The following is a 1,153,433-nucleotide window of genomic DNA, read 5'->3' as shown; positions in this document are numbered from 1 at the left end:
ATGGCAGTGACGTCCATGGCAGTGCATACCATCACCGCCGCCGTACATCACCATTGGCCACTGTACCCCATAGGGCCCAATGATAACCAATGAGGAGTTGCACAGCAGTTCCTGACCACCTCCCACAACGGCGCACAATTTCAGCGAAATTACCTCACTTCCACCTGCCCCTCCATACAGGACAGGCAGACGCCATTTCAGGGGGGGGGCAGCCCATGGATCCTAACTGCATCACAGTTCATAATTTCACATTCTGGACATATGCCACCAATAAATTGTAAAAGTCACAATATGCATTGAACTTTAGTGGTTACAATCTACAGATTATGACCAGCTGCTCACTCTTTTGCCCCACAGATTGCAACCGCTGCGGATGAATAGGAGATGGAGACATCCCATCGTGTACAGACCCCTGATGGACTTGGCAACAATGGAAAACAGGCACATTATCCTCACCTATAGACTCGACAGGGCCACAATCACAGAGCTGTGTGCCCAATTGGAGCCTGACCTGATATCTTCTATCCGTCACCCCACTGTGATCCCCGCTCTTGTGCAAGTGCTATCAGTATTCCATTTCTAGGCAACAGGTTCTTTCCAAGTGACAGTGGGCTTGACAACAGGAATGTCACAGCCAATGTTCTCAATAGTGCTGACAAGAGTGTTGTCTGCCCTGATAAAACACATGTGCAGCTACATCGTTTTCCCCCTGGTGGAGGATTTGGCCACAGTGAAGGCTGACTTCTATGCAATGGGACATATCCCCAACATCATTGGGGTGATTGATGGAACACATATTGCATTTGTTCCCCCCACCTGGCAAAATGAATAGGTCATCAGAATTCGAAAAAGTTTCCACTCGATGAATGTGCAGATGGTATGTTTGGTGGACCAGTACATCTCCCATGTCAATGCTAAGTATCCAGGCTTGGTACATGATGCTTTTATCCTGAGGAATAGCAGCATCCCAAATGTGAAGGTCCAACTACAGAGGCACGGGGTGTGGCTATGAGGTGAGCCCTGGTTCCCACCCAGTGGATGTTGGTGTATGGGTATGGTGTGGGCCATAAGGGTAAGTGTGTGGCTAACAGTTTTCCCTTGATATTTGCAGGTGACTCAGGTTACTCCAACCTATCATGGCTACTGACCACTGTGAGGAATGCCAGGACAAGGGCAGAGGAACATTACATTGAGGCACATGCGTAAACAAGAAGGATTATTGAACGTACCTTTGGCCTCCTGAAGGCCAGTTTTCGGTGCCTCCGTCTAACAGGTGGATCCCTGTGCTACTCACCCAAGAAGGTCTGCCAGATCATTGTGGCATGCTGTATGTTGCACAACCTGGCCTTGAGATTCCATGTGCCTGAGGAGGAGGTTGGAGATGGCCGTGTGACAGCAGTGGACCCTGTGGACAGTGAAGATGAGGAGGCACTGGATGAGGACAACGGAACTGCAGTGATTCGTCAATACTTCCAATGACACACAGGTAAGAAAGTGTTATTTCACATTTCATTGACCACATCATGTTTGACATTGTCACTGGCAGGCCGATAATTCCTACTTCTATGCCCACTCACTGTACCCTTTGGCATCTCTTTTTTCAGATATTGGTGCCCTACTATTGCTCCTGGTCTGTTCACTGCAGCCAACTACAGGTCTTTCCTATGTATACATCACTGTACAGTTGAATTGCAATGTATAAACCTTGTTAAATGAACACATACTTAAAACATTTGACATACTCCATACTTGTATTTTTTTTTAAATTTGCTTTTTGCAGTTCTCTGACGAAAAGGGGGAAGTGCAATGGGCTGGGGTGATGATGATGAAAAGTCCAGGTTAGAGTCTAGTATATTTGTAGCACAGGTGCATTGTCCAAGGGGGCATTGGAAGGGGAACAATGGCCATTCCAGGTGGACAGGGTGACAGAGTGGGACACAAGGGTGACAGTCAGGAGAGCCCTATTTCCTGGCAGGGGTCTTGGCAATAGTCTTGGGCTTCTGCTTGGATCACAGCGAACGTTTGCGGGGTGGTTCTCCTTCTGCAAGGGGATGGGTGCTGGTGGCCTGTTGGTTCTGTGGCGGGGCCTTCTGTCCACTAGCGGCGGTGGAGGTGGAGGGCTGTTCAGTAGTCTGGCTAGTGGCAGGGGCCCACTGGTGTGCCACTGCCTCCCTCATACTGTTGGCCATGTCTGCCATCACCCCATGGAATGGAGACCAGGGTGGTGTTAATGGACTTCAAGTCCTCCCTGTCCCTTCTGCAGCCGCATGTTCTCCTGCATCTTGTCCATGATCTGGGCGAGTGTATCCTGGGAATGTTGGTATGCTCCCAGGATCACGGTGAGTGCCTCATGGAGAGTCGGTTCCCTAGGCCTGTCCTCCTCCTGGCGCACAGCAGTCCTCCCAGCTTCCCTGTTGTCCTGTGCTTCTGTCCCCTGAACCATGTGCCCACTGCCACTGACCCCAGGTCCCTGATTGTCCTGGGTTTGTGGGGTGGCCTGGGGTCCCTGTAGTGGTGGACACACTGCTGATTGATGTGTCCTGGGGACTGAGGTATGGACCCGCTGGTTGGGTGCTGTGGTGGTGTTTCCTGAGGGGGGAGGCTCTGTGGTGGTGTGAGACTTTGCCTGGGTAACCGACTGTACAGAGGTCCATGATGGGCCATATTGGCCATCCAGATCCAGGTTACCAGAGCTGCTGTCATCACTGTGGGCCTCTTCTGTGGAGGGACTGGATTTTGGTGGCACCTCTTCTCCGGTGACATTGGCTGAGATACCTGTGGGGATGTAAAAGCAGAGTTATTGTTTCTGTGTGTGACATATTGTGCATGGGTGGGTGGCCCTCTATGGTTGTTATTGCCCTGACATCTTTGCCTTGTGTGAGTTGTTATTTGGTGGGCTGGCTGATTGTCTCTAGTGTGCATGCTTTAATGATAGGTGTCCATGCAGGTCTGTGAGTGTTGCCCATGCATTGGTACAGCATGCAGGACTTGGCATTGGGATGGGTGGGTTGTGATGGTGGGGTGTGTGAGCGGTGGTGGAGTGATGGGAGTGAGAGTGAGGGTGGGGGCATGTGGTGGCATGCAGGTAGGGGGGTAGTAGTATTATAGAGTTGACTTACCAGAGTCCAGTCCTCCTCCTACTCCTGCGAGGCCCTCAGGATGCATGATTGCTAACTCTTGCTCCTCCCATGTTGTTAGTTGTGGGGGAGGTGGTGGGGGTCCACTTCCAGTCCTCTGTACAGCGAGTTGGTGTCTTCCTGCAATGGAAAGTACCTTCCCTCGTAGGACGTTCCACCTCTTCCTGATGTCATCCCTTGTTCTTGAGTGCTGTCCCACGGCATTGACCCCGTCCACGATCCTCCGCTATAGCTCCATCTTCCTAGCAATGGATATCTGCTGCACCAGAGATCCAAATAGCAGTGGCTCTACCCAGATGATTTCCTCCACCATGACCCTTAGCTCCTCCTCAGAGAATCTGGGGTGTCATTGTGGTGCCATGGGTGTAGTGTGAGTGGTGTGGGTGAGGGTGTGTACGGTGATGTGTTGGGTGTGTGATGTGGGGTGCGTGGGTGGTGTATAGGTGTAGGTAGTGTGTGGCTCTGGCTTTGTCTGTGATCGTGGTGTCTGTCTCGTGCCAATGGTTTGTAGTCGTGAAGGGTTGTGGGTAATGTGGGTGTGTGTTTTATAGTGATGTGGGTGTGTGGGTGTGTGGGTGTGGTGTGTATATGGGTGTCAGGTGTGTGTAGTTTGAATTGTCCAATGTGGTGGTGTTTTGTTTGAGTGTGTGCATTTTGAGCACAGCGGTATGTACTGCCAATGGTTTACCACCATTGAAAGTCCGCCGTGGTGATTCGTGTGTCATAATGTGGGTGTAGTTCTGTTGGCGTAATGGTGTGGGTTTGGATACCGCCAGGTTATCACTGACCTTTGGTGTGGCGGATTTGTAGTGACGGATTGGAGTGTGTGCATCATAATTTGGTAAGCAGATATCCGCTGCCGCAGTTGTATGTTGGCGGCAGTCAGTATGGCGGTAAGTGGGATTTACCGCCAATGTCATAATGAGAGCCTTACTCATTTAGGGGCATATTTATTCTCTGTTTGCACCAGACTTGCATCTTTTTTTTTTTTTTTTACGAAAATCCAGCACAAACTTAACTCCATATTTATATTTTGACGCTAGACTCATCTAGCGTTAAAATATTGGAGTTAACGTTATTTTTTCACCGTGGAAACCTACCTTGCATCAATGAGATGACTCTAAGACCTTTGTGCCTTATTTATCCTCCCATGCAAAAATCACGCACGGGAGGAGGAGGGCCTTAAATAATGGCGCTAAGCCTGTTTAGTGCCATTATTTAAAACCTGGGTCAGGGCAGGCGTTAGGGGACCTGTGGGCTCATTTCCATGGTCAGAGACCATGGAAGCAGTCCACAGGTGCCCTTCCCTGTGCCCAGGGACACCCCCAGCCACCCACACCTGGAGGACACCCAAGGATGAGGGGACCCATCGAAGGTAAGTCCAGGTAAGTTTTTTCACTCACCTACATGGCACTGTGCCCAATGGCCATGCCCAGGGGACACAAGTCCCCTGGGCATGGCCATTAAGCAGGGGGGCATGGATCCTGTCTTTGCTAAAACAGTCATGTCCATGGGAGTTGTGCATCGTAAGATGATGCTAGTCAGGTTAGAGTCAATATTTTTTACGCTAATCTGACTGGCATCATTCTTTTACGCACAACCTCCAGTCTCCCCTACGCCTCCCCTACCCGGTTAGCGTCATTTATTTTGACGCTTACAGGGCCTTAGCACCAGCTAGTGTCATTCCTTAAATATGACGCCCGGCTGGCATCCAGGAATGTCGGTAGCCGCCGGTAAACTTTTTGCGTCAAAAAGTATAAATCAGGGCCCTCAATGGGCCTAAGTCTAGCACTTCATCTGTAATGACACATGTCAAAATGGCTGGGATGTCCAGGCCCTGTACTGCTACCATGTTGCCACCACATCTGACCCCATTGTGTTGTGAGGATATGTCATGTCCCCTCTAGTGATGGCACACTGATACAATGGTGCACCGCACAACGCATGGAACATACATACTGACCATCAGTTAGGATTCCAAATCATAAGTCCCAGGTCCTTGAGCCAATACTCAAGATTGTCATGTCCAACAACACAGTGCTCAGGAAACTTTGCACAAAGCCAGGAACTCACACCATACTACAAACACATATGAGTCAAAACCAACACAAAAGAACACCTGACATGCTACATGAAAAACCTGTTGTAAGCCTTAACAACTTACTCCTTTTATCTTTTGCAGCAGATCAGGGTTATGGCATACATCCATGGATTATAACCCCATTTGCAAACCCAAGCACAGCAGTAGAGCGTGCATACAATGAGAGACATCATAAGACATGAAATATCGTGGAGAGGACATTTGGCATACTGAAGTCAAGATTCAGGTGCCTGGACGCACAAGAGGCAGCCTCCTATATGCCCCGCACATGTGCTATCCTGCACAACATATGTGTGCGGATGAGCGTCCCCATGTATGGCCAGGTTGATGACCTGCCTGAGGAGGAGGAGGAGGATGGTGGTGAAGGAATGGAGGGGTAACAGCACAACACAGCTGCTGGGATATGCCACAGACAGCACGTAGTTGAGAACTTTTTCATTTAAGAACCACTTAAATCACCTTGTCAATTTTGTAAATAAACACTTTACTTATACAACCAGTCCTGCTTTGGTCTCTTCCTTATCCACTATATATACCATAGGATTGTGAGTCTAACCTCAGGGAGCATGTCACAAATACAAATCTGACAAGTACTGTTGCAACATCATATGTGGTGTGTAAGATTGTACTGCCACCATTACACACATCACTAAAAGCCTTATCATTGGTACGTGACAACTGACGGTCACAATCTATGGACCACAACATATATTGTGCAATTATGTTGGCAACTTGTTCATCAATAGCCCATCACACACAACTACATCATGTCCAAATAGGAAGTATGCAAGGGGCCCACACACGAGCTAGTAGATGTCCAAAATTAGAAAGTTAGTCATATTGGAACAGAACACTGTCACAACTCAGCATGAGAGTTGCAATGGCTGCATGGAACATGTGTGATGGAGGGAGACATCATTGGTAACAATGGTCATCATAATTTGCACAGGTATAGCCAGCAAAGGAAGAGGTTGGGCCTGCACAGTACATCCATGGTAATCTGTCCTGCCACTGCCATGGGGCCCAATCCTGACACAGGGTACACAAGACCTCACACATTGCATGGACATGTCTGTGGAATGCACTTCAGTATGGAGGAGAACTTATGCAGCTAGGGCTGCAGGTCCACCACACAAAACCAACAACCTTTGGTAAATGCAATGAGTTAAATCAAATGTTTGTGGTCAAAACATAATCTGGGTGGAATGAAGGCAGACATATATGTAGGCCACACACAAGTCTCTATAAACTCCAAATCTACATACGGAGACAGTTGTAGGGTAACATTTCCAAGGTAGCATTGGTTCACCTATCATCAACAATGATTGAGCTTTGTATCTAGTTTTAAATATTATGCTCTGTATGACAACAGCACACATCACATATGAAAACGCAATACACAATCACAAACCAGAACTATTGTATTGCACTGACTGCCCAACATAGGTGGATACACTGCTGTCACACATGCATACATATGCAGAACGTGCAACTATTTGCATGTTGTTGACTCTGTAACACATACATTGGTAAAACAGACCAATCACACCCTCTTCACATTGTTGCATGGACTAGCACATGTGGCCATACCCAATATGCCACACTGCAGCACAGCCCATGTCATATGTATCTTGATTCAGGGTGCATCTAAAGACAATGGAAAAAAACACGCAATCAGGCATTGAGTAAAAATAATGACGCAAATGCATCTCAAACATCTGCAAATGCAAAGAAAATGAGCCCTTGGGTGAATTCCACCTTTGCACTCCTCTCAATGTTGATTTTCAGTGAAATTGACGCATAACCCACTGCGTCATTTATATAGACGCACACGGTTGTGCATCAATATAAATGACGCAGTACGTTATGCGTTTAAAAAACCCACGCAAATGTCAAATGCATCATATAAATACACACATAAGTGAAAACATGACGCACGGGGACAGGAAGTGATGTAATAGGAAATCCTGTCTACAAGCATGGTACAGTGGGTGTAGTTTGCTTTCTTTTTACACTCTTTGCCTTTTTGACTGTGTGGTTGTGTTTTGGAGCTGGTGGTTGTGCCTTGGTTGCATATCGTATCTTGTGGTGTCCCACTGTCTGCTTTTTGTCTCAGTAGTTGTGATTTTGTGTATTTTTTGTGTATATTTGTATTTGTACTGTGGGGTGTCTGTCCGGGGTTATTAATCATTTTGGATAGTTGGGATTAGTTAGTGGGTATAAGTTTCCATAATTTTTTCTTTTTTCTACGTATTTGGGGATCAACCTTTACCATTAATAAAATGTCAGGTAGGGGGAGATTGACCAGGATGGAGAGGATGAGTTAGGTGGATTTGTGTGGTTGGTATCCCACTAACTGCCAATGATGCTGGAGAATGGGGGGCTGGGTCGTCCAGGGCTACCAGACCGAGGCCAGGCGGCTGCACTGGGGCAAGGTGCTCCATCAACTGAAGAGGGTCTACAAGAGTAACAGGAATGGGCACCAGCTCAAGCATCGCTGGGCAGATCTGGTGGCCAGGGAGGAGGATCTGCTCAATCATCTTGGTGTTGACATCGGCGGACCTGTTGGTGAGTCTCTCATTGGCATACTATTTACTGTTCACTGCTCTTGAATGACAGTAGCAGAAGAGTTGGAGTGCTGCATGCAATGGCTGTGGACAGGTTGCTTGCAACCAGAATGAAGTGTATCTGTGCCAGTCTATACATGGAGTTTACATGTCCAACCATTATACCAATGCAGGTCAAATGTCTGGTGAGTCAAGCACAACCATCACAAAGTCACACATTTCAGGGGCCATGGCGACACCTGTGCCCCAGCATAGTGCCATGTATGAGACACCAAGGCACCGCCAGCCTACCATTTTTCCCTGGGTTGTGTCAAGAAAGTTGGGTAATGCATGTATAGCGCAACTTTGTCATCATTTCACGCACATGATCCCTGCCATTTTGTCAGCAAAGGGGGCTTACACGCCTTAGGGGGCAATGTAAATAGGGCATTTGGTGCCATCAGACAACTTTGCCATATCAGTCATTGATTATTCAATGCATGATCATTGCAGACCTATAATTGAGCCTCATGTCTTTCACAAAGTGCCTCTGGGTGCCTTGCAGGACAAATTTGAGTACCTGAGTCAAATGTCTTGCAAAGCACCAGAGTAGTGTCATGTATTTATTGCACAACTCCCTCTTATACCATGTAGTTCCATCTCCTATCGGTTGCCCACATATGGTTGTTGCAAGGTGTAGCACTACAAGAGTCTCTGGCCCAGTGTAAGTATACAGATGTGTGTCTCTCACTCACCAGAGTGTCTGTGTCATTGTATGATCGCAGTTTGTTGAACTGTTTTACACTAGCATAACTAGCCCACTCCTCTTCAATGGTACACACTGAAATTTGTTGTCCACTAGTAGTGACTGTGATATGACACTAAGCATGGTTTTCCATTCATATCTTACAGGTGGACCTGTCCCCTACACGATCTGTCGAGTGGTGCCATTTGAGGACCCAGATGTATCCAGTAAGTGAGATAATGTCCTGTGAAGTAATCCATTGTTTGGTGTGAGTGAGTCATGTGTGTTGTGTACAATACTAGATGTGATAAGCTGTTCAATGATCAGATAGCAAAGTAGGCTGGATGGTGACATTGTGTCCCATTGAAAGGATCCCCATGCACCACCAGAGGGTCACTTCTTGTGAGGCTTGTGGTGCTCAATGGCCAGCATCGTGTAAACAAGATGATGACAAGCCACATGTAGGGCCATATGTGACTAAGAATGACAGAGTGCTACGCCGTGAGAATATTGACAGTGGAACACTCCATCATTCTCATAACACAGGGATGCACCATTTTGAACCCAATTTGGTGCATCCCCGTACTGTCATAAAGATGGAGGACTGGGCTGGCAATTGAACCCAGCATGGCGCTCCATATTTTGCACTCCATGCATGTAACACCTATGTGGAATGTAATTGGCGTGCATGGAGGTCAAGGGCAAACATCTGCTGGCATGGAAATGGGTGTTGTAAGGAATAGTACTGGCAGATCAGGTATTGATGGGTGTCTACACCTGTGGATACCAGCTTCCTAGTTGTCAGCCCTCCTAACATATGGTCCACTCCCTGACTCCATGTATGAGTAGGCATGCCTTGGTGGATGACTAGGACAGTTGAGATGATGGATTGTATTACCATCCCCCCTTAGGCACAAGTGGAGAGGAATATAAAATTTGTAGGAAGATGTGATGTTCACAGTGTAGGTGACAGTCAAATTGATCAGGCTTGCATGTGTACCTATCAGACCTGACCCCTTATGGCCACCAACAGCATCCCATCCTCCCAATAACATGTTCAAATTACTGTTGATGTATAGTTAAAATTTGACACAGATGATAAGGAAATGTGGGCCTGATCTATGTGGAGTTTGTGCTGCCTTTGTGTGACAAGCAGTATTTCAGTGTTTTTTTTACAATCTCTCCCTTACCTGGAAAGTAGACTCTGCTAGCCTGGAAGTGTGGATTCAGCCTGTCTGTATCAAGCAGATTCTGAATGGAGTAGCTGCTCCCTCTTCCCTTCCCATAGGGGCTGGGGCTTGCTGATTGGCTCTCTGAGTCCCAGGCAACCTGCGCCCTCCTCCCACACCTGCCCTGGCCCCTTAAGGTTTGTGGAGGGAACCCCAAGACAGGCCCCTCCATTTTGTGAGCCCAGCTTTTTCCCTGAACCCTAATACAGCCCATTGATCAAGGAGACCTAGGTAAGGAGCCCTAGACTTTTCTGGGAAATCTTATTATTTGTTTTAAAGTGTTTTACACTGCTACCCGTGCCTGTTTACTGTAGACTCTCTGTGTTTCAGGCAGCTTGGCCTTTTTAAAGTGCTGTTTTTTAGACTTGTCTGTTTGAACTTTCCCTCCTAGTTTGTGGCAAAAGACTGCATAAAGCCCCCCCACCTTATTTTTTCAGTAAAAAGGCTACTTACACCTCAGTGGCTAACTAGAGTGTGTTTAGGAGACTGCTTAATCTGTTTCTGTAATTTAAATTGTGTTTAGAAATTGTCTGCATCCCCTATTTTTGCCTTGAAAAAGCTAAATTTCTGAATGTGTGACAAGCAGTATTTCAGTGTTTTTTACAATCTCTCTCTTACCTGGAAACTCGACTCTGTTAGCTTGGAAGTGTGAATTCAGCCTGTGTGTATCCAAGGAGATTCTGAATAGAGCAGCAGCTCCCTCCTTCCTTCCCACAGCGGCTGGGGCTTTCTGATTGGCTCTCTGAGTCCCAGGCAACCTGAGCCCTACTCCCACACCTGCCCTGGCCCCTTAAAGTTTGTGGAGGGAACCCCAAGGCAGCCACCTCCCTTTTGTGAGCCCAGCTTTTTCCCTGTGCCCTGATACAGCCCAGTGATCAAGGATTCCTAGGAGACCTAGGTAAGGAACCCCAGACTTTTCTGGGAAATCTTATTATTTGTTTAAAGGTGTTTTATACTGCTACCTGTGTCTGTTTATTGTAGTCGTTCTATGTTTCAGGCAGCTTGGCCTTTTTAAAGTGTTTTGTTTTAGCCGTGACTGTTTGAAATTTCTATCCTAGTTTGTGGCTAAAGACTGCATAACGCTACCCCTTTTTTTAAGTACGAAGGCTACATTCCCCTCAGTGGCTAACCAGAGTGTGTTCAGGAGACTGCTTAATCGATGTCTGTGATTTAAATTGTGTTTAGAAACTTTAAATGAAAAGGCCAAATTTCTGAGTGTGTGAGAAGCAGTATTTCAATGTTTTTTACAATCTCTCCCTAACCAGGAAAGTTGACTCTGCCAGCTTGGAAGTGTGGATTCAGCCTGCCTGTATCCAAGGAGATTCTGAATAGAGCAGTAGCCCCCGCCTCCCTTCTGGGTCTTCAGTTCAATTGGTCCTTGTATAAGTTTCTATTGGTTGTTGCATATGGTGTTGTGATAGGTTGTTGGGGTTGTTCTATCTATTGGCTTAAGGATTAGCGTTGCGTTTGTGATTGTGCTAGCCTTGAGATTCCTATTGGTTCCTGGTTTTTAGGGTTGGGGTTGTGATTGGTACTAGGGTTGGGGTTGTGATTGGTACTAGGGTTGAGATTCCTATTGGTTCCTGGTTTTAGGGGTTGGGTTGTGATTGGTACTACGGTTGAGATTTCTATTGGTTTCTGGTTTAAGGGGTGGGGTTGTGATTGGTTGTCAGGATTAGGGATAAGACTGGTGAATAGGGTTGGGTCTCCCATTGGTTGTGAGATTCAGGGTTACAGATCTGATTAGGGTTAGGACTAGGTTTCTTTTGGCCAGTAGTGCTATTTAAGCTTAGGGCTCAGGGCGTCTCAGCCCAGGCATCGAGGTTAAGGGTAGAGAGGACAAGGGCATTAGCCTGTTTGGGCCTGTTCGGGACTGGTCGGGTCTAGGACCACATATGCTGCCCAATTCTCCATTGACCAGAAAGGACCTTACTCCCTACATATTCATCAACATGCAAACACAATATCAGCAAAGACATCTAACTCTTGCATCACAAACTGACCTCATACAGATTTCAATGTCTCATCAACAAACACAAAACCCTGTATACCACACCTATACACATACCCACCACAACTACAACAGTAAAACACCGTCATTCTCACAACAAACACTACTCTGTCTATTCTCACTAACACAACCTGCCTTCACCCATACAACACAAAACCACATTATACATTACTTTCAGCATCCAGATACACACTCCCTGTTCATACAAACCCACAGCACTGTCCTCTATTTGCTCCTGCCAGACCCCCTTTTTATCATGACAATACCTAAACCCAGCCTTCCAACAGACCATCTACCAACACCATTCCCTTTTCTTCACCAATTACACACAACCATACCATCCTCACACTCCACTTCACCACATATATTGCCTCTTCCAGTCATCACAACTAACACAAACTCCCCTGACACACATCCATCTCCTCTTCCACACTCATCTACAGAACACATCAACACCACCTGCAATACTCTAATACCACTTACCAGCATTAACTCACATACAAATCCTTCACAAAAAACCACAACATTAATATCCCCTCTCACTATTCAACAAAACCAATACAGACCACACACATCAGCACATCGAAATAACACAAACTTTCATTATACTTTCCGTCACACCTACCCTCATGACTACACAAAGAATACAAATCCGGACCAATCTTTACTCCTACATTCTAACTCTTCACAAACATCCACCACAAGCACCCCAACACAGCAATATTCATTCACCCAGCCTCTTATCCATTGCACAATTCAGAGCCTTACATTATGATCCACATGCTCTTCCGCCACCCCTAACACATATTCCTTCCACATTAAGCAGACACAAACAAAATAAACAATATGCCACTCTTAACCACTTTGCATCCCCTTGTCTATTACATAATAAGACTACCCCACAAAAAGAAGTGCTCTCTTCATGTCTCTCTCAGCCACCAAGTCCACCACAGACACATACAGACCCAACAAAATGCCTCCTAAGCCTGCTGGAAGAGGAACACTATATTGAAAAACAGGAATTGTGACCCTCACACAGTTATCACAACTAACAACACGCCTGCTACTTAGCTCAAAATATACTTCTCCTAAACAAAACAACACTGCCACTAATACACTTTTTCTAAACTGCCAGATCATAAATACTCGGTCATTCTAAAAAAACAAGCACCACATCTACGACCGCTCACAGACACACAACCTGACTTACTATTGATTACAGAATCATGATTGGGAGATGACATGGCCCCAGTGTTGCATGAGAGGAAGTGGACTAGCTATTATATTCAAACAAGCAATAAATCTCAGTAAAACAGACAACATTTCCATTTCCATTCAAAGTTGTGAAGCCCTCCTCACCAGATGACACCCTACTCTAACTTTCTCCTGTAACTTTCTCCTCCTTTACAGACCTTCACTTAAGAACTCAACATTCCCAGACACCTTTCTTGATACAGTCTCAAACCCTATAACATTATACTCAAACCTATGCATTCTTGGGGACCTACATATCTGGTTTGACAAACCCAATATTCCCCATCCAAAAGCTATCACAACCGCCCTAGTCACATTAAACCTACATCAGATTGCACACAATCCCACACACATTGCTAGATGTCATTTCTGCTAAGCCTGAACTAGTTACCGTTCATAGCATCATGCCAATCACATGGTAAGACCACCATTTGATAACTTTCCAACATAAAACATTGCAAATCAATACACCCTAAACTACTTACATACATGCACCTATTGACCATAGAACAAACTCAGTTTTGATGACTTAGAAACACAACTAACACTAACTCTTTGACTACAGGAACTTTTCCTGAAGACCTGAAAAAGGCATACATATGTTGGTTATTAAAGAAAACAAACCTAGACCCGCGGGACCCCAACAACTACAGACCAATCACAAATGGACCTATTAGGCAAACTCATAGAAAGAGCAGCATTCACCCATATGTCACAATTCATTGAAGAAAATTCCATACTTTCAGACTACTAAACTTGATTCTGCCCAGGAGGAGGCACTGAATTGGCACTCAGGGATGATCTTAAAAACACAGTTGACTGCAATGGAGTTGCTGTACTATTTCATAATCCAGTTTGGATAGTACAAGAGAGATAGTAGCCTGCGCCTTGTGTGGAAATCCTAGGAGGGGGAAGATGTGTCGCAGAGTCTTCAAGGTGATAAAGCTTGTTTTTGCTAATTTGTCCACTTGGGCATTCATTGTTTACTTGGAGTCCATGGTAATTCCAGGGTTTTTAACTTTCTTGGATAATTGAGGAGGTGATCCAAGATCGTCAGGCCAGGTGCACAGTTTTTTCCAGTCACCACATATGAGTATTTCTGTTTTGGAGGCACTTAGGCCCTCATTACAACATTGGGGGTAAATCCTGCTTACTGCCGTGCAGAAGACCGCCAACACACCACAGCGGCAGCGGAATTCCGCCACAGCTATTATGACCCACAGTTCTGAATCCGCCAAAATCTAGACACCCACACAAGTCCGCCACACCAAAGGTCAGTGATAAACTGCCGAAAACAAAACCTCCACCGTCACGCCAACAGAAATACGCCCACACTATCACGACACATGAATCCATGCGGTGGTCATTCAACCGCGGTATCCATTGGCGGTAGACACCGCCGCGCTCAAAATACACACACATTTACAAACACATTGGACTATTCAAAATACACACACCTGATACACATACACACACCACTCCCACACACCCAATACAATATAAAACACACACCCACATCACCCACAAACCCTTATGACAACAATTCACAAACGAAAGCCAGAGAGAGACAGCACCAGCAAGAACAACAGCATCCACAGGCACACAACATCATCACCCACAGAACTTCCACGCAACTCACACAACACCCCACTACATTTCAGCACACTTATCACCCCACACTCCACCCCACACATCACCTACACCACCCCATGACACGGCAAAGACACCCCAGGTTCTCGAAGGAGGAGCTCAGGGTCATGGTGGAGGAAAATCGTCCGGGTAGAGCCACAGCTATTCGGATCACAGGTGCAGCACACCTCCATTGCAAGGAAGATGGAGCTATGGTGAAGAATAGTGGACAGGGTCAATGCAGTGGGACAGCACCCAAGAAACCGGGAGGACATCAGGAAGAGGTGGAACGACCTATGGGGGAAAGTGCATTCCGTGGTCTCAAGACACCACCTGGCAGTTCAGTGGACTGGCGGCGGACCCCCACCTCCTCCCCCACAACTAACAACATGGGAGGAGCAGGTCTTGGCGATTCTGCATCCTGAGGGCCTCGCAGGAGTAGGTGGAGGAATGGACTCTGGTAAGTCAAATCTTAACTATAACATCCCCCACCCTACCTGCATGCCAGCACATACCCCCACCCTTACCCTTACCCCCAGCACTCCAACTCCTCACAAATGTCCCAACATCACAAACCACACATCCCAACACTAAGCCCTGCATGCAACAACAAAGCATGGACACCCATCACTAAAGCATGCCCACTGTACATACCCATACACCCCCTAAACCATCATCACACGAGATCTCACACAGGAATGCAAGCACTGGGGTACACGATCACCCATCCATTGCACACCATGACACACACAGATGTAATAACCATCCTTTTATACCCCTGCAGGACCCCTACCCAATGTAACTGGACAGGAGGGGCCACACATGTCCACACCACCAACAGAAGAGGCCCACAGTGATGACAGCACCTCTGTCCAACTGGATCTAGATGACCAGCCCAGCTCATCGGGGATTTCTGGACAGTCGGTTCCCCTCACACAGTCACAGGCCACCACAGAGCTTCCCCCCTCTGGAAACACCAGTACAGCACCCACCCAGCGGGCCCATACCTACGTCCCCAGGACACGTCAATCAGCTGTGTGTCCACCACTACAGGGAACCCAGGCTAACCTACCACCCCAACAACAACAGGGACCTGGGGGCAGTGGTAGTGGGCACACGGTCCAGGGGACGGAGGCCCAGGAAAACAGGGGAACTGGGAGGGCTGCTGTGCGACAGGGGGCGGACAGGCCAAGGGAACCCACTCTCCACGAGGCCCTCTCCTCCATCATGGGAGCCTACCACCACTCCCAGGAGACAATGGCAATGGTACTGGCCAAGTTTCAGGAGACCCAGCGCCTGCAGGAGGAACAGTATATGGGCTTCAGGGAGGAACTCAGAACCATCAACTCCACCCTGGGCACCATTGTAGGGGTGCTGAAGGAAGTACTCAACACCAAGAGGGACACTGTGGCACTACAAGCGGCCCCTGACACTAGCCTGGATGATGAACTGCCCACCACCTCCGCCGGCGCTAGTGGACAGGAGGCCCCGCCACAGGACCACCACATCAGCACCCCACCCCCTGCAGAGGGAAAACCACCTCGCAAACGGTCCCTGAGATCCAGGAACAAGACGGAGAATGATGCCAAGACACCCGCCAAGAAATGAGACCACCCTGATTGTCATCCTACTGTCCCACTTTGTCACCCTGTCCATACTTAAACTGCCCCAGCTCCACTAATTATGCCCCTTTGGACAATGCACCTCTGAGACTAATAGACTAGACTCTGCCATGGACATTCCTCCACCATCAACCCTCACCATTTTACTACCCCCTCCAATATTGAGCACTTAAATAAACACACTTAAAGCACAAAACAATCTGGACTCTGTGATTTCGAAATAGTGTATTAGCAATTACAGTGGCAAAATGTTCATTCAAATGTAATGTCAACATACCTATGTCACACAGCTCTAGTCCATGAGGAATCAAAGCAGATGTCACACAGTGGGACCCACATCTGTGAAATTGTAAGGGAAAGTGACAACTCTGTGACCATACACTGGGTGAAAACGACAGACAGTCGAGAGGCAGTAGTGTTTAAGTACATGTAGTAGGCAGATCTGTACTCCTACCTGTGTCTCACTGGAAATATTGCTGGATCACTGAGTCCCTGTTGTTCATGTCTTCTTACTCTGCTTCCTCGTCTTCACTGTCCACAGGCTCCACAGCTGCCACAACACCTCCATCTGGACCATCCTCCTGCAGAAAAGGCACCTGTCGTCGCAAAGCCAAGTTGTGAAGCATACATCAGGCCACGATGATCTGGCACACCTTCTTTGGTGAGTAGAATAGGGATCCACCTGTCATATGGAGGCACCGGAACCTGGCCTTCAGGAGGCCGAAGGTCGGCTCGATCACCCTCCTATTTTGCCCATGGGCCTCTTTGTAGCATTCCTCTGCCCTTGTCCTTGGATTCCTCACTGGGGTCAGTATCCATGACAGGTTGGGGTAACCAGAGTCACCTGCAAATGGCGAGGGACAACTGTTAGATGCACACTAACCTGTAGGGATATCCCCAGACCCAGACAACCATTCCCACTGACTAGCTTCTTGGTGTTCACCTAATAGCCACACACGGTGCCTCTGGAGTTGACCCATCACATAAGGGATGCTGCTATTCCGCAGGATGTAGGCGTCATGCACTGAGCCAGGGAACATGGCATTCACATGGGAGATGTACTGGTCTGCCAAACATACCATCTGTACATTCATCGAATGATAACTCTTCCGGTTTCTGTACACCTGTTCACGCCTGTGGGGGGGGATCAAAGCCACATGGGTCCCATCAATGGCACCTATGATGTTGGGGATATGTCCCAGGGCGTAGAAATCACCTTTCACTGTAGGCAAATCCTCCACCTGAGGGAAAACGATGTAGCTCCGCATGTGTTTCAGAAGGGCAAACAACACTCTGAACAACACGTTGGAAAACATAGGCTGGGACATTCCTGATGCTATGGTCACTGTTGTTTGAAATGACCCACTTGCAAGGAAATGGAGCACTGACAGCACCTGCACTTGAGGGGGGATTCCTGTGGGATGGCGGACAGCTGACATCAGGTCTGGCTCCAACTGGGTACACAGTTCCAGGATTGTGGCACGGTCATGCCTGTATGTGATAATTACATGTCTTTCCTCCATTGTCGACAGGTCCACCAACAGTCGGTACACCGGAGGATGCCGCCATCTCCTCACATGTCCCAGCGGACGGTGCCTATGAAGGACAACAGCGAGCACAGAGTCAAACAACTCAGAGGTACATACCCACAGTTTACACAGAACACCATTCATACTCAGAAAGTGGCCTGTATGTGTGTAGAGTCTAGGCCTAGATATGTGTGACGCAGTTGAAAATGAAGCCATGTGGGCCCCTGAAAGGGCGGCTGTCTGACCTCTAAAGTGGGACAATGGGATGTGAGGTAACTGCGCTGGCGTTGTACACCGTCGCAGTAGGCGGTCGAAGACCGCAGCGCAATGCTGCATTGGTTAACATAGGACCCTATGGGTCCCAGGAGCCAATGACGATGTACGCCGGCGGTGACGGTACGCACCGCCGCGGACGTGACCGACATTTTCTATCTGTTCAATCACTCGATACCTGATCTTCGACAGGAGAGGACCTACACTGCAAGTGCTGCTGTGACCTCGGTCTGGAAGAGACAATGGCTCGAGTGTCTGGGGAAAGGGCCCCTGCCTTCACATTGGAGGAGTTGGAGAAAATCGTGGATGGGGTTCTCCCCCAGTACACGCTACACTACAGTCCTCCAGACAAACAGGTATGTACACTGGGAGCATGATGTATGGGCTATGCCTGTGTGGAGAGGGCTGGATGTAAGAAGGAAGGGGGGAGAGTGCGGTGTGCATGAAACGATGGTGAATGCATGTGCCACATGGCAAGGGTAGGGATGGGGCCAATCACTTTGAAGGTGCAGTTGGTAATAACTTTTTCTTCCTCCTGTACAATTCATGTAGGTCAGCGCCCACCAGAAAAAACATATTTGGCGTGCCATCGCCAAGGACGTCCGGACCCTGGGGGTCTTCCACAGACGGAGCACCCACTGCCGGAAAAGATGGGAGGACATTCGCCGCTGGAGCAAGAAGACGGCAGAGGCTCAGCTGGGGATGGCCTCCCAACGTGGGAGGGGTGCACTTCGCACCATGACCCCCCTGATGTTCAGGATCCTGGCGGTGGCCTACCCGGAGTTGGATGGGCGCTTGAGGGCATCACAGTAGCAACAAGGGGGTGAGTACACTCTCATTCTGCTGACTTTGCGCGCAGTGGAGGTGTCTGGGTGGGGGAAGTAGGCTGTGGGTTTCCCTAGGCCAGGGCGAGTTCCGTAGGCAAGGTCCCTCCGTAAGGCAGGCCATGTGGCACCCCACCCCACCTCTGTAGAGTGACAACTACACCTAGTCATGCCCCTGTGTCATCTATGTGTGCATATGTCGTCCATAGCCTTGTAGGCCATTTCCCAGGAATTGAACAGTGGAGCCCAAGAGCGCGGCGTAGTGCAGTGGGCTTCTGTGTCTGTCGTGTCCGCCAACGGTAGCGGTAATGCATGCACTCAACATGTCTTTCTTCTGTTGTTCCCTCCCTTTTTGTGGTCTCCCTGTTCTTGTGTGCATTAGCATCATGAGGCAGAGGAGCAGTGGCAGTGGAGCACCAGGGGGCTGCATCACACATGGCCCTGGAGGGCCACAATACGGACTCGGAGTTCACCAGTGGGACGTAGGGTGAGGGGAGCTCCACGGCGGGGACAGGAGCTGAGACCAGTGACACGGACTCCTCCTCTGATGGGAGCTCCCTTGCGGTGGTGGCAACATCTGTGCCACCCCCATCTACAGGTACAGCTGCCACCCCCCCTTCCAGCACCGCCCTCCGAGCAGCCCCTCAGCCTTCGCCCCGTGCCCGCTCACCCGGCAGGTTGGGCATCACCTTCGCCCCAGGTACCTCAGGCCCTGCCGCAGTCCCCCATGCTGCCCTCAGTGAGGAGGCCATTGACCTCCTCAGGTCCCTCACTGTTGGGCAGTCTACCATTTTGAATGCCATCCAGGGTGTAGAAAGGCAGTTGCAACAAACAAATGCATTCCTGGAGGGCATTCATTCTGGTCAGGCAGCCCTTCAGCGAGCTTTTCAGACTCTGGCCTCAACACTGATGGCAGCCATTGAACCTGTCTCTTGCCTCCCCCCTCCAACTTCCTCCACCCAGACCCAATCCCATCTACCTCGGCCTATCCCAAGCACACCTACAGACCAGCATGAACACACGTCAACACACACAAGGGAAGCTCAGGCAAACATAAGCACCACACATCCCACAGGCACTCATGCAAGCATCACACACATGCAGACACACCAACATCCACTGCCTCCCCTGTGTCCCCCTCCTCCTCGTCTCCCTCCTCCCCCCTGTCTCGTCTACACTCACACCTGCATGCACTACCTCTACAGCCACTATGTCCCTCTCCAGCACACTTACCAGCACACCCCGCTCACATGCAGTCACCACCCCCACTACATTCACATGTCCCCTGTGTCCTCTCCCAGTGTGTCTGTGACGCCCCCTCCCAAGATGCATAAACGCATGCACACACCCACCCAACAGCCATCCACCTCACAACAGCCTCCAGCGCATGCACCTTCACCCAAAGTCAGCAAACGAACACCTCCTACAACCACCACCTCTTCCTCCACTCCCAAACCCCCTCCAGCTACCCATCCCAGTGTGTCCAAAAAACCTTTCCTGTCCAACCTTGACCTCTTTCCCACACCTCCCCCACCCCATCTGTCTCCTAGGTCCCGAACTAGTACCTCAGCCACAACATCTCCAGGACCAGTGGTGCCTGTAGTCACCGGAATCTGGAGTGCACCGGCCACCAGGGCAGCCAGTGTGGCACGAAGCCACAGCACACACAGTCCCCCACCTATAAAGCATCAGAAGTTGGCCAGTGCCCGGCGGGAGAGGGGGAAGACTCCAGCGACCAAAGCCGCTCCCAGGGGTCCAGGTGGGAGTGTGTAGTCAGCTGTGACACCTTCCAAGGTGGGGAAGGGCCACAAGAAACCCGGCAAGTTTGGGAAGAGCAGCACGGCGGAGAAGACTGCCATCATCCCCGCTGCCCAGGAGGCCACCGCCAGCAGCAGCCCAGCTGCCCAGGAGGCCACCGCCAGCAGCAGCCCAGCTGCCCAGGAGGCCACCGCCAGCACAAGCCCAGCTGCCCAGGAGGCCACCGCCAGCACCAGCCCAGCTGCCCAGGAGGCCACCACCAGCACAAGCCAAGCTGCCCAGGAGGCCACCGCCAGCACAAGCCCAGCTATCCAGGAGGTCACCGCCAGCACCAGCCCAGGTGCCCAGGAGGCCACCGCCAGCAAAAGACCCGCTGGGCCATGAAGGACCGCCAGCAAAAGCCCACTGGGCCATGAAGGACCGCCAGCAAATGCCCCGCTGGGCCATGAAGGACCGCCAGCAGCTGAGTCCCTGCAATGGAGACCGCCACCTCAAGCACCACTGAACAGGGCACTGCCGTCTCAAGCACCGCTGAACAGGGCACCGCTGAACAGGGCACCGCCGCCTCAAGCACCGCTGAACAGGGCACCGCCGTCTCAAGCACCGCTGAACAGGGCACCGCCACCTCAAGCACCGCTGAACCGGGCACCGCCGTCTCAAGCACCGCTGGCCCATGAGTGGCAAGGGCACTGATGCTACTGAGTCCGTCACGGGTGAATGAACCACTCTAGGCACCATGCCCCTTCCAGAACCAGTGGAGAGATCCATCCACTACCTCTGTCCTTAGCAGGATGAAGCACTCTGGGCACCATGCCCCCTCCAGAACCAGTGGAGAGATACATCCACTACCTCAGTCCTTGGCAGGATGAAGCACTCTGGGCACCATGCCCCCTCCAGAACCAGTGGAGAGATCCATCCACTACCTCTGTCCTTGGCAGGATGAAGTACTCTGGGAACCATGCACCCTCCAGAACCAGTGGAGAGATCCATCCACTACCTCAGTCCTTAGCAGGATGAAGCACTCTGGCCACCATGCCCCCTCCTGAACCAGTGGAGAGATCCATCCACTACCTCAGTCCCTGGCAGGATGAAGCCCTCTGGGCACCATGCCCCCTCCAGAACCAGTGGAGAGATACATCCACTACCTCTGTCCTTAGCAGGATGAAGCAATCTGGGCACAAGGCCCCCACCAGAACCAGTGGAGACTGTCATTCACTTGAGAGACTGTGGCTTTGCACTCCCCAGGATGTAACAGTGGGCAAGCCACCCACTGTAGAGACTTGAGAGACTGTGGCTTTGCACTCCCCAGGATGTAACAGTGGGCAAGCCACCCACTGTAGAGACTTGAGAGACTGTGGCTTTGCACTCCCCAGGATGGAACAGTGGGCAAGCCACCCACTGTAGAGACTTGGCTTTGCACTCACCCAGATGGAACAGTGGGCATGTGGCCCCATCGTGTATTTGGCGTCGTGCACTCAAGCGACTGAGGTGCCCCCCCTTTCCGTCCCCCTGAGGTGCCTGTTTAGTTGTTCTCTGATGCCCATGCAGTGTTCTCTCCATTATGGTCGGGGATCTTGTGTGGGCCTCGCCCATACCGTGTGGTCCCAGTGTTCCACTGACTTAATTAGAGCACTACCTGGACTACTATACTTGGTATATATTTTGTACATGGTGCATATATATATTTCTGCCTACTTGATTTTAATATATTACAATGGTTACACTCATTTTCTATTGTCTTTGCATTCTTCCGGGGGTTTTGGGGGCTGTAACTGTGATGTATTAATATGCATTAGTGTGTGTGTTGTAGTGGGTGGGGGTGGGGGTGTTGCATGCTTCATGTGAGTGTCACTCTCTTTTCCCTTCCCCTCTCCTGTGTCGTAGGTGCAGTACTCACCGTGGTCTTCGCCACCGGCGTTCGTGCTCCTGGTAGAGGAGCAGGAAGACTATCGCAGGTAGAATTTGGAGTTCCGGGTCCATGTTGTCCTCGTTCCTCGTTCCTCGTGGGGTGTGTAGAGGTGAGCGTTTTCCCTTCGGAATTCCTGTTTCCGCTGTGTTTTTATCCACGGTGAATCCGCCCCAGAAAATGTGGCGGATTGGCCTGTCATAATAGTGTGGGCGGTACATCGTTCTCTGCCTGTCTGTTGGCGGTGACCGCCATGCTGTTTGTTTGTACCGCCGTGGCGGTCGGAGTGTTAAAGTGGCTGTCTTTGTTGGCGCTTTCTGCCACGGTCTTAATAGCAAAAGAAATTCTGCCGGCCTGTTGACGGTCTTACCACTGCTTTATCACCGTCCGCCAGGGTTGTAATGACCACCTTAGTTTGAGATCGCTCCAAGTAATCCACTGATCAAACGCTCTGAGGCAACTGAAGATTTGCGAGTTTTCAATGTCTTTGGGGCATTCCAATTTAAGTAGTATTTATGTGTCATCTGCATAGTTGTAGCATGTAAGTTTAAAATCATTGATCAGTTCTGGTAATGATATCATGTAGATGTTGAGATGGGTCCCTGAACCTTTCCACAGACTCTTCCCTCCTCATCTCTCCTTTACTCATCTCAAGCCTCTTCCTATTAATATAAACTCCCAATTAACACTTCTGGATTCTTCCCTCCTCTTCCCTCCATTTCTCTAGTCAATCAAACTAAAAAACTCACGTATCTTCTTCTCAAATTAACTCATAATAATAATAAAAGTATACTTATATTTCCCTATACTAATCCACCACTAATTCCTCCTGTGTTCCGGAGTAGCGTACTACTCGCCAAAAAGTGCTTCGATGCCTCATCAGGGGTAGAAAGCTCTATATAAATACTATTAGAAAACAATACATTTACATATTACACAAAAACAATGCACACCTCCATGTGTTTGGTATTCTTGTTTGCGTCGCTTTGGTGTCAATTAAATGATGCTAAGGCAGCGTTGTTACATTTATCAGGACCATTGTCTTTTCTGGAATGTGAGTTGGAGTGCATGTGTAATTAGATGTACAAGTATAAGCTAATAATGTGTACATACTTCACACAATGCTGACACTGACAGTTGCCTGTCTCCATTTAACAGCTGCCAACATGACCAATGAGGAACTGCGTGCGTTCCAAAAGAGGGCAGTCTGGTGCTGCCATAGCTTGGCAGTAAAATCTGGGTTCCGGAGAATGGCTTGCCGCTATCGTGCTGGAAGGTCAACGGGGGATTGGCGGGCACTCACACAAGGGGGCCCCACACTGGCAGAGGTAACACAAAAGATACCCAGCTCCCCAGCAGTGCAGAGGGGCACAGTTGCTACCACGTCAACACCCACAACTGCAACAGCGTCGACCTCGGTGCAACAGACCACCCCACCTGCTGCCATTGACCCTAAGATGCTGCAGGATCTGCAGAGGGACCTTTCCCTTGTGTTGCAACAACTGGACAGTTTGGAGAAGGAGGTGGCTGCCAACACAAAGAGACTTAAATATATTTAAAAAACCCTCAAGATGGCCAAACTTTGAGTGTCATCAGAACTGTCACTTCCAAGTTCCGTCCCCTCCCTCCTCATTTCTATTCATGTTTTATAGTGGGTTTTAGGCGGTTAGTGTTAGGTTAGTGTAGGTATGTAGTTTAGATAGGATAAGTTGATTTGGGGGGTGGGTTTTTTACTTTTTACGTGTTAATTGGTGGGTGGGGAGTCATGTTGGGGTATATATGTGTATATTAAAAAAAAACTAAAAAAGAAAAATACAAAAAAAAAAAAAATTTGGTTAGATTTAGTTAGTCCATGTGTAGTATAAGTATAAATTGTCCTGCATGTGTCTTGTAACTTAAGAGGAGTGGGGGGCAATGTTTAGAGTGTGGTGTTAAATGTGTTAGGTAAGCTTAGCATAGGGTATTTAGCTTTAGTTGTTGGTTAAGTATAGTTAGAATATGATAGTTTAGGTCAGGATAGGTTTTCTTGATTTTTTTTGTTTAGTTTCATACCTAATAAAAAATTTTGAGTAGACTTTTACTTTTTGTGTCATGTGCTTCTATCTCAGGGTCTTCCCATGAGTGCATAGTGCAAATTGTGTGTTGGCATAGGGATTCCTCCGTCCGACTCCAAATCCCTCTCTTGACATGTTCATCACCTATTAACAAGTGAGCTGTCACATTGGCAGCAAAAACACATTTACTTGTCCATGCATCTGCCATCCAGTGTACCCTCCACTCAAGGGGACTATGTTTACTTTGCATTGGACAGGTAGGTGTGGGAATTCATCTGTCAGTGTTAGGGCCCTGTGTAGGAATGTTGGGCACTGTTTCACATCTGACAACAGCCTACATTTAAAATCTATCCTGCAAAACTGAATAGCGGCAATTACAGATGAGGTTAAGTACCTCTGTTTCACACCAATTTGTTCTACTGGTACTCCCAGCTGATGATATTGCCTGAGAACTGTTTCAAAGCCATTCCTGCCATATGTAGTGAGTGAAGCATGCATGTATTCTACATTTTTGCAATGCTCAGTGAATTGCTTGTTGGGGATAAGACCAGCATTGACATTCATCATGTAGGAACCTTGTGTGTAGAATTGTGCCTCCATATTCCAGCACTCTTGTAGTGACACTCTGTGACTTATGACATGGTTATACACATCACAATTCCTAGGAGTAGTAGATGTGTCACAATACAAAAAGACATGCTGTTTGTGTAGGAGGTGTTTACTTACAAGTGTCATAGTGCAATATTTGCAATGTCCAGGTCAGTGACCCCATTTGCGAAATCTGTAAAATCTGGACACAACACAAGTCAAGGGTTGAGAGACATGTCATGGGACATGCTTGTGTGAAGTGTCCTTGAGCGTGGAGAAACATGATTTGACAATTTATAGGTGACAGTCCATAGCAGACAGGTCAACAATGTGTCTTTGAAGAGTGCACATATACAACTGTGCTAACACTGGCATGATTTCAAGCACAGGACAAATGAAAACACTGCCCATGTGGCATGGGCTGGTGCTACCGTGAATTCGTATGGATGAAGATGATCTGTTGGATGAAGATGATCTGTTCCACATCTTCATCCTCCAATGTGTGTGGTGTCTCCTCTGCCCTTGATGGTGGTGGTGGGGAAATAGAAGGGGCCACACACACTTCAGTGGTTGGAGATGTGGAGTCCCAATTCCTGGCAGCTGCCATCTGTGGCACTACATATGGAATCACTGTAGCAAGGAGGAACTGTTGATTTTTTTAGGATAGCAGCAACATCCCGGTGGTCGGCAGCCATGTCTGTCGATAGGGAGACCAGTTCCCGGTGTATGGAGTCCATCTTGTTTTCAAGCACACTGCTGCCAATTCAGGAGGGCAGTAGTTGTGGCCTCTCCCTCATGGCTGCAGCTATGTCCCTCAGACACTGCTAGACTCCATGCAGTGGGGAGTGTGTGCCTCGTTTGGCTGCAGTCTGTTCATTGGCCATGATGAGGCATGTGTGCATACTCCCTAGACTGGCTGCCACAGTCTCCATCACCACCCGCACCTCCTTGGCCAGCTCCCACTGGATTCCTACCACTGTCCTCTCAAAGCTGGTCACTGGGTCCTCAGAGTCCTCAGCTGTGTTGGTGCTGGCAGGTCCTACTATTGGGGTGTTGGGTGGAGCATGTGGGATGGCTGCTACATCAGTTGTCCTCCTTGCGACTGGAGGTGGTGTCTGGAGGGATATGAGAAGTTCTTGGAGGGTCTCTTGGCTGATGGCAGTCAGCTGGTCATCCAGGTCACCCGGGAACTCCAGGACAGGCAGATCAGCAGGAGAGCTATCATCCTATGCAATGAGATGGTGTAAAATCAATCTTTCTGTGTTGTGGCAGTTGACATGTCACGTCACTGACTTGCTATTGGAGGCTCATTGTCATCTTACTTCCCAAACATTGTTCCTGTACAGCATGGTTGCAGTCTATTAGCCATTTTCCCCATCTGAGTGTCACATGAGGGGCAGCTCAGGTAGTGCAATTGGCTGCGTCATATTTACTAGGTGTGATGTATATCCTTTTTGTGGCTTGACACCATCTTGTTATTGTCAACCCTCCCTTTACATTCATTTGCATGGTAGGGCCTTTTAATGGGTGTTGCAGTGGTCAAGCCACAGCACCACACATGGCAATATGCCCATGTCCCAGTCTTACATGTTTCACATACACCCTGGTGGTACTGAAACCTTGCACCACCCCAGGGATGGCATTGCCAGGACGCTATGCTGTTGTTTCCTTTGATAGCTCCTCATGTTGATGTATGTGTATGTGTGCTACATTACACGGCACAACTGGATCTAGCAGATTTCCATTTCATCTTCTGTCTGTGCCGAAAGGTGTGCCTTCCTACACAACTATGATCTCCGCCTCAATGCAGCCATCCTTGCACTCTGATGCAAGAGATTCAGCATAGTGGCAATGCAGCTAAATTGACACAGGCACAGGGGTAGACTTAGGGATCACCAGCATGGGTATCATTTTTTGCTTTGTACATCATTTTGTATATGACAGTGCTTGATGGTTACTTAGTTCATGGACATAGCCAGTTAACTGGAGTTGAACTTAGATCAGGGCCTCAAGCTTGTTTGATGGTGATTTTGCATATAGTCATACTGGTCCCTCATTACAAGTGCAGCAGTTCTATGACCACCTGACTGCCATTGTCTAAATGACCACCACCAACAGCGTAGTTGGTAGTGGCACATGTTGTCAATGGGGAATGCCCCGTGGGCCAATGACCTGGCACTGTCAGGTTTCCAGCACCTTACAGACTGTCAATGCCACCTGCCTTGTGACACCAGACCAGTATTACGATCAACGCTTCCCTCCAGGTCTGTTCCCACTTTTCCACCAGCCTTTGCATGGCAGTGAAATCCCCATGCAAAACTTAGTAGCGATGTGGTGTGGTGTGGCCCTGGGTGCCCCTGCACAGCCCATGCACCTGGCATGGGCAGTGCAGGGGCTCCCAGGCCATTCCCCTTTGGCCTTTCCACTACCTGATTTGCGGGGATAAGTGCAGCGTGTCCTGTCACACTCAATGCAGCCCAAGACTGGCACTGACACTATTCAATCCATCAACAATGTGGTGGTAAGTGCCCCACAGAGTTACCATGAGCAGACAGATTTCCACCCACCATATCAACATGTGACTCATAATGCCAACCGCAAAGGGTATACTGCACTGGCAGTCTTACCAACACCAGACTTGCCTATTCACAAACCCCACCCATCAATGTGCAATTATATACCATTATGTTAACAGTCATACACGATGTGTTGTATGTGTGTGTTTATTTCCCCATTCCTATGTGTCTCACATGGCTGTGTCAGAGTAGTTGTGGGCTCAGCCTGTAACTGTTGTGACCTATAGTTTGCTATCTGTGGTATATATTTTCTGTGGTGGCACATTTGTGTTCAGAATCAAGATGTGTGGTTCCACATTACACCAGTTTAGTTGCTATTCCCCCAGCGCCTGCTCAGATTTTTTTTTTCCTGCACCCAGGGGGCATCCTCACTACATGATGGAGTAGTGACTGCCGTATGTGGATGTGTTGTCAGTGTGTGTGTGGTGGTGGTGCTAACAGCACATGTCTGGGTACTGTTGGGACGGTTGCAATATACTGTGTGCTGTGAGGTGCAGCACACATGTGTTTGGGTAATGAGGCAAGGCAGTTGCAAGGTGTTACTGCAAGGGACACCACCATGACATAACCCCAGGAATGGTATTGACTGACTACCTAGTTTCTGAAGTCTTGGTCGTGTTGGTAGGGTTAATATGACTATATGCAAGGGATGTTGTGATATCACAACCAGAGGCACAGTCATTATACATGCCATCCATCCCATGTGCTGCATATGTACATGTAGACATTTAGGCCTGGTGATTGACACATGTCCAGGTTGTGTATGTGTTGTGGTGCATGGCACTACCAAGGCCTAGGTACATGTGTAGCTTACGTCTGCATGGTGCCACTTGCTTCATGTGAAATGTGTCCCTCTGCGCTCCTTTGACATGCATTTTGTGAGTCCCATGCGCCTCCCCCTTCTTACACATGACAATTTAGCATTCATTTCCCCCATGCAACCTACCTGTATTTGTGGTGTTTCCTGGTAGTCTGTGCTGTCCTGTCCTGCGATTCCAGTTACCAGTTCCTCCAGGATGACTGCTGCAACCATCTCCTCCATCTCGTCCAAGTCCTCATGAGGTGCTGGACTACCATCTCCAGTTTACAGTGCTTCCTTCCCGTTCCTTGCTATTTTTTCCTTTGTCCTTCACTTACAATCATGCCAGCATTTCTTGCACTCTGTTACAGTTCTCCTCACCTCTGCCACACTGTTAATCTTGTCTACTGTCTGCTGCCAGATTGCCTCTCTCCTGCCAATTGGCAATTTGGAGGTGATGAAGAGTTGAAGTTGATGCTTCGTCGCCATCTCTCACGAGTATTTTGTGCTCCTCTGCACTGAAACAACACTTTCCCTTTTTTTCTCCCTCCTCTGGATCTTGTCTGTGCCCTCCTGGCTGGTTCCTGGTTGATTGGGCTAACCATGGGTCTCTCCTGGCTTTCTGGCTCCCTTTTGCCTCTCCTTTGCACTGTTTTCTCCATTAGCGTCTGTATTTGACGCTAATGCAGATAAAAATAGTGCATTTCCGTTTTGCAACATGTTTACATGTCGTAAAAAAGGTTAGAGTAATTTTTCCGGCGTTAACGTAATTTTGCCTTATAATGGCGTAATGGTTAACGTCAGAAATTTTGACTCTAACCAGTTTTTAGCGCCACCCATTATCATAGTATAAATATGACGCCCGGGTGGCATTAAAAAATTGTGCCAGTCAGCGCTAAACCTTTTGATGCAAAACTGCCCACTCGGGTACTTGTGAGGGATGGACATAACATAACAAACTAGAGGTTCACATTTTAGCTAGCGAGTATGTAACACACTTCGGTGCTCTGTATTTTGCAGACAAGGATGAGATATCGACCATCACACTCCAGTCTGTGCAGCAGTAGGGAAGGCATTGGACTTTGAAGGGGTACAATTTACTGTTCTCACTCTAGTCTGTGCAACAGTAGGGAAAGTGTTGGACTTTGAAGAGGTTAAATTTACTATTCTCACTCCAGTCTGCTCTGCAGTAAGACAAGTGTTGGAATTTGGAGGAGTGAAATTCACTATTTTCACTGCAATCTCTGCAACAGAAGTGAAAGATTTGGACTTTGGAGGGATTAAATTTACTATTCCCGCTTCCAGTCTGTGCAACAATAGGGAAAGTTAATCACTTCAAACACATAACATATTTTAATAAACCTATTGGTTGACCCGAAATATAAAACTCCTATCAAGAAAATTCTATATACATAAAATTAAAAAGCACTTAAACAATTTACATGATCATTAAAAACTGTAATAATTAATTAGGATTAAAACATGTTATTAATGCATTATTTAAGTTCCTAGACTCTACTCCTTCAAACCTAGCAGCCCACACTTGAAATATAACAAAAGTAAATATTACACAATTGACATATTTAATAATAATTATTGATAAATGAATAATTCATTGTTGATTAATTATTACCTAAATAACTTTCCAACCTTTACTCCTACAAACACAACTGACAGCACCTAACATATAACTTAGAAACTATAATAATTACATAATTTACATACATAATACCTTCCCACCCTATAACTCACAAACCCAACATTCTGCATCTAATATATAATTTAATAAATATCATTATTAAACAAGCTACATAATTAACAATCAATGAAACACTTAATAATAAATTAATAAATAATTAATAATCAATTATTATTTAGTTACATTCTCACCCTGTTCCCCTACAACTTCAACAACCCCCACCAAATATACAACCTAAAAAATATAATAATTACATAATTTACATAATTAATAACCAATTATAAATAAATGAATAATGAATTATTAATCAATTATTTTTTAATTAACTACCAACTCTATACACTTGCAAACCCAGCCACCACACCTAATATATAACTAAACAATATAATTAATACACAATTTAATTAATCATGAATCAATTAAATAATTGATAATAAATGAATAATTATGTGTTAATTATTTATACTTAATTAACTTCCTATCCAGTAACCCTACAAGCCTCGCAACCCATTATGACACTGGAAATTACTATTAACAATTAAATTAAAAGTAATAAATCACTTAAAATTACAAACTATATTTCAAAATGTTGTCAAAACTTATACAAAAATATTTAACACATAAAATTATTCTATGAACTAAAACTCATAAAGTTAATTTATAAATGATTGTACAACTATATTCTTGAAAACGATGTTAACAAAATAGATATTCTTGAAAACTATATTATTTACCTAAAGAATCAATATTCTTGTCAACCATATTTCTGCATCATGATATTTTTGTATCACAATATTTTTTTCTGTTATTTCTGTATCTCAATATTTAACTCAATATTTCGTCCAAACACTACCAGGCCTGGACAAGATCCCAGCTGATCTTTTCTGCTCTGAACCTGATGTGTACCAAATATATAAACAACTAATCTAATGCAATTTTGTTGGGGCCCTGAATATGCAATAGATGGTGCTGAGATATTCCCTATATTGAAAAAGGGACATTGAAACATAACAAGTAGTTATCACACTACTAGCCTGGTTGTCAATCTTCAAAAATACTTTGGGAACAGTTTCTTGAAAAGCCTAATACCTGGATGACTGAAAACCAGATACTAAGTCAATTCCAGGCAGGGTTTTGACCATAGATAAACACACAGAACTGTGCTTTTTCTGAGATCATCGAAAACCACCCATTTATAGAAAATTGTATGTGCAAGTTAGACTCGGCACGCCCCCTTTGTAATTTTTTATGAGTAGATGGTCTGCCCCCGACTTAAGGTCTGGCCTATGTCCTGTATGTATCATTGCCTGCGAAAAGTAGGAGCATTTATATTTTTGTCCCACATAAAAGAAACCTAGACTAGAATGGATCAAAAGACTTTGGGACTGATTACCAATTTGGCTGTCAACAAAGTGGTGAGGAGACCGCTGTCAAGGTGGCAGTCTCCCCACCGGCCCTACTACAACTTTCCAACTGGGCTTATGGGCGGAAATCTCATCTGCCCAGGGAGAAAGGTGGGCTCATAATAGATCCGGCGGCAAAATTGCAGAATGCAGTCTGCTGTGCAGAGAGTGTGCATTTCAAGGGTGCTGGGCAGGGGGCCCCCTGCCCAGTCCATGAGCATGGGCAGTGCAGTGGTCTCCCTGTGGCTCCCTGCACTTGTTCTAAGCCAGCTTTTTCATGGCAGTCAGAATGCCATGAAAAGGCTTGCAGAGAACAAGTTTCTAATCAGCAGGCTGGCACTGAGTTCAGCGTCGACCTGCCTGATTACAACCAGGACTGTTATCAGCCTGTCGGGATCTCTGATCCTGGTAGTGACAGCGGTAGGTTGGTGGGTCTGCCCGCCAACCTCGTAATGTGATGGTTGGGATGCCACAGCAGTACAACCGCAACCTCAAGGATGGCTGTCTTTATACCACCAGCCTCATAATATGGCCCTTTGTCCAAATGTAGGAGTCAGGCACTTTTGGTGAGTAATGAGGATATGAAAACAGCTACTACTCCTTCTGTCATGCACACTGTGTCTATATTTCTGCACACAACTTGGTCTGGTCTATAAGTTAATGTTACTGAAAACTGTGAATGCTCTGCACCCTTTGGGAATTCAACCATATGTTATTATTTCTAATACCATCTAAAGAGTCTGGTTTGTTCATTGAGCAGTTTGTTGAAAATGGATTGAACTTTTACAGGTGCCAGCTGAAGAAGTCCAACCAAGACAAGTGGCCTAATTATGGGTTTGGTGGTCTTGACACTATCAAACTCGCGGTGGTGGTCAGACCAATGAACTCCTGGCGATCCGACCACCAGATTATGATCCTGGCAGTCTGACCTCCAGAAGACCGCCAACACCACCAAAATCATAGATCCCGACAGGTTGACGGCACTCAGAGTCGTGGTCAGTCAAGGCGGTGCTGTGTTCAGCACAGCCATGTTGATCATGACTCTATTTTCTGTCATCTACTTCTGATGTTGTCAGTGAAGTATGACAACCCGTTCCATGCCACAGAAGCATGACATCATTTTCATGGTGGTTGCACAACCATAGAAAGGCTGGTTGAAAGGCAGTGCTGGGGTCACAGGAGGGCCCCTGCACTGACCACGGCTATGTCGTGGGCAGTGCAGGGGCCCTGCTGCTAACACCCTCAGAATGTGCACTGTCTGCTCAGCAAACAGTGTCCGTCTGAGGGTGCTGGTGTGCGACAGCGTTGGCCTTGGCTCCCTAAGAGAGCTGAGGCCAATCCCATTGCACTGTTTACACCGAACTGACTGGCAGAAACATTGTAATTGCGATGTTTCCACCAGTCAGCCCTGTGGAAACATCGTAATACGATGGGAGGGAGGCTTTGATAGCAGCTCCACCCCCACCGTATCGACGGTCTCAGCGGCAAAGCCACCAAAATCGTAATGAGGCCCTATAACATGTTTTCCACCAAAAAAGAATATCATAGTCAGTTTTGGGAATCTCTTGCATTCTTAAATGAACAAAGGCTAAAATTAAGTTTAAGACCATTCTAACCCCATTGATGATTAAAACCTTAGGCATATATTTATACTCCTTTTGTGCCAAATTTGCGTCATTTTTTTAATGTAAATTCAGCACAAACTTAACTCCATATTTATATTTTGACGTTAAGCACGCACCATTTTTTGGATGAGTCAATGAGATGCAAGGTAGGCCTTCCCTTCCAAAAAATGGTGCTATCCCCATAGCCCCATATTTATCCCCCGTGCTAAAATGATGCATAGGTGGGGGGAGGGGCTAAATAATGTTTTTTATTATTACTATAACTATTTAACACCTGGCATTAGGAGACCTGTGGACCCATTTCATGGTTAAACACCATAGAATGTGTCCACAGGTGCCCTCCCCAGCCCCAGGAACACCTCCAACACCACCAGGGGGACACCAAAGGATGGGGAACCCCATCCCAGGTAAGTCCAGGTAAGTATTTTTCAAATATTTTTTGGGGCCATCAGAGCCCTAGCTTGGGGCCCCCCGTAAGGCACAGGGTGCAATGGCAATGCCTAGGGGACACTTGTCCCCTGTGCTGGCCTTTGCACCCTGTGCCATTGGGGTGGTGGGCATGACTCCTGTCTTAGGGAAGACAGGAGTCATGTTTTTGGTGGTTTTGTGCCAGGAAATGGCACTAGTCTGGTTAGAGGCATTTTTTTGCCTCTAAGCAGGCTAGCGTCATTTTTTGACGCACAACCCCCTCCTTACCGACCGCCACCCCACCCTGCTAGCGTCTTTTTTGAAGACACTAGCCCAAGTTTAGCGCCGGCTTGCACCATTCTATTAATACGATGCCCGGCTGGCATTATAAAATGATGCAAGCCAGCGCTTTACTTTTTGGTGCAACACTACTTTCCTGCAGTTTTGCACCAAAAAGTATAAACTCAGGCCTTTGTTTTTTTAGAACCCTTAACACTTCATTAATATCATCACCATATAACTTAAAGTAATCCAGCTTGTTGTTGTGCTTCATGGGCAACATCAGAAGACGATATAATGTAGTACATTTGATGTTGTGTGCAGCTAATCCTGTGGATGTTTCTACAACACAGAACGATTGCAAGCCAGCTTTTTATGGACATACTGAGTAACCACTGTTATAACCACTCACAGGGGCAATCACATGAGGTTCTTGGGGAATTGTATGACCCATTTAAACTATGCATGGTGGGTGGACAACAACTTCCTTATGAGACCCCTTAGGTAGTTTGGGCTCAAAACGCCAACAATATTCACCCAGGTTAAGAATTAACTTTGACATGAGGGATTCACCTAATGTACAGGCTACCCAATGGAATGATTACAGTGATATAAACATTGGTGAATGTACAGTTTGTTATTGTTGTGTATTATGTGTATCCCTATTTTTATGTGAACACTGTGTCATCTGCACTATCAACTTACTTTTTCACATTTGTAATTTTGATCTTTTGTACAGTGATGTATGAATATACTAATATATATATATATGAAGAAATCACCCAAGAGTCCAGCACTTACATCTGTATAAGAGCATTACTATGATTCCAATTGATATAGAAATATCTGTACACATAAAGAGTTTTCTCCGAGGCATTTTAAAGTTGGTTATAGAAGCTTGCATACCTAAGTGGTTGTTAGCTCTGGTTAAGTAAGTCCCACACCGCATTTGTTGTGATTTTGATTGCACTTTCTAAAAGTGGCATTTCTAATGTAGAAATGTAAAATTTGACTATACCAGTAAAGAAGATTTATCATTACCATTCTAATGATATGAAACATGATGTAGCTTCTCCTTTCTGATCAGGAATTACAACTTAAAAGCTACGGAGTTAAGGAACTCCCAATGAGAGGAGTAGGCCTCACAGTAGTGAAACATAAATTTGGGAGTTTTTTATTACAGGACATGTAAAACTTAAAAGAAAAACATGTCCTGCCTTTTACTCACATAGCACCCTGCCATATGGGCTACCTTGGGCCTACCTTAGGGGTGATGCACATTAAAAGGAAATTTAAAGCTTGGCAAGGGGTTTTAAATGTAAAGTCTTAGTGGCAGTAAAACTGCATACGCAGGATCTGCAATTGCAGCCTGAGACAGGACTGAAAGGCTACTTGTGTGGGTGGCACAATCAATGCTGCAGGCAAATTAGTAACATTTAATTTATAGGCCCTGGGTATATGGCATAACACTTTACAAGGGACTTACAAGTAAATTAAATATGCCAATTGTGTATATATACCAATGTTATTATGTTTAGGGGAGAAGCACATACACTTTAGCACTGGTCAACAGTAGTAAAATAGCCAAAAGGCCAATGAAAAGATACAGCAAAAATGTGAGGCAGGCAGGTAAAATGTTTGGGGAAAGTCCCTAAGGCTGACAGGTCTATTACCCAAATATACATGTCTGTGTGGAGCTCAGTAGAGCTTTAAAGCTACACATAGTAGGATCTCAACCACATAACAGGGCTTTAGTGTGGTGAGGGACTGCGCTCCCTGTGAACTGCTCAGCGCAGAGCAAAATGTATGCATAGTAGGATCTTGTCCATGGAATGGAACTTGAGAGTGATAAGGGACTGCCATCTGCTGAAAAGCTGTGTTCAAGGTGAAGGGTGTGTATAGTAAGAGCTTGACTATATAAAGGGATTTGCTGGTACCCCATAAGGGCTTCCCCACATATTATGGCCTGGGCGTGCTGAACCACACAACAGAGCTTATTTGGGGTATGGGACTGGCCTCTGTGAAAAGATCTGTAAAAAATAAACACTGCATGTGGTAGGAGCTTGCCTATGTAATGGAACCTGGGTGTGATGAGGGAGTGACCTTTCTTTGAGGGAGTAACCTCTCTTTAAATAGCTTTGTTAACAACAAAGGCTGTGCATAGTAGGAATTCACACATAATGGCATATGTATAAAGAAATGTCTACAGACCAAAACCCATCCACCAGTTAGGGGTTTCAGTTTAGAGAGAGACTGGTCTCTTCAGGTGCAGATCCAACCATGTGCATGATACAGGCTTCCCACTTATTGTAGCTTGAGTGTGGTCAAGGACTGGCCTCCCAGTAAACAGCTATCTACAGAGCAGAAGCTGCACATAAAAGCAAATTGACCATATAAATAGGCTTGATTGTGGTGGTGGTGGACTGGCTTTTCTGCCCATAGTTGTACTTTCTCTCCATATGAGACTTCAGGCCTCAGAAATATGGTGCTGTCGGTGAAGAGCTCTGTAAAGAGCAATGACTGTGCATAGTAGGAATTACAAGATGTCAAGTGAGTTAACTGTGTGAAGGTGTGGCCTTTTTATGAACTTTTATACACACAACTAAGGAACTCTGTGTTAGTTAATTATACAGATGAACTGCTTTTCAAACAAAGATTGAAATAGCACACTACACATTAGAATATGAAACCATGGACCTATATGGAACACCATATATATGTTTATATTTGAAGCTATTCAAAATAGTGACCAATTTTAACAATAGCATCTGTCTTCTTGCAACTAAACTTCACCTTCTGCAAAACAATGTCCATTTCATTTTCATCATAGCATTCAATTATGACTATTAACACCCATTTATATATCTAAATATTTCTTCAACATAATTTATCATCTCCCTTATATTCAAGATTTAAAGTCCCATAGCATCATCATTTCTCATATACATATATCTATATGCCTCCTATTGTGCTTCTCAGCACAAGGCACTGTCCCCTGCAAGGCTCCACCCCTTTCTCACATTGTGTATTTTTTTTATTTAGTTGGCAGGTCTGAACATACAAAACCATAGGAATTTAGCTATTTTTGCTAGTTGTTTCAATGAACTATAACTCGCGTCTTGCCAAGCACTATTATCTCATTAATGATTTTACTGTAAATGTTACAGTAACATTATCAATGATGTTCTAAAAGATGCCATGAGTGCTGTAATATCTGGGGAAATTAGCAGTACATGTGAGGGTGCAAGTTATAGTTACCTTAGGGCACAAGGTATAGTTACTTGACATAACTAACTATACTAAATGAAATTCTATGGTTTTGTACATTTAAAATGTGAGCCTTACTATAATGTCCCTGTTACCGTTGATTTTTAAATGAATTTCGATGTGTTTTTATGTAAAGTAATTTTAATCACAGTAGGTTAATCCAACCACCTCCCATGCCCAGCCTAAACCCAAAAAACACCTTACAACCCAAAAACCCATACCCACCCTAAAGCCTAAAAATTCCCTTGTCACCCAAAAACCCTTAGCCACCCTAAACCCTCAACATTCTCTTGCCACCCAAAAACCTATACCCACCCTAAACCCCAATAAATGTCCTTGCCACCCAAAAACCCATACCCACCCTAAACCCTAAAAATTCCCTTGCCACTCAAAAAAACACATACCCACCGCAAACCCCCAAATTGCCCTTGCTTCCCAAAAACCCATATCCATCCTAAAACCTAAATTTGTCCTTACCCCCTAAAAACCCATAACCACCTTAACCCCTAAAATACTCCTTGCCACCCAAAACCCATACCCACCCTAAATCCTTATATCACACTTGCCATCAAAAACCTGAACCCACCCTAAACCCTAAAATTTCTCTTGTCATCCAAAAACCCATACCCACCCTAAACCCTAAAAATGACTTAATTAATACTTACCTGTAAACCCTTTACAACAAATATGCCTTTACCATCATTTCTTTACAGTGAAATTCCCTGTAATGGCATGCATGGTAAAGGCATATTTGTTGAAAAGACATGTGTGTTAATTGCATACGTGTTAATGTTGCATGCATGGTTACATCTGCGTGGTAATGGCATGTAGGGTTCAGCCTTTATTGTAGATGCTGTTTCCCTTAGCAATAACCAAAATTTGTATGACAAAATGAACCTCCTCATTTTGTTCCTTTCTAAATTAAGGGCCAAATTTAAGAAAAGTGGTGCTGCATCATATGCAGGCCATGTTTCCTGTGCTCCTCAGTGCTCCCCTAATGTCACCATGTGTGCACCATATTTAACATACGGCTCACCAGGGAAATAGTTAGGACATTTTAAGCTAGTTTGGCGCTTTGCAGGATTAGCGTAAAACATGTTGATGCTAATCTTGTAAAGCACTTAGACACCCATTGAAAGCGATAGGCACCTCATTTTAATGCCTGCTCTGTGCAGGTGTTAAAAATGCTGAAAAAAATGGTGCAAATGTTTTTTTTAGAATTCTTTGTGCCATTTTTCCGGCCCCCGTAACAGGGGCTAGGCATAATGTGACGCAAAAGGTAACAAAGTGGGTCAATGCATGCATTGTCCCAATTTGTAAATCTGGTGCATCCATTTTGGCTTCTGTTGGGCCACATTAGCCTAAAAAAATGACATTAATGTGGCACAAGGATGCGCTAGGCCCTCTTAAATTTGGACCTAAATGTTTTAAGTTTTATCAGTTTGACCCAATCTAGATGGCTTCAGGAGTGCCACACTTTTGTCACAAGACAGTTAGCACCCTACTTGTTTTTTAGAATACTCTGGGAGGGTGCAGTAGAACACAAGAGAATCAACTGACAGCCCGCTTCTGTTGTAAGCACATGTTTTACTGAGAATTTCAGACTTTATTCTTATATGGCTGAGAAAGATGGTGTGAATTTACAGAAAATATGCTCTCGCATAAGCTTCTGGAGCACCTTCCATCACCTCTATGGGAAAATCATGAGAAAGCAGTTTTCTCTCAAGCGTGATTCATGAAATCCCAGCAGGGGAAAATCGCCTTAGAATACACCACAAGTCCTCAAATGAGTAGTATCAACAAAGATTTCTATTGTAATAAAAAAATTGTTATCACCCTTTATACGTTCTCCTTTTTGTGACCATCAAACCCTGCCATGCACTACAATGTATTTTAATAGGGTGCTATCATGTACATTGGTCCCAAGATGGCTGCCATCACTTTCTGGTTGAAGTGCTGACAGCCAATCATATTTCATCATGAGATCTGTGCTTAGGCTCTGCCTAGATATACAAATTTGGTTTTCCTGTATTAGCTCAAAAACGACTTAATCAATTTACACCAAGCATGATCTGTGGACCAAAATTTAGCTTTCTGCCAAATTTGGTGTACTTCCATCGAGCGGTTTGGGCTGCAGTTTTGTTCAAAACTCCTATGGGAATTAACATGGGAAACACACTTTTTTTACCCCCCTTTTTCTCAACCCTCACTTGATAGACCACCCCAAAACTTTCCATGCACAAGAGTCACTGGCACACTTTTTTGGGGAAACTTTTGTGAAGATTTGTCACACTACGCCAACGATATAGGCAAGTGAAAAAATACTTACATGGTCCTACTTACAAGTAGGTAACATATATATAGAGATATACATAGAGAGTATGAGAGCGAGGGAACACTCTACTGCATGCACCAGACCATCCTATTTCCAGTAACTTCTATTCACATTTAAAATCAACAAAACTATAATATTTTACCATTCAAGTATTTCCATTTTTAAGATAGATAATATCCTACACAAATACTCAAAATGTGCATCGTTTTCATGTATTTGTAAATTAATTCCACTAGTGAGTGGAGTGACAAGAGTATATAGTTCCATTACCTGTAAAAGAAGCTGTATATTGATGAATGAAAGGATTTGTTGCACACTCAGATCAGCACACTTCTGAGAATCAGAAGTAAAAGAGAGTTCATGTTCTGCACCAGCTCACCACCCAGAAATAAGGTCAGCATGCTAAGGTAATGCAAGGAGTATATCTGTCTCAAGATTGCATCCCTTTATTAATCAGATCCATTATTTTCTTAAAAATTATAGTGAGAATGTCTTCTTTTGGCTCAACTTATTTTGACCCCTCTTTAGTCTTCCAGCAACAACCACCCCATTTGTACTTCAGCTTGGTTTCCATCATTACCCTAGCACAATATCCATCCAAACTTTAGAAGTAATGTAAAATATTTTACATGTAATATGCCAATTGAACTCTTATCTTCTCTGGGGGAATACTTCCTCAAAGGGCAATTTAATTTTTATTTTATTGGATGTTGGAGGGTCTGCTGTACTTTTGCGATAGCTCTCTGATCCCAATTGCAAGCTACAGAGGTTCAAGCTTTCAGGTTGGATCCACAGAACTATCTCAAACCACAACTGGTGTCCCGCTGGGTTCCTGAAGGTATAGCGAAAACCTGCAACACCTGGAATGGAATATTGCGGCAGTGCAATCTTTAAAAGCCCTTTTGTTACAAATACTATGCACTCTTCGTTACACCCTCATCTATTAGCATTCTATTGCAGTTTTCTGTTGGAGTTGGAGCTCCTTACAAGCATGTAACCATTTCTAAAGTTCATTAAATATACTCTGATGTAGTTGCATCAAACTTCCCTCTTGCATGTGAAGTTATGACTCTTACTTGTGACTTCCGTGATCATGATGTAATGACTCTCGATGTAAAGATATCACACCTGTGAGCTATTTATTTTCTTCATATGAGGGAACCATGGAGCTAGGTTAATTTCTTACATTTTGTTGCGCCTCACCCAACAAGAAGTAAGGAGACAAGGTCACTTCAGAGAAATCTTTTCTAGCTTTAGTAGTCAGGTTGAACATGGCCTAGAGAGGAAAGGTGTGAATAAGTTCTCATTATTTTCACCAGTGCTATGTGGAAGAGGATAGAGAAAAGTCCCCAGGTCCTGTCTAGGTCCCCATCAATACTCGTGTTAGTTAATGCCACCAACCACCCTTAGGTACACTGAAACTTGCTACATTTTAGTATGTGAAATGTCGAGAGATCTTGAACGGTACAGGGAGGGATTACTCTCATATAGGTGCAACAAAGAATGTGGTAGTTATGCAATTGTCAAATCAAATCAAATAAATCAAATCAGGATTTATAGAGCGCAACTATTCACCTGTAAAGGGTCTAAAGGTGCTGAGGGGTTTGTCCTATGTGTTTCAGTTGAAGAGCCAGGTTTTAAGGTCCTTCCTGAATCGAGGTAACAATGGTGACTGCCTGAGGTACAGGGCCAGGGTGTTCCAGCTCTTTGCCATGAGGCAGGTGAAGGATCTTCCTTCAGCCGAGGTCTTCAGTATGCGGGGTACGGTGGCTAGTGCCTGTTGAGCGGAGTGGAGAGGTCTGGTGGGGGAGTAGAAGGTGATGCGGTGGTTGAGGCAGGTGGGTCCTAAGTCGTGAAGGGCCTTCTATGCATGGACGATGAGTTTGAATTTGATTCTGAAAGTTTGCTGTCCTCTATCCAAGTGTCAAGGCACACACACAGCAAGTGGTACACACTGCCGTCCCCCACAGGATGTAGACACTGCGGACAGCCTTAGACACGCACTCACTAGATCTCCTTACCTCAGCACTGAGCGCATCCACTGGTAAGAGCTCTGCGACTCTGGTGGAAAAGTTGTGTGTTCAAAGGCAGGTGATGGCTCCCAGATGTGATAATTGAAGGAAAAGTCCAATGGTGAGACTGGAACAGCAAGCCAAGGAGTGTCTAAATGGATATGCCTTTTACAACAAGTAATTACCTAAACAAGTAATTAAGTAAACAAACGATCTTCCACCCTTGCAGTCAGCACCGGGATCACAGGCAGGCATGCTCAGTTAAGAAAATCCAAGTCAAAGAAGGGCTGAAGCCACGCAGGTGAGAGAGGGCACAGAGAGCCCACAAAGACCAAATGTGACCAAGATAACAGCCTTATTTATAGCCTTGTTTACAGCTAAGCTGAACTCAGAGCAAGAATGCTCTGCAAATGAAAAAGGTAGCTTCTCTGGACACGTAGCAGAAAACGAAGTAAAAAAAAAAGTCCCCTACAGACCAGATAAACAGGACAAAGCATAATTATACTGTAGTTGATCCCTGCTCCCACACAGAATAAGGAGAGACAAAGAGGCATGACTGACCACTAGCAAGCAAGAAGTCTTAAATGACACATAAACTAATAAATGAAATAGCTGGAAGCCCACAGAAGAACTATACGTAAAAGTATACAAGAGGTTGTACGCTTACGCTCAACCTAAAAAGGAAAGTCTACAAACTACATTATTTATTACATGTCACAAATCAACACAGGCAAAATGACCGAAAGCTTCCTTAGATTCAAAAGTGTTCTAAATTGTTAAACAGTCCCACGTAGTTACAAATTTATCTAATGCGCTGATAACTAATCAAAAGAGATCAGTGCTCCAAAAGGCACCATTCATTAGGACTGAGCATATTATTTCTTGGTAAATTTAGATTTAACACCTCACAGAATCGTACTTTGTTCTGCTTTATGCTTACAAAACTTCATTTGAAAAAATATAAATATAAATAGAACCATATAAATGCTAAATATGTTACTAATTAGTGCATTACTATTCTTCTTGGCATTGTTGCATATTTCATTTATGAAACCTAGCTGTGTTAGCTCAAGTCACTACAACATGAGTTTCTCAAACAATAAAAAAAAATCCGGACAACTGCAACTCATCGTCTGGTATTATGCAGTTTGTTGATATTATAATTGCAGCTGGCAGCATTCTTTTATGTTCACTGGCATTTAGTGACATTTTGTCCTGCACTCTTATACCTGGTGTGGTAGTACTTGTGTTTAACCATTATTTACTATCTCTGTGCTACTATAAGGTGAAATAAACCTGTTTGCAGCATAAAAGATTGTGAGAACCCACAACATTGTTTAACCTAGACATGAAATACTGCTTTGATATTTTTTCACTCTACTTTGTGCCTGCTCATATAATTTTTATTTCGATCCACCATTTTTATGACCACAATACAACACATACAGTCACAGTTGAGCTTGTTCGTATTGAAATTGACATTTTAGTAATAACTACTGTTGGAGAAGACAATAGTTAGGGGATTAATATAACTCAAAACATGAAGTTTCCGCACCCCTCTGGACCCAAGAGGTGGGACCTTGGAAGTGAAAAGATTGGTTAGAGCTGCAATTCAATTAGTAGGTGGTCAAAGCTTTCAATTATAATTCAGTTTGTTAGGAGTCAATAATGTGGTTGTGGGTAGTCTTCAAATTTTTATTAAAACTTTTTAGTAGACAATTTCTTTAAAGGCATCTCTCAAGACTCTCTATACAATTACAGAACAAAGCATGAAGTGCGTTCTATAAGATCGTCCCAATTCTAAACTAAATATAGAATGGTAAGAAATATCGGCAGAATTCATAAAGAGCTCAAGATTTGAGAGATGAAAGCATAAAACTGTAATAAAATTCTAAAAGAGAGATGTTCAAGGACTCAGTATAGTCTCAAAACAGCACAAATTCAAAAGCAGAATCAAAAGAAGGTCCCAGAATGAATCTGAGAAGCATCAGCAAAGAGTATGAGTCAGAATGAAGTGCTATCAAGAAAGTCTGCAAAAGGGACTCCCAAGCAGTCTGCAAAGTTTCATGAAGATAGTATGGCGTCTGGACCAATAGGATGACAATGTCTTCATGGGAGCAGGACAGCTTCCGTTGATTCAGCAAATCTAACAAAAAATGTCCTAAACACAAGATACATTTAACTGCAACTCATAACATGATTAATAATTTGGTTCCATTCTTTCAGTATCTCTTTCTATATGACAAAACCAGTCAAGGTAAGTACAGCACATAACTCTGAGATCATTCCAATTCCCATGTGCTTCTATTGACAAACCCTATTCATAAAGAAACAACTTTACAATATTATATTTTATGTAGGTCCTCTGGGTAAGCAAGCTAAATCCCAACATGATCCACACTCATACTGCTGGGTCAAGAATGCATTTGTGTCATGAAAAGATGTGCACTTATGACCATGACACAGGTCAGAGCAAAGCAAGGGCAATAGGAAAAAAGGCAAAAATGCATTTGGCATTGTTTTAAACTGAATACGTCTTCATGAAAAACTCTGCCAATCTTTAATTAGTAAAAATGCTTTCACAAGCCTCCCCATCTGATGGTTTATGCTCCTCACAAATCTTCATCACCGATTAATTCAGAGTTCCCTCTCATCTTCAGTTGAGTCTGTTCTCTTTCTTTTTAAGTTTGTCCTTTCTTTTAGTCTACTGTATTCCTCATTAATGCGGTCACTTAGTTTTAGATCTTTCTTCACTGTTATTCATGTTTCTGTTTTTTCTTCAGCAACAATGCCTTTATAGCTTTACAAACTGCTAATTCAGACAGAAAACACACTACTACTATTAATACAGATACTAATATGACTTTGAGGATTCTTCCTCCTGCCTCCTGCTGTTTTCATCCAGTTGTCTATTGCAGAAACTCCTTAAATCAGAAATATTCTTTGTGTACTCTGCAATCTTCTTACTCCCATTAGGGATGTAAATACAACAATTCTCAATTTTAAGCATCTTGTAGCCTCTGCCCATTTCTGTGATTATATGTCTAAATATTATCTATTCTGCAATACCATTGATCTAATTGCAACTAGCTCTAAGTTTTTAACTAATAAAGCTCCAGATGTATTGATTGCCTGCCTATCCACTGCTTTTGAAAGCTTTCTAATCTTTTTGTCATTTAAAATCACTCCAACTGTTGGTATGATAGCACCAAACATGTCTCCCACCAATCGTGTTCCCTCATTTACCCTGCATGAGTATCATGTACAGGTGTTAGTTGTAGTGTATGTATGATTTGATCTATGCTAGGATCATCTTCTTACACAATTTACCACATTCCCCCTGATAATTCAAAAACATGTTCACAATTACTATCCTCTACATGTCTTTTTCTGCCTTGACTTTGTCTTTTAAACACACATCCCTTTCCACTTTTCTAACTTCCTCCTAGGAATAGACATTTTCTATCTATACTCATCTTCTTCTATTCTCCACATATTCTTCAAAACATCTTCATTTTTTAAAATATGTTCCCTGCTCCTTTAACAACATGATAAAAGTTTTCTCTAACAGACTCATTAAGCAAGACAGGTTGTCTTCATAAATCTTAACAGTGTCCATAGGAAGGAAATGTCAGAAATAATGGTATGTTTTCGCCATTTCTTTTGTCTGTAGGTGTAAATTTATTCTTTTCATTAAAGTACTTTTGAAAGAATCAAGTCAAAGTTAGAATAATAATATTCTAAGTGTTGCTAAGCAAAATGCTGTATGATGTAGCATAAGGGAGAGGAATGTGATAGTAGGCCACCTTCTCATCAGCTGACGGAGGCAAATGTGCACACAGGTAACAGATCACAATAGCTCATGTATATTTTGTAACTAACCTATAATAAACATTAGTTGAACAATCTTCTTTCATATAACCTACAAATAAGGTTTTTAACTAATCATCATCTATCTCATGTTTTGATGTTGTCTTAGTCAATTTATAGTGAAGATATAGATTTATCTGTCTCTGGTGCAAAATGTATCTCTAATAATATTGATACAGCTAATAAAACTATTAGTAAAAATATATCACCTAGAATAATCTTGCATCTGTTTTTGGTTAAAATACACATGTTTATCTAGAGTCAGATTGTTCAAACAGTATGCATGTAACAGCAAAGTCAGTGTCTTTATTTGAATATGCAACAGTTTTTGAATATATTCTTTCCTTCTTCAATTTATGTTAGGTTAGCTCCTTGTAGCTCTTTTACATGATTATATGTATAGTCTCCCTTACCCCTACTCTAAAATGTTATACCTACTCTTCTTCCGCTGCCTCAGGCATAGGTACTCTTCTTATTCTTGTCATCAAATCTTAGTCTATTACCACAGTTCATTTAATGAGGTTCTCAGTGACTATCTCAACTATGATCAGGACAACCACAAGACGGTTCAGATAATTCTTTATTGCAGTCGAGCAAATATGATATTTGCCTGTTTACCACTTAGCTCATGTAATAAGTCTATTTAGGTGCTGAATATCTTCAACAATGTACTCTAGCTCTTTTGGATCTTCTGAGTGCCTGTTGATTTCCTTCTGTGTCACTAGAATCACTTCATTCTGGCTCCTCAGCAATTGTTGGCAGTATTTAATCAATTGACACACTCAATTTCAATTTCTTTCAAAATGTAAGCTTATGGCCATGTAACATTGTGGGTATCTCTTTTTGTCCTGGAATCAGTGCTTGTTCTTTCTCCTGGGTTGTCTTCTTGTTCTGAAGGCATTTCAACTGTCATTTCAGCCTGAGTTTTTGCTTCCCCAATTTCTATAACAGGAGTTATAATGCCACTCTGCGAGATACCCAACAATTGGATTTCTTCATCAATCTGTGGTTCTTCACCCCTTTCTTCTGTTTGCTGTTATGCACAAAGAACCTTTGTAACCTGTTTGTGATTAAAATCACCTTGTAGAGGCCTTTCCACCTTGGCTCCAGACAGGACTTGCTCACATGTTTCTTGATCAGCACCCAATCACAGGAGCTGAGGTTGTGTTACAGCTCTTGATGACGATTTGCATTGACAGCTTGGCCTGTTGAAAGATAGAACACACCACATCAGCCAATCCATTGCAGTAATTGAGTGCCATGCCATCTGTTATGTTTACAAGGGTGCTTGCTGGTACAGTAGGCAATCTCCTGGCTCTCCCAATAAGGATCTCATGAGGGGTTAACTCAGTCTTTCTACCAGGTGTACTTAAACAGTACCAGGGGCAAAGTATCAAACCATTTTAATAAAGTAGATGAGCAGGCTTTTGTCAATTGAGATTTAATTACACCATTGATCTGTTCCACAATGCCAGAAGCCTCAGATCTGTAGCTGTTCCACTTGCAATGCTGCACACATCATCTTGATGATTTCACTGTTAAAGTGATTTCCCTAATATGACTCCAGGGAAACTGGTATGCCGTACCCGGGTACTAATTCCCTTAGCAGCAGTTTAACTTAACTACAGTGAGACTGCCATTCTCCTTGTTGGGTAGGATTCCACACATCAGGAAAATATGCACTGTAATGCTAGGACATATCTTAGCCCTTTATAAACAGGCATTTTGATTAAATCCATCTGCATACCTTTAAAGGGACCACCTGATCTTCCTACATGACTCAATGTAATTGGTGTTTTTCCCTACATTCATCTGCTGGCATGTCAAACAAGGATGGAACAATTCTTCTGCATGAACCCTACATTGTGGATTGAACCAGTTCATTCTAAAATACCTTACCATCACATCCCTCCCTAAATGTGTAGGACAATGTAAAGGTCTTTGCACATTCTGCTCTGATCCAACCCTGTTGTTCTTCTTCTGTGACATTTCTTGTAGTGTTTTTACATCTTCCTATGTATTAACTATCAAAAATCAACATGGAAAACACAGTGTCTTCTTGAGATTAATCTGTGTACGCTCCATTAAATGTACAAGCCACAATTACACAGTTGCATGTCACTTCAGTTGCCGATGTGACATAAGCATCGTCACTCCTGTGCACTGAACATTTTACAACAGCAATTTCAGTTGGAAGTTGTAAAGCCTCGAGGAGCTTTCTCACATGCTCACCATTACGAATAAGTGAACCAGAAGATATCATGAAATCTCTCTGTGAACAAAACTGTCCGAAGTCATGGACCACACCAAAGCCATATTGACTAGCTATAAAAATAGTCCCTCTCATTTGGTCTGTCAAGCTACAAGCTTTAGAAAGAGCAATGAATTTTGCAACTTGTGTGGAAGACACTCCTTGAAGCCTCGGAGCCTTTACAATGTCTTGTATTGTGCAAACAGCAAAAGTTGTTGTATGCTCCCATTGTAGTAACAAGACTGCTGAATTCTGAGTGCAGCCCCAATTAGTATGGTGGACTGAGTCTGATCCCACACCGTGTGGCAGCTGTCGGCCTAACCCTTCCAGCTAGCTGGCACAACCTCACTAATTCCAAAGGTAAGAGTGAGTTGTGATGGCATATCGCATGACATTCAGACTCCTCTGGGAAGTCCTGATGGAACAGATCGTACCATTTTCGCTCAGTGATACAAGTCTCCTACAAGCATGGGCAAACAGAAGCAGGATCTTGGTTCAATCAATATTTTATTGAAGCAACTGCCTTCTACGTAAAAAGGAATGAATTTTGATTATGAGGATAATGAAACACAGTGTTATCACAGCAATATCCAGGAAAGTGAAACACAAGAAGAGTCCTACTATGTTGTCACAATAGTGTCCCTAATATCCCTACCTACACCACTAAGTTTCTACTTGAAAGCAAATAGCAGTGGTAGCCCTAATCCACCCTTCTGGTCCTGGGAAGGAAATCCAACCCCATACCTGCATTCAGAGGAGAAGAAGAGGTATGTAAGTCTCCTGGGAGTCTTCCCACATACATGAAGAGGAACCAAAAGGTTTCTGCAGAATGAGATGACAAGCTGGCTGGAATGTCCCCTCCACCCTGGTGGGGGCAGTGTGATGTTTCATAATAACATATTTGTTATTCTAAGAACTGCCCTGGTGTGACAACATGTATTTTTCTGTGTAGGGTAGGCAATGTACTCTTTGGATCGACAATACCCGGTAAATGTCATGTACAGCCTTGGGTTGAGCACAGGATGAGAATGTTGTGCAAAGAAATGAATAATAAATTCTTCATGAAGGACAACTGATAAAAGAATAAAAAACATCTCCACTAAGATGAAGCTTTGCTAAAATAACGAAAGGGATAAAAGTGCAATGTAACTAGGTGAGAGAGCACAGACTTCAGACCCAGAACTAAATAATGTGCCTGTGTAAATGCTAAAATAACCTCGCAGCAAAGCTGCTCTCAGGGAACTATCATTTCTTCTTAAGTATTCGCCATTGACATAAAGGACATATTCAGAACTTATCAAAGGCTCATCTTTTATATCAAGTCTTGCTTTGGGGCATAAATCCATGACATCAAGGCAGTTATGTTCAAATGTATCTAATGTCTCTCTTTCTGGCAGTAATAACAAAGTACTTGGATTCAAAACCTGACACCATTTACGTTTCACATTTTCGGATGCCAAAATCTGCTGTTCACACTTAGTGAGCCTTGAACTGGTCATATATATTTTTTTGTTCTGATAAGCAAAACCTCCACCGAGTGAGGAGCCATAACAGTTAAAAGATGTCCCATCACTATGCTTTCACACCTCTGAAGACTGATGCTGACGGCCGCTACGGATTTTAGACAACCAAGCAGCAATTCGGCATCAGGGTCTAAGGTGATTGAAAAAGAGGCTACTGGCCTTCTTGCATCTCCATATAACTGATTAAGCACTGAGAGAGCACAGCCTTACCTCTCACTGAAAAACTATTGAAAGTTCTTTGAATAATCAGGCTTTCCCAGTGTCAGGGCATAGCAGAGACTTTCTCTCAGCTTGAGGAATGCTTTCATGCATTCTTTGTCCCATGAAACTGGATCAGGCACATCTCTCTGTGTAGCCTCAGTAAAGGCTTCACCACCAAGGTGCAGTTGGGTATCCACTATCTACAGTAGCCAACCATCCCTAAAAACATTCTGACTTCACCATTACTTCCCCACCACCACGCACACCTCCATGGCATGTCTCCACGTCACCCTATCTCCCTTCAACTCACTCCATCCCAAAGTGAGAACCACCCCCATAACCACCCTCAAAAATTTTCCCCTGCATGCCTTACCCACTTCAAGCACACCTCTCCAAGGTCATCATTCACACACATGCATGATCAGCATGAAGCACTACCAATCCCACAATGCATCACCATACACAAACCAAAGGTGAAAAAAACACACCCATCCCACAGGAAAACCCATAAATGTTGAATATGTATCTGAAAATGAAATTAACAAATACCATGCATGTTCACAGGTATCCCAGCCACTGCCAGCTGGCAGCGTGTGCCACGTCAACCCAGTCCTCCACCAGAAGAAAGGCCCCAGTGATGACAGCAACTCTGGATGTCTGGATCTGGAAGTTCTTCCTGGCCCATCTGGTACCACTGGTCAGTCAGACACCACACGCAACACCCAGTCCACCCTAGAGCACCCCACATCAGATTTCACTACCACAGCAGCCACCCAACGTCCCCAAACCTCTGTCCCCAAGACACGTCAATCAACAGTGTGCCCACCTATACAGGGACCCAAGTCAACACCTCACAGGCAAGACGTAGAAGGGTCTGGAGTCCGTGGGAGTGGGCACACAGTTCAGGGGACACAGGCACAGGGGGCCAGGGCCAGAGGGAGGATATCTGTGCCCGAAGGGGTGGGCCAACCCAGGGAACCGACTGTCCAGGAGGCACTTTCACATGTTCTGGGAGCATACCAGAAATCCCAGGACGGGATGGGACAGGTACTTATCATCTTGCAGAACCAGAGGCTGCAGGGGGAACACCCCCAGGAGGTCATGCAGCAGTTGCAGGCCTACAATGCCACCATGACCTGCATTGCAGGGGTGCTCGGTGATATGGCTACCATCATGCGTGAGTACACAACACATCAGTGGGCCCTTCCACTAGCCAGTGTACTGATCAGCCCTCCACATCTGCTGCAGCTATTGGACAAGTGGACCTGCCACAGGACTCACATACCACCAGCACCCCACCCTCTGCAGCAGAAGAACCACCCTGCAAACATTCCCTGTGACCCAGCCATCCACCAGATACTGTGGCCAAGACCCACACCACTGCCAGGAAGTCAGCCTCACCAACATGTCTCCCTTATGTGCCAATGAGACACCATGTACACTTTGGACTGCCACTGCTCTCTTGTACCATGGCCCCATAAATACTGGACCTATGCTACAAAGTAACTAGACCACTACACTGAACATTCCGTCCACCATCACCCCATTCTATTGCACTATCCCTTCCTTTTTGTCATTTCAAGAAACACACTTAAACACAACTGAAGTGTTGTGTAGCCATTTTAGTTATAGCTCCATGCACGTTATTTTAACACACTAAGCTGCTGTGCACTTTAACCTAGATATATTTTATTTGGCTTCACATTGTTATTTTACTATAACCACTTTTATGGTCTTGTTTTATTTTTCATCTATCTAACTGTTTTGCTTAGCCTAGCACTGTGTTCTCAAACAAGACATTCTTGACCACTTTGTGCTTCATTCAAGGCTACAGTTTGGTACATTGCCAGTGAACGTGGTAGAAGTTTAGTCTCCAACATTCGTAGAAAATACACATCCTTGCGTAGGGACATTTTCTCAGAACATCAGTGGTGTTATTATACAAACACTTCCTAGTCCTATTATACGTTCAGAGGGAGATTCCAGCCAGGGAACCACGACTGTATGCTGAGCGCTGAATGCTTCACTACAGATGCTCATGCAGACTACAGGCCTTTGTTCAGGTATGAGGGTTGATGTCTCCCCAGGGGAACCTGAAAGTCAGAATTAGAGCTTAACATGATGTGCTCAAATTATGATTTAGATAGGAAATAATCCATTGATTATAGTGACAATATGATAGTGTTATTCTTATGGTTCACTCTTCTCGTCACCATTTTAATACTGTCATGTTGTGTCGTCCTGGTTATTGCAGCTCACGCTTTGCTATCTGAGATGCTGTCGTTTTATTAAACCAATCATTGAAACATATACTGCTTCTGTTTGTCATTTATATAAGAGACTGAATTGTGAATGAGAGAACCGGATGCCCACGACTTCCCTGAGAAGCCTAATATGTCATGCGCTCGGCTGCCCAATCATAACTATCCTCTGGTAGAGATAAGGCACTGCTAGTTAGCCGGAGCAAAACCCAGATTTGGAGCGACAGGTGTCACCCAGAGTGGGTCAGACTCAGTCTCCCACACCGTGGACGATCTTGCTGCTCAAGATCCAGTAGTCTCATTAGAGCAATGAGAGCCTACGCGACAGAAGGATTTAAGCTTTTATTTCATCAATATGCAATGATTTGACCTTTAGTCTGTGCAACTGTAACGTAAAGTGTGAATCCATCTAATGTACAGTCAGCTTGGGGTACACATTACTAGTGTAAGGGCATGCCACCAGTCACCATCCACCAAACTGTGTGAAAGCAGCCTGTAGGCATTCCATGAGTTCACACCAACATATGAAAAAAGGGAAACCATTAGTGACATTCAGATGGAGGGAAGTAAAGCAACATGAGCCTCTGTAACATAACACGAGAAGTGACGAGAAACAACTTATGTATGGGCCTCAGACAAGATACCACAGTTTTAGCTATGTCATATTGTCAGTATGCCAATCCCCCTCTGGAACACCTAGTCCAGGCCAAACTGTGAGGGACAATGAAGTCACAGAGCGGTTGTGTAAGCACATTGTAACTCAGAACAACATACCCAGCAACAAGTGCTAAGTACTGTATGGAATGAGGACACAGTTTGACGTGGGCATGTATTTGAAACTGCAAAACAGCTGATACATTGCATAGGCAGTGTTTGAATTTTTCCCTTTTGCGGGGTCATCTCCAATTTTTTTGCCTCCTATGTTTTCTGACCTGTTGTTTTGGCTTTAGGACTCTGGGCACTTTACCTCTGTTAACCAGTGCTAAAGTGCATATGCTCTCTGTGTAGATTGTATGGTAAAATTGGTTTATCCATGATTGGTATATTTGATTTACTAGTAAGTCCCTAGTAAAGTGCACTAGAGGTGCCCAGGGCCTGTAAATCAAATGCTACACATAGGCCTGCAGCACTGGTTGTGCCACTGCAGTGTCTCTGTGTGCAGTTTTAAACGTCCAATTCGACTTGGCAAGTGTACCCACTTGTCAGGCCTAAACCTTCCCTTTTCTTACATGTAGGAAAACCCTAAGGTAGGCCCTCTGTAGCCCCATGGGCAGAGTGCAGTGTATGTTTAAAGTAGGACATATACTAATGTGTTTTATATGTCCTGATAGTGAAATACTGCCAAATTCGGGTTTCACTGTTGCAAGGCCTATCTCTCTCATAGGTTAACATGGGGGCTGCCTTTAAAAATTATTAAAGTGTAGATTCCCTTTGGGAGCAGATGGACATGCGAAGTTTGGGGTAGCAGAACTCACAATTTAAAAATACATCTTTTAGTAAAGTTGGTTTTGAGATTGTGTGTTTGAAAATGCCACTTTTAGAAAGTAGGAATTTTCTTGCTTGAACCATTCTGTGACTCTGCCTGTTTGTGGATTCCCTGTCTGGGTTAGTTTGACAGTTGGGCTGTTTGCACCTCTCTCTAGACAGGGACACAAAGGGGGCTGGGGTGTAAACTGCATATCTTTATGAGTCATCTGTGCTAGGAGGGAGGGGAAGAGTGGTCACGTGCACCTGAAAGGGCTGGGCCTGCCCTCACACAATGCAGTCTCCAACCCCATGGTGTGTGTCTGGGGCCTGGCCTGGGCAAGGCAGGATCTCACAAACAAGATAGAATTTCCTTTGAAGTAGGCCTACTTCAAAGGCCAAAATGGGTATAAGAAGAGCTTCCAAACCCCTGAAAAATTAGATCACTTCTGGAAATCAAATGGAACCTCTGCCAAGGAGAAAAGCTGGAGAGCTGAGGAGAAGTGCTGCCCTGCCGGTGACTGTGCTTTGTTGAGCTATCCTGAAGTTGCTGATTCTGCTGTGCAAGTGGACAAAGACTGGACTTTGTTGTGCCTTCCTGTTTGTGAAGAAATCTCCAAGGGCTTGCCCTGAGCTTGCCTCCTGTTCTTGAAGTCACAGGACCATCAAAGACTTCCCCTGCCAGCACCTAGACTCTCTGCTGATACTCCTGCCCTGCCAAGTGGTGCCCTATCCAGGTCCTGGGCCCTTGAAAGGTGAAGCTGGCAGAATAAGACTGAAAATCTATGCACAGACCCTCTTGCTGGGAAAATGTCGATACACCTTCAGAGACGGAGCTGAGAAACGATGCGCTGCCGGCCTCGTGGCTGAAATCAACATTCCCCCTGCATCACGGCTGGAAGATCGACGCACTCGGCTGGAGAAATGATGCGCAGCACCCGCTGGCATCGCAACCCAGCATAGCGCGGTTTTCTGATACCGTGTAAACCGGATTTTCGGCGCAAATCTCGCTGGGCGCAGAAAAACACAAAAAGCCTGCCTGGATCCGAGGTGCCTGTCAGGATCGAAGCATTGCTCTCCTGCGGAGAGGAAAAACAACGCACGGTCTTGCTTGCGAGTGAGAAATCGATGCATCGCTGGGCTTTTCCGATGCACACTCACCCGTGCGGTATTATTTTGATGCAACCCAGGTACTTTTTCATGCTAACAGTGTTAGTACTGTTTTCCAAAGGATTTAAGACTGTTTTTGCTTTTTCGTCGGTGGCTTTTCATCGTTTTGTTTAGATAAATATTTTTCTAAACCTGTGTCATGTCACTTTGTACTGTTTTCACTGAGTTACTGTGTGTGTTGGTACAAACACTTTACACCTAGACTCTGAAGTTATGCCTGCTTGTGCCAAGCTACCAAGGGTGTGCGAGGGGGTTAACTGAGGGTGATTCTCCTTTACGCTGACTAGAGTGAGGGTCCTTGCTTGGATGGGGGTAACCTGACTGCCAACCAAAGACCCCATTTCTAGAAGGCAGAATAAGCTTTTTCACAATCATCATACCACTGGCACGACTGACCACAGATGGAACAGTGTCAGGTTTCAGAATGCACACCTTTGTGCTTGTTATATCATAGATGCCACACAGCTCTTCATTGAAATGGTGGTGTGAACAGAACTACAGTCTTACCTGAGTGTCATTGGAAGTACTGGTGTATCAGATTAGTCCTGTTGTCCACATCCTCCTCCTCCCCATCTTCATCACTGTCTTCAGTGTCCTCTGCTGCCACAGGTGCATTGTCTCCCCCCTTGTCGTGCAGGAATAACACACGACGTCTGAGGACCAAATTGTGAAGCATGCAGCAGGCCACAACTATCTGGCAGACCTTTCCAGGGGAGTAAAGTAGGGATCCCCCAGAAATATGGAGGCACCTGAGTCTGGCTTTCAATAGCCCAAATGTTCTTTTGATGACTCTTCTGTCCATGTGCCTCATTATATCCATTCTCTGCCCCTGTCCTCGGATTCCCACTGGTGTCAACAGCCAGGATAGGTTTGAGTAGCCGGAGTCACCTGGAAATAGTGAGAAACACACATTACATGTGTACAATAGCACAGAGGACAACTCCAGGTAACATACAATTACATACATTGTGTGAAACATCATGCTCACCAATGAGCCAGACTCTCTCTCTATCTGTAGTTGTGCCGTCATCTGTGGAACACTGCTGTTCCTCATTACGTAGGCATTATGCACAGACCCTGAAAACTTGGCAGTAACGTGGGACATATACTGATCAGCAAGGCACACCATCTGCACATTTATAGTATGGCAATTCTTCCTATTTGGGAACACCTGCTCATTTGCTCATTTATCTTGGGAGGGACCAAAGCAATATGGGTCCCGTCAATGGCCCCAGTCACATGTGGAATGTGTCCCATTGTGTAGAAAGCAGCCTTAACAGTGGGAAAATCATCACCTTGGGGGAATAAGACATAGCTGCTCATGTGTTTCAGCAAAGCAGTCAAAACTCTACTCAGCACTATTGAAAATATTGGCTGTGACATACCGGCAGCCAAGCCCACTATCACCTGAAATTATCCACTGGCCAGGAAGTGGAGCACTGACAGCACCTGTACTGTAGGAGGTACTGCAGTGGGACTACAAAGAGCAGGAATGAGATCTAGCTCCACTTGTACACACAGTTCATGATTGTGGCCCTGTCCAGACGATAGGTGAGAATTATATGGTGTTCCTCCAGTGTAGCAAAGTCAACCAGGGGTCTATACAAGGGTGCATTTCTCCTCCTCCTCTACAGTGGTTGGTATCTAAACAAACCAAACATCACAACCGTGTGATAGCAGGAAGGATAGACACACAACATCACAGTAAACAGAGCTGTCTCATACATTTCAGGCAGCCAATGATTGGAATTTGCTGTGGTGTACTCTACATGCAAACGGTCTTCTGAAACCATACATTCTCATTCATTTGCCATACTGCCTCACAGATGTAGTCGAAGTCGTGAGACGTGATTTGTACCATCACATTTTAAATATTTTGGCAACTAGTCTTATGCAAGCAGTGCACTAGTATGAGCTCTCATTGAAGAGCCAGAGTCTCCCAGCAAACCTAAAATCTAGACGTGTTGGAATTGCCTTGGTGTGTACCATACGTACCTATGACGCACATTTAATTGACTACCATGAGTACAATCATCAGGAAATGGTACCTGCCTGTCCTGCATGCAGAGGACAGGTGAAATTGACCTCACTCCGCCGGCGTTTGAAGTCACGGCGGAGGGCGGCCTGAACCACTGTACAACTCCTCATTGGTTAACATTGCAGTCTATGGAGCACAGGGGCCAATGATGATCACCGCCGGTGATGACGATGATTACCAGCGCGGACATGACCATCATTTTCAGATGCTCATTTCACTTGTCTCCTGGCTTCACCCTCTCAAGACCTCCACTGCGTGAGCTGCTGTGTCCTGTGTCTGGAACCCAGAATGGCCCATGCTACAGGGAATAGGGCCCCAGCCTTTAAATCCACAGAACTGGAGAAACATGTGGATGGGGCCCTACCCTTGAATCAACAGTTGTATGGGCCTCCAGATCAACAGGTGAGCACCTTTTTGGTATTGTGGATGCAACATGGCTGTATGTAGATGTATGTGTGTGCATGCAGTGTGTACTTTGGGGAGTCTTGTTTGCTGCATGCAGTATGTACACAGAGGTACGAGCGATGTGTAAGATGAATGTGAGATCAATGCAGTATGTAGTCTATTGCTGTAACTGACTGAAGTGTGTAGTCAATGGTGTCCTTCTGTCTGTGCCTCCTGTGCACGTCAGCACCCATCAGAAGAAAAGGTTATGGCATGCCATCACCAAGGACATGCAGATCCTTGGGGTCCATAGCTGGCGGAGCATCCAATGAAGAAAGAGGTGGGAGAACCTGTGACATTGGGCCCAGAAGACCGTGGAGGCCAGCTGGAGATGTCTTCCCAATGAGGGACGGTTTCCCGTTAGACCTTGACCCCCCCCAATGGCCTGCATACTGGCGGTGACCAACCCAGAGTTGGATGAGTGCTTGAGGGCAGCACAGCAGCCTCAAGGGGGTGAGTACACACTGTGTACATTTCTTTTCTTATGCCTGGCATGGTCTTTGGATGCCAAGGTAATAGTCAGTGTATGCCTCAGTATGCCATTGTAGGTTATGTTGTTAAGTTCTGCATATTGTGAGTGGTATGTACAATTGGTATTGGTCATTTGCTGGTATTCCAGCTTCAGTAAGGGCCTACATCCTGACTCACCAGTGTTGAAGTGATAGTCTGATGTCCACTGCCTAGGTGGTATGATCTGCCAATTGCACGTTGTGCAGTCACTTTGTAGGAGTAGTGTAGCTGTGCCTTTGTCAACAGGCATACATGTATTAGTGAGTCTCAGTAGGTGTGCAGATGGTTGATTTCAGCTGCTGTTCCCAGGCAATAGTGTGGTATTGTGGTTGTTACTGCATAGTGTAATTACTAGTGAGTCATTGTGATGTGTATGACATATGTGCTGTTATTGTTGTTATTTACCCTGTGCTCCCTTTCTTTCTCCCCCACCCTACCTCCTTTTCTTCTCCTGCCCTTGTGTGCATTAGCATCATCTGGTGAAAGAGCAGGGACACCAGAGAGTGGGAGTGCTGCAGCCCACGGGACAAGGGAGGCAGTGTCCACCGACGCTGAGGGGACCAGTGGGTTGGAGGTTGAGGGGAGCACCACGGGGAGACAGGAGCTACAACAGCTGGCTATGATTCCTCCTCCAATGGGAGCTCCCTGGTGGTGGCGGAGCCCTCTGGGACCACCCCAGCATCGTCATCTTACACCATCCCCGTTCAAGCACCACCCTTCCAGTAGCCCCCAACCCAGTTGCCCATGCCAGCTCACCCAGGAGGATGGGCATCTCCTTTGCCGCAGGCACCTCAGCCCCTGCCCCAGTCAGCCCTGCTGCCCTCACTGAGGAGGCTATTGACCTCCTGAGATCTATCTCTGTAGGGCAGTCGACCATAGTGAATGTCATCCAGGGACTGGCATCCCAGATGCAGCAATGCAATGCCTACCTGGAGGGCATTCACATTGGCTAAGCTGACATACAGAGATCGTTTAGGCTCTGGCCTCCTCTTTGATGGCAGCCAGTGTCCCTAGTTCTTCCGCCCCCCCCCCCCCAACTACCTGTACCCAGTCCCAGAGCCTTCTCCCCCACTCATTCCAAGCACACAATCAGACGAGCATGCACCCAAGACAACAGACAGGACTGGCAAAGACAAGTACAACCACAGATCACACCACAAGCATCTACACAGCCAACACACAGAAGCACACACAACAAGAGCCACTGCCTCCACTGCCTCCACTGTCTCCCCCTCCACCTCCTCCCACACAGTCACATCAGCACTCACACCTGCAAGCACTGCATCCTCAGTCCCAGATTCTGCCACCTGTTCAGCCTTGCCCACAGTCACCACAACAGCAGACACACAGACTAGGACCCCATTCATCACATGTGCAGTCACCACCACCACCACCATCACATCCACATGCAGCACACTCACCTTACTTTCATACACCACCCCAACATACATTCACATGACGTGTTTGTCCTCTCCCTCCCTATCTGCCCCCTCCTCACAAAACACATAAACGCTCCCACTCAGACACTCGACAGCCATCCACCTCACACATGCACACTTTACATACACCAACAACCCAGTCCAGCACACCTACACCTCCTACAACCACTCCCTCTACCTCCACTCCCAAACCTCATCCCACACTCCGCCACTCCACACCTAAAAAACTTTTCCTTTCCCACTTTGACCTCTTCCCTTCTCATGACCCATCCGTGTTGTCACAAAACATAAGGTCTCGCTCCCCCAGCCCAGTCCCACAAGCTTCGACTCCTCCCATGGCTCCCCTAGAGTTGTAGGGTCTCCCTCCCCTGCTAAAAAACCATGGAGCACAGGGCAGGCACACCCACCCCCCGCTCCAGGCCCACTCCCCCACCCCTAAACAGAAAAGCAAGAGCCTACCCCCTCCCAAACCAAAGTCCAAAGACCCCCTTTCAAGAGGAAACCACCTCCACCCCACCCCCCTGAGGTGCCTGCCTTCCACATTGATGGCCCTGCCCAGTGGAGTCACTTGGGCTGTCAGGAGTCAAGTTGGGCCTATTTTGTTGCCCTGTTGGTTGCCATGGACAATTGGACTGGCCAATGGCCCTGTGCATATAGTTCCTGTTTTGTTGGGGGTGCTAGTCCCACCGGAATACAGTGGTTGAATCACAGGTATTTGTCCTGCCTTTATTTTCTTCTGGCTTCTGTAATTGTATTTTTCAGCGGATTGTTCTCCATGTTTGTAGTATGTGTGTATGTTGTGTGTTGTGCGTGTGGGTGTGTCACTCTCCCCTCCCTCCCTTGTGTGCTAGGCGGCTGTACTCACCATTGTCATGTTCGTTGACATCGCTGCTCCTGGAATCCCACCGCGTAGTACAGCATCAGCAGGACTTCCAGTTCGGGTTCCATGGCAGCCGCAAACTCCTCTGTGTCCCTGGAGGTGAGTGTCTCCTTTTCTATTGGTTGTTTCTGCCAGGCTTTACGAGGCAGAGGTCCCTCCCCGGAAATCCTGGCGGTCTGCCATGTCGTAATATGGTGGGCAGTAAATGGTGTTCCTCTGGGCTGAAGATGGCGACCACCGTGGTCGGTGGCGGGACCGCATTGGCAGTTCAGGCGGTGCATTGGCTATATATGGGAGGGATGACTGCAGTGGTCATAATATGGTGGTCTTCACCGCCAGCCTGGCGGCAGTATGACCTCCATCGCCGTCGTAGTGGTCAGCTGACCGTTAAAGTCATAATGAGGGCCTATATTACAAGGCATAGCCAATATCTCCTGATTTTTCTTCAAAATCTGATTAAAGATTGAAGGACTCTCAGTATACCTTTGTGGGACTCAACACTATACTAAGACCTCTCGAAACACAAATGAGAATAGAAATTGGCTATCCTCATTTAATTAATTTGAGAAGAAAGATTGACAAAGATCCACCACAGTGAACCATTGTGCTATGCACGGAATTTGGTAAAGAATGGTGAATTGATTCCGTGCCACAAGACAACAATGGAACACAGTATCATTCACTGTTCGCAAGTCCTATACTATCCTACATTTTCCATTTGGTTTATGTAATACCATAATTGGTGATTTAGATTGACTCCCGATTATCTCTCCTAGTATTCCTTTTTGTAATATATCCTCAATTATTGGTGTTATTCCTGCTATTAGTTATGGAGCCATGTGATAGGGTGGTGTTCTTGAGAAGATTGTGTTAGGTTTACCTGCAATTTGGACTGGTTCTACACCTTTAATTAGTCTGATAACAACTCCAGTGAAATTCAATACTGTGTTTGCGGTCTCCTGTTAATCAATCAGTTTTTGTAAAGCGTGGCTACTCACCCGTGAGGGTCTCAAGGTGCTGGGGGGGTGGAGCCTCATCCAAAAAGCCACATCTTGAGGTTCTTCCTGAAGATGGCGAGCAATGTGCTTTGTCTGAGGTATAGGGTTAGGTTGTTATTCGAGCTCTTTGCTGTGATCTAGGTGAAGGATCATCCTCAGGAGGTGGATTTTCGAATGCAAGGGATAGTGGCCAGAGCCGGTTGAGCAGAGCAGAGGGAACTGGTGGGGGTGTGGAAGGAGAATTGGTGGTTCAGGTAGGCCGGTACGAGATTATGTATGGCTTTGTACGTGTGGGTGAGTAGCTTGAAGGTGATTTGTTTTTCTAGCGGAAGCCAGTGAAGGGTCCTCAGGTGCTGGGAGATATGTTCTTGGTTTGGGAGGTTAAAGACAAGTCTGGAGGCGGCGTTCGGGATGAGTTGCAGCTTTTTGATGTTTCTCATCATGGTGCCAGTGTAGAGAGTGTCACCATAGTCAAGCTTGCTTGTGACTAAGGCGTGGGTGACTGTTCTGCGGCAGTCTGCTGGGATCCATTTGAAACTTTGTGGAGGGTGTGCTAGCAGGAGGAGGTGACTGAGTTTACCTGTCAAGCCATAGACAGGGAGGAGTCGACGATGATGCCTAGGTTGTGGGCGTGCTCAGTCGGTGAAGGCGGGGTGCTGAGAGGTGTGGGCCACCAGGAGTCGTCCCATGCTGAGGTGGCGTTTCTGAAAATGGTAAGATCTGTCTTGTCAGAGTTGAGCTTGAGGCAACTTTCTCTCATGCAGGCAGTGACGGCTTACATTCCCGAGTGGAAATTGTTTTTGTCTGTGTCTGGGCCTTCGGTGAGGGAAATGAGTTGTGCGTCATTGGCGTATGACACAATGTCCATTCCGTGGTTTCTGAAAATGGATGCAAGTGGGACCATGTATATGTTAAAAAGAGTTGGACTCAGAGAATTGTAATCTGCATGTTTGTAACACCTACAACTTGGATCTTCTTTCCCAAGAGGGGTTGGTCTGGAACGTCCATTGTTCTAACAGTGGAATGGGTAGCTCCGGTGTCAATAAGGAATGACACTTGGTGTCCGTTAACTTCACCTTCTACAAATGGTCCACTCTGGTCTACCTCTAAGACTGCACCAAGCATGCAATCTGCCTCCCTTCTCAGTACCGTCACTGTGACATGTCTGAATCCAAGCTCTGGTTAACAAACAGGGTAGGTTCTGATTTTGAACCTGCAATGTATTTTTATTTACTCTGGGCATCTGATTCTGATTTAATTTAAGATTACCCATATTCTTTTGTTCCATAGGAGCTTGTGGGACTGGTATTACTTGGACTGGGTTTTGCACTAGCATTTGCATCTACATTTGATTATGGTTTATTCTGTCTAGATTGAGTCTGCACTCATGCTCCAAATGGCCTACTTTGTGGCAAAGTTGACAAGGTATCATTTCCTCAATCATTGTAACATCAACATCTATACGTGGATCAATCGGAGCCCCTCAACCTCTTTCCTGAGAAACAACCATACTTCCTTGAACACCTTGCATGTTATTTTGAAAACCAACACCTTGCACTGCATATCAATTTCTTAAAAATTACAGATTCTGAAAACTTCTCTTTGCCAGCTTTGTTTGTGCCAGCATGAACTTCTCTTTAAGCTTTCTCTGCTTATTTTCCTGTTCAAAACTGTAATACTAGGCATACTTCAGGATCTCCCCAGTGACTTTGTTTGCCAACAAATCACATTCTGCTGTATATGCTGACTAATTTCAGATCTCAGTTCAAGAACAACCAGTGAAATGAAAAATCTCATATCATTTCGATCAAGATGTGTTCGCCCTGTATGCTGCTAGAATGCTTTCAACAACCTCTAATAATATTATTGCACAGATTCCTTTAACTCTTGCTGAATTCTGTTCAACATAACATTATCCATATCCTTTGGAGGAACTTTGCCTTTCAGGAGGGTAATCAACTCCTTGTATTTCTCCATCACAGTCAGTGATGATGCACAAGTACGTGTCTCGCTTGATGGTTCTGTATCTGGCCAATGAACAGCAAATTTACAATCAGACCACAAATGGTTCGGGACCACAATGTCAAAGAATGTATTCAAATCAACCCACAACACTCTTGGGGACAGATTTACAAAGGCTCTACTGCCTCTTTGCGCCACACTAGAGTAATTTTTTTTAATGTTAAGGTAGCTCATGGCGGCAATTTTCCCAGTGCCATATTTACAAAGTGACGCAATGCATGCATTGCGCCATTTTACGATCCCTTGCGCCACATTATGGCCTGCGCCAGGCATAATGTATGCAAGAGGGGCATTCCGGCATTAGGAGGCCTGCAAAAATGGCACAGTGAAATCTACAAGATTTCACTGCACCATTTTTTGAGTCATTTTTAACCCCTGCTTATAGCAGGCGTTAAAGTGACGCACACCTTTTCATCAGTGGGCCACCTTGCACTTTGCTGCACTAGAGCCAAGATTTTTGATGCTAGTGCAGCAAAGTGCCACAAAAGTGTCAAAAATGTTGATGTTATTGGCCTAACATGATCCATGGTGTGCCGTATTGTAAATACGGTGCGCCTGTGGTGTTGTTAGGTGGGGCGGGGCGACGCAATAAAACTGGTGCATATTTCTTAACAACCCTTTCAACTTGTATCTACCACTACATGAGATTTTCTCGTAATTTAGGAAAATTGTTCGTAAATAATCGTAAAAGTTCTCCCCTACTCCAAGGTACATGAATATACCCTCCACCTTGTATTTCTCTTAACGGAAAAGCTGAAGCTTGTTCATCATCTGAGGTCTCTGAGAGTAACCTTTCCTTTAATTCAGTCACCTCCTCTGAATTATTTTTCTTTTCATGTTTCTGTGCCCACTTTCTTACTAATTTATGTTACTAATTTATCTAAATCACCCATTCTCAGGACACATTTCACTAACTTGATAATGTGTAACCACTTTCCTGAAGAACCTTTCATTTCAATTGATTCCTCATCTGCCTTTTTCCGAAATCTTTTCTGCAATGGGATGCTTCTTGAAATATCAACATCATATTTATTCGCCAATTCAGTTAATCTATCATGTATATGGCAGCTCTTCTTCTAATTTATTTGCACAAATAAATCTTTTTCTTGTTAGACCTGACAGCCTTAGGTTGGCCTTCCCCTTAGCTTTCTGCCTGCTCTCTTCTATTTTCTGACCTAGCTTTTGCCGGCTTTAGGACTCTGTGCACTTTACCACTGCAAACCAGTGCTAAAGTGCTTGTGCCCTCTGCTTAAAACATGGTAACAATGGTTAATTCACAACTGACATATTTAATCAACTCATGAGTCCCTAGTAAAGGGCACTATATGTGCCTAGGGCCTGCAAATGAAATGCTACTAGTGGGCCTGTAGTACTGACTGTGACACCCACTTCAGTAGCCATCCAAATATGTCTTAGGCCCGCCATTGCAGAGCCAGTGTGTGAAAGTTTACACTGCCATGTTGACCTGGCAAGTTAAACCTTTTGTCAGGCCTAAATTATCCCACTTTATGCATATGCCACCTCTATGGTAGGCCCTATATGACCCACATGGCAGTATGCAAAGTATTTAAGAGGGAGGACATGTACTTGTATGGTTTACATGTTCTGGTAGTGAACTGCTCCCAAATTGGTTTTCCACTACTGCAAGGCCTTTCTCTCCCATAGGATAACGTTTGAATTAATTTATTACATTGTATATGTTTAATTTTCAATCTGGAAGAGATAGGTTTGTCAAGTTAGGTGTCTCTGAACTCACAATTTAAAATCACAACTTATCATGAAGTCAGATTTTAAATTGCAGTTCTGAAACTGTTACTTATAGAAAGTTGTCATTTTCTTACTTTAGCTTTTGGTGCCTACTGTCTGGGCTTGTGCATTCCATCTAGACAACCACACACAAAAAAAGCTTAGGTGTGACTGATAAGCTAACATCATCCTGATGGGCCATTCTGGGCAGATTGGGAGGCAGGACTGACACTTACATCTGAAAGGGCAGTGTCCTGCCACAAACAGAGCTGAATAACCCCTGGTAGTGAGTCTGGAGCCATGTCAGGAATGGTGGGTTTCAGTGCACTTCAAAGACCCTTCTTTGAAGTCCCCCCCACTTCATAGGCACAACTGTTGAAAAATACTGGACCTCTGCATCACCAGCTCAGAACACTTCTGTATGTGTAGATACTCTGTCAGTAAGAAGGACTGCTATGCTGCTACAAGGACTGCCACCTTGCTGAGCTGCTACACTTTCTACCTTTTCAATCAAAAAGAGTATGACACATATAACACTGAAAGTTCGACCAGTGAGAAGTCATCTAATCAATGCCGTTTCACCTTTGCGCATCAGGTTTCACCAGACTGACCGATATTAATACATTCATAACAATTTATTACTGTTCCTACCTTAAAGGTGCAGTCAACGACATCTCAGTACCTACACCGCAACTCATTGGCACAGACAAGAATACCATAAATAATATCTTAATTATTTATCCTGGGATCTTGGACTACTTCTTAGTCCGAAAACCTCTTTATCACTTATGCAAAAGCACATAAACATCAAAACTTTATAAATTCATAAGCAGACCTTTCATAAGGTGTACAACCTGGCATCTATGCAGTGGTCTCCCCTGTCTTTTTGGCTCTGCTTCCCATGTTTTGACTGTGTGCAAGACTTTGTTTTTCTGGTTTTGGTACTCTGGGCAATTTACCACTGCTGATCAGTGCTAAAGTACAAGTGTTCCCTCTGTAAATTGTATGTCCCATTGGCTTCACCATGATTGCCATATTTGATTTACTATTAAGCCACTAGTGAAGTGCACTAGAGGTGCCCGGGGCCTGTAATTCAAATGCTACTAGTGGTCCTGCAGCACTGATTGTGTCACTCACATAAGTAGCCCTGTAAACAAGACTCGGACCTGCCACTGCAGTGTCTGTGTGTGCAGTTTTAATCTACCAATTCGGCCTGGTATACACTTGCCAGACCCAAACCTTCCCTTTTCAGACAGGTAGTGCACCCCTAAGCTAACCCCTTGGTAGCACCATGGGCAGCGTGCAGTGTATTTTAAAGGTAGGACATATACGGATGTGTTTTACATGTTCTGATAGTGAAATACTGCCAAATGTGTTTTTCACGGTTGCAAGGCCTATCTCTCTCATAGGTCAACATTAGGGCTGCCTTTAAATAACTTTTAAGTACAGTTTCCCTTTGGGAGCAGATGGAGATGTGAAGTTTGGTGTGTCTGAAATCACAATTTAAAAACACAACTTTTGGTAAAGTTGTTTTTTAGATTGTCAGTTTGAAAATGGCACATTTCGAAAGTGGGCATTTTCTTGCGTAGACAGTTCTCTGACTCCATCTGCTTGTGTATTTCCTGCCTTGATCAGACTGACAGTTGGGCTGTTTGTGAATCTCCACTAGATAGTGACACAAAGGGAGCGGGGATGTACCCTGCAAATCCTGCTGGGTCATCTGGGCTAGAGTGGAGGGAGGAGCTGACACACTTAAATGGGCTGTGCCAGCCCTCAACCAGTGCAGTTACCAATCTCCTGGTGTGTGTCTGGAGCCAGGCCTGATCAAGGCAGGATCTTATGAACAACAGAGACTTTCCTTTGAAGTTTGCCAACTTCGAAAGCAGAAAGGGGTATAAGTAGTGGACCCAAAACCCCAGATTTCTAGATTACGTCTGGAACCAAGAGGAACCTCTGCCAAGGAGAAGAGCTGAAGAGCTGGAGGAAGAGCACTGTCCCTTTGCCTGTGACTGTGCTTTGCTGGATTGGCCTGCAGTTGCTGCTTCTGCTTGAAAGAGGACATAGACTGGACTTGTATATTCCTGCTTGTGAAGTGTCTCCAAGGGCTTGGACTGACCTTGCCCTCTGTTCTGAAGTCTCAGGACCATCAAAGACTTCCTCTGCCAGCACCTGGACTCTCTTGCTGAGACTCCTACCCTGCCAAGTGATGCCTAATCCAATCCTTAGGCCCTTGAAGGGAGAAGCTGGTGAAAAACCAAGAAGAACCAAGTGCACCGGCTTCAGACGACGCCTGGACAGGTGCTCCTGCCGAATCCTGCGCTGCTGTCGGCAACTGAAGCAGTGGTCCCCGCAGGAGTGCAACAACCCCACAGGCCCGATGCCACCACAGCCTCGCCAAAGTCCACGACTCCGTGAATTATGAAGTGCTGTGTCACCGATGTCTGTAACACCCGACCTGGAGCTTCGTGGCGTGACCCCGTGAGGTCACCGCACCACATCGTGACCACCAGATATCGATCCGCCAGAAGTGTGAGAATTCAAAGCTTCACACCGATGCCGCCTCACCTCCACAGTTCTGCAGCAAGGACCCAATGCCTTGCACCGATGCCCTTTGCTCCTTCGCTGCTCCGCACCGGAACCGATGCTGTACCGGATTCAGCGACGCCTCCATCCACAACTCCATGCACCAGCCTTTTTCTTCATTTTCACAATGTCCATCACGACTCCGTAATATCACTATATCGAAGCATTTGTGTTTCTAAGTGCTAAATTGAAGTCTATGCTTTGTTTGTGTATGTTGGATATTTGTTATTTTGGTCTTGTTTGATTTAGATAAATATTGGATATCTTTTTAAACTGGTGTAGTGTCCATTTTGTAATGATTTCACTGTATTACTGTTTGTGTTGTTACAAATCCTATGCACATTGTCTTTGAGATAAGCCTGACTGCTTGTGCCAAGCTACCAAAGGGGTGAGCAGGGGTTATCCTAAGTGTGTATCTTCACTACCCTGACTAGAGTAAGGGTCCCTGTTTGGACAGAGTGCAAACTGACAGCCAACCAGAGACCCCATTTCTAACATAAGGTTTGGTAATATCTTCAGTATGCATACCTCACAATACAGATCCTCTGAAAAACAGCACTGTGATCAACTGTCAGTTTTGATGCATCACCCTATTGCCCTTGGTGATAATCCCACCTCCAAATTTACAGTCTCCTCAAAAAACTGCACTCTGTCATACTTCAGGCTCAGGAATTCTGGACATTGGACGTGGACATTTGTCTATCTTGGGGCACTTTTTAACTTTTGCAGCTCTTCTTTTCCCCAACCTAAAACAATCTACCTGCTAGCAACTTTGTCAGAGAGGGAACTATAGGGAACTCAAACAGTTAAAGAATTAATGTAACCAGAAATATGAAGTTCCCTCAATGGGCCCACGAGGTAGAAGATGGGTTAGAGCTGCAAATCAATTAGGTTGTCAATGCTTTCAATTATCATTAATTTTGGTAGGAGTCAACAATGTAATTGTTGGTACAGTTTTTAAATGTGGATATACTTCTTTTTAGTAGTTACATTCTTTCTTACCATCTCATAAGATTCTCAGTACAATTACAGAACAAAGCATGAAGCGTGTTCTATAAGACCATCTCTATTATAAACTATAGAGTGGTAAGAAATATTGAGAAAACTCATAAAGAGCTCAAGTTTTGAGAGGTGAAAGCATAAAACTGTAACAAAATTTCTCAGAGAGAGAGAAGTTCGAGAAACTCAGTAGAGTCTCAAAACAGAATGAATTCAAAGGTAGAATTGAAAGAATGTTCCAAAATGAATCTGAGAAGCATCAGCAAAGAGTATGAGTCAGAATGTATCTGAGCTGAAGTGCTGTCAAGCGGTCTATGTCACCCTAATCTGGGAACATGCATTTATAAAGAAAACATCTCAGGAAACTGAAACATTCTGTAAAGTTTGATGAAGATAGCAGTGTGTCTGGACCAATAAGGTGACGATGTTTCATGGGAACAGGAAAACGTATGTCAATTTAGCAAGATCAGCAAAAAATGTGCTAAACCCAAGATGCATTTAACTACAACTCCTAACACCATTACTAATTTGGTTTCATGCTTTCAGCGCGTCCTTATGTAACACAAAACAATTCAAGATATGTACAGCACATAACTCTATGAGATCACTCCCATTCTCATACGCTTCTATTGACAAACCCTATCCATAAAGAAACATTTTTTTAAGATTAAACTAATAATTTCAATGCAATATTATATTTTACGTATGTCAAATGGGTAAGCAAGCAAAGTCCCAACATGATCCCCTTTCACACTGCTGTTTCAACAAAACATTTGTGTCATGAAAAGATATACACTTAAGACCATGGCACAGGACGGAGAAACACAAACATAGAAAAGAAAGTGAAAAATTCATTTGCCAGTGGTTTAAGCTGAAAACATGTCTTCATGAAAAACTCTGGCCCATATTTATTTGAAAATGATGGAGTGGAACGCAGCGACAAAATTGGCAGCTCCACACTGTCCTTTTTACAATGCAGGGATGTGCCCCATTTAATTGAATACTGCGCACCCCTGTGTTGTCCCCTGGACTGGTGCTAAATTGAGCTGCCTAGCGACAACGTAGGCATCCTTGTACCATTGTGCAAGGATGTCTGCATTTAGGGGTTTGATTGTTTCTGTGCCCCTTCCTACACATAAACAATCACTAATGGCCATTTGGCACTTCTGTGTGTGCTGCAGAATGCAGAATGCAACACACACAGAAGTGCCAAAGCATCATTTTGAATGATGTGCGTGCAGGAAGGGACACCTTGCAGCACATAAACAATTATGCCTGGCATTTTGCTCTTTCCATGCTTGCTGCAGAAAGCAGCACACATAGAAAAAGCAAAAAACGAGGAGGAACAAAAGTATTCTTCTTCGTTGCGCCTTGCTAACGCCAACTCTGGGTGGCATTAGATTTTGGCGCTGCCTCAGGTGTACAAAAACTCGTAAATCTGAGGCAGTGTCAAAATGCAATGGGTGTAGCTGTGGCACACCCACAGCAATACCCATTGCACGCCCCTTCCACGCAAAGGGCTGTGTGTGAAGGGAGGTATTTATAAAGTGGCATCAAGCCACAAAAAGTAGCTTAACGCCACCCTGTAAATACTGCGCAGTGCTTAGCGCCACCGAAGCATCACGGAAAGTGACACTTCGGTGGCGCTAGGGGCTCATAAATATGCCCCTCCGTGTACGAAGCCATGTTTTAAACAGCATTCAGTTGAGGCTTACATGACATATCCCATGGGTTAATGATGCTAATCCTTAAATATTAAAATCGATTTCAGGCTACTGATGTGACTTTCCCCCCACGAATTAGAGCATGCAACTGAACACATCTGTCACAACAAAAATGAGGCTATAGCTCGCAATATACCATGAGAGCTGACTAGCAAAATATGAGGTAGCCAGTATTTTATTGTTTCCAGTGAAACATTCAATTCGAACACCGTTTTATGAATGCCATTCATGAGAACAGAGAAAATAAGGCCCATATTTATGAAAAAATTTACGCAGTTGTGCATCTTTTTTTTTAATGCCGGCTAATGCCATTCCTAAAAGCCATATGTGCACCATATTTATGGAATGACACACGATGGCACCGAGGAATGGCAAGAGTAAAAAAAGACAGTAGCCGGGGGGGTGGCATTAAGGGAAATGGTGCTAGTGGGTCAGAAATGACATTAGGCTGGTTAGTGGCATCATTTCTGCTTCTAATCGGCCTAGCATCATTTCCTGATTCATAGGCAGCCAAATGATGACTCCTGTCTAGGTTTAGAAAGGACTCATGCCCACCACCCCAGTGCCCACCACAGGAGACCAGTGTCTCCTGGGAAAGCCCAATATACCGTGTGCCGGGCAGGGCACCCCATGAAAGGGGCCCCCAGTGGCACCCCATAGACTTACAATAATACTTACCTGGGATGAGCTCCCCCCTCCTGTAGTGTCCCTCTGGTGTAGGTGGTGGTATTTCTGGGTTTGGATGGCATCTCTGTGCCCATTCCATGGTGTTTAACAATGGAAATTGGCCTATCTGGACCTTATCTGGACCTTGGCGCCTGCTTTGGCCCAAGCGTTAAATAATGGTGCTAAGTGGGCTTATCACCATTATTTAGGTCCGCCTCCTCCTTGCGTGTCGTTCCTGCGCCGCAAGGTAAATATGGGTTAGCATTGTGTTTAGGACGGGAACACCTACCTTGCATCTCATTGTCACAAGGTGGGTTCGCGCATCCTAGACATGGTTAGGTTAGTGCTGTTTTAGCTCTAAAATAAATGGTGCTAAAGCAATGCTAACCATCCATAAATATTGGCCTTTGTTCTTCCCAGGGAGGTATTTCACATCTAATCAGTAGAGCTGGAGAAGTTTATTGTTGCAGAGGAAGGGGAGACTTGCGTGCTGTAAAGACTGTCCCGGCTACAGGCACGATAGAAAGATTTTGACCAATAAATTTGTTTTTAACAGTAGTGCAGTAGCACGCATATTAGTTTCCAGAGTAAACTTAGAGAAAATTACTTTGATTCCAAAGTAGACCTTTAAAGTAGGGAAGGCTACTGTAGTCTGTGCTATAACCCAGCACTTTTAATCCTTTTACCACACGGATGTGCCAATTTCAATATCAGGCATGTTTATCATTGTGGCACCCAGGCTTTGTGGGTTGCAATGCACTATCTGTGGCTGATTTAGCAATTGTGCAAAGTAAAATATGTTAATCTAAATGTCACAAAAGTGTTTACTACTAATGGGTGTGTTACTTTGGCAACAACCATCGAGACCTGCAGTGGCAGTCTTGACATCATGTTTTTAAAGTTACACTTGTGTGGGGTGTAAGGCTACACACATACCTCTGACCTTTATGTCACTGCTTCCTTTTGCATACACAAGAATATATCCTAGAGGGTAGAACAGTATCAAAAAGAGGAGGATAAACAAAGCAAAAAGAGCAATAAGGCTGTAAGAAAAGAAGTAAATGTAGACGCTCTAGTCACATATGAGAGCATAAAACAAAAGCCATCAACTGTAGATTTCTGTCATTTAAAACATGGGACTGACCCAAAAAGAACATATTAGTGTATATACATAGTGTTAGACCTGTCAATCTTAGAGTAGTCTTCCTCTAAATGTTTTGCCTTCTCCCCTCCTATTCTGCTGAATTTGTTATTGTTGTCCTTAGGACTCTGCACACTTTACCTCTGCTAACTAGTGATAAAGCACTTTTGTTAACTTCTTAAAACCTGAAATTGGGTTACATCTGATTCGTATAATTAATTTACTTATAAGTCCCTAATATACCATATACCTAGGGCCAGTAAATGAAATGTGACTAGTGGATTTGCAGTAGTTATTGTGCCACCCACATAAGTAGTCCCTTTAAACATGTCTCAGGTATGCCACTGAAGCTTGTGTGTAGTTTTAAACTGCCAATTTAACTTGATAAAATAAACATTTTACTAAGCCTAAAACTCCCTTTTTTATATTCATAAGTTACCCATAGTATAGACCCTAAACAGCCCATATGGAAGTGTGCATTTTATTTAAAAAGTTGGACATATACTGTTAAGTTTTTCATGCCTTAGTAGTGAAAAACGAACAAATTAATTTTTCACTAATATGCGGCCTACTTCTCCCAAAGGATACAATTTGATTACCTTATTACATTTAATTTGTGATAGCGTTTGTTTAGGAGCAGGTCGAAATGTCTGGCCTGGTGTCTATGGAATTGTATTTTAAAATTCTATTACATGGTAAAGTCAGATTTTGAGTCACAATTCTGAAAATGCCACTTTTAAAAAGAAGGCATTTTCTTAACCTAACCAATTAGTGGTGCCTGCAGCCTATTTCCTCAGTCACATGATTAGATGTAGTTGGCAGTTGGTCTTTGTTTATTCCTCCCCACTAGCCACACAATAGGGGGAGTGGGTGTTGGCAGGAAAAGCCATCCTGGCAGGGCGACGGATGGAGATTTGCACAGCCCTACTCGCACTTCAAAGCAGCTGCCTCAATCTCACACCAAAAACCTCACACTGGCGTTTTGTGCCCACAGACATCCTGGAGTCAGGGCAAGTAGGCAGGAATTCCTTCCAGACGCCTCTTTTTGGGGGGGGACTCCAGAACTTACTTCCACTTCAAAACGGGCACAAGATATAACATTAGGACCTTCAGACCAGGGGTGGGCGGAGCTTGTGGTTTTTTACTTTATGGAATTCCATGGATTTACATGAAAACTCAGCAAGATTATGAGGAGGATTTTGGCAGAAATCGTCATCTTGTGCTGCTCCTGCTAGTTTTTAGTGCTGAGAGCTCATTCCACACTGAAAAATCAGCACAAACGGTACTATGTGGAGTGCCAGATGAGGTTGCTGCTTGAGTCGATTCTGCTGCTGCTCTAGTAGATTTTCTACTTGAGCTGCAGTTTTCTGATTGTGAATCGTTGCAACTTCCAGCAACCATTTGCAATGGGAAAATCTTGCTGGGTGCTCCCATAGCTCTCGAAAATTGCACTACGGGATGCCAACTTGCAGTTGGCAAGCCACGAGCAAGAAAAAAACGCCACTCCATCATGTGGCAGTTGGCAGAATTTAACCGGGACTTATATATATATATATGTGTGTGTGTGTGTGTGTGTGTGTGTATATATATATTTATATATATATATATGTACAGCGGAATGGCCAAAATTCCTCTAACTGTGCTGGCAAAGCAGAATTTATTGTTCACTCCTATTTGATACCCACTCTTCAGTTAAGTCCTGGTCATGTAGAGGACTCTCAGAGGACTGCCCTGCTGTGTGTGGCCTTCTGTATACTTCAGAGAACTGTCCTGCTTCACCAAGAGGACTAACCTGCTGCCTGAAGCCTCCCTTGTGTGCTCAGAGGACTGCCCTGCTGGTTTAGACCTGTTTTTCTGCTTGAACACAGTACTTCAAAAGTGACTCCAAGGTTAGCTGTCTTGCTCCCCTGATCAGAGCCTCAGGGACGGAAAAGGCTCCAATTATATTGAACCTACACCTGGACCCAGCCTGAGTGAGTCCTGACCCACCAAGTGGTGCCCCATCAGCACTGGGCCCTTGGAATTAGTGACAATTTTGATTAGAAAGCAGAAATCCAAATCATGTAACTTGGAAAATTTTCAGACTGAGACAGGGACATACCTTCTCGCTGAACTGCCCAAAGTGCATCAGCAGTCAACCTGACTTGCTTCCTCACAGCTGCAGCAAATCCTGTTCAGCGGCTCCTCACAGATGGGGCATTCAGTCTTGTGGAGTCTGAGTTGGCTACTGCTTCCAGCTTTGCTGCTGGAGATTTTCAACTTCCTTAACAGACTGAGGCCTGATTACAATCTTGGCGGATGGGATACTCCACCACAAATGACGTCCATTGTATTACAATTTCCATTATATCCTATGGGTCTTGCAATACGGTGGATGAGATATCTGTCACATTTGTAACAAAGTATCTCTACCAAGGTCATAATCAGGCCCTGAGTCAGAAAAAAGAAATCTTCACTGCGACTTCGTACAGTGGCTCCCCGCTGACACCCCCTCTGTGGACACAACCAGTTGCTTTGCCGCACTGAAATTTACCTTCTAAGACACTTTTTCTCAAAAATTCTTCCAAGTCCGAAGGTAAGCAGAGACCGGGCCAAATCAACTTTGTGTATCCGAACTGCATCCTGTTGCAGTCGGCCGTCACGTTCAACTTTGCCCTGGTCTTGCACAACTAGATGTCTGTGATTGGTGGTTTGATCTTTTAGGTGCTATTATGCCCTTTAAATTTTACAAATTCATAAATCTGGTTCTACTGATTTGGTTTTGGTGCCAAATATTGTTTTGTAAATTTGTGTGGGATTTTTCTTGTATTAGATTGTGACTTTATTACTGTTGAAGTGCTGAATGTTACATTACACATTGACTCTAAGTTAAGCCTTACTACGTTTTGTGCCAAGTTACCCAGGGTTAATTACAGTTTAACTTAGTGACTTTTTGTAGTTTCCCTTGATAAGGATTGTGGCTGTTGCTAGAGTAGAGTTTCACCACCTCAACAAACAATCCAATTTTACACAAACTCCTTTTTCCTTTACACATATATGCCTTACAGCATGAAATATTAGGTAGATAAATACCTGACTCACTCGTGCTAGGATTGTTTTCGTAAAAAGCTATCTTGTTGCCTGCTAAAGGAAGCAATATTTTTTCTATTTGAAGAACATTAGGACAAGGCAAACATGGATGGATCTTTCAAGTGATAACTCTCTTTGCATATTTTGTATCCTGTAAGGGTCAGTCATCACTAATATATGATGGCTATGTGTTTGCCTCCTGTCATGAAGAATAACAGCTCTCAAAAATTACTCTTTTCACTAAATCATCCTTCTCTGTGGCATAGGTACTCTAAAATGTGTTTCTCCATCCGTTTGTTCAGAATGTTGTTTAAAAGAAAGCTGCCCAATCATACAATAATATTGAGTTGTGTATAAAATGTTAAGTGGACTTCAATTATTCCACTTAAAAAAATTGGGTTCAACTGTTGAAACAGTTTTTTGTTGTTGTGACTTTATTTAAAGTTTTAAGCTGTACAAGTGACGGCAACCAATAATTTTTAACACTGGAGAACAAGTCAAGGCATACGCATCTATTCAAACACCTTCCATACTCTTAGATACAAATTGAGTCACTCTTTTCCATCGGGCCGGGCTCATTAAACAATATTGTGGCAACACAACCACTCAGCATACAAGCTAATTTGGTAATTATATCCAACAGGTGACAAACAAATTACTTTTGTCTGTAACATTGACAACGTGATTACAGTTAACAAACCTGTGAGTGGCCCGTAGTCACAGAATAAATAAGGCATAGTCTCAGGGCAGTGCATCGAAAGCACTATAACTTGAGTCACTGTGTCTACCATTCCCCCACTGTCCCATCCTCAAGGCCTTGCAGATAAGCCTGATATAGTCCCCCTATATCCTTAGATTGAGAGACTGTAGGCTGAAGCTCTGTGCAGGTGCCAGATTGCATGCTACAGTACATCATGTCTGCATGCCATTCTTTGATTGTAGGAACTAGGCCACGTTCCCACCGCATAGCGATCCTGCACCTTGCTAATAGTAAGCCGATGTACACACGCCTCCTTGAAGTACTGCCCACATCTCTGTTGTGCCCCAGCAGTGGGCTTCTGGGCAAAGGCTCGGCTATGATGGTTTCCAGTGTTGTAACTACCTCCTCACAGAAACCCTGGATTTTTGTGCAATTCCATGCCAGGTGTGCAAACTATGCTCCATCCTCTCCGTTGAGGACGCAATGCTCACTTTTTCTTAATCCATATTTTGCTAGCCTGACCAGCGTGTAATACACTCTGTTTACATATTTAAAATGAATGAGCCTATGCCTGCTATTTAACAAGACTGTTCTAATAACAGAACAACAATGGCGCCACTGGTCATCTATTATTGTAATGCCCAGGGTGCCAGTGTTTAGCCACTGTCACAAAAAGTCTCCCATACTGTTAATCCGAAGGGAATGGAGCGTCTGCACCACCCCCTTCTCTTGCCCCATCTGGAGCCACAGACACCAGGGTATCAAGACATGAGGTGAATGCAACCGCACCCCTGCCTGACGGCCCAGCAACCGCCACCAGCAGCCGATCGTAACATTAAGCGAGTCAAGCATACCACACCTACTCACTGGCCTATGAAATTGTACTTGGGGAAGTGACAGGAGGTACGCCAGCATCCGTTCTAGCCATAAATGTGGTAGGTCTCACAGATCACGAATCCAATAATGTGCAAAATTTCCCTGAGCTGCCCAGTAATAGGCCTCAAGATCTGGTGCATTAAGTCCCCCCCTACAGTGCACAAGAAGTGGCTCCTTCACTATGGCGTATAGGACATCTGGCAAGGGGCACCCCTGCCTGGTGCCATGGCATATGTCAACCAGCTCAGAGATCACAACATTGATTCTTATGCTTGCAGACAGATTTTTATATAGTACATTAATCAGTTGTAAAAATACCTCACCTTCCCCTATAGGTTTAAGAGCAACTCTCATGAAACTCCAATCCACCAATCCCCATGAAAGAATGGTACAGTTATTCCAAGAACAACAATCTTTCACTGTACCATGTGTAATTATCAAATCTCAACAATTTATCCTGCAAAATATCCCCCTTCTAGCTTTAAAAGTACCTCTGTTGAAAGAAAATCAGTAGCCCCCACCGGACAAGGCAGTAACACAAGCCAGTCATTGTCTAAATCTCAGGGTCCCGGGGGTTGTAATATCACAGAGCACAATTCCCTCATCTAGTAAGCACCACCCCGACCAGCAGCTATCTCTTAGGTGAGGGTGAACTGGTAGCAATATCATACTTCCAGGCTAATTGCCCAGCTCTGTTGCAGCATCTGGCTGTGAAGATTTGTGCTGCGTCTTGCCACCAAGGAGCGATGCGCCCTTTTCACCACGAACATCTCGGAGAAAGTCTTGCACTCCAGCAGGTTGGTAAGGAGCTGCTCTACAAACCTCCCCATGTTGTTGATATTGGTGTTCTCTGCTACCCCTACTATGCACAAATTATTCCGTGTAGACCTCGCTTCCAAATCCTCGACTTTGGCTTGGAGGGCCGCAAGAAGTTTGTCTGCCTTCTTCTGTGACACCCCTAATGCAACTTAGTCATCCTCCACTTCTGAGAGCCTGCTTTCAGCTTGATCCAGGCGCTCTGCATGCTTACCCAAATGATCCAACATCCTGTCCATACGGAATGTTAGATCATCAACTTTACTATCAATTTTTGTTAGGCTTTGCTGCATTGTCTTGAGTATTTGTTTTAGATCTGACTCCGTGGTCATATCCACATCACTGGTTCTATCCTCAGGCAGTGCACCACCCTCATTCTGGGCCTTTGGCATCCTCCTTCGATCAAACTGGAGTTTCTGCTGCAATTTATCTGTCTTGCCCATTCCCCACAGCATGGGCTGGCAGCACCGCCATCTCTCCACCAAGTATATCAAGTGTGTTGTGGTTGTGCTATAAACACACACTCCTTTCCGCACCAGGAATGACGGCCCAGCCACAGCATAGTGCAATAGCTCACCCACCAGCTGGCCCTCACTATTTTTAAGCACCAGTCCCCCACTGCGAGGACATTGCTGCCAAAGATGTGGTGCTATGAGGAAGGGCAAGTATGTCTGACCTAGGTCTGCGTCTATTTTCTGCCAGTCACATGAACATTTCGCTCTACCAGAGACGATGGAAGGGGACATTCTGAGCTGTGGTTCTCCTTCACCTCTCCTGTCCTCCAGAGGAAGCTCTGACAAAGCTGGGCATCCCCCCTCAATATGCATGGGACGTTGTCCTGCGCTGGGGCATCCTGGCACCATAGTACTCATTCAGGGGCTCCCCTAATTCCCACTGGAGACTCCCCTCTGGGTCTCGGCCCCTTCTCCTTACTGCCACTGGCCTCTTCAGAGTATCTGCTCACCTCCAGGGCAGTTTACTATCCTGACCAGTAGAACCACAAACACCTGTGCACATGCAGCCCTACACCACCGCTACACCTCTCAGCAGCAGATTCCTCACCATTCAGTGCCTTTGGGGCTTTCCCCAAGCAGGGCAGTCTCACTCCAAGCCCCCGGGGGCACTTATCGGTCTCTGTCGGCCACCTTCCACAGGCCTCTGACTCTGTCAGTTTCGTCCATGGCAGTCCGGTCTGCCTCTTAGCTTCCGGCTGTCTGTCAGGGCCTCGCTACTCCAGCTGCCCACAGTCCATGTAGCTGAGGGGCCCAGCTAGCACAGGGCTCACCAGACATGACAAATCCCACATGCGGCCTCGCCACAAGGTACCTCCCTGACAGGCCCAGGATCGTATTGCTGCACGATCACCACAGCATATTAGCTCCCTTCTGATCATCACTGCCAGCAGGGCATCTAGTGGGGATAGGGCACCGATGCCGAGTACCTTTTTGTTTGTTTTCAGTTGTTTTCAGTGCAGGATTCTGAAGGATCGTAAAATGCCAGCAGGAGCTGTTCTAATAAGTGCCCATCCTGCCAGCACGGTTAGCTCTGCCTCCCATTGTGTCAACAGTTTATACCAACCCATTCATAGAAGATTTAGAGAACAATTATTTTCTGAATAATGGAGCTTGATTAAAATACATAAAACATTGATAGTTAGCATCATAGTAAACTGCATGTCCACAATGATTATTTGAATAAATCTAAAGAGTCAGTTCTTTGTGTATCTCAGTCAAGTTAACTGTTTTGCAAACACAGCAAAGGTCAAGGGCAGCAGGAGTGTAACTCACTGAATAACTTACTAACTACAGCATTTCTACAGCACAGCATATATTATCCTTCTGGGTCTCTGTGGGGACATTCTTTGAAATAAGATTTCTAAATATATGTCATAGAATACTGTTTCCACTGTCGCAAGCTCTGGAAGTTTAAAAATAATAGCTTTGGTTGTCTCAGGCCACTATACCTCATCTGTAACCTCTGTCACCCACACTGGTCCAGATACAGAATTATGTACAAATTGGACAAGCTATTAGTGCTTTACACTGGTGCATGTCATCTTTCTGTACTGATTTAAGGCTTGATTTAGAGTTTGGCGAAGGGATTACTCCATCACAACAGTGATGGTGTCGTATTTGGACTCTCGGTCCTAGGTGAGACTGCTGGCTTATGGGAGACGGCACTTTTGTTTGTAGGCGACTAGATCACTCCTACAACAAGTTGCAACTGTTGGCCCAACCTTTCCAGCTCACAAGCAGTACCTCACCAAAAACCCAAACAGTAAAAGGTGATTTGTGGCAGCTTTATGCATGAACTCTAGATTGCGACATCTCAGGGGAGTCATGGTGGAATGGAAGTTATCCTTTTCTCATATTAGTAATGAGTCTCAGTCACACACAGGTAGTAAAGGAGTTGGAGAGAAGTTTTTAATATATTTATTGAAAAGACTGCAATCTACAGTAAAATGCACGAGCTGCAATGATTAGGATAATGGACAATAAAAGTAGCGTGATTCTGAAGATGAGAGCCATGAATACAAAGACACTCACTACCTTGCATTTAATATGAAATACAAAATTCCTAGCAAAGAGAAGAACTAATTTCTAATGAGAGCTAGGTATGATAAACCTAATCTGCCAGTACCATGTCCATGAGAAGCACCCCCCAGCTCTTGTTACCTTGGAATGAAGTCTCTAGGTCAGACTCCATGGTGACACAAAGGCTGATTCCTGGAGCAAGGTGGCGTGCAGGGTAGAGGGCGTAGATGGCATCTGGAAGGAATCCCTCTGATAACCTTGCCTGTGTGAGATGTATTTATAAAGATCTTGTAGGACCCCTGGCACAGGTATGTTCCCAAACAATTGATAAGTAGGCAGACTTGTGGCAGCAATTATGTAAACAATCTCCAACAAGTGTACATTATGTTCCTGTCACACGTAAGTAAGAGAGGGACATGATGTGAATACCTACGTACATCACTTGACTATGACGCTGATAGTGACGCATTCACAGAGAGGCACTGATAATGCAAATCAAAACATTTCTCTAACTATAAACTATAGCAGACATCTTTAAAGAAATAATTCAATAAATGGACTAAGACTGAGTAAGCTAAGTAGGTTAAAAGTCACCAGGTGGCAGGGGCAAAGGCCTGCAAACCAAATGGCTAAGATAATCTCCTAAGTCCCAATAAAAGCTAAATTAGATTCACTACAACCTCCCCCCATTGCCAGAACAAGGATGCTTACACGCTTTAGAGGGTGCATGAGTTCAAGCTGGAATCCTCTGGGTAAAAACAGTGTAAAATCTAATGAAAAACGATGCTAAAAAACATACAAAGATAGGAAATGTCGACCATGACAAGCACAGCAGGCCGAATGTGAATCACATTAATAAGGCAATTTGGCATAAAACTTTAAAATTTGTGAATAAGGCCAATGGTCAAATTATTTAACAATAATCATGATCATGAAGAATGTCTCCAAAGTCATCGAATGGGAGCACATCCAGAAATGACTCCACATTGTCAGATCAATGACAGGATTGGCAGATGGATCCAAGGGGCAGAAGTGCTCAAAAGTCTCAAGAGGAGGATCACCCGCAAAGGCAGCCTCAGCCATAGTACCTGATGGAGCAAAATAGTTCACATGAGGTGGCTTATAAGTGGCCTCGCGAATCAGCCTCAGTCTCATGGGGCACAACTGTGAATGAACCCTCATCAGAAATATCAGCAGTTCCTTGTCTACAGGAGGCACTGGTAGAACAGCAAGACACATTGATGGTAGACACACGAAGAGGCACCAGGTGCAATGAAAGATAGGTTGCACGCACCACAGGACTGGTCGGAATGACAATGACCAATCATGCTCCAATTCTTTCAGCAACTGAGCACCAAAAAACTGTACCATGCGATCACGGCACAGCAGGGCTTGTTGTAGTAGCTCCATCACTCCGCTTAGCTGAGAAGGAACAACCACTGTGTATTAGGAACAGCAGTATCCCACCAATCAGCAGCAAAGTCACAGGAAAGCCACCAAACACACTTGAGAAGAGTGAATGGATAGCTGATGGAATGACTCCGAAGACAGTCTGGAAGATGGAAACGATTCCACACCAAACAGCCTTAAAGAATTGCACAATCCCAGGAGTGCTTGAAGCGTTGAATATTCTGAAAACCAGCTCTCCAAAGTGCTAGGAGAAGTTGGTAGTTAATAGGGATTGTATCTTGACTGATGATCTTGCTATCTGCCATCTCCACATACGTCTCTCTGGTAGATGTCAACACCACTTTTTGGGGGGGGGAACAGTAGGGTCTTCAGTCTGCTCAGCTTGTCATAATTTACAATAGTAGTGTCAATGTGAGCCCACAGTTCTGCTACTCTCATCTCTTGTGTGGGGGGAATAGAACACATTCACGGCAAGTTACGATTTGAGAGACTTAAATTGTGTAGGCAATTCCTGATCTCATTTCTCAACAGCTCTGATCATGCAGGACCACATAACTTCAATTTGAAAGTATATGAAATGCTGGATGAATCAAAAGGACGGGAGTACCCTTCAGAAGACATGCCAAGTTTGCGACCCCTGCATTGCAAAAGCCATGAATATTTCTCATTTTGGAAGGTGGTAATTTAAAATAATATGACTCTGTATTTGTAGTGTCATTCCCAGCAAAGTATGCGCATTTCTCTACATATCTTTTGTGACTCCCCACATCTGGTATTAAATAATGCTCCCACTGTGTGTAATTAAACACTGATCTGTTTGTAGTTGCTTGGTGCAGATAGTAATGCCCCCAATTATTATATCAGAACATTTCCCCATAATTCACAGTGTTCATGTGTACATTATCACTTTCAAATAAAGTGTAATCCTGCAGCTCAGCAAGCATAGAATCAACTGTTTGAACATCCCAGTCATCAGAAACAACACCAGTTGTAATTACATCAGTCATTGAAACTTCGAATACATAAATAATTTTGATAACCTCAGTAGGCCCAAAAATATCAAAAGGAACCTTTTCCCAAACAATCCCATCTGGAATTGGAACTACTGAAATGTTTACCAGGGGCAAGTCTCTTCAGACCTTGTGTGAGGAAAGATAGGATTTTAAAACTTCATCCACCAGCTCTACAAAGGAGCATTCAGGAAGATAATGACCATTTATCAAGAGAAAGGAAACTGTCACAAAACCAATCAATAATAGAAAGGCAAGCAATGTCAGAAATATCCACAGATAATACCAGGGATAAACCAAATAGGTATTTTTAACCCATTTGCAAAGCTTACGTGCCTTTGAAACAATTTCAGTTGCAAGTGCAGATGAAGTTGAAGAAAAGTCATCAATGTCGATAAAGTAACCAGAAGTAGTGTCTGTGAATACAGGAGCCAGTGCATTGCTGGTGGATGGATTCACTTTGCGTGGATGTTCATAGTTGACAGTGTCATCAGTTTGCATTGCATTGGAGAAAAATACAGCCAGACCTTGGACAGTTCTTGTCAATGAAGTGGTAACAGGAATCAGCAAAAGCTCATTTTCCACCCTCCCTATGTTTGAGGAGGCATTTGTAGCATCATTGTACATGCTAGTATATTCAGAAGAATTGCTGCCACTTCTTTGAAGTGGTATATCCTGTCGGGTAGTGAGAGGGGACCGGGAACTCACCAAGGGACCTCTGGGTCTACTGTGCAGGATCGACCACATGATGCAACTTTATGTTGTCAATAGAGACAAATCTGTTCCATTTGGAACCTGGTAGCGGTGGTAGAGTGAAAGTTCTGGTGATTTGTATTAACAGGACTGCAACCAGTGCTCTGTTGGATGGGTTGAATTCCTTCTTCATAGCAATCGTCTCATGAACCAGATCCCCAACTTTCGGAATCCAGCCTTTAGAAGTTGTTGGTAATTTAAGGTGGCAGCACTGGTGGATGAATTATCATCACAAAAATATTGAAACTCCTGTAAGATAGTACGATGTTTATTAATGTCAAAAGATGTGTCTTCTGCCACCATACCAGGGCCATCTAGATCTGGGATATACATAGGTATCCAAAAGGGGACCTCGTAAGTAGTGAGTCCTCCCAAGGACCGTCTTGTCAGATTATTCAGTGCTTTCTGGACCCGTCATAGGTGATGAAGCCAACTGCAGCCTGAACCTAATAATCTAGCTGTTAGGGACTGCTTTAGGTCACGATTCATCCTCTCCACAACACTATTACCCTCAGGATGATACAGAGAAGAGTAATAAAGTTCAACACCCATTGTCCTCATGGTGTCCCTAGAGGCAAAAACAGGACCGTGGTCTGAGTGGAATGCTGCAACCGCATATGTACCGATAAAGACCAACAAGTCTTTTATAACAGGTTGAGCATCAGCAGACTACTGTGGCAATACCCACAGGAATCTATAACAAGCATCAATAGTGACTAAGGTGTATCTTTATACACCATCAGGCTGTGTGGGATCACAAAGTTCCAGGTACACACATTGTAGTGGCCTCTTGGACACTAAGAGGGACGTCTGTGGAGGGATTTTGATGTTTGAGCCCTTAATTTGCTGGCAAATGCCACAACAAAGGACATATTGCTTGGTCTGTTTGTATGGACCACACCACCAGAAGCATTTCTGTATGAGCGATATTGTGGCTGCAACACCAGCATGAGCAAATGCAACACCCTCATGTGCTGCTTTGATGAGATCTAATCTCTGGTCCTGGTTTGGGATCACTTGATCCAACCCCAGGAATTGTTGCAAAGGCAACATTCTGTGCTCTGATATGGTATGGATATCTGATAGGGCATGCTTTTGGAAGAGGCTTACCCTCAGCTGAAGCTTTCATGGCAGCCTGAATTTAATTATCCAATCTCATGTGAGAACGAGTTACTGCAGCAACAGAAGTTGTAGCTACTGCAGATCTGGCCGCTTCATTAGCCAAGGCCTTTCCAATAATGTGTGCTCCTACACGTTGATGGCCTAGTGTATGGACTACATGAGCCTCTGGTAGCTTATCCTTAAGATCTGCCATCCTCCCCCAAAAAGTTCTGCGTCTTATGGTGTTCCCTTTTAAATTGAATTTTGAACTTTATTGAAATGAATTTAATTATTTATAGATTGCAAACTGTCTCTTCCAAGGGAGTAACCGTGGAGTCTCTGAACCCATTCAACCACCAGTGATTAAGATAATCATTGTTGGACTGAACACAGTTGTACAAATCACACACAATCAATGCGAGCTGTTCTGGATCCATATTTTCCAGTACCAGGACAAGCTTTAAGCTCAGCCAACTGTGCTGTGCGGTTCCCCAGGGTCTGGACGTAGGTATGTTGAGGGTGGAATACACCATCCTTCATCACTCCACTCATGGCTGCGCAAATTGCTGAGTATTGATGTTTTGCACCTACATCTGGTTGCGAACAACCATCAGTGTAACTGACAGTTTGGTATCTGTCAAGTGACAAGATGTTAAGAGGTGCGGAGTACTCATGTTCGAATTGGAGAAATGTTTGTGTTAAATTTTGGGTCAAAGATGTAATCAACATCAGCGGTAGTCACGGAGGTTGCCCATTAAATCCAGCATGGATGTAATGCTTTGGCATTAGGGACACTTGCTTTGGTGACAGCTTCTAAAGCCAGCACCAGGGTAGCGACAATAATGCATTTCCCTTGGCCTCTTCTTGATGACAGCCATATGTACAGCAGTCAGGATTTTTTTTCTGTGGGTGCAAAGCATTGTTCTGCATTGGAATATAAATGTGATTTTTATGCAATGGGCACTGTGTCGCCCTCAATAAAGGTGAAATAGGTAAACCCAATGGCTCCAGCAATTATTCTGATGACCAAATGTGTTTTGTTGTCACGCCTGTGTAAGTGTTTTGCTTCTAGCATGTCTTGCTGCAATCCTTTAAGAATGTCTGTGTGTTCAACTATCCAGTGTTTGCTTGGGAAATCTGGGAGAAATAAATCAGGGTGGTTTGATGCATTGTGCATAATCTGGAATGTAAGTTCTGCCAAAGTTACAAAAACCAAGTAAAGACTGCAATTTCTTGATAGCATTTAGTGGTTGAAATTGAGCACACTTTTCTAAAAAGTGCGGGGCTAGGCTCTTGCCCTCGTTTGATAGCTCGTATCCCAGGAGCAATACATTGAGAAAGGCTATTTTAATTTTCTTGAATTTGTAGCTAAGGGCTGCAAATCCTAGAACGATCCGCTCGACCCCAGGAAGACAAACATTGAAGTCGTCATCTGGAAGATAAATGTCATACACATAAGACGATGCCTCAGGATCAATATCATGCAATATTGATATTACGCGGGCAGAAAACAACCCTCAGCTGTTTTTGTAGTCCTGGAGCAAACTGCAAAACCAGTTTTGTGAGCCAAATGAGAATGCACTCAGGTCCCGATTTTCATGTGCTAAGTTTTGGCAAAAATTACAGTTGGAAATATCCTTTTTTTTTTTTTTTTTTACACCCTATGTTGTTAATTATTGTGATGCTGTATGAGTTTAGTATTGCGTATGTACGTGTTTAGTTATTTAGGTGTCTGTAATCTAAGACTATATCATAGGAATGGTCTGGTTTTGCAACGGAGAACAACAAGTTATTCATCACAGAGACACAGGGCTCTATTACTCCCTGATACTCGAGCTGAGTGACGATCTCTCTCACTGGAGCTTTAGCCTTGTGTTTAACAGGGTATTGGGGCTGAGGCTGGGTTGTAGACCTGACAGGTATTACATGGTAGGGGGAATCTCCATCCCACCCTATGTGGTTTCGGTATAGTGCAGGTGCCTGCACCAAAGCCCAGTTGAAAGTGTAGACTTCTTTAACCCCTTCCGGAACAAAATCTGAGAAAGAAGGTAAAATGACACCTTCCCCATGTGGGAGCTTACAGACGTGGACGAGGGGCCAGTCTCTCTGCCAATAGGATATCACAACTAAGTTCATTCCAGAAAATTACACTAATAGTGCACTCTATGTCTACCCTCAATTTGGATATTTAAATAATTCACCCTGTTGGGTGGGAGAATGCACCCATCTGAAGTCTTGACTGAAAGAAAGTCGTTAGTTGCTGTTGCATCCACATGATCCTTCAGAGTCTGGCAACATGTTGTGACTTCTGCTTCGCTGTCCAGCCAGGTCACTACCCACATCCCTTCTTCAGCAATGTTCTCAAGTTTGTTGGCATGTTTAATTGAAATTGCTGTCACCTTTTTTTGTTTTGAATTGTGACTTTTGTTGTGGGGATATGTTTTCTTTCTTGTCTGAAGACTGCAGTAAGTCTTTCTTCTGTTTCACGTAGTCGGGACATTGCTCTGACTGGCCCACTCTCTCCTACATCTGCCTGGTGTGCCCTGAAAAGAACAAGAGGAACATGAGTCAGTGTATCTGGCAGGAGCCTTTAAAGTTTCTCTATTTCTGAGATTATTTCTACTTTTGGAGCTCTCCAGATGCGGAGAGTCTGCTCTCTGGCTTCGTCTGTTTTTATTTTCTTTTGTTTATCCCAGTGTTTTTTAGAACCTTCTTGTGCTTGTTTCGTACCATCCTTAGCTGTAGTACTCTGAATTTCAGGCTTTTTTGGTTTGACTCCCAAACTATCCCGTTCTATACTAGTATAGGTGTTGGAGATCATTTTCGGTAGCTGACGTTCCTGTTTCAGCTGTGGAATCTCTCAGAGCCGCTGACGTGTAGCCAACACTTCTGCTTCTCCTTTAATGTTACTGAGTATTATTGAGAAGACTGTGCCAAATTTATGCATCAGTTTCACCCCCAAATCTAGGGCTGGAGCAGCCCTGTGCTCATTTTGAATTTGTTTTAACACTTCTGTTAAATTGGCAACTTTTGGGGTACCATGCATGGTAGTGTAAATTGCAGCAAAGACTGTACCCCATGTGGTGTAGTCCTTCACTGAGGGAGCCATTCCAAATGGAAAGCATATTGTGAGAATTCTATGTTTATCTTAGGTTCCTCTATGGGAAACACTGCTTCCAGCTAGTTAGTTTTTTTGTGCTATCCAGAATGGAATCTTTTCACATTCTGTGGGTGTTTTGCCCATGATAGAATGTATAATTTGTGGGTTAATCCCAGTAACTACCAATTGGTGACCAGCTGGTACAGCCCGTGCTGGGGCGGTGTTCAATGTTTGCATAGCGATTTGCACTAACCATCTGTAAAATTGTACTAGATCATTATTAAGTGTATGAACGTCAGCTATTTGCAGTGCCTGTATGCCAGGATATGGTGTGTATGTGGCAAGCATGGGCCACTTTGGTCTATCATTACTTTAGGGACTTAATCTCACGGGTTGTATTATGTGTGGTACGGAGCCACTGAACCAATTTTTTTGTTCTTGATAGAAAAGGGGTATCTCTAGATACTGATATGCTTGGTACCCCTGTGGTATGTTTGCTATTTTGTTTGTGTGAAATGTATATGTTCTCTCATCTTCCTCAGGAAAGGGGACCCAAGAATAGAATGTTTCTGTCTGATAAGCTTCATGGGCTTCCACTATAAATGTGACATCCGTGCCTTCATCTGTTAAGCCATAAGATACTAGATGTTGTGTCAAAGTGTTTCTGACATTTTCTGGAATGTCTATGGTGTTAGCCATGTTGAATAATGGGTGCAGAGATGGAAAACCAAATGGGAAGAAGTCCTTTTAAGAGTTCAAGCTTGAACAACCTACAGCCTAGTTAGGTGTTCCCTATTCAGCTGAGGAGGATTAACCGTAAGACCACAGACAGCTCTATTTAATTGTATTTAGGGTGCCTGTTGAGTGTGTGATAGAGAAACTCAGGATAGCCATATATTAGTGTCAAAACACCATCGTTGGTGGCACCATGTCGTATTTGGACTATTGTTTCTAGGCAAGACTGATGGTTTAGGGGAGGCAGCACTTTTGTTTGTAGGTGACTATATCACTCCTACAACAAGTCACAACCTTTTGCCCAACCCTCCCGGCTCACAAGCAGTACCTCACCAAAGGCTCAAACACTAAAAGGTGATTTCTGGCAGCCTTACGCATGAATTCTGGATTGAGACATCTCAGGTGGGTCGTGGTGGAACACAAGTTATCCTTTTCTCACACTAGTAATAAGTCTCAGTCACACACAGGCAATAAAGGAGATGCAGGGAAGTTTTCAATATATTTATTGAAAAGTATGCATTCTACAGTAAAATGCATGAACTTCAATGATTCAGATAATGGACAATAAAATTAGCATGATTGTCATGAATGCAAAGACCCCCACCAAATTTCAATAAACATGAAATATAGAATTCCTAGCAAATTGAATATAATCTCTAACCTAATGAGAGCTAGGTATGATAAACCTAATCTCCCAGTACCATGTTCATGAGAAGCGCCCTCCAACCCTCGTTACCTTGGAATGAGGTCTCTAGGTCACATTCCCTGGTGACACAAAGGCTGATTTCTGCAGCAAGGTGACGTGCAGTGCAGATGGCGTAGATGGCATCTGGAAGGAATCCCTCTGATAACCTTGCCTGTGTGAGATGTATTTATACAGATCTTGTAGGACCCCTGATGCAGGTATGTTCACAAATAATTGATAAGGATGTAGACTTGTGGCACCAATTATGTAAATAATCCCCAACAAGTGTACATTATGTTCCTGTCGCACGTAAGTGAGAAAGGGACATGAATACCTATGAACATCACTTGATTATGACGCTGTTATTGACACCTTCACAGAATGGCATGGATAATTCAAATCAAAACATTTCTCTAACTACAAATAGCAGCTGTTTCATAATAAATAATAAAATAAATAGACTAAGACAGAGAAAGCAAAGTATGTTAAAAGTGCCTAGGGAAGGGGGGCACAGGCCTGCAGGCCATGCTATCCCGTAAGGCGAAATATAAATCCTGTTATATCCTATGGGATTTATATTTCAACAAACGAGATACACGTCACTGTTGTGATGGAGTATCCCCTCCACCAGCCTGATTTAGATTTTGGCAGACGGGTTACTCCTTCACAACGATGATGGATATCCCATCCGCTGAAACATAAATACCATAGGAAACAATGGGATTTCAGTGGACGTGATATCCGTCTCCGTTGTGCTGGAGTAACCCCTCAGCCAAAACCTAAATTAGACCCGAAGTAAGAAAGAGCATTTAGTACCATGCCATTTACCGAAAATCTTTGATACTTCAATCATATTTGGAAATGGTCTTATTCCAAAAGTGAAAATACTCTGTGAGTAAACATCTAGAGGAAAGTGGCTGATAAGAGAAATATATGAGTAGGTGTGGTAGGATCTCACCAAGTGGTTTGTATGCACATTCATTGCATTGATGTATCCTTCTCCATCTTCCCTGTGGTGGTTGATTAAAAAACATAACATATCAGTGACTGCGTAGTAGAAATATGAATGGGGGCTACATGATTGAATCACATAAGCATGATGAATGTGGAATTTGGTAAAGTCAGATGAGAAATTGTATTCAATAGTTGTATATTGCATTCCTTTATTTTGTAAAATGTCTAAAACTGCTTAGTTGAGAGGTGGAATTATATGTTTGATTGAGCATGTAAATTTGTTAAAAATGTGCATTCAGGTATGGCGGTGATATTAAAATGTTGTTAGATGAACATTTAATATGGGTATGTAGTATGAGGCACTTGGACAAATATGGAGATAGGGTAAATTGATGTTAGAAATGGTTTGGTGGATATACAAAGTTAAGCTTAGTGTCATTGAAACTTAACATAGTGCATTGAAAAAGTTGAAAAAGTTGTACTTACCTGCTACATCATTGTGCATTGTATAGTTTTTTCTTGAACATTGCTAGATAGAGTTCCAGACTGTGTAGAAGTAGAGTCATGTTGATAGAGTAGGGTTTGAAGTTGTGGGGAAGGTTTGACTATTTATGCTCTTTTTTCACCCAACACAGATGTGGAGGATGTACCACCATGTCTCCATTAACAGAAATTAAATATACTCTAAATACCATCTTTCTGACTCCCCCACTGTTAGGATATGGCACTGTTGATGGAGGAAAGAGCAGTGGCTCATAGTCTGCAAGAACAACCTCTGTCTGACAACCACCAACGAGTCACAGAATCAGCCAACCCATGAACATCTACACTTCCAGATTCAGACCAACTCCTCCCTCTGTGACACGCTTGTCTACGGACTACCTGGACCCCAACCTCAATTCAGCAAAGCCATCGCCAACCCCCCCAAGAGCTTTCCTCCACCGAGTACATCCTACTCAGCGACCTCAACTTCCACATTGACATACACAATAACCTCAACACCACAAGACTCCTGGACAACCGTGCAACACTCAGCCTCAAACAGCTTGTCAATGTCCCCACCCACACAGATGGGCACACTGTCAACCCTGTGTTCTTGGTAGGGATCAACATCACCATCTCACACATCTCCATACACCATTAAACCAAACACAAATAGTTCTACTTCACCCTTGAGAAGATAACTGCACGTGACTATGCCCCCCACCTAACTGGCAGATGCTGGGGAAAAGTCACAGAAGTGCAACTCACCAAAGCACTCAGCCACTCCTCCCCACTGGATTCAGCAAACGCAAATGAATCCACACGTAATCTACACCGTTGGATCTCGGAATGCGCTAACAGTGTAGCTCCCCTGAGGAAACCCGCAGGAAACCAACTAAGCAAAACACCTAGATGGCTCACGACAGATCTACCAGAGTCTAAACGCTCCTGCAGGCGACTGGAAGGAAAATGGAGGAGCAACAAATCAACCAAAGACCCCACAGCCTACAAGAATGTAGTCACAGCGCACCACCAAAACACCAGAGCCGCTTGAAAGCTGCCATTGAAAAACGCCTCAGCACCAGCCCGCACAACAGCAAGGAGCTCTTCACCATTGTGAAAGAGTTCACGAACCCTGGGACAGACACCTCAGCCATTCCTCCCTCTCAAGACCTCTGCAACAACCTCGCCACCTTCTTCCATTGGAAAATTTAAGACATTTATGAAGGCTTCAAGTACCAAAACCAGCCTGCACAGCCCACAAACACCACCATGGACCACAAGCCAGACCAGATCTTGAACTCCTGGGCCCCCATCACCACAGAGAAAACCCTGAAACACATGAACTCCATCCACTCAGGAGCACCCTTTGATCCACATAACATCTTCAACCTGGTCAGTGCCACCATAGCACCAGAGCTTTGCTGTACTATCAACCGATTCCTTTGAGACTGTCACCTTCCCATTGGACTGGACGCTACTCAAGAAACCCACCACCGACCCAAGGAAGCTGAAGAACTACAGACCCATCTCTCTGCTCCCTTTCTCGGCCAAAGTAATGGAAAAGGCCAGCAACAAGCAACTCCCCAAATTCCTAGAGACACACCAGATCCTAGACCCATCCCAAACCGGATTCAGGAGTAATCACAGTACCAAAACAGCACTCCTAGCAGCCACTGGTGACATACAAGCCATACTGGACCACTAGGACACAGCTGCGCTCATCCTCCTCGACCTCTCTGTCACATTTGACACCACCTCCCACTGCACCCTCTGCGCCAAACTCCAAGACACTGGCATTCGCAATGAAGCATTGGAATGGATCAGATTCTTCCTCACTGGGAGAACGTAGAGTGTCAGGAGGCTGGCCTCATGTGTGGTGGGTACCTATGGTACTTACACCCCATACCAGGTCCAGTTATCCCTTATTAGTGTAGTGTAATCAGTTTCTAGAAGCCAGGCTCTCTAGAGGTAGCTGTGGATGAGCAGCCAAGGCTTCTCTATGAGACATGCAAAGCCCATGCAATACCACTGCAGTCACATTTAGTACTTACACATATGAAAGAAAACTCAGTGTGACAAAAATAAAGGCACTTTATTTTGGTGACACAAATACCAAAAATACCATAGAGACTATACTCTCTTTGGAGGTAAGCAATACATAAATTAGATGCACTAGCATGCGGGAATGGGCATAAAAACAGTTAGAAAATAGTGCAATTAGTGAAAATCACAATACTTAGAAATGTGTTTAGCGGGAGCCCAAACCATATACTAAGAAAGTGGAATGCGAAAGTCGTTCCCCCACCTAGGCAAGTGTAGTGTGTAGAGGGGAACTGGGAGTACTAGGAAAGCCCAAAGTAAGTACCACAACCCACCCCAGCGACCAGGAAAACAGGAGTAAATCACAGTATGTTTCCTTGAACACACACAGAGAAGAAAAGAAGAACTATGCAGGAGAGACTGCAAGAAATCAATAGTGAATTCCTAGACAAGAAGACCTGTGGAAAAAGGGGACCAAGTCCAAGAAGCATAGAAGTCCTGGCAGTGCAGGAGCCACTACCCACTAGGATGAAGGTGCAAGAAGAGAATCACCGGAGAGGAAGAAGTGTCAGCCCTGCACCCTAGAAGATGAAGTCGGGTTCCTGGAGGGTGCAAGTGATGTCCCATGCCAGATGGAGGTTTGCAGTTGGGTTTGAGTCGGAGTCCGCTAACAAGCCTTGGCACATGCTCATGATTAGTGGAAAATGGTGCAGGTGGACTCTACCTGGGGGTGAGTCAGAGGGGGCCCTCAGCAACACAGAGAGCCCACAGAAGACCAGGCAGTTCTCACAGGAGTCCCACAGGACGGGAACATACGAGTTGCAGAAGAGGCCAATGCAGCACTATGAGAAAGGCTCCCACACTGCTGGAGAACCACTCAGAGAGCTGTGCATTGCAGGAAGGAGTGGTGGGGACTGGAGCTCCAAGATACATGAAGATCTTGGAGGAACACACAAATGGGTATTGTATTGCGTGGGGAGGCAAGGGCTTTCCTCGACCAAAGTTGGACAGTTGGAAGGGAGGACCATTGAGACCACTTCAGTCCACCACCCGTGATGCAGGATCCACACAGTCCAGCAGGAGAGGGGATCCACACAGCTTGTCTTCATCGCAGTTGGTGCCTGCAGAAGCAGGGAAGTGACTCCTTCACCACAAGGGAGAATCCTTCTTCCTTCTGATGCAGGCTGAAGATGGGATGTCCTCAGAGGATGCAGGACCGGGGAAATGTTCACTTGTTGGGAGGAGCTCTGGCTACAGTGTTGCAGAAGGTGTATTCCTCCTTTGTTGCATCTTGTAGGGTCCTGAAGAGTCCAGATGCAGTTTCTTCGGTCAGAAATCGAAGTGGAGGGTGCAGAGGATTCCTGCTGGAGTCTTGCAATCTGAATCTAAGGAACTACCTAAAGGAGAGACCCTAAATAGCCCTGAAAGGGGGATTTGTCACCTAGCTGGGTGACCACCTATGAGAAAGGGGCTCTGATGTCACCTGCTAGCACCGGCCACTCAGATGCTCCCAGAGTTCCCTGCCAACCTTGAATCAAAAATGGCAAAACCCAGGGACACTCTGGAGGAGCTCTGAGCACCACCCCTGGGGTGGTGATGGACAGGGAAGTGGTCACTCCCCTTTCCTTTGTCCAGTTTCACGCCAGAGCAGGGACTGGGGGTCCATGAACTGGTGTAGACTGGTTTATGCAAGGAGGGTACAAAAGGTGCCCTTCAAAGCATTGCCAGTGGCTTAGGGAGGCTACCACTCCCAAGCCTGCAACACCTATTTTCAAAGGGAGAGAGTGTAACACCCCTCTCCCAAAGGAAATCCTTTGTTCAGCCTTCCTAGACTCAAGCTTCTCAAGCAGCAGGAGGGCAGACACCTGTCTGGGAGGTGGCAGCAGCTTAGGCTGCCTGGCAACCTTCTAAAGGCTGTAATGACAGTACTGGGGGTCCTCTAAGGAGCCCCCAGAGTGCATGGAATCATACAACCTATGCTTGCAAAAGCCCTGGAGTATGATTCCAATATGTTTGATACCAAACATGCATATGTTTGGAGTTACCGTTATGTATCTGGACATAGGTAGTGACCCATGTCCAGTACACGTAAAATGGCATCCCTGCACTCACGAAGTCTGGGAAAATTGGCTTGGGGGCACCTCTGCTAGTGCAGGGATGCCCTCATACACAGGTATTTGGCACCCTGCCCTCTGGGTTAGAAGGCTTGCCACAGGGGTGACTTATAAGTGACCTGGTGTAGTGAAAAATGGCAGTGAAAAGGTGCTTGCACCTTACATGCTGCAATGGCAATCCTGTAGAAGCCTTTGCATGAGCTCCCTATGGGTGGCGAAATACATGCTGCAGCCAATAGGCATCCCCTGGAACCCCAATGCCTAGGTACCTAGGTACCATATACTAGGGAATTATAATGGGGCACCAGTGTGCCAGTTGTGCATGAAATAAAGACTGATGACAGTTGCCAACAACTAGATTTAAGGGAGAGAGCATAACTACTGAGGTCCTCATTAGCAGGATCCCAGTAGGCACAGTCATACACACTGACAAACAGGCCAAAAGTGGGGGTAACCAAGCTAGGAAGAGGCTACTTTTCTACACAGACTACCACCATTCACATCGGAACCCAAAGAAACATGCTATGGAGTACCCCAAGGATCCTCACTCAGCCAACACTCTTCAACATTAACATAGCCCTGCTCACCAAGATCATCAGACATCACAGCCTAAACATTGTCTCCTACACTGCCGATACCCAATTGATCCTCTCCATGACCGACGGCCTACCAAAGGCCAAGAGAAATTTCCACAAGGGGATGAGAGCAGTCGCTGCCTGGATGGAAGCCCGTTGCCTCAAACTCAACTCAGACAAGAAGGATATCCTCGTAATCGGCTCCACCTCCGACGCCAGGAACAACTCCTGGTGGCCGACCGCACTGGGGAATACCCCCGCTTCTACCAACCATCCAGGCAAACTGGGAATCGTCCTGGACTCGTCTCTGTCCATGAGCCGCCAAGTCAACACCATCTCGTCATCATGCTTCCACACCATTTGACCCCTTCAAAAGATCTTTAAGTGAATCCCCACTGAGACGAGGAAGACAGTCACCGTCACTCATCAGTAGCAAACTAGACTACGGCAATGCACTCTGTTATAAAGACCAATACTCAGCTCACGTTTCCAAGTCAGTCTTTATTTTTCTACCTCCACTGCTTCAATCCCACAAGCTTGGTAGGCAATTTTCTCTTCCCTCTTCCTTCAGGACTCTGTCAACATTCTACTGTGAGCTCTCTTCCACAACTGTCAGAATGTTTCACTCAACCAGTCAAAGGGGGGAATAGGAATATACTAACTATCAACGAGTATTACCCTTGTTATTTATAGTTTAAAAGAATATATATTACAACACATCTTCCCTCCTAATAATTTAACAATTTGAAAGAAGAGTGGGTGACCAACAAACTATAATCAGACTTATAATTCTGTTAATACTAAACCCACCGAACCGATTAACAGAAATCAATTTATCACTAAATAGAGCATCCCTCCCCACCATATATATAACATTGATATAATTTCTCACAATTGGAAATAATAGACATTGTCAATGACATTTGGTTTTATCTGATGCAAATATTTTCAAGTGGCAAATTTATAGTCTTTATGCCATATGGGAGGCATCTTTTGTCTGCTACTTGATCTTCTATTGCAGTCCCCTTGTGTAGAGTCTTGAGGGAACATCTCCCATCTGGAGGCTTCTTTGAGGTTCTTACTACCCTCTTCGAGAGACGAGGGTTGTTGAACAATCCTGTCCATGCTCCAACATTGACCATTTTCTAAAACAACTACATTGTTTCTTACTTTTGAAATACTTAAAGGGCCCATAAATTTGGTATCTTCCATGTCAGATCTCATTCCATCCCTAGGTTTCCTGACATACACTCTATCTCCCACTCTCCATTGTTGTTGTTTCACACCATTTTTAACATCATATCTATTTTTATACTTGTTTTGGTGTAAGGATAACTTATATTTAGTATGCGACATCGAGTGATGATTTCTTTCTCCCCCACCTAACCAGGATGGAAAAAAAGTTTATGCACGTTTTTCTACCTTTTAATGCTGAAAAAGGAGACACCTTTGTTACAGAATTTGGAGTTGTATGGTACGCCCATAACATGTCTCTGATAGCATTTTCAATATTTAATCGATTGACGCTAGCCAATTGGATGCAATCTTTGAGCATATGGTTGGCCCTTTCAACCAAACCGTTGGCTCTAGGGCAATACAGGGCTGTAGTAAGATGAATTACACCCAGGGAGTCAAGAACATTTTTCATCATTGAGGATGTTAATTGTACACCATTATCGGTAAGAAGGGTAGCTGGTATGTCCTCAACAGCAAAAATATCTTTAAGAAAATTAATGACTGTTTCAGTGGTGATTTGATTGACAAATTTGGTTGTGATCCAATGCGAATGATAATCAATTACAACTAAAGCACATTTTTTTGATAACCCAGAAATATTGATTGGGCCGATAATATCTACGGCCAATTTTGTCCAAGGTCTATCAGGAATGGACACTGGATATATGGGAACTTTGCAAGCTATTTTGGACTTGTCACTATGCGCACAAATGGAGCAATCTTTGACCTCCATTTCAACCATGGAGTCCATGTTGGGGAACCAAAAATGTTCCATCACTCTGGATTTGGTGAGACTTCTACCTAAATGCCCTTCATGAGGAAGCAAAATGATTTTGGTGGTCATTACAACCCTGGCGGTCGGTGCTAAAGCAGCGGTAAGACGACCAACAGGCCGGCGGTAAAAATTTAGCAATTACGACCGTGGCGGAAACTGCCAACAAAGACAGCCACTTTAACACTCTGACCGCCATGGCGGTACAAACAAACAGCGTGGCGGTCACCGCCAACAGACAGGCAGAGGACAAAGTACCGCCCACAGTATCACAACAGGCCAATCTGCCACCTTTTCCGGGGCGGATTCACTGCGGATAAAAACACGGCGGAAACAGGATTCCGAAGGGAAAACGCTCACCTCAACACACCCCACGAGGAACTAGGACACCATGGAGCCGGAACTCCAAATTCTCCCTACGATAGTCTTCCAGCTCCTCTACCAGGAGCACGAACGCCGGCGGCGAAGACCACGGTGAGTACTGCACCTACGACCAAGGGGAGGGGGGAGGCAAAAAACAGGGACACACACACGCAACACCCCCACCCCCACCCTCACCCACTACAACACACACACTAATACAGCATGACACAATACAGTTACACCCCCAACCCCCCCACAAGAATGCAAAGACAAAAGGAAATGAGTGTAACCATTGTAATATATTAAAAGCAAGTATGCAAATATATATATATATACACCATTAACAAAATATACACCAAGCATAGTAGTCCAGGTAGTGCTCCAATTAAGTCGGTGGAACACTGGGCCCACACGGTGTGGGCGAGGCCCACACAAGATCTCCGGCCATGATGGAGAGAACACTGCAGGTGCATCAGAGAGCAAGAGAACAGGCACTTCAAGGGGAGGGAAAGGGGGGGCACCTCAGCCGGTTCAGTGCACGACACCAAATCCACGAGAGGGCCACATGCCCACTGTTCAATCCTGGGGAGTGCAAAGCCAGTCTCTCAAGTCTCTACAGTGGGTGGGTTGCCCACTGTTCAATCCTGGGGAGTGCAAAGCCACAGTCTCTCAAGTCTATACAGTGGGTGGGTTGCCCACTGTTCCATCCTGGGGAGTGCAAAGCCACAGTCTCTCAAGTCCATACAGTGGGTGTGTTGCCCACTGTTCCATCCTGGGGACTGCAAAGCCACAGTCTCTCAAGTCTCTACAGTGGGTGGGTTGCCCACTGCTTTATCCTGGGGAGTGCAAAGCCACAGTTTCTCAAGACTATACAGTGGGTGGGTTGCCCACTGTTCCATCCTGGGGAGTGAAAAGCCACAGTCTCTCAAGTCTCTACAGTGGGTGGGTTGCCCACTGCTTTATCCTGGGGAATACAAAGCCACAGTCTCTCAAGTCTATACAGTGGGTGGGTTGCCCACTGTTCCATCCTGGGAAGTGCAAAGCCACAGTCTCTCAAGTCTATACAGTGGGTGGTTGGCCCACTGTTCCATCCTGGGGAGTGCAAAGCCACAGTCTTTCAAGTCTCTACATTGGGTGGGTTGCCCACTGCTTTATCCTAGGGAGTGCAAAGCCACAGTCTCTCAAGTCTATACAGTGGGTGGTTTGCCCACTGTTCCATCCTGGGGAGTGCAAAGCCACAGTCTCTCAAGTGGATAACAGTCTCCACTGGTTCTGGAGGGGGCTTGTTGCCCAGAGTGCTTCATCCTGCTAAGGACAGAGGTAGTGGATGTATCTCTCTACTGGTTCTGGAGGGGGCTTGGTGCCCAGAGTGCTTCATCCTGCTAAGGACAGAGGTAGTGGATGTATCTCTCCACTGGTTCTGGAGGGGGCATGGTGCCCAGAGTGCTTCATCCTGCTAAGGACAGAGCTAGTGGATGTATCTCTCCACTGGTTCCGGAGGGGGCATGGTGCCCAGAGTGCTTCATCCTGCTAAGGACAGAGTTAGTGGATGTATCTCTCCACTGGTTCTGGAGGGGGCATGGCGCCCAGAGTGCTTCATTCTGCCAGTGACGGACTCAGTAGCGTCAGTTCCCTTGGCGCTCCTGGGCCAGCGTTGCTTGAGGCGGCGGTGCCCTGTTCAGCGGTGCTTGAGACGGTGGTGCCCTGTTCAGCGGTGCTTGAGACGGCGGTGCCCTGTTCAGCGGTGCTCGAGACGGCGGTGCCCTGTTCAGCGGTGCTTGGAGCGGCGGGCTCCTTTGCAGTGACTCAGCTGCTGGAGGTCCTTCATGGCCCAGTGGGGCTTGTGCTGCTGGTCCTTCATGGCCCAGCGGGGCTTGCGCTGTTGGTCCTCTATAGCCCAGCGGGGCTTGTGCTGGCGGTCCTCTCTACCCCAGCGGGGCTTGTGCTGGCGGTCCTCTCTTTCCCAGCGGGGCTTGTGCTGGCGGTCCTCTCTAGCCCAGCGGGGCTTGTGCTGGCGGTCCTCTCTGTCCCAGCGGGGATGATGGCTGTGGCCTCCTGGTCAGCGGGATGATGGCTGTGGCCTCCTGGTCAGCGGGGATGATGGCTGTGGCCTCCTGGGCAGCGAGATGACTGCTGTGGCCTCCTGGGCAGTGGGGATGATGGCGGTCTCCTCCGCCGTGCTGCTTTTCCTAGACTTTTCTGGTTTCTTGTGGCCCTTCCCCACCTTGGAAGGTGTCACAGCTGACTCCACACTCCCACCGGGACCCCTGGGAGCGGCTTTGGTGGCTGGAGTCTTCCCCCTCTCCCGCCGGGCACTGGCCAACTTCTGATGCTTCACAGGTGGGGGACTGTCTGTGCTGTGGCTCCGTGCCACACTGGCTGCCCTGGTGGCCGGTGCACTCCAGATTCCGGTGACTACAGGCACCACTGGTCCCGGAGATGTTGTGGCTGAGGTGCTAGTTCGGTACCTAGGAGACGGACGGGGTGGGGGAGGTGTGGGAATGAGGTCAAGGTTGGACAGGAAAAGTTTTTGGGAGACACTGGGATGGGTAGCTGGAGGGGGTTTGGGAGTGGAGGAAGAGGTTGTGGTTGTAGGAGGTGTTCGCTTGCTGACTTTGGGTTAAGGTGCATGCGCTGGAGGCTGTCGTGAGGTGGATGGCTGTTGGGTGGGTGTGTGTCTGCGTTTGTGTATCTTGGGAGGTGGCGTCACAGACACTCTGGGAGAGGACACAGGGGACGTGTGAATGGTAGTGGGGTGGTGACTGCACGTGAGCGGGGTGTGGTGGTGGGTGTGCTGGTGATGGCAGTAGTGGCTGTAGAGGTAGTGCATGCAGGTGTGAGTGTAGACGAGACTGGAAGGGAGGAGGGAGACGAGGAGGGGGGACACAGTGGAGGCAGTGGATGTTGGTGTGCCTGCATGTGTCTGATGCTTGCGGGAGTGCCTGTGGGATGTGTGGTGCTTATGTTTGCCTGAGCTTCCCTTGTGTGTTGACGTGTGTGCATGCTGGTCTAGAGGTGTGCTTGGGATAGGCTGGGGTAAAGGGGGTTGGGTCTGGGTGGAGGAAGTTGGAGGGGGGAGGCTAGACACAGGGACAATGGCTGCCATCAGTGCTGAGGCCAGAGTCTGAAAAGCTCGCTGAAGGGCCGCCTAACCAGAATGAATGCCCTCCAGGAATGCATTGGTTTGTTGCAACTGTCTTTCTACACCCTGGATGGCATTCAAAATGGTAGACTGCCCAACAGTGAGGGACCTGAGGAGGTCAATGGCCTCCTCACTAAGGGCAGCAGGGGTGACTGGGGCAGGGGCTGAGGTGCCTGGGGTGAAGGTGATGCCCACCCTCCCGGGTGAGCAGGCACGGGGCAAAGGTTGAGGGGCTGCTGGGAGGGCGGTGCTGAAAGGGGGTGTGGCAGCTGTACCTGTAGATGGGGGGGCACAGATGTTGCCAACACCACAAGGGAGCTCCCATCAGAGGACGAGTCTGTGTCACTCGTCTCAGCTCCTATTCCTGCCGTGGAGCTCCCCTCGCCCTCCGTCCCACTGGTGAAGTCCGATTCCATAGTGTGGCCCTCCATGGAGATGTGGGATGCAGCCCCTTCGTACTCCGGTACACTGCTCCTCCGTCTGATGATGCTAATGCACACAAGAACAGGGAGACCACAAAAAGGGGGGGACGACAGAAGAAAGACATGTTGAGTGCATGCATTACCGCTACCGTTGGCGGACACGACAGACACAGAAGCCCCCTGAACTACACCGCGCTCTTGGGCTCCACTGTTCAATTCCTGGGAAATGGCCTACTAGGCTATGGACGACATCTGCACACATGGATGACACAGGGGCATGACTAGGTGTACTTGGCACTCTACAGAGGTGCGGTGGGGTGCCATATGGGCTGCCTTACGTAGGGACCTTGCCTACGGAACTCACCCTGGCCTAGGGAAACCCACAGCCCACCTCCCGCATCCAGTCCCCTCCACTGCGCGCAAAATCAGCAGGATGAGAGTGTACTCACCCCCTTGTGGCTGCTGTGATTCCCTCAAGCAGCCATCCAACTCCGGGTACGCCACCGCCAGGATCCTGAACATCAGGGGGATCATGGTGCGATGGCCACCCCTCCCAGGTTGGGAGGCCATCCCCAGCTGAGCCTCCGCCGTCTTCTTGCTCCAGGGGCGAATGTCCTCCCATCTTTTCCAGCAGTGTGTGCTCCGTCTGTGGTAGACCCCCAGGGTCTGGACGTCCTTGGCGATGGCACGACAAATATATTTTTTCTGGTGGGTGCTGACCTACATGATTTGTACAGGGGGAAGAGAAACTTATTACCAACTGCATCATCACAGTCATTGGCCCCCATCCCTACCCTTGGCATGTGGCACATGCACTCACCGTCGTTTCATGCAGGCCGCACTCTCCCCCCTTCCTTCTTACATCCACCCCTCTCCACATAGGCATAGCCCATACAGCATGCTCCCAGTGTACTTACCGGTTTGTCTGGAGGACCGTAGAGTAGCGTGTACTGGGGGAGGATCCCATCCACAAGTTTCTCCAACTCCTCCGATGTGAAGGCAGGGGCCCTTTCCCCAGACACTAGAACCATTGTCTCTTCCAGCCCGAGGTCACAGCAGCACTTGCGGTGTAGGTCCTCTCCAGTCGAAGATCAGGTATCGAGTGATTGAACAGATAGAAAATAGCGGTCACGTCCGCGGCGGTGCATACCGTCACCACCGGCGTACATCGTCATTGGCTCCTGGGACCTATAGGGTCCAATGTTAACCAATGCAGCATTGCGCCACAGTCTTCGACCGCCTACTGTGACAGTGTATAACGCCAGCACAGTTACCGCACATCCAATTGTCCAACTTTTGAGGTCAGGCAGCCGCCATTTCAGGGGCCCACATGGCTTCATTTTTAACTGCGTCACACATACCTAGGCCTAGACTCAACACACATACAGGCAACTTTTTAGATTATGATTGGTGTTCTGTGTAAGCTGTGGGTACGTACCTCTGAGTTGTTTGACTCTGTGCTCGCTGTTGTCCTTCATAGGCACCTCCGCTGGGACATGTGAGGAGATGGCGGCATCCTCCGGTGTACTGACCATTGGTTGACCTGTCGACAATGGAAGAAAGACATGTGATCATCACATACAGGTTTGACCATGCCACAATCCAGGAACTGTGTACCCAGTTGGAGCCAGACCTGATGTCAGCTATCCGCCATCCCACAGGAATCCCCCCTTAAGTGCAGGTGCTGTCAGTGCTCCATTTCCTTGCAAGTGGGTCATTTCAAACAACTATGGCCATAGCATCAGGGATGTCCCAGCCTATGTTTTCCAACGTGTTGTCCAGAGTGTTGTCCGCCCTGCTGAAACACATGCGGAGCTACATTGTTTTCCCTCAGGAGGAGGATTTGCCTACGGTGAAAGGTGATTTATATGCCCTGGGACATATCACCAACATCATAGGTGCCACTGATGGGACACATGTGGCTTTGGTCCCCCCCCCCGCCCCACAGGAGTGAACAGGTGTACAGAAACCGGAAGAGTTCTCATTTGATGAATGTACATATGGTATGTTTGGCAGACCAGTACATCTCCCATGTGACTGCCAAGTTCCCTGGCTCAGTGCATGACGCCTACATCCTGAGGAATAGCAGCATCCCTTATGTGATGGGTCAACTCCAGAGGCACCGTGTGTGGCTATTAGGTGAGCACCTGGAAGCAAGACAGTGGGAATGGTTGTCTGGGGATATCCCTACAGGTTAGTGTATGTCTAACAGTTGTCCCTCGCCATTTGCAGGTGACTCTGGTTACCCCAACCTGTCATGGCTACTGACCCCAGTGAGGAATCCCAGGACAATGGCAGAGGAACGCTACAATGAGGCCCATGGGCGAACTAGGAGGGTGATCGAGCGGACCTTCGGCCTCCTGAAGGCTAGATTCAGGTGCCTCCATATGACAGGTGGATCCCTATTCTACTCACCAAAGAAGGTGTGCCAGATCATCGTGGCCTGCTGTATGCTTCACAACTTGGCTTTGCGACAACAGGTGCCTTTTCTGCAGGAGAATGGTCCAGATGGCGGTGTTGTTGCAGCTGTGGAGTCTGTGGACAGTGAAGACGAGGAAGCAGAAGAAGAAGACATGGACAACAGGGACTCAGTGATCCAGCAATATTTCCAGTGAGACACAGGTAAGAGTACAAACCTGCCTACTACATGTACTTTAACACTACAGTACTACCTCTCTACTGTCTGTCGTTTTCACGCAGTGTATGTTCACTGAGTTGTCACTTTCCCTTACGATTTCACAGATGAGGGTCCCAATGTGTTACATCTGCTTTGATTCCTCATGGACTAGAGCTGTGTGACATAGGTATGTTGACATTACAAATGAAAGAGCTTTTTGGCACAGTAATTGCTAATACAGTATTCCGAAATCACAGACTGACTCCAGATTGTTTTGTGCTTTAAGGGTGTTTATTTAAGTGCTCAATATTGAAGGGGGTAGCAAAATGGTGAGGGGTGATGGCGGAAGAATGTCCATGGCAGGGTCCAGTCTATTAGTCTCACAGGTGCATTGCCCTAATGGGCATAGAAAGTGGAGCTGGGGCAGTTTAAGGATGGACAGGGTGACAAAGTGGGACAGTAGGATGACATTCAGGGTGGTCTCATTTCTTGGTGCGTGTCTTCGCATCGTTCTCTGTCTTTGTCCTGGATCTTAGGGACCGTTTGCGAGGTGGTTCTCCCTCTGCAGGGGGTGGTGGGCTGATGTGGTGGTCCTGTGGCAGTGCCTCCTGTCCACTAGCGCCGGTGGAGGTGGTGGGCAGTTGATCGTCCAGGCTAGTGTCACAGGCCCCTTGTACTGCCACAGTGTCCCTCCTGGTGTTGAGTACTTCCTTCAGCACCCCTACGATGGTGCCCAGGGTGGAATTGATGGCTCTGAGTTCCTCCCTGAAGCCTGAATACTGTTACTCTTGAAGGCGCTGGGTTTCCTGAAACTTGGCCAGTACCATTGCCATCATCTCCTGGGAGTGGTGGTAGGCTCCCATGATGTTGGAGAGGGCGTTGTGGAGAGTGGGTTCCCTGGGCCTGTCCGCCCCCTGTTGCACAGCAGCCCTCCCAGTTCCCCTGTGTTCCTGGGCCTCCGTCCCCTGGACCGTGTGCCCACTACCACTGCCCCCAGGTCCCTGTTGTTGTTGGGGTGGTGGGTTAGCCTGGGTTCCCTGTAGTGGTGGACACACTGCTGATTGACGTGTCCTGGGGACGGAGGTATGGGCCCGCTGGGTGGGTGCTGTGCTGGTGTTTCCAGAGTGGGAAGGTCTGTGGTGGCCTGTGACTGGGTGAGGGGAACCAACTGTCCCGAGGTCCCTGATGGGCCGGGCTGGTCATCCAGATCCAGTTGGACAGAGGTGCTATCATCACTGTGGGCCTCTTCTGTTGGTGGTGTGGGCATGTGTGGACCCTCCTGTCCGGTGATGTTGGGTAGGGGTCCTGCAGGGGTATCAAAGGATGTTTATTACATCTGTGTGTGCCATGGTGTGCAAAAGATGGGTGACCGTGTACCCCAGTGCTTGCATTCCTGTGTGGGACCTTGTGTGATGATGGTTTAGGGGGTGTATGGGTATGTGCAGTGGGTATGCTTTAGTGATGGGTGATGATGCTTTGTTATTGCATGCAGGGCTTGGTGTTAGGATGTGTAGTTTGTGATGTTGGGATATTTGTGAGGAGTTAGAGTGATGGGGTGAGGGTGAGGGTGGGGATATGTGCTGGCATGCAGGTAGGGTGGGGGATGTAATAGTTAAGATTTGACTTACCAGAGTCCATTCCTCCACCTACTCCTGCGAGGCCCTCAGGATGCAGAATCGCCAAGACCTGCTCCTCCCATGTTGTTAGTTGTGGGGGAGGAGCTTGGGGCCCCCGCCAGTCCGCTGAACCGCAAGGTGGTTTCTTGAGACCACGGAACGCACCTTCCCCCTGTGGCCGTTCCACCTCCTCCTGATGTCCTCCCAATTTCTTGGGTGCTGTCCCACTGTGTTGACCCTGTCCACTATTCTTCGCCATAGCTCCATCTTCCTAGTTATGGAGGTGTGCTGCACCTGTGCTCCGAATAGCTGTGGCTCTACCCGGAGGATTTCCTCCACCATGACCCTGAGCTCCTCCTCTGAGAACCTGGGGTGTCTTTGCCGTGCCATGGGGTGGTGTAGGTGATGTGTGTGGTGGGGTGTGGGGTGATAAGTGTGCTGATATGTAGTGGTGTGTAGTGTGAGGTGCGCAGAAGTTATGTTGGTGATGGTGTTGTGTGTCTGTGGATGCTAGTATTGTTGACGGTGGTGTCTCTCTCTGGCCTTCTCTCAGTAATTGTGGTCGTAGGGGTTTGTGGGTAATGTGGGTGTGTGTTTTATATTGTACTGGGTGTGTGGGAGTGGTGTGTGCATGTGTATCAGGTGTGTGTATTTCGAATTGTCCAATGTGGTTGTGTTTTGTAAATGTGCGTGTATTTTGAGCGCGGCGGTGTGTACCGCCAATGGAATACAGCGGTTGAAAGACCTCTACGTGGATTCGTGGGTTGTGATAGTGTGGGCGTATTTCTGTTGGCGTGACGGTGGAGGTTTTTTTTTCGCCAGTTTATCACTGACCTTTGGAGTGGCGGTGTCTGAATTTTGGCGGATTCCGGGCTGTGGGTCATAATAGCTGTGGCGGATTTCCGCTGCCGCGGCGGTGTGTTGACGGTCTTCTGCACGGCGGTAAGTAGCTTTTACCGCCAATGTTGTAATGACCGCCTTTGTGTCTTAAACTTTTAGGAGGTACGATTTTGTCATTTCTGAACACACTGTTCCCATTTTCATTGATTTCATATCTTACCTCCCAATAGTTCTTTATAGTTTCCTCAATATCTTTTCTAGATTCTGGCCATCCATCTTTGGCTTTAGCTTTTAGTAAAGACGAGGTTTCGTCTTGCTGACATGTAGCAATCCATTCTTCATTACTGATTGAGGGTGAGGAAATTATCATTACAGGGTACTCTGTAGTTTCGAAGTCTTCCTTCACACCTAACGGGACTCTAGATAAGAAATCAGCTGCAGTATTCTTATTGCCGGGAAGATAATCAACAGGAAAATAGACGTTTTCGAGCCCTAGTATCCATCTGGCAATTCTTGGGGTGATGTTATAAGACCCCTTTGTGGTGAAAACATATACTAGAGGTTTATGGTCAGTGTGTATGTCAAATTGTGTACCCCACAAGAAAAACTTGAAGTGTTTAACTGCCCAGTAACAAGCTAGAGCTTCTCTTTTGATAACTGAATAATTAGACTATGCCTTGCTTAAGGCCCTAGATGCAAATGCTACTATTCTTTCTTTGCCATCAATGATCTGAGACAAGGTTTCTCCCAATCCAAATTTGCTGGCATCTGTCGTGAGAATGGTTTTCCTTTTATGATCAAAGTTGCAAAGGTAAGGTGCTGTTATTATGGCCTGTTTGATTTTATGAAGTGCATTATCATGGTGATCTTCCCATTTGTAAGAAATGTGATTCTTCAGTAATTCTCTGAGATCAAATGATATTTCTGAAAATGTTTTGACGTATTTTGCCATGAACTCAGCCAGACCTAGAAATGACCTTAGTTCCTCTTTATTCTTGGGGGCTTCAGCTTTTCCTATAGCATCTACCAGCGAAGTTTTGGGTTTGAACCAATCTTTTGAAATGATGTGTCCTAAATATTCCACTGAGCTTACTCCTATTCGACATTTTTCATTTTTTAGAGTGAGCCCGGCTGTTTTCAGTTTACTTAAAACATTCCTTACATTTTTGTTGTGTTCATCTTCCGTGCCTCCATAAATTAAAATGTCATCTTGGAAGCAAAGGGTTTTGGGAGCATCTCCCAAGACATGCTGCATTATCTTCTGAAACACCGCAGCTGCTGACGCCAGCCCAAAAGGCATCCTGTTGAACATATATGAGCCTAAAGAGTAGTAAAAGCCATAAGCCATTTGGAATCTGGATGTAATTCTACCTGGTGGTATGCACTAGAAAGATCGAGAACTAAAAAACATACTGCCTCACCCATGGTACTAAGAATTTCATGGATTCTGGGAAAAGGATGCCTTTCAACCCAAATGTTCCTATTTAAGTCTCTTAAATCCACACAAATTCTGATATCATTGGAGTTATTTTTTTTTTTTAGCAATTACAATGAGAGATAACCATTCTGAACTCTCGATAGGTTGTATTATTCCCAGAGTTTCTAATCTTTCAAGTTCTTTTCTGATAGCATCTTTGAGTAAATGCGGTATGGGTCTGGTTTTATGTACTATAGATTTCAATTTGGGTTTCAACTTAATTTTATGTTGGTAGTCTTTCAGTAAACCGAGGCTCTCATTAAATATTTCTGGAAACTCTTGCACTATGTGTTTTCCAGAGATGGATGTATCAATGCTTAACACCTGCTCTGGGTTGTTCGGATCCAATTTAATTCCCAGTTCTCTTTGATGCTGCCACCCCAACAAACTGGAGCCTTCATCTACTACATAAAGTTTTCCTACCGTAGAGTGCCCCTTGAATGAAATTAATGCTTTGAACATACCTTTGAGATGGATAGGATCCTTGTTGTACCCTTTTGGGCTAACATCTGGCTTTAATAACTTAATATCATTTCCCTCATCAACTTTGACAAAATCTGAATCGTTTATGATAGTGAAGGGTGAACATGAATCAGCATACACTTGTATGACCTTATCATTAATAGATATCCTACATTCAGGGTACCGTGAATTAGCAATTCCCTCAGTTTTGACTTGTAATACAATTTTCTTGACCGATTGAGAATCATCATCCTGCTTCTTATTGTCCGCATATTTGTCAAAACTGGACATATCCTTGCCAACCCTTTGCAAAGTGGCCTTTTTTGTTGCATCTCCTACAAAGGGCCGTCCTGGCTTGGCAAGAGAGAGAGTTGGCCAGATGGTTGCTGCTCCCACAACGGTAGCAATTTCACCCAGATTTTGCATTATTGTTCTTTTGAAACAATTTATCACTCGTTTTGACTTTGAGAATCTTTTCATCCTGTGTTATCTTTTATTTCAGAAATCTGCTCATTTGATGGAGATCTAATTTCTTGTAAGCATATTGCCGTATGCTCAATGGACTTTGCTATCTCTATAGCTTCTTGTAAATTTGGCTGCTTTTGTAATCATTTTTCTTGTATTTTAATATTATTAGTACATCAAACCAATTGATCTCGTATTAGAGAATCATTAAGATCCCCAAAATCACATAATGCACTTAACCCCCTTAAAGCAGCAATATAATTAATTACGCTTTCTTGTTTTCCTTGAGTGCGACAACAAAAATTGTGACGCTCTAGGACCACATTAACTCTGTCACCAAATTGCTTTTCTAATTTAAAGTATGTAGTGACATACTCATCTTGTGCTTGTCCTTCCGGTATATGAGGTTCAGGTAGAGTTTCATACATTTTCCTACCATGTGTTCCTAAATTGTGTAATAATATATGTTGTTTCCTGATTGGATTGAATTTGTCCCCTCCTTTAGCAATTAAATATGACTCAAATATTTGTATCCATTCTTTCCATGGAACATTAGTTTCTCCTATTTCATTTAAAAATGGAATTGGTTGATACATTCCCGCAGCAGCAATCTTGATTGATTACACAACACAATGAATTAACAGCTTAAAAAAACCCACAAAAAAACGACTTTCCCTTACCATCGAGTATACTTAAACCAACTCTAATATGAAAATGTCATTAACAACACCAACATACAGTTTAGTGAATTGAGAAGTCTTTAAGAAAATAATTTTGAGCAGTAGCACTTTCTCTTATTATTTAGTATACCTAAATCATCAACTATCAACAATAATTTGAGAATAAGATCAAGAAAATACTCATACACAGACTAGCCTTTTATGAAGACTTAGAGGAAAAGGACTTGAGCAGCAGTATTTTCCCAGTATGCTGTGCTTCAATAAGGAAATAGTGAATGTGATTTAATTTGTACGTTGTATTTTATTAGCTGTGCCTGTCAGCGATGTTTTAAGTTACATAAGCTGTGCCTGGCAGGCAATCCAAGCAACTACAAACACCGTACAAAGATGTGAACGTGGATCCGTCCGCGTTCGGTGCCGAAATCTGACAGGCGGCCCCAGTCGTCAATGTCCCACCGCGATTCTTCACTGCTGTGCCTGTCAGCGTTGACAGGCTGTTTGAATAGCTTCAGAGAACGACACCGCGATTTTATTTTTATAGCTGTGCCTGTCAGTGTTTCATGCAGAGAACATGGCAGTCAGCCCGAAGAACTCTGACTCGTGAGAGGACGCAACCAGCAACAAGTCGCGTCCGCTGTCCGCGTTCAGCAGAGATTAGATCGGCAGTCTGACAAGCGGCCGTGTCTGCTGTTCGCGTTCGTCAGAGAGACTTGACCAGCAGTCTGACAAGCGGTCAGACCCTTGTAAAACAACACCGAATTCACTGCACGGCTCCAGCTGGCAACCCACTTCAAAAGGGAAAGTCTGTAAAAGTGTTGCTCGCTCAAGACACATTTACAAGTCGGGAACACTATAGCCGGTAAGATCCACTTAGAGTTAATGGTAAACTCAAATATGCGAAATAAGCGAACACGTGTGCAGGATAAAATAAATGTCATAAAATGACCATGGGACGATGCACACCATGAAGAAATATGAGATGTAGAAATGTTTCTTGTAAACGTAGATAACAGCTTCTGCGTTATATTAAGTTCAAAATGATGACACAGTAGAATGCTGGATATTAGAAAGAAAGTACCTTGAGATCACACGAATCAGAAGATTGAAGCCGTACCACAGAAGGGGTAGAGATGGAAGTGCCCCCTTTCACACTCCTCGTCACCAGTGTTATAAAGACCAATACTCAGCTCACGTTTCCAAGTCAGTCTTTATTTTTCCATCTCCACTGCTTCAATCCCACAAGCTTGGTAGACAACTTTCTCTTCCCTCTTCCTTCAGGACTCTGTCAACATTCTACTGTGAGCTCCCTTTCACAACTGTCAGAATGTTTCACTCAACCAGTCAAAGAGGGGGAATAGGAACATACTAACTATCAACGGGTATTACCCTTGTTATTTATAGTTTAAAAGAATATATATCACAACACACTCTATGCCAGCATCACCAAGAAACTGCAATCAAGACTACAAAGAATCCAAAACGCACAGCCAGGCTAATCCTGTATATCCTCTGACACAACCACATCTCCTCCCACCTCAAAGACTTACACTGGCTCCCAGTCAACAAGAGCATCACCTACAAATGTCTAATACACTCCTACAAGGCACTACACAACATAGGACCAGCCTACTTCAACCACCACCTCACCTTCTATGTACCCAACAGACAACTCCGTTCTTCACAGCCTGCCCTTGCTGCCATTCCAAAGATCCAAAACAACATAGTGGGAGGAAGATCCTTCTCCTACCTCACAGCCCGGACATGGAATACACTACTTCTCAAACTCAGACAGACCATATCACTGAAGTAGTTCAGGAAGGACCTTAGGACCTGGCTATTCGATTAAGCAGCACGTCCACATATAGCGCCTTTAGACTTCACAGGTGACTAGCCGCACTTTAGAAATACTGATTGATTGATTGTCAGAGGCAGTGAACAGTAGACAGACTTTCATATGCAATCAACCAAACTAAAAATCTGATGGCCGGGCCTCCATGGAAGCCTGTCCACATCTGCCAAACTTTAAATCTAACCCATATTTCCTGCCATTCTAGACTTGTACTTTAGGCAATAAGATGGTTCAAATGTTAAACCCTCATCTCCAAATACATTTTTACACATACTAATTTCTTTTGTGCATTTTCTCAATTCACAATGGTTCTGGAAAGGCTTGTGTGGAAAAATAGCTTCAGAATGTATAAATTTCATCTTAGATGGTTGGGATCCCTATTTAGAGCCGACAAATCAAACTGAAACATTGTACAGGAGCTACCAGTGCATAGGAAATTGCAGGACACTTACATGTGACTACAGAGGAGTACTTGAAATCCAACAGGTAATCCTCATCAGCAACTGTTGCAAGGATAGAAAAAAGTGGTTGAAAAATTTGAACCATATTTATACTGAGAAAATCATAACAATTTGAAAACATATTCTAAAGATGTATTTGCATCTGTTTTTCGAGACATCTTAATAGAAATTATTCTTGAAGAGCCAATGCTTTTCAGGTTCAAAGCTGAAGATAGCATTTGTGACTGGAATCAACTGACCAGACTAAAGTAATGGAATGTTTGAATTTATCTGCACCACTGGTACTTACTCAAGGTAGCATCCCAATTCATTGTTATTTTCCACACCATGTCACCTCAGTTTGGACCCTGCTTTTTGCAAATCAGCCATCACCCTGCTCCATTTGGAATAGTCCAGCCCGAACTGCCAAGTCAGGACTTCCCTGAACTGGAACACAAGCAACCCAGGAATGGTTTTGCCCTATTTATGGGCTCATCTGCTGGGTAAATCTTGGTTCTAGTGACACAACATGCACGGGACCCATGTCTGGGTATAGCTGTCCCACTTAGCGTGATACTCTAAAGTGTACATAAAAGTGATGGATGGAATGCTTGAATTAATCTCCACCATTGGTAATTACTCAGGGCGACATCCCAGTGCATTTTTATTTTGCACACCATACCCCTCAGTTTGGACCCAGCTTGAGCGAATCAGTCTGTATCAATAAAGATTGTTTTTTGTAGTTTCACTTCTTCATTGGTTGTACACATATGATCAATTCAGAAGAGGAGAGAGACAAATAATGGTTGTTGCTGCCAGGCAAAAAGAATCTGATCACTAGACCAACAGAAAGTGATTAATGCATTATTAGACAACCCTTCATCATAAATATCCATTAACTAGATGCTCCTAATTGCAGGTTGCAGCGTAGGCCCATTAAGTAATAGGATATTGGGTAGAGATTATGGCGTACATGAGTTTTGATGCAACACTGCATTGCACCAAAACAACTTCTGCTGTGGTGCGCCATTTTCTGGCGATATGGCTGCTCCATATTCATGGTATGGTGCACCATGTTGCAGGGTCTGAAAGTGTATCAAAACTTCTGGCGCATCGGTGTGAAGGTTGACGCAAAGTGTCATAAAGCAACTGCCACCTACTTGGCGCAAAGCTGATTTGAGTCCTGTAAAGCACTTTTACGTGCCCCAAATTAGCATTTCATCATGTCGGAGTGTGCTGTGTGGTGGTAACCTTAGCAAAATGATGCATTTCAATCCACAGAACTTCAAAACAACAATAACTCTAAGAACTGCATGGAGCACCATGTACCAGGCAGGAGGGCAACAACCCCAACCCCAGCCAAGATGACCAATAACCATTCTAGGAGAGGAGGTATAGGAGGAACAATTTCAGTGAGGAAGAGAACCACATTTTAATATCTGAGGTGACAAAGAATGAACACCTTCTCTTTGTTCCCTCCAATTTGTCAAAAGAGAAGAAGGAAGCCATTTCGCAATCCATATTGGACAAAATCAACAGTGCAGGGCAAACAAAAAGGACAGCACAGAAGAGGTGGCATGACTAAACTGTCCCTGAACCTTAGGGTAGCCATGAGGGCTAGAGGAGGACCTGATGTCCAGGAGGAGTTAGACCCAATGGGGGTGCAGGTGGTGTCACTCATCCCAACAGAGTTGGTGGCAGGAGTTACTGGACAGGACAGTGATGAGGTTGAGCACTACAGGGTAGGTGCAAAACAAAGGACCATATGGTCAAAACTGTCATGCAGGGCAGCCCAGCAAGACACTTTGCTGCACTGCACCGCACTGTGTGCACATGAAAGGGCAGGAATGTCTCACATATTAACTCATCCATCACATAACAGTGAATTATGTACCCAATCACACATGTTGATGTCCATCCCTGTCAGGTTTCTCTGACCTATATGTCAATTGAATCCTGGGACTTGTAGTGTAATCTACAATCTAATAGACTAACAGTACAAGTCCCACAATACAAAAACCTGGACTGGAGAAACACATCATGCATTGACCTTGGAAACTGTGCAGATATGTCAGTGCCAATCATAGCCCTCTTGCACCATGAAGCAAGCATGCTTGTCTTGGGGCTAGGAGGCCAAAAGTGGAATGAAATGTAATGTAAGGTAATGTGCTTAGCCAGAGAGTTAACTTCTCACCCAAGTATGTGCCAGCTCTCCAAGTAGGCTCACCTGAGGAGCAAGGCCACTAGCACTAAACCATATTGAAGGCAGCTGTCTTGATGTGCTGGGTAAGATTTTCACAGATGTTTACTGCCAAGTAAGAGACCACTCTACCTTGTGTCTTGGTCATACAGATATTGGGGGTGGGGATTAATGCAATAGATGCACAGAAGTGGACCATTGTTAATTGTTGGAAGCATAGATGGTGTGTGAGCCAGGTTGGCCCCTGGTAGTGTATTGCCTTGTGCATGTGGCGGAGCATATTGAACTGGCAGGGTGCCTGAATAGGAAGCCATTGTATCTAAAGGAGGTGAAAACTGATGTGTGTGCTGCAAGGTAAGCTGAGCAATAGTCAGACACTGCTGTGAATTATAGTTTACCACGTGTAGCAGCTGTGCAGAGATGTTATGATAGACGGCATTGGTGAATGTGATTAGGGCCTGGGTGATGGTGTCACAGGTGGCAGGAGGGAGCCATGAGAGGAGAAGTCTGACTATGCAACATATGTGATAGCATGTGGAGCTGAAGCAGGGAATTGTAAAGTATCAGGGTGAGCTAGATGTCAAGGATGATGGGCAGATTTTCAGACTGGATGGAGGTTGAGGAGCTTGAGCCTAGTTGCCTAGTGCCTAGTCATGTGGGCATCCAGGGAAGGCACATGTTGCAGAATATCCTCACTACTATCTTGTAAGTTTCAGTATGAGTCATTATTCTCACATACAAGTATGTTGGTCAATTGCATAATGTAACATATGTTGGTGGTGCTCGCGTCTCCTGAGAATCAATGTATGATCTGGGTGTGTAGGAGGCTGGCCTGGCTAATAGTGGGTACTTGTGGTACTTACACCTTGTGCCAGGTCCAGTTATCCCTTATTAGTAGATTAGTAGTGTTCTAGCAGCTTAGGCTGAACTAGGAGACATGCAAAGCTCCTACTATACCACTTATATCTTACAGCACTATATCATAAGAAACACAATACTCAGAGTTACTAAAAATAAAGGTACTTTATTTTAGTGACAATATGCCAAAAGAATCTCAGAGGATATACTCCCTTAGGAGGTAAGTAAAATATACAAAATATACACACAAACCAAAGTCAAGTGAGTAAAACACTTAGAAAAGTAGTGCATGCACAGTAGAACACAATAGAATGTAATAGGAGACAATTTGCCTAGGGGCTACACAAGCCATATACTCCAAAAGTGGAATGCGAACCACGAATAGACCCCACGCCTAGTGTAGTGTGTAGAGGGTCGCTGGGAGTGTAAGAAAACACTAAGGGTGTCCAAGATACCCCACCTCAAGACCCTGAAAAGTAGGAGTAAAGTTACCCTACAACCCCAGAAAGACAGTAAAATCGAGATAGGGGATTCTGCAAAGGCAACAACTGACTGCAAAGCACTGAAGACGGATTCCTGGACCTGAGGACCTGTAAAGGGAGGAGACCAAGTTCAAGAGTCGCGCAAGTGTCCAGGGGGGGCAGGAGCCCACTAAACCCCCGATGAAGGTGCAAAAGGGCTGCCTCTGGGTGGAAGAAGCTGAAGATTCTGCGACAACAGAAGCTACCAAGAACTTCTCCTTTGGTCAGAAGATGTCCCATGGCGTGCTGGAGGATGCAGAGTTATTTTCACGCAGAAAGACCACAAACAAGCCTTACTAGCTGCAAGAGTCACAGTTAAAGATAATGGGTGCTGCCCGGGCCCAGGAAGGACCAGGAAGTCACCCCTTGGAGGAGGAGACAGAGGGGGCGCTCAGCAAGAGAGAAAGCCCATGCAGAAGCAGGCAGTACCCACAGAAGCACTTGAACAGGCATTCAAGAAATCTGAGCATGGTGGTCATCTCACCACAACAAAAGAGGGTCCCACAAAGCCGGTGGTCAACTCAGTGAGTTGAGCAATGCAGGACGGAGTGCTGGGGACCTGGGCTGTGCTGTGCATGAAGGAATCTTTGCAAAAGTGCACAGAAGCCCTAGCAGCTGCAGTTTACGCAGTACATAGGATTACTGTCTGGCGTGGGAAGGCAAGGACTTACCTCCACCAAATTTGGACAGAGGGACCACTGGACTGTCAGGGTCACTTGGATCTTGCTCCTGTGTTCCAGGGACCATGCTTGTCAAGATGAAAGGGGACCCAGAGGACCGGTGATGCAGAAGTTTGGTGCCTGCGTTAGCAGGGGGAAGATTCCGTCGACCCACAGGAGATTGTTTCTTGGCTTCCAGTGCAGGCTGAAGGCAGACAGCCCTCAGAGCATGCACCACCAGGAAACAGTCGAAAAAGCTGGCAGAATTAGGCGCTACAATGTTGCATGTAGTTGTCTTGCTACTTTGTTGCAGTTTTGCAGGCGTCCTGGAGCAGTCAACGGTCGATCCTTGGCAGAAGTTGAAGAGGGAGATGCAGAGGAACTCTGGTGAGCTCTTGCATTCGTTATCTGAAGAGAACCCACAGGAGAGACCCTAAATAGACCTCAGAGGAGGATTGGCTGGCTACCTAACCATGTAAGAGCCTATCAGGAGGGGTCTCTGACATCACCTGCTGGCACTGGCCACCCAGAGGTCTCCATTGTGCCCTCACACCTCTGCATTCAAGATGGTAGAGGTCTGGGACACACTGCTGGAGCTCTGGGCACCACCCTGAACTGGTGTAGACTGGCTTATGCAAGGAGGGCACCATCTGTGCCCTTCAAAGCATTTCCAGAGGCTGGGGGAGGCTACTCCTCCCCAGCCCTTAACACCTATTTCCAAAGGGAGAGGGTGTAACACCCTCTCTCAGAGGAAATCCTATGTTCTGCCTTCCTGGGACTGGGCTGCCCAGACCCCAGGAGGGCAGAAACCTGTCTGAGGGTTGGCAGCAGTGGTAGCTGCAGAGAAAACCCCAGAGAGCTAGTTTGGCAGTACACAGGGTCTATGCTGGAGCCCCGGGGATGCATGGGATTGGCACCCCAATACCAGATTTCGCTTGAGGGAACAATTCCATGGTCTTAGACATGTTACATGGCCATGTTCGGAGTTACCATTCTGAAGCTACATATAGGTATTGACCTATATGTAGTTCACGCGTGTAATGGTGTCCCCGCACTCACAAAGTCCGAGGAAATCACCCTGAACAATGTGGGGGCACCTTGGCTAGTGCCAGGGTGCCCTCACACTCAGTAACTTTGCACCTAACCTTCACTAAGTGAGGGTTAGACATATAGGTGACTTATAAGTTACTTAAGTGCAGTGTAAAACGGCTGTGAAATAACATGGATGTTATTTCACTCAGGCTGCAGTGGCAGTCCTGTGTAAGTATTGTCTGAGCTCCCTATGGGTGGCAAAAGAAATGCTGCCGCCCATAGGGATCTCCTGGAACCCCAATACCCTGGGTACCTGGGTACCATATACTAGGGAATTATAAGCGTGTTCCAGTGTGCCAATCAGAATTGGTGAAAATGGTCACTAGCCTGCAGTTTTTAGAGTTATGCACAGAGAGCATAAACACTGAGGTTCTGGTTAGCAGAGCCTCAGTGATACAGTTAGGCACCACACAGGGAACACATATAGGCCACAAACTATGATCACTGGGGTCCTGGCTAGCAGGATCCCAGTGACACAGGCAAAAACAAACTGACACACAAGTAAAAATGGGGGTAACATGCCAGGCAAGATGGTACTTTCCTATACGGTGTCATCAGTGTGTGAGATTAGGTAGTGTCCCTGGGTCTGAATGGTGATGGGCAGAAGAGTCATGTACAAGTACAAGTGAGTGGGACTGAGTGACAAGTTTATCAAGTGGCAAGAATAGCCAGACTCTGCAGATGAGCATCTTGGGTTCTGAGGAAACGGAATGAGTTTAAGCTGTTGCATCTTGCCAAGTGTGATGTGGCTGTCCCCTTCAGAGGTGGTTCTCAGTATCTACTATTCTGGACTCTAGAGATTAATGTGTGTGCGTTAGGAACCTACTGGATTCCACAAAAAATTGAAGTATGGTATATACATGTCCTTATCCATTCCTGCACTGTTGTAAGGTTGCCTGTAGAGTTGTGTGGATGTTTGTCAAATATGATCCCTAGGCCACATTTGTGCACAAACTGCATGCAATACAGTACAGAAAGGCAGATTGGTGTGTTTTGCTGTTTGAAAGGCAGAGTGCAGGATTATTTGTAAGACATAAATTAACATGGCTTGGTCAATACTGTGGTGATAACTGATAGCTAGAGGGAATGTAGAGACCCTGGTGACATAGTGCAATGGTCTCATCAGTGATAAAAATGAGCTAATGTTAGATCAGTGCAGGCACAAACTAGAAAAGCAATGTAATATATAAAATTAGGCCCTTACCTGCACTTACTATTTCAGGCAGTGCAGTGAAGCAAGCTGTTTAGCTAGGTTGATTGTGTGGCATTACACAAAAAGCCCCTTGATCATATAAAAGTTGTGTGAAAAATGTAACATGGCCTAATTTACGTGTAGTAGCATGTTCCACATATCCCTGTGTACTTGAAAGTAAACAAAGTTCGGTCTAAATGTCACCAAAATTAATTATGTGTACATCTATCATGGATCATTATTGACATATTCCTATCTCTTTCCAGAGGGACAAACAACACCTCCTGTAGAGCAGCCTGTCCTTGTTGACCATCCTGTTGGTGATGCCATTCTGCCTCTCATGGATGATGACACCCTCCAACAACTCCTGGACACTTGATTTTTCTCATCTGGACTTGATAAGTGCAAATGATGTTGCAGGGTGTCCTGATTGCATATGGCTGGGTCCAAACTAGGGTGGCATGGTGAGCAAAAGAATGATGGGTTAAACCCAGATCTGTGACTGGGGGTGAGTGTTTGTAAAGTTTCTACACTCCGTCCATCATCCTTTTGTGTTGTTAAAGTTGTCCAGAGGAACCGCCATCCAGAGGACATTCCCCATTTAGCTGTACAATCCCATCTGAGGATTCCAGAGACCCCAAAGTTGAATTTCAACGGGGAGTGGTAGGAGTCAAGCATTGAATGACTGATGAGGTATGGGTGTGGATGGAGACTCTAGTGGCCTCCCTAGAAGGAATCTATAGATGTCTGAGCCATAATAACGGTTTGATAAAGGCTAATACAGACACCTATTCTTGGCTCCATGTGAGTAATGAGTCCCTAGCTAACATCGCTGGTGATGCAGAGGGACCAAAAACAGCTCTCTATATCTGACATCATTGAAGTTGCCACAAAGTTGCGGACCATCCCTAACATCATGAAATCCATGGAGTGCAAGTTGGAGACCTACATTACAACAATGGATGCCCTGAATCCCAACTTCATTGCTTTGCTGGCAAGCCACCAGACCCTTGTCAGAGATTTGCTGCCTGCCTTTACTGGAACAGACAAATGCTGGTAGGGACAAAGGAGCCACATCTTCTGCCTCTGATGTGTGTTTGCACCTCAGATGTCTTCCGTACAAACACCACCACCTGCAGGCAAGACACAAGACCGATCAGAGGAGGAAGAAGGTCAGTTCCTCAGTTTCCAAACTGCCAGATCAAGTTTGTCAGTGTGTCCTGGCCAGTTTCCTAAAGGTCCTATGATTAATATCATGCTACCCCCTTTGGCACAAGTACTGTGCTGTTTGTTTGTGCACCTGTTGATCCTAAACAACCCTACCCTCCCTAATGTCAATTTGTACCTCCTCACTGAACTTGTCCTCACCTCCTCATGTTGCATGCTGTGTCTCCCTGGTGGGCTCTCTCTGGTCATCTTTAGGTTTCAATAACTGTTGGTGTTGCCCAAAACTCTACAATAAGCCCCCCAGAAAATATTGCGAGGGACATACAATCTTGAATAACAATACCCCTTTTGTACCAATGTTAACAAAACCATGAGTATTGCATGTTTGCTGCTTAAAGATTACATATACGATGGTTGAAGTGTAAAACCAGAACTCACTTGTTTGCATCTCAAGAAGAATGACCTAAAGTTAATTGCACATGCTATCTGTCACTATGCACCTACGTCAGAATATAACAACAAACTGCAGTTACTTGATTGACACACAGGAAGAATCTGTTTCTAATCACACAAATACTTACCACCTATAAATGGGACATGTGAGGCATGTCAAGTCATAACACTGTTCCACTCATCCACATATATGTCGCTCAGTCAACGTGACAACTTGGTTATCCCACTATGATAACCTCACTGCTCACACTAAAAAGATTCTACAGTACATAAAGTTACATGGTTGTGCTAATAATAGCCAGATCCTCATGTTCATAGTCCTTAATGAATTAGCATCATATCTGTGCCATACAAGGATGCACAAAGCCAATGCAATACCTTGAACATCAGTAAACACAAATGGAAGGGCTCCTTGTTGGGGCCATGTCTTAAATGATAAATGGTGAACAATGCTACACTGAGATAAGTAGAGAAAATGTGTCCCTCTGTTCCTGAGAGGCCTCATATGTGTTGAGTGTGAGTGCAACTACACATTACATCTTTTGTGCATTGTACATACATATTTGTGCACTAGAGCCAGAGCACAAAACCAGAAACAATGCAACACCTTCCCAGAGGAAGGGGACCCGGGCAATTTATGTGCATAAAACGTTGAAAGAATTTGACCAAAGTGAGCCGCATGATGTGCCACACTTAATAAGCAGTCAATGCCAATGGTGATGGATGATCTCCAGGCAGGTGTGAATACATTAACCATTAGTAACCAGCCAACAAAAATAACCCCCTTGAACATGGTGCAAGGCAGCATGTGGTAGTGCCAGGCACCAGTGTGTGTCCCACTGCAGCCACGGATCTGCAATCTGTGGTCTCAAAACTATTCAAACTATACATGCCCTGACACTTTCACACAGAGTGCTACAGTAGGGGACTACCTGTGTTGCGCTGTGTAATATCACCAAATGAGGCCAACTTACAGTGTCTAAGGTATGGAAAAGGGGCCATAGTTGAGTGAAATGTGAGGTTGACTAAGAGTTGTCTATAGGCCTACAACAAAGCAACATATACCTTCAAAGGCTGCAGGTCAATTGCTACATCATGCACTCAACTCAACTTAAACAATGGTACCAACTCTTAAACATGAAATGATGATGGACTAGTGAAACTAGAAAAAAATGTAATGTAACAAAACAATCAAAACTAGCTAGATCTATATAGCCTACCATAGCTAACCTTAACACTAGCCTAAACAATCTTAACTAATCTTAGACTATTATAAGTACTCTATACACATGACAAGTTAACCATCAACCCCCAAATCCTAAAAGAAGCATAGCTTGGTACAACACAAACAACAAATACATCCTAAACATATACTATCTATACATGTAATCCTAAACAAATATATATATTTGTATTTAAAAAAAATATTTTAACACACACAAAATATCAAACCCCCACCCAGTTAAAAACTTAAGATTATTAAAACAAACTTAAAAATTATTACATACTCAAATATGCATTAACTAACATTTAACTACGATATACCTATGCTAAACCCTAACACTGTGCTAACTAACTATAACTAATTTAGATAAAACTAAAATGGGGAAAGTCAATGGCAAGAGGGATAGAGTTTCAAATTTGGTCAGCACTCAGTTCCATGGCCTCTTGGACAGTGAGCAAGCTCTCACAAATGCTGGCTTGCTCTCTTTCTATGCCAGCCAGCCATTCTCTGGTTCAGCCTCTTAATTTCCTGCACCAGCCTCTAATTGAAAGGTTGATGTTCCTGCATGACTAGGCATCCATGGCTGTTTCTGGACAGTAGAGGATCCCGTTGTGGCCTGTGTGTTGGTAGGTGTCATGGTTAACACATGGGAGGGTCCTGCTGTGGCCTTAGTATTATAATGTGGCTGCTCTCTGGCACCCTCAGATACACTTTGTTCAGCTGGTGTTTTGCTTTGAGACCAGCTCCTACTTCTCCCGGTTCCACTGACCTTTCCCTGCTAATAGATGGCAGCAAACCTCCTATATGCCTATGCAGCCTTACGGATGTGCTTGTTTCTGTTGTGTCTTGTCTTGAAGGTTCTTGACATGTCCAGTGCCATATTATCTAGGGAGTACAGTAGAAGGAAACACATATTACATCTAGTTGAAAATGTACATGATGTTTCAAAAAGGCGGCTGACATTGCCATGCTAATATAAGTGCAAGTCCAAACCAACACCATTGAATGTTAATTTAGCTGAAATATGATTTCACTACGCTAATAAAAATGTACTGGCACCTTACAGAAAAACTTGTTGTGATGTATATCTTTTTTGCCCTTTCATGGCTCAATATCCTGTTGGGGATAAACTTTGGATTGTCCCAGCATGCATAATTGGAAAAATGGCTAGAATGTGATAGCTGACCTGCTGACACTTAAACAAATTTTCTTCTGAAATGACACACAGATACACAGATACAGGGACTGGTCTGTTACCAAACAGTTTAAGTTCAGGAATCATTACCCACACCCATGGTCAGTCACACTGGCCTTATGTAGCAGGAGAGGTTAAAGATATGTAACATGTGTGAGCTTAGTATGCTGCAGAGTGAAGCAATATACGTGGCATATTGACACACATGTTGTAATGATCAGATTTCATAAGTTCTTCATGTTTACACTTGGTAACACTGTCTTTGTTATTTTTTGCAACTCATCAGCACCTGTTTCATACTCAAATATGGGCAAAGGCAACAGAAAAGTGCTCCGACAAGCTTAGCAACCGTCTTTCCACTTCACTACTGCATCTGTTGAAACAGGATTTCTTACATTTGTGCCACTTGTGGTACCACAAAAAGCGATTGTGGTGAACATCTGCAGATGAAGCACCAGATGATGGTTCATGTGCCAAAAGCTTCAAATATAGATTTGCAACACACTACAGATGGGTAAATGCATGAATCCTGTGGACCTGCTTACATTGCAACCAAATTCACAATAACATTCTTCCTTATCAATTCTAAATTATTCTGTGGCCAAGTTCCATTGTGTTGGCATAATGACCATAATTTGCTTGCAGGTGATTGATACGTCCCCATAAACACCACAATGTTACAACTCTCATAGATCTCACACAGATGTCACATAGCTACAACCATGTGTACTCATTGCACCTACTGATTGCATTGGGATCCCAGAAGGTGTTGAATTCTCCACTGGTGAATAGGACATGTCCACTTACAGGCAAAGATTTGGACATTGCATTTTAAATAGTGCAGCTACACATGGGCTGAATTCCATAGTATATACTATGACCTCAGTGTATGTAGGATATTCAGTACTCGACACCCATACGTATAGATTGTATGAATATAGGATGCAGCTAGTCAGCTTGCATGCCTGAGCTGCCTGGATGTTGAAGTTCAATGTAAACTAACATAACATGCCTAAAGCATGCCTCAGGCATGTTATGTTTTCAGTACTTCTGTTCAGTAGCATCTCAGGCTCCCTTACACTATGGCATAAGAGTGAAATCATTGGCCTAAGGCAGACTACAGTAGTGATGCAATGGGAAAGGACAGATATACACTGTATGTTACATTGTAAGGAACACATCAGATTTTTCATGAAACTGGTGCACAAAGTACTGACTTCAGGCAATGCATGCTACATTGAAACATGGTGCAAGGATGCATGCCTTTTAAGCAGGTTTGAATAGTTTTTTCCTGTAAGGCCTCCTTCCCACACAAAAACAATTGCCTAAGACATTTTCATCTGTCTATGCATGTTGCACATCACAGCAACATTGAAAGTTTTACATAAATGGAGATTAAACATATATTTGCCCTTACCCATCACCTGTGGAGGTCTGACATTTTTGGAGCATTCCCTGGTCAATCACGTATGTTTAATCAGGGAATGCTTCTACATCCATGCATGTTCAATGTGAACACCCACCCACAACCCCAAGAAAAGCAGTGTATAGCAACATAGCAATAAGCCCTGCATTGCATTACACTAGATTTATGTAGCCATTTCGAGGCACACAAACTGGTCTTGTGTTGCTTAAATATTAGTACTTGATTTTTTGCATTGCACATGAAGCAAGTTGCATGGTGTTATTTCTAACTATCATGTTGAAAAGGCTGCCCCTTTAATGTTTAGGTTTAGCATTACTGCTATAGCAACATTACTGCATGAAGATGGTTCAGACAAGCACACCTATGTGGCTTCAGATGTCCAATCCCAGCAGGTCCACCAGATTGGCCTCATGTGCCACAACATCAGACCAACAGTGCTTGAATTAAGAGACAAGGTGATCAATTCTGAAGACTTGGTACTTGTGCCAATGCATCTGCTCCCACCGATCCTTCCTGTCTTTGAGGGGGTAGCCCTTGCTGATCTTTACCCCAGAAGGCACTATGTGAGGCAGATAGTGGAAAATGAGCCTTGTGAGATGCCCAAATGCCCCCTCTGCAAAATTATTATCCTTACCATTTCCAAACGTAGCCTTATCCTTTCCTAACCTACTACAATATATAAACCCCCAAAATTGATGAACACCAGGCAATACAAAGACAAATACTTATACAATATAGTATAAACACACACAAAAGGTACACAGTTTACACAAGACAGGGATATACCAGACACAGACTAGACCAAAACTTACACAAATCCTCCAGACACTCTCCAAGTACCACCAACAAACAGCGCAAACTAACAAAATATAAGAGAAAAGTGAAACTAACTTTTATACTTTTTTGGACTGTGCTGTAGCACTTCTTTAGTACAGTCAGGTCTATGCAATGGAGAGGAAGTGCAGATTTCAATCGTGCAGCAGGGGCGATGTGTGGGTTCTGACCTGCGCTGATGTGCTGGATCTACTTTAGAAGCTTGGCTTCTGCTGGATGAAACACCCTAAGCCCACTTCTATTAGTTGAGGACTGGGGTGGCACCACTTGGCAGGTCTTGGCGGGTCAGAGTGACAGCTGACAGTGCCCAGGTGCTGAAGCAGCATGGATGAAAGTCTTTCATGTCCCTGAGATTTAATGACAGGAGGCCAGGCAGATTGCCTTTGGAGTCAGTGTGAGTTTCAGGGATGCATGTGCAGTCCTTACCACCCAGCCAGGGGAGCAGCAGACAGCATTGCAGCACAGCAATGCAGGAATGAAGAGTGGAATACTCGCATAACAATTTTCACATGCGCTACCAGGGTATCCCCTAATCAGTCCAGTCTCTCCCTTACTGCAGTGTGTTGCGATCCCTGTCTTATGATGTTTCACTAACGTATCAATTGCTTGGGAAGCACAGAACCAGGCTGGCTCCCCCGTAATCCAGTGCATGTTCCACCCAGCTTTCAGCTTTGCTAGACTGTCAAACTCCACCTTGTGTCTTTCTAATAATACTCATGTTTTCACCAGGCAGCCAGGCAGTCTTGTGAACAAAGTGAGCCAAGGTCCTCCATGTAATTTAGCGGTGGGGCCACTTCTGCATTCAGGGGTAGATAAACGACCCCGGTTGCACCATGCAATGTGGTATATGCACAACCCAACTCAAATATTATACTTGTGAAGCCATGCTAGGCCACCTTGCAAAGTCTTGAGTGGCTTCATAAATCTCAAGTAAAGCAATAAATCATGAATCTCTGCATTGCCTTATGGTATGTTCGGAAGACGTTCCATGGCCACTGCATGGTTGCTTCCATGCAACGGCCATGGTTTTAGACACATTTCCAGATTTACCAGAGCTGGTAAACCTGATAATGGCTCATAAAGATAGACCTTCCCAGGAGAGGCATACCAAAGAGTGATATTTTTATTTATCCTTGTTACTTTCTCTTTCAATGTGTGCTACATTCTGACGCACATTAGATCGAGGAATATGCCTCTAAGGATTTGATTTTTTGCTGGAATGTGCCCCCTCATGCACAAAAACAATCCTGCATGCAACACAGGCACACTACCAACATGGTGCAAGGGTGTCTGCATTGGCGCTAGGCAGCCAAAACCGCACCAGTGTAGGAGAAAAAGCAGGCATGTGCCATATAATTTTAAATGCAGCACATTCATTTCATTTCCCTCTCACTCAGTGCAAGGTAGCAAGGTGATTTGTTGCACTGAATGACAAAACTTGTAAATCTACCTTTGTGTTTAGTTCTACAATACCTTTGAACTGTACTAGAGCGTGTCTTGTATAACACACACTACCAGCACACACACTACCCATGTGCACATTGTTTGACATTTCAAAGTTTGTGTTGTGTATGTCTTGTACAACCACATGCTACAACCACATGCTTTCTGCACATGGTTTTGTCCTGCTCACATTTCATGATCAACCTGATGTTAATCGTAATACACAGCAACAGAACTTTTAAAGGGTTGTAAGCCAGTAGGCCTCACTGTAGTGAAGCATCGTGAATGGTAATTTACACTACACCTGTTCTCTGCACAGCATGCTGCCATCCCCACCTCAGCTCTGTCTTATTCCTGGCAAAGGCAGCGATGTACATCTACTATGAGGGCATGTGTGAGGCTCCTGGTCCAAGCAGACTGCAATCCACGGCACAGGCCTATGTCATGACACACATGCATATTCCATATTCCTCTTTGGGTATATACCAGAGTTGGTGAGCCACACAACTTTGCACTTGGGCACTCAGGGCAGGGGTACACTACTCTTACCATGCAGGGGAAAATTCATACCCAACACCTCCATTGCATCATGAGATTGTGTACGTACACATCCATTTGTGCTTGACTTTTGACTTGGATGTTTCACAAAGTTACCATCTTTATATTCCTTAGGTGATGTGATGGTTGGCAGACATCTACCTTGTCTTACTTTTCACACATTGCAACTTAATCTGTTTTATTGTGGTTTGTTACAGACCTTTGAGCCTCCTTGCATTGCCGTGCAAAGCATGGCAAATGTGTATTTTGTCAACTGTGGCCAGGTGTGGTATTGCCATCAATCTATTCAGGAAAGGTGTCACATGTGTAGTTTTTTGTTGTTCCCCACACAAGCATTCCTGCCTTCTTTAAAAATTACACTTTAATATCTACACCTGAGACTAGGCCTTTGTCCATGGCAACTGTCACTCATGATCTGCGATAGTATCTGCTGCAACATTTGCTCCTTCAAAATGCTGGCATTCTGCTTGCTAGTCCATATTTGAGACACACTACAATGATGATCTTGCCTTAATCACTTATTCTTTGGGAGATTCATGTTGATCAATAACTCAATCAACATGATTCATACATATTGAGGCCTACATCAAATTGAGAAAATGTGAGTGACTAGATTTTTACATTGACATGCACACATTCACAACAATATGTTTCCATCAGTATTATCATTAGGTGATAATGATTAAGAAAAACAAATTGCCACAGTTTGGTCACGTCGCTGCGGACTTGCCGCTGTGTGCTGGATATCTCCATTGTTGTTTTCATCCTCTTCCAGTTTCTCTGGATTTAGGGTCTAATAGTCCCATGTACAACTGTTTTTAAACAGATATTGTGCAATATTGCACATACCAAAATTATTTTACAGCTCATGGAGGTGAGTATAATAGTCTTACTCCTGACATGTCCAGGCACCGGAACATGGACTTACTAACACCAAAACTCCTCTCTACAATGTACTTTGTATTGGTGAGTGGCGTGTTAAATCTTTTTTCTCCTCCACCTAAAGACTGATGAATGGGGTCATGATCTATGGCTGCATCCCATATCCCTGTTCACCTGAAAAGTACACACATATACAACAGTACATGATTTAGCACATTGTTACTTAGACATAACTATCCTCGTGTGTTACGGATGCTAACACACTCATACACATTTCTTACACTTTAGACCAATATGTGTTAGATACTGTTGACCATTGATTTACACATGTATCATCAAATTCTATGTGCCATTACACATATTGTCCATGTCGTGAGACAATGAACGCTTATACATGCTGACTATCACGTTTAGGCACTGGATTTCTATTATAAATACTATGGAATGTTCTTAACAGCTCTATGCTATTTGCACTCACTGTATGTGCAAAGCTACAAACATATGATCAGAATCTCTGGCACGCATTCAGTATTTTGTAGGCTGTGACAGTGCCAACATTTTTGACAGTCACACATACAATTGTCCTTTTGTCACCTATGAAGCCTTTGCTTGCCTGTATGACATTAGCACAGACTTTGATTTGATCCCTTAATGTAGCAAGGCCACTTGTTTAGTACATGTAGTGAATTTCCAATATGTGACATGGATAGTTATAAAGTATTTGTCAAACAACAGCTAATGGTTTTTGTATGGCAAGGTATCATGCTGAACTTAGATTGACACATAGGTTTGGCAATGTAGACCGTATTTAATATTGGACAAATTGATGAAGATAAAGGTAAGTTTATACTACAGATCTATACGCTGCATTTTCAGATTTCACTTGCATCTATGTGATTTTGCCTTGTATGTTATTCAATACTCATATGCCTTGATTATGACATCACTGATGTGTCAAGAGAGTGTTGAGTTTAGGATCCTGAGTACACTGCAATACCTTACACTGGTTGCATTTAATTCTAAATTATTTACTGGCATATGACATGTTTGACAGCATAATAATTGACTTTGTCAGTTTTTTAAAAAATTAACATTGATGGACTGAGATGCAGGAAATGTAGGCAACTTGATGCACCAAACTGATTATCTATCACATAGCTTACGTTTGTCTATGTGGGTTGATAACTTTGAATATGTATGAACCTAGACTGTAAGACTGTCTGAGGCACATGTGTACTTTGTAATTTTCATATCACATATGTACCTAGATTTGCCATTTCCACATGAATTGTAGCTACACTTCTATGACATAATTGGAATTTACAAACAACTTCTTCCATTAGTGCTCCTGATACTTTGGTCAACATACAAATGTACTGCCATGTGTGACACATTTACTTAGGTTTGTTCAACACCCATTATTTTAGTGTAATATTCACAAATTACCAAGACTAGCTATACCACCTAGCATACACATATCACACACTTTAAAAAAAATGTGTTTATTAATATTATCAAGATGCAGTATATTGAGTACAGTAATTACATACATATATCTTTACTACTACTAAAGTTAGACTTTTGGTCTAAGCTTAGACTTTTGGTCTATGTTTACCTTTGTGAGCCGGGCCTGTACGTTTAGGGTGGGTGGGGGCCAAGCCAAGTGTGTGACAATGCAGCCATCTTTGCTACTACAAGCCCCAACATGGCATGTTGTCTGCTGAAGGCCTTCTTGGGATTGTTGTTGTTTTGCGAGGTTGATATTTTCATGCCACTGCATCATTTCCTATGCTTTGTGCAATGTGTTTGCTCTCAAGTCATCTCGTTCAGTCTGAGGTCGCAAGGCTGGTAAGTAGACTTGACTGTTGTGCCTGGTCATTGCTGCCTTCTAGCACTATGGTGGTCATTCCAACCCTGGCGGTCGGTGTTAAAGCGGCGGCCAACCCGCAAACAGGCAGGCAGCCAAAAAAATGGAATTCTGACCCTGGCGGGAACCGCCAACACAGACCGCCACTTTAACACTCCGACCGCCACGGCGGTACAGACAAGCAGCGCGGCGGTCACCGCCAACAGACAGGCGGCAGACAATGTACCGCCCACCCTATCACAACTCACCAATCTGCCACCCTTTCCGGGGCGGGAGCCCCGCCGATAAAAACACGGCAGAAACAGACTACGAACGGGAAAACGCTCACCATACACACTCCACAAGGAATCTGGACAGCATGGAACCAGAACTACACATCCTACCAGCAATTGTCTACCTGCTCCTCTACCAGGAGCACGAACGCCGGCACAGAAGACAACAGTGAGTACTGCACCTACGACACAGGGGAGAGGGGAGGAGAAAAGAATACGGGCACACACATACGCGACACCCCCCCCAACTACCTACACACCAATGCAGAGCAACAACTCAGAGTGACACCTCCCAAACCCCCCAGAAGAATGCAAAGACAAAATAATATGTTATTGGAATTCAAATATATTGTAAGGCTAAGTAAATAAGTAAGTTGAACATCCCTTAACTATATACACATATGTAAATTGTCCCGTCAAAATTGGCTTTCTGTCATTGTACGTGGGCCAATGGTCCTCAACACATGGGCAAAGCCCACACATGAGAACCGAATCCATTGGAGAGAACACTGCAGGGGCATCAGATAGGAAAACTACAGGCACCTCAGGGGGAAGGGAAGAGGGGGCACCTCAGCCACATGAGTCCACGACGCCAGATCCACGAGGGGCCTCCACGGCCACTGTTCAATCCTGGGGAGTGCAAAGCCACAGTCTCACAAGTCTCTACAGTGGGTGGCTTGCCCACTGTGCCATCCTGGGGAGTGCAAAGCCACAGTCTCTCAAGTCTCTACAGTGGGTGGCTTGCCCACTGTGCCATCCTGGGGAGTGCGAAGCCACAGTCTCTCAAGTGGATGACAGACTCCAGCGGTACTGGAGGACTCTTGGTGCCCAGAGTGTATCGTGCAGCCCTGTCCGACACTGATCCAGGCCTGCCCCTTCTGCCAATGTGACAGCGGTGCTAGAGTTGAAGGGCCCAGCGGAGCGGTGCAGAGACGGTGGTGCCCAGCGGAGCGGTGCTTGCGTTGAAGGGCCCAGCGGAGCGGTGCAGAGACGGCGGTGCCCAGCGGACCGGTGCTTCAGTTGAAGGGCCCAGTGGAGCGGTGCTAGAGTTGAAGGGCCCAGCGGAGCGGTGCAGAGGCGGCGGTGCCCAGCGGAGCGGTGCTAGAGTTGAAGGGCCCAGCGGAGCAGTGAAGAGACGGCGGTGCCCAGCGGAGCGGTGCTTGAGTTGAAGGGCCCAGCGGAGCGGTGCAGAGACGGCGGAGCCCAGCGGAGCGGTGCTTGAGTTGAAGGGCCCAGCAGAGCGGTGCTAGAGTTGAAGGGCCCAGGGGAGCGGTGCAGAGACGGCGGTGCCCAGCGGAGCGGTGCTAGAGTTGAAGGGCCCAGCGGAGCGGTGCAGAGACGGCGGTGCCCAGCGGAGCGGTGCTTGACTTGAAGGGCCCAGCAGAGCGGTGCTAGAGTTGAAGGGCCCAGCGGAGCGGTGCAGAGACGGCGGTGCCCAGCGGTGCTAGAGTTGAAGGGCCCAGCGGAGCGGTGCAGAGACGGCGGTGCCCAGCGGAGCGGTGCTTGAGTTGAAAGGGCCCAGCGGAGCGGTGCAGAGACGGCGGTGCCCAGCGGAGCGGTGCTTGAGTTGAAGGGCCCAGCAGAGCGGTGCTAGAGTTGAAGGGCCCAGCGGAGCGGTGCAGAGATGGCGGTGCCCAGCGGAGCGGTGCTAGAGATGAAGGGCCCAGCGGAGCGGTGCAGAGACGGCGGTGCCCAGCGGAGCGGTGCTTGAGTTGAAGGGCCCAGCGGAGCGGTGCAGAGACGGCGGTGCCCAGCGGAGCGGTGCTTGAGTTGAACGGCCCAGCGGAGCGGTGCTAGAGTTGAAGGGCCCAGCGGAGCGGTGCAGAGATGGCGGTGCCCAGCGGAGCGGTGCTTGAGTTGAAGGGCCCAGCGGAGCGGTGCTAGAGTTGAAGGGCCCAGCGGAGCGGTGCAGAGACGGCGGTGCCCAGCGGAGCGGTGCTTGAGTTGAAGGGCCCAGCGGAGCAGTGCTTGAGAGGAAGTGCCCAGCGGAGCGGTCTTTGAGGAAGTGCCCAGCGGAGCGGTCTTTGAGAGGAAGTGCCCAGCGGACCGGTGCTTGTATTGAAGGGCCCTGTTCATCGGTTCTTGAGACGGCGGTGCCCTGTTCAGCGGTGCTTGTCTTGAAGGGCCCTGTTCAGCGGTGCTTGTCTTGAAGGGCCCTGTTCAGCGGTTCTTGTCTTGAAGGGCCCTGTTCAGCGGTTCTTGAGACGGCAGTGCCCTGTTCAGCGGTGCTTGTCTTGAAGGGCCCTGTTCAGCGGTTCTTAAGACGGCGGTGCCCTGTTCAGTGGTGCTTGTCTTGAAGGGCCCTGTTCAGCGGTTCTTAAGACGGCGGTGCCCTGTTCAGCGGTGCTTGCCTTGAAGGGCCCTGTTCAGCGGTTCTTGTCTTGAAGGGCCCTGTTCAGCGGTTCTTGAGACGGCAGTGCCCTGTTCAGCGGTGCTTGTCTTGAAGGGCCGTGTTCAGCGGTTCTTGTCTTGAAGGGCCCTGTTCAGCGGTTCTTGAGACGGCGGTGCCCTGTTCAGCGGTGCTTGTCTTGAAGGGCCCTGTTCAGCGGTTCTTGAGACGGCGTTGCCCTGTTCAGCGGTGCTTGTCTTGAAGGGCCCTGTTCAGCGGTTCTTGAGACGGAGGGGCCCTGTCCAGCGGTGCTTGTCTTGAAGGGCCCTGTTCAGCGGTTTTTGAGACGGCGGGCCCTGTTCAGCGGTGCTTGTCTTGAAGGGCCCTGTTCAGCGGTTCTTGAGACGGCGGTGCCCTGTTCAGCGGTGCTTGTCTTGAAGGGCCCTGTTCAGTGGTGCTTGTCTTGAAGGGCCCTGTTCAGCAGTTCTTGAGACGGCAGTGCCCTGTTCAGCGGTGCTTGTCTTGAAGGGCCCTGTTCAGCGGTTCTTAAGACGGCGGTGCCCTGTTCAGCGGTGCTTGTCTTGAAGGGCCCTGTTCAGCGGTTCTTAAGACGGCGGTGCCCTGTTCAGCGGTGCTTGTCTTGAAGGGCCCTGTTCAGCGGTTCTTGTCTTGAAGGGCCCTGTTCAGCGGTTCTTGAGACGGCAGTGCCCTGTTCAGCGGTGCTTGTCTTGAAGGGCCGTGTTCAGCGGTTCTTGTCTTGAAGGGCCCTGTTCAGCGGTTCTTGAGACGGCGGTGCCCTGTTCAGCGGTGCTTGTCTTGAAGGGCCCTGTTCAGCGGTTCTTGAGACGGCGTTGCCCTGTTCAGCGGTGCTTGTCTTGAAGGGCCCTGTTCAGCGGTTCTTGAGACGGAGGGGCCCTGTCCAGCGGTGCTTGTCTTGAAGGGCCCTGTTCAGCGGTTTTTGAGACGGCGGGGCCCTGTTCAGCGGTGCTTGTCTTGAAGGGCCCTGTTCAGCGGTTCTTGAGACGGCGGTGCCCTGTTCAGCGGTGCTTGTCTTGAAGGGCCCTGTTCAGTGGTGCTTGTCTTGAAGGGCCCTGTTCAGCGGTTCTTGTCTTGAAGGGCCCTGTTCAGCGGTTCTTGAGACAGCGGTGCCCTGTTCAGCGGTGCTTGTCTTGAAGGGCCCTGTTCAGCGGTTCTTCACATGTGTCTCCAGGGCACCAGATCCGGCCAATATATGGTGTTCACTCGCCATCCGACTTCTCGCTTGCGGGGCCCTCCTGTGCTGGTGTCCCGTGCCCGTGGGTGTACTCCTTCACCCCCGGAATGGGGCTGGTGGGGCCCTCCTGGGCAGCTCGCCTGCTGCCGGACTTGTCGGCCGTGCTGCCCTTGACATCCTTGCCTGATCCTCTGTGGCCCTTGCCTCCCTTTGGAGATGTGCCAGGTGGCACCCCACTCCCTGACGGTGCCAGGGTGGTGCCTGTGGAGGCTGCCGTCTCTGTCCTCTCGCGCCGGCCCTTGCCTTTTTTGGATTTTTTCCCAGGGGGTGGGCTGGCTGTCCCTTTGCTGCTGGCCGATGTAGCTGCCCTCGAAGGTGGTGGACTCCAATATCCCTGGACTATGGTCCTTGTAGGTCCAGGGGTTGTGGTGGCTGAGGTGCAGATTGGACTTTTACGAGATGGAGGGGGTGGGTCAGGTGATGGAAAGAGGTTAATTTTGGAGAGGAAAAACTTTTTAGGAGCAATGGGAAGGGTAGGTGCAGTGGGTATGGGAGTGGAGGAAGAGGATGTGGTTGTAGGAGAGTCAAGTGTGCTGTCTTTGGGTGCAGGTGCTTGTGAAGGAGGCTGTCGTGAGTTGGATGGCCGTTGGGTGGGTGGCTGCCTGCGTTTGTGTGGTTTGGAAGAGGGGGTGACAGACACACTGGGAGAGGACACAGGGGACGTGTAAATGGCAGTGGGGGTGGTGACTGCACGTGTGCGGAGTGTTCTGGTGGGTGTGCTGGTGATGGACGTAGTGGCTGATGAAGTGGTGCATGCAAGTGTGAGTGGAGACGTCACAGGGAGGGAGGAGGGAGACGAGGAGGAGGGGGACTCAGAGGAGGCAGTGGCTGTTGGCATGTCTGCATGTGGATGTTGCTTGTGTGAATGCTTGTGGGATGTGGTGCTTATGTTTGGATGAGCTGACCTTGGGTGTTGAGGTGTGTGCAGGCTGGTCTGTAGGTGTGTCTGGGATAGGCAGAGGAACAGGGGAGTGGGACTGGGTGGAGGGAGTTGGAGGAGGGAGGCAGGAGACAGGGACAATGGCTGCCGTCAGTGCTGAGGCCAGAGCGTTGAACGATCGCTGATGGGCAGCCTGACCCGAATGAATGCCCTCCAGGTATGCATTGCTCCGATGCACCTCCCTTTCCACCCCCTGGATGGCATTCAAAAGGGTAGACTGCCCAACAATGAGCGTCCGGAGGAGGTCAATGACCTCCTCACTGAGGGCAGCAGGGGTAACTGGGGCAGGGCCTGAGGTGCCTGGGGCGAAGGAAATGCCCGCCTTGGTGTGCGAGCGGGCACGGGGCGAACGCTGAGGGGCTGCTTGCAGGGCGGAGCTGGTGCGCTGGATGGCGGCTGTACCTGTTGTTGCGGTGGGCACGGATGTTGCCGCCACCACAAGGGAGCTCCCTTCCGAGGACGTGTCGGTGTCGCTGATGTCTCCACGTGTCCCCGTTGTGGAGCCCCCCTCGCCCTCCGTCTCACTGGTGAAATCAGAGTCCGTTGCATGGCCCTCCGGGGCCATGTGAGATGCAGCTCCCTCGTGCGCCAATGCCACTTCTCCTCTTCCAGATGATGCTAATGCACACATGAACAGGAAGAGCAGACCAAAAAAGGGGGGGGGAAATAAAGACATGTTGAGTGCATGCATTGGCAACACAGTTGGCGGAGAGGACAGACACAGAAGCCCCCTGCACTACGCCGCGCACTTGGGGTACACTACTCAATCAGTGAGACTTGGCCTACAAGCCAATGGACGACATCTGCACACATAGGTGACACAAGGCCATGGATAGCTGTACTTGGCACCCTACAGAGGTGGAGGGCGGGGGCACAGGGCCATGCCTTACGGATGGGACTAGCCTACAGAAATCGCCCTGGCCTAGGGATGCCCACATCCCTCCTCACCCACCCAGACACCTCCACTGCGCGCTAAGATAGCAGAATGTGCTTGTACTCACCCCCTTGTGTCTGCTGTGATGTCCTCACGCGCCCATCCAAATCTGGGTAGGCCACTGCCAGGATCCGAGACATCAGGGGGGTCAATTGACGAGTGGCACCCCTCCTACGTTGGGAGGCCATCCCCAGCAGAGCATCCGCGGTCTTTCTGCTCCTGCGGCGGATGTCCTCCCACCTCTTGCGGCAGTGGGTGCCCCGTCTGTTGTGGACCCCCAGGGTCCGGACGTCCTTGGCGATGGCACGCCAAATGTCGACTTTCTGATGGGCGCTGACCTATGTGACACGTACAGGGAGAGAAAATACAATATCATCATTTTCTGCATGCTCGATGTGAGTGTCCCCCCATCCCCACCCTTGCCATGTGGCACATGCTCTCATCTGTCGTTTGATGCATGCCTCTTAAGCTCCCCTCCACACCATCGTTCATTCACCCCACTCAACCCAAGCATTGCCCACAAAGCATGGTCCCAATGTACTAACCTGTTGGTCTGGAGGACCGTAGAGTAGCGCATACTGGGGGAGGACCCCATCCACGAGTTTCTCCAATTCTTCAGAAATGAAGGCAGGGGCCCTTTCCCCAGTCGCAGCAGCCATTGTCTCTTCCAGACCGAGGTCACAGCAGCACTTGCAGTATAGGTCCTCTCCTGTGGATGATCAGGTCTCGAGTGATTAAGCTGATAGAAAATGGCAGTCACACCCGCGGCGGTGCGTATCGCGGCGGTGCGTATCGCGGCGGTGCGTACCGCGACCGCCGGCGCACTTCGTCATTGGCTCCTGAAACCCATAGGGTTCTATGTTAACCAATGCGGCTTTGCACCGCCGTCTTCGACCGCCTACCGCCACGGTGTGCCACGCCAGCGCATTGACCGCACATCCCATTGTCACACTTCACAGGTCAGGCAGCCGCCATTTCAAGGGTCCACATGGCTTAATTTCTACAGCGTCACACAGGCCTAGGCCTTGCATTGCCACTCATACAAGCCATTCAATGCATAGCGAATCGTGTACTGTGCAAGCTGTGGGAACGTACCTGTGGTTTGCTTGACTCTGTGCTCCATGTTGTCCTTCCTAGGCACCGTCCGCTGGGACTTGCGAGGAGATGGAGGAATGTTCCCGTGTACAGACCACTGGTGGACCTGTCGACAATGGAAGAAAGACATGTCATACTGACATACAGACTTGACCGAGCCACTATACAGGAACTGTGTGCCCAGCTGGAGCCAGACCTGATGTCACCCATTCGCCAACCCACAGGGATTCCCCCTCTTGTGCAGGTGCTGTCAGTACTCCATTTTTTGGCAAGTGGATCATTCCAAACAACAGTGGCCATTTCATCAGGGATGTCTCAGCCTATGTTTTCTAAGGTTTTGTCCAGAGTGTTGTCTGCCCTGATGAAATACATGCGGAGCTACATTGTTTTCCCTGAGGTGGGCGATTTGGCTACAGTGAAGGGTGATTTCTATGCGCTTGGACATATTCCCAACATCATTGGTGCCATTGATGGGACCCATGTGGCTTTGGTTCCCCCCAGTGAAAGTGAGCAGGTGTACAGGAACAGAAAAAGTTATCATTCGAAGAATGTCCAGGTGGTCTGTTTGGCTGACCAATACATCTCCCATGTAAATGCCAAGTTCCCTGGGTCAGTGCATGACGCGTACATCATGCGAAATAGCAGCATCCCTTATGTGATGGAACAGCTACAGAGACACCGTGTGTGGCTAATTGGTGACTCTGGTTACCCCACCCTGTCGTGGCTACTGACCCCAGTGAGGAATCCCCGGACCAGGGCAGATGAACGGTACAATGAGGCCCATGGGCGGACTAGGAGGGTGATCGAGCGGACCTTCGGCCTCCTGAAGGCCAGGTTTAGGTGCATGCATATGACAGGTGGATCCCTAATGTACTCACCGAAGAAGGTGTGCCAGATCATTGTGGCCTGCTGTATGCTTCACAACCTGGCTTTGCGACGCCATTTGCCTTTCCTGCAGGAGGATGGTCCAGAGGGTGGTGTTGTGTCAGCTGTGGAGCCTGTGGAGAGTGAAGAGGAGGAAGACGACGGGGACGACACAGACAACAGGGACACAGTGATACAACAGTATTTTCAATAGCACACAGGTACGAATCAACACCGCCATTTTACATGTACTTACAGTCTCCTGCCTCTCTAATGTCTGTGTTTCCCCCCAGTTTATGTTAACTGAGTTGTGACTTTCCCTTCCGTTTTCAGAGATGTGGGCCCCACTGCGTGACCTCTGCTTTGTTTGCCAATGGACTACAGCTGTGTGACAGTGGTATGTTGTCATCACAATGTAACTGAACATTTTGGCACCGTTATGTCTAATACATTTGTTCAAAATACAAGCAGACTCCAGATATTTTTAGTGCAATAAGTGATTTTATTTAAGTGCTAAATTTAGGGACATGGTTGAAAATCGGTGATGAGTGATGGTGGAGTAATGTCCATGGCAGAGTCCAGATTTCCAGTCTCACAGGTGCATTGTCCATATTCCTGTGGAAGGATGGAGCAGGGGCAGTTTAAGGTTGGACAGGGTGACAATGTGGGATGACATCAGGGGGTATCCTTTGCTGGCGGGGGTCTTGGCATCCTACTCTTCCGAGATCTCAGGCCCCGCTTGCGGGGTGGTTCTTCTTCTGCAGGAGGTGCGGTTCTGGTGGCCTGTCGTTGTGTGGAGGCCTCCTGTCCACTAGTGCCGGCGGAGGTGGTAGCCTGTTCTTGGTTCATGCTAGTGACAGGGGCCCTTTGTGGTGCCACATGGTCCCTCAATGTGGTGACAATCTGGTTAAGAGCCACGACGATGGTCCCCATTGCGGAACTAATGGTTCGGAGTTCTTCCCTGAACCCCATGTACTGTTCCTCCTGCAGTACCTGGATCTCCTGGAACCTGGCCAGTACCGTAGCCATTGTCTCCTGGGAGTGGTGGTATGCTCCCATGATGGAGGAGAGGGCCTCGTGGAGAGTGGGTTCCCTGGGCCTGTCCCCCCCCTGTCGCACAGCAGCCCTCCCAGTTCCCCTGTTTCCCTGGGCCTCTGTCCCCTGGACTGTGTGCCCACTACCACTGCCCCCAGGTCCCTGTTGTTGTTGGGGTGGTGGGTCAACCTGGGTGCCCTGTAGTGGTGGACACACCGCTGATTGACGTGTCCTAGAGACAGAGGCATGGGCCCGCTGGGTGGGAGCTGTGCTGGTGTTTCCAGAGGGTGGTAGGTCTGCTGTGGCCTGTGGCTGTGTGAGGGGAACCGACTGTCCCGAGGTCCCCGATGGGCCAGGCTGGTCATCTGGGTCCAGGGAGACAGAGCTGCTATCATCACTGGGGGCCTCTTCTGGGGGTGGGATGACATTTCTGGACCCTCCTGAGCGGTGTGGTGGCGTTCGGGTCCTGCACGGGTATAAGAGTATGGTTATTGCTTCTGTGTGTGCCATAGTGTGCAATGGGTGGGTGGCAGTGTACCCCAGTGCTGGCATTCCCTTGTGGGGGCTGTTGTGACGGTGGCTTGTGGGGGAGATAGGTATGTGCAGTGGGCATGCTTTGGTGATGGATGTCCATGCTTTGTGGACGCATGCAGGGCTAGGTGTTGGGATGGGTGGGTTGTGATGGTGAGCCATTTGCAAGGAGTTAGTGTGATGGGGATGGGGGTGAGGGTGGGGGTATGATTTGGCATGCAGGTGAGGTGGGGGGAATGAAGTAGTGAAGATTTGACTTACCAGAGTCCATTCCTCCAGCTACTCCTGCGAGGCCCTCAGGATGCAGGATGTGCAAGACTTGCTCCTCCCATGCTGTAAATTCTGGGGGAGTAGGTGGGGGTCCGCCGCCAGTCTTCTGCACCGCGATGTTGTGCCTTGATACCATGGAACGCACCTTCCCCCGTAGGTCGTTCCACCGCTTCCTGATATCGTCCCGATTTCGTGGATGCTGTCCCACAGCGTTGACCCTGTCCACTATTCTTTGCCATAGCTCCATCTTCCTGGCAATGGTGGTGTGCTGCACCTGTGTCCCGAAGAGCTGGGGCTCTACCCAAACTATTTCCTCCACCATGACCCTGAGTTCTGCGTCAGAAAACCTGGGGTGTCTTTGGGGTGACATGGGGTGGTGTGGATGAGGTGTGGGGTGGGGTATGTGTTGTACAGTGTGGTGAGTGTGGTGGTGTGTGGTGTTTTGTGCGTGAATATTGTGTGGGTGATGTTGTGATTTGCCTCTGTGTGATGGTGTACTCTATTCTGTGCTGTCTCTCTCTGGCCTTCAGTCGCAATTGTGGCTTGTAAGGGTTTGTGGGTGATGTGGGTGTGTTTTTTATATTGTATTGGGTGTGTGGGAGTGTTGTGTGTATGTGTCTCAGGTGTGTGTATTTTGAATTGTCCAATGTGGCTGTGTTTTGTAAAGGTGTGTGTATTTTGACCGCGGCGGTGTGTACCGCCAATGGAATACCGCGGTTGAAAGACCGCTGCGGGGATTTGTGGGTCGGAATGGAATGGGCGTATTTCTGTTGGCGTGACGGTGGAGGTTTGGTCATCGCCAGTTTTTCGCTGGCCGTTGGTGTGGCGGACTTTTGTTGATGTCGGGTTTTTGGCGGTTTCCCAGTTGTGGGTCAGAATGACCGTGGTGGTTTACCGCGACCGCGGCGGTGTTATGGCGGTCTTCTGACCGGCGGTAAGCGCCTTTTACCACCGAGGTCAGAATGACCCCCTATATCTGGTTGTCGCTGCCTTCTATGTTGTACCTGGTTGGTGCTGCCTTCTAGTGTTATATCTGGTTGTCACTGCCTTTGTTGTACCTGGTTGTCACTGCCTTTAGTGTTTTCTTTATATGAAGGATGGCTTGGTATTGTGGTGCAGCACCTTCTTTTTTTTCTTAGCCAGGCTGGCAAGTCTTGGTGGACTTTTCCAATGCTGGTCTCTTGTTGAGCTTTCAACTTCTCCAGGAGGTCTTGTACAGGATAAAGTGGCACTTGCACTCCACATACATCACCTGCAGGCTTCTTCGTTTCGGCTTGGGCACATGTAGCATGGACAAGCAGTTTGCTATTTCTTGCAAACTCTCAGGGAGACCAGTTCTGCTTCTTTGGGGCAAATATCCCACCTCCGTCTCCAGTTGTTGCGTCCTCCCCAGCCCGGTAGCATCACAAGCACACACCCCACATGGAGCTCATAGTTAACATCTTTACTCATCAGCGTACAACATTCAACTGAACTCTCAAAATCTCAATAACCATTAAAGCCCACAACTTAAGACCTTCCACACCAATTACGTAATTTCCTTCATAAGTCTGCCCCTAATCACAGGGTCCTGACATCTACGGTTCTAAGACACTATAGGTGATTAGGTGATTAGCTAGTGTAATGCTCAGGGTCATAGGTCTTAAGTCTTACATCTTAGAACTAAGGACTTTACCTTGGGTAAATCAATTACAGTGCCATGACACCAAGATACAAAATAGTGCTAAATATAAATAAAATTCTCTATTGTAGTATTCTTGTTTTATGCACTCATATGCTTTGATTTAGAAGGTATATATGAGGTACAAGCATTTTGCAACACATTTGTCAAATTCTTTTCACTCACTATGTCATCTTTTCTGCCATCTAAATCAATATTGTAATGCCCTGTTTGTGCTCCTAGTACCATGTGTCTTTTGTAACTGCATCACACTTTTGTGGGAATAGTTAGAGTCATAATTTGTTCAAAGCTTTGTCACTGATGACTCCATTCAATGTATTAATTACAACAATTCCTTGGATCCTTCCTTTCCCTCTGGCCATCTGTGCTGTTTCTTACTCTGAAAGTTACGATTCTAGGGTGTCGTAACTGTATCATAAACATGCCAAGAATGAATTGTAGCAAATTGGGTGTAGTAGCAGAGCAATCTACAAATATGCCTCTGTTGTAAAAGTACCTCTGACTTTACTCTATTTTCCTATGGTTGTGTGTCAGAATGCAATACTTGTATGACACATCTTTTTGTCAGAATACAATACTTGTATTCCAAATCTTTCTAGTTTGACCTCTTGGATTGTATGTCAGACTATTGATTACAGATTTATCATCAGACGAAAATGTTGTATATTAAATTTTGCTTACAAAAATATTGTCCCTTTGGGAGTAGATCTTCTATTATGCTAATATAAACGTCAGTAGGGCAAAAAAAAAATTGCATACAATATTTAGGACACACTATTTTGTCGAATTATACTATCTCAACATATTGGTTCTGCTTTCATATTAAGGGAAATTACATCCAAATGAGTTATTGATATTAAGTAGCATCTTGAGAGCGCACAGCAATATTTCAGTGGGTACAACAAGGCACCCACCGGGATAAATGTATCTGAAGAGTGCTAATAATAGCAATCTGTCTCCTATGTCAAGTATTTCACATGAGAAGTGTAATATGTTATTTTATCTTTAGCCACAATAGAAGCAGACTGCTATGTCTAATCATATAGGTATCGGAGAAGCAATGGTTTATGGGGTGCTGGCCTGGAAGATTTACCCTGTCTTACCAAGTTCAAATATTGGATGCTTTGACCATTGTTTAGTAGACTGCAATATAATTGTGACTGGTTCTTCAAAATGTTCCACTTACCTGAACCTTCATCAGATAGCATTTTGTACTTATTACTTTCGTGGAGATTGGTGGATGCGAAAGAATCTCTAATGCATTTCATGCTACTATAATGTTGCAGTTCAGACACATTGTAGGAATTTGGGTGACTAGTTGTGAAGAATGTGTGTCTTTCACAAGTAATAAGACTGCAATTGTGTTTTTACTGGGGGCCAAGTACACCATTAGGGTACTTGACTCTCTCAGACTAGCAAAGCAGAGCAGTTCACGACTCTCTCAGGGGAGGTGGCGTGGGCGAGTAGCCCCAGCTTGCTGGTTTGCAACCCTCAATAAATCATTGTCCCATCTTTGCTTGTTCTTATAAAAACAAACATTTTACATTCACACTACCAAATACTATGCATTAATTATAAATATATATAAATAGTGTTAGGTAGACACAAATACCCTGGGTGACACCCTTTTAATATGTTACACCCCTACTGTGTCCTGAATCTTTTGATGACAATACCAACACCAATGTTAAATGCAAGATCACATAATAAGGTGTGTCATTATCAATAAGGCAGGTCTACTGGCTTTGCCAGAGTGAACCCACATTAGTAATAGCAACAACACTTTGGCCCTCATTCTGACCTTGGCGGGCGGCGGAGGCCGCCCGCCAAAGTCCCGCCGTCAGGTTACCGTTCCGCGGTCGAAAGACCGTGGCGGTAATTCTGACTTTCCCGCTGGGCTGGCGGGCGGTCGCCTTCAGACCGCCCGCCAGCCCAGCGGGAAAGAGGCTTCCACGATGAAGCCGGCTCGGAATCGAGCCGGCGGAGTGGAAGCTGTGCGACGGGTGCAGTTGCACCCGTCGCGTATTTCACTGTCTGCGCAGCAGACAGTGAAATACATGTAGGGGCCCTCTTACGGGGGCCCCTGCAATGCCCATGCCAGTGGCATGGGCACTGCAGGGGCCCCCAGGGGCCCCGCGACCCCCCTACCGCCATCCGGATCCCGGCGGTCGGACCGCCGGGATCTGGATGGCGGTAGGGGGGTCGGAATCCCCGCGGCGGTGCAGCAAGCTGCGCCGCCGTGGAGGATGCAATGGGGCCGCGGTACACTGGCGGGAGCCCGCCAGTGGTGCCGGTCCGACCGCGGCTTTACCGCCGCGGTCGGAATCCCCATTGGAGCACCGCCGGCCTGTCGGCGGTGCTCCCACGGTCCTCCGCCCTGGCGGTCAAAGACCGCCAGGGTCAGAATGAGGGCCTTTATATTTCACCATTGCAATTAACGGGGTCAGTACCAGTATTCAATACATGTTCATTACAATGTGTATCATTGCATTGGCAATCACCAATATAAAACATGTGTCCTAGATTCTTATGTCTACTTTTACTATACTGCTAGCACAGCTTAAAGAACAACTGTTGGACCTGGCCCTTTTTGCAGGGTCATCCCCAAACATTTTATTCCTTCTTTCTATGTCTGGCCTGTTTTTGTTAGCTTTAGGACTCTGGACACTCTACCACTGCTAGCCAGTGCTAAAGTGCATATAGTCTCTGTCTAAATTGTATTGGTGATTGATTTATTCATAATCGACATACTTGATTTACCAATAAGTCCGTAGTAAAGTGCACTATGTGTGCCCAGGGCCTGTAAACCAAATGCTACTAATGGGCCTGCATCACTGATGGTGCCACCCACCCGAGTAGCCCAGTAAACATGTTTCAGATCTGTCATTGTAGTGTCTGTGTATGTAGTTTTAAATTCCCATGTTGACCTGGCAAGAGCACCCACTTGCCAGGCCCAAACCTTCCCTTTTACTACATGTAAGTCACTCCTAACATTGGTCAAAGGCAGCCCCAAGGGCAGTATGCAGTGTATTTAAAAGGTAGGACATGTACTAGTGTGTTTTACATGTCCTGATAGTGAAAAATTGCTACATTCATTTTTCACTATTGCAAGGCCTGTCTCTCCAATAGGATAACATGGGGATTGCCTTTAAATATCCTTCAAGGGTAATTTCCCATTGGGCACAGGTAGAGATTTGGAGTTTGGTGTTTCTGAACTCACAATTTACCTTACTTTTGGTAAAGTTGGTTTTTAAATTGTAAGCTTGAAAATGCCACTTTTAGATAGTGGACATTTTCTTGCTTATCCATTCTGTGCCTCTACCTGTTTGTACACGCATGGGTCCGGATGATAGTTGGGCTGTTTGTGAAGTCACTCTAGGCAATCACACAAAGGGAGCTGAGGTGTGCCCTGCATATCCTGATGAGTCTTCCTAAACTAGAGTGGTGGGAGGAGGTGACACCTGCACCTGAAAAGGGCTGTGCCTGTCCTTATACAAAGCAGTCTCCAACCCCCTTGAGTGTGTCTAGGGATAGGACAGGAAAGGCAGAGTCTTGTGCACCACAAATACTTTTCTTTGAAGTTTGCCTACTTCAAAGGCAGAAATGGGTATAAGTACTGGACCTCTGACTCCACAAAGTTAGAACACTTCTGGACTGTGGACATTCTACCAGAAAGAAGAGCTGGATGCTGTAGGATGGACTGCCACTCTGGCTGTTGCTTTGCTCTGCTGGCATTCTGCTTGCTGCTTCTGTCCTGGGACTGAGAGGACAGGACTTGGTTTTCTACATCCTGCTTTCGAAGGTTCTCCAAGAGATTGAACGGAGCTTGCCTCCTGTTAAGAGCCACCTGCCCTGGAGCCAGAGTTTTCTGAGCAGCCACAGTGGATGGTGATTGTTGAACTGCAGGAAATAGAACGTGGTCCTTGACAAAATCCTGATTTGCAGACCAGTTCCCGTGAATTTTCACTACAATACAATACAGGTCCTTTCCAGGCAGATTTCCGTACCTTTGTGATTCTACTCAATATGACAGGCCCATATTAACTATTTGGTTGTGGACACAGCAATATTTTGGCTATGCTGTAAACATGGTGGCGCTATCTGGCAATCTTTAGTGCTGGAACATACCCGTAGATGGGTGGATATCTAAGCAGCTCTGTTCAAATGATTGATAAGGCGTCTGGTTACATTTCTAACCTTCATTATTGTCCTAAGGCATTACATGTCCTGACAATGATTCTGGTATTTTAAGAGGGATCGAAACGTCGTAGACCAGAAGTACTCTGACCTCTGTTGATTGTATAAGATTGTTGTTTTGAGTATGAGTACTTATTTGATGTGGCTTTAATTGTTAACTGTACTGGTGTCATGCAAAAAGATGCCTGAATAACATAAATACCTCATTCATTGTGTGTATGTTAAGGTTTCAAATATGAAAATTAATGTATGCACAATATTTTTCTATTAAGGCTCCATATGGATTTCACTGTATCTCCATGTACATTACTTTGATTGTTTCCTTAAGGGACCACTGCTCCTTTGTAAAAATATTTTTCCCCAGTCCCCTGGTATCTGTGGCCTCTCCCTTGTGTCTTATAAATGACGTCTAGAAAATGGGCATTTTCTTGCTTAAACATCTTGTGCCTCTGCCTAGCTGTGGAATACAAGTCTGGGTCAGACTGACAGTTGAGCTGTTTGTGAATTCCCTCTAGATAGTCACACAAAGGGAGTTGAGGTGTGTCTAGCATACCCTTATGGGCCTTCCTGGGCTAGAGTGGTAGGAGGAGATGACACTTGCACCTGAACTGGGCTGTGCCTGTACTTACACAATGCAGTCCCCAACTCCCTGGAGTCTGTCTCGGGCCAGGACAGTGAGAGAGGATCTTGTGCACTACATAGACTTTCCTTTGAGGTTTGCCTACTTCAAAGGTAGAAATGAGTATAAGTTTTATACTGCTGACCCCACAACTTCAAAATACTTCTGGACTGAGGACATTCTGCCAGGAAGAAGAGCTGGATGCTGTAGGAAGAACTCTGCCTGTTGCTTTTCTGTGCTGACCTGCTGCTTGCTTCTTCTGTCCTGGGAGTGAAAGGACTGGATTTGGCTTTTTACATCCTGCTTTCCAGTGTTCTCCAAAGGATTGAACTGAGCCTGCCTCCTGTTGTAAAGCCTCAGGGACATCAAAGACGTCATCTGCCAGTGCCTGGGCTCTTCAGCTGAGAGCCCTGACTTGTCAAGTGGTGCCAAATCCAGTCCCAGGGTCCTTGAAAGTGGAAGCTGGTGACCTGAAGTAGAATCAATGCACCAAGCCCATTGTGGCAGAAATATGTGCAGTGCCGGCACCACGGATGAAAAATTGAGGCACCGCCTGTCTTGGGCTACAAAATTGACACATTGCTTTCTTCATTGTGGATCCATCATTGTGGTGCATCTGTATTTGCCATGCATCATCCCTGAGTGTCATTGTTTTCTTCTACGCTGCACTGCAGTAAGGAATCGATGCATCACCAGCCTGGCGGTAAAATACTCCATGCATCACCCATGCATCACCCATCCGGCGGGAAAAGAATTAACACATCGCAAACCAGGCTGGAAAAGAATCCACGCATCACCCATCCAGCGGGGAAAAAATCTATGCATCACTTGCTTTTCCAATGCCTCACCTCCTTTGTGGCTCACATCATCTTTGTTTTTGACGCATCCAAGGTACTGTGGGTTACAACACAACCACAGATTTTTCAGGAATAAGACTCTTTTCAACCTTGAAAAACTGATTACTTTATTTGTGTAAGTTGGATTTATGTCAATTTGGTCTTCGTTTACTCAGATAAATATGGGCTATTCTTCTAAATTGGTGTTGAGGACTTTTGTGGTGTTTTCACTGTGTGTGTATAAATACTTTACACATTGTCTCTGAGATAAGCTTCACTGCTTGTGCCAAGCTACCACGGGGGTGAGAAGGGGTTATCTTAGGTGTGTGATTCCCTTACCCTGACTAGAGTAAGGGTCCCTACTTAGACAGGGTGTAAACTGACTGCCAACTAGAGACCCCATTTCAAATCACAATCAATAGAGATACCTGCACTCCCTGTCCTATGAGCAAATGAACCAGCTCCAATAGTGCTTGTAAACATGGCAAACCTCTCTTGGGTCAGGGATTCAATACTCTGGGAGACTTAGGGCACATTTTCAAAAGCAATCTCCCCTGGTTGGGGCTGCTGTCCTGATGCAATCCCCAGAAGGTGTTAGAAAATGGTGGTGGTGACCCCTGTACTTTATGGGCACCACAAAGAGGCCAATTTGGTATTTTTTGCCTTCACAAGAGCTTCAGGTTGCTCCTTCAACCTTAGGGATGAATATTTCATGAGCGGTTTCGCTCCTCATTCACAAACTGCTTTTTCCTTTTTTAGGTCAAGCCCACAAGTGCTTTGACCTGTTTAAGTATTATGGGCTTTTAACCACACCTATCACATGCCTATCACTTTCATTTGTCCCTGGGCTTGCCTTTCCAAAATTGCTTGATGTCATTGGTAAATGGCTTACGTTTGTCCCGCATTGAGGCTGTTTTTGTCATGCCTTGCAGACTGCCCCTATTACATGAATTATTGCATGATTGCCTATATATTTCAGCATAGGGAATTATTATTTTTCTTTGGTCTGTCCCTTTCGTGCTGCATGGCGGCCATGGTGTTCACAGGGTGAACAGGTACCGGCATAAACTCAATCAGTGATTTTGGAGCGCTGGTCACATTGTTCACAGTTACCTAAACAGAGGCATTTCTTGTGGCTCACCCCTTAAAACACTTGAAATCGGCAAATGCTTTAAGTAAAACAGAAACTCTCAAAGTGAAAGAGTTCTCCAGACACAGCCGGAAAGCTGATACTACAATATTCACTGCACTCAGGAAACTTGTCCCATAATGCTTTGCAGGTCATTACTTTCACAAAATATTTTCGCTCATAACTCAGACTGTGGTGGTCCTAGGACAATGGGACCACCTTCAAAACATTCAGCATGATTTGGGCTTTCACATTGAACTTTTGTTTTATAGCTGGGAATAGCTTATGTTTTACAGGCCTTGTTTGTAATATCATTGCTACAGGCTTGCTACTCCTGAAAATGAATAATGTACTTTGCCATCAAGGGGCTATGGTTATACTGCATTAATTAATGCCATGTTTGTGTGGTTATGTTTTCTGGGTGTTAATTAAATAATTACATGACCATGTTTCTTACAAATATTATTTTCATTGTGGTGTTCTCTAGGGTCTGTTCTAAGCATTACAGTCATATCAACATACTAAAATATTTGTGGCACAGAAACTTGTTGCATAATGTTTTGCTGGTCATTACTTTTACAAAACATTTTTGCTCATATCTCAGCCTGTGGTGGTCCTAGGACAATGGGATCACCTTCAAAACATTGACCACAATGTGCTTTCTGTCTATATCTCTGGGTCCCCACAATATGTTAATAGAGACTCCAAAATGATAACTCCTATCACCATGTATTATCTTTTGAAGCTCTCTCATGGCTGGAACTTTTGTTTTACAGCTGGAAGAAGTTATGTTTTATGGGCTTTGTTTGTAATATCATTGTAATAGGCGTGTTTCTTCCAAATTTGATTTTTATTGTAGGGTTCTTTGGGGGCTGTTCTACACACTGCAGTCATATCAATAGGCTAAAGTATTTGTGACATTGAAAGTTGCCCCATAATGCTTTGCAGGGCATTACTTTTACAAAACATTTTTGTTCATAACTCATCCTGTGGTGGTCCTAGGACAATGGGACCACCTTCAAAACGCTCTTTCTGTCTACTTCATTTCTGGGTCCAACCACTAGGTTGTAGGGAACACCAAAATAATAACCCCTCTCATCATTCAGTGTCTTTTAAGCTTTATCATGGCTACAATGTTTGTTTTACTGCTGGGAGAAGATTTGTTTTAAAGGCCTTGTTAGTAATATCATTGCAGTGCCCTGCTAGCCCTAAAAACACCCTCTAGGGGCTAGGTGTATGGTTACTCCATTATTTTCTCCTGCTTGTTTTTCATGCATTTATGCCTTCTAGGGGCTAACAATAATGTTACATGACCATGTTTCTTACGGATGACATTTTTTACGGTGCCATTTAGGGGCTGTTTTGAGCATTACAGTCTAATGTCAAAAATATGCATCTGATAATGGTTTATATGATAATTGTATATGTTTTAATAATCTCTCCTTATTACAATTAGGACCATGATTCAGGCCAACTTAACATCCTTATTACACTATGACTGTTTAAACATTTAATATGTATAGGTGACCCTTCTAGTTTCATTTCTCTTCTGTGTCTGTCTTGCGTCTTTTCTGGGGGAATTGTGTTAGCCAGCTAGCAACTCTGATGGTGGGGTGGTGAAAGTGGTATTCAATTGGAATTAGCATTACAGATTTAGATTAGGATGCTAAATGGAAACATTTTCATTTTTTGCTGCAAATAGAGGAAGAAGGTAAATGGAAGTGCTTTAGTTATATGAAGGGCCACTGGAAATATATGGCAGGAAAATACGAAATTAAGAGGCAAGGTTGACCAATTTATGTCACAAGAAAAGTACAGTTTTGAATTTACAATGCCAATAGCTTTAACTCAAGCAAATGTGAGACCTATTGCATTGCAAATGCTTCTTGGATATCTTTCCAATGGACATTGTTACACATTTCCTTTTTTCACATGAGTGTGGATGTCCACTTGGGCACCCAGTATAGGCATTTTGTTGAGGGCATGGGTAGTGTGAGGAGACAGCTCCCTTCCCAGCTGACATTATCCAATGCTGGTGTGTGTCAGTCTACTCATTCTCCCACCTGCATCTTTGCATCCAGTTTGCTTCCATGCAGTGCCTCATTAGCACCCCCGGTTATGGGCATAGGGAGTGGGAGGTGGCAAAGCTTATATTTGGAAGCACAGTGGCACTCAGCTTTTTCTTCTCATGTCCTGGGGAGATGGGGTTCTCCAGGGCAGTTCTTCCATACGTTGGGCCTAGGGAAGATCTTAGGGAGGGGGTCCTAAACACATCTTCTACCCAGTAAAGTTAAGTAGGTGAGGATGTGTGTTGGACTTGGCCCTTTCTGCAGGGTCATTCCCAGACTTTTTGCCTTCATCCTACACTTTTTACACTTTACCATTGCCAACCAGTGCTAAAGTGTGTGTGCTCTTTCTTTGAAACATAATAACATGTTGCCCAATTGCCATGTTTAATTTACTATTTAATTTACTTGTAAGTCCCTAGTAAAGTGGCAGCCTTTGTGTGCAGTTTTAAACTGATATTTTGATCTAAGTAAACCTTTTGCCAGGCCCAAAGCTTCCTTTTTAATAGGTGTAGGCCAGCCCTAGGGAAGGCCCTGGACAACCCGAGGGCCGGGTGCAATGTATTTAAAAATAGGACATATACTTTCAGGTTCTACATGTCCTGGTAGTGAAAAACTATTACATTCATTTTCCACTACTACAAGGCCTACCGTACCATGGGATAGCATTAGAATTACCTTATTACTTTTTATAAGTTTAATTTCCAAATTGTAAATGGTACCTGGGTCATGTTTAGATGTCTCTGGCATTCTAATTTAGAGTCCTACCTTATAATGAAGTTCAGTTTTGCATCACAATTCTGAAAATGCCACTTTTAGAAACTTGGCCTTTTCTTGCCATAGCAAGCTGGCTCTTGCAGCTTGTCTCTGATCACATGACTAAGTGCAGCTGATATTTGAGCTTTGTGTATTCCTCCTAGATATCCACACACAATGGAAGGGTGGGTGTGACTGGATAGGCCATCACTGGCTGGATGGGAGTGAGGAGCTAGGCACAGCCCCACTCACACTTGAATAGGCTATGACCTGTCTCCACACAAAGAGCTGAATTCCGCCTGTAGTTGGTCTGGAGCCAGGTAAGGGAAGGGAAGGCAGGGCATCAGTGCACTTTCAAAACATGTCTCTAGAATCTTTTCACCACTTCCAAGGCATGACTGTGTATAAAAGAAGGACCATAGACACCAACTCTTCAGTACACTTCTGCACCTGTGGGTACTATCCAAGGAAGAAGGACTGCTGTGCTGCTACAAGGACTGACACTCTGCTGGACTACTGCTCTGAAGAACTTTCTGCCCGGATGTGCTGACCTGCTGCCTGTTGCCTTCTTTCCTGGGAAAGGAGAACTGGACCTGCAACTTCACCCTGAACTCAGTATCCCAGAGTGACTCAAAGGGCTAGTCTGCTGGCCTCCTGATTTGAGCCTGAGGGACATAAGAGGCTCCTCATCTGGCTCCTGGACCCAGCTGCAGTGAGTTCTTGACACCCAAGTTGTGCCTCTTGTATCCTGGATCCTTGGTGTTGCTCACAGATTCTTGAAATCAAGTTTTTGAGCTCTTCACAACCATAAATGGGCCCGTTCACATTGGAACCACACTGCTTGCACCGAAATTTATTGTGAGTCGTCACCAGACCTCCTATTCTCACAGCAACCCCACAGACGACCAGCCAGCTAGTCCCCAATGCTTGGCCTGCTCTCCGTGCCATGCAGACTACGACCCGCGACACTCTCCATGGTCCCTTCAACCCTCTCCAATATGAATAAGCTCTTGATACAAAACTTGAGAAGCCAAAACATCAGGAGGATTAATCTGGGACTGTATCCGACCTGCGCTTCAGGTCGGCCTGAACTTTTGAATTTGACCCGGTCCAGTGCAACTACATAGCCAGGGTTGGCTCTTTCTGCTTTTAGGTGCTATTTTACTGTTAATGCTTTAAAAATCATAGCTCCAGTTCTAATGATTCGATTTTTGTTGTTCTGTTCTTCTTTGATTTGTTACATTATGTACTATTTTGCTAACATGGTTTGGTGTTTTCACTGTTTTACTCTCTAAGGTGTTGCATAAATACTTTGCACATTGCGTCTAATTTAAGCCTGACTGCTTTGTGTGACGCTACCAGGAGGCTGAGCATAGGTTAATTTGGGGTTTGCATGTGCCTTACCCTGACTATGATTATAATTGCTGCTTGACCAGGGCTCATTCCCCAGTCAACCAGTAACCCAATTTCCAAAAATGCGCCTACACTTTGCCCCTCACACACCATGGAGGTAGTTTTAAATTTTAGAGCAGAGTGCTACTGTTAGAAAGTGGATTATTGGTAAAGGCAGGTTACTATTTCCACTTAGCAATAGGCCACTAACCCCCACTTGGTCCAGCGAGGTCTCAATAAATTGATCCTGGTTCTGGAGGGGGCATGGTGCTCAGAGTGCTTCATCCTGCCAAGGACTGAGGTAGTGGATGTCAATCTCCACTGGTTCTGGAGGGGGCATGGTGCCCAGAGTGCTTCATCCTGCAAATTACTGAGGTAGTGGATGTCAATTTCCACTGGTTCTGGAGGGGGCATGGTGCCCAGAGTGCTTCATCCTGCTAAGTACAGAGGTAGTGGATGACAGTCTCCACTGGTTCTGGAGGGGCCATGGTGCCCAGAGTGCATCATTCACCCTGTGATGGACTCAGTTGCGTCAGTGCCCTTGCCGCTCATGGGCCAGCGGTGCTTGAGATGACGGTGCCCTTTTCAGCGGTGCTTGAGATGGCGGTGCCCTGTTCAGCGGTGCTTGAGATGGCGGTGCTCTGTTCAGCGGTGCTTGAGATGGCGGTGCCCTATTCAGCGGTGCTTGAGACGGCGGTGCCCTGATCAGCGGTGCTTGAGACGGCGGTGCCCTGTTCAGCGGTGATTGAGATGGCAGTGCCCTGTTCAGCGGTGCTTGAGACGGCGGTGCCCTGTGCTGCGGTGATTGAGACGGCAGTGCCCTGGGCAGCGGTGCTTGAGATGGCAGTCTCCATTGCAGGGTCTCAGCTGTTGGCGGTCCTTCATGGCCCAGCGGGGCTTTTGCTGGCAGTCCTTCATGGCCCAGCGGGGCTTTTGCTGGCGGTCCTTCATGGCCCAGCGGGGCTAGTGCTGGCGGTGGCCTCCTGGGCAGCGGGGCTGGTGATGGTGGTGGCCTCTTGGGCAGCTGGGCTGGTGCTGGCGGTGGCCTCCAGGGCAGGTGGGCCGGTGCTGGCGGTCCTGGGCAGCTGGGCTTGTGCTGGAGGTGGGCTCTGGGGCATCAGGGATCATGGCGGTCTTCTCCGCCGTGCTGCTCTTCCCAGACTTGCATGGTTTTTTGTGTTCCTTCCCCACCTTGGAAGGTGTCACAGCTGACTCCACACTCCCACCGGGACCCCTGGGAGCGGCTTTGGTGGCTGGAGTCTTCCCCCTCTCCCGCCGGGCACTGGCCAACTTCTGATGCTTCACAGGTGGGAGACTGTCTGTGCTGTGACTCCGTGCCACACTGGCTGCCTTGTGACTACAGACACCACTGGTCCCGGAGATGTTGTGGCTGAGGTGCTACTTCGGGACCTATGAGACGGACGGGGTGGGGGAGGGGTGGGAACAAGAGGTCAAGGTTGGACAGGAAACGTTTTTGGGAGACACTGGGACGGGTAGCTGGAGGGGGTTTGGAAGTGGAGGAAGAGGTGGTGGTTGTAGGAGGTGTACGTTTGGTGACTTTGGGTGAAGGTGCATGCGCTGGAGGCTGTCGTGAGGTGGATGGCTGTTGGGTGGGTGTGTGCCTGCATTTGAGTATCTTGGGAGGGGGCGTCACAGACACACTGGGAGAGGACACAAGGGACATGTGAATGGTAGTGGGGGTGGTGACTGCACCTGAGTGGGGTGTGGTGGTGGGTGTGCTGGAGAGGGACGTAGTGGCTGTAGAGGTAGTGCATGCAGGTGTGAGTGTAGATGAGACTGGGAGGGAGGAGGGAGACGAGGAGGAGGGGGACACAGTGGAGGCAGTGGATGTTGGTGTGTCTGCATGTGTGTGATGCTTGCGTGAGTGCCTGTGGGATGTGTGGTGCTTATGTTTGCCAGAGCTTCCCTTGTGTGTTGACGTGTGTGCATGCTGGTCTGTAGGTGTGCTTGGGATAGGCTGAGGTACAGGGGTTTGTGTCTGGGTGGAGGAAGTTGGAGGGGGGAGGCTAGAGACGGAGACAATGGCTGCATTAGTGCTGAGGCCAGAGTCTGAAAATCTCGCTGAAGGGCCGCCTGACCAGAATGAATGCCTTCCAGGAATACATTGGTTTGTTGCAACTGCCTCTCTACACCCTGGATGGCATTCAAAATGGTAGACTGCCCAACAGTGAGGGACCTGACGAGGTCAATGGCCTCCTCACTGAGGGCAGCAGGGGTGACTGGGGCAGGGCCTGAGGTGCCTGGGGCGAAGGTGATGCCCACCCTCCTGGGTGAGCGGGCACGGGGCAAAGGCTGAGGGGCTGCTTGGAGGGCGGTGCTGGTAGGGGGGGTGGCGGTTGTACCTGTAGATGCGGGGGGCACAGATGATGCCGCCACCACAAGGGAGCTCCCATCAGAGGACGAGTCCGTGTCGCTGGTGTCAGCTCCTGTCCCCGACGTGGAGCTTCCCTCGCCCTCCGTCCCACTGGTGAACTCTGAGTCCGTAGTCTCGCCCTCCAGGGCCATGTGGGATGCAGCTCCTTCGTGCTCCGGTGCCACTGCTCCTCCGCCTGATGATGCTAATGCACACAAGAACAGGGAGACTACAAAAAGGGGGCGAAGACAGAAGAAAGGCATGTTGAGTGCATGCATTACCGCTACCGTTGGCGGACACGACAGACACAGAAGCCCCCTGCACTACGCCGCGCTCTTGGGTTCCACAGTTCAATTCCTGGGAAATGGCCTACAAGGCTATGGATGACATCTGCACACATAGATGACACAGGGGCATGACTAGGTGTAGTTGGCACTCTACAGAGGTGGGTTGGGGTACCAAATGGCCTGCCTTACGGAGGGGCCTTGCTTACGAACTCGCCCTGGCCTAGAGAAACCCACAGCCCACATCCACCACCCAGACACCTCCACTGCGCGCAGAATGAGAGTGCACTCCCCTTCTTGTGGCTGCTGTGATGCCCTCAAGCGCCCATCCAACTCCGGGTACGCCACCGCCAGGATCCTGAACATCAGGGGGGTCATGGTGCGACAGGCACCCCTCCCACGTTGGGAGGCCATCCCGAGCTGAGCCTCCGCCATCTTCTTGCTCCAGTGGCGAATGTCCTCCCATCTTTTACGGCAGTGGGTGCTCCGTCTGTGGTAGACCCCCAGGGTCCGGACGTCCTTGGCGATGGCACACCAAATATCTTTTTTTCTGGTGGGCGCTGACCTACATGAAATGTACAGGGGAAAAAGAGAAGTTATTACCAACTGCACCGTCAAAGTGATTGGCCCCCATCCCTACCCTTGCCATGTGGCACATGCATTCACCGTCTTTCATGCACACAGCACTCTCCCCCCTTCCTTTTTACATCTAGCCCTCTCCACACAGGCTGACCCATACAACATGCTCCCTGTGTACTTACCTGCTTGTCTGGAGGACCGTAGGGTAGCATGTACTCGGGGAGGACCCCATCTACGAGCTTCTCCAACTCCTCCCATGTGAAGGCAGGGGCACTTTCCCCAGACACTCGAGCCATTGTCTCTTCCAGACCGAGGTCACAGCAGCATTTGCAGTGTAGGTCCTCTCCTGTCGAAGATCAGGTATCGAGTGATTGAACAGATAGAAAATGGCGGTCACGTCCACGGCGGTGCATACCATCACCACCGGCGTACATCGTCATTGGCTCCTGGGACCCATAGGGTCCAATGTTAACCAATGCAGCATTGCGCCGCGGTCTTTGACCGCCTACCGCGACGGTGTACAACGCCAGCGCAGTTACCTCACATCCCATTGTCCCACTTTAGAGGTCAGGCAGCCGCCATTTCAGGGGCCCACGTGGCTTAATTTTCAACTGCGTCACACATACCTAGGCCTAGACTCTACACACATACAGGACATCTTTTGTGTATGAATGGTCTTTTGTGTAAACTGTGGGTACGTACCTCTGAGTTGTTTGACTCTGTGCTCGCTGTGGTCCTTCCTAGGCATCGTCCGCTGGGACATGTGAGGAGAAGGCGGCATCCTTCGGTGTACCGACCGTTGGTGGACCTGTGGACAATGGAGGAGCGACATGTGATTATCACATACAGGCTTGACCGTGCCACTATCCAGGAACTGTGTACCCAGTTGGAGCCAGACCTGATGGCAGCAATCCGCCATCCCACAGGAATCCCCCCTCAAGTGCAGGTGCTGTCAGTGCTCCATTTCCTTGCAAGTGGGTCTTTTCAAACAACAGTGGTCATAGCATCAGGGATGTCCCAGTCTATGTTTTCCAACGTATTGTCCATAGTGTTATCTGCCCTTCGAAACACATGCGGAGCTACATCGTTTTTCCTCGGGTGGAGAATTTGCCTACAGTGAAAGGTGATTTCTATGCCCTGGGACACATCCCCAACATCATAGGTGCCATTGATGGGACCCATTTGTCGTTGTTACCCCCCCACAGGAGTGAACAGGTGTATAGCAACCGCAAGAGTTATCCTTCGATGAATGTACAGATGGTATGTTTGGCAGACCAGTACATCTCGCATGTGAATGCCATGTTCCCTGGCACACTGCATGACGCCTACATCCTGCGGAATAGCAGCGTCCCTTATCGGATGGCTCAACTCCAGAGGCACTGTGTGTGGCTATTAGGTGAGCACCTGGAAGCAAGTCAGTGGGAATGGTTGTCTGGGTCTGGGGATATCCCTCCAGGTTATTGCGATTTTTAAGAAATCGCTATTTCAGAAATGCAAAAAGGTATGTATGATTTTTGCTATTCGGTAATAGCGATTTCTTTAAAATCGCAAATGCTATTACCGAATCGCAAATAGAGAATCTGTCCCCATTCGCACCTATGGGCCTGTTGGCCCATATCTGCAAATTTTTTGCATTTCCAAAATTGCGATTTCTTAACCAGAATTTGCAGTTTTGGAAATGCAAAACCCCAGGGTGCTGGGGGCCTAAGGCCCCCTCTGCTGCACCCCTACATTTTTTGGGGGGACATGTAAGGTGCACACATGCCAAAAGGGCATGTGTGCTTTACATGTACATTTTAAAAATGCATTTTAAATAAAAAAATATATTTTGCACATGGTTACCACCAGGTTCATCCTGGTGGTAAATAGCGATTCCTAAAGGCCCAAATCGCATTTAGGAATGGCTTCATACATGTGCTAAGTAATCGCAAATAAAGAATGCTTATTTGCGATTTCTTATTTAGAGAGTCGCAATTTGCGACTCTCTAAACAGGGTCGCAATTTTAAGGAATCGCTATTTTTGCGATTCCTTAAAATTGCGTTCAGAATGTCTTGCAAACATTCTGAACTGGCTTTTTGCATTCGCAAACGGGCATTCGCACCGTTTGCGAATGCAAAAAACCTTGATACATCTGGCCCATAGTAATGTGTTTTCTATGCCCCAACAGTGAAATACTGCTAAATTCATTTAACACTGTTGCAAGGCCTGTCCCTCTCATAGGTTAACATGGGGGCTACCTTTAAATATGATTAAAGTGTAGATTCCCTTTGGGAGCGGATAGACATGTGGAGTTTGGGGTCTCTGAGCTCACACTTTAAAAATACATCTTTTAGTAAAGTTGATTTTAAGATTGTGTGTTTGAAAATGCCACTTTTAGAAAGTGAGCATTTTCTTGCTTAAACCATTTTTGTGACTCTGCCTGTCTGTGGAGTCCCTGTCTGTGTCAGTTTGACATTTGGGCTGGTTACACCTCTCACTAGACAGTGACACAAAGGGAGCTGGGGTGTAGTCTGCATTTCCTGATGAGCCATCTGTGCTAGGAGGGAGAGGAGGAGTGGTCACTCACACCTGAAAAGGGCTGTGTCTGCCCTCACATAATGCAGTCTCCAACCTCCTGGTGTGTGTCTGGGGCTTGGCTTGGGCAAGGCAGGATTTCACAAACAAGAGAAACTTTGCTTTGAAGTAGGCCTACTTCAAAGGGCAAAATGGGTATTAGAAGAACTCCCAAAACCACAGACTTTAGAACACTTCTGGAAACCAAGAGGAACCTCTGCCTGGAGAAGAGCTAAAGAGCTGAGGAAGAGGAGCTGCCCTGGCTGTGACTGTGCTTTGTGGAGCTATCCTGCAGTTGCTGCTTTTGCCTGTGCTAGAGGACAAAGACAGGACTGTGTGCCTTCCTTCTTGTAAAGAACTCTCCTAGGGCTTGAATTAGACTTCTCTGTGCCAGCACCTGGAGCCTCTGCTGAGACTCCTACTCTGCCAAGTGTGCCCATCCAGTTCCTGGGGCCCTAAAAGGAGAAGCTGGCAGCCCAAGAGTGAGAACTCCACGCACCGACCCCGGCAGGGTTAAAGTCGACGCAACTCCGATCTACGGCTGAAAAATTGACGCGCCACCGGCTTCGTGGCTGAAAATCGACGCTCACATGAAACACAACTGAAAGATCGACGCCCCCGGCTGGAGAAACAATGCGCAGCATCTCAGACGGTGACTGCTGAGATCGCAACCTGCGCTGTGTGGTTTTCGGATCATCGTGCGGCAGGATTTCCGATGCAAACATCGCTGGGTGTGCAAAAATTACAGAAGGCCTCCCCGAACCCGAGAGTGCAGTTCGAATCGACGCATCACTCTCCTGCAGAGTGAAGAAATGATGCACGCTGATTTGACTGAAGGAGAAACGACGCAAAGTCTCGCTTTTGAGTGAAATCGATGCATTGCAAGCCCTTTTTGCCTATGCAGGGTTATTTTTGACACACCCAGGTACATTTTCACGCTAGCAGCGTTAGTGTTGTGTGTAAAACTACATGAAGACTCTCTTTGCTTTTTAATTGATAACTTGACTTGTGTTTTGTGGATTTTTGTCATTTTTCTAAACTGGTGTTGTGTCATTTTGTAATGTTTTCATTAAGTTACTGTGTGTTGGTACAAATACTTTACGCCTAGCATTCTGAAGTTAAGCCTACTGTTTGTGCCAAGCTACCAAGGGGGTGAGCGGGGGTTAGCTGAGGGTGATTCTCTTTTACCCTGACTAGAGTGAAGGTCCTTGCTTGGACAGGGGGTAACCTGACTGCCAACCAAAGACCCCATTTCTAACATTGGTGGCACTGGTGGGATTGGAATTGTGGTAAATTTACGTATGTTTGGGAGCCGAAAGCATTTCCTTTATAGACTATAAGTTGAACAATCGAAGGTAAAGTGCCAGGACAGCATCGTTCTTCACCAGCCTTTTCATGCCTTGCCTTTTCATGCTGGTGGAGAACGAGGTCGTAATCACCAGACCACCTGGATCTCCGTTCCTGACAGAGCTGGCAGTCCCACTGCAGCACAACCGCCATGGTTCTAATATAGCACTCGGATCGCCGCATTGGAGGTGGTCCGACTTTCATCCACTAGTCTAGCCGCCAGGTTCGTAATTAGGCCCTTACTCTTGTTAGGCTTTGTTGCAATATACGCACTCAGGAAGGTGAATGCCTGAATAATGTTCCAGGGAGAGCCCTCTTGCTGTAGCATTGAGTTAATTGTTGTCTGGTTATTTGCCACTAGATCCCTCATAAATCGATTCCTGTTAACCTAGTTCCACTTACTGTGTATTCCCCTGTTCTTATGGTATTCATAGGTGTTATGTGTGACCTCAGCACCTTTATTAACAAGGTCTATTGACAGTTGCAGGGTGAGCGGGTTATTGTCGCTAATGAGGCTTGCTACTACCTCATACTTTTGACAAATAGGTACATAGAGAACACAGAATGTTGGGGCAGGTTCATAGCTAAGAAAATTGTAATCCAGAGTGAAAACTAAACTTTTAAATAGAACTAGTCTCTTTAAAGCGTCTCCATAAGAGGTGTCTTCAAAGTGTATTGGTAGCGCATTTGAGTCACCCCAGAGACTACAGGTCATCATGGTTTTTGGGTCACATGTGCGGATGTTGAAGTCCCCCACCCAAATGTAAATGGTCTTCTATTTCATCAACATCTTTTGTAATGGACGAATCAAAAATATTATGGTAAAAATTTATCAAGAGGATGTCAAACTTTTTTTGGAGCTTAAGGAGCCACATTTGGTAATAAGGTGGACAATATATTTCCCGAACAGTCCGGCTGATAAGATGAACAGAAACAAATATTAAGAAGCCATCCCTAGCCCTTCCCTGAGCTGATAGAATTGTAGGACTGCTAAAGGTGGAGTAACCATTGATGAGTTGTGGATCTTGCATCCATGCTTCCTGACAACAAATGATACTGTCCTGCTTCAATAAATGAAGCCAATCAGGATTATGCAATTTGGACCACAGGCCCTGCACATTCCAGGGAATGACATGTAGACTTGGCGGCACAATCCATACAAATATCAACAATTCTATTAGTGTGGCCAAAGGTGGTAAATAGTGGTCTGTTACCCAAACCTTATTGAACATTAGTGCTCTCTTGTTACCTTTTGCAATAAAAGTTTCTCTGTCGTAGTATATCACTTCTTTAAAAAAGGGTCACTTAATTGGTTGATTACTGTGAAATGATAGCCTGATCTTACGTACAAATATGGGGTTGTCTGTTACACACTGGGGTCTGTTTATAAACTATATGGAAGGTTTGTCCATTAACACAAGATAGAGAACTTAATTGACACTGGCCTGGTTCCACTTTAGAGCATGGGTTCAAATGTATAGATAATGAGTATTATACATGACATCCTTGGTGTGGTATTCCCCTAGACCTTTTGTATTCACCCCTTCTGTTTTGCTGATTTTTTGTTGGCTTTGGAACTCTGCACACATTATCACTGCTAAACACTGCTTGTTTTCTCTCCTTCAAAAGTGGTAAAAGTGGATTACATCTATGTGGCACACTTAATTTTCTTGTAAGTCTCTAATATGTAGTAGTACATGTACCCAGGCCCTGTAAATTAAATGCTACTAGTGGGCTTGCAGCACTAATTGTGCCACCTACTAAAGTAACCCTTTAAAACATACCTCAAGTCTGCCACTGCAGCATATAGTGCAGTTTTAAACTGACATTACAACCTGTAAAATAAACCTTTTGCCAGGCATAGCCCTTCCTATCGCTTGGGATAGGCCCTAAAGACTCATAGGGCAAGCTACATTGTGTTTAAAAAGTAGGAAGTGTGTGCTTATGATTTAAATGTCCTGCCAGTGAAAACTCCTCAAGTTATTGTTCACTGTTGTAAGGTCTGTCTTTCCTTTTGAATAAAATTGGACTACCTTATTACATTTATTAAGTGCTTGATTGAAAGCAGGTACAAAAATATGCTACTGAAAATTAAATGGATTGCAATTTAAAATCCTCTTTAATTGTAAAGTTGTATTTTAGGTTAGAATTCTGAAAATGTTTTTAGAAAGTTGGCATTTTCTTGCCCCAACCATTTGTGCCTTCTGCCATTCTCCTGAGGCACATGATTGCGAATGGTTCTGCTGCTGAGTTTTGGCTATTGCTTTTAGACAGTAACAGAAAGGGGGCGTAGGTGTAGACAGGATGCACCATCCTTGCAGGATGACTGGGGAGGAGCTGCTTCAATGGGATTTGCATTCCTGCTCATTGGAAGGTACCTGACACAAGGGCTGCCTTGCCATTTTTCACCCTCAGACAGTTTGGAGCTTTGACAGGGGAAGGCTAGGAATTTTCTGAAAATAGATGTGGGGGTAAGACAGGGAGTCCCGTTCACAATGGCTGGCATTAGGTATAATACTGGCCTTGCAGTACCACTCATCAGAACACTCCTGGACTTGTGGAAGTTAAAGAAGGACTGTCTTGTTGACAAAGGACTGTTCTGCTGCTTGAAGGACTGCCTTGCTTTCTATGAAGGAGACTGGACCTGCTTACCGTCAACCCAGGCTAAACAGAGAGACTCAGTGGTCGGCTGGTTGACCTTCTGTGTGAGTAACAGGGGCACAACAAGCTTCATATGGCTCATTGCAACTGCCCGGCTGGCCTGCTGCAGCTGCACCTGCAAGGGAACCAACCAGAACCCTGCTGTCCTCTGCTGGAGTGATCCCTGATTTCAAGATGGGGCACCCCCAAGTCCTGGAACCCTGGCTGGCATCAGAGTGTACTTCTTCTGAAGACGAGGTGAAAATTCTGAAGTTTGTGCTCCTCACAAACGTGATAGTCTCGACTCTGCTGCCCGCGATCACTGCAAACTAAGTTTGGATAAGACCTGCTCTTTGTGCAGACAACAACTGTCTAGCAATGCGAGGCATGCACTCCACGTTACACCATCAACAGCCAGTGATGACCACCAATGCAAAGCTAAAGCATATACAGCCCATAATGAGTTAGAAGCGTTTTTCTGTACAGCAACAACTGTCTGTGATGCCCAATCTACTGTTTGTGCTAAAGTAACAACCATCCTGTACTCTCAGCCTTCTTCTCATGCCCTCCTCTAATGTGAATGGAACTCTTTGTGCTTGACTTGGAAGGTAATTTTTTTGCAGGACTGACCTGGGCCCTGTATCTGGCCCACGCGCCATCGCACTCAGCCTAAACTTGTGTCTTTCCCCCAACTTAGTGTGACCAGATAATCATGAGTGGCACATTGTGCTTTTAGGTGTTATTTTCACTTTAAAATTTAAAATTGCATATCTACAGTTCTGCTAATTAGATTTTTGTTATTCTGGTAAAATGTTATTTATTGCAGTTGACCCTATGTTTGTAAATGTTCTTATGTTGAGCTTTCACTTCATTACTCTTTTTGTTCTACATAACTACTTTACACATTACTTCTGAGCTAAGCCTGAATGCTTTGTGCCAAGCTACCCAAGAGCCAAGCATAGGTTAATTTAGTGACTTTTGTTTTTCACTCTGACAAGGACTGTTGTTGTCTGAATGGGATCCCCTCAAAGAATAATCCAGTGTCTTTCAATGAGCATAGTGATGTCTGAATTCTGCTTCCATTTAGAATTATGAGGCCTAACTTATGGCTAGGTAGACTGCAAGCTTTGCCAGTCAACACACTAAACAAGAACTGTACTCTTTCGTTTTAAATGCCACTAAAGTCACACTTAGGCTCTCATTACAACCCTGGCGGTAAATCCTGCTTACCGCCGTGCTGACGGCTGCCAAGATACCATGACCGCAGCGGTAATCCGCCACGGGTATTAGGACCCACACAGAGAATACCGCCTCAATACAGACACTCACACAAGTCCGCCACACCAAAGGTCAGTGATAAACTGGCGGTACCAAAACTCAGTCTGTTACACCAACAGGAATACGCCCACGGTATCATGTCCCACGAATCAACGCAGCGGTCTTTCAACTGCGGTAAACCATTGGCGGTACACACTGCTGCACTCAAAATACACACACACTTACAAAACCACACCACATTGGACAATTCAAAATACACACACTTGACACACATACACACGCCACACCCACACACTCACAACACTATAAAACACACACCTACATTACCCACAACCCCTTACAATGAAACAAAAGTGACCAAGCAAAGAGAGACAAGCAAACAGCACACACCCAACAGAGGCACAGAACACCATCACTCGTACACCATCCACGCACATCACAGTATACACCCCAACACATCACCCCACACATCACCTCACACATATCACTCACGGCACATCCATGGCACCTCAAAGACACCCCAGGTTGGCTAGGTAGACTGCAAGCTTTGCCAGTCAACACACTGAACAAGAACTGTACTCTTTTGTTTTAAATGCCATTAAAGTCACACTTAGGCCCTCATTACAACCCTGGCGGTAAATCCTGCTTACCGCCGTGCTGACGGCTGCCAGGATACCGTGACCGCGGCGGTAATCCAACACGGGTATTAGGACCCACACAGAGAATACCGCCTCAATACAGACACCCACACAAGTCCGCCACACCAAAGGTCAGTGATAAACTGGCGGTACCAAAACTCAGTCTGTTACACCAACAGGAATACGCCCACGGTATCATGTCCCACGAATCAACGCAGCGGTCTTTCAACTGCGGTAAACCATTGGCGGTACACACTGCTGCACTCAAAATACACACACACTTACAAAACCACACCACATTGGACAATTCAAAATACACACACTTGACACACATACACACACCACACCCACACACTCACAACACTATAAAACACACACCTACATTACCCACAACCCCTTACAATGAAACAAAAGTGACCAAGCAAAGAGAGACAAGCAAACAGCACACACCCAACAGAGGCACAGAACACCATCACTCGTGCACCATCCACGCACATCACAGTATACACCCCAACACATCACCCCACACATCACCTCACACATATCACTCACGGCACATCCATGGCACCTCAAAGACACCCCAGGTTTTTTGAGGAAGAGCTAAGGGTCATGGTGGAGGAAATCATCCGGGTAGAGCCAAAGCTATTTGCATCACAGGTGCAGCAGACGTCCATTGCAAGGAAGATGGAGATATGGCAAAGAATCGTCGACAGGATCAACGCCGTGGGACAGCATCCAAGAACCAGGGATGACATCAGGAAGAGGTGGAACGACCTACGGGGGAAGGTGTGTTCCGTGGTATCAAAACACCAGATTGCTGTACAGAGGACTGGCGGTGGACCCCCACCGCCTCCCCCACAACTAAAAACATGGGAGGAGCAAGTATTGGCGATCATGCATCCTTAGGGCCTCGCATGAGTAGCAGGAGGACTGGACTCTGGTAAGGCAAATCTTTACAACTTTCACCTGCATGCCATCACATATCCCCACCCTCACCCTCACTCCCGTCACTCCATCACCTCACATTTACCCCACCATCACAACCCACACATCCCAATACCAAGCCCTGCATGCAACACTAATATATGGACACCCATCACCGCAGCATGCCCAGTAGAGAGACTCATCCAGCCCACACAATCAGCAATCACATAAGGCCAATGCAACAGGGAAACCACTATTATATAAGAGGAACATATCCATCACACTAGATGGCACACACAGGTACAATAACAATGCATTTGCATCCCAACAGGACCCCTACCCAACGTCACCGGAGAGGAGGTGCCAGCTACATCCAGTCCCCCCGCAGAAGAGGCCCACTGTGATGACAGCAGCTCTGCATGCCTGGATCACGATGATCAACCTGGCCCATCTGTGACCTCTGAACAGGCGGTTCCCCTGCCGCAGTCCCAACCCACCACAGAACCTTCCCCCTCAGGAAACACCAGCACAGCACCCACCCAGCGGGCCCATGCCACTCAATCAGCAGTGTGTCCATCACTACAAGGACCCCAGGCAACCCCACAAACCCAGGACGAGCAGGGACCTGGTGTCAGTGACAGTGGGCACACGGTTCAGGGGACAGAGGCACAGGACAACAGGGAAGCTGGGAGGACTGCTGTGCGAATGGGGGAGGACAAAGGGAACCGACCCTCCATGAGGCACTCTCAAACATCATGGGAGCATACCACCATTCCCAGGAGACCATGGGCACGGTACTGGCCAAGTTGCAGGAGACCCAGCGGCTGCACGAGGGACAGTACCTGAGGATCAGGGATGACCTAAAAAACATCTACACCATCCTGGTCATTATAGCAGGGGTGCTGGCTGACATGGGCAAGACCATGAGGGAGGCAGTGGCACAACAAAGGGCCCCTGACACTAGCCAAACCGAGCAACAGCCTTCCACCTACACCGGCACTAGTGGACAGGAGGCCCCGCCACAGGACCAACAGGCCACCAGCACCCCACCCCTGCAGAAGGAGAACCACCCCGCAAACGGTCCCTACAATCCAGGCAGAAGACAGAGAACATTGCCAAGACCCCTGCCAGGAAATAGGACTCTCCTGATTGTCACCCTTCTGTCCCACTCTGTCCCCCTGTCCACCTTGAACTGCCATTACTCCCCTCCTTTGCCCCATTGGACAATGCACCTGTGATACCAAGATGCTGGACTCTAACATGGACCGTCCTCCACCATCACCCCAGCCCCTTGCCTGTACCCAAATACTATTTAGCACAAAAAATAAACACCATTGAAATATAAACCATACTGGAATCAGTGTAATGATTGGAAAGATGTATTCTTACAGCATTCTCAAAGCATTGCAACGCCCATGTTCATTGAATTATAGCAATGTATGACAGTTGGTGGGCAGCAGTACACATAGCAAAAACCAGAATGAGGTACACAGATCTGAAAAAAGGAAACCCAAAGGGAACAGTCAGTAGCCATACACAAAATGTAAGAGGATGCCATGTACAATGTCCTGAAGTATACTGAAATGTGAAGAGGAGTTACAGTTTCTTACCTGTGTGTCACTGGAAGTACTGCTGGATAATGTTTGTTCTGTTGTCCACATCTTCTTCATCTGCCTCCTCTTCCTCACTGTCCACAGGCTCTACCACTGCCACAAGACCATCACCAGGCTCATCCTCCAGCAGGAAAGGCACCTGGCGTCTCAATGGCAGGTTGTGCAACATACAGTATGCCATGATGAACTGGCACACCTTCTTCGGTGAGTGGCACAGGGATCCACCTGTCAGATGAAGGCACCGGAACCTGGCTCAATTATCCACCTTGTTCGCCCATGTGCCTCATTGTAGCGTTCCTCTGCTCTTGTCCTGGGATTCCTCACTGGAGTCAGTAGCCATAACAGGTTGGGGTAACCAGAGTCACCTGTGAATATCGAGAGACAATAGTGAGACACAGCCTAACCCTTAGGGACAACCCCATACCCAGACACCTACATATACTGTGTGAGGACCTTGGCCTCACCTATTAGCCACACCCGGTGTCTCTGGAGTTGGTCCATCACATAAGGGATGCTGTTATTTCTCAAGTTATAGGCATCATCGGATCGGATTTTGAAGGTTTTTAAAGTGGTTGAATTCATGTAAACTGGTAGTGGAGAGTGGGAGGAAGAGGGAACTAAGGTGTGGGGGAAAATTGAAATAGGTGGAAAAGTTGATGTGAACAAGAGGAAACTACGATTTACTTAGGAGAAGGAGCACTGCACTTTTGGTCAGACTGCATTTTCCTGGCCTGACCATTGTTTTTTTAAGGTCAGCCAATTAGCACATTTTATTGCAAAGTTTTTAAACATCTTTTTAAAATTGTATTGAATTTGTAATGAAGTTCGGTTTTTAAGGGGCAGCCATTTTTACCACACTGTAGAGGCCCACGGAGGTCCGCCATCTTGGGGGGTCGGCAGTCTAGTTGACCGCTTCCCAGCTTTAATAAAACCGGTCCCGGCATCCGGGCTGGAGATCGGATTTTGAAGGTTTTTAAAGTGGTTGAATTCATGTAAACTGGTAGTGGAGAGTGGGAGGAAGAGGGAACTAAGGTGTGGGGAAAAATTGAAATAGGTGGAAAAGTTGATGTGAACAAGAGGAAACTACAATTTATTTAGGAGAAGGAGCACTGCACTTTTGGTCAGACTGCATTTTCCTGGCCTGACCATTGATTTTTTAAGGTCAGCCGATTAGCACATTTTATTGCAAAGTTTTCTAACATCTTTTTAAAATTGTATTGAATTTGTAATGAAGTTCGGTTTTTAAGGGGCAGCCATTTTTACCACACTGTAGAGGCCCACGGTGGTCCGCCATCTTGGGGGGTTGGCGGTCTAGTTGGCCGCTTCCGAACTTTAATAAAACCGGTCCTGGCGTCCAGGTAGCGGACGCGCACAGCAGGCGCGCCGTCTGCGCGCCGAAGGCGTGCCAAAGGCAAGCCCGTCTGCGCCCGTCCGCACCAGGACGGGGCTGGGGGCCACCCTCCCTGCATCAATTAAGTATGGTAAGTCCAGATACCTTTACCTATTCGTCAGGTGTGTTAAAGGACCTTAGGAAAACAGTAGGAGATGGTTGCTACATTTGTCCCAGCGATGCAAGGGAGACATGGTCCTGCCCTAGATGTGATTGGACTCTGGAAAAGCCTATGGGTCCTGACTCAGATCAGGCAGAACCCTCCAAATATAATGTGAGGATTCAGCTAATGAATTGCCGCTCTCTGCCAGCACACAAACTAGACATAAATCTCTTGCTGAGCGAGGGGGCACCAGATGCCCTCTTTTTGACAGAAACGTGGCTCCATGAGGGGTTCAGGGCCGGATTTAGCTCTTGCAGTACCCAAAGGGTATGTGATAGCAAGAACTTATAGAGATAAAGGGAAAGGAGGGGGAATAGCAATTATTTTTAAACAAGATTTTCTTTTTAACTATAGTCCCCTTGACCTCGCAGGGTGTGAGGGAATGATTTTTTCCATTACCTTGAATCCTACGTTTACATTTACAGGAGTATTACTCTACCGCCCCCAGGGGACTTATGATGAATTCCTGAACCTATTACCAGAGCAGATGGCAAGTCTCATTTGCAATAGGCCGAATTTTACTTTATTAGGAGATTTTAATATCCAAGTTGATAATTTAGAACTGATGCCAACTAAGCGGTTAGTGAATGATCTGGAAGCTCTGGGATTACACCAATTGATCAGAGGCCCCACACAGGAGAAAGGGCATACTTTAGACCTGGTGTTTAGTAATCTTTCATCGTTGGTCGCACTACCCCCTACCCCTGTATCATGGTCCGATCATTTTTTAATCACTTTAAAGGCTAATATAACTAATAGGTTTGGACACCACCATCACTCCAACAGTAAGATTAGGAAGTGGAATAAACTCAAGACAACAGAATGGGTCAATTCACTGAATAGAAATCAAAAATATTTTATGAGGGACCGGCAGATAGACCCTACCTCTTTTAATGAGTGGATCTCTCATAGTCTGGACAGAGTGCTGCCCTATACACCCCTCTCTGGGCAAAAGAAGGGAGGACAGGCTCCCTGGTTCAATAACCACTTAATGACATTAAAGAGGAACTGTAGGAAGATTGAAAGGAAATGGAGGAAATCACTAAAGGAGGAGGACAGAGAAGAGTACAGAGGTTCAATTAGGTTGTAGCAGAAGGAAATCAGATTAGCCCAAACGACCTTTTATGGAAATAAAATTGAAAAGGCGACAGGATCTCCTAAAGAAATTTTTGGTGTGCTCTAGGAGCTATTGTATATTCATGCATGCCCGGAAGCATTGGAAGCGTCAGAAGAACATAGTAACAATTTTGCCTCCTTCTTCTTAAAGAAGATTGAGGACATCTATGAAAACTTCTCAGGGGAAGTAGGGGGAGTCGCAGGGCATGCGATGGAGAAGAAGGAAGGTGACAATGTTTTACAGAGTTTTCTTCCCATCTCTGAGGAAGGAGCTTTGGGGCTCCTCAGTAAATTAAAATCAGGCTCTCCACTTGATCCTGCACCTCCCCATATTATTATGCAGGGAAGAGTAGTGCTAAATCCGGTAATAACCGAGCTGTTAAACAGCTCGCTACAAAGTGGGATGGTGCCGGACTCCTGGAAACATGCAGTGGTCAAGCCCCTTCTAAAGAAGCCTAATCTAAATGGAGCGGTCTTTAAAAACTACAGGCCTATCTCGCTCATTCCCATGATGGCAAAACTTATTGATAAGTACGTAAATATACAACTATCGCGCTTTCTGGAGGAACATAAGATTTTGTATATAACTCAAATGGGCTTTAGACCGGGCCACAGCACTGAATCTGCCATGATTGAGGTTACGGAAGAAGCGAGAAAACGAATGGACCAAGGTCAGGCAACTGCAATAATAATGCTAGATTTGAGCGCGGCATTTGATACGGTCAATCATGATCTACTCATTCAAAGAATGGGAAATAGTGGGATTAAAGGAAGGGCGCTTAAATGGTTAAGCTCGTTCTTTACAAAACAGAACCTTTCAAGTCCTGGATCATTCTTTTTTCACAGCCCAGTTGAAACTTTTATGCAGAGTTCCGCAGGGCTCATCTTTGAGTCCCACTCTGTTCAACATTTACATGTCCCCCCTAACAGAATTCATAGAACCCTTTGGGGTATCCCTGGTGTCATATGCGGACGACACACAGCTGGTGGTTTCCTTCTCCCCCAATAAGGAGGCGGACAACTCGGCCTTGCCTGCCTGTCTCCAAGCGATTGCTGCCTGGATGACAGAAAGCAGGCTGCAACTCAACGAAGAAAAGACAAAAATTATGTTTTTAGGAAAACTAGCCAACCCTGCTAAAAATATAGGACCAGTAATACAATTAGATTACTTACCCCCCCCCAAGTTTAAGGCTCTTTGCTTCTTCCACAGAGCTCTATATAAAAAGGATCCTCATCATCTAAAATCATTAATTTCATGATATACACCCACAGGAGTTTTGAGATCGGCCTCTAAAGCCCTGGTAGTGGTACCCAAAGTAAAGAGAACATCATGGGGAGGAAGATCCCTGAAGTACCAGGGAGCCAGACTTTGGAACTCCCTACCCACGAATATTCGCATGATGAATCAGGAGACTGAATTTAGGAAGGCCATTAAAACCTGGCTATTCTAAATTCTTCCAAGTTCCCCCTCTCCAGGGAAGTTTGAGATTCCTCCAGTATGTTCTAAACTTTTCAAACTGATCAGCGCTACGAGGCCTCCTGGTAGCTGGCGCTATATAAGTCTCAATAACATAACATAACATAACATCATGCACAGAGCCAGGATATTTGGCATTCACATGGGAGATGTACTGGTCCGCCAAACACACCCTTTGCACATTCATCGAATGATAGCTTTTCCTATTCCTGTATACCTGCTCATTTCTGCGGGGGGCACATATGCCACATGTGTACTATCAATGGCATCAATGAGTTTGGGGATATGTCCCACGGCATAGAAGTCAGCTTTCACTGTGGCCAAATCCTCCACCTGGGGGACACGATGTAGCTGTGCATGTGTTTCAGCAGGGCAGACAACACTCTGGTCAACACGTTAGAGAACATTGGCTGAGACATTCCTGATGCCATGGCCACTGTAGTTTGAAAGGAGCCACTTGCCAGGAAATTGAGCACTGACAGGACCTGCACCAGAGAGGGTATTCTGGTGGGGTGGCGGATAGCTGACATCAGGTCTGGCTCCAAATGGGCACACAGTTCTTGGATTGTGGCACGATCAAGTCTGTATGTGATTATAATGTGTCTGTCCTCCATTGTCGACAGGTCCACCAGGGGTCTGTATACCGGAGGATGCCGCCATCTCATCATCTGCCTCAGCTGTTGTAGCCTATGGAAGAGAACGGTGAGCAGAAGGTCATTTCCCACATAGATAGCACAACAGTGTTTTCATCAATGTCACAGAAGCAGTGTGTGTAAACTAGAGTCATATGTGCCAATATGTGCTGTGACGCAGTTAGGTGCCATGCCATGGGCCCCCCTGAAATGGCATCTGCCTGACCTGTGAGGAGGGACAAGGGGAAATGAGATAACTGCGCTGGCGTTGTACAGCATCGCGGTAGGCGGTCAAAGACCGCCACGCAACTCTGCATTGGTTATCATTGGGCCCCATGGCGATGTATACCGGCGGTGACGGTACACACTGCCGCAGACGTCACCGCCATTTTCTAGCTATTCACTCACTTGCTACCTGACCATCAACAGGAGAGGAGCTACACTGCAAGTGCTGCTGTGACCTGAGTCTGAAAGCGACAATGGCTAGATTGTCTGGGGGGGAAAGGGCCCTTGCCTTCACAGCGGAGGAGTTTTAGAAACTGGTGGATGGGGTCCTCCCCCAGTGCACGTTACTCTACGGTCCTCCAGACAAACAAGTGAGTAAAGTGTGAGCATGATGCATGGACCATGAATGTAGGGATTGCTGTGTATGTAAGCCACATGTGGGGGGCTGAGGCGTCCTGGCCTGAGTGTTGCATGAGAGGTGGTCAGTGTATGTGCATCAGGGCATGGGTGGGAACTGGTGGGCAATGAGTATGATGGTCCGGACGGGTTAGTAAATACATTTTCCACTGTATTTTCCCTCTAGGTCAGCACCCACCAGATGAAGGGTATTTGGAGTGCCATCGCCAAGGAGGTGCGGACCCTGGGGGTTTATCACAGGCGGAACACTCACTACCGCAAGAGATGGGAGGACCTGCGCCGCTGGACCAAGAAGACGCCGGAGGCCCAGCTGGGGCTGGCCTCCCAAAGTGGAAGGGGTGCCTGTCGCACCATGACCCCCCTGATGTTCCGCATTCTGGCGGTGGCCTATCCGGAGTTGGATGGGTGCTTGAGGGCATCACAGCAGCTTCAAGCTGTACTGTTTCAGAAAGCTGACTTTGAGCGCTTTAGGAACTAGCTGGGTGGGGGATGTGGGCTGTGGGTGCCCATAGGCTAGGGGGATCATGCCAGGGTTGGTCCCTTGTCTGCAGGCTCTGTCGCACCCCTACCCCAGTGGTACAAGTGGCCAACTACTACTGGCCAGGGCCCTGTGGGTGTCAGGTGTGCAGGTGAGGGCGTTAGGCATTGTACCCCATGGACTGGTGGCTACTTTAGTGAGTGGTTAGACACGGCCTAGTGTATAGGGCAGCTTAGTGTGTGTTGTGTACACCAACAGTAGTGGTGTTGCTGGCATTGACCATGTGTATCCTCTGTCTATCCCCCCTTCTTGTTTTGTCACCTTGTCCTTGTGTGCATTAGCATAATCTGGCGGAGGAGCAGAGGCACCGGTGATGGAGGGAGCTGCATCCCACATGGCCCATGAGGGTGAATCCACTGAGGGCGAAAGCACCAGTGGGACAGAGGACGAGGGGAGCTCCACAACGGGAACAGGAGGGGATACCAGTGACAGAGACTTGTCCTCTGATGGAAGCTCCCTGGCGGTGGCGGACACATTTGTGCCCACCCCAACAACAGGTACAGCCGCCACCCCCCCCCTACCAGCACCTCCCTCCCACCAACCCCTCAGCATGTTTCCTGTGCCCGCTCACCCAAGAGGGTAGGCATCTCCTTTGCACCAGGCACCTCAGGCCCTGCCCCAGTCAGCTCTTATGCACTCAGTGAGAAGGCTATTGACCTCCTGAGATCCCTCACTGTTGGGCAGTCAACCATTCTGAATGCCATCCAGGGTGTCGTGAGGCATTTGCAACAAACAAATGCATCCCTGGAGGGCATTCATTCTGGCGTGGTGGCCCAACAGAGAGCATTTAAGGCTCTGGCCTCAGCACTGATGGCAGCAGTTGTCCCTTTGTCCAGCCTCCCCCCTCCGACTTCCACTACCCAGACCCAATCCCCTCTACCTCAGCCTATCCCAAGCACACCTTCAGACCAGCATGCACACACATCAACACACAAACGTGGCTCAGGAAAACATAAGCACCACACATCTTCAAACAGGCACTCACACAAGCACCATACCTATGCACACATACCAACATCCACTTCCTCCACTGTGTCACCCTCCTCCTCTTCGTCCACCTCCCTCCCAGTAGTGTCTCCACTCACACCTGCATGCACTACATCATCAGCCACTGCCTCCATCACCAGCACGCCCATCACAACACACCCCTCACGAGCAATCACCACCCCCACAACCATGCACACGTCTCCTGTGTCCTCTCCCAGTGTGTCTGTGAGCCCTCCTCCTAAAGTACACAAACGCAGGCACACACCCACTCAACAGCGATCCACCTCAAATATAGCCTCCAGACCATGCACCTTCACCCAAACTCAGCAGACGTACACCTCCTACAACCACTACCTCTTCCTCCACACCCCCTCCATCTTCCCGTCCCAGTGTGTCAAAGAAACGTTTCCTGGCTAACATTGACCTCTTCCCTACACCTCCCCCCGTCCTTCCCCTAGGGCCAGGATGTCTAGATCATAGGGCAGCACCTCAACCACCAAATCGGCATCCGATGTGGTCCCTGCAAGTCTGAGAGGATCGAAGGGAGTGCCAATCAGGGCTGCCAGTGTGCCACCTACCGAAGCTAAGGACCACCCCATTCTGCCACGTGTCAAGGCATGGCATGCAGCAGGGAAAAGAAGCACCACCCACAGAGCAAAGCCTCATCCAAAATCAAAGAGGACAGTGACAAGGTCCCAGCAGACTACCACAGTGGGGAAGGGACATAAAAGCAAGGGCAAGCCACAACAAGGCACGGAGCCTCCTGGTGAGGGACTGGTGACCACCATTTCTCAGGCCAGAAACCTGTACCACGGTAAGCACCGCTGCAACAACCACCACCTGCACCGCCACCTGCACCGCCATCTGCACCGCCCCCTGCACCGCCGCTGCCACAACTACAGTCACCAGGATCATCCCCAGTGGGCAGCCGTCCTGGTGTCTCCCTCCACAACTACAGACACCTGCACCACGGGCAGTACCGGCAGCATCTCCGCCGCAGACACTGCCGCAGCCACCGCCACCTGCACCGCCATTTGCACCGCCACATGCCCAGCCAGTGCCACTACATCGTACATCAGCAGCATTCCCAGTGGGCAGCCGTCCGAGGCTGCAGGAGACGTCCTGGACCCTGCACACACCACATGAGGCACCACCACCAGCACTGCCACTACCCGCAGTTTGCAGCCTAAGTCGCATCAGGGTGGAGTGTGGCTCTGCCTCCATGGAATATCATGCTACCTGTTCCCAGAAAATCTTGTGCCTCAGACACCCAGGTGAGGGAATGGGAACTGCCACACCCCAGGTGCAGCATCACTGGACACCATGCCCCCTCCAGAACCAGTGGAGAGATGCATCCACTCACCCAATCCTTGGCAGGACGAAGCACACTGGGCACAAAGCCCCCTCCAGAACCAGTGGAGAGATGCATCCACTCACCCAATCCTTGGCAGGATGAAGCACACTGGGCACAAAGCCCACTCCAGAACCAGTGGAGAGATGCATCCACTCACCCAATCCTTGGCAGGATGAAACACACGGGGCACAAAGCCCCCTCCAGAACCAGTGGAAGAACGCATCCACTTGAGAGACTGTGGCCTTGCACTCCCCAGGGCCAAGCAGTGGGCAAACCACCCACTTGAGAGACTGTGGCTTTGCATTCCCCAGGACCAAGCAGTGGGCAAACCACCCACTTGAGAGACTGTGGCTTTGCACTCCCCAGGACATCACTGTGGGCATGGAGCCCCCTCGAGGAGCAGTGGCGTAGTGCCATCTTCCGGCTGGGGTGCCCCCCTCCTCTTCCCCCTAAGGTGCCTGTCTGTTTTCGACCTGATGCCCCTGCAGTGTTCTCTCCGTTTTGAGGCAGGAGTCAAGTGTGGGCTTCGCCCATGGTTTTTGGGCCCACTGGTCCACGGACATTTACAAGGGACAGTGTATGGCCTACTGTACATAATGTAAATATCTGTATATACTGATTTTTTATACTCGTTTGCTATATCTGCATGTTCCAAAATATCACTGATTGAACTCAATTCCTTTTGTTCTTGCATTCTTCCAGGGGGTTACGGGGTGTATCTGTAATGTTGTTTAATTTGTTGTTGTGTATGGTGTTGTGGGTGGGGGGGCGGTGGTGTCGCGTGTGTGTGTATCACTCTCTTTTACCTCCCCCCCTCCCTTGTGTGCTAGGTGCAGTACTCACCGTCGTCGCCGCCGCCTTCTTTCTATTTCCTGGTGTATTAGTAGATACAACAACATGGGGAGGACATGCAGCTTGGGCTCCATGGCATCCTGGTTCTTCGTTGAGTGTCAAAAGGTGAGTGGTTCCCCTTCAGTATACTGTTTACCCCGTGCTGTTGATGTCGTTGGTACCACCCCGGAAAAGCTGGCAGATTGGCCTGTCATAATACAGTGGGCGGTACATTGTCTTCCGCCTGTTTGTTGGAGGAGACTGCTGCGGTGTTTGTTGCTACCACCCTTGCGGTCGGAGTGTTAAAGTGGCTGTCTATGTTGGCAGTTTCCGCCGTGGTAGTGGTCCCATTTTTTTTACCACCGGCCTATTGCCGGTGTTACCGCCGCTTTAACACCGACCACCAGAGTTGTAATGAGGGCCTTAGTGATGTATAGGGCAATCTCTTTTATGTAAAGAATGTAAGAGTATGCTTTAGAGTTTGGTAGACAGGGTACTCTGCTACAAAAGTGACAGAGTACCTGTCCTGCCAAAACCTCTTATAGCCATAAATATTCCATCAATGGAGCCCTTATTGTCTCAGTCAACAGAATATTTCCCCTGACAGCCCGACAGAGTAAGGGCTGTAGGAGAAAGGGCATTGCATCATGCACCTTATTTAGGGTGGATGGTGTAGCGCCTTTGGTTAAACCTGTCCATTACTGCCAGGAAAAACCTGGTGGTGAAGGACCAGGAAAAAAAGTCAAAATGACCCAAGTTGATCTGGATCCTCTATTTGTCCAAGAAATACTTTATCTAAGAACTCCCTCCATCAGGTCCGCTTGGAAGTTGAGTCAGCGTGAGGAGAGGTTGCCTATGATGAAGCACGCCACATCATGCGGATGAGGCTTTCTCTTCCAAAAGATTGTTCTTTCTTCCACTATTTTCTCCTGCATTGAGATCTCTGCAAGCCCAATTAGGGAAACCAGGGGCTTAAAAACACTGATGAAAAGGAATTGTATAGCCACTGAACACTATTGTGTTTTTGGTCCTATGCCTTTGATGCATTGAAATAAACAAGTATGCACCATGCAGGTCTTTCTCCACACTTTAGTCACCTTCCTTAGTAGGAGGGTTGACATCTAGTTTATTCTGACACTTCTGTTGAATTGCACACCACTAATACAAGCTTAAGGGTTACAGCCCTCTTTGGTACTAGAAAGCCCATTTGATACATGTTCTTTTCTTTTTCTTTCAAAGGGACTGTCTCTACACCTGCTGGTTCTGTCATATTGAATCCCTAATTCCAGTGCTTCTGTTAAATGATCAGGCTTCCAGTAGGCTTACAATACAGACCTAATTTTGCCAACTACCTTTGATACAAGATAATACATTGAATACATTTTGGTCTTTCAAAAGGCTTACTCATTTGATCTCTTCTATAGCACACCTTCCACTTCTTTATATAATGGCATCTGGGATGGTGGTTTCAAATGGGACACAGGTTATTGGTTTCTGTTCACATCAATAATTTTATTTAATTGGTATCTGAAATATCTCAAGTCTTCTCCATTATAAATCTCATTACAGCTCCATGTTATTCCCAAGAGGGCTGGTAACGGGAATTAATAGTCCAATTGGAATTATAAAACATGCTGTTCATATGCGGATCCACTGTGTATCACTGTGTATCAAACATACAACATGTCGAAAGTTACTCTGGGGGAACAAGAAAGACTCATGGGAATACAGTATACTACTCCAAATTGCCCAGGTAATTTCCAATTTCTGATGGAACCAATAATAAACAGTTTGCAATCAGAGTAATTTTCTCTACCCCACATTTGGAAACCCTTGGTATCTATAACTCTTGGGGATGGATGGCAGCATAAATACTGGGCTCTTTAGCACCATTCACTTAATGGTCCCCCTAGAGTACAATGCTCAATGTCTTTTTAATGTAGCAATTCCTTGTTCTTACTGGGATCTCAGACTTTAGTAGCTCAGACTTCTTCCTTCACTTTGTAATTATTTTCTAAGTCTTTTTCCATGTGGCTAACAAACAATCCATTGAAGTGCAGATTCTGTAGTTGCTCATGAAATTCAGGTGGATAAACTGATTTTCTTTTTTGGGAATCTCTTCTTAAAACTAGCCTCCTGGTCAGTAGTCTCCCATCAGCGCCAGGACCATCAAACATGTTTTAAATAGGGTGCATGGAAATGTGTTCCTCCTGTACTGCCCTCTGCACCTTTCTTTTATGTGAACGTCAGTGCTATTTAATAATGCACTTCCCACTTACTTCTGCTGCGTATTGCCAATGGTGCAGCTGAGGTAAAAGGTATGCCACTACAGCGCATACATTTTTAACATAGCTTGAAATTTCTTGCTATCCTTATTTGGGTGCAAGCCCGTGGTTGCTCTTGGTAGCATCTGACAAAGAACAGGCCTAGCACAGCCTGCTCCTATTTCATTTCAATCCTTAAGATAACTGCTTCTATTATTACTGTTTCACATACTTCAAATATCTGCTTTAGCATCTTTCTTAGATAATATTTGTTGACGGGGAGGAGATGAGTGGATAGGAGGAGAGAAGAGATGAGAGGAGAGGAGATGAGCGAGAAGAGGAGAGAAGAGGAGAGGAGATGAGAGGAGAATAGAGGAGAGGAGAGGAGGATAGCACTCATTTAACACACAACACACATATCTCTCACTAGGCTAGGACTGAGGTAGAGAGCTCTATCATTGCCTTTTTTTCTTTCTTTAATTTTATTTCTATTTCACAAACACCTATTTCCTTACCTTATATTTACTGCAATTCCATCATAGCAAATTTCACTGAACTGGATAGTGCCACATTTCCCATAACACTTAGTGAAATGGTATAAAGCTTAAGGTTAGTACTACTAATTTTTTTTTTGCCCCATGGCTACCTTTGACAGACTACTTAAAATATCTCTGTCTTCTAATTTCTGTGCAATAGCAAATTATGAATTTGGCCAATCTCTTTACGGCATTGTTACATTTTGTGAACTCTAGTCTATCCATGATTAAGAAAGAATTTGATATTCTGTTTCATGGCATTGTTCTTTTGATGTAACTGTTGTTGTTTTATTAGGTTTGTGTCCTTCAATGACACCTCTTCCCCTTCTTCTTTCCTCCTTATTGCATGTTCCTCAGAAGGAGGAGGTCTATAATACACCTGAGTAAAGGCAAAGGACTACATGTCCTATGGGCCCACAGACTTTGACAAGACTTACTTGTTGATATGCCCATCTTAGATGTCTTGAGTATAAGTTCCAAATGCTCTATAGTATCCAAGATAGGCTACTCTGAAATATAATTGCTGCAGCTGTGACATATTTTTGGAATCTTTGACTTGTGTTCTTCCATGAACTGGACAAAAGACATCCCAGAACCTGGGCAGTAACCTGCATCATAATCACAAGGATAATTACTTGTAATTGTTTCTTTTTACAAGGAGTCATCTGTGGGAATTACAAGCTCTTTTGCACCTAAGGAGTAATCCATTAGGATAGCAAACACTGCTGAACTTGTTTTTCTAGAAGTATTTGCCTATGTGGAGTACAGAATGTTTCTTATTGAAACCTCCAGTGGAATTATCTTGGTAGACTACAATAGTCTTATGGTATACTGACCTCAATTGACAGGGGGGTAAACATCAAACGTTCAATACTGATTATGACTTTCAGGTTACAGGTATTCACATATCACAATGAAATCAAACAAATCATAGGAAGTCGACCTATTAAAAGCCTAAGCGTGATTCATGGTTACAATATTAATCTTAATTATATTTCAGCTCAGAAAAAAGATTGAGTTTCAATTTATGACAGAGAGGAAATTCAGACCGTGTCAGCAGGTATATCAGGTAAAATATGTGAAGTTAGAACTCTAATACCGATACTGTTGTCATTTTCTTTCACTTTTAGGATAGCCAGTGTCTGTTTCTCTTTCTTGTCCCATTCTCTCTCGACCCAATCTCCTTTGCCCAAGACAACCATGAACCTTTTTGTAAATGTGTAGTGTTAGCTGTGGATTTGGAGAAGTTTGAAATATACCATCATTCCTGTTGGATTCAGATTGCAAAGTTAGTGTGACTTGGCACTATCTCCATCTTCTTACAGAACAATAGTTCTATACCAGATTGTTCTAATGATGTGCTCCAGTAGGTGGGTGGAGACAGATTTTTCAATGAAGGGCAGCTGATGATGGTAGCAAAGCTGGCAATTTTGTTTGGTTTCAGGGTGGGTTTCATTAGGATAGGAAGAATCTGCCCAGTCTTGAGAGCTTTCATGAAGTTTCCTGAACAAAAGGAGGAATAGACAACATTGAGGATGTAGGTGTGGGCATATCCTGGAAACGATTTAATGAAGAATAATGGTCAGGTGTCATCATTATATGCGATAGACTTTAGTAGGTTTGTGAGTTCAATGCAGGTGAAGGGGTTGACGGTACAAAATGAAGGAAGAGTGATAAGGTACATGTTGATGTGGAGTGTGAATATATTGATTTTGTCAGTGAAGTTATTGAGCGTCAAGATTCAGTGTGATGCAGGATTAAACATTACAAGCTTATTCTTTACAACAACTTGCTAAGTAGCATCTGGGGCATAATGAAAGGAGTACTTCCCAGCAGAGTTCTTATCAGAGCCTAGAAAGAATAGACAAAGTAAAATGATTTTTAAGACTGTTCCGCTATTTTCTAGTTTTAGAGGACAAACAATCTTTGCTTGCACAGAGAAGTTCATGAAAGCCCGCTAGTGTTTAATCAAACACACTAGTAGTAACAGAATTCTTAAAATTGAGTTAAGCAACACGTCTTTGGTGAACAGTGAGTGGCCCACAGGGCCTGCTTACTGACACATCTTTGAGCAAATATAGCTTCACCTTTTGATGAATATACCAAATCATTTTGTGCCCAACATTTTTATACCACAGGACTATGTACATTAACTGAATTCCTTACATATCCCAAATAACACAATGTACAGGCACCTCTTCAGCTTTTCATCAATTTATCTGTTAGATCATAACAATGCAAATATGTATCATGACCAGTGGTGTATGTCAGTCAATACTATTGTTTCTTGGAGCCCCAAAATCAAGAAAAGAGGGTGGGAGGGAGTAGGAGCGGACACTCATTTGAACATTGTGCATCAAACCTACAAAAGAAATTGGGTCACAAAAAAAATGAGTACTTTTATATATTAGTAGTTTAACAGCTTGAAGAATTTTACTGGATTCACATGCCATTGATATTGTTAAGGTTTTCAGGTAGAGAGAAATTGCCAGAGAAAGATCATGGGGCGTGAAGCACACCCCATTTAGATTTTGCCCCAACTACCACTACAAATTCTCTGTCATGTGGTTGCCAGATCACCAGGACCTGTTGACCATATAAGCTGGTCAGGTATATAATTCGGAACCAGTTACCCTGTGCCTAGTAACGATGTTCCTGGAGACCTTCAATTTGGGCACCTAGGACTACCAACAAGAGCAATGGAGATATTGAAATAAGCCAGGAGACCAAACACAAGGAAGTCCTGCACTACGAAGTGCAGCAGATTCATACACTGGTGTAACATAAAGCTGCTTAGAAAGCACTCCCCACAGGACACTACAGTAGTCAGATACATCACACAACTACTATATAGGGATCTCCAAAGAGTAACTCATGAGTTACTGGTAGTTCTTGAGCTATCCATAAGTAGCTCTCCTGTGTGTAGCCCAGCCTACAAAAACTGAAAAGTTTATATTTAAAACAAACATGTAAACTTGTCTGATGTGGTCAGTATTAAAATTCTAATAATATTCATAGATCTGGATGATTTTAATCAACGTAAGTAGCTTTTACTACTAAAAAGGGTGGAGACTCCTGTGAAATTATAAGGTACACTTGGCTGCCATAGTGGCGTACATGAGGGACGTATTAAGGAGAGGTTTTTTCATTGCACAAGTCATCAAACGAGTCCTAGAGGGAGCAAAGAGAATAGTTCCCCTAAGGTAAGCTCTAATGCATGTGGAACCTGAACCTGGTGCCGATACAACTCATAAAAGCATCTTTTGAACCCATGCATAATGTGGGACCCAATCATCTAACTCTAAAGACAGCCTTCCTGATTTCTATCACATCTCTAAGGTAAGTTACTGAGCTGCTGGGCTTTACAACAAAACAGCGTTACCTGTGAATACACAAGGACACAGGCACAGGACACAGTTTATCCCAAATGTGTTATCACACTTTCATGTTAACCAAGGCATATACTTGCTTGAGTTTTTCCATCAGCCAAAGACACAAGCAAAGAGGCTTCTGGATATATCACATGTTAGAAGGGCAATTATATACTATTTACAAAATCAAAAAACAAACAGCAAGGGGAACCAGTTTTTTACTTCCGTCGCACGAACAGGCAAAAGTTCCACAGTCACTAAAGGAACTATTGCAAGATTGACAGTTCAGACATTCCAACATGTTACAAAATAGCAGACATGACAATAAGACAAAAGCTAAGGGCACACTCAACAAAGAAGAAAGGAGCAATGCTCGTCTTCCCTGCTTGCCTTCCTCTCTAATGTAGCCTTAAATTACATCTGCATGATGCCACATAGTCTTCTTCTGTGCATGAAGCAATACCATATAGACTTTCAAGCCAACAAGGAGGCTCAAGGTGAGACAAAATGTATTAAAACATGTTTGCAAGTACACACTTTAGTAATCCTTGTGCCCCAAGGGAAAATTATACTGCTACAATATCAATGCACAGGAAGTGAATCAAGAAAAGATTCACACTGCAAACAAAAATGGTAACTTATCTGTAGATGAGGTTTTGCAGCTTGAAGAATTTTCTGGATTCACATGTGACCCTCACAACTCCCCAAATAAGGTGATTTACAAAGGAGGAAAGTTAAGTTAAGTATAGGAAGTGAAACCCATACATAAATGGGAAAGGAAAATATAATCTGAAGAGTGTGGGCACGTTAAGGGGTTTTTGGAGTGCACATTTAACATCATTAAAAGAGGGACAAGGGGCCAAATGATGACAACTTGGCAACACCCATAAAACGAAGGGGAAAAGGAATAAAGAAGCCAATTCCGGACCCATACACTAGATGGTGGAAGAAAATATTGACTAGTTTGATGCTAAAACTCTCAAACGTGTTATAAATCTTTGACTGCTGGAACATTCAGATTGGTCTCAAAAGAAATAGAGTTCAAGTACTGAACATACAATTTGAAAGACACACTTGAACATAAAAACATTATTTACGCTGAAAACTCTTTCGCTATCCTGAACCCGAGGGTCTGCCTCCTATGGTGTCTTTATGTCTTGACCCGTTGGGCTCTTTCAGCTTCTGTCTACCTTTGATTACTGAAGCTTCCATCATTAAGGCTGATTTTCCATGCTTCCGAGTCCAAAGAGTTCGGCTAGGCTGAGGTGCACCCTTGGTGTGCTACTTGGCATTTCATGGTTGTAGGACGTTGACTCTGTATGCACTATTTCAAAGTAAGGAATAGTATGCACAGAGTCCAAGGGTTCCCCTAAGAGGTAAGATAGTGGCAAAAAGAGATAATACTAATGCTCTATTTTGTGGTAGTGTGGTCGAGCAGTAGGCTTATCAAAGGAGTAGTGTTAAGCATTTGTTGTACATACACAAGAAATAAATGAGGAACACACACTCAGAGACAATTCCAGGCCAATAGGTTTTTGTATAGAAAAATATATTTTCTTAGTTTATTTTAAGAACCACAGGTTCAAATTTTACATGTAATATTTTGAATGAAAGGTATTGCAGGTAAGTACTTTAGGAACTTTGAATAATCACAATAGCATATATACTTTTCAAATAAAACACATATAGCTATTTTAAAATTATACAGTGCAATTTTCACAGTTCCTAGGGGAGGTAAGTAATTGCTAGTTCTTGCAGGTAAGTAAACCACCTACGGGGTTCAATTTTGGGTCCAAGGTAGCCCACCATTGGGGGTTTAGAGCAACCCCAAAGTTACCACACCAGCAGCTCAGGGCCGGTCAGGTGCAGAGTTCAAAGTGGTGCCCAAAACGCATAGGCTTCAAGGGAGAAGGGGGTGCCCCGGTTCCAGTCTGCCAGCAGGTAAGTACCCTCGTCTTCGGAGGGCAGACAAGGGGGGTTTTGTAGGGCACCGGGGGGGACACAAGTTAGCACAGAAATACACCCTCAGCAGCACGGGGGCGGCCGGGTGCAGCGTGCAAACACACGTCGGGTTTTCAATTGGAATCAATGGGAGACCAAGGGGTCTCTTCAGCGATGCAGGCAGGCAAGGGGGGGCTCCTCGGGGTAGCTACCACCTGGGCAAGGGAGAGGACATCCTGGGGGTCACTCCTGCACTGGAGTTCCGATCTTTCAGGTCCTGGGGGCTGCGGGTGCAGAGTCTTTTCCAGGCGTCGGGATCTGGGAGTCAGGCAGTCGCAGTCAGGGGGAGCCTCGGGATTCCCTCTGCAGGCGTCGCTGTGGGGCCTCAGGGGGGGCAACTCTGGCTACTCACGGTCTCATAGTCGCCGGGGAGTCCTCCCTGAAGTGTTTGTTCTCCACAAGTCGAGCCGGGGGCGTCGGGTGCAGAGTTGCAAGTCTCACGCTTCTGGCGGGAAACGCAGTTGTCTTGAAGTTGCTTCTTTGGAAACAAAGTTGCAGTCTTTGGTGAACACGGCCACTGTTCTCGGGAGTTTCTTGGTCCTTCTAGAGCAGGGCAGTCCTCTGAGGATTCAGAGGTCGCTGGTCCTGGGGAAAGCGTCGCTGGAGCAGTTTCTTCAGAAGGGGGGGAGACAGGCCGGTAGAGCTGGGGCCAAAGCAGTTGGTGTCTCCGTCTTCTCTGCAGGGTTTTTCAGCTCAGCAGTCCTCTTCTTCTTAGGTTGCAGGAATCTGAGTTCCTAGGTTCTGGGGAGCCCCTAAATACTGAATGTAGGGGTGTGTTTAGGTCTGGGAGGGCAGTAGCCAATGGCTACTGTCCTTGAGGGTGGCTACACCCTCTTTGTGCCTCCTCCCTGAGGGGAGGGGAGCACATCCCTAATCCTATTGGGGGAATCCTCAATCTGCAAGATGGAGGATTTCTAAAAGACAGAGTCACCTCAGCTCAGGACACCTTAGGGGCTGTCCTGCCTGGCCAGTGACTCCTCCTTGTTTTTCTCATTATCTCTCCTGGACTTGCCGCCAAAAGTGGGGGCTGTGTCCAGGGGGCAGGCATCTCCACTAGCTGGAGTGCCCTGGGGCATTGTAACACGAAGCCTGAGCCTTTGAGGCTCAATGCTAGGTGTTACAGTTCCTGCAGGGGGGAGATGTGAAGCACCTCCACCCAGAGAAGGCTTTTGTTTCTGCCCCCAGAGAGCACAAAGGCCCTCACCACATGGGGTCAAAAACTCATCTCTCAGCAGCAGGCTGGCACAGACCAGTCAGTCCTGCACTGAACAATTGGGTAAAATACAGGGGGCATCTCTAAGATGCACTCTGTGTGCATTTTTTTATAAATCCAACACTGGCATCAGTGTGGGTTTATTATTCTGAGAAGTTTGATACTAAACTTCCCAGTATTCAGTGTAGCCATTATGGAGCTGTGGAGTTCGTTTTTGACAGACTCCCAGACCATATATTCTTATGGCTACCCTGCACTTACAATGTCTATGGTCTTGCTTAGACACTGTAGGGGCATAGTGCTCATGCATCTATGCCCTCACCTGTGGTATAGTGCACCCTGCCTTAGGGCTGTAAGGCCTGCTAGAGGGGTGACCCACCTAGGCAGTTTGAGGTTGGCATGGCACCCTGAGGGGAGTGCCATGTCGACTTAGTCATTTTCTCCCCACCAGCACACACAAGCTGGCAAGCAGTGTGTCTGTGCTGAGTGAGGGGTCCCTAGGGTGGCATAAGATATGCTGCAGCCCTTAGAGACCTTCCCTGGCATCAGGGCCCTTGGTACCAGGGGTACCAGTTACAAGGGACTTACCTGGGTGCCAGGGTTGTGCCAATTGTGGAGACAATGGTACATTTTAGGTGAAAGAACACTGGTGCTGGGGCCTGGTTAGCAGGGTTCCAGCACACTTCTCAGTCAAGTCAGCATCAGTATCAGGCAAAAAGTGGGGGGTAACTGCAACAGGGAGCAATTTCTTTACAATGGTGCCTCTGTCCTATGGTATGCCTTTTTGCATTCATTATTCCTCTGACTTAACAATTTCTTCAGCATCAGGGCCTTCACCTGACACCATCTTGGTTTCTTTATGGTTTTTGTTGTCACTTATCAAACCCAGATCCTTGAGCCACCTTGCTTGTGCTAGGATTGCACCCATGACATAGAGTCCACCTCTGCTTCTCTCTCTAGCCTCAATGGTATTTGACTGTAAATGTACATGTGATGCAGCCCTCTGACGTGTGATCCTATAGGAGGCAAAGGTTGCACAAGTCATTTGTGGAGGCAGTTGGGGCAAAATCTATATGGGGTGTGCTTTATACCTGCTGCTCCTTCTTCAACCAATGTAGTTTATTTCTTCCTTCATTTAAACCTCAGCCACCTTCGGTATCCCTAACTGCTTCCGTGCTCATCCTTCAATGTTTGTCTGTCAAACGATTAAACAACCTCTGACCTTCAGTGCTTTATTGGATCTTTCAACAAAAATTGTTTGATCCTCAGCTGTGCTTAAAGAGTCAATGGAGGAAAAAAATAGAATCTAAAAGTTGTGATGCCATGGTGTTTCGGGAATGTACATCTCAAATCATTTTAGGAGGGACAAGAGGCTAAATGGTCCAAAACTCAACAATATACACAACAATAAAAAACAGAAAAAGGGCTAAGGGAACCAACTTCAGCCCCAACCACTATACAATGTACAGTATGTGAATCCAGAAAGGATACACACTGCAAAATGTGTTGGAGTGTACTGAGCAATAAAACTGGTGATGAAATATATTTTAAATATAGTTTACACTTGATGATGTAGCAAATAAGTTGATGCAAAAACAAGGAGGTGCTTTCTCAAAGCACTGTTGGTATAAATGTAACACCCAGGATAGAAATGTATACTGAGTGCACCTACTTTCTATGCTAGTCCTGCTCGACAGCAGTCACCAAAACATGATAGACCAAGTTTAATTTCTGAAAACATTTATGGGGAATATAGGAAGCTGGCTATCTATGTAGCGTACCAGTATAAGGGAACACTAGGCAATTCGTCCACATGACCTTTATTGTTTTACAAGGGTTAATATTAATAATCCCAAATGCTCTTTTTTGGTAGTGTAGGCAAGCAGTTTATGCCTATCAGGGTAGTGCTAAGCATCTGTTGAATACATAGAGTCAATAAATGAGACACAGCCTTTAAAAAAACTTGAGACCAATGTTAAAAAAGTATTACATTCTCTTTACAGAATGTTTTAACACCAGAAAAACTTCAAGGAAGTTAAGTACTCTTGCAGTGTATCAATTTTTGCAAGTAAGTAACAAGTTCACTCAAACGTTTACATGGTAAACACTTTCTTTTGGATAGAGTACAGTTACTCCACAAGGATCTTAGCAGACAGCTCCTGGGGGTCCCCAGTAGGTAGTAGGGTGCAAGAGGAACAAGGTCACTAAAAACACCAGCAATACATTTGTACCTTCCCTGGGGCTTCTGGGCGCAGTACTGCTGTTCAAGTCGGATGTCTTGTGTACTGCACAGTTGGCAACGAAGGGGCCACCTGGAAAAAGTCTGCAAAGGAGGACTTGAGGTCAAGTCTGGGAGCTCCCAATGAAGGGCTCACGTCTGTGGGGGTCCTGGGAGTAAGGGAACATTGTTGTTTGTCGTGGACCTGGGCTGTGGAGTTTGGATGCAGCGAGTTTTGGTGGTCGGGTTCTCCTGTATCAAGGCACCCACAGTTCTTGGGTGGCTTTGTAACAAGGGGAGAAAACAGGGCAGCTGGACCACTCTTGATGATGTCCTCTGTGTTGCTGACAACCCTCGCCAGCTGGTCCTCAGTTTCGGTGTTGGAGTTTGGATTGGACTGCAAACAAGTGTTGGTTGCTGCAAGGGGTTCGATACTCCGGGTATCGGTGCAGAACGGCTCTGGTGGGTCTCCGTTTCTTCTAACTGGGTGGGGAGATGGATCCAACCTCCTTGAGCATGGTGACCTCCTACTGGGTGGCTGATGTGTCAGTGGACTCAGTGGTCACCAGAACTGTGAGCTGGACATTGTGGTTGATGTCTGCAGCATGCAGTGAAGTTGCTGCTCCAATCCCAGGGGGATGCTGATGTGAAGTGAAGGTGAAGTGCTGGAGCCCCTCTGAGGCTTCTGGAGGATGCACAGATGCTGGATGAGTTGGGTTGTCATGTTTGTTGGGACAATAGCAGGTAAGCAAGCAGTATTTCATACCAAAAGTCGAACAGTAGTCTGCTGTTCTCATTTCTTCAGCTCTTCTTGGTCCTTCTTCTTCTTGGGTCAAACAGATCTGTTCTTCTTCCAGTATCAGGGAGCCACATAAATACTCAATTTAGTGGTGCTTAGGGGAGTGTAGAGTAGTAGCCAATGGGGTGAATACATCTCCTATATGACCACTCCTTGTACCAGTCAATGAGACTTATACCAGTCGGCCAGCACACTAGAGGACCAGAAGGTTTCAAGGGGCACCTGTAATGTGCCCTCTGGGTGCATGTCCTAATAAATCCAAGACTGGCATCAAACACCAAACACCATAGGTTTCAATGAAGCCATTAGGTAGATGGGTAACTCGTAATGACCAGTGCCCAGTATATACCATAGGATGGCCTCCCTGTTCACTAGCCATATCTAGAAATACAACTAGACATCATAGGGGCATATCTGCTTATGCAGACATGCCCTCACATGTATTATAATCCACCCTGCCTTAGGGTTCTTAAGGCCTGCTGTAGGGATGCCGTGCATTTAATGCATGCAGTGGCTTTGCCATGGAACACAATGAGTGTGTATGTCATGTTTTTGCTTGCGGCTTGCACCATGTCATGCAGTCTGCAAAGGCAAGCTGTGTGCAAATCGTATGGTGGTCTCTTAGTGTGGCACAATATATGCTACAGCCTGTAGGGTCCCTCTTTAGTGCCCATGACCTAGGTACCAAGGGTACCATTTACTAAGGGCTTACAGGGGTCCTAAAGTCCTGCCAATCATTTTACAACTACGTAGGTTGCTATTAGGGGGAAGAACACTGTCATTGGAGCCTGTTTAGCAGACCTCAGGGCACTGTCAGAGTCGAATACCAGTATCTAGCATTTCAAATGGGGGCAAAAAGTGGGGGGACATATGCAAAGAAGTCCAGTTTTCTACAGTGAAACCGTCTCATGCCAAATTTCCTCCATACAGGCACAAGTCAATACACGGTTTAAATGAGGCTTTTGAGTGAAGAAGTGATGAAAATGGAAGGTCCATAAGGCTTGAATTGAGCCACTATGCTGGAGCCTTCCTCCATTGGGACAAATAAAAAGATATATGGCTTACATGTTTCTAAGGGTGATATAATCACATTGCTTTTGTAACAGGAGATCATGACACAAAACAGGAAAGATGTCCTGAAAGATCTACCAGAACATTGCTCAAGCAGATAGGCAGGTCATGGACTGAGAAATGGTTCCTTGTTGACAAAATCTCCAGCTGTCGGGCCTGACCATGAAAGCACGGAATAAAGGAAACATACAGTTGTTTCTTTGCAGTCTGAGACGGGCAGGGGAAAACATTCGAACCACCTACTACAAATTAGGAATGGAAACTCTTTTAAATTACAGCCAAAGATTGAAATCAATATCTGACGTGGCATAGAGGGGCACACTGAAGCTGCACTTGGGAAGCATGCTAAGTGTTACAAAGATACTGCCTGACCTGACATCTTTGGTGTGCTATTCCCCAAATATTTTGCTTCCCCCTACCCCCTTCTGTTTTGCAGAATTAATTTTTGTTGGCTTTAGGACTGTGTGCACTTTACCACTGCTAACCAGTGCCAGGGTTATAGTGCCTTATACTTCAAACATGGTAAAATTGGCTTACACTTCAATGGCACACTTTGATTCACTTTTTTTTTTTTTAGGAACATTTTATTGCTTTTCTTTACCAAACAAAAACAACAATCGGCTTGTTCCATCCACAATCAGAAACAAATTGATCCAGCTCAACAACAAGTCCCAAGGACCAGTTCTGTGTCTAGTTCCCCAAGATCTTGTAAATATTGGATCGAAGATTAGTTAACCCATCAGCCCATAGCAGTCCCACTATTTCTTCCTTAACTTTTGGAACTTCTTGGGGCACCCTCTCACTTTTATATGGTTTCCTTGAGTTTACCACATCAATCCATGCCCCTCCTCCACTCCTCTAGGGAAGGCATTGTGCAGGATGTCCACTGTCAGGCTATATCCCTTTTAGCAAGCAATGTGCCCAAGCCAACCAATGATCTATCTGTCCTAATTCTGCCCATGTCCTTCACAATACAATAGCAGATTGATCCAGGGTTGTAGTTCAATGGGATACACTATGACTGCAGAAGGAAACTCCATAAGAGCAACTCAATGGGTTTGTATTACAGGGCAATTCCATACTACATAAAAGAAATCCCCCACTGGGTCTTGGCACCAATAACATGCTGATGAGATACGATGCCCACCTGTCATGAACACAAAGGTGTCATATACATTTGATGCAGGTACTTGAACTGCCCCAAATGGAGTCTAGGAGACATTGCCAAGGTCCGAGGTACCTTACAAGCGTTCCTCTAGTCAGCTTCATCTAACTCTCCAACCCAGCTTTCCCACATCTCCTTCAAAGCATCCACTGTTGTGGGGAAGTGCACTACCAGCGACCGATAAATCTGAGACACACACCCTTTACCTAGGTAACCCATAAGGAGCTTACATTCTGAAGGGTTATATTCACCAAGTACATCTTGATAAGGTGAGAGGGCATGGCAGAGCTGCTGATTCCGGAAGAATTGGGAGGATGAAACATGTTAAATTCAGTCATAAGGTTATGAAAGGACTTCATATGGCCCCCCTTCCAAACATCACAAAGTTTTTAGATCCCTTCATTGTCCGAAGCCTAGGAATCCCCCTGGGGTAGCTACTTTGGCCAGCCATGTACCCTCAAAAACGGAGTCTCTAGAGTAAGTTTGCGATTTCACCCTGTCCATTGGAGTGCAGCCCTCCACATTCGAAACACCACCTCTGTAATCTCTGGGAGCTGGGAGAGGACAGGGGCACCATAAAGATAGAGGAAGCTAATTACTTTGCCATGACCCTGTAAAGCAAGTTTGCCCTTGTAAGCTTGATCATCTCACCCTCCATTCAGCCAGTCATTAATAGGGAGAAGCCCAGTAATATAGCCTCACATCCGCCATAGCCAGCCTCCCGTCGTAAGTTGCACGAATACACTTCCCTGTGGCTACCATTAGAGGGCCGCCTGTTGATAAACTTAAGTCCCATTGCCTGCCTGGTATCAAATCACACCTGTTCCAAAACATACAATTGTTTCGGGAGAACCATCACTGTAAAAAGCTCAAATCTGCCCATAACGTAAAGAGGGAGGATAGCCCAGCGTTTCATGTCATTGGGAACCTTACACATACTTAATTCACTTTTAAATCCCTAGTAAAGGGTACTACCACTACCCAGGGACTGTAAATTAAATGCTCCTAGTAGGCCCTCAGTTTTCATTGTGCCACCCACTAAAGTAGCCTTCCAAAACATGTCTCAAGCCTGCTACAGCAGCCTGCACTGCAGTTTTAAACTGCCATATCAAACTGGCAAAATAAACCTTTTGCCAGGCTTAAACCTTCCATTTTAATACTTATAAGTCACCCCTAAGGTATTCCCTACAGGCTTAGAGATCAAGGTGCATTTTATTTGAAAAGTAGGACATGTGTACTTAACTTTTATATGCCCTTGTAGTGAAACTTGTTTTTACACTGTTGGGTTAAAGGAGAATTCTCATGGTGCTACCCTGCACTGGGTTAGCTTATTACGTTTAATAAGTGCTAAATTTGGATTAGGAGCAGATACAAACATGATGTTTACACTCAAATTGTAATTTAAAAGCCTCTAATGATAAAGTTGGATTTTTAGTCACAATTCTGAAAATGTCACTTTTAGAAATTTGTCATTTTCTTGTCCCAACCATTTGTTTCTTCTGCCTCTGTCCTGGGTTACGTGACTGTGTATGGTTCTGCTGTTGGGGTTGGTGTGTTGCTTCTAGACAGTAATGCAAAGAGGGCTTGGGTGTGGTCAGGACAGGCCATCCTTCCAGGATTGTACCCAGCCCCACTTACACTTCAAAAGGCTTTGTCTCCTGCACACCCAGTGGTACCCGACAACGGGTCTGCCTGGCTTTTTGTCACCCATAGACAGTTTGAAGCATTGACAGGGGAAGAACCTTCCATAATAATAATAATAACAATAACAACAATAATAATAATCTACCAAATACTCCAACTAGTACTACTTCTTCTACCACTACTACTAATAATAAGAAAAATAAGAATAAGATTAACAGAAATAATAGAAATCCAATAACTTTTCTTTAAATGCTCTGCTTTTCCTTGCACTTTTGAATTTTATTACTTTATTTGACTGAAAGCCCAAATGGTTTGCACGCTTTACAAATATCTAATTTCATTAGTAACATTCCACCATTATTAGGCATGAGAAATGAGTCTATAACATGAAAACCGAGCCATGTCCTATGAAGGCAATACTTTCAATGATGTGGTTGTGCAAAGAAATACATTTGTACACCTGTGACTCACCTAAAAATAAATAAACATACATACATTTTGATTATGTGCTGATGAAACACAAAACAAAGCCAGCAGGTTGTTAATGCAGCCAACTGGGGCTATACATCTGTCTATCTTTTATTTTTGTAAAAAAAATATTATATAATAGTGCCAGTGAAGGTCCATGGTAACATAACAGATAAACGAATGCCAATTTCAGTAGCAACCTACATCTAACCACATGAAAACAAGAATGTCTTGCACGTGAAGCCTAATATTTCACTTCTTAACTAGTTTCCCTGTGCGACTATTTAAGTCTACTTCCAAATGTTCAATGAAAAGTTGCTACAGTCAGTTAGGTTCTAACTAGAATTTGGCACATAAAGTAACAACTTAGCTGGTCAACCACACAACACGCCATTTTCGAGCAACATTCATTCATACATACCTATTGTCTATACATAATGACGGTCGCCGTTTGGCCTATAGCACATACAATAGCTCATTTAAAGAAAGCAACATACAGTTTATCCACGTTACAAGCCACTACTTATATGTACAACAGATACTCCAGCCACACAGATGGCTTTTGCTCAAAGAGCTTTCCTAGCACATTGAATTGTACACAATGTAAGTTCTTTATCAAATTAGAAGTGTATCCGCAGGAAGATCGTGTAGATCCTGTGCAAGAATTCTAAGGCAATAGTCGTTGTTCAACAGGGCTCGGCGCTACCGTTGCAGCAGTCTGTTAATACTTCCGGTAGTCATTAGCCTTCTGATGCATCCAGGTATAGCAGGACATTCATGGTCTACAATTTGTTGCCTCAAACGTTTAAATGGAATTGTTTGTTACTTTGTTGCAGGGTAGCACCATAAGAATTCTTCTTTAGACCAACACTTGTTTACTTTATTGTCATTTTCCACTGGTCCATACCCATTCTGAAGCTTGTCCCTTCTGCAGAATGTCTAAGCACTGTAAAAGCCTTTCTTCAGTGGGTTAGCATTTCATTTTTAGAATAGGAACACAACAAAAAAACACATCTTACACAAAATGTCCCAAAGAAATTGAGGGTAGCAGCGATGATGGTTTTAACACTGAAAATGCAGTTAGCAATTAGGTTTCTGTCAATGCACATGTCGATCTTACGAAGAATTACCAGAGTGATTTCCTGATCAGCAACAATTTAGAATTAGAGAAGCAGGTCTGTAAAGCATTAAAAAGTCCCTGAAAGTTTTTTTTTGGGCTGGATAAAGCAGCATGTCACGCACAAATGGCATACCTGACCGGTAAATTGACCTTTCCAATTGTCTTAAAGCATCCAAATTCTTATGAAAACAATTGACATTTTACAATGTTTTTTCATATTTGGAGTACATGAATGCTCTCAAAGTCGGTTTGTGGCTGGGATGTAGGAGGCGAGTATGAAGAGAAATGCTGAAGTAACAATATTCCAGTTATCACAAACATGTCTAGCTATCTGAATGGGCAAACAGGTGAGCATAAACAGAGGTCACAGATCTTCTTGATTCAGTTTTCTCTTTAGGTAGCTCTGTTTACACCCTTATGAAGGTAGGTGGATAGTCTCAGTACACCTTATATCCAATATACATAGCAGAAACTCATCTGTTTCTTATGTCGAAGATACTCTCTGTGTAAGTGGTCAGAACAGAATTTCAGGATTACACCTTGATGAAGATAGATTTTCTCAGCCTTAAACATCGCACCATTTCCAAAGGGTATTATGGCCAAAGGGAGTCATACCTCTGTATAAACTGAACAGATCTGCAGACATCCTCTACAAATATGAAGCTGTGAATAAAACCGTGTGTTGTCTCTCCCGGCGAGCATGCAATGTTCTTTCACCAGCTTTTTGCAAACACAGTCAAGTAAGGCCGGAGCATGCCCATCTTTCCCTTGCCTCTTTCACCAGGGAGTCACTGTTTTGTGCTGAGCTGAGATGGCCTTGGTCCACATGGATCCATTCAATTGTACTTGCTATCATTAAAAAAAAATCTTTTACTAATAACATCAGCAGAAATATACTTCCTCCTTCTCTCGCGTGTGTAGCGGCGAGGTTGAAGTAGTATTATTTGGTGTGGTGAGTGTCCTGCAACTTCAGACTTTTGTATCGTATATGAAATCCTTTCTTGCTGATTGTGTCGTCGGTGTGAAAATGAAGTAACACAACATCGCCTGCTGATGAGATTTCCCCTGGTGGCTAAAATGAAACAAACAACACTGTTATAGCAAGAAAACACTTCTTTTTGGTAGTTTGAAAAAAAAGTTTATACTTTATTTTTGCGAACATGCCTTTTGCTTAACCGTAATACTTTGTGAATCATAATTAATTTCCTTAACTCCTCGGTTAGTCATTCATGTATTTCCTATCATGTGAACTGAATCACAACACGAAATAATCTGCTGTCTTGGGTATGAATTTCAAAATTCTAAATCCCGAAACAATAAATTAACCAGCAGTCTATGCAGTGCTTAATTTGGGCCGGTGGATGGAGGTGGGAGAACTGGCACATATTTTTCTTCAATGTACATGGAAACAGAGGACGAAACTGAAAAACAACAAAAAGTGAGGAAGAGCAGGAAGAGAAAGGGCGGAAAACAGTAAGCACTGTCTCTAGTACTACCCCACTCATTGTGAAACTGTGAGTCATACCGTGAACGGTGCAGTTCACAAAGCAGTAGTACAGTGGCTGAAATCCCACCCAAGAGCTCAGTATGAAAAACTCAGCAAAATGTCTAACCTGCAGGCCAGTAGGAATTTACTAAAAATATAATCAGGAAAAGCATCCTCCAGACATACCTTTGATCAAGAAATGGAAAAAGAAAGTTGTTCGCTTAAAAATGCTGTACAGCTTTGGTGCTGGTTTTACTCCATTTTCTAACCTGCTATCAGGAATATTGGGCCCAAGTAGGACCCTACTGACAGTGGTTTAAGAAACCAATCCCTAATTTACTGTTATTAATATTACTATTACTGGACTTTGTTCCGTTGTGTTAGATTGATCTTTCCAAATTGCTTACCCCTGATCCACAGAATCGACCGAACCTTGTAGCTGATGTATCGTGACCATCAAAAAGTTCGACATAATCATAGCCGCAGTCCGCTTCTTCTTCCACTTCGAATGTTTGGAAACGTAGCTCTATCCGGTAGCCCCGTTCCGTCACAAGCAACCATTCACAGTCAGCCTGGACGGGGTAGTTGTTATCGCCGAACTGTGCGTGGGAATACAGGTCTCTGGCCTTTGTCTCAGCTTTCAGTCTGCCGCCACATTCTGGGATGAAGAACAGAATGAAATCAATGCATAGATTCGCACAGGTGAACACACACGATGCCGTTTACTTTATCTCTTTACAATAACGTAGGGCATCTTTACAGAAATAGAAGCATTGTTTAGTTTCAGTGTTTAAGGTACTGCATCAGCCCAGCTAGCATCCCAGGGCCAAAACATAAAGCAGTGCCTTGTCTCAGAGGTGAGTGATTGTATTTGCCTGGACTCGTGCGTTTGGGCTAAAGGTGGGTAAGCAGCTGAAAGAATGAGCCAGATGCCTGGCTCTAGCTCAGCTTCAGGTCTTCTTTGACTCCCAAGGCCAAAATGAGCTTAACTTTCATGTGGTTTCTGACTGCCACCCATGCGCTAACTGTAAGGAAATGCCTCCTTGGCATGGTTGCCCCCTGACTTTTTGCCTTTGCTGATGCTATGTTTACACTTGAAAGTGTGCTGAGGCCTGCTAACCAGGCCCCAGCACCAGTGTTCTTTCCCTAACCTGTACTTTTGTATCCACAATTGGCAGACCTTGGCATCCAGATAAGTCCCTTGTAACTGGTACTTCTAGTACCAAGGGCCCTGATGCCAAGGAAGGTCTCTAAGGGCTGCAGCATGTCTTATGCCACCCTGGAGACCCCTCACTCAGCACAGACACCCTGCTTGCCAGCTTGTGTGTGCTAGTGAGGACAAAACGAGTAAGTCGACATGGCACTCCCCTCAGGGTGCCATGCCAGCCTCTCACTGCCTATGCAGTATAGGTAAGACACCCCTCTAGCAGGCCTTACAGCCCTAAGGCAGGGTGCACTATACCATAGGTGAGGGTACCAGTGCATGAGCATGGTACCCCTGCAGTGTCTAAACAAAACCTTAGACATTGTAAGTGCAGGGTAGCCATAAGAGTATATGGTCTGGGAGTTTGTCAAACACGAACTCCACAGCACCATAATGGCTACACTGAAAACTGGGAAGTTTGGTATCAAACTTCTCAGCACAATAAATGCACACTGATGCCAGTGTACATTTTATTGTAAAATACACCCCAGAGGGCACCTTAGAGGTGCCCCCTGAAACTTAACCGACTATCTGTGTAGGCTGACTAGTTTTAGCAGCCTGCCACAAACCGAGACATGTTGCTGGCCCCATGGGGAGAGTGCCTTTGTCACTCTGAGGCCAGTAACAAAGCCTGCACTGGGTGGAGATGCTAACACCTCCCCCAGGCAGGAATTGTCACACCTGGCGGTGAGCCTCAAAGGCTCACCTCCTTTGTGCCAACCCAGCAGGACACTCCAGCTAGTGGAGTTGCCCGCCCCCTCCGGCCAGGCCCCACTTTTGGCGGCAAGGCCGGAGAAAATAATGAGAAAAACAAGGAGGAGTCACTGGCCAGTCAGGACAGCCCCTAAGGTGTCCTGAGCTGAAGTGACTCTAACTTTTAGAAATCCTCCATCTTGCAGATGGAGGATTCCCCCAATAGGGTTAGGATTGTGACCCCCTCCCCTTGGGAGGAGGCACAAAGAGGGTGTACCCACCCTCAGGGCTAGTAGCCATTGGCTACTAACCCCCCAGACCTAAACACGCCCTTAAATTTAGTATTTAAGGGCTACCCTGAACCCTAGAAAATTAGATTCCTGCAACTACAAGAAGAAGGACTGCCCAGCTGAAAACCCCTGCAGCGGAAGACCAGAAGACGACAACTGCCTTGGCTCCAGAAACTCACCGGCCTGTCTCCTGCCTTCCAAAGATCCTGCTCCAGCGACGCCTTCCGAAGGGACCAGCGACCTCGACATCCTCTGAGGACTGCCCCTGCTTCGAAAAGACAAGAAACTCCCGAGGACAGCGGACCTGCTCCAAGAAAAGCTGCAACTTTGTTTCCAGCAGCTTTAAAGATCCCTGCAAGCTCCCCGCAAGAAGCGTGAGACTTGCAACACTGCACCCGGCGACCCCGACTCGGCTGGTGGCGATCCAACACCTCAGGAGGGACCCCAGGACTACTCTAAGACTGTGAGTACAAAAACCTGTCCCCCCTGAGCCCCCACAGCGCCGCCTGCAGAGGGAATCCCGAGGCTTCCCCTGACCGCGACTCTTTGAATCCTAAGTCCCGACACCTGGGAGAGACCCTGCACCCGCAGCCCCCAGGACCTGAAGGACCGGACTTTCACTGGAGGAGTGACCCCCAGGAGTCCCTCTCCCTTGATCAAGTGGAGGTTTCCCCGAGGAACCCCCCCCTTGCCTGCCTGCAGCGCTGAAGAGATCCCTAGATCTCCCATTGACTTCCATTACAAACCCAACGCTTGTTTCTACACTGCACCCGGCCGCCCCCGCGCTGCTGAGGGTGAAATTTCTGTGTGGGCTTGTGTCCCCCCCGGTGCCCGACAAAACCCCCCTGGTCTGCCCTCCGAAGACGCGGGTACTTACCTGCAAGCAGACCGGAACCGGGACACCCCCTTCTCTCCATTCTAGCCTATGTGTTTTGGGCACCACTTTGAACTCTGCACCTGACCGGCCCTGAGCTGCTGGTGTGGTGACTTTGGGGTTGCTCTGAACCCCCAACGGTGGGCTACCTTGGACCAAGAACTAAGCCCTGTAAGTGTCTTACTTACCTGGTTAACCTAACAAATACTTACCTCCCCTAGGAACTGTGAAAATTGCACTAAGTGTCCACTTTTAAAACAGCTATTTGTGAATAACTTGAAAAGTATACATGCAATTTTGATGATTTGAAGTTCCTAAAGTACTTACCTGCAATACCTTTCGAATGAGATATTACATGTAGAATTTGAACCTGTGGTTCTTAAAATAAACTAAGAAAAGATATTTTTCTATACAAAAACCTATTGGCTGGATTTGTCTCTGAGTGTGTGTACCTCATTTATTGTCTATGTGTATGTACAACAAATGCTTAACACTACTCCTTGGATAAGCCTACTGCTCGACCACACTACCACAAAATAGAGCATTAGTATTATCTATTTTTACCACTATTTTACCTCTAAGGGGAACCCTTGGACTCTGTGCATGCTATTCCTTACTTTGAAATAGCACATACAGAGCCAACTTCCTACATTGGTGGATCAGCGGTGGGGTACAAGACTTTGCATTTTCTGGACTACTCAGCCAATACCTGATCACACGACAAATTCCAAAATTGTCATTAGAAATTCATTTTTGCAATTTGAAAGTTTTCTAAATTCTTAAAAGTCCTGCTAGGGCCTTGTGTGTTAAGTCCCTGTTTAGCATTGTCTTTTTAGAGTTTAAAAGTTTGTTAAAAGTTTGAATTAGATTCTAGAAACAGTTTTAGATTCTTAAAAAAGTATTCCAACTCTTAGCAGAATAATGTCTGATACAGAGATGCAGGTGGTGGAACTCGACACCACACCTTACCTCCATCTTAAGATGAGGGAGCTAAGGTCTCTCTGTAATATCAAAAAAATAACCATTGGCTCCAGACCTACCAAAATTCAGCTCCAGGAGCTGTTGGCAGAGTTTGAAAAAGCCAACCCCTCTGATGATGACATCACAGAGGAAGAAATTAGTGACTTGGAGGCCAATGTCCCTCCTCCAGTCCTAAATAGGGAGAACAGGACCCCTCAAGTCCTGTCTCCAACTGTGTTAGTCAGAAATAGTGAGTCCCTCACAGGAGGGTCCCACATTTCTGAAATCACTGAGGATGCTCTCAGTGAAGATGACCTCCTGTTAGCCAGGATGGCCAAAAGATTGGCTTTAGAGAGACAGCTCCTAGCCATAGAAAGGGAAAGACAAGAGATGGGCCTAGGACCCATCAATGGTGGCAGCAATATAAATAGGGTCAGAGATTCTCCTGACATGTTAAAAATCCCCAAAGGGATTGTGACAAAATTTGAAGATGGTGATGACATCACCAAGTGGTTCACAGCTTTTGAGAGGGCTTGTGTAACCAGAAAAGTGAACAGATCTCACTGGGGTGCTCTCCTTTGGGAAATGTTCACTGGAAAGTGTAGGGATAGACTCCTCACACTCTCTGGAAAAGATGCAGAATCTTATGACCTCATGAAGGGTACCCTGATTGAGGGCTTTGGATTCTCCACTGAGGAGTACAGGATTAGGTTCAGGGGGGCTCAAAAATCCTCGAGCCAGACCTGGGTTGACTTTGTTGACTACTCAGTGAAAACACTAGATGGTTGGATTCAAGGCAGTGGTGTAAGTAATTATGATGGGCTGTACAATTTATTTGTGAAAGAACACCTGTTAAGTAATTGTTTCAATGATAAACTGCATCAGCATCTGGTAGACCTAGGACCAATTTCTCCCCAAGAATTGGGAAAGAAGGCGGACCATTGGGTCAAGACAAGGGTGTCCAAGACTTCAACAGGGGGTGACCAAAAGAAAGGGGTCACAAAGACTCCCCAGGGGAAGAGTGATGAGACAACCAAAACTAAAAATAGTAAAGAGTCTTCTACAGGCCCCCAAAAACCTGCACAGGAGGGTGGGCCCAGAGCCTCTTCACAAAACAATGGGTACAAGGGTAAAAACTTTGATCCCAAAAAGGCCTGGTGTCATAGCTGTAAACAGCATGGACACCAAACTGGAGACAAGGCCTGTCCCAAGAAAGGTTCCACTCCAAACTCCCATCCAGGTAACACTGGTATGGCTAGTCTCCAAGTGGGATCAACAGTGTGCCCAGAGCAAATCAGGGTCCACACTGAAGCTACTCTAGTTTCTGAGGGTGGGGTGGATTTAGCCACACTAGCTGTCTGGCCGCCTAACATGCAAAAATACAGACAGCAACTCTTAATTAATGGGACTAGAATAGAGGGCCTGAGGGATACAGGTGCCAGTGTCACCATGGTGACAGAGAAACTGGTTTCCCCTGGCCAATACCTGACTGGGAAAACTTACACAGTCACCAACGCTGACAATCAGAGAAAAGTACATCCCATGGCAATGGTTACTTTAGAATGGGGAGGGGTCAATGGCCTGAAACAGGTGGTGGTCTCCTCAAATATCCCAGTGGACTGTCTGCTTGGAAATGACCTGGAGTCCTCAGCATGGGCTGAGGTAGAACTAAAAACCCATGCAGCAATGCTGGGTATCCCTGAACTGGTGTGTGTGAAAACAAGAGCACAATGCAAGGCACAGGGTGAACAAGTAGAGCTGGAGTCTGGAAGAATGGCCCAGCCTACCAAGAGAACAGGAAAGTCAGTTGGGAAACCAACTACAACACAGCAAAAGAAAGGGAACCTCTCTTCTCAGGAAGAAGTTCTGCCCTCTGAGGGAACTGAGCCTTTGGAGCTTGAACCTTATCAGGTTGAGCTCTTAGGCCCAGGGGGACCCTCAAGGGAGGAGCTGTGTAAGGGACAAGAAACCTGTCCCTCTCTTGAAGGCCTTAGGCAGCAAGCTGCTGAAGAGTCCAAAGGCAAGAAAAATGGAACGCATAGGGTCTATTGGGAAGATGGACTCCTGTACACTGAGGCCAGAGACCCCAAACCTGGTGCCACTAGGAGAGTGGTAGTGCCTCAGCTGTTCAGGAAGTTCATCCTAACATTGGCCCATGACATTCCCCTTGCTGGACATTTGGGACAAACCAAGACGTGGGAGAGGTTAGTCAACCACTTCTACTGGCCCAATATGTCCAACATGGTTAAGGAGTTTTGCCTCTCCTGCCCCACCTGTCAAGCCAGTGGTAAGACAGGTGGACATCCAAAGGCCCCCCTCATTCCACTTCCAGTGGTGGGGGTTCCCTTTGAAAGAGTGGGTGTGGACATAGTTGGTCCACTAGAACCTCCCACAGCCTCAGGAAAAATGTATATCCTGGTAGTAGTGGATCATGCTACCAGGTATCCTGAAGCTATTCCCCTTAGGTCGACTACTGCCCCTGCAGTAGCCAAGGCCCTCATTGGTATCTTTACCAGAGTGGGTTTCCCTAAGGAGGTGGTGTCTGACAGAGGTACCAACTTCATGTCAGCATACCTAAAGCACATGTGGAATGAGTGTGGAGTGACTTATAAATTCACTACACCATACCATCCACAAACTAATGGCTTGGTTGAGAGATTCAACAAGACATTAAAAGGCATGATCATGGGGCTCCCAGAAAAACTCAAAAGGAGATGGGATGTCCTCTTGCCATGTCTGCTTTTCGCTTACAGAGAGGTGCCACAGAAGGGAGTAGGATTCTCACCCTTTGAACTTCTGTTTGGTCATCCTGTAAGGGGACCACTTGCCCTTGTTAAAGAAGGCTGGGAGAGACCTCTCCATGAGCCTAAACAGGACATAGTGGACTATGTACTTGGCCTTCGCTCTAGAATGGCAGAGTACATGGAAAAGGCAACCAAAAACCTTGAGGCCAGCCAACAGCTCCAGAAGTTTTGGTATGACCAAAAGGCTGCACTGGTTGAGTTCCAACCAGGGCAGAAAGTCTGGGTTCTGGAGCCTGTGGCTCCCAGGGCACTCCAGGACAAATGGAGTGGCCCTTACCCAGTACTAGAAAGGAAGAGTCAGGTCACCTACCTGGTGGACTTGGGCACAAGCAGGAGCCCCAAGAGGGTGATCCATGTGAACCGCCTTAAGCTCTTCCATGACAGGGCTGATGTGAATCTGTTGATGGTAACAGATGAGGATCAGGAGGCAGAGAGTGAACCTCTCCCTGATCTTCTGTCATCAGACCCAAAAGATGGCACAGTAGATGGAGTGATCTACTCAGACACCCTCTCTGGCCAACAGCAAGCTGATTGTAGGAGAGTCCTACAACAGTTTCCTGAACTCTTCTCCTTAACCCCTGGTCAGACACACCTGTGTACCCATGATGTGGACACAGGAGACAGCATGCCTGTCAAGAACAAAATCTTTAGGCAATCTGACCATGTTAAAGAAAGCATCAAGGTGGAAGTCCACAAGATGCTGGAATTGGGAGTAATTGAGCGCTCTGACAGCCCCTGGGCTAGCCCAGTGGTCTTAGTCCCCAAACCTCACACCAAAGATGGAAAGAAAGAGATGAGGTTTTGTGTGGACTACAGAGGGCTCAATTCTGTCACCAAGACAGATGCCCATCCAATTCCAAGAGCTGATGAGCTCATTGATAAATTAGGTGCTGCCAAATTTCTAAGTACCTTTGACTTGACAGCAGGGTACTGGCAAATAAAAATGGCACCTGGAGCAAAAGAAAAGACAGCATTCTCCACACCTGATGGGCATTATCAGTTTACTGTTATGCCCTTTGGTTTAAAGAATGCCCCTGCCACCTTCCAAAGGTTGGTGAATCAAGTCCTTGCTGGCTTGGAGTCCTTTAGCACAGCTTATCTTGATGATATTGCTGTCTTTAGCTCCACCTGGCAGGATCACCTGGTCCAACTGAAGAAGGTTTTGAAGGCTCTGCAATCTGCAGGCCTCTCTATCAAGGCATCCAAATGCCAGATAGGGCAGGGAACTGTGGTTTACTTGGGCCACCTTGTAGGTGGAGGCCAAGTTCAGCCACTCCAACCCAAGATCCAGACTATTCTGGACTGGGTAGCTCCAAAAACCCAGACTCAAGTCAGGGCATTCCTTGGCTTGACTGGGTATTACAGGAGGTTTGTGAAGGGATATGGATCCATTGTGACAGCCCTCACTGAACTCACCTCCAAGAAAATGCCCAAGAAAGTAAACTGGACTGTGGAATGCCAACAGGCCTTTGACACCCTGAAACAGGCAATGTGCTCAGCACCAGTTCTAAAAGCTCCAGATTATTCTAAGCAGTTCATTGTGCAGACTGATGCCTCTGAACATGGGATAGGGGCAGTTTTGTCCCAAACAAATGATGATGGCCTTGACCAGCCTGTTGCTTTCATTAGCAGGAGGTTACTCCCCAGGGAGCAGCGTTGGAGTGCCATTGAGAGGGAGGCCTTTGCTGTGGTTTGGTCCCTGAAGAAGCTGAGACCATACCTCTTTGGGACTCACTTCCTAGTTCAAACTGACCACAGACCTCTCAAATGGCTGATGCAAATGAAAGGTGAAAATCCTAAACTGTTGAGGTGGTCCATCTCCCTACAGGGAATGGACTTTATAGTGGAACACAGACCTGGGACTGCCCATGCCAATGCAGATGGCCTTTCCAGGTTCTTCCACTTAGAAAATGAGGACTCTCTTGGGAAAGGTTAGTCTCATCCTCTTTCGTTTGGGGGGGGGTTGTGTAAGGAAATGCCTCCTTGGCATGGTTGCCCCCTGACTTTTTGCCTTTGCTGATGCTATGTTTACAATTGAAAGTGTGCTGAGGCCTGCTAACCAGGCCCCAGCACCAGTGTTCTTTCCCTAACCTGTACTTTTGTATCCACAATTGGCAGACCCTGGCATCCAGATAAGTCCCTTGTAACTGGTACTTCTAGTACCAAGGGCCCTGATGCCAAGGAAGGTCTCTAAGGGCTGCAGCATGTCTTATGCCACCCTGGAGACCCCTCACTCAGCACAGACACCCTGCTTGCCAGCTTGTGTGTGCTAGTGAGGACAAAACGAGTAAGTCGACATGGCACTCCCCTCAGGGTGCCATGCCAGCCTCTCACTGCCTATGCAGTATAGGTAAGACACCCCTCTAGCAGGCCTTACAGCCCTAAGGCAGGGTGCACTATACCATAGGTGAGGGTACCAGTGCATGAGCATGGTACCCCTGCAGTGTCTAAACAAAACCTTAGACATTGTAAGTGCAGGGTAGCCATAAGAGTATATGGTCTGGGAGTTTGTCAAACACGAACTCCACAGCACCATAATGGCTACACTGAAAACTGGGAAGTTTGGTATCAAACTTCTCAGCACAATAAATGCACACTGATGCCAGTGTACATTTTATTGTAAAATACACCCCAGAGGGCACCTTAGAGGTGCCCCCTGAAACTTAACCGACTATCTGTGTAGGCTGACTAGTTTTAGCAGCCTGCCACAAACCGAGACATGTTGCTGGCCCCATGGGGAGAGTGCCTTTGTCACTCTGAGGCCAGTAACAAAGCCTGCACTGGGTGGAGATGCTAACACCTCCCCCAGGCAGGAATTGTCACACCTGGCGGTGAGCCTCAAAGGCTCACCTCCTTTGTGCCAACCCAGCAGGACACTCCAGCTAGTGGAGTTGCCCGCCCCCTCCGGCCAGGCCCCACTTTTGGCGGCAAGGCCGGAGAAAATAATGAGAAAAACAAGGAGGAGTCACTGGCCAGTCAGGACAGCCCCTAAGGTGTCCTGAGCTGAAGTGACTCTAACTTTTAGAAATCCTCCATCTTGCAGATGGAGGATTCCCCCAATAGGGTTAGGATTGTGACCCCCTCCCCTTGGGAGGAGGCACAAAGAGGGTGTACCCACCCTCAGGGCTAGTAGCCATTGGCTACTAACCCCCCAGACCTAAACACGCCCTTAAATTTAGTATTTAAGGGCTACCCTGAACCCTAGAAAATTAGATTCCTGCAACTACAAGAAGAAGGACTGCCCAGCTGAAAACCCCTGCAGCGGAAGACCAGAAGACGACAACTGCCTTGGCTCCAGAAACTCACCGGCCTGTCTCCTGCCTTCCAAAGATCCTGCTCCAGCGACGCCTTCCGAAGGGACCAGCGACCTCGACATCCTCTGAGGACTGCCCCTGCTTCGAAAAGACAAGAAACTCCCGAGGACAGCGGACCTGCTCCAAGAAAAGCTGCAACTTTGTTTCCAGCAGCTTTAAAGATCCCTGCAAGCTCCCCGCAAGAAGCGTGAGACTTGCAACACTGCACCCGGCGACCCCGACTCGGCTGGTGGCGATCCAACACCTCAGGAGGGACCCCAGGACTACTCTAAGACTGTGAGTACAAAAACCTGTCCCCCCTGAGCCCCCACAGCGCCGCCTGCAGAGGGAATCCCGAGGCTTCCCCTGACCGCGACTCTTTGAATCCTAAGTCCCGACACCTGGGAGAGACCCTGCACCCGCAGCCCCCAGGACCTGAAGGACCGGACTTTCACTGGAGGAGTGACCCCCAGGAGTCCCTCTCCCTTGATCAAGTGGAGGTTTCCCCGAGGAACCCCCCCCTTGCCTGCCTGCAGCGCTGAAGAGATCCCTAGATCTCCCATTGACTTCCATTACAAACCCAACGCTTGTTTCTACACTGCACCCGGCCGCCCCCGCGCTGCTGAGGGTGAAATTTCTGTGTGGGCTTGTGTCCCCCCCGGTGCCCGACAAAACCCCCCTGGTCTGCCCTCCGAAGACGCGGGTACTTACCTGCAAGCAGACCGGAACCGGGACACCCCCTTCTCTCCATTCTAGCCTATGTGTTTTGGGCACCACTTTGAACTCTGCACCTGACCGGCCCTGAGCTGCTGGTGTGGTGACTTTGGGGTTGCTCTGAACCCCCAACGGTGGGCTACCTTGGACCAAGAACTAAGCCCTGTAAGTGTCTTACTTACCTGGTTAACCTAACAAATACTTACCTCCCCTAGGAACTGTGAAAATTGCACTGTGTCCACTTTTAAAACAGCTATTTGTGAATAACTTGAAAAGTATACATGCAATTTTGATGATTTGAAGTTCCTAAAGTACTTACCTGCAATACCTTTCGAATGAGATATTACATGTAGAATTTGAACCTGTGGTTCTTAAAATAAACTAAGAAAAGATATTTTTCTATACAAAAACCTATTGGCTGGATTTGTCTCTGAGTGTGTGTACCTCATTTATTGTCTATGTGTATGTACAACAAATGCTTAACACTACTCCTTGGATAAGCCTACTGCTCGACCACACTACCACAAAATAGAGCATTAGTATTATCTATTTTTACCACTATTTTACCTCTAAGGGGAACCCTTGGACTCTGTGCATGCTATTCCTTACTTTGAAATAGCACATACAGAGCCAACTTCCTACACTAACCTCTTGCTCCAAGAATTTAAGACAAGTTATTAACATTTGATGCAAAAAAAGGAGAGAGAAAGAGATACCCATCCAGTGGATGAACTATGCAATGTGAAACCAAAAAAACCTGGCCTCAGTCCCAGCTTCACCACATGACCAAATTGATTATTCCTAAGCAAATCCTTTTCTACATTATCACATATGACAGCACCTTCTAATATGTGAGACGAGGCTATGTGCTGTAAAATCATCTTGTCTTGGAGTTACCAGACTGTAACTTTGTTCCATCTGTAATAAGATTCTGGGCTTCTTATGGGGGCACATGACAATTGACTTGCCTCTCAGTTCACTAATGGCATTGTTGGGAGGGTGGGGGCATGAATATTTTTAAGTTGATGTTTAAAGATGTTACTAAATACTTCTCAATGCAACTATATATATTATGATTTATTACAATGAAACATGTTAAAGGAGTACACTTTTTTCAATTTTAAAGAGACGTTATCATATTTTTACATAGTGTTTGCTACATGCTAAACATTTTCAAGCCAACCCTATTCATGGCTTAGCTCAACATGGGCCCGTAGCACCAAACCCCTTGGCTCAACTCTCCCTGTAAATTTGTCGGCTCACCCACCTCTAGTTTGCACTGTAGAAAGTGCAAACAGTTAAGTTTGACATTTTCAGAGTTAGTCCTTGATTTTCAGACAACACATCTCGGAAACAGAGGGAGGCAATCACTGCTCACTGTTTCCAATTTATATTTTTTTGCAGTTCATGCACTAACTCAGAGAAATTCAGAGATGAAACGTATGTGCTTTAGACAGTACAAACACATTAAAGCAGATGCTCAACTTTTCTCTGAGCATGGACACCTGTAGGAAGTTGGCTCTGTATGTGCTATTTCAAAGTAAGGAATAGCATGCACAGAGTCCAAGGGTTCCCCTTAGAGGTAAAATAGTGGTAAAAAGAGATAATACTAATGCTCTATTTTGTGGTAGTGTGGTCGAGCAGTAGGCTTATCCAAGGAGTAGTGTTAAGCATTTGTTGTACATACACATAGACAATAAATGAGGTACACACACTCAGAGACAAATCCAGCCAATAGGTTTTGTATAGAAAAATATCTTTTCTTAGTTTATTTTAAGAAACACAGGTTCAAATTTAACATGTAATATCTTGTTTGAAAGGTATTGCAGGTAAGTACATTAGGAACTTTGAATCATTTCAATTGCATGTATACTTTTCAAGTTATTGACAAATAGCTACTTTAAAAGTGGACACAGTGCAATTTTCACAGTTCCTGGGGGAGGTAAGTTTTTGTTAGTTTTACCAGGTAAGTAGGACACTTACAGGGTTCAGTTCTTGGTCCAAGGTAGCCCACCGTTGGGGGTTCAGAGCAACCCCAAAGTCACCACACCAGCAGCTCAGGGCCGGTCAGGTGCAGAGTTCAAAGTGGTGCCCAAAACGCATAGGCTAGAATGGAGAGAAGGGGTTGCCCCGCTTCCGGTCTGCTTGCAGGTAAGTACCCGCGTCTTCGGAGGGCAGACCAGGGGGGTTTTGTAGGGCACCGGGGGGGACACAAGCCCACACAGAAATTTCACCCTCAGCAGCGCGGGGGCGGCCGGGTGCAGTGTAGAAACAAGCGTCGGGTTCGCAATGTTAGTCTATGAGAGATCAACGGATCTCTTCAGCGCTGCAGGCAGGCAAGGGGGGGCTTCCTCGGGGAAACCTCCACTTGGGCAAGGGAGAGGGACTCCTGGGGGTCACTTCTCTAGTGAAAGTCCGGTCCTTCAGGTCCTGGGGGCTGCGGGTGCAGGGTCTTTTCCAGGCGTCGGGACTTAGGTTTCAGAGAGTCGCGGTCAGGGGAAGCCTCGGGATTCCCTCTGCAGGCGGCGCTGTGGGGGCTCAGGGGGGACAGGTTTTGGTACTCACAGTCGGAGAGTAGTCCGGGGGTCCTCCCTGAGGTGTTGGTTCTCCACCAGCCGAGTCGGGGTCGCCGGGTGCAGTGTTGCAAGTCTCACGCTTCTTGCGGGGAGTTGCAGGGTTCTTTAAAGCTGCTTCTGGAAACAAAGTTGCAGTCTTTTTGGAGCAGGTCCGCTGTCCTCGGGAGTTTCTTGTCTTTTTCGAAGCAGGGCGGTCCTCAGAGGATTCAGAGGTCGCTGGTCCCTTGGAAGGCGTCGCTGGAGCAGAGTTCGTTGGAAGGCAGGAGACAGGCCGGTGAGTTTCTGGAGCCAAGTCAGTTGTTGTCTTCGGGTCTTCCTCTGCAGGGGTTTTCAGCTGGGCAGTCCTTCTTCTTGTTGTCGCAGGAATCTAATTTTCTAGGGTTCAGGGTAGCCCTTAAATACTAAATTTAAGGGCGTGTTTAGGTCTGGGGGGTTAGTAGCCAATGGCTACTAGCCCTGAGGGTGGGTACACCCTCTTTGTGTCTCCTCCCAAGGGGAGGGGGTCACAATCCTAACCCTATTGGGGGAATCCTCCATCTGCAAGATGGAGGATTTCTAAAAGTTAGAGTCACCTCAGCTCAGGACACCTTAGGGGCTGTCCTGACTGGCCAGTGACTCCTCCTTGTTATTCTCATTATTTTCTCCGGCCTTGCCGCCAAAAGTGGGGGCCGGGCCGGAGGGGGCGGGCAACTCCACTAGCTGGAGTGTCCTGCGGTGCTGTGACAAAGGGGTGAGCCTTTGAGGCTCACCGCCAGGTGTTACAGCTCCTGCCTGGGGGAGGTGTTAGCATCTCCACCCAGTGCAGGCTTTGTTACTGGCCTCAGAGTGACAAAGGCACTCTCCCCATGGGGCCAGCAACATGTCTCTAGTGTGGCAGGCTGCTGGAACTAGTCAGCCTACACAGATAGTCGGTTAAGTTTCAGGGGGCACCTCTAAGGTGCCCTCTGGGGTGTATTTGGCAATAAAATGTACACTGGCATCAGTGTGCATTTATTGTGCTGAGAAGTTTGATACCAAACTTCCCAGTTTTCAGTGTAGCCATTATGGTGCTGTGGAGTTCGTGTTTGACAGACTCCCAGACCATATACTCTTATGGCTACCCTGCACTTACAATGTCTAAGGTTTTGTTTAGACACTGTAGGGGTACCATGCTCATGCACTGGTACCCTCACCTATGGTATAGTGCACCCTGCCTTAGGGCTGTAAGGCCTGCTAGAGGGGTGTCTTACCTATACTGCATAGGCAGTGAGAGGCTGGCATGGCACCCTGAGGGGAGTGCCATGTCGACTTACTCGTTTTGTCCTCACTAGCACACACAAGCTGGCAAGCAGTGTGTCTGTGCTGAGTGAGAGGTCTCCAGGGTGGCATAAGACATGCTGCAGCCCTTAGAGACCTTCCTTGGCATCAGGGCCCTTGGTACTAGAAGTACCAGTTACAAGGGACTTATCTGGATGCCAGGGTCTGCCAATTGTGGATACAAAAGTACAGTTTAGGGAAAGAACACTGGTGCTGGGGCCTGGTTAGCAGGCCTCAGCACACTTTCAATTGTAAACATAGCATCAGCAAAGGCAAAAAGTCAGGGGGCAACCATGCCAAGGAGGCATTTCCTTACAACACCTGTTAATGATATAGCTCTAGTCGTGCAAGGAATGAGTGAAGTTTCATATGCACATGACATTTTTTCCATTCCTTGCTTAGCATAGCACTGAATGGTAAGTACAATTATGTAATATTTTTCACAATGGCAGTGCGTATATATGTGACATGAAATTGGCATACATGTGTATGAGCTACCGATGCAGCTGGGTGACACTGAGTGGGGAACACAAATGATGCATAGAGAAGTGTTTGAGTGTGCCCTTTTAGAGTCATTGTTTCCTTCTAATCACTGTGTTTTGATGGGGAGAACATATTTATATTGTTTTGGGACATGATGTATATTTCCATGAGGGTCACTCTAGAGCAGAGGTCTTCAAACTGGGGGGCGGGCCCCCCTGGGGGGCCTGAAGTGATCCCAGGGGGGGGCCCAGACTCTGGCCAAAATAAATATTATACAGATAACAGGCCTTTGTTTGAAGGAGAAGCATGTTATTGCAGTTTTAAAAAGGTAGCAGTACTTAACTGCAATGTTTAAATAGGTTTAGACATATTTAAACATTGCCATGTTTTTAAAATAATTGTGAAAAACTCTGCGGGGGGCTCAATAATTTTTATTTTTCAACTGGGGGGGCGCGGCATTAAACAGTTTGGAGACCTCTGCTCTAGAGTCTAGACAGAATAATTCCAGAAAAGCAAAGAAAAAAACTCATAGAATATCTTGTGCCTTCCCAAATTGACTATGGAGAGTGTAATGCAGTCTGTGCACTTTGATATACAGATTATAACATCTTCTTGGAGAAGAAGACTGTTGCTAAACCTGCTGCATTGTTTTGTATGTTTATCAAACAGAAAAACTAAAAGGTGAACTGCTGTGGTCAGCTTTGCTAAAAAGTATATGTATGTGTCTATATTTCGATTTAGAGCATTGCCATTAACTTATTTTAAAATGCCACAAGTTAATAGGAGTAAACATGTCTCTTTCCCTAAATTTCAATTTAGAAATCCTTGTGTTCTTTTAATGTTTCAATTGAATTAATAATAGAAAACATTGCATAGGGAATTTCTCCTTTACCTTTCAGTGGGTAAGGGGCAAATGCATCAAATGTCCTAAAAACGCATGAGTCTTGCATCTTCAGTTTGTGTAGAGTTGCAACAAAATATAGGGCGTGATTATGAGTTTGGCGGACGGGTTGACCCACCCACCAAACTTCCAATTGGGAGGTTGACTCCATACTGGCTACCTTCCGGCCTGGCCCATTACGAGATTCCAGCTGGGCTGAAGGGTGTAAACCTTGGTCGTAATAGAGCTGGCGGCAATGCTGTCACCCGCAACATCAGAAACATTGTTCTCAGCACATACAGCACTCATTTAGCAGTCAGACCGCCAAACTCTTAACTTGGCAGTCAGACCGCAAAACTGGCAGTGGTCAGGACCACCACTGCAAGGCTGGCAGTCTCAAGACTGCCAGCCTCGTAATGAGGCCCAAAGACTATTTACAATTGAAAAGGAAGCAATTAAACTGTGGTTAATTGTTTGCAGAGAAAATAGATTTTGAATAATGACTATGCCTAAGGTGTTAGGAAATAAGAATGTATATATGTTTCCTCCATTTTAACCTGATAATCCTAAGAAAACGACTGATCTGTCTAACCAACAAACTGTTTTAAGTTAATTTTTTTCTCTTTCCTGTCTCTCTCCACCAATTTTATGTATTTTGTTTTATCCTCTTTAACTGCAACCTAGCATTGCATATCAATCTTGTTACTCTAGTCTTACTCAGCTTTGTCAGTTCTGTTTACTTGAAATCCAGGGGCCTGACACTATACACACATCGTTTCACATCCTTGTCAGCTAGCAAGCTCTGTAGCTTTTTAATACCATCATGGGACATAAGTACTTTGTATCAACTACAGCCACATCAGTGTGTTTCAAATAATGAATATTCTTATATTCCACCCTCACCTGCCATAACAGACAAAGGGCCTTATTGAGAGTTTGGTGCACAAGATACTGTGTCACAAACACTGGGGATGTCAGGTCTACCATTGGAATGTCAGGTCTGCCATATTACCATTGCATTATAGTAAACATGCATCATAGGAATACAGCCAACAGGATATCTGTCAGGTTTTGCAGAAGTATCCACTCTGCCAAACTCTAAATAAGACCCAAAGTTGTTATCAATAGTCTTGAAGAATAGACAAATGTAAGGACATTTTAGTCTGTGTGGCTCAACATGTGTTCTCCTTCTAGGATAATGCCGATTTGGCTCTCTGATCACATTATCAACTTTGCCATACAAACTATTTTACATCATCCAAAGGCACAGTACTAGCATCGTTATCAGCACTGCCAAACCTTGCACCTAGCTGTTTCTAAACCCAGGGAGCGCTATGGGTCTCTAAACAGAGGACCAACAAGGTTTTGCGTTGCAAAGTGACGCAGTGCAACGCAAAACCTAGAATGAGATTTACCCTGCTACGCAGAGGCACTCTGTGGCTTGGTAAATCTGGTTTCGTTGCACTGCTCGGTAAGGCGTTACATGGGTGGAGTGTGGGTGTTCCCATGCATCCCCCCATGTATTCTGAAACAGTCCCAGATTTGCAAACACTGGTAGACCTGGGAATGTGTCAGAATTGTATGTATTTCCGACAGAGGCACAAGAAGGAGAAATATCTTTATTTCTCCTCGTTGTTTCCTCTTTTTAAGTGTGCTGCGGAAACTTTTTAAGTAGAGGAAAATGCCTCTAAGTATTGTTTATGTGCAGGAAGCAGCCCCTTCCTGCACAAACACCAAACCTGATTGTAGCACCACGGACCCTTGCACCACAGCACAAGGACGCCTGCCTTAGCACTTGGCTACACTGATGGGCCAGTGCAAGTAGAGGACAGGAATGTACCATATCTTGATCGATATGAATATTCCTGCACTCTCGCTGTCACTCAGTGCCACGCAGCCAGTTTCCTGCCTGCGTTGCGTGACATAATGGTAAATCTGCGGCAGAATCTTTAAGGAGAGCTGTTGCACACCTGATATAGCTCAGTTAGGCTCTAGATGGATACTTTCCAGGCCACAGTCTACAACTCTGCTAGCCATAAACCCTTTTATCTCTGACAAACGTGCACCTCATGAGCCTACAAGGGAACGTTCAACGAAAGCTCCCTCCATGACGACTGACCAGCAGCCTATAACCGTTCTTCCATCATTTCAACAGAGGTCTGGAAAATCTTCCTACTGATGAATGATACCTTGTATTCGTGAATACCTCTCCGCGCTCTTTCCCACTGCCTCCGCTTTGCTCCCCACCCGAACCCCGTGGAGCTCGTCACAGAATTTATAATATGACTTTTTTTTAAATATATTATTTTCTTTGTTTGTTCGTATTTCTTTTGCAGTTGACGTCTCACCCAATAGCTATGAAGCGTGCTGCTGTCTCTCTCGCTGTCTACCCAAATCAACAATTCTGTTCAGTTACAAAAACTTTTCAGTTCAGTAATAGTGAAGCGGAAACTGCAACGAGTTAGAACAGTGCGCTATCCCCGCCGCCTTCCCTAACATGCTTGCGTGTCAATCCTCTGCTAAAAGCGCCGTGGACGCGGGACGCGCACTGCTGCGCGGCATTCCTTAGGTACTAAGGTGAAATTAGGGGCTTCTTAAGAAAACATCCCCAAACAAAACGGGTCAACAAAATCTGATTGAGGAAAACAGAACAGAAAACGTAATCTAAAGAAAATAAATGGAAAGGAAAACATGTCTGAGCCTTTCCTGCAGCCACGAGTTCAATTTTCTTGCATTGTTTTGCGGTGTTTATAGTGAAAGGTGCTTTATCTGCAAGGCCCGCGTGTTGGAAGAGGAGGAAAGACCCGCTCTAACAATTTATCAGCCGGTGTAAATTGGGGCCGGGTGGAAGGACTCTGACCTGTGGAGTGGGTGGCTTGAAAGCCCTTCCTTTGCACTGAGGCGTCAGAAATAAAGCGCATGAACATTTTATTGGCGCTCGTCACGAGCGGGTCCGGGATTTTGTTGCCGCACAGGCGCCCAAGGATCGGCGACTTCTCCGTTTCTCCATCAAACACCTCCAGGTGATCGTAAGCACATTCTTGGTGCTGCTCAATCTCGAACTCATTAAAGACCTAAAAAGGGAGACAGACGTAAATAAACGTGCGCTATCAGATTAGAGCAGAACACATGCGCACCACAAGTCATCGGCAGGTAACATTTCTGATTCAAAGGCATTTATACATGAATGGTACTAGACACGTCTTATCTCGTAGCAACGTGAAATGCCACAAATTCGTATCTCTACGCCTTAGGATTGTAAATACAAATGCATACGTTTTACTAATGCTTTTATAAAAACTCAAAATTAAAAAAATAGGTAATAGAAGTGAAAGAAGCATGACATCTACACGTGTTTAGCTTGAAAGCGACCTGTATAATAACATCTGTTTGTTATGTCTACATACTATAATGTCACACTGACTGTAACACCTTAAGCAAACACAAATTGGGTAGTGACAGGCGCCACTTCTTTAGGGCAGTCTGTGCGAACAGATCCACTCTTCATGGAACACCAAAGAATCACAGATTCGGTGGATGCTACGTTGCAGCACCAAGAGACAAAAGTTAATAAGGCAGAAAGGAAAGGGTGAGAAACATGCGGACATCTCCGAAGCCCAGAACATGAAATAAACCAAACAGTTTAAAATGATGTCAGACCGAGTTCATGGGAATGAAAGCTCGAGTTTGGCCAAACGTATACAAATATGAATTCTGGCATGTGAGGGTTAGGAAGGTGGTGAGAAATGGCGTGACGGCACTCAGAAATAATTTCATCCATTCACGGCCTTTCGTGCTGAGAAAGTGGCAGGGCTTGGAGGCGACGTCAGACGGGGTATACCAGATTAAAGTTGTTATTTTGTTACTGGGCTAATTAGGACTGAAAATAGAAACGATAGAGAGCAGAAGTAATCAAGCTCACTGCCTTAATCAACTGCGATTTGACTGACTGCTTCTGAATCAATCAATCAGAAGAGATAATTACTAGCATGTTTCAGTCCTGAAGCACCCAATTATTGCGCTCATTAGGGTACCGAGAATTTGACTTCATGCATCATAGATCATTGCGTGCAAGTACCATAACAGATGGTATCTTGTAGCTTGTCAGAAAACTGGCCAAGATTGACAGACACATGAACAGATGCCTCTCCGCGAAGACCAGCATATCACAGGTAGCAATATCAAAGATTCTCCTCTGAGCTTCCACAGACCTAAAGGTTTCAGCTAATAAGTGGTGGGCTCATTTGCTTAAATATCCCTGTTTGTCTTCTAGTGCAACAGGCTTGCGATGCAATGGAAGCAATCTGCGTTTGGAGGCTCCCACTGCAAGGATGCACGTCCATCCGTCCACTTTATCACGTATTAGATGGACTGCAGTTGGCTGCAAAACAAAATCGCGTATAGTCCCAAACTGTCCTCTCCGTAAGCAACACAAAGTAGTTTTGAGAGCTATTCAAACCTCTTCTCATCTTAGGACAGAACATGAGATTCAAAGAAGATGCTAAACCAGGCTAAGGAATAGACACATGTATGAAAGGGTTTTGTCGTAAATGGCGAATTGGGTCGTTTACAACTTCTAAATGGCCTTCTGACATGTACCAACCCTACTTTGAGAGTCAGTGACCTATTACCAACTCACAAAATAGGAACTGCGATACGGTATTAGGAAGGAGCGTGTTAAGGACGTCCCTTCCTAATAGCGACTCACAGTGGTATATGTGAATGTTTTGCAACTGGAATGCGGTAGCAAAACGTCTGCCGTTTACTATCAATTTCATAATGGTGGTAATCCATTTTCAAACTGGAAGGGGTCACCAAGCGACCTCTTCCCCTTTGTGAATGAGGGTTCCAACATTTTTTCAGAGCAGGACTCTTAAAAACTTTTTATTTTAGTTTTTGAAATGCACCCCTTTTTCCTTTAAGGAAAACAGGTTGAATTTTTAAAAAGTGCTTTATTGAAAAAGCAGACACCGACATGGTGGTCCGCTGACCCCAGAAAGCCACCATCCCTATGAGTGCAGGCCATTCCCAATGGGTTGCAAATTGCAACCTGCCTCATGAATATTAATGAGGGAGTTCCCTTGCGACCCATTTGGGAATCGCAAAACAGAGTATCAAACACAGCTGTATATCACAATTTGAGACTTCCTAATTGCCAGTCGCAAAAGTCGCAGTTAGGAAGTTGCAAATTGCAGGAATAGTACATGTAGCCCATAAAGCACTGTCGTGCAAACGTGCTAACAGTGTTAAACAGACATCATGTAAAATAAAGTTGAAAATTTGTTCAAGTGGAATTACTCCAAAGTTGTGAATATATCTGTGACTTACTTAGGCTTTACAAGTTCCCAAAAGTATTTCTGGATCTAAGGTGAACTGAGGCAAATAAATAGTTTCATTTATGTCAGGGTGGCAGAGGTCATCGCCTGCCAAATTAAGAGGTCACCATTGGTCCTGCTGTGATGTGCGAGTCCTCACAATAGCCAGTGGCAGCGCACCAAACCTTTTTGTTTTTCAGAAAGGGAAAGAAAAAACTGATGGCTCCCACACTCTGGGAGTATCCTTTTTAAAAAATGTGCATACAATATATTAAAGCAATGAGAGGACTTATATATCCGGTATAGTTGTTCAAAACGTCGGCATACAGACACCTTACCTTTAGTACTCAAAACAAGATTCAACCACATGCCTGTGACAGTGTTTCAGACAGGAGAAGCGCATCATAAACATGCAAGGTACTAACAATTACCAGTGCATGATAATCAATGATAAGTGCAACATTTTTACAAACAATTCAGAACATGAGAACATATATATCAGTTTTCAGAATCAACGCTGGTGTTGCGGAGGAATGAGCTCAGGGGCGAACATTTGGTCTGTTCCAACAGGTTAGTTCTTTGACCTAGCGACATTCATTCTGCCCCAGTGTCTTGCTACTTTCTGCTTGACCACTAGGAGTGTTTAAAGGAATTCAGTGGCTTGACGAAAACAAGGGATGCCCTCACGCCTAAGGTCTCTTACTATTCTCACTTTTTCTTACCTATCTTTTGTATAACGTTCCCTTTATCATTCTTAGTTTTGAAAAAATCGTTATGAGTTGCTATAGCTCATGGTACAAACCCTTACACACAAGTTTAATAACTTGCATTCACATACACTAGCACAAATCTCGACCTAGTTCTAAGAAGTGTAGAAACAACTTTACCAACCCTCCACACTTACATGCTCTTGCTAACATATTTGTCTTTCTTGTTGGACTTTTGCAATCAAATATTGTGTATAAATTATGCCACTGCATTCCTTCACGTCTGCTGTACTGGGTGCCCCCTGTAACTACTGCAAATATGTAGAAATGTATATTATTTGTTTGGACACAGGGCAGCATTTTAATAAGAAAAATTACATTTGTTTTTTAAACTGCTGTCTACTGTCTAATAGATTCATTTAGCTCTCTGCTGCACATTGCAAAATGTCTTTTTAAACTGTTGCCCACCTCCTAAACATTTAATTTAGTCTCTGCTTCCCTTGTTGCCATACGTTTTTTAAGCTACTTTGCACAATTAAAACATTTTGGCCAGCTCTCTTCTTCCTTTTTCTCAGTCTATGCCCACCTCCGTTGTCCTGCCCTTCACTCCCTGCATCTACCACACCTAAGCCCTAAGCAGGCAGCAGGATCACCCCATGTACTCTCCCAAGCTGCTATGATCATGAAGTTATTTCTGCCTTTCAGTGCAGCCCAAAGCTTTCCTTATTTCCCAATATATGGGTTTGTCCTTTACTTTACATAACCAACCCTTGAGTTGATCAGCTGTTCTTGCTGAAGCAGTGTTCTATCCTTTGCCTTTCAGGGTGTAGGATGTTTGCATAGTTCTCGTACTTATTCTACGTTCCTGTTACTTATCTATTAATAGGGTCAACCATTTGCATCAATCCACATACCCCCTCTTGCACCAAAGATCACATTTATCAACTCTTAATTTAATGACAAAGCAACTTGAATAAATGCATGGAATGGTTTCATTAAGAGCAGAATACTAATCCCAATAATTAAAAATAACTATTGCGAAAACCACTAACCCTGGGTTCCGGAGCAGTGTGCTTCCTAGTGTAAAGTGCTTTAATGCCTCATCAAGAGTGGTAAATGCATTTTAAATATAATTACAATACAATACAATACAATATACTAACCTTCCTGATCCACAATAATGCTATACCATAACAATCAGTGGTTGGGAAATTGCCTATAGTTCAAACATGTTGCATAATAATTCCCTTATACTGCTTGACACTTTCACTCTCACATAAGCCAAAATTGCTATCAGTGATGTCCATCACCCAGTACTATACCAGTTCACAGCAATAAACCACATATCACTAACTGAATAAGCATGGAATAATTGAAGAGGCCTCCCACATGCTTCTGGCCAACAGAGGACTTCAATTTAGATCACGACTACAGGGCCAGACAATCTATATACTATGACTGATCCTTGAAATTTTACAATGGCAGTCAGCTATGGCATGATATTAAAAACTCTATTCCAGCAGATCTCTCCATCATTTTTCCCTACTCAGGACCATCAACTTTAAACAAAATATCGCAGAGTGGACAACTCTGTGAAGTAACCAGCTAAGTGGAATATGGTCATAAAGAATACCATAAAGGGCCACAATGAACTACTCAAAACTGCCAGTTACTGAAAACCATAAGCAGAGAGTCTCTCCCTCACACTTCTTCATCCATCATACTGCTAAACGATGTGTCATGTAATACAATACCCACACCTCTGTGGTTATCACACGTGACTTGTGAACACTTCTAGCACCTTACCAAAACAAAGACAACACACTTACAGCCAAACACCCTACATGATGTACCTATCTAACCATGTAGACAAGTTTTTCAGCACCCCACATTTGGGAAGTAAGCACTATATGCATGTTGCAATAGAGTACAATGGAAAATCTGTCCAACACCGCTAAGGTAACATTTTATGTGTGGGCAGATCTTCTCACTAAGGCAAGTTATGAGTGTTCAAGGTGGAAATGCCTCTCTACATAGGTACTACTGATAAACGTGTGAATATTCACAAACCTTTGGCAGACATATTCCCACATTTTATGCAGTTGGCATTAAGGGGTTAGATATACTAAAGAATTTTGCAGTTGCAAATTCTGTGATCTGCAAAATTGCAGGGTTTGTGACTGCAAAATGGTATTTTTAAAAGTGCTAATCCCTGTATGCAATTCAGAAGAACCTTTCATCTTCGCATATCAGGTTTTGTGACTCATTCCAAATTGTAAATAGGAGGAGATGTGGAAAGACATCCCTCCTAATTACCATATGGAATGAGATTTCTCAATGGTTTGTGACTAGACTTGCGGTCACAAATCATTCAAAGGTTAACAACTCAAAGGAGGTAACTCATTTGCAAAAGGGAAACTGTTCCCCTCACACTGCTTTATGATCTGATAATTGTGTCAGGTGGCCTCACGAATAGTAGTAAATGGTCCATGGGGCCACTGGCTGCTTCTCTTAATATCCTCAACGAAAGCATTTATTTTTAGAAACTACAATTATTTTAATGAACGCACAGGCAGACAGAGGGGAGGTCTGCAGTCCCTGTCCCTGCAGTCCCTCGCAAGGCAGCATTCACTTGGGCATAGCCAATAATAAGGCGGCCCAAATAGCGATCTTCCTAATTGATATTCATTAGGCAGTTTGTTCTGCGATGCCCTGATCACATTTTGCAATGTGACTTATTACAACTGCCAGGCGCCATCTGAACTGGAACACAAATGAACCCACACTGGATTCAAACTACTTGGACCTTGTCAGAAGGATGCATCTTGAGTCCTGTTGGTAAGATGAGCATGGGACCCAGGTATGGAAATACCTGTCACACTTAAGAGTGATGCACTGAGGAAAAACAAAAAAAGTGACGGGTGGATTACTTCAATTAATCTCAGCCACTTTCATTTACACCGGGCTGTATTCCAGTACATATTTATTTTCCCATCATGCCACCTCCAACAGGAACCAGTAACATGAAAATCGACCTAGTCCTGCTCTAATACGAAAAGTGAAGCCTGTATTAACAGACCGCATCTCATTTGTGCTGGCAAACCTGGGTCAGTAGTATGAGTCCAATGGCACAGTGAACATGGGACACAACTCGGAGTTTGCCTGTTACACTTAGTGTACCTATGACAGACAGGTTGCAAAATGTTGGTGTGCAATTTGCAGCCATTATTTGTAACCTGTCTGTTAATACATTGGGCATTTACTTTTGTCAAGGACGGAAGGAATTCAATAACCAAGGTGGAGATGGGTAGGTAGGAAACACTCCAAAAACCAGTAGGTAGTAAAATAAGTTTCTCTAGGTAGAAAGGAAAATGTTACTTACCCAGTAAGCATCTGTTTGTGGCATGTAGTGATGTAGATTCACATGCATTGCATACTTCCACCATCTAGTGTTGGGTCCGGAAGGTTGCAAATTGTTTTCTCTGAAAAGGCTTTTAAGTCACAAGGTACAGTGACTCCTTGGGCATAGGCAACGACTCCATTGTTAGTATTATTTTCCCGCAAGCGGTTATGAATGGAGTGCAGTGTAAAGATAATAGAAATGAAATGTCCATGCATGTGAATATATAGGAAAAGACTGTAACAGCCACAGAGGTCCAGGGATGCGGGTAGGCTCATGTGAATCTACAGCACTACATGCCACAAACAGATGCTTACTGGGTATGTAAAATTCTCCGTTTGATGGCATGTGTGGCTGTAGATACACATGCTTTGAATAGACTGTAAACCAGTGCCTCCCAAAAGTGGTGGGTAACCACCTGTGGATGTTGCAGTGTTTTAAAAAACAGTACGTAATCCTGCCTGACCCACATTAGCTATCTGGAGTGCCAAAACATTCACACAATAATGTTCAGTGAAAGTGTGTGGTGTTGACCATGTACCGGTCTTCTATATGGGAATGTTACCTAAAAATGCCATAAATGCACCTTTCTTGTGAGTTGAATGTGCTGTAGGTGAAATATGTAGTGGCCTTTTGGCTTTTGCATAACAAGTTTGGACACATTTAACAATCCATCTTGCTATACTGGATTTGGTAATAGGGTTGCCTTTGTGTGCTGGAGAGAAGGCAACCAAAAGTTGCCTTGTCTTTCTAAAGGGTTTAGTTCTATCAATGTAGAACATAAGAGCTCTTTTTACATCTAATGTGCAGAGAGCTCTTTCAGCAACAGAATCAGGTTGTGGAAAAAAGTTATTCAATCAATGGTTTGGTTAAGATGGAATTGAGATACCACTTTTGGTAAAACGTTTGGATTGGTACGAAGAACCCCCTTAACCTTGTGTATTTGGAAAAAAAGGTTCTTGCAATGTTAGTGCCTGGAGCTCACTCACATGTCTAAAGGAAGTGATTACAACTAAAATAGCCACTTTCCTTTCCACAACAGAAACTGATTAGGACATGAGTGTAGTGGTTCAAAAGGTGGGCCCATGAGTCTAGTGAGCAGTACATTAAGGTTCCAGGAAGGCACTGGATATAATCTTGGCAGTACCACTCTTTGAAGCCCTTCCATAAAAGCTATAATGATAGGGATTTTGAAAAGAGTAGAATGCTGTCTGTTCTGAAGGAAAGCAGCTATAGCAGTTAAGTGTAACCTTATTGAAGTGTATGCTAACTTTGCTTTTTGCAAATGAAGAGGATACAAGATGATATTTTGCACCAACACTTTGAAGGGGTCCCAGTTTTTAGAAATGCAATAGTGGACAAAGCATTTCCACTTTGCTGCATAATATGCTCCAGTAGTTGGTCTATGTACTTCCTTAAGAATATCTATACCTTCTTGAGGTAGGTTTAGATATTTAAATTATATGACTTAAGAGGCCAAATTGCAAGATTCAACTCCTTGGGATTTGGGTGCCTGATTTGACTATTGTTCTGAGTGAGAAGGTCTAGGTGGAGGGGAATCTTTTTGTGAGGAACTACTAACAGTATTAGCAGAGTGGTGAACCATGGTTGTCTTGCCATGACAAGTGGTGAACCATGGATGTGGGTGCCACTAGAATCAGTGTGAGAGATGTTTGCCTGAACTTCCAAACCACATATGGATAGAAGGGGAGGGGTGAAAAAGCATAGGCAAATATCCCTGACCAGTTTATCCATAGAGCATTGCTCTTATACTGCGGGTGTGGGAACCTGGAGGTGAAGTGTGAACATTTTGCATTTTCTTTTGTTTCGAATTAGTATATTTGGAAATCCCCACCTCTGGAAGTAGGGTAGTAGGACTTATGGGTGGAGTTTCCACACGTGGGCTTGTTGCGCATCCCGCTGAGGAGGTCAGCAAAACTGTTGTGTGTTTCTGGGAGATGTTCAGCTAACAGGTAGATGTTGTGGTGAAGGGCCCAGTGCCAAATTTTCTGAGAGAGACAAGACATTTATGGAGAATGTGTCCCCATAATACAAGATTGTCATATTGTCTGTGCATTTGAGAACTACTTTGTTGATTAAATGAATCATGAATACTCTGAGTGCTAGTTGGACAGCTAGCAACTCCAGACAGTTGATGTGTAAAATTTGATGTGTATGATCCCAAAGACCTTGGACTGTGAGGTCCTGGAGATGACCCTATCTGAGAGGCATCCATTGTCAGAATGATCTGTGGAACAGGGTCTAAGATAGGCCACCTGTAAGGAAATGCCTCCTTGGCATGGTTGCCCCCTGACTTTTTGCCTTTGCTGATGCTATGTTTACAATTGAAAGTGTGCTGAGGCCTGCTAACCAGGCCCCAGCACCAGTGTTCTTTCCCTAACCTGTACTTTTGTATCCACAATTGGCAGACCCTGGCATCCAGATAAGTCCCTTGTAACTGGTACTTCTAGTACCAAGGGCCCTGATGCCAAGGAAGGTCTCTAAGGGCTGCAGCATGTCTTATGCCACCCTGGAGACCTCTCACTCAGCACAGACACACTGCTTGCCAGCTTGTGTGTGCTAGTGAGAACAAAACGAGTAAGTCGACATGGCACTCCCCTCAGGGTGCCATGCCAGCCTCTCACTGCCTATGCAGTATAGGTAAGACACCCCTCTAGCAGGCCTTACAGCCCTAAGGCAGGGTGCACTATACCATAGGTGAGGGTACCAGTGCATGAGCATGGTACCCCTACAGTGTCTAAACAAAACCTTAGACATTGTAAGTGCAGGGTAGCCATAAGAGTATATGGTCTGGGAGTTTGTCAAACACGAACTCCACAGCACCATAATGGCTACACTGAAAACTGGGAAGTTTGGTATCAAACTTCTCAGCACAATAAATGCACACTGATGCCAGTGTACATTTTATTGTAAAATACACCACAGAGGGCACCTTAGAGGTGCCCCCTGAAACTTAACCGACTGTCTGTGTAGGCTGACTAGTTTTAGCAGCCTGCCACAAACCGAGACATGTTGCTGGCCCCATGGGGAGAGTGCCTTTGTCACTCTGAGGCCAGTAACAAAGCCTGCACTGGGTGGAGATGCTAACACCTCCCCCAGGCAGGAATTGTCACACCTGGCGGTGAGCCTCAAAGGCTCACCTCCTTTGTGCCAACCCAGCAGGACACTCCAGCTAGTGGAGTTGCCCGCCCCCTCCGGCCAGGCCCCACTTTTGGCGGCAAGGCCGGAGAAAATAATGAGAAAAACAAGGAGGAGTCACTGGCCAGTCAGGACAGCCCCTAAGGTGTCCTGAGCTGAAGTGACTCTAACTTTTAGAGATCCTCCATCTTGCAGATGGAGGATTCCCCCAATAGGGTTAGGATTGTGACCCCCTCCCCTTGGGAGGAGGCACAAAGAGGGTGTACCCACCCTCAGGGCTAGTAGCCATTGGCTACTAACCCCCCAGACCTAAACACGCCCTTAAATTTAGTATTTAAGGGCTACCCTGAACCCTAGAAAATTAGATTCCTGCAACTACAAGAAGAAGGACTGCCTAGCTGAAAACCCCTGCAGAGGAAGACCAGAAGACGACAACTGCCTTGGCTCCAGAAACTCACCGGCCTGTCTCCTGCCTTCCAAAGATCCTGCTCCAGCGACGCCTTCCAAAGGGACCAGCGACCTCGACATCCTCTGAGGACTGCCCCTGCTTCGAAAAGACAAGAAACTCCCGAGGACAGCGGACCTGCTCCAAGAAAGGCTGCAACTTTGTTTCCAGCAGCCTTGAAAGAACCCTGCAAGCTCCCCGCAAGAAGCGTGAGACTGGCAACACTGCACCCGGCGACCCCGACTCGGCTGGTGGAGATCCGACGCCTCAGGAGGGACCCCAGGACTACTCTGATACTGTGAGTACCAAGACCTGTCCCCCCTGAGCCCCCACAGCGCCGCCTGCAGAGGGAATCCCGAGGCTTCCCCTGACCGCGACTCTTTGAACCTAAAGTCCCGACGCCTGGGAGAGACCCTGCACCCGCAGCCCCCAGGACCTGAAGGACCGGACTTTCACTGGAGAAGCGACCCCCAGGAGTCCCTCTCCCTTGCCCAAGTGGAGGTTTCCCCGAGGAATCCCCCCCTTGCCTGCCTGCAGCGCTGAAGAGATCCCGAGATCTCTCATAGACTAACATTGCGAACCCGACGCTTGTTTCTACACTGCACCCGGCCGCCCCCGCGCTGCTGAGGGTGAAATTTCTGTGTGGACTTGTGTCCCCCCCGGTGCCCTACAAAACCCCTCTGGTCTGCCCTCCGAAGACGCGGGTACTTACCTGCAAGCAGACCGGAACCAGGGCACCCCCTTCTCTCCATTCTAGCCTATGTGTTTTGGGCACCACTTGGAACTCTGCACCTGACCGGCCCTGAGCTGCTGGTGTGGTGACTTTGGGGTTGCTCTGAACCCCCAACGGTGGGCTACCTTGGACCAAGAACTGAACCCTGTAAGTGTCCTACTTACCTGGTAAAACTAACAAAAACTTACCTCCCCCAGGAACTGTGAAAATTGCACTGTGTCCACTTTTAAAACAGCTATTTGTCAATAACTTGAAAAGTATACATGCAATTTTGATGATTTGAAGTTCCTAAAGTACTTACCTGCAATACCTTTCGAATGAGATATTACATGTTAAATTTGAACCTGTGGTTCTTAAAATAAACTAAGAAAAGATATTTTTCTATACACAAACCTATTGGCTGGATTTGTCTCTGAGTGTGTGTACCTCATTTATTGTCTATGTGTATGTACAACAAATGCTTAACACTACTCCTTGGATAAGCCTACTGCTCGACCACACTACCACAAAATAGAGCATTAGTATTATCTATTTTTACCACTATTTTACCTCTAAGGGGAACCCTTGGACTCTGTGCATGCTATTCCTTACTTTGAAATAGCACATACAGAGCCAACTTCCTACATTGGTGGATCAGCGGTGGGGTACAAGACTTTGCATTTGCTGGACTACTCAGCCAATACCTGATCACACGACAAATTCCAAAATTGTCATTAGAAATTCATTTTTGCAATTTGAAATTTTTCTAAATTCTTAAAAGTCCTGCTAGGGCCTTGTGTGTTAAGTCCCTGTTTAGCATTTCTTTTAGAGTTTAAAAGTTTGTAAAAGTTTGAATTAGATTCTAGAACCAGTTGTAGATTCTTAAAAAGTATTCCAACTTTTAGAAGCAAAATGTCCAGCACAGATGTGACTGTGGTGGAACTCGACACCACACCTTACCTCCATCTTAAGATGAGGGAGCTAAGGTCACTCTGTAAAATAAAGAAAATAACAATGGGCCCCAAACCTACCAAAATACAGCTCCAGGAGCTTTTGGCAGAGTTTGAAAAGGCCAACCCCTCTGAGGGTGGCAACTCAGAGGAAGAGGATAGTGACTTGGAGGACAATTCCCCCCTACCAGTCCTATCTAGGGAGAACAGGGTCTCTCAAACCCTGACTCCAAAAATAATAGTCAGAGATGCTGGTTCCCTCACAGGAGAGACCAACACCTCTGAAATCACTGAGGATAACTCCAGTGAAGAGGACATCCAGTTAGCCAGGATGGCCAAAAGATTGGCTTTGGAAAGACAGATCCTAGCCATAGAGAGGGAAAGACAAGAGATGGGCCTAGGACCCATCAATGGTGGCAGCAACATAAATAGGGTCAGAGATTCTCCTGACATGTTGAAAATCCCTAAAGGGATTGTAACTAAATATGAAGATGGTGATGACATCACCAAATGGTTCACAGCTTTTGAGAGGGCTTGTGTAACCAGAAAAGTGAACAGATCTCACTGGGGTGCTCTCCTTTGGGAAATGTTCACAGGAAAGTGTAGGGATAGACTCCTCACACTCTCTGGACCAGATGCAGAATCTTATGACCTCATGAAGGGTACCCTGATTGAGGGCTTTGGATTCTCCACTGAGGAGTACAGGATTAGGTTCAGGGGGGCTCAAAAATCCTCGAGCCAGACCTGGGTTGACTTTGTTGACTACTCAGTGAAAACACTAGATGGTTGGATTCAAGGCAGTGGTGTAAGTAATTATGATGGGCTGTACAATTTATTTGTGAAAGAACACCTGTTAAGTAATTGTTTCAATGATAAACTGCATCAGCATCTGGTAGACCTAGGACCAATTTCTCCCCAAGAATTGGGAAAGAAGGCGGACCATTGGGTCAAGACAAGGGTGTCCAAGACTTCAACAGGGGGTGACCAAAAGAAAGGGGTCACAAAGACTCCCCAGGGGAAGAGTGATGAGACAACCAAAACTAAAAATAGTAAAGAGTCTTCTACAGGCCCCCAAAAACCTGCACAGGAGGGTGGGCCCAGAGCCTCTTCACAAAACAATGGGTACAAGGGTAAAAACTTTGATCCCAAAAAGGCCTGGTGTCATAGCTGTAAACAGCATGGACACCAAACTGGAGACAAGGCCTGTCCCAAGAAAGGTTCCACTCCAAACTCCCATCCAGGTAACACTGGTATGGCTAGTCTCCAAGTGGGATCAACAGTGTGCCCAGAGCAAATCAGGGTCCACACTGAAGCTACTCTAGTTTCTGAGGGTGGGGTGGATTTAGCCACACTAGCTGTCTGGCCGCCTAACATGCAAAAATACAGACAGCAACTCTTAATTAATGAGACTAGAATAGAGGGCCTGAGGGATACAGGTGCCAGTGTCACCATGGTGACAGAGAAACTGGTTTCCCCTGGCCAATACCTGACTGGAAAAACTTACACAGTCACCAACGCTGACAATCAGAGAAAAGTACATCCCATGGCAATGGTTACTTTAGAATGGGGAGGGGTCAATGGCCTGAAACAGGTGGTGGTCTCCTCAAATATCCCAGTGGACTGTCTGCTTGGAAATGACCTGGAGTCCTCAGCATGGGCTGAGGTAGAACTAAAAACCCATGCAGCAATGCTGGGTATCCCTGAACTGGTGTGTGTGAAAACAAGAGCACAGTGCAAGGCACAGGGTGAACAAGTAGAGCTGGAGTCTGGAAGAATGGCCCAGCCTACCAAGAGGAAAGGAAAGTCAGTTGGGAAACCAACTGCAACACAGCAAAAGAAAGGGAACCTCTCTTCTCAGGAAGAAGTTCTGCCCTCTGAGGGAACTGAGCCTTTGGAGCTTGAACCTTATCAGGTTGAGCTCTTGGGCCCAGGGGGACCCTCAAGGGAGGAGCTGTGTAAGGGACAAGAAACCTGTCCCTCTCTTGAAGGCCTTAGGCAGCAAGCTGCTGAAGAGTCCAAAGGCAAGAAAAATGGAACGCATAGGGTCTATTGGGAAGATGGACTCCTGTACACTGAGGCCAGAGACCCCAAACCTGGTGCCACTAGGAGAGTGGTAGTGCCTCAGCTGTTCAGGAAGTTCATCCTAACATTGGCCCATGACATTCCCCTTGCTGGACATTTGGGACAAACCAAGACGTGGGAGAGGTTAGTCAACCACTTCTACTGGCCCAATATGTCCAACATGGTTAAGGAGTTTTGCCTCTCCTGCCCCACCTGTTAAGCCAGTGGTAAGACAGGTGGGCATCCAAAGGCCCCCCTCATTCCACTTCCAGTGGTGGGGGTTCCCTTTGAAAGAGTGGGTGTGGACATAGTTGGTCCACTAGAACCTCCCACAGCCTCAGGAAATATGTATATCCTGGTAGTAGTGGATCATGCTACCAGGTATCCTGAAGCTATTCCCCTTAGGTCGACTACTGCCCCTGCAGTAGCCAAGGCCCTCATTGGTATCTTTACCAGAGTGGGTTTCCCTAAGGAGGTGGTGTCTGACAGAGGTACCAACTTCATGTCAGCATACCTAAAGCACATGTGGAATGAGTGTGGAGTGACTTATAAATTCACTACACCATACCATCCACAAACTAATGGCTTGGTTGAGAGATTCAACAAGACATTAAAAGGCATGATCATGGGGCTCCCAGAAAAACTCAAAAGGAGATGGGATGTCCTCTTGCCATGTCTGCTTTTCGCTTACAGAGAGGTGCCACAGAAGGGAGTAGGATTCTCACCCTTTGAACTTCTGTTTGGACATCCTGTAAGGGGACCACTTGCCCTTGTTAAAGAAGGCTGGGAGAGACCTCTCCATGAGCCTAAACAGGACATAGTGGACTATGTACTTGGCCTTCGCTCTAGAATGGCAGAGTACATGGAAAAGGCAACCAAAAACCTTGAGGCCAGCCAACAGCTCCAGAAGTTTTGGTATGACCAAAAGGCTGCACTGGTTGAGTTCCAACCAGGGCAGAAAGTCTGGGTTCTGGAGCCTGTGGCTCCCAGGGCACTCCAGGACAAATGGAGTGGCCCTTACCCAGTGCTAGAGAGGAAGAGTCAGGTCACCTACCTGGTGGACCTGGGCACAAGCAGGAGCCCCAAGAGGGTGATCCATGTGAACCGCCTTAAGCTCTTCCACGACAGGGCTGATGTGAATCTGTTAATGGTAACAGATGAGGATCAGGAGGCAGAGAGTGAACCTCTCCCTGATCTTCTGTCATCAGACCCAAAAGATGGCACAGTAGATGGAGTGATCTACTCAGACACCCTCTCTGGCCAACAGCAAGCTGATTGTAGGAGAGTCCTACAACAGTTTCCTGAACTCTTCTCCTTAACCCCTGGTCAGACACACCTGTGTACCCATGATGTGGACACAGGAGACAGCATGCCTGTCAAAAACAAAATCTTTAGACAGTCTGACCATGTTAAGGAAAGCATCAAGGTGGAAGTCCACAAGATGCTGGAATTGGGAGTTATTGAGCGCTCTGACAGTCCCTGGGCTAGCCCAGTGGTCTTAGTCCCCAAACCTCACACCAAAGATGGAAAGAAAGAGATGAGGTTTTGTGTGGACTACAGAGGGCTCAACTCTGTCACCAAGATAGATGCCCATCCAATTCCAAGAGCTGATGAGCTCATTGATAAATTAGGTGCTGCCAAATTCCTAAGTACCTTTGACTTGACAGCAGGGTACTGGCAAATAAAAATGGCACCTGGAGCAAAAGAAAAGACAGCATTCTCCACACCTGATGGGCATTATCAGTTTACTGTTATGCCCTTTGGTTTAAAGAATGCCCCTGCCACCTTCCAAAGGTTGGTGAATCAAGTCCTTGCTGGCTTGGAGTCCTTTAGCACAGCTTATCTTGATGATATTGCTGTCTTCAGCTCCACCTGGCAGGATCACCTGGTCCACCTGAAGAAGGTTTTGAAGGCTCTGCAATCTGCAGGCCTCTCTATCAAGGCATCCAAATGCCAGATAGGGCAGGGAACTGTGGTTTACTTGGGCCACCTTGTAGGTGGAGGCCAAGTTCAGCCACTCCAACCCAAGATCCAGACTATTCTGGACTGGGTAGCTCCAAAAACCCAGACTCAAGTCAGGGCATTCCTTGGCTTGACTGGGTATTACAGGAGGTTTGTGAAGGGATATGGATCCATTGTGACAGCCCTCACTGAACTCACCTCCAAGAAAATGCCCAAGAAAGTGAACTGGACTGTGGAATGCCAACAGGCCTTTGACACCCTGAAACAGGCAATGTGCTCAGCACCAGTTCTAAAAGCTCCAGATTATTCTAAGCAGTTCATTGTGCAGACTGATGCCTCTGAACATGGGATAGGGGCAGTTTTGTCCCAAACAAATGATGATGGCCTTGACCAGCCTGTTGCTTTCATTAGCAGGAGGTTACTCCCCAGGGAGCAGCGTTGGAGTGCCATTGAGAGGGAGGCCTTTGCTGTGGTTTGGTCCCTGAAGAAGCTGAGACCATACCTCTTTGGGACTCACTTCCTAGTTCAAACTGACCACAGACCTCTCAAATGGCTGATGCAAATGAAAGGTGAAAACCCTAAACTGTTGAGGTGGTCCATCTCCCTACAGGGAATGGACTTTATAGTGGAACACAGACCTGGGACTGCCCATGCCAATGCAGATGGCCTTTCCAGGTTCTTCCACTTAGAAAATGAAGACTCTCTTGGGAAAGGTTAGTCTCATCCTCTTTCGTTTGGGGGGGGGTTGTGTAAGGAAATGCCTCCTTGGCATGGTTGCCCCCTGACTTTTTGCCTTTGCTGATGCTATGTTTACAATTGAAAGTGTGCTGAGGCCTGCTAACCAGGCCCCAGCACCAGTGTTCTTTCCCTAACCTGTACTTTTGTATCCACAATTGGCAGACCCTGGCATCCAGATAAGTCCCTTGTAACTGGTACTTCTAGTACCAAGGGCCCTGATGCCAAGGAAGGTCTCTAAGGGCTGCAGCATGTCTTATGCCACCCTGGAGACCTCTCACTCAGCACAGACACACTGCTTGCCAGCTTGTGTGTGCTAGTGAGAACAAAACGAGTAAGTCGACATGGCACTCCCCTCAGGGTGCCATGCCAGCCTCTCACTGCCTATGCAGTATAGGTAAGACACCCCTCTAGCAGGCCTTACAGCCCTAAGGCAGGGTGCACTATACCATAGGTGAGGGTACCAGTGCATGAGCATGGTACCCCTACAGTGTCTAAACAAAACCTTAGACATTGTAAGTGCAGGGTAGCCATAAGAGTATATGGTCTGGGAGTTTGTCAAACACGAACTCCACAGCACCATAATGGCTACACTGAAAACTGGGAAGTTTGGTATCAAACTTCTCAGCACAATAAATGCACACTGATGCCAGTGTACATTTTATTGTAAAATACACCACAGAGGGCACCTTAGAGGTGCCCCCTGAAACTTAACCGACTGTCTGTGTAGGCTGACTAGTTTTAGCAGCCTGCCACAAACCGAGACATGTTGCTGGCCCCATGGGGAGAGTGCCTTTGTCACTCTGAGGCCAGTAACAAAGCCTGCACTGGGTGGAGATGCTAACACCTCCCCCAGGCAGGAATTGTCACACCTGGCGGTGTGCCTCAAAGGCTCACCTCCTTTGTGCCAACCCAGCAGGACACTCCAGCTAGTGGAGTTGCCCGCCCCCTCCGGCCAGGCCCCACTTTTGGCGGCAAGGCCGGAGAAAATAATGAGAAAAACAAGGAGGAGTCACTGGCCAGTCAGGACAGCCCCTAAGGTGTCCTGAGCTGAAGTGACTCTAACTTTTAGAGATCCTCCATCTTGCAGATGGAGGATTCCCCCAATAGGGTTAGGATTGTGACCCCCTCCCCTTGGGAGGAGGCACAAAGAGGGTGTACCCACCCTCAGGGCTAGTAGCCATTGGCTACTAACCCCCCAGACCTAAACACGCCCTTAAATTTAGTATTTAAGGGCTACCCTGAAGCCTAGAAAATTAGATTCCTGCAACTACAAGAAGAAGGACTGCCTAGCTGAAAACCCCTGCAGAGGAAGACCAGAAGACGACAACTGCCTTGGCTCCAGAAACTCACCGGCCTGTCTCCTGCCTTCCAAAGATCCTGCTCCAGCGACGCCTTCCAAAGGGACCAGCGACCTCGACATCCTCTGAGGACTGCCCCTGCTTCGAAAAGACAAGAAACTCCCGAGGACAGCGGACCTGCTCCAAGAAAGGCTGCAACTTTGTTTCCAGCAGCCTTGAAAGAACCCTGCAAGCTCCCCGCAAGAAGCGTGAGACTGGCAACACTGCACCCGGCGACCCCGACTCGGCTGGTGGAGATCCGACGCCTCAGGAGGGACCCCAGGACTACTCTGATACTGTGAGTACCAAGACCTGTCCCCCCTGAGCCCCCACAGCGCCGCCTGCAGAGGGAATCCCGAGGCTTCCCCTGACCGCGACTCTTTGAACCTAAAGTCCCGACGCCTGGGAGAGACCCTGCACCCGCAGCCCCCAGGACCTGAAGGACCGGACTTTCACTGGAGAAGCGACCCCCAGGAGTCCCTCTCCCTTGCCCAAGTGGAGGTTTCCCCGAGGAATCCCCCCCTTGCCTGCCTGCAGCGCTGAAGAGATCCCGAGATCTCTCATAGACTAACATTGCGAACCCGACGCTTGTTTCTACACTGCACCCGGCCGCCCCCGCGCTGCTGAGGGTGAAATTTCTGTGTGGACTTGTGTCCCCCCCGGTGCCCTACAAAACCCCTCTGGTCTGCCCTCCGAAGACGCGGGTACTTACCTGCAAGCAGACCGGAACCAGGACACCCCCTTCTCTCCATTCTAGCCTATGTGTTTTGGGCACCACTTGGAACTCTGCACCTGACCGGCCCTGAGCTGCTGGTGTGGTGACTTTGGGGTTGCTCTGAACCCCCAACGGTGGGCTACCTTGGACCAAGAACTGAACCCTGTAAGTGTCCTACTTACCTGGTAAAACTAACAAAAACTTACCTCCCCCAGGAACTGTGAAAATTGCACTGTGTCCACTTTTAAAACAGCTATTTGTCAATAACTTGAAAAGTATACATGCAATTTTGATGATTTGAAGTTCCTAAAGTACTTACCTGCAATACCTTTCGAATGAGATATTACATGTTAAATTTGAACCTGTGGTTCTTAAAATAAACTAAGAAAATATATTTTTCTATACACAAACCTATTGGCTGGATTTGTCTCTGAGTGTGTGTACCTCATTTATTGTCTATGTGTATGTACAACAAATGCTTAACACTACTCCTTGGATAAGCCTACTGCTCGACCACACTACCACAAAATAGAGCATTAGTATTATCTATTTTTACCACTATTTTACCTCTAAGGGGAACCCTTGGACTCTGTGCATGCTATTCCTTACTTTGAAATAGCACATACAGAGCCAACTTCCTACACCACCCCTTTAAAAGATTGGTTTGGTTCCACCAATGCAGAGAGCAATAGGTGTGGCTGTCTACCAACAGTAGATCTTCTAGATGACCCTGTGTCTGAGACCACTGGCGTGAAAGACATTCCTGCAATGGATACATTTGAAGATGGAATTGTGATACAATGGCAGTGCAGGAAGCAATCAATCCTAGAAGTCTCATGACACATTTTACTGTGACTGGGTGATTGGGACGGAAATGAGAAAGTTGTGTCTGAAGACTTTGTATTCTTGCTGCATTTGGGTAGGCTATTCCTGTGTGTTGCGACTGGCCCCTAGATAGGGTTGAATCTGAAGTGGATTTAGGTGTGATGTTTTGAAACTGATTGTGAAGCCTAGCTGATGAAGCAAGTCTATTATAACTTGAGTGTGATGCAAACATTGCTTCAGGGTGCTGCCTTTGATGAGCCATTCATTTAGTTCTGGGAAGATATGTCTTTTCTGCCTGCGCAAGTTAGCTGCCACAACTGTAACTCATTTTGTGAACATCCTTGGTGCTGTTGCGACCCTGAAGGGGAGCACTTGGAATTGTAAGTGTTGTCCTGCTATCACAAATCTGAGGTATTTGCGATGTGTGGATGTATAGGAATGTGAAAGTAGGTGTTCTTTAAATATAGCATTGATAGGAAATCACTTTGTTGAAGCAGTGGGATTACATCTTGAAGCGTGATCATATGAAAATTTTCTGATTTGATGTGATGATTTAAAGGCCTGAGATTTAGGATAGGTCTTAAGGAACCATCCTTTTTGGGTATGAGAAAGTATAGTGAATATACTCCTGTTCCCTGATATCGCAGAGGAATTTACTCTATGCCTCCTTTGGCTAGTAAACCTGCACTTCCTGTTTGAGGAGAGTGACATGTTACTGTGAAAGTCTGTAGGTGCGAGGGGGAGTGTTTGGGGGTGTGGAATTGCGCTGCACAGAGTAGCCATGTTAGATAATATCCAGCACCCATTGGTCTGTTGTGATATTTTGCCAGTGCTGGAGAAAGAGCTGTAGGCATCCTCCTACAGGTGTCTGATAATCAGAGGGAAAGTGAAGTGTGTCACTGCTTGGGGGAAGTGTAAGAGCTTCTAGGGAAGGTTGTTTCCCCCATCCTCTAATGTTGTTTCCTCTATAGGAATCTTATAAAATCCTCTATGGGAGGATGAATGGGGTTGGCTTTTGTGGTAGGATAATCTCTTTGGTGTAGAGGTTTTACAGATTGTTTTATATTGTAGCCTACGAAAAGTACCACGAGAGGCAGGGGTTTGGAGTGCTCCCATGGACTTGGCCACTTCATTATTCTTCATCTTTTCAAGTGCCTATACAACTTGAGGGCCGAAAAGGGTCTCTTTGACAAATGGTACATTTAAGATTGGTTGCTGTACCTCCTGTTCAAACTGGAAATGCGAAGCCATGCACATCAGTGGAGGAGGACACTAGTGTTTATACCTCTTGCTACTGTGTCCACACAGTGAATAGAATTGTTAGAAATGAATTGACCTCCACTAACATTCTCTTGTACCCTTTTTCAGTGCTCCTGTGGGAGGTACTGAAGAAGCTGCTCCATTTCATCCCAGTAGGCACGATCGTGTCTAGCAAGTAGTCCTTGTTTATTAGCGATATTCCAATGGTTAGCTACCTGAGCAGCAACACGCTTGCCAGAAGCATCAATAAGCTTGCTCTCCTTGTCAGGAGATGGAGCATCATGAGCAGCTTGTGAGTTGGCTCTTATCCTGGCAATAGATACCACCAAAGAATCCTCTGGTATCTGCCCTTTAATAAAAACTGGATGTAGGAAGTTGGCTCTGTATGTGCTATTTCAAAGTAAGGAATAGCATGCACAGAGTCCAAGGGTTCCCCTTAGAGGTAAGATAGTGGCAAAAAGAGATAATACTAATGCTCTATTTTGTGGTAGTGTGGTCGAGCAATAGGCTTACCCAAGGAGTAGTGTTAAGCATTTGTTGTACACACACATAGACAATAAATGAGGTACACACACTCAGAGACAAATCCAGCCAATAGGTTTTTGTATAGAAAAATATCTTTTCTTAGTTTATTTTAAGAACCACAGGTTCAAATTCTACATGTAATATCTCATTCGAAAGGTATTGCAGGTAAGTACTTTAGGAACTTCAAATCATCAAAATTGCATGTATACTTTTCAAGTTATTCACAAATAGCTGTTTTAAAAGTGGACACAGTGCAATTTTCACAGTTCCTGGGGGAGGTAAAGTATTGTTAGTTTTGTCAGGTAAGTAAATCACTTACAAGTCTCAGGTTTGGGTCCAAGGTAGCCAACCGTTGGGGGTTCAGAGCAACCCCAAAGTTACCACACCAGCAGCTCAGGGCCGGTCAGGTGCAGAGGTCAAAGAGGGGCCCAAAACACATAGGCTTCAATGGAGAGAAGGGGGTGCCCCGGTTCCGGTCTGCCAGCAGGTAAGTACCCGCGTCTTCGGAGGGCAGACCAGGGGGGTTTTGTAGGGCACCGGGGGGGACACAAGTTCACACAAAAAGTACACCCTCAGCGGCACTGGGGCGGCCGGGTGCAGTGTAGAAACAAGCGTCGGATTTTCAATGTAAATCAATGAGAGATCAAGGGATCTCTTCAGCGTTGCAGGCAGGCAAGGGGGGGGCTCCTCGGGGTAGCCACCACCTGGGCAAGGGAGAGGGCCTCCTGGGGGTCAATCCTGCACAGGAGTTCCGTTCCTTTCGGTGCTGGGGGCTGCGGGTGCAGAGTCTTTTCCAGCCGTCGGGAAATGGAGTTCAGGCAGTCGCGGTCAGGGGGAGCCTCGGGATTCCCTCTGCAGGCGTCGCTGTGGGGGCTCAGGGGGGACAACTTTGGTTACTCACGGACTCGGAGTCGCCGGAGGGTCCTCCCTGAGGTGTTGGTTCTCCACCAGTCGAGTCGGGATCGCCGGGTGCAGTGTTGCAAGTCTCACGCTTCTTGCGGGGAGTTGCAGGGGTCTTTTAAATCTGCTCCTTGAAACAAAGTTGCAGTTCTTTTGGAGCAGTGCCGCTGTCCTCAGGAGTTTCTTGTCTTTCTTGAAGCAGGGCAGTCCTCAGAGGATTCAGAGGTCACTGGTCCCTTGGAAAGCGTTGCTGGAGCAGGTTTCTTTGGAAGGCAGGAGACAGGCCGGTAAGTCTGGGGCCAAAGCAGTTGGTGTCTTCTGTTCTTCCTCTGCAGGGGTTTTTCAGCTCAGCAGTCTTCTTCTTCTTGTAGTTTCAGGAATCTAAATTCTAAGGTTCAGGGGAGCCCTTAAATACTAAATTTAAGGGCGTGTTTAGGTCTGGGGGGATAGTAGCCAATGGCTACTAGCCCTGAGGGTGGGTACACCCTCTTTGTGCCTCCTCCCAAGGGGAGGGGGTCACATCCCTAATCCTATTGGGGAAACCTCCATCTGCAAGATGGAGGATTTCTAAAAGTTAGAGTCACTTCAGCTCAGGACACCTTAGGGGCTGTCCTGACTGGCCAGTGACTCCTTGTAGGAAGTTGGCTCTGTATGTGCTATTTCAAAGTAAGGAATAGCATGCACAGAGTCCAAGGGTTCCCCTTAGAGGTAAAATAGTGGTAAAAATAGATAATACTAATGCTCTATTTTGTGGTAGTGTGGTCGAGCAGTAGGCTTATCCAAGGAGTAGTGTTAAGCATTTGTTGTACATACACATAGACAATAAATGAGGTACACACACTCAGAGACAAATCCAGCCAATAGGTTTTTATATAGAAAAATATCTTTTCTTAGTTTATTTTAAGAACCACAGGTTCAAATTCTACATGTAATATCTCATTCGAAAGGTATTGCAGGTAAGTACTTTAGGAACTTAAAATCATCAAAATTGCATGTATACTTTTCAAGTTATTGACAAATAGCTGTTTTAAAAGTGGACACAGTGCAATTTTCACAGTTCCTAGGGGAGGTAAGTATTTGTTAGGTTAACCAGGTAAGTAAGACACTTACAGGGCTTAGTTCTTGGTCCAAGGTAGCCCACCGTTGGGGGTTCAGGGCAACCCCAAAGTCACCACACCAGCAGCTCAGGGCCGGTCAGGTGCAGAGTTCAAAGTGGTGCCCAAAACGCATAGGCTAGAATGGAGAGAAGGGGGTGCCCCGGTTCCGGTCTGCTTGCAGGTAAGTACCCGCGTCTTCGGAGGGCAGACCAGGGGGGTTTTGTAGGGCACCGGGGGGGACACAAGTCCACACAGAAATTTCACCCTCAGCAGCGCGGGGGCGGCCGGGTGCAGTGTAGAAACAAGCGTCGGGTTTTCAATGTTAGTCTATGAGAGATCTCGGGATCTCTTCAGCGCTGCAGGCAGGCAAGGGGGGGATTCCTCGGGGAAACCTCCACTTGGGCAAGGGAGAGGGACTCCTGGGGGTCACTTCTCCAGTGAAAGTCCGGTCCTTCAGGTCCTGGGGGCTGCGGGTGCAGGGTCTCTCCCAGGCGTCGGGACTTCAGGTTCAAAGAGTCGCGGTCAGGGGAAGCCTCGGGATTCCCTCTGCAGGCGGCGCTGTGGGGGCTCAGGGGGGACAGGTTTTGGTACTCACAGTATCAGAGTAGTCCTGGGGTCCCTCCTGAGGTGTTGGATTGCCACCAGCCGAGTCGGTGTCGCCGGGTGCAGTGTTGCAAGTCTCACGCTTCTTGCGGGGAGCTTGCAGGGTTCTTTCAAGGCTGCTGGAAACAAAGTTGCAGCCTTTCTTGGAGCAGGTCCGCTGTCCTCGGGAGTTTCTTGTCTTTTCGAAGCAGGGGCAGTCCTCAGAGGATGTCGAGGTCGCTGGTCCCTTTGGAAGGCGTCGCTGGAGCAGGATCTTTGGAAGGCAGGAGACAGGCCGGTGAGTTTCTGGAGCCAAGGCAGTTGTCGTCTTCTGGTCTTCCGCTGCAGGGGTTTTCAGCTGGGCAGTCCTTCTTCTTGTAGTTGCAGGAATCTGATTTTCTAGGGTTCAGGGTAGCCCTTAAATACTAAATTTAAGGGCGTGTTTAGGTCTGGGGGGTTAGTAGCCAATGGCTACTAGCCCTGAGGGTGGGTACACCCTCTTTGTGCCTCCTCCCAAGGGGAGGGGGTCACAATCCTAACCCTATTGGGGGAATCCTCCATCTGCAAGATGGAGGATTTCTAAAAGTTAGAGTCACCTCAGCTCAGGACACCTTAGGGGCTGTCCTGACTGGCCAGTGACTCCTCCTTGTTTTTCTCATTATTTTCTCCGGCCTTGCCGCCAAAAGTGGGGCCTGGCCGGAGGGGGCGGGCAACTCCACTAGCTGGAGTGTCCTGCTGGGTTGGCACAAAGGAGGTGAGCCTTTGAGGCTCACCGCCAGGTGTGACAATTCCTGCCTGGGGGAGGTGTTAGCATCTCCACCCAGTGCAGGCTTTGTTACTGGCCTCAGAGTGACAAAGGCACTCTCCCCATGGGGCCAGCAACATGTCTCGGTTTGTGGCAGGCTGCTAAAACTAGTCAGCCTACACAGATAGTCGGTTAAGTTTCAGGGGGCACCTCTAAGGTGCCCTCTGTGGTGTATTTTACAATAAAATGTACACTGGCATCAGTGTGCATTTATTGTGCTGAGAAGTTTGATACCAAACTTCCCAGTTTTCAGTGTAGCCATTATGGTGCTGTGGAGTTCGTGTTTGACAGACTCCCAGACCATATACTCTTATGGCTACCCTGCACTTACAATGTCTAAGGTTTTGTTTAGACACTGTAGGGGTACCATGCTCATGCACTGGTACCCTCACCTATGGTATAGTGCACCCTGCCTTAGGGCTGTAAGGCCTGCTAGAGGGGTGGCTTACCTATACTGCATAGGCAGTGAGAGGCTGGCATGGCACCCTGAGGGGAGTGCCATGTCGACTTACTCGTTTTGTCCTCACTAGCACACACAAGCTGGCAAGCAGTGTGTCTGTGCTGAGTGAGAGGTCTCCAGGGTGGCATAAGACATGCTGCAGCCCTTAGAGACCTTCCTTGGCATCAGGGCCCTTGGTACTAGAAGTACCAGTTACAAGGGACTTATCTGGATGCCAGGGTCTGCCAATTGTGGATACAAAAGTACAGGTTAGGGAAAGAACACTGGTGCTGGGGCCTGGTTAGCAGGCCTCAGCACACTTTCAATTGCAAACATAGCATCAGCAAAGGCAAAAAGTCAGGGGGCAACCATGCCAAGGAGGCATTTCCTTACACAACCCCCCCCCCAAACGAAAGAGGATGAGACTAACCTTTCCCAAGAGAGTCTTCATTTTCTAAGTGGAAGAACCTGGAAAGGCCATCTGCATTGGCATGGGCAGTCCCAGGTCTGTGTTCCACTATAAAGTCCATTCCCTGTAGGGAGATGGACCACCTCAACAGTTTAGGATTTTCACCTTTCATTTGCATCAGCCATTTGAGAGGTCTGTGGTCAGTTTGAACTAGGAAGTGAGTCCCAAAGAGGTATGGTCTCAGCTTCTTCAGGGACCAAACCACAGCAAAGGCCTCCCTCTCAATGGCACTCCAACGCTGCTCCCTGGGGAGTAACCTCCTGCTAATGAAAGCAACAGGCTGGTCAAGGCCATCATCATTTGTTTGGGACAAAACTGCCCCTATCCCATGTTCAGAGGCATCAGTCTGCACAATGAACTGCTTAGAATAATCTGGAGCTTTTAGAACTGGTGCTGAGCACATTGCCTGTTTCAGGGTGTCAAAGGCCTGTTGGCATTCCACAGTCCAGTTCACTTTCTTGGGCATTTTCTTGGAGGTGAGTTCAGTGAGGGCTGTCACAATGGATCCATATCCCTTCACAAACCTCCTGTAATACCCAGTCAAGCCAAGGAATGCCCTGACTTGAGTCTGGGTTTTTGGAGCTACCCAGTCCAGAATAGTCTGGATCTTGGGTTGGAGTGGCTGAACTTGGCCTCCACCTACAAGGTGTCCCAAGTAAACCACAGTTCCCTGCCCTATCTGGCATTTGGATGCCTTGATAGAGAGGCCTGCAGATTGCAGAGCCTTCAAAACCTTCTTCAGGTGGACCAGGTGATCCTGCCAGGTGGAGCTAAAGACAGCAATATCATCAAGATAAGCTGTGCTAAAGGACTCCAAGCCAGCAAGGACTTGATTCACCAACCTTTGGAAGGTGGCAGGGGCATTCTTTAAACCAAAGGGCATAACAGTAAACTGATAATGCCCATCAGGTGTGGAGAATGCTGTCTTTTCTTTTGCTCCAGGTGCCATTTTTATTTGCCAGTACCCTGCTGTCAAGTCAAAGGTACTTAGGAATTTGGCAGCACCTAATTTATCAATGAGCTCATCAGCTCTTGGAATTGGATGAGCATCTGTCTTGGTGACAGAATTGAGCCCTCTGTAGTCCACACAAAACCTCATCTCTTTCTTTCCATCTTTGGTGTGAGGTTTGGGGACTAAGACCACTGGGCTAGCCCAGGGGCTGTCAGAGCGCTCAATTACTCCCAATTCCAGCATCTTGTGGACTTCCACCTTGATGCTTTCTTTGACATGGTCAGATTGTCTAAAGATTTTGTTCTTGACAGGCATGCTGTCTCCTGTGTCCACATCATGGGTACACAGGTGTGTCTGACCAGGGGTCAAGGAGAAGAGTTCAGGAAACTGTTGTAGGACTCTCCTACAATCAGCTTGCTGTTGGCCAGAGAGGGTGTCTGAGTAGATCACTCCATCTACTGTGCCATCTTTTGGGTCTGATGACAGAAGATCAGGGAGAGGTTCACTCTCTGCCTCCTGATCCTCATCTGTTACCATTAACAGATTCACATCAGCCCTATCATGGAAGAGCTTAAGGCGGTTTACATGGATCACCCTCTTGGGGCTCCTGCTTGTGCCCAGGTCCACCAGGTAGGTGACCTGACTCTTCCTCTCTAGCACTGGGTAAGGGCCACTCCATTTGTCCTGGAGTGCCCTGGGAGCCACAGGCTCCAGAACCCAGACTTTCTGCCCTGGTTGGAACTCAACCAGTGCAGCCTTTTGGTCATACCAAAACTTCTGGAGCTGTTGGCTGGCCTCAAGGTTTTTGGTTGCCTTTTCCATGTACTCTGCCATTCTAGAGCGAAGGCCAAGTACATAGTCCACTATGTCCTGTTTAGGCTCATGGAGAGGTCTCTCCCAGCCTTCTTTAACAAGGGCAAGTGGTCCCCTTACCGGATGACCAAACAGAAGTTCAAAGGGTGAGAATCCTACTCCCTTCTGTGGCACCTCTCTGTAAGCGAAAAGCAGACATGGCAAGAGGACATCCCATCTCCTTTTGAGCTTTTCTGGGAGCCCCATGATCATGCCTTTTAATGTCTTGTTGAATCTCTCAACCAAGCCATTAGTTTGTGGATGGTATGGTGTAGTGAATTTATAAGTCACTCCACACTCATTCCACATGTGCTTTAGGTATGCTGACATGAAGTTGGTACCTCTGTCAGACACCACCTCCTTAGGGAAACCCACTCTGGTAAAGATACCAATGAGGGCCTTGGCTACTGCAGGGGCAGTAGTTGACCTAAGGGGAATAGCTTCAGGATACCTGGTAGCATGATCCACTACTACCAGGATATACATATTTCCTGAGGCTGTGGGAGGTTCTAGTGGACCAACTATGTCCACACCCACTCTTTCAAAGGGAACCCCACCACTGGAAGTGGAATGAGGGGGGCCTTTGGATGCCCACCTGTCTTACCACTGGCTTGACAGGTGGGGCAGGAGAGGCAAAACTCCTTAACCATGTTGGACATATTGGGCCAGTAGAAGTGGTTGACTAACCTCTCCCACGTCTTGGTTTGTCCCAAATGTCCAGCAAGGGGAATGTCATGGGCCAATGTTAGGATGAACTCTCTGAACAGCTGAGGCACTACCACTCTCCTAGTGGCACCAGGTTTGGGGTCTCTGGCCTCAGTGTACAGGAGTCCATCTTCCCAATAGACCCTATGCGTTCCATTTTTCTTGCCTTTGGACTCTTCAGCAGCTTGCTGCCTAAGGCCTTCAAGAGAGGGACAGGTTTCTTGTCCCTTACACAGCTCCTCCCTTGAGGGTCCCCCTGGGCCTAAGAGCTCAACCTGGTAAGGTTCAAGCTCCAAAGGCTCAGTTCCCTCAGAGGGCAGAACTTCTTCCTGAGAAGAGAGGTTCCCTTTCTTTGGCTGTGTTGCAGTTGGTTTCCCAACTGACTTTCCTTTCCTCTTGGTAGGCTGGGCCATTCTTCCAGACTCCAGCTCTACTTGTTCACCCTGTGCCTTGCACTGTGCTCTTGTTTTCACACACACCAGTTCAGGGATACCCAGCATTGCTGCATGGGTTTTTAGTTCTACCTCAGCCCATGCTGAGGACTCCAGGTCATTTCCAAGCAGACAGTCCACTGGGATATTTGAGGAGACCACCACCTGTTTCAGGCCATTGACCCCTCCCCATTCTAAAGTAACCATTGCCATGGGATGTACTTTTTTCTGATTGTCAGCGTTGGTGACTGTGTAAGTTTTTCCAGTCAGGTATTGGCCAGGGGAAACCAGTTTCTCTGTCACCATGGTGACACTGGCACCTGTATCCCTCAGGCCCTCTATTCTAGTCCCATTAATTAAGAGTTGCTGTCTGTATTTTTGCATGTTAGGCGGCCAGACAGCTAGTGTGGCTAAATCCACCCCACCCTCAGAAACTAGAGTAGCTTCAGTGTGGACCCTGATTTGCTCTGGGCACACTGTTGATCCCACTTGGAGACTAGCCATACCAGTGTTACCTGGATGGGAGTTTGGAGTGGAACCTTTCTTGGGACAGGCCTTGTCTCCAGTTTGGTGTCCATGCTGTTTACAGCTATGACACCAGGCCTTTTTGGGATCAAAGTTTTTACCCTTGTACCCATTGTTTTGTGAAGAGGCTCTGGGCCCACCCTCCTGTGCAGGTTTTTGGGGGCCTGTAGAAGACTCTTTACTATTTTTAGTTTTGGTTGTCTCATCACCCTTCCCCTGGGGAGTCTTTGTGACCCCTTTCTTTTGGTCACCCCCTGTTGAAGTCTTGGACACCCTTGTCTTGACCCAATGGTCCGCCTTCTTTCCCAATTCTTGGGGAGAAATTGGTCCTAGGTCTACCAGATGCTGATGCAGTTTATCATTGAAACAATTACTTAACAGGTGTTCTTTCACAAATAAATTGTACAGCCCATCATAATTATTTACACCACTGCCTTGAATCCAACCATCTAGTGTTTTCACTGAGTAGTCTACAAAGTCAACCCAGGTCTGGCTCGAGGATTTTTGAGCCCCCCTGAATCTAATCCTATACTCCTCAGTGGAGAATCCAAAGCCCTCAATCAGGGTACCCTTCATGAGGTCATAAGATTCTGCATCTTGTCCAGAGAGTGTGAGGAGTCTATCCCTACACTTTCCTGTGAACATTTCCCAAAGGAGAGCACCCCAGTGAGATCTGTTCACTTTTCTGGTTACACAAGCCCTCTCAAAAGCTGTGAACCATTTGGTGATGTCATCACCATCTTCATATTTAGTTACAATCCCTTTAGGGATTTTCAACATGTCAGGAGAATCTCTGACCCTATTTATGTTGCTGCCACCATTGATGGGTCCTAGGCCCATCTCTTGTCTTTCCCTCTCTATGGCTAGGATCTGTCTTTCCAAAGCCAATCTTTTGGCCATCCTGGCTAACTGGATGTCCTCTTCACTGGGGCTATCCTCAGTGATTTCAGAGGTGTTGGTCTCTCCTGTGAGGGAACCAGCATCTCTGACTATTATTTTAGGAGTCAGGGTTTGAGGGACCCTGTTCTCCCTAGATAGGACTGGTACGGGGGAATTTTCCTCCAAGTCACTATCCTCTTCCTCTGAGTTGCCACCCTCAGAGGGGTTGGCCTTTTCAAACTCTGCCAAAAGCTCCTGGAGCTGTATTTTGGTAGGTTTGGGGCCCATTGTTATTTTCTTTATTTTACAGAGTGACCTTAGCTCCCTCATCTTAAGATGGAGGTAAGGTGTGGTGTCGAGTTCCACCACAGTCACATCTGTGCTAGACATTTTGCTTCTAAAAGTTGGAATACTTTTTAAGAATCTACAACTGGTTCTAGAATCTAATTCAAACTTTTACAAACTTTTAAACTCTAAAAGAAATGCTAAACAGGATCTAACACAAGGCCCTAGCAGGTCTTTTAAGAATTTAGAAAACTTTTCAAATTGCAAAAATCAATTTCTAATGACAATTTTGGAATTTGTCGTGTGATCAGGTATTGGCTGAGTAGTCCAGCAAATGCAAAGTCTTGTACCCCACCGCTGATCCACCAATGTAGGAAGTTTGCTCTGTATGTGCTATTTCAAAGTAAGGAATAGCATGCACAGAGTCCAAGGGTTCCCCTTAGAGGTAAAATAGTGGTAAAAATAGATAATACTAATGCTCTATTTTGTGGTAGTGTGGTCGAGCAGTAGGCTTATCCAAGGAGTAGTGTTAAGCATTTGTTGTACATACACATAGACAATAAATGAGGTACACACACTCAGAGACAAATCCAGCCAATAGGTTTTTATATAGAAAAATATCTTTTCTTAGTTTATTTTAAGAACCACAGGTTCAAATTCTACATGTAATATCTCATTCGAAAGGTATTGCAGGTAAGTACTTTAGGAACTTCAAATCATCAAAATTGCATGTATACTTTTCAAGTTATTGACAAATAGCTGTTTTAAAAGTGGACACTGCAATTTTCACAGTTCCTAGGGGAGGTAAGTATTTGTTAGGTTAACCAGGTAAGTAAGACACTTACAGGGCTTAGTTCTTGGTCCAAGGTAGCCCACCGTTGGGGGTTCAGGGCAACCCCAAAGTCACCACACCAGCAGCTCAGGGCCGGTCAGGTGCAGAGTTCAAAGTGGTGCCCAAAACGCATAGGCTAGAATGGAGAGAAGGGGGTGCCCCGGTTCCGGTCTGCTTGCAGGTAAGTACCCGCGTCTTCGGAGGGCAGACCAGGGGGGTTTTGTAGGGCACCGGGGGGGACACAAGTCCACACAGAAATTTCACCCTCAGCAGCGCGGGGGCGGCCGGGTGCAGTGTAGAAACAAGCGTCGGGTTTTCAATGTTAGTCTATGAGAGATCTCGGGATCTCTTCAGCGCTGCAGGCAGGCAAGGGGGGGATTCCTCGGGGAAACCTCCACTTGGGCAAGGGAGAGGGACTCCTGGGGGTCACTTCTCCAGTGAAAGTCCGGTCCTTCAGGTCCTGGGGGCTGCGGGTGCAGGGTCTCTCCCAGGCGTCGGGACTTTAGGTTCAAAGAGTCGCGGTCAGGGGAAGCCTCGGGATTCCCTCTGCAGGCGGCGCTGTGGGGGCTCAGGGGGGACAGGTTTTGGTACTCACAGTATCAGAGTAGTCCTGGGGTCCCTCCTGAGGTGTTGGATTGCCACCAGCCGAGTCGGTGTCGCCGGGTGCAGTGTTGCAAGTCTCACGCTTCTTGCGGGGAGCTTGCAGGGTTCTTTCAAGGCTGCTGGAAACAAAGTTGCAGCCTTTCTTGGAGCAGGTCCGCTGTCCTCGGGAGTTTCTTGTCTTTTCGAAGCAGGGGCAGTCCTCAGAGGATGTCGAGGTCGCTGGTCCCTTTGGAAGGCGTCGCTGGAGCAGGATCTTTGGAAGGCAGGAGACAGGCCGGTGAGTTTCTGGAGCCAAGGCAGTTGTCGTCTTCTGGTCTTCCGCTGCAGGGGTTTTCAGCTGGGCAGTCCTTCTTCTTGTAGTTGCAGGAATCTGATTTTCTAGGGTTCAGGGTAGCCCTTAAATACTAAATTTAAGGGCGTGTTTAGGTCTGGGGGGTTAGTAGCCAATGGCTACTAGCCCTGAGGGTGGGTACACCCTCTTTGTGCCTCCTCCCAAGGGGAGGGGGTCACAATCCTAACCCTATTGGGGGAATCCTCCATCTGCAAGATGGAGGATTTCTAAAAGTTAGAGTCACCTCAGCTCAGGACACCTTAGGGGCTGTCCTGACTGGCCAGTGACTCCTCCTTGTTTTTCTCATTATTTTCTCCGGCCTTGCCGCCAAAAATGGGGCCTGGCCGGAGGGGGCGGGCAACTCCACTAGCTGGAGTGTCCTGCTGGGTTGGCACAAAGGAGGTGAGCCTTTGAGGCTCACCGCCAGGTGTGACAATTCCTGCCTGGGGGAGGTGTTAGCATCTCCACCCAGTGCAGGCTTTGTTACTGGCCTCAGAGTGACAAAGGCACTCTCCCCATGGGGCCAGCAACATGTCTCGGTTTGTGGCAGGCTGCTAAAACTAGTCAGCCTACACAGATAGTCGGTTAAGTTTCAGGGGGCACCTCTAAGGTGCCCTCTGTGGTGTATTTTACAATAAAATGTACACTGGCATCAGTGTGCATTTATTGTGCTGAGAAGTTTGATACCAAACTTCCCAGTTTTCAGTGTAGCCATTATGGTGCTGTGGAGTTCGTGTTTGACAGACTCCCAGACCATATACTCTTATGGCTACCCTGCACTTACAATGTCTAAGGTTTTGTTTAGACACTGTAGGGGTACCATGCTCATGCACTGGTACCCTCACCTATGGTATAGTGCACCCTGCCTTAGGGCTGTAAGGCCTGCTAGAGGGGTGGCTTACCTATACTGCATAGGCAGTGAGAGGCTGGCATGGCACCCTGAGGGGAGTGCCATGTCGACTTACTCGTTTTGTCCTCACTAGCACACACAAGCTGGCAAGCAGTGTGTCTGTGCTGAGTGAGAGGTCTCCAGGGTGGCATAAGACATGCTGCAGCCCTTAGAGACCTTCCTTGGCATCAGGGCCCTTGGTACTAGAAGTACCAGTTACAAGGGACTTATCTGGATGCCAGGGTCTGCCAATTGTGGATACAAAAGTACAGGTTAGGGAAAGAACACTGGTGCTGGGGCCTGGTTAGCAGGCCTCAGCACACTTTCAATTGCAAACATAGCATCAGCAAAGGCAAAAAGTCAGGGGGCAACCATGCCAAGGAGGCATTTCCTTACACTCCTCCTTGTAATTCTCATTATTTCCTCCGGCCTTGCTGCCAAAAGTGGGGGCCGTGGCCGGAGGGGGCGGGCAACTCCACTAGCTGGAGTGTCCTGCGGTGCTGGAACAAAGGGGTGAGCCTTTGAGGCTCACCGCCAGGTGTTACAGCTCCTGCCTGGGGGAGGTGTTAGCATCTCCACCCAGTGCAGGCTTTGTTACTGGCCTCAGAGTGACAAAGGCACTCTCCCCATGGGGCCAGCAACATGTCTCTAGTGTGGCAGGCTGCTGGAACCAGTCAGCCTACACAGATCAATTGGGTAAAATACAGGGGGTATCTCTAAGATGCCCTCTGTGTTCATTTTTTAATAAATCCAACACTGGCATCAGTGTGGGTTTATTATTCTGAGAAGTTTGATACCAAACTTCCCAGTATTCAGTGTAGCCATTATGGAGCTGTGGAGTTCATGCATAACAGACTCCCAGACCATATACTCTTATGGCTACCCTGCACTTACAATGTCTAAGGTTTTGCTTAGACACTGTAGGGGCATAGTGCTCATGCACTGGTGCCCTCACCTATGGTATAGTGCACCCTGCCTTAGGGCTGTAAGGCCTACTAGAGGGGTGACTTATCTATACTGCATAGGCAGTGTGAGGTTGGCATGGCACCCTGAGGGGAGTGCCATGTCGACTTACTCGTTTTGTTCTCATCAGCACACACAAGCTGGCAAGCAGTGTGTCTGTGCTGAGTGAGGGGTCCCCAGGGTGGCATAAGATATGCTGCAGCCCTTAGAGACCTTCCCTGGCATCAGGGCCCTTGGTACCAGGGGTACCAGTTACAAGGGACTTACCTGGATGCCAGGGTGTGCCAATTGTGGAGACAATGGTACATTTTAGGTGAAAGAACACTGGTGCTGTGGCCTGGTTAGCAGGGTCCCAGCACAATTGTGGAGAAGTGTGGCTCAATGGTTAGAGCGGCAGACCCTGAAGCAGAGATCTGGCTCAAGACCAGGGTTCAAGTCCCGCTTTGGCAGGTCTTGGGCTCAATTCCCCTAGACCAGATAATTCTCGCCTCGGTGCCTAATCTAATTCATGGGTCCCACTCTGCAACTCTGGGCAATAGCTTGCTTAATCTCCACAACGGCCCCAACAGCGCTTGGATGCCTGGCTTCACCCTGGGGGTGCTCAGGAGTGGGTGCCTCACAGGGAAAAGCCAGGAGGGGTTCCATAGCGGTATGAGTACAGCGCCTTGAGACCCTAACGGGTGAGTAGTGCGCTATACAAGTGCTAATTTACATTTACATTTACATTTACTTCTCAGTCAAGTCAGCATCAGTATCAGGCAAAAAGTGGGGGGTAACTGCAACAGGGAACCATTTCTTTACACTGGATCAGAGGGGGAAGCCTTATATTTCTTTTCCAATGTGTTGTGGTTTTGCGTGCCCTAGCAGGATCCTGAAAGATATCTTCAGCATGCCTCATCATGCCTCATCATGCCTTAAAGCACGGGCAGATATTGTGTGGCCCTGTGAGATGTGGGTGTCTCAAACAGAAAGTCAGCTTTGATTGTTTTTTTGTGAAGAGGCACCTGATGGTTTGTGGCTGCCCTACCAATAAATTCCTGAAAGAAAGTAATATCGTCTGGTGGGGATGGTCTAACTGAATAGACATCCGGGTCATTGTGTACCTCTGGGTCAGCATCGTATTGTGACCAAGGGTCTGTGTCTGTGTGAAAAGGCATATAATCATCCCCTGTGTCTTGAGTGTCATGTAATGAGTGAGGTGAGTCTTGTTCATTTTGAGATGGAGGTGAAGGAGAAGGTGGTGATCTAAGCAGAGGTGGGTGAATATCAACCAAGCCTCTATCCATTCTTTTTTGCTTGGTTGGATGCCTAGGTGTGTCAAGAGCCTCTTCAAAAGTAAATTGTTGTTTTGATGGTGAAGTGACAGCAACTTTTACCAAGACTCGCCCTGTTTGGGAAGAATATGAATCTGAGACTGCCTCGCATGGAGCTGTTGCTTCATTTTAGGGAGGATAGGATTGAGGGACTTTGTCGACTCTGAGGCTGTAGTAATTTACAGTCCTTTTGGCCCAGAGGTGCTCTTGACGTTTGGTGATGAGGAGTCAATTTTTTTAGTGCCAAAACAGCCCGGCGTCGAGTGGGATGCAGAAGGTTTCCATGCCAAGGCTGATGTGTTCGGCTTGGTATTGAAACGGAAGGCTTAGTTTTGCTCTTTTGGAGCTGAGCTTGATGGTGGGGCATCCAAATGACATTTTTGGTGCCTGCCATGGCCCGAAGGCAGTGGTGGCTCGATTGCCTTTGATTCTGTGCAGGGGGACTTTTACCCACAGTTGGTTGAGCTGGAGGAATCTGTTGCATTTTGAGCACTGTGTCAACTTCCGGGTTTAACTCCTCGATTAATAAGGCCTCTTCCTCATCAGCTGTGGACTCTTGAAGTTCCTGTTCCAGGTTGGACATGGTATCTTGCAGTATGAGAATACCTGGAGTGTCCCTGATTTCGTGCCTCTGCATTTCTTGATGACTCGTGTATCTCACAGGGACTTCATCAATTGGGAAAGACTGATAGGCCTCACATCCTCTTTCCTATGTTCCGGTGAGAGGCAGAGGTTGCAGACCTGATGCTAGCCGGTCCACTAGAACTTTGGATGGCATTTCAGACAGAAACAGAAGGAGTCTGTTCCATTAGAGTTTCATTCTCGTGAAGATGGAATTGAGAAAAATTACAGCCCGAAGAGCGCGGCCCAAAGGGCCTCTATCAAAACATGTGTAGGAAGTTGGCTCTGTATGTGCTATTTCAAAGTAAGGAATAGCATGCACAGAGTCCAAGGGTTCCCCTTAGAGGTAAAATAGTGGTAAAAATAGATAATACTAATGCTCTATTTTGTGGTAGTGTGGTCGAGCAGTAGGCTTATCCAAGGAGTAGTGTTAAGCATTTGTTGTACATACACATAGACAATAAATGAGGTACACACACTCAGAGACAAATCCAGCCAATAGGTTTTGTTATAGAAAAATATCTTTTCTTAGTTTATTTTAAGAACCACAGGTTCAAATTTAACACGTAATATCTTGTTTGAAAGGTATTGCAGGTAAGTACATTAGGAACTTTGAATCATTTCAATTGCATGTATACTTTTCAAGTTATTGACAAATAGTTACTTTAAAAGTGGACACAGTGCAATTTTCACAGTTCCTGGGGGAGGTAAGTTTTTGTTAGTTTTACCAGGTAAGTAAGACACTTACAGGGTTCAGTTCTTGGTCCAAGGTAGCCCACCGGTGGGGGTTCAGAGCAACCCCAAAGTCACCACACCAGCAGCTCAGGGCCGGTCAGGTGCAGAGTTCAAAGTGGTGCCCAAAACGCATAGGCTAGAATGGAGAGAAGGGGGTGCCCCGGTTCCGGTCTGCTTGCAGGTAAGTACCCGCGTCTTCGGAGGGCAGACCAGGGGGGTTTTGTAGGGCACCGGGGGGGACACAAGCCCACACAGGAATTTCACCCTCAGCAGCGCGGGGGCGGCCGGGTGCAGTGTAGAAACAAGCGTCGGGTTTGTAATGGAAGTCAATGGGAGATCTAGGGATCTCTTCAGCGCTGCAGGCAGGCAAGGGGGGGGTTCCTCGGGGAAACCTCCACTTGGGCAAGGGAGAGGGACTCCTGGGGGTCACTTCTCCAGTGAAAGTCCGGTCCTTCAGGTCCTGGGGGCTGCGGTTGCAGGGTCTCTCCCAGGTGTCGGGACTTAGGATTCAAAGAGTCGCGGTCAGGGGAAGCCTCGGGATTCCCTCTGCAGGCGGCGCTGTGGGGGCTCTGTGGGGGACAGGTTTTTGTACTCACAGTCTTAGAGTAGTCCTGGGGTCCCTCCTGAGGTGTTGGATCTCCACCAGCCGAGTCGGGGTCGCCGGGTGCAGTGTTGCAAGTCTCACGCTTCTTGCGGGGAGCTTGCAGGGTTCTTTCAAAGCTGCTGGAAACAAAGTTGCAGCCTTTCTTGGAGCAGGTCCGCTGTCCTCGGGAGTTTCTTGTCTTTTCGAAGCAGGGGCAGTCCTCAGAGGATGTCGAGGTCGCTGGTCCCTTTGGAAGGCGTCGCTGGAGCAGGATCTTTGGAAGGCAGGAGACAGGCCGGTGAGTTTCTGGAGCCAAGGCAGTTGTCGTCTTCTGGTCTTCCTCTGCAGGGGTTTTCAGCTAGGCAGTCCTTCTTCTTGTAGTTGCAGGAATCTAATTTTCTAGGGTTCAGGGTAGCCCTTAAATACGAAATTTAAGGGCGTGTTTAGGTCTGGGGGGTTAGTAGCCAATGGCTACTAGCCCTGAGGGTGGGTACACCCTCTTTGTGCCTCCTCCCAAGGGGAGGGGGTCACAATCCTAACCCTATTGGGGGAATCCTCCATCTGCAAGATGGAGGATTTCTAAAAGTTAGAGTCACTTCAGCTCAGGACACCTTAGGGGCTGTCCTGACTGGCCAGTGACTCCTCCTTGTTGCTTTCTTTGTTCCCTCCAGCCTTGCCGCCAAAAGTGGGGGCCGTGGCCGGAGGGGGCGGGCAACTCCACTAAGCTGGAGTGCCCTGCTGGGCTGTGACAAAGGGGTGAGCCTTTGAGGCTCACCGCCAGGTGTCACAGCTCCTGCCTGGGGGAGGTGTTAGCATCTCCACCCAGTGCAGGCTTTGTTACTGGCCTCAGAGTGACAAAGGCACTCTCCCCATGGGGCCAGCAACATGTCTCTGGTGTGGCAGGCTGCTGGAACTAGTCAGCCTACACAGACAGTCGGTTAAGTTTCAGGGGGCACCTCTAAGGTGCCCTCTGTGGTGTATTTTACAATAAAATGTACACTGGCATCAGTGTGCATTTATTGTGCTGAGAAGTTTGATACCAAACTTCCCAGTTTTCAGTGTAGCCATTATGGTGCTGTGGAGTTCGTGTTTGACAAACTCCCAGACCATATACTCTTATGGCTACCCTGCACTTACAATGTCTAAGGTTTTGTTTAGACACTGTAGGGGTACCATGCTCATGCACTGGTACCCTCACCTATGGTATAGTGCACCCTGCCTTAGGGCTGTAAGGCCTGCTAGAGGGGTGTCTTACCTATACTGCATAGGCAGTGAGAGGCTGGCATGGCACCCTGAGGGGAGTGCCATGTAGACTTACTCGTTTTGTCCTCACTAGCACACACAAGCTGGCAAGCAGTGTGTCTGTGCTGAGTGAGAGGTCTCCAGGGTGGCATAAGACATGCTGCAGCCCTTAGAGACCTTCCTTGGCATCAGGGCCCTTGGTACTAGAAGTACCAGTTACAAGGGACTTATCTGGATGCCAGGGTCTGCCAATTGTGGATACAAAAGTACAGGTTAGGGAAAGAACACTGGTGCTGGGGCCTGGTTAGCAGGCCTCAGCACACTTTCAATTGTAAACATAGCATCAGCAAAGGCAAAAAGTCAGGGGGCAACCATGCCAAGGAGGCATTTCCTTACACAACCCCCCCCCAAACGAAAGAGGATGAGACTAACCTTTCCCAAGAGAGTCTTCATTTTCTAAGTGGAAGAACCTGGAAAGGCCATCTGCATTGGCATGGGCAGTCCCAGGTCTGTGTTCCACTATAAAGTCCATTCCCTGTAGGGAGATGGACCACCTCAACAGTTTAGGATTTTCACCTTTCATTTGCATCAGCCATTTGAGAGGTCTGTGGTCAGTTTGAACTAGGAAGTGAGTCCCAAAGAGGTATGGTCTCAGCTTCTTCAGGGACCAAACCACAGCAAAGGCCTCCCTCTCAATGGCACTCCAACGCTGCTCCCTGGGGAGTAACCTCCTGCTAATGAAAGCAACAGGCTGGTCAAGGCCATCATCATTTGTTTGGGACAAAACTGCCCCTATCCCATGTTCAGAGGCATCAGTCTGCACAATGAACTGCTTAGAATAATCTGGAGCTTTTAGAACTGGTGCTGAGCACATTGCTTGTTTCAGGGTGTCAAAGGCCTGTTGGCATTCCACAGTCCAGTTCACTTTCTTGGGCATTTTCTTGGAGGTGAGTTCAGTGAGGGCTGTCACAATGGATCCATATCCCTTCACAAACCTCCTGTAATACCCAGTCAAGCCAAGGAATGCCCTGACTTGAGTCTGGGTTTTTGGAGCTACCCAGTCCAGAATAGTCTGGATCTTGGGTTGGAGTGGCTGAACTTGGCCTCCACCTACAAGGTGGCCCAAGTAAACCACAGTTCCCTGCCCTATCTGGCATTTGGATGCCTTGATAGAGAGGCCTGCAGATTGCAGAGCCTTCAAAACCTTCTTCAGGTGGACCAGGTGATCCTGCCAGGTGGAGCTAAAGACAGCAATATCATCAAGATAAGCTGTGCTAAAGGACTCCAAGCCAGCAAGGACTTGATTCACCAACCTTTGGAAGGTGGCAGGGGCATTCTTTAAACCAAAGGGCATAACAGTAAACTGATAATGCCCATCAGGTGTGGAGAATGCTGTTTTCTCTTTTGCTCCAGGTGCCATTTTTGTTTGCCAGTACCCTGCTGTCAAGTCAAAGGTACTTAGGAATTTGGCAGCACCTAATTTGTCTATGAGCTCATCAGCTCTAGGAATTGGATGAGCATCTGTCTTGGTGACAGAATTGAGCCCTCTGTAGTCCACACAAAACCTCATCTCTTTCTTTCCATCTTTGGTGTGAGGTTTGGGGACTAAGACCACTGGGCTAGCCCAGGGGCTGTCAGAGCGCTCAATTACTCCCAATTCCAGCATCTTGTGGACTTCCACCTTGATGCTTTCCTTAACATGGTCAGACTGTCTAAAGATTTTGTTTTTGACAGGCATGCTGTCTCCTGTGTCCACATCATGGGTACACAGGTGTGTCTGACCAGGGGTTAAGGAGAAGAGTTCAGGAAACTGTTGTAGGACTCTCCTACAATCAGCTTGCTGTTGGCCAGAGAGGGTGTCTGAGTAGATCACTCCATCTACTGTGCCATCTTTTGGGTCTGATGACAGAAGATCAGGGAGAGGTTCACTCTCTGCCTCCTGATCCTCATCTGTTACCATCAACAGATTCACATCAGCCCTGTCATGGAATAGCTTAAGGCGGTTCACATGGATCACCCTCTTGGGGCTCCTGCTTGTGCCCAGGTCCACCAGGTAGGTGACCTGACTCTTCCTTTCTAGCACTGGGTAAGGGCCACTCCATTTGTCCTGGAGTGCCCTGGGAGCCACAGGCTCCAGAACCCAGACTTTCTGCCCTGGTTGGAACTCAACCAGTGCAGCCTTTTGGTCATACCAAAACTTCTGGAGCTGTTGGCTGGCCTCAAGGTTTTTGGTTGCCTTTTCCATGTACTCTGCCATTCTAGAGCGAAGGCCAAGTACATAGTCCACTATGTCCTGTTTAGGCTCATGGAGAGGTCTCTCCCAGCCTTCTTTAACAAGGGCAAGTGGTCCCCTTACAGGATGACCAAACAGAAGTTCAAAGGGTGAGAATCCTACTCCCTTCTGTGGTACCTCCCTGTAAGCGAAAAGCAGACATGGCAAGAGGACATCCCATCTCCTTTTGAGTTTTTCTGGGAGCCCCATGATCATGCCTTTTAATGTCTTGTTGAATCTCTCAACTAAGCCATTAGTTTGTGGATGGTAGGGTGTAGTGAATTTATAAGTCACTCCACACTCATTCCACATGTGCTTCAGGTATGCTGACATGAAGTTGGTACCTCTGTCAGACACCACCTCCTTAGGGAAACCCACTCTGGTAAAGATACCAATGAGGGCCTTGGCTACTGCAGGGGCAGTAGTCGACCTAAGGGGAATAGCTTCAGGATACCTGGTAGCATGATCCACTACTACCAGGATATACGTATTTCCTGAGGCTGTGGGAGGTTCTAGTGGACCAACTATGTCCACATCCACTCTTTCAAAGGGAACCCCCACCACTGGAAGTGGAATGAGGGGGGCCTTTGGATGCCCACCTGTCTTACCACTGGCTTGACAGGTGGGGCAGGAGAGGCAAAACTCCTTAACCATGTTGGACATATTGGGCCAGTAGAAGTGGTTGACTAGCCTCTCCCACGTCTTGGTTTGTCCCAAATGTCCAGCAAGGGGAATGTCATGGGCCAATGTTAGGATGAACTCTCTGAACAGCTGAGGCACTACCACTCTCCTAGTGGCACCAGGTTTGGGGTCTCTGGCCTCAGTGAACATGAGTCCATCCTCCCAATAGACCCTATGTGTTCCATTTTTCTTGCCCTTGGACTCTTCAGCAGCTTGCTGCCTAAGGCCTTCAAGAGAGGGACAGGTTTCTTGTCCCTTACACAGCTCCTCCCTTGAGGGTCCCCCTGGGCCTAAGAGCTCAACCTGATAAGGTTCAAGCTCCAAAGGCTCAGTTCCCTCAGAGGGCAGAACTTCTTCCTGAGAAGAGAGGTTCCCTTTCTTTTGCTGTGTTGCAGTTGGTTTCCCAACTGACTTTCCTTTCCTCTTGGTAGGCTGGGTCATTCTTCCAGACTCCAGCTCTACTTGTTCACCCTGTGCCTTGCATTGTGCTCTTGTTTTCACACACACCAGTTCAGGGATACCCAGCATTGCTGCATGGGTTTTTAGTTCTACCTCAGCCCATGCTGAGGACTCCAGGTCATTTCCAAGCAGACAGTCCACTGGGATATTTGAGGAGACCACCACCTGTTTCAGGCCATTGACCCCTCCCCATTCTAAAGTAACCATTGCCATGGGATGTACTTTTCTCTGATTGTCAGCGTTGGTGACTGTGTAAGTTTTTCCAGTCAGGTATTGGCCAGGGGAAACCAGTTTCTCTGTCACCATGGTGACACTGGCACCTGTATCCCTCAGGCCCTCTATTCTAGTCCCATTAATTAAGAGTTGCTGTCTGTATTTTTGCATGTTAGGCGGCCAGACAGCTAGTGTGGCTAAATCCACCCCACCCTCAGAAACTAGAGTAGCTTCAGTGTGGACCCTGATTTGCTCTGGGCACACTGTTGATCCCACTTGGAGACTAGCCATACCAGTGTTACCTGGATGGGAGTTTGGAGTGGAACCTTTCTTGGGACAGGCCTGGTCTCCAGTTTGGTGTCCATGCTGTTTACAGCTATGACACCAGGCCTTTTTGGGATCAAAGTTTTTACCCTTGTACCCATTGTTTTGTGAAGAGGCTCTGGGCCCACCCTCCTGTGCAGGTTTTTGGGGGCCTGTAGAAGACTCTTTACTATTTTTAGTTTTGGTTGTCTCATCACCCTTCCCCTGGGGAGTCTTTGTGACCCCTTTCTTTTGGTCACCCCCTGTTGAAGTCTTGGACACCCTTGTCTTGACCCAATGGTCCGCCTTATTTCCCAATTCTTGGGGAGAAATTGGTCCTAGGTCTACCAGATGCTGATGCAGTTTATCATTGAAACAATTACTTAACAGGTGTTCTTTCACAAATAAATTGTACAGCCCATCATAATTACTTACACCACTGCCTTGAATCCAACCATCTAGTGTTTTCACTGAGTAGTCTACAAAGTCAACCCAGGTCTGGCTCGAGGATTTTTGAGCCCCCCTGAATCTAATCCTATACTCCTCAGTGGAGAATCCAAAGCCCTCAATCAGGGTACCCTTCATGAGGTCATAAGATTCTGCATCTTTTCCAGAGAGTGTGAGGAGTCTATCCCTACACTTTCCTGTGAACATTTCCCAAAGGAGAGCACCCCAGTGAGATCTGTTCACTTTTCTGGTTACACAAGCCCTCTCAAAAGCTGTGAACCATTTGGTGATGTCATCACCATCTTCATATTTAGTTACAATCCCTTTAGGGATTTTCAACATGTCAGGAGAATCTCTGACCCTATTTATGTTGCTGCCACCATTGATGGGTCCTAGGCCCATCTCTTGTCTTTCCCTCTCTATGGCTAGGATCTGTCTTTCCAAAGCCAATCTTTTGGCCATCCTGGCTAACTGGATGTCCTCTTCACTGGAGTTATCCTCAGTGATTTCAGATGTGTTGGTCTCTCCTGTGAGGGAACCAGCATCTCTGACTATTATTTTTGGAGTCAGGGTTTGAGGGACCCTGTTCTCCCTAGATAGGACTGGTAGGGGGGAATTTTCCTCCAAGTCACTATCCTCTTCCTCTGAGTTGCCACCCTCAGAGGGGTTGGCCTTTTCAAACTCTGCCAAAAGCTCCTGGAGCTGTATTTTGGTAGGTTTGGGGCCCATTGTTATTTTCTTTATTTTACAGAGTGACCTTATGTAGGAAGTTGGCTCTGTATGTGCTATTTCAAAGTAAGGAATAGCATGCACAGAGTCCAAGGGTTCCCCTTAGAGGTAAAATAGTGGTAAAAAATAGATAATACTAATGCTCTATTTTGTGGTAGTGTGGTCGAGCAGTAGGCTTATCCAAGGAGTAGTGTTAAGCATTTGTTGTACATACACATAGACAATAAATGAGGTACACACACTCAGAGACAAATCCAGCCAATAGGTTTTTATATAGAAAAATATCTTTTCTTAGTTTATTTTAAGAACCACAGGTTCAAATTCTACATGTAATATTTCATTCGAAAGGTATTGCAGGTAAGTACTTTAGGAACTTCAAATCATCAAAATTGCATGTATACTTTTCAAGTTATTGACAAATAGCCGTTTTAAAAGTGGACACAGTGCAATTTTCACAGTTCCTAGGGGAGGTAAGTTTTGATTAGTTTTACCAGGTAAGTAAGACACTTACAGGGTTCAGTTCTTGGTCCAAGGTAGCCCACCGTTGGGGGTTCAGAGCAACCCCAAAGTCACCACACCAGCAGCTCAGGGCCGGTCAGGTGCAGAGTTCAAAGTGGTGCCCAAAACACATAGGCTAGAATGGAGAGAAGGGGGTGCCCCGGTTCCGGTCTGCTTGCAGGTAAGTACCCGCGTCTTCGGAGGGCAGACCAGGGGGGTTTTGTAGGGCACCGGGGGGGACACGAGTCCACACAGAAATTTCACCCTCAGCGGCGCGGGGGCGGCCGGGTGCAGTGTAGAAACAAGCGTCGGGTTCGCAGTGTTAGTCTATGAGAGATCTCGGGATCTCTTCAGCGCTGCAGGCAGGCAAGGGGGGGATTCCTCGGGGAAACCTCCACTTGGGCAAGGGAGAGGGACTCCTGGGGGTCACTTCTCCAGTGAAAGTCCGGTCCTTCAGGTCCTGGGGGCTGCGGGTGCAGGGTCTCTCCCAGGCGTCGGGACTTTAGGTTCAAAGAGTCGCGGTCAGGGGAAGCCTCGGGATTCCCTCTGCAGGCGGCGCTGTGGGGGCTCAGGGGGGACAGGTTTTGGTACTCACAGTATCAGAGTAGTCCTGGGGTCCCTCCTGAGGCGTCGGATCTCCACCAGTCGAGTCGGGGTCGCCGGGTGCAGTGTTGCAAGTCTCACGCTTCTTGCGGGGAGCTTGCAGGGTTCTTTAAAGCTGCTGGAAACAAAGTTGCAGCTTTTCTTGGAGCAGGTCCGCTGTCCTCGGGAGTTTCTTGTCTTTTCGAAGCAGGGGCAGTCCTCAGAGGATGTCGAGGTCGCTGGTCCCTTCGGAAGGCGTCGCTGGAGCAGGATCTTTGGAAGGCAGGAGACAGGCCGGTGAGTTTCTGGAGCCAAGGCAGTTGTCGTCTTCTGGTCTTCCGCTGCAGGGGTTTTCAGCTGGGCAGTCCTTCTTCTTGTTGCAGGAATCTAATTTTCTAGGGTTCAGGGTAGCCCTTAAATACTAAATTTAAGGGCGTGTTTAGGTCTGGGGGGTTAGTAGCCAATGGCTACTAGCCCTGAGGGTGGGTACACCCTCTTTGTGCCTCCTCCCAAGGGGAGGGGGTCACAATCCTAACCCTATTGGGGGAATCCTCCATCTGCAAGATGGAGGATTTCTAAAAGTTAGAGTCACCTCAGCTCAGGACACCTTAGGGGCTGTCCTGACTGGCCAGTGACTCCTCCTTGTTATTCTCATTATTTTCTCCGGCCTTGCCGCCAAAAGTGGGGCCTGGCCGGAGGGGGCGGGCAACTCCACTAGCTGGAGTGTCCTGCTGGGTTGGCACAAAGGAGGTGAGCCTTTGAGGCTCACCGCCAGGTGTGACAATTCCTGCCTGGGGGAGGTGTTAGCATCTCCACCCAGTGCAGGCTTTGTTACTGGCCTCAGAGTGACAAAGGCACTCTCCCCATGGGGCCAGCAACATGTCTCGGTTTGTGGCAGGCTGCTAAAACTAGTCAGCCTACACAGATAGTCGGTTAAGTTTCAGGGGGCACCTCTAAGGTGCCCTCTGTGGTGTATTTTACAATAAAATGTACACTGGCATCAGTGTGCATTTATTGTGCTGAGAAGTTTGATACCAAACTCCCCAGTTTTCAGTGTAGCCATTATGGTGCTGTGGAGTTCGTGTTTGACAGACTCCCAGACCATATACTCTTATGGCTACCCTGCACTTACAATGTCTAAGGTTTTGTTTAGACACTGTAGGGGTACTATGCTCATGCACTGGTACCCTCACCTATGGTATAGTGCACCCTGCCTTAGGGCTGTAAGGCCTGCTAGAGGGGTGTCTTACCTATACTGCATAGGCAGTGAGAGGCTGGCATGGCACCCTGAGGGGAGTGCCATGTCGACTTACTCGTTTTGTCCTCACTAGCACACACAAGCTGGTAAGCAGTGTGTCTGTGCTGAGTGAGAGGTCTCCAGGGTGGCATAAGACATGCTGCAGCCCTTAGAGACCTTCCTTGGCATCAGGGCCCTTGGTACTAGAAGTACCAGTTACAAGGGACTTATCTGGATGCCAGGGTCTGCCAATTGTGGATACAAAAGTACAGGTTAGGGAAAGAACACTGGTGCTGGGGCCTGGTTAGCAGGCCTCAGCACACTTTCAATTGTAAACATAGCATCAGCAAAGGCAAAAAGTCAGGGGGCAACCATGCCAAGGAGGCATTTCCTTACACAACCCCCCCCCAAACGAAAGAGGATGAGACTAACCTTTCCCAAGAGAGTCTTCATTTTCTAAGTGGAAGAACCTGGAAAGGCCATCTGCATTGGCATGGGCAGTCCCAGGTCTGTGTTCCACTATAAAGTCCATTCCCTGTAGGGAGATGGACCACCTCAACAGTTTAGGATTTTCACCTTTCATTTGCATCAGCCATTTGAGAGGTCTGTGGTCAGTTTGAACTAGGAAGTGAGTCCCAAAGAGGTATGGTCTCAGCTTCTTCAGGGACCAAACCACAGCAAAGGCCTCCCTCTCAATGGCACTCCAACGCTGCTCCCTGGGGAGTAACCTCCTGCTAATGAAAGCAACAGGCTGGTCAAGGCCATCATCATTTGTTTGGGACAAAACTGCCCCTATCCCATGTTCAGAGGCATCAGTCTGCACAATGAACTGCTTAGAATAATCTGGAGCTTTGAGAACTGGTGCTGAGCACATGGCTTGTTTCAGGGTGTCAAAGGCCTGTTGGCAGTCCACAGTCCAGTTCACTTTCTTGGGCATTTTCTTGGAGGTGAGTTCAGTGAGGGCTGTCACAATGGATCCATATCCCTTCACAAACCTCCTGTAGTACCCAGTCAAGCCAAGGAATGCCCTGACTTGAGTCTGGGTTTTTGGAGCTACCCAGTCCAGAATAGTCTGGATCTTGGGTTGGAGTGGCTGAACTTGGCCTCCACCTACAAGGTGTCCCAAGTAAACCACAGTTCCCTGCCCTATCTGGCATTTGGATGCCTTGATAGAGAGGCCTGCAGACTGCAGAGCCTTCAAAACCTTCCTCAGGTGGACCAGGTGATCCTGCCAGGTGGAGCTAAAGACAGCAATATCATCAAGATAAGCTGTGCTAAAGGACTCCAAGCCAGCAAGGACTTGATTCACCAACCTTTGGAAGGTGGCAGGGGCATTCTTTAAACCAAAGGGCATAACAGTAAACTGATAATGCCCATCAGGTGTGGAGAATGCTGTCTTTTCTTTTGCTCCAGGTGCCATTTTTATTTGCCAGTACCCTGCTGTCAAGTCAAAGGTACTTAGAAATTTGGCAGCACCTAATTTATCAATGAGCTCATCAGCTCTTGGAATTGGATGGGCATCTGTCTTGGTGACAGAATTGAGCCCTCTGTAGTCCACACAAAACCTCATCTCTTTCTTTCCATCTGTGGTGTGAGGTTTGGGGACTAAGACCACTGGGCTAGCCCAGGGGCTGTCAGAGCGCTCAATTACTCCCAATTCCAGCATCTTGTGGACTTCCACCTTGATGCTTTCCTTAACATGGTCAGACTGTCTGAAGATTTTGTTCTTGACAGGCATGCTGTCTCCTGTGTCCACATCATGGGTACACAGGTGGGTCTGACCAGGGGTTAGGGAGAAAAGCTCAGGAAACTGTTGTAGGACTCTCCTACAATCAGCCTGCTGTTGGCCAGAGAGGGTGTCTGAGTAGATCACTCCATCTACTGTGCCATCTTTTGGGTCTGATGACAGAAGATCAGGGAGAGGTTCACTCTCTGCCTCCTGATCCTCATCTGTTACCATTAACAGATTCACATCAGCCCTGTCATGGAAGAGCTTAAGGCGGTTCACATGGATCACCCTCTTGGGGCTCCTGCTTGTGCCCAGGTCCACCAGGTAGGTGACCTGACTCTTCCTCTCTAGCACTGGGTAAGGGCCACTCCATTTGTCCTGGAGTGCCCTGGGAGCCACAGGCTCCAGAACCCAGACTTTCTGCCCTGGTTGGAACTCAACCAGTGCAGCCTTTTGGTCATACCAAAACTTCTGGAGTTGTTGGCTGGCCTCAAGGTTTTTGGTTGCCTTTTCCATGTACTCTGCCATTCTGGAGCGAAGGCCAAGTACATAGTCCACTATGTCCTGTTTAGGCTCATGGAGAGGTCTCTCCCAGCCTTCTTTAACAAGGGCAAGTGGTCCCCTTACAGGATGACCAAACAGAAGTTCAAAGGGTGAGAACCCTACTCCCTTCTGTGGTACCTCCCTGTAAGCGAAAAGCAGACATGGCAGGAGGACATCCCATCTCCTTTTGAGTTTTTCTGGGAGCCCCAGGATCATGCCCTTTAATGTCTTGTTGAATCTCTCAACTAAGCCATTAGTTTGTGGATGGTATGGTGTAGTGAATTTATAAGTCACTCCACACTCATTCCACATGTGCTTTAGGTATGCTGACATGAAGTTGGTACCTCTGTCAGACACCACCTCCTTAGGGAAACCCACTCTGGTAAAGATACCAATGAGGGCCTTGGCTACTGCAGGGGCAGTAGTCGACCTAAGGGGAATAGCTTCAGGATACCTGGTAGCATGATCCACTACTACCAGGATATACATATTTCCTGAGGCTGTGGGAGGTTCTAGTGGACCAACTATGTCCACACCCACTCTTTCAAAGGGCACCCCCACCACTGGAAGTGGAATGAGGGGGGCCTTTGGATGCCCACCTGTCTTACCACTGGCTTGACAGGTGGGGCAGGAGAGGCAAAACTCCTTAACCATGTTGGACATATTGGGCCAGTAGAAGTGGTTGACTAACCTCTCCCACGTCTTGGTTTGTCCCAAATGTCCAGCAAGGGGAATGTCATGGGCCAATGTTAGGATGAACTTCCTGAACAGCTGAGGCACTACCACTCTCCTAGTGGCACCAGGTTTGGGGTCTCTGGCCTCAGTGTACAAGAGTCCATCTTCCCAATAGACCCTATGTGTTCCATTTTTCTTGCCTTTGGACTCTTCAGCAGCTTGCTGCCTAAGGCCTTCAAGAGAGGGACAGGTTTCTTGTCCCTTACACAGCTCCTCCCTTGAGGGTCCCCCTGGGCCTAAGAGCTCAACCTGATAAGGTTCAAGCTCCAAAGGCTCAGTTCCTTCAGAGGGCAGAACTTCTTCCTGAGAAGAGAGGTTCCCTTTCTTTTGCTGTGTTGCAGTTGGTTTCCCCACTGACTTTCCTTTCCTCTTGGTAGGCTGGGCCATTCTTCCAGACTCCAGCTCTACTTGTTCACCCTGTGCCTTGCACTGTGCTCTGGTTTTCACACACACCAGTTCAGGGATACCCAGCATTGCTGCATGGGTTTTTAGTTCTACCTCAGCCCATGCTGAGGACTCCAGGTCATTTCCAAGCAGACAGTCCACTGGGATATTTGAGGAGACCACCACCTGTTTCAGGCCATTGACCCCTCCCCATTCTAAAGTAACCATTGCCATGGGATGTACTTTTCTCTGATTGTCAGCGTTGGTGACTGTGTAAGTTTTTCCAGTCAGGTATTGGCCAGGGGAAACCAGTTTCTCTGTCACCATGGTGACACTGGCACCTGTATCCCTCAGGCCCTCTATTCTAGTCCCATTAATTAAGAGTTGCTGTCTGTATTTTTGCATGTTAGGCGGCCAGACAGCTAGTGTGGCTAAATCCACCCCACCCTCAGAAACTAGAGTAGCTTCAGTGTGGACCCTGATTTGCTCTGGGCACACTGTTGATCCCACTTGGAGACTAGCCATACCAGTGTTACCTGGATGGGAGTTTGGAGTGGAACCTTTCTTGGGACAGGCCTTGTCTCCAGTTTGGTGTCCATGCTGTTTACAGCTATGACACCAGGCCTTTTTGGGATCAAAGTTTTTACCCTTGTACCCATTGTTTTGTGAAGAGGCTCTGGGCCCACCCTCCTGTGCAGGTTTTTGGGGGCCTGTAGAAGACTCTTTACTATTTTTAGTTTTGGTTGTCTCATCACCCTTCTGCTGGGGAGTCTTTGTGACCCCTTTCTTTTGGTCACCCCCTGTTGAAGTCTTGGACACCCTTGTCTTGACCCAATGGTCCGCCTTCTTTCCCAATTCTTGGGGAGAAATTGGTCCTAGGTCTACCAGATGCTGATGCAGTTTATCATTGAAACAATTACTTAACAGGTGTTCTTTCACAAATAAATTGTACAGCCCATCATAATTACTTACACCACTGCCTTGAATCCAACCATCTAGTGTTTTCACTGAGTAGTCAACAAAGTCAACCCAGGTCTGGCTCGAGGATTTTTGAGCCCCCCTGAACCTAATCCTGTACTCCTCAGTGGAGAATCCAAAGCCCTCAATCAGGGTACCCTTCATGAGGTCATAAGATTCTGCATCTTGTCCAGAGAGTGTGAGGAGTCTATCCCTACACTTTCCTGTGAACATTTCCCAAAGGAGAGCACCCCAGTGAGATCTGTTCACTTTTCTGGTTACACAAGCCCTCTCAAAAGCTGTGAACCATTTGGTGATGTCATCACCATCTTCATATTTAGTTACAATCCCTTTAGGGATTTTCAACATGTCAGGAGAATCTCTGACCCTATTTATGTTGCTGCCACCATTGATGGGTCCTAGGCCCATCTCTTGTCTTTCCCTCTCTATGGCTAGGATCTGTCTTTCCAAAGCCAATCTTTTGGCCATCCTGGCTAACTGGATGTCCTCTTCACTGGGGCTATCCTCAGTGATTTCAGAGGTGTTGGTCTCTCCTGTGAGGGAACCAGCATCTCTGACTATTATTTTTGGAGTCAGGGTTTGAGGGACCCTGTTCTCCCTAGATAGGACTGGTAGGGGGGAATTGTCCTCCAAGTCACTATCCTCTTCCTCTGAGTTGCCACCCTCAGAGGGGTTGGCCTTTTCAAACTCTGCCAAAAGCTCCTGGAGCTGTATTTTGGTAGGTTTGGGGCCCATTGTTATTTTCTTTATTTTACAGAGTGACCTTAGCTCCCTCATCTTAAGATGGAGGTAAGGTGTGGTGTCGAGTTCCACCACAGTCACCTCTGTGCTAGACATTTTGCTTCTAAAAGTTGGAATACTTTTTAAGAATCTACAACTGGTTCTAGAATCTAATTCAAACTTTTACAAACTTTTAAACTCTAAAAGAAATGCTAAACAGGATCTAACACAAGGCCCTAGCAGGTCTTTTAAGAATTTAGAAAACTTTTCAAATTGCAAAAATCAATTTCTAATGACAATTTTGGAATTTGTCGTGTGATCAGGTATTGGCTGAGTAGTCCAGCAAATGCAAAGTCTTGTACCCCACCGCTGATCCACCAATGTAGGAAGTTGGCTCTGTATGTGCTATTTCAAAGTAAGGAATAGCATGCACAGAGTCCAAGGGTTCCCCTTAGAGGTAAAATAGTGGTAAAAAATAGATAATACTAATGCTCTATTTTGTGGTAGTGTGGTCGAGCAGTAGGCTTATCCAAGGAGTAGTGTTAAGCATTTGTTGTACATACACATAGACAATAAATGAGGTACACACACTCAGAGACAAATCCAGCCAATAGGTTTTTATATAGAAAAATATCTTTTCTTAGTTTATTTTAAGAACCACAGGTTCAAATTCTACATGTAATATTTCATTCGAAAGGTATTGCAGGTAAGTACTTTAGGAACTTCAAATCATCAAAATTGCATGTATACTTTTCAAGTTATTGACAAATAGCCGTTTTAAAAGTGGACACAGTGCAATTTTCACAGTTCCTAGGGGAGGTAAGTTTTGATTAGTTTTACCAGGTAAGTAAGACACTTACAGGGTTCAGTTCTTGGTCCAAGGTAGCCCACCGTTGGGGGTTCAGAGCAACCCCAAAGTCACCACACCAGCAGCTCAGGGCCGGTCAGGTGCAGAGTTCAAAGTGGTGCCCAAAACACATAGGCTAGAATGGAGAGAAGGGGGTGCCCCGGTTCCGGTCTGCTTGCAGGTAAGTACCCGCGTCTTCGGAGGGCAGACCAGGGGGGTTTTGTAGGGCACCGGGGGGGACACGAGTCCACACAGAAATTTCACCCTCAGCGGCGCGGGGGCGGCCGGGTGCAGTGTAGAAACAAGCGTCGGGTTCGCAGTGTTAGTCTATGAGAGATCTCGGGATCTCTTCAGCGCTGCAGGCAGGCAAGGGGGGGATTCCTCGGGGAAACCTCCACTTGGGCAAGGGAGAGGGACTCCTGGGGGTCACTTCTCCAGTGAAAGTCCGGTCCTTCAGGTCCTGGGGGCTGCGGGTGCAGGGTCTCTCCCAGGCGTCGGGACTTTAGGTTCAAAGAGTCGCGGTCAGGGGAAGCCTCGGGATTCCCTCTGCAGGCGGCGCTGTGGGGGCTCAGGGGGGACAGGTTTTGGTACTCACAGTATCAGAGTAGTCCTGGGGTCCCTCCTGAGGCGTCGGATCTCCACCAGTCGAGTCGGGGTCGCCGGGTGCAGTGTTGCAAGTCTCACGCTTCTTGCGGGGAGCTTGCAGGGTTCTTTAAAGCTGCTGGAAACAAAGTTGCAGCTTTTCTTGGAGCAGGTCCGCTGTCCTCGGGAGTTTCTTGTCTTTTCGAAGCAGGGGCAGTCCTCAGAGGATGTCGAGGTCGCTGGTCCCTTCGGAAGGCGTCGCTGGAGCAGGATCTTTGGAAGGCAGGAGACAGGCCGGTGAGTTTCTGGAGCCAAGGCAGTTGTCGTCTTCTGGTCTTCCGCTGCAGGGGTTTTCAGCTGGGCAGTCCTTCTTCTTGTTGCAGGAATCTAATTTTCTAGGGTTCAGGGTAGCCCTTAAATACTAAATTTAAGGGCGTGTTTAGGTCTGGGGGGTTAGTAGCCAATGGCTACTAGCCCTGAGGGTGGGTACACCCTCTTTGTGCCTCCTCCCAAGGGGAGGGGGTCACAATCCTAACCCTATTGGGGGAATCCTCCATCTGCAAGATGGAGGATTTCTAAAAGTTAGAGTCACCTCAGCTCAGGACACCTTAGGGGCTGTCCTGACTGGCCAGTGACTCCTCCTTGTTATTCTCATTATTTTCTCCGGCCTTGCCGCCAAAAGTGGGGCCTGGCCGGAGGGGGCGGGCAACTCCACTAGCTGGAGTGTCCTGCTGGGTTGGCACAAAGGAGGTGAGCCTTTGAGGCTCACCGCCAGGTGTGACAATTCCTGCCTGGGGGAGGTGTTAGCATCTCCACCCAGTGCAGGCTTTGTTACTGGCCTCAGAGTGACAAAGGCACTCTCCCCATGGGGCCAGCAACATGTCTCGGTTTGTGGCAGGCTGCTAAAACTAGTCAGCCTACACAGATAGTCGGTTAAGTTTCAGGGGGCACCTCTAAGGTGCCCTCTGTGGTGTATTTTACAATAAAATGTACACTGGCATCAGTGTGCATTTATTGTGCTGAGAAGTTTGATACCAAACTCCCCAGTTTTCAGTGTAGCCATTATGGTGCTGTGGAGTTCGTGTTTGACAGACTCCCAGACCATATACTCTTATGGCTACCCTGCACTTACAATGTCTAAGGTTTTGTTTAGACACTGTAGGGGTACTATGCTCATGCACTGGTACCCTCACCTATGGTATAGTGCACCCTGCCTTAGGGCTGTAAGGCCTGCTAGAGGGGTGTCTTACCTATACTGCATAGGCAGTGAGAGGCTGGCATGGCACCCTGAGGGGAGTGCCATGTCGACTTACTCGTTTTGTCCTCACTAGCACACACAAGCTGGTAAGCAGTGTGTCTGTGCTGAGTGAGAGGTCTCCAGGGTGGCATAAGACATGCTGCAGCCCTTAGAGACCTTCCTTGGCATCAGGGCCCTTGGTACTAGAAGTACCAGTTACAAGGGACTTATCTGGATGCCAGGGTCTGCCAATTGTGGATACAAAAGTACAGGTTAGGGAAAGAACACTGGTGCTGGGGCCTGGTTAGCAGGCCTCAGCACACTTTCAATTGTAAACATAGCATCAGCAAAGGCAAAAAGTCAGGGGGCAACCATGCCAAGGAGGCATTTCCTTACACCTTAGCTCCCTCATCTTAAGATGGAGGTAAGGTGTGGTGTCGAGTTCCACCACAGTCACATCTGTGCTAGACATTTTGCTTCTAAAAGTTGGAATACTTTTTAAGAATCTACAACTGGTTCTAGAATCTAATTCAAACTTTTACAAACTTTTAAACTCTAAAAGAAATGCTAAACAGGATCTAACACAAGGCCCTAGCAGGACTTTTAGAATTTAGAAAACTTTTCAAATTGCAAAAATCAATTTCTAATGACAATTTTGGAATTTGTCGTGTGATCAGGTATTGGCTGAGTAGTCCAGCAAATGCAAAGTCTTGTACCCCACCGCTGATCCACCAATGTAGGAAGTTGGCTCTGTATGTGCTATTTCAAAGTAAGGAATAGCATGCACAGAGTCCAAGGGTTCCCCTTAGAGGTAAAATAGTGGTAAAAATAGATAATACTAATGCTCTATTTTGTGGTAGTGTGGTCGAGCAGTAGGCTTATCCAAGGAGTAGTGTTAAGCATTTGTTGTACATACACATAGACAATAAATGAGGTACACACACTCAGAGACAAATCCAGCCAATAGGTTTTGTTATAGAAAAATATCTTTTCTTAGTTTATTTTAAGAACCACAGGTTCAAATTTAACACGTAATATCTTGTTTGAAAGGTATTGCAGGTAAGTACATTAGGAACTTTGAATCATTTCAATTGCATGTATACTTTTCAAGTTATTGACAAATAGTTACTTTAAAAGTGGACACAGTGCAATTTTCACAGTTCCTGGGGGAGGTAAGTTTTTGTTAGTTTTACCAGGTAAGTAAGACACTTACAGGGTTCAGTTCTTGGTCCAAGGTAGCCCACCGGTGGGGGTTCAGAGCAACCCCAAAGTCACCACACCAGCAGCTCAGGGCCGGTCAGGTGCAGAGTTCAAAGTGGTGCCCAAAACGCATAGGCTAGAATGGAGAGAAGGGGGTGCCCCGGTTCCGGTCTGCTTGCAGGTAAGTACCCGCGTCTTCGGAGGGCAGACCAGGGGGGTTTTGTAGGGCACCGGGGGGGACACAAGCCCACACAGGAATTTCACCCTCAGCAGCGCGGGGGCGGCCGGGTGCAGTGTAGAAACAAGCGTCGGGTTTGTAATGGAAGTCAATGGGAGATCTAGGGATCTCTTCAGCGCTGCAGGCAGGCAAGGGGGGGGGTTCCTCGGGGAAACCTCCACTTGGGCAAGGGAGAGGGACTCCTGGGGGTCACTTCTCCAGTGAAAGTCCGGTCCTTCAGGTCCTGGGGGCTGCGGTTGCAGGGTCTCTCCCAGGTGTCGGGACTTAGGATTCAAAGAGTCGCGGTCAGGGGAAGCCTCGGGATTCCCTCTGCAGGCGGCGCTGTGGGGGCTCAGGGGGGACAGGTTTTTGTACTCACAGTCTTAGAGTAGTCCTGGGGTCCCTCCTGAGGTGTTGGATCTCCACCAGCCGAGTCGGGGTCGCCGGGTGCAGTGTTGCAAGTCTCACGCTTCTTGCGGGGAGCTTGCAGGGTTCTTTCAAAGCTGCTGGAAACAAAGTTGCAGCCTTTCTTGGAGCAGGTCCGCTGTCCTCGGGAGTTTCTTGTCTTTTCGAAGCAGGGGCAGTCCTCAGAGGATGTCGAGGTCGCTGGTCCCTTTGGAAGGCGTCGCTGGAGCAGGATCTTTGGAAGGCAGGAGACAGGCCGGTGAGTTTCTGGAGCCAAGGCAGTTGTCGTCTTCTGGTCTTCCTCTGCAGGGGTTTTCAGCTAGGCAGTCCTTCTTCTTGTAGTTGCAGGAATCTAATTTTCTAGGGTTCAGGGTAGCCCTTAAATACGAAATTTAAGGGCGTGTTTAGGTCTGGGGGGTTAGTAGCCAATGGCTACTAGCCCTGAGGGTGGGTACACCCTCTTTGTGCCTCCTCCCAAGGGGAGGGGGTCACAATCCTAACCCTATTGGGGGAATCCTCCATCTGCAAGATGGAGGATTTCTAAAAGTTAGAGTCACTTCAGCTCAGGACACCTTAGGGGCTGTCCTGACTGGCCAGTGACTCCTCCTTGTTGCTTTCTTTGTTCCCTCCAGCCTTGCCGCCAAAAGTGGGGGCCGTGGCCGGAGGGGGCGGGCAACTCCACTAAGCTGGAGTGCCCTGCTGGGCTGTGACAAAGGGGTGAGCCTTTGAGGCTCACCGCCAGGTGTCACAGCTCCTGCCTGGGGGAGGTGTTAGCATCTCCACCCAGTGCAGGCTTTGTTACTGGCCTCAGAGTGACAAAGGCACTCTCCCCATGGGGCCAGCAACATGTCTCTGGTGTGGCAGGCTGCTGGAACTAGTCAGCCTACACAGACAGTCGGTTAAGTTTCAGGGGGCACCTCTAAGGTGCCCTCTGTGGTGTATTTTACAATAAAATGTACACTGGCATCAGTGTGCATTTATTGTGCTGAGAAGTTTGATACCAAACTTCCCAGTTTTCAGTGTAGCCATTATGGTGCTGTGGAGTTCGTGTTTGACAAACTCCCAGACCATATACTCTTATGGCTACCCTGCACTTACAATGTCTAAGGTTTTGTTTAGACACTGTAGGGGTACCATGCTCATGCACTGGTACCCTCACCTATGGTATAGTGCACCCTGCCTTAGGGCTGTAAGGCCTGCTAGAGGGGTGTCTTACCTATACTGCATAGGCAGTGAGAGGCTGGCATGGCACCCTGAGGGGAGTGCCATGTAGACTTACTCGTTTTGTCCTCACTAGCACACACAAGCTGGCAAGCAGTGTGTCTGTGCTGAGTGAGAGGTCTCCAGGGTGGCATAAGACATGCTGCAGCCCTTAGAGACCTTCCTTGGCATCAGGGCCCTTGGTACTAGAAGTACCAGTTACAAGGGACTTATCTGGATGCCAGGGTCTGCCAATTGTGGATACAAAAGTACAGGTTAGGGAAAGAACACTGGTGCTGGGGCCTGGTTAGCAGGCCTCAGCACACTTTCAATTGTAAACATAGCATCAGCAAAGGCAAAAAGTCAGGGGGCAACCATGCCAAGGAGGCATTTCCTTACAACATGCCAATCTGATGGAGAGTTTCTTTGGTTCCAGAGCGCAGAAGAAGGGAAATAAGTGTTCAATGAACAATACTGATGAACTGGGAAGGTTTCCCGCATGGAAGAAGCCTTAAAGAAGGTATCGGACTGGAACTTGGTGAAAACACGACAGGACCCGATGGCAGAAGAAAACAATCTAACAATGGAGTTGATGCTCATGTGCATTGTCAGCAAGAGGAGGAATCACTATACCTTGTGACTTTAAAGACTTTTCAAAGAAAAACAACTTACAACCTTTCAGACCCAACACTAGATGGCACAAGGGTGCAGAGCATGTGTATCTACAGTCACACATGCCATCAAATATCATTTCACAGTCGAGTTAAGGCATTTTGATGTTGCATATACCTTTACCCTTTTTCTATGTTTCCTCACAGAAAAACCCTTGGCTTGCACCATCACCAATTTTGGGGCCATTCCGTCTATTTTCCCACACTGATATCAGATTTATTCATGCCCACGACAGGAGTAAATGTACAATTTGTTTATTGCGAAAGCTATCTATCTTCAAAGTTTTTTAATACCGACCATCCTGCAAAGTTGTGGGTATTCAACATCATTTGCATCTGTACATTTATTCACATAATAAAATGACACCTTTGTACTGTTACATGTAAAAGTAAATTACTGGATTTCAAATGCCCACATGCGTCAAGGTAAAATCACTTTAAATGTCCATGAATTTTTCTGAGTTCCCAAAATGGATTAACTTCATGGAAGTCATATGATAAGCCTACAAAAGGCCTGCTGTGATTGGTTCACAGGGTTTCAGCACTGAGAGTTTGTAAGCCATACAACATGGCATGAAACTGTGCTCATTAACTATTTTGAGGATTGTGCTTTGTCTGCGAACAGAGAGATGTTTTTAGTGACAATGTTCTACGATGACACAGAGGTTGGACATAATATCAAAATAAATTCAGCTTCAAAGGTTGGGAGAACATAACCATGCAGGTAATCATGGTTTTGGTGTTTAACACACAAACAAATACCTCAAAAAAAAAGTGCCTTCAAGCAACCCTCTCCTTTCTTATATGTTACCGTGGCTTCCGATCTCCTTATAGCCCTACCATTTCAGTTTCTTCACTCCCTTCCCCATGCTCCTCATAGATGTCCCTTAAGGTGCCCCTGCTTCTCTCTGCTCAGCTCGCCATTTCAGTGGTAAATCCCACACCCTGTCTCAAGATACCTCTTCAACACATCTCAGTGTCCTCCCTCTTCTGCTCGCCCCATTCTTATGTCCCACCTCTCATCAGACTATTCCAGATCTACACTGCCATTTTAGAATCTGCATCTAAATAAAAGGTGAACCCTCTTCACACATGTCTTTATGTCAAAGTGAATGAGATATTTGGTGGTGCAAGGAGAGGAAAAAGTACTTACCAGCTTGACTCTGTGTCCTGGAGTGGCAGTGATTTCCCATGTGCATTCCTTGCGGCTTGGGTACTTGTCTGGCCAGTTTGGGCTTGAGATGATCCCATTTGGACTGTGTATCCTCTGCTCACACTCAGCTGGAGGAAGAAAGCTATTGTCAGTGATATGGATCAATAATTTCAGATGGGCTAGTCTTTCTAAATAGGAGATTTAATAGAAGATATATTTGTTTTCTTTAAAAAGTGTTTATTGTTTGAAAAACATAAAAAAACAGTAGATGACAATAAGACAATAAAACAACTGCAGTCAATGTTTCTTTCAAGACTTCAGTCATTGGGCACCTAATAGAGGTTTGGGTACACTGAGTGTAAGGAAATGCCTCCTTGGCATGGCTACCCCCTGACTTTTTGCCTTTGCTGATGCTATGTTTTGAATTGAAAGTGTGCTGAGGCCTGCTAACCAGGCCCCAGCACCAGTGTTCTTTCCCTAACCTGTACTTTTGTATCCACAATTGGCACACCCTGGCATCCAGATAAGTCCCTTGTAAGTGGTACCCCTGGTACCAAGGGCCCTGATGCCAAGGAAGGTCTCTAAGGGCTGCAGCATGTCTTATGCCACCCTGGAAACCCCTCACTCAGCACAGACACACTGCTTGCCAGCTTGTGTGTGCTGGTGAGAACAAAACGAGTAAGTCGACATGGCACTCCCCTCAGGGTGCCATGCCAGCCTCTCACTGCCTATGCAGGTATAGATAAGTCACCCCTCTAGTAGGCCTTACAGCCCTAAGGCAGGGTGCACTATACCATAGGTGAGGGCACCAGTGCATGAGCACTGTGCCCCTACAGTGTCTAAGCAATACCTTAGACATTGTAAGTGCAGGGTAGCCATAAGAGTATATGGTCTGGGAGTCTGTTTTACACGAACTCCACAGCACCATAATGGCTACACTGAAAACTGGGAAGTTTGGTATCAAACTTCTCAGCACAATAAATGCACACTGATGCCAGTGTACATTTTATTGTAAACTACACCCCAGAGGGCACCTTAGAGGTGCCCCCTGAAACCTTAACTGACTATCTGTGTAGGCTGACTGGTTCCAGCAGCCTGCCACACTAGAGACATGTTGCTGCCTCCATGGGGAGAGTGCCTTTGTCACTCTGAGGCCAGTAACAAAGCCTGCACTGGGTGGAGATGCTAATACCTCCCCCAGGCAGGAGCTGTAACACCTGGCGGTGAGCCTCAAAGGTTCACCCCTTTGTCACAGCACCGCAGGACACTCCAGCTAGTGGAGTTGCCCGCCCCCTCCGGCCACGGCCCCCACTTTTGGCGGCAAGGTCGGAGGAAACAAAGAAAACAACAAGGAGGAGTCACTGGCCAGTCAGGACAGCCCCTAAGGTGTCCTGAGCTGAGGTGACTCTAACTTTTAGAAATCCTCCATCTTGCAGATGGAGGATTCCCCCAATAGGATTAGGGATGTGACCCCCTCCCCTTGGGAGGAGGCACAAAGAGGGTGTACCCACCCTCAGGGCTAGTAGCCATTGGCTACTAACCCCCCAGACCTAAACACGCCCTTAAATTTAGTATTTAAGGGCTCCCCTGAACCTAAAACTTTAGATTCCTGCAACTTACCTGAAGAAGAAGACTGCTGAGCTGGAAAACCCCTGCAGAGGAAGAACAGAAGACACCAACTGCTTTGGCCCCAGTCCTACCGGCCTGTCTCCTGCCTTCCAAAAGAAACCTGCTCCAGCGACGCTTTCCAAGGGACCAGCGACCTCTGAATCCTCTGAGGACTGCCCTGCTTCAAGAAAGACAAGAAACTCCAGAGGACAGCGGCACTGCTCCAAAAGAACTGCAACTTTGTTTCAAGGAGCAGATTTAAAGACCCCTGCAACTCCCCGCAAGAAGCGTGAGATTTGCAACACTGCACCCGGCGACCCCGACTCGACTGGTGGAGAAACAACGCTTCAGGGAGGACCCTCCGGCGACTCTACGACTGTGAGTAACCAAAGTTGTCCCCCCTGAGCCCCCACAGCGACGCCTGCAGAGGGAATCCCGAAGCTCCCCTTGACTGCGACTGCCTGAACTCCATTTCCCGACGGCTGGAAAAGACTCTGCACCCGCAGCCCCCAGCACCTAAAGAAACGGAACTCCTGTGCAGGAGTGACCCCCAGGAGGCCCTCTCCCTTGCCCAGGTGGTGGCTACCCCAAGGAGCCCCCCCCCTTGCCTGCCTGCAATGCTGAAGAGATCCCTTGATCTCTCATTGAAAACCATTACAAACCCGACGCGTGTTTGCACACTGCACCCGGCCGCCCCCGCGCTGCTGAGGGTGTACTTTTTGTGCTGACCTGTGTCCCCCCCGGTGCCCTACAAAACCCCCCTGGTCTGCACTCCGAAGACGCGGGTACTTACCTGCTGGCAGACTGGAACCGGGGCACCCCCTTCTCTCCATTGAAGCCTATGCGTTTTGGGCACCTCTTTGACCTCTGCACCTGACCGGCCCTGAGCTGCTGGTGTGGTAACTTTGGGGTTGCTCTGAACCCCCAACGGTGGGCTACCTTGGACCAAAAACTGAAACCTGTAAGTGACTTACTTACCTGTTAAAACTAACATTACTTTACCTCCCCCAGGAACTGTGAAAATTGCACTGTGTCCACTTTTAAAACAGCTTATTGTGCTTTATGTGAAAAGTATACATGCTAATGAAATGATTCAAAGTTCCTAAAGTACTTACCTGCAATACCTTTCAAATGAGATATTACATGTAAAATTTGAACCTGTGGTTCTTAAAATAAACTAAGAAAAGATATTTTTCTATAACAAAACCTATTGGCTGGATTTGTCTCTGAGTGTGTGTTCCTCATTTATTGCCTGTGTGTACGTACAACAAATGCTTAACACTACTCCTTTGATAAGCCTACTGCTCGACCACACTACCACAAAATAGAACATTAGTATTATCTCTTTTTGCCACTATCTTACCTCTAAGGGGAACCCTTGGACTCTGTGCATGCTATTCCTTACTTTGAAATAGCACATACAGAGCCAACTTCCTACATTGGTGGATCAGCGGTGGGGTACAAGATTTTGCATTTGCTGGACTACTCAGCCAATACCTGATCACACGACAAATTCCAAAAATTGTCATTAGAAATTGATTTTTTGAAATTTGAAATTTTTCTAAATTCTTTAAAGTCCTGCTAGGGCCTTGTGTTAGTCCCTGTTAGCATTGCTTTTAGAGTTTAAAAGTTTGGTAAAAGTTTGAATTAGATTCTAGAACTAGTTTTAGATTCTTAAAAAGTATTCCAACTTTTAGAGGCATAGGGGGTCATTCTGACCCTGGCGGCTGGTGACCGCCAGGGTCACCGACCACGGGAGCACCGCCAAAAGGCTGGCGGTGCTCCCAAGGGCATTCTGACCGCGGCGGTTCAGCCGCGGTCAGAAAGGGTAAACCGGCGGTCTCCCGCAGGTTTACCGCTGCCCCATTGAATCCTCCATGGCGGCGGAGCGCACTCCGCCGCCATGGGGATTCAGACACCCCCTACTGCCATCCTGTTCATGGCGGGAAACCCGCCATGAACAGGATGGCGGTAGGGGGTGCTGCGGGGCCCCTGGGGGCCCCTGCAGTGCCCATGCCAATGGCATGGGCACTGCAGGGGCCCCCGTAAGAGGGCCCCACAAAGTATTTCAGTGTCTGCTTTGCAGACACTGAAATACGCGACGGGTGCAACTGCACCCGTCGCACCCCTGCAACTACGCCGGCTCAATTCTGAGCCGGCGTCCTCGTTGCAGGGGCATTTCCGCTGGGCCGGCGGGCGGTCTTTTGGAGAGCGCCCGCCGGCCCAGCGGAAATGTTTGAATGGCCGCTGCGGTCTTTTGACCGCGGTGCGGTCATTTGTCGGGGGTACCTTGGCGGACGGCCTCCGCCGTCCGCCAAGGTCTGAATGACCCCCATAATGTCTAGTGCAGAGATGAATGTGGTGGAACTCGACACCACACCTTACCTCCATCTTAAGATGAGGGAGCTAAGGTCACTCTGTAAAATAAAGAAAATAGTAATGGGCCCCAGACCTTCCAAACTACAGCTCTAGGAGCTGTTGGCAGAGTTTGAAAAGGCCAACCCCTCTGAGGATGGCAACTCAGAGGATGATGATAGTGACTTGGAGGGTGATTCCCCCCTACCAGTCCTATCTAGGGAGGACAGGGCCTCTCAAGCCCTGACTCCAAGCATCATAGTCAGAGATGCTGGCTCCCTCACAGGAGGGACCAACCTCTCTGAAATCACTGAGGATAACTCCAGTGAAGAGGACATCCAGTTAGCCAGGATGGCCAAAAGATTGGCTTTGGAAAGACAGATCCTAGCCATAGAAAGGGAAAGACAAGAGATGGGCCTAGGACCCATCAATGGTGGCAGCAACATAAATAGAGTCAGAGATTCTCCTGACATGTTGAAAATCCCTAAAGGGATTGTAACTAAATATGAAGATGGTGATGACATCACCAAATGGTTCACAGCTTTTGAGATGGCTTGTGTAACCAGAAAAGTGAACAAATCTCACTGGGGTGCTCTCCTTTGGGAAATGTTCACAGGAAAGTGTAGGGATAGACTCCTCACACTCTCTGGAAAAGATGCAGAATCTTATGACCTCATGAAGGGTACCCTGATTGAGGGCTTTGGATTCTCCACTGAGGAGTATAGGATTAGATTCAGGGGGGCTCAAAAATCCTCGAGCCAGACCTGGGTTGACTTTGTAGACTACTCAGTAAAAACACTAGATGGTTGGATTCAAGGCAGTGGTGTAAGTAATTATGATGGGCTGTACAATTTATTTGTGAAAGAACACCTATTAAGTAATTGTTTCAATGATAAACTGCATCAGCATCTGGTAGACCTAGGACCAATTTCTCCCCAAGAATTGGGAAAGAAGGCGGACCATTGGGTCAAGACTAAGGTGTCCAAAACTTCCACAGGGGGTGACCAAAAGAAAGGGGTCACAAAACCTCCCCAGGGGAAGGGTGGTGAGACAGCCAAAAACAAAAATAGTAAAGAGTCTTCTACAGGCCCCCAAAAACCTGCACAGGATGGTGGGCCCAGAACCTCTTCACAAAACAATTCTGGGTACAAGGGTAAAAACTTTGATCCCAAAAAGGCCTGGTGTCGTAGCTGTAGTCAGTCTGGACACCAAACTGGAGACAAGGCCTGTCCCAAGAAAGATACCACTTCTAACTCCCATCCAGCTAAAACTGGAATGGCCAGTCTCCAAGTTGGATCAACAGTATGCCCAGAGCAAATCAGGTGTCACACTGAAGCTACATTAGTCTCTGAGGGTGGGGTGGATTTAGCCACACTGGCTGCCTGGTCCCCTAACATGCAAAAATACAGGCAGCAGCTCTTAATTAATGGGACAAGTGTAGAGGGCCTGAGGGATACAGGTGCCAGTGTCACTATGGTGACAGAGAAACTGGTTTCCCCTGGCCAATACCTGGCTGGACAAACTTATCCAGTCACCAACGCTGTCAATCAGACTAAAGTACATCCCATGGCTTTGGTAACTTTAGAGTGGGGAGGGGTCAATGGCCTGAAACAGGTGGTGGTCTCCTCAAATATCCCAGTAGACTGTTTGCTTGGAAATGACCTGGAGTCCTCAGCATGGGCTGAGGTAGAACTGAAAACCCATGCAGCCATGCTGGGTATCCCTGAATTGGTGTGTGTCAAGACAAGGGCACAGTGCAAGGCTCAGAGTGAAAAAGTAGAGCTGGAGTCTGGAAGAAAGGCCCAGCCTACCAAGAGGAAAGGAAAGTCAGCTGGGAAACCAGCTGCAACACAGCAAGAAAAAGAGAACCTCTCTTCTCAGGAAGAAGTTCTGCCCTCTGAGGGAACTGAGCCTATGGAGCTGGAACCTTATCAGGTTGAGCTCTTAGGCCCAGGGGGACCCTCAAGGGAAGAGTTGTGTAAGGGATAAGAAACCTGTCCCTCTCTTGAAGGCCTTAGGCAGCAAGCTGCTGAAGAGTCCAATGGCAAGAAAAATGGAACACATAGGGTCTATTGGGAAGATGGACTCCTGTACACTGAGGCAAGAGATCCCAAACCTGGTGCCACTAGGAGAGTGGTAGTGCCTCAGGGTTTCAGAGAGTTTATTCTGACCTTAGCCCATGATATTCCCCTTGCTGGGCATTTGGGACAAACCAAGACGTGGGAGAGGTTAGTCAACCACTTCTACTGGCCCAATATGTCCCAGAAGGTTAAGGAGTTTTGCCTCTCCTGCCCCACCTGTCAAGCCAGTGGTAAGACAGGTGGGCATCCAAAGGCCCCCCTCATTCCACTTCCAGTGGTGGGGGTCCCCTTTGAAAGAGTGGGTGTGGACATAATTGGTCCACTAGAACCTCCACAGCCTCAGGAAATATGTAAATCCTAGTAGTAGTGGATCATGCTACTAGGTATCCTGAAGCTATTCCCCTTAGGTCAACTACTGCCCCTGCAGTAGCCAAGGCCCTCATTGGTATCTTTACCAGAGTGGGCTTCCCTAAGGAGGTGGTGTCTGACAGAGGTACCAACTTCATGTCAGCATACCTAAAACACATGTGGAATGAGTGTGGGGTGACTTATAAATTCACTACACCATATCATCCACAAACTAATGGCCTTGTTGAGAGATTCAACAGGACATTAAAGGGCATGATCATGGGGCTCCCAGAAAAACTCAAAAGGAGATGGGATGTCCTCCTGCCATGTCTGCTTTTCGCCTACAGAGAGGTGCCTCAGAAGGGAGTAGGATTCTCACCCTTTGAACTTCTGTTTGGCCACCCTGTAAGGGGACCACTTGCTCTTGTTAAAGAAGGATGGGAGAGACCTCTTCATGAGCCTAAACAAGACATAGTGGACTATGTACTTGGCCTTCGCTCAAGGATGGCAGAGTACATGGAAAAGGCAAGTAAAAACCTTGAGGCCAGCCAACAACTCCAGAAGTTGTGGTATGACCAAAAGGCTACACTGGTTGAATTTCAACCAGGGCAGAAAGTCTGGGTTCTGGAGCCTGTGTCTCCCAGGGCACTCCAGGACAAATGGAGTGGCCCTTACCCAGTACTAGAAAGGAAGAGTCAGGTCACCTACCTGGTGGACCTGGGCACAAGCAGGAGCCCCAAGAGGGTGATCCATGTGAACCGCCTTAAGCTCTTCCATGACAGGGCTGATGTAAATCTGTTGATGGTGACAGATGAGGACCAGGAAGCTGAGAGTGAACCTCTCCCTGATCTCCTCTCATCAGACCCTAAAGATGGCTCAGTGGATGGAGTGATCTACTCAGACACCCTCTCTAGCCAACAGCAGTCTGACTGTAGGAAGGTCCTGCAGCAGTTTGCTGAACTCTTTTCCCTAACCCCTGGTCAGACACACCTGTGTACCCATGATGTGGACACAGGAGACAGCATGCCTGTCAAAAACAAAATATTTAGACAGTCTGACCAAGTTAAGGAAAGCATCAAGGTGGAAGTCCACAAGATGCTGGAATTGGGAGTAATTGAGTACTCTGACAGCCCCTGGGCTAGCCCAGTGGTCTTAGTCCCCAAACCTCACACCAAAGAAGGAAAGAGAGAGATGAGGTTTTGTGTGGACTACAGAGGTCTCAACTCTGTCACCAAGACAGATGCTCATCCCATTCCTAGAGCTGATGAGCTAATAGACAAATTAGGGGCTGCCAAATTCTTAAGTACCTTTGATTTAACAGCAGGGTACTGGCAAATCAGAATGGCCCCTGGAGCAAAAGAAAAGACAGCATTCTCCACACCTGATGGGCACTATCAGTTCACTGTTATGCCCTTTGGTTTAAAGAATGCCCCTGCCACCTTCCAAAGGTTGGTGAATCAAGTCCTTGCTGGGTTGGAATCCTTTAGTGCAGCTTATCTTGACGATATTGCTGTCTTCAGCTCCACCTGGCAGGATCACCTGGTCCACCTGAAGAAGGTTTTGAAGGCCCTGCAATCTGCAGGCCTCTCTATCAAGGCATCCAAATGCCAGATAGGGCAGGGAACTGTGGTTTACTTGGGACACCTTGTAGGTGGAGGCCAAGTTCAGCCACTCCAGCCTAAGATCCAGACTATTCTGGACTGGGCAGCTCCAAAAACCCAGACTCAAGTCAGGGCATTCCTTGGCTTGACTGGGTACTATAGGAGGTTTGTGAAGGGATATGGATCCATTGTGACAGCCCTCACAGAACTCACCTCCAAGAAAATGCCCAAGAAAGTAAACTGGACTGTAGAATGCCAACAGGCCTTTGACACCCTGAAGCAAGCTATGTGCACAGCACCAGTTCTAAAAGCTCCAGATTACTCCAAGCAATTCATTGTGCAAACAGATGCCTCTGAACATGGGATAGGGGCAGTTTTGTCCCAAACAAATGATGATGGCCTTGACCAGCCTGTTGCTTTCATTAGCAGGAGGTTACTCCCCAGGGAGCAGCGTTGGAGTGCCATTGAGAGGGAGGCTGTAGGAAGTTGGCTCTGTATGTGCTATTTCAAAGTAAGGAATAGCATGCACAGAGTCCAAGGGTTCCCCTTAGAGGTAAAATAGTGGTAAAAATAGATAATACTAATGCTCTATTTTGTGGTAGTGTGGTCGAGCAGTAGGCTTATCCAAGGAGTAGTGTTAAGCATTTGTTGTACATACACAAGACAATAAATGAGGTACACACACTCAGAGACAAATCCAGCCAATAGGTTTTTATATAGAAAAATATCTTTTCTTAGTTTATTTTAAGAACCACAGGTTCAAATTCTACATGTAATATCTCATTTGAAAGGTATTGCAGGTAAGTACTTTAGGAACTTCAAATCATCAAAATTGCATGTATACTTTTCAAGTTATTGACAAATAGCTGTTTTAAAAGTGGACACTTAGTGCAATTTTCACAGTTCCTAGGGGAGGTAAGTATTTGTTAGATTAACCAGGTAAGTAAGACACTTACAGGGCTCAGTTCTTGGTCCAAGGTAGCCCACCGTTGGGGGTTCAGAGCAACCCCAAAGTCACCACACCAGCAGCTCAGGGCCGGTCAGGTGCAGAGTCCAAAGTGGTGCCCAAAACACATAGGCTAGAATGGAGAGAAGGGGGTGCCCCGGTTCCGGTCTGCTTGCAGGTAAGTACCCGCGTCTTCGGAGGGCAGACCAGGGGGGTTTTGTAGGGCACCGGGGGGGACACAAGTCCACACAGAAATTTCACCCTCAGCGGCGCGGGGGCGGCCGGGTGCAGTGTAGAAACAAGCGTCGGGTTCGCAATGTTAGTCTATGAGAGATCTCGGGATCTCTTCAGCGCTGCAGGCAGGCAAGGGGGGGATTCCTCGGGGAAACCTCCTCTTGGGCAAGGGAGAGGGACTCCTGGGGGTCACTCCTCCAGTGAAAGTCCGGTCCTTCAGGTCCTGGGGGCTGCGGGTGCAGGGTCTCTCCCAGGTGTCGGGACTTTGGATTCAAGGAGTCGCGGTCAGGGGAAGCCTCGGGATTCCCTCTGCAGGCGGCGCTGGGGGGGCTCAGGGGGGACAGGTTTTTGTACTCACAGTCTTAGAGTAGTCCTGGGGTCCCTCCTGAGGCGTCGGATCTCCACCAGCCGAGTCGGGGTCGCCGGGTGCAGTGTTGCAAGTCTCACGCTTCTTGCGGGGAGCTTGCAGAGTTCTTTAAAGTTGCTGGAAACAAAGTTGCAGCTTTTCTTGGAGCAGGTCCGCTGTCCTCGGGAGTTTCTTGTCTTTTCGAAGCAGGGGCAGTCCTCAGAGGATGTCGAGGTCGCTGGTCCCTTCGGAAGGCGTCGCTGGAGCAGGATCTTTGGAAGGCAGGAGACAGGCCGGTGAGTTTCTGGAGCCAAGGCAGTTGTCGTCTTCTGGTCTTCCTCTGCAGGGGTTTTTCAGCTAGGCAGTCCTTCTTCTTGTAGTTGCAGGAATCTAATTTTCTAGGGTTCAGGGTAGCCCTTAAATACTAAATTTAAGGGCGTGTTTAGGTCTGGGGGGTTAGTAGCCAATGGCTACTAGCCCTGAGGGTGGGTACACCCTCTTTGTGCCTCCTCCCAAGGGGAGGGGGTCACAATCCTAACCCTATTGGGGGAATCCTCCATCTGCAAGATGGAGGATTTCTAAAAGTTAGAGTCACCTCAGCTCAGGACACCTTAGGGGCTGTCCTGACTGGCCAGTGACTCCTCCTTGTTATTCTCATTATTTTCTCCGGCCTTGCCGCCAAAAGTGGGGCCTGGCCGGAGGGGGCGGGCAACTCCACTAGCTGGAGTGTCCTGCTGGGTTGGCACAAAGGAGGTGAGCCTTTGAGGCTCACCGCCAGGTGTGACAATTCCTGCCTGGGAGAGGTGTTAGCATCTCCACCCAGTGCAGGCTTTGTTACTGGCCTCAGAGTGACAAAGGCACTCTCCCCATGGGGCCAGCAACATGTCTCGGTTTGTGGCAGGCTGCTAAAACTAGTCAGCCTACACAGATAGTCGGTTAAGTTTCAGGGGGCACCTCTAAGGTGCCCTCTGTGGTGTATTTTACAATAAAATGTACACTGGCATCAGTGTGCATTTATTGTGCTGAGAAGTTTGATACCAAACTTCCCAGTTTTCAGTGTAGCCATTATGGTGCTGTGGAGTTCGTGTTTGACAGACTCCCAGACCATATACTCTTATGGCTACCCTGCACTTACAATGTCTAAGGTTTTGTTTAGACACTGTAGGGGTACCATGCTCATGCACTGGTACCCTCACCTATGGTATAGTGCACCCTGCCTTAGGGCTGTAAGGCCTGCTAGAGGGGTGTCTTACCTATACTGCATAGGCAGTGAGAGGCTGGCATGGCACCCTGAGGGGAGTGCCATGTCGACTTACTCGTTTTGTCCTCACTAGCACACACAAGCTGGTAAGCAGGGTGTCTGTGCTGAGTGAGAGGTCTCCAGGGTGGCATAAGACATGCTGCAGCCCTTAGAGACCTTCCTTGGCATCAGGGCCCTTGGTACTAGAAGTACCAGTTACAAGGGACTTATCTGGATGCCAGGGTCTGCCAATTGTGGATACAAAAGTACAGGTTAGGGAAAGAACACTGGTGCTGGGGCCTGGTTAGCAGGCCTCAGCACACTTTCAATGGTAAACATAGCATCAGCAAAGGCAAAAAGTCAGGGGGCAACCATGCCAAGGAGGCATTTCCTTACACAACCCCCCCCCAAACGAAAGAGGATGAGACTAACCTTTCCCAAGAGAGTCTTCATTTTCTAAGTGGAAGAACCTGGAAAGGCCATCTGCATTGGCATGGGCAGTCCCAGGTCTGTGTTCCACTATAAAGTCCATTCCCTGTAGGGAGATGGACCACCTCAACAGTTTAGGATTTTCACCTTTCATTTGCATCAGCCATTTGAGAGGTCTGTGGTCAGTTTGAACTAGGAAGTGAGTCCCAAAGAGGTATGGTCTCAGCTTCTTCAGGGACCAAACCACAGCAAAGGCCTCCCTCTCAATGGCACTCCAACGCTGCTCCCTGGGGAGTAACCTCCTGCTAATGAAAGCAACAGGCTGGTCAAGGCCATCATCATTTGTTTGGGACAAAACTGCCCCTATCCCATGTTCAGAGGCATCAGTCTGCACAATGAACTGCTTAGAATAATCTGGAGCTTTGAGAACTGGTGCTGAGCACATTGCCTGTTTCAGGGTGTCAAAGGCCTGTTGGCAGTCCACAGTCCAGTTCACTTTCTTGGGCATTTTCTTGGAGGTGAGCTCAGTGAGGGCTGTCACAATGGATCCATATCCCTTCACAAACCTCCTGTAGTACCCAGTCAAGCCAAGGAATGCCCTGACTTGAGTCTGGGTTTTTGGAGCTACCCAGTCCAGAATAGTCTGGATCTTGGGTTGGAGTGGCTGAACTTGGCCTCCACCTACAAGGTGTCCCAAGTAAACCACAGTTCCCTGCCCTATCTGGCATTTGGATGCCTTGATAGAGAGGCCTGCAGATTGCAGAGCCTTTAAAACCTTCCTCAGGTGGACCAGGTGATCCTGCCAGGTGGAGCTAAAGACAGCAATATCATCAAGATAAGCTGTGCTAAAGGACTCCAAGCCAGCAAGGACTTGATTCACCAACCTTTGGAAGGTGGCAGGGGCATTCTTTAAACCAAAGGGCATAACAGTAAACTGATAATGCCCATCAGGTGTGGAGAATGCTGTCTTTTCTTTTGCTCCAGGTGCCATTTTTATTTGCCAGTACCCTGCTGTCAAGTCAAAGGTACTTAGAAATTTGGCAGCACCTAATTTATCAATGAGCTCATCAGCTCTTGGAATTGGATGAGCATCTGTCTTGGTGACAGAATTGAGCCCTCTGTAGTCCACACAAAACCTCATCTCTTTCTTTCCATCTGTGGTGTGAGGTTTGGGGACTAAGACCACTGGGCTAGCCCAGGGGCTGTCAGAGCGCTCAATGACTCCCAATTCCAGCATCTTGTGGACTTCCACCTTGATGCTTTCCTTAACATGGTCAGACTGTCTAAAGATTTTGTTCTTGACAGGCATGCTGTCTCCTGTGTCCACATCATGGGTACACAGGTGTGTCTGACCAGGGGTTAAGGAGAAGAGTTCAGGAAACTGTTGTAGGACTCTCCTACAATCAGCTTGCTGTTGGCCAGAGAGGGTGTCTGAGTAGATCACTCCATCTACTGTACCATCTTTTGGGTCTGATGACAGAAGATCAGGGAGAGGTTCACTCTCTGCCTCCTGATCTTCATCTGTTACCATCAACAGATTGACATCAGCCCTGTCGTGGAAGAGCTTAAGGCGGTTTACATGGATCACCCTTTTGGGGCTCCTGCTTGTGCCCAGGTCCACCAAGTAGGTGACCTGACTCTTCCTCTCTAGTACTGGGTAAGGGCCACTCCATTTGTCCTGGAGTGCCCTGGGAGCCACAGGCTCCAGAACCCAGACTTTCTGCCCTGGTTGGAACTCAACCAGTGCAGCCTTTTGGTCATACCAAAACTTCTGGAGCTGTTGGCTGGCCTCAAGGTTTTTGGTTGCCTTTTCCATGTACTCTGCCATTCTAGAGCGAAGGCCAAGTACATAGTCCACTATGTCCTGTTTAGGCTCATGGAGAGGTCTCTCCCAGCCTTCTTTAACAAGGGCAAGTGGTCCCCTTACAGGATGACCAAACAGAAGTTCAAAGGGTGAGAACCCTACTCCCTTCTGTGGTACCTCCCTGTAAGCGAAAAGCAGACATGGCAGGAGGACATCCCATCTCCTTTTGAGTTTTTCTGGGAGCCCCATGATCATGCCTTTTAATGTCTTGTTGAATCTCTCAACTAAGCCATTAGTTTGTGGATGGTAAGGTGTAGTGAATTTATAAGTCACTCCACACTCATTCCACATGTGCTTTAGGTATGCTGACATGAAGTTGGTACCTCTGTCAGACACCACCTCCTTAGGGAAACCCACTCTGGTAAAGATACCAATGAGGGCCTTGGCTACTGCAGGGGCAGTAGTCGACCTAAGGGGAATAGCTTCAGGATACCTGGTAGCATGATCCACTACTACCAGGATATACATATTTCCTGAGGCTGTGGGAGGTTCCAGTGGACCAACTATGTCCACACCCACTCTTTCAAAGGGCACCCCCACCACTGGAAGTGGAATGAGGGGGGCCTTTGGGTGCCCACCTGTCTTACCACTGGCTTGACAGGTGGGGCAGGAGAGGCAAAACTCCTTAACCATGTTGGACATATTGGGCCAGTAGAAGTGGTTGACTAACCTCTCCCACGTCTTGGTTTGTCCCAAATGTCCAGCAAGGGGAATGTCATGGGCCAATGTTAGGATGAACTCTCTGAACAGCTGAGGCACTACCACTCTCCTAGTGGCACCAGGTTTGGGGTCTCTGGCCTCAGTGTACAGGAGCCCATCTTCCCAATAGACCCTATGTGTTCCATTTTTCTTGCCTTTGGACTCTTCAGCAGCTTGCTGCCTAAGGCCTTCAAGAGAGGGACAGGTTTCTTGTCCCTTACACAGCTCTTCCCTTGAGGGTCCCCCTGGGCCTAAGAGCTCAACCTGATAAGGTTCAAGTTCCAAAGGCTCAGTTCCCTCAGAGGGCAGAACTTCTTCCTGAGAAGAGAGGTTCCCTTTCTTTTGCTGTGTTGCAGTTGGTTTCCCAACTGACTTTCCTGTTCTCTTGGTAGGCTGGGCCATTTTTCCAGACTCCAGCTCTACTTTTTCACCCTGTGCCTTGCATTGTGCTCTTGTTTTCACACACACCAGTTCAGGGATACCCAGCATTGCTGCATGGGTTTTCAGCTCTACCTCAGCCCATGCTGAGGACTCCAGGTCATTTCCAAGCAGACAGTCCACTGGGATATTTGAGGAGACCACCACCTGTTTCAGGCCATTGACCCCTCCCCATTCTAAAGTAACCATTGCCATGGGATGTACTTTTCTCTGATTGTCAGCGTTGGTGACTGTGTAAGTTTTTCCAGTCAGGTATTGGCCAGGGGAAACCAGTTTCTCTGTCACCATGGTGACACTGGCACCTGTATCCCTCAGGCCCTCTATTCTAGTCCCATTAATTAAGAGTTGCTGTCTGTATTTTTGCATGTTAGGCGGCCAGACAGCTAGTGTGGCTAAATCCACCCCACCCTCAGAAACTAGAGTAGCTTCAGTGTGGACCCTGATTTGCTCTGGGCACACTGTTGATCCCACTTGGAGACTAGCCATACCAGTGTTACCTGGATGGGAGTTTGGAGTGGAACCTTTCTTGGGACAGGCCTTGTCTCCAGTTTGGTGTCCATGCTGTTTACAGCTATGACACCAGGCCTTTTTGGGATCAAAGTTTTTACCCTTGTACCCATTGTTTTGTGAAGAGGCTCTGGGCCCACCCTCCTGTGCAGGTTTTTGGGGGCCTGTAGAAGACTCTTTACTATTTTTAGTTTTGGTTGTCTCATCACCCTTCTGCTGGGGAGTCTTTGTGACCCCTTTCTTTTGGTCACCCCCTGTTGAAGTCTTGGACACCCTTGTCTTGACCCAATGGTCCGCCTTCTTTCCCAATTCTTGGGGAGAAATTGGTCCTAGGTCTACCAGATGCTGATGCAGTTTATCATTGAAACAATTACTTAACAGGTGTTCTTTCACAAATAAATTGTACAGCCCATCATAATTACTTACACCACTGCCTTGAATCCAACCATCTAGTGTTTTCACTGAGTAGTCAACAAAGTCAACCCAGGTCTGGCTCGAGGATTTTTGAGCCCCCCTGAACCTAATCCTGTACTCCTCAGTGGAGAATCCAAAGCCCTCAATCAGGGTACCCTTCATGAGGTCATAAGATTCTGCATCTTGTCCAGAGAGTGTGAGGAGTCTATCCCTACACTTTCCTGTGAACATTTCCCAAAGGAGAGCACCCCAGTGAGATCTGTTCACTTTTCTGGTTACACAAGCCCTCTCAAAAGCTGTGAACCATTTGGTGATGTCATCACCATCTTCATATTTAGTTACAATCCCTTTGGGGATTTTCAACATGTCAGGAGAATCTCTGACCCTATTTATGTTGCTGCCACCATTGATGGGTCCTAGGCCCATCTCTTGTCTTTCCCTCTCTATGGCTAGGATCTGTCTTTCCAAAGCCAATCTTTTGGCCATCCTGGCTAACTGGATGTCCTCTTCACTGGAGTTATCCTCAGTGATTTCAGAGTTGTTGGTCCCTCCTGTGAGGGAACCAGCATCTCTGACTATTATTTGTGGAGTCAGGGCTTGAGAAGCCCTGCTCTCCCTAAGTAGGACTGGAGGGGGGGAATTTCCCTCCAAGTCACTATCTTCATCCTCTGAGTTGCCATCCTCAGAGGGGTTGGCCTTTTCAAACTCTGCCAACAGCTCCTGGAGCTGTACTTTGGTAGGTTTGGGGCCCATTGCTATTTTCTTCAGTTTACAGAGTGACCTTAGCTCTCTCATCTGTAGATGGAGGTAAGGTGTGGTGTCGAGTTCCACCACATTCACATCTGTGCTAGACATTATGCTTCTAAAAGTTGGAATACTTTTTAAGAAACTAAGACTGGTTCTAGAATCTAATTCAAACTTTTACAAACTTTTAAACTCTAAAAGACAATGCTAAACAGGGACTTAACACACAAGGCCCTAGCAGGACTTTTAAGAATTTAGAAAACTTTTCAAATTGCAAAAATCAATTTCTAATGACAATTTTGGAATTTGTCGTGTGATCAGGTATTGGCTGAGTAGTCCAGCAAATGCAAAGTCTTGTACCCCACCGCTGATCCACCAATGTAGGAAGTTGGCTCTGTATGTGCTATTTCAAAGTAAGGAATAGCATGCACAGAGTCCAAGGGTTCCCCTTAGAGGTAAAATAGTGGTAAAAATAGATAATACTAATGCTCTATTTTGTGGTAGTGTGGTCGAGCAGTAGGCTTATCCAAGGAGTAGTGTTAAGCATTTGTTGTACATACACAAGACAATAAATGAGGTACACACACTCAGAGACAAATCCAGCCAATAGGTTTTTATATAGAAAAATATCTTTTCTTAGTTTATTTTAAGAACCACAGGTTCAAATTCTACATGTAATATCTCATTTGAAAGGTATTGCAGGTAAGTACTTTAGGAACTTCAAATCATCAAAATTGCATGTATACTTTTCAAGTTATTGACAAATAGCTGTTTTAAAAGTGGACACTTAGTGCAATTTTCACAGTTCCTAGGGGAGGTAAGTATTTGTTAGATTAACCAGGTAAGTAAGACACTTACAGGGCTCAGTTCTTGGTCCAAGGTAGCCCACCGTTGGGGGTTCAGAGCAACCCCAAAGTCACCACACCAGCAGCTCAGGGCCGGTCAGGTGCAGAGTCCAAAGTGGTGCCCAAAACACATAGGCTAGAATGGAGAGAAGGGGGTGCCCCGGTTCCGGTCTGCTTGCAGGTAAGTACCCGCGTCTTCGGAGGGCAGACCAGGGGGGTTTTGTAGGGCACCGGGGGGGACACAAGTCCACACAGAAATTTCACCCTCAGCGGCGCGGGGGCGGCCGGGTGCAGTGTAGAAACAAGCGTCGGGTTCGCAATGTTAGTCTATGAGAGATCTCGGGATCTCTTCAGCGCTGCAGGCAGGCAAGGGGGGGATTCCTCGGGGAAACCTCCTCTTGGGCAAGGGAGAGGGACTCCTGGGGGTCACTCCTCCAGTGAAAGTCCGGTCCTTCAGGTCCTGGGGGCTGCGGGTGCAGGGTCTCTCCCAGGTGTCGGGACTTTGGATTCAAGGAGTCGCGGTCAGGGGAAGCCTCGGGATTCCCTCTGCAGGCGGCGCTGGGGGGGCTCAGGGGGGACAGGTTTTTGTACTCACAGTCTTAGAGTAGTCCTGGGGTCCCTCCTGAGGCGTCGGATCTCCACCAGCCGAGTCGGGGTCGCCGGGTGCAGTGTTGCAAGTCTCACGCTTCTTGCGGGGAGCTTGCAGAGTTCTTTAAAGTTGCTGGAAACAAAGTTGCAGCTTTTCTTGGAGCAGGTCCGCTGTCCTCGGGAGTTTCTTGTCTTTTCGAAGCAGGGGCAGTCCTCAGAGGATGTCGAGGTCGCTGGTCCCTTCGGAAGGCGTCGCTGGAGCAGGATCTTTGGAAGGCAGGAGACAGGCCGGTGAGTTTCTGGAGCCAAGGCAGTTGTCGTCTTCTGGTCTTCCTCTGCAGGGGTTTTTCAGCTAGGCAGTCCTTCTTCTTGTAGTTGCAGGAATCTAATTTTCTAGGGTTCAGGGTAGCCCTTAAATACTAAATTTAAGGGCGTGTTTAGGTCTGGGGGGTTAGTAGCCAATGGCTACTAGCCCTGAGGGTGGGTACACCCTCTTTGTGCCTCCTCCCAAGGGGAGGGGGTCACAATCCTAACCCTATTGGGGGAATCCTCCATCTGCAAGATGGAGGATTTCTAAAAGTTAGAGTCACCTCAGCTCAGGACACCTTAGGGGCTGTCCTGACTGGCCAGTGACTCCTCCTTGTTATTCTCATTATTTTCTCCGGCCTTGCCGCCAAAAGTGGGGCCTGGCCGGAGGGGGCGGGCAACTCCACTAGCTGGAGTGTCCTGCTGGGTTGGCACAAAGGAGGTGAGCCTTTGAGGCTCACCGCCAGGTGTGACAATTCCTGCCTGGGAGAGGTGTTAGCATCTCCACCCAGTGCAGGCTTTGTTACTGGCCTCAGAGTGACAAAGGCACTCTCCCCATGGGGCCAGCAACATGTCTCGGTTTGTGGCAGGCTGCTAAAACTAGTCAGCCTACACAGATAGTCGGTTAAGTTTCAGGGGGCACCTCTAAGGTGCCCTCTGTGGTGTATTTTACAATAAAATGTACACTGGCATCAGTGTGCATTTATTGTGCTGAGAAGTTTGATACCAAACTTCCCAGTTTTCAGTGTAGCCATTATGGTGCTGTGGAGTTCGTGTTTGACAGACTCCCAGACCATATACTCTTATGGCTACCCTGCACTTACAATGTCTAAGGTTTTGTTTAGACACTGTAGGGGTACCATGCTCATGCACTGGTACCCTCACCTATGGTATAGTGCACCCTGCCTTAGGGCTGTAAGGCCTGCTAGAGGGGTGTCTTACCTATACTGCATAGGCAGTGAGAGGCTGGCATGGCACCCTGAGGGGAGTGCCATGTCGACTTACTCGTTTTGTCCTCACTAGCACACACAAGCTGGTAAGCAGGGTGTCTGTGCTGAGTGAGAGGTCTCCAGGGTGGCATAAGACATGCTGCAGCCCTTAGAGACCTTCCTTGGCATCAGGGCCCTTGGTACTAGAAGTACCAGTTACAAGGGACTTATCTGGATGCCAGGGTCTGCCAATTGTGGATACAAAAGTACAGGTTAGGGAAAGAACACTGGTGCTGGGGCCTGGTTAGCAGGCCTCAGCACACTTTCAATGGTAAACATAGCATCAGCAAAGGCAAAAAGTCAGGGGGCAACCATGCCAAGGAGGCATTTCCTTACAGAGGCCTTTGCTGTGGTTTGGTCCCTGAAGAAGTTGAGACATACCTCTTTGGTACTCACTTCCTAGTTCAAACTGACCACAGACCTCTCAGATGGCTGATGCAAATGAAAGGTGAAAATCCAAAACTGTTGAGGTGGTCCATCTCCCTACAGGGAATGGACTTTATAGTGGAACACCGACCTGGGAGTGCCCATGCCAATGCAGATGGCCTTTCCAGGTTCTTCCACTTAGAAAATGAAGACTCTCTTGGGAAAGGTTAGTATCATCCTCTTTCGTTTGGGGGGTGGGGGTTGTGTAAGGAAATGCCTCCTTGGCATGGTTACCCCCTGACTTTTTGCCTTTGCTGATGCTATGTTTTGAATTGAAAGTGTGCTGAGGCCTGCTAACCAGGCCCCAGCACCAGTGTTCTTTCCCTAACCTGTACTTTTGTATCCACAATTGGCACACCCTGGCATCCAGATAAGTCCCTTGTAAGTGGTACCCCTGGTACCAAGGGCCCTGATGCCAAGGAAGGTCTCTAAGGGCTACAGCATGTCTTATGCCACCCTGGAAACCCCTCACTCAGCACAGACACACTGCTTGCCAGCTTGTGTGTGCTGGTGAGAACAAAACGAGTAAGTCGACATGGCACTCCCCTCAGGGTGCCATGCCAGCCTCTCACTGCCTATGCAGGTATAGATAAGTCACCCCTCTAGTAGGCCTTACAGCCCTAAGGCAGGGTGCACTATACCATAGGTGAGGGCACCAGTGCATGAGCACTGTGCCCCTACAGTGTCTAAGCAATACCTTAGACATTGTAAGTGCAGGGTAGCCATAAGAGTATATGGTCTGGGAGTCTGTTTTACACGAACTCCACAGCACCATAATGGCTACACTGAAAACTGGGAAGTTTGGTATCAAACTTCTCAGCACAATAAATGCACACTGATGCCAGTGTACATTTTATTGTAAACTACACCACACAGGGCACCTTAGAGGTGCCCCGTGAAACCTTAACCGACTATCTGTGTAGGCTGACTGGTTCCAGCAGCATGCCACACTAGAGACATGTTGCTGGCCCCATGGGGAGAGTGCCTTTGTCACTCTGAGGCCAGTAACAAAGCCTGCACTGGGTGGAGATGCTAACACCTCCCCCAGGTAGGAGCTGTAACACCTGGCGGTGAGCCTCAAAGGCTCACCCCTTTGTCACAGCACCGCAGGACACTCCAGCTAGTGGAGTTGCCCGCCCCCTAGGGCCACGGACCCCACTTTTGGCGGCAAGGTCGGAGGAAACAAAGAAAACAACAAGGAGGAGTCACTGGCCAGTCAGGACAGCCCCTAAGGTGTCCTGAGCTGAGGTGACTCTAACTTTTAGAAATCCTCCATCTTGCAGATGGAGGATTCCCCCAATAGGATTAGGGATGTGACCCCCTCCCATTGGGAGGAGGCACAAAGAGGGTGTACCCACCCTCAGGGCTAGTAGCCATTGGCTACTAACCCCCCAGACCTAAACACGCCCTTAAATTTAGTATTTAAGGGCTCCCCTGAACCTAAAACTTTAGATTCCTGCAACTTACCTGAAGAAGAAGACTGCTGAGCTGAAAAACCCCTGCAGAGGAAGAACAGAAGACACCAACTGCTTTGGCCCCAGTCCTACCGGCCTGTCTCCTGCCTTCCAAAAGAAACCTGCTCCAGCGACGCTTTCCAAGGGACCAGCGACCTCTGAATCCTCTGAGGACTGCCCTGCTTCAAGAAAGACAAGAAACTCCAGAGGACAGCGGCACTGCTCCAAAAGAACTGCAACTTTGTTTCAAGGAGCAGATTTAAAGACCCCTGCAACTCCCCGCAAGAAGCGTGAGACTTGCAACACTGCACCCGGCGACCCCGACTCGACTGGTGGAGAAACAACGCTTCAGGGAGGACCCTCCGGAGACTCTACGACTGTGAGTAACCAAAGTTGTCCCCCCTGAACCCCCACAGCGACGCCTGCAGAGGGAATCCCGAGGCTCCCCCTGACCGCGACTGCCTGAACTCCATTTCCCGACGGCTGGAAAAGACTCTGCACCCGCAGCCCCCAACACCTAAAGAAACGGAACTCCTGTGCAGGAGTGACCCCCAGGAGGCCCTCTCCCTTGCCCAGGTGGTGGCTACCCCGAGGAGCCCCCCCCCTTGCCTGCCTGCAACACTGAAGAGATCCCTTGATCTCTCATTGAAAACCATTACAAACCCGACGCGTGTTTGCACACTGCACCCGGCCGCCCCCGCGCTGCTGAGGGTGTACTTTTTGTGCTGACCTGTGTCCCCCCCGGTGCCCTACAAAACCCCCCTGGTCTGCCCTCCGAAGACGTGGGTACTTACCTGCTGGCAGACTGGAACCGGGGCACCCCCTTCTCTCCATTGAAGCCTATGCGTTTTGGGCACCTCTTTGACCTCTGCACCTGACCGGCCCTGAGCTGCTTGTGTGGTAACTTTGGGGTTGCTCTGAACCCCCAACGGTGGGCTACCTTGGACCAAAAACTGAAACCTGTAAGTGACTTACTTACCTGTTAAAACTAACATTACTTTACCTCCCCCAGGAACTGTGAAAATTGCACTGTGTCCACTTTTAAAACAGCTTATTGTGTTTTATGTGAAAAGTATACATGCTAATGAAATGATTCAAAGTTCCTAAAGTACTTACCTGCAATACCTTTCAAATGAGATATTACATGTAAAATTTGAACCTGTGGTTCTTAAAGTAAACTAAGAAAAGATATTTTTCTATAACAAAACCTATTGGCTGGATTTGTCTCTGAGTGTGTGTTCCTCATTTATTGCCTGTGTGTACGTACAACAAATGCTTAACACTACTCCTTTGATAAGCCTACTGCTCGACCACACTACCATAAAATAGAGCATTAGTATTATCTCTTTTTGCCACTATCTTACCTCTAAGGGGAACCCTTGGACTCTGTGCATGCTATTCCTTACTTTGAAATAGCACATACAGAGCCAACTTCCTACACTGAGTGTTTGACATTATTGATTACACTGAAAGCTAGAAGTGTGGAGAGGAAAATGACAATCAGAGCACTTGTCAGGTAACTTGTCAGGTAACTTCTATCTCTTAAGTATCACCACAAGAGACAGTCATGGGATAAATCTCGCCCTTCTGAAAAACACAAGTTCTCCTTATGTCTCCTGTTGGCTCACGTATAGCCTCAGTGAGCATTTCCCAATCCGAGGCGCATGCATCAGTTTCTCTACAAATGGCACTTCACATTTCTAGGGCATCTCATAATTGAAAGTGGATATATTTTTATATGGAATCACTGTTAAAACATGGAGACATTTGGATCTAAGTTTCTGATTTAAAGGAGGAAGGTAATCCTCCGATATCTGAAGAAAAATCCTAAATTCAGAGGACAAGCCATTTGTGGAATTTCCTAATAATCGCAATGGTATTGGTAGAGGAGCTTCGACAGTGGAGCTCTGCTCCAGTGAAATTCATAGGAATTTCCATTACTAATGCATTCTACACCAGGGCCCATATGGGTTTAGTATATTGCACATCATTGCATCCTTATTATATTGAGCCAACAAAGGTTGCTTCCTCTTGATATGGATTCAGTGTATACAGCCCGCGGCTCAACAAGGTTGTTCTTATAATGATGCATTTTGGAAAACAATCTTTTCACATGGTCAGAAATAATTTAGTACAGGATACTCCAGCCGCGAGGGAGAGGGTTTTAACTGGCCATCAATTTCTATCGCCTGTCATGTAGCACTAAATACTTGCCATAAATGGTGTTTCTATGCTGACCTTCCTTTACAGATAAGGTGCAACAGATGTTTTACATTCAGCCTTTAATGTTGATGCCCAGATGAAGAGCCACGAGTATCCTGGCCAGTGAGCTGTACTTAACGCAACAACCGTCTTTGTATAGCTCGACTGACATCCTGTTACCATTCATCATATTTAGAAAATGCATTAGTGGCATTAATCCAGCAATCTCCTTTTAATGACTGCTTTGAAATTTGGAACCACAGGATTTGTGAAAGCTAAAGAGAAAATGCTAGACAATACACATGCATATTTACAGAGCCAGTAATACACAGGTCATGGTTCAAAAGAATGGATGTGAATATGTATGTTTTACATTAAAATGGAAACATCAGAATATTAAATGACGAAGTATTAAATGAAGACACTTATCATACATCATTTCTATTTTGTAAATGTTTGGTATAAGGTGATCGAAGTAAATAATATTTAATGTGCTCCCCCAATCTTCTTGTTGCTAATCACAAGTTCATGAACATATTACCTACATGTATTCAATAGCCTCCTCACATATTCCTGGTTCTGTTTTGTCATTGATCACCGTTGGTATGTTATTGTTGCTAGATGGTGGTCTGTGTATGGGGCACATATAACAATTAAGTATCTGGTTGTTGATGCACTTAGACCAATAAGATTTAGCAAATTAAATACCTCCATGGCTAAGCCTTTGTGGACAATGTTGTGGTAGTGGCATTTATGTAAAAAAATTATCTCCACAGTTTGGAATAACTATGTTTAACAGAGGTTAATTTTCTCTTCTAATTTACAAGTTCCACATTGCATCGTAATTTAGTTCTCTGCATCGTAGTCCTGTACACATATATCTTTCCCAGGGCATGCATCGTTTCATGTAAAATTCTGCAAATTGTGGGGCTCTAAAAGGAAGTGATTACATTGATGTTCATTTTAAGCATAGACAGAAGCTAACAACAGCTTGCAACAGCACCTACTCATCTTCGAACTGAAAGCCAAACCTTCCACTGGCCCTCTATAATCGTGGATGGCTCTTTAAAAGTAGTGCGGCTGGATGGCAGGTCTTTTGGTAACCACAAAACACTAAGAGGTATGAACAACTCTGGGGGTTATTTTTATTTTTCCTTGCCTGATTGCATGTGGCCAAATGAAACACAAAAATGGTCATTGCCTTTGCAGTATACCTATTTTACGTGATATCTTTAGGAATTCACTCTGACTTTGATATCTTTTTACCACAACAAGCTTATGTCATGCGATAATAACATTAATAGTAGTAGTCTACTCTAAAACACATTTGAATCAAATACATCAATGTGTTTGTGTATTCACCGAAAAAAAAAAAACTTCACTGAAAGTAGTTATGTTTACTTTTACTCATAACAAATTATAATTTACTTATAAAAAATGGGAAATTCCTAAAGATCTACTGTTTATGTGAGGTCATAGTCACAAAACAAAACCTAAACAAACTTTCAGTAAACTATGTGGGGGTGGGGAATATCCCATTTGCACCTCATGACCTACCTCTTGACATCACTGCTAATGTCTCAAATGAGATCACACCAATAACAACCTTGTTTCAACATGGTTATTGTATGTTGAGTGGCCAGTGAAAGAGGCAAGCACAAGAAATAGTTGAAGGCTATTCTCTTTACTTCCAATAAACCTAAAATTACACAAAGGGGTATATTTACAAGTCCCTTATCGCCACCGGAGCATTACTTTATGTGATGCTTCGGTGGCGCTGTGCATTACGCATATTTACAAGGTGGTGCTAAGCCACTTTTTGTGGCCTAACGGCACCTTGTAAATATGCCTGATGCAGTCTTCTGCAACAGGGGGGCATGCAATGGGCATTGCTGTGGGATTTCTACCACAACACCCATTGCTTTTGATGCTGCCCCAGATTTACAAGAATTTTTATATCTGTGGCAACGCCAAAACATAACCCCCCCCCAGGGGTGGCGTTAGCATGGAGCAACAAGGAGAAATGCTTTCATTTAGCCTCGTTTTTGCTTTTTCCATGTGTGCTGTATTCTGCAGCACACATAGAAAACCGCCAATTTAGATTGTTTATGTGCAGGAAGGAAGACCTTAAACAATCACACCCATCAATGCAGACACCATTGCACTGTGGTGCAAGCATGCCTGCGTTGATGCAGGCTGCTTAATTTAGCACCAGTGCAGGGGGACACGCAGTAAATAGGGCACATCCCTGTGTTTCAAAACTGGTGCAGCACTGCTGACTTTGGCGCAGCACCGCACTGCACAAGTTTATTGTAAATCTGGCCCAAAGTATGTTTAGTTCATGCTGGGAGAGAAGAGTGAAACCACAGTTCATGCTGGGAGGGAAGGGTGAAACCACAATTATGACACACACCCCAAATCAGCCAAGGTCAACAGAAATTGCTGTGCACAGCCTTTGTCCATGGACAATATGGCAGGTGTGCCACTTATGACTGTGAGCCTCATCTTGCCCCATCAACCATTTCTTCTAAAACTGTACAGGTGATTTGAGATATCATATATCCGGTGCAGTTCTACACAGCCTCCAGCAGAATGCAGCTGTTCCAGTTTGCTCATTAACCCCTATATATGCCAGAGTCCAGAGAATTGACAATGCACGTTCCTCAACCACACACAGTGGGGATGAACACTTTCTAGAATTAATATGCTAGATCTAGGCCATTTTTACAAATGTTTCCAATATCTAGTTTCCATGCAGCAACATGTCCTTTTAAAGTGAACAAATAAGGGTCAGTGTATCTGTATCATTTGGTAAAGGGAACACATTGATGTTTTTGTGATTGTACTGTGAATCATAAATATAAAGTAGCAATGGAGGCGTACACGATTATACCATATCTACTTTTGTGGAAACCAGTGTGGATCATTTGTTGTTACAATACTTGGGTTACTGTACCTTCCTTGCAGTCATGCTTATTTTCATGTAGGACGAACCCATTTCGGCACTGGCACATGTAGCTCCCAATAGTGTTTATGCATTCATGCTGACAGCCGCCATTGTCCTTTGAGCACTCGTCTTTGTCTGGGGGCGGTCAAAAAAGTTATCAATAATTAATTTTATCGTGAAAAATAACATCAGAAACATTGTAAAGGATAGCATGAAAAGGGCGAAGTAAGACCTTGTTATTCTCAGCTTAGTTCTACCCTATCTTTGTTTGGCCTGAAATCTTACACCATGACATATCTTCCTGCAATATACGTATTAGATGGGCGCATTATAAACTAAGGGTCATGTCCTTGGACAACTTCAAGAGAATCTCTCATGCTTATCAGGGGAGATTTCCCAAACACAGGGCAGATTATCTGTTAGGAAAAGCCTGGTTCATAACTTTAAAAAGTAAACCTGATTTGAAGAGCTCTCATTTTTGCTACTTTATTAAAATAAATGTTTTTTTTAAAAGAGGATAACGATTATAATGTAGTACTGACATACTCCAATAGAGTCATAAATGATAGAAAGAACTTGAGTAACTAATACTGCAATATACATACTAGATGGACTCATTAAAAACTGAGGGACATTTTGTTGGACAACTTGAACAGAATCTCTCAAGCTTTTCAGGGGAGGAAAAGCATGTTACCTACACAGCTTTAAAAGGTAAACATGACTTGAATAGTCCTCATTTTTCTACTTTAATAAAATTAACGTTTTTGTAAAGGGGCTAATGATTATAATAGTAGTAATGGTATACTACAATATAGTCATCACGCACAGAAAGAGCTTGAGTGACAAATGCTGCAATATACATATAAGATGGAAGCATTATAAACTATGGGGCATGTCTTTAGACATCTTGAAGAGAATCTCTCATGCTCAACTGGGGCAATTTCCTAGACACAGGGCACATTATCCGATAAGGAAATCATGTTACCTAGACAACTTTAAAAAGTAAACATGATTTGAAGAGTCCTCATTTTTGCTATTTAATAAAATAAATAATTATTTTTAAAGGGTTAATGATTATAATGGTATACTACAATAGAGTCATCATGAATAGACAGAGCTTGAGTGACAAATATTGCACTGGTTAGGGTAACAGCCTTGGACAATATTTGAATAGTTATGAGAAATGCTTTTCTAATGACTAGTTTTTCTGTAACAGGGCTTTTCTATCTACTCAGAGGACAGCTGACTTTTCAATTAATTTAATGTTTTTAAAGCACCACCTTGCCCCTCTGCGCTTACTTCTGCACACCTAGAAGCAAAAGACAGCTGCAAGAAAGGTCAGTTCTTCAACACCTCGTGGAACCATTACTGCATTTACCACAAAGTGTATATTAAACAATAATGACAGTACGCTAAAATTCCTTGTTCCCTCTGCCTATCCTCAGGGCTCTTCGGACACCACCGTTTCTAGATATTAAAAGGTATTTGAAGGGCAAAAGAAGACTTAATTACCTGGAAAGTGTTTGTCCAGGATATTTTATATAGCTTGGACCTACCTGCAAGCAGAAGCAATGATCATGGCTTTTATTGCAAAGAGAGTAGGTCAAGCTCTGGGCGCTATCTGTAGAACAGCGTGGTGTATGGTAGTATATGGGATTCAGCAGACAAATTGTTATAGAAGGCAAGGTGTAAAGAGGAGGTTGGATAGAAGTTACAGGGAAAGAATTAGCGAGAACACTTTACATGTGCTTTATTTTTGCACATTTACATTATTCATAGCTACAATCAAGAAACAAAGTAATTGATCCACAATTAATTGATCAACAATCACACATTTTCTTTGGTCAGGTGCTGAAGCCTGGATTCGAGACTAAATTTTCAGCAACTTTGTCCATGTCTGCACTCGATTACATTAAGTACTGGGAAGTAATATATACTAAAACAGATACATTTTTCTTCCATGTACAAGATGTTAGAGGAACAAAGACATGGGCACTTTACCTAAGGGCTAATCATTGCCATCCACTGAGCTAGTGAATTAACATGACCATTTCATAAGGACAATATTTTCTATAGTTTGAAAAGGTAAAATATGTTGAAGATTAAGTTAAACATGCGAGATGTAGCAACTGTGTATAAATCAAAACGTTTTACAATGACATACAAGGTGTGATATTCAGGCCAAACAATTTAACAACCTGTGCATGTTTGTTAAAAACTTACCGACATATAAACTGATAAACATGCATTGCTGGCAAGAAATACCAATATCTGTGAACAACAGACACTGCAAAAATTATGTTAAAAAGCATCTAAACAGGTCTTTTGTGTAGACCAAGCTTATAACAGCCATTTAGGAATGTTATGCAGGGACCACAAACAGGAACATTTAGCATGTTAGTGATAAAGCAAATGCTAACTGCTGTGTGATGAGCTATAATAAACAGGAAAAAGGTTCAGGTTTAATTCAAACTGGGCAAGAATAATTGGTAATCCCACTATTTTATGAAAGCTGGATTTCAAATAGAAGCAACAAGCTTTAAAGCATACCTGGTAGATCCTTAAGTGAAGAGACTTATTTTAGTTTAAAACCAAAGTAGAAAATGTGTTACAAAAATTGAATACAACTGCTAGAATCAGCTAGCATTTATATGTCAATTACTGAAGACGTGTTTTCAAATGTACTTTACTGTGAAACTACACTAGCTCAGTTGTACACCAGAACATTTTGTTGTGGGCCAATTACTGAAATGGTCTACTATTATTATCATTGTGGTAAGGTAGTAATTTTGAGGGCATGTTGTGATGTGTATTTTGTTGTATATTTTGTGTTAAGCTGTAAAGAAGGCTAAATGAAACATCTCGTTCAAACTCATATATATCTATTACCTCATACTATATCTGCCTGTTTCCTGCACTTTTGTGCTTGCATGTTTCAGTTGTAAAGTGGTATCTCAGACTTTTCTCTGTCAATCAGAAAAAATGGGTTTAATCTTCGTTTTTTAATTTGGGTTTTGTGTAGTTCTTGTGCTAATTTGCAAATCCTTCAAAATATTAGGGAAATGTAACTGAAACTTCTAAGTTCCCATCAGGGATGGGTATTTTGTAGCTGTATAGTTTCAATTGCCTTCAAACATCACACTTCAAGAAGACAGGCTTGAGATCAATGAAGATATAAGAATTTAAGTGCGTATAGCCTTGCCTTTTTATAGTGCTTTGTCAACAAGTAGAGGACCAAATTCTTCATACGTATCAAGAGTTGTGTCTGTTCAATGATTTGCAGATGACATAGAGAGTGAATTGAGATTAGTAATGTTCCTTGATTGGGAACCAGTGGGGGGCCTTCACTTCACTTATTAAAGTGAGTAGCAGTCAGGATGATGGACTTGCACCAATTCTATTGCCATGGTCCATTTATAAAATTACAACCGAGACATCTTAGGACATTTACTTGGGAGTTGTTAGACGGACGGCCACTCATAGTTTAAAACCATCAAACAAAAGAAAGGATGAGGAAGCCAGACTGGCACCCAAACATGGTCACTAAAACATCTAAGCATCTAGAGCATAACACACTAACCTATTATTCTAATACGGTTATTGCTCTTCTAGACACTAGGAACATATTGAAGGTGATTAAAAAGAAATAAGGACATACTCTGTAAAGGTTTTAAGAACTGAAACTGTAGGCAGTATGTAAAACCCAGTGTTCATTAAATATTTGAATATTTACTTCCTAGCTGGGGTGATTCAATTTCCAGATTGCAATTCCTGCTAAGAGCCCTACACTCCACTATTGTTTCTACTATCTATCAATGCTCAGTCTGTTAAGGGACAATAAAACCTCAGTGCTTTCAAAAACAATTGCACTTTCCAAATGTTTATTTTTTCTGAAAAGAAAGGGAATATCAAAATATAGATGTATAAAAGAGATAAGCAGGCTTAAACAATGTTTTTCAGAGAAGTGTTAAGGCTAGCCTACACCAAGACCAGTGAAATGCAAAACATCTTATTTGAGCATCATAGGTTATGGTACTATTTAATCTAGTAGCAGTACTTCAAATGAAAATCATATATTGGTCAAGCCTCTTCCTGATATTGACATATGTACTGAGAAAAACATAACCATAGCTTTTGCTAGAACATTAAAGAAGGTGATATAGACAATGTTAAAAAGTGTATAACTTGTATATCCCCCACTTGGATGCCTTATCTCCTTGTCTCTCTGCACAAACTTTGACACTTCTCATAGTTGCACAAAAGACACATCCAAAACACTTCATACAAATAGTTCAACACTGAATAAGTCATTGGTGAACAAGTCGGTTGCAAGCTAGAATGCATCATGTAGATGAAAATGATCAATGCAAAATTAAAGTAGTGCAAGACACGACTAACAAGGAACCATTGCCTTTTAAAAATTTCCAAGAAGATATATTATTCAGCAGAAAACTGTGAACAATAAACCCTGCAAAAGAATGTATCAAGATTATATAAATAATGCACACTCAGAATCCCTAAAGGACAACACTCTGGTGTTTAGCATTACAAGGACCTCATCACCCAAACTTAGGGATTTCTAAGACATTATCAAACAATAGCCAGCATCCTCTTTCTTTCATGAAAATCCCCACCTCAAGTCGTCTTCACCCCCTTCAATCTAGTGAGTCCAACATAGGCAATTCACTAACCACTGATCATCAAAGCTAAACATCAGCTAATGGTGGTCACTAGTTTGCTGCTAGGTGATCTGGCCTAATGGCTAAGCTTCTGATGTTCATAACTAGGAACACTTTATACTTCTAGCTTTCTCCAGTCATTAGATGACCATGGACAAATCACTGAATATCCCCGTGCCTAAACCTATAAATATGAATACTATATTGAAGCATGTAAACAATCAGTCCAGTATGTGGTCTAGTACTCTCTGAGTTATATCTTTTTACTGACACCCACTAATACTTTCTGATTTCTCTAGTTTAATGGTGACTCAGAATGAAGTACAGACCCTCATGTTTGAAAGGCCTCTACAATGAAGATGTTCTTGAAAAAACACTCTACTGTCCTTTTGAGTGAAGTCTAGACTATAGCAAATACATACAATAAATTATAGTATTTGGATTAAAGAATTCACCGTGAACATTATCACAGAGATTGCTACACCATTCAATTCTGCCTTAACGTACAGAGCAATAGTAGAACTCCTAAGACAAACAAATCTCACCCAACACTTCAAAATACCTTCAAGCAGATCCCAAACGCTTGCCCAACGTCCACTCATCCTGTAATTTTAATTGTCCAAAGCAAAATGCTTGAAAAAATAATCACTCTATACCACATGGCCAGCTGTCTTTCTTCAGGCCTGCTCACTTGTAAGCCTGCATTGACTGATCTCTTGGAGAGCCTGCTGGATCCAACCACAAAGCATTACTCTTAATGGAACTCTACTATGTGTAATATCAAATAATTTACATGTGCCAGTGTCTGGGTGAAGGTAATTTTCTGTCTAGGTTTATTTTTGGAAAATGGATTTGAATTTGGGACATTTAATAAGTGTATACAATGAGTCTAGTAGTGGGCTAATTTTCAACCAGTATAAAGGGCTTGATTGCATGTGTTAATTGATGCTCACTATCCTTTCTATTAACTCATTACATGGTGCTAAAATCTTCCAAAAAATATAATTTCAAGCTAAGGTCTAATTGTCTACATGCACAAATCAGAAAACTGTTGCACGTTACTCTACCGATCTTAATTTTCATATATAAGAAATCATTTTACAAATACTCATTAGGTGGCCAGCAGATTGCAGCCGGGCAGAGAGATACCCCATACAACCTTTGAGCCTGCTGTATGGCTAGGGTTCTCCTTAGGCTCCAGGAATTCTAAGCCAAAGATATCGCTGAATTTTGAGTTATGCAGCGCTGCTGGACGAGAAGCCTTAAAAAAGGCGCAAATTTGCTCTCCATATTCCCCTGACATACCACTGCGTATTCTGGAGGAGTTACCCCATGGAGAGTATTGGAGGAGGCTAGAGACTTGGCAAGAGGCAGGAGCAACAGCACTGGGGACACTCTTTGAGGAGGGGGATCTGCTATGTTTCGAAGAGTTCCACCTTCGCTACGATCTCCCAGGGGCCACTTCATTCTCCATGGGGCCTTTACAGCAGCTATCCGTAAACACTGGAAGTCCGGACTAGCAGAACCACGACGGACAGGGTGCTATCAATATGTAATAGCTGCCTCAACTGATGGCCACCAGGGTGCCCCCTGAGCTCAGCCCATCATCCTAATGGCTATACTTATGAGAGGACGTCCTATATACAACACTGCTTATTCTTTAGGGATGAAACATCGAATTTCTATACACAAAGGATCGCACCTCATCATGCATTGCTGCATGATCTCCCTTTCGGACCCCACAATTACATCAGTAAACATATTGATTAGAGCAAGCTCACACTAGGACACACCCTATGGGGGGAGTTTTCCAGGACTGATAGTAGTTTGGTCACATACAATCAGTGCTTACACCACTTTTAATGTGTTGAACTGATCCTATTGCATGCTGTGCTACTATATTTCATCCTAAATTAATTATGCTATGGATGTCCATAATCTGATGTTTTACATGCAATCAACGTCAATATACAAATTAGATTGAGCCCTCTTCGGGCATGTACCTTGTATGTGAAGTTGAAAAGCAATAAAATCTGTTTAAAAAAAGAAATCATTTTATAAATGTAATACCGAAACATTCAACATTTCAGACTACCACTTTTAGGTATATATTCTGGCAAAATAGAAGCACTTCATCCTGCAAATTACTTATTGCAGGTTGTAAAGCCACTGTTTCCAAAACAGTCATACCTAAGTACACGGTTGAGATAGTTTTTGATGGACAACATATTTAATTTCAAATCTGGGTCACAAGTAATTGAGTAACAATTATAAGCACAAACGTGCACCCAGGAAATAATCCTGCCCCCACATGGTTATTATCAGTAATGCTTATTTAGAACTTCCAGGGAATAATGACTGAATGATTGGAGGTGGAAACCAAACAAATGGCTAGTTAATTCAGCTGAATTGGAGAACTAATTTATGCACCTTGCCTGTGAACTCAGTGCTGTCCATTTAAGGGTAAGAACTGTCATACATCATTTGCATGTGTGTGTGTTTGGGATTGTGCAAGCATTCATGCACACATGCAGGCATGTCTGCTATGAATTATCATAACCTGAATCTGTATGCATTTTTGTGAATGAATGATTGATGCAAGATGCAGAAACAATAATCAGGATCATAGTTGTAAATGTTTTTGCCCACTTCTGTCTTCATTACAGTATTTTAGTCTACTCAGATCTCCCTTTGAGCAGACTTCAGCCTGTTAAGTACACTGCAGCAAGGATAAGTTTAGGATTCAACAACCAGAATCAATCAGTCAAACAATCAAACAAGTTATAAAGCGCGCTACTCACCCGTTAGGGTCTCAAGGCGCGGGAGGGAGTTAGTGGTCGAAGAGCCATGTCTTGAGGCGTTTTCTGAAGGCCAGGAGGTCTTGGATCTGGCGTAGTTGGAGCAGTAGGGAGTTCCAGATTTTGGCGGCGAGGTAAGAGAAGGATCTTCCTCCGGTGGTGGAGCAGTGAATACGGGGGACGGAGACGAGGGCGAGGCTGGTGGAGCAGAGTTGGCGGGCGGGGTTGTGGAAGGTGAGTCTGTCGTTGAGATAGGCCGGACCTGTGTTGTGTATGTCTTTGTGTGCGTGGGTGAGTAGTTTGAGGGTGATCCTCTTTGATACGGGTAGCCAGTGTAGTTCTCTGAGATGGGCTGAGATGTGGTTGCGGCGTGGGACGTCAAGGATGAGTTGGGCGGAGGCGTTTTGGATGCGCTGCATTTTCTTTTGTAGTTTGGCCGTGGTTCCTGCATAGAGCGTGTTACCGAAGTCCAGTCAGCTGCTGACTAGGGCGTGGGTGACTGTTTTTCTGGTTTCGACAGGAATCCACTTGAAAATCTTGCGGAGCATGCAGAGGGTGTTGTAGCAGGAAGAGGAGACTACGTTGACCTGCTGAGTCATGCTGAGTGCTGAGTCGAGGATGATGCCCAGGTTCCGTACTTGGGTGGTGGGGGTGGGGCCGGCTCCGAGGGACGTAGGTCACCAGGAGTCGTTCCAGGCAGAGAGGTTGCTGCCGAGGATGAGAACCACTGGTTTGACTGTGTTTAGCTTGAGGCGGCTTAATTCCATCCAGTCGGCGATAGTGTGAAGTCCCTTGTGCAGGTTGTTTCTGGCTGTTGCGGGGTCTTTTGTGAGGGAGATGATCAGCTGGGTGTCGTCTGCGTAGGATACTATGTTGATGTTGTGGGATCGTGCAATGTTGGTGAGGGAAGCCATGTAAACGTTGAAACCCTTGAGGGACGCCACAGATGGTTTCGGAGGATTCAGACAGGTAGGGCGGAAGGCGGACTCTCTGGATTCTGCCGGAGAGGAAAGAGGAGATCCAGTCAAGGGCGTTGCCATGGATCCCGGTGTTGTGGAGGCGTGTTCGAAGGGTGTGGTGACAGATGGTGTCAAAAGCTGCGGAAAGGTCCAAGAGGATGAGAGCTGCGGTTTCGCCTTTGTCGAGCATGGTCCTGATGTCATCTGTGGCAGCAATGAGTGCGGTCTCACTTGTGGTTTTTGCGAAATACGGATTGGGAGGCATTGAGCGCTTTGCTGTCTTCCAGGTAGCGGGAGAGTTGGCTGTTCGCGATTTTTTTCGATGACCTTCGCTGGAAAGGGGAGGAGGGAGATGGGTCGGTAGTTGATGGGGTTATCTGGATCTGCTTTGGGTTTCTTCAACAGGGCGTTGACAACAGTTATGGTTCTGTGTGTATGAAAGTACATCTATAAAAAATAATTGCACTATGCATTGCATTTTCCTCAGCAAATAATGTTTTGCACTCGAAAGTCACTAAATATTCTTCTTGCCAGCTCTTCTGTTCTTCTTAAAAACTTTGAGGCATTTGCAAAAAGTGTTTGCAAATTGCGTACTGAGGTTTCGCAAATGGAATAGTATTTTGTGAACTGACCTATGCATAAATAGGTCAATTCACAAAATACTGAATCACAGGTGGTCACTGAACAGCCTGCCTAATTAATATTCATTAGGCAGGTCACAATTTAAGACAACCTCTGATTGGCCACTATACAGTAAATAAATCATCATTTTTCAATACTGCCTATTGCCTTAAAGGCAACAGGATTGTGTTTAAAACTAAAGATTTACTTTTTGTAAATAGTTTCAGTGAGAGGCCCCAGTGGTCACAGGACCACCGCCTACTCTCCTGGATACTTTTTTAAAGATTTACAAAAGGGAAAGGGTCCAAAACGGACACCCCCCTCTTTGTGAATAAGTTACCACCCCAATTTGCAAATCAGAAACGTTTTATATATTTGGAACCAGATTACAGTTGCAATACATTGATGAAGCAGAGTCAGAACGACTATTTGGAAGGGAAACCCAAAACTCATTATTTCCAAATAGCGATTCTGAAATTACTTCTGAACATATTTTGCTATTCAATAGTTGTGAAAATTATTACAAATAGTGCTGTTTAAGCCTTAGCTGCTTTTCCTAGCACACTACATATTTGTTATCAAAAGCACCAAGAAACAATGTAGGGTGATCACCAGCTATTTATAAGAACCTATTTATATAGGTAGCTCGATGGATGGATGAATGGATTCCTATGTTTAGTTAATTTTCTACCTCCTCCTTTTCTGTAGACTGTAAGAAACTGTTTGAAATTGGTAGGCACCCAGATGATCAATGGCTTGAGAAACAATGCACAAATATCTCTAGTTGTATTTACCTTGTGCTGTATAAACTCTGTTTAAGTGCGCTCCTCCTAACGAGAATCAATACTGTGTCACAACTGCATGTAGTGTGTGAATGATGTTCTCTTCAGTTTAAGAGAAATCACAGGAAAGCAATGAAAATTGCTTTGTATAAAGACTTGGAGAAGTGACTAATTGTTGGGTTACATGAAGTTAAATAGTAACAAATCGATAGCACGCATCCTTCTAAGTTCCAGTGCTTAAAGGCAAGGGCATCACTTCCTGCTCTGTTGGCAATACTGCAGACTATGTGGAAACTGATTGAAACAGGAAATTGGCACAGTTCTTTATTGACATTTCCCTTAAACAAGCACCAGGCAAGCAAACAAGCAATTTGAGCAAAAAGGAAGGTGAAATGTAATGGTTTGAAAAGCTGACTTAACATTTAACCCTTATCAAAAACGACATTATAAAAGCAATCTTGCGTTCCATTTGCAAAAGTGCCTGAAATAATAAACGTTTGTCTGAAACAAGAGTGTTATTATTCAGCACAATTATCTTTTAATAGAGTTGGATGATAACAGAAATGGTTTTGTAGAAGTACTTTTGGAATTACAGTCAAGATCGCTGTAATTTTCCCTCAACCGAAGAATAATGGAACATAGTTGAGCTAAGCAATAATAATTACAACTATGTTAATTAAGAGATAACCAGACGTGCACAGAGTGCGAAAGAAAATAAATGTCTTTGTATCTTAAAAGTGCTGAGAAAAAAAGATGCTGCTTGCATTTCCTGGCTTTTAATGTGACTGGTAATGCTTCCGTTTGCAGCAGGCATATTACACATACCTACACACAGATCCTCCCCGCCCCCACACACACTCAGCGCACCATGACGTTGAAATGGCCATAAAAGGGTCTACACTGAAAGTGTTTAATCCATGACTAATGTTTACCCATACGAAGGACAAATGTTTAGAGGGTGGTGGGAAGATATTATATATTTGCTTTGAAGATTCTTCTGAGTAATTTGGGAGTTATAAAAAGTGGGAACAAACGGGAAACAAAAGCAAAAGACAGTGATAAACACGACACAAGCCAGTCTTGGACTTCAGCCATGATGCACACGCAAGAAGGCCATCTGGGTTTTATTACATTAGTCTGTGGTAGAAAAGTGTAGGTTTTGTAGTAGAGAGCACCGCCTTGGTCAGGTGCTAGCCTCATTGTACTCAACTTACACAGCCACCCAAAGAAGGCTTGGATAAAACAATTAGACTGTTGAATGTCTCATTTTGAGTTTGGGCTGTGGCTTTCCTCCGTAAATATATTAGAAAAGCATAGTTTTGTAGTCAACTTTTATTTTGAGGATGTTAAGCACTAAAACAGTCTATTTCCAACAGCGTCTGCTCTGCAGAAAGACCCTCTCACTGCCGCACCATGACCATGTGGAGCTGTTTCAGAGGAAAGGACGGTGAAAGTTGCGTTACAATACCCTTGATGGAACTCATTTTAACAGCATGTTTTCTTCTCAAGGCTGCCTAAATACACACACACAACAGAAAACAGATGTATGTACGGAGCTTAGCATGGGCTTAAGCAGAATAAGGATATCAGCTAGACACTTGTAAAAGTAATCGAAAAAAAAAGAATAATCTTGGAGAATGAATTCTACAGTTGAGAAACTGGGAGGCAATAAGGCTAAATGAGCTTTGACTGGTTGGGAAAGTAAGTGTGGAGATGCATGACAAAATATTGAAACAATCTATGTCAGTCCTGTGTATGTTAGTCAGATGATTGTTATGAGAAATAAATCACAATACTTAGTTGTTTAGATTTAAGCAAAAGTGGCACCCTATCCTGCACAATTATAAAGAGAAAATTAAACGAGGCTGCTGGGGACCTCACTTTTAATAAGGATACTTACCCAAATGGCATGACATTATATTCACATATCATATTACAACATAAAATGGCTCAGGGTATTTAGCACTTACTGATAACATGTGGTGTGTTTTGTGGGTCATTTTTCAGTCCTAGTAAGGTCAGCTGTCTTTTTCACTCTTACTGGATGAATATATTTTGTTACTTAAAACTGACTACTGGTGAACTCTGTTATGTGCAACACAGCAAAGTGTGTGTACTGAGCGCTGTGTAATAGGATTACCATCCTATAATCTGCTATATTTTCTTTTCTTTTTACAGGTGCAGTTTAACATTAGAACATACATATATTATGGAAAATATGTGACTACTCACTGGCAATAGTCTATTACAGATGAATAGTGTAGTCACAGTGACACTTAGGGCCTGATATAGAGTTTGACAGAGGGATTACTCCATCACAAACATGACGGATATCCTGTCCGCCATGTTACAAACTCCACAGGCCTTAATGGAACGGTAATACGCCAGATGGGACGTCCATCACATTTGTGATGGAGTAACCCCTTCCGCCAAACTAAATCAGGCGCTTAGTCTTCATGTATTTGTAAGCTCACCCATACCGGGGGAGAGCTCTGTCAGCTGGCACTGATGAATGACCCAGTAAGAGTAGGCAGGCATTCTGATTGACCCCCTACCTGAATACCACATCATTGCTTTCATGTATGAAAAATGCATAACGGACTACAGAGCAGCTGCATTCAATGCAAAAGACTGTGTCCATGCCTGAGAAACATGGTCAAATGTACCATTCATTCATGAGAAGCAGGGACAGTCAACAACTTCTGCTTACCTACCCAAAAGCTTCCCAAAAATGTTCACATTCACAAGGCAGCTCACAGGTAAGGCGGGAGGGCATTGCTGGTTTCTAGCCAACTTGGACAGGCCTGCACAACTATCATTTGGGTTTTATGCAGTGCTCTCAATTCATCTCTGATCAGAAATCAGCAGCACATACATTCTGTATTGTTCTATGTCTAACAGTCTTGCTTTTGAAAAGTGAAAAACAAAACTACGAGTTCCAGAATGGAAACATCAGGACTAGATGAGCTTCTCATGTTTGACTTGTAGCACACTGTAGACGGTGAGAAGAGCAGTTATCGACATGGTCATGTAACTATACTGGTACATCAAAGAGGATGGTTGAATTCACTGAGAAGTTCCGTGAACTTGTAGAGGTGCCCAGCCTGTGGCATCATGCCTCTTTATTGTGAAGGAATTTCTTGGGAAATATTGAAAACCTTAAAAAAATACAGTTCGGGATATATTATCACAGATGCCAGTTACAATTTTTACATAGAATAGTACGAATAATAAAAAGGGGTAGATTAAAAGAATAGGTTGATCCTGTGAGGAGAAAATACATTTTTGTACCTAAGAGGAAAGAATAATTTAAAGCTGTTATTTATGAAATTAAAGAAGCAATTGGACTGCTTCCTCTGGGTAACGGTATCAGCCACGATGAGTCTAGTGCTACAATTCATTAATAGAAAATTTAATTTAGATTTATTTCAGACAGCATTTAATGATGCTGTAGCAGGCTGCAGGGCTCTGCCGAGGATGTCGTGAGTATGCCTGAACATACAAATGTTTGTAATGTTTATTGTTGATTCATAAACTATTAGATATAATTTCTCTTTTACCTTCAGAAACTATTATTTAAAAAAAATGGATTTGTCAATTGTGTTCTTCAATAAATTGAACTCAATTGTTTTATTATTGACACCAAGGGATTTCCAGCTTAATACAGAAATGTTACAACAGGCCTGTGTTTTTTCTGTCTTATGAACGAAACCTCATCTTGTCTATTACACATGGGAGGATCTAAATTCACAAACATCAATCCTGATGAAATCCCATGGTGAAGAAAAGCCATGCCACCTTGTGATCTCTGGTGAACTGACAAAGCACATGAACAAGGTATTGAATCCCATGAGCATGGTTATAAAACGATTTTAAAAAGCCCTAAAAACCTCCCACAATCCCTACAATGGAGAAAAATTAGAGTCAGATCGAAAAATCAGTGCACAAAAATGTGCAAAAAATATCCATAGCAACACTACACTGTAAAAGTATTTCTTCTAACTTATCATGCAGTCTTTTAGCTATTTTAAATAGGGCAAAAGTAAAGAGGAAGAGGACACCGGGACAACTGGGTGAGTACCACAGGGGAATTTAATGCCAGAAAGAACAAGGAAGATTGGATGTTTGGACTAAAGCAGTGGTAAATAATCGAGGAATAGTTTGTTTAATTAAAAATAAAATAAAAAGAAAGGCCATTAATTTGGTGTGGGCAGCATGTGGAAGTGGGGACGAGAGAAATATTAGGCAATGGAGTAAGTGGCAGGCCATTGTACTTACAAGGGGCGAATGTGGGGGCCAGTGGAGAATGGGGTCTAACGTTTAAAACTTCAAAAAATACCAAATACGTTTTTGCAAAATGTTGTATGTGGCAAAGGTTTCCTTAGGATGTACAAAAGCTTTGAAATCCGTTTTTTCTTTCAATCATTTTTTGCTTGTGTTTTTCTGAGGTTGGATGTGCTTCCAGTTATCTCCTGGATCCACATTCTTTATAGTCTGAGAGTTTAGGGTAAATTGCCTATAGGGTGAAATGTAAATCTCTGAAAGGTAGGTTAATCTATTAAGAAAATAACTGTGACTTCCCACTTGTGAATTTAAGTCAATAGTTCATCTGATATGTCCTTAGATATGTTTTAAATCTATGAAATAGCATATAATTGAGAATAATGTTCTTCAGTGTATTTTGAACTAAGGGTGACAAAGAACGTTAGAGCAATGTATTTTCCAGTCCTTTAAGATACAACGTTTATTCAAATGTTGGCTTTTTGCCTCAATTCCTAAGCTGGATGCAGTACAGTAATCATACTACTTTGCCTCCTGACCCCAGTTCTTATTGACTCCACAAGAAAAGACAGCCTTTCTCACTTTCCAGTCATGGAGAAATCAGAAAAGGAAAAGAATTGCAAACATTATGGTTACACACAGAAAAGCAACAATTATTCTTTGGATTAGTTATGGAAACAAATGCTTTGTGGAGCACGGACAAAACCATTTGTTTTGTGACCAGACAGAACCCAGTCTCCCAGTTTTGAATGGATACTTTTTCAAGAGAGCGCAGAATAAGGAAAGATCCATTGCCAAACCCAGGAGGTTAGAATTTTAGCCAAAGGGAAGACACGAGGTTATACCTCTGAGACCCTCAGAGGGCACCAGTCTGTCATTATTACCTACTCGACCAGGGAAGCCACCCTGCCTCAAGTCCTTGCAAGATTCAAAAACAAAAATTTTCTCTTTGCAGGCCGCCTTCTTATCTGTGAAAAAAAACGGCACCAGGATGGCACTAGTGATGAGTGTGCACTTGGAAAAGACTGAGGAAGGGTACAAAACAGATTTTAACATTTCATTACCAATAAACAGAAATTCATAGGAACACACTATATTGGATTTCACTCTCCAGTCATCTCACACATAGCATAGCTCCTTTAAACCAAACATTAAGATGATTAAAATAACCTTTGTCCTACAATAATGTCCTGCTGGGTGGGAGTGGCCTTTCAATCAGTACACTCAGCAATTAAGAACAAATGGGGGAGAGTAAGGTTTGGCCAAAATAAAACCAACACGACCTCTCACAGGAGCAGAGCTGCAGAGCTATGCAAAACATTCTCAACGGTAAATTAACACTTCGTACATACCAAAATGCACCAATTTTTGGGGACTGCATTATTTGTGGCAGCATTTTATCCAGCACACAAGTTACACATTAGTGAGACAGAATCATAAGTGTGGAATATGAATCAGTGAAAATATTGATTACAAAATAAAAATAGAGCCGTCGAGCAGCACTTCTGGTTGAATTGAAGAATGTAGATTTAATCTGAATTAGGGAGCTTGGTTCTACTCTGGACTGCAAAGAAAAAAATAGGCCAAAAACAAATGCATCCTTATAGTAATCAGTACAGATGAACACATTTGCTTTTGCTTTAGAGTCCTTATTTTTTTCAGAGGAGAAATTATGGCAGTATGCTTCCAGATGTTTACTCCACACAGCTACCACCCCAGGGACAGACCTAATGAGAGACAGGGCTGCTGTGGGGCTTCTTCTCCGCACAGAACTATGTATTTATGAAAGCTCGCCAAACTGAATGTGCACACCACACTAAGTAACAGTAGTGAACTTGAGAAGGAGGTTTTAGAAACCTATGGGGATACAATGGGGATATACTGACGTCAAATGTAAATAAATGATTTGAGAAGGGCAGTCCCCCAAAATATGTATAATGTAGAGAACGTTCAAGATCATTTATCCTGTAATTTGGTGTAAAAGGTAAATTTGCCCAGTTGCCGATTTGTTTGATTTACCTATGTTCTGTTAATGGTGAAAAAGTAATCATAAACTAGGTAGTTTAATTGACTTGCAAAATTGCAGTTACTCATACCTGAAGTGCAGTATATCGCTACTATAAAACTCTTACTTTGACCCACATCAACAATTAGATTGGTTTTGTTTTCCAAAGAATATTATTCATTCACAGTACGACTATATTTTCGGAGAAAGAAATAATTGTGTCCAATTCGGACAATCATCTTCCTAACAAAGACATTTTAAAGGCCAAATGTTGTGCTCTGGTGTGCTTTTGTGGTTATTAACGTTGGCACCATAGGGAGCTGCCTGATATATGGCCTGCAGTGGCTGTAATGTAGTACAGTCCCTGCTCTGAAATGGCCCATCCAGGTACAAATGTATACCCCACAAATCCAACTAACACATGGCAGCATGCTTGACTTACTAATACTGTCTCCTCTATGGAGGTCAATTCAATGTTCAAGACTACCTAAGTAATCTACATAGGCATTCCCCATAATTCTAAGAGCTACCTGGCAAAAACACAACTGGGAATGCGAATTCCACTGCTCAGAAAGTAATAATGCTGAAACATGTTTTTCCATATGCGTTTCCAGAAGCCAGGCTTTGTTTTTCTAGACCGGACTCTACTCCTGCCATAATATATCAATTTGGGAAGATTTCAGAATATTTCGTTACACAAAACATTTCACCAATGGTGTCAGAAAGCTACTCCAGGAATGTTAATTATTATAACGAAGGAGTCAATGACACAACCATGATACTGATCTATTCCAAAATGCTTTATGGATCTTGCACCGCAACCGGGTTATAGGTAATTGTATACATATGTCTTCTTCCGTATGGTTGTGTGCTTCTTAAAAAACATTTTATTTTCCTATAAGACTTGCTCCAATTTTATTTTAGGAGTGTGATCTGCTTTTCAATGCATAACCATATAAAACTGCATACCTCTTTCCTAAAAAAAAACTCTCTGTTGCACTCTAGGCATGCATGCCTTTAGGTGATTGGTTTCCTTATGTTATTTTATTTTGTACATTTAGCAATACATTATAGGTGAATCCAGAAGTATGTATTGCTATTTATGCCTAAAATGAGAAAAACAAAAACACGTCTTTTGGGTTTCAGGCAAGGTTTACATGTGTGAAAACATCCTAATATGCCCTGGTGTCGTTTCAAAAAAATATACTCGCATGAAGTGCACTTGCTATTATTAAAGTCTCAAATGACAAAGGGAAATATATGTCTGAAAATAAAGCACTATCAGATTACAACTTGTTCTGAGTATTGCGTCCGACATAGTGTTTATATTCAGGCAATTCCCTTGATGCTGGTTAAACTAAAAAATATTTATAGGAAATACATATCCTATTGCAGCCTAAAATGTTTATTCTCTCCCATGGTAGGGTAGTCACATTTGATATATTAACGATCAAATATTACTACATTTCTGTCAGCTACAGTGCCTGAAAAATATGTGAATCTTCTCATAACTACCCATTTAGATCTTCTGAGGTAAATCGACAGTACTACTATTTAGAATGATAGTAAGAATACCTATTTTACAATTTGATGCTTCACTCCTCTCTCCTCTGTTTTAAAGAATAAAGCCCTTTCCACCTGTCTACGTGATGCACCCACGCTTATACAGCATTTGCTTGTCTATGTTTGGTTACACATATATTTATGGTCATCATAGTAGACTAAGCCATAAACAAAGCGGCAAATACATAAATGGAAAGCTTTTCTTTCACTGTGATATTTCTCTAATTTGTGGGAGGACAACATTGATTTTCAGTTGCAAGAAAGTAAAATGGGTAGGCCACTGGGCCACAATAAAGCTAAGAGCTAAAACATGTGTGTATTTACATCTTGTACTATTTATGGAGGCTTAAAGAACATCTGATCTTTGCTGAGAGAGTCTTATAAACCCTTAACAAAGCAGCTGCCTTGAGTTCTGTAATTAAGTTGAGGCAAGAGGAGCAGGCACGGAGTTAGACACTGATTGTTACTGTAAGCCCGTACAGATGCTGAGTATGGGGGTATTAGGCTCCAGGCAAGAGTTGTACTTTAGTCAAAACCCCATGAAAAGCAAGATAAAGCTTCTTTGCTGGACTAAAAGGGGTCCTTAATAAAGTCTCTTCCCATGGTTTAATTCGACAAGAGAAAGCCGCTGTTCAATGACTTAGAATCAAAAGCCAAAAGCAGCGTGCACAGCTTTTAGAGCTCTTGGATATCCTTATCTTGCCCTAAGCTTCATCATTTTAAAATACATTTTAAAGCTGTGGCCTTAGCTTGCACCCTATGCATAGAAATGACTCTGAATTCCATAAACAAATGGAAACTTCAGCCCCATCATACCCAATCTCAATCAGCTCTAAGATTCCACAATCTCAGTTATGTCTCCTGTAAGGATTCAGCAATTCTGGCCTCCTCAGAGAAGCTGAAACAGACAGGACTGTTGACCAAGGTGTCCTGATAAAGACATGTTTCTGATTTATTTTAAGGTAACAATGCACTTCAGATCAATACAGCAGTATTTTATGGTACACATTCAACACTAAGGAGACAGAACTAATCCTGCTGCACACATAATCATCAGCCCGTCAAATCATATTTGGAAAACTGGAGTAAACTGCTGATACATCTGTATCAGAAATGAGCCTAGGCACTACAAGGTGTATCATGAATTCCTGTAGGTTCTTCCAACCCAAATATGCCATGCACTCATCAATCACTCTTAAAGGTGAGAATGACATCTACTGATATTTGTTTGTTGACCAATTTTCAGCCTCAATTTCCACTCAAAGGACTAAGGGCCAGATGCATCAAGCATTTTTAGAATTACAAAAGGCCTGAATTGCAAATTCAGACCTTTTGGGGAGCGGAAAAATACATTTTGGTCTGTATTAATCCCAAATTGTGATTTGGTAATGTTATACTCAATGTTACTCAATCGCAGTTTGGAATTCCAAATACCCAACAATTCAGTATTTGCAAGAGGCGTGTTTAGGGCGCCCCTTTCAAATGCAAAATTAGAATGGGATGTATGAATGTTTTGCCAATGAATTATGGTTGCAAAACATTCACACATTACCACCAACTCAAAGTTGGCAGTGTTAAAAAATGCTTTATTATAAAACAATCACAGACATGGTGGTCTGCTGGCCCTTGAGTGAAGGCCACCATCCCTTTGATGGCTACAATTCATGTGGGTCACATATTGCGACCTGCCTCATTAATATGGTTAAGGTAGGTCTATTTGCGAATCACTAGGAATCGCCAATGAAACTCAAAACAGCTTCATACATTAGGAATATTGATTTCCTAACAGCGATTCAGAGAGAATCGCAATTAGGAAGTCGGGATCCCCAATGTTAGTTCATCTGGCCCTAACGTCAATGCACTAACGTCCTAGAACTGAACAACCCTGAGAAGAGAAGATACCAGAAACGCTTAGACACTATGAACCATGCTGAAAAAGAGAGACTGAGGATATTGTCATAGTTAACATTAAACATCCAGTGTAATATGGTTTAAATTAAACAAATGAAAAAACTCACTAAAACCCTTCGGTGGAAGTATTTACCAGTATAACCAGTAATGTAACATGCTTATCATAGGTCTCTTTTAGACACCTGAGAAATCAGTGACCCATAAACACAAAATACTTCTGTTTCAACAAGCCCAATCTGATGGGAAATTTACTTATTAAAATCACTGCACCCAAAGTAGAATGAGGAGTCTTATGGAGGGAGAAAGGTTCTCATAAATCATCAGGGCTATTAACAGAAAGGTCCTCATAAATCATCAGGGCTATTAACAAAAGGATGTTTTACTTTATTGTTTAATTGAATAACATGGTTTTCCCGAAAGAGCTCACCATTAACTGTTGCCATTGTTATACCCCAGCAGATGGCCACTCAACATAGTGGTACATGATAGCAGCACCTTTGTTAATTAAGGGCCGGTTTTCTTACCCAGAGATCGCTGAAATACTAGGGTTTGTCCAAAGTAAACTGAGGTGAACATGTCTTTGCGTAAAGCACTCTAGTTTCATAAACCTCATCATCTTGAGCCAATTATATTGTAGCCCACTGCAATATTTAGGGAGCAATAGAAGGCCATCAATTCCAATTTGAACTTAGCAAATGTTGGTCGTATTAGGGAAGTGAAATTGTTAATAATAAAGAATGGTTAATAATAAAGATATGGGGTTGACTAGTCAAGATCCATTCCACTGTCGAGAGGCTGGACTAAGAGTAAATCCGACATGACTACAGGTTTTATAGACAGACGACCACAAGGCAAAGGTGTGGATAGCTACTTTTCCTTGCAGAAAGATCTGACTATACTACTAAGAGCATTCCTTTTTAAACTCAGATTTAACCTGTGAAAAAAACGTGTTACAGATACACCATGGACCAAAGGAGAAAATTAATTTTAGAAGAAAACGCTGATAAATACAGCAGAACATTCATTTGTCCGCAGCAACTTTTCTTTACATGCAGAACCACACTCTTATGTAGAAATTGTCGTGATTTAAGATTTTAATTTCATAATTATGTATAGTGCACTTACGGCTCTTTTTTGTACTGACTTGCCAACCCCTCTTACAAATATTATTTTTTAAATCACTTAGCATATGCTCATGCATGAAGACCCCGTTCTCTTACATAATTATGTTGTGCCAGTGTTATTTCCTTACTAGTTTAAGAATGAAAGTAAACCATCACTTAACATCCTTTGCTAAAACTCACTGATGAAGCAAATAAGTAGGGACACATATTTCATGTCCACCTAGCACTGGCACACAAGGCATCTTTTCAGCTGCTCCACATAAAACCAGGCATTGTTTCTATGTAATGGGAGGTCTCTTATGATATCATTCTGCCAAGAAAGCATGCATATAAGGATCAAAAAACAAAACATCTACACTTTTTATGAGGATATAAGTTTGCAAGAAAGGGAAGTCACAAACAAAAAGTGAAAATACATTTAAATTGTGTTTTAGTTTTTCTGTGCTCGCTTTTCAGCTACAGTAAAAGAACAGACATGCCTAGAAGCTCTAAGAAGGGTGGGCTATGGGTAGAGCAACTGATGCAGCGGCATCTGGTGATGACCTCGAGGGCGACGTGTTTACAAATAACATGGGTTTAAAAAGCGCTTCTGCTGAGTTCCTTATGTGTCCAGCAGTTTTCAGGGAACAATAGAATTGTCAAGATATATCTTGTGATTAATGATTGTGCTGAAAGGAGATTGGTGTTTTGTCTAGTGGCAGTTTTGACTCATCAACAAGTAGAGCAGAGGGATAATACGCCTGCTGAACTGTACTTTTGTGGATAGATCAGCACTAAATTTGTCATAGGAATCCTTCTGTTACTTGCTGTTCACAACTTACATCCCTAATATAGCACAGTGAGCTATGAATGATCATCGAAGAGCTGCATGCAAACTTATGTTTTTCCCCAGTCTTTCATTATCCTGTTTTTGCTATAGAAAAAAAAGGTTCATTTGGGTAGAAATACATTCTTATTATTAAAGGCAATCATTATGCGACGTTTAAAATCGTGAGTGGAGTATGTGCTTCTTCAGATTAAATACTCAAAATATACTACCTGCTAGTAAAGGTGAGCTGTGACTCCTACACCTTTTAATCCTCAATGTTTTATGTAACATTTCCAAAAGAATGATTTACACAGATATGATTCACTTGCTCTGTATAATGTGTGTTTGATATAAAGTGCTTTGACACCTTACACTGGTATGAGTAGCGCTATTAAACAAATAAGATGCATGTGAGAGAGGGGCTATGGATAGATTAGGGGCACTGGTGGAGCGTGGTAGAAAGGGAATTCCTGGAGAAGGGTTTTTTTTGTGGGGGGGGGCAACAAAGACTGCTGGCCTGAGACCACTAGCGCTAAAGCCAGTCCTGGCTCTAATTCAATGAAATATGTCAAGCAGTTACGAATAACACGTTGGCATTTTTAATGAAATCTATATTTTGTTTTCTTGTTTACATGTCAAAAAATGTTTCTGGATAGAAAATAATGAAATAATGTTAAATGTTGCAGAAATCTCTGTCCTAAAAATCCTAAAAATTGGGGAGAGTTTGCCAGATTTGCAGTAAAATCGCCATATTACTCAATTTAAAAGCCAGAGAAACAAGTAACAAAGCATCTAAGTGCTGCAATGTCGGCCTGGAGTGAGAGGGGTCAATGATGATGACTATATTTTAAACAGGATTTTTTTCAACTCGCCAATGTGATGTAAATACCATGCCACAGGTAAAAAAATTGAACATGTGAACAACAATATGGAACCAGATATCTCCAAAGCAAATGTTTTCGTTTGGAAAATGTGATTCTGGTATTATAAACATACATCTACAGACCATGAAAATGTCTTTCCATTGAACTAAGAAAGGGTTAATTTTCGAAATCTCCTTCGCTCGATTGCTTGAAAATTAATTGTACAGGGAAATCAAATGTATGTGACCTTACAGACGCCCTTTCCAGAAGGCAGCAGCTAATCTGTATGGTCCTGCCAGTGGAAATGTAATGGTCAGCAAGTATTTCTGAGTAGCACGGTATAATGCGCTGTACTGAAAGCTGCAAGGAGACGGTGCCTGATTTCCATTCCTTGGCCTTGTGAGGCGCGTGTATTCTTTACTTGCAGAAAGAATGGCGGAGTCAACAGCCGGGCAAAGTTTAAGTAAACACGATTAATCAAACTCATAGTCGTTGCAATTATCTCCTTCATCAATAGAGAGTGGCAGTCTAGGCTGTCAATCAAAGTATAGTAATGGGTGCTGATCAACAATACTTAAATGGTCGGCAATGCTGTACATTTTTTTAAAGCTGTGGCTACATTTCTCATATTTAATAACTAGAAACAGAAAGTGAAGAACTCATGGCATGTATATTTAATAATTTGACAGCAAATGTAATGCACAATTCAATTAGAAAGTCAGCACTCGCAGAATGACATTTCTTTTCCTGCCAGGAAGAGTAATTTAAAACAATTTCAGTGAAATCTGAATGAAGCACTGGTGATCTAACATTACACATGGAGTATACCCAGGAAAACGAACTGACCAATGGCGCCACTGCGAGCAATATGCTGTACCTGAAAAGAAGTGTGCCCGGAAGCCTTTCTTGGAGACCGTGTTGTCAGATTTGAACTCAATCCTCATGTTGTTGTACTGTGAGGTGATAACTTCTGGCACTTCTGTACCACAAAATTTTCCATGCAGTTTGGAGTCTGAAGAAAGGCCACTGCGGATCTCCACATAATCATATTTGCACACCTGCAACAAAGAGAAAGCATGGGTTCAGAGAACGAGTGCATGCAGCTTTATGGAGCTATAAACAGATGTGCACCTGGCACCACATGCAGTGCTTAATTGAAGCAGTTTCGTTAAAAACCGAAGGCAGGTTAAAATGGTATCGTCCTCTCCGAGCAGAGATTAATGGAGTGTCTTCCTCTATTGACTTTTAAAGGAATACCAGCACGACGGTGCATGAACCCGTGCACTCGGTTAAATCGAATCTGCTGTTGATCACCAAACGTATTTGTGCTTTGCTCACAGGTGATTGGTAGATGTGCCTGACCGATTCTCTCAGGGAACCGGAGTGTGCATGTGTAGATGTTTCACATTTGCACAGATGTGAAAGGGGTCTGCTTAGTGCACTTATGAGTGTGTCGATGACTCACCAGAAAGGTGCACTTAGAAGTGTGCTAATCTGGAACTGGCACTCACTTTTGTTTCGTTTTATACAGCAAAAAAAAAAAAAAAAACATACGAACCGTTAAAACTGAAGCATGTCTCAATGCTCAGTCTTCCCACAACACACGAGCCCCTCATATGAATATGAGATCTACAGGAAGCTTATGGAAGATCACAAGTCTGCAACATAAAGTGTGCACGTTTAGGAAGTGCACCCGTTTGAAGCAAAATATTTTTATCAGAAAGTCCTGTGCTTAAGACCAAGATAGTGCACTGTGATTGTAGTTGTTAAAATGCTTACTCCGATTGGAAGGGTAGGTGAGTGTTAATGAAGGGGACTGTGTAGTGACAGAGAGTGTGTGCGCATAGACACACACACACAGTTACAAATACACACTCACACTGTACATATTTATTATTTCGAGCACAGTGATTCTCCCAGTGTTTGATTAAGTATCATATCCGGGACTAGAGCCCATGCATCAATGTCCAAGGTCTTCATTTATTCAACTGCATGACCAAGTGTAGGAGACTGAGCTTTTCTTGCAGTAGTCTCCCCACTTTTTGCCTGGCAATTGATGCAACTTTAACTGAAGTGAACTGGGTTCCTGCTAACCAGATCCCCAGTGCCAGTGTTCTTTCCCTAAAACTGTACAATTGTTCCCCAACTGGCAATACCTGTGGCTACCCTGTATGTCCCTTGTAAATGGTACCCTAGGAACCTAGGGCATGGGTACTAAACAGGGTCCACAAGGGCTGCAGCATGTATTATGCCACACCCATGGGTACCTCACCTAGGTCATGGAGCCTGCCATTGTAGGCTGTGTGTCTTGGTGCAGCTAAAAGTGAAAACACTGCACTACTAACACTACATACAATATATGTAAGTCACTCCTACAGCAAGCCTTTCAGCCCTACGGCAGGGTGCATTACGTTACATGTGAGAACATATCTGCACGAGCAGATATGCCCCTGCTATGTCCTTGTCTATTCCTATACATAGTAAGTGATCAGGGAAGCCAGTTTTAGTACATGTGATGGACACTGGTCAATGGGAATTCCTCAGCTACATGATGGCTTCACTGAAAATAGGGATGTTTGGTATTAATTAACCTTCATTGATTCCAGTGATGATTTATTAATACATGCACCCAGAGGGCACCTTAGAGGTGCCCCTGAAAAATCTACCCTCTACTTGTCTGCTGGATGACTAGTTTTTACTAGCTTGCCACCAACAGGCATGCTTCTGACCCCCCAAGGGTGAGAACCTCTGCTTTTGGGTGGTCAGGAACAAAGCCTGCACTGGCAGGTGTGTTAGCGCACCCCATTCCCTTGCCACTAGGAAGACCTGCAAATCTGCATTCCAAGGCTGGGGCTTCAAAGTAGCCCACCACCCTTGGTTTTAAGATCTAAATCCCCTCAGAAGGGAGATGCCGATCATCCCGCCCCAGGGCCTATTTGGCACCTGGGCAGGCAAGAAAATTAGTAGTCAGAGAGGCGTGTGCGAGTCAGTTCCACCCCTAAGGTGTGCTGCCTGGAGGGGACATCAAATTTCAAAATCTGCCATCTTGGTGATGACAGAACTAGGAACTCTGGGATAGAGTTAAGCCCATCTCAGGGTTGAGCCACATTAGAGCCCACTTGTTGGTTTGGTTGGACTGGACCCACAGTTCATATCTGCAGTCTCTTTCTGCAGGCCTCCTCTACAGCAACCACCAATGGTGGCAGAAACATGACAGTCCTAGATGCCTCTGCACTCGGCCACCCTGGACAGAGGAGAATAGGACCACTGGTGTCCTTACGTCCCCGAGCATTGCAAGAACTTAACCCTCCTGTTTGTTCACCCAGACTGGTCCTCCAGTCCCCACCTGCAGCATCTTTGTGACCAGACTGATCCCATTGACTTCCACAGAGCACCCAACGCTGAACTGCACCACGGCAACCAGCCACTGAGTGCTGTCCGAGGTGACCTGTTGGTGTGGCCTAGGACCCTGCCCTGTACTCACTTTCAGTCTGGGAGACTGGGCCTGCAAGGTGCTGTAAAATACCTGTTTGTGGCATGCAACATTGCAGCTCCAGAAAATTGTAGTGTGTCAACTTTCCAAATCTGTACTAATTTCTACTGCAAGATATACTTATCTAATCACATTGATTCTGGTGCCTAAATATATCTATAAAGATACCTGTTATTTTTACAAATTGGTGTGGATCTCCTTATTGAGTCATGTATTCATTTATTGACTGTATGGATAAGGTAAATGTCTAACAGTCTTCTCTGATAAGCCTAAGGCTGCTCAAACATCCTAACGGTTCACCTTGGGATTGCTAGCACAAGCACTGTCCACTTATAAGGGAACTCCTGGACTCGTGCTCGCTTCAGCTGCACATATACTAAAATTGGAACGACACAGAGAAGATTACCATGGCCCCTGCACAAGGATGACATGCACATTCATGAAGCGTTCCATATCTTTTGTAGCACTGAAGTAGGAAAAAAAAGGAACCCCTGGACTCTTTGCACAGAATACTTCATTTTGGCATACTGTATAAACAGCCAGTTTCCTGCACCAACCACGTAAGAATCCGACTCAAGAAACTATTATGAGAGCTGCTGATCTAAACAGAAGTAGACTGACATTTTCTGTTACCTCCAAGTGACCTCACTTACCCACAATGGCTCACTGACAGAGACCATTGAGATAACAATGAGGAAAACAACCTAAAGCATCGAGCATGACTTCTGTTCCACATTCTTATAGATAGGTTCTGCTTTAGCCAATTCTTTTAATTTATCTGTTTTACTAATTAGTGATGTGGCCATGTGGTACCACATGAAAGGTTCAAAAACAAAAATAACACATAAAGGTTTGAATACACACAAAGTGTGAACCGAATTGCTTCAAAAGAGCATAATGAAGCAATTAAAAAAGGCACATAAGAAACGTTTCCCTTATGTTTTGAAACATCTGTCAAGAAATTATAATGTTCTTTTGGTGGACAAATGGGGACAGGTAAGATGAACAAGCACAGCTTAGTCACCCCAGAAAGATTTGTTTAGCTTTATTGGAAAGCCTTGGGTTGCGAAGTTAATTCTCTTTGCATTGGAGAACTTTAGGGTTTTTATTAATGAAATATTTTGGCAACATATGTATGAAGGTATCAATGTATGTATAATTCTGGCTATCAAAATAAATAATTATTCTAGATCTTATATCTTGATGAGGTGCTCTGGGTGGTAAATGGGAGTATCCTTAACTTGGCAGGAAAATGATTCAATTAGAACAAATATGTTTACACCCTGCTTGTGCATTCCAATGTTGGAACTAGGCTAGATACTAACATGTACTCTCAACATTCAGCTAACATCAGGGGGATTTCGCCGATTGCCTCTGTCAGCCTTGGTGCTGTGGGATGGACTATCAGAATATTACAAATACCTAAAATGCATACATCTGGTGAAATTGCAGCTGTTGTGTGTAAGGAAATGCCTCCTTGGCATGGTTGCCCCCTGACTTTTTGCCTTTGCTGATGCTATGTTTACAATTGAAAGTGTGCTGAGGCCTGCTAACCAGGCCCCAGCACCAGTGTTCTTTCCCTAACCTGTACTTTTGTATCCACAATTGGCAGACCCTGGCATCCAGATAAGTCCCTTGTAACTGGTACTTCTAGTACCAAGGGCCCTGATGCCAGGGAAGGTCTCTAAGGGCTGCAGCATGTCTTATGCCACCCTGGAGACCTCTCACTCAGCACAGACCCACTGCTTACCAGCTTGTGTGTGCTAGTGAGGACAAAACGAGTAAGTCGACATGGCACTCCCCTCAGGGTGCCATGCCAGCCTCTCACTGCCTATGCAGTATAGGTAAGACACCCCTCTAGCAGGCCTTACAGCCCTAAAGGCAGGGTGCACTATACCATAGGTGAGGGTACCAGTGCATGAGCATGGTACCCCTACAGTGTCTAAACAAAACCTTGGACATTGTAAGTGCAGGGTAGCCATAAGAGTATATGGTCTGGGAGTCTGTCAAACACGAACTCCACAGCACCATAGTGGCTACACTGAAAACTGGGAAGTTTGGTATCAAACTTCTCAGCACAATAAATGCACACTGATGCCAGTGTACATTTTATTGTAAAATACACCACAGAGGGCACCTTAGAGGTGCCCCCTGAAACTTAACCGACTATCTGTGTAGGCTGACTAGTTTTAGCAGCCTGCCACAAACCGAGACATGTTGCTGGCCCCATGGGGAGAGTGCCTTTGTCACTCTGAGGCCAGTAACAAAGCCTGCACTGGGTGGAGATGCTAACACCTCTCCCAGGCAGGAATTGTCACACCTGGCGGTGAGCCTCAAAGGCTCACCTCCTTTGTGCCAACCCAGCAGGACACTCCAGCTAGTGGAGTTGCCCGCCCCCTCCGGCCAGGCCCCACTTTTGGCGGCAAGGCCGGAGAAAATAATGAGAATAACAAGGAGGAGTCACTGGCCAGTCAGGACAGCCCCTAAGGTGTCCTGAGCTGAGGTGACTCTAACTTTTAGAAATCCTCCATCTTGCAGATGGAGGATTCCCCCAATAGGGTTAGGATTGTGACCCCCTCCCCTTGGGAGGAGGCACAAAGAGGGTGTACCCACCCTCAGGGCTAGTAGCCATTGGCTACTAACCCCCCAGACCTAAACACGCCCTTAAATTTAGTATTTAAGGGCTACCCTGAACCCTAGAAAATTAGATTCCTGCAACTACAAGAAGAAGGACTGCCTAGCTGAAAAACCCCTGCAGAGGAAGACCAGAAGACGACAACTGCCTTGGCTCCAGAAACTCACCGGCCTGTCTCCTGCCTTCCAAAGATCCTGCTCCAGCGACGCCTTCCGAAGGGACCAGCGACCTCGACATCCTCTGAGGACTGCCCCTGCTTCGAAAAGACAAGAAACTCCCGAGGACAGCGGACCTGCTCCAAGAAAAGCTGCAACTTTGTTTCCAGCAACTTTAAAGAACTCTGCAAGCTCCCCGCAAGAAGCGTGAGACTTGCAACACTGCACCCGGCGACCCCGACTCGGCTGGTGGAGATCCGACGCCTCAGGAGGGACCCCAGGACTACTCTAAGACTGTGAGTACAAAAACCTGTCCCCCCTGAGCCCCCACAGCGCCGCCTGCAGAGGGAATCCCGAGGCTTCCCCTGACCGCGACTCCTTGAATCCAAAGTCCCGACACCTGGGAGAGACCCTGCACCCGCAGCCCCCAGGACCTGAAGGACCGGACTTTCACTGGAGGAGTGACCCCCAGGAGTCCCTCTCCCTTGCCCAAGAGGAGGTTTCCCCGAGGAATCCCCCCCTTGCCTGCCTGCAGCGCTGAAGAGATCCCGAGATCTCTCATAGACTAACATTGCGAACCCGACGCTTGTTTCTACACTGCACCCGGCCGCCCCCGCGCCGCTGAGGGTGAAATTTCTGTGTGGACTTGTGTCCCCCCCGGTGCCCTACAAAACCCCCCTGGTCTGCCCTCCGAAGACGCGGGTACTTACCTGCAAGCAGACCGGAACCGGGGCACCCCCCTTCTCTCCATTCTAGCCTATGTGTTTTGGGCACCACTTTGGACTCTGCACCTGACCGGCCCTGAGCTGCTGGTGTGGTGACTTTGGGGTTGCTCTGAACCCCCAACGGTGGGCTACCTTGGACCAAGAACTGAGCCCTGTAAGTGTCTTACTTACCTGGTTAATCTAACAAATACTTACCTCCCCTAGGAACTGTGAAAATTGCACTAAGTGTCCACTTTTAAAACAGCTATTTGTCAATAACTTGAAAAGTATACATGCAATTTTGATGATTTGAAGTTCCTAAAGTACTTACCTGCAATACCTTTCAAATGAGATATTACATGTAGAATTTGAACCTGTGGTTCTTAAAATAAACTAAGAAAAGATATTTTTCTATATAAAAACCTATTGGCTGGATTTGTCTCTGAGTGTGTGTACCTCATTTATTGTCTTGTGTATGTACAACAAATGCTTAACACTACTCCTTGGATAAGCCTACTGCTCGACCACACTACCACAAAATAGAGCATTAGTATTATCTATTTTTACCACTATTTTACCTCTAAGGGGAACCCTTGGACTCTGTGCATGCTATTCCTTACTTTGAAATAGCACATACAGAGCCAACTTCCTACATTGGTGGATCAGCGGTGGGGTACAAGACTTTGCATTTGCTGGACTACTCAGCCAATACCTGATCACACGACAAATTCCAAAATTGTCATTAGAAATTGATTTTTGCAATTTGAAAAGTTTTCTAAATTCTTAAAAGTCCTGCTAGGGCCTTGTGTGTTAAGTCCCTGTTTAGCATTGTCTTTTAGAGTTTAAAAGTTTGTAAAAGTTTGAATTAGATTCTAGAACCAGTCTTAGTTTCTTAAAAAGTATTCCAACTTTTAGAAGCATAATGTCTAGCACAGATGTGAATGTGGTGGAACTCGACACCACACCTTACCTCCATCTACAGATGAGAGAGCTAAGGTCACTCTGTAAACTAAAGAAAATAGCAATGGGCCCCAAACCTACCAAAGTACAGCTCCAGGAGCTGTTGGCAGAGTTTGAAAAGGCCAACCCCTCTGAGGATGGCAACTCAGAGGATGAAGATAGTGACTTGGAGGGAAATTCCCCCCCTCCAGTCCTACTTAGGGAGAGCAGGGCTTCTCAAGCCCTGACTCCACAAATAATAGTCAGAGATGCTGGTTCCCTCACAGGAGGGACCAACAACTCTGAAATCACTGAGGATAACTCCAGTGAAGAGGACATCCAGTTAGCCAGGATGGCCAAAAGATTGGCTTTGGAAAGACAGATCCTAGCCATAGAGAGGGAAAGACAAGAGATGGGCCTAGGACCCATCAATGGTGGCAGCAACATAAATAGGGTCAGAGATTCTCCTGACATGTTGAAAATCCCCAAAGGGATTGTAACTAAATATGAAGATGGTGATGACATCACCAAATGGTTCACAGCTTTTGAGAGGGCTTGTGTAACCAGAAAAGTGAACAGATCTCACTGGGGTGCTCTCCTTTGGGAAATGTTCACAGGAAAGTGTAGGGATAGACTCCTCACACTCTCTGGACAAGATGCAGAATCTTATGACCTCATGAAGGGTACCCTGATTGAGGGCTTTGGATTCTCCACTGAGGAGTACAGGATTAGGTTCAGGGGGGCTCAAAAATCCTCGAGCCAGACCTGGGTTGACTTTGTTGACTACTCAGTGAAAACACTAGATGGTTGGATTCAAGGCAGTGGTGTAAGTAATTATGATGGGCTGTACAATTTATTTGTGAAGGAACACCTGTTAAGTAATTGTTTCAATGATAAACTGCATCAGCATCTGGTAGACCTAGGACCAATTTCTCCCCAAGAATTGGGAAAGAAGGCGGACCATTGGGTCAAGACAAGGGTGTCCAAGACTTCAACAGGGGGTGACCAAAAGAAAGGGGTCACAAAGACTCCCCAGCAGAAGGGTGATGAGACAACCAAAACTAAAAATAGTAAAGAGTCTTCTACAGGCCCCCAAAAACCTGCACAGGAGGGTGGGCCCAGAGCCTCTTCACAAAACAATGGGTACAAGGGTAAAAACTTTGATCCCAAAAAGGCCTGGTGTCATAGCTGTAAACAGCATGGACACCAAACTGGAGACAAGGCCTGTCCCAAGAAAGGTTCCACTCCAAACTCCCATCCAGGTAACACTGGTATGGCTAGTCTCCAAGTGGGATCAACAGTGTGCCCAGAGCAAATCAGGGTCCACACTGAAGCTACTCTAGTTTCTGAGGGGGGGGTGGATTTAGCCACACTAGCTGTCTGGCCGCCTAACATGCAAAAATACAGACAGCAACTCTTAATTAATGGGACTAGAATAGAGGGCCTGAGGGATACAGGTGCCAGTGTCACCATGGTGACAGAGAAACTGGTTTCCCCTGGCCAATACCTGACTGGAAAAACTTACACAGTCACCAACGCTGACAATCAGAGAAAAGTACATCCCATGGCAATGGTTACTTTAGAATGGGGAGGGGTCAATGGCCTGAAACAGGTGGTGGTCTCCTCAAATATCCCAGTGGACTGTCTGCTTGGAAATGACCTGGAGTCCTCAGCATGGGCTGAGGTAGAGCTGAAAACCCATGCAGCAATGCTGGGTATCCCTGAACTGGTGTGTGTGAAAACAAGAGCACAATGCAAGGCACAGGGTGAAAAAGTAGAGCTGGAGTCTGGAAAAATGGCCCAGCCTACCAAGAGAACAGGAAAGTCAGTTGGGAAACCAACTGCAACACAGCAAAAGAAAGGGAACCTCTCTTCTCAGGAAGAAGTTCTGCCCTCTGAGGGAACTGAGCCTTTGGAACTTGAACCTTATCAGGTTGAGCTCTTAGGCCCAGGGGGACCCTCAAGGGAAGAGCTGTGTAAGGGACAAGAAACCTGTCCCTCTCTTGAAGGCCTTAGGCAGCAAGCTGCTGAAGAGTCCAAAGGCAAGAAAAATGGAACACATAGGGTCTATTGGGAAGATGGGCTCCTGTACACTGAGGCCAGAGACCCCAAACCTGGTGCCACTAGGAGAGTGGTAGTGCCTCAGCTGTTCAGAGAGTTCATCCTAACATTGGCCCATGACATTCCCCTTGCTGGACATTTGGGACAAACCAAGACGTGGGAGAGGTTAGTCAACCACTTCTACTGGCCCAATATGTCCAACATGGTTAAGGAGTTTTGCCTCTCCTGCCCCACCTGTCAAGCCAGTGGTAAGACAGGTGGGCACCCAAAGGCCCCCCTCATTCCACTTCCAGTGGTGGGGGTGCCCTTTGAAAGAGTGGGTGTGGACATAGTTGGTCCACTGGAACCTCCCACAGCCTCAGGAAATATGTATATCCTGGTAGTAGTGGATCATGCTACCAGGTATCCTGAAGCTATTCCCCTTAGGTCGACTACTGCCCCTGCAGTAGCCAAGGCCCTCATTGGTATCTTTACCAGAGTGGGTTTCCCTAAGGAGGTGGTGTCTGACAGAGGTACCAACTTCATGTCAGCATACCTAAAGCACATGTGGAATGAGTGTGGAGTGACTTATAAATTCACTACACCTTACCATCCACAAACTAATGGCTTAGTTGAGAGATTCAACAAGACATTAAAAGGCATGATCATGGGGCTCCCAGAAAAACTCAAAAGGAGATGGGATGTCCTCCTGCCATGTCTGCTTTTCGCTTACAGGGAGGTACCACAGAAGGGAGTAGGGTTCTCACCCTTTGAACTTCTGTTTGGTCATCCTGTAAGGGGACCACTTGCCCTTGTTAAAGAAGGCTGGGAGAGACCTCTCCATGAGCCTAAACAGGACATAGTGGACTATGTACTTGGCCTTCGCTCTAGAATGGCAGAGTACATGGAAAAGGCAACCAAAAACCTTGAGGCCAGCCAACAGCTCCAGAAGTTTTGGTATGACCAAAAGGCTGCACTGGTTGAGTTCCAACCAGGGCAGAAAGTCTGGGTTCTGGAGCCTGTGGCTCCCAGGGCACTCCAGGACAAATGGAGTGGCCCTTACCCAGTACTAGAGAGGAAGAGTCAGGTCACCTACTTGGTGGACCTGGGCACAAGCAGGAGCCCCAAAAGGGTGATCCATGTAAACCGCCTTAAGCTCTTCCACGACAGGGCTGATGTCAATCTGTTGATGGTAACAGATGAAGATCAGGAGGCAGAGAGTGAACCTCTCCCTGATCTTCTGTCATCAGACCCAAAAGATGGTACAGTAGATGGAGTGATCTACTCAGACACCCTCTCTGGCCAACAGCAAGCTGATTGTAGGAGAGTCCTACAACAGTTTCCTGAACTCTTCTCCTTAACCCCTGGTCAGACACACCTGTGTACCCATGATGTGGACACAGGAGACAGCATGCCTGTCAAGAACAAAATCTTTAGACAGTCTGACCATGTTAAGGAAAGCATCAAGGTGGAAGTCCACAAGATGCTGGAATTGGGAGTCATTGAGCGCTCTGACAGCCCCTGGGCTAGCCCAGTGGTCTTAGTCCCCAAACCTCACACCACAGATGGAAAGAAAGAGATGAGGTTTTGTGTGGACTACAGAGGGCTCAATTCTGTCACCAAGACAGATGCTCATCCAATTCCAAGAGCTGATGAGCTCATTGATAAATTAGGTGCTGCCAAATTTCTAAGTACCTTTGACTTGACAGCAGGGTACTGGCAAATAAAAATGGCACCTGGAGCAAAAGAAAAGACAGCATTCTCCACACCTGATGGGCATTATCAGTTTACTGTTATGCCCTTTGGTTTAAAGAATGCCCCTGCCACCTTCCAAAGGTTGGTGAATCAAGTCCTTGCTGGCTTGGAGTCCTTTAGCACAGCTTATCTTGATGATATTGCTGTCTTTAGCTCCACCTGGCAGGATCACCTGGTCCACCTGAGGAAGGTTTTAAAGGCTCTGCAATCTGCAGGCCTCTCTATCAAGGCATCCAAATGCCAGATAGGGCAGGGAACTGTGGTTTACTTGGGACACCTTGTAGGTGGAGGCCAAGTTCAGCCACTCCAACCCAAGATCCAGACTATTCTGGACTGGGTAGCTCCAAAAACCCAGACTCAAGTCAGGGCATTCCTTGGCTTGACTGGGTACTACAGGAGGTTTGTGAAGGGATATGGATCCATTGTGACAGCCCTCACTGAGCTCACCTCCAAGAAAATGCCCAAGAAAGTGAACTGGACTGTGGACTGCCAACAGGCCTTTGACACCCTGAAACAGGCAATGTGCTCAGCACCAGTTCTCAAAGCTCCAGATTATTCTAAGCAGTTCATTGTGCAGACTGATGCCTCTGAACATGGGATAGGGGCAGTTTTGTCCCAAACAAATGATGATGGCCTTGACCAGCCTGTTGCTTTCATTAGCAGGAGGTTACTCCCCAGGGAGCAGCGTTGGAGTGCCATTGAGAGGGAGGCCTTCGCTGTGGTCTGGTCCCTGAAGAAGCTGAGACCATACCTCTTTGGGACTCACTTCCTAGTTCAAACTGACCACAGACCTCTCAAATGGCTGATGCAAATGAAAGGTGAAAATCCTAAACTGTTGAGGTGGTCCATCTCCCTACAGGGAATGGACTTTATAGTGGAACACAGACCTGGGACTGCCCATGCCAATGCAGATGGCCTTTCCAGGTTCTTCCACTTAGAAAATGAAGACTCTCTTGGGAAAGGTTAGTCTCATCCTCTTTCGTTTGGGGGGGGGTTGTGTAAGGAAATGCCTCCTTGGCATGGTTGCCCCCTGACTTTTTGCCTTTGCTGATGCTATGTTTACAATTGAAAGTGTGCTGAGGCCTGCTAACCAGGCCCCAGCACCAGTGTTCTTTCCCTAACCTGTACTTTTGTATCCACAATTGGCAGACCCTGGCATCCAGATAAGTCCCTTGTAACTGGTACTTCTAGTACCAAGGGCCCTGATGCCAGGGAAGGTCTCTAAGGGCTGCAGCATGTCTTATGCCACCCTGGAGACCTCTCACTCAGCACAGACCCACTGCTTACCAGCTTGTGTGTGCTAGTGAGGACAAAACGAGTAAGTCGACATGGCACTCCCCTCAGGGTGCCATGCCAGCCTCTCACTGCCTATGCAGTATAGGTAAGACACCCCTCTAGCAGGCCTTACAGCCCTAAAGGCAGGGTGCACTATACCATAGGTGAGGGTACCAGTGCATGAGCATGGTACCCCTACAGTGTCTAAACAAAACCTTGGACATTGTAAGTGCAGGGTAGCCATAAGAGTATATGGTCTGGGAGTCTGTCAAACACGAACTCCACAGCACCATAGTGGCTACACTGAAAACTGGGAAGTTTGGTATCAAACTTCTCAGCACAATAAATGCACACTGATGCCAGTGTACATTTTATTGTAAAATACACCACAGAGGGCACCTTAGAGGTGCCCCCTGAAACTTAACCGACTATCTGTGTAGGCTGACTAGTTTTAGCAGCCTGCCACAAACCGAGACATGTTGCTGGCCCCATGGGGAGAGTGCCTTTGTCACTCTGAGGCCAGTAACAAAGCCTGCACTGGGTGGAGATGCTAACACCTCTCCCAGGCAGGAATTGTCACACCTGGCGGTGAGCCTCAAAGGCTCACCTCCTTTGTGCCAACCCAGCAGGACACTCCAGCTAGTGGAGTTGCCCGCCCCCTCCGGCCAGGCCCCACTTTTGGCGGCAAGGCCGGAGAAAATAATGAGAATAACAAGGAGGAGTCACTGGCCAGTCAGGACAGCCCCTAAGGTGTCCTGAGCTGAGGTGACTCTAACTTTTAGAAATCCTCCATCTTGCAGATGGAGGATTCCCCCAATAGGGTTAGGATTGTGACCCCCTCCCCTTGGGAGGAGGCACAAAGAGGGTGTACCCACCCTCAGGGCTAGTAGCCATTGGCTACTAACCCCCCAGACCTAAACACGCCCTTAAATTTAGTATTTAAGGGCTACCCTGAACCCTAGAAAATTAGATTCCTGCAACTACAAGAAGAAGGACTGCCTAGCTGAAAAACCCCTGCAGAGGAAGACCAGAAGACGACAACTGCCTTGGCTCCAGAAACTCACCGGCCTGTCTCCTGCCTTCCAAAGATCCTGCTCCAGCGACGCCTTCCGAAGGGACCAGCGACCTCGACATCCTCTGAGGACTGCCCCTGCTTCGAAAAGACAAGAAACTCCCGAGGACAGCGGACCTGCTCCAAGAAAAGCTGCAACTTTGTTTCCAGCAACTTTAAAGAACTCTGCAAGCTCCCCGCAAGAAGCGTGAGACTTGCAACACTGCACCCGGCGACCCCGACTCGGCTGGTGGAGATCCGACGCCTCAGGAGGGACCCCAGGACTACTCTAAGACTGTGAGTACAAAAACCTGTCCCCCCTGAGCCCCCACAGCGCCGCCTGCAGAGGGAATCCCGAGGCTTCCCCTGACCGCGACTCCTTGAATCCAAAGTCCCGACACCTGGGAGAGACCCTGCACCCGCAGCCCCCAGGACCTGAAGGACCGGACTTTCACTGGAGGAGTGACCCCCAGGAGTCCCTCTCCCTTGCCCAAGAGGAGGTTTCCCCGAGGAATCCCCCCCTTGCCTGCCTGCAGCGCTGAAGAGATCCCGAGATCTCTCATAGACTAACATTGCGAACCCGACGCTTGTTTCTACACTGCACCCGGCCGCCCCCGCGCCGCTGAGGGTGAAATTTCTGTGTGGACTTGTGTCCCCCCCGGTGCCCTACAAAACCCCCCTGGTCTGCCCTCCGAAGACGCGGGTACTTACCTGCAAGCAGACCGGAACCGGGGCACCCCCCTTCTCTCCATTCTAGCCTATGTGTTTTGGGCACCACTTTGGACTCTGCACCTGACCGGCCCTGAGCTGCTGGTGTGGTGACTTTGGGGTTGCTCTGAACCCCCAACGGTGGGCTACCTTGGACCAAGAACTGAGCCCTGTAAGTGTCTTACTTACCTGGTTAATCTAACAAATACTTACCTCCCCTAGGAACTGTGAAAATTGCACTAAGTGTCCACTTTTAAAACAGCTATTTGTCAATAACTTGAAAAGTATACATGCAATTTTGATGATTTGAAGTTCCTAAAGTACTTACCTGCAATACCTTTCAAATGAGATATTACATGTAGAATTTGAACCTGTGGTTCTTAAAATAAACTAAGAAAAGATATTTTTCTATATAAAAACCTATTGGCTGGATTTGTCTCTGAGTGTGTGTACCTCATTTATTGTCTTGTGTATGTACAACAAATGCTTAACACTACTCCTTGGATAAGCCTACTGCTCGACCACACTACCACAAAATAGAGCATTAGTATTATCTATTTTTACCACTATTTTACCTCTAAGGGGAACCCTTGGACTCTGTGCATGCTATTCCTTACTTTGAAATAGCACATACAGAGCCAACTTCCTACATTGTGATAATATAAAAATCTCAATATAAACAAAGACCCATGGCATACATACCAAAATAAAATACACAACATGTATATTCACATCTCCGGATAACTTAAAACAAGTGATATTTTGAGATGCTGCCAGAAGACCATGTTCATCTCCATGATTTTATGGAAAATGCAACAACATAAAGTTGTGAAAATACATTTTAAGGGGCTTTTAGAGTACCTGTCACTTTCTGAAACTCACAAAAATTGCATGCAATGTGTATTTGTTCTACTTCCTTTCTTTTAGTGTTTTTCTGAGACACTGCTTCATGGTTTATGTATCGGGGAGGGCGTACTACATTGATAAAGAAACAGTGGAGAAGGGGGTCAGGACCACAGATGAATCAGTGACGCACATATTTATCTTTCCTCATGGAGGGTCTTGAAGAGTTAATCCTTCAAACTGAAGCTTCAACAAAGAGGCAAGTGCCAGCTCGAGGCTATGGATGCCTTTTCAGAATAAAACACAGTGTACAAATAAGCATTTGCAATGCAATAGGTCTCACATAGGCGAGAGTTAGAGCTATTGAGGTTGTAAATGGACTTTTCTTGCCACATAAATTGGTCAACCCTGCATCATAATTTGGTCCTTCCCTGCCACATAATTCCACATTTGACTTATACACATAATTTATTGTTAAATACCTATTTTTAATATTCAATAACACTTTAGTTTGTATTGTGTTTTATAAAAATGGTTATTGGTGTAATTACGCATGCAAACCTGCATACTTCACCGAGTGTAGAAATTGAGAAGATAAAAGCTGCTAGACTCTTGTCCTATTTATGAAATGACACCTAGAACATATCTTTGTTTCTGTTGATGGGCTGCTGAATCTGCAGCGAAGTGCGGTACATTTTCCGTCTGGGCTGCCTTTGGCATTTAATAATTGCCCTCAGTCAGGGGACAGCTAAAGCAAAATAAAATACTAACTGTCCTTTCAGAAAGACATTTTGAACTATACTGTTGGTATATCACACTGGGTCACAGCCCAGAATTCGTTTAGCCAGACAACCTGATGTACGGTAAAACGTACACCCGTGGGCAGTGTATGTATACTCCGAATGCAGGTAAATCAGCCGAGCTACCTGGAATATTGAGGGATGATTGCAACAAGCTGCAGATGGTTTAGGGTTGTGGCCCCCGTGGCAGAGCAGAGACTGAGCTGGAGACCAACATGGTGAAGCAGCTGAAGTCGACGTAAGTCAAGACTCTTCCTGGTGCAGGCTATAGTGTGTTGCCCCGGGTGTCGCTGCCTCTCAGAGAAACTCAAGGAAAGACATTAAAGGTAAGAAACTGTATCTGGTTTCGGACATCTTCTGGGGGGTGGCCTGCCTACTTAAAAGTGCCATAAAAACAGCCTTAGCAGAGCGCTCCAAGTGACAACATTCTATTTTGTCTGCTGCTCTGAAAATCATCTCACTGTTTTTGCTCAGGACAGAACTGTTCTTTTATTTACACTGTGAAATTGAAAATAATTTCAAAGCAAGAATTTTAGAAGGAGGATTTCGGTTTAACATCTGTCTTCGGGCTTGTGTTGTGCTGAGCGATGATGCTGGAAGTCAAAGACACCCATTGTTGAGGGGCTGCCTCTTCGCCTCAGTGGGCCACAATAAGGCGGGCAGCAACCATACACGGTCAGCTCTGTATCGTGATAACTTCCAAAGAATGATAACTTGAGATCCACTATGCTGTGAATTCTGCAAGACCTGTCCGCTAGCCCCCCCCCCTCCGCCTAACAAAATTGTTGTATACTGGAAAACCATTTGATTAAGGAAATATTTAATTTGGCTTTCTAATACCGCACTTCGAGACTGTGCTGTATGAAACTTCAACCGAAATGGGCGCCATGGAGGGCGAAGGAGAGAGACAAAAGAAAAAAGTATTGGGCCCACATTACCGTATATGTCTGATCATGCTATAATCCATGTAACAGGGTCAATCTGCAAGGTGTAACAAAACAGCCTCAATGTGGGAGAAACGTAAAGCATTTACCAACAACAACAAGGGACTTTTGAAAGACAGGCCCTAGAACAAATGAAAGTGATGGGCATGAGATGGGTGTGGTTAACGCATACACAGAAGAGATTACAACATGTTGAAAAGAGCAGCGCTTGTTCGCTGCTATGCTTGACCCAAAAAGTGATGGATGGAATGTTTGAATTATTCTCAGCCACTGGTAATTACCTGGGCTGAATCCCACTCTCTTATTTTAAACACACTATGCCACCTCAGTTTGGTTGCAGAAATATGCAAATCAGTCTTGACTCTGCTTCAATTGGAACAGTCCAGCCAACTGCCAAGTCAAACCCCCCGAACCAGAACACAAGCAGCCAAGAACTGATTTTGCCCTACTTCGGGTTCATCAAGCAGGTATAGCTTGTTGCCCGTGACACAGTGTGCACGGGAATCTCTTCTGGGTGTACCCATCCCACTTAGGGTGACTGTAAGGAAATGGCTCCCTGTTGCAGTTACCCCCCACTTTTTGCCTAATACTGATGCTGACTTGACTGAGAAGTGTGCTGGGACCCTGCTACCAGGCCCCAGCACCAGTGTTCTTTCACCTAAAATGTACCCTTGTGTCCACAATTGGCACAACCCTGGCACCCAGGTAAGTCCCTTGTAACTGGTACTCCTGGTACCAAGGGCCCTGATGCCAGGAAAGATCTCTAAGGGCTGCAGCATGTCTTATGCCACCCTAGGGACCCCTCACTCAGCACAGGCACACTGCTTGCCAGCTTGTGTGTGCTGGTGGGGAGAAAATGACTATGTCGACATGGCACTCCCCTCAGGGTACCATGCCAACCTCACACTGCCTGTGACATAGGTAAGTCACCCCTCTTGCAGGCCTTACAGCCCTAAGGCAGGGTGCACTATACCACAGGTGAGGGCATAGGTGCATGAGCACTATGCCCCTACAGTGTCTAAGCAAAACCTTACACATTGTAAGTGCAGGGTAGCCATAAGAGTATATGGTCTGGGAGTCTGTCAAAAACCAACTCCACAGCTCCATAATGGCTACACTGAATACTGAGAAGTTTGGTACCAAACTTCTCAGAATAATAAACCCACACTGATGCCAGTGTTGGATTTATTAAAAAATTCACACAGAGGGCATCTTAGAGATAACCCCTGTATCTTACCTAATTGTTCAGTGCAGGACTGACTGGTCTGTGCCAGCCTGCTGCTGAGAGACGAGTTTCTGACCCCATGTGGTGAGAGCCTTTGTGCTCTCTGAGGACAGAAACAAAGCCTGCTCCCGGGTGGAGGTGCTTCACACCTCCCCCCTGCAGGAACTGTAACACCTAGCAGTGAGCCTCAAAGGTTCAGGCTTCGTGTTACAATGCCCCAGGGCACTCCAGCTAGTGGAGATGCCCACCCCCTGGACACAGCCCCCACTTTTGGCAGCAAGTCCAGGAGAGATAATTGGAAAAACAAGGAGGAGTCACTGGCCAGTCAGGACAGCCCCTAAGGTGTCCTGAGCTGAGGTGACTCTGACTTGTAGAAATCCTCCATCTTGCAGATGGAGGATTCCCCCAATAGGAATAGGGATGTGCCCCCCTCCCCTCAGGGAGGAGGCACAAAGAGGGTGTAGCCACCCTCAAGGACAGTAGCCATTGGCTACTGCCCTCCCAGACCTAAACACACCCCTAAATTTAGTACTTAGGGGCTCCCCAGAACCTAGGAAACTAGATTCCTGCAACCTAAGAAGAAGAGGACTGCTAAGCTGAAAAACCCTGCAGAGAAGACGGAGACACCAACTGCTTTGGCCCCAGCTCTACCGGCCTGTCTCCCCACTTCTAAAGACACTGCTCCAGCGACGCTTTCCCCAGGGACCAGCGACCTCTGAATCCTCAGAGGACTGCCCTGCTCTAGAAGGACCAAGAACTCCTGAGGACAGTGGCCCTGTTCACCAAAGACTGCAACTTTAAAACAAAGCAGCAACTTTGAAACAACTTGCGTTTCCCGCCGGAAGCGCAAGACTTGCTACTCTGCACCCGACGCCCCCGGCTCGACTTGTGGAGAACAATCACTTCAGGGAGGACTCCCCGGCGACTGCGAGACCGTGAGTAGCCAGAGTTGCCCCCCCTGAACCCCCACAGCGGCGCCTGCAGAGGGAATCCCGAGGCTCCCCCTCACCACAACTGCCTGCTCCTCAGATCCCGACGCCTGGTAAAGACTCTGCACCCGCAGCCCCCAGGACCTGAAGGATCCGAACTTCAGTGCAGGAGTGACCCCCAGGAGGCCCTCTCCCTTGCCCAGGTGGTGGCTACCCCGAGGAGCCCCCCCCTTGCCTGCCTGCATCGCTGAAGAGACCCCTTGGTCTCCCGTTGATTTCAATTACAAACCCAACGCGTGTTTGCACACTGCACCCGGCCGCCCCGTGCTACTGAGGGTGTACTTTCTGTGTGGTCTTGTGTCCCCCCCGGTGCCCTACAAAACCCCCCTGGTCTGCCCTCCGAAGTCGCAGGTACTTACCTGCTGGCAGACTGGAACCGGGGCACCCCCCTCCCCATTGAAGCCTATGCGTTTTGGGCACCACTTTGACCTCTGCAACTGACCGGCCCTGAGCTGCTGGTGTGGTAACTTTGGGGTTGCTCTGAACCCCCAACAGTGGGCTACCTTGGACCCAAACTTGAACCCCATAGGTCATTTACTTACCTGCAAAAACTAACAAACGCTTACTCCCCCTAGGAACTGTTGAAAATTGCACTGTCTAGTTTTAAAATAGCTATATGTGATTTATGTGAGAAGTGTATATGCTATTTTGCTAATTCAAAGTTCCTAAAGTACCTACCTGCAATACCTTTCATTTGAAGTATTACATGTAAATCTTGAACCTGTGGTTCTTAAAATAAACTAAGAAAATATATTTTTCTATACAAAAACCTATTGGCCTGGAATTGTCTCTGAGTGTGTGTTCCTCATATATTGCCTGTGTGTGTACAACAAATGCTTAACACTACTCCTTTGATAAGCCTACTGCTCGACCACACTACCACAAAATAGAGCATTAGTATTATCTCTTTTTGCCACTATCTTACCTCTAAGGGGAACCCTTGGACTCTGTGCATACTCTTCCTTACTTTGAAATAGTGCATACAGAGCCAACTTCCTACATTGGTAGATCAGCGGTGGGGTACAAGACTTTGCATTTGCTGGACTACTCAGCCAATACCTGATCACACAACTAAATTCAAAAAATTGTCATTAGAAACTGATTTTTGAAATTTGAGCTATTTTTCTAAATTTTTAAAAGTCCTGCTAGGGCCTTGTGTTAGTCCCAGTTAGCCTTTCTTTTAGAGTTTAAAAGTTTTGCGAAAGTTTGAATTAAGTTCTAGAGATAGTTTTAGATTCTTAAAAAGTATTCCAACTTTTAGAAACATAGGCCCTCATTCCAACCCTGGCGGTCATGGACCGCCAGGGTGGAGGGACACGGAAGCACCGCCAACAGGCTGGCGGTGCTTCCAGGGCCATTCTGACCGCGGCGGTAAAGCCGCGGTCAGAAAAGGGGATCCGGCGGTTTCCTGCCGGATTTCCCCTGGCCCGGAGAATCCTCCATGGCGGCGCTGCTTGCAGCGCCGCCATGGGGATTCCGACCCCCTTCCCGCCAGCCTGTTTCTGGTGGTTTACACCGCCAGAAACAGGATGGCGGGAACGGGTGTCGTGGGGCCCCTGAGGGGCCCTGCACTGCCCATGCCATTGGCATGGGCAGTGCAGGGGCCCCCTAACAGGGCCCCATAATGATTTTCACAGTCTGCTTTGCAGACAGTGAAAATCGCGACGGGTGCAACTGCACCCGTCGCACCCCTGCAACTCCGCCGGCTCCATTCGGAGCCGGCTTCATTGTTGCAGGGTCTTTCCCGCTGGGCCGGCGGGCGCCCTTTTGGCGGTCGCCCGCCGGCCCAGCGGGAAAGTCGAAATGACCCCCGCTTTCTTTTGACCGCGGAGCGGTCTTTCGACGGGGTTACTTTGGCGGGCGGCGTCCGCCGCCCACCAAAGTCAGAATGACCCCCATAATGTCTAATGCAGAAGAGAGTGTGATGGAACTCGACATCACACCTTACCTCCATCTTAAGATAAGGGAGCTAAGGTCTCTCTGCAAAATAAAGAAAATACCAGTTGGCATCAGACCTTCCAAAATACAGCTCCAGGAGTTGCTGGCAGAGTCTGAGAAAGCCAACCCCTCTGAGGATGACCTCCCAGAGGACGAAGCTAGTGACTTGGTGGAGAATTCCCCCCCTCCAGTCCTAGTTAGGGAGAACAGGGTCCCTCAAACCCTGACTCCAACTGTGATAGTCAGAGATGCTGCTTCCCTCACAGGAGGGTCCAACACCTCTGTACTCACTGAGGATAGCCTCAGTGAAGATGACCTCCTGCTAGCCAGGATGGCCAAAAGATTGGCTTTAGAGAGACAGCTCCTAGCCATAGAAAGGGAAAGACAAGAGATGGGTTTTGGTCCCATTCATGGTGGCAGCAACATAAATAGGGTCAGAGAATCTCCTGACATGTTGAAAATCCCAAAAGGGATTGTAACTAAATATGAAGATGGTGATGACATCACCAAATGGTTCACAGCTTTTGAGAGGGCTTGTGCAACCAGAAAAGTAAACAGATCTCACTGGGGTGCTCTCCTTTGGGAAATGTTCACTTGAAAGTGTAGGGATAGACTCCTCACACTCTCTGGAAAAGATGCAGAATCCTATGACCTCATGAAGGCTACCCTGATTGAGGGCTTTGGATTCTCTACTGAGGAGTATAGAATTAGGTTCAGGGGGGCTCAAAAATCCTCGAGCCAGACCTGGGTTGATTTTGTAGACTACTCAGTGAAAACACTGGATGGTTGGGTAACTGGAAATGAAGTGCATGACTATGTTGGACTTTATAATTTGTTTATGAAAGAACACATTTTAAGTAACTGCTTCAATGAAAAGTTGCATCAGTATCTGGTAGACCTAGGTCCAATTTCTCCCCAAGAATTGGGAAAGAAGGCAGACTACTGGGTCAAGATTAGGGTAACCAAAACTTCCACTGGGGGTGACCAAAAGAAAGGGGTTACAAAGCCTCCCCGGGAGAAAGTGGGTGACACTAGAAATAAAGAAAAATAGTCCTCTGTAGGCCCCCAAAAACCAGACCAGGAGGGTGGGCCCCGAGACACAACCTAAAACAAAGGTGGGTACCAGGGTAAGAACAGGGTTGCCACTAAGGCATGGTGCCATAACTGTAGCCAGACAGGGCACCACACCAAGGACACTTCTTGTCCCAAAAACAAACCCCCTAGCAAAATCCCAGGGGTAACCAGTGTAGCCATTGGGGATGACTCCTCAGATGAGGAGGTCTTCATAGCCTTCAACTGGAAAAAGGGCCCAACAGGTGAGTTGGAGATTCCAGAGGGAAGTAGACACTTCCACCACCTACTGGTGAATGGAATCCCAGCCACTGCCCTGAGAGACACTTGTGCCAGTCACATTATTGTGCATGACAGGCTGGTGTTCTCAAACCAGTACATCCCAGGTGAGACTGCCAGAGTAAGAGTTTGCCCAGACAGGGTCACTGATAGGCCTGTGGCTTTTGTGCCCATAGAAGTGGGTGGGACTTTTAGCTGGAGAAGGGTGGTAGTCAGTACAGACCTCACCCTTGATTGTCTCCTTGGAAATGACTACCCAGAGGTTAGTCAGAGCCCAAGAGAGGAACTGGTCCAGTGCCAGTCCTCTCCCAAGGATTCTGGAGGTGCTGCCTCTGCAGTAACCTCTAGTAGGCCCCAGAAGAAAAAGAAAGGAAAACAGAGTAGGAAAGGTGGACAACCTTTAGCCAAGGTTCCAGCAAGCCAAGGGGATTCTGCTCCAGTAGGGGAGAACTCCAAAAATGGCACTGGTAAAGTCCAACCTGACCCACAAGAAGTCCTGGCTAGTCAGGCAACTGTTAAAACTGAGTTGGTGGCTCCTCAGTTAACAGAAGAAAGAGTGGAAGAAGGGTGCTTACTACAAGATGTAGTAACCCCCCACTCTAACAAAGCAGACAGGCACCCTGAACCCCAAAAAGCCTGTAACTTAGCCCCTTCCCTTGTAGGTGAAGAGCTAAAGGTGTGGTTCTGGGAACTGACAGCTGTCAGTTGCCTCTGCTGGATGTTAGCCTTAATGGCTGCACTATCCTTGGCATGGAGCTCTGACCCCATGCCAAATAGTAAGTTAGGCCCCCTGACCCTGTTGGTCATGGTGGGGTTACTCCAGCTCTGGGTAACCTCTTTGGGTAAGCTAGGGGTGACCTTGGCTAAAATCAGATTAGCAGAGGTGGATACCTCTAACCCCAAAATAGAGAGAATGGGTGAAGACATTAAAAGCACAGACAAGAGGCAATTCAGACTAGGTCCTATCACTGTGGAAGTGGGTCAGTTCCCCAGAGGGGATGACCTGAACAGGAGGATGTATGGCAGTGTAGGCCCTGCAACAAACCAGCCTATTTCCTCTACTCTTCCTCACCTGACAGACTAGGAAGACTCTCCCAGCTTTGGCTGAGTCTCCTGGCCTGTGGGCTGGGGGGGGGGCTTGTGTAAGGAAATGGCTCCCTGTTGCAGATACCCCCCACTTTTTGCCTGATACTGATGCTGACTTGACTGAGAAGTGTGCTGGGACTCTGCTAACCAGGCCCCATCACCAGTGTTCTTTCACCTAAAATGTACCATTGTCTCCACAATTGGCACAACCCTGGCACCCAGGTAAGTCCCTTGTAACTGGTACCCCTGGTACCAAGGGCCCTGATGCCAGGGAAGGTCTCTAAGGGCTGCAGCATGTCTTATGCCACCCTAGGGACCCCTCACTCAGCACAGACATACTGCTGCCAGCTTGTGTGTGCTGGTGGGGAGAAAATGACTAAGTCTACATGGCACTCCCCTCAGGGTGCCATGCCAACCTCACACTGCCTGTGACATAAGTAAGTCACCCCTCTTGCAGGCCTTCCAGCCCTAAGGCAGGGTGCACTATACCACAGGTGAGGGCATAGGTGCATGAGCACTATGCCCCTACAGTGTCTAAGCAAAACCTTAGACATTGTAAGTGCAGGGTAGCCATAGGAGTATATGGTCTGGGAGTCTGTCAAAAACGAACTCCACAGCTCCATAATGGCTACACTGAATACTGGAAAGTTTGGTACCAAACTTCTCAGAATAATAAACCCACACTGATGCCAGTGTTGGATTTATTAAATAATGCACACAGAGGGCATCTTAGAGATACCCCCTGTATTTTACCCAATTGTTCAGTGCAGGACTGACTGGTCTGTGCCAGCCTGCTGCTGAGAGACGAGTTTCTGACCCCATGTGGTGAGAGCCTTTGTGCTCTCTGAGGACAGAAACAAAGCCTGCTCCTGATGGAGGTGCTTCACACCTCCCCCCTGCAGGAACTGTAACACCTAGCAGTGAGCCTCAAAGGTTCAGGCTTCGTGTTACAATGCCCCAGGGCACTCCAGCTAGTGGAGATGCCCGCCCCTGGACACAGCCCCCACTTTTGGCAGCAAGTCCAGGAGAGATAATGAGAAAAACAAGGAGGAGTCACTGGCCAGCCAGGACAGCCCCTAAGGTGTCCAGAGCTGAGGTGACTCTGACTTTTTAGAAATCCTCCATCTTGCAGATGGAGGATTCCCCAAATAGGAATAGGGATGTGCCCCCCTCCCCTCAGGGAGGAGGCACAAAGAGGGTGTAGCCACCCTCAAGGACAGTAGCCATTGGCTACTGCCCTCCCAGACCTAAGCACACCCCTAAATTTAGTACTTAGGGGCTCCCCAGAACCTAGGAAACTAGATTCCTGCAACCTAAGAAGAAGAGGACTGCTAAGCTGAAAAACCCTGTAGAGAAGACGGAGACACCAACTGCTTTGGCCCCAGCTCTACCGGCCTGTCTCCCCACTTATAAAGACACTGCTCCAGCAATGCTTTCCCCAAGGACCAGCGACCTCTGAATCCTCAGAGGGCTGCCCTGCTCTAGAAGGACCAAGAACTCCAGAGGACAGCAGCCCTGTTCACCAAAGACTGCAACTTTGAAACAAAGCAGCAACTTTGAAACAACTTGCGTTTCCCGCCGGAAGCGTGAGACTTGCTACTCTGCACCCGACGCCCCCGGCTCGACTTGTGGAGAACAATCACTTCAGGGAGGACTCCCTGGCGACTGCGAGACCGTGAGTAGCCAGAGTTGCCCCCCCTGATTCCCCACAGCGACGCCTGCAGAGGGAATCCCGAGGCTCCCCCGGACCGCGACTGCCTGCTCCTCAGATCCCGACGCCTGGTAAAGACTCTGCACCCGCAGCCCCCAGGACCTGAAGGATCCAAACTCCAGTGCAGGAGTGACCCCCAGGAGGCCCTCTCCCTTGCCCAGGTGGTGGCTACCCCGAGGAGTCCCCCCCTTGCCTGCCTGCATCGCTGAAGAGACCCCTTGGTCTCCCATTGATTTCAATTACAAACCTGACGTGTGTTTGCACACTGCACCCGGCCGCCCCCGTGCTGCTGAGGGTGTACTTTCTGTGTGGACTTGTCCCCCCCCCCCCCGGTGCCCTACAAAACCCCCCTGGTCTGCCCTCCGAAGACGGGGGTACTTACCTACTGGCAGACTGGAACCGGGGCACCCCCCTCTCAATTGAAGCCTATGCGTTTTGGGCACCACTTTGACCTCTGCACCTGACCGGCCCTGAGCTGCTGGTGTGGTAACTTTGGGGTTGCTCTGAACCCCCAACGGTGGGCTACCTTGGACCCAAACTTGAACCCTGTAGGTCATTTACTTACCTGCAAAAACTAACAAACTCTTACTCCCCCTAGTAACTGTTGAAAATTGCACTGTGTCTAGTTTTAAAATAGCTATATGTGATTTATGTGAAAAGTGTATATTCTATTTTGCTAATTCAAAGTTCCTAAAGTACCTACCTGCAACACCTTTCATTTGAAGTATTACATGTAAATCTTGAACCTGTGGTTCTTAAAATAAACTAAGAAAATATATTTTTCTATACAAAAACCTATTGGCCTGGAATTGTCTCTGAGTGTGTGTTCCTCATTTATTGCCTGTGTGTGTTCAACAGATGCTTAACACTACTCCTTTGATAAGCCTACTGCTCGACAACACTACCACAAAATAGAGCATTAGTATTATCTCTTTTTGCCACTATCTTACCTCTAAGGGGAACCCTTGGACTCTGTGCATACTATTCCTTACTTTGAAATAGTGCAAACAGAGCCAACTTCCTACAGTGACACACAAAATATATACCAAAAAAGTGATGGATGGGATGCTTGAATTAATCTCAGCCACTGGTAATTACTTGGGCTGCATCCCAATTCATAATTATTTTGCACACCATGCCACATCAGTTTAGACCCAGCTATATGCAAATCAGACTTGACCCTGCTCTAACGGGAACAGTCCAGCCCATACTGTCAAGTGAGGTCCTCGCTGAACAGAACACAAACAACCCTGGACCAGTTTCCTCCTACTTATGGTTCATCAGTCAATTATTGCTTGCTTCCAATGACACTGTGTTCACAGGACTCACATCTGAGCATACTTGCCCACTTAGGCAAACCAGTCTTGACACTGCTCCAATGGGAAGAGTCTAGCCTGAATTGCCAAGCAAGGATAATGAATCCTAACTAGGGCGAAACAGGTCCTGGTTTGCTTCTGTTCTGGTTCAAGGAGGACATGGCTTGGCAGTTCAGGATGGACTGCTGCCATTGTAGTGAGAAGAAGCTGAGTTATGGATAGTTAATTCATTGTGATGTAGCATTATTTAAAGAGGTCAGTAAGTAAGTAGGGGTTAAGAGAGCATCTCCGGGAGAGTGGTGATGAAGGAAAATGGTGAGACATCATCTTCATATGAAATGTATTTGTATGAGTTGAACATATCAGCTAGATCTGAGAGAGATAGAGCTTTGAAGACTGAACATTGTAGAATTCTACAGGAAGGGATAAGTATAAGAATTGATGCAGAATTTGTGTCGTTATGTTGGATTGTCTATATTTTTCACAGAAGAGGATGATGGCATTTCACTTTTCTGCAGAATGGGGAATAGGTAGGTCCAGCAGGGGGTTGAAACAGTGATTGATTGTTTTGAACAATGCTCTGCATCTGATGATTGCTTCACTGATGGTTTTGATATAGACCTTTACTTTAGCTGATGTGATGAGCTATCTGCATGTTATAAGGAAGGACTCCAGAATCAGTAGATCCTCAGGCGTTCTGTCTTTCTTCCATTTTCTTTATTCTCAGCAAATGGATCATTTATTGTCAGCAAGGTTTTTAGAGTAATAGGGTACTGAAGGTGTTGGTCTACATTTGTGTTCTGTAATTAGAGTATGGAAGTTCCAACAAACTGTTGAAACTGCTTCAAGGGATGTTGGCTTCAGACGTGGGGCTGATAGGGTGAGAGATGTGTTCAAGTATTAAGTTGTCTGTGGTGAGGTCTTTGGAGAACCTGAAGGTTTGGTCTTTTATGTTGTGTTGACTTTGGTTTGTTGATAGGACGTTCATCGTGGAGGTAGTGTCCACACCAGTAGTATGGGTGGTTTGCATTGGAATGTTGGTGATGTTCAGAAAATTAAATCAAGGATGTGGGTTTTTCAGTGTGTTGGGTGTGTGACATGCTGTACCATGTTGAGTGTATCTGTGACATGGAAGACATTGTCCTTTTTTAAGTTGTGCTGTGTCGGTGTTCACGAGAGCAAGTAAGCTTGCCTGCAAGACAGGGTATGTGCTTTATGAGACAGCTGTATTAATGATGCAGTTGGTTTTGAAGCTGTTGGATAGACAAGGTGGTGAGGCGATAATTCGTTAATGAAGTAAATGTTCTGCCCATGAATTCTATAAATCAGATCGAAGGTGCTGGTCTGAGATATAGCGAAAGGGAAATGGCATGCCGGAAGCTCCATGCAGTTGAGGGTTATTTGCTTGGCTAGGGTGCAGGACCAGGAGGACTTTTAGATAAGAGCAAGGCATCCTCCCTTCGTAAGTGTGCGGTCTACACAATGGATGCTGTAGCATGATGGAAGAAAGACTTCCAGGATGTGCAAAAATGTGGCCGTGAACCATATTTATGTTATGAAGAGGCCATCATGCTTGTGATAGGTGACAAGGTCTTCAATGACTGGTGTGTGAAGTACTGCAGTGCGAATGTTGAATAGCATGAATTGGAATGTGTAAGCTATAGTTTGAGGATGCATGGTAGTTAGTGGGAATTGTACAAGGCTGGTCTTATGAGAATGCTATGTGAGTTTCTAGATAATCTATATCAGGGGTCTTCAAACAGGGGGGTGGGCCCCCTAGAGGGGCCTCAAATGATCCTGCAGGGGGCACCAGGCTCTGGCCAAAATAAGCATCATGCTGATAACAGGGCTTTGTTTAAGCTGACAAAAATGAGCTGCAGTAAATTGCTTTGTAATGGGCCATTACTAATATGTTTTGTCATTTATATCCAAGCAGGGAGTATGTGTCAAAAGGGAAGAGACTCCAAATACTCTTCAAAACCCCCACCCACCTAATAATTGCACTGTGGGCAGTTTTACACGTTAGTAAGGCATGTCTGACCAGAACATTATGGCCCTCATTCTGACCTTGGCGGGCGGCGGAGGCCGCCCGCCAAAGTCCCGCCGTCAGGTTACCGTTTCGCGTCGAAAGACCGCGGCGGTAATTCTGACTTTCCCGCTGGGCTGGCGGGCGGTCGCCTTCAGACCGCCAGCCAGCCCAGCGGGAAAGAGGCTTCCACGATGAAGCCGGCTCGGAATCGAGCCGGCGGAGTGGAAGCTGTGCGACGGGTGCAGTTGCACCCGTCACGTATTTCACTGTCTGCGCAGCAGACAGTGAAATACATGTAGGGGCCCTCTTACGGGGGCCCCTGCAATGCCCATGCCAGTGGCATGGGCACTGCAGGGGCCCCCAGGGGCCCCGCGACCCCCCCTACCGCCATCCGGATCTCGGCGGTCCGACCGCCGGGATCTGGATGGCGGTAGGGGGGGTCGGAATCCCAGCGGCGGTGCAGCAAGCTGCGCCGCCGCGGAGGATTCAATGGGGCCGCGGTACACTGGCGGGACCCCGCCTGTGGTGCCGGTCCGACCGCGGCTTTACCGCCGCGGTCGGAATCCCCATTGGAGCACCGCCGGCCTGTCGGCGGTGCTCCCGCGGTCCTCCGCCCTGGCGGTCAAAGACCGCCAGGGTCAGAATGACCACCTATGTTTGGTATGATGTGTTTGATTGCATTTTTTAAAACAGTGACATAACTTAACTGCAATGTTTAAATACATCTATACATATTTAAACATTGCCAATTTATTTGATTACTTGCGAAAAATGGGGGCAGTGATTTTTGTTTTTCTACTGGGGGGTTGCAGCCTTAAAACATTTCGAAACCACCGATCTATATGGTCCATTTGCAGTATGGATTGCTGGATAAGACGAAGGCTTTTCCTGGCCTAAAAAGGCAATGCCAATGTCAGTGTCTGCTCTTTGCTGGGGCCACCCACGCGATGAGATGACCTGAAGAGTTTATTGAAGTAGGGAGAAAGCAGGACGTGATGTCATTTCCTGTGGAGATTGATGGTGGGAAATTCAGTGACATCACTTGCTGTGTAGATGGATGATGGGAACTGAAGTACTCTTGCTGAAATTCTTCTTTTAAAGGTGGTTTGGTACGAAACAAATGAAGTCACTGCAGATGGATGATGGGAGATCTAGTGATGTCCCTTACTGTGAAGGTGGATGATGGGAAATCCACTGATGTAAATTCCTGTGAAAATAGGTGATGGGAAATGCAGTGACTCAGAGACAAAGCACAGAAATGCACAATTCTAGTTGGAATTTTGAAGTGAGAAGAATAAGAAAGAGGACAATGTGTAGCAGTTTATGCTATCTATTTAAGGCACAGAACAACCCTAACAATACTCCACATGAATAGGGAGATTGTATTATTTACAAAAATCTATCCATGAGCAGGAAGAAAGCATCCCATACCTTTTTTTGCTTACAGGGAGGGATATTTGTGGTTAAAAAAAGTGAAAGGCATTTCTTTTTGAGGTGCCGTGAGTGCAAATGAAATGTTCTTTGGTACAGTGCTCTGTTAATGTCACGTTTTGAAGCACAGCTTTTCGTATAACAAAGCCAATGGTCATGCACTTAGTCTAACCCAATACATTGCACGTCGCACTTGATATAAGGGTTGGGAGGTTTTCCACCTCTGATAAGTGTCCCACTGTGCTGGAAGAATGGCCTTCCATGAGTTGTAGTTCCGAATATTGGAAGTAGACTATAGCAAGGCTGCAATATCATGATCAAAATATCAAATTGCTAAATATCATGGAGGTAAGTGCATATAGGTAAGTATTGATTTATTAATAACTCACATCAATGTGCCTTGAAGATAAATATATTGTACAGGTACTTATATGTTGAGTTGGATGTAGAAAATCTATCCATACTTACCTGTCAATATCTTGGCCAAGTTTTTGTGGCCACCTGATACTATATGCTCAGTATTCTGAATGTACACTCCAGAAATGGTGCTGCCCACGAAGCAGATCAATATCAGGTTTTTAAGATGGTTAACCCCCCACCCACAACACACACACACAGTTTGTAAATTGAAACTGGTGGAGAAAAAGTTAAATGATTTACGTTTAATGATGTCACCTTCCCAAATGAAAATGTATTAGGCAGAGTTTTTTCTAGGGTAATGTCTGGAAACTTTACAATGCAGACATCCTGAAACCCCTATGATCAGATAAGCTGTATTCCAAGAAGGCAGATGCATTAGGCCATACACTGCAGCTCTTTATAACATAGAAATGTATGGTATAAATTGTACAGGAAATCATTTGCCATACGTTACTCCTTTAACTTTGTGTGTTTTACATTACAACGTCTCTTTACCACAGTTGAATAGTTATGTGGTTATATAGAAATGCTGGGGTGCCAAATAAGGCCGGGGGCATCGTCAAAGCAATTATACATATGTTGCCAGTTCTGACTTGTGTCTATGACGAGGCTGCTCAAGAAACATCAACTCTTATTCTCTTTTTGTTACATATTCACTTTCGTAGGAGTAACCAACAGTTAAGTGAAATAAAAACAATTGTCCATGGAGTTTCTGTCCCAGTAATTAAGTAAGGTAGAAATCGTCTGCATTATGGACATTAATTATGTGTTAGTTATAAATGGGTAGAAAAAGAAAAACATGCCCCTCCATTAATGGCTCGCTAATGGTTTCAAAATCCCGGATAATGCTCTCATTGCATAATCCCATGTCTACATAAAACCGTTCACCCCAGGACATCTAAGCATTTTAGGCTGAAAGATAAATCACTTAATCAAAATGTCCCAGCCACCACTGCTATCTAAAGAGGGAGCATTGTAAAAGGTTTGCAGTTATAGCTTAGATTGGCGCTTAAACGCAAGTTTCAGTTTCATAAATCACATATTTTAATAGGCAAGGAGCAATAGTCAGAAACAAAAACACTCTCCACTACAAAGATTTTCTTGGCGTAAGCTACTGCTTCCCTGTAGCTTCCATATAAATTATTTTTAACAGTTTGGCATATTTTTCATATAAGAAAACTGTGTGAACAAAAAGTTATTCTGATGATAAAAGGGCATATGATCATTGAAACCACATTTGTACTTCTTAGATGTGAAGCCCAGCTAATACATCACGGGCCGCAGCCTTGTACCAATCATTTTGCAGTCATTTTAAACCGGCCCACACTGCTGGGTCCCCATTATGTGGCTCAAGAATGTAAAATACAATGGCCATTCAAAAGCCAAATGACAGAGTGCACTTGTAGGAAGTTGGCTCTGTATGTGCTATTTCAAAGTAAGGAATAGCATGCACAGAGTCCAAGGGTTCCCCTTAGAGGTAAAATAGTGGTAAAAAGAGATAATACTAATGCTCTATTTTGTGGTAGTGTGGTCGAGCAGTAGGCTTATCCAAGGAGTAGTGTTAAGCATTTGTTGTACATACACATAGACAATAAATGAGGTACACACACTCAGAGACAAATCCAGCCAATAGGTTTTGTTATAGAAAAATATCTTTTCTTAGTTTATTTTAAGAACCACAGGTTCAAATTTAACATGTAATATCTTGTTTGAAAGGTATTGCAGGTAAGTACATTAGGAACTTTGAATCATTTCAATTGCATGTATACTTTTCAAGTTATTCACAAATAGCTATTTTAAAAGTGGACACAGTGCAATTTTAACAGTTCCTGGGGGAGGTAAGTTTTTGTTAGTTTTACCAGGTAAGTAAGACACTTACAGGGTTCAGTTCTTGGTCCAAGGTAGCCCACCGTTGGGGGTTCAGGGCAACCCCAAAGTTACCACACCAGCAGCTCAGGGCCGGTCAGGTGCAGAGTTCAAAGTGGTGCCCAAAACGCATAGGCTTCAATGGAGAGAAGGGGGTGCCCCGGTTCCGGTCTGCTTGCAGGTAAGTACCCGCGTCTTCGGAGGGCAGACCAGGGGGGTTTTGTAGGGCACCGGGGGGGGACACAAGCCCACACAGAAATTTCACCCTCAGCGGCGCGGGGGCGGCCGGGTGCAGTGTTAGAACAAGTGTCGGGTTCGCAATGGAAGTCAATGAGAGATCAAGGGATCTCTTCAGCGCTGCAGGCAGGCAAGAGGGGGCTTCCTCGGGGAAACCTCCACTTGGGCAAGGGAGGGGGACTCCTGGGGGTCACTTCTGCAGTGAAAGTCCGGTTCTTCAGGTCCTGGGGGCTGCGGGTGCAGGGTCTTTTCCAGGCGTCGGGACTTAGGTTTCAGAGAGTCGGGGTCAGGGGAAGCCTCGGGATTCCCTCTGCAGGCGGCGCTGTGGGGGCTCAGGGGGGACAGGTTTTGGTACTCACAGTCGTAGAGTAGTCCGGGGGTCCTCCCTGAGGTGTTGGTTCTCCACCAGCCGAGTCGGGGTCACCGGGTGCAGTGTTGCAAGTCTCACGCTTCTTGCGGGGAGATTGCAGGGGTCTTTAAAGCTGCTCCTTTGGATAAAGTTGCAGTCTTTTTGGAGCAGGTCCGCTGTCCTCGGGAGTTTCTTGTCGTCGTCGAAGCAGGGCAGTCCTCAGAGGATTCAGAGGTCGCTGGTCCCTTTGGAAGGCGTCGCTGGAGCAGAGTTCTTTGGAAGGCAGGAGACAGGCCGGTGAGTTTCTGGAGCCAAGGCAGTTGTTGTCTTCTGGTCTTCCTCTGCAGGGGTTTTCAGCTAGGCAGTCCTTCTTCTTGTTGTTGCAGGAATCTCATTTCTAGGTTCAGGGAGAGCCCTTAAATACTAAATTTAAGGGCGTGTTTAGGTCTGGGGGGTTAGTAGCCAATGGCTACTAGCCCTGAGGGTGAGTACACCCTCTTTGTGCCTCCTCCCAAGGGTAGGGGGTCACATCCCTAATCCTATTGGGGGAATCCTCCATCTGCAAGATGGAGGATTTCTAAAAGTTAGAGTCACCTCAGCTCAGGACACCTTAGGGGCTGTCCTGACTGGCCAGTGACTCCTCCTTGTTATTCTCATTATTTTCTCCGGCCTTGCCGCCAAAAGTGGGGGCCGGGGCCGGAGGGGGCGGGCAACTCCACTAGCTGGAGTGTCCTGCGGTGCTGTGACAAAGGGGTGAGCCTTTGAGGCTCACCGCCAGGTGTTACAGCTCCTGCCTGGGGGAGGTGTTAGCATCTCCACCCAGTGCAGGATTTGTTACTGGCCTCAGAGTGACAAAGGCACTCTCCCCATGAGGCCAGCAACATGTCTCTAGTGTGGCAGGCTGCTGGAACCAGTCAGCCTACACAGATAGTCGGTTAAGTTTCAGGGGGCACCTCTAAGGTGCCCTCTGGGGTGTATTTTACAATAAAATGTACACTGGCATCAGTGTGCATTTATTGTGCTGAGAAGTTTGATACCAAACTTCCCAGTTTTCAGTGTAGCCATTATGGTGCTGTGGAGTTTGTGTAAAACAGACTCCCAGACCATATACTCTTATGGCTACCCTGCACTTACAATGTCTAAGGTTTTGCTTAGACACTGTAGGGGCACAGTGCTCATGCACTGGTACCCTCACCTATGGTATAGTGCACCCTGCCTTAGGGCTGTAAGGCCTGCTAGAGGGGTGTCTTACCTATACTGCATAGGCAGTGAGAGGCTGGCATGGCACCCTGAGGGGAGTGCCATGTCGACTTACTCATTTTGTTCTCACTAGCACACACAAGCTGGTAAGCAGTGTGTCTGTGCTGAGTGAGGGGTCTCTAGGGTGGCATAATACATGCTGCAGCCCTTAGAGACCTTCCCTGGCATCAGGGCCCTTGGTACCAGAGGTACCAGTTACAAGGGACTTATCTGGGTGCCAGGGTGTGCCAATTGTGGAATCAAAAGTACAGGTTAGGGAAAGAACACTGGTGCTGGGGCCTGGTTAGCAGGCCTCAGCACACTTTCAATTCAAAACATAGCATCAGCAAAGGCAAAAAGTCAGGGGGTAACCATGCCAAGGAGGCATTTCCTTACACAACCCCCCCCCAAACGAAAGAGGATGAGACTAACCTTTCCCAAGAGAGTCTTCATTTTCTAAGTGGAAGAACCTGGAAAGGCCATCTGCATTGGCATGGGCAGTCCCAGGTCTGTGTTCCACTATAAAGTCCATTCCCTGTAGGGAGATGGACCACCTCAACAGTTTTGGATTTTCACCTTTCATTTGCATCAGCCATCTGAGAGGTCTGTGGTCAGTCTGAACTAGGAAGTGAGTACCAAAGAGGTATGGTCTCAGCTTCTTCAGGGACCAAACCACAGCAAAGGCCTCCCTCTCAATGGCACTCCAACGCTGCTCCCTGGGGAGTAACCTCCTGCTAATGAAAGCAACAGGCTGGTCAAGGCCATCATCATTTGTCTGGGACAAAACTGCCCCTATCCCATGTTCAGAGGCATCTGTTTGCACAATGAACTGCTTGGAGTAATCTGGAGCTTTTAGAACTGGTGCTGTGCACATAGCTTGTTTCAGGGTGTCAAAGGCCTGTTGGCATTCTACAGTCCAGTTTACTTTCTTGGGCATTTTCTTGGAGGTGAGTTCTGTGAGGGCTGTCACAATGGATCCATATCCCTTCACAAACCTCCTGTAGTACCCAGTCAAGCCAAGGAATGCCCTGACTTGAGTCTGGGTTTTTGGAGCTGCCCAGTCCAGAATAGTCTGGATCTTAGGCTGGAGTGGCTGAACTTGGCCTCCACCTACAAGGTGTCCCAAGTAAACCACAGTTCCCTGCCCTATCTGGCATTTGGATGCCTTGATAGAGAGGCCTGCAGATTGCAGAGCCTTCAAAACCTTCTTCAGGTGGACCAGGTGATCCTGCCAGGTGGAGCTGAAGACAGCAATATCGTCAAGATAAGCTGCACTAAAGGATTCCAGCCCAGCAAGGACTTGATTCACCAACCTTTGGAAGGTGGCAGGGGCATTCTTTAAACCAAAGGGCATAACAGTGAACTGATAATGCCCATCAGGTGTGGAGAATGCTGTCTTTTCTTTTGCTCCAGGGGCCATTTTGATTTGCCAGTACCCTGCTGTTAAGTCAAAGGTACTTAAGAATTTGGCAGCCCCTAATTTGTCTATTAGCTCATCAGCTCTAGGAATGGGATGAGCATCTGTCTTTGTGACAGAGTTGAGACCTCTGTAGTCCACACAAAACCTCATCTCTCTCTTTCCTTCTTTGGTGTGAGGTTTGGGGACTAAGACCACTGGGCTAGCCCAGGGGCTGTCAGAGTACTCAATTACTCCCAATTCCAGCATCTTGTGGACTTCCACCTTGATGCTTTCCTTAACTTGGTCAGACTGTCTAAATATTTTGTTTTTGACAGGCATGCTGTCTCCTGTGTCCACATCATGGGTACACAGGTGGGTCTGACTAGGGGTTAGGGAAAAGAGCTCAGCAAACTGCTGCAGGACCTTCCTGCAATCAGACTGCTGTTGGCTAGAGAGGGTGTCTGAGTAGATCACTCCATCTACTGAGCCATCTTTAGGGTCTGATGAGAGGAGATCAGGGAGAGGTTCACTCTCAGCTTCCTGGTCCTCATCTGTTACCATCAACAGATTTACATCAGCCCTGTCATGGAAGAGCTTAAGGCGGTTCACATGGATCACCCTCTTGGGGCTCCTGCTTGTGCCCAGGTCCACCAGGTAGGTGACCTGACTCTTCCTTTCTAGTACTGGGTAAGGGCCACTCCATTTGTCCTGGAGTGCCCTGGGAGCCACAGGCTCCAGAACCCAGACTTTCTGTCCTGGTTGAAATTCAACCAGTGCAGCCTTTTGGTCATACCACAACTTCTGGAGTTGTTGGCTGGCCTCAAGGTTTTTACTTGCCTTTTCCATGTACTCTGCCATCCTTGAGCGAAGGCCAAGTACATAGTCCACTATGTCTTGTTTAGGCTCATGAAGAGGTCTCTCCCAGCCTTCTTTAACAAGAGCAAGTGGTCCCCTTACAGGGTGGCCAAACAGAAGTTCAAAGGGTGAGAATCCTACTCCCTTCTGAGGCACCTCTCTGTAAGCGAAAAGCAGACATGGCAGGAGGACATCCCATTTCCTTTTGAGTTTTTCTGGGAGCCCCATGATCATGCCCTTTAATGTCTTGTTGAATCTCTCAACAAGGCCATTAGTTTGTGGATGATATGGTGTAGTGAATTTATAAGTCACTCCACACTCATTCCACATGTGTTTTAGGTAAGCTGACATGAAGTTGGTACCTCTGTCAGAAACCACCTCCTTAGGGAAACCCACTCTGGTAAAGATACCAATGAGGGCCTTGGCTACTGCAGGGGCACTAGTCGACCTAAGGGGAATAGCTTCAGGATACCCAGTAGCATGATCCACTACTACTAGGATGTACATATTTCCTGAGGCTGTGGGAGGTTCTAGTGGACCAACTATGTCCACACCCACTCTTTCAAAGGGGACCCCCACCACTGGAAGTGGAATGAGGGGGGCCTTTGGATGCCCACCTGTCTTACCACTGGCTTGACAGGTGGGGCAGGAGAGGCAAAACTCCTTAACCTTCTGGGACATATTGAGCCAGTAGAAGTGGTTGACTAACCTCTCCCACGTCTTGGTTTGTCCCAAATGTCCAGCAAGGGGAATATCATGGGCTAAGGTCAGAATAAACTCTCTGAAACCCTGAGGCACTACCACTCTCCTAGTGGCACCAGGTTTGGGATCTCTTGCCTCAGTGTACAGGAGTCCATCTTCCCAATAGACCCTATGTGTTCCATTTTTCTTGCCTTTGGACTCTTCAGCAGCTTGCTGCCTAAGGCCTTCAAGAGAGGGACAGGTTTCTTGTCCCTTACACAACTCTTCCCTTGAGGGTCCCCCTGGCCCCAAGAGCTCAACCTGATAAGGTTCCAGCTCCATAGGCTCAGTTCCCTCAGAGGGCAGAACTTCTTCCTGAGAAGAGAGGTTCTCTTTTTGGTGTTGTGTTGCAGCTGGTTTCCCAGCTGACTTTCCTTTTCTCTTGGTAGGCTGGGCCATTTTTCCAGACTCCAGCTCTACTTTTTCACCCTGTGCCTTGCCCTGTGCCCTAGTCTTGACACACACCAGTTCAGGGATACCCAGCATGGCTGCATGGGTTTTCAGTTCTACCTCAGCCCATGCTGAGGACTCCAGGTCGTTTCCAAGCAAACAGTCTACTGGGATATTTGAGGAGACCACCACCTGTTTCAGGCCATTGACCCCTCCCCACTCTAAAGTTACCATAGCCATGGGATGTACTTTAGTCTGATTGTCAGCGTTGGTGACTGGATAAGTTTGTCCAGTCAGGTATTGGCCAGGGGAAACCAGTTTCTCTGTCACCATGGTGACACTGGCACCTGTATCCCTCAGGCCCTCTACACTTGTCCCATTAATTAAGAGCTGCTGCCTGTATTTTTGCATGTTAGGGGGCCAGGCAGCCAGTGTGGCTAAATCCACCCCACCCTCAGAGACTAATGTAGCTTCAGTGTGACACCTGATTTGCTCTGGGCACACTGTTGATCCCACTTGGAGACTGGCCATTCCAGTTTTAGCTGGATGGGAGTTAGAAGTGGTATCTTTCTTGGGACAGGCCTTGTCTCCAGTTTGGTGTCCAGACTGACTACAGTTTCGACACCAGGCCTTTTTGGGATCAAAGTTTTTACCCTTGTACCCAGGATTGTTTTGTGAAGAGGCTCTGGGCCCACCCTCCTGTGCAGGTTTTTGGGGGCCTGTAGAAGACTCTTTACTATTTTTATTTTTGGCTGTCTCACCACCTTTCCCCTGGGGAGGTTTTGTGACCCCTTTCTTTTGGTCACCCCCTGTGGAAGTTTTGGACACCCTAGTCTTGACCCAATGGTCCGCCTTCTTTCCCAATTCTTGGGGAGAAATTGGTCCTAGGTCCACCAGATGCTGATGCAGTTTGTCATTGAAACAATTACTTAACAGGTGTTCTTTCACAAATAAATTGTACAGCCCATCATAATTACTTACACCACTGCCTTGAATCCAACCATCTAGTGTTTTTACTGAGTAGTCTACAAAGTCAACCCAGGTCTGGCTCGAGGATTTTTGATCCCCCCTGAATCTAATCCTATACTCCTCAGTGGAGAATCCAAAGCCCTCAATCAGGGTACCCTTCATGAGGTCATAAGATTCTGCATCTTTTCCAGAGAGTGTGAGGAGTCTATCCCTACACTTTCCTGTGAACATTTCCCAAAGGGGAGCACCCCAGTGAGATTTGTTCACTTTTCTGGTTACACAAGCCCTCTCAAAAGCTGTGAACCATTTGGTGATGTCATCACCATCTTCATATTTAGTTACAATCCCTTTAGGGATTTTCAACATGTCAGGAGAATCTCTGACCCTATTTATGTTGCTGCCACCATTGATGGGTCCTAGGCCCATCTCTTGTCTTTCCCTTTCTATGGCTAGGATCTGTCTTTCCAAAGCCAATCTTTTGGCCATCCTGGCTAACTGGATGTCCTCTTCACTGGAGTTATCCTCAGTGATTTCAGAATTGCTGGCCTCTCCTGTGAGGGAACCAGCATCTCTGACTATTATTTGTGGAGTCAGGGCTTGAGAGGCCCTGTTCTCCCTAAATAGGACTGGTAGAGGGGAATTTTCCTCCAAGTCACTATCTTCATCCTCTGTGTTGCCATCCTCAGAGGGGTTGGCCTTTTCAAACTCTGCCAACAGCTCCTGGAGCTGTAGTTTGGAAGGTCTGGGGCCCATTACTATTTTCTTTATTTTACAGAGTGACCTTATCTCCCTCATCTTAAGATGGAGGTAAGGTGTGGTGACGAGTTCCACCACATTCATCTCTGCACTAGACATTATGCTTCTAAAAGTTGGAATACTTTTTAAGAATCTAAAACTAGTTCTAGGTTCTAATTCAAACTTTTACCAAACTTTTAAACTCTAAAGGAAATGCTAAACAGGATCTAACACAAGGCCCTAGCAGGTCTTTTAAGAATTTAGAAAAATTTCAAATTGCAAAAATCAATTTCTAATGACAATTTTTGGAATTTGTCGTGTGATCAGTTATTGGCTGAGTAGTCCAGCAAATGCAAAGTCTTGTACCCCACCGCTGATCCACCAATGTAGGAAGTTGGCTCTGTATGTGCTATTTCAAAGTAAGGAATAGCATGCACAGAGTCCAAGGGTTCCCCTTAGAGGTAAAACAGTGGTAAAAAGAGATAATACTAATGCTCTATTTTGTGGTAGTGTGGTCGAGCAGTAGGCTTATCCAAGGAGTAGTGTTAAGCATTTGTTGTACATACACATAGACAATAAATGAGGTACACACACTCAGAGACAAATCCACCCAATAGGTTTTGTTATAGAAAAATATATTTTCTTAGTTTATTTTAAGAACCACAGGTTCAAATTTAACATGTAATATCTTGTTTGAAAGGTATTGCAGGTAAGTACATTAGGAACTTTGAATCATTTCAATTGCATGTATACTTTTCAAGTTATTCACAAATAGCTATTTTAAAAGTGGACACAGTGCAATTTTCACAGTTCCTGGGGGAGGTAAGTTTTTGTTAGTTTTACCAGGTAAGTAAGACACTTACAGGGTTCAGTTCTTGGTCCAAGGTAGCCCACCGTTGGGGGTTCAGGGCAACCCCAAAGTTACCACACCAGCAGCTCAGGGCCGGTCAGGTGCAGAGTTCAAAGTGGTGCCCAAAACGCATAGGCTTCAAAGGAGAGAAGGGGGTGCCCCGGTTCCGGTCTGCTTGCAGGTAAGTACCCGCGTCTTCGGAGGGCAGACCAGGGGGGTTTTGTAGGGCACCGGGGGGGACACAAGCCCACACAGAAATTTCACCCTCAGCGGCGCGGGGGCGGCCGGGTGCAGTGTTAAAACAAGTGTCGGGTTCGCAATGGAAGTCAATGAGAGATCAAGGGATCTCTTCAGCGCTGCAGGCAGGCAAGGGGGGGCTTCCTCGGGGAAACCTCCACTTGGGCAAGGGAGAGGGACTCCTGGGGGTCACTTCTGCAGTGAAAGTCCGGTCCTTCAGGTCCTGGGGGCTGCGGGTGCAGGGTCTTTTCCAGGCGTCGGGACTTAGGTTTCAGAGAGTCGCGGTCAGGGGAAGCCTCGGGATTCCCTCTGCAGGCGGCGCTGTGGGGGTCCAGGGGGGACAGGTTTTGGTACTCACAGTCGTAGAGTAGTCCGGGGGCCCTCCCTGAGGTGTTGGTTCTCCACCAGCCGAGTCGGGGTCGCCGGGTGCAGTGTTGCAAGTCTCACGCTTCTTGCGGGGAGATTGCAGGGGTCTTTAAAGCTGCTCCTTTGGATAAAGTTGCAGTCTTTTTGGAGCAGGTCCGCTGTCCTCGGGAGTTTCTTGTCGTCGTCGAAGCAGGGCAGTCCTCAGAGGATTCAGAGGTCGCTGGTCCCTTTGGAAGGCGTCGCTGGAGCAGAGTTCTTTGGAAGGCAGGAGACAGGCCGGTAAGTTTCTGGAGCCAAGGCAGTTGTTGTCTTCTGGTCTTCCTCTGCAGGGGTTTTCAGCTAGGCAGTCCTTCTTCTTGTTGTTGCAGGAATCTCATTTCTAGGTTCAGGGAGAGCCCTTAAATACTAAATTTAAGGGCGTGTTTAGGTCTGGGGGGTTAGTAGCCAATGGCTACTAGCCCTGAGGGTGAGTACACCCTCTTTGTGCCTCCTCCCAAGGGTAGGGGGTCACATCCCTAATCCTATTGGGGGAATCCTCCATCTGCAAGATGGAGGATTTCTAAAAGTTAGAGTCACCTCAGCTCAGGACACCTTAGGGGCTGTCCTGACTGGCCAGTGACTCCTCCTTGTTATTCTCATTATTTTCTCCGGCCTTGCCGCCAAAAGTGGGGGCCGGGGCCGGAGGGGGCGGGCAACTCCACTAGCTGGAGTGTCCTGCGGTGCTGTGACAAAGGGGTGAGCCTTTGAGGCTCACCGCCAGGTGTTACAGCTCCTGCCTGGGGGAGGTGTTAGCATCTCCACCCAGTGCAGGCTTTGTTACTGGCCTCAGAGTGACAAAGGCACTCTCCCCATGAGGCCAGCAACATGTCTCTAATGTGGCAGGCTGCTGGAACCAGTCAGCCTACACAGATAGTCGGTTAAGTTTCAGGGGGCACCTCTAAGGTGCCCTCTGGGGTGTATTTTACAATAAAATGTACACTGGCATCAGTGTACATTTATTGTGCTGAGAAGTTTGATACCAAACTTCCCAGTTTTCAGTGTAGCCATTATGGTGCTGTGGAGTTCGTGTAAAACAGACTCCCAGACCATATACTCTTATGGCTACCCTGCACTTACAATGTCTAAGGTTTTGCTTAGACACTGTAGGGGCACAGTGCTCATGCACTGGTACCCTCACTTATGGTATAGTGCACCCTGCCTTAGGGCTGTAAGGCCTGCTAGAGGGGTGTCTTACCTATACTGCATAGGCAGTGAGAGGCTGGCATGGCACCCTGAGGGGAGTGCCATGTCGACTTACTCATTTTGTTCTCACTAGCACACACAAGCTGGTAAGCAGTGTGTCTGTGCTGAGTGAGGGGTCTCTAGGGTGGCATAATACATGCTGCAGCCCTTAGAGACCTTCCCTGGCATCAGGGCCCTTGGTACCAGAGGTACCAGTTACAAGGGACTTATCTGGGTGCCAGGGTGTGCCAATTGTGGAATCAAAAGTACAGGTTAGGGAAAGAACACTGGTGCTGGGGCCTGGTTAGCAGGCCTCAGCACACTTTCAATTCAAAACATAGCATCAGCAAAGGCAAAAAGTCAGGGGGTAACCATGCCAAGGAGGCATTTCCTTACAGCACTTATAAACAAAATCTGTTCTTAAAGTAACTCTGTCTCCTCCACTCTGTCATTCTTTGCTTCCACTCCATGAAATAACCAAAAGGAGACCTTTAGCACTGCATAAAAGCCTAAATAAACATCTAGAGGCTGCAAGGGAACAGGCTATTACGTGTTTAAGGGTTCGCACATTATGGATATTATAGATCATATGAAATTAGCATTTGCAAGCATGTGCTTTGTAAGCCTAAATGCTTGCCTTCTGTGCTCACTTTTCCAACCGACCAAGACCAATCTTTATCATTAAAGCAGTAAAGAGGCATCAGTTGTGAGACTGCAGCGTGGGAGAGGGTGGATAAGGAGCCTTTCCCTCGCATCCACCTGGCTAAAGTGAAAGGCACCTACAGGCATTTAGGGGCATATTTAAGAGCCCCTAGCGCCACTGGAGCATCGCTTTTCATGACACTTCGATGGCACTAAGCACTGCTCCATATTTACAAAGATGTGTAACGCCACTTTTTTGGGGGCATTACGCCTCCTTCTAATTATGGGCCCTCCGACGCAGTTTTCTGCATCATAAGGGCGTGTAATCGTTGTTGCTGTGGCCATTCCACTGCAACACCCATTGCTTTTGACGCTGCCTCAGATTTACAAGTTGTTGTAAACCGGAGGCAGGGCCAGAAACTAACACCACCCCAGGGGTGGCATTAGCATGGCAAAACAAGGAGGATTGCTTTTATTCCTCCTTGTTTTTTGCTTTTTCTATGTGTGCTGCATTCCGCTAAATACGGCGCACCCTTGCATCTCTAGAGTGGTGCAGCATGTCGCTGCTATTTTTGGCGCAGCACCGTGCAGGTGCACTTTAACATAAACCTGGGCCTTAATGTGTGTCAAGACTAAGACCTAGAGTTAAACCATATCATTAAACGTCCACGAGAGACAAAGGCGAAGAAGGAGTGAGGCATACAAACTAAACAGCTCATACAGGGTAGCTTTACTTCTCAGGAATTAATACATGATAAAAGGGTAGCTTTACTTCTCAGGAATTAAATGATAAAACAGTAAATGTCCCCTACATGATGTCCAGAAAAGAAAACTGACAAAGTTGAGGTCATTATTGTGTATTTATTTCAAATGCACACATACGCTGGTCGATGTTCCTAAATGCTGCACATATAGATGAATTTCAAAACTTTTGTTAACGATCTTACTAAAACTAAAAAATGTAAGCAATGACAGTGTTTTCAAAGCAATTCTTATTTAATGGTACTTAATCCCTGTCCTCCCCACTGCTTAGCATTGGCACTAGAAAATTCAACAGGTCAGTTGTTTAAAGTTCTAAAACTTTAAACAAATGTGCTACATTGAAAACAAACAAAAAACCATATTGTTTTCTTTATACAATGCCCATACAAGAGAAAGCTACTTTATGTGTGACGATTCAGTGCACTTGTGTAAAATAGTCCCTCATCTAGAGAAATGGAAGCACTCCATAGAAGGTGAAATGCAAATATTCTGTAGGAGGCGGAATGCAAACACTCCAACACTCCATAGGAGGTGGAATGTTACACCAAACAGCTCTCAGCATGGGATGAGAGAAAAATAATCTATTGGGTGTATCTAAAACCACTAAATGTATAAAGCATGTATTGTTTAAATATTGCTAACAATAGAAAGCACACCAATTTTTACCTTATGGTTCCTGCTAAGTAAATGATTAATTCATTTGGGAAGCTTCTAGAACTTTATTATTGTAAGTAGCCAGTATTTATTTAATAATCTGACAGTGGAGGGTAATAAAATCCCTTACTCTTCCCATGCATAAGAACCATATCACTTAATCAATATATCTGTTGTAATATATTACTTTTCTAAAGAATGCATCTCTCCTGCTCCCCATCATATGTGGTGCCCTCATTCCTCATTGCTTGTCAAATTATGCTACATGTTTGAATAGGAGAGGTTGAATACCTCTAATGAATACATTCAGGACAATGTTTGAACTGGACTAGGTAAATGAGTTAACCTTTTTTGTGGTCTGTCTACTGGCCCAGTACTCAACCCACGATGAGCACGCTGTTCAGGCATCCAATAGGAGGCTGGCTTCCTTTTTTTTGGTTTGTGATCCCTGTTTGAGTGAGCACACTCACCAAGAATTGTTGGATTTCCTAAAGCTCACATACCCATAATGGGGTACGTGGTCTGCAGACCTTCTAAGGAAGTGGTCTCCAAACTATTTAATGCTGCGCCCCCAGTTGAAGAAAAAAAAAATCATTGGCACCCCTCAGACTTTTTCTAATTTTTTAAATAAAGTTGCCAATGTTTAAGTATGTCTAGACTTATTTAAACATTGCAGTTAAGTACTGTTGCCTTTTTTAAATGCAATAACATGTTTCTGCTTAAAACAAAGCACTGTTATCTGTCATTCTTATTTTGCACAAAGCCTGGCGTTCGCCCCCCCCACCCCCAGGATCACCCCCCAGTTTGAAGACCCCTGTTCTAAGTGAATCTCTTCTCTAAAAACTCTGATCTACGGTTTGCACACCCCAGAGGGGGTCCAACATGGGTATACAAGTCCTTACTGGTGTTCAGTAACCCGAGACAGGTTTGTGGTCCATAGACTCTTGATGGAGTTCATGAACCCACTGAGAAAATGTACTTTATAAATTATAATTTGAAGAGGAGATCCCTCTTGGGCTCATTACCTGACCAGTGGGTCATGGAATGCTGCTACGGCTCCCTCATAGAATCACATTTGTGTATTTCTTTGGTTTGATCTATGGATGGTTCGCAATCCAGGTTGACAGATCATCAGCAGACTAACATTCCAGGCATCTCTATGTTGTTATCCCTGTGAGCCATATCTTATCTGCATATTTCTCAAAACTACTGATGGATTTACACCAAACCAAGCAAACATGTTTCATCATTCAACAAAAAGCTGTGCCAAAGGTAAACGTATTGAGAAATAATCAGCATATATATTTCCGTGTAGCTGAATTTAATAGAGTGAACATTTTGCAATGCGGAAATATCTTTACACAGTTGGAAGCACATTTAAAATTGCCAAGGAAAAGACAACATTGATGCTGGAATAATGTGCAAAGCTGATAATGAGTATAGCATGAATAAATACACAAATTGTAGTAGGCAATCATACATAAAAGGTTTAGGCCTGAAATAGTTAGACACTGGTTAATTAAGTTGAATTGAGGAAAAGGTGCAAGGCCTGATCTTGACCCTTTTGAAAGATTTGTTTTTCATTATAAACAGCTGTTGTGCAAAAATGTTTTCTTTTCATCTACATAGATGTTTCAACTTTTAAAAAGACCACTGTTAGCTAAGGTATTGATTTGTTATTTAGCAGGCTAGATATGAAGTCCACACATGGGAATGTAGTATTGTATGGGCGGATGATTCATGGGAACCTGAGTAAGTTGGTTACACAATAAAACATATTTGTAGTCTTAGATGTTGCAGTCTGGAGAACATTGTGTTCCTGTGAGAAGTCAGGGAGTGAACGTATTCCCATGGGCACATTGAGAGCCCACTGGTCAACTAAAGAAAAAAGAAACTGACTGATTTTGCAAAATTGATTTTGTTTGTCTATAGTAGTGTGTGTTCCTCATTACTTGCTGTCTTCGCTATTACATTTGCCATTTCAGTGAGACTCTATTGAATTTCTTGAACCTCTCTCCATGAGAAGTTCTGCTTTGATTGATTATTAAAATATTTAGCTGATTTTGATGCTGAAGCTTTATGGCTTCTCTCAAATTCAGATGTCATAGTTTCTGAAACTTACACCTTTATTTCCTTCTCCTTCCTAGTAAAGGGATTCTTTCCTTTATGGAGCACGCTTAATGCATTTATTATGATTTACTCATTACTTATTTTGATTATTGACAAGATGAGGTATATTGAAGGAGTTATATGTTGATGCTAATACAGATAAAATACTAAATGATTTGATTTTAAAAACCCTTTAACTCATACAAACTCTCATTATTGACTGAAATAGACTAGAGATTGCTATGATAATTTAATGTGATATACAGCTCCTGATTTTTCTCAGACAACATCAATTGTCCATCAAACTGAGGAAGCAGGGGGTTAACCCTGATAATGGTAAACTGAAATCTTACTTGAAACAATCCCAGCTCCAGAACAGGCAATGATTAAGCTAAGCTATGAGACTTCTTATGGCCCACGAAGTGTGAGTATCAATAACTTTACAAAAACATGATGATGAAAGAGAAACTTAACATGCTCTAGTGCAGTCTCACTGATAAAAACTACTATATAAACTAATGTTTTGTTTTGTGTTGCTACTAGGATTACAATGATTTGGAGTTCTGTCTCATTATTTACTTACTTCATTCCCTTCCAATTCAAAGTACTCGAACTTCATAGAAATTCGGTATTGAGTTGGAGCCACAACCTGCCAGATGCAGTTTTTGTTCGGAGGGTACTCTTTGGGCCAGCCAGGTGTGGTTATTGTCCCATTAAGTTTCGACAGAAGTCCTCCACAAGCAGCTGAGGATAATGGAAAAAAGATAAGAAGCCATATTTAAATTTCAGAAATATCACAATATCTTTTCATGAGAATTACAAATTGGAACAAGTATTTACAAATAGCAATTCAAAGAAATCAATTTTTTGACCATCTCACCGTTTGAATTTGACTTTACATAATAGATTGTGTGGTAAGTGCCTGTTTTTATTTTATTCTTTCAAAGTGGCACCCATGCAGTACTGAAATGTACAAAACAATTGTTATTAATGAAATCGTATTCAAGGGTAATATAATTCTTCGAGCATCCTGCCTGCCTTGTATCATGTGTTTAACACAGTAGATCATCCACTTTACTGATTAGAGATCGAAAAGTACTAACATTTGTAGACCCTGTATTTAAGATGAGGTAAACTCTGCATTGTGGGGATACGAATTCAACTTCTGTAAATATCAATGTCATTACTTGTGAAAAGCCTAAACCTATGAATAGTCCTGTAGGACATACTGATCAGTTCATATGTATGGTACTCAATTGATCCCCTGTCTCTCCAGATAGCACTGCTGAGGGTAAAGTTACAATTAAAGGCAAGGTGAAGTATGACCAATCTCCTCCCTAGTGCTCCCCATCTTTCAGTGCTATTCGCAGCACCTGTCTTTGTCTGACCAGGGGCAGAGCTGGATCTTTCCCTTTACATTTGAAACAGATATCCTTAGTTTAACAACATCATTCAACATGTTTTTGAAATGATAAAAGGCATCAGAATTCTACAGTTTTTTTTAATTCAGTGTAAAAATACTGCATTGGAAACTGGATTACTGGTTGGAAGGGGATAGGGTGAAACATTACTCAAGTAGCAGCCACAATTTCTGTTTGGGTGAAGTCACAAGCAAATACCAAATTAACCTATGCGTAACCCTTTGGTAGCTTGGCACAAAACAGTCAGGCTTAATTATGAAGCAACGTTTAAAGTATTTATGCAGCACTTCAAACAGTAATAAAGGGAAAACACAACATAAGAAAAATATCACACCAATTGAGAAAAGAGGAGTAAAAATGTAATGTTATTTGAGATCAAAACGCCAAACCTCCAATCTGTACAATCAGAGATGTACAAATTTAAAGATTTAAGTAGAAGTACTACCTAAAAGCACAAAGTGCCAACTGTGGTTACCTGGCCGTGCAAGACTTAGACAAAGTCACAAGTTCAGGCCAACCACAATGGATCACATGCTGGATATAGGGACCAAGTTAGGCTCACGGAACAAAATACCATAAATCCTGGCATGCGGAGCAATTTGATATCCTTCATCGAAGATGCGTCACACAGCAGAGGTTCCAAGGAGCTGCAGGACAGGAATGCAAAAGCTTGCATAGAGATGCAGCACTGGTAGCAGCCCTGTGGATCTGGAGGGGTGCGATGAGGAGACTTCTGTCAAGATATATCATGCAGCAGGGGCTCTAAGGAGCTGCTAGGGGTATAATGTGAAGACCTGCATTGAGATGTGATGCTCAGCAGTGGTTCCAAGGAGCTGCAGAGGTCCTGATTCAGGGATGCATCACATAGCAGTCCTGATACAGGGTTGGAAAGCGATGCAGTGTGCTACATCAGTGCTGGTGGGACCACAGCTAGGCTGGCAGAGCACCTTCAGGCCCTCTTCCAAGGATTTAGGACTGGGGTGGCACCACTTGGGAGTCAAGACCCAGAGCAGGCAAAGTTCAGGTGCTGGGCTCAAGATGGTTTGACCCTTTTCTGTCCCTGAGGCTCTGCGTAGGGGGCCAGCCAAAAATCTCTTGGAGTCACTCTGGTGGTCCTAGGGCCAAAATGCAGGGCTAATCCTCTTCACTTAGGCAGCAAGGACACAGGGCAACAGAGAACCATTCCTTCTTCAAGAGCAGCACAGCAGCACGTCTGAGTCTTTCACAGGTCCCGAGGTATACTGAAGAGTTGGGTCTATTATTTGTACCTGGTGCCTACTTTGAAGTAGGGGAAGGTTTTGGAGGTTTCCACTCTCAAAGGTGTTTGGAACTTCCTGCCTCCATGCCCTGGCTGTAGTTTGTCTGGAGTCACAAAAGACTAGTGTCAAGACACTCTGTGAGTGTGCTGAGCAGAGCCTTTATGATGTGTGTAAGGAAATGCCTCCTTGGCATGGTTACCCCCTGACTTTTTGCCTTTGCTGATGCTAAGTTTTGATTTGAAAGTGTGCTGAGGCCTGCTAACCAGGCCCCAGCACCAGTGTTCTTTCCCTAACCTGTACTTTTGTTTCCACAATTGGCACACCCTGGCATCCAGGTAAGTCCCTTGTAACTGGTACCCCTGGTACCAAGGGCCCTGATGCCAGGGAAGGTCTCTAAGGGATGCAGCATGTCTTATGCCACCCTGGGGACCCCTCACTCAGCACAGACACACTGCTTGCCAGCTTGCGTGTGCTGCTGAGGACAAAACGAGTAAGTCGACATGGCACTCCCCTCAGGGTGCCATGCCAACCGCACACTGCCTATGCAGTATAGATAAGTCACCCCTCTAGCAGGCCTTACAGCCCTAAGGCAGGGTGCACTATACCATAGGTGAGGGCACCAGTGCATGAGCACTGTGCCCCTACAGTGTCTAAGCAAAACCTTAGACATTGTAAGTGCAGGGTAGCCCTAAGAGTATATGGTCTGGGAGTCTGTCATGCACGAACTCCACAGCACCATAATGGCTACACTGAAAACTGTGAAGTTTGGTATCAAACTTCTCAGCACTATAAATGCACACTGATGCCAGTGTACATTTTATTGTAATATACACCCCAGAGGGCACCTTAGAGGTGCCCCCTGAAACCTTAACTGACTATCCGTATAGGCTGACTGGTTTTAGCAGCCTGCCACACTAGAGACATGTTGCTGGCCACATGGGGAGAGGGCCTTTGTCACTCTGTGGCTAGTAACAAAGCCTGTACTGGGTGGAGGTGCTTTACACCTCCCCCTGCAGGAACTGTAACACCTGGCGGTGAGCCTCAAAGGCTCACCCTCTTTGTTACAGCACCACAGGGCACTCCAGCTAGTGGAGTTGACTGCCCCCTCCAGCCACGGCCCCACTTTTGGCGGCAAGGCCGGAGGAGATAATGAGAAAAAGAAGGAGGAGTCACTGGCCAGTCAGGACAGCCCCTAAGGTGTCCTGAGCTGAGGTGACTCTGACTTTTAGAAATCCTCCATCTTGCAGATGGAGGATTCCCCCAATAGGGATAGGAATGTGACCCCCTCCCCTTGGGAGACGGAGACACCAACTGCTTTGGCCCCAGCTCTACCAGCCTGTCTCCCCACTTCTAAAGACACTGCTCCAGTGACGCTTTCCCCAGGGACCAGCAACCTCTGAATCCTCAGAGGACTGCCCTGCTCTAGAAGGACAAAGAACTCCCGAGGAAAGCAGCTCTGTTCACCCAAGACTGCAACTTTGTTACAAAGGAGCAACTTTAAAACAACTTGCGTTTCCCGCCGGAAGCGTGAGACTTGCTACTCTGCACCCAACGCCCCCGGCTTGACTTGTGGAGAACAATCACTTCAGGGAGGACTCCCCGGCGACTGCGAGACCGTGAGTAGCCAGAGTTGCCCCCCCTGAGCCCCCACAGCGACGCCTGCAGAGGGAATCCCGAGGCTCCCCCTGACCGCGACTGCCTGTTCCTCAGATCCCGACGCCTGGTAAAGACTCTGCACCCGCAGCCCCCAGGACCTGAAGGATCCGAACTCCAGTGCAGGAGTGACCCCTAGGAGGCCCTCTCCCTTGCCCAGGCGGTGGCTTGCCCAGGCGGTGGCTTCCCCGAGGAGCACCCCCTTGCCTGCCTGCATCGCTGAAGAGACCCCTTGGTCTCCCATTGAAACCTATTGAAAACCCGACACATGTTTGCACACTGCACCCGGCCGCCCCGTGCTGCTGAGGGTGTACTTTCTGTGCTGAGTTGTGTCCCCCCCGGTGCCCTACAAAACCCCCCTGGTCTGCCCTCCGAAGACGCGGGTACTTACCTGCTGGCAGACTGGAACCGGGGCACCCCCTTCTCCATTGAAGCCTATGCGTTTTGGGCACCACTTTGACCTCTGCACCTGATCGGCCCTGAGCTGCTGGTGTGGTAACTTTGGGGTTGCTCTGAACCCCCAACGGTGGGCTACCTTGGACCCAAACTTGAACCCCATAGGTGGTTTACTTACCTGCAAAAACTAACAAACTCTTACTCCCCCCAGGAACTGTTGAAAATTGCACTGTCTAGTTTTAAAATAGCTATATGTGATTTATTTGAAAACTATGTATGCTATTTTGCTAATTCAAAGTTCCTAAAGTACCTACCTGCAATACCTTTCATTTGAAGTATTACATGTAAATCTTGAACCTGTGGTTCTTAAAATAAACTAAGAAAATATATTTTTCTATACAAAAACCTATTGGCCTGGAATTGTCTCTGAGTGTGTGTTCCTCATTTATTGCCTGTGTGTGTACAACAAATGCTTAACACTACTCCTTGATAAGCCTACTGCTCAACCACACTACCACAAAATAGAGCATTAGTATTATCTCTTTTTGCCACTAGCTTACCTCTAAGGGGAACCCTTGGACTCTGTGCATACTATTCCTTACTTTGAAATAGTGCATACAGAGCCAACTTCCTACATTGGTGGATCAGGAGTGGGGTACAAGACTTTGCATTTGCTGGACTACTCAGCCAATACCTGATCACACAACTAAATTAAAAAAATTGTCATTAGAAACTGATTTTTGCAATTTGAGCTATTTTTCTAAATTTTTAAAAGTCCTGCTAGGGCCTTGTGTTAGTCCCAGTTAGCATTTCTTTTAGAGTTTAAAAGTTTGTGAAAGTTTGAATTAAGTTTTAGAGATAGTTTTTGATTCTTACAAAGTATTCCAACTTTTAGAAACATAGGCGGTCATTCTGACCCTGGCGGTTGAAAACCGCCAGGGCAGAGTGCCGCGGAAGCACCGCCAACAGGCTGGTGGTGCTTCATGGGCAATTCTGACCGCGGCGGTAAAGCCGCGGTCAGAAAAGGGCAACCGGCGGTTTCCCGCCGGTTTACCCCTGCCCCAAAGAATCCTCCATGGCGGCGCTGCTCGCAGCACCGCCATGGGGATTCCGACCCCCTTCCCGCCATCCTGGTCCTGGCGGTAAAAACCGCCAGGAACAGGATGGCGGGAACGGGTGTCCTGGGGCCCCTGGTGTCCTGGGGCCACAGGCATGGGCAGTGCAGGGCCCCCCTAACAGGGCCCCATAATGATTTTCAGTGTCTGCCTAGCAGACACTGAAAATCGCGACGGGTGCCACTGCACCCGTCGCACACCAGCAACTCCGCCAGCTCCATTCGGAGCCAGCTTCATCGTTGCTGGGGCTTTCCCGCTGGGCGGGCGGGCGGCCTTTTGGCGGTCGCCTGCCCACCCAGCGGGAAAGTCAGATTGACCGCCGCGGTCATTTGACCGCGGTGCGGTCTTCTGGCGGTCTCCGCCCGGCGGGCAGCCCCGCCGCACGCCGGGGTCGGAATGACCCCGATAATGTCTAGTGCAGAAGAGAATGAGATGGAACTCAACATCACCCCTTACCTACATCTTAAGATGAGGGAGCTAAGGTCTCTCTGCAAAATAAAGAAAATACCAGTTGGCCTAAGACCTTCCAAAATACAGCTCCAGGAGCTGCTGGCAAAGTTTGAAAAAGCCAACCCCTCTGAGGATGACCTCCCAGAGGATGAAGTTAGTGACTTGGAGGAGACTTCCCCCCCTCCAGCCCTAATTAGGGAGATCAGGGCCCCTCAAGCCCTGTCTCCAACTGTGATAGTCAGAGATGCTGCTTCCCTCACAGGAGGGTCCAGCACCTCTGCAATCACTGAGGATAGCCTCAGTGAAGATGACCTCCTGCTAGCCAGGATGGCCAAAAGATTGGCTTTAGAGAGACAGCTCCTAGCCATAGAAAGGGAAAGACAAGAGATGGGTTTTGGTCCCATCCATGGTGGCAGCAACATAAATAGGGTCAGAGATTCTCCTGACATGTTGAAAATCCCTAAAGGGATTGTAACTAAATATGAAGATGGTGATGACATCACCAAATGGTTCACAGCTTTTGAGAGGGCTTGTGCAACCAGAAGAGTAAACAGATCTCACTGGGGTGCTCTCCTTTGGGAAATGTTCACTGGAAAGTGTAGGGATAGACTCCTCACACTCTCTTTAAAAGATGCAGAATCTTATGACCTCATGAAGGGAACCCTGATTGAGGGCTTTGGATTCTCCACTGAGGAGCATAGAATTAGATTCAGGGGGGCTCAAAAATCCTCGAGCCAGACCTGGGTTGATTTTGTGGATTACTCAGTGAAAACACTGGATGGTTGGATTCAAGTCAGTGGTGTAAATGATTATGATGGGCTGTACAATTTATTTGTGAAAGAACACCTATTAAGTAATTGTTCAAATGATAAACTGCATCAGCATCTGGTAGACCTAGGACCAATTTCTCCCCAAGAATTGGGAAAGAAGGCGGACCATTGGGTCAAGACTAGGGTGACCAAGACTTCCACAGGAGGTGACCAAAAGAAAGGGGTCACAAAGCCTCCCCAGGGGAAGAGTGTTGAGACATCCAAAAACAAAAATAGTAAAGAGTCTTCTACAGGCCCCCAAAAACCTGCACAGGAGGGTGAGCCCAGAGCCTCTTCACAAAACAATTTTGGGTACAAGGGTAAAAACTTTTATCCCAAAAAGGCCTGGTGTCGTAGCTGTAATCAGCCTGGACACCAAACTGGAGACAAGGCCTGTCCCAAGAAAAGTACCACTTCTAACTCCACTCCAGCTAACACTGGAATGGCTGTTCTCCAAGTGGGATTAACAGTGTGCCCAGAGCAAATCAGGTGTCACACTGAAGCTACATTAGTCTCTGAGGGTGGGGTGGATTTAGCCACACTGGCTGCCTGGTCTCCTAACATGCAAAAATACAGGCAGCAGCTCTTAATTAATGGGACAAGTGTACAAGGCCTGAGGGATACAGGTGCCAGTGTCACCATGGTGACAGAGAAACTGGTTTGCCCTGGTCATTACCTGGCTGGACAAACTTATCCAGTCACCAACGCTGACAATCAGACTAAAGTACATCCCATGGCTATGGTAACTTTAGAGTGGGGAGGGGTCAATGGCCTGAAACAGGTGGTGGTCTCCTCAAATATTCCAGTAGACTGTTTGCTTGGAAATGACCTGGAGTCCTCAGCATGGGCGGAGGTAGAACCGAAAACCCATGCAGCCATGCTGGGTATCCCTGAACTGGTGTGTGTCAAGACAAGGGCACAGTGCAAGGCTCAGGGTGAAAAAGTAGAGTTGGAGCCTGGAAAAAGGGCCCAGCCTACCAAGAGAAAAGGAAAGACAACTGGGAAACCAGCTGCAACACAACAACAAAAAGAGAGCCTCTCTTCCCAGGAAGAAGTTCTGCCCTCTGAGGGAACTGAGCCTCTGGAGTTAGAACCTTATCAGGTTGAGCTCCTAGGCCCAGGGGGACGCTCAAGGGAGCAGTTGTGTAAGGGGCAAGAAACCTGTCCCTCTCTTGAAGGCCTTAGGCAGCAAGCTGCTGAAGAGTCCAATGGCAAGAAAACTGGAACACATAGGGTCTATTAGGAAGATGGACTCCTTTACACTGAGGCAAGAGATCCCAAACCTGGTCCCACTAGGAGAGTGGTAGTGCCTTAGGAGTTTAGGGAGTTCATACTGACCTTAGCCCATGATATTCCTCTTGCTGGGCATTTGGGACAAACCAAGACGTGGGAGAGACTAGTCAACCACTTCTATTGGCCCAACATGTCCCAGAAGGTCAAGGAGTTTTGTGTCTCCTGTACCACCTGTGAAGCCAGTGGTAAGACAGGTGGACACCCAAAGGCCCCCCTCATTCCACTTCCAGTGGTGGGGGTCCCCTTTGAAAGAGTGGGTGTGGACATAGTAGGTCCACTTGAACCTCCCACAGCCTCAGGGAACATGCACATACTAGTAGTAGTGGATCATGCTACTAGATACCCTGAAGCTATTCCCCTTAGGTCGACTACTGTCCCTGCAGTAGCCAAGGCCCTCATTGGTATTTTTACCAGAGTGGGTTTTCCTAAGGAGGTGTCTGACAGAGGTACCAACTTCACGTCAGCATACCTGAAACACATGTGGAATGAGTGTGGAGTGAATTATAAATTCACTACACCATACCATCCATAAACTAATGGCCTTGTTGAGAGATTAAACAAGACATAAAAAGGCATGATCATGGGGCTCCCTGAAAAACTCAAAAGGAGATGGGATGTCCTCTTGCCATGTCTCCTTTTCGCTTACAGAGAGGTGCCTCAGAAGGGAGTAGGGTTCTCACCCTTTGAACGTCTGTTTGGCCACCCTGTAAGGGGACCACTAGCTCTTGTGAAAGAAGGCTGGGAGAGACCTCTTCATGAGCCTAAGCAAGATATAGTGGACTATGTACTTGGCCTACATTCAAGGATGGCAGAGTACATGGAAAAGGCAAGTAAAAACCTTGAGGCCAGCCAACAGCTCCAGAAGTTTTGGTATGACCAAAAGGCTGCAATGGTTGAATTTCAACCAGGGCAGAAAGTCTGGGTTCTGGAACCTGTGGCTCCCAGGGCACTTCAGGACAAATGGAGTGGCCCTTACCCAGTGCTAGAAAAGAAGAGTCAGGTCACCTACCAGGTGGACCTAGGCACTAGCAGGAGCCCCAAGAGGGTGATCCATGTGAACCGCCTTAAGCTCTTCCATGACAGGGCTGATGTGAATCTGTTGATGGTAACAGATGAGAACCAGGAAGCTGAGTGTAAGGAAATGCCTCCTTGGCATGGTTGCCCCCTGACTTTTTGCCTTTGCTGATGCTATGTTTACAATTGAAAGTGTGCTGAGGCCTGCTAATCAGGCCCCAGCACCAGTGTTCTTTCCCTAACCTGTACTTTTGTATCCACAATTGGCAGACCCTGGCATCCAGATAAGTCCCTTGTAACTGGTGCTTCTAGTACCAAGGGCCCTGATGCCAAGGAAGGTCTCTAAGGGCTGCAGCATGTCTTATGCCACCCTGGAGACCTCTCACTCAGCACAGACACACTGCTTGCCAGCTTGTGTGTGCTAGTGAGGACAAAACGAGTAAGTCGACATGGCACTCCCCTCAGGGTGCCATGCCAGCCTCTCACTGCCTATGCAGTATAGGTAAGACACCCCTCTAGCAGGCCTTACAGACCTAAGGCAGGGTGCACTATACCATAGGTGAGGGTACCAGTGCATGAGCATGGTACCCCTACAGTGTCTAAACAAAACCTTAGACATTGTAAGTGCAGGGTAGCCATAAGAGTATATGGTCTGGGAGTTTGTCAAACACGAACTCCACAGCACCATAATGGCTACACTGAAAACTGGGAAGTTTGGTATCAAACTTCTCAGCACAATAAATGCACACTGATGCCAGTGTACATTTTATTGTAAAATACACCACAGAGGGCACCTTAGAGGTGCCCCCTGAAACTTAACTGACTATCTGTGTAGGCTGACTAGTTCCAGCAGCCTGCCACACTAGAGACATGTTGCTGGCCCCATGGGGAGAGTGCCTTTGTCACTCTGAGGCCAGTAACAAAGCCTGCACTGGGTGGAGATGCTAACACCTCCCCCAGGCAGGAGCTGTGACACCTGGCGGTGAGCCTCAAAGGCTCACCCCTTTGTCACAGCCCAGCAGGGCACTCCAGCTTAGTGGAGTTGCCCGCCCCCTCCGGCCACGGCCCCCACTTTTGGCGGCAAGGCTGGAGGGAACAAAGAAAGCAACAAGGAGGAGTCACTGGCCAGTCAGGACAGCCCCTAAGGTGTCCTGAGCTGAAGTGACTCTAACTTTTAGAAATCCTCCATCTTGCAGATGGAGGATTCCCCCAATAGGGTTAGGATTGTGACCCCCTCCCCTTGGGAGGAGGCACAAAGAGGGTGTACCCACCCTCAGGGCTAGTAGCTATTGGCTACTAACCCCCCAGACCTAAACACACCCTTAAATTTAGTATTTAAGGGCTACCCTGAACCCTAGAAAATTAGATTCCTGCAACTACAAGAAGAAGGACTGCCTAGCTGAAAACCCTTGCAGAGGAAGACCAGAAGACGACAACTGCCTTGGCTCCAGAAACTCACCGGCCTGTCTCCTGCCTTCCAAAGATCCTGCTCCAGCGACGCCTTCCAAAGGGACCAGCGACCTCGACAACCTCTGAGGACTGCCCCTGCTTCGAAAAGACAAGAAACTCCCGAGGACAGCGGACCTGCTCCAAGAAAAGCTGCAACTTTGTTTCCAGCAGCTTTAAAGAACCCTGCAAGCTCCCCGCAAGAAGCGTGAGACTTGCAACACTGCACCCGGCGACCCCGACTCGGCTGGTGGCGATCCAACACCTCAGGAGGGACCCCAGGACTACTCTAAGACTGTGAGTACAAAAACCTGTCCCCCCTGAGCCCCCACAGCGCCGCCTGCAGAGGGAATCCCGAGGCTTCCCCTGACCGCGACTCTTTGGATCCTAAGTCCCGACACCTGGGAGAGACCCTGCACCCGCAGCCCCCAGGACCTGAAGGACCGGACTTTCACTGGAGGAGTGACCCCCAGGAGTCCCTCTCCCTTGACCAAGTGGAGGTTTCCCCGAGGAACCCCCCCCTTGCCTGCCTGCAGCGCTGAAGAGATCCCTAGATCTCCCATTGACTTCCATTACAAACCCGACGCTTGTTTCTACACTGCACCCGCCGCCCCCGCGCTGCTGAGGGTGAAATTTCTGTGTGGACTTGTGTCCCCCCCGGTGCCCTACAAAACCCCCCTGGTCTGCCCTCCGAAGACGCGGGTACTTACCTGCAAGCAGACCGGAACCGGGGCACCCCCTTCTCTCCATTCTAGCCTATGTGTTTTGGGCACCACTTTGAACTCTGCACCTGACCGGCCCTGAGCTGCTGGTGTGGTGACTTTGGGGTTGCTCTAAACCCCCAACGGTGGGCTACCTTGGACCAAGAACTGAACCCTGTAAGTGTCTTACTTACCTGGTAAAACTAACCAAAACTTACCTCCCCTAGGAACTGTGAAAATTGCACTGTGTCCACTTTTAAAACAGCTATTTGTCAATAACTTGAAAAGTATACATGCAATTTTTATGATTTAAAGTTCCTAAAGTACTTACCTGCAATACCTTTCAAATGAGATATTACATGTAGAAATTGAACCTGTGGTTCTTAAAATAAACTAAGAAAAGATATTTTTCTATACAAAAACCTATTGGCTGGATTTGTCTCTGAGTGTGTGTACCTCATTTATTGTCTATGTGTATGTACAACAAATGCTTAACACTACTCCTTGGATAAGCCTACTGCTCGACCACACTACCACAAAATAGAGCATTAGTATTATCTATTTTTACCACTATTTTACCTCTAAGGGGAACCCTTGGACTCTGTGCATGCTATTCCTTACTTTGAAATAGCACATACAGAGCCAACTTCCTACACTGAGAGTGAACCTCTCCCTGATCTCCTCTCCACAAACCCTAAAGATGGTTCAGTTGATGGAGTGATCTACTCAGACACCCTCTCTAGCCAACAGCAATCTGATTGTAGGAAGGTCCTGCAACAGTTTGCTGAGCTCTTTTCCCTAGCCCCTGGTCAGACACACCTGTGTACCCATGATGTGGACACAGGAGACAGCATGCCTGTCAAAAACAAAATATTCAGACAGACTGACCAAGTTAAGGAAAGCATCAAAGTGGAAGTCCACAAGATGCTGGAATTGGGAGTCATTGAGCACTCTGACAGCCCCTTGGCTAGCCCAGTGGTCTTAGACCCCAAACCTCACACCAAAGATGGAAAGAGAGAGATGAGGTTTTGTGTGGACTACAGAGGACTTAACTCTGTCACCAAGACAGATGCCCATTGTAGGAAGTTGGCTCTGTATGTGCTATTTCAAAGTAAGGAATAGCATGCACAGAGTCCAAGGGTTCCCCTTAGAGGTAAGATAGTGGCAAAAAGAGATAATACTAATGCTCAATTTTGTGGTAGTGTGGTCGAGCAGTAGGCTTATCCAAGGAGTAGTGTTAAGCATTTGTTGTACATACACATAGACAATAAATGAGGTACACACACTCAGAGACAAATCCAGCCAATAGGTTTTTATATAGAAAAATATCTTTTCTTAGTTTATTTTAAGAACCACAGGTTCAAATTCTACATGTAATATCTCATTCGAAAGGTATTGCAGGTAAGTACTTTAGGAACTTCAAATCATCAAAATTGCATGTATACTTTTCAAGTTATTGACAAATAGCTGTTTTAAAAGTGGACACAGTGCAATTTTCACAGTTCCTAGGGGAGGTAAGTATTTGTTAGGTTAACCAGGTAAGTAAGACACTTACAGGGCTTAGTTCTTGGTCCAAGGTAGCCCACCGTTGGGGGTTCAGAGCAACCCCAAAGTCACCACACCAGCAGCTCAGGGCCGGTCAGGTGCAGAGTTCAAAGTGGTGCCCAAAACACATAGGCTAGAATGGAGAGAAGGGGGTGCCCCGGTTCCGGTCTGCTTGCAGGTAAGTACCCGCGTCTTCGGAGGGCAGACCAGGGGGGTTTTGTAGGGCACCGGGGGGGACACAAGTCCACACAGAAATTTCACCCTCAGCGGCGCGGGGGCGGCCGGGTGCAGTGTAGAAACAAGCGTCGGGTTCGCAATGTTAGTCTATGAGAGATCTCGGGATCTCTTCAGCGCTGCAGGCAGGCAAGGGGGGGATTCCTCGGGGAAACCTCCACTTGGGCAAGGGAGAGGGACTCCTGGGGGTCACTTCTCCAGTGAAAGTCTGGTCCTTCAGGTCCTGGGGGCTGCGGGTGCAGGGTCTCTCCCAGGCGTCGGGACTTTAGGTTCAAAGAGTCGCGGTCAGGGGAAGCCTTGGGATTCCCTCGGCAGGCGGCGCTGTGGGGGCTCAGGGGGGACAGGTTTTGGTACTCACAGTATCAGAGTAGTCCTGGGGTCCCTCCTGAGGTGTTGGATCGCCACCAGCCGAGTCGGGGTCGCCGGGTGCAGTGTTGCAAGTCTCACGCTTCTTGCGGGGAGCTTGCAGGGTTCTTTAAAGTTGCTGGAAACAAAGTTGCAGCTTTTCTTGGAGCAGGTCCGCTGTCCTCGGGAGTTTCTTGTCTTTTCGAAGCAGGGGCAGTCCTCAGAGGATGTCGAGGTCGCTGGTCCCTTTGGAAGGCGTCGCTGGAGCAGGATCTTTGGAAGGCAGGAGACAGGCCGGTGAGTTTCTGGAGCCAAGGCAGTTGTCGTCTTCTGGTCTTCCGCTGCAGAGGTTTTCAGCTGGGCAGTCCTTCTTCTTGTAGTTGCAGGAATCTAAGTCTCTAGGGTTCAGGGTAGCCCTTAAATACTAAATTTAAGGGCGTGTTTAGGTCTGGGGGGTTAGTAGCCAATGGCTACTAGCCCTGAGGGTGGGTACACCCTCTTTGTGCCTCCTCCCAAGGGGAGGGGGTCACAATCCTAACCCTATTGGGGGGATCCTCCATCTGCAAGATGGAGGATTTCTAAAAGTCAGAGTCACCTCAGCTCAGGACACCTTAGGGGCTGTCCTGACTGGCCAGTGACTCCTCCTTGTTTTTCTCATTATTTTCTCCGGCCTTGCCGCCAAAAGTGGGGCCTGGCCGGAGGGGGCGGGCAACTCCACTAGCTGGAGTGTCCTGCTGGGTTGGCACAAAGGAGGTGAGCCTTTGAGGCTCACCGCCAGGTGTGACAATTCCTGCCTGGGGGAGGTGTTAGCATCTCCACCCAGTGCAGGCTTTGTTACCGGCCTCAGAGTGACAAAGGCACTCTCCCCATGGGGCCAGCAACATGTCTCGGTTTGTGGCAGGCTGCTAAAACTAGTCAGCCTACACAGATAGTCGGTTAAGTTTCAGGGGGCACCTCTAAGGTGCCCTCTGGGGTGTATTTTACAATAAAATGTACACTGGCATCAGTGTGCATTTATTGTGCTGAGAAGTTTGATACCAAACTTCCCAGTTTTCAGTGTAGCCATTATGGTGCTGTGGAGTTCGTGTTTGACAAACTCCCAGACCATATACTCTTATGGCTACCCTGCACTTACAATGTCTAAGGTTTTGTTTAGACACTGTAGGGGTACCATGCTCATGCACTGGTACCCTCACCTATGGTATAGTGCACCCTGCCTTAGGGCTGTAAGGCCTGCTAGAGGGGTGGCTTACCTATACTGCATAGGCAGTGAGAGGCTGGCATGGCACCCTGAGGGGAGTGCCATGTCGACTTACTCGTTTTGTCCTCACTAGTACACACAAGCTGGCAAGCAGTGTGTCTGTGCTGAGTGAGAGGTCTCCAGGGTGGCATAAGACATGCTGCAGCCCTTAGAGACCTTCCTTGGCATCAGGGCCGTTGGTACTAGAAGTACCAGTTACAAGGGACTTATCTGGATGCCAGGGTCTGCCAATTGTGGATACAAAAGTACAGGTTAGGGAAAGAACACTGGTGCTGGGGCCTGGTTAGCAGGCCTCAGCACACTTTCAATTGTAAACATAGCATCAGCAAAGGCAAAAAGTCAGGGGGCAACCATGCCAAGGAGGCATTTCCTTACACAACCCCCCCCCAAACGAAAGAGGATGAGACTAACCTTTCCCAAGAGAGTCTTCATTTTCTAAGTGGAAGAACCTGGAAAGGCCATCTGCATTGGCATGGGCAGTCCCAGGTCTGTGTTCCACTATGAAGTCCATTCCCTGTAGGGAGATGGACCACCTCAACAGTTTAGGATTTTCACCTTTCATTTGCATCAGCCATTTGAGAGGTCTGTGGTCAGTTTGAACTAGGAAGTGAGTCCCAAAGAGGTATGGTCTCAGCTTCTTCAGGGACCAAACCACAGCAAAGGCCTCCCTCTCAATGGCACTCCAACGCTGCTCCCTGGGGAGTAACCTCCTGCTAATGAAAGCAACAGGCTGGTCAAGGCCATCATCATTTGTTTGGGACAAAACTGCCCCTATCCCATGTTCAGAGGCATCAGTCTGCACAATGAACTGCTTAGAATAATCTGGAGCTTTTAGAACTGGTGCTGAGCACATTGCTTGTTTCAGGGTGTCAAAGGCCTGTTGGCATTCCACAGTCCAGTTCACTTTCTTGGGCATTTTCTTGGAGGTGAGTTCAGTGAGGGCTGTCACAATGGATCCATATCCCTTCACAAACCTCCTGTAATACCCAGTCAAGCCAAGGAATGCCCTGACTTGAGTCTGGGTTTTTGGAGCTACCCAGTCCAGAATAGTCTGGATCTTGGGTTGGAGTGGCTGAACTTGGCCTCCACCTACAAGGTGTCCCAAGTAAACCACAGTTCCCTGCCCTATCTGGCATTTGGATGCCTTGAGAGAGAGGCCTGCAGTTTGCAGAGCCTTCAAAACCTTCCTCAGGTGGATCAGGTGATCCTGCCAGGTGGAGCTAAAGACAGCAATATCATCAAGATAAGCTGTGCTAAAGGCCTCCAAGCCAGCAAGGACTTGATTCACCAACCTTTGGAAGGTGGCAGGGGCATTCTTTAAACCAAAGGGCATAACAGTAAACTGATAATGCCCATCAGGTGTGGAGAATGCTGTCTTTTCTTTTGCTCCAGGTGCCATTTTTATTTGCCAGTACCCTGCTGTCAAGTCAAAGGTACTTAGAAATTTGGCAGCACCTAATTTATCAATGAGCTCATCAGCTCTTGGGATTGGATGAGCATCTGTCTTGGTGACAGAATTGAGCCCTCTGTAGTCCACACAAAACCTCATCTCTTTCTTTCCATCTTTGGTGTGAGGTTTGGGGACTAAGACCACTGGGCTAGCCCAGGGGCTGTCAGAGCGCTCAATTACTCCCAATTCCAGCATCTTGTGGACTTCCACCTTGATGCTTTCTTTAACATGGTCAGATTGTCTAAAGATTTTGTTCTTGACAGGCATGCTGTCTCCTGTGTCCACATCATGGGTACACAGGTGTGTCTGACCAGGGGTTAAGGAGAAGAGTTCAGGAAACTGTTGTAGGACTCTCCTACAATCAGCTTGCTGTTGGCCAGAGAGGGTGTCTGAGTAGATCACTCCATCTACTGTACCATCTTTTGGGTCTGATGACAGAAGATCAGGGAGAGGTTCACTCTCTGCCTCCTGATCCTCATCTGTTACCATCAACAGATTGACATCAGCCCTGTCGTGGAAGAGCTTAAGGCGGTTTACATGGATCACCCTTTTGGGGCTCCTGCTTGTGCCCAGGTCCACCAAGTAGGTGACCTGACTCTTCCTCTCTAGTACTGGGTAAGGGCCACTCCATTTGTCCTGGAGTGCCCTGGGAGCCACAGGCTCCAGAACCCAGACTTTCTGCCCTGGTTGGAACTCAACCAGTGCAGCCTTTTGGTCATACCAAAACTTCTGGAGCTGTTGGCTGGCCTCAAGGTTTTTGGTTGCCTTTTCCATGTACTCTGCCATTCTAGAGCGAAGGCCAAGTACATAGTCCACTATGTCCTGTTTAGGCTCATGGAGAGGTCTCTCCCAGCCTTCTTTAACAAGGGCAAGTGGTCCCCTTACAGGATGACCAAACAGAAGTTCAAAGGGTGAGAATCCTACTCCCTTCTGTGGCACCTCTCTGTAAGCGAAAAGCAGACATGGCAAGAGGACATCCCATCTCCTTTTGAGTTTTTCTGGGAGCCCCATGACCATGCCTTTTAATGTCTTGTTGAATCTCTCAACCAAGCCATTAGTTTGTGGATGGTATGGTGTAGTGAATTTATAAGTCACTCCACACTCATTCCACATGTGCTTTAGGTATGCTGACATGAAGTTGGTACCTCTGTCAGACACCACCTCCTTAGGGAAACCCACTCTGGTAAAGATACCAATGAGGGCCTTGGCTACTGCAGGGGCAGTAGTTGACCTAGGGGAATAGCTTCAGGATACCTGGTAGCATGATCCACTACTACCAGGATATACATATTTCCTGAGGCTGTGGGAGGTTCTAGTGGACCAACTATGTCCACACCCACTCTTTCAAAGGGAACCCCCACCACTGGAAGTGGAATGAGGGGGGCCTTTGGATGCCCACCTGTCTTACCACTGGCTTGACAGGTGGGGCAGGAGAGGCAAAACTCCTTAACCATGTTGGACATATTGGGCCAGTAGAAGTGGTTGACTAACCTCTCCCACGTCTTGGTTTGTCCCAAATGTCCAGCAAGGGGAATGTCATGGGCCAATGTTAGGATGAACTCTCTGAACAGCTGAGGCACTACCACTCTCCTAGTGGCACCAGGTTTGGGGTCTCTGGCCTCAGTGTACAGGAGTCCATCTTCCCAATAGACCCTATGCGTTCCATTTTTCTTGCCTTTGGACTCTTCAGCAGCTTGCTGCCTAAGGCCTTCAAGAGAGGGACAGGTTTCTTGTCCCTTACACAGCTCCTCCCTTGAGGGTCCCCCTGGGCCTAAGAGCTCAACCTGGTAAGGTTCAAGCTCCAAAGGCTCAGTTCCCTCAGAGGGCAGAACTTCTTCCTGAGAAGAGAGGTTCCCTTTCTTTTGCTGTGTTGCAGTTGGTTTCCCAACTGACTTTCCTGTTCTCTTGGTAGGCTGGGCCATTCTTCCAGACTCCAGCTCTACTTGTTCACCCTGTGCCTTGCACTGTGCTCTTGTTTTCACACACACCAGTTCAGGGATACCCAGCATTGCTGCATGGGTTTTTAGTTCTACCTCAGCCCATGCTGAGGACTCCAGGTCATTTCCAAGCAGACAGTCCACTGGGATATTTGAGGAGACCACCACCTGTTTCAGGCCATTGACCCCTCCCCATTCTAAAGTAACCATTGCCATGGGATGTACTTTTCTCTGATTGTCAGCGTTGGTGACTGTGTAAGTTTTTCCAGTCAGGTATTGGCCAGGGGAAACCAGTTTCTCTGTCACCATGGTGACACTGGCACCTGTATCCCTCAGGCCCTCTATTCTAGTCCCATTAATTAAGAGTTGCTGTCTGTATTTTTGCATGTTAGGCGGCCAGACAGCTAGTGTGGCTAAATCCACCCCACCCTCAGAAACTAGAGTAGCTTCAGTGTGGACCCTGATTTGCTCTGGGCACACTGTTGATCCCACTTGGAGACTAGCCATACCAGTGTTACCTGGATGGGAGTTTGGAGTGGAACCTTTCTTGGGACAGGCCTTGTCTCCAGTTTGGTGTCCATGCTGTTTACAGCTATGACACCAGGCCTTTTTGGGATCAAAGTTTTTACCCTTGTACCCATTGTTTTGTGAAGAGGCTCTGGGCCCACCCTCCTGTTCAGGTTTTTGGGGGCCTGTAGAAGACTCTTTACTATTTTTAGTTTTGGTTGTCTCATCACCCTTCCCCTGGGGAGTCTTTGTGACCCCTTTCTTTTGGTCACCCCCTGTTGAAGTCTTGGACACCCTTGTCTTGACCCAATGGTCCGCCTTCTTTCCCAATTCTTGGGGAGAAATTGGTCCTAGGTCTACCAGATGCTGATGCAGTTTATCATTGAAACAATTACTCAATAGGTGTTCTTTCACAAATAAATTGTACAGCCCATCATAATTACTTACACCACTGCCTTGAATCCAACCATCTAGTGTTTTCACTGAGTAGTCAACAAAGTCAACCCAGGTCTGGCTCGAGGATTTTTGAGCCCCCCTGAACCTAATCCTGTACTCCTCAGTGGAGAATCCAAAGCCCTCAATCAGGGTACCCTTCATGAGGTCATAAGATTCTGCATCTTGTCCAGAGAGTGTGAGGAGTCTATCCCTACACTTTCCTGTGAACATTTCCCAAAGGAGAGCACCCCAGTGAGATCTGTTCACTTTTCTGGTTACACAAGCCCTCTCAAAAGCTGTGAACCATTTGGTGATGTCATCACCATCTTCATATTTAGTTACAATCCCTTTAGGGATTTTCAACATGTCAGGAGAATCTCTGACCCTATTTATGTTGCTGCCACCATTGATGGGTCCTAGGCCCATCTCTTGTCTTTCCCTTTCTATGGCTAGGAGCTGTCTCTCTAAAGCCAATCTTTTGGCCATCCTGGCTAACAGGAGGTCATCTTCACTGAGAGCATCCTCAGTGATTTCAGAAATGTGGGACCCTCCTGTGAGGGACTCACTATTTCTGACTAACACAGTTGGAGACAGGACTTGAGGGGTCCTGTTCTCCCTATTTAGGACTGGAGGAGGGACATTGGCCTCCAAGTCACTAATTTCTTCCTCTGTGATGTCATCATCAGAGGGGTTGGCTTTTTCAAACTCTGCCAACAGCTCCTGGAGCTGAATTTTGGTAGGTCTGGAGCCAATGGTTATTTTTTTGATATTACAGAGAGACCTTAGCTCCCTCATCTTAAGATGGAGGTAAGGTGTGGTGTCGAGTTCCACCACATTCATCTCTGTATCAGACATTATTTTGCTAAAAGTTGGAAGACTTTTTAAAGAATCTAAAACTGTTTCTAGAATCTAATTTCAAACTTTTAACAAACTTTTTAAACTCTAAAAGACAATGCTAAACAGGGACTTAACACACAAGGCCCTAGCAGGACTTTTAAGAATTTAGAAAAATTTCAAATTGCAAAAATCAATTTCTAATGACAATTTTGGAATTTGTCGTGTGATCAGGTATTGGCTGAGTAGTCCAGCAAATGCAAAGTCTTGTACCCCACCGCTGATCCACCAATGTAGGAAGTTGGCTCTGTATGTGCTATTTCAAAGTAAGGAATAGCATGCACAGAGTCCAAGGGTTCCCCTTAGAGGTAAAATAGTGGTAAAAATAGATAATACTAATGCTCTATTTTGTGGTAGTGTGGTCGAGCAGTAGGCTTATCCAAGGAGTAGTGTTAAGCATTTGTTGTACATACACATAGACAATAAATGAGGTACACACACTCAGAGACAAATCCAGCCAATAGGTTTTTGTATAGAAAAATATCTTTTCTTAGTTTATTTTAAGAACCACAGGTTCAAATTTTACATGTAATATCTCATTCGAAAGGTATTGCAGGTAAGTACTTTAGGAACTTCAAATCATCAAAATTGCATGTATACTTTTCAAGTTATTCACAAATAGCTGTTGTAAAAGTGGACACTGCAATTTTCACAGTTCCTAGGGGAGGTAAGTATTTGTTAGGTTAACCAGGTAAGTAAGACACTTACAGGGCTTAGTTCTTGGTCCAAGGTAGCCCACCGTTGGGGGTTCAGAGCAACCCCAAAGTCACCACACCAGCAGCTCAGGGCCGGTCAGGTGCAGAGTTCAAAGTGGTGCCCAAAACGCATAGGCTAGAATGGAGAGAAGGGGGTGCCCCGGTTCCGGTCTGCTTGCAGGTAAGTACCCGCGTCTTCGGAGGGCAGACCAGGGGGGTTTTGTAGGGCACCGGGGGGGACACAAGTCCACACAGAAATTTCACCCTCAGCGGCGCGGGGGCGGCCGGGTGCAGTGTAGAAACAAGCGTCGGGTTCGCAATGTTAGTCTATGAGAGATCTCGGGATCTCTTCAGCGCTGCAGGCAGGCAAGGGGGGGATTCCTTGGGGAAACCTCCACTTGGGCAAGGGAGAGGGACTCCTGGGGGTCACTTCTCCAGTGAAAGTCTGGTCCTTCAGGTCCTGGGGGCTGCGGGTGCAGGGTCTCTCCCAGGCGTCGGGACTTTAGGTTCAAAGAGTCGCGGTCAGGGGAAGCCTTGGGATTCCCTCTGCAGGCGGCGCTGTGGGGGCTCAGGGGGGACAGGTTTTGGTACTCACAGTATCAGAGTAGTCCTGGGGTCCCTCCTGAGGTGTTGGATCGCCACCAGCCGAGTCGGGGTCGCCGGGTGCAGTGTTGCAAGTCTCACGCTTCTTGCGGGGAGCTTGCAGGGTTCTTTAAAGTTGCTGGAAACAAAGTTGCAGCTTTTCTTGGAGCAGGTCCGCTGTCCTCGGGAGTTTCTTGTCTTTTCGAAGCAGGGGCAGTCCTCAGAGGATGTCGAGGTCGCTGGTCCCTTTGGAAGGCGTCGCTGGAGCAGGATCTTTGGAAGGCAGGAGACAGGCCGGTGAGTTTCTGGAGCCAAGGCAGTTGTCGTCTTCTGGTCTTCCGCTGCAGAGGTTTTCAGCTGGGCAGTCCTTCTTCTTGTAGTTGCAGGAATCTAAGTCTCTAGGGTTCAGGGTAGCCCTTAAATACTAAATTTAAGGGCGTGTTTAGGTCTGGGGGGTTAGTAGCCAATGGCTACTAGCCCTGAGGGTGGGTACACCCTCTTTGTGCCTCCTCCCAAGGGGAGGGGGTCACAATCCTAACCCTATTGAGGGGATCCTCCATCTGCAAGATGGAGGATTTCTAAAAGTCAGAGTCACCTCAGCTCAGGACACCTTAGGGGCTGTCCTGACTGGCCAGTGACTCCTCCTTGTTTTTCTCATTATTTTCTCCGGCCTTGCCGCCAAAAGTGGGGCCTGGCCGGAGGGGGCGGGCAACTCCACTAGCTGGAGTGTCCTGCTGGGTTGGCACAAAGGAGGTGAGCCTTTGAGGCTCACCGCCAGGTGTGACAATTCCTGCCTGGGGGAGGTGTTAGCATCTCCACCCAGTGCAGGCTTTGTTACCGGCCTCAGAGTGACAAAGGCACTCTCCCCATGGGGCCAGCAACATGTCTCGGTTTGTGGCAGGCTGCTAAAACTAGTCAGCCTACACAGATAGTCGGTTAAGTTTCAGGGGGCACCTCTAAGGTGCCCTCTGGGGTGTATTTTACAATAAAATGTACACTGGCATCAGTGTGCATTTATTGTGCTGAGAAGTTTGATACCAAACTTCCCAGTTTTCAGTGTAGCCATTATGGTGCTGTGGAGTTCGTGTTTGACAAACTCCCAGACCATATACTCTTATGGCTACCCTGCACTTACAATGTCTAAGGTTTTGTTTAGACACTGTAGGGGTACCATGCTCATGCACTGGTACCCTCACCTATGGTATAGTGCACCCTGCCTTAGGGCTGTAAGGCCTGCTAGAGGGGTGGCTTACCTATACTGCATAGGCAGTGAGAGGCTGGCATGGCACCCTGAGGGGAGTGCCATGTCGACTTACTCGTTTTGTCCTCACTAGTACACACAAGCTGGCAAGCAGTGTGTCTGTGCTGAGTGAGAGGTCTCCAGGGTGGCATAAGACATGCTGCAGCCCTTAGAGACCTTCCTTGGCATCAGGGCCCTTGGTACTAGAAGTACCAGTTACAAGGGACTTATCTGGATGCCAGGGTCTGCCAATTGTGGATACAAAAGTACAGGTTAGGGAAAGAACACTGGTGCTGGGGCCTGGTTAGCAGGCCTCAGCACACTTTCAATTGTAAACATAGCATCAGCAAAGGCAAAAAGTCAGGGGGCAACCATGCCAAGGAGGCATTTCCTTACACATAGCATCAGCAAAGGCAAAAAGTCAGGGGGCAACCATGCCAAGGAGGCATTTCCTTACACAACCCCCCTGTAGGAAGTTGGCTCTGTATGTGCTATTTCAAAGTAAGGAATAGCATGCACAGAGTCCAAGGGTTCCCCTTAGAGGTAAAATAGTGGTAAAAATAGATAATACTAATGCTCTATTTTGTGGTAGTGTGGTCGAGCAGTAGGCTTATCCAAGGAGTAGTGTTAAGCATTTGTTGTACATACACATAGACAATAAATGAGGTACACACACTCAGAGACAAATCCAGCCAATAGGTTTTTATATAGAAAAATATCTTTTCTTAGTTTATTTTAAGAACCACAGGTTCAAATTCTACATGTAATATCTCATTCGAAAGGTATTGCAGGTAAGTACTTTAGGAACTTCAAATCATCAAAATTGCATGTATACTTTTCAAGTTATTGACAAATAGCTGTTTTAAAAGTGGACACTTAGTGCAATTTTCACAGTTCCTAGGGGAGGTAAGTATTTGTTAGATTAACCAGGTAAGTAAGACACTTACAGGGCTCAGTTCTTGGTCCAAGGTAGCCCACCGTTGGGGGTTCAGAGCAACCCCAAAGTCACCACACCAGCAGCTCAGGGCCGGTCAGGTGCAGAGTCCAAAGTGGTGCCCAAAACACATAGGCTAGAATGGAGAGAAGGGGGTGCCCCGGTTCCGGTCTGCTTGCAGGTAAGTACCCGCGTCTTCGGAGGGCAGACCAGGGGGGTTTTGTAGGGCACCGGGGGGGACACAAGTCCACACAGAAATTTCACCCTCAGCGGCGCGGGGGCGGCCGGGTGCAGTGTAGAAACAAGCGTCGGGTTCGCAATGTTAGTCTATGAGAGATCTCGGGATCTCTTCAGCGCTGCAGGCAGGCAAGGGGGGGATTCCTCGGGGAAACCTCCACTTGGGCAAGGGAGAGGGACTCCTGGGGGTCACTTCTCCAGTGAAAGTCCGGTCCTTCAGGTCCTGGGGGCTGCGGGTGCAGGGTCTCTCCCAGGCGTCGGGACTTTAGATTCAAAGAGTCGCGGTCAGGGGAAGCCTCGGGATTCCCTCTGCAGGCGGCGCTGTGGGGGCTCAGGGGGGACAGGTTTTGGTACTCACAGTATCAGAGTAGTCCTGGGGTCCCTCCTGAGGTGTCGGATCTCCACCAGCCGAGTCGGGGTCGCCGGGTGCAGTGTTGTAAGTCTCACGCTTCTTGCGGGGAGCTTGCAGGGTTCTTTAAAGCTGCTGGAAACAAAGTTGCAGCTTTTCTTGGAGCAGGTCCGCTGTCCTCGGGAGTTTCTTGTCTTTTCGAAGCAGGGGCAGTCCTCAGAGGATGTCGAGGTCGCTGGTCCCTTCGGAAGGCGTCGCTGGAGCAGGATCTTTGGAAGGCAGGAGACAGGCCGGTGAGTTTCTGGAGCCAAGGCAGTTGTCGTCTTCTGGTCTTCCGCTGCAGGGGTTTTCAGCTGGGCAGTCCTTCTTCTTGTTGCAGGAATCTAATTTTCTAGGGTTCAGGGTAGCCCTTAAATACTAAATTTAAGGGCGTGTTTAGGTCTGGGGGGTTAGTAGCCAATGGCTACTAGCCCTGAGGGTGGGTACACCCTCTTTGTGCCTCCTCCCAAGGGGAGGGGGTCACAATCCTAACCCTATTGGGGGAATCCTCCATCTGCAAGATGGAGGATTTCTAAAAGTTAGAGTCACTTCAGCTCAGGACACCTTAGGGGCTGTCCTGACTGGCCAGTGACTCCTCCTTGTTTTTCTCATTATTTTCTCCGGCCTTGCCGCCAAAAGTGGGGCCTGGCCGGAGGGGGCGGGCAACTCCACTAGCTGGAGTGTCCTGCTGGGTTGGCACAAAGGAGGTGAGCCTTTGAGGCTCACCGCCAGGTGTGACAATTCCTGCCTGGGGGAGGTGTTAGCATCTCCACCCAGTGCAGGCTTTGTTACTGGCCTCAGAGTGACAAAGGCACTCTCCCCATGGGGCCAGCAACATGTCTCGGTTTGTGGCAGGCTGCTAAAACTAGTCAGCCTACACAGATAGTCGGTTAAGTTTCAGGGGGCACCTCTAAGGTGCCCTCTGTGGTGTATTTTACAATAAAATGTACACTGGCATCAGTGTGCATTTATTGTGCTGAGAAGTTTGATACCAAACTTCCCAGTTTTCAGTGTAGCCATTATGGTGCTGTGGAGTTCGTGTTTGACAGACTCCCAGACCATATACTCTTATGGCTACCCTGCACTTACAATGTCTAAGGTTTTGTTTAGACACTGTAGGGGTACCATGCTCATGCACTGGTACCCTCACCTATGGTATAGTGCACCCTGCCTTAGGGCTGTAAGGCCTGCTAAAGGGGTGTCTTACCTATACTGCATAGGCAGTGAGAGGCTGGCATGGCACCCTGAGGGGAGTGCCATGTCGACTTACTCGTTTTGTCCTCACTAGCACACACAAGCTGGTAAGCAGTGTGTCTGTGCTGAGTGAGAGGTCTCCAGGGTGGCATAAGACATGCTGCAGCCCTTAGAGACCTTCCTTGGCATCAGGGCCCTTGGTACTAGAAGTACCAGTTACAAGGGGCTTATCTGGATGCCAGGGTCTGCCAATTGTGGATACAAAAGTACAGGTTAGGGAAAGAACACTGATGCTGGGGCCTGGTTAGCAGGGTCCCAGCACTCTTCTCAGTCAAGTCAGCATCAGTATCAGGCAAAAAGTGGGGGGTAACTGCAACAGGGAGCCATTTCTTTACACAAGCCCCCCCCAGCCCACAGGCCAGGAGACTCAGCCCAAGCTGGGAGAGTCTTCCTAGTCTGTCAGGCGAGGAAGAGTAGGAGAAATAGGCTGGTTAGTTGCAGGGCCTACTCTGCCTTACATCCTTCTGTTCAGGTCATTCCCTTTGGGGAACTGACCTACTTCCACAGTGATAGGACCTAGTCTGAATTGCCTCTTGTCTGCCTCTTCAATGTCTCCACCCATTCTTTCTATTTTGGTCTTAGAGGTATCCACCTCTGCTAACCTTATCTTGGCCAGGGTTACCCCTAGCTTACCCAGAGAGGTTACCCAGAGCTGGAGTAACCCCACCATGACCAATAGGGTCAGGGGGCCTAACTTGCTATTTGGCATGGGGTCAGACCACCATGCTAAGGATAGTGCAGCCATAAAGGCTAACACCCAGCAGAGGCCACTGACAGCTGTCAGTGCCCAGAACCACACCTTTAGCTCTTCACCTAAAGGGGAAGGGGCTAAGTTACAGGCCTCTTTGGGTTCAGGTTGCCTGTCTGCTGTATTAGAGTGGGGGGTTACCACATCTTGTAGTAAACACCCTTCTTCCACTCTTTCTTCTGTTAGCTGAGGAGCCACCCACTCAGGTTTAACAGTTGCCTGACTAGCCAGGACTTCTTGTGGGTCAGGTTGGACTTTATCAGGGCCATTTTTGGAGTTCTCCCCTACTGGAGCAGAAGCTCCTTGGCTTGCTGTAACCTTGGCTAAAGGTTGTCCACCCTTCCTACTCTGTTTTCTTTTCTTCTTCTTCTGGGGCCTGCTTGCATTTACTGCAGAGGCAGGACTTCCAGAATCCTTGGGAGAGGACTGGCACTGGACCAGTTTCTCTCTTGGGCTCTGACTAACCTCTGGGTAGTCATTTCCAAGGAGACAATCAAGGGGGAGGTCTGTACTGACTACTACCCTTCTCCAGCTAAGAGTGCCACCCACTTCTATGGGCACTAAAGCCACAGGCCTCTTAGTGACCCTGTCTAGGCTAACTCTTACCCTGGCAGTCTCACCTGGGATGTACTGGTTTGAGAGCACCAGCCTGTCATGCACAATAGTGTGACTGGCACAAGTGTCTCTCAGGGCAGTGGTTGGGATTCCATTCACCAGTAGGTGGTGGAAGTGTCTGCTTCCCTCTGGAATCTCCAACTCACCTGTTGGGCCCTGTTTCCAGTTGAAGGCTAGGAAGACCTCCTCATCTGAGGAGTCATCTCCCATGGCTACACTGGTTACCCCAGGAATTTTGTTCTGGGGTTTGTTTGTGGGACAAGAAGTGTCCTTGGTGTGGTGCCCAGACTGTTTACAGTTGTGGCACCATGCCTTAGTGGCATCCCAGTTCTTACCCTGGTACCCACCTTTGTTTTGGGTTGTGTCCTGGGGCCCACCCACCTGTTCTGGTTTTTGGGGGCCTACAGAGGACTCTTTTTCTTTGTTTCTAGTGTTACCCACTTTCTCCTGGGGAGTTTTTGTAACCCCTTTCTTTTGGTCACCCCCAGTGGAAGTTTTGGTTACCCTAGTCTTGACCCAGTGGTCTGCCTTCTTTCCCAATTCTTGGGGAGAAATTGGACCTAGGTCTACCAGATACTGATGCAACTTTTCATTGAAGCAGTTACTTAAAATGTGTTCTTTCATAAACAAATTATAAAGCCCAACATAGTCACACACTTCATTGCCAGTTAACCAACCATCTAGTGTTTTTACTGAGTAGTCTACAAAATCAACCCAGGTCTGGCTCGAGGATTTTTGAGCCCCCCTGAACCTAATTCTATACTCCTCAGTGGAGAATCCAAAGCCCTCAATCAGGGTACCCTTCATGAGGTCATAAGATTCTGCATCTTTTCCAGAGAGTGTGAGGAGTCTATCCCTACACTTTCCAGTGAACATTTCCCAAAGGAGAGCACCCCAGTGAGATCTGTTCACTTTTCTGGTTACACAAGCCCTCTCAAAAGCTGTGAACCATTTGGTGATGTCATCACCATCTTCATATTTTGTTACAATCCCTTTGGGGATTTTTAGGATGTCAGGAGAATCTCTGACCCTATTTAAGTTGCTGCCACCATTGATGGGACCTAGGCCCATCTCTTTTCTTTCCCTTTCTATGGCTAGGAGCTGCTTTTCCAAAGCCAATCTTTTGACCATCCTGGCTAACAGGGGGTCATCTTCACTGGAGTTATCCTCAGTGATTTCAGAGGTGTTGGTCTCTCCTGTGAGGGAACCAGCATCTCTGACTATTATTTTTGGAGTCAGGGTTTGAGGGACCCTGTTCTCCCTAGATAGGACTGGTAGGGGGGAATTTTCCTCCAAGTCACTATCCTCTTCCTCTGAGTTGCCACCCTCAGAGGGGTTGGCCTTTTCAAACTCTGCCAAAAGCTCCTGGAGCTGTATTTTGGTAGGTTTGGGGCCCATTGTTATTTTCTTTATTTTACAGAGTGACCTTAGCTCCCTCATCTTAAGATGGAGGTAAGGTGTGGTGTCGAGTTCCACCACAGTCACATCTGTGCTAGACATTTTGCTTCTAAAAGTTGGAATACTTTTTAAGAATCTACAACTGGTTCTAGAATCTAATTCAAACTTTTACAAACTTTTAAACTCTAAAAGAAATGCTAAACAGGATCTAACACAAGGCCCTAGCAGGTCTTTTAAGAATTTAGAAAACTTTTCAAATTGCAAAAATCAATTTCTAATGACAATTTTGGAATTTGTCGTGTGATCAGGTATTGGCTGAGTAGTCCAGCAAATGCAAAGTCTTGTACCCCACCGCTGATCCACCAATGTAGGAAGTTGGCTCTGTATGTGCTATTTCAAAGTAAGGAATAGCATGCACAGAGTCCAAGGGTTCCCCTTAGAGGTAAAATAGTGGTAAAAATAGATAATACTAATGCTCTATTTTGTGGTAGTGTGGTCGAGCAGTAGGCTTATCCAAGGAGTAGTGTTAAGCATTTGTTGTACATACACATAGACAATAAATGAGGTACACACACTCAGAGACAAATCCAGCCAATAGGTTTTTATATAGAAAAATATCTTTTCTTAGTTTATTTTAAGAACCACAGGTTCAAATTCTACATGTAATATCTCATTCGAAAGGTATTGCAGGTAAGTACTTTAGGAACTTCAAATCATCAAAATTGCATGTATACTTTTCAAGTTATTGACAAATAGCTGTTTTAAAAGTGGACACTTAGTGCAATTTTCACAGTTCCTAGGGGAGGTAAGTATTTGTTAGATTAACCAGGTAAGTAAGACACTTACAGGGCTCAGTTCTTGGTCCAAGGTAGCCCACCGTTGGGGGTTCAGAGCAACCCCAAAGTCACCACACCAGCAGCTCAGGGCCGGTCAGGTGCAGAGTCCAAAGTGGTGCCCAAAACACATAGGCTAGAATGGAGAGAAGGGGGTGCCCCGGTTCCGGTCTGCTTGCAGGTAAGTACCCGCGTCTTCGGAGGGCAGACCAGGGGGGTTTTGTAGGGCACCGGGGGGGACACAAGTCCACACAGAAATTTCACCCTCAGCGGCGCGGGGGCGGCCGGGTGCAGTGTAGAAACAAGCGTCGGGTTCGCAATGTTAGTCTATGAGAGATCTCGGGATCTCTTCAGCGCTGCAGGCAGGCAAGGGGGGGATTCCTCGGGGAAACCTCCACTTGGGCAAGGGAGAGGGACTCCTGGGGGTCACTTCTCCAGTGAAAGTCCGGTCCTTCAGGTCCTGGGGGCTGCGGGTGCAGGGTCTCTCCCAGGCGTCGGGACTTTAGATTCAAAGAGTCGCGGTCAGGGGAAGCCTCGGGATTCCCTCTGCAGGCGGCGCTGTGGGGGCTCAGGGGGGACAGGTTTTGGTACTCACAGTATCAGAGTAGTCCTGGGGTCCCTCCTGAGGTGTCGGATCTCCACCAGCCGAGTCGGGGTCGCCGGGTGCAGTGTTGTAAGTCTCACGCTTCTTGCGGGGAGCTTGCAGGGTTCTTTAAAGCTGCTGGAAACAAAGTTGCAGCTTTTCTTGGAGCAGGTCCGCTGTCCTCGGGAGTTTCTTGTCTTTTCGAAGCAGGGGCAGTCCTCAGAGGATGTCGAGGTCGCTGGTCCCTTCGGAAGGCGTCGCTGGAGCAGGATCTTTGGAAGGCAGGAGACAGGCCGGTGAGTTTCTGGAGCCAAGGCAGTTGTCGTCTTCTGGTCTTCCGCTGCAGGGGTTTTCAGCTGGGCAGTCCTTCTTCTTGTTGCAGGAATCTAATTTTCTAGGGTTCAGGGTAGCCCTTAAATACTAAATTTAAGGGCGTGTTTAGGTCTGGGGGGTTAGTAGCCAATGGCTACTAGCCCTGAGGGTGGGTACACCCTCTTTGTGCCTCCTCCCAAGGGGAGGGGGTCACAATCCTAACCCTATTGGGGGAATCCTCCATCTGCAAGATGGAGGATTTCTAAAAGTTAGAGTCACTTCAGCTCAGGACACCTTAGGGGCTGTCCTGACTGGCCAGTGACTCCTCCTTGTTTTTCTCATTATTTTCTCCGGCCTTGCCGCCAAAAGTGGGGCCTGGCCGGAGGGGGCGGGCAACTCCACTAGCTGGAGTGTCCTGCTGGGTTGGCACAAAGGAGGTGAGCCTTTGAGGCTCACCGCCAGGTGTGACAATTCCTGCCTGGGGGAGGTGTTAGCATCTCCACCCAGTGCAGGCTTTGTTACTGGCCTCAGAGTGACAAAGGCACTCTCCCCATGGGGCCAGCAACATGTCTCGGTTTGTGGCAGGCTGCTAAAACTAGTCAGCCTACACAGATAGTCGGTTAAGTTTCAGGGGGCACCTCTAAGGTGCCCTCTGTGGTGTATTTTACAATAAAATGTACACTGGCATCAGTGTGCATTTATTGTGCTGAGAAGTTTGATACCAAACTTCCCAGTTTTCAGTGTAGCCATTATGGTGCTGTGGAGTTCGTGTTTGACAGACTCCCAGACCATATACTCTTATGGCTACCCTGCACTTACAATGTCTAAGGTTTTGTTTAGACACTGTAGGGGTACCATGCTCATGCACTGGTACCCTCACCTATGGTATAGTGCACCCTGCCTTAGGGCTGTAAGGCCTGCTAAAGGGGTGTCTTACCTATACTGCATAGGCAGTGAGAGGCTGGCATGGCACCCTGAGGGGAGTGCCATGTCGACTTACTCGTTTTGTCCTCACTAGCACACACAAGCTGGTAAGCAGTGTGTCTGTGCTGAGTGAGAGGTCTCCAGGGTGGCATAAGACATGCTGCAGCCCTTAGAGACCTTCCTTGGCATCAGGGCCCTTGGTACTAGAAGTACCAGTTACAAGGGGCTTATCTGGATGCCAGGGTCTGCCAATTGTGGATACAAAAGTACAGGTTAGGGAAAGAACACTGATGCTGGGGCCTGGTTAGCAGGGTCCCAGCACTCTTCTCAGTCAAGTCAGCATCAGTATCAGGCAAAAAGTGGGGGGTAACTGCAACAGGGAGCCATTTCTTTACACCCCCCCCAAACGAAAGAGGATGAGACTAACCTTTCCCAAGAGAGTCTTCATTTTCTAAGTGGAAGAACCTGGAAAGGCCATCTGCATTGGCATGGGCAGTCCCAGGTCTGTGTTCCACTATAAAGTCCATTCCCTGTAGGGAGATGGACCACCTCAACAGTTTAGGATTTTCACCTTTCATTTGCATCAGCCATTTGAGAGGTCTGTGGTCAGTTTGAACTAGGAAGTGAGTCCCAAAGAGGTATGGTCTCAGCTTCTGCAGGGACCAAACCACAGCAAAGGCCTCCCTCTCAATGGCACTCCAACGCTGCTCCCTGGGGAGTAACCTCCTGCTAATGAAAGCAACAGGCTGGTCAAGGCCATCATCATTTGTTTGGGACAAAACTGCCCCTATCCCATGTTCAGAGGCATCAGTCTGCACAATGAACTGCTTAGAATAATCTGGAGCTTTTAGAACTGGTGCTGAGCACATTGCTTGTTTCAGGGTGTCAAAGGCCTGTTGGCATTCCACAGTCCAGTTCACTTTCTTGGGCATTTTCTTGGAGGTGAGTTCAGTGAGGGCCGTCACAATGGATCCATATCCCTTCACAAACCTCCTGTAATACCCAGTCAAGCCAAGGAATGCCCTGACTTGAGTCTGGGTTTTTGGAGCTACCCAGTCCAGAATAGTCTGGATCTTGGGTTGGAGTGGCTGAACTTGGCCTCCACCTACAAGGTGGCCCAAGTAAACCACAGTTCCCTGCCCTATCTGGCATTTGGATGCCTTGATAGAGAGGCCTGCAGATTGCAGAGCCTTCAAAACCTTCTTCAGGTGGACCAGGTGATCCTGCCAGGTGGAGCTAAAGACAGCAATATCATCAAGATAAGCTGTGCTAAAGGACTCCAAGCCAGCAAGGACTTGATTCACCAACCTTTGGAAGGTGGCAGGGGCATTCTTTAAACCAAAGGGCATAACAGTAAACTGATAATGCCCATCAGGTGTGGAGAATGCTGTTTTCTCTTTTGCTCCAGGTGCCATTTTTATTTGCCAGTACCCTGCTGTCAAGTCAAAGGTACTTAAGAATTTGGCAGCACCTAATTTATCTATGAGCTCATCAGCTCTTGGGATTGGATGAGCATCTGTCTTGGTGACAGAATTGAGGCCTCTGTAGTCCACACAAAACCTCATCTCTTTCTTTCCATCTTTGGTGTGAGGTTTGGGGACTAAGACCACTGGGCTAGCCCAGGGGCTGTCAGAGCGCTCAATTACTCCCAATTCCAGCATCTTGTGGACTTCCACCTTGATGCTTTCCTTAACATGGTCAGATTGTCTAAAGATTTTGTTCTTGACAGGCATGCTGTCTCCTGTGTCCACATCATGGGTACACAGGTGTGTCTGACCAGGGGTTAAGGAGAAGAGTTCAGGAAACTGTTGTAGGACTCTCCTACAATCAGCTTGCTGTTGGCCAGAGAGGGTGTCTGAGTAGATCACTCCATCTACTGTGCCATCTTTTGGGTCTGATGACAGAAGATCAGGGAGAGGTTCACTCTCTGCCTCCTGATCCTCATCTGTTACCATCAACAGATTGACATCAGCCCTGTCGTGGAAGAGCTTAAGGCGGTTTACATGGATCACCCTCTTGGGGCTCCTGCTTGTGCCCAGGTCCACCAGGTAGGTGACCTGACTCTTCCTTTCTAGTACTGGGTAAGGGCCACTCCATTTGTCCTGGAGTGCCCTGGGAGCCACAGGCTCCAGAACCCAGACTTTCTGCCCTGGTTGGAACTCAACCAGTGCAGCCTTTTGGTCATACCAAAACTTCTGGAGCTGTTGGCTGGCCTCAAGGTTTTTGGTTGCCTTTTCCATGTACTCTGCCATTCTAGAGCGAAGGCCAAGTACATAGTCCACTATGTCCTGTTTAGGCTCATGGAGAGGTCTCTCCCAGCCTTCTTTAACAAGGGCAAGTGGTCCCCTTACAGGATGACCAAACAGAAGTTCAAAGGGTGAGAATCCTACTCCCTTCTGTGGCACCTCTCTGTAAGCGAAAAGCAGACATGGCAAGAGGACATCCCATCTCCTTTTGAGCTTTTCTGGGAGCCCCATGATCATGCCTTTTAATGTCTTGTTGAATCTCTCAACCAAGCCATTAGTTTGTGGATGGTATGGTGTAGTGAATTTATAAGTCACTCCACACTCATTCCACATGTGCTTTAGGTATGCTGACATGAAGTTGGTACCTCTGTCAGACACCACCTCCTTAGGGAAACCCACTCTGGTAAAGATACCAATGAGGGCCTTGGCTACTGCAGGGGCAGTAGTCGACCTAAGGGGAATAGCTTCAGGATACCTGGTAGCATGATCCACTACTACCAGGATATACATATTTCCTGAGGCTGTGGGAGGTTCCAGTGGACCAACTATGTCCACACCCACTCTTTCAAAGGGAACCCCCACCACTGGAAGTGGAATGAGGGGGGCCTTTGGATGCCCACCTGTCTTACCACTGGCTTGACAGGTGGGGCAGGAGAGGCAAAACTCCTTAACCATGTTGGACATATTGGGCCAGTAGAAGTGGTTGACTAACCTCTCCCACGTCTTGGTTTGTCCCAAATGTCCAGCAAGGGGAATGTCATGGGCCAATGTTAGGATGAACTTCCTGAACAGCTGAGGCACTACCACTCTCCTAGTGGCACCAGGTTTGGGGTCTCTGGCCTCAGTGTACAGGAGTCCATCTTCCCAATAGACCCTATGCGTTCCATTTTTCTTGCCTTTGGACTCTTCAGCAGCTTGCTGCCTAAGGCCTTCAAGAGAGGGACAGGTTTCTTGTCCCTTACACAGCTCCTCCCTTGAGGGTCCCCCTGGGCCTAAGAGCTCAACCTGATAAGGTTCAAGCTCCAAAGGCTCAGTTCCCTCAGAGGGCAGAACTTCTTCCTGAGAAGAGAGGTTCCCTTTCTTTTGCTGTGTTGTAGTTGGTTTCCCAACTGACTTTCCTGTTCTCTTGGTAGGCTGGGCCATTCTTCCAGACTCCAGCTCTACTTGTTCACCCTGTGCCTTGCATTGTGCTCTTGTTTTCACACACACCAGTTCAGGGATACCCAGCATTGCTGCATGGGTTTTTAGTTCTACCTCAGCCCATGCTGAGGACTCCAGGTCATTTCCAAGCAGACAGTCCACTGGGATATTTGAGGAGACCACCACCTGTTTCAGGCCATTGACCCCTCCCCATTCTAAAGTAACCATTGCCATGGGATGTACTTTTCTCTGATTGTCAGCGTTGGTGACTGTGTAAGTTTTTCCAGTCAGGTATTGGCCAGGGGAAACCAGTTTCTCTGTCACCATGGTGACACTGGCACCTGTATCCCTCAGGCCCTCTATTCTAGTCCCATTAATTAAGAGTTGCTGTCTGTATTTTTGCATGTTAGGCGGCCAGACAGCTAGTGTGGCTAAATCCACCCCACCCTCAGAAACTAGAATAGCTTCAGTGTGGACCCTGATTTGCTCTGGGCACACTGTTGATCCCACTTGGAGACTAGCCATACCAGTGTTACCTGGATGGGAGTTTGGAGTGGAACCTTTCTTGGGACAGGCCTTGTCTCCAGTTTGGTGTCCATGCTGTTTACAGCTATGACACCAGGCCTTTTTGGGATCAAAGTTTTTACCCTTGTACCCATTGTTTTGTGAAGAGGCTCTGGGCCCACCCTCCTGTGCAGGTTTTTGGGGGCCTGTAGAAGACTCTTTACTATTTTTAGTTTTGGTTGTCTCATCACCCTTCCCCTGGGGAGTCTTTGTGACCCCTTTCTTTTGGTCACCCCCTGTTGAAGTCTTGGACACCCTTGTCTTGACCCAATGGTCCGCCTTCTTTCCCAATTCTTGGGGAGAAATTGGTCCTAGGTCTACCAGATGCTGATGCAGTTTATCATTGAAACAATTACTTAACAGGTGTTCTTTCACAAATAAATTGTACAGCCCATCATAATTACTTACACCACTGCCTTGAATCCAACCATCTAGTGTTTTCACTGAGTAGTCAACAAAGTCAACCCAGGTCTGGCTCGAGGATTTTTGAGCCCCCCTGAACCTAATCCTGTACTCCTCAGTGGAGAATCCAAAGCCCTCAATCAGGGTACCCTTCATGAGGTCATAAGATTCTGCATCTTTTCCAGAGAGTGTGAGGAGTCTATCCCTACACTTTCCAGTGAACATTTCCCAAAGGAGAGCACCCCAGTGAGATCTGTTCACTTTTCTGGTTACACAAGCCCTCTCAAAAGCTGTGAACCACTTGGTGACGTCATCACCATCTTCAAATTTTGTCACAATCCCTTTGGGGATTTTTAACATGTCAGGAGAATCTCTGACCCTATTTATATTGCTGCCACCATTGATGGGTCCTAGGCCCATCTCTTGTCTTTCCCTTTCTATGGCTAGGAGCTGTCTCTCTAAAGCCAATCTTTTGGCCATCCTGGCTAACAGGAGGTCATCTTCACTGAGAGCATCCTCAGTGATTTCAGAAATGTGGGACCCTCCTGTGAGGGACTCACTATTTCTGACTAACACAGTTGGAGACAGGACTTGAGGGGTCCTGTTCTCCCTATTTAGGACTGGAGGAGGGACATTGGCCTCCAAGTCACTAATTTCTTCCTCTGTGATGTCATCATCAGAGGGGTTGGCTTTTTCAAACTCTGCCAACAGCTCCTGGAGCTGAATTTTGGTAGGTCTGGAGCCAATGGTTATTTTCTTTATATTACAGAGAGACCTTAGCTCCCTCATCTTAAGATGGAGGTAAGGTGTGGTGTCGAGTTCCACCACCTGCATCTCTGTATCAGACATTATTCTGCTAAGAGTTGGAATACTTTTTAAAGAATCTAAAACTGTTTCTAGAATCTAATTTCAAACTTTTAACAAACTTTTAACTCTAAAAGACAATGCTAAACAGGGACTTAACACACAAGGCCCTAGCAGGACTTTTAAGAATTTAGAAAAATTTCAAATTGCAAAAATGAATTTCTAATGACAATTTTGGAATTTGTCGTGTGATCAGGTATTGGCTGAGTAGTCCAGCAAATGCAAAGTCTTGTACCCCACCGCTGATCCACCAATGTAGGAAGTTGGCTCTGTATGTGCTATTTCAAAGTAAGGAATAGCATGCACAGAGTCCAAGGGTTCCCCTTAGAGGTAAGATAGTGGCAAAAAGAGATAATACTAATGCTCAATTTTGTGGTAGTGTGGTCGAGCAGTAGGCTTATCCAAGGAGTAGTGTTAAGCATTTGTTGTACATACACATAGACAATAAATGAGGTACACACACTCAGAGACAAATCCAGCCAATAGGTTTTTATATAGAAAAATATCTTTTCTTAGTTTATTTTAAGAACCACAGGTTCAAATTCTACATGTAATATCTCATTCGAAAGGTATTGCAGGTAAGTACTTTAGGAACTTCAAATCATCAAAATTGCATGTATACTTTTCAAGTTATTGACAAATAGCTGTTTTAAAAGTGGACACTTAGTGCAATTTTCACAGTTCCTAGGGGAGGTAAGTATTTGTTAGGTTAACCAGGTAAGTAAGACACTTACAGGGCTTAGTTCTTGGTCCAAGGTAGCCCACCGTTGGGGGTTCAGAGCAACCCCAAAGTCACCACACCAGCAGCTCAGGGCCGGTCAGGTGCAGAGTTCAAAGTGGTGCCCAAAACACATAGGCTAGAATGGAGAGAAGGGGGTGCCCCGGTTCCGGTCTGCTTGCAGGTAAGTACCCGCGTCTTCGGAGGGCAGACCAGGGGGGTTTTGTAGGGCACCGGGGGGGACACAAGTCCACACAGAAATTTCACCCTCAGCGGCGCGGGGGGCGGCCGGGTGCAGTGTAGAAACAAGCGTCGGGTTCGCAATGTTAGTCTATGAGAGATCTCGGGATCTCTTCAGCGCTGCAGGCAGGCAAGGGGGGGATTCCTCGGGGAAACCTCCACTTGGGCAAGGGAGAGGGACTCCTGGGGGTCACTTCTCCAGTGAAAGTCCGGTCCTTCAGGTCCTGGGGGCTGCGGGTGCAGGGTCTCTCCCAGGCGTCGGGACTTTGGATTCAAAGAGTCGCGGTCAGGGGAAGCCTCGGGATTCCCTCTGCAGGCGGCGCTGTGGGGGCTCAGGGGGGACAGGTTTTGGTACTCACAGTATCAGAGTAGTCCTGGGGTCCCTCCTGAGGTGTTGGATCGCCACCAGCCGAGTCGGGGTCGCCGGGTGCAGTGTTGCAAGTCTCACGCTTCTTGCGGGGAGCTTGCAGGGTTCTTTAAAGCTGCTGGAAACAAAGTTGCAGCTTTCCTTGGAGCAGGTCCGCTGTCCTCGGGAGTTTCTTGTCTTTTCGAAGCAGGGGCAGTCCTCAGAGGATGTCGAGGTCGCTGGTCCCTTTGGAAGGCGTCGCTGGAGCAGGATCTTTGGAAGGCAGGAGACAGGCCGGTGAGTTTCTGGAGCCAAGGCAGTTGTCGTCTTCTGGTCTTCCTCTGCAGGGGTTTTTCAGCTAGGCAGTCCTTCTTCTTGTAGTTGCAGGAATCTGATTTTCTAGGGTTCAGGGTAGCCCTTAAATACTAAATTTAAGGGCGTGTTTAGGTCTGGGGGGTTAGTAGCCAATGGCTACTAGCCCTGAGGGTGGGTACACCCTCTTTGTGCCTCCTCCCAAGGGGAGGGGGTCACAATCCTAACCCTATTGGGGGAATCCTCCATCTGCAAGATGGAGGATTTCTAAAAGTTAGAGTCACTTCAGCTCAGGACACCTTAGGGGCTGTCCTGACTGGTCAGTGACTCCTCCTTGTTTTTCTCATTATTTTCTCCGGCCTTGCCGCCAAAAGTGGGGCCTGGCCGGAGGGGGCGGGCAACTCCACTAGCTGGAGTGTCCTGCTGGGTTGGCACAAAGGAGGTGAGCCTTTGAGGCTCACCGCCAGGTGTGACAATTCCTGCCTGGGGAGGTGTTAGCATCTCCACCCAGTGCAGGCTTTGTTACTGGCCTCAGAGTGACAAAGGCACTCTCCCCATGGGGCCAGCAACATGTCTCGGTTTGTGGCAGGCTGCTAAAACTAGTCAGCCTACACAGATAGTCGGTTAAGTTTCAGGGGGCACCTCTAAGGTGCCCTCTGTGGTGTATTTTACAATAAAATGTACACTGGCATCAGTGTGCATTTATTGTGCTGAGAAGTTTGATACCAAACTTCCCAGTTTTCAGTGTAGCCATTATGGTGCTGTGGAGTTCGTGTTTGACAGACTCCCAGACCATATACTCTTATGGCTACCCTGCACTTACAATGTCTAAGGTTTTGTTTAGACACTGTAGGGGTACCATGCTCATGCACTGGTACCCTCACCTATGGTATAGTGCACCCTGCCTTAGGGCTGTAAGGCCTGCTAGAGGGGTGGCTTACCTATACTGCATAGGCAGTGAGAGGCTGGCATGGCACCCTGAGGGGAGTGCCATGTCGACTTACTCGTTTTGTCCTCACTAGCACACACAAGCTGGCAAGCAGTGTGTCTGTGCTGAGTGAGAGGTCTCCAGGGTGGCATAAGACATGCTGCAGCCCTTAGAGACCTTCCTTGGCATCAGGGCCCTTGGTACTAGAAGTACCAGTTACAAGGGACTTATCTGGATGCCAGGGTCTGCCAATTGTGGATACAAAAGTACAGGTTAGGGAAAGAACACTGGTGCTGGGGCCTGGTTAGCAGGCCTCAGCACACTTTCAATTGTAAACATAGCATCAGCAAAGGCAAAAAGTCAGGGGGCAACCATGCCAAGGAGGCATTTCCTTACACCCATCCCATTCCAAGGGCTGATGAACTGATTGTTAAATTAGGTGCTGCCAAATTCTTAAGTACCTTTGACTTAACTGCAGGGTACCGGCAAATCAAAATGGCACCAGGAGCAAAAGAAAAGATAGCATTCTTCACACCTGATGGGCATTATCAGTTTACTGTTATGCCCTTTGGTTTAAAGAATGCCCCTGCCACCTTCCAAAGGTTGGTGAATCAAGTCCTTGCTGGTTTGGAGTCCTTTAGTGCAGCTTATCTTGACGATATTGCTGTCTTTAGCTCCAGCTGGCAGGATCACCTGGTCCACCTGAGGAAGGTTTTGAAGGCTCTGCAATGAGCAGGCCTCTCTATCAAGGCATCCAAATGCCAGATAGGGCAGGGAACTGTGGTTTACTTGGGACACCTTGTAGGTGGAGGCCAAGTTCAGCCACTCCAGCCTAAGATCCAGACTATTCTGGACTGGGCAGCTCCAAAAACCCAGACTCAAGTAAGGGCATTCCTTGGCTTGACTGGGTACTATAGGAGGTTTGTGAAGGGATATGGATCCATAGTGACAGCCCTCACAGAACTTACCTCCAAGAAAATGCCCAAGAAAGTAAACTGGACTGTAGAATGCCAACAGGCCTTTGACACCCTGAAACAAGCAATGTGCACAGCACCAGTTCTAAAAGCTCCAGATTACTCCAAGCAGTTCATTGTGCAGACAGATGCCTCTGAACATGGGATAGGGGCAGTTTTGTCCCAAACAAATGATGATGGCCGTGACCAGCCTGTTGCTTTCATTAGCAGGAGGTTACTCCCCAGGGAGCAGCGTTGGAGGGCCATTGAGAGGGAGGCCTTTGCTGTGGTTTGGTCCCTGAAGAAGCTGAGACCATACCTCTTTGGTACTCACTTTGTAGTTCAAACTGACCACAGACCTCTCAGATGGCTGATGCAAATGAAAGGGGAAAATCCAAAACTGTTGAGGTGGTCCATCTCCCTACAGGGAATGGACTTTATAGTGGAACACAGACCTGGCACTGCCCATGCCAATGCAGATGGCCTTTCCAGGTTCTTCCACTTAGAAAATGAAGACTCTCTTGGGAAAGGTTAGTCTCATCCTCTTTCGTTTGGGGGGGGGTTGTGTAAGGAAATGCCTCCTTGGCATGGTTACCCCCTGACTTTTTGTCTTTGCTGATGCTAAGTTTTGATTTGAAAGTGTGCTGAGGCCTTCTAACCAGGCCCCAGCACCAGTGTTCTTTCCCTAACCTGTACTTTTGTTTCCACAATTGGCACACCCTGGCATCCAGGTAAGTCCCTTGTAGCTGGTACCCCTGGTACCAAGGGCCCTAATGCCAGGGAAGGTCTCCAAGGGATGCAGCATGTCTTATGCCACCCTGGGGACCCCTCACTCAGCACAGACACACTGCTTGCCAGCTTGTGTGTGCTGGTGAGGACAAAACGAGTAAGTCGACATGGCACTCCCCTCAGGGTGCCATGCCAACCTCACACTGCCTATGCAGTATAGATAAGTCACCCCTCTAGCAGGCCTTACAGCCCTAAGGCAGGGTGCACTATACCATAGGGGAGGGTACCAGTGCATGAGCACTGTGCCCCTACCGTGTCTAAGCAAAACCTTAGACATTGTAAGTGCAGGGTAGCCATAAGAGTATATGGTCTGGGAGTCTGTTATGCATGAACTCCACAGCACCATAATGGCTACACTGAAAACTGTGAAGTTTGGTATCAAACTTCTCAGCACAATAAATGCACACTGATGCCAGTGTACATTTTATTGTAACATACACCCCAGAGGGCACCTTAGAGGTGCCCCCTGAAACCTTAACCGACTATCCATGTAGGCTGACTGGTTTTAGCAGCCTGCCACACTAGAGATATGTTGCTGGCCACATGGGGAGAGTGCCTTTGTCACTCTGTGGCTAGTAACAAAGCCTGTACTGGGTGGAGGTGCTTCACACCTCCCCCTGCAGGAACTGTAACACCTGGCGGTGAGCCTCAGAGGCTCACCTCCTTTGTTACAGCACCACAGGGCACTCCAGCTAGTGGAGTTGCTCGTCCCCTCCGGCCACGGCCCCACTTTTGGCGGCAAGGCCGGAGGAGATAATGAGAAAAACAAGGAGGAGTCACTGGCCAGTCAGGACAGCCCCTAAGGTGTTCTGAGCTGAGGCGACTCTGACTTTTAGAAATCCTCCATCTTGCAGATGGAGGATTCCCCCAATAGGGATAGGAATGTGACCCCCTCCCCTTGGGAGGAGGCACAAAGAGGGTGTACCCACCCTCAGGGCTAGTAGCCATTGGCTACTGCCCTCCCTGACCTAAACACACCCCTAAATTCTGTATTTAGGGGCTCCCCTGAACCTAGGAACTTAGATTCCTGCAACCTAAGAAGAAGAGGACTGCTAAGCTGAAAAACCCTGCAGAGAAGACGGAGACACCAACTGCTTTGGCCCCAGCTCTACCGGCCTGTCTCCCCACTTCTAAAGACACTGCTCCAGCGACGCTTTCCACAGGGACCAGCGACCTCTGAATCCTCAGAGGACTGCCCTGCTCTAGAAGGACCAAGAACTCCCGAGGACAGGGCTCTGTTCACCCAAGACTGCAACTTTGTTACAAAGGAGCAACTTTAAAACAACTTGTGTTTCCCGCCGGAAGCGTGAGACTTGCTACTCTGCACCCAAAGCCCCGGCTCGACTTGTGGAGAACAATCACTTCAGGGAGGACTCCCCAGTGACTGCGAGATCGTGAGTAGCCAGAGTTGCCCCCCCTGAGCCGCCACAGCGACGCCTGCAGAGGGAATCCCGAGGCTCCCCCTGACCGCGACTGCCTGTTCCTCAGATCCAGACACCTGGTAAAGACTCTGCACCCGCAGCCCCCAGGAACTAAAGGATCCGAACTCCAGTGCAGGAGTGACCCCCAGGAGGCCCTCTCCCTTGCCCAGGTGGTGGCTACCCCGAGGAGCCCCCCTTTGCCTGCCTGCATCAGTGAAGAAACCCTTTGGTCTCCCATTGAAACCTATTGAAAACCCGATGCGTGTTTGCACACTGCACCCGGCCACCCCACGTGCTGCTGAGGGTGTACTTTCTGTGCTGACTTGTGTCCCCCCCCGGTGCCCTACAAAACCCCCCTGGTCTGCCCTCCGAAGACACGGGTACTTACCTGCTGGCAGACTGGAACCGGGGCACCCCCTTCTTCATTGAAGCCTATGCGTTTTGGGCACCACTTTGACCTCTGCACCTGACCGGCCCTGAGCTGCTGGTGTGGTAACTTTGGGGTTGCTCTGAACCCCCAACGGTGGGCTACCTTGGACCCAAACTTGAACCCTGTAGGTCATTTACTTACCTGCAAAAACTAACAAACTCTTACTCCCCCTAGGAACTGTTGAAAATTGCACTGTGTCTAGTTTTAAAATAGCTATATGTGATTTATGTGAAAAGTGTATATTCTATTTTGCTAATTCAAAGTTCCTAAAGTACCTACCTGCAATACCTTTCATTTGAAGTATTACATGTAAATCTTGAACCTGTGGTTCTTAAAATAAACTAAGAAAATATATTTTTCTATACAAAAACCTATTGGCCTGGAATTGTCTCTGACTGTGTGTTCCTCATTTATTGCCTGTGTGTGTACAACAAATCCTTTGATAAGCCTACTGCTCGACCACACTACCACAAAATAGAGCATTAGTATTATCTCTTTTTGCCACTATCTTACCTCTAAGGGGAACCCTTGGACTCTGTGCATACTATTCCTTACTTTGAAATAGTGCATACAGAGCCAACTTCCTACAATGTGCATGAGTGGTAGGTGACAGCTTGTCAGAGACTGCACACCTGCCAAAATCTATTCTCCTTTGTTTTACTGTCTGGGAGCAATACACAAAGCCCAACTTCCAGCTACATCTACTCAGGTGACCCAGGATACAGGCAGCAGATGTCAAATGGCAGGGACAAGAAATTGACAACTTTCTAAAAGTGGCATTTTCAGAATTGTGACGTATGATCTGACTTTACCATAAAGGGGGGTTTTAAATTAAAATTCTTCAGACACTAAATTCAACATTGCTTCCTGCTCCCAAATAAAAATTATCACTTAGGAAATGTAATAAGTTAACCAAAGTTATCCTATACAAGAGGTAGGCCTTCCAGCAGTTAAAAATGAAGTTAAGAGTTGTACTTGTAAAAGTTAAAAGTACCTGTGCAATTTTCTGCATCCTGTCCTATGGGCTATTTCGGGCCTATACTAGGGGTGATGTATATGTATTAAAAAAGGAAGGTTTAGGCCTTAGTAAAAGGTTTATTTTGCCAGAGGCAGTTTAAAGCTGCACACACATGCTGCAGTGGCAGGCCTGAGACATGTTTAAAAGGTGACTTAAATGTATTGCACAATCAGTGCTGCAGGCCCACTAGTAGCGTTTACTTTATAGGCCCTGGTTACATTACATGTAGTACCAGGGACTTACAAGTAAATTAAATGTGCCATCTGGGTGTAAGTCAATGTTACCAAGTTTTAGGGAGAAAGTACTTTAGCACTGATCAGCAGTGGCAAAGTGCGCAGAGCCCAAAAAGCCAATAAAACGGGTTCAGATAACAGAATGGTGAAAAGAAAACAACTTGGGACAACACTGCAGAAAGGGCCAAGTCCAACATGTTACTTGCCTCATATTTTAAAAAAACAGTACCAGGAGAACTTCACCTAATCTTTCCACAACATCCAAAGCAGTGATCTTGTGCTGCTTTGCTGCCTCACAAATCAAATACAAAAAAAACATTTTCTTGCATTTGCTCTAGCCATAATGGTTCACACACCACTCTTACAGTCTCATACCGAGCACAACACTGTCTGCTTCACAGTGTATCAAACAGGTGACACTATATTTTAGGAAAACAGATGAAAGACAAAATACATAAAGAGTATCCTGCTCTGCCAAGTGATTTTCATGTACCTCAGGTGCAGTTGCTTGATGGAGAGAAAAGTAGTCATGTTTCTATAGAAAATTTCTAGCTTACCTTCACAGCTTTTCTTATCAAGTCCAAGTTCGTATCCAGGATCGCAGGAGCACTTGTAGCTGCCCAGTGTGTTGACGCAGCGTTGCTCACAGCCACCATTGTCAGGTCTGGCACATTCATCTTCCTCTACGAAAACAGAGTGCAAGGCATTGGTTAATAACTTATAGTTCCCTCATCTCTGACTGTGGAACGATATATGGATATTAACCCTTAAGTGACAAATGGGTTTGCCTGAAACATCTACTGAGAGAGATGATTGCTTTAAGCTGGCAGAGACATTTGAGCATGTCACTGATCTGCCACTAAGAAGTCTCACCTTCCCACTACAACAGAGGCCAGTGAAAGATCCAGTTGTAATATATTAACATCCTTACATAGTGAGCAGCGGAATTCTTTAGACAGCATCAATCTGAAGGATGTGCAAAGTGAAGAGACTGATTTAAAATCCCCTTCAAGGTCACCACAAGGGCACAATATGGACAACAAAATGTTATACACAGCCTTTTAGAGCTCAATAGTGGCCTACTTTCTGAAGAGGGATGAGGTAGTGACACAAATAGAGAGTGCTTGATTTTTAAAGTTAGCCCAGTCACAGCCCATGTATAGTCACTGCTTGTTTGCATTACTTCTCTGTATCAGGCCTGTAATCAAGAAAAGCATGTGTAATGGGGAAACTCTGGCAAAGGTTCCATCAACTGACATGCTGTGCTTTGCCATCCCACAGTTTCAGAAGGAGTACAGCATATCTATTATGCGCTCGTTGTTTTAAAGGAGAATGACCCATATAAATATAAGATTTCTTACCAATAGCGCATGTTGTAATAAACGGAACACCTATTCAATGACATAAACCATTCAAGCTGTAATTCCCACGTTTACAATTATTGTGTGATATTTTCTGGATCACCTTACTATGTGTAGCAAACACCATGCAGGTAAGACAATTGTATGTGAAATAAATATTCAGTTTAGTGAGTATATTGGCAGTCTTGCAGATTCATGAAACAAAATGGGAATAAGGATCTATTTCTCAGTTCGTTAAGATCGGCTAAAGATAAACTGTAACTGAGTGGATCTCATATAAAGGGAACAACCTGCTATTAGCAGAATGAACCGAAAACAATAAGGTGGCACCTACCTTTCAAAAAGTTAGCAGCAAACCCTGCTTTGTTAACTGTTCCATCAGAAACAAACTTCATCCAGAGAGTATTAGAGGTAGATCGGATGTCTTCTGGCTTATCATAGCCACAGAAGTGGCCAATCAAAGGGCTGTGTTCACTGTTCCCATCCCGGACCTCTAGGTAGTCGTAGGCACAGTTGTCATGCCGCTCAATCTGTGGACATACACAAATGCAATATGTGTTCTAATCTGACTTGCGTTGCTACTTTTCAAAGCCTTTGACAAAGTGAACAAATTCAAAATAAATAATAAATATTACATATATCCCTGGTCTGACAGACAGAACATGAACAAAGAATACTAATTCCCACTTTTTCCATTGAGATGAAAATGTAAAATACACCTATTCCCACTCTTGGTGAGCTTACACATCATTAGATATTTATTTATTTTATTTATGAGGGTTTTTTGCATCAACCAGCCGTGGAGAATATCAGAGCAATAAGCATTGGCAAAGCAATAGGTCTCACGTACGAGAGAGCTTTTGGCTTCGTTAATGTTTTTTATTTGCATAATAAAACTTCTTGAAATTTATAATGCCCATTGTTCTCAAGGATTTGTGCAGTAAAAACCATACTTTAAAGTGAAATAACCAAAGGTAAATCACATGAAAGTTAAGGGGTGTCCACTGCAACTGCAGAGAAACTATCAATATATATTTAAGGTTATAAATTTGCTGACTTGTCATAACAGATGTTAAGTCATGTTCACGGGCAATGGAGTTACGTGATTTCTCGGCTGTGGATTTTTTCACATAATTATGGATTTGCTGCATTTGCCACATAATCCATCCTTTGCTGCATAATTTAGAGACTTTAACATAAAGATATTTGTTCCTAGCTAAAATGGATCAACAATTTCTAAATATCTGGAAGTGCGTTTTGCTGTGCAGCAGAAAGCACTTAGTAAACATTGACTGTTCACCTTTCAATTGCATTTTGCTGTATCTGATTTTTAAACTAAAGGCCTAATTTAGATCTTGCTGGAGCAAATAGTCCAACACAAAGTGAAGCATATCCCATCAACTGTATGAAATGCCCATAGAATATAATGGGATCGTAATACGGTGGATGGAATATTCGTCACATTTGTGACAGAAACACCATCATTATGATCTAAATGAGGCCCTATGACTAATAAGCTGCACCTCTGACCAGACAGTGCCGTAGGTGTAAACATGATAAAATAATGAACTGATACTATCAAAAAGTGTGCTGCATTTTCTTGCTGCGTAATTTGGCAAACTTTGCTGCATAATTTGGGCCTCCTTTGTCGCATAATTCCAGTGGTCCTGGTCATGTTACACTATATTATGTGGTTTCTACATAGCGCTCATCAGTCGAATATTTGGCCCCAAAGCAAATTTACCCACAGATGTATGTTTGTGGTTGCGGGTTTGCCCATGGAGGGTCAACTGTAGGTCTGTCGCTTCACAGAACATGGCTATTCACAAAACAGTGTACTCTGTGCACCTGGAGCATATTCTCTGTACTCAAGTGTGGGGAGTACACTCCGAGTATGGAGAGTACACTCTACACCCAGGGTGGAATCTCTGCCCTGAGTGAGGACGTAAAGATACTACTTGTAAATGCCCTTAGTGAAAAACAAAATTCATAAACTTAGATTTTTGATTTAAGTCCAGATGAAAAGTCTAAGTTTAGCTTTGTGAATCGGGCCCACTGACTCCTCATCACTCGTATGGGTTTTCTTCTAATGAACCGTCCTTTTAAGTGCTCTGTTCCACTTGTTTGAGGGTTGTATCCCACACTACAATCTTACACCAGTGGTCTGAGAAGGACCCCATGATGAAGCATGCCATCCTAGGGTGGCTTAGGATTTTTATCCTTAACAAACAAATGTGTTCAATGGCTCACTAATAGACTTCGATCTCGCTGAACCTCTCATCGCTCATTAGCTAATTGCTTCAGAATGCAACCAGTATGGAACAACAACAGTTACTCTAGGTGGCATGAATCAAGAGTGTGGCCTCACTGGGGTGAGTGGGAAGCAGCAATTTGCAAAATGCAAACAATAGTGCCTGTAGGCACTGGCATAATGGCAAAACATAATTTTCATCACCCAAAGTAGCAATAAAGACGATGGAGTCCATAGCATCCAGGGAAGAAATTATATAACGCATGATCAAAAGTGATTGCATGTGTATATGTTTACATATATGAAACCACTTCCATTCTTCCTGAAGGACAAGCCTGACAATTCAAACTTTATTGATCCTGATTACGTTTTCCCCAAGTATGTCTAGAGTGTGTCATTTTAGTAGATGTTGCTTGAAACTATGGGCCTGATTTAGAGTTTGGCAGACGTGTTACTTCCTCATAAGCATCATGGATATCACATCTGTCTTATTAAAAATGCATTATATCCTATGGCACTTTTAATAAGGTGGACAGGATTTTCATCAAGTTTGTGATGGAGGACATGCCCCCACACTCTAAATCAGGCCTAGTGTTGTTAAATCTCTGGAATGCCATATTGAATCATTCATAACTAACTGCAATCATCTTGCACTATGAAGCACATGTAGAAGTGAATTTGCTTGTAAGATCATCACTATACCTTGGTTTTAGTTACCACTAATTTCCTTGATACTCTATCTTAAATACCGCTAAGCAGGTTCTTACTAGAAAGAACTATAGAAATAAGGTGCTAAATTACACACTCACTCATTTTGTGTTGTATTGATTTACTAACTCACAAAGTCTCTTCCCAAGAACCATGTGGATGCAGGAAAGATGGATTTTGAAGGTTAGTTCAGAAAATGATTTCTCAAAGGCCATGCACATCAAAGTTACCTATTACATTATCATCCAGGGACTAAGCTACGCTACCAAAAATAGATGTACAGTAAACATCACCAAAGTTGATAATTACATAAAAATAGGAACCTGAAAACAAAATGAAAGCTGTCATCATCAAAATATTACAGCATGTTCTACTTCAACTCATACAATCAGCTGTCAAGTAAAGCATGCAGTAGAAATCTTTGTAGTCATGCAGAGACTACCATTTTAAACCCAGCAGATGTTATGCCAATCTTATTTTCAAGGTTCTAAAACCTTATAGAATGTCAAGTGTGCAATCCTAAACATAAGAAACTTCTACCACTCCAACTATTTGCCTAAAAAAATATAACAATTAAAATATTCTAAAGAGTCATACATAGACATAGGCATGGTAAATAAACAAAGATACAAACTCTACTGTTTCAAGTTAAAGGTAAAGTAAAATACCTGAAAAAGCTATAGTCGTTAAATAAATAACAGCTTACCATCTTTCCTTTCTTGAACAGTTATGTTGAGCCTGATCTTTTCATACTCAAGAGCAGTCATATCAAACAGACAGTGTTTGACATAGCGAGTTGACCTGCATTTCTTTCTTTGCTACTGCATTAGCACGACCCTTGCACAGCTGGTGGTGCATTAGTAATTTACAACAATCTTCAATCATATGAATGATACAATCCGGTTAATTCTTTCCAGCGCTTCAATCCCGAAGCAAGAAAAACCAACTCCCATGGCTGAAGATCATATACTGTATCGATAATTGTTTAACAAGGCTAATGTAAGCTTGAGTAAATTAAACGCGACGTAACCATTCTTCCTAGCATTTGTGAACCATTTTTTTTCTTAAACCCGAAATGGGTGGATAACATTACTTTGTTACAAACTAGTGCGAGTTTATTGATTAGAAGGTTACATGTAGATATCCCATCTTCCCATCCAGGAAAAGATGCAGTAGAGATGAAGGAGCAGGGAAGAGAATGATTGGACAAAATTGGTGCTTCCGGTACAAGGAGAAACTGAGGAATAATAAAACATCTAGGGGGTCATTCTGACCCCGGCGGTCTAAGACCGCCGGGGCCAGGGTCGGCGGGAGCACCGCCGACAGGCCGGCGGTGCCCCGCAGGGCATTCTGACCGCGGCGGTTCGGCCGCGGGCAGAAGAGGCAAACCGGCGGTCTCCCGCCGGTTTACCGCTGCCCTTAGAATCCCCCATGGCGGCGCAGCTTGCTGCGCCGCCATGGGGGATTCTGACACCCCCTACCGCCATCCTGTTCCTGGCGGTTCGCCCGCCAGGAACAGGATGGCGGTAGGGGGTGCCGCGGGGCCCCTGGGGGCCCCTGCCGTGCCCATGCCAATGGCATGGGCACGGCAGGGGCCCCCGTAAGAGGGCCCCGAAAAGTATTTCAGTGTCTGCTAAGCAGACACTGAAATACGCGACGGGTGCAACTGCACCCGTCGCACCCCTGCAACTACGCCGGCTCAATTCTGAGCCGGCGTCCTCGTTGCAGGGGCATTTCCTCTGGGCCGGCGGGCGCTCTTTTGGAGAGCGCCCGCCGGCCCAGAGGAAATGTCTGAATGGCCGCCGCGGTCTTTTGACCGCGGTGCGGTCATTCAGCGGCGGTACCCTGGCGGACGGCCTCCGCCGTCCGCCAGGGTCAGAATGAGGCCCCTAATGTCTATACTGTTGTTTTTTTAAAGACAAACATTTTTCAATAATTAATACCACAGAAAATTCTAACTTTCATCAGTGTTGATTCACCAAAGTGCCAAAGTTGATGTAGGAAGTTGGCTCTGTATGTGCTATTTCAAAGTAAGGAATAGCATGCACAGAGTCCAAGGGTTCCCCTTAGAGGTAAAATAGTGGTAAAAATAGATAATACTAATGCTCTATTTTGTGGTAGTGTGGTCGAGCAGTAGGCTTATCCAAGGAGTAGTGTTAAGCATTTGTTGTACATACACAAGACAATAAATGAGGTACACACACTCAGAGACAAATCCAGCCAATAGGTTTTTATATAGAAAAATATCTTTTCTTAGTTTATTTTAAGAACCACAGGTTCAAATTCTACATGTAATAGCTCATTCGAAAGGTATTGCAGGTAAGTACTTTAGGAACTTCAAATCATCAAAATTGCATGTATACTTTTCAAGTTATTGACAAATAGCTGTTTTAAAAGTGGACACTTAGTGCAATTTTCACAGTTCCTAGGGGAGGTAAGTTTTGATTAGTTTTACCAGGTAAGTAAGACACTTACAGGGTTCAGTTCTTGGTCCAAGGTAGCCCACCGTTGGGGGTTCAGAGCAACCCCAAAGTCACCACACCAGCAGCTCAGGGCCGGTCAGGTGCAGAGTTCAAAGTGGTGCCCAAAACGCATAGGCTAGAATGGAGAGAAGGGGGTGCCCCGGTTCCGGTCTGCTTGCAGGTAAGTACCCGCGTCTTCGGAGGGCAGACCAGGGGGGTTTTGTAGGGCACCGGGGGGGACACAAGTCCACACAGAAATTTCACCCTCAGCGGCGCGGGGGCGGCCGGGTGCAGTGTAGAAACAGGCGTCGGGTTTGTAATGGAAGTCAATGGGAGATCTAGGGATCTCTTCAGCGCTGCAGGCAGGCAAGGGGGGGGTTCCTCGGGGAAACCTCCACTTGGGCAAGGGAGAGGGACTCCTGGGGGTCACTCCTCCAGTGAAAGTCCGGTCCTTCAGGTCCTGGGGGCTGCGGGTGCAGGGTCTCTCCCAGGCGTCGGGACTTTAGATTCAAAGAGTCGCGGTCAGGGGAAGCCTCGGGATTCCCTCTGCAGGCGGCGCTGTGGGGGCTCAGGGGGGACAGGTTTTGGTACTCACAGTATCAGAGTAGTCCTGGGGTCCCTCCTGAGGTGTCGGATCTCCACCAGCCGAGTCGGGGTCGCCGGGTGCAGTGTTGCAAGTCTCACGCTTCTTGCGGGGAGTTTGCAGGGTTCTTTAAAGCTGCTGGAAACAAAGTTGCAGCTTTTCTTGGAGCAGGTCCGCTGTCCTCGGGAGTTTCTTGTCTTTTCGAAGCAGGGGCAGTCCTCAGAGGATGTCGAGGTCGCTGGTCCCTTCGGAAGGCGTCGCTGGAGCAGGATCTTTGGAAGGCAGGAGACAGGCCGGTGAGTTTCTGGAGCCAAGGCAGTTGTCGTCTTCTGGTCTTCCGCTGCAGGGGTTTTCAGCTGGGCAGTCCTTCTTCTTGTTGCAGGAATCTGATTTTCTAGGGTTCAGGGTAGCCCTTAAATACTAAATTTAAGGGCGTGTTTAGGTCTGGGGGGTTAGTAGCCAATGGCTACTAGCCCTGAGGGTGGGTACACCCTCTTTGTGCCCCCTCCCAAGGGGAGGGGGTCACAATCCTAACCCTATTGGGGGAATCCTCCATCTGCAAGATGGAGGATTTCTAAAAGTTAGAGTCACCTCAGCTCAGGACACCTTAGGGGCTGTCCTGACTGGCCAGTGACTCCTCCTTGTTTTTCTCATTATTTTCTCCGGCCTTGCCGCCAAAAGTGGGGCCTGGCCGGAGGGGGCGGGCAACTCCACTAGCTGGAGTGTCCTGCTGGGTTGGCACAAAGGAGGTGAGCCTTTGAGGCTCACCGCCAGGTGTGACAATTCCTGCCTGGGGGAGGTGTTAGCATCTCCACCCAGTGCAGGCTTTGTTACTGGCCTCAGAGTGACAAAGGCACTCTCCCCATGGGGCCAGCAACATGTCTCGGTTTGTGGCAGGCTGCTAAAACTAGTCAGCCTACACAGATAGTCGGTTAAGTTTCAGGGGGCACCTCTAAGGTGCCCTCTGTGGTGTAGTTTACAATAAAATGTACACTGGCATCAGTGTGCATTTATTGTGCTGAGAAGTTTGATACCAAACTTCCCAGTTTTCAGTGTAGCCATTATGGTGCTGTGGAGTTCGTGTTTGACAGACTCCCAGACCATATACTCTTATGGCTACCCTGCACTTACAATGTCTAAGGTTTTGTTTAGACACTGTAGGGGTACCATGCTCATGCACTGGTACCCTCACCTATGGTATAGTGCACCCTGCCTTAGGGCTGTAAGGCCTGCTAGAGGGGTGTCTTACCTATACTGCATAGGCAGTGAGAGGCTGGCATGGCACCCTGAGGGGAGTGCCATGTCGACTTACTCGTTTTGTCCTCACTAGCACACACAAGCTGGTAAGCAGTGTGTCTGTGCTGAGTGAGAGGTCTCCAGGGTGGCATAAGACATGCTGCAGCCCTTAGAGACCTTCCTTGGCATCAGGGCCCTTGGTACTAGAAGTACCAGTTACAAGGGACTTATCTGGATGCCAGGGTCTGCCAATTGTGGATACAAAAGTACAGGTTAGGGAAAGAACACTGGTGCTGGGGCCTGGTTAGCAGGCCTCAGCACACTTTCAATGGTAAACATAGCATCAGCAAAGGCAAAAAGTCAGGGGGCAACCATGCCAAGGAGGCATTTCTTTACACAACCCCCCCCCAAACGAAAGAGGATGAGACTAACCTTTCCCAAGAGAGTCTTCATTTTCTAAGTGGAAGAACCTGGAAAGGCCATCTGCATTGGCATGGGCAGTCCCAGGTCTGTGTTCCACTATAAAGTCCATTCCCTGTAGGGAGATGGACCACCTCAACAGTTTAGGATTTTCACCTTTCATTTGCATCAGCCATTTGAGAGGTCTGTGGTCAGTTTGAACTAGGAAGTGAGTCCCAAAGAGGTATGGTCTCAGCTTCTTCAGGGACCAAACCACAGCAAAGGCCTCCCTCTCAATGGCACTCCAACGCTGCTCCCTGGGGAGTAACCTCCTGCTAATGAAAGCAACAGGCTGGTCAAGGCCATCATCATTTGTTTGGGACAAAACTGCCCCTATCCCATGTTCAGAGGCATCAGTCTGCACAATGAACTGCTTAGAATAATCTGGAGCTTTGAGAACTGGTGCTGAGCACATTGCTTGTTTCAGGGTGTCAAAGGCCTGTTGGCAGTCCACAGTCCAGTTTACTTTCTTGGGCATTTTCTTGGAGGTGAGTTCAGTGAGGGCTGTCACAATGGATCCATATCCCTTCACAAACCTCCTGTAATACCCAGTCAAGCCAAGGAATGCCCTGACTTGAGTCTGGGTTTTTGGAGCTACCCAGTCCAGAATGGTCTGGATCTTGGGTTGGAGTGGCTGAACTTGGCCTCCACCTACAAGGTGTCCCAAGTAAACCACAGTTCCCTGCCCTATCTGGCATTTGGATGCCTTGATAGAGAGGCCTGCAGATTGCAGGGCCTTCAAAACCTTCCTCAGGTGGACCAGGTGATCCTGCCAGGTGGAGCTAAAGACAGCAATATCATCAAGATAAGCTGTGCTAAAGGACTCCAAGCCAGCAAGGACTTGATTCACCAACCTTTGGAAGGTGGCAGGGGCATTCTTTAAACCAAAGGGCATAACAGTAAACTGATAATGCCCATCAGGTGTGGAGAATGCTGTCTTTTCTTTTGCTCCAGGTGCCATTTTTATTTGCCAGTACCCTGCTGTCAAGTCAAAGGTACTTAGAAATTTGGCAGCACCTAATTTATCAATGAGCTCATCAGCTCTTGGAATTGGATGAGCATCTGTCTTGGTGACAGAATTGAGCCCTCTGTAGTCCACACAAAACCTCATCTCTTTCTTTCCATCTTTGGTGTGAGGTTTGGGGACTAAGACCACTGGGCTAGCCCAGGGGCTGTCAGAGCGCTCAATCACTCCCAATTCCAGCATCTTGTGGACTTCCACCTTGATGCTTTCCTTAACATGGTCAGACTGTCTAAAGATTTTGTTCTTGACAGGCATGCTGTCTCCTGTGTCCACATCATGGGTACACAGGTGTGTCTGACCAGGGGTTAAGGAGAAGAGTTCAGGAAACTGTTGTAGGACTCTCCTACAATCAGCTTGCTGTTGGCCAGAGAGGGTGTCTGAGTAGATCACTCCATCTACTGTACCATCTTTTGGGTCTGATGACAGAAGATCAGGGAGAGGTTCACTCTCTGCCTCCTGATCCTCATCTGTTACCATCAACAGATTGACATCAGCCCTGTCGTGGAAGAGTTTAAGGCGGTTTACATGGATCACCCTCTTGGGGCTCCTGCTTGTGCCCAGGTCCACCAAGTAGGTGACCTGACTCTTCCTCTCTAGTACTGGGTAAGGGCCACTCCATTTGTCCTGGAGTGCCCTGGGAGCCACAGGCTCCAGAACCCAGACTTTCTGCCCTGGTTGGAACTCAACCAGTGCAGCCTTTTGGTCATACCAAAACTTCTGGAGTTGTTGGCTGGCCTCAAGGTTTTTGGTTGCCTTTTCCATGTACTCTGCCATTCTAGAGCGAAGGCCAAGTACATAGTCCACTATGTCCTGTTTAGGCTCATGGAGAGGTCTCTCCCAGCCTTCTTTAACAAGGGCAAGTGGTCCCCTTACAGGATGACCAAACAGAAGTTCAAAGGGTGAGAACCCTACTCCCTTCTGTGGTACCTCCCTGTAAGCGAAAAGCAGACATGGCAGGAGGACATCCCATCTCCTTTTGAGTTTTTCTGGGAGCCCCATGATCATGCCCTTTAATGTCTTGTTGAATCTCTCAACTAAGCCATTAGTTTGTGGATGGTAAGGTGTAGTGAATTTATAAGTCACTCCACACTCATTCCACATGTGCTTTAGGTATGCTGACATGAAGTTGGTACCTCTGTCAGACACCACCTCCTTAGGGAAACCCACTCTGGTAAAGATACCAATGAGGGCCTTGGCTACTGCAGGGGCAGTAGTCGACCTAAGGGGAATAGCTTCAGGATACCTGGTAGCATGATCCACTACTACCAGGATATACATATTTCCTGAGGCTGTGGGAGGTTCCAGTGGACCAACTATGTCCACACCCACTCTTTCAAAGGGCACCCCCACCACTGGAAGTGGAATGAGGGGGGCCTTTGGATGCCCACCTGTCTTACCACTGGCTTGACAGGTGGGGCAGGAGAGGCAAAACTCCTTAACCATGTTGGACATATTGGGCCAGTAGAAGTGGTTGACTAACCTCTCCCACGTCTTGGTTTGTCCCAAATGTCCAGCAAGGGGAATGTCATGGGCCAATGTTAGGATGAACTCTCTGAACAGCTGAGGCACTACCACTCTCCTAGTGGCACCAGGTTTGGGGTCTCTGGCCTCAGTGTACAGGAGCCCATCTTCCCAATAGACCCTATGTGTTCCATTTTTCTTGCCTTTGGACTCTTCAGCAGCTTGCTGCCTAAGGCCTTCAAGAGAGGGACAGGTTTCTTGTCCCTTACACAGCTCTTCCCTTGAGGGTCCCCCTGGGCCTAAGAGCTCAACCTGATAAGGTTCAAGCTCCAAAGGCTCAGTTCCCTCAGAGGGCAGAACTTCTTCCTGAGAAGAGAGGTTCCCTTTCTTTGGCTGTGTTGCAGTTGGTTTCCCAACTGACTTTCCTGTTCTCTTGGTAGGCTGGGGCATTTTTCCAGACTCCAGCTCTACTTTTTCACCCTGTGCCTTGCACTGTGCTCTTGTTTTCACACACACCAGTTCAGGGATACCCAGCATTGCTGCATGGGTTTTTAGTTCTACCTCAGCCCATGCTGAGGACTCCAGGTCATTTCCAAGCAGACAGTCCACTGGGATATTTGAGGAGACCACCACCTGTTTCAGGCCATTGACCCCTCCCCATTCTAAAGTAACCATTGCCATGGGATGTACTTTTCTCTGATTGTCAGCGTTGGTGACTGTGTAAGTTTTTCCAGTCAGGTATTGGCCAGGGGAAACCAGTTTCTCTGTCACCATGGTGACACTGGCACCTGTATCCCTCAGGCCCTCTATTCTAGTCCCATTAATTAAGAGTTGCTGTCTGTATTTTTGCATGTTAGGCGGCCAGACAGCTAGTGTGGCTAAATCCACCCCACCCTCAGAAACTAGAGTAGCTTCAGTGTGGACCCTGATCTGCTCTGGGCACACTGTTGATCCCACTTGGAGACTAGCCATACCAGTGTTACCTGGATGGGAGTTTGGAGTGGAACCTTTCTTGGGACAGGCCTTGTCTCCAGTTTGGTGTCCATGCTGTTTACAGCTATGACACCAGGCCTTTTTGGGATCAAAGTTTTTACCCTTGTACCCATTGTTTTGTGAAGAGGCTCTGGGCCCACCCTCCTGTGCAGGTTTTTGGGGGCCTGTAGAAGACTCTTTACTATTTTTAGTTTTGGTTGTCTCATCACCCTTCTGCTGGGGAGTCTTTGTGACCCCTTTCTTTTGGTCACCCCCTGTTGAAGTCTTGGACACCCTTGTCTTGACCCAATGGTCCGCCTTCTTTCCCAATTCTTGGGGAGAAATTGGTCCTAGGTCTACCAGATGCTGATGCAGTTTATCATTGAAACAATTACTTAACAGGTGTTCCTTCACAAATAAATTGTACAGCCCATCATAATTACTTACACCACTGCCTTGAATCCAACCATCTAGTGTTTTCACTGAGTAGTCAACAAAGTCAACCCAGGTCTGGCTCGAGGATTTTTGAGCCCCCCTGAACCTAATCCTGTACTCCTCAGTGGAGAATCCAAAGCCCTCAATCAGGGTACCCTTCATGAGGTCATAAGATTCTGCATCTTGTCCAGAGAGTGTGAGGAGTCTATCCCTACACTTTCCTGTGAACATTTCCCAAAGGAGAGCACCCCAGTGAGATTTGTTCACTTTTCTGGTTACACAAGCCCTCTCAAAAGCTGTGAACCATTTGGTGATGTCATCACCATCTTCATATTTAGTTACAATCCCTTTGGGGATTTTCAACATGTCAGGAGAATCTCTGACCCTATTTATATTGCTGCCACCATTGATGGGTCCTAGGCCCATCTCTTGTCTTTCCCTCTCTATGGCTAGGATCTGTCTTTCCAAAGCCAATCTTTTGGCCATCCTGGCTAACTGGATGTCCTCTTCACTGGAGTTATCCTCAGTGATTTCAGAGTTGTTGGTCCCTCCTGTGAGGGAACCAGCATCTCTGACTATTATTTGTGGAGTCAGGGCTTGAGAAGCCCTGCTCTCCCTAAGTAGGACTGGAGGGGGGGAATTTCCCTCCAAGTCACTATCTTCATCCTCTGAGTTGCCATCCTCAGAGGGGTTGGCCTTTTCAAACTCTGCCAAAAGCTCCTGGAGCTGTACTTTGGTAGGTTTGGGGCCCATTGCTATTTTCTTTAGTTTACAGAGTGACCTTAGCTCTCTCATCTGTAGATGGAGGTAAGGTGTGGTGTCGAGTTCCACCACATTCACATCTGTGCTAGACATTATGCTTCTAAAAGTTGGAATACTTTTTAAGAAACTAAAACTGGTTCTAGAATCTAATTCAAACTTTTAACAAACTTTTAAACTCTAAAAGAAATGCTAAACAGGATCTAACACAAGGCCCTAGCAGGTCTTTTAAGAATTTAGAAAACTTTTCAAATTGCAAAAATCAATTTCTAATGACAATTTTGGAATTTGTCGTGTGATCAGGTATTGGCTGAGTAGTCCAGCAAATGCAAAGTCTTGTACCCCACCGCTGATCCACCAATGTAGGAAGTTGGCTCTGTATGTGCTATTTCAAAGTAAGGAATAGCATGCACAGAGTCCAAGGGTTCCCCTTAGAGGTAAAATAGTGGTAAAAATAGATAATACTAATGCTCTATTTTGTGGTAGTGTGGTCGAGCAGTAGGCTTATCCAAGGAGTAGTGTTAAGCATTTGTTGTACATACACAAGACAATAAATGAGGTACACACACTCAGAGACAAATCCAGCCAATAGGTTTTTATATAGAAAAATATCTTTTCTTAGTTTATTTTAAGAACCACAGGTTCAAATTCTACATGTAATAGCTCATTCGAAAGGTATTGCAGGTAAGTACTTTAGGAACTTCAAATCATCAAAATTGCATGTATACTTTTCAAGTTATTGACAAATAGCTGTTTTAAAAGTGGACACTTAGTGCAATTTTCACAGTTCCTAGGGGAGGTAAGTTTTGATTAGTTTTACCAGGTAAGTAAGACACTTACAGGGTTCAGTTCTTGGTCCAAGGTAGCCCACCGTTGGGGGTTCAGAGCAACCCCAAAGTCACCACACCAGCAGCTCAGGGCCGGTCAGGTGCAGAGTTCAAAGTGGTGCCCAAAACGCATAGGCTAGAATGGAGAGAAGGGGGTGCCCCGGTTCCGGTCTGCTTGCAGGTAAGTACCCGCGTCTTCGGAGGGCAGACCAGGGGGGTTTTGTAGGGCACCGGGGGGGACACAAGTCCACACAGAAATTTCACCCTCAGCGGCGCGGGGGCGGCCGGGTGCAGTGTAGAAACAGGCGTCGGGTTTGTAATGGAAGTCAATGGGAGATCTAGGGATCTCTTCAGCGCTGCAGGCAGGCAAGGGGGGGGTTCCTCGGGGAAACCTCCACTTGGGCAAGGGAGAGGGACTCCTGGGGGTCACTCCTCCAGTGAAAGTCCGGTCCTTCAGGTCCTGGGGGCTGCGGGTGCAGGGTCTCTCCCAGGCGTCGGGACTTTAGATTCAAAGAGTCGCGGTCAGGGGAAGCCTCGGGATTCCCTCTGCAGGCGGCGCTGTGGGGGCTCAGGGGGGACAGGTTTTGGTACTCACAGTATCAGAGTAGTCCTGGGGTCCCTCCTGAGGTGTCGGATCTCCACCAGCCGAGTCGGGGTCGCCGGGTGCAGTGTTGCAAGTCTCACGCTTCTTGCGGGGAGTTTGCAGGGTTCTTTAAAGCTGCTGGAAACAAAGTTGCAGCTTTTCTTGGAGCAGGTCCGCTGTCCTCGGGAGTTTCTTGTCTTTTCGAAGCAGGGGCAGTCCTCAGAGGATGTCGAGGTCGCTGGTCCCTTCGGAAGGCGTCGCTGGAGCAGGATCTTTGGAAGGCAGGAGACAGGCCGGTGAGTTTCTGGAGCCAAGGCAGTTGTCGTCTTCTGGTCTTCCGCTGCAGGGGTTTTCAGCTGGGCAGTCCTTCTTCTTGTTGCAGGAATCTGATTTTCTAGGGTTCAGGGTAGCCCTTAAATACTAAATTTAAGGGCGTGTTTAGGTCTGGGGGGTTAGTAGCCAATGGCTACTAGCCCTGAGGGTGGGTACACCCTCTTTGTGCCCCCTCCCAAGGGGAGGGGGTCACAATCCTAACCCTATTGGGGGAATCCTCCATCTGCAAGATGGAGGATTTCTAAAAGTTAGAGTCACCTCAGCTCAGGACACCTTAGGGGCTGTCCTGACTGGCCAGTGACTCCTCCTTGTTTTTCTCATTATTTTCTCCGGCCTTGCCGCCAAAAGTGGGGCCTGGCCGGAGGGGGCGGGCAACTCCACTAGCTGGAGTGTCCTGCTGGGTTGGCACAAAGGAGGTGAGCCTTTGAGGCTCACCGCCAGGTGTGACAATTCCTGCCTGGGGGAGGTGTTAGCATCTCCACCCAGTGCAGGCTTTGTTACTGGCCTCAGAGTGACAAAGGCACTCTCCCCATGGGGCCAGCAACATGTCTCGGTTTGTGGCAGGCTGCTAAAACTAGTCAGCCTACACAGATAGTCGGTTAAGTTTCAGGGGGCACCTCTAAGGTGCCCTCTGTGGTGTAGTTTACAATAAAATGTACACTGGCATCAGTGTGCATTTATTGTGCTGAGAAGTTTGATACCAAACTTCCCAGTTTTCAGTGTAGCCATTATGGTGCTGTGGAGTTCGTGTTTGACAGACTCCCAGACCATATACTCTTATGGCTACCCTGCACTTACAATGTCTAAGGTTTTGTTTAGACACTGTAGGGGTACCATGCTCATGCACTGGTACCCTCACCTATGGTATAGTGCACCCTGCCTTAGGGCTGTAAGGCCTGCTAGAGGGGTGTCTTACCTATACTGCATAGGCAGTGAGAGGCTGGCATGGCACCCTGAGGGGAGTGCCATGTCGACTTACTCGTTTTGTCCTCACTAGCACACACAAGCTGGTAAGCAGTGTGTCTGTGCTGAGTGAGAGGTCTCCAGGGTGGCATAAGACATGCTGCAGCCCTTAGAGACCTTCCTTGGCATCAGGGCCCTTGGTACTAGAAGTACCAGTTACAAGGGACTTATCTGGATGCCAGGGTCTGCCAATTGTGGATACAAAAGTACAGGTTAGGGAAAGAACACTGGTGCTGGGGCCTGGTTAGCAGGCCTCAGCACACTTTCAATGGTAAACATAGCATCAGCAAAGGCAAAAAGTCAGGGGGCAACCATGCCAAGGAGGCATTTCCTTACAGTTGACATCACATGTTTTGATACCAATGACATCACAGGAAGTGCTGTTATAGGAATTTTGACAAGCTGTCACCCTCCCATCAGATGTTTGTGAGATGTCTAACTTTTTTATAATCTGTCACATGTCTTTCTCATCTGTTGCTCGCTCTCTCACCCCTCCTGTCTGTCTTAACTGTGACCTTCTTACTGATCTCCTTATAACATGTCTTCCTCTCTCTCACCGGACTTTCCCATCTGTTCGCTCTCTTTTTACACTCTATTTCAGCTTCCCACCACCTTTCTTTATGAACGTAAATTCACTGAAATGCCAGGGGTAGCAGAAGTGACAACTCATGCCATGCACTCACGTACAAACGCTCACACGTATACACACGTTCAAACATACACACTCGCTCTCACTCAAGCAGAGTCTCACAAGTAAGCACGCACACAACAGACATTTAAAAGCATTTTTACTTACCTTAGCTGCCAGGTAGGGTAGTATTCCAGCTAATCGTACTCCATCCTATATTACACTTATTGTGAACTATATATTATTCACTATTAGTTTAAGAAAACACTGACAGAAAACATGGGAAGTGGAGCCCCAACCGATGGCCATGAGGACGAGCTGCCCTTGTGTTCCTGCCACTGATTTTGCCACCTCTGAGGCCTGGGGGTCGCAAAATGGGTCACAGGGGGGCAAGCCAAGGGTTGCAGCTGCGACCCATGCAACCCCTGAATGATGTCCAGGCTTCTCTTACTCCCTTTATCTGTCCTTCCTCACTTAGGTCACAGTATTATTGGTGTCTCTTTCATCCCTCTTTGTCTCTCTCAAACACACATCCTCCTGTCTGTGGCTTGATCTCTCACCCTTCTCTCTGTAGTGTCCTCTTCCTTTCGTTATTCTACCCTCATTTCACCTCAAACCGTTTTACCTTCACCCCTCTCTCTCGTTCTCTCTCCTTCTCTTTCTTGTATTTCTTTCTCACTCCCTCTACAAGCTCGGGGGCTGCAGGAGGCACGGAGATGATCCATATACCTTGTAACGGTAAATTATTATTTTCCATGTTAGCTACTGTCCTCTGAGGTTAGAGGTACGCAGGCACAGTGCGGAGGGCACAGGAAGCCCTCAATGATGTTCATGACAACATTGTTTCGAAGTATCTTTCCATTTATACTCGAACCCTTTTTTTCTTGGAAAAAAGCTTACATTTGTGCATCTTTGACTCCTTAGCAACAGTAGTTAGTATACGACCTACTATAAAAGGAGGGAACGAATGGGAAAGGGTAAAAGATCCTGCTATGCTCATTGGCGGTTTTCATGCATTGCAGATCAGTCCCTTCAACCTAGCACCCGCTCACTCCAACCATCAACAAACATATTAAAGAAAGGGGCAGTCTGACTTTCCATGAGAAATAAAAAATATTCAATCTTTTCTCTACACAGAAATATCCGCCCCTTAAAGCAGACTTTTCAGTCTTTACATGCACACTTTCACCTTGGTGCTAACAGATTATGCATAACATGACGTAACATAGTAAGTGCATTAATTTCAGATATATCAATTATTTTCTTAAACACAGTGAGAGTGGAACGTGATTTCTATCTAAAGTCTTATTTTAATGAGGATAGTCATGTGTGGACTTTTGTTTATATATCATCTTTCAACAATCAGTCAATTAGGTGAATATGTATAGCATAACTAATCACTCGAGATGGTATCCCGGTGCTTGAGGGTCAAGATGGTTCAGGTGACTCAGTCAAAAATCCAGGTCTTGAGTGCTCTCCAGAATTCCAGTAGAGAGGTGGAGGTCCGTAGCTGTAGGTGGATGTTGTTCCAGGATTCCGCCATGAGGTGGGCGAAGCAGCACCCTTCGCTGTTGCTTTGGTGGACACAGGGGGTGCTGATGATGGAGGCAGAGAATAGTTGTCTGGTAGGGTAGTGGAAGTTCAGGTGACGGTTGATGTAGGCTGATCCTTTGTTGTGCAGTGCTTGGTAGGTATAGATCATCAGATTGAATTGGCATCTCTTCTGTTTGAAGAGCCAGTAGAGCTTTCTGAGTTGAGGGATGTTGTGGGACAATCTGGGGAGGGCCAAGATGAGTCTGGCAGTGAAGTTCTGTATAGTCTGGAGTCTCTGCAGAAGGTGTGTGGTGATCACATCGCAGAGTGCATTGCCATAGTCTAATCGGCTGGTGATTAGGGCCTGAATGACTGTATGTCTGGTATTCAGGGAAGCCAATTGAAGACTTTTCGTAACATGCAAAAGCAGGCAGAGGTGACTACACTGATCTGCAACTTCATGGTCAATCAATCAATCAATTTGTAAAGCGCGCTACATACCCGTGAGGGTTTCAAGGCGCTGGGGGGGGAGGGAGGAAGGGTGCTGCTATTGCTCGAAGAGCCAAGTCTTGAGGAGTTTTCTGAAGGAAAGAAGGTCCTGGGTCTGTCGTAGATCCGGTGGGAGGGTGTTCCAGGTCTTGGCGGCGGGGTACAAGAATGATCTGCCGCCGGAAGATTTGCGTTGGATGCGGGGGATGGAGGCGAGGGCGAGGTTAGCGGAGCGGAGATGCCGGGTGGGGGTGTAGAAGCTGAGCCTGTTGTTCAGGTATGATGGTCCGGTGTTCTGGAGTGCCTTGTGTGCATTGGTGAGGAGCTTGAAGGTGATCCTCTTGTTGACGGGGAGCCAGTGAAGGTCTCTTAGGTGGGGGGTGATGTGGCAGTGGCGAGGGATGTTGAGGATGAGTCGGGTGGAGGCGTTTTGGATGCGTTGGAGGCGTTGGAGGAGTTTGGATGGGTTACCGGTGTAGAGGGCGTTGCTGTAGTCGAGTCTGTTGCTGACGAGGGCCTGGGTTACTGTTTTTCTTGTTTCTGTTGGGATCCATTTGTAACTCTGCGAAGCATGCGGAGGGTGTTGTAGCAGGAGGAGGAGATGGCGCTGACCTGCTTTGACATGGAGAGTGAGGAGTTGAGGGTGAAGCCGAGGTTTTGTGCGCTGTCGGTGGGTGTCGGTGGGGGACCCAGCGTGGACGGCCACCATGAGTTGTCCCAGGCGGAAGGGGTGCGCCCAAGGATGAGGACCTCTCATCCAGTCGGCGATGGCTTTTAGTCCCTCGTGGAGGTTGGTTTTGGCGGTGTGTGGGTCCTTAGTGAGGGAGAGGATGATTTGGGTGTCGTCAGCGTAGGAGATGATGTTGAGGTTGTGCTGATGGGCAACTTGTTTGCGGGGGGCAATGTAGATGTTGAACAGCGTCGGGCTGAGGGATGAGCCCTGGGGTACGCAGCAGATGATGTTGAAGGCTTTGGATTGGTACGGGGGGAGGCGGACTCTTTGGGTTCGGCCAGTGAGGACGGATGGGATCCATTCGAGGGCCTGGTCCTGGATTCCTGCTGCGTGAAAGCGGGATTTTAGGGTGTGGTGACAGACGGTGTCAAAGGCAGCTGATAGGTCAAGGAGGATGTAAGGAAATGCCTCCTTGGCATGGTTAACCCCTGACTTTTTGCCTTTGCTGATGCTATGTTTTGAATTGAAAGTGTGTTGAGGCCTGCTAACCAGGCCCCAGCACCAGTGTTCTTTCCCTAACCTGTACTTTTGATTCCACAATTGGCACACCCTGGCATCCAGATAAGTCCCTTGTAAGTGGTACCCCTGGTACCAAGGGCCCTGATGCCAAGGAAGGTCTCTAAGGGCTGCAGCATGTCTTATGCCACCCTGGAGACCCCTCACTCAGCACAGACACACTGCTTGCCAGCTTGTGTGTGCTGGTGAGAACAAAACGAGTAAGTCGACATGGCACTCCCCTCAGGGTGCCATGCCAGCCTCTCACTGCCTATGCAGGTATAGATAAGTCACCCCTCTAGTAGGCCTTACAGCCCTAAGGCAGGGTGCACTATACCATAGGTGAGGGCACCAGTGCATGAGCACTGTGCCCCTACAGTGTCTAAGCAATACCTTAGACATTGTAAGTGCAGGGTAGCCATAAGAGTATATGGTCTGGGAGTCTGTTTTACACAAACTCCACAGCACCATAATGGCTACACTGAAAACTGGGAAGTTTGGTATCAAACTTCTCAGCACAATAAATGCACACTGATGCCAGTGTACATTTTATTGTAAAATACACCACAGAGGGCACCTTAGAGGTGCCCCCTGAAACTTAACCGACTATCTGTGTAGGCTGACTGGTTCCAGCAGCCTGCCACACTAGAGACATGTTGCTGGCCCCATGGGGAGAGTGCCTTTGTCACTCTGAGGCCAGTAACAAAGCCTGCACTGGGTGGAGATGCTAACACCTCCCCCAGGCAGGAGCTGTAACACCTGGCGGTGAGCCTCAAAGGCTCACCCCTTTGTCACAGCACCGCAGGACACTCCAGCTTAGTGGAGTTGCCCGCCCCCTCCGGCCACGGCCCCCACTTTTGGCGGCAAGGCTGGAGGAAACAAAGAAAACAGCAAGGAGGAGTCACTGGCCAGTCAGGACAGCCCCTAAGGTGTCCTGAGCTGAAGTGACTCTAACTTTTAGAAATCCTCCATCTTGCAGATGGAGGATTCCCCCCATAGGATTAGGGATGTGACCCCCTCCCCTTGGGAGGAGGCACAAAGGGGGTGTACTCACCCTCAGGGCTAGTAGCCATCGGCTACTAACCCCCCAGACCAAAACACGCCCTTAAATTTAGTATTTAAGGGCTTCCCTGAACCTAAGAATTTAGATTCCTGCAACTTACCTGAAGAAGAAGGACTGCTGAGCTGAAAAACCCCTGCAGAGGAAGAACAGAAGACACCAACTGCTTTGGCTCCAGACTTACCGGCCTGTCTCCTGCCTTCCAAAGAAACCGGCTCCAGCGACGCTTTCCAAGGGACCAGCGACCTCTGAATCCTCTGAGGACTGCCCAGCTTCAAGAAAGACTAGAAACTCCCGAGGACAGCGGCACTGCTCCAAGAGAACTGCAACTTTGTTACAAGGAGCAGATTTAAAGACCCCTGCAACTCCCCGCAAGAAGCGTGAGACTTGCAACACTGCACCCGGCGACCCCGACTCGACTGGTGAAAAACAACCAACTCAGGGAGGACCCTCCGGCGACTCTACGACTGTGAGTAACCAAAGTTGTCCCCCCTGAGCCCCCACAGCGACGCCTGCAGAGGAAATCCCCAGGCTCCCCCTGACCGCGACTGTCTGAACTCCATTTCCCGACGGCTGGAAAAGACCCTGCACCCGCAGCCCCCAGCCCCTAAAGAAACGGAACTTCTGTGCAGGAGTGACCCCCAGGAGGCCCTCTCCCTTGCCCAGGTGGTGGCTACCCCGAGGAGCCCCCCCCTTGCCTGCCTGCATCGCTGAAGAGACCCCTTAGTCTCCCATTGAAAACTAAAGGAAACCCGACGCTTGTTTGCACACTGCACCCGGCCGCCCCCGCGCTGCTGAGGGTGTACTTTCTGTGTGGACTTGTGTCCCCCCCAGTGCCCTACAAAACCCCCATGGTCTGCCCTCCGAAGACGCGGGTACTTACCTGCTGGCAGACTGGAACCGGGGCACCCCCTTCTCTCCCTTATAGCCTATGTGTTTTGGGCACCTCTTTGACCTTTGCACCTGACCGGCCCTGAGCTGCTGGTGTGATAACTTTGGGGTTGCTCTGAACCCCCAATGGTGGGCTACCTTGGACCAAAAACTGAAACCTGTAAGTGACTTACTTACCTGTTAAAACTAACATTACTTTACCTCCCCCAGGAACTGTGAAAATTGCACTGTGTCCACTTTTAAAACAGCTTATTGTGTTTTATGTGAAAAGTATACATGCTAATGAAATGATTCAAAGTTCCTAAAGTACTTACCTGCAATACCTTTCAAATGAGATATTACATGTAGAATTTGAACCTGTGGTTCTTAAAATAAACTAAGAAAAGATATTTTTCTATAACAAAACCTATTGGCTGGATTTGTCTCTGAGTGTGTGTTCCTCATTTATTGCCTGTGTGTATGTACAACAAATGCTTAACACTACTCCTTTGATAAGCCTACTGCTCGACCACACTACCACAAAATAGAGCATTAGTATTATCTCTTTTTGCCACTATCTTACCTCTAAGGGGAACCCTTGGACTCTGTGCATACTATTCCTTACTTCGAAATAGTACATACAGAGCCAACTTCCTACATTGGTGGATCAGCGGTGGGGTACAAGACTTTGCATTTGCTGGACTACTCAGCCAATACCTGATCACACGACAAATTCAAAAAATTGTCATTAGAACTTGATTTTTTGCAATTTGAAATTTTTCTAAATTCTTTAAAGTCCTGCTTGGGCCTTGTGTTAGTCCCTGTTAGCATTTCTTTTAGAGTTTAAAAGTTTGTTAAAAGTTTGAATTAGATTCTAGAACTAGTTTTAGTTTCTTAAAAAGTATTCCAACTTTTAGAAGCATAATGTCTAATACAGATGTGAATGTGGTGGAACTCGACACCACACCTTACCTCCATCTACAGATGAGAGAGCTAAGGTCACTCTGTAAAATCAAGAAAATAACAATGGGCTTTAGACCTACCAAACAACAGCTCCAGGAGCTGTTGGCAGAGTATGAAAGAGCCAACCCCTCTGTGGATGGCAACACAGAGGATGAGGATAGTGACTTGGAGGAAGATTCCCCCCTACCAGTCCTATCTAGGGAGGACAGGGCCTCTCAAGCCCTGACTCCACAAATACTAGTCAGAGATGCTAGTTCATTCACAGGAGGGACCAACTTCTCTGAAATCACTGAGGATAACTCCAGTGAAGAGGACATCCAGTTAGCCAGGATGGCCCAAAGTTTGGCTTTGGAAAGACAGATCCTGGCCATAGAAAGGGAAAGACAAGAGATGGGCCTAGGACCCATCAATGGTGGCAGCAACATAAATAGGGTCAGAGATTCTCCTGACATGTTGAAAATCCCTAAAGGGATTGTAACTAAATATGAAGATGGTGATGACATCACCAAATGGTTCACAGCTTTTGAGAGGGCTTGTGTAACCAGAAAAGTGAACAAATCTCACTGGGGTGCTCTCCTTTGGGAAATGTTCACAGGAAAGTGTAGGGATAGACTCCTCACACTCTCTGGAAAAGATGCAGAATCTTATGACCTCATGAAGGGTACCCTGATTGAGGGCTTTGGATTCTCCACTGAGGAGTATAGGATTAGATTCAGGGGGGCTCAAAAATCCTCGAGCCAGACCTGGGTTGACTTTGTAGACTACTCAGTGAAAACAGTGGATGGTTGGATTCAAGGCAGTGGTGTAAGTAATTATGATGGGCTGTACAATTTATTTGTGAAAGAACACCTATTAAGTAATTGTTTCAATGATAAACTGCATCAGCATCTGGTAGACCTAGGACCAATTTCTCCCCAAGAATTGGGAAAGAAGGCGGACCATTGGGTCAAGACTAGGGTGTCCAAAACTTCCACAGGGGGTGACCAAAAGAAAGGGGTCACAAAACCTCCCCAGGGGAAAGGTGGTGAGACAGCCAAAAACAAAAATAGTAAAGAGTCTTCTACAGGCCCCCAAAAACCTGCACAGGAGGGTGGGCCCAGAGCCTCTTCACAAAACAATTCTGGATACAAGGGTAAAAACTTTGATCCCAAAAAGGCCTGGTGTCGTAGCTGTAGTCAGTCTGGACACCAAACTGGAGACAAGGCCTGTCCCAAGAAAGATACCACTTCTAACTCCCATCCAGCTAAAACTGGAATGGCCAGTCTCCAAGTGGGATCAACAGTGTGCCCAGAGCAAATCAGGTGTCACACTGAAGCTACATTAGTCTCTGAGGGTGGGGTGGATTTAGCCACACTGGCTGCCTGGCCCCCTAACATGCAAAAATACAGGCAGCAGCTCTTAATTAATGGGACAAGTGTAGAGGGCCTGAGGGATACAGGTGCCAGTGTCACCATGGTGACAGAGAAACTGGTTTCCCCTGGCCAATACCTGGCTGGACAAACTTATCCAGTCACCAACGCTGACAATCAGACTAAAGTACATCCCATGGCTATGGTAACTTTAGAGTGGGGAGGGGGTCAATGGCCTGAAACAGGTGGTGGTCTCCTCAAATATCCCAGTAGACTGTTTGCTTGGAAATGACCTGGAGTCCTCAGCATGGGCTGAGGTAGAACTGAAAACCCATGGAGCCATGCTGGGTATCCCTGAACTGGTGTGTGTCAAGACAAGGGCACAGTGCAAGGCTCAGGGTGAAAAAGTAGAGCTGGAGTCTGGAAGAAAGGCCGAGCCTACCAAGAGGAAAGGAAAGTCAGCTGGGAAACCAGCTGCAACACAGCAAGAAAAAGAGAACCTCTCTTCTCAGGAAGAAGTTCTGCCCTCTGAGGGAACTGAGCCTATGGAGCTGGAACCTTATCAGGTTGAGCTCTTAGGCCCAGGGGGACCCTCAAGGGAAGAGTTGTGTAAGGGACAAGAAACCTGTCCCTCTCTTGAAGGCCTTAGGCAGCAAGCTGCTGAAGAGTCCAATGGCAAGAAAAATGGAACACATAGGGTCTATTGGGAAGATGGACTCCTGTACACTGAGGCAAGAGATCCCAAACCTGGTGCCACTAGGAGAGTGGTAGTGCCTCAGGGTTTCAGAGAGTTTATTCTGACCTTAGCCCATGATATTCCCCTTGCTGGGCATTTGGGACAAACCAAGACGTGGGAGAGGTTAGTCAACCACTTCTACTGGCCCAATATGTCCCAGACGGTTAAGGAGTTTTGCCTCTCCTGCCCCACCTGTCAAGCCAGTGGTAAGACAGGTGGGCATCCAAAGGCCCCCCTCATTCCACTTCCAGTGGTGGGGGTCCCCTTTGAAAGAGTGGGTGTGGACATAGTTGGTCCACTAGAACCTCCCACAGCCTCAGGAAATATGTAAATCCTAGTAGTAGTGGATCATGCTACTAGGTATCCTGAAGCTATTCCCCTTAGGTCAACTACTGCCCCTGCAGTAGCCAAGGCCCTCATTGGTATCTTTACCAGAGTGGGCTTCCCTAAGGAGGTGGTGTCTGACAGAGGTACCAACTTCATGTCAGCATACCTAAAACACATGTGGAATGAGTGTGGGGTGACTTATAAATTCACTACACCATATCATCCACAAACTAATGGCCTTGTTGAGAGATTCAACAAGACATTAAAGGGCATGATCATGGGGCTCCCAGAAAAACTCAAAAGGAGATGGGATGTCCTCCTGCCATGTCTGCTTTTCGCTTACAGAGAGGTGCCTCAGAAGGGAGGAGGATTCTCACCCTTTGAACTTCTGTTTGGCCACCCTGTAAGAGGACCACTTGCTCTTGTTAAAGAAGGCTGGGAGAGACCTCTTCATGAGCCTAAACAAGACATAGTGGACTATGTGCTTGGCCTTCGCTCAAGGATGGCAGAGTACATGGAAAAGGCAAGTAAAAACCTTGAGGCCAGCCAACAACTCCAGAAGTTGTGGTATGACCAAAAGGCTGCACTGGTTGAATTTCAACCAGGGCAGAAAGTCTGGGTTCTGGAGCCTGTGGCTCCCAGGGCACTTCAGGACAAATGGAGTGGCCCTTACCCAGTACTAGAAAGGAAGAGTCAGGTCACCTACCTGGTGGACCTGGGCACAAGCAGGAGCCCCAAGAGGGTGATCCATGTGAACCGCCTTAAGCTCTTCCATGACAGGGCTGATGTAAATCAGTTGATGGTAACAGATGAGGACCAGGAAGCTGAGAGTGAACCTCTCCCTGATCTCCTCTCATCAGACCCTAAAGATGGCTCAGTGGATGGAGTGATCTACTCAGACACCCTCTCTAGCCAACAGCAGTCTGACTGTAGGAAGGTCCTGCAGCAGTTCGCTGAACTCTTTTCCCTAACCCCTGGTCAGACACACCTGTGTACCCATGATGTGGACACAGGAGACAGCATGCCTGTCAAAAACAAAATATTTAGACAGTCTGACCAAGTTAAGGAAAGCATCAAGGTGGAAGTCCACAAGATGCTGGAATTGGGAGTAATTGAGTACTCTGACAGCCCCTGGGCTAGCCCAGTGGTCTTAGTCCCCAAACCTCACACCAAAGAAGGAAAGAGAGAGATGAGGTTTTGTGTGGACTACAGAGGTCTCAACTCTGTCACCAAGACAGATGCTCATCCCATTCCTAGAGCTGATGAGCTAATAGACAAATTAGGGGCTGCCAAATTCTTAAGTACCTTTGACTTAACAGCAGGGTACTGGCAAATCAGAATGGCCCCTGGAGCAAAAGAAAAGACAGCATTCTCCACACCTGATGGGCATTATCAGTTCACTGTTATGCCCTTTGGTTTAAAGAATGCCCCTGCCACCTTCCAAAGGTTGGTGAATCAAGTCCTTGCTGGGTTGGAATCCTTTAGTGCAGCTTATCTTGATGATATTGCTGTCTTCAGCTCCACCTGGCAGGATCACCTGGTCCACCTGAAGAAGGTTTTGAAGGCTCTGCAATCTGCAGGCCTCTCTATCAAGGCATCCAAATGCCAGATAGGGCAGGGAACTGTGGTTTACTTGGGACACCTTGTAGGTGGAGGCCAAGTTCAGCCACTCCAGCCTAAGATCCAGACTATTCTGGACTGGGCAGCTCCAAAAACCCAGACTCAAGTCAGGGCATTCCTTGGCTTGACTGGGTACTATAGGAGGTTTGTGAAGGGATATGGATCCATTGTGACAGCCCTCACAGAACTCACCTCCAAGAAAATGCCCAAGAAAGTAAACTGGACTGTAGAATGCCAACAGGCCTTTGACACCCTGAAGCAAGCTATGTGCACAGCACCAGTTCTAAAAGCTCCAGATTACTCCAAACAATTCATTGTGCAAACAGATGCCTCTGAACATGGGATAGGGGCAGTTTTGTCCCAAACAAATGATGATGGCCTTGACCAGCCTGTTGCTTTCATTAGCAGGAGGTTACTCCCCAGGGAGCAGCGTTGGAGTGCCATTGAGAGGGAGGCCTTTGCTGTGGTTTGGTCCCTGAAGAAGTTGAGACCATACCTCTTTGGTACTCACTTCCTAGTTCAGACTGACCACAGACCTCTCAGATGGCTGATGCAAATGAAAGGTGAAAATCCAAAACTGTTGAGGTGGTCCATCTCCCTACAGGGAATGGACTTTATAGTGGAACACAGACCTGGGACTGCCCATGCCAATGCAGATGGCCTTTCCAGGTTCTTCCACTTAGAAAATGAAGACTCTCTTGGGAAAGGTTAGTCTCATCCTCTTTCGTTTGGGGGGGGGTTGTGTAAGGAAATGCCTCCTTGGCATGGTTACCCCCTGACTTTTTGCCTTTGCTGATGCTATGTTTTGAATTGAAAGTGTGCTGAGGCCTGCTAACCAGGCCCCAGCACCAGTGTTCTTTCCCTAACCTGTACTTTTGATTCCACAATTGGCACACCCTGGCATCCAGATAAGTCCCTTGTAAATGGTACCCCTGGTACCAAGGGCCCTGATGCCAAGGAAGGTCTCTAAGGGCTGCAGCATGTCTTATGCCACCCTGGAGACCCCTCACTCAGCACAGACACACTGCTTGCCAGCTTGTGTGTGCTGGTGAGAACAAAACGAGTAAGTCGACATGGCACTCCCCTCAGGGTGCCATGCCAGCCTCTCACTGCCTATGCAGGTATAGATAAGTCACCCCTCTAGTAGGCCTTACAGCCCTAAGGCAGGGTGCACTATACCATAGGTGAGGGCACCAGTGCATGAGCACTGTGCCCCTACAGTGTCTAAGCAATACCTTAGACATTGTAAGTGCAGGGTAGCCATAAGAGTATATGGTCTGGGAGTCTGTTTTACACGAACTCCACAGCCCCATAATGGCTACACTGAAAACTGGGAAGTTTGGTATCAAACTTCTCAGCACAATAAATGCACACTGATGCCAGTGTACATTTTATTGTAAAATACACCACAGAGGGCACCTTAGAGGTGCCCCCTGAAACTTAACCGACTATCTGTGTAGGCTGACTGGTTCCAGCAGCCTGCCACACTAGAGACATGTTGCTGGCCCCATGGGGAGAGTGCCTTTGTCACTCTGAGGCCAGTAACAAAGCCTGCACTGGGTGGAGATGCTAACACCTCCCCCAGGCAGGAGCTGTAACACCTGGCGGTGAGCCTCAAAGGCTCACCCCTTTGTCACAGCACCGCAGGACACTCCAGCTTAGTGGAGTTGCCCGCCCCCTCCGGCCACGGCCCCCACTTTTGGCGGCAAGGCTGGAGGAAACAAAGAAAACAGCAAGGAGGAGTCACTGGCCAGTCAGGACAGCCCCTAAGGTGTCCTGAGCTGAAGTGACTCTAACTTTTAGAAATCCTCCATCTTGCAGATGGAGGATTCCCCCAATAGGATTAGGGATGTGACCCCCTCCCCTTGGGAGGAGGCACAAAGAGGGTGTACTCACCCTCAGGGCTAGTAGCCATTGGCTACTAACCCCCCAGACCAAAACACGCCCTTAAATTTAGTATTTAAGGGCTTCCCTGAACCTAAGAATTTAGATTCCTGCAACTTACCTGAAGAAGAAGGACTGCTGAGCTGAAAAACCCCTGCAGAGGAAGAACAGAAGACACCAACTGCTTTGGCTCCAGACTTACCGGCCTGTCTCCTGCCTTCCAAAGAAACCGGCTCCAGCGACGCTTTCCAAGGGACCAGCGACCTCTGAATCCTCTGAGGACTGCCCAGCTTCAAGAAAGACTAGAAACTCCCGAGGACAGCGGCACTGCTCCAAGAGAACTGCAACTTTGTTACAAGGAGCAGATTTAAAGACCACTGCAACTCCCCGCAAGAAGCGTGAGACTTGCAACACTGCACCCGGCGACCCCGACTCGACTGGTGAAGAACAACCAACTCAGGGAGGACCCTCGGGCGACTCTACGACTGTGAGTAACCAAAGTTGTCCCCCCTGAGCCCCCACAGCGACGCCTGCAGAGAGAATCCCCAGGCTCCCCCTGACCGCGACTGTCTGAACTCCATTTCCCGACGGCTGGAAAAGACCCTGCACCCGCAGCCCCCAGCCCCTAAAGAAACGGAACTTCTGTGCAGGAGTGACCCCCAGGAGGCCCTCTCCCTTGCCCAGGTGGTGGCTACCCCGAGGAGCCCCCCCCCTTGCCTGCCTGCATCGCTGAAGAGACCCCTTGGTCTCCCATTGAAAACTAAAGGAAACCCGACGCTTGTTTGCACACTGCACCCGGCCGCCCCCGCGCTGCTGAGGGTGTACTTTCTGTGTGGACTTGTGTCACCCCCAATGCCCTACAAAACCCCCCTGGTCTGCCCTCCGAAGACGCGGGTACTTACCTGCTGGCAGACTGGAACCGGGGCATCCCCTTCTCTCCCTTATAGCCTATGTGTTTTGGGCACCTCTTTGACCTTTGCACCTGACCGGCCCTGAGCTGCTGGTGTGATAACTTTGGGGTTGCTCTGAACCCCCAACGGTGGGCTACCTTGGACCAAAAGCTGAAACCTGTAAATGACTTACTTACCTGTTAAAACTAACATTACTTTACCTCCCCCAGGAACTGTGAAAATTGCACTGTGTCCACTTTTAAAACAGCTTATTGTGTTTTATGTGAAAAGTATACATGCTAATGAAATGATTCAAAGTTCTTAAAGTACTTACCTGCAATACCTTTCAAATGAGATATTACATGTAGAATTTGAACCTTTGGTTCTTAAAATAAACTAAGAAAATATATTTTTCTATAACAAAACCTATTGGCTGGATTTGTCTCTGAGTGTGTGTTCCTCATTTATTGCCTGTGTGTATGTACAACAAATGCTTAACACTACTCCTTTGATAAGCCTACTGCTTGACCCCACTACCACAAAATAGAGCATTAGTATTATCTCTTTTTGCCACTATCTTACCTCTAAGGGGAACCCTTGGACTCTGTGCATACTATTCCTTACTTTGAAATAGTACATACAGAGCCAACTTCTTACAGAGGATGAGGGCTGATGTTTCTCCATTGTCGAGGTGGCTTCTGATGTCGTCTGTGGCGGCGAGGAGGGCGGTTTCGGTGCTGTGGTTGCGTCTGAAGCCGGACTGGGAGGGGTCGAGGATGTTGTTGTCTTCGAAGTACAGAGTGAGTGTTGATGATTTTCTCGGTGACTTTTGCCAGGAAAGGGAGCAGGGAGATGGGCCGTAAGTTTTTTAGGTCCTTGGGATCCGCCTTTGGTTTCTTGAGAAGAGCGTTGATTTCGGTGTGTTTCCAGCTTTCTGGGAATCTTGCAGTTTCGAAGGAAATGTTGATGACTTTCCGTAGGTGTGGTGCGATGGTTGTGTCTGCTTTGTTAAAAATGTGGTGAGGGCAGGGGTCTGATGGTGATCCGGAGTGGATGGAGTTCATGGTCTTGCGGGTTTCGTTGTCGCTGATGCTGGTCCAGGAGGTCAGTCGGCTGGAGCGGGTGGAGTTCGTGGAGGGCGGAATAGGAGTGTCCGAGGTATGAAGAGAGTTGAAGCTGTCGTGGATGTCAGTGATTTTCTGGTGGAAGGCGGTTGCTAGGGCATCGCATAGTTCTTGGGAGGGGGTGATGTCGTTGACGGTGGCGCTTGGGCTGGAGAGTTCGTTTACGATGTTGAAACGTTCTTTGCAGTCGCGGGCGTTGTTTTCTAGGCGGATTTTGAAGGAGGATCTTTTTGCTAGCCTGATGAGTTGGTGGTGTTTACATGTGGCATCCTTGAGTGCCATGTGGTTGTCTGGAGTGCGTTTGAGTAGCCATATTTGCTTGAGTTTTCGGCATTGGCATTTGGAGGCTTGGAGGTCGTCGGTGAACCAGGTGGCTTTTTTCTTGATGTGGTTGTTGGAGGGTTTTCTGAGTGGAGCAAGGCGGTCGGCGCAGTTGTTGATCCATAGCTTGAGGTTGTGTGCTGCAATGTCAGGGTCGGTGGGGTTGACGGGCGGCTTCTGGGCTAGGGCGTTGGTTAGTTGCAATTCGATGACTTTGCCCCATCGGCGGCGTGGCGGTTGTTCGGTGAGGTGGTGTTCTGTCTGTTTCTTGAAGGTGAAGTGGATGCAATGGTGGTCAGTCCAGTAGAGTTTGGTGGTATGGTTAAAGGTGACGTGGTTGCTTGTGGAGTAGATGGGGTCAAGGGTGTGACCGGCTGTGTGGGTGGGTGTGTTGACGAGCTGTGTGAAGCCGAGGTTGGTGAGGTTTTCGGTCAGGGTGGTGGAGTTGGTGTCATTGTTGTTTTCGAGGTGAAAGTTCAGGTCCCCGGGGAGGATGTAGTCCGTGGAGGCGAGTGCGTGGGTGCTGGCCAGGTCGGCGATGGCATTGCTGAAGGGTGCCCTGGGTCCTGGGGGTCTATAGATGAGTGTTCCTCTGAGCATGGTGTTGGGGTCGGTGCGGATTTAGAAGTGAAGGAGTTCGGCGGCGCTGAAGGAGTCGTCCAGGGTGGTTTTGACTTTGAGGGTGGCTTTGTGGACGATGGCTATGCCTCCTCCGGTTCTGTTGGTGCGGTCTCGGCGAGCGACCTTGTATCCATTCGGGGTGGCTATGGTGATGTCGGGTGCTAAGGAGTCGTTCCACCAAGTTTTGGTTAGAAAGGTCACGTCCGGGGAGGTGGAGTCGAGCAGGTCCCAGACTTTGATGGCGTGCTTGCGTGCTGAGCGTATGTTGAGGAGTATGCAACGGAGGTGGTTGGTCTTGATCCTAGGAGGTATGTGGGCTCTGTTGCAGGTGAAGCTGCAGTTCTGGCAGGAGAAGGGTCTGTGTGTGCTCTTTGGAGAGGCCTGGACTGTTTCCTGGTCAGTTTGCTAACCAGGATTATGCCCAGGTTTCTCACATAATCGGTAGGTTTGGGTGATGGTCCTAGTTCCAAGGGCCACTAGGAGCTGTTCCAAGCTGTGGTGGTGTTGTCAAAGATCATCATTCCTGTAAAGAAATGGCTCCCTGTTGCAGTTACCCCCCACTTTTTGCCTGATACTGATGCTGACTTGACTGAGAAGTGTGCTGGGACCCTGCTAACCAGGCCCCAGCACCAGTGTTCTTTCACCTAAAATGTACCATTGTTTCCACCATTGGCACAACCCTGGCACTTAGGTAAGTCCCTTGTAACTGGTACCCCTGGTACCAAGGGCCCTGATGCCAGGGAAGGTCTCTAAGGGCTGCAGCATGTCTTATGCCACCCTAGGGACCCCTCACTCAGCACAGACACACTGCTTGCCAGCTTGTGTGTGCTGGTGGGGAGAAAATGACTAAGTCGACATGGCACTCCCCTCAGGGTGCCATGCCAACCTCCCACTGCCTGTGGCATAGGTAAGTCACCCCTCTAGTAGGCCTTACAGCCCTAAGGCAGGGTGCACTATACCACAGGTGAGGGCATATGTGCATGAGCACTATGCCCCTACAGTATCTAAGCAAAACCTTAGACATTGTAAGTGCAGGGTAGCCATAAGAGTATATGGGCTGGGAGTCTGTCAAAAACGAACTCCACAGCTCCATAATGGCTACACTGAATACTGGGAAGTTCAGTATCAAACTTCTCAGAATAATAAACCCACACTGATGCCAGTGTTGGATTTATTAAAAAATGCACACAGAGAGCATCTTAGGGATGCCCCCTGTATTTTACCCAATTGTTCAGTGTAGGCTGACTGGTTCCAGCAGCCTGCCACACTAGAGACATGTTGCTGGCCCCATGGGGAGAGTGCCTTTGTCACTCTGAGGCCAGTAACAAAGCCTGCACTGGGTGGAGATGCTAACACCTCCCCCAGGCAGGAGCTGTAACACCTGGCGGTGAGCCTCAAAGGCTCACCCCTTTGTCACAGCACAGCAGGGCACTCCAGCTTAGTGGAGTTGCCCGCCCCCTCCGGCCACGGCCCCCACTTTTGGCGGCAAGGCTGGAGGAAACCAAGAAAGCAACAAGGAGGAGTCACTGACCAGTCAGGACAGCCCCTAAGGTGTCCTGAGCTGAAGTGACTCTAAATTTGAGAAATCCTCCATCTTGCAGATGGAGGATTCCCCCAATAGGATTAGGGATGTGACCCCCTCCCCTTGGGAGGAGGCACAAAGAGGGTGTACCCACCCTCAGGGCTAGTAGCCATTGGCTACTAACCCCCCAGACCTAAACACGCCCTTAAATTTAGTATTTAAGGGCTCTCCCTGAACCTAGAAACTAGATTCCTGCAACAACAAGAAGAAGGACTGCCTAGCTGAAAACCCCTGCAGAGGAAGACCAGAAGACAACAACTGCCTTGGCTCCAGAAACTCACCAGCCTGTCTCCTGCCTTCCAAAGAACTCTGCTCCAGCGACGCCTTCCAAAGGGACCAGCGACCTCTGAATCCTCTGAGGACTGCCCTGCTTCGACGACGACAAGAAACTCCCGAGGACAGCGGACCTGCTCCAAAAAGACTGCAACTTTATCCAAAGGAGCAGCTTTAAAGAACCCTGCAATCTCCCCGCAAGAAGCGTGAGACTTGCAACACTGCACCCGGCGACCCCGACTCGGCTGGTGGAGAACCAACACCTCAGGGAGGACCCCCGGACTACTCTACGACTGTGAGTACCAAAACCTGTCCCCCCTGAGCCCCCACAGCGCCGCCTGCAGAGGGAATCCCGAGGCTTCCCCTGACCGCGACTCTCTGAAACCTAAGTCCCGACGCCTGGAAAAGACCCTGCATGTAGCCCCCAGGACCTGAAGGACCGGACTTTCACTGCAGAAGTGACCCCCAGGACTCCCTTTCCCTTGCCCAAGTGGAGGTTTCCCCGAGGAAGCCCCCCCTTGCCTGCCTGCAGCGCTGAAGAGATCCCTTGATCTCTCATTGACTTCCATTGCGAACCCGACGCTTGTTCTAACACTGCACCCGGCCGCCCCCGCGCCGCTGAGGGTGAAATTTCTGTGTGGGCTTGTGTCCCCCCCGGTGCCCTACAAAACCCCCCTGGTCTGCCCTCCGAAGACGCGGGTACTTACCTGCAAGCAGACCGGAACTGGGGCACCCCCTTCTCTCCATTCTAGCCTATGCGTTTTGGGCACCACTTTGAACTCTGCACCTGACCGGCCCTGAGCTGCTGGTGTGGTGACTTTGGGGTTGCTCTGAACCCCCAACGGTGGGCTACCTTGGACCAAGAACTAAGCCCTGTAAGTGCCTTACTTACCTGGTTAACCTAACAAATACTTACCTCCCCTAGGAACTGTGAAAATTGCACTGTGTCCACTTTTAAAACAGCTATTTGTGAATAACTTGAAAAGTATACATGCAATTTTGATGATTTGAAGTTCCTAAAGTACTTACCTGCAATACCTTTCGAATGAGATATTACATGTAGAATTTGAACCTGTGGTTCTTAAAATAAACTAAGAAAAGATATTTTTCTATACAAAAACCTATTGGCTGGATTTGTCTCTGAGTGTGTGTACCTCATTTAATGTCTATGTGTATGTCCAACAAATGCTTAACACTACTCCTTGGATAAGCCTACTGCTCGACCCACTACCACAAAATAGAGCATTAGTATTATCTCTTTTTACCACTATTTTACCTCTAAGGGGAACCCTTGGACTCTGTGCATGCTATTCCTTACTTTGAAATAGCACATACAGAGCCAACTTCCTACATTGGTGGATCAGCGGTGGGGTACAAGACTTTGCATTTGCTGGACTACTCAGCCAATACCTGATCACACGACAAATTCCAAAATTGTCATTAGATATTGATTTTTGCAATTTGAAAAGTTTTCTAAATTCTTAAAAGTCCTGCTAGGGCATTGTGTTAGTCCCTGTTAGCATTTCTTTTAGAGTTTAAAAGTTTGGTAAAAGTTTGAATTAGATTCTAGAACTAGTTTTAGTTTCTTAAAAAGTATTCCAACTTTTAGAAGCATAATGTCTAATACAGATGTGAATGTGGTGGAACTCGACACCACACCTTACCTCCATCTACAGATGAGAGAGCTAAGGTCACTCTGTAAACTAAAGAAAATAGCAATGGGCTCCAGACCTTCCAAACTACAGCTCCAGGAGCTGTTGGCAGAGTTTGAAAGAGCCAACCCCTCTGAGGATGGCAACACAGAGGATGATGATAGTGACTTGGAGGGTGATTCCCCCCCACCAGTCCTATCTAGGGAGAACAGGGCTTCTCAAGCCCTGACTCCACAAATAATAGTCAGAGAGGCTGGTTCCCTCACAGGAGGGACCAACAACTCTGAAATCACTGAGGATAACTCCAGTGAAGAGGACATCCAGTTAGCCAGGATGGCCAAAAGATTGGCTTTGGAAAGACAGATCCTAGCCATAGAAAGGGAAAGACAAGAGATGGGCCTAGGACTCATCAATGGTGGCAGCAACATAAATAGGGTCAGAGATTCTCCTGACATGTTGAAAATCCCCAAAGGGATTGTAACAAAATATGAAGATGATGATGACATCACCAAATGGTTCACAGCTTTTGAGAGGGCTTGTGAAACCAGAAAAGTGAACAAATCTCACTGGGGTGCTCTCCTTTGGCAAATGTTCACAGGAAAGTGTAGGGATAGACTCCTCACACTCTCTAAAAAAGATGCAGAATCTTATGACCTAATGAAGGGTACCCTGATTGAGGGCTTTGGATTCTACACTGAGGAGTATAGAATTAGATACAGGGGGGCTCAAAAATCCTCGAGCCAGACCTGGGTTGATTATGTTGACTACTCAGTGAAAACACTGGATGGTTGGGTAACTGGAAATGAAGTGTATGACTATGTTGGGCTTTATAATTTGTTTATGAAAGAACACATTTTAAGTAACTGCTTCAATGAAAAGTTGCATCAGTATCTGGTAGACCTAGGTCCAATTTCTCCCCACGAATTGGGAAAGAAGGCAGACCACTGGGTCAAGACTAGGGTAACCAAAACTTCCACTGGGGGTGACCAAAAGAAAGGGGTTACAAAGCCTCCCCAGGAGAAAGTGGGTGACACTAGAAACAAAGAAAAAGAGTCCCCTGTAGGCCCCCAAAAACCAGACCAGGTGGGTGGGCCCAGAGACACAACCCAAAACAAAGGTGGGTACCAGGGTAAGAGCTGGGATGCCACTAAGGCATGGTGCCATAACTGTAAACAGACAGGGCACCACACCAAGGACACTTCTTGTCCCAAAAACAAACCCCCTAGCAAAATCCCAGGGGTAACCAGTGTAGCCATTGGAGATGACTCCTCAGAGGAGGAGGTCTTCATAGCCTTCAACTGGAAAAAGGGCCCAACAGGTGAGTTGGAGATTCCAGAGGGAAGTAGACACTTCCACCACCTACAGGTGAATGGAATCCCAGCCACTGCCCTGAGAGACACTTGTGCCAGTCACACTATTGTGCATGACAGGCTGGTGTTCTCAAACCAGTACATCCCAGGTGAGATGGCCAGAGTAAGAGTTAGCCCAGACAGGGTCACTGATAGGCCTGTGGCTTTTGTGCCCATAGAAGTGGGTGGGACTTTTAGCTGGAGAAGGGTGGTAGTCAGTACAGACCTCCCCCTTGATTGTCTCCTTGGAAATGACTACCCAGAGGTTAGTCAGAGCCCAAGAGAGGAACTGGTCCAGTGCCAGTCCTCTCCCAAGGATTCTGGAGTGCCTGCCTCTGCAGTAAATGCAAGTAGGCCCCAGAAGAAAAAGAAAAAGAAACAGAGTAGGAAAAGTGGACAACCTTTAGCCAAGGTTCCAGCAAGCCAAGGAGATTCTGCTCCAGTAGGGGAGAACTCCAAAAGTGGCTCTGATAAAGTCCAACCTGACCCTCAAGAAGTCCTGGCTAGTCAGGCAACTGTTAAGCCTGAGTGGGTGGCTCCTCAGCTAACAGAAGAAAGAGTGGAAGAAGGGTGTTTACTACAAGATGTGGTAGCCCCCCACTCTAATACAGCAGACAGGCACCCTGAACCCAAAGAAGCCTGTAACTTAGCCCCTTCCCTTGTAGGTGAAGAGCTAAAGGTGTGGTTCTGGGCACTGACAGCTGTCAGTGGCCTCTGCTGGGTGTTAGCCTTTATGGCTGCACTATCCTTGGCATGGTGGTCTGACCCCATGCCAAATAGCAAGTTAGGCCCCCTGACCCTGTTGGTCATGGTGGGGTTACTCCAGCTCTGGGTAACCTCTTGGGGTAAGCTAGGGGTGACCCTGGCTAAGATAAGATTAGCAGAGGTGGATACCTCTAACACCAAAATAGAGAGAATGGGTGAAGACATAAAAAGCACAGACAAGAGGCAGTTCAGACTAGGTCCTATCACTGTGGAAGTGGGTCAGTTCCCCAGAGGGAATGACCTGAACAGGAGGATGTAAGGCAGAGTAGGCCCTGCAACAAACCAGCCTATTTCCTCTACTCTTCCTCGCCTGACAGACTAGGAAGACTCTCCCAGCTTTGGCTGAGTCTCCTGGCCTGTGGGCTGGGGGGGGCTTGTGTAAAGAAATGGCTCCCTGTTGCAGTTACCCCCCACTTTTTGCCTGATACTGATGCTGACTTGACTGAGAAGTGTGCTGGGACCCTGCTAACCAGGCCCCAGCACCAGTGTTCTTTCACCTAAAATGTACCATTGTTTCCACCATTGGCACAACCCTGGCACTTAGGTAAGTCCCTTGTAACTGGTACCCCTGGTACCAAGGGCCCTGATGCCAGGGAAGGTCTCTAAGGGCTGCAGCATGTCTTATGCCACCCTAGGGACCCCTCACTCAGCACAGACACACTGCTTGCCAGCTTGTGTGTGCTGGTGGGGAGAAAATGACTAAGTCGACATGGCACTCCCCTCAGGGTGCCATGCCAACCTCCCACTGCCTGTGGCATAGGTAAGTCACCCCTCTAGTAGGCCTTACAGCCCTAAGGCAGGGTGCACTATACCACAGGTGAGGGCATATGTGCATGAGCACTATGCCCCTACAGTATCTAAGCAAAACCTTAGACATTGTAAGTGCAGGGTAGCCATGAGAGTATATGGGCTGGGAGTCTGTCAAAAACGAACTCCACAGCTCCATAATGGCTACACTGAATACTGGGAAGTTTAGTATCAAACTTCTCAGAATAATAAACCCACACTGATGCCAGTGTTGGATTTATTAAAAAATGCACACAGAGAGCATCTTAGGGATGCCCCCTGTATTTTACCCAATTGTTCAGTGTAGGCTGACTGGTTCCAGCAGCCTGCAACACTAGAGACATGTTGCTGGCCCCATGGGGAGAGTGCCTTTGTCACTCTGAGGCCATTAACAAAGCCTGCACTGGGTGGAGATGCTAACACCTCCCCGAGGCAGGAGCTGTAACACCTGGCGGTGAGCCTCAAAGGCTCACCCCTTTGTCACAGCACAGCAGGGCACTCCAGCTTAGTGGAGTTGCCCGCCCCCTCCGGCCACGGCCCCCACTTTTGGCGGCAAGGCTGGAGGAAACCAAGAAAGCAACAAGGAGGAGTCACTGACCAGTCAGGACAGCCCCTAAGGTGTCCTGAGCTGAAGTGACTCTAACTTTGAGAAATCCTCCATCTTGCAGATGGAGGATTCCCCCAATAGGATTAGGGATGTGACCCCCTCCCCTTGGGAGGAGGCACAAAGAGGGTGTACCCACCCTCAGGGCTAGTAGCCATTGGCTACTAACCCCCCAGACCTAAACACGCCCTTAAATTTAGTATTTAAGGGCTCTCCCTGAACCTAGAAACTAGATTCCTGCAACAACAAGAAGAAGGACTGCTTAGCTGAAAACCCCTGCAGAGGAAGACCAGAAGACAACAACTGCCTTGGCTCCAGAAACTCACCGGCCTGTCTCCTGCCTTCCAAAGAACTCTGCTCCAGCGACGCCTTCCAAAGGGACCAGCGACCTCTGAATCCTCTGAGGACTGCCCTGCTTCGACGACGACAAGAAACTCCAGAGGACAGCGGACCTGCTCCAAAAAGACTGCAACTTTATCCAAAGGAGCAGCTTTAAAGAACCCTGCAATCTCCCCGCAAGAAGCGTGAGACTTGCAACACTGCACCCGGCGACCCCGACTCGGCTGGTGGAGAACCAACACCTCAGGGAGGACCCCCGGACTACTCTACGACTGTGAGTACCAAAACCTGTCCCCCCTGAGCCCCCACAGCGCCGCCTGCAGAGGGAATCCCGAGGCTTCCCCTGACCGCGACTCTCTGAAACCTAAGTCCCGACGTCTGGAAAAGACCCTGCACCCGCAGCCCCCAGGACCTGAAGGACCGGACTTTCACTGCAGAAGTGACCCCCAGGAGTCCCTCTCCCTTGCCCAAGTGGAGGTTTCCCCGAGGAAGCCCCCCCTTGCCTGCCTGCAGCGCTGAAGAGATCCCTTGATCTCTCATTGACTTCCATTGCGAACCCGACGCTTGTTCTAACACTACACCCGGCCGCCCCCGCGCCGCTGAGGGTGAAATTTCTGTGTGGGCTTGTGTCCCCCCCGGTGCCCTACAAAACCCCCCTGGTCTGCCCTCCGAAGACGCGGTGTAGGAAGTTGGCTCTGTATGTGCTATTTCAAAGTAAGGAATAGCATGCACAGAGTCCAAGGGTTCCCCTTAGAGGTAAGATAGTGGCAAAAAGAGATAATACTAATGCTCTATTTTGTGGTAGTGTGGTCGAGCAATAGGCTTACCCAAGGAGTAGTGTTAAGCATTTGTTGTACATACACATAGACAATAAATGAGGTACACACACTCAGAGACAAATCCAGCCAATAGGTTTTTGTATAGAAAAATATCTTTTCTTAGTTTATTTTAAGAACCACAGGTTCAAATTCTACATGTAATATCTCATTCGAAAGGTATTGCAGGTAAGTACTTTAGGAACTTCAAATCATCAAAATTGCATGTATACTTTTCAAGTTATTCACAAATAGCTGTTTTAAAAGTGGACACAGTGCAATTTTCACAGTTCCTAGGGGAGGTAAGTATTTGTTAGGTTAACCAGGTAAGTAAGGCACTTACAGGGCTTAGTTCTTGGTCCAAGGTAGCCCACCGTTGGGGGTTCAGAGCAACCCCAAAGTCACCACACCAGCAGCTCAGGGCCGGTCAGGTGCAGAGTTCAAAGTGGTGCCCAAAACGCATAGGCTAGAATGGAGAGAAGGGGGTGCCCCAGTTCCGGTCTGCTTGCAGGTAAGTACCCGCGTCTTCGGAGGGCAGACCAGGGGGGTTTTGTAGGGCACCGGGGGGGACACAAGTCCACACAGAAATTTCACCCTCAGCGGCGCGGGGGCGGCCGGGTGCAGTGTAGAAACAAGCGTCGGGTTCGCAATGTTAGTCTATGAGAGATCTCGGGATCTCTTCAGCGCTGCAGGCAGGCAAGGGGGGGATTCCTCGGGGAAACCTCCACTTGGGCAAGGGAGAGGGACTCCTGGGGGTCACTCCTCCAGTGAAAGTCCGGTCCTGGGGGCTGCGGGTGCAGGGTCTCTCCCGGGCGTCGGGACTTTAGGTTCAAAGAGTCGCGGTCAGGGGAAGCCTCGGGATTCCCTCTGCAGGCGGCGCTGTGGGGGCTCAGGGGGGACAGGTTTTGGTACTCACAGTATCAGAGTAGTCCTGGGGTCCCTCCTGAGGTGTTGGATCGCCACCAGCCGAGTCGGGGTCGCCGGGTGCAGTGTTGCAAGTCTCACGCTTCTTGCGGGGAGCTTGCAGGGTTCTTTAAAGCTGCTGGAAACAAAGTTGCAGCTTTTCTTGGAGCAGGTCCGCTGTCCTCGGGAGTTTCTTGTCTTTTCGAAGCAGGGGCAGTCCTCAGAGGATGTCGAGGTCGCTGGTCCCTTTGGAAGGCGTCGCCGGAGCAGGATCTTTGGAAGGCAGGAGACAGGCCGGTGAGTTTCTGGAGCCAAAGCAGTTGTCGTCTTCTGGTCTTCCGCTGCAGGGGTTTTCAGCTAGGCAGTCCTTCTTCTTGTAGTTGCAGGAATCTAAATTTCTAGGGTTCAGGGTAGCCCTTAAATACTAAATTTAAGGGCGTGTTTAGGTCTGGGGGGTTAGTAGCCAATGGCTACTAGCCCTGAGGGTGGGTACACCCTCTTTGTGCCTCCTCCCAAGGGGAGGGGGTCACAATCCTAACCCTATTGGGGGAATCCTCCATCTGCAAGATGGAGGATTTCTAAAAGTCAGAGTCACCTCAGCTCAGGACACCTTAGGGGCTGTCCTGACTGGCCAGTGACTCCTCCTTGTTTTTCTCATTATCTTCTCCGGCCTTGCCGCCAAAAGTGGGGCCTGGCCGGAGGGGGCGGGCAACTCCACTAGCTGGAGTGTCCTGCTGGGTTGGCACAAAGGAGGTGAGCCTTTGAGGCTCACCGCCAGGTGTGACAATTCCTGCCTGGGGGAGGTGTTAGCATCTCCACCCAGTGCAGGCTTTGTTACTGGCCTCAGAGTGACAAAGGCACTCTCCCCATGGGGCCAGCAACATGTCTCGGTTTGTGGCAGGCTGCTAAAACTAGTCAGCCTACACAGATAGTCGGTTAAGTTTCAGGGGGCACCTCTAAGGTGCCCTCTGGGGTGTATTTTACAATAAAATGTACACTGGCATCAGTGTGCATTTATTGTGCTGAGAAGTTTGATACCAAACTTCCCAGTTTTCAGTGTAGCCATTATGGTGCTGTGGAGTTCGTGTTTGACAGACTCCCAGACCATATACTCTTATGGCTACCCTGCACTTACAATGTCTAAGGTTTTGTTTAGACACTGTAGGGGTACCATGCTCATGCACTGGTACCCTCACCTATGGTATAGTGCACCCTGCCTTAGGGCTGTAAGGCCTGCTAGAGGGGTGTCTTACCTATACTGCATAGGCAGTGAGAGGCTGGCATGGCACCCTGAGGGGAGTGCCATGTCGACTTACTCGTTTTGTCCTCACTAGCACACACAAGCTGGCAAGCAGTGTGTCTGTGCTGAGTGAGAGGTCTCCAGGGTGGCATAAGACATGCTGCAGCCCTTAGAGACCTTCCTTGGCATCAGGGCCCTTGGTACTAGAAGTACCAGTTACAAGGGACTTATCTGGATGCCAGGGTCTGCCAATTGTGGATACAAAAGTACAGGTTAGGGAAAGAACACTGGTGCTGGGGCCTGGTTAGCAGGCCTCAGCACACTTTCAATTGTAAACATAGCATCAGCAAAGGCAAAAAGTCAGGGGGCAACCATGCCAAGGAGGCATTTCCTTACACAACCCCCCCCCAAACGAAAGAGGATGAGACTAACCTTTCCCAAGAGAGTCTTCATTTTCTAAGTGGAAGAACCTGGAAAGGCCATCTGCATTGGCATGGGCAGTCCCAGGTCTGTGTTCCACTATAAAGTCCATTCCCTGTAGGGAGATGGACCACCTCAACAGTTTAGGATTTTCACCTTTCATTTGCATCAGCCATTTGAGAGGTCTGTGGTCAGTTTGAACTAGGAAGTGAGTCCCAAAGAGGTATGGTCTCAGCTTCTTCAGGGACCAAACCACAGCAAAGGCCTCCCTCTCAATGGCACTCCAACGCTGCTCCCTGGGGAGTAACCTCCTGCTAATGAAAGCAACAGGCTGGTCAAGGCCATCATCATTTGTTTGGGACAAAACTGCCCCTATCCCATGTTCAGAGGCATCAGTCTGCACAATGAACTGCTTAGAATAATCTGGAGCTTTTAGAACTGGTGCTGAGCACATTGCTTGTTTCAGGGTGTCAAAGGCCTGTTGGCATTCCACAGTCCAGTTCACTTTCTTGGGCATTTTCTTGGAGGTGAGTTCAGTGAGGGCTGTCACAATGGATCCATATCCCTTCACAAACCTCCTGTAGTACCCAGTCAAGCCAAGGAATGCCCTGACTTGAGTCTGGGTTTTTGGAGCTACCCAGTCCAGAATAGTCTGGATCTTGGGTTGGAGTGGCTGAACCTGGCCTCCACCTACAAGGTGTCCCAAGTAAACCACAGTTCCCTGCCCTATCTGGCATTTGGATGCCTTGATAGAGAGGCCTGCAGATTGCAGAGCCTTCAAAACCTTCTTCAGGTGGACCAGGTGATCCTGCCAGGTGGAGCTAAAGACAGCAATATCATCAAGATAAGCTGTGCTAAAGGACTCCAAGCCAGTAAGGACTTGATTCACCAACCTTTGGAAGGTGGCAGGGGCATTCTTTAAACCAAAGGGCATAACAGTAAACTGATAATGCCCATCAGGTGTGGAGAATGCTGTTTTCTCTTTTGCTCCAGGTGCCATTTTTATTTGCCAGTACCCTGCTGTCAAGTCAAAGGTACTTAAGAATTTGGCAGCACCTAATTTGTCTATGAGCTCATCAGCTCTTGGAATTGGATGAGCATCTGTCTTGGTGACAGAATTGAGCCCTCTGTAGTCCACACAAAACCTCATCTCTTTCTTTCCATCTTTGGTGTGAGGTTTGGGGACTAAGACCACTGGGCTAGCCCAGGGGCTGTCAGAGCGCTCAATTACTCCCAATTCCAGCATCTTGTGGACTTCCACCTTGATGCTTTCCTTAACATGGTCAGATTGTCTAAAGATTTTGTTCTTGACAGGCATGCTGTCTCCTGTGTCCACATCATGGGTACACAGGTGTGTCTGACCAGGGGTTAAGGAGAAGAGTTCAGGAAACTGTTGTAGGACTCTCCTACAATCAGCTTGCTGTTGGCCAGAGAGGGTGTCTGAGTAGATCACTCCATCTACTGTGCCATCTTTTGGGTCTGATGACAGAAGATCAGGGAGAGGTTCACTCTCTGCCTCCTGATCCTCATCTGTTACCATCAACAGATTGACATCAGCCCTGTCGTGGAAGAGCTTAAGGCGGTTTACATGGATCACCCTCTTGGGGCTCCTGCTTGTGCCCAGGTCCACCAGGTAGGTGACCTGACTCTTCCTTTCTAGTACTGGGTAAGGGCCACTCCATTTGTCCTGGAGTGCCCTGGGAGCCACAGGCTCCAGAACCCAGACTTTCTGCCCTGGTTGGAACTCAACCAGTGCAGCCTTTTGGTCATACCAAAACTTCTGGAGCTGTTGGCTGGCCTCAAGGTTTTTGGTTGCCTTTTCCATGTACTCTGCCATTCTAGAGCGAAGGCCAAGTACATAGTCCACTATGTCCTGTTTAGGCTCATGGAGAGGTCTCTCCCAGCCTTCTTTAACAAGGGCAAGTGGTCCCCTTACAGGATGACCAAACAGAAGTTCAAAGGGTGAGAATCCTACTCCCTTCTGTGGCACCTCTCTGTAAGCGAAAAGCAGACATGGCAAGAGGACATCCCATCTCCTTTTGAGCTTTTCTGGGAGCCCCATGATCATGCCTTTTAATGTCTTGTTGAATCTTTCAACCAAGCCATTAGTTTGGGGATGGTATGGTGTAGTGAATTTATAAGTCACTCCACACTCATTCCACATGTGCTTTAGGTATGCTGACATGAAGTTGGTACCTCTGTCAGACACCACCTCCTTAGGGAAACCCACTCTGGTAAAGATACCAATGAGGGCCTTGGCTACTGCAGGGGCAGTAGTCGACCTAAGGGGAATAGCTTCAGGATACCTGGTAGCATGATCCACTACTACCAGGATATACATATTTCCTGAGGCTGTGGGAGGTTCTAGTGGACCAACTATGTCCACACCCACTCTTTCAAAGGGAACCCCCACCACTGGAAGTGGAATGAGGGGGGCCTTTGGATGTCCACCTGTCTTACCACTGGCTTGACAGGTGGGGCAGGAGAGGCAAAACTCCTTAACCATGTTGGACATATTGGGCCAGTAGAAGTGGTTGACTAACCTCTCCCACGTCTTGGTTTGTCCCAAATGTCCAGCAAGGGGAATGTCATGGGCCAATGTTAGGATGAACTTCCTGAACAGCTGAGGCACTACCACTCTCCTAGTGGCACCAGGTTTGGGGTCTCTGGCCTCAGTGTACAGGAGTCCATCTTCCCAATAGACCCTATGCGTTCCATTTTTCTTGCCTTTGGACTCGTCAGCAGCTTGCTGCCTAAGGCCTTCAAGAGAGGGACAGGTTTCTTGTCCCTTACACAGCTCCTCCCTTGAGGGTCCCCCTGGGCCTAAGAGCTCAACCTGGTAAGGTTCAAGCTCCAAAGGCTCAGTTCCCTCAGAGGGCAGAACTTCTTCCTGAGAAGAGAGGTTCCCTTTCTTTTGCTGTGTTGCAGTTGGTTTCCCAACTGACTTTCCTGTTCTCTTGGTAGGCTGGGCCATTCTTCCAGACTCCAGCTCTACTTGTTCACCCTGTGCCTTGCACTGTGCTCTTGTTTTCACACACACCAGTTCAGGGATACCCAGCATTGCTGCATGGGTTTTTAGTTCTACCTCAGCCCATGCTGAGGACTCCAGGTCATTTCCAAGCAGACAGTCCACTGGGATATTTGAGGAGACCACCACCTGTTTCAGGCCACTGACCCCTCCCCATTCTAAAGTAACCATTGCCATGGGATGTACTTTTCTCTGATTGTCAGCGTTGGTGACGGTGTAAGTTTTTCCAGTCAGGTATTGGCCAGGGGAAACCAGTTTCTCTGTCACCATGGTGACACTGGCACCTGTATCCCTCAGGCCCTCTATTCTAGTCCCATTAATTAAGAGTTGCTGTCTGTATTTTTGCATGTTAGGCGGCCAGACAGCTAGTGTGGCTAAATCCACCCCACCCTCAGAAACTAGAGTAGCTTCAGTGTGGACCCTGATTTGCTCTGGGCACACTGTTGATCCCACTTGGAGACTAGCCATACCAGTGTTACCTGGATGGGAGTTTGGAGTGGAACCTTTCTTGGGACAGGCCTTGTCTCCAGTTTGGTGTCCATGCTGTTTACAGCTATGACACCAGGCCTTTTTGGGATCAAAGTTTTTACCCTTGTACCCATTGTTTTGTGAAGAGGCTCTGGGCCCACCCTCCTGTGCAGGTTTTTGGGGGCCTGTAGAAGACTCTTTACTATTTTTAGTTTTGGTTGTCTCATCACCCTTCCCCTGGGGAGTCTTTGTGACCCCTTTCTTTTGGTCACCCCCTGTTGAAGTCTTGGACACCCTTGTCTTGACCCAATGGTCCGCCTTCTTTCCCAATTCTTGGGGAGAAATTGGTCCTAGGTCTACCAGATGCTGATGCAGTTTATCATTGAAACAATTACTTAACAGGTGTTCTTTCACAAATAAATTGTACAGCCCATCATAATTACTTACACCACTGCCTTGAATCCAACCATCTAGTGTTTTCACTGAGTAGTCAACAAAGTCAACCCAGGTCTGGCTCGAGGATTTTTGAGCCCCCCTGAACCTAATCCTGTACTCCTCAGTGGAGAATCCAAAGCCCTCAATCAGGGTACCCTTCATGAGGTCATAAGATTCTGCATCTTTTCCAGAGAGTGTGAGGAGTCTATCCCTACACTTTCCAGTGAACATTTCCCAAAGGAGAGCACCCCAGTGAGATCTGTTCACTTTTCTGGTTACACAAGCCCTCTCAAAAGCTGTGAACCATTTGGTGATGTCATCACCATCTTCATATTTTGTCACAATCCCTTTGGGGATTTTTAACATGTCAGGAGAATCTCTGACCCTATTTATATTGCTGCCACCATTGATGGGTCCTAGGCCCATCTCTTGTCTTTCCCTTTCTATGGCTAGGAGCTGTCTCTCTAAAGCCAATCTTTTGGCCATCCTGGCTAACAGGAGGTCATCTTCACTGAGAGCATCCTCAGTGATTTCAGAAATGTGGGACCCTCCTGTGAGGGACTCACTATTTCTGACTAACACAGTTGGAGACAGGACTTGAGGGGTCCTGTTCTCCCTATTTAGGACTGGAGGAGGGACATTGGCCTCCAAGTCACTAATTTCTTCCTCTGTGAGGTCATCATCAGAGGGGTTGGCTTTTTCAAACTCTGCCAACAGCTCCTGGAGCTGAATTTTGGTAGGTCTGGAGCCAATGGTTATTTTTTTGATATTACAGAGAGACCTTAGCTCCCTCATCTTAAGATGGAGGTAAGGTGTGGTGTCGAGTTCCACCACATTCATCTCTGTATCAGACATTATTTTGCTAAGAGTTGGAAGACTTTTTAACGAATCTAAAACTGTTTCTAGAATCTAATTTCAAACTTTTAACAAACTTTTAAACTCTAAAAGACAATGCTAAACAGGGACTTAACACACAAGGCCCTAGCAGGACTTTTAAGAATTTAGAACAATTTCAAATTGCAAAATGAATTTCTAATGACAATTTTGGAATTTGTCGTGTGATCAGGTATTGGCTGAGTAGTCCAGCAAATGCAAAGTCTTGTATCCCACCGCTGATCCACCAATGTAGGAAGTTGGCTCTGTATGTGCTATTTCAAAGTAAGGAATAGCATGCACAGAGTCCAAGGGTTCCCCTTAGAGGTAAGATAGTGGCAAAAAGAGATAATACTAATGCTCTATTTTGTGGTAGTGTGGTCGAGCAATAGGCTTACCCAAGGAGTAGTGTTAAGCATTTGTTGTACATACACATAGACAATAAATGAGGTACACACACTCAGAGACAAATCCAGCCAATAGGTTTTTGTATAGAAAAATATCTTTTCTTAGTTTATTTTAAGAACCACAGGTTCAAATTCTACATGTAATATCTCATTCGAAAGGTATTGCAGGTAAGTACTTTAGGAACTTCAAATCATCAAAATTGCATGTATACTTTTCAAGTTATTCACAAATAGCTGTTTTAAAAGTGGACACAGTGCAATTTTCACAGTTCCTAGGGGAGGTAAGTATTTGTTAGGTTAACCAGGTAAGTAAGGCACTTACAGGGCTTAGTTCTTGGTCCAAGGTAGCCCACCGTTGGGGGTTCAGAGCAACCCCAAAGTCACCACACCAGCAGCTCAGGGCCGGTCAGGTGCAGAGTTCAAAGTGGTGCCCAAAACGCATAGGCTAGAATGGAGAGAAGGGGGTGCCCCAGTTCCGGTCTGCTTGCAGGTAAGTACCCGCGTCTTCGGAGGGCAGACCAGGGGGGTTTTGTAGGGCACCGGGGGGGACACAAGTCCACACAGAAATTTCACCCTCAGCGGCGCGGGGGCGGCCGGGTGCAGTGTAGAAACAAGCGTCGGGTTCGCAATGTTAGTCTATGAGAGATCTCGGGATCTCTTCAGCGCTGCAGGCAGGCAAGGGGGGGATTCCTCGGGGAAACCTCCACTTGGGCAAGGGAGAGGGACTCCTGGGGGTCACTCCTCCAGTGAAAGTCCGGTCCTGGGGGCTGCGGGTGCAGGGTCTCTCCCGGGCGTCGGGACTTTAGGTTCAAAGAGTCGCGGTCAGGGGAAGCCTCGGGATTCCCTCTGCAGGCGGCGCTGTGGGGGCTCAGGGGGGACAGGTTTTGGTACTCACAGTATCAGAGTAGTCCTGGGGTCCCTCCTGAGGTGTTGGATCGCCACCAGCCGAGTCGGGGTCGCCGGGTGCAGTGTTGCAAGTCTCACGCTTCTTGCGGGGAGCTTGCAGGGTTCTTTAAAGCTGCTGGAAACAAAGTTGCAGCTTTTCTTGGAGCAGGTCCGCTGTCCTCGGGAGTTTCTTGTCTTTTCGAAGCAGGGGCAGTCCTCAGAGGATGTCGAGGTCGCTGGTCCCTTTGGAAGGCGTCGCCGGAGCAGGATCTTTGGAAGGCAGGAGACAGGCCGGTGAGTTTCTGGAGCCAAGGCAGTTGTCGTCTTCTGGTCTTCCGCTGCAGGGGTTTTCAGCTAGGCAGTCCTTCTTCTTGTAGTTGCAGGAATCTAAATTTCTAGGGTTCAGGGTAGCCCTTAAATACTAAATTTAAGGGCGTGTTTAGGTCTGGGGGGTTAGTAGCCAATGGCTACTAGCCCTGAGGGTGGGTACACCCTCTTTGTGCCTCCTCCCAAGGGGAGGGGGTCACAATCCTAACCCTATTGGGGGAATCCTCCATCTGCAAGATGGAGGATTTCTAAAAGTCAGAGTCACCTCAGCTCAGGACACCTTAGGGGCTGTCCTGACTGGCCAGTGACTCCTCCTTGTTTTTCTCATTATCTTCTCCGGCCTTGCCGCCAAAAGTGGGGCCTGGCCGGAGGGGGCGGGCAACTCCACTAGCTGGAGTGTCCTGCTGGGTTGGCACAAAGGAGGTGAGCCTTTGAGGCTCACCGCCAGGTGTGACAATTCCTGCCTGGGGAAGGTGTTAGCATCTCCACCCAGTGCAGGCTTTGTTACTGGCCTCAGAGTGACAAAGGCACTCTCCCCATGGGGCCAGCAACATGTCTCGGTTTGTGGCAGGCTGCTAAAACTAGTCAGCCTACACAGATAGTCGGTTAAGTTTCAGGGGGCACCTCTAAGGTGCCCTCTGGGGTGTATTTTACAATAAAATGTACACTGGCATCAGTGTGCATTTATTGTGCTGAGAAGTTTGATACCAAACTTCCCAGTTTTCAGTGTAGCCATTATGGTGCTGTGGAGTTCGTGTTTGACAGACTCCCAGACCATATACTCTTATGGCTACCCTGCACTTACAATGTCTAAGGTTTTGTTTAGACACTGTAGGGGTACCATGCTCATGCACTGGTACCCTCACCTATGGTATAGTGCACCCTGCCTTAGGGCTGTAAGGCCTGCTAGAGGGGTGTCTTACCTATACTGCATAGGCAGTGAGAGGCTGGCATGGCACCCTGAGGGGAGTGCCATGTCGACTTACTCGTTTTGTCCTCACTAGCACACACAAGCTGGCAAGCAGTGTGTCTGTGCTGAGTGAGAGGTCTCCAGGGTGGCATAAGACATGCTGCAGCCCTTAGAGACCTTCCTTGGCATCAGGGCCCTTGGTACTAGAAGTACCAGTTACAAGGGACTTATCTGGATGCCAGGGTCTGCCAATTGTGGATACAAAAGTACAGGTTAGGGAAAGAACACTGGTGCTGGGGCCTGGTTAGCAGGCCTCAGCACACTTTCAATTGTAAACATAGCATCAGCAAAGGCAAAAAGTCAGGGGGCAACCATGCCAAGGAGGCATTTCCTTACACAACCCCCCCCCAAACGAAAGAGGATGAGACTAACCTTTCCCAAGAGAGTCTTCATTTTCTAAGTGGAAGAACCTGGAAAGGCCATCTGCATTGGCATGGGCAGTCCCAGGTCTGTGTTCCACTATAAAGTCCATTCCCTGTAGGGAGATGGACCACCTCAACAGTTTAGGATTTTCACCTTTCATTTGCATCAGCCATTTGAGAGGTCTGTGGTCAGTTTGAACTAGGAAGTGAGTCCCAAAGAGGTATGGTCTCAGCTTCTTCAGGGACCAAACCACAGCAAAGGCCTCCCTCTCAATGGCACTCCAACGCTGCTCCCTGGGGAGTAACCTCCTGCTAATGAAAGCAACAGGCTGGTCAAGGCCATCATCATTTGTTTGGGACAAAACTGCCCCTATCCCATGTTCAGAGGCATCAGTCTGCACAATGAACTGCTTAGAATAATCTGGAGCTTTTAGAACTGGTGCTGAGCACATTGCTTGTTTCAGGGTGTCAAAGGCCTGTTGGCATTCCACAGTCCAGTTCACTTTCTTGGGCATTTTCTTGGAGGTGAGTTCAGTGAGGGCTGTCACAATGGATCCATATCCCTTCACAAACCTCCTGTAGTACCCAGTCAAGCCAAGGAATGCCCTGACTTGAGTCTGGGTTTTTGGAGCTACCCAGTCCAGAATAGTCTGGATCTTGGGTTGGAGTGGCTGAACCTGGCCTCCACCTACAAGGTGTCCCAAGTAAACCACAGTTCCCTGCCCTATCTGGCATTTGGATGCCTTGATAGAGAGGCCTGCAGATTGCAGAGCCTTCAAAACCTTCTTCAGGTGGACCAGGTGATCCTGCCAGGTGGAGCTAAAGACAGCAATATCATCAAGATAAGCTGTGCTAAAGGACTCCAAGCCAGTAAGGACTTGATTCACCAACCTTTGGAAGGTGGCAGGGGCATTCTTTAAACCAAAGGGCATAACAGTAAACTGATAATGCCCATCAGGTGTGGAGAATGCTGTTTTCTCTTTTGCTCCAGGTGCCATTTTTATTTGCCAGTACCCTGCTGTCAAGTCAAAGGTACTTAAGAATTTGGCAGCACCTAATTTGTCTATGAGCTCATCAGCTCTTGGAATTGGATGAGCATCTGTCTTGGTGACAGAATTGAGCCCTCTGTAGTCCACACAAAACCTCATCTCTTTCTTTCCATCTTTGGTGTGAGGTTTGGGGACTAAGACCACTGGGCTAGCCCAGGGGCTGTCAGAGCGCTCAATTACTCCCAATTCCAGCATCTTGTGGACTTCCACCTTGATGCTTTCCTTAACATGGTCAGATTGTCTAAAGATTTTGTTCTTGACAGGCATGCTGTCTCCTGTGTCCACATCATGGGTACACAGGTGTGTCTGACCAGGGGTTAAGGAGAAGAGTTCAGGAAACTGTTGTAGGACTCTCCTACAATCAGCTTGCTGTTGGCCAGAGAGGGTGTCTGAGTAGATCACTCCATCTACTGTGCCATCTTTTGGGTCTGATGACAGAAGATCAGGGAGAGGTTCACTCTCTGCCTCCTGATCCTCATCTGTTACCATCAACAGATTGACATCAGCCCTGTCGTGGAAGAGCTTAAGGCGGTTTACATGGATCACCCTCTTGGGGCTCCTGCTTGTGCCCAGGTCCACCAGGTAGGTGACCTGACTCTTCCTTTCTAGTACTGGGTAAGGGCCACTCCATTTGTCCTGGAGTGCCCTGGGAGCCACAGGCTCCAGAACCCAGACTTTCTGCCCTGGTTGGAACTCAACCAGTGCAGCCTTTTGGTCATACCAAAACTTCTGGAGCTGTTGGCTGGCCTCAAGGTTTTTGGTTGCCTTTTCCATGTACTCTGCCATTCTAGAGCGAAGGCCAAGTACATAGTCCACTATGTCCAGTTTAGGCTCATGGAGAGGTCTCTCCCAGCCTTCTTTAACAAGGGCAAGTGGTCCCCTTACAGGATGACCAAACAGAAGTTCAAAGGGTGAGAATCCTACTCCCTTCTGTGGCACCTCTCTGTAAGCGAAAAGCAGACATGGCAAGAGGACATCCCATCTCCTTTTGAGCTTTTCTGGGAGCCCCATGATCATGCCTTTTAATGTCTTGTTGAATCTTTCAACCAAGCCATTAGTTTGGGGATGGTATGGTGTAGTGAATTTATAAGTCACTCCACACTCATTCCACATGTGCTTTAGGTATGCTGACATGAAGTTGGTACCTCTGTCAGACACCACCTCCTTAGGGAAACCCACTCTGGTAAAGATACCAATGAGGGCCTTGGCTACTGCAGGGGCAGTAGTCGACCTAAGGGGAATAGCTTCAGGATACCTGGTAGCATGATCCACTACTACCAGGATATACATATTTCCTGAGGCTGTGGGAGGTTCTAGTGGACCAACTATGTCCACACCCACTCTTTCAAAGGGAACCCCCACCACTGGAAGTGGAATGAGGGGGGCCTTTGGATGTCCACCTGTCTTACCACTGGCTTGACAGGTGGGGCAGGAGAGGCAAAACTCCTTAACCATGTTGGACATATTGGGCCAGTAGAAGTGGTTGACTAACCTCTCCCACGTCTTGGTTTGTCCCAAATGTCCAGCAAGGGGAATGTCATGGGCCAATGTTAGGATGAACTTCCTGAACAGCTGAGGCACTACCACTCTCCTAGTGGCACCAGGTTTGGGGTCTCTGGCCTCAGTGTACAGGAGTCCATCTTCCCAATAGACCCTATGCGTTCCATTTTTCTTGCCTTTGGACTCGTCAGCAGCTTGCTGCCTAAGGCCTTCAAGAGAGGGACAGGTTTCTTGTCCCTTACACAGCTCCTCCCTTGAGGGTCCCCCTGGGCCTAAGAGCTCAACCTGGTAAGGTTCAAGCTCCAAAGGCTCAGTTCCCTCAGAGGGCAGAACTTCTTCCTGAGAAGAGAGGTTCCCTTTCTTTTGCTGTGTTGCAGTTGGTTTCCCAACTGACTTTCCTGTTCTCTTGGTAGGCTGGGCCATTCTTCCAGACTCCAGCTCTACTTGTTCACCCTGTGCCTTGCACTGTGCTCTTGTTTTCACACACACCAGTTCAGGGATACCCAGCATTGCTGCATGGGTTTTTAGTTCTACCTCAGCCCATGCTGAGGACTCCAGGTCATTTCCAAGCAGACAGTCCACTGGGATATTTGAGGAGACCACCACCTGTTTCAGGCCACTGACCCCTCCCCATTCTAAAGTAACCATTGCCATGGGATGTACTTTTCTCTGATTGTCAGCGTTGGTGACGGTGTAAGTTTTTCCAGTCAGGTATTGGCCAGGGGAAACCAGTTTCTCTGTCACCATGGTGACACTGGCACCTGTATCCCTCAGGCCCTCTATTCTAGTCCCATTAATTAAGAGTTGCTGTCTGTATTTTTGCATGTTAGGCGGCCAGACAGCTAGTGTGGCTAAATCCACCCCACCCTCAGAAACTAGAGTAGCTTCAGTGTGGACCCTGATTTGCTCTGGGCACACTGTTGATCCCACTTGGAGACTAGCCATACCAGTGTTACCTGGATGGGAGTTTGGAGTGGAACCTTTCTTGGGACAGGCCTCGTCTCCAGTTTGGTGTCCATGCTGTTTACAGCTATGACACCAGGCCTTTTTGGGATCAAAGTTTTTACCCTTGTACCCATTGTTTTGTGAAGAGGCTCTGGGCCCACCCTCCTGTGCAGGTTTTTGGGGGCCTGTAGAAGACTCTTTACTATTTTTAGTTTTGGTTGTCTCATCACCCTTCCCCTGGGGAGTCTTTGTGACCCCTTTCTTTTGGTCACCCCCTGTTGAAGTCTTGGACACCCTTGTCTTGACCCAATGGTCCGCCTTCTTTCCCAATTCTTGGGGAGAAATTGGTCCTAGGTCTACCAGATGCTGATGCAGTTTATCATTGAAACAATTACTTAACAGGTGTTCTTTCACAAATAAATTGTACAGCCCATCATAATTACTTACACCACTGCCTTGAATCCAACCATCTAGTGTTTTCACTGAGTAGTCAACAAAGTCAACCCAGGTCTGGCTCGAGGATTTTTGAGCCCCCCTGAACCTAATCCTGTACTCCTCAGTGGAGAATCCAAAGCCCTCAATCAGGGTACCCTTCATGAGGTCATAAGATTCTGCATCTTTTCCAGAGAGTGTGAGGAGTCTATCCCTACACTTTCCAGTGAACATTTCCCAAAGGAGAGCACCCCAGTGAGATCTGTTCACTTTTCTGGTTACACAAGCCCTCTCAAAAGCTGTGAACCATTTGGTGATGTCATCACCATCTTCATATTTTGTCACAATCCCTTTGGGGATTTTTAACATGTCAGGAGAATCTCTGACCCTATTTATATTGCTGCCACCATTGATGGGTCCTAGGCCCATCTCTTGTCTTTCCCTTTCTATGGCTAGGAGCTGTCTCTCTAAAGCCAATCTTTTGGCCATCCTGGCTAACAGGAGGTCATCTTCACTGAGAGCATCCTCAGTGATTTCAGAAATGTGGGACCCGCCTGTGAGGGACTCACTATTTCTGACTAACACAGTTGGAGACAGGACTTGAGGGGTCCTGTTCTCCCTATTTAGGACTGGAGGAGGGACATTGGCCTCCAAGTCACTAATTTCTTCCTCTGTGAGGTCATCATCAGAGGGGTTGGCTTTTTCAAACTCTGCCAACAGCTCCTGGAGCTGAATTTTGGTAGGTCTGGAGCCAATGGTTATTTTTTTGATATTACAGAGAGACCTTAGCTCCCTCATCTTAAGATGGAGGTAAGGTGTGGTGTCGAGTTCCACCACATTCATCTCTGTATCAGACATTATTTTGCTAAGAGTTGGAAGACTTTTTAACGAATCTAAAACTGTTTCTAGAATCTAATTTCAAACTTTTAACAAACTTTTAAACTCTAAAAGACAATGCTAAACAGGGACTTAACACACAAGGCCCTAGCAGGACTTTTAAGAATTTAGAACAATTTCAAATTGCAAAATGAATTTCTAATGACAATTTTGGAATTTGTCGTGTGATCAGGTATTGGCTGAGTAGTCCAGCAAATGCAAAGTCTTGTATCCCACCGCTGATCCACCAATGTAGGAAGTTGGCTCTGTATGTGCTATTTCAAAGTAAGGAATAGCATGCACAGAGTCCAAGGGTTCCCCTTAGAGGTAAGATAGTGGCAAAAAGAGATAATACTAATGCTCTATTTTGTGGTAGTGTGGTCGAGCAATAGGCTTACCCAAGGAGTAGTGTTAAGCATTTGTTGTACATACACATAGACAATAAATGAGGTACACACACTCAGAGACAAATCCAGCCAATAGGTTTTTGTATAGAAAAATATCTTTTCTTAGTTTATTTTAAGAACCACAGGTTCAAATTCTACATGTAATATCTCATTCGAAAGGTATTGCAGGTAAGTACTTTAGGAACTTCAAATCATCAAAATTGCATGTATACTTTTCAAGTTATTCACAAATAGCTGTTTTAAAAGTGGACACAGTGCAATTTTCACAGTTCCTAGGGGAGGTAAGTATTTGTTAGGTTAACCAGGTAAGTAAGGCACTTACAGGGCTTAGTTCTTGGTCCAAGGTAGCCCACCGTTGGGGGTTCAGAGCAACCCCAAAGTCACCACACCAGCAGCTCAGGGCCGGTCAGGTGCAGAGTTCAAAGTGGTGCCCAAAACGCATAGGCTAGAATGGAGAGAAGGGGGTGCCCCAGTTCCGGTCTGCTTGCAGGTAAGTACCCGCGTCTTCGGAGGGCAGACCAGGGGGGTTTTGTAGGGCACCGGGGGGGACACAAGTCCACACAGAAATTTCACCCTCAGCGGCGCGGGGGCGGCCGGGTGCAGTGTAGAAACAAGCGTCGGGTTCGCAATGTTAGTCTATGAGAGATCTCGGGATCTCTTCAGCGCTGCAGGCAGGCAAGGGGGGGATTCCTCGGGGAAACCTCCACTTGGGCAAGGGAGAGGGACTCCTGGGGGTCACTCCTCCAGTGAAAGTCCGGTCCTGGGGGCTGCGGGTGCAGGGTCTCTCCCGGGCGTCGGGACTTTAGGTTCAAAGAGTCGCGGTCAGGGGAAGCCTCGGGATTCCCTCTGCAGGCGGCGCTGTGGGGGGTCAGGGGGGACAGGTTTTGGTACTCACAGTATCAGAGTAGCCCTGGGGTCCCTCCTGAGGTGTTGGATCGCCACCAGCCGAGTCGGGGTCGCCGGGTGCAGTGTTGCAAGTCTCACGCTTCTTGCGGGGAGCTTGCAGGGTTCTTTAAAGCTGCTGGAAACAAAGTTGCAGCTTTTCTTGGAGCAGGTCCGCTGTCCTCGGGAGTTTCTTGTCTTTTCGAAGCAGGGGCAGACCTCAGAGGATGTCGAGGTCGCTGGTCCCTTTGGAAGGCGTCGCCGGAGCAGGATCTTTGGAAGGCAGGAGACAGGCCGGTGAGTTTCTGGAGCCAAGGCAGTTGTCGTCTTCTGGTCTTCCGCTGCAGGGGTTTTCAGCTAGGCAGTCCTTCTTCTTGTAGTTGCAGGAATCTAAATTTCTAGGGTTCAGGGTAGCCCTTAAATACTAAATTTAAGGGCGTTGTAGGAAGTTGGCTCTGTATGTGCTATTTCAAAGTAAGGAATAGCATGCACAGAGTCCAAGGGTTCCCCTTAGAGGTAAAATAGTGGTAAAAATAGATAATACTAATGCTCTATTTTGTGGTAGTGTGGTCGAGCAGTAGGCTTATCCAAGGAGTAGTGTTAAGCATTTGTTGTACATACACATAGACAATAAATGAGGTACACACACTCAGAGACAAATCCAGCCAATAGGTTTTTATATAGAAAAATATCTTTTCTTAGTTTATTTTAAGAACCACAGGTTCAAATTCTACATGTAATATCTCATTCGAAAGGTATTGCAGGTAAGTACTTTAGGAACTTCAAATCATAAAAATTGCATGTATACTTTACAAGTTATTGACAAATAGCTGTTTTAAAAGTGGACACTTAGTGCAATTTTCACAGTTCCTGGGGGAGGTAAGTTTTTGTTAGTTTTACCAGGTAAGTAGGACACTTACAGGGTTCAGTTCTTGGTCCAAGGTAGCCCACCGTTGGGGGTTCAGAGCAACCCCAAAGTCACCACACCAGCAGCTCGGGGCCGGTCAGGTGCAGAGTTCAAAGTGGTGCCCAAAACACATAGGCTAGGATGGAGAGAAGGGGGTGCCCCGGTTCCGGTCTGCTTGCAGGTAAGTACCCGCGTCTTCGGAGGGCAGACCAGGGGGGTTTTGTAGGGCACCGGGGGGGACACAAGCCCACACAGAAATCTCACCCTCAGCAGCACGGGGGCGGCCGGGTGCAGTGTAGAAACAAGCGTCGGGTTCGCAATGTTTGTCTATGAGAGATCTCGGGATCTCTTCAGCGCTGCAGGCAGGCAAGGGGGGGATTCCTCGGGGAAACCTCCACTTGGGCAAGGGAGAGGGACTCCTGGGGGTCACTTCTCCAGTGAAAGTCCGGTCCTTCAGGTCCTGGGGGCTGCGGGTGCAGGGTCTCTCCCAGGCGTCGGGACTTTAGGTTCAAAGAGTCGCGGTCAGGGGAAGCCTCGGGATTCCCTCTGCAGGCGGCGCTGTGGGGGCTCAGGGGGGACAGGTTTTGGTACTCACAGTATCAGAGTAGTCCTGGGGTCCCTCCTGAGGTGTTGGATCGCCACCAGCCGAGTCGGGGTCGCCGGGTGCAGTGTTGCAAGTCTCACGCTTCTTGCGGGGAGCTTGCAGGGTTCTTTAAAGTTGCTGGAAACAAAGTTGCAGCTTTTCTTGGAGCAGGTCCGCTGTCCTCGGGAGTTTCTTGTCTTTTCGAAGCAGGGGCAGTCCTCAGAGGATGTCGAGGTCGCTGGTCCCTTTGGAAGGCGTCGCTGGAGCAGGATCTTTGGAAGGCAGGAGACAGGCCGGTGAGTTTCTGGAGCCAAGGCAGTTGTCGTCTTCTGGTCTTCCGCTGCAGGGGTTTTCAGCTAGGCAGTCCTTCTTCTTGTAGTTGCAGGAATCTAATTTTCTAGGGTTCAGGGTAGCCCTTAAATACTAAATTTAAGGGCGTGTTTAGGTCTGGGGGGTTAGTAGCCAATGGCTACTAGCCCTGAGGGTGGGTACACCCTCTTTGTGCCTCCTCCCAAGGGGAGGGGGTCACAATCCTAACCCTATTGGGGGAATCCTCCATCTGCAAGATGGAGGATTTCTAAAAGTTAGAGTCACTTCAGCTCAGGACACCTTAGGGGCTGTCCTGACTGGCCAGTGACTCCTCCTTGTTTTTCTCATTATTTTCTCCGGCCTTGCCGCCAAAAGTGGGGCCTGGCCGGAGTGGGCGGGCAACTCCACTAGCTGGAGTGTCCTGCTGGGTTGGCACAAAGGAGGTGAGCCTTTGAGGCTCACCGCCAGGTGTGACAATTCCTGCCTGGGAGAGGTGTTAGCATCTCCACCCAGTGCAGGCTTTGTTACTGGCCTCAGAGTGACAAAGGCACTCTCCCCATGGGGCCAGCAACATGTCTCGGTTTGTGGCAGGCTGCTAAAACTAGTCAGCCTACACAGATAGTCGGTTAAGTTTCAGGGGGCACCTCTAAGGTGCCCTCTGTGGTGTATTTTTCAATAAAATGTACACTGGCATCAGTGTGCATTTATTGTGCTGAGAAGTTTGATACCAAACTTCCCAGTTTTCAGTGTAGCCATTATGGTGCTGTGGAGTTCGTGTTTGACAGACTCCCAGACCATATACTCTTATGGCTACCCTGCACTTACAATGTCTAAGGTTTTGTTTAGACACTGTAGGGGTACCATGCTCATGCACTGGTACCCTCACCCATGGTATAGTGCACCCTGCCTTAGGGCTGTAAGGCCTGCTAGAGGGGTGTCTTACCTATACTGCATAGGCAGTGAGAGGCTGGCATGGCACCCTGAGGGGAGTGCCATGTCGACTTACTCGTTTTGTCCTCACTAGCACACACAAGCTGGCAAGCAGGGTGTCTGTGCTGAGTGAGAGGTCTCCAGGGTGGCATAAGACATGCTGCAGCCCTTAGAGACCTTCCTTGGCATCAGGGCCCTTGGTACTAGAAGTACCAGTTACAAGGGACTTATCTGGATGCCAGGGTCTGCCAATTGTGGATACAAAAGTACAGGTTAGGGAAAGAACACTGGTGCTGGGGCCTGGTTAGCAGGCCTCAGCACACTTTCAATTGTAAACATAGCATCAGCAAAGGCAAAAAGTCAGGGGGCAACCATGCCAAGGAGGCATTTCCTTACACAACCCCCCCCCAAACGAAAGAGGATGAGACTAACCTTTCCCAAGAGAGTCTTCATTTTCTAAGTGGAAGAACCTGGAAAGGCCATCTGCATTGGCATGGGCAGTCCCAGGTCTGTGTTCCACTATAAAGTCCATTCCCTGTAGGGAGATGGACCACCTCAACAGTTTAGGATTTTCACCTTTCATTTGCATCAGCCATTTGAGAGGTCTGTGGTCAGTTTGAACTAGGAAGTGAGTCCCAAAGAGGTATGGTCTCAGCTTCTTCAGGGACCAAACCACAGCAAAGGCCTCCCTCTCAATGGCACTCCAACGCTGCTCCCTGGGGAGTAACCTCCTGCTAATGAAAGCAACAGGCTGGTCAAGGCCATCATCATTTGTTTGGGACAAAACTGCCCCTATCCCATGTTCAGAGGCATCAGTCTGCACAATGAACTGCTTAGAATAATCTGGAGCTTTGAGAACTGGTGCTGAGCACATTGCCTGTTTCAGGGTGTCAAAGGCCTGTTGGCATTCCACAGTTGTAAAGAAATGGCTCCCTGTTGCAGTTACCCCCCACTTTTTGCCTGATACTGATGCTGACTTGACTGAGAAGTGTGCTGGGACCCTGCTAACCAGGCCCCAGCCCCAGTGTTCCTTCACCTAAAATGTACCATTGTATCCACAATTGGCACACCCTGGCATTCAGATAAGTCCCTTGTAACTGGTACTTCTAGTACCAAGGGCCCTGATGCCAAGAAAGGTCTCTAAGGGCTGCAGCATGTCTTATGCCACCCTAGAGACCCCTCACTCAGCACAGACACACTGCTTACAAGCCTGTGTGTGCTGGTGAGAACAAAATGAGTAAGTCGACATGGCACTCCCCTCAGGGTGCCATGCCAGCCTCTCACTGCCTATGCAGTATAGGTAAGACACCCCTCTAGCAGGCCTTACAGCCCTAAGGCAGGGTGCACTATACCATAGGTGAGGGTACCAGTGCATGAGCACTGTGCCCCTACAGTGTCTAAGCAAAACCTTAGACATTGTAAGTGCAGGGTAGCCATAAGAGTATATGGTCTGGGAGTCTGTTTTACACGAACTCCACAGCACCCTAATGGCTACACTGAAAACTGGGAAGTTTGGTATCAAACTTCCCAGCACAATAAATGCACACTGATGCCAGTGTACATTTTATTGTAAAATACACCACAGAGGGCACCTTAGAGGTGCCCCCTGAAACTTAACCAACTAGCTGTGTAGGCTGACTGGTTCCAGCAGCCTGCCACACTAGAGACATGTTGCTGGCCCCATGGGGAGAGTGCCTTTGTCACTCTGAGGCCAGTAACAAAGCCTGCACTGGGTGGAGATGCTAACACCTCCCCCAGGCAGGAGCTGTGACACCTGGCGGTGAGCCTCAAAGGCTCACCCCTTTGTCACAGCCCAGCAGGACACTCCAGCTTAGTGGAGTTGCCCGCCCCCTCCGGCCACAGCCCCCACTTTTGGCGGCAAGGCTGGAGGGAACAAAGAAAGCAACAAGGAGGAGTCACTGACCAGTCAGGACAGCCCCTAGGGTGTCCTGAGCTGAGGTGACTCTGACTTTTAGAAATCCTCCATCTTGCAGATGGAGGATTCCCCCAATAGGGTTAGGATTGTGTCCCCCTCCCCTTGGGAGGAGGCACAAAGAGGGTGTACCCACCCTCAGGGCTAGTAGCCATTGGCTACTAACCCCCCAGACCTAAACACGCCCTTAAATTTAGTATTTAAGGGCTACCCTGAACCCTAGAAGATTAGATTCCTGCAACAAGAAGAAGGACTGCCCAGCTGAAAACCCCTGCAGCGGAAGACCAGAAGACGACAACTGCCTTGGCTCCAGAAACTCACCGGCCTGTCTCCTGCCTTCCAAAGATCCTGCTCCAGCGACGCCTTCCGAAGGGACCAGCGACCTCGACATCCTCTGAGGACTGCCCCTGCTTCGAAAAGACAAGAAACTCCCGAGGACAGCGGACCTGCTCCAAGAAAAGCTGCAACTTTGTTTCCAGCAACTTTAAAGATCCCTGCAAGCTCCCCGCAAGAAGCGTGAGACTTGCAACACTGCACCCGGCGACCCCGACTCGGCTGGTGGAGATCCGACGCCTCAGGAGGGACCCCAGGACTACTCTAAGACTGTGAGTACAAAAACCTGTCCCCCCTGAGCCCCCACAGCGCCGCCTGCAGAGGGAATCCCGAGGCTTCCCCTGACCGCGACTCCTTGAATCCAAAGTCCCGACACCTGGGAGAGACCCTGCACCCGCAGCCCCCAGGACCTGAAGGACCGAACTTTCACTGGAGGAGTGACCCCCAGGAGTCCCTCTCCCTTGCCCAAGAGGAGGTTTCCCCGAGGAATCCCCCCCTTGCCTGCCTGCAGCGCTGAAGAGATCCCGAGATCTCTCATAGACTAACATTGCGAACCCGACGCTTGTTTCTACACTGCACCCGGCCGCCCCCGCGCCGCTGAGGGTGAAATTTCTGTGTGGACTTGTGTCCCCCCCGGTGCCCTACAAAACCCCCCTGGTCTGCCCTCCGAAGACGCGGGTACTTACCTGCAAGCAGACCGGAACCGGGGCACCCCCTTCTCTCCATTCTAGCCTATGTGTTTTGGGCACCACTTTGGACTCTGCACCTGACCGGCCCTGAGCTGCTGGTGTGGTGACTTTGGGGTTGCTCTGAACCCCCAACGGTGGGCTACCTTGGACCAAGAACTGAGCCCTGTAAGTGTCTTACTTACCTGGTTAATCTAACAAATACTTACCTCCCCTAGGAACTGTGAAAATTGCACTAAGTGTCCACTTTCAAAACAGCTATTTGTCAATAACTTGAAAAGTATACATGCAATTTTGATGATTTGAAGTTCCTAAAGTACTTACCTGCAATACCTTTCAAATGAGATATTACATGTAGAACTTGAACCTGTGGTTCTTAAAATAAACTAAGAAAAGATATTTTTCTATATAAAAACCTATTGGCTGGATTTGTCTCTGAGTGTGTGTACCTCATTTATTGTCTTGTGTATGTACAACAAATGCTTAACACTACTCCTTGGATAAGCCTACTGCTCGACCACACTACCACAAAATAGAGCATTAGTATTATCTATTTTTACCACTATTTTACCTCTAAGGGGAACCCTTGGACTCTGTGCATGCTATTCCTTACTTTGAAATAGCACATACAGAGCCAACTTCCTACATTGGTGGATCAGCGGTGGGATACAAGACTTTGCATTTGCTGGACTACTCAGCCAATACCTGATCACACGACAAATTCCAAAATTGTCATTAGAAATTGATTTTTGCAATTTGAAAAGTTTTCTAAATTCTTAAAAGTCCTGCTAGGGCCTTGTGTGTTAAGTCCCTGTTTAGCATTGTCTTTTAGAGTTTAAAAGTTTGTAAAAGTTTGAATTAGATTCTAGAACCAGTTGTAGATTCTTAAAAAGTATTCCAACTTTTAGAAGCAAAATGTCTAGCACAGATGTGACTGTGGTGGAACTCGACACCACACCTTACCTCCATCTTAAGATGAGGGAGCTAAGGTCACTCTGTAAAATAAAGAAAATAACAATGGGCCCCAAACCTACCAAAATACAGCTCCAGGAGCTTTTGGCAGAGTTTGAAAAGGCCAACCCCTCTGAGGGTGGCAACTCAGAGGAAGAGGATAGTGACTTGGAGGACAATTCCCCCCTACCAGTCCTATCTAGGGAGAACAGGGTCCCTCAAACCCTGACTCCAAAAATAATAGTCAGAGATGCTGGTTCCCTCACAGGAGAAACCAACACCTCTGAAATCACTGAGGATAACTCCAGTGAAGATGACCCCCTGTTAGCCAGGATGGTCAAAAGATTGGCTTTGGAAAAGCAGCTCCTAGCCATAGAAAGGGAAAGAAAAGAGATGGGCCTAGGTCCCATCGATGGTGGCAGCAACTTAAATAGGGTCAGAGATTCTCCTGACATGTTGAAAATCCCCAAAGGGATTGTAACTAAATATGAAGATGGTGATGACATCACCAAATGGTTCACAGCTTTTGAGAGGGCTTGTGTAACCAGAAAAGTAAACAGATCTCACTGGGGTGCTCTCCTTTGGGAAATGTTCACTGGAAAGTGTAGGGATAGACTCCTCACACTCTCTGGAAAAGATGCAGAATCTTATGACCTCATGAAGGGTACCCTGATTGAGGGCTTTGGATTCTCCACTGAGGAGTATAGAATTAGATTCAGGGGGGCTCAAAAATCCTCGAGCCAGACCTGGGTTGATTTTGTAGACTACTCAGTAAAAACACTAGATGGTTGGTTAACTGGAAATGAAGTGTGTGACTATGTTGGGCTTTATAATTTGTTTATGAAAGAACACATTTTAAGTAACTGCTTCAATGAAAAGTTGCATCAGTATCTGGTAGACCTAGGTCCAATTTCTCCCCAAGAATTGGGAAAGAAGGCAGACCACTGGGTCAAGACTAGGGTAACCAAAACTTCCACTGGGGGTGACCAAAAGAAAGGGGTTACAAAAACTCCCCAGGAGAAAGTGGGTGACACTAGAAACAAAGAAAAAGAGTCCTCTGTAGGCCCCCAAAAACCAGAACAGGTGGGTGGGCCCCAAGACACAACCCAAAACAAAGGTGGGTACCAGGGTAAGAACTGGGATGCCACTAAGGCATGGTGCCACAACTGTAAACAGTCTGGGCACCACACCAAGGACACTTCTTGTCCCAAAAACAAACCCCAGAACAAAATTCCAGGGGTAACCAGTGTAGCCATTGGAGATGACTCCTCAGATGAGGAGGTCTTCATAGCTTTCAACTGGAAAATGGGCCCAACAGGTGAGTTGGAGATTCCAGAGGGAAGTAGACACTTCCACCACCTACAGGTGAATGGAATCCCAGCCACTGCCCTGAGAGACACTTGTGCCAGTCACACTATTGTGCATGACAGGCTGGTGCTCTCAAACCAGTACATCCCAGGTGAGATGGCCAGAGTAAGAGTTAGCCCAGACAGGGTCACTAATAGGCCTGTGGCTCTTGTGCCCATAGAAGTGGGTGGAACTTTTAGCTGGAGAAGGGTGGTAGTCAGTACAGACCTCCCCCTTGATTGTCTCCTTGGAAATGACTACCCAGAGGTTAGTCAGAGCCTAAGAGAAGAACTGGTCCAGGGCCAGTCCTCTCCCAAGGATTCTGGAGTGCCTGCCTCTGCAGTAAATGCAAGTAGGCCCCAGAGGAAAAAGAAAAGGAAACAGAGTAGGAAAGGTGGACAACCTTTAGCCAAGGTTCCAGCAAGCCAAGGAGATTCTGCTCCAGTAGGGGAGAACTCCAAAAATGGCTCTGATAAAGTCCAACCTGACCCACAAGAAGTCCTGGCTAGTCAGGCAACTGTTAAGCCTGAGTGGGTGGCTCCTCAGCTAACAGAAGAAAGAGTGGAAGAAGGGTGTTTACTACAAGATGTGGTAACCCCCCACTCTAATACAGCAGACAGGCACCCTGAACCCAAAGAAGCCTGTAACTTAGCCCCTTCCCTTGTAGGTGAAGAGCTAAAGGTGTGGTTCTGGGCACTGACAGCTGTCAGTGGCCTCTGCTGGGTGTTAGCCTTTATGGCTGCACTATCCTTGGCATGGTGGTCTGACCCCATGCCAAATAACAAGTTAGGCCCCCTGACCCTGTTGGTCATGGTGGGGTTACTCCAGCTCTGGGTAACCTCTTTGGGTAAGCTAGGGGTGACCCTGGCTAAGATAAGATTAGCAGAGGTGGATACCTCTGACCTCAAAATAGAGAGAATGGGTGAAGACATAAAAAGCACAGACAAGAGGCAGTTCAGACTAGGTCCTATCACTGTGGAAGTGGGTCAGTTCCCCAGAGGGAATGACCTGAACAGGAGGATGTAAGGCAGAGTAGGCCCTGCAACAAACCAGCCATTTCCTCTACTCTTCCTCGCCTGACAGACTAGGAAGACTCTTCCAGCGTTGGCTGAGTCTCCTGGCCTGTGGGCTGGGGGGGGCTTGTGTAAAGAAATGGCTCCCTGTTGCAGTTACCCCCCACTTTTTGCCTGATACTGATGCTGACTTGACTGAGAAGTGTGCTGGGACCCTGCTAACCAGGCCCCAGCCCCAGTGTTCCTTCACCTAAAATGTACCATTGTATCCACAATTGGCACACCCTGGCATTCAGATAAGTCCCTTGTAACTGGTACTTCTAGTACCAAGGGCCCTGATGCCAAGAAAGGTCTCTAAGGGCTGCAGCATGTCTTATGCCACCCTAGAGACCCCTCACTCAGCACAGACACACTGCTTACAAGCCTGTGTGTGCTGGTGAGAACAAAATGAGTAAGTCGACATGGCACTCCCCTCAGGGTGCCATGCCAGCCTCTCACTGCCTATGCAGTATAGGTAAGACACCCCTCTAGCAGGCCTTACAGCCCTAAGGCAGGGTGCACTATACCATAGGTGAGGGTACCAGTGCATGAGCACTGTGCCCCTACAGTGTCTAAGCAAAACCTTAGACATTGTAAGTGCAGGGTAGCCATAAGAGTATATGGTCTGGGAGTCTGTTTTACACGAACTCCACAGCACCCTAATGGCTACACTGAAAACTGGGAAGTTTGGTATCAAACTTCCCAGCACAATAAATGCACACTGATGCCAGTGTACATTTTATTGTAAAATACACCACAGAGGGCACCTTAGAGGTGCCCCCTGAAACTTAACCAACTAGCTGTGTAGGCTGACTGGTTCCAGCAGCCTGCCACACTAGAGACATGTTGCTGGCCCCATGGGGAGAGTGCCTTTGTCACTCTGAGGCCAGTAACAAAGCCTGCACTGGGTGGAGATGCTAACACCTCCCCCAGGCAGGAGCTGTGACACCTGGCGGTGAGCCTCAAAGGCTCACCCCTTTGTCACAGCCCAGCAGGACACTCCAGCTTAGTGGAGTTGCCCGCCCCCTCCGGCCACAGCCCCCACTTTTGGCGGCAAGGCTGGAGGGAACAAAGAAAGCAACAAGGAGGAGTCACTGACCAGTCAGGACAGCCCCTAGGGTGTCCTGAGCTGAGGTGACTCTGACTTTTAGAAATCCTCCATCTTGCAGATGGAGGATTCCCCCAATAGGGTTAGGATTGTGTCCCCCTCCCCTTGGGAGGAGGCACAAAGAGGGTGTACCCACCCTCAGGGCTAGTAGCCATTGGCTACTAACCCCCCAGACCTAAACACGCCCTTAAATTTAGTATTTAAGGGCTACCCTGAACCCTAGAAGATTAGATTCCTGCAACAAGAAGAAGGACTGCCCAGCTGAAAACCCCTGCAGCGGAAGACCAGAAGACGACAACTGCCTTGGCTCCAGAAACTCACCGGCCTGTCTCCTGCCTTCCAAAGATCCTGCTCCAGCGACGCCTTCCGAAGGGACCAGCGACCTCGACATCCTCTGAGGACTGCCCCTGCTTCGAAAAGACAAGAAACTCCCGAGGACAGCGGACCTGCTCCAAGAAAAGCTGCAACTTTGTTTCCAGCAACTTTAAAGATCCCTGCAAGCTCCCCGCAAGAAGCGTGAGACTTGCAACACTGCACCCGGCGACCCCGACTCGGCTGGTGGAGATCCGACGCCTCAGGAGGGACCCCAGGACTACTCTAAGACTGTGAGTACAAAAACCTGTCCCCCCTGAGCCCCCACAGCGCCGCCTGCAGAGGGAATCCCGAGGCTTCCCCTGACCGCGACTCCTTGAATCCAAAGTCCCGACACCTGGGAGAGACCCTGCACCCGCAGCCCCCAGGACCTGAAGGACCGAACTTTCACTGGAGGAGTGACCCCCAGGAGTCCCTCTCCCTTGCCCAAGAGGAGGTTTCCCCGAGGAATCCCCCCCTTGCCTGCCTGCAGCGCTGAAGAGATCCCGAGATCTCTCATAGACTAACATTGCGAACCCGACGCTTGTTTCTACACTGCACCCGGCCGCCCCCGCGCCGCTGAGGGTGAAATTTCTGTGTGGACTTGTGTCCCCCCCGGTGCCCTACAAAACCCCCCTGGTCTGCCCTCCGAAGACGCGGGTACTTACCTGCAAGCAGACCGGAACCGGGGCACCCCCTTCTCTCCATTCTAGCCTATGTGTTTTGGGCACCACTTTGGACTCTGCACCTGACCGGCCCTGAGCTGCTGGTGTGGTGACTTTGGGGTTGCTCTGAACCCCCAACGGTGGGCTACCTTGGACCAAGAACTGAGCCCTGTAAGTGTCTTACTTACCTGGTTAATCTAACAAATACTTACCTCCCCTAGGAACTGTGAAAATTGCACTAAGTGTCCACTTTCAAAACAGCTATTTGTCAATAACTTGAAAAGTATACATGCAATTTTGATGATTTGAAGTTCCTAAAGTACTTACCTGCAATACCTTTCAAATGAGATATTACATGTAGAACTTGAACCTGTGGTTCTTAAAATAAACTAAGAAAAGATATTTTTCTATATAAAAACCTATTGGCTGGATTTGTCTCTGAGTGTGTGTACCTCATTTATTGTCTTGTGTATGTACAACAAATGCTTAACACTACTCCTTGGATAAGCCTACTGCTCGACCACACTACCACAAAATAGAGCATTAGTATTATCTATTTTTACCACTATTTTACCTCTAAGGGGAACCCTTGGACTCTGTGCATGCTATTCCTTACTTTGAAATAGCACATACAGAGCCAACTTCCTACAACAGTCCAGTTCACTTTCTTGGGCATTTTCTTGGAGGTGAGTTCAGTGAGGGCTGTCACAATGGATCCATATCCCTTCACAAACCTCCTGTAATACCCAGTCAAGCCAAGGAATGCCCTGACTTGAGTCTGGGTTTTTGGAGCTACCCAGTCCAGAATAGTCTGGATCTTGGGTTGGAGTGGCTGAACTTGGCCTCCACCTACAAGGTGGCCCAAGTAAACCACAGTTCCCTGCCCTATCTGGCATTTGGATGCCTTGATAGAGAGGCCTGCAGATTGCAGAGCCTTCAAAACCTTCCTCAGGTGGACCAGGTGATCCTGCCAGGTGGAGCTAAAGACAGCAATATCATCAAGATAAGCTGTGCTAAAGGACTCCAAGCCAGCAAGGACTTGATTCACCAACCTTTGGAAGGTGGCAGGGGCATTCTTTAAACCAAAGGGCATAACAGTAAACTGATAATGCCCATCAGGTGTGGAGAATGCTGTCTTTTCTTTTGCTCCAGGTGCCATTTTTATTTGCCAGTACCCTGCTGTCAAGTCAAAGGTACTTAGAAATTTGGCAGCACCTAATTTATCAATGAGCTCATCAGCTCTTGGAATTGGATGGGCATCTGTCTTGGTGACAGAATTGAGCCCTCTGTAGTCCACACAAAACCTCATCTCTTTCTTTCCATCTTTGGTGTGAGGTTTGGGGACTAAGACCACTGGGCTAGCCCAGGGGCTGTCAGAGCGCTCAATTACTCCCAATTCCAGCATCTTGTGGACTTCCACCTTGATGCTTTCCTTAACATGGTCAGACTGTCTAAAGATTTTGTTTTTGACAGGCATGCTGTCTCCTGTGTCCACATCATGGGTACACAGGTGTGTCTGACCAGGGGTTAAGGAGAAGAGTTCAGGAAACTGTTGTAGGACTCTCCTACAATCAGCTTGCTGTTGGCCAGAGAGGGTGTCTGAGTAGATCACTCCATCTACTGTGCCATCTTTTGTGTCTGATGACAGAAGATCAGGGAGAGGTTCACTCTCTGCTTCCTGATCCTCATCTGTTACCATCAACAGATTCACATCAGCCCTGTCATGGAAGAGCTTAAGGCGGTTCACATGGATCACCCTCTTGGGGCTCCTGCTTGTGCCCAGGTCCACCAAGTAGGTGACCTGACTCTTCCTCTCTAGTACTGGGTAAGGGCCACTCCATTTGTCCTGGAGTGCCCTGGGAGCCACAGGCTCCAGAACCCAGACTTTCTGCCCTGGTTGGAACTCAACCAGTGCAGCCTTTTGGTCATACCAAAACTTCTGGAGCTGTTGGCTGGCCTCAAGGTTTTTGGTTGCCTTTTCCATGTACTCTGCCATTCTAGAGCGAAGGCCAAGTACATAGTCCACTATGTCCTGTTTAGGCTCATGGAGAGGTCTCTCCCAGCCTTCTTTAACAAGGGCCAGTGGTCCCCTTACAGGATGACCAAACAGAAGTTCAAAGGGTGAGAATCCTACTCCCTTCTGTGGCACCTCTCTGTAAGCGAAAAGCAGGCATGGCAAGAGGACATCCCATCTCCTTTTGAGTTTTTCTGGGAGCCCCATGATCATGCCTTTTAATGTCTTGTTGAATCTCTCAACCAAGCCATTAGTTTGTGGATGGTATGGTGTAGTGAATTTATAAGTCACTCCACACTCATTCCACATGTGCTTTAGGTATGCTGACATGAAGTTGGTACCTCTGTCAGACACCACCTCCTTAGGGAAACCCACTCTGGTAAAGATACCAATGAGGGCCTTGGCTACTGCAGGGGCAGTAGTCGACCTAAGGGGAATAGCTTCAGGATACCTGGTAGCATGATCCACTACTACCAGGATATACATATTTCCTGAGGCTGTGGGAGGTTCTAGTGGACCAACTATGTCCACACCCACTCTTTCAAAGGGCACCCCCACCACTGGAAGTGGAATGAGGGGGGCCTTTGGATGCCCACCTGTCTTACCACTGGCTTGACAGGTGGGGCAGGAGAGGCAAAACTCCTTAACCATGTTGGACATATTGGGCCAGTAGAAGTGGTTGACTAACCTCTCCCACGTCTTGGTTTGTCCCAAATGTCCAGCAAGGGGAATGTCATGGGCCAATGTTAGGATGAACTCTCTGAACAGCTGAGGCACTACCACTCTCCTAGTGGCACCAGGTTTGGGGTCTCTGGCCTCAGTGTACAGGAGTCCATCTTCCCAATAGACCCTATGGGTTCCATTTTTCTTGCCTTTGGACTCTTCAGCAGCTTGCTGCCTAAGGCCTTCAAGAGAGGGACAGGTTTCTTGTCCCTTACACAGCTCCTCCCTTGAGGGTCCCCCTGGGCCTAAGAGCTCAACCTGATAAGGTTCAAGCTCCAAAGGCTCAGTTCCCTCAGAGGGCAGAACTTCTTCCTGAGAAGAGAGGTTCCCTTTCTTTTGCTGTGTTGCAGTTGGTTTCCCAACTGACTTTCCTTTCCTCTTGGTAGGCTGGGCCATTCTTCCAGACTCCAGCTCTACTTGTTCACCCTGTGCCTTGCATTGTGCTCTGGTTTTCACACACACCAGTTCAGGGATACCCAGCATTGCTGCATGGGTTTTTAGTTCTACCTCAGCCCATGCTGAGGACTCCAGGTCATTTCCAAGCAGACAGTCCACTGGGATATTTGAGGAGACCACCACCTGTTTCAGGCCATTGACCCCTCCCCATTCTAAAGTAACCATTGCCATGGGATGTACTTTTCTCTGATTGTCAGCGTTGGTGACTGTGTAAGTTTTTCCAGTCAGGTATTGGCCAGGGGAAACCAGTTTCTCTGTCACCATGGTGACACTGGCACCTGTATCCTCAGGCCCTCTATTCTAGTCCCATTAATTAAGAGTTGCTGTCTGTATTTTTGCATGTTAGGCGGCCAGACAGCTAGTGTGGCTAAATCCACCCCACCCTCAGAAACTAGAGTAGCTTCAGTGTGGACCCTGATTTGCTCTGGGCACACTGTTGATCCCACTTGGAGACTAGCCATACCAGTGTTACCTGGATGGGAGTTTGGAGTGGAACCTTTCTTGGGACAGGCCTTGTCTCCAGTTTGGTGTCCATGCTGTTTACAGCTATGACACCAGGCCTTTTTGGGATCAAAGTTTTTACCCTTGTACCCATTGTTCTGTGAAGAGGCTCTGGGCCCACCCTCCTGTGCAGGTTTTTGGGGGCCTGTAGAAGACTCTTTACTATTTTTAGTTTTGGTTGTCTCATCACCCTTCCCCTGGGGAGTCTTTGTGACCCCTTTCTTTTGGTCACCCCCTGTTGAAGTCTTGGACACCCTTGTCTTGACCCAATGGTCCGCCTTCTTTCCCAATTCTTGGGGAGAAATTGGTCCTAGGTCTACCAGATGCTGATGCAGTTTATCATTGAAACAATTACTTAACAGGTGTTCTTTCACAAATAAATTGTACAGCCCATCATAATTACTTACACCACTGCCTTGAATCCAACCATCTAGTGTTTTCACTGAGTAGTCTACAAAGTCAACCCAGGTCTGGCTCGAGGATTTTTGAGCCCCCCTGAATCTAATCCTATACTCCTCAGTGGAGAATCCAAAGCCCTCAATCAGGGTACCCTTCATGAGGTCATAAGATTCTGCATCTTGTCCAGAGAGTGTGAGGAGTCTATCCCTACACTTTCCTGTGAACATTTCCCAAAGGAGAGCACCCCAGTGAGATCTGTTCACTTTTCTGGTTACACAAGCCCTCTCAAAAGCTGTGAACCATTTGGTGATGTCATCACCATCTTCATATTTAGTTACAATCCCTTTAGGGATTTTCAACATGTCAGGAGAATCTCTGACCCTATTTATGTTGCTGCCACCATTGATGGGTCCTAGGCCCATCTCTTGTCTTTCCCTCTCTATGGCTAGGATCTGTCTTTCCAAAGCCAATCTTTTGGCCATCCTGGCTAACTGGATGTCCTCTTCACTGGGGCTATCCTCAGTGATTTCAGAGGTGTTGGTCTCTCCTGTGAGGGAACCAGCATCTCTGACTATTATTTTTGGAGTCAGGGTTTGAGGGACCCTGTTCTCCCTAGAATGGATTGGTAGGGGGGAATTTTCCTCCAAGTCACTATCTTCTTCCTCTGAGTTGCCACCCTCAGAGGGGTTGGCCTTTTCAAACTCTGCCAAAAGCTCCTGGAGCTGTATTTTGGTAGGTTTGGGGCCCATTGTTATTTTCTTTATTTTACAGAGTGACCTTAGCTCCCTCATCTTAAGATGGAGGTAAGGTGTGGTGTCGAGTTCCACCACAGTCACATCTGTGCTAGACATTTTGCTTCTAAAAGTTGGAATACTTTTTAAGAATCTACAACTGGTTCTAGAATCTAATTCAAACTTTTACAAACTTTTAAACTCTAAAAGAAATGCTAAACAGGATCTAACACAAGGCCCTAGCAGGTCTTTTAAGAATTTAGAAAACTTTTCAAATTGCAAAAATCAATTTCTAATGACAATTTTGGAATTTGTCGTGTGATCAGGTATTGGCCGAGTAGTCCAGCAAATGCAAAGTCTTGTACCCCACCGCTGATCCACCAATGTAGGAAGTTGGCTCTGTATGTGCTATTTCAAAGTAAGGAATAGCATGCACAGAGTCCAAGGGTTCCCCTTAGAGGTAAAATAGTGGTAAAAATAGATAATACTAATGCTCTATTTTGTGGTAGTGTGGTCGAGCAGTAGGCTTATCCAAGGAGTAGTGTTAAGCATTTGTTGTACATACACATAGACAATAAATGAGGTACACACACTCAGAGACAAATCCAGCCAATAGGTTTTTATATAGAAAAATATCTTTTCTTAGTTTATTTTAAGAACCACAGGTTCAAATTCTACATGTAATATCTCATTCGAAAGGTATTGCAGGTAAGTACTTTAGGAACTTCAAATCATAAAAATTGCATGTATACTTTACAAGTTATTGACAAATAGCTGTTTTAAAAGTGGACACTTAGTGCAATTTTCACAGTTCCTGGGGGAGGTAAGTTTTTGTTAGTTTTACCAGGTAAGTAGGACACTTACAGGGTTCAGTTCTTGGTCCAAGGTAGCCCACCGTTGGGGGTTCAGAGCAACCCCAAAGTCACCACACCAGCAGCTCGGGGCCGGTCAGGTGCAGAGTTCAAAGTGGTGCCCAAAACACATAGGCTAGGATGGAGAGAAGGGGGTGCCCCGGTTCCGGTCTGCTTGCAGGTAAGTACCCGCGTCTTCGGAGGGCAGACCAGGGGGGTTTTGTAGGGCACCGGGGGGGACACAAGCCCACACAGAAATCTCACCCTCAGCAGCACGGGGGCGGCCGGGTGCAGTGTAGAAACAAGCGTCGGGTTCGCAATGTTTGTCTATGAGAGATCTCGGGATCTCTTCAGCGCTGCAGGCAGGCAAGGGGGGGATTCCTCGGGGAAACCTCCACTTGGGCAAGGGAGAGGGACTCCTGGGGGTCACTTCTCCAGTGAAAGTCCGGTCCTTCAGGTCCTGGGGGCTGCGGGTGCAGGGTCTCTCCCAGGCGTCGGGACTTTAGGTTCAAAGAGTCGCGGTCAGGGGAAGCCTCGGGATTCCCTCTGCAGGCGGCGCTGTGGGGGCTCAGGGGGGACAGGTTTTGGTACTCACAGTATCAGAGTAGTCCTGGGGTCCCTCCTGAGGTGTTGGATCGCCACCAGCCGAGTCGGGGTCGCCGGGTGCAGTGTTGCAAGTCTCACGCTTCTTGCGGGGAGCTTGCAGGGTTCTTTAAAGTTGCTGGAAACAAAGTTGCAGCTTTTCTTGGAGCAGGTCCGCTGTCCTCGGGAGTTTCTTGTCTTTTCGAAGCAGGGGCAGTCCTCAGAGGATGTCGAGGTCGCTGGTCCCTTTGGAAGGCGTCGCTGGAGCAGGATCTTTGGAAGGCAGGAGACAGGCCGGTGAGTTTCTGGAGCCAAGGCAGTTGTCGTCTTCTGGTCTTCCGCTGCAGGGGTTTTCAGCTAGGCAGTCCTTCTTCTTGTAGTTGCAGGAATCTAATTTTCTAGGGTTCAGGGTAGCCCTTAAATACTAAATTTAAGGGCGTGTTTAGGTCTGGGGGGTTAGTAGCCAATGGCTACTAGCCCTGAGGGTGGGTACACCCTCTTTGTGCCTCCTCCCAAGGGGAGGGGGTCACAATCCTAACCCTATTGGGGGAATCCTCCATCTGCAAGATGGAGGATTTCTAAAAGTTAGAGTCACTTCAGCTCAGGACACCTTAGGGGCTGTCCTGACTGGCCAGTGACTCCTCCTTGTTTTTCTCATTATTTTCTCCGGCCTTGCCGCCAAAAGTGGGGCCTGGCCGGAGGGGGCGGGCAACTCCACTAGCTGGAGTGTCCTGCTGGGTTGGCACAAAGGAGGTGAGCCTTTGAGGCTCACCGCCAGGTGTGACAATTCCTGCCTGGGAGAGGTGTTAGCATCTCCAGCCAGTGCAGGCTTTGTTACTGGCCTCAGAGTGACAAAGGCACTCTCCCCATGGGGCCAGCAACATGTCTCGGTTTGTGGCAGGCTGCTAAAACTAGTCAGCCTACACAGATAGTCGGTTAAGTTTCAGGGGGCACCTCTAAGGTGCCCTCTGTGGTGTATTTTTCAATAAAATGTACACTGGCATCAGTGTGCATTTATTGTGCTGAGAAGTTTGATACCAAACTTCCCAGTTTTCAGTGTAGCCATTATGGTGCTGTGGAGTTCGTGTTTGACAGACTCCCAGACCATATACTCTTATGGCTACCCTGCACTTACAATGTCTAAGGTTTTGTTTAGACACTGTAGGGGTACCATGCTCATGCACTGGTACCCTCACCCATGGTATAGTGCACCCTGCCTTAGGGCTGTAAGGCCTGCTAGAGGGGTGTCTTACCTATACTGCATAGGCAGTGAGAGGCTGGCATGGCACCCTGAGGGGAGTGCCATGTCGACTTACTCGTTTTGTCCTCACTAGCACACACAAGCTGGCAAGCAGGGTGTCTGTGCTGAGTGAGAGGTCTCCAGGGTGGCATAAGACATGCTGCAGCCCTTAGAGACCTTCCTTGGCATCAGGGCCCTTGGTACTAGAAGTACCAGTTACAAGGGACTTATCTGGATGCCAGGGTCTGCCAATTGTGGATACAAAAGTACAGGTTAGGGAAAGAACACTGGTGCTGGGGCCTGGTTAGCAGGCCTCAGCACACTTTCAATTGTAAACATAGCATCAGCAAAGGCAAAAAGTCAGGGGGCAACCATGCCAAGGAGGCATTTCCTTACAGGCGTGTTTAGGTCTGGGGGGTTAGTAGCCAATGGCTACTAGCCCTGAGGGTGGGTACACCCTCTTTGTGCCTCCTCCCAAGGGGAGGGGGTCACAATCCTAACCCTATTGGGGGAATCCTCCATCTGCAAGATGGAGGATTTCTAAAAGTCAGAGTCACCTCAGCTCAGGACACCTTAGGGGCTGTCCTGACTGGCCAGTGACTCCTCCTTGTTTTTCTCATTATCTTCTCCGGCCTTGCCGCCAAAAGTGGGGCCTGGCCGGAGGGGGCGGGCAACTCCACTAGCTGGAGTGTCCTGCTGGGTTGGCACAAAGGAGGTGAGCCTTTGAGGCTCACCGCCAGGTGTGACAATTCCTGCCTGGGGGAGGTGTTAGCATCTCCACCCAGTGCAGGCTTTGTTACTGGCCTCAGAGTGACAAAGGCACTCTCCCCATGGGGCCAGCAACATGTCTCGGTTTGTGGCAGGCTGCTAAAACTAGTCAGCCTACACAGATAGTCGGTTAAGTTTCAGGGGGCACCTCTAAGGTGCCCTCTGGGGTGTATTTTACAATAAAATGTACACTGGCATCAGTGTGCATTTATTGTGCTGAGAAGTTTGATACCAAACTTCCCAGTTTTCAGTGTAGCCATTATGGTGCTGTGGAGTTCGTGTTTGACAGACTCCCAGACCATATACTCTTATGGCTACCCTGCACTTACAATGTCTAAGGTTTTGTTTAGACACTGTAGGGGTACCATGCTCATGCACTGGTACCCTCACCTATGGTATAGTGCACCCTGCCTTAGGGCTGTAAGGCCTGCTAGAGGGGTGTCTTACCTATACTGCATAGGCAGTGAGAGGCTGGCATGGCACCCTGAGGGGAGTGCCATGTCGACTTACTCGTTTTGTCCTCACTAGCACACACAAGCTGGCAAGCAGTGTGTCTGTGCTGAGTGAGAGGTCTCCAGGGTGGCATAAGACATGCTGCAGCCCTTAGAGACCTTCCTTGGCATCAGGGCCCTTGGTACTAGAAGTACCAGTTACAAGGGACTTATCTGGATGCCAGGGTCTGCCAATTGTGGATACAAAAGTACAGGTTAGGGAAAGAACACTGGTGCTGGGGCCTGGTTAGCAGGCCTCAGCACACTTTCAATTGTAAACATAGCATCAGCAAAGGCAAAAAGTCAGGGGGCAACCATGCCAAGGAGGCATTTCCTTACACGCGGGTACTTACCTGCTGGCAGGCTGGAACCGGGGCACCCCCTTCTCTCCATTGAAGCCTATGCGTTTTGGGCACCACTTTGAACTCTGCACCTGACCGGCCCTGAGCTGCTGGTGTGGTAACTTTGGGGTTGCTCTGAACCCCCAACGGTGGGCTACCTTGGACCAAGAACTGAACCCTGTAAGTGCCTTACTTACCTGGTAAAACTAACAAAAACTTACCTCCCCCAGGAACTGTGAAAATTGCACTGTGTCCACTTTTAAAATAGCTATTTGTGAATAACTTGAAAAGTATACATGCAATTGAAATGATTCAAAGTTCCTAATGTACTTACCTGCAATACCTTTCAAACAAGATATTACATGTTAAATTTGAACCTGTGGTTCTTAAAATAAACTAAGAAAAGATATTTTTCTATACAAAACCTATTGGCTGGATTTGTCTCTGAGTGTGTGTACCTCATTTATTGTCTATGTGTATGTCCAACAAATGCTTAACACTACTCCTTGGATAAGCCTACTGCTCGACCACACTACCACAAAATAGAGCATTAGTATTATCTCTTTTTACCACTATTTTACCTCTAAGGGGAACCCTTGGACTCTGTGCATGCTATTCCTTACTTTGAAATAGCACATACAGAGCCAACTTCCTACAATTCCCACTTTGTCTGTGTTGAGCTTCATGCAGTTGTCCTTCATCCAGTTGGTGATGCTTGTCATGCACCTGTGGAAGTTGGTTCTTGTGTTGACTGGATCTTCTGAGCACGAGAAGATGAGCTGGATGTGGTCTGCATAGGATATGATGTTTAGTCCGTGGGATCTGAGGATGTTGGCCTAGGGGGTCATGTAGGTGTTGAAGAGGTGGGGCTGAGGGAGGATCCTTGAGGGACACCGCAGATGATGTTCATGAGTTGGGAGGAGAATGGATGTTGGTGGACCATCTGCATTTATCTGGTGAGGAAGGAGGCGATACACTTGAGGGCATTTCCTTGGATACCAAAGTGATGTAGTCTTCTGCTCAGGTTGTGATCAGATATGGTGTCAAAGACTGCTGAGAGGTCAAGGAGGAGCAGGGCTGTTGTTTCTCCCCAGTCAAGGAGGGCTCTGATGTCATCAGTGGCTGTGATCAAAGCTGTCTCAGTGATACGGTTGTTGTGGAATCCAGATTGGGAAATGTATACGAGAAGGTTCTGCTCCAAATATTTTGTAAGTTGTTGGTTTATGGCTTTTTCCAGAACTTTGGTTGGAAAAGGGAGAAGGGAAATGGTGTGGTAGTTTTTGAGTTTGCTTAGATCTGCAGATTGGTTCTTAAGGAGTTGTTTAACTTCTGCACGTTTCCAGTCCTTAGGAAAGGGGGACGTGGCAAGAGAGGAACTGAAAAGGGTGGTGAGTTTGCTGCTTATTCTGCTTCTGAGGTAGAAAATGTGGTGCAGAAAGAGTTTAGTGGGGGCTCCTGAATGAACAGAGTTCATGATGGTGGTGGTGTCATGGGGGGTGAGCTAATTACATGAGGTAAGTTGGTGGTCTTTGTTGATTTCGGTGAGTGTGGGAAGGTGAAGAAAGTTTCAGGGCTTGGGTTGGGTTTGAAGCTTTCATAGATGGTAGTAATTTTGTTGTGTTAAAGGTCGGCGAGTCTGTCACATAGTTCTTCATAGGAGGTGATGCTGTTTTTGGTGGCTGCAAGGTTGGCAAACTCTCTGATGATTTTGAATCTCTTTGCTGTGGCTGGAACTGGACTCGATGTGGTCGGCTAGGGCTTTCCTCTTTGTCACTCTCAGTAGCTGGTGGTAGTGGTTGAGGGAGGTCTTGAAGGTGGCCCTGCCTGAGGTGTCCTTGCTTGTGCCCTCTTTTCTTTCCATTTGCTTGCAGTAGCATTTTGCTCTTCTCAGCTTCTTGGTGTTCCATCTTGCCTGCTGGGGTGGTCTCCTGTGTCTGCTGGTCTTGATGGGGGTCGATGATGTTGACGCTGGTGATCCAGGAGGTGAAGTTTTTGACAGCCTGGTCCAGGTTTGATGCAGGAGGTGAAGTTTTTGACAGCCTGGACCAGGTTTGATGAAGTGTTAGTGCCTGATGTGTTGAGGACGTACAGCCCATTGGCTTCCTGATACTTTGCTCCAGCTGTGGAGGGGGGTGCTGGATGGCTCTGCAGTGGAGGAGCAGAGGCTTGAGATGATGAGGTGTACGATAAGGGTGGTCAACCAGGTACATTTGGGGATGTGGCTGTACTTGACCCTGTTGCTGGAGGTGGAGATTGGGACCCGCATGTAGCCTGCATTGTGTGTGTGGTTGGCAGAGAGGTGGGTGAGTCTGATGTTATTCATGCCTTGGAGGAGGCTGGTGGTGTTGGGAGTCATTGTATTGTATTGTAATCGTATTTATATATTGTGGTCATCACGGCTGAAATTCAGATCGCCAAGGAAGATGTAGTCCCTGGAGTCAATGGCGAGAGGGGCAATGAAGTTGGTGATGTAGGTGCAGAAGCTGGGGCATGGTTCATGTGTTCTATAGGCCAGGTTGCCTCTTTTGGTGTTTTTTCCCTCTGTTCGGAGTTTGAAGTTGAGATATTCCATGATCTGGATGATGTTTTCTGCCTCGGTGCTGCTGTGGATGTTTTCTTTGTGGAAGATGACGATTCCTCATCTGGGTTTATTGGTGTAGTCTTGATGTTAGATCTTGTATCCGTTGGGTGTTGCTGTGGTAATGTTGGGAGCAGACACATGTGTAAGCCAGGTCTCAGTGAGGAATACAACATTCAGATGAAGTTGGTGATGAGAACCCAGATCCCAGTGGTGTGTTTCAAAGTAAGAGTGTGTTGAGGAGGAGGCAGGCAAGTGGTTGTGAAGTAGCTGTATTGTGGTGAATCACGTGGTGGTGGGCAATATGATGCAGGAGAAGCAGCAGTGGATGCAGGAGAAAAGTCCTACAGTGGACTGAGGGGAGGTGTAGCATTAACAGTTGTCATGGCATCGGTGGTTCAGGGCTCGAAATTTAGCAGTGGTGTAGCTGCGGGTTATTGGAGAACCAGAGTTCCTGTACCTGGGTGCGGTCCTGGCGCAGAGAGGCAGAGATGGGGTTGCCCTTGGTGTGCCACCGGTGCATCCACTGTGCAAAAGCTCTCCATCCTCCATTAGGTAGGTTCTGAAAGGAGGGAGGGGCACTGGGTGGCGGTGGACGGGGCTAATGGGAGGTTGGAAACGGATGACGGCAAAACAAGTGGGAGAAAAAGGAGGAAGAAAAAAGAGGGAAAAAATGAGGGAAAAAACGAGGCACAGACATGAACAAAGAGAAAGGCAGAAAATGGAAAGACCATATGTAAGGAAATGCCTCCTTGGCATGGTTGCCCCCTGACTTTTTGCCTTTGCTGATGCTATGTTTACAATTGAAAGTGTGCTGAGGCCTGCTAACCAGGCCCCAGCACCAGTGTTCTTTCCCTAACCTGTACTTTTGTATCCACAATTGGCAGACCCTGGCATCCAGATAAGTCCCTTGTAACTGGTACTTCTAGTACCAAGGGCCCTGATGCCAAGGAAGGTCTCTAAGGGCTGCAGCATGTCTTATGCCACCCTGGAGACCTCTCACTCAGCACAGACACACTGCTTGCCAGCTTGTGTGTGCTAGTGAGGACAAAACGAGTAAGTCGACATGGCACTCCCCTCAGGGTGCCATGCCAGCCTCTCACTGCCTATGCAGTATAGGTAAGACACCCCTCTAGCAGGCCTTACAGCCCTAAGGCAGGGTGCACTATACCATAGGTGAGGGTACCAGTGCATGAGCATGGTACCCCTACAGTGTCTAAACAAAACCTTAGACATTGTAAGTGCAGGGTAGCCATAAGAGTATATGGTCTGGGAGTCTGTTTTACACGAACTCCACAGCACCATAATGGCTACACTGAAAACTGGGAAGTTTGGTATCAAACTTCTCAGCACAATAAATGCACACTGATGTCAGTGTACATTTTATTGTAAAATACACCACAGAGGGCACCTTAGAGGTGCCCCCTGAAACTTAACCGACTGTCTGTGTAGGCTGACTAGTTCCAGCAGCCTGCCACACCAGAGACATGTTGCTGGCCCCATGGGGAGAGTGCCTTTGTCACTCTGAGGCCAGTAACAAAGCCTGCACTGGGTGGAGATGCTAACACCTCCCCCAGGCAGGAGCTGTGACACCTGGCGGTGAGCCTCAAAGGCTCACCCCTTTGTCACAGCCCAGCAGGGCACTCCAGCTTAGTGGAGTTGCCCGCCCCCTCCGGCCCCGGCCCCCACTTTTGGCGGCAAGGCTGGAGGGAACAAAGAAAGCAACAAGGAGGAGTCACTGGCCAGTCAGGACAGCCCCTAAGGTGTCCTGAGCTGAAGTGACTCTAACTTTTAGAAATCCTCCATCTTGCAGATGGAGGATTCCCCCAATAGGGTTAGGATTGTGACCCCCTCCCCTTGGGAGGAGGCACAAAGAGGGTGTACCCACCCTCAGGGCTAGTAGCCATTGGCTACTAACCCCCCAGACCTAAACACGCCCTTAAATTTAGTATTTAAGGGCTACCCTGAACCCTAGAAAATTAGATTCCTGCAACTACAAGAAGAAGGACTGCCTAGCTGAAAACCCCTGCAGAGGAAGACCAGAAGACGACAACTGCCTTGGCTCCAGAAACTCACCGGCCTGTCTCCTGCCTTCCAAAGATCCTGCTCCAGCGACGCCTTCCAAAGGGACCAGCGACCTCGACATCCTCTGAGGACTGCCCCTGCTTCGAAAAGACAAGAAACTCCCGAGGACAGCGGACCTGCTCCAAGAAAAGCTGAAACTTTGTTTCCAGCAGCTTTAAAGAACCCTGCAAGCTCCCCGCAAGAAGCGTGAGACTTGCAACACTGCACCCGGCGACCCCGACTCGGCTGGTGGCGATCCAACACCTCAGGAGGGACCCCAGGACTACTCTAAGACTGTGAGTACAAAAACCTGTCCCCCCTGAGCCCCCACAGCGCCGCCTGCAGAGGGAATCCCGAGGCTTCCCCTGACCGCGACTCTTTGAATCCTAAGTCCCGACACCTGGGAGAGACCCTGCACCCGCAGCCCCCAGGACCTGAAGGACCGGACTTTCACTGGAGGAGTGACCCCCAGGAGTCCCTCTCCCTTGACCAAGTGGAGGTTTCCCCGAGGAACCCCCCCCTTGCCTGCCTGCAGCGCTGAAGAGATCCCTAGATCTCCCATTGACTTCCATTACAAACCCAACGCTTGTTTCTACACTGCACCCGGCCGCCCCCGCGCTGCTGAGGGTGAAATTTCTGTGTGGGCTTGTGTCCCCCCCGGTGCCCTACAAAACCCCCCTGGTCTGCCCTCCGAAGACGTGGGTACTTACCTGCAAGCAGACCGGAACCGGGGCACCCCCTTCTCTCCATTCTAGCCTATGTGTTTTGGGCACCACTTTGAACTCTGCACCTGACCGGCCCTGAGCTGCTGGTGTGGTAACTTTGGGGTTGCTCTGAACCCCCAACGGTGGGCTACCTTGGACCAAGAACTGAACCCTGTAAGTGTCTTACTTACCTGGTAAAACTAACAAAAACTTACCTCCCCTAGGAACTGTGAAAATTGCACTGTGTCCACTTTTAAAGTAGCTATTTGTCCATAACTTGAAAAGTATACATGCAATTGAAATGATTCAAAGTTCCTAAAGTACTTACCTGCAATACCTTTCGAATGAGATATTACATGTAGAATTTGAACCTGTGGTTCTTAAAATAAACTAAGAAAAGATATTTTTCTATACAAAAATCTATTGGCTGGATTTGTCTCTGAGTGTGTGTACCTCATTTATTGTCTATGTGTATGTACAACAAATGCTTAACACTACTCCTTGGATAAGCCTACTGCTCGACCACACTACCACAAAATAGAGCATTAGTATTATCTATTTTTACCACTATTTTACCTCTAAGGGGAACCCTTGGACTCTGTGCATGCTATTCCTTACTTTGAAATAGCACATACAGAGCCAACTTCCTACATTGGTGGATCAGCGGTGGGGTACAAGACTTTGCATTTGCTGGACTACTCAGCCAATACCTGATCACACGACAAATTCCAAAATTGTCATTAGAAATTCATTTTTGCAATTTGAAATTTTTCTAAATTCTTAAAAGTCCTGCTAGGGCCTTGTGTGTTAAGTCCCTGTTTAGCATTGTCTTTTAGAGTTTAAAAGTTTGTTAAAAGTTTGAAATTAGATTCTAGAAACAGTTTTAGATTCTTTAAAAAGTATTCCAACTCTTAGCAGAATAATGTCTGATACAGAGATGCAGGTGGTGGAACTCGACACCACACCTTACCTCCATCTTAAGATGAGGGAGCTAAGGTCTCTCTGTAATATAAAGAAAATAACCATTGGCTCCAGACCTACCAAAATTCAGCTCCAGGAGCTGTTGGCAGAGTTTGAAAAAGCCAACCCCTCTGATGATGACATCACAGAGGAAGAAATTAGTGACTTGGAGGCCAATGTCCCTCCTCCAGTCCTAAATAGGGAGAACAGGACCCCTCAAGTCCTGTCTCCAACTGTGTTAGTCAGAAATAGTGAGTCCCTCACAGGAGGGTCCCACATTTCTGAAATCACTGAGGATGCTCTCAGTGAAGATGACCTCCTGTTAGCCAGGATGGCCAAAAGATTGGCTTTAGAGAGACAGCTCCTAGCCATAGAAAGGGAAAGACAAGAGATGGGCCTAGGACCCATCAATGGTGGCAGCAATATGAATAGGGTCAGAGATTCTCCTGACATGTTAAAAATCCCCAAAGGGATCGTGACAAAATATGAAGATGGTGATGACATCACCAAATGGTTCACAGCTTTTGAGAGGGCTTGTGTAACCAGAAAAGTGAACAGATCTCACTGGGGTGCTCTCCTTTGGGAAATGTTCACTGGAAAGTGTAGGGATAGACTCCTCACACTCTCTGGAAAAGATGCAGAATCTTATGACCTCATGAAGGGTACCCTGATTGAGGGCTTTGGATTCTCCACTGAGGAGTACAGGATTAGGTTCAGGGGGGCTCAAAAATCCTCGAGCTAGACCTGGGTTGACTTTGTTGACTACTCAGTGAAAACACTAGATGGTTGGATTCAAGGCAGTGGTGTAAGTAATTATGATGGGCTGTACAATTTATTTGTGAAAGAACACCTGTTAAGTAATTGTTTCAATGATAAACTGCATCAGCATCTGGTAGACCTAGGACCAATTTCTCCCCAAGAATTGGGAAAGAAGGCGGACCATTGGGTCAAGACAAGGGTGTCCAAGACTTCAACAGGGGGTGACCAAAAGAAAGGGGTCACAAAGACTCCCCAGGGGAAGGGTGATGAGACAACCAAAACTAAAAATAGTAAAGAGTCTTCTACAGGCCCCCAAAAACCTGCACAGGAGGGTGGGCCCAGAGCCTCTTCACAAAACAATGGGTACAAGGGTAAAAACTTTGATCCCAAAAAGGCCTGGTGTCATAGCTGTAAACAGCATGGACACCAAACTGGAGACAAGGCCTGTCCCAAGAAAGGTTCCACTCCAAACTCCCATCCAGGTAACACTGGTATGGCTAGTCTCCAAGTGGGATCAACAGTGTGCCCAGAGCAAATCAGGGTCCACACTGAAGCTACTCTAGTTTCTGACGGTGGGGTGGATTTAGCCACACTAGCTGTCTGGCCGCCTAACATGCAAAAATACAGACAGCAACTCTTAATTAATGGGACTAGAATAGAGGGCCTGAGGGATACAGGTGCCAGTGTCACCATGGTGACAGAGAAACTGGTTTCCCCTGGCCAATACCTGACTGGAAAAACTTACACAGTCACCAACGCTGACAATCAGAGAAAAGTACATCCCATGGCAATGGTTACTTTAGAATGGGGAGGGGTCAATGGCCTGAAACAGGTGGTGGTCTCCTCAAATATCCCAGTGGACTGTCTGCTTGGAAATGACCTGGAGTCCTCAGCATGGGCTGAGGTAGAACTAAAAACCCATGCAGCAATGCTGGGTATCCCTGAACTGGTGTGTGTGAAAACAAGAGCACAATGCAAGGCACAGGGTGAAAAAGTAGAGCTGGAGTCTGGAAAAATGGCCCAGCCTACCAAGAGAACAGGAAAGTCAGTTGGGAAACCAACTGCAACACAGCAAAAGAAAGGGAACCTCTCTTCTCAGGAAGAAGTTCTGCCCTCTGAGGGAACTGAGCCTTTGGAGCTTGAACCTTATCAGGTTGAGCTCTTAGGCCCAGGGGGACCCTCAAGGGAGGAGCTGTGTAAGGGACAAGAAACCTGTCCCTCTCTTGAAGGCCTTAGGCAGCAAGCTGCTGAAGAGTCCAAAGGCAAGAAAAATGGAACACATAGGGTCTATTGGGAAGATGGACTCCTGTACACTGAGGCCAGAGACCCCAAACCTGGTGCCACTAGGAGAGTGGTAGTGCCTCAGCTGTTCAGAGAGTTCATCCTAACATTGGCCCATGACATTCCCCTTGCTGGACATTTGGGACAAACCAAGACGTGGGAGAGGTTAGTCAACCACTTCTACTGGCCCAATATGTCCAACATGGTTAAGGAGTTTTGCCTCTCCTGCCCCACCTGTCAAGCCAGTGGTAAGACAGGTGGGCATCCAAAGGCCCCCCTCATTCCACTTCCAGTGGAGGGGGTTCCCTTTGAAAGAGTGGGTGTGGACATAGTTGGTCCACTAGAACCTCCCACAGCCTCAGGAAATATGTATATCCTGGTAGTAGTGGATCATGCTACCAGGTATCCTGAAGCTATTCCCCTTAGGTCGACTACTGCCCCTGCAGTAGCCAAGGCCCTCATTGGTATCTTTACCAGAGTGGGTTTCCCTAAGGAGGTGGTGTCTGACAGAGCTGCCAACTTCATGTCAGCATACCTGAAACATATGTGGAATGAGTGTGGAGTGACTTATAAATTCACTACACCTTACCATCCACAAACTAATGGCTTAGTTGAGAGATTCAACAAGACATTAAAGGGCATGATCATGGGGCTCTCAGAAAAGCTCAAAAGGAGATGGGATGTCCTCTTGCCATGTCTGCTTTTCGCTTACAGAGAGGTACCACAGAAGGGAGTAGGATTCTCACCCTTTGAACTTCTGTTTGGTCATCCTGTAAGGGGACCACTTGCTCTAGTTAAAGAAGGCTGGGAGAGACCTCTCCATGAGCCTAAACAAGACATAGTGGACTATGTACTTGGCCTTCGCTCTAGAATGGCAGAGTACATGGAAAAGGCAACCAAAAACCTTGAGGCCAGCCAACAGCTCCAGAAGTTTTGGTATGACCAAAAGGCTGCACTGGTTGAGTTCCAACCAGGGCAGAAAGTCTGGGTTCTGGAGCCTGTGGCTCCCAGGGCACTCCAGGACAAATGGAGTGGCCCTTACCCAGTACTAGAAAGGAAGAGTCAGGTCACCTACTTGGTGGACCTGGGCACAAGCAGGAGCCCCAAGAGGGTGATCCATGTGAACCGCCTTAAACTCTTCCATGACAGGGCTGATGTGAATCTGTTGATGGTAACAGATGAGGATCAGGAGGCAGAGAGTGAACCTCTCCCTGATCTTCTGTCATCAGACCCAAAAGATGGCACAGTAGATGGAGTGATCTACTCAGACACCCTCTCTGGCCAACAGCAAGCTGATTGTAGGAGAGTCCTACAACAGTTTCCTGAACTCTTCTCCTTAACCCCTGGTCAGACACACCTGTGTACCCATGATGTGGACACAGGAGACAGCATGCCTGTCAAAAACAAAATCTTTAGACAGTCTGACCATGTTAAGGAAAGCATCAAGGTGGAAGTCCACAAGATGCTGGAATTGGGAGTAATTGAGCGCTCTGACAGCCCCTGGGCTAGCCCAGTGGTCTTAGTCCCCAAACCTCACACCAAAGATGGAAAGAAAGAGATGAGGTTTTGTGTGGACTACAGAGGGCTCAATTCTGTCACCAAGACAGATGCTCATCCAATTCCAAGAGCTGATGAGCTCATAGATAAATTAGGTGCTGCCAAATTCTTAAGTACCTTTGACTTGACAGCAGGGTACTGGCAAATAAAAATGGCACCTGGAGCAAAAGAGAAAACAGCATTCTCCACACCTGATGGGCGTTATCAGTTTACTGTTATGCCCTTTGGTTTAAAGAATGCCCCTGCCACCTTCCAAAGGTTGGTGAATCAAGTCCTTGCTGGCTTGGAGTCCTTTAGCACAGCTTATCTTGATGATATTGCTGTCTTTAGCTCCACCTGGCAGGATCACCTGGTCCACCTGAAGAAGGTTTTGAAGGCTCTGCAATCTGCAGGCCTCTCTATCAAGGCATCCAAATGCCAGATAGGGCAGGGAACTGTGGTTTACTTGGGCCACCTTGTAGGTGGAGGCCAAGTTCAGCCACTCCAACCCAAGATCCAGACTATTCTGGACTGGGTAGCTCCAAAAACCCAGACTCAAGTCAGGGCATTCCTTGGCTTGACTGGGTATTACAGGAGGTTTGTGAAGGGATATGGATCCATTGTGACAGCCCTCACTGAACTCACCTCCAAGAAAATGCCCAAGAAAGTGAACTGGACTGTGGAATGCCAACAGGCCTTTGACACCCTGAAACAAGCAATGTGCTCAGCACCAGTTCTAAAAGCTCCAGATTATTCTAAGCAGTTCATTGTGCAGACTGATGCCTCTGAACATGGGATAGGGGCAGTTTTGTCCCAAACAAATGATGATGGCCTTGACCAGCCTGTTGCTTTCATTAGCAGGAGGTTACTCCCCAGGGAGCAGCGTTGGAGTGCCATTGAGAGGGAGGCCTTTGCTGTGGTTTGGTCCCTGAAGAAGCTGAGACCATACCTCTTTGGGACTCACTTCCTAGTTCAAACTGACCACAGACCTCTCAAATGGCTGATGCAAATGAAAGGTGAAAATCCTAAACTGTTGAGGTGGTCCATCTCCCTACAGGGAATGGACTTTATAGTGGAACACAGACCTGGGACTGCCCATGCCAATGCAGATGGCCTTTCCAGGTTCTTCCACTTAGAAAATGAAGACTCTCTTGGGAAAGGTTAGTCTCATCCTCTTTCGTTTGGGGGGGGGGTTGTGTAAGGAAATGCCTCCTTGGCATGGTTGCCCCCTGACTTTTTGCCTTTGCTGATGCTATGTTTACAATTGAAAGTGTGCTGAGGCCTGCTAACCAGGCCCCAGCACCAGTGTTCTTTCCCTAACCTGTACTTTTGTATCCACAATTGGCAGACCCTGGCATCCAGATAAGTCCCTTGTAACTGGTACTTCTAGTACCAAGGGCCCTGATGCCAAGGAAGGTCTCTAAGGGCTGCAGCATGTCTTATGCCACCCTGGAGACCTCTCACTCAGCACAGACACACTGCTTGCCAGCTTGTGTGTGCTAGTGAGGACAAAACGAGTAAGTCGACATGGCACTCCCCTCAGGGTGCCATGCCAGCCTCTCACTGCCTATGCAGTATAGGTAAGACACCCCTCTAGCAGGCCTTACAGCCCTAAGGCAGGGTGCACTATACCATAGGTGAGGGTACCAGTGCATGAGCATGGTACCCCTACAGTGTCTAAACAAAACCTTAGACATTGTAAGTGCAGGGTAGCCATAAGAGTATATGGTCTGGGAGTCTGGTTTACACGAACTCCACAGCACCATAATGGCTACACTGAAAACTGGGAAGTTTGGTATCAAACTTCTCAGCACAATAAATGCACACTGATGTCAGTGTACATTTTATTGTAAAATACACCACAGAGGGCACCTTAGAGGTGCCCCCTGAAACTTAACCGACTGTCTGTGTAGGCTGACTAGTTCCAGCAGCCTGCCACACCAGAGACATGTTGCTGGCCCCATGGGGAGAGTGCCTTTGTCACTCTGAGGCCAGTAACAAAGCCTGCACTGGGTGGAGATGCTAACACCTCCCCCAGGCAGGAGCTGTGACACCTGGCGGTGAGCCTCAAAGGCTCACCCCTTTGTCACAGCCCAGCAGGGCACTCCAGCTTAGTGGAGTTGCCCGCCCCCTCCGGCCCCGGCCCCCACTTTTGGCGGCAAGGCTGGAGGGAACAAAGAAAGCAACAAGGAGGAGTCACTGGCCAGTCAGGACAGCCCCTAAGGTGTCCTGAGCTGAAGTGACTCTAACTTTTAGAAATCCTCCATCTTGCAGATGGAGGATTCCCCCAATAGGGTTAGGATTGTGACCCCCTCCCCTTGGGAGGAGGCACAAAGAGGGTGTACCCACCCTCAGGGCTAGTAGCCATTGGCTACTAACCCCCCAGACCTAAACACGCCCTTAAATTTAGTATTTAAGGGCTACCCTGAACCCTAGAAAATTAGATTCCTGCAACTACAAGAAGAAGGACTGCCTAGCTGAAAACCCCTGCAGAGGAAGACCAGAAGACGACAACTGCCTTGGCTCCAGAAACTCACCGGCCTGTCTCCTGCCTTCCAAAGATCCTGCTCCAGCGACGCCTTCCAAAGGGACCAGCGACCTCAACATCCTCTGAGGACTGCCCCTGCTTCGAAAAGACAAGAAACTCCCGAGGACAGCGGACCTGCTCCAAGAAAAGCTGCAACTTTGTTTCCAGCAGCTTTAAAGAACCCTGCAAGCTCCCCGCAAGAAGCGTGAGACTTGCAACACTGCACCCGGCGACCCCGACTCGGCTGGTGGCGATCCAACACCTCAGGAGGGACCCCAGGACTACTCTAAGACTGTGAGTACAAAAACCTGTCCCCCCTGAGCCCCCACAGCGCCGCCTGCAGAGGGAATCCCGAGGCTTCCCCTGACCGCGACTCTTTGAATCCCTAAGTCCCGACACCTGGGAGAGACCCTGCACCCGCAGCCCCCAGGACCTGAAGGACCGGACTTTCACTGGAGGAGTGACCCCCAGGAGTCCCTCTCCCTTGACCAAGTGGAGGTTTCCCCGAGGAACCCCCCCCTTGCCTGCCTGCAGCGCTGAAGAGATCCCTAGATCTCCCATTGACTTCCATTACAAACCCGACGCTTGTTTCTACACTGCACCCGGCCGCCCCCGCGCTGCTGAGGGTGAAATTTCTGTGTGGGCTTGTGTCCCCCCCGGTGCCCTACAAAACCCCCCTGGTCTGCCCTCCGAAGACGTGGGTACTTACCTGCAAGCAGACCGGAACCGGGGCACCCCCTTCTCTCCATTCTAGCCTATGTGTTTTGGGCACCACTTTGAACTCTGCACCTGACCGGCCCTGAGCTGCTGGTGTGGTAACTTTGGGGTTGCTCTGAACCCCCAATGGTGGGCTACCTTGGACCAAGAACTGAACCCTGTAAGTGTCTTACTTACCTGGTAAAACTAACAAAAACTTACCTCCCCTAGGAACTGTGAAAATTGCACTGTGTCCACTTTTAAAGTAGCTATTTGTCCATAACTTGAAAAGTATACATGCAATTGAAATGATTCAAAGTTCCTAAAGTACTTACCTGCAATACCTTTCGAATGAGATATTACATGTAGAATTTGAACCTGTGGTTCTTAAAATAAACTAAGAAAAGATATTTTTCTATACAAAAATCTATTGGCTGGATTTGTCTCTGAGTGTGTGTACCTCATTTATTGTCTATGTGTATGTACAACAAATGCTTAACACTACTCCTTGGATAAGCCTACTGCTCGACCACACTACCACAAAATAGAGCATTAGTATTATCTCTTTTTACCACTATTTTACCTCTAAGGGGAACCCTTGGACTCTGTGCATGCTATTCCTTACTTTGAAATAGCACATACAGAGCCAACTTCCTACACCATAAAAAGGAAAAAATGAAGCACAAGGAGGGCAAAAATCTGGCTGATAGGGGCTGACAGCGAGAGAGAGAGAGCTGGGCCTGGCACTAGGATGTAACTCAGATGTCATATAGGCACGTCAGGTATCAGTTCTAAAACTGTCAGCACCAATGTCATGCAAGTGTAGTTTTCCATTTTCTTTTCTTAAACATGATACATATAATCAAGTCACGTGTTTGAACATTCTAGTAGTGTGAATGGAATAAGTCCAGGTTATTGATACAGTAAGAAAGGTGTCTATTTTATTGTGTCTAATGTATGTTTTCAAGAAGCTGTTTCAAGAAAGATTTAAAAGAGTATTATTCCTTAGTGCAGACCTGAAGCTCATCATGTATATTCATTCAAATAATAAGCAGTGGCAAAGCCAATAGGGTGGATTTTTGGTAGGGGAAGTGTGAGGAAATAAAGTTGAATGTCTGTGTGTTTCCCCATTTATCTTGTAAACGAAGTCCCACAATGAAGCCAAATATTGGGCAACAACATTATGGAACCTGAGAGTTGGAAGGCTTTGCTGTACAGATTTCATTAGCAGTGTTACACTGTATCTAACAGAAGAACATTATGACAGTAAAACAAAATTGCAAGCATTTCTCCTATCACTTTTTTTGTGTTTGATGATATTATGAAACGGGGGTCACAAGGTGGCTTTTATGTTGTAAGTGATGAATGTAAAAAGCTTCTCTAGCAAAATACTGCATAGTAGGCGCTCTGACAAAAGGCCGTGCTTGCATTGCACACATGCCTATTTTGTCAACAAAAAGAGCTGTAGATCTAACATGTTATCAGGACAGCAGAATTAAAGAAAAGAAATCCCAAGAGACATTAATAAATAGGACTGTGCCCTAATGAAAGGATAAGACATGAAAACTCAAAGCGCTTCCCAAACAAAAAATATATAATTGAGTCAGCAAAGTATAGCAAAGAACACACACAATGGGCATTAATCTATATGATGCATCTGCAATTCAGCAAAAGACTTACTGAACTGTTCATTCACCAAATCCTAATTGGAACACCAATGGGACAATGTAACAGCTTCAAAAGATTGTGGATGATGGACAGCCCTCGTAAGCAATAGTAAACAATGAAGAAACATGAAAGCCAAGGTTGGAAGTAGACTGACCCAAAGCACACTCTCTCTTCCTGTACTTCTGTTTAATTGAAGAACTGATAATGTGATCTTTCCAATCGATAAGGCTATGCAGAGCCCTATTTAAGTATATTATTATGTACATATATCAAATCACACAGCCCTTCATTGTCTATTTTACAAATCTCTATCGAAATTTGTCCAATCTCTAAGGTACACCAATCGGGTTGCAAGGATAAAGTGTTTTACAACATAATTCAGATGTGTTGCGTATTCGGATGTGTTGTCTGAGGATATGTAAGTACTTCCATGACTTGTTAGCTCAAAGCAATGGGAGTATTTCCAAACATTTCAGCTAGAAAAATAAAGTGAAGCATAACAAATGCTATTCGACATGACCATATTTCATTCATTAGGGATGTACCGTTCAAAAAGGCAATTCCAGATAGTATATTTGCCTTCCTTTTAATTGTGTTACTTTGAATTGCTAGTTATAAACCATCCTTCCTGTTTCCAAGCTTTACTGTAGCAACTGACTCAAACTCAATTGTGCAGTTTTGATCTGAAAGGACATTTATAGTTGTCTGAGACATCAACTGCATTGGCTGCGCTGGACTACTAGACTGGGAAAGTACTGGGAAAAGGGATATTCATAAATACATGGTAGAAGATTCCCATCTCCCTCTCTAGATGTGGTGTATAATCTGTGGCTCAAAAAGGGAGCCCTTTAGTAATTGACCAGATATAGCCATTGGGTTTGTGTGCATCCACAAAGGAGGACTGCATGTGGAATGTGAAAAGGTTGCATTCCTTATTTTTGCCATAGCCCATGGTGAGCGCTGCCCTGCCTGGATCTGAACAATACAGCAGTGGAGAATGTGAAGCAAATAAAGACAATATGAAGCATGGATATGGTTTGTAACTACGCCCTTTCTGGAAGGGATTGTCAGCCATAGAGCTACATTGACACACACTGACAGGGAGTTGGTGAAAGTCCCACTGTCATTTTGTTCCAAGTGAGACACAGGGAAGGTGTGCACCACAACAGTGTATACCTGCTGTCTGCATCAGGGAAGGCAATGCATATAAATGTTGACAGGCACTAACCCAACAGCAGGGGTATTTTAAGTACTGTGCCAATATTTGGTATTTTTCTTGGTCTACAGTTTGTTCATCACAGCATGGTTGCAGTATGGATGTCTAATAGTAGATCCATGCACCTCCATAATATTCAGTAGGCTGTACAACAGTGAAAGGAACAGTTGTTATTATTACTAGTATGTATTACACCTAGAGAGGGAACAGACTTGAGAACAATGTAAAAAAATAGTCCCATGGAACAGAACTGTAAATGGTCAATAGAGATAAGGATATCAAACAGGATATCATTTTAAAAAATACAACTGAAGATTGCATACAAAAATGATCGAATTACAATCAGTCTTTCTATTTACATAGGAAATGTCTACTGAAATATTACTTATTTGTTTAGTAGATAACATCCGGATATGTGTATATTGTTAAACTGTCGATGCACAATTACCCTTCCAAATACGTATGAAATCTTAGGATTCTGGGCTTTTGGTTCTCTCACAGACAACGAGATCTCCTTTTTTGGAAAACCAAACCATATCCTTGTCAGAAATAGATAGGAGCAGGGATAAAGTGCCTGAAACAGAGTTGGTGGTATGCTACAGAACGCATTATCTTCGACACCTATGTTGTAGTACATGTGAGAGGATAACAATGAAAGCCTATATCACACTATGGCCCTCATTCTGACCTTGGCGGTCGGCGGAGAGGCGGCGGTCGGACCGCGAACAGACCGGCGGTCAGAAAAATGGCATTCTGACCGCGGCGGTCACCGCCGCGATCGACCGCCACTTCCCCACTCCGACCGCCACGGCGGTCATGACCGCCGGGCTGGAGTTTGCGCACTCCGGCCCGGCGGTCGTCCCAAGACCGCCAACGGTATCATGACCCTGCCTACCGCCGCGGTTTCTGGCGGTCGGGAACCGCCATGCGAACCATGGCGGTAAGCACTATCGGGGCCAGGGAATTCCTTCCCTGGCACTGATAGGGGTCTCCCCCACCCCCCACTACCCACCCGAGTCCTCCCCCCACACCCTCCACCCCCCTGCCACCCCCCAGAGGTGGTACGAACCCCCTCCCCACCCCCACCCCGACATGCACATACATGCACCCCGACATGCACACACCCCCAACATGCACATATACACACCCCCTACACACACATACACAACGGGGACACATACCCGCACACATACATGCAGACATGCGCACCTGCCGAACAGCACACATTACCCATAGACACAGCAGCACCCCCGCCCGCATACACGCACTCACACACCCCCTCTACACACTCACACACACACCCCCATGCACGCCCACATCACACAACACCCCCCCTCCCCCTCCCCTCACGGACGGTCAACTTACCTTGTGCGTTGGGCCTCCGGGAGGCGACGGGAGCCATGGGGAGGTGACCGCCAACAGAACACCGCCAACAGAAGACCGCCACACAGATATGTGGGTCGTAATTCTGTGGGCGGTGTTCTGCTGGCGTGGCGGTGGAGGTTGACCAGTCTCCACTTTTCCGCCGACCGCCAGTGTGGCTGCTGGCGGTTTCCCGGCGGAACGCTCCCAGCGGTCGGAATGCGCACAGCGGCATACCGCCGCGGTCGGCGGTCTTCACCGCGGCGGTAACTCGGCGGTCTCGCGAAAAGACCGCCAAGGTCAGAATGAGGGCCTATATTACTACGAGGCAATGTGGATGCTGGAAGCAGAAGGTGTCCCCAGACCCATCTATTCTGCTGGACATGGTGTCTCTTCTGTGGGGGTGCTCATGGGGCAGATGAAGGGGACAGCACCTTCCAAACCAGACACTGAACCACACATGGCACTGACTATGCTAATGGTTACTGCAATGTGTCTATTTTAATTGCCTTGTTATATTTGTAAGTTGGTGAGTATATAGTTTGTTTATGGTGCATATAATATGGTGTCTTGTGTTGCCTTCTTTTTACTGTGAGAAGTATCTTTGAGTCTGTTTCTTTCAACAGGTTTACATCCAGAAAATGCTTGCAAAACTTCCTGCATAAAAATTGGCCTTCCATCATTTATGCTTTTTAAAAATCGACCTCTGCTTCTTTCTACCTTCTGTCTCACTCTAAAAATGTCATGCCTAACTGCCTTAAAGCTCTTTGAAAACCATAAAAATATTTGTTAATTCCAGATAAGAACTGTGTCTCACCTGGCCCCCCTCTAATGATCACATCTATGTCGACATTTACCACAGAATGCATGGGATGAGCATGCAAAACTAACCCCAATAACCAGATGACTAACCATTAATTTAGCTCCCAAGTAGCATTCTACTCACCCCAAAGCACCACAACACCTCGTCAGGGCTAGTAGGCACTACACAAATGCAATTTCTAACAATTTATTATAACTTTGAATTTAATATAATCAAAAGCTGTCATGTGTATACCCCAGGAAGTTTCTGAAAGTTTTTGAAAACAATGGGCCTGATTTAAAGTTTGGCAGAGGGGCTACTCTAAATCATGTATTTGCACTTTCAAGAACAGAACAAATGCACTGATATTATGAACTTTCTTAATTATTACTCCAAGAGTTTTATTTTTCTTATGGGTTCATACATCTAATTTTAGTTAACTTAAAACTTGTAATCTTGTGTATGTCATTTTAATATTGTTGTTAAATACAAACATTTGTTTTAAAAACTGTTTTTCCAGAGTTGCATGTCACTCTGATTCACGTAGACATAACAAAAGAAAGAAACCAAAATAGGCACTCAGTCACACAATCAACCAACAGACAGATGGAAAATAGGTACAGATGCGGAGCTGATCAACAGAGAAATTAAACAACAGAAAAAGAATGGACAGAAAGGCAGCAAAACATTGAAAAAGTGTCAATTAATAGAACAGACAGAGAGAGCTGCATAGGTATTTCTGGATAACAGCTGTCCAATGAAGGATATAATTTACAATATCCGCCATGATAGCTCTATGTATTTGCAGTAGTTTCCCAAATAAGAGTTTGCACATTCTACATCATCAGTCTGTGGTGATGTATTTAATCCTGTTATTGGTAAGGAGTGAAGCAAACACTAGGAAATACTCTACAAAACTATTGTTTGTATGCTTTGACGTGACACACAAAGGCCTTTTATGCAAGGTAATAACAAAGCAGCCCTCGACAGAAGCATTAGAAACATGTAAAAAGAAACTACTGTCAATGCTTAAAACATTATGTTCATAATAGCTCTTGGTAATGTAAAACCCACTAATCGTGTAGAGGAGAACTGCAACATCAAGTGTCTCTATAAACTCTAGATCTGGTACTTAAGATTGCTTTTGACAGATAATATCATTTTACTTTCTACCCATTTTTGTCTTGCTGAGATTAGGTAACTTACCTCAAATGCCTGAAAGGTTAGTCCAACATTGTAGTTCTCTTGCACTGTGATCTTCCACACACATTCCTTCAGTGGTCTGTAGTCATCTGGATAGTTTGGAGACTGGATCTGACCAGATTCTTTGTGGATCTCACCTCCACAGATTGCTGCAAAATGGGAATATGTCCTAAAAACTTAGGGTTGTTTTTATTTCAACACAGAAGACCATTACATTTTACATCTTTAGAACAACAAAACAAAATGACTCCCTACCATAGTGACCACAATCAAGGAATAGAGTAAATGGCTAAACTGCACTAAATATCAGTTCTTCTTGCACTTTTCAGTCAGATCTTGGTGAGTGGTCCAGAGAACAAAGCTACAAAAGGTTCTATGGTATGAGGTAAAATATTGCTGCAAAGCCAGTAAAGGAGCTAAAGTACAAAGACTTTTTACTGTTGTGCTAAACAAATAGATCTACTTAAAAGCATTATGATACTTGCTTGTTTTCAATTAACTGCATTTTCTTTGGCAGGCTGAAAATAATACACTGGGGCCTTGATTCACAATGTTGAAAACAAATAGGCTTGTTGTTAAAAATTGGGTTGCAACCACAATCCTAGTCAGGGTAAGTATCAGGCAAACCCTAAACTAACGTTTTCTCACCCTCTGGTAGTTTGGCATAGAGCAGTCAGGTTTAACTCCAATGAGTGCCGCCGACGGGGAAGCGAGGACCTTGCACCGAGAAAAGCACTGCAATGCTGGTTTCGAGGGCAATGCACTGGTGTTGCAATTTACAGTGGCAATGCGATGCTGGTTTTGCCGGTTCCGACCTATGTAGCAGAGCTGATGCATTAATTTTCTGCACGCACCAGCGGCGATATGTCGATTCTGCTACTGCAGCAGAGGATGCATCAGTTCCACTGGAGCAAGTACCTTAAGCCCACTTCCAAGGGCCCAGGAATGGGTAGCACCAATTGGCAGAACAGACTCACAAATGGCAGAGTTCAGTTGCAGGAAAAGGGTGGTTGGTAGTCTGTTATGTCCTGGAGACTTCAGCTCAGGAGTCCAGAGATAAGCCCATGGAGACATTCTGGGTTCAGGTGATGAAGATCCAGTCCTTCTCCTTCAGGCAGCGGGCAGCAGGGCAGCACATCAAGACAGGAGTCCAGCAAAATGCCAGTCCAGCAGAGTGGCAGTTCTTCAGAAGCACCTACCTAGCAGAGTATTTATAGTCCAGAAGTATAATGAGTTGGTGGCGTCAGAGGTCTAGTACCTATACCCATTTGGACCTTTGAAGTAGAAGAGATTTCGAGGACAGGTCTTTAAAGTGAACAGAGTTCCTTCCCTTTCTGCCATGCTTCAGGCTCACTACAAGGGTTATGCAGTCCGGGGGACAGGACACATCCTATTCAGGTGTAAGGCCGTGGCCAGCTTCTCCCTCCCATCCTCCCAGGATGAACCATCAAGTCATACCTAAGCTCAAATTGTGTGTGGCTGTCCTGAGGGAATACACACAGCCCTGCTGTCACCCACCTCAGACAAGTGATCACAGACAAGCAGCAGGGACCAAATGGTTAAAGTCAGAAAAAGCCAACTTTGTAAAACAGACATGTTTCAGGATTACAATGTAAAATCCAAATTCACCATAAGTTGTGATTTCAAATTGTGCTTCCAGAGACACCAAAGTCAAAAAGTTCATTGTTTCCAGATTGTGAATTACATTTATAAAATGTAATAAGGTAATCCCAATCTTATCCTATGGGAAAGATAGTCCTTGTTGTAGTGAAAAACAACTTTGGGAGTTCTTCAGTACCAGGACATGTAAAACCTAAAAGTGCAAGTCCTGCTTTTTAAATACATTGCGCCCTGCCCTCTGGGTTGCACAGGGCCTACCTTAGGGGTGACTTATATGAATAAAAAGGGATGGTTTAGGCCTGGCAAAAGGGTTACTTTGCCAGGTCGATATGGCAGCAGTGTAAAACTGCACATACAGGCTTTGCAATGGCAGGTCTGAGACATGGATATAGGGACACTTAGATGTCATATTCAGTGCTGCAGGCCCACAAGTAGTATTTAATTCACATGCCCTGGTGGGTTTATTTAGTGCACTTTACTAGAGACTTATGAGTAAATGAAAATTGAAAATAAGCCGATGTTACAATGTTTTATACAGAAAGTCCAAGCACTCTAGCACTGGTTAGAGGAGGTGAAGGCAAAAGGTCTGGGGATGCCCCTGCTGAAAGGCCAGGTTCAATACACGCAAAGTAACAATACCTGATCAACTTCATGAAGAGAGGATGAACTCACACAACATTCTTCACATACACTGGACACACCACAGCTTAAAGTATACTTCGAATAAGAAGGAGGTGGGCACATGTATTTACTAGCAGACAGCACTGTCATATCGTAGTGTTCAACTACTATGCGGCCTTTCCTGTTATACCCGATGCAGCGGAAGCAGGAACATCGTCCTGTGGAGTCATGTGTTTTTTTTTTTGTAATTCACTCTTGGATTTAGGAAAACAGGCAGCAGTCGTGGTTGCATCGCTGCATTACACTAATGGCAGCAAGCCCCACAGTCACTCTGGAAGTGGTCCATCATTCACGTGGTTCAGTTATTAACTTTTGATGTTTTTATCATTTGGATAATGAGCCTTCTAGCCAATCACTCTGGATATTTCATACAATGCACATTTATAAAGGCCAACTTCTTTGTACAATTCTGGTCATGTGATATATTTTCCTACATGTAGTTTGTGGCCCAGCAATTCCTCTAATAGATTAACTTTTTTTAGTAAATACACTGATTGATTGGTTCTGACCTACAATCACTTTTAATGTTGCTATTAGTTACGGAGTATTTGTTTTTCCACAAACTCTGCAAACTTTATTAATGGATAACTTTAAAATAGGGAATCATGTTTCCCTTTAAAAGAGCAATGCAGAATTATCAGCTCAACTTCCCAGTGCTGAAAGGAACTTTATTTAGGTGTTAATTCTATGCGGGATCTTGACTAAACACAAGATAATTCGAAAGTCTGCAAATGTTACCATGGGATGGTAGAGCTTCAAAGGCTCAGGTATTTGTGTGCACATTAGTTTGGGACATGAGCTCATAAAGAATATTGTTCTCATTCCCTGAGAAACCAGACAGGGTTGGGCTCCTCCATTTGCCTCTAAAAGTTGATGTCCTTCACTAAAATAAATGTAAAGACCTACTGGCATATTTTTTTTAAATGTCCATGTAAGGAAATGCCTCCTTGGCATGGTTACCGCCTGACTTTTTGCCTTTGCTGATGCTATGTTTTGAATTGAAAGTGTGCTGAGGCCTGCTAACCAGGCCCCAGCACCAGTGTTCTTTCCCTAACCTGTACTTTTGTTTTCACAATTGGCACACCCTGGAATCCAGGTAAGTCCCTTGTAACTGGTACCCCTGGTACCAAGGGCCCTGATGCCAGGAAAGGTCTCTGAGGGCTGCAGCATATCTTATGCCATCCTGGGGACCCCTCACTCAGCACAGACACACTGCTTGCCAGCTTGTGTGTGCTGGTGAGGACAAAACGAGTAAGTCGACATGGCACTCCCCTCAGGGTACCATGCCAACCTCAAACTGCCTATGCAGTATAGATAAGTCACCCCTCTAGCAGGCCTTACAGCCCTAAGGCAGGGTGCACTATACCATATGTGAGGGCACCAGTGCATGAGCACTGTGCCCCTACAGTGTCTAAGCAAAACCTTAGACATTGTAAGTGCAGGGTAGCCATAAGAGTATATGGTCTGGGAGTCTGTCAAACACGGACTCCACAGCACCATAATGGCTACACTGAAAACTGGGAAGTTTGGTATCAAACTTCTCAGCACAATAAATGTACACTGATGCCAGTATACATTTTATTGTAAAATACACCCCAGAGGGCACCTTAGAGGTGCCCCCTGAACCCTTAACCAACTACCCGTGTAGGCTGACTGGTTTTAGCAGCCTGCCACACTCGAGACATGTTGCTGGCCACATGGGGAGAGTGCCTTTGTCACTCTGTGGCTAGTAACAAAGCCTGCACTGGGTGGAGATGCTATCACCTCCCCCAGGAAGGAGCTTTAACACCTGGCGGTGAGCCTCAAAGGCTCACCCCCTTTGTTCCAGCACCACAGGGCACTCCAGCTAGTGGAGCTGCCCGCCCCTCCGGCCACGGCCCCACTTTTGGCGGCAAGGCCGGAGGAAATAATGAGAATAACAAGGAGGAGTCACTGGCCAGTCAGGACAGCCCCTAATGTGTCCTGAGCTGAGGTGACTCTAACTTATAGAAATCCTCCATCTTGCAGATGGAGGATTCCCCCAATAGGGATAGGAATGTGACCCCCCTCCCCTTGGGAGGAGGCACAAAGAGAGTGTACCCACCCTCAGGGCTAGTAGCCATTGGCTACTAACCCCCCAGACCTAAACACGCCCTTAAATTTAGTATTTAGAGGCTCCCCTGAACCTAGGAACTCAGATTCCTGCAACCTAAAGAAGAAGAGGACTGCTGAGCTGAAAACCCTGCAGAGAAGACGGAACACCAACTGCTTTGGCCCCAGCCCTACCAGCCTGTCTCCCCCCTTCGGAAGAAAACTACTCCAGCGACGCTTTCCCCAGGACCAGCGACCTCTGAATCCTCAGAGGACTGCCCTGCTCTAAAAGGACCAAGAAACTCCCGAGAACAGCGGCCCTGTTCAACAAAGACTGCAACTTTGTTTCCAGAGGAGCAACTTTAAAGACCTCTGCAATTCCCGCCAGAAGCGTGAGACTTGCAACACTGCACCCGGTGACCCCGACTCGACTGGTGAAGAAACAACACTACAGGGAGGACCCCCAGGCGACTCCAAGACTGTGAGTAACCAAAGTTGCCCCCTCTGAGCCCCCACAGCGACGCCTGCAGAGGGAATCCCGAGGCTCCCCCTGACCGCGACTGTCTGATTCCCAGATCCCGACCCCTGGAAAAGACCCTGCACTCGCAGCCCCCAGGAACTGAAGTATCGGAACTCCAGTGCAGGAGTGACCCCCAGGAGGCCCTCTCCCTTGCCCAGGTGGTGGCTACCCCGAGGAGCCCCCCCCTTGCCTGCCTGCACGGCTGAAGAGACCCCTTGGTCTCCCATTGATTCCTATTACAAACCCGACGCTTGTTTGCACACTGCACCCGGCCGCCCCCACGCTGCTGAGGGTGTACTTTCTGTGTGGACTTGTGTCCCCCCCGGTGCCCTACAAAACCCCCCTGGTCTGCCCTCCCAAGACGCGGGTACTTACCTGCTGGCAGACTGGAACCGGGGCACCCCCTTCTCCATTGAAGCCTATGTGTTTTGGGCACCACTTTGAACTCTGAACCTGACCGGCCCTGAGCTGCTGGTGTGGTGACTTTGGGGTTGCTCTGAACCCTCAACGGTGGGCTACCTTGGACCCCAATTTGAACCCCGTAGGTGGTTTACTTACCTGCAAGAACTAACAATAACTTACCTCCCCTAGGAACTGTGAAAATTTGTAGGAAGTTGGCTCTGTATGTGCTATTTCAAAGTAAGGAATAGCATGCACAGAGTCCAAGGGTTCCCCTTAGAGGTAAAATAGTGGTAAAAATAGATAATACTAATGCTCTATTTTGTGGTAGTGTGGTCGAGCAGTAGGCTTATCCAAGGAGTAGTGTTAAGCATTTGTTGTACATACACATAGACAATAAATGAGGTACACACACTCAGAGACAAATCCAGCCAATAGGTTTTGTTATAGAAAAATATCTTTTCTTAGTTTATTTTAAGAACCACAGGTTCAAATTTAACATGTAATATCTTGTTTGAAAGGTATTGCAGGTAAGTACATTAGGAACTTTGAATCATTTCAATTGCATGTATACTTTTCAAGTTATTGACAAATAGCTATTTTAAAAGTGGACACAGTGCAATTTTCACAGTTCCTGGGGGAGGTAAGTTTTTGTTAGTTTTACCAGGTAAGTAAGACACTTACAGGGTTCAGTTCTTGGTCCAAGGTAGCCCACCGTTGGGGGTTCAGAGCAACCCCAAAGTTACCACACCAGCAGCTCAGGGCCGGTCAGGTGCAGAGTTCAAAGTGGTGCCCAAAACGCATAGGCTTCAATGGAGAGAAGGGGGTGCCCCGGTTCCAGTCTGCCAGCAGGTAAGTACCCGCGTCTTCGGAGGGCAGACCAGGGGGGTTTTGTAGGGCACCGGGGGGGACACAAGCCCACACAGAAATTTCACCCTCAGCGGCGCGGGGGCGGCCGGGTGCAGTGTTAGAACAAGCGTCGGGTTCGCAATGGAAGTCAATGAGAGATCAAGGGATCTCTTCAGCGCTGCAGGCAGGCAAGGGGGGGCTTCCTCGGGGAAACCTCCACTTGGGCAAGGGAGAGGGACTCCTGGGGGTCACTTCTGCAGTGAAAGTCCGGTCCTTCAGGTCCTGGGGGCTGCGGGTGCAGGGTCTTTTCCAGGCGTCGGGACTTAGGTTTCAGAGAGTCGCGGTCAGGGGAAGCCTCGGGATTCCCTCTGCAGGCGGCGCTGTGGGGGCTCAGGGGGGACAGGTTTTGGTACTCACAGTCGTAGAGTAGTCCGGGGGTCCTCCCTGAGGTGTTGGTTCTCCACCAGCCGAGTCGGGGTCGCCGGGTGCAGTGTTGCAAGTCTCACGCTTCTTGCGGGGAGTTGCAGGGTTCTTTAAAGCTGCTTCTTGGAACAAAGTTGCAGTCTTTTTGGAGCAGGTCCGCTGTCCTCGGGAGTTTCTTGTCGTCGTCGAAGCAGGGCAGTCCTCAGAGGATGCAGAGGTCGCTGGTCCCTTTGGAAGGCGTCGCTGGAGCAGAGTTCTTTGGAAGGCAGGAGACAGGCCGGTGAGTTTCTGGAGCCAAGGCAGTTGTTGTCTTCTGGTCTTCCTCTGCAGGGGTTTTCAGCTAGGCAGTCCTTCTTCTTGTTGTTGCAGGAATCTAATTTTCTAGGGTTCAGGGTAGCCCTTAAATACTAAATTTAAGGGCGTGTTTAGGTCTGGGGGGTTAGTAGCCAATGGCTACTAGCCCTGAGGGTGGGTACACCCTCTTTGTGCCTCCTCCCAAGGGGAGGGGGTCACAATCCTAACCCTATTGGGGGAATCCTCCATCTGCAAGATGGAGGATTTCTAAAAGTTAGAGTCACCTCAGCTCAGGACACCTTAGGGGCTGTCCTGACTGGCCAGTGACTCCTCCTTGTTATTCTCATTATTTTCTCCGGCCTTGCCGCCAAAAGTGGGGGCCGGGGCCGGAGGGGGCGGGCAACTCCACTAGCTGGAGTGTCCTGCGGTGCTGTGACAAAGGGGTGAGCCTTTGAGGCTCACTGCCAGGTGTTACAGCTCCTGCCTGGGGGAGGTGTTAGCATCTCCACCCAGTGCAGGCTTTGTTACTGGCCTCAGAGTGACAAAGGCACTCTCCCCATGGGGCCAGCAACATGTCTCTAGTGTGGCAGGCTGCTGGAACTAGTCAGCCTACACAGACAGTCGGTTAAGTTTCAGGGGGCACCTCTAAGGTGCCCTCTGGGGTGTATTTTGCAATAAAATGTACACTGGCATCAGTGTGCATTTATTGTGCTGAGAAGTTTGATACCAAACTTCCCAGTTTTCAGTGTAGCCATTATGGTGCTGTGGAGTTCGTGTTTGACAAACTCCCAGACCACATACTCTTATGGCTACCCTGCACTTACAATGTCTAAGGTTTTGTTTAGACACTGTAGGGGTACCATGCTCATGCACTGGTACCCTCACCTATGGTATAGTGCACCCTGCCTTAGGGCTGTAAGGCCTGCTAGAGGGGTGACTGACCTATACTTGCATAGGCAGTGAGAGGCTGGCATGGCACCCTGAGGGGAGTGCCATGTCGACTTACTCGTTTTGTTCTCACTAGCACACACAAGCTGGTAAGCAGTGTGTCTGTGCTGAGTGAGAGGTCTCCAGGGTGGCATAAGACATGCTGCAGCCCTTAGAGACCTTCCTTGGTATCAGGGCCCTTGGTACTAGAAGTACCAGTTACAAGGGACTTATCTGGATGCCAGGGTCTGCCAATTGTGGATACAAAAGTACAGGTTAGGGAAAGAACACTGGTGCTGGGGCCTGGTTAGCAGGCCTCAGCACACTTTCAATTGTAAACATAGCATCAGCAAAGGCAAAAAGTCAGGGGGCAACCATGCCAAGGAGGCATTTCCTTACACAACCCCCCCCCCAAACGAAAGAGGATGAGACTAACCTTTCCCAAGAGAGTCTTCATTTTCTAAGTGGAAGAACCTGGAAAGGCCATCTGCATTGGCATGGGCAGTCCCAGGTCTGTGTTCCACTATAAAGTCCATTCCCTGTAGGGAGATGGACCACCTCAACAGTTTTGGATTTTCACCTTTCATTTGCATCAGCCATTTGAGAGGTCTGTGGTCAGTTTGAACTAGGAAGTGAGTCCCAGAGAGGTATGGTCTCAGCTTCATCAGGGACCAAACCACAGCAAAGGCCTCCCTCTCAATGGCACTCCAACGCTGCTCCCTGGGGAGTAACCTCCTGCTAATGAAAGCAACAGGCTGGTCAAGGCCATCATCATTTGTTTGGGACAAAACTGCCCCTATCCCATGTTCAGAGGCATCTGTCTGCACAATGAACTGCTTAGAATAATCTGGAGCTTTTAGAACTGGTGCTGAGCACATTGCTTGTTTCAGGGTGTCAAAGGCCTGTTGGCATTCTACAGTCCAGTTCACTTTCTTGGGCATTTTCTTGGAGGTGAGTTCAGTGAGGGCTGTCACAATGGATCCATATCCCTTCACAAACCTCCTGTAGCACCCAGTCAAGCCAAGGAATGCCCTGACTTGAGTCTGGGTTTTTGGAGCTACCCAGTCCAGAATAGTCTGGATCTTGGGTTGGAGTGGCTGAACTTGGCCTCCACCTACAAGGTGGCCCAAGTAAACCACAGTTCCCTGCCCTATCTGGCATTTGGATGCCTTGATAGAGAGGCCTGCAGATTGCAGAGCCTTCAAAACCTTCTTCAGGTGGACCAGGTGATCCTGCCAGGTGGAGCTAAAGACAGCAATATCATCAAGATAAGCTGTGCTAAAGGACTCCAAGCCAGCAAGGACTTGATTCACCAACCTTTGGAAGGTGGCAGGGGCATTCTTTAAACCAAAGGGCATAACAGTAAACTGATAATGCCCATCAGGTGTGGAGAATGCTGTTTTCTCTTTTGCTCCAGGTGCCATTTTTATTTGCCAGTACCCTGCTGTCAAGTCAAAGGTACTTAAGAATTTGGCAGCACCTAATTTGTCTATGAGCTCATCAGCTCTAGGAATTGGATGGGCGTCTGTCTTGGTGACAGAGTTGAGCCCTCTGTAGTCCACACAAAACCTCATCTCTTTCTTTCCATCTTTGGTGTGAGGTTTGGGGACTAAGACCACTGGGCTAGCCCAGGGGCTGTCAGAGCGCTCAATTACTCCCAATTCCAGCATCTTGTGGACTTCCACCTTGATGCTTTCCTTAACATGGTCAGACTGTCTAAAGATTTTGTTTTTGACAGGCATGCTGTCTCCTGTGTCCACATCATGGGTACACAGGTGTGTCTGACCAGGGGTTAGGGAGAAGAGTTCAGGAAACTGTTGTAGGACTCTCCTACAATCAGCTTGCTGTTGGCCAGAGAGGGTGTCTGAGTAGATCACTCCATCTACTGAGCCATCTTTTGGGTCTGATGACAGAAGATCAGGGAGAGGTTCACTCTCTGCCTCCTGATCCTCATCTGTTACCATCAACAGATTTACATCAGCCCTGTCATGGAAGAGCTTAAGGCGGTTCACATGGATCACCCTCTTGGGGCTCCTGCTTGTGCCCAGGTCCACCAGGTAGGTGACCTGACTCTTCCTTTCTAGCACTGGGTAAGGGCCACTCCATTTGTCCTGAAGTGCCCTGGGAGCCACAGGCTCCAGAACCCAGACTTTCTGCCCTGGTTGGAACTCAACCATTGCAGCCTTTTGGTCATACCAAAACTTCTGGAGCTGTTGGCTGGCCTCAAGGTTTTTGCTTGCCTTTTCCATGTACTCTGCCATTCTAGAGCGAAGGCCAAGTACATAGTCCACTATGTCTTGTTTAGGCTCATGAAGAGGTCTCTCCCAGCCTTCTTTAACAAGAGCAAGTGGTCCCCTTACAGGGTGACCAAACAGAAGTTCAAAGGGTGAGAATCCTACTCCCTTCTGTGGCACCTCTCTGTAAGCGAAAAGCAGACATGGCAAGAGGACATCCCATCTCCTTTTGAGCTTTTCTGGGAGCCCCATGATCATGCCTTTTAATGTCTTGTTGAATCTCTCAACTAAGCCATTAGTTTGTGGATGGTATGGTGTAGTGAATTTGTAAGTCACCCCACACTCATTCCACATGTGTTTTAGGTATGCTGACATGAAGTTGGTACCTCTGTCAGACACCACCTCCTTAGGGAAACCCACTCTGGTAAAGATACCAATGAGGGCCTTGGCTACTGCAGGGGCAGTAGTCGACCTAAGGGGAATAGCTTCAGGATACCTAGTAGCATGATCCACTACTACTAGGATATCAATATTTCCTGAGGCTGTGGGAGGTTCTAGTGGACCAACTATGTCCACACCCACTCTTTCAAAGGGGACCCCCACCACTGGAAGTGGAATGAGGGGGGCCTTTGGATGCCCACCTGTCTTACCACTGGCTTGACAGGTGGGGCAGGAGAGGCAAAACTCCTTAACCTTCTGGGACATATTGGGCCAGTAGAAGTGGTTGACTAACCTCTCCCACGTCTTGGTTTGTCCCAAATGCCCAGCAAGGGGAATATCATGGGCTAAGGTCAGAATAAACTCTCTGAACGACTGAGGCACTACCACTCTCCTAGTGGCACCAGGTTTGGGGTCTCTGGCCTCAGTGTACAGGAGTCCATCTTCCCAATAGACCCTATGTGTTCCATTTTTCTTGCCCTTGGACTCTTCAGCAGCTTGTTGCCTAAGGCCTTCAAGAGAGGGACAGGTTTCTTGTCCCTTACACAGCTCCTCCCTTGAGGGTCCCCCTGGGCCTAAGAGCTCAACCTGATAAGGTTCAAGCTCCAAAGGCTCAGTTCCCTCAGAGGGCAGAACTTCTTCCTGAGAAGAGAGATTCTCTTTTTCTGACTGTGTTGCAGTTGGTTTCCCAACTGACTTTCCTTTTCTCTTGGTAGGCTGGGCCTTTCTTCCAGACTCCAGCTCTACTTTTTCACCCTGTGCCTTGCATTGTGCTCTTGTTTTTACACACACCAGTTCAGGGATACCCAGCATGGCTGCATGGGTTTTTAGTTCTACCTCAGCCCATGCTGAGGACTCCAGGTCATTTCCAAGCAGACAGTCTACTGGGATGTTTGAGGAGACCACCACCTGTTTCAGGCCATTGACCCCTCCCCATTCTAAAGTTACCATTGCCATGGGATGTGCTTTAGTCTGATTGTCAGCGTTGGTGACTGTATAAGTTTTTCCAGTCAGGTATTGGCCAGGGAAAACCAGTTTCTCTGTCACCATGGTGACACTGGCACCTGTATCCCTCAGGCCCTCTACACTTGTCCCATTAATAAGGAGCTGCTGCCTGTATTTTTGCATGTTAGGCGGCCAGGCAGCTAGTGTGGCTAAATCCACCCCACCCTCAGAGACTAGAGTAGCTTCAGTGTGGACCCTGATTTGCTCTGGGCACACTGTTGATCCCACTTGGAGACTAGCCATTCCAGTGTTACCTGGATTGGAGTTTGGAGTGGAACCTTTCTTGGGACAGGCCTTGTGTCCAGTTTGGTGTCCAGGCTGATTACAGCTACGACACCAGGCCTTTTTGGGATCAAAGTTTTTACCCTTGTACCCAGGATTGTTTTGTGAAGAGGCTCTGGGCCCACCCTCCTGTGCAGGTTTTTGGGGGCCTGTAGAAGACTCTTTACTATTTTTATTTTTGGCTGTCTCACCACCTTTCCCCTGGGGAGGTTTTGTGACCCCTTTCTTTTGGTCACCCCCTGTGGGAGTTTTGGACACCCTAGTCTTGACCCAATGGTCCGCCTTCTTTCCCAATTCTTGGCGAGAAATTGGTCCTAGGTCTACCAGATGCTGATGCAGTTTATCATTGAAACAATTACTTAACAGGTGTTCTTTCACAAATAAATTGTACAGCCCATCATAATTACTTACACCACTGCCTTGAATCCAACCATCTAGTGTTTTTACTGAGTAGTCTACAAAGTCAACCCAGGTCTGGCTCGAGGATTTTTGAGCCCCCCTGAATCTAATCCTATACTCCTCAGTGGAGAATCCATAGCCCTCATTCAGGGTACCCTTCATGAGGTCATAAGATTCTGCATCTTTTCCAGAGAGTGTGAGGAGTCTATCCCTACACTTTCCTGTGAACATTTCCCAAAGGAGAGCACCCCAGTGAGATTTGTTCACTTTTCTGGTTACACAAGCCCTCTCAAAAGCTGTGAACCATTTGGTGATGTCATCACCATCTTCATATTTAGTTACAATCCCTTTGGGGATTTTCAACATGTCAGGAGAATCTCTGACCCTAGTTATGTTGCTGCCACCATTGATGGGTCCTAGGCCCATCTCTTGTCTTTCCCTTTCTATGGCTAGGATCTGTCTTTCCAAAGCCAATCTTTTGGCCATCCTGGCTAACGGGATGTCCTCTTCACTGGAGTTATCCTCAGTGATTTCAGAGTTGTTGGTCCCTCCTGTGAGGGAAACAGCATCTCTGACTATTATCTGTGGAGTCAGGGCTTGAGAAGCCCTGCTCTCCCTAAGTAGGACTGGAGGGGGGGAATTTCCCTCCAAGTCACTATCTTCATCCTCTGTGTTGCCATCCTCAGAGGGGTTGGCTTTCTCAAACTCTGCCAAAAGCTCCTGGAGCTGTACTTTGGTAGGTTTGGAGCCCATTGCTATTTTCTTTAGTTTACAGAGTGACCTTAGCTCTCTCATCTGTAGATGGAGGTAAGGTGTGGTGTCGAGTTCCACCACATTCACATCTGTGCTAGACATTATGCTTCTAAGAGTTGGAATACTTTTTAAGAAACTAAAACTGGTTCTAGAATCTAATTCAAACTTTTACAAACTTTTAAACTCTAAAAGAAATGCTAAACAGGATCTAACACAAGGCCCTAGCAGGTCTTTTAAGAATTTAGAAAACTTTTCAAATTGCAAAAATCAATTTCTAATGACAATTTTGGAATTTGTCGTGTGATCAGGTATTGGCTGAGTAGTCCAGCAAATGCAAAGTCTTGTACCCCACCACTGATCCACCAATGTATGAAGTTGGCTCTGTATGTGCTATTTCAAAGTAAGGAATAGCATGCACAGAGTCCAAGGGTTCCCCTTAGAGGTAAAATAGTGGTAAAAATAGATAATACTAATGCTCTATTTTGTGGTAGTGTGGTCGAGCAGTAGGCTTATCCAAGTAGTAGTGTTAAGCATTTGTTGTAAATACACATAGACAATAAATGAGGTACACACACTCAGAGACAAATCCAGCCAATAGGTTTTGTTATAGAAAAATATATTTTCTTAGTTTATTTTAAGAACCACAGGTTCAAATTTAACATGTAATATCTTGTTTGAAAGGTATTGCAGGTAAGTACATTAGGAACTTTGAATCATTTCAATTGCATGTATACTTTTCAAGTTATTCACAAATAGCTATTTTAAAAGTGGACACAGTGCAATTTTCACAGTTCCTGGGGGAGGTAAGTTTTTGTTAGTTTTACCAGGTAAGTAAGACACTTACAGGGTTCAGTTCTTGGTCCAAGGTAGCCCACCGTTGGGGGTTCAGAGCAACCCCAAAGTTACCACACCAGCAGCTCAGGGCCGGTCAGGTGCAGAGTTCAAAGTGGTGCCCAAAACGCATAGGCTTCAATGGAGAGAAGGGGGTGCCCCGGTTCCAGTCTGCCAGCAGGTAAGTACCCGCGTCTTCGGAGGGCAGACCAGGGGGGTTTTGTAGGGCACCGGGGGGGACACAAGCCCACACAGAAATTTCACCCTCAGCGGCGCGGGGGCGGCCGGGTGCAGTGTTAGAACAAGCGTCGGGTTCGCAATGGAAGTCAATGAGAGATCAAGGGATCTCTTCAGCGCTGCAGGCAGGCAAGGGGGGGCTTCCTCGGGGAAACCTCCACTTGGGCAAGGGAGAGGGACTCCTGGGGGTCACTTCTGCAGTGAAAGTCCGGTCCTTCAGGTCCTGGGGGCTGCGGGTGCAGGGTCTTTTCCAGGCGTCGGGACTTAGGTTTCAGAGAGTCGCGGTCAGGGGAAGCCTCGGGATTCCCTCTGCAGGCGGCGCTGTGGGGGCTCAAGGGGGACAGGTTTTGGTACTCACAGTCGTAGAGTAGTCCGGGGGTCCTCCCTGAGGTGTTGGTTCTCCACCAGCCGAGTCGGGGTCGCCGGGTGCAGTGTTGCAAGTCTCACGCTTCTTGCGGGGAGTTGCAGGGTTCTTTAAAGCTGCTTCTTGGAACAAAGTTGCAGTCTTTTTGGAGCAGGTCCGCTGTCCTCGGGAGTTTCTTGTCGTCGTCGAAGCAGGGCAGTCCTCAGAGGATGCAGAGGTCGCTGGTCCCTTTGGAAGGCGTCGCTGGAGCAGAGTTCTTTGGAAGGCAGGAGACAGGCCGGTGAGTTTCTGGAGCCAAGGCAGTTGTTGTCTTCTGGTCTTCCTCTGCAGGGGTTTTCAGCTAGGCAGTCCTTCTTCTTGTTGTTGCAGGAATCTAATTTTCTAGGGTTCAGGGTAGCCCTTAAATACTAAATTTAAGGGCGTGTTTAGGTCTGGGGGGTTAGTAGCCAATGGCTACTAGCCCTGAGGGTGGGTACACCCTCTTTGTGCCTCCTCCCAAGGGGAGGGGGTCACAATCCTAACCCTATTGGGGGAATCCTCCATCTGCAAGATGGAGGATTTCTAAAAGTTAGAGTCACCTCAGCTCAGGACACCTTAGGGGCTGTCCTGACTCGCCAGTGACTCCTCCTTGTTACTCTCATTATTTTCTCCGGCCTTGCCGCCAAAAGTGGGGGCCGGGGCCGGAGGGGGAGGGCAACTCCACTAGCTGGAGTGTCCTGCGGTGCTGTGACAAAGGGGTGAGCCTTTGAGGCTCACCGCCAGGTGTTACAGCTCCTGCCTGGGGGAGGTGTTAGCATCTCCACCCAGTGCAGGCTTTGTTACTGGCCTCAGAGTGACAAAGGCACTCTCCCCATGGGGCCAGCAACATGTCTCTAGTGTGGCAGGCTGCTGGAACTAGTCAGCCTACACAGACAGTCGGTTAAGTTTCAGGGGGCACCTCTAAGGTGCCCTCTGGGGTGTATTTTGCAATAAAATGTACACTGGCATCAGTGTGCATTTATTGTGCTGAGAAGTTTGATACCAAACTTCCCAGTTTTCAGTGTAGCCATTATGGTGCTGTGGAGTTCGTGTTTGACAAACTCCCAGACCATATACTCTTATGGCTACCCTGCACTTACAATTGTCTAAGGTTTTGTTTAGACACTGTAGGGGTACCATGCTCATGCACTGGTACCCTCACCTATGGTATAGTGCACCCTGCCTTAGGGCTGTAAGGCCTGCTAGAGGGGTGACTGACCTATACTTGCATAGGCAGTGAGAGGCTGGCATGGCACCCTGAGGGGAGTGCCATGTCGACTTACTCGTTTTGTTCTCACTAGCACACACAAGCTGGTAAGCAGTGTGTCTGTGCTGAGTGAGAGGTCTCCAGGGTGGCATAAGACATGCTGCAGCCCTTAGAGACCTTTCTTGGCATCAGGGCCCTTGGTCCTAGAAGTACCAGTTACAAGGGACTTATCTGGATGCCAGGGTCTGCCAATTGTGCATACAAAAGTACAGGTTAGGGAAAGAACACTGGTGCTGGGGCCTGGTTAGCAGGCCTCAGCACACTTTCAATTGTAAACATAGCATCAGCAAAGGCAAAAAGTCAGGGGGCAACCATGCCAAGGAGGCATTTCCTTACAAAATTGCACTGTCTCTACTTTTAAAATAGCTATATGTGTTTTATGTAAAAAGTATATATGCTATTGTGATTATTCAAAGTTCCTAAAGTACTTACCTGCAATACCTTTCAAATTAGATATTACATGTAGAATTTGAACCTGTGGTTCTTAAAATAAACTAAGAAAATATATTTTTCTATACAAAAACCTATTGGCCTGGAATTGTCTCTGAGTGTGTGTTCCTCATTTATTGCCTGTGTGTATGTACAACAAATGCTTAACACTACTCCTTTGATAAGCCTACTGCTCGACCACACTACCACAAAATAGAGCATTAGTATTATCTCTTTTTGCCACTATCTTACCTCTAAGGGGAACCTTTGGACTCTGTGCATACTATTCCTTACTTTGAAATAGTGCATACAGAGCCAACTTCCTACAGTCCACAAACAAGTTCTACATGCTCAGCCTCAAAATTTTAGGTAAAGAGGAAAGCCAGAGTGGTGCCCTTTTCTCCATATTTTGCATCCAGAAATATGGTCAGATAAATGTGCATCCCAAAATTCATATAATTATTAATTAAAACATTTGTGCTTAATCTTCAATGTGAAGCAACTGAAGCACACAGAATTTACACATTTTAACCTGTATTACTGGCTACTGATTCACAAAACATTTAGGTCCACAGGAGTAAAAGGAATGTTTTGTATAAGTTACACACATAAGTGTAGGACAGTCAAAAACATTCTTACCAGGGCATGGCCAAGCAAGATGGCTGGCGAGACGCGAGCTCAGTGAGCTCCTGCTATCCTGCCCTAATCCTGCAGTGATCCTGGGGTGTCTGCAGTCAGAGGTCCCCCCCCAACCACCCCTCAAGGCTAGGGGAAGGTGCCCAAACCTCTGCGATACCCTCTGTCCCATTTTGGGGGTTCTGGTTTTTCAGATCCGTGTTCGGGCAGATCGACTGGAGTGCACCAGGCCGCGAGGAGAAGGTGTGTGTGCTGCCGCCCCATCGAGTGTGTGACAGACGTACTGGAGTGGAGGGGCAGCCCCGTGGTGGAGGGGCTCTCGTCCTGTGAGCACTGATGGCTCGCGGCTCCGCTGCTCGAGCTGGCCCGATTGCCGAATTGGTGCGGCCCGGCACTTGGTTAGGCTAGCGCTCCTGTGGAGGGCCCTGGCTAGGCCCAATTGTCAGCTCCGGTGTTGATGGGGAGCGGGGGCCAGATGACGGATGTTGGACTGGCTGTGCGGGACAGTGGAGGTGCAGCCTGGAGTTGCTGAACAAAATCTGGTGCGGCCTGGACTGTCAGGCTGCGGCCTGCTGGGCTGTGGTTGGGCTGGCTGATGCAGTGTTGGTGGCCCGGCTGGGAGCCTGTCCAGTGAGGGGATATTAGTCTTGCTGCTCTGGACTCCAGGGAGAGAAGGAATTCACTGATCCTGGGGCTGCTTATCTCCTGTAAGGCGCCGCGTGGCTGGCGCAATGCGCGGCCTGGTGACAACTCCTGCCGTTCCGAGCGGAGCTACATCTTCCAGTACATCTGCTCCCCATCTGGGCTACGTGTGGTGCTGTTATCACATGGATTCCTGCTGGCGACGTTATGGGGGAGGCACCGGCAGTCGGTGTCATCACAGGAGAATACTATTGACCAACACCGCACTCTAGTGCCCATGCTGCAACGCCAGACATGTTCTGGGGGGCCTGAGGAAGTCGGGAACTACTGGTAAGCCCTCCCGGGTGGAATTTCTGGCAGCCATACAGAGCTCCAGGGTGGCCCTTGAGGGGAAGATAGAGACGGTAGCGGTGGAAGTCACTCTCCTGTGGGTGGACCTCAGGAAGGTTTCTGAGAAGGTCATGGTAGCGGAAGCTTCCATTGTGGAGCTGCAGACCGATGTCGGCACTCTGGGCGAACAGATGGCACAGGTTAATTCTACGGTTGGGAGGTTGGAAGCCAGATTGGAGGATGCAGAGGGCAGGTCCCACCAGAACAATATCTGCTTACTGGGGTTCCCGGAACGTGCAGAGGGGGCCCTGGTGGAAGGCTTTGTGGAGACTTGGATTAAGGATATCTTGCAGCTGGTTTGATTGTCTAGGGTGTTCGTAGTGAAGCATGCATACAGGGCCCTGGTGGGGTCGCCTCGTCCCGGGGCGCCCCCAAGGGCAATTATTGCCCGACTGCTGAATTATAAAGCTAGATACTGTATCCTGCGGGCAGCTTGTGAGTCCGAGAGAGCAACCTATGAGAACTGGAAAATCTCCATTTATCCTGACTATACGGATAAGGTACAGTCCTCTCGGAAAGGGTCTATGGCGGTAAAAGCCAAGCTCTGTGCCATGAATGTCAGATACATGTTGCTGTACCCGGCACGCCTTAAGGTGATATCCGGGGGGGAAATCCCACTTTTTTTAACAACTGGAGGAGGTCTGGAGATGGCTGGAGATGTGGGACAAAGTTGCTCCTGGTGGGTTGGATAGGACCGGTTTGGCGGTTGTTCGTCCTTCGGGTGCAGCTAGCCAGGATTGGAGGATCTGCGGGGAGAGACAGCAGGTGTTGGATATTGCGGCTGCCACTAGAGTTGAGATTCAGCACGATAGGACAATGGCTGTGGTAACTCCTGGACAGGCTGGTGGTTTGATGGGAACAACAGCAATCATATATATGGATCTACAGTATGGTTTGATGTGTTTGAGTTACTGTTCACCAGGGGTGGGTAATGGGGAGTTGGGTTGTTTGGTTGTTCTGGGTTGCAAATGTTTGCAGTTTACATCAGCAGTGCATGTGTGTGTGCAGGAGATGGAATGGGATCTCTGCTTGCTATATCTCTCTGGTGGGGAGGAGAGGGATGGAGGGCCAGTGGGACAGAAGGTATTAACGTTTTGGTATGGGTTGACTTGGAACTTCAGGGGGCTGAAGAATTACACTACACGGTACAGGGTGCATTCCTTTTTGAAGCGTCAAAAGGTTCATATTGCCTGTTTTCAGGAAACGCATATGACGGAGGAGGAAACTCAAAAGCTAGCAAAGAAGTGGCGGGGTGAGATGTTCTCCTCGTCCTTTTCCTCTTACTCGAGAGGGGTGACAATATGGATTGCCTCTGGGGTCCCGTTTACTCATGTATACAGTGAGGTAGATGTTGCGGGGAGGTATGTACTTGTCCAAGGCACTTTAGAAGGGGAGCCCCTCACTCTTCTCAATATTTATGCGCCTAATGTGGATGATCAATCCTTCTATGATGGTATACCTGAGATTATAGGTGAGGGGGTGGATGCACCTCTCATATGGGCAGGCGATTATAATTGCATCTTGGATGGTGAGAAGGACCGTTTCTCATCTAGATTGGGGACTAAACCACTGATGACAAGATCTCTCATGGAGGTAATGCACAATTTAGGGCTATGGGATGCGTGGAGAATGATACACCCGGAGGGCAGAGAATACACCTGTCACTCTAAGACGCATAACACACATAGTCGGCTGGATTGGTTTCTCTTGGGTGCCCTGAGCACACACAGATTATGACGTTAGTCATCTGGATAGGTTTCGGTCTGATCATGCACCTGTGTTGATGATGATGAGGTGGGGATCCGATAATGGTGGGTTAACATGCAGTTGGAGGATGCCTCCAGATTTTTGGGAAGATGCGGGGTGTCGTGATAAGGTGGCGGTGGCTGTCACAGACTATATGGACCTGAACTGGTCCACTACAGATTCTAGAGGCACAGAATGGAAGGCACTGAAGGCGGTTGTGAGAGGGGCTTGTATTGGTACTGCATGTGGGGTGCGCAAACAAATGGAGTGAGAACTCACTGATTGTGAGGACAAGCTGGCGGCTTTACAGAGTCAGATACCATTTACACGGGAGACTGAGAGGGAACAGCTCCGACTATACAAGATGGTAAACAGCTACTGGGACACATTAAGCAGGGTAACAGTGAGAACATATAAACAGCATTTCCATGGGAGGGACAAATCAGGCAAATTATTGGCGTGGATCCTAAAACGAGAACTGGAGTATTCCCCCATACTGTATATTAGGAATCCCAAAGATGAGATGATTACCAAGTGTACGGACATACTTCAGGTATTAGTGGGGCATCTGCAGTGAGTTTCGCGGGCGGGTGCGGTAGTCCCAGATGATGAGTTGGTGAGGTTCCTACAGCTCATGCAGCTTCCGCGCTTGGAACCGGAGTGTTCTGCAGTAATACTGAGGCTGCAATAACCGATGAGGAAGTGGGCGAGGCGGTGGAGACAATGACGAAATCTAAGTTGCCTGGGGGTGACGGATTCCCGATTGAGTTCTACCAGGCATTTCCCCTTCTCATGCGGGAGAATTTATTGGCGGTGTTTGAAGAGGTGCAACAGCGTGGCATCCTGCCGGATTCCATGCGCCAAGGGATTGTTTGTCTGATGTTAAAATCTGGGGGGGTCCTGGTGACCCCTCCTCTTATCGCCCGCTTACTACGTTGAATAGTGACGTGAAGATTATTTGCAAAATATTGACCACAAGGCTTTGTGGAATGATTCGGAAGTTGGTGCATGAGGATCAATGCGGCTTTATTCCGGGGCATAGCACGACTTATAATCTGTGTCGCTTGGCACATGTTCTGCATGAGACTGTGGGCGGGGAAGAAGAACTAGCGCTAGTATCACTAGACCTGGAGAAAGTCTTGGATACGGTGGAATGGGGCTATCTGTTGGCGGTGTTGCTGGGTATGGGATCTGGCCCACAGTTTTGTGCGTGGGTGAAATTGCTATATACCACGCACTCTGCGTGTGTGCGAGTGGGAGGAGAGCTCTCGGAACCGTGGGAGATTGGTAGGGGAACTAGGCAGGGTTGTCCGCTTTCAATGCTTCTTTTTGTGATGGCGGTGGAGCCAATGGTGATCTGGATCCGAGAGGAGCTGGAACCTTGGGGTAGCCGGGTGAAGCAGACTATGCATACTGTCTCTTTATATGCGGATTGATGCGCTGGTGTATCTTCGAGAACCCAGTGTTTCGGTGCCTATGTTTTGCAGCTGTTGGAGGCTTTTGGGACTGTGTCTGGTCTTCAAGTGAATAAGAAGAATTTGCTCATGTTCCGGCTGGGTTCTCTTTGTGGTACCCCTCAGGAGAGGTTACCAGTGGTGGGGCTCCGATGGGAGCTTGAAAGCTTTCGATATTTAGGTATGTAGGTGACTCATGAGAAGCACAATGTGAAACGAGTAGGTGTCAGGCCTTGAGCGCTCTGTATTGTTTTGGAATAGACTACCTCTTTCAATAATGAGGAGGGCAGCTGTAGCCAAGATGGTGTTTTTGCCAAGATGTCTTTATCTGGTTCAGAACTCATTGTTTCCTCTGTCTGCTCGACTGTTTAAGCGGCAGGATAGCTTGTTGATTTCGTCGGTATGGGCTGGGCGGCATAGTAGTGTGGCATTGTCGATGCTCCAGAGGGAGATAAAAGAGGGAGGCTTGGCACTCCCCAACATTAGATATTACTATTACGCAGCGCACCTACAGCATGCTGCGAAGTGGAAGACTGAGTTGGACAACTAGGAGAAGAGACTGTTTGTAGGACTCTTGGGTGGGAAAACACTGACAAATTTGCTGATGTCGGGTGGCCGGTCTGAGTAAGATGTACCATATCTGGTCCAAACTACTGCTGGGGTATGGGACCAGGCTGTTAAGAAGGTTCTCTGATGGGCCACGTTTGATAGAGAATTAAAGATTTGGGACTTAGCCCCCTTCAGGGATATGGATACCTTAATGTCAATGGAAGGTGGAGGTTGGGAGGATGTGAAGTGGTGGGAGACTTATATCCCAATGGTGAGTTTATCTCATTTCCGGAGGCTCGGGATACATTTGGATCGGGTGCAGGTCAGTTCTTGGAATATGCCAAAATGGAGAGTGTGGCTAGGGAGATCTGGTGCGGGTTTCCGCTGGATCTTATGGCCTCGTCGGTGCTGAATAGATTACTGGATTGAGGCGAGGAGACCCACCTGATCACTCGGTTTTAAAGGCCCTCAGGGTGGATCCACCGGACCTGCAAAGTGTTGCCCGTATAGCTTGGGAGCTTGAACTTGAGGCACCTATGGAGGATGGGGATTGGGCAATGGTGTTATCGCTGGTGCGTATGGTGTCCTGTTACAACAGATTCAAGCTATTACATTTCAACTTTGTACACAGAACATACATCACACCAGACCGTCTTAATAAGACTGACCCAGCAAGGGGGGCGGGTTATCCTAGATGGGGCCTGTTAGATGTTTCCTTTTTACACTTGGCCTGGTCCTGTAGGATGGTGCATTGTTATTGGCGTGAGGTAGTTGGCAGAGTAGAGGTGGTAACGGGATTGTAGCTCGAAGCAACACCTGTGACATGTCTTCTAGGGGGGCAGGACTATCTCATACAAACTCGCACAATTGGCCTTGGTGTTGGCCAAACGCAGGGTGGCCATTGGTTGGATGAACGCCCGTTGTCCTTCCATTTCTTGCTGAATCCGAGATTTGATGGAATGGGGTGCCGCGGAAGAACAATATACGCGCATGACACAGAAAGCGAAGAGGGCACTTATGGATATAACTGCATGGGGGACATTACTGGATAGATTTACGGGTGTGGAAGAGTCAGCCACAGAGGGGAGCACGGATGAGGAGGACTAACTGAGTGCCCCTGGTGATGATTGGAGAAGAGACGACCCCCTCCGGTTGTGAGCTCGGGAATATTGCTGTACTTCTCTATTCTTTCCTAAACAGATAGATCATGTCCAATTTCAGAAATGTTGCAGGTGTGGCATATATATATATATATATACCTATGTATATATATATATATAATAATAATGTATGTTTGTGAATGCCCTAAGAAACCTACAAAGGTGAGGGGTTCCAGGTGATTTGCACTGCATTTCCTTTGCAGGTTATGTGACAGTCCCCTCACAACGCCCTCTTCTGCAGACAGGTAAAAATACTTTCCTGTGTTCTGCACATATGGTAGACACCTTTGCATGTGCAGCATCGACATTTGAACAACTGTAAATTGCCTTAAAAGTAAGTATCATGGCCAACGCCTTTTGCACAAGTCACACTTATGCAGTTAGAGTTCTGCCTAAAATATCCATGCCAGGCTCTTCTTGATGGTTTAGTAATGGAACAAAACCCTTCAGAAAGCTTTACTGTTGGAAACGTTTGGTGTTTGGTTTTTGTTTTGTGTTTGGAACAAGTCATTGGTTTTTAACATTTAACTGCAAAATTACTTTGGAGATATGTCTGTTTTTTTCTGGTAAAAGTGAATTAATTGGCCAGTGCTCGTAGTAGTCTGCATCGGGAAACTAAATGGTGTGAACAAGCTAGGAAATTGTATTTTTGGAACTCCCACTTGAGAAAATATATTGGTGATTAGTCCCAATATAGAAACACACTTTTTATATTCGCATACATTTATGCAGCAGACTCGACAGCCCTGGATAGGAACATTCACAGACGGGGGATATTTTGGTTGGCATTTCTCTATAATACAAAAATCTCTTCTCAAAGCAGTCAAGACTTTTCTAACTATTACATGCATATCTCCAGATAATTGTCCACTTTGTAGCCAAGGTCTAGTAGGTTCGGCATGTTAATGACTTCAAGAATAATATTTCCTCATTTCCTCAAAAGGCAACACGAATCTAATTTTCCTGTTTACCAATACAATGCAATACAATGCACACTTTATTTGATAAATGTCATGCTCCCATTATTAACACACTAATTTTACTAAATTATGTTCCATAATACGACTTTGAATTTTGGTTCACTATTGCTGAGCACCTATCCCTTTTCCACCAATCGTTTATTTTTATTTTTCATAAATGATCCTAGCATTCTAATGTTTATCTATCTCCACCCTCAGTTTCTGCATTTTTCTGCCACAAACGTGCAGACTGTTGAGCTTGAGATTTACACTCGGTGGCTGGAGGAAAACTACAAAGCTCTGTCATTAACTTGCGCTGCTTTATCAGAAGGTGTTTCCCCTCTTGTGCCGTTCACAAGAATCCTTGATAAACTGAGCCCTGATCGCCACCACAGATTGACAGTGTTTTTGACACATATTCCATCCGAGCTTGATGTTGTTGTGAATAGTGTTTTGTTCTGTACTTGGCAAGAGTCTTGAGACGGCCTCACAAAGCCAGGAAAGAGAATGTGTCGCTATTGAAACTGCAGAACAAAGTATTTCAATGAAGCTTCTTGAACGCTATCTCTCAAAATGAAACAACCGGGACAAATTAGCAGGAAAGCAGAAAATGATGTTGTCCTTTGCTCGTGCAATCAGCCAACTGACTCAACAAAAGCTCCCCCACGGGAAAGGCTAATTTCCTTTTGTTTTCAAAGGTGCACACTGTAGGGCAGATCTTAGCGAGCAGGGCATCCACTGAAGATATTTAATAGCATCTTTAAAGAACGAGAAACGTTTACAAAAGGCAGACGGAAGGCACGCACTGTTCCTCGGACATGACTGAATGTGGGGTCAATAGGGATATCACTGAAAATAATTATTTTCCTGCATGTTTTCATAAAACTACTGTTTAATTCAACAAAAATGAACCCAGGTGTACATAGCTTGTGAGTGAGACCTCTTATTTGAATACAAAAGTACAGAAGTGTGAAGTGAGTTTGACAAAAATTAAGGTAGAAATAACAGTGATGCATAACAAAAATCTTGTCTCCTATATAGATTACTAGTCAAACAAAATGTACTGTATTATATTGTAGAATTTGTGAAGCACTTCATAGCACTGGTGTTCACTAAAGAACTGGCAAGGAAAAGAAGGACTTTGTAAATATTGGACAGAGTTAATTAAAATATATACCCGAACATTCTCCAGTGTTCCTTGACTGTATACATGATGGCACCTCTTTCTATCCAAACATGTGCTTCTGGTGAAGAAGCCTGTGAAGTAGAAGCCTAGAGAGGACCTACTTTTCTATGGTGTTTTCACTTTCGAAGTTTAGAAGCCCAATCTGTAGCAAACTCCATACTCCTTACTCGATTTTAAACAACATACCTTCATAAACTGCGGCGAAGCCTTTCCCCACCCAGTTACTGCTGCTGCGAAACTCAATCCACAGTCTGCTGTCGGTAGTCATGAGGGATTCTGGTAGTTTATCCCCACAAAATCTTCCTGAAAAGACATTCATCAAATAAACTTAATAGTGTACAAGTCAATATACTGGGAAAGCATGCAAAAGAGAATGGCAATTTAAAAGGACAGAAATGTGGTTGTGCTACAGCAGCCTCAAAGTCGGTGCATGGATGCTGTTAAGCCATCAGCCAAATGAATAAGTGTAATTGCAAACAGCACAAAATGTGGTGCTGAAGGGTCACTTAGACAAAGAGTTAATACAGGGGGAACACATAACTCCCATGCTCCTTCCTAGGTTCAACATTAGACCATCATATATCGACCAGAAGAGCTTGTAATACATTTGAAGTGATAGCAAACCTAGGACCAGTGATCACACCCCTCAGCTCACAAAAAAATTTGAACTCTTGAGGGACTGCTGCAGTACCAGCAAGGCTGCCACGTTTCAGCCAGGGCTAATATGTCCTTGCCTCTTGCACGCACGAGATCATGTTTATTTTGAAAATATTAAAAGCATATCTAAATTGATACATTTTGTGTTCAGCGCCTACCATAACTGAGATCATAACTTGGTTGCTGGATATCTCTGTTCTCATTTCAAGTTTGCTGGAGCTCTTTTGGGGATGGTGTTTTAGTGACAGGTTAACATGATGCAAAACACCTCGTTTTTCATTGTCACACTACAGGAGTGATAATTATGATTTTATGTTCTGGTTTGTGAAAATGTTCATGTGCCAGGTATAGAAATCTATATACATCATGCAGGTGAGAGCTTTGATTCTCAGCAGTCGTATTCCAGCGTTTCATTCTCTAAAGGACTCCCTCCCTGCTTACAGGAACCTGCTTCTGTGCATAACATTACTAAAACAGCCTTCTAATGCATATAAGGTAACTAGGACGATGGGAGTTGAGGCTCCACGCTGGAATACAATGAACAAAGCCTGAGGGCAGACCCCCAACAATGTGGCTTCCTGAAAGGCCCTGAATGAGCCTACGTTTAAATGCATCATGAAGAATATGAGACTGCACAACGATTATCGATTGTATCCTAAATCTTTCCAGTCCCCTTCTCCACTGTCCATGTTACCCTATGGTGCTCTAAAGTAGCCAACAGGTAAAAAACAACATTCTATCAACCCGTTTATAAATAAGTCTTCCACGAAGAGCTATTCATTTGATGGGAGGACTATCTTGTATCAGTGCTTTGAGACATCTGTGTTGTAACACTCTACAAAAAGGTGATTATTCATAAAATGCATTGTTGCAGATGTTTCTTCTGCAAGTTCATTGATTTTGGATTTCATTACGTGATTTCATACACTATTTGTGTCCCCACCGCAAATTACGGATAGTAAAATAAATCTAAAAAAAAGGAATACATGCATAGCACTATGAAACAGCTGGCTGGGCTACTACTTCAAAGCACAAGGCCCATGAATGAAGGCTCATTTAAATGAAAACGCCACAGTTGCTGAAGAGGCTCTCTTACAACAGAATCTCGAACGAGCACACTTCTAAAAATGTGTAAAAGCCTAATTTCAATAAAGAAGTGACCATGACTTACTTTGTCCAGTTAAATCTATTAATGATATGGATTCCCAAGCAGCACTCGCGGTGTTAGTTAACTTCCTTGAAAAGCACATTCATCATGGCTGCTCATGCTTCACTAACTGAACCACAACATTGATTCTCAGGGGCTTCCCCGAAAACGAAGATTGCTGTTTCTTCCCTCTGAAACACCGTGCGTGGCATTTATCACCAGTGCATACATTCAGCAAATGTCATCAATTGTCAAGCTCTGTCTCCCGCTTTGCATAAACAACCAATTTCTCAACCGAGATCGAGCAGCTCGGATACTGCCTAAGCAGTTCCACTAGGCAAAACACAGGGCAAACTGATCAAGCAAGCAACCCAACCAGCTGGTAACCAAATGCCCATTCTAGCAGGCAACAACTGATCTGACAACAAATCAGCTGCCTCAGTGAGAAAACGAGGTAATTTGACAAGCCAACAAACTATTTTTTCAAGCAACCCACCTGGTCTAGAGACCGCACCAACTAACCAAACGCCACTAACAAGTAAAGTAATTCAACTAAAACAAAAGTCGATCTCCTGAGTAAACCAATTGATATAATGAGTACACATCCTGGGTTAAGAGGTAATCAAAGCAGCCTCAGGTGCGAATATGCTACTGTACATTCACATAGTGACACAATATGCAAATCAATCCATTTATTGGGGAAACCCAATCAGTTTAGCAGTAAACCGATCAAACGTGTAAAAGAACTACTTTAAACAAAAAAATATAAATCTAGTGCCATCCAACATACAAAGTGAACTATTTGATACCGCGTGCAAACGGACTAATCTAAAAATGAAATATAGTAGCGAGTGAACAATCTTAACATAGCAAGCAAATTAATTTTAATGCACTTGAAATTATCCACTACCTAAGTAAACTCATGTAATTATTTTCTTCTATCTCGTCTGAAATATAAACACGGGATAAGGGCAGGATTACATTCCTTAAGTTTATAGAGCTTAACCACGAACGATTTAATATTTTGGAATTGTGCATTTTTTTGTTTACAACTAGTACATTTATCAGTGTTTGTAAAATAATCTATATACACCCAGAACAAAAAATCAATCATAATAACGGACGCCCCAAAATTATTTTTCAGTACAGCGTTTTTCCAACCTTGTGCTGTGCTCAATGCGGACGTGGTGCTCTGAATCTGTTAATGCAGTGCATGTAAGGGCAGCCTTCCAGTTACATTAGGTTATTCATTTACAGTACTTGGATTAACAAAGCAGAGGTTAATTACAGACAGCACGTCTGCCAACTCCAGCTACATTTTAATTAACTCAAGCCCGGAGGTCGTTCCTTACCTAGCAGAGGCGATTTTCTCCAGTAGCCATCTCTCACTTCAATGTAGTCATACCAGCAAAGACTGCTTTTGTACAGGTCCATTGTTGTGAAATTTAGGACAATCTGCAAGCAAAAAACAACAGAAAAAATATTTATGAAAATTGAAATTTAATTAGATTACTAATGATTGCATTTCAGATCCTGCCACAAGAGTACTTGTACCAAAGGGGCCACTGCTCTTCTACAAGGAAGGATTGCAATAAGAGATACTAGAGTTATTAAATGACTGGCATGGAGAATCTAAAACTAAACGACAACTGTTCATGATATACAATTATGATTTTCACCAGATTAAACACCAATACCCTATTCACACTGGAACATGACATATACAACTTCACATCATTCTCAGCACCAGACAACAGCAAACAACCCATCAGATGACCGCCCCACGCGATATTCAATCAAAGTTCTCAATTATTTACTTTAGTAGAAATGTACTCTTTCAGGAATCTGAAAATGAAAATGAATCTCCTGCCTTCGGGGGCATATACTGCATTCTAATGGATCACCGCACTAGTTGTAACATTTCTGCTTTATATCAAAAGCCCAGCAGCTCACAAAATTGCAACAATCATGAGCCAGGCAACACAGCTGATGTAAGGATGCTGGGCTTATGCAGGTCTTGAGAAGACAAGCGTCCTCTGCCAGGCATGATACCTACAATACAGGAAAGACACAGCATCTGGAATATCTGAACCTTTAAAACAATGCAGAACGCTTTCTGCAGAGCCTGAAAACATTTTTTGTAGACTGTATTTTTTACCAATAAACCTACACAGACCTCTGCAAACCTCCATAACAATATCATCACTCATGACCTTGGGGATAGCTATGCTGCTTACGTATTACAAGGGGGGCAGGTATCCTTTACTTATTACTGAAGAATAGCAGCTATTATTTCCATAACCACCTTTTCCAGATTTATCTGGCCCTTAAAGGGATAATAAAAACTGAAGAAATTGAGTTTGGCATACAAAGTATTTCCTCAAGCTTTTTTTAATTAGTACGAGTTGCAGTGCTGACCGGATCTAAAGAAGCACCAACAATCAGTGTGTGGGTGAATGTACTGTAACTGAGTAACAGCGCCCCAGTGGTGTACGCAAGATATAAGCTACTTAATGGTGAATGTCAATATTTTGGCCAGCCTGCTGGGAGTTCTCCTTGTGGCTAATCACCACATAGGACTTTGGAAACAGATTCAGGTGCAAGGAGAAAGCTTCATTTGAAGAGCTATCAAGGAAATTTGTGCCATTTTAAAAAGACCCTCAATCGGGGAGCTTAATATGATACTCATGATCAAGATTTGAGACGATCGGTTCTGCATTTCAAATTAAACAGAGCTCTGCTCACACCTATTATGTTGTCTTTATTGTCATACTACTCGTTCAGATGCACTCTTCCAGGCACTTGTAGTAGATAGGACCGTAATTTTACCAGTTATTATCAGTTCATGATTATTGAATGTGGAGTTGCACTATATTTGCGAGTGAATCATTTAAAAATAATGGCCAAAAATATTGGCCAATACAAGGATACAAACATTAAATTGCTGGAGGACATTTCCGTTATGGCAGGGTTAAAATAACCAACAATGAATATGTTTCCTCCTCGTGTGTGCTATACCCTTGTTGCAGGAGAAAGAGGGGGGTGAAGCTGGAAGAAACAGCTGGTGAATTAGAGTTGGGGTGGCAGAGAATGGGAGAGATTTAGGCAATAAACGCATCTCTGGCAATTACGGTGCATTATGGATTAACCATTGAGATGTTGAAATTGAACATGATTGCTACAAGAAAATGCAGATTGCTATATCCCACAAGACATTTTCCAAGTCAGTTGCTCTGAATGTCATTGCTGTTTTTGGGCAGCGTGACTTACTTAAACACACATTACGGATGGTCATAGCTGCCTACAGTTAGAATTAGAGATTATGAAATATTATCCACTTTTCCTCAAAAATAATTCTGTGCAAGATTGCTCTGGGACTCAACCTACAAGGTCACAGATACAGAAACTAAGGTACACACTCATTCGGACAGAGATGCAGACATACACTCATGCATACACATGCACACACACCCATTCACTCGCACACACACAAACAAATTGACAAACACATACACCTGCAAACACACACAGGAAAGCAAATGCAAGCAGAAGGAGATGGCTGTCAGAAAGTGGGTTATTATCGAGAAGGATGTGAGTCCTACCCAAATAATAAATCTTGAAATTCTGTAAGGTCAAACACACAGTTTCAATAATTTAAACCTGGACTCAGCCCTTTGTAACTTGGCTTAAGTCCGGAAAATGCATAAAGTATTTAGCAACATGCAAACAGTCAGAGATACAACGCAACTCAATCAAAATCACAGAAGAAGCATCTAGCCATTGCTCTGTCAGCCCTTCTCCTGTAAAGACGCCATGTAAAAACCACCATTGGGTACTGCACGTCCGTCCATATCTAACGACACAACGTAACCCTGCACTATAGTCTCTTCAGTGTCTACATTTTGGTTCCATCTATCAAAGACAAACTATCTTGACATCAGTAGCTTGTCTGTACTCAACTCTGTGGTTTCTGAGTAGTGCGAAGCCAGTCCTTTTGGCTACTGGATGACAATTACATCTGCAAAAGGCAATAACACTGCAATAAGTGGTTATGCTGAGATCTTACACATTAAATTCAGGCCAAGGTAGTGTGGGCTCTAAGAATCTAGGCCACTTGAATTATGCGATTGTGCAGCTGCGACGTTTTTCGCATAAATATAGATTTGTTGCATTTGCCACATAATCCATCATCTGATTAATAATCTGCAGATTTTAACAAAAAAATCGTTTGTATCTTAAAGAGTTCCAAAGTTATTAAAAATGCAACAACGCGTATTGCAGTCCAATGGAAGGCTGCCTGCAAAGGTTGACTAGTCAACTTTCTATTGCTTACTGCTATGTTTGGCTATTAGACTGTTACTAATTAGGTGCAACCAGTGCCCAAACAGTGTTAATCAGTGTAAAAATGACAAAATAACAAAGTAACATCATCCCAAAATGTACCGCATTATGACGCATATTTTGACCTTTCTTCCCACATAATTCACTTCAACCCTACACATAATTTGGCCCTCCCTGCTGCTTAATTCCTGTGGCCATGCTAGTAATAGATATTTAAAAATACCGCCACTCAGTTGGGGGGAGGGGCACTTTATCGACAATGGAAGGATGACAGCCTGAGTTAACCAGCGCAATTTGAACCTGAGACCATGAGCTCAAACACAACCCTGCAATGGAAGCATCAGTCCACTAAATCACCTGCTCATTTTTGGGGACAGGCAGTTATTTTCCCTCATCAGAATTTGACGCAGAGCAACCGAGAATCAACGCAAAAGAAGCAAAGGAGGAGGGAGAGAAAGACAGGACAACATGTGGAAAGGGGCACAGCAGGGATGAAAAGAACCTACATGTGCTGCTTAAAGCGCCAGGGCGTATCTGGTGATGGATTAAAGAGGCGGAATCAAGGCTACGCAGCCTTAGTACACCACGGCAGTGCTTAATTTGTAAATAAAAACGTGCGGGTGTCGAAAGCTCTCCTCTGAAACAAGCGGCTGTTGCATTTAAATGTGCGAGTACAGAATATTGAGGCAGCGTAATCCTAAAAAAAATGTAGGCTTCTTTAATCCATTCACAGCCACTCCCTGTCCTTTAGCTCACTCTTGCAGTTTTCTCTCCCTTTGTGAGGCTTTTTTGTTGTTCTCTTCCACCGTCTTCCCATATGTCTTTTGCTCGCAGTAAACGCTTGAGGCAGAAAAATATGTGCTGGCCCTCAAAAATAAGTGTTGGTGCTCCGCACCGGAAACAACAAGCACAAATTAAGCACTGCACCTCGGCATTCGACAGGGTGGGCCGCAGGTTTCTGAGCAGAGGTTTGGGTCCAGGCACTAATTCCTTTACAAATTAAGCCCTGTAGCACACTGTAAAGCACATGTATCCAAAGACTGAGCTGCATACTTCCGCCTGACTCAGTGCCGGGTTATAAGTAAATCTATAAATCTGCAACTCTAGAGGAAACATTTGCTATTGTACAGTAATTAACATTTCACACTGGAACTGTATCCTCCCAGGGGTGACTCCGGTATCAGCTGTGCTTGTCGATTAGCTGCATTCGGCACCAGACCTTGCCCTTTCTAGTAAGGAGGAAAGCAATGAACTGCAATTTTGAAGTTATTCCCAAACCACTAATGTGGACCACGGTTCATTCTCACAGCTTCCGACTACATAGTTCAGCATGGTTTCTTAAGGGGCCTATTTATAAAGCAATCCGGTGACAACATGCAGTAATTACTGACCTAAAACCAGAGTTAATATTGCATTTCAAATGCAATCCCTTACAAATAAGTGCGTTTGGGAACAGACAAGCAATCAGTTATGGAACACTGACTACCATATTAAAAAAGTAAGAAGTTGCGCAGTATGGATTTTTTGAGATTGTAATTTAATTTTGCGCCCTAAAATAGATGCTTACTCGTGAAATGTAAATAGCAATGTGTGGTCTGAAGTGTGTGTTTTAGGCCTGATTGTAAAGTATTTAGGTATATGTGACCCATATGTGGAGGCATTTTCAAGTGTTTTCCAGAAGAATGGCTGCTGTCGATTCAGGTCAGACATTTCCTGTTTCATGTGCCTTTTCAAATGTATATATGTATATCTGTAAATATTTCTGTATTATTTCAACCTAAATAGGCATCCACACACTTTCAGAATATCAGCAACAAAATAGATATCTTGACAGCTTTAAAAGAAAAGTTGTTAGAAAAGATTAAGAAGTCCTACTAGATTGGTTCTTCTAACCTTAATAGTTCCATCAGATTCTTACATATCTTTTGTTTCCTAAGCAGGGCATAAATTCCAGAAATGTTTGTAGAGGCAAATCAAAGATACATACGAAAAAATGGTCGCAAATTCAGATATCCTGATTCAAGCATACAAGGACTTAGAATCTGCACATATTTATGGCACACAAGAATTTTAGAACAATGGAAAATATGCTGGGATCAGATGTGTAGAAAAATTGGTTTAGCAAATATCCATTTATAATTTAATGCAAAAATACTGTTTCCCTAATCTCTGACATAAAAGCATCCCTCAAAGAGTTTCACTTTCTGGGCAGCCACTAGTTAAGGGAGTCCTAAGTAAAAAAAGTAACACCGTATTATATATAATTTATAACCTCCTCCATTTGGGGGCCTGCAAGCGATTTGGCATAGAAATGCTGCCTCTGCCACACCCCATCAACCACTGCCTGAATGACACCCATAAGAACCAATGATTTCAAAGCCTGCATGAAACACCTCACGTCCGCAAACCTACTCATAAAAGGGTTTACAATGGACTGGAACCCCGTAAAATGTATATATCTACTTTGTATTTTTAAAATGAAATACATATCGTTTAAAATATAACCCCATCGGTTTACCTTGATGAACAGTCCAGGAAACAAAGTAGCTAAGTCAAATTCTCGCCACAAATATTTTGCTCCAAACTGCGGTACTCTTTATCTCTTAAAACGTGCTTCGGACGGACAGCACATATACCCTGCTTAGGAACAGAGTTCGGGCTGAACCGCATAATGACTTTCCCTACTGTAGGATGTTGGCTCTGTATGCACTATTTCAAAGTAAGGAATAGTATGCACAGAGTCCAAGGGTTCCCCTTAGAGGTAAGACAGTGGCAAAAATAAATAATACTAATGCTCTATTTTGTGGTAGTGTGGTCGAGCAGTAGGCTTATCAAAGGAGTAGTGTTAAGCATTTGTTGTACATACACACAGGCAATAAATGAGGAACACACACTCAGAGATAAATCCAAGCCAATAGGTTTTGTTATAGAAAAATATATTTTCTTAGTTTATTTTAAGAACCACAGGTTCAAATTCTACATGTAATATCTCATTTGAAAGGTATTGCAGGTAAGTACTTTAGGAACTTTGAATCATTACATTAGCATGTATACTTTTCACATAAAACACAATATGCTGTTTTAAAAGTGGACACAGTGCAATTTTCACAGTTCCTGGGGAGGTAAGTTTTTGTCAGGTAAGTAAATCACTTACAAGTCTCAGGTTTGGGTCCAAGGTAGCCCACCGTTGGGGGTTCAGAGCAACCCCAAAGTTATCACACCAGCAACTCAGGGCCGGTCAGGTGCAAAGGTCAAAGAGGTGCCCAAAACACATAGGCTATAATGGAGAGAAGGGGGTGCCCCGGTTCCAGTCTGCCAGCAGGTAAGTACCTGCGTCTTCGGAGGGCAGACCAGGGGGGTTTTGTAGGGCACCGGGGGGGACACAAGTCCACACAGAAAGTACACCCTCAGCAGCGCGGGGGCGGCCGGGTGCAGTGTGCAAACAAGCGTCGGGTTTCCTTTAGTTTTCAATGGGAGACCAAGGGGTCTCTTCAGCGATGCAGGCAGGCAAGGGGGGGGCTCCTCGGGGTAGCCACCACCTGGGCAAGGGAGAGGGCCTCCTGGGGGTCACTCCTGCACAGAAGTTCCGTTTCTTTAGGGGCTGGGGGCTGCGGGTGCAGGGTCTTTTCCAGCCGTCGGGAAATAAAGTTCAGACAGTCGCGGTCAGGGGGAGCCTGGGGATTCCCTCTGCAGGCGTCGCTGTGGGGGCTCAGGGGGGGCAACTTTGGTTACTCACAGTCGTAGAGTCGCCGGAGGGTCCTCCCTGAGTTGGTTGTTCCCCACCAGTCGAGTCGGGGTCGCCGGGTGCAGTGTTGCAAGTCTCACGCTTCTTGCGGGGATTGCAGGGGTCTTTAAATCTGCTCCTCTGTAACAAAGTCGCAGTTCTTTTGGAGCAGTGCCGCTGTCCTCGGGAGTTTCTTGGTCTCTTGGAAGCAGGGCAGTCCTCTGAGGATTCAGAGGTCGCTGGTCCTGGAGAAAGCGTCGCTGGAGCAGGGTTCTTTAGAAGGCAGGAGACAGGCCGGTAGGACTGGGGCCAAAGCAGTTGGTGTCTTCTTTCTTCTTCTGCAGGGGTTTTCAGCTCAGCAGTCTTCTTCTTCGGTAAGTTGCAGGAATCTAAATTCTTAGGTTCAGGGAAGCCCTTAAATACTAAATTTAAGGGCGTGTTTAGGTCTGGGGGGTTAGTAGCCAATGGCTATGCGGTGCTGGCACAAAGGGGTGAGCCTTTGAGGCTCACCGCCAGGTGTGACAGCCCCTGCCTGGGGGAGGTGTTAGCATCTCCACCCAGTGCAGGCTTTGTTACTGGCCTCAGAGTGACAAAGGCACTCTCCCCATGGGGCCAGAAACATGTCTCTAGTGTGGCAGGCTGCTGGAACCAGTCAGCCTACACAGATAGTTGGTTAAGGTTTCAGGGGACACCTCTAAGGTGCCCTCTGGGGTGTATTTTACAATAAAATGTACACTGGCATCAGTGTGCCTTTATTGTGCTGAGAAGTTTGATACCAAACTTCCCAGTTTTCAGTGTAGCCATTATGGTGCTGTGGAGTTTGTGTAAAACAGACTCCCAGACCATATACTCTTATGGCTACCCTGCACTTACAATGTCTAAGGTATTGCTTAGACACTGTAGGGGCACAGTGCTCATGCACTGGTGCCCTCACCTATGGTATAGTACACCCTGCCTTAGGGCTGTAAGGCCTGCTAGAGGGGTGACTTATCTATACCTGCATAGGCAGTGAGAGGCTGGCATGGCACCCTGAGGGGAGTGCCATGTCGACTTACTCGTTTTGTTCTCACCAGCACACACAAGCTGGCAAGCAGGGTGTCTGTGCTGAGTGAGGGGTCTCCAGGGTGGCATAAGATATGCTGCAGCCCTTAGAGACCTTCCTTGGCATCAGGGCCCTTGGTACCAGGGGTACCATTTACAAGGGACTTATCTGGATGCCAGGGGGTGCCAATTGTGGATACAAAAGTACAGGTTAGGGAAAGAACACTGGTGCTGGGGCCTGGTTAGCAGGCCTCAGCACACTTTCAAATCAAAACATAGCATCAGCAAAGGCAAGAAGTCAGGGGGTAACCATGCCAAGGAGGCATTTCCTTACACAACCACCCCCCCAAACGAAAGAGGATGAGACTAACCTTTCCCAAGAGAGTCTTCATTTTCTAAGTGGAAGAACCTGGAAAGGCCACCTGCATTGGCATGGGCAGTCCCAGGTCTGTGTTCCACTATAAAGTCCATTCCCTGTAGGGAGATGGACCACCTCAACAGTTTTGGATTTTCACCTTTCATTTGCATCAGCCATCTGAGAGGTCTGTGGTCAGTTTGAACTACAAAGTGAGTACCAAAGAGGTATGGTCTCAGCTTCTTCAGGGACCAAACCACAGCAAAGGCCTCCCTCTCAATGGCACTCCAACGCTGCTCCCTGGGGAGTAACCTCCTGCTAATGAAAGCAACAGGCTGGTCAAGGCCATCATCATTTGTTTGGGACAGAACTGCCCCTATCCCATGTTCAGAGGCATCTGTCTGCACAATGAACTGCTTGGAGTAATCTGGAGCTTTTAGAACTGGTGCTGTGCACATTGCTTGTTTCAGGGTGTCACAGGCCTGTTGGCATTCTACAGTCCAGTTTACCTTCTTGGGCATTTTCTTGGAGGTGAGTTCTGTGAGGGCTGTCACTATGGATCCATATCCCTTCACAAACCTCCTGTAATACCCAGTCAAGCCAAGGAATGCCCTGACTTGAGTCTGGGTTTTTGGAGCTGCCCAGTCCAGAATAGTCTGGATCTTGGGCTGGAGTGGCTGAACTTGGCCTCCACCTACAAGGTGTCCCAAGTAAACCACAGTTCTGTGCCCTATCTGGCATTTGGATGCCTTGATAGAGAGGCCTGCTGATTGCAGAGCCTTCAAAACCTTCCTCAGGTGGACCAGGTGATACTGCCAGTTGGAGCTAAAGACAGTAATATCATCAAGATAAGCTGCACTAAAGGACTCCAACCCAGCGAGGACTTGATTCACCAACCTTTGGAAGGTGGCAGGGGCATTCTTTAACCAAAGGGCATAACAGTAAACTGATAATGCCCATCAGGTGTGGAGAGTGCTGTCTTTTCTTTTGCTCCAGGTGCCATTTTGATTTACCAGTACCCTGCTGTTAAGTCAAAGGTACTTAAGAATTTGGCAGCACCTAATTTGTCTATCAGTTCATCAGCTCTAGGAATGGGATGGGCATCTGTCTTGGTGACAGAATTGAGTCCTCTGTAGTCCACACAAAACCTCATCTCTCTCTTTCCATCTTTGGTGTGAGGTTTGGGGACTAAGACCACTGGGCTAGCCCAGGGGCTGTCAGAGTGCTCAATTACTCCCAATTCCAGCATCTTATGGACTTCCACCTTGATGCTTTCCTTAACTTGGTCAGACTGTCTGAAAATTTTGTTTTTGACAGGCAGGCTGTCTCCTGTGTCCACATCATGGGTACACAGTTATGTCTGACCAGGGGTTAGGGAAAAGAGCTCAGCAAACTGCTGCAGGACCTTCCTACAGTCAGATTGCTGTTGGCTAGAGAGGGTGTCTGAATAGATCACTCCATCCACTGAGCCATCTTTAGGGTTTGATGAGAGGAGGTCAGGGAGAGGTTTGCTCTCAGCTTCCTGGTCCTCATCTGTTTCCATCAACAGATTCACATCAGCCCTATCATGGAAGAGTTTTAGGCGGTTCACATGGATCACCCTCTTGGGGGTCCTGCTAGTGCCTAGGTCCACCAGGTAGGTGACCTGAATCTTCTTCTCTAGCACTGGGTAAGGGCCACTCCATTTGTCCTGGAGTGCCCTGGGAGCCACAGGCTCCAAAACCCAGACTTTCTGCCCTGGTTGAAATTCAACCATTGCAGCCTTTTGGTCATACCAAAACTTCTGGAGCTGTTGGCTGGCCTCAAGGTTTTTACTTGCCTTTTCCATGTACTCTGCCATCCTTGAGCGAAGGCCAAGTACATAGTCCACTATGTCTTGTTTAGGCTCATGAAGAGGTCTCTCCCAACCTTCTTTCACAAGAGCTAGTGGTCCCCTTACAGGGTGGCCAAACAGAAGTTCAAAGGGTGAGAACCCTACTCCCTTCTGAGGCACCTCTCTGTAAGCGAAAAGCAGACATGGCAAGATGTCATCCCATCTCCTTTTGAGTGTTTCTGGGAGCCCCATGATCATGCCCTTTAATGTCTTGTTGAATCTCTCAACAAGGCCATTAGTTTGTGGATGATAGGGTGTAGTGAATTTATAAGTCACTCCACACTCATTCCACATGTGTTTCAGGTATGCTGACATGAAGTTAGTACCTCTGTCAGACACCACCTCCTTAGGGAAGCCCACTCTGGTAAAGATACCAATGAGGGCCTTGGCTACTGCAGGGGCAGTAGTCGACCTAAGGGGAATAGCTTCAGGATACCTAGTAGCATGATCCACTACTACTAGTATGTACATATTTCCTGAGGCTGTGGGAGGTTCAAGTGGACCCACTATGTCCACACCCACTCTTTCAAAGGGGACCCCCACCACTGGAAGTGGAATGAGGGGGGCCTTTGGATGTCCACTTGTCTTACCAGTGGCTTGACAGGTGGTGCAGGAGACACAAAACTCCTTAACTTTCTGGGACATGTTGGGCCAGTAGAAGTGGCTGACTAGTCTCTCCCACGTCTTGGTTTGTCCCAAATGCCCAGCAAGGGGAATATCATGGGCTAAGGTCAGTATGAACTCTCTGAACGCGTGAGACACTACCACTCTCCTAGTGGCACCAGGTTTGGGATCTCTTGCCTCAGTGTACAGGAGCCCATCTTCCCAATAGACCCTATGTGTTCCAGTTTTCTTGTCATTGGACTCTTCAGCAGCTTGCTGCCTAAGGCCTTCAAGAGAGGGACAGGTTTCTTGCCCCTTACACAACTGCTCCCTTGAGGGTCCCCCTGGGCCTAAGAGCTCAACCTGATAAGGTCCTAACTCCATAGGCTCAGTTCCCTCAGAGGGCAGAACTTCTTCCTGAGAAGAGAGGTTCTCTTTTTGTTGTTGTGTTGCAGCTGGTTTCCCAGCTGACTTTCCTTTCCTCTTGGTAGGCTGGGCCCTTTTTCCAGACTCCAGCTCTACTTTTTCACCCTGTGCCTTGCACTGTGCCCTTGTCTTGACACACACCAGTTCAGGGATACCCAGCATGGCTGCATGGGTTTTCAGTTCTACCTCAGCCCATGCTGAGGACTCCAGGTCATTTCCAAGCAAACAGTCTACTGGGATATTTGAGGAGACCACCACCTGTTTCAGGCCATTGACCCCTCCCCACTCTAAAGTTACCATATCCATGGGATGTACTTTAGTCTGATTGTCAGCATTGGTGACTGGATAAGTTTGTCCAGCCAGGTATTGACCAGGGGAAAACAGTTTCTCTGTCACCATGGTGACACTGGCACCTATATCCCTCAGGCCTTCTACACTTGTCCCATTAATTAAGAGCTGCTGCCTGTATTTTTGCATGTTAGGAGGCCAGACAGCCAGTGTGGCTAAATCCACCCCACCCTCAGAGACTAATGTAGCTTCAGTGTGACACCTGATTTGCTCTGGGCACACTGTTGATCCCACTTGGAGACTAGCCATTCCAGTGTTAGCTGGAGTGGAGTTAGAAGTGGTACTTTTCTTGGGACAGGCCTTGTCTCCAGTTTGGTGTCCAGGCTGATTACAGCTACGACACCAGGCCTTTTTGGGATCAATGTTTTTACCCTTGTACCCAAAATTGTTTTGTGAAGAGGCTCTGGGCCCACCCTCCTGTACAGGTTTTTGGGGGCCTGAAGAAGACTCTTTACTATTTTTGTTTTTGGATGTCTCAACACCTTTCCCCTGGGGAGGCTTTGTGACCCCTTTCTTTTGGTCACCCCCTGTGGAAGTCCTGGTCACCCTAGTCTTGACCCAATGGTCCGCCTTCTTTCCCAATTCTTGGGGAGAAATTGGTCCTAGGTCTACCAGATGCTGATGCAGTTTATCATTTGAACAATTACTTAACAGGTGTTCTTTCACAAATAAATTGTACAGCCCATCATAATTATTAACACCACTGCCTTGAATCCAACCATCCAGTGTTTTCACTGAGTAGTCCACAAAATCAACCCAGGTCTGGCTCGAGGTTTTTTGAGCCCCCCTGAATCTAATCCTATACTCCTCAGTGGAAAATCCAAAGCCCTCAATCAGGGTTCCCTTCATGAGGTCATAAGATTCTGCATCTTTTCCAGAGAGTGTGAGGAGTCTATCCCTACACTTTCCAGTGAACATTTCCCAAAGGAGAGCACCCCAGTGAGATTTGTTCACTTTTCTGGTTACACAAGCCCTCTCAAAAGCTGTGAACCATTTGGTGATGTCATCACCATCTTTATATTTAGTTACAATCCCTTTAGGGATTTTCAACATGTCAGGAGAATCTCTGACCCTAGTTATGTTGCTGCCACCATTGATGGGACCTAGGCCCATCTCTTGTCTTTCCCTTTCTATGGCTAGGATCTGTCTTTCCAAAGCCAATCTTTTGGCCATCCTGGCTAACTGGATGTCCTCTTCACTGGAGTTATCCTCAGTGTTTTCAGATGTGCTGGTCCCCCCTGTGAGGGAAACAGCATCTCTGACTAGTATATTTGGAGTCAGGGCTTGAGCAGCCCTGTTCTCCCTAAGTAGGACTGGAGGGGGGGAATACTCCGCCAAGTCACTATCTTCATCCTTTGTGTTGCCATCCTCAGAGGGGTTGGCTTTTTCAAACTCTGCCAAAAGCTCCTGGAGCTGTAGTTTGGAAGGTCTGGAGCCCATTGTAATTTTCTTTATTTTGCAGAGTGACCTTAGCTCCCTCATCTTAAGATGGAGGTAAGGTGTGAGGTCGAGTTCCTCCACATTCATCTCTGCACTAGACATTATGCTTCTAAAAGGTGGAATACTTTTTAAGACTCTAAAACTAGTTCTAGGTTCTAATTCAAACTTTCACAAAACTTTTAAACTCTAAAAGGAATGCTAAACAGGGACTAAAACAAGGCCCTAGCAGGACTTTTAAGAATTTAGAAAAATAGTTCAAATTGCAAAAATCAATTTCTAATGACAATTTTTGGAATTTTTCATGTGATCAGGTATTGGCTGAGTAGTCCAGCAAATGCAAAGTCTTCTACCCCACCGCTGATCCACCAATGTAGGAAGTTGGCTATGTATGCACTATTTCAAAGTAAGGAATAGTATGCACAGAGTCCAAGGGTTCCCCTTAGAGGTAAGATAGTGGCAAAAAGAGATAATACTAATGCTCTATTTTGTGGTAGTGTGGTCGAGCAGTAGGCTTATCAAAGGAGTAGTGTTAAGCATTTGTTGTACATACACACAGGCAATAAATGAGGAACACACACTCAGAGGCAATTCCAGGCCAATAGGTTTTTGTTATAGAAAAATATCTTTTCTTAGTTTATTTTAAGAACCACAGGTTCAAATTCTACATGTAATATCTCATTTGAAAGGTATAGCAGGTAAGTACTTTAGGAACTTTGAATAATCACAATAGCATATACACTTGTTACATAAAACACATATAGCTATTTTAAAAGTGGACACAGTGCAATTTTCACAGTTCCTGGGGGAGGTAAAGTAATGTTAGTTCTTGCAGGTAAGTAAACCACCTACGGGGTTCAGATTGGGGTCCAAAGTAGCCCACCGTTGAGGGTTCAGAGCAAACCCAAAGTCACCACACCAGCAGCTCAGGGCCGGTCAGGTGCAGAGTTCAAAGTGGTGCCCAAAACACATAGGCTTCAATGGAGAAGGGGGTGCCCCGGTTCCAGTCTGCCAGCAGGTAAGTACCCGCGTCTTCGGAGGGCAGACCAGGGGGGTTTTGTAGGGCACCGGGGGGGACACAAGTCCACACAGAAAGTACACCCTCAGCGGCACTGGGGCGGCCAGGTGCAGAGTGCAAACACGCTTCGGGTTTTCAATAGGTTTCAATGGGAGACCAAGGGGTCTCTCTAGCGATGCAGGCAGGCAAGGGGGGGGCTCCTCGGGGTAGCCACCACCTGGGCAAGGGAGAGGGCCTCCTGGGGGTCACTCCTGCACTGGAGTTCCGATCCTTCAGGTCCTGGGGGCTGCGGTGCAGGGTCTTTTCCAGGTGTTGGGATCTTAGAGTCAGGCAGTCGCGGTCAGGGGGAGCCTCGGGATTCCCTCTGCAGGCGTCGCTGTGGGGGGTCAGGGGGACAACTTTGGTTACTCACAGTCTCGGAGTCGCCGGGGGGTCCTCCCTGTAGCGTTGTTTCTCCACCAGTCGAGTCGGGGTCGCCGGGTGCAGTGTTGCAAGTCTCACGCTTCTTGCGGGGATTGCAGGGGTCTTTAAATCTGCTCCTCTGGAAACAAAGTTGCAGTCTTTGTTGAACAGGGCCGCTGTTCTCAGGAGTTTCTTGATCTTTTGGAAGCAGGGCAGTCCTCTGAGGATTCAGAGGTCGCTGGTCCTAGGGAAAGCGTCGCTGGAGCAGTTTTCTTCTGAAGGAGGGAGACAGGCCGGTATGGCTGGGGCCAAAGCAGTTGGTGTCTCCGTCTTCTCTGCAGGGGTTTTTCAGCTCAGCAGTCCTCTTCTTCGTAAGCTGCAGGAATCTGATTTCCTAGGTTCAGGGGAGCCCCTAAATACAGAATTTAGGGGTGTGTTTAGGTCAGGGAGGGTAGTAGCCAATGGCTACTAGCCCTGAGGGTAGCTACACCCTCTTTGTGCCTCCTCCCAAGGGGAGGGGTTCACATTCCTATCCCTATTGGGGGGATTCTCCATCTGCAAGATGGAGGATTTCTAAAAGTCAGAGTCACTTCAGCTCAGGTTGCCTTAGGGGCTGTCCTGACTGGTCAGTGACTCCTCCTTGTTTTTCTCATTATCTCCTCTGGCCTTGCCGCCAAAAGTGGGGCCGCCAAAAGTGGGGCCGGAGGGGGCGGGCAACTCCACTAGCTGGAATGCCCTGTGGTGCTGGAACAAAGGGGGTGAGCCTTTGAGGCTCACCGCCAGGTGTTACAGCTCCTGCAAGGGGGAGGTGATAGCATCTCCACCCAGTGCAGGCTTTGTTACTAGCCACAGAGTGACAAAGGCACTCTCCCCATGTGGCCAGCAACATGTCTCGAGTGTGGCAGGCTGCTAAAACCAGTCAGCCTACACAGGTAGTTGGTTAAGGTTTCAGGGGGCACCTCTAAGGTGCCCTCTGGGGTGTATTTTACAATAAAATGTACACTGGCATTAGTGTGCATTTATTGTGCTGAGAAGTTTGATACCAAACTTCCCAGTTTTCAGTGTAGCCATTATGGTGCTGTGGAGTTCGTGTTTGACAGACTCCCAGACCCTATACTTTTATGGCTACCCTGCACTTACAATGTCTAAGGTTTGGCTTAGACACTGTAGGGGTACAGTGCTCATGTACTGGTGCCCTCACCCATGGTATAGTGCACCCTGCCTTATGGCTGTAAGGCCTGCTAGAGGGGTGACTTATCTATACTGCATAGGCAGTGTGAGGTTGGCATGGCACCCTGAGGGGAGTGCCATGTCGACTTACTCGTTTTGTCCTCACCAGCACACACAAGCTGGCAAGCAGTGTGTCTGTGCTGAGTGAGGGATCCCCAGGGTGGCATAAGATATGCTGCAGCCCTTAGAGACCTTCCCTGGCATCTGGGCCCTTGGTACCAGGGGTACCAGTTACAAGGGACTTACCTGGATGCCAGGGTGTGCCAATTGTGTAAACAAAAGTACAGGTTAGGGAAAGAACACTGGTGCTGGGGCCTGGTTAGCAGGCCTCAGCACACTTTCAAATCAAAACATAGCATCAGCAAAGGCAAAAATTCAGGGGGTAACCATGCCAAGGAGGCATTTCCTTACATTAGATTACTATCATACTTCACTGTAAGTCAGTCACTGCAAAAAGGTAAATTGCAATTTTAATTCCATTCTGAAACCAATATTATGACACTAAAGTTTATCCATAAATTCTCTGAGTGTTCGGCCAAGAAAGAAACTGTCTAGAAGTAATGGGGATTTATGAAGGGTCAAAGAGAGGTAATATATAACTTGCTGCTGTTGTTTATCCCCTCTTTTGTACCCAAGGACACATAAACTTTGATTGATAAAATGTCCAACACCACTGTGAAAAAAACAGTTTCTTCATGACTTGAAACTTATGCATGGTCAAATGCTCAGTCATGTCAGGTATTATAATGAGATATCAAAATATAACCATCCACATGATTTGAGCTTGAGATGGATATAAGGATTACCACCACCACTCAAATATTTTGACAGATGTCAACCAAATGGTGAATGGTGCAAGAGACTAATGAGGTAACCATGAATGGATCAAGCTGGGAAGATTTTGATGGGCCATTCGCCTTAATATTAGTATGGCACCATGGCATCTAAGAAGGCACTGACTGAGGTATGAAATTACTTTAAAATAACTGACAATATCATTTTTCATACATTTTCCCCACTCATGGAACTATGACTGTGCTCAAGTTTTATGAAGAAGAATTTTACATAAATCAAGCACTTTAATTTATAATATCAACATGGACACATGGGAGTTGTTGATGACTTGAAATATGTGAAGGTGGTCTTTGTGTTGATTATATAAATGTAATCATAAGGAATGGGTGTGTTAAAGTCCTTTCCTGCTGAGTTTGAACATGACTAATGGTTTTGGCACCATGTGTTTTACTAACCTTTTTACATCTAGTGCAACATGCAGGTATTTTCTGGGGATGTTTGCTGAAATGAACAATTTTAAAGCCTGTAACGCATGGTCTTTACCCCGCAAGATGTTACCATGCATGCCATTACCAAGCAGGTAAGTAGCACACAGGCCTTTTTTTTGGTATTTTACCCTGCAGTACTTTGTCACGTAGGTGAGTATATTTTGTAAAATGACATAATAATTGATCAATACACACAGACCTTTTCTGACTAATCAAAAGATCTCTGGCATAGTGCCCCCTTGTGGGGCCCGTTGGGCACTGCAGTCCCAGCCCAATGAGGAGCAGGCCCAATGATGAAGCATGCCACCTTTGGGTGGGTGAGGGCTTGTGCTCCTTTGAGAAGACACTCCTAGTGACTGATGGTGTTCATGGTACTTAATACATTTCCTTGAACTTAACATGAGAACAGTATACTCTATTTATTTATTGTACTATACAGGAGATTGTATACTGAACCGTAAAAATCTCTGTGCCGTCCAACATTTAAGATAGTATAAGGTTTCCACTGGAAGTGTACTCTTCATGTAGAAAGTATGTTGCTTAGAGCTATTCTAAAATGTTTCCAATATTGGAGGTGTATTGTACAGTTCAGCAGACATGCAATGTTGGCAAAGTTAGGAAAAATGGAAACATATCTCCTTGTAACCGCCTGCTTCATCTGTGCTCCTTGTTAGCAGATAGGGCATTGTGTGAAAGCCGTAGGTGAAATCCCTGTAGCCTGTATTGTTGGCTTGTGACCACAACAGACGCAGCCCTACTGTACTAATCTAAGCTTTTCAACAAAGCATTTATCAAGCACTCAATCATAACAATTTGAATACAAACAAAGGTACAGTTGGCTACAATAATATACAATCCCTTCTAAGAGTGTCAAGCTGGGATTGGCATTGCCCAGGTGTCAATCATGGGACACCACTGACACAAAGAAATGCAAAGCAATGCAAAGTGCTAAATGTGTTACTTTACAGACTGCTTTCCAGCACAAAAACAGATTTCCGCTGGAAAGTAAATGGCTTATCAACACTTCTGAGTTGCCTCACTTTTTGTGACTTTGCACTGGCAAAAAGTGCTGGTATATTTGCCCTTTGTATGTATCCTGTGAAGCAAGATCCCTTTACAGAAAGACTGGAGGTCAGATACAATTCTGCTACAGTCAATAATACTCTGACTGCATTTTCTCTTGGACAATTTCTTCTTGTCTAATATCAGTGAGACTGAGATGTAACTATTGCTTCCTCTTCAGTACGATGCTAATCCTAATGTTGCTATAAATATCAACGAACAAAACATAATATCTGTTTATTTGGTTGCAAAAGAGACTTGCAGCAGCTACTGTTTCCCGCACAGATAAGCTGGCATCAGCCTCAGTAAACGCCAAAGAAGCAGAAGTGTTAGGAAATTAATCCGTCGACAGAAATGCACTTCTACAGTTCCATATTGTACTCATGGTACTTTTTCCATTTCTACCAAGCAGGATTTCGGTTTTTGGAGACACCGAGTTAAAAATGGCACAACAGCAGCAAGGAATGAGCCTGAATACTTAAGCTGTATATTTTGCAACTCTGCAGAATTGATGACTTCTGGAGACAAGGCAGATCAACAGTTCAAGGGGACAGGATGGCCGCAGGTCTCCGGAGAAAAACAATTAATGAGCATTTGTCAGCACAATTAGGAAAGTATTGGCTACCTAAGCAAATCTTGCAGTGCCACTGCAGATTCAATTACAATAACATATCTTCCCTCACATTACCTGGGACACACTGTTGACTATACTATTATGGGGTGTTAGTGCAGAAATAGTTCCAGCTTTTTCTTTCTTTCCAAATCGAAAGTTTCATGTGAGCGGTATTACCTATACCATAGGATTGCTTACAGTTTAATGTATACACGTTCACCACATCCGAATCCCACAGTCGTAAAAAACAAAATAAAACACACATTATATCAGTGTAAAGAAACATATTATCTAGCACCACCAGTGGGCACATACTAAAATACTAAGTACAGAGCAAGGGATCCAAGGCTGAAGGAAAGTAAGCTGGGGAGAAGTTTTGTTTGTGGAAGGAGAAAATGATGAGAAGTGTGTGTTTTCTCCATAGATTTCTTTTCCACCAATTTGATCTAACTCCCAATTCCATGAAAAATAAATGGAAAAGCGGATACAACTTTGAAATGTATTGTGTCAAAATGTGAATGGAAGTATCTAGCAGATGAATTAATGATATCAGTTTTGTCTCATAGAGTTGTAATCTACCTGCAAATATCCTGCATCCTTACTTTTTGGAAAACCGAGTTGCGCTAAGATAACTGTGTTTAATGTTGTTGTGCATGAGGCCCAACTTCTTGGAAAAGGTCCCTCTGGAGATTCAGACTGGCCTATCCAGGAATAAGGCAGTGCTCGAAGGTTGGTCTGATAGATCAGTGTGTGGCCATGCATTTTAGCTATTTGTGAGATGATTTTATGCTCTGATGGGCTGGGTTTTACTGTTGACTTCTCTGACATTACCACAAAAATTGTCTGCACCAAGCACAAACGCATGCAGTCTTCCATACCTTTCAAAACACCAATACTGCTGGGCTTTAAAACTTTAAACCTGCCCTCAATGGCAAATGTGGGACACTTTTTTAGCTACCTGATTCGCTGATGGGCACCACTTTTAAACTGGGGCCTGAGCCTGTTTTCTGTCCCAGGCCGACCCTGTCACCTCGGGCCTTCCTCAACTATATGAATAATGCATTAATGGAAAGTCCCATTAGGCTTTTTATAACTGGCACTTTTGGTACTTTTTATTGGGGCTTCTGCTTGGAAATGGGTTGGAAAACCTCTGAACTAGTCCATTAAAAGCTCATCTCTTTTTGTTCTCCGCTAAGAATAAAATAAGTTCATAAATTACCAGTATGTTTCCGAATCATACATTTTAAAATCTGATTTTAGTTAATTTTATTTAATACTATACATCAGCACTTTCAAAGTGCTATTGGGAACTTTAAACAAGTCTGAACAACAAACAAATTTGCATAACACGTTGTGATTTGAAAATGTATATGAACTAACATAGAATATTGAGAAGTATATTGCATGAAGTAAACTTAGTTAAGAGTTAACTAAGCATGACTTATTATGTCCCTTATATTATGTCTCCTAGCGGAGGTCCTCATTCCTTTGCCAGTAGGAATCAGGAAGGTAACTAATGATAATAAGTCCTGTCATAGCAGTCGGTCTGGTTGACAATTAAAAGTGCCTTATCCATTGCTGTGAGTTTAGGCACTACATAATTTATCATACAAACACAGTGCCTTTCATCCTTGCACGCATGAACCCATTCATCTACCCACTGACACATTTTAGTATTCTCCTACACACTTAATACACAATATAACACAGCCACTAATTAAAAAAGAATATAGAAGATAAATAAAAAGAATACAAGTAGAAAAAGTTTTTTTTAAATTCACCTAGATGTCGTGGGTATATGTTTGCAACTAAAAATTTAAACAAATATAAGAAAGCACTGGTTGACCATCTTGGGATGGTTTTGCACGTGAAGCATCACTGATTTAAAGTTTCAACAAGGCCACCACATTTAGAAGCAACATTTTGGCCATACTGGAATCATTAAACAATGATGCATTGTGAACAATACCTTTCAAAGATGACCTGGCATTAAACACCTTTCACAGCTTCCTTGGCATGGTATTGTTCATCGTATCATTGTTATACCAGTCCAAGATGGTCAACACGTTGCCAGCATAAGACGGCTATCTTGGAATAGTAAAAATAACAATAAACTATGGACAGTACCCTTTCAAGATGGCCACTTGGTTTAAACACAGCAACTGTGTGGGGTGAGGCATACTGCAGATGAAATGAGCGGCCCTGTTGCTCTGACTAGTGAACTGCTGGGAGCTCGAAAAAAAATGAACAAATACATAGTTAATAAATGAAACTGGATCTACAAAAGGAGAAAATTAAAAACTAAAGGGCTGGCCCCTAAAACACTGGCACCGAAGCACACTCTTTTTCAGGTGGATGTGCTAACTGATCAGGTTAAATGACATTACTCACAGGACAATACAGTCAGGTAATGACGTTGGCTGAGCTACTCCACCCTGCACAATCATTTACTCCCAGGAGTTGTTAGAGAGGTTATCATCACAAAAAGCCTTGCCTCCTGTGGTCATCTATGAAATCTCATGTAACCATATTACTGTCAGTGGGCTTCAATATCGTGTAGTAACAATCTCCTTTAAAGGCCTATTGGCTGTAACATATGATTCTCACTATAAATAAGTACAGTCTAGTGTTTTTGCTATAGCTTTCAGACTAAAAAGATATGATTAATAGTACTTGATATAACTTTTCCCAGCCAGGCCTATAGCCTTTACAATTGGGTTGCCACTATAATCAACTTGTGACTATAAAGCAGCCAGCAGGCATACAGGCATACAATTCCAAATAAGTACATAATTATATCTGGTAAAATAATATACAACCCCTCTCAAGAGGTCATAAAAGGGATTTTTACAGTGCAAAATTTCAAACCCCAAAGTGTATTACATTGTGCAATGAATACAACATTCTTACGTACTGTGTTGATCTATGAGAGTCCATAAAACAAAATACCTGTAATCATGCTTTAACAAAGGGTAATAATAATTAATTTTTAATGGCCTATTGACTTTAACTTTTCTCAATAACATAGTTGGTTTATTGCCTTTGGTAAAACGTTTCATAATAAACACATCATATTTATGACATCCGAAGTAACGTTTCTCTATTAATCAATTAGGTGTATAACCATTATTGTTGGCTTGTCACTATAACAAACAGAATCCTACTGTAATAATGTAAGCTTTTCCACAAGGCAGTCGTCAAGCATACAGTCATATATTTGAAAACATACAAAATTACATTTAGAATAGCAATCTATAATGCCTCATAAGAGTGTCAAAGAAGTATTATCACACTGCAAATCTTCTCCCTCCAGAGTTTGTAAGAGAGAGTAACCACACAAAATAATCTTGCCTACTCTGTTAATCTATATGATACGGCTAACAAAATATTTGTTTACAGACTTTAACACAGAGTAATAACAGTCCACCCACCAAGGCCCCCTTTTAACATATGCTTTGCACTATAAATAATTCTGTCCTACTGCTTTTGTCATAACTTGTCATAGTAAATAGGTCGGATCTATGATACCATCCATATCTTTTCACAATGAACCAATCAAGCTATAGCCATGTTCCCTGGATTGTCATTGTGGCCAACTTAGGCCTTCTGTATGGAGCATAAGGTTTCTCAGAAGGCAAAACAGCCCTGGCTTTCAGCACCTCTGCCCATTCATAATCTTGTAGAGAGGACGATTCACATGTGGATGGAGCCTCGGCCCCTCTTCTCAGTGCTTTTCTTAAAGCTCTTTTTCTAGAGAACAAATAAGGTCAAGTGACAGCTATGTGGTTAAACAAGCCCTAAAATGGTGAAACTCAATAGTTCAAGAGCATCCTTATTGATAAACCTTTTACCTTAATTTTAAAAACGTTACACAATGACTATGTTTTTGATATTGCTGGAAAGGAAATAAAATGGTTCAACTCCCAAAACTGGGCTTGATTTCCACATCTAATCATAAGAGGCTGAGTATAGGAATCTTCTTTTTAGCTGAAGCAACATAAAGTTTTTGGAACTCAAAATAATTGCTCAGAAATCTATAGCACAAATCGTCTAGTCACTTGAATTTGAGAAGAAGAAAAAATAAATATTGAAACTTTCACTTGATCTTCACTTTTATATTATTGATTTTCCAACAATATGAGAGTATTGAGTCGTATGCTGAATCCAAGTGGCACTGTTGAGCCACCTGATCAGATAGGCACTGTTATCCATAGAAATATATATAAATACTGTTCTCTCTACAACTGTAACATAACTAAGAAGGCAATGAACTTAACTTAAGAAGCCTGGGTAAGTATTTTATCATATAAAATTGTAATTAGTATATATATTTTATATTGAGTTATATTGCGGAAACAAAATAAAAGATTTTGAAGAAAACATTTTGACAATACAGAGCTGCAATTTGCAATATATTTAGCTGTTGATATTTTCCTGACTAAATTAATACTCTTTCTTTATGAAGTATGTGTGTTCATGCAAAAAAAAATACTGTTACATGCTGAGCACAACAGTGAATGTACATAAGATTTAATACTACCTTCTCTCCTGGCGTCACTGAAACTCTCCATATGCAGTGTGTATAGGAAGGGTATCCATTTGGAAAGCCTGGTGATGAAAAGTTTCCTGCAGATTCCTGAAGTGTTTCTCCACACGCTGAAAGAAATTGAAATGTATAAGGAATTTTAATAGTCAAAGGAAATGCAATGACAATGAAAGTTGTAAACATCATCATGACAGAAGTATCTGACCACAGAAAAGCCACTGCCATTTATTCAATGGGCAGGTACATTCATCACCTGGGCACCAAAAGAGGCAGATTCTAGAAGATGTCCAAGTCTCCTCTCATATAATGGGAGTTTCTGATACAACTCCAAAGTCTTCCCTAGGTCAAGCCAGGCCTCCAGATCTCTCAGGGCAGGAAAATCCAGCTCCATCAACATAATGCTCCAGCCGTGTACATCAATGCTGCAATGGTCTCTTGAGAAGAAGACCCTGACACACACATTGTCACAAAGTAAATGTGGAATATATTCACACATGAGAATCCCTTTCCACTCTGCAAGACTCATCGATCATACGAAACCCCCAAAGTAGGAGAATCTAGCCACTGAATTTCCATGCCCAACAGATCCAGACAGATCTTCTGCAGATCCACAAATGGATTCATGTCTTCAGCAAGAACATTAGGAGTAGAACCTTACACTTACAAAAAGGCATGTCTATATTCCTGAATGTTTATTCCAGCAGATCACAGCAAACCTTCTGACTTTTCCACAGATGTGGGAAGACCAACCTTGAATTGGAACAACTCACCTTTCCAATTTCAAGGTGAAAACATTTTGGTGCCTCTAGAGTGTATTTACAGTGCAAAGAAGCAAAGAAAAATATGAAAATAGTGGTAGCAAACACAACATAAATCATTTAAATGCTTTATGATATGGGCATTTGTGGTGATACGAATACTCAATCAGCTCCCTAACTGAGAGTAAGGATTGTTCCAAGCTGAGAGAGGCAGTTTCTTGGGCCTCATTGCCTTCTAAATGATGCAGAATGTCTACAGTTATATACAAGGGATAGCAACTAATTGGATGCTTTGATAGTGCTGGTTGGGTGTGGTTTGAGCGTTTAAGGCAGAAAATTAGTATAGTTTTGTTTTAATGGACCCTGATTGGTTGATCCCACTGTAAAGCATATATTTAAATTCAAGGTAGAGCACAATGAACTGATAATGTGCATGGGCATCGACTCCATTGTTAAATTGTCTTCCCGCAGTCGGGTGACAGTAGAGTATGTAAGTGTGTGTAAAGAAATGTCCATACATATAAAAGTGTAAGAAGATACTGCAACGGTCAGAGGTTTCCGGTGAGGAGGGTGGGCGTATGTGAATCTACAGCACTACATGCCACAAACAGACGCTTACAGGGTAAGTAATTTAATCTGTTTGATGGCATGTGTGGTTGTAGATACACATGCTCTGCATAAACTGTTGCAGTTGTTTGAAATAGTGTACATAGCACTGCCTGTCCTACATTTGCCTATTGGCATGCTAATACATCCACACAATAAAGTTTAGTGAAAGTGTGTGGAGTAGACCATGTAGCTGCTTTACATTTTTCAGCTATTGGTATAATGCCCAGGAATGCCATGGAAGCACCTATCTTATGGGTAGAATGTGCTCTAGGAGTTGTGGGCAAAGTTCTTTTATCTTAGGCGTAACATGTCTGAATTAATTTAATTATCCATCTGGAAATGCCTGATTTAGATATGGACTTTCCTTTGTGAGCAGGTGAAAAGGCAGCAAAGAGTTGCTTAGTTTTACAAAACTCTTTAGTTCTGTCAACATAGTACTTTGAAGCTCTTTTTACATCTAGTGTATGAAGGGCTCTTTCTGCAATTGAATTGGGTTGTGGAAAGAAAACAGGTAATTCAGCTGACTAATAAAAGTGGAAATCACTTTTTGAAGGGATTTTGTGTTAGTTCTAAGGACTACCCTACCCCGTGTATCTGGAAGAAAGGATCTTCCAAGGTTAATGCCTGGAGCTCAGTAACACGTCTAAGTGAAGTAAAGGCCACCAAAAAGGTGACCTTCCAGGATAGGAATTGGAGGGGGCATTTATGTAACGGTTCAAATGGAGGCCCCATAAGTCTGGTGAGTACAATACTGAGATTCCATGCTGGTGCAGCGGGTACTTTAGGTGGAATTATTATTTTAAGGCCTTCCATGAATTCCTTAATATCTGGTCCCTTGAACAAGGGTAAATGTTGTCTGTTATTTAAGTATGTGGCCACTGCAACTACATTTAGGCATACTGAAGTGCAAGCCAGACAAGAGGTTTGCAAATGGAGAAGGTAGCCGACAATGTTTTGGACAGCTGCTTCAGGTGGATCAATTTGGTTACTGTGGTAGTAGGAAACACATTTTTTCCACTTAGCATTGTAACAAGCTCTGGTTGTGGTGTTATAAGCTTCTTTGAGAATAGTCATACATTCAGGTGGAAGATTAAGGTAACCAAATTCTGTGACCTAAGGAGCCAAATCACAAGGTTGAGTACCTTTGGATTTGGATGCCTGATTTCTCCATGGTTCTGAGTGAGAAAAAATGGGTTGAGGGGAGGCTTTTTCTGAGGCACTATGGGAAGCTCAAGTAGTGTGGTGAACCATGGTTGATGAGCCTAAGAGGGAGCTTTGAGAATGTGGGTGAGAGATGTTTGCCTGAGCTTCCAAACCACAAATAGAAGAAGAAGGAGAGGTGAAGAAGAATAGGCAAATACCCCTGACCAATTCATCCATAGAGGATTGCCCTTGGATAGTGGGTGTGAGAGCCTGGAGGTGACGTCTGGGCATTTGCGCTGTCTGCAGTTGCGGACAGGTCTATCTGTGGAAACCCCCATCTGTGAAAATATGTAAGGGGGACTCGGGTGGAGTTCCCACTCACGAACTTGTTGCAGATTCATGCTGAGGAAGTCGGCAAAGTCGTTGTCCATCCCTGGGATGTGTTATGCTAACAGGTGAAAGTTGTGGCGTATTGCCCAATGCCAAATTGCCATGATAGGCGTGATAACTGTAGGGAGTGTCCCCCCCTGTTTTTGTGCATAAAACATGGCTGATGTGTTGTCCATCCAGATCAAGGCAACCTTGCCTATCAGCTGAACTAGGAATGCTTGAAGTGCTAGGTGAACAGCTGTAAGCTCAAAACAGTTGATGTGGAGACCCTGGTGTTTGGTGTCCCAAAGACCCTGAACTGTGAGATTCTGTAGGTGAGCAATCCATACTGTGAGGGACGCATTCAATGTGAGAATGATCTGGGGAACAGGGTTGAGGAACAGCCGTCCCTTTGATAGGTTTTGAGTGTTCCACCCCTGCAGAGAGTGATAAGTGCAGCTGTCTACCAACACTAGATCTTGTAACTGACCCTGTGATTGAGACCATTGACTCGCCAGAGATGATATCATGCCTAGGGGACATTGAACTGTTTTGACTATTATGTGTAGATTAGGGTGAAACCAGTGTAGCAGCACTGTGATGTTGAGAATCCTGACTGAATTTGGGTAGGCTAATCCCAGTTGTAAATTGAGAATAGCCCCTAGATGCGGCTGAATCTTTGAAGGTTGAGGGTGTGACTTTTGTATTTTGATGGTAAACCCCAATTGATGGCGAAGTTGTAGAGTGCACTGAGTGTGTTGGAGACACAACTGAAGCATGCTGGCTTTGATGAGCCATTCATTCAGACCGTGGGGAACATCCGGGGCACGGCAATGACTCCGAATTGGAGCACTTTGAATTGGTAATGTGTATCCGCTATTACAAATCTGAAGTATTTGCAGTGAGCTGGATGGATGGGTATGTGAAAATAAGTGTTCTTCAAGACTAGTGCAGACATAAAGTCTCCCTGTTGTAGCAGAGGGATCACACCCTGAAGAATTAACATATGGAAATGTTCTGATAAGATGTAATGATTTAACGGCCTGAGGTCCAATATGAGTCTGAGTGATCTGTCCTTTTTGGTAATGAGAAAGTATAGAGATTATACTTCCGAACTTTGCAGTTGAAGAGGGACAGGCTCTATGGCTTTTGTCTGCAAGAGAGCCTGTACTTCCTGTTTGAACAAAGCTTGATGTTCTATGGAGAGTTTGTGTTTGGAGTGGAATGTTTGGAGGTGTTTCAATGAGCTCCAGACAATAACCATGTTCGATAATATCCAGCACCCACTGGCGCAAGGGGAGATACACTTTCCATACTCCTTGGAATTATTACCTCTGTATGTGCCATTGTAATATCTCTTTGAAAAGGAGGCCTGATGCTGCTCCCTACAGGAAGAGGTTGTGGCATCTGATGGAGTTGTCTTGGTACCGTGTTTGTATGTGGGATGCCGAAAGGCACCACGAGTACTGGAGGTATGAAGCGCCTCCATTGATTTGGCAACCTCTCTGTCCTTTTTCATTTTCTCTAATGTTTGATCTAATTGGAGACCACACAAATGTTGTTGGCCAAAGACAGAGTAAGGAGCTTTTGCTGTGCTTCTGGCTTAAACCCAGATATATGTAGCCAAGCATGTCTACGCAACAATAGGGTTTGTGTTGATGCCGCTAGCAGCTGTCTCTCTGCCGATTCAGGTGCATATATGATAGAATTGTTTGAGATGGGTTTACTCTTCTGGACAACTTGATGACCCCTTTTTTATACTCTTCAGGGAGATGTTGGAGGAGTTTCTCCATTTCATTCCAGTGGACCCTCTTGTATATTGCCAGCAACCTCTCAGTGTTGGCAATTCTCCAATGATTGGCTGCTTGTGTTGCCACCCTTTTCCCTGAAGCATCGATGAGTTCAAACTCTTTGTCAGGCATCTGCTGATGTCTGAGAATTAGATCTCTTACACAGCATTAGACACCATCAGCGAGTCTGGGGGGAGATGGTCCTTGATGTAAGGTGGGTTTGAGGGTGCAACTTTATATTTTTTATCAACTCCTGGTGTAATAATGCATGCTCGCACCAGATCGTTAAATATTTTGGCTGAGTGACAGAGTATTCCCTTTAGCATGGGCAAGTATTGGCATGCCTTAGTGGTTGAAGACAGTGCTTCAAAGAGAAAGTCATCTTGGATGGGATCTTTGTGCAAGGGAACCGGGTGATGGCTTAGCTTGATACAGGTCTGAGTCATTATCCCCAGGAGGGTGAGGGTCTTTCCTGTCCCATGGATCTGTGGGCTGCTGATCATTGTCATCCCCTCAACCCTGATCCTCAGTGTAAGATTGTGGGGAGCCTTCTGGAGTGATATCTCCTATGTCACTACGAGAGTGATGTGGTGAAGGAGGTGTGGTGGTGGTGGTGAGGAAATTGGAGGAGGTGGTGGAGGTGATGGAGATGAAGGAGAAGCAGGCAAAGGTGGGTCCTGAGGATGTCTTTATTGAAGGAACAGGTAGGTTCGTGGACTCCTGAAAAGAAAACTGGCACAATGATGGAATAGGCGCAGAATGCACTGCTCTTGCTTGAATTCAACCAGTAGAAGGTAGAATATGTATATTTTTCTGTTTTGGATCAGGCCTTTCGATCACAATCTCAAGGATCAGTTCCAGTGTTGAGATGGAAGTTTTTGGAGCTGAACGTGATTTTTGTTTCACACTGAGGAGGTCGGAGCAGAAGCCATCTAAGCTGGGGTGCTGAGAGCCGGTGAGGTTGATGGTTGGCTCAGCACCGAGATTGGTTGGCTCTGTGTGGGAGCAAGAGGTTTCAGCTTTGCCTTCGGTGCTGAGCCCAGGGGCGGGGCATCCTTAGCAGATACATAATGCTTATCTTGGCCTGATGGCAGTGGTGACCTGGGAGCTGTAATTTCAGTTGGAACTGATATCTCTAGGTGGGCTGGGTAGGGGCCTGGGTACTCACTGAACGCTGACCTGAAGGAAGGAACTGCATTTGTAGGCCAAACTCTATTTCGGAGTCAGATTCATAGTCTGCTATGGAAAGGGCCTCTTCCTCTGCTGCCGAGGCCTCTGCAGCTCTTCCTGCTGTTTGACATTGTGTTGACCAAAGACATTGGGTGTCCCTTCCAGGTCCTTGCACTGAATTTCTTTCCAATGCCCCAGATGATCCCGCAAAGTCTTCTTTGATCAAAAAGATCAACAAGCCTCATAGTTTTCCTCATTATGGTCAGGAAATAGACACAGGTCGCTAACCTGATGGTGGTCTGTATGCAGATAGTTAGCATGGCAGCTGGGACAGAATCAAAATAGAGTTTGGTCCATTAGCAGTGCATCATTGGTCGAAGCTAATGAGATGAGGAAACCAGGCCTACAAGGGTGAGGCCCAAGGGCTGCGACTTAAGAACATCGATTCCACGGGCAATGGATTGCTTCTGTTTCTGAAAGATCGCAATGGAACGTGAACGAAAACAATACCGATGGGTGTAGAGGTTAACATCGGACTGAAGGGAGCCCAAATAGGGCACAACCAGGAGCATCGAAGAAAATGTCCAAAAGCCGATTGCAGAAAGAAAACAATCAATCAATGGAGTCAATGCCAATGCACATTATCACAGAGAAGGGGAGTTACTTTACCTAGAGAGACTTCTTTGAAGACAAAAAGCTTGCACACATCCGGGCCCAACACTAGATGGCAGGAATATGCAGAGTATGTGTATCTATAGCCACATTTGAGTTTCCACAATCCGTCTAGCATCTTTTCTAAGTCTGCCAACCTCTAATACGCATTAAGTTGTATAGTTTACCACAAGAGGCATTCTTCCCTTCCCAGGCCAAATATATAGCTTTATAATTCAAAGGAAAATGCAGTCAGAATTTTCATACTGCTAGTCAGTCTTGCAATGATCCAAGAATAAGCTGGACATTTCATAGCAAATGGGCGCTTGGAAGTGTGTGCATGCTTGAGTAACACATTGAAGCACTACAATCAGGTTTATGGTCCTACAATATTTACACTGCTAACACATATTTACCTCAAGACACATTTCTAAATACATCCTCAAACATATCATAAAATTAGTAACAATACTAATATGAATGCAAAACGATCAAATGAAGGCGTCATTTTCCATATCATTGATAGACTAACATAGTAATACATACTCTCTGACAAGTCATCACTTCTAAGATTTATAATAGGGAGTACTGTGAGCTTACACATAGTCATAGTACTGCACGGTCCTGGTACTGTACTTGTTTATGTTTTAGAGTTCTTCTTTGACTCTGTAGCTCTCGATTTCATTAACAATATTGCAGTTCTGCTTTGTCAAGTATGTACATCAATGTTTTACATTTCAACTGATAGCACATTTTCTAGGTTGTACTTACTAGGCATAAAAATCCAAGCTGTAAATCATGGCTACATATGGCCAAGTGATCAGTATAATAAAGACTATGAATTTCACCTTTCCCTTAGTTGGCTTTATTCCATTCTCAATTTGTAGTGAATTTATGGTACCTGACTTTTGAACAGTGGCTGCTTCATTGCCAGCCAACAGATGGGCTAATAAAACTAATGACTGTGTTCAGTGCTGCTTTATGTGACTAGGCTATGTGTCTCACATATTTGTACTTCTACATACATGCTTTGAACAATGCAATACCTGGACATCTATACAGCTTTCTTGCCTGTGCAATGTCTCCTTTACTCAGGCGTGTGCGCTGACCAATGGGCGGCCTTGAACCATTTTCATCACGGGAAGGGAAAATGGTGTCCAGAAACATACCCCTAAAGAAAAAGAGGCAAGTTAACACAACATCAGTCTGATCACATAGTGTAACTCTCATGAAAATACCATCATTACTTATGTGAGAGGATATGCAAGACATATGCATAGAAAGACAGTGTTAGTTCACATAAATATGGGCACAGTGTACTAGAAATATAATCACTGCCAACCATAAGAATATCTTGCTAGAGACAAAAAATCTATACTGTGTTGTGTGATTTCTGGATAAAGATAGCCTTGAGGAAAAGGATAGGGGAGGGTGTGTCACTTATCCCTGAATACTTCAGATTGTATATCTTTCATAAATATATAAATATAGATCAATCAAGCCAGTCTCCCATTCGCCATGAGCTGGGATTATGGCACAGATTTGGAGATGCCAGTCTGGCTCATCAAATAATGACACGCCCTGCACCTTAATAACCACTCATACTTATTACCATGGAGAAACTGATGCATTAACAAAAGGAAATCTTGTGAGATCATTGTGAGACAAAGAACCCTGGATATTTCTGATACGTTTTGTTGCTGGAAGAGTTCTCCCAGCTGAAAAATGGGACAAAATGGGGAGAAAATCAATTCTTGAAACTGGATCACTTTTTGGGAATTTTACCCAAATATTGATGTAAAAATATTTACTAGCCATGATATTATGGTCAAAATATTGTGACTGCAAATATACAGTGGGCAAAAATATTGAGAGCTATTCAGTGTTTAACAAAAAAAATGTAATTTAAAGTGCATTTTTATATAATATGTTATGTTATTTTGTTGCATTATGTTATGTATTTATATCATTATATGTGGTGTTGTGAAATGTATTTGATTAAGTAATTTTAAATTATAAACCTTTATATCTAATAATTGTTTATGGCTTGTGAGGTGTTTTGGGGTTTGATGGGTTCTGTAATTTTAAAAGTATACATTAATTATTTTCGTTTTTTATTTATTTGTAATTGTTGATATTATTACTTTTTTTGTTTACATTTTTTATCAATTCTTTTTTTACCTATTGTTTATGAGGTTGTGTGGCTGATTGTTGGTTTACCTGGGAGTTTTACAAAATATTATGAAATAATTTAAAATAATTGGTTTACCTATACAATATGTTCATTGTCGCGTGGTTTTTCAACATTTATTTGGGAATTACTGAAGCATGTAATTTTATGATTATTTACTTTAAGTGATTTATTAACTTGTTAATGTGGGTTGTGGTGTATATTGTGGAATAGGTGGACAGTATTCCCTAAGTTAAATCATTAAATAGTAGTTGCTTTTAAATATTTTAAAATGCAACTATTATAATTGAGTTTTTTTAGTTTTGAAAATAACTGTCATTATTACTGGAGTTCTTGTTTGTTTTATGTTTTTATATTGTAGCTCGAAGGATATTGTTTATTTACAGATATACTTATAGCTTGAATAGCTGCTTAACAGTTCTGATATACTTTAATGTTTTGAATTTACTTTAATACTTTTAGAAAAGCTGTATTTTTATATGAAATTTTGGTTCAGTATTATGTATAGCATATATATTAGGTAGGTGTAATAGATCTGACCCCTCTAATATATGCTTTTTCCTCAATACTTGCTGGACTGGAGTCAGAATAATAAATCTACCTTCCTTAATGTAAATACTTTTCTCAATGTTTTTTACTCTGGAATTAGAAAAGTAAATCAGCCCCCATAATGTATACCCTTTCTTAATTGTTTGATATGTTGGAATTAGAGTAGTAACCCTCTCCCTTCCCCTAGTGTATGTTCTTTACTTAGTGTTAGACTATTCTTAGAATAATAAATCTGAACCCCACAAAATGTATACAGTTTACCCAATGTTTGTTAGATTGGAGTTAGAATAGAAAATCTGCCACTGTGTAAATATTGTACCAGAGAGTGCTAGCTTGGAGTTTGAATAAAAAATCTGACCCTCCCAAACCCCAATGTTTGTTAGGCTGGAGTTACAATGTTAAATCTGACTTCCTCGTCCCCAGGCCCTTTTTGTGCACTTCCCTGATGAGTGTTAGACTGGAGTTACAATTGCAGTTCTGACCTACTGCCCCTAATACATGCACTTCCTAAAGTTTGTAGGATTTTAGTTAGAACAGTGTATTTGAATCATTTTTATTAGCCTATATTTGTAATAGTGTCTGTTAGAAATGGGGGTTCTGGTTGGCTAGGGTATGCACCTCAGCCGGGCAGAACATATCACTCTAGTCAGGGTGAGTAAGTTGCACAGCAAGGATAACCTGTGCTTACCCCCTGTACACTTGGCACAGAGCAGTCAGGCTTACCATAAGAGGTTATGTGTAAGCGTTTGTGCAACACATTTACACCAGTGACCCAATAAATACACCACAAAAGAGACTACACACAGGATTATATAAAAAATATAGGTCTTATTGCAAATATATAATAATTAGACTAAGGGCCTGATTATGAGTTTGGCAGACGGGATGACCCGTCCCCTGAACCTCCGACAGGAAGGTTGCCTCCATACTGACTATCTCCCCGGAGGGCCCATTACGACTTTCCTCCTGGGCTGACGGGCGGAGGCCAAGGTTTCTGCCTGTCAGCCCAGGGGAAAGTGGCGGCATCATTGTCACTGGCTCATAATCAAGCCGGCGGCAATGCAGCAGCCCACAGGAGGCATCAGCACCCTTGCAATGCTCATTGTCTTCACAACAGACAGTGAGCATTGCGAGGGTGCTGGGCATGGGGATCCCTGCACTGCCCATGCAAAGTGCATGGGCAGTGCAGGGCCCTCCCTGTCACCCCCTGAAAAGCCTGTTCTCCACCAGCCTTTTCATGGTGGTGAAACCGTCATGAAAAGGCTGGCAGAGAACCAGGTCGTAATCAGCAGGGTGGCGCTGCATGCAGTGCCGTCATGGCTGATTGAGACCTGCACCCGCCGTCACCCTGTCGGGATCACCGACCCCAGGGGAGACGGCAGTACCCTGGAAGTCTGACCACCAGGGTTGTCATGTGGTAGTCGGACCGCCAGACTCGTAATCAGGCCCTAAATACAACATAGATCATATACGCTATGCATATTGTGCAATCCCAGTAGTAAGACTCATCATTACATAATGCAAAGCCCAACAGTTGCATGCGGTCAGTAAGTGCCTTGGTCATAGGAGGCATTAGGTTATAGCAATTAGGTACATATATCACCACAAAACAACATAGACCAGAAGTACTGTGCCAAACATGGACCAACGACACTATTCATAGCCACTGTGCATACTGTGCAGTTCCTGAAAAAGTACTTGTTCTCCTGTCAGTACAAAGCACAAATACAACATACACCCCAACTTCAGGACAGATGAGGCATAACATGTAATTATTGGACCGTCACTTGTTGGTCTGGCACTGAGTGGGTCCAGGCGACATATATGCAGGGAAATGTAAACATTATCATGCACATCAGAATTGTGGTAATGCAAGGCTCATTAGGATGATAGCATCAGGGCATAGAGTGTAGTAACTTGGTTAGCCACAACACTCATAAATTACCAGGAATCACTGTGAGGATGCAATCCCCCTAACATTAGTCTTAGCATGTTAGAGGCTCCGGCCCTCCCATTAGCGAAATTATGGTAATCCAGAATGCAGGAACGACAGCTCAGCTGTACAGCACAGGCAGGCCTGAGCTCCTTCTCAGTAATGCACAGTAATGGCCTTCTAGCGGTCAGTTCCGGGGTGGGGTCCCCATTGAGGACTTTCCCCTATAATGCCAACAACGGATATGTGCCCCCACCCAGGTATGTGCCAGGATGGGGAGGAGGGAACCCACAATGGCAAAATTTGGCATGCCAGCTGATCGCCCGGCAGTGCACCTTTGCTGGAGCTGGCCAGGTGGGAAATGATACGCTGGGCTCCTGTATTTCCCTGTGTGCGGCAAGTTTATCGGGTGGGGGAAACCTCTGTTGAGGTCCCAACCCATGCTGCTATATTTGGCCAGGGTAGCTGCCCGCGATCGTGTGATGCAGCTACCTTCAAAAAGAACAGGCGGCACCAATACCTGGGTCCTGGCACCATGAGACAGTGTGGACTGGCAGGGTATTAACTACAACCCCAGCCGTATCCCTCAGTGCTGAGGGGAAAGCTCCCAACACTGCTTTACCCAGTCCAGCAAACGCAGGTCTGTCTCTCCACGTCCCTTGTGGCCGAGGGGCCTCACTTGGGGGGGAAGGGCCAACGGGCAGCACGGAGCTCAGTGGGTCAATACGGCTGGCGAGGGGCTCCTCTGAGACGGGGTTCTCACAGAGCAGGCCATAGTACCCTGGGAGTCCAGAGTCAGAGAACAGGCTGCCAGCAGGGCAACATGCAGAAAAGCAATCCAGATGAATACTTTGGGTCACCCAGCAGACACCAGGCAGCAGGCAACAAAAGAAGAACAGTCCAGGTGAGTCCTTTGTGCAGTTCAGCAGTCCCTCTGGCAGAGATTTGGCCCCAGTTCCAAAAGTGCTCTCCCAACAGGGACAAGTGCCCTTCTACTTATACTCAAAAATGCCTTTGTTAAGAAAGTAACTTCAAAGGAGTCCTTTCAAGTCAAGCACAATCCCCTTTCAGCCTTTATTTTCACCGGGGGCGTGGGCATTAAAAAGTTGAAGACCACTGGATTAGATCCTGTAATGTGGGAATCAGACGTGATCCTGCTTCAAGTGATTAGTCCAGCCCAAACTGCAAAGCATATCCTCTCTGAACCAGAACACAAACAACTCAAGACCTGTTTCACCCATATTAGGGCCTCTTCAGCTGGATACAAATTGGTTCCAATTGCACAGTGAGCAAGGCACTGACATTTGGCAGACCCTTGGCCTCTTACGGGTCACATCAAACACCCAAACTTTGATGGGACAAACGCTTGCAAACAATCTAACCCTTGGCAACTGCTTGTGGTAGCATTCTAACACACAGTGTTTTTTCTACTCACTATGTCACCTAATATTAGACCGAGCCATAAGGACATCAGCATTGGTCCTGCTCCAAGGAGAACAGTGCAGCCCAAACTGCCAAACCAGGTCCTCTCTGAACCGGAATAAAGGCAAGCAACTCAGTATTCCTTCCATCATCATTTGTGTGCTTGACGTAATGCCCTAAGTGGACAAGGTTATGCCCAGACATGGATCCCTTGGTCACTGGACGACTGGAACCAGGTTTCACCTAACTGAAGAGCCCCAGTCAGGCCAAAACCGGTCTTGAGTTGCTTGTGTTCTGGTTCAGAGAGGACCTGGCTTGGACGTTTGGGTTGAACTGTGAATTGGTGTTTTTTTTTCCCTTAACCTTCAAAGGTAAAGATGCTGCAAGCTGTGTTTAGAAACCATTTGCAGTCCCTAGAGAATTTTGGTATAACATTGAATACTTCCAGTGCATGAAACATGCTTACATTTCACAGAATCCTGGCTTTTTATGAATGGATGGTTTTAGAAAGCTTCAACAGTTCACGATAGCTCACGTATAAGTAATATTGTTTCCTTTGGCGAAAACAGTGGAACTTATCATTGTGTGACATTTACAGATAATCGTACATTTCTCCCAGTTTTAGTATTTTCACTGGAAATCCATGAGTAGTTTAAATGTTAACGCAAGGAGCACCATCAGAACAAGGAACGTGGCTATATTCTGATAAAGTGGTGTGCAGAGTGGCAGAATATGTTTACAGCACAAATATCCGACTGTGCTCATTTCAGATGAATCAGGTTTTATGGCAGCGTACCTTCAAAGGCATAAAACAAGCAATCTGAAAAACAAACTGTGACGAGTGTCCAGTCATTTACAGTAACGCGGCATCAAACCTTTGCACTCGAAATGACATCTAAATCACCTGATGTAATTACTTCCTGAAAACATGCCATTGGCTGTCAACGCCTGACACAGAAGAAGTAAATTGGGGATGCGTTTTAGTTTTTAAACTCTGTATTCTTCCATCACAGAAGTGACATTTCTGACCTTCAGGGGTCCTGCGTAACACAATAAAACTCAGTATAAAGGCTAGGAGCCCCAGTTTGAGATGTATTCTGTTTATTTGCTGTCTGAATCTACAATACGTTCATCCCACCATAGCTGCAGGTTTTCATTTATTTTATTTATATTTGTTTTTTGAAGACAGTGATGTATCTTTAATACACACAGGCTTTCGTCAGACTGACCCTCTATATGTGTCTGTTGGCCTGGCTATATTTTCTTTTAATTTTAAATTATTGACTGACAGCCCCTGCATGCACAAGAAATTGATAACAGGATGCCTGAATGTGATAACTTAGTGGTACATCTGACAGGGAACCAGATTTTAAATCACAGAGGTGCTACGTCATCCCTTGTAAACAACTTTAAAGAAATATTAATATTTTTATTGTCAAATGTGATCTACTTACAGACCAGGCTTACGAAGTCCATGTTAACATCTTGTATTTACCTTCTTTCCAGAACATTTAACACGTTTTTACCTCTTAGCACGAACTCACTTGAATCATAACAGTTAACACTTATTGACTTAATCCGCCACTAGAAACTGGTAGAAAAACTTCCATTTCCACAGAGCACAAGACTAAGCCCCTAGTCATCACATTTATAACAATAACCATTGGATTACCCACGAACTTTTTATTGTAGAGTAGATTTGTGCCTGCCATGAAGCACTTCAATGACTTGGTAGGGATGGCAAGCAATGCAATATAACACAACACCAGTACGCCCCACTAGGCATGTTTCCAGAAATTGAACTATGTGCCCCTTTTGACTTCTCAAACTGCTGGAAAATTCTGCATGTTCATGTAGAATATCTTTTCTGGATATTTATGGCTACATTGTCTATTTATCCTACTGGTAGATATGCATAGTTGTTGCAGGGCTAATCAAATCTGCCAGCACAACACCTATTATAAAAGCACAAGTCAATGTCTTACATTTCTTCATCCTTCACACTCCTACGCTTTGCATCCCATTACATAATCACACCACGGTGGTCATCAAACATGACATGGAAAGAGTCCGGATATAGGCTACAAGCAAAGACAATATTCTTTCATCCCCATACCCACATGGTGTAGCATGATATCCACGTAGAAAAGCACCACACATAGGAGTAATGAAGACCATACAAATCACATATTACAATACATTTTTAGAAAAGAAAGGGAACCAGTTTTATATGTGATGATGTACCCCTAACTGTAAATTACGGGCACACTTAGATGTCAGAATGCTCCTCTAATAAGCTAATCAAGTACATTCATTTTATAGGGAGATAACTGTCCCCCAATCTGTATGCTAACTAGGAAGCAATGGGAAAAGCACATCCTGGCTTGACTGACTGGACACTGTGTAAAATAGGTGCAGCTACAACCGCAGGTTCATTGAAAAGGTTAACTGTGTTTGGAGAAAGCAACCTTGAAATCTTCCTGAAAATAGGTTTGCGTAATGAACATATGGCAATGTAACGAATAGACTAAACATTTGCCTGTATCTTTTCTCTAAGGCCCTCTCCTGGCCAAGCTCTATATTTCCATTTTCTTAAAAAGTTGGAAAATAATAGACAAGGGTATGTGCTGATTTCACACAAAATGCATTCATTACTATTAAATGAAACACTTGGTAAGCTTACAATACACGTGCAGTGTGCATGTCCTTGCTATCCTTGAAGAGGGGACAGAAACAGCCAAAACCAATCACTGATAGAGAAAAGCCATGCAATTTCAGGCTCTCATCACCACTCTAGCAACACTCAGGAATCATGATGTTATTTATATTTCCATCTGTTGATTTGTTCTATTTTGCTATCCAATGAAATGTCACAGTGATGGATAGAAAAAAACTGCTTGGCTCAACACTTGAGCACAGACGGTGGCATTTTTCATTTTAATATCCATCAAAAAATGTAATAAGCTAACTGTTCACATGTATCTGGCAACCAGAACTGACTTCCGAAATGTCATTTATGTGTATTAAAATTCTAGGGGTGCGGTTCTAAACGAAATGAATAAAAGCAAGCATCATATTCTTATGCAGAAACCTTTCATAGACTTACACAATTTCTGGCATTCACACATTTTCGCAGCTTATGTTCAGAAATCTAGCAAAATTGTATATTAATATGTGGTACTGTAGCTCTGGATGTTCTTAAACAGGATTGTCCTAAAAGTTTAGGAATAGGGAACATTGGACACACATTATATGTTCGTTTTATTTCACACAAAATATCTATTTCAATGTGAAGGAATAATTTCATGTGAACCTCCCGAAATGTGAATGTTTGGGTAACTTTGCTGTCTAAAATGCTCATTTACTCCAACATTAGGAATGTTCATGCAGTATCCTGAGGTGTAGACTAAGGGAGCGAAACACCCCATAGGTAATCAGTGGCACAGCAAGGGTTCTGTGGGTCCTAATGCAAACAAGAAACCTATGCCCTTTAAACTTGACTCAGTAGTAAATTACACCTCTGTCTGTGACTCCATGGAACCTTCAAAACCATGGGCTGCAATGCAGCTGCACTAATGATGGCTATTGTCCTGTTGGTAATACTCCCAGAGTTATGATTATGAGAGTATTATCAAAATCCAATATCCATTTTTCTCCACTCCGCAACTGACACCTATTTTAGGACTTCTTAACTAAATCTACAAGCCTGAAAGAGCCACTCAACTAGTAGAATGTCTAAAATATATGCTTTATCTGCCATTCAGGATCTGTCATTTGCAGGCACAGGTAACACTTTTAAGAGCACTGCTTTTAAACTGTGTGCGCGGAAATACCTGAGAAGTGCCTATGGATCCACAATTCTTTGTTGTACAGCATAAACCATTAGTATGGTTAGCAGTTTTCTTTCCTCACTTGCAGAAGCAGGGCTACTGTTGGAATCTATCATACACTTTAAAAACCCACACTACTTAGGCCTCTTTGTTCAGTGTTGTCTGTGTGCAGATATCTACCTGTCCCAATGAAAATTCAGTAACATGTGACATGAAATCATTCTTTAGATATGCATTTTTAATTAGCCCATTAAAATGCAAAAGCACGAGGATAGAATAGCAAAGACTGCGCAGCAATCCTTTTGAAAGTAAGTGGTCTTTATATTCAGACAGAAAAAATGAATTATAAGTCAAAAGGTATAACCTGAGACTCCAACCTTGAGAAGGTGTTCCTAGCATAGTGCATAATGCTGTCAAAATCATATGATTCCCCAAGGGAGTTTACTTCTCCAGGTTCCATCTTCAAGAAGTTATACTCTTGACCTGCAAAATAGTAGAAAGGAGGTTATAATTAATTTACTGCTTGCAAGTGATGAAGATGTTATTTTACATTCAAAACGTTTTTGGGGAATTCTACCTTAATTAACCTGTTCCAACTGGCAGAGGTAATAGTTATCACTCTTGATTTCATGGGCCACAGTCACAAAGGTACCAGGGAAAAGTCAGCAACTATCTGTTTCCTGTTTCTAGGATTGGAGAAAACTTTAAACTCTGCTAGGATGTCAAAGTGTAGCAAACAGTATTCAAGAAAACCTTTGACAGCTATACTTTGAGTGCTGAAATTAGCAAGTACTCTGCATGCACAATTTAAACCAACTGTAACATTTCATAGGAAAACCCTAATTGCAAATATGCATGTGCAGATTTAATTTTTGTATTCTTCACTGGAAATCTTGTTCCCTTTGGAAGGGTCCCCACTAGCTCAGCATCAATTTTTGAGGAGAGCACTCTCCTTCCCACGTGGAACTATGCTTGCTCCTACCCTTAGGAGTATATTTCCCTGTATCTTAGACAGCGGGTCTCGCAAATCTTTCTCAGCACCCGTGCAGTGTGCATTGACCAAAGGGCTGTGAGAGAGTTTTACAACATATAGCAAAGTCTAATGCAGAAATTAAATACATGCAAATATATCTGGTAGCATAGGCGTAGGTAGCAATCATATTTCTATGATATAATTCAGATACGAGTTGTTTCCTAAATAGGAGTTAGGGCTCATGAGACAACAGTGAAGTGTATGGTGCAAAGTGCAAGTTATATTAGAACAACAGGCTGTTGGGAGCTTCACTGAAGACAATGAAGTGGCTCAGGGCTAACAATGGCTGGTAGAAGCCTTCTGCTCCAACATCCCAATGTTTCTCAGTTTTCCCTTCTTAATTTAAAACATTCTACCCTTTGTGGGTATTTTATTTTATTGTAATACATTATACAGTAAAAACAAAAAAACAGCTGCACATGTTTGATGCTTATTAGACTTGCAGTCTAGTCTCCAACACTGCAGGACACCGCAGTGCTCCAGAGCCACATCAGTGTAAATGTATAATTAATACAGACTCTGTGGGGCAGACATGTTTTCAATGCAGAGGAAATGAACTACTGTTACTTACTTTATATGTATGCAATTCGGAGGCCGTAAAAAAATAAAACTGAAAGAGGAAACATCTGCACTAAACAAAATGTTTTCCTGCTAGCAGTGCTCGTGCCAGCAAAGAGGTAAGCACATGCCGCACACAGCATGCTTTACAACTCTTGGCCAGAGTCAAAGCCCCTTCCCCTTGCCTCCCTCCCACTGCAGTTTGAAGAACCTCAGGAGAAATTGTTTGATATGAGGCCCTGTAACGTGAAAGTTTCAAACGTGGCGTTGGCGGAATTCCGCCACTCGTGGAACTCTGTAAAATCTCGTGGAATTTTTAAGGTAACTCTGCGGAGTGAAACTCTGTAAATTCCGCCAACCTCTGATTGATACCTAATTGCAAACCTGGCCTAGCATTAAAAATTGATTTAAAAGTAAGGAGTAAATGAGTTTAATACACCTGTAGCGCAAAGTGGTGGCTTGAATTTAAGAATGCATAGTGAAGTGAGCTGCAATTATAGTAATTTTAGCACTGTAAAAAGTGTCTATCTGATTGGGTTAATTGAGAGAAATTTTAAAGTGAGAAATGATGGCAGCATTTGTTAAACGCTGTGTTCCATGTTGAATGGAACTCTGATTAACAGTAATTTAAAATTATAATTAACATCATACCTTCACTAAACCTTTATCTAAATGTACCTCTAGGAATCAAGGTACTGCAATTACTTCTCTGAGAAATAAATGGAATTGTTGAGGCAAATGAGTCTCACCTGGCTGGATGTTTTCTCTAATTATGGTCACATGGTCATCTCTGTCTGGTCGTGTGTGTTCATGCCAGAAGCCTATGACATGGCCCAACTCATGAACAACGATTCCAAATTTGTCGCAGTTTTTACCAATAGATATGGCCTGGGGACCATTTCCTCTTCGTCCCACGTAGGAACAGCACCTGTGATTTCAGTAACATGGAACATAAATGATTAGAAAACATTCTCAGAGCAAGCATTTGCAATGCAATGGGTCTCGCATTTGTTCAACTTAGAGCTATTAGCGTTGTAAATTCCTAACAGGACTTTTCTTTCCACATAAACTGAAAATGAAAAGTAATACAATTTTACATAAGCAAGCCGATTGAAAGTGCCATGCCATGAGCATGAGCGTGAGGGAGACACAAAAAGAAACAGTAGTTCGCTCACAGTCAAACGTATTGGCAGCTATGCAATTATCTATGTAACAGGGTCGAGGCCATGCAAGGCGCTCGACTACTGCCCAGCAAGATTGTCCTGCATAGGAAAAAAAAAGAAAAAGTAGTCCATAAGCCATGCGGAAAACATGGAGCCTCTTATGTTTTCAGTAGTTTACCGGTGTTGTCAAGGATGGCTAAACACCGGAAAAGGCATGACGTATGCATGCCTTTCACAAACGAAATCAAGCGAATTTTAAAAGGCAAGCCCACAAGCCAACTAAACTGATGGGCCTGACATAGGTGTGGTTTAAAGCCCAAATAGAGATTACAACATATCCGGAAAGGGAAGTGTCTGATATATTCAACTAAAATGGAAACCAAGGAGCAAGACCTTTCATATTCAATTTTGTGAAATATATGTTTGCAAAGCGCAATGAAACAGGATCACTGTTTAAAAAGTTGTTATTTTAGTACGTCCTGCTATGAATAATTTTACAAACAAGTAGTCTCACAATATTATGCTTTTAAGCATACACGTGGTAAAAGAGGCTCTAACAGAACAGTTATTACACTTATGCACATGAGAGAAACTCTCTATTTATTATCACCCTCTGAACTACCGTCTCTAGAGGCAGAATCCTGGAACTCTTTGATCAAATGTAGCAACATTCACAGTGTTGTCACATGTGGTCCCACACTCCTTAGCTGTGTCCTACTTTAACTCAAAAATGCAAAGCGACAATTGGTGGACAGTGTGTTGAATGAGATATATTACTAATTTCATCAAATTATTTCTAGAGGATAAAAAACTTGCCTTTCTCTCCAGTTGAGCACTCTCAAAGGACAATCAATTGCACGTGACAATGAAAACCTGAACTGTACTTCCACTCTAGAGTTAATTACATTTATTATAAGTTTGGAAAGAAAAGACTATGGCCCTCTTTATGACTGTGGCGGATATTCGCACCGCCGGCAGCCGGATATATGGCGGCATTCACTACAGCAGTCGGTGATGCTTAGGCGGTTCCACTGCCGACACCACCACACCAGAAAAGGACCATTCACAGAATTACAACTAGTAATTCTGTGTGGCGGTCTTTTTCTGGTGTGGCGGTGCTTGTGGTGGGAGCGCCGGGTCCCGTCCCCTCGTGAAGAAGCACCTCGTCGGACAAGGTAGGTGTCATCCGCAAGGGTAGGAGGATGGAGGGTGTGAATGGGTGTGTGTGTATGCGTGTCATGAATGTGGGGAGAGGGTGAGTGATTGTGCGTGCATGTATGTGTGTAAATGTAGTGATGCATGTGTGTTTGCATGAGGACGGGTCAGGGTGTGGTTGTATGAAGATGAGTGAAGGGGTGGGGGGTGTTTTTGTTTATGTATGTGTGTAGTTGAAGGGAGGGGGTTGGGGATGGAGAGTGTATGCGTGCATGTGTGATGTTATCGGTGTATATGCATGTCTATGAGGGTGAATGTTGTGAGAGCGTGTGTGAGTTGTGGTGTGTCTGTGTGCGTCTGTGTGGGCATGGGTACATGCGTGCATCTGTGTGGATGTGTTTGGGGGTAATCACGGCGACAGGAACACAAGTTCCTGTCATCAGGATACCTTTCTGCTAGCATTTTGTGGTGGTGAGACCACCAGGAAAATGCTGGGGGTATCCCTAGTTGGAATTACCTCAGTGGTTATCCAACTCCCGCCAGACTGCAGGTGGAAACCTCTATACTAGCGGGCTGCGGTAAAGTGGCGGGACAAGCGGGAACGCGCCAGTCTGCACCGCCAGTCCCTTCAGCCGTGAGACCACCACCACGGTGCCAGGGTCATATTGAGAGCCTATGCAGTAGCCTTGGGAATTACCACAGGTTCATTTTTCAGAACTGCCACATTAAGCATGGCTTTTGCATCACAGAATGAAGTCTGATATAAGCAGGGACATGTTAACCTAGCAGAACATTATTCAAAATGCAATCTATAAGCACTTGAGAAAATAGAAAGGAAGCTAAGTGAGGCCTTCCTCAAGCTCCATCTGGGCAAAAACGTATTGAATATCTTGTCATATCAGGCTTATGAAGGTTCCTTTGTAGAAAAGTCTCCTGATTTCAGAAGAAAAAACAGGCTCCAGGAAAGTATTTTTTACTATTCATTTCAAAGGTTATTAAGTGCAGAGGCATCATAGCATATTTTACTTAAGAAACAGCCTATTTAAGAAAAAATAACCAAAATAAAAGACTCAATTCATCCACTTGTCACACCATAGTAGCAAGATATAGCTAACAATCAAAAAAAACATTAGAAAGGATACTCTTCTTCAGTAACCTGAATAGATGTTTCCATTGTCCCATGACAGTGATAAAAATAATGAGGTTGTTATCATTTCTGTGGATGCCTGATTATAAGTGCCATGCAATTTCAAAATGATAGAGTGTGTCCTCTTAAAAGATAGCCCATCTAGGTTGCAAGTCATATCAAGTAAGAATACCCCATAAATGTATAACTGATATAAAGTTAAATATTTAAATATAAATTAACTTAGCACTGTAACAAATAGTTAAGGGTATGTACAGGGGTGCCCCTGAACTAGCATAGGAAAGTTCACTGGCAGAGATTACTTCAATTCACTTGAGTAAAAAAAAAAAATCATACTCCATTGGATTTCATGTGGTTACATTCTAGAAAGTCTTCATTACACTGAATTGAAAAAGAACTTCATTGTTATGAGCGGGTAGTAAAAGGTCACTATTTAATGATAAAGTATACTTGATTAAGAAGTTACTGCAAACCTTCAACCACCACAATCACTTTATCTGCAATTTAAAATAGTGAATACCCTAAACAGATGTATATAGCCAACCACACGAATCAATGAGCTGTTAAACACTAGAAGTTTGAAGGAAGGCTCCTGAGAGTCCAGGGTCCCAGAACCTGGAATTCCTTGAAGTTGAGCCCATAGGCAGTGTTCTGTAGAAAAAAACCCGCAAAGTGAACTTTCAAATTAGCCTTGACCTCAGGACCCACAATGCACAGTCAAATATAGTGAATGTGAAATACTTCATTGAAGCCATTACTTGGCCTGGTTTGGGATTCATGTATCCATTAACTAGTTACCCATAACTGCGTAGATATTTTCACTCGAAAGTGACCAGAATGTAACCCACAGTACTTTATCAATTTCAGCATAAACAAACATAGATAGGGTATGAATCAAGAGAACCAAGACATGAAGTTACATGGGTACAGCATCCTGCATATCTGTGCAAAAGAGCTGTGGATGAACGTATTTTAGAAACTATAAACATATTTGAAAAACAGCCATTCATTTTTTTTTTATGATTTATCTAATGTAAAGCTAGCACGTGGAAAACACTTCATTATTTTTCTATAGTTGTTGGCTACTTTTGGCCCAATTTCAAGGGAATCTCTCTGTCTGTGCCTTTAGGAAACATCTTTTAACACTTTCTCCAGTTACAGGAGCTGCTTTTTAATACTTAAAAGGCAGAGCATTAGTGCAGACTTGTCAAGAGCGCCTATTCCAAATCACTTCAGGGGACAGCTGGAATGGTATGTGAATATTCAATGACAGTAATCATTTTGTAAATGTGTATGGCTTCGAGCAAGTGAATATGCAATATGTAAAACGGCAACCTAAAGGAGATGTATGTGGATAAATTGTTGTGTATAATTTATGTAACCACTCTGTGCATGTTGTAAATGTTCTGTAGTGAAGCACACAAAGATCATTCTGGAGCAGCATTTGAGTAGTGATGCTCTGTGTTGGACAATTTCGTAAGCTGAACACATCAGCACAAAATGTTAAGATATGCTGAAGAGGAGAGAAATGTATTATATACACAGAAATTAGATGGTAAAAACAGATAAAGAAATTAAAGTTTTAAGTTTACGCCTCAGTTTGCAAAGGTAATCCAAAAATTGGATTCATGAGATCTGTTCAAAGCTTTGGTGCCAAGATCACAAGGAAAACCAGAAGGGGAAGCAGGAGAAGGCATTCCAGCAAGAGAGAAATGAAATAAAGTCAATGCCTAGGTTTATAAGTAGGACGTTTACCATGAGGTGTAGAAAGTGTGGTCAAGTGGGGGGTGACATTTAAATAGGAGAGACCTAGAAAATGTACGCAAAATTGCATAAACTTGTAGAGAAATTAACTGGTAAGGGGAGCATACGACACACGAGTTGCATGAAAATGCAATAGTAGCATGTCAGCTGAGACAGAACTGGAGTCAATTATGCTAAGAAAGTTCATATCTTGATTGAGAAAGTAGAAACGTAATACAAATTCAAAAACTTTGTTAATATAATCAAATATTTCTGCATTTACACCACGGTTCGATTCCAAGCAATTTGTGTAAAACCCGGTTCTATGCAACATTTCAGCTATAAATATTAATAGATGGAATGTTTTTCTATGGTTTCTGCTTTATAAATATCATCATATTGTTGTGTCTTTCTTTTTACCACACATTTAGATTTTCTGTTAACATATGCTTTCTGTAAGATCTGTCATGTTGCCCTAGCACTTTATGCCCGTTTAATTCAGTGAATCATCTTCGCACTGCATTTCGGTTAATTCTCCACAAGGCGATACAATCTGACTGGTGGTGTTCCCAGTAGAGCATTAGACCAGTTTTGTCCTCCCATGGAGGGAACTATACTTTCTGAAAAGATCCTTCTAAGCCAATGCATCATGGCGAGAAATTGTAAGAATCTGTGATGCACAAGTTATACTTTTAAGAATGACATTAAATAAGGTCTCTTATGAGATGTGCAATCGAATTCAAATATTTGAACTCAGTCACAATCTGCTCATTGTCTCAGAATATCCATTTTATCCACTGGTGGATTCGTAACTCAATTTTAGTAAATCTATTACAAGCACTTAAGGTCTAATTATCATATTTTGTCTTTTCATCTTCTGTTTTCCACTTCTTCCTTTATATTTCTCCTTTTCGTCTTCTTTTTTGGTTTTCCACTTTCATTTTCTCCTTTATCTTAGTTTTTTTTACATCAGTTTTACCTCTGGTACATCTTTCATATTTGACCTCTCTAACTTCTGGCTTTACTTCTTTCCCTTTCTCTGTTCAAGTCCTGTGTCTGCCTTCATTTGCCTTCAGTCCCTTCCTTATCTCTTCTTTCTTACTTCTTTTCAGATTTACTCTAAACCTCATAACATTTACGTTTCAACCCATCACTCAATGCTTTTCTTCTAACTTCTCATATGATCGCCACTTCTTTTCATTCAATACTGTCACTAGCACCAGCTTCCTGACCCTGAAGTATACAAGAAAGTGATGGGTGAAATGCTTGAATTAACCAACTATTTACCCATCTTGACATATTCAACTCAAGGGGTATGGAGTTACAAAAAGTAGAACCACCCCGATATCCAGGGTGCTGCAAGCCACCGGCACCTCAGAAATCATTGCTAAGAGGTGCAACAGGAGCAGGTACAAATTTGAGAAATGTGGTAAAGTTAACAGTTGGGAAATTTTCAAGTGAGATTGACCTGGTACAGGTCCATCAGGAATTCCCGAGAGTTCTGGCCCTCAAGATCCTAAAAAGACCTATGGCCTGTGGAGCTACAAGGCATCAACTGCTCTTGACACGGAGAGCCCGGAGACTGGAACCAGATAGGGATGGCATTAGCATCTGTTCACGGACCGTACATGGAATAGAGGTACTATTGCAGGACGTGGATGCATGGTCTTTCCTTCAGGAATGTAACATCATCCTGATGCAGGACACATGGAGCCCCGGGCTGACAACGGTGGCAGGCTATGTTAAGCTGCAGACACCAGCAAAGAAATCCTCAAAATATGGTCACCCAAAGGGAGGTCTGTGGACATTCACATCTACAGCATTTAAATGGGGTAAAGAAACAATTGACATAGGGTTGAACTGGATTCAGGTAATGAAGCTCTCTCCCGAAAGGTGTAGCAGAACTCAGAATGCATTAATGCTCATAAATGTTTATTTTCATCTAAACAAAGTACACAAAGGGGGAAAAGTGGAAACCCTGGGCAACAAAATAAAGGTACTACAGAGGCAGCACATCATAAGGCTATTTTTCTAATTTCTGGTGATTTCAATTTAAACTTGGACAATGCTAGCAGAAAAAAGACAAAGTCCCAGGATGGAAACAAATATAAAAAATGTTTGGAAAATCTAGGCTTAAGGGTATTAAATGGAAACAGCAAGGAGGGTTAATCCTACTTTGATTACGTTTTTAAGTGGCAGAAAATGTTCACCTTTCAACTACACACTGATAAGTGATTCAGCGTGGCCCTTGGTGTGCAAATTTCAGACTAATCACAGAACTGTGATTGACCACTTTCCCCAAACAATGAGATTAGCATGCAGGTTTGATCAGCTACAAGAATCGAATGGCTTAATTTCTGCCACAATTAAATTCAATCTTAAAAGAACAAAATGGTGCCAAAATGCAACAATTGTCATAATGGAAAACGTTTACCACATTGCGGGAGTCTAGGAGGAAAGAAAAATACTAGAGGGTATGCAAGACAAAGCCTCTGTATCAATAGGAGATTGGAATGAAGAATTGGCAGGGGTAATGTCTACCTAAAATTCCCAGTCACGACACGGCCACCAAACTGGTTAGATGTGCAGAACAAAAAGGGGAGCCGTGAAAGGCAGGATTGGTTTAGCAAGGATCATGCATCCAGAAAGCTCAAATAGCTTGAGAAACCAGTAAACTGGCAAAAGTGGTTGCACGGGACAGACAATAGATAAATCTAATCTTCTGGACCTGAAAGCCAAGTATCACGATGACTGTTGGAAAGAAAAACAAGTTTTCTGGAGAAAATGTGGATCAAGTTACTGTGGGCAAGCAAAAAACCACACAGTAAAAACATTTGGGAATTGGCAAATTGGTTGGCGTTTGGAAGGAGCAGATATCAAAATGCAGAAATCAACTCCAGCTCTTAGGAGACCCACATTCGTGCAATTCATGTTTTTTCAGAAGACAACACTGAGGGTGAAAAAAGTTTGCCAACCAAAACAGAGAAGAGCCCCATAAGGACCCCTCAAGCTCAGGAAGAGAAGTTTATAAATGGAATTTAGACACAGAGAACATTCTCCCCTTCCAGCAACAAGCATATGAAGCTTTTGATGTGGTCCCAGCACAATTAGTTCCCTTAATCAACAAAATGAAGTCAGAAGCTGTTGTACGTCCAAATGGTCTCCACAATGTCATCTTTAATGGAGAACCAGATTATTGGGCCCACTATTTTACTCCCTTATTCAAAATCATTCTTTGCACCCAACGGATTCCAGAGTCTTGGAAAGGCAGCATTATACAAACAATCTATAGGAGTGGGAACCCAGCTTTGCCATCTAATTATAGGCTCATAGCTTTAATTGACATAGAGGCAAAGCTCTACACATCTTGTTTACTCCAGCATCATCAAACGTGGTCATATGAAAATAATTTGATCCCATGATTCCAAATGGGGTGTAGAGCAGGCATGGGAACATTAAAAAACTTAACAGAACTCAGCCTTATAGTAGAAAAAGCTATACACAGAAAAAACAAGTATTTGTGCCTGCTTTGTATACCTTAAGTCTGCCTTTGACTAACAAATAAAATACCTAGCAACATTGTTTCAAAACATGGTTGTGTTTTGGCCCTGAGCTTTTTATTTTATACCTGGCAGACCTTACTGGTGTGCTGACTCAAGCCAATAGTCTCCCACCAGTCTTAGCCTCAGAAGAATTAGGGTGTTTAGAGTATGCTGATGACAACATGCTGCTGAGTCAAACAACAATGGGCCTGCAAAGCAGTATGATAGCCCTAAAAAGATCCCTGGATCTTGAAGGAAACAAAAGTATTGCGGTTGGTGGGTTCCAAATTTGAGTCTTTTTGACTGACTTCTAGGAGGCAAAAAAGTGGAGGTGGCACCCACATATAAATATCTAGGAGTATAAATGGAACTTCAAATGACAAGGAAACATCAGTTGATTGCAATCTAAGCGAAAGCACAGTCACTGACATACAGTTTCAAAGTACTCAGAATGAAGCTGAACTAACCCTTTCGATCCATCTTCTAAAAAGTAATGTTGACAAAGTTGCTGCATGCAGTATACTATGGTGCAGAAATCATGCGGAGCTGGTAAGTTTTCTCACTAAATAAAATTCAAATAAAAAAGTATAAGACTGTTTTTATTATTCATACAATTGTGCCCCCAGCCCAGGTTTGGCTTGAATTTGGACTAAAAAATTAGTCCTGCCAGAGCAAGGGTGCGTTCCTCAAACTATGTTGGAGGCTACGGGTGTCAGAGAACAGGTCCATAAACAACTTATGCTGACTAGAAGTGAAGGATCAAAAAGTCAGCAACAGAAAAAGCTTACAAGGAAATTACCTAAGCCTGGTGATTAAAGCTCTGAGCATGAAAACAATTTGGGAGACCAGCATGAGGAAATCAGCTTTTAACAAAGCCACAAACACCTTGGTTCGTATTTTATCCCATGCTATGGACAAAGGCATCTTGGCAAATAAGAGACATGCTTGGGACGTGCTTGGGTCATATTCTACATTGACCCCTGAAGCCTATCTATCAGCGCATTTTTCAACCCGATAAAACAACAGTTTATGTTATTTCACTCAGGATTTTTAGATACTAAAGATATTTGTCCCACTTAGAAAAATCAGTACACAAATCAAAATTGTCAGCTACGCGGATATAAACAAGAGACTCTGTTGCATCTATTCTGTACTTGTCTGGCTTTTGGGGCTAAAAGAAAAAATTTATTGAAGCATTTTTTTGTATCTCTGCAGATCCGTTCCTGCAGACAGGCAGTCAAGAGCAGGCTAAATGGAAAACCAATCACCTAAGTTTGTAAGGGAGTGAAATTTTAAAAATCACTTTTGAAAGAGTTGGTTAAGACTAAGGGCCTGATTACGACCTTGGTGGAGAGGGTTATTCTATCACAAACATGATGGATGTCTCGGATATGGAACTTGTAATACGGCAGATGGGATATACCATCCCCAGTGGAGCAGTAGAGAGCCCCAAATTTAAATTTTTGAGCTCCTCAATGTTAAATCTGAAGGGCAAAGGATTGGGACCTAATTTAAGTTGCCTTGAGGGATGTGGGGATGCATATTATACATGATGAAAAGGTATTTCACCCGCAGTCTAAGCACTTTAACAAAGGGGAATGGATGTCAGAAGGGCAAGGTGTTTATTACAGGAAGTCGTTCAGCACTTTATTCACATGTGAGGAGTGGCCCATGAAAGGAATTCGAACCCCTGAAGAAGGCTTGCTCCTATATTTCTGGTTTTAAGCTGGTAAAATGAATTTGCTTTTTTATTAGTGCTTCATGCTTTTTTAAGGAGGGCAATTGTATACATGGGGTTATTCTCATGTAAAATGTGGACAAGGTGAATACATTTGGAAGACGAATCGATTGAATGGCACAATCACCACAAAAAGCATATGCACTTTGTTTAAGTTTGTGGTATAGGACATGTAAGAATAATGATCTTTGGTGGTCTAAATAGAAGAAGCTGTGTACCATTTTTGTATTTAATTGACCTTAATACTTTTATTTTTATGGTAAGGCAATGGTTTTAATTAACTATGCAAACAAAATTAAATTTGTAAATACACTTTAATAGAATTTCTATACAAGGTCACTATTGTATTTTTTAAACATGTCTATCTAGGATGCTGTGGCAGCACAACAAAGAAGAACATAAACAATTTCAGAAGGTCTACTAACTATTAAAGTGAAGTTTTAGAGATGCATAATTTCAGTCTGAGATGGATTGTAAAGTAGATGCACAAAACAATAAATTCTGAATTACATATAAAAGGCTAGAGTAGTTTCTGCTCCAGAATTTTTTTTCAAGCACTTTTAGAGATATCAATGAGGGCTGACTTCTCTGTGGTTCTATTTAGGTAAGTTTGTCAAGAACACCATTTGAATTAGGAGGTGATTTTTAAATATTATACTACAGTCAGGTCAAAATCTAGCTGTCACAGTAAACTCACATGACTTATAGTCTTATGAAGTATTAGCTATTTTGAAGCAATTCCTTTGAGATACAGTCAGTGCAATGTTAGCCTAACGTTCACCACGGGAAAAATGTTAATCTTTATATTGAAAGAAAACAGTCATTAGGAGTTATATACATAAACATGCTATCAACTTACATAATTCTACTTTAAGACAAAAAAATTATCTCATCCAAACAATCATCCTCTATCCAACGGTACTGCACCAGCACCGTAAACACTTGTCTCTCCATGCAGTCTCTACGTTAGGGCTAATCTAAAAGTATATAAACTCATGCACAATTTTAAATTACAACATAACATCAACTGGCTTTAACAAAATGACTGGCTTTAAAATAAAGTTAAAGAGAAGGATCTGATTCTAGAAACATTGAGTTGCTCACAGAGCTCTTCATCAAGTGGAGTTCAGAGCATTGTGCCATCCTACCAATAGGATAGACACTGCATTAAAAAAAAAATTTATACTGTAAAATGCAACACACCTCATGAACATGCCATGCCAGAGAAAACTGACATGGCCAAAAACACATGATGATTAGAGCAAATGTACTAATAAACACTGCCTGCAGTGCAAAGGTCATTTGTCATGTTACCACCACAATACGATGTAAATAACTTGAGAAAACACTTCTTATTGAGTCACAGATTCCATTTTAGAACAAGTTTTGAACAAAAAGCTGCTGGGCTGAACTTACAAGACCAAGTCATAATGATTATGTATGACTCTAAGAACAGAAGCCCTTGTGATCTGGATAAGATTGAATATATTTTTAATTAATATAAATACTGTACATAAGAAAACAGCATGCCATGAGCCCATACATGCAGATGTGAAGACTGTACACAGTAATTGACAGTCATCGTAAAGAACAACTCAAACTCCGGAATGAGAATAAATAAGTGTGGAAATGACACATTTTCTACTATACCAATGTCAATTACATAACAAATGCCATTTAGTAAAGTTAAGAATATGTACTATGTTGTGTCATTGTCTTTTTTTTCAGAAGGATTGCATTTTCCCACTGATAGGCCGCAGGCAATAGACCAGAGGCATAATTTGAACATTAGTTTTAACATTAGCATTTTACAACCCTTGTGTAATGAGGACGTCCAGAAGAAAGCTGGCAGAATATGAACTCCATTTACTAGGTGTCATGGTGTACTTCATAACAAATATAATTTAAAGTTTCACCTTGCAATTCCTGTCCTAATCTGTGAACCGTTCTCACCACTGTGATTATACTTATACTCACCCACAAGGTCTGTAAGTAAACACAATATAGCTTTCTTCATCAGTTCGTTCAATGAACGTAACACATGTATGTTTCTCCCAGTGCCTCATAGCCTGTTTGAACATGGCGCGCTGGCTGCCTGGAAGAAATATGTGACACAAAATTAGACAAAATATTTATAATGTACTTGTTCATTCAAATTCAGTTCCTACCCCTCACCCCCTTTGCAATGTGCAAATTGTGAAAGTGGCTTCAGAGTCTTACCTACTCCAAGAAAAATCAACTTGCTGATCACTATTTTCTCTGAATACAACCTGATGATCAATATTTTCTCTGAATATCACCCCACCACCTATTCTTCCTTGTTCTAAATTCTTAACTCGCACCTTGTATTGTAATTTGAATATATTTAATCTCAGCATCACATTTACATACTCATACTTTTCCATGTATCCCCCTTCACTTACACTTTGTAAAACTGATAAGTGCTAGTCAGTTCAACTCTACCCAAAGATTTGTTTTCACAATGTAATGCTTTCCTCTTTCCCCCTATCCCCTGCTATACGAGTCTAGGTAGCTCCTTGATGTTATTCCAACTGCTTTCCTTCTGTGTTTTGCAGGGCCATGATGATATTGTATTCTGTTGGCTCATTGTCACTGCTGCAGCTATTCATGTCCATGAAACACACTCACAAACTGACAAAGCCAACCTCACCTTTTGTCTGCCAAACAAAGATATATTGACGTTAATAAGAAATTTTTTGGCTTCCTTCAACAAAAGAGTTGAATTTGTAACTATCTTGTGTGAAATGTTCATAGGCTACAAAACTAAGTGTAGCATCCAGACAACATGGTCATTACAATCTATCTCCAGCAAAGCTAAAGCATGAAGAAGAAAAGGGAAATGCAGGGTGCATGTGATGTACAACTATGAACTCTCATCCACTGAAGCAAACAGCTTAATCAAATTTGATTTACTTCAACAAACAATTTAAATCTAAGACCTTTATAATATCTGGGAATTCAAAATGTACTGATCTAGGATTGTTTATCTAGTTATACTATGTACTAGAACTCTAGAATGAATGTAGTACTCTGCATTGCTGTTTAGGTATTATTAAATAAATAAACAACTATTTATTCAACTGCTAAAGCAATTACATGTATTGATGCAAGGCAACGTCTGGTTAGAGTACTTCTTTAGTGCTTGTAGAATCTTTGGAAAACAATATTGTATATAGCCTATTTTAGAATAATTGGATGTGGGTAAACTAGGGGAGTTATCTAGTGTGAGAGGTCATCTCAGCAGATCCAGGGAGTAAAGAGGAAAATGGATGCTGTCAATTTGTACAAATGAATTGTTGGTTCTGACTGTTTTCACATTTTCAGGTTTCATAGAGTAAAATACTTTATAAGACTCCAAAAGTAAGATAAAAACTTTAAAAGTTTCTCCAATGTTAATCGTACAATATCCCACTTTCACCTTGCTAGGTTATTGCATGTTTCGCTTGACTGAGATGTTTTGTTTCTTCAACACACTCTAACTTCGATGACTGCAGCTTAACAGTCCAATCTATCAAGTTCTTGGTGTCTATTTAAATATGTCTTGTTCTATTGAGGTTTATCAACACTTAACACTGTCCCTTTGTCCGAAGTTAATAGCACACTCAAGCAAGCCTAGGGATATGCTTCAATAAAGAAATAGCAGGATTTCTTAGTAATGTATATTATTGTTTTGTGAATTAAATCCTAAATTCAATAGCGTATGGTAACAAAATAGGACTGCATTTGTTTCCAAGTCAACGTTGCATACTGGTCGATGTATCTTGGCTATTCAGTTACCTATATGGCACATGTATTGATTGACAAAAGAAGTAATTATTGATTCTAGCACTGGAGATTAAAGAACACCTAAAAAAATCACTCATGATTTGCAAGCCAAAATAGTATTCACTGCACATAGTTATCATGCATGTGGCTTAAAAAGACAGACAAGAATAATATTGACTTAGTTGCTTTAAACTGTGGGATGGGGACTGATATTTGCAAAGTAAAAAGAAATAGACTAGCCCCAACCAGAATTTCTTGGAATCTTTTCAAAATATTTTTTATTCTTAGTCATTATCTTGGTCATTTGTTTAGTTCACTGCCGTAGGCATGATAACCAGTTATTCAATCATTTGCAAGTTGTATAGTCTCTTTAATGTTTTGTGGTTTCACGGGACCCTGGTTTTCAGTTTCTTATATTGCTTCTGTTGGCTTTCAAGGAGCCAGGGATTTGTGTGTCAGCAAACTGCCATAGCTACATATAACCATTATTTGAGAGCTTATTTTTGCAGCCTGCATGTAAACAAGAGTTAGGTGAGAAACAGAGTTAGAATAGATATCAGTATCAGTGATTTTAGTATCAGACATACTTCATGTTTCCTTTCTGTAGCAACACTTTTGATAGATACATTATGTTTTTCATGTGTGTCCTATTAGGCATAACAAGAAAACGTGAAACAAACACGGATGGTGTTTGTGATTAACGATAGTCACATTGGCTTGAGGCAGGGATGGAGTTGGCGGGTCTTGCTAACTGGATGCCACTGCTTACTTTGCCTGAGCATAGCACTGCTGCCTCACTAGGTTTAACATGTGGAACGTTGTCTGGCCCCTTGCCTGGCACCTCTAAGCTCAGATGAAAGATGACTCTGCCCAAAAGCTATCTTTTATGTCCAGACCTGGTAAAATCTTTAAACGTGAGTATTATTCTAGTGTGTCTTGAATATACCCTTTCTGCTGCTTCTCAATAAATAGAATGTATCTGCGTTACCAAATACCGCGAGACAGACTCCATATTTACTCATGGGCATTGCATTTGTTTTCAACACTTAGGTGCTCATTGTTGGTTGGTTATTATTAGATGTGATCATTATCACAGCTGTTGGACCCCGACACCGAGAAGCTTGGTATTCATCAGACGCAATAATTATCACCCATAAAAGATATTTTTTACTGCGTCAAAAACAGCTTGTTCTGGTAAACATTAGCTATTTCCCCTGATAAATATCAGCTAGTCTGGCTTTCCAATATTTATCACAAAACTCATAATTCCAATATATGCAGTCCCAGGTGTTACTGCACATGGTGGAATTTACAGGTACACTCGTAATAAGGGCCTTAGGCTTCCACTGAGGCCTTTCTAAATCATATGTATAACTACACTTACCGTGTTCTCTGTTCCTGATTTTAGACAAAGACAGCTAGAATTATGGAAGTCTATGTGTTTGCTTCACTATGTGCTATTGTCCCAGTTTGTTCAATGACAGTCAGTTGAAAAATGTGAGGAAGGGTTCGAAGTCAGCAGGGTGGAAATTGATCTAAAGACTGCAGAATGTAAATAAGACCACCCAAAAAGAATGGTAGACACCATTTCAGTCTCTGATATATCCGAGTCTAATATATATATATACATATTTTAATTACTTTAAATTGACATTTGCATAGCACATGTTTGCGCTGAATAGTCCCGTCTCTAAGAAGTCAGAGTAGACAACAGCAGAGTGGGTTACCAGTGAAATTGCCTCCAATGACAAATGGAATGACGCCTCCGGGCCATATCCGCTCAGTGCGCGAAGTTGCAGCTCTTGGAATGCGATTCTTCTCACTTTTCCCTGAGGTCTTTTTGATCACTTTTTCTCTGGTTGCGTTCACTTTCTCTGCTTCTACATTTATACGTTAAATACCAAAATAAAAAAATTACGTCATTGTAAATACAGAGCATCCAAGCAGCTCGCAGTAAACAAAACGAGATGACAACATTTCAGAGTGCAGATGCGCTAGGTTAATTGGGGTTCACGGATCCCAGGGGGAGCAGTAATGAGGTGAGCATATCTTTCAATGGTTAGCTCATAATGCCCCGTGGACATACACTGTCTAACCTGGAATTCTCCTGATGACAATGTAACAGCTTTAAGCCTATCACGACGGGCAGCCAGAACATGGTAAGGAGGAGTGGTCGAATTACTCATCGGTGCTGCTGTTTTACACCACCTATCATGTTTACTAGTCTTCAAAACAGCAGTGTCCCAAGCACACTGTAAAAAGACGATAAATTATGTAATTTATGGGCAGACAAAACTGCATGCCCTGCTCAGAATGCAACCAAAGTATATTGTTCTGACCTAGTAGAACCATTTATTGCTTGGTCAAAGTACTGTGGTTCACTGTATAATAATGAATATGCTTTGCTGTTGTGGTCTGAACGCCCCTTAGGACATCTACGAGCACAGCTAGTTTGTTTACAGATTCCTCAATCCCATCACCCACATATCAATAATCAATTCATAGCTAGGCCTCTTTATTTTCAAATGCGCAGCCACTCACTAATGTTTAGTGAAACCTTCTTGCCCAGTAGTACAAATGTAAAAAAAAATCTGAGTCGGACTAGAGCAAAAAATAGGCCTGGCCACCAAAATAAAAGTGTAAAGTGTCCCCTATTAGCGAACCAGATTGCTAAAAAAAGTGGCCCACATCGGCAAATCAGGCCAGTTTTGAATTTGTAAATTCACGATGCATGGGTATTTTGCAAGGGATGAGAAACTGCATGCGTCTGTGTTTGCCTCGGGCCATGTTTGTAGTAATAATATGAAAACCAACAGTAAAACACCTGCCAACGTGACAATAAAACAGCCCAACAACCGTAAAAATGACACAACCTACAAACTGATTTGTCAGACCAGCCCATTGCACACAGTCTGGTTGCCCAAAACGCCAGACAGACACTGAATGACGTGTATCCTCTTACCTGAGATGTGGCACAACTATCCAAACAACTATCCACGGTTACAAGACACCTTATAGCCAAGTATTTATAGGCAACTCTGCCCATTCGCCTTCCTTGCAAATTGGCAACACTGGCATCCCACCAGTTGTTTTTTTAATCAATGGAAGAACCCTTATTCACGCACGCCATTAAATCGCAGCTCTATTCTACGTATATCTTAAGTGGCCATAGAATGAATTCTTAATGAAAAAACAGTGCTATCCTCTGCGAGTCCCACCGCCCAAAGCTGCATTGCGGAGCAGCGAAAAACCTAATGCAGCAGCGACATGCAGGGACGCGCAAGCACAGTAGTGTGTAAAGACCACCCATACCCAGTGGGCTGCACACGCTTCCTGGGATCTGGTGGCACAGTGTTCCGTGGACACCGCGGCAGACTGTCAGGCCACGGGAACAGTTCACATACCTGACCCAAATCTTCTTATCCGTGCAATAAGCTGATAGAGCGCCGCTCGTTTTTTCAACAGATCCCGGTCTTCAAGGCCACCTTGAAAAAGAAAATGAGAGCGGTGAGGGGAGGAAACGCGCCGAGACTTTCTTTTAACACAGTGACACACTGGAAAGAGTGGAGAAGTTCAGGATATGTCCTTGCTTTTCATAGGGAAGAAGACAGTCTTGTTGTCTCGGAGGCTCATGAGCGATGTTTAAAGATAAATCAGACACAGTGATTGGAGGATTTTTTGAAATATGATGCAAAAACAACCACGGGATCTTGCTTCGTTCAGACAAATCAAGACACATCACGTTATCACTAGTTAAAGTTTTTATTTTATGTCTAGTGTGATCCAAAAACCACAGACTGATTGACCATTGGATGTCGCTCATCCAATGAGTGCTAATACTGTTTTTTTTTACATTTTCGTGGAAGGAATATACCCAACCATGATTAACAGGGCAAAATAAAATAACAATAAAAGGAAAACAGCTGAACCTCTAATCGTTTCCCAACTCTACGAATTAAATGATGTTGTATAGACATTTCTTGATGACTAAGAGGAAAAGGAGCTAAGCCACCATATTCGGCATTCATTTTAAAACCATCTCCAGTGCATTTCTGTTGTGCTTCTTTTAAAGATTTTAAAGAGCACAAAGAGGAGTCTAGAAGTGCCAGAGCACTTTACAAGTGTCTCAGGTGCACGCCCGAGGGCACGGATGCAAGTGGGATCATGAAGAGATGCATTTAAACCATGTACACGTCACGACAAGAGTTGACATGCTTTTTGCAGGTAGACTATAACATGTTCACAGTGGTATTACCAAACACTTGCAAAACTCGCATTTAAAATAACAAATAAAACTATAGTACAAGAATATCAGTGGTATACGGGAAATGTTTAGTTATGTACACTTGTTAAATTTATGTGGACTGTATGGAATATTGTCCGCCGCTTATAAAGGTCCACCAAAGATGGTCACATTTGCCAACATACGAAATCACATTTTAGGACACCTAGGAGTGCTCAGGAACTTATCAGGAAGAGAGCAAGAGTTAGATTTGAGTTAATCAATAAAGTGCTTGATAGGGATGAAAGTGAGAACAGGGTTTATAACTACATAAAACAAAAGGGCAATGTTCAATTATTGTTAGGCTGTGGAATCGCTTTGTAGCAGCGAGATAAAGGGCATTCCGACAGTCTACAGACTGAAAACGCAGAGAAAATGAAGAACTGTGTCACTGCCCTCAGAACACATCCGTCTTGATATTCACCAGCCACACTGAACTTTATTTTTTATGTATTCAGCTTTTTTTTTTACATAACACTTCTAGTACATTTTTGTAGTTTACGGATTGCAATAGTCACACTGTTGACGCAGAAATGCAATCACTCCCCCAAGGAATATCCAAATCGATTGTATTGGAATGTGGCACAAATGGCAGCATATCAATGCTGCATGTGCTTAATGTGAAAGAGGGCATATTCTCATCGCCTGTCCTCACGGTTTTATTCCATTTTCCCAACTATGAATCGTGGCTGCCTGTCTTGCTTACTCTCAGCAGTGACTAAGTAGAGAACATGACTTGGAGATAGCCTAACAGGCAATGAACACCAACATAGTGCGATTCCTCCACTAGCCGAGCTTTTGCTATACCACAAGGTTCACACCCACCTCAATTTTCTTGTGAACAATGGAGATGGGTGTCAAAAAAGTGGGTTTAAAATAAGGTTGTCTTTAGAACTTAAAGCTAGTTAAGGTTCTAAACTTAGAAGTTCCATCTTGTACTGAAAGCCTTCCCTTTCCCTACAGCCCCAATTACAGAGAGATGTATTGTTTTCTGTAGATTGGACCTTGAGGGTTTGAGAAAATTGGCCTCTGATGATAAGTGTTTCCTTAATATAACAATCTTCTCACTATTATATTTCCCTGATGTAGATGTAAAGGCGGTTTCCTTCTTCAACAGCTTCACCCACCAGTATCACCTTATTGGATGTAAAAGAGGTCCCTCAAACGCTACTCTACTACTAAAACATTAAATCACTTCCTCTAAGGGAGGATCGGGAACAGATGCTTTTCCAGTTTCCTGTCCTGATCACCAGCGTCCCCTATACACCAGACCCCCCGCCCCCACCAAACCCCTCTCAGAGTTTGTGCTTCATATTCATGAGAGGTACAATGGCAAACAGTCAGGTCACCGAAGGTAGGTCCACTGTCCATTTTTGCCAACACAGGAGCAGTTATGAATGAAATAAGGTAAATATTTCATGGGGTGAGGACAATACTGGATGCGGGAAACATCTCTGTTGGAACAGTATATTTCGCACCTTGGTTTAAGAAGTATTGAGTACCCAGGTTTCAAAGGCAGCAACCTTGATAAGAAACGTTTCAAAAGTGCTCTTTAGGGACCACTTTATACATCCTTTTAACATTGTAAATACATATCTGACGTGATGAGCCAATACAGTAAGCTTCACTGGATTGTTCTATTTTTCAAAGCCTGGTTCTAGTACTAAGTGTCAGAGCCCCCTTTATAAACCCAAGTCCCACAAGTTTGATTTCCTCTGGCTACTCCAAATATCCTGATGCAAACTCTAAAAGGTATAGCACCCTGTTGCCGTCTAATGGTCCTGAATAGGTCGTAAAAATGAGCTGCCTTCTTTCTGTAGCCTAGCCCTCGCAAGATCAAAGTACATATCCGGTAATGGAGCAGCTGGCCTGGCAACCTAGGAGGAAAGCTTGTGTACTGAAATCCTGTCACACAAGACTAGGAGATTGCAAACATTATGCACTCAGCAGACTGAGAACATTCCAGCAAAACACTGATGCCTTTGGCCCCCAGATGCCTGAGAGCATAGGGAAATAGGTGTCTCCCATATCTCCTCCTATAGCTCACTCATATGCAGAGAACCACAGTGAAATGGATTCATTCCATAAAAGGTTATACATAGAAATTGTAGAAAAGAGAAGAAAGCAATCTTCAGTCTCCTATGATCTCTCTCTGGCCTTCACCGATTATTGTTGAAATCTGCCATCATCCTTAATTTCCTGTCAGGCATTGGTTTCCCTATTGTCACTCTGATGCCACCCCCTCACTCCCAGACCTCAGCTTGTTGAATCTCTAGTTTCTAAGGCTGAGGCCCAGGTTTATGTGCACATAATTGGTTCCCTTCAGCAATGATACAGATGGGAAAATGGCAGAAGTGAATGCTACGCAGAGGAACTGCCAGTAATTAGGAAACACTCCCACCTGTCCACGGCATCCACCTGTCCATGCTGGCCTAGATTGGGCCCATTCTTCTTTATGAAACTCTCAGAAGCACAACAATAAACTACAATTTGCCCAAAACCACAACGTTCATACAATCCACATGTCAACCTTAAATGAAGACATCTATTCATTGCTGAAAGTTCAATACTGGGTATATATTCATTGTATAACAAAATTCAAAGTTATAACAATCTTCCATAAAGTTTACTGGAAAACTGTTTTTATACCCAACACAATTTCTATGCTAAGAGACTCAAGAGTGCATACATAACAACAACCAAGAAGACAAAGTTAGGGGCCACACGGTGAATGGCTAAAGAGTGTCTCTCTTAAACACTCTTACTTGACCATAGAAAATTAAGTAACTTCAAAAAATCTTCAATAATTTCAATGCAAATCTTAAAACAAAATGCTTAAAGAAATTCTGTTTACCTACGCAGGAGATCATGCACGCTCCTAGTTTCATCTATGCATGCATACATGAATGATTAGGGCAGATTAATTGCTAAATGTATAAATGAATAAATACATATTTACCAACATACAATAGAATACATACATAGAAACAATACATAGTAAAGGCCCACAAAACCTCTGCTTTCAATTTTGTGTGCATGGAATAACTACATTAATTGGATTATCCAACAGAAGCACACACGAATATCCATAAAGATGAGGTCGTCTGGCTGATCAGCGTCTGCTTGTGCATTGAAGCTGCTTAGGTCTCAGATAAGACCCTGCCACTCACCATCAAATGTATTTGTTTACATTCTAAAAAAATGTTAATGAAAAGCTCAGCCAAACCCATCATGATACCATTAAGAAGATCTATAGATAGTGATTTACATCCCCATATAATATTTATACTATTTCTAGGGAACTTTCATTAAGAAAGTAGCTAATTTTCGCCTTTGTGGCAGCCTATGACTCACCAATAAAGGCAGTTCGGTCCTGATTCAAAACCATTGTTTTGCATTTAAGGTATTTATGCAACAGGGTTCTAGTATGATAAATATTTTTCACTTTTCAAGAAAGAGCAGGAACAAAGAATAAAAATCTTCGTCAACTGTTTTCCAAACAGATTTCAGTATGTGTGAAAAGGTTGACTTTTAATGACCTGCAGTGGCCTAAAATGGATTACTAGAAATCTGTAACCATTATTTACTTCCTCACTTGGTGCCTCATGCTCCTCTGCATACATCTTCTCACCAGCTTCAGCACCCTCAGTATGCTCTTCTACGACCAGAGAGCCGAATAGGTCACCTTGGTTCTCACCTAATTTGTGTCTATTGCAGTCCTCCTGCCTCTATCTCACTGCCTCTCTGAAGATGCAGGAGCGATGAATGGACTACATATTGACAAGACATGCACTATAACTGCAGAGTAGACCGTTTCTATTACCTCCTGTGTTAACACATGTGGAGTCCCCACTCCCCCCAGCACAATAGTGACACAATATGCAAATATACGCTTCTGTTCTGTTTGGTGTAAATGAGCTATCATCATCCTATTGGTGCTTTACAAGTAAACAATGGCAATACTCTGACAGCCGTGGTGAGTCAATGACTGTTCTATATAATAGAAAGATTTGAGGCTGAACAAATTTACTGGAGATACAGTCGCTCATGAGATAGGAATTGCCCATCCTGTATCAGTAAAGTCTGGCACTCGCCCCAGACTACTGTAAATATATCCGATTTCACGCTGTACATGAATATGAATTCAATAATGAAAAGCACTTGATGTTCTACGTGTACTGTAAACTGAAACCAACATATTGTTCTAATACCATCTGTTAACACTGCATTAAAATGTCACTGAAACGATGCAGTGGAGAGGCTGGATCTCAAGGAAGAAGTGTACCATATCTTCCAGGAAAGGGAAGTTTCAGAATAGTATTAATAGTGCTTAAAAATAGGACTTGCGATAAAAACGTATGTTTGAGAACCTGAACCAAATCTGCAATTAAGCCATCGGGGAAGACACATTTTTGGATTTTTTGGAAGAAAAGTTTATTTTTTGAAATATACAATAAATGTTTTTGGTCAAGTAAGTCAATCGGTTGATTTAGCCCTGAGAACATCTGAACTGGAAAAAGCTAGAAATGAAAGTTTGAATGTTAACGCCAATGCTCAACTCTGGTGCTACAGAGACATAATAATTAATGTAAGTAGAACTTCCACATCCTGCCAACAGTAGCATTTCTATATCGCTAAGCATGTCTTACTAATCGAATTTAAAAACAATGAGGCACAATTAGTCACATTTCACTAAAGTTATCCATTCACAAAACACAGGGAAATTATTTTGATATTCGCTCCACTACTCCTACATTAGAACCAACTTTTGTGGGAATGTCAAACAATCCCACAGACCTGACAATTTATGGACATGTTTCACTTTGTGAGGAGGGGACAGGGCCTCGAAGGGTTTGTGACTTAGTGCTGATTATAGCCCGAGGCACTTTTTAGTTTACTTTTAGTTCACAGCTTCCCCGCTCCAACAAAGCCCTGGGGGATGCATACCCAGTAATGGAAATTGCGCTCAAAGCATTTAAAAATTAGCTGGAAACCTGCTCTCTACGGAAATTGTTTGCACACTGTGTGATATCAGCCCCTCTCCAGGTGTGATGGGAGCCGATGTGTGAATTGGAAGGTCTGAATCCCAGGAGTACTCCTGGAAATCAATGTTTGCATAAACTTGTGGAGTACAAACATTTTTAACTGCTATGCATGCATTTGATTGCTCTTTTATCAAAATCACTGACAATCCATTGACTGAGTCAGAATTTCAACAAAATGGAAATTCGCCAAAGAGCAACATTGGACAAATATGGCAATACGCACCCTATAAACCCAGAAGGTAACATCATTGCTTTCGGAACTTAGTTTAAAATTATAGGAGCAGAATAAATCACAAATGGTATTAGAAAAGGCAAATCAATCAAGTTGCCCAAAGCAACTTATCTATAACTTTATATAAATCTCCCCAACAATCTGTAAACCATTTTTTTTTTTTTACAAAACAAGCGCTGCAAAAGACTGACTTTGTCACTGCAGACATTCTGGCTTTGACAATGTTTCTTCCCAAAGATGTTAAGCATCAGCAAAAAAAAAAAAAAGTTTGATGATTTGGACAAATGTATGCATCACACACATGCACGCAGGCATCATGATGTTACAGTGGCCAAGCATGATGGTAAATATGAATGTGTGCATCACCATACATGCACACACATACGTGATGATGAAGCCATTGTTTTCAGTTTTTATATATTTACCATTCCAAGATGGCATCCATCCAGCATGGAGTAGAACATTTCAAAACAATAATAAAGTGTGTGCAAAAGTCTATTTTGAGAAAGGAGCAGTGCGGCAGAAAATTGCAAATTCCAGGCCTCCAAAAAATATTAAAAAAAGAAAGCAAAAAAGAGAATATGGTTGCAAAGGGGATGGGTGGGATACAAAGATGGAGATGGTGGTGCAAAAGTAAATGCCACTAAGGGGCGAGAGCAATGGAGGGTATGGAGTGCAATAGACGAGCTAAGTGAGGAGATTAAATAACAAAATAGACACAAATGCCAAAGAAGATGTGGGGTAATGCAGGTGCAGAAATGGAAGGGGGAAGCAGCACACAGGGGAGAGTGTAAGAAAACATGTGCACTACCATGGTGTATTAAAAGCATGAATGTGAACAGTCAAAGGATACAAGCCATTCAGTTAAGGATGATAAAAAAGCTATGCTTCAGGGATGGAATAAATACAAGATGACAGAGGAAAGCCATTAAATAAGAAACAAGCAAATTAAAGTCAAACAATGATAAGCAATAGCTTGACCTAAATCCCACTTTTTGGTTTTGTCCATCACAGATCTTTTGACAACGGAGAGAGCTGCATATAGATGAGAACAGACAGACATGACAGCCTTAAGGTGGTCGGTCTCTCCCCAAACCTTTGGTATGCATGCTTAATAATTTCCTGATTACTTTTTGTTGGCCTCAGGGCTCTGAGCACTTTACCACTGCTGACCAGTGCTAAAGTGCATGTGCTCTTTCCCCTAAACATGGTTTGATTGATACATACACAATTGACATACTCAATTTAATTATAAGTCCCTAGTAAAGTGAACTACCTGTGCAAGGGCCTACTGGTGGGACTGCAGCACTGCTTGTGTTGTCATTTTGGTAACAAGAGTGGTTAATGTTTGGGCGGCAGCACCACCAAGCGCGGGAGACTGAGTCTAATCCTACGCTGCGTAACAGCTCTCAGCCTAACCCTTCTGGCTAGCTAGCAGCACCTCACAAGTACCAGAGAGTAGAAGTGATTTGTGGCAGCCTATTGCATGACACTCAGACACCTCAATGGAGTTGTGGTAGAGCGGATCCCATCCCTTTCTCTCAGACGTGCGAGCTCCACACATACAAGGACAGAACAGAAGCAGGATTTTGGTTCAATAGGTTTTATTGAAGCAACTGCATTTTATGTAGGAGGACATGAATGGCGATTAAAAGGATAATGAAACACAATGTTATGACAGCAGTAAACACAAGAGTAAAACACAAGAAAAGCCCACCATGTTGTCCTATTAGTGCATCTGGTATTCCTACCTGCACCTGTTCCTACATGAAAGCAAGTAGTAGTGTTAGCCCTAATCCGTCCTTCTGTTCCTGCGAAGTAAACCCAATCCCGATACCTGCCCTGAGGTTAAAAGAGGTCTGCTAGTCTGCTAGGAGTCCTCCCACATAGACAAAGAGAAGCCAAAAGATTTTGGCAGAAACTGCGACGATGTGCATCACATGATGGCAAACTGGCTGGAACGTCCCCTCTAAGATGTTGTGGGCAGTGTGATGTTACATATTTTCTGTGTAAGGTAGACAGTGTTCCCTTTGATCGGCAATACCCGGTAATCATCATGGGCAGCCCTGGGTTCAGCACAAGATGAGAAATGTCATGCAAAGAAACCAATAACAGTTTCTGTAAGGATGGAACACTGATAAAGGAATAACGAACATCTCCACTAAAATGAAGCGTCACTAAAATAACAAAAAGAATAAAAGTGAAATATATGGGTAAAAGAGCACCAGCCTCAGGACCAGGGGTTAATACTGTGGCTGTGTAAAAATGCTAAAATAACCTCATGCCAGTGTCACCCACTCAAGTAGCCCTTAAACATGTCTCAAGCCTGCCATTGCAGAGCCTGCATGTGCAGTTTACACTGCCATGTCGACTTGGCATTTAGAACCTTCTGCCAACATTTAAACTCCCCTTTTATTACATATAAATCACCCCTAAAATAGGCCCTAGGCAGCCCATAGGGCAGGGTGCTATGTAATTAAAAGCAGGACATATAATTTTAAGTTTAAATGCACTGGTGATCCAAAACTCCCAAATTAGCTTTTCACTACTGCAAGGCCTACTGCTCTCATAGGTTAACATTGGAGATTTCTTATTACGTTTAATAAGCTGTAATTCCTAATTAAAAAGGAGTGGATATATCATGTTTAGTACCTATGAAATTGTAATAATAAATCATCTTTAGTGGTAAAGCCAGATTTGCTCTTAGCCCTCCGGTCCTGCAACCTGTCATCAATAAAGGTCCAGGGCAAGGGTGACAGCTTGGTTAGTGCATACCCTCTACACAGTCACATACAAAGGGAGCTTAGGTCTGGCTGATGGGCCATCAATATGTTTATGGGCCATACTGGGAAGGATGGGAGGGAGGAGCTGGGCACAGCCTCTCACTTACACCTGAATAAGCAGTGTCCTGTTCCCACACAAAAGGCAGCTTATCCCCCTGTAGTGAGTCTGGGCAGAAAGAAAAGACAGAAACAAAAGACCTCTGTGCGTCTCAAAGACCATTCTTTGAAGTCACCCCCATTTCAAAGACACAACTGTGTCTAAGTACTGGACCTCTGACACTATCAACTTACTACACTATTGGACCTGTCAAGAACTCTGCCAGGAAAAAGGACTGCTGTACTGCTACAAGGACTGCCACTCTGGATTGCTGCTCTAGAAGAACTGCTTTTCTGCTGTGCTGCCCTGCTGCCTGTTACTCTCTACCCTGCTGAGGGAGGACTGGACCCATCTTGCTCGAACCCAGAGTGACTCCAAAGGCATGTTGGTTTGCCTCCTTTTGTAAGTCTCAGGGCCATCGAAGACTTCGAAGACTTCTCATCATCCTGCAACAGCGCTCAGACTTTGCTTGCTGCAAGTATTGTCCTGTAAAGTGATGCTAATCCAGTTCTGGGCACACTGCTGCCATTGAGCCAATCAAAACCGGCAAATATCCCTCGATGCTGATGCAGTGCCAATGAAGCAAGGATAGCAGCAGACATCACATCTCCAACAGCGCGGTGCATCAACTTAAGTTTCCAACACATCTCCAGCTTAGCGCTGCTTCCCACATCTCAGCTTCAACATTGACGCATCCAAGAACCAAGGTACTTTTTCAGCGGGCCAAGGCTGGTCCCTTTATTTGACCTTCACTTCATCGCAGTTAGCCTGAACTTTCAGATTTGACCCAGCATAGCGCGACCAGATTGCCCTAGTTGGCTCTATTTGCTTTTAAGCACTAAATTCTAGTTTAATCTTTAAAAATGAATATCTCAAGTTCTACCCACTGGATTTTTGTCATTTTTATCTTGTTTTGTTCATATAAATATAATCTGTTTTCCCAAGCTGATGTGGAGTCTTTTTGTGGTGTTTACACTGTGTTACTGTGTGAAGTGTTGCACAAATATTATACACATTGCTTCTTAGGTTATACCTGCTGGCTCTGTGCAAAGCTACCCAAGGGCGAGCACAGGTTAATTTAGGGTGTGTATCTGACCTACCCTGACTAGGATTCTCATTTCTGCTTGGACAAGGTGCACACCTCTGTCAAACAGAAACACAATTTCTACCAAGAACTAAAGCTACAGCTATGAATGTAAGTGTTCAATCGCAGCAAAATCGATTTTGGCAACCTCCAATAGACTGATTTTGCAGTTTCACAGAAAAAACAAAAATTACACTAAGTGGTACAATGCTGCTCTGTGTATGTCCATAATACCACCATTACTAGTAAGAAATACCACTTACATGTGGAATCACACCTTCACAACACATTGCATCCTACAGAGACAGCAAACATCAAAAGTGCTGTCTTATAAGCAATCCCAGCAGATGCACATTTCACCCAAATTCATAAGACTGACAATGCATTCTTGTACACATAAGAAATTATGCTGTGAAAGCAATCCATCTGCTGCACCTAACCACCACATAATAAATCATAGGTTTATTTTTGACACATATTAAGTACTTTGTGCTAAAACAATGCATCCATTGATTTCTATGGATTAAGACTATCTTTACTTTAAAAAAATTGTATCTTTGCTTATGTATGTTGGATGCTTGTTGTTTTGGTCTTGTTTGATTTAGATAAATATTGGCTCTTCTTCTAAAATGGCGTGGAGCCCTCTTGTGGTGTTTTTGCTGGGTTACTCTGTGTGTTTGTACAAATACTTTACACATTGTTCTGAGATAAGCCTGACTGCTTGTGCCAAACTACCAAGGGGGTGAGCATGGGGTTATCTTAGCTGTGTGACTCCTTTACCCAGAATACAGTGAGGGTCACTACTTGGACAGGGTGTAACCTGACTGCCAACTAGAGACCCTATTTCTAACATCTAGCAATAAAATTGATGAGTAACAACCAAAGACAAATTATACTTGTATACCTTATGACAAAGGGTGTCAGTTTTGGAAGATGTTCAATTGTATGAGACTGGTAGTAACAAAATCAACCTCTCTCAAAAGCATGTGAACCTGACATTCATTGCTTATGTAGGTCAAATTTCCAGGCACACTTATACATTCATGACTTCTTATTCATAGTTTACATTTGATGTACTAGAAGACTAATCAGGAGAATTGTCTTGCAACAATGTAAATAGTTTTGCTTTTTAGTTTGTTTATTGTGAATGTGGCACAAATTAAAAAGACTACTGAATCAAAACATCATGTAGAAGGCACCAACCCCTGTATGAAGGTTGTACATCACACATTAAGCACATTGTTTATGGAAATTCAAGCATAGTTTGCAGGTGACCTCATACCTGTGGTGTGTCCCTGTTTCTCACTTGAGTGTTGCGTGAGGTCAATCGTCCTGTCGATTTGAAACACACTCAAGTCTTCTTCATCTAAGGCAATATCTCCCCAAAAGGCAGCTGAAAAACATACATATTAATTAATTGCACTAAGGATCATCCAGAAGGAAATATATTTAATAAAAAACAATGGCACCCCACTGCAAAACACATTTTGCAAACTCATTTACTGCATAGCTCAAACCATATACCATAAAGTGCCTCATTTATTTGTTGGTTAGTGTGCTATATAAGAATTAAAAGCTATAGTAAGAGAGGCTGCATAAACTTTTTATGAGAGAAAGTCACTGAGCGATATGCTGAAATGTTTAGAAGTCAATTTGTGCTATTGGCAGTCTAAATGTGTTCATAATATTTGCAGGCTTAACTCCCAATATCAGACCTATAATTCAGATCAATGAAGGGAAATCTCATGGACACGTTCTAGTGGTGTGTGTTTAAAGACAGGTCAAATATCAGGGTTTGTCTTCTGAAAAATTGCTGCTTATTCTTTTAACATAGAGATTGGTGTTTACTTTTCTTTCTCTGACTGCAAACTTAGAGGATTTGTAAAGTGAACTGTCTGACAATCTTACTGAGGTACAGGGAGTATGAAAAGAAAGGCTGCAGGATGTCATTTCTTTCCTAACACACACCAACATTTATATGCCTGCAGCCTAATTGTACAAGTATTTCAAAATATTTGAGCAGCTAGGAAAGCACACTTCAAGCACGTTTTTTTGTAATTCTGGAGCATCATGGAAACAAAGATTTTAATAGGATCAAATTAAATCAAGACACTTTAACTGATGATGTGCAGATTATAAATATTTGCTGAAAACCTATATCCAGACATTATTGTTTGTGCGATAAAAGGTTTATCAGTAATCCTGCATATCAGTTCTAATTTTGTGTTGTAAATAGTAAATAGTATAAATAGTGTGTTACCACACCATGCTTTATTAATCTATTTGTGTCCTCCAAAATTTACCATCGGCTATATACCACACCCATATCAATTTCCTGCCAATGAGCATCGTTAGTTTGCTATACTTGTCCTTTGTGTGGCACTTGTAGTTTTCATAGTCCCTATGACTTCAGTGATGTAACATTGATGGCAGCACACCTATTCTAAAAATGGTTCAACTGGCCAATGTGATTTACGAACATATTTTAATTCCTGGCCCCAGTTTCTGGGAAGTTGTAAGGTTTTTTCTGGCATACAATTTTCCAAAAAGTGCTGACCAGAAGCACTTTACATCAAATAACGTTTTAGATAGTAAATTGGTGTCTATCTGGAATACTACCACAAAATAGGCTGAGGTCAAAATGACTGACAAATAAATCAAGGCATATAGTCACATTTGGATAGCCTTTTCTCTGAAGTTATATTGGTAGAAAGGTTGTAGTAACTAACTAGGGTTTGTTGTAATAAACGGTGGCAAAACTTAAAAAGCACTGGGAACTATGTAATGTATGGTCATCATTCAGAGATAATTTTCAAACAACATCATTTGAAAGAGTTAAAGTACAGAAAGCAAACAAGTTATATATATTCCCAAACTTGTAATAAAGTGCAAAGAAGTTTTGTGAAACGAGATTTTAGATCATCTGCATTGTTTCATGTTAATTTTTTCAAGATGTCTGTTCTTTTCTTCCATACATGCCACGGCACCAATTAACTTCCTCTGACGGATATGGCATATATACGTACAATGAGCAACATTAATATCTTAAGTCTGATTTAATTGTTCTTACCAATACTTGCATTGAGCCTATGCCTGGGGTTTGTACGTCATCACCTTTATGGGCAGCCTGCCTAAAATCTGCTACTATCTTTCCTGATTACTCCTCCTGCATTAACAACAATCATTGCATTCTTAAATATTGTAGTGATCCCAGGTAGCATATGCGGTATATGATTACTTTATGCCTTTCTGAGCATATGACAGAGTAATTACTGGAGATTAAGGCATCTACAGTCATAACAACATTCTGAAGTGATTTTTTATGGCTATCTATGGTTTTCTAGAAATAACTTTATGATTTATCGGGATTGACATGGTCCATACAGCTATAATTTCTTGGTTTCATTAATGGTAGCTGGGTCATGAATCCAATGTCTATGTGGTACTATAATGTTATTTTTCTTACACAATTTGCAGTGGATGAGACAAGCTATATTGTTGTGTATGCCTATAAAATAGACTTCTACCATTAACAATTCACTTTCATTTGTCTGATTTACCTGTCTTTCTCTATGCATGCAGGAAACACTTTTGTGTTTGAGATGGTGCTCTGGGCAGCCATTATTAGAGTCTCATTTATGGCTTTCAGTTATACTCTTTTTGGTAGTTTTATGTAACCACCTTTGTGCTGCCGGCTTACACCTCTGTGATAAATGCTTTGATTAAAGTTGCTTGTTGCAAAGAGATCTTTCGGACCCTATTTGGCTATACAATGTCATCTAGATGCAAAGAACAGCTACATATACGCACTGTTGCCCCAGTAGTGGAGTGGATGAATTCCAAACTAAAAAGATGTGTATACATGCTATACAATGGATAACTCCGTGAATCAATTTTCACCAACTACATTGTAATTTGTTTTGTTGTTTTAAAGGTACTAAGGACGGAAGAGGACGCAGAAGAGGAGGGGGACAGACAAAAACAGTAGGAAGGGATTAAGACAAGGGAACCGGCAGATTACTGAAAGCGATTGAGGAAAGAAGAGAACATCGCAATGTTAAGATTAAAGATGTTAAAGAGAGTTTAGCCGGCATGAACAAAACCAGAAAAGTGAGCAAGAGTCAGGTGAAATGCTTCCATTTTCTTACGATAATGGCATTACTCCTAGTCCTACTCCCTCGCCTTCCTTTTAACCAATGAGGCCTCCTGCCTCCCCTCTAGACCCTCCCTTCCCCTTTCAAAAACCCCCCCCACCCTTATCCCCTCCTGTACAAAAACCAAGCCCAAGCTGCAACTCGGACAGTCCGTACCGGGAGGGTGGGAGGGAACGGAAAAGGAAGGCGAGGGAGTAGGACTAGGAGTAATGCCATTATCGTAAGAAAATGGAAGCATTACCTCCCGTCCCTCCCTCGCCTTCCTTTTAACCAATGAGACATAGCAAGAAAACACACAGGAGACGGACATCGAGTTGCAAGACCTTTATTTAATATCCTGCACCAAGAACATCCCAAACATTATCTCATAGAGGATAAGACCCGGTGACCTAACACCGACTCCAAACTACCCAAGTCCGACAGCCTATAATGACGCACAAACGTCGAAGGAGAAGCCCAAGTGGCGGCCCTGCAAATTTCCACCACGGAAGTCCCCTGAAGCTCCACCACCGTAGCCGCCATGCCTCTGGTAGATCTCCCCTGAATCCCTTGAGGAGGAACCACCTCTTTCAAGGAATAGGCCAACAGAATTAAAGATCGAACCCACCGACTCAAGGAAGCCGTGGAAGGTTTTTCACCTTTGCGAGCCGGACCAAAATTAACAAACAGTGAATCCCCTTTACGAAAAGGAGCCACCACCCGCAGATACTCCAACAAAACCCTGCGCACATCCAACGAATGCAAACGGACCTCCTCCCTTGAGGAGGGATTCGGACAAAATGAAGGAAGGATGACCTCCTGCCGGGAATGGAACGAAGAATTGACTTTTGGAATAAAGGAAGGTACCGGAACCAGAACCACCCGATCGTGAAAAATCTTACAAAAAGGAAAGGAACAAGCCAATGCCCCCAATTCCCCCAACCGACGAGCCGAAGTAATGGCTACCAAAAAGAATGTCTTCAAAGATAGATGGCGCAAATCACAGTCCCCCAAAGGTTCAAAAGGGGGCTCCGTCAACACATCCAAAACCAAGGACAGATCCCATGAAGGAAAAGAACGTACCGGGCGAGGAAATAAATTAACAAGCCCTTGAAAAAATCTCGGCATCAAGCGCCCTTCATCCTGAAGATTACGCCATGGTCCTCTGAATGCCTGAATAGCCGCCCACTGCACCCGAAGAGATGCCACTGACAACCCTAAATGAGCACCGTCCTGCAGGAACTGCATCACCTCAAAGATAGAAGCGCAGGTAGGATCTAACTCGCGACTTAAGCACCATGACGAAAACACCTTCCACTGTCTACCATAAGAAAGCAAAGTGGAACGTCTCCTCGAAGCCAGCAATGTAGAACTCAAAGCTACCGGCACCCCCAGACCTGTCAATCCCCGTCGTTCAACTTCCAGGCCGTCAAGTGTAACCTTCTCAATGACCCCAATGGGAGGCAGGGAAACTCCAGGGGAGACGGACAAAGAGGCAGAGGCCACATCCTCCCCTCCGCCATCAGCCTCAACAAGGGGAACCAATTCGCCCTCGGCCAAAGTGGCGCAATTAGGACAACCCTGGACCCCAGATCCCTCACACGTAACAGAAACGCCCTGAGTAGTTGAAAAGGAGGGAACGCATACAAAAGGCCCTGCGGCCAAGGACATGACATCCCGTCCACCTCCCATGCTTGGGGACATCGAAACCGGGAGCAGAAGCGATCCACTTTCGCATTCCCTACTGACGCAAACACATCCAGCACTGGAAGACCCCAAAGCCGAACCAGATGCTGAAACAGAGACTTCCGGAGAGAGAAAAGTTGAGAGGAAGGAATCACTCTGCTCAGCAGATCCGCCCGAACATTCACCACCCCCCGAATGTACGTAGACCTGAGAGAAGGAACCCACTCCTGAGCCCACACCAAAATCTCCCTGACTAGATTGAACAGAGCCCTTGACCTGGTCCCTCCTTGCCGATTGACATAAGCCTTGGCCACTAAGTTGTCTGTGCGAACCAGAACCGCCGAACCCCTCAGGGAATCCTGAAAATGGACCAGAGCCAGGAATACTGCCCGCAATTCGCGCCAATTCGATGACCGACTCGCCTCCCGAGGGGACCAAAACCCCTGAATCTGAGCCGACCCCATCCATGCTCCCCAACCGGAGAGGCTGGCATCCGTCGTCACCACCACGGGTCTCAGAGGCGATAAAGAAACCCCTATCCTCAGGTGGTCTGCATCCAACCACCATTGCAACTCTCTGTGAATCAATCCGGACCCTGGAACCCTGTCCTTCAGAGAACCGGACCCTGGTGTCCACCTTCTCAAGAACCATGTCATCAAGCACAGGAGATGGAAACGTGCCCAAGGAACCAGAAATATCACCGACGCCAAATGACCCTGCAGACGCAACCATAGAAGAGCTCGGGGAGCAGACCGCAACAATACCTTCTTTACCAAAGCCTGTAGGACACCCAACCGTTTTTCTGACACAGTCACCAACCCAAGAAGAGTCTGAAACCGAGCTCCCAGAAAAACCAGATCCTGGGATGGCACTAAGTCTGACTTCTCCCAATTGATTAAAAACCCGTGGTTTTGCAGGACCCCCAGAACATGGACCACCTGCTTCTGCAAAAGGTCTCGTGATTGGGCATGAATCAAAATGTCGTCTAGATAAGGATGCAGAAATACCCCTTCTGAATGAAGCAAAGCCACTAGAGGAGCCAGCACTTTTGTGAAAATTCGAGGAGAAGATTTTAGACCGAAAGGCAGAACGCAAAACTGATAATGGTCCTGACCCACAGCAAACCTCAGGAACTTTTGAGAGGATCTTGCCACCGGTACGTGTAGGTAAGCGTCCTGCAGATCCAGTGACACCAGAAAGTCCCCGTGTCTGACAAATGGAAAAATAGTCTGAATGGACAGCATGCGGAAATGCACTGTCCTGATCCAGGTATTCACCTCCTTTAGATTGAGCACCGGCCGAAATCCCCCTGAAACTTTCTGCACAAGAAACAAGACCGAATAAGTGCCCTGACCCCGTTCGTCTAGCGGAACGTGGGAAATGGCCCCCTTGACCAGTAAGTCCCGCACACCGTCCAATAATGCTCTTCTCCGTGACCCCTCTGAAGGCAGAGGTGTGGGACGTACCCCTGAATCTGGAGGAACCACCACAAAATCTATGACATAACCATTGGCCACAATGTCTAGTACCCAATGATCGTTTACACTGTCCTTCCAAGCCGAAAGAAAGTGACTCAGTCTTCCCCCAACCGGCCCTCTGCCAGGCCCACAGTGATTGTCAGGACCCCTTCTTGAAACCACCCCGGGTCGCAGGAGCAGACTTCTTAGTTGAAAAACGCGGCTGAAAACGCCGTTTCCTAAATGAAAAGGATTTAGCATCCCTAGTAGGAGAAGATCTGGAATGTTTCTTCCACCCTTTACCCGAAGAAGAACCCCCTTTATAAGGTAAGGCATGCTTCCGTTCCTTAAAAGCCTTGGAAAGCATGGATGGCAATTGTTCTCCAAACAAGGTACGACCTTCAAACGGCAGTCTCAACAAGGCCGCCTTTTCCCCTGGATCAGCCTTCCAGGAACGCAACCAGAGGGACCTACGAGCCCCAATCAAAGACCCAGATGCCAGAGCCGAAGTACGGACCACATCCGAAGACACATCAGCCAACAATCTGGCCTGCTGCTCCATACCAGCCAGGAGCTCCGAACATTCCGCCCCTTCCTGTACAGCCACCGCCAGATTATCAAAGTCTTGAACCAATGATTGTGACGCATAAGCAGAATAAATCCCTGCCCTCAGCGCCAGATTCTCCGCAGCAAAAGCCCTCTTAAGACCCGAATCCACTTTACGGTCAGTGGCATCCGTAGGCACACAATCCTCCGGATTGACTGCCGTTTTGCCAATCAGAGTAGCCAAAATAGAGTCCAGGCGTACTGAAGGAGGCAAAACCTCCTCACCCTCAAGTAAGTAAAGTTTCTGAAGGAATCGTGGAACCTGAGCCTTATCCACATCCTTCCACTCACGAAACACCATATCCCTCACAGGTCCCTGAAAAGGCATGGCAAACTTTGAAGGTGTCTTATATTGAGGAAATAAATGAGAATCCGAGTTTGCAGGTTGAAACACCGGGAAACCCAAATTGTCCCGAACATGTGCCATCACTTCCCACATATCTTCTCTGGAAACATATTTCCCCCCAGATGACGTCGATGGGGCCTCATCCTCACTCTCCGATGAGGATTTCCTAGCTGCTACCGATGAGTGCGCACATTTAGACTGACCAGTCCTGGCCACGCCTGCTTGTAGTGCCCTGGTCACCGCCACCTCAATCATATCCTGAACCTCCTCTCTGGACATGAGGGGAGTACCCCTGCCAGGTACCTGTGAGTTCTCAGGAGTAGTAATGCTAGCCTCACCCCCCTCCTCCTCCGAGGAAGAAGAGACAATCCTACGTCTCTTTGCTGGAACTTTAGGCATGGTAAACAAATAATCAGTGACTTGAATCCCAAAAAACTACCCTCTATATAGGCACCTGGTCCTCCCCCCAATCAGGGCTCCACCAATCCCTAAAGAGGTCACCTATTTCATACAATACATAACAACCACGGGCCGAACGCCCGTCCTACCTGAGAGCATCTCAGAATTGAATTCCCTCGGTTCCCCGCGGCTCCGCGGCGCTGAAACCCGGAAATCAACGTCCCAGCCACAGAGGGCCGGCTGACCCCGTCAGCCGGCCTCCAGGACACGCCTCTCGAGCAACCATGCTGCTCGTTCAAGACGCGCCCCAGCCGTAGCACTCCTCGCGGAGCTCCGCGTCCCGAGGAGTGCCTCCATCGACGACCTCCAGGCCCCGCCGTGCAGGTAAGAAAGGGAAAGAAAACCGTCTAGCGTGGGCTAGACAAAAGAACAGGAGGGGATAAGGGTGGGGGGGGTTTTTGAAAGGGGAAGGGAGGGTCTAGAGGGGAGGCAGGAGGCCTCATTGGTTAAAAGGAAGGCGAGGGAGGGACGGGAGGTAATGGTGAGCACAAACTGAGTAGATCATAAACGTTTACCGAACTGATTATTAACTATGCAATAAACCTAATTAGTTATGAAAGCTAATCACCACAAGCTTAGTCCATTTAGAAATGTGTATTGATCAGACAGCGGTTTGTTGGCACACCTCATAACGTATATAACCTTTCTGCATTACTCTCTAATCTTCAAAAACAGTGAGACAAACCAAAAGTCCGAAGACAATACTCCTAATGCACCAACAATGGGGGATCAAAGGGTAACACGGGCAAAATACTACTTGACATTCGCATTCAGGTTGTTTTTAGAAACTATCATTTCTGGATTAGAATTGCATGTGATTGAAAGATGCAGTTATATTTTCAGTCACACAACAGTGTGACGCACTGCGCCTTCCAATTACTCAAAAGATGTTGTGACAGCGCATGAGTGTGTCTTTTATTTCAAAAACAGTCGATGGAACAGATTGTATGTGGTTTCATTACCCTGATACTCATTCACCTAAGTACGTCACGTTCCTGGCCTCTTGGCCATGACATCTCAATGAGGCACTCAGTATGTTCTTGACAGCACATAAAGCACTCCGTGCAGCGTGCGCTGCTAGTGAATGGACAAAGTGGTGCTATCAGTGTTCCAGAATAGTACAAAGGGACTTATGTCGTTACTGTTTTAAGTAGTATGTTTGGCTACGTGCGCATGTGTGGGTGCGTATGTGTAGGAATAATCAGAAATCTGTTATACATACATTCTAACAATCAGGATAAAACACACAGGCATACAGATTTCTTCTCTGCAATTATTAAAAGTAAGGAAGTCTTAGAAAAATAGAAGAGTGCATCCCATAGGTGAAACATAGCAAGGCTACCTTCAGTAGTTTATATATAGCACTGGATTTAATTGGCTGCTTAGTTCTTATTCCAGTTAGGTAAGTAGGCGATATTTCAAATTCTACCGGAATTTAAGAACTGATATACCCGCGGTGGCTGGAATTAATATTTCCAACCTCTCTTGCCCTCACTTAAATTAAATTTGTGTGAGTTACTGTCCCAGGAATGGGGATGAGGAAAGGCATGCGGATCCCAAACTACCAGCTTTGTTTTTGTATGTGGATTCCTGATTCTGAGCACAGTTCTGCTGCCATTCAGCTCTAAGGCCCAGGGGAGTATTCCATGCATATGCCGAAAGCTGTTGTCCGAACCACGTACGATACCACTGCTTTGCTTTTCCAACCGAGGGACACCAAGACTGGTGTTCGCCCTCCTGTTAAATTTGGGCGCGGGAACACTCTACACCTGTAGGGAAATGGGGGAGGAGGTGCAGTCCCTTTCAGGGATACCTCGCTGCCCGATTTATAGCTCGTCCTTAAACGGATTAGTATCTATGAACTCTGCATCGTTATTTTTTTGCTAACAAACGATAAATTCGCCGTTAATGAAGCTATGTATCAAGCTGTTAATGGGGTTACTATAAACTGACGATTTGACGAGACTGAGAGAAAGAGAGAACGCACACAAAGGTTCAAGAGAGTAAAGAGTGCGGCGGCTCTGCGGCTCTTGCTGCTGACATCAGTAGAAAAGCGTTTCTGTTTTCCAAGGTCGATAAACTGAGCACCACTAAAAAGGGTGTTAGTAACCCTAATTATTCAAAGCACTTGGTAATAGCAAACATAGGCATTAACGTCTAGATTAAAATCGAATTATTTATATTTTCTGAATGAATAAATAAATATATATATATATATATATATATATATATATATGTGTGTGTGTTTTTAGAACTGTCACTGTGTTTCTATCCTTGGTTTCCTATCTCTTGGGCATGTCGTTACATACTGATTGATGGAACCAACAACTGACGATGCGCATTTGTCGAAACGTTCACTGTAAAAAGTACAATTCACAAACATTGATATTCAAGACTTTCTTCATTCAGTGTCGCCAGAGAGTTGCCTCATTATTGGCCCGCATTCCAATCTTTTTGAAACCCCGAGCAGCTACATTCACAAACACCTCACTCATGTGAATACATCCTAGTTCGGGGGCATTTACAGCTATTTTCGTGAGGACCAGAAACCCATGCTACTTAGTGAGCAGTCAAGCTTTGATTACGAACATCTCCATCCAAAACTGAGTAGTTCAAGTAAGAAGCTCTCATCTCGGCGTACACAAATTGAACAGCTCCTCATGTATTTAACACAAACTCCTGAAAACGATAGCTACCAAAAAAACAAGCATTGGCAAAACTGATAGGTCTCGCCTATGAGAGCAATTGGCTTTGGCAGTGTTTTGTAGCGGTACTGTACATACTGGCTGCGTCATTGCACTTTTTTTTATTATTTATTCTTAGCCGTGTGGACAAGAAGCAGCAATGCAGGAGTTAGCACAGGTGGGAGAGAAGGGCGACTGGGGATGACTACAGGCTAGATGTGATGGGGAGCACATGGACAACAGAAGGTGGTTGGGTTGGCAGCAGGCAGACGACAGAGGTTGGGAGAGGCAGGTGGCAAACACATTCACAGGGAAGGGAGGGTGGAAGGGCTGGGGGCAACCACACATACAAAGGAGATTGATCAGATGGGGTGGGAGCAACGATATGGATAACAGGGGGTGGGAAGGAGAACCTGGGGGCAACAACATGAACAACAGAGGGTGGGTGAGAGGGGTTGGGGGATGAACCCAGAAAGAAGAGGGTTGGGGAGAGGGGCAATCACATTGATAATGGTGGGAGGGTGGGCAAGAGGGACTGGATAAGGAACAGAGTAGGGAAAAGTACATAAGGGAGACGGCTAAAAAACACACACAAACTCTCATAGAGTGGTTGAACAAAAAGAAAAAAAGTAACACTTAATAAAGCAGGCAGTGGAAGAACACCATATTGCACTGATGCTCCAGGGCGCTGACAAACACACAAAGAAGAAGGAAGCTTATCTAAGATTGCAAATAAGAAACACGCCAATAGGAATGATAACGAACCCAACCAATGCATTTTCGCGGACTAAGTCCCCTCTAACAAAAAAAGGTCTTGCAAGAGATGGCACAGGTGCTGTTTTAGACAAGACTTAACAAAACGCAAATTTTGCTTCAAGATATACTTTTCCAGAGTTCATAAAACATGAACAACATATATGTGTAACGCTTTTAAAAAATAAGCATCCCTTTCTAGCTACCCAGGGACAGATTGCATAATAGTTACAGTTTTGAACTGCATTTATCCACCATTAACTTAAGGAGAACTCCAGAGAGTGCTGGGTTTGTAGCACTATCTAAATGTACTCAATTGGCTTTCCCGGGAACCATTCCCCACTACCCGAAGCCGTACTTCATTGCAATCGCTCATTCAAAATTATTTTTACATACATTTTCCCCTAAAACAAGTTATCAATTCTGAATATCTTCTTTATTATTGAAAATCTTTCAAAAAATCGATTTACGTACATAGATCAATATACAGTAACATGTTTTAATTTCTCACAAATGTACACATAGCTCTTACGCAAACAAAGGAAGCAGTACCCAATTACAATGTATTCATAATGCATACAGGAGCAAAAAACTTGGACATTCCCTTTTTTTTTTTTTACAAATATATGGGCCCTCGATCCTGACTGATCTCCACGGACAAATTACATTACACGAAGTTTGCTTTTAAATAACTCTGAACTGGACACATTATTACAGACTTTGGAACAAGAATCATTATTACATCTTCTCTAACTTTCTTTCAATTATCAGTAAAGGAATTTTTTAAAAACATACACATGTAACCAAATTGGATATAGACCACATAGTGGGATGTCCTCCCTCACATCACCTCAAAAGCTTTTTTTATATAGACACGTGGTGTTGTCCTATATGCTCAAAGTCACTTACAGTGAAAGGGACATCCTTCTTACTTCTTGTTGTACTCTAAACACATTGCCCCAACACACAAACTGTTCAGTCGTTCCATTTCTTTGGGATCGATTTAAAGGTGTTCTCAAATGTTATACACCACCTTTCCTTAAGAATTGACGCATGAAATTAGATCTAAACTGGACACCATTATCTGTAAGTATATTTTCCAGAATGCCTTCCTTAACAAAAATCACATCGAAGAATCAATTACTAGCATTGGTCATGGGCTCAGGTATCTACTCTAGCTACACCCATTGTTAGACATAATAGCCTTAGGGTGGTCATCCCCCAACTGTTTGCCTGCCTCCCTCCACTTTTCTGACACTGTTTTTGCTGGTTTTAAGACTCTGCGCACTTTACCACTGCTAACCAGTGCTACAGTGCATATATTCTCTCCCTTAAACATGGTAACATTGCTTCATTCCCAATTGGCATACTTGATTTAATTTTGAGTCCCCGTTAAAGTGCAATACATGTGCCCAGGGCCTGTAACTTAAATGATACTAGTGGGCCTGCAGCACTGATTGTGCCACCCATATAAGTAGCCCCTTAACCACGTCTCAGGGATGCCATTTCAAGGACTGTGTGTGCAGGGCCACTGCCACTTCGACTTGGCATTTAAAAGTACGTGTCAAGCCTTAAACTCCCCTTTTTCTACATATAAGTCACTCCTAAGGTAGGACCTAGGTAACCTATAGGGCAGGGTGCTATGTAGGTAAATAGCAGGACATGCGCATGTGTGTTTTATATATCCTGGTAGTGGAAAACTCCTAAATTCGTTTTCCACTACTGTGAGGACTGCTCCTTTCATATGATAGCATTAGGACTACCCTCATATACTGTTTTAGTGGTAGATTCTGATCAGAAAGGGGTAACCAGGTCATATTTAGTATGGCCAGAATGGTAATAGAAAATCCTGCTGGTGAGGTTGGATTTTATATTACTATTTTAGAAATGCCACTTTTAGAAAGTGACCATTTCTCTGCACTTAAAAACCATCTGTGCCTTACAGCCTGTCTCCAATCAACGTCAGGGCTGGGCTGGTTGACAGCTTCCTTGTGCATTTCCCCCAAACAACCACAAACACAGGACACTCAGTCACACTTGCACTCATCTGCATACTGAATGGGTCTTCCTGGGCTGGAAGGGGGGAGGGCCTGACACTTACATTTCAAAGGCTGGTGGTCTGCCCTCACACAATGGACACCCAAACCCCCTACTCGGACCCTAGCAGACAGACATGTGCACTTCAAAACCTCTCTTTGAAGTCTCCCCCACTTCAAAGGGATTTTGGGGCATATAAACTGGGTCTCTGACCCTACCAACTCAGACACTTCTGGACCTGAACCTGCATCCTGTCAAGAGGAACTGCCTGGCTGCCCAAAGCACTCATCTGGACTGCTTTGCTGAGAAGGACTGCTGCCCTACTGTTGCCCTGCTGCGCTCTGATTTTGCTGAGAAGTGTTCTCCAAGGGCTTGGATTGAGCTTGCCTTCTGTTGTCTGAAGTCTCAGAGGCAAAAATACTTTATCTCTTCAGGAAACTCCTTGTGTGCCGAAAATCAACGCAAAGCCTGCCGGAAAAAATGCACAGCCTGCCTTGCGACTGAGAAATCACTGCACAGCAAAACCAGAAGGATGCAGCCCGACTTCCTGAGTGGAAATTCAACACAGCGCCTGCCATGCAACAGAAAACTTGACACATCGCCCTCCTGGATCGACGCAATGCCTGTGACTTCTTCCAGCATGCCCTGGATTGCCCCGCATTGTCCCTAGGCATCAAAAAGGTCCCTGTATCGCAGTGAGGAACTAAGACTGTGTGCCAAAAAATAATGCAAGCTCCTTGCAGCATGGAAAGAAACGACTTAACATGTGTGCCGCATTGGGAAATCCAACGCACACCTTATTTTTCCATGCATCTCCTCCTATGCAGTCTACAAGTGTGTCATTTTTTATGCAAACCAGTTACTTTGCATTATCCAGAGACAACTGTTGATTTCTAAGATTTAAGACTCTTTTTGAACATGCAAAAGTGATGTTTCAACTTGTGCTTATTGAATCTTTAGCGTTTTGACCTTATTTTAACCAGATAAATATTGTCTATTTTTCTAATCCTGTGTGGAGAATTTTTTTGGTGTTTTAACTGTGTTACTGAATGATTTATTGCACAAATACTTTGCATATTGCCTTCTACGCTAAATCTAACTGCCCAGTGTCAAACTACCAGAAGGTGGGCACATGATAATTCGGATTGTGTGTGACTTACCCTGACTAGGATTGTGGTCCCTACTTGGACAAGGGTGTATATCTCTACAACTAGAGACCCCATTTCTAACACACATATAGTTAAATGGTCAATAAGGACTAAGGTACACTTTAACTGTTGCAGCACAATTTGAAATTATCTTAAAATAATCCAAACCAACTTTTTCACACACTTTAGTGAGCGCAGGTACCAGTACTTCTGCAGCTGCCACAGTTACCAAACCTTTGTCACTAGCAGAGCAATAATACACTCACATTCATACTTTTCAATATTTCCATCCATCCTTGGACGCCTGTAGCCCCGTATTTGGAGTCTACTCATCAATGTCACCACAAAATGGCCATTATGGGCAATTCACAATTTTTTGGCAAACCATAATAGATGGTACCATCTTTTCCCATTTGAAACAAACTATCATTTTTCAGACAATTGATGCCCTATTTTTGAAACTGGTTGTGTCTCTACTGGCACAAAATTTGTTTCTTGGACAACCCTTAATCAAATACCTAAATGCTCCCCGTATCACTGTATCATCATTCAAAGCCAATTTATATTTTCTTTCATCCTGGCCAATTGCCACAATGAAATCACAGGTAGCAATAATGCATTCCTCGACATCAACTGAATACACATTATCCTCTTCATCAGTCAGTGCTCAAAAACAATCTGTTATTACATGTTTTAACAAGGCATATATTCAATCATGAATTTACATTTTAAAGGATTTGTGTCAACCTTACTAATCTTGCTTTCTTCAATTTCCAACTTGACAAAATAGTCAATAAAGGGTTGTTACCAGACTAAACCACAAACAGTCTGCCCCAAACATTTACCTTAAACGTCTTGACAAACCACACACCAGCCAACAATTTATTTTCTAGTACAGATTATCATCTCTCATATGGTCCGAAGGAGGTTGAAGCAACCTTTGCAAACCATCAATTTAAGTTAAAACTGAACCCAGGTCATATGCACTTGCGTTCATTGAAATATGGCTCACTCTACTTTTTTTAAAAAGGTTGTGAGGTGGGTGTTTAATAAAATATTCTCTTAATTTCTACTAAAGCAGTTTCACTCTTCACTCCACTGGATCATAGCATTTTTCAAGCAACCCTCTAAAAGGCTGAGTAATATTCACAAACCGTTTCAAAAATTTGGAATCAAATTTGCACAAGTCCAAATGTGATTGTAAATGGTCTTTATCAAGGGGAGTAGGACCTGTGATTAATTACTAAATTAATGAACACAGGACTAGGCTTAACTCCATCACATAACAAAACATGACCTAAGTACTTAGGCCCATATTTATACTTTTTTAGTGCCGCATTTGTGTCATTTTTTTAAACAAAAGCGGCACAAACTTAAACAATATAATTGTATTTTGTAAGTTTGCTTCGCTTTTGCGCCAAAAACGTACACAAATGCGGTGCTAAAAAAGTATCAATACGGGCCTTAATCCCGTTGACACAACACATACACATATCTTTTCTTAATGAAACTCTTTAAACCATCAAAATTGACAAAATTTGTTCAACAGCATGATCATGTTATCTAATGTTTACCCCACAAATTAAATTATCAACTTGAATAACTGAATGAGGTATATTTTCCAGCTTCTGAGGTATCACTCTTTGAAAAGTTGATGCAATGAAGGCTAAGCCAAAGGCATGCAGCAGAACTGATACATGCCTCTGTATGTTTTGAAAGCAGTAAAGGGCTTTGAAATGGGCTCTAGTGCAATTTAATGATATGCTGCTTTCATATCTAGTTTTGTATACCAGGAAGCAGACCCAGCTTATCAACGTGAAGGAGAGACAAACTCTCTACACATATCAATATCGCGTTGTAAGGTTTTCTAAGGACTCTAGACTTAATTCTGGTTCAAACTAATGGGGATGGCCAAAGAGTAGCATCTACAGGGTCAATGTCCCCTTGAGCCAAAACGTCATCAATCTGTTTCTCAAGTCACCATGAATGCTTTAAGGCACAACATATAAAATATATTTAATAGGATGATGATCACTCCTAACTTTTCTTAATTTGTTATTCCAGGATTGCACTACATTATCGTCCACCAACGAAACATGCACTTCCTCTCCTGGCCTTAAGACCATTTTGAAATCAGCCTGGTGCCACCAAAAAAATATGTTTACTCCTGTTTTTTGCTACATAGACTTTGCCTTGTATAGAAATGTCTTTGAATGTGACTTTGGCCCAAAAAACAAGATCTATCTTTCTACTTTGTAAAACTACGGTAGTCCAACTGGGGAAACCTGCATCTTATACTTCCACATTGTTCCATAATTCATAAGATAGAAGTAATCCTGGCATCAGAAACCACTAATAAATCAACAGCTTTCCAAACTATGAATATGGGAATCCTTGGAATCTTTACCCATTGTCAGTCACTTCATTGGTGCCTTTAACATCTACCAGAGAACCAGATAGTCCATTTCTTGTTCTAAGATGATGATTATCACTTTACACTACACAACACACTTCAATTTTCTTCCCCCTTCTACAGGCTTTACCACCCTCCCCGCTCTGAATGTTATAATCGCCACAGGAAAGTGGTTGTCCCCGGGGCTTCAGCAAGGCCAGGAGGGGGGCCCCATGTGACCCCTGTAGGAAAGTACCATCTTGCCTGGCATTTTACCCCCATATTTCACTGTATGTATGTTATTTTAGTCCTTGTGTCACTGGGACCCTGCCAGGCAGGGCCCCAGTGCTCATAGTATGTGCCCTGTATGTGTTCCCCGTGTGGTGCCTAACTGTATCACTGAGGCTCTGCTAACCAGAACCTCAGTGTTTATGCTCTCTCTGCTTTCCAAATTTGTCATTGCAGGCTAGTGACTAAATTTACCAATTCTCATTGGCACACTGGTACACCCATATCATTCCCTTGTATATGGTACTGCGGTACCCAGGGTATTGGGGTTCCAGGAGATCCCTATGGGCTGCAGCATTTCTTTTGCCACCCATATGGAGCTCAGACAATTCTTACACAGGCCTGCCACTGCAGCCTGCGTGAAATAACGTCCACATTATTACACAGCCATTTACCTTGTGAAGGTTGGGTGCCAAGTTACTTAGTGTGTGGGCACCCTGGCCCTGCCAAGGTGCACCCACATCGTTCAGGGCAAATTCCACAGACTTTGTGAGTGCGGGGACACCATTACAAGCGTGCACTATACATAGGTAACTACCTATGTATAGCGTCACAATGGTAACTCTGAACATGGCAATGTAACATGTCTAAGATCATGGAATTGTCACCCCAATACCATTATGGTATTGGGGGGACAATTCCATGATCCCCCGGGTCTTTAGCACAGAACCCGGGTACTGCCAAACTGCCTTTCCGGGGTTTCCACTGCAGCTACTGCTGCCAACCCCTCAGACAGGTTTCTGCCCTCCTGGGGTCCAGGCAGCCCTGGCCCAGGAAGGCAGAACAAAGGATTTCCTCTGAGAGAGGGTGTTACACCCTCTCCCTTTGGAAATAGGTGTGAAGGGCTGGGGAGGAGTAGCCTCCCCCAGCCTCTGGAAATGCTTTGATGGGCACAGGTGGTGCCCATCTCTGCATAAGCCACTCTACACTGGTTCAGGGATCCCCCAGCCCTGCTCTGGCGCGAAACTGGACAAAGGAAAGGGGAGTGACCACTCCCCTGACCAGTACCTCCCAGGGGAGGTGCCCAGAGCTCCCCCAGTGTGTCCCAGACCTCTGCCATCTTGGAAACAGAGGTGTTGGGGGCACACTGGACTGCTCTGAGTGGCAAGTGCCAGCAGGTGAAGTCAGAGACTCCCTCTGATAGGCTCTTACCTCGCTTGGTAGCCAATCCTCTTTCCTTGGTAGCCAAACCTCCTTTTCTGGCTATTTAGGGTCTCTGCTTTGGGGAATTCTGCAGATAACGAATGCAAGAGCTCACCAGAGTTTCTCTGCATCTCCCTCGTTGCCTTCTACCAAGGATCGACCGCTGACTGCTACAGGACGCCTGCAAAACCGCAACAAATTAGCAAGACAACTACCAGCAACATTGTAGTGCCTAATCCTGACGGCTTTCTCGACTGTTTCCAGGTGGTGCATGCTCTGGGGGTAGCCTGGCTTCACCCTGCACCAGAAGCTCCAAAGAAATCTCCCGGGGGTCGACGGAATCTTCCCCCTGCTAACACAGGCACCAAAAGACTGCATCACCGGTCCTCTGGGTCCCCTCTCATCCTGACGAGCGTGGTCCCTGGAACACAGCAACTCTGTCCAAGGGACTCCCACAGTCCAGTGACTCTTCAGTCCAAGTTTGGTGGAGGTAAGTCCTTGCCTCCCCACGTTAGAATGCAAACCTGTGTACTGCGTGATTTGCAGCTGCTCCGGCTTCTGTGCACTCTTCCAGGATTTCCTTCATGCACAGCCTAGCCTGGGTCCCTAGCACTCTGTCCTGCAGTGCACAACCCGCTGAGTTGGCCTCTCACATCGTGGGACCCTCTTTTGTAACCCTGCATGGACTCTGGATCACAAATCTTCCAAGTACCTGTTCAGGTACTTCTGCGGGTGCTGCCTGCTTCTGTGAGGGCTCTCTGAGTTGCTGAGCACCCCCTCTGTCTCCACCTCCAAGTGGTGACATCCTGGTCTTTCCTGGTCCTCAGCAGCACCCAAAAACCTCTACCACGACCCTTGCAGCTAGAAAGGCTTGTTTGCAGTATTTCTGCATGGGAACACCTCTGAAAGCTTCATTGCGGCGTGGGACATCTTTCATCCAAAGGAGAAGTTCCTAGTCCTCTTCCTTCTTGCAGAACTCCAAGCTTCTTCCAACCAGAAGCAGCTTCCTTGCACCTTCATCTGGGGTTTTCTGGGCTCCTGCCCCCCTGGACACTGTCGCGACTATTGGACTTGGTCCCCTTACTTTTCAGGTCATCAGGTCCAGGAATCCATTTTCAGTGCACCGCTGGTTTTTGTGGTTCTTGCAGAATCCCCCTATCACAACTATTGTGCTTTCTTGGGGTAGTAGGTGTACTTTACTCCTACTTTTCAGGGTCTTGGGGTGGGGTATCTTGGACACCCTGACTGTTTTCTTACAGTCCCAGTGACCCTCTACAAGCTCCCATAGGTCTGGGGTCCATTCGTGATTCGCATTCCACTTTTGGAGTATATGGTTTGTGGTGCCCCTAGACCTATACTTGCCTATTGCAACCTATTGTAATTCTACACTGTTTGCATTACTTTTCTGACTCTTACTTACCTGTTTTTGGGTTTGTGTGCATATAACTTGTGTATATTACTTACCTTCTTGCTGAGGGTACTCACTGAGATACTTGTGGCATATTGTCATAAAAATAAAGTACCTTTATTTTTAGAAACTCTATGTATTGTGTTTTCTTATGATATTGTGCATATGATATAAGTGGTATAGTAAGAGCTTTGCAGGTCTCCTAGTTCAGCCTAAGCTGCTTTGCCATAGCTACCTTCTATCAGCCTAAGCTGCTAGAAACACATCTATTCTACTAATAAGGGATAACTGGACCTGGCACAAGGTGTAAGTACCTTTGGTACCCACTACAAGCCAGGCCAGCCTCCTACAACCCCCCCTTATTTTTTACCTTGCCTCCAGGTGGACCTGGCCCACCTGGGGACTTAAAAAAAAACAAGCGTGGGAGCCTGTGCTTATTTTTTTAAATTATTTTTTGCTGCAAATTTGCGACTTTCACGGATTTGTGGCAAAAAACATTAAAAATGTTTTTTTGACATGACAGGGTCCCTCTGCGAACCCCGTAGTAGAGCTAAGGGGTCAGGGTGTCTCTACCCTGGCCCCTTTTGTTTTTTTTCACTATTTGTTTGAGGGACTCAGCTAAATCCAAGTCCCAAGATTGCTGCTAACACTTGCTGTTTGAAGTGTTGGCAACCAATCAGAGTGGCGCATTTGGCTGCATGAGCTAGTCATTATTCGCGAAGTAGTCACAGCCAGAGATATACAAATTTGGATTTCCTTAAATTGCTCAAAAACTACTGAACAGATTTACACCAAATAAGTGAAAGCACAATCTGCATACTGAAAGCTAGCTTTCTGCCAAATTTGGTGAATTCTGTTCAACTGTTCGGGCTGTAGTCGTGTCTAAAGGTCCTATGGGAATTAACTTGGGAAATGCAACTTTTTTGATCCCCTTTTTTCTCGGCCCTCACTTGATGGATCACCCCAAAATCTGCTGTGTGGAACAAGAATCACAGAGGCACTGTAAAATTTCATGAAGGCTCATCAAACGGTGCCAAAGATATAGGCAAGTCAAAGAGCGCTTTTTCTATAGAAACATGGTCCTAACTATACCTAACTAGTGGCGACCACCACAGGGTAATAAAAAAAATCTATCTATCTATCTATCTATCTATCTATCTATCTATCTATCTATCTATCTATCTATCTGTCTATCTATCTAAATATAGATAGACAGATAGACAGATAGATAGATAGATAGATAGATAGATAGATAGATAGATAGATAGATAGATAGATAGATACACAAAATAGACATATATATGCATTTTATATATAGATATATCACGTGTACTAAGCTTAGTTTGGTCTATTCAAAATTGACAGTTATTTTATTGAGCTCAAAAGGATAAGAAGCTAAGTGAGTTTTCCTTTCAGGTGCAACCTGAAGTTCAAATATCCTACAATCGGTACGCTAACCATCTGGGCATTGTTACAAACATTGGTTAAGCAAAGACATTTCAATTAATTGGTTAAATGTTGCTTTCTTGTTACATATCTGATGCTCTTGGGTACCCATTTAGTTACCATGAGACAAGTAGACTAGTAGTGCACTGTCATAAACCACAAAAATAATATTAATAAAGACAGGCAGTGATATTCTTGATAGCATGGATCACAATGGACACATACATAGCATCACATAAAATCATATACAAGAATCCCCCAAAACACACTATTTGTTAATTGAATCATTTATTTTCTATCACTCCACAGTTCACAAATACACATCCAAGTCCTTGGAAGAACCTGGTAAACAGATTATGGCAGGTATAGTTAGATGGCCAAGCCCTAGCGAGTACAGAAAAGACAATCGGGCTATCAACCTGTAAACTGCAGCAGGGTTACCCAGGAAGCACATCAGACACAAGAACCAACCCATGTAGAGTTCAGAGTGAAGAATGAGTTATCCTTGACACTAAACACTTGATGAGTGTGGCATTCCCACCATGCCTGTGCCAATGGTATGTAAATAGCAGTGACAATATGACAATACACATGTGCACTTGTGCTGCTGCAGGATCTAAACCACGCGTAGGAGCTGCGCGAGCTAAGAACTCCTCCGGTTATGTACCTTACCAGTTGTCATTCAACTGATCAGTATTCATGCACAATCGATTTTTCAAGACTGGCTACAAGTTTTGCTAAATTAAAATCCTTGAGGTGACTGACAGTTTAAAGGCAGGGTCATTATTACAGTCACTGGCCAGCTTCGTGTGAAGCCTGCAGCTCCCTGTACAGCGTTTGTAAACCCTCGTAATCACTGTTCTACTTGAGATTTATTGCTTACATAATGCATATTTAATCTCTTTTAGAGACTGGCTGTCATGCTTCCAAGATCTAGAATGTATCCTACATAATCCTACCGCAAGGCTGATTGCCACAAATCTATTCTGTAAATGTGCCCGCCTGCGAGCCAGGTTTGGAGGAATTAGGCTGTTCATGAGCTTAAAAGTGGCACTCCTTTGCACCCCTGATCACGTTCTGCGCGCATGCGCAGTGCGTGAGAAGGTCGATGATCAAAGATACCCGGGTAAGGTGGGCAAAGGGCATATCGTGGGGCTGCAGCAAGGTTTGCTTTGCTGCGCATTGTCGTGCCCAGTGCCCACCACGAAAATGAATCACACACATTGTCACAAGTGACCCTTGCAACATCACTTGCACCACATCTTTATCAGACGTCTGAATGCTGATCTACTTTCAGGACATCGTTTTATATGTTAGCATAATTCTTAGCAACAAATAACCCGTACACGTAAGAGAACAAAGGCATGCAATCCCCACAATTCAGATAAGAATTTAGGAACATATGTGTCATGTCAAAAATATTTTCCCTTATAAAAAGAATGTCCTATGTTTATATTGTACGGGATTTAAATATTATGCAATGATTTTACTGTGGATTTAAAACATATTCATTCCTCTATCATGCAATCATAACGCAGTGCGGCCTTGTGACTGTAGCATTTTCTACAATGCAGAGGGCCCAATGAGCTCCAGCGAACCTGCTTCGGGCGAGCCTGGTGTCGCGGAGCAATAGCCCTGCATTCTATGTTTAAAGGATTAGCATTTGCATGCTGGGAGATCATCTCCTTTTCCAAAGTATACCTAGTGGTATGTCTGAGGGGTCTTGGAACCCTCGTTCTCCTTCTCAAGGAGGCACAAGTAGTATGAGCTGACCCCCCTACCCCGATTTGACTAAACGTAAATTAAAGCTCCTGCTTTGTAAATTCTATGCAGGTAGCCTGTTTTTCATAAAAGTAACTATCATAAATATTGTTGATGACCACGAAATCAACAAAGATAAATTTTACATAAGCATATTTAAAGAGGTATTAATTTTACATTCTCATATAGTTATCTTATTGATATGGGCTGATAGAAGCACAATGTGCTGAATGCTCTTCTATGATTACACCTTAGATTAAAAGCTGAAAGGCTTTTTTCCCAACCAATGTCTCAAATTGAAAGGACATTTTTTAGAGCAACATCATGTGTGGCCGATTCCATTAATTCTGTATACCTCCAACAATATTTAACATGATGCATTATCAGTCAGTCCTCGAACCAAACAAATCACTTTTTCCATCCAGAATTCCCTTCCAATAATAGTTTATGTTTCCTCAACCAGTGAAATCATGGCTTGTAAAAAAATACACCAATACCAATTATGTAAAAATATGCCACTGCTCATCGCTGTCTTCAACATGCAGCCATCTTGAGAGGGGAAAGATGAAACCAAGCTAGGCAGTAAATAGTACACAACTATGGCCAATAAGGGAGTATAAATAAATTTACTTTGATCTTACATAAAAGGATATTTTGAAGGGATGTATGTGATCCTGTTGAAGTCCCTAATCACAAATTGTTTATAAGTGAATCCATCACTATTACATTTTCAATCATAAATGATCAATCTTAACAAAAATGCACTGTACCTAGTGCAGGTGGGAAATTGTGTTTAAAACCAGCAGTCTACCTTTCACTGCAAGTGGGCAACCTGACGCCAGTTTGTGTGGGAGCAGGAATCCTGTCAACATGGGTACAGTGTGTGACTACACCTACCTGCAGAGAGGTATACCTGGGAATTTCTTGGGACCCCTGTTCCTTGAAGAGGGGTACACACTGTGTCCCACTTCATATCTGTCCCACAATCAGGGTGCCTCCTAACCACTTCTTTGCCCCTGCGTCATCATGTGTTATACTGCTTCAAGGACTCGAAAAATCTACTCGCCATATATTTTATCAGGTTGAGCTATTTTAAGGACCTACTCGCCTCTTCTGGCGATTTGACAAAGAACAGGTTTTCTGTTCAGTCAGAAAGTGAAGGAGCAATAAGGACACCTTTACATCTTGTTCTTATCTTGTCACATTTGCTCTGTGCTTAGAGAAAGAGGCCAAAAATCAGTTTGTCATCTTACAATTATTTTCCTTCTGACTGCAGAGTTCCAGGATTTTGTAAAGTGAACTGTCTGACCTGCTGCAGAAAAACGTGTGAAATAAAAGGCTGTAGGGTATCAAATGTTTCATAACACACAACATTTAACTAACTAAGTAAACTGTACAAACATTCCAAAATATATTTCAGTAGCTGTGAAAGACCATTTTTTGCACTTCTGTGTGATAAAGAAAATATTGTGATAGGATGAAAACAAATAAGAACACTTTATTTGGTGATGTGCTCATGATACATATGTTTTCTGAAACCCAATTTTCACAGATTATTGTTACTACACTATATAGTTTTATCAGTAAAGCTGCATGTTTGTGGGAAGGACCTTGGACATTTCTTGGTAACTTCCTTTCAGTCCATGACAGTGCATTACTGCATCATGCATTAGTAATATATTCATTAAAAGTGAGTGCTAAAACATAAACTGAGAAACAGTCCTGCTCTTACGGCAATGCTATAAGTAAACTAAGAGGCAAGTCATGGATCATGTGTACCTTGTATGTGAGCTAGATTCTTGTTATACATGGAGCAAAAGGTTTAGTCTATTTAATCAAACAAAAGAAGTTTTTGTACAGCAGAAATCTCAAACTTATGTATTTGAAGATGCACTCATATGTGAGAATGAAGAAAAAGGCAACCCTGTAAAATAAATTATTTGGGTGGGATCAGAGTTTACAGGTCAAGTACATTATAGTTAGGTCGAGTAAATTACTCAAGTTACTCGACCAGCAGGTCTAGTAACATTTGTATGATTTTTAGAGGCCTGGCTTGGGTGCAAAGGTGTCCCCCCTTTTTCAAGGCATCATGCCATTACGCATATGAGAAAACACTGCCCATGGATTACACCAGCGTACGTTTTACACTCTGAATTTCATATTCCAGAAAGCAAAGGCAACTCTGGTCCCTTCTGTAAAACCAATGGCCTCTGGTGGCCTCTGGTGTGCAAAAGCAGGAGCAAATGCCAAATGTGTCCCTGAGACGACTCTATGTATTATACAGCCCCAGAATGGGATAGAGTGAAGGTGGCAACATGCAATTTTCACAGTAAAAGATAGGGTGCACCCTCAAAATAACGAGGTAGAAATCTTGATGCACCGAATTTCATGGACACAGTATTGAAGGACAAAATATCAAAAGGTAACTAAGTATAGTTTTTCTATACCTAACTTCACATATATTTACCTTGACATTATATATTTATTTGAGGTGCACAGATGTGGAGCTAAGAATAGTAAATCTATACTTCATCTATATGTAAATACCTTTCAATATTCTGTCCTTAAATATTTTGTTCATGATAATTATGTATGATGATATCCCCAGCCTCAATATTCTAAAGTACAATCATTAGGCAGCACTCTTTCCAGATATACTTTTACATTACACATTACTGTTGGACATAGCCTTTTCTGCACGGTCACTCCAGAATGTGCCTTCCTTTGTTGAAACTGTTTTATTGGCTTTTAGGTCTCTGTGGACCTTTACCATGCTAACCAGTGGTAAAGTGACTCTTCCTCACCCTTAAAAATGGTAAAACTGGCTTAGACATGATTGGTACATTTAATATATGTGCAATACCCTAGAATATGGTACTACATGTACCCAGGGCTGTAAATGAAATGCTATTTAAGGGCTGCAGCAATCATTGTGCCACCCATTAGAGTAGCCTTTTAAAATATGTCTCAAGCTTGCTCCTGCAGCCTGTAGTGTTTTAAACTACCATTTCAACCTGGCAAAACAAAGCTTTTGCCAGGCCTAAACCTTGTAGTTTAATATTTATTGCCACCTCTAAGATAGGCCCTAGGGGCTCATAGGGCAGGGTGCGCAGTATTTAAAAAAGTAGTACATGTTTTAAATGTCCTGACAGTGAAAAACTCCTAGTCGTTTTTCACTGCTGTAAGGCCTATGTCTCCCACAAACTAACACAGGATTGCTTTATTACACTTAATGAGTGCTACTTTCAGAATGGGAGCAGATATGATGTTTACTCTCAAAAGAATTGTTATTTAAACTCTACCTTAATGGTGATGCCAGATATTAAGTCACAATCCATCATTATTTTGCACACCAAAGGCTGCCACCAGGTATAAAAATAGGACCCTTGGAACGACTCATCTGAACAAGAAGGACTGTTCTATCATCAGAGGGACTACCCTGATGCTTGAAGGGCTGCCCTGCTGCTTGAAGGACTGTCTTGCTGTCTGACGGAGGAGGATTGGCCTTGCCTGCCCTTATTCCAGGCACCCCAGAAGTGACTCAAAGGTTCAGCTGACTGACCTCCTATTTGAGCTACAGAGACACAACAACCATCCAGAGGCCTCACTGCAACTGCCAAACTGACCAGCACCAACTGGACCTGCCTGGACCTGTCTCTTCTCCGTGCCCTGCTGCTGGCCGCTGCTGGAATGAGTCCTGATTCCCTAGAGGTGCCCCCCAGGTCCCAGACCCTTGGCTGGAATTACTCCTCATGGCCTATCTGAAAGTTTCACCGAAACCGACACAGCATGACACAACCTGACGCAGCACCTTATATCTGCATCTCGCAGCTCCTTGACTCAGGCTTGTCCCAAAAAAACAATGCAGTGCAACACAACCTGACACAGGTTCTCACATTGAAACAACTCTTTCCTCAATACCTGCAGCTTATCTGGACCAAACACAGAGTAGCACAGACTGATGCAGGAATTCACTTCTCTGCACCAATGACACTAAGGTACAAATCCGAGTGGGCCCTGTACCTGGCCTGTGCTCCATCGTGGTCAGCATGAACTTGTGACTTTGACCCAGTCCAGTGTAACCAGATTACCACAGTCTGCATTTTCTGCTTCTTGGTGCTATTTTCACTGACAACTTTTAAAACAAATATCTCCATTTCTACTGGTTGAAGTTTTAATATTCTGGTATAATTTCATTTATAGAGCTTTGCTCTATTTTTCTAAATTGGTTTGGGATTTTTCTTGTGTTTGTTTTCACTTTTTTACTGTTTTTGTGCAGCATAACTACTTTAAAGGTTGCCTCCTCATTAAGCCTGACTGCTTTTGTGCCAGGCTACCAAAAGGGTTAAGCACAGTTAAATAGCCAAGCAGTTGCAGGGAGCCTGACACTTTGAGAAACTTCAGCCTGGGATGAAGAGTGCAGGTCCAGACTTCCTTGTGAGCAAGCAGGTCAGAAGGCATCAGAGTGGCAGTCCTTCTGGCACCAAAGCAGCAAAACAGTCCATTTTCTGTAGAATCCGCAGGTGCAGAGGTGTACTGAAGAGTTGGGTCTGAGGGTCCAATATTTATGCCTGGTGTCCACTTTGAGGATGGGTTTAAGCCTGGCAAAAGGTTTATTTTGCCAGGTCGAATTGGCGGTTTTAAAACTGCACACACAGGCTGCAATGGCAGGCGTGGGACATGTTTTAAGTCTACTCAGGTGGGTGACGCAAAGAGTGCTGAAGGCCCACTAGTAGCATTTAATTTACAGGCCCTTGGTCTGTGTCAATTGGATGTATTCCAAAAGCTACCATTTTTAAGGGGGAGAGCACAAACACTTTGGCACTAGTTAGAAGTGGTAATGTGTGCAGAGATCTAAACGAAGTCAACAAACACAGGAGGATGGAAGGCAAAAGGTTGGATGAAAACCACACCAAGGATGTTCGGCCCCCCCTTAGCCACCTAAAGTTCTGAAGCCAAACATACACAGCAAGGAGATGATTGTGACCTTTGCATTCCTGACCTAAGTGTTGAAAGAAAAACATAGTGCACTAAGGGCTGTGGCTAGCCCGAGATGAGAAGCTGAGGTTGGTATTAGACAGAAGATAGATGAATCAGTAAGCATGGACATCATTTAGGAGTTGCCAGGGTTCACAGCTGCAAGCCCTGGCTTGCCCATTGCAATCCCTGGCATTCCCTTTGCGAACCCTGGCCTCAGAGAAGCCAAATCAGTGTCAGACACAAAAGGGCAGCTCGTCCTTTTTGACATTGGTTGGGGCTCTACTTTCCCTGTTTTCTGTCAATTTGTATTACACTAACAGCCAGAAATATTTTATTATTTACTATTACTGTGATAAAGAAAGGATTACAATTAACTGGAATTTCTATGGCTATTGAGTTTAGTAAAAAATATTCTTAAATATATGTTGTACAGGTGCTAGCAGTTAGAGTGTGTTTAAGTGACAGTGACTGTGTGATGTCACTTCTGCTGCCCCAGGCATTTTGGTGAATTGGTGTTCATGTTGTCAGCAAGACCGGTGAAATGAGCACTGCGACCAAACTGGTGAGAAGAACTCATGCTGGATTCCAGGGCCAGACTGGCCTAAGGAGTGGTTAGCCCCAGAAAGGGCTTGCAGATCACATTCCACAGAAGAGACAGGGCAGATACCCTGAGTCTTTGACTTGACCTAAAAGATTTTTGGGAACATCTCTGGTTGATGTCCATAAAGAAAGTAGGCTCAAAGAGAGAGTTTGCATTGCAGCAGAAACCCCGGGCACACTTGGGAAGAGATATTGTAATTGTATATATATAGCGCTTACTACGAATCTACATCCATACAGTTTCAGCGCTGACTGTTTTCCCAGCATCACATGATTTTGTCATCGACGATTTATCATTTTATTTCTCTTTAGTATATTTCCACACTTAATTTTGTTTTGTATACCCTTCTTGAGCCTTCAAAATTAATTCTAGTTTATGGCAACAGATGCAATGAAAAGCCCATCTTTTTAACCTCTTATGTAAAAAAAACCCATAATTTGCGAAGAGATTCTGTTAATTCTCAGCGTTAGTAGCTTGCTGCTATAATTGAACACCCTGTTTCCACCCACAGCATAGAATGTTATCTAGCTTCCCACGCTGGACTCATCCAAAAAACAGTGAGTCATTAAACCCATCATTTATAAACATATGTCGCAAAATTGTGATCTTTAATGTGCAGCTCATTTCTGCCTGCATTAGCGTGAAAGATAAGAGTTATTAAAGGCTAGTGTTTAAAACACTAAGAGCTCTTGGGAAACCTGCTGCAAACGCTGCCTTTTGTAGTTTTTATTTTTAGGTTGAGCATAGCAGCGCGCAAGCGCTGCTTTTCCGATGTGTTGGTATGTATCTGGGCTTTTAACCACGCCCAACGCATGCCCTTCACTATCACTCAGTCATGGACTTGCCTTTCAAAGATCCTTTGTTATCATTGGTAAATGCTTTACGTTTGTCCCTCATTGGTGCAGTTTTGTTACCACCTTGGCCATCGATCCTGCTACATGGATAATTGCACTTTTGCCGATAACTTTGACTGCAAGCAAACTGCTTTTTCCTTTTGTGTCTCTCCTTTGCGCTCACGTTCATGGCGGTTGTGGCACTTTGAATTGGCTTGCTTATATCAGCTGTTTTACTTTTTATTTTCAATTTGTGTGGCAAGAAAAGTCCAGTTAGGAATTTACAAAGCTAATAGCTCTAACTCGAGCAAACGAGAGACCCATTGCATTGCAAATGCTTGTTAATATAGTCTGGTGTTTGTGACTGTATTGCAAATAATTGTCAAGTGGGTGTCAATGACATGCCTCATTTTATGACTGTCACTTCTTTTTCATAGTGATTTCTAACTTGAATTGCATTATTGTTACTTGTTGGTCATATTTGCAGATAAAACATATCTAGGCTGCAGAGATACCTATAAAACGGAACAGTGCATAATTCATGGCTTTCTTCTCCTTGACTTTGTGAAACTATTAAAAATACACATTCCAATCAAAAAATTATTCAGAAAAAAGGAGGATAACAATGTACAGCATTTAGCCTTCAGTTTGTCTGTTTTGCCAAATGAAAGTCTCCTGGTGTGTCGGCGTTTGGTAAGGTTCTACCTCGATTAGCTGCACACTCATGATGCCCGGATGGAAAGCAGTGCAGTAGCAGCCAAAAGGAGGCAGTGGAAGGCAATCAGCCACACTTTGGAGCAGCCACTAGCTGCAGCAACAGCAAGTCAGATGAATCACTTGTACTAGAGACAACTTACCGTCATCAAGATGGAGATTTGTTACATTAACACAATGGGTTACGTGCACAAAGATGTGAAACAGTGATTTCCTAATTGCGATTTACTGCGAATCGCAATTAGGAACTCACTATTTCAAATGTAAGAAACTGTTCTGAGTTTCATTTGCAATTCGTTGTGAGTCGTAAATAGACCTACGTCATGAATATTAATGAGGTAGGTTGCAATTTGTGACCCATGAGGAATCGCAGACATCACAGGTATGGTGGCCTGCTGAAGTCACAAAACCACCACCATGTCTGTGATTGCTTTTAAATAAAGCAATTTTTTTTAACGCCACCTGTTTCCTTAAAGGAAAATGGGGAGCGTTTATAAAGACAAAAATCAACTTTGACCACTGCCTGCTCTGCTCTTAAAAAATATTTTCCCAATCATTCTCAAAGAGGAAGGGGTCTCTTAGGGACTCCTTCCCATTCGCAAGTGGGTTACCACCATCTTTGAATAGGTGGTAAAGTGCAAATGTTTTGTGACTGCATTTTGGTGGCAAAACATTCATACATACCATTCCAATTCGGTATTAGGAATGGACACCCTGAGCACCCTCCTTCCAAATATCGAATCGCAAAACCTTTGTACATCCCAAAAGGCACTGTTAGGTTGCAAACGGCCCGAATCTGTGAATCAGGCCATTTCTGACCTTAAAAATGCTTCGTACATCTGGCTCCTGAGTCAAATTGCAACCTTAAAAAAAAGGGGATCCATATTTTCAAACTTTCACTGTTTTCACAAAAAAGAAAATTACTGTATAAGATTTAAGACCGTCCATGGTGGCTTAACACAGGCCCCTGCAGCCCCTTGTGGCTCAGGGGTCCCCCAACCTTTAAGGGACCCCCCAAAACCATCAAGGGCCCCTATTCAGCCCAAGGCCAAAAAATATCTCTGAGATGTGGGTGACTCAGGGACCCCTCATCTCATTCTGCAGTGGGGACTCCATTGTGTTGCATTATGCCACTGAGCTCTTCTGGCCTTTTTTTGTCAAAAAGAGTGCATTTTAAGGGCAGTTGGAATGGTAGCCTTTTGAGATGTGAGTCCAGTTCTCAGGTCACATGATTGGCACAAGATTGGAAGGAGGCATCAACCATCTCCACCAATGTCAACTATTGGTTTATGCCCTACAAGAGGTCTTCCAACCTGCTGGAAGCCCAGCTGATCCTAAGAGGCAGTAAATCACAAACTAGATTTTTCTTGAACCATGAGAACAGAGACACAAACAGAGTGGCTTAGTGAGCTGAACACTCACTGATCACCTAATGTGGTATTCTGGAAGCCAGGGGTAATAGTAATATACTCTTAGAAACAGCACAAGTGAAGTATGTAGTACAACAAAAACAAGTTATTTTCAGAAGAATCACAAGAGGTGCTTGTGGAAACCTTCCTGGGTAGCAGGTGGTGCCATCACTGTGGTAGTTCCAACACTCCAATAGTTTCTAAGCTCATAGGACATCCTTACTACTCTTAGTTTACTAATAGCTCTGGGCAACTGAGGTATCTCACTCTGGCTCAACTGACTAGTAGCATTGTCAGTAACTCTTTGCACTGTTGTGGGTGGAAAACAGAATTATATGTTCATCAACATATCGACCTGTAAGAATATCACATCCACAGTATGGACTACCACTAATATAGAATAGTAAATCTTTACTTCCGTATTTACACTTATCTTCACAAAATAGTAGTAGTCGATATTCTGGAGTGGACATCTTTGTAGGTCAGTATTTTGACAGTCAACCCCTGGAAAGTACAGCTGGTGTGGACCAGGCCATGTAGCCTTCTGCCCTGGCTCCAAGTTGGGCGCATTCAGGGCATTTCCTCTGCCTCTATATTGTGGATGCAATAAAGTTGTAGGTATGTGTGGAGGACGAGAAAATAACTTATGAGAGCAGTCGATGTTGTTTGAAGTTTGTAAAAATGTGGGATCCCTGGAGAGTCTCTTGTGCATTGATGGCACTGAAGAGTCCTCACGATGGTCGAATAAAAAAGAATCCAGTGGGGTTTATCAACAACTGAGTCCAAATCACATTGAGGCTGTTGCAATGGGCTGTCCTCTCAACTCACTTATGTACTGATGTCTATACATACGTACATCCTGTACTGCATTACCATTTGTATGAGTGTGCTACTAAGGTTCGGTATCATTTTAGTTATTTTCTCTTCATGAAATAAGGATGTTTAAAAAAAGGTAGTATCATACAACTGGCCCAGGACGAAACCCAACTCTCCATAAGCGAGTGCTCCTGCTTTAAGGGGATTGCATGCACCCTATGTAAACATTCTTGTAGTTATCCAAAGTGTTCCAGTCTGCTTGATCTGGTCGCAAGTGAATAATTCTCTGAACTTTTTCTCGACAATAACCAAGAAATAACCAAATATCTTTTATGCAGGATTTGGGGTCAAAACACCCAGTACGCTTTGTGAATAGGTATAGAACAAGGCAGCTTTTAGGAGAGTGGGGGCTAATGACAGATGCACTATAAGGACCATGTGAGACCCAAAATGAGATTCCCTTACCTGGTCTAAGATATGAGAGAAAGGGCACGGGAAATAGGAAGACATTTTATTTAAAATGATACCACTCCGAGTCTAAATGGTTTCACATGTTATTAATTTCCTGTCTTGTCCAGGAAGAACCTGAATTCTAACATCCCTTTAATATTCTCACTTAAATGAAGAGAAAGAGGTAAAGATCATCAGGAGTAGACATGACATCGACAACAAAGGCTCGACCTTGCCCTGTATATCAAAGTTCTCATCTGAACCACCCTTTGAATACCTACAAATATTACATAGTCATTACAAAACATAAAAGTACTGCTACCACAAGCAGGAAACTCTAATGTTCTTTTCTGAGAAAAGCGTGATCAATGCTTACTGAAGACAATATGAAGGACGCTATTTTCTTATTTCCTAAAATTATACACTTAGACATGACCAAACCTCAACTGAAGATGCTTGATGCTTGCTCAGCATTAAGACATTTTTCTCCTTAGGCTACAAAATTTAGGAACATTTTTGTTATGTCATACCCATATAGGTGAGCTCAACTCAGCTAGTTTTTAAGATAAATAAAACGCAATAGGCTGAACATTTGATTTGTGAAATACATTTAAATGTAAAATGGCACTGCCTTCTTGCATCAGCAACTTTGAATGATTCATCAAAGAAAAGCTCAAATCTTTCTTATCTGACATGAAATTCAAGCTTCCATGCTCAAATTGTCTCAGTGAAGGCATACAAAGCTTTTGCTTAAATCCAACCACCAGAGTGATGTTCTAATTTAACTTTTAAGACCCATTGTGTGGAACGTTCTAAGAAAGACATTCTCTGGCAATGTTTTTCAAGACACCGCCTTAAGCTTAGGTTCAATCACAACCATTGGTTTCAAATCAAAAGCTACAACATTGTAGTTTTACATTATAGAGTTTTTAATTCTCCACCAAACGCCCATAAGTTAAAGTCTTGAAATCACACTTTAACTTTAAAAAGGTCATTGTTTAATGCACTTTCAAGGTGAGTTGAGATTCATCCTTCTTCTGTCAAATGAGTATTTGTCCTGTGAGACAGGCACATGTTGCAATTTATCTTCACTATGCTATGCTTGTTACACCCTTAGATAATTGATAAGAGTCACTCACTAATCTGCTCACAGATTTCATTCAGTTATTTCCAAGGACAGATGGGATTCCCACAACCAAAAATACCATATTCCAATTACACATGGTGCAAATAAGACAATCAAAAATCCTTTTGTAATCACTTTTGTTACCATAAATAGTTTAGAACCCTAAGTGCTTGATCACTATTAGATTATCATATAACAGAAATTAATCAAGCTGGAATGAAATGAAAGACAATATTAAAATGCGTAATTTATGATCGGGTTTCTTAATTGTTTTAGAATATGCCCCATTCTTTTAGTTATCTAAAGCAACACTGAAATGGGAACATTTCTGAAGCACATAATCCATCATTTTAAAACATGACTATTCTATGAGACAGGGGCAATTCACATTCTAGTATAAACACAGATGCATCTGAAGGCTGTAAACCAAGTGTTAGAGGTGAAATAGAGTGCATAGTAGATCTACATACTTTTCAATAATCTCAGGATATGCACAATCTTCCTCAATAAACTGTCAGCTCTCTATTGTGCTAGGTATTTTGGCAAAACCAATCACAATTATCATATAACAATGAGGTACAGCCAAATACAAAATTACCTTCTTAATTCCGCACTCATTTTTATCAGGATCTCCTCTTCCCAAGATTTACAAAAATACCTGGTGGCCCGCCCCTCAGCTCTCCATTCTCAATGACAGAGCAGAGAGCAGGTGTCTAAGCTGAAAGTGACCCCATGAGGGCTGCTGCCACCATGGTGAGAACTTCTCTAACAAACATGGGTATTCATAGACCTGCGAGTAATAAGGGAGACTGAGTTTCGTAAAACAGAATAGCACACCCCCTTTCCTCCTCACTCTGGTTTGTTAATACCAGATGAGGAGGGAAATGCTTTGGAAGCATTATTGTATGATATCACTGTAGCAGAAAACAAGTTTTTGTTTTGCACTTAATAATGCTCACTCAAATGACTTCCAATGAAAGCCAGAAACAACAACACCCATTATCAGGAAATCAGTTTTTTGTCTTTCTCTATATCAGGGGTCTTCAAACTGGGGGGGCAGGCTGTCCTAGGAAGGCCTCAAGTGATCCCGGGGGCGTCAGGCTCTGGCCAAAAGAAGCATTATGCAGATGCCAGTGCTTTGTTTCAAGCAGAAAACCGTTTTTTTTATTTTTAAAAAGGTAACAGAACTAAACTGCAATGTTTAAATATGTCTGAACATGTTTAAACATTGCCAACTTAAAAGAATAATTGGGTAAAAAATCTGAGGGGAGCCCGATGACCCCCCCCCCCCCCACTTACCCACTGGGAGGGAGGCAGCATTAAAATGGTGAAAATTCTGAGGGGAGACCAATGATTTTTTTTCCCCACTGGGGTTGGGGGGACGTGGCATTAAAAAGTTTGAAAACCACTGCTCTATATCAATGGTCTATAGCATATTGTATTAGTAATATAATTCATCAGAATAACTATTGGCAAAGCTGATATAAAAACTTTAATGTCACAACCCAAAAAAATACTACACAATTCAAGAGGACTCGCAAATTACACCGTTGCAATCTTGGTTGTGATCTTCAATTAGATGCCACAGTCCCTCTCTGTACCCTCTCCCTGTTTTATGAGATCGCCAATGTCTATTGTCTCCCAGGATGATGGATGCATGCACAGGCATTAATTAGGCACAGGTGCATATCAGTTCTGTTTAACCCACTGGTTAGATAGTCAAATCAATTCAACATTTCTCTCCTCAGGCGTTCATTGAAAAAAAAAAGTATTCGTGCCAGATTCCCCTGCATGCTTTTAGTCCCTTGATCTTTTCGACAGCTAAGCCCTGCTTTGCCTGCTCAATGTTTGTTGCAGATGTAGTGTTGTGATTGGCGCAGCTCTTGAAAGCGGCAGCTTTTCAGTGCAGTGCCTCAGCACTGACCTTCATTTGGAACTTGAATTGCTGGATGGAGACAGCATGGCAGGTCCTGTGCAGTGGCATGACATCTTCAGCAGCAGCGGCCCAAGTAGCTAAGTGCATTTGGGTATCTAGGCATAGCAGTTACAGCTTCTGGGCAGAATCGTTAGTGGTGATGTGTCTTTGCCAATAGAAGCCTGCCAGGATGATTGTGCTCCACTTATCATAGGTAGCACCAGTTCTCATAGCCACAGAAGAGTGACAGATACTTTGGTACTTCTACTTGCAAAGTCTTAGTGCAGTGCTTGCCATTCTTGGTCACACTGCAAAAGTCTTGAGAAAGTTTTGGTCAAGTGGCTCAAAGAGACTAAGGAACAGATGTACAATGCGTTATCCTAGTCACAAATGGCCTGATTCGCAGAATCAAGCCATTTGCAATCTGAAAAAAAGCATTTCTGGATGTACTGACCCAATTTTTTGATTTGGTAATCCATTACCGAACTGCATAATGTTTTTGCAAGTTGCCGGTAGGAGGGGGCGTGTTAAGGTCATGCTAAGGTCGTGCCTCCATAAGTCGCAGGACCATGTAAGATTGTTTTGCAACTGTGAATGCGGTCACAAAACAATTGCAGTTACCACCAACTCCAAGTTGGTGGTAACCCATTCACCATGGGACACCTTCCTCTTTGTGATTGCAAGTGAAAATATTTTTTCAGAGGATGTAGTGGTCCCACGGACCACTGTCTACTCCAAAGAAAATGAAAAGAAAACTTTTCATTTTTTTAATGCATCCCGTTTTCCTTAATGGAAAAAGGGCTGCATTTAAAAACTGTTTTACTTAAAAGCAGTCAGAGACATGGAACTCTACTGTCCCCAGCAGGCCACCATCCCTGTGAATGTGGCCAAATTGCGACCTCCCTCATGAATATTGATGAGGTAGGCCTTTGCAACCCCATTGGGAATCGCTAAATGTGTCTGAGACACATTTCTACATTTAATTTTGGGAGTCTCTCATTTCGGCTCACAAAAAGTCGCAATTAGAGAGTTGCAAAATGAAATGGCCATACATCTGGCCCTAGGAGACGTAACTCATAGCCTGGTAGCTCCTGAATACTCGCAAGGGCTATTGGCTGTCTCTAGTTAGTCCTAATGGAGGAAACATGCTAGTCTTTTCCTAATGGACAGTTTCTCCTCCTGCAGGGCCAGACCATCCCATTCCCTCTCTCAGCAGACAGGCAGTCTTCTAAGCACCAGGCAGACCCTCAGGTCCTCCAAAGAATGTGCAGACTTCAAGTGATGGCCTTCACCTCTGGGAGACTAGTCATCCTGCAGATACCAGTTCTGGTGACACAGTGGTCTGAGTACACTGTGGAGGACTCCATTTCTTTGTCACAGAAAACTGAAGCTGGAACAAAGTGAGATGGGTTGGATGCCACTTTTATGAACATTTTACAGACTGTGAATGTGAATCCAATATATAAATCTTCATAAGCAGTTTGGGGTTGTTTGCTTTCAAATTAAATTTCTAGCTGTTCCTCAGGTGCAGTCCTTGTGCAAGGTGATGGCTCTCATACTAGGTTTCAGTTGGACTGGCTCCAAGCAGGAGTATCCAAAACAAAGGCACAATGGAATAAGGGATCTGACATCGGCCCTGAAACTTTATAGGGCCAATACATGGCCTCTGGGCATTCTGTAGATAATTGTGACACCATGACCAAACAAAAAGCCAGAATACTAGATTCACCTGCAAATGGACAACTCAGGACAGGGGTACAGGCCATTTACCATGCAAGGACAGTTCCTGTCCCAAAAGTTACACTGAAAGAAGTTGGCTATGTCTAAATTGTGATATTGTACATTTACTTATAAATATACTTTTTATACCCTGTAGAAGCCGTAAGCATTTCTCTGTGTGATCCAGCTGTGTTATTTATATGTGCTTCAAACCTTTGGTAAGGTTGTGAAGCACTCTCATTTTAATTGGGTTCCTGGTAACCCTTCAGAATGCATGGTTGAAATGATGCTGTTTATGGATGGACATGTATGGGATGTGATAAGTGAGGTGTGCAAGGTGTGATGGTGAGGTGGACACTGCATTTAGTGTCACTGGGCATAAGCATGAGTGCTGCAGAGAACAGTGCAACTAGGCACAGCTAAGTATAGAGCTACTTACCTTATTTTGGATGGCAATATCATACAAGGACACCATTGTTGATGTTGTTAGGAGTATCGAATTGAATATACACAGGAGAGATAGAATATTGAAGGCACTGTTGAACCCCCAAGGAGTAATTAAAGTCAATCGAGTAACAGCTGATGAGCAACCCAATAAAGGAGCTATTAAATTACCAATGATTATTAAATGAAGTCTACCCAGGGTGCAGAGTGAGCACTTAAGCAACCAATCTGAAGGACTGATAAAACACCAAGAAGTGCTGAGTGGAGTCTATTCAGAAGCAACAAGATACTTAAACCCAAATATGCCTATCTCGGCAAGGAATTTACCCTAGCCCAATGCACACTCCTTTTGACCTCAGAGCGTGTTGCATGAGCAGGGGGAGGGTTGCAGTGGTTCTTTCCGGGCACTGATAGGCAGTTTTAAAGTGACAACCATCAGCGAAGCTTTTGCAGCTGACTGTAGCATGTGTTTGTGTATATTTAGCTGAACTTTTGAATACATTGCTTTTCTGCAGAAAGTCTTCTACATTACATCTGTGGGAACTGCGACCAAATCCAACTGGTATTCCCCCCCCTGCTTGTCAGAGGAAAACGGATGACATTGAAATCATTGCCCACCCTGTAACAAGCCTTTTGCCACATGGATTCCTCTTCCCTGGTCAAAACACTTCTTAATAGGGCACACTCTATGATCTGGCAATATTCTTCAAGTAGGCATCTAACATCCAACTCCACACATGAGCTGCATCTTTATAAGTTGTGGTTGGGCATCAGGGGAGCATCAGTAGCCATAACAACTTACAGGGAAAGGTCATGGAAAACGACTTTTCTAAGGTAGATGAAGGGCACTCCAGCAGCAACATGACATTTTGGCCAGAGCACTTGCATCTTTCTGCTTCCATATACTTAGAGTTAGTCTATTTGTGCCATAGCCTTTTCCAAATCGGTTACTCAGCTGAGGAACACATAACTCCTGACATTTGTGAATTTGGAACATTCTTTGGAGCATGTGGATATGTGTGTCTGATTAAAATTTAAATTACACAGTTTTAAAAAAAATCACATGCATTCGCTTTTTCATTATCTTAAATTGTGCATCTGTTCTTGTTTGTCAGAGATGCTTGTTGTCATTCTTCAAAAAATGTATCCATAATAACATTGCTTGGGCGAATAGATCTGTTATTGCCTATGCACGTTTTGCACCACGTCCTGAGCGCTTACGGGCATGTTAATACCACTTTAATGAATCATGTGTTCACTGGGGATAATTTACAAAGAATCATACAATAGGGAAAGCCATTTAAAATCCTTAGTACAATCTACTGTACCAATCTCAATCAGATTTAAATAATCGACTCGATGGAGGCATGAATGAGCAAGCTTGTGTGACATTTCCAACTCAGCGGCCGGATGCAGACTACCAGGAAGAGATAACTGAGTCAACGGTGAGCGCGCGCACAACGTAAGCAAGTCTGGCACAGTTCAGCCCCGTCTTGCAGCCTGGAAACTAGATAACAAAAGGTTGGCAACGTGCTCTCTGCTCTTTAATGGAAGAGATGCTATCAGATAGGCAGACATCCAATTATGCACATCGTGTCTTTCGAAGCAATAACACGCCTAGGAATACCTGCGCTCGGCGTATTATTTCTATTTACTTTGGAACCACTTAAGAATACTTACATAGGAAGATTGCTTTTTGGGCTGTTTGATGGCACTGCCAATAAACACCATAACATCAACACTGTTCCCCAAGGCCCTCATTATGCCGGAATTCCCCACCCCCGAAGTTACTGTAACAGGGTAATTGGTAATTTCAGGGGTGGCTGGGGGAAGGGGCTGTTGTGGGGCTTAATCAAGACGATGTTTGAGTTGCCACTCTTCTTTGACTGTCGTCTGCAAACTGGATTGTGTCATGGGCGTACATTCACTTTTTGTGATTTACTTACATGTAATACCAGTACGATATAAATAACATTATCTGCGAGAAGATCCACTCACAGGGGGCTACGGGTGTTCTAAAGGTTGAATGACATAGTAAAGGTGGGAAAAAGGTGAGGAAGAGGTGGAGAACACCCACAAACTTGCAAGTTTGCTTATACTGGCACATTCCCACTATGAACAGCAAAGATATACTCATGTGAAGGCCAAGAGTTTATATGTACCCAGTGTTGAGAAAGAGGGGTGCATTAAAAATGCGGGGAGTAGGAGATCGTGTTGTTCCATGGGGAAAAAGTAGTTTACCAATGGGAAAAAAGAACGCATGCTTTACATATGCATATATACACACTATGCACACTTAGATATGTGAAAACTTTCCCACGGCTGTTTATGAAGATGGAGAAGTTTTGGAATCCATTGTCAACTCCATGGTAGCTGGGTATGTCCTCTATACGTGTAGTTCATGGTTTAATTTAAGGCAATTAGAGTATATAGTACCTTGTTGTATGTTTCCCTAGTTTAATAGATAATGACTCTTTTATAGCACATTTAAACACTAGAAGTGAAAAAATACCTTTATTTGTCAGAGGAATCTCTTAGTGAATGCAAGGACAAATCTGTACATATGTCCTGTAGGCACCCATAGTCTCAGAATGGCAAGGTTTCCGATTTACTCAAATAGTTAAAAATGGCTTACTACGTGCCTTGAAATAAGTATATTGCACCTTTATAATTAACAAAGGAAACTAACTGCCCATTACACTGGTTAAAATAGCAATACTAGTGCTATTCAGAGACATTTTTAAACATCTCTATACGTAATGTTCCGCAGAGAACAAAGGTATTATCCTTTAAATATGATCCTCGGGCTAAATGAGGTATTATATCACGGTATAATATTGTGTTTTCACAATTAGACCTGAAATGATCATTTAGTTTACCTGGACCTTTATTTCACCCAGGCACAACCTCAGCACTTAATTTGTCTGTGGTCCTGTTCACTATATATTTACTAACGAAGTAGAAGCAATCCTGCTCTTGCCATCTCCACTAGGCTCACTCAGAGCTCAAATACCACTGTGGGCAACACAGAGCCTTAATATACAGTACAGACTGGCCAGCCTCTTTCACATGAAAAGCAAGTGGTGCAACAAGAATACTCAGTGTTGACAATCACTAACCCATCCCCTATGCGTGCCCCAACACAGCCCATCGTCTCAGCATCCTTGTCAATGAGATGGAGCTGTAACACACAGTTTGTTTTACTTTTCGTCTCTGAAAGCTCTAACTGTAGTGCTTTAAATGGGCAATGACTATTCGGCATTAAGTATCTTCACTCCTTTATTTTGAAAGGAAAAGTACTCACACTTCTCAGAACTGCTGCAATACTTTTAATGGAAGAGTACCAGTAATTCTAAAATTTCAATTAAAGCACTGCTCACACAGGAGGGCAAAGGTGGAAGATGATATGATAAAGCAAAACCACTGTGTCTCCCAATAACAGCTACATTTCACCAAGAACGGGATACAAGCTAGTTGAATATCAAGATGCAGTTCTGATTTACAACGGCCAGTGTTTCTCAAGGCATAAGCATACAGTAAAACTTAAGTATATTGGATAGTTTCGAAAATAGTATCTGACTATAGGTCAGCGTGTACTACCATATGTAGCTATTTTGCAGATTGGAAAACACAATTCATTATGGTACAGCATCTACTAATGAGCTACTAATGATCTACACTGGCATTTTGGCTGGTAAAAAACGAACATTGTACATGAATATCGTCTGACAGAAATACTCTATACTAAATATCGTTTTTTCATAATATCACCCCATTGGAGCAAATAATAGAAATCTACAGCCAGTGGGACAATATTTGTGTAAAGGATAGCTGGAACATAATAATTATGTCAGGCAATACTTCTGCAAGTCTCACACATCCCCATTGGTTGTGGTTGGGATATGGTCATTCATTTTATTTTTTAATTTTGCAAACGGTAATACTGTCATTGTGGTACAGAATAATAAGCTGACCAAACACCACCACCCTTGGCAGGTGCACCATTCTATCTTGATTCTTTATAAGACCTTCACCAATATCTTTGGGCCTTCAAGCCTTAAATATTTAAATATACAGCATCATTCACCACAGAGAATAGACAACCGGTGAACCGTGACAGAAACCTGTGGTGGGCAATGAGAGAAGACAGTGAAACTGATCGCTTTCACAATGTTTTCTTGTTAGTTTTTAAGATCCTGAATTTGCACTTGTCATGGAAATTTGCAGCTTCAAATACAGCATTAACTATTGAGGAGATATAACCACATGTAACATTTTGCATCCTTCTAAGAATCACTTTTCATTTAATATCAATACTACAATTAAGCATGAACGTTGATTCTGCAAAATGTCGGTGGTACCAGATTACATGGTCGATGACTCCCCACTTACATCACCGGGTTGAACCCTAATTCTCAGTCAGAAGACTATAGAGAGTAAAGACGCCCCACAAGGCCAGTATCAAGGGAAGAGCCAGGGATAGGAAAGGTCAAGTCCAGGGCAGCTGATGCACCACCTTGTGACTCATAATTTACATCCATGCAGTTATGTAAATTACAGCTGTATTTTATGGTAAAGAAACCATTGCTTAACATTCAGTCACAAGACAATACATTTTGTACACAGTCGCGGCTGGTGATTGGGCAAATTGGCTGGGTGGGGAAAATAAAACAAAAATTAAAAAATATATATTTTAAAATGTGTACCTTAACCGCTTTCTGCTGCCCCCCAGGCACAGACTCCCAGCCTTCCCTGCGGCCAATCATGACGCTGCTCAGAGCAGCATTATGATTGGCTGGAGTGCACTGGCTGGGCGCTCCAACGTGGACTACTAGCCTGGGCCTGCTCTCCCCAACCCGGCAACACAGTGTGGGGGTGGAGACAGTCCTCTGCGCATGTGTGTTAGGCCAAACACATATATGCGCACTAAGGGGAGTGCTCTGTGCACTCCCCTCAGTGCTCGTCACCCCCATGGTCCCACCCCTTTAAAAATAAAACGATAATAAACATTGCTTATTATCGTTTTATTTGTAAAGGTTTGCAGCTCCTGCTGCTGGAGGGGGGGGGGGGGGGGCGACGCTCCTCTGCCATAGCGCCACTACTCAATCGTGTGAAAATGAATTCAGCAAACAGAGCTAGTCTTTGCTCAGTTTAATAGTTCATCTTAGGGAACCCATGTAGCCGTTGCGAACTGTTTTGTTTTTTGCCCTTTCACATATCACCACTCCTGCCACAGCACAGGCACTGTGTCTAGGTATTAGAATCCATATTCCACAGCATCGGCACGGTTATCTGCAGCATGTGCGGGAAGTGTGGTGGTGTGGTGGCAGAGTTACTGTTGGAAAGCCTAAGCATATCGTAAATTAATCAGTTCACGCAGATCACAGCATAGCAAGAGATTCTACTAATCCACCATGCCACTCCAAAGATGAATAACATCATGTCATGATGCCAGGCTGGGAAAAGGTCTGCAGGCCAGAGCTTGGCAGCCATTGATAATGATGGCATGGTTCATGGTGTGTGAAGCTGATGACAGTACATTACAATCACAAAAGGCACTGTCACATTTCAGACTGTGTAGTATCAAAAAACAGACCAAGAATGAGGTCCCACCATACACTGCTCTGCTGGGACCGGACACACTTACTGATGTGTTTATCCCTCCTGCCTCATTATTACATTATGCATGAGGAAGAGGTCCAGACAGTGTCCGCTTAAAATAGCTTTTCTCTTCACAGTCGAGCAATAAAGGGTAACCTTGCTTTATTACACCACAAAGTTGTTTAACTCATGACTGGAAGAGAGCAAAGGAGAGCTGTCGTCCACTCAGAAACAACAACACAAACACCCGGCTTAGAGATGCAGAAAACTCCTCTTTACCAGGAGAAAGCACATAATTATTCTACTGCAAAACACTTCTGAATCCCACACATGACCAGAGTGGACTCAATTCAATGTCACTTGTCCCTGGGAAGTATCCCTCAATACCGCCTGTTCTTCCAACATCTGAAAGATAAGCCCTCTTCTAGGCACTTCTGACCCCAAATCCAAAACTAAGAGACAGACCGCGTTTATGGCTAGGTCGGGACTTTCATCGTTCTAAAAGCAACAAAGCCTATTTTCCCTCACTGAAGATATGGGTAACATGGGAGTACCTTTCTATGTACTGGCATGATGTAGCCATTACAAATACACCAAGCTACTGGATATTAGGATTTTCAGCTACCCACAACAAGGTAGGAAGCGCTAGATAGAGGCTACGATACAATACAGCCATTTAAAGGGACGGCATTGGATAACATGACGCAAAACGCTTTCATTTTCAGTCATGAATCAGCGCATGTGGGAACTTTTGCAACATGAAGTTTAGTGTAGTAATGTCAAACAGCCACATACTCTTTTCCTAAGTTCAATGTTTTTTTTGTTTTCGATGCGAAGTGTACTTCCCGGTGCTTGAGGGGTATAGAGCTACATAAAACGGTTTAATATATACATATGAAGACAGAACTTTGGCATCAAAAAAGACTCTTTTCAACGAATCACAAACACTGATAAACCAGCCGTTGTTTACCAAAAAGGCAAATATCGGAAATGTTGATGTTTAACTTCCAGAGCTAGTAGACACTAGAACAAGTAGAAGAGATTTGAACTCGAAAAACCCTATCTTATTGTAGCATAGAATGTAAATTACTGGCTACTGAGCTGGAAGGGGTACTCTTCAATGCAATATAAGCTTCCGATTTAGAGAAAAGCGTTGTTTCTTCTTAATGTATGCAAATAAATGCTGCTTGGGTGAAGCGGATGTGTGCAAATTACCTCACCCTTAACTTGCTATAGCATAGTTTCCCAAAGCACACAATGCTGAAACTCCATGAAAGGAATGGCTAAGGCAACTGACGAGCTTCCAGCTATACTATCCCCACAATGCTGCACATCTTGCTTAGAAAACTTACCGCTGACTCCTAAGTACACCATGCAGTGAGCCGCACAATGACACTGCCTCAGCAGTACTTACTCTGGGTTAAGAAGATTTACTAAATCCCCAGGCAGCTCCACCTGAGACGCAAGCAAAGCGGCCCAGCACAGGACAATGGCATTTCTTGCCACACCTTTACAGCTCAGATCCTGAGCATTTACAGAGTAATATAAGATGTGATAGAGGATTTCAGTTTGTATCTCTCACAATGCCCCCTTGTAGGAAGTATGCACGCCAAGATGCTTCTCTTTTCTGGCAGCTTTTCGATATTGCCTTTACCTGGCTCTCAGCTTAAAAATGCTGCTTATCAAGCCGAAAAGCCAAATTGAAGAAACAGCAAAAAGTTGTTTTTTTAAAAATATTTTTTATTGAACGTTTTCATACTAAACACAGTGTAATAACGATGGCTGCATGCAAAGTATTACACATTGTCAGTTACTAGCTAGAGTTTATGCAGGCCAGCACAATGCCAAGCCAAAGCAGCAACCTTCAGCAGTAAAAATGGAAAACAGAGCACAACAGACACCTAAACGTCTGACATTATTAGCTTTTAATCAGAGAGCTTACAGTATATATGTATTACGGCTCTGATATAAACCTCCACAGGTCAATCACTGCTGACAGTGCTGGAAGACAGCTCACCTTCGCCATATTGCAGAACCTTAGTCGGGGTGCCATACACTGTGAGTACAGCCTCAGCTGTGTCTCAGCTGGAGATTACTCTCCAGGGTCTCAGGCAGGGTCTCCTACTGTGTCTCTTGTCCACCTTCTCATGGCTATGGCTGATGGGAACACTCCGGTGGTGATCTTCTGCCCACCCTATTTAACTGCCATGCTTTGGCCTTAGTTGGGCATCTGATGAGAGCACTCGGCACAGGAGTTCTGTGTCTGACTTGCCTTAGTAGCCACTCCCACAAATGCCGTTCCAGAAGAGACTACGATCTTGTGGTGGGTGACATTCTGCTTGTTGTAAGGCTATGCAAGAGATGGTCTTTCTGACATAGTTGGTTGATATCACAATCTCATGAGGATTGTCTAAACTAGGTACTCCAGTGAAGTAATTATATTCTAAAGGAGCACTGAACTCAGTTTGAGTTTGCATAGTAGTATTTTCGGACTAACCTACTGCATAATACTGTTAACCAGCACTCTTAGGAGAGAAGCACAACAGCATCATATGGAGCACTTCATCACATAACTGAGTGATACGGTGACAGTAATAAGAAATCTTCCCAGCCAGGGGAGGCACCTCGCATTGAGAACTGAGCACAAATATGGCAAGCCTTTTATGTGTAGATGCTTTAACCACATTGTCAGTAACATAAAAATAATAAATCATTTGGTCCACCATTTTAAGTCGAGACATCCAGGAATTAGAGGGCTTGGAGTTTGTGATAGTACAGGTAGCAAGGAGCACCATATCATGCAGCAATAAAATGAACAGTACAAGGATCTGGAAATGGATGTCCACCCAGTGGAATTAATGATTAATGGTACAGGAATTTGATGCTCATCAGAAAGGAAGCAACAGATACAACAACAGAAGTGGATGCCCGCCCACAAGGAATGAAAGCTTAAAAGGGCCAGAAGTGGAAACCTATCTGGAAGACAATAACAATAGGTCACTGAATGTTCATCTGGAAGGATTTAGGGCCAGATGTATCAAAGGATTTTACCCATTCTATATCTATGGGAAAATGTCTTTGTACATATGGCCCTTAGTTTGGAAGATCAATAAATTCTCTGAGGCACTCTAATAGTATCACAGGAACTTAGTCCATGTGAGTCATGCAAGTTGAGACGAGATTTTACGTTAAACCTATCCCATCTAGAATGTGGACTTGTAGCATGCTGTGGGGCCTGGGGAGTCTGTACTGAAGCCAAGGTGTTCTGATTCATTCCATGCATCGTTTTCACCACCACTTCCCACTTTAGTCATGTTTAAAGGTGAATAATTTCAATTTTTGCTCACTCCCACTAAGTTACTCTACCATAGGCGGCAATTGCCTGACACGTCTGAGCAACCATTCTGCCCTATGGAGGAAATTAAGTATTCTTCTTTAAACCAAACTAACTACAAGAAGTATTGTATATACCTGAGTTGCATCAAAATGTAACAATCCTTCTGGGGCAGTGAAGGCAATGGACTATGTTGGACTGTTCACAGTATTACAAGCAAAAATTACTGTATTATTTACTTCATCTAATATTTATTCCATATTATTTAAACAGAGGCATTGTGCCATGTGTTTTGGGTATATGAGATCTTACTCTACAAGTAATACGTAGTGCATTCACATCTGATACTTGTAATAAAAAGACAGACTTCTCCAAACAATGCCAGCTAAGGTTTTTAATTACAGCACATCTGACAAAAATACAGCACTGCACATATGGGTGTAATTATCGGCCCTCCGGGGATACAATGATGAAACCTTTGAGGTTATATTACCAAATCGCTAATTGTTGAAAAGTCAAAGCTACAAAACTGCATTAGTACTACAAATTTTGTTAAATGTGTGTATTCTGCTTTCCCACGAGTCCTGTGACCACAGTGACATACCCTTCTTTTCAGAACATGTCCTGTGCACCTGTGCAGATACCAACATTAAAAGTCATTGCGTCGAATTTGCTAATTTATATTCCAATATTACTTTATCAGAGCTTTCTTAAATATTTTCCTGCACTGAGAAAATTACCTTACTATGCTTAAGATGACCTATGTCTCCACCTAAATGTAGATTTTAGGCAGATAGCAGCCCTGCATTAAACACTAGATTCATTGTAGTAACCTCTGAAAAATGTGACAAAATTACAAAAACAAAGTTTAATGAAGAGATAACATTGATTGCTATTATTTATTTAATTATCATCATTCACAAAAATTAAATCAATTGTAGGTGGTCGGTACATTGTGAGGTGATTGTGCTATTGTAGGAGGCTGGACTGGCTTGTAGTGAGTACCAAGGGGTACTTGCACCTTGCACCAGGCCCAGTTATCCCTTATTAGTGTATAGGGTGTCTAGCAGCTTAGGCTGATAGATAATGGTAGCTTAGCAGAGCAGCTTAGGCTGAACTAGGAGACGTGTGAAGCTACTACAGTACCACTTAGTGTCATATGCACAATATCATAAGAAAACACAATACACAGTTATACTAAAAATAAAGGTACTTTATTTTTATGACAATATGCCAAAATATCTTAGAGTGTACCCTCAGTGAGAGGATAGGAAACATACACAAGATATATATACACAATAGCAAAAATATGCAGTATAGTCTTAGAAAACAGTGCAAACAATGTATAGTTACAATAGGATGCAATGGGGAAACATAGGGATAGGGGCAACAAAAACCATATACTCCAAAAGTGGAATGTGAACCACGAATGGACCCCAAACCTATGTGACCTTGTAGAGGGTCGCTGGGACTATTAGAAAATAGTGAGAGTTAGAAAAATAACCCTCGCCAAGACCCTGAAAAGTGAGTGCAAAGTGCACTAAAGTTCCCCTAAGGACAAAGAAGTCGTGTTAGAGGAATAATGCAGGAAAGACACAAACCAACAATGCAACAACTGTGGATTTCCAATCTAGGGTACCTGTGGAACAAGGGGACCAAGTCCAAAAGTCACAAGCAAGTCGGAGATGGGCAGATGCCCAGGAAATGCCAGCTGCGGGTGCAAAGAAGCTTCTACTGGACAGAAGAAGCTGAGGTTTCTGCAGGAACGAAAAAGGCTAGAGACTTCCCCTTTGGTGGACAGATCCCTCTTGCCGTGGAGAGTCGTGCAGAAGTGTTTTCCCGCCGAAAGAACACCAACAAGCCTTGCTAGCTGCAAATCATGCGGTTAGCGTTTTTGGACGCTGCTGTGGCCCTGGAGGGACCAGGCGGTCGCAAATTGGACCAGGAGAGAGAGGAGATGTCGAGCAAGACAAGGAGCCCTCTCAGCAGCAGGTAGCACCCGGAGAAGTGCCAGAAACAGGCACTACGAGGATGCGTGAAACGGTGCTCACCCAAAGTCGCACAAAGGAGTCCCACGTCGCCGGAGACCAACTTAGAACGTCGTGCAATGCAGGTTAGAGTGCCGTGGACACAGGCTTGGCTGTGCACAAAGGATTTCCGCCGGAAGTGCACAGGGGCCGGAGTATCTGCAAAAGTCGCAGTTCCCAGCAATGCAGCCCAGCGAGGTGAGGCAAGGACTTACTTCCACCAAACTTGGACTGAAGAGTCACTGGACTGTGGGGGTCACTTGGACAGAGTCGCTGGATTCGAGGGACCTCGCTCGTCGTGCTGAGAGGAGACCCAAGGGACCGGTAATGCAGCTTTTTGGTGCCTGCGGTTGCAGGGGGAAGATTCCGTCGACCCACGGGAGATTTCTTCAGAGATTCTGGTGCAGAGAGGAGGCAGACTACCCCCACAGCATGCACAAGCAGGAAAACAGTCGAGAAGGCGGCAGGATCAGCGTTACAGAGTTGCAGTAGTCGTCTTTGCTACTATGTTGCAGGTTTGCAGGCTTCCAGCGTGGTCAGCAGTCGATTCCTTGGCAGAAGGTGAAGAGAGAGATGCAGAGGAACTCGGATGAGCTCTTGCATTCGTTATCTAAAGTTTCCCCAGAGACAGAGACCCTAAATAGCCAGAAAAGAGGGTTTGGCTACTTAGGAGAGAGGATACGCTAGCAACACCTGAAGGAGCCTATCACAAGGAGTCTCTGACGTCACCTGGTGGCACTGGCCACTCAGAGCAGTCCAGTGTGCCAGCAGCACCTCTGTTTCCAAGATGGCAGAGGTCTGGAGCACACTGGAGGAGCTCTGGACACCTCCCAGGGGAGGTGCAGGTCAGGGGAGTGGTCACTCCCCTTTCCTTTGTCCAGTTTCGCGCCAGAGCAGGGCTAAGGGGTCCCCTGAACCGGTGTAGACTGGCTTATGCAGAATTGGGCACATCTGTGCCCAAGAAAGCATTTCCAGAGGCTGGGGGAGGCTACTCCTCCCCTGCCTTCACACCATTTTCCAAAGGGAGAGGGTGTAACACCCTCTCTCAGAGGAAGTTCTTTGTTCTGCCATCCTGAGCCAGGCCTGGCTGGACCCCAGGAGGGCAGATGCCTGTCTGAGGGGTTGGCAGCAGCAGCAGCTGCAGTGAAACCCCGGGAAAGGCAGTTTGGCAGTACCAGGGTCTGTGCTACAGACCCCTGGGATCATGGGATTGTGCCAACTATGCCAGGATGGTATAGAGGGGGCAATTCCATGATCATAGACATATTACATGGCCATATTCGTAGTTACCATTGTGAAGCTACATATAGGTAGTGACCTATATGTAGTGCACGCATGTAATGGTGTCCCCGCACTCACAAAGTCTGGGGAATTGGCCCTGAACAATGTGGGGGCACCTTGGCTAGTACCAGGGTGCCCACACACTAAGTAACTTAGCACCCAACCTTTACTAGGTAAAGGTTAGACATATAGGTGACTTATAAGTTACTTAAGTGCAGTGAAAAATGGCTGTGAAATAACGTGGACGTTATTTCACTCAGGCTGCAGTGGCAGTCCTGTGTAAAAATTGTCAGAGCTCCCTATGGGTGGCAAAAGAAATGCTGCAGCCCATAGGGATCTCCTGGAACCCCAATACCCTGGGTACCTCAGTACCATATACTAGGGAATTATAAGGGTGTTCCAGTAAGCCAATGTAAATTGGTAAAATTGGTCACTAGCCTGTTAGTGACAATTTGTAAAGAGAGAGCATAACCACTGAGGTTCTGGTTAGCAGAGCCTCAGTGAGACAGTTAGGCACCACACAGGGAACACATACATATAGGCCACAAACTTATGAGCACTGGGGTCCTGACTAGCAGGGTCCCAGTGACACAGAACAAACATACTGAAAACATAGGGTTTTCACTATGAGCACTGGGCCCTGGCAAGCAGGATACCAGTGAGACAGTGAAAACACCCTGACATACACTCACAAACAGGCCCAAAGTTGGGGTAACAAGGCTAGAAAGAGGCTACTTTCTCACAGCTATGTTCTTGATGAGTGGTGTAGATGTGAGTAGAAATAACCGATATGCTGGCTGATTCAGGAAATCTGTATATATGTCTGTAACCAACCAGCTAGGATCATTACTTGTTAACCTGGAAGCCTTGCCTTTTGTTTCCTCCACCCACAACAATCACGTCTTTTCTTCTGCTGACTGAACACTGAACTGGATGGTGGAATGTATTTATCACTATTTATGTACATGGCATCCTTTAACAAGCACACTAATCAGTGTCATCAGGAGAATCAGAAGAAGTGTTACCTCCATGCTGCCTGCTACTAGGCATGTATCCTCTCAGAGTTGGTGCCACATCTACTGACAACCACATATACACAACAAAACTCACAGTTAAACTGTTGGCTATGTGTTTTCCACCTCTACAGAACATCCACCTTTCCTCAACAATCTCATAAGACATTCATTCAGAAGAAGTCTACTTAAATATACCACACCCAAGTAACACAACATTATGGGCTTGATTTAGAAGTCGGAGGAGGGGAATACTCTGTCACAAACATGACGGATATCCTGTCTGCTGCATTACAATCCCATGATATCCTACGGTGATAGTAATAGGGCAGACGGGTTATCCGTCACATTTGTGACAGAGTATGCTCTAAATCGGGCCCTAAATCAGGTAATTGAAGAAAGGTATCTCGAAAATGAACAGCTACCCAGGCTAAGCAATGGACACCAGTACATCCCAGCAAAATGGAAACAAGGGCACAGCCATTAAGAATACACTTCCATACACCTAATGTTCTATACAGTTCTATTAGAGGATGTAGCCAACCACTATCCAATCACTGAATTCTCTCCAGTCTCCCACCTTTGCTTAAGAAGCTCACCACATGGGCAGATGAAATGTACTGTAAACGTAACCTAACCCTATTGCCAAAACACTGTCTACTAATCTGGTACATGAATCACAAAACATAAAGTTAGAGGTTCTGTTTGCCAATATAATTTGGTGCCTAAAACCGAAAGACCTTTGCCGACTAAATGACAGCAAGAGGACATTTGTTATGCGTTGCTATCTCCCTCCACTGAAAATCATCAGCTCTGGCATGGCACCTCGCCTTCTCTGAAGCATGATTTAAAAAAACGTGTCCCATTATTCAGAAGCGACACCAGTGCCCTTGATTTTCGCCTTATTTTAACAAAGCAATTTAATGTAATTATAATACGTTTGAGCATACCCCATTTTCATTCTTAAATCGATTGTCCCTATTATTTCTACTTGCGCATTCGAGTTTTCAAAAACAAAACTCACTGTTTCTCCTGATGGCTTAATAAGTTACACCATCATGAGCTTCTTGTGTAGTTTGAAAGAGGGCGCCGAAGAGAAAAAAAAAAAAAAACACTTGAAAATTAATTTGAAACAAGGGGTGTCTGTGTTTGGACTACATTATCGGTTAAAAAAAGAGATGATTAGTTTTGAATTTTTATTTAAAATTATAATTTAATACCTGTAATAAAACATGTCTGTTCCGGCACTGGCATAACAGTTACAAACCATGATTTAAAGTAATATGTCCCTGTGCCTTAGTTGCTTGGTACTGAAATGGCAGTGCCTATAAATTCCCTGTTGTGGTAGGAAAGAAATGGTTAAAGAAAGGTTAAACAGTTCGGTTCCCACGGTGAGCACTGACGTTGAACCACCTGGAATGTCCAAGGTGTGTATTTGTCACTGACGTAGGCACAATGTAATATTTGAGTCGGTTCTTTGTAGTGTAATCTTGCAACAGCATTTAATTCGCGCTCAGATTTGCAGAGAAATTGTGACCACTGCGTGTGCGTTCAAATCTGTTCTGCTGTGAAGGTTGTCTTTCAGTGAATGTATTCCGTGGTTTAATCAGTGGCCATCAAAGCTGAAACCCAGAAACAAAGAAGCTGCGGTACACTGACTGACGTATGTGCGTTCCACTAGTATGAAGAATGATTCGACATCTGTAAACAGAAAGAGATGGAACAAGGGAACTGATTGAAGCCTTTTAGAAGTGGTCAGGATACCTTAAATGGTCCAATTCCAGAGCTGGTCATTGTGTGTAAGGTCAGACTGCACGGCTCTCACCGCCATTTCATTCACTTTGCATGGCTGCTCCTCAGTGAAGCCTCAGACTGAACAACACAGGCCTGGCTGCATGAGCACTGGGTGCATGGGTCGGGGTGTCATCAAAGCAGAGCTCTGGCTGCAAATGATAAAACTCCCGCCAGTAGTTTGCAGAACAATCGGCCCTGTTTTGATGTTGGCATCTTGATAAGAGACGCTGGAGTGGGAGATGGGTGTTAGATGGATGGGTTTTGATGGATGATGAGGTGTAATTGGCAGTCACTCTCCCTTTGTTCAGACTCCCCGCTGAGCTGCAGCTTGCCTCCATTTAGGGCCAATGTTTATGCTAAGTCCCAGGGGGCACTGCAGGGGAGCAGAGACTGAGAGTGACTGTCTGCATTCCAGGTAGTCTCCCAAGCCCCGGCTCGGATTCCGCGACATTTAGTGCATCGAGATAAAAATGAAGATATGGTGTGCGGCAGGTGAACTAAGAGACTCACTGAAGGAGGGCTCAGTGCATCAGTGGAGGTCAGTTCTTTTTCTATGTCATGGTGTGGGCGGTTGCTTACGAAGCCTTCTTTTCCAATACAATTAGGTGTTTCATGGCAACTTACACTAGAAGTGAAGAGGTAAAACGAGCGAGGCCGAATACATCTCACAAATGAACTGCTACCGGGCCCAGAACAGATACAAACTTGAAAGCGCCTTTTTACCTAGGCCGCCAGAAATAAATAGATCCCTTGCATCTTTCACAGTCAACTCTGCCGGGCATTTGGCCTTCTTCAGTTTCTATCGTACGAGGCTTATGTGTCATTGTATGTAGCACTGAACGACGACGCCCTAACGTAAATAAAGTGCTTTTATGCAGAACGTTAAAGCACCACTTCTGACGTATCTTGTGGCAACACGCAAGAGACGTTACAATTATTCAATTTAATGATAGTCAATTTAAGGACAGTGGAAGGTTGAGCGGTCTTTGCTGCGTCGACATCAAGTGTTCAACTCACTGAGCCACCCTGCCGACTCAGCGTGTTGTAAAAGCAAAACAGTGCTGTGTGATAAAAGTGACAGAAATACTGAAGCTCGTACTACTACGCCTAAGAACAACGCCAGAAGCGTTAATATTGATGATAAAGTAGACTACCTCAACGTTATCCAATGCGTACCACATGCAGCACAAAGCTAAAAAAAAATTGTATTTTTACGGACTTAACACCATTCAATCCAACGTCCACTAATTGACTAAATAGAGAAGTATTCTTGTGATGTAGTGCGCGCAGTGAGCTCATTGACTTCCAGGCGCCTGGCCTCAGTGCCCACAAATATGAACGATTGAGGCAACTGAAAGAGACATCCCTCCAGTGAAAAGCAAGCCCGCCCACCCACCCCTCCCAAACTGTCCAACCAATGGGCCTCAAGCCTGCTCAGGAGGGTGAAATACCGAGGGTACTCTAGACAAGGAGTAACTTACATAAACCAGACACCCTGCAATTTAAGTTCACAGACACGTGCGTTTTAAAGCAGCATAGGAAGGAGAGTGATAAAATCAACGAGGTTTCCTAAAATGCTAAATAAAAGCAGATGCATATAAGAGCACAGAGCACGTCCCTTCAGATGAAAGTCTAGCCTTGTTTAAATTAGCATTTAACAGTGCACGAACTCAAGAACAGGCACTAACTATCCCTTTGTTAGCCTCAAGTAGGTGTTCGTTTTTTCAGTGCGAAGTTTTGTCTTCAATTTTAGTAGATAAGGCTTTGCATGAAACACCATGAATGGTGCCGTGGAGGTCACGCACCACCCAAAGGACGCCCTCTTGATGCAAAGTAATGAATGTGCTTACTTTATTAGCAGAGACACTGGTTCTCAATTAAATTAAAGGATTGACAAATATTGCTGCTTGTACTGAGACTAGTGTCTTACGCCTTCTCATTTAACGAGGCAATTCACGTGATGTGCACATCAGCTCCACAACAAAGAACGTCTAGCTGATTACGCGTTTGGTGTTTTGATAATTGCTTTCTTCTGTTTGTTAGAAGAAGACCGAGGGGCTTTCCCACAAAACGGGATTCGTTTTGCTTCTACTTCTGATTAAAAAAATACTTTTGAGAAAAAATGGTAAAACAAGGGCTTTTAACAAGAGCAGCCTGCTATTTACGTCTGTCGCACCTTAGGCCTAATTCACACTCTGGTGTTTAGTTACCCCTGGGCCAGCCTATTGTCTGCCGCCATTGAGGGTGGACTGTAAGAATCAGGATACAAAACAAAGCGTCTCCCACACGCCCATGGAAATGGAGGAAACTGGAAAGAGGAATAGGCCGAATCCCTGAATATGGCCAGTGTTCAACACCTCGAGCAGGTGGCAATTCTTGAAGGTGCTCTTTGAAGTGCTGCAGGACCCACCCACGCATTTCCTGTTACAGTTAATGGTCGGGGCCAAGACAGGTATTATCTTGTAAGCTCTGCCGCCATTGGCCAGATGGGTGTATCTCAAATAACCAGATTGTGTGCCAGCGAACTACCACTCACCTGCAACTTCTTGCTATAGCGTGAGTGGTATCGCTGGATCCCATTCCTTTTTATTTTTTCAGTCAAGAGTGTTGTAAAATATTCTTGAATTACTCTGTTCCTAACTCCTATGTCGCATATGCCAGGTGGGCTGACGACATCACTGGCTTGGACAGGGAGCGCACATGCCTCTGAAATCCCGAGAAAATGCAACCAAAAAAAGGCCTGGTGAGCATTCACTGAAAGGATGCTGAATGTAAAGCATTATCATGTTTAAGGTCAGAGCGTATCTGCTGCTGCACAGTTTAACAACTTAGAAACAGTCTTGGAGACTAAACATATTTAGGCGTGCCATTATAGACAAGCATTTGCAGTGCAATAGGGTCTCGCGAGTCTCAGCTATTAGCAGTTGTAAACTCCCAACCGGACTTTTATTGCCACATCAAATGGTAAAAAACAGCGCGATCGCTCTGCTACAGTTCACTCCTAGTGAAACCTATCGGCAAAAGTGCAATTAACTATGTAACAGGGTCAATGTCATGCAAAGCGCTCGATTTCTGTCAGGTGAGATCGCGCTGCAAAAATTTTTTTTAAAAGTAGCCCACAAACCGTACAGAAAGCATGGCATGTTTTCAGTACTTGGTCACTGCGCTCGAGGAGGGCTAACCACCATAAAAGGCATAACGTATGCGAGCCTTCCACTAATGAAAGCAAGCAGATTTTGGAAGGCAAGCCTACGAACCAATGAAAGACACTGACTTGACATGGACGGGGCTCTGAGCCCTATCTACTAAAGCGTCTTGCAAGCGAAACACATGCGCAAGTGCATGCGACGCAGGCTCGACCCTAAAAAAGGTCCACACCGGGTCCACTAAACCCCATCTCTGGTCATGCACTGGAGCGCACAGCTGGTGATAGAAAAACATATTCTGTTCTCTTTGCTCAATTATGCCTTGCCAACTATCAACGAAGTTAACATGTTTACTGGAATGTTGAGAGTGGTGCAAAGTAAATTTTTAGATTGAAGCCTGCAACTACCAGTATATGCCATATGCTATCTCTCCCAGAACAGATATAATATACTAGAGAGGGACCTTGAAGCCAGTCCATAAGCAGGGTGAAGGCCATAGGCCAACAACATCACTCCTCTATTTCCCCGGTCAGTAATGGCAAATAAAATGTACAGAAATCCATTCTGTTTGATGATGTACTGATAGGTTTTGAGATTTCCTGTGAAATCATTAACTAAATGTATTATTCAAAACGGCCATAGGATGATGTATATCATACCATTCTATTTTCCCAGTCCCGCATCTCAAGTATCGTATTGTTTGCTGTCGCTAATTTCTAGTTGAGTTTTGGGTGGTTTGTCTTTCCCTGGATTGCCTTTTATTTCTAAATCGCAAGAGGTACAGGACAAGTTGAGGCAACAAGCTTTAAGAAGAGGAAGCTCTTTTTGAACACAATTAGCAGATGAATATAGGAAGCACTGCTTATTCTAACTGACAGGCTTCCTGTTAATTGAAATATTTGTGGTTTAGATTTGATATAATTAGTATGGAAAATAGGAGGCTTTTCATTCTAAAGTAGTATAACTTTATTCATCATAAGTGCCAGAAAACAAATATGACTTGACACACATCCATAACACACAATGCTGAACATTCTAGAGAACGTTTGCAAACTTTGTTCTTAACTATTCAAAGCTTGCTTCTCTGGGCCCATGTTAGCTGTGGTACACAGAATGAGACACTGGGCTCTTATTCCTCTTTCCTTGCAGCTGCCTCGTATCAGGCAGGAGACAAACTCAAAATCTACGGAAATACAGCTGCCCACCCTATTAGATATGGCTGACAATTTACAGCCAGAATCACAGCAGGAGCTATGGGAAAATCCCAATCACGGTAACAAAGGTAACCGATGCCACTCTGAAAAAAATTAAACCTTCTGGTACCAATGTACAATAAAATAGAGAAGACACTTATTGTTGCAAAGAAATACCATTAGTGATTCAAGCCCACATCATGGTGGTATGACTAACAAATGCAAAGTGCTTGGAATTGCCGTCAGCAAGTTATTTTACACATTTCTAGCCAGGCGGATTTACAATACCGTGTTCTCAATTGTGAACGATAAATGAAAGGCGTATAAGAAAGTTTGAACAGGTTTTAAGAGTGTTAACTAAATAAAACATTCACAAGCAATATGAGTATGTTTTTTAAAATTATTTTTACAATATTATGAAAACCATAGAACTATCTAGTGAATGGAGTCATGTTCATTTATACACAACTCTGATGTCACAAAAACCAGCAAGTTAGTGCTTAGCAAAAACACCAAGATAATTACACAAACAAGGACAACAAGTGCGCTCACATCAAAGGGTTCAAATCAGGTCTGGTATTTAGAGTAGGAAGGCAAGCTACTCTGAGGGCTGACCTCAAGGGCGGATGGAGTTCTTGCAATCTCAGTCCAATAATGTATGCACTGTTTGGGGAGGGTCTTTGATTGTTAATAATTGGTGGTGGTCACTATATTTTAGCTATAACTTTTTGTGAGGTTTGATATTTCAGTGGTTCTGATGGTGATTATGGAGACCTTAAAATACAAAAGATGTATTTTATTCTTCTGCATGATAATGCTGGTTAAGATTCTGAAATTCTCTTTTCTTTTTTTCTTAGCTTCCTCTGGACTAGTAGATAAAATTGCCCTGGCCCTGGCATTGGCAAGAATGTGCAACTCAATGAACTTTGTGTCTTCATCCATCTACGCTCACTGTACTTACTGTGTAACCACGTCAGATGAGACAGAGACAAATATGTGAGATATTCTGCATACAGATAACTTTGCATTTTTGAACTCAGATGTGAACTGAAGGTGGCCAAGTTCCAACCTTAATTAAATATTTACAGTTCTTTCCGTTTTTTTTTCTTTCACAAAATATTGGCAAGCCTGTCTCTGAAAATCGAGCATGAAGGTATGTCTCACAAGGGCAATGTGTTTGACTGACACGTAACTGATGATGGTTTCTGTTTATTCCTAAACGTGTCACTGCCTGAAGACAATTCTATCTCTCGGTGAGCCTCTTTGCTTCTCAGCTTCATGCTTAAGGTTTCAGCAGATTGCATCTATCCAGCTTATGCATGCACTGTTAATTTGCCCGGTGCTGTGACAAATCACTGCTATCTGGTGTCAAGATTTTAACATAAGCTTGAGCAGCTTTCTTCTCTTTTTGTCGGTGACACCTTACATTTTGGAGCTAGAAGTTAGACCCAGAGGCTCAAGAAACTGCAGATAACCATAAATGAGAGAAAGACGTGTCTGGCTGGAAGTGACATAAACACGTTCACCAACACGTAGGTGAGAAACGTTGCAGCTTCTGCACTAGACTGCCTCTTGAACTGCATCAAACTCATGGAATGCATTTGCATACGAGGTATGCAGGGATCTGGGCCAGAACTAGCAAAGGACGCATTAGAAACGAGAGTCGGAGGGTGAAATCCTCTTACATTTTACACTAATCCTTTTATTGGAAACAATGGGGGGACCACTCCACTAATTTCCTGAAAGACAAGCAGTTCAAATTTGCTGGCTTCCAACAGATAAGCACATACTTCATTAGGATGTAATTTTGTACCTCGGGGATAATAAGGCCATGTTTAAACATCACCTGATGGAGATAAAAGAGGCCCTGCTTACTTACCCAGTGCTGTAAAATAAACTGCCTTCACCCCTGCTCCTCCCACGCGAAGGCACATTGTAAAAGGCCGACATGAAAGCGGTGGAAATGCACCACAAATAAGCGCCTAGGTAATCGTAAGAGCGGCTAATAAAGGAAATGACTTGCGAGAGCTGATAGACGCTAAGCTCGGATCCTGCCCTCCCCTCTAATTAGAAAAAGAAGAGGTTCGGCAGGCAGGTAGGTAAATGGACACGCTTGAGCGGCCTGGTCCTCCAAATCCCTTCTCAACAGAGGTGTTCGAACGTGGTTTACTACACAGAACAACCATTCTATTGTGTATGCAAATCATTGCAAATTAAAAACAAAACTCGAAATTTACTTATAAAATGGTACATCTGTGAATTGTGATGCTTTGAACTCGCTGAAAGGGGGCTGTATATATATTTTTGACTAAATGACAAGTCTTTTCCGTCTGGTTATTCACGTGATTGTGTTAAACAGTTGTTTAAACACCCTACACTTATAAGTAAAAAGGAATGGAATATCACAGTAAACAATAAGTTTAATATAGTTAACCCTGAGAAGGTATTAATGTATCCGGACAAGATTCAAGTTTAATGGGCTGATCTTAGGACACTGGAGAAAAGTGTTCACAACACCTTTAATTAATTTTCAAAAAAGTGCCTTTTCCAGTGAATTATCCCCTTCCTCATCTCTCAAGACTGGAGTCTTTCTAGATCCGCACACCTCATCAATCACTCTATATTTAAAATCATTTGAAACTGGGTAAAAGCTCTTCAACATTGTTCCAATTTTGGCATTTTATGTAACCAGATTTATCAAATTCACTGATCTTACTCACTGTGTAAGCGTGCCTTGTATGGAACTGGTAATGACTAAACCTGTTGATTCACATAAGTCTTTATGGCACATTAAAACTATCTGTGGTTTCCATAACAGTCACTGCCTACCACACCTTACTATTCTAAATTCAAGCCTTCATCTTTTAAATCTTTATGTTTGGCCTTGTTTTGTCTTCTTTCAAAATATGTCATATATATGTCATATCAAATAGAAGCATCCTTAACGCAATGATGAGACAAGTTGTAACCTGCTTCCCTCCAAACCGGGCTTACTTGGCCCTTTGATAATTCCTAGAAACTCCTAACATCAATCAGCCCACAACGAAATATAAGTATTACTCGATCGTACAGGTCATGGTTCTAGAGCCATTTTGATTCAGTCCTTAAAAGCTTTAAATAACGTCATCACTATAGCAATGTACACAGTCTCCAAAGGTAATTTGGTTCAAGCTAGGCATAGAAGTGTGGTGTCGGTCTGAATGCACACACCTACAAACTGGGTGCATAAAATGCTCAGAGCAGAAACATCCTGGATTAAAGGCTCCATGTCATTACATGTCGTCCAGTCAGGCCCTTTGGGTTTCTCCCATTTTGCCTTGACTTTCAAGAGTGGTTTGTTCTCCTCCTTTGGGTGGTCTTTTGATGGTCTCAAGATTTCCTGGGCTCTGTCCCGGGTGAGTACTAATTAGTAGCCATGTTTCCTTTGGCCTCACTTTAATGCCTAGGGTTCCTCCCTCCTGCTTCGTGAATGATAGCAATTACACTTCAGTTTCTGTCTGGGAGAATCGCCTCACCCCATTTTCTGTACAGGAACAGGCAGGAGGGATGGCGTTGAGGGAAGGGCCTCCACAATGGAACCCGATGGCCACCATTACTGTGCTTCAATAATACACACAATACATTTCCCATACTGGCCATATATGCAAACACACACCACATATACTTGGGATATTAGCACTAAGCATCTTTTGCATCAGCGGTTGCTCTGCTGTGCTATAGAAACAACCTAGAATTGTTTAGTGAGTTAAACATCTTTTAGTGCAGAATAGTTTAGGAAGATCATTCAATGAGACTTTATAGAGAAGGCATCTTCCTAAAGAAGGAATCTGCACCACCTCCTTTTGGGTAGTGTACAGACCATGCACCAAGCTTGGGATTATCCTGATTTAGTTTCAAAGGGATGTCCTAAGATTGGCACACAGCAACCACAGGTTCTCAATGTTTAAATGACATGTATGTTTGGACATGCATATTCAAGGTGCCTGTCACAAACATAGAGTACTACATGCAATGTTTTCTTTCTATAGCTTATATACTCAGATTGCTGGCTATCTCAGAAAGCCTCCCACAATACTCCTAAAACCATACATGAAAAATTGACCTTGACTTCCTTAGCTTCATTCCTCTCGTTTCTTTCTTCAAAGTGACCCTCTTCTTACTTTCCATCCTTTGCATTCCTCCGATCTCTGAGTATAGCGTCCTCTCAGAAATATGCCTGCCTGTCTTACTCTCTATTTTTGTAATTCTGCAATTGCCTGACATCTCATTTAATAGATCACAACCTCTTCTCTTTAAACCCCTATCCCTGTAATCTAACATTACCTAACCTCCATCAGGCTATCTCACTAACCATTCACCTAAAACCACCTCGCCCTCGTTAATGATCACACCTAGGTGGCATTAATATAATCTTTCCATTGACGGCTGCCACCAACCTAAAGTGGTGGGGCAGGTGGGGGTGTGGTGAAGGAGTTAAAATAATAAAAAAAGACTTACCTGCCGCTACGGGTTGCCTCGATGCTCCTCTCCTTCCCGCATGAGCCAGAAGCACAGGCTCCCATCCAATCCAGACACTGCTCTCATGCTATACTAAGCACAAGGGCAGCTTTGGGATTGGCCTGAGCGGGCTGGTCTGATGCTCGCTCTGGCACAGGGAGCCTGTGCCTTTTCTCCACTCTGCTGTGTAAAATAGCTGGGTTGGAGGTATATAAGTGTGAATGTCGGTTTGGCTGTCCTAAGACGGCCGGCCAACCCGACATGCGCACTTACAGTGCCCACCACTAATCCTCCTTTCCATGGCCCGGCCCCACCCTAGATGCCATCTGCTCAGTCTGGGAGTCAAAAATAAAATGGCAATAAAATTGTTTTATTATCATTTTATTTTTCACCGACTGACTCTGAGCAGAGGGGTGATGCTTCTCTGCCATTAAGGAGGAGATGCCACTGAATCTATCACAAAGTAACTGTTGTAAATGCATGTAATTATTTGTTGAGCACACATCACTAATCACAAAAATTAACAATAACCACTGGATTAAACACTAACCTTAGGTTCTGGAGTAGCATGCCACTCATAGTACAGCACTTCAATGCCTTGTCATGAGCTATATAAATGCAATGACAATTACAATTCACAATAACACTTCAGCTCTTTCCACCTGTTTCAACAGACTTTGGTTGCATCACAATTAATGGAACAAAAGCCAAACATTTGTGGCTGAATGTAATACATTTTTTTCAAATAGGGCATACCATACACTGTCATACAGAATGTGGAACTAAGACACCTGTTTGAATTGTACTACTGTGCTAGTTTTCATCCTGCCCAGAAATCACACATATCCACAAGCATTAGATGTTATTTCAAACTCTCTTTTCTACTATTAAATCGTCTTATTAGTTTACGTTTGAGTAAAATATATGCAGCACCCGTTAAAAATGAAACATGTAACAAGCAGATATGATTGTTAACTTCGAAACCCACCAGAGTCCCTGTGAGAAGATTACCCTTTTCTGGTTATCGTCTGTGGGTGGATTATGATAAATCCATAAAGTCATTAATGCAGCACTCAAACAGATTAGTGATAAGGTCAAAGGTCATCAGTAACAGGCTGATCTTAGATTTGCTTCTCCACACGCTTTAGCACCGATAAATATGGCACGGTTAAGAGCCAGTGCTTCTAATTTTCAAAAATAATCTTCTACTAGATTTTACGGTCATGAAAAAATATAAATACATTCACCCATCCATCCACCTGCTTAGCCACTGAACCAAATGTCCACCCATCTATCAGCAATCCATTCATCCATCCAATCATCAATCCATCCGTCCGTCCGTTTCCTCATGTTGATGTTAAAAAAATAAAATTGTTAAACACATCCAAGTTCCCATTGTGCAATATAATACATTTATAAACTAGATCACTCAATTGACGTCTGGTATATATTAAAATACTGGCATTTGGAAAAAACATGTAACAAGCATTGGCAAAGCCGATATGTATCACCTTTCCAATGCAAAACCGTTGGCTTTCCTACTGCTTTTTCCCAATTATTAAAAAAGCAAATAAAAAAGCAGGACAAGGAGGGTTGGGGAAGCAACAGACTGCTTGGGGGAAAGCAGAGGGAGCAATATGGAATACACAGAAGACTTGTTTTTGAGGGGGAAAGCAGCACATGGTTCATTCAAAGATACTTCAAGGCTATATGTGACGCAAGCAACTAGACAAATGAAATTTAACACGGAGAACCTAAAAACAGCTTGAAGAATTGGTTAATGAATCGTGTAGTTTCACTATTTCTAGAATTGTTGTATGTTACAATGGTATTTCAATACACTCTGATTTATGCTGGCATCTATGAAATATTTTCAGGGGAGGTATGGCACCAAATTTAAGCTACATTATACCGACAGTGGTGCACAGGTAAGAAATCTTGCATGAGGGTTTTGCCCTCATTAATCCATAAAACATCTAGTCCTGAGGAAGGTGGCAGAGTGGCCCATATTCTCAAATCGTATTTTTTTCTGTATTTTTGTATAGCGACAACTCGTCCCAAAAGCATTGAAGCAATTACCAATAGCACCAGCTACATTGCACAAGATCAAATTAATTTTTATTTTAGGTAGGGAGATTAAGTGATTTGCCCAGAATCACTGGATGTTCAAAACTGACACCAGAACTAGAATATACTTCCCCAGTTTCAACGTCGACAGCTCTGCCACTATAACACTACATCCCAAGTTGTTTTTCGCTGAGAAAAGTGACCTCACAGCGCGGCCTATGAAAATATTCCCCCACCCCTCCTCCAAGGCCTATAAGACACTGGGACCGAGGTGACAACACTTGGTCCCTGGTGAGGCCACTTCTGCTACTCAGCCTCTCTGCAGCCCGCTATAGCCTCAGGGTATGACCTGGCGGGGGGGGGGTCAAGAAAAACACAGGGCTGCTGCTACTCCAGGGGGGCTTAGGTAAGAATGCACCCCTACCTGCGAGACCCCTGTATATTCCCACTCTCCTGATGCCCATCAGGGCCTGAAAGTGATGGCCCAGTGGGGCAACTGCTTCTGTGCTGGGTCGGCCACATGAGGCAAGGGACTCCCCCCAGGTGAGAATACCCTACGGGCCAGGACAACACTTTCCCCCCAGCCTCAATTTGACAGCATGGCTGGGGCATGCCCATGATACTGGTGACACAATATAGTGGTTTGGCAGGGATCAGGGAAGTCTCTGTGGGTCGGTTTACAGAAGCCCTAAAAATCCAGCCTATAGGTGATCCTGGGGCACTGGCCAATGCCCGACTGCCCGCACTCCCAATCCGACCCTCGTTATCATAAGCTTAACTGGGCAATATTTCTGTCTTCATCACATAGCAGGGGTACAGGATCCACCAGAAATAAGGATCTACTTCTTCTAATTTAACCACGCAACAGCTATAAACTCCCCCCCTTTCTCCTGCTAATCAGCATCAATTGAAGTCCTCTCTCATATTGTACCAAAAACTGACAAAGAAAGCAGAATGCACGATGTAATTCAAACGACAAATATACTCATTTTCTAATAGCTCGTCCAGCAGTGACCTTACTAGGCAGACACCCATCATCAAAAGAAAGCTGACATCTTCTATTGAGGAAGAAGCTTTGCGTATTTCAATTGTTCATATATTGTGAAATTGGAAATGTAACAATATTGTTTTCTGTCGACTTACTTTGCAAAATTTTAAGGTGTTTTTTTCCATGACGGGACACTGGAAGTGAAAGCACTTCAGAAGAGAATGTCCCCTTCCTTTAGTCTGGCATTATGAAGCATGGTTATGGAATGCGCTTTTCTCAAACAGATGATTATCAGTCTGGGAATCTTGTTTTCTGGTACACTTCAGTGTCTATGCTCTCGGCCTGTATATCTGAAGTTAATACTTTGTTCTTCAAGGGGCACTTGGCTATATATTTTCAACATCAAAGAAACCTAGAAAGTGATGAATGACTAGGCTGTGAGGCTCAGACAGTCTCTCCAATTAATTAATAGCCACAAGAAACACGCTCTCTGCTAATTTCTAATATATCTTTGTATGTTTCCTAATGGTAGGTGTTTTAGCAGGCGAATGCATGCTTGTCTACTAAGTGATGCAGGCGCCATTTTTAGGTTTACCTATCAGAGATGGATCAGTAAATAAAAAAATGAAATAAACGTAGCATGAAAACATTTAAGGCTTAGGAGCCAGCAAGAATTTGATGATTTGGTGCCTATCCGCCTCAAAAACTAATAATAAAAAATTAAATATTAAAAAAGAACACGGGGTCAGGGAAAGTAATGGGAGTGAGCTGGGGCATGTGAAAAGCAGCACAATAGAAAGAGCAACATGGGAGTAGGGTAGAAACACGAGCAAGAAAGAAACGGAGCGAGGGGAGATTGTCAGTGGCAAAGCATCAGAAAGCTTGCAATATGAGGGAAAGAGCAACATGGTTTGCAGTAGACAGGTATTTGGCATGGGGAAAGAACAGAGGTGGTTCTGTTTTAGGGCTCTGGGGCTGTAAACCTCAAAACTTTCTACATCTTTTCTGCAGAAAATATTAAAACAGATCAAAATATTTAGAGATCATCTCTGAGACTGTAATTAAGTCTGGGCTGCCTGTCCCTGACTACCTACCCCGCCTCGCTCTGAATGAGGATCCGGAAGTCAGGCAGTAAATCAACTTTCTGCTTTGTGACTCAAGACACAGGGCTTACCTTTCTCGAGTTATTCTGCGCCGTGGGAGCCTTCAGTGATATCCGCTGTAGACCAGTGATGCTGCTGGCATCTCTGGTTTGGAGGTTGAAGGCTGCATCCTAGCATGAGGCCAGCTGTGCTCCACAGGCAAAGATCCCACCCTTTAACATTTGTCGCAGGGTAGGATTGGATGTGAGTGCAGTAAGTGAGATTTGTAGCCTTGCCGCCAGTAATGGTAAGTGTTAATGTTAAACATGTGAATTAGGGATATTGTGCTAAGACACCTGATCACAGTGACCTTCCCTGTTGTGACACCCCAGGCCATAGCTGTACGTAGCTGGACCCTTAAGAAGTAGAGCTGCTGTACTTGTTCTCCAGCAAAGTTGATCCAAAAGTTGTGAAGTGCTTTTGCTCCCTGGTAAACTTGATCCAAATATCCTCTACTTTTGAGGAAGTCAAGCACAAAGGAAGAAATATGTACATATAGGGGGTCATTCTGACCCTGGCGGCCGGTGACCGCCAGGGTCACCGACCACGGGAGCACCGCCAACAGGCTGGCGGTGCTCCCGAGGGCATTCTGACCGCGGCGGTTCAGCCGCGGTCAGAAAGGGTAAACCGGCGGTCTCCCGCCGGTTTACCGCTGCCCCATTGAATCCTCCATGGCGGCGGAGCGCGCTCCGCCGCCATGGGGATTCAGACACCACACTGAAATACGCGACGGGTGCAACTGCACCCGTCGCACCCCTGCAACTACGCCGGCTCAATTCTGAGCCGGCGTCCTCGTTGCAGGGGCATTTCTGCTCGGCCGGCGGGCGCTCTTTCGGAGAGCGCCCGCCGGCCCAGCGGAAATGTTTAAATGGCCGCCGCGGTCTTTTGACCGCGGTGCGGTCATTTCACGGCGGTACCTTGGCGGACGGCCTCCGCCGTCCGCCAAGGTTAAAATCACCCCCATAGTGTCTTGATTTGTAGAATACCAGAATGGTCAAAAAACATTAAATGCTATAAGTATGCATGCCTAGAAGATGGCGTACATACTTGGTGCTTATTATAGTCTTGATTTATTTAGATTGATTGTCGTAGTAGTTCTAGAATGTTTTATCCCCACTCCAGACATTCTTTTGATTTTCAAGACAGTTAAATGCTGTAGCATGCTAGATGTTTGTGGTTGCAAAATTCTGGGGATGTGGCTGTAGCATGCTTGATGTTTGTGGGTGCGAAATTCTCGGGATCTGTCTTTGCCATATGGCATTAAAACAGACTTTGAATGCTCCCTGTCAGGCCCTAAATTAATGTCCTTAACATTAATGCTAAAATACACTGATTGATTTCTGAAAATAAAATTAAAAATGTTAAGGTAAGCAATTTAGTTCCTGATTCTATTCCACACGTTTAACTTAATCTTGCATTCCCTAAGAGTGCAAGCTATCCCCATCATGTTGCGATTCTATATGTTTTTTTTATGCATCTTATTACTGTTGTATAGCATACTTGGAACTGAGTCGCACCAGGTGCTTAGGAGGGGCAGGGATTGACAGCTCTGGCGCTGAGGCTGAGGGCAGGGTGAGCTACTCACAGTGCGTGTCAGTGGGTTGGCCTCCTTGCAGAGCACCCGGAGCAATGGTCACGTTTTCCAGTTGCAATCGAAATTCTGTGTAAATGTGCTTGAAGGGGGTGTGTAGTGTCGGCGACGGCCGGCACTACCATTAAAATAATTACGGCAGACACGGAACGTTTGCTTTAAATGCTGGGCTCGGCCCGACACGTGCCCACAGCCTCTGTGCTCAGACACGGTGATTCCTTGTGTCTGCCGCGGCGAACCCTGCACACGCCCCTGGCCGGCCGCTCCTTTATTACCCGGGTCACATGACCTCGGGTTCACCCACTATAAGCCCCTCAACAGGGGGAAACACCACGAGGTGCAGAGGAGTGGTCACACCCCTCTAGCAGCACACAACTAGGTAGTGTCCGGCACACAGTTTCATCACTGGCGCAACACTACAGGGGTGCACAACTGTCAGAATATTGGCAAGGATATAATAAGAGAAATAACGTGCTTTTACGTGAGTGAGTGCAATGTAAGGTGGATTAGTACAGCGCTACTTGTCACCCGTGAACGTATTCAGGTGCCCAGTATGTATACAGTGTATGTTTGGAGCAGTGGAGTGAAGGAGATAAGAGGAAGTGCATTCAGAAAGGAGTGAAAAGAGGGTGATGAAGAGGAAAGAGAGGAGATTTAAGATATGCTGATGGATAAGATATGGAGAGAAATGGGGCATACATGTCTAACATAAAATACACATAAATGAAGAGTAATATTCTTTCCACAGGCCTCAATAATATTTAATTCACAGTCACACAATTTCACAATTGAAACACTTTCAATATTAATTATTTTCAACAAAATCATCTTATCTTATACAGCTAACAACCATTGACAAAGTCAATAATCCTGGCAGGTTTGTGGTGTCAGCTGTTGTGTTATATCTCTTAATATAGTTAACTGAAAGCTCAAAGGGAAACCAAAATACTAGTTGGGTGACAACTCTATGAGAATCACAGAAAGTTTGAAAGCATGTTTAAGCCAGGCCCATCTTAGAGACCCCACTTTTTAAATCTCACTTAAAGCCCTCTCTGCACATATTTCTTTATGACTGATTGCAGCCAACGGCTGTGGGTGCTTCCCCAAGCCTGCTTAGAGCATTTTCTTCTAAAGTGGATGCCACATGCAGTGCAAAGCGCTGAGCAAGCACACACTTTAAAGAGCCTGACATTGTAGCACTGTACAATTTGCACACTACACTGTTAAACATATTAATGCAGTGAAATATGGGGCAGTTTTAAATGTGTTTAAATAATTCAAGACTACACATTCACATTTGCTTTATAAACCTTGCTGCTTGCTCCCTAAATTGTTTATTACTATTCGCTTTAAAATGCACCATTCTCCAATTTATTTTCAAATTTGTCTTGGAGGAAGGACCCATCCCAGATCGCTCATTTGTCCATCGAGTTTGTTTGCTACGCTAGGTACAAAAAAGTCATACACAACTTTTATGCCCACCTATGAACTCTCATTTAGTTCTTAAAAAAAAGAAAAATGTTTTTCTCTAAAAGGGAGCAGTGGAGTCAAAGGAAGTTAAAGAGAACATACTCCTGATGAGGGACAAGCACAAGATGGAACAACATGCAAAGTGTGCCATCAAATAACAAGTAAGTCAATGACAACAATAAAGTCTACCAATGGTAAGCAAAGGCTGAGCTTTAAGCCCAATGTAAGTTTGTGGAAAGCCCACAACAGGTCTTATGGAACCAGACATCTTGCGCATTTCGGTAGGGGGTGGGTCAGTCACAGAGAGAACTTAGGCTTCTGGCTATGCACCCGAAGGTGTTTTTAGGAAGCTGATTCCCTTCAGACTTGGTTGGGGCTGACATGTTTTTGAAATACTCACCTGCAAAAGAGGTACACATAGACAGCTACATTGATAATTATATTTAAGTGTTCTTCACCATCTCCTTGTCCTTAGTGATCCAGTGAAGGATTAGAGTGCTGGCCGAGGGATGGTACATGGTTAATTTGCATGGGTATACCATTTATATCATCATGAAATAGTGGGAAGTAAATGGGACAGACCCCAGAAAGGTGGCAGGATTTAGTCACCTCATAAGGTAATCGACAATGCCCTAGAGTCACAGGTAAGAATACCTGGGTAAATGCCCAACCTTACACCAGGCATGGAACATAGGTTCTTCAGCCACCCAAGTGAACCATCAAGGGTTTAGTCTCCAGCCAATGACCACAGAACAGATGGAGCTAGAGTACATGTATAATCTGTAAGGTGCATATCTGTTTACCCAAGACCACAATATTGCATTTGTACAATGCAATATACATTTTCTAAGGTGTTGCAAGAATGCTTTGCGGGAAATTGAGAGCCCCTTTCCAAAAGATTTCTAGACCTTTAAATAAAACCTCTGTAGAACCCAGAAACCATATTATCGTCACAACAGGAAGAATGAAAGCTATATGTCGATATGACTTACACACTACAGTTACAGACTGTGGCCCGTGTTGCATTAACAACAATATTAAATGTCAAATGTTTTTCCTATGCTTTCTCCCTGTGGCATTTTAACCAAAGAATGCACATCCTTTTCAATGCGCTGCAGCTCGAAGTGAAGTAGACACTTAATTTTCTGCCCTCTCGATGGGTATCCACTGTGAAACAATCTGCTTTCACTCCCACAGGAACCAAAACGACCTTTCTACACACGCATCCACCAGCTACTTTAAGTAAGAAGCATTTTAATCAAATTCAGTGTGCAGATGCTGACACCTTCTCTCTTTATTCACTAATGTAGCCATTCATTCAGGCATTCTTTGGAATTTCAGATCCAGGAAAGGCTTTAACTAGGGGAGCATGGTTGTTATGACATGAATTTACCCAGAAGACAAAAACACAAACAAGTACAGGTTATAATCTAACCCTCAAAATGCTTCCTCCTCAAGTGTTGTCTTGTGCAGGGAATCATGCTTTAAGACAATGATTGTATCACATACACACATTAAATTATATATAAATTTACAGTAATTAGGGAATGTCCTATATCCGAGGGCGTCTCTTCCTAATAGCAAGTTGCAGAAGGATATGTGATTGTTTTGCAATCAGGAATGCGGTCGCAAAACAATCACAGTTACCACCTATTTCAAGCAGGTGGTAACCTTTTTGCAAACTGGAAAGGGTCCCCAAGGGGCCCCTTCTTTTATGTCAATGGGGTCACAAACAATTTTTCACGGCAGGCAGCGGTCCCACTGATTTTTGTTGTTGTTGTGAAAAATGCCTAATTTAAAAAGCAATCACAGACATGGTGGTCTGCTGACTACAGCAAACCACCATCCCTGTGACGGTAGCCATTTACAATGGGTCACAAATTACGACCTGCCTCATGAATATTGATGAGGCAGGTCCCTTGTGACTCATTGACGCATCACAAACAGTGTTAAAGACGTACATTACAGACTGCAAGTTGCAATTTGAGAATCACTAAAATTTGCAAATTGCAGGTCACAATCCATACTGGCCGTACATCCGTCCCTTGATACTAAAGATACTTCATAATGAAAAATTGGTGCAATAAAAAGATAATAAAAATTAAACACAGCTGGGTCATTAAGATTTATAAATCATCCATAAATTCTGACTATAAATTGGTAAAAAATTACATTTGTAACTGTCTTTGGGGCTCCAGGCTGTGATCTTACTGTTCTTCTCTCAAATTTTCAAAAGCCCCACTGCGTTACCAATTGCTGCCACAACGTTGTTTTCTGCAACCACTGCATTACCTTAACTCTTTGTAAGCCCTGTATTCTAATGAGCCTGATTAGTGCTCTGTGTTTTTTAAGTAAGCATCCATATAGCTTTTGCTGGATTTAGGCTGAGACCATTCATTAGGGTCGAGCCTGCGTTGCATGCGCTCGCGCATGCGTATCGCTGCTAGACGCTTTAGCTATTAGAAAAGGTCTCGGAGCCCTGTCGACATCATGTCAGCGTGTTTGATTGGTTCGTGTGCTTGCCTAGTATAATCTGCTTGCTTTCATTAGTGGAAGGCATGCACACGTCATGCCTTTTCCGGTGGTTAGCCCTCCTCGAGCGCAGCGACCAAGTACAGAAAACATGCGAGGCTCGCTGTTTTCTGTCGGATCGTGGACTACTTTTTCTCTATTTTCCTAGCGCGATTTCGCTTGGCAGAAGTCGAGCGCTTTACACATTCAATTTCACCTTTTCGGGTTACGTACATAAAAGCACTTTTGCCGATAGATGAAAAGTCGGGTTAGGAGCTTACAACGCGATCAGCTCTAACATGAGCAAACGCGATACCCGTTGCATTGCAAATGCTTGTTTTATTTTGGTGCTCCCTCCTTTCTGATCTAGATACTACTCGGCTCTTAGAAGCCATTCTTTTCAGTCCATCAGCTTTTTATAAGCACACTGCAGTAGAGTATACTTGAGTATTCTTGTTACCAACAATTTCTCATGTTGAAGTCTTCAGCTTCCAGAATAAAATAGTATTGCCTGACAGAATGGTCAAAGGTTGTTTACTGCACTGCCTGTGACGTCGTCAGCGGAACAAAGGGTTTGTGATGCCCCTTGCGCTCAACTTTTGTTTTGTTGAAATGACACCCCTGTACTTTGTATATGATGTAGAAACTTCTTTCACAGGACCATGATCAGTGTGACTGAAGCATCAGGACACAGGCTTGGCAGCTCAGACATTCACTGGAGTTTTAACCCCTACAAATGGGTAGTTCAGTCTCAAGGAAACAAACATTTACAGTAGAGGTGTGGATTTCAAGGGAACAAGTGTGTTGTAAAAACGTTACCACTCCTCTACTAAAAGGCCGTGCCTGTCGCAAAGTCAATAAAATTAAGACTTGAGGTGTTCAATCAGACACATTCTTGAAGGGCTGACATCTGTTTACCCAGGAGTGAAATAAGCGCCCTCACTTTGTATAGAGCTTTTAAAAGAGGAGAGGAGCTTAAGAGATAATGGGAAAGGTGTTATCAGCGAAGCAGCAGGTCCTTTAGACTCCTTTAAGTGATGAAGGGATAAAGTGAGCTAATGCTATTTCCATAAAACATAATTGTGTTAACAGATGTCGCTGTTTTTCGTATTCTGCCTACAAATCTGGAGCTTAGTAAAGCCCCAACCCTCCTAGAGAGATACGTGTTTACTAATGCAAAATCAAATATTAGGTGTACAAATTATAACAAAGGGTGATCCCGTCTAGGAAAGGAAGATATATGAAAAGGACAAATAGACCGGCTACCTTCCTTTGCAGGTATGGGGAGCATCAGTGCTTTATCAACACTGCTGGAAATGAGTCAGTGAACTAGCAAACTACATTTAAAAAGGGGTATTTCTCTAGAAAATATATTTTCCCATTAAAAATGTGCAAAGTGATTTTTAACTAGCATCGGCTCTTGGTAGCTCAGAACTGTTTTTAGGTATTTCACATGCACACAATTAGCAGCAGTGCTCTCTACACAGAAGATCTCTGCTGCTGCTCATAATCTCGCACATATAGGGAGCCTAGGCTTCGACAAGAACAAATTAAAGAATCTAGAATTTGATGTGGAGAGGGTGAAAGAATCCAATTGGAGAAATATTAGACAGCACGCTGCAAAACCGGTCTTTAATTCACACACATTGACATTTTCTGGTTCGAGAAGATATCGATAAAGATAGAACAACTCCATATTTGGTGAAAGTGACAAAGAAAGGATTTAAACCCAGGGATCCTGAATACAATTACAGCAATGTAACCATTGTACCAGATTCAGAAATGTATTTTCTTTCAAGGATCTGTCTTCAGTGACAAACACGCTTTGAATACACAAATAGACAAGTAGATATAAAGAGGCACAACAATATACACATAAAGGAGAATGCACAGCTTGGAGGGCACTAATGTTGAAGATGAGTTCATTAAAAGCTGCACATTTTGTGAACTAAATGTAACAAATTCTCAGTAGTTACCAATAGGCTTCTGAAGACCTAGTCCCAGCTACTTTATCAGTTTGTCTCTCCCTTTCAAAACTTTCCTTGCATAGAGATCCTTGTTCCAAGGAAAAACTTGTGAGGGCTCTGAGAGGGAACATCTACTTTTTACCTATCCATGTAAGACCTCTATTCTCTGGCACTGAGGCCAATAACATTCTTCTCAGGTTTCGATTCTTGAGGTAATTCCTCTAAACCAACCAACAAACAAGTACCTTGCTTAAGATAATGGTAGACAGCCTTCTATCATCGGGTTTGGGCTTATTCTCTTATGGAGTACTGAAACAATGTGTAGATTTTTTTTGCATAACGTTTAATTTTGTGTTTTCAATGTGGGGCTTGCTATGCCAGATTTATAACAATGTTAATATCAGAGGTTATCACATATTATCACTCGGTTTATCCCTCTAAAAATGACAGACTGTGTGATCCTTGCAATGATTTCACCTGTCAGTTACTGATTACACCTGGATTTCAACTGCAAGTTTCACACTTAGTAAATCCTTCTAGTGGTCCTTCTAATGTAACTCCAGAGCAGGCTAATGCAGCGCTCTTCTTGGATTAGGCCGTCCTCCCATAAAGCACAAGGCCAATGCCGAGCAAAGCTGGCACGCAAGGATCATCTGCATCTATACTGGGAAAAGAAGTAATTATTTAGTAAATGTCCTCATTATGGCACTGAGGTCTCTTTCCGAAAAGGGTGATTGTGCCAATAAAGTATCTTACATACCTATTTATTGGATACTTAAGGGGCGGAATAAGGAAACGTATTCATTTTTTTCTGCATCCACAGAGCTAAAAACTGCTTCTTGTGCTCCTGATCAGAGCGGTAGGTGCTAATTTGACAAATGAAGGGACAATGTAGAGTGCAGTAAGGTGCATTTCCTACAGTTTCACTATTTAAGACCTCAAGATGAAAACCACAAGACAACAATGCAAAAAAGATGAGTGGTACCAGTTGCATACATTAGCATTTAAATATTATTTCAGATAAAAGACTTTTTGAAACACGAAAAAACTATATTTGACTATTATTCCAACTCAAATGTAAAACTGAATTGTGAAGAATTTTTATATCAAATGGAATTGGTAGATTTAGTGTCAGTTGGAGACTGGTTTCTTAACAGCTGTTTATAAGCTGCACTAAATTTTACTGACTTAGATATTTGATACATAAAGATAAATAAGCACTGGCAAAGCCATAAGGTCTGTGTTTAATGTGCTAAGGCATGCATCGCTAGCATACTAGAACAAGACACACTGGAGGTAGCCACCAGGAACAGGCAGAAAGGAGTATTGTTGCAATGTAGTCCCTCATGCAGATCAGTGGAAGTACTCGAGTGGCAGAGAATAGATAGACCAAAAACACGCAATAGCTTTAGGTGAGAGATGAATACTATACTGGGCCGAGCAAGACATGACTGACTTAGTCTCAAGCCAATAGCTGAAAGAAGTTGGTCACAGAGAGCCAGTGAGTGAAAGGGCTGAATCCAAAGCTCTCTTAATATATATTTAAGAAATATGTCAGTTTAACAGTTGTACCATCAAAACCCGTGCCTTAAATGGTTCTTTTTCAGGGACTTTGGAGTAGTAATTTATTCAGCCATTAACTGAATCTTTAGGGCTGTTTCCATTTGCTTATCTTAAGTCGGCGATTAAATTCTTTCCCACTATGCTTCTACACGCACAAAATGGAACGCTAAATTAAACAACTGTAGGTTTGTGCCACCACGTGTGATGAGCCTCAATGCTCATAGAACTTGTGAAGTAACTTTAGCACCTTTTTGTACACCTATATAAATAGCATTAAAAGTTGAAGTTCATGCATACAACACAGAAAGGTGCTGGCCCTGTTAGCTGAGTTTTTAAACGGAAGCAAGAGGACACAATAACAACTAGATTAATGGAAATACATGCTGCCATTTGCAATTGATATTATGATAGGTCACACACTCTGCTAAATGGAAGGGGGATCGCAAGCATAATACATGCAAAACAGTGCAGGTCATGTTCACAGTCATATTGTGGCACGCAAAAGCGATCAATTAATATTCTGTTTCAAGACCTAGTCATTGAAGGTGTAACAGGTCGATATCGCCCTGCAGTCTTATTTTAATATTTTCTTCATACAAAGTGCCCGGGGAACAAAGATTGTTTTGTATGAAAGTGTCTTTTACTCGTGAGTTTCTCCTGAATTTTCATAATTAATTTGCAACGAGTCATGGAAGAAAGCTTTGTGAATCGACCACATACTGTTCAGCTTTTCTTGGTAGTCTACAAAGGTATACAATGAGGTTCATTGATATATATTTAATAAAGCTATAATCTCGCCGAATGTCTTATTTAATCATAATAATAATCAGTTTTGATTTTATGTACAGGGTTGGCTGAATTTAAATCATTTGAATGATGTGTATTCCACACTGTGAACCTTTAACTGACTGCACCCAACAGAGAATACTATAGAAAGAGATTGTCTTCAGAACCCCTCCAGATTATTTTTCCAATAGAATATTTATTTATCAAAATTGCTCTAAATGCGTCCATATTCTCTATGATCATTTACACCCCTCACACACTCACTTACATTCATATTTAATACGCTATTCATGGGAGAAGCACAATGACCACACATTTGGCCTGTGAGAGAAAATATCCTATGAAATCAGATAAATGTCTCAGGAAGGGAGTGAATCAGTCATTCACAAAAAGGTTATTGATGGATATAGGACACTGCTTAACATTTACTGCAAGAGTATATTGATACCCTGACTTCACTGATAGTGGAAGGATTACATGTCTGTAATGTTTTCTTGACTACTAAAGCCACAAAAAAGTTTGAAAAGTTGTAATTCAACCTTCAAATTATCTTAGCATCTTGCAAACTAAGCCTATTTAAGCCGTTTGGGCCATATATTTTCCCATTTTGTTCTTTATTCACTATCTCCCAGGCTGAAAAAGTGACAGAAAACTGAGATTTTCGTATAATATGATGAGAATTGATACACCCTACAGTGGACTTCGTTATAGGTGGTTGTGTGATTCAACTGGGCCAGTAACAGAAGTTACATGCCCCATTGTGCAATTAAAAGGCCCACTGAAACACCAAGTGTATTTCGCCACATCAGAAGCCCAAATATCCAGGTGAAATACTGGGAAGGAATAAAGTTTAACTGGGAATAAAATAAAGATTAATTTGGCAAATTGAAATTAATGATTCCATCAGTAATTACTTATTTCTTAGGGGAGCATCTAGATTTCACTTGCAATGGCTGGTAACTGCCCTCTAATGGTTAGCAGTAACACTGACACCAATAACTCCGGGGGATTTGGAGGGTAATCTTGCAATTAGGCCCTGTGTGGTGTACCTCAAAAATGAGGTCTTACTGAAAATTACTGCCCATTCCTGGTGTTACCGACAGTGGTAACCTGGATTCCAACAAAACAAAGTAACTGGACTCTTTTCCATATTAGTTTTAGACATATTAGTTCCATGCATCTTTAAAAAAGGTGTGAGCTATACACTTCTAAATATTTTAAAGGCAAGAGCTATTCTTCTCCCCTCAAGGGTTGGCGGTCCTGACCTTTCTAGGATCCCAACTTTGGACTAATCTTCCTTTGAGGATTAGCCTGTTAGTTTCTACATGTCATGCTGGCAGTTGCTATAGACGACTTTATTTTGCTAATAATCAGCTGGATATTGTGTTCTTTACTCTGTCAAGATGCTTTGCAGGGCATACGATTATGCTTAATAAACCCCATTCCATTCCAGTTTGGTAGCAAGAGTCCAGTCTCCTTCTATTCCTTGCTGTATCACAACATTTCCATTTGCTGTGTGGTTCAAATTTCACCTAAAATGATTCTGAGCCCCCTCCATTCTAATCACATTGCAGACTAGGACGCTTCAGGCGCACTTGAGAACTGATGGGAACGCTGATTCTAAATACAGAAGCTACATAGGTTGCACTTTGTTTTCACGAACATGAACCTGCAGTAATATATAGCTTTAATTGCCAGACAAACGTGAATCCTTTGAGTTCTCACTAAGGACTTGTTTTATGCGCGGTAGTGTTGACTATTCCAGTGAATGGTGTGTTCACGCACCTCAGAGCACAATGACGAGAACCAGTTTTCAGTGCAGTATTTTGTGCATGCAATACATTCCATCCATTGCTTCACCCCCACAGCCCCCCGCCACCACTTGTGCAAACGTGTTTATTGCGAGCTTAATTCAGTAAAAAACAGAATCGACAGTTTTCCGTCCATAATGTGCTCACAGATTGTCGATGTCAGCACACAAGTATTAACTCAGGAATGTCCGTCTATTTCTTAGAGAAAACTTTTATCTTCAGTCTGCACTACCTTCCTTCCATTTTGTTCAGTTAAGTTCCAAGGGTGCTAGGGGTTTCAGACCGCTATACAGATTATTATAAAAACACAGAACCGAGGAGTTTCGGGCGGGGTTTGGGGGCTTTCAGTCAAGTGGTTGATAATGGGAAGATCAGAGAGGGGGAGTGTTGAACAGGATGGTACAAATCTTTAAAATGATATCTATGCTGGCTGATTGTTCATCAAAATGAGGCAAGACCCGATAACCCCCGGACCTGGGTAGATAAATAATAAACACAATTTTTGGTCAAAAAGGGGGAAGTATATGCCTTGACTTCCACGGAAAAGTTAAATTATTTTCACTCAATATGGTTTCCTTGAATTAGTACATATTTTTATTTCTCTGCAACAACATTCATGACCTTTTTATTCAAAAACAGATATTTATTTTTAATTTAAAAAAATTATTTTTGGAAAATTTCTTAAATACTAGGTACTAGGTTCTCCTAATAATAAAAATACAGTGAAAGTGAATATTGTGGTGCATAAAGTGTAAGTGGTATGTACAATATATACAAGAATGTGGTTAAAACCAAACAATTAACTTCCATAAGACTCCTTCAATTCAGGAGTCTTGAAGTCACTATATTATTTTTACAACAATCCACATGAAAATTCTTTTGTCGACGTTTCAACCCTTTATACAGAAATGAATCAAGGAGTAAAGGGAGGGGAGTCTTGGGGGCAGAGTAATGGACTGAAGTGAAAGTGCAAGGCTGGGGCAGCACTGTGGGCAATCTCAGAATGAAAGACTAGGGAATGGGGAATAGTCAATGAGTAGTAGCATAGAGCAGGGCTAGCGTAAAGGCTAAAGTTTGCGGCATAGTCCAGGGCTAGGGCAAGGCTAAATTATAGCAAAAACACCACCAGGTCTCAACAGAGACTGTGCGTGTGACCACTGATGTCCAGCCCGGGCCCAGCTCTCTCTACACCAAGATGGTGGCTAACATTGCAGTGATGTCCACTTTCTAGCAAGTGTGAGAGATGCACACGCGCACCGTACCCATCGCACACTTAGCAGGGCAGAAACGAGGACAACCAGAGAAGGAAGGAGGAGCTGCCCAGCCACAAGTCACTAGAGCTAGGCCCGTTTTCAATCACACTGGAATTCCAAAGGCAGGGGGAACCGCTGTGTGAAGGACAGCCCTCCCATGTTGCCCAGCAGACACATGAGAATCAAGCAGCTACGGCACCGAAGCTGAATTTAGGCACAGGGGGATGGCTTTAAGCCACAGATTTATATGAAAGTATACTTGAGGTCGTACACTTACGCTCGAACTTAAAAAAAGGACTATGTAATTTTGCATCGATTCCCCCAGTAATGCCTCATTTCCCCCCAGATTTTCATACAATGATTTCATCTGTTTTCAGCAGCTGAAATCTGTGTATTAAAGCAAAAAACGTATAGTATTGATGGGCAGTGCTTAGCTTGTAAAAGAATGAGTGCAGGTTTCCACAGCTGTGCTCAGAAACCCGCTGACGTCAATATTAAATGCTGGTTCATCGAATACTAAGGGTGCATAGTCTTAAATTCATTTTAGGCCTGCCTAATTCACTGCCAGACACTGCCTACCCATTTATATCACTCTTGTCAATCCCTGCATTCTCCCTTTGTGATGGTTTTCCATCTTTTTCTTCCTACTTTCGAGTTTGTGTGTTTTTCACTCCTGGTCAATATATGATGAGGAAAAATAAGCGTCTGTCCCTACAAATGACCGCTCATACAAAGCACTGGCGATGGGGCCAGTAAAAGGTGTTACTAGCTGCATTGCAATTAAGATGCTTCTCATAATGAGGCCTAAATTTTAATAACCATTAGTCAGATTTCTATTTATGTCAGGTGACTCCGATAAATGATACCCAATATCATAGTGTGTTTTGCAGACATTAGACATTGAAGGACCTGACTAGTACGCCAAACCTCAGTGGTAACCAACATAGAACGCAGTTGATGTACAAAATGCATACTATACAATATTTCATGGCAAAACAATAGCATTCATGGAGAGAATTCTTATGTCAGAGGTGTGTTCAGATTAAATACATGGGTGAGGGTTTGAAAAAACAGCACTGGTATTAAGCAGCTGAACTGCACAAATGGACCATTTATTAAAACAACTGCACGTTCACAGAAATGTGACTGCACAAAATGTACAAAATCAGAATTCTGACAGGGCATTTATAGATATGAATCTGCAGCTGTGCGCCACAAATGTCTCCATTCCCAGTTGTGTGAACTCACACATATAAGAATTGTGTCCATCGTGAAGGTCTGCCTCGAAAGCAGTCATTCAATCATGGGAAACAACCAACAAAGAAGCAACAAACGGTCCCAGTCTACATGAAATCCCTCTCAAATGAATCTCGGACTATAGAACCTTCCCAGACTTCAGTCTAGCAGATTTAACAACCAGCGTGCTCCTTAACATCCAGAACAACACATCTCACTTCTGCCCCATATTAAAAACTTTCCTGTCCACCACACCATGCCTCAATGTTCATACTTAACTGCCACTCATTCAGTTCCTTGAACTGGATAGTCGACACCACCTTATCTTCCATCCTCAACCATTTCAGACCAGCATACTGCAGCAAGTCAGTCCTATCCATATTGCAATTCTGCTAGTTCAGAGATGTTCCCACTGACACTGCTGCAAGGCCTGATCACAACAGCCTCTTTATTAGCTCTCATAGGCAGATGCCAACTTCTGATTTAACACTCTTAACTACATACTCTATGTAAATTGGTTGATTATGCTCCCGTGAAGCATGTTCTACAACACTTTGGTACATCCTGGTACACGAAAATATCACAGACAGCAAACACATTACATAAAGTACAGAACAAATATGGTAAAGAACATAATTCCACTATAATCTCCTGGCCTTAAAACATTTCTTCAATACATGCTGAAAACGTATGAATGAAGTGAAAACAAGCTATTGTACTACCACCTTCAATGTGGACAAAATAAAAGCAGCGTGCTTTTCAAGGTAAGTAAGCACTGCATCAATCCAGCCTGAAGAACCCAATAGAACATTTTACAGACAAATGCAAGGCAATCAACCGCTTCAAGAAGACAATCAATCAGATCTCCGTGTAATTTATCAAACTGCAGGATCGACACATTTCTTGCCTACCAAACCTCACAATGCACCCAAATGGACAAACTTCAAACCCCACAACTGCCAACTTGACTGTCAGTCTCAGCTTAATTGAGGTCACATTCAACAAAGATTAAACCATTCCATTCCTCAACAGTGGAATACATCAACAACATGCAAAACTGAAGATCCTAAATCTGTCACAGAAAGGCATCCTTGACCTGTTGACACTCAAACTATCTTCCAATAAAAAACATTCCCTTCACTGGAAGGTCATCAAGAAGGTAATCACAAATAAGCTGCAAAAGAAAATCAAGACCAATGGCGTCTTCCAGGAACACTGGACAAGATTCATACTACAGTGCAGCAATGAGGTCAACACCATCTAGGTAGTAGATGAGACTCTCTTCATCATCAATGGTAGTGTTCCCAGTTACCACACCCTTTGGTTCGTCTGTGGGTTCTGAAACCTTTTAGATGCCTTGCTTCAAGATCACATAGTGGCTTCAATGTCCAGGACCTCATATGGTTCTCTTCTTAGATGGCAAAAGATACAAGCTCAAGGAAAAGCCATTAGCAAGGTTAGAGTAGCTGTTCATGGCCTGTGGCATTCCCCAATGTTTGGGCCTATCACCTGTCATGGCCATTCTCTAATTGAAAAATCTGGTTTTCCTCATTTGCATGAGCAGTAAGGTTCAGGAGTATAAGGATGATATGTATCAGTACTTGAAGACCTCACAGGGCAGAGACATTGACCACCTAAAGTGTTGTCTGTGCAGACACCACTCAGTCCTGGATGTCAAAGACCTACTTTAAGTTGAACCCACAGAAAACGTAGGCCATCTTGATCACCAATTAAAACAAACAAGGTTTTCAAAGACAAGAATTGCTGACTGAAATGAACCTTGCTTGCTTCACCCTTCAACTAGAAGCGAGGCCACGTTTTTCAAATTTTGTATCAACAGTTGTGGCTGCTTGAATGCTGTCATAACTTAAAAGGCTGAGACAGCTTAGCATCAAACATACAAAAGATGGTGGGAGGATGCTTGAAATAAGCCTAACTACTTACAATCACTAGGGGTAGCATTCCAACCCATTGTTCTTTTGCCTACATGCCACCTCAGATTAGACCAGCCATATGTAAATCAGTCTTGTCCTTGCACCAATAGGAAAAGTCCAGGTCGAACTGCCAAGCCAGATCCCCTCTGAACCAGAACACAAACAACCCAAGACCTGTTTTGCCCTGATCGCTACCCTTCAGTCAGGTGTAGCGTGGTTCAAGTGGCACAGTGAGCCTAGAACCCATGTCTGCGCATGACTTTGTCACTTGGGGCGCTACATCAAACACACGAAAGGTGATGGGAAGATGCTAGCAATAAGTCTAATTACTGGCAGTTACTGGGATAAGCATTCCAACCCATTCAGCTAAACAACTGCCTCCCAGTGTTTGACTTATTTGAGAGCTTGGGTCTGGATGATGGTCTTCACTCACACAAAGATGGCAGTAATGTCCTGCTCACTTACATTTGAGACATCGAGTTAACCCCAACACTGTACATTAGCTACTGCTGCAAATATGAATCACTCTTCAAGAGTTGTAGCATCATTTTTAAGACAGTTTCCTCCAATGCACTGCCCTACCTAGAAGATGAAATCATGATTTCCAGACAGACGGGCACACAGCACATTTGGCCGCATCATCAGGCTTGAAACAAATGAAATTTCGGAAGGAAAATCTTCACTTCATGTGTGTCAGTGATCTGTAACCACTTCCGTGTGCAACCACTTGGACCGCATACCCTAAATGAATACTTATACAGAGCTTTCCAGGATTTAGATAAATTGCAAGACCTATTGGCTTTGTTATTATTTATAGACATGTTGTGCAACATAGCTTAAAGTAAATAAAAACAAAGTGCTATGGTGCAGCTAGTGCTGGCCGCGTCATAGCACTTTTTTTTGTTTACTTTAAGCCATGCTGCACAGCATTCCCCACTGCTCTGCAACATCTTTAAAAAACATTAACAAAGCTGAATATCTCTCTGACAGGGAGCAGAAGGGGGGCGGGCACTCCCTGCAGAGACATGCACTCTTTTAGAGTGCATGTCCAAACTAAAACAAAGTGCCTGCAGAACCCTGTGGCAGATAGAAGGATACTGGCCATAGGCAGGAAACTCTAGTTGGTCAATGGCAGGGACTGCAACTTGAAGCCTAGAAGGAAGCAGGAAGCCACTGTTCAATAAGAAGCAAGGAAATTAGAGCAAAGTGCAAACCATCCAATGGTAAGTGATGGCAAGTGAGAGGCGGGCCCTAAGCCCTTTTACGTTTTTTGGGTTTTTCAAGAGGTTTCATAAATGAGGTCTATGCACTGTTCCATCTGAACCTAAACACGACCATTTCCTTCAGCACTACAAACACACTTTTTTGGCTCCGAGGTGTTTTTCCTTCCATTTGGAAGAACATTAGAGTGAGGTACAGCTTTCAATAGTTTGAAATTAATTAATACGTGGACACATATAATTTGTTGAAAGCATTTGTATTGTACCATTTATTTTCAGTGCAAAGAATTTCCCACTAAAGTTGAGAGATTGAGAAAAACAAGAAGTATTGGCAAAGGATTCACAGTATGTCACTGGTGAGGTTGGGTCTTAAATTCCTGGATTATGATTCTAAAACATTTAGTAACACCTCATCCCTGGATAATTGAAAGCACGCTGAAACGAACAATATTATCAAAGTTTCACTTGATTTCTCACAAGTGATTCTGAACTGTGATTCGCTCAGAAGGTAAAGCTGAGGCATGTTATTGTCATCCATTTAATCCCTACCCACAGTGTAAATGCAAAGTACAACGTGAAATAGATGGAAGCAGTGAAACTAAAATGGAAAATGCGTTTATGCCCCAAATTGGAAAATTTAAGGCCCTCGTTATGAACTTGGCAGTCGAGACCGCCATGCCGGTGGTGGCAGAATTTACCACCAGCGGCATGGCGGTCTCGACCGCCACATAATGAAGGCAGTGGGGACCGCCGCAGGTGGCCTTTCACCACCACTAGGCTACCACCGACAGGCAGCCTGACAATGGCAGAATTCTTCATCCGACCAATGGATAAAGAACCCTTGTTCAGCCAGCCATTCCATGGCGTGTTCAAGGCTGGCGGAAGAGGTGCTCCAGGGCCCCCCTGGGGGCCCCTGCACTGCCCATGCACTTACGGGCCCACGATTTACAGGCAGTGATCTGCGCGATGGGTGCTACTGCATCCGCCGCACATCGGCATTGGAGCCGTCGGCAATGTCCCGGCCCAGCAGAATGTTTATTATTCAGCCGGGGGGGGGCTCAAGTGTGCTGGCGGTCTGTGATAAGACTGCCAGCATGAACACGGTGGGGATTCCCACTGTGTTCAGAATGACTCTCTAAAATCAGTCCAGTACAAATTGATACCACCTTTTTCAAAAATCAAAAGCATATGCTCAGATTCTACAGCAACCTCTGAACTTTAGGTTTTTATCTACACCAATATTTATCCAAAACATAAACTAGTGTTTAGATAAAGTGGCCCATTGTATGAATTAAATGAAATACATTTACAATAAGGGGTTTCATATTCCCCATTCACATGTACTAATTACCTTTCTCTTTGCATGAAAAATTAACAACTTCAGTGGCAGTCACAAACTATTGAAGAGTTACTGATGACATAGTTGTGGTTGTAACAGACTGGCAAAGAGAAGTCTGACCCTTGGGATTAGCCGTGCACTGGTTGCTAGTTACTAGAAGAGCCCCCTACAAGGTACTTTGTATTACACACAAAGCTTCCATGCCAAAGGACCAATCTTCACCCGGAAGAAAATGAACAAATGCGAACAACAAAGTAACCTACATTCAAGAGGGGCTCGCACCTCTACATTCCTACATAGAATTAAAAAAACATTGGTGGAACATCTTTTTCTGTTCATGCAGCCAAATTATGGAACTCACTACCCACACACATAAGATCCACTGACAACCATCTTAGGTTCAGCAGATTACTCAAGAGCTGTCTCTTCTCCACATGACAACTATATTCACAACACAACAGTGTACCACAATAGTATACTACAGTATACTACAACATGACAAACTCTATTTATTACAATATAGAGATGAACTTGTTGTTATACATGTAATTGTTCATTGAACTATGCTTCCTGTTATAAGCAGACACATTTATATAAGGGGAAAATGTGTATTACACCACAAGATACATGTCTATCAGATAATGTCATAATTACTGACTGCTTCTGTGTGCATTAAAGTGTATTTATAGTGCAGTTTATGCATGCTACTACAACTTTAAGAAATGTCATGACAAAAATGCATATTACACTACAAGATAAATGTGCACATCAGACCATGTATATATTGCTGCTTCTATGCATATATTGGTATTTATAAACGCATACCAATGCCATTGGCATTTATATAGTGTTTTCCAGCCAATAAAGTCTTACCAAGTGTCACATGCATACATGTATGTTTAAGTTGATTCAGTTTTTTGTTATGAAAAAACACAATTCTCCTTTCAATCTCTGTCTCATCACTTATCTCTCTAACTCCTCCCAAACATTTTTGACTACTATGAAACCCCAAACATCCTTCTCAAACTGCCCCCTCCTTTTTTAACCATATCACCTAAGTAACAAGCACACACAATCACGACTTGAAACAAAACCATCGTACTACTTCTCCTTTCAAATACATTTCCATCACTCTATTCCTACTGTACACTCTACTACACACACAATAAATCAAGAGCACAAACCAAACACAACTAATGCATAAAGAAAAGAAAATACTAATCTTCTAACTATTAACCCCTATTTTTAGGTTCTGGAGTAGCGTGCTCCTCACTGCAAAGTTCTTCAATGCCTCGTCACAGATGGTAAGCATTCTATAAATACACTTTACAATTACAGTAACAATTGTGAATTATGGTTTATGCTGCCATCTGTTTCTGATTGTGGGTGTCCATTTGCATTTTTAGGTCTGTACCAGAGGTTAGATTAATAGATGATTATTGCTGTCCTCATAGCACTGTATACAAGTCATTTCCAGAGAGACACATTACAAAAACACAGAGGCCCTCATTACAAATGGCTTGGTTAATTGCAATATATACAATAATTGTGATACTTATAAAATCCTATATTTCCCCAGGACATGTGAAGTATGGGTTTATGTACCTCCAAATGTTATGCAATAAAAGCACCCAAACATTTAATATATATATTTTCGAATATAACCATTGAGGGATTCTGGTGACCTCACAGATCACACGGCTGAAGGCAGAGTGCTTTGTAAGTGACGCCATACCCCTAGATGGCAATTTAGGGCAATGTTTCACATTACCCATAATCCGTATTACATGTTTTAATCAGTGGTTCCCAGACTGTGAACCGGGGACCCCTGGGGGTCCGCGAAGCCTTCTCAGGAGGTCTGTGACTGCGTAGAAAATTAAATAATATTAAAAAAAATTAATAAAATGTATATAAATAAAGTGGCTAAATGTACAGCTGAAAATTTTAAAACATGCTATGACTGTCAAGGAATTTGAAATTGGAGGGTAGAAATTAAATTAGTATCTCAGAGTGATTTGTGGGAGCAGTGCAGCAGCATAAAACAGAATATAGTATGGACGATGTGTGGCTTCAATTGAATTTGGAAAACCTCCAACCTTCCTATTAAAAGTAATTTTATTTTGTTATTTTATTTGTTTGCAAATTAAATAAAATGTGCTAGGATTTGTGTATTTATTTTATGGAATGCTTGTTTCTGCATTTTCTGTGTATTGTTTTTCAGTTCAATTCGTCGACAATGTTTAGGTCGGGGTCCCCGGCTTCCACTAATTACTCAGTGGGGGTCCCCGGATTCCAATAATAATTCAGTGGGGGTGCCTGGGTTCCAGTAATGGTAAAGTGGGGGTCCACAGAAGTCAAAGGGTTGGGAACCACTGTTTTATATTACATATTTATTGGAATTAGCGAAATACCGAATTATATTGTGTCCTTATGTACAGTAAAAAGAGAACAATCTTTAATTGTGTAGTTAAGAATGTAGAATTTCAGGGAAAAAAACATATTCTCTTGAAAATGTATTATGTGAAAGAACAGACCAATTATAAATGTACACATTGATCCTTATTCGGGATTCATCTTTCAATTAATGCTTCTTGAAGAGCGGTGTAAACTGCTAGACTCGTTGAAAATGTAATTGTTGCTGACAGAGATGGCGCAATATTTCATGTTCAGACACACATTCCCCAGGGGAGATCCCACCAGTCCCGGCCTTCACAATGGTGAGCAGAGGTCATGGTATTGTTCCCACCGGTGGAATCCCTCACATCTACCTCCAGGATGAAAGTATTTAAGTAGCTCATGTCTTGTACTACATGCAAAAATGGGATTTTGTGGCACCATCATGCATCAATACAGTTCAACTCTCTATTCAGGTATGAGGCATATTCTCATTGGGTGCTAGTAAACTGGCAGAGCCATTAGAATTGTCCTACTCCCGATGATTACATGTTTTAACACAGTGTGTAATTTTAATCTTGCTCACGTTTTCACAGTTCTTTACGTCATTAGTTTATAAACGCGATTTTCAATATGACATAGATGAAACAGGTTGTTTTATTGTTTAGTGCCACAAACAAATAAAGACCCTTGACAGAGGCACTCTTGATGACTGGTCTGGAGTGCCTCAGAAATGTGGACTCAGTACTGGACTGAATATAGACTTGTAGCGCAGAAGTATGACTTAAGGCTGCCAGTGCCCTGTTGTAATGGCCAGTCATATCAATTACCTTTTCTCCACAATCGGAAATTAGCGCAATAATTTTGCTGGATTCAACCCTAAATGGGCAGAATTGCAACTAGCTCAAATATATTCACACTTACTACTGCGATCACCCACAGATGGCTAAAACGCATGCCTGAGAAGATATACAGGCGATTTGGATGGTACCTACTTTGCAAATAAACATGGTCTCTCAATCTGCATGTAAGCACCGGCTGGGCTACGTTATGTTATACATATTAATATGGCGCATATTCTGCCATTGCCGACTTAATAAGCTTATTGTCTAACAATGTATGTCCACTTTATCAGGCTTTTTCTTTGGTCCTGTATGAAGATAACTAACTTTTTCAACTTGGCAATAGCATCTCTGCTTCAGGGGTCTAATCATGCAATGGTCTTTGGCTTCTGCATGCAGTGCCCAGGAGTCAGAAAAACCTTTATGTGTCCACCCACTCCCCTTTGCAGGCGGCAGGTGCTTTAAGGCGTAAGTCATATTTATATGCCCCACTGGCATCGGCAAGTACCTAAAAGCGTACATCACTTCTTGTGTGCCCCCCTGAAAAGGGCTGGTGCCTCAAGGCACTAAAGTAAGACAAATCTGTTTGAACCCCACTGCTGAGGGCAGGTATCAATCATGGCACTGTCAGAAAAGTCTCCTATGCAGATGTCAGCAATGCCTTGTTCCACTTTCTTTTGTAGAGACATTGTACTGACTTAGTGAATTGGAAGGGGACTACAGAACTTAAAAAGTTGATTTAACCCATTGATCTGCAGATGTTCTTTCAATTCACACAGCATTACATAAAGTAATCATAGTTATGGAATACTATTTGACAGCAAAATGCCTTAACTATAAACGTATGGACAATCTCTACTGGTCACCCACATAGTCAATGTCACATCACAAGCACTTCATTAGTCATTTCACAGTTACATCCTACCAAGCTCTACCTTTTATTACTCAATACACTCAATGGCACTCTTGATTGGTACAACAGTCAGACACTCACTAACTGTACCGGAAATGTGTAACAAACATGTTAGTCGCATAGATTCCCTGCCAGAGTCTTCCGGACTCTTTTATTTATCTGTACAGAAAGAATGCATTCTGATGTCACTTTTCACGTGTTCTCTTGCACGTTTCATACTATCCTCATTCCCAATCTTTGTACAGTAATATTATAAAATGACATTTACGAACACAAAGCTTAATTATTAACGAAGGACAACAAAGGGTCTCATTGCAACCTCCTTCTACCCAACTTCTATTTACCCCTCACCCTCAAACGTCATGTATCATTATTATACCGTTAATCCATTATTTTTTATACTACGGTACCATACTAATGACATAACTGCCCTGCTCCAGCAATGGTATAGCTGATGTGTCATGGACTTTAGTGAAAGGAAAAAAATGCCCCGCCTGGGTACTGTTTGAATTATAAAATAAAAGCAATAGTCAGGGTTCACTGGGCACAGACCTCGGGCCCCACTGCCACTGCACCTGATGCACCAAGATCGCGCTTAGTCCTCAATCTAAAGAGATCAGCCACCAACAGTAGACTTCCAGATCCCTTCCTACTATTTTGTTTGCAGTAGAACTGTATGTCTTCCTTCCCTGTAACAGTCACTTGAAAGGAAAGGGACTCAGTGCCTGATGTACAAAGATTCCATTTTGCAAAAAATGATCACAAATGTTGCACCGACATTTTTGCAAATGCATTCTGATTTTGCAAACTAACCTGTGTACAAATAGGTCACATAACAAAATACCTAATCACAAGGGGTTGCTGCCTAACTTGCAATAATTAGGTGGGTCACAATCTCTGGTCCCCTGTGATTGGCCAAAATGACTGGGATGGTGGACTGCAATTGACAACAGACCACTATCGTTGTGATTGTTTTCCACAATTGCTACATTTAAAAAAAAAATCTGAGTTCCTTTAAGGAACCCCTTCTGCTTTGAAAAGAACAAATGTTCAGTTTTCCATAAAGGAGAACTTCAGTGAGAGCAGGCAGTGGCCACACAATGGTCCCTGGGCCGTTACCTAGTCCCTCTGAAACTGTCATACTGATTCCCAATGAGGAAAGTTCCAAAAGGGCCCACTACCGCATTGCCAATGTGGAAGGTATTTTCTTAACATGCCCTTCCAAACTGCGATTTAGTGTGGGTTTCTAAACCAATTTTGTGATCAGTGCAAATGTTTCTGTATTGAAAACTTATGTTAGTACATCAGAAAAAGTAATTTAGGATTTGCGACCACTAAATTACTGTAAGGAAATGCCTCCTTGGCATGGTTGCCCCCTGACTTTTTGCCTTTGCTGATGCTATGTTTACAATTGAAAGTGTGCTGAGGCCTGCTAACCAGGCCCCAGCACCAGTGTTCTTTCCCTAACCTGTACTTTTGTATCCACAATTGGCAGACCCTGGCATCCAGATAAGTCCCTTGTAACTGGTACTTCTAGTACCAAGGGCCCTGATGCCAGGGAAGGTCTCTAAGGGCTGCAGCATGTCTTATGCCACCCTGGAGACCTCTCACTCAGCACAGACACACTGCTTACCAGCTTGTGTGTGCTAGTGAGGACAAAACGAGTAAGTCGACATGGCACTCCCCTCAGGGTGCCATGCCAGCCTCTCACTGCCTATGCAGTATAGGTAAGACACCCCTCTAGCAGGCCTTACAGCCCTAAGGCAGGGTGCACTATACCATAGGTGAGGGTACCAGTGCATGAGCATGGTACCCCTACAGTGTCTAAACAAAACCTTGGACATTGTAAGTGCAGGGTAGCCATAAGAGTATATGGTCTGGGAGTCTGTCAAACACGAACTCCACAGCACCATAGTGGCTACACTGAAAACTGGGAAGTTTGGTATCAAACTTCTCAGCACAATAAATGCACACTGATGCCAGTGTACATTTTATTGTAAAATACACCACAGAGGGCACCTTAGAGGTGCCCCCTGAAACTTAACCGACTATCTGTGTAGGCTGACTAGTTTTAGCAGCCTGCCACAAACCGAGACATGTTGCTGGCCCCATGGGGAGAGTGCCTTTGTCACTCTGAGGCCAGTAACAAAGCCTGCACTGGGTGGAGATGCTAACACCTCTCCCAGGCAGGAATTGTCACACCTGGCGGTGAGCCTCAAAGGCTCACCTCCTTTGTGCCAACCCAGCAGGACACTCCAGCTAGTGGAGTTGCCCGCCCCCTCCGGCCAGGCCCCACTTTTGGCGGCAAGGCCGGAGAAAATAATGAGAATAACAAGGAGGAGTCACTGGCCAGTCAGGACAGCCCCTAAGGTGTCCTGAGCTGAGGTGACTCTAACTTTTAGAAATCCTCCATCTTGCAGATGGAGGATTCCCCCAATAGGGTTAGGATTGTGACCCCCTCCCCTTGGGAGGAGGCACAAAGAGGGTGTACCCACCCTCAGGGCTAGTAGCCATTGGCTACTAACCCCCCAGACCTAAACACGCCCTTAAATTTAGTATTTAAGGGCTACCCTGAACCCTAGAAAATCAGATTCCTGCAACAAGAAGAAGGACTGCCCAGCTGAAAACCCCTGCAGCGGAAGACCAGAAGACGACAACTGCCTTGGCTCCAGAAACTCACCGGCCTGTCTCCTGCCTTCCAAAGATCCTGCTCCAGCGACGCCTTCCGAAGGGACCAGCGACCTCGACATCCTCTGAGGACTGCCCCTGCTTCGAAAAGACAAGAAACTCCCGAGGACAGCGGACCTGCTCCAAAGAAAAGCTGCAACTTTGTTTCCAGCAGCTTTAAAGAACCCTGCAAGCTCCCCGCAAAAGGCGTGAGACTTGCAACACTGCACCCGGCGACCCCGACTCGGTTGGTGGCGATCCAACACCTCAGGAGGGACCCCAGGACTACTCTAAGACTGTGAGTACAAAAACCTGTCCCCCCTGAGCCCCCCCCCAGCGCCGCCTGCAGAGGGAATCCCGAGGCTTCCCCTGACCGCGACTCTTTGAAACCAAAGTCCCGACACCTGGGAGAGACCCTGCACCCGCAGCCCCCAGGACCTGAAGGACCGGACTTTCACTGGAGGAGTGACCCCCAGGAGTCCCTCTCCCTTGCCCAAGTGGAGGTTTCCCCGAGGAACCCCCCCCTTGCCTGCCTGCAGCGCTGAAGAGATCCCTAGATCTCCCATTGACTTCCATTACAAACCCGACGCTTGTTCCTACACTGCACCCGGCCGCCCCCGCGCTGCTGAGGGTGAAATTTCTGCGTGGACTTGTGTCCCCCCCGGTGCCCTACAAAACCCCCCTGGTCTGCCCTCCGAAGACGCGGGTACTTACCTGCAAGCAGACCGGAACCGGGGCACCCCCTTCTCTCCATTCTAGCCTATGTGTTTTGGGCACCACTTTGGACTCTGCACCTGACCGGCCCTGAGCTGCTGGTGTGGTGACTTTGGGGTTGCTCTGAACCCCCAACGGTGGGCTACCTTGGACCAAGAACTGAGCCCTGTAAGTGTCTTACTTACCTGGTTAATCTAACGAATACTTACCTCCCCTAGGAACTGTGAAAATTGCACTAAGTGTCCACTTTCAAAACAGCTATTTGTCCATAACTTGAAAAGTATACATGCAATTTTGATGATTTGAAGTTCCTAAAGTACTTACCTGCAATACCTTTCGAATGAGATATTACATGTAGAATTTGAACCTGTGGTTCTTAAAATAAACTAAGAAAAGATATTTTTCTATATAAAAACCTATTGGCTGGATTTGTCTCTGAGTGTGTGTACCTCATTTATTGTCTTGTGTATGTACAACAAATGCTTAACACTACTCCTTGGATAAGCCTACTGCTCGACCACACTACCACAAAATAGAGCATTAGTATTATCTATTTTTACCACTATTTTACCTCTAAGGGGAACCCTTGGACTCTGTGCATGCTATTCCTTACTTTGAAATAGCACATACAGAGCCAACTTCCTACATTGGTGGATCAGCGGTGGGGTACAAGACTTTGCATTTGCTGGACTACTCAGCCAATACCTGATCACACGACAAATTCCAAAATTGTCATTAGAAATTGATTTTTGCAATTTGAAAAGTTTTCTAAATTCTTAAAAGTCCTGCTAGGGCCTTGTGTGTTAAGTCCCTGTTTAGCATTGTCTTTTAGAGTTTAAAAGTTTGTAAAAGTTTGAATTAGATTCTAGAACCAGTTTTAGTTTCTTAAAAAGTATTCCAACTTTTAGAAGCATAATGTCTAGCACAGATGTGAATGTGGTGGAACTCGACACCACACCTTACCTCCATCTACAGATGAGAGAGCTAAGGTCACTCTGTAAACTAAAGAAAATAGCAATGGGCCCCAAACCTACCAAAGTACAGCTCCAGGAGCTGTTGGCAGAGTTTGAAAAGGCCAACCCCTCTGAGGATGGCAACTCAGAGGATGAAGATAGTGACTTGGAGGGAAATTCCCCCCCTCCAGTCCTACTTAGGGAGAGCAGGGCTTCTCAAGCCCTGACTCCACAAATAATAGTCAGAGATGCTGGTTCCCTCACAGGAGGGACCAACAACTCTGAAATCACTGAGGATAACTCCAGTGAAGAGGACATCCAGTTAGCCAGGATGGCCAAAAGATTGGCTTTGGAAAGACAGATCCTAGCCATAGAGAGGGAAAGACAAGAGATGGGCCTAGGACCCATCAATGGTGGCAGCAACATAAATAGGGTCAGAGATTCTCCTGACATGTTGAAAATCCCCAAAGGGATTGTAACTAAATATGAAGATGGTGATGACATCACCAAATGGTTCACAGCTTTTGAGAGGGCTTGTGTAACCAGAAAAGTGAACAGATCTCACTGGGGTGCTCTCCTTTGGGAAATGTTCACAGGAAAGTGTAGGGATAGACTCCTCACACTCTCTGGACAAGATGCAGAATCTTATGACCTCATGAAGGGTACCCTGATTGAGGGCTTTGGATTCTCCACTGAGGAGTACAGGATTAGGTTCAGGGGGGCTCAAAAATCCTCGAGCCAGACCTGGGTTGACTTTGTTGACTACTCAGTGAAAACACTAGATGGTTGGATTCAAGGCAGTGGTGTAAGTAATTATGATGGGCTGTACAATTTATTTGTGAAAGAACACCTGTTAAGTAATTGTTTCAATGATAAACTGCATCAGCATCTGGTAGACCTAGGACCAATTTCTCCCCAAGAATTGGGAAAGAAGGCGGACCATTGGGTCAAGACAAGGGTGTCCAAGACTTCAACAGGGGGTGACCAAAAGAAAGGGGTCACAAAGACTCCCCAGCAGAAGGGTGATGAGACAACCAAAACTAAAAATAGTAAAGAGTCTTCTACAGGCCCCCAAAAACCTGCACAGGAGGGTGGGCCCAGAGCCTCTTCACAAAACAATGGGTACAAGGGTAAAAACTTTGATCCCAAAAAGGCCTGGTGTCATAGCTGTAGACAGCATGGACACCAAACTGGAGACAAGGCCTGTCCCAAGAAAGGTTCCACTCCAAACTCCCATCCAGGTAACACTGGTATGGCTAGTCTCCAAGTGGGATCAACAGTGTGCCCAGAGCAAATCAGGGTCCACACTGAAGCTACTCTAGTTTCTGAGGGTGGGGTGGATTTAGCCACACTAGCTGTCTGGCCGCCTAACATGCAAAAATACAGACAGCAACTCTTAATTAATGGGACTAGAATAGAGGGCCTGAGGGATACAGGTGCCAGTGTCACCATGGTGACAGAGAAACTGGTTTCCCCTGGCCAATACCTGACTGGAAAAACTTACACAGTCACCAACGCTGACAATCAGAGAAAAGTACATCCCATGGCAATGGTTACTTTAGAATGGGGAGGGGTCAATGGCCTGAAACAGGTGGTGGTCTCCTCAAATATCCCAGTGGACTGTCTGCTTGGAAATGACCTGGAGTCCTCAGCATGGGCTGAGGTAGAGCTAAAAACCCATGCAGCCATGCTGGGTATCCCTGAACTGGTGTGTGTGAAAACAAGAGCACAATGCAAGGCACAGGGTGAAAAAGTAGAGCTGGAGTCTGGAAAAATGGCCCAGCCTACCAAGAGAACAGGAAAGTCAGTTGGGAAACCAACTGCAACACAGCAAAAGAAAGGGAACCTCTCTTCTCAGGAAGAAGTTCTGCCCTCTGAGGGAACTGAGCCTTTGGAACTTGAACCTTATCAGGTTGAGCTCTTAGGCCCAGGGGGACCCTCAAGGGAAGAGCTGTGTAAGGGACAAGAAACCTGTCCCTCTCTTGAAGGCCTTAGGCAGCAAGCTGCTGAAGAGTCCAAAGGCAAGAAAAATGGAACACATAGGGTCTATTGGGAAGATGGGCTCCTGTACACTGAGGCCAGAGACCCCAAACCTGGTGCCACTAGGAGAGTGGTAGTGCCTCAGCTGTTCAGAGAGTTCATCCTAACATTGGCCCATGACATTCCCCTTGCTGGACATTTGGGACAAACCAAGACGTGGGAGAGGTTAGTCAACCACTTCTACTGGCCCAATATGTCCAACATGGTTAAGGAGTTTTGCCTCTCCTGCCCCACCTGTCAAGCCAGTGGTAAGACAGGTGGGCACCCAAAGGCCCCCCTCATTCCACTTCCAGTGGTGGGGGTGCCCTTTGAAAGAGTGGGTGTGGACATAGTTGGTCCACTGGAACCTCCCACAGCCTCAGGAAATATGTATATCCTGGTAGTAGTGGATCATGCTACCAGGTATCCTGAAGCTATTCCCCTTAGGTCGACTACTGCCCCTGCAGTAGCCAAGGCCCTCATTGGTATCTTTACCAGGGTGGGTTTCCCTAAGGAGGTGGTGTCTGACAGAGGTACCAACTTCATGTCAGCATACCTAAAGCACATGTGGAATGAGTGTGGAGTGACTTATAAATTCACTACACCTTACCATCCACAAACTAATGGCTTAGTTGAGAGATTCAACAAGACATTAAAAGGCATGATCATGGGGCTCCCAGAAAAACTCAAAAGGAGATGGGATGTCCTCCTGCCATGTCTGCTTTTCGCTTACAGGGAGGTACCACAGAAGGGAGTAGGGTTCTCACCCTTTGAACTTCTGTTTGGTCATCCTGTAAGGGGACCACTTGCCCTTGTTAAAGAAGGCTGGGAGAGACCTCTCCATGAGCCTAAACAGGACATAGTGGACTATGTACTTGGCCTTCGCTCTAGAATGGCAGAGTACATGGAAAAGGCCACCAAAAACCTTGAGGCCAGCCAACAGCTCCAGAAGTTTTGGTATGACCAAAAGGCTGCACTGGTTGAGTTCCAACCAGGGCAGAAAGTCTGGGTTCTGGAGCCTGTGGCTCCCAGGGCACTCCAGGACAAATGGAGTGGCCCTTACCCAGTACTAGAGAGGAAGAGTCAGGTCACCTACTTGGTGGACCTGGGCACAAGCAGGAGCCCCAAAAGGGTGATCCATGTAAACCGCCTTAAGCTCTTCCACGACAGGGCTGATGTCAATCTGTTGATGGTAACAGATGAGGATCAGGAGGCAGAGAGTGAACCTCTCCCTGATCTTCTGTCATCAGACCCAAAAGATGGTACAGTGGATGGAGTGATCTACTCAGACACCCTCTCTGGCCAACAGCAAGCTGATTGTAGGAGAGTCCTACAACAGTTTCCTGAACTCTTCTCCTTAACCCCTGGTCAGACACACCTGTGTACCCATGATGTGGACACAGGAGACAGCATGCCTGTCAAGAACAAAATCTTTAGACAGTCTGACCATGTTAAGGAAAGCATCAAGGTGGAAGTCCACAAGATGCTGGAATTGGGAGTCATTGAGCGCTCTGACAGCCCCTGGGCTAGCCCAGTGGTCTTAGTCCCCAAACCTCACACCACAGATGGAAAGAAAGAGATGAGGTTTTGTGTGGACTACAGAGGGCTCAATTCTGTCACCAAGACAGATGCTCATCCAATTCCAAGAGCTGATGAGCTCATTGATAAATTAGGTGCTGCCAAATTTCTAAGTACCTTTGACTTGACAGCAGGGTACTGGCAAATAAAAATGGCACCTGGAGCAAAAGAAAAGACAGCATTCTCCACACCTGATGGGCATTATCAGTTTACTGTTATGCCCTTTGGTTTAAAGAATGCCCCTGCCACCTTCCAAAGGTTGGTGAATCAAGTCCTTGCTGGCTTGGAGTCCTTTAGCACAGCTTATCTTGATGATATTGCTGTCTTTAGCTCCACCTGGCAGGATCACCTGGTCCACCTGAGGAAGGTTTTAAAGGCTCTGCAATCTGCAGGCCTCTCTATCAAGGCATCCAAATGCCAGATAGGGCAGGGAACTGTGGTTTACTTGGGACACCTTGTAGGTGGAGGCCAAGTTCAGCCACTCCAACCCAAGATCCAGACTATTCTGGACTGGGTAGCTCCAAAAACCCAGACTCAAGTCAGGGCATTCCTTGGCTTGACTGGGTACTACAGGAGGTTTGTGAAGGGATATGGATCCATTGTGACAGCCCTCACTGAGCTCACCTCCAAGAAAATGCCCAAGAAAGTGAACTGGACTGTGGACTGCCAACAGGCCTTTGACACCCTGAAACAGGCAATGTGCTCAGCACCAGTTCTCAAAGCTCCAGATTATCCTAAGCAGTTCATTGTGCAGACTGATGCCTCTGAACATGGGATAGGGGCAGTTTTGTCCCAAACAAATGATGATGGCCTTGACCAGCCTGTTGCTTTCATTAGCAGGAGGTTACTCCCCAGGGAGCAGCGTTGGAGTGCCATTGAGAGGGAGGCCTTTGCTGTGGTCTGGTCCCTGAAGAAGCTGAGACCATACCTCTTTGGGACTCACTTCCTAGTTCAAACTGACCACAGACCTCTCAAATGGCTGATGCAAATGAAAGGTGAAAATCCTAAACTGTTGAGGTGGTCCATCTCCCTACAGGGAATGGACTTTATAGTGGAACACAGACCTGGGACTGCCCATGCCAATGCAGATGGCCTTTCCAGGTTCTTCCACTTAGAAAATGAAGACTCTCTTGGGAAAGGTTAGTCTCATCCTCTTTCGTTTGGGGGGGGGGTTGTGTAAGGAAATGCCTCCTTGGCATGGTTGCCCCCTGACTTTTTGCCTTTGCTGATGCTATGTTTACAATTGAAAGTGTGCTGAGGCCTGCTAACCAGGCCCCAGCACCAGTGTTCTTTCCCTAACCTGTACTTTTGTATCCACAATTGGCAGACCCTGGCATCCAGATAAGTCCCTTGTAACTGGTACTTCTAGTACCAAGGGCCCTGATGCCAGGGAAGGTCTCTAAGGGCTGCAGCATGTCTTATGCCACCCTGGAGACCTCTCACTCAGCACAGACACACTGCTTACCAGCTTGTGTGTGCTAGTGAGGACAAAACGAGTAAGTCGACATGGCACTCCCCTCAGGGTGCCATGCCAGCCTCTCACTGCCTATGCAGTATAGGTAAGACACCCCTCTAGCAGGCCTTACAGCCCTAAGGCAGGGTGCACTATACCATAGGTGAGGGTACCAGTGCATGAGCATGGTACCCCTACAGTGTCTAAACAAAACCTTGGACATTGTAAGTGCAGGGTAGCCATAAGAGTATATGGTCTGGGAGTCTGTCAAACACGAACTCCACAGCACCATAGTGGCTACACTGAAAACTGGGAAGTTTGGTATCAAACTTCTCAGCACAATAAATGCACACTGATGCCAGTGTACATTTTATTGTAAAATACACCACAGAGGGCACCTTAGAGGTGCCCCCTGAAACTTAACCGACTATCTGTGTAGGCTGACTAGTTTTAGCAGCCTGCCACAAACCGAGACATGTTGCTGGCCCCATGGGGAGAGTGCCTTTGTCACTCTGAGGCCAGTAACAAAGCCTGCACTGGGTGGAGATGCTAACACCTCTCCCAGGCAGGAATTGTCACACCTGGCGGTGAGCCTCAAAGGCTCACCTCCTTTGTGCCAACCCAGCAGGACACTCCAGCTAGTGGAGTTGCCCGCCCCCTCCGGCCAGGCCCCACTTTTGGCGGCAAGGCCGGAGAAAATAATGAGAATAACAAGGAGGAGTCACTGGCCAGTCAGGACAGCCCCTAAGGTGTCCTGAGCTGAGGTGACTCTAACTTTTAGAAATCCTCCATCTTGCAGATGGAGGATTCCCCCAATAGGGTTAGGATTGTGACCCCCTCCCCTTGGGAGGAGGCACAAAGAGGGTGTACCCACCCTCAGGGCTAGTAGCCATTGGCTACTAACCCCCCAGACCTAAACACGCCCTTAAATTTAGTATTTAAGGGCTACCCTGAACCCTAGAAAATCAGATTCCTGCAACAAGAAGAAGGACTGCCCAGCTGAAAACCCCTGCAGCGGAAGACCAGAAGACGACAACTGCCTTGGCTCCAGAAACTCACCGGCCTGTCTCCTGCCTTCCAAAGATCCTGCTCCAGCGACGCCTTCCGAAGGGACCAGCGACCTCGACATCCTCTGAGGACTGCCCCTGCTTCGAAAAGACAAGAAACTCCCGAGGACAGCGGACCTGCTCCAAAGAAAAGCTGCAACTTTGTTTCCAGCAGCTTTAAAGAACCCTGCAAGCTCCCCGCAAAAGGCGTGAGACTTGCAACACTGCACCCGGCGACCCCGACTCGGTTGGTGGCGATCCAACACCTCAGGAGGGACCCCAGGACTACTCTAAGACTGTGAGTACAAAAACCTGTCCCCCCTGAGCCCCCCCCAGCGCCGCCTGCAGAGGGAATCCCGAGGCTTCCCCTGACCGCGACTCTTTGAAACCAAAGTCCCGACACCTGGGAGAGACCCTGCACCCGCAGCCCCCAGGACCTGAAGGACCGGACTTTCACTGGAGGAGTGACCCCCAGGAGTCCCTCTCCCTTGCCCAAGTGGAGGTTTCCCCGAGGAACCCCCCCCTTGCCTGCCTGCAGCGCTGAAGAGATCCCTAGATCTCCCATTGACTTCCATTACAAACCCGACGCTTGTTCCTACACTGCACCCGGCCGCCCCCGCGCTGCTGAGGGTGAAATTTCTGCGTGGACTTGTGTCCCCCCCGGTGCCCTACAAAACCCCCCTGGTCTGCCCTCCGAAGACGCGGGTACTTACCTGCAAGCAGACCGGAACCGGGGCACCCCCTTCTCTCCATTCTAGCCTATGTGTTTTGGGCACCACTTTGGACTCTGCACCTGACCGGCCCTGAGCTGCTGGTGTGGTGACTTTGGGGTTGCTCTGAACCCCCAACGGTGGGCTACCTTGGACCAAGAACTGAGCCCTGTAAGTGTCTTACTTACCTGGTTAATCTAACGAATACTTACCTCCCCTAGGAACTGTGAAAATTGCACTAAGTGTCCACTTTCAAAACAGCTATTTGTCCATAACTTGAAAAGTATACATGCAATTTTGATGATTTGAAGTTCCTAAAGTACTTACCTGCAATACCTTTCGAATGAGATATTACATGTAGAATTTGAACCTGTGGTTCTTAAAATAAACTAAGAAAAGATATTTTTCTATATAAAAACCTATTGGCTGGATTTGTCTCTGAGTGTGTGTACCTCATTTATTGTCTTGTGTATGTACAACAAATGCTTAACACTACTCCTTGGATAAGCCTACTGCTCGACCACACTACCACAAAATAGAGCATTAGTATTATCTATTTTTACCACTATTTTACCTCTAAGGGGAACCCTTGGACTCTGTGCATGCTATTCCTTACTTTGAAATAGCACATACAGAGCCAACTTCCTACAATTACTTTGTACATCACGCCCCTAAATTCTTAGTGAAATCCTGCTGCCAAAATCTCCTTGTGGATGCTGCTGGTTTCAGACCGTGGTTTTGAGATTTTTAACAGATCCATGGGTGATAAAGGAAAGACACAAGCTGGCACTGGAGGGAATATTGCAGGTGCCTGCAAAATAGTATGGATACCCGAGCAGTTGGATTACCAGATTATTTCAAATCACAGGGACACCACGGGACAGATTTTCAAAGAAGCTGTTTGCACAAATTCATCAGTGTACAGTGAGTCACAGACCGTCCGACTCATTAATATGAATGGGCCAGGAACCTGTGTAATGCCTGATTGCGGATGCTGGGGTGGAGGCCTGCGTGGTACAGTAAACTGCCATTTCAGCACTTATTGTGCGGGCACAAAGAGTGGCGCATTGTGAGTGAGGCATCAGGAACAGAATGCAACCATGGGTTCGACCCTTTTTGCTCCTAGAACTGTCCACAGGCTGCTCATTCAGGTGCCTACTGCCAGAAATGTGACTCACAAGTACTCACAATGTGGGCACTCGTGTACAGAGGACATTTGCAAAATGGAGAAATGGGCTGGTAGGTAGCTGCCTACATTGTACGGGCCTAATTAAAAAGAAGGAGTAAGCCAGAAGTACTACAAGAGTAAGTGATAGCAAAATCTTTGTGAACTGGACATGTGAGTGTGTGAGGACTAAACACTGGGGAATGACGAAGCAAGGATAGTAAGATCTCCAAAGCCATTAAGCTTAAGTGATGTTGGGGTTATCATGTTTAAGGTGGAGAGGTGGTCACCTGAAGCAAAGGACGCTGTGTTACTCCTGTGCGCCGCTAGAGTGACCTCATGAGGCGTACTACTGGGTCCAGTTCCAGACCTCACGTATGTCCACAGACAGCCCAGAGGTGGGCCGCCAGTGTGTGCATGGTTGAAGCGGAATGCCCTATAAGGGGCTCAATAATCAAAAGAAGGATAGGCTGCAGAGGAGAGGAATACTGGTAGTTCTAAGTAAGTGCATAATGCTTGGGTGGGTGAAAGCCACAAGCAATGTAATACAACTCTATTCGCAGCCAGGGGAGTAGATGAATGGAACAGCCAAAGGGTAGGGGAAAAGATGCATCTGAAAGGCCTACAGACCGCGAACAGCAATAAGTAAAGAATGGTGATGCTTGAGATTACTGGCCTGATTCACAAACATTCTGCTGTGTAACCTAAGCACTGCTGCCTTTACTCCTGGATTCCAGGAGTAAGCTGTGAATACTCCTAGAGTACAGGGGTAAGGCAGGAGTACTAAAGGAGTAGGTCAGAAGAATCAGGTTTCACGTGTACACACTAGGCATAAAGGGTACCCAGGGAAATGGTCGCTTTTGATGAGCGTAGTGACGTAACTAGAACCATCCATCACGAAACCTCCTATGTCGTGCTTGCCCGCAGTTTTGCTGCACTGTGGATATTTTATTGCGGAGGCAGAGGGAGGCCCTTTGCTGAGATGCAGGTGAGAAATAATAGAGCTGCACCACATGAGAACATAATATGAACTGAGAGGACGATCATGATCGGGCGTGTCAGCAACCTCGTCGCGGGGGCTCGCGCACAGCTGCATAGAAAGCCTGGAGCAGAATTTTAGCAAGCACAACTCCGTGTGAAAAGTGTATGGAATGTGTATCGCTAACATTTAAAGGATCTTTTTACAGCATATTATCATCCACGGAAATGTTTCTATGCCCACGCGCAACCCAAACCTTCTGAACAGGACAGCATCATATAGAACTTATTTTAAAAGGAAAGTCTAACATTTTCCTTCCAACGTTATCAGGCATCGCGTCGACACATCACACGGTTGTTTCGGATGTTCATTGTGGAGGGGCGCACGAGAGACCACGCTGCATGCGGACCTGTAAGCATTTAAGCTGCTTTGTATACACTCACCTCCTCCCCACCCTGCTGTCTTCGCTTCTACAAAGAACACTTGGATTTATTAACCTTTGCTCTGCTTAGTTATTATACTTCATGTAGGAAGGAGCAAGACAGACGGGTGTGGGAAGACAATACAGAGATACTTGGAAGATGCGCAGAAAGAGACTACGAGATGTAAAAATAAAGCCACACTGAGCGGGGAGGTGGGGAAGGGGGAAGAGACAGGGACAACGACAGTGGAGACAGATTAAGAGTCATAAAGCAAGCCATGGGGCCGGAGCTAAGGAGATGGGCGGATGAGCACGCACAAAGATGGGCAGAGATACGAGGATAACGAGAAAGACGGGAGATACTGTGTGAGCGTGGGGGGTGTTAGAGATGAAGTGAGAGAGACTTTGAGAGCGACAGACAGGGCGAGAAAGACGAGAGAGGCAGAGATACAGAAAGAGACGGACAACAAGGGAGAAAAGATAGAACACAGAGACTGGAGATAGAATCAAAGACTGCTAGAGATTAGAGAGGGTTAGACAGAACACATATAAGGTGATACAAAGAAAGAGAAAAATATGCTTTGCAGTTTACTGTAGAAGTAAATTAAGATCGCCAAGAATCTAAACAGCGTATTCCCTTTAAACCCTACCAGGCACGCACACAAAGGTCCACTTCAGCACAACCACAAAAACTTAAACTACTTTCAGAGGTGCACGTGCCGTGAAGCAGGTGAGTCGGCGTCCGCTGACGCAATACGGTCGGGCTATGCGCGTGAGTGCGAGTCACTTACCGGCTTTGCAGGGGTCTTTGTAGTCTATCGTTTCTGCCTTCTCCTCGTCCGCTGCATCGAACGAGTAATCGAAATCAAGTCCATGGCAGGAGAGCGTCCCCCAGAGAGTCAAGCCTGCCAGGGAGAGGGTGATCCAGGCAAGCATTCTCGGCAGAGAGGCTGCGGTAAGGAGTGCGGGACTGAGGCACTGAGGAGGAGTGCGAGTCCAAGGAAGGGGCAACCTGCGAGGACGAGTGGTGCGAACTATGATCAGTGCTGAGCTGAAGCAGGGATACAGTGATGCCTGCGGGGCTGCAGCATGGGTACTACTAGTAGGTGTGCGGAGTTAATGCTGCAGGGCAGGGAGTGTTTGCTGTGAGGTGTTCCGTTCTGAAGCAGCCGCTTCCTCTAAAGCTGAACTGGGGTCTCTTACGAGGCTAAGCCAAAAGGCTTACTGAGAGATGTGCGGGGGCCCCTCTCGCACTAAAGCTGGGGTGCTGTGAGGTATATGCTGTGCCGGGTCTCCCTCTAAGGCAGAGTCTTGAGTGGTGAGGGGTCGAGGCGGGGACTCCTAGGAGGGGCAGGGGGTTGGGGCAGAGGACCCTGTGATGCCTAGCCGGCCCTGCTGTGAGATGTGCTGGGCAGAGCGACGGAATCCCTCTGAGCCGGAGTCTAGTGCGGGAATATCTGACGTGACAGCAGGCTGGGCGAGGAGTTTCCTACTGTCCCCGGGGCAAGAACTCCTCTCCTGGCCAGCTATTTCTTCTTGGCTGTCAAGTCTTGGCTTGGTTAGCCCGGGGTCTTCCGCACTTCCTGTAAGATGACCGTGTCCTCTGTATCATCCAGACACTGCCCCGAGGGATGGTGGGTGGGTGTCAGCCCGGGTAAAAACTTCCCCGTGCTCCTGCTCTGCGAGCGGGAGGCCGCCGTGCCCGACCTCCTCCTCCCCCGCCGCCTCCTCACGGGCTGGGCTGCCAGGACACCGCCGGGGCCGCTGCTCCTTCATGCACACTGTGCTTTCCTTCCTTCCTGCCCCAGGGAGAGCCTTTTCCCGAGAGCTGCCTTGACGGAAAGTCTGAAATCTTATGAATGGCTACTTGGGGAAAAAAAGGCTTGCGGACACTATGCAGCTTTTGTGGGCATCTGTGTAAGCCCCAGGCGCCCTGGTGAAATCCTCCAGTAATTCTGCGGTGCAAAACAGGGAGAGCAGGGAAGGGCTTTAGCAGCAAGGGGCAAAACAAATCAATAACTCCTCCACAGGAACCAAAAATAAGCAGGAGATCAGGACACAGGAGGAGGGAGCTACAAAGGAGCCCAGGTCTTCCTCCGCCGCAGTCTCTGCTGCTAATTTACAAACAAAAAGCGGGGGAGAGCACACGAGTACACATGGGAGCTCTCGCCCGGGAGGCGTCAGCACCCTGCTTGCTTATGCATGCAGCTGGGGTCAGGAGCCGGGCCTGTCTGATCTGGTCACCTGATAACACTCCGAGCGCACACGCAGCGGGACCCTCCCCGGGGGCAGAGCTCAGGGCTCCCGAGGTGGCACTGAGGTAAGGCGCTCACACGCGGCTGCCTCTGAAGGCGTCGGGCCACTCAACGGGCTGTCTGTGAGCCGGCTGAGGCTGCTCGGTGTCAGCAGCGTGTGAGCGCTCCACAAGCCATCAGAGTTTCTTTAAGTACGTAATGCACAAGGAGGCCATTGATTTTCTAGGTTCACCGAAGCAATTGAGCAAAATTCGGCCTAGGAGGGCAGACAAATGACTGTGCCATCATTTCAGATCCCTATAAAATGCAGCAACAACAGTTAGGAAGCCACGGGAAAAAAGATGCCCTCAGGTGATCTGATACGTGTGTGCGCTGTCTTCCTAAAACTTTTGCTCTAAAATGTCCCATAAAGTACAGTCAGATTTTTTTTAAAGGTGAGTATTTGGAGGGTAGAAGTGGATTGGCCCCGAATAACTGCGCGATTTCTCGTCACTGGGCCCCAAGGTGAAATGTGCAGAAATAAATGATCGAGAACAAAGCCCCTTTGTTAAACACATTTTCCACAGACTGGAGAGTGTGTCTGGCGCTGCAGCGTGCATTCGCAGCGCCTCCAGGTGAAGGTGGGACTGTCCGTTCCAGCCCCTTTCCCTATCCCATTGCACAGCCGGACGGGGGAGGAAGCGGGCATGTTTACCCTAATCCCCTCAGGGCGTCACATGTAGCAACAACATTTTACAGTTTTTTGCTGTCTGCATGGGTCTCTCGTCCATTTCTTCTTGGTCTCGGGCTACCCGTTCGGATAGCGCCATGGGGTACGTGAGTAGGATGCAGCCCACAGGGTCAAAGCCCTCGCCACCCTATCATATCTAGTTCTTGAATACTCCTATACGCCCCTTAAATAATCTGGTTTTACATCATTGCATCTAATATTCAAGTAACAGCGATCTTGCGATATACCATTTATTAAGCGAGTTTATTAATAGCACTAAATCAGGGTTATATAAGAGGGCCTCGGGCGGGGTAAACTGTTTTTCCTTGAGAAGACGTGCTAGGAATCTGCTAATCACTAGAAAAGGAGGGAAAACAGAGAGAAGACGGGCTGTCTATGGTCCTGATAGCTCATCGACTATCAATGAATGCCCTCTTGTCTGGTAATCTGGACATAAAAATGTGAAACTATATTTCTGAACTCACAAACAAATCCACATCCAGCAATTCCAAAACACCTGGTTATTTAAAAAAATACTTCTAGTTGGAAGTCATACCGAGGGAGAGGGGCACCCTGCAACGGTGTTCTGCTATGGCGTTGTCCGCACCCCTCTGTGGATTGCTGATAGAGCCATGAGATTCCGATCCTCCCAGCACCCTTTCTAGTAAACTATGTATTCCAGGGCTAGATATCTTGTCCCTGGACTGACGATTCACATAAGCATTTGCTACTGAGTTATGTTACAACATTTCTAAATTGCAACAAATACTTTGAGAGGTATTCTGGCACTGGAACAACACACAGAGTAACATACGGGTGTGAAAGTAGAACTAGCTCTTGAAAAGCTAGGTCTTGAAGGCTTTCCTGAAGAGTAGTAATTAGGGAGTCTTTCGGAGAGTGCAGAGAAGCTCATTCAAAGGTTGAGCCTCTCTGACTGAGAACGTTCTGTTGCTGGAGAAGGTCAAAGCTACATGCTTAACCTGCTTTTCCAACTAAAGCTCCTGCGCAAGGTATACACCTAGATTTGTTACCACTGAAGACACAACAGGTCGGATGGACAAGGATGGAGGCCAGAAGTTCTCTGGAAATGGTCAAGGAGGGTGAGAGGGTCATATCCAGAGCACCTCGGTTTTGTCGGAGTTAAAATTCTCACCATTGAAGCACCTCCCCCAAGTAGCTGTTGTGCCTTGTTATCCCATCCTTGCCACCAGTACTCTGTCTTGTCGAACCCCAGAAGTACTGATAGGCCCAGCAATAGTCATGGTTCAGTGGGCCTCTCAGAACTCGGGCCCTGCTGCACAGTGATGAAGGAGATGAGTAGAGAGTTTCTTTGCTTTATTGAGGCTGCCGGTGTTGGCGCGTCTGACATTAATAAGTAAATGTACAAGGGGACGCAAATAGGTTGATGAACCTTTGGACTCGCAATTAAGATGATCCCACCATAACTCTCGTACATGCAAATAACTAATCAGTAACATCAATAATCAATAATAATCAGTGACATTAGTAATCAATTGGAGTCAGTAATTGTCACACACCATGACCTTTCAGTGATGAATAACCACACCTTTTAGTAAAAGTTAGAATGTTAATTTCCTTATATTAACAATGCTAACATCCTGTAAATTAATCTCAAAATCAAATGATACATGTACAGAAACAACACTGGCTGTCCAAACCTACAGAAGAAGCGCAATCTAATCTAAGCTTGAACTAGAACACATTATAACATTGCAGTACAAATTTATAACAAGAACAATTGCACAAACGATATCACATACATTTAGATTCATCAGAGAAATTCATCAAACATTATTCCCTATTAGCAGAGTAAGGAGACCTTAACCAACACCAGATTAGCATCACCAAGTTGGGCTTCATGCAAAAAAGATTTGTAACACAAATTTGGAAAACATCTAACTATGGCTCTATCAAAACAGTGCGGTTTGTACCTAGAAAGCTAAAGCAAACATGCATGACATTCACATGGATACAATAATACCTCTCCTCAATTGGATCAGCAAGCTAAGATAGTCTTAGTCATCAGGACATCAGTCGACCAGCAAGGCATCCGGATTCAGCATTAAAGTTCAGAAAACGCAAAGCCTTTAAGCAATCAACTTAAGCACGTCTCTTGTCAAGACGGACAATGGGCAAGAATGGTCTCTCCCCTCTCGGTGCAGTCTTGTTAAGTTAAATTCCCTAAAACTACTTCCAAAGTCTCTATTGATCAGGGATCACATGTTCACACTTTGTCCAATAAAAAGAAAACTTCAAATCTATGAATTCAACAACTACTCCGTTCGCATGTCGCTGATTGGTTTCTCCTGCAATGTTCTCATCATTGGCTCATCAGGTAACAATATTGTTGCTGCTTCTACTCCAGTCAATATCTCCACTGTTCTCCTCCTGAGAAAGTCAGTCTCACACACATTACATACATATTGGTACATTTAGAAAGAACAGCATCTTCTAGCAGTCAGTTCTCATGAGAGAACTTTCCAGCTATGAGCACATTTAAACTACAGAGGAAAATCACAGTTTAACTATCTAGGACAGCCATTTATTAAACGTTGAGAAATACAGCTTGACATGAGGCCAGGCAACTAGGCCAAGACCTTTGCTAAGTTAAGGCCTACAATTAATAAAGCTAATACATAATACATAACCCTTAATGTGACATATTACTACATTAGTCAAACATATGCTGAACATTTCATATTAATAACTATTAGTAAGTACACTTCGTGAACATTTGCGGCAACTCAGCGTGATCACATTTTCCAATGCGTGCATTATTCTTCTACGTTATTATGTTTTCTACACTCATGATACATGCACACCTATTAATAATTTTTATTAAAACACCTTCACTAGCACTGGGCAGTTACAAAAGCCTGCTCTTTACACATCTGCTTCCATTGTCTGCTCCTTCACATCTCTCCCCCTAAAGTTCCTGCTCATCAGTCCTACTCTGGGCCAGCTATTCCACTGACTATGTCTTCCTACCCTTCCCCTCGGACATTACAGTACCAGGCTCCTGCAACTGGGTTAACAGAAGGGCAACACTATTAAATTCTGAAGACAGTGACAATAACACAAGAGCAAATGGCTCAGCCTTGTCAGACCAGCATTCATAGGTCATCAACCAAGGCCATCAAAGTAGTCTCTGTACTATGTAATACACATAAACTGAATTCACCAGAGTCAAGGACCTGGCTGTGGTCTAGAAAAGCTGACAGAAGTTGAGTATCATACTTTTCCACAAGGTTAGCTGCACAGATATTGGAGAAAAAATTGCAACCCTGCTTGGATCTCAATGTGCTAACCAATGAGACCACTGTGGAACGAAGGCAGTGTACAGGACCATAGTTTGAATATTTTTTTCAGTAAATCAGGCTGTTATGGTGAATGGCTCTGAACAAATGACAGAGATTTAAAAACAATTCTCTTGTCTACCAGAAGCCAGTGGAGGGTCTTTAGAATTGTAAGGGCACATGAGTAGCATGGAAGTGCAGAGCAAATCTAGTTGCCACTTTTTATACCTTTTTATCAGGCTGATGTCCATATTCATTGTTATAAAGAAAGGCAACAATGGTTTGTACTGATGCATATCCAGTGTAACTTCTAGACATTTGCACGTTTAGATGCTCATACACCACAACCCAGATGTGAAAAGTCTAACCAGAAAAAATAATTCTGCTCAGCCTAGTAAAACCAAAATATAGTACCGGAGCATTCTCATTATGAGGATATAAGTAATCAAGGATCACAGATATGTAGAGTGTACAGATTTTACTTATTAATTACATAAATATACACTATATATACATATTTATATATATATTTACAGAGTGTTGTTTTCAATAATAATGCACTAGTCCACATTAGATGAGGCTGTCTTCCCCATTGTTTTAGCATGAAATGTAGTCCTTGAAATTATTGATAGTTCGTATCCATCAAGTTGTAGAGGTTGTGATTTGCATGAATGTCCTTAGTCAATTCGAAGATTCAAGCTGATTGATGCAAACATTCAGCCAACAAGTTTTTGTCCCTGATGAGACTTCTTTAAGGCTGATAATAAGCTCCAAAGCCAGAATACCTATATTGCTAAAATAATCGCACTGTACCTCAACCAGTAAGTGTCACATGCATGTCCAACAAATGTTAGGATATGCGGTTAACAAGTGACCATAGATGAAAACCACAAAATTGTGAATCATTAACAAGTGGTAAAGAGTGTAAGAACACCAAAAAAGTGTTGTGACCACAGGAAAGGAGAGAAGTCACAATAACATGCTACATGGATCTTGTCAGATCTCTGTAGATGTAAAGAAGACATTCTACAAGCTTCCAAATAGTAAATAAAGGATTGAGATCAGTACCCGTGCAAAGAGGTGAGAGTCACCGCCATAGGACACAAAAAATGTAATACTAGAAAATGTCCTGAAGTAGCCCAATATTTGTAGAAAGCACAGCTCCTACCATCTAAAGTACCACAAATGGAATCTTCCAAAATAAAGATAAGATGGATGAGGAACTTGAAAAGTGTTTTCATCTATGGTAAGTGGTTAGGAGTAACTGAAAAGAAATATGAAAAAAGTTAAACAAAAGTCCCTTCCTAAAACCATCATGAATTCTCAGTTCACAAAAAATTTAAAACTAACCTTCACATCTCAAAGTGTAGGAAATTAAGGAGCCTCCATAGCAAAATTAGCAAAAATCCATAATTTTGGGATCCAAATACAGATGCAAAGTTGTGTTTATAATCAATGGTGATCCATAAGCTATATTATTCAAACATCCAAGTAGCAGACAGTAGTATGTAGCAGAGGATTTTTAATTGGGCCTTGATACACCTTCAAAATAAGGTTTCTGTACAAAACAAGAGATAATGTTAGAAATGGGATCTCTAGTTGGCAGTCGTTTTGCACCCTGTCCAAGTAGGAACCCTCACTCTAGTCACTATAAGGGAGATACCAACTCAGATAACCCCTGCTGAACCCTTTGGTAGCTTGGCATGAGCAGTCAGGCTAATCACAGAAGGAATGTGTAAAGCATTTGCCCATAACACACAGTAAGACAGTAAGAACACTACAAAAGGGCACCACACCATTTTTAGAAAAATAGCCAATATTTATCTATGTAAAACAAGACCAAAACGAGAAAAATCCAACATACATTAATGAAGATATGAATTTTGTAAGAATTAACTTAAAAACAGTTTTTTGAAGTCGATAGCTCAGCCTGGGGCTATCACGACATTGTGATCAACAAAACCAACAGTTCGGGCCGGCCACGGCGTTATGGGCCAGCTACCTTGTTGGGAAGACCCGCAAAGAGTACCTTTGGATTTGTAGAGCGTTATGATGCTCGCGGTGACCTCCAGAAAGCGACATCGCTGGCATTGTGGTGTTGGTTCCAGAGTTGGTGCGGGGGTCACTGGGCCCTTGAAATCACATGTGTTGTGGATCGAACTCTGGGCTGATGAAGTCAGGAGCGCTGGCGTGGATGTCGTGGGGGCTGCAGTGCGGAGCGGGATGGTGTGAATTGCAGTGCCCACAGGTCACGGTGCAGGCAGCGGCTTGGTGACAGTGTCCAGCAGCGTCATTGAGACTAGGGCTGTGGTGTGAAGTGGGGCAGTGCGATATGCAGTGTCACTAGGTCATGGTGCAGGCAGCGGTAGCATCGTTGCTGAAGCACTGTCATCGATAGGCCCAAGTCAGTGGTGCGGTACACCTCCGTGCGGCCTCCACGGGTCCTGGTGAAGGCAGGGCACCTGCTGACACACTGGAGTTGATGGTGCTGGCGTCAGTGGACCGGGGCTGCGGTGTGGGATGGAAAGGTGCTTCAGGTACCTCACGATGTCCATAGGCCACAGTGCAGGTAGCGGCGCCACTGTCAGCAAAAGCGGCTGCATCGGGGATGCCCAGGCTGCGGTGTGAGCAAGGCGAAGCCGAGGTGCCGGGCCCACAGGTCACAGTGCAAGCAGCGGCTCGGTGGCAGCGTCAGATGGCGATGGCGGTGAGACCAGGATTGCGTTGTGAAGCGGGGCGGTGCGATTCTGTGCACCATCAGTAGGTGACAGTGCAGGCCACTGGCGCCGTTGACGGCGTCGCAGTGGTTTTTCTTCTTCAATAGCACAAAATACACAGTTCCCAGTGCTGTAGGCAGATGAAACTGTGGGGGGCACTACGGTGCACTAAAGGTGCACAGGGCCTGTAAATCAACTACTTCTAGTGGGCCTGAAGCCCTGGTAGTGCCACCTGCACGAGTATCTCTGTAAACATGGCTTCGTCCTTCCACTGCAGTATCTGTGTGTGCAGTTTTAAACTGCCAATTCGACCTGGCAAGTGCACCTACTTGCCAGGCCCAAACCTTCCCTTCCTATACATGTAAGGCACCCCTAAGGTAGGCCTTAGGTAGCCCCATGGACAGGGTGCAGTGTATGTTAAAGGTGGGATATGTACTGATGTGTTTTACATGTACTAACAGTGAAATACTACCAAATTTGTTTTTCACTGTTGCAAGGCCTATCTCTCTCATAGGTTAACAAGGGGGCTGCCTTTAAATAACCTTTAAGTGCAGTTTCCCTTTGGGAGCAGATGGAAATGTGGAGTTTGGTGTCTCTGCACTCACAATATAAAAATGCATCTTTTAGTAAAGTTGATTTTAAATTATCAGTTTGAAAATGCCACTTTTAGAAAGTGGGCTTTCATGCTTAAACCATTCTGTGATTCTGCCTGCTTGTGTATTCCTTGTCTGGGTCAGACTGACAGCTGGACTGTTTGTGCATCTCAACAAGACAGTGATACAAAGGGAGCTGGGGTGTATCCTGCATATCCTGATGGGCCATCTGAGCTAGAGAGGAGTGGTCACTTACACCTGAATGGGCTGTGCCTGCCCTCACACAATGCAGTCGCTAACCTCGTGGTGTGAGTCTGGAGCCAGGCCTGGGCAAGGCAGGATCTTGTGAATAAAAGAGACGTTCCTTTGAAGTTTGCCTACTTCAAAGACTGAAAGGGGAATAAGTAGTGGACCCAGAACCCCAGATTTTTAGATTACTTCTGGATTCAAGAGGAACCTCTGCCAAGTACAAGAGCTGGAGGAGGAGTACTGCCCCTTTGCCTGTGACTGTGCTTTTCTGGGTTGGCCTGCAGTTGCTGCGTCTGCCTGAGAGAGGACAAATACGGGTGTTTGTGGTATATTCCTGCTTGTGAAGAATCTCCAAGGGATCCCTGATAGATCATCAGATTACAGGTTACAGATAAAGGCATGAACCAAGATAGTGAGTTATGTTATTTCTTACAAACACCAATTTTCACTACAAAAGTCACCACCACACATAACTCTCAAATATTAAACTATGTATGATGAGACATTCAAAATAAGATACAACTATTATTTTGAAATTTGTTTATTTAAATGCATAATCTCTCAGTTCAAGGCATATTGATGGAGCAATGAATCTTTATGTTGAACAGAATAATGACCCCCAATTATTTCTACTGCGGAGTTTTCTCAAAACAATGAAATCATTGTCAATGTTTTTGGATGATTTATTATCTCAGAAAAGTTTTTATATCTGTTAAGGTAATAATGAAATTTTAAAGTATTGAATATGACTCTCACACAGGTTTCTTTCCCCACCTTTTTTTGGAGTTTAGATAATTCTTCTCTTCTCTGTTTATAATAGGTCTCATGTTGGATTGGGGGGATCACATTAATGGAGCTCATTTTGCACTCACTGCCTTTCTTTCATACTTTTCCTTTTTTCTTTTATATTTTTTGTGTTCTCCTTTCTTGCTTACTAGTTCTTGTAGTGGTTATACGGCATTGCACTTACCGCCAAAGTAGTTGTTAGACGTTTTTTATTTTTGTTTAACCTGGATTCAATAAATTATGGCCAATAATATGTTTCTTACTTGATTTGCATTTAGAGAACTTCCATTACGCAAATTTCCTTGTATTTTGTTAGTTTTTTGGGTGCACTATAGTGCTCGCTTTTGTATACATTTTTTCAGGTTCGGTGACATGACGTACGTATGTTCAAGACGTCACCAACACGTTTCCATGACACGTGCGTACAGCCTAGGCTTCATAGGAAAGCCTATAGCACGCGCACACTGAATTCAGAATGCGCAAAGAGCACCGTCAAAGCCAAGGGACATGCCGGCTTGTGTAGGTAGCACTTAGGTAACGGATTAGGACGGATGTAAATTAACCGGATAATGAGTACTGGTTGTGAATAACTTAGATAATCTTTATCTGAGGGGTCAAAAATAGGTGCACTTAACATTTGATTGTAAATTTAAACAATACTTATGCACTGGATAACGGAGCTGACGGCGGGAAACATATCAACTGTTTAACCGCATATAGATATCTCTTTATATTCCCGCAGCACACGGTGCCCAACAATAATATAAATAGGCTGATGGACCCTATTTGTTTTTTTCAGTTTTATTGGAGTTTGGTAAACAATGTTTATGTAGTGGAAAACCGAGCTGGCGGTGGATAAATATATTAACTATTTGACCGCATACAGATATCTCTTTATATTCCCACAGCACACAATGCCCAATGATAATAAAAATAGGCTGATGGGTGCTATTTGGTTTTTCAACTTTGAAGGAGTTTGGCAAACAATGTTTATGTACTGGATAACGGAGCTGGTGGCGGATAAACATACCAAATATTTGACCGCATATAGGTATCTCTTTGTATTCCCCACAGCACACAATGCCCAATGATAATTAAAAATAAGCTGATGGATACTATTTGTTTTTTTCAGTTTTAAAGGACGCGTCTATACGTTTTTCTCATTGTTGTCTACTGTCTCTTTTAGTTTTGGGGTGTGACATGATGGTTGTGCGAAATTGTAGTTATTAAGCCTCTTGTTTTGTACAGAAACATTATTGTGAAGGCGTATCACAGAAAAATTAAAATTCCTCTGCTACATACCACCACCTGCTACTTGGAAGTTTGGATATTATAGCTTATGGACCACCAATGATTCAAGACACAATTTTGTGTCTGCATTTGGATCTCAAAATTAAGGATTTTTGCTACTTTTCCCATGGACGCTCTTTAATTTCCTACACTTTGAGACATGAAGGTTAGTTTTCAATGTTTTGTGGAATGAGAATTCATGATGGTTTTAGGAAGGGACTTTTGTTTATATTTTTTCATAATTTTTTTTAGTTACTCCCAAACGCTTACCATAAAGGAAGACACTTTTCAAGTTCCTCATCCATCTTATCTTTATTTTGGAAGATTTCATTTGTTGTACTTTAGATGGTAAGAGCTGCACTTTCTGCAAGTATTGGGCTACTTGAGGACATTTTCTAGTACTACATGTTTTGTGTCCTATTGTGACTCTCACCTCTTTGCATGGGTACTGATATCACTCCTTTATATACTATTTGGCAGCTTGTGGAATGTCTTCTTTACATCTATAGGGATCTGACTGGATCCATGTCGCATGGTAGTGTGTCTTTTCTCCTTTCCTGTGGTTGCGAAATTTTCTTGGTGTTCTTACTCTCTTTACCACTTATTAATGATTCACAATTTTGTGGTTTTCATCTATGGTCACTTGGTAACAACACATCCTAACATTTGTTGGACATGCATGTGACACTTACTGGTTGAGGTACAGTGAGAGTAATTTAGTAATATAGGTATTCTGATTTTGGAGCTCATTATCATTCTATTATCAGCCTTGAAGAAGTCTCTGATCAGGGAGGAAACGTGTGTCGGATGAATTTTCGCATCAATCAGCTTGAATCTTCGAATTGACTAAGGACATTTATGCAAACCACAACCTCTCCAACTTGATGGATATGAACTATCATTAATTTCAAGGACTATGTTTCATGCTAAAACAACGTGGAAGACAGCTTGATCTAGTATGGACTAATACATTCTTATTGTAAAGAATACTCAGTATATATTGTGTATATCTATTTAATAAATAAGTAAAATATGTACACTCTACGTGCTTGTGATCTTTGATTACTACCATGCACATAACGAGAATGCTCCGGTACTATATTTTGATGTCCATATCCATTGCCAAGAGAGTTGCTATAGTCTAGGTGAATTAACAAGATAGCCTGGATCACCACTCTATAGAACGTTTTGGACTGAAAAGCAGGATATTTCTGCGTACTGTCAGGAGGAAAAAGAAGTTTGAGGCTATACTTTGAACCTGTTTGTGATAATTTGGGATACTGGTTGAGGGGGAAGAAACCCTACTCAAACAGCTACCATAATCCTTGTCAGGGTGAAGCGCAAGCAAACCCCAAGTTAACCAGTGCTTCACTCTCTATTGTCACAGACCAGTGAGGCTTAACTTAGAGGCAATGTGTAAAGTATTTATTCTACACTTCAAAATGTAACACAGTGAAAACTTAACATAAAAGAATCCTAAAGCATGTTTAGCAAAATAGAGTGATTTCTAATAAATAAAACAAGGCTGAAGTGACAACAATCCAATCGGTAGAACCAGAGATAGTCCATTTAAAAGATTTCAGTGAATAAAGTGCAAAAAGCACAAAGTGTCAAATGTGGATATCTGGCCATACTGGAACAAAGTCACAAGTTCAGACCTACAGTGATGGAGTGCAGGCTGGCTAGAGGGACCTAGCTATGTCACGCTGAACAAAAGTACCTTAAGTCCTGGTTGTGTCACGCAGCCAAAGCGATGAGTCGTTCCAGGGAAAGGAGAAACTGCAATGGGAGGTCCGGTTTCACCGTTGAGGATCCCATTGATGAAGGCTTGGCATGTGAAGACTGGCGTCATGCATTTGAGGTGATGCGTGGGTTGGGAAGAGCTGTGAGGATATGATGTGAGAACCTACGTCATCGAGGCTGTCACCATCAAGAGTAGTGTGAGGGCTTGCGCCAATGATGCTTTGCACAGTAGCAGTTCTGATGTGGTCTGTGAGATCAATGCAGAGTCCTTGCACTGGAAGAACCCTTGCAGCAGAGGCGATGCGTCGGTTCTGCTCAGGGTTATGCCACAGAGTAGAGGAGATGCATCGGTTCTGTGATATCTGCAGATGGGCTGTCAGATCACCTTCAGGTCCACTTCCAAGGGTCCGGGACTGGGGTGGTACCGTGAAAGGTAGGATTCAAGGATGTTGGAGCCTTCTGTCACTGAGGCTGTAGTCAGGAGACCAGCCAAGTAGCTGCTGAAGTAACTTTGGGGTACTGGGTTCAACAGATGCAGGTCCAGTCCTTCTCACCCAGGCAAGAGGGCAGCAAGCAGCAGGGCAGCTGTCTTTCAGAGCAGCAGTCCAGCAGAGTAGCAGTCCTTCTAGCAGCACAGCAAGGTTACTTCCTAGCAGAGTATCCCACGTCCAGAAGTCTACTGAAGAGTTGGTGCGTGGGGTCCAATATTTATACGTGGGCAATCTTTTGAAGTGGGAGAAGCTTCTACAGGTTTCCCTTTGAAGTCCCCAGGCATCCTGCCTTCCCTGGCTCCAGACTAACTACAGGGGGTAAGCAGACATTTGTGTGGAGGCAAGACACAGTCTAGTCAGGTGTAAGTAGGGCTGTGCCCAGCTCTGCTCTCCCATCCTGCCAGTGATAGCCCATCCAAGCACACTTAAGCTCTCTATTGTGTGTGGCTATCTAGGGAGAACACACAAAGTTCTACTGTCAGCTTCATCCAGTCAAGTGACTCAGGGACACACTGCAGGTGCTAAATGGCTAAGGCAAGAAAATGCCAACATACTAAAAGTGGCATTTTCAGAATTGTAATTTAAAACCTGACTTCACCAAGCTAGAGGAATTTTCAATACAATTCTAAAGACACCAAACATGACCTGAATACCTGCTTCCATTTGGAAATTACCACTTATTAGATATAATAAGTTAACTCCAAGGTTAGCCTATGGGAGAGGTCGACCTTGTAATAGTGAAAAACACATTTAAGAGTTTTTCATGACCAGGGCATGTAAAACTAAAAACTATATGCCCACTTTTTAAATACACTGCACTGCTCTCTGGGCTGTCCGGGGCCTACCCCAGGGGTGTCATATGTATTGAAAAGGACAATTTGGGCCTGGCAAAAGATGTATTTTGCTATGTTGAGATGACATTTGAAAACTTCACACATACAGGCTGCATTGGAAGGCCTGAGACATGTTTAGTGAGCTACTTAAGTGGTTGTCACAATCAGTGCTGCAGGCCCACCAGTAGGATTACATTTACAGGCCCTGGGCACCTATAGTGCCCTTTACTAGGGACTTATAAGTGAACAAAATATGCCACTTGTGGATAAATCCATGTTACCATGTTTTAAGCAGAGAGCACTGGCACTTTATCGCTAGTTACCAGTGGTAAATTGCCCAGAGTCCTAAAGTCAACAAAAACAAGTTCAGAAAAAAAAGGAGGAAGGCAAAAAAGTCTGGTGATGACCCTGCAGAAAAGGCCATTTTGAACAGCAGCATAGCCATTAATAAATATATTGGCCAGAAGACTTAAATGCAAGTACACCCATATATTAAAGTCCCCAACTACTACAAAAGTTGCCTCTCCTTAACACGACCCTGAAAATGGGTGCAAAATATTGAAGGGTTTTCTCTATAGCTAACAGTTCTCTCCAGTTCAAGGAATTCAATTTTTCTTACAAATACTAAAGTTCCTGTATTCTCCCAACCCAGACTGCTTGCATGTGTGGTTAGATAAACTGGGAGAGGGAGATTCAAATATAATCCTATCTTGAGATTTTCCAAAATTAACCACTACTACTACAGATCTAGGCACACCTGAATCTGATGAATCTGATCAAATTAAAGGACCCATAAGCAGTTCTGCACATAACATGAGAAACAAATGTGATGCCTATAAGAAAATAAGAGAAGAGTATCAACCTATTTAATGTGTTTATTTAAAGGGAGGGGCCCGTAGAGCCAAAAACAATTAACATGGCTGAATTACATCCTTATAGGTTCATACATTTCCAAAACTGTGCCCAAGGCCCCTAGTAAGTTTCTCACAGGTGTACACCATAAGAAATTATGTACCTCAGCTGAACAAGAATAAAGATACTTCAGACTTTATCCTGTTGTATCTCTATTTGTTCAGTGTTAATAACATCGAAAGACTGGATATAATGAAGACATGTCTCTGTTTGATACTGACATTTCCAAACCTTTGCTAAGTTCTACTGGGGATAGTCACAAAGATAAGTTACCCTTGTGAATATGTTACAGATGCATCAGTCAAGATTCTGCCATCCTGCCACTAGGCAGCGCTCACGAAGGCCTTCTGGACTCCTGCATTTATCATTAAGTATGAGATTAGACGCTTCTACATCTCACCTTGCCAGATTTACTTTGTATTCCAGTCCCAGCTGACATTTTATTAGCCTGATTCATCATGGGCCTTGTAGCTCCCTCTGTCTTCAGATCCTTCCTAGATCCCAACTTGGTGGTGGTTTCTTGTCTGCTAGAGTTGTTCCTGGATCCTACAGTTTTGAACATTTTATGTCTGGATGCATTTCTGTCTTTGCTCCGGTCCACAATCCATTTCAGGTTTTCCTGTTCCCTGTCTTGTGTCTCCTGGTTCCCTGTGTTTACTTTTCTACAAGCCTCAGTTCAGCTTTACCTTCATTTGTGGTTCCCTGCCTCCTTGCTCCAGGTTAATTCCTGGCACCTCTCTGTCTTCCTGTACCTGTGCTTCTCCCCTGAGCCTCCAGCAACTTCACCCGTGTGAGTGCAGAGGGTTGTGGCTTGCAACTGACTCCTGTTGTGCCTCCTTGTGCTTTATGTACTTGCTACTGTTAATTCAGGCTTGTCCTTTGATTCTGTTTCCATTGTTCCTTGTTTTCCTGCATCTCTGTTCCAGTGTTAGCCATAGTCCATAGTCTCCTATCTGCACTCTTCTTGATCTGCCCTGTTATATTCAGACTCCTTGCCTTGTACTCTGTGTTCCTGTTTGTCTGTATATTTACGTCTTGCCTTGTTTGAGTGCAGATCTTTCCTAACATTGTTCTCAGAATTTAATTCCTGTTCCTGAACCTGATTCCAGTTCTGCTTTGCCTGAGCCCCGTTTCTGTTTTTGGTGTTCCGTGTTCTGTTTCTTGTTGTGGTCTCATATTGTTATCTGTATTTCAATGTTTTCTAGGGTGCCAGTTAGATTCCAAGGCTTTTGCCTTTGGCACATAAAAATACACAGTGCACTTTCTCCTTCAGAGCTGCTAAGTGTCTCCCAGAACTCTGTGAAATTAGCCTGCTCCTCACGTTGGTAGAAGATCTTTTAAGCTCACAGAGAGATCATTTCCGAGGAGTAGACAAACTATAATTATTGACAGCTTGTCTATTGTTTCCCTACTTTATATTCCTGTTGTGTATACTTATGTTTGCTTGCATACTACCAGAGCCCAATTCACAGACTGTCCCCGCCTGTTTCAGTCCTCTACTACTATCCTGCTTCCTATCCAGACATTTGGTACTCTCTTGTTTGTATCCCCTTCAGACCACACACAAACCCAGTGTACAGTCTTGTCCCAGTCTCTCACAGCTAGTTCCCTTGGACCACCCAATGGCAACTTTACTCTTACACTTTAGAGTAACTTTACTACTGTTGGCTATTTACAAAATCCAAGTGTAAAGTTACTCAGAAGTGTAGACTTACACATCTCCACCCCCTGAAACAGAGAATGAAAACAAACTTAAAATAGAAAGTTAATTGAAAAAAACGGTAGCAAGTCTAGCACTATACAAGATTAACCAATGGGACTGCAACACCCTCCCATAGAGAGTAATAGAGGCAGGGACCTAAATGTTAACCTAAAAAAAAAGAAATTGTAAATTAAATGAAATTATTTTTAAATAGTTAAAATAAAAATAGTTAAAATGTAATGTGAAAAAGTATTAAATAGTGCAGATTTATTATTCATTTACAGAATATTTATTATATTTTAATTTAAACATTAATGTAATTAATGTATTAAAATATAATTAAATTATTTTAACTAAGTCTATACATCACTTTTAATAATCATTAACGGATAGTATCAATATTTTTATTTTACTTTGGGTAGGATTTTTTTTAAATGAATCTTCTACAAAATAATGTTAATTTAATTGAATATATTTAAATTAATTTATATATAACATTAATTTACATTTATATTTAACATAAAATATTAAAATGTTTACTACCTTTGTGCAAGTGTAATAAACTTTAAAAAAAATTCCTATACTTTATCATACAGAAATCTCTGCCACTGAGGTGGAGATCTCCATTTGGTAAAGAATAATTTTCCCTATACTTTAACATATCAAGATTTCCACCCCATCAATGGAGTCTCCCTCTGTTATTTTTATGCATTAAAACATATTAATATTGTTAAATAAAATTAGGTCAAATCATTAATTCTATTTAAGTAAAATTTGATGTTAATAGTTAAATTGAAAATGTTAAATTAATTTATAATTACAAAATAAATATGACTTATTATATATATTTTAATATTAAATGTATAAATATTTCTACTTATACGAATGAGGAGAAATTAAAGGACATATATGCAGTATGCCCATGGTTATGTTTAAATAAAGAGAGTGGCCCATAGAATCAGTAGGACTTCATGCGGCCTAGTTACTACAGTATAGTTTCTTACTTATCGAAATCTGTGAGGAAAGGCCTAAATCAGTTTCTCGTTGCTGGACACCCCAAAATATTAACTGCTTCAGCTGAACACGATTAAAGATGCTTCACTCAGTATCTTGTTATATCTGTATTTGTTTCTATGTTACTTTTGAAAATTACTTTGCTTTAGTGTATAGTAAAAATGTTTAGGTGGGAATTAATTTAATTTACACTTCAGCCAAATATTTTGAATTTAATTTAATATACTGAAAATAATTCAACATTTTAAGTCACAATTAAGATAATGGTGCTATCATTTTTAGGATTGTTCTACATTTAAAATAAATAAATACAATTAATTTACATTACTATTTAACATAAACATATTTTTCAATAACATTTTCCAAGTTTATTTTCTCTATACTTCACCATACTGTCTGATTCAGAGATCTACACCATTGGGTTAGAGATCTCCCTATGGTAATGTATATATAAAGACCCTCCCCCCAACTGCCCAGATCATCCAATTGAAATGTATAGGGTATGTTTTCGTATATTTCAACATATGAAGATCTTTGCTCTGATTGCAAAGTCTACTGACTAATGCTGTTATGAATGTTATTGCTGTGTCACATTATCTTTTTGTTTTTTGGAGAGAATGGCAACCTTTATACCTCCTTGCCCTTTCCTATAACCCATCCACCCCCAGGTGCTTGCTGTGACAGTTACTTCCTTTTTTCGACTTTGAGAGCTCTGAGACCCCCCTCCATTGCTTTGTTAAATGGACCTCAGTTTATTTACTTTGCAGTGAAAGAAGACAGGAAGATCGACACTCAGCAGAAGCAGACCCACTGATTCAAGGAAGACAACAACAGGAAAATCTCACAAAGGATGGTAAAAATGTGTGTTGTACTTTATGGTTTGAGTTGTCAATAAATCACTAAGAAACCACCTGTTATTTGAAGAGAACAGTAATATAAAAGTGGGTGAGGAAAGACTTGATGAGCACAGCAAAATGCTGACTATTCCTATGGAAAAAGAAGTACATATAGATAAGCTAGAATGTCTACAAGCTAGCACTATAGTAGGAACAACCAAACCTGGCCATATGGATTTGAAGATACTATGAATAGGAGTTTAGGGGAACACAAGAGTACGTGCAGAAACTGCAAAGAGCTAGTTTGCTGTCTGTACACATTGCAGGCTTGTACACCCTCATGAAAAAGCTCTCAATTTGTAGGATATGCACAGTAGTGAAATTATAAACAGAGAGGTAGCCAACCCACCCCAGTAGAATGCAGGATGGTAATTGAACAATGAGATCCACAGGGAAAACCAAAACAGGTGTTTTTCGTGTTTGAACCACATATAAATAGAGTTTTCCTATCAATGACTCAAAGCCTGATTATGAGCTTGGTGGAAAGGGTACCACTGTTGGAACAGAGTCAGATTCCCAGTCCACCAATTTGGCGGTCTGGCTGCTGAATTATGATGTTGGCGGGTTGCTGAAAGAGAGGCCGCCGGGGTCCCACCAAATCTGTCAGCCATTTACCGACCACCTCGACGGTGGCATGGGGAAAAGCAGCTGTCAGAGGGTGGTACAAACAAGGTTCCCGCTGTCGGGATTACGAAGTACATTTACGTTGAACTGACTGTGGTGGGGAGACAGCCTGCTTAAAGAAAACGTAAACAAAGGAGATGGGGTGCAAGCTCACCCATTTCCTTCCTTTCCCTTCAGTTTCCGATGTGGACCCCGTCATCCAGGGCCCTCTTTCACAGCAGCAACGCTACACCAAAGAAAACGATATTGTCGGGGCAGAAACACAGGTAAGTACATTGTATACTTTTCTCCCATTGACTGGACTGGGCACATATGGTCTGGACTCCAGCATTAGAAAAGTACTTGTATAAGGTATTTGTTCACATATGCCATGCATATGTGTACATTTTACACCTACATAGTCAAAATGTACACATCTGCATCAATACATATGAAAAATATTTTATTTATTTATTTATTAATTGGTCATAAATAAAACACAATAACACAAGGAAGGACGATAAATGGTAGAGCAAAGATTGAAGAAAAAAACAAAAAATATGTAACACGCAAAAGGGTGTGGCTAGATACTGCACATAGGATACAGGATGGGACTGTAAAAAAGAAAAACAGTGATGATTCCAACTTAGAAGGCGGGAGGTCATGGCCAGACTGTATATACACAAGACCCCCCCGGATGGGGCCCAGACTGTAGATAATGCCGCTAGTCATTATCTACAATCAAGTACTCGAAGATTCCTGTATTGATTAATTTGTGCCATCAGATCAGAAGATTGGGAGCTTGGGCCACTAACCGGGAACAGTTGGGCTAGAGCAATAGTAAAAAAAAAAGAAATATCACTTAAATGGCCGGGTACAAAAGGTGAATGATGCAATGTGATTAATTTAGCACCCCATCTCAGATTGGTCAGATACAGACTGCCATTAATGTAATATAGATGGTCAAGTGACGAAGATGTGGATTGAGTCAGCCAAATTCTCAGAACATCGGAAACACTTAGGGCCTCATTACGAGTTTGGCGGTCTTTTGGCAAGACCGCTGCGGTGGCGGCCGCCAAAAGGCTGCCAGGTTGGTAATCCGACTGCTGTATTATGACTCACACAGTGAAGACCGCCAAAAACAGCTGTTATTCCGAAACCGCCAGGACACTGGAGGACAAAAAAGAGGCAGGCCCACCACCAGCACCGTCAGCCTGACAAAATGCACCCACCAGATTATGAGTCGCAAATCACTACAGCGCTTCTTCCATGGCAGAAAATCATTGGCGGTGGGAACCGCGGCAGTCAGAACTCACATCAGTCAGAGCACCACACCACGTTGGATAGTTTGAATACCCCCACTCCTGACACACATCCACACACCTGACACACCAACTCGCTGCACTATACAACACACCCCTACATAACCTCATGCAATAGAACGCCATTCAGATACTCTGAGAAGCCAATAATATAGATATACCACTTTTACACTTTAGGTACACATACACATCTTACTCAGCACACACCCCACATCAGCACAGCTAACACAATACACACATCACTAGCACACACAATCTGCAACGACTGTCTCCACCTCACATTGCAGCAACCACACCTCACCAATTACCTAACAGTGCACCCTTACACTCACAACACCCCCACACACCATCTACACAACCACTACCATGTCCCCAAAAAAACACCCACATTTCACTGATGATGAGTTGAGGTTCATGGTGGATGAAATTGTCAGGGTAGAGCCACACCTCTTTGGAGAATAGGCTAGTCAACAGGGTCAATTCTATAGGCAGTCATCCACGCACAAGGGACGACATCAGGAAGATGTGGAACAACCCATAGGGTAAGGTTTGTTCCATGGCATCCAGGTACCAGATAGCCGTGCAAAAGACTGGTGGTGGTCCCCACCTCCTCTCCCACAGTTCACATCATGGGAGGAGAAGGTCTAGAACATACTGCATCCTGAAGGCCTGACAGGAATATCTGGGGGACTGGAGTCTGGTAAGTACCCACAACATTTATGTCACACAATTGACTAGTCCTGCATGCTTCCCCACCACCCAAATCCTCCCTATTTAACTATTGTAGCCACTACATCTCTCACCTAATCACCTAAAGCCCCTCTCTGCCATGCCAACTCTTCACTCAGCCCAACTGCCCCCACAGCCCTAGGAAATGCCACGTTAACTACAGGCTGATCAGATCATTACGAGTCCTAGAAGGCACTAACCCATCATTGTGAAAACCTGGATTGTGCACATGACATCACATGTCGTGCATGTATAACTAATATACTGGCTACACCACCTAGAGTGTTCTAGTGAGGACCAGCACAAGACAATGACAGCAATGTAATGGCACACTCACAATAGCAATCAAAGCAAAACACAACTACAGCTGAGAGACCATTCACAATGGCCACAGCTCAAATATCCCAAACTAGATATAGACGGACCTGGTTTGGAAAGTAAGATGGCAGAGTCAATGCATGTGAACAACATCTAGTTACAGGACAATTTCCCCTGCGTACTCACATACTGGGGGTCATTTTGACCCTGGCGGCCGGTGACCGCCAGGGTCACCGACCACGGGAGCACCGCCAACAGGCTGGCGGTGCTCCCTCGAGCATTCTGACCGCGGCGGTTCAGCCGCGGTCAGAAACGGAAAGTCGGCGGTCTCCCGCCGACTTTCCGCTGCTCGGGTGAATCCTCCATGGCTGCGGAGCGCGCTCCGCAGCCATGGGGATTCTGACACCCCCTACCGCCATCCTGGCGGTAGGGGGTGCCGCGGGGCCCCTGGGGCACTGCAGGGGCCCCCGTAAGAGGGCCCCACTGTGTATTTCAGTGTCTGCAAAGCAGACACTGAAATACGCGACAGGTGCAACTGCACCCGTCGCACCTTCCCACTACGCCGGCTCCATTCGGAGCCGGCGTCCTCGTGGGAAGGTAGATTTGCCCTGGGCTGGCGGGCGGCCTTTTGGCGGCCGCCCGCCAGCCCAGGGCAAATCTCAAAATACCCTCAGCGGTCTTGTGACCGCGGAGCGGTATTTTGACGGGGGAACATTGGCGGGCGGCCTCCGCCGCCCGCCAATGTTAGAATGACCCCCACTGTGTTCCCACTAGGACACCATGGTGCATTGTGCTGCTTTAATGTGTGACTCTAGGTGCTCTAGGTAACAGAGCTGAACAGTCATGTCATATATCAGACATAATCAGACTGCATCTGCACAAACACCTGTACCTAATTAGTATGACAGCTATCAACATGGAGTAAGGAAAACAAGTCACAGAGTTGTATGTACAACTATGATATGCTGTACAGCATTTGTCAGTGTCATTGTCATTGCAGAAAGTCAAGTTAAGCCACTGCATCTCACAAAAAAGCAACCAAACACACGTTCTAACCTGAACTCTGTGTCTCACTTCCTCCTCAGGTAACCTTGCAATTGCCACCATGGAGAGGATACCTGAGACTGTCAGGCCCCCCTCAGGAAGAAGACTCCAGTAAGGACAACACGCTTGGATGTCTGGACACTGACGAATAACCTGGCCCATCTGGGACACCTGGTCAGTCAAATACTCTCAATCTCATCCTGCCCACATTGTGTGCCCAACAGTACAGGGACCTGAGTCTAACCGTGACACTCCTGACAATGATGAACCTCCAACCACTGTGAGTGGGCACACTGTGCCAGGGGCACAGGCACGTAGAGGTAGGGTGCATGGGAGGGATGCTGTGGGCCAGAGGATGGGACCTCAAAGTGACACAACTGACCAGCAAATCATCTCCCAAGTCTTGGGAGTCTACCAAAGTCCCCAAGACAGGATGGGCCAGATCATCACCATGTTGGAGGAAAATCAAAGGCTGCAGAGGGAACACCACCAGGAAGTCATGCAGCAGTGGCAGGCACAAAATACCCACATGGCTACCATTGCAGGGGTTCTGAGGGACATCAGTACCACCCTGATTGGTTTCTCCACACACCATCAGTCCCCTTCCACTAGCAAATGTTAAATCTGCTCCTTCTACATATGCAGCAGCTAGTGGAATGGAGGGCCTGCCAGGGGAACTTCATGCCTCAGACACCCCTCCCCATGTAGCTGAAGAACCACCCCGCAAACGTGGACGTCTACCCAGACATCCAGCTGGAGCAGATGTCAAGACCAAGCCCATTGCCAAGAAGTGAACCTCTCCTGATTTGTCACCCTTGTGTGCCACAGATACACCCTCTTGACTGATAAGAAACCTAACTCCATTTTCCCATGGTACAAGGACAATGGACTTGTGTAACCAAGTGGTGTAGCAGCTACCCTGATGAATATATTAACTATGACTTCACTCATCACTTTTATTTTCATTTCTTTAAGTGTAACTGATAGTATTTTGATATGCACAATACATCACAATTAAACACAGCTCCTGTGTATGTGTCCTTTATAATACATTTACAATAGTCATGGTTGCCAACTGTTGTCTGGTCATGCCCCACTGTATCAAATAGTCAGGTAAAGGGTTGTCAGACAGGGGCCCCCTCAGCAGGAGACACATTACAACAGAAATGTTACATGACAGATGTCAGAGAGGTTGAAATCCAGGTCAACACAAATATTTAGTCAGTATTCCAATCTGCAAATTTAGCATGACAGAGAGTACTATTAGGATGTAAGCCATGGTGTCATACAATGCACATATACAGGTTATAGAAGTCAGGATCATGGTAAACTACCTACAAAGCAGGGGCACACAGGTAGGTCTTCTATTTCACCAGGTAGAGGCTCTTCGCATAGTCATACCATAGCTACAAATTCATATTTCACATGGAAAATAGAAAGAACATGACAGAGGAACGCAGTGCATAAAACATACGCTAACATAGGCCCCATACCTATAGGATTGTCACTCAGCTATGTCAGTATACAGTTGCATGCACAGTGAACAGCAAAGTTAGAACACAAACACAGCTAGGTCCCATGGCCATCACAAAGTACTCCACCCATTGAGAAGCGAGAGGCCATGATCCAACCTTCATACATGTGCAACAAACTTCACCTGACATATTATACACCATTTCACATCCTCCTCAACCCCTCAAGTAAAAGCAAACGGCCAGATGTAGGAAGCCTTTTGCATGTCGCAAACTGCGAAAAACGCAGTTTGCAGCATGCAAAAGGCCAAACTCGATGCTCATCCTCAAATTGCGAGTCAGTACCGACTCGCAATTTGAGGATGCGACTCGCAAGTAGGAAGGGGTGTTGCCTTCCTATTTGCGACCGCATCGCCATGCTGAGTTGCTTTGTGACCGCGAATGCGTCCGCAAACCAACTCGCAGTTACCACCCACTTGAAGTGGGTTGTAATGCATTCGCAAATGGGAAGGGGTCCCAATATATATATATATATAACCACTATATGTATATTTTACTATTTATATATATCACTGCCAACCAGTTGTGGGTTGAGAACAAAAGCAAGACAAAGAAAATAAGACATAAACAACCAGGTCCATTAGTCCCCCTATTCCCACCTTGCCACTTCGTCAGTAGCTCTTTCACCTTCAAAGCTTCAAAACATTAACACCTTTGTCCCTCATATCAAATATGCAGAGTTGCAGGCTCCAAAAATGAGACCCAAGCTCCAAGCTGCTAGAGTGTCAGGGTATGTTCTCTCAGCTATCAACGCCGAACCACAGTTTCATGACAAAAAGTCAGATCGATCAAAGAAATCCACTCCAGCTGCCTTCACTGGTGATCTAGGGTGAGCAGCACCACATATCTCTTGTCGAAGCAGGAAATTACCCACAAAAATCAAGATGACGGATGAATAATGAGGATGCGATCCCTCATTGGAGGACGAAATAGGTAATATAGAGCTCTCTGAATCATGCAGTCCATATCCCAGTTTCCCAATATGGGGAAGGCCTCCCTGAACAGATTAACTTTGTAACCTCTAGGATCATCGCCCTCTGCCCCATCTGTAACCCCTGGACCCTGAGGTTACTTTGACAAGACCGGTTCTCCAGGTATCAAACTCGTTATGAGAGCATGGTCATCTGAGATTTCTGTCGAGAGATCTGAGTCCTGACTGCACCGACAGTGGTCTGAAGGCTTTCCTGCACTTTCTTGAATTTCCCCATTCGTGAGTTAAGAGTGTCCATATTCCTCGAGAGTTTCCTTAAGACCACACGTGTTTTTAGGTGACACCTTATGCTACTCATCCGTATGTTGCGGTAAAAGACTGTGGATGGCAGCAATAGTAGGGGGATCAGATGTCGCCTCATCAGTGAGAGGAATGGCAAAGGGGATGGACGATGAAAGGGGAAACCCCAAGATTCCACAGGTGTAGTAATGGAAGCTGGTGTGTGGTCATTGCTGCTGAGATCAGAAACAGAAAGGTATTACTTGGAGTGAGTTTGGTACCCTCAGGATCCCAGAGCAGGGTTTTCTCTGGTACTGCTGCTGGGACCAAAGTGCCCTGCACAAAGAACTTGGTTATAAGGTCCTCGATATTCGAACTCATGGAGCAAGAGTAAGTTGCATCATGCCTTTTAATATTCAAGATTATCTTGACATCTGAGCAATGGTTTATAGGCTGGATCTTAGGAGCCGCGGTCCAGTGCCTTAAAGTTTTTCAGAGTTTTCAGAGTTGGAGCCTGATTCAGAGAGACTCCCAGACTCGAAGGGAGAGAAGAATTTCTCAGGTGGCTCCATCAGGGTAGTTCCAAAAACCACCTCCTTAGGTTGAAGCTGCTCATCTCTCCATCTACTTGAGCCAAGATGGGAATGCACTGAGCCCACAGCACCCCCAGTCACAATCAGGGGCCCTGTGTCAGTAACATCCGGGTGTGTAGCAGATTTTCCATGAAGGCAGCCCTCTTACCTGTCTTCCTTGGAAAAAAAATGCCAGGTTGTGTGGGAGTGAAGGACGTATACAGGGACCTCTGAAATGTGGAAGAACTAACAAGTTGGGGGTCAGAGGATCAAACAACTCCAAAAAGCACCAACCCCACAGAAGGATCATCAGGTCTTGATACCTGATTGCTGCCTCAAGTACAACCAGAATGGGGAACCGGCCCGTCTTTACTCGTAGGGATCCCGGTGGCAGAGTTTCTTCTGCTGCCTAGGGCTGTGTCAGCGTCCCCTTTTCAGCAATAGATTTTCTTCTGCCACAGTTTAACCAGATAGTCACAAAGTAGCAGAGAGGGATTGCAGCAAGAATTGTAGCAGTTGGGACAATACCACTCATTTGACAGTCCCTGCCATTTAGTGGAGATTTCTGTCAATATCGAGGGGCAGTAAGGAAAGTGATAAATAGTATTAGTGCCTCCTATGCTTCCTGGTGTGACTACCCCAGGGCAGTGGATCTAAGGAGAGCTGCAGCCTGTTTGAAATGGAGCCTGACCCACCAGCAGGAGACAATCAGTGAAGATGAGCCCGTCCCACCATGGGGAAGATGGAATGAGCTGGGAGAGCAGCATGGCCTCTCCAGAGATCCCAAAGAATGAGTCCCTCTAGGAAGGTGAGAGAGGATCCTGCGATGAACCCACGGCTGCCGCTAAAGAGCAGGCCACACTCCAGCCTGAAGCTGAAGCCCCTGCAGCGGCTCCAAAGAACAAGACAGCAGAACAAACCCACAGGCAAAAATGAGGTAGGGAGCCTTTAAACCATTCTCTGACCCATAGTAAAAGCAAACCCCAGGGCTAGCGGGTCATAGCTCTATCCCTCAGTCAGCAGTCCAGCAGTCTGGAGGGAGTGCACCGACATACAGCTAGCGCCACAACACTATCTTAGGTGAAAAATGATTCTTGAATTGCCGTGTCCCGCAACCGTCCCCTGCCATCAGAACCCCCACCCCTGGGCCAGTGGTATCATCTACATATGGCAGGCGAAAGACTGCTGAGTCCACAGAGCACTTGGGCCCACTGCCACAGCGGAATGGCAGTGAGGCTGTCAAACTCGCAATCAGGCCCACAGTCTCTGTGAAATCTCGTTCCGTTTTCAATTACCGGACAAAGATAATGGCATTTGTAAGGTAAGGGCAACCCCAAGGCATATTTCCTGTGTGGGAGTGGCTGGAAGATAATTATGAACACTTGCCCGCTGAAATGTAACAGGTGCTTTTTTAATAAGGCAGGCAGAAAGCTGAACTATCACAGTTTCTAAGTTATGGCAATTCTTATTAAAGCCCTAAGTGCTTATATTTGTTTACTTAGGAAGAAATCTAGTTCATTTCAATGATAATTCAAAAACAAAACTTACTAAAACAGAGTGATATTACAAATAATTGCAATTATAAATTTAATTACAAAATAAAGCAATTAATTAATCATTGGTAACAGCTCATAAATACTCAGCTATAATCACATAAAGTACGCCCTGCAATAAAAATGATTTTAACAATTAATCCTTTATCAGCACAGTTCCTCGTATACATGGTTAAATGCACCCATTTCATTTTATTCTGCATTTCCTTTTTTGCATTTTTTTTTTTCAATAGTAGTTTCATGTTCATAATAATAACATAGCAAACTCCACCATTGAGCAATATGTGGTGCAAATTGATTTACTCTTTAGCAATACATAAATGAGCTATTGTAAACAAAGCATATATTGTCTGATTTAGGAAGCTCTGTACACTTTTATCTGTGCCCAGCATTATGCTGCGTGCAATCAATGTAATAATGAAACTAAGAATGCTACATAGCCCTTCTATTTTATTAAACCAAAAATGTATAAGTTCCCGACAACTCACAAACATATAGGGGGTCATTACAACATTGGTGGTAAAAGCCGCTTACCGCCGTGCAGAAGACCGCCAACACACCGCTGCAGCCGCGGAATTCCGCCACAGCTATTATGACCCACAGCTCGGAATCCGCCAAAATTCAGACACCCACACAAGTCCGCCACACCAAAGGTCAGTGATAAACTGGCGAAAACAAAACCTCCACCGTCACGCCAACAGAAACACGCCCATGCTATCACGACCCACGAATCCACGCAGCGGTCTTTCAACCGTGGTATTCCATTGGCGGTACACACCGCTGCGCTCAAAATACACACACATCTCCATAACACCGCCACATTGGACAATTCGAAATGCACACACCTGATACACATACACACACCACTCCCACACAATCAATACTATATAAAACACACACCCACATCACCCACAAACCCCTACGACCAAAAATTTTGACGAAGGCCAGAGAGACAGCACAGCATAGACAACCACACCACACAGAGGCACACAACACCATCACCCACACTACATCCACGCACAAAACACCACACACCACTACATATCACCACTCTCATCACCACCCCACACATCACCTACACCACCCCATGGCACGGCAAAGACACCCCAGGTTCTCGGAGGAGGAGCTCAGGGTCATGGTGGAGGAAATTGTACGAGTAGAGCCACAGCTATTTGGATCACAGGTGCAGCACACCTCCATAGCTAGGAAGATGGAGCTATGGCGAAGAATAGTCGACAGGGTAAATGTAGTGGGACAGCACCCAAGAAATCGGGAGGACATCAGGAAGAGGTGGAACGACCTACGGGGGAAGGTGCGTTCCGTGGTCTCCAGGCACAACATCGCGGTACAGCGGACTGGCGGCGGACCCCCACCTCCTCCCCCACAACTAACAACATGGGAGGAGCAGGTCTTGACCATTATGTATCCTGAGGGCCTCGGAGGAGTCAGTGGAGGAATGGACTCTGGTATGTCAAATCTTAACTATCATATCCCCCACCCTACCTGCATGCTATCACAGACCCCCACCCTCACCCCCTCCCCTATCGCTCCAACTCCTCACATATGTACTACTAACACAAACCACCCATCCCAACCCCAAGCCCTGCATGACACAACAAAGCACGGACACCCCTCACTGAAACGTGCCCACTGCACATACCCATAACACCCCCCCAACCATCATCACACAAGCCCCCACACAGGAATGCTAGCACTAGGGTACACGCTCACCCACCCATTGCACACCATGACACACACAGATGCAATAATCATGCTTTTACACCCCTGCAGGACCACTACCCAACGTCACCAGACAGGAGGGTCCAGACATCTCTACCCCACCCACAGAAGAGGTCCACAGTGATGACAGCAGCTCTGTCCAACTGGATCCAGATGACCAGCCCGGACCATCATGGGCCTCGGGACAGTCGGTTCCCCACATCCAGTCACAGGCCACCACAGAGCTTCCACCCTCTGGTAACACCAGCACAGCACCCACCCAGCGGCCCATACCTCCGTACCCAGGACACGTCAATCAGCTGTGTGTCCACCACTACAAGGAACCCAGGATAACCCACCACCCCAACAACAACAGGGACCTGGGGGCAGTGGTAGTGGCACACAGTCCAGGGGACGGAGGCCCAGGACCACAGGGGAACTGGGAGTGCTGCTGTGCGACAGGAGGCGGACAGGCCAAGGGAACCCACTCTCCACGGGGCCCTCTCATCCATCATGGGAGCCTACCACCACTCCCAGGAGACGATGGCAACGGTACTGGCTAAGTTTCAGGAGACCCAGCGCCTGCAGGAGGAACAGTATTTGGGCTCCAGGGAGGAACTCAGAACCATCAGCACTGCCCTGTGTACCATCGAAGGGGTGCTGAAGGAGATACTGAACACCAGGAGGGACACCGTGGAACTCCAAGGGGCCCCTGACACTAGCATTGACGAAGAACTGCCCACCACCTCCGCCGGCGCTAGTGGACAGGAGGCACCACCACAGGACCACCACACCAGCACCCCACCCCCCGCAGACGGAGAACCACCCGCAAGCGGTCCCTGAGACCCAGGAACAGGACAGAGCACAATGGCAAGACCCCCGCCAAGAAATGAGACCACCCTGATTGTCATCCCACTGTCCCACTTTGTAACCCTGTCCATATTGGAATTTGCCCAGCTCCACTTCCTATGCCCATATGGGCAGTGCATCTGTGAGACTAATAGACTGGACTCTGCCATGGACATTCCTCCACCATCACCCCTCACCATTTTACCACCCTCCTCCAATATTTAGCACTTCAATAAACACCCTTGAAGCACAAAACAATCTGGAGTCAGTCTGTGATTTTGAAAATGTGTATTAGCAATGACAGTGACAAAATCCGTTCTCAAATGTAATGTCAACATACCTATGTCACACATCTCAAGTCCATGAGGAATGTAAGCAGATGACACACGTTGGTAACCACACCTGTGAAACCGTAATGGAAATGTACAACTCAGTTACCATATACTAGTTGAAATCGACAGACAGGATAGAGGTAGAAGTGTAAAAGTACTTGTAGTAGGAAGGAATGTGTTCTCACCTGTGTGTCACTGGAAATATTGCTGGATAACTGAGTCCCTGTTGTCAATGTCCTCTTCCTCTGCTTCCTCCTCATCACTGTCCACAGGCTCCACAGCTGCCACAACACCGTCATCTGGACCATCCTCCTGCAGAAAAGGCACCTGGCGTCGCAAAGCAAGATTGTGAAGCATACAGCAGACGATGATGATCTGGCACACCTTCCTTGGTGAGTAGAATAGGGAACCACCTGTCATATGGAGGCACCTGAACCTGGCCTTCAGGAGGCCGAAGGTGTGTTTGATCACCCTCCTAGTCCGGCCATGGGCCTCATTGTAGCGTTCCTCTGCCCTGGTCCTGGGATTCCTCACTGGGGTCAGTAGCCATGACAGGTTGGGGTAACCAGAGTCCCCTAATAGCCACACACGGTGCCTCTGGAGTTGACCCATCACATAAGGGATGCTGCTATTCCGCAGGATGTAGGCGTCATGCACAGAGCCAGGGAACATAGCACTTACCTGGGAGATGTACTGGTCTGCCAAACACACCATCTGTACATTCATGCAATGATAACTCTTCCGGTTCCTGTACACCTGTTCACTCCTGTGGGGGGGGACCAGAGCTACATGGGTCCCATTAATGGCACCTATGATGTTAGGGATATGTCCAAGGGCATAGAAGTCACCTTTAACTGTAGCCAAATCCTCCACCTGAGGGAAAATGATGTAGCTCCGCATGTGTTTCAGCAGGGCAGACAACACTCTGGACAACACGTTGGAAAACATAGGCTGGGACATCCCTGATGCCATGGCCACTGTTGTTTGAAATGACCCACTTGCAAGGAAATGGAGCACTGATAGCACCTGCACTTGAGGGGGGATCCCTGTGGGATGGCGGATTGCTGACATCAGGTCAGGCTCCAACTGGGTACACAGTTCCTGGATTGTGGCACGGTCAACCCTGTTGGTGATGATTAAATGTCGCTCCTCCATTGTCAACAGGTCCACCAGCGGTCGGTACACCGGAGGATTCCGCCATCTCCTCACATGTCCCAGCGGACGGTGCCTAGGAAGGACAACAGCGACCAGAGTCAAACAACTCAGAGGTATGTACCCACAGTCTGCACAGAACACGAAACATAATCCAAAAAGTTGTCTGTATGTGTGTTGAGTCTAGGCCTAGGTATGTGTGATGCAGTGGAAAATGAAGCCATGTGGGCCCCTGAAATGGCGGCTGCCTGACCTCTAAACTGGGACAATGGGATGTGAGGTAACTGCGCTGGTGTTGTACACCGTCGCGGTAGGCGGACGAAGGCCGCGGCGCAATGCTGCATTGGTTAACATTGGACCCTATGGGTCCCAGGAGTCAATGACGAAGTGCGCCGGCGGTGATGATACGCACCGCCGCGGACGTCACAGCTGCGGACGTGACCGCCATTTTCTATCTGTTCAATGACTCGATACCTGATCTTCGACAGGAGAGGACCTACACTGCAAGTGCTGCTGTGACCTCGGTCTGGAAGAGACAATGGCTCGTGCGCCTGGGGAAAGGGCCCCTGCTTTCACTGCACAGGAGCTGGAGAAGCTCGTGGATGGGGTCCTCCCCCAGTACGCGCTACTCTACGGTCCTCCAGACCAACAGGTAAGTACACAAGGAGCAAGTTGTATGGGCTATGCCTGTGTGGAAAGGGCTGGTTGTAAGAAGTAAGGGGCCACAGTTCTGCGTGCATGAAGGACTGTGAATGCATGTGCCACATGGCAAGGGTAGGGATGTGGGCCACTTTCTTTGACGGTGCGGATGGTAATGACTTCTCTTCTTCCCCTGTACATGTCATGTAGGTCAGCGCCCACCAGAAGAAGGATATTTGGCGAGCCATCGCCAAGGACGCCTGGACCCTAGGGGTCCAACACAGACGGAGCACCCACTGCCGTAAAAGATGGGAGGACATTCGCCGCTGGAGCAAGAAGACGGCGGAGGCTCAGCTGGGGATGGCCTCCCAACGTGGGAGGGGTGCCCGTCGCACCATGACCCCCCTGATGTTCCGGATCCTGGTGGTGGCCTACCCTGAGTTGGATAGGCGCTTGAGGGCATCACAACTGACACAAGGGGGTGAGTACAACATCATTCTGCGGACTTTGCGCGCAGTGAAGGTGTCTGGGTGGGGGAGAAGGGCTGTGGGTTCCCCTAGGCCAGGGCGAGTTCCGTAGGCTAGGCCCCTCCGTAATGCAGGCCATATGGCACTCCACCCCACCTCTGTAGAGTGCCAAGTACAGGTATACATGCCCCTCTGTCATCTATGTGTGCTGATGTCCACCATAGCCATGTAGGGCATATCTCAGGAACTGCATCTGTAGAGCCCAACAGCGCGGCGTAGTGCAGGGGGCTGCTGTGTCTGTATTGTCCGCCAACGGTAGCGGTAAGCCATGCACTCAACCTGTCTTTCTTCTGTCCCCCCCCCCCCCCTTTTTGTGGTCTCCCCGTTCTTGTGTGCATCAGCATCATCAGGCGGAGGTACAGTGGCACCGGAGCAGGAGGGAGCTGCATCCCACATGGCCATGGAGGGCCACACCACGGACTCGGAATACACCAGTGGGACGGAGGGCGAGGGGAGCTTCACGCCGGTCACAGGATCTGCAACCAGCGACACGGACTCGTCCTCCAATGGGAGCTCCCTTGTGGTGGCGGCACAATCAGTGCCCCCCACTTCTACAGGTACAGCAGCCACCCCCCCTCCAGCACCACCCTCCCAGCAGCCCCTCAGCCTTCGCCCCGTGCCCCCTAACCCAGGAGGGTGGGCATCACCTTCGCCCCAGGCAACTCAGCCCCTGCCCCTGTCACCTCTGCTGCCCTCAGTGAGGAGGCCATTGACCTCCTCAGGTCCCTCACTGTTGGGCAGACTACCATTTTGAATGCCATCAAGGGTGTAGAAAGGGAATTGCAACACACAAATGCATTCCTGGAGGGCATTCATTCTGGTCAGGCTGCCCTTCATCGAACCCTGCAAACTCTGGCCTCAGCACTGATGGCAGCCATTGTCCCTGTCTCTAGCCTCCCCCTCCAACTTCCTCCACCCAGACCCAATCCCCTGTACCCCAGCCTATCCCAAGCACACCATCAGACCAGCTTGCACACACCTCAACACACAAGGGACGCTCAGGCAAACATAAGCACCACACATCACAAATGCACTCACGCAAGCATCACACACTTACAGACACACCAACATCCACTGCCTCCACTGTGTCCCCCTCCTCCTCGTCTCCCTCCTCCCTCCCAGTGTCGTCTACACTCTCACCTGCATGCACTACCACTACAGCCACTAGGTCCCGCACCAGCACACCCCGCTCACCTGCACTCACCACCCCACTACCATTTACACGTCCCCTGTGTCCTCTCCCAGTGTGTCTGTGACACCCCCTCCCAAAGTACACAAACGCAGGTACACACCCACCTAACATGCATCCACCTCACGACAGCCTCCAGCGCATGCACCTGCACCCAAAGCCACAAAAGTTACACCTCCTACAACCACCTCCTCTTCCTCCACTCCCAGACCCCCTCCACCTACCCGTCCCAGTGTTCCTAAGAAACTTTTCCTGACCGAGCTTGACCTCTTTCCCACCCCCCCTCCAATTCATAGGTCCCGTACTAGCACCTCAGCCAAAAAATCTCTGTGTACCAGTGGTGCCTGTTAGAGGTATGTGGAGTGCACCGGGCACCAGGGCAGCCAGTGTGACACGGAGCCACAGCACAGCCAGTCCCCCCCGTGAAGCACCAGAAGTTGGACAGTGCCTGGCGGGAGTGGGGGAAGGCTCCAGCCAGCAAAGCCGCTCACAAGGGTCCCGGGGGAGTGTCCATTCAGCTGTGACTCATCCCAAGGTGGGGAAGGGGCAGAAAAAATCGCCAAAGTCTGGGAAGAGCAGCACGGCGGAGAAGACTACCATCATCCCCGCTGCCCAGGAGGCCACCGCCAGCCCGATGGTCACTGGCCAGGAGGCCACCGCCAGAGTCAGTGCCCAGGAGGGCAGCCCCATCGTCACTGGCCAGGAGGCCACCGCCAGAGTCAGTGCCCAGGAGGGCAGCCCGATCGTCACTGGCCAGGAGGCCACCGCCAGAGTCAGTGCCCAGGAGGGCAGCCCCATCGTCACTGGGCAGGAGGCCACCGCCAGAGTCAGTGCCCAGGAGGGTAGCCCGATCATCACTGGCCAGGAGGCCAGAGTCAGTGCCCAGGAGGCCACCGCCAGCTACAGCCCAGCTGCCCAGGAGGGCCCCGGCAGCCACAGCCCAGCTGCCCAATGAAGGACCGCCAGCCCCAGCCCAGCTGGGCAATGAAGGACCGCCATGGCAAGCACCGCCGAACAGGGCAAGCACCGCTGAACAGGGCAAAGACCGCCATGGCAAGCACCGCTGAACAGGTCAAAAACTGCAAAGTCAAGCACCGCTGAACAGGGCAAGCACCGCTGAACAGGGCAAAGACTGCCATGGCAAGCACTGTTGAACAGGTAAAAAACTGCAAAGTCAAGCACCGCTGAACAGGGCAAAGACCGCCATGGCAAGCACCGCTGAACAGGGCAAGCACCGCTGAATAGGGCAAAGACCGACATGGCAAGCACCGCTGAACAGGGAAAGCACTGCTGAACAGAGCAAAGACCGCCATGGCAAGCACCGCTGAACAGGGCAAAGACCGCTGAACAGGGCAAGGACCGCCAACTGAAGCACCGCTAGCCCATGTGCGGCAGGGGCAGTGACGGAACTGGGACCGTCACGGGGAGAGTGATGCACTCTGGGCACCAGTCCCCCTCCAGAACCAGTGGAGACATGCATTCACTCCCTCTGTCCTTAACAGGATGAAACACTCTGGGCACCAGTCCCCCTCCAGAACCAGTGGAGACATGCATCCACTCCGTCTGTCCTTAACAAGATGAAGCACTCTGGGCACCAGTCCCCCTCCAGAACCAGTGGAGACATGCATCCACTCCGTCTGACCTTAACAGGATGAAGCACTCTGGGCACCAGTCCCCCTCCAGAACCAGTGGAGACTGTTATCCACTTGAGAGACTGTGGCTTTGCACTCCCCAGGATGGTACAGTGGGCAAACCACCCACTGTAGAGACTTGAGAGACTGTGGCTTTGCACTCCCCAGGATGGTACAGTGGGGCAAACCACCCACTGTAGAGACTTGAGAGACTGTGGCTTTGCACTCCCCAGGATGGTACAGTGGGCAAACCACCCACTGTAGAGACTTGAGAGACTGTGGCTTTGCACTCCCCAGGATGGTACAGTGGGCAACCAACCCACTGTAGAGACTTGAGAGACTGTGGCTTTGCACTCCCCAGGATTGAACAGTGGGCAACCCACCCACTGTAGAGACTTGAGAGACTGTGGCTTTGCACCCCCCAGGCGACATCAATGGGCATGGAGCCTCCTCGTGGATCTGGCGTGGTGCACTCTTCTGGCTGAGGTGCCCCCCCCTTCCCTTCCCCCTGAGGTGCCTGTTGTATTTCTCTCTGATGCCCCGGCAGTGTTCTCTCCGTTTTGATCAGGTATCTGATGTGGGCCGCGCCCATGCATTTTGGGCCCAGTGGTCCACGGACAATGAATGGTCCATTACCTGCACTACTAATCGTGATGTATATTTTGTTGAATGTGTATATATATCTGTATATATTTGGTTACTGTATTTTGATATATTACAATGGTTGAACTCATTTCCTTTTGTCTTTGCATTCTTCCGGGGGGGTTGTTACTGTAATGTTTGGATATGCATTGGTGTGTGTGTTGTAGTGGGTGAGGGTCGGGGTGGGGGTGTTGCGTGTGTGTGTCCCAGACTTTTGCCTCCCCCTCCCCTATGTCGTAGGTGCAGTACTCACCGTTGTCTTCGGCGCCGGCGTTGATAATGGTTGTATAGGAGCAGGAAGACTATCGCAGGGAGAATTTGGAGGTCCGGTTCCATGGTGTCCTCCTTCCTCGTGGAGTGTGTAGAGGTGAGTGTTTTCCCTTTGAAATGGCTGTTTCTGCTGTGTTTTTATCCACGGTGAATCTGCCCCGCAAAAGGTGGCGGATTGGTAGGTTGTGATACTGTGGGCGGTACATTGTCTTCCGCCTGTCTGTTGGCGGTGACCGCCAAGCTGTTTGTCTGTACCACCGTGGCGGTCGGAGTGTTAAAGTGGCTGTCTTTGTTGGCGGTTTCCACCACGGTCATAATTCCCATTTCCTTACAGCCGGCCTGTTTGCGGTCTTACCGCCAGGGTTGTAATGACCACCATAGCAATTGTCTGCGTTAGGTCTTATGCACCTTAGAAAATTTAAGTCTGGTTGTTTCCCCCACTTAAATAGTTTCATTGGAGTATCGTGTAAGTGATTGATAACCTTAAAGTGCTGTAATTTTAAACTGGCATTGTCAAAGATTCCATGTGGTAATGAAAATGCATTGAAGATGGCCTCTGTGGTGTTATCAAGTTATCAGACCATTTATTTGCAGTGGTCTCAACTAAATCCTGTTAATTTTTTAATTTGCAGAAACAATTCCCTCTGATTCTGTCACTTATATAAAATTGCCTCTGCATAATAAATTTTGAGTACCCTTAACGCAGTCTTTACAGTTTGGTTCTACAGACATTCTTTTTTTTATATAGGCAGCATAATTAGTTACAACACTCCTCACAGTAACCTTGAAAATATCCCAAATCACATCAGAGAAAGTGATCTAATATTAATCACAAATAATACATTTATATGCTTTCTCATATAATCCTGGAATAATAAATTCAATAAGAATTACTTATAGGTCCATCTGTTAAGAACTAATTCACTCTTATTGCTTGTTAATTCAAAGGATTATGATCTGATATTACCAATAATCAATATTGATGATGCACAGGAGAATAATAAGTAATACCCCAGCTCTTGCCCCTTTAAAGCCCCTCACCCATAAATCCGTTAGCCCATGTATATGAATCAATTGAAGTAAGGCGGCACAGTCCTTCTGCATTTGAGGTACAGCACTTTGGTTAGAGGAATCTTTTTCAAAATCTAAAACACAATTAAAGTCTCAAGTGATTATGATAGACCCTTCTTAGTTCCAGTGTTAGTTCCAGGGCAAAAAATAACATAAATACATGGATCGTCTATATTTGGGCCATATATTCCCCAAACTACCACTGCATTCCTTCAATGAGTGCTTGAACCAGCTCAAACCATCATCCACTGTCCACATTAATCCATAGCTGATGTAACCCCTTAACTGCTGAGGTTTGGTGCTGCGCCCTCTTTTGGCTATTTGGGGAAAATGGGAAAAAGTGCTCAGCAAATAAGTGCCTCATTTGTTTCCTAAAAATGGCATCAAAAAAATGTTTGCTGTTCCCAAGACAGCATTTTCATCTGTAACTTCTTGTCATGATGTCCAAAAAATAAAAGTAACACACCAGTATGTCTGCTACACTCTCCTGGTCATTGGAAATATAGATTTTGTAGGTTCTCTAGGAGCGCAAGGTACCAAGAGCGAACAACTGAGCTGCTTCTTAAAGTAGTTTTTCATTGTATATTAAAAATATATAGCGGTCTTTTGACTGCCATGGTTAATGTGGCAGCATTACCGCCAACAGGCTGGCGGTAGATACACCAACATTATGAGTGTGGCGGGTTAGCTTCAGCCAACCCGCCACCTCACCACTCATACCGCCATTGCGGTATGAGCCGCCAGGCCGGATATGTCAATCTCCGACCCGGCGGCTCACCGAGCACCGCCGGAGGCATTATGAGCCAGTCTATCGCCATAGGTTCCGTGGTGTTAGCAATGCCACGAAAACCATGGCGGTAGGCCCTACTGGTGACAGGGAATTCCTTCCCTGTCACTGGTAGTTGGCTCCCCCATCCTCCAACACTCACTTGCCACCCATCACCGATTTGAATACCCCCACCCACTCCGATACACGCTTTCACCCCACCCCTCATAAACGCACATACACATGACCCCCTCACTCCCACTACAGTCACAGCACCCCTCACTCCCCACTCCCCTCCCCGCATACGTGCACACATACACCCACACGCACCAAGCATACACCCATTCACTTACACTGGCATACACACATTCACTCATTCACTGGCATACACGCATTCACATACGCATTTGTCCAGACATACTCACAGACATTCTTACACACAGACACACTGACATGCAGACACACTCTTACTTCACCATTCGTACACGCATTCACTCACACGCATACAACACAACACACAGACGCATTCACACACGCACTCACATGCTCAGACACACACACACAACATCCCTCACCGTCCCGCTCCCCTCCTCTGTCGGACGCCCGTCTCATCTTGAGTGAGGAGGTCATCTTGCAGGCAACAGGAAGGGGCACTGCTCCTGCCAGCAGCGCCCCGCCAGCAGAACACCGCCAGGCCATATTGCAGCTCAAAATATGGCTGGAGGCCTTCTACTGGTGGGGTGGTGCTGGTGTTATTAGCGCCAGGTCACCACTGTCTGCCAGTATGAACACTGCCGGATTTCCACCCTTATTGTGGCGGAAGTCAGGCAGTGCTCATAATCTGGCAGACGGATGGTCCCCGCCGCAGTGGTATGGTGGAGGCCAATGTTAAAATGACTGCCATGGTAATTCATATGGTAAAAGAGTGAAAACAGTGTAGGAAAGACACCTATGTATTTCCGAAGTATATACCAGATGCAGAGTTGAGGAGAAGTGATTATTTGTACATTTCCGAATTTGTGGGTAGCCATACTAGCATGTCATTCAGAGGGCATTTGCCAAATGTCTTCTTTTTTACACACTGGCTTTTGTTTGAAAGGCACAAATGCAAAGAAATCTTACTGGTAATAACAAATGTTTTAATATTCTGTAGTGCCACATTTACCATGATAAATACTGTGTCATACTTGTGAGTCTGGGCCTATAACCTCTGAAACAATACACCCCAAAACTTAACCATATTTGATAAGATATTTACCCCCGCAGAGTTCATGCTTTTTTACAAGATGTGTAGCTATGGATTCTGTGCTGTAGCATAGCCGCCACCAAGTAAAACCTACCAAACTCAGACATTTCTGAAACCTGGGAGAGTCCAGGGTGACCTGACTTGCATGGCTCTCACCAGGTAATTCTATGGAAAAGCCATTGAAAACCTCATACTTTGGCTAAAAAACAGAATACCTCACATTTCAGTGGTAGAAAGATCTGGAATATGTTGGGAGCTACATATTTCCTACCATCCAGCGTTCCCTCAAGTCTCTCATTTGTGCAGGTGGGCTGACCCCCCAGAACAGGAAAGGGTCAAAACCGTAGCATGAACAAGTCACCTTTTTCCACATGGTAATGTTGGTATATACCTAATTGGCATATTTAATTTACTTATTAGGAAAGTGTACTACATTCACCCAGGGCCTGTAAATTAAATGCTACTAGCGAGCCTGCAGAACTGATTGTGCCACCCACCTACAGGCCTGTGTGTGCAGTTTCACTGCCACTTTGACTTGGCATTTAAAAGTACTTGCCAAGCCTTAAACTCCCCTTATAAGTCACCCCCTAAGGAAGGCCCTAGGCAACTCATAGAGCAGGGTGCTATGTAGGTAAAAGGCAGGACATGTACATATGTGTTTTATATGTCCTGGTAATGCAAAACCCCTACCCCCCAAACGAGGGACAATAAGGCTAACCTTGCCCAGATGAGTCTTCATTGTCTAAGTGGAAATATCTGGAGAGTCCATCTGCTTTGGAGTGGGTACTCCCAGGTCTACGTTCCAATGTGTAGTCCATTCCCTGTAGGGAGATGGACCACCTCAACAATTTAGGGATTTCACCTTTCATTTGTTTTAGCCAAAGTAGAGGTTTGTGGTCTGTCTGAACAATAAAGTGAGTACCAAACAGGTATAGTCTCAACTTTTTCAGTTCCCAGACCACAGCAAAGGCCTCCCTCTCTATGGCAGACCAATGCTTTTCTCTAGGGATCAACCTTCTGCTGATAAAAGCAACAGGTTGATCCTGGCACTCAGTATTAAGCTGTGATAGCACTGCCCAACCCCCAATTCAGAAGCATCAGTCTGGACTATGAACTTTTTGGAGTAGCAAGGGCTTTTTAGGAGATGTGCAGAGCACATGGCCTGTTTGAGCTCATCAAAAGCTTTTTGACAGCTAGCCATCCACAATACCTTTTTAGGCATCTTTCTACTAGTGAGGTCATTAAGAGGAGCTGCCATAATTCTTAATAAACCTCCTATAGTACCCTGTGAGGCCTAAAAAGGCTCTTACCTGGGTTTGAGTTGTAGGGGGAGCCCATTCCATATTAGTCTGGATCTTCCCCTGCAGTGGTGCAATCTGTTCTCCACCTACCAGGATGCCCAGATAAACCACTTTCCCCTGCCCTATCTGGCACTTTCAGGCCTTGATAGTGAGGCCTGCCTTTTGCAGGGCCCCTAAAACCTTCCACAGGTGGACCAGGTGATCATCCCAGGTGGAGCTAAAGACAGCTATATCATCTAGATATGCTGTACTAAAAGCTTCCAACCCTTGCAGCACTGTGTTCACCAACCTTTGAAAAGTGGCAGGTGCATTCTTCAGACCACAGGGCATCACAGTGAATTGATAGTGCCCTCCAATGGTTGAGAATGCGGTTTTAGGTTGTGCATCTTCTGATAACTTAATCTGTCAATACCCTGCAGTTAAATAAAAAGTGCTTACATACTTAGCAGAAGCCAGTGTATTTATCTGCTCATCCGCCCTGGGTATAGGGTGAGCATCTGTCTTCGTTACTTGGTTGAGCCCTCTATAGTCAACACAAAACCTCATCTCTCTTTTACCATCCGTACTGTGAGGTTTAGGACAAGCCACTGGGCTTTCTGAAGGCTCAATCACTCCTAAGTCTAAAATGTTCTGAACCCCTTGTTTAATGCAGTCCCTGACATGGCCAGGCTGCCTATAAATCTTACTTTTGGGAGGAATCCAAGATGGCGGGCGGATTTCCCAGCTGATCGCCACTACCGCTCTAGCCCATCCCCAGACCACACGCGGCTCTCGCTCAACTGCGGCCGCGGATGCCGCGGACGCTGTGCGCCAGCAGCACGGACCACTGCGGGCGCTTTTCGGCTTTCTGGTGGTCCCTGCCAGGATCGGGGCCGCAACGGCAGGCATCGGTGGGCCCCGCAAGAATATGCGAGCGTGACGCTCGCTCCAGACCCGCGCTCTTACCCCTCTCGGCTAAGCGCGATTCCCGCCGCTTCCTGGCAATATTAGTTGGTGTTTGTGGCGTGTGGGACGCTCGGATGGCGCCGAAGGTAAACAGGACCCCTCGCTCCTTACGGGCACGGCAGAACCAAGACCCAGGAGGAACCAGAAAGGATAAAAAGCTACTGGTCCCCGGATCAAAGGAGCACAGCAATCTTCAAGTGAAAGGGGGCCCGCACAAAACAACCGACATGGAAAAAGACGCAAGGTACTCTGTTCCAACAATGTTTTCTAGCGTGATGCGGCCTAAGCAAAGGTCCACGGAAAAGGCAGCTTGTGATGCGCAACCAAACGTGTTTGGAGTCAATGATGAGCATGTACCTGTTGCATTTACAGCTCCTGAAGCATTCACTCCTATGTTCGATGCAGGGGGGAGGGAGCCACCCTGTCAGGAGACCGCCAGTTCAAGCCCAGGAAATAGCGGGGAGGGGGTGGCCCTCCCCCCAATGGGGTGTGCGAAGCTATCCGACCAGGAACTTAAGGAGTCAAATCAGAGGTCTCAGGAATCCATTCCAGAGAAATGTGTAGTACAATCTAGTCCATCAAGCTGCAAGTTAAATTTGCAACAAATTGATGATATGGCCAAGTCCTCAACGATATATGAGACTACCCCCCCAGCTCCTGCCCAGAGGGGAAAAGAGGCGAAACCAAAAAACACCGATCAGGGGCCATTTGATACAGCAGAGAGTTTTTTTTCTCTCTCTGATCAGTCTAAAGAATCAGATTTGGACGAAGAAATTCCTCTAACAGATTCAGATATCGAGAGTAGCTCTGCTGCAAGTATCTGGGTATCAAACTACTTAACATGCAGAAGAAAATCAGCTGAGCAAACTGAAGCCAGGAGCAGCTCAGGGGCCAAGCTTAGGAGAGACCCGATCAAGCCTCAAGAGGAGGATGGTGAAATGCAGTGGGATTATACGGCCACCCAACAGGCCTTTTCGAAAAGGGATTCGGCCTGTAGTACTCTGGTGCCCCCCCCCACGGGCGACCTTGCAGAACCTCCTTCTTTGGATCTTATCTACAGGACAATGGTTCAGAATCATGAACAGACTCAGAGGGAGAGCAGGAAAATGAAAGCAGCTAGCAGACAGCTACAACTATCTATTAAAAAAGAGGTCAAATCCTGCCAGGATATTGGTGTACGCATTGCCACCATGGAGACTCGAACGGAGGAGCTGGAAATCGAAGTTAAAGCAGCAACAGCACAGACGACGACACAGGGGCAGCAGATCTCGGATATTCAATGGAAACTGGAAGATGCCGAAAACCGTCAGCGGCAGAATAACTTGAGGATCTTGGGTATAGCAGAGGACCTCGAGGGGCAGGATACTAGGGCTTATATAGCTTCACTTTTTAAGCAAGCATTCCCAGACTTGAATGGTTGGGATTGGGAAAAGGAGATTCAGAGAGCACACCGTTTTCCGTTAATGAAGAAAAAACAAGCTTTGACTGCTACTAATAGAGACCAGAGTTACCCACGGGCCATTATAGTGTATTTTGGTAATTTTTTACTGAGACAGGCTGTGTTTTAAAAAGCCCGCCCCAACTCAAAGGTGACGCTGGAAGGTGTATCTTTCTTTAGTAGGCCAGACTTCGCACATGCCACTGTAGAAAGACGGTGGCGACTTAGGCAGATGATTGCTCAATTTCAAGAGTTGGGGGCGGAAGCCTACTTGCTAAGCCCTGCGCGTCTAAAAGTTGTCTACAAAACAACTACAAGATTTTTTCTTTCAGAAATTAAGGTGGGGGAATATGTACAGCAGTTGAAAACTGATCAAGTGCAGGGGGTACGGGAGAAGGGGGGGGAGGGACTGCCGTGAATAGTTGTTTATATGTAAATGTATGTGATACTGATTGGGGTGTTTTTTTTTTGTTTTTTTGGACATCTATCGGTTAAGGGTTTTGATCGGGAGGGTGAAGATGAGGGGCCGCGTGTATTGATTGGCAAGCCATAAGTGTGTGAAGGTGTTTTACGTATGGGTGGGCTAACGGGACCGGCAATTACCATCTTACAGGCTCAGAAGCCTGGCGATTCCATTTGTAGGGGTAAGGGTTGGGGGTGGGTTAGAGGAGGGTGGGGGGGGTCACAGGGACAAAAAGGATAATGGGACACGCAGCAGGGGGTGCGGGGATGGCTCTTATCAGTGGAAAAGGTGTCAGGGTGTGAAAGCAGCAAAGTCAAACAAGGCATACAGGGGAACTAGAAGGATCAGCATCCATAAAAATGGGACAGCAAAGTGAAATACGTATCGCCACAGTGAATGTTTGTGGGCTCAATAATAACAAGAAGCGACAGTTTGTAGGAGAGGTTTTCAAGTCATGGAATGTCGATATTATTTGTATGCAGGAAACACATATTCCAGGTACACAAAAGCAGCTAATGGAGTTTTATGGGTGGAAGCTAGCGGTTTTTACACGACAACACACAACCACTAGAGGGGTAGCGATATTAACTCGGACCAGTACTCTGGTTATACATAAACAATTTGCTGATAATCTTGGCAGGCTTGCTCTGTTGGAATGCTCGGCTAAGGGACTAAGGTTCACTCTATGTTCTATTTATGGATCTAACACAGATGATCCAGAGATACTGGATTGGCTTAATTTAGAACTTACGAATTGGGCAACACCTATCATAATGTGTGGAGATTTCAATATACATTTAGATAGTAAAGAACCCATTCAGGAACAAACACTCTATCTGGGTATAAAAAACAACGTTTTTAGGGCACTTCAGTCATTGGCCATTATTCATGGTTTGATCGACGTCTGGCAGTTGTGTTGCCCGCAGGATTCAGGGTCCACCTTTTTCTCTGCTCCGCATAAGAAATTAGTCAGGCTAGACTACTTTTTTGTGACAGCATCTCTACAAAACCAAATAGGGGTCAATAGACTTCCTAGAATTATATCAGACCACAACCCATTGGTTTTGGCTTTGGAGACAGGGAGAAAGGGCCCGCAGCCGAGATCTTGGACATTTGATAGGACACTATTAGCTGATCCAGTGTATATCCATAAAATGAAGGAATGGATTCCTGATTTTTTTAAGATAAATCAGGGTTCTGCTTCTTGTCAAATAGTTTGGGATACTTTTAAAGCTGCTGTCAGAGGAGAAACCCTGAGCTATGGGTTAAGAAAGGAGAAAATACGCACGGATCAGCTAAAATTAGTTCAGACAAAGCTGGTTAAAGCCGAGCAGCGACTAGGGGAAGTGATCCGCAGTGGAGTAGATATTTCAGACATTCTGTGCGATGTGAATATTATTAAGGCAGAAGCCGCCAAGATTTTCATGGATAAGGCTGCTGCAAAATTTTTAGTATACCGTCAGAAATGCTATGAGTATAGCGGGAAAGTGGGCCAACAGCTGGCCTTAAGAATAAGACAAAAGCAGGTATTTGGGAGCATTAAAAGCTTAGTGAATGAAGAAGGGCGGATGGTACACAACGGTCCTGAGATTATGGAAGTCTTTAGACAATTCTATCAAAAATTATATACCCAGGAAGAACAGCCCCAAGAAGAGGAAGGGATCGATGCCGCGGGCAATGAGATATCAGGTCAGTTAAGAGAGGAAGATAAGGCAGCTTTAGAAGCACCTATGACACTGGAGGAATTGGATGTAGCAACTCGTGCCTTGGCAAGTGGGAAGGCGGCAAGGGGGGATCTAATTCCACTAGAATTCTATAAAGTTTTTTTTGTGGAGATATGTAAACAGCTACTTAACTTATTTATTGAAGTACAAGCAGGGGCTCCTCAACCGGCCTCCTGGGGGGAGGCTAAGATAGTAGTTTTTTTTAAAAAGGACAAGGAACCCACTCAGCCTGGTTCATATCGCCCAATTTCTTTAATTAACAGCGATGCCAAAATCTACGCTAAAATACTTGCTAGCCGCTTGAGTTTGGTAATCTCAGGCTTAGTATCTCCATGGCAGCATGGCTTCATCCCGGGGAAAAGCACGGCAGATCATATAAGACGAGTTATTACGTTACTTGATGTTAGTGCAATAGCCAGGCTTCCCATGGCAGTAATCTTGTTAGATGCGGAAAAAGCCTTTGATCGGGTCCATTGGCCCTTTTTATGGTCTGTCCTGCGTAAAAATAACATTGGTCCCGGGTTTGTCAAGGCAATTCAACAGCTTTACCAAAACCCAGCGGCTACGATACAAGTTGCCGGGCTAAAGTCGTCCTCAATCAATATTCAGAGAGGCACGCAACAAGGGTGCCCGTGTTCACCACTGCTTTTTGCGCTATATATTGATCCCTTGATCAGGAAAATGATCCGGAATGGTCGGATCATGCCAATCTCATTGAAAGGGGGGTGTACTAAGATTTTAGCATATGCAGACGATATCGCGGTGGTGACCACGGACCCCAGGACTGCTATATGGGAAATAGAGCAGGAAGCCCTGCAGTTTGGGAAAAGATCTGGTTATTTGCTGAACAAGAGTAAATGCCAAATATTGGTGAATGAATCAGTAGATTTTAAGGACGAACGGGTGCTGACACAGGTACAATATTTAGGTGTTAAACTTACAGCAAACCTTGACGAAGTGGTGAAAATAAACACGGGCCCAATTTTAACAAAGACTAGGAAAGATCTCGCTTGCATTAACAATCTACACTTGTCACTCATGGGACGCTGTAATGTGATAAAAATGGTGTTTCTACCCAAAATACTCTACCTCTTTAGAACAATCCCCCTAGAGATTTGGCAAGATTGGTTTAAATTAATAGAGGGATTGGTTAATAGCTTCATTTGGTCCTATACAAAGCCGCGCCGGGCCTTCCATTATATGACTCTCCCAAGAGAGCAAGGGGGGTGGGCACTTCCCAATTTTAAACTTTATTATTTGGCAGCAGTGCTTCAGTATGCACAGATACTTTATGTTACGGATAGACCCGGGCAAGATGCTCTCCCTTTGATATATACCCTGATTCTGGGCAAAGAAGCAGACGCAGTCTTCCTGCGGATTCTGGAACCCAGCTTCTATAAAAAGGTTAAATTTAAGGTAATTTATGCTGCATTTAAGGCATGGACCCAGGTTAAGCGCAAGATAGGTATAGGACGAATCTGCCACTACACTCCCTTGTGGATTACCCCCACGCTTCCAGCAATATTTAAAGACCACTATTGCTTGAGGTGGAGTAATCGGGGTATTCACAAAGTCGGGGACTTGTTTCACTCTGGCAGCCACCTCAAATCTTTTGAGGAACTGAGTGCGGAATTTGCGCTGGAAAAAATAGACTTTTTTAAATTTTTACAGATTAGAGCCTTTTTACTAACTAGTATGACCCAAGGTTGGCATACGGATAAGATTAAGCTAATGGAAGTCTCACGACACCCCACTAGCTGCGGTATTAAAAATCTGTATCCACTGCTTTTAAATTCTATACAAGATGACCTGGCGACAGTGGTTAAAAAATGGGAAGCACGGGTTGGAGCTAAAGAGACAGAGGTTTGTGAGTCTATGGAAATGGCACGGACGGTTTTAGTGTCTGCTGGCCCGCAAGCTCAACACTTTATGGTATTGTATAATTTATATTATACACCTGCTAAGATTGCGAGCTGGGGCAAAACGGCGGGAATTATGTGTCCACGATGCGGTTGCCCGAAAGCAGATCTCTGTCATATGTTCTTTCAGTGTGTAAAACTGGGAAGTTCGATTACTGGGATATCCGATATATTGAAGAAAATCTTGAAACAGTCTATCTATCTGACACCTCAAATGGTTTTACTGGGAGTTGATCATTCAGTCTGCAATAGTCGAGATAGATACTTTCTGTTCATAGCAATGTCAGTATTTCGTAACTGCATAGCATCTCTGTGGCGTGATGTTGATCCCCCACGGTTCAATCAATGGTTTTCACAACTCTTATCTATGTATCACCTGGAGAATAGCCTGTATGAACTAAAAGGAGCAGCGGCCTGTAAAAGATTCACTAGAGCTTGGGCACCTCTCTCCGTATGGCTCTTGGGCCCCGAGAATGTGCCGACTATATAAGTAAATTTATGAGATTCCTAAGAGTAGAAACTATTATCATTGACTCTTGTTCAGAATGTTTGCTTCACCTGTACGACAATATTGATGTATTTATGCTTCTTTTTTTGTTGTTGCTTTTTTTCCTCTTTATTATTGCAAACATGTAACCCGCTGCGTGTCCTTAAAAAATAAATTAAAAATAAATAAATAAATCTTACTTTTGACAGGTAAACTGTCTCCAGTATTGATTGTATGCTCACACCAAGTAGTGGTACCTGGTATCAGTGATAAGAGTTCAGAAAACTGACTTAAAATATTTACACGGTTATATTTCTGCTCAGCAGTAAGACAATCTGCCAGTACTACTCCCTCCACTAAGCTATCCGCTTCAGTGGTGGAGAAGAGATCAAGGAGATGGTCCCCCTGTTCTTCCTGTCCCTCATCAGTTGCCATGAGCAGGGTGAGATCAGCCCTGTCACAGTAGGGTTTTAGGTGGTTGACATGGTGCACCCTAAGGGGACTCCTGGTAGTGCCCAGGTCTACCAAGTAGGTAGCCTCACCCTTTTTTCTACAATTAGATGAGGTCCACTCCATTTGTCCTGGGGTGCACTTGGGGCCACAGGCTCCAATACCCACACCTTCTGTCTTGGGTGGTACTGGGTCAGGACAGCCTTCTGGTCATGCCATTGCTTTTGCAGCTCCTGGTTGGCCTGAAGGTTTTTACTGGCCTTTTTCATGTACTCAGCCATTCTTGATTGTAGGCCAATTACATAATCCACAATGTCTTGTTTAGGAGCTTTTAAAGGTTGTTCCCAACCCTCCTTAACAAGTGCAAGGGGACCTCTCACAGGGTGCCCAAAGAGGAGTTCAAAGGGGCTAAAGCCCACTCCTTTTTGGGATACCTCCTTGCAAGCAAAAAGGAGGCAAGGTAACAGGACATCCCATCTCCTTCTGAGTTTTTCAGGGAGTCCCATTATCATACCTTGAGAGTTTTATTAAACCTCTTGACCAGACCATTTGTTGGTGGATGATAAGGAGCACTGAACTTGTATGTTACACCACACTCCTTTCACATTGCTTTGAGGTATGCAGACATGAAGTTACTACCTCTGTCTGACACCACTTCCCTAGGGAAGCCCACTCTGGAAAAGATTCCCAGGAGGGCCTTTGCCACTGCAGGAGCAGTAGTGGTCCTTAAGGGGATGGCTTCACTGTACCTAGTGGCATGGTCTACTACCACCAGGATAAACCTATTGCCTGAAGCTGTAAGAGTGTCAAGGGGGCCAACTATGTCAACCCCTACCCTTTCAAAGGGCACCCCAAACACAGAAAGTGGAATTAAGGGGGCCTTTGGAGTGCCACCAGTCTTGCCACTGGCTTGGCAGGTCACACAAGAGCGACAAAACTCTTTTGTGTCCTCTGACGTATGAGGCCAGTGAAACAGGGGAACAAGCCTGTCCCAAGTTTTACTTTGGCCCAAATGCCCAGCCAAGGTAAGAAGAAACTCTCTGTATTGCAAAGGGATGACCAATCTCCTGGCAGCTCCAGGTTTAGGGTCCCTTGACTCAATTTACAGGAAGTTGTATTCCCAATACACCTTATGGCTATCACTGACATCCCCATTCTGCTGTTTGACAGCTTGTTGTCTCAAACCCTCTAGTGTAGGACAGGTCTGCTGTGCCACACTCAGCTCTTCCCTAGCAGGCCACACTGCACCCAAAAACTCAACAGTGTCTGCTGCCAGCTCATCTGGTGTAGGTTCTGCACAGAGAGAGGATTCCTCTTCCTCAAAAGGGGAATCTTCTGGTGAGGGAGGGATAGTGGGCAAGGCAAGGAGTTACCCTTCCTACCCCTAGCTTTTGGGAGCACTTGGTCCATTGTTCCAGGATCCAAGTTTCCCTGTCCTATTTGCTTTTTGGCCTGAGCCCTTGTCAAAGCAAAAATATGCCCAGGAATGCCCAGCATTGCTGCATGAGCCTCCAACTCCACTTCAGCCCAAGCTGATGTCTCCAAATCATTGCCTAGTAAGTAATCTACAGGTAATTCAGTGGCTATCACAACTTTCTTTGGACCAGTAAACCCCCACCCCCCCAGTTGAGATTCACAACAGCCATGGGGTGGCTAAGTGTGTTATTGTGAGCATCAGTCACTTGGTACTGCTGACCAAGTAGGTGTTTCTCTATAACCATAGTTACACTGGCTCTTGTGTCCCTGTAGGCCTCAACCTCAGCACTATTAATTAGGGGTAGTTGCTTGTACTTACCCATAATAAGGGGACAAGCAACCAAGGTGGCAAAGTCAATGCCACCATCAGAGACTAAAACAGCCTCCGTGGTCTCCCTAACAAGACCCAGCCCAACTACACTGCCAATAGTGAGCCCAGCTATACCCTTGGATTGGCAATTTGTAGTAGACTTCCCACCACCACTGCTATTACTAGGGGCACTAGAGGTTGCAGTTGGGGCATCACTTGCCCAATGGCCTTTTACTTTACATAAATAACACCATGGCTTTTTCTGATTGTGAGAAGAGGATTTGGACCGACCACACCCAGAGGATTTTTGTGGGCCTGGTGAAGACTCAGAATGTTTTTTATCTTTGTCCCCACCCTTGTCAGAAGACTTACCATCCTTCTTCTTGCCATCCTTGTCACCCCCTGTATGAACTGTTCACTCTTGTTCTGACCCATTTGTCTGCCTTCTTTACCAATTCTTAGGGAGAGGTCAGAACTGGGTCTACCAAGTACTGGTGCAACAAATCAGACATGCAATTGTTCAAAATATGCTCTCTCAGGATTAGATTATACAGGCTTTCATAGTCAGTCACCCTACTGCCATGTGACCAACCCTCCAAGGCCTTCACTGAACAGTCTACAAAGTCTGTCCAGTCTTGAGAGGACTCTTTTCTGGTACCTCGGAACTTAATCCTGTATTGTTCAGTGGTTAAGCCAAATCCATCCAAGAGTGCATCCTTCAAAACTTTGTAGTTATTAGCATCACTTTCTCTGACAGTAAGGAGCCTATCCCTACCCTTACCAGCGAAAGATAGCCCCAAGATAGCAGCCCACTGCCTTTGAGGGACCAACTGTACCATACAGGCCCTCTCAAGTGCAGCAAACCACTTGTTAATGTCATCCCCCTCCTTGTAAGGGGGGACTATCTTATGCAGGTTTCTGGAATCTTGCTCTCTAACAGGATTATTATCAAAAACACTGCTGCTGCCACCGTGGGGAACTAACCCCAACCTCTGCCTTTCCCTTTCCTCATCCAGAGATTCCCTGTCTAAGGCCAGCTGCTGCTGTTTAAGCTTCAGCCTGGCCTCTTCCAACCTCAGCTTTCTGAGTTCCCTTTCCATTAAGTTATCCTCAGGGTGGGAGGCTTTGGAATTGTAAGACACAGAAGAAATGTGGGAATTGGCAGAGTTGGACCTCTCCCTGACACGCTGGACCCTAGTAACCTGGCCTTTAGGAGTGAAAGGTGCCCTACTAGTGTGTGACCCCCTCCCACTACCAGTGTCACTAGGTGGCCTGTTAGCTGGCAGGTCCTTGGAGGAACCCTCCCCAGCATCCTCAGGGGACTCCTCTGAGTCTGGCTGGGTACCCCCCTCCTCTACCTCCTGATCCTGGGATGGGCCAGACTGGCTCTGGTCACTTTCTAGGAGAAGGCTAAGGAGAAGATGTTTTGTAGGATTCTTACCAATTGCTAAACCTTTTTCAATGCAGAGACCCCTCAAACTTTTAAAGTTTAGATTCCCTTATGTTGCCTGGACAACTGTGGGACTAAGCTCTACTGCTGAAATGCCAGAAAGGGTTTAGGGCAGAGAGAGAAAAAAGTTTTTAGAACTTTTGAAAGGAAAGAAAAATAAACTTTTTCAAACTTTTGAAAACTTTAAAAAGTTTTCAGAAACTTTTCAGAAACATTTTAGAAAGTTTTAGAGAAAGAAAGTTAAACTGTTTAGGTTACTGTGTATATTCTGTATACATAAGTATTTGGTATATGTTTTTCTTATGAAAAGCACCAATGACAAAGTGGTAAAGCAGTTACAAGTACTTATCCCACCGCTGCACCACCAATGTAGGAGGCTGGCCTGGCTTATAGTGGGTACCTTGTGGTACTTACACCTTGTGCCAGGTCCAGTTGTCCCTTATTAGTAGATTAGAACTGTTCTAGAAGCTTAGGCTGATAGAGGTAGCTGTAGCAGAGCAGTTTAGGCTCAACTAGGAGACATGCAAAGCTCCTACTATACCACTTACATCACTTAGCACTATGGGACTGATTACAACTTTGGTGGAGGGTGTTAATCCGTCCCAAATGTGACGGATATACTGCCCGCTGTATTACGAGTCCATTATATCCTATGGAACTCGTAATACGGTGGGCGGAATATCCGTCACATTTGGGACGGATTAACAGCCTTCGCCAAAGTTGTAATCAGGCCCTATATCTTAAGAAACACAATACTCAGAGTTACTAAAAATAAAGGTACTTTATTTTAGTGACAATATGCCAAAAGTATCTCAGAGGATATACTCCCTTAGGAGGTAAGTAAAATACACAAAATATACACAGAAACTAAAATCAGGTAAGTAAACAGTTAGAAAAGTAGTGCAAACACTGTAGAACACAATAGAATGCAATAGGAGACAATAGGCCTAGGGGCAACCCAAACCATATAATCCAAAAGTGGAATGCGAGCCACGAATGGAACCCAGGCCTAGTGTAGTGTGTAGAGAGTCGCTGAGAGTGTAAGAAAACACTAAGGGTGTCCAAGATACCGCACCCCAAGACCCTGAAAAGTAGGAGTAAATTTACCCTACTACCCCAGAAAGACAGTAAAGTCGAGATAGGGGATTCTGCAAAGACAACAACTGACTGCAAAGCACTGAAGATGGATCCCTGGACCTGAGGACCTGCAAGAGAAGGGGACCAAGTCCAAGAGTCACGCAAGTGTCCAGGTGGGGCAGGAGCCCCTAAACCCCAGATGATGGTGCAAAAGGGCTGCCTCTGGGTGGAAGAAGCCAAAGATTCTGCAACAACGGAAGGTGCCAGGAACGTCTCCTTTGGTCAGAAGATGTCCCATGGTATGCTGGAGGATGCAGAGTTGTTTTCACGCAAAAAGACAACAAACAAGCCTTGCTAGCTGCAAGAGTCACAGTTGAAGATTTTGGGTGCTGCCAGGGCCCAGGAAGGACCAGGAGGTCGCCCCTTGGAAGAGGCTACAGAGGGGACGCTCAGCAATACAGAGAGCCCAGGAAGAAGCAGGCAGCACCCGCAGAAGCACCTGAACAGGCATTAAGAAGATCTGAGCATGGCAGTCATCTCAGCACAATAAAAGAGGGTCCCACAAAGTGGGAGTCCAACTCAGTGAGTTGGGCAATGCAAGACAGAGTGCTGGGGACCTGGGCTAGGCTGTGCACAAAGGAAGTCTTGCAAAAGTGCACAGAAGACCTAGCAGCTGCAGTTCACGCAGTACAAAGCATTACTGTCTGGCGTGGGGAGGCAAGCACTTACCTCCACCAAATGTGGACAGAAGGGCCACTGGATTGTCGGGGACACTTGGATCCATCTCCTGTGTTCCAGGGACCACGCTCATCAAGATGAGAGGGGACCCAGAGGACCGGTGATGCAGAAGTTTGGTGCCTGCATTAGCAGGGGGAAGATTCCGTCGACCCACAGGAGATTTCTTCTTGGCTTCCAGAGCAGGGTGAAGGCAGACAGCCCTCAGAGCATGCACCACCAGGAAACAGTCGAGAAAGCCGGCAGGATGAGGCGTTACAATGTTGCTGGTAGTCTTCTTGCTACTTTTTTGCTGTTTTGCAGGTGTCCTGGAGCAGTCAGCGGTCGATCCTTGGCAGAAGTTGAAGAGAGAAGTGCAGAGGAACTCTGGTGAGCTCTTGCATTCATTATCTGATGAGAAACCCACAGGAGAGACCCTAAATAGCCCTCAGAGGAAGATTGGCTACAGAGAAAGGTAAGCACCTATCAGGAGGGGTCTCTGACATCACCTGCTGGCACTGGCCACTAAGAGGTCTCCATTGTGCCCTCACACCTCTGCATCCAAGATAGCAGAGGTCTGGGACACCTTAGAGGAGCTCTAGGCACGTCCCCTTGGGAGGTGCTAGTCAGGGGATTGGTCACTCCCCTTTCCTTTGTCCAGTTTTGCATCAGAGCAGGGCTGGGGGGATCCCTGAACCGGTGTAGACTGGCTTATGCAAGGAGGGCACCATCTGTGCCCTTCAAAGCATTTCCAGAGGCCAGGAGAGGCTACTCCTCTTAGGCCCTTAACACCTATTTCCAAAGGGAGAGGGTGTAACACCCTCCCTCAGAGGAAATCCTTTGTTCTGCCTTCCTGGGACTGGGCTGCCCAGGCCCCAGGGGCGCAGAAACCTGTCTGAAGGTTGGCAGCAGCGGAAGCTGCAGAGAAAACCCCGGAGAGTTAGTTTGGCAGTACCCGGGATCTATGCTGGAGCCCCGGGGATGCATGGAAATGTCACCCCAATACCAGAATGGTATTGTTGGGGTGACAATTCCATGTTCCTAGACATGTTACATGGCCATGTTCGGAGTTACCATTCTGATGCTACATCTAGGTATTGACCTGTATGTAGTTCACGCGTGTAATGGTGTCTCCGCACTCATAAAGTCTGGGGAATTTGCCCTGAACGATGTGGGGGCACCTTGGCTAGTGCCAGGGTGCCCTCAGGCTAAGTAACATTGCACCTAACTTTCACTATTTGAGGGCTAGACATATAGATGACTTATAAGTTACTTAAGTACAGTGTATAATGGCTGTGAAATAACGTGGACGTTATTTCACTCAGGCTGCAGTGGCAGTCCTGTGTGAGAATTGTCTGAGCTTCCTATGGGTGGGAAAAAAAATGCTGCAGCCCATAGGGATCTCCAGGAACCCCAATGCCCTGAGTACCTATGTACCAAATACTAGGGAATTAAAAGGGCATTCCAGTGTGCCAATCAGAATTGGTAAAATTAGTCACTAGCCTGCAGTGACAATTTTAAAAGCAGAGAGATCATAAACACTGAGGTTATGGTTAGCAGAGCCTCAGTGATACAGTTAGGCACCACACAGGGAACACATGCAGGGCACACTTTATGAGCACTTGGGTCCTGGCTAGCAGGATCCCAGTGACAGAGGCAAAAACATCATACATACAGGTAAAAAATTGGGGTAACATGCCAAGCAAGATGGTACTTTCCTACAGAGGCCTGCTCCTTTCATAGTCTAGCATTAAGACTGCCCTCCTATCCTTTTTGAGTGGTAGATTCTGATCAGAAAGGAGTAACCAGATCATATTTAGTATGGCTAGAATGGCAATAGAAAATCCTGCTTATTGGTGAGGTTGGATTTTATATTACTATTTTAGAAATGCCTCTTTTAGAAAGTGAGCATTTCTCTGCACTTAAAAACCATCTGTGCCTTAGAGCCTGTCTCCAATCAACATCTGGACTGGGCTGGTTGACAGCTCCCTTTTGCATTTCACCCAGACAACCACAAACACAGGAGACTCAGTCACATTTGCACTCATCTGTATATTGAATGGGTCTACCTGGGCTGGAAGGGTGGAAGACCTTACATTTCAAAGGCGAGTGGCCTGCCCTCAGACAATGGACTGCCAAACCCCCTACTGGGATCCCCACTTCAAAGGCATTTTTGTGTATATAAACTGGGTCTCTGACCCCACCAACTCAGACACTTCTGGACCTACACCTGCATCCTGTCAAGAGGAATTGCCTGGCCGCCCAAAGGACTCATCTGGACTGCTTTGCTGAGAAGGATGGCTGCCCTGCTGTTGCCCTGCTGCCCTGCTGGCCCCTGACTATGCTGAGAAGGACTCTGCCTTCCCCAAAAGTGCTCAGATTGAGCTTACCTCCTGTTTTCTGAAGTCTCAGGGCCAAAAAGACTTCATCTCTCCAGGAAAGTCTGTGTGCGTCTAAAATTGATGCACTCTTGCAGGAATCGACGCCAAGCCTGCATTGTGACTGAGAACTCTCCGCACAGCCTGACTTTCTAAGTGGAAATTTGATGCAGAGCCTTCCTTGCAACGGAAAATTTGACGCATCACGTACTGGATCAACGCAGCACCCGTGTCTACTTCCAGCAGGTCAAGGATTTTTCCTTGCATCGTCCCTGGGTGTCAAAATACCCCGCACCTTAATGAGGAACCAAGACTGCACACCGAAAAACAATGCAAATCCCTTGCAGCGTAGAAAGAAATGACGCATCATCTGTGCTGCGCCGGAAAGTCCGACACACACCTTTTTCCAAACATCTCCTCCTCTGCAGTCTCAGTGCGATGTTACTTTTGATGCAACTGGGTACCATGTGAAAAGAGCCCACTGTCTATTTTTAAGGGTGAAGACTCTTTTAAACATTCCGAAAGTGATATTTCAACTTGTGCTTATTGAATCTTTGTTGTTTTTACCTTATTTTATTCAGATAAATATTATCTATTTTTCTACTCCTGTAGTTTTTGTGGTGTTTTCACTGTGTTACTGTTTGATTTATTGCAAAAATACTTTACACGTTGCCTTCTATGTTAAGCATGGCTGCTCAGTGCCAAGCTACCAGAGGGTGGGCACAGGATAATTTGGATTGTGTGTGACTTAATTTGACTAGGATTGTGGTCCCTACTTGGACAAAGGTGTATACCTCTACCAACCAGAGACTCCATTTCAAACAATATCTATTCTGCCCTGGTGTAACATTGTAAACACCAGCACTACCAGCACCAGCAGTCACTAAATGTAAGGTATCTGCTCTCTTGTTACCCATGGTAGAAGGTAATTGCAGCAATAAAGCTACCTTATCTGCTAGTTGTAGGACTTGAAGAATTTGCAGAACTTGACCATTAATCATCTCTTCGTGAGGCTCAAAACTCTTCCCACAGACATTCTCATGGGACATGACCTTAATGAAGGAATTGATGGAGGGTGTGGTTCTTGCTTTTACTGTTAGATTCATTTTTGCTTTACTATTCTGCCCCTCTTGCTGACTGAATGTTAAAGGCCCCTGAGAGTTTAGTCTTCTCTTGGCATGAACCTTAACTGTAATGGGTCTCACTACATGGGAGAGTTGAGCATATTCATGGTACTGGGATATCTCACCCTGTTTTTCTGGTTTACCAGTACCCTGAAACTCAGTTACCCTGGAGTGTAAAGAATATATTTTCTTCTAAGGAGCAACTAGCTTTTCAATACGGGAAGTGGGGGACTTTTTCAGAGCTCCAAAGCAGCACAGTTGCTTCAGTTCAGATGATACTGACTCAGTTTTAAAGTTGCCACTTCCAATTTCGAAGAAGAGAGAACATCTGCAGGGGGAGATAGGGCAGCTGATGCCCAAACCAGAAAAAAACAGATACTTTGTGCCTCTTCTACCTGGCATGGCTGTAAGCACCAGGAATGTGTGGGAGCCCCTGTAGTGTGCTACAGTTGCCCAATACCAATGTGGTGTATCAGTGGCATAGTATGAAACAGAAACAGCCTTCAGCTTGTGTTCAGGTACTGTGCTCCAATTCCCTTGCTACACATTGCTGTCCCCTTCTGAAACTCAGGTCTCTCCAGCTTCCCTTAACTGCTTTCTCCTCCTCACAGGCATATTTCACAAAAAACATTCAGCCTCCAACAACGCTAATCCCCGATGGCTTATTCATCTTGCCAGCAGGTTCCCCTGAATCTGCCCTTCATGACTGTTCATGAGATGGTGAAGCATGACTTGAAGGTTTCATTAATGTTCCCGGCCAGGAAGCTAGAACAGGCTAATGATCTTATCAAAAGATGCATGCAGCTGAGCAAATGAGCAAGTGATTGTAAGTCACTGCAACTCTCCTCACAGATTAGCTATAATGGCTTGAATTGGCACTCCGACATACAATGATCTAAAGGGGTGTGTAGGAACATGCCATTTAGTGTTGGGTAGGTTCTCCTGGGTACTGGAGGGTGGGGAATGGTGAAGGGGAGCATTGGGGGAGGAGCAATAGGGAAAAAAGATACAAAAATAAAGTCCTCATTAGTACCAATGTTAGGGTTGGTGTGAGAGATGGGGAACTTATGACATTATCGGATGGGTAGGCCAACAGACAGGCGGGAGACAATGTACTGCCTACACTATTATGACAGGCCAATCCGACACCTTTTCCGGGGCGGATTCACCGCGGATAAAAACACGGCGGAAACAGGAATTTCGAAGGGAAAACGCTCACCTCTACACACTCCATGAGGAACGAGGACACCATGGAACCGGAACTCCAAATTCTCCCTGCAATAGTCTTCCTGCTCCTCTACCAGGAGCACGAACGCCGGCGGCGAAGACCACGGTGAGTACAGCACCTATGACACAGGGGTGGGGGGAGGGAAAAAACAGGGACACGCAACACTCCCACCCTCACCCACCACAACACACACACTAATGCATATCAATACATCACAGTTACACCCCCCAAACTCCCCCCCGAAAGAATGCAAAGACCAAAGAAAATGAGTGTAACCATTGGAATATATTAAAAACAAGTAGGCAGAAATATATATATATCCACAATGTACAAAATAAATACCAGGCATAGTAGTCCAGGTACTGCACAAAGAAAGTCCATGGAACACTGGGACCACACGGTATGGGCGAGGCCCACACAAGATCCCCGACCATGACGGAGAGAACACTGCAGGGGCATCAGAGAGCAAGAAAACAGGCACCTCAGGGGGAGTGAAAGGGGTGGCACCTCAGCCGGTTGAGTGCACGATGCCAAATCCACGAGGGGGCCACATGCCCACTGTTCAATCCTGGGGAGTGCAAAGCCACAGTCTCACAAGTCTCTCCAGTGGGTGGTTTGCCCACTGGTCAATCCTGGGGAGTGCAAAGCCACAGTCTCTCAAGTCCCTACAGTGGGTGGTTTGCCCACTGTTCAATCCTGTGGAGTGCAAAGCCATAGTCTCTCAAGTCTCTACAGTGGGTGGTTTGCCCACTGTTCAATCTTGGGGAGTGCAAAGCCACAGTCTCACAAGTCTATACAGTGGATGGGTTGCCCACTGTTCAATCCTGGGGAGTGAAAAGCCACAGTCTCACAAGTCTCTACAGTGGGTGGGTTGCCCACTGTTCAATCCTGGGGAGTGCAAAGCCACAGTCTCACAAGTGGATGACAGTCTCCACTGGTTCTGGAGGGGGATTGGTGCCCAGAGTGCTTCATCCTGTTAAGGACAGAGGTAGTGGATGGATCTCTCCACTGGTTCTGGAGGGGGACTGATGCCCAGAGTGCTTCATCCTGTTAAGGACAGAGGTAGTGGATGGATCTCTCCACTGGTTCTGGAGGGGGACTGGTGCCCAGAGTGCATCATTCACCCCGTGACGGACCCAGTTGCGTCAGTGCCCCTGCCGCTCATGGGCTAGCGGTGCTTCAGATGGCAGTGCCCTGTTCAGCGGTGCTTCAGATGGCGGTCTACATTGCAGGGTCACAGCTGCTGGCGGTCCTTCATGGCCCAATGGGCCTTTTGCTGGCGGTCCTTCATGGCCCAGCTGGGCTGGTGCTGGCGGTGGCCTCTTGGGCAGCTGGGCCGGGGCTGGCGGTGGCCTCCTGGGCAGCTGGGCTGGGGCTGGCGGTGGCCTCCTGGGCAGCTGGGCTGGGGCTGGCGGTGGCCTCCTGGGCAGCGGGGATGATGGCGGTCTTCTCCGCCGTGCTGTTCTTCCCAGACTTGCCGGGTTTCTTGTGGCCCTTCCCCACCTTGGAAGGTGTCACAGCTGACTCCACACTCCCAACGGGACCCCTGGGAGCGGCTTTGGTGGCTGGAGTCTTCCCCCTCTCCCGCCGGGCACTGGCCAACTTCTGATGCTTCACAGGTGGGGGACTGTCTGTGCTGTGGCTCCGTGCCGCACTGGCTATCCTGGTGGCCGGTGCACTCCACATTCCGGTGACTACAGGCGCCACTGGTCCCGGAGATGTTGTGGCTGAGGTGCTACTTCGGGACCTATAAGATGGACGGACTGGGGGAGGTGTGGGAAAGAGGTCAAGGGTGGACAGGAAATGTTTTTTGGACACACTGGGACGGGTAGCTGGAGGGGCTTTGGGAGTGGAGGAAGAGGTGGTGGATGTAGGAGGTGTACGTTTGGTGACTTTGGGTGAAGGTGCATGCACTAGAGACTGTCGTGAGGTGGATGGCTGTTGGGTGGGTGTGTGCCTGCGTTTGTGTATCTTGGGAGGGGGCGTCACAGACACACTGGGAGAGGACACAGGGGACGTGTGAATGGTAGTGGGGGTGGTGACTGCACGTGATCGGGGTGTGGTGGTGGGTGTGCTGGAGAGGGACGTAGTGGCTGTAGATGTAGTGCATGCAGGTGTGAGTGTAGATGAGACTGGGAGGGAGGAGGGAGACGAGGAGGAGGGGGACACAGTGGAGGCAGTGGATGTTGGTGTGTCTGCATGTGTGTGACGCTTGCATGAGTGCCTGTGGGATGTGTGGTGCTTATGTTTGCCTGAGCTTCCCTTGTGTGTTGACGTGTGTGCAGGCTGGTCTGTAGGTGTGCTTGGGATAGGCAGAGGTACAGGGGATTGGATCGGGGTGGAGGAAGTTGGAGGGGGGAGGCTAGAGACGGGGACAATGGCTGCCATCAGTGCTGAGGCCAGAGTCTGAAAAGCTCGGTGAAGGGCCACGTGACCAGAATGAATGCCCTCCAGGAATGCATTTGTTTGTTGCAACTGCCTCTCTACACCCTGGATGGAATTCAAAATGGTAGACTTCCCAACAGTGAGGGACCTGAGGAGGTCAATGGCTCCTCACTGAGGGCAGCAGGGGTGACTGGGGCAGGGCCTGAGGTGCCTAGGGTGAAGGTGATGCCCACCCTCTTGGGTGAGCGGGCACGGGGCAAAGGCTGAGTGGCTGCAGGGAGGGCGGTGCTGGTAGGGGGGGGTGGCGCCTGTACCTGTAGATGCGGGGGGCACAGATGTTGCTGCCACCACAAGGGAGCTCCCATCAGAGGAAGAGTCAGTGTCGCTGGTCTCAGCTCCTGTCCCCGCCGTGGAGCTCCCCTTGCCCTCCGTCCCTCTGGTGAATTCTGACTCCGTAGTGTCGCCCTCCAGGGCCATGTGGGATGCAGCTCCCTCGTGCTCCGGTGCCACTGCTCCTCCGCCTGATGATGCTAATGCACACAAGAACAGGGAGACCACAAAAAGGGGGGGGGAAACAGAAGAATGACATGTTGATTGCATGCATTACCGCTACCGTTGGCGGACAGGACAGACACAGAAGCCCCCTGCACTACGTCGCGGTCTTGGGCTCCACTTTTCAATTGCTGGGAAATGGCCTACAAGGCTATGGACGACATCTGCAAACATAGATGACACAGGGGCATGAATAGCTGTACTTGGCACTCTACAGAGGTGGGGTGGGGTGCCACATAGCCTGCCTTACGGAGGGGCCTTGCCTACGGAACTCTCCCTGGCCTAGGGAAACCCACAGCCCACATCCCCCACCCAGACATGTCGTAATGCGCACAAAGTCAGCTGAATTAGAGTGTACTCACCCCCTTGTGTCTGCTGTGATGCCCTCAAGCGCCCATCCAACTCCGGGTACGCCACCACCAGGATCCTGAACATCAGGGGGGTCATGGTGCGACGGGCACCCCTCCCACGTTGGGAGGCCATCCCCAGCTGAGCCTCCGCCATCTTCTTGCTCCAGCGGCGAATGTCCTCCCATCTTTTACGGTAATGGGTGCTCCGTCTGTGGTAGACCCCCAGGGTCCAGACGTCCTTGGCGATGGCACGCCAAATATCTTTCTTCTGGTGGGCGCTGACCTACATGAAATATACAGGGGAAAAAGAGAAGTTATTACCAACTGCACCGTCAAACTGATTGGCCCCCATCCCTATCCTTGCCATGTGGCACATGCATTCACCGTCTTTCATGCACGCAGCACTCTGCCCCCTTCCTTCTTACATCCTGCCCTCTCCACACAGGCATAGCCCATACAACATGCTCCCTGTGTACTTACCTGTTTGTCTGGAGGACCGTAGAGTAGCTTGTACTGGGGGAGGACCCCATCAACGAGTTTCTCCAACTCCTCCGATGTGAAGGCAGGGTCCCTTTCCCCAGACACTTGAGCCATTGTCTCTTCCAGACTGAGGTCACAGCATCACTTGCAGTGCAGATCCCCTCCTGTTGAAGATCAGGTATCGAGTGATTGAACAGATAGAAAATGGCGGTCACGTCCGCGGCGGTGCGTACCGTCAACGCCGGCGTACATCGTCATTGGCTCCTGGGACCCATTAACCAATGCAGCATTGCGCCGCGGTCTTCGACCGCCTACCGCAATGGTGTACAACACCAGCGCAGTTATCTCACATCCCAGTGTCCCACTTTAGAGGTCAGACAGCCGCCATTTCAGGGGCCTACATGGCTTCATTTTCAACTGCGTCACACAGACCTAGGCCTAGACTCAACACACATACAGGCCACCTTTTGTGTAAGAATGGTGTTCTGTGTAAACTGTGGGTAAGTACCTCTGAGTTGTTTGACTCTGTGCTCGCTGTTGTCCTTCATAGGCACCGTCCGCTGGGACATGTGAGGAGGTGGCGGCATCCTCCGGTGTACCGACCGCTGGTGGACCTGTCGACAATGGAGGAAAGACATTTGATTATCACATACAGGCTTGACCGTGCCACAATCCAGGAACTGTGTACCCAGTTGGAGCCAGACCTGATGTCAGCAATCCGCCATCCCACAGGAATCCCCCCTCAAGTGCAGGTGCTGTCAGTGCTCCATTTCCTTGCATGTGGCTCATTTCAAACAACTGTGGCCATGGCATCAGGGATGTCCCAGCCTATGTTTTCCAACGTATTGTCCAGAGTGTTGTCTGCCCTTCTGAAACACATACGGAGCTACATCGTTTTCCCTCAGGTGGAGGATTTGCCTACAGTGAAAGGTGACTTCTATGCCCTGGGACATATCCCCAACATCATAGGTGCCATTGATGGGACACATGTGGCTTTGGTACCCCCCCACAGGAGTGAACAGGTGTACAGAAACCGTAAGAGTTATCATTCCATGCATGTACAGATGGTATGTTTGGCCGACCAGTACATCTCCCATGTGAATGCCATGTTCCCTGGCTCAGTGCATGACGCCTACATCCTGCGGAATAGCAGCATCCCTTATGTGATGGTGCAACTCCAGAGGCACCGTGTGTGGCTATTAGGTGAGCACCTGGAAGCAAGTCAATGAGGGAATGGTTGTCTCGGTCTGGGGATATCCCTACAGGTTAGTGTGTGTCTGACAGTTGTCCCTCACCATTTGCAGGTGACTCTGGTTACCACAACCTGTCATGGCTACTGACCCCAGTGAGGAATCCCAAGACAAGGGCAGAGGAACGCTACAATGAGGCCCATGGGCGAACTAGGAGGGTGATCGAGCGGACCTTCGGGCTCCTGAAGGCCAGGTTCAGGTGCCTCCATATGACAGGTGGATCCCTATTCTACTCACCAAAGAAGGTGTGCCAGATCATCGTGGCCTGCTGTATGCTTTACAACTTGGCTTTGCGACGACAGGTGCCTTTTGTGCAGGAGGATGGTCCAGATGGTGGTGTTGTGGCAGCTGTGGAGCCTGTGGACAGTGAAGACGAGGAAGCAGAGGAAGAAGACATGCACAACAGGGACTCAGTGATCCTGCAATATTTCCAGTGAGACACAGGTAAGAATGCAAACCTGCCTACTACATGTAGTTTAACACTACTACCTCTCTACTGTCTGTCATTTTCACCCAGTGTATGGTCACTGAGCTGTCACTTTCCCTTACGATTTCACAGATGTGGGTCCCACTGTGTGACATCTGCTCAGATTCCTCATGGACTAGAGCTGTGTGACATAGGTATGTTGACATTACTATTTAAAAAGCATTTTGTCACAGTAATTGCTAATAAACTATTTCGAAATCACAGACAGACTCCAGATCATTTTGTGCTTTAGGTGTGTTTATTTAAGTGCTCAATATTGGAGAGGGTAGTGAAATGGTGAGGGGTGATGGCGGAGGAATGTCCATGGCAGAGTCCAGTCTATTAGTCTCACAGGTGCATTGCCGATATGGGCATAGGAAGTGGAGCTGGGGCAGTTTAAGTATGGACAGGGTGACAAAGTGGGACAGTAGGATGACAATCAGGGTGGTCTCATTTCTTGGCGGGGGTCTTGGCATCGTGCTCTGTCTTTGTCCTGGATCTCAGGGACCGTTTGTGGGGTGGTTCTCCCTCTGCAGGGGGTGGGGTGCTGGTGTGGTGGTCCTGTGGCGGGGCATCCTGTCTACTAGCGCAGGCGGATGTGGTGGGCAGTTCATCGTCCATGCTAGTGTCAGGGGCCCCTTGTAGTGTCACAGTGTCCCTCCTGGTGTTCACAAGTTCCTTCAGCACCCCTACGATGGTGCCCAGGGTGGAGCTGATGGTTCTGAGTTCCTCCCTGAAGCCCATATACTGTTCCTCCTGCAGGCGCTGGGTCTCCTGAAACTGGGCCAGTACCGTTGCCATCGTCTCCTGGGAGTGGTGGTAGGCTCCCATGATGGAGGAGAGGGCCTCGTGGAGAGTGGGTTCCCTTGGCCTGTCCGCCCCCTGTTGCACAGCAGCCCTCCCAGTTCCCCTGTGTTCCTGGGCGTCCGTCCCCTGGACTGTGTGCCCACTGCCACTGCCCCCAGGTCCCTGTTGTTGTTGGGGTGGTGGGTTAGCCTGGGTTCCCTGTAGTGGTGGACACACAGCTGATTGACGTGTCCTGGGGACGGAGGTATGGACCCGCTGGATGGGTGCTATGCTGGTGTTTCCAGAGGGTGGAAGGTCTGTGGTGGCTTGTGCCTGTGTGAGGGGAACCGACTGTCCAGAGGTCCCCGATGGGCCGGGCTGGTCATCTAGATCCAGTTGGACAGGAGTGCTGTCATCACTCTGGGCCTCTTCTGATGGTGGTGTGGACATGTGTGGACCCTCCTGTCCGGTGACGTTGGGTAGAGGTCCTTCAGGGGTATAAAAGGATGGTTATTACATCTGTGTGTGTAATGGTGTGCAATGGGTGGGTGACCGTGTACCCCAGTGCTAGCATTCCTGTGTGGGACCTTGTGTGATGATGGTTTAGGGGGGTGTATGGGTGTGTGCAGTGGGCATGCTTTGGTGATGGGTGTCCATGCTTTGTTGTTGCATGCAGTGCTTGGTTTTGGGATGGGTGGTTTGTGATGTTGGGACATATGTGAGGAGTTGGGGTGCTGGGGGTGAGGGTGGGGGTATGTGATAGCATGCAGGTAGGGTGGGGGGTGTAATAATTGAGATTTGACTTACCAGAGTCCATTCCTCCACCTACTCCTGCGAGGCCCTCAGGATGCAGAATCGCCAAGACCTGCTCCTCCCATGTTGTTAGTTGTGGGGGAGGAGGTGGGGGTCCGCCTCCAGTCCCCTGAACCGCCAGGTGGTGTCTTGAGACCACGGAACGCACCTTCCCCCATAGGTCGTTCCACCTCTTCCTGATGTCCTCCCAATTTCTTGGGTGCTGTCCCACTGCGTTGACCCTGTCCACTATAATTAGCCATAGCTCCATCTTCCTTGCAATGGAGGTGTGCTGCACCTGTGATCCGAATAGTGTGGCTCTACCCGGATGATTTCCTCCACCCTGACCCTGAGCTCCTACTCCGAGAACCTGGGGTGTCTTTGCCGTGCCATGGGGTGGTGTATGTGATGTGTGGGGTGGAGTGTGTGGTGATAAGTGTGGTGATATGTAGTGGTGTGTTGTGTGAGGTGCGTGGAAGTTGTGTGGGTGATGGTGTTGTGTGCCTGTGAATGCTAGTTTGTTGATGGTGGTGTCTCTCTCTGGCCTTCTCTCTGTGATTCTGGTCGTGAGGGTTTGTGGGTGATGTGGGTGTGTGTTTTATATTGTATTGGGTGTGTGGGAGTGGTGTGTGTATGTGTATTTGGAATTGTCCAATGTGGTGGTGTTTTGTAAATGTGTGTGTATTTTGAGCGCGGCGGTGTGTACCACCAATGGAATACCATGGTTGAAAGACCACCGCATGGATTCGTGTGTCGTGATAGTGTGGACGTATTTCTGTTGTCGTGACGGTGGAGGTTTTGTTTTCGCCAGTTTATCACTGACCTTTGGTGTGGTGGACTTGTGTGGGTGTCTGAATTTTGACGGATTCCGAAATGTGGGTCATAATAGCTGTGGCGGAATTCCGCTGCTGTGGCGGTGTGTTGGCAGTCTTCTGCCCGGCAGAAAGCGGCTTTTACTGCCAATGTTGTAATGACCACCTTAATGTATACAGCGAGTCAACCCAGTCACTGTAGCCAACGTGTTAAATGGGCTGATCCAAGATTACTGTCTATTTGATGCATGGAGAACAAGGGCGGGTTCAGAGAGGGGGGTATACCTTCTACAGCAAAAAGTATCACACCCAAGAATTGATTGGAACTTAGTAGATAACATTTGGAGAGGTAAAACAATAGGAGTAATGCATCTCCCAGCACACTGTTTGGACCATTCAGCTGTTGAGCTAACTTTGAGATTACCGGAGGTGTCGGTGAAGAGTAGGTGGATGGTAGATAGAAACAACTTAGCAATAAAGTGGATGCAAAAAATCTTACAGAGCAAAGTAGATTATTTTTCGAAACAAATAGAGGTACTGCATTTTCAGTCATAGTATGGGATACCTTTAAGGCTTATATGCAGGGAATAATGCGTAAGATGGCCTCATATAAAAATAAACAACTACGAGAGGAAGTTAGGAGCAAAGAAGCAAATATTACAGAACTAGGGAGGGCGATATTGGGAGTAGATTGTAGAGTGGAAGCTCGGAGTATGCGTAATATTCTGAGTGAAAAAAAGTAGAACTGAAAGCTGCTGGCCCGGATGCTCTTCCAGATTAATTCTATAAAACCTTGAAAGAGGTGCTATCCCCAGTGCTAGCGGAGATGTTCTATCTTATCTATTAAAGTGGGGTGGAAATAACCTTGAGTTCGAAGGAAGCTATTATCACTTTGCTTGTAAAACCTAATAAAACCCCACAAAACGTTGCATGCTACTGGCCAATATCCCTGTTGAACTGTGATTATAAGATATATTTTGGGATAATAGCAAACAGCTTGATAAAGGCAGCGGCAAAAGTTATACATTCAGATTAAACAGGGTTCCTTCTTGGAAGACAAATGTATGATCTCATCCATCAGTTGATATCAATTATTGATCTTGCCATTGTAAGTGGGGATCGGTTACACTCGATGCTGATAAAGCATTCAATAGAGTGTGCTTGGTTTATCAATGGGAGGCAATGGATGTATTTGAGTTCCTATTCCTGCTAATAGGTGAGATTAAAAAGATATATAGAGAACCTTCAGCTAGGATCCTGGTTAATGGGGTTTTAAGAAGCATATTTAAAAGTTCTAGAGTGGCTCTGCACGGCTGTTCAATTTCACCATTTTTGTTTGGCTTATACATAAAGCATTTGGCACAGGCTTTTAGGAAAGACACAAGGGTTGTGCCTTTTGAGTCAGTGAATTATGAAAGAAGGTGGCTTTATATGCTGATGACATTATCCTTCATACAAAAGACCCCGGGTTAACCGTACCTCAGATGAAATAGCTGGCTGCTGAGTCTGGGTCATTTTGAGGATGTGCAATAAATGCATCAAAAACAGAGGTAATGGGTCAGAACCTACTAAACTATGGAGGTCTTGTTCAATCTAGTAATAGGTATCTCAGTGTCATAATCAGGCAGAAATTGGAGGATCTGCCAAACATTAATCTTAGGAGGGTGATAAGTGAGATCAAGTTGGTACTTTATAGATGGAGAAAGCTCTGCTTGATAAAATACGGTCATACAAAAGTGATTAAAATGGAGATACTTCCGACGTTGTCATATTTGCTCAACAGTATACTGGTACGTTTCTAAAAGGACATTTTATTAAAGATTCAGGGCATGGGAATAGCCATAAAATTAAAATAGCCTTCACTTTGAAAAAAAGTGCCACCAAGTAAGTAAGAAACCGGAGCAAGTGAGCCGAACCCTCCATAGAATAGCTTTCTTGTCTTTTCCATGCTTGCATCTGGTGTCTATTCATTCTTTCACTCTTCCATCCACCTGCTTTTCCGTTATATTCTGTCATCCATTCATTTTTTCTTCAATCATTCAAACTTTTTCCATTCCATCCATTCATTCACCCATCTATCCAATCTACCCTCCATCTGTCAATTGTCCATCCATCCACTCACCCATCCATCCACTCTGCCGTCCATTCACTCTGCCATTCATCCGTCCACTCTGCCACCCATCACTCCATCCACTCTGCCTCCCATCCATCCACTCATCCACCAACCCATCTGTCCATCCATCCATGCATACATGCACCCATTCAGCAATTCATCCATCTAGAGACTCTGCTATCCTTTCATTCATCTATCCACCCACTCTGTTATCCATCCATACAGCCACTCTACCATCCACCCACTTTGCCATTCATTTATCAATGCATCCACTCTGCCATCCATCCATTCATTCATCAACTCTGCCATCCATTCATCCATCCACTCTGCCATCCATTCATTCTGCCATCCATCCATCACCCATCTGTAAACTTTGCCATTCATCTGTCCACTCTAACATCCATTTACTCATCTTTTCACCCAATCATCCATTGATCTCTTTATTATGCCATCCTTTCACCTATCCATCCACCTACCCATGCAATCCCAGCCTCCATCCATCATCCCATCCATCCATTTACTCTGCCATCCTTTCACCTGTGCCCTAGTATCCATCTATTCCTTTACTCTGCCATCCTCTCACCTGCCCATCACTACCCATCCATTCCTTTACTCTGCCATCATTTTACCTATCCAAAGATCAGTCTGTCCATCCATCCATCCATCCATCCCTTGCTTTATTCTGCCACCCTTTCACCTGTCCATTCACCTATCCATTCACTCACTCATGTATCCACCCATGCCTTCATTTTGCCATCCTTTCACTGTCAATCAACCTTTCCATTCACTGATTCTTTCACAAACTCACTAACCACATATTAATTCATTGACTCACTCCTTCATCTACCCACTCATTCAACAATATTTCCTTGTTTTCACCCTTACTTCCAATATTCTTTCTTTCTTTCCTTGTTCTATTTATTGAGCTGCCATTTTTCCTCGATAGTGCCTACCCTTCTATTAACCCCTTCGCTGCCAGGCCTTTTCCCCCTTCTGTGCCAGGCCTTTTTTTGCCTATTTGGGGCAGTTCGCGCTTAGGCCCTCATAACTTTTTGTCCACATAAGCTAACCAAGCCAAATTTGCGTCCTTTTTTTCCAACATCCTAGGGATTCTAGAGGTACCCAGACTTTGTGAGTTCCCCTGAAGGAGGCCAAGAAATTGGCCAAAATACAGTGAAAATTTCGGTTTTTTCAAAACAATTGGACAAAGTGGCTGCAGAAGAAGGCTTGTGGATTTCCCCCTGAAAATGGCATCAACAAAGGGTGTGCAGTGCTAAACTCAGCAGCTTCCCAGCTTTCAGGAACAGGCAGACTTGAATCAGAAAACCCAATTTTTCAACACAATTTTGGCATTTTACTGGGGCATAACCCATTTTTGCAATTTTTTGTGCTTTCAGCCTACTTCCAGTCAGTGACAGGAATGGGCATGAAACCAATGGTGGATCCCAGAAACCTAAACATTTCTGAAAAGTAGACAAAGATCTGAATTCAGCAAGGGGTCATTTGTGTAGATCCTACAAGGGTTTCCTACAGAAAATAACAGCTGAAAAAGAAAAATATTGAAATTGAGGTGAAAAAACCATCAATTTTTCTCTAAGTTTTACTCTGTAACTTTTCCCTGCAATGTCAGATTATCGAAAGCAATATACCGTTACGTCTGCTGGACTCCTCTAGTTGCAGGGATATATAGGGCTTGTAGGTTCATCAAGAACCCGAGGAACCCAGAGCCAATAAATGAGCTGCACCCTGCAGTGCGTTTTCATTCTATACCGGGTATACAGCAATTCATTTGCTGAAATATAAAGAGTAAAAAATTGCTATCAAGAAAACCTTTGCATTTCCAAAAAGGGCACAAGATAAGGTGTTGAGGAGCAGTGGTTATTTGCACATCTCTGAATTCCGGGGTGACCATACTAGCATGTGAATTACAGGGAATTTCTCAAATAGATGTCTTTTTTACACACTCTCCTATATTTGGAAGGAAAAAATGTAGAGAAAGACAAGGGGCAATAGCACTTGTTTTCCTAATCTATGTTCCCCCAAGTCTCCCAATAAAAATTATACCTCACTTGTGTGGGTAGGCCTAGCGCCCGCGACAGGAAACGCCCCAAAGGGCAACGTGGACACATCCACATTTTTGGAAGAAAACAGAGGTGTTTTTTGCGAAGTGCCTACCTGTAGATTTTGGCCTCTAGCTCAGCCGGCACCTAGGGAAACCTACCAAATCTGTGCATTTCTGAAAACTAGAGACCTAGGGGAATCCAAGGAGGGGTGACTTGCGAGGCTCGGACCAGGTTCTGTTACCCAGAATCCTTTGCAAACCTCAAAATTTGGAAAAAAAAACACATGTTCTTCACATTTCTGTGGCAGAAAGTTCTGGAATCTGAGAGGAGCCACAAATTTCCTTCCACCCAGCGTTCCCCCAAGTCTCCCGATAAAATTATACCTCACTTGTGTGGGTAGGCCTTGCGCCCGCGACAGGAAACGCCCCAAAGCGCAACGTGGACACATCCAAATTTTTGGAAGAAAACAGAGGTGTTTTTTGCGAAGTGCCTACCTGTAGATTTTGGCCTCTAGCTCAGCCGGCACCTAGGGAAACCTACCAAACCTGTGCATTTCTGAAAACTAGAGACCTAGGGGAATCCAAAGAGGGGTGACTTGCGGGGCTCGGACCAGGTTCTGTTACCCAGAATCCTTTGCAAACCTCAAAATTTGGCTAAAAAGTTCCTCACATTTCTGTGGCAGAAAGTTCTGGAATCTGAGAGGAGCCACAAATTTCCTTCCACCCAGCGTTCCCCCAAGTCTCCCGATAAAAATGATACCTCACTTGTGTGGGTAGGCCTAGCGCCCGCGACAGGAAACGCCCCAAAGCGCAACATGGACACATCCAAGTTTTTGGAAGAAAACAGAGGTGTTTTTTGCGAAGTGCCTACCTGTAGATTTTGGCCTCTGGCTCAGCCGGCACCTAGGGAAACCTACCAAACCTGTGCATTTCTGAAAACTAGAGACCTAGGGGAATCCAAGATGGGGTGACTTGCAGGGCTTAGACCAGGTTCTGTTACCCAGAATCCTTTGCAAACCTCAAAATTTGGCTAAAAAAACACATGGTCCTCACATTTCTGTGGCAGAAAGTTCTGGAATCTGAGAGGAGCCACAAATTTCCTTCCACCCAGCGTTCCCCCAAGTCTCCTGATAAAAATGATACCTCACTTGTGTGGGTAGGCCTAGCGCCCGCGACAGGAAACGCCCCAAAGCGCAACGTGGACACTTCCAAATTTTTGGAAGAAAACAGAGGTGTTTTTTGCGAAGTGCCTACCTGTAGATTTTGGCCTCTAGCTCAGCCGGCACCTAGGGAAACCTACCAAACCTGTGCATTTCTGAAAACTAGAGACCTAGGGGAATCCAAAGAGGGGTGACTTGCGGGGCTCGGACCAGGTTCTGTTACCCAGAATCCTTTGCAAACCTCAAAATTTGGCTAAAAAAACACATGGTCCTCACATTTCTGTGGCAGAAAGTTCTGGAATCTGAGAGGAGCCACAAATTTCCTTCCACCCAGCGTTCCCCCAAGTCTCCTGATAAAAATGATACCTCACTTGTGTGGGTAGGCCTAGCGCCCGCGACAGGAAACGCCCCAAAGCGCAACGTGGACACATCCAAATTTTTGGAAGAAAACAGAGGTGTTTTTTGCGAAGTGCCTACCTGTAGATTTTGGCCTCTAGCTCAGCCGGCACCTAGGGAAACCTACCAAACCTGTGCATTTCTGAAAACTAGAGACCTAGGGGAATCCAAAGAGGGGTGACTTGCGGGGCTCGGACCAGGTTCTGTTACCCAGAATCCTTTGCAAACCTCAAAATTTGGCTAAAAAGTTCCTCACATTTCTGTGGCAGAAAGTTCTGGAATCTGAGAGGAGCCACAAATTTCCTTCCACCCACCGTTCCCCCAAGTCTCCCGATAAAAATGATACCTCACTTGTGTGGGTAGGCCTAGCGCCCGCGACAGGAAACACCCCAAAGCGCAACGTGGACACATCCAAATTTTTGGAAGAAAACAGGTGTTTTTTGCGAAGTGCCTACCTGTAGATTTTGGCCTCTAGCTCAGCCGGCAGCTAGGGAAACCTACCAAACCTGTGCATTTCTGAAAACTAGAGACCTAGGGGAATCCAAGGAGGGGTGACTTCCGGGGCTCGGACCAGGTTCTGTTACCCAGAATCCTTTGCAAACCTCAAAATTTGGCTAAAAAAACACATGGTCCTCACATTTCTGTGGCAGAAAGTTCTGGAATCTGAGAGGAGCCACAAATTTCCTTCCACCCAGCGTTCCCCCAAGTCTCCCGATAAAAATGATACCTCACTTGTGTGGGTAGGCCTAGCGCCCGCGACAGGAAACGCCCCAAAGCGCAACATGGACACATCCAAGTTTTTGGAAGAAAACAGAGGTGTTTTTTGCGAAGTGCCTACCTGTAGATTTTGGCCTCTGGCTCAGCCGGCACCTAGGGAAACCTACCAAACCTGTGCATTTCTGAAAACTAGAGACCTAGGGGAATCCAAGATGGGGTGACTTGCAGGGCTTAGACCAGGTTCTGTTACCCAGAATCCTTTGCAAACCTCAAAATTTGGCTAAAAAAACACATGGTCCTCACATTTCTGTGGCAGAAAGTTCTGGAATCTGAGAGGAGCCACAAATTTCCTTCCACCCAGCGTTCCCCCAAGTCTCCTGATAAAAATGATACCTCACTTGTGTGGGTAGGCCTAGCGCCCGCGACAGGAAACGCCCCAAAGCGCAACGTGGACACATCCAAATTTTTGGAAGAAAACAGAGGTGTTTTTTGCGGAGTGCCTACCTGTAGATTTTGGCCTCTAGCTCAGCCGGCACCTAGGGAAACCTACCAAACCTGTGCATTTCTGAAAACTAGAGACCTAGGGGAATCCAAAGAGGGGTGACTTGCGGGGCTCGGACCAGGTTCTGTTACCCAGAATTCTTTGCAAACCTCAAAATTTGGCTAAAAAGTTCCTCACATTTCTGTGGCAGAAAGTTCTGGAATCTGAGAGGAGCCACACATTTCCTTCCACCCAGCGTTCCCCCAAGTCTCCCGATAAAAATGATACCTCACTTGTGTGGGTAGGCCTAGCGCCCGCGACAGGAAACACCCCAAAGCGCAACGTGGACACATCCAAATTTTTGGAAGAAAACAGGTGTTTTTTGCGAAGTGCCTACCTGTAGATTTTGGCCTCTAGCTCAGCCGGCACCTAGGGAAACCTACCAAACCTGTGCATTTCTGAAAACTAGAGACCTAGGGGAATCCAAGGAGGGGTGACTTCCGGGGCTCGGACCAGGTTCTGTTACCCAGAATCCTTTGCAAACCTCAAAATTTGGCTAAAAAAACACATGGTCCTCACATTTCTGTGGCAGAAAGTTCTGGAATCTGAGAGGAGCCACAAATTTCCTTCCACCCAGCGTTCCCCCAAGTCTCCCGATAAAAATGATACCTCACTTGTGTGGGTAGGCCTAGCGCCCGCGACAGGAAACGCCCCAAAGCGCAGCATGGACACATCCAAGTTTTTGGAAGAAAACAGAGGTGTTTTTTGCGAAGTGCCTACCTGTAGATTTTGGCCTCTGGCTCAGCCGGCACCTAGGGAAACCTACCAAACCTGTGCATTTCTGAAAACTAGAGACCTAGGGGAATCCAAGATGGGGTGACTTGCGGGGCTCGGACCAGGTTCTGTTACCCAGAATTCTTTGCAAACCTCAAAATTTGGCTAAAAAAACGCATGTTCCTCACATTTCTGTGGCAGAAAGTTCTGGAATCTGAGAGGAGCCACAAATTTCCTTCCACCCAGCGTTCCCCCAAGTCTCCCGATAAAAATGATACCTCACTTGTGTGGGTAGGCCTAGCGCCCGCGACAGGAAACGCCCCAAAGGGCAACGTGGACACATCCAAAATTTTAGAAGAAAACAAAGGTGTTTTTTGCGAAGTGCCTACCTGTAGATTTTGGCCTCTAGCTCAGCCGGCACCTAGGGAAACCTACCAAACCTGTGCATTTCTGAAACCTAGAGACCTAGGGGAATCCAAGGAGGGGTGACTTGCGGGGCTCGGACCAGGTTCTGTTACCCAGAATCCTTTGCAAACCTCAAAATTAGGCTAAAAAAACACATGTTCCTTACATTTCTGTGGCAGAAAGTTCTGGAATCTGAGAGGAGCCACAAATTTCCTTCCACCCAGCGTTCCCCCAAGTCTCCCGATAAAAATGATACCTCACTTGTGTGGGTAGGCCTAGCGCCCGCGACAGGAAACGCCCCAAAGCGCAACGTGGACACATCCAAATTTTTGGAAGAAAACAGAGGTGTTTTTTGCGAAGTGCCAACCTGTAGATTTTGGCCTCTAGCTCAGCCGGCACCTAGGGAAACCTACCAAACCTGTGCATTTCTGAAAACTAGAGACCTAGGGGAATCCAAGATGGGGTGACTTGCAGGGCTTGGACCAGGTTCTGTTACCCAGAATCCATTGCAAACCTCAAAATTTGGCTAAAAAAACACATGGTCCTCACATTTCTGTGGCAGAAAGTTCTGGAATCTGAGAGGAGCCACAAATTTCCTTCCACCCAGCGTTCCCCCAAGTCTCCTGATAAAAATGATACCTCACTTGTGTGGGTAGGCCTAGCGCCCGCGACAGGAAACGCCCCAAAGCGCAACGTGGACACATCCAAATTTTTGGAAGAAAACAGAGGTGTTTTTTGCGAAGTGCCAACCTGTAGATTTTGGCCTCTAGCTCAGCCGGCACCTAGGGAAACCTACCAAACCTGTGCATTTCTGAAACCTAGAGACCTAGGGGAATCCAAGGAGGGGTGACTTGCGGGGCTCGGACCAGGTTCTGTTACCCAGAATCCTTTGCAAACCTCAAAATTAGGCTAAAAAAACACATGTTCCTTACATTTCTGTGGCAGAAAGTTCTGGAATCTGAGAGGAGCCACAAATTTCCTTCCACCCAGCGTTCCCCCAAGTCTCCTGATAAAAATGATACCTCACTTGTGTGGGTAGGCCTAGCGCCCGCGACAGGAAACGCCCCAAAGCGCAACGTGGACACATCCAAATTTTTGGAAGAAAACAGAGGTGTTTTTTGCGAAGTGCCAACCTGTAGATTTTGGCCTCTAGCTCAGCCGGCACCTAGGGAAACCTACCAAACCTGTGCATTTCTGAAACCTAGAGACCTAGGGGAATCCAAGGAGGGGTGACTTGCGGGGCTCGGACCAGGTTCTGTTACCCAGAATCCTTTGCAAACCTCAAAATTTGGCTAGAAAAACACATGGTCCTCACATTTCTGTGTCAGAAAGTTCTGGAATCTGAGAGGAGCCACAAATTTCCTTCCACCCAGCGTTCCCCCAAGTCTCCTGATAAAAATGATACCTCACTTGTGTGGGTAGGCCTAGCGCCCGCGACAGGAAACGCCCCAAAGCGCAACGTGGACACATCCAAATTTTTGGAAGAAAACAGAGGTGTTTTTTGCGAAGTGCCTACCTGTAGATTTTGGCCTCTAGCTCAGCCGGCACCTAGGGAAACCTACCAAACCTGTGCATTTCTGAAAACTAGAGACCTAGGGGAATCCAAAGAGGGGTGACTTGCGGGGCTCGGACCAGGTTCTGTTACCCAGAATCCTTTGCAAACCTCAAAATTTGGCTAAAAAGTTCCTCACATTTCTGTGGCAGAAAGTTCTGGAATCTGAGAGGAGCCACAAATTTCCTTCCACCCAGCGTTCCCCCAAGTCTCCCGATAAAAATGATACCTCACTTGTGTGGGTAGGCCTAGCGCCCGCGACAGGAAACGCCCCAAAGCGCAACATGGACACATCCAAGTTTTTGGAAGAAAACAGAGGTGTTTTTTGCGAAGTGCCTACCTGTAGATTTTGGCCTCTGGCTCAGCCGGCACCTAGGGAAACCTACCAAACCTGTGCATTTCTGAAAACTAGAGACCTAGGGGAATCCAAGATGGGGTGACTTGCAGGGCTTAGACCAGGTTCTGTTACCCAGAATCCTTTGCAAACCTCAAAATTTGGCTAAAAAAAACACATGGTCCTCACATTTCTGTGGCAGAAAGTTCTGGAATCTGAGAGGAGCCACAAATTTCCTTCCACCCAGCGTTCCCCCAAGTCTCCTGATAAAAATGATACCTCACTTGTGTGGGTAGGCCTAGCGCCCGCGACAGGAAACGCCCCAAAGCGCAACGTGGACACTTCCAAATTTTTGGAAGAAAACAGAGGTGTTTTTTGCGAAGTGCCTACCTGTAGATTTTGGCCTCTAGCTCAGCCGGCACCTAGGGAAACCTACCAAACCTGTGCATTTCTGAAAACTAGAGACCTAGGGGAATCCAAAGAGGGGTGACATGCGGGGCTCGGACCAGGTTCTGTTACCCAGAATCCTTTGCAAACCTCAAAATTTGGCTAAAAAAACACATGGTCCTCACATTTCTGTGGCAGAAAGTTCTGGAATCTGAGAGGAGCCACAAATTTCCTTCCACCCAGCGTTCCCCCAAGTCTCCTGATAAAAATGATACCTCACTTGTGTGGGTAGGCCTAGCGCCCGCGACAGGAAACGCCCCAAAGCGCAACGTGGACACATCCAAATTTTTGGAAGAAAACAGAGGTGTTTTTTGCGAAGTGCCTACCTGTAGATTTTGGCCTCTAGCTCAGCCGGCACCTAGGGAAACCTACCAAACCTGTGCATTTCTGAAAACTAGAGACCTAGGGGAATCCAAAGAGGGGTGACTTGCGGGGCTCGGACCAGGTTCTGTTACCCAGAATCCTTTGCAAACCTCAAAATTTGGCTAAAAAGTTCCTCAAATTTCTGTGGCAGAAAGTTCTGGAATCTGAGAGGAGCCACAAATTTCCTTCCACCCACCGTTCCCCCAAGTCTCCCGATAAAAATGATACCTCACTTGTGTGGGTAGGCCTAGCGCCCGCGACAGGAAACACCCCAAAGCGCAACGTGGACACATCCAAATTTTTGGAAGAAAACAGGTGTTTTTTGCGAAGTGCCTACCTGTAGATTTTGGCCTCTAGCTCAGCCGGCAGCTAGGGAAACCTACCAAACCTGTGCATTTCTGAAAACTAGAGACCTAGGGGAATCCAAGGAGGGGTGACTTCCGGGGCTCGGACCAGGTTCTGTTACCCAGAATCCTTTGCAAACCTCAAAATTTGGCTAAAAAAACACATGGTCCTCACATTTCTGTGGCAGAAAGTTCTGGAATCTGAGAGGAGCCACAAATTTCCTTCCACCCAGCGTTCCCCCAAGTCTCCCGATAAAAATGATACCTCACTTGTGTGGGTAGGCCTAGCGCCCGCGACAGGAAACGCCCCAAAGCGCAACATGGACACATCCAAGTTTTTGGAAGAAAACAGAGGTGTTTTTTGCGAAGTGCCTACCTGTAGATTTTGGCCTCTGGCTCAGCCGGCACCTAGGGAAACCTACCAAACCTGTGCATTTCTGAAAACTAGAGACCTAGGGGAATCCAAGATGGGGTGACTTGCAGGGCTTAGACCAGGTTCTGTTACCCAGAATCCTTTGCAAACCTCAAAATTTGGCTAAAAAAACACATGGTCCTCACATTTCTGTGGCAGAAAGTTCTGGAATCTGAGAGGAGCCACAAATTTCCTTCCACCCAGCGTTCCCCCAAGTCTCCTGATAAAAATGATACCTCACTTGTGTGGGTAGGCCTAGCGCCCGCGACAGGAAACGCCCCAAAGCGCAACGTGGACACATCCAAATTTTTGGAAGAAAACAGAGGTGTTTTTTGCGAAGTGCCTACCTGTAGATTTTGGCCTCTAGCTCAGCCGGCACCTAGGGAAACCTACCAAACCTGTGCATTTCTGAAAACTAGAGACCTAGGGGAATCCAAAGAGGGGTGACTTGCGGGGCTCGGACCAGGTTCTGTTACCCAGAATTCTTTGCAAACCTCAAAATTTGGCTAAAAAGTTCCTCACATTTCTGTGGCAGAAAGTTCTGGAATCTGAGAGGAGCCACAAATTTCCTTCCACCCAGCGTTCCCCCAAGTCTCCCGATAAAAATGATACCTCACTTGTGTGGGTAGGCCTACCGCCCGCGACAGGAAACACCCCAAAGCGCAACGTGGACACATCCAAATTTTTGGAAGAAAACAGGTGTTTTTTGCGAAGTGCCTACCTGTAGATTTTGGCCTCTAGCTCAGCCGGCACCTAGGGAAACCTACCAAACCTGTGCATTTCTGAAAACTAGAGACCTAGGGGAATCCAAGGAGGGGTGACTTCCGGGGCTCGGACCAGGTTCTGTTACCCAGAATCCTTTGCAAACCTCAAAATTTGGCTAAAAAAACACATGGTCCTCACATTTCTGTGGCAGAAAGTTCTGGAATCTGAGAGGAGCCACAAATTTCCTTCCACCCAGCGTTCCGCCAAGTCTCCCGATAAAAATGATACCTCACTTGTGTGGGTAGGCCTAGCGCCCGCGACAGGAAACGCCCCAAAGCGCAGCATGGACACATCCAAGTTTTTGGAAGAAAACAGAGGTGTTTTTTGCGAAGTGCCTACCTGTAGATTTTGGCCTCTGGCTCAGCCGGCACCTAGGGAAACCTACCAAACCTGTGCATTTCTGAAAACTAGAGACCTAGGGGAATCCAAGATGGGGTGACTTGCGGGGCTCGGACCAGGTTCTGTTACCCAGAATTCTTTGCAAACCTCAAAATTTGGCTAAAAAAACGCATGTTCCTCACATTTCTGTGGCAGAAAGTTCTGGAATCTGAGAGGAGCCACAAATTTCCTTCCACCCAGCGTTCCCCCAAGTCTCCCGATAAAAATGATACCTCACTTGTGTGGGTAGGCCTAGCGCCCGCGACAGGAAACGCCCCAAAGAGCAACGTGGACACATCCAAAATTTTAGAAGAAAACAAAGGTGTTTTTTGCGAAGTGCCTACCTGTAGATTTTGGCCTCTAGCTCAGCCGGCACCTAGGGAAACCTACCAAACCTGTGCATTTCTGAAACCTAGAGACCTAGGGGAATCCAAGGAGGGGTGACTTGCGGGGCTCGGACCAGGTTCTGTTACCCAGAATCCTTTGCAAACCTCAAAATTAGGCTAAAAAAACACATGTTCCTTACATTTCTGTGGCAGAAAGTTCTGGAATCTGAGAGGAGCCACAAATTTCCTTCCACCCAGCGTTCCCCCAAGTCTCCCGATAAAAATGATACCTCACTTGTGTGGGTAGGCCTAGCGCCCGCGACAGGAAACGCCCCAAAGCGCAACGTGGACACATCCAAATTTTTGGAAGAAAACAGAGGTGTTTTTTGCGAAGTGCCAACCTGTAGATTTTGGCCTCTAGCTCAGCCGGCACCTAGGGAAACCTACCAAACCTGTGCATTTCTGAAAACTAGAGACCTAGGGGAATCCAAGATGGGGTGACTTGCAGGGCTTGGACCAGGTTCTGTTACCCAGAATCCATTGCAAACCTCAAAATTTGGCTAAAAAAACACATGGTCCTCACATTTCTGTGGCAGAAAGTTCTGGAATCTGAGAGGAGCCACAAATTTCCTTCCACCCAGCGTTCCCCCAAGTCTCCTGATAAAAATGATACCTCACTTGTGTGGGTAGGCCTAGCGCCCGCGACAGGAAACGCCCCAAAGCGCAACGTGGACACATCCAAATTTTTGGAAGAAAACAGAGGTGTTTTTTGCGAAGTGCCAACCTGTAGATTTTGGCCTCTAGCTCAGCCGGCACCTAGGGAAACCTACCAAACCTGTGCATTTCTGAAACCTAGAGACCTAGGGGAATCCAAGGAGGGGTGACTTGCGGGGCTCGGACCAGGTTCTGTTACCCAGAATCCTTTGCAAACCTCAAAATTAGGCTAAAAAAACACATGTTCCTTACATTTCTGTGGCAGAAAGTTCTGGAATCTGAGAGGAGCCACAAATTTCCTTCCACCCAGCGTTCCCCCAAGTCTCCTGATAAAAATGATACCTCACTTGTGTGGGTAGGCCTAGCGCCCGCGACAGGAAACGCCCCAAAGCGCAACGTGGACACATCCAAATTTTTGGAAGAAAACAGAGGTGTTTTTTGCGAAGTGCCAACCTGTAGATTTTGGCCTCTAGCTCAGCCGGCACCTAGGGAAACCTACCAAACCTGTGCATTTCTGAAACCTAGAGACCTAGGGGAATCCAAGGAGGGGTGACTTGCGGGGCTCGGACCAGGTTCTGTTACCCAGAATCCTTTGCAAACCTCAAAATTTGGCTAGAAAAACACATGGTCCTCACATTTCTGTGTCAGAAAGTTCTGGAATCTGAGAGGAGCCACAAATTTCCTTCCACCCAGCGTTCCCCCAAGTCTCCTGATAAAAATGATACCTCACTTGTGTGGGTAGGCCTAGCGCCCGCGACAGGAAACGCCCCAAAGCGCAACGTGGACACATCCAAATTTTTGGAAGAAAACAGAGGTGTTTTTTGCGAAGTGCCTACCTGTAGATTTTGGCCTCTAGCTCAGCCGGCACCTAGGGAAACCTACCAAACCTGTGCATTTCTGAAAACTAGAGACCTAGGGGAATCCAAAGAGGGGTGACTTGCGGGGCTCGGACCAGGTTCTGTTACCCAGAATCCTTTGCAAACCTCAAAATTTGGCTAAAAAGTTCCTCACATTTCTGTGGCAGAAAGTTCTGGAATCTGAGAGGAGCCACAAATTTCCTTCCACCCAGCGTTCCCCCAAGTCTCCCGATAAAAATGATACCTCACTTGTGTGGGTAGGCCTAGCGCCCGCGACAGGAAACGCCCCAAAGCGCAACATGGACACATCCAAGTTTTTGGAAGAAAACAGAGGTGTTTTTTGCGAAGTGCCTACCTGTAGATTTTGGCCTCTGGCTCAGCCGGCACCTAGGGAAACCTACCAAACCTGTGCATTTCTGAAAACTAGAGACCTAGGGGAATCCAAGATGGGGTGACTTGCAGGGCTTAGACCAGGTTCTGTTACCCAGAATCCTTTGCAAACCTCAAAATTTGGCTAAAAAAACACATGGTCCTCACATTTCTGTGGCAGAAAGTTCTGGAATCTGAGAGGAGCCACAAATTTCCTTCCACCCAGCGTTCCCCCAAGTCTCCTGATAAAAATGATACCTCACTTGTGTGGGTAGGCCTAGCGCCCGCGACAGGAAACGCCCCAAAGCGCAACGTGGACACATCCAAATTTTTGGAAGAAAACAGAGGTGTTTTTTGCGAAGTGCCTACCTGTAGATTTTGGCCTCTAGCTCAGCCGGCACCTAGGGAAACCTACCAAACCTGTGCATTTCTGAAAACTAGAGACCTAGGGGAATCCAAAGAGGGGTGACTTGCGGGGCTCGGACCAGGTTCTGTTACCCAGAATCCTTTGCAAACCTCAAAATTTGGCTAAAAAGTTCCTCAAATTTCTGTGGCAGAAAGTTCTGGAATCTGAGAGGAGCCACAAATTTCCTTCCACCCACCGTTCCCCCAAGTCTCCCGATAAAAATGATACCTCACTTGTGTGGGTAGGCCTAGCGCCCGCGACAGGAAACACCCCAAAGCGCAACGTGGACACATCCAAATTTTTGGAAGAAAACAGGTGTTTTTTGCGAAGTGCCTACCTGTAGATTTTGGCCTCTAGCTCAGCCGGCAGCTAGGGAAACCTACCAAACCTGTGCATTTCTGAAAACTAGAGACCTAGGGGAATCCAAGGAGGGGTGACTTCCGGGGCTCGGACCAGGTTCTGTTACCCAGAATCCTTTGCAAACCTCAAAATTTGGCTAAAAAAACACATGGTCCTCACATTTCTGTGGCAGAAAGTTCTGGAATCTGAGAGGAGCCACAAATTTCCTTCCACCCAGCGTTCCCCCAAGTCTCCCGATAAAAATGATACCTCACTTGTGTGGGTAGGCCTAGCGCCCGCGACAGGAAACGCCCCAAAGCGCAACATGGACACATCCAAGTTTTTGGAAGAAAACAGAGGTGTTTTTTGCGAAGTGCCTACCAGTAGATTTTGGCCTCTGGCTCAGCCGGCACCTAGGGAAACCTACCAAACCTGTGCATTTCTGAAAACTAGAGACCTAGGGGAATCCAAGATGGGGTGACTTGCAGGGCTTAGACCAGGTTCTGTTACCCAGAATCCTTTGCAAACCTCAAAATTTGGCTAAAAAAACACATGGTCCTCACATTTCTGTGGCAGAAAGTTCTGGAATCTGAGAGGAGCCACAAATTTCCTTCCACCCAGCGTTCCCCCAAGTCTCCTGATAAAAATGATACCTCACTTGTGTGGGTAGGCCTAGCGCCCGCGACAGGAAACGCCCCAAAGCGCAACGTGGACACATCCAAATTTTTGGAAGAAAACAGAGGTGTTTTTTGCGAAGTGCCTACCTGTAGATTTTGGCCTCTAGCTCAGCCGGCACCTAGGGAAACCTACCAAACCTGTGCATTTCTGAAAACTAGAGACCTAGGGGAATCCAAAGAGGGGTGACTTGCGGGGCTCGGACCAGGTTCTGTTACCCAGAATTCTTTGCAAACCTCAAAATTTGGCTAAAAAGTTCCTCACATTTCTGTGGCAGAAAGTTCTGGAATCTGAGAGGAGCCACAAATTTCCTTCCACCCAGCGTTCCCCCAAGTCTCCCGATAAAAATGATACCTCACTTGTGTGGGTAGGCCTAGCGCCCGCGACAGGAAACACCCCAAAGCGCAACGTGGACACATCCAAATTTTTGGAAGAAAACAGGTGTTTTTTGCGAAGTGCCTACCTGTAGATTTTGGCCTCTAGCTCAGCCGGCACCTAGGGAAACCTACCAAACCTGTGCATTTCTGAAAACTAGAGACCTAGGGGAATCCAAGGAGGGGTGACTTCCGGGGCTCGGACCAGGTTCTGTTACCCAGAATCCTTTGCAAACCTAAAAATTTGGCTAAAAAAACACATGGTCCTCACATTTCTGTGGCAGAAAGTTCTGGAATCTGAGAGGAGCCACAAATTTCCTTCCACCCAGCGTTCCGCCAAGTCTCCCGATAAAAATGATACCTCACTTGTGTGGGTAGGCCTAGCGCCCGCGACAGGAAACGCCCCAAAGCGCAGCATGGACACATCCAAGTTTTTGGAAGAAAACAGAGGTGTTTTTTGCGAAGTGCCTACCTGTAGATTTTGGCCTCTGGCTCAGCCGGCACCTAGGGAAACCTACCAAACCTGTGCATTTCTGAAAACTAGAGACCTAGGGGAATCCAAGATGGGGTGACTTGCGGGGCTCGGACCAGGTTCTGTTACCCAGAATTCTTTGCAAACCTCAAAATTTGGCTAAAAAAACGCATGTTCCTCACATTTCTGTGGCAGAAAGTTCTGGAATCTGAGAGGAGCCACAAATTTCCTTCCACCCAGCGTTCCCCCAAGTCTCCCGATAAAAATGATACCTCACTTGTGTGGGTAGGCCTAGCGCCCGCGACAGGAAACGCCCCAAAGGGCAACGTGGACACATCCAAAATTTTAGAAGAAAACAAAGGTGTTTTTTGCGAAGTGCCTACCTGTAGATTTTGGCCTCTAGCTCAGCCGGCACCTAGGGAAACCTACCAAACCTGTGCATTTCTGAAACCTAGAGACCTAGGGGAATCCAAGGAGGGGTGACTTGCGGGGCTCGGACCAGGTTCTGTTACCCAGAATCCTTTGCAAACCTCAAAATTAGGCTAAAAAAACACATGTTCCTTACATTTCTGTGGCAGAAAGTTCTGGAATCTGAGAGGAGCCACAAATTTCCTTCCACCCAGCGTTCCCCCAAGTCTCCCGATAAAAATGATACCTCACTTGTGTGGGTAGGCCTAGCGCCCGCGACAGGAAACGCCCCAAAGCGCAACGTGGACACATCCAAATTTTTGGAAGAAAACAGAGGTGTTTTTTGCGAAGTGCCAACCTGTAGATTTTGGCCTCTAGCTCAGCCGGCACCTAGGGAAACCTACCAAACCTGTGCATTTCTGAAAACTAGAGACCTAGGGGAATCCAAGATGGGGTGACTTGCAGGGCTTGGACCAGGTTCTGTTACCCAGAATCCATTGCAAACCTCAAAATTTGGCTAAAAAAACACATGGTCCTCACATTTCTGTGGCAGAAAGTTCTGGAATCTGAGAGGAGCCACAAATTTCCTTCCACCCAGCGTTCCCCCAAGTCTCCTGATAAAAATGATACCTCACTTGTGTGGGTAGGCCTAGCGCCCGCGACAGGAAACGCCCCAAAGCGCAACGTGGACACATCCAAATTTTTGGAAGAAAACAGAGGTGTTTTTTGCGAAGTGCCTACCTGTAGATTTTGGCCTCTAGCTCAGCCGGCACCTAGGGAAACCTACCAAACCTGTGCATTTCTGAAAACTAGAGACCTAGGGGAATCCAAGGAGGGGTGACTTGCGGGGCTCGGACCAGGTTCTGTTACCCAGAATCCTTTGCAAACCTCAAAATTTGGCTAGAAAAACACATGGTCCTCACATTTCTGTGGCAGAAAGTTCTGGAATCTGAGAGGAGCCACAAATTTCCTTCCACCCAGCGTTCCCCCAAGTCTCCTGATAAAAATGATACCTCACTTGTGTGGGTAGGCCTAGCGCCCGCGACAGGAAACGCCCCAAAGCGCAACGTGGACACTTCCAAATTTTTGGAAGAAAACAGAGGTGTTTTTTGCGAAGTGCCTACCTGTAGATTTTGGCCTCTAGCTCAGCCGGCACCTAGGGAAACCTACCAAACCTGTGCATTTCTGAAAACTAGAGACCTAAGGGAATCCAAAGAGGGGTGACTTGCGGGGCTCGGACCAGGTTCTGTTACCCAGAATCCTTTGCAAACCTCAAAATTTGGCTAAAAAGTTCCTCACATTTCTGTGGCAGAAAGTTCTGGAATCTGAGAGGAGCCACAAATTTCCTTCCACCCAGCGTTCCCCCAAGTCTCCCGATAAAAATGATACCTCACTTGTGTGGGTAGGCCTAGCGCCCGCGACAGGAAACACCCCAAAGCGCAACGTGGACACATCCAAATTTTTGGAAGAAAACAGGTGTTTTTTGCGAAGTGCCTACCTGTAGATTTTGGCCTCTGGCTCAGCCGGCACCTAGGGAAACCTACCAAACCTGTGCATTTCTGAAAACTAGAGACCTAGGGGAATCCAAGGAGGGGTGACTTCCGGGGCTCGGACCAGGTTCTGTTACCCAGAATCCTTTGCAAACCTCAAAATTTGGCTAAAAAAACACATGGTCCTCACATTTCTGTGGCAGAAAGTTCTGGAATCTGAGAGGAGCCACAAATTTCCTTCCACCCAGCGTTCCCCCAGTCTCCCGATAAAAATGATACCTCACTTGTGTGGGTAGGCCTAGCGCCCGCGACAGGAAACGCCCCAAAGCGCAACATGGACACATCCAAGTTTTTGGAAGAAAACAGAGGTGTTTTTTGCGAAGTGCCTACCAGTAGATTTTGGCCTCTGGCTCAGCCGGCACCTAGGGAAACCTACCAAACCTGTGCATTTCTGAAAACTAGAGACCTAGGGGAATCCAAGATGGGGTGACTTGCGGGGCTCGGACCAGGTTCTGTTACCCAGAATTCTTTGCAAACCTCAAAATTTGGCTAAAAAAATGCATGTTCCTCACATTTCTGTGGCAGAAAGTTCTGGAATCTGAGAGGAGCCACAAATTTCCTTCCACCCAGCGTTCCCCCAAGTCTCCCGATAAAAATGATACCTCACTTGTGTGGGTAGGCCTAGCGCCCGCGACAGGAAACGCCCCAAAGGGCAACGTGGACACATCCAAAATTTTAGAAGAAAACAAAGGTGTTTTTTGCGAAGTGCCTACCTGTAGATTTTGGCCTCTAGCTCAGCCGGCACCTAGGGAAACCTACCAAACCTGTGCATTTCTGAAACCTAGAGACCTAGGGGAATCCAAGGAGGGGTGACTTGCGGGGCTCGGACCAGGTTCTGTTACCCAGAATCCTTTGCAAACCTCAAAATTAGGCTAAAAAAACACATGTTCCTTACATTTCTGTGGCAGAAAGTTCTGGAATCTGAGAGGAGCCACAAATTTCCTTCCACCCAGCGTTCCCCCAAGTCTCCTGATAAAAATGATACCTCACTTGTGTGGGTAGGCCTAGCGCCCGAACAGGAAACGCCCCAAAGCGCAACGTGGACACTTCCAAATTTTTGGAAGAAAACAGAGGTGTTTTTTGCGAAGTGCCTACCTGTAGATTTTGGCCTCTAGCTCAGCCGGCACCTAGGGAAACCTACCAAACCTGTGCATTTCTGAAAACTAGAGACCTAGGGGAATCCAAAGAGGGGTGACTTGCGGGGCTCGGACCAGGTTCTGTTACCCAGAATCCTTTGCAAACCTCAAAATTTGGCTAAAAAGTTCCTCACATTTCTGTGGCAGAAAGTTCTGGAATCTGAGAGGAGCCACAAATTTCCTTCCACCCAGCGTTCCCCCAAGTCTCCCGATAAAAATGATAGCTCACTTGTGTGGGTAGGCCTAGCGCCCGCGACAGGAAACACCCCAAAGCGCAACGTGGACACATCCAAATTTTTGGAAGAAAACAGGTGTTTTTTGCGAAGTGCCTACCTGTAGATTTTGGCCTCTAGCTCAGCCGGCACCTAGGGAAACCTACCAAACCTGTGCATTGCTGAAAACTAGAGACCTAGGGGAATCCAAGGAGGGGTGACTTCCGGGGCTCGGACCAGGTTCTGTTACCCAGAATCCTTTGCAAACCTCAAAATTTGGCTAAAAAAACACATGGTCCTCACATTTCTGTGGCAGAAAGTTCTGGAATCTGAGAGGAGCCACAAATTTCCTTCCACCCAGCGTTCCCCCAGTCTCCCGATAAAAATGATACCTCACTTGTGTGGGTAGGCCTAGCGCCCGCGACAGGAAACGCCCCAAAGCGCAACATGGACACATCCAAGTTTTTGGAAGAAAACAGAGGTGTTTTTTGCGAAGTGCCTACCTGTAGATTTTGGCCTCTGGCTCAGCCGGCACCTAGGGAAACCTACCAAACCTGTGCATTTCTGAAAACTAGAGACCTAGGGGAATCCAAGATGGGGTGACTTGCGGGGCTCGGACCAGGTTCTGTTACCCAGAATTCTTTGCAAACCTCAAAATTTGGCTAAAAAAATGCATGTTCCTCACATTTCTGTGGCAGAAAGTTCTGGAATCTGAGAGGAGCCACAAATTTCCTTCCACCCAGCGTTCCCCCAAGTCTCCCGATAAAAATGATACCTCACTTGTGTGGGTAGGCCTAGCGCCCGCGACAGGAAACGCCCCAAAGGGCAACGTGGACACATCCAAAATTTTAGAAGAAAACAAAGGTGTTTTTTGCGAAGTGCCTACCTGTAGATTTTGGCCTCTAGCTCAGCCGGCACCTAGGGAAACCTACCAAACCTGTGCATTTCTGAAACCTAGAGACCTGGGGGAATCCAAGGAGGGGTGACTTGCGGGGCTCGGACCAGGTTCTGTTACCCAGAATCCTTTGCAAACCTCAAAATTAGGCTAAAAAAACACATGTTCCTTACATTTCTGTGGCAGAAAGTTCTGGAATCTGAGAGGAGCCACAAATTTCCTTCCACCCAGCGTTCCCCCAAGTCTCCCGATAAAAATGATACCTCACTTGTGTGGGTAGGCCTAGCGCCCGCGACAGGAAACGCCCCAAAGCGCAACGTGGACACATCCAAATTTTTGGAAGAAAACAGAGGTGTTTTTTGCGAAGTGCCAACCTGTAGATTTTGGCCTCTAGCTCAGCCGGCACCTAGGGAAACCTACCAAACCTATGCATTTCTGAAAACTAGAGACCTAGGGGAATCCAAGATGGGGTGACTTGCAGGGCTTGGACAAGGTTCTGTTACCCAGAATCCATTGCAAACCTCAAAATTTGGCTAAAAAAACACATGGTCCTCACATTTCTGTGGCAGAAAGTTCTGGAATCTGAGAGGAGCCACAAATTTCCTTCCACCCAGCGTTCCCCCAAGTCTCCTGATAAAAATGATACCTCACTTGTGTGGGTAGGCCTAGCGCCCGCGACAGGAAACGCCCCAAAGCGCAACGTGGACACATCCAAATTTTTGGAAGAAAACAGAGGTGTTTTTTGCGAAGTGCCTACCTGTAGATTTTGGCCTCTAGCTCAGCCGGCACCTAGGGAAACCTACCAAACCTGTGCATTTCTGAAAACTAGAGACCTAGGGGAATCCAAAGAGGGGTGACTTGCGGGGCTCGGACCAGGTTCTGTTACCCAGAATCCTTTGCAAACCTCAAAATTTGGCTAAAAAGTTCCTCACATTTCTGTGGCAGAAAGTTCTGGAATCTGAGAGGAGCCACAAATTTCCTTCCACCCAGCGTTCCCCCAAGTCTCCCGATAAAAATGATACCTCACTTGTGTGGGTAGGCCTAGCGCCCGCGACAGGAAACGCCCCAAAGCGCAACATGGACACATCCAAGTTTTTGGAAGAAAACAGAGGTGTTTTTTGCGAAGTGCCTACCTGTAGATTTTGGCCTCTGGCTCAGCCGGCACCTAGGGAAACCTACCAAACCTGTGCATTTCTGAAAACTAGAGACCTAGGGGAATCCAAGATGGGGTGACTTGCAGGGCTTAGACCAGGTTCTGTTACCCAGAATCCTTTGCAAACCTCAAAATTTGGCTAAAAAAACACATGGTCCTCACATTTCTGTGGCAGAAAGTTCTGGAATCTGAGAGGAGCCACAAATTTCCTTCCACCCAGCGTTCCCCCAAGTCTCCTGATAAAAATGATACCTCACTTGTGTGGGTAGGCCTAGCGCCCGCGACAGGAAACGCCCCAAAGCGCAACGTGGACACTTCCAAATTTTTGGAAGAAAACAGAGGTGTTTTTTGCGAAGTGCCTACCTGTAGATTTTGGCCTCTAGCTCAGCCGGCACCCAGGGAAACCTACCAAACCTGTGCATTTCTGAAAACTAGAGACCTAGGGGAATCCAAAGAGGGGTGACTTGCGGGGCTCGGACCAGGTTCTGTTACCCAGAATCCTTTGCAAACCTCAAAATGTGGCTAAAAAGTTCCTCACATTTCTGTGGCAGAAAGTTCTGGAATCTGAGAGGAGCCACAAATTTCCTTCCACCCAGCGTTCCCCCAAGTCTCCCGATAAAAATGATACCTCACTTGTGTGGGTAGGCTTAGCGCCCGCGACAGGAAACACCCCAAAGCGCAACGTGGACACATCCAAATTTTTGGAAGAAAACAGGTGTTTTTTGCGAAGTGCCTACCTGTAGATTTTGGCCTCTAGCTCAGCCGGCACCTAGGGAAACCTACCAAACCTGTGCATTTCTGAAAACTAGAGACCTAGGGGAATCCAAGGAGGGGTGACTTCCGGGGCTCGGACCAGGTTCTGTTACCCAGAATCCTTTGCAAACCTCAAAATTTGGCTAAAAAAACACATGGTCCTCACATTTCTGTGGCAGAAAGTTCTGGAATCTGAGAGGAGCCACAAATTTCCTTCCACCCAGCGTTCCCCCAGTCTCCCGATAAAAATGATACCTCACTTGTGTGGGTAGGCCTAGCGACCGCGACAGGAAACGCCCCAAAGCGCAACATGGACACATCCAAGTTTTTGGAAGAAAACAGAGGTGTTTTTTGCGAAGTGCCTACCTGTAGATTTTGGCCTCTGGCTCAGCCGGCACCTAGGGAAACCTACCAAACCTGTGCATTTCTGAAAACTAGAGACCTAGGGGAATCCAAGATGGGGTGACTTGCGGGGCTCGGACCAGGTTCTGTTACCCAGAATTCTTTGCAAACCTCAAAATTTGGCTAAAAAAATGCATGTTCCTCACATTTCTGTGGCAGAAAGTTCTGGAATCTGAGAGGAGCCACAAATTTCCTTCCACCCAGCGTTCCCCCAAGTCTCCCGATAAAAATGATACCTCACTTGTGTGGGTAGGCCTAGCGCCCGCGACAGGAAACGCCCCAAAGGGCAACGTGGACACATCCAAAATTTTAGAAGAAAACAAAGGTGTTTTTTGCGAAGTGCCTACCTGTAGATTTTGGCCTCTAGCTCAGCCGGCACCTAGGGAAACCTACCAAACCTGTGCATTTCTGAAACCTAGAGACCTAGGGGAATCCAAGGAGGGGTGACTTGCGGGGCTCGGACCAGGTTCTGTTACCCAGAATCCTTTGCAAACCTCAAAATTAGGCTAAAAAAACACATGTTCCTTACATTTCTGTGGCAGAAAGTTCTGGAATCTGAGAGGAGCCACAAATTTCCTTCCACCCAGCGTTCCCCCAAGTCTCCTGATAAAAATGATACCTCACTTGTGTGGGTAGGCCTAGCGCCCGCGACAGGAAACGCCCCAAAGCGCAACGTGGACACTTCCAAATTTTTGTAAGAAAACAGAGGTGTTTTTTGCGAAGTGCCTACCTGTAGATTTTGGCCTCTAGCTCAGCCGGCACCTAGGGAAACCTACCAAACCTGTGCATTTCTGAAAACTAGAGACCTAGGGGAATCCAAAGAGGGGTGACTTGCGGGGCTCGGACCAGGTTCTGTTACCCAGAATCCTTTGCAAACCTCAAAATTTGGCTAAAAAGTTCCTCACATTTCTGTGGCAGAAAGTTCTGGAATCTGAGAGGAGCCACAAATTTCCTTCCACCCAGCGTTCCCCCAAGTCACCCGATAAAAATGATACCTCACTTGTGTGGGTAGGCCTAGCGCCCGCGACAGGAAACACCCCAAAGCGCAACGTGGACACATCCAAATTTTTGGAAGAAAACAGGTGTTTTTTGCGAAGTGCCTACCTGTAGATTTTGGCCTCTAGCTCAGCCGGCACCTAGGGAAACCTACCAAACCTGTGCATTTCTGAAAACTAGAGACCTAGGGGAATCCAAGGAGGGGTGACTTCCGGGGCTCGGACCAGGTTCTGTTACCCAGAATCCTTTGCAAACCTCAAAATTTGGCTAAAAAAACACATGGTCCTCTCATTTCTGTGGCAGAAAGTTCTGGAATCTGAGAGGAGCCACAAATTTCCTTCCACCCAGCGTTCCCCCAGTCTCCCGATAAAAATGATACCTCACTTGTGTGGGTAGGCCTAGCGCCCGCGACAGGAAACGCCCCAAAGCGCAACATGGACACATCCAAGTTTTTGGAAGAAAACAGAGGTGTTTTTTGCGAAGTGCCTACCTGTAGATTTTGGCCTCTGGCTCAGCCTGCACCTAGGGAAACCTACCAAACCTGTGCATTTCTGAAAACTAGAGACCTAGGGGAATCCAAGATGGGGTGACTTGCGGGGCTCGGACCAGGTTCTGTTACCCAGAATTCTTTGCAAACCTCAAAATTTGGCTAAAAAAATGCATGTTCCTCACATTTCTGTGGCAGAAAGTTCTGGAATCTGAGAGGAGCCACAAATTTCCTTCCACCCAGCGTTCCCCCAAGTCTCCCGATAAAAATGATACCTCACTTGTGTGGGTAGGCCTAGCGCCCGCGACAGGAAACGCCCCAAAGGGCAACGTGGACACATCCAAAATTTTAGAAGAAAACAAAGGTGTTTTTTGCGAAGTGCCTACCTGTAGATTTTGGCCTCTAGCTCAGCCGGCACCTAGGGAAACCTACCAAACCTGTGCATTTCTGAAACCTAGAGACCTAGGGGAATCCAAGGAGGGGTGACTTGCGGGGCTCGGACCAGGTTCTGTTACCCAGAATCCTTTGCAAACCTCAAAATTAGGCTAAAAAAACACATGTTCCTTACATTTCTGTGGCAGAAAGTTCTGGAATCTGAGAGGAGCCACAAATTTCCTTCCACCCAGCGTTCCCCCAAGTCTCCCGATAAAAATGATACCTCACTTGTGTGGGTAGGCCTAGCGCCCGCGACAGGAAACGCCCCAAAGCGCAACGTGGACACATCCAAATTTTTGGAAGAAAACAGAGGTGTTTTTTGCGAAGTGCCAACCTGTAGATTTTGGCCTCTAGCTCAGCCGGCACCTAGGGAAACCTACCAAACCTGTGCATTTCTGAAAACTAGAGACCTAGGGGAATCCAAGATGGGGTGACTTGCAGGGCTTGGACCAGGTTCTGTTACCCAGAATCCATTGCAAACCTCAAAATTTGGCTAAAAAAACACATGGTCCTCACATTTCTGTGGCAGAAAGTTCTGGAATCTGAGAGGAGCCACAAATTTCCTTCCACCCAGCGTTCCCCCAAGTCTCCTGATAAAAATGATACCTCACTTGTGTGGGTAGGCCTAGCGCCCGCGACAGGAAACGCCCCAAAGCGCAACGTGGACACATCCAAATTTTTGGAAGAAAACAGAGGTGTTTTTTGCGAAGTGCCAACCTGTAGATTTTGGCCTCTAGCTCAGCCGGCACCTAGGGAAACCTACCAAACCTGTGCATTTCTGAAAACTAGAGACCTAGGGGAATCCAAGATGGGGTGACTTGCAGGGCTTAGACCAGGTTCTGTTACCCAGAATCCTTTGCAAACCTCAAAATTTGGCTAAAAAAACACATGGTCCTCACATTTCTGTGGCAGAAAGTTCTGGAATCTGAGAGGAGCCACAAATTTCCTTCCACCCAGCGTTCCCCCAAGTCTCCTGATAAAAATGATACCTCACTTGTGTGGGTAGGCCTAGTGCCCGCGACAGGAAACGCCCCAAAGCGCAACGTGGACACATCCAAATTTTTGGAAGAAAACAGAGGTGTTTTTTGCGAAGTGCCTACCTGTAGATTTTGGCCTCTAGCTCAGCCGGCACCTAGGGAAACCTACCAAACCTGTGCATTTCTGAAAACTAGAGACCTAGGGGAATCCAAAGAGGGGTGACTTGCGGGGCTCGGACCAGGTTCTGTTACCCAGAATCCTTTGCAAACCTCAAAATTTGGCTAAAAAGTTCCTCACATTTCTGTGGCAGAAAGTTCTGGAATCTGAGAGGAGCCACAAATTTCCTTCCACCCACCGTTCCCCCAAGTCTCCCGATAAAAATGATACCTCACTTGTGTGGGTAGGCCTAGCGCCCGCGACAGGAAACACCCCAAAGCGCAACGTGGACACATCCAAATTTTTGGAAGAAAACAGGTGTTTTTTGCGAAGTGCCTACCTGTAGATTTTGGCCTCTAGCTCAGCCGGCAGCTAGGGAAACCTACCAAACCTGTGCATTTCTGAAAACTAGAGACCTAGGGGAATCCAAGGAGGGGTGACTTCCGGGGCTCGGACCAGGTTCTGTTACCCAGAATCCTTTGCAAACCTCAAAATTTGGCTAAAAAAACACATGGTCCTCACATTTCTGTGGCAGAAAGTTCTGGAATCTGAGAGGAGCCACAAATTTCCTTCCACCCAGCGTTCCCCCAAGTCTCCCGATAAAAATGATACCTCACTTGTGTGGGTAGGCCTAGCGCCCGCGACAGGAAACGCCCCAAAGCGCAACATGGACACATCCAAGTTTTTGGAAGAAAACAGAGGTGTTTTTTGCGAAGTGCCTACCTGTAGATTTTGGCCTCTGGCTCAGCCGGCACCTAGGGAAACCTACCAAACCTGTGCATTTCTGAAAACTAGAGACCTAGGGGAATCCAAGATGGGGTGACTTGCAGGGCTTAGACCAGGTTCTGTTACCCAGAATCCTTTGCAAACCTCAAAATTTGGCTAAAAAAACACATGGTCCTCACATTTCTGTGGCAGAAAGTTCTGGAATCTGAGAGGAGCCACAAATTTCCTTCCACCCAGCGTTCCCCCAAGTCTCCTGATAAAAATGATACCTCACTTGTGTGGGTAGGCCTAGCGCCCGCGACAGGAAACGCCCCAAAGCGCAACGTGGACACATCCAAATTTTTGGAAGAAAACAGAGGTGTTTTTTGCGAAGTGCCTACCTGTAGATTTTGGCCTCTAGCTCAGCCGGCACCTAGGGAAACCTACCAAACCTGTGCATTTCTGAAAACTAGAGACCTAGGGGAATCCAAAGAGGGGTGACTTGCGGGGCTCGGACCAGGTTCTGTTACCCAAAATTCTTTGCAAACCTCAAAATTTGGCTAAAAAGTTCCTCACATTTCTGTGGCAGAAAGTTCTGGAATCTGAGAGGAGCCACAAATTTCCTTCCACCCAGCGTTCCCCCAAGTCTCCCGATAAAAATGATACCTCACTTGTGTGGGTAGGCCTAGCGCCCGCGACAGGAAACACCCCAAAGCGCAATGTGGACACATCCAAATTTTTGGAAGAAAACAGGTGTTTTTTGCGAAGTGCCTACCTGTAGATTTTGGCCTCTAGCTCAGCCGGCACCTAGGGAAACCTACCAAACCTGTGCATTTCTGAAAACTAGAGACCTAGGGGAATCCAAGGAGGGGTGACTTCCGGGGCTCGGACCAGGTTCTGTTACCCAGAATCCTTTGCAAACCTCAAAATTTGGCTAAAAAAACACATGGTCCTCACATTTCTGTGGCAGAAAGTTCTGGAATCTGAGAGGAGCCACAAATTTCCTTCCACCCAGCGTTCCCCCAAGTCTCCCGATAAAAATGATACCTCACTTGTGTGGGTAGGCCTAGCGCCCGCGACAGGAAACGCCCCAAAGCGCAACATGGACACATCCAAGTTTTTGGAAGAAAACAGAGGTGTTTTTTGCGAAGTGCCTACCTGTAGATTTTGGCCTCTGGCTCAGCCGGCACCTAGGGAAACCTACCAAACCTGTGCATTTCTGAAAACTAGAGACCTAGGGGAATCCAAGATGGGGTGACTTGCGGGGCTCGGACCAGGTTCTGTTACCCAGAATTCTTTGCAAACCTCAAAATTTGGCTAAAAAAACGCATGTTCCTCACATTTCTATGGCAGAAAGTTCTGGAATCTGAGAGGAGCCACAAATTTCCTTCCACCCAGCGTTCCCCCAAGTCTCCCGATAAAAATGATACCTCACTTGTGTGGGTAGGCCTAGCGCCCGCGACAGGAAACGCCCCAAAGGGCAACGTGGACACATCCAAAATTTTAGAAGAAAACAAAGGTGTTTTTTGCGAAGTGCCTACCTGTAGATTTTGGCCTCTAGCTCAGCCGGCACCTAGGGAAACCTACCAAACCTGTGCATTTCTGAAACCTAGAGACCTAGGGGAATCCAAGGAGGGGTGACTTGCGGGGCTCGGACCAGGTTCTGTTACCCAGAATCCTTTGCAAACCTCAAAATTAGGCTAAAAAAACACATGTTCCTTACATTTCTGTGGCAGAAAGTTCTGGAATCTGAGAGGAGCCACAAATTTCCTTCCACCCAGCGTTCCCCCAAGTCTCCCGATAAAAATGATACCTCACTTGTGTGGGTAGACCTAGCGCCCGCGACAGGAAACGCCCCAAAGCGCAACGTGGACACATCCAAATTTTTGGAAGAAAACAGAGGTGTTTTTTGCGAAGTGCCAACCTGTAGATTTTGGCCTCTAGCTCAGCCGGCACCTAGGGAAACCTACCAAACCTGTGCATTTCTGAAAACTAGAGACCTAGGGGAATCCAAGATGGGGTGACTTGCAGGGCTTGGACCAGGTTCTGTTACCCAGAATCCATTGCAAACCTCAAAATTTGGCTAAAAAAACACATGGTCCTCACATTTCTGTGGCAGAAAGTTCTGGAATCTGAGAGGAGCCACAAATTTCCTCCCACCCAGCGTTCCCCCAAGTCTCCTGATAAAAATGATACCTCACTTGTGTGGGTAGGCCTAGCGCCCGCGACAGGAAACGCCCCAAAGCGCAACGTGGACACATCCAAATTTTTGGAAGAAAACAGAGGTGTTTTTTGCGAAGTGCCAACCTGTAGATTTTGGCCTCTAGCTCAGCCGGCACCTAGGGAAACCTACCAAACCTGTGCATTTCTGAAACCTAGAGACCTAGGGGAATCCAAGGAGGGGTGACTTGCGGGGCTCGGACCAGGTTCTGTTACCCAGAATCCTTTGCAAACCTCAAAATTAGGCTAAAAAAACACATGTTCCTTACATTTCTGTGGCAGAAAGTTCTGGAATCTGAGAGGAGCCACAAATTTCCTTCCACCCAGCGTTCCCCCAAGTCTCCTGATAAAAATGTTACCTCACTTGTGTGGGTAGGCCTAGCGCCCGCGACAGGAAACGCCCCAAAGCGCAACGTGGACACATCCAAATTTTTGGAAGAAAACAGAGGTGTTTTTTGCGAAGTGCCAACCTGTAGATTTTGGCCTCTAGCTCAGCCGGCACCTAGGGAAACCTACCAAACCTGTGCATTTCTGAAACCTAGAGACCTAGGGGAATCCAAGGAGGGGTGACTTGCGGGGCTCGGACCAGGTTCTGTTACCCAGAATCCTTTGCAAACCTCAAAATTAGGCTAAAAAAACACATGTTCCTTACATTTCTGTGGCAGAAAGTTCTGGAATCTGAGAGGAGCCACAAATTTCCTTCCACCCAGCGTTCCCCCAAGTCTCCCGATAAAAATGATACCTCACTTGTGTGGGTAGGCCTAGCGCCCGCGACAGGAAACGCCCCAAAGCGCAACGTGGACACTTCCAAATTTTTGTAAGAAAACAGAGGTGTTTTTTGCGAAGTGCCTACCTGTAGATTTTGGCCTCTAGCTCAGCCGGCACCTAGGGAAACCTACCAAACCTGTGCATTTCTGAAAACTAGAGACCTAGGGGAATCCAAAGAGGGGTGACTTGCGGGGCTCGGACCAGGTTCTGTTACCCAGAATCCTTTGCAAACCTCAAAATTTGGCTAAAAAGTTCCTCACATTTCTGTGGCAGAAAGTTCTGGAATCTGAGAGGAGCCACAAATTTCCTTCCACCCAGCGTTCCCCCAAGTCACCCGATAAAAATGATACCTCACTTGTGTGGGTAGGCCTAGCGCCCGCGACAGGAAACACCCCAAAGCGCAACGTGGACACATCCAAATTTTTGGAAGAAAACAGGTGTTTTTTGCGAAGTGCCTACCTGTAGATTTTGGCCTCTAGCTCAGCCGGCACCTAGGGAAACCTACCAAACCTGTGCATTTCTGAAAACTAGAGACCTAGGGGAATCCAAGGAGGGGTGACTTCCGGGGCTCGGACCAGGTTCTGTTACCCAGAATCCTTTGCAAACCTCAAAATTTGGCTAAAAAAACACATGGTCCTCTCATTTCTGTGGCAGAAAGTTCTGGAATCTGAGAGGAGCCACAAATTTCCTTCCACCCAGCGTTCCCCCAGTCTCCCGATAAAAATGATACCTCACTTGTGTGGGTAGGCCTAGCGCCCGCGACAGGAAACGCCCCAAAGCGCAACATGGACACATCCAAGTTTTTGGAAGAAAACAGAGGTGTTTTTTGCGAAGTGCCTACCTGTAGATTTTGGCCTCTGGCTCAGCCTGCACCTAGGGAAACCTACCAAACCTGTGCATTTCTGAAAACTAGAGACCTAGGGGAATCCAAGATGGGGTGACTTGCGGGGCTCGGACCAGGTTCTGTTACCCAGAATTCTTTGCAAACCTCAAAATTTGGCTAAAAAAATGCATGTTCCTCACATTTCTGTGGCAGAAAGTTCTGGAATCTGAGAGGAGCCACAAATTTCCTTCCACCCAGCGTTCCCCCAAGTCTCCCGATAAAAATGATACCTCACTTGTGTGGGTAGGCCTAGCGCCCGCGACAGGAAACGCCCCAAAGGGCAACGTGGACACATCCAAAATTTTAGAAGAAAACAAAGGTGTTTTTTGCGAAGTGCCTACCTGTAGATTTTGGCCTCTAGCTCAGCCGGCACCTAGGGAAACCTACCAAACCTGTGCATTTCTGAAACCTAGAGACCTAGGGGAATCCAAGGAGGGGTGACTTGCGGGGCTCGGACCAGGTTCTGTTACCCAGAATCCTTTGCAAACCTCAAAATTAGGCTAAAAAAACACATGTTCCTTACATTTCTGTGGCAGAAAGTTCTGGAATCTGAGAGGAGCCACAAATTTCCTTCCACCCAGCGTTCCCCCAAGTCTCCCGATAAAAATGATACCTCACTTGTGTGGGTAGGCCTAGCGCCCGCGACAGGAAACGCCCCAAAGCGCAACGTGGACACATCCAAATTTTTGGAAGAAAACAGAGGTGTTTTTTGCGAAGTGCCAACCTGTAGATTTTGGCCTCTAGCTCAGCCGGCACCTAGGGAAACCTACCAAACCTGTGCATTTCTGAAAACTAGAGACCTAGGGGAATCCAAGATGGGGTGACTTGCAGGGCTTGGACCAGGTTCTGTTACCCAGAATCCATTGCAAACCTCAAAATTTGGCTAAAAAAACACATGGTCCTCACATTTCTGTGGCAGAAAGTTCTGGAATCTGAGAGGAGCCACAAATTTCCTTCCACCCAGCGTTCCCCCAAGTCTCCTGATAAAAATGATACCTCACTTGTGTGGGTAGGCCTAGCGCCCGCGACAGGAAACGCCCCAAAGCGCAACGTGGACACATCCAAATTTTTGGAAGAAAACAGAGGTGTTTTTTGCGAAGTGCCAACCTGTAGATTTTGGCCTCTAGCTCAGCCGGCACCTAGGGAAACCTACCAAACCTGTGCATTTCTGAAAACTAGAGACCTAGGGGAATCCAAGATGGGGTGACTTGCAGGGCTTAGACCAGGTTCTGTTACCCAGAATCCTTTGCAAACCTCAAAATTTGGCTAAAAAAACACATGGTCCTCACATTTCTGTGGCAGAAAGTTCTGGAATCTGAGAGGAGCCACAAATTTCCTTCCACCCAGCGTTCCCCCAAGTCTCCTGATAAAAATGATACCTCACTTGTGTGGGTAGGCCTAGTGCCCGCGACAGGAAACGCCCCAAAGCGCAACGTGGACACATCCAAATTTTTGGAAGAAAACAGAGGTGTTTTTTGCGAAGTGCCTACCTGTAGATTTTGGCCTCTAGCTCAGCCGGCACCTAGGGAAACCTACCAAACCTGTGCATTTCTGAAAACTAGAGACCTAGGGGAATCCAAAGAGGGGTGACTTGCGGGGCTCGGACCAGGTTCTGTTACCCAGAATCCTTTGCAAACCTCAAAATTTGGCTAAAAAGTTCCTCACATTTCTGTGGCAGAAAGTTCTGGAATCTGAGAGGAGCCACAAATTTCCTTCCACCCACCGTTCCCCCAAGTCTCCCGATAAAAATGATACCTCACTTGTGTGGGTAGGCCTAGCGCCCGCGACAGGAAACACCCCAAAGCGCAACGTGGACACATCCAAATTTTTGGAAGAAAACAGGTGTTTTTTGCGAAGTGCCTACCTGTAGATTTTGGCCTCTAGCTCAGCCGGCAGCTAGGGAAACCTACCAAACCTGTGCATTTCTGAAAACTAGAGACCTAGGGGAATCCAAGGAGGGGTGACTTCCGGGGCTCGGACCAGGTTCTGTTACCCAGAATCCTTTGCAAACCTCAAAATTTGGCTAAAAAAACACATGGTCCTCACATTTCTGTGGCAGAAAGTTCTGGAATCTGAGAGGAGCCACAAATTTCCTTCCACCCAGCGTTCCCCCAAGTCTCCCGATAAAAATGATACCTCACTTGTGTGGGTAGGCCTAGCGCCCGCGACAGGAAACGCCCCAAAGCGCAACATGGACACATCCAAGTTTTTGGAAGAAAACAGAGGTGTTTTTTGCGAAGTGCCTACCTGTAGATTTTGGCCTCTGGCTCAGCCGGCACCTAGGGAAACCTACCAAACCTGTGCATTTCTGAAAACTAGAGACCTAGGGGAATCCAAGATGGGGTGACTTGCAGGGCTTAGACCAGGTTCTGTTACCCAGAATCCTTTGCAAACCTCAAAATTTGGCTAAAAAAACACATGGTCCTCACATTTCTGTGGCAGAAAGTTCTGGAATCTGAGAGGAGCCACAAATTTCCTTCCACCCAGCGTTCCCCCAAGTCTCCTGATAAAAATGATACCTCACTTGTGTGGGTAGGCCTAGCGCCCGCGACAGGAAACGCCCCAAAGCGCAACGTGGACACATCCAAATTTTTGGAAGAAAACAGAGGTGTTTTTTGCGAAGTGCCTACCTGTAGATTTTGGCCTCTAGCTCAGCCGGCACCTAGGGAAACCTACCAAACCTGTGCATTTCTGAAAACTAGAGACCTAGGGGAATCCAAAGAGGGGTGACTTGCGGGGCTCGGACCAGGTTCTGTTACCCAAAATTCTTTGCAAACCTCAAAATTTGGCTAAAAAGTTCCTCACATTTCTGTGGCAGAAAGTTCTGGAATCTGAGAGGAGCCACAAATTTCCTTCCACCCAGCGTTCCCCCAAGTCTCCCGATAAAAATGATACCTCACTTGTGTGGGTAGGCCTAGCGCCCGCGACAGGAAACACCCCAAAGCGCAATGTGGACACATCCAAATTTTTGGAAGAAAACAGGTGTTTTTTGCGAAGTGCCTACCTGTAGATTTTGGCCTCTAGCTCAGCCGGCACCTAGGGAAACCTACCAAACCTGTGCATTTCTGAAAACTAGAGACCTAGGGGAATCCAAGGAGGGGTGACTTCCGGGGCTCGGACCAGGTTCTGTTACCCAGAATCCTTTGCAAACCTCAAAATTTGGCTAAAAAAACACATGGTCCTCACATTTCTGTGGCAGAAAGTTCTGGAATCTGAGAGGAGCCACAAATTTCCTTCCACCCAGCGTTCCCCCAAGTCTCCCGATAAAAATGATACCTCACTTGTGTGGGTAGGCCTAGCGCCCGCGACAGGAAACGCCCCAAAGCGCAACATGGACACATCCAAGTTTTTGGAAGAAAACAGAGGTGTTTTTTGCGAAGTGCCTACCTGTAGATTTTGGCCTCTGGCTCAGCCGGCACCTAGGGAAACCTACCAAACCTGTGCATTTCTGAAAACTAGAGACCTAGGGGAATCCAAGATGGGGTGACTTGCGGGGCTCGGACCAGGTTCTGTTACCCAGAATTCTTTGCAAACCTCAAAATTTGGCTAAAAAAACGCATGTTCCTCACATTTCTATGGCAGAAAGTTCTGGAATCTGAGAGGAGCCACAAATTTCCTTCCACCCAGCGTTCCCCCAAGTCTCCCGATAAAAATGATACCTCACTTGTGTGGGTAGGCCTAGCGCCCGCGACAGGAAACGCCCCAAAGGGCAACGTGGACACATCCAAAATTTTAGAAGAAAACAAAGGTGTTTTTTGCGAAGTGCCTACCTGTAGATTTTGGCCTCTAGCTCAGCCGGCACCTAGGGAAACCTACCAAACCTGTGCATTTCTGAAACCTAGAGACCTAGGGGAATCCAAGGAGGGGTGACTTGCGGGGCTCGGACCAGGTTCTGTTACCCAGAATCCTTTGCAAACCTCAAAATTAGGCTAAAAAAACACATGTTCCTTACATTTCTGTGGCAGAAAGTTCTGGAATCTGAGAGGAGCCACAAATTTCCTTCCACCCAGCGTTCCCCCAAGTCTCCCGATAAAAATGATACCTCACTTGTGTGGGTAGACCTAGCGCCCGCGACAGGAAACGCCCCAAAGCGCAACGTGGACACATCCAAATTTTTGGAAGAAAACAGAGGTGTTTTTTGCGAAGTGCCAACCTGTAGATTTTGGCCTCTAGCTCAGCCGGCACCTAGGGAAACCTACCAAACCTGTGCATTTCTGAAAACTAGAGACCTAGGGGAATCCAAGATGGGGTGACTTGCAGGGCTTGGACCAGGTTCTGTTACCCAGAATCCATTGCAAACCTCAAAATTTGGCTAAAAAAACACATGGTCCTCACATTTCTGTGGCAGAAAGTTCTGGAATCTGAGAGGAGCCACAAATTTCCTCCCACCCAGCGTTCCCCCAAGTCTCCTGATAAAAATGATACCTCACTTGTGTGGGTAGGCCTAGCGCCCGCGACAGGAAACGCCCCAAAGCGCAACGTGGACACATCCAAATTTTTGGAAGAAAACAGAGGTGTTTTTTGCGAAGTGCCAACCTGTAGATTTTGGCCTCTAGCTCAGCCGGCACCTAGGGAAACCTACCAAACCTGTGCATTTCTGAAACCTAGAGACCTAGGGGAATCCAAGGAGGGGTGACTTGCGGGGCTCGGACCAGGTTCTGTTACCCAGAATCCTTTGCAAACCTCAAAATTAGGCTAAAAAAACACATGTTCCTTACATTTCTGTGGCAGAAAGTTCTGGAATCTGAGAGGAGCCACAAATTTCCTTCCACCCAGCGTTCCCCCAAGTCTCCTGATAAAAATGTTACCTCACTTGTGTGGGTAGGCCTAGCGCCCGCGACAGGAAACGCCCCAAAGCGCAACGTGGACACATCCAAATTTTTGGAAGAAAACAGAGGTGTTTTTTGCGAAGTGCCAACCTGTAGATTTTGGCCTCTAGCTCAGCCGGCACCTAGGGAAACCTACCAAACCTGTGCATTTCTGAAACCTAGAGACCTAGGGGAATCCAAGGAGGGGTGACTTGCGGGGCTCGGACCAGGTTCTGTTACCCAGAATCCTTTGCAAACCTCAAAATTAGGCTAAAAAAACACATGTTCCTTACATTTCTGTGGCAGAAAGTTCTGGAATCTGAGAGGAGCCACAAATTTCCTTCCACCCAGCGTTCCCCCAAGTCTCCCGATAAAAATGATACCTCACTTGTGTGGGTAGGCCTAGCGCCCGCGACAGGAAACGCCCCAAAGCGCAACGTGGACACATCCAAATTTTTGGAAGAAAACAGAGGTGTTTTTTGCGAAGTGCCAACCTGTAGATTTTGGCCTCTAGCTCAGCCGGCACCTAGGGAAACCTACCAAACCTGTGCATTTCTGAAAACTAGAGACCTAGGGGAATCCAAGATGGGGTGACTTGCAGGGCTTAGACCAGGTTCTGTTACCCAGAATCCTTTGCAAACCTCAAAATTTGGCTAGAAAAACACATGGTCCTCACATTTCTGTGGCAGAAAGTTCTGGAATCTGAGAGGAGCCACAAATTTCCTTCCACCCAGCGTTCCCCCAAGTCTCCTGATAAAAATGATACCTCACTTGTGTGGGTAGGCCTAGCGCCCGCGACAGGAAACGCCCCAAAGCGCAACGTGGACACATCCAAATTTTTGGAAGAAAACAGAGGTGTTTTTTGCGAAGTGCCTACCTGTAGATTTTGGCCTCTAGCTCAGCCGGCACCTAGGGAAACCTACAAAACCTGTGCATTTCTGAAAACTAGAGACCTAGGGGAATCCAAAGAGGGGTGACTTGCGGGGCTCGGACCAGGTTCTGTTACCCAGAATCCTTTGCAAACCTCAAAATTTGGCTAAAAAGTTCCTCACATTTCTGTGGCAGAAAGTTCTGGAATCTGAGAGGAGCCACAAATTTCCTTCCACCCAGCGTTCCCCCAAGTCTCCCGATAAAAATGATACCTCACTTGTGTGGGTAGGCCTAGCGCCCGCGACAGGAAACGCCCCAAAGCGCAACATGGACACATCCAAGTTTTTGGAAGAAAACAGAGGTGTTTTTTGCGAAGTGCCTACCTGTAGATTTTGGCCTCTGGCTCAGCCGGCACCTAGGGAAACCTACCAAACCTGTGCATTTCTGAAAACTAGAGACCTAGGGGAATCCAAGATGGGGTGACTTGCAGGGCTTAGACCAGGTTCTGTTACCCAGAATCCTTTGCAAACCTCAAAATGTGGCTAAAAAAACACATGGTCCTCACATTTCTGTGGCAGAAAGTTCTGGAATCTGAGAGGAGCCACAAATTTCCTTCCACCCAGCGTTCCCCCAAGTCTCCTGATAAAAATGATACCTCACTTGTGTGGGTAGGCCTAGCGCCCGCGACAGGAAACGCCCCAAAGCGCAACGTGGACACTTCCAAATTTTTGGAAGAAAACAGAGGTGTTTTTTGCGAAGTGCCTACCTGTAGATTTTGGCCTCTAGCTCAGCCGGCACCTAGGGAAACCTACCAAACCTGTGCATTTCTGAAAACTAGAGACCTAGGGGAATCCAAAGAGGGGTGACTTGCGGGGCTCGGACCAGGTTCTGTTACCCAGAATCCTTTGCAAACCTCAAAATTTGGCTAAAAAAACACATGGTCCTCACATTTCTGTGGCAGAAAGTTCTGGAATCTGAGAGGAGCCACAAATTTCCTTCCACCCAGCGTTCCCCCAAGTCTCCTGATAAAAATGATACCTCACTTGTGTGGGTAGGCCTAGCGCCCGCGACAGGAAACGCCCCAAAGCGCAACGTGGACACATCCAAATTTTTGGAAGAAAACAGAGGTGTTTTTTGCGAAGTGCCTACCTGTAGATTTTGGCCTCTAGCTCAGCCAGCACCTAGGGAAACCTACCAAACCTGTGCATTTCTGAAAACTAGAGACCTAGGGGAATCCAAAGAGGGGTGACTTGCGGGGCTCGGACCAGGTTCTGTTACCCAGAATCCTTTGCAAACCTCAAAATTTGGCTAAAAAGTTCCTCACATTTCTGTGGCAGAAAGTTCTGGAATCTGAGAGGAGCCACAAATTTCCTTCCACCCAGCGTTCCCCCAAGTCTCCCGATAAAAATGATACCTCACTTGTGTGGGTAGGCCTAGCGCCCGCGACAGGAAACACCCCAAAGCGCAACGTGGACACATCCAAATTTTTGGAAGAAAACAGGTGTTTTTTGCGAAGTGCCTACCTATAGATTTTGGCCTCTAGCTCAGCCGGCACCTAGGGAAACCTACCAAACCTGTGCATTTCTGAAAACTAGAGACCTAGGGGAATCCAAGGAGGGGTGACTTCCGGGGCTCGGACCAGGTTCTGTTACCCAGAATCCTTTGCAAACCTCAAAATTTGGCTAAAAAAACACATGGTCCTCACATTTCTGTGGCAGAAAGTTCTGGAATCTGAGAGGAGCCACAAATTTCCTTCCACCCAGCGTTCCCCCAGTCTCCCGATAAAAATGATACCTCACTTGTGTGGGTAGGCCTAGCGCCCGCGACAGGAAACGCCCCAAAGCGCAACATGGACACATCCAAGTTTTTGGAAGAAAACAGAGGTGTTTTTTGCGAAGTGCCTACCTGTAGATTTTGGCCTCTGGCTCAGCCGGCACCTAGGGAAACCTACCAAACCTGTGCATTTCTGAAAACTAGAGACCTAGGGGAATCCAAGATGGGGTGACTTGCGGGGCTCGGACCAGGTTCTGTTACCCAGAATTCTTTGCAAACCTCAAAATTTGGCTAAAAAAATGCATGTTCCTCACATTTCTGTGGCAGAAAGTTCTGGAATCTGAGAGGAGCCACAAATTTCCTTCCACCCAGCGTTCCCCCAAGTCTCCCGATAAAAATGATACCTCACTTGTGTGGGTAGGCCTAGCGCCCGCGACAGGAAACGCCCCAAAGGGCAACGTGGACACATCCAAAATTTTAGAAGAAAACAAAGGTGTTTTTTGCGAAGTGCCTACCTGTAGATTTTGGCCTCTAGCTCAGCCGGCACCTAGGGAAACCTACCAAACCTGTGCATTTCTGAAACCTAGAGACCTAGGGGAATCCAAGGAGGGGTGACTTGCGGGGCTCGGACCAGGTTCTGTTACCCAGAATCCTTTGCAAACCTCAAAATTAGGCTAAAAAAACACATGTTCCTTACATTTCTGTGGCAGAAAGTTCTGGAATCTGAGAGGAGCCACAAATTTCCTTCCACCCAGCGTTCCCCCAAGTCTCCCGATAAAAATGATACCTCACTTGTGTGGGTAGGCCTAGCGCCCGCGACAGGAAACGCCCCAAAGCGCAACGTGGACACATCCAAATTTTTGGAAGAAAACAGAGGTGTTTTTTGCGAAGTGCCAACCTGTAGATTTTGGCCTCTAGCTCAGCCGGCACCTAGGGAAACCTACCAAACCTGTGCATTTCTGAAAACTAGAGACCTAGGGGAATCCAAGATGGGGTGACTTGCAGGGCTTAGACCAGATTCTGTTACCCAGAATCCTTTGCAAACCTCAAAATTTGGCTAAAAAAACACATGGTCCTCACATTTCTGTGGCAGAAAGTTCTGGAATCTGAGAGGAGCCACAAATTTCCTTCCACCCAGCGTTCCCCCAAGTCTCCTGATAAAAATGATACCTCACTTGTGTGGGTAGGCCTAGCGCCCGCGACAGGAAACGCCCCAAAGCGCAACGTGGACACATCCAAATTTTTGGAAGAAAACAGAGGTGTTTTTTGCGAAGTGCCAACCTGTAGATTTTGGCCTCTAGCTCAGCCGGCACCTAGGGAAACCTACCAAACCTGTGCATTTCTGAAACCTAGAGACCTAGGGGAATCCAAGGAGGGGTGACTTGCGGGGCTCGGACCAGGTTCTGTTACCCAGAATCCTTTGCAAACCTCAAAATTAGGCTAAAAAAACACATGTTCCTTACATTTCTGTGGCAGAAAGTTCTGGAATCTGAGAGGAGCCACAAATTTCCTTCCACCCAGCGTTCCCCCAAGTCTCCTGATAAAAATGATACCTCACTTGTGTGGGTAGGCCTAGCGCCCGCGACAGGAAACGCCCCAAAGCGCAACGTGGACACATCCAAATTTTTGGAAGAAAACAGAGGTGTTTTTTGCGAAGTGCCAACCTGTAGATTTTGGCCTCTAGCTCAGCCGGCACCTAGGGAAACCTACCAAACCTGTGCATTTCTGAAAACTAGAGACCTAGGGGAATCCAAGATGGGGTGACTTGCAGGGCTTAGACCAGGTTCTGTTACCCAGAATCCTTTGCAAACCTCAAAATTTGGCTAGAAAAACACATGGTCCTCACATTTCTGTGGCAGAAAGTTCTGGAATCTGAGAGGAGCCACAAATTTCCTTCCACCCAGCGTTCCCCCAAGTCTCCTGATAAAAATGATACCTCACTTGTGTGGGTAGGCCTAGCGCCCGCGACAGGAAACGCCCCAAAGCGCAACGTGGACACATCCAAATTTTTGGAAGAAAACAGAGGTGTTTTTTGCGAAGTGCCTACCTGTAGATTTTGGCCTCTAGCTCAGCCGGCACCTAGGGAAACCTACCAAACCTGTGCATTTCTGAAAACTAGAGACCTAGGGGAATCCAAAGAGGGGTGACTTGCGGGGCTCGGACCAGGTTCTGTTACCCAGAATCCTTTGCAAACCTCAAAATTTGGCTAAAAAGTTCCTCACATTTCTGTGGCAGAAAGTTCTGGAATCTGAGAGGAGCCACAAATTTCCTTCCACCCAGCGTTCCCCCAAGTCTCCCGATAAAAATGATACCTCACTTGTGTGGGTAGGCCTAGCGCCCACGACAGGAAACGCCCCAAAGCGCAACATGGACACATCCAAGTTTTTGGAAGAAAACAGAGGTGTTTTTTGCGAAGTGCCTACCTGTAGATTTTGGCCTCTAGCTCAGCCGGCACCTAGGGAAACCTACCAAACCTGTGCATTTCTGAAAACTAGAGACCTAGGGGAATCCAAAGAGGGGTGACTTGCGGGGCTCGGACCAGGTTCTGTTACCCAGAATCCTTTGCAAACCTCAAAATTTGGCTAAAAAAACACATGGTCCTCACATTTCTGTGGCAGAAAGTTCTGGAATCTGAGAGGAGCCACAAATTTCCTTCCACCCAGCGTTCCCCCAAGTCTCCTGATAAAAATGATACCTCACTTGTGTGGGTAGGCCTAGCGCCCGCGACAGGAAACGCCCCAAAGCGCAACGTGGACACATCCAAATTTTTGGAAGAAAACAGAGGTGTTTTTTGCGAAGTGCCTACCTGTAGATTTTGGCCTCTAGCTCAGCCGGCACCTAGGGAAACCTACCAAACCTGTGCATTTCTGAAAACTAGAGACCTAGGGGAATCCAAAGAGGGGTGACTTGCGGGGCTCGGACCAGGTTCTGTTACCCAGAATCCTTTGCAAACCTCAAAATTTGGCTAAAAAGTTCCTCACATTTCTGTGGCAGAAAGTTCTGGAATCTGAGAGGAGCCACAAATTTCCTTCCACCCAGCGTTCCCCCAAGTCTCCCGATAAAAATGATACCTCACTTGTGTGGGTAGGCCTAGCGCCCGCGACAGGAAACACCCCAAAGCGCAATGTGGACACATCCAAATTTTTGGAAGAAAACAGGTGTTTTTTGCGAAGTGCCTACCTGTAGATTTTGGCCTCTAGCTCAGCCGGCACCTAGGGAAACCTACCAAACCTGTGCATTTCTGAAAACTAGAGACCTAGGGGAATCCAAGGAGGGGTGACTTCCGGGGCTCGGACCAGGTTCTGTTACCCAGAATCCTTTGCAAACCTCAAAATTTGGCTAAAAAAACACATGGTCCTCACATTTCTGTGGCAGAAAGTTCTGGAATCTGAGAGGAGCCACAAATTTCCTTCCACCCAGCGTTCCCCCAAGTCTCCCGATAAAAATGATACCTCACTTGTGTGGGTAGGCCTAGCGCCCGCGACAGGAAACGCCCCAAAGCGCAACATGGACACATCCAAGTTTTTGGAAGAAAACAGAGGTGTTTTTTGCGAAGTGCCTACCTGTAGATTTTGGCCTCTGGCTCAGCCGGCACCTAGGGAAACCTACCAAACCTGTGCATTTCTGAAAACTAGAGACCTAGGGGAATCCAAGATGGGGTGACTTGCGGGGCTCGGACCAGGTTCTGTTACCCAGAATTCTTTGCAAACCTCAAAATTTGGCTAAAAAAACGCATGTTCCTCACATTTCTATGGCAGAAAGTTCTGGAATCTGAGAGGAGCCACAAATTTCCTTCCACCCAGCGTTCCCCCAAGTCTCCCGATAAAAATGATACCTCACTTGTGTGGGTAGGCCTAGCGCCCGCGACAGGAAACGCCCCAAAGGGCAACGTGGACACATCCAAAATTTTAGAAGAAAACAAAGGTGTTTTTTGCGAAGTGCCTACCTGTAGATTTTGGCCTCTAGCTCAGCCGGCACCTAGGGAAACCTACCAAACCTGTGCATTTCTGAAACCTAGAGACCTAGGGGAATCCAAGGAGGGGTGACTTGCGGGGCTCGGACCAGGTTCTGTTACCCAGAATCCTTTGCAAACCTCAAAATTAGGCTAAAAAAACACATGTTCCTTACATTTCTGTGGCAGAAAGTTCTGGAATCTGAGAGGAGCCACAAATTTCCTTCCACCCAGCGTTCCCCCAAGTCTCCCGATAAAAATGATACCTCACTTGTGTGGGTAGACCTAGCGCCCGCGACAGGAAACGCCCCAAAGCGCAACGTGGACACATCCAAATTTTTGGAAGAAAACAGAGGTGTTTTTTGCGAAGTGCCAACCTGTAGATTTTGGCCTCTAGCTCAGCCGGCACCTAGGGAAACCTACCAAACCTGTGCATTTCTGAAAACTAGAGACCTAGGGGAATCCAAGATGGGGTGACTTGCAGGGCTTGGACCAGGTTCTGTTACCCAGAATCCATTGCAAACCTCAAAATTTGGCTAAAAAAACACATGGTCCTCACATTTCTGTGGCAGAAAGTTCTGGAATCTGAGAGGAGCCACAAATTTCCTTCCACCCAGCGTTCCCCCAAGTCTCCTGATAAAAATGATACCTCACTTGTGTGGGTAGGCCTAGCGCCCGCGACAGGAAACGCCCCAAAGCGCAACGTGGACACATCCAAATTTTTGGAAGAAAACAGAGGTGTTTTTTGCGAAGTGCCAACCTGTAGATTTTGGCCTCTAGCTCAGCCGGCACCTAGGGAAACCTACCAAACCTGTGCATTTCTGAAACCTAGAGACCTAGGGGAATCCAAGGAGGGGTGACTTGCGGGGCTCGGACCAGGTTCTGTTACCCAGAATCCTTTGCAAACCTCAAAATTAGGCTAAAAAAACACATGTTCCTTACATTTCTGTGGCAGAAAGTTCTGGAATCTGAGAGGAGCCACAAATTTCCTTCCACCCAGCGTTCCCCCAAGTCTCCTGATAAAAATGATACCTCACTTGTGTGGGTAGGCCTAGCGCCCGCGACAGGAAACGCCCCAAAGTGCAACGTGGACACATCCAAATTTTTGGAAGAAAACAGAGGTGTTTTTTGCGAAGTGCCAACCTGTAGATTTTGGCCTCTAGCTCAGCCGGCACCTAGGGAAACCTACCAAACCTGTGCATTTCTGAAACCTAGAGACCTAGGGGAATCCAAGGAGGGGTGACTTGCGGGGCTCGGACCAGGTTCTGTTACCCAGAATCCTTTGCAAACCTCAAAATTAGGCTAAAAAAACACATGTTCCTTACATTTCTGTGGCAGAAAGTTCTGGAATCTGAGAGGAGCCACAAATTTCCTTCCACCCAGCGTTCCCCCAAGTCTCCCGATAAAAATGATACCTCACTTGTGTGGGTAGGCCTAGCGCCCGCGACAGGAAACGCCCCAAAGCGCAACGTGGACACATCCACATTTTTGGAAGAAAACAGAGGTGTTTTTTGCGAAGTGCCAACCTGTAGATTTTGGCCTCTAGCTCAGCCGGCACCTAGGGAAACCTACCAAACCTGTGCATTTCTGAAAACTAGAGACCTAGGGGAATCCAAGATGGGGTGACTTGCAGGGCTTAGACCAGGTTCTGTTACCCAGAATCCTTTGCAAACCTCAAAATTTGGCTAGAAAAACACATGGTCCTCACATTTCTGTGGCAGAAAGTTCTGGAATCTGAGAGGAGCCACAAATTTCCTTCCACCCAGCGTTCCCCCAAGTCTCCTGATAAAAATGATACCTCACATGTGTGGGTAGGCCTAGCGCCCGCGACAGGAAACGCCCCAAAGCGCAACGTGGACACATCCAAATTTTTGGAAGAAAACAGAGGTGTTTTTTGCGAAGTGCCTACCTGTAGATTTTGGCCTCTAGCTCAGCCGGCACCTAGGGAAACCTACCAAACCTGTGCATTTCTGAAAACTAGAGACCTAGGGGAATCCAAAGAGGGGTGACTTGCGGGGCTCGGACCAGGTTCTGTTACCCAGAATCCTTTGCAAACCTCAAAATTTGGCTAAAAAGTTCCTCACATTTCTGTGGCAGAAAGTTCTGGAATCTGAGAGGAGCCACAAATTTCCTTCCACCCAGCGTTCCCCCAAGTCTCCCGATAAAAATGATACCTCACTTGTGTGGGTAGGCCTAGCGCCCGCGACAGGAAACGCCCCAAAGCGCAACATGGACACATCCAAGTTTTTGGAAGAAAACAGAGGTGTTTTTTGCGAAGTGCCTACCTGTAGATTTTGGCCTCTGGCTCAGCCGGCACCTAGGGAAACCTACCAAACCTGTGCATTTCTGAAAACTAGAGACCTAGGGGAATCCAAGATGGGGTGACTTGCAGGGCTTAGACCAGGTTCTGTTACCCAGAATCCTTTGCAAACCTCAAAATTTGGCTAAAAAAACACATGGTCCTCACATTTCTGTGGCAGAAAGTTCTGGAATCTGAGAGGAGCCACAAATTTCCTTCCACCCAGCGTTCCCCCAAGTCTCCTGATAAAAATGATACCTCACTTGTGTGGGTAGGCCTAGCGCCCGCGACAGGAAACGCCCCAAAGCGCAACGTGGACACATCCAAATTTTTGGAAGAAAACAGAGGTGTTTTTTGCGAAGTGCCAACCTGTAGATTTTGGCCTCTAGCTCAGCCGGCACCTAGGGAAACCTACCAAACCTGTGCATTTCTGAAAACTAGAGACCTAGGGGAATCCAAGATGGGGTGACTTGCAGGGCTTAGACCAGGTTCTGTTACCCAGAATCCTTTGCAAACCTCAAAATTTGGCTAGAAAAACACATGGTCCTCACATTTCTGTGGCAGAAAGTTCTGGAATCTGAGAGGAGCCACAAATTTCCTTCCACCCAGCGTTCCCCCAAGTCTCCTGATAAAAATGATACCTCACTTGTGTGGGTAGGCCTAGCGCCCGCGACAGGAAACGCCCCAAAGCGCAACGTGGACACATCCAAATTTTTGGAAGAAAACAGAGGTGTTTTTTGCGAAGTGCCTACCTGTAGATTTTGGCCTCTAGCTCAGCCGGCACCTAGGGAAACCTACCAAACCTGTGCATTTCTGAAAACTAGAGACCTAGGGGAATCCAAAGAGGGGTGACTTGCGGGGCTCGGACCAGGTTCTGTTACCCAGAATCCTTTGCAAACCTCAAAATTTGGCTAAAAAGTTCCTCACATTTCTGTGGCAGAAAGTTCTGGAATCTGAGAGGAGCCACAAATTTCCTTCCACCCAGCGTTCCCCCAAGTCTCCCGATAAAAATGATACCTCACTTGTGTGGGTAGGCCTAGCGCCCACGACAGGAAACGCCCCAAAGCGCAACATGGACACATCCAAGTTTTTGGAAGAAAACAGAAGTGTTTTTTGCGAAGTGCCTACCTGTAGATTTTGGCCTCTAGCTCAGCCGGCACCTAGGGAAACCTACCAAACCTGTGCATTTCTGAAAACTAGAGACCTAGGGGAATCCAAAGAGGGGTGACTTGCGGGGCTCGGACCAGGTTCTGTTACCCAGAATCCTTTGCAAACCTCAAAATTTGGCTAAAAAAACACATGGTCCTCACATTTCTGTGGCAGAAAGTTCTGGAATCTGAGAGGAGCCACAAATTTCCTTCCACCCAGCGTTCCCCCAAGTCTCCTGATAAAAATGATACCTCACTTGTGTGGGTAGGCCTAGCGCCCGCGACAGGAAACGCCCCAAAGCGCAACGTGGACACATCCAAATTTTTGGAAGAAAACAGAGGTGTTTTTTGCGAAGTGCCTACCTGTAGATTTTGGCCTCTAGCTCAGCCGGCACCTAGGGAAACCTACCAAACCTGTGCATTTCTGAAAACTAGAGACCTAGGGGAATCCAAAGAGGGGTGACTTGCGGGGCTCGGACCAGGTTCTGTTACCCAGAATCCTTTGCAAACCTCAAAATTTGGCTAAAAAGTTCCTCACATTTCTGTGGCAGAAAGTTCTGGAATCTGAGAGGAGCCACAAATTTCCTTCCACCCAGCGTTCCCCCAAGTCTCCCGATAAAAATGATACCTCACTTGTGTGGGTAGGCCTAGCGCCCGCGACAGGAAACACCCCAAAGCGCAATGTGGACACATCCAAATTTTTGGAAGAAAACAGGTGTTTTTTGCGAAGTGCCTACCTGTAGATTTTGGCCTCTAGCTCAGCCGGCACCTAGGGAAACCTACCAAACCTGTGCATTTCTGAAAACTAGAGACCTAGGGGAATCCAAGGAGGGGTGACTTCCGGGGCTCGGACCAGGTTCTGTTACCCAGAATCCTTTGCAAACCTCAAAATTTGGCTAAAAAAACACATGGTCCTCACATTTCTGTGGCAGAAAGTTCTGGAATCTGAGAGGAGCCACAAATTTCCTTCCACCCAGCGTTCCCCCAAGTCTCCCGATAAAAATGATACCTCACTTGTGTGGGTAGGCCTAGCGCCCGCGACAGGAAACGCCCCAAAGCGCAACATGGACACATCCAAGTTTTTGGAAGAAAACAGAGGTGTTTTTTGCGAAGTGCCTACCTGTAGATTTTGGCCTCTGGCTCAGCCGGCACCTAGGGAAACCTACCAAACCTGTGCATTTCTGAAAACTAGAGACCTAGGGGAATCCAAGATGGGGTGACTTGCGGGGCTCGGACCAGGTTCTGTTACCCAGAATTCTTTGCAAACCTCAAAATTTGGCTAAAAAAACGCATGTTCCTCACATTTCTATGGCAGAAAGTTCTGGAATCTGAGAGGAGCCACAAATTTCCTTCCACCCAGCGTTCCCCCAAGTCTCCCGATAAAAATGATACCTCACTTGTGTGGGTAGGCCTAGCGCCCGCGACAGGAAACGCCCCAAAGGGCAACGTGGACACATCCATAATTTTAGAAGAAAACAAAGGTGTTTTTTGCGAAGTGCCTACCTGTAGATTTTGGCCTCTAGCTCAGCCGGCACCTAGGGAAACCTACCAAACCTGTGCATTTCTGAAACCTAGAGACCTAGGGGAATCCAAGGAGGGGTGACTTGCGGGGCTCGGACCAGGTTCTGTTACCCAGAATCCTTTGCAAACCTCAAAATTAGGCTAAAAAAACACATGTTCCTTACATTTCTGTGGCAGAAAGTTCTGGAATCTGAGAGGAGCCACAAATTTCCTTCCACCCAGCGTTCCCCCAAGTCTCCCGATAAAAATGATACCTCACTTGTGTGGGTAGACCTAGCGCCCGCGACAGGAAACGCCCCAAAGCGCAACGTGGACACATCCAAATTTTTGGAAGAAAACAGAGGTGTTTTTTGCGAAGTGCCAACCTGTAGATTTTGGCCTCTAGCTCAGCCGGCACCTAGGGAAACCTACCAAACCTGTGCATTTCTGAAAACTAGAGACCTAGGGGAATCCAAGATGGGGTGACTTGCAGGGCTTGGACCAGGTTCTGTTACCCAGAATCCATTGCAAACCTCAAAATTTGGCTAAAAAAACACATGGTCCTCACATTTCTGTGGCAGAAAGTTCTGGAATCTGAGAGGAGCCACAAATTTCCTTCCACCCAGCGTTCCCCCAAGTCTCCTGATAAAAATGATACCTCACTTGTGTGGGTAGGCCTAGCGCCCGCGACAGGAAACGCCCCAAAGCGCAACGTGGACACATCCAAATTTTTGGAAGAAAACAGAGGTGTTTTTTGCGAAGTGCCAACCTGTAGATTTTGGCCTCTAGCTCAGCCGGCACCTAGGGAAACCTACCAAACCTGTGCATTTCTGAAACCTAGAGACCTAGGGGAATCCAAGGAGGGGTGACTTGCGGGGCTCGGACCAGGTTCTGTTACCCAGAATCCTTTGCAAACCTCAAAATTAGGCTAAAAAAACACATGTTCCTTACATTTCTGTGGCAGAAAGTTCTGGAATCTGAGAGGAGCCACAAATTTCCTTCCACCCAGCGTTCCCCCAAGTCTCCTGATAAAAATGATACCTCACTTGTGTGGGTAGGCCTAGCGCCCGCGACAGGAAACGCCCCAAAGTGCAACGTGGACACATCCAAATTTTTGGAAGAAAACAGAGGTGTTTTTTGCGAAGTGCCAACCTGTAGATTTTGGCCTCTAGCTCAGCCGGCACCTAGGGAAACCTACCAAACCTGTGCATTTCTGAAACCTAGAGACCTAGGGGAATCCAAGGAGGGGTGACTTGCGGGGCTCGGACCAGGTTCTGTTACCCAGAATCCTTTGCAAACCTCAAAATTAGGCTAAAAAAACACATGTTCCTTACATTTCTGTGGCAGAAAGTTCTGGAATCTGAGAGGAGCCACAAATTTCCTTCCACCCAGCGTTCCCCCAAGTCTCCCGATAAAAATGATACCTCACTTGTGTGGGTAGGCCTAGCGCCCGCGACAGGAAACGCCCCAAAGCGCAACATGGACACATCCAAGTTTTTGGAAGAAAACAGAGGTGTTTTTTGCGAAGTGCCTACCTGTAGATTTTGGCCTCTGGCTCAGCCGGCACCTAGGGAAACCTACCAAACCTGTGCATTTCTGAAAACTAGAGACCTAGGGGAATCCAAGATGGGGTGACTTGCAGGGCTTAGACCAGGTTCTGTTACCCAGAATCCTTTGCAAACCTCAAAATTTGGCTAAAAAAACACATGGTCCTCACATTTCTGTGGCAGAAAGTTCTGGAATCTGAGAGGAGCCACAAATTTCCTTCCACCCAGCGTTCCCCCAAGTCTCCTGATAAAAATGATACCTCACTTGTGTGGGTAGGCCTAGCGCCCGCGACAGGAAACGCCCCAAAGCGCAACGTGGACACTTCCAAATTTTTGGAAGAAAACAGAGGTTTTTTTGCGAAGTGCCTACCTGTAGATTTTGGCCTCTAGCTCAGCCGGCACCTAGGGAAACCTACCAAACCTGTGCATTTCTGAAAACTAGAGACCTAGGGGAATCCAAAGAGGGGTGACTTGCGGGGCTCGGACCAGGTTCTGTTACCCAGAATCCTTTGCAAACCTCAAAATTTGGCTAAAAAGTTCCTCACATTTCTGTGGCAGAAAGTTCTGGAATCTGAGAGGAGCCACAAATTTCCTTCCACCCAGCGTTCCCCCAAGTCTCCCGATAAAAATGATACCTCACTTGTGTGGGTAGGCCTAGCGCCCGCGACAGGAAACACCCCAAAGCGCAACGTGGACACATCCAAATTTTTGGAAGAAAACAGGTGTTTTTTGCGAAGTGCCTACCTGTAGATTTTGGCCTCTAGCTCAGCCGGCACCTAGGGAAACCTACCAAACCTGTGCATTTCTGAAAACTAGAGACCTAGGGGAATCCAAGGAGGGGTGACTTCCGGGGCTCGGACCAGGTTCTGTTACCCAGAATCCTTTGCAAACCTCAAAATTTGGCTAAAAAAACACATGGTCCTCACATTTCTGTGGCAGAAAGTTCTGGAATCTGAGAGGAGCCACAAATTTCCTTCCACCCAGCGTTCCCCCAGTCTCCCGATAAAAATGATACCTCACTTGTGTGGGTAGGCCTAGCGCCCGCGACAGGAAACGCCCCAAAGCGCAACATGGACACATCCAAGTTTTTGGAAGAAAACAGAGGTGTTTTTTGCGAAGTGCCTACCTGTAGATTTTGGCCTCTGGCTCAGCCGGCACCTAGGGAAACCTACCAAACCTGTGCATTTCTGAAAACTAGAGACCTAGGGGAATCCAAGATGGGGTGACTTGCGGGGCTCGGACCAGGTTCTGTTACCCAGAATTCTTTGCAAACCTCAAAATTTGGCTAAAAAAATGCATGTTCCTCACATTTCTGTGGCAGAAAGTTCTGGAATCTGAGAGGAGCCACAAATTTCCTTCCACCCAGCGTTCCCCCAAGTCTCCCGATAAAAATGATACCTCACTTGTGTGGGTAGGCCTAGCGCCCGCGACAGGAAACGCCCCAAAGGGCAACGTGGACACATCCAAAATTTTAGAAGAAAACAAAGGTGTTTTTTGCGAAGTGCCTACCTGTAGATTTTGGCCTCTAGCTCAGCCGGCACCTAGGGAAACCTACCAAACCTGTGCATTTCTGAAACCTAGAGACCTAGGGGAATCCAAGGAGGGGTGACTTGCGGGGCTCGGACCAGGTTCTGTTACCCAGAATCCTTTGCAAACCTCAAAATTAGGCTAAAAAAACACATGTTCCTTACATTTCTGTGGCAGAAAGTTCTGGAATCTGAGAGGAGCCACAAATTTCCTTCCACCCAGCGTTCCCCCAAGTCTCCTGATAAAAATGATACCTCACTTGTGTGGGTAGGCCTAGCGCCCGCGACAGGAAACGCCCCAAAGCGCAACGTGGACACTTCCAAATTTTTGGAAGAAAACAGAGGTGTTTTTTGCGAAGTGCCTACCTGTAGATTTTGGCCTCTAGCTCAGCCGGCACCTAGGGAAACCTACCAAACCTGTGCATTTCTGAAAACTAGAGACCTAGGGGAATCCAAAGAGGGGTGACTTGCGGGGCTCGGACCAGGTTCTGTTACCCAGAATCCTTTGCAAACCTCAAAATTTGGCTAAAAAGTTCCTCACATTTCTGTGGCAGAAAGTTCTGGAATCTGAGAGGAGCCACAAATTTCCTTCCACCCAGCGTTCCCCCAAGTCTCCCGATAAAAATGATACCTCACTTGTGTGGGTAGGCCTAGCGCCCGCGACAGGAAACGCCCCAAAGCGCAACATGGACACATCCAAGTTTTTGGAAGAAAACAGAGGTGTTTTTTGCGAAGTGCCTACCTGTAGATTTTGGCCTCTGGCTCAGCCGGCACCTAGGGAAACCTACCAAACCTGTGCATTTCTGAAAACTAGAGACCTAGGGGAATCCAAGATGGGGTGACTTGCAGGGCTTAGACCAGGTTCTGTTACCCAGAATCCTTTGCAAACCTCAAAATGTGGCTAAAAAAACACATGGTCCTCACATTTCTGTGGCAGAAAGTTCTGGAATCTGAGAGGAGCCACAAATTTCCTTCCACCCAGCGTTCCCCCAAGTCTCCTGATAAAAATGATACCTCACTTGTGTGGGTAGGCCTAGCGCCCGCGACAGGAAACGCCCCAAAGCGCAACGTGGACACTTCCAAATTTTTGGAAGAAAACAGAGGTGTTTTTTGCGAAGTGCCTACCTGTAGATTTTGGCCTCTAGCTCAGCCGGCACCTAGGGAAACCTACCAAACCTGTGCATTTCTGAAAACTAGAGACCTAGGGGAATCCAAAGAGGGGTGACTTGCGGGGCTCGGACCAGGTTCTGTTACCCAGAATCCTTTGCAAACCTCAAAATTTGGCTAAAAAAACACATGGTCCTCACATTTCTGTGGCAGAAAGTTCTGGAATCTGAGAGGAGCCACAAATTTCCTTCCACCCAGCGTTCCCCCAAGTCTCCTGATAAAAATGATACCTCACTTGTGTGGGTAGGCCTAGCGCCCGCGACAGGAAACGCCCCAAAGCGCAACGTGGACACATCCAAATTTTTGGAAGAAAACAGAGGTGTTTTTTGCGAAGTGCCTACCTGTAGATTTTGGCCTCTAGCTCAGCCGGCACCTAGGGAAACCTACCAAACCTGTGCATTTCTGAAAACTAGAGACCTAGGGGAATCCAAAGAGGGGTGACTTGCGGGGCTCGGACCAGGTTCTGTTACCCAGAATCCTTTGCAAACCTCAAAATTTGGCTAAAAAGTTCCTCACATTTCTGTGGCAGAAAGTTCTGGAATCTGAGAGGAGCCACAAATTTCCTTCCACCCAGCGTTCCCCCAAGTCTCCCGATAAAAATGATACCTCACTTGTGTGGGTAGGCCTAGCGCCCGCGACAGGAAACACCCCAAAGCGCAATGTGGACACATCCAAATTTTTGGAAGAAAACAGGTGTTTTTTGCGAAGTGCCTACCTGTAGATTTTGGCCTCTAGCTCAGCCGGCACCTAGGGAAACCTACCAAACCTGTGCATTTCTGAAAACTAGAGACCTAGGGGAATCCAAGGAGGGGTGACTTCCGGGGCTCGGACCAGGTTCTGTTACCCAGAATCCTTTGCAAACCTCAAAATTTGGCTAAAAAAACACATGGTCCTCACATTTCTGTGGCAGAAAGTTCTGGAATCTGAGAGGAGCCACAAATTTCCTTCCACCCAGCGTTCCCCCAAGTCTCCCGATAAAAATGATACCTCACTTGTGTGGGTAGGCCTAGCGCCCGCGACAGGAAACGCCCCAAAGCGCTACATGGACACATCCAAGTTTTTGGAAGAAAACAGAGGTGTTTTTTGCGAAGTGCCTACCTGTAGATTTTGGCCTCTGGCTCAGCCGGCACCTAGGGAAACCTACCAAACCTGTGCATTTCTGAAAACTAGAGACCTAGGGGAATCCAAGATGGGGTGACTTGCGGGGCTCGGACCAGGTTCTGTTACCCAGAATTCTTTGCAAACCTCAAAATTTGGCTAAAAAAACGCATATTCCTCACATTTCTATGGCAGAAAGTTCTGGAATCTGAGAGGAGCCACAAATTTCCTTCCACCCAGCGTTCCCCCAAGTCTCCCGATAAAAATGATACCTCACTTGTGTGGGTAGGCCTAGCGCCCGCGACAGGAAACGTCCCAAAGGGCAACGTGGACACATCCAAAATTTTAGAAGAAAACAAAGGTGTTTTTTGCGAAGTGCCTACCTGTAGATTTTGGCCTCTAGCTCAGCCGGCACCTAGGGAAACCTACCAAACCTGTGCATTTCTGAAACCTAGAGACCTAGGGGAATCCAAGGAGGGGTGACTTGCGGGGCTCCGACCAGGTTCTGTTACCCAGAATCCTTTGCAAACCTCAAAATTAGGCTAAAAAAACACATGTTCCTTACATTTCTGTGGCAGAAAGTTCTGGAATCTGAGAGGAGCCACAAATTTCCTTCCACCCAGCGTTCCCCCAAGTCTCCCGATAAAAATGATACCTCACTTGTGTGGGTAGACCTAGCGCCCGCGACAGGAAACGCCCCAAAGCGCAACGTGGACACATCCAAATTTTTGGAAGAAAACAGAGGTGTTTTTTGCGAAGTGCCAACCTGTAGATTTTGGCCTCTAGCTCAGCCGGCACCTAGGGAAACCTACCAAACCTGTGCATTTCTGAAAACTAGAGACCTAGGGGAATCCAAGATGGGGTGACTTGCAGGGCTTGGACCAGGTTCTGTTACCCAGAATCCATTGCAAACCTCAAAATTTGGCTAAAAAAACACATGGTCCTCACATTTCTGTGGCAGAAAGTTCTGGAATCTGAGAGGAGCCACAAATTTCCTTCCACCCAGCGTTCCCCCAAGTCTCCTGATAAAAATGATACCTCACTTGTGTGGGTAGGCCTAGCGCCCGCGACAGGAAACGCCCCAAAGCGCAACGTGGACACATCCAAATTTTTGGAAGAAAACAGAGGTGTTTTTTGCGAAGTGCCAACCTGTAGATTTTGGCCTCTAGCTCAGCCGGCACCTAGGGAAACCTACCAAACCTGTGCATTTCTGAAACCTAGAGACCTAGGGGAATCCAAGGAGGGGTGACTTGCGGGGCTCGGACCAGGTTCTGTTACCCAGAATCCTTTGCAAACCTCAAAATTAGGCTAAAAAAACACATGTTCCTTACATTTCTGTGGCAGAAAGTTCTGGAATCTGAGAGGAGCCACAAATTTCCTTCCACCCAGCGTTCCCCCAAGTCTCCTGATAAAAATGATACCTCACTTGTGTGGGTAGGCCTAGCGCCCGCGACAGGAAACGCCCCAAAGCGCAACGTGGACACATCCAAATTTTTGGAAGAAAACAGAGGTGTTTTTTGCGAAGTGCCAACCTGTAGATTTTGGCCTCTAGCTCAGCCGGCACCTAGGGAAACCTACCAAACCTGTGCATTTCTGAAACCTAGAGACCTAGGGGAATCCAAGGAGGGGTGACTTGCGGGGCTCGGACCAGGTTCTGTTACCCAGAATCCTTTGCAAACCTCAAAATTAGGCTAAAAAAACACATGTTCCTTACATTTCTGTGGCAGAAAGTTCTGGAATCTGAGAGGAGCCACAAATTTCCTTCCACCCAGCGTTCCCCCAAGTCTCCCGATAAAAATGATACCTCACTTGTGTGGGTAGGCCTAGCGCCCGCGACAGGAAACGCCCCAAAGCGCAACGTGGACACATCCAAATTTTTGGAAGAAAACAGAGGTGTTTTTTGCGAAGTGCCAACCTGTAGATTTTGGCCTCTAGCTCAGCCGGCACCTAGGGAAACCTACCAAACCTGTGCATTTCTGAAAACTAGAGACCTAGGGGAATCCAAGATGGGGTGACTTGCAGGGCTTAGACCAGGTTCTGTTACCCAGAATCCTTTGCAAACCTCAAAATTTGGCTAGAAAAACACATGGTCCTCACATTTCTGTGGCAGAAAGTTCTGGAATCTGAGAGGAGCCACAAATTTCCTTCCACCCAGCGTTCCCCCAAGTCTCCTGATAAAAATGATACCTCACTTGTGTGGGTAGGCCTAGCGCCCGCGACAGGAAACGCCCCAAAGCGCAACGTGGACACATCCAAATTTTTGGAAGAAAACAGAGGTGTTTTTTGCGAAGTGCCTACCTGTAGATTTTGGCCTCTAGCTCAGCCGGCACCTAGGGAAACCTACCAAACCTGTGCATTTCTGAAAACTAGAGACCTAGGGGAATCCAAAGAGGGGTGACTTGCGGGGCTCGGACCAGGTTCTGTTACCCAGAATCCTTTGCAAACCTCAAAATTTGGCTAAAAAGTTCCTCACATTTCTGTGGCAGAAAGTTCTGGAATCTGAGAGGAGCCACAAATTTCCTTCCACCCAGCGTTCCCCCAAGTCTCCCGATAAAAATGATACCTCACTTGTGTGGGTAGGCCTAGCGCCCGCGACAGGAAACGCCCCAAAGCGCAACATGGACACATCCAAGTTTTTGGAAGAAAACAGAGGTGTTTTTTGCGAAGTGCCTACCTGTAGATTTTGGCCTCTGGCTCAGCCGGCACCTAGGGAAACCTACCAAACCTGTGCATTTCTGAAAACTAGAGACCTAGGGGAATCCAAGATGGGGTGACTTGCAGGGCTTAGACCAGGTTCTGTTACCCAGAATCCTTTGCAAACCTCAAAATTTGGCTAAAAAAACACATGGTCCTCACATTTCTGTGGCAGAAAGTTCTGGAATCTGAGAGGAGCCACAAATTTCCTTCCACCCAGCGTTCCCCCAAGTCTCCTGATAAAAATGATACCTCACTTGTGTGGGTAGGCCTAGCGCCCGCGACAGGAAACGCCCCAAAGCGCAACGTGGACACATCCAAATTTTTGGAAGAAAACAGAGGTGTTTTTTGCGAAGTGCCAACCTGTAGATTTTGGCCTCTAGCTCAGCCGGCACCTAGGGAAACCTACCAAACCTGTGCATTTCTGAAACCTAGAGACCTAGGGGAATCCAAGGAGGGGTGACTTGCGGGGCTCGGACCAGGTTCTGTTACCCAGAATCCTTTGCAAACCTCAAAATTAGGCTAAAAAAACACATGTTCCTTACATTTCTGTGGCAGAAAGTTCTGGAATCTGAGAGGAGCCACAAATTTCCTTCCACCCAGCGTTCCCCCAAGTCTCCCGATAAAAATGATACCTCACTTGTGTGGGTAGGCCTAGCGCCCGCGACAGGAAACGCCCCAAAGCGCAACGTGGACACTTCCAAATTTTTGGAAGAAAACAGAGGTGTTTTTTGCGAAGTGCCTACCTGTAGATTTTGGCCTCTAGCTCAGCCGGCACCTAGGGAAACCTACCAAACCTGTGCATTTCTGAAAACTAGAGACCTAGGGGAATCCAAAGAGGGGTGACTTGCGGGGCTCGGACCAGGTTCTGTTACCCAGAATCCTTTGCAAACCTCAAAATTTGGCTAAAAAAACACATGTTCCTTACATTTCTGTGGCAGAAAGTTCTGGAATCTGAGAGGAGCCACAAATTTCCTTCCACCCAGCGTTCCCCCAAGTCTCCTGATAAAAATGATACCTCACTTGTGTGGGTAGGCCTAGCGCCCGCGACAGGAAACGCCCCAAAGCGCAACGTGGACACTTCCAAATTTTTGGAAGAAAACAGAGGTGTTTTTTGCGAAGTGCCTACCTGTAGATTTTGGCCTCTAGCTCAGCCGGCACCTAGGGAAACCTACCAAACCTGTGCATTTCTGAAAACTAGAGACCTAGGGGAATCCAAAGAGGGGTGACTTGCGGGGCTCGGACCAGGTTCTGTTACCCAGAATCCTTTGCAAACCTCAAAATTTGGCTAAAAAGTTCCTCACATTTCTGTGGCAGAAAGTTCTGGAATCTGAGAGGAGCCACAAATTTCCTTCCACCCAGCGTTCCCCCAAGTCTCCCGATAAAAATGATACCTCACTTGTGTGGGTAGGCCTAGCGCCCGCGACAGGAAACACCCCAAAGCGCAACGTGGACACATCCAAATTTTTGGAAGAAAACAGGTGTTTTTTGCGAAGTGCCTACCTGTAGATTTTGGCCTCTAGCTCAGCCGGCACCTAGGGAAACCTACCAAACCTGTGCATTTCTGAAAACTAGAGACCTAGGGGAATCCAAGGAGGGGTGACTTCCGGGGCTCGGACCAGGTTCTGTTACCCAGAATCCTTTGCAAACCTCAAAATTTGGCTAAAAAAACACATGGTCCTCACATTTCTGTGGCAGAAAGTTCTGGAATCTGAGAGGAGCCACAAATTTCCTTCCACCCAGCGTTCCCCCAGTCTCCCGATAAAAATGATACCTCACTTGTGTGGGTAGGCCTAGCGCCCGCGACAGGAAACGCCCCAAAGCGCAACATGGACACATCCAAGTTTTTGGAAGAAAACAGAGGTGTTTTTTGCGAAGTGCCTACCTGTAGATTTTGGCCTCTGGCTCAGCCGGCACCTAGGGAAACCTACCAAACCTGTGCATTTCTGAAAACTAGAGACCTAGGGGAATCCAAGATGGGGTGACTTGCGGGGCTCGGACCAGGTTCTGTTACCCAGAATTCTTTGCAAACCTCAAAATTTGGCTAAAAAAATGCATGTTCCTCACATTTCTGTGGCAGAAAGTTCTGGAATCTGAGAGGAGCCACAAATTTCCTTCCACCCAGCGTTCCCCCAAGTCTCCCGATAAAAATGATACCTCACTTGTGTGGGTAGGCCTAGCGCCCGCGACAGGAAACGCCCCAAAGGGCAACGTGGACACATCCAAAATTTTAGAAGAAAACAAAGGTGTTTTTTGCGAAGTGCCTACCTGTAGATTTTGGCCTCTAGCTCAGCCGGCACCTAGGGAAACCTACCAAACCTGTGCATTTCTGAAACCTAGAGACCTAGGGGAATCCAAGGAGGGGTGACTTGCGGGGCTCGGACCAGGTTCTGTTACCCAGAATCCTTTGCAAACCTCAAAATTAGGCTAAAAAAACACATGTTCCTTACATTTCTGTGGCAGAAAGTTCTGGAATCTGAGAGGAGCCACAAATTTCCTTCCACCCAGCGTTCCCCCAAGTCTCCCGATAAAAATGATACCTCACTTGTGTGGGTAGGCCTAGCGCCCGTGACAGGAAACGCCCCAAAGCGCAACGTGGACACATCCAAATTTTTGGAAGAAAACAGAGGTGTTTTTTGCGAAGTGCCAACCTGTAGATTTTGGCCTCTAGCTCAGCCGGCACCTAGGGAAACCTACCAAACCTGTGCATTTCTGAAAACTAGAGACCTAGGGGAATCCAAGATGGGGTGACTTGCAGGGCTTGGACCAGGTTCTGTTACCCAGAATCCATTGCAAACCTCAAAATTTGGCTAAAAAAACACATGGTCCTCACATTTCTGTGGCAGAAAGTTCTGGAATCTGAGAGGAGCCACAAATTTCCTTCCACCCAGCGTTCCCCCAAGTCTCCTGATAAAAATGATACCTCACTTGTGTGGGTAGGCCTAGCGCCCGCGACAGGAAACGCCCCAAAGCGCAACGTGGACACATCCAAATTTTTGGAAGAAAACAGAGGTGTTTTTTGCGAAGTGCCAACCTGTAGATTTTGGCCTCTAGCTCAGCCGGCACCTAGGGAAACCTACCAAACCTGTGCATTTCTGAAACCTAGAGACCTAGGGGAATCCAAGGAGGGGTGACTTGCGGGGCTCGGACCAGGTTCTGTTACCCAGAATCCTTTGCAAACCTCAAAATTAGGCTAAAAAAACACATGTTCCTTACATTTCTGTGGCAGAAAGTTCTGGAATCTGAGAGGAGCCACAAATTTCCTTCCACCCAGCGTTCCCCCAAGTCTCCCGATAAAAATGATACCTCACTTGTGTGGGTAGGCCTAGCGCCCGCGACAGGAAACGCCCCAAAGCGCAACGTGGACACATCCAAATTTTTGGAAGAAAACAGAGGTGTTTTTTGCGAAGTGCCAACCTGTAGATTTTGGCCTCTAGCTCAGCCGGCACCTAGGGAAACCTACCAAACCTGTGCATTTCTGAAAACTAGAGACCTAGGGGAATCCAAGATGGGGTGACTTGCAGGGCTTTGACCAGGTTCTGTTACCCAGAATCCTTTGCAAACCTCAAAATTTGGCTAAAAAAACACATGGTCCTCACATTTCTGTGGCAGAAAGTTCTGGAATCTGAGAGGAGCCACAAATTTCCTTCCACCCAGCGTTCCCCCAAGTCTCCTGATAAAAATGATACCTCACTTGTGTGGGTAGGCCTAGCGCCCGCGACAGGAAATGCCCCAAAGCGCAACGTGGACACATCCAAATTTTTGGAAGAAAACAGAGGTGTTTTTTGCGAAGTGCCTACCTGTAGATTTTGGCCTCTAGCTCAGCCGGCACCTAGGGAATCCTACCAAACCTGTGCATTTCTGAAAACTAGAGACCTAGGGGAATCCAAAGAGGGGTGACTTGTGGGGCTCGGACCAGGTTCTGTTACCCAGAATCCTTTGCAAACCTCAAAATTTGGCTAATAAGTTCCTCACATTTCTGTGGCAGAAAGTTCTGGAATCTGAGAGGAGCCACAAATTTCCTTCCACCCAGCGTTCCCCCAAGTCTCCCGATAAAAATGATACCTCACTTGTGTGGGTAGGCCTAGCGCCCGCGACAGGAAACACCCCAAAGCGCAACGTGGACACATCCAAATTTTTGGAAGAAAACAGGTGTTTTTTGCGAAGTGCCTACCTGTAGATTTTGGCCTCTAGCTCAGCCGGCATCTAGGGAAACCTACCAAACCTGTGCATTTCTGAAAACTAGAGACCTAGGGGAATCCAAGGAGGGGTGACTTCCGGGGCTCGGACCAGGTTCTGTTACCCAGAATCCTTTGCAAACCTCAAAATTTGGCTAAAAAAACACATGGTCCTCGCATTTCTGTGGCAGAAAGTTCTGGAATCTGAGAGGAGCCACAAATTTCCTTCCACCCAGCGTTCCCCCAAGTCTCCCGATAAAAATGATACCTCACTTGTGTGGGTAGGCCTAGCGCCCGCGACAGGAAACGCCCCAAAGCGCAACATGGACACATCCAAGTTTTTGGAAGAAAACAGAGGTGTTTTTTGCGAAGTGCCTACCTGTAGATTTTGGCCTCTGGCTCAGCCGGCACCTAGGGAAACCTACCAAACCTGTGCATTTCTGAAAACTAGAGACCTAGGGGAATCCAAGATGGGGTGACTTGCAGGGCTTAGACCAGGTTCTGTTACCCAGAATCCTTTGCAAACCTCAAAATTTGGCTAAAAAAACACATGGTCCTCTCATTTCTGTGGCAGAAAGTTCTGGAATCTGAGAGGAGCCACAAATTTCCTTCCACCCAGCGTTCCACCAAGTCTCCTGATAAAAATGATACCTCACTTGTGTGGGTAGGCCTAGCGCCCGCAACAGGAAACGCCCCAAAGCGCAACGTGGACACATCCAAATTTTTGGAAGAAAACAGAGGTGTTTTTGCGAAGTGCCTACCTGTAGATTTTGGCCTCTAGCTCAGCCGGCACCTAGGGAAACCTACCAAACCTGTGCATTTCTGAAAACTAGAGACCTAGGGGAATCCAAAGAGGGATGACTTGCGGGGCTCGGACCAGGTTCTGTTACCCAGAATCCTTTGCAAACCTCAAAATTTGGCTAAAAAGTTCCTCACATTTCTGTGGCAGAAAGTTCTGGAATCTGAGAGGAGCCACAAATTTCCTTCCACCCAGCGTTCCCCCAAGTCTCCCGATAAAAATGATACCTCACTTGTGTGGGTAGGCCCAGCGCCCGCGACAGGAAACACCTCAAAGCACAACGTGGACACATCCAAATTTTTGGAAGAAAACAGGTGTTTTTTGCGAAGTGCCTACCTGTAGATTTTGGCCTCTAGCTCAGCCGGCACCTAGGGAAACCTACCAAACCTGTGCATTTCTGAAACCTAGAGACCTAGGGGAATCCAAGGAGGGGTGACTTGCGGGGCTCGGACCAGGTTCTGTTACCCAGAATCCTTTGCAAACCTCAAAATTAGGCTAAAAAAACACATGTTCCTTACATTTCTGTGGCAGAAAGTTCTGGAATCTGAGAGGAGCCACAAATTTCCTTCCACCCAGCGTTCCCCCAAGTCTCCCGATAAAAATGATACCTCACTTGTGTGGGTAGGCCTAGCGCCCGCGACAGGAAACGCCCCAAAGCGCAACGTGGACACATCCAAATTTTTGGAAGAAAACAGAGGTGTTTTTTGCGAATTGCCAACCTGTAGATTTTGGCCTCTAGCTCAGCCGGCACCTAGGGAAACCTACCAAACCTGTGCATTTCTGAAAACTAGAGACCTAGGGGAATCCAAGATGGGGTGACTTGCAGGGCTTGGACCAGGTTCTGTTACCCAGAATCCATTGCAAACCTCAAAATTTGGCTAAAAAAACACATGGTCCTCACATTTCTGTGGCAGAAAGTTCTGGAATCTGAGAGGAGCCACAAATTTCCTTCCACCCAGCGTTCCCCCAAGTCTCCCGATAAAAATGATACCTCACTTGTGTGGGTATGCCTAGCGCCCGCGACAGGAAACGCCCCAAAGCGCAACATGGACACATCCAAGTTTTTGGAAGAAAACAGAGGTGTTTTTTGCGAAGTGCCTACCTGTAGATTTTGGCCTCTGGCTCAGCCGGCACCTAGGGAAACCTACCAAACCTGTGCATTTCTGAAAACTAGAGACCTAGGGGAATCCAAGATGGGGTGACTTGCGGGGCTCGGACCAGGTTCTGTTACCCAGAATTCTTTGCAAACCTCAAAATTTGGCTAAAAAAACGCATGTTCCTCACATTTCTGTGGCAGAAAGTTCTGGAATCTGAGAGGAGCCACAAATTTCCTTCCACCCAGCGTTCCCCCAAGTCTCCCGATAAAAATGATACCTCACTTGTGTGGGTAGGCCTAGCGCCCGCGACAGGAAACGCCCCAAAGGGCAACGTGGACACATCCAAAATTTTAGAAGAAAACAAAGGTGTTTTTTGCGAAGTGCCTACCTGTAGATTTTGGCCTCTAGCTCAGCCGGCACCTAGGGAAACCTACCAAACCTGTGCATTTCTGAAACCTAGAGACCTAGGGGAATCCAAGGAGGGGTGACTTGCGGGGCTCGGACCAGGTTCTGTTACCCAGAATCCTTTGCAAACCTCAAAATTAGGCTAAAAAACACATGTTCCTTACATTTCTGTGGCAGAAAGTTCTGGAATCTGAGAGGAGCCACAAATTTCCTTCCACCCAGCGTTCCCCCAAGTCTCCCGATAAAAATGATACCTCACTTGTGTGGGTAGGCCTAGCGCCCGCGACAGGAAACGCCCCAAAGCGCAACGTGGACACATCCAAATTTTTGGAAGAAAACAGAGGTGTTTTTTGCGAAGTGCCAACCTGTAGATTTTGGCCTCTAGCTCAGCCGGCACCTAGGGAAACCTACCAAACCTGTGCATTTCTGAAAACTAGAGACCTAGGGGAATCCAAGATGGGGTGACTTGCAGGGCTTGGACCAGGTTCTGTTACCCAGAATCCATTGCAAACCTCAAAATTTGGCTAAAAAAACACATGGTCCTCACATTTCTGTGGCAGAAAGTTCTGGAATCTGAGAGGAGCCACAAATTTCCTTCCACCCAGCGTTCCCCCAAGTCTCCTGATAAAAATGATACCTCACTTGTGTGGGTAGGCCTAGCGCCCGCGACAGGAAACGCCCCAAAGCGCAACGTGGACACATAAAAATTTTTGGAAGAAAACAGAGGTGTTTTTTGCGAAGTGCCTACCTGTAGATTTTGGCCTCTAGCTCAGCCGGCACCTAGGGAAACCTACCAAACCTGTGCATTTCTGAAAACTAGAGACCTAGGGGAATCCAAAGAGGGGTGACTTGCGGGGCTCGGACCAGGTTCTGTTACCCAGAATCCTTTGCAAACCTCAAAATTTGGCTAAAAAAACACATGGTCCTCACATTTCTGTGGCAGAAAGTTCTGGAATCTGAGAGGAGCCACAAATTTCCTTCCACCCAGTGTTCCCCCAAGTCTCCCGATAAAAATGATACCTCACTTGTGTGGGTAGGCCTAGCGCCCGCGACAGGAAACGCCCCAAAGTGCAACGTGGACACATCCACATTTTTGGAAGAAAACAGAGGTGTTTTTTGCAAAGTGCCTACCTGTAGATTTTGGCCTCTAGCTCAGCCGGCACCTAGGGAAACCTACCAAACCTGTACATTTCTGAAAACTAGAGACGTAGGGGAATCCAAGGAGGGGTGACTTGGGGGGCTCGGACCAGGTTCTGTTACCCAGAATCCTTTGCAAACCTCAAAATTTGGCTATAAAAACACATGTTCCTCATATTTCTGTGGCAGAAAGTTCTGGAATCTGAGAGGAGCCACAAATTTCCTTCCACCCAGCGTTCCCCCAAGTCTCCTGATAAAAATGATACCTCACTTGTGTGGGTAGGCCTAGCGCCCGCGACAGGAAACGCCCCAAAGCGCAACGTGGACACATCCAAATTTTTGGAAGAAAACAGAGGTGTTTTTTGCGAAGTGCCTACCTTTAGATTTTGGCCTCTAGCTCAGCCGGCACCTAGGGAAACCTACCAAACCTGTGCGTTTCTGAAAACTAGAGACTTAGGGGAATCCAAAGAGGGGTGACTTGCGGGGCTCGGACCAAGTTCTGTTACCCAGAATCCTTTGCAAACCTCAAAATTTGGCTAAAAAGTTCCTCACATTTCTGTGGCAGAAAGTTCTGGAATCTGAGAGGAGCCACAAATTTCCATCCACCCAGCGTTCCCCCAAGTCTCCCGATAAAAATGATACCTCACTTGTGTGGGTAGGCCTAGCGCCCGCGACAGGAAACGCCCCAAAGGGCAACGTGGACACATCCAAAATTTTGGAAGAAAACAGAGGTGTTTTTTGCGAAGTGCCTACCTGTAGATTTTGGCCTCTAGCTCAGCCGGCACCTAGGGAAACCTACCAAACCTGTGCATTTCTGAAACCTAGAGACCTAGGGGAATCCAAGGAGGGGTGACTTGCGGGGCTCGGACCAGGTTCTGTTACCCAGAATCCTTTGCAAACCATAAAATTAGGCTAAAAAAACACATGTTCCTTACATTTCTGTGGCAGAAAGTTCTGGAATCTGAGAGGAGCCACAAATTTCCTTCCACCCAGCGTTCCCCCAAGTCTCCCGATAAAAATGATACCTCACTTGTGTGGGTAGGCCTAGCGCCCGCGACAGGAAACGCCCCAAAGCGCAACGTGGACACATCCAAATTTTTCAAAGAAAACAGAGGTGTTTTTTGCGAAGTGCCAACCTGTAGATTTTGGCCTCTAGCTCAGCCGGCACCTAGGGAAACCTACCAAACCTGTGCATTTCTGAAAACTAGAGACCTAGGGGAATCCAAGATGGGGTGACTTGCAGGTTCTTGGACCAGGTTCTGTTACCCAGAATCCTTTGCAAACCTCAAAATTTGGCTAAAAAAACACATGGTCCTCACATTTCTGTGGCAGAAAGTTCTGGAATCTGAGAGGAGCCACAAATTTCCTTCCACCCAGCGTTCCCCCAAGTCTCCTGATAAAAATGATACCTCACTTGTGTGGGTAGGCCTAGCGCCCGCGACAGGAAACGCCCCAAAGCGCAACGTGGACACATCCAAATTTTTGGAAGAAAACAGAGGTGTTTTTTGCGAAGTGCCTACCTGTAGATTTTGGCCTCTAGCTCAGCCGGCACCTAGGGAAACCTACCAAACCTGTGCATTTCTGAAAACTAGAGACCTAGGGGAATCCAAAGAGGAGTGACTTGCGGGGCTCGGACCAGGTTCTGTTACCCAGAATCCTTTGCAAACCTCAAAATGTGGCTAAAAAGTTCCTCACATTTCTGTGGCAGAAAGTTCTGGAATCTGAGAGGAGCCACAAATTTCCTTCCACCCAGCGTTCCCCCAAGTCTCCCGATGAAAATGATACCTCACTTGTGTGGGTAGGCCTAGCGCCCGCGACAGGAAATGCCCCAAAGCGCAACGTGGACACATCCAAATTTTTGGAAGAAAACAGAGGTGTTTTTTGCGAAGTACCTACCTGTAGATTTTTGCCTCTAGCTCAGCCGGCACCTAGGGAAACCTACCAAACCTGTGCATTTCTGAACACTAGAGACCTAGGGGAATCCAAGGAGGGGTGACTTGCGGGGCTCGGACCAGGTTCTGTTACCCAGAATCCTTTGCAAACCATAAAATTTGGCTAAAAAAACACATGTTCCTCGCATTTCTGTGGCAGAAAGTTCTGGAATCTGAGCGGAGCCACAAATTTCATTCCTATCAGCGTTCCCCCAAGTCTCCCGATAAAAATTATACCTCACTTGTGTGGGTAGGCTAAGCGCCCTCGACAGGAAACGCCCCAAAGCGCAACGTGGACACATCCAAATTTTTGGAAGAAAACAGAGGTGTTTTTTGCGAAGTGCCTACCTATAGATTTTGGCCTCTAGCTCAGCCGGCACCTAGGGAAACCTACCAAACCCGTGCATTTCTGAAAACTAGAGACCTAGGGGAATCCAAGGAGGGGTGACTTCCAGGGCTCGGACCAGGTTCTGTTACCCAGAATCCTTTGCAAACCTCAAAATTTGGCTAAAAAAACACATGGTCCTCACATTTCTGTGGCAGAAAGTTCTGGAATCTGAGAGGAGCCACAAATTTCCTTCCACCTAGCGTTCCCCCAAGTCTCCTGATAAAAATGATACCTCACTTGTGTGGGTAGGCCTAGCGCCCGCGACAGGAAACGCCCCAAAGCGCAACGTGGACACATCCAAATTTTTGGAAGAAAACAGAGGTGTTTTTTGCGAAGTGCCTACCTGTAGATTTTGGCCTCTAGCTCAGCCGGCACCTAGGGAAACCTACCAAACCTGTGCGTTTCTGAAAACTAGAGACCTAGGGGAATCCAAAGAGGGGTGACTTGCGGGGCTCGGACCAGGTTCTGTTACCCAGAATCCTTTGCAAACCTCAAAATTTGGCTAAAAAGTTCCTCACATTTCTGTGGCAGAAAGTTCTGGAATCTGAGAGGAGCCACAAATTTCCATCCACCCAGCGTTCCCCCAAGTCTCCCGATAAAAATGATACCTCACTTGTGTGGGTAGGCCTAGAGCCCGCGACAGGAAACGCCCCAAAGGGCAACGTGGACACATCCAAAATTTTGGAAGAAAACAGAGGTGTTTTTTGCGAAGTGCCTACCTGTAGATTTTGGCCTCTAGCTCAGCCGGCACCTAGGGAAACCTACCAAACCTGTGCATTTCTGAAACCTAGAGACCTAGGGGAATCCAAGGAGGGGTGACTTGCGGGGCTCGGACCAGGTTCTGTTACCCAGAATCCTTTGCAAACCTCAAAATTAGGCTAAAAAAACACATGTTCCTTACATTTCTGTGGCAGAAAGTTCTGGAATCTGAGAGGAGCCACAAATTTCCTTCCACCCAGCGTTCCCCCAAGTCTCCCGATAAAAATGATACCTCACTTGTGTGGGTAGGCCTAGCGCCCGCGACAGGAAACGCCCCAAAGCGCAACGTGGACACATCCAAATTTTTCAAAGAAAACAGAGGTGTTTTTTGCGAAGTGCCAACCTGTAGATTTTGGCCTCTAGCTCAGCCGGCACCTAGGGAAACCTACCAAGCCTGTGCATTTCTGAAAACTAGAGACCTAGGGGAATCCAAGATGGGGTGACTTGCAGGGCTTGGACCAGGTTCTGTTACCCAGAATCCTTTGCAAACCTCAAAATTTGGCTAAAAAAACACATGGTCCTCACATTTCTGTGGCAGAAAGTTCTGGAATCTGAGAGGAGCCACAAATGTCCTTCCATCCAGCGTTCCCCCAAGTCTCCTGATAAAAATGATACCTCACTTGTGTGGGTAGGCCTAGCGCCCGCGACAGGAAACGCCCCAAAGCGCAACGTGGACACATCCAAATTTTTGGAAGAAAACAGAGGTGTTTTTTGCGAAGTGCCTACCTGTAGATTTTGGCCTCTAGCTCAGCCGGCACCTAGGGAAACCTACCAAACCTGTGCATTTCTGAAAACTAGAGACCTAGGGGAATCCAAAGAGGAGTGACTTGCGGGGCTCGGACCAGGTTCTGTTACCCAGAATCCTTTGCAAACCTCAAAATTTGGCTAAAAAGTTCCTCACATTTCTGTGGCAGAAAGTTCTGGAATCTGAGAGGAGCCACAAATTTCCTTCCACCCAGCGTTCCCCCAAGTCTCCCGATAAAAATGATACCTCACTTGTGTGGGTAGGCCTAGCGCCCGCGACAGGAAACGCCCCAAAGCGCAACGTGGACACATCCAAATTTTTCAAAGAAAACAGAGGTGTTTTTTGCGAAGTGCCAACCTGTAGATTTTGGCCTCTAGCTCAGCCGGCACCTAGGGAAACCTACCAAACCTGTGCATTTCTGAAAACTAGAGACCTAGGGGAATCCAAGATGGGGTGACTTGCAGGGCTTGGACCAGGTTCTGTTACCCAGAATCCTTTGCAAACCTCAAAATTTGGCTAAAAAAACACATGGTCCTCACATTTCTGTGGCAGAAAGTTCTGGAATCTGAGAGGAGCCACAAATTTCCTTCCACCCAGCATTCCCCCAAGTCTCCTGATAAAAATGATACCTCACTTGTGTGGGTAGGCCTAGCGCCCGCGACAGGAAACGCCCCAAAGCGCAACGTGGACACATCCAAATTTTTGGAAGAAAACAGAGGTGTTTTTTGCGAAGTGCCTACCTGTAGATTTTGGCCTCTAGCTCAGCCGGCACCTAGGGAAACCTACCAAACCTGTGCATTTCTGAAAACTAGAGACCTAGGGGAATCCAAAGAGGAGTGACTTGCGGGGCTCGGACCAGGTTCTGTTACCCAGAATCCTTTGCAAACCTCAAAATTTGGCTAAAAAGTTCCTCACATTTCTGTGGCAGAAAGTTCTAGAATCTGAGAGGAGCCACAAATTTCCTTCCACCCAGCGTTCCCCCAAGTCTCCCGATGAAAATGATACCTCACTTGTGTGGGTAGGCCTAGCGCCCGCGACAGGAAATGCCCCAAAGCGCAACGTGGACACATCCAAATTTTTGGAAGAAAACAGAGGTGTTTTTTGCGAAGTGCCTACCTGTAGATTTTTGCCTCTAGCTCAGCCGGCACCTAGGGAAACCTACCAAACCTGTGCATTTCTGAAAACTAGAGACCTAGGGGAATCCAAGGAGGGGTGACTTGCGGGGCTCGGACCAGGTTCTGTTACCCAGAATCCTTTGCAAACCATAAAATTTGGCTAAAAAAACACATGTTCCTCGCATTTCTGTGGCAGAAAGTTCTGGAATCTGAGCGGAGCCACAAATTTCCTTCCAATCAGCGTTCCCCCAAGTCTCCCGATAAAAATTATACCTCACTTGTGTGGGTAGGCTAAGCGCCCGCGACAGGAAACGCCCCAAAGCGCAACGTGGACACATCCAAATTTTAAGAAGAAAACAGAGGTGTTTTTTGCGAAGTGCCTACCTGTAGATTTTGGCCTCTAGCTCAGCCGGCACCTAGGGAAACCTACCAAACCCGTGCATTTCTGAAAACTAGAGACCTAGGGGAATCCAAGGAGGGGTGACTTCCAGGGCTCGGACCAGGTTCTGTTACCCAGAATCCTTTGAAAACCTCAAAATTTGGCTAAAAAAACACATGGTCCTCACATTTCTGTGGCAGAAAGTTCTGGAATCTGAGAGGAGCCACAAATTTCCTTCCACCCAGCGTTCCCCCAAGTCTCCTGATAAAAATGATACCTCACTTGTGTGGGTAGGCCTAGCGCCCGCGACAGGAAACGCCCCAAAGCGCAACGTGGACACATCCAAATTTTTGGAAGAAAACAGAGGTGTTTTTTGCGAAGTGCCTACCTGTAGATTTTGGCCTCTAGCTCAGCCGGCACCTAGGGAAACCTACCAAACCTGTGCGTTTCTGAAAACTAGAGACCTAGGGGAATCCAAAGAGGGGTGACTTGCGGGGCTCGGACCAGGTTCTGTTACCCAGAATCCTTTGCAAACCTCAAAATTTGGCTAAAAAGTTCCTCACATTTCTGTGGCAGAAAGTTCTGGAATCTGAGAGGAGCCACAAATTTCCATCCACCCAGCGTTCCCCCAAGTCTCCCGATAAAAATGATACCTCACTTGTGTGGGTAGGCCTAGCGCCCGCGACAGGAAACGCCCCAAAGGGCAACGTGGGCACATCCAAAATTTTGGAAGAAAACAGAGGTGTTTTTTGCGAAGTGCCTACCTGTAGATTTTGGCCTCTAGCTCAGCCGGCACCTAGGGAAACCTACCAAACCTGTGCATTTCTGAAACCTAGAGACCTAGGGGAATCCAAGAAGGGGTGACTTGCGGGGCTCGGACCAGGTTCTGTTACCCAGAATCCTTTGCAAACCTCAAAATTAGGCTAAAAAAACACATGTTCCTTACATTTCTGTGGCAGAAAGTTCTGGAATCTGAGAGGAGCCACAAATTTCCTTCCACCCAGCGTTCCCCCAAGTCTCCCGATAAAAATGATACCTCACTTGTGTGGGTAGGCCTAGCGCCCGCGACAGGAAACGCCCCAAAGCGCAACGTGGACACATCCAAATTTTTCAAAGGAAACAGAGGTGTTTTTTGCGAAGTGCCAACCTGTAGATTTTGGCCTCTAGCTCAGCCGGCACCTAGGGAAACCTACCAAACCTGTGCATTTCTGAAAACTAGAGACCTAGGGGAATCCAAGATGGGGTGACTTGCAGGGCTTGGACCAGGTTCTGTTACCCAGAATCCTTTGCAAACCTCAAAATTTGGCTAAAAAAACACATGGTCCTCACATTTCTGTGGCAGAAAGTTCTGGAATCTGAGAGGAGCCACAAATTTCCTTCCACCCAGCGTTCCCCCAAGTCTCCTGATAAAAATGATACCTCACTTGTGTGGGTAGGCCTAGCGCCCGCGACAGGAAACGCCCCAAAGCGCAACGTGGACACATCCAAATTTTTGGAAGAAAACAGAGGTGTTTTTTGCGAAGTGCCTACCTGTAGATTTTGGCCTCTAGCTCAGCCGGCACCTAGGGAAACCTACCAAACCTGTGCATTTCTGAAAACTAGAGACCTAGGGGAATCCAAAGAGGAGTGACTTGCGGGGCTCGGACCAGGTTCTGTTACCCAGAATCCTTTGCAAACCTCAAAATTTGGCTAAAAAGTTCCTCACATTTCTGTGGCAGAAAGTTCTGGAATCTGAGAGGAGCCACAAATTTCCTTCCACCCAGCGTTCCCCCAAGTCTCCCGATGAAAATGATACCTCACTTGTGTGGGTAGGCCTAGCGCCCGCGACAGGAAACACCCCAAAGCGCAACGTGGACACATCCAAATTTTTGGAAGAAAACAGAGGTGTTTTTTGCGAAGTGCCTACCTGTAGATTTTGGCCTCTAGCTCAGCCGGCACCTAGGGAAACCTACCAAACCTGTGCATTTCTGAAAACTAGAGACCTAGGGGAATCCAAGGAGGGGTGACCTCCAGGGCTCGGACCAGGTTCTGTTACCCAGAATCCTTTGCAAACCTCAAAATTTGGCTAAAAAAACACATGGTCCTCACATTTCTGTGGCAGAAAGTTCTGGAATCTGAGAGGAGCCACAAATTTCCTTCCACCCAGCGTTCCCCGAAGTCTCCCGATAAAAATGATACCTCACTTGTGTGGGTAGGCCTAGCGCCCGCGACAGGAAACGCCCCAAAGTGCAACGTGGACACATCCACATTTTTGGAAGAAAACAGAGGTGTTTTCTGCAGAGTGCCTACCTGTAGATTTTGACCTCTAGCTCAGCCGGCACCTAGGGAAACCTACCAAACCTGTACATTTCTGAAAACTAGAGATGTAGGGGAATCCAAGGAGGGGTGACTTGGGGGGCTCGGACCAGGTTCTGTTACCCAGAATCCTTTGCAAACCTCAAAATTTGGCTAAAAAAACACATGTTCCTCACATTTCTGTGGCAGAAAGTTCTGGAATCTTAGAGGAGCCACAAATTTCCTTCCACCCAGCGTTCCCCCAAGTCTCCCGATTAAAAATGATACCTCACTTGTGTGGGTAGGCCTAGCGCCCGCGACAGGAAACGCCCCAAAGCGCAACGTGGACACATTCAAATTTTTGGAAGAAAACAGAGGTGTTTTTTGCGAAGTACCTACCTGTAGATTTTTGCCTCTAGCTCAGCCGGCACCTAGGGAAACCTACCAAACCTGTGCATTTCTGAAAACTAGAGACCTAGGGGAATCCAAGGAGGGGTGACTTGCGGGGCTCGGACCAGGTTCTGTTACCCAGAATCCTTTGCAAACCATAAAATTTGGCTAAAAAAACACATGTTCCTCGCATTTCTGTGGCAGAAAGTTCTGGAATCTGAGCGGAGCCACAAATTTCCTTCCAATCAGCGTTCCCCCAAGTCTCCCGATAAAAATGATACCTCACTTGTGTGGGTAGGCCTAGCGCCCGCGACAGGAAACGCCCCAAAGCGCAACGTGGACACATCCAAATTTTTGGAAGAAAACAGAGGTGTTTTTTGCGAAGTGCCTACCTGTAGATTTTGGCCTCTAGCTCAGCCGGCACCTAGGGAAACCTACCAAACCCGTGCATTTCTGAAAACTAGAGACCTAGGGGAATCCAAGGAGTGGTGACTTGCGGGGCTCGGACCAGGTTCTGTTACCCAGAATCCTTTGCAAACCATAAAATTTGGCTAAAAAAACATATGTTCCTCGTATTTCTGTGGCAGAAAGTTCTGGAATCTGAGCGGAGCCACAAATTTCCTTCCAATCAGCGTTCCCCCAAGTCTCCCGATAAAAATGATACCTCACTTGTGTGGGTAGGCCTAGCGCCCGCGACAGGAATTGCCCCAAAGCACAACGTGGACACATCCAAATTTTTGGAAGAAAACAGAGGTGTTTTTTGCGAAGTGCCTACCTGTAGATTTTGGCCTCTAGCTCAGCCGGCACCTAGGGAAACCTACCAAACCCGTGCATTTCTGAAAACTAGAGACCTAGGGGAATCCAAGATGGGGTGACTTGCGGGGCTTGGACCAGGTTCTGTTACCCAGAATCCTTTGCAAACCTCAAAATTTGGCTAAAAAAACACATGGTCCTCACATTTCTGTGGCAGAAAGTTCTGGAATCTGAGAGGAGCCACAAATTTCCTTCCACCCAGCGTTCCCCCAAGTCTCCTGATAAAAATGATACCTCACTTGTGTGGGTAGGCCTAGCGCCCGCGACAGGAAACGCCCCAAAGCGCAACGTGGACACATCCACATTTTTGGAAGAAAACAGAGGTGTTTTTTGCGAAGTGCCTACCTGTAGATTTTGGCCTCTAGCTCAGCCGGCACCTAGGGAAACCTACCAAACCTGTGCATTTCTGAAAACTAGAGACCTAGGGGAATCCAAAGAGGAGTGACTTGCGGGGCTCGGACCAGGTTCTGTTACCCAGGATCCTTTGCAAACCTCAAAATTTGGCTAAAAAGTTCCTCACATTTCTGTGGCAGAAAGTTCTGGAATCTGAGAGGAGCCACAAATTTCCTTCCACCCAGCGTTCCCCAAGTCTCCCGATGAAAATGATACCTCACTTGTGTGGGTAGGCCTAGCGCCCGCGACAGGAAACACCCCAAAGCGCAACATGGACACATCCAAATTTTTGGAAGAAAACAGAGGTGTTTTTTGCGAAGTGCCTACCTGTAGATTTTGTCCTCTAGCTCAGCCGGCACCTAGGGAAACCTACCAAACCTGTGCATTTCTGAAAACTAGAGACCTAGGGGAATCCAAGGAGGGGTGACCTCCAGGGCTAGGACCAGGTTCTGTTACCCAGAATCCTTTGCAAACCTCAAAATTTGGCTAAAAAAATACATAGTCCTCACATTTCTGTGGCAGAAAGTTCTGGAATCTGAGAGGAGCCACAAATTTCCTTCCACCCAGCGTTCCCCCAAGTCTCCCGATAAAAATGATACCTCACTTGTGTGGGTAGGCCTAGCGCCCGCGACAGGAAACGCCCCAAAGTGCAACGTGGACACATCCACATTTTTGGAAGAAAACAGAGGTGTTTTTTGCAAAGTTCCTACCTGTAGATTTTGACCTCTAGCTCAGCCGGCACCTAGGGAAACCTACCAAACCTGTACATTTCTGAAAACTAGAGATGTAGGGGAATCCAAGGAGGGGTGACTTGGGGGGCTCGGACCAGGTTCTGTTACCCAGAATCCTTTGCAAACCTCAAAATTTGGCTAAAAAAACACATGTTCCTCACATTTCTGTGGCAGAAAGTTCTGGAATCTTAGAGGAGCCACAAATTTCCTTCCACCCAGCGTTCCCCCAAGTCTCCCGATTAAAAATGATACCTCACTTGTGTGGGTAGGCCTAGCGCCCGCGACAGGAAACGCCCCAAAGCGCAACGTGGACACATCCAAATTTTTGGAAGAAAACAGAGGTGTTTTTTGCGAAGTACCTACCTGTAGATTTTTGCCTCTAGCTCAGCCGGCACCTAGGGAAACCTACCAAACCTGTGCATTTCTGAATACTAGAGACCTAGGGGAATCCAAGGAGGGGTGACTTGCGGGGCTCGGACCAGGTTCTGTTACCCAGAATCCTTTGCAAACCATAAAATTTGGCTAAAAAAACACATGTTCCTCGCATTTCTGTGGCAGAAAGTTCTGGAATCTGAGCGGAGCCACAAATTTCCTTCCAATCAGCGTTCCCCCAAGTCTCCCGATAAAAATGATACCTCACTTGTGTGGGTAGGCCTAGCGCCCGCGACAGGAAACGCCCCAAAGTGCAACGTGGACACATCCAAATTTTTGGAAGAAAACAGAGGTGTTTTTTGCGAAGTGCCTACCTGTAGATTTTGGCCTCTAGCTCAGCCGGCACCTAGGGAAACCTACCAAACCCGTGCATTTCTGAAAACTAGAGACCTAGGGGAATCCAAGGAGGGGTGACTTGCGGGGCTCGGACCAGGTTCTGTTACCCAGAATCCTTTGCAAACCATAAAATTTGGCTTAAAAAACATATGTTGCTCGCATTTCTGTGGCAGAAAGTTCTGGAATCTGAGCGGAGCCACAAATTTCCTTCCAATCAGCGTTCCCCCAAGTCTCCCGATAAAAATGATACCTCACTTGTGTGGGTAGGCCTAGCGCCCGCGACAGGAAACGCCCCAAAGCGCAACGTGGACACATCCAAATTTTTGGAAGAAAACAGAGGTGTTTTTTGCGAAGTGCCTACCTGTAGATTTTGGCCTCTAGCTCAGCCGGCACCTAGGGAAACCTACCAAACCCGTGCATTTCTGAAAACTAGAGACCTAGGGGAATCCAAGATGGGGTGACTTGCGGGGCTCGGACCAGGTTCTGTTACCCAGAATCCTTTGCAAACCTCAAAATTTGGCTAAAAAAACACATGGTCCTCACATTTCTGTGGCAGAAAGTTCTTGAATCTGAGAGGAGCCACAAATTTCCTTCCACCCAGCGTTCCCCCAAGTCTCCTGATAAAAATGATACCTCACTTGTGTGGGTAGGCCTAGCGCCCGCGACAGGAAACGCCCCAAAGCGCAACGTGGACACATCCAAATTTTTGGAAGAAAACAGAGGTGTTTTTTGCGAAGTGCCTACCTGTAGATTTTGGCCTCTAGCTCAGCCGGCACCTAGGGAAACCTACCAAACCTGTGCGTTTCTGAAAACTAGAGACCTAGGGGAATCCAAAGAGGGGTGACTTGCGGGGCTCGGACCAGGTTCTGTTACCCAGAATCCTTTGCAAACCTCAAAATTTGGCTAAAAAGTTCCTCACATTTCTGTGGCAGAAAGTTCTGGAATCTGAGAGGAGCCACAAATTTCCTTCCACCCAGCGTTCCCCCAAGTCTCCCGATAAAAATGATACCTCACTTGTGTGGGTAGGCCTAGCGCCCGCGACAGGAAACACCCCAAAGCACAACGTGGACACATCCAAATTTTTGGAAGAAAACAGAGGTGTTTTTTGCGAAGTGCTTACCTGTATATTTTGGCCTCTAGCTCAGCCGGCACCTAGGGAAACCTACCAAACCTGTGCATTTCTGAAACCTAGAGACCTAGGGGAATCCAAGGAGGGGTGACTTGCGGGGCTCGGACCAGGTTCTGTTACCCAGAATCCTTTGCAAACCTCAAAATTTGGCTAAAAAACACATGGTCCTCACATTTCTGTGGCAGAAAGTTCTGGAATCTGAGAGGAGCCACAAATTTCCTTCCACCCAGCGTTCCTCCAAGTCTCCCGATAAAAATGATACCTCACTTGTGTGGGTAGGCCTAGCGCCCGCGACAGGAAACGCCCCAAAGCGCAACGTGGACACATCCAAATATTTCAAAGAAAACAGAGGTGTTTTTTGCGAAGTACTTACCTGTAGATTTTTGCCTCTAGCTCAGCCTGCACCTAGGGAAACCTACCAAACCTGTGCATTTCTGACAACTAGAGACCTAGGGGAATCCAAGGAGGGGTGACTTGCGGGGCTCGGACCATGTTCTGTTACCCAGAATCCTTTGCAAACCTCAAAATTTGGCTAAAAAAACTCATGGTCCTCACATTTCTGTGGCAGAAAGTTCTGGAATCTGAGAGGAGCCACAAATTTCCTTCCACCCAGCGTTCCCCGAAGTCTCCCGATAAAAATGATACCTCACTTGTGTGGGTAGGCCTAGCGCCTGCGACAGGAAACGCCCCAAAGCGCAACGTGGACACATCCAAATTTTTGGAAGAAAACAGAGGTGTTTTTTGCTAAGTGCCAACCTGTAGATTTTGGCCTCTAGCTCAGCCGGCACCTAGGGAAACCTACCAAACCTGTGCATTTCTGAAAACTAGAGACCTAGGGGAATCCAAGATGGGGTGACTTGCGGGGCTCGGACCAGGTTCTGTTACCCAGAATCCTTTGCAAACCTCAAAATTTGGCTAAAAAAACACATGTTCCTCACATTTCTGTGACAGAAAGTTCTTGAATCTGAGAGGAGCCACACATTTCCTTCCAACCAGCATTCCCCCAAGTCTCCTGATAAAAATGATACCTCACTTGTGTGGGTAGGCCTAGCGCCCGCGACAGGAAACGCCCCAAAGCGCAACGTGGACACATCCAAATTTTTGGAAGAAAACAGAGGTGTTTTTTGCGAAGTGCCTACCTGTAGATTTTGGCCTCTAGCTCAGCCGGCACCTGGGGAAACCTACCAAACCTGTGCATTTCTGAAAACTAGAGACCTAGGGGAATCCAAGGAGGGGTTACTTGCGGGGCTCAGACCAGGTTCTGTTACCCAGAATCCTTTGCAAACCTCAAAATTTGGCTAAAAAAACTCATGGTCCTCGCATTTCTGTGGCAGAAAGTTCTGGAATCTGAGAGGAGCCACAAATTTCCTTCCACCCAGCGTTCCCCCAAGTCTCCTGATAAAAATGATACCTCACTTGTGTGGGTAGGCCTAGCGCCCGTGACAGGAAACGCCCCAAAGCGCAACGTGGACACATCCAAATTTTTGGAAGAAAACAGAGGTGTTTTTTGCTAAGTGCCAACCTGTAGATTTTGGCCTCTAGCTCAGCCGGCACCTAGGGAAACCTACCAAACCTGTGCATTTCTGAAAACTAGAGACCTAGGGGAATCCAAGATGGGGTGACTTGCGGGGCTCGGACCAGGTTCTGTTACCCAGAATCCTTTGCAAACCTCAAAATTTGGCTAAAAAAACACATGTTCCTCACATTTCTGTGACAGAAAGTTCTTGAATCTGAGAGGAGCCACACATTTCCTTCCAACCAGCATTCCCCCAAGTCTCCTGATAAAAATGATACCTCACTTGTGTGGGTAGGCCTAGCGCCCGCGACAGGAAACGCCCCAAAGCGCAACGTGGACACATCCAAATTTTTGGAAGAAAACAGAGGTGTTTTTTGCGAAGTGCCTACCTGTAGATTTTGGCCTCTAGCTCAGCCGGCACCTGGGGAAACCTACCAAACCTGTGCATTTCTGAAAACTAGAGACCTAGGGGAATCCAAGGAGGGGTTACTTGCGGGGCTCAGACCAGGTTCTGTTACCCAGAATCCTTTGCAAACCTCAAAATTTGGCTAAAAAAACTCATGGTCCTCGCATTTCTGTGGCAGAAAGTTCTGGAATCTGAGAGGAGCCACAAATTTCCTTCCACCCAGCGTTCCCCCAAGTCTCCTGATAAAAATGATACCTCACTTGTGTGGGTAGGCCTAGCGCCCGTGACAGGAAACGCCCCAAAGCGCAACGTGGACACATCCAAATTTTTGGAAGAAAACAGAGGTGTTTTTTGCGAAGTGCCTACCTGTAGATTTTGGCCTCTAGCTCAGCCGGCACCTAGGGAAACCTACCAAACCTGTGCGTTTCTGAAAACTAGAGACCTAGGGGAATCCAAAGAGGGGTGACTTGCGGGGCTCGGACCAGGTTCTGTTACCCAGAATCCTTTGCAAACCTCAAAATTTGGCTAAAAAGTTCCTCACATTTCTGTGGCAGAAAGTTCTGGAATCTGAGAGGAGCCACAAATTTCCTTCCACCCAGCGTTCCCCCAAGTCTCCCGATAAAAATGATACCTCACTTGTGTGGGTAGGCCTAGCGCCCGCGACAGGAAACAACCCAAAGCGCAACGTGGACACATCCAAATTTTTGGAAGAAAACAGAGGTGTTTTTTGCGAAGTGCTTACCTGTAGATTTTGGCCTCTAGCTCAGCCGGCACCTAGGGAAACCTACCAAACCTGTGCATTTCTGAAAACTAGAGACCTAGGGGAATCCAAGGAGGGGTGACTTGCGGGGCTCGGACCAGGTTCTGTTACCCAGAATCCTTTGCAAACCTCAAAATTTGGCTAAAAAACACATGGTCCTCACATTTCTGAGGCAGAAAGTTCTGGAATCTGAGAGGAGCCACACATTTCCTTCCACCCAGCGTTCCTCCAAGTCTCCCAATAAAAATGATACCTCACTTGTGTGGGTAGGCCTAGTGCCCGCGACAGGAAACGCCCCAAAGCGCAACGTGGACACATCCAAATTTTTCAAAGAAAACAGAGGTGTTTTTTGCGAAGTGCCAACCTGTAGATTTTGGCCTCTAGCTCAGCCGGCACCTAGGGAAACCTACCAAACCTGTGCATTTCTGAAAACTAGAGACCTAGGGGAATCCAAGATGGGGTGACTTGCAGGGCTTGGACCAGGTTCTGTTACCCAGAATTCTTTGCAAACCTCAAAATTTGGCTAAAAAAACACATGGTCCTCACATTTCTGTGGCAGAAAGTTCTGGAATCTGAGAGGAGCCACAAATTTCCTTCCACCCAGCGTTCCCCTAAGTCTCCCGATAAAAATGATACCTCACTTGTGTGGGTAGGCCTAGCGCCCGCGACAGGAAACGCCCCAAAGCGCAACGTGGACACATCCAAATTTTTCAAAGAAAACAGAGGTGTTTTTTGCGAAGTGCCAACCTGTAGATTTTGGCCTCTAGCTCAGCCGGCACCTAGGGAAACCTACCAAACCTGTGCATTTCTGAAAACTAGAGACCTAGGGGAATCCAAGATGGGGTGACTTGCAGGGCTTGGACCAGGTTCTGTTACCCAGAATCCTTTGCAAACCTCAAAATTTGGCTAAAAAAACACATGGTCCTCACATTTCTGTGGCAGAAAGTTCTGGAATCTGAGAGGAGCCACAAATTTCCTTCCACCCAGCGTTCCCCCAAGTCTCCTGATAAAAATGATACCTCACTTGTGTGGGTAGGCCTAGCGCCCGCGACAGGAAACGCCCCAAAGCGCAACGTGGACACATCCAAATTTTTGGAAGAAAACAGAGGTGTTTTTTGCGAAGTGCCAACCTGTAGATTTTGGCCTCTAGCTCAGCCGGCACCTAGGGAAACCTACCAAACCTGTGCATTTCTGAAACCTAGAGACCTAGGGGAATCCAAGGAGGGGTGACTTGCGGGGCTCGGACCAGGTTCTGTTACCCAGAATCCTTTGCAAACCTCAAAATTAGGCTAAAAAAACACATGTTCCTTACATTTCTGTGGCAGAAAGTTCTGGAATCTGAGAGGAGCCACAAATTTCCTTCCACCCAGCGTTCCCCCAAGTCTCCCGATAAAAATGATACCTCACTTGTGTGGGTAGGCCTAGCGCCCGCGACAGGAAACGCCCCAAAGCGCAACGTGGACATATCCAAATTTTTGGAAGAAAACAGAGGTGTTTTTTGCGAAGTGCCTACCTGTAGATTTTGGCCTCTAGCTCAGCCGGCACCTAGGGAAACCTACCAAACCTGTGCATTTCTGAAAACTAGAGACCTAGGGGAATCCAAAGAGGAGTGACTTGCGGGGCTCGGACCAGGTTCTGTTACCCAGAATCCTTTGCAAACCTCAAAATTTGGCTAAAAAGTTCCTCACATTTCTGTGGCAGAAAGTTCTGGAATCTGAGAGGAGCCACAAATTTCCTTCCACCCAGCATTCCCCCAAGTCTCCCGATGAAAATGATACCTCACTTGTGTGGGTAGGCCTAGCGCCCGCGACAGGAAATGCCCCAAAGCGCAACGTGGACACATCCACATTTTTGGAAGAAAACAGAGGTGTTTTTTGCGAAGTACCTACCTGTAGATTTTTGCCTCTAGCTCAGCCGGCACCTAGGGAAACCTACCAAACCTGTGCATTTCTGAAAACTAGAGACCTAGGGGAATCCAAGGAGGGGTGACTTGCGGGGCTCGGACCAGGTTCTGTTACCCAGAATCCTTTGCAAACCATAAAATTTGGCTAAAAAAACACATGTTCCTCGCATTTCTGTGGCAGAAAGTTCTGGAATCTGAGCGGAGCCACAAATTTCCTTCCAATCAGCGTTCCCCCAAGTCTCCCGATAAAAATTATACCTCACTTGTGTGGGTAGGCTAAGCGCCCGCGACAGGAAACGCCCGAAAGCGCAACGTGGACACATCCAAATTTTTGGAAGAAAACAGAGGTGTTTTTTGCGAAGTGCCTACCTGTAGATTTTGGCCTCTAGCTCAGCCGGCACCTAGGGAAACCTACCAAACCCGTGCATTTCTGAAAACTAGAGACCTAGGGCAATCCAAGGAGGGGTGACTTCCAGGGCTCGGACCAGGTTCTGTTACCCAGAATCCTTTGCAAACCTCAAAATTTGGCTAAAAAAACACATGGTCCTCACATTTCTGTGGCAGAAAGTTCTGGAATCTGAGAGGAGCCACAAATTTCCTTCCACCCAGCGTTCCCCCAAGTCTCCTGATAAAAATGATACCTCACTTGTGTGGGTAGGCCTAGCGCCCGCGACAGGAAACGCCCCAAAGCGCAACGTGGACACATCCAAATTTTTGGAAGAAAACAGAGGTGTTTTTTGCGAAGTGCCTACCTGTAGATTTTGGCCTCTAGCTCAGCCGGCACCTAGGGAAACCTACCAAACCTGTGCGTTTCTGAAAACTAGAGACCTAGGGGAATCCAAAGAGGGGTGACTTGCGGGGCTCGGACCAGGTTCTGTTACCCAGAATCCTTTGCAAACCTCAAAATTTGGCTAAAAAGTTCCTCACATTTCTGTGGCAGAAAGTTCTGGAATCTGAGAGGAGCCACAAATTTCCATCCACCCAGCGTTCCCCCAAGTCTCCCGATAAAAATGATACCTCACTTGTGTGGGTAGGCCTAGCGCCCGCGACAGGAAACGCCCCAAAGGGCAACGTGGACACATCCAAAATTTTGGAAGAAAACAGAGGTGTTTTTTGCGAAGTGCCTACCTGTAGATTTTGGCCTCTAGCTCAGCCGGCACCTAGGGAAACCTACCAAACCTGTGCATTTCTGAAACCTAGAGACCTAGGGGAATCCAAGGAGGGGTGACTTGCGGGGCTCGGACCAGGTTCTGTTACCCAGAATCCTTTGCAAACCTCAAAATTAGGCTAAAAAAACACATGTTCCTTACATTTTGTGGCAGAAAGTTCTGGAATCTGAGAGGAGCCACAAATTTCCTTCCACCCAGCGTTCCCCCAAGTCTCCCGATAAAAATGATACCTCACTTGTGTGGGTAGGCCTAGCGCCCGCGACAGGAAACGCCCCAAAGCGCAACGTGGACACATCCAAATTTTTCAAAGAAAACAGAGGTGTTTTTTGCGAAGTGCCAACCTGTAGATTTTGGCCTCTAGCTCAGCCGGCACCTAGGGAAACCTACCAAACCTGTGCATTTCTGAAAACTAGAGACCTAGGGGAATCCAAGATGGGGTGACTTGCAGGGCTTGGACCAGGTTCTGTTACCCAGAATCCTTTGCAAACCTCAAAATTTGGCTAAAAAAACACATGGTCCTCACATTTCTGTGGCAGAAAGTTCTGGAATCTGAGAGGAGCCACAAATTTCCTTCCACCCAGCGTTCCCCCAAGTCTCCTGATAAAAATGATACCTCACTTGTGTGGGTAGGCCTAGCGCCCGCGACAGGAAACGCCCCAAAGCGCAACGTGGACACATCCAAATTTTTGGAAGAAAACAGAGGTGTTTTTTGCGAAGTGCCTACCTGTAGATTTTGGCCTCTAGCTCAGCCGGCACCTAGGGAAACCTACCAAACCTGTGCATTTCTGAAAACTAGAGACCTAGGGGAATCCAAAGAGGAGTGACTTGCGGGGCTCGGACCAGGTTCTGTTACCCAGAATCCTTTGCAAACCTCAAAATTTGGCTAAAAAGTTCCTCACATTTCTGTGGCAGAAAGTTCTGGAATCTGAGAGGAGCCACAAATTTCCTTCCACCCAGCGTTCCCCCAAGTCTCCCGATAAAAATGATACCTCACTTGTGTGGGTAGGCCTAGCGCCCGCGACAGGAAACGCCCCAAAGCGCAACGTGGACACATCCAAATTTTTCAAAGAAAACAGAGGTGTTTTTTGCGAAGTGCCAACCTGTAGATTTTGGCCTCTAGCTCAGCCGGCACCTAGGGAAACCTACCAAACCTGTGCATTTCTGAAAACTAGAGACCTAGGGGAATCCAAGATGGGGTGACTTGCAGGGCTTGGACCAGGTTCTGTTACCCAGAATCCTTTGCAAACCTCAAAATTTGGCTAAAAAAACACATGGTCCTCACATTTCTGTGGCAGAAAGTTCTGGAATCTGAGAGGAGCCACAAATTTCCTTCCACCCAGTGTTCCCCCAAGTCTCCTGATAAAAATGATACCTCACTTGTGTGGGTAGGCCTAGCGCCCGCGACAGGAAACGCCCCAAAGCGCAACGTGGACACATCCAAATTTTTGGAAGAAAACAGAGCTGTTTTTTGCGAAGTGCCTACCTGTAGATTTTGGCCTCTAGCTCAGCCGGCACCTAGGGAAACCTACCAAACCTGTGCATTTCTGAAAACTAGAGACCTAGGGGAATCCAAGGAGGGGTGCCTTGCGGGGCTCGGACCAGGTTCTGTTACCCAGAATCCTTTGCAAACCATAAAATTTGGCTAAAAAAACACATGTTCCTCGCATTTCTGTGGCAGAAAGTTCTGGAATCTGAGCGGAGCCACAAATTTCCTTCCAATCAGCGTTCCCCCAAGTCTCCCGATAAAAATTATACCTCACTTGTGTGGGTAGGCTAAGCGCCCGCGACAGGAAACGCCCCAAAGCGCAACGTGGACACATCCAAATTTTTGGAAGAAAACAGAGGTGTTTTTTGCGAAGTGCCTACCTGTAGATTTTGGCCTCTAGCTCAGCCGGCACCTAGGGAAACCTACCAAACCCGTGTATTTCTGAAAACTAGAGACCTAGGGGAATCCAAGGAGGGGTGACTTCCAGGGCTCGGACCAGGTTCTGTTACCCAGAATCCTTTGAAAACCTCAAAATTTGGCTAAAAAAACACATGGTCCTCACATTTCTGTGGCAGAAAGTTCTGGAATCTGAGAGGAGCCACAAATTTCCTTCCACCCAGCGTTCCCCCAAGTCTCCTGATAAAAATGATACCTCACTTGTGTGGGTAGACCTAGCGCCCGCGACAGGAAACGCCCCAAAGCGCAACGTGGACACATCCACATTTTTGGAAGAAAACAGAGGTGTTTTTTGCGAAGTGCCTACCTGTAGATTTTGGCCTCTAGCTCAGCCGGCACCTAGGGAAACCTACCAAACCTGTGCGTTTCTGAAAACTAGAGACCTAGGGGAATCCAAAGAGGGGTGACTTGCGGGGCTCGGACCAGGTTCTGTTACCCAGAATCCTTTGCAAACCTCAAAATTTGGCTAAAAAGTTCCTCACATTTCTGTGGCAGAAAGTTCTGGAATCTGAGAGGAGCCACAAATTTCCATCCACCCAGCGTTCCCCCAAGTCTCCCGATAAAAATGATACCTCACTTGTGTGGGTAGGCCTAGCGCCCGCGACAGGAAACGCCCCAAAGGGCAACGTGGACACATCCAAAATTTTGGAAGAAAACAGAGGTGTTTTTTGCGAAGTGCCTACCTGTAGATTTTGGCCTCTAGCTCAGCCGGCACCTAGGGAAACCTACCAAACCTGTGCATTTCTGAAATCTAGAGACCTAGGGGAATCCAAGGAGGGGTGACTTGCGGGGCTCGGACCAGGTTCTGTTACCCAGAATCCTTTGCAAACCTCAAAATTAGGCTAAAAAAACACATGTTCCTTACATTTCTGTGGCAGAAAGTTCTGGAATCTGAGAGGAGCCACAAATTTCCTTCCACCCAGCGTTCCCCCAAGTCTCCCGATAAAAATGATACCTCACTTGTGTGGGTAGGCCTAGCGCCCGCGACAGGAAACGCCCCAAAGCGCAACGTGGACACATCCAAATTTTTCAAAGAAAACAGAGGTGTTTTTTGCGAAGTGCCAACCTGTAGATTTTGGCCTCTAGCTCAGCCGGCACCTTGGGAAACCTACCAAACCTGTGCATTTCTGAAAACTAGAGACCTAGGGGAATCCAAGATGGGGTGACTTGCAGGGCTTGGACCAGGTTCTGTTACCCAGAATCCTTTGCAAACCTCAAAATTTGGCTAAAAAAACACATGGTCCTCACATTTCTGTGGCAGAAAGTTCTGGAATCTGAGAGGAGCCACAAATTTCCTTCCACCCAGCGTTCCCCCAAGTCTCCTGATAAAAATGATACCTCACTTGTGTGGGTAGGCCTAGCGCCCGCGACAGGAAACGCCCCAAAGCGCAACGTGGACACATCCAAATTTTTGGAAGAAAACAGAGGTGTTTTTTGCGAAGTGCCTACCTGTAGATTTTGGCCTCTAGCTCAGCCGGCACCTAGGGAAACCTACCAAACCTGTGCATTTCTGAAAACTAGAGACCTAGGGGAATCCAAAGAGGAGTGACTTGCGGGGCTCGGACCAGGTTCTGTTACCCAGAATCCTTTGCAAACCTCAAAATTTGGCTAAAAAGTTCCTCACATTTCTGTGGCAGAAAGTTCTGGAATCTGAGAGGAGCCACAAATTTCCTTCCACCCAGCGTTCCCCCAAGTCTCCCGATGAAAATGATACCTCACTTGTGTGGGTAGGCCTAGCGCCCGCGACAGGAAACACCCCAAAGCGCAACGTGGACACATCCAAATTTTTGGAAGAAAACAGAGGTGTTTTTTGCGAAGTGCCTACCTGTAGATTTTGGCCTCTAGCTCAGCCGGCACCTAGGGAAACCTACCAAACCTGTGCATTTCTGAAAACTAGAGACCTAGGGGAATCCAAGGAGGGGTGACCTCCAGGGCTCGGACCAGGTTCTGTTACCCAGAATCCTTTGCAAACCTCAAAATTTGGCTAAAAAAACACATAGTCCTCACATTTCTGTGGCAGAAAGTTCTGGAATCTGAGAGGAGCCACAAATTTCCTTCCACCCAGCGTTCCCCGAAGTCTCCCGATAAAAATGATACCTCACTTGTGTGGGTAGGCCTAGCGCCCGCGACAGGAAACGCCCCAAAGTGCAACGTGAACACATCCACATTTTTGGAAGAAAACAGAGGTGTTTTTTGCAGAGTGCCTACCTGTAGATTTTGACCTCTAGCTCAGCCGGCACCTAGGGAAACCTACCAAACCTGTACATTTCTGAAAACTAGAGATGTAGGGGAATCCAAGGAGGGGTGACTTGGGGGGCTCGGACCAGGTTCTGTTACCCAGAATCCTTTGCAAACCTCAAAATTTGGCTAAAAAAACACATGTTCCTCACATTTCTGTGGCAGAAAGTTCTCGAATCTTAGAGGAGCCACAAATTTCCTTCCACCCAGCGTTCCCCCAAGTCTCCCGATTAAAAATGATACCTCACTTGTGTGGGTAGGCCTAGCGCCCGCGACAGGAAACGCCCCAAAGCGCAACGTGGACACATCCAAATTTTTGGAAGAAAACAGAGGTGTTTTTTGCGAAGTACCTACCTGTAGATTTTTGCCTCTAGCTCAGCCGGCACCTAGGGAAACCTACCAAACCTGTGCATTTCTGAAAACTAGAGACCTAGGGGAATCCAAGGAGGGGTGACTTGCGGGGCTCGGACCAGGTTCTGTTACCCAGAATCCTTTGCAAACCATAAAATTTGGCTAAAAAAACACATGTTCCTCGCATTTCTGTGGCAGAAAGTTCTGGAATCTGAGCGGAGCCACAAATTTCCTTCCAATCAGCGTTCCCCCAAGTCTCCCGATAAAAATTATACCTCACTTGTGTGGGTAGGCCTAGCGCCCGCGACAGGAAACGCCCCAAAGCGCAACGTGGACACATCCAAATTTTTGGAAGAAAACAGAGGTGTTTTTTGCGAAGTGCCTACCTGTAGATTTTGGCCTCTAGCTCAGCCGGCACCTAGGGAAACCTACCAAACCCATGCATTTCTGAAAACTAGAGACCTAGGGGAATCCAAGGAGGGGTGACTTGCGGGGCTCGGACCAGGTTCTGTTACCCAGAATCCTTTGCAAACCATAAAATTTGGCTAAAAAAACATATGTTCCTCGTATTTCTGTGGCAGAAAGTTCTGGAATCTGAGCGGAGCCACAAATTTCCTTCCAATCAGCGTTCCCCCAAGTCTCCCGATAAAAATGATACCTCACTTGTGTGGGTAGGCCTAGCGCCCGCGACAGGAATTGCCCCAAAGCGCAACGTGGACACATCCAAATTTTTGGAAGAAAACAGAGGTGTTTTTTGCGAAGTGCCTACCTGTAGATTTTGGCCTCTAGCTCAGCCGGCACCTAGGGAAACCTACCAAACCCGTGCATTTCTGAAAACTAGAGACCTAGGGGAATCCAAGATGGGGTGACTTGCGGGGCTTGGACCAGGTTCTGTTACCCAGAATCCTTTGCAAACCTCAAAATTTGGCTAAAAAAACACATGGTCCTCACATTTCTGTGGCAGAAAGTTCTGGAATCTGAGAGGAGCCACAAATTTCCTTCCACCCAGCGTTCCCCCAAGTCTCCTGATAAAAATGATACCTCACTTGTGTGGGTAGGCCTAGCGCCCGCGACAGGAAACGCCCCAAAGCGCAACGTGGACACATCCACATTTTTGGAAGAAAACAGAGGTGTTTTTTGCGAAGTGCCTACCTGTAGATTTTGGCCTCTAGCTCAGCCGGCACCTAGGGAAACCTACCAAACCTGTGCATTTCTGAAAACTAGAGACCTAGGGGAATCCAAAGAGGAGTGACTTGCGGGGCTCGGACCAGGTTCTGTTACCCAGAATCCTTTGCAAACCTCAAAATTTGGCTAAAAAGTTCCTCACATTTCTGTGGCAGAAAGTTCTGGAATCTGAGAGGAGCCACAAATTTCCTTCCACCCAGCGTTCCCCCAAGTCTCCCGATGAAAATGATACCTCACTTGTGTGGGTAGGCCTAGCGCCCGCGACAGGAAACACCCCAAAGCGCAACATGGACACATCCAAATTTTTGGAAGAAAACAGAGGTGTTTTTTGCGAAGTGCCTACCTGTAGATTTTGTCCTCTAGCTCAGCCGGCACCTAGGGAAACCTACCAAACCTGTGCATTTCTGAAAACTAGAGACCTAGGGGAATCCAAGGAGGGGTGACCTCCAGGGCTCGGACCAGGTTCTGTTACCCAGAATCCTTTGCAAACCTCAAAATTTGGCTAAAAAAACACATAGTCCTCACATTTCTGTGGCAGAAAGTTCTGGAATCTGAGAGGAGCCACAAATTTCCTTCCACCCAGCGTTCCCCCAAGTCTCCCGATAAAAATGATACCTCACTTGTGTGGGTAGGCCTAGCGCCCGCGACAGGAAACGCCCCAAAGTGCAACGTGGACACATCCACATTTTTGGAAGAAAACAGAGGTGTTTTTTGCAAAGTTCCTACCTGTAGATTTTGACCTCTAGCTCAGCCGGCACCTAGGGAAACCTACCAAACCTGTACATTTCTGAAAACTAGAGATGTAGGGGAATCCAAGGAGGGGTGACTTGGGGGGCTCGGACCAGGTTCTGTTACCCAGAATCCTTTGCAAACCTCAAAATTTGGCTAAAAAAACACATGTTCCTCACATTTCTGTGGCAGAAAGTTCTGGAATCTTAGAGGAGCCACAAATTTCCTTCCACCCAGCGTTCCCCCAAGTCTCCCGATTAAAAATGATACCTCACTTGTGTGGGTAGGCCTAGCGCCCGCGACAGGAAACGCCCCAAAGCGCAACGTGGACACATCCAAATTTTTGGAAGAAAACAGAGGTGTTTTTTGCGAAGTACCTACCTGTAGATTTTTGCCTCTAGCTCAGCCGGCACCTAGGGAAACCTACCAAACCTGTGCATTTCTGAATACTAGAGACCTAGGGGAATCCAAGGAGGGGTGACTTGCGGGGCTCGGACCAGGTTCTGTTACCCAGAATCCTTTGCAAACCATAAAATTTGGCTAAAAAAACACATGTTCCTCGCATTTCTGTGGCAGAAAGTTCTGGAATCTGAGCGGAGCCACAAATTTCCTTCCAATCAGCGTTCCCCCAAGTCTCCCGATAAAAATGATACCTCACTTGTGTGGGTAGGCCTAGCGCCCGCGACAGGAAACGCCCCAAAGCGCAACGTGGACACATCCAAATTTTTGGAAGAAAACAGAGGTGTTTTTTGCGAAGTGCCTACCTGTAGATTTTGGCCTCTAGCTCAGCCGGCACCTAGGGAAACCTACCAAACCCGTGCATTTCTGAAAACTAGAGACCTAGGGGAATCCAAGGAGGGGTGACTTGCGGGGCTCGGACCAGGTTCTGTTACCCAGAATCCTTTGCAAACCATAAAATTTGGCTAAAAAAACATATGTTCCTCGCATTTCTGTGGCAGAAAGTTCTGGAATCTGAGCGGAGCCACAAATTTCCTTCCAATCAGCGTTCCCCCAAGTCTCCCGATAAAAATGATACCTCACTTGTGTGGGTAGGCCTACCGCCCGCGACAGGAAACGCCCCAAAGCGCAACGTGGACACATCCAAATTTTTGGAAGAAAACAGAGGTGTTTTTTGCGAAGTGCCTACCTGTAGATTTTGGCCTCTAGCTCAGCCGGCAGCTAGGGAAACCTACCAAACCCGTGCATTTCTGAAAACTAGAGACCTAGGGGAATCCAAGATGGGGTGACTTGCGGGGCTCGGACCAGGTTCTGTTACCCAGAATCCTTTGCAAACCTCAAAATTTGGCTAAAAAAACACATGGTCCTCACATTTCTGTGGCAGAAAGTTCTTGAATCTGAGAGGAGCCACAAATTTCCTTCCACCCAGCGTTCCCCCAAGTCTCCTGATAAAAATGATACCTCACTTGTGTGGGTAGGCCTAGCGCCCGCGACAGGAAACGCCCCAAAGCGCAACGTGGACACATCCAAATTTTTGGAAGAAAACAGAGGTGTTTTTTGCGAAGTGCCTACCTGTAGATTTTGGCCTCTAGCTCAGCCGGCACCTAGGGAAACCTACCAAACCTGTGCGTTTCTGAAAACTAGAGACCTAGGGGAATCCAAAGAGGGGTGACTTGCGGGGCTCGGACCAGGTTCTGTTACCCAGAATCCTTTGCAAACCTCAAAATTTGGCTAAAAAGTTCCTCACATTTCTGTGGCAGAAAGTTCTGGAATCTGAGAGGAGCCACAAATTTCCTTCCACCCAGCGTTCCCCCAAGTCTCCCGATAAAAATGATACCTCACTTGTGTGGGTAGGCCTAGCGCCCGCGACAGGAAACACCCCAAAGCACAACGTGGACACATCCAAATTTTTGGAAGAAAACAGAGGTGTTTTTTGCGAAGTGCTTACCTGTATATTTTGGCCTCTAGCTCAGCCGGCACCTAGGGAAACCTACCAAACCTGTGCATTTCTGACAACTAGAGACCTAGGGGAATCCAAGGAGGGGTGACTTGCGGGGCTCGGACCATGTTCTGTTACCCAGAATCCTTTGCAAACCTCAAAATTTGGCTAAAAAAACTCATGGTCCTCACATTTCTGTGGCAGAAAGTTCTGGAATCTGAGAGGAGCCACAAATTTCCTTCCACCCAGCGTTCCCCGAAGTCTCCCGATAAAAATGATACCTCACTTGTGTGGGTAGGCCTAGCGCCCGCGACAGGAAACGCCCCAAAGCGCAACGTGGACACATCCAAATTTTTGGAAGAAAACAGAGGTGTTTTTTGCTAAGTGCCAACCTGTAGATTTTGGCCTCTAGCTCAGCCGGCACCTAGGGAAACCTACCAAACCTGTGCATTTCTGAAAACTAGAGACCTAGGGGAATCCAAGATGGGGTGACTTGCGGGGCTCGGACCAGGTTCTGTTACCCAGAATCCTTTGCAAACCTCAAAATTTGGATAAAAAAACACATGTTCCTCACATTTCTGTGACAGAAAGTTCTTGAATCTGAGAGGAGCCACACATTTCCTTCCAACCAGCGTTCCCCCAAGTCTCCTGATAAAAATGATACCTCACTTGTGTGGGTAGGCCTAGCGCCCGCGACAGGAAACGCCCCAAAGCGCAACGTGGACACATCCAAATTTTTGGAAGAAAACAGAGGTGTTTTTTGCGAAGTGCCTACCTGTAGATTTTGGCCTCTAGCTCAGCCGGCACCTGGGGAAACCTACCAAACCTGTGCATTTCTGAAAACTAGAGACCTAGGGGAATCCAAGGAGGGGTTACTTGCGGGGCTCGGACCAGGTTCTGTTACCCAGAATCCTTTGCAAACCTCAAAATTTGGCTAAAAAAACTCTTGGTCCTCGCATTTCTGTGGCAGAAAGTTCTGGAATCTGAGAGGAGCCACAAATTTCCTTCCACCCAGCGTTCCCCCAAGTCTCCTGATAAAAATGATACCTCACTTGTGTGGGTAGGCCTAGCGCCCGTGACAGGAAACGCCCCAAAGCGCAACGTGGACACATCCAAATTTTTGGAAGAAAACAGAGGTGTTTTTTGCGAAGTGCCTACCTGTAGATTTTGGCCTCTAGCTCAGCCGGCACCTAGGGAAACCTACCAAACCTGTGCGTTTCTGAAAACTAGAGACCTAGGGGAATCCAAAGAGGGGTGACTTGCGGGGCTCGGACCAGGTTCTGTTACCCAGAATCCTTTGCAAACCTCAAAATTTGGCTAAAAAGTTCCTCACATTGCTGTGGCAGAAAGTTCTGGAATCTGAGAGGAGCCACAAATTTCCTTCCACCCAGCGTTCCCCCAAGTCTCCCGATAAAAATGATACCTCACTTGTGTGGGTAGGCCTAGCGCCCGCGACAGGAAACAACCCAAAGCGCAACGTGGACACATCCAAATTTTTGGAAGAAAACAGAGGTGTTTTTTGCGAAGTGCTTACCTGTAGATTTTGGCCTCTAGCTCAGCCGGCACCTAGGGAAACCTACCAAACCTGTGCATTTCTGAAAACTAGAGACCTAGGGGAATCCAAGGAGGGGTGACTTGCGGGGCTCGGACCAGGTTCTGTTACCCAGAATCCTTTGCAAACCTCAAAATTTGGCTAAAAAACACATGGTCCTCACATTTCTGAGGCAGAAAGTTCTGGAATCTGAGAGGAGCCACAAATTTCCTTCCACCCAGCGTTCCTCCAAGTCTCCCGATAAAAATGATACCTCACTTGTGTGGGTAGGCCTAGCGCCCGCGACAGGAAACGCCCCAAAGCGCAACGTGGACACATCCAAATTTTTCAAAGAAAACAGAGGTGTTTTTTGCGAAGTACTTACCTGTAGATTTTTGCCTCTAGCTCAGCCGGCACCTAGGGAAACTTACCAAACCTGTGCATTTCTGAAAACTAGAGACCTAGGGGAATCCAAGATGGGGTGACTTCCGTGGCTCGGACCAGGTTCTGTTACCCAGAATCCTTTGCAAACCTCAAAATTTGGCTAAAAAAACACATGTTCCTCACATTTCTGTGACAGAAAGTTCTTGAATCTGAGAGGAGCCACACATTTCCTTCCAACCAGCGTTCCCCCAAGTCTCCTGATAAAAATGATACCTCACTTGTGTGGGTAGGCCTAGCGTCCGCGACAGGAAACGCCCCAAAGCGCAACGTGGACACATCCAAATTTTTGGAAGAAACAGAGGTGTTTTTTGCGAAGTGCCTACCTGTAGATTTTGGCCTCTAGATCACCCGGCACCTAGGGAAACCTACCAAACCTGTGCATTTCTGAAAACTAGAGACCTAGGGGAATCCAAGGAGGGATGACTTGCGGGGCTCGGACCAGGTTCTGTTACCCAGAATCCTTTGCAAACCTCAAAATTTGGCTAAAAAAACTCATGGTCCTCACATTTCTGTGGCAGAAAGTTCTGGAATCTGAGAGGAGCCACAAATTTCCTTCCACCCAGCGTTCCCCCAAGTCTCCCGATAAAAATGATACCTCACTTGTGTGGGTAGGCCTAGCGCCCGCGACAGGAAACGCCCCAAAGCGCAACGTGGACACATCCAAATTTTTGGAAGAAAACAGAGGTGTTTTTTGCTAAGTGCCAACCTGTAGATTTTGGCCTCTAGCTCAGCCGGCACCTAGGGAAAGCTACCAAACCTGTGCATTTCTGAAAACTAGAGACCTAGGGGAATCCAAGGAGGGGTTACTTGCGGGGCTCGGACCAGGTTCTGTTACCCAGAATCCTTTGCAAACCTCAAAATTTGGCTAAAAAAACTCATGGTCCTCGCATTTCTGTGGCAGAAAGTTCTGGAATCTGAGAGGAGCCACAAATTTCCTTCCACCCAGCGTTCCCCCAAGTCTCCTGATAAAAATGATACCTCACTTGTGTGGGTAGGCCTAGCGCCCGCGACAGGAAACGCCCCAAAGCGCAACGTCGACACATCCAAATTTTTGGAAGAAAACAGAGGTGTTTTTTGCGAAGTGCCTACCTGTAGATTTTGGCCTCTAGCTCAGCCGGCACCTAGGGAAACCTACCAAACCTGTGCGTTTCTGAAATCTAGAGACCTAGGGGAATCCAAAGAGGGGTGACTTGCGGGGCTCGGACCAGGTTCTGTTACCCAGAATCCTTTGCAAACCTCAAAATTTGGCTAAAAAGTTCCTCACTTTTCTGTGGCAGAAAGTTCTGGAATCTGAGAGGAGCCACAAATTTCCTTCCACCCAGCGTTCCCCCAAGTCTCCCGATAAAAATGATACCTCACTTGTGTGGGTAGGCCTAGCGCCCGCGACAGGAAACACACCAAAGCGCAACGTGGACACATCCAAATTTTTGGAAGAAAACAGAGGTGTTTTTTGCGAAGTGCTTACCTGTAGATTTTGGCCTCTAGCTCAGCCGGCACCTAGGGAAACCTACCAAACCTGTGCATTTCTGAAAACTAGAGACCTAGGGGAATCCAAGGAGGGGTGACTTGCGGGGCTCGGACCAGGTTCTGTTACCCAGAATCCTTTGCAAACCTCAAAATTTGGCTAAAAAACACATGGTCCTCACATTTCTGAGGCAGAAAGTTCTGGAATCTGAGAGGAGCCACAAATTTCCTTCCACCCAGCGTTCCCCCAAGTCTCCCGATAAAAATGATACCTCACTTGTGTGGGTAGGCCTAGCGCCCGCGACAGGAAACACACCAAAGCGCAACGTGGACACATCCAAATTTTTGGAAGAAAACAGAGGTGTTTTTTGCGAAGTGCTTACCTGTAGATTTTGGCCTCTAGCTCAGCCGGCACCTAGGGAAACCTACCAAACCTGTGCATTTCTGAAAACTAGAGACCTAGGGGAATCCAAGGAGGGGTGACTTGCGGGGCTCGGACCAGGTTCTGTTACCCAGATTCCTTTGCAAACCTCAAAATTTGGCTAAAAAACACATGGTCCTCACATTTCTGAGGCAGAAAGTTCTGGAATCTGAGAGGAGCCACAAATTTCCTTCCACCCAGCGTTCCCCCAAGTCTCCCGATAAAAATGATACCTCACTTGTGTGGGTAGGCCTAGCGCCCGCGACAGGAAACGCCCCAAAGCGCAACGTGGACACATCCAAATTTTTCAAAGAAAACAGAGGTGTTTTTTGCGAAGTACTTACCTGTAGATTTTTGCCTCTAGCTCAGCCTGCACCTAGGGAAACCTACCAAACCTGTGCATTTCTGACAACTAGAGACCTAGGGGAATCCAAGGAGGGGTGACTTGCGGGGCTCGGACCATGTTCTGTTACCCAGAATCCTTTGCAAACCTCAAAATTTGGCTAAAAAAACTCATGGTCCTCACATTTCTGTGGCAGAAAGTTCTGGAATCTGAGAGGAGCCACAAATTTCCTTCCACCCAGCGTTCCCCCAAGTCTCCCGATAAAAATGATACCTCACTTGTGTGGGTAGGCCTAGCGCCCGCGACAGGAAACACCCCAAAGCGCAACGTGGACACATCCAAATTTTTGGAAGAAAACAGAGGTGTTTTTTGCTAAGTGCCAACCTGTAGATTTTGGCCTCTAGCTCAGCCGGCACCTAGGGAAACTTACCAAACCTGTGCATTTCTGAAAACTAGAGACCTAGGGGAATCCAAGATGGGGTGACTTGCGGGGCTCGGACCAGGTTCTGTTACCCAGAATCCTTTGCAAACCTCAAAATTTGGCTAAAAAAACACATGTTCCTCACATTTCTGTGACAGAAAGTTCTTGAATCTGAGAGGAGCCACACATTTCCTTCCAACCAGCGTTCCCCCAAGTCTCCTGATAAAAATGATACCTCACTTGTGTGTGTAGGCCTAGCGCCCGCGACAGGAAACGCCCCAAAGCGCAACGTGGACACATCCAAATTTTTGGAAGAAACAGAGGTGTTTTTTGCGAAGTGCCTACCTGTAGATTTTGGCCTCTAGCTCACCCGGCACCTTGGGAAACCTACCAAACCTGTGCATTTCTGAAAACTAGAGACCTAGGGGAATCCAAAGAGGGGTGACTTGCGGGGCTCGGACCAGGTTCTGTTACCCAGAATCCTTTGCAAACCTCAAAATTTGGCTAAAAAGTTCCTCACATTTCTGTGGCAGAAAGTTCTAGAATTTGAGAGGAGCCACAAATTTCCTTCCACCCAGCGTTCCCCCAAGTCTCCCGATAAAAATGATACCTCACTTGTGTGGGTAGGCCTAGTGCCCGCGACAGGAAACACCCCAAAGCGCAACGTGGACACATCCAAATTTTTGGAAGAAAACAGAGGTGTTTTTTGCTAAGTGCCTACCTGTAGATTTTGGCCTCTAGCTCAGCCGGCACCTAGGGAAACCTACCAAACCTGTGCGTTTCTGAAAACTAGAGACCTAGGGGAATCCAAGGAAGGGTGACTTGCGGGGCTCGGACCAGGTTCTGTTACCCAGAATCCTTTCCAAACCTCAAAATTTGGCTAAAAAAACTCATGGTCCTGACATTTCTGTGGCAGAAAGTTCTGGAATCTGAGAGGAGCCACAAATTTCCCTCCACCCAGCGTTCCCCCAAGTCTCCCGATAAAAATGATACCTCACTTGTGTGGGTAGGCCTAGCGCCCGCGACAGGAAACACCCCAAAGCGCAACGTGGACACATCCAAATTTTTGGAAGAAAACAGAGGTGTTTTTTGCTAAGTGCCAACCTGTAGATTTTGGCCTCTAGCTCAGCCGGCACCTAGGGAAACTTACCAAACCTGTGCATTTCTGAAAACTAGAGACCTAGGGGAATCCAAGATGGGGTGACTTGCGGGGCTCGGACCAGGTTCTGTTACCCAGAATCCTTTGCAAACCTCAAAATTTGGCTAAAAAAACACATGTTCCTCACATTTCTGTGACAGAAAGTTCTTGAATCTGAGAGGAGCCACACATTTCCTTCCAACCAGCGTTCCCCCAAGTCTCCTGATAAAAATGATACCTCACTTGTGTGTGTAGGCCTAGCGCCCGCGACAGGAAACGCCCCAAAGCGCAACGTGGACACATCCAAATTTTTGGAAGAAACAGAGGTGTTTTTTGCGAAGTGCCTACCTGTAGATTTTGGCCTCTAGCTCACCCGGCACCTTGGGAAACCTACCAAACCTGTGCATTTCTGAAAACTAGAGACCTAGGGGAATCCAAAGAGGGGTGACTTGCGGGGCTCGGACCAGGTTCTGTTACCCAGAATCCTTTGCAAACCTCAAAATTTGGCTAAAAAGTTCCTCACATTTCTGTGGCAGAAAGTTCTAGAATTTGAGAGGAGCCACAAATTTCCTTCCACCCAGCGTTCCCCCAAGTCTCCCGATAAAAATGATACCTCACTTGTGTGGGTAGGCCTAGTGCCCGCGACAGGAAACACCCCAAAGCGCAACGTGGACACATCCAAATTTTTGGAAGAAAACAGAGGTGTTTTTTGCTAAGTGCCTACCTGTAGATTTTGGCCTCTAGCTCAGCCGGCACCTAGGGAAACCTACCAAACCTGTGCGTTTCTGAAAACTAGAGACCTAGGGGAATCCAAGGAAGGGTGACTTGCGGGGCTCGGACCAGGTTCTGTTACCCAGAATCCTTTCCAAACCTCAAAATTTGGCTAAAAAAACTCATGGTCCTGACATTTCTGTGGCAGAAAGTTCTGGAATCTGAGAGGAGCCACAAATTTCCCTCCACCCAGCGTTCCCCCAAGTCTCCCGATAAAAATGATACCTCACTTGTGTGGGTAGGCCTAGCGCCCGCGACAGGAAACGCCCCAAAGCGCAACGTGGACACATCCAAATTTTTGGAAGAAAACAGAGGTGTTTTTTGATAAGTGCCTACCTGTAGATTTTGGCCTCTAGCTCAGCCGGCACCTAGGGAAACCTACCAAACCCGTGCATTTCTGAAAACTAGAGACCTAGGGGAATCCAAAGAGGGGTGACTTGCGGGGCTCGGACCAGGTTCTGTTACCCAGAATCCTTTGCAAACCTCAAAATTTGGCTAAAAAGTTCCTCACATTTCTGTGGCAGAAAGTTCTGGAATCTGAGAGGAGCCACAAATTTCCATCCACCCAGCGTTCCCCCAAGTCTCCCGATAAAAATGATACCTCACTTGTGTGGGTAGGCCTAGCGCCCGCGACAGGAAACGCCCCAAAGGGCAACGTGGACACATCCAAAATTTTGGAAGAAAACAGAGGTGTTTTTTGCGAAGTGCCTACCTGTAGATTTTGGCCTCTAGCTCAGCCGGCACCTAGGGAAACCTCCCAAACCTGTGCATTTCTGAAACCTAGAGACCTAGGGGAATCCAAGGAGGGGTGACTTGCGGGGCTCGGACCAGGTTCTGTTACCCAGAATCCTTTGCAAACCTCAAAATTAGGCTAAAAAAACACATGTTCCTTACATTTCTGTGGCAGAAAGTTCTGGAATCTGAGAGGAGCCACAAATTTCCTTCCACCCAGTGTTCCCCCAAGTCTCCCGATAAAAATGATACCTCACTTGTGTGGGTAGGCCTAGCGCCCGCGACAGGAAACGCCCCAAAGCGCAACGTGGACACATCCAAATTTTTCAAAGAAAACAGAGGTGTTTTTTGCGAAGTGCCAACCTGTAGATTTTGGCCTCTAGCTCAGCCGGCACCTAGGGAAACCTACCAAACCTGTGCATTTCTGAAAACTAGAGACCTAGGGGAATCCAAGATGGGGTGACTTGCAGGGCTTGGACCAGGTTCTGTTACCCAGAATCCTTTGCAAACCTCAGAATTTGGCTAAAAAAACACATGGTCCTCACATTTCTGTGGCAGAAAGTTCTGGAATCTGAGAGGAGCCACAAATTTCCTTCCACCCAGCGTTCCCCCAAGTCTCCTGATAAAAATGATACCTCACTTGTGTGGGTAGGCCTAGCGCCCGCGACAGGAAACGCCCCAAAGCGCAACGTGGACACATCCAAATTTTTGGAAGAAAACAGAGGTGTTCTTTGCGAAGTGCCTACCTGTAGATTTTGGCCTCTAGCTCAGCCGCCACCTAGGGAAACCTACCAAACCTGTGCATTTCTGAAAACTAGAGACCTAGGGGAATCCAAAGAGGAGTGACTTGCGGGGCTCGGACCAGGTTCTGTTACCCAGAATCCTTTGCAAACCTCAAAATTTGGCTAAAAAGTTCCTCACATTTCTGTGGCAGAAAGTTCTGGAATCTGAGAGGAGCCACAAATTTCCTTCCACCCAGCGTTCCCCGAAGTCTCCCGATAAAAATGATACCTCACTTGTGTGGGTAGGCCTAGCGCCCGCGACAGGAAACGCCCCAAAGTGCAACGTGGACACATCCACATTTTTGGAAGAAAACAGAGGTGTTTTTTGCAGAGTGCCTACCTGTAGATTTTGACCTCTAGCTCAGCCGGCACCTAGGGAAACCTACCAAACCTGTACATTTCTGAAAACTAGAGATGTAGGGGAATCCAAGGAGGGGTGACTTGGGGGGCTCGGACCAGGTTCTGTTACCCAGAATCCTTTGCAAACCTCAAAATTTGGCTAAAAAAACACATGTTCCTCACATTTCTGTGGCAGAAAGTTCTCGAATCTTAGAGGAGCCACAAATTTCCTTCCACCCAGCGTTCCCCCAAGTCTCCCGATTAAAAATGATACCTCACTTGTGTGGGTAGGCCTAGCGCCCGCGACAGGAAACGCCCCAAAGCGCAACGTGGACACATCCAAATTTTTGGAAGAAAACAGAGGTGTTTTTTGCGAAGTACCTACCTGTAGATTTTTGCCTCTAGCTCAGCCGGCACCTAGGGAAACCTACCAAACCTGTGCATTTCTGAAAACTAGAGACCTAGGGGAATCCAAGGAGGGGTGACTTGCGGGGCTCGGACCAGGTTCTGTTACCCAGAATCCTTTGCAAACCTCAAAATTTGGCTAAAAAAACACATAGTCCTCACATTTCTGTGGCAGAAAGTTCTGGAATCTGAGAGGAGCCACAAATTTCCTTCCACCCAGCGTTCCCCGAAGTCTCCCGATAAAAATGATACCTCACTTGTGTGGGTAGGCCTAGCGCCCGCGACAGGAAACACACCAAAGCGCAACGTGGACACATCCAAATTTTTGGAAGAAAACAGAGGTGTTTTTTGCGAAGTGCTTACCTGTAGATTTTGGCCTCTAGCTCAGCCAGCACCTAGGGAAACCTACCAAACCTGTGCATTTCTGAAACCTAGAGACCTAGGGGAATCCAAGGAGGGGTGACTTGCGGGGCTCGGACCAGGTTCTGTTACCCAGAATCCTTTGCAAACCTCAAAATTAGGCTAAAAAAACACATGTTCCTTACATTTCTGTGGCAGAAAGTTCTGGAATCTGAGAGGAGCCACAAATTTCCTTCCACCCAGCGTTCCCCCAAGTCTCCCGATAAAAATGATACCTCACTTGTGTGGGTAGGCCTAGCGCCCGCGACAGGAAACGCCCCAAAGCGCAACGTGGACACATCCAAATTTTTCAAAGAAAACAGAGGTGTTTTTTGCGAAGTGCCAACCTGTAGATTTTGGCCTCTAGCTCAGCCGGCACCTAGGGAAACCTACCAAACCTGTGCATTTCTGAAAACTAGAGACCTAGGGGAATCCAAGATGGGGTGACTTGCAGGGCTTGGACCAGGTTCTGTTACCCAGAATCCTTTGCAAACCTCAAAATTTGGCTAAAAAAACACATGGTCCTCACATTTCTGTGGCAGAAAGTTCTGGAATCTGAGAGGAGCCACAAATTTCCTTCCACCCAGCGTTCCCCCAAGTCTCCTGATAAAAATGATACCTCACTTGTGTGGGTAGGCCTAGCGCCCGCGACAGGAAACGCCCCAAAGCGCAACGTGGACACATCCAAATTTTTGGAAGAAAACAGAGGTGTTTTTTGCGAAGTGCCTACCTGTAGATTTTGGCCTCTAGCTCAGCCGGCACCTAGGGAAACCTACCAAACCTGTGCATTTCTGAAAACTAGAGACCTAGGGGAATCCAAAGAGGAGTGACTTGCGGGGCTCGGACCAGGTTCTGTTACCCAGAATCCTTTGCAAACCTCAAAATTTGGCTAAAAAGTTCCTCACATTTCTGTGGCAGAAAGTTCTGGAATCTGAGAGGAGCCACAAATTTCCTTCCACCCAGCGTTCCCCCAAGTCTCCCGATGAAAATGATACCTCACTTGTGTGGGTAGGCCTAGCGCCCGCGACAGGAAACACCCCAAAGCGCAACATGGACACATCCAAATTTTTGGAAGAAAACAGAGGTGTTTTTTGCGAAGTGCCTACCTGTAGATTTTGTCCTCTAGCTCAGCCGGCACCTAGGGAAACCTACCAAACCTGTGCATTTCTGAAAACTAGAGACCTAGGGGAATCCAAGGAGGGGTGACCTCCAGGGCTCGGACCAGGTTCTGTTACCCAGAATCCTTTGCAAACCTCAAAATTTGGCTAAAAAAACACATAGTCCTCACATTTCTGTGGCAGAAAGTTCTGGAATCTGAGAGGAGCCACAAATTTCCTTCCACCCAGCGTTCCCCCAAGTCTCCCGATAAAAATGATACCTCACTTGTGTGGGTAGGCCTAGCGCCCGCGACAGGAAACGCCCCAAAGTGCAACGTGGACACATCCACATTTTTGGAAGAAAACAGAGGTGTTTTTTGCAAAGTTCCTACCTGTAGATTTTGACCTCTAGCTCAGCCGGCACCTAGGAAAACCTACCAAACCTGTACATTTCTGAAAACTAGAGATGTAGGGGAATCCAAGGAGGGGTGACTTGGGGGGCTCGGACCAGGTTCTGTTACCCAGAATCCTTTGCAAACCTCAAAATTTGGCTAAAAAAACACATCTTCCTCACATTTCTGTGGCAGAAAGTTCTGGAATCTTAGAGGAACCACAAATTTCCTTCCACCCAGCGTTCCCCCAAGTCTCCCGATTAAAAATGATACCTCACTTGTGTGGGTAGGCCTAGCGCCCGCGACAGGAAACGCCCCAAAGCGCAACGTGGACACATCCAAATTTTTGGAAGAAAACAGAGGTGTTTTTTGCGAAGTACCTACCTGTAGATTTTTGCCTCTAGCTCAGCCGGCACCTAGGGAAACCTATCAAACCTGTGCATTTCTGAATACTAGAGACCTAGGGGAATCCAAGGAGGGGTGACTTGCGGGGCTCGGACCAGGTTCTGTTACCCAGAATCCTTTGCAAACCATAAAATTTGGCTAAAAAAACACATGTTCCTCGCATTTCTGTGGCAGAAAGTTCTGGAATCTGAGCGGAGCCACAAATTTCCTTCCAATCAGCGTTGCCCCAAGTCTCCCGATAAAAATGATACCTCACTTGTGTGGGTAGGCCTAGCGCCCGCGACAGGAAACGCCCCAAAGCGCAACGTGGACACATCGAAATTTTTGGAAGAAAACAGAGGTGTTCTTTGCGAAGTGCCTACCTGTAGATTTTGGCCTCTAGCTCAGCCGCCACCTAGGGAAACCTACCAAACCTGTGCATTTCTGAAAACTAGAGACCTAGGGGAATCCAAAGAGGAGTGACTTGCGGGGCTCGGACCAGGTTCTGTTACCCAGAATCCTTTGCAAACCTCAAAATTTGGCTAAAAAGTTCCTCACATTTCTGTGGCAGAAAGTTCTGGAATCTGAGAGGAGCCACAAATTTCCTTCCACCCAGCGTTCCCCGAAGTCTCCCGATAAAAATGATACCTCACTTGTGTGGGTAGGCCTAGCGCCCGCGACAGGAAACGCCCCAAAGTGCAACGTGGACACATCCACATTTTTGGAAGAAAACAGAGGTGTTTTTTGCAGAGTGCCTACCTGTAGATTTTGACCTCTAGCTCAGCCGGCACCTAGGGAAACCTACCAAACCTGTACATTTCTGAAAACTAGAGATGTAGGGGAATCCAAGGAGGGGTGACTTGGGGGGCTCGGACCAGGTTCTGTTACCCAGAATCCTTTGCAAACCTCAAAATTTGGCTAAAAAAACACATGTTCCTCACATTTCTGTGGCAGAAAGTTCTCGAATCTTAGAGGAGCCACAAATTTCCTTCCACCCAGCGTTCCCCCAAGTCTCCCGATTAAAAATGATACCTCACTTGTGTGGGTAGGCCTAGCGCCCGCGACAGGAAACGCCCCAAAGCGCAACGTGGACACATCCAAATTTTTTGAAGAAAACAGAGGTGTTTTTTGCGAAGTACCTACCTGTAGATTTTTGCCTCTAGCTCAGCCGGCACCTAGGGAAACCTACCAAACCTGTGCATTTCTGAAAACTAGAGACCTAGGGGAATCCAAGGAGGGGTGACTTGCGGGGCTCGGACCAGGTTCTGTTACCCAGAATCCTTTGCAAACCTCAAAATTTGGCTAAAAAAACACATAGTCCTCACATTTCTGTGGCAGAAAGTTCTGGAATCTGAGAGGAGCCACAAATTTCCTTCCACCCAGCGTTCCCCGAAGTCTCCCGATAAAAATGATACCTCACTTGTGTGGGTAGGCCTAGCGCCCGCGACAGGAAACACACCAAAGCGCAACGTGGACACATCCAAATTTTTGGAAGAAAACAGAGGTGTTTTTTGCGAAGTGCTTACCTGTAGATTTTGGCCTCTAGCTCAGCCAGCACCTAGGGAAACCTACCAAACCTGTGCATTTCTGAAACCTAGAGACCTAGGGGAATCCAAGGAGGGGTGACTTGCGGGGCTCGGACCAGGTTCTGTTACCCAGAATCCTTTGCAAACCTCAAAATTAGGCTAAAAAAACACATGTTCCTTACATTTCTGTGGCAGAAAGTTCTGGAATCTGAGAGGAGCCACAAATTTCCTTCCACCCAGCGTTCCCCCAAGTCTCCCGATAAAAATGATACCTCACTTGTGTGGGTAGGCCTAGCGCCCGCGACAGGAAACGCCCCAAAGCGCAACGTGGACACATCCAAATTTTTCAAAGAAAACAGAGGTGTTTTTTGCGAAGTGCCAACCTGTAGATTTTGGCCTCTAGCTCAGCCGGCACCTAGGGAAACCTACCAAACCTGTGCATTTCTGAAAACTAGAGACCTAGGGGAATCCAAAGAGGAGTGACTTGCGGGGCTCGGACCAGGTTCTGTTACCCAGAATCCTTTGCAAACCTCAAAATTTGGCTAAAAAGTTCCTCACATTTCTGTGGCAGAAAGTTCTGGAATCTGAGAGGAGCCACAAATTTCCTTCCACCCAGCGTTCCCCCAAGTCTCCCGATGAAAATGATACCTCACTTGTGTGGGTAGGCCTAGCGCCCGCGACAGGAAACACCCCAAAGCGCAACATGGACACATCCAAATTTTTGGAAGAAAACAGAGGTGTTTTTTGCGAAGTGCCTACCTGTAGATTTTGTCCTCTAGCTCAGCCGGCACCTAGGGAAACCTACCAAACCTGTGCATTTCTGAAAACTAGAGACCTAGGGGAATCCAAGGAGGGGTGACCTCCAGGGCTCGGACCAGGTTCTGTTACCCAGAATCCTTTGCAAACCTCAAAATTTGGCTAAAAAAACACATAGTCCTCACATTTCTGTGGCAGAAAGTTCTGGAATCTGAGAGGAGCCACAAATTTCCTTCCACCCAGCGTTCCCCCAAGTCTCCCGATAAAAATGATACCTCACTTGTGTGGGTAGGCCTAGCGCCCGCGACAGGAAACGCCCCAAAGTGCAACGTGGACACATCCACATTTTTGGAAGAAAACAGAGGTGTTTTTTGCAAAGTTCCTACCTGTAGATTTTGACCTCTAGCTCAGCCGGCACCTAGGAAAACCTACCAAACCTGTACATTTCTGAAAACTAGAGATGTAGGGGAATCCAAGGAGGGGTGACTTGGGGGGCTCGGACCAGGTTCTGTTACCCAGAATCCTTTGCAAACCTCAAAATTTGGCTAAAAAAACACATGTTCCTCACATTTCTGTGGCAGAAAGTTCTGGAATCTTAGAGGAACCACAAATTTCCTTCCACCCAGCGTTCCCCCAAGTCTCCCGATTAAAAATGATACCTCACTTGTGTGGGTAGGCCTAGCGCCCGCGACAGGAAACGCCCCAAAGCGCAACGTGGACACATCCAAATTTTTGGAAGAAAACAGAGGTGTTTTTTGCGAAGTACCTACCTGTAGATTTTTGCCTCTAGCTCAGCCGGCACCTAGGGAAACCTATCAAACCTGTGCATTTCTGAATACTAGAGACCTAGGGGAATCCAAGGAGGGGTGACTTGCGGGGCTCGGACCAGGTTCTGTTACCCAGAATCCTTTGCAAACCATAAAATTTGGCTAAAAAAACACATGTTCCTCGCATTTCTGTGGCAGAAAGTTCTGGAATCTGAGCGGAGCCACAAATTTCCTTCCAATCAGCGTTGCCCCAAGTCTCCCGATAAAAATGATACCTCACTTGTGTGGGTAGGCCTAGCGCCCGCGACAGGAAACGCCCCAAAGCGCAACGTGGACACATCGAAATTTTTGGAAGAAAACAGAGGTGTTTTTTGCGAAGTGCCTACCTGTAGATTTTGGCCTCTAGCTCAGCCGGCACCTAGGGAAACCTACCGAACCCGTGCATTTCTGAAAACTAGAGACCTAGGGGAATCCAAGGAGGGGTGACTTGCGGGGCTCGGACCAGGTTCTGTTACCCAGAATCCTTTGCAAACCATAAAATTTGGCTAAAAAAACATATGTTCCTCGCATTTCTGTGGCAGAAAGTTCTGGAATCTGAGCGGAGCCACAAATTTCCTTCCAATCAGCGTTCCCCCAAGTCTCCCGATAAAAATGATACCTCACTTGTGTGGGTAGGCCTACCGCCCGCGACAGGAAACGCCCCAAAGCGCAACGTGGACATATCCAAATTTTTGGAAGAAAACAGAGGTGTTTTTTGCGAAGTGCCTACCTGTAGATTTTGGCCTCTAGCTCAGCTGGCACCTAGGGAAACCTACCAAACCCGTGCATTTCTGAAAACTAGAGACCTAGGGGAATCCAAGATGGGGTGACTTGCGGGGCTCGGACCAGGTTCTGTTACCCAGAATCCTTTGCAAACCTCAAAATTTGGCTAAAAAAACACATGGTCCTCACATTTCTGTGGCAGAAAGTTCTTGAATCTGAGAGGAGCCACAAATTTCCTTCCACCCAGCATTCCCCCAAGTCTCCTGATAAAAATGATACCTCACTTGTGTGGGTAGGCCTAGCGCCCGGGACAGGAAACGCCCCAAAGCGCAACGTGGACACATCCAAATTTTGGGAAGAAAACAGAGGTGTTTTTTGCGAAGTGCCTACCTGTAGATTTTGGCCTCTAGCTCAGCCGGCACCTAGGGAAACCTACCAAACCTGTGCGTTTCTGAAAACTAGAGACCTAGGGGAATCCAAAGAGGGGTGACTTGCGGGGCTCGGACCAGGTTCTGTTACCCAGAATCCTTTGCAAACCTCAAAATTTGGCTAAAAAGTTCCTCACATTTCTGTGGCAGAAAGTTCTGGAATCTGAGAGGAGCCACAAATTTCCTTCCACCCAGCGTTCCCCCAAGTCTCCCGATAAAAATGATACCTCACTTGTGTGGGTAGGCCTAGCGCCCGCGACAGGAAACACCCCAAAGCACAACGTGGACACATCAAAATTTTTGGAAGAAAACAGAGGTGTTTTTTGCGAAGTGCTTACCTGTATATTTTGGCCTCTAGCTCAGCCGGCACCTAGGGAAACCTACCAAACCTGTGCATTTCTGAAAACTAGAGACCTAGGGGAATCCAAGGAGGGGTGACTTGCGGGGCTCGGACCAGGTTCTGTTACCCAGAATCCTTTGCAAACCTCAAAATTTGGCTAAAAAACACATGGTCCTCACATTTCTGAGGCAGAAAGTTCTGGAACCTGAGAGGAGCCACAAATTTCCTTCCACCCAGCGTTCCTCCAAGTCTCCCGATAAAAATGATACCTCACTTGTGTGGGTAGGCCTAGCGCCCGCGACAGGAAACGCCCCAAAGCGCAACGTGGACACATCCAAATATTTCAAAGAAAACAGAGGTGTTTTTTGCGAAGTACTTACCTGTAGATTTTTGCCTCTAGCTCAGCCTGCACCTAGGGAAACCTACCAAACCTGTGCATTTCTGACAACTAGAGACCTAGGGGAATCCAAGGAGGGGTGACTTGCGGGGCTCGGACCATGTTCTGTTAGCCAGAATCCTTTGCAAACCTCAAAATTTGGCTAAAAAAACTCATGGTCCTCACATTTCTGTGGCAGAAAGTTCTGGAATCTGAGAGGAGCCACAAATTTCCTTCCACCCAGCGTTCCCCGAAGTCTCCCGATAAAAATTATACCTCACTTGTGTGGGTAGGCCTAGCGCCCGCGACAGGAAACGCCCCAAAGCGCAACGTGGACACATCCAAATTTTTGGAAGAAAACAGAGGTGTTTTTTGCTAAGTGCCAACCTGTAGATTTTGGCCTCTAGCTCAGCCGGCACCTAGGGAAACCTACCAAACCTGTGCATTTCTGAAAACTAGAGACCTAGGGGAATCCAAGATGGGGTGACTTGCGGGGCTCGGACCAGGTTCTGTTACCCAGAATCCTTTGCAAACCTCAAAATTTGGCTAAAAAAACACATGTTCCTCACATTTCTGTGACAGAAAGTTCTTGAATCTGAGAGGAGCCACACATTTCCTTCCAACCAGCGTTCCCCCAAGTCTCCTGATAAAAATGATACCTCACTTGTGTGGGTAGGCCTAGCGCCCGCGACAGGAAACGCCCCAAAGCGCAACGTGGACACATCCAAATTTTTGGAAGAAAACAGAGGTGTTTTTTGCGAAGTGCCTACCTGTAGATTTTGGCCTCTAGCTCAGCCGGCACCTGGGGAAACCTACCAAACCTGTGCATTTCTGAAAACTAGAGACCTAGGGGAATCCAAGGAGGGGTTACTTGCGGGGCTCGGACCAGGTTCTGTTACCCAGAATCCTTTGCAAACCTCAAAATTTGGCTAAAAAAACTCATGGTCCTCGCATTTCTGTGGCAGAAAGTTCTGGAATCTGAGAGGAGCCACAAATTTCCTTCCACCCAGCGTTCCCCCAAGTCTCCTGATAAAAATGATACCTCACTTGTGTGGGTAGGCCTAGCGCCCGTGACAGGAAACGCCCCAAAGCGCAACGTGGACACATCCAAATTTTTGGAAGAAAACAGAGGTGTTTTTTGCGAAGTGCCTACCTGTAGATTTTGGCCTCTAGCTCAGCCGGCACCTAGGGAAACCTACCAAACCTGTGCGTTTCTGAAAACTAGAGACCTAGGGGAATCCAAAGAGGGGTGACTTGCGGGGCTCGGACCAGGTTCTGTTACCCAGAATCCTTTGCAAACCTCAAAATTTGGCTAAAAAGTTCCTCACATTTCTGTGGCAGAAAGTTCTGGAATCTGAGAGGAGCCACAAATTTCCTTCCACCCAGCGTTCCCCCAAGTCTCCCGATAAAAATGATACCTCACTTGTGTGGGTAGGCCTAGCGCCCGCGACAGGAAACAACCCAAAGCGCAACGTGGACACATCCAAATTTTTGGAAGAAAACAGAGGTGTTTTTTGCGAAGTGCTTACCTGTAGATTTTGGCCTCTAGCTCAGCCGGCACCTAGGGAAACCTACCAAACCTGTGCATTTCTGAAAACTAGAGACCTAGGGGAATCCAAGGAGGGGTGACTTGCGGGGCTCGGACCAGGTTCTGTTACCCAGAATCCTTTGCAAACCTCAAAATTTGGCTAAAAAACACATGGTCCTCACATTTCTGAGGCAGAAAGTTCTGGAATCTGAGAGGAGCCACAAATTTCCTTCCACCCAGAGTTCCTCCAAGTCTCCCGATAAAAATGATACCTCACTTGTGTGGGTAGGCCTAGCGCCCGCGACAGGAAACGCCCCAAAGCGCAACGTGGACACATCCAAATTTTTCAAAGAAAACAGAGGTGTTTTTTGCGAAGTACTTACCTGTAGATTTTTGCCTCTAGCTCAGCCTGCACCTAGGGAAACCTACCAAACCTGTGAATTTCTGACAACTAGAGACCTAGGGGAATCCAAGGAGGGGTGACTTGCGGGGCTCGGACCATGTTCTGTTACCCAGAATCCTTTGCAAACCTCAAAATTTGGCTAAAAAAACTCATGGTCCTCACATTTCTGTGGCAGAAAGTTCTGGAATCTGAGAGGAGCCACAAATTTCCTTCCACCCAGCGTTCCCCTAAGTCTCCCGATAAAAATGATACCTCACTTGTGTGGGTAGGCCTAGCGCCCGCGACAGGAAACGCCCCAAAGCGCAACGTGGACACATCCAAATTTTTCAAAGAAAACAGAGGTGTTTTTTGCGAAGTGCCAACCTGTAGATTTTGGCCTCTAGCTCAGCCGGCACCTAGGGAAACCTACCAAACCTGTGCATTTCTGAAAACTAGAGACCTAGGGGAATCCAAGATGGGGTGACTTGCAGGGCTTGGACCAGGTTCTGTTACCCAGAATCCTTTGCAAACCTCAAAATTTGGCTAAAAAAACACATGGTCCTCACATTTCTGTGGCAGAAAGTTCTGGAATCTGAGAGGAGCCACAAATTTCCTTCCACCCAGCGTTCCCCCAAGTCTCCTGATAAAAATGATACCTCACTTGTGTGGGTAGGCCTAGCGCCCGCGACAGGAAACGCCCCAAAGCGCAACGTGGACACATCCAAATTTTTGGAAGAAAACAGAGGTGTTCTTTGCGAAGTGCCTACCTGTAGATTTTGGCCTCTAGCTCAGCCGCCACCTAGGGAAACCTACCAAACCTGTGCATTTCTGAAAACTAGAGACCTAGGGGAATCCAAAGAGGAGTGACTTGCGGGGCTCGGACCAGGTTCTGTTACCCAGAATCCTTTGCAAACCTCAAAATTTGGCTAAAAAGTTCCTCACATTTCTGTGGCAGAAAGTTCTGGAATCTGAGAGGAGCCACAAATTTCCTTCCACCCAGCGTTCCCCGAAGTCTCCCGATAAAAATGATACCTCACTTGTGTGGGTAGGCCTAGCGCCCGCGACAGGAAACGCCCCAAAGTGCAACGTGGACACATCCACATTTTTGGAAGAAAACAGAGGTGTTTTTTGCAGAGTGCCTACCTGTAGATTTTGACCTCTAGCTCAGCCGGCACCTAGGGAAACCTACCAAACCTGTACATTTCTGAAAACTAGAGATGTAGGGGAATCCAAGGAGGGGTGACTTGGGGGGCTCGGACCAGGTTCTGTTACCCAGAATCCTTTGCAAACCTCAAAATTTGGCTAAAAAAACACATGTTCCTCACATTTCTGTGGCAGAAAGTTCTCGAATCTTAGAGGAGCCACAAATTTCCTTCCACCCAGCGTTCCCCCAAGTCTCCCGATTAAAAATGATACCTCACTTGTGTGGGTAGGCCTAGCGCCCGCGACAGGAAACGCCCCAAAGCGCAACGTGGACACATCCAAATTTTTGGAAGAAAACAGAGGTGTTTTTTGCGAAGTACCTACCTGTAGATTTTTGCCTCTAGCTCAGCCGGCACCTAGGGAAACCTACCAAACCTGTGCATTTCTGAAAACTAGAGACCTAGGGGAATCCAAGGAGGGGTGACTTGCGGGGCTCGGACCAGGTTCTGTTACCCAGAATCCTTTGCAAACCTCAAAATTTGGCTAAAAAAACACATAGTCCTCACATTTCTGTGGCAGAAAGTTCTGGAATCTGAGAGGAGCCACAAATTTCCTTCCACCCAGCATTCCCCGAAGTCTCCCGATAAAAATGATACCTCACTTGTGTGGGTAGGCCTAGCGCCCGCGACAGGAAACACACCAAAGCGCAACGTGGACACATCCAAATTTTTGGAAGAAAACAGAGGTGTTTTTTGCGAAGTGCTTACCTGTAGATTTTGGCCTCTAGCTCAGCCAGCACCTAGGGAAACCTACCAAACCTGTGCATTTCTGAAACCTAGAGACCTAGGGGAATCCAAGGAGGGGTGACTTGCGGGGCTCGGACCAGGTTCTGTTACCCAGAATCCTTTGCAAACCTCAAAATTAGGCTAAAAAAACACATGTTCCTTACATTTCTGTGGCAGAAAGTTCTGGAATCTGAGAGGAGCCACAAATTTCCTTCCACCCAGCGTTCCCCCAAGTCTCCCGATAAAAATGATACCTCACTTGTGTGGGTAGGCCTAGCGCCCGCGACAGGAAACGCCCCAAAGCGCAACGTGGACACATCCAAATTTTTCAAAGAAAACAGAGGTGTTTTTTGCGAAGTGCCAACCTGTAGATTTTGGCCTCTAGCTCAGCCGGCACCTAGGGAAACCTACCAAACCTGTGCATTTCTGAAAACTAGAGACCTAGGGGAATCCAAGATGGGGTGACTTGCAGGGCTTGGACCAGGTTCTGTTACCCAGAATCCTTTGCAAACCTCAAAATTTGGCTAAAAAAACACATGGTCCTCACATTTCTGTGGCAGAAAGTTCTGGAATCTGAGAGGAGCCACAAATTTCCTTCCACCCAGCGTTCCCCCAAGTCTCCTGATAAAAATGATACCTCACTTGTGTGGGTAGGCCTAGCGCCCGCGACAGGAAACGCCCCAAAGCGCAACGTGGACACATCCAAATTTTTGGAAGAAAACAGAGGTGTTTTTTGCGAAGTGCCTACCTGTAGATTTTGGCCTCTAGCTCAGCCGGCACCTAGGGAAACCTACCAAACCTGTGCATTTCTGAAAACTAGAGACCTAGGGGAATCCAAAGAGGAGTGACTTGCGGGGCTCGGACCAGGTTCTGTTACCCAGAATCCTTTGCAAACCTCAAAATTTGGCTAAAAAGTTCCTCACATTTCTGTGGCAGAAAGTTCTGGAATCTGAGAGGAGCCACAAATTTCCTTCCACCCAGCGTTCCCCCAAGTCTCCCGATGAAAATGATACCTCACTTGTGTGGGTAGGCCTAGCGCCCGCGACAGGAAACACCCCAAAGCGCAACATGGACACATCCAAATTTTTGGAAGAAAACAGAGGTGTTTTTTGCAAAGTGCCTACCTGTAGATTTTGTCCTCTAGCTCAGCCGGCACCTAGGGAAACCTACCAAACCTGTGCATTTCTGAAAACTAGAGACCTAGGGGAATCCAAGGAGGGGTGACCTCCAGGGCTCGGACCAGGTTCTGTTACCCAGAATCCTTTGCAAACCTCAAAATTTGGCTAAAAAAACACATAGTCCTCACATTTCTGTGGCAGAAAGTTCTGGAATCTGAGAGGAGCCACAAATTTCCTTCCACCCAGCGTTCCCCCAAGTCTCCCGATAAAAATGATACCTCACTTGTGTGGGTAGGCCTAGCGCCCGCGACAGGAAACGCCCCAAAGTGCAACGTGGACACATCCACATTTTTGGAAGAAAACAGAGGTGTTTTTTGCAAAGTTCCTACCTGTAGATTTTGACCTCTAGCTCAGCCGGCACCTAGGAAAACCTACCAAACCTGTACATTTCTGAAAACTAGAGATGTAGGGGAATCCAAGGAGGGGTGACTTGGGGGGCTCGGACCAGGTTCTGTTACCCAGAATCCTTTGCAAACCTCAAAATTTGGCTAAAAAAACACATGTTCCTCACATTTCTGTGGCAGAAAGTTCTGGAATCTTAGAGGAACCACAAATTTCCTTCCACCCAGCGTTCCCCCAAGTCTCCCGATTAAAAATGATACCTCACTTGTGTGGGTAGGCCTAGCGCCCGCGACAGGAAACGCCCCAAAGCGCAACGTGGACACATCCAAATTTTTGGAAGAAAACAGAGGTGTTTTTTGCGAAGTACCTACCTGTAGATTTTTGCCTCTAGCTCAGCCGGCACCTAGGGAAACCTATCAAACCTGTGCATTTCTGAATACTAGAGACCTAGGGGAATCCAAGGAGGGGTGACTTGCGGGGCTCGGACCAGGTTCTGTTACCCAGAATCCTTTGCAAACCATAAAATTTGGCTAAAAAAACACATGTTCCTCGCATTTCTGTGGCAGAAAGTTCTGGAATCTGAGCGGAGCCACAAATTTCCTTCCAATCAGCGTTGCCCCAAGTCTCCCGATAAAAATGATACCTCACTTGTGTGGGTAGGCCTAGCGCCCGCGACATTAAACGCCCCAAAGCGCAACGTGGACACATCGAAATTTTTGGAAGAAAACAGAGGTGTTTTTTGCGAAGTGCCTACCTGTAGATTTTGGCCTCTAGCTCAGCCGGCACCTAGGGAAACCTACCGAACCCGTGCATTTCTGAAAACTAGAGACCTAGGGGAATCCAAGGAGGGGTGACTTGCGGGGCTCGGACCAGGTTCTGTTACCCAGAATCCTTTGCAAACCATAAAATTTGGCTAAAAAAACATATGTTCCTCGCATTTCTGTGGCAGAAAGTTCTGGAATCTGAGCGGAGCCACAAATTTCCTTCCAATCAGCGTTCCCCCAAGTCTCCCGATAAAAATGATACCTCACTTGTGTGGGTAGGCCTACCGCCCGCGACAGGAAACGCCCCAAAGCGCAACGTGGACATATCCAAATTTTTGGAAGAAAACAGAGGTGTTTTTTGCGAAGTGCCTACCTGTAGATTTTGGCCTCTAGCTCAGCTGGCACCTAGGGAAACCTACCAAACCCGTGCATTTCTGAAAACTAGAGACCTAGGGGAATCCAAGATGGGGTGACTTGCGGGGCTCGGACCAGGTTCTGTTACCCAGAATCCTTTGCAAACCTCAAAATTTGGCTAAAAAAACACATGGTCCTCACATTTCTGTGGCAGAAAGTTCTTGAATCTGAGAGGAGCCACAAATTTCCTTCCACCCAGCGTTCCCCCAAGTCTCCTGATAAAAATGATACCTCACTTGTGTGGGTAGGCCTAGCGCCCGCGACAGGAAACGCCCCAAAGCGCAACGTGGACACATCCAAATTTTTGGAAGAAAACAGAGGTGTTTTTTGCGAAGTGCCTACCTGTAGATTTTGGCCTCTAGCTCAGCCGGCACCTAGGGAAACCTACCAAACCTGTGCATTTCTGAAAACTAGAGACCTAGGGGAATCCAAAGAGGAGTGACTTGCGGGGCTCGGACCAGGTTCTGTTACCCAGAATCCTTTGCAAACCTCAAAATTTGGCTAAAAAGTTCCTCACATTTCTGTGGCAGAAAGTTCTGGAATCTGAGAGGAGCCACAAATTTCCTTCCACCCAGCGTTCCCCCAAGTCTCCCGATGAAAATGATACCTCACTTGTGTGGGTAGGCCTAGCGCCCGCGACAGGAAACACCCCAAAGCGCAACATGGACACATCCAAATTTTTGGAAGAAAACAGAGGTGTTTTTTGCAAAGTGCCTACCTGTAGATTTTGTCCTCTAGCTCAGCCGGCACCTAGGGAAACCTACCAAACCTGTGCATTTCTGAAAACTAGAGACCTAGGGGAATCCAAGGAGGGGTGACCTCCAGGGCTCGGACCAGGTTCTGTTACCCAGAATCCTTTGCAAACCTCAAAATTTGGCTAAAAAAACACATAGGCCCTCATTCTGAGTCTGACGGGCGGCGGAGGCCGCCCGCCAGACTTCCCCCCTCCGAAATACCGCTCCGCGGTCGAAAGACCGCGGAGGGTATTCCGAGTTTTCCCCTGGGCTGGCGGGCGGTCTTCGCAAGACCGCCCGCCAGCCCAGGGGAAAACTCCCTTCCCACGATGACGCCGGCTCGTAATAGAGCCGGCGGAGTGGGAAGGTGCGACGGGTGCAGTTGCACCCGTCGCGTATTTCAGTGTCTGCTTTGCAGACACTGAAATACTTTTAGGGGCCCTCTTACGGGGGCCCCTGCCGTGCCCATGCCATAGGCATGGGCACGGCAGGGGCCCCCAGGGGCCCCGCGACTCCCCCTCCCGCCATCCGGTTCCCGGCGGGAGAACCGCCAGGAACTGGATGGCGGGAGGGGGAGTCGGAATCCTCCATGGCTGCGGAGCGCGCTCCGCAGCCATGGAGGATTCCTACGAGCGGCGGAAAGTCAGCGGGAGACCGCTGGCTTTCCGCGTCTGACCGCGGCTAAACCGCCGCGGTCAGAATGCTCGTAGGAGCACCGCCAGCCTGTTGGCGGTGCTCCCGTGGTCGGTGGCCCTGGCGGCCACCGACCGCCAGGGTCGGAATGACCCGCATAGTCCTCACATTTCTGTGGCAGAAAGTTCTGGAATCTGAGAGGAGCCACAAATTTCCTTCCACCCAGCGTTCCCCCAAGTCTCCCGATAAAAATGATACCTCACTTGTGTGGGTAGGCCTAGCGCCCGCGACAGGAAACGCCCCAAAGTGCAACGTGGACACATCCACATTTTTGGAAGAAAACAGAGGTGTTTTTTGCAAAGTTCCTACCTGTAGATTTTGACCTCTAGCTCAGCCGGCACCTAGGAAAACCTACCAAACCTGTACATTTCTGAAAACTAGAGATGTAGGGGAATCCAAGGAGGGGTGACTTGGGGGGCTCGGACCAGGTTCTGTTACCCAGAATCCTTTGCAAACCTCAAAATTTGGCTAAAAAAACACATGTTCCTCACATTTCTGTGGCAGAAAGTTCTGGAATCTTAGAGGAACCACAAATTTCCTTCCACCCAGCGTTCCCCCAAGTCTCCCGATTAAAAATGATACCTCACTTGTGTGGGTAGGCCTAGCGCCCGCGACAGGAAACGCCCCAAAGCGCAACGTGGACACATCCAAATTTTTGGAAGAAAACAGAGGTGTTTTTTGCGAAGTACCTACCTGTAGATTTTTGCCTCTAGCTCAGCCGGCACCTAGGGAAACCTATCAAACCTGTGCATTTCTGAATACTAGAGACCTAGGGGAATCCAAGGAGGGGTGACTTGCGGGGCTCGGACCAGGTTCTGTTACCCAGAATCCTTTGCAAACCATAAAATTTGGCTAAAAAAACACATGTTCCTCGCATTTCTGTGGCAGAAAGTTCTGGAATCTGAGCGGAGCCACAAATTTCCTTCCAATCAGCGTTGCCCCAAGTCTCCCGATAAAAATGATACCTCACTTGTGTGGGTAGGCCTAGCGCCCGCGACAGGAAACGCCCCAAAGCGCAACGTGGACACATCGAAATTTTTGGAAGAAAACAGAGGTGTTTTTTGCGAAGTGCCTACCTGTAGATTTTGGCCTCTAGCTCAGCCGGCACCTAGGGAAACCTACCGAACCCGTGCATTTCTGAAAACTAGAGACCTAGGGGAATCCAAGGAGGGGTGACTTGCGGGGCTCGGACCAGGTTCTGTTACCCAGAATCCTTTGCAAACCATAAAATTTGGCTAAAAAAACATATGTTCCTCGCATTTCTGTGGCAGAAAGTTCTGGAATCTGAGCGGAGCCACAAATTTCCTTCCAATCAGCGTTCCCCCAAGTCTCCCGATAAAAATGATACCTCACTTGTGTGGGTAGGCCTACCGCCCGCGACAGGAAACGCCCCAAAGCGCAACGTGGACATATCCAAATTTTTGGAAGAAAACAGAGGTGTTTTTTGCGAAGTGCCTACCTGTAGATTTTGGCCTCTAGCTCAGCTGGCACCTAGGGAAACCTACCAAACCCGTGCATTTCTGAAAACTAGAGACCTAGGGGAATCCAAGATGGGGTGACTTGCGGGGCTCGGACCAGGTTCTGTTACCCAGAATCCTTTGCAAACCTCAAAATTTGGCTAAAAAAACACATGGTCCTCACATTTCTGTGGCAGAAAGTTCTTGAATCTGAGAGGAGCCACAAATTTCCTTCCACCCAGCATTCCCCCAAGTCTCCTGATAAAAATGATACCTCACTTGTGTGGGTAGGCCTAGCGCCCGGGACAGGAAACGCCCCAAAGCGCAACGTGGACACATCCAAATTTTGGGAAGAAAACAGAGGTGTTTTTTGCGAAGTGCCTACCTGTAGATTTTGGCCTCTAGCTCAGCCGGCACCTAGGGAAACCTACCAAACCTGTGCGTTTCTGAAAACTAGAGACCTAGGGGAATCCAAAGAGGGGTGACTTGCGGGGCTCGGACCAGGTTCTGTTACCCAGAATCCTTTGCAAACCTCAAAATTTGGCTAAAAAGTTCCTCACATTTCTGTGGCAGAAAGTTCTGGAATCTGAGAGGAGCCACAAATTTCCTTCCACCCAGCGTTCCCCCAAGTCTCCCGATAAAAATGATACCTCACTTGTGTGGGTAGGCCTAGCGCCCGCGACAGGAAACACCCCAAAGCACAACGTGGACACATCAAAATTTTTGGAAGAAAACAGAGGTGTTTTTTGCGAAGTGCTTACCTGTATATTTTGGCCTCTAGCTCAGCCGGCACCTAGGGAAACCTACCAAACCTGTGCATTTCTGAAAACTAGAGACCTAGGGGAATCCAAGGAGGGGTGACTTGCGGGGCTCGGACCAGGTTCTGTTACCCAGAATCCTTTGCAAACCTCAAAATTTGGCTAAAAAACACATGGTCCTCACATTTCTGAGGCAGAAAGTTCTGGAACCTGAGAGGAGCCACAAATTTCCTTCCACCCAGCGTTCCTCCAAGTCTCCCGATAAAAATGATACCTCACTTGTGTGGGTAGGCCTAGCGCCCGCGACAGGAAACACCCCAAAGCTCAACGTGGACACATCCAAATATTTCAAAGAAAACAGAGGTGTTTTTTGCGAAGTACTTACCTGTAGATTTTTGCCTCTAGCTCAGCCTGCACCTAGGGAAACCTACCAAACCTGTGCATTTCTGACAACTAGAGACCTAGGGGAATCCAAGGAGGGGTGACTTGCGGGGCTCGGACCATGTTCTGTTACCCAGAATCCTTTGCAAACCTCAAAATTTGGCTAAAAAAACTCATGGTCCTCACATTTCTGTGGCAGAAAGTTCTGGAATCTGAGAGGAGCCACAAATTTCCTTCCACCCAGCGTTCCCCGAAGTCTCCCGATAAAAATGATACCTCACTTGTGTGGGTAGGCCTAGCGCCCGCGACAGGAAACGCCCCAAAGCGCAACGTGGACACATCCAAATTTTTGGAAGAAAACAGAGGTGTTTTTTGCTAAGTGCCAACCTGTAGATTTTGGCCTCTAGCTCAGCCGGCACCTAGGGAAACCTACCAAACCTGTGCATTTCTGAAAACTAGAGACCTAGGGGAATCCAAGATGGGGTGACTTGCGGGGCTCGGACCAGGTTCTGTTACCCAGAATCCTTTGCAAACCTCAAAATTTGGCTAAAAAAACACATGTTCCTCACATTTCTGTGACAGAAAGTTCTTGAATCTGAGAGGAGCCACACATTTCCTTCCAACCAGCGTTCCCCCAAGTCTCCTGATAAAAATGATACCTCACTTGTGTGGGTAGGCCTAGCGCCCGCGACAGGAAACGCCCCAAAGCGCAACGTGGACACATCCAAATTTTTAGAAGAAAACAGAGGTGTTTTTTGCGAAGTGCCTACCTGTAGATTTTGGCCTCTAGCTCAGCCGGCACCTGGGGAAACCTACCAAACCTGTGCATTTCTGAAAACTAGAGACCTAGGGGAATCCAAGGAGGGGTTACTTGCGGGGCTCGGACCAGGTTCTGTTACCCAGAATCCTTTGCAAACCTCAAAATTTGGCTAAAAAAACTCATGGTCCTCGCATTTCTGTGGCAGAAAGTTCTGGAATCTGAGAGGAGCCACAAATTTCCTTCCACCCAGCGTTCCCCCAAGTCTCCTGATAAAAATGATACCTCACTTGTGTGGGTAGGCCTAGCGCCCGTGACAGGAAACGCCCCAAAGCGCAACGTGGACACATCCAAATTTTTGGAAGAAAACAGAGGTGTTTTTTGCGAAGTGCCTACCTGTAGATTTTGGCCTCTAGCTCAGCCGGCACCTAGGGAAACCTACCAAACCTGTGCGTTTCTGAAAACTAGAGACCTAGGGGAATCCAAAGAGGGGTGACTTGCGGGGCTCGGACCAGGTTCTGTTACCCAGAATCCTTTGCAAACCTCAAAATTAGGCTAAAAAGTTCCTCACATTTCTGTGGCAGAAAGTTCTGGAATCTGAGAGGAGCCACAAATTTCCTTCCACCCAGCGTTCCCCCAAGTCTCCCGATAAAAATGATACCTCACTTGTGTGGGTAGGCCTAGCGCCCGCGACAGGAAACAACCCAAAGCGCAACGTGGACACATCCAAATTTTTGGAAGAAAACAGAGGTGTTTTTTGCGAAGTGCTTACCTGTAGATTTTGGCCTCTAGCTCAGCCGGCACCTAGGGAAACCTACCAAACCTGTGCATTTCTGAAAACTAGAGACCTAGGGGAATCCAAGGAGGGGTGACTTGCGGGGCTCGGACCAGGTTCTGTTACCCAGAATCCTTTGCAAACCTCAAAATTTGGCTTAAAAACACATGGTCCTCACATTTCTGAGGCAGAAAGTTCTGGAATCTGAGAGGAGCCACAAATTTCCTTCCACCCAGAGTTCCTCCAAGTCTCCCGATAAAAATGATACCTCACTTGTGGGTAGGCCTAGCGCCCGCGACAGGAAACGCCCCAAAGCGCAACGTGGACACATCCAAATTTTTCAAAGAAAACAGAGGTGTTTTTTGCGAAGTACTTACCTGTAGATTTTTGCCTCTAGCTCAGCCTGCACCTAGGGAAACCTACCAAACCTGTGAATTTCTGACAACTAGAGACCTAGGGGAATCCAAGGAGGGGTGACTTGCGGGGCTCGGACCATGTTCTGTTACCCAGAATCCTTTGCAAACCTCAAAATTTGGCTAAAAAAACTCATGGTCCTCACATTTCTGTGGCAGAAAGTTCTGGAATCTGAGAGGAGCCACAAATTTCCTTCCACCCAGCGTTCCCCTAAGTCTCCCGATAAAAATGATACCTCACTTGTGTGGGTAGGCCTAGCGCCCGCGACAGGAAACGCCCCAAAGCGCAACGTGGACACATCCAAATTTTTGGAAGAAAACAGAGGTGTTTTTTGCTAAGTGCCAACCTGTAGATTTTGGCCTCTAGCTCAGCCGGCACCTAGGGAAACTTACCAAACCTGTGCATTTCTGAAAACTAGAGACCTAGGGGAATCCAAGATGGGGTGACTTCCGTGGCTCGGACCAGGTTCTGTTACCCAGAATCCTTTGCAAACCTCAAAATTTGGCTAAAAAAACACATGTTCCTCACATTTCTGTGACAGAAAGTTCTTGAATCTGAGAGGAGCCACACATTTCCTTCCAACCAGCGTTCCCCCAAGTCTCCTGATAAAAATGATACCTCACTTGTGTGGGTAGGCCTAGCGTCCGCGACAGGAAACGCCCCAAAGCGCAACGTGGTCACATCCAAATTTTTGGAAGAAACAGAGGTGTTTTTTGCGAAGTGCCTACCTGTAGATTTTGGCCTCTAGATCACCCGGCACCTAGGGAAACCTACCAAACCTGTGCATTTCTGAAAACTAGAGACCTAGGGGAATCCAAGGAGGGATGACTTGCGGGGCTCGGACCAGGTTCTGTTACCCAGAATCCTTTGCAAACCTCAAAATTTGGCTAAAAAAACTCATGGTCCTCACATTTCTGTGGCAGAAAGTTCTGGAATCTGAGAGGAGCCACAAATTTCCTTCCACCCAGCGTTCCCCCAAGTCTCCCGATAAAAATGATACCTCACTTGTGTGGGTAGGCCTAGCGCCCGCGACAGGAAACGCACCAAAGCGCAACGTGGACACATCCAAATTTTTGGAAGAAAACAGAGGTGTTTTTTGCTAAGTGCCAACCTGTAGATTTTGGCCTCTAGCTCAGCCGGCACCTGGGGAAAGCTACCAAACCTGTGCATTTCTGAAAACTAGAGACCTAGGGGAATCCAAGGAGGGGTTACTTGCGGGGCTCGGACCAGGTTCTGTTACCCAGAATCCTTTGCAAACCTCAAAATTTGGCTAAAAAAACTCATGGTCCTCGCATTTCTGTGGCAGAAAGTTCTGGAATCTGAGAGGAGCCACAAATTTCCTTCCACCCAGCGTTCCCCCAAGTCTCCTGATAAAAATGATACCTCACTTGTGTGGGTAGGCCTAGCGCCCGCGACAGGAAACACACCAAAGCGCAACGTGGACACATCCAAATTTTTGGAAGAAAACAGAGGTGTTTTTTGCGAAGTGCCAACCTGTAGATTTTGGCCTCTAGCTCAGCCGGCACCTAGGGAAACCTACCAAACCTGTGCATGTCTGAAAACTAGAGACCTAAGGGAATCCAAGGAGGGGTGACTTGCGGGGCTCGGACCAGGTTCTGTTACCCAGAATCCTTTGCAAACCTCAAAATTTGGCTAAAAAAACTCATGGTCCTCGCATTTCTGTGGCAGAAAGTTCTGGAATCTGAGAGGAGCCACAAATTTCCTTCCACCCAGCATTCCCCCAAGTCTCCCGATAAAAATGATACCTCACTTGTGTGGGAGGCCTAGCGCCCGCGACAGGAATCACCCCAAAGCGCAACGTGGATACATCCAAATTTTTGGAAGAAAACAGAGGTGTTTTTTGCGAAGTGCCTACCTGTAGATTTTGGCCTCTAGCTCAGCCGGCACCTAGGGAAACCTACCAAACCTGTGCATTTCTGAAAACTAGAGACCTAGGGGAATGCAAGGAGGGATGACTTGCGGGGCTCGGACCAGGTTCTGTTACCCAGAATCCTTTGCAAACCTCAAAATTTGGCTAAAAAAACTCATGGTCCTCACATTTCTGTGGCAGAAAGTTCTGGAATCTGAGAGGAGCCACAAATTTCCTTCCACCCAGCGTTCCCCCAAGTCTCCCGATAAAAATGATACCTCACTTGTGTGGGTAGGCCTAGCGCCCGCGACAGGAAACGCCCCAAAGCGCAACGTGGACACATCCAAATTTTTGGAAGAAAATAGAGGTGTTTTTTGCGAAGTGCCTACCTGTAGATTTTGGCCTCTAGCTCAGCCGGCACCTAGGGAAACCTACCAAACCTGTGCGTTTCTGAAAACTAGAGACCTAGGGGAATCCAAGGAAGGGTGACTTGCGGGGCTCGGACCAGGTTCTGTTACCCAGAATCCTTTGCAAACCTCAAAATTTGGCTAAAAAAACTCATGGTCCTCACATTTCTGTGGCAGAAAGTTCTGGAATCTGAGAGGAGCCACAAATTTCCCTCCACCCAGCGTTCCCCCAAGTCTCCCGATAAAAATGATACCTCACTTGTGTGGGTAGGCCTAGCGGCCGCGACAGGAAACGCCCCAGAGCGCAACGTGGACACATCCAAATTTTTGGAAGAAAACAGAGGTGTTTTTTGCGAAGTGCCTACCTGTAGATTTTGGCCTCTAGCTCAGCCGGCACCTAGGGAAACCTACCAAACCTGTGCATGTCTGAAAACTAGAGACCTAATGGAATCCAAGGAGGGGTGACTTGCGGGGCTCGGACCAGGTTCTGTTACCCAGAATCCTTTGCAAACCTCAAAATTTGGCTAAAAAAACTCATGGTCCTCGCATTTCTGTGGCAGAAAGTTCTGGAATCTGAGAGGAGCCACAAATTTCCTTCCACCCAGCATTCCCCCAAGTCTCCCGATAAAAATGATACCTCACTTGTGTGGGTAGGCCTAGCGCCCGCGACAGGAAACACCCCAAAGCGCAACGTGGACACATCCAAATTTTTGGAAGAAAACAGAGGTGTTTTTTGCGAAGTGCCTACCTGTAGATTTTGGCCTCTAGCTCAGCCGGCACCTAGGGAAACCTACCAAACCTGTGCATTTCTGAAAACTAGAGACCTAGGGGAATCAAAGGAGGGGTGACTTGCGGGGCTCGGACCAGGTTCTGTTACCCGGAATCCTTTGCAAACCTCAAAATTTGGCTAAAAAAACTCATGGTCCTCACATTTCTGTGGCAGAAAGTTCTGGAATCTGAGAGGAGCCACAAATTTCCTTCCACCCAGCGTTCCCCCAAGTCTCCCGATAAAAATGATACCTCACTTGTGTGGGTAGGCCTAGCGCCCGCGACAGGAAACACCCCAAAGCGCAACGTGGACACATCCAAATTTTTGGAAGAAAACAGAGGTGTTTTTTGCTAAGTGCCTACCTGTAGATTTTGGCCTCTAGCTCAGCCGGCACCTAGGGAAACCTACCAAACCTGTGCGTTTCTGAAAACTAGAGACCTATGGGAATCCAAGGAAGGGTGACTTGCGGGGCTCGGATCAGGTTCTGTTACCCAGAATCCTTTGCAAACCTCAAAATTTGGCTAAAAAAACTCATGGTCCTGACATTTCTGTGGCAGAAAGGTCTGGAATCTGAGAGGAGCCACAAATTTCCCTCCACCCAGCGTTCCCCCAAGTCTCCCGATAAAAATGATACCTCACTTGTGTGGGTAGGCCTAGCGCCCGCGACAGGAAACGCCCCAAAGCGCAACGTGGACACATCCAAATATTTGGAAGAAAATAGAGGTGTTTTTTGCGAAGTGCCTACCTGTAGATTTTGGCCTCTAGCTCAGCCGGCACCTAGGGAAACCTACCAAACCTGTGCGTTTCTGAACACTAGAGACCTAAGGGAATCCAAGGAGGGGTGACTTGCGGGGCTCGGACCAGGTTCTGTTACCCAGAATCCTTTGCAAACCTCAAAATTTGGCTAAAAAAACTCATGGTCCTCGCATTTCTGTGGCAGAAAGTTCTGGAATCTTAGAGGAGCCACAAATTTCCTTCCACCCAGCGTTCCCCCAAGTCTCCCGATAAAAATGATACCTCACTTGTGTGGGTAGGCCTAGCGCCCGCGACAGGAAACACCCCAAAGCGCAAGTGGACACATCCAAATTTTTGGAAGAAAACAGAGGTGTTTTTTGCGAAGTGCCTACCTGTAGATTTTGGCCTCTAGCTCAGCCGGCACCTAGGGAAACCTACCAAACCTGTGCATTTCTGAAAACTAGAGACCTAGGGGAATCCAAGGAGGGGTGACTTGCGGGGCTCGGACCAGGTTCTGTTACCCAGAATCCTTTGCAAACCTCAAAATTTGGCTAAAAAAACACATGTTCCTCGCATTTCTGTGGCAGAAAGTTCTGGAATCTGAGAGGAGCCACAAATTTCCTTCCACCCAGCGTTCCCCCAAGTCTCCCGATAAAAATGATACCTCACTTGTGTGGGTAGGCCTAGCGGCCGCGACAGGAAACACCCCAAAGCGCAACGTGGACACATCCAAATTTTTGGAAGAAAACAGAGGTGTTTTTTGCGAAGTGCCGACCTGTAGATTTTGGCCTCTAGCTCAGCCAGCACCTAGGGAAACCTACTAAACCTGTGCATTTCTGAAAACTAGAGACCTAGGGGAATCCAAGGAGGGATGACTTGCGGCGCTCGGACCAGGTTCTGTTACCCAGAATCCTTTGCAAACCTCAAAAGTTTGCTAAAAAAACTCATGGTCCTCACATTTCTGTGGCAGAAAGTTCTGGAATCTGAGAGGAGCCACAAATTTCCTTCCACCCAGCGTTCCCCCAAGTCTCCCGATAAAAATGATACCTCACTTGTGTGGGTAGGCCTAGCGCCCGCCACAGGAAGCACCCCAAAGCGCAACGTGGACACATCCAAATTTTTGGAAGAAAACAGAGGTGTTTTTTGCGAAGTGCCTACCTGTAGATTTTGGCCTCTAGCTCAGCCGGCACCTAGGGAAACCTACCAAACCTGTGCATTTCTGAATCTAGAGACCTAGGGGAATCCAAGGAGGGATGACTTGCGGGGCTCGGACCAGGTTCTGTTACCCAGAATCCTTTGCAAACCTCAAAATTTGGCTAAAAAAACTCATGGTCCTCACATTTCTGTGGCAGAAAGTTCTGGAATCTGAGAGGAGCCACAAATTTCCTTCCACCCAGCGTTCCCCCAAGTCTCCCGATAAAAATGATACCTCACTTGTGTGGGTAGGCCTAGCGCCCGCGACAGGAAACGCCCCAAAGCGCAACGTGGACACATCCAAATTTTTGGAAGAAAATAGAGGTGTTTTTTGCGAAGTGCCTACCTGTAGATTTTGGCCTCTAGCTCAGCCGGCACCTAGGGAAACCTACCAAACCTGTGCGTTTCTGAAAACTAGAGACCTAGGGGAATCCAAGGAAGGGTGACTTGCGGGGCTCGGACCAGGTTCTGTTACCCAGAATCCTTTGCAAACCTCAAAATTTGGCTAAAAAAACTCATGGTCCTCACATTTCTGTGGCAGAAAGTTCTGGAATCTGAGAGAAGCCACAAATTTCCCTCCACCCAGCGTTCCCCCAAGTCTCCCGATAAAAATGATACCTCACTTGTGTGGGTAGGCCTAGCGCCCGCGACAGGAAACGCCCCAAAGCGCAACGTGGACACATCCAAATTTTTGGAAGAAAACAGAGGTGTTTTTTGCGAAGTGCCTACCTGTAGATTTTGGCCTCTAGCTCAGCCGGCACCTAGGGAAACCTACCAAACCTGTGCATTTCTGAAAACTAGAGACCTAAGGGAATCCAAGGAGGGGTGACTTGCGGGGCTCGGACCAGTTCTGTTACCCAGAATCCTTTGCAAACCTCAAAATTTGGCTAAAAAAACACATGTTCCTCGCATTTCTGTGGCAGAAAGTTCTGGAATCTGAGAGGAGCCACAAATTTCCTTCCACCCAGCGTTCCCCCAAGTCTCCCGATAAAAATGATACCTCACTTGTGTGGGTAGGCCTAGCGCCCGCGACAGGAAACGCCCCAAAGCGCAACGTGGACACATCCAAATTTTTGGAAGAAAACATAGGTGTTTTTTGCGAAGTGCCTACCTGTAGATTTTGGCTTCTAGCTCAGCCTGCACCTAGGGAAACCTACCAAACCTGTGCATTTCTGAAAACTAGAGACCTAGGGCAATCCAAGGAGGGATGACTTGCAGGGCTCGGACCAGGTTCTGTTACCCAGAATCCTTTGCAAACCTCAAAATTTGGCTAAAAAAACTCATGGTCCTCACATTTCTGTGGCAGAAAGTTCTGGAATCTGAGAGGAGCCACAAATTTCCCTCCACCCAGCGTTCCCCCAAGTCTCCCGATAAAAATGATACCTCACTTGTGTGGGTAGGCCTAGCGCCCGCGACAGGAAACGCCCCAAAGCGCAACGTGGACACATCCAAATTTTTGGAAGAAAACAGAGGAGTTTTTTGCGAAGTGCCTACCTGTAGATTTTGGCCTCTAGCTCAGCCGGCACCTAGGGAAACCTACAAAACCTGTGCATTTCTGAAAACTAGAGACCTAGGGGAATCCAAGGAGGGATGACTTGCAGGGCTCGGACCAGGTTCTGTTACCCAGAATCCTTTGCAAACCTCAAAATTTGGCTAAAAAAACTCATGGTCCTCACATTTCTGTGGCAGAAAGTTCTGGAATCTGAGAGGAGCCACAAATTTCCTTCCACCCAGCGTTCCCCCAAGTCTCCCGATAAAAATGATACCTCACTTGTGTGGGTAGGCCTAGCGCCCGCGACAGGAAACGCCCCAAAGCGCAACGTGGACACATCCAAATTTTTGGAAGAAAACAGAGGTGTTTTTTGCGAAGTGCCTACCTGTAGATTTTGGCCTCTAGCTCAGCTGGCACCTAGGGAAACCTACCAAACCTGTGCATTTCTGAAAACTAGAGACCTAGGGGAATCCAAGGAGGGATGACTTGCGGGGCTCGGACCAGGTTCTGTTACCCAGAATCCTTTGCAAACCTCAAAATTTGGCTAAAAAAACTCATGGTCCTCACATTTCTGTGGCAGAAAGTTCTGGAATCTGAGAGGAGCCACAAATTTCCCTCCACCCAGCGTTCCCCCAAGTCTCCCGATAAAAATGATACCTCACTTGTGTGGGTAGGCCTAGCGCCCGCCACAGGAAACACCCCAAAGCGCAACGTGGACACATCCAAATTTTTGGAAGAAAAAAGAGGTGTTTTTTGCAAAGTGCCTACCTTTAGATTTTGGCCTCTAGCTCAGCCGGCACCTAGGGAAACCTACCAAACCTGTGCATTTCTGAAAACTAGAGACCTAAGGGAATCCAAGGAGGGGTGACTTGCGGGGCTCGGACCAGGTTCTGTTACCCAGAATCCTTTGCAAACCTCAAAATTTGGCTAAAAAAACACATGGTCCTCGCATTTCTGTGGCAGAAAGTTCTGGAATCTGAGAGGAGCCACAAATTTCCTTCCACCCAGCGTTCCCCCAAGTCTCCTGATAAAAATGATACCTCACTTGTGTGGGTAGGCCTAGCGCCCGCGACAGGAAACACCCCAAAGCACAACGTGGACACATCCAAATTTTTGGAAGAAAACAGAGGTGTTTTTTGCAAAGTGCCTACCTGTAGATTTTGGCCTCTAGCTCAGCCGGCACCTAGGGAAACCTACCAAACCTGTGCATTTCTGAAAACTAGAGACCTAGGGGAATCCAAGGAGGGGTGACTTGCGGGGCTCGGACCAGGTTCTGTTACCAAGAATCCTTTGCAAACCTCAAAATTTGGCTAAAAAAACACATATTCCTCGCATTTCTGTGGCAGAAAGTTCTGGAATCTGAGAGGAGCCACAAATTTCCTTCCACCCAGCGTTCCCCCAAGTCTCCCGATAAAAATGATACCTCACTTGTGTGGGTAGGCCTAGCGCCCGCGACAGGAAACGGCCCAAAGCGCAACGTGGACACATCCAAATTTTTGGAAGAAAACAGAGGTGTTTTTTGCGAAGTGCCTACCTGTAGATTTTGGCCTCTAGCTCAGCCGGCACCTAGGGAAACCTACCAAACCTGTGCATTTCTGAAAACTAGAGACCTAGGGGAATCCAAGGAGGGATGACTTGCGGGGCTCGGACCAGGTTCTGTTACCCAGAATCCTTTGCAAACCTCAAAATTTGGCTAAAAAAACTCATGGTCCTCACATTTCTGTGGCAGAAAGTTCTGGAATCTGAGAGGAGCCACAAATTTCCTTCCACCCAGCGTTCCCCCAAGTCTCCCGATAAAAATGATACCTCACTTGTGTGGGTAGGCCTAGCGCCCGCCACAGGAAACACCCCAAAGCGCAACGTGGACACATCCAAATTTTTTGAAGAAAACAGAGGTGTTTTTTGCGAAGTGCCTACCTGTAGATTTTGGCCTCTAGCTCAGCCGGCACCTAGGGAAACCTACCAAACCTGTGCATTTCTGAAAACTAGAGACCTAGGGGAATCCAAGGAGGGGTGACTTGCAGGGCTCGGACCAGGTTCTGTTACCCAGAATCCTTTGCAAACCTCAAAATTTGGCTAAAAAAACTCATGGTCCTCACATTTCTGTGGCAGAAAGTTCTGCAATCTGAGAGGAGCCACAAATTTCCTTCCACCCAGCGTTCCCCCAAGTCTCCCGATAAAAATGATACCTCACTTGTGTGGGTAGGCCTAGCGCCCGCGACAGGAAACGCCCCAAAGCGCAACGTGGACACATCCAAATTTTTGGAAGAAAACAGAGGTGTTTTTTGCGAAGTGCCTACCTGTAGATTTTGGCCTCTAGCTCAGCCGGCACCTAGGGAAACCTACCAAACCTGTGCATTTCTGAAAACTAGAGACCTAGGGGAATCCAAGGAGGGGTGACTTGCAGGGCTCGGACCAGGTTCTGTTACCCAGAATCCTTTGCAAACCTCAAAATTTGGCTAAAAAAACTCATGGTCCTCACATTTCTGTGGCAGAAAGTTCTGCAATCTGAGAGGAGCCACAAATTTACTTCCACCCAGCGTTCCCCCAAGTCTCCCGATAAAAATGATACCTCACTTGTGTGGGTAGGCCTAGCGCCCGCGACAGGAAACGCCCCAAAGCGCAACGTGGACACATCCAAATTTTTGGAAGAAAACAGAGGTGTTTTTTGCGAAGTGCCTACCTGTAGATTTTGGCCTCTAGCTCAGCCGGCACCTAGGGAAACCTACCAAACCTGTGCATTTCTGAAAACTAGAGACCTAGGGGAATCCAAGGAGGAGTGACTTGCGGGGCACGGACCAGGTTCTGTTACCAAGAATCCTTTGCAAACCTCAAAATTTGGCTAAAAAAACACATGTTCCTCCCATTTCTATGGCAGAAAGTTCTGGAATCTGAGAGGAGCCACAAATTTCCTTCCACCCAGCGTTCCCCCAAGTCTCCCGATAAAAATGATACCTCACTTGTGTGGGTAGGCCTAGCGCCCGCGACAGGAAACGCCCCAAAGCGCAACGTGGACACATCCAAATTTTTGGAAGAAAACAGAGGTGTTTTTTGCGAAGTGCCTACCTGTAGATTTTGGCCTCTAGCTCAGCCGGCACCTAGGGAAACCTACCAAACCTGTGCATTTCTGAAAACTAGAGACCTAGGGGAATCCAAGGAGGGATGACTTGCGGGGCTCGGACCAGGTTCTGTTACCCAGAATCCTTTGCAAACCTCAAAATTTGGCTAAAAAAACTCATAGTCCTCATATTTCTGTGGCAGAAAGTTCTGGAATCTGAGAGGAGCCACAAATTTCCTTCCACCCAGCGTTCCCCCAAGTCTCCCGATAAAAATGATACCTCACTTGTGTGGGTAGGCCTAGCGCCCGCCACAGGAAACACCCCAAAGCGCAACTTGGACACATCCAAATTTTTGGAAGGAAACAGAGGTGTTTTTTGCGAAGTGCCTACCCGTAGATTTTGGCCTCTAGCTCAGCCGGCACCTAGGGAAACCTACCAAACCTGTGCATTTCTGAAAACTAGAGACCTAGGGGAATCCAAGGAGGGATGACTTGCGGGGCTCGGACCAGGTTCTGTTACCCAGAATCCTTTGCAAACCTCAAAATTTGGATAAAAAAACTCATAGTCCTCATATTTCTGTGGCAGAAAGTTCTGGAATCTGAGAGGAGCCACAAATTTCCTTCCACCCAGCGTTCCCCCAAGTCTCCCGATAAAAATGATACCTCACTTGTGTGGGTAGGCCTAGCGCCCGCCACAGGAAACACCCCAAAGCGCAACGTGGACACATCCAAATTTTTGGAAGAAAACAGAGGTGTTTTTTGCGAAGTGCCTACCTGTAGATTTTGGCCTCTAGCTCAGCCGGCACCTAGGGAAACCTACCAAACCTGTGCATTTCTGAAAACTAGAGACCTAGGGGAATCCAAGGAGGGGTGACTTGCAGGGCTCGGACCAGGTTCTGTTACCCAGAATCCTTTGCAAACCTCAAAATTTGGCTAAAAAAACTCATGGTCCTCACATTTCTGTGGCAGAAAGTTCTGGAATCTGAGAGGAGCCACAAATTTCCTTCCACCCAGCGTTCCCCCAAGTCTCCCGATAAAAATGATACCTCACTTGTGTGGGTAGGCCTGGCGCCCGCGACAGGAAACACCCCAAAGCGCAACTTGGACACATCCAAATTTTTGGAAGAAAACAGAGGTGTTTTTTGCGAAGTGCCTACCTGTAGATTTTGGCCTCTAGCTCAGCCGGCACCTAGGGAAACCTACCATACCTGTGCATTTCTGAAAACTAGAGACCTAGGGGAATCCAAGGAGGAATGACTTGCGGGGCTCGGACCAGGTTCTGTTACCAAGAATCCTTTGCAAACCTCAAAATTTGGCTAAAAAAACTCATAGTCCTCATATTTCTGTGGCAGAAAGTTCTGGAATCTGAGAGGAGCCACAAATTTCCTTCCACCCAGCGTTCCCCCAAGTCTCCCGATAAAAATGATACCTCACTTGTGTGGGTAGGCCTAGCGCCCGCCACAGGAAACACCCCAAAGCGCAACGTGGACACATCCAAATTTTTGGAAGAAAACAGAGGTGTTTTTTGCGAAGTGCCTACCTGTAGATTTTGGCCTCTAGCTCAGCCGGCACCTAGGGAAACCTACCAAACCTGTGCATTTCTGAAAACTAGAGACCGAGGGGAATCCAAGGAGGGGTGACTTGCAGGGCTCGGACCAGGTTCTGTTACCCAGAATCCTTTGCAAACCTCAAAATTTGGCTAAAAAAACTCATGGTCCTCACATTTCTGTGGCAGAAAGTTCTGGAATCTGAGAGGAGCCACAAATTTCCCTCCACCCAGCGTTCCCCCAAGTCTCCCGATAAAAATGATACCTCACTTGTGTGGGTAGGCCTAGTGCCCGCGACAGGAAACGCCCCAAAGCGCAACGTGGACACATCCAAATTTTTGGAAGAAAACAGAGGTGTTTTTTGCGAAGTGCCTACCTGTAGATTTTGGCCTCTAGCTCAGCCGGCACCTAGGGAAACCTACCAAACCTGTGCATTTCTGAAAACTAGAGACCTAAGGGAATCCAAGGAGGGGTGACTTGCGGGGCTCGGACCAGGTTCTGTTACCCAGAATCCTTTGCAAACCTCAAAATTTGGCTAAAAAAACTCATGGTCCTCGCATTTCTGTGGCAGAAAGTTCTGGAATCTGAGAGGAGCCACAAATTTCCTTCCACCCAGCATTCCCCCAAGTCTCCCGATAAAAATGATACCTCACTTGTGTGGGTAGGCCTAGCGCCCGCGACAGGAAACACCCCAAAGCGCAACGTGGACACATCCAAATTTTTGGAAGAAAACAGAGGTGTTTTTTGCGAAGTGCCTACCTGTAGATTTTGGCCTCTAGCTCAGCCGGCACCTAGGGAAACCTACCAAACCTGTGCATTTCTGAAAACTAGAGACCTAGGGGAATCAAAGGAGGGGTGACTTGCGGGGCTCGGACCAGGTTCTGTTACCCGGAATCCTTTGCAAACCTCAAAATTTGGCTAAAAAAACTCATGGTCCTCACATTTCTGTGGCAGAAAGTTCTGGAATCTGAGAGGAGCCACAAATTTCCTTCCACCCAGCGTTCCCCCAAGTCTCCCGATAAAAATGATACCTCACTTGTGTGGGTAGGCCTAGCGCCCGCGACAGGAAACACCCCAAAGCGCAACGTGGACACATCCAAATTTTTGGAAGAAAACAGAGGTGTTTTTTGCTAAGTGCCTACCTGTAGATTTTGGCCTCTAGCTCAGCCGGCACCTAGGGAAACCTACCAAACCTGTGCGTTTCTGAAAACTAGAGACCTATGGGAATCCAAGGAAGGGTGACTTGCGGGGCTCGGATCAGGTTCTGTTACCCAGAATCCTTTGCAAACCTCAAAATTTGGCTAAAAAAACTCATGGTCCTGACATTTCTGTGGCAGAAAGGTCTGGAATCTGAGAGGAGCCACAAATTTCCCTCCACCCAGCGTTCCCCCAAGTCTCCCGATAAAAATGATACCTCACTTGTGTGGGTAGGCCTAGCGCCCGCGACAGGAAACGCCCCAAAGCGCAACGTGGACACATCCAAATATTTGGAAGAAAATAGAGGTGTTTTTTGCGAAGTGCCTACCTGTAGATTTTGGCCTCTAGCTCAGCCGGCACCTAGGGAAACCTACCAAACCTGTGCGTTTCTGAACACTAGAGACCTAAGGGAATCCAAGGAGGGGTGACTTGCGGGGCTCGGACCAGGTTCTGTTACCCAGAATCCTTTGCAAACCTCAAAATTTGGCTAAAAAAACTCATGGTCCTCGCATTTCTGTGGCAGAAAGTTCTGGAATCTTAGAGGAGCCACAAATTTCCTTCCACCCAGCGTTCCCCCAAGTCTCCCGATAAAAATGATACCTCACTTGTGTGGGTAGGCCTAGCGCCCGCGACAGGAAACACCCCAAAGCGCAAGTGGACACATCCAAATTTTTGGAAGAAAACAGAGGTGTTTTTTGCGAAGTGCCTACCTGTAGATTTTGGCCTCTAGCTCAGCCGGCACCTAGGGAAACCTACCAAACCTGTGCATTTCTGAAAACTAGAGACCTAGGGGAATCCAAGGAGGGGTGACTTGCGGGGCTCGGACCAGGTTCTGTTACCCAGAATCCTTTGCAAACCTCAAAATTTGGCTAAAAAAACACATGTTCCTCGCATTTCTGTGGCAGAAAGTTCTGGAATCTGAGAGGAGCCACAAATTTCCTTCCACCCAGCGTTCCCCCAAGTCTCCCGATAAAAATGATACCTCACTTGTGTGGGTAGGCCTAGCGGCCGCGACAGGAAACACCCCAAAGCGCAACGTGGACACATCCAAATTTTTGGAAGAAAACAGAGGTGTTTTTTGCGAAGTGCCGACCTGTAGATTTTGGCCTCTAGCTCAGCCAGCACCTAGGGAAACCTACTAAACCTGTGCATTTCTGAAAACTAGAGACCTAGGGGAATCCAAGGAGGGATGACTTGCGGCGCTCGGACCAGGTTCTGTTACCCAGAATCCTTTGCAAACCTCAAAAGTTTGCTAAAAAAACTCATGGTCCTCACATTTCTGTGGCAGAAAGTTCTGGAATCTGAGAGGAGCCACAAATTTCCTTCCACCCAGCGTTCCCCCAAGTCTCCCGATAAAAATGATACCTCACTTGTGTGGGTAGGCCTAGCGCCCGCCACAGGAAGCACCCCAAAGCGCAACGTGGACACATCCAAATTTTTGGAAGAAAACAGAGGTGTTTTTTGCGAAGTGCCTACCTGTAGATTTTGGCCTCTAGCTCAGCCGGCACCTAGGGAAACCTACCAAACCTGTGCATTTCTGAATCTAGAGACCTAGGGGAATCCAAGGAGGGATGACTTGCGGGGCTCGGACCAGGTTCTGTTACCCAGAATCCTTTGCAAACCTCAAAATTTGGCTAAAAAAACTCATGGTCCTCACATTTCTGTGGCAGAAAGTTCTGGAATCTGAGAGGAGCCACAAATTTCCTTCCACCCAGCGTTCCCCCAAGTCTCCCGATAAAAATGATACCTCACTTGTGTGGGTAGGCCTAGCGCCCGCGACAGGAAACGCCCCAAAGCGCAACGTGGACACATCCAAATTTTTGGAAGAAAATAGAGGTGTTTTTTGCGAAGTGCCTACCTGTAGATTTTGGCCTCTAGCTCAGCCGGCACCTAGGGAAACCTACCAAACCTGTGCGTTTCTGAAAACTAGAGACCTAGGGGAATCCAAGGAAGGGTGACTTGCGGGGCTCGGACCAGGTTCTGTTACCCAGAATCCTTTGCAAACCTCAAAATTTGGCTAAAAAAACTCATGGTCCTCACATTTCTGTGGCAGAAAGTTCTGGAATCTGAGAGAAGCCACAAATTTCCCTCCACCCAGCGTTCCCCCAAGTCTCCCGATAAAAATGATACCTCACTTGTGTGGGTAGGCCTAGCGCCCGCGACAGGAAACGCCCCAAAGCGCAACGTGGACACATCCAAATTTTTGGAAGAAAACAGAGGTGTTTTTTGCGAAGTGCCTACCTGTAGATTTTGGCCTCTAGCTCAGCCGGCACCTAGGGAAACCTACCAAACCTGTGCATTTCTGAAAACTAGAGACCTAAGGGAATCCAAGGAGGGGTGACTTGCGGGGCTCGGACCAGTTCTGTTACCCAGAATCCTTTGCAAACCTCAAAATTTGGCTAAAAAAACACATGTTCCTCGCATTTCTGTGGCAGAAAGTTCTGGAATCTGAGAGGAGCCACAAATTTCCTTCCACCCAGCGTTCCCCCAAGTCTCCCGATAAAAATGATACCTCACTTGTGTGGGTAGGCCTAGCGCCCGCGACAGGAAACGCCCCAAAGCGCAACGTGGACACATCCAAATTTTTGGAAGAAAACATAGGTGTTTTTTGCGAAGTGCCTACCTGTAGATTTTGGCTTCTAGCTCAGCCTGCACCTAGGGAAACCTACCAAACCTGTGCATTTCTGAAAACTAGAGACCTAGGGCAATCCAAGGAGGGATGACTTGCAGGGCTCGGACCAGGTTCTGTTACCCAGAATCCTTTGCAAACCTCAAAATTTGGCTAAAAAAACTCATGGTCCTCACATTTCTGTGGCAGAAAGTTCTGGAATCTGAGAGGAGCCACAAATTTCCCTCCACCCAGCGTTCCCCCAAGTCTCCCGATAAAAATGATACCTCACTTGTGTGGGTAGGCCTAGCGCCCGCGACAGGAAACGCCCCAAAGCGCAACGTGGACACATCCAAATTTTTGGAAGAAAACAGAGGAGTTTTTTGCGAAGTGCCTACCTGTAGATTTTGGCCTCTAGCTCAGCCGGCACCTAGGGAAACCTACAAAACCTGTGCATTTCTGAAAACTAGAGACCTAGGGGAATCCAAGGAGGGATGACTTGCAGGGCTCGGACCAGGTTCTGTTACCCAGAATCCTTTGCAAACCTCAAAATTTGGCTAAAAAAACTCATGGTCCTCACATTTCTGTGGCAGAAAGTTCTGGAATCTGAGAGGAGCCACAAATTTCCTTCCACCCAGCGTTCCCCCAAGTCTCCCGATAAAAATGATACCTCACTTGTGTGGGTAGGCCTAGCGCCCGCGACAGGAAACGCCCCAAAGCGCAACGTGGACACATCCAAATTTTTGGAAGAAAACAGAGGTGTTTTTTGCGAAGTGCCTACCTGTAGATTTTGGCCTCTAGCTCAGCTGGCACCTAGGGAAACCTACCAAACCTGTGCATTTCTGAAAACTAGAGACCTAGGGGAATCCAAGGAGGGATGACTTGCGGGGCTCGGACCAGGTTCTGTTACCCAGAATCCTTTGCAAACCTCAAAATTTGGCTAAAAAAACTCATGGTCCTCACATTTCTGTGGCAGAAAGTTCTGGAATCTGAGAGGAGCCACAAATTTCCCTCCACCCAGCGTTCCCCCAAGTCTCCCGATAAAAATGATACCTCACTTGTGTGGGTAGGCCTAGCGCCCGCCACAGGAAACACCCCAAAGCGCAACGTGGACACATCCAAATTTTTGGAAGAAAAAAGAGGTGTTTTTTGCAAAGTGCCTACCTTTAGATTTTGGCCTCTAGCTCAGCCGGCACCTAGGGAAACCTACCAAACCTGTGCATTTCTGAAAACTAGAGACCTAAGGGAATCCAAGGAGGGGTGACTTGCGGGGCTCGGACCAGGTTCTGTTACCCAGAATCCTTTGCAAACCTCAAAATTTGGCTAAAAAAACACATGGTCCTCGCATTTCTGTGGCAGAAAGTTCTGGAATCTGAGAGGAGCCACAAATTTCCTTCCACCCAGCGTTCCCCCAAGTCTCCTGATAAAAATGATACCTCACTTGTGTGGGTAGGCCTAGCGCCCGCGACAGGAAACACCCCAAAGCACAACGTGGACACATCCAAATTTTTGGAAGAAAACAGAGGTGTTTTTTGCAAAGTGCCTACCTGTAGATTTTGGCCTCTAGCTCAGCCGGCACCTAGGGAAACCTACCAAACCTGTGCATTTCTGAAAACTAGAGACCTAGGGGAATCCAAGGAGGGGTGACTTGCGGGGCTCGGACCAGGTTCTGTTACCAAGAATCCTTTGCAAACCTCAAAATTTGGCTAAAAAAACACATATTCCTCGCATTTCTGTGGCAGAAAGTTCTGGAATCTGAGAGGAGCCACAAATTTCCTTCCACCCAGCGTTCCCCCAAGTCTCCCGATAAAAATGATACCTCACTTGTGTGGGTAGGCCTAGCGCCCGCGACAGGAAACGGCCCAAAGCGCAACGTGGACACATCCAAATTTTTGGAAGAAAACAGAGGTGTTTTTTGCGAAGTGCCTACCTGTAGATTTTGGCCTCTAGCTCAGCCGGCACCTAGGGAAACCTACCAAACCTGTGCATTTCTGAAAACTAGAGACCTAGGGGAATCCAAGGAGGGATGACTTGCGGGGCTCGGACCAGGTTCTGTTACCCAGAATCCTTTGCAAACCTCAAAATTTGGCTAAAAAAACTCATGGTCCTCACATTTCTGTGGCAGAAAGTTCTGGAATCTGAGAGGAGCCACAAATTTCCTTCCACCCAGCGTTCCCCCAAGTCTCCCGATAAAAATGATACCTCACTTGTGTGGGTAGGCCTAGCGCCCGCCACAGGAAACACCCCAAAGCGCAACGTGGACACATCCAAATTTTTTGAAGAAAACAGAGGTGTTTTTTGCGAAGTGCCTACCTGTAGATTTTGGCCTCTAGCTCAGCCGGCACCTAGGGAAACCTACCAAACCTGTGCATTTCTGAAAACTAGAGACCTAGGGGAATCCAAGGAGGGGTGACTTGCAGGGCTCGGACCAGGTTCTGTTACCCAGAATCCTTTGCAAACCTCAAAATTTGGCTAAAAAAACTCATGGTCCTCACATTTCTGTGGCAGAAAGTTCTGCAATCTGAGAGGAGCCACAAATTTCCTTCCACCCAGCGTTCCCCCAAGTCTCCCGATAAAAATGATACCTCACTTGTGTGGGTAGGCCTAGCGCCCGCGACAGGAAACGCCCCAAAGCGCAACGTGGACACATCCAAATTTTTGGAAGAAAACAGAGGTGTTTTTTGCGAAGTGCCTACCTGTAGATTTTGGCCTCTAGCTCAGCCGGCACCTAGGGAAACCTACCAAACCTGTGCATTTCTGAAAACTAGAGACCTAGGGGAATCCAAGGAGGGGTGACTTGCAGGGCTCGGACCAGGTTCTGTTACCCAGAATCCTTTGCAAACCTCAAAATTTGGCTAAAAAAACTCATGGTCCTCACATTTCTGTGGCAGAAAGTTCTGCAATCTGAGAGGAGCCACAAATTTACTTCCACCCAGCGTTCCCCCAAGTCTCCCGATAAAAATGATACCTCACTTGTGTGGGTAGGCCTAGCGCCCGCGACAGGAAACGCCCCAAAGCGCAACGTGGACACATCCAAATTTTTGGAAGAAAACAGAGGTGTTTTTTGCGAAGTGCCTACCTGTAGATTTTGGCCTCTAGCTCAGCCGGCACCTAGGGAAACCTACCAAACCTGTGCATTTCTGAAAACTAGAGACCTAGGGGAATCCAAGGAGGAGTGACTTGCGGGGCACGGACCAGGTTCTGTTACCAAGAATCCTTTGCAAACCTCAAAATTTGGCTAAAAAAACACATGTTCCTCCCATTTCTATGGCAGAAAGTTCTGGAATCTGAGAGGAGCCACAAATTTCCTTCCACCCAGCGTTCCCCCAAGTCTCCCGATAAAAATGATACCTCACTTGTGTGGGTAGGCCTAGCGCCCGCGACAGGAAACGCCCCAAAGCGCAACGTGGACACATCCAAATTTTTGGAAGAAAACAGAGGTGTTTTTTGCGAAGTGCCTACCTGTAGATTTTGGCCTCTAGCTCAGCCGGCACCTAGGGAAACCTACCAAACCTGTGCATTTCTGAAAACTAGAGACCTAGGGGAATCCAAGGAGGGATGACTTGCGGGGCTCGGACCAGGTTCTGTTACCCAGAATCCTTTGCAAACCTCAAAATTTGGCTAAAAAAACTCATAGTCCTCATATTTCTGTGGCAGAAAGTTCTGGAATCTGAGAGGAGCCACAAATTTCCTTCCACCCAGCGTTCCCCCAAGTCTCCCGATAAAAATGATACCTCACTTGTGTGGGTAGGCCTAGCGCCCGCCACAGGAAACACCCCAAAGCGCAACTTGGACACATCCAAATTTTTGGAAGGAAACAGAGGTGTTTTTTGCGAAGTGCCTACCCGTAGATTTTGGCCTCTAGCTCAGCCGGCACCTAGGGAAACCTACCAAACCTGTGCATTTCTGAAAACTAGAGACCTAGGGGAATCCAAGGAGGGATGACTTGCGGGGCTCGGACCAGGTTCTGTTACCCAGAATCCTTTGCAAACCTCAAAATTTGGATAAAAAAACTCATAGTCCTCATATTTCTGTGGCAGAAAGTTCTGGAATCTGAGAGGAGCCACAAATTTCCTTCCACCCAGCGTTCCCCCAAGTCTCCCGATAAAAATGATACCTCACTTGTGTGGGTAGGCCTAGCGCCCGCCACAGGAAACACCCCAAAGCGCAACGTGGACACATCCAAATTTTTGGAAGAAAACAGAGGTGTTTTTTGCGAAGTGCCTACCTGTAGATTTTGGCCTCTAGCTCAGCCGGCACCTAGGGAAACCTACCAAACCTGTGCATTTCTGAAAACTAGAGACCTAGGGGAATCCAAGGAGGGGTGACTTGCAGGGCTCGGACCAGGTTCTGTTACCCAGAATCCTTTGCAAACCTCAAAATTTGGCTAAAAAAACTCATGGTCCTCACATTTCTGTGGCAGAAAGTTCTGGAATCTGAGAGGAGCCACAAATTTCCTTCCACCCAGCGTTCCCCCAAGTCTCCCGATAAAAATGATACCTCACTTGTGTGGGTAGGCCTGGCGCCCGCGACAGGAAACACCCCAAAGCGCAACTTGGACACATCCAAATTTTTGGAAGAAAACAGAGGTGTTTTTTGCGAAGTGCCTACCTGTAGATTTTGGCCTCTAGCTCAGCCGGCACCTAGGGAAACCTACCATACCTGTGCATTTCTGAAAACTAGAGACCTAGGGGAATCCAAGGAGGAATGACTTGCGGGGCTCGGACCAGGTTCTGTTACCAAGAATCCTTTGCAAACCTCAAAATTTGGCTAAAAAAACTCATAGTCCTCATATTTCTGTGGCAGAAAGTTCTGGAATCTGAGAGGAGCCACAAATTTCCTTCCACCCAGCGTTCCCCCAAGTCTCCCGATAAAAATGATACCTCACTTGTGTGGGTAGGCCTAGCGCCCGCCACAGGAAACACCCCAAAGCGCAACGTGGACACATCCAAATTTTTGGAAGAAAACAGAGGTGTTTTTTGCGAAGTGCCTACCTGTAGATTTTGGCCTCTAGCTCAGCCGGCACCTAGGGAAACCTACCAAACCTGTGCATTTCTGAAAACTAGAGACCGAGGGGAATCCAAGGAGGGGTGACTTGCAGGGCTCGGACCAGGTTCTGTTACCCAGAATCCTTTGCAAACCTCAAAATTTGGCTAAAAAAACTCATGGTCCTCACATTTCTGTGGCAGAAAGTTCTGGAATCTGAGAGGAGCCACAAATTTCCCTCCACCCAGCGTTCCCCCAAGTCTCCCGATAAAAATGATACCTCACTTGTGTGGGTAGGCCTAGTGCCCGCGACAGGAAACGCCCCAAAGCGCAACGTGGACACATCCAAATTTTTGGAAGAAAACAGAGGTGTTTTTTGCGAAGTGCCTACCTGTAGATTTTGGCCTCTAGCTCAGCCGGCACCTAGGGAAACCTACCAAACCTGTGCATTTCTGAAAACTAGAGACCTAAGGGAATCCAAGGAGGGGTGACTTGCGGGGCTCGGACCAGTTCTGTTACCCAGAATCCTTTGCAAACCTCAAAATTTGGCTAAAAAAACTCATGGTCCTCGTATTTCTGTGGCAGAAAGTTCTGGAATCTGAGAGGAGCCACAAATTTCATTCCACCCAGCATTCCCCCAAGTCTCCCGATAAAAATGATACCTCACTTGTGTGGGTAGGCCTAGCGCCCGCGACAAGAAACACCCCAAAGCGCAACGTGGGCACATCCAAATTTTTGGAAGAAAACAGAGGTGTTTTTTGCGAAGTGCCTACCTGTAGATTTTGGCCTCTAGCTCAGCCGGCACCTAGGGAAACCTACCAAACCTGTGTATTTCTGAAAACTAGAGACCTAGGGGAATCCAAGGAGGGCTGACTTGCGGGGCTCGGACCAGGTTCTGTTACCAAGAATCCTTTGCAAACCTCAGAATTTGGCTAAAAAAACACATATTCCTCGGATTTCTGTGGCAGAAAGTTCTGGAATCTGAGAGGAGCCACGAATTTCCTTCCACCCAGCGTTCCCCCAAGTCTCCCGATAAAAATGATACCTCACTTGTGTGGGTAGGCCTAGCGCCCGCGACAAGAAACACCCCAAAGCGCAACGTGGACACATCCAAATTTTTGGAAGAAAACAGAGGTGTTTTTTGCTAAGTGCCTACCTGTAGATTTTGGCCTCTAGCTCAGCCGGCACCTAGGGAAACCTACCAAACCTGTGTGTTTCTGAAAACTAGAGACCTAGGGGAATCCAAGGAAGGGTGACTTGCGGGGCTCGGACCAGGTTCTGTTACCCAGAATCCTTTGCAAACCTCACAATTTGGTCTAAAAAAACACATGTTCCTCGCATTTCTGTGGCAGAAAGTTCTGGAATCTGAGAGGAGCCACAAATTTCCTTCCACCCAGCGTTTCCCCAAGTCTCCCGAGAAAAATGATACCTCACTCGTGTGGGTAGGCATAGCGCCCGCGACACGAATCACCCCAAAGCGCAACGTGGACACATCCAAATTTTTGGAAGAAAACAGAGGTGTTTTTTGCGAAGTGCCTACCTGTAGATTTTGGCCTCTAGCTCAGCCGGCACCTAGGGAAACCTACCAAACCTGTGCATTTCTGAATACTAGAGACCTAGGGGAATCCAAGGAGGGATGACTTGCGGGGCTCGGACCAGGTTCTGTTACCCAGAATCCTTTGCAAACCTCAACATTTGGCTAAAAAAACTCATGGTCCTCACATTTCTGAGGCAGAAAGTTCTGGAATCTGAGAGGAGCCACAAATTTCCTTCCACCCAGCGTTCCCCCAAGTCTCCCGATAAAAATGATATCTCACTTGTGTGGGTAGGCCTAGCGCCCGCGACAAGAAACACCCCAAAGCGCAACGTGGACACATCCAACTGTTTGGAAGAAAACAGAGGTGTTTTTTGCTAAGTGCCTACCTGTAGATTTTGGCCTCTAGCTCAGCCGGCACCTAGGGAAACCTACCAAACCTGTGCGTTTCTGAAAACTAGAGACCTAGGGGAATCCAAGGAAGGGTGACTTGTGGGGCTCGGACCAGGTTCTGTTACCCAGAATCCTTTGCAAACCTCAAAATTTGGCTAAAAAAACTCATGGTCCTCACATTTCTGTGGCAGAAAGTTCTGGAATCTGAGAGGAGCCACAAATTTCCCTCCACCCAGCGTTCCCCCAAGTCTCCCGATAAAAATGATACCTCACTTGTGTGGGTAGGCCTAGCGCCCGCGACAGGAAACGCCCCAAAGCGCAACGTGGACACATCCAAATTTTTGGAAGAAAACAGAGGTGTTTTTTGCGAAGTGCCTACCTGTAGATTTTGGCCTCTAGCTCAGCCGGCACCTAGGGAAACCTACCAAACCTGTGCATTTCTGAAAACTAGAGACCTAAGGGAATCCAAGGAGGGGTGACTTGCCGGGCTCGGACCAGTTCTGTTACCCAGAATCCTTTGCAAACATCAAAATTTGGCTAAAAAAACTCATGGTCCTCGCATTTCTGTGGCAGAAAGTTCTGGAATCTGAAAGGAGCCACAAATTTCCTTCCACCCAGCGTTCCCCCAAGTCTCCCGATAAAAATGATACCTCACTTGTGTGGGTAGGCCTAGCGCCCGCGACAGGAAACACCCCAAAGCGCAACGTGGACACATCCAAATTTTTGGAAGAAAACAGAGGTGTTTTTTGCGAAGTGCCTACCTGTAGATTTTGGCCTCTAGCTCAGCCGGCACCTAGGGAAACCTACCAAACCTGTGCGTTTCTGACAACTAGAGACCTAGGGGAATCCAAGGAAGGGTGACATGTGGGGCTCGGACCAGGTTCTGTTACCCAGAATCCTTTGCAAACCTCAAAATTTGGCTAAAAAAACTCATGGTCCTCACATTTCTGTGGCAGAAAGTTCTGGAATCTGAGAGGAGCCACAAATTTCCCTCCACCCAGCGTTCCCCCAAGTCTCCCGATAAAAATGATACCTCACTTGTGTGGGTAGGCCTAGCGCCCGCGACAGGAAACGCCCCAAAGCGCAACGTGGACACATCCAAATTTTTGGAAGAAAACAGAGGTGTTTTTTGCGAAGTGCCTACCTGTAGATTTTGGCCTCTAGCTCAGCCGGCACCTAGGGAAACCTACCAAACCTGTGCATTTCTGAAAACTAGAGACCTAAGGTAATCCAAGGAGGGGTGACTTGCCGGGCTCGGACCAGTTCTGTTACCCAGAATCCTTTGCAAACTTCAAAATTTGGCTAAAAAAACTCATCGTCCTCGCATTTCTGTGGCAGAAAGTTCTGGAATCTGAAAGGAGCCACAAATTTCCTTCCACCCAGCGTTCCCCCAAGTCTCCCGATAAAAATGATACCTCACTTGTGTGGGTAGGCCTAGCGCCCGCGACAGGAAACACCCCAAAGCGCAACGTGGACACATCCAAATTTTTGGAAGAAAACAGAGGTGTTTTTTGCGAAGTGCCTACCTGTAGATTTTGGCCTCTAGCTCAGCCGGCACCTAGGGAAACCTACCAAACCTGTGCATTTCTGAAAACTAGAGACCTAGGGGAATCCAAGGAGGGGTGACTTGCAGGGCTCGGACCAGGTTCTGTTACCCAGAATCCTTTGCAAACCTCAAAATTTGGCTAAAAAAACTCATGGTCCTCGCATTTCTGTGGCAGAAAGTTCTGGAATCTGAGAGGAGCCACAAATTTCCTTCCACCCAGCGTTCCCCCAAGTTTCCCGATAAAAATGATACCTCACTTGTGTGGGTAGGCCTAGCGCCCGCGACAGGAAACACCCCAAAGCGCAACGTGGACACATCCACATTTTTGGAAGAAAACAGAGGTGTTTTTTGCGAAGTGCCTACCTGTAGATTTTGGCCTCTAGCTCAGCCGGCACCTAGGGAAACCTACCAAACCTGTGCATTCCTGAAAACTAGAGACCTAGGGGAATCAAAGGAGGGGTGACTTGCGGGGCTCGGACCAGGTTCTGTTACCCAGAATCCTTTGCAAACCTCAAAATTTGGCTTAAAAAACTCATGGTCCTCGCATTTCTGTGGCAGAAAGTTCTGGAATCTGAGAGGAGCCACAAATTTCCTTCCACCCAGCGTTCCCCCAAGTCTCCCGATAAAAATGATACCTCACTTGTGTGGGTAGGCCTAGCGCCCGCGACAGGAAACACCCCAAAGCGCAACGTGGACACATCCAAATTTTTGGAAGAAAACAGAGGTGTTTTTTGCTAAGTGCATACCTGTAGATTTTGGCCTCTAGCTCAGCCGGCACCTAGGGAAACCTACCAAACCTGTGCGTTTCTGAAAACTAGAGACCTAGGGGAATCCAAGGAAGGGTGACTTGCGGGGCTCGGACCAGGTTCTGTTACCCAGAATCCTTTGCAAACCTCAAAATTTGGCTAAAAAAACTCATGGTCCTCACATATCTGTGGCAGAAAGTTCTGGAATCTGAGAGGAGCCACAAATTTCCCTCCACCCAGCGTTCCCCCAAGTCTCCCGATAAAAATGATACCTCACTTGTGTGGGTAGGCCTAGCGCCCGCGACAGGAAACGCCCCAAAGCGCAACGTGGACACATCCAAATTTTTGGAAGAAAACAGAGGTGTTTTTTGCGAAGTGCCTACCTGTAGATTTTGGCCTCTAGCTCAGCCGGCACCTAGGGAAACCTACCAAACCTGTGCATTTCTGAAAACTAGAGACCTAAGGGAATCCAAGGAGGGGTGACTTGCGGGGCTCGGACCAGTTCTGTTACCCAGAATCCTTTGCAAACCTCAAAATTTGGCTAAAAAAACACATGTTCCTCGCATTTCTGTGGCAGAAAATTCTGGAATCTGAGAGGAGCCACAAATTTCCTTCCACCCAGCATTCCCCCAAGTCTCCCGATAAAAATGATACCTCACTTGTGTGGGTAGGCCTAGCGCCCGCGACAGGAAACGCCCCAAAGCGCAACGTGGACACATCCAAATTTTTGGAAGAAAACAGAGGTGTTTTTTGCGAAGTGCCTACCTGTAGATTTTGGCCTCTAGCTCAGCCGGCACCTAGGGAAACCTACCAAACCTGTGCATTTCTGAAAACTAGAGACCTAGGGGAATCCAAGGAGGGATGACTTGCGGGGCTCGGACCAGGTTCTGTTACCCAGAATCCTTTGCAAACCTCAAAATTTGGCTAAAAAAACTCATGGTCCTCACATTTCTGTGGCAGAAAGTTCTGGAATCTGAGAGGAGCCACAAATTTCCCTCCACCCAGCGTTCCCCCAAGTCTCCCGATAAAAATGATACCTCACTTGTCTGGGTAGGCCTAGCGCCCGCGACAGGAAACGCCCCAAAGCGCAACGTGGACACATCCAAATTTTTGGAAGAAAACAGAGGTGTTTTTTGCGAAGTGCCTACCTGTAGATTTTGGCCTCTAGCTCAGCCGGCACCTAGGGAAACCTACCAAACCTGTGCATTTTTGAAAACTAGAGACCTAGGGGAATCCAAGGAGGGATGACTTGCAGGGCTCGGACCAGGTTCTGTTACCCAGAATCCTTTGCAAACCTCAAAATTTGGCTAAAAAAACTCATGGTCCTCACATTTCTGTGGCAGAAAGTTCTGGAATCTGAGAGGAGCCACAAATTTCCTTCCACCCAGCGTTCCCCCAAGCCTCCCGATAAAAATGATACCTCACTTGTGTGGGTAGGCCTAGCGCCCGCGACAGGAAACGCCCCAAAGCGCAACGTGGACACATCCAAATTTTTGGAAGAAAACAGAGGTGTTTTTTGCGAAGTGCCTACCTGTAGATTTTGGCCTCTAGCTCAGCCGGCACCTAGGGAAACCTACCAAACCTGTGCATTTCTGAAAACTAGAGACCTAGGGGAATCCAAGGAGGGATGACTTGCGGGGCTCGGACCAGGTTCTGTTACCCAGAATCCTTTGCAAACCTCAAAATTTGGCTAAAAAAACTCATGGTCCTCACATTTCTGTGGCAGAAAGTTCTGGAATCTGAGAGGAGCCACAAATTTCCCTCCACCCAGCGTTCCCCCAAGTCTCCCGATAAAAATGATACCTCACTTGTGTGGGTAGGCCTAGCGCCCGCGACAGGAAACGCCCCAAAGCGCAACGTGGACATATCCAAATTTTTGGAAGAAAACAGAGGTGTTTTTTGCGAAGTGCCTACCTGTAGATTTTGGCCTCTAGCTCAGCCGGCACCTAGGGAAACCTACCAAACCTGTGCATTTCTGAAAACTAGAGACCTAGGGGAATCCAAGGAGGGATGACTTGCAGGGCTCGGACCAGGTTCTGTTACCCAGAATCCTTTGCAAACCTCAAAATTTGGCTAAAAAAACTCATGGTCCTCACATTTCTGTGGCAGAAAGTTCTGGAATCTGAGAGGAGCCACAAATTTCCTTCCACCCAGCGTTCCCCCAAGTCTCCCGATAAAAATGATACCTCACTTGTGTGGGTAGGCCTAGCGCCCGCGACAGGAAACGCCCCAAAGCGCAACGTGGACACATCCAAATTTTTGGAAGAAAACAGAGGTGTTTTTTGCGAAGTGCCTACCTGTAGATTTTGGCCTCTAGCTCAGCCGGCACCTAGGGAAACCTACCAAACCTGTGCATTTCTGAAAACTAGAGACCTAGGGGAATCCAAGGAGGGATGACTTGCGGGGCTCGGACCAGGTTCTGTTACCCAGAATCCTTTGCAAACCTCAAAATTTGGCTAAAAAAACTCATGGTCCTCACATTTCTGTGGCAGAAAGTTCTGGAATCTGAGAGGAGCCACAAATTTACTTCCACCCAGTGTTCCCCCAAGTCTCCCGATAAAAATGATACCTCACTTGTGTGGGTAGGCCTAGCGCCCGCCACAGGAAACACCCCAAAGCGCAACGTGGACACATCCAAATTTTTGGAAGAAAACAGAGGTGTTTTTTGCGAAGTGCCTACCTGTAGATTTTGGCCTCTAGCTCAGCTGGCACCTAGGGAAACCTACCAAACCTGTGCATTTCTGAAAACTAGAGACCTAGGGGAATCCAAGGAGGGGTGACTTGCAGGGCTCGGACCAGGTTCTGTTACCCAGAATCCTTTGCAAACCTCAAAATTTGGCTAAAAAAACTCATGGTCCTCACATTTCTGTGGCAGAAAGTTCTGCAATCTGAGAGGAGCCACAAATTTCCTTCCACCCAGCGTTCCCCCAAGTCTCCCGATAAAAATGATACCTCACTTGTGTGGGTAGGCTTAGCGCCCGCGACAGGAAACGCCCCAAAGCGCAACGTGGACACATCCAAATTTTTGGAAGAAAACAGAGGTGTTTTATGCGAAGTGCCTACCTGTAGATTTTGGCCTCTAGCTCAGCCGGCACCTAGGGAAACCTACCAAACCTGTGCATTTCTGAAAACTAGAGACCTAAGGGAATCCAAGGAGGGGTGACTTGCGGGGCTCGGACCAGGTTCTGTTACCCAGAATCCTTTGCAAACCTCAAAATTTGGCTAAAAAAACTCATGGTCCTCGCATTTCTGTGGCAGAAAGTTCTGGAATCTGAGAGGAGCCACAAATTTCCTTCCACCCAGCGTTCCCCCAAGTCTCCCGATAAAAATGATACCTCACTTGTCTGGGTAGGCCTAGCGCCCGCGACAGGAAACACCCCAAAGCGCAACGTGGACACATCCAAATTTTTGGAAGAAAACAGAGGTGTTTTTTGCAAAGTGCCTACCTGTAGATTTTGGCCTCTAGCTCAGCCGGCACCTAGGGAAACCTACCAAACCTGTGCATTTCTGAAAACTAGAGACCTAGGGGAATCCAAGGAGGAGTGACTTGCGGGGCTCGGACCAGGTTCTGTTACCAAGAATCCTTTGCAAACCTCAAAATTTGGCTAAAAAAACACATGTTCCTCGAATTTCTGTGGCAGAAAGTTCTGGAATCTGAGAGGAGCCACAAATTTCCTTCCACCCAGCGTTCCCCCAAGTCTCCCGATAAAAATGATACCTCACTTGTGTGGGTAGGCCTAGCGCCCGCGACAGGAAACGCCCCAAAGCGCAACGTGGACACATCCAAATGTTTGGAAGAAAACAGAGGTGTTTTTTGCGAAGTGCCTACCTGTAGATTTTGGCCTCTAGCTCAGCCGGCACCTAGGGAAACCTACCAAACCTGTGCATTTCTGAAAACTAGAGACCTAAGGGAATCCAAGGAGGGGTGACTTGCGGGGCTCGGACCAGGTTCTGTTACCCAGAATCCTTTGCAAACCTCAAAATTTGGCTAAAAAAACTCATGGTCCTCGCATTTCTGTGGCAGAAAGTTCTGGAATCTGAGAGGAGCCACAAATTTCCTTCCACCCAGCGTTCCCCCAAGTCTCCCGATAAAAATGATACCTCACTTGTCTGGGTAGGCCTAGCGCCTGCGACAGGAAACACCCCAAAGCGCAACGTGGACACATCCAAATTTTTGGAAGAAAACAGAGGTGTTTTTTGCAAAGTGCCTACCTGTAGATTTTGGCCTCTAGCTCAGCCGGCACCTAGGGAAACCTACCAAACCTGTGCATTTCTGAAAACTAGAGACCTAGGGGAATCCAAGGAGGAGTGACTTGCGGGGCTCGGACCAGGTTCTGTTACAAAGAATCCTTTGCAAACCTCAAAATTTGGCTAAAAAAACACATGTTCCTCGAATTTCTGTGGCAGAAAGTTCTGGAATCTGAGAGGAGCCACAAATTTCCTTCCACCCAGCGTTCCCCCAAGTCTCCCGATAAAAATGATACCTCACTTGTGTGGGTAGGCCTAGCGCCCGCGACAGGAAACGCCCCAAAGCGCAACGTGGACACATCCAAATGTTTGGAAGAAAACTGAGGTGTTTTTTGCGAAGAGCCTACCTGTAGATTTTGGCCTCTAGCTCAGCCGGCACCTAGGGAAACCTACCAAACCTGTGCGTTTCTGAAAACTAGAGACCTAGGGGAATCCAAGGAAGGGTGACTTGTGGGGCTCGGACCAGGTTCTGTTACCCAGAATCCTTTGCAAACCTCAAAATTTGGCTAAAAAAACTCATGGTCCTCGCATTTCTGTGGCAGAAAGTTCTGGAATCTGAGAGGAGCCACAAATTTCCTTCCACCCAGCGTTCCCCCAAGTCTCCCGATAAAAATGATACCTCACTTGTCTGGGTAGGCCTAGCGCCTGCGACAGGAAACACCCCAAAGCGCAACGTGGACACATCCAAATTTTTGGAAGAAAACAGAGGTGTTTTTTGCAAAGTGCCTACCTGTAGATTTTGGCCTCTAGCTCAGCCGGCACCTAGGGAAACCTACCAAACCTGTGCATTTCTGAAAACTAGAGACCTAGGGGAATCCAAGGAGGAGTGACTTGCGGGGCTCGGACCAGGTTCTGTTACAAAGAATCCTTTGCAAACCTCAAAATTTGGCTAAAAAAACACATGTTCCTCGAATTTCTGTGGCAGAAAGTTCTGGAATCTGAGAGGAGCCACAAATTTCCTTCCACCCAGCGTTCCCCCAAGTCTCCCGATAAAAATGATACCTCACTTGTGTGGGTAGGCCTAGCGCCCGCGACAGGAAACGCCCCAAAGCGCAACGTGGACACATCCAAATGTTTGGAAGAAAACTGAGGTGTTTTTTGCGAAGAGCCTACCTGTAGATTTTGGCCTCTAGCTCAGCCGGCACCTAGGGAAACCTACCAAACCTGTGCGTTTCTGAAAACTAGAGACCTAGGGGAATCCAAGGAAGGGTGACTTGTGGGGCTCGGACCAGGTTCTGTTACCCAGAATCCTTTGCAAACCTCAAAATTTGGCTAAAAAAACTCATGGTCCTCACATTTCTGTGGCAGAAAGTTCTGGAATCTGAGAGGAGCCACAAATTTCCTTCCACCCAGCGTTCCCCCAAGTCTCCCGATAAAAATGATACCTCACTTGTGTGGGTAGGCCTAGCGCCCGCCACAGGAAACACCCCAAAGCGCAACGTGGACACATCCAAATTTTTGGAAGAAAACAGAGGTGTTTTTTGCGAAGTGCCTACCTGTAGATTTTGGCCTCTAGCTCAGCCGGCACCTAGGGAAACCTACCAAACCTGTGCATTTCTGAAAACTAGAGACCTAGGGGAATCCAAGGAGGGGTGACTTGCAGGGCTCGGACCAGGTTCTGTTACCCAGAATCCTTTGCAAACCTCAAAATTTGGCTAAAAAAACTCATGGTCCTCACATTTCTGTGGCAGAAAGTTCTGGAATCTGAGAGGAGCCACAAATTTCCTTCCACCCAGCGTTCCCCCAAGTCTCCCGATAAAAATGATACCTCACTTGTGTGGGTAGGCCTAGCGCCCGCGACAGGAAACACCCCAAAGCGCAACTTGGACACATCCAAATTTTTGGAAGAAAACAGAGGTGTTTTTTGCGAAGTGCCTACCTGTAGATTTTGGCCTCTAGCTCAGCCGGCACCTAGGGAAACCTACCAAACCTGTGCATTTCTGAAAACTAGAGACCTGGGGGAATCCAAGGAGGGATGACTTGCGGGGCTCGGACCAGGTTCTGTTACCAAGAATCCTTTGCAAACCTCAAAATTTGGCTAAAAAAACTCATAGTCCTCATATTTCTGTGGCAGAAAGTTCTGGAATCTGAGAGGAGCCACAAATGTCCTTCCACCCAGCGTTCCCCCAAGTCTCCCGATAAAAATGATACCTCACTTGTGTGGGTAGGCCTAGCGCCCGCCACAGGAAACACCCCAAAGCGCAACGTGGACACATCCAAATTTTTTGAAGAAAACAGAGGTGTTTTTTGCGAAGTGCCTACCTGTAGATTTTGGCCTCTAGCTCAGCCGGCACCTAGGGAAACCTACCAAACCTGTGCATTTCTGAAAACTAGAGACCTAGGGGAATCCAAGGAGGGGTGACTTGCAGGGCTCGGACCAGGTTCTGTTACCCAGAATCCTTTGCAAACCTCAAAATTTGGCTAAAAAAACTCATGGTCCTCACATTTCTGTGGCAGAAAGTTCTGGAATCTGAGAGGAGCCACAAATTTCCTTCCACCCAGCGTTCCCCCAAGTCTCCCGATAAAAATGATACCTCACTTGTGTGGGTAGGCCTAGCGCCCGCGACAGGAAACACCCCAAAGCGCAACGTGGACACATCCAAATTTTTGGAAGAAAACAGAGGTGTTTTTTGCAAAGTGCCTACCTGTAGATTTTGGCCTCTAGCTCAGCCGGCACCTAGGGAAACCTACCAAACCTGTGCATTTCTGAAAACTAGAGACCTAGGGGAATCCAAGGAGGAGTGACTTGCGGGGCTCGGACCAGGTTCTGTTACCAAGAATCCTTTGCAAACCTCAAAATTTGGCTAAAAAAACACATGTTCCTCGAATTTCTGTGGCAGAAAGTTCTGGAATCTGAGAGGAGCCACAAATTTCCTTCCACCCAGCGTTCCCCCAAGTCTCCCGATAAAAATGATACCTCACTTGTGTGGGTAGGCCTAGCGCCCGCGACAGGAAACGCCCCAAAGCGCAACGTGGACACATCCAAATGTTTGGAAGAAAACAGAGGTGTTTTTTGCGAAGTGCCTACCTGTAGATTTTGGCCTCTAGCTCAGCCGGCACCTAGGGAAACCTACCAAACCTGTGCATTTCTGAAAACTAGAGACCTAAGGGAATCCAAGGAGGGGTGACTTGCGGGGCTCGGACCAGGTTCTGTTACCCAGAATCCTTTGCAAACCTCAAAATTTGGCTAAAAAAACTCATGGTCCTCGCATTTCTGTGGCAGAAAGTTCTGGAATCTGAGAGGAGCCACAAATTTCCTTCCACCCAGCGTTCCCCCAAGTCTCCCGATAAAAATGATACCTCACTTGTCTGGGTAGGCCTAGCGCCCGCGACAGGAAACACCCCAAAGCGCAACGTGGACACATCCAAATTTTTGGAAGAAAACAGAGGTGTTTTTTGCAAAGTGCCTACCTGTAGATTTTGGCCTCTAGCTCAGCCGGCACCTAGGGAAACCTACCAAACCTGTGCATTTCTGAAAACTAGAGACCTAGGGGAATCCAAGGAGGAGTGACTTGCGGGGCTCGGACCAGGTTCTGTTACCAAGAATCCTTTGCAAACCTCAAAATTTGGCTAAAAAAACACATGTTCCTCGAATTTCTGTGGCAGAAAGTTCTGGAATCTGAGAGGAGCCACAAATTTCCTTCCACCCAGCGTTCCCCCAAGTCTCCCGATAAAAATGATACCTCACTTGTGTGGGTAGGCCTAGCGCCCGCGACAGGAAACGCCCCAAAGCGCAACGTGGACACATCCAAATGTTTGGAAGAAAACTGAGGTGTTTTTTGCGAAGTGCCTACCTGTAGATTTTGGCCTTTAGCTCAGCCGGCACCTAGGGAAACCTACCAAACCTGTGCGTTTCTGAAAACTAGAGACCTAGGGGAATCCAAGGAAGGGTGACTTGTGGGGCTCGGACCAGGTTCTGTTACCCAGAATCCTTTGCAAACCTCAAAATTTGGCTAAAAAAACTCATGGTCCTCACATTTCTGTGGCAGAAAGTTCTGGAATCTGAGAGGAGCCACAAATTTCCTTCCACCCAGCGTTCCCCCAAGTCTCCCGATAAAAATGATACCTCACTTGTGTGGGTAGGCCTAGCGCCCGCCACAGGAAACACCCCAAAGCGCAACGTGGACACATCCAAATTTTTGGAAGAAAACAGAGGTGTTTTTTGCGAAGTGCCTACCTGTAGATTTTGGCCTCTAGCTCAGCCGGCACCTAGGGAAACCTACCAAACCTGTGCATTTCTGAAAACTAGAGACCTAGGGGAATCCAAGGAGTGGTGACTTGCAGGGCTCGGACCAGGTTCTGTTACCCAGAATCCTTTGCAAACCTCAAAATTTGGCTAAAAAAACTCATGGTCCTCACATTTCTGTGGCAGAAAGTTCTGGAATCTGAGAGGAGCCACAAATTTCCTTCCACCCAGCGTTCCCCCAAGTCTCCCGATAAAAATGATACCTCACTTGTGTGGGTAGGCCTAGCGCCCGCGACAGGAAACACCCCAAAGCGCAACTTGGACACATCCAAATTTTTGGAAGAAAACAGAGGTGTTTTTTGCGAAGTGCCTACCTGTAGATTTTGGCCTCTAGCTCAGCCGGCACCTAGGGAAACCTACCAAACCTGTGCATTTCTGAAAACTAGAGACGTGGGGGAATCCAAGGAGGGATGACTTGCGGGGCTCGGACCAGGTTCTGTTACCAAGAATCCTTTGCAAACCTCAAAATTTGGCTAAAAAAACTCATAGTCCTCATATTTCTGTGGCAGAAAGTTCTGGAATCTGAGAGGAGCCACAAATTTCCTTCCACCCAGCGTTCCCCCAAGTCTCCCGATAAAAATGATACCTCACTTGTGTGGGTAGGCCTAGCGCCCGCCACAGGAAACACCCCAAAGCGCAACGTGGACACATCCAAATTTTTGGAAGAAAACAGAGGTGTTTTTTGCGAAGTGCCTACCTGTAGATTTTGGCCTCTAGCTCAGCCGGCACCTAGGGAAACCTACCAAACCTGTGCATTTCTGAAAACTAGAGACCTAGGGGAATCCAAGGAGGGGTGACTTGCAGGGCTCGGACCAGGTTCTGTTACCCAGAATCCTTTGCAAACCTCAAAATTTGGCTAAAAAAACTCATGGTCCTCACATTTCTGTGGCAGAAAGTTCTGGAATCTGAGAGGAGCCACAAATTTCCCTCCACCCAGCGTTCCCCCAAGTCTCCCGATAAAAATGATACCTCACTTGTGTGGGTAGGCCTAGTGCCCGCGACAGGAAACTCCCCAAAGCGCAACGTGGACACATCCAAATTTTTGGAAGAAAACAGAGGTGTTTTTTGCGAAGTGCCTACCTGTAGATTTTGGCCTCTAGCTTAGCCGGCACCTAGGGAAACCTACCAAACCTGTGCATTTCTGAAAACTAGAGACCTAAGGGAATCCAAGGAGGGGTGACTTGCGGGGCTCGGACCAGTTCTGTTACCCAGAATCCTTTGCAAACCTCAAAATTTGGCTAAAAAAACTCATGGTCCTCGTATTTCTGTGGCAGAAAGTTCTGGAATCTGAGAGGAGCCACAAATTTCATTCCACCCAGCATTCCCCCAAGTCTCCCGATAAAAATTATACCTCACTTGTGTGGGTAGGCCTAGCGCCCGCGACAGGAAACACCCCAAAGCGCAACGTGGGCACATCCAAATTTTTGGAAGAAAACAGAGGTGTTTTTTGCGAAGTGCCTACCTGTAGATTTTGGCCTCTAGCTCAGCCGGCACCTAGGGAAACCTACCAAACCTGTGTATTTCTGAAAACTAGAGACCTAGGGGAATCAAAGGAGTGGTGACTTGCGGGGCTCGGACCAGGTTCTGTTACCAAGAATCCTTTGCAAACCTCAGAATTTGGCTAAAAAAACACATATTTCTCGGATTTCTGTGGCAGAAAGTTCTGGAATCTGAGAGGAGCCACGAATTTCCTTCCACCCAGCGTTCCCCCAAGTCTCCCGATAAAAATGATACCTCACTTGTGTGGGTAGGCCTAGCGCCCGCGACAGGAAACACCCCAAAGCGCAACGTGGACACATCCAAATTTTTGGAAGAAAACAGAGGTGTTTTTTGCTAAGTGCCTCCCTGTAGATTTTGGCCTCTAGCTCAGCCGGCACCTAGGGAAACCTACCAAACCTGTGCGTTTCTGAAAACTAGAGACCTAGGGGAATCCAAGGAAGGATGACTTGCGGGGCTCGGACCAGGTTCTGTTACCCAGAATCCTTTGCAAACCTCACAATTTGGTCTAAAAAAACACATGTTCCTCGCATTTCTGTGGCAGAAAGTTCTGGAATCTGAGAGGAGCCACAAATTTCCTTCCACCCAGCGTTCCCCCAAGTCTCGCGAGAAAAATGATACCTCACTCGTGTGGGTAGGCCTAGCGCCCGCGACAGGAATCACCCCAAAGCGCAACGTGGACACATCCAAATTTTTGGAAGAAAACAGAGGTGTTTTTTGCGAAGTGCCTACCTGTAGATTTTGGCCTCTAGCTCAGCCGGCACCTAGGGAAACCTACCAAACCTGTGCATTTCTGAAAACTAGAGACCTAGGGGAATCCAAGGAGGGATGACTTGCGGGGCTCGGACCAGGTTCTGTTACCCAGAATCCTTTGCAAACCTCAAAATTTTTCTAAAAAAACTCATGGTCCTCACATTTCTGTGGCAGAAAGTTCTGGAATCTGAGAGGAGCCACAAATTTCCTTCCACCCAGCGTTCCCCTTAAGTCTCCCGATAAAAATGATATCTCACTTGTGTGGGTAGGCCTAGCGCCCATGACAAGAAACACCCCAAAGCGCAACGTGGACACATCCAAATGTTTGGAAGAAAACAGAGGTGTTTTTTGCTAAGTGCCTACCTGTAGATTTTGGCCTCTAGCTCAGCCGGCACCTAGGGAAACCTACCAAACCTGTGCGTTTCTGAAAACTAGAGACCTAGGGGAATCCAAGGAAGGGTGACTTGTGGGGCTCGGACCAGGTTCTGTTACCCAGAATCCTTTGCAAACCTCAAAATTTGGCTAAAAAAACTCATGGTCCTCACATTTCTGTGGCAGAAAGTTCTGGAATCTGAGAGGAGCCACAAATTTCCCTCCACCCAGCGTTCCCCCAAGTCTCCCGATAAAAATGATACCTCACTTGTGTGGGTAGGCCTAGCGCCCGCGACAGGAAACGCCCCAAAGCGCAACGTGGACACATCCAAATTTTTGGAAGAAAACAGAGGTGTTTTTTGCGAAGTGCCTACCTGTAGATTTTGGCCTCTAGCTCAGCCGGCACCTAGGGAAACCTACCAAACCTGTGCGTTTCTGAAAACTAGAGACCTAGGGGAATCCAAGGAAGGGTGACTTGCGGGGCTCGGACCAGGTTCTGTTACCCAGAATCCTTTGCAAACCTCAAAATTTGGCTAAAAAAACTCATGGTCCTCACATTTCTGTGGCAGAAAGTTCTGGAATCTGAGAGAAGCCACAAATTTCCCTCCACCCAGCGTTCCCCCAAGTCTCCCGATAAAAATGATACCTCACTTGTGTGGGTAGGCCTAGCGCCCGCGACAGGAAACGCCCCAAAGCGCAACGTGGACACATCCAAATTTTTGGAAGAAAACAGAGGTGTTTTTTGCGAAGTGCCTACCTGTAGATTTTGGCCTCTAGCTCAGCCGGCACCTAGGGAAACCTACCAAACCTGTGCATTTCTGAAAACTAGAGACCTAGGGGAATCCAAGGAGGGATGACTTGCGGGGCTCGGACCAGGTTCTGTTACCCAGAATCCTTTGCAAACCTCAAAATTTGGCTAAAAAAACTCATGGTCCTCACATTTCTGTGGCAGAAAGTTCTGGAATCTGAGAGGAGCCACAAATTTCCCTCCACCCAGCGTTCCCCCAAGTCTCCCGATAAAAATGATACCTCACTTGTGTGGGTAGGCCTAGCGCCCGCGACAGGAAACGCCCCAAAGCGCAACGTGGACACATCCAAATTTTTGGAAGAAAACAGAGGTGTTTTTTGCGAAGTGCCTACCTGTAGATTTTGGCCTCTAGCTCAGCCGGCACCTAGGGAAACCTACCAAACCTGTGCATTTCTGAAAACTAGAGACCTAGGGGAATCCAAGGAGGGATGACTTGCAGGGCTCGGACCAGGTTCTGTTACCCAGAATCCTTTGCAAACCTCAAAATTTGGCTAAAAAAACTCATGGTCCTCACATTTCTGTGGCAGAAAGTTCTGGAATCTGAGAGGAGCCACAAATTTCCTTCCACCCAGCGTTCCCCCAAGTCTCCCGATAAAAATGATACCTCACTTGTGTGGGTAGGCCTAGCGCCCGCGACAGGAAACGCCCCAAAGCGCAACGTGGACACATCCAAATTTTTGGAAGAAAACAGAAGTGTTTTTTGCGAAGTGCCTACCTGTAGATTTTGGCCTCTAGCTCAGCCGGCACCTAGGGAAACCTACCAAACCTGTGCATTTCTGAAAACTAGAGACCTAGGGGAATCCAAGGAGGGATGACTTGCGGGGCTCGGACCAGGTTCTGTTACCCAGAATCCTTTGCAAACCTCAAAATTTGGCTAAAAAAACTCATGGTCCTCACATTTCTGTGGCAGAAAGTTCTGGAATCTGAGAGGAGCCACAAATTTCCTTCCACCCAGTGTTCCCCCAAGTCTCCCGATAAAAATGATACCTCACTTGTGTGGGTAGGCCTAGCGCCCGCCACAGGAAACACCCCAAAGCGCAACGTGGACACATCCAAATTTTTGGAAGAAAACAGAGGTGTTTTTTGCGAAGTGCCTACCTGTAGATTTTGGCCTCTAGCTCAGCTGGCACCTAGGGAAACCTACCAAACCTGTGCATTTCTGAAAACTAGAGACCTAGGGGAATCCAAGGAGGGGTGACTTGCAGGGCTCGGACCAGGTTCTGTTACCCAGAATCCTTTGCAAACCTCAAAATTTGGCTAAAAAAACTCATGGTCCTCACATTTCTGTGGCAGAAAGTTCTGCAATCTGAGAGGAGCCACAAATTTCCTTCCACCCAGCGTTCCCCCAAGTCTCCCGATAAAAATGATACCTCACTTGTGTGGGTAGGCTTAGCGCCCGCGACAGGAAACGCCCCAAAGCGCAACGTGGACACATCCAAATTTTTGGAAGAAAACAGAGGTGTTTTTTGCGAAGTGCCTACCTGTAGATTTTGGCCTCTAGCTCAGCCGGCACCTAGGGAAACCTACCAAACCTGTGCATTTCTGAAAACTAGAGACCTAAGGGAATCCAAGGAGGGGTGACTTGCGGGGCTCGGACCAGGTTCTGTTACCCAGAATCCTTTGCAAACCTCAAAATTTGGCTAAAAAAACTCATGGTCCTCGCATTTCTGTGGCAGAAAGTTCTGGAATCTGAGAGGAGCCACAAATTTCCTTCCACCCAGCGTTCCCCCAAGTCTCCCGATAAAAATGATACCTCACTTGTCTGGGTAGGCCTAGCGCCCGCGACAGGAAACACCCCAAAGCGCAACGTGGACACATCCAAATTTTTGGAAGAAAACAGAGGTGTTTTTTGCAAAGTGCCTACCTGTAGATTTTGGCCTCTAGCTCAGCCGGCACCTAGGGAAACCTACCAAACCTGTGCATTTCTGAAAACTAGAGACCTAGGGGAATCCAAGGAGGAGTGACTTGCGGGGCTCGGACCAGGTTCTGTTACCAAGAATCCTTTGCAAACCTCAAAATTTGGCTAAAAAAACACATGTTCCTCGAATTTCTGTGGCAGAAAGTTCTGGAATCTGAGAGGAGCCACAAATTTCCTTCCACCCAGCGTTCCCCCAAGTCTCCCGATAAAAATGATACCTCACTTGTGTGGGTAGGCCTAGCGCCCGCGACAGGAAACGCCCCAAAGCGCAACGTGGACACATCCAAATGTTTGGAAGAAAACAGAGGTGTTTTTTGCGAAGTGCCTACCTGTAGATTTTGGCCTCTAGCTCAGCCGGCACCTAGGGAAACCTACCAAACCTGTGCATTTCTGAAAACTAGAGACCTAAGGGAATCCAAGGAGGGGTGACTTGCGGGGCTCGGACCAGGTTCTGTTACCCAGAATCCTTTGCAAACCTCAAAATTTGGCTAAAAAAACTCATGGTCCTCGCATTTCTGTGGCAGAAAGTTCTGGAATCTGAGAGGAGCCACAAATTTCCTTCCACCCAGCGTTCCCCCAAGTCTCCCGATAAAAATGATACCTCACTTGTCTGGGTAGGCCTAGCGCCTGCGACAGGAAACACCCCAAAGCGCAACGTGGACACATCCAAATTTTTGGAAGAAAACAGAGGTGTTTTTTGCAAAGTGCCTACCTGTAGATTTTGGCCTCTAGCTCAGCCGGCACCTAGGGAAACCTACCAAACCTGTGCATTTCTGAAAACTAGAGACCTAGGGGAATCCAAGGAGGAGTGACTTGCGGGGCTCGGACCAGGTTCTGTTACAAAGAATCCTTTGCAAACCTCAAAATTTGGCTAAAAAAACACATGTTCCTCGAATTTCTGTGGCAGAAAGTTCTGGAATCTGAGAGGAGCCACAAATTTCCTTCCACCCAGCGTTCCCCCAAGTCTCCCGATAAAAATGATACCTCACTTGTGTGGGTAGGCCTAGCGCCCGCGACAGGAAACGCCCCAAAGCGCAACGTGGACACATCCAAATGTTTGGAAGAAAACTGAGGTGTTTTTTGCGAAGAGCCTACCTGTAGATTTTGGCCTCTAGCTCAGCCGGCACCTAGGGAAACCTACCAAACCTGTGCGTTTCTGAAAACTAGAGACCTAGGGGAATCCAAGGAAGGGTGACTTGTGGGGCTCGGACCAGGTTCTGTTACCCAGAATCCTTTGCAAACCTCAAAATTTGGCTAAAAAAACTCATGGTCCTCACATTTCTGTGGCAGAAAGTTCTGGAATCTGAGAGGAGCCACAAATTTCCTTCCACCCAGCGTTCCCCCAAGTCTCCCGATAAAAATGATACCTCACTTGTGTGGGTAGGCCTAGCGCCCGCCACAGGAAACACCCCAAAGCGCAACGTGGACACATCCAAATTTTTGGAAGAAAACAGAGGTGTTTTTTGCGAAGTGCCTACCTGTAGATTTTGGCCTCTAGCTCAGCCGGCACCTAGGGAAACCTACCAAACCTGTGCATTTCTGAAAACTAGAGACCTAGGGGAATCCAAGGAGGGGTGACTTGCAGGGCTCGGACCAGGTTCTGTTACCCAGAATCCTTTGCAAACCTCAAAATTTGGCTAAAAAAACTCATGGTCCTCACATTTCTGTGGCAGAAAGTTCTGGAATCTGAGAGGAGCCACAAATTTCCTTCCACCCAGCGTTCCCCCAAGTCTCCCGATAAAAATGATACCTCACTTGTGTGGGTAGGCCTAGCGCCCGCGACAGGAAACACCCCAAAGCGCAACTTGGACACATCCAAATTTTTGGAAGAAAACAGAGGTGTTTTTTGCGAAGTGCCTACCTGTAGATTTTGGCCTCTAGCTCAGCCGGCACCTAGGGAAACCTACCAAACCTGTGCATTTCTGAAAACTAGAGACCTGGGGGAATCCAAGGAGGGATGACTTGCGGGGCTCGGACCAGGTTCTGTTACCAAGAATCCTTTGCAAACCTCAAAATTTGGCTAAAAAAACTCATAGTCCTCATATTTCTGTGGCAGAAAGTTCTGGAATCTGAGAGGAGCCACAAATGTCCTTCCACCCAGCGTTCCCCCAAGTCTCCCGATAAAAATGATACCTCACTTGTGTGGGTAGGCCTAGCGCCCGCCACAGGAAACACCCCAAAGCGCAACGTGGACACATCCAAATTTTTTGAAGAAAACAGAGGTGTTTTTTGCGAAGTGCCTACCTGTAGATTTTGGCCTCTAGCTCAGCCGGCACCTAGGGAAACCTACCAGACCTGTGCATTTCTGAAAACTAGAGACCTAGGGGAATCCAAGGAGGGGTGACTTGCAGGGCTCGGACCAGGTTCTGTTACCCAGAATCCTTTGCAAACCTCAAAATTTGGCTAAAAAAACTCATGGTCCTCACATTTCTGTGGCAGAAAGTTCTGGAATCTGAGAGGAGCCACAAATTTCCTTCCACCCAGCGTTCCCCCAAGTCTCCCGATAAAAATGATACCTCACTTGTGTGGGTAGGCCTAGCGCCCGCGACAGGAAACACCCCAAAGCGCAACGTGGACACATCCAAATTTTTGGAAGAAAACAGAGGTGTTTTTTGCAAAGTGCCTACCTGTAGATTTTGGCCTCTAGCTCAGCCGGCACCTAGGGAAACCTACCAAACCTGTGCATTTCTGAAAACTAGAGACCTAAGGGAATCCAAGGAGGGGTGACTTGCGGGGCTCGGACCAGGTTCTGTTACCCAGAATCCTTTGCAAACCTCAAAATTTGGCTAAAAAAACTCATGGTCCTCGCATTTCTGTGGCAGAAAGTTCTGGAATCTGAGAGGAGCCACAAATTTCCTTCCACCCAGCGTTCCCCCAAGTCTCCCGATAAAAATGATACCTCACTTGTCTGGGTAGGCCTAGCGCCTGCGACAGGAAACACCCCAAAGCGCAACGTGGACACATCCAAATTTTTGGAAGAAAACAGAGGTGTTTTTTGCAAAGTGCCTACCTGTAGATTTTGGCCTCTAGCTCAGCCGGCACCTAGGGAAACCTACCAAACCTGTGCATTTCTGAAAACTAGAGACCTAGGGGAATCCAAGGAGGAGTGACTTGCGGGGCTCGGACCAGGTTCTGTTACAAAGAATCCTTTGCAAACCTCAAAATTTGGCTAAAAAAACACATGTTCCTCGAATTTCTGTGGCAGAAAGTTCTGGAATCTGAGAGGAGCCACAAATTTCCTTCCACCCAGCGTTCCCCCAAGTCTCCCGATAAAAATGATACCTCACTTGTGTGGGTAGGCCTAGCGCCCGCGACAGGAAACGCCCCAAAGCGCAACGTGGACACATCCAAATGTTTGGAAGAAAACTGAGGTGTTTTTTGCGAAGAGCCTACCTGTAGATTTTGGCCTCTAGCTCAGCCGGCACCTAGGGAAACCTACCAAACCTGTGCGTTTCTGAAAACTAGAGACCTAGGGGAATCCAAGGAAGGGTGACTTGTGGGGCTCGGACCAGGTTCTGTTACCCAGAATCCTTTGCAAACCTCAAAATTTGGCTAAAAAAACTCATGGTCCTCACATTTCTGTGGCAGAAAGTTCTGGAATCTGAGAGGAGCCACAAATTTCCTTCCACCCAGCGTTCCCCCAAGTCTCCCGATAAAAATGATACCTCACTTGTGTGGGTAGGCCTAGCGCCCGCCACAGGAAACACCCCAAAGCGCAACGTGGACACATCCAAATTTTTGGAAGAAAACAGAGGTGTTTTTTGCGAAGTGCCTACCTGTAGATTTTGGCCTCTAGCTCAGCCGGCACCTAGGGAAACCTACCAAACCTGTGCATTTCTGAAAACTAGAGACCTAGGGGAATCCAAGGAGGGGTGACTTGCAGGGCTCGGACCAGGTTCTGTTACCCAGAATCCTTTGCAAACCTCAAAATTTGGCTAAAAAAACTCATGGTCCTCACATTTCTGTGGCAGAAAGTTCTGGAATCTGAGAGGAGCCACAAATTTCCTTCCACCCAGCGTTCCCCCAAGTCTCCCGATAAAAATGATACCTCACTTGTGTGGGTAGGCCTAGCGCCCGCGACAGGAAACACCCCAAAGCGCAACTTGGACACATCCAAATTTTTGGAAGAAAACAGAGGTGTTTTTTGCGAAGTGCCTACCTGTAGATTTTGGCCTCTAGCTCAGCCGGCACCTAGGGAAACCTACCAAACCTGTGCATTTCTGAAAACTAGAGACCTGGGGGAATCCAAGGAGGGATGACTTGCGGGGCTCGGACCAGGTTCTGTTACCAAGAATCCTTTGCAAACCTCAAAATTTGGCTAAAAAAACTCATAGTCCTCATATTTCTGTGGCAGAAAGTTCTGGAATCTGAGAGGAGCCACAAATGTCCTTCCACCCAGCGTTCCCCCAAGTCTCCCGATAAAAATGATACCTCACTTGTGTGGGTAGGCCTAGCGCCCGCCACAGGAAACACCCCAAAGCGCAACGTGGACACATCCAAATTTTTTGAAGAAAACAGAGGTGTTTTTTGCGAAGTGCCTACCTGTAGATTTTGGCCTCTAGCTCAGCCGGCACCTAGGGAAACCTACCAGACCTGTGCATTTCTGAAAACTAGAGACCTAGGGGAATCCAAGGAGGGGTGACTTGCAGGGCTCGGACCAGGTTCTGTTACCCAGAATCCTTTGCAAACCTCAAAATTTGGCTAAAAAAACTCATGGTCCTCACATTTCTGTGGCAGAAAGTTCTGGAATCTGAGAGGAGCCACAAATTTCCTTCCACCCAGCGTTCCCCCAAGTCTCCCGATAAAAATGATACCTCACTTGTGTGGGTAGGCCTAGCGCCCGCGACAGGAAACACCCCAAAGCGCAACGTGGACACATCCAAATTTTTGGAAGAAAACAGAGGTGTTTTTTGCAAAGTGCCTACCTGTAGATTTTGGCCTCTAGCTCAGCCGGCACCTAGGGAAACCTACCAAACCTGTGCATTTCTGAAAACTAGAGACCTAGGGGAATCCAAGGAGGAGTGACTTGCGGGGCTCGGACCAGGTTCTGTTACCAAGAATCCTTTGCAAACCTCAAAATTTGGCTAAAAAAACACATGTTCCTCGAATTTCTGTGGCAGAAAGTTCTGGAATCTGAGAGGAGCCACAAATTTCCTTCCACCCAGCGTTCCCCCAAGTCTCCCGATAAAAATGATACCTCACTTGTGTGGGTAGGCCTAGCGCCCGCGACAGGAAACGCCCCAAAGCGCAACGTGGACACATCCAAATGTTTGGAAGAAAACAGAGGTGTTTTTTGCGAAGTGCCTACCTGTAGATTTTGGCCTCTAGCTCAGCCGGCACCTAGGGAAACCTACCAAACCTGTGCATTTCTGAAAACTAGAGACCTAAGGGAATCCAAGGAGGGGTGACTTGCGGGGCTCGGACCAGGTTCTGTTACCCAGAATCCTTTGCAAACCTCAAAATTTGGCTAAAAAAACTCATGGTCCTCGCATTTCTGTGGCAGAAAGTTCTGGAATCTGAGAGGAGCCACAAATTTCCTTCCACCCAGCGTTCCCCCAAGTCTCCCGATAAAAATGATACCTCACTTGTCTGGGTAGGCCTAGCGCCCGCGACAGGAAACACCCCAAAGCGCAACGTGGACACATCCAAATTTTTGGAAGAAAACAGAGGTGTTTTTTGCAAAGTGCCTACCTGTAGATTTTGGCCTCTAGCTCAGCCGGCACCTAGGGAAACCTACCAAACCTGTGCATTTCTGAAAACTAGAGACCTAGGGGAATCCAAGGAGGAGTGACTTGCGGGGCTCGGACCAGGTTCTGTTACCAAGAATCCTTTGCAAACCTCAAAATTTGGCTAAAAAAACACATGTTCCTCGAATTTCTGTGGCAGAAAGTTCTGGAATCTGAGAGGAGCCACAAATTTCCTTCCACCCAGCGTTCCCCCAAGTCTCCCGATAAAAATGATACCTCACTTGTGTGGGTAGGCCTAGCGCCCGCGACAGGAAACGCCCCAAAGCGCAACGTGGACACATCCAAATGTTTGGAAGAAAACTGAGGTGTTTTTTGCGAAGTGCCTACCTGTAGATTTTGGCCTCTAGCTCAGCCGGCACCTAGGGAAACCTACCAAACCTGTGCGTTTCTGAAAACTAGAGACCTAGGGGAATCCAAGGAAGGGTGACTTGTGGGGCTCGGACCAGGTTCTGTTACCCAGAATCCTTTGCAAACCTCAAAATTTGGCTAAAAAAACTCATGGTCCTCACATTTCTGTGGCAGAAAGTTCTGGAATCTGAGAGGAGCCACAAATTTCCTTCCACCCAGCGTTCCCCCAAGTCTCCCGATAAAAATGATACCTCACTTGTGTGGGTAGGCCTAGCGCCCGCCACAGGAAACACCCCAAAGCGCAACGTGGACACATCCAAATTTTTGGAAGAAAACAGAGGTGTTTTTTGCGAAGTGCCTACCTGTAGATTTTGGCCTCTAGCTCAGCCGGCACCTAGGGAAACCTACCAAACCTGTGCATTTCTGAAAACTAGAGACCTAGGGGAATCCAAGGAGTGGTGACTTGCAGGGCTCGGACCAGGTTCTGTTACCCAGAATCCTTTGCAAACCTCAAAATTTGGCTAAAAAAACTCATGGTCCTCACATTTCTGTGGCAGAAAGTTCTGGAATCTGAGAGGAGCCACAAATTTCCTTCCACCCAGCGTTCCCCCAAGTCTCCCGATAAAAATGATACCTCACTTGTGTGGGTAGGCCTAGCGCCCGCGACAGGAAACACCCCAAAGCGCAACTTGGACACATCCAAATTTTTGGAAGAAAACAGAGGTGTTTTTTGCGAAGTGCCTACCTGTAGATTTTGGCCTCTAGCTCAGCCGGCACCTAGGGAAACCTACCAAACCTGTGCATTTCTGAAAACTAGAGACGTGGGGGAATCCAAGGAGGGATGACTTGCGGGGCTCGGACCAGGTTCTGTTACCAAGAATCCTTTGCAAACCTCAAAATTTGGCTAAAAAAACTCATAGTCCTCATATTTCTGTGGCAGAAAGTTCTGGAATCTGAGAGGAGCCACAAATTTCCTTCCACCCAGCGTTCCCCCAAGTCTCCCGATAAAAATGATACCTCACTTGTGTGGGTAGGCCTAGCGCCCGCCACAGGAAACACCCCAAAGCGCAACGTGGACACATCCAAATTTTTGGAAGAAAACAGAGGTGTTTTTTGCGAAGTGCCTACCTGTAGATTTTGGCCTCTAGCTCAGCCGGCACCTAGGGAAACCTACCAAACCTGTGCATTTCTGAAAACTAGAGACCTAGGGGAATCCAAGGAGGGGTGACTTGCAGGGCTCGGACCAGGTTCTGTTACCCAGAATCCTTTGCAAACCTCAAAATTTGGCTAAAAAAACTCATGGTCCTCACATTTCTGTGGCAGAAAGTTCTGGAATCTGAGAGGAGCCACAAATTTCCCTCCACCCAGCGTTCCCCCAAGTCTCCCGATAAAAATGATACCTCACTTGTGTGGGTAGGCCTAGTGCCCGCGACAGGAAACTCCCCAAAGCGCAACGTGGACACATCCAAATTTTTGGAAGAAAACAGAGGTGTTTTTTGCGAAGTGCCTACCTGTAGATTTTGGCCTCTAGCTTAGCCGGCACCTAGGGAAACCTACCAAACCTGTGCATTTCTGAAAACTAGAGACCTAAGGGAATCCAAGGAGGGGTGACTTGCGGGGCTCGGACCAGTTCTGTTACCCAGAATCCTTTGCAAACCTCAAAATTTGGCTAAAAAAACTCATGGTCCTCGTATTTCTGTGGCAGAAAGTTCTGGAATCTGAGAGGAGCCACAAATTTCATTCCACCCAGCATTCCCCCAAGTCTCCCGATAAAAATTATACCTCACTTGTGTGGGTAGGCCTAGCGCCCGCGACAGGAAACACCCCAAAGCGCAACGTGGGCACATCCAAATTTTTGGAAGAAAACAGAGGTGTTTTTTGCGAAGTGCCTACCTGTAGATTTTGGCCTCTAGCTCAGCCGGCACCTAGGGAAACCTACCAAACCTGTGTATTTCTGAAAACTAGAGACCTAGGGGAATCAAAGGAGGGGTGACTTGCGGGGCTCGGACCAGGTTCTGTTACCAAGAATCCTTTGCAAACCTCAGAATTTGGCTAAAAAAACACATATTTCTCGGATTTCTGTGGCAGAAAGTTCTGGAATCTGAGAGGAGCCACGAATTTCCTTCCACCCAGCGTTCCCCCAAGTCTCCCGATAAAAATGATACCTCACTTGTGTGGGTAGGCCTAGCGCCCGCGACAGGAAACACCCCAAAGCGCAACGTGGACACATCCAAATTTTTGGAAGAAAACAGAGGTGTTTTTTGCTAAGTGCCTCCCTGTAGATTTTGGCCTCTAGCTCAGCCGGCACCTAGGGAAACCTACCAAACCTGTGCGTTTCTGAAAACTAGAGACCTAGGGGAATCCAAGGAAGGATGACTTGCGGGGCTCGGACCAGGTTCTGTTACCCAGAATCCTTTGCAAACCTCACAATTTGGTCTAAAAAAACACATGTTCCTCGCATTTCTGTGGCAGAAAGTTCTGGAATCTGAGAGGAGCCACAAATTTCCTTCCACCCAGCGTTCCCCCAAGTCTCGCGAGAAAAATGATACCTCACTCGTGTGGGTAGGCCTAGCGCCCGCGACAGGAATCACCCCAAAGCGCAACGTGGACACATCCAAATTTTTGGAAGAAAACAGAGGTGTTTTTTGCGAAGTGCCTACCTGTAGATTTTGGCCTCTAGCTCAGCCGGCACCTAGGGAAACCTACCAAACCTGTGCATTTCTGAAAACTAGAGACCTAGGGGAATCCAAGGAGGGATGACTTGCGGGGCTCGGACCAGGTTCTGTTACCCAGAATCCTTTGCAAACCTCAAAATTTTTCTAAAAAAACTCATGGTCCTCACATTTCTGTGGCAGAAAGTTCTGGAATCTGAGAGGAGCCACAAATTTCCTTCCACCCAGCGTTCCCCTTAAGTCTCCCGATAAAAATGATATCTCACTTGTGTGGGTAGGCCTAGCGCCCATGACAAGAAACACCCCAAAGCGCAACGTGGACACATCCAAATGTTTGGAAGAAAACAGAGGTGTTTTTTGCTAAGTGCCTACCTGTAGATTTTGGCCTCTAGCTCAGCCGGCACCTAGGGAAACCTACCAAACCTGTGCGTTTCTGAAAACTAGAGACCTAGGGGAATCCAAGGAAGGGTGACTTGTGGGGCTCGGACCAGGTTCTGTTACCCAGAATCCTTTGCAAACCTCAAAATTTGGCTAAAAAAACTCATGGTCCTCACATTTCTGTGGCAGAAAGTTCTGGAATCTGAGAGGAGCCACAAATTTCCCTCCACCCAGCGTTCCCCCAAGTCTCCCGATAAAAATGATACCTCACTTGTGTGGGTAGGCCTAGCGCCCGCGACAGGAAACGCCCCAAAGCGCAACGTGGACACATCCAAATTTTTGGAAGAAAACAGAGGTGTTTTTTGCGAAGTGCCTACCTGTAGATTTTGGCCTCTAGCTCAGCCGGCACCTAGGGAAACCTACCAAACCTGTGCATTTCTGAAAACTAGAGACCTAAGGGAATCCAAGGAGGGGTGACTTGCCGGGCTCGGACCAGTTCTGTTACCCAGAATCCTTTGCAAACCTCAAAATTTGGCTAAAAAAACTCATGGTCCTCGCATTTCTGTGGCAGAAAGTTCTGGAATCTGAAAGGAGCCACAAATTTCCTTCCACCCAGCGTTCCCCCAAGTCTCCCGATAAAAATGATACCTCACTTGTGTGGGTAGGCCTAGCGCCCGCGACAGGAAACACCCCAAAGCGCAACGTGGACACATCCAAATTTTTGGAAGAAAACAGAGGTGTTTTTTGCGAAGTGCCTACCTGTAGATTTTGGCCTCTAGCTCAGCCGGCACCTAGGGAAACCTACCAAACCTGTGCATTTCTGAAAACTAGAGACCTGGGGGAATCCAAGGAGGGATGACTTGCGGGGCTCGGACCAGGTTCTGTTACCAAGAATCCTTTGCAAACCTCAAAATTTGGCTAAAAAAACTCATAGTCCTCATATTTCTGTGGCAGAAAGTTCTGGAATCTGAGAGGAGCCACAAATGTCCTTCCACCCAGCGTTCCCCCAAGTCTCCCGATAAAAATGATACCTCACTTGTGTGGGTAGGCCTAGCGCCCGCCACAGGAAACACCCCAAAGCGCAACGTGGACACATCCAAATTTTTTGAAGAAAACAGAGGTGTTTTTTGCGAAGTGCCTACCTGTAGATTTTGGCCTCTAGCTCAGCCGGCACCTAGGGAAACCTACCAAACCTGTGCATTTCTGAAAACTAGAGACCTAGGGGAATCCAAGGAGGGGTGACTTGCAGGGCTCGGACCAGGTTCTGTTACCCAGAATCCTTTGCAAACCTCAAAATTTGGCTAAAAAAACTCATGGTCCTCACATTTCTGTGGCAGAAAGTTCTGGAATCTGAGAGGAGCCACAAATTTCCTTCCACCCAGCGTTCCCCCAAGTCTCCCGATAAAAATGATACCTCACTTGTGTGGGTAGGCCTAGCGCCCGCGACAGGAAACACCCCAAAGCGCAACGTGGACACATCCAAATTTTTGGAAGAAAACAGAGGTGTTTTTTGCAAAGTGCCTACCTGTAGATTTTGGCCTCTAGCTCAGCCGGCACCTAGGGAAACCTACCAAACCTGTGCATTTCTGAAAACTAGAGACCTAGGGGAATCCAAGGAGGAGTGACTTGCGGGGCTCGGACCAGGTTCTGTTACCAAGAATCCTTTGCAAACCTCAAAATTTGGCTAAAAAAACACATGTTCCTCGAATTTCTGTGGCAGAAAGTTCTGGAATCTGAGAGGAGCCACAAATTTCCTTCCACCCAGCGTTCCCCCAAGTCTCCCGATAAAAATGATACCTCACTTGTGTGGGTAGGCCTAGCGCCCGCGACAGGAAACGCCCCAAAGCGCAACGTGGACACATCCAAATGTTTGGAAGAAAACAGAGGTGTTTTTTGCGAAGTGCCTACCTGTAGATTTTGGCCTCTAGCTCAGCCGGCACCTAGGGAAACCTACCAAACCTGTGCATTTCTGAAAACTAGAGACCTAAGGGAATCCAAGGAGGGGTGACTTGCGGGGCTCGGACCAGGTTCTGTTACCCAGAATCCTTTGCAAACCTCAAAATTTGGCTAAAAAAACTCATGGTCCTCGCATTTCTGTGGCAGAAAGTTCTGGAATCTGAGAGGAGCCACAAATTTCCTTCCACCCAGCGTTCCCCCAAGTCTCCCGATAAAAATGATACCTCACTTGTCTGGGTAGGCCTAGCGCCCGCGACAGGAAACACCCCAAAGCGCAACGTGGACACATCCAAATTTTTGGAAGAAAACAGAGGTGTTTTTTGCAAAGTGCCTACCTGTAGATTTTGGCCTCTAGCTCAGCCGGCACCTAGGGAAACCTACCAAACCTGTGCATTTCTGAAAACTAGAGACCTAGGGGAATCCAAGGAGGAGTGACTTGCGGGGCTCGGACCAGGTTCTGTTACCAAGAATCCTTTGCAAACCTCAAAATTTGGCTAAAAAAACACATGTTCCTCGAATTTCTGTGGCAGAAAGTTCTGGAATCTGAGAGGAGCCACAAATTTCCTTCCACCCAGCGTTCCCCCAAGTCTCCCGATAAAAATGATACCTCACTTGTGTGGGTAGGCCTAGCGCCCGCGACAGGAAACGCCCCAAAGCGCAACGTGGACACATCCAAATGTTTGGAAGAAAACTGAGGTGTTTTTTGCGAAGTGCCTACCTGTAGATTTTGGCCTCTAGCTCAGCCGGCACCTAGGGAAACCTACCAAACCTGTGCGTTTCTGAAAACTAGAGACCTAGGGGAATCCAAGGAAGGGTGACTTGTGGGGCTCGGACCAGGTTCTGTTACCCAGAATCCTTTGCAAACCTCAAAATTTGGCTAAAAAAACTCATGGTCCTCACATTTCTGTGGCAGAAAGTTCTGGAATCTGAGAGGAGCCACAAATTTCCTTCCACCCAGCGTTCCCCCAAGTCTCCCGATAAAAATGATACCTCACTTGTGTGGGTAGGCCTAGCGCCCGCCACAGGAAACACCCCAAAGCGCAACGTGGACACATCCAAATTTTTGGAAGAAAACAGAGGTGTTTTTTGCGAAGTGCCTACCTGTAGATTTTGGCCTCTAGCTCAGCCGGCACCTAGGGAAACCTACCAAACCTGTGCATTTCTGAAAACTAGAGACCTAGGGGAATCCAAGGAGTGGTGACTTGCAGGGCTCGGACCAGGTTCTGTTACCCAGAATCCTTTGCAAACCTCAAAATTTGGCTAAAAAAACTCATGGTCCTCACATTTCTGTGGCAGAAAGTTCTGGAATCTGAGAGGAGCCACAAATTTCCTTCCACCCAGCGTTCCCCCAAGTCTCCCGATAAAAATGATACCTCACTTGTGTGGGTAGGCCTAGCGCCCGCGACAGGAAACACCCCAAAGCGCAACTTGGACACATCCAAATTTTTGGAAGAAAACAGAGGTGTTTTTTGCGAAGTGCCTACCTGTAGATTTTGGCCTCTAGCTCAGCCGGCACCTAGGGAAACCTACCAAACCTGTGCATTTCTGAAAACTAGAGACGTGGGGGAATCCAAGGAGGGATGACTTGCGGGGCTCGGACCAGGTTCTGTTACCAAGAATCCTTTGCAAACCTCAAAATTTGGCTAAAAAAACTCATAGTCCTCATATTTCTGTGGCAGAAAGTTCTGGAATCTGAGAGGAGCCACAAATTTCCTTCCACCCAGCGTTCCCCCAAGTCTCCCGATAAAAATGATACCTCACTTGTGTGGGTAGGCCTAGCGCCCGCCACAGGAAACACCCCAAAGCGCAACGTGGACACATCCAAATTTTTGGAAGAAAACAGAGGTGTTTTTTGCGAAGTGCCTACCTGTAGATTTTGGCCTCTAGCTCAGCCGGCACCTAGGGAAACCTACCAAACCTGTGCATTTCTGAAAACTAGAGACCTAGGGGAATCCAAGGAGGGGTGACTTGCAGGGCTCGGACCAGGTTCTGTTACCCAGAATCCTTTGCAAACCTCAAAATTTGGCTAAAAAAACTCATGGTCCTCACATTTCTGTGGCAGAAAGTTCTGGAATCTGAGAGGAGCCACAAATTTCCCTCCACCCAGCGTTCCCCCAAGTCTCCCGATAAAAATGATACCTCACTTGTGTGGGTAGGCCTAGTGCCCGCGACAGGAAACTCCCCAAAGCGCAACGTGGACACATCCAAATTTTTGGAAGAAAACACAGGTGTTTTTTGCGAAGTGCCTACCTGTAGATTTTGGCCTCTAGCTTAGCCGGCACCTAGGGAAACCTACCAAACCTGTGCATTTCTGAAAACTAGAGACCTAAGGGAATCCAAGGAGGGGTGACTTGCGGGGCTCGGACCAGTTCTGTTACCCAGAATCCTTTGCAAACCTCAAAATTTGGCTAAAAAAACTCATGGTCCTCGTATTTCTGTGGCAGAAAGTTCTGGAATCTGAGAGGAGCCACAAATTTCATTCCACCCAGCATTCCCCCAAGTCTCCCGATAAAAATTATACCTCACTTGTGTGGGTAGGCCTAGCGCCCGCGACAGGAAACACCCCAAAGCGCAACGTGGGCACATCCAAATTTTTGGAAGAAAACAGAGGTGTTTTTTGCGAAGTACCTACCTGTAGATTTTGGCCTCTAGCTCAGCCGGCACCTAGGGAAACCTACCAAACATGTGTATTTCTGAAAACTAGAGACCTAGGGGAATCAAAGGAGGGGTGACTTGCGGGGCTCGGACCAGGTTCTGTTACCAAGAATCCTTTGCAAACCTCAGAATTTGGCTAAAAAAACACATATTTCTCGGATTTCTGTGGCAGAAAGTTCTGGAATCTGAGAGGAGCCACGAATTTCCTTCCACCCAGCGTTCCCCCAAGTCTCCCGATAAAAATGATACCTCACTTGTGTGGGTAGGCCTAGCGCCCGCGACAGGAAACGCCCCAAAGCGCAACGTGGACACATCCAAATGTTTGGAAGAAAACAGAGGTGTTTTTTGCGAAGTGCCTACCTGTAGATTTTGGCCTCTAGCTCAGCCGGCACCTAGGGAAACCTACCAAACCTGTGCATTTCTGAAAACTAGAGACCTAAGGGAATCCAAGGAGGGGTGACTTGCGGGGCTCGGACCAGGTTCTGTTACCCAGAATCCTTTGCAAACCTCAAAATTTGGCTAAAAAAACTCATGGTCCTCGCATTTCTGTGGCAGAAAGTTCTGGAATCTGAGAGGAGCCACAAATTTCCTTCCACCCAGCGTTCCCCCAAGTCTCCCGATAAAAATGATACCTCACTTGTCTGGGTAGGCCTAGCGCCCGCGACAGGAAACACCCCAAAGCGCAACGTGGACACATCCAAATTTTTGGAAGAAAACAGAGGTGTTTTTTGCAAAGTGCCTACCTGTAGATTTTGGCCTCTAGCTCAGCCGGCACCTAGGGAAACCTACCAAACCTGTGCATTTCTGAAAACTAGAGACCTAGGGGAATCCAAGGAGGAGTGACTTGCGGGGCTCGGACCAGGTTCTGTTACCAAGAATCCTTTGCAAACCTCAAAATTTGGCTAAAAAAACACATGTTCCTCGAATTTCTGTGGCAGAAAGTTCTGGAATCTGAGAGGAGCCACAAATTTCCTTCCACCCAGCGTTCCCCCAAGTCTCCCGATAAAAATGATACCTCACTTGTGTGGGTAGGCCTAGCGCCCGCGACAGGAAACGCCCCAAAGCGCAACGTGGACACATCCAAATTTTTGGAAGAAAACAGAGGTGTTTTTTGCGAAGTGCCTACCTGTAGATTTTGGCCTCTAGCTCAGCCGGCACCTAGGGAAACCTACCAAACCTGTGCATTTCTGAAAACTAGAGACCTAGGGGAATCAAAGGAGGGGTGACTTGCGGGGCTCGGACCAGGTTCTGTTACCCAGAATCCTTTGCAAACCTCAAAATTTGCCTAAAAAAACTCATGGTCCTCACATTTCTGTGGCAGAAAGTTCTGGAATCTGAGAGGAGCCACAAATTTCCTTCCACCCAGCGTTCCCCCAAGTCTCCCGATAAAAATGATACCTCACTTGTGTGGGTAGGCCTAGCGCCTGCGACAGAAAACACCCCAAAGCGCAACGTGGACACATCCACATTTTTGGAAGAAAACAGAGGTGTTTTTTGCGAAGTGCCTACCTGTAGATTTTGGCCTCTAGCTCAGCCGGCACCTAGGGAAACCTACCAAACCTGTGCATTTCTGAAAACTAGAGACCTAGGGGAATCCAAGGAGGGGTGACTTGCAGGGCTCGGACCAGGTTCTGTTACCCAGAATCCTTTGCAAACCTCAAAATTTGGCTAAAAAAACTCATGGTCCTGACATTTCTGTGGCAGAAAGTTCTGGAATCTGAGAGGAGCCACAAATTTCCCTCCACCCAGCGTTCCCCCAAGTCTCCCGATAAAAATGATACCTCACTTGTGTGGGTAGGCCTAGCGCCCGCGACAGGAAACGCCCCAAAGCGCAACGTGGACACATCCAAATTTTTGGAAGAAAACAGAGGTGTTTTTTGCGAAGTGCCTACCTGTAGATTTTGGCCTCTAGCTCAGCCGGCACCTAGGGAAACCTACCAAACCTGTGCATGTCTGAAAACTAGAGACCTAAGGGAATCCAAGGAGGGGTGACTTGCGGGGCTCGGACCAGGTTCTGTTACCCAGAATCCTTTGCAAACCTCAAAATTTGGCTAAAAAAACTCATGGTCCTCGCATTTCTGTGGCAGAAAGTTCTGGAATCTGAGAGGAGCCACAAATTTCCTTCCACCCAGCGTTCCCCCAAGTCTCCCGATAAAAATGATACCTCACTTGTGTGGGTAGGCCTAGCGCCCGCGACAGGAAACACCCCAAAGCGCAACGTGGACACATCCAAATTTTTGGAAGAAAACAGAGGTGTTTTTTGCGAAGTGCCTACCTGTAGATTTTGGCCTCTAGCTCAGCCGGCACCTAGGGAAACCTACCAAACCTGTGCATTTCTGAAAACTAGAGACCTAGGGGAATCAAAGGAGGGGTGACTTGCGGGGCTCGGACCAGGTTCTGTTACCCAGAATCCTTTGCAAACCTCAAAATTTGCCTAAAAAAACTCATGGTCCTCACATTTCTGTGGCAGAAAGTTCTGGAATCTGAGAGGAGCCACAAATTTCCTTCCACCCAGCGTTCCCCCAAGTCTCCTGATAAAAATGATACCTCACTTGTGTGGGTAGGCCTAGCGCCCGCAACAGGAAACACCCCAAAGCGCAACGTGGACACATCTAAATTTTTGGAAGAAAACAGAGGTGTTTTTTGCTAAGTGCCTACCTGTAGATTTTGGCCTCTAGCTCAGCCGGCACCTAGGGAAACCTACCAAACCTGTGCATTTCTGAAAACTAGAGACCTAAGGGAATCCAAGGAGGGGTGACTTGCGTGGCTCGGACCAGTTCTGTTACCCAGAATCCTTTGCAAACCTCAAAATTTGGCTAAAAAAACTCATGGTCCTCGCATTTCTGTGGCAGAAAGTTCTGGAATCTGAGAGGAGCCACAAATTTCCTTCCACCCAGCGTTCCCCCAAGTCTCCCGATAAAAATGATACTTCACTTGTGTGGGTAGGCCTAGCGCCCGCGACAGGAAACACCCCAAAGCGCAACGTGGACACATCCAGATTTTTGGAAGAAAACAGAGGTGTTTTTTGCTAAGTGCCTACCTTTAGATTTTGGCCTCTAGCTCAGCCGGCACCTAGGGAAACCTACCAAACCAGTGCGTTTCTGAAAACTAGAGACCTAGGGGAATCCAAGGAAGGGTGACTTGCGGGGCTCGGACCAGGTTCTGTTACCCAGAATCCTTTGCAAACCTCAAAATTTGGCTAAAAAAACTCATGGTCCTCACATTTCTGTGGCAGAAAGTTCTGGAATCTGAGAGGAGCCACAAATTTCCCTCCACCCAGCGTTCCCCCAAGTCTCCCGATAAAAATGATACCTCACTTGTGTGGGTAGGCCTAGCGCCCGCGACAGGAAACGCCCCAAAGCGCAACGTTGACACATCCAAATTTTTGGAAGAAAACAGAGGTGTTTTTTGCGAAGTGCCTACCTGTAGATTTTGGCCTCTAGCTCAGCCGGCACCTAGGGAAACCTACCAAACCTGTGCATTTCTGAAAACTAGAGACCTAGGGGAATCCAAGGAGGGATGACTTGCGGGGCTCGGACCAGGTTCTGTTACCCAGAATCCTTTGCAAACCTCAAAATTTGGCTAAAAAAACTCATGGTCCTCATATTTCTGTGGCAGAAAGTTCTGGAATCTGAGAGGAGCCACAAATTTCCTTCCACCCAGCGTTCCCCCAAGTCTCCCGATAAAAATGATACCTCACTTGTGTGGGTAGGCCTAGCGCCCGCGACAGGAAACGCCCCAAAGCGCAACGTGGACATATCCAAATTTTTGGAAGAAAACAGAGGTGTTTTTTGCGAAGTGCCTACCTGTAGATTTTGGCCTCTAGCTCAGCCGGCACCTAGGGAAACCTACCAAACCTGTGCATTTCTGAAAACTAGAGACCTAGGGGAATCCAAGGAGGGATGACTTGCGGGGCTCGGACCAGGTTCTGTTACACAGAATCCTTTGCTAACCTCTAAATTTAGCTAAAAAAACTCATGGTCCTCACATTTCTGTGGCAGAAAGTTCTGCAATCTGAGAGGAGCCACAAATTTCCCTCCACCCAGCGTTCCCCCAAGTCTCCCGATAAAAATGATACCTCACTTGTGTGGGTAGGCCTAGCGCCCGCGACAGGAAACGCCCCAAAGCGCAACGTGGACACATCCAAATGTTTGGAAGAAAACTGAGGTGTTTTTTGCGAAGTGCCTACCTGTAGATTTTGGCCTCTAGCTCAGCCGGCACCTAGGGAAACCTAACAAACCTGTGCATTTCTGAAAACTAGAGACCTAAGGGAATCCAAGGAGGGGTGACTTGCGGGGCTCGGACCAGTTCTGTTACCCAGAATCCTTTGCAAACCTCAAAATTTGGCTAAAAAAACTCATGGTCCTCGTATTTCTGTGGCAGAAAGTTCTGGAATCTGAGAGGAGCCACAAATTTCATTCCACCCAGCATTCCCCCAAGTCTCCCGATAAAAATGATACCTCACTTGTGTGGGTAGGCCTAGCGCCCGCGACAGGAAACACCCCAAAGCGCAACGTGGGCACATCCAAATTTTTGGAAGAAAACAGAGGTGTTTTTTGCGAAGTGCCTACCTGTAGATTTTGGCCTCTAGCTCAGCCGGCACCTAGGGAAACCTACGAAACCTGTGTATTTCTGAAAACTAGAGACCTAGGGGAATCCAAGGAGGGGTGACTTGCGGGGCTCGGACCAGGTTCTGTTACCAAGAATCCTTTGCAAACCTCAGAATTTGGCTAAAAAAACACATATTCCTCGGATTTCTGTGGCAGAAAGTTCTGGAATCTGAGAGGAGCCACGAATTTCCTTCCACCCAGCGTTCCCCCAAGTCTCCCGATAAAAATGATACCTCACTTGTGTGGGTAGGCCTAGCGCCCGCGACAGGAAACACCCCAAAGCGCAACGTGGACACATCCAAATTTTTGGAAGAGAACAGAGGTGTTTTTTGCTAAGTGCCTACCTGTAGATTTTGGCCTCTAGCTCAGCCGGCACCTAGGGAAACCTACCAAACCTGTGCGTTTCTGAAAACTAGAGACCTAGGGGAATCCAAGGAAGGGTGACTTGCGGGGCTCGGACCAGGTTCTGTTACCCAGAATCCTTTGCAAACCTCACAATTTGGTCTAAAAAAACACATGTTCCTCGCATTTCTGTGGCAGAAAGTTCTGGAATCTGAGAGGAGCCACAAATTTCCTTCCACCCAGCGTTCCCCCAAGTCTCCCGAGAAAAATGATACCTCACTCGTGTGGGTAGGCCTAGCGCCCGCGACAGGAATCACCCCAAAGCGCAACGTGGACACATCCAAATTTTTGGAAGAAAACAGAGGTGTTTTTTGCGAAGTGCCTACCTGTAGATTTTGGCCTCTAGCTCAGCCGGCACCTAGGGAAACCTACCAAACCTGTGCATTTCTGAAAACTAGAGACCTAGGAGAATCCAAGGAGGGATGACTTGCGGGGCTCGGACCAGGTTCTGTTACCCAGAATCCTTTGCAAACCTCAACATTTGGCTAAAAAAACTCATGGTCCTCACATTTCTGTGGCAGAAAGTTCTGGAATCTGAGAGGAGCCACAAATTTCCTTCCACCCAGCGTTCCCCCAAGTCTCCCGATAAAAATGATATCTCACTTGTGTGGGTAGGCCTAGCGCCCGCGACAAGAAACACCCCAAAGCGCAACGTGGACACATCAACTGTTTGGAAGAAAACAGAGGTGTTTTTTGCTAAGTGCCTACCTGTAGATTTTGGCCTCTAGCTCAGCCGGCACCTAGGGAAACCTACCAAACCTGTGCGTTTCTGAAAACTAGAGACCTAGGGGAATCCAAGGAAGGGTGACTTGTGGGGCTCGGACCAGGTTCTGTTACCCAGAATCCTTTGCAAACCTCAAAATTTGGCTAAAAAAACTCATGGTCCTCACATTTCTGTGGCAGAAAGTTCTGGAATCTGAGAGGAGCCACAAATTTCCCTCCACCCAGCGTTCCCCCAAGTCTCCCGATAAAAATGATACCTCACTTGTGTGGGTAGGCCTAGCGCCCGCGACAGGAAACGCCCCAAAGCGCAACGTGGACACATCCAAATTTTTGGAAGAAAACAGAGGTGTTTTTTGGGAAGTGCCTACCTGTAGATTTTGGCCTCTAGCTCAGCCGGCACCTAGGGAAACCTACCAAACCTGTGCATTTCTGAAAACTAGAGACCTAAGGGAATCCAAGGAGGGGTGACTTGCCGGGCTCGGACCAGTTCTGTTACCCAGAATCCTTTGCAAACCTCAAAATTTGGCTAAAAAAACTCATGGTCCTCGCATTTCTGTGGCAGAAAGTTCTGGAATCTGAAAGGAGCCACAAATTTCCTTCCACCCAGCGTTCCCCCAAGTCTCCCGACAAAAATGATACCTCACTTGTGTGGGTAGGCCTATCGCCCGCGACAGGAAACACCCCAAAGCGCAACGTGGACACATCCAAATTTTTGGAAGAAAACAGAGGTGTTTTTTGCGAAGTGCCTACCTGTAGATTTTGGCCTCTAGCTCAGCCGGCACCTAGGGAAACCTACCAAACCTGTGCATTTCTGAAAACTAGAGACCTAGGGGAATCCAAGGAGGGGTGACTTGCAGGGCTCGGACCAGGTTCTGTTACCCAGAATCCTTTGCAAACCTCAAAATTTGGCTAAAAAAACTCATGGTCCTGACATTTCTGTGGCAGAAAGTTCTGGAATCTGAGAGGAGCCACAAATTTCCCTCCACCCAGCGTTCCCCCAAGTCTCCCGATAAAAATGATACCTCACTTGTGTGGGTAGGCCTAGCGCCCGCGACAGGAAACGCCCCAAAGCGCAACGTGGACACATCCAAATTTTTGGAAGAAAACAGAGGTGTTTTTTGCGAAGTGCCTACCTGTAGATTTTGGCCTCTAGCTCAGCCGGCACCTAGGGAAACCTACCAAACCTGTGCATTTCTGAAAACTAGAGACCTAGGGGAATCCAAGGAGGGATGACTTGCGGGGCTCGGACCAGGTTCTGTTACCCAGAATCCTTTGCAAACCTCAACATTTTTCTAAAAAAACTCATGGTCCTCACATTTCTGTGGCAGAAAGTTCTGGAATCTGAGAGGAGCCACAAATTTCCTTCCACCCAGCGTTCCCCCAAGTCTCCCGATAAAAATGATATCTCACTTGTGTGGGTAGGCCTAGCGCCCGCGACAAGAAACACCCCAAAGAGCAACGTGGACACATCCAACTGTTTGGAAGAAAACAGAGGTGTTTTTTGCTAAGTGCCTACCTGTAGATTTTGGCCTCTAGCTCAGCCGGCACCTAGGGAAACCTACCAAATCTGTGCGTTTCTGAAAACTAGAGACCTAGGGGAATCCAAGGAAGGGTGACTTGTGGGGCTCGGACCAGGTTCTGTTACCCAGAATCCTTTGCAAACCTCAAAATTTGGCTAAAAAAACTCATGGTCCTCACATTTCTGTGGCAGAAAGTTCTGGAATCTGAGAGGAGCCACAAATTTCCCTCCACCCAGCGTTCCCCCAAGTCTCCCGATAAAAATGATACCTCACTTGTGTGGGTAGGCCTAGCGCCCGCGACAGGAAACGCCCCAAAGCGCAACGTGGACACATCCAAATTTTTGGAAGAAAACAGAGGTGTTTTTTGCGAAGTGCCTACCTGTAGATTTTGGCCTCTAGCTCAGCCGGCACCTAGGGAAACCTACCAAACCTGTGCATTTCTGAAAACTAGAGACCTAAGGGAATCCAAGGAGGGTTGACTTGCCGGGCTCGGACCAGTTCTGTTACCCAGAATCCTTTGCAAACCTCAGAATTTGGCTAAAAAAACTCATGGTCCTCGCATTTCTGTGGCAGAAAGTTCTGGAATCTGAAAGGAGCCACGAATTTCCTTCCACCCAGCGTTCCCCCAAGTCTCCCGATAAAAATGATACCTCACTTGTGTGGGTAGGCCTAGCGCCTGCGACAGAAAACACCCCAAAGCGCAACGTGGACACATCCACATTTTTGGAAGAAAACAGAGGTGTTTTTTGCGAAGTGCCTACCTGTAGATTTTGGCCTCTAGCTCAGCCGGCACCTAGGGAAACCTACCAAACCTGTGCATTTCTGAAAACTAGAGACCTAGGGGAATCCAAGGAGGGGTGACTTGCAGGGCTCGGACCAGGTTCTGTTACCCAGAATCCTTTGCAAACCTCAAAATTTGGCTAAAAAAACTCATGGTCCTGACATTTCTGTGGCAGAAAGTTCTGGAATCTGAGAGGAGCCACAAATTTCCCTCCACCCAGCGTTCCCCCAAGTCTCCCGATAAAAATGATACCTCACTTGTGTGGGTAGGCCTAGCGCCCGTGACAGGAAACGCTCCAAAGCGCAACGTGGACATATCCAAATTTTTGGAAGAAAACAGAGGTGTTTTTTGCGAAGTGCCTACCTGTAGATTTTGGCCTCTAGCTCAGCCGGCACCTAGGGAAACCTACCAAACCTGTGCATGTCTGAAAACTAGAGACCTAAGGGAATCCAAGGAGGGGTGACTTGCGGGGCTCGGACCAGGTTCTGTTACCCAGAATCCTTTGCAAACCTCAAAATTTGGCTAAAAAAACTCATGGTCCTCGCATTTCTGTGGCAGAAAGTTCTGGAATCTGAGAGGAGCCACAAATTTCCTTCCACCCAGCGTTCCCCCAAGTCTCCTGATAAAAATGATACCTCACTTGTGTGGGTAGGCCTAGCGCCCGCGACAGGAAACACCCCAAAGCGCAACGTGGACACATCCAAATTTTTGGAAGAAAACAGAGGTGTTTTTTGCGAAGTGCCTACCTGTAGATTTTGGCCTCTAGCTCAGCCGGCACCTAGGAAAACCTACCAAACCCGTGCATTTCTGAAAACTAGAGACCTAGGGGAATCAAAGGAGGGGTGACTTGCGGGGCTCGGACCAGGTTCTGTTACCCAGAATCCTTTGCAAACCTCAAAATTTGCCTAAAAAAACTCATGGTCCTCACATTTCTGTGGCAGAAAGTTCTGGAATCTGAGAGGAGCCACAAATTTCCTTCCACCCAGCGTTCCCCCAAGTCTCCCGATAAAAATGATACCTCACTTGTGTGGGTAGGCCTAGCGCCCGCAACAGGAAACACCCCAAAGCGCAACGTGGACACATCTAAATTTTTGGAAGAAAACAGAGGTGTTTTTTGCTAAGTGCCTACCTGTAGATTTTGGCCTCTAGCTCAGCCGGCACCTAGGGAAACCTACCAAACCTGTGCATTTCTGAAAACTAGAGACCTAAGGGAATCCAAGGAGGGGTGACTTGCGGGGCTCGGACCAGTTCTGTTACCCAGAATCCTTTGCAAACCTCAAAATTTGGCTAAAAAAACTCATGGTCCTCGCATTTCTGTGGCAGAAAGTTCTGGAATCTGAGAGGAGCCACAAATTTCCTTCCACCCAGCGTTCCCCCAAGTCTCCCGATAAAAATGATACTTCACTTGTGTGGGTAGGCCTAGCGCCCGCGACAGGAAACACCCCAAAGCGCAACGTGGACACATCCAAATTTTTGGAAGAAAACAGAGGTGTTTTTTGCTAAGTGCCTACCTTTAGATTTTGGCCTCTAGCTCAGCCGGCACCTAGGGAAACCTACCAAACCAGTGCGTTTCTGAAAACTAGAGACCTAGGGGAATCCAAGGAAGGGTGACTTGCGGGGCTCGGACCAAGTTCTGTTACCCAGAATCCTTTGCAAACCTCAAAATTTGGCTAAAAAAACTCATGGTCCTCACATTTCTGTGGCAGAAAGTTCTGGAATCCGAGAGGAGCCACAAATTTCCCCCCACCCAGCGTTCCCCCAAGTCTCCCGATAAAAATGATACCTCACTTGTGTGGGTAGGCCTAGCGCCCGCGACAGGAAACGCCCCAAAGCGCAACGTGGACACATCCAAATTTTTGGAAGAAAACAGAGGTGTTTTTTGCGAAGTGCCTACCTGTAGATTTTGGCCTCTAGCTCAGCCGGCACCTAGGGAAACCTACCAAACCTGTGCATTTCTGAAAACTAGAGACCTAAGGGAATCCAAGGAGGGGTGACTTGCGGGGCTCGGACCAGTTCTGTTACCCAGAATCCTTTGCAAACCTCAAAATTTGGCTAAAAAAACACATGTTCCTCGCATTTCTGTGGCAGAAAGTTCTGGAATCTGAGAGGAGCCACAAATTTCCTTCCACCCAGCGTTCCCCCAAGTCTCCCGATAAAAATGATACCTCACTTGTGTGGGTAGGCCTAGCGCCCGCGACAGGAAACGCCCCAAAGCGCAACGTGGATACATCCAAATTTTTGGAAGAAAACAGAGGTGTTTTTTGCGAAGTGCCTACCTGTAGATTTTGGCCTCTAGCTCAGCCGGCACCTAGGGAAACCTACCAAACCTGTGCATTTCTGAAAACTAGAGACCTAGGGGAATCCAAGGAGGGATGACTTGTGGGGCTCGGACCAGGTTCTGTTACCCAGAATCCTTTGTAAACCTCAAAATTTGGCTAAAAAAACTCATTGTCCTCACATTTCTGTGGCAGAAAGTTCTGGAATCTGAGAGGAGCCACAAATTTCCCTCCGCCCAGCGTTCCCCCAAGTCTCCCGATAAAAATGATACCTCACTTGTGTGGGTAGGCCTAGCGCCCGCGACAGGAAACGCCCCAAAGCGCAACGTTGACACATCCAAATTTTTGGAAGAAAACAGAGGTGTTTTTTGCGAAGTGCCTACCTGTAGATTTTGGCCTCTAGCTCAGCCGGCACCTAGGGAAACCTACCAAACCTGTGCATTTCTGAAAACTAGAGACCTAGGGGAATCCAAGGAGGGATGACTTGCAGGGCTCGGACCAGGTTCTGTTACCCAGAATCCTTTGCAAACCTCAAAATTTGGCTAAAAAAACTCATGGTCCTCATATTTCTGTGGCAGAAAGTTCTGGAATCTGAGAGGAGCCACAAATTTCCTTCCACCCAGCGTTCCCCCAAGTCTCCCGATAAAAATGATACCTCACTTGTGTGGGTAGGCCTAGCGCCCGCGACAGGAAACGCCCCAAAGCGCAACGTGGACACATCCAAATTTTTGGAAGAAAACAGAGGTGTTTTTTGCGAAGTGCCTACCTGTAGATTTTGGCCTCTAGCTCAGCCGGCACCTAGGGAAACCTACCAAACCTGTGCATTTCTGAAAACTAGAGACCTAGGGGAATCCAAGGAGGGATGACTTGCGGGGCTCGGACCAGGTTCTGTTACACAGAATCCTTTGCAAACCTCTAAATTTAGCTAAAAAAACTCATGGTCCTCACATTTCTGTGGCAGAAAGTTCTGGAATCTGAGAGGAGCCACAAATTTCCTTCCACCCAGCGTTCCCCCAAGTCTCCCGATAAAAATGATACCTCACTTGTGTGGGTAGGCCTAGCGCCCGCCACAGGAAACACCCCAAAGCGAAACGTGGACACATCCAAATTTTTGGAAGAAAACAGAGGTGTTTTTTGCGAAGTGCCTACCTGTAGATTTTGGCCTCTAGCTCAGCCGGCACCTAGGGAAACCTACCAAACCTGTGCATTTCTGAAAACTAGAGACCTAGGGGAATCCAAGGAGGGGTGACTTGCAGGGCTCGGACCAGGTTCTGTTACCCAGAATCCTTTGCAAACCTCAAAATTTGGCTAAAAAAACTCATGGTCCTCACATTTCTGTGGCAGAAAGTTCTGCAATCTGAGAGGAGCCACAAATTTCCTTCCACCCAGCGTTCCCCCAAGTCTCCCGATAAAAATGATACCTCACTTGTGTGGGTAGGCCTAGCGCCCGCGACAGGAAACGCCCCAAAGCGCAACGTGGACACATCCAAATTTTTGGAAGAAAACAGAGGTGTTTTTTGCGAAGTGCCTACCTGTAGATTTTGGCCTCTAGCTCAGCCGGCACCTAGGGAAACCTACCAAACCTGTGCATTTCTGAAAACTAGAGACCTAAGGGAATCCAAGGAGGGGTGACTTGCGGGGCTCGGACCAGGTTCTGTTACCCAGAATCCTTTGCAAACCTCAAAATTTGGCAAAAAAAACTCATTGTCCTCGCATTTCTGTGGCATTAAGTTCTGGAATCTGAGAGGAGCCACAAATTTCCTTCCACCCAGCGTTCCCCCAAGTCTCCCGATAAAAATGATACCTCACTTGTGTGGGTAGGCCTAGCGCCCGCGACAGGAAACGCCCCAAAGCGCAACGTGGACACATCCAAATGTTTGGAAGAAAACTGAGGTGTTTTTTGCGAAGTGCCTACCTGTAGATTTTGGCCTCTAGCTCAGCCGGCACCTAGGGAAACCTAACAAACCTGTGCATTTCTGAAAACTAGAGACCTAGGGGAATCCAAGGAGGGATGACTTGCGGGGCTCGGACCAGGTTCTGTTACCCAGAATCCTTTGCAAACCTCAAAATTTGGCTAAAAAAACTCATAGTCCTCAAATTTCTGTGGCAGAAAGTTCTGGAATCTGAGAGGAGCCACAAATTTCCTTCCACCCAGCGTTCCCCCAAGTCTCCCGATAAAAATGATACCTCACTTGTGTGGGTAGGCCTAGCGCCCGCGACAGGAAACACCCCAAAGCGCAACGTGGACACATCCAAATTTTTGGAAGAAAACAGAGGTGTTTTTTGCAAAGTGCCTACCTGTAGATTTTGGCCTCTAGCTCAGCTGGCACCTAGGGAAACCTACCAAACCTGTGCATTTCTGAAAACTAGAGACCTAGGGGAATCCAAGGAGGGATGACTTGCGGGGCTCGGACCAGGTTCTGTTACCCAGAATCCTTTGCAAACCTCAAAATTTGGCTAAAAAAACTCATAGTCCTCATATTTCTGTGGCAGAAAGTTCTGGAATCTGAGAGGAGCCACAAATTTCCTTCCACCCAGCGTTCCCCCAAGTCTCCCGATAAAAATGATACCTCACTTGTGTGGGTAGGCCTAGCGCCCGCCACAGGAAACACCCCAAAGCGCAACGTGGACACATCCAAATTTTTGGAAGAAAACAGAGGTGTTTTTTGCGAAGTGCCTACCTGTAGATTTTGGCCTCTAGCTCAGCCGGCACCTAGGGAAACCTAACAAACCTGTGCATTTCTGAAAACTAGAGACCTAGGGGAATCCAAGGAGGGATGACTTGCGGGGCTCGGACCAGGTTCTGTTACCCAGAATCCTTTGCAAACCTCAAAATTTGGCTAAAAAAACTCATAGTCCTCAAATTTCTGTGGCAGAAAGTTCTGGAATCTGAGAGGAGCCACAAATTTCCTTCCACCCAGCGTTCCCCCAAGTCTCCCGATAAAAATGATACCTCACTTGTGTGGGTAGGCCTAGCGCCCGCGACAGGAAACACCCCAAAGCGCAACGTGGACACATCCAAATTTTTGGAAGAAAACAGAGGTGTTTTTTGCGAAGTGCCTACCTGTAGATTTTGTCGTCTAGCTCAGCTAGCACCTAGGGAAACCTACCAAACCTGTGCATTTCTGAAAACTAGAGACCTAGGGGAATCCAAGGAGGGATGACTTGCGGGGCTCGGACCAGGTTCTGTTACCCAGAATCCTTTGCAAACCTCAAAATTTGGCTAAAAAAACTCATAGTCCTCATATTTCTGTGGCAGAAAGTTCTGGAATCTGAGAGGAGCCACAAATTTCCTTCCACCCAGCGTTCCCCCAAGTCTCCCGATAAAAATGATACCTCACTTGTGTGGGTAGGCCTAGCGCCCGCCACAGGAAACACCCCAAAGCGCAACGTGGACACATCCAAATTTTTGGAAGAAAACAGAGGTGTTTTTTGCGAAGTGCCTACCTGTAGATTTTGGCCTCTAGCTCAGCCGGCACCTAGGGAAACCTACCAAACCTGTGCATTTCTGAAAACTAGAGACCTAGGGGAATCCAAGGAGGGGTGACTTGCAGGGCTCGGACCAGGTTCTGTTACCCAGAATCCTTTGCAAACCTCAAAATTTGGCTAAAAAAACTCATGGTCCTCACATTTCTGTGGCAGAAAGTTCTGGAATCTAAGAGGAGCGACAAATTTCCCTCCACCCAGCGTTCCCCCAAGTCTCCCGATAAAAATGATACATCACTTGTGTGGGTAGGCCTAGCGCCCGCGACAGGAAACGCCCCAAAGCGCAACGTGGACACATCCAAATTTTTGGAAGAAAACAGAGGTGTTTTTTGCGAAGTGCCTACCTGTAGATTTTGGCCTCTAGCTCAGCCGGCACCTAGGGAAACCTACCAAACCTGTGCATTTCTGAAAACTAGAGACCTAAGGGAATCCAAGGAGGGGTGACTTGCGGGGCTCGGACCAGTTCTGTTACCCAGAATCCTTTGCAAACCTCAAAATTTGGCTAAAAAAACTCATGGTCCTCGTATTTCTGTGGCAGAAAGTTCTGGGATCTGAGAGGAGCCACAAATTTCATTCTACCCAGCATTCCCCCAAGTCTCCCGATAAAAATGATACCTCACTTGTGTGGGTAGGCCTAGCGCCCGCGACAGGAAACACCACAAAGCGCAACGTGGGCACATCCACATTTTTGGAAGAAAACAGAGGTGTTTTTTGCGAAGTGCCTACCTGTAGATTTTGGCCTCTAGCTCAGCCGGCACCTAGGGAAACCTACCAAACCTGTGTATTTCTGAAAACTAGAGACCTAGGGGAATCCAAGGAGGGGTGACTTGCGGGGCTCGGACCAGGTTCTGTTACCAAGAATCCTTTGCAAACCTCAGAATTTGGCTAAAAAAACACATATTCCTCGGATTTCTGTGGCAGAAAGTTCTGGAATCTGAGAGGAGCCACGAATTTCCTTCCACCCAGCGTTCCCCCAAGTCTCCCGATAAAAATGATACCTCATTTGTGTGGGTAGGCCTAGCGCCCGCGACAGGAAACACCCCAAAGCGCAACGTGGACACATCCAAATTTTTGGAAGAAAACAGAGGTGTTTTTTGCTAAGTGCCTACCTGTAGATTTTGGCCTCTAGCTCAGCCGGCACCTAGGGAAACCTACCAAACCTGTGCGTTTCTGAAAACTAGAGACCTAGGGGAATCCAAGGAAGGGTGACTTGCGGGGCTCGGACAAGGTTCTGTTACCCAGAATCCTTTGCAAACCTCACAATTTGGCTAAAAAAACACATGTTCCTCGCATTTCTGTGGCAGAAAGTTCTGGAATCTGAGAGGAGCCACAAATTTCCTTCCACCCAGCGTTCCCCCAAGTCTCCCGAGAAAAATGATACCTCACTCGTGTGGGTAGGCCTAGCGCCCGCGACAGGAAACACCCCAAAGCGCAACGTGGACACATCCAAATTTTTGGAAGAAAACAGAGGTGTTTTTTGCGAAGTGCCTACCTGTAGATTTTGGCCTCTAGCTCAGCCGGCACCTAGGGAAACCTACCAAACCTGTGCATTTCTGAAAACTAGAGACCTAGGGGAATCCAAGGAGGGATGACTTGCGGGGCTCGGACCAGGTTCTGTTACCCAGAATCCTTTGCAAACCTCAAAATTTGGCTAAAAAAACTCATAGTCCTCATATTTCTGTGGCAGAAAGTTCTGGAATCTGAGAGGAGCCACAAATTTCCTTCCACCCAGCGTTCCCCCAAGTCTCCCGATAAAAATGATACCTCACTTGTGTGGGTAGGCCTAGCGCCCGCCACAGGAAACGCCCCAAAGCGCAACGTGGACACATCCAAATTTTTGGAAGAAAACAGAGGTGTTTTTTACGAAGTGCCTACCTGTAGATTTTGGCCTCTAGCTCAGCCGGCACCTAGGGAAACCTACCAAACCTGTGCATTTCTGAAAACTAGAGACCTAAGGGAATCCAAGGAGGGGTGACTTGCCGGGCTCGGACCAGTTCTGTTACCCAGAATCCTTTGCAAACCTCAAAATTTGGGTAAAAAAACACATGTTCCTCGCATTTCTGTGGCAGAAAGTTCTGGAATCTGAAAGGAGCCACAAATTTCCTTCCACCCAGCGTTCCCCCAAGTCTCCCGATAAAAATTATACCTCACTTGTGTGGGTAGGCCTAGCGCCCGCGACAGGAAACACCCCAAAGTGCAACGTGGACACATCCAAATTTTTGGAAGAAAACAGAGGTGTTTTTTGCGAAGTGCCTACCTGTAGATTTTGGCCTCTAGCTCAGCCGGCACCTAGGGAAACCTACCAAACCTGTGCATTTCTGAAAACTAGAGACCTAGGGGAATCCAAGGAGGGGTGACTTGCAGGGCTCGGACCAGGTTCTGTTACCCAGAATCCTTTGCAAACCTCAAAATTTGGCTAAAAAAACTCATGGTCCTCACATTTCTGTGGCAGAAAGTTCTGGAATCTGAGAGGAGCCACAAATTTCCCTCCACCCAGCGTTCCCCCAAGTCTCCCGATAAAAATGATACCTCACTTGTGTGGGTAGGCCTAGCGCCCGCGACAGGAAACGCCCCAAAGCGCAACGTGGACACATCCAAATTTTTGAAAGAAAACAGAGGTGTTTTTTGCGAAGTGCCTACCTGTAGATTTTGGCCTCTAGCTCAGCCGGCACCTAGGGAAACCTACCAAACCTGTGCATTTCTGAAAACTAGAGACCTAAGGGAATCCAAGGAGGGGTGACTTGCGGGGCTCGGACCAGGTTCTGTTAGCCAGAATCCTTTGCAAACCTCAAAATTTGGCTAAAAAAACTCATGGTCCTCGCATTTCTGTGGCAGAAAGTTCTGGAATCTGAGAGGAGCCACAAATTTCCTTCCACCCAGCGTTCCCCCAAGTCTCCCGATAAAAATGATACCTCACTTGTGTGGGTAGGCCTAGCGCCCGCGACAGGAAACACCCCAAACCGCAACGTGGACACATCCAAATTTTTGGAAGAAAACAGAGGTGTTTTTTGCAAAGTGCCTACCTGTAGATTTTGGCCTCTAGCTCAGCCGGCACCTAGGGAAACCTACCAAACCTGTGCATTTCTGAAAACTAGAGACCTAGGGGAATCCAAGGAGGGGTGACTTGCGGGGCTCGGACCAGGTTCTGTTACCAAGAATCCTTTGCAAACCTCAAAATTTGGCTAAAAAAACACATGTTCCTCGCATTTCTGTGGCAGAAAGTTCTGGAATCTGAGAGGAGCCACAAATTTCCTTCCACCCAGCGTTCCCCCAAGTCTCCCGATAAAAAAGATACCTCTCTTGTGTGGGTAGGCCTAGCGCCCGCGACAGGAAGCACCCCAAACCGCAACGTGGACACATCCAAATTTTTGGAAGAAAACAGAGGTGTTTTTTGCGAAGTGCCTACCTGTAGATTTTGGCCTCTAGCTCAGCCGGCACCTAGGGAAACCTACCAAACCTGTGCATTTCTGAAAACTAGAGACCTAGGGGAATCCAAGGAGGGATGACTTGCGGGGCTCGGACCAGGTTCTGTTACCCAGAATCCTTTGCAAACCTCAAAATTTGGCTAAAAAAACTCATGGTCCTCACATTTCTGTGGCAGAAAGTTCTGGAATCTGAGAGGAGCCACAAATTTCCTTCCACCCAGCGTTCCCCCAAGTCTCCCGATAAAAATGATACCTCACTTGTGTGGGTAGGCCTAGCGCCCGCGACAGGAAACACCCCAAAGCGCAACGTGGACACATCCAAATTTTTGGAAGAAAACAGAGGTGTTTTTTGCGAAGTGCCTACCTGTAGATTTTGGCCTCTAGCTCAGCCGGCACCTAGGGAAACCTACCAAACCTGTGCATTTCTGAAAACTAGAGACCTAGGGGAATCCAAGGAGGGGTGACTTGCGGGGCTCGGACCAGGTTCTGTTACCCAGAATCCTTTGCAAACCTCAAAATTTGGCTAAAAAAACTCATGGTCCTCACATTTCTGTGGCAGAAAGTTCTGGAATCTGAGAGGAGCCACAAATTTCCCTCCACCCAGCATTCCCCCAAGTCTCCCGATAAAAATGATACCTCACTTGTGTGGGTAGGCCTAGCGCCCGCGACAGGAAACACCCCAAAGCGCATCGTGGACACATCCTATTTTTTGAAAGAAAACATTGCCTACCTGTGGATTTTGGCATGTAGCTCAGCCGGCACCTAGGGAAACCTACCAACCCTGTGCATTTTTGAAAACTAGAGACCTAGGGGAATCCAAGGAGGGGTGACTTGCGGGGCTCGGACCAGGTTCTGTTACCCAGAATCCTTTGCAAACCTCAAAATGTGGCTAAAAAAACACATGTTCCTCGCATTTCTGTGGCAGAAAGTTCTGGAATCTGAGAGGAGTCACAAATTTCCTTCCACCCAGCGTTCCCCCAAGTCTCCCGATAAAAATGATACCTCACTTGTGTGGGTAGGCCTAGCGCCCGTGACAGGAAACGCCCCAAAGCGCAACGTGGACACATCCAAATTTTTGGAAGAAAACAGAGGTGTTTTTTGCGAAGTGCCTTCCTGTAGATTTTGGCCTCTAGCTCAGCCGGCACCTAGGGAAACCTACCAAACCTGTGCATTTCTGAAAACTAGAGACCTAGGGGAATCCAAGGAGGGGTGACTTGCGGGGCTCGGACCAGGTTCTGTTACCAAGAATCCTTTGCAAACCTCAAAATTTGGCTAAAAAAACACATGTTCCTCGCATTTCTGTGGCAGAAAGTTCTGGAATCTGAGAGGAGCCACAAATTTCCTTCCACCCAGCGTTCCCTCAAGTCTCCCGATAAAAATGATACCTCACTTGTGTGGGTAGGACTAGCGCCCGCGACAGGAAACACCCCAAAGCGCAACGTGGACACATCCAAATTTTTGGAAGACAACAGAGGTGTTTTTTGTGAAGTGCCTACCTGTAGATTTTGGCCTCTAGCTCAGCCAGCACCTAGGGAAACCTACCAAACCTGTGCATTTCTGAAAACTAGAGACCTAGGGGAATCCAAGGAGGGGTGACTTGCAGGGCTCGGACCAGGTTCTGTTACCCAGAATCCTTTGCAAACCTCAAAATTTGGCTAAAAAAACTCATGGTCCTCACATTTCTGTGGCAGAAAGTTCTGGAATCTGAGAGGAGCCACAAATTTCCCTCCACCCAGCGTTCCCCCAAGTCTCCCGATAAAAATGATACCTCACTTGTGTGGGTAGGCCTAGCGCCCGCGACAGGAAACGCCCCAAAGCGCAACGTGGACACATCCAAATTTTTGAAAGAAAACAGAGGAGTTTTTTGCGAAGTGCCTACCTGTAGATTTTGGCCTCTAGCTCAGCCGGCACCTAGGGAAACCTACCAAACCTGTGCATTTCTGAAAACTAGAGACCTAAGGGAATCCAAGGAGGGGTGACTTGCGGGGCTCGGACCAGGTTCTGTTACCCAGAATCCTTTGCAAACCTCAAAATTTGGCTAAAAAAACTCATGGTCCTCGCATTTCTGTGGCAGAAAGTTCTGGAATCTGAGAGGAGCCACAAATTTCCTTCCACCCAGCGTTCCCCCAAGTCTCCCGATAAAAATGATACCTCACTTGTGTGGGTAGGCCTAGCGCCCGCGACAGGAAACACCCCAAAGTGCAACGTGGACTCATCCAAATTTTTGGAAGAAAACAGAGGTGTTTTTTGCAAAGTGCCTACCTGTAGATTTTGGCCTCTAGCTCAGCCGGCACCTAGGGAAACCTACCAAACCTGTGCATTTCTGAAAACTAGAGACCTAGGGGAATCCAAGGAAGGGTGACTTGCGGGGCTCGGACCAGGTTCTGTTACCCAGAATCCTTTGGAAACCTCAAAATTTGGCTAAAAAAACTCATGGTCCTCACATTTCTGTGGCAGAAAGTTCTGGAATCTGAGAGGAGCCACAAATTTCCCTCCACCCAGCATTCCCCCAAGTCTCCTGATAAAAATGATACCTCACTTGTGTGGGTAGGCTTAGCGCCCGCGACAGGAAACACCCCAAAGCGCATCGTGGACACATCCTATTTTTTGAAAGAAAACATTGCCTACCTGTGGATTTTGGCATGTAGCTCAGCCGGCACCTAGGGAAACCTACCAACCCTGTGCATTTTTGAAAACTAGAGACCTAGGGGAATCCAAGGAGGGGTGACTTGCGGGGCTCGGACCAGGTTCTGTTACCCAGAATCCTTTGCAAACCTCAAAATGTGGCTAAAAAAACACATGTTCCTCGCATTTCTGTGGCAGAAAGTTCTGGAATCTGAGAGGAGTCACAAATTTCCTTCCACCCAGCGTTCCCCCAAGTCTCCCGATAAAAATGATACCTCACTTGTGTGGGTAGGCCTAGCGCCCGCGACAGGAAACGCCCCAAAGCGCAACGTGGACACATCCAAATTTTTGGAAGAAAACAGAGGTGTTTTTTGCGAAGTGCCTACCTGTAGATTTTGGCCTCTAGCTCAGCCGGCACCTAGGGAAACCTACCAAACCTGTGCATTTCTGAAAACTAGAGACCTAGGGGAATCCAAGGAGGGGTGACTTGCGGGGCTCGGACCAGGTTCTGTTACCAAGAATCCTTTGCAAACCTCAAAATTTGGCTAAAAAAACACATGTTCCTCGCATTTCTGTGGCAGAAAGTTCTGGAATCTGAGAGGAGCCACAAATTTCCTTCCACCCAGCGTTCCCCCAAGTCTCCCGATAAAAATGATACCTCACTTGTGTGGGTAGGCCTAGCGCCCGCGACAGGAAACGCCCCAAAACGCAACGTGGACACATCCAAATTTTTGGAAGAAAACAGAGGTGTTTTTTGCGAAGTGCCTACCTGTAGATTTTGGCCTCTAGCTCAGCCGGCACCTAGGGAAACCTACCAAACCTGTGCATTTCTGAAAACTAGAGACCTAGGGGAATCCAAGGAGAGATGACTTGCGGGGCTCGGACCAGGTTCTGTTACCCAGAATCCTTTGCAAACCTCAAAATTTGGCTAAAAAAACTCATGGTCCTCACGTTTCTGTGGCAGAAAGTTCCGGAATCTGAGAGGAGCCACAAATTTCCTTCCACCCAGCGTTCCCCCAAGTCTCCCGATAAAAATGATACCTCACTTGTGTGGGTAGGCCTAGCGCCCGCGACAGGAAACGCCCCAAAGCGCAACGTGGACACATCCAAATTTGTGGAAGAAAACAGAGGTGTTTTTTGCGAAGTGCCTACCTGTAGATTTTGGCCTCTAGCTCAGCCGGCACCTAGGAAAACCTACCAAACCTGTGCATTTGTGAAAACTAGAGACCTAAGGAAATCCAAGGAGGGGTGACTTGCGGGGCTCGGACCAGGTTCTGTTACCCAGAATCCTTTGCAAACCTCAAAATTTGGCTAAAAAAACTCATGGTCCTCGCATTTCTGTGGCAGAAAGTTCTGGAATCTGAGAGGAGCCACAAATTTCCTTCCACCCAGCGTTTCCACAAGTCTCCCGATAAAAATGATACCTCACTTGTGTGGGTAGGCCTACCGCCCGCGACAGGAAAAACCCCAAAGCGCAACGTGGACACATCCAAATTTTTGGAAGAAAACAGAGGTGTTTTTTGCGAAGTGCCTACCTGTAGATTTTGGCCTCTAGCTCAGCCGGCACCTAGGGAAACCTACCAAACCTGTGCATTTCTGAAAACTAGAGACGCAGGGGAATCCAAGGAGGGGTGACTTGCGGGGCTCGGACCAGGTTCTGTTACCCAGAATCCTTTGCAAACCTCAAAATTTGGCTAAAAAAACTCATGGTCCTCACATTTCTGTGGCAGAAAGTTCTGGAATCTGAGAGGAGCCACAAATTTCCCTCCACCCAGCATTCCCCCAAGTCTCCCGATAAAAATGATACCTCACTTGTGTGGGTAGGCCTAGCGCCCGCGACAGGAAACACCCCAAAGCGCATCGTGGACACATCCTATTTTTTGAAAGAAAACATTGCCTACCTGTGGATTTTGGCATGTAGCTCAGCCGGCACCTAGGGAAACCTACCAACCCTGTGCATTTTTGAAAACTAGAGACCTAGGGGAATCCAAGGAGGGGTGACTTGCGGGGCTCGGACCAGGTTCTGTTACCCAGAATCCTTTGCAAACCTCAAAATGTGGCTAAAAAAACACATGTTCCTCGCATTTCTGTGGCAGAAAGTTCTGGAATCTGAGAGGAGTCACAAATTTCCTTCCACCCAGCGTTCCCCCAAGTCTCCCGATAAAAATGATACCTCACTTGTGTGGGTAGGCCTAGCGCCCGCGACAGGAAACGCCCCAAAGCGCAACGTGGACACATCCAAATTTTTGGAAGAAAACAGAGGTGTTTTTTGCGAAGTGCCTACCTGTAGATTTTGGCCTCTAGCTCAGCCGGCACCTAGGGAAACCTACCAAACCTGTGCATTTCTGAAAACTAGAGACCTAGGGGAATTCAAGGAGGGGTGACTTGCGGGGCTCGGACCAGGTTCTGTTACCCAGAATCCTTTGCAAACCTCAAAATTTGGCTAAAAAATCTCATGGTCCTCGCATTTCTGTGGCAGAAAGTTCTGGAATCTGAGAGGAGCCACAAATTTCCTTCCACCCAGCGTTCCCCCAAGTCTCCCGATAAAAATGATACCTCACTTATGTGGGTAGGCCTAGCGCCCGCGACAGGAAACACCCCAAAGCGCAACGTGGACACATCCAAATTTTTGGAAGAAAACAGAGGTGTTTTTTGCAAAGTGCCTACCTGTAGATTTTGGCCTCTAGCTCAGCCGGCACCTAGGGAAACCTACCAAACCTGTGCATTTCTGAAAACTAGAGACCTAGGGGAATCCAAGGAGGGGTGACTTGCGGGGCTCGGACCAGGTTCTGTTACCAAGAATCCTTTGCAAACCTCAAAATTTGGCTAAAAAAACACATGTTCCTCGCATTTCTGTGGCAGAAAGTTCTGGAATCTGAGAGGAGCCACAAATTTCCTTCCACTCAGCGTTCCCCCAAGTCTCCCGATAAAAATGATACCTCACTTGTGTGGGTAGGCCTAGCGCCCGCGACAGGAAACGCCCCAAAGCGCAACGTGGACACATCCAAATTTTTGGAAGAAAACAGAGGTGTTTTTTGCGAAGTGCCTACCTGTAGATTTTGGCCTCTAGCTCAGCCGGCACCTAGGGAAACCTACCAAACCTGTGCATTTCTGAAAACTAGAGACCTAGGGGAATCCAAGGAGAGATGACTTGCGGGGCTCGGACCAGGTTCTGTTACCCAGAATCCTTTGCAAACCTCAAAATTTGGCTAAAAAAACTCATGGTCCTCACATTTCTGTGGCAGAAAGTTCCGGAATCTGAGAGGAGCCACAAATTTCCTTCCACCCAGCGTTCCCCCAAGTCTCCCGATAAAAATGATACCTCACTTGTGTGGGTAGGCCTAGCGCCCGCCACAGGAAACACCCCAAAGCGCAACGTGGACACATCCAAATTTTTGGAAGAAAACAGAGGTGTTTTTTGCGAAGTGCCTACCTGTAGATTTTGGCCTCTAGCTCAGCCGGCACCTAGGGAAACCTACCAAACCTATGCATTTCTGAAAACTAGAGACCTAGGGGAATCCAAGGAGGGGTGACTTGCAGGGCTCGGACCAGGTTCTGTTACCCAGAATCCTTTGCAAACCTCAAAATTTGGCTAAAAAAACTCATGGTCCTCACATTTCTGTGGCAGAAAGTTCTGGAATCTGAGAGGAGCCACGAATTTCCCACCACCCAGCGTTCCCCCAAGTCTCCCGATAAAAATGATACCTCACTTGTGTGGGTAGGCCTAGCGCCCGCGACAGGAAACGCCCCAAAGCGCAACGTGGACACATCCAAATTTTTGGAAGAAAACAGAGGTGTTTTTTGCGAAGTGCCTACCTGTAGATTTTGGCCTCTAGCTCAGCCGGCACCTAGGGAAACCTACCAAACCTGTGCATTTGTGAAAACTAGAGACCTAAGGAAATCCAAGGAGGGGTGACTTGCGGGGCTCGGACCAGGTTCTGTTACCCAGAATCCTTTGCAAACCTCAAAATTTGGCTAAAAAAACTCATGGTCCTCGCATTTCTGTGGCAGAAAGTTCTGGAATCTGAGAGGAGCCACAAATTTCCTTCCACCCAGCGTTCCCACAAGTCTCCCGATAAAAATGATACCTCACTTGTGTGGGTAGGCCTAGCGCCCGCGACAGGAAAAACCCCAAAGCGCAACGTGGACACATCCAAATTTTTGGAAGAAAACAGAGGTGTTTTTTGCAAAGTGCCTACCTGTAGATTTTGGCCTCTAGCTCAGCCGGCACCTAGGGAAACCTACCAAACCTGTGCATTTCTGAAAACTAGAGACCTAGGGGAATCCAAGGAGGGGTGACATGCGGGGCTTGGACCAGGTTCTGTTACCCAGAATCCTTTGCAAACCTCAAAATTTGGCTAAAAAAACACATGTTCCTCGCATTTCTGTGGCAGAAAGTTCTGGAATCTGAGAGGAGCCACAAATTTCCTTCCACCCAGCGTTCCCCCAAGTCTCCCGATAAAAATGATACCTCACTTGTGTGGGTAGGCCTAGCGCCCGCGACAGGAAACACCCCAAAGCGCAACGTGGACACATCCAAATTTTTGGAAGAAAACAGAGGTGTTTTTTGCGAAGTGCCTACCTGTAGATTTTGGCCTCTAGCTCAGCCGGCACCTAGGGAAACCTACCAAACCTGTGCATTTCTGAAAACTAGAGACCTAGGGGAAACCAAGGAGGGGTGACTTGCGGGGCTCGGACCAGGTTCTGTTACCCAGAATCCTTTGCAAACCTCAAAATTTGGCTAAAAAAACTCATGGTCCTCACATTTCTGTGGCAGAAAGTTCTGGAATCTGAGAGGAGCCACAAATTTCCCTCCACCCAGCATTCCCCCAAGTCTCCCGATAAAAATGATACCTCACTTGTGTGGGTAGGCCTAGCGCCCGCGACAGGAAACACCCCAAAGCGCATCGTGGACACATCCTATTTTTTGAAAGAAAACATTGCCTACCTGTGGATTTTGGCATGTAGCTCAGCCGGCACCTAGGGAAACCTACCAACCCTGTGCATTTTTGAAAACTAGAGACCTAGGGGAATCCAAGGAGGGGTGACTTGCGGGGCTCGGACCAGGTTCTGTTACCCAGAATCCTTTGCAAACCTCATAATTTGGCTAAAAAAACTCATGGTCCTCGCATTTCTGTGGCAGAAAGTTCTGGAATCTGAGAGGAGCCACAAATTTCCTTCCACCCAGCGTTCCCCCAAGTCTCCCGATAAAAATGATACCTCACTTGTGTGGGTAGGCCTAGCGCCCGCGACAGGAAACACCCCAAAGCGCAACGTGGACACATCCAAATTTTTGGAAGAAAACAGAGGTGTTTTTTGCAAAGTGGTTACCTGTAGATTTTGGCCTCTAGCTCAGCCGGCACCTAGGGAAACCTACCAAACCTGTGCATTTCTGAAAACTAGAGACCTAGGGGAATCCAAGGAGGGGTGACTTGCGGGGCTCGGACCAGGTTCTGTTACCCAGAATCCTTTGCAAACCTCACAATTTGGCTAAAAAAACACATGTTCCTCGCATTTCTGTGGCAGAAAGTTCTGGAATCTGAGAGGAGCCACAAATTTCTTTCCACCCAGCGTTCCCCCAAGTCTCCCGATAAAAATGATACCTCACTTGTGTGGGTAGGCCTAGCGCCCGCGACAGGAAACACCCCAAAGCGCAACGTGGACACATCCAAATTTTTGGAAGAAAACAGAGGTGTTTTTTGCGAAGTGCCTACCTGTAGATTTTGGCCTCTAGCTCAGCCGGCACCTAGGGAAACCTACCAAACCTGTGCATTTCTGAAAACTAGAGACCTAGGGGAATCCAAGAAGGGATGACTTGCGGGGCTCGGACCAGGTTCTGTTACCCAGAATCCTTTGCAAACCTCAAAATTTGGCTAAAAAAACTCATGGTCCTCACATTTCTGTGGCAGAAAGTTCTGGAATCTGAGAGGAGCCACAAATTTCCTTCCACCCAGCGTTCCCCCAAGTCTCCCGATAAAAATGATACCTCACTTGTGTGGGTAGGCCTAGCGCCCGCGACAGGAAACACCCCAAAGCGCAACGTGGACACATCCAAATTTTTGGAAGAAAACAGAGGTGTTTTTTGCGATGTGCCTACCTGTAGATTTTGGCCTCTAGCTCAGCCGGCACCTAGGGAAACCTACCAAACCTGTGCATTTCTGAAAACTAGAGACCTAGGGGAATCCAAGGAGGGGTGACTTGCGGGGCTCGGACCAGGTTCTGTTACCCAGAATCCTTTGCAAACCTCAAAATTTGGCTAAAAAAACTCATGGTCCTCACATTTCTGTGGCAGAAAGTTCTGGAATCTGAGAGGAGCAACAAATTTCCCTCCACCCAGCATTCCCCCAAGTCTCCCGATAAAAATGATACCTCACTTGTGTGGGTAGGCCTAGCGCCCGCGACAGGAAACACCCCAAAGCGCATCGTGGACACATCCTATTTTTTGAAAGAAAACATTGCCTACCTGTGGATTTTGGCATGTAGCTCAGCCGGCACCTAGGGAAACCTACCAACCCTGTGCATTTCTGAAAACTAGAGACCTAGGGGAATCCAAGGAGGGGTGACGTGCGGGGCTCGGACCAGGTTCTGTTACCCAGAATCCTTTGCAAACCTCAAAATGTGGCTAAAAAAACACATGTTCCTCGCATTTCTGTGGCAGAAAGTTCTGGAATCTGAGAGGAGTCACAAATTTCCTTCCACCCAGCGTTCCCCCAAGTCTCCTGATAAAAATGATACCTCACTTGTGTGGGTAGGCCTAGCGCCCGCGACAGGAAACGCCCCAAAGCGCAACGTGGACACATCCAAATTTTTGGAAGAAAACAGAGGTGTTTTTTGCGAAGTGCCTACCTGTAGATTTTGGCCTCTAGCTCAGCCGGCACCTAGGGAAACCTACCAAACCTGTGCATTTCTGAAAACTAGAGACCTAGGGGAATTCAAGGAGGGGTGACTTGCGGGGCTCGGACCAGGTTCTGTTACCCAGAATCCTTTGCAAACCTCAAAATTTGGCTTAAAAAAAAATTCATGGTCCTCGCATTTCTCTGGCAGAAAGTTCTGGAATCTGAGAGGAGCCACAAATTTCCTTCCACCCAGCGTTACCCCAAGTCTCCCGATAAAAATGATACCTCACTTGTGTGGGTAGGCCTAGCGCCCGCGACAGGAAACACCCCAAAGCGCAACGTGGACACATCCACATTTTTGGAAGAAAACAGAGGTGTTTTTTGCAAAGTGCCTACCTGTAGATTTTGGCCTCTAGCTCAGCCGGCACCTAGGGAAACCTACCAAACCTGTGCATTTCTGAAAACTAGAGACCTAGGGGAATCCAAGGAGGGGTGACTTGCGGGGCTCGGACCAGGTTCTGTTACCCAGAATCCTTTGCAAACCTCAAAATTTGGCTAAAAAAACTCATGGTCCTCACATTTCTGTGGCAGAAAGTTCTGGAATCTGAGAGGAGCAACAAATTTCCCTCCACCCAGCATTCCCCCAAGTCTCCCGATAAAAATGATACCTCACTTGTGTGGGTAGGCCTAGCGCCCGCGACAGGAAACACCCCAAAGCGCATCGTGGACACATCCTATTTTTTGAAACAAAACATTGCCTACCTGTGGATTTTGGCATGTAGCTCAGCCGGCACCTAGGGAAACCTACCAACCCTGTGCATTTCTGAAAACTAGAGACCTAGGGGAATCCAAGGAGGGGTGACTTGCGGGGCTCGGACCAGGTTCTGTTACCCAGAATCCTTTGCAAACCTCAAAATGTGGCTAAAAAAACACATGTTCCTCGCATTTCTGTGGCAGAAAGTTCTGGAATCTGAGAGGAGTCACAAATTTCCTTCCACCCAGCGTTCCCCCAAGTCTCCTGATAAAAATGATACCTCACTTGTGTGGGTAGGCCTAGCGCCCGCGACAGGAAACGCCCCAAAGCGCAACGTGGACACATCCAAATTTTTGGAAGAAAACAGAGGTGTTTTTTGCGAAGTGCCTACCTGTAGATTTTGGCCTCTAGCTCAGCCGGCACCTAGGGAAACCTACCAAACCTGTGCATTTCTGAAAACTAGAGACCTAGGGGAATTCAAGGAGGGGTGACTTGCGGGGCTCGGACCAGGTTCTGTTACCCAGAATCCTTTGCAAACCTCAAAATTTGGCTAAAAAAACTCATGGTCCTCACATTTCTGTGGCAGAAAGTTCTGGAATCTGAGAGGAGCCACAAATTTCCTTCCACCCAGCGTTCCCCCAAGTCTCCCGATAAAAATGATACCTCACTTGTGTGGGTAGGCCTAGCGCCCGCGACAGAAAACACCCCAAAGCGCAACGTGGACACATCCCATTTTTTAAAAGAAAGCAGTGCCTACCTGTGGATTTTGGCATGTAGCTCAGCCGGCACCTAGGGAAACCTACCAACCCTGTGCATTTTTTAAAACTAGAGACCTAGGGGAATCCAAGGAGGGGTGACTTGCGGGGCTCGTACCAGGGTCTGTTACCCAGAATCCTTTGCAAACCTCAAAATTTGGCTAAAAAAACACATGTTCCACACATTTCTGTGGCAGAAAGTTCTGGAATCTGAGGAGAGCCACAAATTTCCTTCCACCCAGCGTTCCCCCAAGTCTCCCGATACAAATGATACCTCACTTGTGTGGGTGGGCCAGGTGCCTGCAACAGAATAAGGCCCAAAACTTGAAGAGATAGAAGGGATAGCACAGCGAGTTTATAAGGGCATATTCTTTTATACATCTTTAGACGGACTCTGCTTTGGGGACCCACATATGTGAGGTGTCATTTTACTTGGGAGACTGAGGGGAAAACTGAGGAGTAGGAATTTTGTGCTGGAGCGGTGATCCTACTAAGAAAAGTCAGGAAAATATGCTTTTTTATGCAAATTTTGAGGTTTACAGAGGAGTCTGGGTAAGAAAATGTTGGGGGAGCCACGCAAGCCACACCTCCCTGGACTCCTTGGGGTGTCTAGTTTTAAAAAATTTCTGGGTTTTGTAGGTTTTCCTAGATGAAGGCCGCACCCAGGACCAAAAACATAGGTGGGCCCTCCCCCCCAAAAACAGGTATTTTTGTAATATATCATATTGATGTGTGCACATACGTCCATGATGTGCCAAACACTCAAATTGTGAAAAGAAAGACACTTAGGTTATGTGAAGAAGACCCCTCACCCACCAACCAAGTTGGTGGCATGCTTCATCATCGGGGTCCCACCCGAGGCACCTAGCGTGTCACAGGTGTGCTGCGACGCCTGAATACAGCAGAGCAGGTTTTGTCATTTTTACCACACATACTGGTTGGATTTGGCACGAGGGTGAGTGATGGTTCAGTGGATCAAATTTTATTAACAAGAGATTTCACAAAAATGAAATGCACTGCTAATAACTGAAAGGCAAAAAACTGAACCAATGACTCACAGCTCGTGAGCTGTAAAGCCGCGACAAGGCACCAACCGCTTTACAGTCCATTCACACACCTTTCATACATGACACGCACAAGACCATTCACACCGCCAGCCACGGGCCCAGCACATTACAACACTCACATCGACAGACCGCACCACTCAAGGGCCCATCACTTACATACGCCCACATGCCTGATACAAGAATCACACCAGCTGATGGGAGTGTGGATTGGCGTTGGGCTGGCACCGCCAGCCAAGCGCCACCCCACGCACAACGCCAGCCAAGCGCCACCCCATGCACACCACCAGCCAAGCGCCACCCCAAGCACACCGCCAGCCAAGCGCCACCCCACGCACACTGCCAGCCAAGCGCCACCCCACACACATCGCCAGCCAAGTGCCACCCCACGCACACCGCAAGCAAGCGCCACCCCAAGCACACCGCCAGCCAAGCGCCACCCCACGCACACCGCCAGCCAAGCGCCACCCCAAGCACACCGCCAGCCAAGCGCCACCCCACTCACACCGCCAGCCAAGCGCCACCCCAAGCACACCGCCAGCCAAGCGCCACCCCACGCACACCGCCAGCCAAGCGCCACCCAAGCACACCGCCAGCCAAGCGCCACCCCACGCACAACACCAGCCAAGCGCCACCCCACGCACACCGCCAGCCAAGCGCCACCCCAAGCACACCGCCAGCCAAGCGCCACCCCACGCACACCGCCAGCCAAGCGCCACCCCACGCACACCGCCAGCCAAGCGCCACCCCAAGCACACCGCCAGCCAAGAGCCACCCCACGCACACCGCCAGCCAAGCGCCACCCCACGCACACCGCCAGCCAAGCGCCACCCCAAGCACACCGCCAGCCAAGCGCCCAGCCAAGCGCCACCCCAAGCACACCGCCAGCCAAGCGCCACCCCACGCACACCGCCAGCCAAGCGCCACCCCAAGCACACCACCATCACTTTTTTTGTTTATGAACAACAAAGAAACCACTAATTATAAAATAAGCACAAAACTACAAACACAAAAGCTCTAAATAAATACATGACAGAGATGCCAACCGTGAAACATATGAAAATATAAAACAGACAGCTTACGCTCAAGGTATTTCCCAGATTTTCTTTGGGGTATGGTAACTTCTGTAACAGCCGGGCACACACAGCCCAGGCTTTGAAGGGCATTCGGGGCAGTACATCCGGCTCTCCCTCCAGATTGATCTCCGGGCACATACTCTACATTTCTTTGTGGGCATGTCTTTTTTGGGAGTGGGAGGAATGTGATCTGGAAAGTGCCGATCTTTCAATCTAGCCACATCCTCCACCACTTCTACTCTAGGAACTCTTGCCGGTTCAACCACAATAAGGCTTTCTATCACCGACTCCTGAAATTTAACAAATGTCATCCTTGACTCAGGTGAACAATCCTTGCATACAATAAAGGCATTAAAAGTTGCCAAATGAAATAAATGTAGGGCCAACTTTTTATACCACACATAAGACTTACGAAGAGCAGTGTAATGTTCCAACCTCTGATCTACTCTATCAACATCACCCATGTGCCTATTGTAGTCCAAAATGCACGCAGGTTTGCGCACTTCTGCAACCTGACCCCAAACAGCCACAGGGGAAGTACTCTCATCATGGATGGTCGATAGCATGTACACATCCCTCCTGTCTGAAAATTTCAGAGCTAGCAGCTCATTATTCCGCAAGGCACTGCACTGTCCCCTCTCAAGTTTTTTACAGACAAGCTCCCTTGGATAGCCTTTCCGGTTAGAACGGATTGTGCCACAAGCAACAGTGTCCACCCTAAACAACTCCTTGAACAACTGCACTCCAGTGTAGAAATTATCTACGTCCAAATGGTGACCTTTGTTGAACAGCCGTCTGGCAAGTTCCCACACAATTTTTTCGCTAACTCCAAAAGTGGCCGGACAACCAGGAGGGTCAATACTGGAATCCCTACCAGTGTAGACCCGGAAATTATACACATATCCTGTACTGCTTTCTGACAGCAGATACAATTTAATCCCATACCGTGCCCTCTTACTAGGAATGTACTGCTTAAAAACTAAACGCCCCTTGAAAAGGACCAAAGACTCGTCCACACTTATCTCTTTGCCTGGAACATAGACCTCTGAAAACCGATCCACAAAATGATCAAGGACAGGCCTAATCTTAAAAAGGCGGTCACAATCAGGGTGATCTCGTGGCAAGGCTAAAGCATTGTCTACAAAATGCAGCATACGAAGAAGAAGCAAATACCGATTACGTGTCATAGTTGCAGGAAATATAGCAGTTGCCATCAAGGGACTAGTAGACCAATAAGAAGCCAGTGACGGCTTCCTGATCAACCCCATCAAAAAAGACAAACCTAAAAACCTTTTCATCTCTTCCAGATATGTGGGAACCCAATGAGTAGCTCTAGACTGAGGCTTAAGTCTGGCAGCGTTGTCCCGCAAATATTGCTCTGCATACACATTTGTCTGCTCCACAATCTCTTCCAAAAATACATCGTCCATAAACAAGTGAAAGAAATGGACAGGCAGAAAGTTTTCTGTATTAACTCTACACCCTGGGAGACCAGTAAATGCAGGTAACTGTGGCTGCTCCATGTTTGGGGCAATCCAGGTGTCAGGTCTTCCAATGGGAAACCCTTCAGCCCAAGGCTGCTGCACTCTTGGCACATCAATGTCCTCCTCTAACACAGGCCCTTCATCTGCACTGAGAGTAGCTTCCTCATCAGAAGAATACTCTCGGACAGAAAACTCACTTCCAGAATCTCCTGCTTCCTCCTCTGCCTCAGATGCAGAGTCTGTGTCGTAATCATGGTCTGAAGACGACTCAAAGAGCATGCGAACAACCTGCTGAGCGGTCACTTTGCGGCTAGCCATGATCCTAAGAACAAATGGATTGCCAACAACAACTAGCACTAAAATAAGTAATAAACAAAGTGTAGCTTTATCACAAAGAGTTATGTACTACAAAAAACTATACCACTCAGTTGCCTGAAATAGCTACTCACCAAGCAACTACTCTGCACAGACACAGCAATCACCAATGATATCCCACTAAAAAGAAAAAAGAAAAAAGCAAATTAGACATATGACAACACAAGCATCACTGAGCTCAAATCTAAGGACAATGTCAAACACACAATACTGCATTTAGTACACCACCTACAAACATGTCATTCATGCATGTCAACAATACTCCTTTGGAGTAAATTGTTTTCACTTACCTAAAACATGCAATTATGCAAACCACAGGACAACTACTGCCAAAACCGCAAAGATCCACAGCAAAGGAAGCAAAAGCGTTGAACTAGAAGAAAAAGAAGAAATACATTGTTATAATCACAAATACAAATACTTTGCCAGTTGACAAACACCCCACCACCAAGAACTTAGAAGTTGTCCCTGTTACCTAAGTGGATCCTGCCCCCCTCGGGGGTAGATGGGCGTAAAAAAATTGGCCAATCTGCCCCCAAAGGGGGCAGAAATGGGCAACACTTCTGTGCCCCCTTTCAGGGGGCGACCCTTCCCAAAGGGGGCACCCCCAGCACAACACAAAACAAAACAAAACAATCCCTGCCGTATTGGTGGTTTCTGCCCTCCTTGGGGGCAGATGGGCCTACAAAATTAGGGGCAGAGATGGCCAATGCGAATTTTCCCCACCTTAGGGGGGCGACCGTTGCCCAAGGGGTGCCCCCAAACACACACCACACACACACACACACACAACACAATCCCTGGCGCCTAGTGTGCTTCCACCGCCCCGGGGCCAGATCGTCCAAAAAATGGCTGGTCTGCCATCGGGGGGACCGAAACAGAAAAAAAAAATAGCTCCCCAGGGGAGCGGCCCTTGCCCAAGGGGTCGCCCCCAAAATACACATAAATAACAATATCCCTGGTGTCTAGTGGTTTTCGCCCCCCCCTGGGGGCAGATCCGCCGGAAAATCGGCGGATCTGCCCCCAGGGAGAGGGGGCGAAATACAAAAAAAAATTGCCCCGGGGGGGGCGACCCTTGCCCAAGGGGTCGCCCCCAAAATACACATAAATAACAATATCCCTGGTGTCTAGTGGTTTTCGCCCCCCCCCCCCCGGGGGCAGATCCGCCGAAAAATCGGCGGATCTGCCCCCAGGGGGGGCGAAATACAAAAAAAAATTGCCCCCGGGGGGGGGTGACCCTTGCCCAAGGGGTCGCCCCCAAAATACACAGAAATAACAATATCCCTGGTGTCTAGTGGTTTTCGCCCCCCCCCCCCTGGGGGCAGATCCGCTTAAAAATCGGCGGATCTGCCCCCAGGGGGGGGGCGAAATACAAAAAGAAATTGCCCACGGGGGGCGACCCTTGCCCAAGGGGTCGCCCCGAACATAAACAACAAAGAAAATCCCTGGTGGCTAGAGGAGATTCCTGCTCCACGATCGCGGGCCCTGCCCGCGATCGTGGAGCAAGAATCTTGTGAAAACAGGCACAGGGGGAAAGGAAAAACCCTTTCCTTTCCCCCGTGTCTGTTTTCACCAGCCCCCACCCCCCTAAAACGGAGAGGACTCACCTTAGACGTCCTTCTCCGAAGACGCGCTGGAAGCAAATGGCTTCCAGCGCACCCGGCAACACGAGATGACGTCAGCGCGCTGTGCGCGTGCTGACGTCATCGGATTGCCGTGGGGGGGGCGGGGGTGGAAGGGGAAGGTCTTCCCCTTCCATCCCCGCCTGGGGGGGTGGGGGGGTGCGCTAGCGCTCCCCCAAGTTCCCCTGTGCCTAGGGGAACTGTAGCCTTGGACGAGATCATCTCGTCCAAGGCACAGAACCGGTTAATGTGGTATTCCAGCGTTAATGATGAGCTTTCATCTACCGACCTGCAGACAGAAGAGGCCCATAAAAACACTACCCCAGCTCTAACAGCTAAAGTGTGTGTGTGTGTGGGGGGGCAGTGCTTAATTTGAAAATAAAAAGGTGCTGGTGCTCAAAGCCCTCCTCTTAAATGTGTGAACACAGAATACTCAGGCAGCGTAATCCTGAAGCTATCTCGGGCCTCTTCAATTCATTTAAAGCCACTCCCTGCCCCTTCAGCTCACTCCTGCAGCTTTCTACTTTTTCCCTTTGTGGCGCTTTTTAATTTTTCTCTTCCGCCGTCTTTCCCATATGTGTCATTTGCTTGCAGCAAATGCTTGAGGCAGAAGAATAAGCCCTGGCCCTAAAAAATAAGTGCTGGTGCACAGCACCGGAAACAACAAGCACAAATTAAGCACTGGTGGGGGGGCAACGACATCTCTGATTCAGGGGATGTTGAGCGCTTTTGTACGGGCGAGTTAAGGAAGCTGACTCAGCTGGAAAAGCTTAGAAAGAGAATGTATAAAGGTGGTCTAGCCCTTCCCGATCTGTAGATGTCTAATTTAGCCTTCCAATTTAAAAATTGCAGAATGCTCCTTTCTAGATCTGGCAAGATGTTATTAGCCTTACTACAGAAGAATGAGCAAGAGGGGTTCATATACAAATTTGGAGACCTGAGTTTGTTTTATAAAAGGTGCGACTAAAGGTTCTCAGATCTGCCTTGAAAGTATAGCATAGCATGGGGAAAATCTTAGGGGACTATTATACAATATACACCCCCATTTGGGATTCTGCCGGTACCCCATAATGTTTGAAAGGCAAGGTTAGCCCCCACTAAGGAAGGCAGGAGTGTTACGCTTCTGCTTCTGTTCTGTGGACACTGTGTATGAGACAGTCACTTATCCACAGGTGCCACTCCTCACAGGCCTGTGCATCTCTTGGAGTGGAAGGGTGAGTGTAGCACAATTAAAGGTAGGTTAGGTTCATACTGGGGCCAGATGAAAGATCAGTCATGCTTATTGGCATGGGAGACGTTATTAAGTATCCCAGTAGGGGCAATTTCTAGATTTAAATTATACCAGCTAATATCCTGGTGGGGTAGAAGCAAAAGTACAATTGGGAATGAGTGAAAGTATAAAGGAAGATCACAAGATTAAGCACCTTTTAAGGAAGGAGGTGTTGTTGTGGTACTGGGAGCTGATAAAGGCAGATGATAACAAGGTGAAGACCCTGGCAAAATCTTGGGAATAATTTCAATACGGTTCCCACTGAAAAGGCAGGACTGCGTATTAGGGTGACAGAACTTCAGGACAAAAGGACTGAGTATGTCTAGATCATCAGAGACTGTTGCCCAATTCCTAACTAGCTCACAGTTCTTCACCTAAAGCCCCAACCTTCCCAGGGCAACAGATGATTTTGGCAACCTTGCAAATGACCTTCTGACTCCCAAGAAGTCGTGGAAACAGATCTTACTCCTTTTGTTGTTTTATTCATGCATGCCCAGGGCAAACAGAAGAATTAATCAAATTAAAGGTTTCAAACATTTATTGTAACAGTCTATTCTTGAATAGCAAAAATGAGCTGCGATTATAAGGCAGATTAAACAAAGTATTAGAACCAGCATTACTAACATGGTGAAAATAATAAACAGTCCAACCTTGGTGGTCTTAAATTGATATCTTCTTATCTATTACTACCTAAACTCTGAGAGCATAGCTGGTGTACCCTCTGCCTCTGCCCAATCTAGTATGATAGCTGGAGACCCCCCTACCTGGAGAGCTGAGCAAGGGAGCCGGTCTAGACTAGAGTTGGCAATTCTTCTCTGCAAGATGGAAGATCAGCATCAGCAAAGCTGCATGTCTAATACAGGATTCGTTCTAGGAACATAGTGGCCAGAGTGTTCCTCTGACCCCTCTGTGTCAGTACACCATTTATATAATCAAACTACACTATGTTAGAGGCACAACTCTGATACAATGATATGCCTAGATGTTAGAGGCTGTCTTCGAATGGGCAACGCAAGTACTAGGATATCTTGTTCTGTGTTCCTAGTCTTGAACTGAGGGTACAGATTATATGTCGAGGAAGGCTAACTAAAAACAAGCAGCATATATAATGTATTCTCAGAATTATATAGTGCAAGCATAAAGTATGTTAAATGACATTGCTTAAGCGATGGCATCCTAAAACGTACAAAATATAAAATGTAAGTCTTAAGCTAAGACAGAGAACCAGAGTGGGCTCAAGAAGGCCTAACAACAGAATACTTACTGATGTCAGAGCAACCAGATTTATGGCAAGTATCATAGAAGCTTCTTTATTGCACTGTGAAAGCTGCTATAGAGGAATCATTTCTATACTCTGCACAGAATGTATATGATGCAGAAAAAAAAAGAGTACATTTGCAAGAGAGGTGGTCCCGAGATGTGGGAGGTGCGGTGAGGAGAATGCCAATTACATCCACATGTTTATGCTATGGCCAGCATTAAACAGTTTTTTGGAAGATGTAAATTTCATTTGCTCAGAGATCTTGGGGCAAACAATTAAGGTAAGCATGAATCTTATATTTTGTGGTGTGGATCTTGAAATTGCAAAGCCCACTGCAAAACTGAAAATAAAATTATTTTTCTTCTGATACTCTTAGCAAGGAAGGAAATAGGTAGGAAATGGCTGGAACCTAATCTCCCGGTTGGCCAAGACTGGTGAGTGGCAGTTGAAAAGACAAGTAGACTTAATCTGGGTCCTTGCCCCACCGCAAATTCTTTGGAGATGTGGTCACATGTCTTGAGGTGGTGACCTAGTCCCCATAAGCAGTAACATCTGGTAGTGAGTCCTATGATTAAATCATGTTAGGTGAGACTGTTGGAACTCCAAAGAGAGTCAGAACATACCATCCCAGTGAATCTGTGAAAATGGCAATGGGTAGTTGAGGGACCCTTGAAGCCCTCCCTTCTATCAGACAATGGCCGACAGACACCCTGGGGATGGAGTGCAGCCATCAGCCAATGGTCAATGCACACACTAAAAGCTAATAATATTAAATGTATTTATTTAATTTCAGCATTGCAACCCCTCTGATGTGACTCTGTTGTGTAGTAGATAGTACTAAATAACTCTAACTGCATTAATATTGTGCATTGCTTACTTGCAATATGTGTTTCAAGTAAACATACTTTATTTGCCTCAACCTGACTTAATCATTCTTTAGTGTACCACAAGAAGAGAGCAAGAGGATTCTCTTTATCGTAAGTCCTGCTTAAAAAAACATACACCACATATCAACCCACTCTAATAAAGCTACTGGGGGCATAGGAGAACATCATTATAGGTAATGAAAAAGAAAAGCCTCACCTACGCTTTTGTGGCATGCTTCATGGTAGCATGCCATTAATAGTAATGTACCTGGATAGATAGACATATGGCTTGTTATGGGAATAATAACATAATTATTCTATTATTAGAAAAAACATTACTTCAACATAAACATTACCTCTGATTAGAATGACTTGGGACATCTGTGTATAAGAATCCTTTGCAAACCTCAAAATTTGGCTAAAAAAACTCATGGTCCTCACATTTCTGTGGCAGAAAGTTCTGGAATCTGAGAGGAGCCACGAATTTCCTTCCACCCAGCGTTCCCCCAAGTCTCCCGATAAAAATGATACCTCACTTGTGTGGGTAGGCCTAGCGCCCGCGACAGGAAACACCCCAAAGCGCAACGTGGACACATCCAAATTTTTGGAAGAAAACAGAGGTGTTTTTTGCTAAGTGCCTCCCTGTAGATTTTGGCCTCTAGCTCAGCCGGCACCTAGGGAAACCTACCAAACCTGTGCGTTTCTGAAAACTAGAGACCTAGGGGAATCCAAGGAAGGGTGACTTGCGGGGCTCGGACCAGGTTCTGTTACCCAGAATCCTTTGCAAACCTCACAATTTGGTCTAAAAAAACACATGTTCCTCGCATTTCTGTGGCAGAAAGTTCTGGAATCTGAGAGGAGCCACAAATTTCCTTCCACCCAGCGTTCCCCCAAGTCTCCCGAGAAAAATGATACCTCACTCGTGTGGGTAGGCCTAGCGCCCGCGACAGGAATCACCCCAAAGCGCAACGTGGACACATCCAAATTTTTGGAAGAAAACAGAGGTGTTTTTTGCGAAGTGCCTACCTGTAGATTTTGGCCTCTAGCTCAGCCGGCACCTAGGGAAACCTACCAAACCTGTGCATTTCTGAAAACTAGAGACCTAGGGGAATCCAAGGAGGGATGACTTGCGGGGCTCGGACCAGGTTCTGTTACCCAGAATCCTTTGCAAACCTCAAAATTTTTCTAAAAAAACTCATGGTCCTCACATTTCTGTGGCAGAAAGTTCTGGAATCTGAGAGGAGCCACAAATTTCCTTCCACCCAGCGTTCCCCCAAGTCTCCCGATAAAAATGATATCTCACTTGTGTGGGTAGGCCTAGCGCCCATGACAAGAAACACCCCAAAGCGCAACGTGGACACATCCAAATGTTTGGAAGAAAACAGAGGTGTTTTTTGCTAAGTGCCTACCTGTAGATTTTGGCCTCTAGCTCAGCCGGCACCTAGGGAAACCTACCAAACCTGTGCGTTTCTGAAAACTAGAGACCTAGGGGAATCCAAGGAAGGGTGACTTGTGGGGCTCGGACCAGGTTCTGTTACCCAGAATCCTTTGCAAACCTCAAAATTTGGCTAAAAAAACTCATGGTCCTCACATTTCTGTGGCAGAAAGTTCTGGAATCTGAGAGGAGCCACAAATTTCCCTCCACCCAGCGTTCCCCCAAGTCTCCCGATAAAAATGATACCTCACTTGTGTGGGTAGGCCTAGTGCCCGCGACAGGAAACGCCCCAAAGCGCAACGTGGACACATCCAAATTTTTGGAAGAAAACAGAGGTGTTTTTTGCGAAGTGCCTACCTGTAGATTTTGGCCTCTAGCTCAGCCGGCACCTAGGGAAACCTACCAAACCTGTGCATTTCTGAAAACTAGAGACCTAAGGGAATCCAAGGAGGGGTGACTTGCCGGGCTCGGACCAGTTCTGTTACCAAGAATCCTTTGCAAACCTCAAAATTTGGCTAAAAAAACTCATGGTCCTCGCATTTCTGTGGCAGAAAGTTCTGGAATCTGAAAGGAGCCACAAATTTCCTTCCACCCAGCGTTCCCCCAAGTCTCCCGATAAAAATGATACCTCACTTGTGTGGGTAGGCCTAGCGCCCGCGACAGGAAACACCCCAAAGCGCAACGTGGACACATCCAAATTTTTGGAAGAAAACAGAGGTGTTTTTTGCGAAGTGCCTACCTGTAGATTTTGGCCTCTAGCTCAGCCGGCACCTAGGGAAACCTACCAAACCTGTGCATTTCTGAAAACTAGAGACCTAGGGGAATCCAAGGAGGGGTGACTTGCAGGGCTCGGACCAGGTTCTGTTACCCAGAATCCTTTGCAAACCTCAAAATTTGGCTAAAAAAACTCATGGTCCTGACATTTCTGTGGCAGAAAGTTCGGGAATCTGAGAGGAGCCACAAATTTCCCTCCACCCAGCGTTCCCCCAAGTCTCCCGATAAAAATGATACCTCACTTGTGTGGGTAGGCCTAGCGCCCGCGACAGGAAACGCCCCAAAGCGCAACGTGGACACATCCAAATTTTTGGAAGAAAACAGAGGTGTTTTTTGCGAAGTGCCTACCTGTAGATTTTGGCCTCTAGCTCAGCCGGCACCTAGGGAAACCTACCAAACCTGTGCATGTCTGAAAACTAGAGACCTAAGGGAATCCAAGGAGGGGTGACTTGCGGGGCTCGGACCAGGTTCTGTTACCCAGAATCCTTTGCAAACCTCAAAATTTGGCTAAAAAAACTCATGGTCCTCGCATTTCTGTGGCAGAAAGTTATGGAATCTGAGAGGAGCCACAAATTTCCTTCCACCCAGCGTTCCCCCAAGTCTCCCGATAAAAATGATACCTCACTTGTGTGGGTAGGCCTAGCGCCCGCGACAGGAAACACCCCAAAGCGCAACGTGGACACATCCACATTTTTGGAAGAAAACAGAGGTGTTTTTTGTGAAGTGCCTACCTGTAGATTTTGGCCTCTAGCTCAGCCGGCACCTAGGGAAACCTACCAAACCTGTGCATTTCTGAAAACTAGAGACCTAGGGGAATCAAAGGAGGGGTGACTTGCGGGGCTCGGACCAGGTTCTGTTACCCAGAATCCTTTGCAAACCTCAAAATTTGGCTAAAAAAACTCATGGTCCTCATATTTCTGTGGCAGAAAGTTCTGGAATCTGAGAGGAGCCACAAATTTCCTTCCACCCAGCGTTCCCCCAAGTCTCCCGATAAAAATGATACCTCACTTGTGTGGGTAGGCCTAGCGCCCGCAACAGGAAACACCCCAAAGCGCAACGTGGACACATCTAAATTTTTGGAAGAAAACAGAGGTGTTTTTTGCTAAGTGCCTACCTGTAGATTTTGGCCTCTAGCTCAGCCGGCACCTAGGGAAACCTACCAAACCTGTGCGTTTCTGAAAACTAGAGACCTAGGGGAATCCAAGGAAGGGTGACTTGTGGGGCTCGGACCAGGTTCTGTTACCCAGAATCCTTTGCAAACCTCAAAATTTGGCTAAAAAAACTCATGGTCCTCACATTTCTGTGGCAGAAAGTTCTGGAATCTGAGAGGAGCCACAAATTTCCCTCCACCCAGCGTTCCCCCAAGTCTCCCGATAAAAATGATACCTCACTTGTGTGGGTAGGCCTTGCGCCCGCGACAGGAAACGCCCCAAAGCGCAACGTGGACACATCCAAATTTTTGGAAGAAAACAGAGGTGTTTTTTGCGAAGTGCCTACCTGTAGATTTTGGCCTCTAGCTCAGCCGGCACCTAGGGAAACCTACCAAACCTGTGCATTTCTGAAAACTAGAGACCTAAGGGAATCCAAGGAGGGGTGACTTGCCGGGCTCGGACCAGTTCTGTTACCCAGAATCCTTTGCAAACCTCAAAATTTGGCTAAAAAAAACTCATAAACTCATGGTCCTCGAATTTCTGTGGCAGAAAGTTCTGGAATCTGAAAGGAGCCACAAATTTCCTTCCACCCAGCGTTCCCCCAAGTCTCCCGATAAAAATGATACCTCACTTGTGTGGGTAGGCCTAGCGCCCGCGACAGGAAACACCCCAAAGCGCAACGTGGACACATCCAAATTTTTGGAAGAAAACAGAGGTGTTTTTTGCGAAGTGCCTACCTGTAGATTTTGGCCTCTAGCTCAGCCGGCACCTAGGGAAACCTACCAAACCTGTGCATTTCTGAAAACTAGAGACCTAGGGGAATCCAAGGAGGGGTGACTTGCAGGGCTCGGACCAGGTTCTGTTACCCAGAATCCTTTGCAAACCTCAAAATTTGGCTAAAAAAACTCATGGTCCTGACATTTCTGTGGCAGAAAGTTCTGGAATCTGAGAGGAGCCACAAATTTCCCTCCACCCAGCGTTCCCCCAAGTCTCCCGATAAAAATGATACCTCACTTGTGTGGGTAGGCCTAGCGCCCGCGACAGGAAATGCCCCAAAGCGCAACGTGGACACATCAAAATTTTTGGAAGAAAACAGAGGTGTTTTTTGCGAAGTGCCTACCTGTAGATTTTGGCCTCTAGCTCAGCCGGCACCTAGGGAAACCTACCAAACCTGTGCATTTCTGAAAACTAGAGACCTAGGGGAATCAAAGGAGGGGTGACTTGCGGGGCTCGGACCAGGTTCTGTTACCCAGAATCCTTTGCAAACCTCAAAATTTGGCTAAAAAAACTCATGGTCCTCATATTTCTGTGGCAGAAAGTTCTGGAATCTGAGAGGAGCCACAAATTTCCTTCCACCCAGCGTTCCCCCAAGTCTCCCGATAAAAATGATACCTCACTTGTGTGGGTAGGCCTAGCGCCCGCGACAGGAAACACCCCAAAGCGCAACGTGGACACATCAAACTTTTTGGAAGAAAACAGAGGTGTTTTTTGCGAAGTGCTTACCTGTAGATTTTGGCCTCTAGCTCAGCCGGCACCTAGGGAAACCTACCAAACCTGTGCGTTTCTGAAAACTAGAGACCTAGGGGAATCCAAGGAAGGGTGACTTGCGGGGTTCGGACCAGGTTCTGTTACCCAGAATCCTTTGCAAACCTCAAAATTTGGCTAAAAAAACTCATGGTCCTCACATTTCTGTAGCAGAAAGTTCTGGAATCTGAGAGGAGCCACAAATGTCCCTCCACCCAGCGTTCCCCCAAGTCTCCCGATAAAAATGATACCTCACTTGTGTGGGTAGGCCTAGCGCCCGCGACAGGAAACGCCCCAAAGCGCAACGTGGACACATCCACATTTTTGGAAGAAAACAGAGGTGTTTTTTGCGAAGTGCCTACCTGTAGATTTTGGCCTCTAGCTCAGCCGGCACCTAGGGAAACCTACCAAACCTGTGCATTTCTGAAAACTAGAGACCTAAGGGAATCCAAGGAGGGGTGACTTGCGGGGCTCGGACCAGTTCTGTTACCCAGAATCCTTTGCAAACCTCAAAATTTGGCTAAAAAAACACATGTTCCTCGCATTTCTGTGGCAGAAAGTTCTGGAATCTGAGAGGAGCCACAAATTTCCTTCCACCCAGCGTTCCCCCAAGTCTCCCGATAAAAATGATACCTCACTTGTGTGGGTAGGCCTAGCGCCCGCGACAGGAAACGCCCCAAAGCGCAACGTGGACACATCCAAATTTTTGGAAGAAAACAGAGGTGTTTTTTGCGAAGTGCCTACCTGTAGATTTTGGCCTCTAGCTCAGCCGGCACCTAGGGAAACCTACCAAACCTGTGCATTTCTGAAAACTAGAGACCTAGGGGAATCCAAGGAGGGATGACTTGCGGGGCTCGGAGCAGGTTCTGTTACCCAGAATACTTTGCAAACCTCAAAATTTGGCTAAAAAAACTAATGGTCCTCACATTTCTGTGGCAGAAAGTTCTGGAATCTGAGAGGAGCCACAAATTTCCCTCCACCCAGCGTTCCCCCAAGTCTCCCGATAAAAATGATACCTCACTTGTGTGGGTAGGCCTAGCGCCCGCGACAGGAAACGCCCCAAAGCGCAACGTGGACACATCCAAATTTTTGGATGAAAACAGAGGTGTTTTTTGCGAAGTGCCTACCTGTAGATTTTGGCCTCTAGCTCAGCCGGCACCTAGGGAAACCTACCAAACCTGTGCATTTCTGAAAACTAGAGACCTAGGGGAATCCAAGGAGGGATGACTTGCAGGGCTCGGACCAGGTTCTGTTACCCAGAATCCTTTGCAAACCTCAAAATTTGGCTAAAAAAACTCATGGTCCTCACATTTCTGTGGCAGAAAGTTCTGGAATCTGAGAGGAGCCACAAATTTCCTTCCACCCAGCGTTCCCCCAAGTCTCCCGATAAAAATGATACCTCACTTGTGTGGGTAGGCTTAGCGCCCGCGACAGGAAACGCCCCAAAGCGCTATGTGGACACATCCAAATTTTTGGAAGAAAACAGAGGTGTTTTTTGCGAAGTGCCTACCTGTAGATTTTGGCCTCTAGCTCAGCCGGCACCTAGGGAAACCTACCAAACCTGTGCATTTCTGAAAACTAGAGACCTAGGGGAATCCAAGGAGGGATGACTTGCGGGGCTCGGACCAGGTTCTGTTACCCAGAATCCTTTGCAAACCTCAAAATTTGGCTAAAAAAACTCATGGTCCTCACATTTCTGTGGCAGAAAGTTCTGCAATCTGAGAGGAGCCACAAATTTCCTTCCACCCAGCGTTCCCCCAAGTCTCCCGATAAAAATGATACCTCACTTGTGTGGGTAGGCCTAGCGCCCGCGACAGGAAACGCCCCAAAGCGCAACGTGGACACATCCAAATTTTTGGAAGAAAACAGAGGTGTTTTTTGCGAAGTGCCTACCTGTAGATTTTGGCCTCTAGCTCAGCCGGCACCTAGGGAAACCTACCAAACCTGTGCATTTCTGAAAACTAGAAACCTAAGGGAATCCAAGGAGGGGTGACTTGCGGGGCTCGGACCAGGTTCTGTTACCCAGAATCCTTTGCAAACCTCAAAATTTGGCTAAAAAAACTCATGGTCCTCGCATTTCTGTGGCAGAAAGTTCTGGAATCTGAGAGGAGCCACAAATTTCCTTCCACCCAGCGTTCCCCCAAGTCTCCCGATAAAAATGATACCTCACTTGTCTGGGTAGGCCTAGCGCCCGCGACAGGAAACACCCCAAAGCGCAACGTGGACACATCCAAATTTTTGGAAGAAAACAGAGGTGTTTTTTGCAAAGTGCCTACTTGTAGATTTTGGCCTCTAGCTCAGCCGGCACCTAGGGAAACCTACCAAACCTGTGCATTTCTGAAAACTAGAGACCTAGGGGAATCCAAGGAGGAGTGACTTGCGGGGCTCGGACCAGGTTCTGTTACCAAGAATCCTTTGCAAACCTCAAAATTTGGCTAAAAAAACACATGTTCCTCGAATTTCTGTGGCAGAAAGTTCTGGAATCTGAGAGGAGCCACAAATTTCCATCCACCCAGCGTTCCCCAAAGTCTCCCGATAAAAATGATACCTCACTTGTGTGGGTAGGCCTAGCGCCCGCGACAGGAAACGCCCCAAAGCGCAACGTGGACACATCCAAATGTTTGGAAGAAAACTGAGGTGTTTTTTGCGAAGTGCCTACCTGTAGATTTTGGCCTCTAGCTCAGCCGGCACCTAGGGAAACCTACCAAACCTGTGCATTTCTGAAAACTAGAGACCTAGGGGAATCCAAGGAGGGATGACTTGCGGGGCTCGGACCAGGTTCTGTTACCCAGAATCCTTTGCAAACCTCAAAATTTGGCTAAAAAAACTCATAGTCCTCATATTTCTGTGGCAGAAAGTTCTGGAATCTGAGAGGAGGCACAAATTTCCTTCCACCCAGCGTTCCCCCAAGTCTCCCGATAAAAATGATACCTCACTTGTGTGGGTAGGCATAGTGCCCGCGACAGGAAACGCCCCAAAGCGCAACGTGGACACATCCAAATTTTTGGAAGAAAACAGAGGTGTTTTTTGCGAAGTGCCTACCTGTAGGTTTTGGCCTCTAGCTCAGCTGGCACCTAGGGAAACCTACCAAACCTGTGCATTTCTGAAAACTAGAGACCTAGGGGAATCCAAGGAGGGGTGACTTGCGGGGCTCGGACCAGTTCTGTTACCCAGAATCCTTTGCAAACCTCAAAATTTGGCTAAAAAAACTCATAGTCCTCGTATTTCTGTGGCAGAAAGTTCTGGAATCTGAGAGGAGCCACAAATTTCATTCCACCCAGCATTCCCCCAAGTCTCCCGATAAAAATGATACCTCACTTGTGTGGGTAGGCCTAGCGCCCGCGACAGGAAACACCCCAAAGCGCAACGTGGGCACATCCAAATTTTTGGAAGAAAACAGAGGTGTTTTTTGCGAAGTGCCTACCTGTAGATTTTGGCCTCTAGCTCAGCCGGCACCTAGGGAAACCTACCAAACCTGTGTATTTCTGAAAACTAGAGACCTAGGGGAATCCAAAGAGGGGTGACTTGCGGGGCTCGGACCAGGTTCTGTTACCAAGAATCCTTTGCAAACCTCAGAATTTGGCTAAAAAAACACATATTCCTCGGATTTCTGTGGCAGAAAGTTCTGGAATCTGAGAGGAGCCACGAATTTCCTTCCACCCAGCGTTCCCCCAAGTCTCCCGATAAAAATGATACCTCACTTGTGTGGGTAGGCCTAGCGCCCGCGACAGGAAACGCCCCAAAGCGCAACGTGGACACATCCAAATTTTTGGAAGAAAACAGAGGTGTTTTTTGCGAAGTGCCTACCTGTAGATTTTGGCCTCTAGCTCAGCCGGCACCTAGGGAAACCTACCAAACCTGTGCATTTCTGAAAACTAGAGACCTAAGGGAATCCAAGGAGGGGTGACTTGCCGGGCTCGGACCAGTTCTGTTACCCAGAATCCTTTGCAAACCTCAAAATTTGGCTAAAAAAACTCATGGTCCTCGAATTTCTGTGGCAGAAAGTTCTGGAATCTGAAAGGAGCCACAAATTTCCTTCCACCCAGCGTTCCCCCAAGTCTCCCGATAAAAATGATACCTCACTTGTGTGGGTAGGCCTAGCGCCCGCGACAGGAAACACCCCAAAGCGCAACGTGGACACATCCAAATTTTTGGAAGAAAACAGAGGTGTTTTTTGCGAAGTGCCTACCTGTAGATTTTGGCCTCTAGCTCAGCCGGCACCTAGGGAAACCTACCAAACCTGTGCATTTCTGAAAACTAGAGACCTAGGGGAATCCAAGGAGGGGTGACTTGCAGGGCTCGGACCAGGTTCTGTTACCCAGAATCCTTTGCAAACCTCACAATTTGGTCTAAAAAAACACATGTTCCTCGCATTTCTGTGGCAGAAAGTTCTGGAATCTGAGAGGAGCCACAAATTTCCTTCCACCCAGCGTTCCCCCAAGTCTCCCGAGAAAAATGATACCTCACTCGTGTGGGTAGGCCTAGCGCCCGCGACAGGAATCACCCCAAAGCGCAACGTGGACACATCCAAATTTTTGGAAGAAAACAGAGGTGTTTTTTGCGAAGTGCCTACCTGTAGATTTTGGCCTCTAGCTCAGCCGGCACCTAGGGAAACCTACCAAACCTGTGCATTTCTGAAAACTAGAGACCTAGGGGAATCCAAGGAGGGATGACTTGCGGGGCTCGGACCAGGTTCTGTTACCCAGAATCCTTTGCAAACCTCAACATTTGGCTAAAAAAACTCATGGTCCTCACATTTCTGTGGCAGAAAGTTCTGGAATCTGAGAGGAGCCACAAATTTCCTTCCACCCAGCGTTCCCCCAAGTCTCCCGATAAAAATGATATCTCACTTGTGTGGGTAGGCCTAGCGCCCGCGACAAGAAACACCCCAAAGCGCAACGTGGACACATCCAACTGTTTGGAAGAAAACAGAGGTGTTTTTTGCTAAGTGCCTACCTGTAGATTTTGGCCTCTAGCTCAGCCGGCACCTAGGGAAACCTACCAAACCTGTGCGTTTCTGAAAACTAGAGACCTAGGGGAATCCAAGGAAGGGTGACTTGTGGGGCTCGGACCAGGTTCTGTTACCCAGAATCCTTTGCAAACCTCAAAATTTGGCTAAAAAAACTCATGGTCCTCACATTTCTGTGGCAGAAAGTTCTGGAATCTGAGAGGAGCCACAAATTTCCCTCCACCCAGCGTTCCCCCAAGTCTCCCGATAAAAATGATACCTCACTTGTGTGGGTAGGCCTAGCGCCCGCGACAGGAAACGCCCCAAAGCGCAACGTGGACACATCCAAATTTTTGGAAGAAAACAGAGGTGTTTTTTGCGAAGTGCCTACCTGTAGATTTTGGCCTCTAGCTCAGCCGGCACCTAGGGAAACCTACCAAACCTGTGCATTTCTGAAAACTAGAGACCTAAGGGAATCCAAGGAGGGGTGACTTGCCGGGCTCGGACCAGTTCTGTTACCCAGAATCCTTTGCAAACCTCAAAATTTGGCTAAAAAAACTCATGGTCCTCGCATTTCTGTGGCAGAAAGTTCTGGAATCTGAAAGGAGCCACAAATTTCCTTCCACCCAGCGTTCCCCCAAGTCTCCCGATAAAAATGATACCTCACTTGTGTGGGTAGGCCTAGCGCCCGCAACAGGAAACACCCCAAAGCGCAACGTGGACACATCCAAATTTTTGGAAGAAAACAGAGGTGTTTTTTGCGAAGTGCCTACCTGTAGATTTTGGCCTCTAGCTCAGCCGGCACCTAGGGAAACCTACCAAACCTGTGCATTTCTGAAAACTAGAGACCTAGGGGAATCCAAGGAGGGGTGACTTGCAGGGCTCGGACCAGGTTCTGTTACCCAGAATCCTTTGCAAACCTCAAAATTTGGCTAAAAAAACTCATGGTCCTGACATTTCTGTGGCAGAAAGTTCTGGAATCTGAGAGGAGCCACAAATTTCCCTCCACCCAGCGTTCCCCCAAGTCTCCCGATAAAAATGATACCTCACTTGTGTGGGTAGGCCTAGCGCCCGCGACAGGAAACGCCCCAAAGCGCAACGTTGACACATCCAAATTTTTGGAAGAAAACAGAGGTGTTTTTTGCGAAGTGCCTACCTGTAGATTTTGGCCTCTAGCTCAGCCGGCACCTAGGGAAACCTACCAAACCTGTGCATTTCTGAAAACTAGAGACCTAGGGGAATCCAAGGAGGGATGACTTGCGGGGCTCGGACCAGGTTCTGTTACCCAGAATCCTTTGCAAACCTCAACATTTTTCTAAAAAAACTCATGGTCCTCACATTTCTGTGGCAGAAAGTTCTGGAATCTGAGAGGAGCCACAAATTTCCTTCCACCCAGCGTTCCCCCAAGTCTCCCGATAAAAATGATATCTCACTTGTGTGGGTAGGCCTAGCGCTCGCGACAAGAAACACCCCAAAGCGCAACGTGGACACATCCAACTGTTTGGAAGAAAACAGAGGTGTTTTTTGCTAAGTGCCTACCTGTAGATTTTGGCCTCTAGCTCAGCCGGCACCTAGGGAAACCTACCAAATCTGTGCGTTTCTGAAAACTAGAGACCTAGGGGAATCCAAGGAAGGGTGACTTGTGGGGCTCGGACCAGGTTCTGTTACCCAGAATCCTTTGCAAACCTCAAAATTTGGCTAAAAAAACTCATGGTCCTCACATTTCTGTGGCAGAAAGTTCTGGAATCTGAGAGGAGCCACAAATTTCCCTCCACCCAGCGTTCCCCCAAGTCTCCCGATAAAAATGATACCTCACTTGTGTGGGTAGGCCTAGCGCCCGCGACAGGAAACGCCCCAAAGCGCAACGTGGACACATCCAAATTTTTGGAAGAAAACAGAGGTGTTTTTTGCGAAGTGCCTACCTGTAGATTTTGGCCTCTAGCTCAGCCGGCACCTAGGGAAACCTACCAAACCTGTGCATTTCTGAAAACTAGAGACCTAAGGGAATCCAAGGAGGGGTGACTTGCGGGGCTCGGACCAGTTCTGTTACCCAGAATCCTTTGCAAACCTCAAAATTTGGCTAAAAAAACTCATGGTTCTCGCATTTCTGTGGCAGAAAGTTCTGGAATCTGAGAGGAGCCACAAATTTCCTTCCACCCAGCGTTCCCCCAAGTCTCCCGATAAAAATGATACCTCACTTGTGTGGGTAGGCCTAGCGCCCGCGACAGGAAACACCCCAAAGCGCAACGTGGACACATCCAAATTTTTGGAAGAAAACAGAGGTGTTTTTTGCTAAGTGCCTACCTTTAGATTTTGGCCTCTAGCTCAGCCGGCACCTAGGGAAACCTACCAAACCAGTGCGTTTCTGAAAACTAGAGACCTAGGGGAATCCAAGGAAGGGTGACTTGCGGGGCTCGGACCAGGTTCTGTTACCCAGAATCCTTTGCAAACCTCAAAATTTGGCTAAAAAAACTCATGGTCCTCACATTTCTGTGGCAGAAAGTTCTGGAATCCGAGAGGAGCCACAAATTTCCCTCCACCCAGCGTTCCCCCAAGTCTCCCGATAAAAATGATACCTCACTTGTGTGGGTAGGCCTAGCGCCCGCGACAGGAAACGCCCCAAAGCGCAACGTGGACACATCCAAATTTTTGGAAGAAAACAGAGGTGTTTTTTGCGAAGTGCCTACCTGTAGATTTTGGCCTCTAGCTCAGCCGGCACCTAGGGAAACCTACCAAACCTGTGCATTTCTGAAAACTAGAGACCTAAGGGAATCCAAGGAGGGGTGACTTGCGGGGCTCGGACCAGTTCTGTTACCCAGAATCCTTTGCAAACCTCAAAATTTGGCTAAAAAAACACATGTTCCTCGCATTTCTGTGGCAGAAAGTTCTGGAATCTGAGAGGAGCCACAAATTTCCTTCCACCCAGCGTTCCCCCAAGTCTCCCGATAAAAATGATACCTCACTTGTGTGGGTAGGCCTAGCGCCCGCGACAGGAAACGCCCCAAAGCGCAACGTGGACACATCCAAATTTTTGGAAGAAAACAGAGGTGTTTTTTGCGAAGTGCCTACCTGTAGATTTTGGCCTCTAGCTCAGCCGGCACCTAGGGAAACCTACCAAACCTGTGCATTTCTGAAAACTAGAGACCTAGGGGAATCCAAGGAGGGATGACTTGCGGGGCTCGGACCAGGTTCTGTTACCCAGAATCCTTTGTAAACCTCAAAATTTGGCTAAAAAAACTCATTGTCCTCACATTTCTGTGGCAGAAAGTTCTGGAATCTGAGAGGAGCCACAAATTTCCTTCCACCCAGCGTTCCCCCAAGTCTCCCGATAAAAATGATACCTCACTTATGTGGGTAGGCCTAGCGCCCGCGACAGGAAACACCCCAAAGCGCAACGTGGACACATCCAAATTTTTGGAAGAAAACAGAGGTGTTTTTTGCAAAGTGCCTACCTGTAGATTTTGGCCTCTAGCTCAGCCGGCACCTAGGGAAACCTACCAAACCTGTGCATTTCTGAAAACTAGAGACCTAGGGGAATCCAAGGAGGGGTGACTTGCGGGGCTCGGACCAGGTTCTGTTACCAAGAATCCTTTGCAAACCTCAAAATTTGGCTAAAAAAACACATGTTCCTCGCATTTCTGTGGCAGAAAGTTCTGGAATCTGAGAGGAGCCACAAATTTCCTTCCACTCAGCGTTCCCCCAAGTCTCCCGATAAAAATGATACCTCACTTGTGTGGGTAGGCCTAGCGCCCGCGACAGGAAACGCCCCAAAGCGCAACGTGGACACATCCAAATTTTTGGAAGAAAACAGAGGTGTTTTTTGCGAAGTGCCTACCTGTAGATTTTGGCCTCTAGCTCACCCGGCACCTAGGGAAACCTACCAAACCTGTGCATTTCTGAAAACTAGAGACCTAGGGGAATCCAAGGAGAGATGACTTGCGGGGCTCGGACCAGGTTCTGTTACCCAGAATCCTTTGCAAACCTCAAAATTTGGCTAAAAAAACTCATGGTCCTCACATTTCTGTGGCAGAAAGTTCCGGAATCTGAGAGGAGCCACAAATTTCCTTCCACCCAGCGTTCCCCCAAGTCTCCCGATAAAAATGATACCTCACTTGTGTGGGTAGGCCTAGCGCCCGCCACAGGAAACACCCCAAAGCGCAACGTGGACACATCCAAATTTTTGGAAGAAAACAGAGGTGTTTTTTGCGAAGTGCCTACCTGTAGATTTTGGCCTCTAGCTCAGCCGGCACCTAGGGAAACCTACCAAACCTGTGCATTTCTGAAAACTAGAGACCTAGGGGAATCCAAGGAGGGATGACTTGCAGGGCTCGGACCAGGTTCTGTTACCCAGAATCCTTTGCAAACCTCAAAATTTGGCTAAAAAAACTCATGGTCCTCACATTTCTGTGGTAGAAAGTTCTGGAATCTGAGAGGAGCCACAAATTTCCTTCCACCCAGCGTTCCCCCAAGTCTCCCGATAAAAATGATACCTCACTTGTGTGGGTAGGCCTAGCGCCTGCGACAGGAAACGCCCCAAAGCGCAACGTGGACACATCCAAATTTTTGGAAGAAAACAGAGGTGTTTTTTGCGACGTGCCTACCTGTAGATTTTGGCCTCTAGCTCAGCCGGCACCTAGGGAAACCTACCAAACCTGTGCATTTCTGAAAACTAGAGACCTAAGGGAATCCAAGGAGGGGTGACTTGCGGGGCTCGGACCAGGTTCTGTTACCCAGAATCCTTTGCAAACCTCAAAATTTGGCTAAAAAAACTCATGGTCCTCACATTTCTGTGGCAGAAAGTTCTGGAATCCGAGAGGAGCCACAAATTTCCCTCCACCCAGCGTTCCCCCAAGTCTCCCGATAAAAATGATACCTCACTTGTGTGGGTAGGCCTAGCGCCCGCGACAGGAAACGCCCCAAAGCGCAACGTGGACACATCCAAATTTTTGGAAGAAAACAGAGGTGTTTTTTGCGAAGTGCCTACCTGTAGATTTTGGCCTCTAGCTCAGCCGGCACCTAGGGAAACCTACCAAACCTGTGCATTTCTGAAAACTAGAGACCTAAGGGAATCCAAGGAGGGGTGACTTGCGGGGCTCGGACCAGTTCTGTTACCCAGAATCCTTTGCAAACCTCAAAATTTGGCTAAAAAAACACATGTTCCTCGCATTTCTGTGGCAGAAAGTTCTGGAATCTGAGAGGAGCCACAAATTTCCTTCCACCCAGCGTTCCCCCAAGTCTCCCGATAAAAATGATACCTCACTTGTGTGGGTAGGCCTAGCGCCCGCGACAGGAAACGCCCCAAAGCGCAACGTGGACACATCCAAATTTTTGGAAGAAAACAGAGGTGTTTTTTGCGAAGTGCCTACCTGTAGATTTTGGCCTCTAGCTCAGCCGGCACCTAGGGAAACCTACCAAACCTGTGCATTTCTGAAAACTAGAGACCTAGGGGAATCCAAGGAGGGATGACTTGCGGGGCTCGGACCAGGTTCTGTTACCCAGAATCCTTTGTAAACCTCAAAATTTGGCTAAAAAAACTCATTGTCCTCACATTTCTGTGGCAGAAAGTTCTGGAATCTGAGAGGAGCCACAAATTTCCCTCCACCCAGCGTTCCCCCAAGTCTCCCGATAAAAATGATACCTCACTTGTGTGGGTAGGCCTAGCGCCCGCGACAGGAAACGCCCCAAAGCGCAACGTTGACACATCCAAATTTTTTAGAGGAAAACAGAGGTGTTTTTTGCGAAGTGCCTACCTGTAGATTTTGGCCTCTAGCTCAGCCGGCACCTAGGGAAACCTACCAAACCTGTGCATTTCTGAAAACTAGAGACCTAGGGGAATCCAAGGAGGGATGACTTGCAGGGCTCGGACCAGGTTCTGTTACCCAGAATCCTTTGCAAACCTCAAAATTTGGCTAAAAAAACTCATGGTCCTCACATTTCTGTGGCAGAAAGTTCTGGAATCTGAGAGGAGCCACAAATTTCCTTCCACCCAGCGTTCCCCCAAGTCTCCCGATAAAAATGATACCTCACTTGTGTGGGTAGGCCTAGCGCCCGCGACAGGAAACGCCCCAAAGCGCAACGTGGACACATCCAAATTTTTGGAAGAAAACAGAGGTGTTTTTTGCGAAGTGCCTACCTGTAGATTTTGGCCTCTAGCTCAGCCGGCACCTAGGGAAACCTACCAAACCTGTGCATTTCTGAAAACTAGAGACCTAGGGGAATCCAAGGAGGGATGACTTGCGGGGCTCGGACCAGGTTCTGTTACCCAGAATCCTTTGCAAACCTCTAAATTTAGCTAAAAAAACTCATGGTCCTCACATTTCTGTGGCAGAAAGTTCTGGAATCTGAGAGGAGCCACAAATTTCCTTCCACCCAGCGTTCCCCAAGTCTCCCAATAAAAATGATACCTCACTTGTGTGGGTAGGCCTAGCACCCGCCACAGGAAACACCCCAAAGCGAAACGTGGACACATCCAAATTTTTGGAAGAAAACAGAGGTGTTTTTTGCGAAGTGCCTACCTGTAGATTTTGGCCTCTAGCTCAGCCGGCACCTAGGGAAACCTACCAAACCTGTGCATTTCTGAAAACTAGAGACCTAGGGGAATCCAAGGAGGGGTGACTTGCAGGGCTCGGACCAGGTTCTGTTACCCAGAATCCTTTGCAAACCTCAAAATTTGGCTAAAAAAACTCATGGTCCTCACATTTCTGTGGCAGAAAGTTCTGCAATCTGAGAGGAGCCACAAATTTCCTTCCACCCAGCGTTCCCCCAAGTCTCCCGATAAAAATGATACCTCTCTTGTGTGGGTAGGCCTAGCGCCCGCGACAGGAAACGCCCCAAAGCGCAACGTGGACACATCCAAATTTTTGGAAGAAAACAGAGGTGTTTTTTGCGAAGTGCCTACCTGTAGATTTTGGCCTCTAGCTCAGCCGGCACCTAGGGAAACCTACCAAACCTGTGCATTTCTGAAAACTAGAGACCTAAGGGAATCCAAGGAGGGGTGACTTGCGGGGCTCGGACCAGGTTCTGTTACCCAGAATCCTTTGCAAACCTCAAAATTTGGCAAAAAAAACTCATGGTCCTCGCATTTCTGTGGCATTAAGTTCTGGAATCTGAGAGGAGCCACAAATTTCCTTCCACCCAGCGTTCCCCCAAGTCTCCCGATAAAAATGATACCTCACTTGTGTGGGTAGGCCTAGCGCCCGCGACAGGAAACGCCCCAAAGCGCAACGTGGACACATCCAAATGTTTGGAAGAAAACTGAGGTGTTTTTTGCGAAGTGCCTACCTGTAGATTTTGGCCTCTAGCTCAGCCGGCACCTAGGGAAACCTACCAAACCTGTGCATTTCTGAAAACTAGAGACCTAGGGGAATCCAAGGAGGGATGACTTGCGGGGCTCGGACCAGGTTCTGTTACCCAGAATCCTTTGCAAACCTCAAAATTTGGCTAAAAAAAATCATAGTCCTCGCATTTCTGTGGCAGAAAGTTCTGGAATCTGAGAGGAGCCACAAATTTCCTTCCACCCAGCGTTCCCCCAAGTCTCCCGATAAAAATGATACCTCACTTGTGTGGGTAGGCCTAGCGCCCGCGACAGGAAACGCCCCAAAGCGCAACGTGGACACATCCAAATTTTTGGAAGAAAACAGAGGTGTTTTTTGCGAAGTGCCTACCTGTAGATTTTGGCCTCTAGCTCAGCTGGCACCTAGGGAAACCTACCAAACCTGTGCATTTCTGAAAACTAGAGACCTAGGGGAATCCAAGGAGGGATGACTTGCGGGGCTCGGACCAGGTTCTGTTACCCAGAATCCTTTGCAAACCTCAAAATTTGGCTAAAAAAACTCATAGTCCTCATATTTCTGTGGCAGAAAGTTCTGGAATCTGAGAGGAGCCACAAATTTCCTTCCACCCAGCGTTCCCCCAAGTCTCCCGATAAAAATGATACCTCACTTGTGTGGGTAGGCCTAGCGCCCGCCACAGGAAACACCCCAAAGCGCAACGTGGACACATCCAAATTTTTGGAAGAAAACAGAGGTGTTTTTTGCGAAGTGCCTACCTGTAGATTTTGGCCTCTATCTCAGCCGGCACCTAGGGAAACCTACCAAACCTGTGCATTTCTGAAAACTAGAGACCTAGGGGAATCCAAGGAGGGGTGACTTGCAGGGCTCGGACCAGGTTCTGTTACCCAGAATCCTTTGCAAACCTCAAAATTTGGCTAAAAAAACTCATGGTCCTGACATTTCTGTGGCAGAAAGTTCTGGAATCTGAGAGGAGCCACAAATTTCCCTCCACCCAGCGTTCCCCCAAGTCTCCCGATAAAAATGATACCTCACTTGTGTGGGTAGGCCTAGCGCCCGCGACAGGAAACGCCCCAAAGCGCAACGTGGACACATCCAAATTTTTGGAAGAAAACAGAGGTGTTTTTTGCGAAGTGCCTACCTGTAGATTTTGGCCTCTAGCTCAGCCGGCACCTAGGGAAACCTACCAAACCTGTGCATGTCTGAAAACTAGAGACCTAAGGGAATCCAAGGAGGGGTGACTTGCGGGGCTCGGACCAGGTTCTGTTACCCAGAATCCTTTGCAAACCTCAAAATTTGGCAAAAAAAACTCATGGTCCTCGCATTTCTGTGGCATTAAGTTCTGGAATCTGAGAGGAGCCACAAATTTCCTTCCACCCAGCGTTCCCCCAAGTCTCCCGATAAAAATGATACCTCACTTGTGTGGGTAGGCCTAGCGCCCGCGACAGGAAACGCCCCAAAGCGCAACGTGGACACATCCAAATGTTTGGAAGAAAACTGAGGTGTTTTTTGCGAAGTGCCTTCCTGTAGATTTTGGCCTCTAGCTCAGCCGGCACCTAGGGAAACCTAACAAACCTGTGCATTTCTGAAAACTAGAGACCTAGGGGAATCCAAGGAGGGATGACTTGCGGGGCTCGGACCAGGTTCTGTTACCCAGAATCCTTTGCAAACCTCAAAATTTGGCTAAAAAAACTCATAGTCCTCATATTTCTGTGGCAGAAAGTTCTGGAATCTGAGAGGAGCCACAAATTTCCTTCCACCCAGCGTTCCCCCAAGTCTCCCGATAAAAATGATACCTCACTTGTGTGGGTAGGCCTAGCGCCCGCGACAGGAAACACCCCAAAGCGCAACGTGGACACATCCAAATTTTTGGAAGAAAACAGAGGTGTTTTTTGCGAAGTGCCTACCTGTAGATTTTGGCCTCTAGCTCAGCTGGCACCTAGGGAAACCTACCAAACCTGTGCATTTCTGAAAACTAGAGACCTAGGGGAATCCAAAGAGGGATGACTTGCGGGGCTCGGACCAGGTTCTGTTACCCAGAATCCTTTGCAAACCTCAAAATTTGGCTAAAAAAACTCATAGTCCTCATATTTCTGTGGCAGAAAGTTCTGGAATCTGAGAGGAGCCACAAATTACCTTCCACCCAGCGTTCCCCCAAGTCTCCCGATAAAAATGATACCTCACTTGTGTGGGTAGGCCTAGCGCCCGCCACAGGAAACACCCCAAAGCGCAACGTGGACACATCCAAATTTTTGGAAGAAAACAGAGGTGTTTTTTGCGAAGTGCCTACCTGTAGATTTTGGCCTCTAGCTCAGCCGGCACCTAGGGAAACCTACCAAACCTGTGCATTTCTGAAAACTAGAGACCTAGGGGAATCCAAGGAGGGATGACTTGCGGGGCTCGGACCAGGTTCTGTTACCCAGAATCCTTTGCAAACCTCAAAATTTGGCTAAAAAAACTCATGGTCCTCGCATTTCTGTGGCAGAAAGTTCTGGAATCTGAGAGGAGCCACAAATTTCCCTCCACCCAGCGTTCCCCCAAGTCTCCCGATAAAAATGATACCTCACTTGTGTGGGTAGGCCTAGCGCCCGCGACAGGAAACGCCCCAAAGCGCAACGTGGACACATCCAAATTTTTGGAAGAAAACAGAGGTGTTTTTTGCGAAGTGCCTACCTGTAGATTTTGGCCTCTAGCTCAGCCGGCACCTAGGGAAACCTACCAAACCTGTGCATTTCTGAAAACTAGAGACCTAAGGGAATCCAAGGAGGGGTGACTTGCCGGGCTCGGACCAGGTTCTGTTACCCAGAATCCTTTGCAAACCTCAAAATTTGGCTAAAAAAACTCATGGTCCTCACATTTCTGTGGCAGAAAGTTCTGGAATCTGAGAGGAGCCACAAATTTCCTTCCACCCAGCGTTCCCCCAAGTCTCCCGATAAAAATGATACCTCACTTGTGTGGGTAGGCCTAGCGCCCGCGACAGGAAACACCCCAAAGCGCAACGTGGACACATCCAAATTTTTGGAAGAAAACAGAGGTGTTTTTTGCGAAGTGCCTACCTGTAGATTTTGGCCTCTAGCTCAGCCGGCACCTAGGGAAACCTACCAAACCTGTGCATTTCTGAAAACTAGAGACCTAGGGGAATCCAAGGAGGGGTGACTTGCGGGGCTCGGACCAGGTTCTGTTACCCAGAATCCTTTGCAAACCTCAAAATTTGGCTAAAAAAACTCATGGTCCTCACATTTCTGTGGCAGAAAGTTCTGGAATCTGAGAAGAGCCACAAATTTCCCTCCACCCAGCATTCCCCCAAGTCTCCCGATAAAAATGATACCTCACTTGTGTGGGTAGGCCTAGCGCCCGCGACAGGAAACACCCCAAAGCGCATCGTGGACACATCCTATTTTTTGAAAGAAAACATTGCCTACCTGTGGATTTTGGCATGTAGCTCAGCCGGCACCTAGGGAAACCTACCAACCCTGTGCATTTTTGAAAACTAGAGACCTAGGGGAATCCAAGGAGGGGTGACTTGCGGGGCTCGGACCAGGTTCTGTTACCCAGAATCCTTTGCAAACCTCAAAATGTGGCTAAAAAAACACATGTTCCTCGCATTTCTGTGGCAGAAAGTTCTGGAATCTGAGAGGAGTCACAAATTTCCTTCCACCCAGCGTTCCCCCAAGTCTCCCGATAAAAATGATACCTCACTTGTGTGGGTAGGCCTAGCGCCCGCGACAGGAAACGCCCCAAAGCGCAACGTGGACACATCCAAATTTTTGGAAGAAAACAGAGGTGTTTTTTGCGAAGTGCCTACCTGTAGATTTTGGCCTCTAGCTCAGCCGGCACCTAGGGAAACCTACCAAACCTGTGCATTTCTGAAAACTAGAGACCTAGGGGAATCCAAGGAGGGGTGACTTGCAGGGCTCGGACCAGGTTCTGTTACCAAGAATCCTTTGCAAACCTCAAAATTTGGCTAAAAAAACACATGTTCCTCGCATTTCTGTGGCAGAAAGTTCTGGAATCTGAGAGGAGCCACAAATTTCCTTCCACCCAGCGTTTCCTCAAGTCTGCCGATAAAAATGATACCTCACTTGTGTGGGTAGGCCTAGCGCCCGCGACAGGAAACACCCCAAAGCGCAACGTGGACACATCCAAATTTTTGGAAGAAAACAGAGGTGTTTTTTGCGAAGTGCCTACCTGTAGATTTTGGCCTCTAGCTCAGCCGGCACCTAGGGAAACCTACCAAACCTGTGCATTTCTGAAAACTAGAGACCTAGGGGAATCCAAGGAGGGGTGACTTGCAGGGCTCGGACCAGGTTCTGTTACCCAGAATCCTTTGCAAACCTCAAAATTTGGCTAAAAAAACTCATGGTCCTCACATTTCTGTGGCAGAAAGTTCTGGAATCTGAGAGGAGCCACAAATTTCCCTCCACCCAGCGTTCCCCCAAGTCTCCCGATAAAAATGATACCTCACTTGTGTGGGTAGGCCTAGCGCCCGCGACAGGAAACGCCCCAAAGCGCAACGTGGACACATCCAAATTTTTGAAAGAAAACAGAGGTGTTTTTTGCGAAGTGCCTACCTGTAGATTTTGGCCTCTAGCTCAGCCGGCACCTAGGGAAACCTACCAAACCTGTGCATTTCTGAAAACTAGAGACCTAAGGGAATCCAAGGAGGGGTGACTTGCGGGGCTCGGACCAGGTTCTGTTACCCAGAATCCTTTGCAAACCTCAAAATTTGGCTAAAAAAACTCATGGTCCTCGCATTTCTGTGGCAGAAAGTTCTGGAATCTGAGAGGAGCCACAAATTTCCTTCCACCCAGCGTTCCCCCAAGTCTCCCGATAAAAATGATACCTCACTTGTGTGGGAAGGCCTAGCGCCCGCGACAGGAAACACCCCAAAGTGCATCGTGGACACATCCTATTTTTTGAAAGAAAACCTTGCCTACCTGTGGATTTTGGCATGTAGCTCAGCCGGCACCTAGGGAAACCTACCAAACCTGTGCATTTTTGAAAACTAGAGACCTAGGGGAATCCAAGGAGGGGTGACTTGCGGGGCTCGGACCAGGTTCTGTTACCAAGAATCCTTTGCAAACCTCAAAATTTGGCTAAAAAAACACATGTTCCTCGCATTTCTGTGGCAGAAAGTTCTGGAATCTGAGAGGAGCCACAAATTTCCTTCCACCCAGCGTTCCCCCAAGTCTCCCGATAAAAATGATACCTCACTTGTGTGGGTAGGCCTAGCGCCCGCGACAGGAAACGCCCCAAAACGCAACGTGGACACATCCAAATTTTTGGAAGAAAACAGAGGTGTTTTTTGCGAAGTGCCTACCTGTAGATTTTGGCCTCTAGCTCAGCCGGCACCTAGGGAAACCTACCAAACCTGTGCATTTCTGAAAACTAGAGACCTAGGGGAATCCAAGGAGAGATGACTTGCGGGGCTCGGACCAGGTTCTGTTACCCAGAATCCTTTGCAAACCTCAAAATTTGGCTAAAAAAACTCATGGTCCTCACATTTCTGTGGCAGAAAGTTCCGGAATCTGAGAGGATCCACAAATTTCCTTCCACCCAGCGTTCCCCCAAGTCTCCCGATAAAAATGATACCTCACTTGTGTGGGTAGGCCTAGCGCCCGCGACAGGAAACGCCCCAAAGCGCAACGTGGACACATCCAAATTTGTGGAAGAAAACAGAGGTGTTTTTTGCGAAGTGCCTACCTGTAGATTTTGGCCTCTAGCTCAGCCGGCACCTAGGGAAACCTACCAAACCTGTGCATTTGTGAAAACTAGAGACCTAAGGAAATCCAAGGAGGGGTGACTTGCGGGGCTCGGACCAGGTTCTGTTACCCAGAATCCTTTGCAAACCTCAAAATTTGGCTAAAAAAACTCATGGTCCTCGCATTTCTGTGGCAGAAAGTTCTGGAATCTGAGAGGAGCCACAAATTTCCTTCCACCCAGCGTTCCCCCAAGTCTCCCGATAAAAATGATACCTCACTTATGTGGGTAGGCCTAGCGCCCGCGACAGGAAACACCCCAAAGCGCAACGTGGACACATCCAAATTTTTGGAAGAAAACAGAGGTGTTTTTTGCAAAGTGCCTACCTGTAGATTTTGGCCTCTAGCTCAGCCGGCACCTAGGGAAACCTACCAAACCTGTGCATTTCTGAAAACTAGAGACCTAGGGGAATCCAAGGAGGGGTGACTTGCGGGGCTCGGACCAGGTTCTGTTACCAAGAATCCTTTGCAAACCTCAAAATTTGGCTAAAAAAACACATGTTCCTCGCATTTCTGTGGCAGAAAGTTCTGGAATCTGAGAGGAGCCACAAATTTCCTTCCACCCAGCGTTCCCCCAAGTCTCCCGATAAAAATGATAGCTCACTTGTGTGGGTAGGCCTAGCGCCCGCGACAGGAAACGCCCCAAAGCGCAACGTGGACACATCCAAATTTTTGGAAGAAAACAGAGGTGTTTTTTGCGAAGTGCCTACCTGTAGATTTTGGCCTCTAGCTCAGCCGGCACCTAGGGAAACCTACCAAACCTGTGCATTTCTGAAAACTAGAGACCTAGGGGAATCCAAGGAGAGATGACTTGCGGGGCTCGGACCAGGTTCTGTTACCCAGAATCCTTTGCAAACCTCAAAATTTGGCTAAAAAAACTCATGGTCCTCACATTTCTGTGGCAGAAAGTTCCGGAATCTGAGAGGAGCCACAAATTTCCTTCCACCCAGCGTTCCCCCAAGTCTCCCGATAAAAATGATACCTCACTTGTGTGGGTAGGCCTAGCGCCCGCCACAGGAAACACCCCAAAGCGCAACGTGGACACATCCAAATTTTTGGAAGAAAACAGAGGTGTTTTTTGCGAAGTGCCTACCTGTAGATTTTGGCCTCTAGCTCAGCCGGCACCTAGGGAAACCTACCAAACCTATGCATTTCTGAAAACTAGAGACCTAGGGGAATCCAAGGAGGGGTGACTTGCAGGGCTCGGACCAGGTTCTGTTACCCAGAATCCTTTGCAAACCTCAAAATTTGGCTAAAAAAACTCATGGTCCTCACATTTCTGTGGCAGAAAGTTCTGGAATCTGAGAGGAGCCACGAATTTCCCTCCACCCAGCGTTCCCCCAAGTCTCCCGATAAAAATGATACCTCACTTGTGTGGGTAGGCCTAGCGCCCGCGACAGGAAACGCCCCAAAGCGCAACGTGGACACATCCAAATTTTTGGAAGAAAACAGAGGTGTTTTTTGCGAAGTGCCTACCTGTAGATTTTGGCCTCTAGCTCAGCCGGCACCTAGGGAAACCTACCAAACCTGTGCGTTTTTGAAAACTAGAGACCTACGGGAATCCAAGGAGGGGTGACTTGCGGGGCTCGGACCAGGTTCTGTTACCCAGAATCCTTTGCAAACCTCAAAATTTGGCTAAAAAAACTCATGGTCCTCGCATTTCTGTGGCAGAAAGTTCTGGAATCTGAGAGGAGCCACAAATTTCCTTCCACCCAGCGTTTCCACAAGTCTCCCGATAAAAATGATACCTCACTTGTGTGGGTAGGCCTAGCGCCCGCGACAGGAAAAACCCCAAAGCGCAACGTGGACACATCCAAATTTTTGGAAGAAAACAGAGGTGTTTTTTGCAAAGTGCCTACCTGTAGATTTTGGCCTCTAGCTCAGCCGGCACCTAGGGAAACCCACCAAACCTGTGCATTTTTGAAAACTAGAGACCAAGGGGAATCCAAGGAGGGGTGACATGCGGGACTTGGACCAGGTTCTGTTACCCAGAATCCTTTGCAAACCTCAAAATTTGGCTAAAAAAACACATGTTCCTCGCATTTCTGTGGCAGAAAGTTCTGGAATCTGAGAGGAGCCACAAATTGATTTCCACCCAGCGTTCCCCCAAGTCTCCCGATAAAAATTATACCTCACTTGTGTGGGTAGGCCTAGCGCCCGCGACAGGAAACACCCCAAAGCGCAACGTGGACACATCCAAATTTTTGGAAGAAAACAGAGGTGTTTTTTGCGAAGTGCCTACCTGTAGATTTTGGCCTCTAGCTCAGCCGGCACCTAGGGAAACCTACCAAACCTGTGCATTTCTGAAAACTAGAGACGTAGGGGAATCCAAGGAGGGGTGACTTGCGGGGCTCGGACCAGGTTCTGTTACCCAGAATCCTTTGCAAACCTCAAAATTTGGCTAAAAAAACTCATGGTCCTCACATTTCTGTGGCAGAAAGTTCTGGAATCTGAGAGGAGCCACAAATTTCCCTCCACCCAGCATTCCCCCAAGTCTCCCGATAAAAATGATACCTCACTTGTGTGGGTAGGCCTAGCGCCCGCGACAGGAAACACCCCAAAGCGCATCGTGGACACATCCTATTTTTTGAAAGAAAACATTGCCTACCTGTGGATTTTGGCATGTAGCTCAGCCGGCACCTAGGGAAACCTACCAACCCTGTGCATTTTTGAAAACTAGAGACCTAGGGGAATCCAAGGAGGGGTGACTTGCGGGGCTCGGACCAGGTTCTGTTACCCAGAATCCTTTGCAAACCTCAAAATGTGGCTAAAAAAACACATGTTCCTCACATTTCTGTGGCAGAAAGTTCTGGAATCTGAGAGGAGTCACAAATTTCCTTCCACCCAGCGTTCCCCCAAGTCTCCCGATAAAAATGATACCTCACTTGTGTGGGTAGGCCTAGCGCCCGCGACAGGAAACACCCCAAAGCGCAACGTGGACACATCCAAATTTTTGGAAGAAAACAGAGGTGTTTTTTGCGAAGTGCCTACCTGTAGATTTTGGCCTCTAGCTCAGCCGGCACCTAGGGAAACCTACCAAACCTGTGCATTTCTGAAAACTAGAGACCTAGGGGAATTCAAGGAGGGGTGACTTGCGGGGCTCGGACCAGGTTCTGTTACCCAGAATCCTTTGCAAACCTCAAAATTTGGCTAAAAAAACTCATGGTCCTCGCATTTCTGTGGCAGAAAGTTCTGGAATCTGAGAGGAGCCACAAATTTCCTTCCACCCAGCGTTCCCCCAAGTCTCCCGATAAAAATGATACCTCACTTATGTGGGTAGGCCTAGCGCCCGCGACAGGAAACACCCCAAAGCGCAACGTGGACACATCCAAATTTTTGGAAGAAAACAGAGGTGTTTTTTGCAAAGTGCCTACCTGTAGATTTTGGCCTCTAGCTCAGCCGGCACCTAGGGAAACCTACCAAACCTGTGCATTTCTGAAAACTAGAGACCTAGGGGAATCCAAGGAGGGGTGACTTGCGGGGCTCGGACCAGGTTCTGTTACCAAGAATCCTTTGCAAACCTCAAAATTTGGCTAAAAAAACACATGTTCCTCGCATTTCTGTGGCAGAAAGTTCTGGAATCTGAGAGGAGCCACAAATTTCCTTCCACCCAGCGTTCCCCCAAGTCTCCCGATAAAAATGATACCTCACTTGTGTGGGTAGGCCTAGCGCCCGCGACAGGAAACGCCCCAAAGCGCAACGTGGACACATCCAAATTTTTGGAAGAAAACAGAGGTGTTTTTTGCGAAGTGCCTACCTGTAGATTTTGGCCTCTAGCTCAGCCGGCACCTAGGGAAACCTACCAAACCTGTGCATTTCTGAAAACTAGAGACCTAGGGGAATCCAAGGAGAGATGACTTGCGGGGCTCGGACCAGGTTCTGTTACCCAGAATCCTTTGCAAACCTCAAAATTTGGCTAAAAAAACTCATGGTCCTCACATTTCTGTGGCAGAAAGTTCCGGAATCTGAGAGGAGCCACAAATTTCCTTCCACCCAGCGTTCCCCCAAGTCTCCCGATAAAAATGATACCTCACTTGTGTGGGTAGGCCTAGCGCCCGCCACAGGAAACACCCCAAAGCGCAACGTGGACACATCCAAATTTTTGGAAGAAAACAGAGGTGTTTTTTGCGAAGTGCCTACCTGTAGATTTTGGCCTCTAGCTCAGCCGGCACCTAGGAAAACCTACCAAACCTATGCATTTCTGAAAACTAGAGACCTAGGGGAATCCAAGGAGGGGTGACTTGCAGGGCTCGGACCAGGTTCTGTTACCCAGAATCCTTTGCAAACCTCAAAATTTGGCTAAAAAAACTCATGGTCCTCACATTTCTGTGGCAGAAAGTTCTGGAATCTGAGAGGAGCCACGAATTTCCCTCCACCCAGCGTTCCCCCAAGTCTCCCGATAAAAATGATACCTCACTTGTGTGGGTAGGCCTAGCGCCCGCGACAGGAAACGCCCCAAAGCGCAACGTGGACACATCCAAATTTTTGGAAGAAAACAGAGGTGTTTTTTGCGAAGTGCCTACCTGTAGATTTTGGCCTCTAGCTCAGCCGGCACCTAGGGAAACCTACCAAACCTGTGCATTTGTGAAAACTAGAGACCTAAGGAAATCCAAGGAGGGGTGACTTGCGGGGCTCGGACCAGGTTCTGTTACCCAGAATCCTTTGCAAACCTCAAAATTTGGCTAAAAAAACTCATGGTCCTCGCATTTCTGTGGCAGAAAGTTCTGGAATCTGAGAGGAGCCACAAATTTCCTTCCACCCAGCGTTCCCACAAGTCTCCCGATAAAAATGATACCTCACTTGTGTGGGTAGGCCTAGCGCCCGCGACAGGAAAAACCCCAAAGCGCAACGTGGACACATCCAAATTTTTGGAAGAAAACAGAGGTGTTTTTTGCAAAGTGCCTACCTGTAGATTTTGGCCTCTAGCTCAGCCGGCACCTAGGGAAACCTACCAAACCTGTGCATTTCTGAAAACTAGAGACCTAGGGGAATCCAAGGAGGGGTGACATGCGGGGCTTGGACCAGGTTCTGTTACCCAGAATCCTTTGCAAACCTCAAAATTTGGCTAAAAAAACACATGTTCCTCGCATTTCTGTGGCAGAAAGTTCTGGAATCTGAGAGGAGCCACAAATTGATTTCCACCCAGCGTTCCCCCAAGTCTCCCGATAAAAATTATACATCACTTGTGTGGGTAGGCCTAGCGCCCGCGACAGGAAACACCCCAAAGTGCAACGTGGACACATCCAAATTTTTGGAAGAAAACAGAGGTGTTTTTTGCGAAGTGCCTACCTGTAGATTTTGGCCTCTAGCTCAGCCGGGACCTAGGGAAACCTACCAAACCTGTGCATTTCTGAAAACTAGAGACCTAGGGGAATCCAAGGAGGGATGACTTGCGGGGCTCGGACCAGGTTCTGTTACCCAGAATCCTTTGCAAACCTCAAAATTTGGCTAAAAAAACTCATGGTCCTCACATTTCTGTGGCAGAAAGTTCTGGAATCTGAGAGGAGCCACAAATTTCCTTCCACCCAGCGTTCCCCCAAGTCTCCCGATAAAAATGATACCTCACTTGTGTGGGTAGGCCTAGCGCCCGCCACAGGAAACACCCCAAAGCGCAACGTGGACACATCCAAATTTTTGGAAGAAAACAGAGGTGTTTTTTGCGAAGTGCCTACCTGTAGATTTTGGCCTCTAGCTCAGCCGGCACCTAGGGAAACCTACCAAACCTGTGCATTTCTGAAAACTAGAGACCTAGGGGAATCCAAGGAGGGGTGACTTGCGGGGCTCGGACCAGGTTCTGTTACCCAGAATCCTTTGCAAACCTCAAAATTTGGCTAAAAAAACTCATGGTCCTCACATTTCTGTGGCAGAAAGTTCTGGAATCTAAGAGGAGCGACAAATTTCCCTCCACCCAGCGTTCCCCCAAGTCTCCCGATAAAAATGATACCTCACTTGTGTGGGTAGGCCTAGCGCCCGCGACAGGAAACGCCCCAAAGCGCAACGTGGACACATCCAAATTTTTGGAAGAAAACAGAGGTGTTTTTTGCGAAGTGCCTACCTGTAGATTTTGGCCTCTAGCTCAGCCGGCACCTAGGGAAACCTACCAAACCTGTGCATTTCTGAAAACTAGAGACCTAAGGGAATCCAAGGAGGGGTGACTTGCGGGGCTCGGACCAGTTCTGTTACCCAGAATCCTTTGCAAACCTCAAAATTTGGCTAAAAAAACTCATGGTCCTCGTATTTCTGTGGCAGAAAGTTCTGGGATCTGAGAGGAGCCACAAATTTCATTCTACCCAGCATTCCCCCAAGTCTCCCGATAAAAATGATACCTCACTTGTGTGGGTAGGCCTAGCGCCCGCGACAGGAAACACCCCAAAGCGCAACGTGGGCACATCCAAATTTTTGGAAGAAAACAGAGGTGTTTTTTGCGAAGTGCCTACCTGTAGATTTTGGCCTCTAGCTCAGCCGGCACCTAGGGAAACCTACCAAACCTGTGTATTTCTGAAAACTAGAGACCTAGGGGAATCCAAGGAGGGGTGACTTGCGGGGCTCGGACCAGGTTCTGTTACCAAGAATCCTTTGCAAACCTCAGAATTTGGCTAAAAAAACACATATTCCTCGGATTTCTGTGGCAGAAAGTTCTGGAATCTGAGAGGAGCCACGAATTTCCTTCCACCCAGCGTTCCCCCAAGTCTCCCGAGAAAAATGATACCTCACTCGTGTGGGTAGGCCTAGCGCCCGCGACAGGAAACACCCCAAAGCGCAACGTGGACACATCCAAATTTTTGGAAGAAAACAGAGGTGTTTTTTGCGAAGTGCCTACCTGTAGATTTTGGCCTCTAGCTCAGCCGGCACCTAGGGAAACCTACCAAACCTGTGCATTTCTGAAAACTAGAGACCTAGGGGAATCCAAGGAGGGATGACTTGCGGGGCTCGGACCAGGTTCTGTTACCCAGAATCCTTTGCAAACCTCAAAATTTGGCTAAAAAAACTCATGGTCCTCGCATTTCTGTGGCAGAAAGTTCTGGAATCTGAGAGGAGCCACAAATTTCCCTCCACCCAGCGTTCCCCCAAGTCTCCCGATAAAAATGATACCTCACTTGTGTGGGTAGGCCTAGCGCCCGCGACAGGAAACGCCCCAAAGCGCAACGTGGACACATCCAAATTTTTGGAAGAAAACAGAGGTGTTTTTTGCGAAGTGCCTACCTGTAGATTTTGGCCTCTAGCTCAGCCGGCACCTAGGGAAACCTACCAAACCTGTGCATTTCTGAAAACTAGAGACCTAAGGGAATCCAAGGAGGGGTGACTTGCCGGGCTCGGACCAGGTTCTGTTACCCAGAATCCTTTGCAAACCTCAAAATTTGGCTAAAAAAACTCATGGTCCTCACATTTCTGTGGCAGAAAGTTCTGGAATCTGAGAGGAGCCACAAATTTCCTTCCACCCAGCGTTCCCCCAAGTCTCCCGATAAAAATGATACCTCACTTGTGTGGGTAGGCCTAGCGCCCGCGACAGGAAACACCCCAAAGCGCAACGTGGACACATCCAAATTTTTGGAAGAAAACAGAGGTGTTTTTTGCGAAGTGCCTACCTGTAGATTTTGGCCTCTAGCTCAGCCGGCACCTAGGGAAACCTACCAAACCTGTGCATTTCTGAAAACTAGAGACCTACGGGAATCCAAGGAGGGGTGACTTGCGGGGCTCGGACCAGGTTCTGTTACCCAGAATCCTTTGCAAACCTCAAAATTTGGCTAAAAAAACTCATGGTCCTCACATTTCTGTGGCAGAAAGTTCTGGAATCTGAGAAGAGCCACAAATTTCCCTCCACCCAGCATTCCCCCAAGTCTCCCGATAAAAATGATACCTCACTTGTGTGGGTAGGCCTAGCGCCCGCGACAGGAAACACCCCAAAGCGCATCGTGGACACATCCTATTTTTTGAAAGAAAACATTGCCTACCTGTGGATTTTGGCATGTAGCTCAGCCGGCACCTAGGGAAACCTACCAACCCTGTGCATTTTTGAAAACTAGAGACCTAGGGGAATCCAAGGAGGGGTGACTTGCGGGGCTCGGACCAGGTTCTGTTACCCAGAATCCTTTGCAAACCTCAAAATGTGGCTAAAAAAACACATGTTCCTCGCATTTCTGTGGCAGAAAGTTCTGGAATCTGAGAGGAGTCACAAATTTCCTTCCACCCAGCGTTCCCCCAAGTCTCCCGATAAAAATGATACCTCACTTGTGTGGGTAGGCCTAGCGCCCGCGACAGGAAACGCCCCAAAGCGCAACGTGGACACATCCAAATTTTTGGAAGAAAACAGAGGTGTTTTTTGCGAAGTGCCTACCTGTAGATTTTGGCCTCTAGCTCAGCCGGCACCTAGGGAAACCTACCAAACCTGTGCATTTCTGAAAACTAGAGACCTAGGGGAATCCAAGGAGGGGTGACTTGCAGGGCTCGGACCAGGTTCTGTTACCAAGAATCCTTTGCAAACCTCAAAATTTGGCTAAAAAAACACATGTTCCTCGCATTTCTGTGGCAGAAAGTTCTGGAATCTGAGAGGAGCCACAAATTTCCTTCCACCCAGCGTTTCCTCAAGTCTGCCGATAAAAATGATACCTCACTTGTGTGGGTAGGCCTAGCGCCCGCGACAGGAAACATCCCAAAGCGCAACGTGGACACATCCAAATTTTTGGAAGAAAACAGAGGTGTTTTTTGCGAAGTGCCTACCTGTAGATTTTGGCCTCTAGCTCAGCCGGCACCTAGGGAAACCTACCAAACCTGTGCATTTCTGAAAACTAGAGACCTAGGGGAATCCAAGGAGGGGTGACTTGCAGGGCTCGGACCAGGTTCTGTTACCCAGAATCCTTTGCAAACCTCAAAATTTGGCTAAAAAAACTCATGGTCCTCACATTTCTGTGGCAGAAAGTTCTGGAATCTGAGAGGAGCCACAAATTTCCCTCCACCCAGCGTTCCCCCAAGTCTCCCGATAAAAATGATACCTCACTTGTGTGGGTAGGCCTAGCGCCCGCGACAGGAAACGCCCCAAAGCGCAACGTGGACACATCCAAATTTTTGAAAGAAAACAGAGGTGTTTTTTGCGAAGTGCCTACCTGTAGATTTTGGCCTCTAGCTCAGCCGGCACCTAGGGAAACCTACCAAACCTGTGCATTTCTGAAAACTAGAGACCTAAGGGAATCCAAGGAGGGGTGACTTGCGGGGCTCGGACCAGGTTCTGTTACCCAGAATCCTTTGCAAACCTCAAAATTTGGCTAAAAAAACTCATGGTCCTCGCATTTCTGTGGCAGAAAGTTCTGGAATCTGAGAGGAGCCACAAATTTCCTTCCACCCAGCGTTCCCCCAAGTCTCCCGATAAAAATGATACCTCACTTGTGTGGGAAGGCCTAGCGCCCGCGACAGGAAACACCCCAAACCGCAACGTGGACACATCCAAATTTTTGGAAGAAAACAGAGGTGTTTTTTGCAAAGTGCCTACCTGTAGATTTTGGCCTCTAGCTCAGCCGGCACCTAGGGAAACCTACCAAACCTGTGCATTTCTGAAAACTAGAGACCTAGGGGAATCCAAGGAGGGATGACTTGCGGGGCTCGGACCAGGTTCTGTTACCCAGAATCCTTTGCAAACCTCAAAATTTGGCTAAAAAAACTCATGGTCCTCACATTTCTGTGGCAGAAAGTTCTGGAATCTGAGAGGAGCCACAAATTTCCTTCCACCCAGCGTTCCCCCAAGTCTCCCGATAAAAATGATACCTAAATTGTGTGGGTAGGCCTAGCGCCCGCGACAGGAGACACCCCAAAGCGCAACGTGGACACATCCAAATTTTTGGAAGAAAACAGAGGTGTTTTTTGCGAAGTGCTTACCTGTAGATTTTGGCCTCTAGCTCAGCCGGCACCTAGGGAAACCTACCAAACCTGTGCATTTCTGAAAACTAGAGACCTAGGGGAATCCAAGGAGGGGTGACTTGCGGGGCTCGGACCAGGTTCTGTTACCCAGAATCCTTTGCAAACCTCAAAATTTGGCTAAAAAAACTCATGGTCCTCACATTTCTGTGGCAGAAAGTTCTGGAATCTGAGAGGAGCCACAAATTTCCCTCCACCCAGCATTCCCCCAAGTCTCCCGATAAAAATGATACCTCACTTGTGTGGGTAGGCCTAGCGCCCGCGACAGGAAACACCCCAAAGCGCATCGTGGACACATCCTATTTTTTGAAAGAAAACATTGCCTACCTGTGGATTTTGGCATGTAGCTCAGCCGGCACCTAGGGAAACCTACCAACCCTCTGCATTTTTGAAAACTAGAGACCTAGGGGAATCCAAGGAGGGGTGACTTGCGGGGCTCGGACCAGGTTCTGTTACCAAGAATCCTTTGCAAACCTCAAAATTTGGCTAAAAAAACACATGTTCCTCGCATTTCTGTGGCAGAAAGTTCTGGAATCTGAGAGGAGCCACAAATTTCCTTCCACCCAGCGTTCCCCCAAGTCTCCCGATAAAAATGATACCTCACTTGTGTGGGTAGGCCTAGCGCCCGCGACAGGAAACGCCCCAAAACGCAACGTGGATACATCCAAATTTTTGGAAGAAAACAGAGGTGTTTTTTGCGAAGTGCCTACCTGTAGATTTTGGCCTCTAGCTCAGCCGGCACCTAGGGAAACCTACCAAACCTGTGCATTTCTGAAAACTAGAGACCTAGGGGAATCCAAGGAGAGATGACTTGCGGGGCTCGGACCAGGTTCTGTTACCCAGAATCCTTTGCAAACCTCAAAATTTGGCTAAAAAAACTCATGGTCCTCACATTTCTGTGGCAGAAAGTTCCGGAATCTGAGAGGATCCACAAATTTCCTTCCACCCAGCGTTCCCCCAAGTCTCCCGATAAAAATGATACCTCACTTGTGTGGGTAGGCCTAGCGCCCGCGACAGGAAACGCCCCAAAGCGCAACGTGGACACATCCAAATTTGTGGAAGAAAACAGATGTGTTTTTTGCGAAGTGCCTACCTGTAGATTTTGGCCTCTAGCTCAGCCGGCACCTAGGGAAACCTACCAAACCTGTGCATTTGTGAAAACTAGAGACCTAAGGAAATCCAAGGAGGGGTGACTTGCGGGGCTCGGACCAGGTTCTGTTACCCAGAATCCTTTGCAAACCTCAAAATTTGGCTAAAAAAACTCATGGTCCTCGCATTTCTGTGGCAGAAAGTTCTGGAATCTGAGAGGAGCCACAAATTTCCTTCCACCCAGCGTTTCCACAAGTCTCCCGATAAAAATGATACCTCACTTGTGTGGGTAGGCCTAGCGCCCGCGACAGGAAACACCCCAAAGCGCAACGTGGACACATCCAAATTTTTGGAAGAAAACAGAGGTGTTTTTTGCGAAGTGCCTACCTGTAGATTTTGGCCTCTAGCTCAGCCGGCACCTAGGGAAACCTACCAAACCTGTGCATTTCTGAAAACTAGAGACCTAGGGGAATCCAAGGAGGGGTGACTTGCAGGGCTCGGACCAGGTTCTGTTACCCAGAATCCTTTGCAAACCTCAAAATTTGGCTAAAAAAACTCATGGTCCTCACATTTCTGTGGCAGAAAGTTCTGGAATCTGAGAGGAGCCACAAATTTCCCTCCACCCAGCGTTCCCCCAAGTCTCCCGATAAAAATGATACCTCACTTGTGTGGGTAGGCCTAGCGCCCGCGACAGGAAACGCCCCAAAGCGCAACGTGGACACATCCAAATTTTTGAAAGAAAACAGAGGTGTTTTTTGCGAAGTGCCTACCTGTAGATTTTGGCCTCTAGCTCAGCCGGCACCTAGGGAAACCTACCAAACCTGTGCATTTCTGAAAACTAGAGACCTAAGGGAATCCAAGGAGGGGTGACTTGCGGGGCTCGGACCAGGTTCTGTTACCCAGAATCCTTTGCAAACCTCAAAATTTGGCTAAAAAAACTCATGGTCCTCGCATTTCTGTGGCAGAAAGTTCTGGAATCTGAGAGGAGCCACAAATTTCCTTCCACCCAGCGTTCCCCCAAGTCTCCCGATAAAAATTATACCTCACTTGTGTGGGAAGGCCTAGCGCCCGCGACAGGAAACACCCCAAACCGCAACGTGGACACATCCAAATTTTTGGAAGAAAACAGAGGTGTTTTTTGCAAAGTGCCTACCTGTAGATTTTGGCCTCTAGCTCAGCCGGCACCTAGGGAAACCTACCAAACCTGTGCATTTCTGAAAACTAGAGACCTAGGGGAATCCAAGGAGGGATGACTTGCGGGGCTCGGACCAGGTTCTGTTACCCAGAATCCTTTGCAAACCTCAAAATTTGGCTAAAAAAACTCATGGTCCTCACATTTCTGTGGCAGAAAGTTCTGGAATCTGAGAGGAGCCACAAATTTCCTTCCACCCAGCGTTCCCCCAAGTCTCCCGATAAAAATGATACCTAAATTGTGTGGGTAGGCCTAGCGCCCGCGACAGGAGACACCCCAAAGCGCAACGTGGACACATCCAAATTTTTGGAAGAAAACAGAGGTGTTTTTTGCGAAGTGCTTACCTGTAGATTTTGGCCTCTAGCTCAGCCGGCACCTAGGGAAACCTACCAAACCTGTGCATTTCTGAAAACTAGAGACCTAGGGGAATCCAAGGAGGGGTGACTTGCGGGGCTCGGACCAGGTTCTGTTACCCAGAATCCTTTGCAAACCTCAAAATTTGGCTAAAAAAACTCATGGTCCTCACATTTCTGTGGCAGAAAGTTCTGGAATCTGAGAGGAGCCACAAATTTCCCTCCACCCAGCATTCCCCCAAGTCTCCCGATAAAAATGATACCTCACTTGTGTGGGTAGGCCTAGCGCCCGCGACAGGAAACACCCCAAAGCGCATCGTGGACACATCCTATTTTTTGAAAGAAAACATTGCCTACCTGTGGATTTTGGCATGTAGCTCAGCCGGCACCTAGGGAAACCTACCAACCCTCTGCATTTTTGAAAACTAGAGACCTAGGGGAATCCAAGGAGGGGTGACTTGCGGGGCTCGGACCAGGTTCTGTTACCAAGAATCCTTTGCAAACCTCAAAATTTGGCTAAAAAAACACATGTTCCTCGCATTTCTGTGGCAGAAAGTTCTGGAATCTGAGAGGAGCCACAAATTTCCTTCCACCCAGCGTTCCCCCAAGTCTCCCGATAAAAATGATACCTCACTTGTGTGGGTAGGCCTAGCGCCCGCGACAGGAAACGCCCCAAAACGCAACGTGGACACATCCAAATTTTTGGAAGAAAACAGAGGTGTTTTTTGCGAAGTGCCTACCTGTAGATTTTGGCCTCTAGCTCAGCCGGCACCTAGGGAAACCTACCAAACCTGTGCATTTCTGAAAACTAGAGACCTAGGGGAATCCAAGGAGAGATGACTTGCGGGGCTCGGACCAGGTTCTGTTACCCAGAATCCTTTGCAAACCTCAAAATTTGGCTAAAAAAACTCATGGTCCTCACATTTCTGTGGCAGAAAGTTCCGGAATCTGAGAGGATCCACAAATTTCCTTCCACCCAGCGTTCCCCCAAGTCTCCCGATAAAAATGATACCTCACTTGTGTGGGTAGGCCTAGCGCCCGCGACAGGAAACGCCCCAAAGCGCAACGTGGACACATCCAAATTTGTGGAAGAAAACAGAGGTGTTTTTTGCGAAGTGCCTACCTGTAGATTTTGGCCTCTAGCTCAGCCGGCACCTAGGGAAACCTACCAAACCTGTGCATTTGTGAAAACTAGAGACCTAAGGAAATCCAAGGAGGGGTGACTTGCGGGGCTCGGACCAGGTTCTGTTACCCAGAATCCTTTGCAAACCTCAAAATTTGGCTAAAAAAACTCATGGTCCTCGCATTTCTGTGGCAGAAAGTTCTGGAATCTGAGAGGAGCCACAAATTTCCTTCCACCCAGCGTTTCCACAAGTCTCCCGATAAAAATGATACCTCACTTGTGTGGGTAGGCCTAGCGCCCGCGACAGGAAAAACCCCAAAGCGCAACGTGGACACATCCAAATTTTTGGAAGAAAACAGAGGTGTTTTTTGCAAAGTGCCTACCTGTAGATTTTAGCCTCTAGCTCAGCCGGCACCTAGGGAAACCCACCAAACCTGTGCATTTTTGAAAACTAGAGACCAAGGGGAATCCAAGGAGGGGTGACATGCGGGGCTTGGACCAGGTTCTGTTACCCAGAATCATTTGCAAACCTCAAAATTTGGCTAAAAAAACACATGTTCCTCGCATTTCTGTGGCAGAAAGTTCTGGAATCTGAGAGGAGCCACAAATTGATTTCCACCCAGCGTTCCCCCAAGTCTCCCGATAAAAATTATACCTCACTTGTGTGGGTAGGCCTAGCGCCCGCGACAGGAAACACCCCAAAGCGCAACGTGGACACATCCAAATTTTTGGAAGAAAACAGAGGTGTTTTTTGCGAAGTGCCTACCTGTAGATTTTGGCCTCTAGCTCAGCCGGCACCTAGGGAAACCTACCAAACCTGTGCATTTCTGAAAACTAGAGACCTAGGGGAATCCAAGGAGGGGTGACTTGCGGGGCTCGGACCAGGTTCTGTTACCCAGAATCCTTTGCAAACCTCAAAATTTGGCTAAAAAAACTCATGGTCCTCACATTTCTGTGGCAGAAAGTTCTGGAATCTGAGAGGAGCCACAAATTTCCCTCCACCCAGCATTCCCCCAAGTCTCCCGATAAAAATGATACCTCACTTGTGTGGGTAGGCCTAGCGCCCGCGACAGGAAACACCCCAAAGCGCATCGTGGACACATCCTATTTTTTGAAAGAAAACATTGCCTACCTGTGGATTTTGGCATGTAGCTCAGCCGGCACTTAGGGAAACCTACCAACCCTGTGCATTTTTGAAAACTAGAGACCTAGGGGAATCCAAGGAGGGGTGACTTGCGGGGCTCGGACCAGGTTCTGTTACCCAGAATCCTTTGCAAACCTCAAAATGTGGCTAAAAAAACACATGTTCCTCGCATTTCTGTGGCAGAAAGTTCTGGAATCTGAGAGGAGTCACAAATTTCCTTCCACCCAGCGTTCCCCCAAGTCTCCCGATAAAAATGATACCTCACTTGTGTGGGTAGGCCTAGCGCCCGCGACAGGAAACGCCCCAAAGCGCAACGTGGACACATCCAAATTTTTGGAAGAAAACAGAGGTGTTTTTTGCGAAGTGCCTACCTGTAGATTTTGGCCTCTAGCTCAGCCGGCACCTAGGGAAACCTACCAAACCTGTGCATTTCTGAAAACTAGAGACCTAGGGGAATTCAAGGAGGGGTGACTTGCGGGGCTCGGACCAGGTTCTGTTACCCAGAATCCTTTGCAAACCTCAAAATTTGGCTAAAAAAACTCATGGTCCTCGCATTTCTGTGGCAGAAAGTTCTGGAATCTGAGAGGAGCCACAAATTTCCTTCCACCCAGCGTTCCCCCAAGTCTCCCGATAAAAATGATACCTCACTTATGTGGGTAGGCCTAGCGCCCGCGACAGGAAACACCCCAAAGCGCAACGTGGACACATCCAAATTTTTGGAAGAAAACAGAGGTGTTTTTTGCAAAGTGCCTACCTGTAGATTTTGGCCTCTAGCTCAGCCGGCACCTAGGGAAACCTACCAAACCTGTGCATTTCTGAAAACTAGAGACCTAGGGGAATCCAAGGAGGGGTGACTTGCGGGGCTCGGACCAGGTTCTGTTACCAAGAATCCTTTGCAAACCTCAAAATTTGGCTAAAAAAACACATGTTCCTCGCATTTCTGTGGCAGAAAGTTCTGGAATCTGAGAGGAGCCACAAATTTCCTTCCACCCAGCGTTCCCCCAAGTCTCCCGATAAAAATGATACCTCACTTGTGTGGGTAGGCCTAGCGCCCGCGACAGGAAACGCCCCAAAGCGCAACGTGGACACATCCAAATTTTTGGAAGAAAACAGAGGTGTTTTTTGCGAAGTGCCTACCTGTAGATTTTGGCCTCTAGCTCAGCCGGCACCTAGGGAAACCTACCAAACCTGTGCATTTCTGAAAACTAGAGACCTAGGGGAATCCAAGGAGAGATGACTTGCGGGGCTCGGACCAGGTTCTGTTACCCAGAATCCTTTGCAAACCTCAAAATTTGGCTAAAAAAACTCATGGTCCTCACATTTCTGTGGCAGAAAGTTCCGGAATCTGAGAGGAGCCACAAATTTTCTTCCACCCAGCGTTCCCCCAAGTCTCCCGATAAAAATGATACCTCACTTGTGTGGGTAGGCCTAGCGCCCGCCACAGGAAACACCCCAAAGCGCAACGTGGACACATCCACATTTTTGGAAGAAAACAGAGGTGTTTTTTGCGAAGTGCCTACCTGTAGATTTTGGCCTCTAGCTCAGCCGGCACCTAGGGAAACCTACCAAACCTATGCATTTCTGAAAACTAGAGACCTAGGGGAATCCAAGGAGGGGTGACTTGCAGGGCTCGGACCAGGTTCTGTTACCCAGAATCCTTTGCAAACCTCAAAATTTGGCTAAAAAAACTCATGGTCCTCACATTTCTGTGGCAGAAAGTTCTGGAATCTGAGAGGAGCCACGAATTTCCCTCCACCCAGCGTTCCCCCAAGTCTCCCGATAAAAATGATACCTCACTTGTGTGGGTAGGCCTAGCGCCCGCGACAGGAAACGCCCCAAAGCGCAACGTGGACACATCCAAATTTTTGGAAGAAAACAGAGGTGTTTTTTGCGAAGTGCCTACCTGTAGATTTTGGCCTCTAGCTCAGCCGGCACCTAGGGAAACCTACCAAACCTGTGCGTTTTTGAAAACTAGAGACCTAAGGGAATCCAAGGAGGGGTGACTTGCGGGGCTCGGACCAGGTTCTGTTACCCAGAATCCTTTGCAAACCTCAAAATTTGGCTAAAAAAACTCATGGTCCTCGCATTTCTGTGGCAGAAAGTTCTGGAATCTGAGAGGAGCCACAAATTTCCTTCCACCCAGCGTTTCCACAAGTCTCCCGATAAAAATGATACCTCACTTGTGTGGGTAGGCCTAGCGCCCGCGACAGGAAAAACCCCAAAGCGCAACGTGGACACATCCAAATTTTTGGAAGAAAACAGAGGTGTTTTTTGCAAAGTGCCTACCTGTAGATTTTGGCCTCTAGCTCAGCCGGCACCTAGGGAAACCCACCAAACCTGTGCATTTTTGAAAACTAGAGACCAAGGGGAATCCAAGGAGGGGTGACATGCGGGACTTGGACCAGGTTCTGTTACCCAGAATCCTTTGCAAACCTCAAAATTTGGCTAAAAAAACACATGTTCCTCGCATTTCTGTGGCAGAAAGTTCTGGAATCTGAGAGGAGCCACAAATTGATTTCCACCCAGCGTTCCCCCAAGTCTCCCGATAAAAATTATACCTCACTTGTGTGGGTAGGCCTAGCGCCCGCGACAGGAAACACCCCAAAGCGCAACGTGGACACATCCAAATTTTTGGAAGAAAACAGAGGTGTTTTTTGCGAAGTGCCTACCTGTAGATTTTGGCCTCTAGCTCAGCCGGCACCTAGGGAAACCTACCAAACCTGTGCATTTCTGAAAACTAGAGACGTAGGGGAATCCAAGGAGGGGTGACTTGCGGGGCTCGGACCAGGTTCTGTTACCCAGAATCCTTTGCAAACCTCAAAATTTGGCTAAAAAAACTCATGGTCCTCACATTTCTGTGGCAGAAAGTTCTGGAATCTGAGAGGAGCCACAAATTTCCCTCCACCCAGCATTCCCCCAAGTCTCCCGATAAAAATGATACCTCACTTGTGTGGGTAGGCCTAGCGCCCGCGACAGGAAACACCCCAAAGCGCATCGTGGACACATCCTATTTTTTGAAAGAAAACATTGCCTACCTGTGGATTTTGGCATGTAGCTCAGCCGCCACCTAGGGAAACCTACCAACCCTGTGCATTTTTGAAAACTAGAGACCTAGGGGAATCCAAGGAGGGGTGACTTGCGGGGCTCGGACCAGGTTCTGTTACCCAGAATCCTTTGCAAACCTCAAAATGTGGCTAAAAAAACACATGTTCCTCGCATTTCTGTGGCAGAAAGTTCTGGAATCTGAGAGGAGTCACAAATTTCCTTCCACCCAGCGTTCCCCCAAGTCTCCCGATAAATATGATACCTCACTTGTGTGGGTAGGCCTAGCGCCCGCGACAGGAAACGCCCCAAAGCGCAACGTGGACACATCCAAATTTTTGGAAGAAAACAGAGGTGTTTTTTGCGAAGTGCCTACCTGTAGATTTTGGCCTCTAGCTCAGCCGGCACCAAGGGAAACCTACCAAACCTGTGCATTTCTGAAAACTAGAGACCTAGGGGAATTCAAGGAGGGGTGACTTGCGGGGCTCGGACCAGGTTCTGTTACCCAGAATCCTTTGCAAACCTCAAAATTTGGCTAAAAAAACTCATGGTCCTCGCATTTCTGTGGCAGAAAGTTCTGGAATCTGAGAGGAGCCACAAATTTCCTTCCACCCAGCGTTCCCCCAAGTCTCCCGATAAAAATGATACCTCACTTATGTGGGTAGGCCTAGCGCCCGCGACAGGAAACACCCCAAAGCGCAACGTGGACACATCCAAATTTTTGGAAGAAAACAGAGGTGTTTTTTGCAAAGTGCCTACCTGTAGATTTTGGCCTCTAGCTCAGCCGGCACCTAGGGAAACCTACCAAACCTGTGCATTTCTGAAAACTAGAGACCTAGGGGAATCCAAGGAGGGGTGACTTGCGGGGCTCGGACCAGGTTCTGTTACCAAGAATCCTTTGCAAACCTCAAAATTTGGCTAAAAAAACACATGTTCCTCGCATTTCTGTGGCAGAAAGTTCTGGAATCTGAGAGGAGCCACAAATTTCCTTCCACCCAGCGTTCCCCCAAGTCTCCCGATAAAAATGATACCTCACTTGTGTGGGTAGGCCTAGCGCCCGCGACAGGAAACGCCCCAAAGCGCAACGTGGACACATCCAAATTTTTGGAAGAAAACAGAGGTGTTTTTTGCGAAGTGCCTACCTGTAGATTTTGGCCTCTAGCTCAGCCGGCACCTAGGGAAACCTACCAAACCTGTGCATTTCTGAAAACTAGAGACCTAGGGGAATCCAAGGAGAGATGACTTGCGGGGCTCGGACCAGGTTCTGTTACCCAGAATCCTTTGCAAACCTCAAAATTTGGCTAAAAAAACTCATGGTCCTCACATTTCTGTGGCAGAAAGTTCCGGAATCTGAGAGGAGCCACAAATTTCCTTCCACCCAGCGTTCCCCCAAGTCTCCCGATAAAAATGATACCTCACTTGTGTGGGTAGGCCTAGCGCCCGCCACAGGAAACACCCCAAAGCGCAACGTGGACACATCCAAATTTTTGGAAGAAAACAGAGGTGTTTTTTGCGAAGTGCCTACCTGTAGATTTTGGCCTCTAGCTCAGCCGGCACCTAGGGAAACCTACCAAACCTATGCATTTCTGAAAACTAGAGACCTAGGGGAATCCAAGGAGGGGTGACTTGCAGGGCTCGGACCAGGTTCTGTTACCCAGAATCCTTTGCAAACCTCAAAATTTGGCTAAAAAAACTCATGGTCCTCACATTTCTGTGGCAGAAAGTTCTGGAATCTGAGAGGAGCCACGAATTTCCCTCCACCCAGCGTTCCCCCAAGTCTCCCGATAAAAATGATACCTCACTTGTGTGGGTAGGCCTAGCGCCCGCGACAGGAAACGCCCCAAAGCGCAACGTGGACACATCCAAATTTTTGGAAGAAAACAGAGGTGTTTTTTGCGAAGTGCCTACCTGTAGATTTTGGCCTCTAGCTCAGCCGGCACCTAGGGAAACCTACCAAACCTGTGCATTTGTGAAAACTAGAGACCTAAGGAAATCCAAGGAGGGGTGACTTGCGGGGCTCGGACCAGGTTCTGTTACCCAGAATCCTTTGCAAACCTCAAAATTTGGCTAAAAAAACTCATGGTCCTCGCATTTCTGTGGCAGAAAGTTCTGGAATCTGAGAGGAGCCACAAATTTCCTTCCACCCAGCGTTCCCACAAGTCTCCCGATAAAAATGATACCTCACTTGTGTGGGTAGGCCTAGCGCCCGCGACAGGAAAAACCCCAAAGCGCAACGTGGACACATCCAAATTTTTGGAAGAAAACAGAGGTGTTTTTTGCAAAGTGCCTACCTGTAGATTTTGGCCTCTAGCTCAGCCGGCACCTAGGGAAACCTACCAAACCTGTGCATTTCTGAAAACTAGAGACCTAGGGGAATCCAAGGAGGGGTGACATGCGGGGCTTGGACCAGGTTCTGTTACCCAGAATCCTTTGCAAACCTCAAAATTTGGCTAAAAAAACACATGTTCCTCGCATTTCTGTGGCAGAAAGTTCTGGAATCTGAGAGGAGCCACAAATTGATTTCCACCCAGCGTTCCCCCAAGTCTCCCGATAAAAATTATACCTCACTTGTGTGGGTAGGCCTAGCGCCCGCGACAGGAAACACCCCAAAGTGCAACGTGGACACATCCAAATTTTTGGAAGAAAACAGAGGTGTTTTTTGCGAAGTGCCTACCTGTAGATTTTGGCCTCTAGCTCAGCCGGGACCTAGGGAAACCTACCAAACCTGTGCATTTCTGAAAACTAGAGACCTAGGGGAATCCAAGGAGGGATGACTTGCGGGGCTCGGACCAGGTTCTGTTACCCAAAATCCTTTGCAAACCTCAAAATTTGGCTAAAAAAACTCATGGTCCTCACATTTCTGTGGCAGAAAGTTCTGGAATCTGAGAGGAGCCACAAATTTCCCTCCACCCAGCGTTCCCCCAAGTCTCCCGATAAAAATGATACCTCACTTGTGTGGGTAGGCCTAGCGCCCGCGACAGGAAACGCCCCAAAGCGCAACGTGGACACATCCAAATTTTTGGAAGAAAACAGAGGTGTTTTTTGCGAAGTGCCTACCTGTAGATTTTGGCCTCTAGCTCAGCCGGCACCTAGGGAAACCTACCAAACCTGTGCGTTTTTGAAAACTAGAGACCTAAGGGAATCCAAGGAGGGGTGACTTGCGGGGCTCGGACCAGGTTCTGTTACCCAGAATCCTTTGCAAACCTCAAAATTTGGCTAAAAAAACTCATGGTCCTCACATTTCTGTGGCAGAAAGTTCTGGAATCTGAGAGGAGCCACAAATTTCCTTCCACCCAGCGTTCCCCCAAGTCTCCCGATAAAAATGATACCTCACTTGTGTGGGTAGGCCTAGCGCCCGCGACAGGAAACACCCCAAAGCGCAACGTGGACACATCCACATTTTTGGAAGAAAACAGAGGTGTTTTTTGCGAAGTGCCTACCTGTAGATTTTGGCCTCTAGCTCAGCCGGCACCTAGGGAAACCTACCAAACCTGTGCATTTCTGAAAACTAGAGACCTAGGGGAAACCAAGGAGGGGTGACTTGCGGGGCTCGGACCAGGTTCTGTTACCCAGAATCCTTTGCAAACCTCAAAATTTGGCTAAAAAAACTCATGGTCCTCACATTTCTGTGGCAGAAAGTTCTGGAATCTGAGAGGAGCCACAAATTTCCCTCCACCCAGCATTCCCCCAAGTCTCCCGATAAAAATGATACCTCACTTGTGTGGGTAGGCCTAGCGCCCGCGACAGGAAACACCCCAAAGCGCATCGTGGACACATCCTATTTTTTGAAAGAAAACATTGCCTACCTGTGGATTTTGGCATGTAGCTCAGCCGGCACCTAGGGAAACCTACCAACCCTGTGCATTTTTGAAAACTAGAGACCTAGGGGAATCCAAGGAGGGGTGACTTGCGGGGCTCGGACCAGGTTCTGTTACCCAGAATCCTTTGCAAACCTCAAAATTTGGCTAAAAAAACTCATGGTCCTCGCATTTCTGTGGCAGAAAGTTCTGGAATCTGAGAGGAGCCACAAATTTCCTTCCACCCAGCGTTCCCCCAAGTCTCCCGATAAAAATGATACCTCACTTGTGTGGGTAGGCCTAGCGCCCGCGACAGGAAACACCCCAAAGCGCAACGTGGACACATCCAAATTTTTGGAAGAAAACAGAGGTGTTTTTTGCAAAGTGGTTACCTGTAGATTTTGGCCTCTAGCTCAGCCGGCACCTAGGGAAACCTACCAAACCTGTGCATTTCTGAAAACTAGAGACCTAGGGGAATCCAAGGAGGGGTGACTTGCGGGGCTCGGACCAGGTTCTGTTACCCAGAATCCTTTGCAAACCTCACAATTTGGCTAAAAAAACACATGTTCCTCGCATTTCTGTGGCAGAAAGTTCTGGAATCTGAGAGGAGCCACAAATTTCTTTCCACCCAGCGTTCCCCCAAGTCTCCCGATAAAAATGATACCTCACTTGTGTGGGTAGGCCTAGCGCCCGCGACAGGAAACACCCCAAAGCGCAACGTGGACACATCCAAATTTTTGGAAGAAAACAGAGGTGTTTTTTGCGAAGTGCCTACCTGTAGATTTTGGCCTCTAGCTCAGCCGGCACCTAGGGAAACCTACCAAACCTGTGCATTTCTGAAAACTAGAGACCTAGGGGAATCCAAGGAGGGATGACTTGCGGGGCTCGGACCAGGTTCTGTTACCCAGAATCCTTTGCAAACCTCAAAATTTGGCTAAAAAAACTCATGGTCCTCACATTTCTGTGGCAGAAAGTTCTGGAATCTGAGAGGAGCCACAAATTTCCTTCCACCCAGCGTTCCCCCAAGTCTCCCGATAAAAATGATACCTCACTTGTGTGGGTAGGCCTAGCGCCCGCGACAGGAAACACCCCAAAGCGCAACGTGGACACATCCAAATTTTTGGAAGAAAACAGAGGTGTTTTTTGCGAAGTGCCTACCTGTAGATTTTGGCCTCTAGCTCAGCCGGCACCTAGGGAAACCTACCAAACCTGTGCATTTCTGAAAACTAGAGACCTAGGGGAAACCAAGGAGGGGTGACTTGCGGGGCTCGGACCAGGTTCTGTTACCCAGAATCCTTTGCAAACCTCAAAATTTGGCTAAAAAAACTCATGGTCCTCACATTTCTGTGGCAGAAAGTTCTGGAATCTGAGAGGAGCCACAAATTTCCCTCCACCCAGCATTCCCCCAAGTCTCCCGATAAAAATTATACCTCACTTGTGTGGGTAGGCCTAGCGCCCGCGACAGGAAACACCCCAAAGCGCATCGTGGACACATCCTATTTTTTGAAAGAAAACATTGCCTACCTGTGGATTTTGGCATGTAGCTCAGCCGGCACCTAGGGAAACCTACCAACCCTGTGCATTTTTGAAAACTAGAGACCTAGGGGAATCCAAGGAGGGGTGACTTGCGGGGCTCGGACCAGGTTCTGTTACCCAGAATCCTTTGCAAACCTCAAAATTTGGCTAAAAAAACTCATGGTCCTCGCATTTCTGTGGCAGAAAGTTCTGGAATCTGAGAGGAGCCACAAATTTCCTTCCACCCAGCGTTCCCCCAAGTCTCCCGAAAAAATGATACCTCACTTGTGTGGGTAGGCCTAGCGCCCGCGACAGGAAACACCCCAAAGCGCAACGTGGACACATCCAAATTTTTGGAAGAAAACAGAGGTGTTTTTTGCAAAGTGGTTACCTGTAGATTTTGGCCTCTAGCTCAGCCGGCACCTAGGGAAACCTACCAAACCTGTGCATTTCTGAAAACTAGAGACCTAGGGGAATCCAAGGAGGGGTGACTTGCGGGGCTCGGACCAGGTTCTGTTACCCAGAATCCTTTGCAAACATCACAATTTGGCTAAAAAAACACATGTTCCTCGCATTTCTGTGGCAGAAAGTTCTGGAATCTGAGAGGAGCCACAAATTTCTTTCCACCCAGCGTTCCCCCAAGTCTCCCGATAAAAATGATACCTCACTTGTGTGGGTAGGCCTAGCGCCCGCGACAGGAAACACCCCAAAGCGCAACGTGGACACATCCAAATTTTTGGAAGAAAACAGAGGTGTTTTTTGCGAAGTGCCTACCTGTAGATTTTGGCCTCTAGCTCAGCCGGCACCTAGGGAAACCTACCAAACCTGTGCATTTCTGAAAACTAGAGACCTAGGGGAATCCAAGGAGGGATGACTTGCGGGGCTCGGACCAGGTTCTGTTACCCAGAATCCTTTGCAAACCTCAAAATTTGGCTAAAAAAACTCATGGTCCTCACATTTCTGTGGCAGAAAGTTCTGGAATCTGAGAGGAGCAACAAATTTCCCTCCACCCAGCATTCCCCCAAGTCTCCCGATAAAAATGATACCTCACTTGTGTGGGTAGGCCTAGCGCCCGTGACAGGAAACACCCCAAAGCGCATCGTGGACACATCCTATTTTTTGAAACAAAACATTGCCTACCTGTGGATTTTGGCATGTAGCTCAGCCGGCACCTAGGGAAACCTACCAACCCTGTGCATTTCTGAAAACTAGAGACCTAGGGGAATTCAAGGAGGGGTGACTTGCGGGGCCCGGACCAGGTTCTGTTACCCAGAATCCTTTGCAAACCTCAAAATTTGGCTTAAAAAAAAATTCATGGTCCTCGCATTTCTCTGGCAGAAAGTTCTGGAATCTGAGAGGAGCCACAAATTTCCTTCCACCCAGCGTTACCCCAAGTCTCCCGATAAAAATGATACCTCACTTGTGTGGGTAGGCCTAGCGCCCGCGACAGGAAACACCCCAAAGCGCAACGTGGACACATCCAAATTTTTGGAAGAAAACAGAGGTGTTTTTTGCAAAGTGCCTACCTGTAGATTTTGGCCTCTAGCTCAGCCGGCACCTAGGGAAACCTACCAAACCTGTGCATTTCTGAAAACTAGAGACCTAGGGGAATCCAAGGAGGGGTGACTTGCGGGGCTCGGACCAGGTTCTGTTACCCAGAATCCTTTGCAAACCTCAAAATTTGGCTAAAAAAACTCATGGTCCTCACATTTCTGTGGCAGAAAGTTCTGGAATCTGAGAGGAGCAACAAATTTCCCTCCACCCAGCATTCCCCCAAGTCTCCCGATAAAAATGATACCCCACTTGTGTGGGTAGGCCTAGCGCCCGCGACAGGAAACACCCCAAAGCGCATCGTGGACACATCCTATTTTTTAAAACAAAACATTGCCTACCTGTGGATTTTGGCATGTAGCTCAGCCGGCACCTAGGGAAACCTACCAACCCTGTGCATTTCTGAAAACTAGAGACCTAGGGGAATCCAAGGAGGGGTGACTTGCGGGGCTCGGACCAGGTTCTGTTACCCAGAATCCTTTGCAAACCTCAAAATGTGGCTAAAAAAACACATGTTCCTCGCATTTCTGTGGCAGAAAGTTCTGGAATCTGAGAGGAGTCACAAATTTCCTTCCACCCAGCGTTCCCCCAAGTCTCCTGATAAAAATGATACCTCACTTGTGTGGGTAGGCCTAGCGCCCGCGACAGGAAACGCCCCAAAGCGCAACGTGGACACATCCAAATTTTTGGAAGAAAACAGAGGTGTTTTTTGCGAAGTGCCTACCTGTAGATTTTGGCCTCTAGCTCAGCCGGCACCTAGGGAAACCTACCAAACCTGTGCATTTCTGAAAACTAGAGACCTAGGGGAATTCAAGGAGGGGTGACTTGCGGGGCTCGGACCAGGTTCTGTTACCCAGAATCCTTTGCAAACCTCAAAATTTGGCTTAAAAAAAAATTCATGGTCCTCGCATTTCTCTGGCAGAAAGTTCTGGAATCTGAGAGGAGCCACAAATTTCCTTCCACCCAGCGTTACCCCAAGTCTCCCGATAAAAATGATACCTCACTTGTGTGGGTAGGCCTAGCGCCCGCGACAGGAAACACCCCAAAGCGCAACGTGGACACATCCAAATTTTTGGAAGAAAACAGAGGTGTTTTTTGCAAAGTGCCTACCTGTAGATTTTGGCCTCTAGCTCAGCCGGCACCTAGGGAAACCTACCAAACCTGTGCATTTCTGAAAACTAGAGACCTAGGGGAATCCAAGGAGGGGTGACTTGCGGGGCTCGGACCAGGTTCTGTTACCCAGAATCCTTTGCAAACCTCAAAATTTGGCTAAAAAAACTCATGGTCCTCACATTTCTGTGGCAGAAAGTTCTGGAATCTGAGAGGAGCAACAAATTTCCCTCCACCCAGCATTCCCCCAAGTCTCCCGATAAAAATGATACCTCACTTGTGTGGGTAGGCCTAGCGCCCGCGACAGGAAACACCCCAAAGCGCATCGTGGACACATCCTATTTTTTTAAACAAAACATTGCCTACCTGTGGATTTTGGCATGTAGCTCAGCCGGCACCTAGGGAAACCTACCAACCCTGTGCATTTCTGAAAACTAGAGACCTAGGGGAATCCAAGGAGGCGTGACTTGCGGGGCTCGGACCAGGTTCTGTTACCCAGAATCCTTTGCAAACCTCAAAATGTGGCTAAAAAAACACATGTTCCTCGCATTTCTGTGGCAGAAAGTTCTGGAATCTGAGAGGAGTCACAAATTTCCTTCCACCCAGCGTTCCCCCAAGTCTCCTGATAAAAATGATACCTCACTTGTGTGGGTAGGCCTAGCGCCCGCGACAGGAAACGCCCCAAAGCGCAACGTGGACACATCCAAATTTTTGGAAGAAAACAGAGGTGTTTTTTGCGAAGTGCCTACCTGTAGATTTTGGCCTCTAGCTCAGCCGGCACCTAGGGAAACCTACCAAACCTGTGCATTTCTGAAAACTAGAGACCTAGGGGAATTCAAGGAGGGGTGACTTGCGGGGCTCGGACCAGGTTCTGTTACCCAGAATCCTTTGCAAACCTCAAAATTTGGCTTAAAAAAAAATTCATGGTCCTCGCATTTCTCTGGCAGAAAGTTCTGGAATCTGAGAGGAGCCACAAATTTCCTTCCACCCAGCGTTACCCCAAGTCTCCCGATAAAAATGATACCTCACTTGTGTGGGTAGGCCTAGCGCCCGCGACAGGAAACACCCCAAAGCGCAACGTGGACACATCCAAATTTTTGGAAGAAAACAGAGGTGTTTTTTGCAAAGTGCCTACCTGTAGATTTTGGCCTCTAGCTCAGCCGGCACCTAGGGAAACCTACCAAACCTGTGCATTTCTGAAAACTAGAGACCTAGGGGAATGCAAGGAGGGGTGACATGCGGGGCTCGGACCAGGTTCTGTTACCCAGAATCCTTTGCAAACCTCAAAATTTGGCTAAAAAAACACATGTTCCTCGCATTTCTGTGGCAGAAAGTTCTGGAATCTGAGAGGAGCCACAAATTTCTTTCCACCCAGCGTTCCCCCAAGTCTCACGATAAAAATTATACCTCACTTGTGTGGATAGGCCTAGCGCCCGCGACAGGAAACACCCCAAAGCGCAACGTGGACACATCCAAATTTTTGGAAGAAAACAGAGGTGTTTTTTGCGAAGTGCCTACCTGTAGATTTTGGCCTCTGGCTCAGCCAGGACCTAGGGAAACTTACCAAACCTGTGCATTTCTGAAAACTAGAGACCTAGGGGAATCCAAGGAGGGATTACTTGCGGGGCTCGGACCAGGTTCTGTTACCCAGAATCCTTTGCAAACCTCAAAATTTGGCTAAAAAAACTCATGGTCCTCACATTTCTGTGGCAGAAAGTTCTGGAATCTGAGAGGAGCCACAAATTTCCTTCCACCCAGCGTTCCCCCAAGTCTCCCGATAAAAATGATACCTCACTTGTGTGGGTAGGCCTAGCGCCCGCGACAGAAAACACCCCAAAGCGCAACGTGGACACATCCCATTTTTTAAAAGAAAGCAGTGCCTACCTGTGGATTTTGGCAAGTAGCTCAGCCGGCACCTAGGGAAACCTACCAACCCTGTGCATTTTTTAAAACTAGAGACCTAGGGGAATCCAAGGAGGGGTGACTTGCGGGGCTCGTACCAGGGTCTGTTACCCAGAATCCTTTGCAAACCTCAAAATTTGGCTAAAAAAACACATGTTCCACACATTTCTGTGGCAGAAAGTTCTGGAATCTGAGGAGAGCCACAAATTTCCTTCCACCCAGCGTTCCCCCAAGTCTCCCGATTCAAATGATACCTCACTTGTGTGGGTGGGCCAGGTGCCTGCAACAGAATAAGGCCCAAAACTTGAAGAGATAGAAGGGATAGCACAGCGAGTTTATAAGGGCATATTCTTTTATACATCTTTAGACGGACTCTGCTTTGGGGACCCACATATGTGAGGTGTCATTTTACTTGGGAGACTGAGGGGAAAACTGAGGAGTAGGAATTTTGTGCTGGAGCGGTGATCCTACTAAGAAAAGTCAGGAAAATATGCTTTTTTATGCAAATTTTGAGGTTTACAGAGGAGTCTGGGTAAGAAAATGTTGGGGGAGCCACGCAAGCCACACCTCCCTGGACTCCTTGGGGTGTCTAGTTTTAAAAAATTTCTGGGTTTTGTAGGTTTTCCTAGATGAAGGACCAAAAACATAGGTGGGCCCTCCCCCCCAAAAACAGGTATTTTTGTAATATATCATATTGATGTGTGCACATACGTCCATGATGTGCCAAACACTCAAATTGTGAAAAGAAAGACACTTAGGTTATGTGAAGAAGACCCCTCACCCACCAACCAAGTTGGTGGCATGCTTCATCATCGGGGTCCCACCCGAGGCACCTAGCGTGTCACAGGTGTGCTGCGACGCCTGAATACAGCAGAGCAGGTTTTGTCATTTTTACCACACATACTGGTTGGATTTGGCACGAGGGTGAGTGATGGTTCAGAGGATCAAATTTTATTAACAAGAGATTTCACAAAAATGAAATGCACTGCTAATAACTGAAAGGCAAAAAACTGAACCAATGACTCACAGCTCGTGAGCTGTAAAGCCGCGACAAGGCACCAACCGCTTTACAGTCCATTCACACACCTTTCATACATGACACGCACAAGACCATTCACACCGCCAGCCACGGGCCCAGCACATTACAACACTCACATCGACAGACCGCACCACTCAAGGGCCCATCACTTACATACGCCCACATGCCTGATACAAGAATCACACCAGCTGATGGGAGTGTGGATTGGCGTTGGGCTGGCACCGCCAGCCAAGCGCCACCCCACGCACAACGCCAGCCAAGCGCCACCCCATGCACACCACCAGCCAAGCGCCACCCCAAGCACACCGCCAGCCAAGCGCCACCCCACGCACACCGCCAGCCAAGCGCCACCCCACACACATCGCCAGCCAAGTGCCACCCCACGCACACCGCAAGCAAGCGCCACCCCAAGCACACCGCCAGCCAAGCGCCACCCCACGCACACCGCCAGCCAAGCGCCACCCCAAGCACACCGCCAGCCAAGCGCCACCCCACTCACACCGCCAGCCAAGCGCCACCCCAAGCACACCGCCAGCCAAGCGCCACCCCACGCACACCGCCAGCCAAGCGCCACCCAAGCACACCGCCAGCCAAGCGCCACCCCACGCACAACACCAGCCAAGCGCCACCCCACGCACACCGCCAGCCACGCGCCACCCCAAGCACACCGCCAGCCAAGCGCCACCCCACGCACACCGCCAGCCAAGCGCCACCCCACGCACACCGCCAGCCAAGCGCCACCCCAAGCACACCGCCAGCCAAGAGCCACCCCACGCACACCGCCAGCCAAGCGCCACCCCACGCACACCGCCAGCCAAGCGCCACCCCAAGCACACCGCCAGCCAAGCGCCCAGCCAAGCGCCACCCCAAGCACACCGCCAGCCAAGCGCCACCCCACGCACACCGCCAGCCAAGCGCCACCCCAAGCACACCACCATCACTTTTTTTGTTTATGAACAACAAAGAAACCACTAATTATAAAATAAGCACAAAACTACAAACACAAAAGCTCTAAATAAATACATGACAGAGATGCCAACCGTGAAACATATGAAAATATAAAACAGACAGCTTACGCTCAAGGTATTTCCCAGATTTTCTTTGGGGTATGGTAACTTCTGTAACAGCCGGGCACACACAGCCCAGGCTTTGAAGGGCATTCGGGGCAGTACATCCGGCTCTCCCTCCAGATTGATCTCCGGGCACATACTCTACATTTCTTTGTGGGCATGTCTTTTTTGGGAGTGGGAGGAATGTGATCTGGAAAGTGCCGATCTTTCAATCTAGCCACATCCTCCACCACTTCTACTCTAGGAACTCTTGCCGGTTCAACCACAATAAGGCTTTCTATCACCGACTCCTGAAATTTAACAAATGTCATCCTTGACTCAGGTGAACAATCCTTGCATACAATAAAGGCATTAAAAGTTGCCAAATGAAATAAATGTAGGGCCAACTTTTTATACCACACATAAGACTTACGAAGAGCAGTGTAATGTTCCAACCTCTGATCTACTCTATCAACATCACCCATGTGCCTATTGTAGTCCAAAATGCACGCAGGTTTGCGCACTTCTGCAACCTGACCCCAAACAGCCACAGGGGAAGTACTCTCATCATGGATGGTCGATAGCATGTACACATCCCTCCTGTCTGAAAATTTCAGAGCTAGCAGCTCATTATTCCGCAAGGCACTGCACTGTCCCCTCTCAAGTTTTTTACAGACAAGCTCCCTTGGATAGCCTTTCCGGTTAGAACGGATTGTGCCACAAGCAACAGTGTCCACCCTAAACAACTCCTTGAACAACTGCACTCCAGTGTAGAAATTATCTACGTCCAAATGGTGACCTTTGTTGAACAGCCGTCTGGCAAGTTCCCACACAATTTTTTCGCTAACTCCAAAAGTGGCCGGACAACCAGGAGGGTCAATACTGGAATCCCTACCAGTGTAGACCCGGAAATTATACACATATCCTGTACTGCTTTCTGACAGCAGATACAATTTAATCCCATACCGTGCCCTCTTACTAGGAATGTACTGCTTAAAAACTAAACGCCCCTTGAAAAGGACCAAAGACTCGTCCACACTTATCTCTTTGCCTGGAACATAGACCTCTGAAAACCGATCCACAAAATGATCAAGGACAGGCCTAATCTTAAAAAGGCGGTCACAATCAGGGTGATCTCGTGGCAAGGCTAAAGCATTGTCTACAAAATGCAGCATACGAAGAAGAAGCAAATACCGATTACGTGTCATAGTTGCAGGAAATATAGAAGTTGCCATCAAGGGACTAGTAGACCAATAAGAAGCCAGTGACGGCTTCCTGATCAACCCCATCAAAAAAGACAAACCTAAAAACCTTTTCATCTCTTCCAGATATGTGGGAACCCAATGAGTAGCTCTAGACTGAGGCTTAAGTCTGGCAGCGTTGTCCCGCAAATATTGCTCTGCATACACATTTGTCTGCTCCACAATCTCTTCCAAAAATACATCGTCCATAAACAAGTGAAAGAAATGGACAGGCAGAAAGTTTTCTGTATTAACTCTACACCCTGGGAGACCAGTAAATGCAGGTAACTGTGGCTGCTCCATGTTTGGGGCAATCCAGGTGTCAGGTCTTCCAATGGGAAACCCTTCAGCCCCAGGCTGCTGCACTCTTGGCACATCAATGTCCTCCTCTAACACAGGCCCTTCATCTGCACTGAGAGTAGCTTCCTCATCAGAAGAATACTCTCGGACAGAAAACTCACTTCCAGAATCTCCTGCTTCCTCCTCTGCCTCAGATGCAGAGTCAGTGTCGTAATCATGGTCTGAAGACGACTCAAAGAGCATGCGAACAACCTGCTGAGCGGTCACTTTGCGGCTAGCCATGATCCTAAGAACAAATGGATTGCCAACAACAACTAGCACTAAAATAAGTAATAAACAAAGTGTAGCTTTATCACAAAGAGTTATGTACTACAAAAAACTATACCACTCAGTTGCCTGAAATAGCTACTCACCAAGCAACTACTCTGCACAGACACAGCAATCACCAATGATATCCCACTAAAAAGAAAAAAGAAAAAAGCAAATTAGACATATGACAACACAAGCATCACTGAGCTCAAATCTAAGGACAATGTCAAACACACAATACTGCATTTAGTACACCACCTACAAACATGTCATTCATGCATGTCAACAATACTCCTTTGGAGTAAATTGTTTTCACTTACCTAAAACATGCAATTATGCAAACCACAGGACAACTACTGCCAAAACCGCAAAGATCCACAGCAAAGGAAGCAAAAGCGTTGAACTAGAAGAAAAAGAAGAAATAAATTGTTATAATCACAAATACAAATACTTTGCCAGTTGACAAACACCCCACCACCAAGAACTTAGAAGTTGTCCCTGGTACCTAAGTGGATCCTGCCCCCCTCGGGGGTAGATGGGCGTAAAAAAATTGGCCAATCTGCCCCCAAGGGGGGCAGAAATGGGCAACACCTCTGTGCCCCCTTTCAGGGGGCGACCCTTCCCAAAGGGGGCACCCCCAGCACAACACAAAACAAAACAAAACAATCCCTGCCGTATTGGTGGTTTCTGCCCTCCTTGGGGGCAGATGGGCCTACAAAATTAGGGGCAGAGATGGCCAATGCGAATTTTCCCCACCTTAGGGGGGCGACCGTTGCCCAAGGGGTGCCCCCAAACACACACCACACACACACACACACAACACAATCCCTGGCGCCTAGTGTGCTTCCACCGCCCCGGGGCCAGATAGTCCAAAAAATGGCTGGTCTGCCATCGGGGGGACCGAAACAGAAAAAAAAAATAGCTCCCCAGGGGAGCGGCCCTTGCCCAAGGGGTCGCCCCCAAAATACACATAAATAACAATATCCCTGGTGTCTAGTGGTTTTCGCCCCCCCCCTGGGGGCAGATCCGCCGGAAAATCGGCGGATCTGCCCCCAGGGAGAGGGGGTGAAATACAAAAAAAAATTGCCCCGGGGGGGGCGACCCTTGCCCAAGGGGTCGCCCCCAAAATACACATAAATAACAATATCCCTGGTGTCTAGTGGTTTTCGCCCCCCCCCCCCCCGGGGGCAGATCCGCCGAAAAATCGGCGGATCTGCCCCCAGGGGGGGCGAAATACAAAAAAAAATTGCCCCCGGGGGGGGTGACCCTTGCCCAAGGGGTCGCCCCCAAAATACACAGAAATAACAATATCCCTGGTGTCTAGTGGTTTTCTCCCCCCCCCCCCCTGGGGGCAGATCCGCTGAAAAATCGGCGGATCTGCCCCCAGGGGGGGGCGAAATACAAAAAGAAATTGCCCACGGGGGGCGACCCTTGCCCAAGGGGTCGCCCCGAACATAAACAACAAAGAAAATCCCTGGTGGCTAGAGGAGATTCCTGCTCCACGATCGCGGGCCCTGCCCGCGATCGTGGAGCAAGAATCTTGTGAAAACAGGCACAGGGGGAAAGGAAAAACCGTTTCCTTTCCCCCGTGTCTGTTTTCACCACCCCCCCGCCCCCCTAAAACGGAGAGGACTCACCTTAGACGTCCTTCTCCGAAGACGCGCTGGAAGCAAATGGCTTCCAGCGCACCCGGCAACACGAGATGACGTCAGCGCGCTGTGCGCGTGCTGACGTCATCGGATTGCCGTGGGGGGGGCGGGGGTGGAAGGGGAAGGTCTTCCCCTTCCATCCCCGCCTGGGGGGGAGGGGGGGTGCGCTAGCGCTCCCCCAAGTTCCCCTGTGCCTAGGGGAACTGTAGCCTTGGACGAGATCATCTCGTCCAAGGCACAGAACCGGTTAATGTGGTATTCCAGCGTTAATGATGAGCTTTCATCTACCGACCTGCAGACAGAAGAGGCCCATAAAAACACTACCCCAGCTCTAACAGCTAAAGTGTGTGTGTGTGTGGGGGGGGCAGTGCTTAATTTGAAAATAAAAAGGTGCTGGTGCTCAAAGCCCTCCTCTTAAATGTGTGAACACAGAATACTCAGGCAGCGTAATCCTGAAGCTATCTCGGGCCTCTTCAATTCATTTAATGCCACTCGCTGCCCCTTCAGCTCACTCCTGCAGCTTTCTACTTTTTCCCTTTGTGGCGCTTTTTCATTTTTCTCTTCCGCCGTCTTTCCCATATGTGTCATTTGCTTGCAGCAAATGCTTGAGGCAGAAGAATAAGCCCTGGCCCTAAAAAATAAGTGCTGGTGCACAGCACCGGAAACAACAAGCACAAATTAAGCACTGGTGGGGGGGCAACGACATCTCTGATTCAGGGGATGTTGAGCACTTTTGTACGGGCGAGTTAAGGAAGCTGACTCAGCTGGAAAAGCTTAGAAAGAGAATGTATAAAGGTGGTCTAGCCCTTCCCGATCTGTAGATGTCTAATTTAGCCTTCCAATTTAAAAATTGCAGAATGCTCCTTTCTAGATCTGGCAAGATGTTATTAGCCTTACTACAGAAGAATGAGCAAGAGGGGTTCATATACAAATTTGGAGACCTGAGTTTGTTTTATAAAAGGTGCGACTAAAGGTTCTCAGATCTGCCTTGAAAGTATAGCATAGCATGGGGAAAATCTTAGGGGACTATTATACAATATACACCCCCATTTGGGATTCTGCCGGTACCCCATAATGTTTGAAAGGCAAGGTTAGCCCCCACTAAGGAAGGCAGGAGTGTTACGCTTCTGCTTCTGTTCTGTGGACACTGTGTATGAGACAGTCACTTATCCACAGGTGCCACTCCTCACAGGCCTGTGCATCTCTTGGAGTGGAAGGGTGAGTGTAGCACAATTAAAGGTAGGTTAGGTTCATACTGGGGCCAGATGAAAGATCAGTCATGCTTATTGGCATGGGAGACGTTATTAAGTATCCCAGTAGGGGCAATTTCTAGATTTAAATTATACCAGCTAATATCCTGGTGGGGTAGAAGCAAAAGTACAATTGGGAATGAGTGAAAGTATAAAGGAAGATCACAAGATTAAGCACCTTTTAAGGAAGGAGGTGTTGTTGTGGTACTGGGAGCTGATAAAGGCAGATGATAACAAGGTGAAGACCCTGGCAAAATCTTGGGAATAATTGCAATACGGTTCCCACTGAAAAGGCAGGACTGCGTATTAGGGTGACAGAACTTCAGGACAAAAGGACTGAGTATGTCTAGATCATCAGAGACTGTTGCCCAATTCCTAACTAGCTCACAGTTCTTCACCTAAAGCCCCAACCTTCCCAGGGCAACAGATGATTTTGGCAACCTTGCAAATGACCTTCTGACTCCCAAGAAGTCGTGGAAACAGATCTTACTCCTTTTGTTGTTTTATTCATGCATGCCCAGGGCAAACAGAAGAATTAATCAAATTAAAGGTTTCAAACATTTATTGTAACAGTCTATTCTTGAATAGCAAAAATGAGCTGCGATTATAAGGCAGATTAAACAAAGTATTAGAGCCAGCATTACTAACATGGTGAAAATAATAAACAGTCCAACCTTGGTGGTCTTAAATTGATATCTTCCTATCTATTACTACCTAAACTCTGAGAGCATAGCTGGTGTACCCTCTGCCTCTGCCCAATCTAGTATGATAGCTGGAGACCCCCCTACCTGGAGAGCTGAGCAAGGGAGCCGGTCTAGACTAGAGTTGGCAATTCTTCTCTGCAAGATGGAAGATCAGCATCAGCAAAGCTGCATGTCTAATACAGGATTCGTTCTAGGAACATAGTGGCCAGAGTGTTCCTCTGACCCCTCTGTGTCAGTACACCATTTATATAATCAAACTACACTATGTTAGAGGCACAACTCTGATACAATGATATGCCTAGATGTTAGAGGCTGTCTTCGAATGGGCAACGCAAGTACTAGGATATCTTGTTCTGTGTTCCTAGTCTTGAACTGAGGGTACAGATTATATGTCGAGGAAGGCTAACTAAAAACAAGCAGCATATATAATGTATTCTCAGAATTATATAGTGCAAGCATAAAGTATGTTAAATGACATTGCTTAAGCGATGGCATCTTAAAACGTACAAAATATACAATGTAAGTCTTAAGCTAAGACAGAGAACCAGAGTGGGCTCAAGAAGGCCTAACAACAGAATACTTACTGATGTCAGAGCAACCAGATTTATGGCAAGTATCATAGAAGCTTCTTTATTGCACTGTGAAAGCTGCTATAGAGGAATCATTTCTATACTCTTCACAGAATGTATATGATGCAGAAAAAAAAAGAGTACATTTGCAAGAGAGGTGGTCCCGAGATGTGGGAGGTGCGGTGAGGAGAATGCCAATTACATCCACATGTTTATGCTATGGCCAGCATTAAACAGTTTTTTGGAAGATGTAAATTTCATTTGCTCAGAGATCTTGGGGCAAACAATTAAGGTAAGCATGAATCTTATATTCTGTGGTGTGGATCTTGAAATTGCAAAGCCCACTGCAAAACTGAAAATAAAATTATTTTTCTTCTGATACTCTTAGCAAGGAAGGAAATAGGTAGGAAATGGCTGGAACCTAATCTCCCGGTTGGCCAAGACTGGTGAGTGGCAGTTGAAAAGACAAGTAGACTTAATCTGGGTCCTTGCCCCACCGCAAATTCTTTGGAGATGTGTCACATGTCTTGAGGTGGTGACCTAGTCCCCATAAGCAGTAACATCTGGTAGTGAGTCCTATGATTAAATCATGTTAGGTGAGACTGTTGGAACTCCAAAGAGAGTCAGAACATACCATCCCAGTGAATCTGTGAAAATGGCAATGGGTAGTTGAGGGACCCTTGAAGCCCTCCCTTCTATCAGACAATGGCCGACAGACACCCTGGGGACGGAGTGCAGCCATCAGCCAATGGTCAATGCACACACTAAAAGCTAATAATATTAAATGTATTTATTTAATTTCAGCATTGCAACCCCTCTGATGTGACTCTGTTGTGTAGTAGATAGTACTAAATAACTCTAACTGCATTAATATTGTGCATTGCTTACTTGCAATATGTGTTTCAAGTAAACATACTTTATTCGCCTCAACCTGACTTAATCATTCTTTAGTGTACCACAAGAAGAGAGCAAGAGGATTCTCTTTATCGTAAGTCCTGCTTAAAAAAACATACACCACATATCAACCCACTCTAATAAAGCTACTGGGGGCATAGGAGAACATCATTATAGGTAATGAAAAAGAAAAGCCTCACCTACGCTTTTGTGGCATGCTTCATGGTAGCATGCCATTAATAGTAATGTACCTGGATAGATAGACATATGGCTTGTTATGGGAATAATAACATAATTATTCTATTATTAGAAAAAACATTACTTCAACATAAACATTACCTCTGATTAGAATGACTTGGGACATCTGTGTATAAGTATGCTAAAAAGTATGAAAAAAACTCCACTGCTACTAAGGGTGGTTTAATCCTGAGTACCCAATGTCCTGTAAATAGATCCATATGTGGAAATGGATAACTAGTAGCAGGTGCACTGTATGGTGGACTTTCCTCCTGTATGTTGTGCTTGTTGTATCTTTTCCCAACAAGTAGAATTACTAACTTTTGTTAGAAGTACTATGAACACCTTACATTACTTCCTTTTTGAGCTGGTGGTAGCTCCTCAAATTAAAGGCAACCTAAACTGACCATTGAGTTTTTTCTCTCCACAGGTATACATGACAGAGGTAGCCTATGACATTATCTATCAACATTTGACCATTGGCCCAGTTGAAATATCTATATCGCAAGGAGCATATATTGATTTTCAGTTCATACATGCTGTTAGAAATTGGGTTTTTGGTTGGCAGTCAGGTTACCCCCTGTCCATTCAAGAACCCTCCCTCTAGTCAGGGTAAGTCACACACAATCCAAATTATCCTGTGCCCACCCTCTGGTAGCTTGGCACTGAGCAGTCAGTATTTGTGCAAGAAATCATACAATAACACAATATAGTACCACAAAAATACACCACACAGTGTTTGGAAAAAATATATAATATTTATCTGGATATTTGCAGGTCAAAACGATAAAAGATGCAATATGAAATTGTAGAGATATCACTGAAAAGTGATATAAAGTGTCTTAAGTCTTTCTAAAGCAAACAAAGTCTCTTTCAAGCACAAAGTACCTGGTTTGGAGTGTAAAATCTCCGCAGAGGGCCGCAGAGGAAGAGATGCATGGAAAAATGGTGTGTGCGTCGGTTTCGCCACTTCACACATGGACTTTACGTAGATATTTTCCACGCGGGGAGACGTGCGTCGTTCTCTGGGAAGAAAAATGGTGTGTGCGTCGGTTTCGCCCCTTCACACATGGACTTGCGCCATTATTTTTCACTCGGGAAAGACGTGCGCCATTTTCCTGCATGCAGACCATCTCTTTCTGTGGGTCGTGGGATTACCAGATGTTCCGGGGTCTGTGCGTGGAATCCTAGGCTTGTTATCCGGCTGCACGTCGTTCCGGTGGGCTGTGCGTGGAATTTTCTTCCTCACGGCAGGCGTCGTGTTGATTTCCTCTCTGGAAGTCGAGCGGTGTTGTCCAGGCGGGCCGTGCGTTGAAGTTCCGGTCGCACCGCAGGCGTCGCATTGAGCAGCGTCTTTCCGGAGCAGCGTGCAGTGAATTATTCACCGCGGAGCAAGCTGTGCGTCAAATTGTTCGGCACACAAGGAGTCCAGTTGAAAAAGAGAAATCTTTTTGGTCCTGAGACTTCAGGGAACAGGAGGCAAGCTCTATCCAAGCCCTTGGAGCGCACTTTAGCAGCAAGACAAGAGTTCAGCAAGGCAGCAGGCTAACAGCAAGGCAGCAGTCCTTTGTAGAAAGCAGTCAGGTCAGTCCTTTGAGCAGCCAGGCAGTTCTTCTTGGCAGGATGCAGGTTCTGGTTCAGGTTTCTTCTCCAGCAAGTGTCTGATGTGATAGGACAGAGGCCCTGTTTTATACCCAAATGTGCCTTTGAAGTGGGGGAGACTTCAAAGAGTGGTTTAAAAGTGCACCAGGCCCCCTTTCAGCTCAATCCTGTCTGCCAGGGTCCCAGTAGGGGGTGTGGCAGTCCTTTATATCAGAGCAGGCCCTCCACCCTCCCAGCCCAGGAAGACCCATTCAAAATGCAGATGTATGCAAGTGAGGCTGAGTACCCTGTGTTTGGGGTGTGTCTGAGTGAATGCACAACCCCTCTGTCAACTAAACTCAGCCAGACGTGGATTGTAAGGCACAGAAAGATTTAAGTGCAAAGAAACGCTCACTTTCTAAAAGTGGCATTTCTAGAATAGTAATATTAAATCCAACTTCACCAGTCAGCAGGATTTTGTATCACCATTCTGGCCATACTAAATATGACCTTCCTGCTCCTTTCTGATCAGCAGCTACCACTTCAATAACGAATGAGGGCAGCCCCAACGTTAGCCTATGAAGTGAGCAGGCCTCACAGTAGTGTAAAAACAAATTTAAGAGTTTTACACTACCAGGACATGTAAACTACACTGGTACATGTTGTGGTAGTTTTATAGGTATGCTGTAGGAATGCTGTGCATGGGACTAATGTCATACCTGATGTCAGATGGAGTGTTGAGGAGAGAGGATTCTAGGAGAGTGAAGAGACCGGTTGATGGGAGGCTGCTTTGCTGTATCGTAGATAAGGCACTTCAAATAAAGAACCTACATCTCATCTATTTGGACTTCATCTTTATTACATTTGGCGAGGAAGGTGACCTTTCCAGAGTACCTTAACACCAGGATTAATGAAAACTTTCTTATCTACACATCATACGTCATCTACGTTGTATGGCTTCCTCGTTTTCTTCTTACAAATTGTATCCTGTTAACTGTCACATAGGTGAGCTTTACAATTTTTCTTCGTGTTCCCTGGCATCTGTGTGTTTGCAACACAAGAAAACAGTTTTTTTTACGTACATAATTTGGTTTCATAAGCTTAAACTGTGCCGTTTAATTTTGCAAAAAAAGAAGAAAGGAAAACATTCCACGCGCGTGCAGCACAGCGCGAGCATTGTTCAAGTAACACGCGCTAATAAAGGAATCTCCTGCATAGGCGGCGTGTAAGAAATAAATTTGATCGTCAACGCTGTACTTTGATTCCTGAAAAGAGCGTGGCAGGGGGCGTGCAGAATAAACAAAGAATATGAATTGCGCACCGGCAACATTAATCTAACGCTGCATTTTGAAGATTGCACAGTATGCTACGAGCAGAGTGAACACTTTGCACATTACCGATGTGTAGATTACAGATTTGGCAGATTCTGAAAACAAATTACAAGCATATTATTCTTACCTTTTTATCACCGGTCACATTTACATTTTCCTCTTCTAAGAATGATCTAAACCATGAAACAAGGGCAATTTCCTATAGAAAATTAACCAGAAGTTTTCCAACTACATAATGATGAGTAGAAATACAAAATAAAATCTTGAAAGGATTACTTGAAAAATAAAAATAAAAATAACAATAAATTGTAAGATTCATTGTATTTACGTTTTTACGTATTTACATACCAAATATGCAGAATATCTCACCTCCACCTTTTTTTCTAACGGTGCCAGGGGAACAGCCTTTCAAGTGGTGCAAATGGAAGAAAACTTTCCTTCATTATTCCAGAGTGTGTGGCACATATTTATCAAACGAAAGAAAGACGGCACTCCTGATGCATTGTTTAGGATGTGAGGGTCAGGAAATTGTTGAGACGCTACCAGATACTGGAGATGAAGGAACCGATTTAAATGAATTTGAGTTGTGTTTAAAAAAATTAGACCTACACTTTCTACCAAAAGTTAGCACAATCTTAGAAAGATATCACTTCGGGATGAGAGAACAAAAGCCAGGAGAAACAATTGAGGAATATATAAAGGCGTTAAGAAAGTTATCATCTACGTGCAAATTTGGAGCAACAGTTGATGAACGTATCAGAGACCAGTTCATGTTAAGATGTTTGAGCGACAAACTGAGACAGGAATTGTGGAGCAAGGATGACCCACCCCTTCATGAAGTAATCGTTCTAGCTAAAAGAGTGGAGCACACGTTAGCGTGTGTTGAAGAATTGGAAAAAGGCAGAAGCTTTGCAATTAATAAAATCACTGCGAGAAAAGAGAATCCCATGAAAGAAGGAGATGGTGAGAAAGAAGAGGAGAAAGTCATTGTGCAAGAGCAGTGGTCTAAAGTCAGGGACATGAAGTGCTATCGTTGTGGCAACAATGGACATTATGCATCATATAAGAAATGCCCAGCAATTAATATGACTTGTAGGCTATGCAACAAAAAGGACATTTTGCCAAATGTTGCAGGTCGTCAAAAAACCAAATGGCAGTAAAGGTTGTGGAAGATTGCATCCTATCTGTTTCTACTACTAATACTCAGAAGAAAAACTATCCTAAAGATGTGGTTACAATTTTAGGAATAAGCAGCGAAGTACTGTTTGATTCAGGGGCTTGGTTGACACTTTTATCATGTGAAGTCTTTGATTAACTATTCAGTCACAAAGTTAACCTAAAGGAACCCGATGTTATTCCGGGTGCCTATGGTGGACAAAGTATTGATTTGAGAGGGTATTTTGAATCAGAGATTACTTCAAAACAAACACAATTCATAGGAAAATCTATGTTCCAGTCAAAGGAGATAGTGTTCTGAGTTGGCCTCATCAAAGAGATCTAAATATCATCTTGGATCCTAATTCTTCCACTCCGGTCATGATCAAAGATGATTTCATTGATAATCTCCGGAAAGTCTGCACAGTTTCTTTAGACAATTTGGATCCTCCTAAATTTATAAAAGAATACAGTGATGTGTTCAGTGACAAACTGGGTTGTTTAAAGCACTACGTTCATCGCATAAGAGTAAAGGAAGGATCAATTCCTGTTGTAGCAAAAGTGAGACAGATTCCCATCTCTATGAAACAAGATGTGGAGAATGAAATAAAAAGGCTGTGTGAAGAGGAAATAATTGAGCCAGTGGAAGCTTCCGAATGGGTTTCTCCAATAGTAGTAGCTCGCAAACAGAGAGGAGAGATCAGATTATGTGTGGATTTGAGGAATCTGAACAAATGTGTAGTAAGTGACCAGTTTCCTTTGCCGAATATAACTGAAATGGTCACGTTACTGTAAGGGTCAAAGTTTTTCAGCAAGCTGGATTTGACGTCGGCCTATCATCAGGTCAAGTTGCATGAAGACTCGAAAAATAATATGACCTTCATCACACCTTTCGGAACCTACAGATTTAAAAGGATGCCGTTTGGTTTGGTTTCTGCTGCGGCAGTGTTTCAAAGAGTCATGCATAATTTGTTTGGGTCAGAACCTGGAGTTAAGTTTTTCCAGGATGACATTTTAATTCATGGGCAGACTGAAGCAGAACATGAGTTGAGAGTCAGGAAGGTTCTTACAATATTGAGGAAGCATGGTCTGACCCTAAAACTTAAGAAATGCTCCTTCTGTAGAACTGAAATTGACTATTTAGGCCACAAAATAACCTCAGATGGAGTGTATCCAAAGGAAGATCTAGTGAAAAATATTTTGAAGCTGCGTGATCCGGAAAAAAAAGAACTTTTGTCTTTTCTTGGTATGGTAGAATTCCATGCCAAATTTTTGCCAAATTTAGAATCTAAAACAATGCACATGCGTAAATTGCTACAGAAGGGTTGCGAGTTTGTGTGGAATGATGCTTGTAAGGAAGAATTTGAAAGCCTAAAGAGAGAGTTATCGAGTGTTGAGAGCTTGAAATCATTTGATCCAGGAAGAAAGTGTGTTGTAATGACAGATGCCAGTATGAAGGGTCTTGGTGCTGTTCTTCTGCAAGAAACAGAAAAGGGCGTGCTCGAACCTATAGTATATTGTTCAAGAACTTTGCGAGGAGCTGAAAGCAACTACTCCACAATTGAGAAGGAGTCTTTGAGTGTTCATTGGGCAATTAACAAACTGAGGAATTTTGTATGGGGAAAGAGTTTTCAAGTTTTCACCGATCATAAACCTTTAGTGAAAGTGTTCACGAACAAAGGTCTTGACACCATATCCAGCAGAATTAGTAGGTGGGTTGTTAGTTTGCAAGATTTTGATTTCAGGGTATGTTATGTTCCAAGGTCTACTAACAGGATGGCTGATTGTTTGTCTAGACTTTGTACAGAAACAGAAGAGAATGAGGGTAGAGTCCTGGAGGATGATGTAAGTGTATGTAGTATAACGGAAGGATTGTAGGACGAGAAGAGTGTGTAAAGGCGATGGAAGAAGACTCTCAGTTACAGAGTGTATGCAGTAGTCTCTGTGATGGTTGGAGCATGAATTCAAAGCGTAAGGGGGAGTTAGAAAGCTATTGGAAGATAAAAGAGGAACTTTCGGTGGAGGGAGGTGTACTTTTGCGTGGCTCAAGATTGGTAGTTCCAGCAATCTTGAGGGAGAGAATAATGGAATTGGGACATGAAGGACACCAAGGGATGAGCAAAACGAAAGCGAGAATTCGCCTCAATTATTGGTGGCCAGGTATGGACATCATGATTGAAAGGAAAATCAGAAACTGTATAGATTGTTGCAACAGTGACAAGTTATACAAAGTAAGAGTACCACCTATGGGTCTTAGGGAAGTGTCGCACAAACCGTGGGATGTTGTAGCTGTAGATGTGGTTGGACCCATTCATGCGAGAGGTGGGTGCAGTTATATTTTAGTGTTAATCAATCAATTTTCTAGGTGGGCGGAGATGTGTATTAGTTGCAGTATGGAGACTCAGAAAATTTTGGACTTTTTGGGTGAGATCTTTGGTCGTAAAGGGTATCCTAATGCCATTGTCACTGATAATGGTCCTCAATTTGTGTCAAGAGAGATGGAAAAATATCTTAAGTAAAGGGGAATAGAGCACAAGAAGTGTTCTTTATATCATCCTCAAGGGAATGGTACTGTGGAGAGGTTCAATAAATGTGTGAAGGAGTGCATACAATTGGAGATTGCGGCAAATAGAAATTGAAAGGAAGGTCTTAAGAATTTTTTACATGCGTACAGGTTTACTCCTCACATTACCACAGGTAAAGTTCCTTTTGAACACTTTGTTAGCACCTGCTTGGGTAAGTTGGGGGAAAAATGATGGAGTATTCTGGAGAGACGTGAGAGAGAAGAATGAACAGGAAAAGAAATGTGTTCAAAGAAGAAAAGAATACTTTGATAATAAGAAAACACATGTGTAATTGATGTGAAAGTTGGGGATAAAGTTTTGGTTAAACAACCTATGCTGTATAAAAGTGGAAGCAAATATTTGGGTCCTTTTGAAGTTGTTAAGTTGTTCAGGAATGCTGTGAAAGTCAAAAATGGAAGAGTATGTAATCTCAATCGTGTGGTGGTTTCAAAGAAATATTCATGAGTTTATATATCAGCTTGCAGTGAAATTACTATATTTACTATTCTATCTAGTTGTTATGTCTGGGTCTAAGTATTATTTTCTTTTATGTTTTCTTTTTTTTTTTGCTTTGGGGGAAGGTGTGTGGTAGTTTTACATTGAAAGGTATGCTGTAGGGATGCTGTGCATGGCACTGATGTCATACCTGATGTCAGATGGAGTGTTGAGGAGAGAGGATTCTAGGAGAGTGAAGAGACCGGTTGATGGGAGGCTGCTTTACTGTATCGTGGATAAGGTACTTCAAATAAAGAACCTACTTCTCATCTATTTGGACTTCATCTTTATTACGCATGTCCTGCCTTCTACCCACACAGCACCTGCTCTAGGGGTTACCTAGGGCACACATTAGAGGTGACTTATGTGTAGAAAAAGGGGAGTTTTAGGCTTGGCAAGTACTTTTAAATGCCAAGTCGAAGTGGCAGTGAAGCTGCACACATTGCAATGGCAGGCCTGGGACAAGGTAAAAGGGGCTACTTGAGTGGGTGGCACAACCAGTGCTGCAGGCCCACTAGTAGCATTTAATCTACAGGCCCTAGGCACATACAGTGCACATTACTAGGGACTTATAAGTAGATTAAATAGTCCAATTGGGTATGATCCAAAGTTACCATGTTTAAAGGGAGAGGGCATATGCACTTTAGCACTGTTAGCAGTGGTAAAGTGCGCAGAGTCTAAAAGCCAGCAAAAACAGAGTCCAAAAAGTGGAGGGAGGCAGGCAAAAAGTTAGGGGTGACCACCCTAAGGCATGTCAGGTCTAACATGTGTGTCCCCCAGCTGAAAGTGGGGAGAGCTACCCGACCTCCTGGGAGCTCTCATCGCTAAGGCAGAAGTATCTGGAGAGACCATCAGCATTGGCGTGGCCAACCCCTGGGCGATGCTCCACCGTAAAGTCCATCCCCTGTAGGGAAATGGACCACCTCAAGAGTTTTGGATTCTCACCCCTCATCTGCATGAGCCATCTGAGGGGCCTGTGGTCTGTCTGAACCCGGAAGTGAGTCCCAAACAGATAGGGTCTTAGCTTCTTCAGTGCCCAGACCACAGCAAATGCTTCTCTCTCAATAGCACTCCACCTCTGTTCCTGTGGTAATAGTCTTCTGCTAATAAAGACTACTGGTTGGTCTGAGCCCTCCTCATTTAGCTGTGCTAGAACAGCCCCTATGCCATGCTCTGAAGCGTCTGTCTGCACAATAAATTCCTGGGAGTAGTCAGGGCCCTTGAGCACGGGGCCGTGCATATGGCTTCTTTCAGAGAATCAAAGGCTTTCTGACAAACCTCTGTCCAATTCACCAACCTAGGTTGTTTCTTGGACGTGAGTTCTGTCAAGGGTGACACAATGGTACCATAGCCCTTGACAAATCTGTGGTAGTAACCAGTGAGGCCTAAAAAGGCTCTCACCTCAGTCTGGGTTCTAGGTGGTTGCCAGGACTTGATAGTTTCAATCTTGGCCTGGAGTGGCTTCACCTTGCCACCACCTACTAGGTGTCCCAAGTACACCACGGAACCCTGCCCAATCTGGCACTTACTAGCCTTGATAGTCAGGCCTGCCTGTTGCAGAGCCTGAGGCACCTTCTTGAGGTGGAGCAGGTGTTCCTCCCAGCTGGAACTGTAGACAGCGATGTCATCCAGGTAAGCTGCACAGTAGGCATCTTTACCAGCTAGGACCCCGTTAACTAACCGTTGGAAGGTAGCTGGGGCATTTTTCAACCGAAATGGCATCACACGGAATTGGTAATGGCCATCAGGGGTGGAAAATGCTGATCTTTCTTTAGCCCCCTCAGTCAGGCCGATCTGCCAGTACCCTGAAGTAAGATCAAACGTACTCAGGAACTTGGCAGCGCCTAGTCTGTCAATGAGCTCATCAGCTCGGGCGATGGGGTGAGCATCAGTCCGGGTAACTGAGTTGAGACCCCGGTAGTCCACACAGAACCTGAGTTCTGGCTTCGCGCCTGGGGCAGTAGCCTTAGGAACCAATACCACAGGGCTGGCCCAGGGACTATTGGATTTCTCAATAACCCCTAAAGTCAACATCTTGGAGACCTCCTCCTTGATGCTGGCCTTCACCTTATCCGACAACCTGTAAATTGTGTTCTTCACAGGGGGACTGTCACCTGTGTCAATGTCATGAACACAGAGGTGGGTCAGTCCAGGAGTAAGGGAGAACAGGGGGGGAGAACTGCTCTAACAGCTCATAGCAGTGTCCTATCTGGGTTAGAGTCAGGGAGTCAGAGAGAATGACGCCCTCCACTGACCCATCCCCTTCTTTGACAGAGATGAGGAGGGGGAGAGGTTCACTCTCCCTTTCCATGCCCTTATCTGTGATCAGGAGTATACTGACCTCAGACCTCTCAAAGTGAGGTTTGAGCCGGTTGTGATGGAGGACCCTTAGGGGGTGCCTAGGGGTCTTGAGGTCCACTAGGTAAGTGGCCTCCCCTTTACTCTCCTTGATCTCAAAGGGGCCAGTCCAGCGGTCCTGGAGAGCCCTGGGCTCTACTGGCTTCATCACCCAAACTTTGTCTCCAGGTGAGAACTCAACCAAAGTGGTCTTCCAGTCATACCACTCCTTCATCACCTCTTGACTGGCCTCGAGGTTGCTCTTGGCCTGCTTCCAGAAGTGTTGGGTTTGGTTGCGGCGGGCCAGCATGTAGCTGACCACATCCTTGGGAGGTGGCTTGGGAGCTTTCTCCCAGCCCTCTTTAACAATGCTTAGGGGTCCCCTGACAGGTTGACCATAGAGAAGCTCAAAGGGGCTGAACCCCACCCCTTTCTGGGGCACCTCTCTGTAAGCAAACAACAGGCATGGTAAGAGGACGTCCCACTTACGCCTCATGACATCAGTCAGGCCACTAATCATGCCCTTCAGGGTCTTGTTGAATCTCTCAACAAGCCCATTGAATTGAGGATGAGAAGGGGTGGTAAACCGGTAGGTCACCCCACACTCATCCCACTTGGACTTCATGTATGCAGACATGAAGTTTGTGCCCCTGTCAGACACAACCTCCTTAGGGAATCCCACACTGGTAAATATCCCCAACAGGGCTCTGATCACCAACGGTGCAGTCACTGTTCTCAGAGGAATTGCATCTGGATAGCGGGTGGCATGATCCACGAAAACCAGGATAAACCTGTTGCCCAAGGCAGTTTTGGGGTCCAAGGGACCAACAATGTCAATGCCCACCCTTTCAAAGGGGGTGCCAATGACTGGGAGTGGGAGCAGGGGAGCCTTAAGCTGTTTCCCTGTTTTCCCACTAGCCTGGCAGGTGGGACAAGATCTGCAGAAGTTATCTGAGGCTGTCCTCATTCTGGGCCAATGGAAGTGGGTGACAAGCTTGTTAAAGGTCTTGTCTTGGCCCAGGTGTCCTGCCAGGGTGATGTCGTGAGCCAGACCCAGTAGGAAGGTCAGGTAACACTGGGGGACCACCAGCACACGGGCTGCCCCAGAACCTGGAACCTTAGGCTCACTGTAAAGAAGATCATTCTCCCAGTAAAGATGGTGAGTGCCAGAGGCGTCACCTGCTGCTTGGGCTGTGGCCTGTTGCCTCAGACCCTCAAGGGCGGGGCATTCCTTCTGTGGCTTGCAGAATTCTGCCCTGGTTGGCCCCCCTCTACTTGCCAGTCATCCAATTCAGGTAGGTTACCCAGGTCAGCTATCTCCTCCCCAGTTGGCTCAGGGGCCTCCTCCTCCTCCTCAGGGCCCCGTCGACCACCGTGGGAACATTTGAGGCGGGTTTGAGGCCTCTTGCCCTTCCTTTTTGCTGCTGTCCGGGCCATTTTTCCAGGCTCCAGACACCCTTGACTCCCTTCCCGGGCAGCCATGGACCGTGTGGTCATGCAGACCCACTCAGGCAAACCTAACATCTCCAGGTGGGATATGAGCTCTACCTCTTTCCAAGCAGTATGCTCAAGATCATTGCCTAACAGACAATCTACAGGCATGGCAGGACTCACAGCTACTTTCAGAGTACCAGAGACCCCCCCCACTCAAAGGGAACCAGAGCCACCTGTAGGTGACTCTCACGATTGTCAGCGACTATGACCTGGTGGAATGTATTAGGGACTATCTGCTCTGTTGACACCAGCGGACTCTTGACAGTAGTCATACTGGCTCCTGTGTCACGCAGAGCCTTCACCTTTTGCCCATCAATGGTGACCCACTGCCTGTACTTGGAAGTATTTTGGGGCATGTGGGCTTTGGGCACCATTTCTCTTTCTCCTAGGGACACTAGGGAAACATCTGCCTGCTCCCCAAAGCTATCTGGGTCCATCTCCCCGCGAGCGCTACACTAGTCAACCCAGATGTCTGTCCGGTAGTGGACGGTGCTCCCTTGGAACACTGGGAGTCGCCCTTATAGTGACCATACTGGTAGCACTCTAAGCATTTGGGGTTGGATTTCCCTGATGTATCATGAGTCCCTGGCTTTTTCCCAAATCTGGAAGAGGAATGGTTGCCACCCCCTCCCTGGGAACTCTTTTGGGGGCCTTTTGAGAGTTCCTTCTCTGTAAGTTTATCTCCCCCCTCTTTCTTTTGTTGGGAACCCTGACCACCTTTGTGGGTGTGCCCCCCAGATACCTTTTTGGACACTCTGGTGCTATCCCAGAGGCCCGCCTCCTCAGCAAGCTTCCTGGGATCAGTCAGCTTACTATCTACCAAGTGCTGGCGCAACTCCGTAAAAGTAGTACTGAGCATATGCTCTCTCAGAATCAAGTCATATAACCCTTTGTAATCATCTACTTTGTTGCCCCGCACCCATCCATTCAGTGCCTTACTGGAAAAGTCAAAGAAATCTACCCATGTTTGTGTGGCTTGTTTGGTGCTGTCCCTGAACCTCTGACGGTATCCCTCAAGGGTCAGCCCAAACTTGGCAAGTAAAATGGCTTTCTGAAGTGGGTATGTGTTTTGATCTGGTTTATCCAATGTTAGAAGTGTGTCCTTCCCCAATGGTGGCACATAACCCCACATAGCTGTACCCCATTGCCCTTCAGGAACCTCATGAGCCCTTAGTGCAACTTCATAAGCAGCTAACCATTTATCTATGTCATCTCCCACCACAAAACTGGGCACTACATTTTTGGGAATACAAACCTTCTTTTCTCCAGTAGGTCCTGTTTGTATGCTGCCACCATTACTGCTTGATTCAGGCTGCCTTGCCCTGATCTCCAGCTCCTTGAGACTCAGTTCATAAGCCAACAATAGTTTCTTTTCAGACAAAGCTCTCTCAGCTGCAGCTTCAGATCTTTCAGCTTCCTTGGCTTCTCTCTCTGCCCTCCTTTCCTCCTGTTGAGCCTCAATTTTCAGTTTTGCCATTTGCAATTGGAACTCCCTTTCTTCTCTCCTTTCCTCTGCGGTCAGGCTTTGCTCAGAGACACTGCTCCCTGGTCTGGAAGGGGGCACAATTGCAGTGGTAACATCACCCACTGATGGCAACAAATCCTCTGAGGGGCCATTTTCTGGCTCCTCTTCCTCATCATCCTCCTCTAAATGGGCTTCTGCCCAGGCCCTCAGTGCCACTTGAAAGTCTTCCTTTCTGGAGGCCCCTTGGGTGGGTACTCTCATCACCTTGCAGAACCCTTTTAGCTGTTTGACAGTATATGTCTCCAACAGGGCTAGGTCCAAATCTCCTGCTTGAGACCCAGCCAGAGACATGTTGAGTGAGGATTTAGTTTTTGAAAATTGTCAGGAAAAACTAATTTGCAGAAAGAGATAAAAATCAAGTTGACCTTCAACTGTGGGTAGGTAGTGAAATACTTAGCTACAGTATGTCACTGCACAAATACAAGTCCTATCCACACCGCTGATCACCAATGTTAGAAATTGGGTTTTTGGTTGGCAGTCAGGTTACCCCCTGTCCAAGCAAGAATCCTCACTCTAGTCAGGGTAAGTCACACACAATCCAAATTATCCTGTGCCCACCCTCTGGTAGCTTGGCACTGAGCAGTCAGGCTTAACTTAGAAGGCAAAGTGTAAAGTATTTTTGCAATAAATCATACAATAACACAATATAGTACCACAAAAATACACCACACAGTGTTTAGAAAAAATATATAATATTTATCTGGATATTTGCAGGTCAAAACGATAAAAGATGCAATATGAAATTGTAGTGATATCACTGAAAAGTGATATGAAGTGTCTTAAGTCTTTAAAAAGCAAAGAAAGTCTCTTTCAAGCACAAAGTACCTGGTTTGGAGTGGAAAATCTCTGCAGAGGGCCGCAGAGGAAGAGATGCGTGGAAAAATGGTGTGTGCGTCGGTTTCACCCCTTCACACACGGACTTGCGTTGTTATTTTCCACGCGGGGAGATGTGCATCGTTCTCTGGGAAGAAAAATGGTGTGTGCGTCGGTTTGGCCCCTTCACACTCGGACTTGCGTCCTTATTTTTCACTCGGGGAAGACGTGCGTCGTTTTCCGGCACGTGGACCGTTTCTTTCTGTGGGTCGTGGGATTACCAAATGTCCCGGGGTCTGTGCGTGGAATCCTAGGCTTGTTATCCGGCTGCATGTCGTTCCGGTGGGCTGTGCGTGGAATTTTCTTCCTCACGGCAGGCATCGCGTCGATTTCCTCTCTGGAAGTCGGGCGGCGTTGTCCAGGCGGGGCCGTGCGTTGAAGTTCCGGTCGCACCGCAGGCGTCGTGTCAAGTGGCGTCTTTCCGGATCGCCGTGCGGTGAATTTTTCACCGCGGAGCAAGCTGTGCATCAAATTTTTCGGCGCACAAGGAGTCCAGTTGAAAAAGAGAAGTCTTTTTGGTCCTGAGACTTCAGGGAACTGAGGCAAGCTCTATCCAAGCCCTTGGAGAACACTTTTGCAGCAAGACAAGAGTTCAGCAAGGCAGCAGGCCAACAGCAAGGTAGAAGTCCTTTGTAGAAAGCAGTCAGGTGAGTCCTTTGAGCAGCCAGGCAGTTCTTCTTGGCAGGATGCAGGTTCTGGTTCAGGTTTCTTCTCCAGCAAGTGTCTGATGTGGTAGGGCAGAGGCCCTGTTTTATACCCAAATGTGCGTTTGAAGTGTGGAAGACTTCAAAGAGTAGTTTAAAAGTGCACCAGGCCCCCTTTCAGCTCAATCCTGTCTGCCAGGGTCCCAGTAGGGGGTGTGGCAGTCCTTTGTGTCAAAGCAGGCCCTCCACCCTCCCAGCCCAGGAAGACCCATTCAAAATGCAGATGTATGCAAGTGAGGCTGAGTACCCTGTGTTTGGGGTGTGTTTGAGTGAATGCACAAGGAGCTGTCAACTAAACCCAGCCAGACGTGGATTGTAAGGCACAGAAAGATTTAAGTGCAAAGAAATGCTCACTTTCTAAAAGTGGCATTTCTAGAATAGAAATATTAAATCCAACTTCACCAGTCAGCAGGATTTTGTGTTATCATTCTGGCCATACTAAATATGACCTTCCTGCTCCTTTCTGATCAGCAGCTACCACTTCAGTAATGAATGAAGGCAGCCCCAATGTTAGTCTATGAAGGGAGCATGCCTCACAGTAGTGTAAAAACTAATTTAGGAGTTTTACACTACCAGGACATGTACACTACACAGGTACATGTCCTGCCTTTTACCCACACAGCACCCTGCTCTAGGGGTTACCTAGGGCACACATTAGAGGTGACGTATTTGTAGAAAAAGGGTAGTTTTAGGCTTGGAAAGTACTTTTAAATGCCAAGTCGAAGTGGCAGTGAAACTGCACACACAGGCCTTGCAATGGCAGGCCTGGGACAAGGTAAAAGGGGCTACTTGAGTGGGTGGCACAACCAGGTCTGCAGGCCCACTAGTAGCATTTCATCTAATTTAATCTACAGGCCCTAGGCACATGCACTGCACATTACTAGGGACTTATAAGTAGATTAAATAGTCCAATTCGGTTACCATGTTTAAAGGGAGAGAGCATATGCACCTTAGCACTGGTTAGCAGTGGTAAAGTGCGCAGAGTCTAAAAGCCAGCAAAAACAGAGTCCAAAAAGTGGAGGGAGGCAGGCAAAAAGTTAGGGGTGACCACCCTAAGGCATGTCAGGTCTAACACATGCTAATTGATATTTTCCTGAGGGGTTTGACTACAAAAGGTGTCCCCCACTAGTGAGGCCAAGTTGTTTGCTACATCCTATCCTAGGGTAAATGGGAACACAGTGCAACTATTATTACAATGTTTTCCTCACTTTTGCCGTGCGTGTGCAGTGTACTGAAGTTTGCTTCACTAAACTTATTTTATCTGTAAGGGTTCAATGATTACAGCAATTTTATGCATGTCTCAGTGAATACAATGATGAACTTGGTTCATTATGTTACATGTACTACCTTTTCGTCCTTGTAGGTGGTAAGCCATACTGTTAGGTCCAAGGTAAGACTTATTGTTACCTGTTTGCACATACACGTAGTATATACAGTAGATATCCCATTTTCCCTGATGAAGGCCTGAGACCCATTATGGGCTATTATTAAGGCGGAAACATGTTGGCATTTGATAGAAGGATTAGAACATAATTTCTCAATTTTCATCCATTTTCTAATTTTGAATTCAACTCTGTGTACCTCTGAATAAAGGCAATTCCTTTGGATTTTACACAGCATAAGTTTAATTGCATTCTAGATCCCTTGTTTATCCAGCATCATTTATGTTGATCTCCCTCACACTGGGTTCAAGACTGCCATGACAGTATTACCTTATTAGAGTGCGAAGAAAGAGCCTATGATACATGCCACAAAAGTGTGTGTAAGGCTTTCTCATTCATTATCACACCTTGGAGCTTTAGTGAGTTCCGCTGATCTGTTACACTATCATCTGTTTTGTGTGGTTTATGTAATTCAAGGAGGATGTACATTAAGCACAGCTGCCCAGCTGTGAGAGTGGTTGGAAGGAGCTAATATTGCCCATACAGAGTTTCTGTAACATTAATTGGTACTAAAATCATGGCCGGAGTCCTCTCATATGATGACATTGTCCATTGATTTTAGCAACACTATCTTTAATACATGATTCTATACTTAACCAGACCCTGGCACAGACTGGTGATTGTGATGCCGCGTGTAAACTTAAAAAGTCACAAGTGAAGTCTTTACTTCATGTGCTATTATGACAGAGTATCTCCGGCACAACATTTTGTGGACTCAATAATCAATGAACCTGGCCCACCCTCCTTAACCCATCACCAACAAATGCCATCCTCCTTCCCTTCCCCCCTTTTTCCCATAACCCTCCCTGCCATCTCCTTCTATGCTGTAGGATAGGATGAATTCACTGCAAGATAACTTCTGGCTTACCCTCACCACCACCACCCAAATCTGTAAAAAACTGCAAGCTGAAAAACTACAGGTGTTTGGAAATGGAGCATAACTATTGACTGAATGTGGCACATAACTTAATTGCATATATCTCTAAAAGTCTTCTTAGTTAAATCTTTGGAAACAATAAGGAAACAAAAAACAATTTATAAATTTGCCTTTTCCACAGTGCTGAGCTAAAATATCCGAACACTATAAGCTTTTTACTTTAATTTTTTTTCAACACATCTTTAGCGGCAACAATGCAATCACATATAAAAGTTCTGCCATGTTGGATTACCTTCAGTCTTGCTGGCCCTTGTAGAAAAGCATGCATGTTACCTTCCTGGAGAGGCTTTCTGAAACAAATCCACACTAAGGCCCATATTTACACTTTTTTATGCAAAACGGCACAAATGCGTCAAAAAGTATAGCACCGGCTTGCGTCATTCCAGAGCGCCATCTCGGGGCCAAATTGATGGAATCCTGCAACCCGGCGATCAGGTTGGGCTAGCGTCAGAAAAAATGACATTATGTGGGTGGGGGTGGTGGTATAAGGGAAGGGGGTTTTGTCTCAAAAAAGTACGCTAGCTGGTTAGAGGCAAAAACATGCAGTTAACCAGCCTAGCATCATTTACTGATGCAAAACCATCCATACCACATGCCTCTTGTCTTTCAAAAGACAGGAGTCATGCCCACCACCCCAATGGCCAGCACAGGGGACCAGTATCCCCTGTGCATGACGATTGCACCCAGTGCCATGTAGGGGGACCCATTACAGGGCCCCCAATGGCACTTAAAATTATTTTTATAAATCCTTACCTATACTTATTCTACTTACCTAGGATGGGGTCCCCCCATCCTCTGGTGTCCCTCTGGTGTGGGTTTGGGTGTTCCTGGAGTTTGGGGTGGGCACCTGGGGGTCCATTCAATGGTGTTTTACCATGGAAATGGGTCCACAGGTACCCTAACGCCTGGTCTGATCCAGGCGTTAAAGAATGGCGCTAAGAAGGCTTAGCGCCACTATTTAGGCCTGCCCCCCACCCATTCACCTTTTTTTACAGGAAAGGATAAATAAGGCACTAGGGGCTTTGGGTCATTTTTTGGACGGGAACGCCTAACTTGCATCTCATTGACGCAAGGTGGTTTCACGCATTCCAAAAAAGTTACATTAACTCCAATATTTTGACGCTAGACAGGTCCAGCGTCAAAATATAAATATGGAGTTAAGTTTGTGCTGAATATGCGTAAAAAGGAAATGACGCAAAATCAGCATGTAAATATGCCCCTAAATTTTCATGTATCATCGCCTGCCAGCTTCTGGCTGATTCTCCTTAGACTGCTCCTAAGACCTTAGAATGCTCCTACAAAATGGTATTCGCATGTTCATCAGCGAGATTCATGATGCGAGCTGTTACTACATCTGGCTCTGCAGTCCGCTGCTATCAGCCCATAATCCTGTTTGCTATAGTGTCAATGAAGTTTATGATGCACTAAATTGGTTGTTGAATTTTGAGATGGGATGCTTCAGTGTCTATATAATAAATATTATAAATATATTTTCTTTTTCGAGAATTTAAATTAGCAGTTTGAAAGCACTGAAAAATTAAGACGGATTTAACTTGCCAATTTCTTGTATACAATATAGTTTCAATATTTTATACTCATTATTCTATGAGATGCATTCACCACCCAACATCTCAGGTTACTTGAGGTCAGGGGTGTTGGTCAGTAAGACTTAGAGGTGTGACCTTCAGAATTTCTGACAATCAGGCTGGCAAATAATGGATAAATACATTATATAAGAATCAGGATACACAAGAGGGACCTAAGGGGCAGTGGGCAGTGCGCAGGGATATGAATGCGTTTTGGTAGGAGCAGTAAGAGAGAAAACACAATGGGGGTCATTACAACATTGGCGGTAAAAGGCGCTTACCACCGTGCAGAAGACCGCCAATACACCGCCGCGGAATTCCGCCACAGCTATTATGACACACATCTTGGAATCCGCCGAAATTCAGACACCCACACAACACCGCCACACCAAAGGTCAGTGATAAACTGGCGGAAGCAAATCCTCCACCTCCACGCCAACAGAAACACGCCCATGCTATTACGACCCACGAATCCACGCGGCGGTCTTTCAACCGCGGTATTCCATTGGCGGTACACACCGCCGCGCTCAAAATACACACACATCTCCAAATAACCGCCACATTGGACAATTCCAAATACACACACCTGACACACATACAAACACCACTCCCACACACCCAATACAATATAAAACACACACCCACATCACCCACAAACCCCTACTACCAAAAATTAGAGACAAAGGCGACAGAGAGAGAGCACAGAATAGACAACCCCACTACACAGAGGCACACAACACCATCTACCACACAACATCCACGCACAAAACAGCACACACCACTACACTCACCACAACCATCACCACATACACCACCCCACACATCACCCACACCACTCCATGGCACGCCAAAGACACCCCCGCTTCTCCGAGGAGGAGCACAGGGTCATGGTGGAGGAAATCGTCCGGGTAGAGCCACAGCTATTTGGCTCACAGGTACAGCACACATCAATAGCCAGGAAGATGGAGTTATGGTGCAGAATAGTGGACAGGGTGAACGCCGTGGGACTGCACCCAAGAAATAGGGAGGACATCAGGAAGAGGTGGAACGACCTACGGGGGAAGGTGCTTTCAACGGTCTCCAGGCACAACATCGCGGTAAAGCGGACTGGCGGCGGACCCACACCCCCTCCCCCACAACTAACAACATGGGAGGAGCAAGTCTTGACCATCTTGCATCCTGAGGGCCTCGCAGGAGTCGGTGGAGGATGGGACACTGGTAAGTCAAATCTTAACTATCATATCCCCCACCCTACCTGCATGCTATCACACACCCCCTCCCTCACCCCCTCCCCTATCACTACAACTCCTCACTAATCTACCCATGACACCAACCACCCATCCCAACACCAAGCCCTTCATGACACAACTAAGCATGGACACCCATCACTAAAGCATGCTCACTGCACATACCCAGTACACCCCCCCAACCATCACCACACAAACCCACACACAGGAATGCTTGCACTGGGGTACACAAACACCCACCCATTGCACACCATTACACACACACATGCAATAATCATGCTCTTATGCCCCTGCAGGAACCCGAAGGACCATCACCACACCAGAGGGTCCAGACAACACCACTCCACCCCCAGAAGAGGCCCACAGTGACGAGAGCAGCTCTGCCCTACTGGATCATGATGACCAGCCCGGACCATCGTGGGCCACGGGACAGTCGGTTCCCCTTGCACAGGCACAGCCCAACACCGACCTTCCACCCTCTGGTAACACCAGCACAGCACCCACCCAGCGGGCCCAAACCTCCCTACCCAGGACAGGTCAATCAGCGGTGTGTCCAAAACTACAGGGCACCCAGGGTAACCCACCACCCCACCAACAACAGGGACCTGGGGGCAGTGGTAGTGGGCACACGGTCCAGGGGACGGAGCCACAGGAACACAGGGGAACTGGGAGGGCTGCTGTGCGACAGGGGGCGGACAGGCCAAGGGAACCCACTCTTCACGAGGCCCTCTCCTCCATCATGAGAGCATACCACCACTCCCAGGAGACGATGGCGAAGGTCCTGGACAAGTTACAGGAGACCCTGCGTCTGCAGGACCAACTGTATTTGGGGTTCAGGGAGGAGCACAGGACCATCAGCTCTGCCCTGGGCACCATAGTAGGGGTGCTGAAGGACATACAGCAGACCTTGTGGGACACCGTGGCACTCCAAGGGGCCCCTGACACTAGCATGGACGATGAACTGCCCACCACCTCCGCCGGCGCTAGTGGACAGGACGCCCCGCCACAGGACCACCACACCAGCACCCCACCCCCTGCATACGGACAAACACCACGCAAGCGGTCCCTGAGATCCAGGAACAGGACAGAGCAAGATGGCCAGGAAATGAGACCACTCTGATTGTCACCCCACTGTCCCACTTTGTTATCCTGTCCATACTTAAACTGTCCCAGCTCCACTTCCTATGCCCAGATGGGCAGTGCACCTGTGAGACTAATAGACTGGACTCTGCCATGGACATTCCTCCGCCATCACCCATCCTCATTTTACAACCCCCTCCCATTTCTGAGCACTTCAATAAACACCCTTGAAACACAAAACAATCTGGAGTCAGTCTGTGATTTAGTAAAAATGTATTATCAATGACAGTGTCATAATGGGTGTACCATTGTAAAGCTAACATACCTATGTCACACATCACAAGCCCTTGAAGGATGCAAGCAGTTGACACGTAGGTAACCACACCTGTGAAACCGTAATGGGAGGGTACAACTCAGTTACCAAATAGTGATTTAAATCGAAAAACAGGATAGAGGTAGACGTGTGAAAGTTAATGTAATGCTAAAAATGAAAATGTTCGCACCTGTGTCTCACTGGAAATATTGCTGTATGACTGACTCCCTGTTGTCGTTGTCTTCGTCATCAGCTTCACCCTCATCACTGTCCACAGGCTCCACAGCTGCTACAACACCGTCATCGGGATCATCCTCCTGCAGAAAAGGCACCTGGCGTCGCAAAGCCAAATTATGGAGCATGGAGCAGACGATGATGATGTTGCACACCTTCTTCTGTGAGTAGAATAGGGATCCACCTGGGCCTCATTGTACCGTTCCTCTGCCCTGGTCCTGGGATTCCTCACTGGGGTCAATAGCCAGCACAGGTTGGGGTAACCAGAGTCCCCCAATAGCCATACACAGTGCCTCTGGAGTTGACCCATCATATCAGGAATGCTGCTATTCCGCAGGATGTAGGCGTCATGCACTGAGCCAGGGAACATAGCATTTACCTGCGAGATGTACTGGTCTGCCAAACAGACCATCTGTACATTCATGGAATGATAACTCTTCCTGTTCCTGTACACCTGTTCAATCCTGTGGGGGGGGGACCAGAGCTACATGGGTCCCATCAATAGCACCTATGACCTTGGGGATATGTCCAAGGGCATAGAAGTCACCTTTCACTGTAGGCAAATCCTCCACCTCAGGGAAAATGATGTATCTCCTTACGTGTTTCAGCAGGGCAGACAACACTCTGGACAACACGTTGGAAAACATAGGCTGGGACATCCCTGATCCATGGCCACAGTTGTCTGAAAAGACCCACTTACAAGGAAATGGAGCACTGACAGCACCTGCACGTCAGGGGGGATTCCAGTCGGATGGCGGATTGGTGATATCAGGTCTGGCTCCAACTGGGTACATAGTTCCTGGATTGTGGCACGGTCAAACCGGTAGGTTACGATGACATGTCGCTCTTCCATTGTCAACAGGTCCACCAGTGGTCGATACACCGGAGGATTCCACCATCTTCTCATATGTCCCAGCAGACGGTGCCTACGAAGGACAACAGCGAAGAACTAGTCATTATTCCTCCAGGTATGTACCCACAGTCACACACAAGACTACACCACTCACAAAACCCTTCCTGTATGTGTGTTGAGTGTAGGCCTAGCTACGTGTGACGCAGTAGGAAATGAAGCCATGTGGGCCCCTGAAATGGCGGCTGCCTGACCTCTAAAGTGTGACAATGGGATTGTGGGGTAACTGTGCTGGCGTTGCACACCGTCACGGTAGGCGGTCGTAGACCGCAGCGCAATGCTGCATTGGTTAACATTGGACCCTATGGGTCCCAGGAGCGAATGAACAGGTGCGCTGGCGGTGATGATGCGCACCGCCGCGGACGTCACCGCCGCAGACGTCACCGCCATTTTCTATCTCTTCAATCACTAGATACCTGTCCTTCGACAGGAGCGGACCTACACTACAAGTGCTGCTGTGACCTTGGTCTGGAAGCGACGATGGCTGCTGCGTCTGGGGAAAGGGCCCCTGCCTTCACTGCACAGGAGTTGGAGAAACTGGTAGACGGGGTCCTCCCCAGTACACGCTACTCTACGGTCCTCCAGACCAACAGGTTAGTACACAGGGAGCACGTTCTATGGGCTAGGCCTGGGTGGAGAGGGCTGGTTGGAAGAGGGAAGGGGGCAGAGTTCATAGAACATTAATGCATGGGAATGAATGGGCCACATGGCCAGAGTAGGGAGGGGGCCACTCACAACGACGGTGCATTTGGTAATGACTGTTCCTCTTTCCTTGTGCATGTCATGTAGTTCAGCGCCCACCAGAAGAGGGACATGTGGCGTGCCATCGCCAAGGAGGTCCGGACCCTGGGGGCCCACCAGAGACGGGGCACCCACTGCCGTAAGAGATGGGAGGAAATTTGCCGCTGCAGCAAGAAGACGGCGGAGGCTCAGCTGGGGATGGCCTCCCAACGTGGGAGAGGTGCCCGTCGCACCATGACCCCCCTGATGTTCCGGATCCTGGCGGTGGCCTACCCGCAGTTGGATGGGCGGTTAAGGGCATCACAGCAGACACAAGGGGGTGAGTACAACCTCATTCTGCAGACTTTGCGTGCAGTGGAGGTGTCTGGGTGGGGAGGTGTGCTGTGGGTGTCCCTAGGCCAGGGCAAGTTAGGTAGGCAAGGCCCCTCCGTAATGTAGGCCATGTGGCACTCTACCCCACCTCAGCAGAGTGCCAAGTCGAGGTATAGTTGCCCCTGTGGCATCCATGTGCGCAGATGTCCACCATTGCCATATAGGCCATATCCCAGAAATGGCATGTGCAGAGGGCAGGAGCATGGCGTAATGCAGGGGACAGCTGCGTTTGTTTTGTCCGCCAACGGTAGCGGTATGCCATGCACTAAAACCCTCTTTCTTCTGTCTCCCCCCCTTTTTCTGCTCTCCCTGTCCTTTTGTACAACAGCATCAACAGGCGGCGGTACAGTGGCACCGGAGCACGAAGGAGCTGCATCCCAAATGGCCATGGAGGGCCACACCACAGATTCTGAATGCACCAGTGGGACGGAGGGCGAGGGGAGATTCACGTCGGCCACCGGATCACCAAGCAGCGACAGAGACTCGTTCGACGATGTGGGCTCCCTTGTGGTGGCGGCACCATCTGTGCCCCCCACCTCTACAGGTACAGCCGCCACCTCCCCTACCAGCACTGCCCTCCCAGCAGCCCCTCAGCGTTCGCCCCGTGCCCGCTCACCCAGGAGGATGGGCATCACCTTCGCCCCAGGCACCTCAGGCCCTGCCCCAGTCACCCCTGCTGCCCTCAGTGAGGAGGCCATTGACCTCCTCAGGTCACTCACTGTTGGGCAGTCTACCATTGTGAATGCCATCCAGGGTGTAGAACGAGAGTTGCAACACGGTAATGCATTCCTTGAGGGCATTCATTCTGGTCAGGCTGTCCTTCAGCGAACCCTGCAATCTTTGGCCTCAGCACTGATGGCAGCCATTGTCCCTGTGTCTAGCCTCCCCCTCCAACTTCCTCTCCTGTACCCCATCCCATCCCAAGCACACCTACAGACCAGCATGCACACAAGTCAACACACCCAAGTAGCTCAAGCAAACATAGGCACCACACACACCACAGGCACTCACGCAAGCCTCAGCCACATACAGACACAACAACATCCACTGCCTCCACTGTGTCCCCCTCCTCCTCTTCTCCCTTCTCCCTCCCAGTCTCGTCTACACACACACCTGCCTGCACCACATCTACAGGCACCATGAATCGCACCAGGACACCCAGCACTACAAGCCGCTCACCTGCACTCACCACCTCCACTGCCATTTACACGTCCCCTGTGTCCTCTCCCAGTGTGTCTGTGACGCCCCCTCCCAAAGTACACAAACGCCGGCAATCACTCACCCAACATCCATCCACCTCACGACAGCCTCCAGTACCTGCACCTGCACGCAAAACACCTAAAGTGACACCTCCGACAACCACCTCCTCTTCCTCCACTCCCAGACCCCCTCCAGCTACCCATCCCAGTGTTCGTCAGAAACTGTCCCTCTGTAAAGGTGACCTTTTGGCCCCCACTCCCCCCTCCAATTCATCAGTCCCATCGTAGCGCCTCAGCCAAAAAGCCTCCAATACCAGTGGTGCCTGTTCAAGGTTTTTGGAGTGCACCGGCCACCAGGGCAGGCAGTAGGACCCGGAGCCAAGGCACTGGCAGCCCACCCCCTGTAAAGGCTCTAAAATTGGAGAGTGGACAATGGGACCGTGTTAAGACTCCTGGTGGGAAAACAACTGACATGGGTTCCAAGGGGATTGGAGAGTCAGCTGTGACTCCACCAAAGGTGGGGAAGGGCCAGAGGAAGTCTCCCCAGCCTGTTGTGAGTGTCATGGTGGAGAAGTGCTCCATCATTTCCGGCGGTCGAGACAGAACCGCCAGCACCGTCGTTACTGGTCAGAGACCACCGCCAGAGTCACAGCCCAGGAGGGCCCAAGTATCGTCACTGGTCAGGAGACCACCGCTACCGCCGGAGTCATTGCCCAGGAGGGCCCAAGTATCGTCACTGGTCAGGAGACCACCGCCGGAGTCATTGCCCAGGAGGGCCCAAGTATCGTCACTGGTCAGGTGACCACCGCCGGAGTCACAGCCCAGGAGGGCCCAAGTATCGTCACTGGTCAGGAGACCACCGCCGGAGTCACAGCCCAGGAGGGCCCAAGTATCGTCACTGGTCAGGAGACCACCGCCGGAGTCACAGCCCAGGAGGGCCCAAGTATCGTCACTGGTCAGGAGACCACCGCCGGAGTCACAGCCAAGGAGGGCCCAAGTATCGTCACTGGTCAGGAGACCACCGCCAGAGTCACAGCCCAGGAGGGCCCAAGTATCGTCACTGGTCAGGAGACCACCGCCAGAGTCACAGGCCAGGAGGGCCCAAGCATTGTCACTGGTCAGGAGACCACTGCCGGAGTCATTGCCCAGGAGGGCCCAAGTATCGTCACTGGTCAGGAGACCACCGCCGGAGTCATTGCCCAGGAGGGCCCAAGTATCATCACTGGTCAGGAGACCACCGCCAGAGTCACAGCCCAGGAGGGCCCAAGTATCGTCACTGGTCAGGAGACCACCGCCACCGCTGGAGTCAGTGCCCTGGAGGGCCCCGGCTGCCACAGCCCCGCTGGGCAATGATGAAACGTCATGCCACACACCAATGTCCAGTGTAGAAGACGTCATGCCACACAACAATGTCCAGTGTAGAGAACGTCATGCCACATACCAATGTCCTTATCAGAACCGCCATGGCAAAGCACCACTGAACAGTCCTGAACCGCCATGGCAAAGCACCGCTGAACAGGGCAAAGACCGCCATGGCAAAGCACTGCTGAACAGGGCAAAGACTGCCATGGCAAAGCACCGCTGAACAGGGCAAAGACCGCCATGGCAAAGCACTGCTGAACAGGGCAAAGACCGCCATGGCAAAGCACCGCTGAACAGTCCTGAACCGCCATGGCAAAGCACCGCTGAACAGGGCAATGCACCGGGTAGGAATGAAAGGACCGCCACATCAGGCATCCTTATCCCATGTGCAGCTGGGACAGTGACAGGACACGACCTTTCACGGGGAGACTCATCCAGTCTGGGCACCAGTCCCCCCCAGTACCAGTAGAGACCTGCATCAACTTGAGAGACTGTGGCTTTGCACTCCCCAGGATGGCAAAGTGGGCAAACCACCCACTGTATAGACTTGAGAGACTGTGGCTTTGCACTCCCCAGGATGGCAGAGTGGGCAAACCACCCACTGTATAGACTTGAGAGACTGTGGCTTTGCACTTCCCAGGATGGCATGAATGGGCATGGAGCCCTGTCATGGATCTGGCTTTGCAGTCATCCGGCTGAGGTGCCCCCCTTTCCCTTCCCCCTGCAGTGCCTGTAGTATTTCTATCTGATGCCCCGGCAGTGTTCTCTCTGATTGTGGTCAGGTATCGTTAGTTGGCCTCGCCCATGCATTTTTGGACTGTTGGTGCACGGACATTGTTATGTACATATCTGCACTACTTCTCGTATTGTATATAATTATGACTGATTTTCATATATATATCTGTATATTTTGAATGACATGTATATTGGCACATTACATTGTTTGACCGATTTTCGCTTTGTGTATTCTTCCGGGGGGATTGTGGGTTGTTACTGTGATTTTTTGAGAATGCATTGGTGTGTATGTTGTAATATGCGAGGGTGGGGGTGGGGGTGTTTGGTGGGTGTCCCCCTAACTTTTGCCTCCCTCCTCCCTCATGTCGTAGGTGCAGTACTCACCACTGTCTGCGGCGCCTACGTAGCTGTTGGTCGTAGAGGAGCAGAAACACAAGGGCAGGGAGTATTTGGAGTTCCGGCTCCATGGATTCCTCGTTCCTCGTGGGATATGTTCAGGTGAGCGTTTTCCCATAGCAAAAGCTGTTTCCGCTGTGTTTTTATCCACGGTGAATCCGCCCCGGAAAAGGTGGCGGATTGGCGGGTTGTAATAGTGTGGGCGGTACATTGTCTTCCGCCTGTCTGTTGGCGGTGACCGCCGCGCTGCTTGTCTGTACCGCCGTGGCGGGCGAAGTGTTAAAGTGGCTGTCTTTGTTGGCGGTTTCCGCCAGGGTCCTCATTCCCTTTATTTGTCCCCCGGCCTGTTTGCGGTATTTCCGCTGCTTTAACACCGTCCGCCAGGGTTGTAATGACCCCCAATATTCTGTAAAATAAGGAATATTCTTGCAGTCTTGAAAACCGTGTGTGTGTGCGTGTATGTTAAATGTCTGCTGAAAATCCGACTGACATCTCACAATACCTGACTGAAAGCACCTATACCCAACTACTTATAAGGAAATATGATTATTAGGGGTGTGCAGCACCCCAAACCTCTCCCCCTTCCGAAGTTACACCCCTGTTTGAGTTGCTTAACTGTCTCATGACTATGGGCCCAAGTATCGTCACTGGTCAGGAGACCACCGCCGGAGTCACAGCCAAGGAGGGCCCAAGTATCATCACTGGTCAGGAGACCACCGCCAGAGTCACAGCCCAGGAGGGCCCAAGTATCGTCACTGGTCAGGAGACCACCGCCAGAGTCACAGCCCAGGAGGGCCCAAGCATTGTCACTGGTCAGGAGACCACCGCCACCGCCGGAGTCATTGCCCAGGAGGGCCCAAGTATCATCACTGGTCAGGAGACCACCGCCGGAGTCATTGCCCAGGAGGGCCCAAGTATCGTCACTGGTCAGGAGACCACCGCCAGAGTCACAGCCCAGGAGGGCCCAAGTATCGTCACTGGTCAGGAGACCACCGCCACCGCTGGAGTCAGTGCCCTAGAGGGCCCCGGCTGCCATAGCCCCGCTGGGCAATGATGAAACGTTATGCCACACACCAATGTCCAGTGTAGAAGACGTCATGCCACACACCAATGTCCAGTGTAGAGAACGTCATGCCACATACCAATGTCCTTATCAGAACCGCCATGGCAAAGCACCACTGAACAGTCCTGAACCGCCATGGCAAAGCACTGCTGAACAGGGCAAAGACTGCCATGGCAAAGCACCGCTGTACAGGGCAAAGACTGCTATGGCAAAGCACCGCTGAACATGGCAAAGGCCGCCATGGCAAAGCACTGCTGAACAGGGCAAAGACCACCATGGCAAAGCACCGCTGAACAGTCCTGAACCGCCATGGCAAAGCTCCGCTGAACAGGGCAATGCACCGGGTAGGAATGAAAGGACCGCCACATCAGGCATCCTTATCCCATGTGCAGCTGGGACAGTGACAGGACACGACCTTTCACGGGGAGACTCATCCAGTCTGGGCACCAGTCCCCCCCCAGTACCAGTAGAGACCTGCATCAACTTAAGAGACTGTGGCTTTGCACTCCCCAGGATTGAACAGTGGGCAACCCACCCACTGTATAGACTTGAGAGACTGTGGCTTTGCACTCGCCAGGATTGAACAGTGGGCAAACCGCCCACTGTATAGACTTGAGAGACTGTGGCTCTGCACTCCCCAGGATGGCACAGTGGGCAAACCACCCACTGTATAGACTTGAGAGACTGTGGCTTTGCACTCCCCAGGATGGCAGAGTGGGCAAACCACCCACTGTATAGACTTGAGAGACTGTGGCTTTGCACTTCCCAGGATGGCATAAATGGGCATGGAGCCCTGTCGTGGATCTGGCTTTGCAGTCATCAGGCTGAGGTGCCCCCCGTTCCCTTCCCCCTGAGGTGCCTGTAGTATTTCTATCTGATGCCCCGGCAGTGTTCTCTCTGATTGTGGTCAGGTATCGTTAGTGGGCCTCGCCCATGCATTTTTGGACTGTTGGTGCACGGACATTGTTATGTACATATCTGCACTACTTCTCGCATTGTATATAATTATGACTGATTTTCATATATATATATCTGTATATTTTTGTATGACATGTATATTGGCACATTACATTGTTTGACCGATTTTTGCTATGTGTATTCTTCCGGGGGGATTGTGGGTTGTTACTGTGATTTTTTGAGAATGCATTGGTGTGTATGTTGTAATATGCGAGGGTGGGGGTGGGGGTGTTTGGTGGGTGTCCCCCTAACTTTTGCCTCCCCTCTCCCCCATGTCGTAGGTGCAGTACTCACCGTTGTCTGCGGCGCCTACGTAGCTGTTGGTCGTAGAGGAGCAGAAACCCAAGGGCAGGGAGTATTTGGAGTTCCGGCTCCATGGATTCCTCGTTCCTCGTGGGATATGTTCAGGTGAACGTTTTCCCATAGCAAAAGCTGTTTCCGCCGTGTTTTTATCCACAGTGAATCTGCCCCGGAAAAGGTGGCGGATTGGCGGGTTGTAATAGTGTGGGCGGTACATTGTCTTCCGCCTGTCTGTTGGCGGTGACCACCGCGATGCTTGTCTGTACCGCCGTGGCTGTCTTTGTTGGCGGTTTCCGCCAGGGTCATCATTCCCTTTATTTGTCCGCCAGCCTGTTTGCGGTATTTCCGCTGCTTTAACACCGTCCGCCAGGGTTCTAATGACCCCCAATATTCTGTAAAATAAGGAATATTCTTGCAGTCTTGAAAACAGTGTGTGTGTGTGTGTATGTTAAATGTCTGCTGAAAATCCGACTGACATCTCACAATACCTGACTGAAAGCACCTATACCCAACTACTTATAAGGAAATATGATTATTAGGGATGTGCAGCACCCCAAACCTCTCCCCCTTCCGAAGTTACACCCCTGTTTGAGTTGCTTAACTGTCTCATGACTAAGTGCCATGGACAGAATTTTGAATTGTTATGTCCTTTTCTCTCCTCTCAGCCTGGGTCATATTCTTACAACTAGTCTGCACAAGGGTATCAGCTTAATAGACTGTAAAGAATATAACTTCTTTTCTCGCCCTCCTTATCACTCAATTTTGTCCCCCCTTGCTTTTTTTGTTCATTCCACTAGTCCAATAAGATCTTACCTTTTTAGCAATCTGAATATCATTTTCTTTAGGTTTCCCCCCCTCAGTGTGTCTCTGCCTATTTGATCTGTGTCAGAGCACAGCTCAATCATTATCAAAAGCACTTGATCAATTGAATCCACTTTTTCTTCAGCTGTCACACTAGGTTGAGCTTGCAGGGGGCTTCTGATCATACTATCTTTTTGCATTGCACAGCCCTCCCATGCCAAGTCTTATACTGCTGCACCTTGATAGATATCAACCATAACTTGTGTAATGAGTTCTGGTGTTTGATTCATTGCATAAGTTATTCCAGCCGCCCCAGCGTCCAGTATTTATGTTACTTCGAACCTTGATTTATCATAGACATTGCCCATAGAGCTTCTACCGTCATTGATATTTCAGGGTTAGAGTCAGTATCAGGATTAATTTCAGAAAGATCAGAGACTCCATTAACCCCACTACTCCTTATATCCATATATGTATTGTTAGAAATGGGATCTCTAGTTGGCAGAGGTATTCACCTTTGTCCAAATAGGGACCACAATCCTAGTCATGGTAAGTCACACACAATCCACATTTTCCTGTACCCACCCTCGGGTAGCTTAGCACTGAGCAGTCAGGCTTAACTTAGAAAGTAATGTGTAAAGTATTTGTTCAATAAATCATACAGTAACACAGTGAAAACACCACAGAAATACACCACACAGCTTTAGAAAAATATATGATATTTATCTGGTTAAATTATAAAGATGCAATAAGCATCACTTTTGCAATAAAAAAAAAAGAGTCTTAAATCCTAGAAATCAACAGTTGTCCCTTGGTTTCACAAAGTACCTGATTTGTGTCAAAATAACACGCATGGAGACTGCAGAGGAAGAGATGCATGGAAAAATATGGTGTGCGTCGGAATTTCAAACACGGCATAGATGTTGCGTTGTTTCTTTCCACACTCGAAGGGGCTTTGAGTCGATTTCCGGCGCACAGTCTTGGTTCCTTACAGTGATGCAGGGATCTTTTTGACACCCAGGGACGATGCCTGGAAATTCTCGGCGTGTGGGACAAAGTCACAAGCGTTGCGTCGATCCGGTATGGCAATGCAGCAAATTTTCTTTTGCATGACAGGCGCTGCGTTGATTCTTCACTCATCAGGCCGTGTCATTCACGTTCAGCTGTACATCGATGCGGTAGAGCTGTGTGTCGAATTTCCAGCCGCAAGACAGGCGCTGCGTCGATTCTTCACTCAGGAAGTTGGGCTGTGTAGTTCCGGTTCTGATGTGCGGTAATTTCTCAGTCGCACCACAGCTGTGCATCATTTCCAGCAGGCTGTGTGTTGATGTTCGGTGCACAAGGAGTTTCTTGAAGAGATGAAGGGGCTCATTCTGAGCCCGGCGGGCGGCGGGAGCCGCCCGTCTGGAGGGAGCCGCCAAATGACCGCATCGCGGTCAAAAGACCGCGGCGGCCATTCAGACATTTCCTCTGGGCCGGCGGGCGCTCTCCAAAAGAGCGCCCGCCGGCCCAGAGGAAATGCCCCTGCAACGAGGACGCCGGCTCAGAATTGAGCCGGCGTAGTTGCAGGGGTGCGACGGGTGCAGTTTGCACCCGTCGCGTATTTCAGTGTCTGCATTGCAGAGACTGAAATACACAGTGGGGCCCTCTTACGGGGGCCCCGCGGCACCCCCTACCGCCATCCTGTTCCTGGCAGGAGACCCGCCAGGAACAGGATGGCGGTAGGGGGTGTCAGAATCCCTATGTCTGCGGAGCGCGCTCCACAGCCATGGAGGATTCCCCCGAGCAGCGGGAAGTCGGCGGGAGACCGCCGACTTTCCGCTTCTGACCGCGGCTGATCCGCCGCGGTCAGAATGCTCGTGGGAGCACCGCCAGCCTGTTGGCGGTGCTCCCGTGGTCGGTGGCCCTGGCGGCCACCGGCCGCCAGGGTCAGAATGACCCCCGAAGTCTTTTTGGCCTTGAGATGTCAGAAAACAGGAGGCAAGCTCAATCCAAGCCCTTGGGCAGCACTTCTCAGCAAAATCAGAGGGCAGCAAGGCAGCAGGGCAACAGTAGGGCAGCAGTCTTTGACAGCAAAGCAGTCCAGGCAGTTCCTCTTGACAGGTTGCAGGTTCAGGTCCAGGAGTGTCTGATTTGGTGGAAGTCAGGGACCCAGTATATATACCCAAAAATGCCTTTGAACTGGGGGAGACTTCAAAGAGTGGTTTTGATGTGCACAAGGCCCGTTTTCAGTACATGTCTGTCTGCCAGGGCCCCAGTAGGGGGTTTGGCAGTCCTTTGTGTGAGGGCAAGCCACTAGCCATTGAAATGTAAGTGTCAGGCCCTCCACCCTCCGAGCCAAGGAAGACTCATTCAGTATGCAGATGAGTGCAGGTGTGACTGAGTATCCTGTGTTTGTGGTTGTCTGGATGAAGTGCACAAGGGAGCTGTCAACCTTCCCAGCCCAGACGTGGATTGTAGACTGGCTGTAAGGCATAGATGGAGTTTAAGTGCAGAGAAATGCTCACTTTCTAAAACTGGCATTTCTAAAATAGCACAGGAGGAGTCTCTGCATTACTTCTTAATCAACCCAAGCAAGCACCAAAAACAAGTACAATTAGGTAGTGCTGATCACCTGTCTAGATGACGATCACGTGATATTATATTTGTATGATAAATGTAACTTACCGGCGTGTGAGCAGTATGCTTGCTATTTTGGAGGGAACTATTAGCATAGAGCACAACTAATAATTAATTATTACTCACCAAGCCCTACAACCTCAACGCCCAGCAAGTCGAGAAGGTATGACTCCTGATCTAGGATGTCGGCCCACCAGTGCGTCAGCTGTTGTTGGGTGCTCCAGACCCCAGAGCTGCTACGCACAGCCCGGCGCACCCTCTCCTAGCGTTGCTGGTGCTCCCAGAGGTCGTACCCAGACCAGGGCCTGCCGCCTGCTGCCAAGGTGGAGGGGAGGTGGTGCTGCATGTAGAAAACCGAGGCAGTCACCTCCACCTCAGAAAATATGGGCCGGGGTTGCACCCCTTCACACCGCCGCCACCCACAAGGAAGGCAGGTTGTGCTTGTAGTTGGGCGCTTGGCTATGGCGCCGGGGACTTGGGGGGTAAGTGATAGGGAAGGATTAAGAAGAAGGAAGGGGGGAAAAAATAAAGCAAAAATATGAAAAAGTAAAAAAGTCCCAAAAAACACGTAAACATTAGGAGAAAAGTTAAAATATAAAAATAGAAAGAAAAAAGGTAATATAATAAAAAGAAACTAGTGGAAAATTGGTTTTAAAGGTGGGGTGTGGGAGAGATTTAGAGAGGCTATAATTTGGCCCCAGCACGATAACAAGCGAAAAAAAACAAAATGGCCGTGCCTATGCGAACTGCGTGGTGCCGTTTACGTGAGAATTCCAACATGAGGATGTACTTTGCGTTGCTAGGGCCGTTAAATGCCACGCGAACAGGCACGGTAAGAAACTCCGTCTACTAGCAGAACTCGGCGTAGTGCGCTGTCGTTTTTTTTATGACTTTGCGGAGTTCCGCTTAGCGTGGCTATGCGAATTTCAGCCAGGCCTGCTCAAAACAATACATTCTACACCATTGCACTTCATGCCAATTTACTCTACCTCACTTCACTCTAATTCTATTATCCTACTCTGCACCCAGGGATAGAAAAATCCACTGGACTGCTCCCATAGACAGTCTTATTTGATCAGGTCGAAATCTTTTTAATACTTATGTCCCTTCTGCAGTTGAAAAATGGAGGGGCAATAAAAGATGCCTTTAAAACTTGTTCTTATGTCACATTTGCTCTGTGTTCACAGACAGAGGTCAAAAGTCAGTTTTTCTTACAATTAATTTTCCTTCTGACTTCAGAGTTCCAGGACTTTGTAAGGTGAACTGTGTGACCTGCTGCATAGAATGTAAAATAAAAGGATATAGGGTGTCAGACAACTGTGCAAACATTTCAAAATATATTTCAATAGTTGTGAAAGCCCTTTTTTATCTTTCTGTGTAATTAAAAAATATTTTAATATGAGGAAAACATATCCGAATACTTTACATGTTGATGAGCAAAGGATATGTTTTATGAAATCCAATTTTCACAGATTGTTAATACACTATGGTGGTCATTACAACTCTGGCGGATGGTGTTAAATGTACGGTAATACCGCAAACAGGCCGGCGGACAAAAAAAGGGAATCAAGACCCTGGCGGAAACCGCCAACAAAGACAGCCACTTTAACACTACGACCGCCATGGCGGTACAGACAAGCAGCGCGGCAGTCACCTCCAACAGACAGGCGGAAGACAATGTACCGCCCATAGTATCACAACCCGCTAATCCGCCACCTTTTCGGGGTGGATTCACTGTGGATAAAAACACGGCGGAAACAGTTCCTGCAATGGGAAAACGGTCACCTTAACACATCCAACGAGGAAGGAGGACACCATGGAGCCGGAATTACAAATCCTACCTGCCCTTCTCTTCCTACTCATCTACGAAGACCAGCGGCGGCGGCGAAGACAACGGTGAGTACTGCACCTACGAGATAGGGGAGGGGGGAGGCAAAAGTCAGGGGGACACACACGAACCACCCCCACCCCCACCCTCGCATATTACAACACACACACCAATGCATGTACAAACATCACAGTAACAACCCACAACCCCACCGGAAGAATGCAAAGACAAAACGAAATCAGTTCAAACATTGTAATGTATCAATATACATGTGTCAAATATATGCAGATATATATAAACTCATACAAAGGTATATACATTACGAGAAGCAGTGCAGATATGCACATCTCAATGTCCGTGCACCACTAGTCCAAAAATGCATGGGCGAGGCCCACACAAGATACCAGTCCACAAACGGAGAGAACACTGCCGGGGCATCAGAGAGAAAAACAACAGACGCCTCAGGGCGAAGGGAAGGGGGGCACCTCAGACGGATTACAGCACCACGCCACATCCACGACGGGGTTCCATGCCCATTGATGTATCCTGGAGAGTGCAAAGCCACAGTCTCACAAGTCTTTACAGTGGGTGGGTTGCCCACTGACCAATCCTGGGGAATGCAAAGCCACAGTCTCACAAGTCTTTACAGTGGGTGGGTTGCCCACTGACCAATCCTGGGGAGTGCAAAGCCACAGTCTCACAAGTAGATAACAGCCTCCACTGGTTCTGGAGGGGGACTGGTGCCCAGAGTGCTTCATCCTGTGAAGGACAGAGGTAGTGGATGGATCTCTCCACTGGTTCTGGAGGGGGAATGGTGCCCAGACTGGATTAGTCTCAACGTGACAGTTCCTGTCCCGTCACTGTCCCAGCTGCACATGGGATAATGATGCTTGATGTAGCGGTCTTTTCCTTCTTCAGCAGTGCTTGCCCTGTTCAGTGGTGCATGCCCTGTTCAGCGGTGCATGCCCTGTTCAGCGGTGCTTCGCCATGGCGGTCTCTGGACTGTTCAGCGGTGCTTTGCCATTGCGGTCTCCGGACTGGGCATTGGTGTGTGGCATGACGGTCCCTCATTGCCCAGTGGGGCTGTGGCAGCCAGGGCCCTCCTGAGCCATGCCAATGGCGGTGGTCTCCTGACCAGTGACGATACTTGGGCCCTCCTGGGCAATGACTCTGGCGGTGGTCTCCTGACCAGTGACGATACTTGGGCCCTCCTGGGAAATGACTCCGGCGGTGGTCTCCTGACCACTGATGATACTTGGGCCCTCCTGGGCAATGCCAATGGCGGTGGTCTCCTGACCAGTGACAAAACTTGTGCCCTCCTGGGCAATGACTCTGGCGGTGGTCTCCTGACCAGTGACGATACTTGGGCCTTCCTGGGCAATGACTCCGGCGGTGGTCTCCTGACCAGTGACGATACTTGGGCCCTCCTGGGCAATGACTCCGGCGGTGGGCTCCTGACGAGTGACGAACTTGGGTCCTCCTGGGCAATGATTCCGGCGGTGGTCTCCTGACCAGTGACGATACTTGGGCCCTCCTGGGCAATGACTCCGGCGGTGGTCTCCTGACCAGTGACGATACTTGGGCCCTCCTGGGCAATGACTCTGGCGGTGGTCTCCTGACCAGTGACGATACTTGGGCCCTCCTGGGCAATGCCAATGGCGGTGATCTCCTGACCAGTGACGACGGTGCTGGCTGTGGCGTCCCGGCCGCCGGGAAGGATGCCGCCCTTCTCCGCCGTGATGCTCACACCAGGCTGTGCAGACTTCTTCTGGCCCTTCCCCACCTTTGGAGGAGTCACAGCTGACTCTGCAATCCCCATGGGACCCCTGTGAGTTGTTTTGCCTCCAGGAGTCTTCACCCGGTCCCGTCGGCCACTTTCCAACTTCAGAGCCTTTACAGGGGGTGGACTGCCAGTGCCTTGGCTCCGTGTCACACTGCCTGCCCTGGTGGCCGGTGCACTCCACACACCTTGAACACGCACCACTGGTACTGGAGGCTTTTTGGCTGAGGCGATACGACGGGACTGATGAATTGGAGGGGTGGGGGCAAAAAGGTCAACTTTGTAGAGGGACAGTTTCTGACGAACAGTGGGATGGGTAGCTGGAGGGGGTCTGGGAGTGGAGGAAGAGGAGGTGGGTGTAGGAGGTGTCACTTTAGGTGTTTTGGGTGCAGGTGCAGGTACTGGAGGCTGTCGTGAGGTGGATGGATGTTGGGTGTGTGGGTGCCCGCGTTTGTGTACTTTGGGAGGGGGCGTCACAGACACACTGGGAGAGGACACAGGGGACGAGTAAATGGGAGTGGAGGTGGTGAGTGCAGGTGAGCTGGGTGTGGTGCTGGGTGTTCTGGTGCGAGTCCTGGTGCCTGTAGATGTAGTGCATGCAGGTGAGAGTGTAGACGAGACTGGGAGGGAGGAGGGAGACGACGAGGATGGGGACACAGTGGAGGCATTGGATGTTGCTGTGTCTGCATGTGTGTGATGCTTGTGTGTGTGCCTGTGGGTTCTGTGGTGCCTATGTTTGCCTGAGCTACTTTTGTGTGCTGAGGTGTATGCATGCTTGTCTGATGGTGTGCTTGGGACAGGCTGGGGTACAGGGGATTGGGTCTGGGTGGAGGAAGTTGGAAGGGGGAGGCTGGAGACAGGGACAATGGCTGCCATTAGTGAAGAGGCCAGAGATTGCAGGGTTTGATGAAGGGCAGCCTGACCAGAATGAATGCCCTCCAGGAATGCATTACTGTGTTGCAACTCCCTTTCTACACCCTGGATGGCATTCACAATGGTAGACTGCCCAACAGTGAGGGACCTGAGGAGGTCAATGGCCTCCTCACTGAGGGCAGTAGGGGTGACAGGGGCAGGACCTGAGGTGCCTGGGGCGAAGGTGATGCCCACCCTCCTCGGTGAGCGGGCACGGGGCGAATGCTGAGGGGCTGCTGGGAGGGCGGTGCTGGTAGGGGAGGTGGTGGCTGTACCTGTAGAAGTGGGGGGCACAGATGGTGCCGCCACCACAAGGGAGCTCCCATCGGCGGACGAGTCCGTGTCGCTGGTTGGTGATCCGGTGACCGATGTGTAGCTCCCCTCGCCCTCCGTCCCACTGGTGCATTCTGAGTCCGTGGTGTGGCCCTCCATGGCCATGTAGGATGCAGCTCCCTCGTGCCCCGGTGCCACTGTACCTCCGCCTGATGATGCTGATGCACATAAGAACAGGGAGAGCAGAAAAGGGGGGAGGGGACGACAGAAGAAAGACAGGTTGAGTGCATGGCTTACCGCTACCGTTGGCGGACAATACAGACACAGCAGCCCCCTGCACTACGCCGTGCTCTTGGCCTCTACAGAAGCAAATCCTGCGATCTGCCCTACATGCCTATGGTGGACATCTGCACACATGGATGCCACAGGGGCATCTACACCTATACTTGGGCCACTACTGAGGTGGGGTGGAGTGCCACATGCCCTGCATTATGGAGGGGCCTAGCCTACATATTTCTGCCTGGCCTAGGTACACCCACAGCCCTCCTCCCTCAGCCAGCCCCTCAATTGCGCGCCAAGTACCCAGAAAGAGGTTGTACTCACCCCCTTGTGTCTGCTGTGATGCCCTCAAGCGCCCATCCAACTCAGGGTAGGCCACCGCCAGGATCCGGAACATCAGGGGAGTCATGGTGCGACGGGCACCCCTCCCACGTTGGGAGACCATCCCCAGCTGAGCCTCCGCCGTCTTCTTGCTACAGCGGCGAATGTCCTCCCATCTCTTCCGGCAGTTTGTGCCCCGTCTCTGGTGGGCCCCCAGGGTCCGGACTTCCTTGGCGATGGCACGCCAAATGTCCTTCTTCTGGTGGGCGCTGACCTACATGACCTGCACAAGGAAAGAAGAGAAGTCATTACCAACTGCACCATCAATGTAAGTGTCCCCCCTCCCTACCCTTGCCATGTGGCACATGCATTCACATGCATTCATGTTCCCTGAACTCAGCCCCCTTCCCTCTTACAACCAGCCCTCTCCACCCAGGCATAGCCCATACAACGTGCTTCCTGTGTACTTACCTGTTGGTCTGGAGGACCGTAGAGTAGCGTGTACTGGGGGAGGACCCCGTCTACTAGTTTCTCCAACTCCTGAGCAGTGAAGGCAGGGGCCCTTTCCCCAGACGCAGCAGCCATTGTTGCTTCCAGACCGAGGTCACAGCAGCACTAGCAGTGTAGGTCCTCTCCTGTCGAAGGTCAGGTATCGAGTGATTGAACAGATAGAAAATGGTGGTCACGTCCGCGGCGGTGCGTGTCATCACCGCCGGCGCGCCTGTTCATTGGCTCCTGGGACCCATAGGGTCCAATGTTAACCAATGCAGCATTACGCCGCTGTCTACGACCGCCTACCGCGACGGTGTGCAACGCCAGCGCAGTTACCTCACAATCCCATTGTCCCACTTTAGAGGTCAGACAGCCGCCATTTCAGGGGCCCACATGGCTTCTTTTACTACTGCGTCACACATAGCTAGGCCTACACTCAACACACATACAGGAAGTGTTTTGTGTTTGGTGTCGTCTTCTGTGTATCTGTGGGTACATACCAGGAACTTTGTTGACTCTGTGGTCGCTGTTGTCCTTCATAGGCACCGTCAGCTGGGACAATTGAGAAGATGGCGGAATCCTCCGGTGTACCGACCGCTGGTGGACCTGTTGACAATGGAGGAGCGACATTTACTCGTCACCTACAGGTTTGACTGTGCCACTATCCAGGAATTATGTACCCAGTTGGAGCCAGACCTGATGTCACCAATCCGCCATCCCACTGGAATTCCCCCTGACGTGCAGGTGCTGTCAGTGCTCCATTTCCTTCCAAGTGGGTCTTTTCAGACGACAGTGGTCATGGCATCTGGGATGTCCCAGCCTATGTTTTCCAACGTGTTGTCCAGAGTGTTGGCTGCCCTGCTGAAACACATAAGGAGATACATAATTTTCCCTGAGGTGGAGGATTTGGCTACAGTGAAATGTGACTTCTATGCCCTTTGACATATCCCCAACATCATAGGTGCTATTGATGGGACCCATGTAGCTCTGGTCCCCCCCACAGGAGTGAACAGGTGTACAGGAACCGGAAGAGTTATCATTCGATGAATATACAGATGGTATGTTTGGCCGACCAGTACATCTCCCAGGTTCATGCTATGTTCCCTGGCTCTGTGCATGACGCCTACATCCTGCGGAATAGAAGCGTCCCTTATATGATGGGTCAACTCCAGAGGCACCGTGTGTGGCTATTAGGGGACTCTGGTTACCCCAACCTTTCCTGGCTATTGACCCCAGTGAGGAATTCCAGGACCAGGGCAGAGGAACGCTGCAATGAGGCCCATGGGCGGACTAGGAGGGTGATCGAATGCACCTTCGGCCTCCTGAAGGCCAGGTTCAGGTGCCTCCATATGACAGGTGGTTCCCTATTCTACTCACCAAGGAAGGTGTGCCAGATCATCATCGCCTGCTGTATGCTTCACAATCTTGCTTTGCGACGCCAGGTGTCTTTTCTGCAGGAGGATGGTCCAGATGGCGGTGTTGTGGCAGCTGTGGAGCCTGTGGACAGTGATGAGGAGGAAGCTGAGGAAGAAGACAACGACAACAGGGAGTCAGTCATACAGCAATATTTCCAGTGACACACAGGTGAGAACATTTTCACTTTTACCATTACATTCACTGTCACACCTCTTCCTCTATCCTGTGTGTAATTTCATAGCATTATTTGGCAAATGAGTTGTACCTTTCCATTACGCTTTCACAGGTGTGGTTACCAACGTGTGTTATCTACTTGCATCCTTCAAGGACTTGTGATGTGTGACATAGGTATGTTGGCTTTACAACTATAAACACATTTTGACACTGTCATTGATGATACATTTTACCAAATCACAGACTGACTCCAGATTGTTTTGTGGTTCAGGGGTGTTATTTAAGTGCTCAAAAATGGAGGGGGGTTGTAATATGGTGATGGGGGACGGTGGAGGAATGTTCGTGGCAGAGTCCAGTCCATTAGTCACACAGGTGCACTGGCCATATGGGCTTTGGAAGTGGAGCTGGGGCAGTTCAAGTATGGACAGGGTAACAAAGTGGAACAGTGGAAGGACAATCAGGGTGGTCTAATTTCCTGGCGGGGGTCTTGCCATCTTGCTCTGTCCTGTTCCTGGATCTCAGGGACCGCTTGCCTGGTGGTTGTCCGTCTGCAGGGGGTGGGGTGCTGGTGTGGTGGTCCTGTGGCGGGGTGTCCTGTCCACTAGCGCCGGCGGAGGTGGTGGGCAGTTCATCGTCCATGCTAGTGTCAGGGGCCCCTTGGAGTGCCACGGTGTCCCTCAAGGTCTGCTGTATGTCCTTCAGCACCCCTACGATGGTGCCCAGGGCGGAGCTGATGGTCCTGAGCTCCTCCCTGAACCCCAAATACTGGTCCTCCTGCAGGCGCTGGCTGTCCTGAAACTTGGCCAGGACCGTCGCCATCGTCTCCTGGGAGTGGTGGTAGGCTCCCATGATGGAGGAGAGGGCCTCGTGAAGAGTGGGTTCCCTTGGCCTGTCCGCCCCCTGTCGCACAGCAGCCCTCCCAGTTCCCTTGTGTTCCTGTGCCTCCGTCCCCTGGACCGTGTGCCCACTACCACTGCCCCCAGGTCCCTGTTGTTGTTGGGGTGGTGGGTTATCCTGGGTTCCCTGTAGTGGTGGACACACCACTGATTGACGTGTCCTGGGTACGGAGGCATGAGCCCGCTGGGTGGGTGCTGTGCTGGTGTTACCAGAGGGTGGAAGGTCAGTGTTGGGCTGTGCCTGTGCAAGGGGAACCGACTGTCCCGAGGCCCACAATGGTCCGGGCTAGTCATCAGGATCCAGTAGGGCAGAGCTGCTATCGTCACTGTGGGCCTCTTCTGTGGGTGGATTGGAGTTGTCTGGACCCTCCGGTGTGGTGGCGGTCCTTCGTGATCCTGCAGGGGCATAAGTGCATGATTATTGCATGTGTGTGTGTTATGGTGTGCAATGGGTGGCTAACCATGTACCCCAGTGCAAGCATTCCTGTGGGGGGGCTTGTGTGATGATGGTTGGGGGGGTGTTCTGGATATGTGCAGTGAGCATGCCTTAGTGAGGGGTGACCATGCTTAGTTGTGTCATGGAGGGCGTGGTGTTGGGATGTGTGGTTTGTATTATGAGTACATTAGTGAGGATTTGGGGTGATAGGGGAGGGTGTGAGGGTGGGGTGTGTGATAGCATGCAGGTAGGGTGGGGGATCTGATAGTTAAGATTTGACTTACCAGTGTCCATTCCTCCACCAACTCCTCCGAGGCCCTCTGGATGCATGATGGTCAAGACTTTCTCCTCCCATGTTGTTAGTTGTGGGGGAGAAGGTGAGGGGTCCGCCACCAGTCCGCTGAACCGCGATGTTGTGCCTGGAGACCGCTTAACGCACCTTCCCCCGTAGGTCGTTCAACCTCTTCCTGATGTCCTCCCGATTTCTTGGATGCTGTCCCACAGCGTTGACCCTGTTGACTATTCTGCGCCATAGCTCCATCTTCCTGGCTATGGATGTGTGCTGCACCTGGGAGCCAAATAGCTGAGGCTCTACCCATAGGATTTCCTCCACCATGACCCTGAGCTCCTCCTCGGAAAACCGGGGGTGTCTTTGGTGTGACATGGGGTGGTGTAGGTGATGTGTGGGGTGGTGTATGTGGTGGTGAGTGTGGTGATGTGTAGTGGTGTGTGGTGTTTGGTGCGTGGATGTTGTGTGGGTGTTGGTGTTGTGTGCCTCTGTGTGGTGGGGTTGTCTATTCTGTGCTCTCTCTCTGGCCTTCGTTCGTGATTTTTTGGTCGTAGGGGTTTGTGGGTGATGTGGGTGTGTGTTTTATATAGTATTGAGTGTGTGGGATTGGTTTGGGTACGTGTATCAGGTGTGTGTATTTCGAAATGTCCAATGTGGCGGTGTTTTGGAGATGTGTGTGTATTTTGAGCGCGCGGTGTGTACCGCCAATGGAATACCGCGGTTGAAAGACCGCTGCGTGTATTCGTGGGTCGTAATAGCATGGGCGTGTTTCTGTTGGCGTGAGATGGAGGTTTTATTTTCGCCAGTTTAACACTGACCTTTGGTGTGGCGGACTTGTGTGGGTGTCTGAATTTTGGAGGATTCCGAGATGTGTGTCATAATAGCTGTGGCGGAATTCCGCGGCGGTGTATTGGCGGACTTCTGCACGGCGGTAAGCGGCTTTTACCGCCAATGTTGTAATGACCCCCTATATTGTTTTATCAGTAAAGCTGCAAGTTAGTGGAGAGCTTTTTGGACATTTCTTGGAAAGTTACTGTGTGTAGATGACAATATGTTACCACATCATGGTTTAGTAATATATTTATTACAATTGAGTGTTTAAACAAACTGAGAAACACTCCTGCCCTGATGGCAATGTTGTTAGTAAACTAAAAGAAGTTCTAGGTTATGTGGGCTAGACCACATGGGTATGTGGGCTAGATTCTTGTGATGCATGCAGCAAACTTTAGTCTACTTAGTCAAACAAAAGAGTTTTTTTTGTACTGCAGAAATGCTGAGCTACATATTTGAAGGTGCAATCATATGTGAGAATTGAGAAAAAGGCAACTCAACCTGCAGATCTAGTAACATTTTTATGATTTTTCGAGCCCTGTGCTCCACTCTTGCTGTATGCCAGTGCACTCTACCCCACTCGACAATGTACTAATGCATTCTGCACTACTGCAGTCTGCATCATGACAGTCTAGGCCACTCCACTCTACTCTGCATCACTTTACTCTATGTCACACCACACTATGCCACTCTACTCTGCAACACTGCACTCTATGCAACTGCGCTCCACGCAAATGCACTTTATGCCACTACTCTATTCCACTCCACTCTGCACTACTTCACTCTACTCTGAAACACTCTACTCTATGCCACTGCATCCTATGCCACTCTACATCACTCCACTGTTTGCCACTGCTCTATAAGCCATTCTACCCTGCAGTACTCTACTCTATGTCACTATTCTCTATGCCACTACTCTATGCCACTGCACTTTTCCCTGTACCATTCCACTTTACCCTGCACCACTCCACTGTATACCACCTCGGTCTACTCTGAAACAATGTTTTCTATGCCACTGAACTCTACGCTACTCTACTCTATTCTGCACCACTCTGCTCTACGCCACTGCCCTCTAATCTGAAAGACTCCACGCCACTGTATGCTACGAAACTCTATTCTACTCTGCATCACTGTTTTCTACACTTCTGCTCTCTGCACCACTCTACTCTGCATTACTCTACTCTGTGCCACTATACTTCTGTCACTGGACTCTATGACACTTTGCTCTGCAAGATTGCACTCTCCACCAGTGATACTTTATTATGGTGACACAAATACCAAAAATACCTTATAGACTATACTACCTTAGGAGGTAAGTAGTATATGCAGTATATACACCAGAATGTTAGAAAACAGTGAAAATAGTGAAAATCCTAATAGGCAAGTAATGTGCTTAGGGGGAACACAAACCATATACTAAAATAGTGGAATGTGAAAGTCGATTTCCCACCTAGGCAAGTGTAGTGTGTAGAGGGGTGTTTGAAGTGTAAGAAAACACCAAAGGTAAGTAATAGAACCCACCCCAGAGCCCAGGAAAGCAGGAGTAAATAACAGTAAGTTACAGTACGTTTCCTAAAACACACAAGAGCACATGATAGAAGATTATGCAAGAACCAGAAGAGACTGCAAGACACCAATGATGGATTCATGGACTTGAAGACCTGTGGAAGAAGGGGACCAAGTCCAAGAAGCACTGAAGAGTCCAGGGAGAACAGAAGTCCGTGCTAACCCAGATGAAGGTTTAGCCTTGTAAGCAAGCTGTTTATACTGCAGTCTTTGAAGTGCAGACGAGCACCCCCATTTATTATTAGGGCTCTTTGCCACCCCATACATAATATGCAGCATTAACCACCTTTTTGAAGGTTAAGACTACTCTAACTACACAGAGAGTGTCGGGATATGAGGTGATACTGTCACTATCATCTTTGAAGGTTGTGAAGTGTCATTCAGTGAATCTTGTGACATTCTTTGCTCATCCTAAATTACACTCTGAGGATGAAGCGCATAACTGTGCAGCATATATCCCTAATGAATCTAGTCCAGCAACAGAGGATCCTATTCTAGGTAGTATTGTCTATTTCATTGATGGTTTCTCTACTATTGATCAGTATACAGAAGTTAGACACACAGTTGCAACAGTAGCAAGAGCACAACAGCGTGATTCTTCAGACCCACTCCACTTAGTAGAACAGTTAATATTACCAGCTCACTATTCTGCACAAGCAACAGGTATGTGACAGAGTACACTTGAAAACAGAATGCATGACCCGCAAGGTCATAGTTAAAAGAAAACCTCTATTTGTAAGCCTAAGAGAATTTATTGCTTCAAGCACAGAAGCACTTATCTGTTGTCTCAGTAAATTAAAAGCATGACTGAAGAATTGTAGCAGGAAATTGAATTAGCCAAGGGTATGCAAAAACTGCTAAAAAGGTCTTGGAAGCAAAGTGATAAAGCACATGCACAAATACACATGCATTCAAGACTAGTAAATGGTTAGTTTGTTAAGCATTGTTAGAACTGCAATAAAGAATGTGTAATAAATAGGTTAAAGGTTAAGGGACACTGGTAAAGTGATTTTACAACACATATGTAATTGCTAAACTTACTGATTAACCTTTTTGTATTGTTCGTACTTGCTAAATAAGTGGCTGACTATGAAGCAGCAAATTAAGACCAGCTGTTTACCTGTATAGAGATAGCTGCTTCCCTGCTGTGACAGTAAAAAGCTCTGGTTTACCTTGCCCAGAGGATTCCTGTCTTAAGTTTCCCCACAACAGAACAGTAAATTAGGGAGGGAGGAAAACCCATGTATTCCAGGTCCCAGAGGAACATAATCCTCAACTTTGCCAGAACATTTGATCATATACTAGCCTGTCAAACTTTCCAATTCCATGCGGCCACCCCTCAAATGTTCACATGGGCTCAAGAAGCTCCATTATACTGCAGTGCTATCTAGACTACACAGCTATGGATTGCTAACTAACCTCTAAGTGCCATATGCAATCAAAGAAAAGACCTAAGTAACTTGCTCAGTAAGAAGTACATCTGTCAAATATTCCATAGTATATTTCCCTATCCACCCATGGAGAAGGAATGGGAATTTACAAATAAGGAGAACACAGGAAAACCACCAAACATCCATTGAGCATGATCTTGGAGAGAGGGGGGCCTGTCATAACCATCATACTGCATGAAATCCTGCCCTGCCTGACTACAATGGAAGGAAAGCCATCACAGACAAGAAGCACCCCAGACAACAGAACGCACCTCAATTACTCACCCAATGACCCACAAGCCAGCACAGCACCATTGTATAAAGGGAACAAATAGATGCTGGCACCCCAATCAGACTGGGATCTGAAACTGCCAGTACACTGGACACGCCATTTAAACAGAAGGTAAAGTTAGAAGAAGGGAGTAAAAGAAGGGTCACGCTAGCCTTAGGGAACACATGACAGCAGCAAGGAAAAAGCAAATCAGCAGGAAATTAACAAAATCTATTCACCTTTTCAAACATTTAAAGAAAACCAATTACTCCCCAAGTGGCTGGGTTTTCCAACTAAAAGAAGAAATGGAAGCAATTAATATGATCTGCAACTGCAAAAAAGCAAATAGATCCTGGCAAGAGGAAGCTATAATCACAGTCTGAGGAAAATTATTGTATGGAAAAACCTCACCCACAGACAGTTCCAACAAAGAAACTTCACAGACCTCTCACAATTGAATGCAGGTTCCCAGACAGAAGAAAAGCAACTGGAAGGGGAGTTGATAGCCCATAGTTTAACAACAAGTTGGCTAGTGGCATGAAAAAGCAAACTCTGCCTAAACTAGTAATATTGGTAGCTCCAACAATCAAAATTTTAGTGTGACAACACTGACCAGCACCAACGTTAAAGGCACATTTTCAGTAAGTGGGTTGGAGGCATGAAAATGTAAAAGTCCACTACTCGACCTAAGGCTAGCGATATGGATAGAGCAGCTGATCAGAATTTCAACATGACACCTCTGAGTGAGAAGAAAGTGGCAATAAGCTGCTGATGAAAGATATACACTCCGCCTTCTTTAATGACGCAAAGGACATGAAGAAAATATGTAACAGAAAAAACCTCTTCCTCACCAATTCAGCCACAGTGACCAATCTAGAATGACTGATGTCCCTCAGGAACAAAGAGTTCTACAGGCTATCAAGCAAAATGAGTGCAGGAAGATTTATGACAAAAATCAACAAGCAAGGAGAGACAGTTAAGAATTTATCCTTTTGGGAACAGGCAGGAGCTTCTTAATAAACTTCAAACTGAATAGAAATCCATCAGCATCTTTGGCAGAACAAGTTAGAATAATCATACCTCCAGCCGATCCTGTTATTCAAGCAGTTGCAAAAAGACTCCTCTCACATGAAAATGATGACCAAAGTATGAACAAGTATGAACAAGTATGAACACAAAATAAGAATGAAAACTTCACAATGTTGTGCTTAAAGCATCCTTGAGTAATGTCAGAATAAGAAGCAAATGAAATAACTCCTTTCATAGAAGAAATCCAACTGACTGCATGCCAAATTGTCAATCCAGAAAGCCTGCCTCAAGCAGAAGAGACCCTATGCTGGCAGACCACAAATGCTGCTGAAGCTCACTTCTGCAGCAAGAAACCTCCTTATAAAATAGACTAAGAGAGAGAAGGGATCTGAATGTCAGGCGAGCTGGAGTTATGGAGGTGGTAGCTGAGAGAACCTATGAGGAAGAACACACAAACAACTCCTAAGGAATGACCTTCAAAACTCCCCTAGGTTGCTACAATGAACAGCCTATCAGAAAAGAGTCCTGAACCAAAGTTCAATTCTGACTAGCTCAGGACAAAAAATTACGCCTCCTGGAATATACCTCCTTCTGAAGGCATGTCAAAGGCAAGCCCCTCAGCACCCATCCCCATCACGTCAGCCATGCTTCTGGTGAGCCTTCCCAAAGCTCACCTATTCAGGTGTATTCTGGGGTAGATCTACTTAATCTCCAAAAGCCACCTTGTAATTACCAATTGGATTTTTCCACTGATTCTTGCCCTGAAACTAACTGCCCCTTCTATCCTTTCTCTCTGGTTTCCAATGGACAATGTACTGACCACTATCCAACCTGTACTCCTAGTTCGAGTCCCACCCAAACCTGTGTGGTTGAGAATCAGCAGGCTGAGCTATTTTGCACTTTTTTCTCTGCCTGTTTGATTAATTGTAGATCTTTACCCAAACACAATTCAGATGTTTTTAACTTACTTTTAGAGGATAAGTGGGATTTAATGTTTCTTACTGAAACATGGTTGAAGGATTCTTCTATACCAGGTTTAGCACTATCCACCCCCCGGATACTTAATGCAGGTGGATGTATAGTGTCTGGAGCCTTATTTTATAGACCTCATGATGGTCCTAATGATACTCTACTTTCAGACCTGTTGGACCAACTATCACTACTTTACTCTAACTTTACAGTTTTAGGTGACTTCAATTTATATGTTAGTAAGGCAAATTGCTCAATGGCTATGCAGGTTCTAACTACTTTAGATGGATTCATCTTAGAGCAACCAGTGGATGGTCTGAAACATAAGGCCGGCCACTCTTTGGATCTCATTTTTTCCAACCCTCTGAATAGCTCTATTAGTCCAGCATTTGAGCTAACCTGATCCCCAATCACTTGTTGAAACTTTTTAGGATCTTTACACCTTTGCCGATCAAGCAACAGACTGTATTTCAGAACACCTCTAGAGTATGGCATCACATTTTGGAAACTACTTTAATAGATACTCTCTAATCTATTCCTCTGGAATTATCAGGCTCTATCGATTTGAATGTAGAAATCTTTACCAGCTGGCTTGCTGAGGAGTTTGATCTTATTGTTCCTAAAGAAACTTCAGTTATCAGAAGCTCTATGCCATCAGCTCTTTGATTCTCAACTGCCTTCAAAGATTAAGGGGGTCATTCTGACCCTGGCGGTCACCGACCGCCAGGGCCAACGACCGCGGAAGCACCGCCAACAGGCTGGCGGTGCTTCCATGGGCATTCTGACCGCGGCGGTACAGCCGCGGTCAGAAACGGGAAACCGGCGGTGTCCCGCCGGTTTCCCGCTGCCCCAGGGAATCCTCCACTGCGGCGCTGCTTGCAGCGCCGCCATTGGGATTCCGACCCCCTTACCGCCATCCTGTTCCGGGCGGTTTTCACCGCCGGGAACAGGATGGCGGTAACGGGTGTCGTGGGGCCCCTGGGGGCCCCTGCAGTGCCCATGCCAATGGCATGGGCACTGCAGGGGCCCCCTAACAGGGCCCCACATTGATTTTCAGTGTCTGCCAAGCAGACACTGAAAATCGTGACGGGTGCCACTGCACCCGTCGCACGCCTTCAACTCCGCCGGCTCCATTCGGAGCCGGCTTCCTCGTTGAAGGCGCTTTCCCGCTGGGCCGGCGGGCGGGCTTCTGGCGGTCGCCCGCCAGCCCAGCGGGAAAGCCAGAATGGCCGCCGCGGTCATTTGACCGCAGTGCGGTCATTCGGCGGCTCCCGCCGGGCATGCAGTTACCGCCGCCGGCGGGAGTCGGAATGACCCCCTAAGTCTCAGTGCCAGTCATTAGAACATTTATGGAGGAAATAATGGGGGTCATTACAACCCTGGCGGACGGTGTTAAAGATGCGGTAATACCGCAAACAGGCCGGCGGACAAAAAAAGGGAATCATGACCCTGGCGGAAACCGCCAACAAAGACAGCCACTTTAACACACCGCCCGCCACGGCGGTACAGACAAGCAACGCAGCGGTTACCGCCAACAGACAGGCGTGAGACAATGTACCGCCCACACTATTACAACCCGACAATCTGCCACCTTTTACGGGGCGGATGCACCGCGGATAAAAACACGGCGGAAACAGCTTTTGCTATGGGAAAACGCTCACCTGAACACAACTCACGAGGAAGGAGGACACCATGGAACCCGAATTACAAATCCTACCTGCCCTTGTTTTTCTGCTCCTTTACGACCAACAGCTACGTAGGCGCAGAAGATACTGGTGAGTACTGCACCTACGACACGGGGAGGCAAAAGTTGGGGACACACCCAACAAACACCCCCACCCTCGCATATCACAACATACACACCAATGCAGTCACAAAAATCACAGTAACAACCCACAATCCCCCCGGAAGAATGCAAAGACAATGCGAAATTCGAGCAAACATTGTAATGTGCCAATATACATGTCATACAAAAAAATACAGATATACATATCTCAAAATCAAAAGTATTGCAGATATGTACACAACAATGTCCGTGCACCAACAGTCCAAAAAAGCATGGGCGAGGCCCACAATAGATACCTGACCAAAATCGGAGAGAACACTGCCGGGGCATCAGATAGAAACACTACAGGCACCTCAGGGGGAAGGGAAGGGGGGCACCTCAGCCAGATGAATGCGAAGCCAGATCCACGACGGGGCTCCATGCCCATTGATGTATCCTGGGGAGTGCAAAGCCACAGTCTCTCAAGTCACTACAGTGGGTGGTTTTCCCACTGTGCCATCCTGGGGAGTGCAAAACCACAGTCTCTCAAGTCACTACAGTGGGTGGTTTGCCCACTGTGCCATCCTGGGGAGTGCAAAGCCACAGTCTCTCAAGTAGATGCAGGTCTCCACTGGATGTGGAGGGGGACTGGTGCCCAGACTGGATGAGTCTCCACGTGAAAGTACCTGTCCTGTCACTGTCCCAGCTGCACATGGGATAAGGATGCCTGATGTGGCTGTCCATTCATTCCTACACGGTGCATGCCAGTTCAGCGGTGCTTTGCCATAGCGGTCTTTGCCCTGTTCAGCGGTGCTTTGCCATGGCGGTCTTTGCCCTGTTCAGCGGTGCTTTGATATGGCGTTTCAGGACTGTTCAGCGGTGCTTTGCCATGGCGGTCTTTGCCCTGTTCAGCGGTGCTTTGACATGGCGTTTCAGGACTATTCAGCGGTGCTCTGCCATGGCGGTCTTTGCCCTGTTCAGCGGTGCTTTGACATGGCGTTTCAGGACTGATCAGCGGTGCTTTGCCATGGCGGTCTTTGCCCTGTTCAGCGGTGCTTTGACATGGCGTTTCAGGACTCTTCAGCGGTGCTTTGCCATGGCGGTCTTTGCCCTGTTCAGCAGTGCTTTGCCATGGCGTTTCAGGACTGTTCAGCGGTGCTTTGCCATGGCGGTCTTTGCCCTGTTCACCAGTGCTTTGACATGGCGATTCAGGACTGTTCAGCTGGGCTTTGCCATGGCGGTCTTTGCCCTGTTCAGCGGTGCTTTGACATGGCGGTTCTGATACGGACATTGGTGTGTGGCATGACGATCTCTACACTGGGCATTGGTGTGTGGCATGACGATCTCTACAATGGGCATTGGTGTGTGGCATGACGTTCCATCATTGCCCAGCGGGGCTGTGGCATCCTGGCCCCTCATGGGCTGTGACTCCGGCGGTGGTCTCCTGACCAGTGACAATACTTGTGCCCTCCTGGGCTGTGACTCTGGCGGTGGTCTCTGGACCATTGACGATACTTGTGCCCTCCTGGGCTGTGACTCCGGCGGTGGTCTCTGGACCAGTGACGATACTTGTGCCCTTCTGGGCTGTGACTCCGGCGGTGGTCTCTGGACCAGTGACGATACTTGGGCCCTCCTGGGCTGTGACTCTGGCGGTGGTCTCTGGACCAGTAACAACGGTGCTGGCGGTTCTGTCTCGACCACCGGAAATGATGGCGCACTTCTCCGCCGTGACACTCACAACAGGCTGGGGAGACTTCCTCTGGCCGTTCCCCACCTTTGGTGGAGTCACAGCTGACTCTCCAATCCCCTTGGAACCCATGTCAGTTGTTTTCCCACCAGGAGTCTTAACACGGTCCCGTTGTCCACTCTCCAATTTTAGAGCCTTTACAGGGGGTGGGCTGCAAGTGCCTTGGCTCCGGGTCCTACTGCCTGCCCTGGTGGCCGGTGCACTTCAAAAACCTTGAACAGGCACCACTGGTATTGGAGGCTTTTTGGCTGAGGTGCTACGACGGGACTGATGAATTGGAAGGGGGAGTGGGGGCAAAAAGGTCACCTTTACAGAGGGACAGTTTCTGACGAACACTGGGATGGGTAGCTGGAGGGGGTCTGGGCGTGGAGGAAGAGGAGGTGGTTGTCGGAGGTGTCACTTTAGGTGTTTTGGGTGCAGGTGCAGGTACTGGAGGCTGTCGTGCGGTGGATGGATGTTGGGTGAGTGATTGCCGGCGTTTGTGTACTTTGGGAGGGGGCGTCACAGACACACTGGGAGAGGACACATGGGACGTGTAAATGGCAGTGGAGGTGGTGAGTGCAGGTGAGCGGCTTGTAGTGCTGGGTGTCCTGGTGCGATTCATGGTGCCTGTAGATGTGGTGCAGGCAGGTGTGTGTGTAGACGAGACTGAGAGGGAGGAGGGAGAAGAGGAGGAGGGGGACACAGTGGAGGCAGTGGATGTTGTTGTGTCTGTATGTGGCTGAGGCTTGCGTGAGTGCCTGTGGTGTGTGTGGTGCCTATGTTTGCTTGAGCTACTTGGGTGTGTTGACTTGTGTGCATGCTGGTCTGTAGGTGTGCTTGAGATGGGCTGGGGTACAGGAGATTGGGTCTGGGTGGAGGAAGTTGGAGGGGGGAGGCTAGACACAGGGACAATGGCTGCCATCAGTGCTGAGGCCAGAGATTGCAGGGTTCGCTGAAGGACAGCCTGACCAGAATGAATGCCCTTCAGGAATGCATTACCATGTTGCAACTCCATTTCTACACCCTGGATGGCATTCACAATGGTAGACTGCCCAACAGTGAGTGACCTGAGGAGGTCAATGGCCTCCTCACTGAGGGTAGCAGGGGTGACTGGGACAGGGCCTGAGGTGCCTGGGGCGAAGGTGATGCCCACCCTCCTGGGTGAGCAGGCACGGGGCGAACGCTGAGGGGCTGCTGGGAGGGTGGTGCTGGTAGGGGGGGTGGTGGCTGTACCTGTAGGAGTGGGGCGCACAGGTGGTGCCGCCACCACAGGGGAGCTCCCATCGACGGACAAGTCCGTGTCGCTGGTTGGTGATCCGGTGGCCGACGAGAAGCTCCCCTCGCCCTCTGTCCCACTGGTACATTCAGAGTCTGTGGTGTGGCCCTCCATGGCCATGTGGGATGCAGCTCCCTCGTGCTCCGGTGCCACTGTATCTCCGCCTGATGATGCTGATGTACAAAAGGACAGGGAGAGCAGGAAAAAAGGGGGAGACAGAGCAAACAGAGTTCTAGTGCATGGCATGCCGCTACCGTTGGCGGACAAGACAGACGCAGCAGCCCCCTGCATTACGCCGTGCTCCTGACCTCTGCACATGCAATTTCTGGGACTTGGCCTACATGGCAATGGTGGGAATCTGCGCACATGGATGCCACAGGGGCAACTATACCTCAACTTGGCACTCTGCTGAGGTGGGGTTGAGTGCCACATGGCCTACATTATGGAGGGGCCTTGCCTACCTAACTCGCCCTGGCCTAGGGACACCCACAGTCCACCTCCCCCACCCAGACCCCTCCACTGCACGCAAAGTCCGCTGAATGAGGTTGTACTCCCCCCCTTGTGTCTGCTGTGATGTCCTCAAGCGCCCATCCAACTCCGGGTAGGCCACCGCCAGGATCCGGAACATCAGGGGGGTCATGGTGCGATGGGAACCCCTCCCACATTGGGAGGCCATCCCCAGCTGAGCCTCCGCCGTCTTCTTGCTGCAGCGGCGAATGTCCTCCCATCTCTTACGGCAGTGGGTGCCCCGTCTCTGGTGGGCCCCCAGGGTCCGGACCTCCTTGGCGATGGCACGCCAAATGTCCCTCTTCTGGTGGGCGCTGACCTACATGACATGCACAAGGAAAGAGGAACAGTCATTACCAACTGCACCGTCAATGTGAGTGGCCCCCTCCCTACTCTGGCCATGTGGCCCATTCATTCCCATGCATAACTGTTCTATGTACTCTGCCCCCTTCCCTCTTCCACCCAGCCCTCTCCACCCAGGCCTAGCCCATACAACGTGCTCCCTGTGTACTAACCTGTTGGTCTGGAGGACCGTAGAGTAGCGTGTACTGGGGGAGGACCCCATCCACAAGTTTCTCCAACTCCTGTGCAGTGAAGGCAGGGGCCCTTTCCCCAGACGCAGCAGCCATCTTCGCTTCCAGACCTAGGTCACAGCAGCACTAGCAGTGTAGGTCCTCTCCTGTCGAAGGTCAGGTATCTAGTGATTGAACAGATAGAAAATGGCGGTGACGTCCGCGGCGGTGACGTCCGCGGTGGTGACATCCGCGGCGGTGCGCATCATCATCACCGGCGCACCTGTTCATTGGCTCCTGGGACCCATAGGGTCCAATGTTAACCAATGCAGCATTGAGCCGCGGTCTACGACCGCCTACCGCGACGGTGTGCAACGCCAGCGCAGTTAACCCACAATCCCATTGTCCCAGTTTAGAGGTCAGGCAGCCGCCATTTCAGGGGCCCACATGGCTTCATTTACTACTGCGTCACGCATAGCTAGACCTATACTCAACACACATACAGGAAGGCTTTTTTGTCTGGTGTAGTCTTGTGTGTCACTGTGGGTACATACCTGGAGGAATAGTGACTGGTGCTTCGCTGTTGTCCTTCTTAGGCACCGTCAGCTGGGACATATGAGAAGATGGCGGAATCCTCCGGTGTACCGACCACTGGTGGACCTGTTGACAATGGAAGAAAGACATATCATCGTCACCTACCGGTTTGACCGTGCCACAATCCAGGAACTATGTACCCAGTTGGAGCCAGACCTGATGTCACCAATCCGCCATCCGACTGGAATCCCCCCTCAAGTGCAGGTGCTGTCAGTGCTCCATTTCCTTGCAAGTGGGTCTTTTCAAACTACAGTGGCCATGGCATCAGGGATGTCCCCGCCTATGTTTTCCAACATGTTGTCCAGAGTGTTGTCTGCCCTGCTGAAACACGTAAGGAGATACATCATTTTCCCTGAGGTGGAGGATTTGCCTACAGTGAAAGGACATATCCCCAACATCATAGGTGCCATTGATGGGACACATGTGGCCTTGGTCCTCCCCGCAGGAGTGAACAGGTGTACAGAAACCGGAAGAGTTACCATTCGATGAATGTGCAGATGGTGTGTTTGGCAGACCAGTACATCTCCCATGTTACATCCAGCGGAATAGCAGCATCCCTTATATGATGGGGCAACTCCAGAGGCACTGTGTGTGGCTTTTAGGTGAGCACCTGGAACCAATTCAGTGGGAATAGTTGTCTGGGGATATCCCTAAGAGTTAGTGTGTGTCTAACAGTTGTCCCTCGCCATTTGCAGGTGACTCTAGTTACCCCAACCTGTCATGGCTACTGACCCCATTGAGGAATCCCAGGACAAGGGCAGAGGAATGCTACAATGAGGCCCATGGGCAAACTAGGAGGATTATAAAGCAGACCTTTGGCCTCCTGAAGGCCAGGTTCAGGTGCCTCTATATGACAGGTGGTTCCCTATTCTACTCACCAAAGAAGGTGTGCCAGATCATCGTGGCCTGCTGTATGCTTCACAACTTGGCTTTGCGATGACAAGTGCCTTTTATGCAGGAGGATGGTCCAGATGGAGGTGTTGTGGCAGCTGTGGAGCCTGTGGACAGCGAAGGCGAGGAAGCAGAAGAAGAGGACATCGACAACATGAACTCTGTGATCCTGCAATACTTCCAGTGAGACACAGGTAAGAAGACAAACCTGCCTACTACATGTACTTTATCACTACTACCTCTCTACTGTCTGTCGTTTTCACCCAGTGTATGGTCACTGAGTTGTCACTTTCCCTTACGATTTCACAGATGTGGGTCCCACTGTGTGACATCTGCTTTGTTTCCTCATGGACTAGAGCTGTGTGACAGGTATGTTGACATTACAATTGAAAGAGCATTTTGTCACTGTAATTGCTAATACACATTTTCGAAATCACAGACATACTCCTGATTGTTTTGTGCTTTAAGGGTGTTTATTTAAGTGCTCAATATTGGAGGGTGTTGTAAAATGGTGAGGGGTGATGGTGGAGGAATGTCCATGGCAGAGTCCAGTCTATTAGTCTCCCAGGTGCATTGTCCAAAGGGGCATAGGAAGTGGAGCTGGGGCAGTTTGAGGATGGACAGGGTGACAAGGTGGGACAAAATGATGACATTCAGGGTGGTCTCATTTCTTGGCGGGGTACTTGGCATCATTCTCTGTCTTTGTCCTGGATCTCAGGGACCGTTTGCCGGGTGGTTCTCCCTCTGCAGGCGGTGGGGTGCTTGTGTGGTGGTCCTGTGGCGGTGCCTCCTGTCCACTAGCGCCGGCGGAGGTGGTGGGCAGTTCACCGTCCAGGCTAGTGTCAGGGGCCCCTTGTTGTGCCGCAGTGTCCCTCCTGGTGTTGAGGACTTCCTTCAGCACCCCTACGATGGTGCCCAGGGTGGAATTGATGGATCTGAGTTCCTCCCTGAAGCCCAAATACTGTTCCTCCTGCAGCCACTGGGTCTCCTGAAACTTGGCCAGTACCGTTGCCATCGTCTCCTGGGAATGGTGGTACGCTCCCATGATGTTGGAGAGGGCCTCATGGAGAGTGGGTTCCCTGGGCCTGTCCTCCCCCTGTCGCACAGCAGCCCTCCCAGTTCCCCTGTTTCCTTGTGCCTCTGTCCCCTGAACAGTGTGCCCACTGCCACTGCTCCCAGGTCCCTGTTGTTGTTGGGGTGGTGGGTTAGCCTGGGTTCCCTGTAGTGGTGGACACACTGCTGATTGACGTGTACTGGGGACAGAGGTATGGGCCCGCTGGGTGGGTGCTGTGCTGGTGTTTCCAGAGGGGGGAAGCTCTGTGGTGGCCTGTGCCAGTGCGAGGGGAACCGACTGTCCCGAGGCCCCAGATGGGCCGGGCTGGTTGTCTAGATCCATTTGGACAGAGCTGCTGTCATCACTGTGGGCCTCTTCTGTTGGTGGTGTGGACATGTCTGGACCCTCCTGTGCGGTGACGTTGGGTAGGGGTCCTGCAGGGGTGTAAATCATGATTATTGCATCTGTGTGTGCCATGGTGTGCAATGGGTGGGTGACCGTGTGCCCCAGTGCTTGCATTCCTGTGTGGGACCTTGTGTGATGATGGTTTAGGGGGGTGTATGGGTATGTGCAGTGGCCAAGCATTGGTGATGGGTGTCCATGCTTTGTTGTTGGATGCAGGGCTTGGTGTTGGGATGTGTGGTTTGTGATATTGGGACATTTCTGAGGAGTTGGAGTTTTTGGGGTGAGGGTGAGGGTGGGGCTATATGATGGCATGCAGGTAGGGGGGGGGATATTGTAGTTAAGCTTTGACTTACCAGAGTCCATTCCTCCAGCTACTCCTGGGAGGCCCTCAGTATGTAGAATAGCCAAGACTTGCTCCTCCCATGTTGTTAGTTGTGGGGGAGGAGGTGGGGGCCCGCCACCAGTCCTATGAACCACAAGGTGGTGTCTTGATACCACGGAACGCACCTTCCCCCGTAGGTCATTCCACCTCTTCCTGATGTCATCCCTATTTCTTCGGTGCTGTCCCACTGTGTTGACCCTGTCCACGATTCTTCGCCATAGCTCCATCTTCCTAGCTATGGAGGTGTTCTGCACCTGTGATCCGAATAGCTGTGGCTCTACCCGGATGATTTCCTCCACCATGACCCTGAGCTCCTCCTCAGAGAACCTGGGGTGTCTTTGCCGTGCCATGGGGTGGTGTGGGTGATGTGTGGGGTGGTGTGTGTTGTGATGTGTGGGGTGATATTTATAGGTGTGTTGTGTGAGGTGCGTGGATGTTATGTGGGTGATGGTATTGTGTGCCTGTGGATGCTTGGTTGTAGATTGTGGTGTCTCTCTCTGGCCTTCTGACGCAATTCTGGTCGTAGGGGTTTGTGGGTGATGTGGGTGTGTGTTTTATATTGTATTGGGTGTGTGGGAGTGGTGTGTGTATGTGTATCAGGTGTGTGTATATTTGGAATCGTCCAATGTGGTAGTGTTTTGTAAATGTGTGTGTATTTTGAGTGCGGCGGTGTGTACCGCCAAGGAATACCACGGTTGAAAGACCGCTGCGTGGATTAGTGGGTCATGATAGTGTGGGTGTATTCCTGTTGGCGTGACGGTGGGGGTTTTGTTTTCGCCAGTTTATCACTGACCTTTGGTGTGGCGGAGTTGTGTGGGTGTCTAAATTTTGGCGGATTCTGAGCTGTGGGTCATAATGACCGTGGCGGAAATCCGCTGCCGCAGCGGTGTGTTGGCGGTCTTCTGCACAGCGGTAAGCGGCTTTTATCGCCAATGTTGTAATGAGGGCCATAGTGTGTAATCCTGTAGGAACCACATGGATTTAAAATCATTGGCCTACCAGTAATAGAAGACAAACTCAGTAGGAGCTCAGGATATCATCACAGCAGCTGCAGACTGCACAAACTGAAACAGAGAAACTCTGATGTTCTCCTACTCTACAACTCATAATTCAGGTGAATACACATATAAACACAGTTCCTCAAATCAAAGGGTTTTGAAGATTTTCCTTTCTTACTCGAAAGCTATGTGCTAGACAAACTGCCACCAGCAAGTCAAGTCATCATAGAATGGGATGTCAATGCCAAGAATGGCAAATGGGGAGGGGACAGCAAAGTCCTTATGGAAGCAAAGCAAGCTCTTGCAGCCCCTATCCCAAGTCAGCTGTTCCATCACAAAGACCCAGAAGGGAAGGTTTTTTTAAAAACATGTGCACCAGAAAGGGCATGACTAGTACCTTGCATACCACAGTGAACAGACCATCCAATCATTTTGCACTGGTTACGTATCTCACCCATTGACTACATCATAATTCCCCTAACCAAATGAATCTAATTCTCTGATGCAAAACTGACTTGGAGAGTCGTAAAGAAGAGAAGGGATAATGAAGTATGGAAAAAGCAGTGCACAACTAAGACAAGAACATGGTGAGTGGTGGTGATTTACCAGGAGGAGAAGCACTCAAGTGAGTGAGCTGGAAAACACATGCACTCTCATGAATTGATTGACTAAAAACAAAAAACTAGTTCAGAAACAATGGTTGGCAAATGGAAGTCAGACTATGAAAAGGATGGGAAAGAGGATAATCTCCGAGAGAGGAAGAAGCACCTGAAGAGCAAGACAAGCCAACAAATTGGGAGTCAGCAAATAGGAGTGACAATAAAGCAACCAATGGAAAGCAAGGGGCCCGAATAAGCTCACTGTGGGTTTTTGGTATGGTCTACAAAAGCCTTTCAGCTACAGACAGCTAAAAGCTAAAAAAATGAACAATGCCTAGCCAAGGCCAGAAAAATATGAACAGTAACAAAAATTCTTGCATGCCATTTTGGAGGGTCCACATTCCCACTATAGTCACATGCACGCCCATCCTTTGTATTGTTTTCCTCCATGTATCCTGGGCATGTGGTGCCCCAAAAGTCCCACTCCTTCTCGACTTCTGTATGGGGTTCAAAAGCCCAGATAACTGATACATGTTTGTAAGTTGCATGGTTCATTTCTTACTTGCATCGTTTTTTAACCAGTTGCAATCAAACATAATCTTCTCTCACCAAGGAGACACAAAAAGGTGTAATAAGGATTACGTTTTCTGCAAGTAAGTATACTGTTTTCAAAATCTGATAAGCCTAGGTTCCATGGGTACCATTTACTTGGAACTTGCAAATGTGGCTAAAGTGCCAAACAGTACAGTTTTGAGGAAAGAGATCTGGCCATGGGAACCTGTTTAGCGAGGGCCTGGGGCATTTACAATTTGAAACCACATCATTTTCCAGGCAAAAAGTGGGAGCTAACCATGTCAAAAGAAGCTCTTTCTCACAGAGACGCACAAACAATAACAAATGAGAGCATCCCAGGGGGCAGGATGAAAAGCAAACGAGAGTTAGAGCAACACAGTGGGAAAGCACATGATGAGGAGAGCAATACAGAGTGTGGGGGCAAGCAGAGAAGTATATGAGAGAGAAATCAGCAAATGTGTAAGAGCAACACAAAGTGCAGAGAGGCTAGGCATTTGGGGGGCACACACAAGGGAGAAAGCTTTAACTCACATGCTCTCTCATGGAGTGCTTAATCAAAAAGAAAAACTTACTTCAGTAAAAGCAACGGATGGACACAAGTCAGGTAATCAAACAGTGGCGCCTGCCACTGAACAGGGATGGCGGGACAGGGCGCGATGGGACTGGGCGGCAGTTTAAAAAAAAACAAAATAAAACACCTTGGAGGGGAGACACCTTCATCTGCCCTCTCTCTTCTTCCTCTGCCCGGCTGCAGAGGCTCCCTGCCAGTCATGACACTGCTGTCACCAGCAATAGCAGCATTGTGATTGGTCTGAGCGGCTTGCTTTGCTGCTCAAGACTGGGAATGGAGCCTGGCCATGTTCTCCACTCGGCTGAGCAAAATATAGCTGGGTAGAGAACATACAAAGTGTGCATGTCTGTGTGGCAGGCACATCATGGCTGGCTAAGTAGACATGCACACTTATTGTGGTGCATAGCCTCCTCCGGCTCCCTCCCTCCAGCCCAGCCCCGCCCTGCCCCTTACTACAAGGAAAAATAAAAGGATAATAATGTAGTGTACGTTATTATCATTTTATTTTTCCTTTTGGAAATCCAGCAGGGCGAGGCTTCTCTGCCTTAGCAGAGGATCAGCGCCTGCAATCAAAGAGTTTATAAATTGGTTAAGCTCCAGGTGAAGGTCAAACACAAGATGGGCAGGTTGGTACAAGGAAAGTAATTGAAGAAGAAGTAAACATATGAGAGTGACAATAAAGAAAAAAGCCAATCAATGGTAAGCAGTGGGCAGGCAGTAAGCCCCTGTAAGTTCTTGGTGCGTTCATAACACGTGCTTCGCATCCAGGCCAGCCACCTTGTGCTGTTTGGCAAGCAAGACCTAAGAAGGGAGTTTGGGGGGATTTTTTCATTAGGAGGAGAAATTCAGAATTCTCAATGAAAAAAGAGAGAACTGCCAATTCAATGACACCCTTGAATGTAAGCTATTTGAGACAACAAGAACTACAATTATTCTTCAGCTAGTGTGTAAGGCTTATGTGCAGGAATATGAGGCTTGGTTTTTGGGTAGCACATATAAGCTATTAACCTCTTTAGTGCAGTTGTCAGCCGTTATCCAATGCCCGCACTCCCTTCCCATTGCATCCGTGTGTCATTGGCCGACACTGGGGTGGGCTGTAAAGGACCTTCTGGCACTCACACAAGAGGGTTTCCTTTTCTTTATTTTAGAGGTTGGGCTGCTGGAGAAGAACTTCTTGTGTAGCCATTTTAGTTATACCTCCATGCACGTTAGTTTAATACACTAGGCGGCTGTGCACCTTGACATAGATATATTTTATTCAGCTTCGCATTGTTATTTTTACAATAACCGGTTTTACTGTCTTGTTTTAATTTCTTCTATCTAACTGTTTTGCTTAGTCCAGCACTGTGTTCTCAAACAACACACTCTGTGCTTTAGTCAAGGCTACAGTCTGGTACATTGCTCGAAGTTTAGTCTCCAACATTTGTAGAAAATACATATCCTTACGTAAGGACATTTTCTTAGAACATCAGCTATGTTAATTATAAAAACACTTTCTAGTCCCATTACACATCAAGAGGGAGATTCCAGCCAGGGAACCCCAACTGTATGATGAATGCTTCGCTGCAGATGCTGACTCAGATCACAGGCCTTTGCTCAGGTATGAGGGTTGATGTCCTCCCAGGGGAACCTGAAAGGCAGGATTAAAGCTTAACATGCCGTGCTCAAAAAAAGATTTAGATAGGAAATAGTCCATTGATTTCAGTGGCAATATGATAGAATTATTCTTATGCTTCACTCTCATCGTCACCATTTTAATATTGCTGTGTTGTGTCGTTCTGGTTATTGCACCTCACGCTTTGCTATCTAAAATGCAGTCCTTCTATTAAACCAACCTTTAAAACGAATACTGCTCTTATTGTGATTTATATATGAGACCGAATTGTGAATGAGAGAACCGGATGTGACCTGAGTGACCACGACTTCCCTAAGAAGTACAATATGTCATGCGCTCGGCTGACCAATCATCCCTACCTCCCGGGAGAGATGAGGCACTGTTAGTTAGCCGGAGCAAAGCCCGGATGTGGAGCGACAGATGTCACCCACCGTGGGTCAGACTCAGTCTCCCACACTGTGGACGATACCGCTGCTCAAAATCCAGGAGTCTCATTAGAATAATGAGAGCCTACGCAACATGGCACCCAACGTTTGGTCAGGCTCTAATTTTCGGGTCCTCCGGAGTATCTCTGTCTCATTATATATAATGACACCACAGCTGTGTAGGTAATCCTACTACAACTGGTGGTTGTTCAAGCTTGAACTTTAAAAGGAAACCCCATTTTGATGTGCCTTCTCTGAACTAATAGTGTTACTATTATGGAAAATCCCCAAAATGTACAAATAGCTGTTAACATGAGACAACCTCTCACAGCACACTTATTAGCAAATGGCCTAACGGCCCAGGGAGGTCCAGTAACGTTCGTGGTGGATGCCCTCGCAGCTTATAGAACAGAACTTTTTTACTCTTGGGTCACATTTCCGGCAGTTGATGGGAATACAAATACATTTCACCAATACACACCTGCGAACGCGCCTCGACAATACAGACCGTCCGCATATTTAGAGATTCCTCTATTTTATCAAGAACATAATATTTGGCTTGATGGCGCCCTACCCCATACAATACTACCAGTAAGGTTAGGTCCACTAAGTAATGACGGTCCTACCTGGCCTTTATTGGCCACCTATACACCTCATCCTGCAGTTGGGAATTTAGCAGTAGCTGAGGTTCGTCGCTTATACATTGAGTTAATAGCAATATATAGACGATTAGTATAATTTGTGATGCAAACATTAAATGCAAACCCAGCACGTGCTGCTCCAGCACAACCACATGCAGTAACGCCAGGTATAAATCCTGCGACTGTACATTCGATTATGGGTAAAGTCCCCGCCAAACGAGAAGAAACTCAGTTTTGGTTAGCGCAAAAAAATAATACGCTGGAGGCAGTATTTCCCCATAAGGGACCTCAGTATAAACATAGAATATTAACGATGTGCTTGCCCTTTGGGATGGTCCCTACAGTGGAAAACTGTAACACGTGGGGTACGGCATTTGCCGCACTCTACACAACCGCACACAGTACACCGACACTTGCCAATTTACCGGAAGTGCTAAAACAAATTCAAGATGAATATGGGGCTGCCCCGGCCCTAAATTTGGGGATGCAACTGATGGGCAACTTTGCCACAGTATCCTCAATCATATTAAGTAACCTTAAAGGGGAAGCAGTCGCACTTTCAGTGCGCATGCAGCTCCGTGACGTTCCGCAACAAGACCAAGAACAAGAGCTGCCTAAAATAATAGCGGCAACATATTCAAGTATCGGTCGGGATAGCCTAGGGGCCAGACCACAAAAACCTCAATTCCAGGGTAAATCAAATAAAGATAACTCCAAACAGCAACCTGAGGGTAATAAGAAATGTTGGGATAAAAAGCAACAAACGCCTAAAAAAGAAAGGGGAGAATCTCCACGTACGGAGACCCCACAGAGTAGATATAATCTCAGAAAAAAAGATAATATCAAAACGCCTGATAGATATCAGTATACTGATACACGCCAATCTCGTTCCTTACAGGACTCATCGGAAAAGAGAAATGAGAGAGGTGGGTGATCAGAGAGAAGAACAGAGTACGTGAAACCGAGACAGGAATCACAACGCTCTTCAGAGGTTTCTGTCAAAAAGGAAGAGAAACCTGCCCAACAAAAACAACAATTAAAAAAAAAAAGTGGCAGCAGTCGCAGATCGACATGCCACACAGGAAGAGGGTCCTCTTGAAGAACAAGAACTGGGCTCTCGCATTGCTAGACAGCGCAGCAGAGGTCACAATAGTTCGCCGGAATCTTCTAGAGCATCTAGAGGTGAAAGCAACTGATGACTTTGTACAAGTAGAAACAGCGGACATGCGTGTCTCCAAGCCTGATAGGGTGTACAAAGTAACGCTGCAATTAGAAGGAGACATTGAACGCATAATAAATGCAATCTTTTGGGATCGCATAGTAAAAGTGTATGATGTCTTATTGGCCGAACAAGATTGGCCGCCTTGACTTTGTCCGTACCTGCCCATATGGAGAAGATTTCATTAAGCCTTCCTTCTCGCCCCTTGTTCTAGAGGAACTCGCTGAATCCTATTCTGTTGAATGGGCTCTAGCACAAGCACCTGCATTATACAGAAATCACATAGGGTGGGATAAAGACTCCCCCTACCATGTAATTTCCATTAAAAGTGAACCTCAGCCATAACCGCAGTATCCTATAAAACATGAAGCAAGAGCACCAGTGAAAGAAATAATCTTGCAATTAGAGTACCAGTGTGTAATTGAACCCTGTGTCTCGCCGATGAATAACCCTTTATTCCCTGTTGCTAAACCGGACCATTCATACAGAATAGTCTTAGACTACAGACATTTAAACAGTCATACACGCATGTATGCTATACAAAATTCACATAGCACTGCACTAATGAGCAACATAGTGTGTAAAAAATACAAAACAACATTAGACATTTCAAATGAGTTTTTCTGCCAGAATATAGCACCTGAAAGCAGGGACTTAACAAGCTTTAGCGCACTAGGCAAATTCTGTTGTTTACCTCAGGGGTATAAGAACAGCCCAGGACTGTTCGTGGCTCATGTCACTGCAATTTTACACAAAATTGACCATTAAGCATTGTCCTATGTAGATGATATATCTCACGGATGATGAGTTACAACAACATTTAAGACGGGTAGCCCGCATTGTTGTAGGGTTTGCCGAATTTGGTTACAAATTTAACTTCAAAAAAACAAAAATTGCCTTCCGTAGCATCCTGTTTCTAGGTTATGAGCTGTAAAGTCAATGGAAGAGCCTAGCGCCACAATTTTTAGAAAAATGCACACAGTTACAACCACCGAATACAATAAAAAAACTCCAATCTTTATTGGGTTTCTTCAATTTTGGCAGAACCTACATTCCAGATTATGCTACGCGCATAAAACCTTTATTTGACTTAATACGTCCTGATTTTTCAAGTAAATTCTGGACAACAGAACATACATGCATTCTTAGAGAATTGCAGACAGACGTGCTTGCAGCACAACATTTACACACAAGGGACAACAAAACACATTTGGTCATCAGGGTAATAGCAGGGGCCATCGGTTTCACCTATGTGACATTTAATGAAGGTGAGACAGTTCCGATTGCATACAAATCACATTTGTATTCAGCAGATAAAAAACGCTTTGCTCCCACAGGGAAAATTCTCACTGCTGTGCAGATGGCTCTTCTTAAAGAAAGACCTCTTGCCCAAGGAAAATGCATTATCGTCGTTTCTCCAATCCCAGCCCTAGAGGCTGTTACAAAAGCTAGCGTTCCAAACGCAAAAGCATTACATCCACGTTGGATATAATGGGCTATGTCTTTAACAGCCACTGATGTAGACTACATTTTTGCCCCAAAGTTACAAACTCAGGAATTCCTACAATATGAAGTAGAATATCCAGTTCCAGCAAATACCTTGCCTATTGATCAGTATCATATAGTCATGTACACCGATGGCTCTGCACAACCTGCAATTGGAACTAAACATCAATATTCTGCTGCTTGCGCAGTCGTAAGTGGCTATATGAAAGGGGATACATTTTGTCCTCTACATATCTTTACACAGACCCTAGGGGATTGTACAGCACAATTGGCTGAGCTAAAAGCTCTGCTGATGGCACTGGAACACACGGATTCGGCACAGCCTACGCTGATTGTTTGTGATTCATATTATTGTGTCTAGTCCTTTAATGAATACTTGCATTATTGGCGCCATTTGGAGACTTCAAAGGCAACACCATTAAACACAGCCTACTGTGGGGGATAGTAGCGGATCTGAAAGAGACGCTACCGAATGTCCATGTTGTGCATATACTTGGACACCAGCGCGTTGGAATACACGTTGCTGGAAATACATTGGCTGATGAAGCCGCAAAGTCAGCAGTGGCAGTAGCCACTGTAGCTGCAGTGACTCGCTCGAATTCCAAACCAGACGCAGACATTTGGGCTGCCGTAAAAGCTACGGCTGATGGTACGCCCCATCCTAAAGATTTTCCTAACAAATATCAATACCATATGGGAAGTATGCTGAACGCTGAAGTTAAGATACCAGGCGTATGTGTATGAGATGTCCCTAACAAGGATATAAGTCCACAATTGATCAAAGCAGCGCATGAGGGGGTGGCATCTGCACATGCTGGTGCGGCGGCTACAATTTCAATCTTACCAGTCAGCTATTGGTGGCCAGGTCTCTATAATGAATCTAAGCAGTATGTCCTTTGTTGTGCCATCTGTCAACAAATTAAAGTTTCCACAGCCAAGCACCCGCCGCAGACACCCCTCTTAATTTCAAACAAACCATTACAGCGTGTGTACTTGGACCACTGTGCTCCTCTATCACCTGATAGTGCATACAAATACATATTGGTCGATGTTGATTCATGCTCCAGATTTGTATGGGTGTGGCCACAACTCTCGGCTGATGCTCGGACTGTTATTAAAGATTTGCAATTCTTTATCGGTACATATGCAGTTGCTGCCTTCCATTCAGACCAGGGCCCTGCTTTTGCCTCAAGAGCATTCAGGGACACATTGGCTTCATTGGGGGTCCAACTACAGTACTCGTCTCCATTTTATCCTGAGGGAAGTAGTGTCGTGGAGCAATTAAACCGTGATCTAAAGCAATTCTTAACAGCCAGAGTCTTAGGTACGGGCTGCAGTTGGTTTAATCAACTCTATGGAGTCCAGAGTGCACTAAATAACCTGCCTAGAAGGTCCCTGGGGTGTCGTAATTCATATGAGTGACTGTTCGGAACCCGAATGTTTGTTCCGGATCTTGATGGTCCTGGCATGGAGGCAGCAGAAACACCTTTTGACATAAATGAACGTGTCACTGTCTTACAGGAATTGCAGCAGTTCCATGACGATAATTCTTCCAGAAGTGCCACCTCCACTGGAATTAAGGACATGCCAGTAACATCTACCGGCTGGATTCCCAGAGTAGGGGATCTTGTACGTGAAAAAGTTGCAGTGAAAAAGGAATTTGGCCCTTCTTATCGAGCACCAGTCCCTGTACTAGGGATACCCAGTACCAGAACTGTTATTCTACCACCATTGGCAGGTGCCAAAGAAAATCGTTTTGTTTCAATTGACAATGTCAAGTTACACCATATGGCCGATCCTGCACAGCCGACCAAGAGGAACATCCAGTAGTTCCCGAATCCCTCTCACTACTGGAGAAGAAGTTCCGCTACAAGTTGTTTATACCAACACTGATACCTCTCCGAGCTTGGGGTGGGTGGAAGATGATCTTGCATTAGTTCTACTAACATCAACTAACTTAGAAACGTTTGAACAAGTATACTCGACTACAAGCCAAACGGATGGTGTTGTCTATAGTGTGCCACCTCAGGAAACACCAACTCCACCACTGACAACGGTTATGCCATTTGCACGAACTGCCTGTGGGTATTTTGCTGACTTCAACGTTGATTTCTCTGCCTCATTCACCTCTTCGACAGCTGATTTGTCAAGTGCACGTAAGCTAACAAAGTGGCTTAAAGAAACATATTTTATTTTTCCATGGAACTATGTATGGGTTTCTCTGACTGTCCTAACATTTCTCCTTTGGATTGGTTTTGTTATTACCTTTCTCTTATTAATACATGGTCATTTTATTCCAGAGAGATCAGTGGTTGAACAGGTGGAGGAGGTTTTGAAACCACATTTTTCATCACATAAGGTCCTAAGAGACTTACCCTTTGTGAACATCTCCGCAGTACCAATTCCTGATGGGATTGTTTGGGACAAAGTAATGTCTGATATATATGGTCCCACGGAACTTATTCAAATACCGTATGTGTTAAAATTATCAATGAATGATATAGTAATACCAGGCATTGTATCTGATGATTGGGATGTGAAAACAGTTGATTCAATGATGACAGAATTGCAATATTATACTGTCTTTGAAAATGAAGATGTTTACCAATTTAAAGAAAATTATGGTGATATGTTTTGCTCTAATTATTATGGGCACCACTTTATACGTAGAGCGAGTAGTTCCAAAACGATAATTAATTACACACAATGGGAACATTTTCCAACTCAACCACAAGGGAGTTCTAACACTCAGACTGGAAAGTTTACATATTTTTCCGGGCACAATCAGAAGAATGCTGAGTCATATTATTTTAAAGTACCTTCTACTAAGGTTATACACATGTTATTGACCAATACGAAATTCATATGTTCGGAATCCTTTGTTTCCCGGTTATCAATAGAAGGTTATGAATATTGGTCCAAATCAATTGATCTGAAAAGTGTCTGGGGAACGTAAAATTGGCAGATAAAGGGAAAGGAAACATTGTTTAGAGCATGTCTCATCCCTGTTCAAATTATCTTTTTAAATGAAACAGTGCAACAAACAAGTTGTTTAGACTTAGCAACAATCAGATAATTAAACATGCCCAGTATACCTGCCCCTGCGAAATTTGACAACTGGCAAAAATACACTAATGCAACTAAAGATGAGCTCAATGAGTGGGTCCAGAATGGTACATTTAATGCTTCACTGACAAGCCCAGGTGGGTGGTTATTGTGGCCCATAGATACCAATGGGTGTCATCAATGTTTTATTAACTCCTCTGGGGGTTTTAGGACGAGTAGGCCAGACCCTCGCTATATATCTCCAGAACATGCAGAGGTTATTACAACATATAGGCCCTCATTACAACCCTGGCGGTCGGTGTTAAAGCGGCGGTAGGACCGCCAACAGGCCGGAGGTAAAAAAAAAATGGAATCACGACCATGGCGGAACCAACGCGAACAAAAACACGGCGGAAACAGGTCTTGGCAGGGAAACACTCACCTCTCAATACCCCACGAGGAACCAGGATGCCATGGAGCCAGAACTCCAAATACTCCCTGCGTTGGTATCCCTGCTCCTCTACAAGGAGCACGAAAGATGGCGGCACGACCACGGTGAGTACTGCACCTACAACACAGGGGAGGGGGGAGGGAAAAGAGAGTGACACACACACGCAACACGCAAAACCCCCACCCTCATCACAACAACATACACACAAATACATGCTGCAACATTACATTTACACCCCCCACACCACTGGAAGAACACAAGGACAAAAGGAAATAAGTTGAACGAGTGTAATAAATAAAAATCCATTAGTCAAAACTTTCAATACAGAATATACAATTATGAACACCAACTACTCAAGTCCGGATAGTGCACCATTCATAGTCCATGGACCACTGGGCCCAAAAAGCATGGGCGAGGCCCGCACTCGATACCAGACTTCAAACGGAGAGAACACTGCAGGGGCATCAGATCGAAATGAAACAGGCACCTCAGGGGGAAGGAAAGGGGGGCAACCTAAGCCGGATGAGTGCATGACACCAGCTCCACGAGGGGGCTCCATGCCCACTGCTGTATCCTGGGGAGTGCAAAGACACAGTCTCACAAGTCTTTACAGTGGGTGGTTTGCCCACTGATCTATCCTGGGGAGTACAAAGCCACAGTCTCACAAGTCTTTACAGTGGGTGGTTTGCCCACTGCTCTATCCTGGGGAGTGCAAAGCCACAGTCCCACAAGTCTCTCCAGTGGGTGGTTTGTCCACTGCTTTATCCTGGGGAGTGCCAAGCCAAAGCCCCTTAAGTGGATGCCTTTCTCCACTGGTTCTGGAGGGGGCTTTGTGCCCAGAGTGCTTCATCCTGCCAAGGACTGAGGTAGTGGATGCCTTTCTCCACTGGTTCTGGAGGGGGCTTTTTGCCCAGAGGGCTTCATCCTGCCAAGGACTGAGGTAGTGGATGTATCTCTCCACTGGTTCTGGAGGGGGCTTTGTGCCCAGAGTGCTTCATCCTGCCAAGGGCTGAGGTAGTGGATGCCTTTCTCCACTGGTTCTTTAGGGGGCTTTGTGCCCAGAGAGCTTCATCCTGCCAAGGACTGAGGTAGTGGATGCCTTTCTCCACTGGCTCTGGAGCGAGCTTTGTTCCCAGAGTGCTTTATCCTGCTAAGGACTGAGGTAGTGGATGCCTTTCTCCACTGGTTCTGGATGGGGCTTTGTGCCCAGAGTGCCTCATCCTGCCAAGGATAGGGTGAGTGGATGCCTTTCTCCACTGGTTCTGGAGGGGGCTTTGTGCCCAGAGTGCTTCATCCTGCCAAGGACTGAGGTAGTCGATGTATCTCTCCACTGGTTCTGGAGGGGGCTTTGTGCCCAGAGTGTTTCATCCTGCCAAGGACTGAGGTAGTGGATGCCTTTCTCCACTGGTTCTGGAGGGGGCTTTGTGCCCAGAGTGCTTCATCCTGCCAAGGACTGAGGTAGTGGATGTGATACTCCACTGACGGTGGTGCAACATACAAGCTGCCCAGACTCCTGGAACTGACCACCAGCCTCGTACGACTGACCACTGGGGATGGCAGCCATGTCTGCATTGGTGCCACTGGCTCAGGATGCTGCGGGGCCGCTGGCGGTTCTGGCGGCGGTGTCAGTGGCATCGGTGCTGATGGCGGTGTCAGTGGCATCGGTGCTGGCGGCGGTCTCAGTGGCATCGGTGCTGGCGGCAGGCTCTGTGGCATCGGTGCTGGTGGCGGGCTCTGTGGCAAAGGTGCTGGTGGCAGTCTTTGTGGCGGCGGTACTGGTGCCGGTCTTTGTGGCGGCGGTGCTGGTGCCGGTCTTTGTGGCGGCAGTTCCGGTGGCAGGCTCAGTGACTGCGGTGCTTGTGGCGGGCTCAGTGACTGCGGTGCTGGTGGTGGGCTCAGTGACTGCGGTGCTGGTGGCGGTGCAGGTGGCAGTGCAGGTGGCAGTGCTTGTGGCGGTCTTGTCCGCCGTGCAGGTTGGTGGCGACGTGGACCTGCCCTTGATTTTCTGGTCCTTCCCCACCTTGGATGGTGGTGCAGCTGTCTTTCCACTATCCACTTTTGTTTTGCCTGAGCCCTTGGTGGCAGGTGTTTTCGCAATCTCCCTCCGGGATGTGGGCAACTTTTTGACTTTTGGAGGTGGTGGAAGGTCCTTGCCCTCGCTCCATGGAACACTGGCATCCCTGTTGCTTGGTGCACTCCAAAAGCCCACAGTTGCTGGCACCACTGTGCCCGGTGATGTGGTGGCTGAGGTGCTGGGTTTGGACCTGGAAAGGCGGGCGCTAGGGGACGGACGGTGGGGGGAGGTGTAGGGAAGAGGTCAATATTAGACAGGAAAAGCTTCTAAGACACACTGGGACGGTAGATGGAGTGGGTTTGGGAGTGGAGGAAGAGGTAGTGGTTGTAGGAGGTGAAAGTTTGCTGACTTTGGGTGAAGGTGCATGGGCTGGAGGCTGTTGTGAGGTGGATGGCTATTAGGTGGGTGTGTGGCTGCGTTTGTGTACTTTGGGAGGAGGGCTCACAGACACACTGGTAGAGGACACAGGGGATGTGTGAATGGTAGTGGGGGTGGTGAGTGCACATGAGCGGTGTGTGGTGATGGGCGTGCTGGTGATGGAGGTAGTGGCTGAAGATGTTGTGCATGCAGGTATGAGTGGAGACGTGACAGGGAGGGAGGAAGGAGACGTGGAGGAGGGGGACACAGTGGAGGCAGTGGATGTTGGTATGTGTACATGGGTATGATGCTTGTGTGAGTGCCTGTGGGATGTGTGGTGCTTATGTTAGCCAGAGCTACCCTTGTGTGTTGAGGTGTGTGCATGCTGGTTTGATGGTGTGTTTGGGATATGCTGAGGTACTGGGGATTGGGTCTGGGTGGAGGAAGTTGGAGGGGGGAGGTTGGACACAGGGACAATGGCTGCCATCAGTGCTGAGGCCAGAGCCTGAAATGCTCTCTGTTGGGCTGCCTGGCCAGAATGAATGCCCTCCAGGTATGCATTTGTTTGTTGCAAATGCCTCTCTACACCCTGGATGGCATTCAGAATGGTAGATTGCCGAACAGTGAGGGATCTCAGGAGGGTCAATAGCCTCCTCACTGAGGGCAGCAGGGCTGACTGGGGCAGGGCCTCAGGTACCTGGGGTGAAGGAGATGCCCACCCTCCTGGGTGAGCGGCCACAGAACACACGCTGAGGGGCTGCTGGGAGGGCAGTGCTGGTAGGGGGATGGTGGCTGTACCTGTTAATGCGGGGGCACAGAGCGGGCCGCCACCGCAAGAGAGCTCCCATCAGAGGAAGAGTCGCTGTCGCTGATGTCACCTCTGGTCCCCGCTGTGGAGCTCCTCTCGCCCTCTGTCCCTCTGGTGGCTTCAGACTCCATTGTCTCGCCCTCCAGGGCCATTAGGGATGCAGCTCCCTCCTGCTCCGGTGCCACTGCTCCTCCGACTGATGATGCTATTGCACACAAAAACAGGGAGACCACAAAAAGGGTGGGGGAAAGACAGAAGAAATTCATGTTCAGTGCATGCATTAGCACTACTGTTGGTGGACACTACAGACACAGCAGCCCTCTGCACTATACCATGCACTTAGAGTTCCCTAATTGATCACAGGGACATGGGGTACAAGGCCTATGCCCGACTGCTGCACACATGGAAGTCACAGGAGCCTGACTAGGTGTAGTTGGCTCTTACCACTGGTGGGGTTGGGGTGCCACATAGCCTGCCTCACGAAGGGACCTTGCCTACAAAACTCCCCCTGGCCTAGGGGAACCCACAGCCCACTTCCCCCACCCAGACACCTCTTATTGCGCGCAGAGTCAGATGGATGTGACTGTACTCACCCCCTTGTGGCTGCTGTGATGCCCTCAAGCGCCCATCCAACTCCGGATAGGCCACCGCCAGGATCTGGTACATCAGGGGGGTCATGGTGCGACGGGCACCCCTCCCACATTGGGAGGCCATCCCCAGCTGGGCCTCCGCCATCTTCTTGCCCCAGCGGCGAATGTCCTCCCATCTTTTACGGCAGTGGGTGCTCCGTCTGTGGTGGACCCCCAGGGTCCGGACGTCCTTGGCAATGGCACGCCAAATATCCTTCTTCTGGTGGGCCCTGACCTACAGGAATAGTACAGGGGAAAAAGGAAAATCTTTAACCGTCCAGACCGTCACAGTCACTGCCCCACGTTCCCACCCTTGCCCTGACGCACATACACTCACCGTCTGCTCATGCAGGCCTCAGTCCCCCCACCTGTATCTTCCATCCACACCACTCCCAACAGGCATTGCCGATACAGCATGCTCACAGTGTACTCAACTGTGTTTCTGGATGACCGTAGAGTAGCGTGTACTGGGGGAGGACCCCATTCACTAACTTGTCCAAATCCTCCGAGTAAAGGTAGGGGCCCTTTCCCCAGACACATGAGCCATCGTCGCTTCCAGACTAAGGTCACAGCATCACTTGCAGTGTAGGTTCTCTCCTGTCGAAGGTCAGGTATCAAGTGAGTGAACAGACAGAAAATGGCGGTCACGTCCGCGGCGGTGCATACCATCACCGCCGGCATGCATCGTCATTGGCTCCTGGGACCCATAGGGTCCAATGTTGACCAATGCAGGATTGCACTGCGGTCTCCTAGCGCCTACCACAACTGTGTACAATGCCAGCGCAGTTACCTCATATCCTCTTGTCCCACCTTACAGGTCAGGCAGCCGCCATTTCAGGGGGCCACATGGCATTAATTTTAAATGCGTCACACCTATCTAGGCCTTGCATACACACAGTGACACACACATTGCGGATTGACAAATGTGTGCAATAAACATTTATTTAATACCTCAGTGTTGGCTGACTCTCTGCTCGCTGTTCTCGTCCATAGGGCACGTCCGCTGGGGCAGGTGAGGAGATGGCGGCATCCTCCGGTGTACAGACCGCTGGTGGACCTGTCAACAATGAAAGAGAGACACGTAATAGTCACCTACAGACTTGATCGTGCAACAATCCATTAACTGAGTGCCCAGTTGGAGCCAGACCTGATGTCAGCTATCCACCATCCACAGGAATCCCCCCTCTAGTGCAGGTCCTGTCAGTACTTCATTTCCTGGCAAGTGGGTCTTTTCAAACTACAGTGGCCATTGCATCAGGGATGTCCCAGCCTATGTCCTCAAACGTGTTGTCCAGAGTATTGTCTGCCCTGCTGAAACACATGCGCAGCTACATTGTTTTCCCTCAGGGGGGGGGATTTGCCCACAGTGAAAGGTGACTTCTATGCCCTGGGACATATCCCCAACATCATAGGTGCCATTGGTGGGACACATGTGGCCTTGGTACCCCCCCGCAGGAGTGAACAGGCGTACAGAAACCGGAAGAGCTACCATTCAATGAATGTGCAGATGGTGTGTTTGGCCGACCATACATCTCCCATGTGAATGCCAAGTTTCCAGGCTCAGTGCATGATGCTTACATTTTGAGGAAAAGCAGCATCCCTTATGTGATGGGGAAACTCCAGAGGCACCGTGTGTGGCTAATAGGTGAGGACTAGGACTCTATACCCTGTGAATAGTTGTCTGGGGTTGTCCCTAAGGGTTAGTGTGTGTCTAACAGTTGTCCCTTGATTTTTTCAGGTGACTCTGGTTACCCCAACCTGTCATGGCTACTGACCCCAGTGAGAAATCCCAGGACAAGGGCAGAGGACCGCTACAATGAGGCACATGGGCGAACTAGGAGAGTGATAGAAAGGACCTTCTGCCTCCTGAAGGCCAGGTTCCGGTGCCTCCATATGACAGGTGGTTCTCTCTACTACTCACCAAAGAAGGTGTGCTAGATCATCGTGGCCAGCTGTATGCTGCACAACCTGGCTTTGTGACGACAGGTGCCTTTTCTGCAGGAGGATGGTCCAGAAGGAGGTCTTGTGGCAGCTGTGGAGCCTGTGGACAGTGAAGAAGAGGAGGCAGAAGAAGAGGATATTGACAACAGAAACAGCGTTATACAGCAATACTTCCAGTGAGACTCAGGTAAGAAGATGTCACTGGCTCATACATCTCATACAATTGTTAGACCTATCATAAGTCTGTCACTTACACCAATTGTGTATGGACCCTGACTTGCCACTTTGCCTTTCCATTTCACAGATGTGGGTCCCACTGTGTGACGTCTGCTATATTACCTCATGGACTAGAGCTGTGTGACATAGGTATGTTGACAATACAATCAACATTGTTATTTTCCTTAGTTATTGCAAATACACATTTGTGAAAGAACAGACTGACTTCTGATTGTTTTGTGATTCAAGGGTGTTTATTTCAGTGCAAATTAGTGGAGGGGGTTGTAAAATGGGCAGGGGTGATGGTGGAGATTGTCCATGGCAGAGTCCAGTCTATTTGTTTCACAGGTGCATCCTCCAAAGTGGCATAGGAAGTGGAGATAGGGCAGTTGATGGATGGACAGGGTGACGAAGTGGGACAGAAGGATGACATTCAGAGGGGTCTCATTTCCTGGCAGGGGTCTTGGCATTGTTCTCTGTCTTTGTCCTGGATCTCAGGGACCGTTTGCGAGGTGGTTCTCCATCTGCAGGGGGCGGGGTGCTGGTGTTGTGGTCCTGTGGCGGTGCCTCCTGTCCACTAGCGCCGGCGGAGGAGGTGGGCTGTTCATCATCCAGGCTAGTGTCAGGGGCCCCTTGTTGTGCCACAGTGTCCCTCCTGGTGTCCACAAGGTCCTTCAGCCCCCCTACAATGGTGACCAGGTTGGTGTTGATGGACTTAAGTTCCTCCCTGATCCCCAGATACTGTTCATCCTGCAGCTGCTCGGTCTCCTGAAACTTGGCCAGTACCGTTGCCATCGTCTCCTGGGAATGATGGTACGCTCCCATGATGTTGGAGAGGGCCTCGTGGAGAGTGGGTTCCCTGGGCCTGCCCTCCCCCTGTCGCACAGCTGTCCTCCCAGTTCCCCTGGTATCCTGTGCCTCTGTCCCCTGAACTGTGTGCCCACTGCCACTGCCCCATGTACCTGATTTTCTTGGGGGGGTGGGTTAGCCTGGGTTCCCTGTAGTGGTGGACACACTGCTGCTTGAAGTGTCCTGGGGACAGAGGGATGGGCCCGCTGGGAGGGTGCTGTGCTGGTGTTTCCTGAGGGGGAGGCTTTGTGGTGTCATGTGCCAGTGTGAGGGGAACCGACTGTCCAGAGGTCCCAGATGGGCCGGGCTGGTCATCTTGATCCACTTGGACAGAGCTGCTGTCATCACTGTGGGCCTCTTCTGTGGGGGAGTGGACATGTCTGGAACCTCCTGTCTGGTGACGTTGGGTAGGGGTCCTGCAGGGGTGTAAAGGCATGATTATTGCATCTGTGTGTGCCATCGTGTGCAATGGTTGGGTGACCCTGTACTCCAGTGCTTGCATTCTTGTCTAGGACCTTGTGTGATACTTGGTTTGGGGTCTGTGTGCGTATCTGTAGTGGACATGCTTTGGTGATGGGTGTCCATGCTTTGTTGTTGCATGCAGGGCTTGGTATTGGGATGTGCGGGTTGTGATAGTGGGGCATATGTGAGGTGTTGGAGTGATGGGGGTGAGGGTGAGAGTGGGGTATGTGATAGCATGCAGGTATGGGTGGGGGATGTGATAGTTAAGATTTGACTTACCAGAATCCATTCCTCCTGCTACTCCTGCGAGGCCCTCAGGATGCAGTATAGCCAAGACCTGCTCCTCCCATGTTGTTACTTGTGGGGGAGGAGGTGGGGGTCTGCCGCCAGTCCTCTGAACTGCAATCTGGTGTCTTGAGACCACGCAACGCACCTTCCCCCGTAGGTCATTCCACCTCTTCCGGATGTCATCCCGTGTTCTTGGTTGCTGTCCCACTGCGTTGACCCTGTCTATGATTCTGCACCATAGCACCATCTTCCTAGCTATTGAGGTGTGCTGCACCTGTGATCTGAAGAGCTGTGGCTCTACCCGGACAATTTCCTCCACCATGACCCTGAGCTCCTCCTCAGAGAACCTGGGGTGTCTTTGCGGTGCCATGATGTGGTGTGGGTGATGTGTAGGGTGGTGTGTGTTGTGATGTGTGAGGGGATGTGTTTGTGTGTGTTGTCTGAGGTGCGTGGATGTTGTGTGAGTGATAATGGTGTGTGCCTGTGGATGCTAGTATTGTTGATAGTGGTGTCTCTCTCTGTGCTTCTTTCTCTATTTTTGTCGTAGGGGTTTGTGGGTGATGTGGGTGTGTGTTTTATATTGTATTGGGTGTGTGGGAGTGGTGTGTGTATGTGCTTCAGGTGTGTGTATTTTGAATTGTCCAATGTGGTTGTGTTTTGTAAATGTGTGTGTATTTTGAGCGCATTGGTGTGTACCGCCAATGGAATACCGCGGTTGAAAGACCGCCGCGTGGATTCGTGGGTCGTGATAGTGTGGGCGTATTCCTGTTCGCGTGACGGTGGAGGTTTTGTTATCGCCAGTTTATTACTGACCTTTGGTGTGGCGGACTTGTGTGGGTGTCTGGATTTTGGCGGATTCCAGCCAGTGGGTCATAAAAGCTGTAGCGGAATTCCGCCGCCCCAGTGGTATGTTGGCGGTCTTCTAAATGGTGGTAAGCGGCATTTACCGCCAATGTTGTAATGAGGGCCATAGTGTAGGAAAATTAAGCCAACAGTGGCTAAAATCATCCTCTCTTAACGCAGTTAAAGCACACCTCAATCTCTTGTCTAACATCACTGACTTATAAGATTTCTTGTCAGGCCCCAGAATAACATGTAGGAAGCGTTTCTTATATACAGTATACAATGAACTATGGAAACTTTCCCAACAAGATGCTGCAGCCCCGTTAAGGCAAATAGGTCAGGAAAATCTGAAAAAGGCATTAGCTGTTGTGGATAATGGGATTAACACCTTGTCCGACCGGATACATACAATCAACAACATTGTTTCTTCTGCTATAGACATTATACGATCTGATATGTCTTCTTTATACCATGGACAGAGTCAGACCAGGTCCATTATGCAGTTGGGTTGGATGCTTCTAACATTGAAGGCGGGTCGCGTTCCGTGGCAGCACGTCAGTGCAAGGGAAATATTATTTTCCTTTAATCTAACGCAGCAACAACAACAACTAATGGCTAAGAAAGAAGCGACTAATATCATGCTTAGCATAGAGAAACTAGAAAGGTTGCCTTTCACCGTGGCCGAAATACCATTGGCAGAGTGGTTAATACACATGGTTATTAATCTGCCTATTTCAACACTACAATTCACCTCCTATTTGAAACACATTCCAGTAGGCAGATATAAAAGCTGAGAGATAGTTACATCCATGAGGTGTGGGAGCTTCCCTTCTCGTACAAATGCTTCAATGGCATGAAAGAGGTATTTCTTAGTGGTAGTGAATCTGAGACTTCAGTCAGCCATTCGATGATTTGTAAACAGCTGTCCTTGCAAGGGGCGTGTAATGCCTCGGCTGCAAACTTGGCTTGTTACCTTAAGGGAGTTCCAGCCCCCTTGTTTAGACCTACGTTCCAGGTGCTTTCAAATGGCAGCTGCATCCTTCTCAATAGTGAGGACTGTTGTGGCATGCAGGCTGAAATAGTTTACGTTATTTCGGTCTCTAAGGTCGTTACATACTGCGGGAACGTACTGCTTCCCCCCACTAAAATGAAGGCGGTAGCCGATATCTGGCCTCACATTGCTACTTCAAACGTGAATTTTGACAAGTTAAGTAGACCTATGCACTTCAAGTGGCAAGGTCATCAGCAGAAATACAGTCCCTGTTAAATACGAACTTTCCGAGACACTTTGGTGAACTCGTGGGATGAATATTGAATGCGTCCAGCACGGCTGGATTAACAAATTTTTTCAAAGCTGTCAGTTCTGGTTTTGTTCACACCTTCTCCTCCATATTCGGTTTGATACCTTCAGCTATTCAATGAATTTTCGGTAGTATTTTTGGGGGATTTACGATAACTTTGGCTTTATTAGCCGGCATCCTGCTGTTGTTTACGCGCAATGGCTGTCCCGCCGCAACAAGGACAAATGACGACGCTCCCATCAGCGCAGCTGTGTCGTGAACGTATGATACAGCATTTTGGAGCAACACTCCTGGAGCATTTGGAGTGTGGATGGTCTCTGTCATTCAGAGAGCATTTGTAGTGTGACTGGTCTCTGTCATTCAGAGTGTATTGTGTGCAGCCTGTGTTCCGGTGCCTTTGGTGCTTTTTCGAACATGCACTGGAAGTTTGTCTTTCACGGCAGCACCCCCCAGCAATAGATGCTGATCTGTTGATGTTCTCGCTGAGGGTTCATCACCAGACATGCGCACTGAGGCTGTGTTTGCTATGTGAAGCTAATTATGAGTTACCCTTCCTGGAGGAAGATGCCATCAACTCATCTATGGGCACTGCACGGGATGCCGCCTTGGTTGATACTGGGGCTATGGAACACACCTGCTCCTCGCTCATTTTTGGCGCGGACTTTCCGATTTTGTCATTTGCCGAAGTGGAAGATCTCCTGCTTTCCATGACTCGTGCTTGATTTGAAACGTTTCTAAATTGACATTTTAATTTAATTGAATTCGGTCCTAAGCCACATGCTCATGTTTTAAATTGCCAAGCAGTATGCTTGTGTGTCCTTTTAACTTGTCAAAATTGAATAGGGTTGTAGGTATATTTTAGGTTGAGATATTTTAGATTTGGCTTGAACTACTTTCTACCGACAAGGGGAGGGTGATGTGTAGCCATTTTAGTTATAGCTCATGCACGCTAGTTTAATACACTAGGCCGCTGTGCACCTTGACCTAGATATATTTTATTCAGCTTCGCATTGTTATTTTTACAATAACCAGTTTTACGGTATTGTTTTAATTTCTTCTATCTAACTGTTTTGCTTAGTCCAGCACTGTGTTCTCAAACGAACACATTCTTGATCACTCTGTGCTTTAGTCAAGGCTACAGTCTGGTACATTGCCGGTGAACGTGGTAGAAGTTTAGTCTCTAACATTTGTAGAAAATACACATACTTACGTAGGGACATTTTCTTAGAACATCAGCTGTGTCAATTATAAAAACACTTTCTAGTCCCATTACACATCAAGAGTGAGATTCCAGCCAGGGAACCACAACTGTATGCTGAATGCTTTGCTGCAGATGCTGACGCAGATCACAGGCCTTTGCTCAGGTATGAGGGTCGATGTCCTCCCATGGGAACCTGAAAGGCAGTTTTAAAGCTTAACATGCCGTGCTCAAAATATGATTTAGATAGAAAATAGTCCATCGATTCTTGTGGCAATATGATAGCATTATTCTTATGCTTCACTCTCATCGTCACCATTTTAATATTGTTGTGTTGTGTTGTTCTGGTTATTGCAGCTCACGCTTTGCTATCTAAAATGCAGTCGTTTTATTAAACCAACCTTTAAAACTTATACTGCTCTTATTATCATTTATATATGAGACCAAATTGTGAATGAGAGAACCGGATACGACCTGAGTGACCACGACTTCCCTGAGAAGTACAATATGTCATGTGCTCGGCTGTCCAAACATCCCTACCTCCCGGGAGAGATGAGGCACTGCTAGTTAGCCGGAGCAAAGCCCAGATTTGGAGTGACAGGTGTCACCCACCGTGGGTCAGACTCAGTCTCCCACACTGTGGATGATCCCGCTGCTCAAAATCCAGTAGTCTCATTAGAATAATGAGAGCCTACACGACACCAGCAGCCCAAGTCTTTTGTTTTCTTCTGAAATGATGATCAACTCACATGGCGCACTTACATCATTTCAGTAAAATTAGCTGATCAGCACTTTTACTGCATTGGTGCACAAGGGCATAATTCAGCCCCCAAGCACAGATGTTTATGAGAGAGTGTTACATTTGCAAGGATCACCCATGGTACATTAATGCTCCAGCAGATGTATTTGCTCAAAGAAGAACCCCTTCCACCTCTATTCAAGCCAGACACAACTTTACAGGTGAACTCTCTTATAGCAATCCTAGGATGTTCTTATGTCATCTTTAAAATGCAGGTATGTCACAGCAGTCTCAGCCTAGCTGAGACTGGCTAAGTACAACTTAACATCTCCTTTCTTTGGGACAAATAAAAATGATGATACAATTTAACTTTTCTTATTACTGTAACAACTGAAACACAAGTATCACTTGTCAATTCTACTAAAACACAGACACATACATGGCAATACAAACAAAACAAAAACATTGTATAACGACCAAAACAAATAAACTTGGGAATTCAAAGGATGACATTAAGGACACAAGAAAACATGCAACAAATGATACCAAGAAAACGGATTACATCTTTTTTTGAATAAGCATTTAAATAACGCAACTTGTTATGAAGAATGCACAGTGGACAAAGCAAGATTAAACAGGTAAGATAGTTTTATTGCAGAGAATTAACCAGTGATCAACTGTCTCTCAAGGAATGTTCACACTTAACCCCATAGATGCGTGCAGCGGCCACTGGCTGATGACAGGGAGGTTTTTTTAAAAATCCTTCAGTGCTCGCTCAATTTAATCCCCATTGGGACACATGGAAGAGCGAAGTGCACTGACGTCACACTTCGTCTTCCCACCAGAGCAGGAAGGAAAGGTAAGGACGCTTTCTACTCCAGTAGGGAAAATGGGCCTGAAAGGGCCTCCCCAGCCTTCAGGAAGACCTCGTTTGAAAGGGATGTTTCTCCACTTTCAAACAAGGCCTTCCTCCCAGGGGGTCAAAAAACAATAAATACATTTTAAAACCTGAAATTGACAGTCCTGACCCCCTGGGGGATTTAAAAAAAAAAAGATGTGTGGTTTCTCTGGGTAACACGATCGACCCCCAAGGAAATCACACAGCTATTTAAAAAAATCAATATATATGTATATACATACATATATGTTTATAGAGATAAAAAGACTAAATAGGGCGAGAAATCACTTTTGTCATTGCATGTGTGGTTTCCCTGGGGGCTGCGATTGGCCCCCAGGGAAACCACACACACATATAAAAGTGTGTGTACATATATATATATATATATATATATATATATAAACTTTTAGGTTGCAATAAAAATAACTCTTGTGATTATATTCCTGCTAGAGAAAGAGATCAGACTTTTGCCCAGTGGCAGTTTTGATGCCATAAAGTAGCGCAGGTTTATATGGCTGCTGCAAAGAACAGATCTGTATTTTATTTATGTGAATTGCTGAGTGGATTGGTAAAGCCAGCTGTTGCATATGCTTTAAAACAAATTAAATGTATGTGTGAGGAAGGATATGGAGAGATGAAGGGCAATTTTGCTGGGTGGCAGTGAGGAAATGCAAGGAGGAGGTCAAGGGGGGGAGCAGCAAAAAAGCTTGTCGCACTGGGTGCCACCAGCGCTAAAGACTGTGGATGATGGGTATGGAGCAAGGTGAAGTAATAGTGTTTCTTTTTTTTTTTTTTTTTTTGTTTCTTCAGAGAACCTGCTGATAGAGGGAAGAAGCAAAGGTAAGGTGACTGACATTTACTGTTGCACACATCACACACACCCACTAGCAATTTTGTCACCATATCTGCTACCTAAGTAGGCTAGTGTTTTAGAGGGACAGTTTAGCCAGTAGCACAGATGGTATCTCGTTGGATGACTGCTGCTGAAGCTGTAAATCAGTTATGGCGGACAGCTCAGAGGCAGGATCAGAGACTGAGACATCAGATACTGAGACAGCATCTGAGGTAGAGGGCAATGGTGCAGAATCTGGGAGTGATTTTTCAGTCAGCGGAGTCCCATCTGACGACACTTCTTCCAGTTATTCTGAGGGAGACGATGGGGACAGTTGTGCTGTCCCTTCGCAAGCGCAGTCTGTGTAGCAGGATAACTGGGAGTTAGCCCAAATCACAGAGAAGGTGCATGCGGTGGCAAGCACAGAGAGTGCTCTCTTGGCAGCCCCCAAATTTAGTTCAGTCCCAAATTCCACATTTTAACGGTGACATGGGATGTAAAGTAGATACAGCCAACTTTTTGACAATTGACTACGTCCATCTCTTTTTGGGTGTTGACTTTCTTCTGCAAGTTGTGCAGCAAACAAATTTGCGTTACAAACAATTTCTGAGGGAGCATGGAGGCACTCTAGCGCCCCGTTCTAGGGTACGCCAGTGGACACCCACTTCTCTGGTGGAGTTGAAGATATTTTTGGACCTTACACTCAAAATGGGGTTAGTGCAGAAACCCACCTTGCAGTCCTGCTGGATGACTCGCATGGTTTGGGTAACCCCCTATCATCTCACAGGGCAGCGACAGGGAAGACCTAAATCGTATTTGTGGAGACATCAAAATTATCTATCACAAACAACCTGGTTTTGTAAGGTGGGCACTTGCGTTTTGGATCCTGGGCCCAGCGGCCATATAGGGAAACCTGACAAACCCTGACATTTCTGAAAACTAGACACCCAGGGGAGTCCACAGAGCTGTGGCTTGTGTGGATTCCCCAATGTTTTATTACCAAGAGTACCCTGGAAAGGTGAAATCTTGAAAAAAAACTCAATTTTCCCCTGCATTTCTGTCATGCAAACAACAGGAATATGCATGGATACACAAAATTTCTGCCACCCTGCATTTCCCCACTTGCCCTGATAAAAATGTTACCCCACTTGTGTGCCTGTGCCTAGTGCCTGCATCAGGAGTGGTTCACCCCAGTGTCAACAGTAACCCTCATGAAAGACTATCTTGACAGTTGTGTGATCCATTCCTATCACGAGCACTAAGCCCAGCCACACCGGTGGGGTAGCATTTTTATCAGAACAAGTTGGAGAACGCTGGGTGGTAAGCAGTTTGTGCATCCCTGCATATTCCTGTAGTTTACCTCACAGAACTGCAGGGACAAAATGTGTTTTTATTCAATGCTGTACCTCTTCAGGAAATTCTGGGGAAAAAAATCTTTGGAAAATCCTCCCAAGCGATACCTCCCTGGACTCCCCTTGATGTTCACTTTACAGAAATATCTGGGTTTGATTGGTTTTCCTAAATGGTTCCTGATCATAGGTCTAATTAGTACACTCAACTTAGTTTTCATTATCACCACAATACATTTTGGGACTTCTCTGTCACGAGTACATGGCCTACCCACACAAGTGAGGTAATAGTTTTATCAGAGGATCCTGGGGGAATGCTGGGTGGAAAAAAATGTGAAGCTCCTCTCAGATTCCAGAACTTCGCAGCACAAAAAGTTGAGGAAAAAGTGTTTTTTAGCTAAATTTGTGATTTGCTGAGGATTCTGGGTAAGAAAACACTGGGGGAGCCATGCAAGTCACACCTCCCTGAAATCCTCCAGGTATCTAGTTTTCAGAAATGTCTGGATTTGGTAGGGTTCCCTAGATGGCTGCTGAGCCCAGGACCAAAAACGCAGGTGCCCCCTTGCAAAAACAGGTAGTTTTGGAATAGATCATTTTGATGTGTCCATGTTGTGTTGTGGCCCCTTCCCTGTCGCGGGCACAAGGCCTACCCACACAAGTGAGTACCATTTGTTTATCAGGAGACTTGGGGGAATGATGCGTAGAAGGAAATTTGTGGCCCCCCTCAGATTTCAGAACTGTCCATCACTGAAATGTGAGGAAAAAGTGTTTTTTGCCAACTTTTGAGGTTTGCAAAGGATTCTGGGTAACAGAACCTGGTGAGAGGCCCACAAGTCACACCATCCTGGATTTCCCTAGCTGTCTGGTTTCCAAAAATGCACAGGTTTGCTAGGTTTCCCTAGGTGCGAGCTGAGCTACAGGGCAAAATCCACAGCTAGGCACTTTCCAAAAAACACATCAGATTTCAATGTAAAAATGTGATGTGTCCATGTTGTATTTCCTGTCGCGGGCATTAGGCCTACACACACAAGTGAAGTACCATTTTTATCAGGAGACTTCAGGGAACACAGAATAGAAGAACAAGTGTTATTGCCCCTTGTCTTTCTCTAAAAAAAAATTCTTCCAAATGAAAGACTGTGTAAGAGAGAAGTCTATTTGAGAAATGCCCTGTAAGTCACATGCTAGCATGGGGAGTCCTGAATTCAGAGATGTGCAAATAACCACTGCTTCTCAATACCTTATCTTGTGCCCATTTCGGAAATAAAAAGTGTTGGAAATAGCTTCCCTGCAGTGTCACCCCCAAACCTTTTTGCATGCCTCCTCTTCTTTTTCTGACCTCATTTTCGCTGGCTTTAGTACTCTGGACACTTTAACATTGCTAACCAGTGCTAAAGTGCAGGTGCTCTCTCCCTAAAAACATGGTAACATTGGCTCATACCCAATTGGCATATTTAATTTACTTGTAAGTCCCAAGTAACGTGCACTACATGTGCCAAGGGCCTGTAAATTAAATGCTACTACGGGGCCTGCAGCACTGGTTGATCCACCCACATAAGTAGCCCCTTCACCATGTCCCAGGTCTGCCATTGCAAGACCTGTGTGTGCAGTTTCACTGCCACTTTGACTTGGCATTTAAAAGTACTTGCCAAGCTTAAACTCCCCCTTTTCTACATATAAGTCACCCCCTAAGTTAGGCCCTGGGTGACCCATAGGGCAGGGTGCTATGTAGATAAAAGACAGGACACGTTCATGTGTGTTTTATACGTCCTGGTAGTGGAAAACTCCTAAATTAATTTTCCACTACTGTAAGGCCTGTTTCTTTCAAAGGATAGCATTAGGGCTACCCTCATATACTGTTTAAGTGGTAGATTCTGACCAGAAAGTGATAACCAGGTCATATTTTGAATGGTCAGAATGGTAATAGAAAATCCTGCTTATTGGTGAGGTTGGATTTTATATTACTATTTTTGAAATGCCACTTCTAGAAAGTGGGCATTTCTCTGCACTCAAATCCATCTGTGCCTTACAGCTTGTCTCCAATCAACATCTGGGCTGGGCTGGTTGACAACTCCTTTGTGCATTCCACCCAGACAACCACAAACATAGGACACCCAATCACACCTGCACTCATCTGCATACTGAATGGGTCTATCTGGGCAGGAAGGGTAGAGGGCCTGGCACTTACATTTCAAAGGCTAGTGGCCTTCCCTCACACAATGGACTGCAAACCCCCTACTGGGACCCTGGCAGACAGATCTGTACTGAAAGGGGACTTTGTGCACTTCAACCCCACTCTTTGTAGTCTCCCTCACTTCGAAGGCATTTTGGGGTATATAAACTGGGTCCCTGACCCCACCAAATCAGACACTTCTGGACCTGAACCTGCAATCTGTCATTAGGAACTGCCTGGCTGCCCAAAGGACTAATCTGGACTGCTTTGCTGTGAAGGACTGCTGCCCCGCTGTTGCCCGGCTGTCCTGCTGCCCTCTGACTTTGCTGAGAAGTGCTCTCTAAGGGTTTGGCTTGAGCGTGCCTCCTGTTTCATGAAGTCCCATGGCCAAAAAGACTTCATTTCTTCAAGGAACTCCTTGTGCGACAAAAATCGACACACAGCCTAATGGATACGACGCACAGCTCGCCTTGCAACGAGAAAATCGCCTCACGGCCAAACCAGAATGATGCAGCCTGACTTCCGAGTGAAGAATCGACACAGCGCCTGCCTGGCAGCCAGAAATGTGATGCACAGCACTACCAGATCGACGCACAGCTGAACTGAAACGATGTAGCCCGACTTCCTGAGTGAAGAACCGACGCAGCGCCTGCTGTGCGACAGAAAATGTGCTGCATCACCATACCGGATCGACACAGCACTTGTGACTTCGTCCCGTCTGCCTAAGATTTCCACGCATTGCCCCTGGGTGTCAAAAACGATCCCCGCATCACAGTGAGGAACCAAGTTGGCGTGCCAGAAACCGACGCAGAGCCCCTTGCAGTGTGGAAAGAAACAACACATCATCTGTGCCGCGCCGGAAATTCAGACGCACACTTTATTTTTCCACACATCACCTCCTCTGCAGTCTCATGCACGTTATTTTTGCTGTAAACCAGATCCTTTGTGCAAACAAGAGAAAACTGTTGATTTCTATGATTTAAGACTCTTTTTAATCCTGCAAAAGTGATAGCTCAACTGATGCTTATTGAATCTTTACCGTTTTAACTTTAATTTAACCAGATATTATATATTTTTCTAAACCTGTGGGGTGTATTTTTGTGGTGTTTTCACCGTGTTCCTGTATGATTTATTGCACAAATACTTTACACATTGCCTTTTAAGTTAAGCCTGACTTCTCGTGCCAAGCTAACAGAGGGTGGGTGCAGGAAAATTTGGATTGTGTGTGACTTACTCTGACTAGGATTGTGGTCCCTATTTGGACAAAGGTGAATGACTCTGCCAACTAGAGACCCCATTTCTAACACAAAGGTTTCCTTGATACCTATTTTTCACTCTTAACATTTTACCAAATTAATTGCTGTGTACCCATTGCAAGGTGCAGCTCATTTATTGACTCTGGGCACCTAGGATTCTTGATGAACCTACAAGCCCTCTATATCCCCACAACCAGAAGAGTCCAGCTGATGTAACAGTATATTGCTGACAAAAATCTGCCATAGCTAGAAAAAGTTACAGAAGAAAACATGGACAGAAATGGCTGTTTTGTGCAACTCAATTTCAATATTTTTTTGTTTCAGCTGTTACTTTCTGTACGAAAACCTTGAAATATCTACACAAATGACCCCTTGCTGAATTCAGAATTTTACCTACTTTTCATAAATGTTTAGCTGTCTGGGATCCACCATTGGTTGCTCACCCATTTCTGTCAATAACTGGAAGGAGGCCGCAAGCACAACAAGTAGTAAAAATGGGGTATGTCCAGTAAAATGTGTAGAAAATGTTGGTTTTCTGATTCAAGTCTGCCTGTTCCTGAAAGCTGGGAAGATGGTGATTTTAGCACTGTCAATCCTTTGTTGATGCCCTTTGCAGGGAAAAAAACTGATGCTTTCTTCTGCAGCACTTTTTTCCCATTTAAAAAAAAAATCCCCAGGATGTTGGGAAAAAAGGAGCAAATTTGGTGTGGATAGCTTATGTGGATAACAAATTATGGGGGCCTAAGCCTGAAATACCCCAAATAGCCAAAAAAGGGCTCAGCACTTAGGAGGCCCGGCAGGTAATGGTTAAAGCCGAAATCTCAGCCATGAGATTCCGCTTAATAGTGTGTGACAGGAATATTTATACATGGGCTGAAAACTCTTCACAACACATCCTTCTCCCTTCTAAAAACAAATAGAAGATACATACAGAAACTAAACAATGGTTACAGCATATCAAGTGACAACAGGCAGTAGTGTAATAGAGGAAAAACAAAGAAGAAACACCTGAAGATAACTAACATAGGCGTACCGAAATAACGCGTGCTGCATTGCTGAAGGTCTCCACGTGCCCACAGTACAGGCAGCCTCGTGTGGGAGTCCCCGTGCTCTCTGCATGAGCTGCACTGATGACGGTCTCAACGCGCACACACTACAGGCAGCCTCGCGCTCCCCAGGTAACTTCAACAGTTTAGTTTGAGTGTGAGGTGGATAAACTGTAGAGCCTTCCGTGCTTATCACACACAGTTTATGTTTTCCTGTTAATGGCCTTGTATGATATGTGAGATTACGGGCCTAACAATTTTTCGAGCTTTGCATAAATGAGTTTTAACTTCATACTTGTTTATGAGCCTTATTGTTTCTTTAATAACATTCGCCCAAGTCCCAATTATAGTTAAAGAAGTACAAGGAATGCACGCTTTTCCAGGTCTCGCAGTCTTTTAAATTACAGTGCGTTCGCTTGCCCTAAGCGTCTCCAAAGCAATCATGCACAAGATAACATAAATTAAGTTACACAGCAGCTTTTACCCTCGTTTGTTGCTATTTCTCCGCCTGACTTGCAAGATTGCCATTTCCTCATCCTTATAGGCAAACAGAAGGCTGTGTTTATGAACCGCTGCTTATTTTTTGTATAAGCAGAGTCCTCTCCTCTGCACAGTGAGCCTGTCAATTGAGTAGGTTCCTTGAGGTGGTTCCATAATCTCAGAGCACAATCCTGTGTCTGACAGTGATTTGATGCCAAAATTATCATATGGGCAATGCTCACTTATGACCCATTAATGATCCAAGAGATTTTTTTGCTCAGAGATAAGAACCCCTTCCAACTCCATTCAAGCCAGACACAGCTTTACATGGGAACGCTTATATAAAAATCCTAGAATGTTACTATATCATCTTTGAAATGCAGGTGTGTCATACCAGTTTCAGCCTAGCCAAGACTGGCTAAGTTCAATATGACAGAGAGGTAAAGTTGAAAAGGAGAAAATGCCCCCTTTCCAATGGTATCTCACCCAAGTGGATTACCCAAGCAGAGATCCACCCACTAGACACCAGGAATATGGATTACTCCCAGGGCCACATCAGTCTCTCTGGCAACTCCAGGTGGATGGTGGTGTTACCCACCTCCCCCCAATCTGTACTCCCAGAGGGGTGGAAAGCCCACTATACAGCAGGGATTCATGAACCAAATTATTTTTGGAGGAGGGAGCAGTCCCAATGCCATGGGCCTGTGCTTCTCCTACCCCAGGGCTATAAAACTGATGTGGCTACTGTAGTGTCTTCCCCAGCCTGGTACCCCCTATATAACTAGGCCACATTACAGCTGTAAATTACATGTCTTTATTCCTCTACATGTACCTGTGAACGCCAGCATTCTAAACCAAGCTTTCATTACATTCTGTTCTAGTGATTACTGCATACTGATACAGAGTCCTCGGGGAGCCAACAGGTTCATTTTTAATTCATGCAAGACACTGCATCTCCCCCTCTGTTAAATGAAACATTGCAAATTGTTTAGAAAATCAGTGGAATCTTTCACCATCTTGAGTTGAAGACTGATGAAATATGGGCCTGAAATGAGAAGAGACAGTGGTAATAGACTTCCTAGGGCTCTGGGCACTCACCACGTGTCCTTTGGTAACTGGTTGGAAAGGTTCAGCAGCGTAAGGAGTATCATATTGTCATTTGCGTAACTGTTGAGCAATCACCAAATCTTGTTTTCAGAAGGAGAGGTCTTTTTCATGTCGCCTTTTGTCTGCATACACTTTCATTGTCTGTTATTGAAGCAAGTCCCTTCTATGAATCTTGTTTTCACTAATGTCGCTTTCAGTGGTCCATTGAAGTAACTTGGTTGCCATTGCTCTTGTGAACCTCAAAGTTGTAGGACTTTCATATGTGGTTGAGTGGGATGTTGAATGATAAGCACGTAAAGTAGCATTTAATACTGTTTTCAAACTGAGCTTTTAAAGTGTTATTCTGTACTGCTTACTTTAGCCTACTTATAGAACACTAAAAAAATCTATTGGCCTGTGGCCATAAGGGTGTGATCTTTTGATGCTTTATGTTCAGACGCTCCAGAAATTCTTCAAATTCTTTACTGCTGAAGGTTGGACCATTGTCAGACTTTACAATGGCTGATATGCTCAATGTTGCAAAGATGCCATCAAGTTTTTTGATTACTTGCTCATGCGTCGAGGATGAAAGATCTTCGACCAAATGAAAGTGTGAATATTCATCTACAATCACCATTAAATGATGTCCATTATCAAGTTGACCAACGAAATTGATGGCTATTTTCTCCCAGGCGTGTTTAGAGAGTTCTGACATGTCTAGAGTATGATGAGTAACTTTGGTTGACAAGCAATTGCATTTGTGAATGTCCTTGAGTTTCTTTTCAACTTTTTTGTCTAAGTATGGAAACCAAACTCCGACAGCTCTCTTTCTAGCATCAATACCACGATATCCTTCGTGAGCCACTTCAATCACCTTTTGTCATAGACTCTCCGGAATCAGGATTCCCGTTCATCGCAGTATAACCTTCTTCTGAGCTATGGACAATTCATCTTTAACATTCTTTTACTTTTGATATTCACCATCATTACTGAGGGGTTGAATGTGCTTATTCCACGACTGATGTGTAATTATTTCTTTTAACTTCAGCAGGTCACTATCATATCTTGTGGCAATGACAATCTACAGCAGCTGGTGTACTTCACTTGACAATGAAATTGATGTAGGCCACAGCCATTTTGGATGGAGTACCATACCCTTGAATAGGCACTCTTGAAAAGTAGTCAGCAGGATTTTGATCCTTTCCTGGTTGATGCATGATTGTATAATCATACTCTTGCAATTGCAATCCCCATCATTCAATTTGATGAGGCATTTTGGCTTTTGGATTGCCAAAGAAGGTCAACAAAGCTTGATGATCAGTCATCAGCGTAAAAGGCTTTCCATACAGAAATACATTGAAATGTTCACAAGCCCATACTACAGCCAACCTTTCCTTATCAGGCTATGTGTAAGCATGTTCTATTTCTACTAGCATAGGCAACATTATGTTTTTTTACATTTGGACATCTGCTATGCTGTGTAAGTTCATTGCCGAACCCAACAGGGCTAGCATCAACCACAATCCATTTAAAAGAAAAAAAATTCTTTGTAAACTCGTGTTTATGGTCTTCCATACCACCCTATTACAAGTCAGAGAGCCAGGACCGCTGACTGCCAAGCAAAAAAGGTAGGCTGCCAGTGGCTGCCTGAATTGAGGAAGCGTGTCCTCCATTGCCATCAGCACCCCGGCCAACCACAGAGTGTATTACATTCATATTCACCATGACGGTCCCTTTGTGGCAGTCAGGACCATGGCAGTTCACGGTCAGCAAAGTAACAGACAACTGCACATTGGATGAATTACAAAACAACACAGCTGACAAACATTGTCTGTGTGGACATACCTGCAAAGGACACTATAAAACACACCCCTTCACAGACCACAATCCTTTGCATTTACAAAACAAGACAAAAAAGCAGAGCAACTAAAATCGTAGAGTGTATTAATTAGGAACCCCTTTTTTCACAATCCCATTGAACAACCTGCACACACTTTTGTGAATTCATACCCTATTACACTTCCCCTGTTGAGTAAATCCCTGTCACCCTCAATATATTTGTTCCCACTGTTAGACCTGGCACCCTTGGAATGGTCTCCCCTAATCTTTTGTCTCTATTTCCCAGGTTGCTGCTGTGTGCTGGACTCTGTTTTTGCTGTTTTTGTAACTCTGGGCACTTTATCACTGCTGACTAGTGCTAAAGTGCAAGTGCTATCTATGTGAAATTTTATGTGTAATTGGCTTTACCATAATTGGCATATTTGATTTACTAGTATGTCCCTAATAAAGTGCACTAGAGGTGCCTGGGGCCTGTAAATCAAATGCTACTAGTGGACCTGCACACTGATTGTACCACCCATATAAGTAGCCCTGTAAACATGGCTCACACCTGCCACTTCAGTGTCTGTGTGTGCAGTTTTTAGCTGCCAATTCAACCTGGGAAGTGAACCCACTTGCCAGGTCCAAACCATCCCTTTTTGTACATGTAAATCAGCCCTAAGGTAGGCCTAAGGTAGACCCATTGGCAGGATGCATTGTATGTTAAAGGTAGGACAAGTATTTCTGTGGTTTTATATGTCCTAACAGTGAAATACTGTTAAATTTGTTTTTCACTGTTGCAAGGCCCATCTCTCTCTCATAGGTTAACATGAGGACTGCCTTGAAATATCCTTAAAGTGTGTTTTCCCTTTGAGAGCAAATGGAAATATGGAGTTTGGGGACTCTGAACCCACAATTTAAAAATACATTTGTTAGTGAAGTTGGTTTTTAGATTGTTAGTTTGAAAATGCCACTTTCTTACTTAAACCATGCTGTGACTCTGCCTGTTTGTGGATTCCCCGACTGGGCCAGACTGACAGTTGGGCTGTTTGTGAATCTCTTCTAGACAGTGACACATAGGGAGCTGGGGGTGTAGCCTGCATATCCCGATGAGCCACTTGGCTAGAGTGGAGGGAGGTGTGGTCACTTATACCTGAATGGGCTGTGCCTGTCCTCACACAATGCAGTCTCCAACCCCCTGGTGTGTGTCTGGGGCTAGGCCTGGGCAAGGCAGGATCTTGTGAACAACAGAGACTTTCCTTTGAAGTTTTCCTACTTCAAAGGCAGAAAGGGGTATAAGTAGTGGACCCAAAACCCTAGACTTTAGATCACTTCTGAATTCAAGAGGAACCTCTGCCAAGGAGAAGAGCTAAAGAGCTGAGGAGAAGTGCTGCCCCTGCTTATGACTGTGCTTTGTTGGGCTATCCTGCAGTTGCTGTAGCTGCCTGTGAAAGGGGAGAATGACTGGATGTTTTTGTGTATTCCTGCTTGAGAAGAATCTTTAAGGGCTTGGAATGAGCTTGCCTCCTGTTTTGAAGTCTCAGGGCCATCAAAGACTTCCCTGCCACCACTTGGACTCTCTGCTGGGACTCCTGCCTTGCCAAATGGTACCCCGTCCAGTCCCTGGGCCCTTGAAAGGTGAAGTTGGCAGAACGAGGTTGGAAATCGACACACAGAACACTGTGCAGGGAAATTTTCGACGCATCACCTGCAACTTGGCTGAAAAACAACACGCCACATGCTTCGCGGCTTGAATTGATGCTCCACCTGTGTCGCAGCTGGGAGATCTACGCATCACGGCTGAAGAAACGATGCAACACCCACTGGCGGCTGCTGGTAATGATGCAAACCCCACACAGCATGGTTTTCTAACACTGTGCGACTGGATTTGTCACGCATTGTCGCTAGGAGTCAAAGTCATCTTGAACTTGCACGTATCCGAGGTGCCTGGTCTGGAAATCGACGCATTGCTCTCTTGCAAGGGAGATAAACAACGCATCGCCTACCTGACCAGAGAAGAAACGACGTACGGCCTCACTTGCCTGTAAGGAATCAACACATCGCTGACTTTTCTGATGCACGCTCGCCCATGCGGCTAAACTGGGTACTTTGTGTAAAATCAATGTTTCTATTGTTTTCTATGGAGTAAGACTCTTTTTACTTTGAAAATTCCTATCTTGATTTGTGTATTTTGGATTTTTGTTGTTTTGGTCTTGTTTGATTTAGATAAATATTATCTAGTTTTCCCAACAGGTGTGATGCCCATTTTGTAGTGTTTTCACTGCATTACTGTGTGTGTTGGTACAAATACCTTACACATTGCCTCTAAGATAAACCTGACTTCTTGTGCCAAGCTACCAAGGGGCTGAAAAGGGGTTATCTTGAGTGTGTACCTCTATTGCCCTGACTAGAGTGAGGGTCCCTGATTGTACAGACTGCAAACTGACTGCCAACCAGAGACCCCATTTCTAACATCCACCATGTCATGTTCCAAAAATCCCAGTTATTCGAAGATGATTTAAGAGTCATGGTGGATTACATCATAAGAGTAGAGCCACAATTTCTTTGAGCGCAAGTCCAGCACACTTCTTTCAGTAGGAAAATAAAATGTGGGATAGGATCGTCAATAGAGTGAATGCTGTAGGCACCACCCTGTGTACAAAGGAGAACATTAGGAAGAGGTGGAACTACCTCTGGGGCAAGGTCCATTTCCTGGTCTCCAGGCACCAGCTGCAGGCCAAGAAGACTGGTGGTGGTGCTCCCAGTACCACATTAATACTTTTTTTCCCTAGGAGGAGAAGGTCTTGGCCATCCTGCAGGCTTTACATGAATACCTGAGGGAGTGGAGTCTAGTAAGTCACAGCACACAACTTTTCACAAAAATGCAATGTCATGCATGCTCACAGCTCACATTCAATACCCAGAGTATCTGAGGTTAAACACTCTCAACGTGTATCATTGGACCTATCACTACAGTTACCAAGGCCCATCAGATGCCAAATGTCCAAATGGGGACTGGAGATCTCACAAAATCAGAAACACATTCCAGGATCCATGACATGTCCGAAAATGACAAAGTATGCTCAAACATAAATGTATCCTGCATACAAAAACACAACAGTTGTCAAGTATTGGGGAGTAGCAAGAGTGACCGGATTGCAACTCCCAGGAGGCCCTGTTTCAGCAACTCCAACCATCAGCCCAGTGTTCTCTTGTCCAAAAACCCCTGTTTGTTACCTCACAAATTAAGTTTACTCACCTGCACCTGGGGGGATAACATTTGTCTAGTATTTAGTACAGAGATTGACCTGACTGCAACTCCCAGGAGGCACTGTTTCAGCAACTCCAACCACCAGCCCAGTGTTCTCTAGACAAAAGACCCCTGTTTGACTACTCACAAATGAAGTGTACTCACCTGGTGTCAGAAGAGTACCCATTAAATCAAACTTCCACAGGAGCAGATGTCTTTTACCCAACTCCCTCCAAAAGATGAGTGCTCAGACTTTAACTGATTATCAGAACCCAGGATCTGCTATGGGGAAGGGGAATGGGAATAGAAAAAGAGAGACGGTCTCCAGATCCAGTTCCACCCTGTGTTTCCCACTTGAAGATAGGATATTCAATGTGTGTCTCTGAAAATCTGCACCTTTCTTCTTATTGGGATTTATTTAACGGAAGGACTTGCAGTCGGGTGATAAGAGCATAGATAAGTACATTTCTACTGCACATTCAACTGTTCAGCCATTCACATTCACCCAATTCTATCGTTCTCCTAACCTGGATCTTTTGAGAGACTAGCCTCCATCTAAGAGAACAATGTTAACTTAATATCTTCTTTTCTGCAGGAGTCAGAGTTTTCCAGGGTTCTCTGGAGAACAGTTCAAAAATATACAAACTACCAATGTCTTTTACAGGAAAAAAAAACTCCTTCCCAAGGTTCAGTTTTCTCAATCACAGTCTCTAGGAATTAGTCTGAACACTGAGGTTTGTCTCTAATACTGACAAGTCTGCAATGCAAAGAGTTTTTGAATACATATGTGAATATATATATTGGCAAGTCTGGAAATCATACAAAAGTATTCCTTCCTGCAGTTGCTTGAAATTCTGTTAATCCAAAACAAATTCTCCTCAGAAAGCTGATAGCTAGTTGTTGGAAGAAGGGAAAAAATCAGCTTCTTCAAAAGAAAAAATAGCTGGTGTGCACACCATAACAAGAAAACTAATTAATTACTCAAAACTGGAAGAATTCTCTTTGAAACAAAGTGCCTCGGGAACACTGCTCATTCTCCTCAGGAAGGCAGTTGAAGTGCAGGGTTCCCAGAGAGAAGCAGCTAGAGAGAAGCTTCAGCACGAGACTAAGGTAGAAACACTAGAGCGCTGACCTCACAAGGATTTGCGGCCACCATCTTGAGTGGCAGTTAAACCTGAAGAAGCTAGTTCTAAGAACAGCCTCCGCAAGAGCCAACGGGAGTGAGGACACCGTTGCAACCAACGTGGGTACGAGAAAAAGGGGAATCGTTTTTGCTGAGGAAAGAACTTAACAACGTTGGCAATAGTTTTCCTGACACCTAGGAGTGATCAAGCACAGATCATGTTCAAATCAGAGATGTGTCTGTCTACCTAGATCAATCCTGACTTGCTAACCCAAGATAAAACTATTGAGTACAGGAAGGAAAACTTACCCTTTGTGTGCTACAAGTATTCCTTAGCTCTCAAGATGCATCACTAGATTGGCATGATGACTCCAGTCACATATACAACCTGCCTGCATCCCACTCAAATAGACTTCCAAATGGTCAAAACCATATCTTGCCCATCCACTCAGTTGGATACAGGATGTCATTTTCAGGCCATCCTCCTAAGTGCAACTGATCTGCACATCTCAGCAGCTGCTTGAGTTCAAATGAGTTGGCATGATTCACACTTATTATCTCAATTGACCCAATGCCATGGTTACTTGCCACAATTGGATTAGCTACAGCTTAACTTTGTACAGGGTGTCTGCTTACTGTAACTCTAAACTGTTGGAGGTAGATGTCACAAAACAACCAGTAACAATATGCGTTTTACATCAACAGGTGGATCTGCTGCTGGGCACACAGAGGCCACGGAACAGACTTCAACTATCCCCCTGGAAGAAGCCCTCAGTGACGACAACACTCCTGGATGTCTGGATGTTGGGGACATTTCTGGCCTATCTGGGCAAACTGGTCAGGTGGCAACAGTGAGTCTTACTGAGCCCACTACGTCACCTCCTAGCCCTGTTGCTTCAACATCACAGGCAACCATTCACCCCCCAACCTGTGTACTGAGCACAATGCCCTGTACCACCACAGTCCTGGATCCTGAGATGCAGTGCAACACTTCGGACAATGAGGGTCCCGGAACAAGTCGGAGAGGGCACCCTGTTGCAAGGGCACAGGCCCATAGGGCTAGGGTACGTGGGAGAAATTCTGTGGGCCAGCGGGGTGGGCCACTGGGTATGCTCTTGGCCAGGACACTATCAGTCACATCTTGGGTGTCTATGAAGACGTGATGGGCTAGGTGTTGCCCAACTGAAATGCAAAGGGACATGTAGGAACAGAGGGTGCCCCACACTACCAACATGGCCTCCCTAGCAGTGGGGTTGAATGACATACATACCACCCTGAGCAGGGCTTTTCAACACCAGTCTATCCCTTCCTTTGGCCTATTAACATCAGGCCCAGCTTCATCAGTACAGCCACTATAAGAGAGCCCCTGCCAGAGGAACAACAAGGTCCATACACCCCTGCCTCTGTAGCAGCAGATCCCCCCAACGCAAGTGGGGATGTCCAGCAAAAAACAAAGATGCATGGATGGCAAGACACCGACCACTGCCAGTAATAACCCTCTTCCTTAAGGACCTACTTTGTGTGTCACACATTCAATCTGGACTGATCCTGAACCACCCACCATTTTCCAATGGGAGGAGTACTCTGTAATTCGGACCCCCAGTAGTGTGGCATCTACTCCAATGATTTCATTCACCATGACTTCACCCCTTCACATTTGATTATTTGTTGAGACATGTCATATATTTTCTGTTAGTCATAGCTGCACAATAAATTCATCCTTCACTGACCCTTTGTCTGCAGATTTCGATGTAAATATGTCAGAGCATGTGAACCATACAATGATTTTCCAAGCTACTTGTTCAAGATGGAATATGTTGCATGTGCACAGTGTCCAGCTCCTCAGGATTAAAACTCTCCCACACAAACACATACATGCAAGTGCTTACTTAAACAAAACATTGTACTACAGTGTTCACCACATAGGCTGTCAATCTGTCAGGACTATTGGAAATAAAAAATGATTGACTCATACTGAGTAAATAAACATGTTGACAAGTACAGACCTCCAGACTATGGAAGGAAGGGTTTTTCAGAAATTGTCCTATAGAATAGGCAAACAATAATGTGTTTGATGTCACCAGCTTCAGCCTTATTACATACCACACCAAGTAATTCAACATCACATAATCCAAGATACAGACAGATGGCAATGCAGCAGTCCCTGATCACAAGCCATCATAATCAAATGCCCATGCATCTGGTGGTATGACTCAAACATATGTCAGCGTTGAGACACAGGCACTATGGCCTACAATGATGAAACACATCTGCATCTACATCTACATACAGGACATACCAAAATAATGTTTTGCCAATGTGAAGGAAAAATGAGTGGTAAGCTATCACTACATATTTCATGCCCACATAATGACACACATAATGCATCATGCCCACCACAGCACACAAAACAAGTCCAATGGGCACTTCTGAACTTCTACCCAAACAATGTGCAAGCTGTGTTGACAGAGGTCTCATACACCCAAACTCTGTGACCTCATGTTCACCTTATATGTCAGAACAGCATCACACACCTGCAAATGTCACAACTCTGAAAGGCCCACATGAAGATTTCATGGTGGAGGTACCTGTACAATTAACAAAACAAGGAGTATAGGCTTGAAACCATATATATGACACAAGTCAAATAGCAAGCATCTGGAAAACAAAGTACATTGCAAGAAAACTGACACAAACAAAGCAACATCATCAAGGTGGGGATGTTTCAAAAGCTATTGCATCAAGCAGCCTTTGGCTGATTATTGTAGAGTATTAGCCCCCTAGCTGTATCCAAAACACTCAACTCAAAACATTCTTACAACTACAGTTCATTGTACAGTCACAGTTATGACATCACAAGACATACATTCATGAAAAGTAGCTGTGGATGAGATCTTCTCACAAGTCAGCTCTTTCCTCTTTACCACTGTCATCCGCAGTTGTCATTTTAGGATTCTCATCTGGTGGAGCATGCAGTATGCTGCGATAATCTGACATACTTTCCCTGGTGCCTAGAGGAGAGCTCCCCCAGTCCTCTCCAGACACCTAAATCTGGCCTTCAGGAGCCCAAAAGCCCTCTCAACTGCCTGCCGTGTTCTTCCATGGGCCTCATTGAAGTGGACTTCCCCTGGCATAGTTGGATTCCTCAGAGGGGTCAACAACCAAGGACAGTTTGGATATGCTGAGTCTCCTGTTAAGGAATGGGACATAAGTGAACCAATGATTCCTTCACTTCATGATTGTAGCACCTGACATTGCTCACAGACTACCAGGACAGATGTGACTTATCAACCAGCCAGACCCTCGCTAGGTACACTTATGACATCAGCAGCGGTATGGTGCTGTTCTACATTAAGGCGGAATCATGTGCTGATCGAGGATAATGGGCACACCTGAGATGTAGAGAGCCACCAAACAAACAACTAGCATGTTGATGGAATGAAAGTTCTTTCTGTTGCGATAGACTTGTTCAGTGGCATGTTGTAGGAGGCTGGCCTGGCTTGTAGTGGGTACCAAGGGGTACTTACACTCTGTACCAGGTCCAGTTATCCCTTATTAGTGTAGAAGAGGTGTTTCTAGCAGCTTAGGCTGCTAGAAGGTAGCTATAGCAGAGCAGCTTAGGCTGAACTAGGAGACATGCAAAGCTCCTACTATACCACTGGTGTCATATGCACAATATCATAAGAAAACATAATACACAGATATACTAAAAATAAAGGTCCTTTATTTTTATGACAATATGCCAAAAGTATCTCAGTGAGTACCCTCAGTATGAGGATGCCAAATATACACAAGATATATGTACACAATACCAAAAATATGCAGTAATAGCAAAAGGAAGTAATGCAAGAAATGTAAAGTTACAGTAGATTGCAATAGGAGCACATAGGTATAGGGGCAACACAAACCATATACTCCAAAAGTGGAATGCGAACCACGAATGGACCCCAAACCTATGTGAGCTTGTAGAGGGTCACTGGGACTGCAAGAAAACAGTGAGGGTTAGAAAAATAGCCCACCCCAAGACCCTGAAAAGTAGGTGTAAAGTGCACCTATAACCCCCAGAGAGCACAGAAGTCGTGATAGGGGGTTTCTGCAAGGAAGACCAACACCAGCAAAGCAACCAAAGTGGATTTCCGGACCTGAGTACCTGTGGAACAAGGGGACCAAGTCCAAGAGTCGCGACAATGTCGAGAGTGGGCAGATGCCCAGGAAATGCCAGCTGAGGGTGCAAAGAAGCTGCCACCGGATGGTAGAAGCTGTGGATTCTACAAGAACGAAGAGAGCTAGAAACTTCCCCTTTGGAGGATGGATGTCCCACGTTGTGAAGAAGCTTGCAGAGGTGTTCCCTTGCAGAAAGACTGCAAACAAGCCTTGCTAGCTTCAAGGGTCGCGGTTAGGGTTTTTGGATGCTGCTGTGGCCCAGGAGGGACCAGGATGTTGCCACTTGGATGAGGAGACAGAGGGGGCACCCAGCAGGTCAGGGAGTCCTCACAGAAGCAGGCAGCACCCGCAGAAGTACCGGAAGAGGAGTGAACCGGAGTCCACCCGAAGTCAGAAAAGGGAGTCCCACGACACCGGAGGACAACTCAGAAGGTTGTACACTGCAGGTTAGAGTGTCGGGGACCCAGGCTTGGCTGTGCACGAAGGAAATCCTGGAAGAATGCACAGGAGCCGGAGCAGCTGCAAATCATGCGGTATCCAGCAATGCAGTCTAGCGTGGGGAGGCAAGGACTTACCTCCACCAAACTTGGACTGAAGAGTCACTGGACTGTGGGAGTCACTTGGACAGAGTTGCTGAGTTCCAGGGACCACGTTCGTTGTGCTGAGGGGGGACCCAGAGGACCGGTGATGCAGTCTTTTGTTGCCTGGGGTTGCAGGGGGAAGATTCCGTCGACCCACAGGAGATTTCTTCAGAGCTCCTGGTGTAAGAAGGAGGCAGGCTACCCCCAGAGCATGCACCACCAGGAAACAGTCGAGAAAGCCGGCAGGATGAAGCGATACAAGGTTGCAGTAGTTGTCTTTGCTACTTTGTTGTGGTTCTGCAGGCGTCCTGAGCAGTCATCGTCGATCCTTTGGCAGAAGGTGAAGAGGGAGATGCAGAGGAACTCTGGTGAGCTCTTGCATTCGGTATCTGAAGAATTCCCCAAAGCAGAGACCCTAAATAGCCAGAAAAGGAGGTTTGGCTACCTAGGAAGGAGGATAGGCTAGTAACACAGGTAAGAGCCTATCAGAAGGAGTCTCTGACGTCACCTGCTGGCACTGGCCACTCAGAGCAGTCCAGTGTGCCAGCAACACCTCTGTTTCCAAGATGGTAGAGGTCTGGAGCACACTGGAGGAGCTCTGGGCACCTCCCCTGGGAGGTGCAGGTCAGGGGAGTGGTCACTCCCCTTTCCTTTGTCCAGTTTCGCACCAGAGCAGGGCTGGGGGATCCCTGAACCGGTGTAGACTGGCTTATGCAGAGATGGGCACCCTCTGTGCCTATCAAAGCATTTCCAGAGGCTGGGGGAGGCTACTCCTCCCCAGCCCTGACACCTTTTTCCAAAGGGAGAGGGTGTAACACCCTCTCTCTGAGGAAGTCCTTTGTCCTGCCTTCCTGGGCCAGGCCTGGCTGGACCCCAGGAGGGCAGAAACCTGTCTGAGGGGTTGGCAGCAGCAGCAGCTGCAGTGAAACCCTGGGAAAGGTAGTTTGGCAGTACCCGGGTCTGTGCTAGAGACTCGGGGATCATGGAATTGTCTCCCCAGTGCCAGAATGGCATTGGGGTGACAATTCCATGATCTTAGACATGTTACATGGCCATGTTCGGAGTTACCATTGTGACGCTATACATAGGTAGTGACCTATGTATAGTGCACGCGTGAAATGGTGTCCCCGCACTCACAAAGTCTGGGGAATTTGCCCTGAACGATGTGGGGGCACCTTGGCTAGTGCCAGGGTTCTCACACACTAAGGGGGTTATTACAACTTTGGAGGAGGTGTTAATCCATCCCAAAAGTGACGGTAAAGTGACGGATATACCACCAGCCGTATTATGAGTCCATTATATCCTATGGAACTCGTAATGCGGCTGGTGGTATATCCGTCACTTTACCGTCACTTTTGGGATGTATTAACACCTCCTCCAAAGTTGTAATAACCCCCTAAGTAACTTAGCACCCAACCTTCACCAGGTGAAGGTTAGACATATAGGTGACTTATAAGTTACTTAAGTGCAGTGTTAAATGGCTGTGAAATAACGTGGACGTTATTTCACTCAGGCTGCAGTGGCAGGCCTCTGTAAGAATTGTCAGAGCTCCCTAAGGGTGGCAAAGGAAATGCTGCAGCCCATAGGGATCTCCTGGAACCCCAATACCCTGGGTACCTCAGTACCATATACTAGGGAATTATAAGGGTGTTCCAGTATGCCAATGTGAATTGGTAAAATTGGTCACTAGCCTGTTAGTGACAATTTGTAAAGCAGAGAGAGCATAACCACTGAGGTTCTGGTTAGCAGAGCCTCAGTGAGACAGTTAGGCATCACACAGGGAACACATACATATAGGCCACAAACTTATGAGCACTGGGGTCCTGGCTAGCAGGGTCCCAGTGACACATAACAAACATACTGAAAACATAGGGTTTTCACTATGAGCACTGGGCCCTGGCTAGCAGGATCCCAGTGAGACAGTGAAAACACCCTGACATATACACACAAACAGGCCAAAAGTGGGGGTAACAAGGCTAGAAAGAGGCTACTTTCTCACACATGTGGTGGCACCAAGCCAACATGTGTACCATCTATGGCCCCCACTACATGTGGGAGGTGTGCAAAACCATAAAAGTTAGCCTTTACATTGGCTAAATCCTTGTGTCGGGGAAACTGATATAGCTGTCAATGTGTTTCAACATTACTGAGAGGAAAGTCTTCAACACCAGACTGAACATAGGTTGGGGCCCACCAGCAAATAGGGTCATGGTATATTGGAAGGACCCTGTGGCCAGGAAGTGCAAGACTGACATAACTTGTACAATGAGTGGTATGCAGGTAGGATTAATGTTAGCTGGCATCAGATCTGCCTCCAACTGACAGCATAAATTCACTATTGTTTGCCTATCCAGGCAGTATAACTGAATTATATGCTGTTGCCCCATGGTCTGAAGGTCTGGCAGTCAACGGTAGACAGGAGGTTGTCACTTCGTCCCCCCCCCCCAAGGTACCTATGTGTGACAAGACATGATTTGTAACAGTCAGTGTGTTCACAGCAACATACAATAATATCATATGACAAAACATTTCTTACTGGATAAACATGACACACAGTACACCTCTCAGCTGGCAACTAAACTGGGGGCACATGTGACCCCCATGGTTGTCAACACGTGTCCATAACATGGATTTGGGTGAAACCCAACTATCTGCTACACAATTGTCCCTCGAAATGTGACTGTATTTTCAGACCGCCAAAAAGACCATTGGTGGTAGACCATGCAGCGCTATCAAATACCATCTGTGCCCTGCAACACACTACACTGGTGTCTGTGTAGTAAGACCTACATGACAAGACAGAATAAGGATATTTGTGATGCTACAACACATACATTGTAGGTGTGATGTATTTTACAAAGCCATATACAGTATTTCAGGCCACCAAAATGGCGAATGGCTGACGTACTCCACTGAACACTAAGACCGCCCGTGGCCATTGGTGGAAGTCATCTGGGTGGTAGACAGATCCTACCACAACAGACAGCCTTAAGCTAACGTTGTTATCTGTGCCAGTCGTGGCCCAATGGCTGTGTCCGTCAGCGGTAATGACTGCTTATGTGGTGGATGTGACTGCCATATTGTGCAAATTCACTCACTTGACTCCTGACATTGCTGCTAGCAACACATCATGACTTGAGTTACTGTGTGCCGCCTCTGGGAGCAATCATGCATGTGAAGGTGATAGGGCCCCTGCCTTCTCTCCAGAGTAGCTGGAGAGGATTGTTAATAAGGTCCTTCCCTGTATGGACAGCTCTATGGCTTACCAGAGGAGCAGGTCAGTACCTCATGTGCACAATTGATTCTGTTCAATACCATCCTTTCCCTCCTCAGAGACTACAATATGCCCCTGTGTACCAGTTAACCTTCTCGTGTGCCTATTGTTGCAGTCTGAGTGGCATCAATAGGATGTACATTGTGCAGGTAATGTGGACATTACTATGGCCCTCATTATGTTCTTGGCAGTAAAAAACCACCTACTGCCGTGGTGACGGCCACCAAAATACTGTCACTGCGGCTACCTGCCACAAGAAGGGTGGAAATCCAGCAGTGATCATACTGGTGGATGGTGGTAAGCTGGTGCTCCTACCACCAGTACCACCACGCCAGTAGAATGCCACCAGCCGTATCATGACCTGTGATACGGCCTGGCGGTGTTCTGCTGGCGGGCGCGGCTGGTGGTAGCAGTACCCCTTCCCTTTCCCTGCCGGAAGACCACCTGGAAAAAGTTAAGTTGGGCTTCCGACAGGGGAGGGGGATGTTGTGTGTGTGTGTGTATGTGTGGGGTTGTGTGCATGAATGTGTGACTGTGTGCGTGAATGCGTCTGTGTGTGTAGTGTTGTTTGCATGGATGTATGCATGTGTGTGAATGCGTGTAAGAATGGTAATGTGAGTGCATGTCTGCATGTCAGTGTGAATGTGTGTACGAATGTGTGCAAGCATGACTGGATGTATGCATGTATGAATGCATGTATGCCAGTGCGAGTGAGTGGGTGTATGCATGGTGCGTGTCTGAGGGTGTGTGCGTGTATATGGGGGTTGAGAGGACCGGAAGGGGGGGTGAGAGGATCGGAAGGGGGGAGTGTGGATGGAGGAGGTGTGGGGGCTGTCTGGGGAGTGTTGGGTGGGCGGGTGAGCCACCTACCATTGACAGGTAAGGAATTCTCTGTCACCGATAGGGCCTACCACCATGGTTTTCGTGGTGTTGCTAACGCCACGAAAACCATGGTGGTAGGCTGGCCCAAAATGCCGCTAGCGGTACTATAGTGGCCGCCGGGCTGGAGATTGACATCTCCGGCCCGGCAGCTGCTACCGCCATGGCGGTCTGAGTGGAGAAGTAGTGGGTTGGCTGTAGCCAACCCACCATTCTCATAATGTGGCTGTATGTACCGCCAGCCTATTGGCGGTACTGCTGCCACATTGCCACTCACCGCCGGGGTCATAATGACCCCCCTATATGTTTTGTTCATGAACATTGTGTTGTGTGATGTTTTTGTGGTCCTAGAGGCTACTTGAGTTGGATGCACATATGCAGGCAAGGAGACTTTACTGCCAATTACATCTCTTTCTTCATGATGGTTGTAAATGTTGGACAAAATGTATGTGAATGACAGCATGAGCTGTGTATGCATCTTGTCTGATTCATTTGAGGATCTTGTAAGCAACGTGGATAGTGCCACGGATCTTTCAACCCACATCTAGCTTTGCAAAACCATTAACTGGAAGGCATATCGTGACTCACTCTGCCCTTCAGGTTGCTACACAAACCACATGCCACATTGCTGATGCCCACATGATGTACTGTCATGCATGAAAGTGATAGAAATGTGAGTGCCATGTAGGATCTGTATGCTCATCCTGTAGAGACCAGGGCCTGTCACATGTATCCCCTAGTATGGGACATAGTCCAGGCTGTTGGAGAGTCACTGTGGGTATGCAACTGTGGCACTGTGCTAACTCCCTGTACACCAGCAGATCCTGTTGTGGACAATTTGATGCTCTAGTGGCAAAACCTGTCCTGTAAGCCTCGGTCCACTGACTATATTAGGAATGGGTACAGAGATCCATCCTAGAAGTAGTTCATATGTGCATTTGGCATCATTGTCAATGCGTGTCTTTGACTCACGACAGGTCCCTTACTTCCACAGCTCTGTTGTCACCATAACATAAGCCAGAATTGTCCTGTGCAGGCTTATTGCAAAAAATGCCAGTCCCACAGTGTAGACGCGTGTGACTCCTGGGAGGCCATGACGTGAGTCGTTAGCTTGGTCACATAGCAGATATTGTACAATGCATACCTTTGTATGTTGGATGCCATCTCTGTGGGATAGACACATATGTCCAAAGGTATGTCCTGTGGTACAGGTACATACCACAGAACCCTCCCTGAAGTGGCACGAGCTTGCATTTGGTATGCCACATGTCCACACATGTACAGGGAAGGCACTTTTTGTACCCACCATGCCAGTCTCCTCATTGTCACTCAAGTGTAAAGGTGAAGTCTGTACTACGGAAGTTTCCTGTAGGGGCTCTATGCAATGAGTCAATCTCACAGAGTGTGGATGAGGTGCTCCATTCAGGCCTCAGGAGTTAACCCTCCAGAAGCCACATATATGTGTAATGTATGTAGTGTTTCATTGTGGTCAAATCCCTGTACATGTTGCTTGAGCATGGGCTACTTGATGTGAGTAGGCATGCTTAGTCATTGTATGCACCGAGCATGGCAGTGGGTCAGTCTGCAGATGAATACAAATGTCTGTAGTCATGTCGCTGTACCTATTGGCTTGTGTGCTTTACACTTGTGGTGTGTTGACAAACTGAACATTTCAGCTTGGTGTTTCTGACATGTGTGGCACAATAATTTGTGCCAAAACTTGTGATTGTAATTGCTTGATGTGTCTCTTGCATCCATACAGGTAAATGCCCATCAGAAAAAGGAGATATGAAGAGCCATCACCAGGAAGGTAAGGACCCTGGGGTTCACAGTCGGCAGAGTGCCCACTGTCGCAAGAGGTGGGAGGACTGAGATGCTGGGTCCAGGAGATTGCAGAGGTCTAGCTGGGGCTGTCATCCCAAAGTGGGTGGGGCACACATCAGACCATGACCCCCTCTAATGGTGGTGGCATACCCAGACCTTGATGGGAATTTGAGGGGAGCCCAGCAGCCACAAGGGGGTGAGCACAGGGTATATTCCTGCCTGTTACATTGCCAAGTTAATGTGTTACATTTTGACATCTACCCGTGTGTGACACAGTAGATGAGCAATTGTTTGTGTAGATATGCAATGTGATGTATACTGATGTGCCTTGCTAATTGGCACAGGGACCTCGGACACAACTGGATACAATCCAGAAACAAATTGCTGTACAGGTACAGCACATAGTTCTGTACATTGATCAATCAAGTAATGTTTGTTGTTGTTGTGGGTGTAAGTTCTGCTCTACAGACCACTACTCTTCAGTGTCTCAGACTAAAGGAAAGGAAGTGATGGATCACTGTCGTCAGCCATGTGTCTGGTCAAATGAGTATATTGGAATCTGCCCCAGAGGCTACTTGTCTTCAGCGTGTGACGAGTGCTTGTGTATCACTACTTTCTGTAATGTGAAGATGGCGATCATAGATGGGACAGAGCATACATTGTTATTTGGGTCAGCTACAGATCAATACTTTCCCTTGGTAAGTGGGGAATGCCAACTGAATTGATTTGTGTGCCATGCATGTTGCCAACATTCCTTGTGCCTACATGTTAGAATGTGCCCCATTCTCTTTTGACAAAATGTGTGCACTGCTGTTTCATGCATTGTCTACCTGTGCTCATGGGGTAATTTCTGTATTCTCTCACATATGTGCACGCCCACCTATGTTTGCAATAGGACATTTGCAATGGGGGTACATTTCACCTGGTGCCGCAGACAGGAGTGTGTCAACATTGATTATTGTCTGACATATACCCGAACCCATCAATGCATGCCATATCACATGTACAACAGCTGCAACAATGAGGGACATGACATGCATGACTCGATTTGTTAGCCACAATGTGCATTTTCATGTCATTGGTGTGGCATCATGTGGAAAAGTGCACTGCTCATGCGTAATGGGCAAAGCTTGTAACCTGACTGTTGGCATGCGTCATGGAGTGATTTGCAGTTATGTTGGAATGATATGTGTTTGTTTACACCCATTCATCCACAGACATCTGGGTTTGTAGGACCAAAATGGGGACAGTGATGTAGCTCCCACTGGGCAACATGTTGAGGGCCTTCTACTAGTACATGAAATCCTCTGTGCCTCTCAACATACAAAGGACTAATGGTATCTACTGATGCAATGAGAGTATGTCATTGTAAGGGGTGCCAGACATTAGTGCTGATTTCCCTAGGACTTGCTGATTCTTTGTGTTGTGGATTAAAGAAGCATATCTCACTAACATTTGGTACATTTTGTCTACAGTGTTCATTTCCATGCCAAATTCCACATGTGTAGCATATCTGAGCAACATTAATACTACCTCCATGGCTCCATTAGGACGAATTTCACTTGGTGAAGTGTGTATTTTTTATATTTTTCAGTGTGACGTGTTTTTCCATGTCAACTTTTCCAGACAACTGTACTGTTGTCAGCAACATGGCAGATTTTAGGTGCATCTTTTCATGCTGCTGTTTTATTGTGTATGTGACATAGAGATGTCTGCATGAACTTGTATGGAATCTGTGGGCTTGAGATGTGGTGTCCTACTTGTTCAATGGTTACTGTGATTGCACAACCTCAGCCATGCAACTGTAGTTGTCTGAGATCCAGAAGATCCCGATTTTCCTGTGGGCAACTATTGACAGTTCAGATGGCATGTATGCATATGATATGGTACATGCAGGAGCCACTTTGATGTAGTTTGTTTCTGGGTCTGCTTGACATCATGGTAATGTTTACTAATCACAGCTGTTGTTCAAGTATTTTCAGGAACATTTGGTGACCCTCTTCCTCTTTGTATTTGCAGCATCATCCCAGGCAAGCAAAGGAGACAGGGCACAACCAAGTGGGGAAGCATCTGTCCACAGTACCTCCAGTCATGACACCACTGACAGAGGGGCCCAGTGGCCTGGAGGGTAAGGGGAATGCCACGGGGGATAAAGGATCAACGTCCCCATCATCGGATTCTACCTCCAGTGGCCACTCCCTAGTGGTGGAAGACACATGGGTACCTACTCCTATACCATCTTTGTCCACTTCCCCCAGTTCTATCTCCACTCTCCCTGTAGCTCCCCACTCAGTTGGCCCTGCCGGCTCACTCAAGAAGATGGGCATCTCCTTTTGTGCAGTCACCTCCACCCCAGCCCCTGTTACCCCTGCTGCTCTGAGTGAGGTGAGGAGGCTGATGACCTCCTGAGGAGCATCACTGTGGGACAGACTGCCATTGTGAATGCCATCCAGGGGTTGAACAGCTTACTTCAGCAGACCAGTGCTTTCATCGAAGGCATTCGTAGTGCCATGTATGGCCTAGAGAGATCTTTTCAGGCTCTGGCCTTCTCACTGATGGCAGCGAGTCACCCTCCACTCACATTCCTCCTCCCTCTTCCTAATTCAAATGTCCCATTCCCTTACCTATCTCAAGCACACAGACAAATCTGCACGCACACACCTTAACACACACAAACAGACCACATTGACACAAACACTACAAGACACACAGACATGCATGCACTCAACATACACCCACAAACTCAACATCAACCTCCACTTCACCAGACACCCCCACTGCCCCACCGACCCACACACCGTATCCAGCATACCTGCAAACTCCAGCACAACACACACATCTACCACACCCACCATACCCCCAAACACCAGAACAACACACACAGACACATCCCCCATATCCAGCATACAATCAGACACCACCACAACAGACACACAAACATCCACCACATCCAGCTTACCTGCAGGTACCACCCCAACAGACAAATAAACATCCACCACATCCAGCATAACTACAGATACCATCTCAACAGACACATACATATCTACCACTCCATTACCCAGCATCTCCACCTCCCAGCCCCCAAGACATGTACATGCCCACACTCATACCACCCAACAGAAGCATACCTTCTCATGACTGTCCCCATGTTCCCAAGGAGAGTTTTCTTTTTGACCTTGCCCTTTCCACTGTTACCTCCAAACCCAAGAGCCCCCCACATCCCAACCCATCCCTACCACATCCAAGTCCTCCCCTGTCACAACTGCCCTCCAGCAAGCACCCATACCCCTCCCCCAAGAAGAAGCCATCCCTCCAAAGAAACAGTCAATCCCTCCCAAACCCACTCATCCCAATCTGACCCAACCAAAGGATGATCCCTGCGGTACCTGCCTGCCCACTTGATGCCCCTTCCTGTGGAGGTTCCCTGGCAGAGATAGGAGTCACGATTGGGCACAGTACTGTGCAGAGACACGCAGATGGAATGGCCAATGGCCTTTGCTATTATGCATTTTGAATTAATAAACTCAAATTGTTGTTTTTTGTGGGTGCACATTTGTCCTGCATTTCCTTTTCTACCTTTATGTTGTTCCTGAGTAACTTGTGATGTATGCCAACAGCTGTGTGTGTTTCATCTTGATTGCTGATCCATTTGCCCTTGTTTGCAATATCTGACTTTGTGGGCAGTGCTGGTGTCACCGAAGACAAAGGTAGATGTTGACTGTATGGATACGTGGGGTGTCAATGCATTGTGTTATCTTTGGTGTGGTAAGTATTTCGCATTGTGTGGTCCAATGTCAGCATGTATGGTTTGAGACTTGTCCCGGTTTGGAGATTTGTCTCATGTGTGGCAGCTTGAGTTTTGTTTGTCCAGACATGGAGGGTGTTCAATTGTGCTAGCTTCTTTTTGTCCACTTTGCTGTGTGTACCTTGTAGCTACTTCATCTAAATGTATGGCCCATGCTGTTACAGTTGTATTTGCATTCTTGACTTTGACTTCCACATTATGTAGATGGCCATGTCACTTGGCTCTACTGTTGTTTGTCCCTGTATTACCTGAAGAGCAAGTTTCTGTGCAAATTTCGTTTTAGGGGCATGTTCAAAGTGTAATGTGTCCCAGGGCAGCATCCTTCCATGAGTGCTCCTGATGCCCCATCCCTTTTTTGCAGATATTGTTTGAGCTTTGGATATTTGTCTCTTTGACTATTGTGCACCCCACTGTCCTTCCATGGTGTTGCAATATGGGTGATGTGTGGGTCCATTGCAGGGTTGTTCATTGGAGGGATGTTTGTGTTCCATGACACATCCATACATATTTGTGTTCAGTTTGCCAACAGTCGATGGCATGTGTGCAATGTGAGAGTGTCATTGTAGTGGTAGATGCGATGTTGTTGCGCTGTTGCTGTTGTGTTACACAATGTTCTGTATACTTCACTGTCCCTGTACCTAAGAGAAGCAGACATGTGCTTTTGTGTAGTGTGACGGTGCAGCATGAGTGAGCTGCCCAAGGGGGACGTATCATGGCTGCAAATGTGTCCTTCTTTGTGAATGACTCCGACTGTGGACACAATGACATATGTACTTCATGATCTTAGCGTTGGCCCCATATCATGTAGATGAAGGCACGTTAATCTGTTGTTAAGGTTAATTGCACACTTAGGCATGTGTACTTGTCATCAGTTGCGTCCACGGCGGCATGGATTTTTTGCACCTTCGATGAGCAGCAGTGGTGGCAGGACATGTATGATGGGCTCCATGGCAGCACAGAATGTGTAATGCTGCCTGAAAGTGAGCTGCTTCCTTTATACTCTCTGTTTCCTCCAGCTTGGATGTGGTGGTTGGACCACCGCAGCCACGTTGGCGGTGTGCAACGTCATAATGAGTCTGGCAGAAACACTGGCTCCATCGGCCTGTTTGTCCTGCCTCGTCACTGTGGCTGTCTGCACTGCCTAACAGTACCAGTGGAACCATGGCGGTCTTTGCTCCATAGGCCTGCCAAGATCAAAATACAGTGGTCTGACTGCCAAGCTGATGGTGGTCAGACCACCGCCATGGCAGTGCACGAACAGCCAAACTTGTAATCAGGCCATAAGAGTTTCTCTCAGCCTTCATTGTCTGAATGATTTGGAAAAGCATTCATGGTCACTCCAAGCTGGATGGCTGCTTCATCATTAAATGTATTGAGTTTACAGTGTTTGATGAGTGTATTGAGTCTTTCCATTAATTCATTGATTGTTTCACCACGCTTTGATGTTCTTGGCTGAAAACAAATCATTCATAGTCAACATTCCGTACTGGATTAAACTTGAAATTCAATGCATTCTTAATCTGACGGTATGTGACTCCTTTGTCAGTCCTTGGCATTTTCTTGATGACTTCTTTCACACCATCACCAGCAAGATTTTTGAGATATTTGATAATCTTCCTGTTATCACTCATTTCAAGTGCATCAATGACATTTTCAAATGCCTCTATCCATGCACTCCATCTATCACCAAAAATGTGCTTTTTGGCAGTGTTGAATGGTGGTGGTGGTTTGAGGAAGGAGGTAGCATTGTAGCACAGTGTGGAATTTACTGATGTCAGGACAGAGCTTTCCTTAGCATCTCTGACTGGAAATCAGGATTAGTTCCAGTCATTCGCCGTCCCTGGCCCTGTGATGGGCTGGTCTGCGGTTCATCCTTGATGGGCTCCATCAATGGAACGGCCTTCTGCCAAGTCTGTGGCCGCTGTAAATATGGACTGCTCCTTTAGCACAACCCTAGGCACTTCTTTTGGGGCCACTGTCAACTGGGGTGTGATGACTCCGCTTATCGAACTCTGTAAGTGATCTATTTCATTCTTGTTACACTTCGATGTGTAATGTCTTATACCTGGCTGATCTCTTTCTTGCAGTGCTATTTGGTATCTGATAATTGTCTTTAACTGCACTCTGTAAACCTAGTTGAATCCCCCTTCAGCGTTAACACTCTGTATAAGGTATAACTTTATTTTGCGTGGCAGTGCAGTACCTTTTTGTAGGATCTTGGTCGTAGTTTCTTGGCCAAAAATCCTAGACTTTTCTGTGAAGCTCTCTTTCTATTCACACGCTTCACACTGGCTGGAGTTGGGCTTTGACTCCACATACGAAAACCGTTAACTGTCCACTTCGATGAAAGGCACATGTGGCACACACAAGTGGTTTGCTTGGCCCAAGGCAAACTCTCCAGGAGAGCATTTTCCTCTTCAGGTTACTTATCTCCTATCTCGTCACCAGTTGTAAAGTCTCCCCCAGCCTGGTTTTCGCTGAATAACTAGGTCACACACAGAGCTGTAATCAAACATCACTGTTCCTCTGTGTGTACCTGTGAACATCAACATCCTAAACCAAGCTTTCATTACATTCTATTCTAGTGATTACATCACACTGATACAGAGTCCTTGGGGAGCCAGAAAGGTTCTGTTCTACAACATGCAAGACAATAAGGATGCCTTATGTGGAAAAACATTATGGAGGCTGTTGGAGGCTGGTTATTAGTAGGGATAAGTATGCACCTACCACTAGCAATAATTCCCCGAGACAGTGTTAGGTCCAGTCAAGGTCTCAAAACATTAGCCCTTGGCTCAACCACTGGTAGTTTGGCAAAAAGCAGGGAAGTTTGTCTTAGGAGAAAGGTATGTAAAGCATTTAAATACCATACAGTAAATAAGTAAAACAAAACACACAATACAAATCCCACACCAATTGATAAAAATAGTAAATAATTTTTTAATCTTTAAAATGACACCAAAACAACAAAATTCCAATATATGGAACTGAATTTATGAATTCTTAAGGATAGCGCCAAATGGGAACATCTGGTCATGCCAACCAGGGACATCTAGTCACGTGTGACCGGGACAAAGTCAAAGATTGAGGCTGACCACGATGGAACTCTGCTTGGATACACTGAACAGGAGGCCTTGGTCAAAATTTTACCTTCGCACTTAGAAATGTTTCTGGAGCTCTTCTCTATTGACGTCATGCGGTCCTCCTCAGCAAACCAATTTCAATGTGACATCATTGGACTGCTTTTCAATGCCCCAGCCAACTCCTGGAAGTCTGGAGCTCCGGAGCTTTCAGAGAGACGAACCTGATATCCTGGCTAGGTCACAGTTGAAGGTAGTTGGCTTGACTCACAACAGCGAGTTGGTCCACTTATGGAACTTTTTCCAAAATTTGTTTCAAACATCTCCAAACTTCTGTCTCTCCTTCCAGAAGTTCTCCTTTGGGTCTCAAAGGGTCCAGAACACAAATCCAAGGGTCTAGGATCCCCGAGATGGTTCTTGGAAGTGTGGGACTTCAGTTCCCAAAAAGCACATGACCAAATCCTTAAAAGTCCACTGGATGTACTCCAGGCTGGGGGCTTTTGTGATAGTTGGTGCAGGCAAGTTCTGGCAACCTGTTGCTTCCAGGGAGTACCCTCCTGAGTCTATTTTCAAGTTTATTTCATGATTTGGAACACTGATGAGGTCCACATTATAAACTTAACCACACAATACACAAAAGCATACAATTCAGAGAACATTTAAATGCAAAATACAATATTAAATAAAATACAGTAGATAATTTAGTCATATTAATTTGAGTTTAAAAATGCTTTAAAAAAGTTAAAAACTTGATAGCAGAACATTTCATTAGAGGGATTATACAATAAACGAAGCACCTCCCCTGACGTTTTTGCATAGAGTTTCAGAAAGAATGGTTTTAACCATGTTCTACATAGTAGGAGCAGAGCTGGACAGACAAATACAACATGTTTTACATCTTGAATATCTAATTGACAAAAGTCACATATGTTCGAAGTGTTATACCATTTTGACGCAATGGTTACATCCTACGGCACTGAGCTCAGAGGGAGCGCTAGCGCTCCCTTTGTGGGCTTCCCTCCCACCCCCAAGGCAGGGTTGGAAGGGGAAGCCCCTTCCACCCCGACCCCCCCGACCCACCCAATGGCGTCTGATGATCCGGCTTTTGAAATGCCCACTAGACACCAGGGATGTATTTTCTAAAAATGAAACTTACACAAGGGGAGCGACCCCTTAGGCAAGGGTCGCTCCCCAGGGGGGCAATATATTGTTGTCAGGCCGATCTGCCCACAGGGGAGGCAGAATCCACTAGGCGCCAGGGATAATTTTTTGTGTGTTTTTTTTTTGTTTTCTTTTTAGTTGGGGAACGACCCCTTAGGCAAGGGTCGCTCCCTAGGGGGCAAATTATATTTAAGCCAGCCTATTTTTATGAGGCCAGTCTGCCCCCAAGGGGGCCAGAAACCACTAGACACCAGGGAGTTTTTTTTTTTTTACGGCAAATTCACGGAAGGGCAAGGGTCGCTCCCCGTGGGGGCAAATTTATTTTAGGCCATTTCTGCCCAGGCGCCAGGGATAAAAAATTTTTTTTTTTTTTTTTGTAGAGGTGGGGATTGACCCCTTAGGCAAGGGTCTCTCCCCTGGGGGGCACATTGTATTTAGACCATTTCTGCCCCCCTTGGTGGAAGACGGGCCGATTTTTGTTAGGCTATCTGCCCCCAAGGGGGGCAGAAACCACTAGGCACCAGGGATCTTTTTTTTTGCGCCCATTTCACGCAAGGGGAGCAACCCCCTTAGGCAAGGGTCACTGCCTGGGGGAGGGGGACAAATTTATTTTAGGCCATTTCTGCCCCCCCCCGGGGACAGATCGGTCGATCTGGCACCAGGGGTGGCAGAAACCTCTAGGCGCCAGGGATAAAAAAAAAATATTATAATTTTTTTGTTTGTTTGTTTTTTAGAGGTGGGGAGCGACCCCTTAGTCAAGGGTCGCTCCCCTGGGGGACAAATTGTATTTAGGCTCGGCCAATTCTTGTTAGGACAATCTGCCCCCAAGGGAGGCAGAAACCACTTAGGCACCAGGGATTGGTGTGTGTGTATGCATGTGTTTTCTTTAGGGGGCAGCCCCTTGGTTAAGGGTAGCACCCCATGGGGGCACATTACTGTTGGCCATATATTCCCACCTTGGGGGCAGATGGGCCTATTTTGAGAAGGCCCATCTGCCCCCATAAAGCCCACCCCAAATAAATGGGGCCAAAGGTGTTCTGCCCACCAGTGGGCAGATGGGACAAATTACCCCTGATCCACACCCGGGGGGGCAGAAAGTCTACTAGTTGACAGGGAATTAAAAAATATATATATATATTGGGGTGACGGC

General features: G+C 46.9%; 1 protein-coding gene, 1 long non-coding RNA gene and 1 other non-coding gene across 4 annotated transcripts; 2 read left to right on the top strand and 1 right to left on the bottom strand.

Annotated features, from left to right (window-relative positions):
- Window positions 1-188,081: 188,081 nt before the first annotated feature.
- TLL1 (tolloid like 1) lies at window positions 188,082-707,283 on the bottom strand. Its single transcript, XM_069243956.1, has 21 exons — window positions 705,671-707,283; window positions 602,790-602,900; window positions 591,389-591,469; window positions 589,712-589,864; window positions 586,176-586,293; window positions 574,460-574,638; window positions 572,497-572,602; window positions 563,241-563,365; window positions 555,699-555,814; window positions 532,755-532,857; window positions 529,785-529,901; window positions 504,840-504,985; window positions 410,290-410,485; window positions 409,152-409,277; window positions 365,666-365,826; window positions 319,502-319,682; window positions 296,240-296,365; window positions 270,620-270,747; window positions 212,314-212,527; window positions 193,794-194,044; window positions 188,082-192,972 (listed from the first exon to the last, which is right to left on the bottom strand). Exons 1-21 carry the CDS (start codon window positions 705,813-705,815, stop codon window positions 192,841-192,843), a joined length of 3,015 nt encoding a protein of 1,004 aa, XP_069100057.1. The 5' UTR covers window positions 705,816-707,283; the 3' UTR covers window positions 188,082-192,840.
- On the top strand, window positions 322,470-322,576 carry LOC138257558 (U6 spliceosomal RNA). The gene has a single exon (XR_011198381.1). It is a non-coding gene; the product is annotated as a U6 spliceosomal RNA (small nuclear RNA).
- On the top strand, window positions 705,696-729,380 carry LOC138304153 (uncharacterized). Of its 2 annotated transcripts, XR_011205510.1 has the most exons (4): window positions 705,696-705,834; window positions 724,258-724,343; window positions 725,188-725,276; window positions 728,444-729,380. It is a non-coding gene; the product is annotated as an uncharacterized lncRNA (long non-coding RNA). The 2 variants fall into 2 exon arrangements; XR_011205512.1 differs by lacking the exon at window positions 725,188-725,276.
- Window positions 729,381-1,153,433: the final 424,053 nt, after the last annotated feature.

Source organism: Pleurodeles waltl, chromosome 1_2, assembly GCF_031143425.1.
Source record: "Pleurodeles waltl isolate 20211129_DDA chromosome 1_2, aPleWal1.hap1.20221129, whole genome shotgun sequence".
NCBI lineage: Eukaryota > Metazoa > Chordata > Amphibia > Caudata > Salamandridae > Pleurodeles > Pleurodeles waltl.
The sequence above is the reverse complement of the archived record's forward strand: the minus strand, read 5'-3'. Positions and strand labels throughout refer to the sequence as shown.

Coding starts and splice junctions, on each gene's coding strand:
- TLL1 (XM_069243956.1), bottom strand. CDS start 705,815: ATGCTTGCCTGGATCACCCTCTCCCTGGCAGGCTTGACTCTCTGGGGG. Junction 410,486..504,839: donor TAACCTTTCAGGCATTTGAG/GTAAGTTACCTA, acceptor GTATGTCCACAG/ATTGAGCGGCATGACAACTG. Junction 409,278..410,289: donor TGCTGCTAACTTTTTGAAAG/GTAGGTGCCACC, acceptor CTGTTTTCGTAG/AGGAAGATGAATGTGCCAGA.